The 1,153,433-nt window shown below is 37.1% G+C and overlaps 1 protein-coding gene and 1 long non-coding RNA gene across 8 annotated transcripts; one reads left to right on the forward strand and one right to left on the reverse strand.

Annotated features, from left to right (window-relative positions):
* Positions 1-22,841: 22,841 nt before the first annotated feature.
* Positions 22,842-968,867, forward strand: ROBO2 (roundabout guidance receptor 2). Of its 7 annotated transcripts, XM_042788458.1 has the most exons (31): positions 491,865-492,703; positions 546,814-547,140; positions 818,990-819,147; positions 820,256-820,376; positions 830,691-830,829; positions 845,661-845,788; positions 849,097-849,108; positions 863,675-863,799; positions 868,353-868,524; positions 874,883-875,088; positions 879,166-879,247; positions 879,984-880,149; positions 881,849-882,015; positions 886,430-886,551; positions 893,218-893,449; positions 899,086-899,210; positions 902,002-902,173; positions 908,097-908,279; positions 910,387-910,413; positions 917,570-917,612; positions 919,185-919,312; positions 923,621-923,902; positions 924,279-924,404; positions 928,760-928,916; positions 934,888-935,148; positions 938,301-938,515; positions 947,975-948,157; positions 952,771-952,941; positions 960,045-960,305; positions 964,788-964,988; positions 966,009-968,867. In XM_042788458.1, coding segments are annotated over exons 1-31 (4,749 nt in total). In that variant the 5' UTR covers positions 491,865-492,648; the 3' UTR covers positions 966,011-968,867. The 7 variants fall into 7 exon arrangements, with proteins under 7 accessions (XP_042644393.1, XP_042644396.1, XP_042644394.1 ...); XM_042788459.1 differs by lacking the exons at positions 491,865-492,703; positions 947,975-948,157 and adding an exon at positions 22,842-22,966; XM_042788462.1 differs by lacking the exons at positions 491,865-492,703; positions 947,975-948,157; positions 960,045-960,305 and adding an exon at positions 22,842-22,966.
* On the reverse strand, positions 410,140-491,133 carry LOC122152937. Its single transcript, XR_006164918.1, has 3 exons — positions 490,425-491,133; positions 440,122-440,282; positions 410,140-410,330 (listed from the first exon to the last, which is right to left on the reverse strand). It is a non-coding gene; the product is annotated as an uncharacterized LOC122152937 (long non-coding RNA).
* Positions 968,868-1,153,433: the final 184,566 nt, after the last annotated feature.

Here is a 1,153,433-nt window from a genome sequence, read left to right on the forward strand (position 1 = left end):
TGACAAACCAAGCCTTATCCCTCCCTGGGAATGTCATACGAGGACAGATTGGAGGTGCAGCTCATGCGCAGTCATTAATTAGGCAAAAATGAACACATTGATGGAGCTGCCACTTTCTGAAGGTGGTGGGAAGGTAGTGAGGTGGGCGGTGAAAGTGGGAAGGATTCAAGTCCCTCCTGTTTTTCTGCTGCTGCCAGAGAGGGCATGTCTTCTTACAACCTGCAGTTCTGATGAATCAGCAAAAATGTTCCTTTTAATAGAGAATTTTGAATTGGCTATAATGAGGCCTCATTTGGAAATTCACTGTATGTTGTTCCTTTATGTTTCTGCAAGCATCTGAACTCAGATGCTTATAAAGGAAAGAATCAGGTGATTTGCAGTTTTAAAGTTGCATGTTTTGCTGTCTAGGCAACTTACAGTAGTTAGGTCACATTATAATAATTAGCCTATTTATAAGTTAGCTAACAGAGTTCTTTGTTTCAACCAATATAAATTCTAAAATTAGTGAATAACGCTAGACACCCATTTTCAGATCCATTTAGATGAAAAGTGTTATATAATTTTAAAGCTATTATAAATGATTGAAATACATTTTCACAACTGCTGCTAGATTGCATGGGAATGTGGAATAGCATTTCAAAAGATTTCAAAATTAATGTGGCTGTGGGTGCGCTCTTGGAGAACTGCTGAACCTTCACTACAGCTTCCTTTCTGCCTGCTGCTGACTATCAGTGTTTCAGTAATCAAGTACTCATTTTCATGCTAACTTCCTTCACTTTCAGTCCTGAATCTCCCAGCCCCCCTAAAAAGGCTTTGCCTTCTTTTTTGTTTTCCTAAGTAATATATATGCACTTTTTTTTTTTTTTTTTTCTATTTGTTAACAATAGACTCTAAGTCATCTTTATGGTTAGGGGTGGGGATCCAGGTAGATCTTTGTTAAGTGAAAGGTCCCCAGAATAATAGGATGATAAAGCTGCTCTTGAGAACAAAACCAGACTTGACTTCTGTATTATTACATGTTCGGATATGTTAGTTATATTGTCATGGTAAAGATTATGTCATCCATTGCATTAAAAACAGTGATTCAGGCTCCTTATTTATGCACTAACTATACAGCACGTTCTTCCGATAATGGTGATATTTGATTTAAAAAAAAATTGCTAAGGATGCATTTGCTGCTGAATCTCTTAATTATATTGACCTAACATTTACTTTTAAATAAGCTCTTTAAGAGATTTTGCCATCTGTCAGACTTTTTTTTAGTTGTTTTTGCAATGTTCTCACTAGTGGAAAGAGAGATGCAGGTTATTTAATGTCTCCTCACAGTTAAAGCTAATGGAATCTTGCATTTGTGCTTAATGCAAATTACTGGCTTTAAATAATTAACTCTCTTTGTACATTGTGTAGGTGATAGCTATCAGTCTCTTCTGCCTAGAAAGTTGCTTCAAAGCTGCTATAAAAGGAAAAGAAAAAGAAACTTTTGAAAGATGTTCTAAGACTAGGGAACAGATTTCAGCAAGAATTCTCCCTATAATAACCGAGCAGTCTCATTTGTCAAATAAATCTTATTTTTAAAAAAGAACTCTTGAAAATAGTAATTAGCAGAGAACTTTTACATTTTCAAAAAGTATTTGCACTTAATTCTACACTTCCCATCAGTTTTTCTTTGTGGTGTGTCTCTCCATCTCTTGGGCCTCTCCACATTGTTCTTATACTGAGGAAAGAATGGGAGAATGAGATCAAAAAATAAGCACCAACAAACTAAATTAATTATGTAACCTACACTTTGAAAGCTGGTTAACTGAAAGATTTTTTTTTTTAAGTTTTATTTCATTAACTCTTCCGCTGAGTATATTTTTCTTTCCTTTACGTTTCTAGCATTGTGATACCTCAGGGTGAACTCAATAGAATTGTTACATCGTTTAATGTAATGGGATGTGACATGATGCAACTTGATGTAGTGCCTGAAAATAATAAGGCACAATGCATTGCAGAAGGCATTTGAAAATTCTGATCAGTGCAGGTACCAAAATCGCTGATGTGAAATCTGGCACGCACATATCTTCATTTTTACTCTCTAATTACGCTATAAACAAACTTAATTCACTATAGCACTTTGCAGTAGTTGGCAATTATTCTTTTCGCACTAAAGCATTACCTTGGGCAGCAAGAACTTTACTTCTTCATACATCAACATGTTATTGTGTTAATGTGCCTATTATTGTACCATTTTGATTGACAATGCTAATTACAATTGCTCTTGAACTTAATGTGATTTTCTGGCTGACAGTGACCATTTAATAAATGGGAACAAGTTCACTACAAGACCTATAAGCATTTAAATGTGAACTGCTCTTATTTTTCACAAAATCCAAGCATCATTTCTCTGAAACAAAGTCTTGCCTCATCATACCTTTAATGCCATTCTAGAGGGTGTGCTTATCCTCAAATAATCACACTGGTGAGGAATTAAAGGAAATCTATTAAAAAAAAATATGCAAGAAAATGGAAAAGTTCATAAATAACAAGTCGTGGGACACAGTTAAAACTCTTTCTTTGGAATATATTAATTTGAATGTGAAAAAAAAACACAACAGTTATAGTTTAATTGCAGTAAGCGATGTGTCTGAAAGTTGGTATAATTCATGCATAACTCAATCTTTTTATTCTGCTAAGTAAAACTATTCACCATTTCAAAGAAAAGAGAGCACAGTTGATAATCCACCCTACCTGGAAGCAAAACTAATGAGCGCCTGTGTAAGATCAGTGTAGACAAGTAATATTTTTGTAAGAGAAGGATTCAGCTGTGTGAACTGATTTGTTGCTATTTATAAAGTTGAATTTGTGCTTAGCCCATTGTTGAGAAAGTTGTCATTAATGTCTGTATTAATTATTGTACTATGGCAGATTAAATTATGTCATTTGACCTTTGTGAGGGTAGGAAGGGTCTTCTGGAGTTATGTTGTGCTGTTTGAAATCAGAGAGATACTCTCCTAATTAAACTTGCAGGAAGTATCTTTCCAATCTCATTTAGCATTATCATTTCACTGTCCCCCTTAACCCACGGGATAATTAATTAGCATTAGTAGCCATATGCTCGCACTGTTCGTTCAGCCCACTAAACAAGGCCTGTGCTTTTACATTAGAGTTTAGCAGCGTTGTATCATATCCAGGTGTCCTGAGAAACCGTGCTGGTCTCCTGTGGAGGCCCACAGCACCCCCCGAAAGCCTGTGGCTCCGTGGGGGGACATGGTGGGGACGCCTCCCAGAGGGCTGCATATTTCTGCTGGGAATAAGTAGTTACAATAAGAAATGCAGTTATAATCCCTCATAGGTAAGAAAAGAAGAGGTTAGCAGTGTAGAGGAAGGTGAAGTGGGAAAAATAACAACTTAAAGCTTTTGGTGGTGGACATGACAGACTGGTGTGGGTCTGGTGTTGGAAAGACAGGGCTGAGCAAGGAGGTTTTTTTGTCAGAAAGCAGAGCTGAAAGGGTAGTGGGAGTCTGGGGATAGAAGGAAATGTTATGAGTGTAGGCAAGGCAAAAAGCATGCTGTCCTGCTAAAAAATAGTATAGAGATGCTGCTACTTTGTGATCATGGAGACTTGCACAGAGCAGTTCAGCCTGCTGGAGATCTGAGTAGTGCCCCAGCAGGATCCTCCTCTCACCATTGATTACAAAAGGAAATTTGGACTACCAAGGTCCTAATTTAGACCTCTCATGTAAATGTTGGAAACTGCCAGGGGTTTGGGGTGGAATCTTGCTCTTTCTGGTTTTACTGCTGCTTTGCACAAGATAGCACCAGTCTGGGTTGCTAAACTGAGATTACTGTTTTAAATGTAACCAATAATGATAATGATTCCTACTGTTATTTAAAATATATTACAAACAAACTAAGGGCTCCAGATTCTTTTTTGATAGGAAAACATGCACATTAAAGTAATCGCTGGATAGGAATAGAAAAACAATCATTTTTTTAAAAATGAATTGAACTATGTTTAAAATAAACTACTCTGTACCCCAGAAAATTTTGGATAACTGCAGAAGCAAGAGATCTGGACACTTGTGGGCTATTTTTAATTTTCCTTTATTACACATTTTCAATTTAATAATGGGTATCAGTGCTAAATAGATGCAGTGCTATTAGGTCTTGGTTATAGTCATCATTAGCTGCATTTATTGCTACTGGTCTTTATAGGTTTTATTGTGAGGGGGTACCTCCTGGTTCACATGGCTTGGTATCACCTAGCACTGACTCCAGAGGAGTTAAGGATTTCCAAGTATAACCTGGTGAAAGCCTTCGATTTGCTTTGGCTTGCTTGACTTTCTGGCTTGTATTTTTGCCTGGGATTCTCGTCATGAGAGAATGCTTAGATCAGCAGCCAGATATCGCCCTCAGCACCTTCCCCCGTGGCTCCCACTCTGTCACATTTGGTTGTCCTCTGCTGCTGCCCATGAGCGCACCCCAGGAGGGTCAACCAGGAGCAGATCCAAGCCTGGCACGGCTCATTGCCCTTGGCGCTGCTCAGCTGGAAGGGAAGGGATGGAGTGGGACAGCTGTTACCTTCCTTACGTCCCAGTATTCCCCTGAATTATCAAAGCTTGTAAAAAACACTTTCTTTTCTTGTCTTTTAACACAGAAGATTAGCATTAAATTAGGCAGTTAAGGCCTGGTGTTCTCATGAGCTTTTAAGGAATACTCCTGTAAATATGCATTCATTTTCAGACATATATTGAAGTTGAACATTATTGAGTATCACTGTACATAAGTGCAGTATGTTTATTGGTCATCAGAATACTTGCATTTAGAATATTTTAACTTTTAATCAAAAATAAATCCTTCCTTCAGAAAAGGGAAAAAAAAAGGACGGAAAATAAAGATAAAAAGTCTAGACAAGGTTATGTAGGATTTCTCTGTGTGTGTGATTTTGCTATTATGTATAAAAAAGTAAATTTAATCTTAGGTAGGTGAGAAAATTTTTAATACTTCAAAAGTCTTTAATTGCTCAAAAGAAAACATGATTCTACATGTAATAAATGTATAAAGTCGTATTTGATCAGTTATAATGAAAACATAGAAATGACTTCTGAAATTCTTCTACTTTGAATAAGAATAAAAAAAATCTTGACTGGATAGAGCAGTTGACACATGACAACAATTTATCGGATCTATCATATCTGTTTACTCCAAACTATACCTTATGATATTTTAGCCTTGGACTACTATTTAAAGATCTCCAGGAAGGTGAAGGTGTCCATGCATTCTGTTGCAATTTCTTTCTGTGTTTTTCTAGAGGCCATCAACAATCATGTTCTCTTCCACCCTCCTGTTGTGGAAATGGTGATGGAAAACACTGATTTATTTGGGAGGAGAGATGTGGGAAAACACACGGGTGCGCACCGTAATCCATACCACAGCTGACTCAGTGATGGGATTACTCGACCATCCTCATAATTTCCTTCTGAACGTAAATTGCTATCATACCAAATTTTAGACAATAACATGATACTGTATACATGATCAGCTAGTGCCAAAGTCAAGTTCCAGTGTAAAACACAGAAACAGTACCTAGAGTATGGCTTTCTACAGTTGCACTCTGTCTCTCACTGGTGTATGCAGACACGGCTGTGTTCGTCACAGTGTGCGCTCTCCTGTGTGCATATCCGCATTGACTGCGCGTGTCCTGTCACATCCAGCACCCCTCTGCCCCCCCACCCCCACAAAGACAACCGGCCTTAATAAACTTTCACACTGCAATTTTCCATTTCTAGGTGCTTTACTTCAAGACCCCAGCTTTTCCAGCCTAGTTCAATGTTTTTTTAATCTAAAGAAGATTTTTACAGTGCTCTTTGATGAGAGAGATGGATCTAGGCCAAGGGGACCTTAGGTCTTTGTCTGATGGCAGCTGTAAAAATAGAACAATTCTGAAACTGGTAAATGCAATAAAGCATTTAAGTGATACTAATCATGAGTCAAGAATGCTGGTGACGTTTTAAACATTTACTTTTTAATTTACACTGGAGTATTTCCTTGTTTAGATACTGCCTCATGCTCTTTGCTAGAATAAGTCTTATGAATATAATAGGAAGTAAGATAACCCTATTTTACAAATGCAGATCCAAGATCTTAGATTACTTTGTTTTCCACAATAAAAGTTTAAGTCATAGTTGGAGGGATGGGAGGTTTGGTCCAGCGTGAAAGGAACAGTATGCTGCCACATACCATCACAATCTTCCCTAGCTAAATCTTAACTCACTACTTTTGTAGAGAAATGTTTGCTGAAGTTTCTAAAAATCAGGGGCTTTCTGACTTGTGATGAACCATAAGGTACTAAATTCAAAGGTGACTATGTGAGTAGGGCAGGGCAAGCACAGCTTTGTTGCCCCTGGGAAGAAGAGCTGCCCCATTCCTGCTGCAACATGGGGGCATGCAGTGTTCACACCCCATTGCTGTTTCCTGCTGCTCCTTCTTGCAGATCTTGAGGCTTTCTGGAGAGAAGCCCTGATGCTGCACAGCTAACTGCAATAGCTGCCTTGTGAGTGCTTGTGTGAGAAGAGTCAGAGGCAGAAAATAAGGTTTCACTTGCTTTGTGCTCCTGGTATATCTGTAACTACGGGAGATTTTTTTTTTTTTCTGGTAAACCTAATTCCTTCTATATTGTTATTTTTGATTTTTTAATTTACACAAAAGCAAACTCTAAAATGGAAAAATCTATGAACCACTCCTAAAAATTAGTATTTGTATATTATTTGCTTGGAAACAGTTGAACCAAGCACCAGTTATGTCCTTTCTAATGTGTCTGGTATTTCAAATAACCACTACTGCTATGAGGGATGATTCTAAAAGCCCCTTCTTGCCTTAAAGTCTATTAATTGGAATAATCAACATATGGGCCTTTATAAGCCTGTAGGATTGCTGCAGCAATTTGCATATTTTAAAAATGTTGATAATATATACTGTGGTATGAAGATACCAAAGACTTGGATTAATCATTTTAAAAGGTTTTGTATTGTTTGAACACTGCAAGCTTCTCTAAGTATTCCTGAAATTAGGGCATGCTGCTGTGTAGGATAAGGTGACAACATCATTGTATCTCGGGCTCGTGGCTGAACTAAAGCACATATCCTAAAACAGGTCACCTCCAACAGTGAATATAAACGAACTCTTAAATTGTTCATTATAGACCTGACAGTCTGATTGGCGTTTATCATGTACTTGTTAATCTGTGTCCTTAAATGAAAGCCATGTATGGCTTTGAGTAAAATGCATTGTGGCTAATGAGGGGGATTGATTTCTCAAAATTCTCCTCTAAATCATGCGTTCAGCTACAAACTGCCCAAGTCTTAAGGTCAGTTTGAGTCTCAGCTGCTTGTTCGTAAACTGCCCATTCTTCTTTCACGTGTTGTGAGAATGAAACTTTGAGGGATTAGAAATTGTGCAGGTACTTCGTTGATAAGATATATATAAGTATGTAGATAGATTAACATATGGAGTAAAACGACATCTGCTATGACAGTGATAGGAGTTAAGAGCCAAAATATGACAAGGTTTTTGTGCTTATTAAATTATTTCTACCATTATTTTAAGGCAAGCCTACAGGAAATATCTGCTTGCAGTTTGCATTTTACTCAGTCTACATAATTCTCTGTTTTCTGATGCAGCCACATGGTAGTGTTATTTTATTTCCATATAGGTTATCAAGACTTTGTGTCTGGAAATCTTATAGGTACAGCATGAGAGTTTGTTCATTATTATCTCAGACTAGTATGCATTCTGCTTTACAATATGATATGTGGGTTTGTTGGGGTTATTTTGCTATGGAAAGTGGAATCATCATTTTAAAAATTTGGTCATGTCATTTTATAGTGATGTCCATACTTAGATGTATGGTAATTATTTCTTGTAAAGGATTATAGATAACACTGACAAGTTAGCAGAATGCTACATTGTAACTATAAATTCTGGCTGGGACTGATATCGATCAAGGTTTCTGCTAATTTTGCTTGTGCTTACTTTGGAAAAGAGAAGCCTAGGGACTTACCTAGAATTGCCTACTTGTTGCCTCATACTTGATCAGCGAAATTCTCTTCCTCACAGAAAACAGAAGTTTTAAGGGTTTCTTATGCATTATGAGGAGCACTGGATCAGAGACTAAATCTATTCTAAAGTATGTAGGTCTCTCAGTTCGATTAGATACTTCACAGGGCCCATCTATGGACATGTCTGAAACTGTGCAAAGCCATAGGTCAGACTACTGATGCAAGGAAATACACTTCTTTCTTCTACTCAGCCTAAGACCAAAACCTGAATATGACTCTGACATACAAACCTGAGGTAGAAGTCCTTCCCTGCTCCTCTGCTCAACAAATGGGTACTGTGACAGTCGGAGCTCTCCCACCACATCTGGACTTCAGATGCTCTGAGGACCCATCGACAAGGAAGTTTAAGATGATGTTAAAAACATTTCATCAAGAAACCCTGTGGAGATGTGATCTGCTCATGAATAGTCCACGGACTGGATAAAGCCCAGTTATCCGTTGCAGTTCATTTTCTGAACTCTATTAATCATAAACTTAATTTCAGTTTATAATTTAACGATCTGTTTTGCTCTAGATTATTAAGGTTGAAGGTCAAGCCAGATGTCATTTGAAAGTAGTTTTCCCTTGATTTGCAATCGGATTTCTAAATTGACCTGCAACCTTGCTGACATATAATGTTAATGAACTATACATGGCTTGCATATAGAGAGATGCAAATATAGAGGTTTTTACAATTTCACTAGAATCAATATTTTATCTTTAATTCTTTTTGACATTTAACTTTGACGAGTCTTACACATGTATACCTGTGGGGGAAATTAGATCTCTTAATTTATAAATATTTCTAATCATGGATCATCTCTCATTTGAGAAACTGATAAAATAGCAGGGGAATAAGTAACTGAACCAATGCAGTACTGAGAAATGTTACCTGCATTTTCTTACTCCTGGTCCAACTGCTTGAGGTAGATAGCACTGGGTCTGTCATTTCACATTTTGATAGTGAAGAAAGGTATTTTAGTGAAGAAACCTAGTGCAAGATTAAAAACACTTAAGTACTCTGCCTACTTATAGAAATACATTTAATAAATAAATGCTTTAAAAAAAAAAATCAGTATTATTCATGGATATCACAGTCATTCAGTGAGCTGTTAAAGGAAGAGAGGCTATTGAGGAATGTTATTCTAATTCAAAATTGTTGCATGTAATCACGATGCATATGTAAATTCTTCAAGCCTGTAAGCATATAAGGAATTATTGGCAAAGTTAATAATTGTTTCCTATAGTTCTTAAACTCTATTTTTCTACTTTTTAATATTATTTAAAGTTGTAGGAGATGTATTTAAAAAAAAAACCCACACTCTCTGCCAGCTGCACAAAGAGGTCAGAAATAGTATATAATTATTGCTGAGCTAATTGCTGGGTGCTAACGTACATACAGACATACAGTATTCAACTCAGACATTATCACAATAGTGGACAATTAGGGCAAATTCAGTGACAGATAAAATGCAAATAGAATTTTTAAACATAGTACTTTACTGGCTTTTTAATTTTTTAATAATCTTAGAAAAATTGTCACTTCTATCTTTAGCCTTACAGATGTATTCTAAAAGGCTGACTAAGAATAACAGTTGCAAGTTCTTTTGAAAGACTGTGCTTCAACTCAAAACTATTTAATGTAAAATTAGAGATTGTATTTTCCTTCCAGTATTTGTGAAGGTATAAAATGAAAACTAGTTCCACAACAAATGCACATCATATAAATAAAATAACCTGTACTGTATATGTAACATATTTCTTGATTTCAGCCTGGTTTAGTCCCTGTTGAACTTCCTGGTTTAGTCCCTGTTGAATTTTGTTAAATTAATCCACTTTATCCACTTTTATTTTTTCATAAATGTTTTTAGGCAAAGCCAATTTTTTTTTTTCCTATTGTTTGGATTTTTTTTTTTTTTTTGAAACACAAAGATGAGCTTAGAAAGCAGAAGTTTACTGTGGAGAATGTGTTCTTCTGTTTAGTTCCTGACTTCAAACTATCTTCCTGAGATACCAATTTTGGTAAAATATGGTATCCTTTAATAAAAATTTTGTATTTTTACACTTTGGGGAAAGAAGATTCGTTTAAGAATTATTTGTTTATATGTTCAGATATCTTAAAAAATGTAGGCGTATATACAAGGATGTAACATAATTAGAAGAAATCTGTAGCAGCAGTCTGTGCACTTCATGAAGTTTAAGGATATGTCTCCTCTCAAACTTTAAAAATTTACTGTAGCAACACAGCAGTGGTATGAAATGCCAGTAGTCTGACTGAACTTTTTATTTATGAATGTTTTTAAAGAAATGTCAGGACAATGGAAAATCATTCTCTCTGTGTGTATTTAGATAAGGGGTTTTGATGGTCTTGTGTTCCAAAGGAGCAAGAACTTGGAGTCACAGCTTCAGGGTTTTGATGAAGGAGGAGCACTGGCCAGTTATACTTAAGTTTAAAAGACATTTCTACAGGTACATTCCATTTTGGGGATTAATTGTGCATATTGGAGTTTACTTAGAGCTTTAGAAGTCAAAGAACTCACAGGCAGCTAAAATCACTCAAAATCTACTTTCATGGTGTGAGTATATTAAGCAGTAAGAAATCATTTTAATTTTCATTTGTAGAGAAGAAACAGAGAAGTCAGAAAAACAAAAGTTGACATTTTATTTAAAAGTTGAAGATAGATAAGGACAGACTTTGCCTCCTTAAGAACCTTACAGGGACCTATTTAACGAGCCCTTTGATGGCATATGCAGATACCAACCCCTTCCCAACACTTGATTTTCCCTTGCTTTATGAATCATAGAGTCACTTAGGTTGGAAAAGACCCATAAGATCACTGAGTCCAACTGTAGAGCTAACACTGCCAAGTCCACCCCTCTTAAAAGTCTTTTACAAACTTGTGGTTCTTTTTCAAAGTTTATGATTTATTTTTCACTCAATACTGAGAACGTGATTTATTGCCTGTTTCACAGAGGGAATGAGACTTAAATTGCTAAAGGCAGATGTGGGAAAAGCTGGGAGCAAATGTAAGACGATGGATTTCATGGATATAGGAGAGTTTTATGGGGGCCATATCTGATAAGGCTAACTCTACCTGGACAAGAAAAACCTCTTTTTTTCAATATGAACTCAGATGGACGGACTTTGAACTGTTCAATTAATAGTGAAAATGACACTGAGCTTTAAGCTGAAGGTTGTGAGATTGATCTAAACTTTATGGAAGTCAGTGAGCATATGCTACTTGCTTTCATAGATTTAGCGTGGTTTTCAGGACTGTCAGCCAGGACAATGATCTGGGGCTCCTGGCAGAGTGGGAAGAAGAGGTCGAAGAAACAGAATAAATAGGTGAAATTCACCCAGCCTCTTAGAGGAAGATCAGGGCCTGCCTCTGTCTAAGTCTGAGATCAGATCACCTGTACAACTGTTCCCATTAAATGCTCACTCAGGTATGACTTGATGATTTTGACTGACCAGAAATTTTAGAAGAGTTTCAGCTCAGCATTTCTGACTTCATACCGCTGTTCATAATACAATATAAAAGCACGGTATTGTAGGGTCTAGTGCCAAACTAGAGCATCTTTTGCATTGTGTTGCACAAAGGAGAGTTTGGATGGATGTCAGAATTCAGTTCTCAGCATAAAACGGCTCTGATTCATTTTGATGCATGTGTGTTGGAAGGTCTACTTGTGTCAGCATCCGTGCATTTGTGTGGGGTTTTGATTGGTGGCTGTTGGGACTGGCATTTACCACAGAACGCACAGGGTCATAACCTTGGTATTATAACTTTGAGAGGCTTCTGGTACTCAGGAATACCTCTGTAGCAAAATCTCACTTCTTAGGTACAAGAACGATACTTTTAGTCATTTGTGCTGTATGCGTTAGGGCACTGCATCCCTCACCTTAAGGTAGTTTCTTCCTGTTAAGTATATCTGCAGTGTGTTGTTTGAAGACAGTGACTACCTCTGCATAGGGCAGAATATTTCATGCTGAGGGAAAGAGCAAAATTACTAGCTGTTAAATGTATAGATGATGGCCTTATTAAAATCAGTGTACCAGGAAAAGGTACTGAAGTACATTGCATTATTCACGTAATTTAGGTGCCTTAACAAAATATTTACACGTATGCAAATTCCCAGTTGTTTTGTTCAACCTGTGAGCAAGGCGTGTTCAGAATAGATTTGACACACGGTGTCATTTGTGTGTAAATGCATGCACACTTGTTTGAACACCTGGGTCTTGGAGACCAGCTTGTTCTGCTTCCCTGGGTGGTGGTCTGCTGCTGTGCCAGCTTGTCTTATGAAGCTGCTATGCATTAGAGTGCCATGATAAATTATAGCTCTCTCTGATTATCTACTGTCATCTGGCCCCTGGTCACCGGAGTGAAACCAATGAAAGATCACATTTCTTCCTACTGTGTTGCTATAACGCAACCTTACAACGCTGTAGGCAAAAACCTTATTATAAATTGTTTTATTCAGCCATGCTTATAATGCCACCTCTACTGAGCCTGCAGCACAGGACATCCTGGTAGAGAGGAATAACGCAACTTTAATTTTGCTTCATGTATTCAACCCTTTAACAGCAACAACAGTGTTTTGCCTACTTGTTTGATTTTTTTTTCCGTTTAACAAGTGCTGGTTTTGTACAACTTGTCTGAAAGCCACTTTCAGTCAAATGTTTATGGTGGTTGTTTATTGATGATAATTGTTTAAAGGGAAAATCATTCTTACATGCTGAATGAGAGTGGAAGGCAGTTAACTATAATGACAAAAGCCATCATAAAAAGAGATTATGCTTTTGTTACAAAACGTTGCTTGAAGGGTGGCCTCATTCCAAGTGGGACACACTGACAATGGTGTAGAAGGGTGGGGTTGGGAAAAGCTTATCTCATAAGGACTTACATATAAGTTTTTCTCAGTTAATGAATAATAAGTTGTATTTTCTAACATCAGAACAGACTGAGGCTAGGCTTATAGCCTTGCTAAATTCTTTTACTTTGTCAATTGACACCATTAATAAAGATTTCTGTAGGTCAGGTGATGCCCTCATTTATATCTGTGCAACATCATTGTGTGTACCCTCTGGCCTTGGTTATAGTCCAGTGCGGTTGGCTTTGGCATTGGAATGTAGTTACCCAACACTGCCTGATGTGTGAGCTACATCCGAATGCAGTCTGGTTTGTTTTGCTAGTGTGGGCTCTGCAGTGCTAATAGGAGTTAAAAAAAAAAAAAAAAAAAAAAAAAAAAAAAAAAAGAAAGAAATTATTGAATGAATGAATTCAGGATTGACAGTGATGTCTGTGGCAGATGAGTTGTCTTGCTGTATCTGTGTCTACATTTCATCTATGAACATTTGATTCAGTTCTGCTGCCTGGTGCTGAAGCTCCCTGCCTGATGGGCTGTCTCCCAGCAAAAGCAAGACCAGGCCCAACATGGATAGTCAGACAGTTTGGGGTTTTCTCCTGCCATAACACAGCTGAGAAGATGTAGCCTGTGCATACTGAAGTGTAAATATTTTACACCACCAGAACACTGTAAAAAGGCTTTTTGGCCTTATTTTACAGGCAGAGATAGATATATTTCTTAATACCTGTCATAAAAATGTAAAAAGAAAGAATGAATGCAGAACTTGACCATATTCTTAATCAGCAATTGGTTTTGAACTGTTTTAAAACATAAATTGCAGTCAAACACAAATGCATTTTAAATGCAACAGGAGATATTTGCTTAGCAGGAGTGTATAGTTTGCCTCAGTATTTCAGACAAATGCTTATTATGTGATACTTTTTGTCTCTGAAAGATACTTATGGATGCTTAGAGTTAGAGAAATCTTCTACTTTGGTTTTATGTTCAGAAAATATAACAAAGGATGGAAGCAGGTGTGTCACAGTTGCCATTTTCTTTTCTGCCATGTAGATATTTGTTCTGAACTTGAATGTGGCAGAGCAAACAACCCAACCAAACCAGACAGACTTCTTTTATTCTTTTGCAAATGAATTGCAAATCTGGGGATCTACAGAAAAATCACTCCAGTATTTAAAGTTACAAATATATGAGCAGTGTGGCATTTTGGCATAGCTTTTGTACTGACGCATTACATCCTTGTCTGGTAATAATTGTAGGTACTTTTGATTTGTATCTGGAATCCCAGCTGACAAATGAGATTCTTCATTTGAGCACAGAAGTCAAAGGGAGAAGTGTAGAGTCATCGTTCCATCTTTTGTCTTGAATGTGTCCTCAGGGAAACTCCAGTACTGCATAAAAGGAAAAAACCCAAGCTAATATCTTTAAGACCTGCAATTAGTCAGGGTTTCATTGTTGCAAGTCACCTGGAATGTGACACCTTCAGCAACACTGGAGGCATCCCAAACATAAAACCTACTGGATCAATATTTGTTCGGAGAAAGCAGATGTATTTCTTCTCACAGAAAGCAGATGTATCCTTCCTGAATGATATCTGCTATGTCTTGATCCTCTTTTCTTTCTGATCTGAAATTTCAGATGCTAACTAATTCTCTTTTCCAATAAAACCTGTCTTCTCCCAGCATCTTTATTATATGGTGATGCCAAATAGTCTATGATTTAGCTTGTCTTTTCCATGTTTAATTTCTGTATATTACATTCAGAGACACTTGATTGACTGATGTTAGTCGATTCTTCCTAATGGGGCTACTGGGCATTGAAGTGCTAAAGTGTTTCAAAAATTAATTGGAAGCGGGAGGAGAGGAACAGCTCAGTACTTTGTGGCTTCAAAGTTGTGGATAGTAAAATTTAAAGTGAATGGGTCTAAAATAATGCCAAAGAAGGCAAAAAACTGGGAGAAACACAAAACGCTTTGAGGCTGTCGGATTCAAAGATCTATTTTAAAGTGAAATGTGAGCCTGACTTAATTTTTCCTGTAAGTGATAACCAAAATTTGTTTATTGGCAAATCAAAGCCATGGTAGGAAGGTTGTGATTCCCATACGAATGAACTGGTACTTCTCAGCTTTGCTGTCTCCTCTTCATAGCTGTTAGAAATAGGCCAACGGAAGAAAAAAAAAGGTTACTTTGCTATGATAGTTCGAGTATTTTCAAAGTATAACTATTGCTCTACTACCATTTCATGAAAATGTATCTTGGTATGTTCTGTACCTGCAAGTTTGTTTGCCCTCAGTTATTCTACTTTCTTTTTTCCCTTTCTGTTGGATAGGTAGTGTGTGCCAATTTTTCCAGAAAATTTCATAGTTGTGTTTTGCATAAACGTTTTATTTCTTTATAGGAAATGGAACAAAATAGGATACAGTAAGATAGCAAATATATTAGGATTTTTCAATACTAAAGAAGAGGTAAATAAGGCCAGACTTATTTGCTTGCTTTTTTTTTTTTTTTTTCTCTCTTGTCAAAACCACAGAAATATATTTTCACTGTGTAGTAGAAAAGACTGAAATGTCTCATTAACGTTTTTACCTCATCTTGTGATTTATGGCTTCATACAGTATTTTTCTTACAGTTGCTTGTTGGGAAACAACACATGTATGTTGTTTAAATATTTGTGTTATTGTTAAATAAGTAGTATTTATTACGTATTGTTACATATATTTATATATATTTTAAAATATTACTGTTTAACTGTGTGTATAGTTTGTTATATATAAGCAGCAATTAAATTATTAGATAGATGCTGTTTAGAAATTAGATTTCAAAGTAACAGTATAGTGTATCAGTGCTGAAAGAATTTAGAATATTTATGTATAATGTAGTGGATAAGATTACTCCAGTTAATAATTTTATTAAACATATTGAAAAAAATGAAAAGCTGGTTGTCTCTCATTGTTTACAAAACATTTAAGCAGTTCCTAGTTGCCTACAAACTTCATCAAGCAAATGAACACTTTTTGAATTAAAACAATGTATGATTAAAGATCAGAATAACTGGTAAATTCAAAGTGAGTTATTATAATTCTTATTATACTTAAATGTAATCTTCTAATAAATCCTGATTGATGAGTACAAAATAATGTGAAATAACTACCATGCACCTCTTCATTCTGCACAATATAATCTGCAGAGTATCAGAAAGACCTTAGACCTCTAAGAATAAACAAGAAAAAAAACTTGGTGTAGGAAGTTGAATCTTGGATTTACTGTCCTTGTTCTATTGATGTGCTGTTTCTACAGCACCAGAATCAGCATATTGCTATACATCAAGCTTTCATGTTGTCTTGTACAAAAAAGAGCTACTAATTAGTTACAATGAAAAGAGAGAGCCTATTGTGGGTCTCTATTACCAGAGGAAGCCAAAATAAACATAGTATTTTGGGACTGGCATGCAATGATGGTCAGAACTTCATCTTATTTGGTTATATTTGTGAAGAGCAAATATAAAGGGCTTTTCAGAACACCTGCAGTGGAAGTACAGGTTGCACACTGGGCAAGCACTGGTTTTTTAATCCTTGGAAATCACATGGACTGCAAGGAATTTCAAATAGGTTTTTGATTTAAGAAGGCTATGTATCTTTTTGGCAGTGGATTGTATTACAAATATCCAAAAATCTTGCTTCCATTGGTGTCTGTGGCTAACAGAAATCCCCAGGAGGCTTCCACAGATATTTAGAATGCCCTAAGCTGAAAGTATTTAAAATCAAAACAATTTTCATGCCTAAAAATAACTGAATTAATTATGGCTTAGAGCAACTTGGGCCTCTGTATATGGTGAGGTAGACGGTGGAAAAACATTCTTTATGCCTACAATTCAGGATGCGTTATTTCCATCTTGTAGTGTTTAGTGATGATTATATTCATTTAGTCATGGGCATTTTCATGTTGCCACATGCTGGCTGTATGGCATGTTTGGGAGAATAGAAAAGGAGAGAGGGAGGGCAAAATAAAATATTTATAAATTCTTGGGGGAGGGGACGGGTTTTTCAGCTTCTGTTTCATTTCCTTCTCATCTTAATCATGACTCTCTAGACAGTCATTTCTATCTTTTTCTGCAATTTCTTTAATTTTCTATTTTGATTGTCAAGTGTTCTGAAATTAGAAGAATAAAAGCTGTGATTCTTCCCGAGCTTCTCCAGATGTTGAGACAATGCTACAGTTAAAAAGTGTCTGGAAATGCAAACATGAAAAGTGCCTGTGCTACTGAGTGCGGGGCTTGATCCAGGTGTTACTTCTTGCAATTACTGAAGGAACTTGTGAAAATGTGTAACCTTCACCATAGCAAAATGGGATCTGGGTCTCAAATACAACAGGCCAGACAGCATGTCAGCAAGTAAACAGTTGAGGCTTCTGTCTATCCCTCCTATAGTCTGTGAGCAGCAGGCCACTCGAAGATATCACCCTTAAAAGAGTGTGTTGCTCAGGGGCTCTGGTATTTAAGCTTCCGTGAAGTTATTGTTGCTACTTATTCAAGCCTGAGGGTTGTTTTAACCAAGTATTTATACCAGTAGTCCTTTTTGTGCCAGATAGTGATTAGGAAAAAGACAGAAAATATGGAAAGGAAATGTGACCACATAACTGGATACAACAGCTTCAGGTTAAACTAAAATGGACTTATTTTTTTCCTGAGTGGTTTGTTATTTAGGTTGATGATGTATGCTTCCACTGAGTAAACCTCTAAAAATTCTGTTAATTAGAAAGAACCTATATATCCATTAATGTTCTAGGCATTTATAAGCATAACTTCATCTTAACAGTAGCTGCTTCCCTTTGGCTTCATGAACAGAATGAGGGAGAGAATATGCAACTGATAATTCATCATAAATACAGCAGGCTTTTCTTTTGACTTAATATCAAAAACACTAAATTAGAACTTGATATACTTAAGATGAAGGCAGCACGGACATCTATGAGTATGGAACATCTTTGGCCTGAGAAAAGACTAGAATAGGACTTTTCTTACTGGAATAAGTTCTATGAAGGGAGAGTATGTTAGAAAACCACGATATGAGGAAAGGTGAACAGGAATATTTTTTTCTATGATGGAAAAACAAAATTATCTCAATAACATTATCAAGTATACTTTTCAAAGAAACAAGAGGAAGTATGTTTTTCAGGCCTTAAGTGATTAAATCTGTTGTTGTGGTCTGAACTCAGAGGGCAACTGAGCACCACACAGTTGCTCACTCCTCCCTTCTCTCCCAGTGATGAGAAGGGACAAATAAGCCAGGTTAGGGATTTGAGATAGCAGCGGGAGGGGCAAATCATCCATTATGGTCACAGGCAAAGGGCAGACTTATTAGGGGAAGAAAAAGAGAACATAGATATATTACAGATACTAACAACAACACTGAACAGAGTAGGAAAGTGAGAAGCATTGCCACATCTAGAGAACACCTTCCCCCCAACCCCTCCCTTCTTCCCAGGCTCAGCCCTGCTCCCGATATCTCTACCTCCTTCCCACAGCGGCGCAGGGGCAGGGAATGGGGGGTGTGTCAGTGCTGCTTCTTCTTCCATCTTCAGTGGGGGGAGTTTCTAGAAGTTCTCCCCCTGCTCCATTGTGGTCCCCCTCTCACAGGAGACAGTCCTCCACAAAATTTCTCTGACCTGAGTCCCTCCCATGGGCTGCAGCATTCCCCACAGTGTTCCATCGTGGGTCACCAACTTTCTCCAACTGAAGTCCCTCCCACAGGCTGCAGCCCTTCCCGAGCTGCTCTGGCGTGGGACACCCCCACAAGCTGCAGTCCTCCCAGTGCTGAATTACAGCAGCGGGGCTACCTTTTCCCACAAGACCCCGGCCTTCTTCGGGCACAGAACCTTGACCATCCATACAAAAAACCACAGGCCATAAATCAATGTCTTCTCCACCGTAGATCTTCATGGGTAGCAGGGGGAGGCTGCCCTGCCGTCTCACCACAGGATACAGGGGGGTCTGTGCTCCGGCACACCTCCCCCCTCCTTTCTTCCTCCCTTCCTCCACTGACCTTGGTGTTCATGCAGCTGCAGCAACTCCTTCTCACAAGTCCGACTGCCCGTCACCACGTCCCTTCTTAAATATGTTATTGCAGAGGCGCAGCTGATTGGCTCAGTTTTGGTGCAGAGGTGGAGTTGATTTGGAGGTGGGGATGCTTCAAGAAGCTTTTCACAGGGGGCCGCCCCTATAGCCCCCTCCCCTGCCACCAAAAAACCCCACCACTCACTTAAACCCAGGACATCTGTGGAACTCCTTACCAGGGACTATGGGGGTGAAGAAAAGCATAAATGGATCAAAAAAGAAACTAGGCAAAGTCAAGAAATATTGGTCCATCACTCTCTAATCAAACTTGATAGCTCTGATAGAGTCTCTAGTTAAGAATTCTCAAAGCTTTTCACAAGCAGAGGCTGGCAGGCTCAACAAATGGTAAGCTCCACTAATGCTTTCTTATCATTCTTGTACTTTTCCCATAAGCATCCAAGGGTGATCACTTCTGAAGATGTGATGCTTGACAAGATAGGCATTTGGTCTGTCTTAAGATATAACTTGTTCCGTGCTTAGAAATTATTAAATAGTCTCATACTCAATGACTGGTGTGAGCTTCTGTGAAGGACTTTGGAGGGTGTAAAATATCCTGGCAAGGACTGGTTGGATGTCAGGGACATTTAGCTGTAGTGGGATTGGCTTGCCTCTTGCAGCTCTCATAGGGTTTTTTCTTCTAATAGGAACAGGCCTAAAGGTAGAAGAGACTGCTTACTTTCCTCTCCGTTTCCAGTATTGCACATTCAAAGCATGAAATAGAATTACAGATCAGTTCTTTTACATCTCTAAAACATGACGTTGACTTTAAAATCATTATACTTGAAGGAAAAATAAATGTTGGGTATCTTTTATTTGTCTTTCTGATGTTTCAACCTATAATATTTCTATAATATTTCTTGAAACAGGTATTTTCTCTAGAGGCATTTCAAGTTTGGAAAATTTAAATTCTTATGAACCTAGAAAAGAGGACATTAAAAACACCACTGCATTTCATAAGAAGTGACAACACTATTTCTGTGTTTCCATGAAGATCTGACTGCTCACTCTTCATATATACAAAGTGGATTTGATAACTTACCTTTTGCAAAATAACCTAGAAAACCACCAGCAGAGTGGAAGCCTGGACTGTTTAGGCATTAAACTGAACTGAACATGCCCATGACCAGCAGCTGTGATGGTTTCCCTTTTGCTCTTGTGTTGGGTGGTCCTTCCCTTCTCCTGCCACATCGCTTGATCTGCTGCTTGAGTGGTACCTGATCCTGCTGAGGCTGCTGGAGGCACATGTCAGAGCTGGCAGAAAGCTGACAGAAGATCATAATACCTTCCAATAGCCTCTGCTTTCAGTAATGCTGAAAATACAAGGTGTCCAGGCTGAAAATATTTAATTCTTCTGCAGTATAGGAACCAAGGAGGTATTTTTAAGGATGCCTGCCACTATGGGAAACAGGTTTCCCCTCAGCAGCTGGCTTCTACGTGGGTAAGGGTAGAAACAAGGTGCCAAATATTCAGGGGATTATAAAATCTGAAGGCAAGGCAGAGACTGAAGAAAATATGCGGGAGGCAGAAGTGACATAAGGCTGTGGAAATGGCCAAGGGAATGATCCTGTCAGCATTTCTGAAGTGTGACTGATAGTCACACATGTTTTGGACATTAGAGGTGTTTGCTTTCTGATTTAAAACTCTTAAGTTAGTGAGTTTGCATAGTGGTACCTGAGGGTTGTGGTGGTGGTTGGTTTAGGTTAAGGTCATTTTATTGTCTGGACATAAAAAATTTGAAACGTAGCACTAGTTTCAAAGGAGTGTTACAGATGCAGTCAAAATGAACACAAGTGTCTGCCTCATTTCAGTAACAGTTGGGAGAGAAATATAAGAAATGGTGTTTTAATTATTAGCAATGAGACTGGTGATTAAGAATGGCTTGATGGAGAAATTTAACATAAGAAGCTGCAGCTTAGTGACTCTACATGATAGATACTGACCTAATTTTTGGCAACTAAGAGCCATAAATATCAGCCTTGATATATCAGACCCAGCATCTGGTAAGATGTCTTATAACTTTTAAAAATTAATGTACAGAGAGATGAAGATCTACTGTACATCAGTATGCATTTGTTTTACATCTAAATGCAAATTTCATATCCTCTAACCAGCCCATAAATATATTTTAGAACTTAAAAAGAAAGTAGAAGATCTTTCATAGTTGATGTGGTGGTGGAGTCCCAATATTTCCTTGTTTGTGATGTTACATGCTGTTTGTTTAATAAATCCCTGTACATATATTAGATGTTCATGATTGTCTTTGCCAGTCAAAATATCATTCTTTATTCAGACGAATAAGCAAATCTTCAGATTTATTAATATAATTTCTTTAATGTTGCACTGAAAAGGGCATCATGTTTCTGGTTGAAAACGTGATAACTTCAGGGAATTTGTGACCATCGTTGCTTTGTCATTCTAAGGACACTGATTATTTATTTATTTATTTATTTATATAAATCTACAGCACTGTGTTTGTGGCTCATTGGTTTGAGTACTGAATGCTTATATGGAAACAACTAAATGCCAAACTGCAGATGAATTTAAGCTATTGGCCATACTTAAGTAAGTGCTGGGCATCTCAAGACTGTCTGAGCAGGCTGAATGTTGTGAATCTTTCTCTGAGCACCCTTTGTGAAAATCTAAAATGTTGCACAGAAAAGCTTGTGTTTACTGATCCAGATTCAGCATTCTTAAATATGGACATCAGGAGATGTAGGTAGTATATTATTTCTGTGGCAGTAACAACTATTAAATGAAAAATTGTGACTGCAATCTATTATTTTGAAAATACCTGTACTTCTCACCATCCCCTTTCTTCTTCCATCTCTCTCTACTTCCTACCCCCACCCCCTGGATTTAGGAGATCCTAAGGATAGACCATGTGAAAATATAAAATGCATAACTGCTCTGTGCAGTGAAAAGATTACTGCTACTGCTAAGGATTTGTTCTTCCCGTTTGCTACTTAAAAAAAAAAAAAAGGCAAAAGCAAACAGGATTTTTCACATACAATAATTACTTCAGAAATGCTGTAAGTAATTAGTATGTTGAAGCTTGCATTTTAGTTTAAAGTATAAAGTAAAGCTTTAATCAAATGCAGTCAAAAGTCCTGAGCAGTTGCACACTGTAAAGCAGGAAATCTCTACCACACAATAGAGATTAAATGCTCCCTGTGCATACTGTATTCTGCTCAGCCCTCTGCGTTCGGAGCTGGGACTGTGGCAGTCGTTATCTCTAGCAGGTTCCTTGGTGATTTTCAAGCCCTGCACTACCTACCCAAGTGGCAGTGACACCAGCTTTCACTGAAGCCTTATTACTCTTAAAAGAGCAATTTGGTTGGTTGCACAGCTATTAGGATCAGACAGTCAGGCTTAAAGCTGTCAGTACAACTGCTTCTCATCTTTTTTCACAATCCTGACATCTTTTCTCTTTTCTGCTGGACACAAGCATTACTGTTTTTATCATTTTCAATCAAGCTCACGCTGCAAGCTGAGGAATATATTCCCACAGAAACCAAAGTGAGGAGCAGAAATTATTTTATAGCTACTGTAGTAGCAGCAGTGCTGGCTGCATGTTGTGTGGGAGAAACCGGATCAGTGAGAAATGTGGCTTTCCTCAGGGCTACATCATTGAGATATTAGTTCAACATCTAAGGAGAGCAAAGCTACTTCTCTGATTTTTCAATGTTTAGTCACTCCTCCATAAGCAAACAAAAAGTGGGGGAGAAGATGTAAGATAATTGTATTTTTTACTTTTTTTTTTTTTTTTTTTTTTTTTAAATAACTTGTGGAAATGTTATCATCAGTGAAACGGGGGAAAATCACTATGCTTGAACTTCTTTTCATTTTGATGTTGCTCTTCTCTGGACCAACTCTGAGCAAGCTTAGCAGGACCAAAGGCAAACACTGGAAGGGGGGTAAGTGGAAAGGAAAAGTTTTGTAATGGATGTTCTGGTAAGATTCTAAAAAACTGTATTAAAGGTGATCTAAGGAAAAAACCTGTGCTGTTTTGAGTGACTCAGATTTCACGTTGCCATGAGGGCTTGCAATAGGATACTGAAAAGAGAGCATGAAGTTTAATTTGTTTTCTTGTTAGTTTGCATATATTCTTTGCAGGAATTTTACTTTGCATTGTATTATTAGCAGAATAACATTTAAGGCCTTTATACAAATAATTGTATGCCATTTAGAAACCGGTGATTTTTTGGACTGTGGGAATTCAGATTGTTCTTTTCATTATGGACACTCTGAGGCAGATGCTTGTAGCTTTATTGCAAGTGATGTTAACCCCATCACAGGGGGTTATAGTATTGGAAAAGAAGAGGAAGGAAGAAGAGAAAAAGCAAGCAAGCAGCCTATTTTGAGTGCAGAATTGTTAGTGTGTGTGGTAAAAATGACTAGACAGACATTTTTTTTTTTAGAGTACACGAATGTTGTGAAATACACTGCCAGCAGCACTAATTGGCTGACTGGATATGTCACTGTTGATGTGTTAATAAAGATAAATTACATTAACTTTATAGAAAAAAATGCTGTGCTGAGAGAAAGCTTATGATTTTTGAAAGCAGCAATCCATTTCCTCTTCTTTTAAAAACTGCTGAGGAGATTTACCCTGTATGTGCTGTGAAGAGTTCACTAAATGTGCTTTTTTCATAAAGTTCACTTTGTTTTGCTTCCTTGCATGACATTTGTTTATGGAAAACATGGGTTATTGAGGTCTCATAATCAAATAACTCAGTGAGCCTAAATAGTATCTCATAAATATCTGGACTGAAGGACTGTGGATTGTAGATAGCTTGATATTTTCTCCCTGGTTGTTTCTTGATGTTAATGATTGGAGGCACCCCAGGATTTTTTTTTTTTTTTTTTTCCCTCCTTACAAGTGTTGACACAGCATGGTGTGTTTATCACAGCTTTAATAGCACTTCCAGTTTTCCTCTGCTGTCAGTATTGTGATCTGAGGTTAAAGAGTAGCATCAACATTAAAAAGAAGTTTTAATAATTTATCACAACATCTCAGCAGGAGACTCCTCCCTCTTCCCTCTGTATTTCCTTTTGTTGCATTTGAAAATATCACAAATCTTCCACCTACCGTACCTTCAAGGAAAAAGTTGCAACACACACAACCTGGACTGTTAATGCAGCATAGTATATCTAAAAATTATTTCCTGGTCCTGTAAATCACATCATCACATGTATCTCACAGCGCTGCTGCTGAGTATCTTCGTTGCAAATTGCAAGCTGTTATTTACTCTGGGCAGCACAACCTCTTCTCAGAGGCACGTGGGTTAGGAATATATGTAATTTTCAAGTTCCTGGGATTTAGAAAATGCTGATAACTTTTTTCCCTTTCTCCCATTTTCAATTAAACCTGGTAAATGAGGGGTGTATTGCTGTAGTCTCTTACCTACTCTCTCTGACAGAGGCAGTGAGGTCTACTGAATAATTTTTATCATGGGTAGAAAATAATCCCTGAATCTGGCTGCAGAAAATAATGCCTTAGTATATGGTTTTGCTTTTCTTAGAAGTGTTCTTTGCAACTGAAAAAAAAAAAAAAATGTAAGGAAGGTACCTGTTTCAAGGAGACTAAGATACAATTTGCCTTCTTTACTCACAGCTCTTGAATCAGCCAAAAACTAGGCATACCTGCTGTACAGTAGTTTTTTCATATGTAGATATTATTGTGAGAGTTGTGTGACTTGAAGATGACGCATCCTTTCCAGGGAAAGTTTCAAGTTCAAGATCTGTCAGAATCTATGTGTTGTAGTGTCACATAGTCTGAACATTTCTGACCTCCAAAATGAACTATATTCCCCTCCCTTTCCATTAAACATTAAGAATCAGCTTTTACTTATATTTATTTCAATGACGTGTGAGTTCCTTTTGTTGGTGTGCATGTGGATTCGTGGTGTCACTTGGTGAAATTTTGGCATGCAGGCTTCTACACCAGAGGACACTGGAAAACCCATCCTAAACTGGAAACAGAGATTTTATTTTTTTTTTTTTTAAGAGATTCAAGAGAGGTAAGAACCTCCACACCAACTTCCAGATATATTATTCAAAGGGGAAAGGTGATACTGAAGGAATGCATCTGGACATGCATTGTAGGAACTATACAGCTATAGTCGATTTTCAGGATGGACCGCAATAGCTGATTTACACCACCCTCTAAAGTTTTTCTGTACCACATTTTGTTTGAGAGTGCTGCAAAGTATAGGCATCTTTGGAAAGTGCTGATCTTCTGTGTTTGTGTAGGCCTTGATCATGATCAGTCTACTGCAGGCTAATGAATCTGGAAATTCTCCTGGTATAATCAAAAAAACCCTTAATTGCTGAAGTTACAGGCTCTGAGAAGACATTTTTTGTGGTCTTGCTGTGTAGTTCTCTGTATTATTTATGAGAAAAACAACTCTATTCACCTCTATTTTTCTCCTTGGAATTTACTCTAAAAAAATAGCCACCTACATACAACTAAAATAAATGGAATTATGGGTAGAAATCACCTCCTGATTTAGTTACAATGTCAGGTGTCAGGGAGTGAAATGAGTCCCATATGTGGGCCTGGAGAAATGTAAAGAAACCATTTCCTTTTCTAGCTGTTTTTAAGTCTGCACTCCAGAAAACCTTTCAGAATAATTCATTGGAATGTAGTCTTTAAATGTGCCTTAAACCGGGATTTATAAACTAATGATCAAGATAAACTGGAGTCTAAAAGCAGAACCTGAAAGTACAAATCAACTGGATTTTCTTTTTCCCTTTGAGCCAAAATAACACACCATGGTTCAAGTTTTTAAGAAGGATTTATAATATGGAGAACAAAAAACTGGGAAAAGAAGATTAAGTACTCTTTTGAGTTTACCTTAAATTGGAAAGCAGATTTCAAGTGTTGCTAATGCCTATCCCCTCCTGAATTTGTTTCCACAGTGTTTTCACTCTGTCATATATCATAGCAGGACGGAAAAATTAAGTTTTGAGCGTATCCATCCATATGCACATGGATGTGCTTTGTGTCTGTCCAGTGGCATCTGGGAGAAGTTGGAGACTGAGAAGTAAGCTGTCCACTTGTGTTGTGCTTGGGAACCTTCCCAGTACTTCACTTGTAATAATAGCATAGTAATAGTAACTCCTGACTAAGGGAAACTGGGACAGTGATTCCCATTCACAAATCTCCTGGCAATATCAAATGTCCCCTGGTTCTGTGTAGAGTGTGTCACACTGAATGAACACTACAGGCCAATGTGAGTGGTACCAGGGACGCGGTTGTCCAGGCTGTTGCTGAAGGACCTGTTGCTGCTTAGACCTCAGCCTTGTTGAGGAGCTGGCAAGAGCAAAGCAGTACCCCTACACAGGAACTGCCATGTGTTACCTCAGCTGGCAAACAACAAAATGTGCGGGGGGAAGAAAATCACGCATGATGCTTGTCTTCTTGTAGACATCAGTGCAGTTTACAACTCTGTGTGAGGGCTGTGTGACAGAAAGCGTTCAGAGAAGAGCGAGACCATTAAGACAATGGCCACTCTTGGCAGACGTTAACCCTTTACTCATCTTGGAAGAAACTCATGCATTCAGTCTGGGGGATAGCTGTGCCCCCACAGGCTGTCAGGCACCTTTGCAGAGCCTGACCCTTTATGTGGTGGTCTCCATAACAGGACCTGGTCTATTTGACAGGTCAGCACCCACTCCAGCCAAAAGGCTGCAGGCTGATTCACTGCAGGATGATACTTGGAGATGAGGTGAACCTCAGTAAGGGAGCACAGAGGGACCCTGTGCATGCCCCAGGGTGCCCTGGTGTAAGAGCAATAATGCCAACAGTGCCAGCAACACCTCCCAAGGGAAGAAAAGGCCTCCTGGGTCAGGGAGAGGAGTCAGAGATGAAAAGACTTCAGAGGGAAAGGACCAGACCTGAAGCTGGGAAGTGCAAATTAAGTATGCCTTTTCCCTGAAGGGTTGTTTGCTCATGTCTTCCTTGTGCTTCACCAGAAGAATTTTCTTTTTCAGAGCTAAAAGGGTGATTGGATTTACTTTTGATCAAACTGGAGAAATAAAAATAAAATGCAACCCCACAGAACTAGATGAGGATGGTGCCCGTCCTTTCTGTCTACATGCAAGTGAAGCAATAATCTCTTAATGACTAAATCAAAGTTTATTATGCAAGTGATCCAGCCTTATATTTCAGTTCCAATTTCAGCTCTATGGCAGTTTAATCATTTTTATGGCAAAAGGTACAAGTGTGAGAAATCTTAAGTGTCACTGGCTAGGTATTACTGGTAAGAGTGATACAAAACTCTGTGTGTGAGATTGTCTCCCTACAGATTGATCAGCACATGTATTATTTAGGATGCACGTAATCAATCAACACCAGTTCAAATGTTTCTAAAAGCATAATTCAAAGTTTAGCTCAGAAGAGAAAATTTCTATAAAATTCCTTCCATACAGAAAGTAGGCACCCCACAGACCTTCTAAATTTGGAGGTAAAGTATTGGAGTTGGAGGTATGTCACTGGACTGCTGTTAGATGCCTGGTAGCTCTGGACACCCAGACATCTCAGTAGATGGACATTTGCATGCAGAACAACTTTGTGGTGCATACACACTGAATTTGGTAAAAATAGGGCCTTGAGATTTTCTGCATTTCTAATGAAGAGTCTGCGTGGTCACAAAGTCCCACACATAAAGAGCACCATGAATTATTATAGATGTTTAGATGTCATCTTGGCAGTCACTCAATAATGCTATTCACTTCTCCCAGAGGGAAACTCACAAAGCTTCTTTTCCACCAGGAGGAACTTGTTTTCATTTGCCTCGTGCAGGGTGGTGAGGATAAAGGGATGGAGGTTGGGACCTTTGAAAAAGAGAAAGTAGAGAGGAAGAATTTACATGGACCCAGGTAGCCTGGACTTCAGCATGAGTTATGGTGTGGCGTGCAGGATCCGGTCAGATGTGATGAAGTGGAGCCTTTGATGTGATGGTTGAGTTGCAACACTTAGAAAGCACAGTCAGTTGTGCTGGTATGGTTCACTGTGTAGTTTATGTGATTTTGGGTGGTAGCACTGTATATAGTTTGCCATTTATCTAATTTAATTAATTTATTTTATGAAATTTCAAGGATAAACTGCATGAATTCTTTTTGAATACATTATCATGTTGTATGATTAACAGCATTTCTTAAATCATGAGACATTAAATATGCTGCTATGCACTTGTAAAAGCTTATGAAATGCTAACCAAAAGTTTCAAGCTCAGGGTCCTAAAATTATTTCCCTACATTTCATAAAAGCAACTTGATTTTGAGTAGTAATCAAAATTCACATTTTTTTGTAACTTCAGAGGAATCTCAATAGACTTGAGAAGGTGGCTTGTGCATAGATAAGGGTCTAAAAACCTCATTTTAGAAACTGGGGACTGTAAGTGTGGATCTGCAGTTTTAGTCTGGCTGCAAGTATATAGAGCGTGTGACTAGACACAGTATGTGAGTTCATGTACTGAAGATGTTCTAATGGCTTTGTTCTGAATATACTTAAAAGAGAAAAGAGTATTTGTTTGGATAGTGAGTGACTGAAATTAACTGTTTTTTATTCAGTATTCTCTTTTCTGTAAAGTTTAGATTTAGCCCCTATCCCACTATAACAAGCAAATTTTTGCACCGTATTTTACACCACCTTCTTCAGAGTGAAATCTGAATGCAAAAGGACTCTGCTGATGTGTGAAGCTCCATACATATTTTGTTGGAGCATATGGCCTTTGCTTGTCTATTTTTCATCTCTTTGAAGACATTTGAAATATCATATAGAAGTCTGGTAACCTGTATTCAAACTCATACAGGCAGAGACAGCAAAGATGAGGGCAATGGAAAATCAAGTTTGTGGGAAATGATGGTGTTATTCCAGTCACAAGGGAGCAAATGTGGGGAAGATGTAATACCTTTTTAAGAACAGACCAGTGTTGGCACAAAACCAAACAGTTACAAATAAACACAGGCTGGAAGCTAGAAGAACATTTCCAACCAACATTGGGAAGGGCCTGCCGTCCTTTGGCAGATGAAGTCAGCCTGAGCCAGGATTCCACAGTCCTCTCCAACCTCTGCCAGTCCTGGCTGCAGGGTTTTCCTCCACCAGTGCTAGTGCTTGTGCACATCTGCTGGCACCCCTACTCAGGGAGCTGATCCAGCTAGCCATATAAAAGAGGATAGCGTTCATCTAGGTGATGAGATCCCTTAATTTGCACACTTTCAGGTCTTTGGGGGAGCCTAGTACACAAGAGGTCTATGACCACAAGAGAAGAGAAGGGATTGTGATTGTGGCTCGATTTAGGCTAGTTCAAGCTGACACATAAGTTCAGCCTGCAGCCCTGGATTATCCAGAAGAAAAAGAAAAAAAAAAAATATTTAATAAGGTGGCACCTTCCTTTGAATCTTATGTCCACATCCTGTACTTGGAGCCTTGCTTGAAATGTTTGCTATCATATTAAAAAGTATGTTGATCAAATAGTTATAAAACAGAAGGAATATTTAAATACTCTTCACCCCCCCTCACATACACATTCCTCTCCTTTGGTTATTTGCATTTTTTTTTCATAAAACAGGTTTTGGAACAACCATAAAGCGTCACTGACATTAGAAAACTATCAAGCACAAGCAAACCCTCTTACTTTGGTCTGCAAATAAAAGGAACTCATGTAAATTGACTGTTAGGTGTTGAAAGAGCACAGATCAGATGTGCTCTTTCAAAATGATGAAGAGGCTTAAACACGTATCAGAGTGTCTGAGAAAAAAGTTGTTTTGACCTTCCCTTTCTAGCAGTTTTTTTGAAAGACAGTGATGTTCATCAGTTAAACACTACTGATTTTTTACTTCAAAGCATGATCTAAAGACGACTTAGAGTACCTTACTTCTTTCAAGAGCCATTACTAAATACCTCCGTGAAAACTTCTTTTAGTACATTCAAAATGGAAGGGGGAGTATTATTTAGTTTTGGTGAATAATACTCAAAGTGCCAACAATGGAAAGCTTTTGATGTTTAAGAGCTGCTGTTCAATAGCGACAGTGCCACCAATAGAAATTACTTTTTCAGTCATTTGTGCCTGAATCACAAAATCTTGTTCTCAGCTAAATTGTGTCATGTTAGCTCTCATCCTAGTGCAGATTTCATCATATTAGTTTTGAAACTTCATCCTCTTACACTAGCTGAATAGTAAAATAGGTTTGTGATTGCATATGTGTATTGCACACAGAAGTGAACTGCAGTAATTCAGAAACATCCAAAAGTTTTTCTCCTTTCTAAGGTCTTCTCTCAAAACCGGTATTTTTCACTACTGTGCTTCCTTGCATAAGGAAACTTAAATTAAGTAATGGAAAAAACAAGAAAGTGGCAAAATCTGGTTTTGTATCCAGAGATGCTGATCACTGAAAAGAAGCTTCCAGAGATAGGATTCTCAGCCTTCACAAAAAACAAGGTTTTGATATGAGTAAGTGTATGGCTCCTATGTCCTCTAAATACCACCTGACTTTGCATCATCCCCATTTCCTTTCAGGCGTGAGCACACATGTTGTTTCTGTGCTTGCATAATTTGTGATGACACTTCACCAATACAATTCCTGATGTGGTTCCAAGCACAAATATGGTTGAGGTGGCACATAGGAGCAGCAAACCCTTATTCTTCTCTGTCTTTCCCATGGAGGGTTCTGGATAAGAACAGATGACAGTGCTCACATTAGTGCTAGATGTTGCTTTAGTTAACAATTAATGTTCCACTAGCTGAATTTTGTGTGTTCTTTAAAAGTATGTTTTGTTATTTTTGAAAGTTCAGAGAGAGAAAAATCACAGATTTACCACGCTGCCCAAGATTGCTGCCTCTGGCTCAGTAATTTAACCTAGCTATAGGTCCATTGTACTGATAGTGAAAAACAGACAAAAGGAATCCTTAGCTCTGTAAATAGGAGTAAAAGAGCAAATAGTTTGCTCCCCTCATACTGCCTTATTGAGAGAAGAAAAGGAAGAGTGTGTAATATTTGATATAGAAGAATTGGAGGAGATGAGAAAAAACCCACAAAATTATTCTGAGAACTAAAGAAAATGTTTTTGAGAGAGGTTGAAGGAATTTAGTCTGTTCAATTATGGAAAATTTGAGAGACAGCTTTCATGCAATTTAAGTGTGTCACTAAATTTCTTCTCCTGTGAAGGAAAAGGGTCTTTAAAACTATGAGAGAAAGGAAATGAAGAATTGAATGAGTGAAAAACCATGTCAGAAACATCCAAACAAAGACAATAAACAAGATTTAGAATGAGCATTTCAAACAGTATTCTTCAATTATATTTTTAAACCTTACTGACATGTTGGAAATTTGCTTTCCATTGTCATACTTGGTGTAATTGGTGTTTACTTTGAGAAAAAACAGATACTGTTCTGAATTTCTTTTGTATCCTGAAAAGATGCAGGGAGAGCCTGTTCTTCACTCATTATGTTCAGCATTCCTTCTGGAAAGCAGTTGAGGTACTGAATCTGCTGCTTCTGGTTTAAAAATTAGCACGCTATACAGAGTACAGCACTTGGGGAATGCTCTTGGTGAAGTGTCTTATGCAAACACAGGATTGTGTCTTATTTCTTAAGAAGAGAAGAACTGCTGTGTTGTGCTATACATTGGTGTGGAACATACTCAGCATCTTTCTTATAGGCAGGAGTAATTCCATGAAATTTATGGAATTATGCCACTTTAAATGAGAGGTGAATCTACTTTTGAGTTTTAGCTGTAATATTACCTATTTGATAATCAATCATGGCAATTCTTACCAAGTAATGCTGGACTAATAACAGATCTAGGCAGCTGGGAAAAGACTGATCTGAAGATGAGAGCACAGAAAAGTGCTGAGTCTGATGAAGACAGAGGAAAAATTGGCACTGATGCAGTTCCCACTGCTGTAAAGTATTTCCCACTAGTTAAGGTGGTTTCATACTGCTAGTGATTCTGGTAAAGCTTGGGTATTTGTCTACAGTCCTTATTTGCTATCCATAATTCTGCAACAGTATAAATGAACTATTGTTATCTGTCCATTTGATTATCCATGGACTTGGTGTGGGTTCATACAATGGTCCAGAATATGTTTTAATGAATTATTATCTGCTCTGGTGCAAGAATCACTTAATTCAATAGTTTTCAATTTATGTGTAAAGTCATTTCAAAGATATCATAAAACTTAGATTAGTAATACATTTTTAATAAAAAAAAAATGAATACGTGCTTAATTTAAGGTTACAGAACATGGTGAAGGGTAAAAGGTTCATTAAAAATCTGGACAACAGTCAGTTTTCACATTTTCAATTTTTATTTTCTCCACTGCTAGACTGCTTTAAAAAAGTGACAGTCTTAAAATATGAGTAATGTTCTTGCTGTTGGTAGTCACTGTGGAAAAAAAAATGAAGAATGACTCGGTGCTTTGCAGAAATTTTATTTCCTTTTTTTTAAGTTGGAAACTTCCTCAACTTCTGAATCTTGAAGAGCAGTAGAAGGGAAATAGGAGAACAAATAAAGAAAACAACCTCACTTAATTAATTCTTTCATGCTGTTGAATTGTGTGCTTTGAAAGAAAAATATCTTTTAAAGAAGAGGGTTGTGGGAGTTGAAGAATGAATTGCAGTAGAGTTAGAAAGGTAACTTCTCTGAAGTTGCTGGTGGAGCCTCCTGGCACAGTGTGTGAAGACAGAGACACTGCAGCATATAAGGGAAAAGATACAGTTTTTTGTACTCGGAGAAAAAATTCTCTTGGATAATATTTACATAGAAATTAATTTCAACATCTTTGTGTTTTAGGAGGAACATCTAATGTTTCCACTTTTTTTTTTTTTTAATTAATTTGTTAATACATAGGTTTTATTAATGTGAGGAGGAGAAAATCTCTGTTTAATATAGTCTCACTTTATTCTTTCTACAACAGCCCAGCATAGGTTATATTTCAAAATCCAGATTAATGGAATTTCACTCCTTGAGCTGTTTTAAGAGACTGTTCTGCACTGCAGCTCCTGGGAACCATTGACCGGCATTTTTAGAACTGTATGTTGGTTATGCTGTTTCTCATCCTCTCCTTCTTTGATCTTCATGTTCAGTCTGCTTGTCACTTGTCTTCTCATTTTTAAAAGACATTTCACAAATGGTTATCTACAGAGGTTATTTATCAGAGTTCTTAGTTTATTTCAATCAGCTTTAATAGCTTTTTTCACTGTATTTAAAGAGGAAAAATATTACTATTAAGCAGTGTTGTCTTGAATTATATGTATAGAGAGAGGTAGATACAATATTGCATACCATGAGGAACGTGTAGACACATTTTGGCTACATGCTTTGCTTAATTTATATGCTTTGGAAAAATATGGCTCAGGATCTTGACTAATTCCTTTCTGTTGTCCTTTGATGGTATATTATTGTTCTTTAATCTGAAAGGAACACAAGAATTGGTAAGAGATTTTGTAACCTTTAACTTACAAAAGATGCATTGTCTTTTATGTATTCTCTGGTGTTTATAGCTACATCATAAACATGCTTAAACTAGCTTAAACAAAGGCTATGTTACAGAAGCTTGCATGTTCTCTAAAAAAGTACAGCTCGTGTAGACGAAGTGAGATGTGTTGAGAACACAAGACAATATAATGTATTATGCATGCAAATTTACTTGATCTGTATTGGTCTTTTCAATTCCCTTTCCAAACAATGAACATGGTAATTTCATTTTACAGATAATGTAGTTTGAGGCCCTAAATCAGTTTAGCAGTACACATTTCTTGATTCATGGCAAGGGCAGTTGCTAGCTCTAAATGTATCTGTTCATAATCTCTTCAGCAGAAATACAGCAGTGACTGATATGTTTCATGGCACTTATATTGTCTTTTCATATTGGGAAAGATCACAAGATGATCTATATGATTCATTGATTACCAGAAAAGCTGTAGACAGTCACCACAGGGTGAAATTTTGCTATGCATTTAGAAAGAAAAATAATTTGAAGAATATTTTGCTGGCATTCTGTGACCACCATCTTCCACAGACGTTGTGATTTGGGATTGAGTTACTTTATTATCTGGATATTGTTTTGTACGTGGGCATGTGCATGTGTATAATGTTATTTTGGGTTCCAATTTTGCATTATGGTATAAACAATGGTTGGAAACAATACGCTTCCTATGAACATTCCTGATTTATTCCTCTATTCCCGTGCAGAAATAATTTGTGCATACCAACCAAAAGATGACCAACTTCAAGATTGGTCCTTTTTGCTGCTTGGTCTGCAGGATGAATTTGCATCAATCCACTCTACTGCTAATAAGCAGTTTGTCATCCTTTAGTAAATTATCCTGTTAGTTTTCAAACCCCTTGTAAATACAGGCTTTTATAACAGTGTTAAAGGTGCAGCAAGAACTGTCAGTTAACTTGCTCAAAATGCAAAGAAGATGCCATTTGTATCGATTGCTATAGATTTTTGTCTTGTCTAATGGGATTTATATTTTTTCTATGAACTTGTATTGAAAAATGTGAAAACAAATAGCAGCCAGACAGAGCAAAGACATTCTAAGTTCAAAAGTAACTAAAACTTTAAATTTCTCATGCATGCCATTGCATCCCTGGTTTCTAAGGCACCCAATCATGTCTGTCTTTTTGCCAAGACAGTGACACTAAAACAGGCTGAAAACAGTATCCTTTCACTTTGTATTAAAGCACACAGACCAGCACTCAGCTTTGTGCATTTTGAACTCACTGCAATAAAAGTTTTAAAAGATAAGAAGCTTTTTCTATTTCAGGGTTGCCATTAGCTTGAATAATACATAAACATGGGAAAAGGTCTGAAGTCCTTTTGAGGATCACAGTGTAGCTTCAATTAAATTATACATCATTATCACAACTGCCAAGCCTGGTGTGGGATTTTAGCCCCCTATCTCACTAAATGTTCTATGTAGCTGTCTTGTCCAATTTCCAATTCTTTCTTCTTTTTCTTCTCCTTTTTTTTTTTTTTTTTTTTTTTTTCTTTCCTAAGCAACAAACAATATCACTCTTTGAAAAACCTACTTTAAGGAATAAAGTGGAGGATGAGGTTTGGTTAATCAAGAAAGAACATTGAGATGTCAATAGTCAAGCACCAAGGGAGGAAGGAGGTCAACTCTCTAGCCTTAAAAAACACTAGGGAGAAATCAAACACTATTAAGTCATGACATATTATGTTCCTTTTGAACCAGGGCTGTGTGCACTCCCTATGCTGAGTGCTTTGCAGTGCAGCTTCAAGTTGATCAGGAAACCCATTGTTAAAGCAGAATTGCTAGGGCTAACCAACGGGGATGCTTTCAGTGAATGTCCACATAGCTGGCAATGACTTTGAACTGCAATCTGGACAGACAGATTGTTTGCCTGTTTGTCCATTTATGGTTCTTTCAGGCTTTACACCCCAAAATTTGCACAATAACTTGTCATATTACAGATGAGTGTTTTCTTGGATATCAATGTGATACAGAAGTACTCAGTTGTCATAATAGGTGTCAGCTAGTTATTACTTTTGTGGTGGCTTTGGCATAAATCTAGGATGCACAGAACTATTACCACTTAGGAAAATCATAATGGCTTGTCTTTTTTATTTTATTCCTACAATATCCTTAAAAGTGTTAGAAGTGTTTTGATTAATTAATTACACTATTCACACTCCCAATGCTATCATACTTGCCATTAATTTTATCAGTTTGCATGTCTTTTTTATACTATCATTATATTAATAAATATTCTGTCTTGAGTAGCCATATATGAAAGACTGAAACAAAGGTGGCATTGAAGAGTTTTGTGTGTAGAATACTTATTTAGGATTATACTCTACCATTGATTTTTATGATGAACATGCCATTGATTTCAACGGATGCTTAACATGCAGTTCAATGGCACATTATATATAGTGTTTAAATGGTAACATTAGATATTTAAAACTGAATAGATCAGGGATATCACTGAATTTCAAGCAGGACTGAAAATCTGATAAACATCCAAACTTCCTTAAAATTTCAGTTACAAGACTTGGTTCAGAAAAAAACAGCTGGAAATACGTTTGTGAAGAATTGTGTTTAAAGTACAAAATGAGAATTTGTAGGAAAACATCTGGGTTGGAAGTTGTTTGCACTATATATATTTGTTGCACCATAGCACTGGTACCAGCTTACCAAACCTTTGCATGTTGACTCGTAGCCTGCTGGTGCCTTACCTCCAGCACAGCTACCTGCTGACATGCATCTCTTACAGTTGTGTTGACTTCGATGTGTTCTGTGTCAGTGTACAGTAGTGGCAAGTGTACAGTTTGCAGAGTGGCAAAAGAGTGTCAGACCATATAGATCATTATCCCATCATCCTCAATTTGTGGAATGCAGCTGGAAATCCCTTAAGGCTGTTTACATTAAGCTTTACATGAATCGTGTGCTTTCCTGTCCTGTGTGAGGGACAAGGAGAGATGTTTGACTAGGAAATGTCTTATGGATTTTTGCAAGTCTATTAAACAATGAGACTCTAATTTCTTAATCCCCCTCTCAGCCCAATTTTGTTTGATGCAGTTTTCTTAACAACTGGTTGAAATCCATGTATGTTCTCAACTTGACTATATTTGCGTCTTTCAGACATTTCTCTTAAGCCTGGTTTGTGATTTCTGCATCATTTCTACTGCTAGAAGGGCATCGAGTTGGAGGATGGAGTGCTCATTTTTGGTAGTTTGTGCTGTGTTTGATTAACCTTCAGACTGGAAAAGAAACTTTTTTTGGATATCAGCTATGCCTTAGTACAGATCTTAAAGAGAAATGCAGAAGCTTTAAGCCTGTGCAGGCTGTCAGACTAAATATGTGAAGAGTTAATTTTTTGCTGTTCTGTTGCAGAACTATTTTATAAGCATTTTTTGCTGATACTGAAACAGAAGTAGAAGCACCTTCCTCAATCACTTATTCAAAATGACTTGAAAAATCTGTTCTCCAGCATGTAACATATGCCCTTTAAAACTGCTACTGTGCTGCTGCCTTCTCTTATAAGAATAGGCCATAAATTTTGCATGGGTGTAGAGGGAACTGAAGCTTGAGTACTTGAAATAGTTAGAAAGATACTGCTAAAGTATACAGACAAAGTACATTGGCAAATGGGTCTTTGTAGACAGGCATCATTACTGAGATACATGTGCACCGAGTTGTGTAAGCCTGAGGAGCACTAAAGGCCAGTGCTCACAGGAACCTAATTTTGGGTGAATAGAGTCCTTAGATTCATGGTGATATCACACGTAAATGAAAATACAAAATGTCGTTGACTTGTCATTGAAAAAGTAGCCTAAGCGTCATAACAAATGGATCGGTGATGTATATTTGGAAGCTCCATGACATATTAAAGTAGTTTATGAGGCACAATTTGTTTTGGTGGTCTGATCTGATTGATGGTGTGCTATCTGCCACTGCTTCAGCTGTTGTGGAATGTTTGTAATAAATGTTCGTTGTGAGACAGTGCTAAATGTGTTCCATCTAAATCATTCGTTACTTATAACAAGTTTCAGTGTATATGAATCAAAGGTTGTTTATACTTGCCTTCGAAAGAGTTTATCATGTTGAAGCAGCTCTATCACCTCCAATGGGGCAACTGCATGACTAAGTGCTCAGACCTTTTCAGCAGTGCCAACTGGAAACAGTACAGAAAGTTAAGTAGCAAGAAGCATTATGTGAAATACTACTTTTAAAAGTATGCTGTCTTTTCCAATCTAGTATTCCTGTTTGTTGTTCTTGTGTCCCTTTTTTTGGTTTTGCAGACAGAATATCAGAAAATATCAGAAATAAGCACTGAAGGATGAGGTGGCAATGCTCGTGCAACAACTGCGATATGTCAGAGGAAACACATCAGTGGGTGGGATTTTTGCTGATGTTTTATATCAGTGTATCATTTGTTCATCAGAAAACTATAAAAAAAAATATATGCACTACCCACAGGGGAGTTTATCTTTCTTGAAAGTGAGGAATGCACCGACCTTAAGAAAATGGCATAGTTTGTTTCCTCTCAGTTAGGAGGAGATGGGATGCTTTTTCCCCATGGGCCTTGTCTGTGTCCTTCCTTCAGACTTCAAGTGAAAGAGGAGAAAACCTAAAGGCTAGCATTTCAGGGTGATCAGTGTAGAAAAATCACTTCACTTTATTGTGTAAACACTGATTTTCATTTCTATGCGGCATCGGAGATGAAGAGAGCTTATTTCTTCTCTTTCAATAGCCACTAGGAAGTAAGAAGTATAAAGATGTATCCAAAGTAACAGAGAGGTGTTTAAAGTAATCTTGAATTCTTAACAGAATGAAAATTTGCGTATCTATTAATTTGAAGTTTGCCTGCTCTTGGATTTTGATTATTCTTTAAAGGCAATTTTTTTCATGTAATACACCACTGTAAACTAGAATGGAGATTGAGAAAATAAGATATGACTTTTTAAGTTACTTTGGCTATTAGTAATTACATCTGAATCACAACAAATATGTGAATCTCTAGATGAGATCATTCGTCCAGTGTTCTTGGCCTCTTATAGTATTAAGAGAAGTAGACTTTGTTGCCAAACAGTTTGTAAAATGAAGAAATAAATTTTATCAAGAATGGAAACAGAGTAGAATAACTTCACCAAGCAATCCAGTTTGATGCAATGGAAATATCTCTAACTTCTGACAGTCCTGTTTTTTTCTTTTAATTTGGTGTGCAATGCAGCGGTAAACATGCAAATTATATGCTGGTATTTGGAAAGAAGCACGTGGGTTATTTTTTCATAATTTTCATAGAGAAAGAAAAAAGCACAGTATTACAGAGTTGAAGTTGCTGTAATAATGGGTTGAGGCTGTACAGCTGCAGCAACATCAAACAGTGGAAGGCAACTGTATGGCATGAGGTAGTGTCTTCATTCCCTCAGTGGTATGTATCCATGCCTGTGTTAAGTTCATAGTATTTTCTTTTTTAACATGTAACTTTTTTAGCTGTGGATTGTTCCTGTTTCTTTGTTTCTGTTAATGCTTTCTTTCCAGAAGTTAATAGTATGTTAATAGCATCTTGTAAGCAGTGCATTCAGGAGTTTTTACCAAAACCTTGAGAAGTTTTATAACTAGCCCCTGAGGAAAAAAACAAGATCAAATACAGAAAAAAAACCACAGAAATTTGTACCATCAGCAACTCATAAGACAAATCAGTTCAACATTCACTGCTTCCTAAAGTTGATGCACAAATATTATGTGGCAACAGATGGAAATGAAATCTTCACTGTAAGATCTCTCTTATCTACTTCTAACCATTCTCCTTCCCTTTTAATTGCAAATCTTTGCCTCTACATATTCACATTTCTTTCACCTCTGTACATATCTTTTTCTTTATCACCTCATAAACAACTGGTGGTTGAATTCTATAGAGTCTTTTATATAACCTTGATGGAAGATGTGGCCTTCTTGAGTATGTTTCTTTATAAAACTGATGAGCCCATCAGTTCATAGAAATTATACCCATACATGGGTAGAACATGACTTTTACAGATTTCCTACTTGTTTCTCGCTTTGGTGTGTGGAAAGTTGTTATATGCTTATGTATGACATATATATGATGTACATACACCTTATATGATATATACATGCAAGATCTGAGGTTCTAAATATTTTTATAAGTATGTCTTGTAACTCAAAAAATAACATATGGTCACCTCAGGGGGAAACAAAACAAAACAGGGGGATGCATTTGCATCCTCTGATCAAATCATTGCTCAGACTACAGCAATGTTAACTATTGTTCCTGTCTCCAGAAGCCATCAGCTGTGAAATCTGGTAGTGAGAGGCTTCCATTTCTGTTTTCTTGTTTTCAGAAAGTAGTAAAAGACTAAGAGGTAGTCAAGGTGCAGACCTCAAGTTGTTCTGATGGGTTTTGGTTTTGCTCTTTACCTTGTGCATAGAATGAGAAGAGAGAAAACAAAAAAAGCAAAAAGGAGGCATTGGGAGTCACCATGATTTGTCCAGGAGCATGCAGCCACTCGGATCAGGAGCAAACATGGCAGTCTCAGGACTCCTGCCTTGCACTGGTGGCTACATGAATAAGCAGTGCCTTAGTTATTGCACCTTGTCATACTGCTTCTTCCTTACCTACTATTTCCACTGTTTCTCAGTTACAGAAAGTGTTGTGAAGTACAGCTCCTATCCGCATTGGCAACCCTGGTTGATTTACAAGATTGCTTGCAATAGCTGGTGTTGCTGCATAACCAGCCATCTTTTTTTTTTTTTATATATAGTAACTTTCCACACAAGTTTTGCACTCAAGAATTTCATGAGATCGGTACAGACACAGGGGATTTATACTACCAAGACAAGGTCTTTTATTCAGGTTTTTTGACAATGATGCATAATACTCACCGTGTCTGGGAAGAAGCAACACATTTGTCTTTTTATCCAGTTCAATAACCTCTGCTGCCTCTGCTTACTACTACAGAGTAAAGACTAAGCTGGGGATCAGGGCTTTAATTTTTAACTCCCACTTGCTGGTGAAATCTGTTCGACCATGCCTTTTATAAATTTAGCTTTGTTGAAAGGCAGCAAATAAACACTGATCTGCAAACTTTTCTACTAGCTTTGGTGGAACCTACTGTCCAGAAACATCTGTGATATCTTTCACTTGTTCTCCTTACAGGAGGGTCTGCCCTTCCCAGCAGCTATCAACATAATTTATTATTTTTTTTTCCCCCTCCTCTGCAAAACTAAATTTAACCTCACAGCCCTCTTGCCAGGGGAGAATTTTATCTAGTAACTGCATAAATATCTGAGAAATACAGATATTAGATGATCTGCCAAATTGTACTGCCTTCATCTCTTACAGCACAATAAAAAAAGATCTCTCCTATAAGGTCCTTCATTGCCAATTCCCTGGTTGTTCTTCACCAAAGTACAATTAATTACTAAAGGGGCTTCCCATACAGAAAGCTGCTGATAGAGCATCTGAAAAAAAATCAGTAGAGCATAAACCCCTGGAAATACACTACAAGGGGGAAAATGTATTTCATACCCCAGGCTATACCCTTTATTCCTTTCATTTGCATTATGAAGTTTTGGTATTTGGGTTGTTGGTTTCCAATCCCCCCAGCCCCTTGACTTCTTAACATGTCTCTGTCTTCCTTGATTCTTTGACTACTGTCATCTGTTTTTCATTTATGAGCAGGTTTAAAATAGTGAAGGAGTTTCACATTATACTGTGTGAGTCCATAGTGTTAGCTCCAGGCTCCCACTGCCCTCTGCTAAAATGATGCATCTCCCTCCTTAGTTTACTCCAAAGAGCTGAATTTGTTTGTTAATATAGATTTTTATTGTCATTGTGCATTAATTCAGAGATTAAGGATAAAATTGAGCTGAGCTTCTGAATGCTTAGAGACTGCTGAAAATAGGACTGAAATGCTACTGTCCCTAGTGGTTTATTAGGGAAAAGACACATTTTGCCAATATTTTCTTTAAATATATGTGAACTCAATCTTGCAGAATTCGTAAAAATCAATTTCACTAGTAATTAGAATTATAGAATTTTCTGCCAGTAAATATGCTAAATATAAAGGAGGCATTGGACTCCACAAGGTCAATATGTTTGCCTTCAAAATATAACCTAATATCTGTTAATGTAATCCACCAATTAAAATGTCTATAAATAAGTATTTACTCAATAGATTATAATGTCTCTGAAGGGAGCAATTAGGCTTTTAAAGAGAACTCTTAAACATTCCCATGAAGGTTTTAGTATTTTCTTTAATGTTTTGTCTTACACAAATGTGTATTTCAGAAATCATGTTTGAAAAACTAATAATTCATTGTAAACTTGAACTTTGTGCCCTGATGATAAATGATCCTAAAATGAGTATTGATAATGTATGCATAATAATATTTATTTCAGTATGTAAATGATAAAAATAAGGAGGCAGGCTTCATTTTCTACTATAGTGTTGTTTACCTTGTTACATACTGCAACCTTTGGTGTAATTAGGTGTCACATAAGAATAGTGTTTGTCCCACAAGGCTCTCTTTATGTATTTTAGATACTGGAGATAAAGGGATTTAAAATACTGAGACAGACTCTTGACTTGATGTAAATACCAATGAGCTGGGCTGATTCAAATTAACTGAGCATCTGGCCCATTCTCTTTGAAAATAGATAATTGGCTTCAGTAATTGACTGAGATTTGTGGATTTCATTTATTTCATTCTATATTGTATAAAATAGTGGCATGCAAATGTAGCCAAGATTAATAAAATTATTGATCACCTAAGTTATCCAATCAGCTACAAACTATGCAGTTATAAACCATTAGTTTTAGGTTATATTAGAAATTCATCCAATTAGAAAAAATAATAATAATTAAAGGGATCAGGCATGTGTGTCAAAATATAATTGCACATTCCAGCACTAGAAAATTGTAATAGTAGGACTGGCAGTCATTCTTATAAGAGAGGGCAAGGGCAAATGGTGAAAAATTCAAATATGAGTGAAATGCCAGTAAATGTCATACTAATAACAGTATACATTACCACCTGCTGTGATTTTTCTCTCCCATGGGTCATATCTTTTTCCTCTTCTCTTCCAAGGTACTATGACCATGGAAAAAAACTCTTTCTCAAATCTCTGGCCCCTTTTCTCAATAATTTTTCTTTTCACTTAATTATCAAATTAATAGCTTCTATAATTAATCTGCAGTCTTCTGTAATATGAGAACTATGTATCAGAGACATGCAAAAATGAAATAAATCCTCTTACTTTGAAATCACAGTTTTACATAATTCCCTTTAGAATATATGGTTTACCCATAACAGAATGAGATTCACCATGTTTTCTCTGCAAACTTTGAAAATAACACTATACATGGTGTACAGTTATCAGTATAGCAGACTGTAAATCATATTGTCATATAGTAAGCAATGGCAAAAATGATAAAAAGTAGCTTGCATCAGTGATTACAAATATAAACCCAAGCTGATTAACAAAGTGATTTCCTCTCAAACCATAGCTGAAAGAAAGGCAGTATCATCCATGAGATGTCACTAAAAATGACAACTTCTAGCAGTCACAGCTTGTTTTTCTGTTAGGAATCTTCTCATTCCCATAACAGAATTTTTTTCTTATTCTTGGGAAATGTCAGCAATTTGGGTATTTTAGGGAATTACTCAGATTCTCAGCAGTATACAGAGTCTTCTCCACGCTTGTGCAGTGCTTCACACTCACCCGTCACAAAGGCAATCTCTGCCTAAAAAGAAGTTGTGCAATTGACACCCTGAGAAGTGACTAAATAATTTAGAATCTGTAGAACAGAAGCTGCTGCATTAGAACTGTTAAATAAATGAAAATATTTTGGTGGCTGCTTTAAACATACATATAAAAATGGGTTGGAAAATTACCTACATAAGGTTAACTGAGCTGCAGGCTCTCCCATGCTTCCCTGGACAAGGACCACATTCACAACCAAAACCATTAGCAGAGCATTTAGAAGAATTATAACAGCCAAAGAATGCCTTTTAATGCTGAGTACTCTCAATGACTGAAATTACTGGAAAGTGTCCATTTCCCTTAAGTTATTTAAGTGGCCAAAGTGGCAAATGGGTGTAATTTTCAAAAGTATATAGATGTATAATTCTCATTGATCTGAATTGCGGAGAAATGACCAGGTTCACCTACGAAATCCCACTTTGCACTCCTCTGCATCTTTAGGTGTTTACATTATTGCAAATATGTCCTTTGGGCACCAAATCAAGAAACAGTCTTTGTTTATTTAAACTCTTTCTTGAGTGTGAGTATATGTTTAAAATTAAGCATATGATTGTGTGCTCAATAAACGTAACTCAAGCATGTGAAGGACCTCTGATCCAAAGTACACGGCAGGGGTAGGCATTATTGCTAGCTTGTGCTTGCATTGCTTCTTCCAAACTTCCACAGTTTTAAAACTTTGACATTATGAATTGAGATGTAGAATCTTTTTGTCTTGAACCCAGAGGGAATTTGAAATCTAATCTGTTAATGTAGAATAAGAAATAGATGGAATAGAGGCTGAGGATGCTCACTGAAATAAGAAAATGAAGACTTAGAAAAATAATCCTCATTTAAATCCCTTAGGCAGCATTTTGAAAATCTCTGCCTTGAGTATCAACTGTGCCAGTGATTGACACCAAACAGTGGGGGGAAGTACTTTGGATAGTCAGGAGGTATTTGGTTCTCGAATAAACAGAAAGAGCCATAGACTCTTTCTTTAGTAGCTGTACATAGTTCTGCATTTTTTAAAAGATATATTAATTGAATAACAGAGATAAAAGATGTTAGACCCTCAAAAGATTTTCAGTGACAATGTATATTACTGAAATCTCAGTTCAAGTAATTAAAGAATAAGAAATATATACTTCATAGTCTTTCAAAAGAATTAAAGAAAAATGAGTGGACTGATGATTTTCCCCAGTCTATCATTTATAACAAGGCTTTTTAGTCTTAGTTAAAAAAAGAAAAAATGAAACTTGCAATCTATAAAATATATAAGTACATGAGAGGGCAGAGTTAGTTACTAATTTAAGTGCTTATTTGAGAGACACGTTTTTCTTCTACAGGAGAGGCAGGAAAAAATTGCTATTTTTGCACCATCCCATTTGGTTTAGAATTATACATTTCTTAGAGTGTTTTGAACACAAGAGAGACAGCAATTTGAGTTATAGGCTGTGGAGGTTGGAGAAAGCAAGAGTGGCCTCTAGGCACTGTCTTGCTCCATTTCTGCTCCTCCCTCCCCAGCTGGGAAAGACCAAGCTGGATCTCCAAGGTGCTGCCCACTGGGTTGGTGGATTAGTTGTTAGGTCATCCTGGATGGTCCAAATCAGGAATATTTTACCAAAATGTTTCTGAGGGCAGGAAGGTGATGCAGACTGGGGTTTTCAGCCTGACTGGATTTTGGAGGAGGGAAGGAGCAGGCAGTTGAAGGAGAGAGGGAGGCAGGTAGGAGAGCAGACCTACTCTTGATCAGGTTTTGTCAAACAAGTTGAGAGGACCTATGATTTCTAATTGCCAGTTCTACTGAAGAGGTCCAATCTGTCTGTAATGTAGCCCCAAATCCAGAGGGCTTTCTGTCTTTCTTGAAGTCTTGTCCATATGAGAGAGAAAAAGAGAGTAGAAATAAACAATGGAGAGCAGGCTCTCCTTGCAGGCTGAGATGCCCTGTGGCCTTCTTTCCCATGGCAGGGAGCATCAGTCATATTCAGAAATGAGCTCTGCAACTAGGCCAAATGCTCCTCTAATTTGAAATATTCATTGTGAACTGTGAGGTCACTAGCCTGTAAGTGGGTCCAGTTGGGTGTCTGCTAACTGGAAAAACTAGACTCACTGTGGGTTTCAAATCTCTTCACATCTTCCCATGGTCTACGTGTCCTAACCCACAACCTTTTGCTTTTTTACTGGTAACTATTGTATGACATTTTAAATTATTTTTGTCATAGCATCAAAACTGCTAGAGTCAAGAAACCTATATGTTCGCATGTTCCTGAAGAGATAATAGTTCTTAATGTACTTTTACACTGTAAATGAATGTTTATACACAGCAGTTACCTTTTACAGCAAGTAAGGAAACGTAATTATTGAAAATTCAAGCTGTAGGATAAACTGAATGTATTTCTAACGAAAGAAGAGATAGTATTGTACTTTTATTATAGAGTGGATTACCATGTACTGAAGTACAATACTGCTGTGTTCACTTAAGCAGAAGATTTCCTGCCTGAACAGCAGCTATAATATCAGCTCTATATTTCTTTGTTATTTTCCGCAAAATTTAAATGGTATAATACCACCCTTTCAGCATATTTTTTAATAAATATTTACCACTGCTAACAAATTACATATAATTATTTTATGAAATGCCAGTTACTTCAGTCTATGTTTACAGATATGATAGAATTTGGTAATCAAGTTGTTAAATATATTTATATACTTACGCTACCAGATTCATCAATATGTGGATATCTCCTATAATTTAGTGAAGGCTTGTGTAATTTCTTAAGTTTCAGAAGTGCAACTATACTCCTCAAGATGATACGAGAGTAAAAAATTGAATATATTCAATGTATTATTTGGAATTGGTTCAATTTACCTTACTTCTCATACTAGGGCTTATCGATCCAAATTAGCTAGCCATGTTGCAGTTTCTGCAAAGCATATGTTATATTTTTTGCATATACACCTTCCATATTAAAGAACTGTATCCTAATAGCCTTATATTTTGAAACTTTTCTCAAGTTGGTTAAATACAGTGGTTAGTGAGTCTAGTAATGATGCTTATTTTAAACTGAAGTTTGAATAATGTAAGAATGCTCAATATAAATAAAATAACATCATGTGCATGTGTTATATTTTAAACAATAATAAAAATCTTCCTTGCCCTATTAAGAGTTCTCTGAAAAGAGGTGACAGCCTGACTTTTTTACTGTGCTACCGATACATCACTGAACTGGAGAAGTTATGTCATTTTAAGCATGAGGTTTCAGAGCAAGAAGCCAACCTTTAGTTAATCAATCTGAAAAACTGAAGTACAATTTGTTTTCTCTGAGTAGCATAGCTTGCTTTTACATTGTTTACCTATGGGATAACATTGTTATTCATGAAATGTCTCATATATATATATATATATATATATATATATATATATATATATATATATATATATATATAAAAATATATTAGATACCTTACTTGGTTACATGACACACACTATAGTCAAGGACATTATCCAGATCTGGAACAAGCCCCAAAGGATTTTCATCCCTTAAATAAGATTTTTTCAGTCGGTTCCATACATAATCTTGCTTCCTTAAATTATGTATTCAACAGGAAACTTTCCATATTTCTACATCATTCGAGCTTTAAATGTGCACATATCAGTCCAAGTAAGTATGGAAATTTGAGATACCTTTTCATATTAATAAGCTAGTGTACAATTTGCAATCTGCCTGATTATTTTCAATCTAACACTATTATAAAATTATTATAGTTAATATAAGGTGTATTTGTTTTCACGGCTGATGTTTGTGTTTCAGTAATGTAAAACCAATCCATCTGAGCATTTTTCTTAAAAGTCCTCTCACTAAATAAATGACAAGTCTATTATAAATTCCATCATTTTAAACTACATTGTAAATTTATGATATTTCTGGGTCTCTCTCTGTAAGTTTTCCTGCAGGGGGGATTAACTTAGTCCATCGCACCAGGATATTTTACTAGTAAATCGATGCAGTTATTCTACAGCTCTGCAAAATGGATGTTGCTTACTGTGTTCTGTCTTGCTACTGCAAGATTAGAAAGCTGGCATCGGAGGATGAATTGAGAACTTTATTGGTTTTAGCTTCAATTTTGCAAAGCACAGTAGTAATGGGAAGTATACGATCTTAATGAAAAACAGTGGGGCTAAAAAATAATATAAAACTCAATGGGAATAAAAGGAAAATATTAATCTGTGAAAAAATAGAGTAAGAAAAGGTTACAGTTCTCTCTGTTACCAGCCCTTTTCAAGTATATATTTCTGAGCATTAGTTGACAAAATTATAAAATCTCAGTGGTATCGTGTGTAAACATTACCTCCTCTGAAGCTCCAAGAAGAGGCTGGAATTAGAGCCGCTGACTCTGTGCACGTGGGATGCAGCCTTCCTTTGCTCATGAGAGTGGGTAAATAGTGTAGATACTGGTACTTAATTCTGTCTGCCTTTCACTATGTGTGTGTTTGGGACAGAGGCACCACTTCTCTTCCTCCTGGAAGGGAGCAGAAGTTGTGCAAGTTGGAAAGAGCATTTTTTTTCCTTTCTGCATACTGTAATGAGTTTTAAACAATGCATATCAGAAATATGTTTGGTTTGAGATGGAAGCTCCTCAAGTGAAAGGTTAAAATATCGACGTCCTTACAACCTTTGCGATCTGTGCCTGCTACTTGTAACTTAATAATAAAGAAGTCTGTAGCAGTCCCAATTCCAAAATGCTGAGTGACAGCAAAAGCAAATATACATTCCAGAGAGCTTACTGGGGACTGCTCTTGGGTCTTTCATTCACAATTTTGGTGTGGCATCACCCCAGGACCTTTGCTTGAACATCTTCTCTTATCCTATGTTTCTCACTCATCAGAGGCCTTCAGTTTCCCAACAAGGACGGATCGATTATTATATTTTCACAGTTAAAAGGTAGATATATATTGTTGACAGTAATGGTCTCTGTCCTTTGGGTTAAACTCCCAAGAAGAATCACAGACACTATGTCACCTTGATAGAGAATTAAAAATCAAACATTGGTACACTCACCATGGGATGGTCAGGTCACGTTTTGGATTCTTTCAGTTATATGAAGAAGTCTATATAATATGGAAACCAATTTCTTCTGAATATATGAAATAATAAAACAAACTGTTTCCTGTTTAGTCTCACTCATGTATACAGAAATGATTTTGTAGATCTAGTACTGCATAACTAACAATGATAGTGTGTTTTAAATTTCTCGTTCCATTATTAAGTTTGTGGCTTGTGTAAAATAAGATTAAATCATTCAATGTACAGTATCAATAATAAGTTAAAGAACAAGGTGGATTTTTTCTGTCCAAAGCATCTTGAAAAATTAAGCTGCACACAGTTTAAATCTTTTAAAAATACACTTTTTTAGAGGATCAACACATTATTACTTTTTATATATCATAGCTTAAATGAAAATAAAGTCTGATAGAAGTATAGATAGCAATTATTTATTACACAAAAGTAGTTTATATTTTGTTTTATGTTGATTTATTTTTAGAAAATTGTATGTACAAGACTAAATGGATTTATATATACATATGCCTTGAATTTCTCATAGAATGATTTGTACTTTAGGTAGGTTAATAGTGAGATAATAACTAATATTGGTGGAAAATATGTATGCATTTTTAAAAAAAATAATTGTAACTTCTTGCCTAAACTGTAATGTTACAAATTTCTTGTGCTAGTGTTTGTATAGGTAAAAATAAGTTTAAAAAGCTGAAAACATTAATCTTACAGCATCTTTCTGCAGATTTCAGAAAATAGTTCATACAGTCTCACTTTGGCAGGCTGCGATTGGTGTATCTGAGGTGTTTTCTGTAGACTTAGCCTGTTTTTTCAGATGGATGAGCAATACGCTCCTGCATTTCTGTTGCTTTTTTACCTCAGCTAGCTCATCTAGAGTCCAATTGCATGTTGCTGCAGAGAAAACTGCAACACATATTGCATAGATGAAGTTATGACAGTACAGAAAATCAAAAGAAAGGATTATTTGGTATAATTATCTGTGTAAAACTCCAAGGTTTTCTACTGGCAGATCGAGAGTCGTTCTGTGATGGTGTTCAGTCCATGCAAAAACGCACCGAACTGGGAGCAGGGATTTGAGTGTTGGCTCGGCCTCCAGCCATTTGCAACCATAGCAATGGTCAGCCCTGCAGGTCATGCTGCTGAGCCATGTCCTACTGGCCATAATCAGTTTTGAAATCAGCAGCCCAATTCTATCTAACTTTAAAGATGGCAATCTAGACTCAAGGACATGTTTAGGTCTCGGCACATGCCATCTTGCATCGATTTATCTTTCAGTGAAAAATACTTTAGCTGAACAAAAATCACTGGTATCTTGTTAACATTACTAAGCTCTGTAGGACATGTAAAGGTAAGATATAAGTTAAAATCATAGTTATTAACTTCTGGTAAAAGGAATTAGGTGTACTATTCTTTTTATAAAAAGCGTACTTTTGTCATATCTTAGATGGACACACACCTGAATGCTCAGTCATTTCTATGTTGTCTTTAGGGTCCAGGTCTCTTAATACTATATGAGCCACTGGATCAGATTCTGATTCCCTTCTACACATTAAACACAGCTGTGAATCCCACTGGGGTTGATAAGAGTCTTTCCTTCATTAAAGTGTTATTCAACATAAAAGGGGGTAATGGAATCTCATCCTTCATAAGTTAAGATGTTCCAGCCTGACACTGCAACATTTTATTTTACAATTGCACTGTGGTATGCTCTGCAGTCTTTACTGTCTAATTTGCAAAGTTCTGTAGTACAGTTTTGGTAATCAGTACTATTTACTTTTGATCAAGACTGGCCAGAAAGAAAACTTACATATTGGAAAAAAAACATGAAACAACTTGAGAAGCATGTTTCATTATAAATAAATAATAATTAAAAAAAACTTATGCAATTTATAATCTGTTGAAGGTTTTTCTGTGAATGACAATTCCAGATGTTCTCATGTAAAGAACAGAACATTGAAGTTGAATGAATTTTTAAAAAGTTTCTTGTAGCTTCATCTCTCTTAACAATTTGTATTTCTCTGCTTTCCTGCTTTCTTTAACTTTTTGTCTTCTGAGGTTCTTTAGAGTTCATTCTTTGCTAACAATTATACCATTTTTTAAATCTGTAACCCTTTCAGCATTTTTTTTGCTTTACTTTTTTTTTGTTGTATCTTTTACATTTTATCTCACCATACTTTTTTCCCCTTTATTAATTTGTGGAATGTATTTATAAACATCAATTATGGTGACCTTTCCCCTTCCATTTAATCCTCCGCATAATTGTTTAATATTGTTTTTAGTTCTAGTATAGATTGTTAAAATGTCTTGCAGTACAGATGGTACAGCAGAGACTGAGAAAACGTTGAAGAAAATCAGTGTTATTTAGAAGGAAATGACACACCAGTATTTGAAGAATCTTTTCAATTGCATAGCTGCTTGAGTATTTTTGTGCTTGCTCCTATATTTCATGATAGTGGTTTGTAACATGGAATTCTGATTCTTCTTAACCACCCTGCATCACCTTACCCTTCCCCAAAAGAGAAACTCCATTTAAAAAAAAAAAAAAAAAAAAAGTTGCCTGGGAGAAATTGAAGTCAATACGTGTCTCATAAACCATATACTTGTAAATATTGAAGAATATTCATGTCAATAGGACATGCATTTATAGGGGATTTCAAAAAGCAACTAGGCAGGTTGCTAATCTAATTCCTTCCCAGCTTTCCACACTTTGCAGCAAAAAAACCTATAGGTTTAGGGTGTGCCTAACAGATCAGTTTGTTCTGAGCAGCACACTTAATTTTTCAGGTATGAAGGCATCTAGTTTGCAGGCAGTTTTATAACTTGCTTTAAATTGCAAGTAGTTTGCTTTTATGAGTGTTGTCTCTAAGAGCAACTCCAGAGATGGGACTTTCAAGTTTATGGGTCAAATTAATTCCCTAATTCCAATGAGGAGACAGATGGTTTATTAGGGATAAACTTAAGACAATAAATTCATGACTCATATTTCTACAATGTGCTTCTGCAAGAAACACACAGAGGTCCGAACAAGGCCATTTCAAGAGACATTGCAAGATGACTCTATATAAGGGGGTTTTGCTAGCTTCAAAATTTGGCAAACATTACACTTTCCATTATAGTCTATGATTACCTCCTAAATTTCTGCTATTACTTTCTAATTTAAAAACTGTTACTGTTCTTATTCTAATCCCTGTGTAGACAGTGATTGTATAAAATTCTGTAAAATTTTAGTATGTGTCTAAACAGTTTTCACATTGCCATGACATAAGTGTATCTAATACTCGACTGGGCTAGACACTTTAAGGTGCTGCATAGCCTGAAATATTTCTAAAAGCTTTGAGAATTTTTTTCTGCCAGGTTTAATAATTTTATAGTGTGCCATATTAATTCATTGAGAAAATCCTCATTCTGTGGCCAGATATATCGGTTATTTCCATCTGCATGGATTTTTCAGCTGCACTGTTTTCTGGTACATGTACTGTCAATTATCTTAGGTGCAAATATTGGTGAAATAAAAGAGTGAGTTTAAGTTCATATTTATTCAGAAGGTTACAGTCGCTGAATGCGATCTAGAAATGTTAATAAAAGGCATCATCTCTTCATTCTTTCTTCTCTAATAGAGAAAGATACTATAGGTGTTACTAAAAGGCACATCACCTAACCTGTTTCATACTGCAATCTATCCTCTTTAGTCTATTTGTAAATACAAATGTAAACACCTAACTTCAGATACTTGGGATAGGATTTATCTGTTCTGACTTTAGTATCTACAGCAGAGGTGCCTACCTCTGAACTCATAACCTTGAAATCCCTTTTGAGTTAGTGGCAGGCAGTAGGCATTTTTAACACATTTGACAAAACAGGAGCATGAATTGCACTCTAAAAATGCCTGCTCCCCTCTGATGACTGTAGTCTAAAGCTCAGTGAGATGAATCTTTACTTCAGTTTTTGAAAACCTTAATATACTAATCAGTATGGGCAGATATTTCAATTGTTTGAAATCTACCCAAATACCCAAGTTGAACATGAGACTTGGGATGAGAATTTGCAGATTTGGGCATTGGACTTTAGGAACTTCATGAGCAAGATGATGACATTCTCATAAGGTGGAAGACAGACAATAGATCTCTTTTCAAGTTTTGTTTCCCCAGTATTTTGTGGCTGTCAGTTTCTTCCTTCATGTCTTGGGTCTGGGGTCACTTCGCAGTGCTCCAAAACTACATAATAAGGGCTGCTAACATGTTTTTGTTAGCTTTCTAATACTCTCTTTTAGGTGAAAACATTCCCCTTCATTTGACTTGTGGTGCTGCTTATGTAAGTGTTTGGGATACAGAAAATAACAAATTGAAAGATAAATTGGCATAGTATCTTGTAATTCTTTATTGCACCTGCTCATACTTCCTAATCCACTGTCACCTTGACCTTTTGCATGAAGATGATTCCAGCATTGATAACAGTTTCTCATAAAGTTGTCAGAATCTTGTGTGTAAGCAGATGCCTGTACCACAGGCACTTAGTCTGAATGACATTTAATCTGATCCCAGAATGGGTGAACTTTACTGAGCCTGTTTGTGTTTTACACTAACCAGACTGACAGCCTTCCGCAGCTGCTGGTTAACCCTGCCTGCCACTTTCCAATAGGTGCAGGTGACAGGAAAAACAGCAAAAGAAGGCAGCATGAGAGGATGTGTTTTAGGTCCTCCTGCTGCTCTGGGGAGTGGGCAGGGACCCCCCACAAGGAAAACACCCAGCCAGTGCCCACCCATCCATCTGACTCCCTCTCAAGCATGGTCATTAACATATACATTAACAAAGCTATGCATATGTCTGAAAAATAGTATTGGTGCAGTACCTGTACACCACTTGGCCTGTGCAGCAGATGGTGTTATTATTAGAGGGCCTTAAAATTTCTCTCATCCTTGAAATGCATGTACTGTACGAAATACAGCTAAGCAGTAGGAAAATTATCCTTTTTCCCCACCCCCCCCTCCCCTTCTTTCTCTTTTGGTATGCCATCTTCTCTTTATGGTGACTTGAAAAGGAAATCCTGAATCTGTTCTTTAACGTATAATTTTGGTATCTAAAAACAGCACTTGGGATCAGCAGGCTTGTCAGAAAAACAAGAATTTAGATGTTCAAAAAAACTCAACAATCCACCCCCAGCTTTTCAACTGTGTCAGGCATTATTTGGCTGTACACAGCTGCTGTAAGATGAAGAGAGAGGAAATGCAATGAAAGGAAAAGGTGTTATTTTAAGGACATGATCTGAAAATAATGGAATCACCCATACCAATTCCTATGAGGTGGTTTACATGCTCTTCAAAGAAATGAAAATTCATGCTGATCTCACATTTGGGCAAGTGTTAATTATAGACTGACAGACAGCAAGATCAAGTCTCTTAGAACTTGTTTCTTTCTTTTGGTTTTCTCTAAAAACCAAAGAAACTATGACTTGTATTCATCATCTTCCTCTCCTCTCTGCACACAGATACTAGTCTGCTTTGTAAATCAGGAACGAAATGAGATACAGCCAGTTGACATTAATAAATGATTTTATGGAGGATTGGAGACTGCTATCATTATTCCTCACAATAGATAAAAAGTTGTCTTCTCCCTGATTCCATTCTTCCAAAAGCATTTCTGTCTGCCCATATTTACTAGTCATGTCAGATGCAAATCTTGGGTCAGATTTTTTTGCTGTTCTCTTCTGTTTGCTGTTCAATCTCTGGTTACATTTTACTCATATGAAGCTAAAAAAGAAAGACTAAGTTTTTATAATTTAAAATGTTTTCTCATCACGGCATATAGATTCACTTCAAGTTCTTTGATTGTGAGTGCTTAATAGTGTCCCTTAATAATGCTGACAGTTTTTTTAATATCTGCTGGTCATGAAGGGTTAATTTTAAAATATCTTAAGAAAAATAACATACATAATAACAAATTGCAAAATTGACCTCTAGGTTTTAACACAGTTTGAAGTTTTCCAAACAAAATTTGCTCTCTGTTCTCTACTTGCTCTTTTAGTGTTACCAGCAGATTTTCCTTGTCTTCCATTGATCTTTCATTATGGGTTCCACAGGAGACCATCGTTGGTCTTCTTCAGCCACAGTCATCTTGGATACCCTCATCCTCTAGGTTCAACCACCAACCGTAATGTATCTCCCTACTCCAGGGCATCTCCTGGAACCTTCTCAATGATAAACTATCTTCAGGTATGTGTAGCCATCAGCCCAGATTATAGAAAGATAAAAGATTCTCTTATACTTCCTAAATTCTCTTCTCATTTCCTCTGTGGGAACTACTTTCATAACTTCCTACCCTATCTGTTATTCTGATGTAAAATATTACGATACTGTTGTTTGCTTCTTAATTTCTAGATGTACAGCTAACTGAATATGAATGTACATAAATACACAGAAACATCAATTGGAGTGTTGGGAAGAACTACGGGAATAAAAACAAAAAGAAAATTAGCCTCTGAAATATATTTAAGTTTCAAAACCAAACACTCAGGATCTGAGATGAAATTCATTGCTTGCACATATATTATAATTAAAAACTCATATATCATAATTAAAAACTGTATTTTCATACACTGCACATGGGGTCAATTGCATTTTCAACATGAGATCTGCTCAGAAATCCAATGTGCAGGGATCATCCTTTCTTCTTCCCTCCTTTCCTCACCAGACACATAATATTATAAACATGATCAGAAAGCAAACCAAGGTATCTATGATCACTCAAGTCAAAACTTTCTGACACTTCATATATAAAAGCAAAATACTTTATTAAAAGAGTGTGAAGGTTTCAAGTATGTATGCTTGCCGAGCACATAAAGGAGTTTAGCAAACAATCTGACACTCCCTCCTGTAAATGTGCTATGATACAACCTCCAGCTCACCTATCACTATATTCTTAATCAGAGGCCACTGTATTCAGTGAATGTTTCAGTTAATGAATCATAAATTGCGGTAAGGGTAAAGTGTTGAAATAGACAAGAAGGTGGAGATTCCTACTTCAGGTGTATGCTGGGCAAGGTAATCCTAAAGTGAATAAATTAAATTCCTGCAGGCCATGTTAATTATATCATCTCCTTGGTTTGTCTGGAACCTCCACTGCTTCTGTTGCTATGCATATCAAGTGGGAATTGAGAAGGACATCACATGCCTCTGTGAGGTTCCATGCCATGCAATAGAGAAGCAACGGTGCCTCTTATCTCTTTTTCATAGTGTACTCCACAAGACAATACAAAAAAAAAAAAAAAAAAAAAGGGAAAATGTGGCTTACTGAAAATAGGAGGATATTTGTAGTCCTCCAAAAAAAAGTGTCCTTGTGCTGTGGTGGTGACTGAGAAGAGTCTGAGGAGGAGCCTCCCAAGCCAAGTACCACACACTTGAGCCTTCTAGGTAGTCCCCAAGAGTGTTGCTGTGGAGTAGGTTTTTAATCTTTATTTAGTCATGTTGAATAATACAATCCAGTCTTTAAGTGGCTGAAATGAAACATGTTGGTAATAACTTCTCAACTTTTTCTTTTTCTGAATGGAGCCTGTAGTTCTAGGTATAATATTGGAATTAAATATTTATACAAAATCTCCACATGTGATATAACAACATTGTTTACATGACTGAAACAATTATAGTGCATATGCAGTAGCAAAATCTAATAATTGCATTTCTGTTCCCCAAATTTTAAATTTGTCACTGAAACAATTGGTTGAAGTTTGAAAGAAAGGCTCATATTTATCCCTTAGTATTTTACATATAAATATAATTTTCATGACAGCAATCTTATTCCTTGGATACTTTGCTACTTATATTTCTGTGATATTCATGTGCTGTAACAACTCTACAACGCTAAAAATGTTCACATACTGTTCAGCAGTAACAGACCAGACTTATTTTCTTCTACAAGAAAACATTGGTGTATTGGTATTTAAAAAAACAAAATAATTCACTCCAAAATTGAAAATTCCTTCCATTCCCTTTCCAAATAACACAAATGGATATTTGCAGTGTTTTGTTTATGAAAATGAGAAATGGGCAAAATATGGAAGCAACAAAATGAAATCATGTGGTTTGATATATTTGCATTTCAGATTTTTGCATGAAGATACAAAATGCCTACCACATTTGCCCTAACGGCTTATAGATGATTTCTTTCATCTGTTGCAAAAGTTGTCAAATACAAAAGAGAAGTACCTAAGTCTCTGATGATGTTCATGTTTTGATTAGTTCTTGACCTTTCAGAATTCACGTGTGTCTAATCTTCCTGGTGTATTGTAGTGGTGCCAAATACTATCTCACAACCTTACATATTTCAGAACTGCATTTATTTAGGAAGTGATAGCTGGTAACTTGCAGACCTTTCTACTGCTTAGAAACATCATGGGTTTTGCTCCCCTGATTTTTAAAGCCTGTCTTTGTGTATGCCACATTTTTGAGCTAGGTGTGTGCCATAAGAATACCATGTGTTAGATTACTGTGTTGTATTTATAAAAACTGCAGCAACACAGGTGCACATACATATCTACAGAATATGGAGGGGAGGAGACAGAAGTCTCATAAAATTTATAGTTTAAAAAATGTGAGATGGAGTTGAATCTTTGGAGACTATCAAATGCTGTGTTCCTGAATTTATGGAAGGGGGAAAATTGAAACATTCAACTACTAGCTTTGTATTTTGACTAAGAAGTTTGGAATTAAATTTGTGAGGGGAAATATGCAAAGGCATAGAGTAACATGAAAAAAACGCAGTATAGAGTTTCAAAATAAGTCATTGTAAAAGAGGATTTTTTTTTTAAAAAAAGAAGGAAGCTTATGGGCTTGGATATTGAAAGATTCTATATATTTTTATTTCTCTTAATGGAGAAACTGTACTTCATTATGCTTTAACATGTTGGGTTTGATGGGTATGTTGCAGCTGTGGTCTGACAGGTTTGTTCATCATAGTTCATTTCACAGTTTGTGAGCGCCATTTGTTTCTTCTATCCTTAGATGAAGTTGCTGACATACAGTGCAGGTATTATTTCAAGGCAATAGCAGGTGAAACAATCCCAAGCATTCTCTATTGCTAAAAACTAATGCTAAAGCGCGTTTGTGACCTACTTAATTTTATGTGGGCTCAGTTTATTTGAAAACTGCCAGTAGTGGTGCAGGCTGGCTCAAAGAAAGCTTAAGTATGCAAGACAGCTTGTAGCAGTGCTACAGGATGGTGTTACAGGTAGTACAGGCAAGGCAGCGGCAGAGGGACCACCAGCTGCCCCAGCTGGAGCTGTGCTGCCCAAGTTCACCCTTAGTTATGGACTAGCCCTCACCTGGGGAGCATGCAGTAGGGACATCTCATTTCCAGTCATTAATTTTATTAATTCATTTGTATTCTAGACCTTACAGGAACTCAGCAGTATGGAAAAGGCTCTGTGTGACTCTATGCAGAGGCTTGTTCTAACTCTGGCAATGTTTGTTACGGCTTGGAAATATATTGTTTTATGATTGTTCTGAAATTTTTTGTAACATGAGCTATTCCAGATCCTATCAGATTTGAAAGTAATAGGTATATTTGTTCCTTCTATTTTCATCCTTTTCTTCATTTTTCTTTGCAATATTTCAGCTTGCCACCTACAATATGTGCAACAATAAGAGAGGTGATTGGTTATCTCTATGAATATATAAATCCCAAAAGCAGACAAGGCTGCAAAAGAAGGGAAAAGCAGGTGATAAAATTTAAATAACCTGAAGAAGAATGTGTTTGTATTTGGCTGATTAGAGATAATGTACTACCTGGCAAAAAAAAGAAGGGAATATATAACAGTAGTTTGTGAAGTTATTTTAATTTAAATTCAACTGTACTTCTGCCCTCAGAACAGTTATATTTCTGAAAGTGCAGTACCTCTTATGAATATTTGTGGGTGTAACACTGCAAATAAAGGAATGCATTCTTGAATAAAAAGTATTATAAGGATATTTGGAGTGTTTACATGTGTATACATATTTTGAAATTGGGAATTGCTGTGGAAAGTCTTTGTGAGCTCTCTAGAGTAGTTTCCAGAGGTACGTTTGCTGTAGCAAGCATGGCATAAAATGGAAAACTCATGGCAGAGGCACAGCAATTTCTGATGGGCTTTTGGACATTAGGTAAACCGTGCATTTGTGAATACCAGGTTGCTGTCTTTCGATTTCTTGTAAGACAGCAGGTAAATGCTTATCACTGTTCAAAAGCTTCTGTATAGAAGAGAAGAATCTTTAAAGTGCATTTATTTATTGCAAGAAATGATTCTTGAAACAGATAAGAAACATACAGAATCAAATCTGTTCAGAGCGATCCTCAGTAACTTCCTGTTGTTAATCAAACAGCCACACAAGTGATTTTGAGTGCATAAATTTACTTCCTTGAAGCATTTTTTCCTATAACTATTAATACTGGTGCTATGATAAGTAAGTTTTTTTTTTTTTCAGATGAGCAACACTTTCAGAGCTGGGGTGCTGCAGACATGAGGAGAGCATAAAATATCAAATGTATCAAATGATGGTTGAACGCTTTCTGGGAAATTGGGCACAGTCTAAGAGGGATAATGAATGAAGGGATGTTAATGCAAGTTATTTTTATTCATAATCCTCTCTCTTCTCATCCTGTTGCTTCCCTAGCATTTTTTTTTTTTTGAAGTTATTTTCGTTTTATTTTAACACTAAACTTTGTTCTTGTGGACCATAGCAAGGAACAGATGAACAAAGTCATATGTTTCTGTGGATTTTAGTGAGATTTAGGTTAGGAACTATGTTTATTGTTATTAAAGAATCCCACCAGGATGCACAAATGTATATCAGAGCTTAAATGATGAAATTCAGTGTGTCTGTAATATACTCATATATCAACTTTGAGGGTGGTAGTGCATGTGCACACACTTCTGAAGATGTTGAAATGTACTAATACACCACTGATAATTGTTAGCTGCGTGCGGTTTAGGATCCACCAGTTAATGGGTTTCTGCAAGCCTCCACGTCTGAATCAAGTAGATGTTAATTCAAAGCTTCTTTTGATTTTATTTGTGCTACATCTAGAAAAAATACAGAGTTGGAACAAGCCTGGCACAAATGACAGCTGACAGATTAGAGAGGAATCAAAATCATTCATGGAAGATGGAAGGAACATGTAGTAGTGACATATATATAAACTAAATTCTCCCTGTGGATAGCTTAATATGTCTACTTTATTTCTTATTTAAATGATTTCAGAGTCCTAACTATAAAGAAACAAAATTATAATGCCATATTGAGAAATTTTCCTTCATTTTTCACACAAACTTTCATACAAGCTTAATTTAAATATTGTAGAGTCCTCATGCTTAGGAATAGTATATAGCTGATTATGGGAGCCACGCAGTCACCATTGTATGGCACTTTGTGAGCACTGGGTTGCAGTGTGGTTTCTGGAGAATGGTCTATAGTGTAGTTTAAGATGTGTATCCTTTTCTTTTGTCTTTCAGTGTTGTATTTTGCAAATGAGTCACATATTAAAAATTGATGGACTATCAAATGGTTTTCTAATGCAATCTTGTGAAAATTCCAAACACAAAGTATGTATTTGATTATAAAAGCGAATGGGTGAAATGTTAGCTGTAAGAGTACACATTAGACACATGTAATTCACAACAATCTTCCAAACAAAAGAAAACCTATTGGACGGATATTTACAACTACAGCAGAAAACTGAGCACATAAATGAAGCAATCTTGTAATTACTATTTTTTAGATTTTTTTTTTCAATTCTTTAGAGTTTTGAGAAATGGGGAAATTTTGGTTTAATATTTCACTTCAGATTTAAAGTTTTGTTTTGTTTTGTTTTGTTTTTTTTTTTCTCAATTATACTGATAACTCAGAAACACAGAAACAGAGACCCCTCTAGAAGTTGAGTGTGTAATGCTAAGTGAGAGTTATGTCCTATGAAACTTGCACTAAATTCACTCAAAAAAAGAACACAAACTGCTTTTAGAAAAAAAAAAAAGATCTTTATGAAAAAGTCATTATATGAAATTTTTGATTCACCAGTGTTGATGATTACTTTATCTATAACAAGTTAGAAAGTTTCAGTTTTATTGAAGATACTTAGAACTTTTAATGGAAAATATAGTGTATATGAATATGTTCCCCAAAATTTATGAATAAATGAAATCAGTATTTGGGAGAAATCTTGATTCTTCACTGAACAAATCTCATCATTACTTTCAGAAACCAACACTGCACATCAGTAACAGACATGTCTTTTCTTTCTTAACCGTGACTGTGGAAGATTTTAGGAGACACAAATAAGACTGTGTATAATTCTGTAGTGTATGATGAACAACACTAAAAGTTCCCAAACTAAATTATTCTACCTTAATCCATCTCCCTACTTTTTACAGTAGCATAGATTATTGGTTACTGCTCCTTAGAAGACTAATAGTTTCAATCAGGGAACAGTTCTTGAGGAGTCTTGGTCATTAGTGATACTCTGAAGAATCATGTGCAAAGCTGTTTATATAAGAAGTTTACTCATGTTTATTTCTGCATTTTCCATTAAAGATTAATAAGAAAATATTCTTGTATATCTTCAGTAATCCTACATTAATAGCTCTGTGGGGAGTTGAATAACATTTTTGCCTGTATTTGATTCATGCTAGTTCTTGAAGGCTTATCAGTGTAGTACAGCATCATATAACTTCAAATCTCAATATATTTTCTTTTTAGCTTTTAAACTATAAGATACTATCTTTTACCTCAGGTCAACCTAGTGTTCCCAGTAGAAAAGTCTACTACTGATTTTAATTATATAAACTTAGCAGCTTGCTGAATGCCTTCTATCAATTATTCAGTTGTTCTGTACCCAGTAAAGTTAAAGAAAAGCCTTAGCATGGAACAGTTCATAGGGTGAAACCTTAAAATACCTGTGCTCAGCCAGTATTTCAGTTTAGAGCTCTGTTTTGATCAGTAAATGAGTCTTCTAGGTGAGATGTGAGTGCTTTTTATATACACATCTTCATCCCAACCTATGTTTTGGTTTTATTTCCTTTCAGGTTTTAGGTGAACATTTTAAATTTTGGAGTGTTTGAAGTTAGGCACTTAAATCCTTGTTCATGCATGTATGAATGGATTATATTTCTGAGCACCTGTGTAATTGCAGCTGCTGTTGACTGCAGCTGAAAGTGATTTTTCAGTCTGAAAATCAACTTGTATTTTGATGGCTAAAATTATATATAACTGACTAACTTTAGGTAGTTGAGTTTGCACATAGAGATTTTTGACTGAGAGCAATCTCCTTATGATGTATGTAAAGCCCCAAAATTTCTGTAATTTCTATATACCTTATGCACAAAAATGACAGTGATCATTTATCTTTGTGATAAAAGCTGTGCATGTTGTTCCTTGCTGAACCAACCTGAGTTCACAGGATCTGGTCCTGCACCTTCAGAATTCAAATATTCCCTCCTGACTGCAAGATCAGATCTTGTCATCACCAGTCTCACAAGACAGTGTTTTGGTCATTTGTTCCGAGAAACTTCTACAGCACCAGATAGAAGTCTAGCAGTGAGTAACAGCAATAATGTCAAGTGTTTATCATAAGGATTCCCTGTGTTGAAGTACCTTGGTTCAACAGCTTTTCATATTGAGATCTCTATAGGGATGTGTGTGTGTACATATATATACACACAGTTTTTATTTTATTTATTTTCTTTTAAGCGTCTGTGTACTTCCTCATCAGGACAAAGTTCTTAGGATGGCTCTGTGCTAGTATTTTACTTAGAACTGGAAATATGTTCTTGCACCATCAGGTGCTTTGGCAGCTAGCACTCAACACATGCATGCTGCGCACCTCAGCTCAGCCATCAGTGCACACTGCATCACTGGTTGAGGTACAATGTGGACATACTGTCCCAGCACCAGATCACCATGCAGTAAAATTGAACCCCAGGCTAATAGTGTAAATTGACCTGAACTGGATTCCTTTTTGATGAAACTAAACAAGAATAAGTATTACAGGAGCACAGGTGATCATCTTCTCTAGTCTTCTAGTAGACTAGAGCTGCTCTGAATAAAACCTCCCAAAGGGGTATAATGTGGACATGGAAGCCTTAATGCAAATGATGTTGATCTGCAGACCAACTCCTACTAATGTCCACAATTTACTGATATAGATATAGCCTGAGTACTGTTTTACAAATGAGGATTTAAGGGATGGGGGCTGAAGGTCCAATTTTGACAGGTCTCTTTTCCCCCAACAAGTAAAAATATCTAACTATTTTTGATAATTTGCCCCTAAGTGATTTGGTCAAAGCTATATGGGAATGGTCTGATGTCTCCCAAATCCGTGCTGGTTCCATTTTCTTTCTCTCAATACTATAATAAATAAATCAGAATTGCTTCCTCCTCCCCAGCCACCAACCCCTTAAAATATGGGTTCAACTCTGATTAACCACCACAAATAATTCCTTTGCATCTACCTCTCCTTCTGTGTCTACATCCACAGCATAAAATGTCCCACAACTTTAAAGTCTGTTACTTTATTAACCACGGGTTTTTTTATCATCCTGAGTAGTGGCTGTTGATTTAGGAGTGGCTGGTGCACCTACTGAAGGGCTGCTCCCAGCATCTTCACTGAACCCCAGATAGCAAGGGGCAGCCAGAGGACAAAGGGTACTTCAGTAACTGCACAGCTATGGGCAATTTCACGGGCTCTTGTCGACCTGTTGTTGGAGCCATGCAACAGGAACTGTTCTTTCCTCCTGGGAGAGAAATACAGTCCATGTTGAATGCAGCAGATTGTTAAATCTTGCAGAAAATCTGTGTGGGTTTCTACCGATGATGGTGTTATTTCAACTTCATAACCCATTCTCATCTAAAAAAAAATTGCTTTTCCCTTGTAAGAACACAGAAAAGGTAAACATTTTGCTTTTGAACTGTATTAGACTACAATGTCTAATGTAAGAGATATTAAAAATATAATTTTGAGGACCATTTTTCTCCAAGATCTTCTCATCTCAGTCATTCTCATTTCATTTTAAGCATTCTGAGTAATTATGTATTACTGATGTTTTGTTAATTGCTGATGTTTTGCAAATTATCGCTTAACTTTCTGATACTCAGTTTAGTAGCCAGGCACCATTCCTTTCTTCAGTTTTGACAAAGAAAATATTTTTTTTTAGTGATGGAAAAGTTGGTCTATAAACCATCTTTCCTCTGTGCTGTGCTTCACATCCCCTCATGCTCTGTAGCTTATCATGGTTAAGACATCACTTCTATGGAGATGATATATGAAAACAATGGTAGCATATTGCTTTTCTGATTTTGTACGTCTCACACAATCTAAACTATATAAATTTAAATATTTAAAAATACAATTTAAAAATACATTTAAAATACAAATCACTACATGTAAATTGTTTTTTCATACACACTAATTGGGATTTAAATTGAATTGTGATGTCACAAAATTGGTTTTGTAATTTTGTTTTTAGTTTTGTGTTTCTCCGTGAGTCCAGACATTTGCTGAGTGAATGATGTTTAGGTCATTTGCCAGTATGTTCTCTCCAGAAAAGAACAGTTATTCAAATCTGCGTTGTTGGTGGAGGAAAAGAAGGGTGGGACTTAAGTAAGTACATTTGTTATAACCTGAATTAGCTATGTTTACTGAAAGCATGATTCAGGACAGGCATCACTAGGAATGCACTTGCTAAAATAAAATAGAGACATGTCATAAATAAGAATAATTTACCCCCAAACTCTTCTTTGTGTACTCTCTATATGCTTTTTTTACTGGAGAGTATGAATTTTCAGAACATGAAGGAATATTTTCTTTGGACTATTCCCAGAAGAGACAGGGTTTTAAACTTAGGCTTCATGTTGGTATTTGCCATAGCAGATCTGGCAGATCCAAATACATGATGAGCCAGGCCAGGCTGAACAGCAAGTGAGCATCAGTTTTAAGGTACAGAACAATACTGATTTGCCTCTAAACTGGTTAGAAATGGATCTCTTATGAATCTAATCCATGTACATGCTTTCTCTATTTAGTGCATACTGCCTTATATTCAGCTGCATTCAAGAAGAATGAATTCAAAGTCAAAAATGCTTTATTTTTTCCTGATCAAGACTGTTAAATCTGGTGAAATTAACAGTTCAGGTTTTGTTTGGTTTTTTTTGTTTGTTTTTTTTTTTTTTTTAAAAAAAGGGCAAAATAAATGTTCCCCCCATCTGCAGATACTGTTATTTTGCTTTCTGGAAAGCTACCTGATCTGTGCACAGTGCTTTGCTACTAAGGAAAATCATATCTGCCCACTGGTTTACAGGGAGCACGTTAGACCCTGCTCAGCCCAGGGAAACCACATGCGCAAATCCTCAGGGAGCACCATGATGACAGAACATACTTCCAGACTGAAAGAACTGAAAAGTCAAGTAAATATGAAGTGTATGATATATAAATGATGAAGAAGAAATCTCTAAATGTAACAGTTTCATTCAATCATAATGAAGTAGTCAAGGGTGTGCAGGCATTGGAATTAGATACATGCACTCCATTCAGCAGACCAGTATTTATTCTTCAGTTTAAGGCAGTAAGTGTAAATTTATATTCTTGCCTAAAATAAAAAAAAAAATCTTTAAAGCTCCCAAATGTTTTTTAAAAAAAGAGCAGATCAGATTTCTGGCTTGGATATCTTTCTTGACCTTTGTAACAGTAACAGTCTTCTAAAAGATTAGGAACAATTGTTCCAATTTTAAATAGATTACATCAATCACTTGGAAAATCTTAAAAGAAAGGAAGATTGCAAGATGCAAAACGTAGACGGATGTTAGCTGCAAAGCATGTGCAAAGCTTGTAAACCTTTGCAGTGCAAAGATGTGTAATTGTTTTTCCGTGGGGTATTCTGAAATTTGTTGAAAGTGGTTGTGGTGAAAATTGCAATGTACCATCATCCTTCTTGAATTCATAGTGTCCAGAAGAGTTATGGATTTACAAACTTTCCTGTGGGACCAGAGCTGAAAGGTCAGAGAGAGCACGTTTTTGGAGAATGTGCTGCCATAAATGGGTCTGGGGTTGAACCAAGGCTGCTGCGTGCAAGTGCCCAAATGGCTCTAGATGCCTGTGTTTAGCCAGCTAAATCCCACCTTGGATTTTTAGTTTATTCTAGTATAGAGAGATGTTTTGGGTTTTTTTTTAATTCCACCTGTGCAACAGCATTTGAAGTGCTCGATAGTGCTTTTGCAGCCAGGCAGTTCACCTCTGTGGGATCCCTGGGTTTCTGTGGCTAGGCTTGATGGGGAGGGGAGGAGGAGGGAGTCATCAAGAGAGCTGGAAAAGAGAACAGTCAGGTTTTGTATTTCTTACTCTGGTATAGTCTGCTGCAGTTTGGAAGGTTGTTGGAAGGCTGGAATGTTTCTTGTAAAGTGTCATCTTTCCAGAGAGATGGCATATATTTAGTGACTTTCTGCATAGGTTTCATTACGTGTGTGATGTGACCATCAGTGGCATATGGCCAGCGACAAACCTCCTTTTTGTACTGTGCTGTGTTTGTTCATGACATTGGGGTCATTCTGCATAAGATGAAAGCATTTCTTCAGTGGATGTCCTCACTAGATAAAAGTCTTCAGATTTTGCTTTCTGGTGAAGAAAGTGCTTAATGCTCCTTCAAAACCTAAGAGTGGCACTATCTGAGGCTATTTCATAATACAGACTCCTCATGTATTTGGAATAAGTTTCTGGATGTAGATGTATTGCATAAAGGTACTCAGTAATGTGCAACTTCCGTGATGAACATGGGGATTCTGTTAGCTTATATTAATGCAGTGCTTTTCCAAAGAAAATTTAGTGAAGGATGGTAATTATAAAGTTTTTGGGGAAAACAGTGAAGAATTCCAAGTTTTGAACCTGCAAAGGAAGTGTGTGGTGTCTGTGTATCTCAGCACTGTGTGGGTCTGGGGTGGAGTTTCTTACTATTTCTTCTCTAATTTACCTCATGATATTGTTGGCATATTGAAGGGCTAACTTTGTACCTATACCTGTGACCATGATATGTCAAAAGCAGTGGTTAATTGAAGGGCTAAGAATGCTGCTCCATCAAATTGATTACAGAAACGATTATTCCCAATCAGTATTTAGCTTCAGATTTGCTTCGTTTCTTGTCAGAGGAAGGTCTATGTAAATACGACAGCTTATCTTTTTTCCCCATTGTAACATAAAGCATATTACTTCATCACATATAATTTAGTGTTTTACATACTAAAGCATATTATTTCTTTCTAGAAATTGCTTAACTTTTAATTTTAACCATCAAACCAAAAAGGCCTTCTGCAGATACACCAAAGTGGGCATGGTGAAGTCAGTTAATGCAACCTGAGTATTGCTATGGATAATAAGCACGCATGTGGCCGCAATGACTTTGTTCATTACTGTTGCAGGGCAATACCATGGGCAATAACTGAGGATGGAATTTCCAAGTTAGGGATCATGATCCTCTGAGACTTCAATAAGTCATATTGGTAAGAAGGAAGTTTTGCTATCTTCTGTAGAAAGTAGCAGCAGTGAGACCTGATATAGGCTCTATAATAAAATACATAAATGCTTAATAGCTTTGAGGTAAAGGTTCTGGTGGGGAGTAACAGTTTGGTTTTTTCAAGCATGGTATTTCCAGTGTCTTTTTTCCAAGTTTCATTCAGCTAGCAAACACAATGATTAACTGGGCACATATCAAATGGTGTACCTTTCCAATGACATTTTCTTCCAACAGTGATAAAATGGGATATTTTTTTGTGCTTAGAAGTGGATATTAATATAACTGCAGAAAGATTGTATCACAAGCAATACTTACTCATTTATTAAAGTTCTTTTATTTTACTGTGATGTTTCTTACTATCTGTGCCATACATCCAATGTAGCTGCTTTTGCTTCTTTATTTTATGTTACTGGAGATAAAATACAAGCCAATATCACTTGTTTTTCTTTGTATTCATCTTATTTACCAAAGTAATAAATTATTTTTTAAATCAGAGTACTTTCTGTTTGGAAGGCTCTGAAGACGTGTACAAATAGAAATGTTAGAGCATTCTATCGTAGAGAAGCCTGGTCATTAATCTCTTTTTCCTTTCATCTCTGTCACTATATATTTGTATTAAAATAGATGTATTTAGACTGTATCAGGAGAATAAAAAACTGCATACAACATCTACTTTCATTTTGCATAGGTTTAAAGGTTAAAGGAAAATGTCCCCTATGCTTAAAAATGTTCTTTCTCTAAAGGATGCCTGGTGAGGCTTGAGTTTTTGTGGCACTTCTCTTAGTTTATAGAAAATATTTAATTGCACAAATAGCTGCGGCCTGGAAATGTCACCTGCTTACTTTGGATACTTCTACTGCAGGGGAGAACCCATCTCTGGAGGAAGGACCAGTCAGTAGCCCTGGCTGTAGTGTGCCCAACCATTCTGCAGAATAGTCATACTCAGTCTCTCCTTGTGTTCCAGGGTATCTTGGATATTATTCTGTATTGTGGCACAATTTTATGAAGCATGGGCAGTGACTTTTCAGTGCTGTCCGGAGCCTGGGACGTAGAGCAGTGCCTTACCAGGCTGGAGATGTGGCTTTGAGCCTGCTGAGAAGGGAGAAGAATATGAACCCAACTTGCTCCTCTTCTTCTCTAGCCTCTAATGATGAACATTAGGGTAATGAAGGACTAAGTATTGTGGCTTTCTGGATACCTACGTCAATTGCTTTATGCTTCAGTCTAGAAAGTGGCTAAAATGGGCTAACATATTCCGTTTGATTACCAAAGAAACAGACTAACACACATCTGTGCCTATACAGATATTGTGTATCTATATATATACATGGCCATGTAATTTTCCTTGTGATTCTTCTCTCAAGCTCAGTAACCAGTTAAACTGGGCCTGATCTTCAGACAGGCAAAACACTCTGTGAAGATTTATGTTTATGTTCTTTAAGCAAGCTTTCTAGGGGATTTATTGTATCAATTGAATACAAAAAGTTGCATAAATTTAAAAATCCTGTGTATGCTGAAATAGTTACCCACAACCTTGCCCTTCTTTGCAAACTCCTTTTCTTACTCAGTTTTGAGGGATGGAGCATATGAGATGCTATGTTCAAATTCTGCTCATTTAGGCTGATTTCATGTAACCTTCCAGTGGACAGCAAACTGACTGCTTCCTGCATATGTGCCCATGCACGTCCTTTAAAAAAAATAATGAGAGGCATGATGAATTGGGGTGGGGTGGGGTGGTGGGGTGTGGGGGGGGAATCTACAATTTCCAAGCATGTGAAAGCTTTCCTTTTACCAAAAGCAAGGTTAAAGTTTCTCACATTTGAGCCTCTTTCAGTACCACTGAAAAGGTGATGCACTGGTGTGGTAAGATTTCTTGGGGATCAGGGACGTGCACTGGTCCTACAGGGTTTGGACAATCCAGGCTGGGTCTCTGAGCAGAAAACTGCCACGTGGTAATCCTGCCCTTGGGGTCACCTGGAAGGGCAAAAATGAGGAAGTCAAGCTAGTGCTTCCTTCCTGTTGAATGCCCGGATACACTAACCGCAAAGTAGATTTAGTTTGTATACGCGTACTAACGATGCAAACCTATCACAGCACGTCTCGGGGCGTGGTAAGTGCCTTTAGCCAATAGACTGTAAAGCACAGAGCGCGTGACCGTCTGGCCCTGTATATCTTGGCGCTATTCGGGTAAATAAAGGAGAACGACTTTCATCGTATCGGTGTGAGGTCGTCACTCGCATCTTGTCTCTGTACGTGGTCCCTCCTACACACTGGTGGATTTAAAAGCTTGTTTTTTAACTCAGCAATTTGGTGTTTATCTTAAGTAGGTCAAAGTGAGTAAATGCTAAACTGTCCAAGTCAAAGGTGGGTAAGCTCTATTTGCTTGCATTTGGCATCAACTGAGAATGATGTGGACCATCAATAACATGGTGAAGCAGATTATGTTCCAGAGGAGATTTCAACACGCTTTGTTTTTTAGTGGACTAGATTTCACTTAATTTGAAAGATACACCGTCTTGAGCCATAGGTTAGAAATTAAGCTCCCCAGTTCTATATAGCAGTCTGCAGCTGCATTCAGAAATCTGATCAGTCTATAAGTAATAATCATTAAAATTTACAGAGATGGTCAGCTCATCATTGCTTTTATCAATAGTTTTATTAGAAAGTCTTAAAAATGACAGCATTGTCATTAAACATTGTTGGGTTGTTTTTTTTTTTTTTTTAATCTGCATATATTTAGACATAATTTGCAAGAATATCTATTGCATTAATAATTCAAATCTTAATTACATGTAGAAAATTGATGTTACCCCTCCAAGCTACATTATTGCACAGGATTTCTCCAGAGTAAGATTATTTGGATAACAGCCTCCTGAGGATCTTGGGGTTTGTGTTGTGTCAAATTTTTTTGCAGCTATGTGGCTTTCAAACTCATTTTTTTGCACAGTAAGTGTGAATAATAATCTTGACTGGCTTATTAGTAATCCTGTTTAGACACCTGTACAAATCTTATTGTTTGGAAGAGTGATTGGGCTTATGTGTATTAATAAGACTGGAAATACATTTCATAACTACTATATATTGACGAACATTTCAGCCTCCCTCTCCTTTTCTCATTAAAAGTATAAGAAACATGTCTGTGTATAAAGTAACTGAGCATAAGATCCATGAAAACATTGCTGGTATTTTTAGAAATTTTTACTCTGCATTTTCTTATGGCATTCTCAACTCAAAAGCATAAATTCTGTGAGAAGTATTAGAAATTTAATGGCTATTTTGAAGGTGGAACACAGTAGTGTCATGAAGCTTCTGTTACTAGTTTAAAAATAATTCATAGTGAAACTGAAAGGATAAAACTTTTTGAAAATAAAGCTTATACATGTTTTTTAATCACTGGGCCTGCCAGTGTTGTATCTTTTTGTTTTTAAAAGCTATTGTATTTTCCAACTTTCATTATCCCTAAGTGAATATGACACTATAAGGTGATATTAGATGTTTGAAACGAAAAGCAATAATATTTCTGTTTGGAACCTTATTACAATTGATGACCATTAGCAGAATTTCACCCAGTTCTTGGTTGGCAACCTGGCATTTAGTAATGACAGGAGTATACAGTTGGGAATGTTATGCTGCAAACTGGAAATGGACCTCTTTGGGTTGTGAATGTATGTCAGCTTGTTGGAAAATTTCTGAACAACTTTGAAAAATGCTTTCTATTGGGAAATATCCCATAGTACCTCAAACAACTAGAATGAAAGAAAACCCGAATTGGTTGAATTTCCTGGAGAACACACAGACCACATTTCTACCAGCTCCATGGACTTACTTTTGAGCAGTTGATTACCTAGTTCACTTTGTATTCACTCCAGTCTTTTCTGTTTGCAAAAAACAGCTTATCATTTATCTCATTTGTAATTCAAAATGTCATGTCAAAGATAATTGTAAATAAAACCTGTTGTAGTGTATTTCTGCAGCCCAATTATTCATGATTTTCAGATTTACATTTCAGAATATCATTAATTTCTGATAATGTACCGTATTCATTATATCCTGATTATACGTAAATACTTGTCAGAATATTGTTTTTTCCATGGAAACAGATTTTTTGAAGTTTACAGTTAATTTTCTTTTAATATTTACAAATATGTGTAATGTTAATATTTGTGTGAGCCAAATGCATCTTCTGATAATCTTTACTCAGTCTTTATTCCACGACTACCTCCAAAGGAATACAAAAATATTATCTGTTCATTATGAGAATCCAGAAGAGTACAGTAACTTGCTATACTTTTAGAAGGGTCATGCAGTGTGGTGTTCAGGAATCTATTTATCTTACTTATATTCTTTGTATATGCACAGAGGAACTGCAGCTAGCTTTATCTAAACTTATTGTGCCTTGTGCATTCTCACTATATTTATCCTCACAACAGCTCTTCCAAGTTGTCAGTGGTTGTAATGTTTAATGTGCTGTCGTGGGGAGGCAGAATGATCAGCCTGGGGTCATACTGGAAGGACACTCACTTCAGTCTTCCACCTCCTCGGCTGCCAACCCCACCAGTGCAACTGCTGTTAGGGTTAACACAGCAGGAACTTGCTCAGAGGAAAGCAAGAGTCTTGGTGCATGGTGCACTTTTCTGTGCATGGAAATGTTGGGTCTCAAAGACAAGACAGTTTCCAGCACACTGCCCTGTATCTCGAATAGCAAAAACAAGGAGTAAGTGATGAGCTTTAGGTGACAGAATGAGGTTTTGCTAATAATTTAAATGAGGCTTTTGAAAAAAAGTTCTCTGGGCTGGTCTTCAAAGTTCACTTCACTGGCAACATAATTAGTACAGTAGTGAGCTGGGTCAAAAATTCAATGCAAATGCAAAAACTACGGTAGTGATGTACTAATAAAGGAAAAGAAAACAGAAACAAATAATCTGTGTTTGAGAAATTCCATTTTAAAGCAGCCATAAATATCTGCACTTTATTTTTGGTGTGGTGGAAACTTTTCTCCCATTTGTCTCTTTCATCCTTAAAAGCACCAGACACATTGTATCATTGCACTGAGGTAATATGAGATAATCATGATTTTCCTACTAGTGATTTAATGAAACTTTCACTGGCAAAATGTCAAATCTCCATTTAACATGAACTACTGAAATATGTAAAGCTTAGAAATTTAAAACTACAAAGAATTCTTATTAGGAGAATATTGATTTAACCTAATTCAGTTTAATTCCTTTGTAATATTTTAAAATTTAAACGTGATACGTTTAGAAGAGTACAAAGTATTGCTCAGCAGTAAAAATACCAGTTTTTTTAAGGTAGACCTACTAATGTCACTCACTATTCATGACCTTAAGCTTCTGCTTCACTGTCCTGTGTTTATAGGGCTTTTTTTTTTTTTTTTTAATGCCATAGATTTTCAGAGTGCAAGGGTATATTATGACAGACTTTATTTTTATCAAGGCAATAAAAGAAAATTATATGGTAAAAAGCTGTTTAACGCTGTTATAGCCAGGGAACTAATAGAGAAATTATGTGACTGCATGACTAAACTGTTCTAAATAAAATTCTGCCCCAACTTCTCTGTAGACAATATGGAAAGATTCAGCATTTGAAGGCTCGCATTTGGACTTATACAAGCATGGTCTCTTTCAGTGTCCACAGCTGAGTTTCTCTGAGATTTAGTGAGATCATGATCTGGCCTCAGAACTTTCCTTTGTCTTACAGATAGAGAAGGGTGTTAACTTACAAAGACCAACAATTAAAACATTAATAAATGAAAGCTGATAAAAATGGATAAATCCTTCAATAGATGATTAGAAATGTAGGGGGAGGGGAAGTCAGATGTATTATTTGTTTGTACATCTTAAACTTTGTTATGTTTATTTTGTTGATCATGGAAATGTACATTTATATGAGCAGATGGGGTACCACTGGGTAGGCAAAAATATCCTCACAGAGCAATTGGAAAAACACTTTCTTGGAGTATCTGTTCTGTTTACTGATCAAACCTGTATCATTCAGATTTAAAGATTTTTAACTTTTTTAATTTTCTACTTTAGAAAATGAATGAAACTGGATTAGTTTGAAAGATTGAAGGTAAACTGGAAATTGCTACACAACTGGGGAAATCCAATAGTTTCAGAGCTTGGAAATACCTTAAACCTTTAATTTTTGGTATATTAGATATGTTGTGCATGGATAGATGAGATTTTGTCATTCAGTGCCCAATTATGGAAATTTGCACCTAGCTCTATTAGATGGCATTGGAAAATGTCGACTATCGAATGTGAAAGTATAACATGAAATGTGGCTTTGTGGAAGTGTTGAGTACTTTAGTAAAATTCCCTCCATTTCTGTTTGAACAGAGCCCCAAAGCTGTTTCCACTGGGGATGTCAGCTGTGTAGTGAACCTGTTTGTCTCAGCCCCCTGTTTTGGTTCCCCTCTGCAAATGAGTGGACTCTCCTTTTCAGCCCATGCAGGAACTGAAGAATGAACAGCCAGCCCCTCCCAAACACAATATCCAAATAAGCTCAGCAGCCTGCAGTGCTGAGCTAGATTAAAAAATGTGCTTAAGCAAATTCTATGGAGATTTTTGGCTTTGTGGAGAGATCTTTCTAACAGATGTGCCAGGGCCTCAGCAGCTCAGAACTGCCATTTGCAGTTTGACACAGTGCTTTTTCAGCTGAGATTCTCTTGAGGGAGGACTTTGGTTTTAAATCAATGCCTTTAGATTGTCTGGAAGAAAATGGTAGTTTTCTACTTTTTTTTATTATTAAAATTTATTTATTTTATTCTTTCAGGAAAATAGATTTCATCCAAACACTATAATTCAGCTTTTACATAGATGAATCTCCCTCTCTGGAGAAGACCTGAAGGCAGAGTATTACCTACAGAAATCACTTTGAGGTCAAAATCCTGGAACTATGGTTACCTCTTCCATAATAAGTGAAAATATATGATGTCCCACTGGGCATCCTGATAGCCTGAGGAGGCATAGATAAATTAATTGCTCAGTAGCAATAGGCACAGAGCTTTGCTGCTTGCACTGTGCTTCTCATAGTCATATACACCTACGTTTGCAATTTGGGAGAACTGGGAAGAGCCAGAGTATGAATTTTTTTAGTGCCTGCCAGACGGCCATGTGATATAAAGCGATAGCTTTTTCATGTTACATAGAGCAATAGCTAGCCTTGCAACACAGCTCATCAGACCTCGTGCTTTTACTTAGGTATAGATAGATGAAATAGTGTGTAATAGTTCCTCTAGAGCTGCTTCTCCTTTGTAGGCTAATCTCTGCTAAATCAGAATAATAGCCTGGGCAGTAGTTTGGGGTTAGAGACAAGAAGGAATGTGAAACAATACTTGTACATCAAATCTTCCACAATCTGCACAGCTACAACTGCATCAGTCCGTTCACTCCATCAGTAGTGTTGAAGGATCACATCATTTATACATAAAGCTTTGTCAGTCTGTGTGCATGTTAGTAGATAAAAATGCATTAAAAATGGACTCACCCTGAAAAATATTACACTTTTACTCTACAATTGTATCCATAAAATGTATTCCCACTAAAAACTGTGAAGACCCGTTCCAAAAAATCCCCAAAACTGAGCTTATTGCATCAGGCTAAACCTTAAACATCCAAACAATTAAAATATTCTCTGTAAGTAAAATGTACTGTAGCAAATAAAAAATTCTATATATAGCCCTCATTTGGAAGTGGTGAGCTTGCTCTAATAAATTAAGAATCCTGTGGTTAACATATTACATTTTCTTCTCCACAGATTTAAAATATGGATTGCCTAGTGATTTCATTTAGGTTTGTACCTGCTTCTTGCAAAGCTAAATTTGGCCAGAGTCTGGCTTGCCATTTATTTTTCTTTCATCATACAGTAAACAACTATATTCAAAGATTAAAAAGTAATTGTACTTCATTTTATCTTTGCTACAGGGAAGGAGTGAGGAAGTTGACAGAAATCATAGAGCTATTGTGATAGAGGTCTTCCAGCTTTGAGGTTTCTGGACTCTGTTCTGAATGCTGTAGGGGAGACCAGAAAGCAAATGATGCAGTGCCTTGGAGAAAACCAAACCAAACCAAATCCCTCCCTTACTCTGATTAGTAAGTCTTAGGTGATTGTCTTGAGCTGCTGGGTTACTCATCAATGCTGTGCTTCACAGGGTGCTGCTTAATATGCCCAATGTAAACACTTCGCTTTACATTCCACTGCAGAATCTTTATATGGGAGGCACTTGAACTGATCCTCTTCCTTATCCCCAGAGATTATCTTCTGAAATGCACAAGGTTTTTTTCTTCTCTGCCACAGATATTTTTAAGCCTGTTCCATTGCAGAGGGTATCTTTCTCTCCTTAAATACTTTATGCAAAATCTTTTTTATGCTTAAGCAGTAAGTTTAGTTTGGTATAAAAAATGTTCAGCTTTCCTGAACAATTATTTTAGCAGTTCACAAGCTATCAAGGGATGTCTTCACAGAAGATACTCTGTTTTCCTTTACCATTTTGGGGAGATCTGCATCACACTCCTATTGTGTTGTAAGGTAACAGAGGTAGTTTATTTTCCTCTGTACAGGAAAACAAAACAAAACGCAGTGATGGGAAGATGGGAGCAAATGCCATCATACAAATTTGTGTATGAAATAATAACATCTCCTCTCCTAGTTTGATTTGAAACAGAATCATGTGCTGATACCTCAGATTGTGTCCTAAATAACTTTGCTTTTGGAACATAAAAATGGCAAGAATTAATATATTCATTTTATTATGTTCTTAAAAAGTTTTATTTATGAGAATAGTGAGTTTCTCAGAATTTTGAAAAAACTTTCTTATAACCATGGTCTAAGGATGTCTAATCTAAGTCAGATGACTTTCAATACTAGAGGATGGTTGAGACCAGCCTATGATTAACACTGTGTTATTGCTTGTTTTTAAGACTTTGAAATGTGCTAGCAAGATTACTTTTTTAAGATGTTTCATCATTTTATGAGAACCCTGTACCACTGAAAGCCTGGGATTTAGTGTGCTATTTTTAAAGTAAGTTGAAGAATGAAAAATATTGCTTTATGTGCTATATGTTGTTGACAATGATAGATGGTAGTGTGGCACATAGGAAGAATGTCGTATTGGGAGATTTTATGATTCACTCTGTATGTCTGGTGAGTGACTGGCACCAGGTGGATTCCCCAGGAGAGAAGAGGATTTGGGGTACTTTCAGCATTTACCTTTTATTGGACAGTTTGAAACCAGGAATACAGCAAGTGTTAATGTAAACTTTGTGGACTATATTAGATCTGGGGATTAGCATTTGTGTTTGTTTAATGTTACATTAAGCACTACACAGAAGTGCAACAGCACTATTCAGCGAGGTGTATGACATACATCACACTCACATATGTTATGTGATATGTGTAAATTTCCCTTCTGGGTAGTGGAGAGGCAAGGTGATCTTAAAAAAATGATTCTCCACTGCACATTTTCCTTCTAAAAGTGGAAACATAATAAAAAATACTGCAAGTAATACTGGTGCCGAGAATTTAGGAGGAAAAGTAACTTCATCTATACCTGGCACAAAGTTTCTTTGTGGAGAAACCACTCATATTTGGGAAACCTGATGTAAACGTTGGAGTATTGAGATTGCAGTAGGTAATTACTTGGCATGTCCTATGAAATATACTTAACACCAGGCCCCCATCAGCTAATATACTTCTCTTCATTCTCTCTGTCTCTCTGAGTTATTAAGATAAATTTTTCACATCTTTTTCTTTTTTTTTTTTTTTTTTTTTTCTCCTTGGCTGAATATGGGAATACGTATTGAGTATTCATTTGGGGGCCACAAGACAGTGTACAGTGGCCGTAATGGTGAAGGTGAAGAAGTGCAAATGTCCCTTCCTCCCTGAGAGTGTTAGTTTTTGTGCCAGCCGTCCCTGATTTGCCACAGAGGACTGCAGTTAGGAGAGTATGTTCTGGGGGGTATCGTTGTGGCCATGGTCTTTTTCTGTGGACATTTATACCAGGCTGCTTTTCCAAAAGAAAATGCAAGGCTACCTGAGTCTTTGTCTTGAGCCACTACAGACTGTTTTTATATTCTATTTTTATGGTAGATTAGGAGCAATTCTCGATGAGGAGGAGGTAAAAAGGGCTGTATCCTTTACTGAGATGACATAACTTTGGAAATGTAGATATTTCTGTGGTTATAGGTAAAGGATTTAACACATCACAACTCTTACTGCTTGTGGCTCCTGAGTAAGGAGCAAGAATGACAAGCTCTACCTCAATTCTGGCATTCATGTTAGCTAAATAACCTGAGGATTTACAAAGCTGCCCGACCTCTGGTAGGACCTGTCCTGTCTTTCAAGTCTCTGGGTCATGACCAGGGTACACAAGAGGGCTGCAGGCCTTGGAGATTGGACACTCTACCTTAGGTATTTCTATACCAAATGAAGAGGAGGTGAAACAGCAGAAGGGGTTGAGGTCTGCAGCAGAATTACTTCTTAGAGCGACATGTCATTGGTTTCCTTCTCTGAGAGTCGCTGTACTGCAGGGTTTTACACGGTGACAGGTAAGATAGAGTGTCCTTGCCATGTGGTGTGACTTCAACAGAGGCTTTTCTCAGCCTGGAGGATTCCACCAAGGGCTGGACAGTTTTGTCTTCAAAAGGGAAATATTTAACAGAATTATAAACACTTCTGTTTCACTCAGTATCTTCAACTCTGGCAGTACTTTTTTGTCCCATAATCCCAGAATCTCCACTAAATTATGGCTGTGCTACGGCATTGCTGAAAAAAAATCCCATCCACTTGTGTTAGCACACTTTTTTGGACATAGATGCTTGCAAGGTCATCTATGGCTGGTCATGAACAGCAAGCATTCCCCAGTGTGCACATCTGCTAGCAAATGAAATACAGGAATAAATTAGAAATTATGCTTATTTCACAATATAGTGAAATGGTTATAGTGATATATTCTAACTGTTTCTTGGTAATTATCATGGGGTAATTTGTCTTGTCATAATTCAATTCAGGGAGCATTTTTGAAGAAAGGGATGCTTTATTTTTCTGGAAAAGTATATGTCTGTGTTTGTGCTTTTAGTGTATAAGGTGGTAGGAATTACAGCAGTATAGTTGAAATGTTCCAGTGTTTTTTTACATAACATGACAATGTATAACTTACGGAAACCCTGGGCAGCAGAGGCTTAATATGTATCATTATACATCATTACTTTTCTTGGTAAAAGTGAGTAAGTTTTATACAGGATTTTGTAATATTTTAATCATATATAACTTTTATTTACTGTTATAAGAAGAAACATTTAAATCATATTACATATATTTTGTATGATTGCATTGTTACCAAACAGTAACATAAGAAGAGACAAGAAGTAGATTCTTCCAGTAGGTATGACTATTGTGACATGGAGCAACATAAGTGTCAATTATATCTAATCTAGGGAAGTGGTGTATCTTTGCAAAGAACTCCAATGTATGTTCTAAGATATATGTGGAAATAGTTTGACACTGAGCTCACTATATTTTTACTGTATTTTAAACTTATGCTTAAGTAGCTTATTGCTAGCAAAGGTGAACGAATGTGTACACAAAGATTCAAAACAGGCAATGAGATTAACTTAAGTCTGCCTTGCATACACCCACCCTTCAAACAATTTCCTTTCATGAAAGGATACAGCGCTATGAATGTACACATCATGGAAAAGCGTATTTGCTTCATGTTTTATTTTATAACCACAAACCTTTGACACTTTACTGTAAGGCTAATGCCTGCTATTTTTATTAAAGCACTAGGCTGGTATATTTTGTCTCTGTGTGAGCACGTGAGAATGATGTTCGTCCCTCAATTCCTGGAAATGGGGACAAACATTGGGAGAATCCCCTGGGAATAACCAGGTTATGCTGATATTTTCCTTTGAAAAACCTACTTCTGTTTTCCCATCTATAACACATATTTTATATCCATATGTTCTTTTTTAATACAAGCAGCTAGTGAAATCTTGGGGTCTGTAACGTTATTTCTGTTAGGAGGGAAGATGTGACAAGTTGTGTATGTCTGATACCAGCATGTTTATATTTAAGAAGGTACAAATGCATTAGGAATCCATCTTTGAATGGAGGAGGGACTGCCTTGGGGAGCAGCTTTCTGGCTCATAGCCCTCTTGGTTTTGAATCAACTTCCTCAAAGTACTTTTCCCTTCCCTGATCACTTCCCAGTGCTTAGCTCAGACTGAATTGCCCCCAGCCACCCAGCTGTGGTGCAAGCTCCGGCGGCAAGTCTTCTCACAGGCACAGGCAACCCCTCTCCCCCAAACTGTTGGTCTTTCTCAGTAGCCTTGCAGACACTTCTGTTTGAAATTCTTTACTAATTTTGTTCACGCGCTTATTTTGGTTAACTGTCAGATTTTTGATGAAATTTGTGCCAGCCTATTTGTGTAAATATTTTAACACTGAATTCTTTAATCTTGCCTGAGTTACTTCCAGGGGCCAGAGGGATGTGTTATACCATTTGTATACAAATTACATGGATTAGTTTAGGGGTTTTGTTGCCTTTAATATCCAATCATAAAACTTCCTATAAAAAGGAAAAACATTTTCTAAGTGCCACAAATTCAGGAGACCAGCAATCCACGTTCTTTCTTCACCATTTATTATTTAATGTCTTTTTATTGTGCTTCTGCACTTTACATGTAACTCCTTTCTAAGCAAAGCTATCCCAGCTTTGTAATTTATTCCTTGTAGGAGAGTTCATGGATGTCCTGGACTATTTGTATTGCCTTCTTTCAGCCATTCTCCATCTGAGTGGGCATGGGTAGGGGTCATGCTTTGCTCCAGTGAGACTTCACCAGCTGATAGCGTCTTCAAGTATTCTCTCTGGTATTCACCACATGGACTTTTATGCAAGTTTTTCCAGCTTCATATTTACCAGACCTTATCTTTGTGTTCACTGATGCAGAGATACTTCACTTTACTTCCCAGCTGTGTTAAACTATTTAATGTGAATGAGGGCTTCAGGCTTCTACCTCCAAATATAAGTAGCTTTCCTTGTATGACTTTTTTTACATTTGAGGTATACCTGATGTTTGTAATAACCTTTCATCCCAATAAATCTTCACAGCTTTCTACTCTCTATAAATATTTCTACTGTTCATCAGCAATTCTTGATTATTAGTTTGTTTTTTACTGATTTATATTTGTGGCCAGATGTCATAATTACCTTGTCTGATATAGTAAACAGAAACTTCAGTAACCAGTGACTTTTAACATAATATTGAGGAAGGATTCTGAGTCATGAGAGTTTCCATATTACTCAAATCTCCCTTTTCAATTTGCATTAAAATGGAGAGAAATGTCCATGAAGCTAGTGAATGAAGATATTCTTTTAATCCTAAATAAATAAATCCTAAATTAGAATAGTAGTTGCTATTTTCCAAACTGTTTTTCTGGTGATTATTTTATAGTGAAATATTAGTGAATATTAACTAAAAGACTTTGTGAAATATACGAATATGTTTATCTTTACATAGAAAAATATAGCTTTATATAATAATAGTAATTTTAAAAGTCTTTAAATAAAAAAAGTAAAAATGTATTCATTTTAGTAAAAGTAAAATATCTTTCTATGGTAAAAATAATAATAATAAATTTTTTTAAATGCAGTGTTTTCCTTTGTATTCCTTTGTATCTGCCAAGTGCTTTTTGATAATTTCAAATAATTTGCTCTGTTCTCCAACTACTTAAATTTTCAGTGATTTTTCTATGTGAGACTTTGTCAAAAGTATTTGGACTTCTAAATAAATTATGTCAGCTGGTTCACTTTTATCCATTTTATCCATTACTGTGTATATGCAGTATGACCCACTTTGAGAAGTGTATCAGGTGAGAAAGGGTTACATAAAGTGCTATAATACAGACCAAACCACTGTCTAAACATATCTTGAAGCACCATGACTGAAAATGGGACTTCTCAGATGACTGTAAATTAAATTGATTAATAATACATCATGTTAAAATTAATTTTTCATGGTTTGGGAGTTAATGTTCTCAATTATTCAGCAATGTAAAATGTAGGAAACTTGCATATAAACAGCATGCAAGACTTGATCCATTTAATCTTTCCTTAGAAAACAAAATATATTTTTTTTAATACACTAGAATATTTTTACCTAAAAATAGCACTTACTCTTGGTGGAAAAAATGAAGTCTGAAATTAAATTGGCCATATACATTACAGCATAAATATCTTATCTTTTACAGCAACAGCACACACTTCAGTCAATTTATATTCACAATTTTCCCGTATTTTACTTCTTCAATGTTATGAAATAAAACTCTTGTTCCTTAGCTAACATCATAGCTTCTGGAAGGCATTCACCGTGCTGAAATAGGAAGTTCCATTGTCTTTTGAAAAGCTTAAGCAATTTTTGAAGCATTCCATTTATAACTATTGATGTTATACTCTTTGCATGTTTCCTGGACTGTGATTTCAAATCATAATCCTGTATACTTAAATCTTGGACTGTTTTAGTGGAACTGAATTTCAAAATTCAGAAATTATAAATCCTTAAGAATGTCCAAAATTTGTTTTTAACACATAAGTTCAATGTTTTTTAACAGATGTTCTAAATGTGATTAATTATATTGAAAAACAAATCGATACTTGTTCAGGTACTAATCTCAATAATGAATGCATAATTTTGGAGTATTCCACCATGAAGTAATAATAGCATAGTCCTCTGCATTGTGCTATTAGGCTTCATTTATTTTCACTCTTCGTAGGTGAACACAGGTAAGGGCACTAACAATGCCAAGCACCTATAGCGTCTAAGTGCTCCAAGGCATTCAGTATTTCTCAGGATTTGTCCTGTGGAAATGAGATGGGAAACAGTTATGAGGTTGTCTAAATTACATTGCTCATGGGCAGTTCCCTAGGGTGTATTTTTTAATAACAGATGCCAGGATCATCTCCTGTGTGGAATACCCTTTAACCTTGGTGGGGGTTAAAATGTAGAGCAATTGCAACATTTAACCTGTACTGTGTCTAATGTCATGTTAAGTGACTCAAGATTAGGACCTCGACATACAGTAGTGTTGGTGGCCAATTTTTTTAAATAATTCTCTATTCATACCTTATATGAATTAGTAGGGGCCTTAATTCTCCTTTTCCACATTGCTAGATAAATTCTGTAGCTGAGGTTGCAGGTGTAGTAAACTGTCACTCAATATCCTTAATCCTAAAAACATATTCTTCATGGTGACATCTTTGCACCAGTAGAAAGTTCAGTTACAGCCTGTCAAGCTACCCATAGCTTAACTCACATGCAGTACGTTGTAAGAGGTGAAAGCAATGAAGGAAGTGAAACAAAGGTGCTTTCTACATGAGTACTTCTCAACGTAAACAAGATTCAGATAATTGTCCATTTTTCCTTCTCCCTTAAAATCACTGCTTTTGACCTCGTTAAGATATTTGCTGTTCAACAGTGAGATGTTTTGTCAACCAGGAGCTATGATGTTCCCAGACACACATCACTAATTGTTTAGAGTTTTTTGGTTTGTTTGGTTGTTTTTTTCCCCTCTGAGAATCATTAAATTGTTTAGAAAAACTGGAGAGAAATCTACTTGAATTCTAGGAATCATGTTTATGTTTTTCAGCCTACAAATGTAGAGACAGGTGACATGGGTTTGTGAAAAAAAGTGTCTTTCTCTGAGAATAGGAAGACAGGTTGGGAACTTATCCTGCTTAAGCACTGTTCAAACTCAAAGGTTGATGGAGAAATTTTTGATAATGGCATCATCTCTACTTTAGTAAATTAATTAATATGCATCAAATGAACTCTGTTGCATGTAACTAACCATCATAATGTGCCTGAGCACAGGATCATCATCGGTTACATTTGTGGGTTTGCCATATGCTTCCTGCATGGTTGGAAGGAATCACAATAACTTTCCGTGTTTCTGTTTTCTTCTTTACCAGAATGATAAACAAGGTCTGGGGAAAAAAAAGTCTGATTTCCCATAAGTATGAGTTGTTTCCTGGAGAAACAAAGATGTATCATTTTTTTTAATGGTAGTTTCCTGTGAACCAGGGTCTAAGGGGGAGACCTAGCACCTCCTTTGACTCAGCCTGTTGGGATGTCTCTTAGTGGACATTCTGAATTGCAAAATATTTTTAGTGTATAATGAGATGTAAAACAGTAGAACTTTGAGATGTGTGATTTTTGTGTTTATCCATCCCTCAAATCTATTCATGATGAAAGAAAACTATTCGTCTTTTTCGATGTATCTATTTCACAGACAAATTGCAGATGCATAGATAGATGGAGACCCAGGTATCTGGACTTGCAGTATTCTGCCCCATTCCACACAGGAGAATCTGTTCAGAAACAGCATTTAACCCACAACGCTTAGGACCCAGATCCAGACACTGGGTCATTCTCAACCTTGTTATCATCAATCCTTCTATCATGTTTCACCATCAAATCCCTCCTCCCTTAATATATTCCATTGCTGTGCTGTTACTAGAGCTGATTCTCAATCACAGATTTAAAATTGAGATTGCATGAGTGAGAACTAACCACAGTATCCACTGATACCTATTTATTTTGAGCAGGATCTGTTAGCTCTGTAACATTTGTCAAAGCTCTGTTTCCAATGTAATCTAGAGCAATCATTTCTCTTCTGTCACCGTAAATTCTGCCTGGGAAACTGTAAACCTAAATCAGACTTCTTGGAGAGCAGTGCTGAGTGAAAACTGAAAGACTGGGAACTGCTGAACATCAGCAAAGGTTACACAGTCATTTCTCATGTCACTTTGACAGGTTTGCCACTTGCACAAGAGCCAGGAGCAAGGGAGAAGTGCAGATCCAAGGGTGGATGGGAAGAACAAGGAAATGTACCATTAATCAGTGGTGTGTGGGCAGCACGTGGGAAAGGTCCATGTTTCAAAGTGGGGTGACCTTTAGGAAATATCTAGTTAAGCAACATGATTAATGTTTTATGTTCATTGCTTAATCAGTTGCATTATTTATTGCAAACGTGGGTACAAATAAATAAAAACAAAGCTAGAAGGAACAGGCTTTTAAACACAACAGTGGAATGGTTCTGTTCAGTTGCTAGTTCTGTTTGTTAGATTTAAGACAATTAATATCTACCTCACAGATCTTCAGAGCGTGCTTTTTGATGGTGCTGATAGGCGCTGTGTACACAGCAAGATAAAATTTCTCAAAGAGATGGTGATACATATTATTGCCCTGTTGATTCATGAGATGTTTTATAGTATAAACTGTAAAATCACTGAACTTCAGGTTAAATATTCAGTGTGATTTGGGGTGTTTTAGTCATAGAAATCCTATTAAGAGAGAAAGGGATCATACAGCTAAACCCCTGCAAATGGCACTGAACAGTTACCTCTAATGTCCTGTAATGATCTTAATAATGGAGAAGTCATTTGATATTCATTGTCGAGGCATTGATCATAATGGATTCATTCATTATTAATGTGGCTATAGCACAGTGTTGAAAGACCTGTTGCAAAGTGAGCAGGAAGATTACTTTTGCAGAGGAAATTTTGAGGTAGCTTGAGATCAATAGTCTTAGCTGCTGTGCTGGCAGTATTGCTAGAGAGGAAGTTAAAAGATATCAGTGGTTGACTCTTCAATAAGCTCAAAGAGAAGAAAAATTGAAATTGGTCAGAGAAGATATTGAAGCTGTATCAAGACCCTAAATTCTCCAGGCTCAAATATTACCATCATAAATTGACACAGATTGCTACCCATCATCATTATTGATTTGAAGATCAAACACCGGCTTTGGTTACACAAAATTCTGCCAGCTGGAGGCAGCTAGACTAAAAAATATAAAAGAGCCTTCAGGGACATAAAGTGATCCTTGTTATGGTTTGAGCTCAGAGGACAACTGAGCACCACGCAGCCATTCACTCACCCCTTCTCCCCCAGCACTGGAAAAGATAGAATAAAGCAAATGGCCCAGGAATTGAGGTAAGGACAGAGAGGGATGACTCACCCGTTATGGTCATGGGCAAAAGGCAGATTCATTAGGAGAAGAAAAAAGAACATAAATTTAATACAGACACTAACAACAACAACACTTAACAGACAGAGTAGGACAGTGAGAAGAATTACCATATCTTAAAAACACCTTCGCCCCCACCCTTCCCTTCTTCCCAGGCTCAGCTCCGCTCCCAATATCTCTACCTCCTCCCCCCAGCAGCGCAGAGGTCAGTGAATGGGTGCTGTGGTCAGTCCTACTACTTGTTCCTCCTTGGGGTGAGGGGAACACCGTGCATTCTTCCCCTGCTCCATTGTGGTTCCTCTCTCACAGGAGACAGTCCTCCACAAAATTCCTCCAATATGAGTCCCTCCCATGGGTTGCATCATTGCCTGAGCTACTCTACCATACATCACCCTAATGTGTTGCAGTCCTCCCAGCCCCAGACTACAACAGCAGAGGCTGCTTCTCCCCTCAGAGTCCCAGCCTCCTTGGAGTGCATTCTCCTGCTCTGGTGTGGGCTCCTCCACAGCCTTCAGGTCAGCATTTGCTTCACTGTGGACCCCCATGGGTGGTGGTGGGTGTGGCCCTACTGTTTCACCATGGGCTGCAGGGTGGGCTCTGCACTAGCATGCTTCCCTCCATGTTTCTCCTCTTTTCTTCCACTGACCTCAGTGTTCACACTGGTGTTCTCCTCACAACTCTTCCTCAAAAGTCCAACTCCTCCTTCCAGGTCTCTTCTTAGATACATTATCGTAGAGGTGCAAGCTAATTGGCTTGGCCTTGGTGCAGAAGTGGGTCTGACTTGGAGCGGGTGGAGCTTCAAGAAGCTTCTCACAGGAGGCCACTGCTGTAGCCCCCTCCTCTGCTACCAAAAACCCCACCACACACACACAAACCCAGCACAAGCCAGTTCTGGCACATGCAATTATCACCCCCTGTAATGCAAGGTAACTTTCCTTTTAACCCAAAGAGCCATTGCTAATTGAGAGCTCTACCTATGTATTCCAGATGATTTTCCTGTATCCCTATTACTAATTTAATCTGTTTTGTAAGTATCTTCACTCTACTTAGCTTTTTAATTATTCTTACCTTTCTATATAATCTTCAATATGTATGAAGAAATATTTAACCATACCACCTCCTAGAGTAACTAATTTAAGGTACTTCCAAAAAAGTTGTAGGAGACAGTAAGTCAATACCCTATTTAAAGGCATTTCCCCTTGTGCTTCCCAGTTTTATGATTGCTCCTTGATTTGTTAGGGGCAGAAAAGCAGATTTGTTTTTTCAGGTGGGTGGCTAACGTCACAGTTTTACACCTCACATTTTTCCCTGATGTACCAAGAGCTCTGAAAAGGCTTTAAACAACAATTTCCATGGTGTCAATTAATTAATTAAAAGTGTAATTTTCTTATCAGTAGCTCACCTCCACTTTTTTTGTCTTTTCAGATGATTATTTATTTATTTATTAATGCTATTGGAAGCAACCAGACCTTGTTAAAGTAGCAATGGAAGATTATTTTCCAGCACTTTAAAAGTCAAGTGAGAATCTCCTCTTTGAAGTACTTTCTTTAATGGTCCTCTTAGGCATAGATTTACTTTTGTCTTTAATAGTCATTGTGGTGAATTTTTGGAATGTTACTTAAAGATTTCAGTGTCACATCTTTGATTGGTATGAGATAGCTAGAAGCTGAACATCTGACTCTTTTATTATCTTGTTTCACTGAAGCCATACACACAAGGGATTGCTCTGATATTCTGTTTGTTTCTTCCATAAATACCTTTTTTTTTTTTCCCCATATCTGTATTTACTTCTCAAGCAGGTGGTCTATGATAAAATTATGACTGGGTTTGAAACTGGCATGTGGTGGCATATTACCACATAATCCCTCAAAGGAAAAATGTTACTTTATTTTGGGTTTTGATCAGAATAGATCAGTGTTCCTTTCTGTACTATTCTTTCTCTTCTGTACTATTCTCCCTAAAATACTAATCAGTTAGGACTTACTGGTCACCTCCAATTTTTGAGACAGCTCAACTCCACTTTCTCAGCACTGAGATCCAAACTTTGTATTTCTGCCTGTGTTGTTGTAGGATCACATTGACTTCATATGTGTACTGTTCATCCTAATGCTAAGGCCCATATTCAGCTTTTGTAATTTGTATAGCTTAAGAATGTAAAATATTATTTAAATTAAAGTAATAATGTCAATCTTCATGTGAAGTGGATGAATATCTTCAGTAAGTTATGCAAAGTTCATAAAAAATGGGTGCTTGTTCAGCTGAACTCAAACATGCCCTGCAGCTGAGGTGCTGTAAGGGCTCTTCAGAGGTATGTGCACAGGTATCTTTATAACTCTTTCTTCTCTGAATATACTTTTGATTTTTAAGCACTCAGATCTTACTTACGTTGCATCAAGTATTATTCCTTTTAGCAACTTCTCCTTTCCTGAACAAAGATAGTGAAAAATTAAACCAGTCTTGATACAGTCAAAAAAACATGTTCTCAGTTAATTTCACAGAAACAGGTTTTTTCTTTTTCCCCTCTTTGAGCGGAGTTACTTTCATATCAGAGCAATATAACATCTGTCTGGCAGGATTTTAAGGCTGCAGAATAGCAAAACAGTGGGCTGAAGATGATTGCCAAAGTCAATTTATACTTTAAATGTTGAAACAAAAGATAATTTTCTTCATACTGTGATAAAGAATGAACTGATGGAGTTACTATCTTAATGCAGGTGTGCTGGGTGGGAGACAGTAAAGTCATCTCTTGATTTGTCCCCTTATATGTTTCAGGAGTATACAACAGCATTTTATATCCCAGCACAAATAGAAAAAAATATGATGTTTTTAAAATAATGCTCAGCTCTGAAATGTCATAGAAATCAGTGCAAATTCATTGATTCACATGTAAAACATCCCTGTGTACAGGTAGAAACCTAATGAATGATGTTTAAACATGAATACCTTAAAATAATAAATAACAAATATAATAATAACAAAGTACAACATCTCTTTCATTCAAATAAATATTAGTATGTGAAATCTTTAAGTGGCTATCAAAAAAACTAAAAACAAAAATGTCTTTCAAGAAATAAAATCCATACCCATTTTAAGCGAGCTTGAAGATAGGCTGGTAATGACATAGTTCTGTAAAGGTAGGAATTTAAATAATTCTCCAAAAGCTACTGTTTCAACATTCCTGGACAGAAAACATGCCCATGCATCAATTCATATACTTGTTCTCTTGCATGCCTGCACTTCTGCCATCTGTTAGAGTGGCATTTTGCCCACTCTAGGAAATAGTTTCATTTTCTGCCATGTACAGATATCGACTTGCTTTCTAGAGAAATCCTGAAAAAATACAGCTATTCTTTCTGGGTTTTTCTTCCCACACATTTCCTCTTTTCAAGCACTATCACTGTATGCTCTCATTGTAAATATAATGGATAGTTCAGTCTTCATTTCTTATTTGCCAAAATCTTTTTTGAGCATCTAATTTTCAGCCACCTCTGGATGGGCAAGTATTCCACAGGTTTGATGGTACTGGTTATCCAGCTGTTTTCAGAGTTTAAACATAAAGCTTGTCTTATTTTTTACCTGGCCACAAAAGAATGAGACACAACCACTGTCCCTGCACTCCCTGAATGTCACCTGACAACCTGTCCATGACAATGTGCCCATTAGTGTATCTGAAACAAAAAGGTAGGTGAACTTTCTCTTTTAGAAGCTCCCAGACAGATTTCTTAATCCTGAGGATGACAATGATGAATATTCATGCTACTTTGCTGAACCCCCAATCATTGCTTGTCTTAATTTGAATTCCTGATGTAATGACTGTGAAAGCTGAATGACCTGTTTTGTTCTCAACTCAAAATGCATTCCTGCACTCTCCAAGTCACTGGCTCCACATTTGGTAGTAAATGGCATGATTTAATGTGAAATAATTTCCAGAGTGCTCATATCAAATTCAACAACAAAAAAACACAAAATCTGAACAGGTAACTTGTATATGGCTCACATGAAGTCTCTTCATCACAGTGCTGAATTTACCACTTGAAGAAATGCCAAGAGGGACAGTAATGCACCCTATAGAAAAGTAACATATACAGGAATAATTGCAAGATGTGTGCAGTGCATGCCAAATGTGGGCAGTAAAATGCAGGTTTCACAAGTGCCTGAGTGATCTGTGAGTGCAAGGGGAGCTGAGAGGCCCAAGCAGGTATGGGCTCATAGGGAAATGTCAGTCAACCAAAGAGCAGCTTTTGTCATGAATTTAAATCTTGTTTTAATTTGCTTGTTTATCCCAGAGGATTAAATTTGACTGATGACTTATGGAGGTTTCCTTGAGATCACTGACAGGTATTTTTATTCAGAGACAAAGATGCTGTGGAAGCTGAATGAGAAGCTTCAATTCCCTCTGTGTCAGTGGAATTCCTCTCTTTATACCAGCTGCATTGCACAAAGGGACTGAGAGAGGAATTGCATTAGGGCAAACTCCTGGCTGCACTGGAGGTGGAAGCCTCTTAGTTTTCATGTCCGTTCTCAGGTAAATGTTAACAAGAATAGTGTCAAACAATAGGGACTGTGAAATTTTAAAATACTTTATGGGAGTGGCTGCAAACCAAGCAGTCGTTGGCACACATACTGGACTAGTAAGAAGATGGGTCTGTTTTGGGTACTGGCTAGAGTAAAGGTTTACGCACACAAAAAGAAGGCTGCTAACTAGAGAAACTAAGAAGGTGTCCTGTGATCATCACCTCCTTGCAGGGTCTTTTCTCCTCTGCAGATCCCAGTCTTCTTTCCCACATTAAAGCTGCATGTTCACTCCACCTGACATCAGTCATCCTGCTATTTGTGCTTGCTCTTGCTTTTTCCAGCTCCAAGCTTATTCTTTCCATCTGTCATTCCCATACCAATATTCCAGAGGTATAGCATTTGCACACAGAGGGATTCTCATTTGCAGTTATTAATACAAAATGCAAAAAGATAAGCTGGTTCAATACTATGTATTGGAAAGGTCCTTTAAAATTGGCCTGTTGCTGTAGCTATTTACAGAAGATTTTGCACTAACTGCAGTAAAACTCAATATTTAATTTATACCTGGTAAGAAGTTTGGCAGATAAGTGCAGATACTATGTATTTATTGTAGATGTAACTGATAAATGTTTAGCAGCAACACAGTATTGTGTATATATGCATTTTAAGTTGCATTATAGATATTTATATACACATATATACTCTGTATGTAGACACACAAATAAAAATAGCTTTGTGTTTCCTAAAGATAAAAAAAAACAATCTACAGAGAATATAAATCAGTTGATGCTGTACTGTGGCCTTTTAAAATAACTGTAGTTGCACTTGGAGCAGCTTTTGGAAATGCATTTCACATAGAATACAATCTAAATTTCTGTTCCTTAAATAGAAATATTTGATATGTACTTATGTGGTTACACATACACATGCACATGTATAAGTACATCATTTATTAAATCTACTCTTCAAAAGAGGTTTCCCAGAATCAGGCTCTAAAATCCCTGTTAGCTCCCTTTTACTATTTGGTAGGAGCATGCATTCATCCATGACGATTGTATGTATAAAGGCAGTAAATAATGTTAATGACAATAGCAAGAAATAATTATTCTCCTGAGTGCAAGGACAGACTCTTTCTTTTGGTAAACAGGTATTATAGGTAAATTTTCAAAGGTCGTCTTTGTGGAGGTGACTCAAAGTAGCCATTCCCAACTGCCAGCCCCTTGATTTCATTTAGTGCACAGATGGAATGGGAACTTGACTGAGCAATGAGCAGGTCTTTTCTAATACATCTGGTGGCCCAAACACATCTTAATGTTTTCATATGTTTACACAGCATGCAACTGTGGGCATGAAGGAGTATCAGTGATTTGTTCCTCCCCCTTCAAACTACACTTCATTTATATGGAGGGGGAAAAAAAAAAAAAAAGAAATCCTGTAAAAGAATACTGAGATTAGAGAAAATAGCTTCTTGGGATTCACTCTCTTCTCTCGTTTTGGTTTATATACTGTCTGCTGGGGTTGTCAGTATTTAAAATTAAATCCTTACATGTCAATAAAAGGTCACATTAGTGACTGTTTTGCAAGTAACAATAATGGCAATAAAGTGATAAAGTTCATGGACTGAGAAGACCATGAATTGGAAAATGACAACTTGAGATAGAACAACTAGATAGAAGAGAAACATGAGATGTATGGTGACCAGACTATCAGTCTACCATGAGTGTAGTTAATGAAGAAGGACTAGATTTAGGAAGCAGGTAGAAAGCTATAGACGTAGGCAAACAAGTACTTTGGGTAGTTACTGTGTAAAAAAAATGAATTTCCTAAATGGACTGTAGCAGATCTAGAAAATAATTTTCGGTTTGGGTGACAATAACTCTCAGTACAGTTTATTTCAATAGTTCAGGGATGGTTACAATATAGAATTTTTTCAGATAAGTTTTTATTATTTTGAGGTACAGAGCAAATAGAGAGTTGCCTTCATCCAAGTGAGTGTGAATATATATATCCATTTTGCTGTCTTGGCAACAGTGAGAATTACTAACACGTGCACCAGTTAAGAACTATGTTTTTGTTTCTGTGGCAAGAAGTTTTCATACAACTGTGCAAGATAGAAATAAAATAATGATAGCAATAAAAAATTATTTTTATAAATGTGTCCTAGGAACGTTAGCTCTTCTGCAATATGCAAAACAATAATTAACAATTGCTATGGAAAATTATAATTATACCATGTAAATTATTAGAATATGATTTCACATTAAATTTTCCTATGCTTTAAATCACATGGCCCTCCATATTCTGCTTTCAGTTGCAATAGTGCTATTATGTTAATATAACTCTTATAACCAAGAGAAAACTATACCTAGCAGTATTTAGCAAAGTATTATTGAGTGCCTTCTTTGAGTAGTTTTTCTGACACAATTTAAAAATATAAATTCAAATCACATTAAAGTACATGACTTTCTCTAAGAAATAGTTTGTCATATTTCAATGACATATTTTCAATCTATGGATAGGATATGGAGATATGAAAATCACTGTATTATGATATATATTTACATAGGATTTCTTTTGGAAGGGAACTTGTATCACTGTTACTTGCTAAATGTGGTTTTGGAAAATCCAGACAGATCATTACTGAATATCTTCCAGCATGGTCTTTTTGAAGTAAATATATATATAGTGATTTTACATCATTTGAATATGTGGTCTTTATAATGTCCAAAGGGATAGTAAACAAGAGTATGTTACTGGTGTGCATTGTACACTGGTACCTGATAGGCTTTAGGGAGTGAGCACAAAAATTTTCATATTGGAATACTCAAGCACACTGCCCAATGTGCTCATTAAAATACCTAAATTAGATCATTCTTCTAAAATACAGTGCATATGCCAGCAAAGAGTCATTCCCTCTTTCATTAATGTAACAGTAATGATTTCATGAAGTTCAGAATGTTGAAATATGTCACAGAAGACAATTAACAGAAAAATACATTTGCTAAAGAATTTTTTGGAAAGAAAATCCCAAGATATGTCCAAAGAATAGTTGTTATCTACTGCTAGAAAAATAATTGGATATATGGTATGGAATCTCATTACAACTAAAAATATTACAGTCACTATTTCAGTGATAAAAAATTAATCAATTTCATTTCCTATAGCCTAAATATGTTACGAAGTATGCATCCTGTAAGAATTTGTCTGATTTTTACGTAGGGAGGGATATCTCTTAAGCTGGTCTAAAGGGTATTCAGGTTGATTTAAAGGAAATCCAGGGTCAGTGAGAAGCTCTTTTCCATTGTGGCCAACAGATATAGTTAGGCATCCTTTTCATCAGCAGCCTTACCCATTTTAGGGGGATCTGCCTTCTCTTCCAGGTCTGGGAGGAAAGATGCAATGGGAAGAGTGTATCTCTTTCTCAGTTTCTTCTAAGTAGCTCGTGGTCCCCCTTAAATCAAGGTTTTGTTTAGGCAATATAAACTGATTATGTTGCTAAATATATTAGTTTATCCATTGATCAATATGTCTTTAAAGACAAGTATTTTCAGGATTGATATGGACAGTGTTCTTGTTGGAGTCAAGGCTGCTTAAGTAAAAAAAATCTGAAATGTGTATGTGCTAAACTAATATATATGTAAAATGACCATTTTAAAATTATACCACCTTATTTTGGTAAACCAGATTTAAACTCAGAGGATTTACCTATAAAATACTGCCAAAACTTTTTAGTTGGGGGAGTGGAACTGCAAGAATAAAACAAAACAAAAGAAGATTGACTAGCTTTCAGCAGCAGCAATTTATTTCCCTTGTATAAACAGGAAATACTTTTAGAGTTCCACTGTTCCAGGTTTCAGAGTCATCAAGTAGCATAAGGAGGTTTAACTTTGACCTCAAATGTTGCAAATCTTTTGCCATTAGGATTTCACGGGCTCAAGCCTGGATGTCAGTGGGTATTCAAGAGCCTGTCAAGGTTTAGATAAGTATCGGAACATTTTAAAGGTTACTGTACCCATACAGAATTCCAATGCATTTTTTTGTCCTGAGCAACATTAACAGCACATTATTCCATAAGAAGCTTCATACATGATACTTTTCAAACCATATATGGCATAGTTAACATCGTAAACATTTTTGCAGTTTTCATTAAAGCCTTATGCAACACAGTTGCATGGGAGTCAATACATGAGTAGATGAAGACTGCAAACATTTTGACTTCAGTGTGTTCTTTTTTATCAGCAGTGTAATGGAATAAAACTAAGTCTTACACTGTTGTATGGTATTTGCTAGAAAATGACTGAGACCTTCAAACATTATAAAATAGCTTTTGTTTGCATTTTTACTACAGAGTTTTCTTTATCAGTTTGTAAGACAATGTATATGTTAAATTGGCAGTATCTACATAACAATAGTTTATATGCCTTGATATGCTTTAAGACATGAGCGTTGGTGTTCCCTGGGGCTTAGGGAGGGGACAAGATTATCCTTGCACTTGGTATTTGTTGTCTTTATTTTTAGAAGTACTGCACAATCTTTATTGTTCATTTTTCATTTTGTTTTCAATCTTATCTGAAAGGTAGTATTTCAAGATGTCAGATGTCATTATACCCAGTGGCAATTAACTAGAAAAACAAGTTCCTCTGTTGAGGCTTCCACATACCTCAGCTGGATGACCCACAAAAAAGTTGGCTATAGATTGAATTATATTGACATTTATTTCAATCAGAATTCTGAAATCACTCTATTTTCAGTGAATTGGTATTGATTAAATTGATCTGATTGTAAATTGAATTATATTAAGAATTTATATAATTGAAAATCACAGTCAAGCTAATAATCTGTATTTAATTTCTCAATAATAACATGCTGAGAATTTACGTAAGATAATTCTGACGCTCTATAACTGTGATCTTCTGAAGTTCATGTGTGTTAGACTTTAAGCACTCATTGTGTACCACAACTTGAATATTTTAATTATTTGTATGTACTAAGAGAGTCACTGTAGATTTTTTTTCCTGTCATCTTTGTTTCCCTAATGATACGTTACATTTGTTCTGTTCCAGTGGAAATTTTGAAGTTTAATGCCATTGTATGCAACTATAAATAAATCACTACCCTTGTAAAAGAAAGGAGGAGTACTTTGATGAGGAGCACTGTTTTTTGTAGAATAAAAAGATAGACTGAAAGCAGTATAAAGGGAATGGCTGGTAGAAGTCAGAACACTGCAAGCAAGGGCTGGGTCTCTGTAGAACAAGGATCATGACAACCAGATTTGATTTAAACACTGCAAAACTCATACCATGGATCTGACTCTCAAAGCTCTCAGGCAAGGCAACGTTTTAAGTAATTTTAATATCCTCTATAAAGTGAAAATGTAGGCCTTGTCCTACAAACACACAGAAGATAAACTTGAAATAATCTGGTTTCTAATTATATTTTGGCTGTAGATAGATCTATTTGTAATGCTTAGTGATGCTACTGAGACTTGGTGCTGTAGATGAAACATCACTTCCCCCACCTCCCACCCCAAACACCTACCATGAGTTAGTTAAGAGACTGCCCTACCCTGAAAGATAATGACTTACATCCATGTGCACGCTTTCACTACAGAGATCAGCTGAGCTATGGCAGTGACCAGCTGCACAGAAAACTTATTATTGGGGAAACTGTGTACTTCAAATGAGTACAGAATATTGTAGCATATAATTTCGGCACCATGAGAACTTCAGACCCAGATTATCCTTTGTAGACTTCACACTAAATATCAAATCAGAGCAGGGTACTCAATGTTCTGGGTCCATGTTTAAACATCTTCTAAAGTTCCAGGGTAAACACCAACCTGTGTTTCTGTGGTGCTAGACTGTGTCCATGATAAGGATGATATAATATGATCAATGAGTCTGTATTCTTTAATGTGGCAGATAAACTGAAAACATGGAAGTTGCCCATGTCTAACAGAAATGTAAACTCCTATGAAAACAAAATAAAATAATTTCTTCTATGTGGAGAAGGTAAAAAAAATTACAGCTATTAAAAATGTGTGTTTACAAGTGTTGCTTTAATGGCCCTCATAACGTTTCTGGATACTATAGTAAAGAACATAAACACATCTGTCCAAAACAGTTAGTAATTCTCTATAATTTCCAAGACACTTCAGGCACATAAGTTATAAGTACTGGTTTCTGTGGCACACACAAATGGAGAACACTTTAGTCATCTTAGTTACACTTTGTATTTTTAATGACCTGGCCATTGTGTATTGGTATTTATGCTGTTGCATTCACAACTAGAATAAAACTGTTCTGTTTGCATAGTGCTTTAAGTGCTGTGAAGTGGTTTATTAGTACTGTTTTTCAATCATATTCCAAAATCCCATCATCAATCTAAGAACATTCAAGGGTTATAGGTAAACATAAAGCTTAGGTAACCTATTCTGTTTCTAATCAAGCTGCCAAAACTCTCTCGAGCTTATGTAAACTCTAAAACAAACTGATGACTAATGTTAAGGAGAAACAGATAGAAATTTGCTAACACTTTTAAATCACAGATTCCACTTTAATGCTAATTTGTAAATGCAATTAAATATGACAATCTTAGAGGAGACAGAGCTATATGAATGATTACCTCCTCGGGTATTTTATTTAATAATTGTCCTGGGTTTGAGTGAGTGGTGGGTTTTTTTGGTAGCAGGGGAGGGGCCTATAGGGGCAGTCCCTTGTGAGAAGCTTCTTGAAGCTCCCCCAGCTCCAAGTCAGCTCTACATCTGCACCAAAACTGAGCCAATCAGCTGCGCCTCTGTGGTAACGTATTTAAGAAGGGACGTGGTGACGGGCAGTGGGACTTGTGAGGAAGAGTTGCTGCAGCTGCATGAACACCAAGGTCAGTGGGGGAACGGAGGAAGAAAGGAGGGGGGAGGTGTGCCGGAGCAGAGAACCCCCTTTATCCTGTGGTGAGATGGCAGGGCGGCCCCCCCGCCACCCATTAAGATCTACGGTGGTGTGGTGGAGCAGACCTTAACTTATGGCCTGTGTTTTTCACCTGGATGGTCAAGGTGCTGTGCCCGAAGAAGGCCGGGGTCTTGTGGGAAAAGGTAGCCCCGCTGCTGTAATTCAGCACTGGGAGGATTGCAGCATGCGGGGGTGTCCCACACTGGAGCAGCTCGGGAAGGGCTGCAGCCCATGGGAGGGACTCCAGTTGGAGAAAGTTAGTGACCCACAATGGAGTAGTGTGGGGAATGCTGCGGCCCGTGGGAGGGACTCATGTTAGAGAAAGTTTGCGGAGGACTGGCTCCTGTGAGAGGGGGACATGGTGGAGCAGGGGGGAAGAAGTTCCAGAAGCTCCCCCCACCGAAGATGGAGAAAGATGGAGGAAGTGGCAGCACTGACTGCACCCCCCATTCCCTGCCACTGCTGGGAGGAGGTAGAGATATCAGGAGCAGAGCTGAGCCCAGGAAGAAGGGAGGGGTGGGGGGAAGGTGTTCTCAAGATGTGGCAATGCTTCTCACTGTCTTACTCCCTTAAGTGTTGTTAGTGTCTGTAATAAATGTATGTTCTTTTTTTTTTTTTCTTCCCCTAACGAGTCTGCCTTCTGCTCGTGACCTTAAAGGGTGATTTTTCCCCATCTCAGTCCTATGTTGAACCCCAAGCCTGGCTCTTTGTCCCTTCTTATTGCTGGAAGAGAAGGGGGAGAGAGTGGCTGCGTGGCGGTTGGCTGCTGACCAGGCTCAAACCACGACAACAGTTTATTGCTATCACTGACTTGTGGAAGAAATTACTTATTCAGACATAAAGAAATACGTGATAAGTTTAATAAAACTTTATTTGAAGTTAATAAAAAGCAAGTTTTCAAGCTTAGGCACTGTTGACTGCAAAGACATCAACTTATTTTACAAAAAACTGTAAGGAACTGAAAATTTTAAAATCTTGCTTAAAAAGGCCTTCGAAGCAAGAGAAGGTCTTGGATGTTTTTTATGAAGGAGTAAATAATTCATTTGAAGAGTTGCAGAAAACCTTAGGAGCACTGATAAAGCTGTTTCTGTCCTTCAAATCTACTGATCAGGCATGTTTTCCCAGGAGAAAGAGTAAAATCCTGGAAAATGTATGCAATTTATATTTTTAACTTTCATGGACTGAGTAACCCCCCAAGTCCATTATAACAAGTTGTTTGTCTGGCTTTTTGCATCTGGTGTCCCACATCTCTGCATTTTGAAATTCCTTTTCCTGCTTTGATTTCAAGCTCTTCTGTTGTTTGCTCATCTGACTTTCCCTTCTATTGTGCCACCCTTACCTTTGCCTGTTGCTTCCTCTTCTATTCTCATCTCCTGTTTAGAGATGAAATTAATGTCCATTTACATACAGCTCCTTTCACTTTCCAAATAGTTCTCTTCAGAAGTGTCACCTTCTTTACTATCTTCTCATTTATGAATCCTCAGAGTGCCAACAAAGTCAAACTTTCTTCTGATGGTGACAGTCATTCATTGTATATGCTTAAATAGACAGGTTACCACAGGTAAAGTCAGCCATGACTCACTGTCATTATGATACCTTTCTAAATATCTTGAGCTGCCCTGATCTTTACTGCAAGAGCTGCTCTTGACGCAACTACTCTTTGCTGACTGCTTTCTAACTCCAGTAGGTCTCCCAAGTTTAGGAGGAATGGCTGGTTGGAGGAGCATCATCATTCTGACCTCCTTTCTTCATTCCCCAGTTAACTGCAGAAGTCCAGACTGGATGAAGGGAAAAAAAAAAAAAAAACAAAGCACCAAAAAACTAGGTTAGCAAATACCTAAATCAGACCCTTTTTCATATACAGAAAAACTGCCAAACAAACAAAAAACCTAACCCAGTTTCTTTTTAATGAATCTTCTACAGTTTAAAGCGACAATGACATACGTCTAGAAGTGAACTTTCTGTAGATATTATTGCATGCTTCAAAGGCCAGACATTGTTTCATTGATGTGGATCTTGGGTGTGTAAGCAACTTTAATGTCTTAAAGAAAGAGCAGCTAAGCTGTATTGTATATATATAGTTTTCAGAATTAGATTTTGCATCTATGATTTTTCTATAGACTCTCTGTGCTATGGTTACTCCTTGCAATGATACTGGGATGAATTTGAGAGACCACAGAGTCTTACTAAGTTGCTGTGGCAGCTTGATTCTGGGGCCCTCACTGGAAGACACAGGGAACTTTTTCCTTCTACAGATCATTAGTGGACAAAGACCACTGGCAGCCATAGTTCTTGGGAAACATTTCGAAGGAGTGAATATTTCAGCATGTTTTTAATTTTGTCACTGATATTTGAATGACATAACATATAAACCAAAGCAGTGCTCATTGTGTAGTAGATGCGCAAAATTTTAAAAAGTTTTCTGAATATTAACGCTGGTTTATGATGTATCATAAATAAGAATTTACATTTATGAGTCAGAGACATTAAACCATCAGATGGATTGGAAACAGAAGCAGAAATCCAATAAAATACCATGTCTTTCCTTCTGTTTGATAAATTAGAAGTTAACATTTCCACACATGAATATAATCTGACAAGCAAAATTACTTTAACTGCTGTCAGATATTTCTCTTATCTGTAAATACTGAGTTTTTCCATATATAACCTGTTAAATCTGGATTCTCTCAAGCTATTGAATATGTTTACTTTTGGCCAGTGCTTGCTGTGAAAACACGTAATCTGGCTCAACTCAAACCTTGTCAACTACTTTCTGAACAAACTGTAAATTATATCATGATATAATATCTCATATTGATTGTAAACAACTCTAAAATGTACTTAAATCTTTTTTCTTAAGAAAGTCTTTTTACCTAGAGCAAAGTTTTCCAATATTTTTCAGCCTGTGGATTTTTAAATATTGGTTCCTTGGTAGCTCATTTGTTCTTGTGGCAATAGGCATGTTTATCTTAATTATTTCTGCAGATCCCTAGACCCAAAGGCCCCAAGAAATTAAAAACACAGAGGAGAGTCCCATTAAGCCACCTACCTATTACTAGTTTGCTGGGGTTTTTAATCACCTTCCTTCATCAGTCAGGGTATTAGATGCGATGACTACCGAAGGTTTGGGTATGCACATTCATCTTTTTTCAAACCGGCACATTTCCTTTCTTTTGCCTGTGGACCAAGAGACCAGGTATATTGCAATTGAACTCCTTCTTACAGATTCAATCAGCGCAAAAGTATCTTGCTCAGGGAACAACATTTTTTGGAATATGTAATATCTGAATTACTTGTACATGAGGCTTTGTGTCTGTTATGGATGTTATTTCTTCTGTTTTTCAAAAGGACACTACTTATCTTTCCTGATCACTTTTTCCTGGCTTCCTGTTTTATATAGCCTGAGGATATATCCCAAGCTTGTGCTGCACCACAGTAATATCCCATGTTTGAATAAGCCAAACGAAGGATGCCTACTTGAGCTTTACATAGAAATGCCTTTTTCAGGGCACATTTTAAAAATATTCTGTAGTGAATGTATTGTGTTTCATGGAATAAAAGCCTCATTGGTTTGGATGTGCACATAAAGTAGCCTTGCATTTTCATATATCAATGCCCTTAACTACAGCATCATAACCTCTAGGAACTTGCTAAACACATAACAAATAACATATACTATACGTACTTTTACAACGGTACTTTGTAAAGTCTTATCCACATGGATGTTACTTCTGTTTCAAAAAACTATCACTTCTATTTATTTATCAGCTTAGGTGGTAAATGTCCAAATTACACATGTAGAATTTCAGTCTCTGTATTCTTATTAAAATGTGTACATTTGGGATCTATTTGTTCTAGATCAAACTTTTTTAAAAGTAAATATTTCAAAGTTTGTTTTTTAATAAAAACTGAAATATGTCTCAATCAAAAAATTCTGAGCAGCTACAGAGTTTGACTAATCCTGAATGGTAATACACATATGCTCTTTTATTAAGAAATTTTACATATTGGTATCAACATGCAAATGATTGTATGCAATCTCCCATGACACATAAAGTTGTTATTGAATATTATTGATTTAAGTTGGCACTGAACCTATGTAATAGCTTAAGTGGTAAGACCACAGGTTGAAGCTGTGCCATTTCCCTTTTGGGCAGGTCCAGTTTCCTTTCTTTTCTTTTCATATTTTCCTCCAACAAAACATACTTTTTTTAGCTTGTACAAACCTTTGGGGCACAGCATGAAACCACTTACTCATGGGGTGAAAGGTTTTTTTGATGGACAGCAAAAGCTCATGGTATGAGCATGGTTCTGGTCTGCCTCTTGAATCATAAAAAGCAAGAAACTGTAAATTTATGTATATCTTTTTAATGAGTAAATCCTAAAATAAAACTTCTGATATTGACAAGGAAAGATAAATTTCACTTTAAACCATGTATGCTCTTTATCTTATGACAATTATTTTCAATATAGCAATTAAAGGTGTTTCAGAATTGAAAAATGCAATTATTTTTATTAATTTAATTGTGTATGTAAACCACTAATGCTGTGCAAAATAAAATATTGAATAACATCTCCCCTCAAAAAGTTTTGCATGGGTTATATTTATTGTAGCAGTACTGCCAATGAGACATAACAGAAAAGCTAGCAAGCCTGAAATAGGACCACAGACCTCAATCAAGTGATTTTTCCTACTTAGTGCTATGCGCAATGTACTATTTTAAAGCATCATCTTAAACACAGCCAATTCCACCAAATAAAATTGGAGGGGTTTAAGTCAGATGCTACATCTAAGAAGGATATGTTTTGAATTTCTAAAAAATATTTCTTTTCTCTAAAAAGTTAGAGTCTTCCAGACGATTTTTAATACAAGAGAAATACGATAATCACAATTTTGAGAAATTGTATTTCTGATATCTATACTACTGTTCAGTAATAATTTTTGAAAATTTCATTATTTTTTTTAAGAAGCTTGTGTGTGAACACTTAATAAGAGTATGCATTACCCAAGATACATTTAAGTAAAGGCCAGGGTACTAATATATATAAAGTAGCTTTTCTATTTCAAAAAAAAGTTCAGGAAAAAGTAAGAATATGTAGTGAACATAAAACTGTTTTGTTGTATACCTGCTACACTAACTATCTTGAAAGGATATTATTCCATGTAACATTTGAAAAGGTGTAATAAAGTTGACCAAAGTAATGTTTTTTTAACAAATGTGTTATGTTTAACTCTATGTGCTTATTAATATGCTCTCAGAAAGCCAACAAGTAATGTTTTTTTCTCTGGTGCAGTGATGGGTTGCCCTGGAATATTGCTAGAAAAAGACAGACACAACTTGAAACACAAGACAGTGAGAGCATGTCTTGGACTTGAGAATATGGGTTAACAGATGACTGCAATAGAGAAGACGGGGTGGAGGTAGGGATTGTAGCAGTAGCTTTAGCCATTCCATTTGGAAAGAAAGCCACAGCATTCAACACTGTTTTGCAGATTCCTTTCTTCATTTCATCATAATCAAGTATTTAAGAGACTGAAGTCCAAAGCTGCTTTTCCAACGGTGTACTGGGAAATATTACTTGAGGCATAGTGTTCTTTATGCTGGATGACTTTTGCAACTCATGAATCACCCTTTTCAAAGGAAACATGAATGTATCTGCATCAGTTAACCAAGTGGACTCCTCAGTGCATCATTAATTCCCTGTGTTTGGGGAAGAGCAAGGAATTGTAAAAGGGCTTGCATCAGATTTCTGAAGTAACGCATAAGCTTTCTATTTTACTGCATGTATAGAGTAGAGCTATCTCTCTGGAAGGTTATTTAAGTTCTATCCTCTTTTAAATAAAATAAATTATTTTGATGAATGAAAATTTATCAGTTCCCATTTATGAAACAAAGAGAGGTTGCTAATAATTAACAAATAATTTCTTCAGATGAAACATCTCTTATGTAATTAAAAAACTAGGAAGTTAATTGGTTGGAATAAAAACATTTTAATGTATTCATATTCCAAAATTTTATGGCTACTTTAAGTGGGAATTTGTTAATGTGATTTTTAAATAATTATTTAGAAATAATTGATTTTTAAATAATTACCCTGACTGGGTTTTAATTAATTATCTGACATGGTGCTAGCAATCTAAGGAAGATTTACAAAGTGTGTAGCAGATGGCATCTGTTTTCTTTGTTTGTGTGCAGGCTATGATGGTTGTATTTCATTAGGGCTGGCTGGCTGGAGAGCTAGGAGGAAAGCAGGCTGCTTTCCTGGTCCTGGCTGGTCTGTGCTACATCAGGTGGATCATATGCAGGGAAAGGGATTTTTTCCCTGTCCTGGGAGCCCCAAGATGCAGGAGAGAGTACTCTGGAGTACAAGAGGCTGAAAGTGCAGGAACTCACCACACAGCACCCAGACCTGTGCTCCTCAGAGGTAATAGAGCAAAGAAATCCAGATGAGCGGTTGCAAAGTAGTCACTTGGCTTGCTGGACTCAGATGTAACCGAACTGAAATAATCTGTCCTGCATGACTGTGACAGGTAGGGAACATACGTATTTATAAAACCTGTTAATTTTGATCTTATTCTGAATTTTCTCTATTTTAGAAAGTTCCCTTCTTCAGTTTGCGTTCAAGTAAATCTTTGCATATGCTCTTAAAGCTTTTGAGTGTGTTCAGTTGTAACATAGACACCTTTCAAAGCCCCACTAAACTTGTGTCCCATCCTAGGTGCTGTTTCAGAGAACCTGCTCTGTTCACTGCTCAAATGAGATATGAGTTTCTTGGAAGTCTGAGGGGGGAAGGAGACAAATTTCAAAAAGTATGTCAGAAATATGTCATACTTACTATTAAAATGATGTACATTTCTGCTATCACGTTAAGCCTTTTCCAAACAACTGAGCTTAAGATGTGTGTTGGAGAAACAAACGGTTTCCAAATGAAATGAAGAGGTAACTACAGACCAATAGCAATTCAGAGACATTTGCTGTGGGAGTGAGAAGCTGATATATCACAGAAACCACTCAATTGCACTGGGACATGCCATTCAGGCCATACAGGCAGGTCTACCACTGTCTGCTTTCTGATTAGCACAAGTTTAGGCAACCCCTCTGTATGCTGATATTCAGAGCTGATGGTTTCCAAACTAAGCCTTACACCTGACTGGAAAAAAGTTACTGCATCTTAGAATTCCCTAGCCTGGTCTTGGCTTTCCAGCCTCCAGACTCCTGGTCTTCATTATTCTTCTTAAAGATTTATTACCTGTGGAAGAAATAAGTCAAAGTGAAAAAGTTGTTACTGTTACAAAACTGAAATCATAATTGCAAATAAAAGAAAAAAAAATACAAAACCTAGTAATAAGTAACAAAAAAATGGTGTTTTGTACATGACTGATTTATAACAGTAAGCTTAAGGGATTTCATTATTAGAGCGGGGTTGTTAAGTTTGCTTTATTAAAATATTAAATAATAATAATAATTAAAAAAACAGGAACATTTCAGCAAAGGTTTAAATGAAGGTAAAAGTACAAAAACATGGAACATATTAACATATGCTGTTGCATGCTGCAGTTTGACTTGGAAAAGAAACCTTAGGATAGGTTCCCTTTTTGGAGAAAACTTACAAGTGGCTCTGAAATATTGGCTTTTTCTTACACAAAGACTTCCTAATCCTTGAAGTGTCTTTCTTGTTCTCATTAATCCATTGCTTAAATAAATATCACATCAGCCTTCGCTTCTAATGAATGATGTTAGCTGTTTGGACTGTAGGAAGCAATCATGCTGCATCCTGCAGGCTTTTTCCTGTATCGAAATGTTTTGTACAGCATCCAAGTTCAAATGTCTTATCACTAAAGCTTGTTATCAAAAAGATATTGACAAACTGAAAGATCACAGCAGTGTGACTGATGACAGAGCTAATGGGATTGCTTTTAAAGACAAAGGTTCAAAGAGCCTGAAGACACATTTTGGCCAAGATGTGACAAGGCTTGATGACAGCCTACACCCGCCTGAAGAGTGCAAACACAAGAAAAGAGGAAATTTCATGTTATAGTGACGAGTTAATAGTAATAATGACGTGAGATTAAGAAATTATAACTGTTGCCTGAATCTTAATAAGTACCTTTATATAATTAGGTTTAGTGACTTGTGGAGCTCCCTCTGAAGGGGAGTGCGGATGGTGCTGCAAGGCTGACATGTGAAACACGCCAGAGGCCGGCAGCTGTGGGAAGCCCTTTGCTGGCCAGGAGGTGGACAAGGATGACCCCCTTTCTCCTCTCCAACTCCAGCACTGGGGAGTCTGTGCTTTTGTGGCATTCGCTGCTGACAGACAAGGAACAACTTCAGCCTATGTAATATGTTAAATAAATGTGTTAAAAAAGCCACAAGTGTTATATATGAGGAGGAAGAGGAAGAAAAGGGAGACAATTTAAAAGTTCATCTGCGTGCCTTTGTTCATAAATTCACTGAGATGTGTTTATGTTTATGTGCATTTAATATAGCAGGTATGTGAAGTACTTTGTGCTCTATGCCAGTGGTTATGTGGGCTGATGGATGAGTGACGTTATTATTAGTTATGCACATTATGGATGAGGATGATAGGCAGACTTTATTAATGCGAGAAAATTTACAAAGCCTTTCTTGGAATGATCACTGTACAAGTTTTGTAAATCTGTTTATGGTAGAAGGCACTAGACTTGTAGCCACAGATAGCTACAACTGCAAGAAATAATAAAATATTGGTTTCTGACATTTCCTCATTAGATTTCATGGGTTCTTGTGAAGGCATGATTCAGTATTGTTTTACTGAATTCCACAGTTGCTCTCATGTCTATTAGGTTTTTCTAGGTTGGTGGTGAAGGTGAGGTTCACTAGATCTATTGAACAACCCTAGCCATATGGTGTGTATAAGTTTTACTGGCAGATGTTATACCTCAGTGGATTTCTGAATGGAAATGACTAACAAGAGGAGTTACAGCAGGCTGTGGTCTGCTAGTTAGTGCTATAGTGTATTATTATTATTTACTTAGCTTCAAGTAAAATCAGACCCTCCTGTAAGTAACTCACACAAGCCCAGAAGAGCGGTTAGTGCCTCCGTGCCCCAGGGTGTTGTCCCTGGGGAGAGCACAGGTGACGGAGACAGGTTCATGGGCTTGAAGTTTTGCAGCAGTCAGGATTAGAGTTCCTGTGGACCCATAGAATTTTTATTTAATTCAGGATTTCAAATGTCTTATCTTTTCTGGTTTCACTAGCAGCTACTGTTGATGTTTCCCAGTTGTGGATTCTTGGGGGGTTTGGGCCTTTTTTGTAGAAGATTCTGGCTACATTTAATCTTTTACATCAGCAGTGAAGTGTACACCCTTGAGACTCAAATGAGAAAATAACAACAAAGAACAAAATTTAATTTGACTCTCAAATGTTAAAAGCAGCGGTTGAATTCTGCAATTACAGGTTGGATTATGAGTCATCTTTCTAACAAATTGTTCTTAAGTACCCACATATTAAAGTGCATTTTCATAGACTAGAAACCTTCACTGAGCAGCCTGATTTTTCCTGGACAGAACCATATTCTTGGGTGTTTTTTGCCCATATACTGAAGAGGAAAAATCCCTCTCACTGTGTATCTCATGACAATTGTAAATTACTTGAGAACTTATGCATAACTTTCTGAGGTAAATATTTCTCAAAAATTAGTGTAAAGCAGCTATTTATTTCTGTTCAGACTAGGAAAGCTGAATGTTTCTTGTCAGAAGTACAGTTTATTCTAAGAAATTATTCCGTTTACAAAAAAAAAAAAGTAATTTACTGTAGCAGAGGATGCACAGTTAACCACATTTTTTTTGTCTGTCAAAGTTAAGTAATTGAAATAGGAAGCAATATAGAAAACTTCCATACAACTAAGAATAGTGACATATGGCTTAATATTTCGGTAGAAGTAGTATGTAGTATTAGGTAACCTGGAGATTTGAAATAGGGTATGTGCTTCAGAGCTCCAAGACATCTTGTTTCTGCAGGATCTCAAGTGCAATGTTACTACCACTACAGTGTCAGCAGAAGAGCAAAATTATATCTGAATGAGTTACTTGACCTTGAGCGTGACAGTACCAGTGGGGAGCTAAAGATCCCTTAGTGGGTTTAAAAAAGGCACACAAAACTACAAATGCAACTTCTTGTCAGTTCAAATGTATCCTCAGTGACTGTCAGAATTTTCTGTTGGTTTGTTTATTTGTGTTTTTTGTTTTTTTTTTTTTTTTTTTTTAGTTTTGGGTGCTTTTTTTTTTTTTTTATTCTGCTATGGTGAAGATGTGTAGGAGTGCATTCTGGGCAGTAATAGACAGAAATAAAGTGAGCATGAATGATAGCTGCTGCTTATCTGTGATCATTATATAGTTTATGAACAGCAATGTGCTGTTCCATGAGGCAGCAGTTCACAGCTCTTGGCCCATCGCCATAGCTCATTGCAAAAGAGCTCAACTAAGTGGAGTATGTGGTGTTGAGGAGGTATCCTAAATGGCATAAGAGCTGAGAGATAGCTTGGTGTTGGGTTGTGTTACATAGAAGTAGGTTTGGTGGAAGGACCACGAGGTTTAAGAAGAAGAAATGAGGAAAGTGGTTGAAGAATAAGGTGTATAACCATGCAGAGAGCATCTTTGGGCACTGGCGCACAGGCTGTACAAACACCACATTTCCCTTGTTCAAACTGCTTTTTTACCTAGTGTCTGTTGTTTTAAACATTTACAATATTTAAAAATTTATTGAAATGTTTAAAAATTAAGTTAAATTATAATTTCTAGCAGGTCAAAAAATTCTATGGGTAAACTCAACATAGGTTAACTTGTCTCTGATATAGATATGCAATCTATTGCATAGATTGCATTAAACATGATTATATAAAACCGAGTTTCAAAAGAGGACCAATTGCTTCTATTGATACAACTCAACAACATTTCCAATGAAAATATTTAAATTTTAAGTTCTTCAAGTAGTACTAACTGAACCAAAGAAACAGCAGAGAAGTAAGAACCGAGTAAAAAATGAAGGACTTCTGATGTGCTATTACTCACATACAGTGTTTTGATTACCGCTCCAGCTAATATAAGGGCATGCCAAATCATGTGAACAGCTAAGAGAAGACAAAGAAGACTAGTGCTGATTCCTTTCACGCAGTGCAGAAGAATCCAGGTCCCAGTTTAATGATGCCATAATGATGACATAAACTCACATTACTCAGGGAAAATGCAACATTCACAAAGGAGAACATTCAGTAATCACAGAAGTAGGTGTAGTGCATTACGATTTGGGCTTTCTTTTAATGGGAAATTTCTATATAAGGGAATATGCATTATTGAAGAATATATCTGTCTTCTAACAAGTCTCTAATTTTTGGCTTACTGTAATATTATCCCCTCTTACAAATCGACTTTACTTTCTTTATCTGATCTGTATTAGGACTGCTGCTAGTTGCAATCTATGAGTGTGGTTTGCTAGATGTTGGAAGGTGTAACAATGTTACTTTGTCTCTCTGATCTCGTCTCTCAGATCAGAGGAAAGCTAAGGTGCTTGGGAGTTTGTTTATTTACCCGGATAAAGAATACTTAGTGGTGAGCATTTATGTAGTTCATCAATCCAACTTTATCTAGCATCTTATTGGTAATCTCAGCTGCTGGATCCCATAAATTAGCTTGCCTCTTCTTTACAAGTATTACATAAAAAGTAAACCAAGTTTGACTCTCCAAAGGTTTTCATTTACTCTGTAACCTGTTTGCATTCAATGTGAGAATTCTGTAGGAATATTACAAAGGTTTTTAAAAGTGCTTTTCCTGTGGCAGACTTGTGGTCTAGTGCAACTGTTGAAACTTTGTGATGCACTAAATGGAGCACGGCAATAAATTGGTCTAGTGTGACACTTCAACTCATTTTGGGAACTGAAAATGTATTATTTAAGCAATAAGATAGGACAGACTGCAGCAGTGCTGATTAACACCCATTCTGGATGTTTGCCTTGTTTTTCCATCACATGTGAATGGTGCATTAATCAGCACTAATGCACAAGCTAATGTTTCTTATTAAGATTTCACATTGTTCTTTCTCTCAATAAAAGTAGAATTTAAGGATTTCTTTCACTTACAGTTATTGGTGAGGGGAGTGTTCCATTCTCATTTCCAAGATGTGCAATGATAAAAATGCATTCAAAACCAAGTGTTATTTGGTGGGATTTTTTTAGGAATTTATTTTCTTATCTTATTAATTACAGACCTAAAGCACTTTAATGGAATTCATATCTTTGCAGTTTGATTTGTCTTATTCTTTTTGCACTGAGAGATTCATACAGCCTTGCATTGAGTCTAACGTGATTTTGTTTCTGGGACATCAGCTCCTCCTGCAGCACAGCAGAAATTTCTGCTACAAGAGTTCTAGATTACATTGATGGCATCTTGGTTTGGATCAGGAGTTTGCTTTTGAGTTAGTTTTTTTTCTGGTATCTGACTTGCTGGTTTTTGATTTGCATTGTGCAGTTGTCTTTAGGGCAGGTAAACTAGATTCCTTTTGGATGAAAATGAACTGGACGATACACTCCTGGGGCACACCTGATTGTGCTCCAGTGACTATGGGACACTCAGTTTGTGTAAGCAGGCTAGGGCTAGTCTTACCATGCCCAACTCTCAGCACCTCTCTGCAAATCTGCTCCCATTGCATTGCATCACTTGCTAATGTTGATGTAGCCTGTGCTGCTCTGACAAGGCTGTAAGGTGGATCCACCTGTACATTTTTTCCTAACACAAGTATTCCAAAAACATTAAAAGATCTTTTAAACTTTATATTAAGATTTTACTTAAACGCAAAATAAACCTGTGATTTTTTTCAAACAGAGAAATCCAGATCTGGGTGAAACACAATAAATTAAAATCAAAGCTTTTAGCAAACAAATCTCTGCCTGCTTGCTGTTTTCCTTCAGGAAGAATCCTTTCCTTCAGCTTTATGTTCAGTCCTGTAACTTTTAGTAGCTTTTTTGGTTTGCAAAAAGCCTATATAATCTCTTCTGAATCCCTCAGAAAAGTGTTCCTTTTCATTGCCTCTGCAACATGTCTTTGTGTCTGCTTTTCCAGTCCTCTGGATACATATGATCAGTAGCTCCTAGGAAGGAGGAATATTTCTGGAGAGCATGTAAAGGGAATTACATGGTCCCATATGCTAGAGCAGAAAAAGGAAAAGATGGTCAGTTGTCTGTGTCTCAGTGAGACAATGCATGTGCAAAAAATTGTGGATATACAGATTGGTAAATTATGCAAGTTCTCATAGTTGGGGAAAAAAAAGAGAAATTACTAAATTTATTTTATTTCATAGATTAGAAAAAGAAATGCAAAAGGAAAAAATGTGTGTGTGTATATATATATATGTTTCAGTCTATAGCAGCTCAGAAATGGCTTTGCTTTTGTTGCTTCTCAATTTACCCCAGTGGTGGTCAGAGAGGAAGAAGAGAAAGGGTCATCTGAACTGATTCAGGGCTGAGGGCACAGCACACACTTAATTCTATATCACTCGTGTTGCTCTGTGTTTTGCAGTATAAAATCTTGTTATTTGTAAACACCCCAAGCACGTTCAGTAGTTTGGGAACATCAGATTTTTTATGCAATGACCTTTGGGCTTACTTAATGGAGTGCTTTAGGGAGGCTTTATGTTATCACCATCAAAAGAGGGCTAAACCACAATAAAAGTTAGAATTGAGAGGAGTAAAGGAAACAAGGCATGATATGCATTGGCCTAGGATCACTGTAACCTGTGAGTGATCCAGCCCTCAGGTGTCAATACTCAAAAGATTGATTCCCTTTCACTTTCTCTTCCTTCTGGAGTCTGAAAATTAGCTGTGGATAATTCATGGCTCTTTTTTATAGTTTTATATACACAATTTTTGTTTAAGTAAAAATTGGTCCTTTCTGAGTGCAAAATCAATAATGAACTAAACCTAAGTAGTCTTATGACTTGTTCACTACTAGCTTCAGCTAAAAACTTAGTTTTTTCTGCTTGCTTTATCACAAACTCCTGTCATTTTTTCCTCTCTCTTGTCCACAAGTATTCTTATTCTTTGATATCTTTGCTGCTGAAATCTCAGCATTTTTACAGTACATTCTCATCTCAACTTCACTACTTAAAATATTATCCCTTTCTACACATCCAAAATGTTGACATCATTATCAACTGAATTGCTCTGATCACAGTTCCTTCATGCCTAAATTATTGAGCAGGTTTTCCATTTTTACATACAGTTCAAGTTTCTTCTTATGCTTTATACATTTATTCTAAACTGTTCTCTGGCTAATCCTCTCTGCACTGCTCCCTTCTTTCCCCTCCTACTCCCCCCGATAGTGATTGGAATATGTTGGTGTCTGTTAACTGTAAGACGGAGGTTTTACCCTGGTTCCCTTCAGCACCTGATGACAAAAGCAGTTCTGTCATTTCTCCATGGTAGGTGCCTTCAGGGGAATGGAGCTGATGGGACTGTGAGCTCTGGGCCCTTTGTTTGTATTCCTTTGAACTTTTAATGTCACAATCTGCCTCAATTTCAACGGATAGCCCATGAAAAAAATAAAAAACCCTGCTTCTACCAAGCTGTTAATACTGCTTTTACAACATATGGACTATCTTCTTTTGGGAAACACCAAATAAAGTTACTAGGTTTCTGTTACAGCTTTGAGGGTGTTGGTTTTTTGTATTTTTTTTTTTTCTGGTTGTATTTCATTTTAAAATCTAAAATTTGTCTGAATGTTTCCTCTGTTGATTTCTTAGCCAACATTAGCACTGACCTGTCCTTTGGGCTGCTTCCAGATGATTAATAATGTGAATGTCTTCAACAGTGTTGATCTAGAATTATAGCACTCTACATGTGCATCTGGAATTTACTTCTGCTATTGTGTGCAGCAGCAACAATGTTTCTTTTTCCAGGTGCCCACAAATGCACATGCTTAAAAATGTTTACTTCTGCAGTGGAATATTTTACTGAATAACATGGGTTTGTTTTCTCCCAAGACTACACTTCCTTGTAAATAACAATGATAATTTGTCTTGGCATTTAGTTAATAGCCAAAATCTTTATTTTTAACTCTTGTTTAAATTACACATTCAAGTTTGGACCTTCACCTCAATTTCCATAATATGAGAAGCAGAGTCTTTAGAGATTTAATATAAGAATTTATCAACCAACTGGTGGAATGGTGTTTTAATGTAGAAATTTGGATTAAAATGTTACCCTGAGTGAGTCTCTGCATTTAGAGAGCATAATTTAATTTTGATATATTTAGGAAGATGCAATCACTTATTCAGGAGGACAGGGCAGGTTCTGTGTCATTCCTCAGTTACATATATGGAGAGCTTTAATGAAAGTGAAGATGCATTGGAACAAAAAAAGTCACAAGTAAAGTTTTCTCTCAACAGTGCAACACTAAGGCTCCTTGAAGCTCTACAAAAATCCTTGGACTTTTTTGATAGTAGAAAAAGTTATTCTTAGGGGAGCAAAATATAATTCATATAATTGCTAATTGATCTTAAAATATTTCTGATTCCATTAAGTACAGCAAAACTGTGCAGAGGTTGGGATCTCAATTAAGACTATCTTGCAGCAATATTTTGTCATTTAAGTGTTAGAAGTTTCACTTGCTAATAGCATTTTTATTAAGAATGATAATCTTACAGGACAACTTATTTGGCATAGACTTTTTTGTTTATAAACTGCATTTGAACAACTGCAGCATTCCTGATGCAAGAATTTAAATTTTTCTTATTATGGGTTCTTATCTAAGCAGATCCTATAAGTAAACTATAGTCAAGTTCACAAACAGAATAATATACACATAAGTGTGTGTGCAGAGGTGTATAGCACTTATCAAGACAATGTACAGATAGGTGTTTCTAATTTTAATGATGCCTTTGAGCAAGTAACATTTCCACTGTTCATCAGATTGAAGGGTCATCATTTTAATATAGTCTTCTGTATGCTATCACATTTTTTCCAATCCATTTCACAGGGAAATTGTCCATTGTTAGAATTATATTGTTTGCATGGTTTGGTACATCACTGTCACACTATTAACCTTCAAATATTATGCACACAATTGACATATACTAAAAGAAGCAAATCAAGATGTTTTCACTTATTTTTGCTGTCTAGAGGACATGTGTTAAATAGCGTGCTCTTAATTTGACTGACAACCGACCACAAACATGATACTTGTATATTACAGAAATAAACTGTAAGAAGTTTTGAAGATGTCATTGTTAGAAGTGTGGGGGTTTTCCCCTTTAATTACCATAACAAATGAATGCCCAGACTTGAGCACTGACCTGTGTGACAGCCAGCCTTCCATGGGGAGAAAGAGTATGTTCAGGTCTGCTGGTTGTAGTGCTAATCCATATCCAAGAAGATTATTTGCCTTGATAAACTCTTGATGGAGTCTAGGCTTTGTTATTTCCTTCTCATACTTTCATAATCTAAATTAAATAAAAATTGAAGGACTAAATACATATTCATCACTGGAAATATATTCAGTATATTGAAAATACTAACTATTGTTATCGAGCTTATCAAACCTTTAAAGTGTATGTAGGTATTCATTGTCTTAAAATAGAAGCCATATAAATCCCAGTCTACTGAAAGAATTGAGTCAATTGTTGTCTTGTATGAATTAAGATCTCTGAAATTGTTAGAGAAGAAATTCTGTATTGTTGAAACTAAAACAAGTGTAAGAACCAAATAGTTTCTTCCTGGGTGGTTTACAAGAATTTAATCTCATCGTGAAGTGAAGGATGACTTTTTCTCTCAGTTTTCCAGTTATTTCACAGGTTACCCACATTTTAGAGGGCTAAATCTGCCACACATTCTTCATGGCTCCATGGGAGACTTATTCCTTATTCTCCTGCACTGATATTGTGAACACAGTTCTTTTCCTTTAAACTACTTTTCCGTCTTTACATCCCCAACAAAAGCGCCTTGCTGCAAATACCCATCTCCCATGGACTTCCACAAGTGCTCTGAGACCCGTTCTCACAGCTGGAGGGATTCTTCTACTCTCCCAAACTTTTGTGGGGAAAAAAATTCTATTTCTCTGATCATTTCTTATTGCCAGTGACCAGTGTTGGCTCCCTGCTTTAACTCAGGTTGTTACTTTGTGCTGAGCCCCACTTTGAATGTAGTTTAGGGGGAAGGGAAATAGATGGGAAGAAAACAGATCTGAAATTAAGCAGTCTCACCAGGAGCAGGTCCATACTGCTTATTCTACCCATTTATCCCCACCCCATAAATTGCCTTCTCAAGCCATTCTCAACAGAGTGCTTTTTCAAGGACTACCAAACACTAGTATTTAATTTCCAAATAGTTGAAGAAAATTGCTGATTTTCTTTTCACAAAGTGGGTATAATTTCTAACTGGAAAGTCTCATCACATATTAGATAAAGCAGTTTCCTAGGCATGTCTAAGTGATACTGAATGCCAGTGTATTGTTTGAGAAGAAAAATATCTGAATGTGTTTTGTGCCCATATAAAGTTTTACAGCAAGTCCTAGAGCAATTGGTTTCCTTTAAAATGTTTGCAAGTTTATGTGCACTGCTGGTCAGTGGGTGGAGGGCTAAGAAGGCTGAAAATATTCTTACAGCAAAGTGTTTTTAATGATTTTCATTATTTGTATAAAATGTAAGGACATGCTCTAAATTAGGTTTCTGTTTTGATAAAGTACCAAACTCTTACCATAATCTGAGATCACTGCCTCTGAGCTAGTGGCACCACCTTATTCCAATTAGTCTTATTTTTGGTACCTAGCAGAGAAATGACTGGTTTTACTTTCTGGATTTTGTTTTAATTACTATAAACAAGGGAAGTCTTTCTTTTATTTTGGAAATTCATAACAGCTGTTTGTCAATATTTTTCAATAGGAACTGAGAAAGACATAAAATATTAAAGGTGTGCTGAATCCCATCCTTTCTGCAAGCATGCGTTTGATTTCAATAGTTCTGTTTAGTCTGGGTTATTTATACTTTTTCAGTGAGAACTAATTTAAACATGCCCATTCCTAGATCTCAGTTAAATATTTATCTAAGTTTATAAAGCTGCTTCTGCTGATTAGTGAGCTACCTGTTATAGGAGAACAAAGAACCTCAAAAGGCAGCAAATTAAGGTCACAGGTCAGTGTTCAGGCAAAATAGAGCTGGGCTACCAAATGATTTCCCATTATTAAGCCAATAAATCAGGCAGATGTTGATAGATGCAAGCACTGGGGCAGTGTGTCAGCCTCATGAAAAAATTGTTTAACAGATTCAGGTGATCAATGTTGTCAGAATCTTGCATGTGAAAAATAAGATGACAAATGAAGCTGTAAGGCTGTGACACTAGAGATTATTATGTGTCCCTTCCCCCAACACCCACCACTGCCACCATTGTTTTACATCTAGCCTAAAAGCAAAAGCACAACAAATAAATAAATAAAATTATGTGTCTATCCATTTGTGTCCCTTGGAAAGCCCACAAGTGAGGCGGAAGGCTAATGGATTTTCAAAGTGAATGCAACCTGCTGCATAAGCCCTGATTGAAGAGCTCTGAAGGGGAATAAAATAGATAAAGGGGTTATTGAATTATTAATGGACTCTATGATAGTGGTCTAATTAGAGCTAAAGAGGTATCACTTTTTGCTAATGGTATGATGAAAACAAAAATAACCCATCAAAAGTCACCATGATAGAAACTACATTAAAATTGAATACATTTTCATGGCAAAAAGACACTAAACTATATTCACTTTTAGGAATTTCTGCATTTTGCATATTGTAAAACTTGTAGGAGAAAAAATATGCCTTTTGTTTTTTCTGAGTGACACTAGTAGAGTAATCTAGTAATTGCTGTCCAAGGCTTGGGCCTTCTTGTTTCCTCAATTTGAAGACACTTAAAACTGATGAAAAAATTAGTCTTTATTAAAAAGAGAACCTTTCCAATCAATGTATCTGCTATCACTAGCCACTGGAAGCTGTGTGCTGTGTGTTTTTCAGAGTTTTTTTGTAAAGATAAAGGTGTTGAATAGGACATGCTTTTTGGACTTGAAAACTAGGGTCTAAGAGAACCTTAATGTGATTTTCCTGGGAAGCTTGCTGTTGGGAGGCAGTGCCCCCCAGATGGCCACAACAAGCTCTGGACTTACCAGCCCTCTCTGCCTCACTGCCTGCTCTCCCCAGTGCCCAGGCATTTCTGAGTACAAGGGATTGAAATTGTTGGCCATGGTGAGGTGTAAGTAACTCGGTGGAGGACTATATGAGTGTGGGACTCAGCCTTTTTCCTCCTGGCCCAAGCACGAGCTTTCCTGATTTCACTGATGTGAGATAGGCCATTGCCTTTACAAGAAATGCTGAGATAGCACATGTGCAACATGAAATACAAATTCTGAAGCATTAAGGTAATTTGGAGGCTGTTCAATGTCATAGGGCTGCAAGAATGATGGCTTTATGAGGAAAGTTAGCTGAGGAAGACAACAAAAAACATTCATGCCTACCTTAGGAGATACCTGAAAACCAGCATGAACTCTCATAAGGTCATTTAAGATTTTTTCAATAGTTGCTCTGTCAGACATATCAGATTACTGCTGTTACCTGTCTCACAGATGGACAGGAAAGTGCTGTGCATGTATGTTTTTTGCTGACAAGCTTACCCAGAGAAAAAGAAATTGTTCTTTGATTGACACCAATTCCCTGTTTGTTTATCTGTCTCTGACTTTTCTTTTTTTTTAATGGTATGTCCTATGCCCTGGCCCCAACACACTCAGATGGTGGTTGGAGTCTCTCTGTAGAAGCCTGGAGACAACCATCTTTCTCAAAGTGAATTGAGGTTGTTAAATGGAAAATATATATGCCAAAAGATATTTTTTCATAAATTCTCCCTCAGGTCTTTGGTTCAGTTCATAACAACAAGGTCATGGTAAATGATAATTGGTAATGATTTGAAGGAATTGAATGAGTAGAAAGCTCCAAGTTCAACTCAGATTTTTTAACAGGGAATATAAACAAGCAAAGTAACCTGATAGGATTGATGGGTTTTGCTGAATTTGATTGATTCTTCCAATTTGAGAGAAATGCAGTTGAAGCTCTAATTTTGTAAGGCTGATACTGGTTTTCAGCGTCAGGCCGTAATGGTGCAGCGACTCAGGCTCAGGAGCTGCTCTGGGAGGTGTTGCCCCCCTGGCAAAGCAGCTCCCTGAGGCGGGGCAATCCACAGGGAGGGCTGTGTCCATCGGGAGCAGGCGGCGGGCATGTGTGCCGCTCGGCGCGGTGCCAGGGGCAGCTGCCCAGGCGGTCCCTCTCCCCACTACCAAACACATCCTGCCCTCCTGGTGCAGGGCTCCAGGTGCCAGCTCTGTAATCCAGTGTATTCAAACCGAACAGAATTATTTGTATGCAGAGGTTTTAACTACTTATATAATAGGGGAGCCAGTCAGGATCACTTTAACTGACCCAGGCTAGAAGGAAATTACACAAGTTAGCGTCCTGCTGCTGTGAAGGGTCACCCCCTCTGTTTCGGGGATAGCGGGAAGGAGATTTCATCATATTCAGTTGCATTTAGATCAGGACGGGCAAATGAAGCCCAGTTGTGTTAAATATACAGGAAACTGTTGAACTTTACTGAAGGGTGCCTTTCTTTCTCTTCCGTATTTAGCACAGACCAAACCAGCCACGCTTTTTAAGAGTCTAAGCAATCATGGCTGAATTTGGATTGGCAGTGCATACCTTACTGAATGGTGTCGGGGATGACAGAAAAGAGAGCACTGACAAACAGAAACACAAATGCCAGCCTCTGCTTGTCACCCACATGCACAATCACACTGAACATTTTGCTGCCACTAAAATAGCACTGCCATACGTGAGTGGACAATGCAGCTGGCTTGGGGGGCAGTATTTGCCACAGCTTAATATAAATGTGCTGTCCCCAAACACCACCTTTTTATTCCTCGTGTAGGCCACAAATGGGAGGTCTGTGAGCATTATTCATACAAGTACAGTTGTGGAGGTGCTGCCACTGTCAACAGCACACTTCTGGCCCCCTGATGTACAAGCTGCTCTATCACACAGCTGTCACACAACTGTCTCTTGTATCTCCTGGATGATGATTTTAGGCTATTTCAGGCAGTTCTATTTCTTCTTGTTTTGTATAGAAAAAAAAAGCAATAAGGAGGGATTGAAAACAACGATTTATTAATATCATACAGACTCATAAAATATTGCTTCCTTTGCGATCCTCCAATAATGTATGAGCAACATAGATCAGTTTGTGAAGTTAATTTCTTTCAAGAAATTCTGTGCATTGCAGGAAACTGCATAAATACTCCATAACAGTGCCATTTGCTACACTGAAGCAATAACCATTTATTTTTTGTGAGTTCCAGAGTTATAGTATGATGGTCTTTTATTATTAACTCCAGTGTTCTCTGCATAGGTTGCTTTCATCTTTGCAGAAATGTGAAAACCTTCTTTTATCAACTTTTAATTTTCATACATCGAGGGAATTGAAATGAGACAACTGGGTACCCTAGGAACCAAGACATTGCATGTTATGTATATTGTCATTTTAATGGAGACACATTAACAGTTTCTAAATACACAGTGTACTTACAGTGGGCCGTTAAAAATTTCCTTGAAATTTGGGTTAAAAAAGGAAAATGTAAGTCCTTGGTTTATCATGTGCATAACAAACTGTCAGAAGACTACATGTGGTTATATAATTAAAGGCCGCTGTTCTTCACGACAGTGCTGTTAATGAGTCAACTCTATTGAGGGTCTCTTCTCAGATATAACTTAGGGTGCTATATACTATCATTTTAAAACAGCATGAGTACAATGGCAATTTATTAAAACACTGTTAACTCTCTCAATACAACCATGAGGCTAATTAAATATAACAAGTTTGCTTCTGAGATTGGCTCCACAGTCTGCAGGCTGTTCTTTCAATAGATCCTTTGGGATTTCCCATCTGTGTGGGAGACCAAGAGCATCCCCACGTGACACAGTTTTCTGCACTTTGAGAGATTCGTAATTCCCCGTCAGAGAGGTGAAAATTACATTTAGGTCTTGATTGCCTCCAAGATTTAGAGGCAAAACATTTGGATCTCAAAGTCTCTCTTAACGCTGTGAAAGTTTTTCTCTCTTAATAGTGGAGCTATGTTTATGCTGGTGAGTTAAACATGGTTGCTGAAATGATAACCCAGTTCCTGAGGCCAATTTATAAGAAACAGCCTATATCCCTCCCTAGTTTAGCTGTCTCTAGCTTCCACAAGAGACTGGCTTCATGAAAACTGTCTGTTGAGCTGTACATGTCCCTTGTTAACTTCTGACTTGTACATAAGAGCGAGTAGGAGAGTACTAGCTGGCCTGGGCCAAAAATCACACCAGGGATGCTCTAATAATGAAGGGGTATAAGCAGTCTTGTCCCATATCCTGAGAGTTTCCCAAGGTACTGTTTAATTTCCTGATAATTTGTGAGTGGTATCACAGGGAAAAAATGCTCAGTTAACATACTTTTGATCAGATCATTAACAAAGTGGTTTATTGACTTATTAACAACATGTAATTAACCAGCAATCAGGAAACTATAAGTATCAATATCACCAATGCAACCAATAAACCACAATATTAGACATTCACACTATGTTAATTAAGACCTACAAATTTCTAGGTGCCCTTTCTATAGCTAATCCACAAAAGCTCTCATCATACCCACACCAAGTTAGGGGCTCCCCTCACTGCACATGCTTAGAGGAACCATGAGTGCTCCAGCTTTATGCGCACTTGCACTGCTTCCGGCAACCCAGCAATTCACAGGCTGGTTGGTGAGGAAGCACCCCGGGGTTTGCATATGCATGTCCAAGGTGTGGGTCCTGCCGGTGTCCCCTGGAGGGTCGGTCCCCCAACTGGAGTGCAGAGGCTGCTCGTTGCATTCAGCCCAAGGGGGAGCTGGTGAAGTCTGGCCAAAGCAGAGGTCTCCAAGGTCACGGAGGAGGTCAAGACGTGACTTCTGGCAGTATCAAACCCAGGCTTGACTCTGCTGTCTCCACTCCCAGGTCTCTCCCCAACAAACTTTCATGCCTTCCTTGTACTTCTTTTGAAGCTGACTCCTCTGTTTTGAGAGTGTCTTTGTAATTCCCCAGTTACTGCTTATTCCAGATGATTGTTGCTTACATTGTCATGCCTTTTTTAGCAGCTGTTGTCCGAGCCATTTTGCCAAGGGTGAGCAGTGGGAGTCAGCCACACAGCTACTTCCATCCTCTGTAGACAGGTAAATGTGTGTTCAGCTGCACTACATAGTATGAAATGTGCACGGATCTAACCGTTATTTAAAAAAAAAAAAAAAAAAAAAAAAAAAAAGTAGTAATAACTCAAATATGATGGACTTGCATTTTCAATGTTTTTATTGTTAAGTAACCATAAACCCCCTCACTTTAAAAGGCCTTGTAATAAACACCCATTTAGCAAGAAGCTTGATAACCTTTCCTTCTACTTTGTTGTATAAGGATAGAAGTACATCATCAAATGGAGTGAATACAGGCCATACTCACTTATGGGATTTGGTCTGCACGAATGAGATTGTGGTCAGATAAAGCCATACTGGTTTTATCTGTGTATATATTTTCTGTATACTACACTGGATGCTTAGAATTAGTACATTGCTTCCAGCATACTACTGGAGTTTCTGCTTGCTTTTTTTTTTTTTTTTCCCCAACTCCTTATCTCATATTTTCAAAGGCTGGAAATAATTGCTTTTCCTACAATCTGTTTTGTTAACACAAGAGACGTTTCTAAATAATATAGCCTAAATGTTCAAGAGAGGCTTGACTGATGCTACTTTTTTTATGACTTGTATTCAAGTGTCCATGTAGATATTTTTCTGTAGTCTAAATTTGTGTACAGCCTTCTAGTGATTCTTCTGTGATGTTTCTACTCCAGACCTGAAACATCTATCTGACTAAATGTAATGCTAGCTCTGGAAGCCCATGTGAACATTCCAAGTACATATCAACTACCACCCCACATCTTGATTTCTGCAGTACGTTCTGCCTTGTTTTCTCATGTGAGTGAAGATGGTGGACCATGTTACAAAGCACACGCATCCACACTAGAGACAGAGACAGGGTGTGCTTCCTGAACTTGAAAGTTTTAGAAGGCCACCTGTAAATCAGCAATTATTTCTATGTAAGTTGTCAAGAGCATTTTTACAATAGAGGTGGCGTACTTAATCTGACACTATTGTAGATAAAAGATAAAGATTGAGATCTGAGAATTCTGGAAGAACTATTATCTCTTGGACTATTTTTCTCTATGTCTGTTTCTAAATAGTAATAAAGATGTGCCACACTTTTATGAGTATTTTAAGCTTTGATTAAAGCATATATATAATAAATAGCCAGAAAGTAGAGTACACTAGAGTAAATTGTGTGACTTCCTTTCAGATTACCCCATAATCTCCAGGCAGTGTTTCTTACATTGAGTACTAATTATCCTGCAACTTGAGCCATGAATTACCCATAATTATCTATTTTCCATGGTAAAACAAAAACCATGTAATTATGCTCTCTTCAAAGCCTTGAATTAATATATGGTATGAACAGAATTTAGGCCAATGTGTACTGGGCTAATAGCAAGAGTAGACCTATTCTTTGAGACCTGAACTTCTTCATAGCAATATAATTTGATTTCAAGAGAGCCAGAGAAGTCCCCCAGAGAAGAGACAATCTACTCTGGGGGCGTGAATAGTGAAGGTGTAGTCTAAAGTGTGTCTTTAATTGTCCTGATCACCGCTGCTTAAGCTAGGATTGGGTTAAGGTGTGTGGAGATCCATGGTCATAGGGCACTACTGTACTGCTGTTCTCCATGTACTGCAGCTTTTGGATATGTGAAATGCTTTTGCACTGTATATGTTTATGGCAGGCAGACAGGGCCTTGAACAGCTCCAAGATGAAGTGACCTTTGAAGGTGCTTAAAGTTATCCATCTCTGTCTAAAGTGTAGTAATTGACACTCAAACCCAGCTTTGCCTGAATTAAATCGTTAGGTAACTAAAAAAAAACCTAAGAGATCATTCCCTGGAGTAGAATAGATACAAATATTTAGGATAATGCAGTCCTAAACTTTATATCCTGAGATTTGGCATCTCATTTTACAAAGGCAAATAGATGACATGCTCTAAAACAAATATAGTGCAGGAAAGTCAAAAAACAGATAAAAGGTTTTGAATCATGTCATTCTCTGATGTGTATCTCTGTTATGTGTCTCATGATGGAGCACCTGCACCAAGGCTTTCTAGAAATGACATATCACAGAAAGGTCAGATATCATGCAATTCCTCTGCTGAGGCATCTGTCAAGTCATGTTTGCCGTCAAAACAAGGTAATGTCCTGAAAGAAAGCAGTATGTTTTGCAACAGTCAGTAGCATATGGCACTGCAAATGCATGTCAGTAAAGTAAAAGTCATGCCATGTACCTGCTTTTCAACTGTAACATGTTATTTGTCATAAAAAGCTGCTGTTGTTTAATTTTTCATAAACAATTGCCATGTTTTCACATACTGTTTCACGTACTGGATTAAAAGCAAAGAGCAGGAAGCCTCTTTGTTCAGTATAGGAATCTAAAATGTCAGAATATAATGTGTAATAAATACATCATTAGACAAAACATGAGGCTGATTCTCATTTACACAAAGGCCTGCTTACACTGCCTCAGAGTGTACACTGCTTACACTCATTCAGAGATGAGAATCAGGCCCAAATACTTAAGTTTAATTCTAATTAAGTAGGAGTCTTTTAAAAATCCTTTGGGAAAATCTCAAATGTTTACTGTTGCTTTTAAGGAGAAGGAAGTATTTAGAGCAAGGTTATATCTAGAACTAAATCATTCAGGCATGGTTTCAAAACCATGTGATGTCCTTGAATGCTAATATTTGTGGTGAGGAATGTACATGATGAAATGTGTTTTAAAAACTGCACAGATACCACGGTGATAGTAGCACTAAAAATATATATATTGGATAAAAGACGAAAGACTCAACTTCCTTCTTGCTGGCTCCACACAAAAAGAGTTGCTGCATTCCAGTTAAATAAAGGCTGAGGCACCTTCTTCCTTTACCAGTTCTAAATAGATGCCACCCAAGAGGAATTTAACTTAATTTCTTATTTGATCTCCCCATATCAGAGAAGTTATGTGGATTGTTTTATAGGTCAGTGTAACCAAAATTTGTCTTTAGGTAACACTGAGGGTACCTCTCATATGCTTCCCAGTCTAGCTCCCGAGAGCAAGAGAGAAACAGACCTAAGTGAAGTTCAAAACATAAGTATGAGAAAGGCAGAGCCCTAACTACTCCTCACTGGGCTAAGAAAACCCATGCTTGCTTAGGCCTTGGGGTGGCTCTTAAAGGTGATAGGTAGGTCCAATATCTCGTGAGCATGTCCTTTCAACACTAGCTGCCTTGATTTGTGAAGGTATCAAGTTGTAATTGCCCCATATCATTTATACTTTAATGCCTCAAGTGGCTACTGCTTTAAAAACGAAGTTGCACTAGATGGACCATTAGTTCCTGTCATTTCATGCTTTTTTTGCTGTTTGGGAAACAAATAATTTGATTGCTGCATAGAAATAAAGTCATAAAGCCCCCGTGTCTGCCAACTTTTCTCCTTGCTTTTTTTACAGTTCATTGCTATTTAGAATTATATTCTTATTACTGCTATGTATTATAGCCTGTGAAGGAAGAGATCTATGTCTGATAGAAATCAGAACAGCCTGGCTTCTGTATTACATTCATGTTTTTAATCAAAGTACATTTATATGCACTATTGTGAATATGTACATCAGAAAACATACAGCGAGATGGATATTACTAAGCACTTTATGACAGCAGAAACTTGAGGCACTGTGTCCCTGTCTAGGTCTAAGGCTAGGGTGACCCCTGGAAATATTTAGGGCTAAATGGTGAACCTACTGAGTTTGTGAAATGTGCAGCCTTGTTACGTGTACATGTCAGAAATATCATAACTTCTTTTGCAAAGTACAGCTATATGTCAAATATGTGTACTTGGAAAATCTTTCCTATACTTAAGATCTGCTTAAAATAATAGCAAACTTCCCAACCCCAAGGCCCTAGGAGTAAATTGAGGAAAGTTGTTATGTTATAGCTAATACAGGAAAAAAAGATAGAAACTATATTAAACAGCAGCTGTCTTCTTATTACGAGGATTTTGTTTGTCTGGTTCTTCAAAGATGGCAAGACCGTTTAAAACAAGCTGCTGAAAATGTTAAAATCCCAATGAATTATGTCTATAGTGAGAAATCCATAAACCTATTTGCTTAGATAAATCTAGACAGAACATTTACTTTTGAGTCCTCACTTCTTTAGTATTTATACTGAAGATTGATGCACTGCAAACTTTACTTTTGTTCCAGTTCCCTTTGGAGGACAGAAACAGGCTTGCAGTTTGTACAACCACCTGGCCTTCTGCCTTGGACGTATAAGCACATCTCTCCTTACAGTTGATTTCTTTAAAGTTTACATTCTCAAGCCATGAATCCTCCATCATTTGGATTGATTTTTCTATAATTTCCCAGGCTTTATAGACTTTTAAGCTTTTAAGACTTTTCTATCTGTAAAATGCTTGGTTCGGGAGTATTTCAAATGTACTCAATCATAGGAAATACAAGGCAATGGAAAAACAGCTATGGTCTTCAAAAGATATAATGCATTACATTGCGAGAAATATTTCTAAAACTCTGTATGTGGCAGGATGAAAAAAATGGATCAATACACAGAATGAGCACAACTGATATATTTCACTCATATACGCTATCTGTTCAGACCCAGCACAGTAAAACTTTGGCAGCAAGGACTTGTCTATCTTTGAAGAATTAAACCCAGGATTTGAACAGTTTTTGCACAAACAAGTATCTGAGTGAGACTCCTTTCTCAATTCTCTTTCCCTGCCTGCCTGCTGCTGGCACTTGAGGCAGTCTCAGCACCCTGTCTCTCCCCCCATGTGCGATCGATTCCCCAGTGGCAGATGCCAGAGCTGCCTAATGCGGATCCACCATCCATCAGTGTCTGGCATGAAGACCAGTGGGCTGAGGCACCTTCAGGCTATGCAGTGCTCCAGCCAGGATGTGCTTCATCCAGGATTTCTCATTCAAGGGAACGCTGTTGGGAAAAGCAACTCCAGGTGCAGAAAAAACCCTATCCTTTGCACATGAAAGGTAATGGTACCACAACCCACCATGGCAGAGACCTACTTCCATCAGATGACCTGATGCCTGAAGTCTTGAGTATTGGGCACCAGGCAGTTAAGAGTAAGTTTTATGTTAGCCATTAGCATAACTGCATCACAGAAAATAAGACTAGATTGTATATTTCTCATCAGTGTTAACTGTGGAGCTGGTGAAAAGCTTCTAGGTTTAGTCCTTGCTCATCAACCTTTAAAAGAATTAAACAAGCAGAAACCCTATGTTTCTGCTAAGAGTGTCTGCACTTCCACTTTGGAGAAAATGGTAGGAAATGGCCCTCCTCTGGCCTTGACGTTCCCTGTGTTGTTTGTCTGTTTGTCCAATGTTTTCTGCCCTTCCTCACCCAGGCTCTCCCAGTGGCCGCGGGGCCCACCCGTGCCCTGCGGTGGGTGGGTTGGAGCCGGCTGGAACCGGCTGTGTCCGGCCCGGGGCGGCCCCGGCCTCCCCTCACAGCCCCCGCCCGCCAGCCCCGGGGCACCCCCACCCGGTGCAGCTACCTAATGATACAGATAGAAAATAGAGATATCTCCCACTGCCAGCCCAATTTTCCTCCAGGTAATCTATAACCATCTGCCCCACTGAAATCCCTTGATTCTTCTACTGGTGAAAATGTGGCAACTTTGATCTGTCTCCTTATACTACTTTTTCATCAGAGTTGACTGTAAGTTTCTTTTTACTCCTTCATAATTTTTCCATGATGGGGAGAGAAAACATATCTTCTCATAATTATAGAGAAATGCAGTGATACAAAGTAAACTTACCTTGTCTTTCCCTGGTATTTCATATTTTGAAATACATAATGTGAGACAGAAAATATGACCATTGCATTCACATTTTTTTTTTTCTCTTTGATGCTGCATTAGGAGTCTAAGGGAATGAAAACTATATTTCCTCATCAGCAAAGAATTGTTAATGAGATTTGAGAACTTACTGAATTGTTTATAAATCTTTTCATAATTTAATACTCAAAACCTTCAGAATTACCTGGTCTACAGGGATATTAAAAAAAACAAAAAACCAAAAAAACCCAAAAAACAGCTGTTTTTCTTCAGTTCATGGTCTTGAGGATGCTTGCAGATGCCAAAAAATAGTTCCATTGCATTGTCTAGAATTTTAAAAATCTTATCTCCATCAGAACAAATGCAATACAGGTATGTTTTCCTGTTGCATTCTTCTTCTGTGGATATTAACCTCATCTAAATGGTCAGTCAGCTATAGTTACTGGATATGTGCCAAAATCTTCATTTGACTGGGCCCCCAGATACAATGAGGACATTATAGGAAGCCCAAGAGGAACAGACTTGACTTGGCTCCCAGGGCTTCCAGCCCTGCCCAAACAGGCAGTAGCCATCTGGCTGGCTTTTCCAGCAGCTGGATTTTCTCACCTCACTAGAATTACACAGCCCCACTGCCAGTCTCCTAATATGGCCCTAGCTTAGGAACAATGCTGGAGTTGCTCATCAGCACCAGACTGTTCAAGGACCAAATCTGACTTGGAAAGAGTGGACGTATTTCAGGGAAAGTGTTTGCTTTCTTTCCATTTCTATGGTGTTTCTCCCCAAAATGTTTTATTTTGTACTTAGAAAATAAAAATTATTTTGGAAGTGAAAAGGCAATGTCCTTTTTTCTGTTTTAAATTTCTGACCAAAATTTAGCATGTTCTGCTGAAGAATCTCCGTGAAAACATTTACTCCCTCTTACTCATTGAAATATTCTGTTTGTATGAGAGGTAAACCAACCTACAAGGGACTGCACTTCCTATTTGCTTCAGTTTTTCATTATGGACAAGATAATCTTATCTTCCCCAGTTTTGGTTGGTTTTTTTTGTTCCGTGACATATTTGTTTGTGACACACTGGCACTGATTCTTGCACCTTTTCCAAATAGTTCCGTATGTAACTATGTACACAGAGCAGCATGATACCATGAATGTGGATTTTGCTAGGGGAAAAGTAATCTTGGCAAATAGGATGGATTGACTGTATGACTATGAACATGCAGAACTGATTAATACTGAGGAGTTTATCACAACGACAAGGAATTTAGGGCAACCCTGGAAATGGAAGTATTGGACAGAGTGTCTGTTCATGGGAAATCAGGAAAAGACTTCCTAAAGCTAAATATGTCAAGATACATCCCAGGTGGAGCTCTAACTTTGCTATTGAGTGAGCCAAATATTAAGGTCATTACTCAGTGCAATGCAAATTTAATGGAAGCTGTAGATCTGGGGTCCTTTTGAAATATGCACAGCACGATGAATTTAAATATACACATTGTCAAAACACAAGTTTTGAAATTACAATGTACTTTTACACTGCATCATTTAAAGTCAGTATTTTAATTAGTTTCATTCTATGTATTTGTTTGACTCTAGGATTCCTTTTAACACTTTTTAGTTTTGAAAAAACATCTGAATCGGGTCATCCAGTGACAGTAAGATCTGGCTATATGTGGGAAACAAATATTAGGTGGATTAAACTTTGCTAACTTCTATTTTTTACCTTCTGTTATTTCTGTTCTGCGTGACTACAGTAAGTTATGAATCAAAATATTCAGCTTAGCATGTTTTAGAGTGATTGGTGAAAAAATGTTTTTCCTCAGCATTTTTCTACAACTCTATGATTTTCCACATGGAACATAAGTCTCTCTGATAGTCAGTGAAGATGTGTAACCTTAACTTTAGCTTCTTTGGGGCATGGAGCTTGTCTTATGTTAACCCATTAAGTTTACCAATTATAATAAATAGTGATTCAATAATACTTTCCAAATTAGAAACTTTTTATGAAATGTTTCAAAAGGAATGAACAGGATTTTTTAATCAGGAGTAAGTTAGAAAGCCATCTTAAATGTGTACAGACATACTATTATATTGCATTTTATTCATCGAAGGAGAAGCTGAAGATTGGATGTAAGTTGTATGTGCAGGCAGCAATGATCTGTTCGGCAGCCAATCTAAACGTGATTAAACAGCTTTATATTTTGGTACATATAAATATATTAAAATGTAAACATTTTCCCAGTAAATAGTAGCTGGCCTATTATTAAGTTGATGAACCTGTACTGGACAGATACAATTTCCTGCTGTTCTCCCCTGTGTTTCACAGATTTCTCATTATTCTACAGTGTGCATGGTAGGCTAAATTCAGCCCTTAAATCTTTCCAGTGGTCACTAAACTCTCTTCTTTGTTGCTTTTTGCCAGAACAAGAGTGATCTATGTGATCTCTGGAGACTTCTCTGGTGGTCTGTGAATCTGCCTGGTGGTATAATTCTGATTCTTTATTTCCTAGCTTTACATTTGATTAAAAAGAAGCTTAAAGTAGTTTAAACACCTCTCTTTTTCTGATTTCAAGATAATGAATTGCTGTGGTTGGTCCTGTAATCAGTCACTAATGAGAAGAAAAGTGATCTGTGTGGAAAAGTACTTTGTTTCACACAACAGTGTCTGAAAATGGTGGTTCACACTCTCAAGAACCTAGTTGTTTTGGCTCGGCTAGTCAGTTGCTTTCCTGAGACTTGGGATAATAATCTTATTCTTCATTTGACATTACTGTCCCTTATTTCAGAGGCACTAAAGTATGAACCTTTATCTGTTTGGAATTGTCTCCACAGAATATCCTGGCGCAAAATGAAAAATCCCAGGAAATGTGTATTGCTAATAGAAAAATCTCAATCTCTTGGGCGATATTGAGTGGGCAAGTTGCTCTCTCTCTAGCTTTTCAGTGCTGTTTTGCACATCTGAGTTGCTCAGGAGTCAGCAAAACATTAAAATTTTTGGTAAAACATACTTCAATTTGTGTGATTTGTAAATACTTTTCATTTGGTTGTGTAGGTCATGGCATGGCCTGTGATTCTTCTGCTAAACTGGAAACCAATATTGTGTAGTACTATTGCAGCTATTAAGTCACTAGGCCTCATGCTCTGGATATAATATGCAGGCATTCATCTCTAAAATGCCCATTTCACTTCTTAATGCATTTAGAGGATTTGGGGAATAATTTTGTCATTCTCTCTTTTTTACTGCTTTTCCCTCATTTGCTTTTGCAGTCCAGACTGCTCTGAAATACTATTCCATGTGGGAATGATCTTTGATGAAGTTCTGTTTTATTTTGTTTATTACAGTCAAGAGCAATCAGTCTGAGAGGTATAGGTGTGCCTTTCTAAGGTACATCAAAGAACTGTGCAAAGTATGTTGAGTAGGTATTCTGTACAAATATATTTTAGGGTATTACACATTGTACATTCTAATCCTAAAGGGCCAAGGAAATGATATAACCATCATACAGGCTTTTGATAGTTAAGTCAGTGGAAGAAAAAATATCTGTAAACATGCTACCAAATTTACAGTTCATTGAAAGTGACAAAGAGATAAAAGAGCGGCTAAAATGATATAATAGAATATGGGATGTTGCAAGAATGTATAGCATTTAATCTTGTATACACAAATGCATGTAACATTTCTGCACAGTTAATGATCCAGTGCTTAAGCTTGAGCGATAATGCATCATTGCTAGGCACATCTGTGAATGCAGAAGATAGCTTTGTCTAATTAGTTTTGCAGTGGCTTGATTTTTTTATGCTGATATTGGTGATGAAAATCTTTCTGCCTCTTACTCTTTTTTAAAAATGTAGTTTTCATTAAATCACATGCATCTAAATTTTTACTGCTATTACATAAAGCATTCTGCTTATTGCTCCTTTTATCTAGTTTCATAAATGTAGTGGGTATTTCTCTTCCTTTATTCCTTTTATGCCCCTTCCCCCTAAAAAGAAGAAGATAGGAGCTGAAAGTATTGTGAAATTGACTTGAAAGTTAAAATCTTTCAAATAACTGGTCCTGTCATTGACAAATCATTTTCTTCCACTCTGATACATTTCATGGTAATTTAGAACAAGTTTCAGAAATTTTACAATAATAAATACAGTTCTGCTAAAAGCATACATTATACAAGCAATAATTTAAAACTGTTCATGACGTCAATTATATTTTGTCACAGTGAAATATATAACACATTAGATTTTATCAGCACAATGAAGAGATACATTCCAGAATCATAAAGGTGGAAATCAAAATGGTTTTTCCTTTGCCTAATGGCTTTAATTGCAGGATACAATAGAACAAGGTTGCTCCTTTATTTAAAATTTAATTTTATTAACTGTCTATAACCTGTCACAGTATGCCCAGTGCATGATGGTTATACCATTCCATTCAGTTCCACCTCAACAGACTTGTGACAATATGCCAGCTGATTGTTTTCTTCTCTTTCTTCAGAAATGTGCAGGTTCTGCATATTACAGATGTATTAAAATGCTGTCTAAGCTCCATTATGGATGAGTATTATCCATTATCCACTAGCTATCCACCTATAGACTCATCATCCATCCATTCTCCACCATATCCATTTGTAATTTTTCATCAGAGTTCATAGAGTAAACAAAACTGTTGAAATGTAAGAATTAAGATCATGCTTTTTGCATGGTCTGGCAGATATAGTGTGTGTTTCTGTCTTGGGTGTGTGCCCATACAGATAACCTTTACAATGGTTATTTTGAAAAAAATGCCTTTGGCAAAGCTTCATTCCCTGCATAGACTAGAGACAATTTTATTTTGTGAATGTATGCAATTACTTTTGTAGTTGTGTCTGATGCATATAAATAAAGTATATCTAGAAATCTAACTTAATTCAATAGTGGGCCAAATTATCCGATAGCCATAGTACACAGAAGTGACCAGAAGTAGGAAGCAAAAAACCCTGTTTTTCCTCCATCACATGCATGCAATTCATAGTAAAGGGAAGAATGTGTCCACTGTGTAAAATGCAAGATACCAGTGTGCAAATTACAAAAAAGCTGCGGGGTTTCCATTCCCTTTTCAAATGTTTCTTAATCAGTTAGGAGCAAAAAACGCATTAAATTTTTAAAGTGAGAGAGTTCTCAAGACCTTAAGCACATCAACAACGCTTTGGATGATGTGGCCTACCTTTGGAGGTTTGGAAGGGATGACCCAGCACACAGACTGCTGGAGGGGAGCTGTATCCTCCTAGTACTTTCAGAGCTCCCACATGCTGCCCCATGGCAATACGGCCTCCTCATTTTCACTCGCTCTGCTTTGGTGAGCAGGAACCTGTTAAAACTATAAAACAAGCAAAAGCCTCCCAGTGTTAAATGTCCTTCTTTTCACAGAAATGCCTTGACTCAATTTACCAGTATGGATATTTCAACATAGCCTTAGAAAAAAACACTTTCAAGCACTGTTTTTTATGGCAATATATATTCAGATATGTTAAAACAGACAAAAAGGGATGAAAAAGGATGTTAAAATATAAAAAAATAAATGATACACGCATTTCAGTAATGAAGTAGATGTCCAAAAATATGTTATTTTAGCTTTCCTGAAAAGGCTGTCTGTATTTAATGAAACTTATGAACATTTAATTAGGACCAATATCATCTCTCCCAAGTGCTTCCTATAACCAAGATTCAGAGTAGCCTGTTCTTCTGGTATATCCATTTATCAGCTCTAGCCTAGGGCTCTCAGTGGCTTCATCACTTCCAGCACAGGGTATCATCAGGATTTCCAATGAGACACTACACCATAGTATGTAATGGAACAGAAAAAAAGAAAATACAAAACCACAACAAACATACAGCAAGCAGTAAATAATTACCTACTATGGAAAAAATAGTCAGTTCCCTTGTGGGACACATGATGGGACTAGACAAAGGAGGAAATCCATTGACTATATAGCTATGAATGAATAAACAAGATAACAGATCAAGTTTATGATCTGTGATCTTTGTTATGAGATACAGATATCAGACATTTAAGAGAGTTGAAAGGTAACTGAACAAATCTTTGGAAGCTGATATTGTTCTTTGGACACAGTGGTGTATCCTAACATGAGGAAGAAAATAGAATGTAAACTAATGCCAACAGAGGAAAATGCAATCACCTTAGATGGAACAAGGATAATATATTATACAAGATGAGAGCTCTGGCAAATATATACCTATGATCTCTCTCAGACACAAAGTTGTCTGCTTTCCACTTGTAAAACTGTAAAAAGAGGAAAAAAACTAGCAATTTCCACTTTTATGAATAGAAATAATAATTAATTACCAGGTCTTTTTTACTGGTATTACCAGTAAAAAATTACCTTAATGAGTGAGAAGGGACAGCTCCAGCTAGTTTGTAAAGAATAACATTATTATAGCTTCATCCTAGTAAAAAAACCTTGGTCAATCAGCCAATTCCATGTAATCCAGATTGAAATTTTAATAGGCAAGAATGTTGTGTTTTGTTTTCCCTGGGCATCTGGGCATGGAATAGTCTATTATCAACTACAGCAGCACATTTACTAGAAGAAATATATTGATTGAGAAGCAGATATTGTCTACCTGGACTTCAGGAAGGCCTTTGACACTGCCCCCCACAAGATCCTCACAGAAAAGATATTGGTGTATGGTCTGGATGAGCAAGGAGATGGATTGAAAACTGGCTGAACGGCCAGGCCCAGAGGATGGTGATCAGTGGCGCAAAGTCTAGTTGGAAGCCAGTAACTAGTGGTGTACCCCAGGGGCCAATATTGGGTCCAGTCCTGTTTAACATCTTCATCAGTGATCTGGATGGAGGGCCAGAGTGTACCCTCTACAAGTTTGCTGATGACACAAAACTAGGAAGAGTGTCTGATGTGCCAGAGGGTCGTGCTGCCATCCAGAGGGACCTTGGCAGGCTGGAGAAATAGGCTGACAGGAGCCCTGTGATGTTTAACAAAGAGAAGTGCCAACTCCTACACTAAGGGAGGAAAAACCCCATGCACCTGTTGATGTTAATAATATAAACAGATGTTATTAATGATGTTATTAATATAAATTTTCCAGCTGGGGTCGCCCAGCTAGAAAGCAGCTTTACAGAAGAGGCCCTGGGGATCTTGGTGGACACCAAGTTGAATGTGGACCAGCGATGTGTCCTTGATGCAAAGAAGGCTAATGGTATGCTGGGCTGCACTAGGCTGAGTATTGTCAGCAGGTCAAAGGACGTGACCCTTCTCCTCTCTTCAGCACTAGTAAGGCCACACCTAGAGTGCTGTCTCTAGTTCTGGGCTCCCCAGTACAAGAGAGATATGGACATACTGGAGAGAGCCAAATGAAAGGTAGCTAAGAGGATTTAGGGACTGGAACATCTCTCCTGTGAGGAAAGGCTAAGAGAGCTGGGACTGTTCAACCTGGAGCAGAGAAGGCTCAGGGAGGGAATCCTATTAATGTATAAAAATAGCTGAAGGAAGGGTGTAAAGAGGACAGAACTAGGCTCTTTTCAGTGGTGCCCAGTGACAGGGCGAGAGGTGATGAGCACAAACTGAAGCACAGGAGGTTCCCTCAACATCAGAAAACATTGATTTACTGTGAGGGTGACAGAGCAATGGCACAGGTTGCCCAGAGATGTTGTGGAGTCTCCATCCTTGGAGATATTCAAAAGCCACCTGGATGTGGGCCTGGGCAGCTGGCTCCAGGTGGCCCTGCTTGAGCAGGGGGCTTGGACCAGATGACCTTCAGAGGTCCCTTCCAACATCAGCCATTCTGTGATCCTGATTTATGGTTAGGAAAGTTACAATGATAAATCAATCCTCTTTCCCCCCCCTCCCCTTACAACATTGAAAAGGTGGACATTTTGATCGATTTCAAACCCATAAGAACATTCCTCATTGATTTTTTTTTTTTTTTTTTTGTGATTTTAATTTGTGGACCCAATTCTATACTTAACAGTTTTGAAATTTTGAACATAGTGTATTTCAAAGGTACATTAATAAATCTTTTTAAAGGTTTAGTTAAAAGATTAATATGTGATTTAATAAATTATTACTCAAATATTCATGTTTTAAAGAATTCTACCTAATCATACATTAGCAATAATATGTTGTACCAATCTGTAACACCTTACTCATGTCTGTAACATTCTTCTTACATGTATGAATGATATTTTTATGCTTTGTAAATGATTTTAAAATGTGAGTATTAAGTGTTACCAAATTTTCTGGTTTGGGTCCAGAATTTTGTCTACATCTGACATATTTATGGAGCCAAATTTGGTGTTGACTAAGCACTACTATTTCAATATACAGTACCCCAACGGTGTTCGAGGTTAGACCACAGAAGTAAGAAAATAATGACATTAATACTCAGAAATTCTGAAACTGCTGTAACAATTACTGTAAACACACAAAAAAAAGTCTTGTAGGGAAGCCCATTGCCTGGAAGAGTATAAAAAGAAGAAAATCTGGACTTGACACTTTTCTCTTGGCATTGCATCTCGGAACAAGAGACTCAGATATTTCTGTGATGGCCAATAAATAAAAGTCTATAGTGATCGACAATAGTATAGAATAAAAAGTAGATTTTTTTTTTTTTTTTAATGTGGTTTAAGATGATGCCTTCAGAGGAGGGCTGTTTATTATTAACATTTTTTCATACAATATTTAATTTTTATTTGCTATCATTTCACAGTAGCCAAATGATAGCTTGTGGAGATAAGCAAACTTCTTTTTTCATGGCTGGTGAAAAAATGGTGACATCACCAATTCTGAGGTAATCTATATTAACAGAAATTTCTGTTAACATTTTCACTGATTACATTCCACCAGAAATACATCTGTCCTTGACAGGAAAATGGACACAATTCAAGATAAAATCAGGTCTGAAATGGAGAGAGACAGAGAGAGATGGTCAGTCCAGTGGCTATTTGCCTGCCACATTATAATTCCTTCCAGAAGTCTCATTCAAATATAATTTCCAAATTCTCAAACTGACTTCTATGACATTTCAGATAGCACATACTGAGCACAAGAATGTCACTGGTCAGGAGAAGATGTGGGGTATAAGTGATGCTCTGTCTGTTTGGGAAAGACTTATCCTGAGGTTTGTTTGTGCAGAATGAATGCCTTAAGATACTGTGAAATTCTTGCGTAGTGCTGGATGCCAGAAACTCCAATTGACTTGGGCAGATGAAGACATTGAGAGCACTTAATACCTCAAAGGTTTATTATAATTTTCTCACAGAAGTTTTACCAGAGAAAAGAGGTTTCAGTCCATTATTTTTGTTTTCATGAAATTGTAAAATAAATATAGTCCCTGTGAGATTGATAGCACTGAAACGTGAAGTCCTCTATTTACCTGCAATATAAGTACATCATATCACCAGTTCTATCCGAAGCTATAAATATGCCAGCTTTTCGACATAGAGGAATTATTGTAGAAAAATGAGAGATGAATCTCTGTGCTCTGCCTGACATTGTCCAGAGTAATTGAACTGCTTGTATACAGTTGGAGACCACATCTTATATATTCCAAAGGAAATAACTTCTCCAGATAGGCTATGTTTAAAAGATGTTAGCAGTAGGACTTTACTTCTAGTGCTACTGTGCATGGGAGTAAGTGTTACCAAACCTGCAATGTTATGGCGTAATAGTAAGTATATGAGTCAGGAAAAAGAAAAGAGAGAGAATTCTTTTTTTTTTTTTTTTTTTTTTCCCCAGTGTATTGACACCAAAAAACACTGCAGTGGTGTAGATCAGGTGGAGATAATTATTATATTCCTACATGTTTCAATAAGTTATAGTTAAACAAGCTCCTACTCATTACTGATTCTCATCTGTTCTATCAAACAAAGTGAATTGAAAACAGAAGAATATCTGGGACACCTCTTTATTTACAAAAAGTGTGCACAAATGAGACCTGTTTCTGTGATCTTAGTCTAAGCAAGCAGTAGACAGAAGTCTCCTTTTTCAGAAACTTCAAGTCTAATTTCTCCAGCAGTTCTGGTGTTGCAAGAAGCTTTATCTCTTATTCTTCCCTTAAGCCACTCCTACTTTCTGCTTCTCTCACTTTCTTGGCATCCTGCTGTGAAGGTACCAATTGCATAGCCGTTTTCTCTAGGTGGAAAGCCAGCATATGCCAACATCCTGTCTCTCTCTGGGTGCACCTTCACACTAGGCAGTTCACCACTCCTTTAGTTGTGCCAATTCACAATCTGAAATGATCTGTATGGACCTAATCCTCTAGACTACATATATGTGTATGTATGTATGAAAGTTAAAGGATAGATGTTCATTGTTCAGTTTACTGTTCAGCACTGAAAATGGTTAGACAGAACTGAAAGCACAATGAATTACAACCCTAGACTGAGAATGAAACAAGAAGGCTGGAAAGATATGAATAAGAACAGCCTCTTAAATTGGGATTACCCCCTGAAGCAGATGGTGTACCTATACCCTCACACAACCATAGTGTGACCTGCAGTTCAGCAGGTGTAACTTAGTGTCACAGAATCATAGAAGGGTTTGGGTTGGAAGGGACCTTTAAAGCTCATCTACTTCCAACCCCGCTGCTATGAGCAAGGACACCTTCCACCAGACCAGGTTGCTCAAAGTCTCATCTAACCTGGCCTTGAACACTCCCAGGGATGGAGCGTCCACAGCTTCCCTGGGCGACCTGCGCCAGTGTCTCACCACCCTCACAGTGAAGAATTTTCTTCCTTACCTAAAAATTCTGAGGAAGCTGCAGAGTCTGTTTTGTTACCTTGACTCACTGGCGTTGTTTGCACCTACCAGCACCTGTATAGAAGGGTATGATAAGTCCCAGAGCCCTGCAGGCAGGGTCCAGCAAGCTTGGCCCCCTGTCTCCCCCCACAGCCCCACTGAGCTGGGCCAGGGCTGCGGGTGGAGGCTGGGACTGCCCCCGCTCCCTTGGCGCCCTTGATTTTATCGGGATGAATTCTGTCTCTTACTAATGAAACAATTTGTAACATTTGTAACACAGATCAGCTGGCACTCCAACTTGCGGGCAGCACTCTTGAGTGACATGAAAATACAGTTACTTGGAGTGATGCCCAGGTGGGCAGATATTATAGAAAGGTCTGTGAGTCCCCGCAGATTATTTGCTGGCTGGCTTGTTCCTGAATCATTGTCAAATCCAAATTCTGCATCACCACTTCTGAAATATGATGGCACAGTAATGAGTTCTAATATAAATAGAAGAGCAAAATGGCAAGAGTATCTTTATATGCTAATTATTCTGAATCCTGTACATTCTACAGCTGGCTTACTGAATATACCCTACACTGAAACTTGGTGATGCTAATTCTATTTAAATATCATGAATTGTCAGTGTTGATTTAGGGAATGGGCATATAGTCTCCATATTTATAGGAAGAGTTACCTAACCATGGCAAAATAAATATTGACAGTCTTGTAGAAATTGTACCAAAGAAAGTACCGGACCAGTAAAAAACTATGTGTCAAAAAGGTTTTACAAAAATAGTCCCAGATGGATTGCAAATTATGAGGATGATTTCTGACATCTTATCAAGGCAGTGTGGAATATCAGACTGCAATGGTCAGAGCATTTACATATTTTCCTTTGCTGTAGCTCAAGCACAAAAAGAAAATCTGTTACTATCTGAAGAGGAAGAAAGCGTATTTGAAATAGATCTGTAAAATGGCAAAGGAAGAACAGCTTTTATAGTTGGAGTTTATAAAGATTTGTTTTGAGTTGATAATGATTCTTCAGAGAACTCTACTTTTGAATACTTAATGTGAATAAATTTGTAAAATGCTAGCCATGCATTGTTTTTCAGTGTTAAATCAAGGCCGGTGCAATACAATCTCTGCAAGATATTGGAATATTTTTTATTATTATTTATAATAATAACATGTTTTAGCATTTTCTATCGTTGAAAGGTTTTGTATTCAAAATGTTCTAACAGGTTTAATTAACAACTGTAATACATCCTTTGTAAGACTTTCTGTGCTTTACCCAAGAGGTCACTATCGTGATCGTCAAGAGTGAGAAAAAAAATATACATGCATCTTTACTGTCTCTTTGTCCTCCTTAGAACTGATACTTTTCTAGTTCTTCTCCTGTTGTATGTTGTTAGGTCACGACTCTTTGAATGTGTGGGCTGCATTTGTGCCTGGCAGACTTGAACCTATCAGGTGTTACCTCAGAGTATGACCATCGTTCTCTTAGACTCTGCCTATATTTTCCTTAAAATGTTTCAGACGTTCACATAATATAGTGACAGAGCTAGGAACAGTAGGATAAATAAAAAGCTATAGAACAGGAAACCACAATCTATTTCCACAGTAATTAGATACCATCAGTTGCAGACACATTTTCTTTTCTTTTCTTTTCTGGTTTTGGTTTTGGTTTTGTTTGTTTTGGTTTTTTTTTTGTTTGTTTGTTTGGTTTTTTTTGTTGTTGTTTTTGTTGTTGTTTTTATTTTTTTAATGCGTGCATATCTGAAGTTTATTGCACTAGTTTTAATTAAGTCAGTGGTTACATTTAAGTTTTCTTCGGTAATTTACCTTCAAGCAAGTGCTGGCAAACTTGTAGATAGGACATTTAGCTGGAGCCATGAAAACCTGACTGACCTAGTGTCAAGCAACATGTCTGCTTTCAGAAGATTATGTTTTTCTCTCTTTTCATTTTGGAACCAAAGTTCCAGTTCATTCTGATGACCGAGCTGCTGATAACTTTTGTAAAAGGAGGAGACTAACAGAGACTGTTATCCTGAAAATAACACTTTAAGTGCTGAGCATGGACATAGTAAACAAGATACAGTTGTTACCAAAAGTCTGAACAGAAATGGAGGATATAAAAGATGTATTTTGATGATAAAGAGAGGAGACAGGTTGGGTTTTGCTAGTGATCCAGTCAATGCTTCAGGACTATGTTGAAGTCTCTTGTCACTTTCTCTCCTGGTTAATTTTCAAACTAAGAAAGAGGCTGAAGGCTCAGAGTGTTTGAAGAATGGGAAGTTTCTGGGTTTGTGCTCTTTCTGATGTCAACTCAATCCTCAACAGGCTGAAAATAAGTGCACTGAAATGGTAAATCCTCAGACTGTATTCTGTGGAAGAGAAAACAATACATTTTAAACTGTGTTTTGAATATGTTTCTTTTCTGTGCTTTTCAATTATTTCTGTTAGATGTTTGTGATCTTCTGAAAGAGTATTGCTTTATAATTTTCTCTATACATCTATATAATTTGTTTAAATATCCCTAGATGGCTCAGTGAAGATAGATTTTTTACCTAGTTCCACCATAGTTGTTGTATTTATTTCATGCAGAGGATGTAAATCACTTAATATATATCTAGAATTGTTAGCACAGTACGTAACAATAATTAAGTTGGCCTTATCTATCACTTTAGATTTGCTGTGATTACTTACTACAGGAGTTGAACTGGTTTGTGATCTGTTGTTGTAAGTTCCAGGCCAGGGACAAACACCTTACACAAATTTAGGTAAGGTGCCACACATTAAGAAGTGTTACCAACTGTAACAATGCCAGGCAACTGCTTGCTATACAGTCACGGTCCTCTTCTGACAGCAAGGCAAGATCATGCACCTGAAAGTTTTGCCTTCTCGTATCCACCCTATGTAGTTAAATGTGAACCTTGTTCCTGGTGGGTACAGACTTTTAGGACTGGTTGTATACCAGCCTGGAGCAAACCCATTGACTGCACTGAGATGTAAACTGCTGGGGAGAAGGTTTGCAGAGAAGGATGGAGCAGGTATCTAAGCAGGTATCACAGGGGTTTGCATACAATCAATCTTTCCTTTTAGATGCCTTTGAGAATTAAGCAGGGGCAATCCATAAACATAGAAAATCAAAGGCCAGTGCTATCATACATATGTTTTAACTTGAACAACTTTAGGACTAGAGCCCAATTCTGAAGTATTTGTGGACTTTATCTGAATTAATTTTACTTTCATTTTTCAGAAGATTTTCTTATTTCTACTCCCTCTCTGCCCCTGCTGAAATGCTTCAAAAAAAGTCAAAATATGAAGTCCCTGACTTGTATAAGCAGATGGGAAGTTCTTTATGTTTAAACACTCAGCCAAGATGTGAGTACCATTTATTGAAAGCAGTTAGGGCAGATTAATTCCTTACCTACTTTTAGGGATTTTATTGCATTGTCTAAAATGGAGCACAGTCACCTTAGATTTCTTCTGTTGTCTGTGGAGATAAACAGGCATGAATAGCTGCTACAGGAAAGTCTGTGTCATCCCTGGAAATCTAATGGCTATAAAAACGGCCCAGCAATTTCCCTCAAAACCTAGGCACCGGAGCTAAGCAGAGTTCGTCAAGGTGAATCTAGACTTTTCTGCTCAGCCTGCCTTTCATCCCTGTATTCTTAAACTCTCCAGCCTGCTCCTTCAGACTAATGTCTGTGTGTTGATTTATGTTTATACAGAGCCCAGCTGGCTTTGACAGGGCACAGATTAGCCCTGTACAGGGCTGATTACAGGTTCAGAAGATACATATTTATATATATATTTGCTTCTGCACAGTAGAACTCACGCAAGTAACTGCTTATATAAATGGCCTAAATAAGGATCAAGTCTTATGCTAGAAGGTGCTTCCAGTATTTTTCCAGTCAATTTGTCCTTCCTGTCTCTGCTATTTTAAGAACTTGCTGTAAAGGAGCACTTGATTTCTCTTATCTCTTCTATACAGGCTATAATTAGGATTAGTAGAAGTGTTTTACTTAATATTGCAGTAGTTCTTGTGTACAGCACTCATATCTTAAGTATAATTAACACTGTATAGCTCCCATTAGTGTTTTTAAGCACTTAAAATGTACCATAATGGCCAAAGCTAAAGTTGTCATTAAAGGGCCATTGCTATTTATTATGCTCATAAAGTAGACACTTTGCTACAGAAAAATATATCGTTTGGTTCCATTTAGAACACAGTAACAGACAGCAGCATTAGTGATGGCACCCTTGGGATTAAAGGACCGCTTTAAATTGATCCTATTCTTATTTCACACAGGATTCAACAGGGAAATCTAAAAGCAGGTGACAAATCATTGCACTGCACAGCACAACTCTGATTAGCTGAGTTATGCTGGGGGGCAGGTTTGCTGTTTTTTATGAGTATTCCTTTCTGTAAATGCTTGACTTTTTTTTTCAGTCTGTATTTTCCTCATAACTGCATGTTTATTTCATAGTTCAGTTTTATTACATTTCAGCTTACGCACTACATTGTTTTAAGCAATTATAAAAAGGAAAACATTTTATGCCTTCTTCATTATGCTTCAGGAAAGGGTCTTGGTATATGATTAACATAAGGATCTTGCAAAATTTTTTCCTTAGCACTCTTGATCAGATATATATTGCTGTGAGCAGGTTAGGTTTGTTGTTGCCACTGCTTCATTTGGTCCACTTGGTGATTGAATTACACAGTTTTTTTAAGTCATATTTTCTCATGTGTAATAATAAGATGATCCCCTACTTTCATAGCTCCTTCTCTCTGAAGAAGTTAATCTTCTTTGCCAACACTGCTCTGAGGATACATTTTAGTCACAGTCCAACTGTTGGAACAAAACATGATCCTTTATAGCATTAAACAATTATCACTGAAATGAGATAACAGTTTAATGGTCTTGCATGATTAATGTCCTACATAAATTCTTTATGACATAGAATTGAAAGATGATGTTATGAATGTATAATAGAAAGTCAACAGAATGTGTCACCTTTTGGTTTGTTTCTAAGGAAACAGGCCATGCAATCAGTGTTTCCATAATAATCTGAGGTTCATAACAAAACCATCGTATATTGTCCTTACTAAATTAAATTTCCAAAGGTACAGTTGTTGGCTTTTTTGGCCTTAGCACCAATTATGCTCACAAGAGGTCAATTCAGTTAATGGCATCCCTAGAGTCTTTTTCGTGTTTGTGATCCAGGGTCAACGTTTTCAAATGTTGGTACCTACATTTAATTTAAATTGTCATCTATTTTTAGGCTTATAAATAGGTGGTCTGTTCTTCATAAATGCTTATTATTCACAGATGATTCTAACTTTGCCCTCTGGCTCCAAGGTGAATAAACATGTGTATCTCTGAAAATCAGAACAACAAACTTTAGAAGTCCAAATAAGATTTTGATGCAAACATTTTTCAAAATGGGAAGTCAAACATTACATCCCTAAGTTATATTTCTGTAACTCAAAGCATGTTTAAAATATGGAAAAAAAAAAATCATTAAAAATTGGTAAAAGCTGTGAGTCATCTAGCATGTTTTAAGATCAAGGCCTTTTTTTTTTTTTTTTTTTTCTGTTTAATGCATTTCTGAGATTAAGTTTAAACTTATATTAAAGCAAAATAAAGTCAGATATCAGCAGCATCCCAAATCACTGGATTTACTTCATAATTTTGAATATCTCTCTTCTTCCTCCCCTACATATATTGCTGTGGTTTAAACTTAGCCAGCAGCCAAACACCATGCAGCTTCTCACTTACCTTCCCCTCCTGGGGAATGGTGGAGAGAATTAGAGGGGTAAGGGTAAGATTTGTAGGTTGATATAAAAACAATTTAATGATTTAAATTAAATAAGCTAAAAATAATAATTGTAAAAATAAAATATACAAACAATTAATGCACAATGCGATTGCTCACCACCTGCCAACTGATGCCCAGCCCATTCCTGGCTAACAATCCCAAAGGAGAGAAAATCCCAAAACCACAATCCTAGAAGAGAGAGAGCCCCTGCTTCCCAGACCACCCTCATCTATATGCTAAGCATGACACTGTGTCATATAGAATATTCCATTGGCCAGTTTGAGTCCATTGCTTTGGCTATTCTCCCTTCCAATTTCTTGTGTACCTGTGCACTAGCAGGACATGGGAAGCTGAAAAGTCCTTAATTTCTTAGCAACAGCTAAAAACATCAGTTCATTATCAATGTTCTTCTCATGCCAATTTCCATACTGAATCCAAAGCACATCATTATTCTAGCTACTAAGATGAAAAAATAGCTCTATTCCACATGAAACCAAGACACACACACATATATATATATATACACATACACACACAGATACAAAATAAACTTTCACTACAGTAACATTTTTTTTAAAAAAGTGTTTGTGTGACCATCTTGCATCTGTCATTGACTGAGGCAATGGAGAGCCCTCTGCTGACTTTGCTAGAGGTTTCCTTCTGTCATGCATGGGGGGGTGCAAGGACAGTTTGTCTTTCATTTCGCTGAAAATTCTTGCTTGGTCTAAGGGATACTGAGTTAAGAAAAAATCACGTGCTTGTCCTTCTGTTATGGTGCCACTGGAAAGAGGGAGGGAAAAGTATGATTTCCCCTCCTGACTTTTTTTTACCATGATACCTACTAAACATATGAAAATTCCCTCTATCAGTTTTATGTGTATCTATCTATACAACATATTCCCTAGCTTTTGTCCCTACCATTTCATCAGACCTGTGGTGTCTTAAAACAGCCTAAAGATTGATTTAACTCACTTGATGATGATTTCTTAATCCTTAGGTAGGTCCTTGGGTGAAAGGACAAAAGGAGGCAGAGCCAGAGCGTTATTGCATTACAGATATTCCCAGGATATGAAATGGACATTTAGGTCCATGGCCAGAAGGCAAATGTGGAGTTGATCTGAAATTAAAGATGAAAAACACGGTATAATATGAATGAGAAAATAATATAATCTTATTAAGAGGATAGGTAATAGACATATAGAGACACAGAAAAAAATAATTAAAAATATAGAAAAATAAGGAAACCCCCTAGTTTGTTCCCAGAACTTAAGTGAGTCTATCTGCTAAAACACAGGCCATAATTTTCAACTGGAGTTAATCCAGCAAGGTATGTTCCCAGAGCTAATGTCTTTTGATAGATAGATCAAGGTTTGTTTTTCTTTGGCATTTAGAGAGGTCACATCCTAAATTAATTAAGCAAATAACTATGATTGGTTTGATACTTTAATACTTTTACAGTCGTAAAGAGATTTGTAATTAATATGTTACAGATATGAAAGTAGCCACAGTACTAGTATAGGTAGTCATTTATTTTAATTGGTTCTGCTTGGGTATTTCCTAGTGATTTCTCAAACTGAAGTTAGCAATCAGTAAACAAAAAGGCTAACTGATCATTTATAATCACAGCCACATGAAGCTGTCCCTCCTCAAAGAAGAAGAGAAATAGGAATAGCTATTACTGTATTTAAGTCTATCAGTAGGAAATAAAACTCATCAATAAACTTTCTTCTCTAGTCCCAGTAGAAATTGAGACTGTATAGAAAGGTCAGTAGCACACATATCTGGTAGTATGCTTATATACATATATCTAAACATATCTGTAGTGAAGTAAAAGTGAAACATAGTATTTTACAGTTTTATTTATTATGTCATTAGTAAAGCTAATCAGAACTTGTGTTTTTCTACTGTGGATATGTTGTTTCATTTTTAAGTTGATATTTTCTATGGAAATACGTCAATTTTTATATGATTGTTTTGTTTTCTTTTGTGTGAACTGAAGTTAAAAGTTCTGTCTGAGTCAGTTTCACTTGCAGTTTCTACTTGGAGCTGCCAGAGTGTCTCCAGTGAGCTGTGATTTAGGGGCCTTATGTCCATAAGGTTTCTGGCTATGCTACATCTGTCCTCTGGCTGAGGGAAATTAATCTGCCATAAGATGATGCAGCATAGGAGATGTCATTTGATCAAAGAGCCTAACACATGAAGAAACATGTGAGCACCAACGTCTTTATGTTCAAGAACTGGTACTAAACTGATTCATAACAAAGTATTGTGACACACAAGGTTTCTGAACTTTCAATTTTTTAAAAAGCCTTTCTGTTGGGACTTTTTGTCCCAAATTGAGAGTGTAAACTCCTAACCTTGGCCAGTTCTTTTTTTAAGAGAAATCTAGAATAATCCATTATCTCTGAGATAGAGGATGAAAATGAGGCTACTTGACATAGTGTTCGGTTAGCAATTTTATTTTTTAGTTATTTATGACAAATAGGAAGATGATACCTCAGTACAGCATAAGTTCACATAATGTTGCAGTATGGATCTATGCAAAAAAACTGTGCATTTGCTTTTCTTAAATTCATGATGTGCCGTATGATAGCTATATAACATGTACAAATTACTTAGTCCAATATAAGTGGGAAAAAAGGTAACACTTCTTTCTTAAATAATTTGATTCAGTAAAATCTCCAGTCTCCAATACTTTTTGCCCTGATTTTCTCAGTCTCTCTTGAAGAAAGCAGTGAATAAGTAGGGTAACTGAAGTTCCCTTATATTTGTTCCCTTATATTATTTCCTTCTACATAAATGGACTATGGCGTAGAACCCATTTTATCTCTGCTGAAGTCAGTAGCAAAGTTCCCATAGCGTTACGTAGGGCTAGGATTTCATTCCCTGTGTGCTGCTGTGAGAAGGTAAAAAGGGTAGCGTTATGTAGTGTATTTTTCAAAGGTTTGACTTAACAATCTTCTCCTAATGTCACCTAGTCTATTATGTCACTGCTGAATCCTTTTGAAAATGCTGTCCAAAGAATATATTAGTTATTTTTCAGTTTTCTTTTACCATATGAAACAATTCTAATGACAACTGTATTTTTCTTCATTTCAAATATTCTTCCAATGGCTGAATACTAATATTGCTGGAAAATTTAAAATTTGGTTCCTCCAATTCGAAGGCTGATTTATTTCATTAATTCAAAGATCCTCAAGATGTAAGAAAATGTAATGTAAGATGTAAGAAAACACTATCATTTGCCTTCGGATCTACATATATATACACATATGTAAACATTTAGTAGGCGTTGTTCATGGGTGAGTGGAATCAGTGAGTTTCTTATGACGTACTATGACTTTTCTGACAATAATCTCAAAAAAAATGTAGGAAAAAGTTCATAGATAATTCTTTAATTGGGAAAATCTTTTAAAAAATCCACAGAGTTAGAAAGAATGTGTATTTATGAAAATACATAGATCCTAAATACTATGGGTAGATACATGGCCATTAAGTACTCAAAAGCAAGTAAAGGATTTATGACACGGGTTTCTTATGTCATGTATGATTATGTTTGAACTTTTGTTTTCTTCTTGAGATAATTGTTAGTGTTTAATGAAAAGCAAAGTAAAAGTTTTCGAGGTTTGGTTATCAAGAATGATAGAAAAGGATATGCCACGTAAAATAAACATTTTTTTCAGTGACTAACAGTTTAAAAGTAAAATTTTATTTTTGTCCTACAAATGGCCTGTAAGTTGCTGAACCACCTCATATGGCCCTTATTTTGTCCACACTGGCATATCAAAGGAAAACAATTGAAGCAGTTTGGAGACCTAGTTATTTGTTCCTTTGATAAACTCATCATCTGCAGTCCTGATTGATTTTCTTTAAGGGCAGTTAGTCTTAGAAATTGAGATTCTCTTTTGATCACTGCATCTGAAGCTAAAGAAACACATGTGCTGGGGCTCCCATTTGGGATAAAATTAACATTCCGGCATGTACTTAATAACTGCTGTCATTTGTTGATGTTGGAAGAGGATGGAGAGCATAAGGATCTTGTGCTGTGCTCTTCTGACAGCAATTCCATCTGCAGAAAAGAGTTTAGCAAGAACTAGAAAAGTAGAATAAATAATAATAAAATTATACATGTGGTGTGAAGGTGACACAGACAAATATATTTCCAGCTGTACTATTTCTGACCCATCCTTTCGCTGACTAACTCAAGTGACAAGATACCGAGTAAGAGCATATGTGATTATTATGCACCATGTAGAGTTCAGAACAAAGCATAAATAATTGCCATGCAATATCAATTTTTTTGATCTAGGAATAAAATATTCACCAGATTTTCTAGTACCTGAGTGTAACTTTGAATGGTTTTATTAGTACATATTAACCAAAAAAGCCTCATCCATCCAAAAGATTAGCTTTGGGTGGTGCAAAGATGATGCAGTAATGGTTACTGCAGGAAGCAGCAGCATGCAGAAGTAAATTATTTGGCTAGCATTTGTAAAGATGGACTTAAATTGAGGCTGAGGCTATTCTTTTATATTTCATCTCTCTTACTGTAATGATCTGAAACTTCTACTCCCTCGGTATGAATTAGTCCCATTTCAGGAAAGAGTTTGTAAAGTATACTTAAATCAAAATGATTCCCTGTATACAGAAGCTTCTGAAATTTTATCTTCTGTTATATGTATTTATTGAAAACTGTACTAGGTGTCCTGACAAATTATCTACTTTGGTTGCTGGATACTCTTGACAGACTTTTTACCACCCATTTCATCTGTTTCAGGACCAACAATTTACTAGCCTGTTACTTTCATTGAAGTAAGAAAAACAAAAGGAAAACATGAAAGGAAACCTGGCTGGTTAATTTTCATCATCATCTATATCAGTGTAAAATTGTTGTCTATGGTTTTCTGTCCTACTTTTTCACCTACATGTACTTTTCTCTCACTCTACTGCCACCAATGTATACAGTGACGTTTTCTCCTAGAGACCATCTTTTGCAAACACTAATGCTTCTTAGGTGTTGAACTGTCAGCAGTTCACTGACCACCCAGCAAAAAACAGTCCCAGTATCAGACTCACTCAGAATATGCACACAAATTATAGATGGCTTTTCCAAAACTTTTTTTTTTTTGTTTAATAATCTGTGCCTTTCCATTAGCATTTGTTTGAGGCACAGGAATATTTGCAGGACACCAAACTCTCAGGAAGGACTTGGCAATAAAAACTACACTGAAAGTTTCAAGTACTGCTTCACAGAGCATTCACTTGAGATACAAGAGTCTGACTGAAGCCAAAGTAAACATACATTCATGTTCTTCTCACAAAATTTATTTACTGTGTCAGTCATGGCAAATCTCTCATTCTTGTCAAATTAGACAGTCCCTCTGGCAGGTCACAATAACCATAGTAGCATTATCAATATTTTTAAAAGGTCATCTATCAGAGAATGCATGTTGCAGGTAATGAACAAGGAGGGAAAGAAGACTGCTTTGTGTGCTCGGAGAAGTAAAAATGCTGCAAAAATCTGATATAACTTAAAAACAAGAATTGACTTATTTGCATTTCACAAATCATATCAACATCTGCACCAGTCTAATCTTACCAAATAACATAGTTATTCTTTATCTTATTTAGATCCAGACCCTATTCAGAGTTACAAGATGTTTTTCCACAGTCTTCTATGGGACTGGCATTGGTCTCCACATACAGGAAGGAGTTCAAATCATTGGAAGCATTTCATTAAAACAAAGAAATCCAACCAAATAAACAAACAAACAAAGCAAACAAAAAAACCCTTTTGGTTTTAAAAAGTGTTTTATTCCAATATGTGTGTTTTGTTGTAAGAACATGCACTTTGTTATCTGGAAGCAATTCAGTTTTTCTAGCTTTCTTTTGTTTTAAACTGATAGGGAGAAAAACTATCAAAACAAAACCATTCTTGTAAATCCTCCAAAAGATCCCAGTTCTACTTTGGTGTGTAAATCCTCCAAAAGATCCCAGTTCTACTTTGGTGGGAAGTATGTCTGTTGCTTTACTGATAAATGTGATCAGTTCTTGGATCCAAGTAGCTTACAGTTCAAATCTCAGAGCTTGGCTTTATATATCAAATATGTGATCTTTTATTGGTATGTATTAAGAATCAAAATTGAACTTTTGATATTTTCCTTTCAAGTTGAAAAATTATTCCGGTAGATATAATGAAAAGTGTTTGGGCCTTTTTTTTTTTTTTTTTTTTTCCCTAGGAAATAGAAGATGAGCCAGATAAAGCCAAAAGTTTTTTTTTCATTTTTCGTACCCAGAGAATGGAATCTAAGTTAAAACTTGTGATTTTTTTTTTCAGTACATGAAAACAGTGATACTTTATCTAAATTTCAGTCCAGAAATTTTAGACATTTTTAGAAAATAAAAAAAGGTGGTGTCCTTTTAAATGAAAAATCCACATCTGATGTCAACAGTTTTTATCAGCTCTGTTTGTGATCACTGTCAAGGTGCATGGGGCGCTCCATGTGGTTGTGAAGAAAATGTGGAAGCCTGTGGTTAATTTCTTTATGATGGTGCAAAATCTTACCATACAACCACTTTGATGCACAAAAGACTCCTAGCTGAGATACATATGAAAGAAAAAGCCCTTACACTTTGGTGTCACTCCTTTAATGGTGGAGGACTTGGTTTGTTGAGACTCCTTGCATGACCCAGAAAGACTGGAAACAGAGAAAATGTGAAGTTTCAAACACGGCATAGCTCTGCGTCAGGGCATCATGGGCACCCGACATTTCAGTAGTCTGTTGGCACAGCAGGAGGAAAACACAATGGGGGCTTTGGCTGGCAGTTCAGGTTTACTCAAGCGGCAGCTCCAGGGCATTGCTGCTGATTGTGTAATGTCAGTACTGAAGTTTGTGTTTTAAGCTACAGAGATGGTTCATTAAGAATAGATAACTCAAGCTCACAGTGTGTCTCTTGCTTGCCCAATAGCTAGAATATAAAAAGACTTTGGCATTGCTTTCCTATACAGAGATTCCCTACTGACAGTCAAAATGCTGCTGTCCCCGTTTTCTGTCATTGTCACTGGTGCATATTTAGGTGTTGACTTAATGTCCACTAAAGTTTATGGAGAGGATACACTGTGTTTGCTTGGCTTTATATCAAAGAAAATAGAGCCAACACTGGATCTTCATGAGCTAACAGAAAATCAATTTTAATTCCACAGGATGGAATTATTGGGGTAGAAATATGTCATTAAATACCCTTGCTTGCTCCAAGGCTAGCGATTTAGAAGAAGAACTGAAAAGAAAAATTTAAACTTTGGATTGCCATAATTGTTATAGTCACCTACCTTAGATTGGATTCCCTTGTTAACCTAATAGCCATCTGGGTTTTTTAAGTATCTATATTTTCTCATAGAAAGGAATGTTACTATTACTCTGGTAGACAAATGATGCCGCTACTTTCCTTCTCTAATTAAAACTAGTCACCATAAAAGAAGGCAGTAGGGTACCACAGCACCATCTTTTAAAAGCTACTGTGAAATACAGGCCTGTAAACTTTATGCAGTAGCAATAAATGCATGTAAAATAAACACTAAAACATAACTATAAGGCAGGAAAGAAAAAACAGGGAAGGCATCCCAGAGGCTGGGCTGGGGTTGGGGCAGGGGCCCGGCTCAGCCATGGCCAGGTCTTGGTCTGGGCCCTGAAAGCCTCCCAGGGCTAGTATTACCCCAACTGTGGCTTTGTAGGGCTGCCCTGGGGGTGCCTCCATGCAGGCTCCTTCCAGCTCTTTTTTCAGGAGCTGCAGGGCTTCCTGAGGTGTCTCCAATGATCCTCTCCTCACCACTACCCTTACCAGAGAGCAATCAGTGTGCTGTAGGACCTGACAAAAAACAACAAAAAAACAAACAAAGAAAGAAAAAAAAACACACAAAGAAAGCTAGATCAATTTCTGGTGATTAAAAGACACACGGACAAATTTCGGTTTATTTCCAGATGATCTTTTATTACCTTGTGCCTGTCTGTGTACCTTGGATTTCAGCATTTGAAACTGTTCTGAATTCCAAGAGTCTTTCTCATATTTCTATTATTGATACCCTTGCCATATGTTCAAGCCTGCATATTCCATCAGACTCTTCACATACTTACTTCTCATGTAAAGATATATTAATTTATGCAAAGACTTCTCATAATCAAATTTTCAGTAGAACTCAGAAGTCTACTCAAAGAGTAACAAGAACCATATGCAATAAAGTGTTCATACTTTGCTCTTCTAAACTGACAACTTCTCGCAACAGAAGTTCAGCTCAAAATCTAAAGACTTATTGGGCTTGACTGAAGTCCCACAGGGTTGTATCTTAGCACTTGTAGTGTATGGATCTTACCAAAGGAAACTAGTAGACACTTTTGGTCTTATTTTACTATAATTTAAGAACTATTAAAATATAAAGTATGTTTTTAGATACCATGTCAGATTCTTACCTTTTTAATTGTCCACACTCTAAATTAACCACAGTGGGTTACGAAAGGCAAGTAATCAATAAGACAGTTAATTATCTATGAGGCTTATAATTACCCTGATAGTAGTACTAATGTCTTGGTTTAACCAAAGAATAATAAAAAAAATGTCCTAACAGGACATCTCATTATCACCCTTATTTTTGCTGTGGAGTTTTATTAGAAAATCATGCTACTCATCTGAACTGCCACAACAGCAGCATTATCCCTAGGGCATTTTTTCATATCAAGGTTAATTTAAAGTGATTAGCATAAGCACTACAGATGTTGCTATGGGGATAGGAACCTCACATTTACTATGATGGACATCACATGATTGCTGTTACAGCTCCAGTATGATTGGATTATTTGTTTTAATGTCATGCGAAATAAGTCACATGATGAAGATCAGAATCTCCTTAATAGCATTTCATATTCTGGAAATCAATCACCTTTTCTTCATTTCTCAGTGTTAAAAGTGCCTGAAGAGCACATAAAACAGATGTCTTTAGTTTACTGCTACTTGTATCTGACTGTGTGTCTGGTAAAATCTACCACTGGTAACTAAAATATACACCTATTTGAAAACTGAAAAAGCAATTATTTATATTTTGCCATGATTACAATTATTTTTTAATAATCTGGAAGAAAATCTTAACTTTAATTCAATAAGATCATGTTTTATAATAAACCCTTTTACTGAATGTATGCAAAGTCATGTATTGATGGATGATCCCAATGCCATTAACATCAGTGAGAATCACCTTACTTGCCTCAGTAGATACCTCTGAGTTTTTCTCTTTCAATTCAGTCACAGGAGTATTTTAGTATACAGTACTACAGTAGAGAGAACGAGAAAAACATTTCCTAGGGACTCTATAAGGACAATAATTAAAGTATAATAATCTGTCATATATAAAATATTAATTTTAATGTGTTTCTTAGTATCACCTTACTGTCATAACTGTGAATAAAAGACAGGATCTTCAGAAATATCACTCTGGTGAAACAGGGTGGCTTTGTCATCTCTAGGAGGATACTTTAATGTCTACTGGATGTTGTATAATGCCTCTTGGAGATACTTTTTCCGATGACTGCATAGGCAATGAAAGCTCATAAATTTGGTCTTTGAAATTACATCTAAAACACACTGTAAACTAATTTCTAATACAGCTTATTGACATTTCATCCACTTTCCTCTCTTGTGATTATTGCTATGACTAATGTTTGGACTTTATATCTACAATTTTCTTATTTCTAATAAAGTGGAAGCAGTTAATTGGGAAGCTACTCTGAATGCTGGCTTTACTTTCTAGACAATTTTATGTCTTTGTTATGTGATTTGCTTATAATCATGCTAACGTTAATCTATACAGTATGATGTTATACTGAAAATTAATAAGAACGAGAAACAAGAGGATCTTTGAACATACTGAGAATAACAAAGAATATCTTAAGTTCATACTTCATTAGCTTGAACATTGATTTACAGAACTCACACTTCTACTTTTTAAGGTGGAATAAATTTGTGGTTTAGATAGCACCTTTCATCCCTCAGAGAGGGATGATATTATACTCTGATGATTGGTGCGAGGTAGTCATGACATTAGTTGTTCTTCGAGCCCCAGCTAACAATACTGCTGGTTCATGTGGTTCATGGAACAGGACTTTTTTTGGTCATGTTAGCTAAAAGTCTATTGTATTACTGCCATCTGTTCACAAGTGATATTTTGATCTTTAATTTTCAAAGAACAGTCACCTAAGAGGGACAGGGATTTGGTTTTGTGATCAGTGGAATGGCAGAAACATCAGCAGCTCAGTACTCAGAACCACCCTCAGCAGTCGAATAGAGTATTTCAGTTAGAAACAATGGATTTAAAAGCTCGTATCACTGCAAAAGTGTTGTGTCTGCTGAGTAGTTCAGTTCCCCATTGAACAAGATATACACTATTTGGCTACACAGGGAGTAAGTACACTATAAAAAGAAAGATAGAAAAATTGATTAGTTTCTTCACAGTTCTGACCCTTTCTATTCACTCACACCTGTACAAGGAGACTTAATACACAGTTCTTCATTCATATTGATATTACTATTCATTTTTTAAGTGTAAATGAATACACCATACAGTCATTTTAAGAGATTAGGAAGTTTTGGCTATAATGGCAGTAAAACAAAACAGTTGTTCCTGGCTGGAATTGGAAACAACTTCTACACTGCCTGCAAAACAGAGGAATGACTTTGGGCCTCTTTATCCACATGTCCACATACAATCCCACCTCTCCGCAGACAAGTGTTAAGGATGTAGATCCAAGCTCTTCTCCACTAGTAGAAATTGCTGTAATATCTGAAGTAGCTGGAAAAAAACCAAGAAATGCTAGCACATGCAAGTGATTTTATTTTGCAGAATGCTGCAGCAGAGATGTAAATCAACTCCACCTCCTTATTTCTCCTCAAAAGTTTAAGTCCTTGATGTATAGGACTCTTCAGCATTGTACTCCTTATGTGCTGGTAAGTATTAGTGCATTAATCTGTTCAGCTCCTTTATTTCCAAGTTATTCATTCTGACAGTATTCTTCTAATAACACAGAATAAAAGTCAGGATTTTTAAACATTTAAACAACAATAATTTTTTAATGGAAAATACTTTCAGAATGGTTTGTCATGATGTTACTTTGATCATTTTCAATATCTGTGATGATATAGCATTGTAAAACTATGGTTACTAAAATGATAGATCACACCTAGAGCTGCAGTATATGTTGAAAATCACAGCCCTTAAAAATCATTCTCTCTCTCCTGGTGTTCAATTTCCTATGCTCCACTTTGCTGCCCTACATACATTTTGTATCTATGAACAAGTGCTTTTTTTTCAGTATGGATATGTATGTATAGGATTATCCCTCTGGACTTTCTGTGCAAATGCTTCAACTTCTTTTTGGTTATAATTATGTAATAACCAAATAAACTAAGACTAGTTATCTTCCTATGTTAACAAAAGCTATATGCTTGAAGATTAATGGTTGGATTATAACAAAAAGAAATATTTTGCACTAAATATGATGGTCCTGTAAAATTGGGCAGTTTATTAGTGGCAATTTCTGTTGGTCTTTGTAATTGTTTAGTTGTATCCTGGCTCCATTAAAAATGATCATTGCAAAGTATTGTAATACAGAAATTTCATATTCTGGTACATTTTAAAACATTTTTATAGGATTGTGAACTTGCAAATGTAAGGTCAATACTTTCCCAGAGCTCACATGTGGTCCCACTTTAATTTTAGCACTACCAGTGAGATGCAGTTATCGTTACCAGAGATCTCCCTGTGTAACTCTTAAAACCAGAAAATGCCAGTCCCCCAGCTGTTGTGAATCAATGTAGTTCTGATGAGGTCAGAATTTTAAATATATACTGGGAAGGACTAGGAGCTGGTATTCGGCACTTACTTAGCATCATCTTTTGCAAATGAGAGGGTTTACAGCTTCAGTTGATTTTAGTGTAGCTAAGTTTGCGTGAGTGACATGATTGTACTCTGATAGAATACAGCTTCATGAAATCATTGTGTTCAAGCATCCAGAATTAATTTGTGAATGGGTTTTGTAAAAATTCTCAGTGTTGGACTGTGTCCATATTAAAGAAATGGGAACCAGAGTGTTAATGTCAGTCAGAGGAGACTTAGGGCTCTACTCAGACCCACTCTATACCTATAATTGCCAGTGAATAAGCTTGCAATTTATAAAGTCCAACATCTCCTTGTAGAAAGTCTTCATTTTCTTATACTTCATCTATTATTGCGATGTGCATCAACTATTCAGGAGTTTGGAGTTCAAACTGGGATAATACAAAAATTGTAGGGATAGAAGCCTCTGATTGAAGTTGTGTAAATTATTACAAACTTCGTGTATCCCAGGATATGTAGGTTTTCAAAACTGAAGGAAGGGAAGGAAAGATTTATAGGTTTTCTGCTCCGAGGATGCATGGTCAAGCAGAATTCTTCTCTTATACTTCATAGTGAGATCCTGCTTTTCTTGCTCATAGGCTTGATTCTTAGAGACTAACTACACAGTTTTCATCCTGAAATGTTGTCCAAGCTTGTATGTGAAAACAAAGAATTAATTCTTCACACTCTACAGTTAGCATGAGAAGAGAGGGCAAGGTTAGGACAGAAGTTCAGACTGTTCTTTTTATTTGTTACCTGTAACAGTTTTTTAGTCATATGGGAGCTTCTATGTGGAAAGCTTCTAGGAAGAGAGGGAACGGACGGTGATGCAGTGAAATGCCAGAAAAGGACAGTTGAGCACATACATTCCTCTGTCCCAGATTTCTGCGAGTGGTCAAACTTCTTCAGGACTTGTAATAAAGATGGCACTAGGATTTAAGGTCACAGTCTGCTTGTTAATATTAACTTCCCAAATGAAGCTTTTAGTGGCCTATTTCATCCCACTTGTGGAAGAGATGAGAATTTATTAAGAGCTTGCTCTCTTTAAATTTCCCATTACTAAATTAAGCATGGAAGTGTGGTTTTCTTTTTCCTCTGATACCATTTGTTTCCCAAAAGTAATTACAATATCAGCTTGATAAAGGCTGCTAGCAATTTTGTTAAGAAATTTTCTGAAAAAGAGCAGGGAAACTTAACAACCTAAGAGAATTGCCTGTGGAATGGGGTGGGCTCAGAAGACCCCTCTTCTACCCATTAGGAATTCTAACCACTGTAATTAGCAGCAAATTTCCCTATCTCTATATGTTAAACAGGGAATTCATCTTCAGTTTGTTTCTGCCTGGGGCGGTATGAGACTGAAGGAAGGGAAATGTACGCATGTGCTTGCTTGGGTTAAGCAGACTTAGCAGCACTGGAAGGAAGCAAATCCACAAATTACACAGGCTTCTGATTTGTAACCTGTAACCCTGTCAAAGTCAAGGGTCTTAATTTGATTATAATCCAGAGAAAAATGCAAGTGCACGGGTAGGTAGATAGGAAACACACAGGTAGAGAAATTATAGCATTGCAGATTAAGTTGTTTAAAAACTAATGAATAAAGATGAACGTTTCCATTGTACAGTTACTGTGCTGAGAAAACTAGAAACTTTTGGTGAGCTTTTACTGCCTGTGCAGTATCAAACTTCATATGAGTAAATATTTTCTGTACCAGAACAGCAAGAAACAAGGGAGATAATTACTATGTAACAAGACTGATAATGTCTTATACTGTCTGCCAGCCATCCTATGTGACTCTTGACAAGCTTCTTGTTGCTGAAAGGTAATCTTACAAGGAAGAGGGCTGGAAAAATAAAAACCAAACACATTAGTATAATACATAACAAGCTAGATACTAATAAAAAATAAAAAGTTGCCTTGCCTTATGCATTATATTTAATATATTAATCAACTTTATAAATTATCATACAGTTGCTGGTTTAGATACTACCTTTGAGCATCCCCCACAAATAGCTCTTAAGTAAATGGTCCCTAATATGTGTTCATGATACTCCTAAAGTGTGCACAAAAGCCAGTAGAAAGACTTCCTAATGTTCTCCCAGGGATCTCAAAGTATTTTATGTCATTATTTTCAGTGGATTATGAAGGTAGATGACAAAGTTAACTGTTTGGTTTCACAAACAAATGTTTTGTTATAAATATTTACACAAACTGATGATACAATATGACATATTTTAAACTGGACCTGGCTCTGAATTTTATAATTTTCTTCTGTTTCTCAGGTTGTCATAATCTAATAGTGAGCTCTGAATCTTTCTTTAAGCAAAAAGAACCTGTAATAAACTTTGCAGTTTAGATAATTTTCTGCTTTTCCTGGTTCAACCACTACTAAAGATAAAAACTGAGCTAAATTGCATTTTGAATTGTCCAAAAATATTATTTATTTCAAACTGACACTTTCTTTCATCCCTGATGGTAGCAGGAATGACAGAATAGAGAATGAAAAGTGACCAGTGAATTACAAAGCAGACTGTTGTATGTACCACTTAGAGCACCTTATTTTTAAAATCTGGGGCAAATAAAAGAAGACTGCTTTAAATTTGGCTTTGTACTTGCACATTAAAAACAAAAGCATTTAATTACTTTGGTGTGGAAAGCTTTGCTAATACCAAACTAATTTGCATACTTTTTGCTGTTCACCTATGGTAATTTTCTTCTATTTTAAAACACTTACCTAAAAAGACCTTGGCTGTCTGAGAAAAGAACAGATTAGAAAAACATAATCAGCCCTTTTTTTTTGGATTCACAAAAGGAAAACTGAACTATCTAATCTTCAATAAAGTGTTCCTTGGTTGCAAGTTTCCCAGGTGACTGGGTTTTTTTTAATATTTATGCTGTTTATACATCTGAAAATTAAACTTCAGTCTGGCCATGAAACCATAACTAAATCTATGTTATGGATAATTGTTACGAAAATAAAACAGCTGAAAAATATAGTGCTTTGGAAAATAACATTATGAGAAAATTAATTATATTATACACTGAGATTTGAAATTTTATTATTATTATTATTATTTTTTTACCATCTGGACATTATCATAGCTATTATTCCAAAGCAAGTATTATTGCAAATGCCAAATTTCTGACTGAGGTCTATTTGTTTCATCGGTGGAAGTGGTTGAGTACATGGTGAGGCTGGATGGGGTTTGATGCATGGGATTTTTATCTTCGCATTGCCTTGTTAGGAAGTAGTGGAAATCTGACTGCATTGGGGGAAGCTAGACCTCATCTGCAGTGCATTTTCTGTGCCATTAATAGATTGTGTTAATTACATGCCTCAGAGGCTTCTTTTGGTCACCTCTAGAAGACAGAAAGCAATTTCTTTTCCCTTATTGTAAGACAAATGGAAGAGGGAAGAAAAAAATGGGAAAGAGGTGAAGAGTTGAAACATCAGAGATGCACTTGGAGCTGGAAACAGCATTCATTGCTGCTAAAAATTCTCATCTGCTTTGTTGACATATTTTTGTTAGACAGTTAGGGTTAAACTTAACGATGGCAAATGATACTTATCTGCTTTTAATTGAGTATAATGGCATTTTATCTTATGCTTATATTAACAGTTTTCAAACTCCTTACCTGTACACAAATACCACAGAGCTTTAAAGCCACAGCAGTCCATTCCAGATCATCTCACACGAGACTGGCCCTCCTCCTGCTGGGAGGCAGGGCCTGCCCAGTTGCAGGGGGATCCCATTGTGGATGTGCTCAGGGATGTCCCAAGTGAAGAGAATAACAATGATGGGCCAAATGCTCTTGAAAAGCTAAGGAGGCTAAAATCACTGACAGTCCAGCATGGGTGTTCAGTTTCTTATAAAACATCAGTGTAATATATTTGTCATGACACAGAGGAAAGGTCAAGAAAAGGGTCTGTGTGACAGACGGTGTAGGAAAATCTGGACTGTACTTTTCAACTTTATGATGTTTTGGTACTGGCAGCAGAGAAATGTCTCAGGAGATTGATAGTGAGGAAAAGAAATCATGTTCAAGAAATAAATACCTTATATTTCTCTGAAAGCAACTGAAAAAACTGATAAGTCATTATGCCCTGCTAAATCATTTGGCAAAGGATATCTTTTTCCTATAGAATTAAAAACAAGTACAGAAGAATATGACGTTTTTATGTTTGCACACATACATCTAGAATTATTTATTTGTTATAAATAAGCATGGTTATCATAAAATCATTAAATATGGAATGTTTAGACTACGCTTAAAATCATCCCATAGTATTTTCATGCCTACATATGAATAATGTTTATCACTATCTGGTCTTGAGTATTTCATCATGGGTTTGCATTTTTATATAATTGCATCCATTGTTTACCAAAAAAAATTGTCATTGACAGAAGTGTGACAACTGGACTCCGGTGATGCAGTCAGTTGCTGCCAGAGCTTGTACCTCAGACTGCAGCTCAATTAATTTATGGCATGAATTTCTAGGTAGCCATCATGCATCTGTAAATACATTCATGTGTCTTAGATTTGAAAGAAGATCCAAATAAACAATAACTTGATGATTTTGGATGCTAAGCCACATATGATTACACTTTTGTCTATTTTTTTCTCAGGAAAATTTCCATTCTAGGATTTTTCTATCAGGCTTTTGGTTTATAACCTCTTCTGATATTTTACATTACCTTAGAATATTGAAAAAAATAGTGACAGTACTGAAATGGATTTTTTTTTTTTTTCCTTCTTTTTCTCTGCTTGATTATAGTTCTTCATGGGCTCTTGTGTTACAGATTTCAGTTTTTAAATGCTGGTGGAGGATGCATGCAGACTGCCAACATCAGTTAGCTCATCACTAGAGTATTTTATCTGTAAATCAGCTTGAGCATAAATATTATATACCTAAATTCCCATACTATCTGTTTTTCCACATGAATGGCTTTATTTTCACCACAGAAAGAATAGTAATGAGGTCATTAAGTGACACAGAACATGATCCTCTTTAGTCAAAAGGAAGCATACAACACTCTGTGCTACCTTTGTGTATTTTCTTCTGAATGTACACAAACCTGAGAGTTTGAGATTAAAAAATTCAAGGAGACCATACCTTTTTCTTTTTCTCTGCTTTTCTTATAATATTTTAAAATATTTCTCTTGTGTAACCTTACAAAAGTCATTAATTTCTGTGTGGAATACTTGTGGCACCCTTGCTTCTCTCTCCAGGACAAAAACTCATGGAAGCTAATTGTTCATAGACACATGAAAGTCAAGAAGATATGATTATTTCTCCCAGATGGGTATCTGACAACTTCTATTTTGTTCATAGCACTATTGTCGCTGAAAACATCATTTGCTGTGGCTATTTCTGAGTGGTGACTGAGCATTTGCTACATGGAACTGGTTGACTAGGAGATTTTGCCTGGTCTGCTAAAAATCTTTCAGACCTGAATTACTTTCTTTTCTACACTAAGCATGTAAACTCCCATTGAAATAGGACTTAGATTTCTGTATAGTACTTTGTGTCAGGCTTTTATTGATCTGGATGTACATAACACTCCTATAGGTATAAACAGCAAAAGCTTTTACAAAAATCATAACTAGATATAGATATAGATATTCTGATGTGAAAAATCTTTATTTCTCTGAGAATGGCGGTATTTCTCAGTTGAAATTAATTTCTAAGCTCTGAATAGCTTAGAATCAAAGTAATCAAACCATCCAGGCTATGCTGTTTCCTCATATTTTCAATAAATAAATCCTTAGTGTGCCAAATGTGTATCTTCAGGGCAGCAATATGAGGGGAAAAAAAATTGATTCCAGCACTTTTAAAAATATTTGACTAAAGTACTTGGCATCTTCCACAGCAGGTAGAAAATCATGAAACATTTAAACCCAACTATCTTAATACCAATTTATTAAAGTGCTTGTATCTTCAGACATACTAAAGGGAAAATTAAATCAACTACCTTTATAAAATATATTAAACTAATTTATTTTACTGCACCTCAGCAGGAGGAAAAAAAATAAAATGAGGACAAGCGTGCCACCAGTAATGAATAAAAAACACTCCACAGCAGGAAAGAACAGAAACAGGAGAAAAAAAAAAAAGCCTAAGATTTAAGGCAGTTCATCATAAAGAGTACTATGTGCAGCATGACAGCTATGGTCAAAATAGGTGCACCTTTGTAACTTCATACTGGTGTTCATTCAGATATCACCATTCATCTTATTGTTAGCATTGTCTTACAAAAGTCTTTATGTACTTTTGTCCTGGTTTTGGCTGGGACAGAGTTAATTTTCTTTCTATTAGCTGGTGCAGTGCTGTGTTTTGGATTTAGTATGAGAATAATGTTGATAACACACTCATGTTTTAGTTGTTGCAAAGTAGCGCTTATTCTAAGTTAAAGGTTTTGCAGTTTCCCATGCTCTGCCAGGGAGGAGGTGCATGAGAAGCTGGGAGGGAGCATGGCCAGAGAGCTGGCCTGAACTAGCCAAAGGGCTATTCCATACCACAGAGCATCACACTCAGTATATAAGCAGAGGGGGAGCTGGTTGGGAGGGGCCGATCGCTGCTCGGGGACTGGCTGGGCATTGGGCAGTGCGTGGTGAGCAACTGCACGGGGCATGGCTTGTCTTTCTGGGGTTTTATTTCTCTCTCTTTTTGTTATATTCCTTTTCATTACTATAATAATATATTTCAGTTATTAAACTTTTCTTATCTCAACCCACAAGTTTTACTTTCTTTTTTTTTTTTCCCCCTGATTCTCCTACCCATCCCACCAGGATGGGTGAAGCTGGGAAGGAGTGGCAAGAAGCTTCATGGTGTGGTTTCCAACTGGGGTTAAATCACAACAACATTAGAAGCTAAAGACAACAGAGAGGCTAAAAATAATTTTTAAAACTCATACCAAATGTCATCCTAACTTCTGTTCAGTGTAACACTGTTAATTTCCATGAAGTTGTAAGACAGGGAAAATACAACCATATTGTCCACTGTCCTCCAGGGCTCTGAGGGTGATATTGTCTCTCTTTGGGTCATCTCTTAACTATTTTCAGAAAAGGATTTTCCCTGCTGTACTGCCAGTTTGAGCCTCTGAATTATCTGATAGATCATTCCCAAAGAGTCTGATGGGTCAGTGTCCATTCAACAGCGGATACTGGTGTACACACACAGCAGCCCATCAGTTTCTTGTTTCTGTAAGATCTTTCTCTTTGAAAGATAAGAAAAAAGGAAGTGGCAGATATACACAACTATTAACTGTTCTTAAAAATGTTGACAATATGTGTGAATATATCTCTGAGCAGAGATCTTTAACTGTACTAAACAAGATATAGAAAGGTTAAACGTGCATTTAACCAATTTTTTTCCAGTAAACATACTAATTTCATCCATTTATATCTGTTGTGCCTGGAAGTACGTATTTACTGATTTAATAACTTCATTAAAGCAATTCTTGCTAAAGTGTCATCAGCTGTCACAGGTTAATGTAACATTAAAGTTGTAACATGGACAATATGCGTGCACATCTACCATGCAGCCATGCATGTACATATTCCTGTTCCACAGGAAGACAACTGGCAGAGGATGCTAGCAATTTTGTGGCAGTATCACTGGTGAAGAGTGAGCATCTGGATAGAAGTGGTGACATTGATGCAGACCACTGGTAGCATATTCAGCCTTGTTTGGAAAAGAAGAAAACTAACATGAAAACCCTAGGGAATTGAGAGGACTAACCCTGGATGGAAGCTTCACTGAGATTTTTTTTTAACATTATTTGGGCCATATGGGCTGACACAATGGAGTGAAGCCACAAGAGCAAGGTATGTTTGGGTAAGCATCTCTTGGTGTCCAGGGAAGAGAGTTTGGGGGTTTTTGTTGTGCTGCTTTTAAATGTGGAATGACCAGTCATTTTCATGCCATCCAGTGTCAATATTACCTGTGGATGGTTACAAATACTCTTACCTTTTTCATCGCTAGTAACTTTCCCTCTGTCCTAGAATCCAACATGGGACCTGGTCCAGCTTTCCAACCTCCTCTTGTCTTCAAGAGTGTTCAAATACTGCTTTCATTGCTATAAATCCAGTACACTGAAGTGGCTAAATTTGAGGGAGTTTTATGACCAGTAAAGAAAGGTTCACCAAGTGTCAATATAAACTTTAAGTGAGAGGTCTATGTCATCTTACTTCTAAGATACTAACCTTAGAAATGTCCATTTGCCGTAAGTGCAGAAAGAGGGAGCTGATGATAAAGCCTCAAAACTATGTAAGGGGCTGCAATGATAAAACTGTATGGATCCTACTCTGTGCCAAAATAAATTCTGCCAAAATTAAGGTATTTTTTAAAGATGACTGATTTATTTTTTTTTTTTAAACTTGATATATAATTTTGTATTGGCTATGGGCTTTGCATCAAGTGGCTATAATGTTTTTGATGCAACTCTGAAAGCTATTTCATGGCAAAATGGTAAAACAACTACTTTGATCTTCCAGTAAGAGAGTTTAACACCCATGGAGAATGGGAAAAGTTGCAGATTGTTATTAATTAATTTCCAAAGAATTATTCTCACACACAGCTGCTAAATTGCCTCTGGATGACAGAATACTTTTAGCCACATGCAGTCCTATTGACTTCAGAAGATTTCCATGCAGTCATAAAGATTTTGGAATTAGAGCTAAATGCTACTAGGAAAATTAATAAATAAATAAATAAGCCCTTTTTTCTTATTGCTACAAATACTCTAACATTTTTCAAGAAAGGTATTCCCTGCTAGGAGATTGAGGATGCATGTAACAAACAATTAACTGAGGATAGTTTCTGATGTTTTGTGGAAGAGGTGTGACTAAAAAGGATTCTGTTGGCTGCTTTACTAGAGTTCAGCATTAAAAAAAATAAATTAAATTGTTTGTGATGGAAAAGATGTAAAAGGGGAGACTATCAGTCTTCCCACCTGAAAAAAATATTTTAAAATTCTATTGTATTTCAGAGTTTGCAGATGACAATATTTGTTTCTTCCCAAGGAATACTCAGTGGTACTTAAGGAAGTAAAGATTCTAGTAAGTGATTTTAGGATCAAAGTGAAAGAAAATGAAACCAAAAAAGGTCCTTGGCAAAAAGGAGTCAGAGTGTTACAATTAATGAAACATTCTTAAATAAGAAAAAACGTTAATGGCTGAACCACAGGGATTAGCTTTAGGGCCACTATATTTTTTTTTAAAATGACTCATAAGATGAGATAAAGAGCAGAATATAAATTTGCTTGTGACATAAAATGAGTTTAGGATCAAACAATCCAACTGACATTGATAGAATTCAATAGGATTTGTACAGATTAGAGAATAAGGATGTAAGGGGGAGAGAGACAAAAAAAAATTGCTACACAATGAAAATGCAATGCATGATATTGATGTATTTTACCACTTCAGGTCCAAATAACATAGCTTATAAAGTGCTGTCATAGTCCCACATATAATCTATTTTTTCTAATAAATTTTATTTGTCTTTATAGCCCCTTAAGCTTGAAAATCTTGGCTACATAACGAACAGTTTGTGTCTCTAATGTAGTTGTTCTATAATTCAATAGTTTTAGAAAATTAGAAAGTGGAATTTATGAAGTGCATTGTGCTGGGACAATTAAAACATCCTATCCAATGTCATTCTTAATGTGTGCAAGCAGGAATCTGCTCCCCAGAAGCTATCACCCATTAATGTTCTTCTGCAGGGAAGGATCAAAAATCAATCAGGTGTCACAGGTCCAATTTTATGTGAGTTCTGTCAGTCATGGTGAGGGACATGAAAATAATGCTGGGGAGGACCAGTGATTTTTGGTTCTGAGGAGCTTGAAAGCAGGCCTGTTCCTTCTTTCCATTTACATAGATGTTATTAAAGTCTTCAGAAAACATCTGCTGGCATTTGCTGATCAGGAGGTGAGGAAGAACCTAATTCTTTAAACATGGTGAAAATCTTTCTTGTCTCCCTTTTCAAGGAAGCCCTCTCTGTTAGGCATGACTGGCAGAAGGACTGTTGTTTGTTCCCCTTGCTCTTTTTTCGCGGCAGAATGTTTTGCAATCATGGTGGAAAAACTATTCATGATAGTGTACAGAATGGTTACCAACTTTGTGGTCTTCATCTTATATTTTCTCAAACTAGAGCAGTTATAGGTTGTAATAATTGCACGTTACATGTCAGAAATTGCTTGGAAGTCATTTAAAAGCAGGACATGGTAAGGACATTGGTCTGCAAATACTTCCAGGATAAGTGTTCACTGTATGAAATTAAGTGCATGTATATATTTTACGAGGTTAAAACTGCTGAGGTGAAATTGGAAGTTAAATCTGACTTGGAAATATCAATCTTGTCTCTTCTTGCTATTGTTTAAGATATTTGGTTAGGGTTTTGTTGTGGTTTGGTTTTTGGTTTTGTTTTGTTTTGTTTTGTTTTTTTTCCCATGTTGGCCTTCTTTCTTGAACTTCCAAAGGCAAGAGAGCACACATGCTTTTCCTTTTGCTAAAGATTGTAAACATTTTTTTCTTTCTCCCACCTCACCTCATTTTGTTTCTCCTATGATTTTCTCACTTGGCCTTTCCTAGGTCACTAGTGTGACTGCAAGGGTGGAAGAACTAATGATGCATAGGAAAAACTAATATGGAGCCTATTATATGCCTAAAATGTTTTATTTACAGGCTTTCCTGAATCCATTAAAAGCCTCTAAAAGAGGATTATTGGATGATAGCAACCTAGCTATGGTCCTGATGATAAAGAATTATTGTATGTGCTATTTTTCCTAATGTATGCAGATATATGTTGAAAAAATGGAATAAATCTGAGTCAATCACTGCGCAAAAACATGATTCAGTGGATAAAAGCTCAGTTGTCTTTGTCTCTAAGTGCAGGATTAGTAAGACTTGAAGAAGGAAGTTATGTGAGGTATTTCATATGAACAATTAGACAATTCTGAAATCCTATCTTTCTAATACAGAGCAAGAAGCAAGCAGGCAATGTGGTGCCTGCAATTATCTTAGAGAGCTTCTCTCTGTGTAAAAGGAGCTGTGAGAATATGTTGAGACTTTGTGCCAATCTGTAGAGTTCATAACACTCCCATTCCCTTTGTGCTTCCTGGGTATTTCTAGGTTGCCAAGCTGCCTGCATGATCTGATATAAAGTCATCTGAGCCCTACTTACTCCTTTGACATTTTGATAGTGGGTTATTATATTCCACTTTTGTTTCCTTGCTATTCATGCACTTTCTATTCTGTGAAGTGAGTATTTGATGCTTGTAGCCCCTTCTGCCCTCACTTCTTTTCTGATGCTCTTTGTGTCAGTCTTTCTTGAGCAAGGGAGAGTCCACAGTATTCCCTTAGAGCTGCTGCATGAGGAAGGATGAAACCTCTGTCTCTATCTGTTGAAAATCTGTTTGCTCAATGCCTGCAGGCTGTGTATGTGGCAGCCAAACAGCTCACTAGCTGCAAGAGGGTGAGAAAGAAGGATGGAGCTATGCTGAATGTTTTGGGCTTTCTCTGGGAGCCATGGTAAATGTCTGCACTCACAGTTTATTTAGTTCTGTATGAATGATTTGCTATTTCTAGTCTTTTTTTTTTTAACTGGAGCAGAGAAGCAGGGCATATTGTATGAAGGAGCTGGAGCCCTGAGGCCAAGTTAAGGACCATGGATATGCCAGGCAACAGAATTGCTGCCATTGCACCTTGAGAATGAACCCAAAATAAGAACCAAATAAAATCTCTAATATCAGGAGGAATACAGATCTATCAGAGTTGTATATGAAGGGTAGGGAAATACATGTTCATTAGTTACTTTGCACTGATGCTGACAAGACATACTTGCTCTTCTCTTACAAGGCTATAGAAAAAGTACAGTGATCATGTTTCACATTTAATGTACACAAAATGGTATTTGAGTGAAGAATAATTTATCAGTGCTAGAAATCTGTTAATGCAAGATAAAAGCCAAAAGATTCAAGGATGTGATCACATATACTCTTGAAATGTAATTGAAATATCACTTTTAATCTAATTTTAGCAGCTATCTGAAGCTTCTCTGCATATTGCTTCAGAAAGCATGAAGTATAAATACGTTTATGTGCTGGAGTTTTATTAGAATGTATTTTTATATGTAGTTGTGAAAGGAGAGGTCAAGATGAATCAGTTTTACTATGGTGCCATGTGATGCTCTGCCATGAGTCCCATAAAACCCTGAAGCAGTTTTTATGTTGTTCAGGTTTTTATCAAAGATTAGAAGGAGAAAGAAGGGTTTATCATCAACAGCAAAGTGATCTTTCTTGTTTGTGTTTGTTTTTCTTATTGAGATAGATGTTGCACAGGCTTCTCCCCTTATGTAACTCAGTTGTGGTCTGATCTACAGAATGAATTAGGTCCATTCCATCTAAGTGGAAAAAATATGTGAATTGATTTGAATCTCATAACAATATGCTTTACAAATAACCAGAAGTAGGAAAAACAATTACTACTTTTTTAAAGTTAGACGTAAACCACAAGATTCATAACAAAATTCCTAATCTTTTGTAAATTTACTGTGAGATTACATCTGCACTCAGTCATGAAAAGTAGCATTCCAAACTTTCCTTTTCCTGAGAAATATCCAACTTTTATGTATTTAAGATGAAAACTCTCTTTATCTAGTCTGGGAAGGGCAAAGAATCCTCTCCAGACATATATTCTCAAAATGCAGCAATTTCACTACAGTGCATGCTCTTTCTGGAGAGTAGAGTTGGTCAGGCAGCAGCAGCTGATTGCTCAGCTGGCAGAAGGGCCCATGGAGATAGGCTGGTGAACATCTGCTTGTGATGGCCACAGCTGTGCCTTACCTGCAGCAAACTAAAGGGTATTTTCTAGGGGCTGGGGTCATGCTTATTTCATTGGCTAAAAATGTTTCAGTCTTGTCCTAAAATATTTGAGAACTAGGTTCTCAGTAACTACAAGGTCACTCTAAGCATATTCAATGTCAGTTTTTGCTTGCAGGGCTTCTAGAATAAAAATTATTGAGCTTCCCAGATCCACCTTTTTTTGTTTGTTTTTTGTGTAATAGTAAAACTATGTAAGGAGGTAAATTTGCTTTAAAACTTAGCTGACAAGTGTAATAAAAAATTAATTATTTGTGAAAACTGATTTAAATAGAGTAGGCTTAGGTTGCCAGCTGAAGTTGGAGGCTTGATAACACCCTTTGAAACTTACTGGAAATGTGAAATCAAGTCCTGATGAGGATAACCTAATCTGAGAAAAGCCACTCTTTACTCTGTGTATACGACTGATGTCTCCTGATGAAAAGATTTTTGAAAGCAGTAAAAATCCATAATGCTTGTAGTTTTGAAATGTGTCTGAGCTTGTTCATCATGCTGGGGAAAGCTAGTAGTGCTTTTGGGTGGTTATTATATATTATTGTAGGGTAATACTGTATTACTATACATTTCAGACACTGTAGTCAATAACTAGAACATTATTGTCAGAGGTCTGAACAAACAGAATCAAAAGGTTGGCCTGTATCCTTAGCAGGCTTGAAAGAAAAGGTAAAACAATAAATAAAGGAAGTAATCAAAGAGGGAACAAAGAGAAACAATGGAATAATGTTAGTTAAGTTGATAGGCAGTTGTATCAGTGGCCATGTTGTTTTCATGGCAAGAGAGTTATAAAGGAGAATTTTATTGAAGCAATCAAGAGGTTTATGGGAAGCTCCTCCCACGGATAATGATAGAGCCCCTGAAAGTGAACAATGAAAATTATTTCCTTAATGTTTTTTTTTGTTGTTGTTCCTTTTTTTGTCATTCTCAATTTACAGTTTCAGTTAATCTGAACTGAATATGCAACTTGACCCACCGGCTACAGCAGGCTGTATGTTAACCCAGAGATCCCATGTCTGCATATGGCATGGTCTGTGGAGGTTTTTTGCATCATGTTAAAAACACAGTTCAAAAAGCAAAAACATCTTCCTTGGTTTTATGTAATACCACAACAGTTCGACCCTTATCTGTGTCTGCTTTGGAAAGCAGTTGATAAAGATGACTGAGGGAACAATTTTTCCTGCCAGTGCTAACGCTCCCTGGAATGATAAGCTCTGGCTAGTGAGATTAAGTGGGTAACTTTAATGGAATCACTGTTACGTTACCATAGAGAACAATCTGTGCTGGAAAATGAGTGAGCTAAATGATCTAATAAGTATTTCCCATCCGTAATTTCTTGCATATTAAGTGCTTTTCCCATGCTTTTTCTTCCTTTTCCAGCCAAGTTGAAAGCCTCGTGTTCCTAAAACAGACCAGCAGTAAATCTTGTTTTCCTGAACATAAAAAGTTATTTCTTGCACAGAGTAAATCTTAGCTGTAGTTTTTCTTGGGAGGATTTTTTTCTGAGAAAGCTGCTACATACTGCTTGCTATGGCAGCTGGATGTATGGGAGTAAGGGAATTGGCAACACTGATTCAAGTTCTGAAGGAAAAAGTTTTCCCTTTTCCAGGATACAAACATTTATAGCAGGTTTTGTATCATCTGAGATTCAATTTATTTTCTAAATAAAATGAACTGTTTTACAACAGTTCAGTCAGTTAAAAGTATTCGCTCAGGTCAATTTTGGTCCTGATTGCAAAATTCTAACACATGTTTATATTAGTCTTTCCTGTTTCTGAGGATATTTTCTCTTCTCAGGCTATCTTTTTTTCTTCCCTCCCCTCCCCCATCTTGTAGTGCAAACACTATTTGGGTAGTGACTTACAGCTAAAATCATAGGGGAAAAATGGAACTACTTTGAATTCAGTTTAAAAAGAAAAAGGGGTAAATTTTCCTACCTTCCTTTCACTAGCTCCATGTAAATGATAACAGAGTACCCAGTAAAAAATAGCTCCAGGGTGTAAATTTGCAGAGGGCACCTGAGGAATCTGTAGCAGGACATTTCCATGGCACAGCCATTTTCTTAAATACACTTTGCAGCTGCAAAGGGAGTTCATTTTATTGCTTTTCCCAAGGCTGGAAGATAGCTGGGGTCATTGGTGTTATTATATTGCTTCTAATGTATTTTCTTTAGCTGCTCTCTCACGAGTGTGTACTGGAAAACATATTGCACTTGTATAAAGTAAATTGAGTATGCAAATATTCCAGTCAGAGGTGTTTAAAAATGCGTTTGGGAACAATATTCAGTAAAACAAATAAAAAGATGGTAAATCTAGTCCAGTCCATTTATTGACAAGTGTAGTTAGTCTTTCACATTTCTGTGCAGAGAGTAAGTAACTGTCAACTTAACACTCTTTTGAGATATGCTGGCTGTTAAATATTATCCCAGTTGTAAAAATGAAAGAAACCAATGCAGAAACAAAAGTCAGGCACAGATCCATCAATAGGATAAAACTGTTTTTCTGCTTCACACTCAAGGCTATCTCGTGTGTGTGTGTGTGTGTGTACACATATAAGCAGAAAAAGGTTTCAGTGATTTTTCCTCCAAGAAAAAAGGTGCATTCTCCCTTTCTTGATGAATCCTGGTGTGAGAGAAGATCCTGACAACTGGATACTCTCAGCAGCTGTGGATCCTCTGGCTATTGGAGACAGCTTTAACTCCTGATTTACCTGCAGCTGCATAGGGCTCATCTACTTTAAGATGGTTGAATTGTTTTCTTGTTTTTCCCATTATAATTCTTTCCTTGGTGCATGTGGCAAGACCTCTCATGAAGTCTCATTCATCTTTCTTTCAGAGTTATCCAGTTTGGGTCCAGTATGGGGTTGAGGAGAGGCCAGGCTTTATTCCATGATGTAGCTGCCCATAAAGTTTGTTTTGATGTGTAGTTAGGCAGTTCTTGCCTTTTCATAAACCGCTAGGGTTCCAGCCCTGTTTAACTTCCTCTTCCACTGAAGTCACTGCCTTTATTTCACAGTTGTGCAATGAGATTTAACTATTTTTTTTTCCATATCTGGTAACAAAATTGTCGAGACAGGGTCTTAATTGTTCATGTATACCTAAACAGAAGCCTACAGCCTGCAGGGGTTTTGAATGGGGGACAAAGAAGTGTAGTCAGACAAGAACTTACATCAACCTGGTTATAATCTGTTGTGTTAAAATGGTAACAAAACTGTGGGACAGGAGGAGCACCTTGAGATCATTACAGCTGTTGCGATGATTGACTCACCTGTTCATGGCATGCTCATGCAGTGCTAGGTAATTCCAGATGTTCAGAAGAATATAGATGCCACCTGTTTCTCCAAGGACAAAGGAAGACTAAGTTTAGGACTACAAGAAACTCAGCATTTTTAGAAATGTCTCCTAGATGAATGGGAAATGAACTTAGGCAGATGGTTATATGTTTGAAGGTTGTATCATAAAACACGGCAGAGCAGGGTTGTGCAAGAAGCTAACAGATTGATAGAACCTGGAGGGGATAACACTGGTGACAGAAAATAAATGTAATGAAATATTATCAAACACAAGTAGTGAGGCAACTTCATGTGGAGGGAGTGGCATGGCTGTTAGGAGAGATTGCCTGCTGCAAAGAAATTACAAATTAGCTGTGCTCTGTGTTAACCTGAAGTTCCTGAACTTGCTTAGGATTTGGTATGGTGTAGAGGTTGAATAGATCTGGGAGGCAAATAAAAGAGAACTGATGGAGTGGCTGTGTGTTATCAAAGAGCAGAAGATGAGAGGGTCATAGAGTTGATGTCCTGTAGCAATGACTACATGTGAGCATCAGATAACTTCTGTTTAATAAGTTAGGCATAATTCATGTCTTTGCTCTTAGTTTTTTAACTGGGTCATCTTGTTCAATCATTCACAGGTCATTTATGAAGCACTATATATGCTGATTATTTGTGGCTCTTTGTGGAATTAGTTTGTATGGAATTAGTTTGCGAGAAGCTTTCCTATGTGTTTATTGCTTCAGTTTTGATCACTCCTCTGATTTTAGATGAGATTTAATTTGACTGGATCCTAAATAAATCTCTTGGTTTAGGGCACTTCCTATGTGAGAAGAACTCCAGTTCATATCCCATTCTCAAAGTCAGAGTATATCTCATACAGACCCACTGACAGTGCTTAGTCTGAAAAACTTTCCAATTTATTGAAGTTCAGGTCTAAGTCCAAACAGATGTCTCAGGACTACCTCTGGTATAGACCTAGATCCAGAGTCAACCTCAAAACAGTTAGGGATTCTTTCATCTCCCAGATATTTTTAATTAGTTCATGTTTTGCTAGAAAACATCTTGGATTTTCAGTGAGAGAAACTCATTCCCTTCCCTTCTGGGGCAATTACCATTTCATTACTTAGACAATACATTGTACTTCTGTTTCCCTTAGGCCTAGTTTCTCTCCTTCCACTGTCCTGTGGATCTACATAAAGATTGTCGATTAATTGCTAGTCAGACAGGAAACAAATTAGAATTTTTTTCTCCTGTCCAATTTCTTATTAAAGGCAAAATTGAAGAAACAGGGCCAAATCTAGAACTGATTTAGTTCAAAGTGGCTTGTGTGCCAGTGGGGCTCAGCTGACTTAGTTCAGAGTAGGCTCTGACCCATGATTTGTAAGGAATAGTGAAAAATTGCCACAGGAAGGAAAATACCATTTTTACTTTACTGGATTTTAATTTAGGACATAAATGAGGAAGTAATTCTCATCACTAATGTAAATTCCAATTCGCTTTCGTAAATTAAGTGGAACTCAAATACTAAGTTTTCTTTAGGACTTCGTGCTCTTGAGAGCTATTAGACAAGGGAAACCCCTTCAAGTCAAGTGAAGTATGCATGTTTTTAACAAAGGGACCTAATCTCTATTCATTGATTACCCAGGGTAAGTGCTGACTGGGTCTTTTGGATTAGAATCTGATCGTGTCTCTTAATTTCCTATGAAAATTCAGTGTGGGTAGTACCTGCCTGAAATGACCTCCTTCATTATTTCAGTACGTTTGTTAACATCACAATACCAAACATTTTTTTATAGATTTAAATTTGTTTTGCAGATACTTCTTTTCCTATCAATTTCTTCCTTTCTGTTACCAAGTCCTTGACTTTTTTAGTTTCCCCTATCTCTCTAAACAGAATTTTTGCTTCTTTTTTATTTTCTTTTTGTCCACATACCTCTGCAACTGATAACTGGAAATAATAGTCAGATTTTTGTTCTTTTCATACCAAATTCTATCTGTTGCATACAAGAATTATAAAATAATCAGAAGTTAAAAACTAATTCATTTAATCATCAGTTTTGTCTGTTGGGTAGAGTTTGAGTTTAGCTGCTGTATCTGCACATGCTGATTTTCATTTATCTAAAGAAATTTCATTTACTTAGCCAAAGCTATTTGCCTTCCTTATATACATATATATGTGTAGGTCCCCGACTACAGCACCAGCCTGGGGACATGATATGTGGCTTTCTGCTGTCTGCCTTTGTGTCTCAATAGGACTGCTTCAGGTCCACAAGGTACAGGGGCTGCATATCCCAACTTCTGGCATTCTAAAAGCCCATAGATAACCACTGTGTTATCAGCTAGAGTAGGACTCCAGCTCCCTGAAAAACTAGTAACTCAGAGCCAGCATTATTCCCTGCCCTCCCAAACTGTTCTTTTAGGGTTGTGACTCTTGTGGCCTTTATCTCAAAGAGCTGAAATAGTCCAGTAGAATTCAATAGGCAATAGAGATTCATTCCAAAGTGTCCATTGCACAAGAGGAAGCACGAGAATAAGTGGGAGTCGCTGAAGAATGAAGCATTTCATAAGAACAGTCCAGGAATTTTTCTTCCTCACTGACTTCCAAATGATCAGGAACACTTTGGTGGGTTATTTTTCTGGAACTATTTCTAGAGTAACCTCAAAAAAATCAGCACTGAATAATTTGTGTATAAGCGTTTAAATTTTTACTTCTAACTTAAGTTTTCAGTTTCAAAACTAACTTTTTAAAAGAACAATAAAGTTCTTTTATAAAAAGTATAAAATCATCATCCAAAATTGCAAACTGATAAAAAAAAAAAAAAATGGAAAAAATACTGCTCTGCCCTCTCTTCCTGATCTCCTGCTCATTCCCCAAGCTGGATGTGTAATACATTAAATATTTTGCAACTTCCCCAATTTTTTGGCCCCAGACTTGGCTGGCTCTAGTTTGTATATACATAAGTGGTTATGGTTATGAGCAGGAGTGTTTGCAGGCAAACACTTACATGGGAATGTCTGTACTATCTTTTCAATAGAGAATAACACTTAGAAATCTTCCTGCTGTGAAGGGACAGAGTGGGCAGTGACCCACAGCCACAGAAGTGGCTATACGAGGGAGGTGGGGAGAAGTCTGTTAGCTGTGTGTATTCAGCTTTTACTTCTGACTGTTCCTGCTGGTGAGGTTCCTATCAAGTAAATTAGGCATACAGTAAATAGTATGATTATTATTCCTATCCAGAAGAGAAGTCTTAAGGAAAGCTATGAACACTGACTGAAAGTATATTCCTGTCATACAACCAGTGAGAAGATTTACAGCGATCTGACTGTACTACCAGTGACTACAGGAGTACTCAAGTAAAAATTTTACGCAGCTAGAAAACAGTAGGCAAAGAATAACAGCTGCTATTCCCTGGCTTTCAGTAGTGGTTGGACAAATCTACAGTCTGACTAGTTGCTTGAATCCTTCATGTGATTTACAGAAAACCTGGGCAAGATTCTTCACCTCCTTGCATGTTAAGCAGTGGTTTGTGTCTCTGTGGTTCAGGTGCGTGACCAGCCCATCAAGGATCAAGAACCCTTTTAGGTGGTGGTTCCAGGTCTATTTTCAAGTTTGCCTGTTCCTCTGGCAGTTCTAAATAATAACCTCTGTACAATAAAACTAGAGATAGAAGTATTTCCTGGTTACAGCACTACCTTTTAGAGCTTGTTATTGGTCAAAACAGTGTTTAAATGTATCCTTGGGCAGGGGAGGTAGGGTGCAGCTTGATGAGAACAGCTCTGATGGACTGCTTCTAACCCAACACTTTGGAATATTACAAAGAGATCCTTTAGATGTAAAAACTTTACCATAAATTACTTCTGTCCTTCTAAAGTAGATCTTGCAGATGGCTCTGCAAGTGTAAGCCATCTTGGTCAGAACATGTGATGTGACACACATGTCAAAAGCCAAAAAGCAGGGACAAACCTGAAACCAGAGCAATTCAGTGTAGTTCTTGTGGCCATAGAAATTAGCTGATTTAACTCAGCTGTGTATCGTGTAGCCAGGGTGCATGTACATGATGGCATTTGGTGTAGTAATTATGAGTGATTGCTATCAGATTACAATAGGCGGTAACATTTGCTTTGTTTTAATTCATTAACATTTTCTGTCTGACAGTGTAATTGTCGTGGTTTGAGACTGGTCGGCAGCCAACCACCACACATCCACTCTCTCTCCCTTCTTTTCCGGCAATAAGAAGGGACAGAGAGCCAGGCTTGGGGTTCAACATAGGACTGGGATGGGGAAAAATCCCCCTTTATGATCACAAGCAAAAGGCAGACTCGTTAGGGGAAATAAAAAAGAACATACATTTATTACAGACACTAGCAACATGTAACAGAGTAGGACAGTGAGAAACATTGCCACGTCTTGAGAACACCTTCCCTCCACCCCTCCCTTCTTCCCGGGCTCACTTTTGCTCCCGATACCTCTACCTCCTCCCCCAGCAGTGCAGGGGCAGGGAATGGGGGGGTGCAGTCAGTGATGCCTCTTCCTCCATCTTCGGTGGGGGGAGCTTCTGGAACTTCTTCCCCCTGTGCCATCATGGTCCCCCTCTCACAGGAGACAGTCCTCCACAAACTTTCTCTGGCATGAGTTCCTCCCACGGGCCACAGCGTTCCCCACACTGCTCCGTCGTGGGTCACTAACTTTCTCTGACTGGATTCCCTCCCACGGCTGCAGCTCTTCCCAAGCTGCTCCGACGTGGGACACCCCCACATGCTGCAATCCTCCCAGTGCTGAACTCCAACAGCAGGGATACCTTTTCCCACAAGACCCCGGCCTTCTTCAGGCACAGCACCTTGATCAGTCGGGCGGAAACCACAGGCCATAAATCAATGTCTGCTCCACTGTAGAACTTCATGGGTGGCAGGGGGGGGCTTCCCTGCTGTCTTACCACAGGATACAGGGGGGTCTCTGCTCTGGCACACTTCCCCCCTCCTTTCTTCCTCCATTCCTCCACTTACCTTGGTGTTCATGCAGCTGCTACAACTTCTCCTCACAAGTCACCACATCTCTTCTTAAATACATTATCGCAGAGGCGCAGCTGATTGGCTGTTTCCAAACAGATGTGGAACTGACTTGGAGCTGGGGGAGCTTTGAGAAGCTTCTCAGAGGGGGCTGCCCCTATAGGCCCCTCCACTGCCACCAAAAAAAACCCCATCACTCACTCAACCCAGGACAGTAATCCAGCCAAGGAATTAGCAAACTAATGACAAAAAAGGAAGGGAGAAAAGTGTGGATGATATTATATTGTCTGCTTAAACAACAGTAGAGAGGGATCACATACAGGTAATTTGAGAAGCTTTGTGTTTTCCATTTTCCCAATACATGGGATAACTAAAGAACAGTTTAGGCAACTGTGAAGATACTTCCGAGTGCCACTGTGAAGAAGAAAAAGGAAGTGAATCTGTTTCATTTACTACTGTGACTTTCCTCAGGATCACACAAAGTAAGCAATCCTCTCTGTTTTTTTAAAAGAGTAATTTGTAAACTGAAGGGACCAAAAAGATAGTTTTTTGTGTTTCACTAGCACTTTCCTACTAGAGCAAGAGTTGTTGAGAGTGATACAGAATTTCTTCCACTTCGTGGCTGTTTTGTAACACAGAATGTGTGGCCATTATATTTTAAAATATAATTTACCTTCTCTTTATAGGCTATCTTTTATGTTGCTTTCCATACTATATATTTTCTTTCTGTTTCCATGCTTAATAATTTATCTTCCTTAATTTGAACTATTCTTGTTACCTACAAGTTGTCTTAAAATGAATGAAGATGAAATTAAGGCACTGGTAGCAATAGCAAAAAACAAAACAAAACAAACAAAAAAAAAAAGTCCAAAAGCATGGGGGTTTTGTAGTTAATAATATAAGAAAATGTTTTAATGGAATTTCAAAGGATATTGTAAGGCAAAATCAGAATGCTGTCTGCATATAAGCATTTTATGTAAATATGCCATTAGGATATGTAGAACACTGCTCAGGCATTATGAATGCAGAGGATATATAATTTTTAACTCTGAGATTAATAACCACAATATTACTTACATAAAATCTGTTTTGTAGCATTCTTTCCAGTGACCAGGCTGATTCACTCAGAGTGAAAATTTAATCACTTAATCTCTCTGTGTCTGAGTTATTAAGTCTTAAAATTAAAACAATAATTTGGCACACCTGCCGCTTCTACCATTTTTGTTGCAGCCTGCTGCTTTTGAAAGTAGATGTCCAGTTGTTTAGCAGCAGTATCTGTCAGACATTTGGAAATTCCAGAAAAACATTGAAATACGTGTGCATAGTCTGACTCTGCTCTGCCTGTGCAGTGCATCTAAAGCATCCCAGACACTGAACTAATTTATGAAAATGAAAATGTTGGCTGATGTTTGTCCAATCCTTTGTCTGCCTTGTCTGTTTAAACTATAAGTTTTCCATGGATGTCACTTATGTGTTTGTACAACACACTGGGGCCTTTAGGCAGCACTGAAGTAAAGCTGGTAAACAGTAATACAGTTGAGGTTTTCCTCCCTAGCTGGAAAGCATCCATTTCCAGGCATATCATTTGAGAGGAGCTTTGTGAAATAAGGAGTACCTGAAAGAAAGATGCAATAAAGCAGACAAAATAGTTCTCCAGTTCTTTGATGACTGTAGCATAAATGCCACTGATGCAGTATTTACTAGAAGGAATTATTTTTTCAGTTGTTTCCTTCTTCCCTCTAAAAATATAGCATGAATCTGGACAGATCAGGCAGCATCAGAGCTTTTCTGAATCCTAAGCATTATGTCTGGTTTCAGATTATAGATACTAGCTGTGTAGAAATGGAAACTGGAACCTCTTCAGACACCAACCTCATGCAAAATCCGGAACCTTTTGAATCCCTAGCAGTTATTATATACTGACATGCTATCCAGGTACTGAGTTTGACAGAGCTAATAATACTATTTATATGTATAATTATTGAAATTACCCATACTCTTTTGGTTTAATGGTGTTCAGTAAATTGGCATGCATAATTTATGTATCATTGCTGTCAACCATCAATCCAAATGTGACACAGCAAGATATAAACTGGATGACAGAATAAAGTGTTTATGAGTTTATTCAGGACAAGTTCACCATAAACTACGACACTGGAAATATTCACATAATTTTTTTCAGTATTTGTGTAAAATAGGATGCTGTCTATGGGATTTCATTTGTTGCATTACTATAAAACATCTTCAAGAAACAATTTAGGAGACAACAACTAGAGTACTCTTCAAAAAGACTGGGGGGACAGGATTTATTCTGGAAGTCAGTGTTGCCATTTTTCTTTCAGTTTTTGCTGTGGCTCAATATTTCAGCCTCTTATTGAAATGTCAATCATTTAATAATGAAATGGTATCCTAAAAATTTACAAATGGATTCATCTTTGAGGTTCGATCAAGAGAGACTCTGAGCAAACCAAATTCAAGCATTATCGTGCTAATTTAAAATAATAATTAAGACTTTCCAACTACACATTTAATCAAGAAATGCTTAAAATAACCCTTGTCTTCACACATCTGAATAAGCATTTATGTGTATGTATTGCCATAGCTTGAAATTACTTTAACGTTCATGATATTAATCAAAATGGCAGGGTACATTACAGATGATTCAAATGCCCCAATCTCATTACAAAGGACTTGCTACACATTGATATTGGTATTATGTATTTTTATTTTATTGGTATTATTATTTTTTATTTTGAGGATACAGTAAACAACTAATAATTTGAGATGTTGTAAATTTCTTTTGCAAGGTGCCAAGTGCTAAAAGAAGTGATTAACATGAAATGAGGAAATCTATGAATAGAAGCAAAAGAGAAATTGCTGAGTTATTTTTGGCATTCTCTAATGAATAAATGGATTGTTTTCAGTGTTCTGTCAACGAGTACAAAAAGTTAAAATGCACTGTGAGTTGAAACATACTGCTTCATTTTCACTTGTTTTAAATCAAGTTTAATAGAACAAATAACAACCACAAATCTAAAGAGTTAAAGAAAAATAGATTTAATGCTCATACTCCTGTAGACACTAAAATTCATGCTTCTCATAGAAACCAAGGATCTAATTATACTTAATTAATCAGATTTTCACTAATAATACATTTTGATCTTATATGTGAATTCCTGTAACTGAGCACTAAGTCACAGCTAGTGGCTACTTACCAAGTTAAACATTAGAAGAACTTTTTCATGACTTTAAAATAGCTCTTTATCCACAAGTTATGCCAGCAAAATAGCTTTCCTTTGATTACTTGATTTACATCATTGAGAAATCACCTAGAATGGCTATTAACCTGGGGAAGGACATTCAAAGGATGTCTAAAAACATAAAGACATCAGTCCAAATGTGAAAACAATCATGATACAAATCCATTTAGGATCAAGGTTGTGATGGCACATCCAGTAAGTAAGGTGAGGATAATGCTTACATACTAAGCAATCCTGATAAAGCATTGCATTTCATGTCAGTGCCAGCATCCTGCTTGGAATAGGTGTTTGGACTACAAGACTTCCTGAAGCCTCTTTCAGCTTGAGTTATGCTATGATCTTAACCTTGAAAAGTATAAATGCAGTTCACATGTTATAAGTGACAATAGCTAATGACTAGCACATTATGAATATTTTTCAGAAGTTTACTAGGTCTAGTTTCTTAAGTCTTGCCATTCCTACTGATAAAATTTCATTTACTGGCCCATATAAGATGTCAAAAAAAAAAAAAAAAAAAAAAAAAAAAAAAGGAATTGTGCTTAAAATACAGATACAAAATGTGAAAGAAATTATAGAGAAGAGTATAACTTGTATCTTTATACATAATCCTGAGTAAACTTTGTCCTGTCCCCTAATTATAAATTCCCAGTACAGTACCATACATGCTTTCTGTTGAGTAAAACTCTGTAATATAGGTCCTGTGATGTAGCTGCTGTCAAATCCAAAGATGTCAGCCAGATTCTACATGTGATGACTCTTCGGATGAACCCATTACAAAACGGAATTGTGTGTGTGTCTGGTGTCAGCAGGAAAAAGCGTTAAGGACAAAGCATAAATTTTGTGACAGATATCTGTTGTAACTAAAGACACACTTAAAAAACACTTTTAAGAGTAACTTCAACAGGACATAAAGCCTTGTTCAAACATGCTAAAATGAGGAAGGCTGCTGGTCAGATAGTACCTCAAGAAAGATGGTGTCGGGGTGCAGTGCAGTGCCCTCCCTCCCCAACCAGCTCTGTCCCATAGCTCCCAGTGGGATAAGCCAGGATGGGATGTGAATGATGACTGTGTGGGCCACAGCCCGGCCATCCCCAGCCACTGCTGCATGCTCTGAGCTTGGCCCTGGGCCTGGCTGGGAAGGCAGCCCCCAGACCAAGAGAGGGATGGGGCAGGGTTGGGGTGGGGTGGTGCCCAGCTCAGTGGGGCCCAGGGCTGGGCAGGGTGCTGGGCATGGAGTTTCCTGTATTTCAGTTTGTGCCCATTGCCTCCTGTTGTCCTGTCACTGAGCACCACTGGCAAGACCCCAGCTCCCTCTTCTTTACTCCCCCCATCAGGTGTTTGTACACGTGGACCAGATCCCCTGAGACTTCTCTGCTCCAGGCTTAGCAGTCCCAGCTGTCCCAGCCTTTCCTCCTGTGATAGACACTCCAGTCCCATAATCATCTTTGTGGCCCTTCCCTGGACTCAATCCAGTATGTCTCAGTCTCTCTTGTAATGGGGAGTCCGGTACTGGACTCAGTACTCAAGTGTAGTCTCAGCATAAACCACATGTATTGAAGTCTCCATTCAGTAATTTCACCTGAAAAAAAGGAAGCTACGTGGAGGGATAAATGGAAATTTTCTCCAGACAGGCCTGTTTTGGAGAGAGTAGATCTACTGTTGGAAATTTTCTGGCATATGTGAGACTGCCTGACTATGTCAGCTCTTTCAAACAAGGAAATATACAACAGGAAATAGGCAGAACATGCAGGTGCAGATCTTGACCAGCCAGGAGAAGGAGAGAGATTAGAATTTTAGGTTGTACTTCTGTCATGGTTTGAGCTCAGAGGGCAACTGAGCACCACACAGCCGCTCAATCCTCCCTTCCCTCCCACCTATGAGAAGGGACAAATAAGCCAGGCTTGGGATTTGAGATAGCAGCAGGAGGGGCAAATTGCCCTTTATGGTCACGGGCAAAAGACAGACTTGTTAGGGGAAGGAAAAAAGAACATAGATTTATTACAGACACTAACAACAACACTTAACAGAGTAGGACAGTGAGAAGCATTGCCACATCTTGGGAACACCTTCCCCCCACCCTTCCCTTCTTCCCAGGCTCAGCTCTGCTCCCAATATCTCTACCTCCTCCCCACAGCATCACAGGGGCAGGGAATGGGGGGTGCAGTCAGTGCTGCCACTTCCTCCATCTTCCTCCATCTTCAGTGGGGGGAGCTTCTGGAACTTTTTCTCCTTGCTCCATCATGGTCCCCCTCTCACAGGAGATAGTCCTCCATAAATCCTCTCCTATATGAGTCCCTTCCATGGGCTGCAGTGTGTCCTTAAACTGCTCCAGCGTGGGACACCAACTTTCTCCAACTGGTGTCCCTCCCACAGGCTGCAGCCCTTCCCGAGATGCTCTGGCTTGGGACACCCCTGCATGTTGCAATCCTCCCAGTGCTGAACTACAACAGCAGGGCTACCTTTTCCCACAAGACCATGGCCTTCTACAGGCACAGACACCTTGATCAACCATGTGAAAAACAGAGGCCATAAATCAGTGTCTGCTCCACCATAGATCTTCATGGGTGGCAGGGGGGGGCTGCCCTGCCGTCTCACCACAGGATACAGGGGGGTCTCTGCTCCAGCACACCTGCCCCCTCCTTTCTTCCTCCATTCCTCCACTGACCTTGGTGTTCATGCAGCTGCTACAGCTCCTCCACACAAGTCCAACTCCTCATCACCACATCCCTCCTTAAATATGTTATCACAGAGACACAGCTGATTGGCTCAGTTTTGATGCAGAGATGGAGCTGACTTGGAGCTGGAGGAGAGTCAAGAAGTTCTCACAGGGGGCTTACCCATATAGCTCCCTCCCCTGATACCTAAAAACCCCACCACTCACTCAAAACTTGGACAAATTCTAGTATTTTTCAGAGTTTTTTTGCTCTTGGGACCTCAGAGTATCTAAGTGGGTCAGTATTCTGCTTGGATTTCTGACACTTGTTTGTGTTTGTTTTGTTTCAAATAATGAATCTGATCATGGCTGAAAGTTATTCATAATGTTTAATATCAGTAGTGGAGGGTAAAATACATAAAAAAGAGAACACAGGGCTTCCACTGGATGAATTCTTGGCCTTTCTTCCACTTCTCATCCTGCACTGTTGTCCTCCATAGCCCTCTGAGGAAATCCATAAATCCCTAAAAACATAAATCCATAAAAACAGCTGTAACTCTGTAGACAGTATTGATTCTTGAAGGTACGCTGATATCTCTGATAGAAGCTACCCTGGCCTTGATAGGCTTTAATGTCTGAATAAAAATGAGACTGAACTGGACTAGGGGTATATAAACATTTCATTTTTGACTACTTTCCTCTGCCCTTTCACTTGTAGGTATCCTCCTTTCAGCAGACAATGTGTCAATATGTCACAATGTGACACAACAGAGTGTCAATGTCAAAGCCATGCTGACAAGACCTCTAGTCCCTGTTGCCCTTCAAAGTGTAAAGGGTTCACCCAGTGTGTGGCACATGATACATGGATTCCCTTTCCCATACCAGCAAAGCAAGAAATTTTCTTGTCCTTTGACATTTCTTTTGTTACTTCTAACTTTTGCCTCTCTCAGGTAATGGCAGCATCATGCCCTTCGAGAATATCTCTAAGTAACCAAAGGGAGCACTGCCCTCTAAAGGTCGAAGGTGAGATAGAAGGCAGCTTTAGATAGATAGACAGACAGACAAACACACACACACACACATGCCTTAGTAGGTCTTTTCAGTTATCTTTGTAAAGGTGTTTTAGGTCATTGGCTGGCAATTAAGCATGAAGTCTGAATACCTTGTAGCAACATGTATTGGTGTATTGTTGCCAGGTTTATGATCAGAATGAGTAATAATAATACAAAAATAATATACAAATTTAGTAGTGTTAGAAGCCTGACATATTTTTAAGCTTATAATCCTTAGGTATATTAAAGTGTTTGGGAAAACAAACAAACAAACAAAAAACAAAACAAAAACAAAACAAGACAAAACAAAAACAAACAAACAAAAACAAAACAAAACAAAACAAAACAAAAGCAAAAAAAAAAAAAAAAAAACAACAACAAAAAAAAAAAAAAACAAAAAACAAAAACAAAAGAAGAGACCCAAGTGACATTTTCTATAACTTCTACTCCAATGGCTTTTTTTTTTTTTTTTAACTAATGCCTATCTGTGATTTTAGATCTTCAAAAATCCAACACTAAGTTACAATAAGCACATGCAGTGGATAGAAGTCAAAATGGATTAGTAAAACACTTAGAAGTCAACATGTGGCACTGAAGTAAAAAAATTATTTGAGACCCTAAAATTTGAATTGTTACATTTTTAGTGTATCGATAACAATTTGTAATAAGGCAGGTAGGCCTGCAAGGCTTCCCTATATTTCTGTAATGTATTATGCACTGGAAAATCTTATTCTAAATAATCCAGTGAAAGATAGGTTTTTGGTATTTCCACTTTAAAGGCAGAAAAAAAGTTGCTCTGAGTTTAAATCACCTGCCCAAAAGATAACCCCCCATTTTCTAGGAAAACATTTTCATTCTTAAACTATGGATATATTCTTGAATGTGAACCAAGTAATATGAACAAAAGAAACTGGATAGAATCTCAAATTGCTTTGGAATAATGGGCTCAGTAAAATATAAATATAATTTTTAAATGACTATAGCAAGACTAGAACACGACTGGGAATACTTCCAAATCCTGCTTAAAAACCTAGAATAAAATGCAAAGCAGATTTCTCCTGTGGTAAAACTAAGTGCTTATTTGGCTTGTTTGCTGGGTGAAATTCTGTAAGACATAACTGGGGAATTTAAAAAACAAAGGCAAAAAAAGAACTTGTTTGCACCATTCAGGGGCCACTGCAATTATCTTTAGCACTAAAACTGCACTAATTTTCGCACGTCTTCAACATCCCTTTCTCTCAACATATTCCTCTGCTAGTCCTAATCCAGACTAGAAAAATCTTCCAGGAGCTGCCAGCCCTCAGGAGATTCATATATATGCAAACTCTGCTCCTGACGCCATGTTGGGAATGAGAAGGGGCAGGGAAAGGAGCAGAGCATGCCGTCTGCCCAAAATATGGGGAGGGCATATTTGCTGGAGAGAAAGAAGCCACAGAAAAAGATAGTTTGGTCTGCAGATATAACCAGGCAGAGTAGAGAATGAGATTGGTGTCACCAGTGTGGGACACAATGATAGCATTAGCATCTACTAGTATTTTATCAGTTGGTATTGGTATGATTTAGAAATTGGTATGATTGAGTAATAATAGCATGACAGTGGTGTTGGTATGTTGGACGTGACTAGGAGAGTAAAAGTCATCTGAGAATTTCTCTGAAGAGGAAATTCCCATGGCAAGTCAAAATGGATTTAGAGCAAACGTGCGCTGCCAGATTATCATAAAACCATCTCAATGCCAAGAAGGATCAGGTCCAAAGGATCAGATTCTCCTCAGGTACTGCCTTGTGGAAGGCCAAACGAATGCCACTTAGGTCAATGGCTTGATAAATGACAGAGGAATTAGTTTTTTCTACAAAGAAAGTAAGCTCATAGCAGCCAAGGTCTTGTTGGTTAGACTTATCTGCACTGAATTTCTCATACAGTCCTCAGGCGGACCACCACAGTTGTAGAGCTAAGATTTTTCTTCCACAATGAAGACAGTTTTTGAGAATGCCAGAGGTTTTCACACCTATCCATATTATTTCAATATATGAAACAATCAGGCCCCAGTTTTCTCTCTGTAAAGGAAGTATTTAAAAGTATATTTGAAATGAAGCCATGTGCCATATATTAATGTTCTCCCAGACAGCCCTGTGCCATGCTCACTCTAAACGGCCAAGTGTCATTTTGGGCCAGTGGTTTAAAGGGCAATATTTAGTTGCAGCTGCTAGGTACGTGGAAAGGGAAAATACTGTATTTGTATTTTAATTTGTTTCTAAAAAGTCTGTGTATACTGTCTGAAAAGGACTCTGGACTGAGAAAATGAGCAATTTGTAAGGAAATTACAGCAGATAAAGATTAGGTTATGTATGGCTACTACCAAGATGTAAGGATATATTATGTTTTTCACCTATTTTCTATTACTAATTATTTCATATTATTTTTGAATTATTTGCTATTAGTAAATATTGTTGACCCTTGTTTTGTCCTTTTTTTTTTTTTTTTTTTAGATACAAGGTATTTATTTCTATTACTTTTCTTTAACTATAACAAACAAATAGATATTCTGTGGTATTGGGCATAGAAAATCTATTTTCAGGTAAAATTAACTTGGGTTGAGACAGCCATCAGTAAAACAGCCAAACAAGACTTCTAAATTATTAACTGTATTTCTGGTATATTGTGGTACTAGAGCCTCCCTAATGTTTTCCAACCACTGTGAAGCATAACTATCTTCCTTTTTTATCTTCTCTAAAACTTTTACAAAAAAATAAAAGAAAAAGGCTCATAAAAGAATGGTATGATTGGTGGAAATTTTGGAATTTTTATCTAGAGAACATTTTTAAAAGTAATAAACCTGTGAGGTAAAATGGAACTAATTTCTACCCTTTTCTGTCTGCTCTCTGTGGTATGTGCATTCTCATAGAGTGTACACTGTCTGCTGAACTGCCTGTAGCTTTCTAAAATATGAAGTCTGGTGCTATAGTAGTATTCTGCATTGCATTAGATTTAATAAATAAGGGTAGAATGGTGGAGCACAGATTTCCTGGCAGCTATGTGCAAGAAAACAGGGATTTGAGATAATCCCTGAGAAATATTTAACACAGAAATCCAGTTCACACTAGAGGAATAATGATAGTAAGGCAGGGCTTTCTGTCATTTTAGTTTGTATAAAGAATATTCCTTTCAGTAACCTTCACCAAATTTCATTTGACTTGCATATTATTAATATATTCAAAACCTCACACACTTGCTCACGTCTTCCTGGAAAGGAAGCTCATCATTGTGACAAAGAGCTTCAAATGGTATAAGTTCACATAGCTTCACTAAAATCAATAGAGTTACACTGTCAATAGAGCTACCCTTTTTCAAATTTTTAAAATAGTATTTAGTTTTCTTTAGTGATCTTGGGAGCACCCATTTGACTGTAGGACTTTGCTCAGCTGAGTGATTTACAATGATTTTCCTGTAGTATGCAATGATTTTTAGAAGCCTGCCTGCAGCTAATTTTAATGAAGACTGTGGCTAAATCAATGTACTCTTTTTCAAATATGCATATCCACTGAGTCTCAGTGTGTTCTGGATTTTTTTGATACAGCTTTTTATCAGTATGAAATGTGTATCTTCATTAAATGCTCCCTGACTATGTTTAAAGCAGGATAAATGCCAGGCAGTCAAAAGTTATTTCTATTTTCATTCTAAGAACCAATTACTTAATCTAAAGACCAGCACAATAAAGAGTGTACCAGGTAATCTTATGTAGACCAGATGTTGTTCTGGAATTTGAGATACTGGACCAAAAATACTTATTATACCTCTTCCTTAGCTTGTATTCAAGCATGTTTACTGTATACTACTATATCCTTTAAGTCATTTCAAAGGCTTATATAAATCTGCATCTGAAGAAGGGCTAGTTTCTTTGCTTTTCCAGCTAATGTGGTTGTACATAAAACAACTAAAAGCAGAAATTTAAAATACAGTTGTGCAAATACTTCTAACAATTTAAGCCAACACATTTTCAGTTTTGATGCAATATTGGATAACATTCTGCTATTCAGCAGTTTGACAGCTGTTTTAGAAACAGTCACAAAATTACAGTTCCTGCTGTTGAAGATTTGCATGTTTAGCTATCTATACTGGTGCACTAGCCCAGATTGTGCTTGGTCTATTACTGTGTTGCTTTACAGGAACATATTTGTAACCCTTCTGGCAATGAAATATTCCTTTTTTCTTCTGTTGTAAAATTCATGGTTGTTCATTCATGCTATTTTTTTTTTTTCAAATATAAAAATGAACTTAATGAACAAGAATCTCCCCACTTTCTTTTTTTTTTTTTTTTTTTTTTTGAGTAAAGTACGTGTGTGCTATTTCTGCAACTGATATGTCTTCAAAGGAAACCAAACTTTTCCTGGCTTGGAGACTGTACAATTTCCCAGCATAAGTACTTTTGTTTGTTTTTAATACAGCTAAGTATAACAATCACAGTAGCAAATGGTTTATGTGCAGTAAACTCACTGTGTACATTCCTCAGTTTATGCCTGCAGTTACTTGTTTCATTTTTGTTCGTTATAGTTCAATTTAATATCCTCTGTAAGCTTAACATGATATGAGAAATTCTTTCTCTTTGTCCCAGTGTGAAGAGAGAATGCACCCAAAATTTTGAGAACAGGATATTAATTTTGGAGGCCTCTTTTTAAAAAAAAAATGCCCATAATAGCACCAAATCAGGATTGACTTCTCTATCTGGCCCCAGCTGAACCAGAAGATTTGTATCTTTTTTTCTGTACAGTTGTCCAGCTTCAATGTGAAACACAATGGGTATCCAGACCTAGGACATCAGGTAGGCTTGTGGATTAGGGACAAAGGCAGTAAGTGTGGAATTTAATCCCTTCGAGATGATAAAAGCAAACTGACTGAAAACTAATTTTTCATGATCAGCTGTGGCAAGCCCAGGGCTGTCAGACACTACTGGGTAGCACCACAACATCAAGGAAGCAGGAAGGCTTTCATTATATTCAGTGTTTCATATTTTAGCTCTTTTTTCTCCCCACTGAATGTGGGCAGTGTTTGATCACCATGTCCAAGGTGATTAAGTCAATTTTTAGTGTTTAAAGAATTTACATACCTAACTTGGCCTTTGTAGAGTCTTCTCTGGCCACAGAAGCCAAAATAACACATGTACGACAACACCTAAATTGTAGGAAGATAAATTTGCTGCTGTGATTATACAGTAATTTGCCTCTCCTCTGACCCCTGTTTCAAAGGCTTGATCCAGATCTGTCCCTGAAAAATCATGAGGTCACTGACTGTCTTCATTTCTGGCTGAATCCTGTGGGGATGGAGCATTCTCAGCAATTTGCAGGTCTGGGTTCTTAATGAGTGGGCATTTACTGAGACGGAGCCTGGTCCAGCTGAAAACAGCGGAAAAATTCAAGTCAAATAATGGTGTGGACTGAAACCAAAGAGATAGTCCATTCTCCACTCATGACTTTCTGCACTGTAATTGCTGCAAATGTCATTTTGCTTGTTACTACATTCTTTTTCCCATTGTAAGACAGATGCCATAATAGCTAATGTGGTCTTTGGTTTATTAGCTCCCATGAGACTTTTTTTTCTTTACACTTTAATTCTCTGCATCATTGTTTACTTGAATAAAGGACTAGCAAGGAGGTGAGACCCCAGTAATTTTTTCTTACATGCTTTCTCACTTTCTCTATGCAAAATGTTTGTTAAAGATATTTATTAGCTGCCCTAAATAACATTCTAATCAAGCATTTGGATCATTTCAATAACTAATGTTTATTTTTATAAGCAATAGTTTAATTTGACATTTAGCATAATGCATGTGCAATAAGTGTGCCATGTTTGATGGATAAATGCCTAGAAAAAAATCATATTGCCTAATAAATAATGTTGGATTTAGATATTCTACTCATTTAAAGCAAACTTGTCATGGTTTATTAACTGTACTAACTAGTGGCTTCTTTATATCTGTGCATAAATAATATGAAGCATTTTTGAAAAATGCCCCTTTGAAACTACACAATATTACCCCTTTATTGTCATAGATAATTAATATTCCCTCCCTAGTGGGCAAATTGCCAGAGCAGTTTAAACATGTATTAGAACATGTCTTTATACACTGAACCTTTGCCTTGTCTCTTGGGATGAAAATTATTGAGGTTGAGGTGGTTCTGTGTAGTAAGGGAATTTGTGGAGCAGCATATTTGTAAAGATGCAAATCTGAATGTACGTAGACAGTACGCTTGCTCTCAGGGTTATCCAGGTAGCAATGACTTTGAACTTGCTTGTGTCTCTAGACTTTCCTCCCTCACGCTGCAGAGCACCCAGCATAGGATCACACGATCTGTTCTTCTGCCCAGTTTCTGGGGCTGGGTACTAATCAGGATTGCATCAGCAGCTTAATTTAGAGTTAACACCTGTGTTACTGTTCCCTCTGTGACCAGCAGTTAATACCTTTCTTTACCAAAGGTTACTTGGACACCACACTGTTTTTTTAGACAGGGTGTGCCATTAATAATATGTGTTTATGAAAGACTGTATACTTGGGATACTGGTAGTGGTGAGCCACATGTAGACTCATTTTCTTGCCACCTCACAAAAGCTGTTAATGTTTGGGTGACACAGTCTGTTCATTAAACTGTCCATCTATCCCTATTTCAGGTAGCATATCTTTTAAATATTCCCTTCTCACTCATGCCCACCTCTTTTATTTGCCACTTGGTTTCAGGCTGAACTTTCCTGTAGGCTCTGCAGTTACTCTTTGGTGTTTAAATGGGAAATTGCTTACCTAGGTTCGATGTAATGCTTCACTGTTTCATTTGCCAGTGTCGTCTTTCAAATTTAGGCTTACTAGACCATCTTGAGGATGACAGATCAGTATAACTGGGCTGTGACTTATACTCACTACTTAAAACATATGCTACTTAACAGAGCTGCGTTCTTAATTATGTCTTTGTTACCCTATATCTAATGGTCTCAATTTGCATATATACACAATCCAGCAAAAGGGTTTTTGTATTCATTATTGGGGTTTACCACCTTTACTATGTTACATTCCTAATTTTCCTCTTTCACATTCTTTCATTTGTTCTCTCTTTTTCTTTCATTTCCTGTACATACCATTCCTCTTCCACTCCAGAGAGTTTGTCTTATAATTCTGTCTTCCTTTCTTCTAATCTTTTAACTTCAAGATGACTCTCTTTTGTGTTCACTCTGTAGCCTATTAACACTGCTATCTAGTTCAGGTATTCTGTCCAAATAAGACTGTCATGCTACCTCCTATGCCACTTCCTTCCTTGTATCTGCCTACAATATCCACTCCTGTGCAAAGGACACAGGTCTTAAGCATAATCATGATTATGGCAACATGGCTAGAATGGCATTTTATATAACTCTGCTTAATGATCCACTTTAATTCAATAGCTTTTTGTTGCAATCTGTGGAGGATGGGAAATTAAGGGGAATGTGTATTTTAAAGAGCTCTGATTAATAGAAGAAGGGCATGTCTACCCTCTATCTGGATACCATTTCAATGAGGAAGATGTTAGTCCCTTGAACCAAAAAGGAATTGCTGATTTTTGGGACTCTACTAGAGTGGACTCTGCTAGAGACTCTATTATCATGGTCTACAGCACACAAGATAGCTGGGAAAAAGTTCATTTCTCAGCCTCAGTTCCAGAAATTGAATTATGGGTGCAAAAGTTTAGTCCTTATCATTCACTCACTGCCTTTAGAGGCTAGATTACTCTCTTCACTTCAAGCTACCCCAAAAATACACATCTTCCTGCATTCACAGGGACAGTATATAGAAAAAAGGTCAACACGTGTTCCCTTTTCCTCTGGTCTACCACCCATGGTAGGTCTCACTTAGTTTGTATTGTTGCTATTACTCTAGGTTAATTATTTCCCCAGTCTGGGTAACTCGTTCAGATTATATCTTTATGCAGCATTGTGTATTTACACCCTCATTATGTTTTTAATAATGCATTTCATTACAGTTGGCAATTGATGGTTTTCATTACTGAACAAACTGTTAATTTACTACTAATGCTGTTTTAATTGTTGGCTTAGTTTGATTTCCTTGGTTTAATTCTATCCATCTGTGAGGGAAAAAGTCTTCATCTGTATTCGTGGAACTGCAAATTTTAGATTAAAATATTGAATTTTTCTCAGGGGTCTTTTAAGAAAATTATTGCTAATTTTCTTAGTAATGAGTTTCTTTCCTGCTCTTTTTTAGCATGTATTTGTCTGTCCAAATAGTTCATGGCTCACTGAAGACCTCAGGATAACACAGCAGTTATAGTAACACTATGTGACCATAAACACAGGGTTTCAAATATCACTCCTACTCTTTGCACAAGTTTAACTTCAAGATACTGAATATGATGCCTATATAATATCTACCATAGAGTTTACCTTTCTGAAAATGTAAAAGTTCATACAGGTTATATTGTATTTGACATAAAATACAGTGTCTCCAGTAATTTTTTTTTTTTTTTTTTTTTTTTAATTATAGGGAACATGTGCAAATGCAGTCTCTTCTTTTCAATCCTGTTTTCCATGGGGTTTATTGAGGAAAAACTCATAAAAAGTTAATTTAGATCACCTTTCTGAACTGTTCTGGTGGCCAGAGTTTTAAGATGTGTGTTAGTCTTTTGTGGAGGATGCAGTCAACTGTTCTACATATAAAGTAAAGGAGGCTGTAAAAAGATGAATTCTAACTTTGCCCTTCTGTAACCCTGAAAGACTCCAATATTCAGACATGGCTGAAGCTGTTGATTTAGTTTGGAACCTGTTTCTAGTCTATCATATGGCAACTCATGCCTGTTCATCGGATTCGATTTTCCAGTGCTCTATGCCAATTTTATGTTAGTGTATTTGTGTTGATTTCTGGAAAGTTGCATATGTTTTATTCCTCTCCGTCAGTCACATGGTATGAAACAAAAATATCAAGAATAAAATTACAGCACATATATTAGAAAAAAGAAGAAAAGCAGTTTTTATTCACTGTGAGGCATGGATCAGTTCTTATATTTGAGAGTAAGTAGCTTTTCTCCATGTTTGGGTAGTGACATTTAATTCCAATGGAGAGTCATGTGAGAGAATTTACTGTTTCCTCTCAACTTTTAATAGTGTCTAATCAAACTTGAGCTTAAACCAACAAAACACAAGCCTGTCTAAAATAATAGTTTAGTCACTCTAAGGAGGGTAAGCACTCTAAGGTGCAAGCTCATAGTAGAAGGTGGGCTTAAAGAACCACTTTTACAGTACCTAATCCAGAAAGTGATATGTGGAGATAAAAATGGGGGGTTCTGTCTGAGACCTAAGAAGAAATTATCTAGGTTGGGAACATCTGCGGACCAAAGCCTTGATCTGTATTATGCAGATGCATATTGGCCTCAGGATCTAGACAGTGATGTAACAACTACCATGTGAAGGTATTTTAACATGAGTTGTTTTTACAATTTATTACATTTATTACAGCAAAATATAAACACATACATAAAAATAAGGGAGAAAAAAAGAGTAATGACATTCCTTACTAAAAAAATTACGAAGTATTATTCCTGGTTGAATGGATAGAAATTAATATACACGACAGAAATGTATTCAACATTTTGTTTAGTTTTAACATGAATTAGGGTATGTGTAGCCATTGCAAGTGTGCTAACACAATCAAACATGCATTGCCAGCAGCCTTGGTGGCCTGCAGAAATAAAAGCATATCAGAACCATCATCTAGGCTTATGTGCTCTCAAAGAACTTATTCTGCCCTACCTTTCCGGTGGTCCACTGTGTCTAATCTGCCTTAGCTTTCCCAGCTCAGTGCTGTTCCTCTGCCTCACTGGTCTTGTTACAGAAGGTTGTTTGTCCCAAAGTATCAGAAGGATGAACGGTGCTTTACTAGAAAATTCTCGTGGAGTCCTTCCAACTAGCAGGACTAAATGTGAGAGCTGTTGGTCACAGGGTAGGCAGAGGAAGTAGATCCATCCTGAGACAAAAAGGCTCTCTCTGCCCTACCTTCCCCTGCTGTGACTATGTTCCCTCCAGGGAAGTTATGGAAGGGCTTTCTGCTCCCTTGCCTTGTTGACTGCCCTTCTCCAGGGGTAAGGAGCTTCAGCTATTACCCTTCATGTGCCTTCAGAGTCCTACAGGAGAGGCAGTCCTGTGAAAGCAGGAGGGAAAAGCATTTCTTGGACTTACTGCAGCAGCCGTAGCCAGCTGCTCTTTCTGTAGATGTGGGCAAGCAAGGAAAGTAGGTAGTCACAGGCTCCCCTCACCCTCCTATTAGCATTAAAAATAGACACCTCTCAGTCACTCAGCTTGCTCGCTGGAAAAGCTAATTGCCATCACACTGGCAAAGGCATCCTTTAAGTAGTATTTTTTTCATTGGTGTTAATAACTGTCATCACTGCTATAGTAAAGTCTATCTAAAAACTGTGTGAAAAGTCATTGTGTCCTTCATAACCTTGAGCACATATTGACTCTGACCTGATGGAGTATAAGACTGGGCCTGTGTTCTGTTCAAGAAACACTGAAAGTATTTTGAGACACTGATTATGTTTCAGAGACCATCAAAGCAACACTGGAATTTTGCAAAATGTAACTCCCTCCAGTGATGTGCATTAAAATAGGTGATAGGAGGCAAAAGGATAAGCCATAAAATTCTTACTCTACCAATCTCTAGTTTAGAAGCTATTTGTTTACAGCAGCAAAGGCTCATTTTGAAGTGCAAGAAGTTTGATATGTTTTATGCATATCTGTTTAAAAGTCTCCCAAAATCTCCAGTCTGTCAAAATTAGTTGATATATAATCACAGCAATGATAGTTCTTTAAAATTAACATGCAGTTTAGAAACCTGATATCTCATCCACTGATTATGGCATTTTGATAACATTTTAGAAAATAAGCTATCTAGATACTGAAATCCTCTTTAGAGGATTTCCTGAATAGTTTACAGTGAATATTGGAGAATATCTCTGATAGAGTGATGTGATTATACAAAAGACAGACCAAAAGCAGGAGAAAAAAAAATAGTTCAGATAGATTTTATTTGCTTCTGTGGGTGTCTAAGTTATAGTTTTTACATTACAGCAGTACTGAACTTTTAGAACAAATAGTGCTGGATTTGCCATACTCTCATGATATTTCATTGGCATCAGCTGTGCAAAATGGTATAGTTTCATTCTTGACAACATAATTGAAATCATGTGTCATGGTTTAACCCCAGCTGCTCATTCACTCCTCCCCCACACACACCCTGTTGGGATGGGGGAGAGAATCTTCAGAGTAAAAGTGAGAAAACTCACGGGTTGAGATAAAGACAGTTTAAAATGTAAAGCCAAAGCTGCATGCACAAGTGAAGCAAAACAAGGAATTCACTCACCACTCCCCATGAGCAGGCAGGGGCTCAGCCATCCCCAAGACAGCTGGGCGCCATCACGTGTAACGATGACTTGGGAAGACAAACAGCATCACTCTGAATGCCCCCCTCCTTCCTCCAGTTATATTGCTGAGCACAACACGACATGGTCTGGGACATTCCTGTGGTCAGTTGGGGTCAGCTGTCCCAGCTATGTCACCTCCAAACTCCCTGTGCACCTCCAGCCTACTCACTGGTGGGGTGGGGTGAGGAGCAGAAAAGGCCTTGGCTCTGTGTAAGTACTGCTCAGCAACATTTAAAATATCCCTGTGTTAGCAACAGTTTTCAGCATAAATCCAAAGTGTAGCCCCATACTAGCAACTCTGAAGAAAACTAACTACCCCACCCAAAACCAGCACATCATGTTATTAAATTTTGAAGAGTGAATATGTAAAAATTAAATATTGTAAAAATTATAATTATTTATCAGTAATTCCTGACTGAATTTGTTCAGTTTACAAGTAATACTACTTTTTTTCTAACTGTCAAATCTATAGTCTTGAGGCAGTCTTAAGGTTATATCTAGCTAGGGTTTCATTCTCAAGTCTATTTTAAACTTTTAGAGGAAGTTGCATGAAGAGGACTGAAGTACACAGAACTTTTCAGCCTTTCACTTGATTTTCTGTATTGACAGGGAAGAAAGTGAAGTTGCAAGTGAAGTTCTCATGAATAAAACAGATTGACTTTAAAAAGAGTGAAAATCTCCATTTTTTCCTGCATGGGGTTTGTTGTGGATTTTTTTTTTCTGATATGTTTCCCATATTGAAGTAGTTTGTATATACTATGGACTATCTTTTAAATACAGAAAAATTACACAGATAAAAAAAAGGATAAGTAAAAGTAAAGATGGAATTGACATTGATGAAACATGAAGGAGTTTAAGGAGATACCCAAAGAAAGGCAAGTTCCAAGTGAAAAAAATGAGACACCATAGGATAAAAATAAACGTAGGAAATTTCAGGAAAATAAAGCTGGAGGATCTGGATGATATTTGAAGGGAAAAGAAGTCAATCTGGTATTTCTTGTTCATAGTTTTTAACACCAAGTTTAATCTTATTATAGTCATGATGCTAAGCTCTAGAGAAAACAGGTCTTTATGATATCTTCAGAAAATGGATTTTGCCGAAAAGCTTTGTCTGTTCTAAGGGAAATTCCTGCATTTTTGTCTCCTGTTGTGTTAAATAGGTATTTGTAAATCACTTAGAAAATTAAAATTACCAAGTATTTGTGGTGATTCGCCTTTCTTCTTGGCTATGTGATCAAGCATGTGATTGCATTGTGTTTATCATTTGAGGACTTATGTAGTCTCAGTATAGACATCTCAGATATATGAAATTGTGCCTATTTCTCTCCCTCAGGGAAGTGAGGATGACTAGATCAAGTACAGATATCTATGGTGCGTATGGCTAAATTTAAGAGAAATTCTATCCAAATAAGCTATATCCAAATTTACAGAGAAGAACTTACACTGAATATGGAACAGACGTTCAAGGATGCCAAAATTATTTTATTTTTGCCTGAAAAATTCCTAAAGTAGTTAGGTTAGTCATTTCGTTTTTGCCCATTGCATTGGTTTCCACTCCCTGTCTTTTTGGTTTCTACATAAAGCATGATACAGTACCTATTTTAAGGGAGACAAGTATTTTCTTTTCTCGTATGAAGATAATTTGTGGTACATTTTTTATACAGTAAAAAGCAAAAGTATACATTTTCGAATAAAGAGATATGCTGTTTACTTTGAATAAGCAGATAAATTATTTAAAATACAAAGAACATGTCCACATTGTGCTATTGTCTTGATTGAACTGTGGGATCTATTAGATTATCTGTATAATTTCCAGTTGCATTTATGCATATTGAAGAAGTCATCAGTATATCCTTGTAAGAGAAATATTATCATTATAAGAATTAAGGTCACTTCTTATTTTATTCAGGTCATTTCTTATAAGTACTTTGTCCAGTTTTTTACTGTATGTGGTTGGGACAGAAATACCATGAAGCAATCTTTCAGGCACTATAATAATTTTTCAGTTTGATATCAGAGAGAATACATCTACAAACATGAGAAGATAAAAATCTGGGTATGGGTGTAACTTGGGTAGATCTCATTCTCAAAGTTGAAGTTGGATTTTAGGAAAAGCTCAGTTGCAAGACTTTTTCTTTTGTCTAGTTATCTGTACTGATTTGAATTTTTTTTTTTTTTCTGTTTGTAGGTTGGGTTTGTTGTTTTTAGATTTTCTTTATTTATTTATTTGTAAGATAATGATAGGACATACATCATGTCAAATTGAACACACTTGGGAGTCTTTGTGAACTATGAGATCTATCTTATTATCATACTGGCTAAGAGTTCTGCTAATTATAATTATCTTCTACGTTTTGAGGCTAGGAATCTATGAAAAGTACTAGGAACTATTGAGCATTGCTCCACATATGGCCAAAGCAAAATGAGGGAGGAGAGAAATAGGCACAAAAGATCTCTTGTGTCACTTCATGATTTTCCAACAAACAAAAGGTCAAGTTTCCTATGAGGCTCACATCAATTTGCTCTCATCTCCCAGCTGCAAACTCTAATGTGTTGCTGTTGCAAAAAAAAAAAAAAAATAAAAAAAAATTCCTTAAATACTTTTTGAGATAGAACAAGCAAGCATAGTGGAGGAAAACAGGTTATGTTCTCTCTCTCTCTCTCTCTATATATATATATACATATACATCTTTCTTCTGTAGAATATTTTCCCCATCATCTTGGAAGACTTATGCCTTCTCACTTTAATTTTATCTTTTCATTTGAAGGCTCTTTCTGCCTTCTGATGACTACCCGCTGACTAACGGGCTGCTAACAGAGGTCATGGGCAAGAGTTGTAATGTTTTGAGTATAGCCTCCTCAGTGGGGTTGTGATATTAAAGTTAGAGTCTATCTCCAAGAAGACCATTATCATTATAAAGTAACACACATCATTAAAGAGAAGCTCTGTGAAGACCATTATCATTATGTGGTAACACATCATTAGACAGTATCTTTAGCTGCACAGCCCATTGAGGAGGGTACAGTCATAACATGACAGCTCTCTAGAGTGACATAAGTCAGTCTGCCCATTTATTTCAGCAGGGGTTACTTATATTTCAGTGATTCCTTTTGGCATCCTTTCTTAGCTACCAGTTGTTAAATAGGAGTTGCTCTAGAATAAGCTCCAGGGCTCTTTGAAAAAGAAAATTCCCACTGGAATTGGAGTACTCCTTTCAGCAGAATCACTGCTTGGTTGCAAAGTGTTCAGACCTGTTGCCTCTGTGCCAAGGTGACCAGCCAGGAAGGGAAAAGCTCAAGTGTCTATAATATTGCTTATAGGTTTCACAAGGGGAATGTACTATGATGAAAACCAGGTAGGCACTGAAAATATGAACCTACAGCTACAAAGCAAATCTGTTACTCAGTGCAATAGATACACTTGACTGCCTTATTAATGCCATCAGGTAATGAAAGTGCCTCAGTTATGCAAACTTATAATAGGCTGGGGAGAAAACTAGACCCGTACTACCTGTATAAATTGTGTAGTTGTACTGATATAGGAAAGTGTAGCAAGGTCATAACTATATTTCAGAAATAAAGTTTAGGTGCTCCAAACATGCTTAGTTTTCTCTTTTGACTATTTAAACGTGTCCTCCTCTCTATAGGTACACTGAATCAAAGCTAAGTTTCTTGCCTATCATAGATACAGGGAGCATTTCTCTTATCAATCTCTATTCATGACCATTGTCATTATGTTATATTTATAATAAGATATTTGTTAGGTATTATTTTGAACCATTTTGCTGCTCTTCATTAAAACTATGTGCTTTACAGTCTTAAAATTCATTCTTATGTTTTGTGTCCTTTCAGAAATTCTAATATGTAAAACATCTTTAACTACTCTTTTACAAGAAAACATTTTTTATAAGTGAAGTCATTAATTTTCTGTCTGTTTCTGGATAAGGAGTTAAAAGACTTTAAGAATGAAAAGTGCATATTTTCAGAGGAGAAAATTTAGAAAGGTTACAAATTTCTGTTCCATAACATGTTTTCAAGAGCCAGTAGAGGGTGCATTTTCCACAGTGTTTTCCATGGCACAATTTAAATGGAATTCTAATTAAGGATGTGAATAGAACTAGTCTGTAATAAATATATTCTTTTAGAATTAACTTTCAGGAAAGCAGAGCAATGTTCATAAAATAATCAGGCCATCCCTTTTTAATAATTCCATCTCAATTTTACAATAATAAGACACCAATTGAGATATTTTCTGTTCTTATTTTATTCTTTATGTACACAATGGCTTAAAATGGCTTCACTTATAACATGGCCTGAATACTCTGACATAACATTTGTAACTGTTACTTTAGCAGCTTTGCAGTATATGTGAACAGTGAATGAGGCCAATTAAATGCCTTCCTTATTTAACAAGAATTGCTTGGTAACAGTTAGTGTGCAGATTAAAATACAAATGTCTCAGTCAGCTTTATATATGATACAATATATTCCCTCCTTTTTAGAGTGTCAAAATTGAGAAAAAATTCATGATCACGATGTGGTAGGTATACTGCAACATATATTGGGATATGGAAGAGTCTCTGAAAACATACAAGCTGCATCATCTTCATACCAACCCCAAGTAGCACAGTGAACAGAAAATATGTGATGGCAAGCCTACAGAGGGTCAAATCTTTTCACATATACAACTATTTATTCCTGACTACAGTTTTACCCTCTTGGGAGTACTGTAGTTTATGGAGCCGCTGTTCATTTTCAAAATATATCAAACAGGTTTCAGCAACAAATTCCAGATATCCTTTCCCTGCTTTCCAACCTGCTTTTCACATTTCGCATAAGTAATATTTAGTACTCATATTTGTCTATGACTTCCAAGGCAGTAGCATATTTCAAGAGTTGGTACGTATTCCTCTTCCACAGCAGATTAAAATAAGGTCATATTAGGTGCACAACATAGTGTGTCAGTCTGCACCCCTTGCACAAATTCCTGAGATCTGGAAATGTAAGCATCTTTAAATGAGACAGATTGCTTTTCCTTCCTCAGAAATTACCTAGCAGAATAGCTTTCTGACACCCAGATTAGTGCTGCTAAGGAACCCCTGAGAAGGTTGGCAAAAAGCCAGCGCAAGCAGCGAGGCTGTCTTTATGGAAGCCATGTCCCTATGGCGAATGAGAGGTCCTTGCTGTGTTCAGCAAAGACGAGGCACATTTACTCTGCATGGGAGATCTTCTCACCTCTGAAGCTATAAATAGGGGTGTAGTATTAGCGACTAATATGCATCTGTCTCACTCTATGTATAATGTCTCTCTGTAATGGTTCCATTTTCTAGATGACATTTACTTAACTCTATTTTGAGTAGCAAACATGTTCCAGAGGTCATTCAGAAAGTAACTTTCAGAGATGGTCACTCCTATGTTTTCTCCTGAAGATATACCTCTAACATATTTCTGAGCTTGCTATTTCTTCTCATTCACTTGAGAGTTTTTAAGAATGTAATCTTTTGGTGTTACAATTTTTTTTCAACATAGAAATATAAAGTTATGACTCCCAATGTCATTTAACACAATTTGTAATAAAATTAATTCTTGCTGGTAAATCCCAATGGCACTATATTCTCTTACAAGATAGTTCTCTTAATCTCTGATTAAACTGATAATTTCTGATGGATGTCTAAAGATTTAGCATTACTGCCAAACTCTGTGATGTTGATAAGAATGGCTTTAATTTGAGGAATGAGAGGAGAAATTCAGGAGTGACTGCATAATCTCTGCATCTAGTTTAGGATGCAAGAAGAGAAAATTAGTGTAAGATGAAATAAAAATAAAGTGCTAAATTTACTAGATCAGTAGCTGGATAAATAAAACAGAAAGTTGAAGTGCTCTGCCTATTTTCTCTAGAAAACTGAGTCAGAAAAACTTAGCAGAATTATGTTCTGATAAAAGCCTGAAAAACAAAAGGCCAAAACTTGAACTTAGGATGCAGGATTTCAGGTGAGATCAGAAGGGCAAGGTCAACTTTGTGTTGAAGCATTGTTATGTCCACATTCTGAGTGAACTAGTGAATGGGATGTCATCTTGTTTATTTGTGCCCTTCTGGGTCCAGTACTTTTTTTAGTTGGTTTCTGGTCCTCAGGAGGTTGACAGTAAGGGAAGGGGGGCAAAATAAATGACAGAAATCCTTAAGTATTGGATTTCATTAATTCTGCTGCTCAGGGGGCAACTTTTTTTTTTTTTTTTTTTTTTTAGTAAAAATAGACATGGATTATTGTCTAGCTGAGTTGTGTTTGTAAGTGTCCCAAGAAGAGATTTCTGTTCTGAGGCCAGAAAACAGTTGGATTTGCCCCCAGTCATGCTATGTGGTAGGGATAAATTTAGGGAAAATAAAGATACGGTATATGATGTGTCGTTAAGGAAGACAGAAAGAAACAAATGTGATGGAGTAAAAAAATACATCATCACTAATTGGGGAGTAGTGTGAAAGATGAATAAAATAGAATCCCTTTAACACCAAGATTGCTTTGGGGAAACATAGTGGGAGGAAAATTTTTGGTGTTTCTCATAGGACAGATCTGAATACAGACATGAATCATCTGTAGTGTTATTAATAAGATAAATATTGAGAATTGTTTCATTCTAATACATCAGTAAAATATCTTGACTTTACTGAAATATATTGTATCCTGCTACTGTTAAAAGTAATGTTAACCCAGTTATGCTTGCAAGTGGCAGCTAATGGATTTTTTCACTAAATTGTCAATCAATTATATGGGGTTTATTTTTAAAATATTTTATTTTCTATGATTGTCTCCACGGTAGTATCTAATTGAGCAGTCATTAATTCATTCAGCCAGAATTAAATGGAAGGATAAATATTTTCAGAGACACAAAATTTGAAAAATTAAGGAAATTAACTTCAGTGAGCAGATGAACTGTGAAGAGCCAAGGCCTTAATAGGAGAGACATGAAAGTAAACAGGCCTGCTGGTTGCATGTCAATATAGTTAAGGTTCTGGAACAAATATAGATTAAAAAATATGAAATACAAAACATTAAGGGGAAAAGATGATAAAAGTTATGTGGATGTATTGTGCATAATGATTTTATAAATGGAGTTCTATTGCATGCTTGCATTCTTTATTTGGATTCAGTAAAGCATTTGATATAACATAATTAGTGAAGCATGAGAAGACAGGAATTTAGTAGAGCAATCATAAAACAGTTAGAAACCGAATGAAAAGCAAATATTAATGGGTAAATCAGAAAACTCATACATTCATTAGTGGGGTTCATCAGGAATTAAGATCACCATTATTTAATATTTTAATATTTTCACTATGAAAAATAAGAATGTACTGGCAAAATTTGCTGTTGACAAAGTTATTACATGGAGAAACCTGAATGATCTGTCATAAGGAAATACCTGAGGAAAAAAGTCTGAGCAACACCAGGATATTTGATCTACCAATGTGATGTAGCCCTGAGAATGGGAAATGTGACCCTTGGATGTGATTAGGTGTCATACTAGTAGAGACAGGTATTTCTGCCATTGTACAGGGCACTGGTAGGCTCACACAGGAACACAATGTACAGTCCTCTTCACCCACTTTTAAAGAAAAGAAACTCAGACTAAGAGAGATGCAGAGTAAAGCTACCAGAGTCACTAAAGATAGTGAATAGTATAAGAAGAAAATGAAGGATATTGTCTTAGATAAAATGGAAAAAAAAAAAAAGGGGCATTAATATTGCTGTCTATAACTGCCACAACAGGAAAAACAAAATGGGAAAAGAGCTAAGGGAAAATATCACTAGAGAAGTAGTTAGGTATAAAATGGCTGCAGATAAATGTATGTTGAAAATAAAGTGTTTAAGTGGCAGAGTCACAAGATACTGGAAGAGTCTCCCACTGGGAGTCACAGGAGCAAAAAGTTAATTAGTTTTAAAATGGAGATTAATCCTATTTTTGCACAGATTCTATGACATGGCCACCTGAAATAACAAGGGATTGGACTTCCTTCTGCAAGTTTCCTTCACAAGCCAGATTCCAGCAGTTCTGTCACAAGTCTTGCAGAACCTGGTATTTTCCTGAAGTCTCTAAGGGCTTGTAGCAACGTGAAAATCTATTCTTTCAGTAACTACCTGCTTCTGATGATTACAGTAAACTTGAAAATGTGAACTTCAGGGGTGCAATATCTATAAAGAAAATAAAGCCACATTTACATATATTTTAATACTTACAAGTTTTATTGTACTAATATCTATCAGCTGGAGAGAGTGAATTGCAGAATCTGAATGCTAATCCTTTATTGACTATCAAATAATAGCTATGACATCTTATTTCAATTCCTATGTATACTTCAGGGTGGGTATTTCAGATCTTGGCCTTCATTAGCCCTCTTATTTTTTATGTGGACTCAGCTTAATCTTAAAATCCCTGTCAAAAAGGAAATGTATCCCTCTGCAAACTATTTACAGCTTGATCTTGTTCTTGCAAAGACTTACATGGGTCATGTCTAGTGTATGCCAGTGAAAAATCTGTCTATGAATAGTCAGTTATTTCAATAAGGTTGCTGACAGGAAAATTAGCACTTATGCATGTATATGCAGAATTATGACCCTGATTTGGGAGCCCGTGTGAGCTCCAGGTAATGTGCAGGCTTGGGGAAGAACCTTTCATGAAGGACAGAACCATTCCAAGGAGATGGCTGTGAATCAGATCAATGATCCTCTTTCTCCCAAATGTAAACTGTAGTTGCATATGCACTGGAATACTTTTCTACAGTCCATAAGATATATTCTTGGTTTGCTAAATGGGAAATGCTGTGCTCCAGTGCGTTTCAAGCCTCATGAGTGATGTGCAGTGGTACCATATTGAAATGCCTTTTAAAAATCCAATCAAAATAATTGATTTTTCATAGACAGAGCTCAGTTTGTCATTGAGTTGCATTCCTCACAAACCCCTCAGAAATGTAGCATGCCAATAAAATACACAGAATTATTACAAAGCCACTATCAGTTTTGGTTGTAATGTTTGTCTTGGCATCGTTATGTTGAAATGTTTTATTTTCTTCCAAGACTGAAGTGCCAAGAAAGAATATTATTTTATCTGTAGCTTCCCATTAAACCCCCCAAAATGCATTGGTAAAATTCCAGACTTTAGTGAGTACCCTTTCCTAACTATGACCCATTTACAAATAAAAAAGATTAAAACATCTTTTTAGGCAGATGTATGGTTATACAAATCCAACCTTAGTGTAAAATTTAATAATAGCATTTATGTTTTTAAAGATAAACAGATTCAAGATAAAATAGTAATTGCACTTTCGGTGGCTTCAGCATGATGTTTTTGGTTTGGATTTTGTTGTGGAGTTTTTTTAACTGTTTCATCTTTAAAAGAGAAATGCAGAGAAGTAACAGAAGTTGTGTATATGCTAAGGAATGGATACATAACAGATAAAAATCAGTATAGCTCCACTGAAACCAAGGGGGCTGTTCAAGCTCCAAAAATCAGACAGAACTAAAATCTGACATATTATTTTTATGGCTTTTTAAAATGGTCTTTCATAGACAGCTCAGTTTTCCTTCCCTTTTTTCAATAGCCCCCATCAATTCACAGATGGTTGAGAAGCATGCTAGATAATAAAAGTGTATTTTTTATTAAATAAGTGTGGCTATAATAATGATATTCACTGTGATTTTACCACTGAATGCTTAAGTCTTACAGCCTGAACCAACCAGCAATGAACACCCTTGCACGTCACTTTGCTTATAGCTTTCCTGATTTCTGTGGTTTTCAAAACAGGCACATCAGATTCTATTGTGTGGGTCCAGCTGCAAGATTAATGTCAAATATTAAAGCACCTTATTAAAAAAACACTTATCTACTGTTTTCTGGATCATGACCATCCACACTTGGTTGGTTGTTTAATATCAAAATCTGACTTTTTCATTCATATAAAATACACATATCTATAGAGGGTACTAGAAGTGTGATCAAGGTGTCTGTATCCTTTGTGGTATGAATGGGCTGGCACCTATTCAACATGATAAGCATTTATATTACATGTGGACTTTTATAAATTTCAGTCAGAAAAACTACAGTTCAGTTCTATTACTGTACATTATTTTTAGATTTAGCAGTTACTTGACTGCACTTTTGTACAGAAGTATTTTAGGAGTTTTGTAATAATTGCTAAGTTTGAATACCTGCTTTGTTCTCTTAAAAACAAAACAAAACAAGATAAGAGTACTATTGAATTATTTAAGACAATGAAACAGATTTAATCTTAGCTGCAAAATAGATTAAGATATAAGGTGACATGTATAAACTCAGTGATAACTTTCTATATTTTTAAAATCAGCTGAAGTTAAATAGATTACAGTGTCAGATTTAATTCTGGATGTGGTGGGACCAGCAAATTTGCAGGCATGTGAATATGGCTGTAAGCAGCAAAATCTCTGAGTAGAGACAGAAAAATAAATGTAAGAGATAGAGGTTTGAATTAATTTTAATTTTTATCTCAAATGTTGGATGTGGATTTTTTATCAGAAATTGGTTTGACAAAGAGCAGAGGTTGCCATTAGATTTCCAAAAAGCAATTAAAAAACTGTGATGTTAGAGCCAAATCAATGGTTACTCCTCCAGAGTTTAGGTGTGTCCTACCTTGACCTGTGACCCATATGGTTACCCCTCATCCTCTCTTTCACCTGTTAAGGAGAGAGTGGCACTCAGCACATGGTTTAGCTTTCATTTCTTTCTGTCCCAGCTGTTTTGGATTTGTTCTGAAATGCTATGAAAGCTGAAGAACAAAAGCAGAGTTTGAGTCTAGGGAGAGCACTAGAGTTTGTAAGATTTTAATCATCCATCTCACTAGCATGTGTTCCACTGAAACAACATACAAATAGAGCTTGCTGAATAATGTTTGGGATCAGCTGCCCTTTTCCATAAGGAATTGACTTAACACACACAAGGACGAATCTTCAACATAAAGTTTACAGTCACACTGACAATGTCATTGTCATTCTACTTCATTCTTTTGTCTCTTACCTGTTTTTAGTTGATAAAAACATGAGGAAGAGAAGGTGGGGCATTTACTGAAGAATTATAGCTAGCAAAAAAATAATTGGATCAAGTTACAAAAGAATTGTGTATCCCACGAGACAGTCCTTTGCCTGCCTGGTTGTATTAATTACTTCATCCATAAGGACTGCCAAACAATGACTATAAAACTAAAATCAGTCCCACTATTTTGATCGGGATATAGCAATACTATCAGGATGTTGTTATACCTATCTTTTATTTGTAAAAGCTGGCAGTCATTCCAGACATTGCCAGTATAGTACACAAACACATGCAGGAATTACTGTTAGATATTAAATGTGTGTGTTGAATGCTTCATTGCATATGTTTAAGAGTCTCATGAGAAAAATCTCAGCGTATGCACAGAAATGACATGTGTTGCCACCACAGCTGCTACAGTATTTTCACACTTTAGTGTGCTGTCTCATGGCAATCAGGAAACTATTATTTTGTATAAGAAATAAAGAAATCTTGAAATGGCAGGTTTTGTTATCTCTCTGCACTTCATAAAAAAACAAATCCCACATCCTAATCTCTGCAATCTACCTCCAAAAAAATCAGCCAGCTATGCATTCTCTGCCGTCTGTCTCCCAGCATATCATTCCTCCTCACTTGACAAAAACACTGCCTTTGGCTTTTTGTAAGAGCAGAGCATTAAGATGATGTGAAATCTGGGTTCCAAGTTATATGGAACCAGATTTGCCAGTGCAATGCCAAGTTTTCACACTTAACATACATGCTTAGAATATGTTTTCACAAATAAATTTAGAGAGATACCCAAGCAAACGGTGCTTTAACTGATTCTCAAATGCAACTACCTGGCCTGATACCACAGAGGACCAACACGATGATGGTGGGAATATTCTTCTACCTCCCTCTAAATGCATTATAGTGTATTTGCATAATTCATTTTCAGAAGAATTAGCGTCATAAATGCATGCACCCAACTGTGTTTTTATGGTGTACTTAAATATATATATATATATATGTTGCTTTACAATCTGATAATAAATTAATTTCAAAGCCCAAAACTCAGGTCCAGTAGCAAGAGTAGAAACTGAGCTGATAATCTGAGGAACAGGATCCTCTCCATAAAGCAGTGATAAAATTTTGCCACATTGCTTCTTTTCAGTATGGTGGGATCATAGCTGTTAATCTGTACATGGCAGCTTCCCAGGTAGGAAGCTAAATGCATCTGTGCTCCCACCCCTACTCCTGAAGTATTGATAGGGACTTGGCACAGAGACCCCAGTACGTGTGTACAGCAGCCTCCCTGTCGCTTCTCTCCCAGTTACAGCTGCTCTTGGTTGGAAGCAGATTTTCATTCAGCCTCCAAGAGCACCTAGAAAAGGGTGCGGGATTTCCCTTGTTGTAAGAAGCTATGAATATTCTGTGATAATCTTGGAAAAGTCTGCCTATTATTCTGCTGCTCAAAGCATCAATAAACCACACTTAGATTAGTAGAGGTCTGCAACTGCTCACAATAGTGAGCACACTATGGTGCAGCTATTGGTGTGGACTAGAAAAGTCCATGAAACTTGCCATGGAAGAGTTAAAAAGAGAATGGAAAACCATCGCTGCCTCTGGGTAGACAGCAGATAAGTTACAAACAACATATTTTTACCCAGAAGAAAGTAGCAGATGTTCCTGGGACAGCACAGAGGGCGTCTGGAGTGCCTGCAGTGATAGTAGTATAGGTTTTGCAATTCTGACTTTATCTTAGGTGGTTTAGTGTAAGGAGTTAAAATCTTGTCATGATCTTCATCAATGAGAAAGACATAAAGTTGCATTTTTAACAAGCTATCTTTAAACAAAAGGTTGCAAAGTTTTACTTTTTTTGTCTTGAGAAATGTTTGGAATATGCTACTTTTCCTCTACAAACCCTTCTATCTGTAACAACAAATGCCTCTTTTACTAAAACGGAAATACTTATGCCCATAGGGTTTATCGCTTTCAGATTCTGTGTGAAAATATGTGCCCACAGTTAAGTAACAGAATATTGGTGCCATTCCTTATTTCTTTTCTTTTATTGTTTAAAGAAACAGAGCTTGATTCACCACTGCATGGTTTCAGTCCTGTGTGTTATCACTCTGTTGAAATCAAAAGGGTGACGTGTGGGTTTTAGTGAGCGTGGGCCAGCCCTGAGCACCTGCAGTGGACATTGCTGTGCCCTCCAACATCAGAACTGCTGTGAGCTGCGGCTGTATTTCAGTTCCCAATGACGAACACCAAGAGGCACAGTGTGACTAAGAACGAGAGAAACCAGCAAGGGAAAGAGGCAGCCAGTGCTGCTTCCTGCCATACCAGCCTCTTAACAAAGAAAAGTGCCACCGTTGGGCCCTGCTAGGCCATAGGGCAGGAGCAGAAAGGTGTGCTGTGCCGGGCAGGCTGCTGCTGACCCCAGAGTGCAGATCTTCATGGAAAGATTTCCTTTCAGTAATGCCCCATCAGCCTCAGCCAGGCAGTTGAGAATCACGGAAGGGCAGGCAGCTATGTCAGCATGGCTAATTACCCTGCAGAATCAGTAGCGAAATATGCGATTAAGAAATATATGGCTCCCTGTATGCATGTGAAACTCCTAATGTCAGTTGAGTATGAACTAAGAACAGTTTACCAAGGAATGGGGAAGAAAACCAGTGTAGGATATTCCACATATCCTACAAATATTGCCCAGTCTTACTTCCCATTTACAGGTTGGAGTGATGTAGTAAACAGTTTTGAGGTCTATTGTTTCAGTATTTTCACAAAACTAGGTGACAGCCTTCTTAAGAGAGATGTAATGTAAAGGGTTGAAATTAGCCTTCTATATATGCTGTGCAGACTATTAGAAAAGCAGAACCAGAGATGATATCATGATTTTACTCCATGAATATAAGTGAGAAAAAAACACTAGAGAAGGAAAAGTCTGAATGATAGGGTGTTGTACATCTTTGTTTTGAGAGAAGTTTGGATCTTCAACAGATGTTTATTCCAGGAACCCTGTGGAAATATAGGTGCTAGACTTTTGCAAAGTACATAGATACATAGGTGCACAGCTTTTGCTAACACACACAAACCAATCAAGTCCTATTGAGGATTTCTTAGCTAATTTTCTGGCAGGTTTCTGTCTTCCATTGATCTGCTCTATCCTTGTGAAGGCCTCTGTTTTTTTATAATAACCTTTTAAATTAATATGTTTAATATTATGGAGAAATCACCTTCCCTTGTTGGTTTGGCAGTTATTACCCTAAAACAGGAAAGAAAACATAAGTCTTTTCCATCACCAGTATTCATGCACCTGGAAAGAGATCCAACAATATTTTGTTGTTTTTCAGACATTTCTGCTCATTCCAGGTGCTGATAAGAAGGTGAAGTTTTTACACAAGGTTTCAGCCCACTGTGTCTGTCAAGACTGCTCCTACAGGTGCAAACTCCTTTTCATGGCATATTCTGCAAAAGATTTGAAGGAACTTTAGGACATTGCCATCAGAAGTAGAGATAGGGGACGCGGGAGGCTCAGATGTAGCAATAGAGATGAAGGTTGACAGGGCTGTGTTGCAGCATCCGACTTCCCATAGCCTTATGCTAATGTCCTTTATCTTCATCTATGCAGTATAGTATTATTATTGTGATGCTGTATGACTAAACCAACAGAAACTTTAATTAAAGAATAGAAACCTACAGATCATTTCACCAGTTACAGTGGTACTAGATTTAGCATGTATAAGCATCTTATTACTCCTGCTGATGCTTCTTCTTCATATTTTTCATAAAAGTACTATCATGAAAAAAATATTTTACATGTATATTGCACCATGACAGTTTTTGTTTGGTAAATTCACATCCATAGCAGCTACCTGCTGACTTAGTAACCAATTATGTGAAATCATGTAAAATCATTGAACTATATCAGCAAAATACAACTAAATACTTTTAAGTTTTGATATTTCTATTCCACTAGCTTGTAAGCATACATTAGAATTGCTTTTGTGATTATAGCACAGGAATCGCTGATGATTTATCAAGGAGAAGCTTATTATTAGTCTTGTCAAGATGACAACTTCATTAGTTATCCAGTGGTTTTGTTGATCATTTCATTTCTTAATATGAATAATTTAAAACTTTGATACATATAGTAATTTTCATGAGAGGCCTTCTCACTGGTCAGCTTGTCAGCTGCACATAGCAGACTTAAATCCCAAATTAAATATGTTGTATCCTTTGCAATCTCAATGAAGTTAATTGAAACACTGTTGCTTTCACCATTTCTAATCCTGCTATAACAGTCTAAAAGAAATTACCAACATTTTAATTAGTTTTATATTTTATTTCATTACTACTAAATTTTTGTGACACAAATAATGTTTGCATATGCTATTTCCCATCTATTCCTTATAGCAAAGCAAGTGGAAGAATTAAGAGCAAGGCACTGAGACAAGTAATAGATGAGACAATAAAATGTTAACTGTTGGGAAGTAGATCTATATTCCCAGTCCTTAAAAAAGAAACAGAACAAAATCCAATATAATTTTATTATTATGTCTGTGATATGGAATTGCTGAGGACCAATACTAAATGAAGTATAATGAAGTATTAAACATGAGCTACAGTTTCGAGTTATTATCTTTGAACAGCATTATATGTACTTAATATATATATGTTGCTTTTATTTTTGTGTTGGGTACTGATATGTTACTCACTACCACAGTATCTGAAGATGGAGACACCAGTACTTTTAAATACATCTCCATATACATCTCCATCTTTCCAATACCTGTCTTTGAGGCATATTCTCTCTTTTTTTTTTTTTTTTTTTTTTTTTTGTGAGGATTAATACACCTTAGTCCCATCACACAGACACAGAACAGAGTAAAAGCAACAAGTTTTGACTTGCTAAATTTACAGTGTACTTATGACCACAGATTGTTTTCAAAAGATAAGTAGAAACAGAATTTTCTAAATATACCTCTTAGCCAAATTAAGCACAATACATATTTAGCCTACGAAATAATGAAATGCACCCAGACTTTCCATTCAGTATATAAATTAATATTCACATGATAAGCATACAAATGGAATGTTTTCTGCAAAACTGTTTCCTTAATCAATTATAGATCTGATAGAGTTCCCAGAGTAGTTTGTCTCCAATTGATCAGCTGATTCATGTTAGAGTCCTGCACTATATCTCTGTGTAGGCAGCCAAGATTTATGTTATCTTTTAGCTAGCAAGGGAAAGATTTTCAAATTTTATAAGAAGCAAAAAATTACAATGCAAAAATTGGACAGTTTTCTATTAAGAATTAAAATGTACATTTCTCTGGAAATGAGTCATAAAATGTAGTAATGGGATTAAGTCATCTAGAAATGCAACATCCAGAAACAGTGGTTAAAAAAATTTGTTGTATGTTGCAATTGCCTATGGTATCACCGTTGGAGAAAGGCATGCTCAGCACTTTATTGGAAGAAGCTTTGAGACTAGACTTTGTTGCCTTCCAGTGGAAGGACACACTGATTTCTCTCATGCTGTATACCCAGATTCTCCCTCTCAGACAATTAAATCTCTTTTGAAGGAGATCAGTAACTTAGGGGACACCCCACAGACACACACATACTTAGGATGTTTGAAATCAGTAAACCATTTCTGAAGTTGTTCTACATGATTAGTGGAGTACAATTCAAATACACCAGGGGGTCTTTGATATTATATTTCTAGTTGCCATTTTGGCCAATGTGTTTTAATACCAACCTACATCAGACACAAATAACCTGTGCGTCTGTCTGTATTTAGTACAATGCAAAATTACCTTAAATTATTAAAATCTGAGGTAAGGGTAGGTCTCTAATCAAGTCCCCTAGAGAGGGAGGGAAGGCAAACCTTGCTTACCTACACCCACCTAGACTGATTGACATGTACTCAGAGAAGATCATCAAGTCCAATAGCCAAACCCAACAAAATATACATTCCTGATTAAGAGGAACAGATCATCTTCATGTAACATTTCTTAAAATAGAACTTTTCTTCACAGATCATTGGGATGGGTTGTATACTGCTCAAGGGAGAGTCAGCCTTCACTTAACTGAGCTGAGGGCACACCCTACTGGTTAACATCACCTGTGATTCTTGTAGGAATCTTATTTAGGCCTTTGTGCCTTGGCTCTTTATATATCAGTAGGATGGGGACTTGAGCCAGGCTCATCTCACCTCCAGAAGTAAGTACGTTACAAAGCTCTACTAGCTCAGTGTGCTTAATTTAGTAAATATTTTTGGTATTGATAATATCGATTGACTGGTGAAGCTTTTGTGGCCAGATCAATTTCTTCCCTGGGAAAGAGACTTCAGAATTTGAATTTGCCTTTTCAGTTTCTGAAAGATCTGACAGTGTGTTTAATGTTTTGCTCTTTTTGTTCTTTTTACTACAAAATCTACACTGTCAGGGTCACTTACCAATTTATTCTCTCTGAAATATAACTTATGTGACTAGTACTGGAGGTGCATGGAAAAGCATGCCTGTTGGCTTTGCCTTTCCTTTCAGGCAATGTATGATTCAAAAAGCCTTCACTCCTAGCCTAACAAAAAAAGTCTGGTGCTATTCACTATTCAGTCAAGCAGCCTGATGACAATCACCTTTCTCTTGCCACTAACACCTGGATTACAGGAAAGCCACTGCTGTCCGTCTTAAAGAATGCAGTGCAGCTGTGCCATTGTTTTAGGGTGAGAATTCATCATTCATTATCCAGGTGCTAATGGATTTAACTTTTATTGTCATAGTACACACGCAGAAGAGTGTTAGGGTGTTTGTTGATAATTACTTTGAGCAAGATAAGGTGCAAAAGGAAATGGCTTCTACCAGTGTGAAATATGTTATACCTCATATAATACTCCTGTAGGGATGTTACAAATGTGATGTGGGACTTTGTTGCATTTACGGTGAAGAATTAGTTTGATAAGAGATGAATCCCCTTGATTTCTAGCCAGTCCTCAGAGATTAGAGGGGCTAGGGATGGCTGGATTTAGCCTTTGATAGGTGTGCCAATTACTGCATGACTATAGTCCTGACACCAGATGCATGAACAGCCCATGTGCTGTAGGTCTGGTTGCATTCAAGAGAAGCAGTCATGTTCACAAATAGTACGGTTTATTCTTATGCAACATCTATGGATTATTTGGGATTGCCTATGATAAATGCACAAATTGCAGGTTAGCTATATAGCACTACACACAAAAACAATTGCAATCACACATTTAATTCCCAGGCAATCACTCAGTGTAGCCGAGGGCACAAATCCTACCAAAAGGCATCCCTTCTGGGAAATGGAGGGGAGGGGCAAGGGGCACAAACCCATCAATCTGTCCTTCCAATTTGGTGTCAGATTATCATCCCTCTGAGTTGGATACGAACTCAAGATATTATTTATATAGGTGTTTAAGTGTGAGTGGGTGGGACTGTGGTCAATCCATTGTTTCTTGAGTAATGACACAGCACATTCATTCTTTGGTGCAATGTGCATGCAGTTGTGGGAAAAGCAGAAGCATGGGAGGTAGTGTCTGCAGAGTTGTGCAAAACATTCCTTGAGAAAACAGGAAGAGCAGGACCGCATGGCCTCCGCCTCTCTTCACATTCCTCCTTGGTGCTGTGACAACACAAATCACAGGATCTTCACCCAGTCCTATGTTTGTTCTGGGCACCATGTGTTAAGGAAATGTATATTTTGTGGTTTTTCACTGTTTTGCTTTCCCCACACTTCCAACAGACTTAATACAATATACCCCAAATATGAGATACAAAATAAACATTTCCAGAGCTACAGAAATACAGCAAATCTATACTTCAGTTTTTTATGTTTTAGACTTCAGTGAACTTTAACGTTTTGCTAATGTCCACATTTTATATCATTCATGAGATTGGAGAAGAGGCAGAACTATACTGATCTTGGCAAACTAGACATATAGGACAATTTTGTTACAAATAAAAGCAGACTTCCTATATTTTTTATTTTAATGGAAAAGAGATTAAAACTTTTCAATTATGGATGTCAGATACAGTTTCAGTGGCAAATTCTCATACTGCATTTGTCTCTGGATAAATTTTGTTTTTCTAATTAAACTATAGAGATGCAGCCAGATACTAGGAACCATGCATTTTTAATTAATCAAGATTAATGAATAAGCAAATAAATAATCAGAGAAAACTGTTTACAAACAGAAGAAGAATTGTGATTATGAAAAGTTGAAAGTATATTTAGTGAAGTAAAAGTTTCACTGCAATAAACTTCCAATGATTTCTTTATTCTGTTATTTAAAACATTCTGAGATGTACAAGAGAATTCAAGAGAAAACTTAAAAAATGTATTACCTAATTAAAAATAGGTTAAAAAGTCTAAACCAAAAAACCTTAGGCCTAAAAATACTGACAATATTTTTTTTTTTCATGTTCAGGAAATAAAATTATATAAATCTGAAGAGTTTTGATATTTCCAAATATTAATGTTTTAATTATAAACACAAAATCCCAGCAACCTAAGTATATGTAGGAAGGTGTTTTACTCTTCTATTTGTAATTAACTAAAAATGGAAAACATTATTTCATCAAATTCTTTCATTTGACCTTTTATACATTTGAACAACAGCATAACTTGTTTTTAAAGTGACCGCCACAAGCTAGAAGAGAGTTATTCCGTTCCATGGCACTGCGCATCTCCTTTGTAGTTCCCAGCACAGAAGGTGTGGATACAGTGGGATAAAGCAGTGATCCTGACCAGAAGCAAGCATTGCTGCAGCATTTCTGTGTGCGGTTCAACTAAATAAGTAAACTGCAGCCACTCAGCCAAGTTAATGTCCTTATCAAGGCAGCAGTAACCCTCGCTGCAATTGTTCAATATCCTCACAGTACTAAGGTAGCTCTCCAGTTGGACTTCTTTTAGACTAATGTGATATGTTATCCTACAAAAGGAACTTAATTCAGAATGCAGATGTCTTTATGGATAATTCAGGATAGGGGGGAAAAGACTTAATCGGGCTATGCATTGATGAGTGAGAAGAATTTTGCTTTCAACAGCAAAATTCTCTTTCCAGAGTATCCAATTTTCAGAATAGTATAGCTAGTAAACACCACATTCAGAATTCATGCACCAAGGAATAATGAATGCTATATTTTTCTCTTCTGGTATTTAGAACTTGACTTTTTTAGATGTATGTATGTATATATGTGTATTTAGATTTATAGCATGAGCAACTTCTTCAGAAAACCCCAGGAGAGGAGAGATTTGTTCATCAATTTGTTTTTACATGGACCCACATGTATTTCTTGAACTCCCATTAAAAAAATGCCTTAACACTAAACAGCATTCTGCAATCCCAGGCAACCTAAGCAAAGATTCAATGTAATAAAACCATAGTTGCATAAGTTCACAGGGGGAGAATGAACTCCCTAGACCAAGCACTAGATAAAAAGCACATTTGAAAAAAAAAAAAAAAAAAAAAAAGGGGGGGGGGGAGGGGAAGGGGCCGTGGCAATAAAACCACTGTTGCAGCCATTAAAAAGATAACGCTGTCAGAATGAAACAAAAATTTCAGTACATCTGCATCAAACTAGGCAGCCCTAAAGTGTGTGATAAATATACTTGGTGTAAATAGTAGACTGGGCATCTGTAACAAAGTGGTCATTTTATTCAAATGTAGCCTGCAAATGGAGCTACCTAGCAGAACTAGACCTAAATATTAACACTATCATTTTGCCAAATTGAATTAGGACTATTTTGCATAACTTGAAAACACTGCAGCCTTCATCATGCCACAAGGGCTGGAGATGCAAAATATCAGGAATGGTATGACAAACCAATAGATACCAACACAAAACATATGGAAGTATGGGGAGAGTTTGAGTGGTTGGGAAAGATGCGTTTCTTCTACACAGTCTTAATAAATTAATTATGTGAACCACAGAAGGTTGTCTTGGAAAGCTGTTAATTGCCTTCTTCATGTGCCTCATCCCCAATTTCCTTTCACACACTCCCTTCACTCATTTCCACCTACTCTTCATTCTTATATGCAGGACTTTGGACTTCATTCCATTCTGTGGTGCATCTACTTCTCCCTTTCCATATGCCCAGTGTTCCACTTCTTCACCTGGCTTGATCTCTTTGTTTTCTCACATGAAAATTTTGATATGCTGCAAGGGTGACTCCCCTGACACTGGTTTTATCTGAATGGTCTGTAGAGCAAAAAAACAACAACAAAAAAAGAGTCTTTTAATGTAAATCATTACCATGATTATTCCTTCAGGAGATCTTCTTTTGTTGCCTGTTATTATTTGTAATGTTGTGTCTAAACTTGAGCACTCCTCCTGAAAACACTTATTTGCCTGCCTGGCTACTTGCCTCAGTGATTCCAATGGATCAAACTGCAGTTTTGTGTGATTAAGAACAATGGAATTTGGCATTTCATCTTTGTTAAATGCAAAAGATAGTCCTTCTAGTTGTACAACTTTCAGGAATCTATCGGAGGAAAAATATCTAGCAGCAACCACTTCTGATCTACCAGTTCAAAAAAAGTAAATAAAATTTACTCCCAACTATGGCCGATTAAACTTCAAATTGAACTTGTCCTGACCAGAAAGCAAATGGCCTATGGAGTCTGGATTTTTGTCTATTTGAAAAAGGCTGTGTGTGTGTGAATATGTGTGTATGTATGTAGAAATATGATTTATGAAAGTATTGATTTTTTTGTTAAATAATGAATTAGATGTCCTACCACAATATTATTTATCAAACTTTTTTGTCACATAATTAAATTGTCACATAATGGATTGCAGCCATATAGATTCATTAAATATTGAAACCTACATATGACATAGTTCACTTTTCCTTTGGCTAACAACACATTTCCTCTGTTCTTTTCTGTTAATGTCTACAGTAACTGATCTTCAACCTTACCATAGAAGTTGCTGTACCTGATTTCTAAGGTTAGAAAATAGGTGGCAAGCAAATCTATGAGGCTTGTATGTTTATTTAAGTTAAGTTTGGAAGGTAGTTGTTCTTGGTAATCCTAGGTCTGCTCAGTGAACTTTGTTTGTAATAGCTAATGGACCCTTTTGCTATGGAGACAGTTATTCCGTCAGTTGTCTCCAGGCGTGAAATAAGTAAGTCTGCTGAACTGTAACAGAGGGGTTAGAGTCAGATCTCAGTTATTATTTTGGAGATAAATATTTATTGAAATCTGGTTGTGACTAAATTCTCAGCCTGTAAATAGGGAGCAAGAAAAGAACGCAAGAGGAAGATCTTTTTTTTTCTCACAGTACAGCATTTGAATAATACCAAGGTGAAAAGGAAAAAAGCAATGTTCACTTCCATCTCAAATGGATCTCTTAATGGAATTTAAAGTATATTAAAACTGAAATGTTTTAATCCACACTGAAAGAGAAGTATGTAGATAAACTGTCAAGTCACAATAACTAGAAATTGTGTTTGCAAAAGAGAAGAAAGAGGAAGTTGATCAGATAGCAAATATAATTGTACTCAATGAAAGGCACTAAGACCCCTTTCAAAAATTAGTTTCTACTGAAAAAAGGACTAAAGAAGCTCTAACTGAAGCAAACATTTTGAGAATATGTTCTTTGCAGAAATAGAGTATTATACATTACTGCATTTGAGTGCAGAATTATCTTCAACTAAAGGTAACCCTAGTGATCTCAATCTGTCAATATTGTTGACTGTCCAATAGTGTTTCTGAGTAGTCATTAAAAAAAAAAAAAAAAAAAAAAAAACAAAAAACAACCAAACAACAACAACAACAAAACCACAACAAAGAATAACAACACCCAAACTAGAAAAAAAAGAAACCCTGCTCTAGACAGTTTTTAATAAGTATTCCTACCCTAGATATTTTGTAATAATAAAGAAATTATCTGTTGTGAGCAAGTACTGCACTGCACTGTCCAGATGTAGTCATTATGTTGAGGTTATATTTCTGTGTGTTGGTTTTTCAGTATTGCATGATGTGAGAATTAAAAACACAGCTTTCTTCTTTCCTCCTCCCCACAAAATAATTTGGAATGTTTCAATTTTTTGAACTCCTGATGCCACACCAGCCTGTTTTTTCTTTTCCATGTCATCATTTTTTTCAAGCAGTCTTATTATTGCATCCCCAATATTGCTTAATATTCTTCTGCCTTCAAAGTTCATTATCATTTATGAGATTGTAATGTGAACTTTAATTACTTGTAACTGGAGTCTTACTAGGGATTTAAAACAAACTAATTTTGTACTCTACCTTTAGGGAAAGGAGTATAACCAAACCTTAATATACACTGTGGCGTAGAAAATGTATATAGTAAAGTTGTCTATATCTGAGGATTTTGAGAGGGATTCCTCTTCCCTAACTTTACAGGTCCACAACCTTTATGTCTATGTCTGAGCTAGTTGCCTGAAGTTCTCCTCTAGTCAACAGGGATAAATAAGCACTTTCAGAGGCAAAAGATAATTTATTTGCCTCATTTATATGCCTCTATTGATTTTTAAAAGAAGTCTAGACTACTATGTACACAAAAGCATTTTGTAATAATGGATAACAATTTCTTCTATATAATCTATATTATCCATTGTGGGAGACAATACACTGTACTGATCTGGTGAAGCAATTCTGACACTGATGTTATAGATGTGTCTCTACATTGCTTGTTAAATGTTGGACAGTGGAACACACACAAATACTTCCTTTACATACATAACAAACTAGTTATATAGAGAAGATCCTTTACCTGGCATGCATGTAAGCATGCACCTAGAAATGCACGTGTACTGATACACCCAGTGAAAAATGAGCTCATGCCAGCATTGTCCTAGACCAAAGCCAAATACTGTATGGTTTCATTGTAGGTCTGCCATCTTGACCAAAATCAAACCAGTTTTAGAATAGGAAAATGAAGCAGACATGACAATCCAGGCATGAATATAGTCTGTCTCACATCACTGGTGAAAAATCCAGCAGTTTGGTAAATGATAATTTTCAGTCCCCAAACTTCAAATCTAGGGGATTACTAGAGTATGTAAATGTTGGGGTTTTTTTCCTGAAAATTGAGGACAAATTTTTAATGACTTTCATGTTTCTCCCAAAAGGGTTATAAAAATATCTGTTGTCCTCAGAATAGAAATCATGTATTTTTGTAGGGGTGTATATTTTGAATATCTATGGCTTAGGTGATTAAAAGGCCAGTATTTTGTGGCCAAAGTTAAGCGTTCCCAAGGTTTTTCTTAGCTGTAACAGTGGGATCTGTATCATCTTTCTTGATCTACTTTGCTGAGTGTTTTTCATTGCTTTCTATAAGAAAACTACTATTTTATATAGGCTAGCTTCAGAATATAACACTCACTGTAATCTTGTGATATACAGAAACAGAATTTAAAAAAACTAAATACTCTTATATTTCAAATCAGTACTTTGCTCTTACATATTTCTCAGCAAAATACTTCAAGTAAGTGGCCTTACTGAGAAGCAGGACAATTGTTTTCCAGTTTCCTTTATGTTTCTTTATTTTATTTTTTTAATGCTTGTATTTTACATCACCTATTCTCAGTAAGTTTCTGGAAAATCTTGAATCAAGTCTGACAGTTTTCCAGTAAATGACTATTCAGATGAGATATAGTCAGTCTTAAATATAAAGACCTAACATTTTTCAGAAAGATTTCAGTTACCTGTCTTTTCAGTGAGCAGTTCAGAGGATATTGCTGCTGCCCATGCTAGCATGACTACAAAAGTCTTATGTGTATTTTATTCTCCTTTTTTATTTTTTTTTTTTTTTTTTTTAGCACTTAATGTTCAGAACTCCTCACCGGAGCAGATTCCCATATGTGAGAACCATGTTGAATTTTTTCAAGTGCTAGATATGAACCTTTTCACCTATATCTTTGATGGTAGCTGGTTCTTTCCTTGGGAAATAACTGTACAGTAATGAACAAACTGCTGGAAGAAATTAAAAAGTCTCCTGAATCATCATTCGGGCTTTAAACAATCTTTTCTGATAAAGATTTTTTTTCCCAGCTATTTCCACTTCTAATCTTCAAACGCTGTGATTCTTTTTAACCTCAAGTGCCTCCAACTTCTGACTTGGTCTATACTACCCTCAAAACACTGCTGAATACTTTTTCTAATTTTTCAGTGACTCTCATTTTTACAAATGGATTACTAGCTCCTGCAGCAACTTTTCTCCTACATAATGTGCAATTATGCAGAATATGAAGTGCATGAGATTTATATACCAGCACAGGTGAAATTTGAATTTTCTCAGTGCTTGGACGTTCTAGAGCATTCTTAGTCCCCTGGAGAATTAAGTCATCAGAGGAGATATGGCAGCTTAGTTAAGGGAGTATGAGAAGTATCGTGGGAGGAATTTAAAAATGTACCAAGTGGTCACCTCCCCCTCATCTCGGTGCTGCTGCCCTAACGAGAGCGCAGTGCTGGGCCTGCGCCAGGCACGGGGGGGGGGGGGGGGGGGGGGGGGGGGGGGGAAGGGGGAGGCCGAGGGCCGGGGGTTGGGGCATCCCTGCTGCCTTCAGACCCACTCGTGGCTGGAGCACGGGTTTCCTCCAGCTCGCTCAAGCTGCTCGCTGAGGGGTCTGCCCGCCAAGCCTGTGCAAATCATCAAAGCTGTTGAACTCTGAACTGTAATTAGCAAATGCTCTTCCAGGAAACCAGGATGAGAAATGGAGTTAAAGAAGCATTATAATCTGTTGAGGGGTCTCTTAAGAGTAAATGAATTTTCCCAATTAATACACAGTACACTGTATGGTCAGTGTTTTCAACTTTTATTTAACTATTCAATTTTAATCTTGGTTTCTTTCTGTTCTCTTGAAATAGCCTGATTAAAAATACAATATATTTTGAGTATATTTTTCACAGTATTGTACTGCCAACTATTCATTTGGAAAATGAATGCTAGAATTGACTTTTTGATATGTTTACTGCTAAATCATTAAATATCACACCTTGCCTATTAGATACTTGGCAAGCATGATATTAGGTAAATGCAAATAGACAAGGCTATTTTCCATTCCTATCAGAGTCTAAAGCCAGTCTGTATCTATTGCTTCACTGAAGCTGCTGTAGTAGGTGATGGAGTAGATATTTTTATCCTTTTTTTCTATTGGACTTCTTTATCCAGTCAATTTCAATTGATGTTAAGTAATATGAAATACATAACCACCAATTCATAATATATCAGAAAGAACCCAAAGTCTAAATTACACAGGGAGCAAAATTATTAACCTTCTTGCATATTTTGCTATACTTTATATATTTTTAAAAAATGTTACAATATACTGCTAAATATGGTTTTGGAGATACTCTTTGTATGCTGCTTATTACCTAGTGATATTAAATTATGTAGAACAAACATTTATTGGAATACACAAATGTAATAATTACTCTAAAAGGTTTCCTAGACTATCAATTTTTTGCCTTTGTCTTGCTGTTTGAAAAATGATGGAAAAACATATGGACATGTATCAGTATGTACATGGATAATTTCAAGTGTTGCTTCACACTTGAAGTGTGAGTCAATCTATTATGCAGAAAAAAATGACACTTTTGATGAGACCAGAAATGCCAGTGGGAGAATAGTGATATTTATTAATTGTTATTTTTGTAATTATTCCTGTAATAAAACATTGTAAGACAACATGAAAAAATCATCTATGAGAGATAATTTTCTCCAGAAAATCTAGAGTGCATGAGATTAGGATTCATTTATGATATGTAATTTTAAAAGAGTTTCAAAAATAATGTGAGAAACCCAAAAGCTTGAATATTTAAATACCATATAAATAGCATCAGTCATGCATACATAATTTGCAAACCTTGCCCAGCCCCATATCCCCATATAATTTTTTTATTTAACCAAAACTAGTAAAACAACATACACTTCATTCAGGTAAAAATAACAAACAAACAATTTTTGGCAAGAAGAGAAAGTTTTGTGTGTGCAAAATATTGCATAAAGATATTTAAGCCACACTTCTTCCAGAGTTTCTCTTTATTTTGATCCTTCAATTATTAGATGCCAAGCTTCAGATACCACGAGCACGAATTCCAGATGTCTCAACAGGCATTAGAATCTTAAAATACAGAAGTATAGGACTACATTCTGTATACTGCAGATTTTTGTACTCTTTCTCTGGTTTCCCTTCCTTTCTTATATTTGTAGTTTAAATTTAGAATCCTTTTGGTTATAAACAATTTATTAGATCCCATAATGATTTCTGACTTGATAATTAGCAGGATAGAAAACCTGACAAAGTCGTCACATTGAGGTGGAAGAAGGTAGAAGGTACTTGGTCCATTACTTTCTCAGTGAGAAGATTCTATTTTTACTATGAACACATCAGTATGGGATCTGGACTCTTGCCTTCTGAGTACGCTTCTAATTTCTGATTTGAAAGTCTAGTGAAATAATAAATCGAGATAATTATGGTCAATATTTTGCTTTGGGTTCTGTGTAAGAAGTAATACATTTCTGTACCACCCTCAGAGATATACAGTGTAAAAAAGCATGCCTCAGAGCTGGGTTTCTTTGTTGTTGGGGTTTTTTTAGGTTTTGTTTTGTTTTTTTCATCTGCCACATTTGTCCCATCTGCTGGGACATATTCTGGCTGGCGCTTTGAGATGGAAGAGGATGTGTTTCATCTGGTCATATTCAAAGTGGGTTTTGTGGTTTTTGGGACCGATACCACATCTTTACTATTTTTAATAGAGAATTAAGAACACTTATGTCTCTAGATATGTGTTATAAATAAGACTCATATCATCTACTTGCAGCAGCAGCATTTAGACTTTGTTGAGTCAAGCAACTAATTGGGGAGATAAAAGAATCTAGCTTGAAAAAAATGTATGCCTGTGAGTAGCCTCCTGTGGAGGCTACTCACAGGCATACATTTCTTCTATCATGGGTCTTTCCATTATGTGAGCAGAACTACTGTCATGGTTTGAGCCTGGTCAGCAGCCAAACACCACGCAGCTGCTCACTCCTCCCTTCTCTTCCAGCAATGAGAAGGGACAAATGAGCCAGGTTTGGGATTCAAAATAGGACTGGGAAGGACAGATCACCCATTATGGTCACGGGCAAAAGGCAGACTCATTAGGAGAAGAAAAAAAGAACATAGATTTATTACAGACACTAAAAACAACACTGAACAAAGTAGGACAGTGAGAAGCATTGCCACACCTTGAGAACACCTTCCCCCCTTCCCTCCCTTCTTCATGGGCTCACTCTGCTCCTGATATCTCTACCTCCTCCTCACAGCGGCGCAGGGGCAGGGCATGGGCGGGGCCGCAGTCAGTGTTGCCACTGCTTCCATCTTCGGTGGGGGGAGCTTCTGGAACTTGTTCCCCCTGTGCCATCGTGGTCCCTCTCTCACAGGAGACAGTCCTCCACAAACTTTCTCTGACATGAGTTCTTCCCGTGGGCTGTAGTGTTTCCTTACACTGCTCCGTCGTGGGACACCAACTTTCTCCAACTGGAGTCCCTCCCATGGGCTGCAGCCCTTCCTGAGCTGCTCCAGCGTGGGACACCCCTGCATGCTGCAATCCTCCCAGTGCCAAATTACAACAGCAGGGTCTACCTTTTCCCACAAGACCCCGGCCTTCTTCGGGCACAGCACTTTGATCATCCAGGCGAAAAAACACAGGCCATAAATCAGTGTCTGCTCCACCGTAGATCTTCATGGGTGGCGGGGGGGCTGCCCTACCATCTCACCACAGGATACAGGGGGGTCTCTGCTCCGGCACACCTCCCCCCTCCTTTCTTCCTCTGTTCCTCCACTGACCTTGGTGTCCATGCAGCTGCCACAACCCTTCTTCACTAGTCCAACTCCTCATCACCAGGTCACTTCTTAAATACGTTCTTGCAAAGGGGCAGCTGATTGGCTCAGTTTTAGTGCAGAGGTGGAGCTGACTTGGAGCTGGGGGAGCGTTGAGAAGCTTCTCACAGGGGGCCACCCATATAGCCCCCTCCCCTGCTACCTAAAAACCTCACCACTCACTCAAACCCAGGACAACTACATATGTACAGGATTCTTTACGTCACATTAGCCACCTCTTAGATCTTTTGGCAACTATTTTATTGCTATTTTAACAGTGACTCTTATTATTTTCATGAATCTTTATTAGTTTAATTGATATCATATTATTTTGTTTCACCTGATTTTCAACTAATTTCTATTCCTGAACTTTGTACATATTCACATAAACATCAACTTATTCTGAATATTATTGTTTGGCTGTGTTGTCAAGGAATATGCAGGGGAAAAAATGCACTGTCTGGATTTAAATAAGGCATTAGTGGTACCAATATATTGAAATCGGGAAAATCTCCAAAGTTGTGACTAAGATGTCCATCAGTGGGATAGTTCTGAGTGGACATTTCAGAAAACTAAAATTTGTTCCATTATCCTGTAGGGTCCAGAACTTAGGACATTGAAAATCTAAGAAAAATATGTTATTTACTATATCCTGGAATTTTTGTCAAAGAAACGTGTGAAAGGGAAAAGAATTCTCTAGTCAGCAGGGTGAAAGAGGGCTGTTTTGCAGATGTGGGGAACAGAGTGAATATATGTTCCTCACAAAAACATTGTACCAAGACAAGAGTAGTTCATGATAACTTATTAAATCTGAGGTCACCTCAAACATTTCAGAAATTATTCTAAATTTACTTAAGTATAAATGACTAGCTCTTACACTATGATGAGTTGGTATTAGAAGGCATTTATACAAAGTCATGTGGGTGGAAAATATTTTGAAAGTCCCAATCTTTAAAATGGATAGAAATGTTGCTCTTAGCCCCATAGTTTTTGTGTCAGTAAGCATGGAAAAAGTCTTTCCAATGTATATGATAAATTTCATTAAAAATCTACTACAGACTATAAATTTTGCATACCAGCACCATTTCTCCAGCTATACTTTAAATAGATCTGAATTCATAGTACCCGGAAATTGAAGCTACTACAGACTGAGCCTTGAATTTTGTACTTTTAAACTGACTAATGAATAAAAAAAACATTATTTAGGAAGCTAAATTGGAATGACTTCATTATCTAAGCCATTTCCAGTAATGGAAATTTGATTCCTAAATAATGTGTTTTCTGTTGACAATTTTGTCCAGAGTCCTTCAACAGTTGAAGGGATGTGGGGAAAGTTGGATGGTGAGACATATAATTGCCACTGCCTTTGACATGTTTCTGGTAGCAATCTGTACCTTTTTCTATGACCACTCTGTTGCATTCTGTATAAAGGAGGACCAGTTTCAAATTTGTAGCTTTCATGCCCAGGGAGCTCTTGGCTTTTTTGCTGTACTGAAGGGCAACCAGAGTGCAATCCTATACTTCCTTCAGTCCATCAGAATATAAATACATTAACTTCATAGTTGGTATTTCTAACTGTGTGTACAAATTTTCTTTTTTTTTTTTTCTTTTTTTAATAAAGAATTTTATTATTCTCATGCAAGTACTGTAGGATTCTTGAGTGATTTTAGAATCCCATATATATGTCAGTGATTTTTTCAGGGAATTTGATTTTGATTAATAAGAAGGAATATTTTTTTTGTTTATATTTGTTTATATTTACACAGAGTGAAGGGCTGATTGCTTGATATTTGTTGGTGTCTGTTTTCGAAATAATGAAGTCAAAATAGCTAACCAGAATTTTAAGAGTTCATTAGCCCGTCTTGTTTTCTAACCTAATCACGTGAAACAGTAGTACAAGTGAAAAAGTGATATTGTTGGTTTGGTGAAGTGACTAAAGATATTTCTCTATTATTCCAAGGCAGTTATAGAATGACACTTCTTCTAATTACTAGTGGCATAGAGGAAGAAAAATACATATCTGCAATTTTCTTCCTGAATTGTATGCATTTCCAACACGTCGCACAGATGATCAGTGAAAATGCTGGTGTTCAGTAATTGCGTTCAGCACTTCAAGGGTTTGCACAGATATGTTAATAATCCTATTAATCTTCTTCCTTTATATGTAAATCTGTAGCCCAGATGTTGCATCATTTGCAAATCTTGCAATTAAAACATTTTATAACTTGCAGTTATGCAAAGGGGCAGTAGACTGGAAAATGGGTAAAATTGCTTGGCTAGGACATTACCATGGCAACACACTGACCTCCGTTCAATTAGTTACAACTGAAGATCCAGCTATTAATTATAATGGTCAGAAAATGATATAATCTGAATCTCCTTTTACCTTTTTAATATGGACATTTCTCACTCGCCATAAATCTCTGACTTTAAGAGACAAAGCTCCAGACCTGAAGTATTAAAAGTGATAGTGCTTAAATACTGATGGAAAGTGGAGGACGGTAAAGGAATCTCATTTATCAGCTACATTCAAGGTACTTCTTTAACTTTTTGTAGTCTAAGCACTCTGTCAGGCAAGCTTCAAAGTGAATATTCATTATTGCTCATTTCAGCTATTGAAATCTACATTATGTGTGCCAGCAATTATCTCTCACTTTAGAAAGCTACTGTTAATTAGGGCCAAACTAATCACCATGGGACTTGTGGAAACAGATAGATGCCTCCCTTTGTCAGAGTTTTACATTTTGCTGTAGCAAAGTTGTTATTTTCTTGGCATGTTATCAAAGAGAAATTATCTGTTAATTACAGAAGACACTCCACTTTCTGACACTGGGGCAGTCCCACCATAGTCACTCACCAGCGCTCTGGCTGAACAGCAAATACCTTGGTGTAGGGTTGCTTTTTGGGATGTTGTGCAAAGCACACTGCCTCACCACATCCCTTCACATTCACTCCAAAAAAATGCAAATCTTAAGCCTGTGACATACTGAAATTTTTAGGAATTTTAGTGTCCCTTCTTTTTTTTTTTTTTTTTTTTTTTTTTTAATTTATTTTCTAGTTAGCTCTACATTACAGCATTACAGTAACTGGTAAACAGAAAACCAGGTACTCAACACAGTGAATTCTTCTCCCTTCCCCCTTGAAGTGCAATATGTTCAATATTCAGGTAATCAGTGCTGATATCTATTTATACTCTGTAACTCATTCTTAGGATGTGGGGGGTTGTGGGGTTTTTTGGTGGTGGTGGTTGGTGGCGTTTTGGGGAGTTGAGTTTGTGGAGGGTTTTTTTCTGTTTTTTTTTTTTTTTTTTTTTTTTTGTGTTTTTTTTTTTTGTTTGTTTGTTTGTTTGTTTTTGTTTTTGGTTTTTTTTTCCCCTTCAGACTTTGTCCTGATAATTGCTGATGAAAGGCAAGGAATGAGCAGAGTGGTCTGGCTGGGAATAGAGTCTCTAAATCACTGAACTGGGCAAAAGTTTAGCCAAACACAAGGGCCTGTCAAAATACATGATTACTCTGTAGCTGACTTCCAGCAGTTCTGGATTAGACCCATATAGATGAAAGTGTGCATTTAAATATGTATCTCTTATGTAATAACTGCCAAGAAATCTCACCCCAGAAGGTGTTTGTGCATTTTTTATGATAGTCATACCCTGCACAGATGGCAAGCGTATAAATTGTATCCTGGTTTTTGCAGCCCTGTGCAGGACTCTGATTTGAAACAAGAAGCACAGAGCAGTGTGATACTAAATATTCACTGAAATTATTTTGAGTTGATCCCTATGCAAGATGCAAATTTGCACCACTTAGACCAAAAAAATGCCAGTGAAATCTTCTTAGCATTCATAATTATATTGCACCAAGTGATGGACAGTTACAGTGAGTTCAGAACTCCTTTTAGCATATTGATTACATATCTGTAACAGTTTGTTGTGATTCTTTCCATCTCTGCCTCCGAGGCCCTTTCCTGCAAGCCTGCAAGGAATTTACCTGTGCAAGTAACCTCATTGCCTAGATCCGCTTTGTGGTTATTTAAGGAAGCATATAGAACCTGTAACTGAACTAAAAAAGACAGAGCATGATAAATTACCTTATGTATCATAGGGGTTCCCTTATGTATATAATAGCCTATGGCTGTAGTACAGTAGATGATTCAAAGATGTAAATCCAGCATAATTAATCTCCAGTCATCAGATTATTTGTGATCCAGGAGTGAATACAGAAACTGTAACTTTCCATCTTCTTTTTTTTTTTTTTTTTTTTTTTTTTTTTAGGGGGGAGGGCAGGGGGGAGGTGTTTGGATTCCTTTCAAAACCACATTTAACTCTCTCATCTCCATCAAAAGGTAATGTGTAGCCTATATCAGTCAGAGTGTCTGAACAAAACTCAGTCCTTGAGCTTCATAGAATTATTTTGATAACATGTTGTGGTTTTTTTTTTTTTTTTTTTTTTTTTTTTTTTTTAATGTCAGTAAACAGATAAATAGTAAATTTGAGGAAGAATTTGCAGTTACTCTGAGGAAAATACACATACCTATTACAAATGTAAGTAAGCCAGATATACGAGGCATTCACGTAGAAGAAGAAATTTAGACAATCCAATGAAGAAGATGGTGAGGAAAATGTTGAGAATAGAAAGAAGATAATTCTAAAAAATCCTTTCAAACCACAAAAAAGGCCAGTTTCTGTTTTACAACATAATCCTCAGCTTTTCTTTGCAAAAGTACATCTATACAATTTTCTTCACACTGTCTAGGCTTCTTACCATTGCCATTTGACTGCACATGCAGAAGAATTTATGTTCTGGATCAGAGCACTAGATTTCAGAGGGTGATGTCTGGCAGTAGGCAAATTTACTATTATTAAATTCCACTGAGTCAGCAAATTTCCCATATCACGTAAGTTACTTCTACCTACTTCTACTTGCATTGAGTTTAATGTTTCACACCCTTCCCATGAGATATATGTTCTGATTGAATTTATTTTCTTTATGTTCCCTAAAAAAAAATAAGTCTGGGCTATCCGAACACTTCAAAAGTATCTGGTTTACATTTAATCAACATCATTTTGATCATTTAAATGTTTTCATGATGTCCCTTTTAACCATCTGTTCAAAGTCAATAAAGCAACTCAATTGTTTCTTTTCAATGGGTCATTTTGTAAGCCTCGCCTTACACAGGGAAGCAACCAAGACATGTGAGGTTCAGAACCAGAGCATCAAAATAAGGTCCATTTGGGGTCCAGCAGCAAAATAATGGCTAGACTCTTTAACTTTCTCTCATATCTGCTTCTTATTTATTTCATTTGGCGTATGTGTACTTACCTGATTATCTGTTTCAAATATTGTATTTATAAGGAAGCAGATTGTTGTACAGCTGAATCTTCATATTCTTCATACTTTCACTGTAAGTGCTTTGTCAGAGTCTGGAAGGTAGACCTCAGAGGCTATGTCTATTATAGGAAATAGATGGAGAAAATCCTGTCATCCGGCCCTGCAGATAAAAGGCATAGCACAGCTTCTTCCATATGGTTAATTTCCCTCCTTTCCTCTCTCGTCCCCTTCCTCCCAAAACAGAGTGGTTGGTCTGTTCTGCCTGCTGAGAGTGGTTCTTGATCTGTGATAGTCCCCCAAATTATTCCCAAGTATTTTCTGGATGAAACTAGCTGGTACAGGCCAAACATGTGTCAAGAGAGTGCCAGAAATGTGTATCATCGCATCCTAGTGCTGGCCTGTTTGGTTTGCTGTCATGGGTGTAGCGAAACAGTTTTATGATCTATATACATATGGGAGACTGCAAGTAGACACAATCTCAGCTCTAGTCACAGATGAAGTGGCAGGACATTATAAAAGCTGTGTGGTAATCCTGGTGCAGCCAAAATGGATATATTCTGAATATCCAGAAGGCTTATTATTTCAAGTTCAGGATTGCACTTACATTTTCACAGGACTTCTGGTTTCAAGTTGGCTTATGTTCTATTAACTGAGGAAGCATAGCTCTCTTGCATCTGCCTGGAGATTACCATCTGCTGCTATCTTTTCATTAGCAGATCTAGCAACAATAGCCATGTGTGGTTTTACAGAGAGAAATCCTTGCCCCAGAAACCTCTTTTAGGAGTGCCTGATCAATTTTGTGCCAGCACAGGTGAATGAGCCTTGGAGGCTGAGCTTCATTAATCAGTGGCAATATGTCATAAAGTGATTTTTTTTTTCTTTAGCTTTTATCACAAGTGTATGGTTAAAAAATGCTTGCATACAGTATGACTACATATATATGCATATGCATGAATAAGTGCCTACAAACACATGTGTATGAATGTAAGAAATGTATACTGTAGATATGATATATTTTAGAAGTCCAGACTGTGCTATTTGCTGAAAAGTTAGTTGATAAGCAGGGTGGTGAAACCGCTTTGCCCTGAAGAGAGGGTTTTGGAAAGATAAGAATTCTTTGTGGTATACAGTGGGTGGGCTTTTGTGATATCTACAAGGATAATCTAGATTGTCTCATGACTGCCTATATTGCATTATTCATTAGTGTGCAGGAGATATTCAGTGCTGACCCATTTCTCAGAAATACGTCAGAATGATTTTTGCTTTCTCTGTCAGAGCAACATGAACAATATGAGCTTCCATTTTAACTAGTCCGTGCTCCATCCATAAGAAGATGAGGGAATCTTGCAGGCCTGTCTTGTGTTACAGTAGTGGGGTGGACTCTAAGTCTGCAGTTTCAAGTGGTTTCTACCCATAGTTGAGCAGTACACTGAACATATGCAAACAGAATCAGACATATGTAGAGATGGAAAAAACTATTATTAAATTATACAGTATGTAATTCTATACTACATGGATGTACTCAGTGGGTTTGATTTTATTTTTTTTTTCTCCCACAAACAAATTGAACTTATGATCTAAAACTTATGACAAAGCTAAAATCAGATGAAAGAAGTCCAACTTTGTTAGGAAAGGCTGACACACTGTGACCCAAATGTCTGACCCGATACTGCTCTCATTGCTAATAGTCACCCTACAGGCATTATCAAAGCAATTTAAACTACTGTACATTTAATTTACAGTGACATAATTAGAACATTAGTAAACTTGGCTATCAAGTCATTGTGTGCATACATGATGAAGTTATAATAATATAAAGGCTCTGACACTTTGCGGAGTGATTTTTTGAACATCACAACATACAAAAAACCCTTCTCTTCTTTTTTTTTAAACATGTGCTGCAGGCATCCCTGCAGTATGATCCCATGTTTGCTGAAGCTTTGACATTGAAACATTGTAAAGTGAACCAAAAAGGCAACACCGAGAATAGAGTTGTGTTTGGCATACAAAATAGCCCCCTTGCTAGATCACACTGCCACACATCTTTCCCTGAACATCAGTAGACATAGCTTAGTCCCATCAATAGTTTACTGACCTATCCTCTGATAACGCTTCCATCTCTGGAGTGCACCGTATGTGACATTTTGCAAGTACATTTAATGGGGAATGGGGGAAGGAGAGATGATGCTTATCCTGCTTGTTGGTGCGTACCGGATGGGGCCAGGGGTATCGATTGGGCAGGAAACACTCCTCCACTGACTGATTGCCACCCCTTATGTGTGTACCGTCTTTGAACTTTGTTGTATCTGGATAAATGGAACAGTTTCCAGTAAGATCAGTTAGGTCTCAAGCAAAACAAACATCAGCCAAATTGAACAAAAAAAAATACAAATAATGAAAGAGCCCCTTGACATTGCCTTAGTGCACTAGATAGCCACGGACGTGCTTAATTCTGTTGCAGGCTATTTGACTAAGAATGTAAATGACTGAGACAATAAAAATTTTAAGATCTTGTCGCACACTTACTTCCAGAACAACTGTCCTTCCTGTAAGCCTCAGGTCAGCACTAAAAGTGAAAGGTCGGAATACCAATTAGCTTATCTTCCTAACAAAAAACTGCTCAGTTCAGGGGTTTTATGTAGCTCAATATTTTGTTAATGTAGGGTGGCTTTGATCTGCATTTACTTTATGAACTGATACCAATTTTTTACAAAATTATTTTATTAATTATTTATATAATTGGAAATCAACCATAAGTTTAAATTAAAGATTTTTTGAACTTTGTATTTATTTCTGCCACATTTTCATTTTTGTGCAAAAGGTGAGTCAAAACAATATGAACTCTTAGCCATTAAAATTAGTCTGCTGCTTTTTTTTTTTTTTTTTTGATTTGGTGGCTGAGAAATGACTGTAATATTGTACAATAGCATATTCTAAGAATAACTTTCCCAATTAATAGTAATTTACAAGTTCCTTAAAAAGCTAGTGGGGAGGCTGAAGAACTAAGGGTGTGCAAAAACATAGCTTGGTTATATGAAAGTAAAGAGTTTGAATTTTCTATACCCCTCAGGTGGAAGTTTTCCAGAGGCTCCTAAAGGAACCTTGCACCTTATATCTAAAATGATTCTTCTGGAGTTTTCTTTACTCTCTACCTTTACTTGTCTGTTCTCACCCATATGGACATCAAAGGCCTGCTGAAGGCCCCTGCCTTAGACTGTGAAATCAGTAATTTACTTGCACTCTTAAGCCATTTACATTCTTGACCATATTTCTGATTTGGGGGAATTTATGTTTTTTGGTGCTTATTGTCTAACTTTTTCAGGAATAAGAAATGCATTAACCACAATCACTTCAAGTTTTACACTGAAATAGTGCTGAGAGAACAGATTTTTCCTGGTTCTCTTCCATGCAACACAGGATACCCACACCCATCTTGCTACAAACCCACAGCTTTGCCAGTATTCCAGTGCTGTGTAGCCAAATACCTGGATGTGCTCTATATAAATGATCAGCACTTCATAATAACCATTACCCAGTACTCCATTTGGCACAGCAACCATAGAGTTGTAACTTCTTTCCTCAAATAGTGGATTTTTTTTCTGCAAGGATTTTGCTGTTCTTGTGGATAAGCCAACAGCCAAGGTGCAGCTAAAACTAACGGCCCTAGGCTGCTCTACATTAGCTTCTCAGGCATAGTCATTTAACTAGGTGTAAGGCCTCAAGTACAAAACAGATCTTTACCACAGAGGAAGAAAGTAAAAAGCTAAAACTTTTAGAAGGATGTTGCTCTTTATTCACTTTATTCAGCGTTTTTAGCCTGTCTTCTAACTTACCCCAGAAGACACAAGTGCAAGGTGCGTTCTCTGCCTTGCACATAAGCTATTTAGTAATGTCTTGTGGGGAGAAATGTGCAGGCAACCTCTCCACTTGGTTTCTTACAGCCACATACTCTGTGAAGCTCATCCATGTTTTACCATGGCAGACCTCTTTTTAGGCAGCTTCTCAGCCACGAGTTGCTTACTGGCCCTCCCAAAAGATGACTTAACTATGTTACCTTGTTTGGACCTTAAACTGTTTTGATGAGAACGGTAAAGCTTTTGGGGAAGGGCTTTAAATAGTGTCTCAAAAATTACTCTTATGCAAACAGGCTGTGTCCAGATAAATATTTGAACTAAGATACCAAGACAGAAATGTCTTGGCTGGAGCCAGGAATCCAAGAATCCCCCTGAAAGAGGCAGCTCTATATCATGTGAAGTAGAATTTCATTGCTCCAGTCTGTCTCTGATTTGAATGAGCTGTCCCTGCTACTAAAATATTGTTACAAATAAATGAAATTCCATTGTTTTCTACTTAGACAACCCTTGAACTACTTGAGACATTTAACCTGATGTTTAAGAGTTTAAGATTGTGTTGGAATATCAAATGAAGTTCCACTCCATTTAACAGAAACATTAATGTTTAATTAAAATTCACAGATAGCTAGAAACATGCAAATGTTAGCTATCCACAACACTCAAAGTGTTAGGCTGGCTTTAATCCTATTTGAACCTCCTGCAGTTTTCTTTCTCTGCAAAATAAGTAACGCTGTATTTTGATTTGTCTGTTCTCCAAAAAGTATCTTTGTACTTCTAGTGTTAGATCATACTTTATCAAAACTGATTTTGTAACATCATACACTCATGTAGATAAAGCTGGTTTGTGAGAGTTTATATAATCCAAAGGGGCAAGAACACATGCATAGTATTTTGTCTAATCAGTGAAATGTAATGTATTATCTGCCCTTATAGTGGAATTGGTTACTGTCATATAGCTTGTAGTTTTCCTCCCGTTACTTTATTTTTTGATCAAATGGTGACATTTATTAACAAAGAGTTTGGCTTTATCTCTCTACATCTTGCTTTCTAGGGAACTCACACTATTCTTTAAACTCTGTTTTCAAGAAGGGACAAAATATACATACATTCCCTGGAAAAGCAGTATTCAATTGCAAAAGCTATCTTAGTTACCAAATGATGGATTAGTTCCATGAAAGAACCAGATCAGATAAAATGACAAGAACTCATTCAAATTTGTCAAAAATAAAGTGGGTTGTTTGTTTATTTGTTTTGTTTTGTTTTGTTTTGTTTTGTTTTGTTTTTTTAATAATAATAAAAAAATCTTTATCTGAAAATAGAATGGGCCCTTAGGACAATATTGGATATTTCTACATTAATTAAATTTCAGAATGACGGGATAATTAGTATATTAGCTCATTTCTCATAAACAGCTCCAAAGGTATGAAGAGGTGTTTATAACAGAAATATATTTCCATCGGCTTTACTCTTGTAGGGTAAAGCCAGGGTTAATATATTTAGGAAACACTTGTTTTCTTTGCTGCCACCGAAAAGATAGTACACTAATTACTAGCATTTCCATATTATTTGTAATGAGAACTACTCCCGTCAGTGCAGTCGGACAGCATTATTAAAAAAAAAAAAAAAGAAAAAAAAGTATTTGAAACTTGTTTTAGTGCTCTGGCTCAGTTGTGTTTAATTATAACACATCCTAGGCCCAGAGTCATCAGTGAGGACCCCATACTGCTGTGCTTAGTGCTCTGAAGTATCTACAGCAACATCAGAACCTGTTTTATTGTTGCTTGGCTTAAGCAAGCACCCTCCACATCTGGGGCAGGGGAAGGCAATTCATATACTAAGCAGGGAATAGTTTCCAGTTTGGAAAAGTGAGTGAAGCAAACATGGCTTCCAGCTCTGGCTGAATTAAGTGAGTACTTTATCTAATCAATAGATGGAATAGGATAGAAAAAAAACATTACTCTTCCTTAGATGAAACTTCTCAGGTTCTTTTGTTTATTTGCTTGTTCCAAATTATGGTCTTGAAAATAATAAAAATACAATTTCCCTGCCTCCAAAAAGTGAGGTCAACAGAAAATTGCAAATTTAGATATATTTACCTCATTCGCCTTTGAAATAAAATCTTAAGTGCTGTACTGATGAGAGTAGCGTATGTCTCCAAGTTCAAGTAGCAGTAAGCAGACTTGACTCATGGGTGTGCATTCTGGTGTTTTGTTGTTGTTTTTTTTTTCTTTTCTTTTCTTTCTTTTTAAAATTGCTTTCAGGATTTTTAAATACTTTCCTAACATAAAATTCTTAGCAAGTCCAAGAACAGCAAGGTGGAAACTCGTGTTCCCACGTGTGTCTGCAACTGCCACTGCTCACTTTCTGCCTGCCTGCCCACCTGCAAGCAAACTCTGCTTCTAAGATTTTTAAGGGCTCCAACACCTGCACAATTGCCCAGATGCAGTATGAGCAATGCACACCCATGGTAGCATAGGTAGTGCAGGGAAGGCAGAGCCTGCTGGATAGGACATTGCAATATACTAACTGTTATCAGCTGCCAACATGCTGGAGCCCAGCAGAAGCTGGCAACCCAGATATGAGCAAAAAGTATATTTCTCTATGCCTTGATGAGAGGAAAGAGGAATTTCAAATTCCAGGTAGAGCTTCTGGGGTGGCTGGCTGCCTAGAAAATGAACTAAATCAGTGCATATGTCGTCTGCTTTGGCCTGGCCTTATCTCTGGATGCCCCTCTAAGCTCTCGTGGGTCCAGTGTGGCTGTGACAGATGGTTTAGACTGCAGTACCCAACTCAGTCCAGGCAAACCTTGCTTGCCAAAGGCCGGTAGGCTCAGTTCTCCAGGTAGCTACTGCCTGTCTTTGGAAACATGTAAGGAATTCGTAAATTAGGAAATTGAATGTAATATCTGCAGCAAGCTTGCAAATTTTTCAGTTTTTTATTTCAATTTACAGATTGTGCCAATAAGCATCAAATAAAATATTGCATTTCATATAAGACTCTCTTAAGATGTTGTTTGTTCAAGAAAGCTCAAATTGAATGCAGCAGCATCTATTTTTCAGTTCTGCTTTCATCTAATTTTACAGCTGGATTGTCTGAGCCACAAGAAGGTCAAATGATTTGCCCTGACTCTGCCTATGAATTTATGGCATATGTTTGACAATCAGATCCCATATGTTTGCCAGAAGTATGTTACACATTTTAAATGTATGGTTTCAAATAATGTCTTTTTTTACTATGAAAAAGTATTGCTACTGAAGTGATTTTGTTGTTGTTGTGCTAAATTAACAAGAATAAACAAATAGCACTAATTTGTCACTAGAATTTTACTGACAGTAAATATTTTACTGATTTTTTTTTTTTCTCTCTACTGTAATCTTAGGGAAAAAAATCTGTATTATAATTTATGGCAAATGTCAAATTTTACTGCACAGACCTCCAAAAAAATTTCAATTTACTTCAAATGTAACTGTTGTATTTTGAATCCAAACAAAATATTTTTCAACTTGGAGAAAACAACCATGAAATATTTCATACCATTGCTTTTGGGAACCTTCTTACACATAGGAAAATGGACAAGGTGGCAGAATGTTTCTTTAACACTTTCATTTTCCCTTTTTTTTAGTTTCTTCCCCCAGCTGGAGAAGAAGACTAAGAAAGTATAGAAAAGTGTTTAAAGCTATCAAATTTAGTTTGAGAATTAATTCATCCATGGCGGTTTTGCATTTCAAGATTACATAAAACTTATTAACTGAGCATGGAGAGTGCCTCGCTGGTTACCCGGGGTCACTGTGATGGTCAGGCAACACAGAGTGTGTGGGGCCAGCGGCCACGGCCGTGGCTGGCGAGCAGAGGAGCAGCCATGCAGGGACACTCTCCAGCAGCCACTCACTGGGTTACCTAGTTAACTTGTCCAGAGTGGATGGTGGGGTGCCAACTGGGAATACCTTCAACCTAAAATCCTATCATCCTGACCCCATGGAGTCTTGTACTAGGCTAGCTGACTTGTTCTGAACAGCAGCTCATAATCTCAAAAATTGCTGTGACAGTTATTACTGGTGTTAAGCTTTACCCTTCCACAGATATCAGTGGTTCATATTTTTATACTTTATACTCAGGTATGCATAGAATTATAAAGATATTTCAAATTACAGGAGAACTATGCCATTGATTGTTCTTTTTTTAAGAATTTTTTTCCCATCTTTTGCAAAAATCATTCTCAAATCAGATGAACATGATTTCATCTTCAGAACAAATTGTTTTACAGCAAGTACAATGTGACAAGATAACCAGGATTCAGTAAATGTCAGTTCTAGCTGTTCTCTCTATTTCCCTCTGACCTGAAGAGTGGTGGCTTTGGAAGGGTGTTCTGAAGTGCTCTCAGTGTGTTTGGTACCACTGAGAAGTGGTTCACTGTATCCAAACTCAGGTAAACTAGCTGGGTCAATGAATGGGTACTGAACCAAATTTCACTTATAATAAAACAAAAAAAATCCCAAACAAACAAACAAGTCCTCCCTGTATATATCATTATATAGGGGAATATCTCCTGTCCCCAGAAGATTCTGTTAGAATTCAGAAGGTCCTACTGCTGTCAACCCTACACCTTAAATTGTACGCTTCTCTGTTGGGATTGAAGGTCTGATGTGTCATCAGACTGTTAACATCTATGCCAATATGACAGGTATAGTGTATCACAGTAAATCTTCCTCTGCTCTGTACTTTTTATCTGCCTACGAATGGATGTGCAAGGTGGTTTGACTCAAAGATCATCTGTTCAGCTTACTGTCTTTTATTCATCTTGGGCATTGCTGACACACTTTGTAATTTTAAATTTATCTCAACACATACAGGTACATGCTAAGCAGCTCTTAAATACTCGGTCAATGGTGACCCTAAAGCCATAAAGGACAGTGAGGCAGTAGTTACCCAGAGGTGTATAGGGACTGGAGCTCCTCCTGATGGAGCTCTTTAGTTGGCCCTTTGCTGTAAACAAGTTTAGCATGCCTCAGTCAAAACTACAAAACTGTTAAACTTCTAATTAGAAGTGTAAAAACAAGATTTTCTTTGTGCTTGGGACCCTCACATGGTGATTTTTGTTTTTTTCTTAATAGGAATTGAGACTTTTAACTTCAGCCCTGCTCTAGAAAAAGTAATGATTGTTGCTCAAAAATGAGCATATTCTTTTTCAATGACTGAACATGAGTCTAAAACAATTATAACATACATATATTTTCTTTTTTCTTCAGGCAAGCTGTTACCTTGTGTATACTTCAGAGACCCTTAAATTTCCTTTAAGTACTGGATACTCCGTTTGATACTTTGGTATTTAATGGAGGTGTCATACTAGCTCTTTAATGAATACGAACACTGTTACTTAGAATATTCAGTATTTCACCTCGTTCCATTATTGTATGTTTCATAACATTTAAGTGGTTATTTAAAAAACATGAATACATAAAACTTTCTTGGTTTGCTTTCAAAGGTATTATCATGCTTGTAAACCTTAAAGCCTCAATTTTTTTTTTTAATGAAGGTTTTTCAGTAAAAACAATGGAGTAAAATCCTGTTATATGTTAGACTAAGTGTATTCTACTGAACTCTGCTAAATGTAAATGTAACTGCAAATCATTTGAAGTCAAGTGTTGTACATAGGCTTGTCTTTCAAGGGAAGATGTTGAAATTGCTGTAAGCATATTTTTAAAAGCTGTCCAGGAAGAGCATCTTATGGTAATCTTACAAAAAAAAAAATGTTTGAGGGTGATTTTGGGTCACTTGGTGAGACTGGAGCTATTTTCAGATATTTGCTTTTTAACCTGCTTGATGTGAAGATGTGGAGCATGGTGTTGCTTTGGTATCAGGGCAAAAGAATTCCTCCATAATACCTGCTGTTCTCTCACTGTTAGTCTCAGCTATCTCTATGTATTTAAAATACAGTGTTATTCAAAGAGCAGGCTTTATTTCTTAGTAAAATCTGCCCTATGATTTAAAAAATAGTTATACCACACAACAGATCTAGTAATTTTTTATATACAACTTCATGGACTCTTGAAATTATATACAAGACAGATATTGAAAGTTTCAAGCAGTTTAGAAAAAATTGTCACTAATGTGTTGTATGCTTATTTCCAGATCACATTATAAGAGAAAGGGCTGTGCTACTGTTTTTAAATTACAATTTTAAGTATCATAAACTTAAGTATATTAAGCAAATTAAATGGTTTGGATTTTGAGGTGAGGGAAGACCTTATCATGGGAGCTGCAGTTCTTTAATTCTAAAATCCAGAGCAATTGAAATATGGGCTCCATTTAATTAGAAATTATGGCATGGATAAAATTAGAAGAATAGAAGGATTTCGCTTCCACTTATCCATTTCTAATAAATACACGTTTTGACAGCAGTAATACTGTTTTAAATAGTTAATGTTACATGAAACTTTCATCTTATTTATGTGGACTGTTCCCACTACATTGAGAGGACTCTGAAATATCAGATAGAACAAGGATCCATGCTCGATTCAATCAAGATGGAAATGAAAGATTCAAGACATCAAATATTTTCTCTGAAAGATTCAAAGTGCTAGTCTCAAACTGGAAATCTCCCACCTTGCTAATCTTGGCAAACCTTACCTTTCATTTTGTTGCTTTGTAATGGACTACACATCTAAGCAATATAAAAGAGTTCTGTAGGAAAGCTGTGCAAGATTTCTGACATTGGAAATTACATTTTTTCTCAAAATGTGATTTCTAGTTTGCTTCCTGAAATATTCCCAGTGGATTTAGACTGTGCCTGAACACTGTCTGAACCTGCCAACATCTCTCCAGTATCACTGCAACAAATAACCCCTACAACACAGCAATCTTCATCTGTGGCTGTGCTATAAGAGCCTGTTATACACTTAATCCAGCAGAATACATGCCTGCATAACTACATACATGACACAAAGAAAGCTCGTGTGAGAGAAGAAGCTCTACAAGAATCTAAGGTGCACTAAAGTGCTTAGCTGCCAGTAGTGAACATTTCTGCAAAATTATCTCTTACGTCTCATTTGTGATCCTAAAGGAAAACCCAAAAAACTTCTTCCTTGGGAATTTACAACACAATGCCAAGAAATCATGGATTCAATGGTTGGGGGTTTTTTCATTTTTTTTTTTTTGTTTGTTTTGTTTTGGTTTGGTTTGGTTTGTTTTTTTGTTGTTGTTGTTGTTGCTGTTGGTTTGTTTTGGGTTTTTTGTTGTTTTGGTGGTGGTGGTGGTTTTGTTTTTTTGTTTTTTTTTGGGTTTTTTTAATGGCATAGTAAAAGCTTTTACTACTTTTCTTCCCAAACTTTGTGTTTGACTTTTTTTTTCCTTTTGTTTGCCTTATCAACCTCCTCCTCACCTGTTCCTTGCTATATCCCTTCTGCAACACACTTTTTTTTCTTCCATTGCACCACCCACATTTTTCTTTCAAGGACGGGATAACCAACACATATTTAACTAAATGCTAAGCAGTTGCTGTCAGAGGACAACCATTTCTCTTAAGGGTACTGCAACAATGAAAGCCAGAAAAATCTGCTGTTGGATGCTACCCCAGCCTTGAAGAGTATTTCTAGCATATGTAAGATTGCACAGGTGGCAGAGATTTTTTTTTTAAATCCACAGATTAGCACAGACCATCTGATTCAAGAGCATGATGTGATGAACATGTGCATTCAATATAATTTTACTGCAGAAGGGATGAATAGATTTATTTTTATTAATGCTTATTAGGCACTAAGAAAGAGTCCCATAGGTAAACTCTTTAATTCTTAACAAGTAGTGTGGGAAGGTATATCCTGAATACATGCATTGGTGGGACATCTGTCCTGCCACAGAAATCCACTGTAGAACTACTCACTTCAGGCTAAGAGAAACTACCTACAAATACGCAAAACAAAATATATTCATGATGATATGATGTCCCCTTTCAGCCAAATGCTTAGACTCATTGCCTTTACACCATAGCTACTTGAATTTCAGTGGTGCTACCACCCAACTTCTCCACATAAAACATAATGATGTGCCTGTTTTCCCCCAAAAAAGGCAAAGAAACATATTTCAGGGCTCTTTAATGAGTCTCTGTGACTTATTTTCAGAACACTTTAATACTTCTGCCTTGACAGTCTCTGAAAATGAGTGGTAATTAGCCTTCTGGGTTGGCAGGAAATTGCCATATTGATCATGTCTGGAAACACTGTATATAGAAAGGAAGAGAAATCCATAGAAATAAATGTTTATGTGAGTTGTTGGCATTTAGGGGGTTTATTTTCTGGTTTTTAGTTTGAATAATTATTAATATTGGGGCAAACACAGAAGAACAGTATGTATTGCTACTGATTTAGACATTTAGAAATAGATTTTTCTATCACTAGTGAAAATCCAATAAAATCTCCTGAAAGAAGCTAAGACTGCTTTTAAGTAAGACCACTTAAGGCTTGGTTGTAAAGGAAATATTGCTCTTTAAAAATGTAAAACAAATCCTCCTAACAGGACTTTTAAAGTTAAGCTATCTCTAAATAAAAGATGATGAGATATTTAAAGAGTTTCTGAGATCGCATTAAATGCATAATTCAGGACTGAATGTTCAAAGGGGAGTAAAAATGTAAAAGGCTTCAGCAATATATCTCTGTGATTCTATATGGTTTGTCTGGAAGGTTTAATCAGCACAGAGCAGCTGAAATGTAACCAGCGGAATCGTTTGGATTATACTGATTTTAAGGTTTTAGAAAACTGCCAACTCTTCAGAAATGCTTCCAGTATATAACAGTCCCTATTTTAGGATTTGCTATCTTGTGGTATGTATGAAAGATTATAGCAGTGTGAGCTAAAGCAGCTGATGCTTTGCAATGGCCATTCTGGGTGGTATTGCATAATTCCATGAGGCTGACTTAGTGACAACTTTTAAAAATCAAATGACTCTGGAAGACATCCTGAATGTCTTCCAGGCTTATTTTGCATATATACCCATATCACTCTATGAAATAGAAGCATATATTGAGGAATACCTTGTAAAAACTCTTGTTATATGATTAACGGTGGGATTTATCTAGAAGTTTAAGACCAGGCCTGGGCCCATCATTCCTAGTGTTTCAGATTGTAAGAGCACAAATGATGTACACTTTTAGCAGCTGTTACATTAATGCAGTAGTCTTATAATGAGGAAGATAAAATTTCTCAAATCTTGAGAAAGGGTAGAAAAGAATAAAAATAATGAAATTAGTATTTTTTAAAAAATAAAGTTGCTTTTCTAAGCATCTCAGTAATTATTTTTAATAGAGTGAGCCTTCAATCAGTATGTTCTTCTTTAGGGTATGAGATATGTAATATACAAATATCTTAAAGGGATATTTTTTGTTTCTACAGAACTGCAATAAACACAATTTGTGTTACACTCTTTTCCTGTGGCTGTGGAAAGTCTCAGGACCTCATAAAGGACACTGGCCACTTGGACTGCAGTTCAGTACATTTGCTTAGACATTATGGTTTGCTGGAAAAATACCATCTCTGTAGACAGAATGCATTGCAATGTGAATCCCGCTCCATATTTTATGTTGACTAGACTATGCTCCTACTCTTCCTCTTAATAAGGAAAAAAAATATTTTTGTGATTTCAGAGATTTACATGAAGCAGCCTGCTGTTAGTGTTTTTCTCTGTCGGACTATGATATTTTGTCTTTTTCTGGTTGCATGAAGCTGCATCTGTCACCATATCTACTGCTGTTCTGCAGTTTTTGTGACGTTACCGGATCTGTTGCTTCCTGGGTTGAACTAAACTAAGCAAAATCAGAGCAAAGTCTCAAAAAAAAAAAAAAAAAAAAAAAAAAAAAGCAATTTCCAAGTTACTGGTGATAAATGTGTTAATGTCGAGTTACTCTGAGGCATAACTGTACTGACTCCAGAATGTTTAGCAGATACTTTAATCTTCTTAAAGAAACTTAACTGTGTAATTTTCAAAATATTATGATGCTTTCTAGTATCAGTAATATTTCAGATATCAGTGGACAGAGATCATAAATGGAAGTGTAGTGATTTTGGATGTCCCCAGAAAGGTTGGCCATTACAATCTAAATGGTATGTAGGAGATTCTGTTTTTTCTGAGAAATCAGGAAACTAATACAAACGCTGTGCTATACTGCTGTATGATAAAATTCACTGTAATACAAGAGGGAGATGGGAGGACATTATCTGTTATGAATGTAGTGAAAATTGCTTGGTTATGGAAAATTAATGAGACGTCCTGTAGCCAAAGTATTGGGACTTAGTATGGTTTAGCCTTCCTTTCAGCTTCTACAAAGATAAATTGTTCTCTGACTTGTATAGCTCTAAATTAAGGTTACTCTTGAGCATATGCTTTAGTCTTTTTCTGAGCTATTTAAAAATCTTATAATAGAACAGTATAAATGCAGCCAAGCATTCTGTCATTTGTATTAAAGAGGTAACTTAGTCTTTGAAAACTCGGAATGGAAATGTGGGTGGGAAATGACAAACCATGAGATAGCCTGCCTGTGACAAGAGAGAATGGACACCTTCACCTACAAGGGAAAAAAATCTGACTCATGTTAGTGGGGGTTGGAGGTGACGTGGACTGTACCTTTTTAAAAAGGGTACATGATTTAATGGTTAAGGTTCCTGATAAATTGAATTGATGACAGTTTTTCTATACCTGGAACCCTCCCCATCCAGGAGATGGGATTTGTTTTAGTCCTGTTGCTCTTGTCCTTGGAAGTCTTTTCGTGCAATGAAACAGTATTTAAGTGCTCATCTAAAGTACATATTCCTAATATTTGTTCTTGTTGTTAGAAGACTGGAACTCACTACATAGCACATTTTGCAAGGCGTTCTGTTAGAAAACTGTAAACTGTCTAACAACCATTGTTATGTTCTGGAACTAAAAAATCGCAAAAAGCAGCAGCAGACATGTTAAACAGATTTTTCAGAGGTTGTAAAGGATTAAGAAATTTAAGTTTATGGTACATTTATGGATGTGCATATTTTTCCATGTGTAGATTACTGATTTTTTCCCTCTCCATCTTTGAGCTCTGCAGATTAAAACTGCCTGTATAATAGCACATTTCAAAGATTCATATGAAAGTGAGCTTCCATGGAATTCAGTGCTAGAGGCTCAGACCTAAATTTGGAAAGAATTAGCTTTTGTTGCTATGGAAACATATACTTCATTTAGTCCTGAAAGAAAAAGAATATACAAATTTATGATAAAAAATAACACTATTAGTCCACTTGGTGGGGCAGGAGGCACTAGAAATAACTATGTAATCTGGGCATATAATATCTCCCCGCTATGTACAGCACGATTGCAGTGAAAAAAAATCTTCTTGTCAGTTTATTGCTCCATCATAATCTTTTTTTCTATAAGTTCACATTTGTTTGCATTGTAAAATCACAAAATGCACATAAATAAGTGGTTTAGTCATTATTTGCCTTTGTAAGGCATCACTGGGGACGTCTATTAATTCTCAGATGATTATCTCTTTGCCTTTCATGAAGTTTTGTATGGAGCCTAGATCTCGCATTTTTTTATTCAGCTACCAAAGAGTAAAGGAGAGAAATTTGATGTTGCAATTGAATCTATTACACGACACTATTAATATGAATATAAAAGTAAGTTCTGCTGCTGACTCCTGGGTTTGCTGCTTTACTTGAGAGATAAATTTTGCTGACTGTGTAGGAATTGGTAGCAAATGTATTGCAATTAGACATTCTTTCCTTGGAGAGTGATAGAACTGTGGGGAAGTTTTTCCACACTCTTTGCAGCTTTATTCCCAAATTCTTTTGTAAATCTCTACTATTTCATGGATAGCCTTAGCTTTAAAATTTATCTCTGGAACATTATCCAGAAAAATACTCTGTTTTTTAAGACTGAAAAAGTTCTAAAAAGAAGTTAAATGCACTCTTTGTATGAAAGCTATGACATTATTTTTTTCTTAGGAATTTGAGTGCTGTGACCACCATCTAGTCCTCTGTGTGGCAAAGAACTCACATGAATTTACTTACAAATACAAGTAATGCAAATTTATGCTTCCTTTCATGGGCAGCATTTTTGAAGTTTTAAGCAGGTATTTATTCTCCTGTTTCTCTAAAACTTGATTTTCAGGTCGAAATGGATTTGCAAATGTAAAGGAAAGTACAGTAGAAACTGCAACTATTGTGTGATTCCCCAGTGAAATCCTCCAGCAGTGCACTTTTTATAATATTTTGATGTAAAAATACTCTCTAACAATAACTTGGCTCCTTCAGGCATGCTGTTATTAATGCTGGGAACATCTGCCTTTTAACAAATACCAAATAACATCTGCCCTTTCTGGGAGATGCATATGGAAAGAGAGAAGAAGAAATAGCAAAATCAGTAAGAGACGCAAACAAAATTTAACACAGGTGTGGGAAGACACAGAGGCTAAATGATCTCTCACTTCATCTCTGTGGTGGAGAGGAAGTATGAGCAAAATGCTTTTCATCTTTTGGGAATCCCTAGCATGATCCAGCATGATCTCCACTTTTCTCATGTGACTTCTGCTTTTGCAATAAGCAGTTAACATCGCTTCTGTTGAAATGCTGCTATTATCATTTAATCATCAACTATGTGAAGTGCTGTGCCTACTCAGTGCAGGGATCGTTCCTTGGCCTAGTGACAAACCATTTAAGTGATGGTTTTGTTTCATTATTTCAAATAAAATCCTTTTCCAAGAAATAAACTGGTGAAATATTTCAGTTAAGAAAAATCTCCCACACGTTTTATTTTGCTGTGGATTGTATGAAAATGGCCCAAAAATTTCTAATATTTTTCTAAGTGGTACTAATGTGTTCTACTTCTGTTGCCTCTCCGAAAGCTAACCTACTGAACCACTGTGCTCAGTTTGCACTTAACACTTCCCCAAAGGAAAAAGCAGTATTTTAGTATTTGACCATGAGACATTCCCCAGGGGTCAGTGTTGAAACCAATGCTGTTTAACATGTTTATTGGCAACATGGACAGTGGGACTGAGTACATCCTCAGCAAGTTCAACACCACCAAGCTGTGTGGTGCAGTCAGCGTGCTGGAGGGAAGGGATGCCATCCAGAGGGGCTTTGACAGGCTTGAGAGTGGGCCTGTGTAGACCTCATGAAGTTCAACATGGACAAGTGCAAGGTCCTGCACATGGGTTGAGTCAATCCCAAGCACACAGGCTGGGTGATAAGTGGATAGAGAGCAGCCCTGCAGAGAAGGACTTTGGGGTGTTAGTGGATAGAAAATTGAATATGAGCCAGCAGTTTGCACTCACATCTGAGAAAGTCAACCGTGTCCTGGGCTGCATCAAAAGAAGTGTGACCAGCAGGTCAAGGGAGGTGATTCTACCCCTCTACTCTGCTCTCATGAAACCTCACCTGCAGTACTGCATTCAGCTCTGGGGCCCCCCAACATAAGAAAGACATGTACCTACTCAAGTGGGTCCAGAGGAGGGTCACAAAGATCATCAGGGGACTGGAGCACCCCCCCTATGAGGACGAGGTGAGATAGTTGGGTTTGTTCAGCCTGGAGAAGAGAAGGCTCCGGGGAGACCTTATAGCGGCCTTCCAGTACTTGAAGGGAGCCTGTGGGAAAGATGGGGAACTCTTTGTCAAGGACTATAGGGATAGGATGATGGGTAATGGTTTTAAACTGAAAGAGTGTAGATTTAGACTAGATATAAGGAAGAAATTCTTCACTGTGAGGGTGGTAAGACACTGGAACAGGCTGCCCCTTCCCTGGGAGTGTTCAAGGCCAGGTTGGATGGGGCTTTGAGCAACCTGGTCTAGTGGAAGGTGTCCCTGCTCATGGCAGGGGTGTTGGAACTAGATGGTCTTTAAGGCCCCTTCCAACCCAAACCCTGCTATGATTCTATGATCTTGCCTGTGTCTATATTCCTTATTTCAGTTCTTGGATAGGCTCTTTGGCCTCTGAAAATATGTAGAGTGCAGAATAAGAGAGATGATACAGTTGGCAATGAGAGAGACTAAAATAGTAAATACAATTAGTTTCTGGTGCTTCTTTATGAAATAAAGTGTTATTTTAACAAAATGTCCAGAAACATTAACGTTGCCCTTGCAATATGTAAGCATGTTTAAGGGAAACTTTTGCTCTTTTAATAATTAAGGTGGGGTTTTTGCTTAAACTTAAGTTGATTTTTCACTTTGAAAGCTCATTTTTGTCTGACTTTCAGTTGACCGCTTTAGTAAACCTTACTTTGTTCATCTCAACAGGAAAAATTTCATGTTGATGTCACAGGAGTTATGGAACTATTTATAGGCATTTGCAAGAAGAATGAAGCTTATAATTTTGGAAGATGTTCTTGCATATTTTCCATATTTTAAAAAATGTATCAGGGATGGAGAAATTTAAAATTAAGCATGTGAATTTGTTTGTAAGATCTGGCCTGAATCAAATGGTGAAAAGACTGCTTCTTACAAAGTCAGCTTTTATAGTGTATTTTTTAGTTAATCTCTCATGTTCATGTATGTATAGGAAAAAAATCCATTTAAGTGGCAATCGTTTCTGTATGGTGTTCTCCACAAGTTTGAAATCTGATTGCCCATGTTCATTGGCATTATTTATGGGCCATTGAGTCACCACTGTTTCTAGCCTTGCTTTTGGGATGCTTGTAATACATGAAGGAAGCTTCATTTTAAACCAGTATAATGGTTTAATGGAACCTATGTTTCACAGTCACCTGCATGGACCAGCAAGAAATCTTTTTACCCCTATCAGATAGTTGGCTGTTGGTAGACTATTTTCACTTCTTCAGAAATACCAGAAATTGTCTTCGAGTAGAAGCGGTGCTTCATCAGAATGAACAAGTGACACTAAAAATTGTCTTTCCAAAGTACTTGAGTGCCTCCTGCTCTCACACACTTCCTGATGTCCTCAGAAGCACTGCAAGTTCTGGTAAACATCTCTCCTGTCAGAAACTGGTTTGCAGACATTATAATTAATTTTATAAAATTTTTGTTGTGTCCCCTCCCCCCTCCCCCGCCTTAGATACACAGTGGTATCTAGCATTTATTTATGTCTTGACAACTCCAAGGGATGGTGGAGGGATGAAGAGTGCAGAGGATGGAGAAGGAAAGAGTCATCAGGTAGTCTGGGTAAGTCATGTTCAGATTCCTATGCTTATCTAACTTGGAGTATGAACATGAACATCATCTTCTGTATTTCACATTGATGGAATCTATCACCAGTAGTCTATAGGCTGTATTGTGCCTTTTCTGGTGAATGGCAAAGTGGAATAAACTTACTAACTCTAGCTCTGTGGTGGAGAGATATACCATAAAGACAAAGGGAGATGAGAAGCTTAAACTTTGGTTTTCTACATCTGTGGTTTATTAAGCAAATATTTTAAATTATTTGATTCACATTATAGATCTTAGGGCTTATTGGACAGTTCTGGAACTTGGGAATGAAAGGGAAGGAGGAACAGCAGTGGCAGTATTTTTATTCTTCTTTATTCTAAAGTATATCTTAGACCTGAAAATCCTACCTCATAAACTGGAACTTTCTGAAAAAAACAATATTATATCAAATTAGGTGAAATAATTCTGAGTGTTTCATTTTAGGAGTCTCTAACTCTTTAAGAGTAACTTCAGATGAAGTGTGTACTTGTATATACCTACATACATTTATTTACACACATATATATAATTAACTATATACAAATATGAAATATATAACTAACTATATGCACATATAAAAATAAGTTAACTATTCATGTAACTGTCTGGAAATATAATTTCCAGCTCATTTTACTGGTATTATAAGTGTCAACAAGTGAGTTCTAAGTAAACATTGTGTCCTGTAAAATTGTAGTGCTTAACCCTTCACTGGCTGAGGGACAGGAGTAAATGAATGGGATTGGGTCCCCCTTTCAACCTAAACAGTGACCAAAGAATGTCTGCAAAACTTTGCTTTGTGGCACATTGTTCTCAGACTCCACAAGTTACTATAGACATAGAGTTAAACTAGTGCTGCTGCCAGGTAGCAAAGTCTTTGTTGACATAGTCAGAACAGGAATTTTGACAACAGTAGCTATTGCAATATTAATTTAAGTCAAGAGCCACTTCGACTATTATTGTTATTATAAAAATAATAATGTGGGGGGAAAATATTTGTGTTCCTTTTCTTATATATATACTACATAAGAATAAAGAAGAAAACACAATTTTCATGTTTGTAAAACCCGTTCTTATATCAAATGGGTCGAAGGTACCAGGATGTAACTGTATTCCTAAGTGCCCATTGGTAGTATTCATTCAGTTTGTTTTCCTGAAAATGTTTTAGATTTTTTTCTGTTTAACTTACCTTTACACTGCAAAATATATTGAACGCATGTATGACTAGTAAAAGCATTCAGAATTGCAGTAGTAAGAATAAAGAACAAAAGATCACTGTGATGTCCTTTTCAATTGGCTACCTCCTTTTTTCTGAGATGAGGAAGAATTTGTCTTTATTAATGATTAGAATTCCTGACGGTTTGATTTGTTTTGATTTATTTTTTCCCTTGGCTTTTCCTGGGAATCTACTGTTGCTGGCTACTATTTGGAGTCCAGGCAGCTGTTTAGGTTCAGAAGTTTCTGATCTGTCCAAGACATTTCTAGGACTCAGTGAAGATAATGATCAAGGGGGAATTAAAGAAATCTTCATTATGATGGTATCAGCTAATATATTCTAGAAATTAATTGAACAAGGGTTTGGCTTAGTTTAATGGAAGAGAGCATATTTGATAAGCAACAACACAAATAAAGCCACGGATGTGGAATTAGGTTATATAAATCAATCAGCTTCTTCCTTCAGAGGTCATAAAATTTGAGGAAATTTTTTTCATGTTCAAAATGTTCTTCTTCATTCTTCTTCATGCACCCAAGAATAACATTTCCAGCCAAGCCTCTAAAGATAAAATATCCTACATTTTATGTATGCTTTGCCTGCAATAGCAAATACTCTCTTCTCAGTACTGAGCCAAAACTTCAGATGGTTTGAATCAACACAGACTTCAATAACACTGTGTTGATTTGCTTCTTTTATTATTAGATGTTTATGTAGCGGAAGCCAAGAAAAATTACTGGCCTCAAGAAATTTAACACATTACCAAGTTGCCAATATGTCAGAGTATTTCTTTGGAGCAGATACCTCTGATTAACGATAGGATCTAATTAATTTTGCGGTTTCATTTTGTGGTAAATAAAGTGAAAATGACCACTGAGTATAACACTTCTCAAAATCATTTTGTGTGATTAACACATTGAAGAAAAGTCATGCAATGACAAGATTTTTATTCAAGTCCTTGTGTGTATGTTTATATAAAGGATATGCCAATATAATCTGAGATTTTGTTTATTTATAGTTTGCAGTGATAGTCTCATTCTCCTAAGATTAATCAATTTTTATTGTGCTCTGCTTCTTCACATCATGCATGGTCTTTCACAATCAACAAATGTGAAACTTCCTTTTGACAAGGTGGGTTGGTTTCTCTGAGAAAAGGAGGAGATAATCACTATCTTAGAGGTATATTAAACAATATCAAAGTGGATGGGACCTTAATATTCTCAATAGGTACAACAAGAGAAATATAAGCATTTGAATTCTCTCACTGGTTTGTTCAAATGCATGATATGATGTGTAGATGCTCCAAGTATAGCTACTAAATGTAGTGGAGCAGTTGTATAACCTTTCATGTTGCTGTAAATGTTAGACTTAATTCACACTTTATTTGTACTTACTGCTCTGCCACTTTTTAGCCATTTCAATTTTATTATGCTTTTATTTTTGGGTTTAGCATTTGCTCTTGCTTAGAAATTGAAGCATTAACAGGACTATCATGGCTGATACTGCTGTTTTAATCATGCTGCATGGGCGTTCAGGAGGTCTGCACTATTTTCTGTCTTTGCTACAAATATCCTGTGTAATTGTAAGAAGAATTTTTAGTCGATTTTCTTTTGTGATAAAAATGTCTTTATATCTCTCTGCTCCTTAGACCTTACAGTCTTTCATTATATGCATGTATAACATGGTTGTGAAATTAGTTGTTTTCTAAATGCTAGTTTAATTTAAATAAAGAATAAAAGATAAATAAATAAATTACAACAGCGACTGGACATGTACCAGTAGTGACTGTGGGAAGCTGGGAAGACTGAAGAAGGTGTGCCAAAAGGGTGAAAATGGATAGATGAAATAAAACCATACACAATGGCAAATTTATAAACCTAAACAGCTGAATGAATTATTTCATATTTCATCAGTTTCTTTAATGAATCTTTTTTTTTTTTTTTTTTTTTTTCTATTCTGGACAGAGAAGCAGTCTCTTGCAAGGAAGACAGACAAAATTCTACTTGGGGCTGGTATTATTCATTTATCAGTATGAATATAGGGAAATCTTACTTTCTAAATTTTTTCCCCTGTATGTTGCTTTCCCAAATAGTTTTATAACCAGTGTTCAAGCTTCTGCATGTAAAATTATTTTCTTGTCTTTTCACTGCAGAAATGCTGTTCCACTTCATGTAGGAACGTTCAGATACTTAGCAAGGGAGGCTGGCTATCTTTCCCCCTGTCCCACTGCCGCCCCAAAACAATTAGGTTTAGGGAAAATTAGGTATGCCGAGAGACCTGTAATTACAGAAGCTGGAATCTGGCCAGGTCACTCAGATTAGCATGCCCAAACAACCTCAGTGATCATAAGTGGCCATTAGTTTAGTTTTTCTTATCTGAAAGACAGACCCTCCTACAGCACAATGCCCTCCCCTATCAAACTCGGTGTTTAGTCTAAATTTTGTCCTATCTCTTTGTGGTCTAAATAGAAGTTTGTTTTATGAATCAGTTTTGAATTATTCATCTTAAAATGGCACTAATTACATAACTATTACTAATGCTGTCTCATATGGAAGATGATGGTTAATGAAGTCTATAGAAAAGAATGTTGGCGAACTTCAGATATTTCCTGTTTAAAAAGCTCTCTGTGCAAAAGAGGTCATTCAGTTGTCATTCTTTCTTCCCAGGATTATATTAAACAGGCAATGAAATGTTTTCTAGAGTTGACTTCAAGACTAATTCAAAATAGTAATAACTGTAGATTTTACTTATCTGGGTAGTGTCATCTAGTTGAGATCAAATGTTTTCTGCTAAGAACTGCAAGTTGACAAATGCGGTATCTCTCTGAAATGGAGTTGGAGGTTTTTTTCTGCTTCATTTCATTTTCCTAATGTCTGGGATTTGGAGTGATTCATGTCACTTAATTTTTCCTGTTGCTGTAACTTTGCCATCCTAAATGTGTACTCTACATCTTCCACTTGCATGTGGTTTGTGAAGGGACTGTAAATGGGCTGGACTATGCTGACCTTTACAATACACCATCCGTTGATTGGTTAGCCAGTCCACCTCTCCCCCACAGGTTAATGAAGCTGTAAATAGGAAGAATTGAAATGGCAAGCCAATCAAAAAGGTCAAAGTAGTATAGCACACCACTACAGCTGACAAAATATATGAGGCATTAAAATTTGGATACCTCATTCTTAGTGACAAAGATTGTAATGAGAGTGGAAAAGAAAGGTCCATGAATCCCTTCACATCATACAGAATGTAATGTGGATGGGAAATGATGCAAGCCTGCCACAGTTGTATTCCAAGATGAATGTTTTAAATCTCTTGATATATTTCAGGGACCATATAATAGTAAAGTTAGGTTCAATCCATGTTCCTCAATGTAGGAATACACTCTTCAATGTTCTTGCTATTATATCTACAAAATCTACAAATACACCCGTTCATACCAGTATAATTTTTCAAAGGAGGGTATAGAGTGGGAGGGATGTGAAAGAGAAAAAGGGAAATGGAAAGATGCTCAGGGTTTATTAGAAAGAATATATGAATCTGAGAATGTCAAAGTAGACTGTCATGTGAAATAACTAAATAAACTCCTTCCTACTCTGTCGATACGGTCATCATATTGCTCCAATAACATTCACAACTATTTTAAATTAATGAAAATCTTGTAAAACACAAAGATATTGCACGTAAGCACTGCTTAACTGAAGGGCTTGCTGTAGTAAAACCATTGTTTAAAAAAATAGTCTCTCAAAATTTTTTCTCTGTGAGGTAACATATGACAGTGAAGTCAGCAAAGAGATTATGATTGAAACTTTTATTTCTTTTAATTGCCAATCCACTTACTGAACGTTGCTATTATTTACCCTTACCTGAAATAGAGACATCTCATACTGATGTGTTACCCGACTACTGTATTCCCCTTGTTTTGAAACATTTCCCTGTAACGCTGGCTACCCATGTCACTTCAGGAGCATAAACTGTTAAGCATCTTTCCCGGGTAGTTTAAAGGACATCCATACAAAATTCATGCTCAGTGGTGTAACGTAAGTGTAGCTGGTGAGATTCCTTGTTAAAAGGGTATGAGTTGCCACTATGTCCGTGGATTGTAACACAGCTTTTGGTTTGTGAAACTTTCTCTTTTCTGCAAAGAGTGACAGAATATTTGTCCACGGGAGAGTAACCTGCAGTAGCTTGGCCCAGTCCTGTGACTTATTTATCTTAGATATATTGCTTTGCGCTTGCAGTGTAATCACGTATAGTTAAATGCAGCTTTGACAAATGGCAGGATTTCTCCAGACTGAGAAGGAGCCTCCAGCCCCGGCCTGGCGGACCCCTCTCCTCCACTGGATTTCCAGGCTGGCGAGATGAGTTACAGGGACCTGTGCCAAGAGGTGCCTTCTGCTGTACTTTATCACTGACTCTAATCCAGCTGTCTGAAATGGTGCCAAGCCAATTAGCTAGTTCAGTGTCTGTTACATCAAGAGCCCAAATAAGCCCAGAGAGGTCACGTTTTGAACGGGAGAGAAGCCTTTTCATTTGTCTCTCTGTTCCTGTGGCCCTGAGACAAATCCCATGTGGGACAAATCCCAATTAATACCTCCTATTTAAACTTGTCCTGGCATATTTTAGAATTTCCAACAATTAACAGTAACATTGTTATCTACTACTTTAGGTGAGGGTGCTAGTGGAGACAAAGAGCCCTTGTTTTTGTGAAGAACATCCTGACTTGGCTAATACAGTAAAAACAAAGAAAAGATCTACCAAAACTGCATCACAACATTATTAAGCTGTAGGACTTATTATTGCCCAAACTCACTAGATATAAACACAACCTCTGTCCTAAGGCATCCCCTATTTTCTAATCCCAAGTGCAACCAGTAAGGCTAAGATCAGGTAGGAAAGAAAAATTATATTGTGATGATAAATGCAAGGAAAAAGATCAGTGAAAATAAATATTTTTATATGTGAATAGCTGCTTTCTCAGTTATGTAAGCTTAACCTAAATAACAAAGCTGCTAGCTCACATGAGACTGTAGATAATGAAATTACAATGTCTGTCAGGATTTCCATAATATCTGCTTTAAATAACTGCAAGAATGAAAATCACAGCATGATATTTTTAGTGCTCTCATTTCATGAAGTTAGATCTTTACCTGACTATGAAAGCCAAGTCCATTTCTTCAGTTGCTTCAAATTAGTTTTCTTCTGCCAGTGTACTTCGTGTAATTCAAATCTTTCATAAAATTACCAAGGAAGAGCAGTCAGGCTGATCCCAGATCTTTGTCCTGTCAATGAAGCAAAGGAAACTAAGAGAATAATGATATTCACAGATGTATGTATTACCAATGGCCTCATTTAAAGAGTTATATTTTTTCAGGAGTATGCTACTGAAGAATGAGCACAAAAGAAAATCAGGATAGTTTCTGTTTATTTTGGGTATGGAACTTTTAACAACACAGAGCCATTCTTATCAGAACGCTATATTATTAGCTGTCTCTTAGAATGACAGTGTAAGTGGTCATTTTAACTTTGGGTGTTGTCACTGTAATGCCTACATAAAATCTGTGTAACAATAAACTACAGCAGTAGAACAAAGCTTGGCGAGACATCAGACAGGTGTGGTAATTAAAGCAATTCAGGATATTGTCTGAAGGAACACAAAACATGTACGCATTTGAGATATTTTTTTCTTCTTGTTGAAAATTCCATGGATCATTTAGATTAACAATTTTACCAGGGTAAGCTGATTTTTGCTAATACATGCTTATTTCAGTGTACAGATAGGCAACAGATTTGGTGAGAACAAACAACTGGCGTTTCCTAAAGCTTTTTCTGTGTGTGGGGGGGTGGTGGTGGTGGAAATGAGGCATAGATAAATAATAGAAAATGAAACAGCAAAAAACTCTGACCCATAAATCTTTCAAAATTCTGCATTGCTGTTTGTTTGGTTTTTGTTTTTTTTTTTTTGTTTGTTTGTTTTTTTTTGCATAAATACTTAAATTCATGTGATTTTTATTATCAGCTCTTCCTTTTGAAATCTTAAAACCTTAAATACAGCCACTGTGACCTGTTTCATACCAATATGCTGGCTTATGGTTATTGCAACTGATTTCAACATGCTCACATTTTAGCAAAAGTGTTACTTTGGATACCTTGCATCAATTTCTGAATACTCAGTAGATTTAGCAGTAATTCAGGTGGGACAAAGCAGCCTGTTCCTGGCCTCTCAGAGCAAAAGTCATGATAGGAGACATTAAGAAGACAGTGTTTTGAGTTAATGAAACTGTGTTTTAGTGAGTAAAGTGCTGCATTGTGATGATGAAGACATTAATAAACAGCATTCTCAGTTCTGCCACTGGTTGTTTCTGAACAAGCCACTGGAAGCGGCTTGCAAGACAAGCTGTATGTTACTTTCCTTACATGCCAAGCGGGGTAATGATACTTTAATAAACTGTTCATCAGAAATACATGAGAACCGAGGCAAAGTAACAGAATAATAGTTTATGCAAAATCTGTCCAAGTCAGTGAAGATGTTTGAAAGGCCTGATATACCTTTTTTTTCTTAACATAACATGCACTATGGTCTGTTGTTGGCACTGGGTAGCTGGAAGTGCTGCTTAGATACTCTGAAAGAAAGAGGGAATCAGAAATCCTGATCTAGGAGTTGTGTTTGATGTGCCTGCAGCTGTTGCTGTGCTCTGACCTTCCTGCTCCTCTGTCCTGTGGAGCTCTGAGTGCTCATTTCCTATCTGGGCACTTGACTGGCAATGAGAGAGTTTCTGCTAAGGCTGGACTCCTCCACCTCAGTTTCCAAACCTTGAGTGAGCCTAAGGTCTCTTATTTAACTTTGGGAATAAATATTTTTCAGAAGTCTATGCCCATAATTAATGAGTTTTGTGAGGGGAGGAAAGACTCCTTGCAAGTGAACACTAGCATGAGCTTGATATCATTCCCCATACTGATATGGGGTGCTTTGTTCCCAGCTCAGAAGAACTTCGGGGGGGTCTAAGATAAGTGTTGTGACTGAATGTCACCAGTTTCACCTGTATGGCAAAACTGGTAAACTGACTAGAAAAACTGTGAATTAACAAAATAATAGGTAGCCGCTTTAAAAGATTCGGTTGTTGCATATAAGTTTGAAAATACAGCAGAAGAAATTATTAGATATCAGAACTCGGATTAAACAGTTTCTTCCATCCTTGGAGAGGGTTTACTTCTTTGGTCAGGCATAGTTTTACCGGTTATCACCATAGCTAGTCAAACTGGTCTGAGTCAGCAATGCAGAAAAAAAGAAAAAGAAAAGAAAAAGAAAAAGAAAAAGAAAAAGAAAAAGAAAAAGAAAAATAAAAATAAAAAGAAAAAGAAAAAGAAAAAGAAAAAGAAAAAGAAAAAGAAAAAGAAAAAAAAGAAAAAGAAAAAAAAAGAAAAAGAAAAGAAAAATCAGATCACTGTGGGCATTGCTGAAGCTATGAAAGTACAAACATGGTTTGGACCACAACCACAGAAAAACTATAATATTGAAGACACAAGGTCATGAGGTCAGACTGAAACTCTGCCATCAGAGAACATGGCATCATGCAAATTACTGCAGACTTTACTGAGATTCTTCAGCAATCTAGCTGAGGAAAATGAACCTTTTCCCCAGGGCTCTAGCAATGCAAACAACTGGAACTTTAAGTTACTTTCCCAGAGCAACTCATTTTGCCTGAGGATGAGAACACAGTGAGCTTGCAAAAATTTATACTATTTCTATTTCTGATACACCAGCAGAACAGCCAAATATCATTAAATTGAACAGGGGTTCTGTAACTTCTATGTTACCTGTATCCATTGATTTTCAGTCTTTTAAGATTTTCCTTTTACTGAACCCAAGCTACATTCTAGTGAGCTAGTTAGAGGAGACATTTGTATTTGTCATTGTCTATATGCAAATATGAATATTATTATCTTGCATGTGTGTTGAGATCTGTATTGTGAATATCACTGCTTTGCAGTCATCACTATCAGTCTGCTGCAATAAACATGCATATACTTAAATGGTGCACTATTTCTGTGCCATCAGTGGTTACTAAAAGGCGACCCTTCATTCCAGCTATTGCAAGAGATGCAATCAAGGAACTATTTAATTTGGTAAAAAGTTTTGAAAACAAGATTAAAATTTGACTTTGTACAACAGAAAGTACTCCACCCATCACTTTCATTGTGAAATGCTTTAAAACTAGAGTTTAGAGAAGTACTTTGTAACACTGAATGACTTCATGGGTCTAATGCAAGTAATGACAATACTGACAAAAGTGATTTTTAACTGAACTTAAGGGAGTAAAAGAACATCATGGCAGTTAAAAGCTATCTGCTCACATGTCTATATATTTTTAGAACTTTATGGTAAAAAAGATTTTTCTACTGATAATAGACACAATAAATTAAAAGTGATATTAATAAGGGACAAAGAAGCCTAACAGATGTCAGTTAATGATCACGATCAGCTCTTACACTTGAAGTTGTACTACAGGGAGTCACACCCACTTGTTGTTTTGGAAGAGCAGTGTCCATATTTCTTCAGTAACCAGAGATTATCCAAATAGTGATGCTGTGGTTTAGATAGCTCACCAAGGATATTTGATACAGTCAGCAGAAAGCAGGAAAGATGTTATTTTCTCATCACATGAACTTTCCATCAGGTTTAAGGTCTGCTCCACTGAGTCAAATCAATTAACAAAAATCTCTACCCAAGGAATTGCTAGAATTATGCAGGGTTTTTTCCCTCATTATGGTACAGAATATGTTTTCCTAGCTAAGCATGATCTGTGTAACTTCTGGATCAAATTACTTCATCCATGAGGAGACTGTGAAATCCCAGATGCTGGATAGTTTGGAAGCTGGTTAGAGCTTTCTCGTATACTCATGGAGCCTGTGTTATCAAGAGTGGTTATTAATAGCTCAGGTTTGGAGTCCTATCACCCCAACTATTTGAGGAAGCGATTTGTATTGGCATCAAGCACACCTACTGAAACTAAGAGAAAAAGAAATATTTGCTTCTGTACAAACTGCAAGTGGAATGTAAAACTTTTTGGTGCAGGTTTAGATACATATCACCACCATTTGATAACACTGTTATGGAAGGATATGGATGAGTGGGAATGCAAATGCCTAATGCTATACAGGATAATTTTCTTTTATGTATGAAAATGAGTACAAAGTGCACCCTGAAAGCACGATAGTTGACAAGTTGGTATTCTCACTAGAAGCCCATGTGAAGGCAGCTGAACAGGTCATGAGTGCACTGCTGTCCTTTAAATGCATCAAATATGAGGCTGCTTGCTTCTATACCTTATTTTTAAATAAATAAATCACTTTGCTTGCTAACAATCTAAAAATCCAAACACCGTGTTCAGTCAGCAAACAGACTTAAGCTAATGACATATTATTAATCATACCCAGCAATCTATTATTACAGAGGAACCACAAATTAAAGACAAGTGCCTGGCTCACAGTAAACATCAAGGACATCATACTGGTGGGCAAGACTGAATGTTAAAGCTGAAGGTGCTCCATATGTTTTTTATAAATTTCCAGGTTTGCAGTACAGCAACATTGTCTCATAAACTGCAATACAGTCTATCCATTTACTGGATTCAGCATGAGTAAAGCTTAGAATTGACAGCCTTGTCCACCTGTGCTAGACAGTTATTATGCTTATTGTGTTTAGTACTCAGATACCTTACTTCCTTTATCGTATGTATATAAATAGCATTTAGGAATTATTTTTAGATTCTACAAGGGTCAATTTCCTGATTAAGAGAATCTTTTTCTGTGTGTAAATTAATCACTGTTACCCATGAGCTCACATAAGAAGCAAAATAAATAGTAAAAATATTAAACATATGAAGCTAAAGAAGATCTTAGATTTTAGTGTGACACACCTGTAAGGAGAAAGCAAAACCTGTAATTTTTCAAAAAGGAGAATCAAAAGTTCATATCATTTTCTGCAATTGTACATATAAGGTCCTTTCACTATCTTGTGGACTATTCTAAAACATCTTCCATTTAGAACCTGCTTACCAAGTGCAATATGAACTTTCTTCTAGATGAGTTAGATATGATGATAGACTAATAATTATTTTTGGCCTCATGTTCTTCAACATGTGACTTGAGAATAAAGCATGACATTGCTGGATCCATCATACTCCTAGATCCAGCTGTTACGAAAGTGCTGGAATAGGCTTCAGTATTATTTAATTGTCCTGAACCATTAGTTTACTTGCTGCTTTTTTCTAATTATATAAATAGAATACCTACAAAGCACCCTTTACTGCTGTGCTCTGTAGCACTGTGATTTGTTTATTTATTTTCTTGTTTGTTTGCTTAAGGGTGGGTAATAATGCAGTATCAGTGCTGGGTGACAGTTCTGGTGCTCATGTTTTGAGGCAAAGAGAGAAGCAGAGACCCTCCTGCTGGGATGCTATTTCTTTGGTTTTGCCCTGACACTTTTTTGCACTGCACCCACAGGTGAGTTTTTGTACTTAAAGAAAGCTTGTATTTGTGAAAATACAGCACTAGTTAAAGCTGAAAAGGGATCTATGTTATTGCAAATATGCCTTTAACAAATGTCAGATGGAAGTTCTAGATTCATTAACCTGTAGCTGCTGAGACACTTGCTCCTCTGAGTTTCCCAATGCTGATCTTCAGGAGGGTCCTGCATTCACACCATATGAAGCTGAGCATCTGCTAGGGGAGGCACCAGAAAGCTGCTAAAAATGATACAAATATAATCAAAGCAGAACTCAGATTGCTGCTGAAGAATCTGTAGATTTATGAGTCTGTCTTGAATTTTTCTCTGGATGTTATGGGTGACACTCAGGCACTTAACATTTACCTCCTCCTCACCTCGTCTCCACAGTTTCTGGCCACATAGACATATAACTTGCTGTGCATGAGGGAGGTTAAGAGGAAACATGAGGGGGAGATGGGGAGGCAGGACTTGAGGGCATTTCAGTTTTAGGTTGGCTTAAAATTACCATGAAACCACTCTCAATCATTTCTGAGGAAATTTTGTGAGAAATATCTCAAAGGAAATCTTTACTATTCACTTCTGAGTGATGGATTTCAAAGAGACTCATCGGTCACCTCTTGCTATGTGTGTTGTGAATATATGTATGCATGTCTGTTGTGTAGATTATTTTTCCAGTTATGGGAGAACAAAGATTGCCAATCAAAAATGCTGTTAAGAGATATGAAATTGTAGCTTGCATAACCTAATGTCTGCAAAATTAAGAGAAATGCAGCTCTGTTAATTAAGAACTCAAAATGAAACATATGTGCTTTGTGGTATCTCTGCTTCATGTGGGTTTGGGGTTTTTTTCTTCCTTTTAGCAATATCATTTAAGTTTTACAGAAGCTTGACTCTGTACTGAGTCAAAAGCACACTAATTTGGTTATTAGCATGTGCATGAAGCAATCCCACTCCACTCATTCAGAAAATAGGAATTAAGATGATTTGACAGCCCTCCAATTTTGCTTTCAATGCTATCGATTCCTTTCATCAAGGCTGTGCTGTTCTGTGCTTGATCTTGCAAAAGGGACTGATGGCACTCTTGCTCTAATAACATTTCATTGTACATCCACTGCATGCAATAATAAATTTGGCTATCCAGATCAATTTTGGCCCAATTTCCTCTCACAGGATGCAATTCAATGATTGCTATTTTATTTTTCTTTTAAAGACCATCATTTGATCCATATAGGGTTATGGTTTTTTATCCCCAAAATATTGACTAAAATCAGCTTCAGTGGTATTCTATACTTTCATTTACAATCGCTTTGGGAAAAAGCCTATGTTTGATTTTGATAGGTCTGAGGTTACTGCATGGTATATAATGAGAGTGATTTTCTTAATGGCTTTCAAAGCACTTAGTATGTTCTCAGAGACTTCTATAGTGAACTGTTTAAATACAAATACTTCTGTACAGAGTACTGTTCAATGTAACTTGCAAATGCAAGGAGCTTATTACACAATTTTGTAAGTATTGCAATGTATCTCAATATTTTCTGTAATGATCTTATAACAGGATCATTATTTGACAGAGAACATTGTAGATGAGGTCAATGTACTTTTGGTATTTTTTTTCCCATAGAAATTAGAGATGAGAAAGATTTCTTAGGTCAACTAGTTCATTCTATGCTGGTGCTTTTATTATGCCTATTCATCAGTGTGAAAGGCCACTTTACTGTTGCATATCTGTATTAGGGAAAAGCCAATACTGGATTTGAATATTAGTAGATCTTCCTGGTGAATGTGCAATAAACAATAAAACTTTCACTGACTTGTGGTGAACAAAAAAAAAAAGTCTGAAGTCCCTCGGAAGTGAGGAGGCAGAATAATTAAAGGCAAAGACTGTCAGGTCTGTAGTCAGATCTCAGGTTGATCCTAGCAGAAAAGAGTGCAAATAACACCTCTGTGGAGCTGCAAAAGTTGATCTTGGATTAAAGAGCAGAGTTTTGCAACTAAGCTTCATTTACCATATAATGAAATAACAGTTACATAATCCACAAATATTTAGTAACTAAGTCTGTTAATACAGTTGTTAAGTGAAATCCAATTAAGCATATGGATTGTGAATACATGAGTATGGGAAGGGAATCTCTTAAGACAGCTGTTCTTAGTGCGTTCTATTACATCTAAAGCCCAGTTAACTATGATTGCAAAAATATGATTGCAAATGTGCACGGTGACATACACAAAGATTCATGTGAATAGAACTTGTGGTCTTATTTTCCCTCAAATATAAATCATTATGATATGATCAAAGAAAAATAACAGTGGAAGCAGAAAACACGCTTCCTTACTTCCAATTAGGCCTGAATAAAATTCAACCAAAATAAATCTATCCAGCATGATACAAAATCTTGAAGCTTTGAAGGTGTTATGTTGTCTTCTGTAGAATTAGAACTTAAGGCCTTTAAGTCAGTTCTCATCACAAGTATAGTAGGATAGTAGGAAGAGATGAAAGGTTTCATTTCTTAATGTCAAATTTTAATAATTTGTTTGTTTAAAAATAATAGATAGTACACAATTTAAAACTCTGGCATGATTTCTGTTTTCATTTTTCTTCTTTCTCTGTAAGACAATGTTTGTTAAAAAATCCTTTAAGTTTTAACCTTCTTTATTTCAACCACTGACTTTTTTTTTAATTATGCTCTAAACTTGATTTGGTCTTCTGGCTTAAACAAGAGTTAGTTAACTTATAGAATATACTTTAAGTAAGTAGGCAAGAATCTAAAAGAATACATTTTATATAAGTAGATGCAAAAAATTTGAAATTATGTTTTTAAGACAGTCCTCTGATTTTGAATTTCAGTTTTTCTTCTCAAGAAACTTAGACACTAAAATTATTTGTTCTCAAAATTAGAAAAGTTCTTGTTTTGGTTGCAGGAGGACCTTCCAGGATATGTATCCCCAGTGATGAGTATGAATTATGCTTCTATAGAGTAACTTTATCAAACCTATTGGAACTTGAAAGACCCATAATTTTCTGCCCTCAGAATACATGAAGAAAAATACCACTTTATAAATTACACACCTTTAAGAAATAATCTGTCTTTTCATTATGGCTGGACAGAAAAGGTACAAATTAAAAAAGCTCCTATGTATTTTTGATTAGAAAATAAATTTTAAGAAAACTTAAATGTTCTATTATAGGAACTGTATTTTTTACATGAAAAAACAGTAAACAAATTCAAGTATTAGCAGTGGCAGCTTAGGGTTTTTCAGTGCTACTTGTCTGGAAAAGTAAGTTTATTTTGACAGAATTCTTAACAGCATTCACTATGCTACAATGAAAGCTATAAACTATAACGAAACAGGCTTGGCAAGTCTGTCTGAGGATGAGCTTCCTTCTCTGGGCTTAACTCTATTTCAGTGTTCCTATTTATCTCTCCAGTGAATGCAGGCACCCTTCATGGTCTGACAGATATTCTGTCCTTGACAGGTAGATGCTGCTTTTAGGCATTATCTGCCAAAACAATTCAGAGATTAATGGGAAAACGTCCATAAATTATAGTACAACCTCTCCACTTTCACAGAAAATGTAAGATCTTTGGGATGTTTAAATGCTGTAAAATGTCTTAATTTGTTCAGACACTTGCACAATTATTACTACAGACAGATGCGGAATACACAGACAACAAGCATCTAAATTAGCTTTGAGGGGAATTAATACAAGAAGCTAGCAAAATACTCCCAGAGAATAAATTAATGTGACATTTTACTATGATTTCAACACAAGATTATCAAGTGCATATCTTAAACAGTGGTCTTAAAGCCCTGCAAAAGAAAGCTAATATCAAATGATGCAGCAAGGGAAAGCAGAACCGAAAGTTACACCTATTAAGCTAATAGACATTCCCCAGGTAAGACAACACTTGTCATTCTGAATAAGCCATTAAATGCATTGGTTTTTAGAAGTCTTTAATTGTAGTTGGCATTCCAGAGTCGAGAGCTGCAGGCAGCCATCCTGTTGAAGAACAACAACCACCTTTGTGACAGTGAAGTGGGAGAAAACAGAAGCAGGGACCACATTCTAGTTTCCAAAGTGCTTCTAAAATGCATTAGTAGGAGAAAAAAACTTTTTAACATTGCATATTTTATACATCTGGGTCCAGCCTCAGCTGAACACGAAGCTTTGTGTGCTTGTAACAACCCCCCAGATCCAGAGTGTCTGTGGGGTTCAGCTTGGCTCCTGTTGCCATCATCTAGTAGCATAACAGACCTCTGCAAAACTGACTCTGTAGGGCTCAAATGGAAATTTCCTTATAATGTCATAACCTGTAGCTTATTAGCCAAATGGATGATAATAATAGCTACCCACAGAGTAACATCCAGTTACTCTAATACAGATGGTCATACACACTAGTAATGTCCTGTCAGCCCTTAAAATGTGATTGCAGTCACCTAGGCTTGTTTTCATAGCTTGCTTCTACTAAAAGTGCTGGTTTCCCCATCACTTCTACCTCTCTGGCTTATCCTCAGCATGTGCTACAATCTCCCTGTGTTTCTTCTGCCCCTGCACCCACAAATCCCATTACCTGCTGGCTATTGGCAGGCAATTGAGCTACTTTATCTCACCAAATGGAAGAAAACCAGGGTGCTGTAGCACACTTTTGACAGCATTGTATGATGAAATACACTAGATCCTATTTGAATTTTTGTGGTTAAGCCTCTTCTCCAGTTGAAACTGTCACAATTCCCTTCAAAGGCTGAATTAGTTCATGCTCAAGCACATTAATACCCAAAGCGACTTGCTTAGCACCTCATCTGCACTCAGACAACAGCTGCCATCTTTCATGCCAGCCATGCAACTCTGTAACATCTGTAATTTGTATATGTTTATGTAGAAGCTTAGGGCCGTGATGTGAAAATGCCTGGTTCAGAAATGTCAGTGCTGTGTTGCCTCTCCAGCTGGTCCCTCAGCCTCAGAATGCGCAAGCTGGTCACAGCCTGGCCAAGGCTGGCTTAGCTTCTGGTTCCTCCTTCTCTCTGGGAAGGTGGTCATCCATGTTTTTCCAAAAGAGCCAGCCACTGGTGAGGTGAGAGGAGAGCTCAGACCTCTTCCTGAATGTTAACAGAGAGAGATCAGGAAATAGGGATATTGTGGAGAGGAAGGATCCAAGGAAATTCAGACCTGGGAGGAAACCATAAGGAATCCTGAGAAGGAAGGGCGTATAAAAGTTGTCATAGCAGCATTGATAGAAAATGTTGTTTTCTGTGAGCTCAGCTTGTGGAAAAGGGTATGCTATGAATTTGATTCCCATACTGAAAGGGTTAAATATGTGATATAAATTAATGGCAGGAATATAAAGATGAAGAGGATGACCTTCTGGGTTTTAGGCTGGAATTAAGCATGGCTTTTTTTCCTTTGTCATCTCTGTCCTAATAGACACTGAAAGACATCATAATTGTATTAATTGTATTGTTTCTATGTTTTACTTTGTTTAAAAAATATATATAATACCTTATTTTTAGTTTTGCCTTCAACCTAGTTTATGTTAAGCTTAAATGTTTCAGATTAAGCAAGGTATAGAGGCATGGTGACCCTTGCAAAGAAATTTAGTTGAACATTTGAGCAATGCCCAACATCCTATCCCTTTCTTCTGAATATCCAAAAGCAAATGGCACATTTCTATTGAGTTGTATAGTCAAGTTTTGAAAGTTACAAGAAAGTCATGTATATGTTACATGTGCCCAGTATCAGTAGTTTTTTTTTATTTAGCTCTTGCCAAGATGCTTCTGGGAGCATTGCATTCCTGCTGACAGTCCACTGACCCAGGCTAAGGTTTACTGCATAAAGAGACAGTGTGATTTGGCTCGTGCTTGTTGCAGCCAAGCTAAAATCTGGTGCAGCTAGCTGGTCCTTGGGATAAAGCTCTCCTTCATGCACCCTGGAATGTGGCGTACTGTCCCTTCCCTCATGCTGACAACAGCACCTCTTTTCACGGTGATGGCTCTGAAATGCCATTTAGCCATGCAGTTCTCAACTTCTCATTTAGTGAAATATTGAGAAAAGTGAGTGGAGTTGTCCAAAAACTAGAGTGCTTCAAGACCAAAAGAGAAAAAAAGATAGCATATCTTATTACCTTGTTGAGTACTCCAGCATAATCTGTAGGAGAAATATATGTTGAAGGCAGTTTCATATGCAGGAGGACAAAACACAGTCAGAATGGGGGAGGGGGGTTTAATATTTATACTTCCACCACCAGTTCATTTTAAATGAGAAATGTTTCACTGAAGGTTGTATCTTTATTTTATCAAATAATATCTTCACAAAATTAATTGATACAATGCATTTTAGTTAAATTCTTAATCTATAAGAATGTCTGTCCTTGTCCCTTGCTCATTTTTTTTTTATGGCATACTTAATTTTAGATACATGACCTATGATCTTTAATAGACTTTCTGACAATAATGATTAGGATATTGGATGCGTGGTATCAAATTATCAATAACCTCCTTCCCTGAGATAACACTAATGAAACATCATCCAATATTCTGCTTAAAACATTGATCATTAACTGATTCACATTTTACACAATAAAACCTGCATTTTCCTGTCTGCCATTTTTCTAAAAAATATTTAAGAATATGTGTTCTTGATTGGGTTTTAGCTTGTGGTTTTTTTTTTTTTTTTGATGGAGTTTCGTTTGTTTTTCTGAAAGCTACAACTGAAAACCCTTTGGATTGCACAGTACCTTATTTCATCTATACACTTTCTTGGAAGCAAAATCTTCATATGAAGCATTTAAAATGTAGTTTAAGTAAGCATAAATGAAACCCTTATAATGAACTCTGCCTGGAAATGTATGAGATCTGTACAATTCTTATTATATTCTGGGAATAAATGGACCTTAAGATCACATTGAAAACCTTGTTTAAAAAAGCATGACTAAGATAGGCTCCTTAAGGATTATTGACGTTTAATTTAGCATTTGATATTAACTGTCTAAACCCACATCAGGAGAAACCAAATATTGCTTTACTCTAAGTAGCTTTCAGAGAAAGAAGAGATTTCACAATCGAAATTTTTGTCATTCTGAACATCTCAATTAGCATATTTTAACAGTCTTTTAAACCTTGAAACATAATCGGAATTGTAATATAATATTCTTCTTTGAGTGCTGAATGAAATACTTGCAAATCTATTTTAATTTCATTGTCTTTGCCACTATCACACAGTTGAGAAAGTCTCATATTAAATAAATTTATTATCTGCTTCAAAACTGCACAGGATGCATATTAGGGATACTAAGTTTCTGCAAAAGAAGACCAAGATAAGTACATTCCCTGCTGGCATTTTCTTAAACCTTTCATTTGTTGAAGCAAGGTAGTTTCTGTAGGAATTCTGTTCTCACAGATTTAGGGAGCAAAAACTTTGCATGCAAATTATATATGAGCTTAGTAGACTAAACTCACTCCTCTTTGGCTGAACATTTCTTTCTGCATATTTTGCAGGTCTGAGCATACACATACTGTCTTTGAAAACAAAATAATTGCTGTCAGTTGCCACCCATTTGTGTTTCTTATTGAAGTACTGCTTCTAAAATATGTCATGTGGCGAGCCGGGAGTCAAGCAGAACAAAGGAAGAGAGCGGGTGCACTCATGGCCACTTTTGCTGCTAGTGATTCCCTGTTTTAAAAACTCCTTTATAAACGTCACTGAAACTGTTGGATGATGATTCATCAGTGTTATCACAAGGAAGGAGATTACTGATAATCCTGCCGACCCAGTGCACTTGCCCTGTTTCCCAGGAACAGAGCTGCATGGAGGGGAATCAGGCAATGTTTCTTCTGCCATGAGACTGGGAGTAGATGTTCCGTAGGGTGTCGCACCTACTAAATATTCCCCTAAAGGAATTAATTTGTTTCTGTTAGTTACTAACTAGAAAGATTCACAGAGCCCTACTTGAACTCATACCCAATGCAAAACATGTATCTTCTTTAAGGTTTAGAGAAGAAATGTCTCTACGTCTGTATGAGAAAAAGCTAACTAGATAGAAACTTTAGGAAAAAATCTCCCCTTCTCAGGCCATGTTCAGTATCGGTTTGATGCTATATCCTCAGCACTGCAAGGAGGGATGTTACCCCAGAAAATGAGAGCCTTTATGTAAGTCAGTTTTCTTTAAAAACTTCTTTAGAAACTACAACTTTAAAACAAGATATTCTCAAGTGGCATATTGGGAAGTACAAAGATAACAGTTTACTCTCCAAGCCATATGGAAAGGTTTTCAATCCATGTACAAAGCCGAGGATGGGAAATCATGTACAAGACTCCGACAGGCTAAGTAAAGTAAAATAACTCCCTTGCACTTAAACACTATTAGAGAACACTTGATGCTAGATCACCAGCTTGAGGTGTGAAGGTGGGCTACATGTTGACATAGGTAATAAATGGAATAAAGCATTTTATGTGTGATGAGCTTAATAGTGTAAGCTGACTTCAGAAGGCTTACTGGCTTTATCTGAGGGAATACTTGTCCCAGATACTGAATCAAGTCAACATTGTCGACTCCGTTATTTTTATCATTATTTATATAATTGAAAGAAGCCTTTGTTAAAACAAATCTGTATTTACAGAAGAGAAATTGGTTTTAACCAGAAAGGTACTTCCCTTTTCTCTTAAGTGTATGTGAGATGGTAAGATCTGTGGGCTTGGTTATATGCTCTGAAAGACTAGAGGCCATCTTAGCATATTGGTTCTGTTTAAATAGCATTTTGCCTCATTAGCCAAAAAAAAAAGAAAAGAAATAAAAATAAAAGTAGTTTGCTGCATTACCTTCATATCGCCTACAATTAAATAATATAGGCAGTAAAACCACTCTTTTCTCCATAGTTTCCAGCCTAAAAATTCAATACTGTATAAAATCAACAAACAGAAGGGAACAGTTTTGCTCCTTCTTTTTGCACCTTCCCCCCCTTCAGTGGACTGCCAAGCAATATTTAACCTCCAGAACCAAAGCCTCAGCTATCAACCATAATAGATATCAATCTTCACTCTAGTTTTCGCCTGATATGGGAACCCTTTTAAGCTAGTGGTTTCCAGCAAGTCAATGCACTTGTGAAGAAAATGTGCAGGGTGTATACAAGATGAGTTTCAATTCTAAAATGAGACTTTTTTTTTTTCAGATTTAGGCAAATATTTAATTTCAAGTTAAATAAAAATATATGTTAATCAAATAGTACAAGAAAAATATCATGAAAACACAAAGAATAATTCCCAAATATTCACTTAATAATAACACTTCCCTTTTTATAGCAGACCTACATCCCAAATAAAATTTTAAATAAGTAAGAAATAGCTTTCAATGTAACTAAGAAACTAAAAAGCCAAACTGCAGAACCATTGTTAGATACATACAGTATTCCTGAGAGATGTGTGTATGTGTGCACAGCTGCACAGACACAGAGACCATATGCCTGTGTATAAACAGGAGATATCTGTACATGTGTGTATGCGCATGTGAATGTTTTATAACCACATTGGCAGGTATGCAGGAAAGCCTGAATATAAATTAGACTTTTTTCTAGCTCTCTTTATACTGGCTGAACAGCTCTGTGGTTTGGATTAGAAATGAAATAAGGCAGTTTGGGTCTTGTCTTAGAAACAAGTGGATTAAAGTTGAGTCTTAAACTAAAGTAGGTTCAGAGTAGCTTTTTCCAAACTGCAGTCTCTGCCTACGAGACAGATTGCTACTGAACATGCCAAGCTGACCTCATTCTCTACTATACTGTTCAAACTTAGATATTTTGATTTTATTGCAGAAATCCTCATCTAGATGAAGGATTACATCTTTCTAAGGACATCAGCTTTGTACAATTCAAGCTGTTTTGAAATTTTTCTCTATTAGTCTCCAAAATAGTTGAAAAATCCATTTAAAATTGTTGTCTTGATCTCTTTCTTTCCCTTTGCTTTCCCTTCAATTTCCTATTGCAATTAATTTCTGCTTCTTTTTTGTAGTTTTAGAAATATGTTGCCACTTGAGGGGACATTGTTTGCCCAGCCATATTCTTCTTTGATATACCAATTTCTCCACCCTCGATTTATGTCACATGGCTAACCTATGTCATCCAAATAGATCTTTAGTAAAGCTTTTTGATTCAGTCACCAGGGACCTCCTTCAGAAATAAGGGAAACCCTCATGTATGACAGTGACTCTATGCTTATTTAAGCAGTGTGCTACAATCGGAGATGGCTCCCAATCTGAGGACCAAAGGATGTAGACAGGCAACAGACATGTAGAGAATTTCTGGGAAAAACATTGGCTGCCTGAATTCAGGAGTAAGAGGAATAAGAGCAACCATGAGCCACCTGAAAAGTTCTAGAAATTAAATTACTGATTTTCATTGTTTTCAAAGTGTCCATGTTATTATTTTATCTGTATTGTAAAAGTGTAGAGAGGTCCCAGTGAGTGTCTCACTCCTACTTGGAAGGGCTCATTCAAGCAAACACATACAGCCCAATAATCCTTACCATTCAAAACCCTTAAATTCAAATTTTGCCCTCAGTTGCCTGCTTTTTGATATCAATGTCCTGCTGCAAGCAAGTATAGAAAACTTTCAGACTAAGCACAAAACATTTTTCCTCCCTGTGTTACCTGCGGTTCCTACTCAAGATTGTCCAGAGAGTGCCCATGCATCTCAATACCCTCCTGGTGTAGGCAGCTGCTGCTCATGACAAGAGCATGGCTGGGAAGGAGCAGAGCAGCCCTAGACTCTGCCTGTGCTGAGAAACTTCTGGAGAAGGCTGGAAGCATGGTGAGTAGCATGGGAGGCTGGTGGCACATTAACAACCAGTTCAGTAGGCTGTGGTTTGTACGGCCAGTTCGGCCAACGTAAATTGCGTCTGCTCCAGCAGAGCACCCAGTTAAATTCTGAAAAGGTAGACCTAGAGTATCAGAGTATCTTCTGTTAGAAGTTTTATTTATAATGAACTTGAAAATGTAGGAGACTTTCTTTTAAGCTGATGTTTATCTGAATTAAATTAGATATTTCTGTCAAATGTGAATTACTATCAGATTATGATCCTTTAATTTTATGATTTAGAAGTCTTTGAATATAACTAAATATAATACTTCAAGGAATATTTGATAATTCATTTAATTCATTTTTAATAAGAACTTTTTATTTTATGATAATTAGTTTTGATAATTAATTAATTTTTGTTCCTCGAGTACTTATGATTTTATTGGACTGAAAAGAAAGATAACCATGTCTTTCAAAACATAAGTAGGACAAATAAAGGAGAGTAGATTTCATTAAACCAACTCTAAAGTATGCTAAGCCAAATCACCTTTATAGGAACTCTGATAAAATGCTACTCACTTTTAAGAAGACAAAACAAAAGCTTCTTTTCCAACTGTATCTCAAAAGATGACCTGTTTAAGTCACCAATCTTGTAATCTTGAGGTAAGAATCCTGGTTTCTAGGTGAGATCATGTAAATCTAGGTTTATTATCTCAAATTAATCAACCTTTCATTTTATTCTCTTACGGATATATGAGATTTACCTCTGTAGCGCAACTGCCACCCTTGAACTTAAACACTTGCTGAGCTGTTTCTGTGGGTTGGGCTAATGCCCTGTTGTGGTCAAATGAGGTTCTGAGTAATTCAAAATCTTTCATCTCATGAAAATTTAGCACTGTTTCCAGGTAGGATTTGTTTCTATACCATTTATGGTAAATACTTACTGCTCTTCTGCTTAACTGGGAGTTATCCTTGGTTTTCTTACCCATGGTTTTCCTGTGGTTACTACTTTACTGATCGTCCATACTAATGTACATTGTCTCAGTCTCTATATGTTTTGGTGATGCTCGGAAAGGGCTATTACCGTCTCCTCTAAACACAGCCATAGAACCTGATTTTCTTATTTCACTGTACCTCAGAATGCAACATCACAGCCGGTGTAGTACTAGCTGCATAACTGGGTTGGATGCTTTCAGGAAGTCATCACTAAGGTCACTTCATTATTCACAAAGCTTACAGTGAATAGTTTAAAACAACCTCTATTCCTTTGACCTGAAGCTGCAGTCATTCCTGACAACAGACAGAATATTTTATTTCTGTGCAAGGAGTATTTTTTATATTCCTCCAGTGCGTATCCTTCTGACACCAGAGCGAACCACTGGATAACTAAAATATGCAAACAAAGACACCTGTAGGCCAGATAAGCAGAGCTCTGGGTGTGCAGCTGCTGGTTTGTTTCCAAAGCAAGTTGACAGGTTGATTAAGCTTGGGTGAATTAGGAGGACAATCTGTTACAGAAAGTGGACACTGCATAATTAAGGAACATTTTTTTTCTCTGCACTATCTCTTCTCTTACACTTATTTCTGCATTTCAGTTTCATGATGTATGTCTAGTTTGAATGAGAAATGTTCAGTCCACCTGGTGCTGTCAGTTGTGAGTAATGTCTGTTTACTACGTGCATTAAATTAGGCAATTAACAGTTTGAATGTATTTATACAGATAGCCAAGTAAAATTTTATTATAATACCTGGCTGGCTCTAAACAGGCTTGATTTGCTTGGATTAAGGTTGCTCTGACTCTATATAACAATCATCTTGCATCTGCTGATATGTGCAAGTCTCCTGGGAAAAAAAAAAAACCGTGTTGTGGATTGGAGAGCTATTAGAGGAATGTTTATAGGAAATCATAAAACAAAGCTCATAGAAAGCTCATATAAGTGCTTGGCTCTCTAATGCTTCTGGCTTCGGTCTTTACAGATTTGAGAATCACTCAAATTAAACTACAGGCAGCTATAACAAACTGAAACCTCATGTAGCTTAAATCTGCAGGCATTTAAGAACAGGTAATAAGGCTAAAGTCAGGTTAGTCTCTCTGCGTTAATCGTTTCTAAATTAGAAGCTGCTTGTTATACTCAGCTGGTGCCAGAGCCAGAGACACATGATGTGGAGGAGGATGAAACCAAGCTCAAGGCACTTCTCAAGAAACAGTCTGGGCCAGACTTGCTGCAGTCACAAGTGGCAGCTTTCCCTCAGTCTCAGCTCCCTTAGAAAATGGGGGAAAAAGAGTCTGTTTCAAGGCACTTTATGAGATTGGGTAAAATCTGCCATGACACAAGGCTCACTGACTTTATAGTGTAATAATCAAAGCTATTATATTCATATCTCTCAAATAACTTAAAATATATGCCTCTTAAAACTTTAAAGCACTTGGCAGAGGAAGATTTAAACACAGAAGCGCAATATTTCTAATTCTTCCCTGAAAGCTGGAAGGAAAACTCTCTAATAATTAAACATTTTCTGAAATTAACTAGTAATATAATGTTAATGATATGGTTAACTTTTAAATAGAGCAGATGTGTTCTGGCATTTACTGGAACCATTGTACTTTTGCAGAGCATGTCATTATTAACAGCAATTTACCTATGATTTGTGCATGTATGTGCCAACAACATTTTTTTGTTTCTAAAAAAAGAAAATCACACCTGAATCCCAGCATAGGCTTCATATTTTGTTGGTTTTTTTCCTTTTTTTCTGTTTTGGATTTTATGATTTTTAGTTAAACAATTCCAGGAGGCCTTTAAATATTTCAGCATTTTTAAGTAATTTCCCCCGAGAACAAAACAAACAAACAAACAACAACAAAAAAAGAAAAAAAAAAAAAAGGAAAAAAAAAGAAAGAAAAAAAAAAAGGAAAATTCTGGAGAATCAGGAAGGTGATTTTGCCAGAATTAGGCCCTTGCAAACAAGCCACTTCCTCATCTGAGTCCACAGCCAGTTGCTCAATGTTATGAGGGATGAATTTTGGTTTTGCTTGCAGCTGTAGGAAGTAGAGTGGAATAGCTTTGCATTGATGCTGTGTAACAAATCTCAGGGCTGGATGCTGAAGCAGCAGCTCCATCCCCTCCAAACACAGTACAAATTTGGAAACCATCATTCAGGTATATTATTTCTGGTAATCAGGCCATCATTTCCACCCCTTCAGCAAAAAATTGAGTGAGATCAGTGCAAAAAAAATAAATTAGAGAATAAAAGCAAAGCAATGTTAGATATTCAGCAACCAACAAGTCAATGATCAGTGAGGCCAGTCAATGGCAGTGTTGATAATTCACGTGTTGATATTGACACTGACTTCTGTTCTTAAATTCTTCAAAGATTCTTGACACCCTTCCTTGACACCCCTTTCCTGGACATAGTTGTCTTTTACAGTTAGGAAATTTTCTTACTTGTGTTGTAGATCAAGCCAATTGCTTCCTGACTTCCTCCTTGTGAATATGGAAAATAATTTTAGTTGTTTCAGGATTTTTATGTTTTCCCTCTAAATATACCATTTCCTAGACTAAACAAACCCAATCTTTCAGCCTTTTTGAGTGTCACTGTTTCTAAACATTTTATCATTTTTATTGATGTTCTCTGGACTATCTGCAGTTGGCCTAGGGTAATGCAGGAAACTAAACACAGTTCTCTTGCTGAGTTCTCACCAATGGAATCACTACCTATGCATCTTCCCCAAATCACTCCTATTTGTCCTGGGTTGAGTGAGTGGTGGAGTTTTTTTGGTGGCAGAGGAGGGGGCTATAGGGGCAGCCCCCTGTGAGAAGAATCTCTAAGCTCCCCCAGCTCCAAGTCAGCTCCATCTCTGCACCAAAACTGAGCCAATCAGCTGCACCTCTGCAATAATGTATTTAAGAAGGGACGTGGTGATGAGCTGTCAGAATTGTGAGGAGGAGTTGCTGCAGCTGCATGAACACCAAGGTCAGTGGAGGAACGGAGGAAGAAAGGAGGGGGGAGGTGTGCTGGAGCAGAGACCCCCCTGTATCCTGTGGTGAGATGGCAGGGCGGCCCCCCCCCCTGCCACCCATGGAGATCTATGGTGGAGCAGACATTGATCTATGGCCTGTGGCTTCTGCCTGGTATAATTAAGGTGCTGTGCCCAAAGAAGGCCGGGGTCTTGTGGGAAAAGGTAGCCCCGCTGTTGTAGTTCAGCACTGGGAGGATTGCAGCATGCAGGGGTGTCCCACGCTGGAGCAGCTCGGGAAGGGCTGCAGCCATGGGAGGGAATCCAGTCAGAGAAAGTTGGTGACCCATGCCAGAGCAGTGTGGGGAACGCTGCGGCCCGTGGGAGGAACTCATGTCAGAGAAAGTTTGTGGAGGACTGTCTCCTGTGAGAGGGGGACTATGATGGAGCAGGGGGAAGAAGTCCCAGGAGCTCCCCCCACCGAAGATAAGGGAAGTGGCAGCGGTGACTGCACCCCCCATTCCCTGCCCCTGCATCACTGGGGGAGGAGGTAGAGATATCGGGAGCAGAGCTGAGCCCAGGAAGAAGGGAGGGGTGGGAGGAAGGTGTTCTCAAGATGTGACAATGCTTCTCGCTGTCCTACTCTGTTATGTGTTGCTAGTGTCTGTAATAAATCTATGTTCTTTTTTTTTCTTCCCCCAACGAGTCTGCCTTTTGCTTGTGATCATAAAGGGGGATTTTTCCCCATCCCAGTCCTATCTTGAACCCCAAGCCTGGCTCTCTGTCCCTTCTTATTGCTGGAAGAGAAGGGAGAGAGAGCCACTGCGTGGTGGTTGGCTGCTGACCAGGCCCAAATCACAACACTATTGATACGGCCTAATATGAGATCTGCCTTTTTTTTCCAAAACATTGCATTGTGGGTTCCTAATGGATCTTCCATTTGTCCAGATTTTTGTCTGCAACAATGCTTCCTGCTTCCATACTACACCTTTTGTATTTGTGCGTTTAACTTTGTCTTTCCTAAGAGTAGTACTTGATGCACTTTCCATTATTGAGTTCCACCTTATTGATTTCCACCTTATTGATTTCAGTTATACAGAGTGCTTGTGACCTAGCAATTTCCACAAATTTCTCAATTGTAAAGGAAACTATAGAATAAAGCTGTATCCAGGACAGATAACTGTGAAATCTCCATTGAATTTCCTTTCAGTTTTCTAATAAAATAATGAGAAATATCAAAATATTATTTTGATTCTAAGTTCATGTATTTTTATAATTTGTTATCCTTGAAAATTAAAAATAGGGAACTTAGTAACATGATTTTTATGCATAAAATGAAGGATTGATATGTCAGCTATGTTCAGTTAGAGTGAAATTATTGTTGCATAATTCAGGTTAAAATTCCTTGGGTTTTTGAGTGTTGCTTCCCCCCGATAAGACTCAGAATCTCTGAGCAGATTGTAAAACTTCATATTCCACTGCCTCCAGTGCCTACAGGATTTCAGGTTTAATAAAAGTAGATGTGATTATTAATGTGGGACAAATGCAGTTTCTTGGTTTAGAAAACTTGATAGACTTTAATCTGAGCTGGCTTGATGATTATTTTCACTTCTGTGTCAAACAGATTGAGCTCTTAGACTACATAGCACATGAGATTAGTGTGGGATATACATCTTTTCTCTTTTAGGTTGGACAATTCAGATCTCACGTAAATATGTAATGACAAACACTTAACTGCACTAAAGCTGCAAAAAAAAATTAGTTTACTTCTTGTGAACTTGGATGTTCCTGAAATGGTTTTAAAAGCAGCTTCCCACACAGTCCTCTGAAAGTTTAGGAATTCTCCTCCAGCAGTGTGGTGTAAGTGGTCTCAGCCAGCCCTGCCCTTTTTCTCTTTCTTTCATTTGTGAAATTTTTATTTGATTCTACTATGTGGAGTGTAACAGGCTGAGTGTTGAGGGATAGGTATTTGTATCTGTACTTTCTCAAATAAGAAAACTTTGCAAATAAAAGGATTGGTTTGTGTGACACAGTTCTGTTGGGACATTAGACCACCAAATCCTGACTTAGGAAAGGGTCTTTCATCAATTTATGGGTCCCCATTGGCTTTTCCCTCTTTTTTGAGGTTCTCTTGGTTGCAGCCATTTTTAAAGTCCCCTAAGCCTAATTTGGTCAAAGGTACTCTGATTTATTTTTTTATTCCATAAATTATGATCCATGAACAACCCTCACCCCTATCAGTGAGGCTACCGACCACCAGCTACACACAGGTATCCAGCATCCCCAAGCACAGCACAGGATGGGGAGTCTCCATGCTTCTGACATCTACCTGGCATTCTCGTATTTTCTCCGCATTTGGACAGACTGTCTGCTAATCTCTCCTGTTTCTGGATAATGAATTTGAAATGGACAGTCATAAACTGTTTGGATCATCTTTATTTATCTTTGCTCCAAGCATTCTGGGGTTAGGTTTGTAACTGAAGAGGCATCAGGTATCTTCATTGAATTACTGCTGTCTATGAACCCGGTGAAACTAACTCCATTTTATGTCAACAAACTGTACATAATTAAATTATTTGGTGTCCTAACAGCAGAACTTGTTGTAGAACACCACATACAAAGAATGTACAAAATATCATTGCTAGAGCCTCTGCACTTTGAATACATACTAAAATCAAAAGACTATAAATTCAACAGAGAAATTTCAGTGTCATTGCTGAATTAATTTGTTGTCTGTAATGAGGTCAGAAATTCCAGAAAACATTTAAGTAGATCATAATATTTTTCTGCATAGCTTGATCTGTCAGAATGTGGCAGATATTCTCAAAATTGCTGTTGTCTTTTCTCTTGTTTTCATTGAACAAAGTACTGCTTTTGAAAAAGCGAATGAGTGTGTTTATGCAATTTCCACCCAGCAATACAAGAGAAAGATTTGAAGATATTTTTTGCCAGGAGACTACCTGCCTTGGGACTTTGTAGACTCTGGCAAAGAATCTGAAAGACCCATCAGGGATATCCACCCCCAAGACAAAAATCAGTTGTTATTACTTCGATTGCTTTGTTCAGCTCACATTTACCCATGGCTCTTTACATACTATTTTCTAAAACTTACAGACTTCCAAGCTAGGCTTGAAGTTACTGACATGTTTTTTTTCCCCATATTTACTAGCTTTTGAAGGTGACTATGGTTTGAACTTACTCCTCCCATTTATCTCTGCTTGAATTCCACTTTGCAGTCTTGAAGTGCTGAATCTGTGGCAGTCATTTTAATGGCCAGATAGATGTCAGAAACACACGAGTTTAGCTTTTCAGCATGAAGAAACCAAATGAAATGCTTGACTGTAATGAAAAAGCCATATTATTAAAATAAAATCTCTTGCAATGACAAGAAAAGGATAAAGCGAGCTAGCTAGTATTTGGAGTAGTATAAGAGGATTGTTGAAATTAATGGCACTGAAGAAATAGGTTACAGCAAAGACTTACTGCAACTTTGTGAAAAACTCCCTTACTATTAAGTGCGTTGCTGCTTTCTCACACTGTAAGGGCAAGTTGCTAGAGCAGTTAAGGTGCGTTGTTACACAAGCAGTGAAGTCATTTTAGCTCAACTAAAGGATGAGTCAGCTGATATTCTGGGCTACAGCACAGCTACACTGATGATTCCTGTTGTGGATTTGCCCCAGCTAGTAGCTAAGCACCCACACAACCAGTCACTCACTCCTCACTCCCAGTGGGACATGGGAGAAAGGAGGAATGAGAGCAAGAAAACTCGTGGGTCAAAATAAAGATTGACAAATCACCTATGAAGTACTGCATCAGGCAAAAACTGACTTGACTTGTGGAATTTAACTTATTTTTTTTTACCAACTAACAGAAATATTTAATTACTGATTGGGTATTGGGAAACAAAGACGACAAACATTGAAACACCTTTCCTCCCACTATCACAGGCTCAGCTTCACTCCAGACTCCTTTCCTTCTTCCTTTCTAGTCTCCACTTCACTACTTTACTCCACACACCTCTCCTCTCACCTTGTTAATGCCAGAGATTACTCTCAGCCCCTCCAGTGAGGCTCCAAGCAGCCCAGGAGGTCCTGGTCAGTATACAGGGATTTCTCTCTACCAATCCTCATTTCTCACTCTTTTCCTGTGACCTGGTGTGGGTACTCCTCAGGTTGCAGTCTCTGTGGACTGTTCCTGCTCCAGCATGGTCTCATCCACAGGCCACAGTCCCTACAGGGAAGTAGGTGATTCAGCATGGCTTCTCTATGGGCTGCAGCCCTTTTAGTGATATGGTGTACCTCCTAAACCTCTACCTTGCTATTCCCTCATTCCCTTTGTCAGTCCCTCTGTTCCCTCCTCCACTCTCACCACCCTTTCTCAAATATGTTTTCCTGGAGGTGCTACCAGCATCGCTGATGGTCTCAGCTGCATCCTGTGGGTCTGTTGCAAAGCTGGCTGGAACCAGCTGTGTCTGGCATGGGGCAGTACCTTACCTCTTCCCACAGAGGACACCCCTGCAACTTCCTTGCTGCTAAAACCTTGACAGGTACACCCAATGTATTTCCCTCATGAGAAGCTAATACAGAATTTTATATCCCTCATTCTTCCTAGTCTGATGTGTGCATGAGGCTCTGGACCCGTCTCTGATTGTATACCGGTAACATACTGAATTCAGTTCATACCTTTCCAAACCAACATTGAGAAAGCCAATTATATGATGCGATATTAACTGATATAAAGTCATGTATATAAATGTTTGCCTTTCATTTTGCTTCACAAGGAGCATTTCAAACCTAGTTTCAAACATAGTTCAGTTGCTAGTACTTGTACTAGCAATTTTATCTTTTGAGGGCAAAGCCCAGATGTCTGTAGTCCTGTAGTTGACACTTGAAATGCCAGATCCCAGAGACATTCTCTTATACTGCAAAGCAATCATTAGTGCCTGGTGTGACATTCCTGCTGCAGTGAGCAGAAGGGACTCAAGCTGTTTATCTCTACTTAGTATGTAAGAACTGGGATTCTTTTTATTTCCAAGGCAGTTTTCTTCCTCTTCTCTTTTCAGTTTTATCATTCAACATCATCATTGTTTAACTGCCATTTTGCTGGATTCAACAATTTATAGGTGGGGAGATATGGAAGAATTCTGTTTCTGCCTTTGAGTTAGAAAAATTTAAAATTTGTACCCAATTTTTATGAAAAAGGGGGAAGGGAAGCACAACATCTAAATCCTTGTGGGTTTGTGGAAATTTCCTGTTCAGCAATTGAAGCATCCTGCTTCCGGCCAGAGCAAGCTTTTTTTTTCCTCTGTCAGCAGAATCCATGATATGTTTTTAAAGAGAATCTTTTTCTTCTTATGTATTTGTGTTCATTTATTATTTCTGTGTAAGAGATTTCCTTTATATGAGAGAAATCATACTAATTCATTACCTTTTCTCTGAAGGTCTTGTTGCATCCTGAATGAGCATGCAGTAGCTCATGTCTCTGTCCTCAGCCCTCATCAAAGGCAACTAGTTCTCTGTCAAGTAATCCTGTGTCTGCTGCTCTCCTCTTACAGACATAGTTACACTTCAGGGTTGATAATGCATGGTTTGTGCATTATTTAGGGAGGCTTGGAGATGTAGGCTTGATTCAGCCTCCAGCCAAATACTAACTTTAAGACTAATGTGACATAGTAAGAAATTCCTAATAAAAGACAATGAGCTATAATAATAGTAAGAAATATTACCTCCCCTGTTAAAAAGTTTTTTGTTTTTCTTCATTTTTGTTTGACATCCTATAACTTCTGAGCCTTGTATTTGCTTGAATTTTCAGTGAAGCTGAGGACTTTTCTTTAGTAAAGAAAAATATTTGGGACTAAATTTTCTCCGAGATAACTCCACTGACTTGCAGACCAAAGGCAGCAAGGATTTGGTTCTTTCTTTTAGAACCTCTTTGTTCACTGGCAAAGACCTAAGTACTTGCCATAGCTTCATTGACAACACCAAGATCACTTCCTTACCTTACACATCTGGTCATCTTTGAGCCTAAGGAGCCTAAAAGGTAACTGGAGACCCAAGCTCATCTTATTAAAGCATCTCACCAGGTCTTTATTGAACCTTTGGCCAACTCCTCTTAATTTCTAAGAAAGTAACCTGCCAGCCAGCTGGTACTCAGGTTTTGTTACAGTTAAAGAAATAAAAAGAGCGGGGGAGGAAGTGAGGAAATCAAAGGAAAAAAAAACAAAAAAACAACAAACTTGATCCTATTATTATCATAAAAATCAAAGGGTTGTTCACATCCAAACAGTGGGAGGTGGACAGATTAAAGTTTTAGACCTGTAACAACATCTCTATTTGTGCTGTCTAGTTCAGCAAAGTGAACCTTGTAGCACTTGACATCCATCACAACATCTCCTGCAGTTACCACTCTTACTTAGACCAAATCCCCAGTTCTGGCTTACAGACTATAATTTGGAGACATTAAATGACTATAATGTGGAAAGTATCTGATGGTGTATTGTGCTTTGGAATAATAAAGCTATTAGAATTGCAGCTTGGAGAACTAAATCAAATATATAATTATCTGTGTTTGTAGGATTTGCTCTAAGAACATTATGTTGTTTAAGCCATGCCTTTCTTTCTCTTTTGTTAATAACCCATGTTCTTAGAAAGAGGATCATGCATTTAAAGATGTTCTTGGCACTTAGCCTTACTCCCACCTTCTTTCCTTCCTTCTTGCTGACCCATAACAAATCTGGCTTTGATTTCACTTCACATTCAAAAACAATGACAGAGGACTTAATGAAAAAACTTTATCCAAGTGCTCCATTTTATTAGCTGCAGTTCTCACACTTGGAGAGTGTCTTAGTGCCAAAATTATTTCCTTTTATTTTTTCTTAGTTTTTATTTTTAGATGAGTGCTATCTGGTATTAGGAAGAAGCATAGTGATTGAATGTTCATAAGCTAGTGACTTTAGGAAGCTTGCCAACGCACAGTATGCTGTTTCTTTTATTAATTTTTCCTTACTTCCAAGAGAAGTCTTTTACACGTTTGGGAACAGTGTAGTTATTTTCTACTCTAAAGACATTTTATCCCTCCTTTTCATCATTCTCAACTCACTGTTATAATCTATTGGTTGCTTCTTTAGAATATCTCAGAGTGTTTCTTCAGTATTGCAAATAATTTTCCTTTGCTCTCCCTTAGTTTTTATGGTTGACTGCCATGCCTGTGCTCTCTCCAGGCAAGGAACCTTTGAGACCAGTGATGAATGAACCCTGAAAGCCTGAAAGCTTGTATATACCTGAGGATGACAGTCAGCACTATTTTATGAATTCACTGATTCTGTAAAATCATCCTGGAAATCTCAGGAAGTGACAGGTATAAGCATTCCGGAAGTGCTTCTCCTAGTGCCTCCTGGGAAAGAAGAAGAGGAGATCCTACATTGCATCTTCCAGACCCTGATGGCTACCTTATAATTCAAAGGAACAGTGCGGGGCTAGGAGAATTTAGAATGAATCTCAACGAAGGTTATAATCTTTTTCTTTCTCACATATATAAAATGAGGAGTGTTTTGAATGAGGTGAATAGTCTTATTTTATCCAGCCCAGTTTACATGTAGACAGGACAATAATTGAAGCCACGTGGGAAAGTTAACACAGACAATTAATGTCTGCAGTCTGCAAGACTGGTCTAACATTAATTTGTCTTTTGTCAGAAGCTACTTGGTACTAAATTCTTTAGAATGTGTTGGGATTTTTCCCTTCCAGAAAAAAAGCATGTAGGTTTGTGGGTTTCTTTTTGCCATGTTATATTCAGTTATCTACAGAAAGTATCAATAACTCAGTACAAATGTATTTGTATCTTTATCAGTGTTGTGTTAAAAAAAAGAAGAAACATAGCAACTAGGTAAAGTCTATATTGCTCAACATCACAAATGGGTATATTATATTTCTGCTTATGATAGATTAGGTCATGGCATTGCTAGCTTTTCTGTAAGATAGTATGAGTATTCTGTATCTCTTAGGTAGAGGAGAGGAAGCTAGATCAATGTGCTGTAAGAGATACTATTTTGGAAAAAATCAGACAGACAAAATTTAGGTTGGTGGGTATACCAGCAAAGCAACAAAAATCACAATGTCAGTCCAGCTTTACGTAAGAGCTAAAAGAAACTGCCTTGTACATTTTATTCACTCTTTTTTCAAACATATATTGTATCATCAGATTGCTTGGACATATATCTATTTTTATATGATACTAAATAGAAAATTTGACTTAACTCCAGGGGACTCAGCCAAGCATGATTGGATTCCTGGAACATGATGAAATAACTCTGCAACCATTTGTGGAAATGTGAAAAGACAGTCTACATTTGTTTATGTATTTTTGTTATCACAATAAGGATCAAAACAACCAGTAGTTGAAAAGGCTGACATTATTGTCTTTTTATTGTTTAACATTTTTCACATGAACTATTACAACAAGTGTGTATGGGATGGTAATAATATTGAATTTTCCCCTTGACCATAGCCAGAATGAATTTAAGAAAAACCAAGGAAATTCTCATTCCAGTCAAGTATCCCTATAGCCTGAGAAAGAAAACCTGAAAAGCTTAGGATTATAGAGAAAACTGTGGATATCATTATGCAAATTTCACTTTTGCTCAGTGACAGGCAAATATTACAGTGATGAACAGTTGTCTGTGTTCAATTTTTATAGTTTATGTTTTTTTCCAAATAGCCAGTATGAATTTTATCATAGAGTCCATGACAACTCTGAACAAATGTGTATTAAAGTGCATTTAGCCATTTCCACTGCCATAAAATGTATTTTAGGGTTACATTGGATTATTTGAATACTACAGATTAAATCACGGATGTGAGGGGAAAGTGTTACATAGCACTTAAAAATATTCCAATTGCTGCCCTTTGGCTGGTCTATCCTTTTTCCAAGGGGGAGGAAGAGTAATAATCATAATTTCTCTTTTGTAATTGGCAAATGTTCCTGCAGCTAGAGGGAATGGTTAGGTAGTTGCCTCTTAGCTTCTGGGAAATACATGCCAATATACTGTTTCAGAGCCTTACAGCCTTACTATTTTTTTTCTACATGGAAACATATTGGTTATTCTAAATTTGTGCCTCAAGAAAACATGAAGGAAGCAAAATGGCTGCTGTAATGCAACATAATTTTTCTAGCCTTGTTACTTACCTTTGGCCTTAATAATTTTTTTAAAAAATATCTGACTTTGCAGAGTTTATCCAAGTTCAATATATTATCTTTTCCTCTTACTACTCCTCATTTGGAGAGGTTTATTCTAACAAGTAGATCCTATGTGTTGAAGGTACATTTCTTCTGAAGGAAGAAAGTAACTCAGGTTCCCCAAGAATTAGCATCTGGTAGGACAGAGCCTTTCTCTCTGTGAGAAAATGCCATTAAAATATGAAAGACTTTTTCTCTGTTATGTGTTTGCACAGTGCCTGATACAAAACTGTCTCAGTCATACACAAAAATCCATCCTATTGTTAGGTTCAGACTGTGTCCAATTAAATTTTAATGCCAACTTGCAATAAAAGAATAATAATTATCAATATGGCAATACTATCATTTCTCTGTTATCAACTTTAAAAACAATTCTCAGAATATTAAAGCAGTAGATAGTTATTCACAAGCAGTTAGGCAGGCTATTGCCTACAGCAATATAGAAGAAAATAACAATTAATTTATCCCTCTCTCTTCCAGCCAGTTATTATTACTCTGTGTACACGCACTAAACCTCTCTCTTCTGTAGATCTGTGACACAGGGGCTTGGAGATCTTGCCATATATCATTTTGTACCCATACCCATGTGCCATTTTGCTGATGAGATGTAGCCTATTCAACTAAACATGTGAAGTATAGTTATTTTCAGGTTTAGATGAAAATAAATATGAAAGATCAGTTCAACTGATGCTGTTGGAGTTTGCAGCCTGTCAGTGAACTATCTCTGTATCATGCTTGTAGCACGCAGAAGCTGAGGACACAGTTCTTTACTGGTAAATGAGAGGCCAGGTCCTTAACTGTTCAGGGGCAGGCTATACCCCATTGTTGGTAATAAAATTCTTGGAAATACTTAAGTAATAAGACAACTTAGGATAAGTATAAAGGAATCTAGCCCTAAATTTTCATCATGCATAATTACATTCTTTTCATTAAAATGCCACTCTGATTCTAATTAGATTCATAATTGTTCTGCATTTGATGCTATAAACTGTTGTGTAGTGTTTCTGGGTGCTATTTAACAGATGTCATCCTCCCCCAAGAGGCAGTGTATTTCATTGCTGTGTGAATTGATCCTTCAATGTGAAATCTGAACAGGTCCCCAGATAGCCAAGCAGGAAGGAGGATGTCGTGAACAAGCAAAAATGAATAAATGAGGTAACAGAAGAGTGTCTATCAGAACATATGAGATGTAATACCTTGTACTTCAATATATTTTAAAAGAGTAATCCAATTTTCTCCGTCTATTTTCTATTCATAATAAAGTTACAAATTCATACTGATACTTCAACATGCAGTTCTCAAGCTCAGGCTTACAGACACAGACTAGTTTTCAGACATTTGCATTAATTCTCTTTTTTTCCAGTACAGGTCTTCAGAATTAGTTGCAACCAGTTTGACTCTTACACACACATACACAGAGCTGAGAAAGTCAGCTACCTTGGATTTTTTCAGCACATCACTTTTTGCAAGTGTGCCAATTTCATTCACCATCACTTCCCCTCCATCTCTGGCAGATACATATGTGGTCCTAACGCTCTTCATCCTGTTTGTTTCAAAACAGTGGTTTGACTGAATCTATTCTACCAGGTTTTCTTGACGCCATGCTCAATCCCTACCTGGGGTCTCACCTACATCCATCTCTGATCAGTTTCTTCCAGTAAGAATTCTCAGTTTAGCAAGTCCCACAGAAACCTGTTGATCTTCAATTAGACCAACAATGAATTACTTATTTCCTGATTTATATAGCTCAGGCTCAGTATTAATAAAATGAGTAGGGCCTTATATAAGTTTAAGGAATAAAACACTGAAGTACACTGGGTAATATAGTATAATGCTGCTATAAGGAGAAACAAGATTAAGAAACTAAGAGAGAGCAGCAGGATGTTAGTGGGTCAACATAATTTCAAGGGGCTTTTGCATAGAAATCAGTTGAGTCTTAAGATGCTTTTAAATTGCTTTAGGATCCTCAGAGATAGTTGTGTTATAAAAAGCATGTTATTATTTACCATACAAACTATCACCAAAATGATCTTTTCTCTCCCATTCATATGCAAATTCAGGGGAATTTGAATAGGAGAATAAGGTTGAGAACGGTCTATTCTAAATGTGGACAACTTCTTAGATATTAAACTTATTCTCTATCCCTTGTTCAAATTAGTCAAAATCAGATATACCAGAGACAATCTTTCCAAATGGTGCATGGAATTGACTCAAAAGATTCAGATAAAATTCTTAGCCATAGGCTGCTCATAATGAGTGGTGGGTATTAGAGGTTACTAATATTATTCAGCATTCTCACCTCATTATGAATTATGAATACTGCCCTACTGTCTATGGGTACTGCTATAGTTGTTTTTTCAAAAATATGAAATGTCTTTTTTTTAAAACAAAGGGAATACATGAGAGCTGAAAGTCTCCTTGCCTTTCTTTGATAGCACCTCTAGACAGATGCTGATTTTAATGGCTATCTCCAGAAATTCCTATTCCTCTCTCAAATTTGGCTAACAGAGTCAGATGGACAGGAGATTCTGAGAGGCAGTGGACATACATTACATGTATCTTGTTTGTTTATAGGAAACCAAGCAAAAATGCTTAGTAAAGAATAAAAGGTTAGTGATGGTTTACTTTACTTAGTCTTAGCCAGGCAAATACAAAGGTGTGCAGTGGATCACTAACTCCTCCTTCACTGCAGTTTCTCAAGTAACTAGCCATGCTGGCTGCCCCATGGTCTGTCCTTGTTGGCAGCTTGGAGAGCTAGAAGTATTCACAGGGATGGTCCTGTCCCATTTCCACATCACATGCAGAGTCAGGCTGTGGGCTCATCTAAAGCGAAGGCTTGTCCTAATTAATGACTGGTACGATAGAGAAACATTTGCAGGCTTCCAAGACAGGAATGAGGATTCCTCACACAGCTGCCATTTCTTCCCTGTTCTTCATGGAATTGTAGATCTCCTTGCATTTCATCCTGCCCAGAAGTTGATAGATTAAATACCACAAGTCGGTAAAATGATGATGGGAATTCAGATACAGTAATGGTCTGTGTTGATTTGTGTCTGTATGCAGTAGAGTGTTCTGCTTTTCAGGATTATTTTTAATATTTTTTCTTTAGAGACACAGGAATTAATATTTTACATTCAGATTTGATGACCAGAGTTCTTTGCTGCCACATTTTAGTCAATGATCCATTCTTGGAAATTTTCCTTAATCTTTAAAAGAAAGTATTGTACCAATGTGAAGTTGTACAAAATAGGAATACTGAGTTGGAATAAAACCAGAATATTATTTGCACAAAAAAGTTTCTATGTTTTGCCTGCCCCCAGATATTTTGAAATCCATGTAAGTGATACAGAAACATACATGCCACAATAAATTACAGAAATTGACAGTGGCACACAAGAGTGAAATAATCAATAAATAAATGTCCTTCCTTTGAAAGGATCTTGTAATTATACAAGACATGTATGACAGTAGCATTAAAATAGCTTGTCTAAATATCAAAATACAGACAGTTCTGATTCACTGGAACAATTATCTACTTTGTGCCTGATAAACAACTTTAGAAGAGAAGCCCAGTCACACACAATGAGGAACATAGAATGAGAGATTATGTTATCCTGTGATAGATTAGTCTAGTTAAAATTCTTTGCATGACTGAAATGACCACCTGGGGAATCAATATACCTTCAGGAACATATCATCAAAAGCCTTGCCATCATCAGTTTAAAAAAAAAAAAAAGAAGAAAGAGGGGAAAAAAAAAAAAGGAACACTAAGAGAACAACACTAGCTAAACTAGTAGTCCATGTGACTTTAAGGCAATCCCCAAATCTAGAAGGAAAAAACTTTGAACAGCTAGAACACTTTCACAAAGCAATATAATCCAAATCTTAACATGATAATCCAGAAACAGCAGAATATGCTAACTCAGGTGCTTAAATGAAAGATTAGAATATAAATGTCATTTTGTTCTTGTCCACTTGGCATATTTCAAGCATATGTTCTAGACTCATACTTTCTATGCTTAAAATAGATTAAGAATCACAGAATAATGAGAATGGACGGGACCTCTAGAGGTCATCTGGTCCAAATCCTGCTCAAAGCAGACCTAGGACAGGTTGCTCAGGGCCTTGTCCACTGATTTCATGAGTGAATGAAGATTTCACAGCTGCTCTGGACACTGGCCCCAGTGTCTTCCACTTCACTTCATTACGAATACTTATTTTCTGTAGTATCTAATTGGACCTTCCCTTGATTCAACTTGAGTCCACTGCCTCTTACCCTGTCGGTGTGCATAGTGGCTTCATGTGTATAGTTATCTGGTGTCATGGAGCAGAGAAGACAGATCCAGACTCTTCTGACTGGTGACCAGTGACAGGACAAGAGGTAATAGGTGCAAACTGAAATACAGGAAATTCCATTAAAATTTAAGAAAATACTTTTTTACTGTGAGTGTGATTTAATTCTAGAATATGTGGCCCACGGAGGCTGTGGAGTCTCCACTCTTGTGGACGTTCAAAACCCAGCTGGACATGGCCCTGAGCAACTTGCTGTAGCTGATCTCCAGAGGTGCCTTCTGCCTCAGCCATTCTGTTCGAGTCTGTGATTTTAAAATCAGTCTGTTACAGTACAAACAAATTTGACAGTTACTGGAATCTGATAGCGATTATCACCTGGGGGCGGGGTGGGGGGGGGGGAACGGAAATCAGATTTTGTCACTTGTATTCATCCTGTGGAAAGCCACTAATGGAGACATTCTCTCCTCATGTTTTTAATTGCATTTACATATCTAAGTCTTAAATGCCCAGATTAAGCTTTCCTAAAGTATCTGCCTTAGGAAATTTGTTTGGTGGAATTCAAGCAAGCATACTTAAGTAATTAGGAAACTAAAATTTCACAAATGTTATGTGATGATGCAACTGTGATGCATGCTGTGAAACAAGTGGCTGAAGTCTGGTTAAGGGTTGGCTCTGATTGCAAATATATCACTGTTGTATTATCCTGGTTTGTGCCATGGGGAAAATAATAACTGCCTCTGACAAGCTAAATCTTGAGCAGTGTTGGTGTGAATATGATCAGCAGCAGCTCATTGAGAACTGAAGTTTAACAGGCATGTTATATAAAAATATGTGTATTTAATACACGTGTCTTTTCTGCTGAACATGCTCTGGACCAAAGGCTTAGGCTTGTTATCCAGAGCACTCTTTGAAGCTGGTGCTGCACACCAAGGTGGCCCATGAATAAATAAATTGAGTAAGGACAGTATTTCGGTTATGCTTTCAATACCTTTATTCATAAAATCTGGAGGAGGAGGAAGCAGCAGCCTGAGACAAATGACCTTGTTCTTTCTGCATAGCTAAGATGACAGTTCTTGTAGTTTTGATTGTTTCCGTGTAATTTGTCATTATGTCACAATAAGTAATGTCTTCCTTGAGGTAAACATCCCTCCATACCAAGTCTTCATCCCTAGCTACTATAATTATAATCTCAGTTTTGTCAATCCAGTTTTTATTTAAAATGTCATCTGAAAAACTTTTGGTTATTCTCTTTATTTCTTTGGTACAGGTTTTTCTAGACCATTTTGAAAATTGTAACTTTTCTTCATCATGAAGGGGGTGAAACAGCAGCAGGAGCCTCTGTCCACCTTCTTTTATCAAAACTGACGCTCAAACCTGTTCTAACAAAGTTAAAAGCTTTCCCTCCCACATGCTACAAATATTTCCTGTCCGTTTATTTTTCATTAGAAACCCTGTGCTAGAACCCACAGTTCATATCAGAACATGGCAAATACCTGGGTGTACTTCTGTGGCCCTTGGCACTCTTCTATGTGTCTACAAAGGAAAGCAATGTTCAGAGGACTCAGGAAATGGGTCTCTTTTCTGGACAAAATTTCTAACGTAAAAAATGCTTGAGCTGGCTGGCTGCTAAAAACTCCTTTATTCACCCGTTCTCTTCCTTCCTCCATTTACTTGGGCAGATAGAGTACTGGGGCAAATCCGCCTTGCGAGGAGCTGCTTGCTTCTCTTTAAAAGTGCAATGTTACATCCTGATCCTCCATAATAGGTTGATCTGGGCACCACAGCAAAAAAAAGCATCACTGTGACCCCAGTTTACATCTGACATTTCAGCTCTGTCTAATTTTCTGTAAGTCTTTTTTTTTTTTTTTTTTTCCAAGTTTTTTACAAGTTTGGCTAAATTTTACCTATTTTCTATGCTTTGAGGAAAACAAAAGAAAACATTTACCTATGCCTCTCAGTTTGAGGAATTTTATTTTGACCATTCCAGGTGGGGAATATTACAGATGCTTTGCTATTCTTTACAGAAAATTCATGTTTGTGTTTCCAACACAGTTTCCATCTTCATGTGTTATTCATCTCTCAACTTTTCCAAGAGTTACTGGATAAGACAAACTGAGGAATGTTATAGCTAGATATTCCTAATTCATGCCCAGCACATCCATCATATACAGTGACAAGAAAATAGAGTACTTGATTATAAAATAAAAGCTGTATGTATATAGAGAAGGTAAATTAAAATTGAAACATTTCCTAACTTCGTGGAAACTGTCTTTGTTTCAATGTGTATGAATGTAGACATGAAGACATGTTATATGAAGAAAAATATAAAACTGAGGTTGAGACCCTCTGCTTTGAAGTGTGTGACTGGCTTCTTGCACCTGCATGGAGTTTTTTGATTGCATTAGGATTTTTGTGACCACACAACTCTGCAGACTTTGTGGTTTGTAAAGCTGGGGGCTTATTTTCTATTACCAAGGTGTGGCTTACTTTCCACTTTTTAATTTAGTTTTTGAGACCCAGAACAAGGAATAGACACATTCGAATCACAACACTGAAATTTAATTTTCAGAATTCATTATATGTTTTCTCAGTATAAGATCCTGGTTCATTTCTTCATTTCTTTGTCCTGACAGTCCCCTAATGATTAAAGTGTTTTGATAAAAGAAAATTTTCCCTAGAGTTCATAAGATACTTCCTCATAATTTTCTCTTTTGATCCTTTGGCAACACTTTCTCATTCCTAATATTCCATAAAGTACATAGACACAGAAGAAAAAACTCATCAAATGTACTTCAGTTTATCTTTCATCTTAGTGCTGATCATTAATCATAAGTGGTGAATGCAGGTAAATCTTGATTTTGTTGGTATTTTATATTTCTTAGATTTTATGATAGACAGAGCTGTGTGATACTAGCTCAACGGAGCCATCATAATTATACATTCATGTGCATTGAACTGTCTTTTTAATGCTCAGCCTTCCTGCATCTGATGAAATTCCTTTTCCATTATTTGCTGTTAAATAGCCTCTTCATTTGATTAGTATAGTACTTGCTAGTTTGTTGTCTTCTGTCTTCTATTTCTTGAAGCAAATCTCTGAGGATACTTTAACTACCATAGTGTAAATTATGAGTGTTAATTTCAAATAGGAAATCTTTTTTACAAAAACTTTATTTAAAGTTTATCATGTACAACTGTTTGGGGTTTTTTGATTAGTTTGGGTTTTCCTTTATTCTCTGCCTGCTTTTAAGAACATGATTGATGATAAGAACAGTAAGAAATGGGTGCTAATATTCATTTATATCTTGCAGCAACCCGGCAAGATCTGCCTTTTATTTTTTTTAAGGGGATTTATTTGGAACTAGTGTTTTTAGAGTATATCTTTGAAGGTGCTTTATGCAAAAAAAAAAAAAAAAAAAAAAAAAAAGTGCAGCACTGGTTTTGCCTTTTTAAAAAAGGCAAGTGGAAGAGGTTCTTCAACAGGCAGTCCCTAGAAACAGCAATTTTTAGTTTGCGCAGAAATTTAATTAATTCAAATACCAAAGCCATCTCCTTTGAAATCCATATTTATGTATGCAATAAAAAGAAGATGGATTTATTTCTGGGGCTTCTACCAGCTGAAGCAAAATACTGCAAATTGCCTTTCAAGGAAGCCATGGCTTTTTGCACTGAAGGCAAACCAAGCAGATTAAGGTTGATAATACCTACCAACAATTAAAACTTAATCAGAAATAAAGTCAAGGAGCTAATCAAAGCCTCTCTCTGGTGAGCAAACGGCTTATTTCCGATACACGTTTCAAGCGTGGTTGCAAGCCAGGGCTGTGGTTGAGGAGCCCACCCGGGTGCAGCTGGCCAGCGGAGCAGCACTGAGCCAGGCAGGAGCTGCTGCCCCTTTCCCTGCTGCTGCTGCCACTGACCAGCCACGCTGGAGGAGGTACAACCCATCCTCACACTCCTAACGGCAATACCCCTCAGAGGAGCCTGCCTGGGATCAAGAAAAGAAACTATGAGCTCCTAACAAAGATGAATGAAAGCCAGGACAGTGGTCTCATAACTTCAGTAGCTGTCTTGGGAATATAAAAGCAACTGTAGTCTGCTTCTTAGCCAGAGCAGTGATCATGCTGCCTTTTGCACCAGAAATTATTTTCTCCTTCCCTCACTCATATTTGTAACCTAGAAGTCAGTTCCCTAAAAATAAAAGCTATTATTTGGCTTCCATGTTATAGTGCCAAGTTAAGCTTTAACTTCTCCTGTTTGAATCAGTGAGCTGTCTTACATTTGCTACAGTATTTCAATGATGATAAAGTATTTCAGTAAAACCACTTAGATGAGCAGGGTACCCATCACTGCTTATCACCGTAGAATTTAAATTATAAAGCACTGGGAATCTTTACAGAAGGACCCCTGAAGATGGGTATTCATTAGTGCAGATTCTCAATGACTTCTGAGTAACTCTAGCAGGGCTGGCACTTAATATGGAGATACATTGAACTGTATTAGAATTAAATAGTCATTGAATCAGGATGATAGATAAGAAGTAAAATCTGGTATACCATAATATTTCAGGAACTCTGAGCTGCTCTGTTGACTCTAGACTACATATATCTTCATATATATGTATACTGTTCAATTTAGAAAAGTACAAATGCTGAATGGATGTTGTCAGATAATTCATCAAGCCAGACAAACTCCTAGATGCAGATTTTTATTTTATGGAACATATTCTCAGCCGATGTAAATAGATCTTTTGACTCCACAGAGTATTGACACAAATAATGTAAAACCCAGAAAGAGCAGAAACATTCCATTTTCCAGCTATGTTGAATACTCTATAATTATTGCTGGTTTTTCAAAATGAATAAATGTGAAGAAAGAAGAAACCATATAATCAGACTATCTAGCTGAATAATTTTCAATCTGTTTATATTTTTAAATAAATTGTTTTACATATTTTCCATTATTTTCTGCTATACACACAGCTTCCTAGTATTTTATTTTTCAAAAATATATTGACTATTTCATGAGTTTCATAAATTATTTTGTACTCAAGTCTAGACAAATATTTTTTCTTAGTCACCTGCTCTAATTAGCACATTAGGAAGTGTTGTTGTCAGGATTGTGAACATTGTAACATAGGAAAAATGGCTACTGACATAATGCCTAGATGCATATATTGCAAATGCTCTTGTGTTGCTGTCCTCTAATTAAATACAGTCCTCAGGTCAGAACATGATTAGTTGTCAAGTGACAATTTAAAAGGCTAGAAGTACATGTTTGTGCAGAAACTAGACCAAGAGTCCTTTAGCATTATTTGTAGTGCATAATCAGTGCTTTTAATGACCTTTTGACAAGCTTTTGCTGCAATTCAACAACACCATTGATGCATATAATGTCAGAAATTTCATAATGTAGACATAGCATGGTATAAATCTGGTTTTAATTTGTTGAAACAGAAAATCTCACATTAATTCGTTCATTGCCAAAGTACCCACAGAGAAAACAAGGACAGTAAAAGGATAAGTAACATTATCAGGAACTACCGGAGGCATGCAGGTTTGCCTTGTTTGTGTAACACAGAGATTGACAAAACCAGGAAAAAAAATAAAAAAAAAAAAAACAAAACAGTTTGTTATTTCTATTGTTGGGTTTTTTTAAAAGATGACAAAGTTGTGTCTTGTCTTCTCTAAAAAATTTGTACATCTTGCGTTTGGTTTGGTTTTTCCTTTAAAAAGTGCTTTCATTAGAAAGAAAACTTTGACACTGATTTTAAGGAGAACAAACTATGTAGTCTAGGGACCCTTTCACTTAAAGGAATCTATTATGTTAATTTTGCATAATCCAGGTTTAACCAGACTCTAATGTAGAGTGTAATGTTAAACCAGGTTATATTCTATAAATATGTGACAGAAAAGGAGAAACTCCAATCCATCAGCACAGATTTCTGTTGATTGTGTAGGATCCAGGCATTGACAGTACTATACAAACAAGTTTCATACACGAAAATTTGTTGCTTTTTTTTTAGTTTTGATATGGATTGCTTTATATTAAGTATGTACATAATATTTTTTCTTGTGGAGTGAGTATAAATGTCTCATGAGGTGTATGAATGATACTTCTTTTTTACGTGGTTTCCTGAGATGCTTTACAACTATTACAGAGTTAATAAATATCAATGACTAGATAAAGAATGTTTTTCTCTGACCTGTGAGAATATATGCTTTACTGGTTTGTTTTCTGCACATGAATGATTGTCCTTGCACCATTTTTAAAATCCCACTCCACAGATTTTTGAAATCCTAAGGGTTTTTTCAATTATTGTCAAGAAAAAATGAACTTGACATTTGAGAGACTTTTGTGTAACTTCATTCTGAAAGTAAAAAAAGTATGAGTTCACAAATACAGAAGAATCTGTTCCAATTTATAGATTACAATAATTATTAGGTAAATTTTCAATTTACATAAACATAGCATGCAAAGACAGTAGCTTCATCAGGGCCATTTTATGTGTATATACACGAGGACTCTCATATCAAGTTTATTTACATCGTCAGGACCATGAAGGCAAGAGGCAAAAACATTTGAAGCCTTCCTAACATAATATGAAGAAGTAGTTTAATTCTAAACTTTGTGGACAAGTTTGTCAGCAGTCAGTGAGAGAGAGAGGCTGTGAATGACAGTGTCTTCAAGACCTCATATCTCTGCCATGCCTCTCTCATCCAGGGTGTGAAACTTAGCCCTCAGGACAGGAACTGCTATGCAAAGTAGATGAGAGTTGGGGTACCCCCTTCTGTCTCCACTACCCACTTAGGACTCCTAAGACCCCATAGTCATGCTCACACAGGCACAGGCCAGAGGGCAGCTCTGCTCAATTGCGACACATTAAAGAGGACATGGAGGAATGGCAGGATATGAGTTTGCTTTCAAATTCTTCTTCTGCTCCCTTTGCTCAAGCAGAGAAGCCTTGTTCTCATCTGGAAAGAAGGCAAGGCATTAGGGTGGAGGAACATGAAGGGACCCTGCCAAGCAATATAATAGGTTATGAAATTCAGACTATACCAAGGAGGCATGAACACCCACTTTTTTTGTTGTACAGTTATGATTGCATTCATTTCCAGTTGTGATTCTCTCATGGTGCTGAAATTATGCTTTTTATTAAGCTACAGAAAATTTGAAATGAAACCTTGAAATCTAGAACAATATCTTCTCCATTTTTCCTCTAGTGCTCTTTACACAAGAAAAGCAGTGTAGGATTCACTATCTTTATACTTAGACTGGCTACTCATGACAGAGGCTTTTGACAGTTCTGACAAAGAGTTTAAGCTAGACATTAAAATATTTTTAAACCAAGGTTGTTTTAAATGTATGCATTTTAAAAGTACAAAGTCCTTGGTCTATGAGGGAGAAAACCAAGTGTGATTGTTATTTAGATATGTTAATTTCTCAGTTTCAAATAGGATTAGAGTTTCTCCTTTTTAGAATTGAGTTGGTCTCTCCATTGTCTCTGAAATCTTTCAGACTGAATGAACTTAATGTGCTTCCATATGCCAGGAGCTATTTAGAAGCTTCAGGACTACAATAACAGCTGAATAACCTTCTCACTTTACTGGGAACAAGATGATACATGCTTGTTTTCCCCGAGGATATTCTCTGATTTCTGGCCTGGCTCCCTATCTGAAAGGTGTTTACAACAGAGAAAGGGCACTTGGGCTTTGGGAAGAGGGTGTACCAGGAGTGATGCTAATGCCTAACTCTGTATTGTCACCACCACAGGGTTAGCTGGAGAGAGCAGAAGGGGGTCTTCTTCAAATTGGAGTCAAGATATAGGACAATAAGGGTGTTTAACAAGCCATTGTTGTTTTACAGGAGCTAGATGTGTGTCCTACATTTGTAGAAGGTTAATTTGCAAAACTCAGTTGAGGTTCCAGCTTTCCCAAACCTCAGGACTTGGGCTGTTTTGTCTAGGAATGTCTCTGGCCAATCAATTATAGAAACAGGGGTTTCAATCCTTTTTTTTTTTTCTTTTTCTTTTTTTTTTTTTTTTTTTCATTCGTAGCTGTAGAAATTAGCTGTGCCAGAGGAACAATTGTGTTCATAGATCCTGAAAGTCATAGAGAAATTTTTATTCATTCCATGTTATAGTGATTACATTTTCAATTAATATACGAATCTGGATATATATTTATATATATACAAACAGAGATAAAATAATATCTGAAAGATTAAAGAGAGAAGGAGAGTAGAGAGATGAGATGAGATGATGTATTATTTACCGTATAGGACAAATTTGTAGAATAAGGATTCAACCCTTAGTACTTCATAGTGGCATATTATTCAACAGTGCTTCTAGACAGTAAAGGCTAATCTAAAATCTGTGAGGCAGAAACAAGCAGTAATATTTCACAGTTACAGCCCACTACATCCTTACTTTATGTGCCTTTGTAGACCTGTATGTACCAACTTGCTGGATATGTGTGGGATTCTGAACATTGCTGAGGAATAATAGTTCAACAATTTATCTGATAAATAGCCATATATCAAGATTTCATACAATCCTAATTAAAACCACTATTCACATTTTGTATATGGAATATGTGTAACCAGATTTTATAAACTGAATAGGGATTATACATCAAAGAAAAGATTTTCCATGTCTGAGGAGCAGCATTTGAGTTGTTGCACAATTATTTTCTTATTTCATAATAACAGATATGTAGGACTGTCTCATCATCTGAAATATAGTACTCTAGCTTCATGGCAGGTGACTGAAGTAGTGCCATTTTTAAATCAGGGAGTATCTGGCCCAGCATACATTATTTCTTTTCCTGTAACTTATAAAGAGAATGAAGTTCTTAATCCATCATTCAGCATAGAGAAGAGAAAAATGGAATATAGTATTGCCTTGACCTTTATAGCACTTTGGTAATATAATTTCCTGAGAACTTCTTTCAGGAGTTCAGCAGCCTGCTTGATAGCAGAGAATGGGGCCAGACCCTCACACCACAGCGTGTTCAAAGACTACAGCACATGTCGCATCGTCTGGCATACCACACTGGCACTTCTGGAATTAACATTTGTGAGTTTTCATCACTCTCATAGCCACAGCAAATAGAGGGTATGGCACAGTATTAATCCATGCTCGTGAACCTAATAAGAACTGGAAATGGTAAAACTTAAACCCTTATTATTGGTTTTCACCGGGGCTTGACCCCAAACACAGAAAAGTTGACCTGTTATTTTGCAGTGGAGAAAGAAATACCTGTTTGCACACTCATTTGAAAAAATCTTGCTTTTAAGATGTACAAATCTTAAAATGCATGCCTTCAGGGGAGCTCTATATTGTAACTTTCTCGGTGCTGTCTGCCATGTCAGGGGCTTTAGATATATTTTTCAAAAGGTCAATGTGAATTATTTTCAAAATGTTACTGACATGGCAAAGTTTAGTAATTAGTGTGCTGGCTGTATTGGAATGGCCAAGAGGCCAGTCAAGAGTTATGACGAGCTGTGTTTGGTTCTGTACAAATACTTGAGCAGGAATGGACAGATAAGAAAGACTTACGACCTTGAATTGAGGCTATTAAGTATATGGTTACAGGACACACCTGACCTCTAAATGCTCTTCATCTTGTCTACTCCTGAACTTGGAAAGGATCCACCGTAGTGTAACTGATTTGATGACTCAAAAGTCAGGAGGACTAGGGCTTAGGTGGAACTAAGGAATAATTTAGGGGTATTAATATTCTGATGTGGAAAAATAGCTGACCTGAAAAATTAGCAAATAAGGGAAACTGGTTTACCTAGGCATCAGTGTAGAGTGCTTCCCATCGTCCTTTCCCCATCCTGTGCATGCTGAATCTGCAGAGCCAGTCACAGCTTTTTAATAGATTCTTACCTCTATTACACCAGTGAAATTAAAAGGAATTGCATATTTACTACAAATCCACTTCTATATTTTTTTTATGTAAAAATAAGATACAGAATTTCTCTGTCCATTTTAGGTGCTTTACAACTTGAGAATTAAAAAGTTGAGATAACCTTAACTAAAGATCACAAATATTTCAAAATAAAGATGCTTGTGAAATTGCTAGTTGCCATCCTTCCTGGGAGGCTGTTATAAACTGCGATAGCTCTGCTGAATGTGCCCCAAATTTTCTGCCTAACAATGCACAGGATATGCCTTGAAGCACCTGAATGGAAGAGTGGCACGTAACTCACGCTCAAAGTTTATTTCTTTATCTCAAACATAAATTTAAAGGCTTATTTCCCCTTGGAGTTTACTGAGGAAGTATTTAATCATAAAACAACAGGGAGAACAAAAACCAGTTAAGATGCCTGACATCTATTTCATAAAATATTTAGACAAAGTACATTAAGGAACAGATGACTTTGAAATGAACGGGACCAGTGCACTAAAGCAGTTGACTGCCTTTAACACAGTATGTTCACTGCAGATATTCTAAGAAGAAACTGCAGTGCAGTGGAGTTTGGTTGCATATAGAGTATTACATATGTTTCTGCAGATAAAGGAACGGGATCTAATTTTAATGTTAGGGCACTTACATGCTGGCAAATGGAATATGCAGTATTCCATATTATAGATGCTGAGTTGAAACTTTCAAGTAAATAAGCAGGAAAATACTAAACAGCTTTTATACAAAGGTACAAAGGGACTGTTGCTTAGCTTTAAAAAGAGAACGTATATTGAATGACCTGTATGTCAACATGTATAGTATTTTGACAAATTAATCAACCTCAATATTTCACTTGAATTCCCAAAGCTACTAACTGAGCTTGACTTTTCTAGTAAGATTTACCAAAGGAAAAAAAAAAAAAAAAACAAAACAAAACAGAAACTTAGAAAAATCGCAAATATCTAATGCTGCAACATACATTAACCAGAATTTAAAGATTTAAAGGCATTGTGAGATCCCAAATATATCCTAGGAATGCCAAATTATGACTTTACACTTAGCTTCCTGTTGACCTCAGCTGGGGGTTCTACATTGTTGTTTGCTTATTAAGATCTTAACATAGTCTTACTTTACCTTTTGGCTCTCTGGATTAATTCATTTATGTTCTACGTTTGATTTGAATCCATGACAAAAAAAGATTGCAATAATCAGAACTGCCTAATATTGTTACTGATGCTAATATGATAATTACAACACAGGATAGGAACAGACAATGTTTAAAAAAGAAGAAAAAAGAACACCATGGATATGGGGAATGCCAGTGTGGATATAGAGAATGCCAGTGAACGTGTTTAGTGAGATGAAGTGATAAAACCACAAAATATTTAATAAACTAAATTAGTCTAAGCCATAACACCAGCTTTTTGAAGATTCAGCCAGACCTTGATTGAAAGAGAAATGGAAGAAAAAACAGTGTCACAACCAAAAGAAAGATGTGAGATTGGGGTCAAGTACGTCACTTATTTTAAAACTCAAAAAATCTAATACTGAATAAAATATGCAATAAACCATCCTGTCTTTTTGGGGGAAACAATCTAATATATGTATTGTTTCTTTAGTCCCAGTAGTATTCTATCATTAACAAGTAGAATTTAGTTCTGTTAACTGTTTCAGGTACAAGCCTGAAGTCCTGTCTACAGAAACCTTTGTTATTTTGATTTGTGATGCAAACTTGGAACACCTCACCCACACTCTGGGTTACTACATTTCATTATGTGGAGTTTTTTAGTTTCATTTTTTTGTTTTTATTTAACTTCTTGGTTTTTTACTTCAGGGATTTTTTTATTGGGGTTTTTTTTGGTCATTTAATTACTCCGAGAAGCTCAGTATTTCTAGCTCAAATCAGATTGCATTGAAATTCTTCAAAACATAGGTTTTGATTTGACTTATTCTTATTAGTTATGATATTTAGTTATTCTAAATGAACAGCAAGTCTTAAATAATTCAGTAAAGGGATTACTGATATTCAGATAAAAATAGTGTATGTACAGCAAAGAATTATCAGTTGTTTCTGAGCTGTTCAACAGAGAAAGTGCAAAATCCTAGGAATATATTTTAAGTCCAAATAACTCATCTTGAAATACTTCCAAACCTTAGATTATACTCATTTATAATTCCAAGTACCATGGAGAATTCAAAGGCTTTTATTCATCTCTGGTTTGAACAGTGTTATGTCAATGTGTTTCCTTGGGATAGAAAAGAAGTGTTAATGAAAACACATCGGTATATTATTTATTGACTCAAGATGTAGCTGCATTAAATTAAAATTTTTCACAAGCCCTTCATATTTTTTCATGTATGTATTTTGCATTATATTAAAATTTCATGCTTGACTGACTTGATAAACTTCTATGATGAAATGACTGGCCTGGTAGTTTAGGGGAGAGCAGTGGATATTGTGCCTGGACTTCAGGAAGGCCGTTGATGCTGCCTCCCATAAGATCCTCATAGGCATGCTGTTGATGTATGCTCTGGATGAGTAATGAGGTGGATTGAAAACTGGCTGAATGGCCAGGCCCAGAGGGTGGTGATCAGTGGCACAAAGTCTAATTGGAGGCCAGTAACCAGAGGTGTACATCTGGGGTCAATATTGGGTCCAGTCATGTTTAACATCTTCACTGATGATCTGGATGAAGGGGCAGAGTGTTACCCTCAACAAATTTGCTGATGACACAAAACTAGGAAGAGTGTCTGATATGCCAGAGGGTCGTGCTGCCATCCAGAGGGACCTTGGCAGTCTGGAGAAATAGGCTGACAGAAACCTCATGAAATTCAGTGATGGAGAACATCAACTCCTGCATCTGGAGAGGCACAACCCTATGCACCAGTATATGCTGGGGGCCACCCAGGTGGAAAGCAGCTTTGCAGAACAGGCCCTGGGTGTCTTGGTGGAGAAGTTGAACATGAGCCAGTGATGTGCCCTTGCTGAAAACAAGGCTAATGGGATGCTGGACTGCATTAGGCGAAGTATTGCCAGCGAGTTGAAGGACGTGATCCTTCTCCTCTACTCATTTCTGGAGTGCTGGATCCGCTGCTGTGATACCCAGTACAAGAGAGACAGGGACATATTGAAGTGAGTCCAGGTAAGGGCCACAGAAATTATTAGGAGACTGGAACATCTGTTATATGATGAAAGACTTAAAGAGCTGGGACTGTTCAGCCTGGAGCAGAGAAGGCTCATGGGGGACTTTATTAATGTATATAAGTACCTGAAGGGAGAGTACAAAGTGGACAGACCCAGGCTCTTATTAGTGGTTCTCTGGACCACTGAGGCAATGAGCACAAACTCAAATACAGGAGGTTCCCTCTGAACATCAGAAAACACTGCTTTACTGTGAGGGTGACAGAGCAATGGCACAGGTTGCCCAGAGAGGTTGTGGAGTCTCCATCCTTGGAGATATTCAAAAGCCACCTGGATGTGGGCCTGGGCAGCTGGCTCTGGGTGAACTTGCTGGAGCCAGGGGTATTGGACTAGATGACCTCCAGAGGTCCAACAATTTTGTGATTGTGTAAATGTATGATTATGTGAAGATTTTTATTATTTTTATCATTGAAGAGACAAGAATGAGACAGTGGTAGTCTTTATTTAGTTCAGAAAAAACATTATGGTAACGTGTGAAAAGCACACTTGTCATGCTTTTCACACAAGTAAATGGAATATCATAAAACACATTGACATGCACTAGAATTCTTGCTTGGTTTTCTTCAATTTACCTCTCTTCTTTCTCCTCCCTTTCTTACATGATACTTGTAATGGAAACAGGATACAGCCCCTCTTTTTCTGGGCAGGGAAAGAGTTTGGTAAAACCAAAACACGCCTCTCCTTCAGCCTTTCTCCTGTCCAAAGATGGGGAGGAGATGACCCAAGTATTTCATTGCTGAGTGCCTCCATGTAGATGTGTGTCTGGTAAGGGACAGCCTCTTCCTATCGGTACCCAATCCGCCTTCTTCTGTGTAGAAAGAGAGTAGCTGCTTATCCAAAGGCTGTGCTATCACAGCTGCTGGTTAATTTTCTATTTCTACAGGTGAGGATTGTGTCAGTTTCTTTTCCAGATAGTAATTGATGCCTGAACACAGTTTTCAGATTTCAAAATGTCAACAACACATTTGGTTTTAGTTGTAAGAATAATGGCATTTTACAAGATACAAACCTGTCTGAAAAGGGGATCAAACTCATATGTAGCTTTAATTCATAGGTAAGGTGCTTTAGGACAACAGTGCCCTAAGCAGTGTTTTCTGGCTTTATGTGCAAAACAAATAATTCAGAAATGCTGAGCACCCACAATGTGTATTACAGTCCCCATCAGACAGGGGCTTTCAGCTCCTTTGAAATTCCCTGGAAACTTAAGAGCTAATCTGAACATATTGTCTCTAAATGTTTTCCATAATAGACTAAGGGTTAAAAAGCTTGCTTGTTCCTAATGTTTGTCATATATTGCAATGCAAATTTTCTTCCTTATGTCTGAATTTTTTTAAAAAAACAAACTTTTAAAGCTTGATACCTCCCCAACTTTCCCTCCCTTCCTTCTCCACCATGTCCTCTCACCATCTTTTTTTTTTTTTTTTTCTTTTCAGCTGTAATTCACATTTATGAATAAGATGGTCAACTGACAAGGGTTTTGAAAAAGATTAGCTACTCATCTATCAGGAGGATCATGTCTCTGCACAAATCACTGCTTCAGCGTACTCCCATCATTTTAATGAGGCACATTCTTTTGAGCTGGCAAGTCACAATTCCACCACTCATAGCCTCACTCTGAGGCATTTTTATAATGTCACAGTTTTTTGTTATAATCCTTGCTAGTTGGCATGATTTGTCACATGCTTCCCTGCAGGCTATTTCTAATCCCATTACTGTGGAAGTGACTCAGTTTGTAGCTTTTTTAGCACATTCAGGGGAACATCTGAGAAAAGCTTTGGTCTCCATCAGAAATGTTTGCGTTTATCTAGAGTTTCCAGTTGTGTTTAGCTGAAATCCAGTGAGAAAATGCTGTTTAAAAGGTAAAGAGTAGATAAGCAAATTTAACATGTTCACCTTGATAATTAGGAATGCAATGATAGATGGAAAACTGCCAGAAGAGTTTCATAGTTTTCAAACAGACATATAGATCAGAGTTTATCAATTGTTTGGCTTTTTAAATTCTCACTTGTTCTTCTGGGAAAAAAAAAAAAAAAAAGAAAAAAAAATATAAGACTACAATTTACATCTAACATCCCCTGCTGCTACTAATTGAAGATTTTGTTTTCTTCTTTAAAAATACGTAAAGTATTCCTGTTACTGCAGATTTGTTAGTTTTCTTTGGTTTCTGATGTCTTCAAGCTAATTCATAATGAACTATCTTAATTAGAACTTTGTGATGTTACAAGATTTTGAACCTTAGGGAAATGATTAATTTCTAATTTTAAAAAATAAATGAACAGCTGTACTGGCTCCAGCTGTAGGTCCAGTTAGACTGGCCTTCTGTTTTGCACGTGGTCATTAGCAGATTGTTAGGGAAAGAGTATAAAAACAGAATGATATTTCCTGTGCTATAACCTTCTGACTTTGGTAGTTACAGCCTTTCCTGAAGTGGAGGTTCATATTTGAAGTGGAGGTGTCCATATTTGTGTTTTATCCTATTCACAAACCTTTTTGTGAATTCCTTTAACTGCTTTTGAACACACTAAGTTTCTGATATCCTGTACATCCTGTGTTAAAAGGTTCCAAAGTTTAATTATCTATCTTGTGGAAAAAGTACTGTCCTTTCTTTTTTTTAACAGCTCTGTGATAACTTAAATTGATGCCCTTAGTTGTTGTATTCTGAGGAAGAGAAAATCTTTCATACTTACTCACCATATATATTTTATCAGTTTATTTGAAATTATGCCAGTATGGGCAGATACCTCTTGCTCTTTTCCCAAAACTTATCTCTTTCCCAAAAACTTATAAGGACTTAAACTTTTTAATGTCTTTATCCTTTTATTTAGCCCTTCTTTCTATTTCTTGTATTTTCTTGTATTATTTCTATGTTTTTGTTTTTTTTTTTTCAATTGGGCTACCAGAGCAATATGCAGCATTCAAAATTCGTATATTAAAGAGATTTATCCATTGATATGAACATTTTGTTGACTCTTTATTTGTTCTTGATTCCTTTCCTAATATTATATTCTCCTTCAGACTACAGCAGAGCACTAACCTGATGAGTATGGACAAATATGCACAAGATCTTCAAAACCTCTTTTCTAGGAGGTAGAAATTGGGATGGTTTTCCTGCACATTTCTATTATATTTACCATGTTATTACCTAGGAATCCAGTATCATGAGAACATTTTGCGACTTTTGATAGTCCATTCTAGTTTTGACCCACAGTTAACAAGTACCAGTTTGTACATCTCCCTATCTACTCTCCTTTCCAGATTATTTATGGACATGTTAAACATTAAGATGCCTTTATGTATAAGCTCTGCAGGGCTCTTCTAGTAGTCAACTTCTCCTCATAATAAATACTGGTTATTTTGTTTCTTGTGTTTAAGCCTCTATTAATTTATGACCTGGCCTTACCTCTTGTCTCTTTTTTAACTTATTTTCTGCGGGAATTTTTAGCCACTTTGTCAAAAGTGTCATGGAAATCCATGAGCTCTATATTGCCCTCGACACACACAGGTATCCACAGTTACTTTCCCCAAAGAATTCTAGTAGTTTTTTTAAGATTTATTTCCTTCCATACAAGCTGGTGGTTATTGCTTCCCTAATACATTAAATTTATCTTTTCATCCAGTAAGTCTAATCTTTTATAATGCTTTTTATTGATTTCCCTTTGATGGAAGTAGGACATGTACTTCCCCAGCCATTGCTGAAGCCCTCCTCAAGATCTGCTGTCACTTCCCCATTCTTCTTGACTCTGGTATTGAGGCTAAGCAGAGCCGCTGTGGAAGAAGAGCACAGTGCTGCAGGTGACAAGATAGACTGGGTCTTCTCTGAGACCCCAGCTAGAAGGGGAGCCTCAGTCCCCAGGTGTACCCAAGGGGGAGCAGGCAGGATTTATGTTTATGAGGTTGTGAAGTAAGGATCCACTGACAGCAAAGGCTGGAGGGCTCTGGCCCCAGAAGGATGTCTCTGGTCAGCACCTGGGTTGCAGAGGAAGCACCATGATCTTCATACAGCCACAGGCCTGCGCTGGCTGGGCCTGAGCCACACAGCAGTATTGGGAGAAGTGATGAAATGTCATGGCGGGAGAATCCCTGAGGCAGAGGGTGGAGGCTCCCACCTTGCCAACCTAACCTGCTGCTTGAGCAGTTTTGCTGCTTGTTGGGAGCTCAGAGCATGGACATCATGGAGAGAAAGCCAAGGCTCATCCAGCCTTCAGATGGTTCCCCTGCTGCTGTTCCATGTGGGTACCAGCAATATGGCCAGGGAAGATCCAAGGCATATCAACTATGACTGCATGACTTTGGGAGAGAGATTGTAGGGCAAGGGAGACAGGTGTTGTCTCCTCAATACTGCCAGTTGGGGGGAAGGCTTGAGGAGGAGTGGATGGACCCTGTAAGTCAACACTTAATGGGCAGCTGATATTTACAACAGGGATTTAGCTTTAGTGACCATAGGACCTTCATTAAGGCTCAAGGACTGGGAGCCACCAGCGTAAACATATGAGGGGGAAATCATGCCTCACCAACCTGATAGCTTTCTACAATGAGATAACTGACTTAGTGGGTGAGAGCAGAGGTGGATACTGTTTATTTTGACTTACTAAGGCTTTTGACACAGTTTCCTGTACCATCCTCATACACAAACTGATGAATTATGGACTACATAAGTGGCCAGTGAGGTGGATTGGAAACTGGCTGAGCTGTCATGCTCAAAGAATTGTGATCAATGGCACAAAGTCTTTGTGGACGCTGGTACCTAGTGGTGCACACCAGGGGATCAATGTCAATCTAGGACAATACTTTTTAATTTCTTCATTAAGAACCTGGATGATGGGGCAAAGTGCATCCTCAGAAAGTTTTCAGTTGATACAACTGGGGGAAGCTGTTGATAGACCAGAGGGTTGTGCTTTGCCTCAGAGGAATCTCAACAGGCTGGAGAAATGGGCTGACAGGGATTTCATGAAAGACAACAAGGGGAAGTACAAAGTCCTGCACCTGTGGAAAAATAACCCCAGACACACATACCAACTGGGGTCCTTCCAGCTGGAAATTAGCTTTGCATAGAAGGCCCTGGGGGAAGGGGAGCTGTCCTCATGGACACCAGGTTTAACATGAGCCAGCAATACTGCCTGATAGCAAAGAAAGCCAACAGTTTCCTCAGCTGCATTAGGCAGGGTGTTGCCAACAGGTTGAAGGAGATGACCCTTCCCCTCTACGCAGTACTAGTAGGACACATCTGGAGTGCTGGGAGCAGTGCTGGGCTCCTCGGTACAAGAGAGATGGGACATACTGGACCAAGTCCAAAGAAGGGCCACAAAGATCAATCTTGAAGAGACTGACCTGAACATCTGTCATATGAGGAGAGGTTGGGAGAGCTGGCACCGTTCAGCCTAGAGCAGGAGAAGGCTCAGAGAGGTCTGATTCATGTGTGTAAATAACTGATGGGGGAACTAAAGAAGATGTAATCAGGCTCTTCTTGACAGGACAAGAGGCAAAGAGCACAACCTGAAATACAAGAAATTTCATTTAAGCATAAGGAAACACTTTTTTTGCTGTGAGAGTGGTTGAACACTGGAACTGGTTGCCCAGAGCTGTTGTGGAGTCTCTATCTTGGAGATACTCAAAACCCAACTGGACATGGCCTTGAGCAACCTGCTCTGGATGACTCTGCTCTGAGAAAGGGGCTGGACTAGATGATCTTCAGAGGTGTCTTCCTGCCTCAAATATTCTGTGTGAGTTTATGGTTTAAAAGGGATGCCATACAGTACACAGTAGTATTAAAATAATATTTTAAAGTTCCCTTAGAAATGGTTAATAAATACCATTGAATCTATACAACTAGTTACAAGTTTTTTTCATTTTATCTAAAACCACTTCTGTTGACACTTCAGTTTGAGACCATTTCTTCAACTTTTCCTATGTAAAGTTGTAATTGCGAAAATGTATCTGTTTTACTGTGGTGATGAGCACAAAGAGGCTATTTAACTTTTTTCTGTTATCTTTCAACCTTACAGGCCTTTGCTTGGCTCCTGCTTCTAATGTATTAGAACAGGATTTTATAGGCATTTTTTATGATATTAGTAAATTATTTCTCAAAACCTTTTGGTCTGCCTATAAACTGAAATCTAACTTGCCACGTGCTATGCATTCTCTGTTTTTCTTACTTTTGATTTCCATACTCTTAATTCAGAATGATGTCTTTTTACTTTTACTAGGCACTGTGTTTAGTTATTCTTAGTTTTTCTTTGGTTGGATTTTGGGTTTTGATTTTTAGTGATGGGCTTTTGAAGACTGATTGTTGTGGTAAATACATAGTATACCCTGCACCTATAATGTGATGTTTTCAGATAGGCTCCATGCCCTTTACAAGGATCTCATCTAATTGGCTCTTTTCAATTTATTTTTAACAGTATTCCTTATTCTTATGTTCTTCCCTTTTTTGAATTTTAATACACTATTTTTAATTTTTTCTTGTTTGCTTCACTGAAGATAACAATAGCTAGAGTATTTCAGAGTATTTCTTTAATAACTTAATCTTGACCCAGAGGCACTGTGCTTTGCTCAGAACTACATGAAGAATTGCTTTTCCCCTTGTGGTTTCATTGACCAGTTACTCTTAGAATAAATCACCTTGGATAAAATTTTATATTCTATATCATCACCTCTTGGGACAATTACCAGTTTCTGTGGGGCAACTTTCTCAATATTGCGATGAGACTGAGGCATGGTCATGCACACGGTCCCACATGTGTTAGTGGAAGCAAGGTCAGAAATTGTTATCATGCATGTCCAAACATCTACCATGTTACTTAACAGCTCAGATGCTGCCTTTCTGTAAAACTAATGCAAATTTTAAAGCCTGATAAAATATATCTTTTCACCTTAAATTTATGGAGAATGTTCTTATTTTTAATGAGCTCTAGTTTACACCAGATTGTGGATCATCCCTTTAATTCTGCCATCACATTACTTGAGCAGAGACAAGTGCTGCTTTGAAGTGTCATTGTGCTGTGGAAAATCTGACATTCAGATCTGAATGCAAGATGTAGCACTAAGAAAGTGGAAGATGTAGACTCCCAGAAAAGGATATTTCTCTTAATTTTAATACACACCTGTATTTATTCTTCCAGTCCCTCTGATTCAAACACCACAGTATCTGTTCTACATCAGAAAAATTAAGTCTTTTTTCATCTACAAGTTTCAGAGGAAAAGTCAAAAGTAGGTTAGAAGAGAACATAATGTTGTGTTGGTTTTTTCCCCAGTAAAAAAGAGTGAGAAAACCACCTTTTATGATCAATATGGTGCCATTCCCTTTTGTGCTAAAAGCTGTCTGTTGCACTCTGTGTCAACTCTTCACAGCATGTTCAGCTACTTTAAAAAACAAAACTTTAATCACTGGATAGAGAACTTGAGAGGATACCAAGGCATGCATTATTTGTGACTAGCTTCAGGATGGAAGACAAAGAAATGAAAGTTGTTGTTTTAAAGAAAGACTAAGAATAAACACGCTTTTAGATTATGCTTGGGGCACGACACACTAATTCTCTACTATACAGTAATAAATAATGCAGAGGCATCAAATAAATGGAAGAAAAGTGGCCTTCGATTTGCACTGACTATTAAATAATCTTAAAAGAATAATTAAAAAAACCCAATACCACTGCAATGGAGAAGTTTCTGCTGGATAAGAAAATGTGTTTGTACCTAATATGTACTAAAGAGGACATTGTTGGAATACAATTAAACCTAATTGTTAAAACTCAGGAGTCTGGCAAAGTGATGCTTACAGTGTGAGTATGATTTATAGAGTGCTTTAATTAAAGTAACTAAAAGAATTGCACAGCTTTGCAAAAGTTTTCAAATGGAGAGAAACAGTACAGGTTTGCAGTAGGGTTTCCCTGGTGTGGTCATCTGCAGCATTTTGGCATGAATCAGAATGAGAGTCAGAATTTGCAAACTGAGATTATTGATCAGTGGATACCTTTTTCTCATGGGGCTGTTAATAAAAACTCCTCAGGTCTCAGTTTAAGCTTGAGCAGTCTGAATGATTTTAAAGAGAAGAATGAGGTTTTTGAAGGAAGTGTGAGATTTATCTCTTCCTTTAGAGATTATCCAGTTCTGCACTATCTGCAATTGTGGCATCTCTCTTAATAGTTCTCTTGATAAATGTATAATATTTTTTAAAAAATACTGTAATACAGCTATCACTTTAACTTAGAAGGACAGTAAGTATGGAAACTTACAGCTGCAGAATCACTCCATCCTCAGTTGCCATGCAGTTTTTTATAGATAAAACAAAAGCCATTATCATAGCACATTGCATCAGAAAATGGAGAATCTAATATTAATTTTCATTTATTCTGGGAATTTATGTAGACAGCATAGAAAGGTCTACAGATCTGGTCTTTCACTGGTATTAATTATTCCACGTATGTCATTATAATTTATGAATTTAAACTTGATATCTAACAGCACATATCATCAGTATTTAAGACTCTAAATTTGATATTTAATGGCAGCAAGGTCCAAATTTGGGGGACTTAATTCTAGCTCCTAATTCATAAACTTGGTAGTTGTCACTATGATTTCTGGCACTCAGTGATACCAATTATGGAAACCTAAAGCTCTCTTCTCCCTCTGGAAATACCTATGTGACTACCCTAGCCCATCTCTCTTGTGTTTGTAAGTAACAACTGGAACTGCCTTTAGAGGACTCCTTTATTGACTCAGGGAGCATTAGATTAATTCCTCCTTCTATTTTCTTAAATTCTTATCTGTGTTTGTGTAAATTATTTTGGGGAATATTAAATTATTGACATAAGGAGTAATGTGCATTAATATAGTTTACCTAATGGCTGGAGTTAACTGCCATTAGGTAAAACCCATTTACTTAATGGTGCTTTGTTTTTATTTTTATTTTAGCATTGTTGTCTAGAAAATAGCTTTTTTAATTATTATCCTGAAGTGCTTAACGTGCATAGAGACTGAAGTGCATAAGCATTCTGGGGAGACAGCAATTGGTAATTAATACACTTCATAGCTTAGAATTTTCCTTTCCAAGACACTTAGCCTAATCACTATAGGGATCAGTCAAAAAAATGTACTGGAACTTTTCACTGTCTTCTATTTTGTGCTTTAGACTGTTTACCTGTGTATAGTGAGCTGGAGGCTGAGGTGACATTGTGTTCAAGGCAAATATATATGTGTGTTGTCATATATAGTTTTTAATGTTAGCACTGTCTTTTATCAATCTCATCTGCAGGAAATAGAACAAGAGTTCTGTCCAGCAAACAAAGTGTCTGACTCCCAGATGGGAGTTTCTGTACTAGTGATGTGGCTAAGTCTCTTACCAGTAAAATAAATATAAATTAAATTAGAAAAAAAACAAACCAAAACAAAACAAAACCAAACCTGCCTTCTATTCTGAAAATAGTAGCTTCAAATACACTGTTGTCCTTTAGATATCCTTATATTCAGCAATCATGCTCTTCATATTTACAGTAGACAAATGTTTTTCCTTTTACTTTTAAAAAATAACCTATTTTAGTAGAAAATCTTTTATAAATCACGTATTCATAGTTATATTTGATTCATTTGACTAGTTTAGATTCTGTCAAGAATGGCAGACATGAAACTCTATCACACCTTGCTCATCCTCAGATAGAGCTTAAGAAACAAAAGTTTAACTGAAAAAATGTTCTCAATCCCTAAGAAATGCTTCGTGAATCTCTTCTGTCAGTATTGCACAGGCTTCAGTTCAGGGATCTGTCTGTGTTGTGAACAATGAAAGTAGAAATATTCATGCATCCTCATTTACCAAAGGTGGTTAGTGATGGTAATTTATCTGGCTCAGTGTTATTTTTTCACTATATTCATTTCAGATTTATAAATGTTAAATGCTGTTTGCTTTAAAAATGTATTTTGTGATATTTTCAGAAAGTGAGGTGACTATGTCTGACATTAAAATTTGGGAAATATGACTGACATTTCTACTTTATCAGGAAATTATTTCTACAAGACCCTTGAAACAGAGGGTTAGTGGAAAAGATACAAAATTAATTTCAGCTGTGAATATGCTGATGAATGTTGTTTACAGGTTTACAAGCTTATCACAAGTACATGCAGAGATAACTTGGATTTAATAAGCATTGTTGAAAGCATGCATGACCTAGCACATATCAACGTTAGCAGGAAGTAATTTTCAGACTTTCTGCTTGTAGGAAAATATTGCAAGAGGTGAGGACTTTACTCTTCCATTTTGGAAATAAGTATGTGAGAACTTGCCAATCAATATTACACCCAACTCAGACACTGATAAAACTCCTCCAAAGATTGCAATTCTATTTCATAGCTTTCTACTAAATTACATTTACTTTGTTTACTTTAACCACGTAAGACTTCTAAACAAGTCTGTTTTCCTTTGCCCTTCAACTTCAGTTTCTGTGATGAATGTTGCAGCAGGGATGAAGGGATATTTAAAAAAAATTTAAAAATGATGCATTATTAAAGGGTGTGATTCCTCTGTTCTAAAAGAGTTCTAAGAGTGAGACTGTAGAAAACAATGAGTTAGGAATCCTGAATTTGACTAATTTTTATTAAAATCATCCATTCTCAATGCATAAACATGTGTTGATATGTGGTTTATCAAAAATATAAATAAAGCTGCATGCAAAATACAGTTCACATATGTTATTCTCAGGAAAAATAATAGATGTAAAAATGTGTATTTTATACCATATGTAGGGTATTAATTATTAATGTGACCTGAATATATAATATGTTAGTTTGATATAACGACAGATGATATTAGCCTTTTTGCCTAAAGTCTCATGTTATGAAAATGCAAGAAAGGTTTTCAAGACATTTGTTGCCTAACTTTTACGTGGGGAAGCCCAAAGCTGTCATTACCACATGGTTTGTCACTGCAACAGAAAGGAAAATTCCTTCAGTTAACAGTCATAGCAGGCTTTTCTAACCCAGGTTTTCAGGAATCAGTAAGGAATAATCTCACCTTTGGCTTAAGGGGGTATGACAAAATATGCTGAAATATTACTTCGTGTACATTACAGGAACAGGCTCTGCGCTACTCTGTTCATTGTCAGAGGAGAGCAAGGAAGTGTAAACAGTTATATTGGAAACATAAGCTGGGGATATGACATCTGAAGTAAAAATTAAGGTCCAAAAACCTGCTCAGATGTTGAGACAAAATGTTTAGAGATGTCTAATCTTACTAAGAAGTTCTCTTTTAAGTTTCTTTTAAGTCCTTTTCAGTTAATAAGTTAAATACTATGTGACAGGCTTAGAACTGACCAGGTCTCTGTTTCTGCAAAACTAGTCAGAAACTACACAAATTCATACCTAAATACCCATCAGGTATGTAAACTCTGAACATTTCTGGAACATGTCAGATGAAAATGGTTTCTCAGACAGTGCTTATAAAATATTTCTTTTAAATAAATTTTAGGTATTTTGTTTTAAAATTATGTTTACATGTTTTTTAAAGTAAAGCCACTGTTCATAGTCCTTAAGTTCTATATCGGTAGGTTAAAAGTTGGGCTGTTTTATTAGGAAGTAGAACACTAAGGTTTAATTTTTCTTTTGCTTAAAACCCTTGTCTCCAGCTTCTGAAAATGTGTTCTATCCAGAGTAGTAAGTTTTTCAAGATGGATGCTCTCCAAAATATGGTAGAAGAAAGGGCTCTCAGGAGTCACATGCCCTGAAGGAGACCAAGTGACAGGGAAGTGATTCTTTAGCTTAACAGATATTTCATATACATGAGATGTTCTGGATTTCTGTTTTAGGTCTCAAGATTACTTCTGTTTTCACCAATTTAAAATGTATAGAAGTCTAGAAAGTAAGCCTTAGAGGCAGGTCTCTCCTGGTTATTTACCATAACCAGAAGGCAAATAACATCTCTCCCTGTCTCATGGAGCATCTTCCATTCCCTAAGCTTCAGTGCCCTAGCCTCACCAGAGCAGCTGCTTTTGTTTTAGAAAGTCCAAAGCATTCATGTTCTGGAACAAAAGGAGGGACATGCTTGTTAAGGTCCCCGCTCAGGATTACCACAGAGTTGCTCAAACTTTGGGGAATGGTGGAATTGACAGCCCTAGATAGTAGCACTGTGGTTCTGCTTGTAGCAATTTGATTCTTCTTCCTGAGGTGTCACCTCCCCACAGTGTCCATGATGGGGTGCATGAAGCCAACCACAATGAAGGTGAGAAGCAAGTGCAGTCGCACTTCAGCCATACTATATGACAGGGGATTGTAAACCCATGCAATGAAACAGATTTACAAAGATATCTCATGCTCCTGAGTTTTCCTGTGCCTCGTATACAGTGTCTGGATACTTACCCTAGGATTTGGCTTTACATTGTGTTGCAGGCACTTAAAATTTTGCTTGTTGCAGCTACCTACATCTTGATTAACTGAAAAGCAGCCGTCAACACCATGTAGAGCTATGATTGCAACTACAGTCTTCTGACATCTCAGGAGGTGTTTTGACGATTAGATTATTCTACCCCATTTACTACTACTGTATTAAGGTTTAGAGTCTGTATTTTCATTTCTGTGTGACCACATCTTGATTTTGTACAGAAATTATGTGTCTTAAATTTTTCATGCAGTAGATGGAATCGTTTCCCTTTGATGAGTATTTAAAGAATACAGCTGTCCTAGATATGTCTTAAGTAGGAGACTGGTTCAGAGGAAATACAATGCATTCAGTACCAATTTGAGAGATCTTAATGTCAGACAAGAAGGAGTTAATGTGGGTTTAAATATATCTGAAAGCAAACACACTTAATGGTAATGACAAGTACTTATGCAAATGAACTGCTAATACTCATCCAGCCAGAGGTGATTAAGTCTTTTAGGCCAACTGGAGATTTCACCCAGCAGGGACTGTGTGGAAGCTGGTAAAAGACAAAGGCTTATATAACTTCAGGGGTTATAGCTCTAGTGCTGCAAGTAAACCATGTTTCTCTGAACTATCTTTTCTTTCATGCCCCTTCCCCTCTCCCAAGGAGGTCACAGCTTCAGTTACCTTGTAAATCTTTTAACCTATATATTTTAAGACCTGTAAGAGTACAGTTACCTAACCCAGAGTGATATGCTGGTATTAAATACACTGGAATAATGAGTGGACCTAAGGGATTATCTAGTTTGATATTTAATTATGTAGACTAGGATCAAGGGAGAAAATGAAAGAATTACATCTGTCTCTAACTCCTAGAGCATACATCCACAAAAAATATTTACTGTTAAATTTTTATTAAAAGACTTGCTTGGATGAAAGAAGGCAATATAGGCATAATTGCAATTTAGCTCTGTATAAAATAGTGAAAAGAGGTCTTCAAGAAAAATTGACTATCTGAAAGAGAGAAAAGGAAAATTACCAGCTACTTGAATGGTGTTGTAATAGTTCCTTTTTTATTCCCAATACTTCACTTAGTATATAATTTTTATGTGTTATTACCATATAGTTGGATGCTATTGGAAGTGAATGAGTTTTCAAATGTCTATTTTTCAATATGTCCTGTATTTCATTGGTGGAAAAAAACTGTCCTTCCCTGAAGAAGAAGGCACAAAAACATCTGTAAAGAAAAACACCACATAAATAAGTAGATGAAGTTGGTCTAAGAAAAGAGCTTGGATATTTTTGCAGATTTGGAAGACACAATAGATTTGTAACAAGCATACGTCCGCCTCAGATGTGTATGTGTATATATTTGCACATACATATGTATTTTAGAACAAATCATTCAAGTTATACTTCTCATATCAAAGGCTATTTTACTAAATATATTTTCCAGTCAAGCGGAAATTGGGTGTTTGCTACATACAGCTAATTAAAAAGAAACTTGTTACTCAGAATTATTATTATCTGTTTTGTGCTGTTGTGACTAGTATTTCAGAAAAAAATAGTTGTACAGGCTGATGACTCAACAGCTTCAGGAAAAAGCCAGTAGTTAACAGGTGTTATCAATCACTCCTCAATCTGGTCTTCATGGCTGGGAGAAAAGGATACAGCTGTCTGAGGTTTTCTGATTAAAAATTCCTTCTTAATAATCTCCCAGTCTTTTGCTTGTGCCCACACATGTTTTATACTTTTCTGTGGGCTTGGGGAAATGAATGGATTAGTAGTATCATGCCTCTGAGTCAGTAAGTTAATTAAAGGCTGCATGTATAAAATGGAACAATGAATTATTTAGTGGATAACAAACATGATCTAAAATTCCATTTACTTACATTTCAAGTCAATTTTTATTTTCAGAATTCATATACCAAAACCTAATATTTTTGAATATTGCTAAAAGTAAATGTTTGCAAACAACATGTTTGCTAACGTTTCAACTGGAAGTCTCTTGAGTGCTTTGTGACTTTACATTTGGGGTGTTTGCTTTCCTTCCTGTTCCCTGTCCCCAGTGAAATTTCAGGCAGTGGTGGGAAGAGAGAGAACTGTTTGTCTGAAGATCAGTACTAAATACAATGTAGATTTGGACACAAATTGCATACCCTGCCTTGTTTAGAGAATCTCTGTTCAGATTTTGCTATGACTTTATAATGAGCCATCTGAAACCTCAGAGATCAAACCCTTCCAAATCAAGATTGGAGTTTTACGACACAAAATACATATACACTCATTCACCACATCCATGTACTTTTTTTCCATACATCTAATTAAGGCAACCTGGGGGTTTGCTTGTGTGCAGAAACCTTCAGCACAAATATTTCAGTTGATTTCACTGGGACTTTTGCAAGCCCATTGTAAGCTTAGACAGAATATTTTCCTACAAAAGGGTTTTATTTCTTGCTATTTAATAAAGCACTATTGACTGTTTTTACTGTAACATACTTTTCTGCACCTTCATCCTCACTCTCAGTATGGAAGGCCCTGTAAATCTGCAAGACTGACTGTCAGCATTGCATTTAACTTATGGTGTCCTAATTAGAAACAACTCCAGAATGTTTCTTTTATTTAGAGCCAAAAGAGGCCATTGATCTATTGTTCATAATGACTGATATCCATTTGGCATAGGGGAGTGAAATATCTACTTTCTGAATCTGGTTTATGCAATGTAGTATTTATTTTAATAACTGAAATCAGTGGTAAATATTTATGAAGTATCTAACTGATGTAACCATTAAACTCCTACAGATTTTCAATGAGAGCTGGGACTGATCCCCCCTTTGACTGAAAAGGGGACCATGTATTCCTGCTGCACCACAGATGCTGTCATTCACACCCTGAGCCAATAGGATCCAAACCAAAGACTTAGCTATCATGTAGTCTTATCATTATAATCAAGACTGACCAGACCTGCCCTTTTTTTTTATTATTAAAATTAAAAAAAAAAGATAAAAGAAACTCATCAGTCACCACTTTCTAAGAACATACTGACTTTTGCTAAGCTTTTGGAAGGAGGATATTGGAAGGTCTCTGTCCTCAGATGGCAAGCATCAGTTCAGGCACCCCGAAGCTCAGTGTTTTATATAGCCAGTGTCACAGAGAGATATTCCGAAATTAAACATTTCTCTGCTCATCATGATCACATTCTCATTCTGATCTCAGTGTGAGGTACCCAACAATCATTTATGAAATGTGCCCTGTAACAGCCATAAATATTCCACATTTAATTTGGAAGTGTACCTTTACATTCTTCAGCATTCAAAAATCTTGAATTGCCAAAGACTAGGGAGAATACTGTATTTTTAATTGTTCCCCACAAATTTTTTTAAGAATTAAGACTCAAGGTTTTGCCAGGATTTAACAGGCCTGCCTTTCTGAATGTTTTGAGTTCCCACATCTAAAAGCTTTACTTCTTCAAGAAATGTTAAGCTTTGCACTCACTTCTCACTTCTGAAACTTTCCTACTCAAGTTCCTACCAAAGAACAGCAAAAGACTGCAGAACTCTCTGGGACCGTCCCCAGTATTATTGATTTTGAGAAGAGACTGGAAAGCAGGGTTACACTTGGAAAGCAGGTTTTTGTTTGTTTGTTGGTTGTTTGTTTTTGTTTCCTGTAAAGAGTCCTTCAAAGATTTTGCAAAACAACTTGTATCATCATTTTCTGTTGTGATGTAAGAGGTGATCTATTTCAAGTCTGAGGCCCAACAAATAAAAGGTACTCCTACACTTAATAGCTCTTCCATTTAATGGAATCATCCAATCATCTTATTCTTTAACATTTAAGTGTGTGACATCCTTTTCAGTATGCGCCTTCAGACATTGCCTTCTGATCCTGATGTGCATCAGTTCTTGGAGAAAAACTGAACAGGGAGTTACTCTAATTTTTCTGCTTGGATCTAAGAAGTTTCAATAAATAGAGAGCGTAGAAACATATGTATAAAGTGCACATTCCATAGCCATACAATCCTTTTGCTAAAGAAAGCAAAGAAAAAAACATTCATTTTGGAAGAGAGGGGTAAGTATTCTGTTAACCAGCAAACAATAGCATGACTATGACATCGGTATCAATGTTATAAAATGCTTTATATAATGATATAATTTTTCAGCAGAATATAGTTGTGCCCAGGTTGAGTAATGTTCAGCATTCTTGATAAACTACTATTTTTTTTGCAGAAGCAGCATTCCACTTAAAAGGTACATATTTGTACACTTTCAAGGGTAGTGGTATCATCTTTCCTTCCATTATTTCCTCTACCAAACCATTCTAGAAATGGATCATTTTTGCCTAAACAGATAATTATCTACACTTTGTTTTTTATTTTTTATGATCAATCCTCATTGACACTTTTAACTATCATAGTATGAAAACAATTCAAAACCCCTTTAATAGTGATAGTATGCATGAAAAGCCCTTATACTTTTAAATTCAAAATGTTTCTGTAAATTTATTCAAGCTCAAGCATTTTCTTTTTTTTTTTTTTTTTTTTTTTAACAATTTATATGCCTCATCATACAGGAAAAATTAGTGTAGGCTGAGTCAAACTTTCATAAGACAATGTTTTTGTCAGCTTTTACTCCTCCAGAGGAAGTATCTAGGGAAAATGGATAATTACAATGCCAATTTTTATTATCAAAATAATGTGCAAAATTTGTGACCTGATAAATCTGTCCTTGGATGGAGATTCCATTTTGATAATCCCCCTAAAATGAGTAATAAAGCACCTCTGATAGTAATAAACCATTTTTCTTTGACATTTCATGATAAGTGTAACAACAAATAAAGAAGGAACTTCAAAGACTGCTTACTTCAAAAGCTCTATAAAGTCCATTTGAATAAAATCCACGACTTTCATAAAAGTGGTGTTGAAAATGTCATGAATTAAATTAATGGTCTACATCTCTTTGCTTCATATTGTCTGTATTTTAATCATAATTTATTCTTCAGCACATCCTGCATGTTGTTGATTGAAGGAAATATTAAATCCAGCTGAGCTTTAAGCAATTTTAAAAGGAATGAATGAATATAATTATACATGTTAATAGTCCTGAATCTATTTTTTTATTTGCTGATGTCTGTCATATAACAGATCAGTAAGCTCTGCTTTTTATAACTATCATTAATCTTTCACAAAGATTCAAAAAATATCCATTCTATAGCTACATTGTTTTAGTTTTCTTGCTATAGCCTTGTTTTAATGTTCCTACTGTGCCAGGAATGTGAACCACTGATCAGCTTCTGGAAAAAAAAAAAAAAAAAAGCAACTTTTCCTAATAAAAAAATTAAGCTTTTAATGGTCTAGTTACAAAGAAAATCACAGTTGAGAATAGGTAGAATTGACTCTGAAACCAATCTTTTGAGAAAATATTATTGTTATTTAAAAGTTATGAAGAGTAATGACAATATAGACTACAGTATTCAGTTTATTAATGTTCTTTTACACTATATTATTCATGGAAGATGGGGATTTTTTGGTAGAGTTTGTTAGGCTCAGAATAAGGTAGCCTGAGTTTTATCCTCAGTCTGACCCTGGTCAACATCATCTCCAAAAAGACATACTCTAAGATAGTTTGTATGATGTTTGTTACAATACCCTTTGGCATAAAGGAACAAATAATTCTATCATTGATGCTAAATAAGAACTAGTTAACTGAAAAAGTTAATACTTCTTAAGAATTGTACAACAGCAGAATACTTCTTGAGTACTTCTTTATTGTTGTACAAGAAGTATAGTTGTTCTCTAAAGTAATTTATATGGTTATAATAATGTGTATGGTTATATTTTCTCTGTAAAAACTATGTTCTCCAATTGAATATACTCTGAAAGTTTGCTGCTTACATCCAGAAACAAGTTCATCAGCACAACTGGTAAGGTTTGCATACTTTTCCACTGAATATTGTGTCACATCTAAGACTAGAAACAAAATAGGAAGTGTCCTTCTCATTAACATTTGCTATTGTTGGTACAGAATGTAGGCAACAGTTTGAAGAAGATAAGACTCTCAGATCTTCAAATCATATTTTTCCATCCTTGATTGTTTCAAGACTGAGTGAAGCTAGACTTCTGTGAATGAAAACTATTTAGGAGTAAACCTTTATCTTGAGGAGCAAAAGGTTGTGTGGTATATAGAGGAGGTGTATAAACTCCCCAACTCTTCCAACCAAGCTCATATCTATGTTTTTGTGAATTTTTACTTCTTTATGTGCTCCTCCACTGTGGAGAAATTTCTTCTTTGTTAGATTGAGTTTAGGATGACTATAAAGCAATGGGTTGGTATGAATCAGAACCATGCACTGTAAGGTAGTCAAGTGTAGATATCCTGATCATCATGGTTTTGTTGTCCTTTCCAATCTATGATTGTCTTGCATTCCATTCTGGGTCACTCTTACACTATATTGAAGGAAATGCAGCATTGACAATCATGGAAACAGATTCAAATTGAGTCCAGTTGTATTGTAGAACTATGCAGAGCACAGGTTGCAGAATTTACCCTAAGAAGCAGACTGCCTCAGCGATATATGACTATCACTAGTCTGCTTACAGGTTCCTGAGCTAACTATCTAATGGTGGCTGGTATATAGAAATATCTATGAATCAATGGGAAAGTTTCTCTCTGTTGTGATTTCAGCAAATACAAGGCTTTGTCTGTCCCCTCTACTCAGTTCTGGCCAGCATTAGATTTCCATCAAGAAACCATTGCCCTTTCTGGACGCTCATCTGTCCCAAACTCTGTGTGTCATCCTTCTTGTCCTTTCTCTTAATACTCTTAAGCCTGTTTCCCAAGGAAGGAGTCTTATTCAACCTGTATGTTAGAATGCAGTCCCTCCTATCTACCCCTGGCAAAGCCCTGTAAATTTAGAATTTCAGTCCAATTTGACAGAGGGAGAAAAATCTTTAAGAAATATGTGTTTTCAAATTCAGTTGTTCATACATGGCAGTGTGGTCAACAACATATCTTAAAGAAATGCATTTCTGAAAGAAAGCATCTGAGCAGAGGACAGACTCCTGTGAAGAGGAATGATAGTGGGAGTGTTTGTTCATTGGTCACCTGGGGAAAAAAGGGATCAAGAGTGCGCTGCCTGCACAGGGGATGCTTTCCTTGGAGTACTTGCTCTGTCAGGCACTGGTGAATCTCATCACAAACTGTGATAGCCAGGGAATCAGTCTTCTCCAGTCATCCAACTTTGGTTTCCTCCAGCATTTTCACTGGTCATGAAATTGTCTCTACTTTTCTATGAGAGTAACAGCTTGAGGCACAAAGGAGCCAAGAGGTCCCACTTAAGCTCTTCTGGGACGTAGGGGCAAACAACTGCAGAACAAACAGGGAGGTGAAGTGACCACCTCAGGCTCTTGGCCGAAGTGGGTGAACCACCAGGACTGACACACTGAATCACCAGTATCGCTGTTTTGCGGCTGCTAATGAAAAGCACATTTCCTGATGCTTTCATGAGTGGTGCTACGTGACTTTTTGAATATGAGATGTGCATTATACTCCTTTATATACCTTCTGTAGTAAAAAGGCAAGTCTTTTATTTGTTTTCTTTGTGTAAGATATGCAAGCCAAAGCAGGATTCAAGGGTCTATTGCTGTATATATCACTATTACTCATAATCTTCCTCCCTCCCAATCTGTCCTGTTGTTTTCCATGTATTTTTTTCTTGTCTGTCATCTCCAGTAGCAATGGCATTTTAGTTTGTCAAGTCTTAATTTTATCTGAAGTGATAAAAATGGGAAAAATCCCTCAATTTCACAAGAATGCTAGGTTACACTGCATCAAAACTAATGCTGTTTTATTTTTCAATAGCAAATAAATTTTCTTACTAAGACTGTCCTTGTAATTTATCCACCAGGGAACTACATAATACAATTGCACCTTCTGAGATTACAATTATTGCTGAAGTAATGGACAGATATTTATCTGTGAACATTTATGCTAAGTAACTTGATATTATTGGCCTTTTCCAGAAGGAATTGATATTTTAATATAGTATTCCCCAGCTATATTTCAGTTAACAATATTAACTTTACACAGATTTCTGTAGAAGTTATATACAGTAACAAAACTTCCCTTAAGAAACTCCAACCATGAAAACATGGTAACTGAATCCTTGTGTAGTTGAGCTAGAGTAATGATATACCAATGCCTGAATGCTTCTTTGAAATCAAATTGGTTTCCTCTTGGGATAGCTGAAAAAGGTCAAGAAGCATAAAGTCAAAGAGGGGATAACAATTAAGGAAACTGATCCCGTATGTCACCAAATAACCTTTCTTATTCTTATGTGACTTCTTTAAATTAACATGGTCAGATGTGAACATAAATGTGTCTATGCTCTTCTAGTAAGACTGACAACTTATTATAAGGTCTGGAACACTACAGGTACCCTTTTTGTCTGTGAACTCAGTCCGTACTAAATACTGCTTTGTCTGCCATTAAAAAAGCCTGTCAGCCTTTTTGTTTAGCCTAAACTCTACTCCAAATATATTCTGGATGAGATGCAGTGGGGGAGAATGGAGTGAAGGATGGTAGTTTGCAGCATGGATACATACACAATAAGGATTTTCAGGTTTCCAAGGCAATTCTTGACAAATGTCTCAACCAATATCTTTCACAAAACCTTAGAAACCTTAGGATAACCTGACAAGAACCCTTCAGATTAGATAATATCAGTACCATACAGCTCTACATATTGTAATTTCTGGGGTTGAGGTTTTTTTGGAGATGATGTCTCAGTTATGATTTCTCCTTTAATTTTTGTAATACAGTTTGTCTCCACAAATTTGATTTGTTTATGTTTTGCACAAAGCATGCAGGTGTAAATGTGAAGCATAGACTCTTAAATGAAAAAGAGCTTGTAAAGATAATTCCTAAGATATTCTTATGATTTTCACTTTACATTTATATTTGTTTTATGTAGGAATATTTATATGAAAAGTAAGATATTTTGTACAGTCAGGTGTTTCAAGTTAAAGATGTCACCAGTTGAAGTAATGTAAGCATTTGATCCTACTTCATATTATTCCACCACAATTATTTTGTATTTGATGGTCGTTTAAAAAAATCACTTGAGTAAACACTGAAATCAGCTAATGAACAGTGTGCCTTAAAGTGCCAAGGGTGCCTTTTTAATAGGTATTTGTGTTAAATAATGCAACTTTGCACCCTACACTGACTGAACTTTTATGAAGCAGAAAGGAATTATGTAATAGTGGTTTTATTTTATACTTCATTTTTTAAAATTAGGAGTATTTTAGATACCTGACATTGGTTTTTCAAGTTTGAAACTTTGGATCTGTATGTTTACTTTTTATGGGCTCTGAATGAAGAAATATATGTTCCTTCAACTACAATTCAGAAAGAGATATGTGCGAAGCAAACAAAGAAGGGGAAAAGGAGTGATGTGTCTTAAAACAAAGAATCTAGAAAAGGAGGAAAGGCACTTGAGTAAAAATTGCAAGAGAAGTGCATTTGTGAATCTCAGATTACTACAGCTAGGCAAATCTTGATTTTTGAAACTTCTGCTATTATGAGGATGAGTGCTGAACTCTTAATGACATATAATGACTTGTCATGTTTAAATTAAAATAGAAAACTTTACTCTTCTTTTCTCATGTAACTGAAATGTTGTGAGGAAAAATCTCAGACTGGATTGATGTAAATTGTGGGCAAGTAAGCAAAACCAAGGAGTTGTTCTCAGATTCAGTTTTTTACAAGTTGAATAGCCTAACCATGAGCCAGATTAATACTGTGTGTTGAGCCATGTCTGCAAAATGTGCAGCCAAGATGAAATATATTATTGTCAGACAGCACTAGTTCAATCCCCAACATGAATCTTAAAATAATATTAACCGTAGTTAAATAATGTATACTATCATCTGTATGAACCTTCTGCTTATGAGGAAATGTCCATCTAAATATAGTAATTAAAACTTCCTTAGCTTAGAGCTATGCTGTCACTATTATCTTTACTTAGCTGTGAGAATTGGTATAAAAATATTGCCTTATTAGGTGATGATAAATACAGTTTTGCATGCCTCTCCCAGCTTCTATACCATGACTTATCAAGGTCAACAAGGATTGCGAGAAATTTTTCTTTCAAATGGTACAGGGTTAGTTATTTTAGACAGAAATAATATTCTTATTGTAATATGCCTGGCGGGTCGTAAAGGGAGTGTGTACCAAAGTGGCCTACAGGAGTAGGAGATGTGCTCTGATAGTCCCTGGGAACTTCTTCCAGCCCTGCATTCTTGTCACCTCCCACACATGCTTTAGAGCTGTACAGTTACCCATCTATCTGAATCATTATTCATATATGGAAATTTGCTGCCTTGAGGTTTCATAGTAAACATCTAAAGAAGAGATGCTTAACACACCTGTAATGACCAATGATTTATAGCTCTACATGAAAGAAAAATGTTGGTTTGTGGTATTAAAAGAACAGAAGAACAGAGGTCAGTAAGGAAGCCTGGTATGACATTGTATACAAAGCATGCTGGATGCATATGTAGTATATTCATTTAATTACTAATAAATAAATATATAATGTATTGGAATGTGACGCTTTAAATTGAAATCATAGTGAGAAACTGAAACTGATAAAGGAAAGATCTTTGTTAGAGACATAAGGTTTAATTTGATTTGCACAGGAGGGATAAAAATCACACATACTATTACTTAAGTTGTTTTTTCCACCTTCTCTCTTTCCTTTTAACTGAACTAAAATACTAGCTTTTATTAAATCAGTGATACATTGTTTGTTTGTTTGTTTGTTTTTTAATTAATACCTAAGTAACAATTTATAGAGGTGAAAGCCTGGCCCCAATGAAGTTGAGATTTTTTTTCAAAAAAACATGGGACTGTGGTTTCAGCTGTCATTTTTGTCTTTCAAACCTGATACGAGGTGCTGTGGCTATGTGTATCTCACTCAGTAAGAAGACAAGGACAAATCTCTGATCCCAGTGCTGAGTATGTTGGCTGGTTTGTATTCCCAGTGCCAAAGACTAAGCCCCAGTTAAAATGCCTTCCACCCCAAAATATTTGATTTGGGCAGCAAAACCTTAAGTGATCCAAGTAGAGCTAGTGAGTCACTTAACCAATGTAGATAATCAGGGGCTCAGTCCTTGACTTCACCCCCCCAGCCCTCTTTTATTTAGCAGCCTAGACAGCATGCAACATTTTACCTCCTGTGCTCTGTGCTTTGGATGTTGTACCAACAGGTACTAGAAGGTTTACAACCACTTAAATGTGATGATATTTCTGCACAATCATTCTTTTGATTACCTGATGACTGAATATTCCACAGGAGTTAGATGCCTGTTTAGGTGGTTTAGATTACGAATAAATGTTGTAGAGAATAGTCTTGAAATAACCTTTCATGTAGGAAAAATGTAATACTGGTATAGCTCTGCTACACATTTTCCCTTAAAGAAAAATTATATACCTGAATTATATACCTTTTTTTTTTTTTTTTGGGGGGGGGGGGTGGGTTGGCAGGGGGAGGGGAAGGGGGTGGGTGCTATTATGGTAACCATATCTAAAGACTAAAGCCTTTGTGTGTTACCCAGAAGGAAATTAGGCCCAAACATGAATGTAAAACACAAAGTCAAAGACCATTTTATATTTCTTTTGCTTTGTGGTAGTCACTGTCTGATTTTAGGTTGGATTATTTTTTATGTATTTTTTAACATGAGCCAGACTTTAAAGTCCCTTTTGATTTTTTTCACAATTTTAAAACCTGCGTAAATGTTAAAGCCTGAGTACACTTACTCAGCTTTGTAATTTAATTCTCCTCAACCCCAGGCAAACCCTGAGCATGTTAGAGAGAGGGCTCTTTGTTGCCATTTAAGTAGATTTTTACTATGTAGAGTTAAGTATAAAGCTTAGGTCCTTGGAGTTGTGTTCTGATAGTAGTTTTATCTTCCCACTCTCTATATCAAGATATATTCCTAACCACATGCTTGGAATTACACTTCTAGCAAGTGTAAAGAAATTTAAAATCTTTGACAATCTATACTTACTTAGATCTAGTTGTAAGATAAGATCAGTGTGTCCAGTATTCTCTTAACTATGCTTTTTTTTTTTTTTTTTTTGCTTTACAAATGAGCTCATGTTTACTGCTGCTTATACCTACTGAGATGGGATCCATAGGTTCTCATGGGTAAAAGGAGGGAAAAAGGTTTCAGATCTCAAAAGGGCTGGCTGGCCATAGTAGCAAGACTCACTGAGATGACCTGATACCCAGACAAGCAAATTCTCTGCAAATGCAGCCCTTTGAACTGACTCTTCATGATAAATTGAAAAAAAAAAAAAATATTTTCAAATCCACTGGGCTGTGGCATCCCCTTTCTGCTAAGAAAACAGCTATCATTTTGACCAGTCCCTGTTTTCTGTGTCTTATTTGATATTAACTGCTCCTCTAAAACCACTGTGCAGTTTCCCTGTTAGAAATACAATAGATCTGCTTTCTTTTACAAATGACATAACTAATCAGATTCTGAGGGGAAAAAATCGAGACAGCTAACACATATTCATTACTGTGAGTGTTGTGCAGGCTGCATTTTTTTTTTCCCTCACAAGATTGATTAATTAAATATTTATGAAAGAGAAACACCTGGCATACTTCCATAAACAAATAGGTCTCCTGTGGGTTTGCAACAGCTGAGGAGAGTTTTGAGGGACCACAGGGATCTCAGGGTAAAGACTTCCTCACAGCTTGAGTTCTTACACATTGCTGTTTCTCATAAATATGCACCAACACACAAATAATTTCTATTTTGAAGACAGAAAGTGCAATATCAACAGATGACATCCAAAAGGCAGCTAAAGAGAAAGGTAAAGATTAAGCTGAACAGAAGTACTGTATGTGGGGCAAATAGCTCATTTTTATTTATCTAAAAAAGTTCTAATTCTAAGGAGGCTCAGACCACTGGGGCCCCCTTTTTAAGGTATTTGTTTAGGGCTGCTAGTTAAATAGTGAAAGCCTTAGACTGAAGAGATCTGTTGAAATCTAAGGGCAAGGGTTAAGAAATTATGCAAGACACCTAAAAGTGGGAAATGCATTCTGTTCACTATTTCAGCTGCTCTTCCAGATGGATCTGCTTTATATACTTCCCTGACTCTTCATCTTCAGTGGAATGTTTTCACTGGTATGTCACTTCTTTAAAAATAAAAATAATTGTGACACTGACTTCAGCTACAATTTAGCTGGCATGATTGCTTTTATTGATCACTGTTTTACTGTGGCCAGTTTCCTACAACTGATTGTTTTAGTTTTTGGGAGTGGAAATAATGTAGCTGTTAGTGTCAAATTCTTGTGAAATATCTTTTACATGTGCTTACATGCCATATGCTTTCTGTATGCTGTATTATACTTCATCATACTTCAGCTATGATTTTTTTGTTGGGAAACCTTAGAAACTGGCCAGCTGCACTGAAGCTCAGAAGTTTAAGGTTCAGTCTATATGGGAAATGATCAAGACACATTAACTCTTTTGTGTTTCTGAGGCCAAACTCTAAAATTGGTTGTTCTGATGAGCGTTTCTGATAGTGGTCAAATGTTAATTTATTTCTCAAGTTCAGACACAGCAAAATATATAGATTAATAAATTTTTAAGAGGCGATTTTTTAGAAAAACATTTTAATTTGGTTTTATTCTTTATGAAAGCTGGACAAATATTAGGAAAAAATCCTTAGGCATTTGGCATTTTCAAATTCTGAAACAGAAAACATTGTTTATAAAAGAAAAAGGTGTTTCTGAAAGTTCAAATTGTTAATTGTTGGACTAATACAGATCATACTTCGTATGTTTTTTGATTTGGTTTTGAGTTTGAGGGGTTTTTTTTTGGTGAAGAGATTTTCTTCCAGTCAGTATATTGTGTTTCACTAGAATATTTCTGAGCTGTTAATTGTTTTAAGGATTAAAATTGAGAGGATCATAAACAGTCTGTTTAAGAAAAGAAAATGAAGGGTTTTTTATGAAGTTCTGCAAACACAACTGGTTTGTAGTGATAAAGTCCAGTGATGTGTATCGTAATGTGGAGATAAAGCAGCATTGTGTTTAGTATTAAGAGTAGGTCGTACTTTGTCTTCTAGGTAATCTCTGTAAGGTAAAATGGTTTTGTTGCTAATCCTATGAAATTTACTCAAAAAGCTAATGAAATAAATAGAAGCTTTTTCATGAGCTGCAATATATCAGAGATGAAGATTTTCATACATTTACTTGTATTGTGCATACTTTCACTGTATGAGTTTTGGGGGAAGGTTTACTAGTACAGAATGCAGAATCACCTTTTACGTGCCATGACTTCTTGCCATGTTAACCTCTCTTTTAATTAGTTTCACATGTTTTTCTAGAAATAATAAGCATTAGTATGCAGTATATCTCAATGTAATACATTTTCAAAGGGTGGTCACAAAGACTTATTTAATCTAGAGCAGACTTCTTACATACCTGTAGTTTCCTTTGGCTTTCCCTAGGCATCTATAATAACAGTATAATACATTCCAGATTTAACCTGCTTCTTTAATGAAGGTGTTGAGCCTACATTCTCTAAAAGTCTAAAATCACTCTTTGAAATTAATGTGAATAATAGATGTCCGAGGATTGGAGAATTCAATCCCTAACCATCAAAATTATATTGTAATCGTATATGGTGAAGGTCTTAAATGTCCTGACTAGAAGGAATTAATACTGAGTGGTAGCAGATAGATCTTGATTTAATAAAATGTCTTTATTTCCTGCTAACCGAAAATGATCACAAGGTTGTTTAAAAAGGATGAACCATTGAAATCACCTTGTTATATATAAATACTTAATAGCATCCATTATAATGAGATAAAAAGTGATGGTTGTGAGGTCAAGTGTGAGAAGGAGAGAGTTCAAAGACAGTGTAGACCCTTCAACATAATATAACCTAGCTTTAAAAGGGAGAGAGGAAAAGCCTCATGTAAGCTTGATAAATATTCAGGGTTTGTGTGTAATGAGAAATGGAATCTGATGAATGAAATGTCATGGTAAAATCATTTTAATCAATAATGGAATGTGACATTATTCAGACCATAGTAATATGTCTTCTCTTTTTTATTCTTTCCCTGTGGTATGCTTTCCTTCCATTTTATTTTTTTAAATAGTTTGAAGGTTGGGGTTTTAGGGGGTTTGAGGTTTTTTTTGTTAACTTCAGATTGATTATGCTAATGTAATGTTGTTGCAACCTTTCTTCTGCAGCTGAAATACTGACTGTGTAATATCAAGATTCTAGACATAAACCTAGGAAAACAGATGTAGTACATGAAAGCACAGCATTTTCTAGGAATATTTTGTATTCAAAAATAATGTATTCAAAAAATAATTTGTCTTTTCCCCTTCCCCCTCCCCCCCCTCCCCCACTGATACTTTTACATATAAATTTGGGACTGGATTACAGTAGATGTCATGTAGGGAGTGCTTGTTCAGACTTGGGTAATGTAATAATGACCCCAGTGTAAATAACTGTGGATAAATTATGTACTATTGCATGCTAGCTGTCACTTACGTTGTTGCAATGTTTACTTTAGCATAATAAAATGAGATCTTTATTTTTTCATTATTGAGATCTTGTGTTGCAGCAGTAAAAATGATGATTTTATAATGCCCTTTGATGATAATGCTTTATCATCCTTATGGAGTCTTTTATCTGAAAATGCTGAAGTTCATTTTGAATGTTAAGCAGTTAGGCTGTCAGTCTACCTTCATAATTTCATGGAGAAAGTAATTGAGAGACAACAGTGTACCTCAAGGTTTGTTTTTGGCAAAACCATCACTAAGTTCTCTTGACTCCTACTTTTGGTCCCAAGACCATCTTACTGTGGACCTCCCAGCTCAGATTTTGGAGTGCACAGTAGACACAAATCTGCATATCACATTAATTTTCAACTGTTTTAAAGCTTTCTAACAGTCTTGGTGGTGAGCAAAAGCAGACAACCAGGAAGCACTGCAGAGTGAACAAGCCTAATAGAAAAAAATTGTTCCTTAATATTGAAAATTTACCATGCCTCTAGAATACCTTAGACATTGATTTTAGAAAAATAGATTGAGACAAAACTTTTTGAGGATCTTTAACTGCTGTTATATGACAACAATCATATTTATGCTGAAGACAGACTGGGAGAAGTAATACAGAAAAAATCTAAAGCAGGACAGGAAAAAGCTTATCCGTCTGTTACTATGTTGTTTGTGTTTTGTTTTTCTGTTTTTTTTTTTTTTTTTTGATTTCTCTTCATTTGTTTTATGAATATCACCTCTCTTCTAAATTAAAAAAACAAAACAAAAAACAAAACAAAAAAAAAAAAAAAAAAACAAACCAGAACTTTCTGCATGGTATTTCACCAAAACAAAACAGCTAATAAAGGACATCTTGCACATATCTATCTTTTGTTTGTTTGATTGTTAGTAGACTATTATTTGGCAATACTTGAATTGATCTTTTTCCTTTACTATAGCAACAGCATGGACTGAATATAGTCCATATATTAATATCAAGTGTTTATTTTTGTTTGGATCAATTTGGCTTAATGTCATTCGTATCATTAACATTTTGCAGAAATAATATTGATGGAAGTTATTGATCCCTCTTGCAGAAGCCATTGTATCTGTTGCTCTGAAGACTTACACCCGTTTGATCCTACAGTAGCCACAACAGTTTTTTGAAACCGTCCATAGGCTCAACACAGCCAAATCCAAGTAACTGGTGATTGAGACATTGGGGAAAGAAACCCAGATCCAGGAATGACTTTTGAAACACAGGGCTTCCTTAAGTGGGCTTCCGTAAGCATGCTGCTGACCTCCTCAGGTGCTTTACCTCTTTTCTACACCAATTTTGCTGTAGAGGGCACAAATGGATAGTGTTAACAAGGCTTCATATTGCTAGCTATTTTGGCAGCTAAGGTTTCTACCTTTGTACAAAACCTTCTTCCTTCCCGTGGCTTTGGAAATGGCAGCACAGGAAGCATGGTTCTCCTCCCCCTTCTCTTTCTGTCCTTTCCAGCCTAAATCAAAGTCCAGTCCAGTGCTGGGTAAGAGGAGTGGTAATGGCAGAAGTGTTTCACTGAGAGGAAGGGAGGGAGAGGTGAACATATGCCCCCCAACTCCCCTCTCTGGAGCTGCCCATCCTGAGGGATCCGCAGAAGAGGAGCAGCCTGCTCCTGGCTGCCTCCCCACGTGCCACCTGGGCTCTGGGCGCCAGACCCTGGAGGAAGGACACCCCACAGCTGACCTCCTTCCCATCCTTCAGGAGCTCCTCTTGAATTACGAAGACTGGCCCTTCCCATGCCTACCTGATAAAACAGTTGTCTTTCTGTCCCCCTTGTTGCCCATGTGCTGGCACTGGTACAGTTGCATTTGCAAGTATACGTATCTTTTTGTTTCCTGAATACATAATTTAATGTAAACGCAAAAAGTAAAATCCCCCTTTTAGAGGTGTACAACACTGAAGAGTGCCCCAAAGGGATAGAATAATATTATTAGGTAGCTAGCAAGGAAATTGCAATGTCCATGCTGTGGCAAATCAGGGTGTTGTTCATGCCTTAAGGGGCCTATACAGCCCCCTAAAAATTTGATTTTTGTTTTCTGACTTTAGACAGATGTCTTAAGGATATTTATAGATGCATATCTTTAATACTTCTATTAAGAGAATATAGTTACATTTTTTAAGGTTACAGATTAAGAGCTATGTTGCTTGACGATTTCTATCATGAAGAAGGTAGAGCAAAAAATATTAATGTAGGAATACTCATGCTAATTTTATACAGGGATATTTAAAAATAAGTGAGCCTTTCTGAAAGTCTCAGTACTCCAGAAACACAGTTATTGATGATCCTTAAGTCAAATAAAATACATGTTGTCGTGATATAATGATACCTATTGCTGAATGATGGTATTAATGTTTTACTTTCTTATGAGGGGCTAGGGCAGAAGGGATTAAAATAAACTTTCATTGTTAGGAAGCAAGTATGATTTCTTCAAGTTCTTTTATTTTTATTACGTGGAAGGTCCTTTGTGATTTACTAGAAGTAAGAAAGTCTAACTTTAAAGTGTAATTTGTTAAACCTAAAGATGCTGTTCATACTATGCATGGCTTTCCTGTTTCAGATGGATCAGTTTTAGGAAGCACTGTAATTACAGGTTAAGACTTTAAACAAATGTTGGTTTGTATGAAAGCTAAAAAGTATTTAAGTATTTGAGAAGAGTGGCTGTACAGTATGAATACAGCTTCTAAATACTTGATTGTGTAGGCATTGAGTGGTGCTATTTTTTTCCCCCTAAAAAAAAAAAAAAAGGCAAAAAACCCCAAACAAACAAACAAAAACAAAACTTGAAGTAAAAAGTCTTGTAAGAGTGGCTGCATAAACATAAACCAGTGAATGTGGTAAAGAGAAGGGAAAAATATATTATGTGACTGTGTATTTCAATGACAGAATATTAGGCTTGTAATCTAGCACAATTAGAATTTTCTTCCCATTACCTAATCAAAACAAATCCTTTCTTAAAACTGTGAATGAGTTTAGAAAGATAGTGTGTTCACAACTGACGTCAGCTATCACCTGCTGAAGTTTACAGAGCTGTTTAATTCTCAGTGTTCCTTGCCTTATTTAAGGTGTGTCAGACCCTCAGGTTTTCTGTTGTAATTAAGCATCTTTAGCCTTACAAAAATCCCAGTACTTTAACTGGAAAGATGTATTGTATTTGTATTATTTTTTTAAGTACATTCAAGATCAGTTAGTGTGGCATTAGGACTTTTAATGAAAATTTATGGCAGTTTTAGCATAAAACAACAAAACTACATTGACTGAGTAATGTGAACAGAATTCTAACGTGTGATAAACTGCTGGATGTTAGTTTCAATGAGTATGAAATAACACTTACTTTATAAAGGACATAGTAGTCGCCATATAGAGGAACTGAAAACTCTCTTCAGATTCATTATGCGACTTACCATCTGCTATCAAGACTGCTGACTTCTTAGGGGATCTTACAGAGTGCAATAATTGCTAACCAAGGCTGTTAGAAATGTTTTTGAGATGAGTAATAACTCTAACCCTTAATCCCTGTATGCGCTGAATTAATTTTCAAATACTGGTCTGCATATATGTACTTTTTGATGAAGTTATTGGAAACAATGTTTCAGGTTTTGAAAGATGAAAATGAACCTGAGCATTCACAAATTTTTTTAGTACACCTTGAACAAATCCATTATCTAAATTTCAAACATATACTTGAGTGAGGGGGAATGTACTGTGTGTAATATCTTACTATTATGTGTGGGTGCTGCAAAGAAAATCAAAGCTGAATTCAGTGATCATTAGCTTTCTTGGCACTAAGAATATTCTGATAGCTATCCCCAATAGATATCATCCACTCAAGGAAGCTAGACTGATTTATTCCTGGGAAGAGCCTCTTGTTTTCCCTGTTGATGATAGACATGTCTTGTAAATACCTCTCTGTAGTTGCTTCAGCCTTTAAAGAAAGGAGGTAGAAATGCTTGAGTCATTTTCCCTTTCTTGAAGATGTTGAGCTAGAGAAGTGGCTTGCTTGAGAAATGTGAACATGCTTAAAGTTTTGAGGATTAACTAGATGTGTATGATATGTTTGAACAAAGAAACTATGTTTTTGTCAATAGTGACTTCTGTGTTAAAGCTGGGGGTCTTGTTATCTTAGTACTTCAGAACACAAAAATCATATAGAAGATGGTATGATAACACCCAGTGGTTGTAATCCTGAAAGAAACCTACAGTTGTCTTCACAGGACTGTGTCAGAGCAGCCCCTCTCCTAAAGATGACCAGCTGTCGATCAAATGTTCTCAGTGACAATATAATAATAAATGAGCCCGTTTTGGTTTCTTTCATTTTCCAGTATGTTCAAGTTGAGATTGAAATATTGAAGATGGGACAACAAGTGTCACAGTCTAAAGTACTAAAAGCAGTGCTGAAGCATGATAGATATCTAATAACACATTATTGCTCTATTATCTGCTCTTGGCTAGATGAGTGATTTGTTCTTGGCTTCAAAATAAATAATGCAGAGTATCCAAAGAGGCCAGCTCACAGTTCCTGAATCTAACTTGAAATTGTGATGAACCACAGATATTACTATTTGTTGCTGTTCTTCGAGTGCCAAAAATATTGCAGTAATTGAATTTGGTGCCTCTTTTTGTTGAAAGTGGAGCAGTTTGGGAAATAAAGATTAGTTCCACCAAGTTCTTCACCATGAGCTAATCAAGGTATCTTTCAGATTGAATAGTATGGTCTATTTCAAATCTCAAAATAACTCATTTCAAAACTGTTATTTTTCAAAAAGAACAATTAAAATATTGTTTTGAACACAATATAGTTTCTTCTCACTTGACTATTAAAAATCAGTTATTAGCACTGTCTTAAATTACTTTTTTCTCTCTCATTCCTGAACATTACAAGATCTTTTGATTTATACACTTAGTTAACATTGATGATATGGGAGAAACAAGGTTTAGTATTTTGTTCCCCAACTAACAAACTGATGACATACGATAATGCCTGCTTTTGAGACAGTTTTTTGATTAAGGGGTGGAATTAGCAGATAAAATAGGCTGCTAATCCAAAGACTATCCAGACTCTAGATAAAATCAAGTTGCTCAGCTTCTTTATCTCACCTGTCCTTTGATATTTGTTTATAGATGATCAAGTAAATTACAATACCATACGGTAAGGAAAGAACATAAAACCTGAAAAAATACTATGGTACCCACCCTCCCCCCAAGAAAAAAAAGTTTTCCTGAGGTTTTTGGCCAACTATGTTTCTGCTCAGAATATTTGTTTCTATTTTTGAAGTGGGATTTAAGGCATAGGTGGGAAATTTGCCTTAGAGTAGCAAAATACTTCATCCTGTAATTTCCAGATAAGATTTCTGATGTTAAGTAATTTTTAAAAATATATGTCACCTTTTGGTTATGAATGTGTATCTTTTAGAATGGTCAAATATTTAGTATCATCATTTAGTATCTTAATGACACTCCAAATTACCTTTCAGATGTTAGAAAGGAGATCCAGCTTAGCTAAAACTAAGAGTCTGTATATTTAACAGAACTAAAAGCTATTCACCAAGATTAAGAGGTTGGTGTCTGTTAGGAATTAAAACCAAATGATGTTAGTGTACAAAAAAAAATCCATTATATCTAGCACAAACAGTGCAGGCAATACCAGCCTGGGGAGCTCTTCATGGGTATTAGTTAATCTCTACAGAACTGAACAGCCCAATACAGGAAGACTTCTTTATATACAGGAGGTAGCATAGACAAAAGCATGCTATCTCTCTTTTTTTTTTTTTTTTTTCCCCCCCCCCTTGTAATGTTAGATTTAGTTCTGTTTCTTTTACATATACAATACAGATATTGTAACTAGTACACTAAGAGTCTGATAAAACTAGACTGTTATGAAAGCTCCTATGCTGGTTTTCTAAATAAAATCCCAAATTCATAATAATTTAGAGAGAATTTATGACTGAGAGGAGAACATTCTCCAGGAGCAACCTGTATTTCAAAGTAACTCTAAAAAATAGTATTGGATGCTAGTCATGTTTAATAGGAGGGATAAGGGGATATCATGTCATGCAGCTCTGAGAATCTTGCAGTCGTTAGCAAATGTTACTTCTCTTACCAAATTTTTGAGAAGTTAATGCCCTAAAGCCTTTCAGCCACTTTCCATATGAACCATACGTGCCCCTTTTGTGTTCACTTTGAAAAATGATTTTGAAGCTGGATTCACTAAGCTTATGTGAACTTCTACACATGTGGAGCTATTGAAATGAAACATCACTTTCTGAATGACAGTGCCACATCCTGAAATAATTTAGAGTTTGGAAGACAGTCAGAAACTGGCAATAGGTATACAGGAAGTAAATAAAGAATGTAGAAACAGTAATATAAAAAACCACCAACAATTTCAGTTTGAGTAGTGCTTGAATTCAAGTGCACAGAAAATAGTGTAGGTAAAGATGTTTTCTTAAGCCCCCCCCCAAATCCCCAACTGCAGTAGAGATACTGGTGGGTGACTACCACCTCCCTATTGCCTTACTGTGTTATTTATTGTAATACCTGTGAGTGGAGACTCTTGGTTCATGGGAAATGTCTGATTTGCTGTCAGTATGATTTTTAGAATTGATTTCTGTTTTCAGCAGAAAATTGAAAGCTGCTCATCTTGCTTTAATCTCAGAAAACCTACTTACTGGTGTATTGCTCTGTAATTCCTGTATTTTCAGAGGGCATATGTACACAAAATCAGGACCCAAAGAGTGATTTTTTATTTTTTTTTTTTTTTTAAAAAAAAAAAGAAAGTAGATATTCCAAGTAAATCATTCCCACAGCCTAATTTCTTCTCACTGTTTCTCTAAGTTTGTGGAACTTTCAAATGCAGAATAATTTTTACCACAAACATTTTACAAATTCATATGGTTAACTTCACATTTTCAAAAAAGGAAGTAGTAGGACCATAGCACAAGTTTTCTCTCTTGCTCTCTCTCTCTGCCCTGCAAGAAATTTGGTAGATTTAGTTTTCATGTTTGCAATCTGTTTCCTTTCTTGACAAACTTTATAGACATGTTTCTTATGTGAATAATTGACTAAAATAAAATTACACAGTTCAGTACAGCTCCCAAGACTCAGTATGAGTTTTGCTTTCAGTGGTGGAATTCTGGATTCCCACAGATTCCTTTGTCATGGAAAAGATTGAAACCCCATTAAGGGAAGAGTTCTGGGTGGCCCCGCCGCCAACACACCATGCTGCTTACATAGAGGCCTTATCCCAGAACGATGGCAATAACAGCAATAATGTTCCCGGTGTTCTGAGGAAATAGATTGTGCAGTTTGTCTGTTGGCTGATTTCCTTGCTTACAATACAAGTCTCAACATGGTAATGAAATCTCTTGGGTTTGTTGTAGCAGAACTTTTAAATTGAGTATTTTACACCACAGCACAAAGAGAAAATCTGTTCCTCATAAAACTCAGAAAAATATAAACATCTTAGTTTAACTATTTTTGTGGAATCATAGATTTATTATTCATGTCAGAGTGAGAAATTTTATGTTGACAACTTCCTGCAATGCAGAGGCTATATATTTTCACAGAGCAATTTTTTCATCAGGCCAATAACTTCCTGTGTAGTCAAAGTATATTCACAAGATAACGACTCTGGGGATTTCAGTTACTGTCATGCCCCTAAGAAACTGTTTATTGTGATTTTAACTGTTTTAGAAACTGAGCTTATCTAAATTTTCAGCTTGCAGCTGTTGGATCTCTACTAACTGTAGTTTAGACTGAAAACCTTTGCTCTATCAGAAAGATTGTATTCTCTCTACCCACCAGTGATAAAAGTGAAAGAATGAGTCAGGATTTAGGGATTTAACCTGTTCCACTAGTGTACAACATGGAAGATCATGAAGGAACTCTTAAAAACTTGCATACCTTTGGTATACATTTGATTCTTTGTCAGGGAATGCGTGATATGCATCCTTTTGCTGATATGCTTATAAAAGATTTTCAAAGATATGTTACATGGATGCTCTTTGTAAACAGTAGCATAGGAAGAGGGTAGGTAGATGCTGTAAGAAGTTTCATTAGTGACTCAAAAATTAAATAAATTAAATTAAGTAAATTAAATTAAAGGCTCAAAATTCATGATTGCTTTCTAATACACAGTCAATAGAGAAATTTCCTTCCTGAAAACCAGAACAAAATTTGTCTGATGTTCTTATGCTACAGCCATCAGAGAACAGTAATGGTGCAAGAATTACTAGTGTTTCTAACTTCTCTAAAGGTAAAACAAGTATTTTCCCCCCAAATTAGATCACATTCATAATAAAAACAGAGAACCTTTGTTGCAGCCATTGTTCTAATAACATCCATCTGTAAAACTGTAAAATTGCTTCTCTGTTGTTATAACTATGTCTTGGCTCAGAAGTTTGCAAAAAATCACACAGTCAAAATAAGTAATAAGGTTATCAGAAGGTGGGAGGAGATGCTGCTTGAAAGGAAACACTTAGAGGAGCTAATCCAATGCCAATGCATCTGTTAATTTTAGGAGAACACTTATATATGAGAAAGCAAATAAAATAATTTCAGCAGGTGGTGTAAGATTTTTTTTTTTTAAGCACTTTTGTAAAAACTTTGTTATATTTTTATTAGGGAAGGGCTTCCTTAACATTAGTACTCTGGGCCTTTGCCTCCTATATAAACATTCTGTAATAAGGAAAAGTAGAATTAATCTAATTTGCAAGCAATAATCTTTTCAGTAGAGGACAAAAATGTATGCGTCCATGTGTTATTTTGGAAACTGTCCTGCTTTATTCCTGTGTTCTTGGTGATATCTGTGAAGGCCAATCAAGAATTTTTCAGCTATGGACAAAGTGGATCTGCAAGGATTGTTGCAGGCAGCCGTTCCTCCACTTCTCTCATGAGCTGCGTTTCAGCACTGAACTGTGCAGTTTTACACCAGATCTGGCTGTCTTTCCAGACTGGTGCGGTAAGCTCTCTAAAGGAAAACCTTGCTGCAGTATTCACAGGAGCACACATACTGAAGAACCTGAATGTATGAATAAGCATTCATTTTTGGAAGCTTTCATGAGTTGAAAGCAAAGGGTTTTTTCTCACTTTTACAGATGGGGAACTGGTGTACATCTAACTTAGAAAGTGAGATGGTCAGACATTTTCTTTGCCCATGCTACAGGCTTTCATAGAAGTCTGTATCCTTCCATGTAGGTATGCCCCAAATACACAGAAATTTAGACCCTCTCCCAAGAGAATACAAATAATTTATATCACAGCCAGCAACAGATCCAAGATATCTCAATTTCTATTCTGTATTATTAATGTCTTGCAGATATCTGTCATGTCAAACTTTCCAGGAAGCCCAGGAGTTAAGTTCAGTTTTTAATAGCAGCTATTACTCTGATTTCTTAGAATTAGCTTTAATCATTTTAGAAGAGCTGTACAGCAATCTGAAATGTCATCCTAATGCAGTATTTTGATATAGCTCTCTCATGGCATATATAGAATCAGAATGGTTTCGGTTGGAAGGGACCTTAAAGACCATCTAGTTCCAACCCCCCTGCCATGGACAGGGACACCTTCCACCAGACCAGGTTGTCCAAAGCCCCATCCAACCTGGCCTTGAACACTTCCAAGGAGGGGGAAGCCACACCTCTGGGCAACCTCTTCCAGTGTCTCACCACCCTCACAGTGAAGAATTTCTTCCTTATAGCTAATCTAAATCTACCGTTCTTCAGCTTAAAGCCATTACCCCTTGTCCTATCACTATGTGGTATTATAAAGAGTCCCTCTCCAGCTTTCTTGCAGGCCCCCTTTAAGTACTGGAAGGCCACTATAAGGTCTCCCTGGAGCCTTCTCTTCTCCAGGCTGAACAGCCCCAACTCTCTCCACCTGTTCTCATAAGGGAGGTGCTTCAGCCCCCTGATCAGCTTCATGGCCTTCTCTGGACCTGCTAAGCAAGTCCATGTCCTTCTCATATTGGGGTCCCTAGAGGTGAACAGGTGGGGTCTCATAGGAATGGAGTAGAGGGGGAGAATCACCTCCCTCGACCTGCTGGTCACACTTCTCTTGATGCAGCTCAAGATACGGTTGTCTTTCTGGGCTGCAAGTGCACATTGCTGGGTCATGCTGTCATCCAACACCCCCAAAGTCCTTCTGCGCAAGACTGCTTTCAATCCACTCTTTGCCCAGCCTGTATTTGTGCTTGGGATTGCCCTGACCCATGTGCAGGACCTTGCGCTTGGCCTTGTTGAACTTCATGAGGTTTGCATGGACCCATCTCTCCAGCCTGTCCAGGTCCCTCTGGATGATGTCCCTTCCCAGCATGTTGACCGCACCACACAGCTTGGTGTCTTTAGCAAGCTTGTTGAGGGTGCACTCAATCCCACTGTCCATCATGTCATCAACAAAGATGTTATATAAGTTAACTCTTAGTTGCAGGCTCAAGCAAGAACAGCCCTAAAAAAAAAAAAAAAAAAAAAAAAAAATTAAAAAAATAGTGAGAAGAGTAAGAGAATAGAAAAGAACATTTACATTCTTTCTCATAGTGCCAATTTCAGCTTTGTTTCTTGGGTGTTTTCTGTTAATTTCTCTCCTGTTGAAGTTTCCAGAAATAAATTATGAGAACCCTTACCACACAGTTTAGTAGTGTATCTGAGTCCTGAGAACAAAGTAAAGTGTATCTCTTACTTTCTCACAAGCATTTATCATCTCTTCAAATCATGTTTAGTAATGAAGAATTATTAATGTAATGTAAAAGGCATGAAGGCTGAAAGAATATGCATCTTTGTTTTAACGGTTTCATCTACCCTGACTCTAAAAACTTGAATTGTACCTTTGAGTTTATTCCTAATTTGAAATTACAAAAAACCACACATTATTAAAAAAATCATAATCTTGAATGACCTTTCTATGTAAGGTGGCATTTGGACTTATAAAATGGTATGTACGATTATTTGTCATGAAAAAAATAGTGAGACAGCCAGATACAAATGAAGAAAGATACATTAATTCTTAAGATACTTAATGAGCATCTTGCATTTATTCTGAAATGCATTTGGTCACTGAATATGCTGTGAATTAAACCTCTCATCTACAAACTTGATATATACATTCATATCATAGCACAAGAACTTTTATCAGTGTGTCAGATGCATAAGCATATATAAGTAAGTGAAAGTAAAATGCATTGCAAAATTAATTTTCTTTGTGTGGGAGCTATGCAGTAGGGCCAATAAAAACAGGTTTTTTTTCAAGTCATCTAGCTCATTTCTCCAGTGAAGACAGGGAAGGCACCTTTTAACTGCTATGAAAACTGATTTCTACTTTTGGTTCTCTTTGCACCACAGGCTTCTGCTGAAAATTAGTTCTCACATGTAATGTTTTCAACCCCAACTGTGTTTGCCTTTGAAATTAACCTCCTGTATACAAGTATTTTGGATTGGAATACATACATTTCTTCTTTCAATTTAATGAAAAATTTCAGCCCTCTTGGTTTATTGATAGGCCATCATGCAGGCTTCACAGCTCTGCTCATTGATAAGAACACCTACTGATAAATTTTATTAACCTCCCACTTTGAATTCTTATTAAATAATTAAAATAGTTAGATTACAAAAGGTTATAAAAATGTGTATTTTAAACTGTTCTCTTAGTTCCTGCTGATGCTGATTTCACTGCTGCTTTTAGTGATTATTGTATGTGTAGTACTTTGTCCAAGTCTGCTTGGACAGACCACTGCTTGGGTCCTGAACACTTAGCCTTCTGCAAATAGTCTCATACTAGCTGTTAGTTTTGTTTGTAGTCTTTTAAGGATATAATTAATTCAGGATTCAGGAAAGCCTAGAAAGTGGTCACTACTCAATCAACATTATTTTCTATGAATTACGTCTTGGTTCAGACCAAATATTTTCTCTCCACTGCACAGGCACAAAGACAAAAGCATTGCAGTCTTGGTCATTCATAAAAATGAAACTGTGCTGGGTGAGACATCTGGGTTTAGATTCAAGTTAATGGAATTGCCTTATCTGGAATATTTCTTGGTTTATATATTTCTCAAACTTGTATTAGATGTTAGGCTGCATTGCCAAGAATATATTCCATTTCAGTGATCTCTGTTCCTGTGGAAGACAAGAACTGAACTCACTCTCAGGCAGCTTTTGGGTCTGAAGGAGCTACAAATGAAAGACCCCTCTCTTTACTTGGAAATATATTGAAACTGGGCTTCAGTCTGTCCAGACCTTTTGCTAACAGTTAGAGAAATATGAAAAATTACTCTTATCTCCTTAGATTACAATTGTCTAGGAATTGAAAATGTTGTTGGAAGTAATATTAAATTTTGTCATTATGGTTTGAAACAACTGCTCTACAACAGGAGAAATGTGTATTACTATCACACCAAAAAGAGTGAACTGCACTTGTTTATTACCTGACCTTTACTTACTAGTTATATTAAAATATGTGCCCATTACAAAAACATACTTATTATTTGGTTTCTTTCATGTAAAATTCTAGTCTCAGTTGCATTATTCATGAGAGATGTTTGGCCTAATCATAACATATTTTTCTTAAAGTGGATTCCCTGAAACACAACCTCTGACGTATTATTTCTTTGAAAGATGAGGGAATCAAGTTCCAAGTAAATTACCGCTAAAAAATCATAGAGTATGTGACATTAAATTAGTCTGGAACACAAGAAGATGCCTTATGTTATTTAGAAAACAATGACATGAATAATAAATCCTGCATAATAATGTACAGAGAACTTGGCAATGTTGTGTATTCTCAAACTTTTCTTTAAAATAATCTTTTTCATCTTGGAGCAGGGTTTTGAAAGTCTTGGATATAAAAATCTTTAATCACTAACCTTTTATATGGAGTCTGAGGGCCATGAATTCATTTAAACAGATATGTTGGCTAGAATATGTTCAGAATACTCTTTTAAAACATCCTTGATATCTCCTCAGTCTGCCTTAGTTTATTTTTTTTTGTTTTGAAGCTAGCTATCATAATTTAAAGTAATCTCACTTCCACTTTGTTTTCAAAAAGCAAATCAGTCTTCCAAACTTAATATGACAAAAAACGTCTGGGGAAAAAAGATCCATCTCATCTGCCTATCTATATATGCATACACAAAATGTCTGGAGATGTGAAGAGGGAAATCATTTTACCAACTCCACTTAAAATAAAATATTGCTCTTAGGCTCATTTTTGGTTTGCTAACTTCTAACCTAGACCTCATTTTTATTTTTAGATTATAAACCCATGAAATCAGTGACTGGGAATGAAAATGATAAGACACTTTACTGTAACAGCACAATCAGACAGCACTGTAATATTTTATTATGGTAACCCATGAAGAGAATTCATTGTTAACTTGGGACCATACATAATAAAATACAAACACAGATAAGTACTTTAGCCCCTTTGCTTTATAGGGTGGAGATTACAGTAGCAAAGAAAGGGCAGACTGGACTGATTGTCAGAAAAACGTTCTTTCCAAATGACCTGGTGACCCATCAATTTAATTTTATTTTGTTTAAATTATGTGTATTGAGATTCCAGCCATGAAATTGATTGCATAATGGCACTCCCCCTGAGCCTGGGGGAGTCCTACTGAAGTAGGGATGCTGGATTATGCCCAGGCATTTGTGGATTTGGAACCATAAATACCAGCAGAGCTCACAGCAGTCCCTGCTGCCAAGGAATTTCTGCATCTTGTTCCTACATCTCAGGTTATTTATTGATATTTTATCTCTGGGGATTGCATTTTAGGAAGCATGGATCTTGGTCAGAGGTGATCTTTAATGTAGAACAGGGCAGCTCCTGTAAGCCTTTTTTGATTTAGTGATTATTGGGTAGGCAATATAGTGTCCCATGTCATCAGGTGATGAGATAGAAAGGCTGTGTGCTTCTAAGTAATGAGCTGTAACAAACTAGAGCTCTTTTTAAGTCTCCTTTCATCTTCTCATGTGTTATATATAATTCAGTACCCAAGTACAGAGAGGATAAGTACATGGATTAGATTGACTGGACCCACAGTCATTAGAGAAGTATATATTCCCTTGGCCCACTAGCAGGTGGAGGAATAGATAACAGTTATGCAGTATTTTGTGTTGTCCATCTTCTATATCCTCTCAGCCTGATCTATGTTTGTTCACTTTTTAGGATCAGAAGGGTTCTCCTCATGCGACAACTGCATTTCTCCATTTGCTAAGAAAGCTGAAAGATTTAAAGTAAGATGTGCTGCTAAAATCTGAGATGGGAGAGAATAGGGAATTTCATAAATGAAATCACTAACCTATCTCCATTGGAAAGGAGTACCGGAGGAGGAATTTTATTTCTTTGTGTGAGATTTTGTGGTTAATTTGTCTTTTATTCTCTGTATTCTTTTGTTTCATGTGTTTTGAGTATAAAAACCTATCAAATCTGTACTACTTCTGTGTTGTTCTCTGGGTGAGTTAGCAAAGTCTATCTGAATAGATAGAAATAAGTATTTTTTTCCTCATTCATTGCATTGTATCTCTTTCCGCCTTATCTTTAACAAAGCAAACATTTGTCATATGGCAGGAAAGGAGACTAGGAGCAGTTTCAGGGATTTCCTCACAGAATAAGTCTACAAAGTCTGATTAACAGCAACACTGATGGCCTTTAAAAACAAATATGCAGCTTGATGCTTTCCAGCTGTCCAGGAAGATTCTCAGACAAGAGGGAAAGCAGCTTCTTCTCAATGAGACTGCTGAAACTAGGTGGTTCCAGTGATTACTAAGATTTATCTACGTCATTAGTTCAAATCTGATTGATATTGTCCTCTTAAAGATCTTTTTGGCTGTGAGATTAAATGAAGTAGTAGCCTGTGTAGGTCCTACTGGGAAAACTGCTTATATCACCAAAAACCCCCCAACATTTAACATTGTTTTCTGAGGAAAATTCAATGAGTCTTTAAACTTAGACCTCAATTTTCCCTCTCATCCCCTCCCTCTGTCAGCCTCCTCATTGGTGTTTGAGTCATTTTTCTGGTATTCTCTGTCTTCCAGAACAGTCGACAATAAAGCTGTGGTGCTGAAATGCTTTGTGATAATATACTGCTTTACCTATCAGTAAAGTTTGGGCAAGACCATTAGATAAAACCAAATAAGAAAGAAAAAAACAACTGAAAGGCCTTAAGATTACCAGAAATTACTGAGAACAAGGGGCTGAAAAATGGACAGTTTCTGTTTTTTGTTTGGGTGTGGGTTTGGGGTCTTTATTGTGTTGGGTTTTATAGTGTATCTGTGCTATGTAATGTAGGAAATAGGTGTTACTCCTACCATCCCAACCAGTGAAGAAAATGCCTAGTATCTGCTTAGGAATCGGTGTCACACTGGTTGCCTGTATCCATCAATTCAAGAGTGAGCAAAATGCTGTAGTAGAAGAATGAACTTACCTGAGATGAGCATTGAGGAAGCTAAGCCATGTTGCTTTGTACAACTTTGTAGTGTTCAGTGACAACTTTGAGACAGAGTCTGACAGGACCATTTTTTTTCAGTGTCAGAGGTCTAACTGATGAGAATTTTCTGCTACAACCATTTCCCCTTTCTTTTAACTTCTGTATCAGTTCTTTGTTTTCTATTAATTTAGTCCAGTGAATCAGAACTTCTGTGAAGGATTTTAGCAAGGCAGTCACTGAGCTACTCAGTCTAGCTTTTTGGCATCCATTGAAATAAAAAAAAATACTCTTCCACACAGTACAAATGCACAGAACATATGCTATCTTGTTGAAGTAGCTAGATTTGTTTTAGTTTGCAAATACTAACTTAAGTAATAAATGCCAGCATTTTTTCTGATGTAATTGTACTTTGGTGATGTGAAAAAAAAAAAAATCCCCCTTCTGCATTATTATAGGCTTCCTTTTGATTCCCAGCTGGGCTGGAAAATGGGTAAAACCTTAGGTTTGCTCAGTTTGCCCCATGCTGGGGAACAAATTAATCTGGATTTCCCTTTCCTCTTTCCCTTCATAAGAACTCCCAGTTTCCTGGAAATGTATATATATAGAGAGATTTTTCTATTTGATAAGGAAAAAAAAAAAAATCAAATGAAGAAATCCTGATTTTAGGCCAGCTTGTATGTGAGAGTTGAATATGAAACAGTCACAGTGGATCTTTTCATACATATGGTTGATCACCTGACTTCTATGATATCTTTTTCTTCTGTTCATAGATAGCCTAAGGTATCAGATGAGGAGAGCTGTGATTGCCAGCCAGCTACAGTTATTGCCACAGTTATTAAGGTATTCCTTGTGAAAAACAGAAAACCTACTATAGGGAGTAATTATCCACAGAATTATTTCAGCACCATGTGACTACAAGTAATTGTACTAATAACTCTTTCCAGTAGTATTCTTAAGGATGTATTGTCTCATGCTCAAAAATGTACGGTTGTAGTTTGTTAGATGTCAGGATACAGTTTGGTGCTTAACTACTTGTAGATATTTCATCTGGCAACCCATAAAGCAGATGAGTAAATTTTCTTCTTATTAGCCTACTGTTTCTTTTGATTTTACTAATTTCTTAAAAACATTAGTAATCACTCATGTAAGAAAGTTGAGCAGCCAGCCGAATGAGACACACCCAGTTTTGAAAAGCATACCATGACTGCTGTTGACATTTGCAGAGATTCAATTAGGGCTGAAATTTTTAAAAGCCTGGATTAAACATAGATGCCAATGTAGTATTGGTGACTGACCTGCCAACACTAGATTAGTTTGAATTCTAAAGCTTACTTTTAGGTGGCCAAGAAATTTTCTATCTCAAATACCCATTTCAAAAGTCACTGTAATAAGCTGCTGGTGAGAAGAAATAACTTCTCTTGTTCTTGATTTTTCTGTGTTTCAAAATGATTATAATATTTTAGGGCCTTTTTCAATTGTAAACCTTCAAAGAGAATATCCACAGCTTGCTATTAAGCGTGCAAGCCTGTGAGTCCTGACCATCTTAGCCCAAGTTGCCTATTTACAGTCTTGATGAAACACTGATTAGCTCTGATTAGCTAATGGATGTCTGATTAAAATGTCTAATTAAGAAAGTAAGTTATTTTATTCATGCAGTCAAATTAACTTCCTCCCACAAAACCAACATGAAATAGTTATACATGCTGTGTAAGTACGTGATTCTGGAAGGTGCACATCATTTCCCAAGCAGTGAAAATTTAGAGTATCTTAGTTCATTTCATTAAGTATTGCAAGCTATGCAAGCTTAGACCACTTTAATGAAAAGTATTTGTGCAAATAATGTTTTCTTGAAAACACTGGTTTATGTTATAAAGCAATGAATATCTTGTTACTGCTGTTTTAATCATGAATTTGTGTCGTGTACAGAATTAACAGAGTTGAAAAGATATATCATTGGGTTTTAAACGACAGAGTAGATTTACTTCAGAATTTTTATTGCCAAAGCAGACATTTAGTAATATTCAAGTGATTATTCAATAACTTTTAGAAATAATGATTTTTGAATGATCTGTTTACCTTTGGTGATGATATAATGTGATGAATAGAAATGCACAGATTTCCATAGGTTTTAATAGCTATTTTACAAATTTTCATTTGACTGCCCAGCAATAATAGGGAAAAAGTGGATTGATTATGCTGTCATAGTTTAAACAAATTAATATTGTGCAAGATTTTATAAATCAGTGGGATAAGTCTGGCCACAAACTGATGTGTCCAACAACTAAATCAGTGTTTCATAAAACTTGCTATGAATCAGCTAAACCAAACTAGGATCTGTTTCCACCTGTAGAAATTTTCTTTAGTTGATGCTCAGTAGCGATACAGATAGAGTGAAAAAATTATAAACATTTTCCAATTCCCAACAATTGGATATGCTTTTAAACAAGTTTCAGGAGATAAATCATTTCCACAAGCATGATGGGAAATAATGGGGTCTATGCGAGATGGAAACAAATCAAGTGCTTTTCTTAAGAAATGCACAGTTAATTGCACTTAAGAAATGGACTGTGCAAATTTAATGAAGGCTTTAAGGATGTGGATTTACTGTGCAAGTGTGGCAGCAAAATTATCTGTCCACAGATTTAGGAGTCCCTTAATACTCATAGAAGTGATAGACCATAATGGCTCTGAGGAACTATTAAATCCATCAGATCAAAAGCAACTTCACATGACAAATTTTACACCTACATTAAAAACTGTCAGACGTTCCTCCAACATCTTAGCTGCCAGAAGAGTTGCTTTTGTTGCTAGTCAACCTGCAACATTCACAATCTTCTTCCTCAATTTTTGACATATTCTTCATTGTTTGATTTCAATAAAAATATTGTCTGATATGATAAGAGAATTTATCAGGATTTCTCTAATCCACTGAAAACTTTGATTTAACATCATGAAAGAGAAAATAAAATGGAGGAAGAGAAAGTGTAGGGCTCTTCGGAGTCAAATTCCCTGAAAAGAAGATGGAGTCTAAGGAAAAATAAACCTAATAACCATGGTACAATAAATGTCCAATGTCTAAAATTTCTTCTGGAAATGAGGAGAAAGAAATGAAAATTCCTGTTACAACATCATCCTTACTTTTTTCTATTAGGTACCTACTATATATCACTCCTTAGAGACCCATCTACTCCTACTTCATCTGTCTTTCTAGTAACCCTTGTGCAGAGTAATGTCACAGAAAGAAATAAAGGGGCAAAGTAGAATGCCACTGATAGCACTGCCCAGGGGTAATTTAGTGGGCCATGACAATATTCTTTAAAGAAATATATGGATGCCTGTTGTAGCAAGGGTATAGAGAGAAACAAATCACTTCTGGATGAACTATTGGTGTGGGAAGCTTCCAATTCTCCCTCATTACATATGTTATTAGAAAGCTGAGGCAGGCTTATAATGATCCTCAGCTTGTTTTGGATGTTAGTCAAATCATTTAACCTTGTCACCTCCCTTTAACCTTCTATCTCAACCTAATAGTGTTGACAAGATCAAGAAACATAAAACACTTCATATCCTCTTGATGGTGGAATGTGATATAGCAGGAAGAGACTAACTTTTGCCTTAACCCAGTTCTTTTGTTTCAAATGGGTATAATATAATTAGCAACTCTTAGGGGGTATTAAGAAAGTCCATAAATTAAAACTATTCTAGGATTCTGAAACTAATCTAAGGTGTATTCATATATGGGAAAAGCTGCTGTTGAAAGAATGGGAAATATCTACAAAGTAGTTAAAAAAATGCAACCAAACACAACAAAACAAATGCGATAAATTGTTGAAGTATTTCTGTGAAGGAGGAGAAGTGAGAGAAACAGAAGAAAGTCTAAGAAAAGAAAATATCAGATTCTAAGAGGAAAAAAATACCAGAATATGGGAGAGAGAATGAGAATACTTAGATTATGTGATTTAAGAAATAAACAGGTTGACAGTCACAGCCTTTCACTGGACTGAGTGTACCAAGTGTAAAAAGAAGTCTTTATCGACACTGTTAAATATCCATAAGACTCCTCAAAATCACACTGGGACAAGAGGCTGAAAAAATGAGTCATGAAGGACTTGTTTCTCAGAGACATTCATTTCAGTGCTTCAAATCTAGCAGGCGCTCTTGTGTCAGCAAAAAATACTGAATTAGCATTGACTTTGTCCAGCAGTTAGAAGTGCCTGCTCAAACAAATCACTGTGGATGATACTCATTACAAGCTAACTTTGATGTTCTTGTTATTGTAGAATTTCTTATGGGAGATAAGGTTTCATCTTTGTTCCACAAATTCATCCTAGTTATTTCCTCCCCACCGCTCCCCCCCAAAAGAAAGGAAGGAAAAATTTTGGTTCTTTGTAAGCAGTAAATCTTACTGTGCTGAGGAGTTCATGCAAATTGGATAGTATAGTTAACTATTAGTACACTCTTAGAGTTCTCACTAGATTGTTAGAAGTAGGTAAAAAAATTTTTGTTAGGGACTTTCTTTTAGAAGACAAGTAGGGATTTTTTGTTTGTTGTTTTTTTTTTTTTTTTTTTTTTGTATGGGTTTTTTTCTTACATTGATATTTGTCTAGGATTTATCTCCTAGACATAGTGTTTTGAAGAAGTTAACACGTAGAACTGAAAATAAAACATTTGAAAAAAAGTAAATTTCAGTTACCCCTGGCAAGTGATGAGAGTTACAATTTAGTTGATTTCTACCTTCTTTCTGCCACAGAAACTTGGTTCTCACTGGTTCACAACATTTAGAACTCTTATGAATACACCAAAACAGCTCAAAAAAAAAAAAAAAAAAAAAAAAAAAAAAAAAAAAAAGAAATCATACATAAACAGGCTTTGTTAATTTTTCAGTGTTACCACTTTAAGGTTCTGGTTTAAGACCAGAAAAACACATTTTTTCTGCAGAATGACAGTTTTCTCTAGATGAAAATGTATTTTCCTGCAAAATCACCAGGGCATTCTGGATGCAGAGTAATACATTTTATCATGAGCCTTTACTTCAGCATGACCAGGACTGCATTCCCTCCGATGTAGCTGTGGCTGCAATATACATGGAACACCCCCATAATGCTCCTTAATAGTATTGTATCTCAGAGGGCATATATTCTCAGTGTCTCCACTAAAACTGGTGTTGTGAATAAGTTACCCCTAGCAGCTGCTGCAGAAGCAACTATTGAGGATATTTTGCTATTGAAGCTAGCATGAGGATAAGGAAACTTCCTCACCAAGAAACACATGTGATTTTTTTTTTTTTAGGAAGGCTCATTCACTTCTGGTATCAATTTACCTGTTAAATAAGTAATGGAAGGAAATAATAGGTAGATTTTAAAATTATTATTATTTTTTCTAGTTTGAATTTCTATGATTTCTCTCTTATATGGTCATGTTTATTTTAAGAATGTGTACCCTTAAAAGTTGAATAAAGACTGGTTGGGTATTACTGTAGCTTGATTTTGATAAGCCTTCAATTAAATCAGTGATTGTGGATACATATTGTGCAAGAGATCTACCAATATCAGCAATATCTCATTTTTTATCTCATCTTCCTTTGTATCCACCACTATATTTTGTCCTTTGCTGTCAAAATAACCTATCGCTCCTCTCACAGAAGAATTTTACAGTCTTTTGAGTAAAACCAAAAGAGAAAAAATTATGTTCAATGGGTAATAAATCCTCCAGGAAAACATATTTATTAGATACTCATGTTACCGAACTGTGTCTGGGAAAGATCTGCAAGTGGTGCTTTATCTGTGTTGTATTGCAAGCCAAAAAAACAATCTGCATCAGCTTTTTCCACTTTGCATTAGAGGTGCAAAGGAAGTCAATATTTAAAAGCTAAATACCACTGCGGACTTCATATCTCGTTTTGTAATCGCTTAACTACACAGGTAATGATCCATAAGAAAAAAATCTATCATGATATTTACCACTTCAGCTGGGTACAATTAAATTATATAAGTTAATGAGTTTTCCTAGTGACGGAGGCTACAAAAATAATTTTTTTTCTTTTTTTTTTTTTTCTTGAGCAAGGGCTATGATTACTTTCTGTCCCCACTCTTCATTTAATGGTTCTTTGTACAATCACTACCTTGAAAATGCCAGCTTTGATTTCAAAGGAATTACAGATGTTAAGTCTCCTTTCCTCAGTGGAAGTACAGATATATTTTTTTGCCCTTTGGGATCAAAGTACAGATCTCTCTTGCCTTCTAGTGATGCTTTGTGATGTTAAGAATTCCTCCTACTTGAGATCCTCCAGAATGTCTAGATAACATCCAGCCCACCTTAGAGGGGAAAAAATATTGAATGTTTACTTAAAATAGATTAAACTATTTTCAATTCAGTATATTTCTTATAATTTGAGAACAATAGAGGGGCATTAAAGAGCTAGGAGCTATTAGAAAATGGCTGAGAGTTTTAAATAAGCCCCTGGTCCTTTGCTGTGTTCTGGAGTAAACTGGTCCCTGTTCTTCCTCCTCCTCTGCCTGCCCCAAGCCTTTCCCTTTGCCCTCACAGTGCTGCCCTGGAAGCAACCTTATCTGAGCCCACGCTCCACGGCTTGGTCTCCCTGCCTGCTTTACAAATCTAGATACACACTAATCCTTTACAAAATGGTGTCGTGCTGCAGACGGTCTATTGCCTTTTCATGAGAGTGAAATATGGACAAAGGGCTGATGTTTAGTAATAAAGATATATGGTATATGTAGATAGTATCCCAGTTTTAATATCTTTGAATCAAGATCTTCCTCAAACTGAAAGAAAAGCAGGATCCTGGTACTCACTAGACATTAGTTAAATGAACAAAACCAAGGAGCTTGTGAGGGTAAAAGAAGTCCCAGGGAGCTTGTGGGTGGGGAAAAAAAAATGTCTAGTAAAATCTCATCAATCTACTGTTGCTTCTGTCATAACACAAGCAGGGATGAAACACTTCTGCTTTGCAGTAACTTTGCTGTGCCTGTTGTATGGGACATCAGCAGCCCTCAGGAACTAAGGGTTTGGGATTTTCATTTTTAATTGTCAAATCCTGAGTTCTGTCTACACACTCCTCTCTCCCCTTTTAAGAAATGTCAAAGTTGGGCCCCAATGACGTACAGTATGTTTGAGAGAGCTGCTGTTTCTCTGTGTGTGATTTTTGTGTCTATTGTAATTATGGAAGTTCAAAAGCCAAAGAGGTGGGTTTTTTAAATTATTTTTTCACCCAATAACCTCTTTCTGACAAAGTGAGATGGATGAGACCAAAACACCATAAAACCTTAAAGGACTAAGGGCGCTATATATCTGTGCATTTTCTTGGTAAACAGCAGTAATGCATCTGGACTGTATTACACTTTACCAGGTTTGTTCAGCTACATTTAAACGATTGAAAAAAAGTCATGAGTACTCTGCCTTGAAAATATATTTCAGGACAAGGCAACCAGAAGGGTCTGGAGACTGTTGTATATCAAACTGTGACTGTGACTTGAACAGGTCTTAAACAGTTAGTTTTTCCATAACTTTTCTCTCATGGGACTTCTACTGAATTAAAAGATTCTTGAGGAGAACTGTGCATGAGAAATGTGTCTTGTCTGCTTGTTAATAGAAATGTTTTTGTAAAATACTATAAATTATTAGATTCAGATTTGTTGTTGGAGATTACCAAACCATTTATAGAGGTTAATCCTGGAATCAATGTAAAGAAAAGAAGGAAGTAATAACAATGCTGTGGTATTAATGTTTAGCTTTCAAAAATGGAAGGCAATGACATATAAGGCTTTAAACTTGGCTCTACAACTGACACAGCAAACCAAGTCCATCTATCTTACAGTTTCAGATATTAAGGGATGGATAAAATACTTTCTGTGGAAATCCACAGGTTATGGACTTCTAGCAGAAATAATTGGGTGTGTTCATAAATTTGTAGAGGCATTGACTCCTATTTCCCCAGCCTTCCAGCATGAAAACATACTGCAACACTCACTCAGGAGTTTTCTTTATCTTCAGTATTAGTTTCAAGTGTCAGGTGATTTTTGCTTTTTGACTTTATTTAAGGCTAATTTTTTTTACCTGGTTTAATTAATTCCATTATTTCTCCACCATGAACCTCACCATTACTTTTCCTTTCTCTGACCTTCAGCCTTCTCCAAAACTTATTAAAATCAATAGGATTTTTACACCTGCTATTAAATGAATGCATTTTAAAGAGAACTGAAAAAAGTATAAAACTGTCACATCAGCTTTACTGTCCTTTCATAAATATGTAAACTTATTATGCATAATATCTTGTGTTCAGTGGAGATCTTTATTATAAATTAGTTCAACTACAGTATATTAGTACTGAACAGTTATTACTGGTCTTTACTCTGTCTCTGAGGATAGAAAACTATGCTCAGTATTATTATTCTTGCTCTCCAGCCTGAGTTCTTTGCATGTAATATTATCCTTTCTGTATTTATTTCATTGGATTTTATCTGACTGTGTTTCTTGAGTAGTATTGTAGAAGTTAAACAAAACTAGAAGTTATATTTCAGGACAGTAACAGTCGTGTGAGATCTGTTTTAATCCGGTGGGGGTTTTATTAGTGAAATCTTTCTGAGTAAAACATGCTATGTTTTATAAACTTTAATGTTTCAAAAAGCACAACCAATTTCACAACAACAGATAATAGAAACAAATGTAATAATAAGAGAGTGTGAAATATTAATCCTGTTCTGGAAACTAAACACTATGAACCTAATAAATGAAAATTGTATTTGTCCATGTGTACAAAGATAATTTTTCCAATTTGTACAGGGTAAGACCAGACAGGTAGATGTTCAGCAGGAGGTAGGATAAATCCCTTGGGCATTTAGTATTGTCTCTGGGGGGAACCAAAGAGCTGCTGCTTCAGCCTCTCAATGCTGCTCCACCAACTCTCTCACATATATAACCCATCTTATTCAAATATACACCAACATCCAAAATACTGCACTTGACTCTGTTTGAATTGACCTGAAGTCAAGTGGGGTTACATATCTGTGGTTTTGCCTAGCAGGGCTTAATGATAATTCTTTGAGTATCTGGGGAATAAGCATATTTGTAACACCCAAATTTCACCTGGAGACTTGAGTCAACTGTGCACACTGAGTTGAGAACTTCCCTCTGAGCTGGAGTAATTTCTGAAGCTCAGAAGCTCTCAGAAAACACTTGTTCTAAAATGAGAGGTGGTTCTCTTTGTTCACAGACCTTCTCAGCTAGGTCTGTTGGTTAGAATTTCTATTCAAAATGGAAATATCCTGAGTTTGTAATGGATTTTAATTTTAATGTGACCAGGTACATCTATTAATTTTTCTATGCCCAGACTGACTATCTACAGCACAAGGTTTCAAGATCATTTAAGTAGCAAAGCTTCAGTATTATTTTTTACTACAAGGCAGCTTTGTGCTAAACATTTCCTAACAATAGGACAGGAGCAACAAGAGAAACAACCTATTTTTGTCCCTCCATTTCTAATCTTCCACCCTATTAATTAAATAATTATATAATTAATTCTGCCAGGGTATAATTACATTTCCATCCAAAAAACCCTCCACAATATGATGTTGCTCTAGACTTATTTCCATGTAGTAAATTTATGTTTATGTGCTAAAAATTCCATCATTTATTCTTTTCATAATCATGGCCAGAGATGTGTCTCTGCTAATCTATATTTGAATGCTTTGCATAGATACAGATGGATGTATATATCATTTTTACCTATCTGTTTAAGACCTTACTAGTTTTAAAATAGTCCTATATACAGCCTTCTGCAATTACTTTTATAATTCACTTTTACAATTAATACAGAGACCCTGAAGTATGTATTTTGCTGGTCTGTATACTTAATTGTTTGGCAGTGATAATTAATCCCTTCACAACAAGATTTGCCTGCTTATTTAGAATTTTCATCAGTCAGATCTTTTGAGGGATTTAAATCACTGTTCAGGAGTTTGCTAACCTCAGCCTAAGGTCAAGAGGAAAGTGCAGTTACATTCTTCCACACATGGTGCTGTTCACTGTGAGACTTGCAAAGATCTGGTCCTGGCTGACACCATCTCACTGCATCTAAAATTAATTTAAACTCAATCAATCTTCTCGTCCAGAATACTTATCTGTATCTAATCCATTCTCTTCTTTTCATGCATGCACATACATGTACAGTTTCTGTGAGTATGAGGGAGTGAAACAGATGGCTTTAACAGCAAGATTTTCCACTAACTACTATTTAGTATAATATTTTCACAGGAAAATAATCCCTCACATGATTTATTAGGTATTTCTTGAACAGGAAGCCTAGCAAGTATCCAAGTCATCTTCATTGCTTCCTCAAATATGTATTATGTCATCCAAACACAACACTTAGTAATTTTCTGAGGAAATGACCTTTTTTATAGGTGTTGCCCTAATAAGCACATTGCTTTTACTTTTTAACTACTTCATTGGAAGTTTACCATAGGCATGTAAAACAGAAATAAGTTTGCATATTGTCACCTAACTTGCACAGAATAATAATTTAGTCTAACAGGAAAGTTTGCCTACATCAGGTAATTTCAGAGGGCGGTGTTCATTGAGGATGGACCTGCTCTAATGCTAGTTTTTCTTCTTCCACATACAGTGCAGAAGTGAAGGAATGACTGAGCATGCCTGATTTATAATACTGGCTATATTAAGACGTATGGAGTATGCACTGCTAACTCTTGCTAATGGCTTTATAGAGCTGCAATTCTGGCATGTGATTTCATTGACTTAAGACAAACTAATCCCAGTATTCTCATTTTTGCTTTTATGGGCAATGGAAGAAGCCAATGCCATGAACACTGAGTCTTACATGTTAAGAGAGAAGCATCAGCCCTGCGGAAACTCCTCTCCCAGAGGACTGAAGAAGTTTGGCACATGCCGTTGATGGAGTCACATCTAGAGATTATCACACGTGTTACTCCAAAGAATCACTCTTTCTGGCATTTCTTTCATGGTCTCCCAAAGGAAATGCAGTCAAATGTTCAACTAAAATTAATCCCTTCCCCAGTTACCACCACACAGTTGAAGCTGTATCAGATAACCAGAAACAGCAGAGCAGTTCCCTTACTCCAGTCCATAGGGAAAGAGGCTTGATGTACTGTACGTGGATACCTCAGCAGTACTGAAACTTCTGTCTACCTTCAAAGTGCTATTATCCATGATATGAAAATGTTGTTCTCCTCTCCAATAGCATCAGGAAGAATGACAACTAACTTTGTGTGTGTGTGATAAAGTATTTTAGGGGTAAAGACTAATAGAAAGCACCATTTAAAGGACAAAGTTCTGCCAGGGTAACTCACTTGGAATAGTCTGAGTCATACTGGTAATTTAATTGTTGACAGTAGTATGCGTATAAGAGTTGAACACCTAAGTTTTGGTCTAATTTTGTTAGTCTGAAAGGGCACTGCTGTGGAATTTTTGTAGGGACCTGTGATCTCTATCATTTGTTTTGGGTTTGTGTTTTTTTTTTTTTCCTAATATGAATTGAAATAAGAACCTAGAATAAGCACTGTTTAATTTTAATGACTTAGTTAAACAAACACATTTTATCATTTCATCAGGCTTATAGATTTATTTTTTCTCTCCATCATTGAGCTGTACAATACAAATATTAGTTTTACAGATAAGGAATTCAATTAGCATTTCAAAGGATCCAAATTCAGTCCTTCTCATGGCAAGTTCTTATTAGTTTATTTGGGATGATTGAGAGCTTTGATGAAATTAGATAGCCTAATAAAATTAAGGGACATACATAAGCAAAGAGAAGGTAATGTTTTATTTTGATATAATACAAAAAGCCTTCCTAAAAATCATTCCAGAAACTTTTGAAAATTTGAGGAACCTAGTATTCATAAATATCAGCAGTAGCACCTTACCTAATAGAGGTAAGTGAATACATTGATATCTAGAATTTTCAGATTTTAGAACAATTTTTAAACTGGAGAAAGTATCTGTATATGCTTTAAATTTTATGCTTCTAATGATAATTAGAATTTCATTTGCAGCATATTTATTTCTTGCAGGAGAGTTAAGTGTGCAAAAATAGAGCTTATTCTATTTCAAACATGGCATGTTTAGAGATGTCTGGGAGACAGTCTTTTGAATCTTGTTTAGCTGTGATTATTCTGGACCGTATTTTTTAAGTAGTAAAAAGATGTGGGGGAAATGGCCTTACAAGAGTTTACCTGAAGAGCTTCTATGCTTTCCAGTGGCTTTGCATGCTCTGCACAAAGGAGCAACATGCTTCTGACATGTATTCTAGCCCAAAGACCTTTGTGGCCTTTGACCACCCTGTCGATGCAGGAGCATTGAGTGTGTGCGCTGGCCAAGAGGCCAGTAAAACAGGGTGCTGCTGCTGTTATGTACCCCAGGAGAGAGATGCAGATGCAGTTGGATCTCACCTAGCACATGCTGACAGGCGAAGCACAACTTCCGTGGCACTCATCTGCCCTCTAACTCCCAGCTGGGAATACCAGCAGTGCTGGCACACAGCGACACAGTGAGGTTGGCCCTCCTCCTCTCCTTCTGCTAACAAGGCATAGGCTTGGAGCTGCCAGCACTGGGACTTCTACATGGTGCAGTAGAACAAGCTTCTGGTTTTATCTGCTCTGCCAGAAAAATAGAGGGGATCCAAAAGTGCCTTCTTAAAGTGGGCAAAGCCACACTATGGGAAGTGAATCCATTCTAACAGAAAAGGCAAATTCAGCTTTTCTTGGTTAAGATGTTCTGTTTGTTTGTTTTAAAGCTGCCTTTATTTTATAACAAGGAGGATAAGGAGAGGAGGAGAGGTACACTGTTCCTGCAGAATCTTTTGAAAAGCTGAATATAAATAAAAATGAATGATAACACGACTCAGAATAGCACACTAATACAGGAGACAGTAGGTACAGTGGCCAGACAGCAAACTCAAGCATTTGTGACAACTTATGCCTCTCCAGGTGGAGATTAGAAACCATGGCAGTGCAGGCAATTCTCCCAACTTCTAATTTTCAAATGCTTACATTGCATGTAGTTAATAGATGTTTGACTTCTTCCCCACCCTGCTCCCAGTAATATAATTTGATATTTTCTAAAACATCTCCTACAGTTCTGATGTGTGTTTCTAAGACATCTTTCAATTGCCTCTCAGTATTATCTGCTAAATGAGAACCTTCTCCCAACAAGGAAAAAATAAATAATGTGTAGTGTGAATTTGGGGGATTTTTAATGATTTTCAGGTACTATGACTTTGCTGAAAATTAGTACAAAGTAGTGCAAAATATGCAGAACTGCTAGCTGGCACAAAGATTTATGTAACCACTACTTACTTTAGCATGTGTGAGGTTTGGCTTTGTTTGACTTTTGACTTAGTGGTGACATACCTTCCTAGCCTTGCATTTAGATAGTAACAGCATGATAACCCTGTTAAAACGCCAAATATTGCAGCCTGTCTTTGATGCTGACTTCAGATTAAATTCAACTTCTGTGTAGGAAGATACAACTCTTACAGACTACAAAGCAAATGTAGTCCTACTGGTTCTTGACTGTTCTATAATAGGAGTTAAAGTCCCAAGTTTGCTTCAGAAGTTCTTCCTTGAAGACAGCAGATGTGTTGCTAAAGCCATCTGGCTCTTTTTTGAATATAATTTGTATGCCTATAAATAATCACCATGCATATGGGCTGCATTTCAACCGTGTGTTCCTCAAACTATGTAAGTTTAAGATAATTTATTTCTTCTAGTCTTACAAAGAGCTTCTGCTGTACATTCCGATCCTCTTGTTAATATTCTTGCAAACTATCAGAGTTAAAAAGCAATTTATGTGTACTAAGAAGCCAGAAAAGTTGATTAGACAAGGAAAACTAAAATACCCCTTTAGATTTAAGCAATCACTGACTTTTTTCAGTATTTTCCAGCATTTAAAGTAGCAATTTAGAGTCCCAGAGCTGATTCCAATCTCAAGTCTGCATGTGTGTGGCATTAAGAAGAAAAATGTTAGAGAAGGGATGCAAACAACCTCAGTCAAAGATATTATTCTTCTTAAATTATTTTTGCATAGTGTGCAAAAACCTGATGTGTGAACTCTTGCTCACCTTTCCATTCGGGATTCTCTTACTGATCAGCTGCATAGTTATGACTCATATGCACAGATTTCCTAAACCAGCACTAAATTTGGCTTTGCTCTAAACTGAAAAATAATCTCAGAAACTTATAAAATATATATTTAAATCAATCCCCATTACTTGTGCCCTCCTTTATGAACTAGTGTAATTTTGCTGTAGAACTCTCCAGACTATGTTCTTTAGCAAAAAAAAAGGTAATGTGAATATCAGTTGTTATCTATAGGATTATCTTTTTAAATACCACAAATAAGGAAATAAAAATGAATGTCATTCCATCTCAAGCAAAAGCGAACTCAGTTTTTGCATTTGATGGCATCAGCAAAATAAAGAATTTATACAACCTTTTAAGAATACAGTTTGAAAACACCTGTTATTTATTGGAAAATAGCAGAAGATATTGTTAGATGATTACTTCTGAATGCACAAATGATTTATAGACAGTTTAACTGTCTATAATCCACAACTAACTGTGTTGACAAAAATGAATATTTTTTTTTTCCCACTTTTAGGATGGTGAATGATACACTTGGAATTTCAGATCTGCTTAGGATCTCTGTGAGGAAAGGACAGTAGATTCTTGTTACTGTAGAGTGCAAGTGTCTTCAATTCTATTGTGAGGCTCCTGCTCAGCATCAATTTATGTGCTTTCTTAGAAAAAATATGTGAGCAGTCTTTTGATTTAAAAAAAATACATTTGCAAACACAAAGCATCACTTAGATATAAGAATGTTGTGGAAGTGAAAGTGCGATACTCAGTATTTTAGAGATAGTTTAAATGTTTAACTCAAGAACTTCAACTACATTGTTATTTTGGTTTGCTTAGGTATGGTAACTAAGAATGACTTGCAAGTCAATTCAGATTTAGAAAGTCAAATGAAAACTATTTTTATAATAAGTGCTATGTAAATATACATTTAAAGCTCCTATATGTAATGCAAAGGACTGTAATATTCCACTTACTGTTTCACTTTTCTTATACTGGTTTTGATTAATTAAGAATGGCTAGCAGTCTTCTAAACAAATGCTTACAAACTGACAAATGTTGATTCGATAGAAGTGAAACACTTCTGTGTGTGTGTGTCTGTATAAATTTGGTTTTCTGCATAAGGCTTTTGAACGGCAAAAATTCTGAAATTTATGGTGACATTCCTCTTGGTAACAATTTAAAGACTTTCCTGGTAATGAGCTTTGGTTTCTCACAGTGCTGCTGGGACTGTTGGACTTCTGGTCACACTATGGTACTTAAGCTGACAAAGGAACACTTTGTTTAATGTCTTTACCTATGGTACCTTGACCTTCATCACCTAAGGAATCACACATGCTACTTTTTTTTTTTTTTTTTTTTTTTAAGACCTCCAATCTTGCAAATAGATGGGTTGGATAATAGCCTTACTGGTGTGGTATTAGTCCATGAGTCAGTTTTCTACATTCTTAAGCTTGCACACCATCTTATTCCTTGTAGACTGAAAATTAGGAGATGGTAAATAAGATTTTCATCCATTTTGAATGGTGAACTGTATTTCACAGTGCTTGTCAGCAACTGGCATGAATATGCATCAATTGCTGTGGAAGATATTTGAAAGATGGTCATTTGGGTTGGGGGGGGGGGTGGGTGGGAAATAAACCAAAACCTTCAGAATTTTGTGAGCAAGCATTAGTTTTACTGTAATCAGAAAGACTGGAATTCTGTCTTTAGCCTTAACTGATGCTCAGGAGGTTTTTTGGTTTGGTTTGGTCTTTTTTTAAGTTTCTGAAACTCTACTTGTGCAGAATTTAATTCTGATTGAAGAGGAAAACTCTCATTTACAACCTTGTTGTCTTCCCACCTTTGCCAATTTTCCATGGTATATCGGTGGACAGCAAAGACATGGGACACTGTTGTCGTGGTTTGGGCCTGATTGGCAGCCAACCACAATGCAGCAGCTCTCTCTCCCTTCCCCTCCGGCAATGAGAAGTTTGAATGCGGCTCTCAGGGGTTGAGAAGCTGATCTGCTGCTCTGCAGAAAGAATGACCACTCAAAGAGCAGAGACAGACATCGCTCTGCTGGGACAGGGCATGACAAAAGTGCAAGTTTCTGTTGCAGTCAAAGTTTGGAGTATCTCAGTAAAGTGATCTTTCCTTTTGGCCTCCGTGAAGCTTTCCTCAGCCTATCTTGGTACTAGTACCATAAAGAAGCAGGTCTGGTACAATGTGTATACAGGTATAGAGAGATTTTTTAAAAAATATGATCTCCAAGAATTTTTACCTGTGATTGAAATACTAGGAAGAGTTGTGCTGTGATCTGTGATGCATTTAAAGGTCTGAAAGGGTTCTAGAAATGTTTGTTTAAGGTTTTCACCTCTAGCTTGGATGTTGAATCCTGACAGAGAGACAGTATTCAAGTGTCATGTATTCATTCACAATATCCATCTGGTTTCTTCCATCATGGCTTGTTTTCTGTCTGTCTTATAATTATGATGCCTGCATTCCCATGTGAAGGATGGGGCTTCCAATTAGACTAGAATGGTTAGTCTGCTCAAGAAGGTTAAGGTAGAGGACAGATGGCGTGTGAATCTGCCTTTCAAATGACCTGTAACACATGTTGATCAGAAAGGGGGGGGGGGGGGGGGGGGCGCTGCGGAAAAGACAAATGCACAGTAGAACCTGCTACTAATACCTTTATCCTTAAAATGAAATGCATGTGAACAAATCTCCAAAGAAGTGGAATCCTTCTAATCAAAGTTATGTGCGGGAGCTTTTGAAACTTTTTCCTGTACTCTTTCATTTATTTCCAATAAAAACTCAGGGTTGTCGGGAAAAAGAAAAACAGATATAAGTGATGAAAATTATATAAATAAATTAAGCATAAATACCCTGTGGTGCTAAAACCAAAACTTGTAAAGAGGAGTGATTGGATGATGTTGTCAATGCTGGGTCTTATAGTCTTGTGTATACATTTTAACTAAGAGAAAAGAGGAAAAAGTGAATCAGGTTTTAGTCTTCTGTTTGAATTTTCATTTTCGAGGGGGGGGGGGGGGAGGGGGGGGAGGAGGGGAGGGGAGTTAGGGTGGGAGGGAAGGGAGGGGTTTGGTATGGTATCCTGAAGGTTTTTGGAAGGTTTATCAGACCTTCAGACCTACTTTTAGGTTACTATTAAAACAAAAGTCAACTAAACACTTATTGTTGAGACCCAAAGTTTTGTGAAGCCTGATTTCCTCTGAGTGCACTATAGGCTGCCTTTGCACAGAGTGTAGAGGCAATGAAGGGTGGTGATACATCTATTAAACAGCACTTTCCAAATATCCAGTGAAATTGAAAATAGCTGTTTCCTTGATACTAGCTTCATGATCAAAGCTAGAATTCCCATCTCTTCCACTTTCTTCCCATGACTATAAACTGCCTGAAAATGTTTGTTTGATTAGACTTTGTGGTTTCATTTACTAAACATCTGTACAACACTTGTGTCTAAAATCCTTTGAAACCTTCTTGACTCCCTCTCAAATTCTGTCTTACTTGCATTGCCTTGATTTTGTTTTGTTGTTGATTTCTGTTTAGAGCAAATAGAAATAAGGTTTTAGAAATCCACCATTTTATGGTTAGGAGTATGACCATATTTTTAACTATATCTCTCATCTTCCACCTCTGTCATGCTGGATGTAAGTGTGGTGAAATCAGACTACCAATATTGTACAGTATTGAACTGTAAAATAACACTCAGACAATAACAAGTGATGCTAAGAGGGAGAATGAACATATATCCCAGGAAACAAGGAATGACTCTAATGAGAGCATATGTTGTGTAGCTTTAGTATTACTTTCCTCTAGCTGAGTGCTTTCTCCTAGTTTTCTTAGGCTGCTCCAGATTGTGATCACTGAGCTACTGCTCCAGCGAAAATACAAAGCTGATGATGGGAATATTCTTCAGGATGCTTACATTTGATATTGATACTGTTTTGGTGCCTTTTCTTTCCTTCTTTCTGCTTCTGTCCTCCTTATGGCTGCACATTTCCACACATCCTCTTAAGAGACTGAATGCCACTTTATGGACCTGTGCTTGCTTTGATCTTTTCAAACTGACATCACAATTGTGGGGATCCACTGTATAGTAAGGAAAAAAAAAAATATAGAATACTTGAATCCTATATTAATTAGTTCATATCAGGGATGGTTCAAAAAGCTGTTGCTTAAAACACAGCCCCAAGTTGGAGAAATCCAGAGCATATGAATGAATGGCAGACTGACCATCTGAATCTTTGGATTAAATTATCAATAAATTTCCTTAAAGAATTAAAAATGTTATTCCATACAGAAGCAGCATCTCTATGTTCAATTCAGAAGTGACATAACTTAGGTTATGTCCTTTTTCTGGTTTTCTCTGCTCTGTTATGGTCTAAAATATCTCAGTGCACTAATTAGCTAGGAAGTATACAGCAAATTTAATAGAACCTTGTGATCCTTGTAAGGACTTAACAACACAGAAAGTCTATATATTTGTGTTTGTTGTGACTTGCAGCAGCTATGCAAGGTAAGTGGTACAGATGTATCACATCACCTTGAACCTGGAAGGTTACTGCACTAATCCTAAGGGTGTGCTTGCACATGCATCTCACCCCTCATCTGTGAGACGGGATTCCTGGGATGGGAGGAGTGGAGTTGTTTCAGAGTGTATAAATTCAAAGACCCCATCCGAACTGTGCCCAGTTTCTGATTTACCTCCTGATGTTTTCAGTCACTGGAATGACCATACCATAACCTCCATTTCATTCCCTGGTTGAAAGCTCTTTGTTACTTTCCTATTTTAACACTTTTTCTGTTGGTTTTGATTCAGCCCCTATTATTCCTGTCACTTCCCAGTTCAGTGAACACTTAAAGGATGTTTTCCTTATTAAAGAGGCCACACAAAGCTCCTCCCATGTGACACAAGCTTATTTTTTCAAACTGTAAGGTAGCATCTTTTGCTTGCTTAAATTACATGACAAAGTTAAGAATCAAAAAATTACGGCAAAGGAATTAAAATTATGTGCCTTCATAGTGCACTGAGTTCAGTAACTGATCTTTTTGTCTTCACAATTTCAAGAGCTTAGTAACACATTTTAATAATCATAAAAGATCTATAAGCCAGCTTGTGAAGTGACATTAGCACAAAGACCATATGGATGATTGTGAAATATCTTGTTGAATTTTTAGGAGTGTGAATTTGTCTAGAGTCATGTCTCCCTGAATACAAAAATAATTCCTCTTCTGTTACTGTGAAGTCTTAGTTTCTAGCAACACAAAGCTTTGCAAACTCTGTTTTGTAGATTTTTAGTTCTCTCAAGATCAACCTTAATTATCACATATAGATCTTTCTGTGAAGGACCTGAATATCCATAGTAATCTATGTGCTGAATGCTTTATTCATGGGTGGAAAAAAAGTAATAAATTACTCAGAATTTAAGGTTTTTGCAACAGAGCAGATATCAAAGAGTAACTGTTTCAGTTGTTGTTTCTAAAGTAATTTTATCTGCAGTCCAACCATCTACCTTTCAGACTTTCTTTACAAGCACACAAATTTCCACTTTTATGTACACATGCCCTTTTCACTACATGCCACTTTCAGCTGTTGATGAATTATTGATTTCTTCTGTCGCAATTCTTTTGAGTTACAGTACTCATGATGCTGACAAAGGAGCAAGATTCTTTTTTTTTCTCTTTTTTTTTTTTTTTTTTGAAGTGTGTTCCACTCCCTTTAGATTGTGTTATTTTCCTGTAAGGCTAAATGAAAGGGGTTTTGAAATGACCTCAAGGATAGGACATCAACCTGTACCCAAATGGGATGGATCTTTAGAAATATCAAATGAATTAATGAAGAGAGCAACAAAGTTTGGGAGTAAATTTTCTGTCAGAAGTCAGTTGTTATTTTCATAGGGGGAAGAAACTAAATGTTTACTAAGAAGATAATTTTCCTGGGTTTACTATGGGTTTTCAGTCAGCCTTTTGAAGCATAATCATGTTTTATAAACCCACTGTGAGCTAATTGGGTGTGTTTACCTTTCTTTTACAGATATCATATCTTTAACTGAAACAGAGAGAGGTTAAGAAAACAAACTAAAAATTAAAAAACAAACAAACAAACAAAACAAAACAAAACAAAAACAACAAAAAAAACCACACACACACAAAAAAAAAAAAAAAACAAAACCAAAAACGAGCAGGCTAGTGGTTTAAACTTGCATTATTAAATATTGGTGTTTGATTTAGACTTCCAAGACCAAGGGTTTTGGCTTAAGTAAATTTTCTTTTGCTGTTGTGGGTTTATTCATCATATACAGTCACTGCCTGCTCTTGGACCAGGGCTTCTGCTCAGCACCTCCAGGCAAGGGCAGAGCCATCAGTGGCCGCGTTGCTGCTGGCCCTGGGAGCATGGCTCTAGGCCAGTTCTGTCACCCACTCCCTCTCGCAGCCTGGGTTTGACAGAGGCCAGTAATAGACAGTTCAGAGAAATATGTGAGATCTTCACAGCAAGCAGGTGTGACGTGTTTGGCCTTTTTCTGTATTTGTTAGAAGATGGTGTTAAGACCTAGAGTGTGTAATTTAATTTAAACTCTGCATTTGTGCTATCAGTACTACAGATCGGGCACTTGGTATCCAAGCGCTGTTTTGTAAATGCTTACATCTTGCCTCAAATACTCTGCATCATGGAGTTTCATGGTCTGCTTACAGGCTGGAGAGAAACAAAAAATTTTGATCAGTTTTGTCACTCTAAATGGAGTTGGATGCTCACTGGTTCCTCTGCTTGTGATGTTTTGGTGAAAGGTTTTGGTTTTTTTAAAAAGAATACCATGAATTGCTTTAAGTCTAAGTTGATTCATATCAATACTAGACAAACTAAATACACATTTCCTAACAGGAACACTACAGTCAAAACAACTATAATGTGTGCTAAGTGGATTGAATGATGGATACATTAAAAACCAAAGGAATGCATTGGTTTTTATATGTGAGTCAAATACTAAACTTTCAGCCCAGAAACCTTTTTTGACAAAATTTTAAAGATCTTGTTTACAGGTGATGCCATGTAATATCTGCAAATAGAATATAATTTCTCTCTGCACTGAACTCCATAAACATCTTGTCAGAGAAGTAAATTGTTTGACAATCAAACACAGGATGTGCAGGAGACTTCTGTCCAAGTTTATTGTTGTTTATGCAATCTGTAAATCAAATGGCTCTCGGCATAATAGAGGAAGAAACTTCAGTAACAATCACCATTATGAGCAGATGACATATGTTTGTGTTAGTAACCATGTACCCTTGCAGATTATCCTCAAAAGAATTTGGTTTTCTGATCAGAAACAATGAAATAAAAGATAGTGGCATACTACTTTTCCTCTTATCTGAATCAAACTCAAATTTATCATGATGTAGGAAGCATTTTCATTTCTTGTTTTTAGACCCTTTCTATCACTATAATGCAAAGGCTATTTTGAAATAATATTTAGTTTTTTATATTTTAGAATACATAGAAAATAGGACCTCAAGAGAAAGGAGTTTGCTAGTCCTTCCCCTGTCCCAAAACAGTCATGTCTGGTTTTCAAATCCATTCTTAACAACTTCTCTGGGAAATTTATTCCAGTGCTTAACTGTTCTTTCAACTAGAAAGCTTTTCCTACCTTAAATTTTTTTCCTACCTTAAATTTACCACATTTCAATTTAACTCTATTGCTTCTTATATTGTCTGCTATAAATCTTAAAAGCAGTATAAATATCCTCTTGAATTTTAAGCCTGTTTTTCAGAGTGCTTATTAACCCCTTGCAGCCTGATGTGAATTTAAATCCACTTTTCCCTTCTGTTATTCTTGTCTTCTGCAAAATATCAAACAGTGCGAGATTGGGGTGGACTCCAATGAAGCCTAGCTTGATACTGTTTCTTTGTATTTTAACATGAAACCTTGAGAATTATTCACTTCAGTACATCTTTACCCAAATGCTGGTCTAGTTTCCATTTTCTGTAGGCTTGCTATATTGTGCAACTATTTCACAGTGGTCTCATATAGACCAAGTTCTGTAGCTTGTTTACGAGATGGGCATGTAAGATACTGCTTTACTAAACTCCAGGCATAAAGCATTTACTGTTTCTTCCCCAAGGAAAGCATATTATTGTGCTGCAAAAGGAAAAGGGATTGTTGTTGACAAAACTTATTCTTGATACATACCTGTTGGCATTGTTCACTTAATTTCTTTTCTTAATTTGCAGATCATGTTTTTACCAGTGCAGGCAATTATTTTCTCAAGTTACATGAATAGATATAAATAACATTTTATGTTACTGTTTCAAAGATGGTTTCTAGTCCAGCCACGGGAACAACATATAAAATAATTATATTCCCAGAGTTTTAGGCAAACTCAGTATGAAGTTTGAAAAGGATAGCTGATGCTGAAGTTGAGCTGTTTTCACTTGATGAGCCAGATGTTGTGCATTTGGACTTACAAGTTCCATCCTAGGTATGCTGGGTTCAGGCAGGGGGTGTTTATATTAGCCATCTCCTGGATTCGTTTTAAACACAGGCTTTGTTTAATTTAAGTCCACCAGGAATCTGTCTCTCTTTAGTTATTTATTTTCTCCTCTACGCAAAGCTTTATATAATCCTTGATTCAGGGCTGAGTTGGGCAGGTTCTCTATCCCACTTTTCATAGTAGCTGATTCATTTTTATTTGCTGATGGTTTCTGGAAATATAACCTAAATTTGATAGGTTGCAAGCTCTGAAAAAGGATGAATGAAAAACATAAACCCATGGTTTCTGTGAAAGATAGTCTTCCTTTTTTGATTGCTGGGGGGGTGATGGGGTGGGGAGGGGGTGGTGGGGAGGGGTGCGAGGGGACTGGTACTTAAATAATTCTTAAATAAAAGGCTAAGGCCTGATTTGAGTAAGATTCTTCAATCAGAAATTCTGTTTGCTAAGAATGTTACAGATTTCCACAAATATTCCTTATCCAGTCCTACATGGAATGGCAGTGAGTGCCCCAGGCCTCCATCTATACTTGGACAACAGCTCTTTTATCTCTCCTTCTTACTTCATAGGTTGAAAATTTTTATGATACCAGCTAAGGGAATGACAGCATCATTCTGTAGAGCATGTAAACTCTGAAAAAGTGGTGTTTTTTTTTTTTTTTTTTTAATCAGAAGTGTTTGGAATATTTTATTTGGATAGCATGATTTATTGTTATAGCACTTTTGTGAAGAATTTCTTTGTAAAGTTTTAGATAAAATTCATAACCAGGTAGGCCTCAGCAATAAGATGTGGATCTATGTCTAAATCAAGAAACTGAACAAAGACAACTGAGGTCTGAATCTATTCTGTTATTAATGCATTAGAGCAACAGTGGCCTAATACACTTGGTAAATTCAGCATGAGCAATAGGAATGACATCTCAACTCCTTCATTAATATTTGGAACTAGTGCAGTCATTTCTTTCTTTTACTCACCTCTGAGAGGTGATCTATCCTTCAGTGTTGTTCTACTGATGTTGTGTTTGATATTATGCAAAAAGGCTTTTCACCTTTGAGTGTTTTTGCTCTGGCCAAAGAAATAATTGATTTGTGTTATTGGTAAAATCAAGAAACAGGGAAATCCAGCAGCAATCTTCTGTCTCTTACAAGCAGACAGCATTATAGCTGTCCACCTATTCAATCTAGTACCACCAAACCTAAGCTACTGCCTCCCCCACTTTGCCTGAAAATATCAGTCATTATGTTATATAAGGTCAAAATTTATCATGCAAAAAATAGCAGTCATAAGAGTCAACGCTCAAGCAGAACATTAAGCTGGACATGAAAGTGGATGTGAACTTCTACTAGACACTAGTTACAGATGAGGAAAGCCATCATTGCTGAAATCAAGTGAAGAGTCATCTTATGCATTCAAGCTGGAAGTAAATTTGTGTGTGAAACTGCATGTTTTCTGACAAGATCCAAACGAGCTCAAGAGTTTTATCTCTGAACTGTGTAAATGTATCTTAAGCCACTTGCACAAGGGAAGGAATGAAAGCAGTTAACAATGAAAAATGAACATTTGCCTTTTCATTATTCCTACTTTTCTCTTACCATTCCTAATTGCAGTGCCTGGAATGTGCTACAGTGGGAAACAGTGGGATATCCTCATCCAAAATCATCAAAAATGTTGATCTGGTTATTATTTGTCAAATCAGAATAGCTTTTATGCCATTTAGTTGATGCTATTTTCACTTGGACTCCTCTGACTATGAATAATGGATGCATGTAAAGTAATTTGAAGGGTATTTCTCAACTGAATTGTTCTAAGACAATACCATTTTGTCTGAATTTGCTCCCTAACCCCTCCAACTTTAACCCATACTTCCCTAATTAGTTGTCATTCATCTGATCTCTTGTACCTTGAAATGTTTGTCAAATCTGAAGGTGGGGTTTGGGTAAACAGCTCCAAAACCAGCAGGAAGGACACGGCAGGCAGCCAGCACAACAGAATCTATTGCAGCTCCTCTTCCTCTACACCAGGCTTCTCAAGAGCTTCTCTGCGCATTTGCATCTGGTGTCCTTGCAGTCACAGAGAGTGCTGAGGGGCACAATGCTCATGAAGGAGTTACAGTGACAACTTTGCAAACGTCATTGTAGCATGTGTTTTATTTAAAGTGGTGCTGTAGTCCATATTTGGATTACTGAATGGATATTTTACCTGAAGCACACTGAATATGATCTGAAGCTGATATGATTGGGGGTTTTTCACTCACTCACTTTAGGCTAAAATGTTGTACACTGAGATGTTTACTTATTTTTCCTATCAAGAGCTTTCTTAACACAAGCTCAGTTGCAGTTGCTGATTAGACCTTTTTGGCCTTTCTTTAAAGGAGAGACTGCTAAGTACTACATAACAGTAGCTTTGATACATGTATTTTATTGTTACAGGAGGGGAAAAATATACAGGGACTCACATTCTCCTCCCACTTGCTCATGTAGTCATTAAGAATATAAAAGACCAGTAACTAGTCTTAAAATTATGCCTTCAAATTTTTTTCAAGCTTTTATCAGTCTCTCAATATTTAAAGGATATTTTGTAGTCCACTGTTTCTGAAATAGCATTTTTCACTGGCATATAATGTTGGCATTTTATCAGTATATACAAATTTTTTTTTAATCAAACAGGCCAAAAAGAGAGGTACTTTTTTCTTATTTCTAAAAGAATTTTTGCCCAGAAGAATGTCAAGTCTGCTGTTAAAAATACAGCTTTTACTTACAGTTTACTTCTTAGTTTTCCATGGCAAAAAATTATTTATGGAAGTAACGTGGGGGGAGATTTTTTTCCCTCCTTAGGTTTCTTGCCTGTCTGTGGTCATGTTCACTTGTCCCTTATGTCTTCAAACTATTTCTTTGTATTTATCTGATGTGTGTCATATATATTTTACTTTGAAAACTATAATTTTTTTTATACAATAACTGAGTTTCTTTGTCTAAGAATGTCAAAGAGCCAAGATTTCTGTTGCTGAATATTATAACATCAGTCCCTTTCCTCCTCCTTTTTCCAGCTATACAACTTACCAGGGTTAGCTCACTTAATCACAAGGGAACCTTTTCCTTCCCTTTCTCCCCTTATAATTATTATTTTTGTCTATGTTCAGGTTCCAGCCTCATTGCAACTGCATACAGGAGCAGTGGCAGGTGTGACAGGTGCTTCTTTGAAGCCTGGGAAGAAAATACACCTAATGAAAGGGCTTGAATACCTCTATAAAGGTGTTTGTGGATCAATTCTAACAATTTCATATCTTTCCCATCTCTGCACTACCCAGTGTTTCTCTTAAGCTTGGTTTAACTTAGCTGTAGAACTTTCCTTCCTCAAGAGATATTGGCTCATGCAGAGGTCAAAGGCATCCTTTATGAGAGGAATGTTTCACACCTACCATGCATGTCATTTGATTTTTGAGAGACTTCAAATGCAACCTCTCTGGAACAATGCTCACTTTCTGGAAAGTGCCCTAACATCAGACATTTCCCTGATAATGGAAACAATATCAATCACAAGTTTGTTTGTCAAGCTATGTTACAATTAGAGATTTTTTTTTTTCCCCTCCTTCCACCTTGATTTATGGAATTTAAGTTTCTTTTAATAAGTGAGGTACATATGTTGAGTTTCTAGAAAAATTGTCAAAGGCTTGAATACATCATTACCTGTGACTTGTTTGCAATCAAGATTTCTTAAATATTTCTATATAGTTCATATCATTGTATAATCAAAGTTTGTCAATGTAAAGAGCACCTTGGCCCCACCACATGTCCTGGTCCGTTTCACTCTGTTCATTGCTTTCTGCTGCTGATTCAGTCTGATGGCAGCTAAAGCTGCAAGAACCCTTGGACTTGTTTGCAGCCATTTTTTGGTCCTTTCAAGGACTTCATAAGTTCAATTATCTCTTCCCAGTTCATGGCAGCAGCTCAGCTCATAATTATTTCTGCATCCCATTTCTTCTTGAGGGATGGGAATTATTATCCCCATTTGGTAAATGAGAAATTGAGGTCATGTTAAGTGTTTTGTATAAGGTAGCAAGGAAAACGGGCAGGTCAAGAGAATAGCCAAAGAGAAAGTACACTTCTGAGACTTTTTTTTTTTTTTTTTTTTTTTTTGGACAGAGTATAAACTTTTCCCCAGCATTGGACAATTTTAAGATTCAGCAGGACAGGGTGCTGGGCCACCTTCTCTAGTCTGTGCTTTTGCCAAGGTTGGATCAGGTGATCAGATGATCCAACCTGGTATCCTGTGATAAAATACTGCTACATCCTGTCTGACATGCCTGAAGTGTGAGCTTCATATATATTGATTAGTTTCTTCTTTTTTCTATTTGGATATTTGTGAACATAAGGAAAATAACATCTAAAATTGCATCTACTTTTCATTCTCTTGATGTCTGTCTCATATAATAAGGCATAAAAATCATCAAATATCTTTCTCATTTAATAGTTAATTATCTTTATCATTATTTATTGTAAGTATACTATATCTTTCCCCCTCTTGTCTCAGATTAGTTTGTGTGTGTTTTTGCATTCTAGATACTGAGTTAAAAACATTTCAGAAGTATCCCTATTGCATCCCTGAGATTACCGCAATTATCCTCAAAATTACTGCGTAATGTGTTTTCTTCATGTGTAATGTCTGTATTAACTGAAAGTGTTTTCATGTGCACCTTTGGGGAATTAACTGTTACTCTGAAAAGGGGATTATTTTAAGATCAGCATCTTTTGGCTTTCATTCCTGGCTTCATAAAAAAATTTTAAAATTATCCAGCTCTTATAGTTGTAGTACTATATACTCTACAGCAGAGTTGTTGCATTAACTACTTTTATTGGAGTGACAACTTTCCACCTCTGGGTAGTTTCACAACAGCTCTGACAGCAGCATGCAGAGTGACAGCAGAAGCTCAGTTGAGGGAGAGTGTTTTTACCCAGAAGTGCACTTCTATGTACTTGTTGCAGTTGTGTTTATCAATGTTAATAATACACCTAGATAATTCTACAGCTAAATATTGCAATTTCCTCTTACCTAACTTCAATTTATGACAGTTGTGGATAGTTAGGTAGACTTGCTCAATGTATACTCTTGTATTTATTGAGAACATACCTACAGTTGGTAAATAGGGGATGGAATGCAAAAGGGGAGAGAAACTAAAAGTGCAGGCAGAAATGTGTAAGGTAGCACATAAAGCCATTTTATAGGGAGTAAATGAGGGGATTTTAGAAAGTTTTACTGCTACCTAAGACCTCTTTGCCAGAATAATACACTTGACACAACACAAGGAAATGCATTCCTACTGAAATAGATAAAGTAATTTTATGAAACTGTGAGAAACCTGTGTCAGATGAAGCAATGACAAAGACTATGTCTCAGCTTCTCAGTTGGGTAAATATAGTAAATCATTTCCTAGCAGAGTCAAATACGGACACAACCTGTGAACAAAAGAACTTGGGTTTGTTTGTTTGTTTGTTTGTTTGTTTGTTTTTCCCTGAGCTAGATTGCTTTGCTCAATGAGGTCTTAGTCAGGCAGTAAAACTAGGTGAACATGACTTCCAGTGAACTTGGCAAATTCTTCAATATTATGAGTATTGCTTGAGACCTTTAAAGAACTCAGGAGAAAAATGTAACTTGTCAAATTTGATCTACCACTAAGTAACACAGAAACGTCAATGCCTTGAGCCTAAAAAAGCTAACGAAAACAGCAAAATAGTTTAGGACATTGTTACTGTTCAGTTAAAACATAATTAAGGCAAGCCCCTAATGTTGTAGATGTAGAGTCTGAAGTAAAGCTGTCTTCATGTAGCTCAGCTGATTTGTATCAAAACCTTTATATAGGCTTGTAATGATTGAAACTGCATCTAGAAGTTCAGAAAAAAAAAAAAAGATATAAATGTAATAAATCCTATTCATTCTACTATATAAAGACTTTAATAAATATGTCTAATCAAAAATGCTGAATTCATTTTCACTTAACCAGTTTGCTGGAACTAAGTGAAACTAGGGAGCAATTGGATTACTTCTGCATAAATTGAACAAAAAGCTTTGTTGTTCTTTTGAGATGGATTTCTATTTCATGTAATGGGTATAGGATGAGAAAACTGTGTTCCATAGATTACACAAATCTTATATATTCTTTCCATATTACTTCCTTTAGCCTGGGAGGCCAGACCACATATTCTGTGGAGAAAATATGCTGTTTTAAAAAATTTTAAAGACTTTTAAAATCTATATATCAGGCCTTTAAAATATTTGTAGGTTCTTTTATAGTCAGATGCATGCTTGAGGCAATCAAAATACATAAGCATTAAAGTGTATGTCATGAAATAGTGGATATCATGATAGTGATATACAAAGTGCATATCATGATAGTGTAGCCTTGGATAATGCACATTGTAAAATATATTCTGCATGTGTACAGACTTAAATTCTGAAAAAGCACAGAAAGGGATTTTCACATCTATCCCTTTTTTTCACAGAGAATTGCAAATGATTATCTGTATCTGTGTAAAATGGTTGTGAAATGGGGTTAGGCTCAGTAATAGAAAGGGTGTCCTATCACCTCAGAATGAATGGTTTCTCAGTGGTTACACAGTGCACATATTGGAAATCTAGTGTTTATTAAATATGACTTTCATAAATTTTCTGTTCCTGTATATTAAAGACTCGCTGCAGTATGAACCTTAGGAATTCGCTTTTACTTTGTGGAGATATTATCGTATATGGGTAGCCATTTTTCTTCTCTGAGCCTCTAATATGAAATCTATATGCATTGTAAAAAGCAGTATTTTAAGAGAGTTTTCACTCACAAAAATATTTGGAAAAAACATTAACAAAAGACTTTTGATCACTTCTTCATTGAAGGAAAATAATACTTAAACCAGAAAAACGACTTAAGTATATGATTAATATATGGTAACACCAGTTTGATCTACTCTCTTCAGAAGGGTTGCATTTAAAATAGTGTTTGCTGATTAAGGAAGTGTATAAAGCTACTTGTCATGCTCCAAAATACTGTTCAACAGGAACAAATCAAATAGTGCCATCAGAACAATCAATTCTATTTTGAGCCTAAAATACACTTTTCAGTTTTCTTTGTGATATGTAAAATGTAAGTCATCTGGATTTCATCCTTGGGATAAGAACGGAAACACTATTTAAATTGGAATAACTGGTTACATTATTTTTTTCCATGCAGTAATTTTAAGGGTCTTGTGCTTATATGCCATCAAACTTAGGCCACTTAATCAGATAGCATATTTCTGCTCTAGACAGAGAGACTTGTTTCAAGACTGCAAAAGAGAAAAAGGAAGTAGTGCATTACAATGATCAGACTGAAAATGGTAGCATAGTTTAAATGTAAGTGGCATCTTTCAAGTGTGTAGAGGTTATAAAGTCCCAAGAATGTTTCTTGAATTCTCATGTAATATTGCAAGTATTTCAATGTTTAAAAATTCGCTTAAAAATCCATTTTTTCCTCAACTTTTCCTCTATCATAAGGTTTAACAGGCTATCTGAAAGACTTTTGTCCAACAACCAATAATTGAATCTTCTATTAAGACAATTATGCTTTTCCCATACACTGTACAGACACTATGATTTGAGATGTTCTAACATTGTTTTTTAAAAAAATATAAAATTATTTTTATTTATTTTTATGATTCCATTTTAAAATCTCTACTTTTCTTTTTTATAAAATTTAAAAGTACATATGAGAAGTATATATTTTACGTACATAGGACACATCCTTTGTTCTGTATTGTTTCTATTAAGAAAATCACATCTTGTCCTTCATCTGTGGTATCTGGATCTCCTGGACAATGTGCTGTGTTTATATTGGATATCATAGGAACTGTCACTAAATTCTTCAGTCAACTAACCAAATTGATCACCTCCCTGCAATGAAAATGACTGCATTTGAGAATGAGATAGATGGTTCTCACGTCTTGGCATAAAACTAGAAGCATAATACAGAAATGTAAATAAAAGTTTAAATTATTACTTGAAAGTTCTATTCATGGGATAGAGACAGAGTTTATGTACATAGTATCCTATTTATACACTTGAGTCACAACAAAATAAATTTGAGAAAGGATGAATGACTGTATTTTCTATCTAAAATAGGAAATAGCTATTTTATTTCATCCACACTTAGACTTAACTTCCAGTGCCTAAGCATACCTTCTCTGTTTCCAGGCAAAGCTTTTCCTTTCATCTGACTGTTCTCTATTTTTATAATGCCTTGAGCTCAGAAAAAAATGTTGCCATTGTACCAACAGAAATACAATTTTTAAATATAATTACTGTGTAAGGTATGACTGACAGGTCTCTGCCCTGCATAATTTAAAATTAAATTCTTTCCCTCTTAAGAATGAGATCGTACATGTTTGTTAAATGTTATTAGCAGTATTTTTGTCTCCCCTACTGAAAGCCTACATTAAGTCAGTGGTAGCACCATATCATGAATTTTCACTGTATCTAACTCCTTGACCCTTACCTCTAGTATCACTATTGTGAAGCAACTCCAGTCAGTGAAAGGTGAAAAATAGTACTTAGTGACTCTGATCATATGATGATATATAAAAGTTGAGAGAAAATATTCAAATGCTGCTGGGTGGCTTTTCATTCAAAAATGCACACATTTAGAAATAGCAGATAACAATGAGAAGTTAATTTCTAATAATCCCCTATTTTGTACAAATGTAATGCTTTTTAGTAGGTGTGGAAAGGCTTTAACAATGTAACAGTACAAAATTCATATGCATATTCCAAGCTAATCAACATATTTGTTGTGCCTGTGTCTTCACACAAATAAAAAGGATGTTGGCAAGGCTGGTTCATGGAAACATGGATGGGTGAAGAGGGGGAAGAAAGAAAAAAAAACAATTGAGCATTTTTGGCCCAGTGGTATCCTGCACAGCTCAAAGGTATACAATTCCAACATCTGATATAAAAGACTGAGGATGGGTAAGAAGATCAAAACAGACAAAACATTAAAGCACAAACAAAGAAGGAGCAGCTAATTGCTGCACGTTCCCTACACATTGCAATTAACTGCAGCAGGAGTGTCAGCAGCAGAGGCTCTCCTTACCAGCCTTGACACACTTGGGTGATGCAGCCCATCACACAACCAAGGTAGAACTGGGGGCAGGAAGGCACGGAACAAGTCCCTTGCAGGAAATTGTGGTTCTTACAGGATTACTTGTACTTTCAAAACAATCCCAGTTTTTTATTTGGGCACATCCACAATGGGGTGTAAATGCTTAATACGAATCCGTGTTTACAGCTGCTGCCAGTTGTAAATTGCATTTATTCAGACATTTCTTGCCACAGCCTTTACCTTTTGCAGTGCTAAATATTGCTCTTTACCACCCAGGGAAAAGTGTATTTTTAGAGATTAGTGTGAATATTTATTCATGCAATTTAGATTGACGATAGTGGGAGCCTTCTGGACATGGCCAGGGTTTCTAAGACTGAGTTTTCACTCACTTGCTACCAGGAGTTGGTAGTGATAACAACATTTGCTAACAGAGCTTTTGAAAACGTGTGTCCAGAAGTATCACTTACAGGCCACTTGTCAACGTACCCCAAGAGAGCACCGCAGGAGACCTTCTCAACCAACCTTCCCAGCATCAGCATTTCACCCATCCTCTAACGCTGGGGCCCTATGTGTGCATTGAGGTGGGCTGGGGCTGGTGCTGGCAGGCGGTTGTGCAGCTTGAACTCCCCAGAGCAGACCCCAACAGCTCCCCCACCCAGGGCCTCCTCGCAGGGATGGTAGCAAGAAGTTTCTAAAGTTCACTTCCACTTTTGAGAGTGGCCAGGGCATCGCCACCCTGCCTCATGCCTCACCCCTCCTGCCCTGCACCGCTCAGAGGCTTGAAGGATTCGTGAGAAAAGTCCTGGTGGCAGCGCTTAGTCTGGAGGTGACAATGCCAGGGGAGTGCTGGGGCCCTGCCATGCCCAACTCGACCCACCCCCAGGGAGTGAGGATTAGCTGAGAGCTACATGTAACCTCAAGGAAAAATTTGCAGTGCAGGGAAGGTCCCGTTGGCTCCAAATAGCTCTGGTACAGCTACATGGAGTCCTGAGCACCACCTGCTGGTCCCCTCAAGAGGCACTATAGGTAGAGACATACATTTCTTCTATAGAATCCTTAAAATATAGGGGCAGGATATGTCTCTGAAAGGAACTACTTATTAGAAAAAGACAGCCTTAGGTTTTCAAGTGAACTGTGGGCACACGCTTGCCCTAGTCAATAAAAAATAGTAATAATTTAAAAACCCAACAGTGTTACTAGCTCCTATCTGCTGCAGCTTTGGGCACCTCCAGCCAATTCTTTGAACAAAACAGCCTATGCCTCTCTCCCCTACATCTTAAATTTTAATCTCTGCCATCTCCACTGTGTTTCTGCACTTATCAGTAGCATCAGTTAAGATCCAGCTTGTAGGAGGGAAACAGTCTCATGATGTTTGCTCATGTAAATTGTGCCACTATCTCAAGGATTACTGCAGTAAATGTTGAAGACGGGATCAGACTCAAGAACACGTGATGTGTGTATATAGGAACTTTAAGGTCTTTTCCTGATCAATACCTGTGGCCAGCTGGTCAGGCAAAATCACCTATATGCTGTGATGTGACCTGTACTACCTTGAGCATAGCCAATGCATGCCATAATTTAAATAACTCATACAGGCAAAATACAATTTGACAAACTAAAATTACTTTTTTTTGAGAAATGGGAAGCTGCATGTTTGGCATGTTAAGGTAAGAAAGCAGCAGTTCAAATCCATCACCCTTATAGCAACATGCTCCTTTTGGCAGAAAGCTCAGTTACGCTGCAAGTATTTCTGTATATATTAATGTTATTCTTATACTACAGATATCAATTCTGCTTCTGTAGGTGGGTAATCTCTGGAATCCTCCAAATTAATCCTATGGCAACAGCTGAAAGAAACATAGCGCATCAAGACTGCTATCATTCTGAACAGCTTGTTTGTGTGACCCTTGACTTTTCCAAATATGTCATCGCTATGGCTAGCCACATACCTCTCAAACATTACAGACTCTGTGCAGTATCTGTACCTCTTAGGACTAGCTAGTCAAATCAATCCCATAGCTCTTCACAGGAGCTCTCCAGTATATCTTTCTATTACTGTAATGACCATTCTCTAATCTTTTGTTATTGTTACAAGGATTTGATTTATTTTTTTACTTCACAATTGGAGGCAAAATATGCCTACATTTTAAGATGTATAATGATTTGACATTAAAGAAATGGTGTTATTTTGAATATATGCTATAATAACAACTTTACATGTTTTGTAAACTGTAGTACACTAGAATATTTTGCTGACTCAAATGTAGGCTAGTATGCTCCTTAAAAGAACTTGTTAAAACATATTTTAGTTTATTACTTAGGAGCTGGAGGGGAATGGAACAGAGATGGTTTTAAACTATATTGTTGTGTTAAGTCATTATGACTCCATGATTATAATTTTTTTTTTGTCATTTTTGACCTGTAAGTTTAACAGAAAGTTTAACAGTTTATAAAGTGTGTCTCAGAGAAATATATTAGAATTTCAAAAGTAATGGGACTAATACTCAACATAGATGTAAACGGTGCTTGACTAGACCTCTCCTAGATATGGGATTTCTGTAGCATTCTCAGTTTCACAGAATAGAAGCCAAAAGACACAAGACTGTATCAAAGGCAAGAGTAGGCCGATGTACTTTATTTACAAGACTATCCTGCTTCAATTACAGTATGTTCGTTATTGTCATCTCTGCAAGTATTTGCACCTACTTGGTTGCTCATCATACATTGTTCTTGACTGAATATACATTTTAAATTTCTCTCTCGTGCACTCCCTAAAAAGTAGTGAAGTATTGCTGTGTGGTATTTCTGAATTGTCATGTGGTCATTAATTTAACAGATAAATATTTGGTCTGACTACAATCTAGAAAAAAGTTAAACTGATATTGTGTAAGGGCTGCATTTGACTATGTGATTACAGTTCTTTTACCTCTGACATGGAAATTGTATGCAATGAAGTATCTTGCAGGAAAATGAAAAAAGAACTAATTTTAAACTACTAAAAACATTTATTTTATTCCTCCCCCATTATATAATTGAATATTCATTCCAAATATACTAGAACTAACTGTGTTTATAAAAAAGATATAAAATATCAGATTTATTCAGTTGAATTGTGGAGGACAGTTTCCTCTTGCCTGTAGCTACGTTGGGAATTTCTAGGCATATATAGCATCATATTCTGATGTTTTCACTACCCTTCAGAAGAGAATGATGCTCTCCACTGATTATATATTTATTGTTCACTGATTATCTGCTATAGAAATAGCAGTGATGCTGAGCATGTTCATTTAGAACAATTTCCCTGGAGTCTTTTGCTCTGTGCTTTATATCCCAACTTTACTTCCATCTGCAAAGACTTTTCTCGATGACCAACATATGTCTGCATGCATTCTTGCCTTTACTGTAATCTTTCTTCTTTTCTATAGCGAAGAAGGTCATCATTCTGCACAAATAATTGTTCCTTTTCACTGGCTTGATTCTTTTCAAGTGGCTCTGAACTTGCAAGGAAATGTCTGCTTTTCTAAATAAATTCTGTTTAAAATGTAGTGTTCTTGGGGTGGGGGGGGGGAACAACACTAGTTTTTTTTTATATAGTAACGAAAAGCCTTTAAACACAAGATGCAAAGGCACTCTTTTTGTGAATAAATGAAAATTGCAGGGGGGGAAGGATAAATTTGCTTTTGCTTTCATAAAATATGAAGACAAATTTCCATCTATGTTTCTCATGGAAACAAAGCAAATTGAAATCAACTGCTATAGCTGTACAGAAAGAATGTAGTCAGTCTGTTTTCATTATTCAATGACTGTTCTGCTTTTCTATTTTCCTTTAACCATAATGTAGTCTGTGAACAAGTGGTTCTTTAATGCACTTATTTTATTGAGCTAAGATATGAGATTATTCATTTTTCATCTGTTGGTGTGACATCATTTCAAAATATTAAAATCCTAAAATAGACTTGATGTAAATTTGATTGTATATGTACAGATCGATTTTTTTTCCTAATAAAATACCTTGCAAACTTTCTGAAAGCTATACAGCCATAGAAACTTACAAGAATGTGATGTTCTTTGACTTTTTAAAGTAAACTTGTAGAAAGTGTGGGTAGTGTTAGAGCTTTCTAGCAAGCCTTTTTTCATGAAGGCATGCCAGATACATATTGACACATTATGTAAATTTGTCATTGTGATTTACACTCTAATGACCTCAAGATGCTCCAGACTTACTTTTAGATGAACATAAACAATAAATGAAGAACCATAAGATGGATGAAATTAAGCCAAAAAGTCAAGATATGTCAAAGCAATATGAGTGGCAAATATGAAAGAGTCAGGGAACATCATTCTTCCTAGACGTACAGCTATGTTGAAGTAATATAAATATTTGATGTGATAGGAAAAAACAAAACAAAACAAAACAAAAAAACACTCAACAGCAGCAATATTTTCCTTAAGGGGGTACAGTCGTCCAGCTGTTATTTCCTCCTGTCTCCCAAGCATAGTGTGCAATGGATTGGTGTGACCTGGATGAAAGAAAGCACAGAAGTGTCCAGAATAGAGAGAAAAAAATGGAGAAGTTTCAGCCCACTAAAAAGAGATATTTGTTATCTCATTTTTATACTGTGATCAGAATAATTTGCTGCTTCAGATTTAAATAGTATACTTACTCTATCTGTAATGACCGTCACTGAGATGATCTTAGGATAGGAGACAACTTCTAAATCTCAGATATCAAATAACTTACTACTGACTATTATGCTTTTACTAATATTTTGTTTTTAAATGGTTATGAATGGAGATTTGGGGATAAAAATTCTATACCAGTATTTGAGAAAGTTAACAAAATACTGGAGAAGGGCGTGTATACCTAGGTTACTTTTGCCTAATAGCAAAAATGTAGCTGATCTCAAGTACAATATTCCTGGAGTCAAGTCTTTTGAAGTAGAATATAGTTGCCCATTAAATGATACCTTCTTTTTGTTAAATCAGGAAGTTCAGGCAGAAATGACAGCTGGAGTTTTATCACTGGAATAAGAAAGCCCTGCAGTCCAGACCATTCTTGGGTCTTGTTGAGGTGAACTGGAGTTGGGTCATAACCTGGAGGAGGGACATTGAGAGAAAATGCCCTCAGTTCAAGAGGCTTTCATGTTCACCTGAGGAGAAATTTTCAGTCCCTAAGTAGTCATTGTACAAACAAAAGTTCAAACTAGAAGGTCAGGACTGTAAATGACTATAATAATTGATCTTTGCTTTCTCTGTAATTGTTCCTCTGGATCAGAGTTAATATACTAGCAGAGCTGCATGAGGAAGCTGCTATCTATATAGCAGCTGTCTTCTGGCTAGAAGACATTACTTCTCACTGTTAACTCAAGTACCTTTTGGCAACTCTAGATTCACCTGGGATTCCTCATTAGGCCTCACTAAATGCAAAGCTTCCTTGATCTTTTGCAAGCCTGGGACTGTCCTTACATAAATCAGTCAATTAAAACTGAGTTTCAAGATAAGAAGCTGGAGCTGACACAGTAGCTCTGTTTTAGTTTCTATTATATACATGTGAGCATTAACCAAAATGTAGCAACAAAAAACTATTGGTACTCGTTCCTCTAAAGGGACTGTGAAAATATGATTTCTACTACAGTCCTCAAAATAGGACCTCTGCCACTTTCTCTGAATAGCCTTAAGCTTGACCTCACATTTTAGAACTGTTCCCCCCTTGCTCAGGTCCAAAAAAAGTTTTTAATCTCTCTATCCATATGGATATATGTGATAGAAGAACTGATAACTCATGAGGTAAAATTGTTACTGTCAATAGAAAGATGAGGGCAAGTTTGTCTAGACCTTTTATGATGTAATTGGTGGGATATTTGCTTGAGAAATAATTTTTCTTTTGAGCCTCTGGTGGTCATTTGTGGTTTTGGGAAATAACATGAAATAAAAGAATGATAAAATATTTTTCCAAATAAATTAATAGAAAAGTGGAAAATAAATTGCAGGTTTAAAAACTTCATAAGAGTGATAGTTATTTCACAGTTTATATAACCAAACAGGTTACATGGCTGCTGAGTAACAGGAGTTTATGGTGGCCCGAGAACCTGATTCGTCAGCAGCTTCATTGGGTTCTGTGGGCCTTGATTCAGCAGCATGTTGAACTCAAACCCAACTCTTTTTCTGTTATCTGTGCTGAAGTTGCAACATATTCTTTGTTCTGTTCTGTTTACTGTTTTTCTTCAGACTTAATTCAGTGAAAATCATCCTACTTACTTTCAACAGCATTTTAAACAGCTTGTGTCAATATTAATTTTCCTTTATAAATGCCAATTCATGTTTTGTTTTGTTTGCTGAAATATTTAGCAAGCTTTCATCTGAATCCATTGCCTTCTCCCTTTTTAGCAATCACTTCTCTGATGCAAAGGATTGAAAGCTGGGTGATTTCCTTTCATCTAGTTTCCATCCTTTTTTTGTGGAAAGTGGCTGTACGATTATGAAAAAAGAGCAGCATGCCTACCCATTCCCCCTCAGCTGCCTCAACATGGGATAAAGGTTTTAATGTTTGAGTTAAGTATGCTGGACTTTGGTGTGGACCTTGCACAGTTTATTGACTCTGTACTCCAATCTCTGCCCTTATGTCTGTGTGTGTAAGGTCAAACCAGTCAGACTGACTGTTACTGGGGATTATATTTATCACATATCATCATGAAACGGAAGATGGAACCTGGTGAAAAACAATGATATAGATCATGGCTCACTGAAGTATCAAAACAATTCCTTTTGGTAACTGCTGTAGTAAATGGTGAGCATATTATTTTTGAAATTCCTGAGTTGTTATAGCTCTCATACCAGAAGAATTCTATGTAATAGAAATAAATGCGATTTTGTTTATTTGTAATGTTATTCACCACTAGACAACTAACTGATTTGGGAGAGGTGAGTGATTTATCATATCTTAATCAGCACTGTTTCAAGCATATTTTTTTAATTTACATACCCATCTATAACATATTACATCTGAAAATCATCAAGACTGTGAATAGTATGGAAAATAGACCTTTAATGAGATGTGTCAGAGCTGTTATCACATAACTTGTTTAGAAAATGAGCATATTCAGCATACATACAATTACACACCATATTGTTCTGTAGTAATAATACTCTATCCACGTATCTGCATGATAGTGTTTTGACTGCAGAAGTTGTTCTAGGAATGGTATCCTGTTCCTTTTTTGAATCTGTCAAGTGGATGTTTGGTATATTTTGGGAGAAGACAGAAGAGCTTAATGAAAAAAAGTCTTAATAGTGAGATTTTTTTGGAAGTTCATTTAGCTGTATTAAATAAAAAAGGCCTAAATATATACAAACTTCCACACTTAACATGACTAAACAGAACACATTTCTATGACTTAAACAGAACATATTTCATGCTAAAAGTTATTGGCTATTTTAATAAACTCTGCTTTCTTAATAAATGTAATATGGTGAAATTATTCTGCATATCATTATGTGAGGTTTTTATTTAATTGTTTTTATTAGAGAGTGTTGGGGGTAGTTCTCACACATTCCAGCCTGAGTTTAATTTTGATCTTTTTGACAGTCTTGAATAATAATGGGAAAGATAATTAGAACAAGAACCTAAAGTCAATGAAAATATTACCGGTGATTATAATGGGATCAGAATTTGGTCTGTTTCCCTTTCACAAAATGAAGATATAATAGTGCTTACCAGTCTCACATGGTAGTCCTAAGAATGAAAACATGACAGTAAAAATAATGTGGGTCAAGTTATTACTAAGGAAATATGTAATAGGTACCTAGTTATGACTGAGACATTCAACAATCAGATCAGGTTACCAAAACATTGCCTGCAGGAATCAAGTATAGAGAATATGGGTAAAATAGAATTCCACCACAGTGATTTGTTAGTGTGCCTACAGAAATAAAATTAAAAGAAACAAACAAACAAAATAAAAAAACCCCACACACACATAAAAAAAAAAAAAAAAAAAACAAACAACACACACACACACACAAAAAAAAAAACAAACAAAAAAACCCCAACCAAAACCCCCAAGTTTTCCTTTCCTAGTTCATATCTGCTTAAGAGGATAGATATCAAGACTTGTATGGTTTCATCTTGTTTTTCCTTTCAAATGCAAATTCAGTGAATTTCTCATAAGTTTGCTGTAAGATTTATTTAAATATTTACATAAAATTAAAGAATGGCAAATGAAATAAGAGTTGTCATCCAAAATTTAAGATTTTTGCCAATATTTGACAAAGTTCAGGTATGTGTTATCCAAGTTTTTCAGTATTTTCTAATTCTGTAGCTGAAAGATAAAATTACAGACATTATTTCTGGTTTCCTCTCAATGAAAAATGTAATTTTACAAGGATGGCTGTATTTTAAGTTGTTTACAAATCTGGTAAACTACTGTATATTACTGGACTGATGAGACTATATTAAGCCTCTCTAACTTCAGTGGGAAGCCACCTGGGAGTAAGGGTCCCTCCTAGAAAACAGCTTGGAAGGTCAGTAGGTAAAAGGTAGAGAATAGTAAGTTGATCTTGCTCATTACATCTTGGAGACACCTGGTTAAATTACCAAGTATCATATTTAAAACAGAAGGAAATTATTTTCTTACTTCTATTACTTAAATTATTTTTGGAGGATGTTGTTGAAGCTGAATGTTTAAATGAGATCAAAAAAGGATTAGAGAAAGAAACCCCTTATGGAAGGTAGAGCCATAGGATACAGCTCTAATTTCTCGTTGCCAAAAAATGCACAGAGTCCTTAAAGATCACACCACATCTGGCTTGTATGAACACTACACAAGATGACACGTAGTTTCCACAGTGTAAAAGCTGGACAGCATATTTTGGACCCTCTTTAGTCCCTCTGAGTACACCTTTCCAGCAAATGTCTTATTTTTCTTCCAATGAGTAAATGGACCATTCAGGGGAAGAGGGAAGCGTTACTTTCTCTGTTAGCCAGGCAGGTTAACTTGTCTGGTCTGACTCTTTAACAGCTTTTTTCTCTCTCCTTTTTTTTTTTTTTTTTTTTTTTTTTTTTTTTTTTCTCTCCCAGAGAACAAAAGACCAGCAAGCTAATCAAACATCATACTAATACTGACTTCTTCAAGACACTGCAGTCTTTCACCCACAGAGATGGGTAAATATTAAAGCAAGAAAAAACTTTTCTGAAAAATTATTTGCAGGAAAGGTGGAACCTTCCTTTGTAAATCTTGCATTCTTTTCATCTCTGCTCCATTATTTGGTCCATCTTTGTATGGCTTATTTTTTTTGTTTGTTTCTTTAAATTTCCCAGTCTCAAATACAATTCTTCTTAAGATAACCACTCGAACCTCCTCTTTGGTTAAACTAATTAATTTTTCATTATTACATTTATTTCTATTTCAGGGACAGATGAACCTTGCCACTTCAGCAAGGCTGTGTTATTCCCCATTTAGTAGCTTCCCCTTTGTTGTTTCATTAAGAAGTGTTGTTATTATCCCTTATCTCTTCTTTTACTTCGTTTCCTTCTGATTTTATCTTTCTGAAGCTGTCAGATAGTATCACATAAATCCACTGATGTGGGCATTGTATTTATATATATTGATACAAATACTTGTTTAACTGCCTGCATCAGCTCATTAAAATAATGTGAATTTTGGCATATTTCACTTATGTTTGCAATAAACAATTGAAATGAGAGCTGCTTAAATTTGCTTAAATTTGCAAAATTTAAGAGAGCAATGCAAAGAATGTGCGTCTCCTATGATGCAAATGGCAAATCAAGCGCATACTATTTTACATAGCTTTTAACAAGCTTCAGATCATGATGCTTGTCCAGCATAAATCATTAAAATAGTGCCTTAACTCACAGAAATTGTTTAATTCATCAATAAAATACTGAATTAGTTTATTTGCCTCTAACCTATGTGTTTTGTTTTGCTTTTAAATTGGACTATTCAGTTATCCTCTGTATTCATCAGTTTCCCCATCTATAAAGTGGGGCTAATGCTTTCCCCTTAAAAATCCTGAGACTTAATATATTAAAAGCAATTTCAGATCCTCATGCTGAAAGCACTTTAGCAGTGCTGTGCATTTTTATTATTAGAATAGTTATAATCAAACCCTTTATCCTGGGCAACAAAATGTTCTTAATGGAGATTTCCTCTTTTGTTAAAACAGTTTAGGAAAATAGCATAGCAGTCAAAATCCTCAAAGAATTACCATTGCATGTGTTTCTGCCACAAGGCGGTGATTAGATAGCTGTGTGCATCATTTCACATAAACTAGAAATACTGTTTGGAGAACGTCGTGTGATGATAGTGAGTTAAATTCTAAGACCTTGACAATCTGCATATATAAAATAAATGTTTTCATAATATGAAAAATAAAACCATTCTTTTCTCACAAGATTCCATAATTCTAAGTTCATCATCCGTGTATATCCTTTTTTTTTTTCTTTTCACTTACTTTAATAGCTTTATTTTGCAACTTAATGTTTTTCCACCAGCAGGTGAAAGCATTCATAAATCTGTCACAAACAGTTGCCAATGAATATTCATATCTGAACTGTCTGATTGCAGTACTTTGACATTTTTATTTGATCCTAGCAGGAGAGCAAACTTAGACATGCTTCTTACTTCCTAATGTATTCTAATTGATACCTCAGCATTGTACTGCTGAGTAAGTTAATGTAATTGGTGACATCAAACTACTAATTTGGAATATAAGCATACATGAAACAATTTAAAAATAAAATAAAATGCTTGACTGCATGATAAAGGGGAGCTACAAACTTTTACTCTCATATTATTTCTAAATTTAGCAAAAAAATAGGGCCTTTCAAAGACAAAAGCTCCTACTGTTCGGTCACAATACCCAATTATTTGACTGTTTATCTATAACATAAAAAGGAGAAGAAGAGAGGCAGTCAAATATTTTTATTCAGTTTGCCTCAATTGCCGTTCCAGTATTTTTTTTTTATTCTTTATTACCTTTTTATTTAGTCATCAGAAGAAAAGAGAGTTTGTAGTAGCTTCTTATAAACTACTATTTTGGCTGCTGTGTTTAGGAAGTAGCACTTTTGTCCTTAAATTTTTTTCTGCCAGTGACCTAGTACGTTGGTTTTGCTTTCTGCAGCCAATGTTCTTCTTTATATGAGCTCAGTCATGTATGACAAGAAAAGAGTGTGGGGTTTTGTTTTTTTTTTTTGCATTCCTGCCCCACCCCCCCCAGCAATCTTTAATCTGAGTTTACTTAGAAAGAAGCAAGGATCTTAATTTTTTAGCCTTTTACCTCTGGTTAGTTTACACATTAATGCCATTTCCACTTATTTTCCTGATCAAATTTTAGGCTAGGACTTAAGGAAGAATATTACGGAAGTTGCATACGTAAATCCCATAGAAATCAATGATATCTGAACCACTTTCTAGTAGGTGTCTCTGGAAATTTAAACTTCCAAACTTTCTCTAAATTAGGAAGAAAAACAAAGTTACTGTAAAAGTAAGCAAGAAAAATATTCTAGTGCTGTTTTTCTTCAAGCAGTAATGTAAAATAGCCATAAAAATGTGTACTGTCATTAATCTAGGAGAGATAAGATCAAAATGAATGCTTCAACACACATGAGTGAAAGACAAAGCTTGTAAGCAATCAAGTGTGTTTGAGCGTGGTTTCAGTTCCTCACAGAGAAAACATTGTGTAGCTGGGGCCATAGGATTTACATCACTGATGAAAATGAAGGGTATGAATTAGTCTTTTAATAGTAAAGGTAGAAATGGTTAGCAGTCTAGGGAGATCTTCACTTGTGAGTTGTTATAGAAAAACCATGAAACACTTTTCACGCTGAAGTTGATGCAATCCAAGTAACAATTGTATCTTTCAAGGAAGTCTTCCAGCTGTGTCACAGGATATACTAGCCCTAGTTAAAGAGGTGTGACATAACTTACACCTCGAGTCATCAAATATCACTGTCCAAATCTCATAATTTACCAGTCACATGTAATTTAGAGATTATGAATAATTTATCTGGTTTAACACGAGTAAATTAAAGCAACACTTAGCTTTAAAAAAGCTTGAAATTAAAAAAAAAAAAAAAGGAAAAAAGGAAAAGTTTTCTTTCTGGATCACTGGCAATTCCTCATCAACTTGAAGAACCTGGCAGCTGGTGAATTAAACTAATGTTATTTATTACCTATTTGAAAGGCTAAATCAGTTTTAAAAACAGGATTACAGCTACTGGGTCACTTAGGCATCTCTGAAAATTAGATCTAAAATTAGATCTGTAAAATCAAAACTACATTCATGAAACAAGAAAATGGGATTCAAAAGCTTCCAGCACTAGAAAGAGGCAAATTGATCCAGCTGATGTGTTAATGCTTAATAGCAGTTTTGTATAACTTCACTGTGAACACAAATATGTGTATGTGTATGCATTGCATTTTAGGTTTCAATAATGAAGAATAACAATGTGTTTTCTAGAAACAGCTTTATGAATGAATGGAAAATATGCAATTCTGCTTATGCATAAGGTGGGGAATATTTAGATTGCACAGAACTGGAAACACAGGGTTAGTGGAAACTGACATCAGCATCTGATTTGATGAATATTTTTGATCAGTCGGGTATCCAGTTCTGCTACTTAATACCCAAAATCCTAGGAAAAGTGATGTTTATGAATTATTTATCTGAATTTTATAGATTTCAAGGTTCTATGGTAGATTTACAAATAAATGTAATTTGATCCCAACCGAGCACTCTATGCTGGTGACAAAGTTATTTATAGTAGAAGGATTTTTCTGAGGTGTGTGAATAGATTGTGGTGGAATGTAATATTTTAGGAGGGATATGGTCTTTGTTTATTTCCATACAGCTTTGGAAGGCAATTGGAGGTGTGTGTTGTCTTAGTGAAATAAGACTGCTTTTTACTTTTTTTTTTAAATCATGGTTTTGCCATCAGCAAGATGGACTTTTATTTCTAATAGTCATGAACAAAAGGAGTGCAAGTTCTGCTCAGAAGAAGGTTTGGGTCAAGAGATATTTGCAATTTCTGTTTTTGTAAGTAGCCTATGAGAATCTCAGATCTGGTTCTTCATGTCCCTGTTCTCTCTAATAGACCCAGTTAGAAGTTCGCTTCTGAGACTCATGGAATACCTTGTCATTTATTAGTACTTTCTACAGAATTAAAGCATATTTTGTTGACTCTTATATGAACCTTGTGAAAGCAGAACTATACTGATTATTTGATGAGTCATTAATTTTTCAGGAACAATGGACCGAATTAATGCTTTCTATATCACAGTGTAAAAGTCAATTTGAGGCCATTTTGTCCTTTTAAAATTACAGTTCCGAGCATGAAAATAATGCTTCTGATGTTATTAAATTTTTCTGCAGCATACTCATTGGTTGTTTATTTGTACTCAGGTCTAAAGAAAAAACAGGGAATAGTCAGAGAACAAGAGTTGAGTGCAGTGCTGCAAATCTTGGAAAAGTGTACTGACTGGTAACAACCACACAAGTTGTCCTATTGTAGAGTAGGGGTGTGCTGTGCATTTAGAGAAACATAGGCCAGGAAAGACAGTGCTAACTACATTTAGATTTCTTCGAACTACTCAAATTATCATGCATAGAGCAAAAAGAAGGTCTACAGGAAAGCAGGGAAAAATACTGTAATTTCCAATTCAAACTTGTACATAGTGACAAATTTCAATGATTTCCAAATGCAGCTCTTTTGTCCTCTATCAAATTCTTATATGAAAAGTTGGGATGACACCCTTGATTGGAAAATTAACTAAATTTTTCTGTAACAAAATAATCAGAGTATGGCAAGAATAAAGCACGATGAGTGAATATTTGTAGAAATAAATCTAGGGTTTTTCTCTTGTATAGTTATTTGGATCTCTGTCATTTAATTCAAAAAAACGTTTGTGAATCCTAAAAGCTTATTGAATGACTATCCATCTAGAGCAGCAAATCTCTAGAAAATTAGAAATGAGACAAAAATTAAATTAGAGGAGAGATATCAAAGTCATTAAAATACTTAATGCATAAGGAATACATACAAAGAAGCCAGAACTTCTTTATTAGCCAAGCAAGGTATAGATTGAACATATAGTTGTCCTCTGATTAACAATTTAAGCAGATCTAACCCTTTAAAATACAAACAAAACAAAACCAACCAAACAAAAATCCCCAAACATTCTGAGTCAAACCCAAGGTAGTCGTATGCACAATGCAAGGCTACATCTAATCCCAGAGTAGATTTTTAGTCAAATGTATGGGTCTTGAACCTTACTAATGCTAGTAAATAATGCATTTTTTCAGTAACAGTATTTAAATCAACACTATAGATATACTGTAATTTTAGGTTTGTTAGTTTTTTCTCTTCTATGTGGTCTGAAAAATACACAGTAACTTTTGAGCAGATCCATTCTGTTAGGCTTCACCAAGCAAATTGCACTGTAATAGCAACTATTTGATCTTTCAGTACCTAAAAACTGCCTAGAGGCTACATGTTTCACTTCATTTCATTGGATCAAAGAAAGGGAAGTCTAGGATTTTCAAAGCACATCCAGACTCCAAATGGTGAAAAGTGTTCTTTTGATTTCAGCCATCCAGAACAGGCAGCGCAGGTTTAGTATCAGCCCCATTAGTCACTGCACTCTCTTCCATTTAATAGTGAACGATTTTTTCAAAAGTAGCATGGTTATAAATTTGTCACAGACAGTTCACTATTACACTCTGTAGATGTTTAACAAGGTTCATATAAATATAGGTTCAAACAGATTTGATTTTAATTACATCCTGGTTTTATACACAAATGTTTCCTAGTGAACAAACAGACTTCAGTGACCAGAAATGAGGTGCTCTCTTCTTGATGATATTAATTTGAGACACTCATTTGCGATTTTCAATCCAATGAAAGTCCAACTCGAATATTATCATGGAACACTGTTTTGCAATAGCGGTGAAAGTAGTAGTAATTGCCCTCTTTCTGCTAGTGTCTATGCATATATTTAGATATCAAGCTTGGGAGAGCTCTAACAACTGTGGCAACACTAGGAACAGTCATATTTAAATCTGAATCTGAAAGACAAGAGGCCTTTTTAACCCAGAGTCACTTTTTTGAATGAGAAGCCTTAAGATGCAAAAGAAGACTGTAACATTCCAAGAAATTTTTAAATTTAATAGGTGAAATTTCAGTGATAATCAGGTATGGTGATTTTCAAACTAGAACAATATTTCAAATTGTAACTGTCTACTGAAAAGCTCAGCCAACAATATTGGGTTTAGATTCTAGGATAAAATGAACATTCAAATACTTTCTTTCGTGAGTCCTTTAAAAAAATGAACAAATAATGAGAAATCAAACTTCAGGAAAAAATTCTGTTTTGTCAGGAGGATGATCTGAATGATCTAATATATATCTAATTCCAGCACAACTATGCCTACTGCTCTTCATCTCTGAGTACGTTCAGTATCATTCATTACTTTTTAACTGCTTAAACTGCATAATATCCAAAACTTACCAATAGCCTTTAGGAAAATAAATATCCAATAGATTTTTGTCAGAGAGTTCAAGGAAATATTAATGCAATGTTGTAAACATCAATAGGCTTTCATTCAAATAAATTTGAAATAGCTGCTGAATTTTTTCTTGTTTTATTTTTTTTTGTTTTGCTTTGAGTATTTGAAAAAGTACATCTTTGAGACAGTTATTTTTACTTGTATGCTGTATTTCCTTTATAGGCTTAACCTATTTCTATTCAACAGGTATTTGGGGCACACATACAGTATAACCCTTACAAAACTCTACTTTGGAAAATTAGTCATGTATAAGAAAAGTAACAGAATTTTGCATATGTAATGAGATTGAATTAAATAGCTGTCAGAAGAGGGTAATTTCCAGAAACTGAGTAGTAGCACCTGCACATCTGAACAACTACTCTTCATCCCATGAATTTCTCAAGAGTCTGATTTAGTTCAGTCATTTAGCAAATGAGTTAATCACTCAGCCATTCCTACTGGTTTTACAAGAGAGCATGACTTAAATGACCTCAACTATGTAGCTAGAGCAACATCTCATTAACAACTTGTTTCTTTGTGAGTTGTGTTCCCTTTGCGTCCTTTTAATCCATCTCTCCAACGCTCTGAATTCTCTAGGAATTAAAAACTGCACTGAACAATCACTAAAAAATACAACTGAGTAAAACTATTTTTTTAAAAAAAGTATATGTGCTTCAGTATCTTACAGTTCATCTTAACTGACTCTTCCTGAAGTGCAGCTATGGTGCCATTTGATGTGTAGACACAAGGTAGTCTCTAATCCAGGCATGAAATTCAGATAAAATCTGCCCCTGTGTTTTTCTAGTTTCATGTATGCTCAGCATTTTTCCTCTTGAGCCAGTATATATCATTTTACATATCTGAACACTGTCATGTATTTGCTAGATATTTATATATGACAAAATGCCCTCATAAGTTATGTAAGCAGGTGTTAAAGCTCTAAGCCCAATGTTCAGGTTTAAATAGTTCATGGATGCCCCCATCTGAGATTCAGATCAGTTTTTTTTCCTAGATGTTCATAGTGACTTACTTCGAGGTGTTAAGTCTGAGGTAATGAGTTGAGCTTCAGTATTCATTCTTTGCAGACTGCCTGGCTTAGCCTAAAATGCTACTGGAATTTTTTCTTGGTGTAACAGACTAAGTAATTTGCTTCTCCCCAATACCCCACCGTAAATACAAACATGGAAATAAAAATAATGTTGTGTTTTTTTTTTTTTTTTGGTTTTTTTTTTTTTTTTTCCTGACATTATTCAGGACACCTTTCCTGCTCTCTGTTTTTCGATAGCTTCATCAGCTGGATATGTGTTATGGCAGCCTGCCTTTACTAAAGTAACAATATACAAAAAGCTTTAAAGGTTAAAAGAACCACCTAGAAAAAAAATAAAAAAAAAATATTGAATTTCAAGAAAACAAGCATGAAATGTAATATCTCTCTCTTTATCACACTGCAGTCTCATTTTAAATGAAAGCATATGTACTCTTATAGTCCAATCTAAAGATCAGAAAGGTCATCAGGGCCTTTGGTATTTTCTATGAGCTTTTGTACATAGTGTCTCAATTAGACTTATTTCTAATGGGCTAAATCTAGGGACCTGGAAAACATTTTGGACCAGAGAATTAGCAAATATATTTTATACCACAAATTACAAACAAATTGTGAAATCATTTAAGTATCCAACCCTGTAGTTGTGCAGCAATTTAAGCAGGGATGCTCACCATCACTGTGGGACTCAGCCATCAACCACTAAGGTTGTGCAGGTCTGCTGATCCTCCTGGTCTTGGATCACAACATTTCATTCAAACATTCTGACTTATGTCAATAATAAATTACCTAATTTCTAAAAAGTTTATATTGTAATTAGAGTTAGGGTCTGCAACAGGTGGGGTGTTCCACAAGCTAATGTGATATGTTATTTTATCAAACTACATGCTTTTTTATAATCATTATGCCTTTGATTACTGGAAAGAATTCTTTCCAGTTTCAGATGTTTTCTGTACTAATTAGCCAAACCAGTGATAAGTCAGCAGCTTTTAAATCATTACGGTACTTTCTTTGACTACTTTATTTTGATCTTGGCAAAGTGTTCTTATGTTCTGGAGAAATGGTATGTGTCTTTATGGGCTTCTCTATATACTTTATATATCCTTAAGCTTGCTATCTATCCTCTCCTTCTCTTTTCAAGGATTCAAGGCTATCACCCCTTTAGTATCATAGAAGTTTCCATTAGGTACCTTTAAGAGATTATAATTTCAGATTGTTAGACAATACAAGAGTGCAGGTTCAGAGGACTGGGCGTGCCACATGGTCATGGGAAATAGTGTAACTGGAAACAGGATTAGAAAAGAGAAATAGTACAGTCAAAATTTCAGCTAACAGCAAATATTACCAGCACTGAAAATATGACAGAGGAGGAAACACTATGCATCATGAGCCTGTGACAGAGATATTTTTTAAGGCATTGCAATACCTTAATTTATAGAACGAACCTTGATAAAAAAATCACACTTATTAAGATCAGTTTGATCTTGGTATTACCTCACAGAATACATTTTGTTTAGATTGTATTGCATTCCATTCAGTATATGAGGATTATATTGCAGTTATAATTATCTATACGGATTGATCATACATTTCAATAAATATTTTGTACTTAACTTGGTTTACTTAATAGCTCTTAGTCAGGTATATGACTTGGAATTGCTTTTTTTATCCCAGTGGTGATAATCTCTTCCAGTAAAAATATTTGTGAGTAGTGACATAAGATATCTGACAGTCATTTTCCATCATAACATGTGAAAGTAGAGCTCAACTGCATGACTTTAACGAAACTGATTAGCAGTAAGGTCTAAGAGATACATGTATATTTTGACAGGAGTGTGAAATACTCCTCAATCACAGAGCAGCTTCCAGGACCAATACATATAACATTAAAAAAAAAATTCTCTCAATGTTATTTTATTTTCATTTGACAAATAATCTGCACACAAAGAAAATATAAGCATTTGATTTTACAAATGTTCCATATATAAGGAATATAATTTGACAATAGCTTGGAGTTTGGAAACGGAGAGAAAAGAGTTTTGAAATATTTCATTTTAAGAGATTAGTGTAACAAAAGAAAAGACAGGTATAATGACTGTAGAAACATCAGCCTGGGCATAATTATTACAGAAAAATGGATACCCAGAAGATATTTGTTCTTGCAACAAATCTGGGCATGAAATTCAACTTCTTGGTGAGGCATGATGGTTACACAAAAGGTAAATTCCAATCCTATAGTATGCATTTTTATTGCATTTAAGATATATGTGTTGGCTTTCAAAATTGTCACGAGTTTAAAAAAATCTGCTTAAAAATTACCTTCATTTTAAATCTGAGAAGAGCTAACTGAATCTTATCACAAGCTAAAACTGCATATAAATGAGGATAAGTATGATGAAAAGCCAAGTCCACAACCCAGCCATATATTACATGTTTTAAAGTTAATTGTTTAATAACTGAGTTTCAATCTTTCATTCAAGATATCAAGATTGCCGTTATAGTTTTATATTTTTATTTTAGGCATTGTATCCCTATCAGCATCCCACAAAGCAAAAGATTTATAATTTTTTTTCAACAGATTGCAGATTCAGATTAACAGGTTACTTACAAAATTAGCACCCAGATTGTTTTATGAATGCACAAATGACAAAACATTCTATTCCAAGGACCCTGTGTAAATACAGTAAATTCATGTCATCAATGTATCCATTCATTTTATTGCCCCAATCTGATTGTTTCCAGTATTCAGCATACATACTATTATTGGCTACAAAAATGGAATGACATTAAAAATTTTGAATCATAAAAAGTTACAGAATTTACGACATTTATTTAGAAAATATGTTAACTTTGTCTTTCTTCGTTTTTTCTATTTTCATAGAACCATAGAATGGTTTGGCTTGGAAGGGACAATAAAATTCATCTAGTTACAATCCCCCTGCCATGGACAGGGACACCTTCCACCAGACCAGGTTGCTCAAAGCCCCGTCCAACCTGGCCTTGAACCCTTCCAGGGAGGGGGCAGCCACAGCTTCTCTGGTCAACCTGTGCCAGCACCTCACCACCCTCATATGAAAGAATTTCTCCCTTATAGCTCATCTAAATCTACCCTCTTTCAGTTTAAAACTCTTACCCCTTGTCCTGTCACTACATGGTCTTGTAAAGAGCCCTCTCCAGCCTTCTTATAGGTCCACTTTAAGCACTGGCAGGCCGCTATAAGGTCTCCCTGGAGCCTCCTCTTCTCCAGTCTGAACAGCCCCAACTCTCTCCACCTGTCCTCATAAGGGAGGTGCTTCAGCCCTCTGATCATCTTTTTGGCCCTCGTCTGGACTCACTCCAAAACATCCATGTCCTTCTTACGCTGAGGGCTCCAGAGCTGAACACAGCACTGCAGGTGGGGTCTCATGAGACCAGAGTAGAGGGGAAGAATCACCTCCCTCAACCTATTGGCCACACTACTCTTGATACACCCCAAAATATGGTTGTCTTTCTGGGCTGCAAGCACACATTGCCAGTCATGTTGAACTTCTCATCAGCTAACACCCTCAAGTCCCTCTGTGCAGGTCTGCTCTCAATCTACTCATCACCCAGCCTGTATTTGTACTTGGGATTGCCCCGATCCATGTGCAGGACCTTGCACTTCACCTTGTTGAATTTCATAAGGTTTGCACAGGCCCACCTCACAAGCCTGTCAAAGTACCTCTGGATGGCATCCCTTCCCTCCAGCATGTTGACTATACCACACAGCTTGGCGTGGTCAGCAAACTTGCTGAGGGTGCAGTCAATCACACTGTTCATGTCTCCAACAAAGATGTTGAACAGTACCAGTCCCAACACCAACCCCTGAGGTTCGCCACTCATCACAGATCTCTACTTGGACATTAAGCAATCGATAGCAACTCTTTGAGTGCAACCATCCAGCCAGTTCTTTATCTACCAAGTGGTCCATCCGTCAAATCCATGTCTCTCCAATTTAGAGACAAGGATATCATGCAGGAGTGTCCTCTTTTGACTGTTTACCAAAAGTTACCATCTCCATACTTTACAGTAATTTCAACAGATAACTGGGTTTGGGAACCTTGCAGCTTCAGGAGTGTGTTCCCTTTTAATGTTAAAGTGAGAAGCACCAATGAGCAGTGTACATCGCCACGCCATATTGTATTAATATTACCATGCTATTGCCATCCTTCAGTAATACAGGACTGACGAGCTGTAGAAACATCCCAAAACTTCCAGAAAATTCTTACATGAGTGCAGTATTAGACAGAGATATCTTGTGGTCCACATTAAGCATTACAAATGCTAATTAATATCCATTGGTGATGGGTCACTTAACAAATGTTAAGCCTCTGCTGAGACCAAATTCATGTCTTCCAGGACAATGAAACATACTTTATAAATATTTCAATTTTCTTGAAGACTTCTTCCAAGCTACAAGATGTTTAGGTTTGAACCAAAATGACGCAGTTGGGCTTCAAGAAATAGTTAAGTATTTTTACTTTAATAAACCTTTCTGTAGTTTTCAAAGTTGGAAGAAAAAATGTGTGATAAAGTTTACTTTAAAATTTGGATGCATTCTCTAGAGACCTGTGATACTGGCTTATTGAGAAATATACAGCTTGTCCAAACAGATATTTGTACTTTAAAGTTATTTTGCTTGCCAACATCAGTTTCTAGGGCTCTATAAACTTTAATTTTTAAAGCTCTAGTCCCAGATACTCTTATTAGGAATAAGTGCTCTATTCTTTCAAGTTTAAAATGTCTGGTTCATAATCTTTTTACAGGTTGCCCGTTCTTGGCAAAAATAGGTTACAGTGATTGATATTACATTGTTAAATGTCCAATAATGTTAAGATCAATTTCCAAATTTGTTATTTTTGTTTGTTGAAGTTGTACTTGATGTAGGACAACAAAACAAAGCCATGTTAAAACACTAAGGCAGGTGTGTGTATATCCCTTTTAGAGAACGAGAGATCTGATTTACTGTTTCCTCTGTTAATGTGCATAGTACATTAATGAAAAATACTTAAGGTAGAGCCAGAGTAAGATGGTATGTGAACTACTGTTAGGCAGAGATAGTCTTTACCTAATACCTGCTGTTTAATTAAGTATTGTCTAGTCATGTGTAGCTCTCAAAATATAGTTTCTCCCTGTTTGTGGACTACTGTGTTGCCTGTTTTCTAAAAGCTCACCTAGTGTACTTATGTCCTATTTTACTGATTGCGCATGCAGGATGCTTGTAAGGGAGAGGTAGATTCCTCCTAGGTTTTTATTGCCATTCACAGGGCAGAGGTTCTACACTTTTTCCATTCTTTTCATTGAGATCTTTCTGGTTCAGACTGAGCAAGAAGTCCTGAGGAAAGTGATCTGAGAGATGTACATATAATGCAATTAATACTTCTGGCAAAGATGGTGAGAATTCTTGAAAAAGCAGTCTTTAAATTTCATGGGTGCCATAAATTATCCCACCAGCATTCATGTAATTCTAAAACTATATACTGTATGAGACAATATGCAATTGGTAACATGGAAACAAATCAAAGAGGTATCTTGAGGAGCATGAGAAATTCTCAATCAAATCACTTGGATGAACAAACTCTTAGAGGTTTTCTTTGAGCAAGCATCCAGATGCCTCTTACACTTTTTATGTTCTTGTGTTACGTTTATCCCAAAATTAAAGGAAAATCTTAACATTACAGTGCTACTTTGGTATAAGGACTAATACCCCATTCAAATCTTGACCTGTGTGTGTGATCCTGGACAAACCAGTCAATCTCTACTTGTGACCTGTAACTCAACTTCTCATCAGGTTAGCATTGTAAGAGGCTTGGAGAGAAAGAACTTAGGTATTAAAATCTTCAGGAAAATGAACATATAAAACATTTGTTGGAACACTTTACAGTTCCACCACTGCATGGAGTGATTTGTACCACATAGCCCCTTTGTGTTTTTAAACAAAGCCAAATGGCAGAGCTCAACTGAGACTGGAAAAATCTCTGCTACGGACCGTAATTCATCCTCCCTGAGAGAGGTAGGAGAACAAAACCCACCCCCATGAATGTCACCACATCATTTTCAACCCTTCAATCCCTTCAGCAAGGTGAAGGGCATGTGAAAGCACTTACCACTGGCCTTGGCCAACATGGCCCAACCTCATGACCTTAATACAGGTCAGATTTTGGGGTTCAGGAGATCATTATTCTTACCTTGTGTGTCATATTATTAATACGGTTTTATTGGGTAGGTGTGTATTTGTTGTGTTTTACTTTCTCAGTAATTTCTACATTTCAGCGAGGATTACATTTACCTGTATAATCCCTAAAAGCTTATAGATTTAGGTAACAAACAAATTGCATAAGTTTTTGTTTTGTTTTGTTTTGTTTTGTTTTTCTTTTTTTTTTTTTTTTTACAGAACTATTGCTAATTGCTTCCCTCTCTGCTAAACGCCTATTAGGGAGTCTTGAAGCTCTTCTGATTCTACCTTGATTTAGAATGTACCTCATTGTAAATAAGAATTATGTTGTTTACTAATAAGCGCTGTGAAGAAAATTGTGGAGAAAAATTATTTTGTCAAGAGGCTGTTTAGGGAAGAATACAGACGGGCTGTAATCACCATTTCAGTTACCCATCTTGCATGTCTCTGGTTGAATCATATGTCCTTTTTCTCTTTGTTTATAACTTAGTTTTACATGGAAAATACTTACACTAGGGGACATTTACATATAAATTATGTTGCTTATATTTTGGCTTTCTGTAAACACAAAAATTACTCTTAGATTAGTAATTCCACTCTGAAATACACAATGCAGATACATTGCACACAAGAACGTTGCTTATTAAATTAACATTAAAGGCAATTATCTCTGGTATTTCTCAGAAGATTTTGGAACACAATGTAATAATAGCTTATCTTCTCCATTAAATTCAGTGTGGCCCACTTAATCTGACATTGTAAAGAACAAAAATGAGCAAGTTATGTGAAAAAAATGAATTGCCCTTCTTCTCAGACAGGACTTTTTGCCATATCCTGCTTCCATTTGAACACATCATCATGCTAGAAAGTGTTTGCTAAAATGTTCTGGAAGTTTAGTGCAAAAAAACTGATATAGGTTTATTGTCAGCTCACAGGACTAAATTGAAAGCTGGTAGCAAATCTCCTCCTTTCTTTCCAGTATTTTAGAATATGTTTCTAGTTGGATTCATTATAATCTTAATCAAGAAAATATACATTGACTTGGGAGAATTAAGATTGGTGTGGTGTATTTTTTAAGAAGCAAGAAAGATGTATATGGCCTGGCAGTTCAGGGAGACATACTTGCAGGGCTTCTTACTGCTCTGAAAAAGTGTATTCTTCGCATAAGCATCTGCTCCATGCTTTTATTCTGCCTTATTTTGGAGCTGAAGTACTGGCCAGCACGTGGGTAGGGTACCTGAGGTGCCTGAGGTTGTAGTCTTGCTGCTCTAAAGCTGCATGTGGAAAGGGAAAGATGAGAAAGAGGTCTCCTCACCTCTTTCCTCTAACAAAAGAGGGTGAGAAAAGTGCCCCAGGTTGGTAGGAGGAATCAGTGGTTGTGTTGTGTTGTGTTGTGTTTGGGATTAGTTGTGAGGCTACTTTTTTTTTGGTTTTAATCATAATATGGATCACTCATGAATTCAGACCTTCTTCAGCCCCAAATATGTATGCACTCTACAAAGTATTCTTCTGACCAAAAACCTGGAGAAGTATTAGATAACGCAGATGCCTGCTTTCAGGTCAAAGTCAGCTGAGGGATGGGAATATGTAGGAAAATTGAAGCAAATTATTTATTCATTAGAAGCCAAGGAAAAGCAATAAGAATAGTTCTTAAACTGAATCATTTAAGGGCAAATTTTGTATGTTTCCCAGGGACCCTTATGCCTATAAATAATTCATGCCCTTCTATTTCTATAATGTTTTTGATTTCTTTCTCTGAAAATGATTTTTATGACCAGGTCACATGGTCAGATTTATCCTTTAATGTCCTTTAATGTATTTTTTCACTTTATCATTTTTTCATTTTGCTGAGGAATACATTAGCCTTTGCTACTTACCCTTGAAACATCTACTTTAACAGCAGGCTTTAAAGAGAAAATGAATACTGAAATGTTAGATGCATCATACATAGTCGGGGGAGCAATTTTACCTCAAAGATTGAAAATGTCCAGGAAAAAAATTGTCTCTTCTGACTTACATGTGATTTCTTAAAATGCCAACTATGTTAACTTTATATATTAAAACAAAAGTTCAGGCTTCTAAAAATTCAAATATCAGCTCTTTCTCTTTCTTTTATTTTATTTTTAAATGAGTGTTTGTGTTCAAATTGATAGAAAAGGAATTATAGACGAGAATATAGCAGAACAGCATAGTGTTACAGTAGCCACGAAATAGGACCCCTCAAATTCCTTCCCATTCTTCTGTAAAGCTTAACCCACTCTTTAGCCTTCCAGTAAGTGATACACCTCAGATCATTCATATTTCTTTGGATTCAGGCTTGTGAAACTGTTCTTCAGCAGTTTGTCCCATGTCTGAATTTTGGACATATTTCTTATGTTATGTAACAAGGCATAAAAATTCCTCTGCAATTAATGTGAAGTTTCGAGAGGCAAACTTCAAAGTCAGGGTCCATAATAGTAGATTCCAAAACCAAATTGCAAACCAACCCAAAATATGTATCCAAATCAAACACTCGAACTTTTCAGGCTCCTAAAGTTTTGAAAACAGATCAAAAGCTTTATTCCAGCCATTTTTCTGGGGCAAGACTTCTACTGACATTGAAGGATGCCTCAGTGATGACTTTGTTGGTCTCTCTAGAAAGCTGGACTATTCGGAGAAATTGGAAGTATTCCCTTTTATGTGTACATACATATCCATTTATTTATTTATTTAAACAGCGCTGCCTTTCCAACCTCAGGAGAGTTTTCCTATATTAATTGCTTCTGTGCTTAGATGCCTCCAATTATTAACCTGCAGGTGTCTCTAATCACTGCATATTCCCATTGGGTTTAGGTTGAGGGCTATTAGCTATGGTGGTTAAATACAACACACATTATGTGGTTTTTGTTTATGGTTATATCCCTGAATTTGGCCTCAAAGACTCCAGAAAACAGTCATTAGCAATCACCTCTTTTCATTAACTGCAGTGCCTTGGATCACATTTTCCTCCTTTGCTTCTTTCTTAGGGAAATATTTACAGACAGTTAAAGCAAGAAGAGTTTTCCAATCACTATTCCATAGAATTGAACTTGGAATACAGTTTAGCCATCCAACACTTTTGCTATTCAAAGCCATAAAAATCTCACTTGGGGAACACACATATTTTTGCTAAAACTGCATTTCTGGGATATTTGAAAATATAAGGAAGCAGTGGACTCTGTATGGGGTTTTCATGGCTTACTCAGCAGTAAAATTGTATCTAATTATGTTGGTACTAGACTGAATCTCCTTTAATTGATTAATTATAATTCACATGTAGATTAACAGCTTTTAAAGGTCAAAACCTTTCAAATTGCAGTGAGTACTTGTTTATCTCTCCCTGTGCTGTGTAAACCTGGTATTCTATTGCAGTCTGAAAGTGACACCATAATTACAGATTTGGAGGACAACAAAAATTGATTAGTAACTGAGGCTGGTTATTCTTCTGTCTTTCCTCCTGAAAAGCATGAGCTTTGGTTATATTTTAGAGCATGAGATTCTAACAGCTTAAGGTGTTTCAGAAGTGAGCAAGCACTGTTTAAATAAAAGGTATCATTGATTATGAAGCTGTCATGCTGCAATCAAATATATATTCTTTCTTTAAATTCTGAATAGCATGAGATTCTAGTATTATTAAATTTTAAACAAGGCATACTGAGATGCAAAATTAGTTAAACAATGTTTAATCTAATACTCCATTATACTTTGTTCTTCCTCTCACTCATGTGTTAACACAGAACACTATTTTTTGTGCATGACACCCCAAGGGCCTCAAAGTGGTTGAATAAAACTTGTTATTTTCACCTACTGGAAATATCCCCAATGTTTTCTGTACTCTACAAGCAGCATGTGATTGTAATCACATCTTTTAAAGTGCTCTAAGTGACAGACAAAAATGAAAAACATCAAAGTTTTCATTTGTGGTAGAAATGAAAATACATTTTTCACAATATGAAATTTGCCCTTACTTCTAAGAGAAGAACTATTTATTCTTTCCACCTTTGAGGTATGATATAGGAAAGTAATGGCTTGTTGTTGCTAGCTATTTGACAAGTCTTGTGATAAAATTAGCATTCTGCATTTTTGAGTGATTTTTTTTGTGACCCCTGATATTCCATTGAAATAGAGAAAATTTAAAGCTGAGGAATGTTATTCTCTTTAAACATGAAAAGCCTCTTTGGAGCATTATTTCTTGTGTGCTAATTTGCCAGCAGAAACTGAATAATCTCCATTCCTGAAATATTCTATTTTGCATAGGAGAAGCAATTAAGGAGACAGTGAAAGTCATTTGACTTTGGATGGGTGATTAAGAGCATAATGCATTATCTCAGAAGAAAGAGAAAACAGACCAAACTAGCAGTGGAGTTGACTGGAGAGGGCAGACCTAGATGGAAGGAAGAGTTGTCTTCTCTCTAGGTCTGGAGCACCATTTTCTGAGTGATGTTTGAATCTGAGATGGCTGGATCCTTGTAAAGGTGACAATGCAGTGCAAATTCCCTGAGAAAACAGTTTTGTCAGTCCCTGTATTTTTCCAAAGAGTGTGCTCCTATCCTATACTAAAATAGAAACACAGTTAGTCAAACACCACAATGTAAAAAATGCAATCAGTGTTATTTATGATTACATACATGTCTTGTCTGTCTATTCTGTCAGGTTCCTTCCATGATACTTTTATTCTGTAGTCTGAAAACTACTGAACATAGTTTATAAGGTTGTACTATTCTGTTTTGGAAGTGACTATGAGTATGGCACACCTTAAATATAGATGTATATATGTATGTCTGTTTATACACACACAAACACACACACACACACACACACACTCTGTGAGTCAAGTAAAATACTTAAGGACAGGACTTTAAAGGTACCAAGAATCATCCCTATTTAGTTGGGTTTATTACTGACAGGTGTCCTTACCACAACTCAGATTGTAATGCTAAAAATCACCTTTTGATGAAATCTTAGCCTCACTAAACTTGATGTCAATTTGTGTGTGAACAGGATTTCATCCTTTTAAAAAAGAAAATTTCAGGAGTAATATAAGTTAGTGGGAAGATGGAAATAAAGTATAAATACATCTTGCAAGAGCAAAGGTAGGAGAAGCTGGGCAAGAACATAATATATATGAAGTCTACTTAAAGCTATTTAAAGAGCTTTTCAGGACAGGACATATTGTGGAGACTACAATAACTCAGAAATTGAGAGAGCATGCAGTATGAAAACCAGAGGAAGTGATAAGTATCAAAGTTAATTTTGGCATAGTAAATTTAACAGAATCAGAAGGATATTAATTGGAAGATATCTGTAAACAGTAGAAAAATATTTATAAAAATAAATTTTACATGTTTACATTCACTCCACAGAGAGCAAAAGACACATATGAACCATGAGTCTCAAGTTTATATTCCATTTATTTCTGGGTGTTATTAGGATAGTCAGCAGTGCATTGTAAGCTCACTTTTTAGAGGGAAAAGGGACAGCCAACTCACCAAAAAACGCTTACACTCAAAAATAATAACAAAAAATCACACACAACAACAACAAAAAACAAAACAAAACAAAACAAAACAAAACAAAAACAAACAAACAGGAACTTTGTCCAGTGAAGGGAAAGCTCCTGCCCTGTCCATGGCCCTGTCTTAGGCAGCAGTGACAGGGTAGCCGCTGTGGGGCCAGCTCACCCTACAAGCCCCACAGCTGCTCCCCAGCACTTTCAAAGTGGTTTCCCTAATGCTTCCCTTCTGTGAGCAAGGCATTGCTCCATAAAGACTGAATTTTCACAAATATTTCAGACCCCCTTCCTGTCATCCAGTGCTAAACACTGAGCTGTTTTTCTGAATTGACTGAATTAAATTCCCATCCTGCTTGCAAATACAAATTGAGGCGTGGTACAAAGTATATGCTGAGGGAAAGGAGACACCATTATTTCTGATAGTGGTGCTGATTATATAGTAACTAAATTTAATTTTCATTCATCTGACTATTATAACAGTGAAATCAATTTAAAAGTCACAATTGTCAGCAACTTGGCGGAACAACAGTAAACATCTAAGCAAGATTGGCAAGGGAACTTTGAGATATTAAGAAAATGTGCATTTAAACAACATTAATCCTCACTTTCTGTATAAGATCTTCCCCTTCTAGGCTCCTTGGAATTTAATTTGGCTCTGGCTCAAAGGAGTTATGAATGGAAGTAATTTAAAGATGGATGGATGTTAATTTAAAGATGCCATCATTTCCTGACAGAGTTGGGTACTAAAGTGTAAGAAAATGTATAAAGAAGATAGTATGTAATCAGGAAATGCCAGTCAGGCAACAATTTGATAAGTTGATGAGAAAGAGACATTATGTTTCTAATAGCCTTTAGTCTCTACCAAATACAACACATTTGATGAGCTAATTTCTGCTATGATACACAGAGCAGATTTCCTAAATTGCATTACACAATTGTGTGTGTTTATACCATAAATGGAGATTATTTTTTTTTAAATAAGAGTAATATCAATATTACATCCACTAAGCAGTAATGTAAATTGTTTAATATATAAACATTACCATGAATTGGAAAATTAATTAAAAGAACAAGTTACTATAATTATGATAAATAAAGCTTATCTTTATTGCTAGCATGCTTCTCCAAGCAATCTGTCTAAATGAGAGGAAATTATATACCATCAACCTTCCCAAGAGCTAAAGTCTCATTTTAAGAATCAGGTATGCTACATTAAAATAATAAAATTATCTACATACTCAGTACCATGTTTTAAGGAGGATTACAGAGAGATGTTGAACCTGCTTTACCACCTGTTCTGCATATACAAAATAAATTCTCGTCCCGTTTAAGTTAGTGACTTTTGACTCTGAATTTCACTTGCTGTGGCTAATTTAGTCAGATTTCTATGCCAGGGAAACTCATCATTATACTCTAATGATAATGAACATGTAATCATTAAATATGCAACACTTTTCAAATTAGGCTATTTGATTTTGTTTGCTGCTTTGGTATTTTTTAACCCTAGCATTCTCAAATAATATAGAATATATTTTTATGTTCACTAGACATTAGTCACCACTTTGAGAGAAAAAAAAAAGCCAACCAAATGTTCTTACAACTTTGCCAAGTTATTAGAAAATATATAATATCTCTGTCTTCCCTTTTCTGTCTAGTATTGTACACCTTTTCTTAATAACTTCTTTATTCAATATATTGAGAGGCTATGCAACATTTAATTATTCATATTACTATTGAAAAAAAGAAACATTGTGTTGAAATATACATGCTGCATATTGTTGAGTTCTTCACTGTGTCTTTAACCCAATAACTGGTGATGACCTTTCACAGTTTCTGAAAACACATTTTGACTTCAGGTGTAGAGAAAAATGAGGTAGATTAGGAGATGTCTGGGGATATGTGAGACAAGAATAGAGAAAGTAGAAGTAAGAAAAGCAAATCTCTGGCCTCTTTTCAGTACTGTGCAAATCTGGTGCAGTCATGAGCAACTTCTCCTCCTTGTCCTCCTGATCCTGGCACTGGGCCAGTCTGGATGTGCTCGGTCAGGATCTCAATCTGTTATGCTGGTCTGACATCGTGGTACATAACTATTGCTGCTGCGGGAATTAGGAATATATGCAAATGAGATTCAAATCATTACTTCCTATGTATTCTCAGTTGCATAATCATATAGGAAAATTACATGTTAAATTGAACTAGAACTTGTGCTTGTAGTTATCATTCTATACTAGAACAGTTGCATTAGCTGGGATGCTGTTGAGTTTTCCAAATGGCATCATGCTCTTTATAAATCACCATCTAGACGCACCCCCTAGAAAAATGGCTTTATCTCACGTTGCTGGGGAAAACTTGGCTCCAAATTTTAATCAGTGCCATAAATAGAGGAGAATGCTGATTTATTAGTTATTTGTCTAGTGTAGATGTTCAGATGTGCACATGTGGCCTGTTGAAAATCTTGCCACTGTTGAAACTGTTCAAGCTCATTTTTTCCAATGTTCAACTTCTCACAATACTCAAAAAAAAAAAAAAAACAACATTAACTGGAAGATATATTCCCAGCCAGTTTAATGAGAAAAGTGTGAATTTCCTCCTAAAACCACTTGCAGATGATACACTATAAAATTAATTGTGTACGTTTTACTTCTTTCCTCATTTTACTATACAAATGAGATACTGAACATATATAAAGTTTTTGTATTAGTGCCTGCAAAGGTTTCTTTGACAGAGGTTGCACTACTGGTTTCAAAGCAATGTGTCTCTCTTAGTCTTCTTTGCAGCAGCACTGAAGTTGGTTAGACAATATTTGCAAATTATCTCTCTAAAACCCACTGTGCTTAAATTGATAAGGGGTCACAGTGCTAAGGATCTCTGTATCTGAGAGAATTTTTATCACTTAATTGGATTTATTCTGACTTCTAATTGCAGTATTAGCACTAAAATATTAGAAGAGACAGCATCTGTCTACAAAAATATTTAATATAAATAAATTTTAAGTAGTAAGAGAAGTTTTTATACAGGATGCTTACTGTATTCAAATTAATTATTCGCTCTCTTACCTTTAAAGTTTTTTGTTATTTTTTTTTTTAAAAGTTCTGGAGGAGAGTTTTAAAAAGCAGAAGATTATTTTTAATTTTCCTACAAAAATTAATAAACCTCTTTGAGATTTGTGTCATTTCTTTTTGAATTCACTTCATAGATAGGACGTGCTCAGCTTAATTGGTTCTTGCAATGAATTCCCAGTAAAACCTTCAGGAACAAATTTTGTTTACCACCAACTTCTATGCATGAGGTTGTGATTCTGTTAAGTTAATGAAATAAAAAACAAAAGCCAAAATCCCACCTGAGATAATAAAGAATCAGCCTCTCACCATATTTTTCCACTAGGGAACAAATCCTTTAAAGGGGAGCTGAAATCTGAGGTCCTCATAAAATTTGTGGTTGTTTAAAAAATCTTGCATCTGCCAAGTTAAAGGTGTTAGCCCTGGTGTCTTGGTGAAATTCCAAATTAAATATTTGTTCTGTGTATCTGAGATCTCTGTCTAATTTCATTTAAATACTATTTCTTTCCCTAATGGCACCCATCCAGTATAGTTGTTGTATTTCACTAGTGCCTTCATGCTTTGTGATGGTAGCCTAAACTTCTGTGAACATATAGAAAATGTAAGTACAGTGCATTTAAAGGAACTAAGAAATTTCTGTCTCCTTTGGCAAGTTCTTTGCACCCAGTTAAACTGCTGCATAAAGGAACAAAGAGGAGTCAAAAAGAAGATAAGAACTGTGGTGATATTTCAAGGAGGAGCAGCCATCTAGATGGCCTTCCTGGAGGTACTGCCACCATCATGGACAGTGGCAGCAGGACAGAACCATTCATTAAGATTTCTTGGAAGAAAAATCCTTAGATTCAGACTACGTCCCAGCTGGCAGACAGGAGTTAACATCATTATGAACGGTGGGATTTTTGCCACATCCCGCCAGGTAAGTGGAGAGGGTGCCTAGTGGCAGGTTTTGCCAGGCATGGGACCATACAGGTTGGGAGGTACAGGAGAAAATGCAGCCTGTTACATTTTCACTGACATATAGGTTTTGTCATGTTCCCCTGGAGACCAATGGTCAGTTTAATCTCTGGTGGATGAACCTTTCCACCATCCATATGTTTTAAGGGTCTTAAATCTAATGCTGTAAGCCTGCAGCTGCACCGCAGGCAGTGAGCAATGGGGCTGGGAGAGAGCGGTTCCACGTCCTGATCCCAACTCCAGCAGCAGCTCTTGGCAGCATCACTGGATGGGTTATTTAGGGACCTACACTTGGGTTTACTGCCTTTAAAGTAAATGTAATAATACTTATCTTCCTTCATGAAGAATAATATAAAGCCTACTACTAACTGCCCATGGAATTGTGGTTATTTCTATGTTAATTCAATAATGCTGATTTACTGAACTAAAACTGTTTTCATCTCATTTCAAACCTGAAAATTACTCAGATATGAAACTCTGGTATGAAAACCAGTATGTGCAAGTCTTCCTATGTCCAGGAATAATGATTTTCCATTGTGGTTGCAGTTGGGACTTTCTGAGCAGTGATAGTAAAATATATACGTATATATCATTTAAGAATCATTCCTCTAGGCTAACCAGGGCAAGTACTGAGATGCTTTATCTTTTCAAAGCATATTCCTAAACATCCTGGATCATTCTTGTCTGGCTTTACTTGGAGAATCACTTCTCTTGCTCCAAGACGTAAATGGACTTCCAAAGTGGGGTGGAGATAGGAGAAAATGATCAGAGCAAAGAAGGATGAAGGCAATTAATATATTTTTTTTTCAAAAAGCTCAAAACAATTCTCAGCGTCCCCAATTTTTCTACAGGTCACATAGAAGCAGACAGTAAAAAGCTGTTATAACAGGTCACCTCCTTGTTTTCTTTTTACACTGAAGAAGATCTGTGGAAATGCTGATAGGGAAGTCAATGTCTTTACTTCAGATTTACACCAGTTTATCTATGAGGAAAGCTTTTATGCTGTTCACATGATTCAGACATCTGAGCAGGAAGGTAAATAGTAAATACAGACATATACTTTATGAAAACAGCTAGATTATTTTCATAATGAGAAATTCACTGGGGGGAATGTTTCCTTTCTATATAGCAACACAGTGCTGGCTCATCATGGTTCAAACCAAAACAGAGGGAAATGACACAGATAAAAATAATACTTGTTAAAGTGAAAATCCAGTTGTCAATTAAATTATACGGTAACTGTAATGTCTGAAATATGGAGTTTTATTATTTTGAATTATGTTTACTAATATGAATATATATGAGTCTGACAATATATCTAGAAATTAATCTCAATAAATTAATTGTTTTAAATGGGAGTAGACTTCAAAAATTGTTTAGAAGAAAATGTGCAGAAGTGCAATTCATTCCAGAATACAATTTAATAAAAATATTGTAATTTTGTATTTATCTGTATTTTAGATGTCATTTTTTCAAAATATCTAGCACAGAAGCAGACTTTCTCTGATACTTACAGCCTATCGTCTATACTGTCCTACAAATATGGACATGAGAATAAGAGAGACCTCAGTGCTTCCTATCCCCTGCTATGAATTTGTGAGCGTGCTGATGTGGCTTGTCTGCAACTCACAGCAATTTTATCTCGGTGGTCCAGAAACAGCCCAAGACCAGGGATTGCAGGGAAGGGAGGATCTAGTATCTAAAAATAAAAAGAAGATAAAATGAGAAAAAAATGAGAGAGATCCTTTTTCAGAATAAATAGGGGTTTTGAAGTTTATTAAAAGTTTGATTTGAAATACTCGTAATTACTTTCTTTGCATGTTACTGTTTTTAATCTGCACTGACCATTGCATGCAGCATTTGTAAGGTGTATAGCTGAAATGGGACACAGGCCCCACCATACTTTAAGTAGCAAAAGATTCTTCGGGAGAGTGCTATTGCATGTAATTTGTGGATTTGTGCCAGGAACTGTGGAAACTTCAGAACAGCGCCTTTGGCCTTCATGTGTTATTTCCGCTGCCTAGAAGAACACAACTCATAGTAATTCTAAAAAGGGCAACAGGGATAATTGGGTTCCTGCTGCTACACATGTTTATCAGTACGCTACTGCCAGATGTAGGACATATGCTACAAATGGTCTTCCTATCCCCTAAAGGAAAAAAAAAAAAAACACACTCAAACCAAAACCCCTTAGCTTTCCCCACCTCCTTGCAGACATATTAGTATAGCACTGGGACTAAAGCCAGGAAGGGCTTTTAAGCTTTGATATCCAGACCTCTTAGATTAATGCTTTTATTCAACTGATGGTTGCAGATGAGGGATTGTTTTAATTTTGAACATGGAATAAAAAGTCATAGCTTTGCATGAGAAATTTAGAGACTATGTGCAGTGTTTAGATGTGTACATAAAAATTTATACAGCTCATGCTTTCTGTGTGGCTACTGAAGATTGGACTATGGCTCAGATTTCAGTATTAGATATTTTTTATATTGAGAGGTGTTGTTTGACTGGATGCTTTTGCTCAACATGCAAAAAACAAAGCTTAATTTCTACATTGTTCAAAATGGAAACAATTGAAAAGAGAAAAAAATCATGTTTAATTTAGAATTTTGAGTAAAGAATTTCACTGGACTCAAATGAAAATGAAAAGGCTCATCTGCATTTTTTTTAACTGCATTTCAGAACAATTTCAAACTAAATTTAAGTTTTTAATTATTAAAAATGAGTTAAATGCTTCAATTCTTTAAAAATTTACATTCAGGAGTGATTGTCTTCAAGTAAAACACTGAGCTGGAACCCAGAATTTCTGTCTGCCAATCCAGCTAGACTTTCATTTTATTGTGTGACTCTATCAAAGCCATTTAATCTTACCATGTGCCTTTCCTCTTCATCTGCAGAAGCAAAAATCCTGTTGTGTTATGAAGTTAGTGAAGTAGTCAATATTATTACAAGGCTTTCACAGCAGATATAAAACACAGGATGGGAAACAGGAAATTGACAGCTTCATGTATGTGGAATAGTGTGAGCCCTGATAGGTTTTCTCCCTGTTAATAGACTGCAGACAGTACTCAGACATCATCTGAAAAAATAGCGGAAAATATTAATTTGTTTAGTATAGGTCTCTGAACAGCCTCAGAGATGAAGCTAAACTTGTGTGGCAAACAAAAATTACATTCCAGGCATAGAAATACTTGTAGTTTGTGGAATAAATTGGATTGAGGAGTGATATGTGGGTAAAAGCTGAGGCAAAAGCTCTCAACAGTGATTAGCGAGTAAAGGATGAGTGTTTTGAAAAAATATGAACAGCTAAAAAGAAATATAAGTGGGAAAGCTACTGTTGTAATAAAATTGAGCGGTTGGAGGTCAGAAGATGGTACGAGATAGACCCTGCTTTGCTCCAGGGCAGTGGGATAATGCAACAAGAAATGTTGCTTCATTTTTTGTTTCATTATTTTTTCCCTCTAGATGACATTCTAGATAGATGGTTTGTGACTGAAGTGCACTGAGATATTACTTTTGTTTACACAAATGTTAGAGAAAATAATGTTTTGAAAATGCCAAGACAGTTTAAAATGACACATACTGTATGGACACAATTTATCTTTCAAAATACATGAAATTTGCAAATATGGATCTGATTCATATATGTGTACCTTCTGCCGAGACTGATGATTGGAACTATATAGAGACCTTGTCAACAGCTTGAATAGTGTCCACAAGTGACTAGGAAGTGAGTGCTGTTTTTTGAAAAATTATATATCCTGCAGGTAACACCACTCACCAAGCAGAAAAAGTGCACCTGGCAAAAGTAACAGCTGCTTTTCTTTTGGGCAAATAAAGTGCCTGAATGAATGCCCTGAATTGCTGTAAGTATTTCAGCGAGTAAGTTCTAGCAATTGGTTGGAAATCAAGAGGAGCGAGGCATGCAGATGCTTCAGAAAACCCATCCCAGTGTCTTATAGGTCTTCAAGAATGTGACATGAAGTCACATCACTGTAGCATTGAGGTAAAATGTCATGTTACAGATTTATAATTAGTTCAAAGTTACTGGCTGTAATTTGTCATTATTGTGCACTGCCATTATTGCCATTATTGTGAGGGTAGCAAACTTTGTGTTATTCTCAAGTTCTTCTCTTCATCCTTGGCCTCTTATGTCTATGTTGCCAGAATTACTCACATTCAGTTTATTATGTTGTATTTGCTGGGTTGCTTCCCTGTGCCCCTCTCTGGAATATGTATTCCTTTCTAGACAAGTCTCATTATTTCTGTAAGAAAAATAATATATAAAAAACCAAAAACAAAATAAAAAAAACCCTGAGGTACAGCAGCTGAGACCTGTATGTAACCTGCATTTAAATTGGAAACTAAACTTAAACCTTGGATTTCTAGTCTGCTAATTTGAGGCCATTGAGGCCAATAAGGCCATTCTCATTGCTTCTCCAGGAAGATTAGATAAAACTCCGTCAAAAGAAAAGCAAAGGCAATCTGAGGGTCTGGTGAAAATAAGACAAGGCAAAATGCTGAGTGTGTAGGTAGCAGTACCCTTTTGTTCTATCTAAAATCATTAGTAGTGCGAGAGTATATACATAATTAGCAGGGATAAAAATTCTTTGAAGGAGCATGTCACTTTGAACAAATGTCCCAACATTTCAATAAATAGCAGATGATTTGAGCTTCTAGGAAACTTTACATCAAGAAGCTTGGAAAAGGAGCTGATTAGGTCAGGAAAAGAAGCCCAAATTTGTTTGGTTTTCACCAAGAGGCAAATTGTGCATTTAACTATACATTGCTAATTACAAGATCTTTCTGCTGGCTGGCACTAGAACTTGCAATTGCTTTTTCTCAGGAGCATATTTAGTATGATATTAATATTTTGTTATTTATTATCTATACAAAAACTGTGGCCATCTTGACACAAAGCAGTAAATGGCATTTTTTGAAGAAAAAAAAATATTTCTTGTGATTTTGAGCAACATTTTTTTAGAAGAGTATAAGCAGGAAATTCTGTCTGAAGTGAGTTGTATTTTGAGAACAGGATATACAATTTAAGACAAAGAAATACTGTGCAGATTTCTCCTTGGAACATGTCATAATTTCCATATCCATGCTTTGAGTCTTAAAATAAATTGATAGCAAATACATTTATTATTCTACATTTGCCCTGGTTGAGGCTGGCCTAGAGTTCCCGTTGGTCTGGCAGCGGGAGGAGCTGCAGCACCCTGAAACCCCAGGGGCTCCCCAGGTCCCAGTGCCCTCACCTGTGTGCGGGGGCGGGGGGAGCACAGCTGGAGGGCTGGGCCCCGATTGGCCGATAGTCCATGTCATGTGACATTGTGCTCACTATATAAAGGCAGGAGTGGGCCAGGAGGGGCTCTCACTTCTGCGAATGTGGCTGTGGGGCCTTGGTGTTCGGGATCACTGGCCGGGAGCAGGCAGGTGTCAGTCGGTGGGTGGTGAGCAGCTCTATGGTACGTTACCCGCTGATACTGCTGTCAGTGTATTGTTCTGTTACTGTGATTAAACTGTTTTTATCTCAACCCGCGAGTCTCCCTTTGCCCCTCCGATTCCCTCCCCATTCCCAAGTGGGGGGACGGTGGGTGAGTGGCTGTGTGGCGTTTAGCTGCTGAGTAGGCTCAAACCACAACAACATTTGAGTTAATTCTAGAAAAGTTCTGTGATTTTTGATCCCAAGTGCTCTATTGATGACCCCTTTTCAACAGTCCAGAAGGGACCACCCTGCCTAAAATTCAAGACAGTTGCTGGAATCTACATTAGTTACCTTGTCTTGCTCCCTCTGAGCAGAAAATGCCAGATGAGCAGGACTGTAATGAATTCTTGTGTGTTTTGCAGTGTGAACTGCCATCAATTAAGAACTAATCTGAGACCATCAAACTCATTTTAATTAGAACCTATCATTGGATTTATGCCAGCATCCCAAATGTAAAAATCTAGCCCAGAGATTTACCATCTTTTCCAAGTGAAAATTTTAATTCTAGTCAACTCTGCTTCCTCAGTACTGCATTTCCTTTTTTGGTGTGAGCGTGTGCGTGTGAATGAGGTTAAACTTTATTTTTCTCGGTGGGTAGTGTGGGCATGTTCATACACAGACTACTGGGCTGAGAGCATCCCATTACACCATCCCTGTCATACACCATTCCATTTATACTGGCAGGCAGAAAACCAATTTTATCTCTCACATTCTCATTCTATATATTTAATTTGTAATGAGATTCAGGGTTGCTCCATTACTAAGGCACATTATCTTCCATTATTACTACAATACAATATAATGTATAAAAAAATAATAGGAAATAATAATAATAACTAATGTGTAATCATCAAGCTCATTCTGTCTTGAATCTGTTGTTACGAAGCCTTACAATTGTATCCTAGTAATAGGAAGACCTAACCTCTGGATGTTTCAGCTTGGAAAGATAATTCCTTACTAGGTTTTATTATTATTATTATTATTATTATTATTATTATTATTATTATTTTAACCTTCACAATCTGTAATTTGAAATTCATGCTTAGAGTTCAGTTAGCCATAACCAGTTCTCTGAAATGCAAAATGGTTTTCCGTATGGCTGGAAAAACACGCAAATATGCTTTTCCACACACTCGTATGTCTGTGTGTTGCATGCATTTGTATGTATAGAAAATTCCACACATAATGTTCTCCAGAATAGCCTTCACATTGAATAGTTTTAAGATCAGTGAACCTTACAAACAGAATGATAGCTGAGGGATAGTTTTGGAGTTTACACACAAAAAATCTATAGGATCCTATGTAAATAGCTGGAGGCTGGAGGAATTAGACAGAGAAAAATTGTGTCTGCTGAGGGAACAGACAATTCAGACCATGTTGGTGACCCACTAAGTCACCTATGATAGTACTGAGACAGAAACCAGGGGACTTTAGTTCAATCCTCAATTAGGTCATCCAATCAAAATATATTTAGGAATATATCTAACCAGATGAGTTGCAGGATGTTTCAACTCCCGCCTTTTCTGTATCCCATGACTAAATCTCAGTCAACTACATCAGGAACAAAAGAAAGATGAAACGACTGCTACACCAACAGCTTGTGCTTGCACTAAATACATCACTTAGGTATATCTATACATTCATATCAATGTCATGTTTCAGGGGCCTTTGTTGAGATTTAGATGCATTTACATCTCAAGGAGTTTGAAGTTATTTAAGCAGTATTATAATTCCTTTCTCCATGGCTTAAATTTTTGTTGATTTTCAGGCCAGGCCCCAGTTTAGAAACTATTTTAGGGAAGAGCTTCCAAAGTTAGATGTCATGACCTGGGCAAGCCAAACCCTGAAAAACAAGAATACTTCTCAATGACATTTCAAGGAGATTCAGAAAGTTTTTTGACATTGCAAACATTTCAACTTAACTAACCATCCTTATACAGTTCAGAAACACTCTTAAAATCTTAATTGAATTCTGTCTTGTGAAAAATCCTAATTTGAACAGGTAATTTTTTATCCATACACGCATAAACTGGTAACCTGGTAGGTCCAGGTTCTTGGAAAAGCAAATCACTTTACAGGTACAAAATGTCCAGTGCGAAAACAAAGACAGGAGAGCTTGGATTTCAGAATTCTCTTTTGGTCTTATGTTTAGAAATAAACTAAAAAAATGAGACATCTTTTTTCCTAAAGTGTTTCCGGTTATTACCATCATGAACTCTATGGATATTATGAGTTCCTTTTCTAGGGGAGGGTGCCTTGTAACCTTTGTGTATGACCACTTACCTTGAAGTACATTGTGATAGCTGTTCTGGAAAAGTCATTCACCTGCAGTTTCTATTATTTAAAATAATGCTTGTAGAGGGTTTCACTTCATTGTATTTCTCTTTAAATTATGATCTTCATTTTTGGTCATCAGGTGAAACCCAGTAACAAATCAAATGATCATTGATTAGTCACAGATACAAAAGTTAATAACTTGCTTTACTAAAATAGCACATAGTATTCCTGAATGAAAAGTTCTGTGCACATCCTGTTATTTTTTAATTAGATCTGCACTGATAGCAAAGTTTTTGAATATAGTAGGAATGGTAAAGATCTCATATGCCTGGGCATAAGCATCTGGTAGGAAGTGTAAATAAGACAGTAGACTAGATATACTGTGGTTGTCACCCAGGATTAGCCACCCCTTATGTGCCAAATTTGCAGAGGGAAAGAACTGCTAACTGGAAGCCTCATCATCCAACTTCTATCTATACTGATTCTTTTAGACAAGATTTTACAACCATGCAGAGCAAAAGGCTTTCAGGAAAAGCAAAGCTTCTCTAAAGAGCAAATACTGTTACTGTTTTAGCCTATATTCAGTGGAAGCATCTTTCCCCACTCCAGCTTGTGAATCTTCAACTGAGTCAAGGAAATAATATGATGTTCAGCAGACTCCAGTCAACTAAGATTACATTCTTTGTACCATGAGAGTAAGGGAAAAAAACACATTTGCTAAGACCAAAGGGCACACAGAGGCAGTCCCTTAGTAATTCAAATATAAACAGGAAAGAAACTTGATAGAAAATCCTGGCACTGGTCCATGTCAAGGCTAATTACTGCCACTTTTTTCATGCAAAGTTCTGAATTAATAAGGTAGAAGAAACGGGGAATAGAGGGTGTGTACTTCTCTTCAAGGGCAGAGCTTCACCTTTAAAATCCTTTGCTTGCTCTTGAATTTAGAAGAATCTATAAGAACTGTTTCACAAAAATGTGTGACCTGAAACACACTGTCAGAAAAAAGCAATTCTGATTTTATTGACATTAGAATAAAACTGTTGTTAGGTAGGATTTCACAGTTGTTGAGGCCTTATATTTTGTTAGTCAGAAACACTGGCAGATTTGTTTTACAGTAGGTCAATGTTACCTGTCTAGCATTATGCAACTAAGCAGTCAATTTGCTTTCTCCTATAAATATCAGTACTTTTGAAGTGCATTTTATTCATTTAGTGTTAAGACATGGTAAATATAATAATAATTTAAGTAAAATGACAGCTGTAACATTTAAATGGATAAGTTAAAAGATGTTCCATTGTAGATATAAACCGATCTTCAGTTTTGGCATGACCCTGAAAATCCTGCTACAAAGTCCCTAACATTAGAAACAGTCCATCTGGAGACAGTGGATTAGCCACTTGGGTGATGGATTCTAAGCGGAAAGAAAGGGAAATGGAAAAAAAATAAAAAAAAAATAATAGCAACCAAAAAAAAAACATACAAAAAATGTTTTAGTAAACTAAAATTCCCAAAATAGAATCAGGGGCAGAATGCCACTGATTTAATAGAAGATGAAAGGAAGAAAGACCCAGCTCTTCCAAATTTTTCTCGGTTTGGGGGATTTTTTAGAAATGGAAGTCCTTCATTTCCATTTGATGTGTTAGAGGACATCGTCACTGGAGTGAAAAACAATGAAGCTGGCTGAGCAAATGGCCAAGATTCTTTCCTCTTGAGATTTGTCACAAAATGGAGACAAAATTCATGTTCCACACCAAACAGCTTTCAAATGAGTGGAGTCCAAAATAAACTGCTTCTAATAAGTCTATTCCTGCAGTACTCTAAAATGAATATGTGTGTGTGTGTGTACAAACATGTTAACTCTAAAAAAAAAAAAAAAAAAATAGTCCTGGGAACTGATAGACCACTGATAACAATTATCTGTTTAATTTTTCCTTTAACTTAATGCCAAACAAGTAAGGGTTCATGTTTTCCAAATACCACTTTGATATTTTATTGATTGCTTTTGTCAAGTGAAGTGTTTGAAAACCAGAAATCAGAAAGTTGCAATAACTTTGTACAACATGTGTGATACCACTTTCTGCTGTTTGTAGTCAAAGACATGTATTGTTTACTAATGGCTTGAGATAACTATAAGCCAGTTTTATATGTGCAGCCTTGCACACTCTATGTATCTGTGGTCAGTGCCAAGCATTAAGTGTTCTCAGAGTTCAAAAATATCTGTAGCTTGGATGTGTTGCTCAAGTGACATCATTCAAGCAATTTTAGCACATTTTATGGGGGCAATATGAATACCACATTTTAAATTTGTCCAGGCCTTCTTGCCATTTTTATGTCAAGAGCTGGAAAATACTCGAAATTAGATCCTTTAGTTTCAGTTCTGCTTACTCTTCTGCATGCATGGAAAAATGTGGTTACCCTACAAACTGTACTTTTTAGTGTGTGCACAAGTTTGTGTTCTCAAGGCCAAGAGCATTTGATACTTCCAGGCAGATTAAAAGTGATTCTAACAGCATAAATGCAGGTCACAGTATGAAGGCAAAGACAAATCTACTGTTTCGCTGAAGGCCATTAAAAACTGTGATTTTTGGCAAACCTATCCATTACTGTGTTAAACTATAACAGAGATATGTTCAGAGGGGAAACAGTATCCCCTTTGTTGAGCCAGAAAAAAAAAAAAATCCTGTTTCCAAGCTGCCCTTATAAATTCTTACTGAACCCTTTCAAGTAGCTTGCCAAAACATTAGGCAGTTTTAGGAAAACACTGGGGTGTAGATTAATTCTTAATAAATTGATTGATATCCCTACAAGTAAGTAAGCAAGCTGTGTGCTCAAATGCCATTTAGGACCTGTGTATCTGACAGCTTCTTCTATAAATTACAGTTTAATTCTTTAAAAGACCACTGTGTCATCTGTATTAAAAGTCTTCAAATGCTTACAGTTGTTTCACATTATAGCTTATTGTATTACAGTTCTGGTATATTCTTCCTATAAGTAATCTTGTGGGAGCCAAAGAAATAGGAGCCCTTCAAGTGCAACGGCAATGACTTTTCCATGTTTCCGTTCTGCACTGTGGTAACGGGGGAGCAATTTGAACAAACTAATGGAAGCTTCCTAGGCATCTAGGTTTCTTAAAATTTGATTCAATTTTCAATAGTTTTTGATTTTAATTTTAAAAAGAGATCTTGGGGAGGCTCACATGCAGTAAATACTGTGTGTTGCATTGAAAGAGGCTGTAAAAAGTCTTTAGTAAAGTAAGCTGTCAGGGAAGAACAGAGGTGTGTAACATATACATTTCCTTGCACAACTTAGACCAACTATAATAATTGATAATGGATATATTTTGGACAGGTGCTGGCAGAGCTTTTTTTTCACTTTCCTTCATGTTTGTGTGAACCCTAAAGAGGCATGAGTGCACTGTCCAGGCCCATCTTCAAGTACTCATGGACAGGCAGCACAAAGAGGCTACCTGGTTTGTTCAGCTGACTGGTTGTGTTTCCCACGTGTTGGTAATTACTCCCAACACCCTGATCAGGGCTTTGTTCCTGTGTTACCTCCTATGGTTGGCATTACTTTGGAGGCAGAGGCAGCCTGCTGTCCCTGTCCCAGTGGGGAGTTTGCTGGAAGGCCACCATAATTCTGCACTTGGCAAAGACCCTTCAGCATCCTGTGTGCTGCTGCCACCAATTGTACCCATTTTCACCCTTCACCAGTCTGATTGGAGAGCTGTCCATGGCAAAATGAAGAGGTGGGGACTCCCAACAATTCTGACATATCATTTCTGAATTAGTTGTATACCTATCATCAGACATTGACTCCCAGAAACACAAAACTCAGTTTCAGTTGGTCTGGTTAGGTCTGGATGGAAGTGGTGACTGACTAGCACCCCCAAAGAGACTGGAAATTATCAGAGAAAAAAAGGGATGAAAAATTACTATAGGGGTAAAATTACCTTATAGGTAAAAATGTATTATCATACACATTTCCAATGGAAATGCGAGAAGAAACCATATGTAAAAGTGAATAGCAATAATTTAATTCCTTTGAAAGTTGTCCATGTATTTGCCACAGATTTTTGGTTAGGAACTCTAATAGAATCATAGAATATGAGGTTGAAAGGGATCTCAAGGATCATCTGGTCCAACCATTCTTGGCAAAATCATGGTCTAGACAAGATGGCCCTGCACTCTATCCAGCTCAGTCTTAAGTGTCCAGTGTTGGGGAATCCATAGAGGATTAGTATTTTGTTTCAGTTATGTTTTTCTTAATAATAAGTGTATTTTTCTACATCAAATGTGATATGAGGATTCATTGAATTTTGACTGGGCAGGTAGCTGTTTTTTATAATCAATGTGATCTTTTCCCAGTTGTCAACGTACATTTCACACACATGGAACAGATGAATGATCAGATGAAAGCCTTTTATTTCTTGTTTCCTAAACTGAGTCTATGCATATACGCATTTAAAGATACAGTTAACTGAAAGATAAATATCCTGTAGCCACCATTAGAAACCATATTAGGAAGAGTATTTCCTTAGAAAATTAAACTACCAAATGTTAAAAATCAGACTAAATAAACATTACACTGAATATTTTATGGTGGGTTGTCCCTGGTGGGATGCCAGCTGCCTACCAAAGCTGCCCTATCATTCCCCTCCTCAGCTGAACAGGGGAAAGAAAATATAAAAGGCTCGTGGGTCGAGATAAGGGCAAGGACATCACTCAGTAATAACTGTCATGGATAAAACAGACTCAACTTGGGTAAAATTAATTTTATCTATTATTCATCAAATCAGAGTTGGATAATAAGAAATAAAAACTAAGTCTTAAAACATCTTCCCCTCACCTCTCACTTCTTCCTGGGCTTAACTTGACTCCTGAATTCTCCACCTCCCACCACTGGCGCAGGGGGATGGGGAATGATGGTTGTGGTCCGTTCATCGCATATTGTCTCTGCCTCTCCTTCCTCCTCAGGGGGAGAACTCCTCACACTTTTCCACTGCTCCAGCATGAGGTCCCTCCCACAGCAGACAGTCCTCCATGAATTTCTCCAACATGAGTCCTTCCCGCAGCTTCAGTTCTCCATGAACTGTTCCAGCATGGGTCCCCCACAGGGTCACAAGTCCTGCCAGCAAACTTGCTCCAGTGTGGGCTTCTCTGTCTCCACAGGGCCACAGGTCCTGCCAGGAGCCTGCTCCAGCATGGGCTTCCCATGGGGCCACAGCCTCCTTCAGACATCCACCTGCTTTGGAGTGGGGTTCTCCATGGGCTTCAGGTAGATATCTGCTCCACCATGGACCTCCATGGGCTGCAGGGGCACAGCCTGCCTCACCATGGTCTTCACCATGGGCTGCAGGGGAGTCTCTGCTCCGGTGCCTGGAGCACCTCCTTCCCTTTCTTCTTCACTAACTTTGGTGTGTTCGGGGCTGTTTCTCTCACATATTCTCATGCTTCTCTCCAGCTACAGTTGCTGTTGAGCAACAACTCTTCCCAACTCTTAAATAAGCTATCCCAGAGGCACTACCACTACCGCTGAGGGGCTCAGCCTTGGCCAGAGGTGGGTCCATCTTGAAGCTGGTTGCATTGACTTTGTCGGACATGGGGGAAGCTTCTGGCATCTTCTCACAGAAGCCACCCCTGCAAGCCATCCCCCACTAATAAAACCTTACCACTTATATCCAATACGCATTTCTTTTTTCTTTTTTTTTTTTTTTTTTACATATTTTTGAATGATCCAGTTTTGGTCCTTCAATTTTCTTTGCATAACTATTTTCATGGTTATTTTTCATCCTTTCATGATACTTTTTGGAGACATTGGATGCACTTGTCATTTCCATTTTCCAAGGAAATGCCAATTTCTTAGGTTAAAAGGAACTTCTTTTGTGAAAATGAAGTTCCTGGAAAATGTTTCTGGTTATTTGGGATGAGTGTAAATTGTTCTACAGTGGCTAAGTGTATACATTTGAGACTAAGTTAGACACACCCAGAATTATTTCATTTAACCTTCTCCGTTATTTTTGCTTCTAAACCGAATCTCAAACCTGTACATAATGAAGGAATAGCAGACTGTCCAGGGATGCCAGTGATTAGCACTCACATATGTGTGACTGAATTCACATATGAGTTTTATTTTGTAACTTACCTGGTCAATAAGGGACTGAAATAATGACAAAAGCAAAGCATAAGCATTATATCCCAGTTTCACCTTAGTGTTTAGCAACAAGTTTCTGGAAACCTGAGGCCATATCTGATATTTTAATGTACTCTAGCATCTGAAATAAGCTCCTTATTTCTTCAGAGAAGTAAGCTTCTGAAAATCATGATACTCAAATCTTGAAAATAACTGACATGAGTGGGCAGAGAAGGACTGATATCGAACAGAAAGACATTAAGCATTTCCTTTATTAAAATAAATCTTTGAAAATAACTTACAAATAAGTTTCAGCAGAAAAGGCATTAATGCTGTTATAATATACTAACATTTCACTGGATGTTTTGAATTATTCCTTATGAATCTATACAGTTAGAACTATGAACTTTGCTCTCAAATATTCTGAAATTATCCCATTTGCTCAGTAGATAACTGTTACTCTTGCGTGTATACACTTTTTCTGTTTTCTTTAGCTTTTTAACCTTTCTGCAGATAAAAATGTAAAAATCTATTATAGCACCCATATAATTATACCTCATGTAATCATGTACAGTATTCATGTCCACCTTAAGAATACTGTGCTAGCATCTAGCCAACTGAAAACCACAAGGGTTGTGACACCATATTGATCTTTTCTAACATGTTAAGATGTGGTAGCCTGTTGAAAGATATCTTTCTTATCTATAAAATCCAAATAGTTTACATATGAACAAAAAAATATTTTTTTTCAATTTCTTAATAGGATTCTATAATAATGATGATGATATACCATAAGGGCTATTTTATTGTCTTGTTAGAATTCAGTGCATTGATCCTAACTGCTAAATCATTTTTATGGCACATTAACAGTATCATGACATCAGGAAACATATCTTTCAGCTTGAGGGACCTTTTTCCAAACCAAATACATCCCACATGAACACTGGAAACAAATCATAGCAGTCTATTCTATAGTGGACTAATATAGGCTGTTTTCAGTATTAAACTGTTTGCTCAAATCAGTCTTTACTCGGATCTGGGATGACAATTAAAGGTTTGGAAATACCTGAGGTTTTATTTAAGCTTTGTGTTACTCTCTTATCTTAAAAATATGTTTGTTGTTTTTTTCTTGTTTGTTTGTTTGTTTTTTTGTGGCATGCATTGGGTTATTTAATCAGATATTGATGAAAAGAACATCCATTCTGAAGCAAATTTGCTAATACTTGTTGCTATTTGATATCACTGTGAAGAATAAGAAGATTAAAAAAACAATGGATTGTTTGGCCTTCCTGTATTTCAAAACATGTGTATTATCCTCTTAATCAGACCATTGGTATGGGGAAAAAAAGTATTGCACTAACTACGTTTTGATGGTATCCCAAATACTCAGTAGCAAACATCATTTTTCAAGCAGGAAAGGTGAGCATATGATTCTGATGTCAGATTTTCAGTATGCTTCACTTCATATCGGGAGAGGTTTTCTACTTAGCATGTGCACATGTATCTCCCTTTCAAAGAACAAGCCTTGCTGTTTTTATCTTTCTTTTTCGTTTATTCATATAATTCCTCCCACTGTTTGTTAATAGTGGTAGTTTCCCTCTATTCCAGAAATCAAAACAGTGACTACTGAAACAGCAAACATTTGCAGCTTTCATTATTGCCTCCAGGCTTCTTTTGATATGCAGTCCCTGTTTCCAAATTAGCAAATGAATGTTAAATTGGCTGGGGTAGGGAAGGCTGAAGGAAATAATCTGTATGTTGTTTTAATATGTTTTTTTATGCTGTATTAAATCAGAGCTGATGCCACCTATGTAAAAGCAAAATGAATCCTAAGAAATCTGAGCCAGGGAGCCTAATCCAAATTTGTTTTCTAAGTAAAACATCAGGTGTCTCTGCTCAGAAAGAACACAGTGCCTGCAAATACCCAAATATATCTTCCAACAGAGCTTGTCAACAATAACTTACCCCCTCCTTTTATCTAACAGAAATACTTGGGCAAGTTCTGTAGATGTTATTAACTGTCAAACTTTATATGAACCACTACCACAAATAAAGCCTGAGGATCTTCCACTTTTAACTTATTATATTGCTAGGGAGAAAAAGGTCTCTTTCACTCTTCAAATAACTTCATTATTAGGAGGATGAATACCAATTTCTTAGCTGTTTTTTATTCTCTAGGGATAACCTGGCACCTGTGCAAAGAAAGCAAGCGAAATCTCTTCTGATGTTTGATGGGGAAGTGTAGTGATAATCTTTTTGAAATAGAGACTCAAAGACTAACTTTTCAGTGATGATTATGCCGTGATAAATTAGGTGAAAATAGTCTGATCAGTAGTTAATAATTCATTAGATATAATTATTTTTCTTTCTTTCTTTCCATTCTCTGAGGTTAAAAAAAAGCAAACAACAGCAGTATTGAGGTAGCACTCGAAGAAATGAGGATTATATACATGCCAATATATGAAGGCAAGTATATACGATATCTGTATGACCCATTGCCTTAGTATCCTATCCAGAGGTATATCCAATGGCAAAACATATCTTTGCTGAGAAAAATACAAAGTATATATATATTGGCAACTGACTTTTGGCACAATTTTAAAAGGGGAATAGTGATGTCTGGGTTTTTTTAAAAATCCTAGTCACAGTGATAGAGCATTATTAATGGCTTTCCTCAAATGTTTGTCTAGTGTGGTTGTAAAACACTGAAAAAATAATATATATACTACCTGCCCAAAAGAGTAAGAAGTGTGGTTGTCTCATCCCGTACACAACCTCCCCTCTCCCATGTAAATGCATACCCGTATGCACACATCTTCTATTTCTCTCTCTTTCTTTTAACATTTTCTACATGCAAAATGAATTCTGTGCTGTCAACCTTTTTAATTTACTGAGGGCTAGCTTTCACTCTTTGTACCTAATTGTGGGAATGAAGTGATTGGCATTTATTCACTCCTGGAGCTGCTATCCCCAAAGAGCCACTCCTCTTGTACTGGCAGGAAAAGGTTTACTTTATCTTCTTCTATGTGCATCCTCCTCGTCAGCAGCTGTGAGCATGCATGGCTCAGAAAGATGTTGAGGAAAGCAAAGTTTCATTTCTCTGTTTCATGGGATAATCATTAAATAGGCAGTTCTGGTTGCTCATCTACACATGCAGTCTAGAAGAAGGAGGGTATCTTACAAGTGAACACAATTCTGATCCAGAACAAAGCTTGGTCAAAACTGCATGTAAGTTTTTCAAGGGTCCCTGAGCAAAGACTCTGAAAATAAAGGGGTTCAATTTACATTCCTATTAGGCTCTGAGGCTCCCCAGAGGACTGACATTTCTGTGTTGTTTGTGTGTTACTTTGATGTTGACCATCCATCTGCTGGGAATATAACTGAGGCAGGCATTTGATTTCCTGTCAGCTACAAGGAATCAGTCAGATAGTGATCAAGTGTTGTTGCTGTCTGAGCCACCCTCTTGGTATGGATTAACACTATGAGCCCTCTGCACAGTGCTGCTTGGTCTTCTTCACAGTCCTCAGTCTCTTTATGGAAAGTTTTTGCCAAGTACAGCCTTGAGACTTCAGACAGGTCTACGGTCAGGCAAGCAATCATTAACTTATAGTTTATTTCTTTATCAGACCTATGAACAGAGACCTATATTGTACAGTGTATATGCTCTCTGCATATATAGCTGCATTATTGAGTGGAATTTCTCTTCCAGGAAAAGAAGAATTTTAAGAGCCCAGCACTACACTAATTGCAATGAAAACTTTATGGGCAGCAATGGGTGGGAAAACTTATTATCCCTTGATTTTCAAGGCTTTTGGTTTTTTTGAAGTGTGCATTTATACTTTTAGAATTCAGCGGAGAGCCACAGTATAACTCTCATCATCCAAGGCATTATGTATGGAGAGAAGTAATTGATTGCTGGTTAGTTGTAGCTGTGACTTGGGTTTTGATTAGAATAATAACTTTAAAACTCTAACAGAAAGCAGCTATTTTGCACGTTGCTAAAAAGCATTTGTGTAAGTTTGGTGTGTTTGACTCATACATAATGTATACTACTTAATGACCTGCATAGCCAAAGGATGGCACTTTAAATTGATGAGTGTGATATATTCATATGTAGAACAAATTAGTTTAAGGAAAGATGAAGAATAGATGTGTAGTCTAGCTAGCATGAACTGTTACAATTATAGAGATTATTATAACCACAGTCTAATACCTTCCAGACATCAGAAATCATTAAGTGAGTTACATAGATCTACAAGCTAGTTTTATCACAAAAATATTATTGTATTACAGAAGTTTCAGTTGTGCCATTATATTTGAGATTAGAATAATATTTCTATTGAAAATATTTATCTTCATAGGTTTCTAACTTAACCTTAGAAACATACTCAGGAAGCATCATGATAAAAAATATCCCCAAGTGAAAAGCAGAGGAATACAGGGTGGTAAATTTTGTCTTGGAGCATTTTGTTTCCAATACACAAGAAGAATGCATTGGTTTGTCAGTGGAAGTCAGGGTGAAACAGCTGATCTAGGGAAAGACTGGTCCTCTGACAAGTGTGGGACTGAAAAGATCTCATTTGCTTGAGGTCAACTTTGAAAATAAGTAATTTGGTCATATCTATTGTACGAATCTGTAAAATATTGTAATATCTTAACTCACTTCAGGCTGCACTTAGATTTAAAAGCGAGCTTGAACTAGACCAATAAATCCTAATATCCACAAGTTTGCAGGTATACTTTGAGTTGAATATGGTTAATTTTCATGACTTGGACTACACCCAAAATTTGCACTGAAAAAAATAACTGAAAAGCAAAATTGATTAGATATGACATTTTTCCTGTTACAACATTGAAAGAATTACATGCCTATTTACCAGATTTTTCACTACTTTTTTTCCTTCCATTTGCAGTTTCATTGGTGATAAGTTCTTCACTCACATGGACTTTGCTTTTTACCTGCATGAAATAAAAAAGGCATGTGCACACAATGGTGCCCAACTATCATGGCTATAGACAGGAAATATTTTTTTTACCCATGAATTGTCAATGAAAACCAGGGTCAGTGGCATAATTTTTTTGTTTAGTATTTTGTTGATAATGTTATAAATTGCAGTGGGTTGGTGTTTGAAAATTAATATTTCTTCTTTATAAAACAAGCTCTGTTGAAATGGAATTACCTGCATAATGCCTGACATTTAAAATAAATACATATCCTTTGCCCAAATCATACTTACAGTCTTACTGACATGCTGAGCAAATGCTATGCACCCATTCATACACAGAAGCATCCACGGTATGGGTACTGATGGTTAAATTTCCATCGTATTGTTTCCATGGCTTATGGAAAATATCAGAAATGTCATTAGCTGGATGAGGAAGAGGTAAGGCCAGCCTGCTCTTACGGTACTGACTTACCTCATGGAGCTGTTGTGATGATACATACATCAAAGATGTTTAGAGTCAGATGTAATGGTTACTAAGCTCCTAATATTTATGCCCTGTGCTACTCAAATTTAGATGTCTGCCCTCAGAATGCATCAAGGATGCTTACAGAAATGTGGCCTGGCTTGTCTTCAGATCTACAGAGGCATGCCTTCTGCTTACCTGATATTTACGTACCTTAGCACTTTAGAAATGAAACTCAGTATAAGCAACTTATTATCAGAAACTCAGTATCAGCCTTATTATCCCGAATCACCAAACTCAGAGTGAGCTGGCTTGGGACTACATGGTGAGAGATGCCAAGCCTAAAAGGGAGAATGTTAACGCCACTTCATCCACTGCCTTCACCAGAGCTGAAAGGCTGTACAAGTGATGCATGATCTCAAACTTTCTCCCTACTACTACATCTCTATATTCTTAACATTAAATAGTGACAGGCATAGAAATACTCATATATGCAAGCAAGGGATAGAAAGGAGATTCAGAAAGTTAAACAATTCCTAGCTCTCATCCTGTCCTGGTAAAATCTGAATCATCATCAGACTCTCATAGAATAAGGGTAATCACTCTTCTCCACCCCTCACTAGTCACTCCTATATGCTCTTTTATTAAGACATGAGAACTGAAATTCTTTTCAAGAGAAAAAGGTACGTTAGTGTGGGTTTTTTTCAGCAAGCAAACCCTTAATATGTTTATGCATGTCACCGAAATGCTATGAATTTTCACTGTAGAATTTGCTTGGTTATAATGAGTTTTATATCTGAATTGTTTTGGTCAGCTGCTGCATCTGCTCTAGCTTAGACCACATATGGAATGTCAAAAGTGAAACTACAAGCAAAGACGACAGTTTTTTTCAGTTCAATTGACAAGGAGCAGGTATTTTCTGGATACATACATCTAAATTCTAAGTTTTTAAAAACTATTGACCTAGGTAGTTAGGCAGCTAACTGCTCTTTGACTGCATTGGACATTAGGTCTTGAAATTCCTCCGAAGACCCAGCTGCTAAAATTTTTTTATACTAGCCATCAAATACCACACAGGAAGGAATCACGTATTTATTCCAAACAGAGGGATAACAACAAAAATGGGCTCATGCTGAAACTGATGCAATTAAAATTCAGGTGGTGAGGCAAACAAAAGAACAAGGGAACAGAAATCATGACTTTTCTGGTCCTACAAACATTTGGGCAAATCTTACCCAAATTCTGCTTATAACAGGGTGCCTTATTACTCAAACTCTCAAAACAAAGCCATTCTATTAATGTTCTAATAGATCAAAGACCAGGAGCTCTGTAGTTTAGATAAGTTGATGACTAAAACCAATGTGAAATCAGAGGAAGGTAATTTGTTGTTTGTTTTGGGGTTTGGGGTTTTGTTTGTTTGTTTGTTTGCTTGTTTTTGTTGTTGCTGGGGTTTTGTTTTGGTTTGTTTTTTTTTTTTTAATAAAAAAAAGGATTCCCACTGCAGAGAAAAAATTTAGAGTTAAACCATGAGTGATCCTTAATGAAGACTGATTTGAAAGTTTTCTAGGTAACTCTACAGTCCACTTGTGTAATTGTAGGTCTATTGTATAGTTTGTATTTTTATTTTACATGTAAATTACTGAAATAATTCTCAAAAATATGAAAATTTTTGGCTAGAAGAGCAAATGACAGTTTACATGATAAAGAACCATGATAAGATTTAAACTTTTAATAAAATACAGTATTTAATTTTCACAAAATTTCAGCAGTCTATACCGCCTACTAAGGTCTCCACTCAAGCCATGCTTAACATGTATTTGTTTTTCTCTGGAAGTTATTATTTGTCTCCAGTCATATAACATTTTCAGTCGAGGAAGCAACCTCTTGATCCCGTTTGTTATACAGCTACAATCAGGTAGTTAAGGGTAAGAATCTGAAAGTGTGACCTGTGCTGTGCATAGGTTAAACTCTCAAGAAAAGTTTCTCTTCCAGGTGCAAAGTAGATTTCACAGTGATGGTCATGGACAGTTGTCTTGACTTCCTTGATCCTTGATACACAGGACTTGATTTTTTATAGGTGCTGTTCAACCTTTCAGGCTCTCGTGATCAATCCACTGAAGCCTATGAAGGAGGGAGGCCTCAGTTGTGAGTTGATGCTAGCAGGCATCTTGTCTAAGGCATCCTTTTAGTGTAGGGCCCTAGCAGTTGTCGTGCCTTCCTCCCCCCTGTTACTGTGCCTCACAGCTACAAGAAGAGGTGGTGATTTGGTTTTGGCATATCAGGTTATGGAGTATGAAAAAAACACAGAACTGCACCACCAAATAAGAGCCACAAACAGTATGAAAGGAAAGCATAAATTAGTTTGAAAACTAATGTGAATTGTGTCTTTACTGCTTTTGTTAAATAAAGTTCAACACACCAGTACACGTGGCAGCTGAGTCACTACAGAAACGCATGTTCTTGTTCCTTGGGGGAGTTCTGCAGCCCATGCCTAGTTCCATGCTGCCACAGTTACATTGCTAATAATAGTTTTAAAATAGCTATGGCTATACTAACATACAGAAGTGACTGAAGTAGATGTATTGCAATTATGTATTGACTGGTGCACAAAAAGAATGGAAAAGAGCAGTTTCTCCTGTAGATGAAGTTGGTTCTAGTGTGCTGACAGGACTACAGATTTGCCAGAAACTTTTTCTTTTTTTTTTTTTTTTTTTATCTGACTGTGCGAAGACCAGAAGACCAGAGTAATGAGTAACTTTTTCCACTGCTACTCTACACTAAAGAGCAAATCCTGAATCCAAACTATCTCCATAGGTGTAGCATATAAAACGTAAAGAGTAAGCCTGGATTTAGGCTTTTTTTTTTTTTTTTTTACACCATCTGTCAATAACTTATTAATGCTATTCCCAGCTCTTTAGTCAGAAATTCCCCAGGAAGTCAGAAAGGTTTGTACTGTTAAGTGCTGCTTTGGTGCTATGGGATCCTTGTTCAGGGGATTCCTTTGCACAACATAGTAACCTCCTTATCTCAAGCTGACATTGCACACCACTCATCACTATCTGTGGCAGAAGCTTTATCATCATCTCTAGCAAGAAGCATCACTCTATAGTTGGAAAAAATCTGTGTTTACAGTTAGAACCATCAATCATTTTGTTCTGGATTCTCACTATTACTTACTGCCTGGCCTGTCAGTGAATAGCAAGCTTCCTAGCTTTACCAAAATCTACTATACTCTGGAAAAAAAGGAACAAGGAACAGTCTATAACAGTGCAGGATGTAGTTTTTTTATTTCAAGAAGCTAGTTCATAAAAGGAATCTACTAAGCTGATGATACTTTTTTGTTGTTTAAGTCCCTTATCACTTCAGAAAATCTTAGGTAGGATATGGAAATAAGCTATACTGGTAATCTTGGGATATTTGGGATCAACTTTTGACTGGGGATTGGGACATACTTATACAATTATAATATACATCTTTACAAAAGTCAGATTTATTCATAACTTGGCAATGTCCATCAACAGTGCATGTGCATTCCATCTGCATGCCCAAATAGCATGTAAGCGTAGTCCACTGGCTACATCCCTGGGTCATCCACATTTTCAATGTTATGTGCAGCTCTTAGTCTATGTTTAAGCTGCACACAAATCATGGTCAAATAATTCACTCAAGGTCAAACAGTGCAGGATCTGGTTTCACTGGCAGGAAAAGCCATTATGGAAAACTTAAGGAAACCACAGAATCCTTTTGCAAAGGGTGTGCTGCTTACTGACATTAGCGTGAAGCAGCCTTAACAAGCTAGAGAACCTGGTTGTGCAGGTTCAGAGAACTACCTATTTTCTCCTTCAGTCATTTGTAAGCCCTCAAAGAAAGCAGAAAGTCTGTGCTCATATGCCTAGCTAATCCAGTATCTCTTATTCCTCTGGGTCAAGGTCACCCAGTTCTGTCAGATGGAACATAAGTTTTCTGCACAGCATTGACATTTGGGGGCTAGAAGGTCAGATATGGGATTGCTGCTTTGTTGTGGTCATTTTATTCTGTGTAAAGTATGTTATATGACATCTTAAAGAACTCACTTGTACTTACATTTAGCCCATTTCCAAGTTTTAGTTGTAAAGTTTACCCTCGCTTCCCAGGTAGTAAAGATATGTATACCATATATCATATGGTTCCTATATACTGATGTATTCTGTCAATGATCACAGGTTTTGTTTCTCTGCTGAGTTTTTCAGCAAATGCAACAGAGTATTCCACTGGGTTGTCACTCGCTATTTTAATTTGTGTGGTGGCAGATTGTTTTCCTCCTACAGTTTTTACCAATTTTACAGGTCATTACTAGTTGACTAAAATTGTTGCAATTTGCCTCTGCCAGCTGATGTTTAATAATAACTGTCATTCCTGCCAAGACCATGCATCAGTAATTTCTGACAGTAGGTAACACATAGCACATATGTGGATTGACTACGTTACATTCTTCTGACAAGCCATTTAATTGACTGATAAAAATCAAAGACTGAGTGAATGAACCTTGAGAGGAGGCTAATTTGTGTGTTTATTTGGAATTTGATACTACTTTGGCCTCTTGTAATTATCAAAGTTTTGTGCAGCACATAGCTTTCTCAAAGGTGACACAAGGAAATTTGTTGACTTTACACCTTGCACTAGTTGTATTAGGCCAAAGACCTGAAGCGGCATGCACTGAAAGTCAAGCCATAGAAAAAGTGAGATGTGGTGGGGCTTCCTGACCATGAAAACAAGGGAAGTTGCTTTAGTTGCAAACTATTTAAATCTACTTGCATGCAAACTTTAAACGAGGAACTGCCAAGATTTATGGTTCCTTATGGGACCATAAGTGCTGCATATAGAGAAAAAGTTGGAGTGAAAACATGTCTTTTACTTCCACCAGAGAAGAAGTATTTCATGGATGTAGGTCAGAGAGCCACGTCTGGCTCAGGGCTGATTTAATATGTGACCTGGACAAGTTATATAAGCCCATTGTTTCTGCTTTCTCAAGTGTAAAACAGGTAAAATATTTCAGAAGCTACTTGTGCACTTTAATTGGTTGATTGCTTCCTATATACTGGATAAAAGGAAATTACTGCAGGTATAAACATCACATTGCCCTTTTATATTTTGTTTTAACAAGAATGACAAGATTTTCTCATTCTTCCTCTTATGCTTATCTAGTTTGTCTGCCTGACTTCTTTTTTTTTTTTTTCCCATGCCTCTTCTCTTGTTTTTCTGTCTGTGCTTTTCTTCTCTCTTTCTTGCCTATTTTATTCTGCTTCTCTTTCTTCCTGCTCTGTTTCACCATATTCTTGACATAAATAATTTTTCTTTTGGAATCTCACTGAGTATTCGATACACTGAGGCACATTTTTGCTGCTTGCTGCGTACACACTCTGTGGAAAATCAGTCTCTGTAGGATGAGTGGGTACATGCTTCTTATTCCCAAGTACCTCTGCCTCCTGCATGCAAATGCTTCAGGGTCTGCTGGAGTCAAACCCACCCTGAGAAGCTCAGGATTACAAAAAGGACAGCTGCCAGCTCAGTTTTACCCATGATTCTGGTCTGGAGACTCTCAAGGAACTTTAGCAGAAAAAGCTACTGCTGAGTCATAGCTGCTGACTTGAACAGGCCTGAGAAACAAATCTGTGACCCAGCTATTGATTGGACTGTCATTTCATAGTATATAGTAAATACCCAGAGGCACTGGAACAAGAAGAAAAGGAGTTGACAGACCAGAAAAGGGGGAGTAGGCTTAAGGGGCTGGGGGGCTGAGTTACACCAGAAGGGCCCAAGTTACCTTAGAAGGGACCTGTGCCAAAGGGACAAAACTTCCCAGCAACAGAGTCATTCAATCTGAATGCTTCTATTATTACTATAGAAATGTTTTTAAAGTAGTAAAACTTTGTTATATGAGAGTGGAGATACTTCATCAGTGCAGACAATGCAAAGTAATATGTAGACATCCCAGTACATCTGGCTACAGAACCACAGTGGTACATTTGCATCTTCCATGATATGGCAAAGAACAAAAATTTCTACAGGCAATCTTTTTGAAACAGTTCATTATTGTTTTGGGGTTTTTTTTAACTGTCTCGTCTCTTTCATTGTATTCTTTGCTCTTTTAGCTGTCAAAACACTCATTTCTACTCAGAGAAAGCTAGAATTGACTGCTGTCCTTGGGCATCACAAGACCAGATAAGGTTAGGATATTGGTTTACAGCAGGTCCTCAACATAGTGCCCTCTCCAAACCCCAGAGTTTTACTGTACTGTCCTGGTTATGCATTGGTTTGTTGGGTTTTTTCCTCTGTGGGTCTATAAAAGCTATAACTGATGTATCTATAAAAGGTATACCTCATGGCCTGAATGGAAGTTCAAGGATGTCAAAAGGAATATTAAGGAGGGTTTGTCATAGAATAAAATTTGAAAATGGTAGTATGTTTCTTTTCCATTGCATTTTCACTCAAAGAACAATACCTAAAGGAAGCATCCATTGCATGCTGGCATATTCTAGCCATCATGAATCATGTGTCCACTGGAACTTTACTGGCAGGTTGTCATTCACTTTAATATCTTGTAATTTATTTGTTGAATTCTGTGTATTCTGTGAGTTTTATTCTCCTGCTATGTACACACATACAGGTTATCTTGCCCCTACCCTTTCTGACACGGGTGCAGAAAGAAAGGGCTGATCATTGGGTGCAGGTGTAAAAACTGTACAAGGTACCTTCACTAACAGCTGTGCGGGTGAAGAGAAGAGGGATCAGAATAAGAGATCTAGAGGAGCAAGGCAACTGGTTTTTAATATATATTGAGTGAGTTTGTCTTATTCTAGCAAGGACTGCTCAAATACAAATGCTCCAGGGTGTAGTTTTTTGGTTTGTTATTTTTTTTTGTTTTTAAAACAATAGAATGTTTTGGCCTAATACAGCCAAAACAGAGTATTCTCCAGTAGTTCTTCTTCATTATCAGGAAAAAATCAAACTAATCTTCTTGCCCTATATTTCCAGCAGAATCTTTACATTTCTCTAGCTTTTCCATTGAGAAAATGAAAGCCACATTTATTAAATGACCTTTAGTTTTTGCCATCTAGTCAAGCACTCTTTGCACTGGAACAGTAATACCATTATCTTGACCTTTGTCTCCCTCATACAGTTTCTCTTCATGCCTGTCACAAGCATTGGCTCAGCTAGTAAGAAGGAGAAAAAATTATAAAAAGGAAAAACTACAATCCGATTCAAATTTGTAGGCAATGTAAGCCTCTGGAGATGTTTGTTCCAGCTATGCTTGCTTTCATTCTGTTTATTTTTACCTTTTCAGCCTATGTTTTCTATTTCTTTCCTAGATTTCCTTTTTTATTCTATTTTATGTCTATTCAACCAGGTATATATGTGTGGAGAAACAAAGTTTAGGACAAGTTTAATGCAAGATTTTTTTTGGTCTGAGTCATAGTTGTGGTTTGCCTTGATGGAAAACGTTTCACAATAGCATGCTGTTGCATTTCCACGTGCAAAACAGTTCTATTTCTTTGAAGTTAAAATGAAAGGGCTTTACTGTTTTCTCTGACTTCAACATAATCAAGCAGCAAGTGTCTATGCCTAAATGCTGCATTTAACTTTCAATCTGACCTTGGATTAATCCCTTTACCTCACCATGCCTCTGTTTCCTTTCCTGCCCTGGATCAGCATGCAAGCAGTGCAGTGATAGTTGGGGAGCTCAGTCTTAATTCTCTAATACAGCTGGAAAAAATCCCTCAAGACATAAGCTAACAGATTTCAAGCCATGCTTGTTGGCTACTTTCCAGCCTGAGTGAAGTGCGGAGCTACAGGACAACTAATATGGCTTGAAAATATCACTTGAAAGCCTTTACCTTGATAGTGTTTTGACCAATTCGTATCTTGCAGAAAGACATTCAGTTTCTATCTGAAAACATAAAGAGATTTACAGTATACCAGTTCTTTCCATAATTTTGTCCTTTGTTGTGTAATTTATTTCCAAGCACATTGCACACTGTTGTAACACATAAATTTAATAAAAAATGTAATCTACTTTGTTTCCTTCCTTTCCTGATATGTAGGAAAGAACTATGGAGAATATACATTTAAGGACAAGTGACAGGGCTTCACTCTCTTTTCTAATCGCAAGGACTCCTGAAATGGGGCTGATGTGCATACAGATAGATGATTTCCTGTTGTTTGTTTCTAGTCTAATCAAGCTGATTGGAATGAATGATAATGGTGATGTCTTTAGCACATACCAGAAATTTTCTTTGCTTTCGAGCTGGAAATCATTTGCAGTTTTCAGCAGCAATAGCAGTTGACTTAAGATGGGATATTTGATCATCAGCCTTATAATGGGAGTTGCTGGTTTTTTCACATATATGGCTGCTTACAAGCTTAGAAAATAACAGCATGCTTCATCCATCGATCTGAAAAAGCTCTCTGTAAAATAGGGTCAGCATTGTTACTCCCATCGAACAAATGATGAAATGGAGGAGCTGACAGAGAGAAAAACTAGCTCCATGTGATGAGCAGCCTGCCAGCAGAAATGGCAGAGGACTCGGGTTCTTCTGTGGTTTGAGCCCCAGAGGCCCTGTGACTCCCTGCTTGAAAAGCTTGAGCCGATATATCATAGTTAGACTTATCAAAAATTCAGAATCGCGGTGATCCCAAGAATAGACTGTTCCCCAAATAATCAATGGCCAGACTTGCACAAAGTCTATTTCTATTCCAATCCTTTAAATTAATTAGGACTTGGTAGTTCAAAACCTAGAGTTATTTGTATCTGCTCTTATGGTAAACTTCAGTCTTCAGTACTAAAACACAAAATACAAAACATGAATCATACAAACCCATGGGTTCTTTGAAAGGGGAATATAAATGTGTAAGTGAGTCTTGGGTAGGAATGCTTTTTATGTATGGGCTTTGTGGAAAAGGAAAAACATTGTACTTTTGGACAGTACTGACATCTACCTGTGTGTAGACAGGGTGCTATCTGCCCACAGTGCTAACTGAGGACGCATTCCACATGAAAATAAAAGGAAGTGCTAATTACAGTATATCATACGGTGTCTAAGATTTGTGCATAATTTTTTAATTTCCTATTACCTTTCTGTTATCTTCCCATTCATTGACTTAATTGATACACTACCTACCCTCTTTTGTGCCAAATACATTTGTTTTCTTCCTTCTAGGTCACAGTTTTACAATTATCACCATAGCAACATTCCAGCTATAAGAAGATACATCTTCTGAATGGCTAGTGATACAACATTAACTGTTAGAACATAACATTTTTCATGTTGTAAACATCTGGAGTTCACAATCAGTAAAGATCTGTTAAAATGTCTGTAGCTCTTTAATAATCACCCAAGGCTGCACTTGCAAGCTTTATTGGGATGCATTTACAAACACTCCTTAGTCACCAGGCCTGGAATGTGATAAAAATAAGCTTTATTCCAACACAAAAAATTACAATATAAAGTTCAGTTTACAAGTCATGTGGCTTAAAAAAAAAAAAAAAAAAAAAAAAAAAAAGAGAGAGAATTTGAACTGGTCTTTGTGTCAAGGCCTTTATTTCAGAGAGTTGGGCCATACTCCATTCCTCTGCTGTTCCCAGCCTATTACCTACAGCACTAATATTGCTATTTACTGGCTGATTATATCCTTTGGCAAGATTCGGACTGTGTCTACTTCCCTGCTGCAAACTAATCAGTTTTCAAAATTAGTTATTGATCTCAGGCTCATTGTGGAGGACAAATTTAGTGGCTGGTTCATTGAGTATCAACACTGCCACTCTTTGTGTGAGCTGCATAGAAGTGAAAACAAACAAGATATTCAGGCCCACGCACATATATAATCATCTAATATAAGGAGGCACAAGGCAAGTATAAACACACTGGCAAATGAAATAGCTTTTTTATGAGAAAGATAACCTAAAGAAATCCAGACTATTCCTCTGTTAAGGTACACATATAATTCTTACTATCTACTGCAGAGTGTTTATCTGAGAGAGAACATGTGTATCAGCACTATTACTGGAAAACATTACTAGTACTTAATTTGAAGTGTTTTGGGTTTGGGGCTTGTTTGGTTTTGTTGTGCTTTGTTTTTTTGTTTTTTGTTTTTAAGGTAGGAAATTAGCTTATTTTTTTAAAATAGACTGTTCTTGAGGTTTTAAGTTGCTAATCTGTTTGATGAAGTCAGAAATATTTTCAAATAATAGGTACCTGTAGTTGGGATTTATGTTTCAGTGACAAACAACAGGCTGCCATTATCTATTGCCTAGATCTGCCAAATCTACATTAAATCTTTTCAGTGATTATATTATCATTGCTTTGGTTGTAATGGAAACTTTTCAGATGCAAGAAATTTTAATTGGGAAAGTTTCCCTGTAAAATGTCGAGACAGAAGTATATAGTCAATAACCCAACATTTTCCTGGAGGTGAAAGGACCATGCCCAAGCTGTTTCTCTACCTGAATGGAAATACATGAACACTAGGTTACATGTTTCTAAATTTCAACTGCAAGTAGACCTATACAAATTTTGAAATCTAATTGTTTTTCTGAGAAAAGAGATTCCCATATAGGTTCAGCTGCAAGAATGCATTTCCTAGTAAATTTAGGAAAGGTCTTCATTCATAGAAGCATATTTAAAATATTAAAAATATCAAAAATTATTTTAATAACACTCTACTTCCATCCCACTACAATAATTTTATTATATTTGAAAAAACTCAATTCCAGAAATGTTTTTTTTTCTTTCTTAAACATTATTCTCAGTCTTTGCACTGGAAGAAAAAAAAAATCTTCTAAACATTTCACTCTTGAAACCGCATACAAAGTATCTGCCAATTGTGTGTGTGTGCGCGCGTGTGTGTATAAATACATAGTTGACAATTAATTTAAGATGTTCAGTAAGTCTTTTATTATGAGCTCCCTGAATTTTATTTCAAGGTGAGTATTTAAAAAGTGTCCAAAAATGAGAATGTCAAAACCATTATTTCCATAGAGTTTTCATTTAAAACTACAATTTTCCAAAATTCACTCAAAACTTGGCCCAAATTTCCCAAAAGGTTTATGAACGTGGACTCAGTTTTTGATTTATGAGAAAACCACAAACCAGGTCCTTGGCTTTGCTTGAGTTTTGAGACTTTCATGGTGTGGTTTATTTTTGATGTACAGAAAAACTGGAGCCTTGATGAATAGTTGGTTGTCTGTGATTATGTTTGTTATTTCAGTGATTCACACACTCAAATTTCCAGAACAAAAGTTTTTTATTTGCATTGATGCAAATTAGAAATTACTATGAGTTTTATTACAAGGTTCATTTTAAGTTGAACATACATTCCTGTATGCTTAAGATTACAATAAAACTCAGTAACAGCTAGAGTATGCAAACAGTACAAATCCTAAGTACCATGGGAAGTGAATCTTAGAAAAGAAATAATGAGACATTAAAGTTACCTGCTTTGCCATGTATTTTGCAATTAGTTTCTGTTACACTGTGATGCATTTGAAACATGCTACTAATTTTCCACAGTTCGTGAACGAAGTCAGTGTGTTAGAACAGCATTCTCAATTTTGCCTCTTCAACTTATTATGATGTAGCACATGAATCCATATATTTGACTACAAAATATGAGTTAAAACCTTCCATGGTTAACATATACTTTGAGCCAAATACTCCTTAGTCACCTATGTTCCTGCGTTAATGTATCTGAAATGTTTCAGATTTAAATCTGGATTTTGCTTTGGTCTTCTTTAGCAATAGTTAAGATATCCTCTATTTGTTTTAACTTGATATGCTGCTACAGAGAGTAGAAACTATGTGTCAGAACACCACTTCTTATTTCTGTAAATATTGTCCTTTTCTTTCCTCAGATTATTAGAGGTGTAGAATTATTTTTTCCCCAAAAATGATATCTAGAGTAAGGCAGCATATCTATTAAGTTTGATATAATTGTGCTCTGATGTAATATGAAGAAGTTGGACCCATTCTTTAATTTTTTAAAAAGTTCTGTAAAAAGAAAGGCAGTATAGAACTTTTTCTTTCATTTGAATTACATGATTTGAATAGATCTCTTTAGTGACTGCTGATGCCTTAAGCAACTTCTGTAAAGTTTTCTTTAGGTCTGCTCCATTTTTTAAATCAAATTGCATCTACAAAGCAGAAAAGTATTTTAAGGCATATGAATGAATTAAATATTTAATCAATTTAATCTGAAGATGTACAGGAAAATCTAAAAAACCATTTACTTGTTTCAGTGAAGCAGTCAGTGGACTTTGTATACAACTGATCTATAAATATAAGTAAATCAATAAAATATTTTAGACCTCCATATCTTAGCCTATCTAGGTCACTGAAATGCTATATTCTCAAGGGAATTAATGAAATTAAAAACTATATTACTTTTTTATTTGGGCATCCTCTCTCTGCCTCTATTTTCTCTGCTTTCAGATCCAGAGTGAATGCTTCCACTTGTATCTACATTGACAGAGGTAGCACAACCATCTTTTCTCCTAGATTTTCATTAGACTAAAACTGCACTGAAGAGCAATATACTTAAAAATATTTCGGCACACTCAAAGACACGACTGAGCAACTAAAAAAAAAACATTAAAATGAAATGTAAAAGTTTGCATGCAAGATGTATTTTCCTAAGAAACAATCTCTCATATGGAATTCAATCTATAATTTACTGACATTTAAGAAAAAGATGTGGAAAATCAAATTCTGAAAAACTCAGAAGTGAAGGTGTACTACTAGCATACTGGAAGCCAGTACTGAGGTATAATTAATAAAATTTTTGAAATGGAGATCAACAGAGCATTAGTTGTATCAGTGAGATGTTGTTACGCTAGACAACAGTAAACTAAAATGGAGTAAGCTTTTGATTTGCATTTAGTTCTGATTCTTTTTCCAACTGGTTTTCTCCCAATATTTTTTTAGCAACTTTGTGTGGTTGTATGACAATTAAAAATCTTTTAATATCTTTTAATTATTTTTTCTTCTTACAAAAACTATGCTAATTTTATGGGGTTTTATGTTTTCATAGTAGAAAGTTCATTTGCTATGTTGGTTATCTCATATGCCAACACTTTTGATAGACAATTAAAATCTGTTAATAGAATAACAGTTTCCTGGTTGACGTATGTAAGGTTTATGAACCTTGAGTGTTGCTTTGGAAATTTTTAACAATTTATTTTTTGTACTGTGTATATGTACTATCTTTGCAAAATATCTTATTTCAGTTGAATGTTTTCAAGGCTGGAGATTAATTTTTTGGGGAATTATTTCTTCATCTTCAGTAAGATAATGAAAAAGGAATAAGGCCGATCATTTCTCCATAATTAATCAAAGGAACTTTATGATGGTGTGGCCTAACTGGAATCCTATTGTTTTTCAAAACTGTTTTCTTGAATAATTTCAGTTAACCAGATACTTTGAGATAGATCTGTACTTCAGCTCCCTAGATATTACCAGTATATGAAATAAATGAACCTTCTCTCTGTACACAAGACGATTATCTGAGTTTTAGCTTTGAAGGATGAAGATCTTACCTTCTTCAGTCTGTTGGACATGGGGAGATTTCCAAAGCAAAAATAGAGCACCACATACTGAAGTCTCCCTGGATGTCAGCACAGCTGTGCTCCTACACAGTGCATTCCACATGGATTCAGAGCAAGGGGGTGGTCGGGTCTTCGTACCCTGACATTTTGGGCTGCAATAAACGAGGCCAAGTGTAAGCCAGTAATTTCAGCATTTTGTGTGACTGCCTGTTCTCCCACATCAGAGGAGATGGTCAGTCAGCCGTATACATGTAGTGATTTTAGATATTGCTGTGGGTAAAACCATCTCAGTAGTGACTCCCAAACATCCCCAAAACTGTAGAAGCTGCCATCTGAGGGTCAGCTTTCACGTGACACCTAGGCCAGTTTTACAGGTAGCTGTAATTGAGAAGGGTGGGCAGTTGACCTGGGGACTTTTCTTCGGTGGCTGGGGTATGTGAATGTGCAGCTGGAGAGTGGCAGAGGGGAGTTGGGAGGGAACCCCTCTTTTGGACACCACTGATACTTAGGTCACCTACCACTAATTTGCACCAAGAACAGCACAGTAAGTGTAGCCAAACATGGATCCTTTTCTAAATGAAGTATTTGCTCTCTTATTAATTTACCCACACAGAAAATTATTTCCCAAATTAACTAGCAGTGGAGAATAGCCTAAGAAAATTTACTCCACAGCTGGATCAAGAAAAAAGTAGTCCTCCATAGCGCACATAACAGGAGTTGTCATACTGCTGACAGCTGATGAAAACACATTTCTGGAAAGCAGAGCTTGTATTATATGACTATGTAATAACAGCATTCTAGCAATGTCTGTCCTACTAAATTCATACCTACCACCTAACCAAGAGTAACACAACTGAAAGTGATCTGCTGAGAGGCACTGAGCATTCCCAGATTAACATGATCTTAAAAGAAGCAAGCAAAGTTAGTGCATCTGCATCCTCCCTTTGAGTTTGATCACCAAACAGACCACAGCTGTGACTACAGCTACATCTCTAGTATTACTGAGTTGTAAAAAAAAAAAAAAAACAAAACAAAAAAACCAAAACCAAAACTAAACAAAAAAGAAAAGCAACAATAAATGTTTTCATATAATTTCCATCTATCTTTGGTGCTACAAATAAGGATTAAATGAATATAATAATTTAGATGAAAGTAACTGAAAACATGACATTTCCATTCCCACACCCAGAGTACATTCATCATTCAACAGCAAGGTAAGTTACAGACATAAAATCTAAGTTAGGAGGAGGACAAGTCCCTGTGACTTTGAGTGGTTTGAACTGTTCGTATCTTTTTTCATTCTAAATCATCAGCTGCTAATAAAGCTAGCAAAATTACTACAGATTTAGCATCTAATATAAGTGAATTTATCATCTGTGAAATTCAAGGCAACTGCATTTGGAGTCTATTTGAAGATGCTTAGAAATGCACAAGCTATCCCCATGAAGGAGAGGTAATGGCATTCACTGCAAATAGCAGTTTTGTATTTTAAATTTGTGATGCGGCTGTTCAGTCCAGAAGGAATTAATCCTTTCTTAGACTTGATCCAAGCATAATTACACCAAGGCTTTTATGGCTGATCAAGGTAGAAACATTATTACATCTTTGGTGCAACTCTGTTTTCTTTTATGTAGACTTTTTTCCAGTAAAAAGTGAGAGTTTTGAAATGTGCAACCCAGTTTAAGTCAATCCCAAACACTACTGAAATAAAGAAATCCAAATAGTGTTAAGCAGGTTGATATCATGCAGCACTCGACTAGATTCCTTCTATTTAAAATATTCAGGTTTGCTTATACACTGCCTTTGAAGCTCAAAGCACAGTATTTGGTTCATTTAACAACTGCAGACACTCCATTAGCCTTTCTCACTACCAACTTCACATCCCATATGCCTGCCTGATTCATCTGTCACATTTTGTCAAATGCAAGCACTCTCAGGGAGCAGCCATGATTTTACAGTGCATTGCAAAATGGGGCTCCAACCTGAATATCCACTGAACCACAAACTAAAATTTTAATAATAGAAGAGCAAATGGAACCTCTGTAATCATGAGGACTATGAGCAAGGAGTGGTTACATTGATGTAGATATGTGGTGGGCAATAAGATATGTAAATCTTTACTGAATGAATAACATAAGGAGGGAAACGTCAGGTTAGATTATACAGTCAATATTCTGCCTTTGAAAGTACCCAATAAAAGATGCTGAGAAGAAAGCTTAATAGGCCAAGTATATAGAATCCTTTCCTGATGATTACCTCCTTGTCTCAAAACAAAAAGAAAATGCAAAAATCTATGGATTTGGCTTTTTAGAGTAGAAATAGATGATATGGAATTAACTACAATCTAAATACATATACCTCAACAATCTGGCCACTGACATTTCCATACTTCAATTAATATGCATTATGATTCCTGTGATGATAGTATGCTAAAAAAAGCATTATTCTAAACAGTAGGAGGATGAGGAGCAGTTTTAGTATGTTATTGTCAAGATTTATGTATTAATACACATATAAATTGCTCTTTGTCTCTGCACATGCACTCATATATACACACATATATATAAAGTGTATACAACTATAGCAGAAATCTATTACAGTGACTTCTTACTGTCATTCTGACAGAAATTATAACTTATATTGAGTGCAGAATATCTAATTTTATAGCAACAGCTGTATCATGGTCCAAATAACTTCTTCCCTAAGAACTCTTTTTTTTTTTTTCATATTCTTATATGCAAATTGCAAGGTAATCTCCTTGAAAATAAGTCACAAGTCTCTCCCTGTAAATAATAAGAAAATCTTTAGCATGTAAGAGACAACTTTTTTTGCCACTTCAGTTATTTAGACTGTATACATATCAAGCTAGTGCATAATGATATAAGAACAGCTGTACTAGTTAAGTTATATAGTCACTATCCTTCTTGGAGAGTAGTCAGTAAAAGTGCTTAGGAAAGAGTTTCATAAAAGACTACCTATAGAGCATTTTCTTAGTATATTCTCTCATTTTCAGACAATCTGTGGCATCAAGATTTCCTGAGCCAGAGGCTGCATGCACATCTTTGTGCTTAATGGCCCTTAATGGATCTTTTTTTCTAATCATTTGCCTAATTATTTTTTTAACTCATTTATCCTTTTGGCCTTCACAACATCCTGTGGCCATGAGTTCCACAATTTAATTATGTGTTATGTGAATAAGTACTTCCTTTTGACCCTGGATGCATTAAGAATATTTTATCTGTATTTCTTCCTTTTTTTTTTAATTTTTTTTTTAATTTTTATTTTTTGCTGATGCCTACACAGCAGGAGCTAACTGCTTGGAAACTTTGTTCTTTAGACTTTACCTCAGTGTTCTTTGAATCTGAAATGGCCCTTTTAATGTTGGCATAAGCAAGCATATGGACTATAAACTGTACATAAATGATGGCTATATCCTGGCACGTACAAAAACTATGTTTCTAGTTCAGCTCTTTCTTTGTTTACTAGAATGTTCTATTTCCTTTAGAGACTGTGGGTCCCTGATAAACTTTTGTGGTCTTATCTTTTATGAATCCAAACCTCTACGAGCTGTGAAGAATGAAGGAATTAAAAAAAAAAATAAAAATAATTTAAAAACCAAAACAAACAAAAAAACAACCAAACAAAAACCCCACCCAAAGCCACAAAAAACCCCAAACCCAGATGATATTATAAATTTGAACTAAAAACCTACAAAAATATTGGATTTGGCCTGAACAGTATGCGAGAAAGGGAAGGTTAGTATTCATGTTTCCTAAATCAGATAAATTCACTATGGCCATTGGCAGATCCAGCTTTATCCTGTAAACAAAGGGAGTTGCTCTTGAATCTGTCATTGGTAAATCTGGCCCAAAGAAATGAGGCATAACTGAATATCAAGATTTCTTCATTAAAAATAAGGATGTCAACTTCTTAAATGGAAGCAAACAGGAGTTTTGAATGAGTATAACACCATTCACAATTGAGGTTTTTTTCGCTAAATAACTAAATGTGGATATATGGCCATACCTGAGGTGCTGTAGACTAAAAATATCAGCTTTAAAACTTTTCATTTAGTCTGACAGAGGTAGAAGAAATAAATCAAAGAATAAATCTGATGAAATCTCTGAAGCTAAGGTTTTATTTCAGACTAATTGAAAGAATCACTTTTGTGGACAATGTACTTTATTTTAATCTGACTGCTACCTATTTTATGCCAGTTTTATTTTAAAATTTTTCTTCATATTTCTCAGCCAAATGTTCTTCCAATGGCCTTGAGTCAGCCACTGCTGACCAGAAGATTATAAATAATAATACATAATATGGATAACATCCTTCCTAGAGAGATTATCACGAATTATTTTGCACCCTGTTGAGCATATCATGACTCCTGGTGTGATGCTTGGCAGTTCACCATCCTCCAAATGCACTGCTTGGTTGTTTCCTATATCCTGCAGTTTCTGACTTTGTCATGGAGATTATCTGTCCTCTTGTTTTGCCATTAGCATGGATATAAAACTCTATTTGTAATACTGAAGTTACTAAGTGATTTTTCAGAACCTTAAGTGTAAATGTACAGTCTTCATGTAAACTGTTTAATACATTTTCCTATAAATCCTTAAGTTGACTACATCACATCTTGGAAGTTCAACTACATGGAAGTTCAATACTTTTATATTATAGCAACTGAAAATGTAAGATGTGCTTTAATAGGAAAGGTAATACAGCTTAATTATCTGATACAGCTATGAGATTGCTATGAGGCTGTTTTTTGGCTAGCTAAACCTGGTCGTAAAACATGTCTTCCTTTTTAACTAAAGAAATACACAATAAAGCTAGGAGAACCTGTATCATATCAGATGCCTCTCATGATAAATGGTGGCAATTGGTGTGATTTGAATCTTGCTGTCATATCTCCAGCATGTTTTGAAAGGACAGCTGAATCAACTGGTGAGTCTGATGACTGTTCAAAAGGAAAAAAATGAGCATATCAATATGAAAATATATATTGTACCTGATTTGATATCACTAATAGGCCAGCAACAAAAAAGGTCTGTTTCCTGGAATCAAAGGGTCCCTGGACTCATGCCACGTAAGAAGGCAAAGGGTAGGTGAAGGTATCTGCCTGCTTGCTGACTGTTGCATGACCAGAGTTTCACAGCTGAGTCTTCCATTTCCTGGACATCCTCCTCCTTATTTCTGGCATTTTGGAGCATTGCCATGCACAGGGGTTTGAGAATTAAAATCAAGGCAGCCTCAAGACATAGCTGACTGAAATGTTTATATGCCTTACAATGTATCCTGTCGTCATAGCCAAACTTCAAGGAACAGATGATTTCTGCCTTAGAAAACTACATGATGAAAATCCGGAAGGGGCTCTGTGCTATGAGCTATTCAGACTTCTTAAATTGCATTGTTTAGCCTAAGACATGAGGATACTATTCCTTTTCTAGAACATAACAGCTTGCTATTTCAAACTGGAGGATGGTACAAACACAACAATATTAAAATCAGTAACATATTTTCCATTAAAAATCCCCACTATAGTGGACCTTTCAGGTTTCTACAGGGAAAAAAAAGTTAATATGGTCTTGCTTAGCTTTTAACATTTTAGCTTGGAACTGATTTTAAGTGCCTCTTAAATACAGAATAACTCTTATCTAAATATTTTATTCAGCTAAGAAATTATTTATTTCAGGTTTGTCTTTAAGAGTTCAAAAGTTTTGTAGGGTTTGTAGAGCTGATCTCTACCTTTTCTTTGCAACCACAATACTATGCCAAATAATTGCTACACCCATGCTTTGAGGGAGGCCTGGCTTTCACCAAAGGAGTCTTTTGTTTAGGGCTTGTTAAAAAATGGAAATACTATCTGTATTGTTTTGTATTATTTGTACAACTAGCAGTGGTTGTCACCACAGTATGTTAGAAAAAGAGAAAAAATGCCTATGGAGACTATCAGAAAGATAGGGCTCTCTCACAGGAGGCTCTCAGGTTCCAATGAGCTCTTCCAACACTCTAATTAGGTTAGTTTTAGGGAAGGCAAACTGTCAGTAACTGCTCTGGCCTGCAGTGTTTGAGTCCTCGCTTTCCCTTGCAGTAAAAAAACCCACGTGCAAACATGTATACACACATATATATATATACATGCACATATACATATACATGGGTATATATTATATATGGGTGTATACATATATATGGGTGTGTGTGTGTGTATATATATATGGGTGGGCAACTGCTACCTTGTAAGCTAAATGGAAAATAAGTTTTTTTCTTACCATTTGGAAAGAACTTAATTTCTAGTCCCATCTTGGTCTTTATCACAATCTCTGTCCTCCCTTTTAATCTTGATGTCGCAGTTCAATCCTGCTATCTCAAATCTTCATACTTGTGCCTCTGCTAATAGTTTGATGTGTCTTACACTATATAGAGCTGACATAGAACATATGGTAGATTACTGAGCACAGAAGTATTAGCCAGGATTTCTACAGAGAAGCTATCCATGATACAAAATGTATCACTAAAACTTAAATAGATGATTAATATTTCATTAAATACAATAATAAAATCAGCTGATCTCCCAAAAACTTACTAAAGCCTAAGTCAAATATTGTTGCCAGGGTTTGGATGTTTTATTGTTTCTTTTTCTTAGAAGAACTGAAAAGCAGTAAGATTTACCTGATCAGTACTTTATCTTAAGAGATTTTACTGATGCTGGATGTTTGCTGTTTGAAAAGAAACACTTTAGTTTGGTCTGACAAACATTTCTTGATGGATAAGTAAAAGCATTCTATGCATATCTAGAAATATTCTAGAAATACTTAAGTATCAGCAGTAGTGTGGCCAGCAGGACTAGGGAAGTGATCATCCCCCTGCACTCGGCACTGGTGAGGCCACACCTTGAACACTGTGTTCAGTTTTGGGCCCCTCACTACAAGAAAGACCCTGAGGTGCTGGAGCACATCCAAAGGGCAATGAAGCTGGTGAAGGGTCTAGAGCACAAGTCTTATGAGGAGCAGCTGAGGGAACTGGGGTTGCTTAGCCTGGAGAAAAGGAGGCTCAGGGGAGACCTTATCGCTCTCTACAACTACCTGAAAGGAGTTTGTAGACAGGTGGGTGTCAGTCTCTTCTCCCAAGTAACGAGTGATAGGATGAGAGGAAATGGCCTCAAGTTGTGCCAGGGGACGTTTAGATTGGACATTAGGAAAAATTTCTTCACTGAAAGGGTTATCAAGCACTGGAACAGGCTGCCCAGGGATGTAGCTGAGTCATCATATTTGGAGGTATTTAAAAGTTGCAGTGCTTAAGGACGTGGTTTATTTGTGGACTTGGTAGTGTTAGGTTAATGGTTGGACTTGATCTTAAGGGTCTTTTCCAACTTAAATGATTCTATGATTCTGTGAACTGGAAGTAGGAAAAAAATGAAAATTTTTATGGAAATGTATATTCAGTCAAATCGGGGCAAATTACATGAATACTTTTGTTTATTATTTTGCATATTCTATGCAGTATTTTGAGACCTCCATCCTTACCTTAGAGTTAGTATTATAACTGCAGTTAACATGGGCAGTATATAATCACAAGTCAGGATTGGGCTTTGCAAGGTCCTGGTGCCCTGATCACACTACTGCTCTCATCCAGTCCATATATCCTGACCTCCTTGGTGTGGAAATGAGCATCCCCAGATGGGACCTTGGTAGGTTCTTGCTACTTGAACAGTACAGAACTGAGACACAGAGTGTACTTTCAGACCTGTTATAACAGAGGGTTTCCTCTACCTTCTGAGACCCACCAGATTTCAGATACCCCTTATTTAAACACGCCTCGAGCACTTAGGCACAGCATGCTTTTCTGGGCTGTCATCAGGTGTCTTCATTACCACAGACCCAACAACTCCGTCTCCTTAGAAGGGGCAGAAAAGCAAGCCAGTGAGTTCTGGATATATTTGACTATATTTGGTGCTCTTCCCACAGATTACACTTGAGTAAGCTCACAAACATAGCTCATGAAAACTGTGAACATATACTTAGCTATCAGTCTTTAGGAAAACTTAGAATTTAGGTCTATACTCAATCCTGTTTCATTCTGGTATACACAAAAATTGAATCCATCCCACCCTTCTCAAACAATTCATAGTATAAACACATACTTATTTGTTTTATTTTTGAAGTAATTCTTTACTGTGTTTATGCAAAACTTCAAGCCACTTCTCCCTTAGACTACCACTGTCATGGGATGTAAGATCAGCTAGAATTTCAGGCACAGGAAAGGGTCAAATAGCATAACTAATTGCACTTTTATGAAAGACAACAGAACACAAGTTCACCAATTTAAGCCTGCAATGCAACCACATTTAAATGTTGAATACCCATTTGAACCACAGCCCATTACTGACCATACACCTTAAAAATCCAAGCATAAAAATTCCCCAGAGAGATGCAAAGCACAATCATCACTTTCTCTGTTATGTTTCCTCCACATTTTAAAATTAGTACAAGTAAAGCGTGTAAGTAATTTGATGATTGCTTGAGTGCTAACATTGTTTGTGTTTCAGAGTGGATTTTCTGATCTTTTTAGCTGTTTATCCACAGGTCTTCTATGAGGGCATTTCACCGTTCTTCCCTGGTGTTCTCAGTCAGTTCAGTCTTTATGTAACTCCTCTTCTGTAGTTCTTCACTTCTCCAGTGTTTATTTCTAGCTGGGTCTCATAATATGTAACCAGAAAATCTGATGCTTTAGAATTGTTTAAAGTATTCTACGTTAAAACTTTGTTTGCCCCCTCCTTATGCTGAAGAAGACTACACAAGGCTTCTCCTAGTGTATATGTCTGTTTAAAGTGCTTCAAGTTGCTCTTAAACTTTCACCTTTTAAATGCTAAATTTGCTTCCTTTATGGCAGTCCGTGGAAGCTAAGGAGACTTAGATTTTTCTGTCCACTTTTTATCACTATGTAGTTCTGTGAAAATACAGATTCTTAGGAAAATATCATAGATTTGACCATACCTACCTTTGGATTGGTAGGTAGCATTTACATAATGTATTTTTCAGGAGGTTATAGAAGTAAAAGTTTGGTTTTGGCAGTCTTGGAAATTTGCCATGTTCTCTGTTATCAACAGGTGCACAAAAAACTCCACCTGATTTGCATTGGTGGTATGTGATGCTGGGAGAAATCACAGTACTCACTGCCCTGCCTGAGTTTGCTGATCTGACATCAGTCTTAAGAACTGGAGGAAATTCCCATTAGAAGATATGGAGCTATCAGTGCACTACAAAGAACTGAAAGCTAGATGATAACATTTACTGAATGCAAATATGATCAAGAAAACTGCAGCCATAACCAGCTCTTTCCTATTTGTTTTCATAATATGACAATGGTTAGGCTGTGCGGGATAGCTAAATGTCCAGTTGTCATTTCAGCTCACTGAAATCCACTTGATCAAACTAGGAGAACTAAATGCAAACTGGCAGTCACTTTTCCTTCTAGGAAGCAAGTTGATATTTGGTTCATGTGCAGCAGATGCATAGCTAATGCAATAAATATGGTTCTTAAATTTTCTACATATAAAAATGAAAGCTACACATTTTTAAGCCCTTTTTTTGCATTTCACAAAGAAATATTTATCCTGTATTTCGCATTTGAAAGGCAGACAATTGCTGTAGGTGATTCTGAATATTTTTGGACACTTGTTTATCAGCATAAAAGATTAAAGCTTTGTGGATAAATATAAAAAGTCTGCAATTCAGAAAAGCACAGCTTTCTAACTTCAGAAATCCTCTTGTGGTAGCTTCTTGAACTAATATATTTAGAATCTATACATTGAAGGTATTCATCAGACTTATAATGTTTTATAAATACCATAAAGCAGATTAATCAGCAAGCTTTTGTGATTTCCTTCAAACTGAGTCCACTAGGATTCCTTCCACTTTGTAAAGTCACTCTTGGTTTTTTTCCTATGGTGTTTCAGGGGGTGTCTATTTAGTCAATTTCACCAGAGCTTTATATCATCCTCCTCCAGTGCTTAAAAGCAACGAAGAAAAGACAGCAGTGATTGAGGAAAAACAGAATGCAAGATAGGTGTTCAAAAATACCTTAACAGTTCCAGTCAGTCTTTTTGTAGCAGAATGGAATATCTGGTTCCACATAAACTAGATTACTCAGCACTTGTGTAAACTAACCTTATACACCCTCCTTCAAGTTTATCCAGACATTGGTCGTACCTCAGTTTAATTAGGGTGAGAGTTTCTATGTAACATGATGCTATAGAATACTAAGTGCACACAAATATTTGGCTAGACAAACATCTGCATTTTCACTTCTGAAATCAATCACAGTCTGAAAAATACTGGAAATTAATGAACCAATGTATACGAGCAGTTTCTACAGTCACTTAATGAACAGTGCCTACTTTGTTAGGTACAGGCTGAATATTCACTCAGATAAATAGGAGCTTAGGCTAAAGGATATCTAACCCTCTCACATCTTTCTGTTATTTACCACTTGGTAGAGTAACACCTTTCTCAGCAGACATTCCTTTTGAAAGAAGACAAGTTTGTCAGTGACAGAAAATGATTAATAAGTTGAGGTCATTAGGGAAAGTCTGAAATATCAGTGAAAAGTTACCCTGTAAGTTCCAAAAGCACATGGGGAAGCACCAGTGAGGGGCAAATACAGCCACAATAGTTACCAAACAGCCAGGATACTTATGGGTAAAGCATTTAACTTTCTCTTCCTTTCTCTCCTTTTACATTAAAAGTTTCATTCTGTAGTAGGTGTGATATGACTGTACCTATCTCAGAAGGCAGTCAGCAGCACTAATGTTCACAAGTTGCTTCCCATACTAACGTTCTCTTGCCAGGCTGAACTGGTATCTTTGTTGGAGATGTATACTTTAGCCAAGCACTGGCAGCTCTAATGTACCCAGGTTCTTTTGCCTGCACCCTATTCACTTGCATTAGCTCGCTACCATATGTTCTTTATTATCTCAGCAAGCTGATATTCAGAGATCTTTTTTACTTCTCTTGTAAGGCATCTTAGGACTTTCTCGCTCAGAAGGCTGCCCCTGATTAGATCAATGGATGTGGAATAAGACTGTTTTGCTGTTTTGTCTAAATGTTGTCACTGAAAACCCAGCTGAAGTAAAAGCACTTGTCAGCTTGGTGCACTGTATGAATTTTGCAACTAACAGGAACAGTCTAGCTTTTTTAGTCCTCTTTTGAAAATCCAAGAGACCTTGATTCTGCACATAAAAGCTCTGGCAGCAAGCCCACAGATCACTCTTCTAAATGTATGCCAAGAGTTTGAGTTAAAAATTTAAACAGAAAAGATTTGGGGCAATATGGATAAAAATCCTGTCATCTCTTTTCACCAACTTTAAAACTCTTTCCTTTTATGATATCATAATCTCTAAAATATATGCAATATTCTTCAAAGCTTGCCTTTGCTTTAGCAGCTGCTCTTGGTAACAAAACAAAGAAAGATAAAAGAGTTCTTTGGAAAAGACTTCTCTCTTAGCAAAAAATAGATGTTTCTCTGCTCCCCTTTAAAGACCATGTGTTCAATATCCAATTCTATTTACATGGGTCACTAATCATTATGGTTTTGTATTTTACTGTCCAGTTCCTGTGGTAGGTCTTGAAGCAGTTAGTCTTGCAGGGAGGTGGTATACCATTCGCCTGGCACTGTTTCCCTTTGTTTTGCAAACAGCAGTGCTTACAGTGCTGCATCAGCAACAATCACCCCCCAAACCATCCCTTCCATTCTTACATTTGCTAAAAGTTGCAGCTACCGAGTTGAGGTTTTAATTAAAGAGAGGATGGGATTGAAAATCAGCTTCAAATGTGGCCAGTGGGTAATGTGAAGGATTACAGAGAGATGTCTGTTCAAAGGCAGGAGGGAAAAGGAGCTGCAATCTAGATGCCTTATAGATAAGCTTTACGGGGTGAAAGTTCAGCAAATTTTCTTCAGAAACTTGATTATTGGAAATAAAGTAGGGTTTTCTCTGCATAATTTTCTCATTTAAAAGTCAGTTTCTTCACTCCTGCTTTTCATTTTCACACATGCCTTAATTATACAGGTGGGGTTATTTCTTCTCCTTGCTGTATTTGAATATATAGGCATATTCATAGCTGAGAATTTTCTTCTTAGTTGTAATTAGCGTATAATACTATTTCCCAGATGGATGGTAAAGAGCTGTTCATCTACACTCAGGAAAAATAATGTGTGGAGAATCACATGAAAACACACACATTTTTTTCTGTTTTATGTAGAGGTGTAGTACTCAATATTATTAATGGGGTATTTTTGTTTAATAGACAATGCTGCTACGTTTTAACACTTCAATATGTTCAAAAGGAGATCCTGGAAAAAAAAATTGTTTACTTAAATAGCTTACATGGCACCAAGTATACAAGAGTCAATGGAAATCAATACAAAAAGAGACATTTCTACTACCAGGCTTTTGGAAGAGATGTATAGACAAGGCTGTTAACTGGTTTTCAGTGGAATAATTTTCAGTGGAGTTCATAATTATTCAGTTGCATGTATTCTCAGTCCACTGTAAATTCCCTATAACTTTAAAATTGTCCACTTTCTATGGAGCATTTATAAAAGAATAACATTAATTTGCAACTTTCTGGCAGTTCATGTTCTATAAGCTTGATTTCTCTAATATCAAATGACTGTATTTTTAGTGCAATTGAATTGCCCTAATTTTTTCCAAGAAATATGTGGTAAACAAATCTCTCAGGCTAGTTTTCAATATGCTGCCTCTGAAGTTGTTGCCTGCTTTTCAAAAATCCCATGGGAATAAGCCCTGATATGTGTGTGTGTGTGTCCTTGTGCCTGTTCCTCCCCAATCAAAGTTAATTATAATTAAATACTGACAATAAAAAGGAAAATACTTCTGTCTGAGGACATCATCACAATTTTCTGAAGTTTGGTCAACATTTCCTGTGCATACAACTCACTAGTTGGATTTACTAATGCCTTTCTTAGACAGGGAACTAAATTACCATGGAATACAACACACTTTGATTGTGCTACAGGGGTTATGCCTGCTTTGAACACAGTTTAAATTAAGTGGCAGAACAGTGTAGGGATGCCTAAAATATATCTGCCAGCTTGAGTCATGTCAGTTCAACCTCCATTACCCTGACAACCTTGTGCCTGCTATATATAACTACAGTGTAGGATAGCAAGTCCTGCAGCAGGGGAAAGATTTTCACTGGAAACAATTCTGTGAAAGCTTTTAGGAAGACAAGCTGGGAACAGCCCTAGATAGAAGCAAGGCTGAGCAAAAGCCAAGTTAGAAGCCAGAAAAGATACCCAAACTTAGAAGAATGTTTCATGCCTCAAATAATGTGGTGTATAGACCTTATCAATTTCAATTTTAGCCTATGAATAACCCACTCCATCCCAGTTTTGGGTACATAGAAGAGATTTTCTGATGCTGTGTTGAATTATATCCAGCCCACTTTACAAATAGGTGAAACTTTTAAAATAACAATGCATGAGGACAATAAAATAAATAATAATTAAAATATTATGCCAATATTAACTTAAAACTGTGTTTGTTCAGATGTTTAATATTAAGAAAATAGGAGCAGGGCATTAGATGCAACTGCCTTTCCGAGTCAGCAGTCTCATTTAGCCCAATGTCCTGCCTCTGGCAGTTACAGATCAAGGTACTTCCAAAACAGTTTAAAAGCAAGTCATACTTAGATCTTTTGCCAGCATACCCTTCCAACAGTCAGCAGCATTAAAACTTCCCACTCCAGATCATAATCTGGATGGTCATGTTTAACTACCATCAGTATATCTGTTTTTCATTAATTTATCTGTGTTGTGGTTCTTTGCGTTTTGAACATCATATGGCCATCAGTTTCACTTTGTTGTGCAAAACAAATTGTTTTATTTGCTTTTAAAACTATTATTTCATTTTTTAACTTGGCTTCAATTATTGTATTGTTAAAAATGGTTCTCAATTGATCTGCATCGCACCATTTATGATTTCCTTTTCTTAATTTCAGGTACCCTTCCAGCTGCCTCTCTTTTAATTGGAGACTACATAGTCTCTTTTCTTTGCAGAATTTATTCTGTACCCCTCTGATCACACTTGTCAGCTTTCTATGTTTTTATTACTTGTACCATATAATTTTTTCAGACAGCACAGCCAGAACTGCATACAGTAATTACAGTGTAGGCACACCAAAGATCTACAAGCAGTTTAATATATCTTTGTTTATACCCAGACTCCCTTCCCAATAACTCCCAACAATCTGTTTGTCATCCTGACTGCTATTGGTAACAGTTAAGTCAAATCCAGCATTGTATATGTTTGGGATTTTTTATTAGTCTTGATTCATATTTATTGATAGTGAATTGAAATTGCTATGTTAGCTATCACTGGCTAAATCAATTTTATTTTTTTGGACTCTTCTTCAGTTTTTCATATATAGTTTCCACTTTGACCATGGTGAATAGTTTTGTATCATCTGCATACTTTGCCATCTTCTAGTTATTTTCTCACGGCACATGAATGGAATGGAATAAAGAATATGGAATGAAATGAATAAGACAGATAACCACAACAAGGAGAAGGTGATGGCTATTAGACATGAACAGTTTTTTCTTAGACAGTCATCTTAAATTACCATGTGCAAAGCCCATTAGCACACCACATTTTCTAGTCTGTGTTTAAGAGGAGTGTAGTTCTGAGGAGTTACTTATCATGGGAGTAGGGGATTTACAGAATTAGAGTCTAAGCTTTTTTTTCTTTGGCTTGAAAAATGTGGCATAAAAGAAACAGCTACCTAGGAAAACAGAATCAAGCCTGTAATGGATGATCTTAAAATAGCAGGATAACCTACAACTCACTCAGGATTGCTGTTTATGTTATGACACTCTTAGGGATTATTCAGGTTTATGATCATTGCTTTGTTACCCCATAAAGGTATGCAATCATACCTTAATGTGGTCATACCTATGTGAGGCTATGCTAGAAAACATGGTGATGTATGCTGAAGTACACTGACAATAATATTTAAACATTATTTTTTCCCTGTATCAGAAATATGAACAACCCAATTGATTGCTAATATCTCAAGCTTAGGCTTCACCCCATTGCCTCTTTCTCACTTTTCTTTGCTTATTTAAATAATTTTAAACATATGAGAAGCAACAAACCTTGCTGCCCAAGACTGGTGTACTTACATAGACTCCAACAAAAGTCAATTTGTTTAATTCTTAGGAAGTTTCTGTGAAAAGTTTGATATGGTATTTCTAGATCTTTAGCTAGCCTAAATAAGAGTATTTCTGTGCTGTGTTAAGGTATAAGAAAAGAGGACCTGGAATGGATGAATTTTTATTTTCAGGTGTGATAGATCATATTTCTTCTATTTATCATTTATCTTTAAAATAAGTTTGCACTGTTCAAATAATGACCTTACCTAGTGTGATCCTTATAGCTCAGTCGTTATAGATGGTTTTATTTACTTTTGCAAGTGGGGTTTCTACATTCTGTTATTATTTTAGGAACACGATATCTTTTCAGGAATTGTGTCTCTCCCAGAAATCTGTGGTTGTGTTCTTTCAGGGTGCGTGGTAAGAAGCAGTGATTTCACTTCTTCAGATAGCTTTGTACAAGAGTATAGGAATAGTAATACTGGCTCAGACCCAAGTTCCTTCTCTTCTGGCAATACCCTATGTAAAATACTTTTAAGAAATATTATAATAACCTAACAGATGGCTTGTGTAGGATAATCTGACACCGATCGCTTATACTTAAAGGTTGTTTTAAACCCCAAACTGTATTTAATTTTCATGTTTTTATTACTACTATTTACCATAACTAAATATTATTTTCTGTATAGATGTCTTTCAATCTTTTATTCCTGATGTAATCAACAGTCAGCTATTCAGTCTTTATGAAAAAATGTTTTATTTCCTTATTTTTTTAATTTTATTCTCATGCTACCATGTGAGAAACTTTATATGTCATCATTATTTTATACACGATTACTGTGACAGCTGTTACTCCCCTTTTCTCAGCAGTAAACAATCTCACTCCTTTTCAGTCTTGACATGTCTTCCAGATTCTTGTTCATTCTTACAGTTTTTCTCTAAGTTCATTATCTATTCCTAAATACCTGATTTCCAGAAATTTCCAGATGAATTTAACTACTACTGGTAAGTATAAAATTGCTTTTCTGTTCTCCATATTCACATCTTTCTATCCCTGGCACACCTCTAAGCAATGTTAAATGAAGCTGAGTAAGTGTGAAAAAGAATAGCTGTTGGGAATTAGGAGGCCTACATTTGATTACTCCCTGTTGATCAAATCATAAACTCTCCCATACCCTTACCTGCAAAATGGGGATAATAGTAGTTCCTCGCTCACAGAATACTGAATATAGGCACAAGAACTCAAATGAACAAAATACCTCAGGAAATGTTCTCAAATATATAAATGTACAGAAATGCCGGTTATATGTATTCAGGCAGCTCAGCGGCTTGAATCTAATTGTTTCCTGAGAAAATACAAAATATAATAGATTTTGACATGTAAAATTTCAAAGTACGTGACTATGTTCCCTTCATTACAGGTGTATACAAAAAAACCCCTTTGAAGTTAAAATAGGAGAAATAATAATTCTACCTGACAAGAATAGTTAAAGCATTAAGATTATGACAGGAAGACTAGCTAGACAATAAAATACAATACTGGCCTCCTTCTCACCTTATAGTAGCTTCTTCAAAAGGAAGTATTAGCTAATGAAGTTATAAACAGGAGCTTTTGTTGTGAAAAGCTTTTGGTTTCAAAAGCCAAAAAATACTTTATTCATTGTTCACTTAATCCCTAGAAGATGTTGTTTATTCTTCCCAATGATTTCAAGGGTGCTTCACACTTTCTCTTAAGCATATCTCTGAGCCACATAGAACTGCTGGCACTGGAATTGCCTCTGAGTATTTGTTACTTGGCCCTTTTTTTGACCAGTTTATAGTGATATTGTTATCCTTTGCGAAACACAGGTTTAAGTAAAAATACATGCAGATGAGTAGGGTATGACTTAGACAAAATAAAAGTATCATGTTTTTTCTTGTGGACGTACTGCACACCTGGTGGTTCCTCTGCTGCAGTCACAACTGATATGTCTCACATAATCGGTTTTATATTAGTCAGACAATACTGGTTTAATTATAGCACCTATTTGCCATATAGAAAGAGTGGCTTTAGTGGTTTGTTTGTGGTGGTGTTTCTTTTTTTTTTTTTTTTTCATGAATGGCCAGATTAGAATTTATGATTTTTCCTTTATTTCATATGGGATTTTAATTGTTATACTTTGTCCTGGTCACTTTTCTTAACCTACTCTAGTTCTTTGTGACTAGAAATGTCACTACAACTCTTCTGAGTAGTTATTATCTTAAGCTCTAAACCACATTCATCATCTCATACCTGTGCACAGGTATTTCATCTTCAGATGTAGTTCAAAATCTCATCAACACTCTTCAGACTTAGGTTATCCAGATCTGAAAAGCTGTTTCTCTTGGGTTGTAAGAAGCTCTGTCCATTAATATTAAGCATATGTACCTGATGCTACTTTTTTCAGAAAGATCAGCAAAATTTTCACAATGTCAGTGCCTTTATCTCTCCAGTGCTTTTTTCTTGTATCTTACCTTTAGAGCAGGTGAGTCTACATTACACTTGGTCAAAGTCGGCCAGCTTGCAGCAAGAAAATGCACTCTTGACTAGATCTCCATAGTAGGGTGACTTAATCTGTAAAAAGAGGAAATGGAATTTTTCACGTGTCTTTGTGATGCCCATGAATTCTCATTAACTTTGGGATCTGGTGGGTTAGGTTTACTGTTTTGCCACTTCCTTATTAAGCTTGCACAAATGTGCCTGCACTGAATGGCATTTTAATTAATTTTGATCTTTGTTTTCAAATTAGTGGGCATGATTATCAATAAAAATGAGTTCTATAAGGTAGTTTTTTAACAGTTAAACAATGCAGAGATTCTACCAGTCACAGGCAAACCTAAGAGACCTTGAAAGTTACAAGCAGCTGAAAAAAAAGGCCTTTGTATTAGAATTACTTATCCAGGCTCAACTATAGCTTATATTGTATGACTCAGCTATAATTCTATTAGCTATAAGACACTGCAGGGAGTATATTTCCAAGCAATTATTATACTTGGGTGATTAAAGTAATTCTAGATATGACCTTGTCCCATATAACACTGCCAGAGGCATGTTATAATCTTACAGAAGTGTATTTCTTGTATCATCTCATTGTTTAATTATAAAATATATACAGTAAATATTCTGTAGATAGGAAATGGAAACTCATGGAACCGATACTAAAAAACCCTGAAGTATTACATTATAAAATAAAGTGTAAAGTATGATTCCTTATTTTACCACCGTATCATCTTCAATTTTATAACAAAATAAGCAAATAAGTAATTGCAGTCATAGATCTACTTATTTTGGAGCCACGCAAGATGGAGAGATCATTATATCACATAAAAATACACCTCTTCTCTCTTTTTACTACTTTCTTCCCATGTTACTGGAAGCTTTTCATATTAATGTAAAGCAGTTAGATCAATAACCTGAGGTCTTCCTCAAATTTTTTTTTTCTCCTTATAGAAAAACTTAAATCTAATTCACTTCTAGTTCCTACTAGACTTTTTCTGATATGCACTAATTTTCAAGCTAATTCTTTTAAAGAAAAAAAATAGCTTTATGTAGCCATTGATAGGATAGCCTTGTTGTGAGGTTTTTACGTTCCAAGGACAAGAATATTATAAAAATTCAGTGCTGGGGAAAAAAGAAAAAGAACTGAATCCTGAAGGAAACACATGAACTAGCAATCTCTTCTGCCTTTGTAGGAAATCTGTATTCAGGAAATTTCAATTATGACATAACAAAATCTACAGTCATAGAAGTATTTATTGGGCCTGATCAAAAGCTGACTGGAATAAATAGAGCTACCATGAGTTATTTCAGTTCAAATGTAAAACATTGTGAGTTTATTTAGCAATATAAAAATGTAATTGCCACTATTTTTTTTTTTAATGTAGCAATTTATAAGATTTTGAATCTATACTTGTATTTCCTCAAAAATTGTTGAATAAGGCAAGAGTTTGCCTACACAGAATCTAGACATTAATAATTGACATACAGGACATTTTCTACAGATTTAATAACCAGCTGGGAGAGCTGATGGCCTGAGGCAAAGCCAAGGACCATTTCCCCCTGGCTGGTTATTAAATCCCCAGGAAATTCCCAATGCCAAGGTCACGATTGCTATTACAATTCTTTTTTTCAAAGTAAAAGAAAAACTTGCTTCCTTTTGTTTCTTCCTTTTCAATAGTTAATTTTAAAATACTATATGTAAAATTAATTCAATGACATTGCTGTTTGGACATTTCTAGGGATCTAACACAAACCCCTTCTATATCAACAGAAAGTCTCCGATTTTTTCTGATAACCTGTGCATCAGGCCCTACCTGCCTGTTTACAGGAAGCAATCAAAATACTTCTTGACTATACAGTATATTGCCAAGGTTAATTCATACTAAAAAAACAAAAACCTTTCATTTTAAGTTAGGAAGAAAAATAGCAAACCCCAATGTTTGTTGGAAAAACAGTCGATAAGTAAGAAGTTTTAAATTGTATCATGTATATTGTAAAATAATAGGCAATATGTTATAGTCAAATGTCTGTTCAGGCCATTACTGTACCTTGTGTGCAAAATGATACATTTAATTGTGACTAGATGTGATCTACAGTACAGCACACCGCAATAAAGTATAAGATAGAGAACACAATCAGTACCCTATATGCAAATGCAAGCAGGCTATTAAGAAAATCAGCTACTTGGTAAAATAAGTCTGGCATCAGAGAAGGAAGGGGGAAACAGTCATATTTTATTGTCAGTAGAAGTTGTGAAAGCATGCATATTAGATTAGAACTAACCTAATTTGAGATATGGGTGGTTTGCAGTACAGTAGGGGAACAGGCATTAATTTGTGTCATGCTACACCATGTCACTACCACTTGAAATTCCATTGGGCAATATTAATTCAAACAGAGGTCTAGGCTGCTAATAAATGAGGTAAATTGAGTCAATTACTAATTTCATGCTTTTCTGATTTTTGGTTTGGATAGATAATATCCACAATTTAATGCACTGTCCTCTAGAGATCTTTGCCACTTATGAAGAACATGTGTTCACAGAATTATTTATACTATCCACTTTGATAAACATTGCTCCTGTACCCACAGAGCAACAGGACAAAGGATTAGGAAAGGAGCCAGGTTTTGTCTGCCTTTTCCTCTTGATGGAAATCTTTCATTATTTGTGATATGGCTTTCTTGACTTCAGGTAGATCTTCACATTCTCCTTGTCATTTGTCTCCTTATCATTCAGTGGCACAACAAAGTCTTCATTCATGTGACTGCATTGTCACTTCCCTATCAATATCTTATCACTGCTTTAAGCAGTTGGGAAGAATATTTTGTACCAGTGAAGGCAGAGAGGAGCAGGTTTTACACCCCTTTCTTGCAGGAGGGAGCCCAAAGCTGGTCCTGAATCCCATCGTCAAATGTACATTTTCTTGATTGCACCCTTTTTTTTTAAGACAGACCTTTTAATGAAGCAGTGGCTCTACAACTAAGCTCTTGCTCCACTCCAACCTGTGGCTGTTGAGGCAGGAACCACACTGTCAGCTCCAGCACCTCACCTACTACACAGCCCAGGGAGCACTCTCTGATCCACTAGCTCACTTTCAAGTATTGGACGCACTCCCAGAAAACCCACTTCTAATAGAATCTCTCCTACTATATCAGCATAATATAAAACCTGATACCTCTGTTCAGGAAAGACAAAGAAAAATAAGCATGATGGAGGGGTTTTGATCTCTCTGGCAGAATTTTTTGTCTGCTCTGCTATATCTTCTTACTGAGATGGCATGTTATTTATTCTTGCTAACTGAACTCACCATTGTTTAGTTCAAGATGTATATCACCTACTGTTATTTTTTTCCCTTTCTCATAAATACACGTCAATCACTTATAAAAGTTAAAATAAATGTCAAGGACATAAAGAAACACTCTCCCCAGTCCACTGCTCCCTCTCCCCCCCTCCCCCCCCAAACAAAACAAAACAAAACAAAACAAAACCACAAAAGAAAGAAGAAATCTTAACATAAACTACTTAACATGGAATGGTATTGGGGAGAAATAACAGTATAGAAAATATATGTCTCAAGACAATCTTCCTTGTTGCTTCTACGGAGTAAGATCAGCATTTCTACTTCCCTTTTACCTTTCTATTTTTAAAATTTAAATTTAGATCTAAACTTAGTTAAGTGACTTCAGAAATATTCTTGTACAGGTTGATCTTTGCCTATTGTTACATCTTCCACAGTAGGATATGTTTTAACCTGGTTTTAGTGTGTATAGAAGTTTACTATCTTTCAAAACCTTTGATGTCCTAAGCAAAGAATTAATTGTGAGAGATAATGAGGGTAAATTAGACTGAGGAAAACTTCTATACATACACAAATATTGTGGTAATCAGGCTGGCAGAAAAAGAAATACAGAAAAATGCAGAGGCAGCTAAACGACAGTTAAATTATCTGAAGCCACAGTCCCATCTTTCATGGTTCAGTACAGGTCATTGAGTGAATTTTATTTTTCACACTACCCTTTGTCTGGATTGGTAAAATGAGTATTCATGACTACATCTTGAGGAGAGGTTTAAGTTCCTACATCTTATGGACATAAATACAGCTATCAAAGCTATGTATCTATTCCTTTCAACCAGAACTTAAGCCTATTTAATGTTGCCATTTCATGACTGCAGACTTATTCTGATGGAGCTTTTCATCTTTATTTTTCAGTAAAAAAGTAATAAAGAGTTGCTTCCTAGAATACTGGCTTTATTCTGAATATAATGGAGAAATGCATAGGTTATTCAGTTCCTATCAGTATTTGGTATTTTGACTCATTTTCAGTAGTGACTCTTTTCAGTAACAGTCTTTTCCCTCAAACTGCTTCCACAGAATTCAAACCAAACATTTCAAACCAATGTCTGTTAATTTGTTCAGAACTATCATTTGCTTTATGACTTACTAAATCACACTGTATAAAATCATATTTTTACATCACAGCACAGAACTGTCTTTACACTATTTTTTTTTCCAATGCATTTTTCAATGCAGTAATTGAAACCAAGGGAGAAAAAAAATCACTTGACTTTCAGGTGAAATATTAGTCTTCAAATCCAGACGAAAATGAACATGGCAGCTTATTAATATTAATACTACCTATTAGTATGTATAACATGAATATCTCAACAACTACTCATTCTTTAAGTTGATAAACCAACAATGAATGTATCATTCTGCAAAACACTGTAAGCCTTTAAGTGCAGGGGAGAGACACTGGAACTGAATTATGAAACAGATTGGTTCTCTGCTAGATTTGTACTTTGCATGTTTGTGAGGATATTAACCTCAGGAGGGGAGTTGTGTGCCCCCTAATTACACACTCAGGTTATTTTGAAAAGCTTTTAATCGGACTTTCACATAACAGTGAACATGAAAAACATACAGATAAAAAGGGGCCATGCCTTTGAATTTACATGGGCAAATAGTACTTTCAAGCCTTCAGCAGTAATTTTTTCTGTTGACATTGTAGATGTGAGGCTTATGCCATCTGGGTCAATAACCTCCTTGTTTCAAGAAAAATGGCTTCTTTTTCTGGAATGTTTAACAGACAGTGGAGGAGATTAAACAGAAGCTCTTACATAATCTTTTCATTTGTATGTTAAGAAGAGATGGACAGGATGCATATAGAATAGTATTTGTAGATTTTTTACCAAAGCTATCTATTCAATAGAAATATGAAAATAAATTACTTTTCCATTAACATAATTCACAATTTTACTTTCAAGTTTAGCAGGGTAAAGTGTTGGCTTAAGATTCTTCAACAAATTTAAAAGCATTAAGGAGGAGATAAATACAATAGGTGCAAATCCATTTAACTGCTGAAATTATTGTCTTACTAGCTCAGTAGAAAATACTCTCCCGCCGTGGCTGCAGGACTCCTCAGAAGAAATTCTGTTTCGACTGACATTAAGAGAAAAGATTCCTTTGATGTCAGTGGGGACATGACCACATCCTGGTGTTTGCCACCATGGATGCTAATTTTAACCCTCAGGAGAAATGTATTCACCAGTGTCCTCAAAGCAGAACTTTGCACTATTTATTATACACTGTCTGCTCTCCAAGACAGCACTATTTTTTATTTGCCAATTCTGACTGCAAATAAATAAAATCTAGGTGAGGAATCATTAAGTCTGTCATCTTTTTCTCTTCTCCTGTACCTTTAGTAGGAGACTAATTTTGTTATGTGGCCAGTTTTTGTTACACATGGAGCATTTTTATAAAATAAGATTCACCATAAGATATCACAATTACTGGAATTCTAAGAAAGTAAATTTATCACCTACTCAAGAAAAAAACCAAAGAGGCATGACCACCAAATAGATGTCATTTTTATTTGAGAAATGTTAGACTTATAACCAAGAATTTACTGGTTTGAAGTGCAAATGTAGCTTTAATATCGTATTTTAAGAGGTAGGAATTTAGAAGTTTAACTCTTGGTAGACTTACATAGTGGCTGGTGCATGGTCATTTGCTGCAGTCTAAAATAAGGCTTTTCTCTCTATAGTGAGAGATATTGAAACTAGCAATGGTACATCAACAACTGTTGCTATCAGGCTCCTAGTGGAGTTTTCACAAAGGAGTAAAACTGTAGCATTTAGTGAATAGTGAATTGAAAAGCTACCTATTTACCTGCTTTAATTTGCAAGCCCATGCTGAGAGAGCAGGCTGTGCCCCTGCAGCCCATGGAGGTCCATGGTGGAGCAAATACCCACATGCAGCCTGTGGAGAACCCCACACCAGAGCAGGTGGCCGCTCCTGAAGAAGGCCAGGACTCTGTGGGAAGCCCCAGTGCTTTAGTTTGGTGCTGGGAGGATGATAATGCGTGGCAGGGACCCATGCTGGCATAACTCGGGAAGAGCTGCAGCCTGTGGAAGGGACCCACACTGGAGCAGTTTGGGAAGAGCATCAGACTGTAGAAAGGACTCATGTCAGAGAAAGTTCATGGAGGACTGTCTCCTGTAAGAGGGAGCCCATGCTGGAGCAGAGGAGGAGTGTGAGGAGTTCTCCCCCTGAGGAGGAAGGAGCATCAGAAACAACGTGTGAGGGACTGACCGCACCCCCCATTCCCTGCCACCCTGTGTCACTGGCAGAGAGGAGGTAGAGAAGTTGGGAGCAAAGCTGAGTCCAGGAAGAAGGGGGGCATAGGGGAAGGTGTTTTTAAGATGTAGTTATAACTCTCACTGTCCTACTCTGTTAAGTGGTAGTAGTGATGGTTGAATTAAATTTATGTTCTTTTTCTTCCCCTAAGGAGTCTGTCTTTTGTCCCTGACCATAATGGGTGAGTCATCCCTCCCTGTCCATCCTTTGATTCTAGACCCTTTTGTTGTATTTTTCTCCTTCCCATTCCTGAAGGGGAAGAGGTGAGTGAGTGCCTGTATGGTGCTCAGTTGTCCTCTGGGCTCAAACTGTGACAATATCATAGAATGGTTTGGGTGGAAGGCACATTCATAGATCATCTATTCCAACTCCTCTGCCATGGGCAGGCCTATCTTTTGCTAGATTGGGCTGCTCATGTTGGCTTGTACTTGCTGTGGAGATGTTGATGAATGTAACACATAAAGTATGTGTACAGATGCCTTTCTCTGGCCAGAATAAGAATGAAAAAAGCTGTATAAAATAAATAATTAAAATATTATTAGAATTATTGGCTATTCCTCTTGTTTTAGTCTGTACTTTAGACATAGTTAGTCTCTAAATTTTACCAAGGTCCTTAGGGGTGAAGAGAAAACTTCTCTCCCTTCTACTGATTAAAAGACAACCAGTTGTCCAGTAGATTTAGCAATATGAATCATAACTAACTCAGACAGTTTTGTGGACAGCCTGGATATACAGATGGCCCTGGCATATGATTGTGAAAGTGATGTAAATCATTTCTTACCGAATCGTAGCATCCCAAGCTGTTGCCATTTAATTGTTCAGTTTATACAAAAGTAAATGCCAGTAGAAAAATTTTAACTACTGGCATGATTATTCTGTGAGGTGCTGCTTGTTTATCAGCTGCAGATTGTTTCAACAGTTAACTTCTGTCCCAGAAGGTCACATACTGTTTCACTATGACATTAGACATGTCTCTGTCAGTTTTGGTGTCTTCACAGTTTTTTTAGTTTGTATTATTCTCTTTTATCTCTCTGACTCAAAGCCAATTAAATGTTTAAACTTCCTGCTTCATGCTGAAATGGTTATTTCACTTAACCTGGGCCTCTGTGCTTTCCTAGAATGGCAGGTTAAAATAATTTCCTAGCACTCTCTACCCAATACATTTAGGCAGGTTTGAAAGTTTCTATCTGTCTACAATCTGGGAGTCATACTATAAAGCAGGAGAAAAAAATATTAGCAGTATCTTATTACCATACCAAAGGCAAGGTAGATAGGTTTGTGCAGGCAGGTAAGTCTTCATGTTTTGTACAATGAACTAAAAAACTAACTTTTTCCAGAAAACATATGGTTGTATTCTTATCTCCCATTCTTCTGGTTGCTCTTTCTCCCTTAGAGTAAAATATTACTTTTAGATTGGGAAGAAGGCCATATTTTCCTGTGTGTTTGTACCATGCATATTCTACATATTATAGATATAATCATAATCCAGCTACACTGTAATCTATGTCTTTGTATTCAGTGACACAAAAGAATACATTTGCTTAACTGAAAATCACACAACTGGATTATAAGGAATATTCTGGCTAACTTGCCTTTAGAGTGCAGCAAACATAAAAGTATATGATGCAATTAATTAGAAACATATTGGAAATATCTTTGTGACTGGTGGATCTCAATGGCAATGAAAAGATTAGCTCCTTGGTCAAGCATCTTAATTTAATGACAAATGTTGCAATGGGACAGTATTAAATACTTGGACAAGCATGCTTATTCAGGCTGGTAGTGCTAGAATAATGCTTTAGATGCATTTAAAAAATACAGCGGTTGGGCTGCAGGAAGATGAGGCCCGAGAGAAACAGAACAAGGAAATATAAGTAAAAATTAAGTGATGTATTAGTTTTTCCATTTGACTTGTGCTGCAAGAGGAGTAGGCAGCACTACTAATAGTCTAGTTCAGATAGCATAGTTCAGATAGCCTTTAACTGGTTGACTTTTAGAAACTGAATTAAAGTCCATATTACTCTGTTCATAGCAACTATAGGAAAGCATTACAAAACAGAACACTACATCAGCACTTTGGTTTTGCAGTTTCATATTTTCTCTCACGGTTCTGTCATCCCATTTGGTCTATTTGTAGATATCTTAATTTCCAGACTCATGGGCCACTAGCTGTGCTCATCCCACTGATACCTAGAAGAGTCACAGTTTTAACTGAGGAGATAGGAATTTGGTTGTGATAGGATTCATGAACTTCAGATTAAAAATGCTTAAAAATAACATGAATCTGTGTATCAAACAGGAGGAGGAGGGCAACATACCTTTCAGGATATATAGTCACATAAAAAATGCTAATACAGTACCAAAAAATGGGAAAAAAGACAGGTCAGCAAAGAATTCAGGGGTCAGGGATAAAGACAATTGCTGATTCAAGCTGAATAAGATCTTGAAAAGGATGTAAAAAGAAACAGAAAAATTACTTCAATCATACAAGTAAAAGGAGAATGTGAAAAAAGTCCCTATGCACTGGTGATTCAGTTCACTTCAGAACTAAATAACTACTTTGCCTCAGTTTTTAAACAGGAAGACGACTTTGACCATGGGAGTAACATCAGAGTGGACTATGAGTGCATAAGAAATTACCATAATTGCAATGAAAACCAATTTAGAAGTACCGATTACTGTTTACCAAGTGAGCAGGAGAGTCTTCATCTCAGAATTACAACAAACCTGAGCTACAGATCACATGGCAAGTGTTTTCAACAAATACATCAACTAAGATTTCACCATGTCACAGGACAATAACCTGGATACTTTTTATTTTTAAGGAAAAGAATAGAAGTAGGATGTAACTATAGGTCTAGCAATCTGACCAGCGGTATCTAACATTCTGAACAATTAGACATGGTAGTACAGGTAATTTAGATAAAATGCAAAGGTACACCATGCCAGACTATATTGATAGTTTTATTTCCAGACAAATGTTTCAGACCTTAAGTATATCATGGTGATACGTTCTAATACCACTATATGGACAAATATTACTTAAAATGGAGAAGGTCGGAGTTAGTAGAACAAAATGTGTGGATGTATGAAGAACTGTATAAACAGCAAATGGCAGTGAGATGTACCAGGAAACTAAACATCAGACAAATGGGAGCTTAACAATTAATTTCCAACATGATTAGTCTTGGGACTGTTAAAAAGGGGACCATTTCAACAAGATTTGTGTCCTGAGTTGAACGAGTGGTGGGGTTTTTTTGGTGGCAGGGGAGGGGGCTATCGGGGCGGCCCCCTGTGAGAAGCTTCTCGAAGCTCCCCCAGCTCCACGTCAGCTCCACTTCTGTTTGGAAACTGAGCCAATCAGCTGCGCCTCTGCGATAACGTATTTAAGAAGGGACGTGGTGACGGGCAGTGGGACTTGTGAGGAGGAGTTGCGGCAGCTGCATGAACACCAAGGTCAGTGGAGGAACGGAGGAAGAAAGGAGGGGGGAGGTGTGCTGGAGCAGAGACCCCCCTGTATCCTGTGGTGAGACGGCAGGGCGGCCCCTCCTGCCACCCATGAAGATCTACGGTGGAGCAGACATTGATTTATGGCCTGTATTTCAATTCACCTGGATGATCAAGGTGCTGTGCCCGAGGAAGGTTGGGGTCTTGTGGGAAAAGGTAGCCCCGCTGCTGTAATTCAGCGCTGCGATCCCTGTCTAAGGAAGCAGGCATTGACAGTGCAATTGGAAGAAAGACACAAACCCTCAGCCTTTGGAGGCGACTTCTGTCGGGCATGAGGGACAGATATCTCTTCAAGGAAGATCTTGTACGTCATTCAAGTAAGTGGACCACCACGGAGAGAAGCATCCAATACTTGAGGGAATTAGCCATGCGGGAAATGGTTTATTTTGACCCAGATGAGGCACGGCTACCCACAGACCCAGATGAAGTCCAATGCACCCGGCCCATGTGGCGGAAGTTGATACGGAGCGCGCCATCATCACATGCCAATGTATTATCAGTAATGGACTGGAGAGACGAAGATGGACCAACTGTGAATGAGCTGGCATGCCGACTCCGTCACTATGATGACAGTTTCTCTCCCTCCATCATTGCAGCTGTGAAGGAACTAAAGGAACTATCCTGCCAACTCAAAGAGGACATGTCTTACTCTTCACCTGCATGGACTAAAGTCTCAGCTATCAGGAGCAAACTGTTCCCTACTCAGGACAGACAGTATACACCACAGAGGAACCTATGGTATTACCTGCGCGACCATGGAGAGGACATGAGGAAATGGGATAGGAAACCTACCTACCTTCTAAGAGAGCAGGTTTGAGAGTTGGAAGGAAGAATGGCTACAAATCAAGGTCCTTTCAGGAGAAATGCTGCTCCAATCTCCAGTAATCAGTTACCCAGACTAAGCAGAAGAGTTGACTTGGCTTCTGATCCTGTAAGTAACCGAAATGAGACCGAGACCCGCACAGACTACACTAACCCCTTCGTAGATAATGGATACTAGAGGGGCCCTGCCTCCAGCCAGGTGGAGGAGAGGGACAACTGGGTTTACTGGACTGTGTGGATTTGATGGCCTGGCACATCTGACCCCAAGGAGTATAAGGCTCTGGTGGACACCAGTGCCCAATGCACCCTAGTGTCATCGGATTTTAAAGGAACAGAGCCTATTTGTATTTCGGGAGTGACAGGGGGGTCTCAACAGCTGACCGTGTTGGAGGCTGAAGTGAGCCTAACTGGGAATGAGTGGAAAAAACATCCCATTGTGACTGGCCCAGAAGCCCCATGTATTCTTGGTATAGATTACCTCAGGAGAGGATATTTTAAGGACCCAAAAGGGTACCGGTGGGCTTTTGGTATAGCTGCCTTGGAGACAGAGGAAATCAAACAGCTGTCAACTCTGCCCGGGCTCTCAGAGGATCCTTCCACTGTGGAGCTGCTGAGGGTTGAAGAACAACAGGTGCCAATTGCTACTACAACATTGCACCAACGGCAATATCGCACCAACAGAGACTCTGTAATTCCCATTCACCAACTGATTCGTTGACTAGAGAGCCAAGGGGTGATCAGCAAGATTCGCTCACCCTTGTGATTCTCATTCAATTGCATATTTCTTCATAAGACAAGAGACCCTAGTGTGAAGAAAAATAAGGAAAGAAATAGAGTTAGAATTTGGAATAGGACTTCTTTCTCTATGAGAAATCCAGATTGGAATGTTGGACAATGCTGGTAGTAACAGGGTTCTGGATGCAAAACAGTCAATTTATTGACTCATTAACAGTTCATAAAATTTAGCACATTCCTCTGTCTCTTGTCAGTGGTAAACATATGCTCTCAATTTACAGTGGGATCTGCAGTACCATTCCATAAATATTAAAAATAGTTTTGTGATCATTACAATGAATGTGTTTCAAACCACAGTGGAATTCTGATCTTAAATAAAAGAATTGTAAATTGTGTCAGACAAGTTCACATGATTCATGACCTACTGAAGTCATTGAAACAATTCAGCCTGCAACTCACTGAAAGCCTCAAGAAAAACTTTTTTTTTTCCAGAATCTAAAAGCAATTTCTGATCATAAACATAATTCTAGAGGTATAGATTAAACATACTGTTGCTCACTATAGTGTATCACAAATCGAGCCAGTGAAAGGGCATTCCCAGGATACTGATAAACCAATGTGATGATTATAGAACTCAGTACAAAATAGAGTTAAGACATAAACATCATTTTATCTAGTATTAAATAGAGTCTGATATATCTGTTCCTGCCAAATTCTTATAATTTTACTCATGTTGAAAAGTGGTATTTACTTTGAGTAAGGGAATTAGAATTTGACACACAGGTTTTAAAAGTCTGTCATAAGTACATATTGACAAATGGACTGAACTCAATACTGTGATATTTCTGGGGGTTTTGTATGTGTGTGTGTATATATATATATATATAATTCCAGTAAAATATATGAAAAGGGCTCAACAAGTAACACAACAAAGCAGTTATATTCCATAACATGAGATTCTACTTCTTTTTTTCAGCAGAAATGTGGTATGGAAATTTCTGACCGCAGAAAAAGAGTGTCTTCTTTTTTCCCCACTTCTTGTGAACTTGACTTGTTTTATGTATGGCTCCATTTTACAATAGATGTAATGTAGACTCCTACATATGAAAATACGCATTATTTCCTCGGTTGTGTGTATTTATTTTGGCTGTCCAGTTTAAATTTTATTTGACTTGATGAGATTAAAAAGGCAGAAAAAGTCCTACCTTTCATATGCAGACATGATACTGAATTATCAAACCAATTGTCCTGTGGTAGTAATGAGCATATACTTTCCTAGAAACTAAGCAGATTTTTTCCCCTGGAAGGCATTAAATGGATTATTATTTTTATGTGTAAAATTGGATTGTTCAGTGGACAATTAACTACAAATACCTGTTTGTAGAACAGAGCGCATATGATAGGGAGAAAGAGATTTCACCTCATTGACTACATATGATATGAAGTACTACAATTTTTGCTGCTTAGTAAGTAATCTTACATAAAAGAACGTATTTATTTCTACTTTAAAAAGTCCACCTAAGACATACAAATAACAAAACTGTCACCAAAAAGGCTACAAAAAAGAATGTAACTTTTTCAGCCTGGAGTAAAGTGGGAGTTGGCTGTGTAAACATTCACCTTCTATCTTGTCCTTATGCATTTCCATTCAGCTAGCTCTTCTAGAGGCTGTGAATAACTGAAAGCCTGTGCAAGCAATGAAAGAGTCAAGTGCACCACAGCTGAGATCTGTGTCACAGCACACTTGCTGCTTTCACTCAGAGTTTTCATGGGACACAGCACACTAAATAGGAGATTGCACATATCTGCAATCAACATAAATATATTCCAAGCATCTGATGCATCTAATTAACACTTCCCATGTGAAATGGAATAACACAGTCCAAATCCCCTTTCAACTAATGGGGAACTTCCATAAACACAAAGAACTGAAGCCCAGATAACATTGCCTATTCTGACCTTCTAAAACGAACCAGATATTATGTGTCTTCCAATAATCCCTGCAGCCAATTTCTGTTTTTTTTTTCTGATCTGATAAAATGTCCCATAGAATAACATTCAATCTCAGTTCTAAATAATGGGGAATAATCTCCATTGTTGGGTAATAGCTGAGTGTTTAATACTGACATTTTAACAAATGTAATAGAAGCATACTACAACAGCTTTTCTTCAGCTTCTGTGTGCAAAAATTTATAAATGAATACTGATCTTTACATTTTTATTAAAATCTTTATACAGAAGTTTTCTAAACTGTTCCCTGAAGACCTGCTTAATATCTAGCCAGTGTCCTCTGAATCCTTCCTTTGTAGTAATGCAGGAACTATAACTTGATGCAGTACTCTACTGTCTGACACCAGATGAAACAGTGCTCTCATCCTTGATTCTGTATCTCTACAGGCATCCATCACTTTATGAGTGATCATGCAAGTAATGTGTGATCTTTAGACCACATAAAAAAGGAACCAAACAACCCTCTAATTTCTTGCCTCTGCAGTGCTTTGACTTGCTAGTTTTACTGGTTAAGTGTAAGGATTGATCACATAGACCACTAAGGCCTTATGTATGCGAGGTATGTTATTAAATAGTATATAATTAAGTTTTATATAAGGAGATAATTAAAGTGACAATGGTCTAACCCATGATTGGACATGTAAAATAATTTTTAATTATTTAGTTTATAGTGTTTAGATCTGTTTGATTACAGTAGTAGTATTGAGAATGTGGCTTTGACTAAGATCTGAAATGATGAAATCTATTAGCATATTTGACAGTGTCTTGATGGTGAAATAAATCGTATTGAAATCTAATAATTGGCATTAGATCCCAGAAAGTTCAATAAAAGGGAGGGTATTTAGAAACACAGGTGCAGAGTAAGTCTTGGCAATGCTATTGTTAATGGTCAACAATAGGCAGTCTTACACACTAGGTATGTAACAGTGCCTAACAAATTAAATCAAGGGTATTTATGAGATCCTTCAAATATATTGCCACATGTTAGTGATAGCTCCTCTTCTAAAAATGTTTTACACAGGACAGATTGTAATAATAAACAATTTCAGGAATCCTTGCCTTGGTATCATATAACAAATAATAACTCAGTATATGGTAATACTGTTATATTCATTCAAACATACTGCCTGAAAAGCTACTGAGCATGTAGCTGACATCTCATTCGTTTTCCACCCACTTTACTTTCACATCTCAGCTTGCAGCTTCCAGCCTTACATAGGCACTGTCTGGTGTTAACCATATGTAGTGTTATTACTCAAAAACTACAGCTCTTTTATTTCAAAAAGCTGTACTAAGTTTTGAGATAAAACAAAAACTCTTTTATAAACCAGAAATCAACTTAATTAACGCACTCTTATGTCTTTGCTCTGACTTTTCTTTTTGATACCGTGAAGAAAAATGCAAAGATACCCTTTCTGTGTTTTACATTATTTTAATACTATCTTAATGCCATCCATGGTACAATCAAGAGTATTTGAACAGTCTATACCTAGTACTGGTTTCTAAATAAACAAGTAAATATCTTATTATGCATCAGATGTAAACATTTTGTTTTAACTTGTCATAGTACGTTTATCAGCTTTATATTATGCACTAGTGTCATTCATAGCAGCAATACTAATGTCAGCCTGTATTGAAATATATATACAAACACATAGGTGAAAAAATAACAATAGAAAAAGTTGATAAGATCATATGTTTAAAATTACATTGTAATTGTAGTTTCCATTCTCTCAGCAGATATCTAGGGCTAATTTCTTTAAAGTTCTCTTTTTCACTTTTAGATCAATAGTTAGTCATATGCCAGGCCAATTCCTTAAAGAAGCAAGACCCACAGATATTCTCTGTGGGGGCAGGAGACTGTTCTGCAGCCAGGAATTGCCAGTGCTCAGGAGCACTCTCTCTCTGCTCCCATTACAGTGGGTAAAACTGGAATAAGAGGTTCTATAGCATTTCTGAAAATATGCCTGTAAAGTAATCCAAACAAATGCAAGAACACAGACCACTACTATTTTTGAATGGTCAACATAATTTTTGAAATGGTCAACAAATCTCTTATCTCACGTAATAGGGTACACACATAGCCAACAAAGAATTACCTGTTACCTATACCATAAGAGGCTTATTTTTAGTTCATGGGCAGGAAAGGATTGATACAGTTGTTCAAGCAGTATAAACTCAGCCTTTATACAGCAATATGATCTCAGATTTCCTTAGGTTCTTTTTTTTGTGATTTGTGCAGTGAAAAGGACTGCATGTTCATTCAACCTGCAAGACTTGTAAGGAAATGTGTTCTATCAGTCAAGAGCTGAAAAAATGCCTTGTGGGAGAGGGTCAGTTCATTCAAAATAAAGAGGGATGAGAAAGGGGAGAAAACTTACCCGGACATACTTTATAAACAAGTACAGCTTTCAATTGGTGTTTTGTATCTTACATTTCCTGCCCTTAAAATAAATAAAGATTAGCATTTGAAAATTATGCTAATTAACCCATTGATATATTTAAAGTAGATTTTCAAGTACATACTACCTTTCAGAAATTGGTCCTTTTGGGAAGTTTAACATAGAAGTACTTTCAGACAGATAAACTAACAAACTCAACAAGAGTCTAGAAAAAGGTGACACTCTAGAATCTGAAAAGGAGAGGAACTAGGAAGGCAAGGCAAGGCAAAACAAGTGAAGAGGTGTTCATTAGCTGTTGAGTGTTTCTCTTAGAAACTCAGCAGAAGAGTGTCAGGTCATTCCGATAAACTACACAAACACTGGCAAAGCTGCTACCTGTTTCCTCATACTTCAGCACCCTACTCTGGAGCTCAGTAATATTACATATCTAAAACCCGCATTCCTTCTAAATTGTGTTTCACTATTAGTGAAATATAATCAATGGGTTTTTTTCCTCCTCCAATAAACCAGTTATCTGAAATTGATTGGTCAGTTGGGCTTGAGGGAACCTACAAAGTGCTAAAAGTTCCCCCAAGCATAGCACATATTTCTAAGAACAATTATTACCCATTCACTTAAAGTTGATATTGCAAGAAAAAATGAATTAATAGAAAGACTAACTGTACTAGCAAGTAGAGCTGAGACTAGAGCAGTGTGAGGTAACAATAGTACACACGACAGTATGGGGGGAAGGGAAAAAATTGCATAATCAGTTGCTTGTGGTGTGTAGACACAATTATGCCAGTGAAGGGGGAGAGCAGGATAAAGATGGAGTGAAGCGCAGATTGCTGCTTCAGAAGGCTTTACCAACTTGGGCTGGTTTGAGGTATGTATGAGTGACAGCTTTACAGGGCAGCTTTGGCTAGCAATCCTCACCCATTTTCCTTCCCTTTCCCTTTACTGCTACTTTCTTTGGCCCTCTGAAAGCCTGCTTAATTCACTAAAATCACAGAAAATTACTCAATCCCACAGAAACAAAAGTTGTTTGTTTGTTTGGGGTTTTTTTCCTCTGATTTTAATGAGTTAGATTTGTTCAGTGAAGGGGAATAAGCAAGTCTGTGTAGCTAGAGGAAGGAAATGAAGAAATTATGAGGAGTTATGTGCTGAGATGGGGAAATGAAGGTTGCTAGACTTCTCTCTGTAGTAGCAAAATGTTATATCAGCCCTATATCAGCTCTGCATCCTGTGGATGGTAGGCTCAAGGTGGATAAGGTGATGTGACTTAAGCTGATGTAAGAGCTTGCCATCCCTGAGAGACGTAAGCTTTCCCTGCTTGCATGATCCCCTCCTCTCCTTTCTCCTGTTTTGCTGTTGGCACTCAATGGACTCTTACAGACTTGGTTCGTATTGCTAAGCTGGCAAAAAATTAATTCAGGCTAGAAATAGGTGCCTTGAAGCTAGGTAAGGAAAGCGAGGGACTGCATGGTCAGGAATGTGTTCAGGGAAGGCAAATGACTGGGAAAGAGGAGGGGGAACCTTCACTTGCAGTAGTGGTAAGGTGGCAGATCAGCTCAATCATAACATGTAACATCATCCTCAAAGAGACAAATTAATTCTAAATAGAGACAACAGATTCTTAATTGAATAGCTCTGAGCATGTGACCATTGCATTGTGCTTTAATATATATATTCTCTTATATTAACTATTCTTCAGATATACACAAGGATTTTAAAAATAATTTAAATATATACTCAACAGTTTGTAACTGAGCAAGTAAAGGAGAGTTTATGCATATTTTGTAACATGCAGGATTTCTTCTCCCAGCATTTCAGTCTTTTAAATGAGTTTATCATGAAGTACAGGACAAATGTCATTGGCATTCACTTTCAACAAAGTGCCTTAGTTGTTGTCTACATTCATTTAATTTCTCACTCCAAGCATAGACTGCACTGCACTGCTTCCTAGTAGACACAGAGCAATTTCTACATACTAAGAAAGTGTTTTGCCCTGAAGAAATTATGTGTGGCTCTTTAAAAAAAAAAAAAAAAAAAAAAAGTATTTATGTTGATCTTTAGAGCCTCAATCTTCATACAGAAAGGGAAAACTTCTTCTAGGGTGAAAGAATAACTGCTTGCTGTAAAGAACGTTCCTTTATGGTCTCTTAACTCCAGTTAGAGAATGAGGCAGGGTGAGTGTCCGTAGGCTCCGAGGACTAGCCTGAATCATGAACTAACTATCCGAAAGATATAAAATAATTTAAAATTAATATCTGGGATCCTCTGTGAGTTCTTAAATATTTGTTACACATTACAGCTTACTTTTTAGATCATGTAGAATGCTTTTTTGCAGGATTCTCAGAAAACACAGAGTAAAGAACAAGCAGTAGAAAAAAAGTATTAGGTGCACCTTCAACAAAATCTAACAGTATCATCATAGCTTTATTAAAAATATAATTTTAACTGCTGATTCATTTACTCTGTATGAGCTAGATGTCAGACATTCTGGAGCAGCTAAAGACAGAGAGAAGCTTTGGGGTAGTTCAAAATATGCCAGTAAAACACTACTTTTGCTTTCTATGGGAATTAGGTATTTTAATTCTGCTGCAGTTTTAGCAAGCTAGATTTTCAAAAAATTGGTCATAAGAGCAAAATATACAAGCAAAATGAATGAGTTTCTAAGTACACCACAGAAAAGATTAGCCAAGGCATGCACTTTTTTTTTTTTTTTCTTCCAGTTCAGTTGATCATGAAGATTCTGAGGAAATAACTTTTAAAATAAATGAATCGAGAAGTCCAAAATCAATTACAAGGTGTGGCTATTATTTTACCATAGTCATGTGGGTTTTCATTTAGCCACGGTTAATTCTATTTAGGTGAGATTCTTAAATACATACATACATACATATATACAAATAGTGTGAAGAATAGCAACATCACTGATAGAGTGTAACTAATTTCTAATGTAGGGACTTTTTTATGTTTGCCTCAAATTTATGAGATGCACACACAGAAGATTATAATATATTAGAGATTACATTGCTCCATTGTCTGTGAGTGATACATTAACAGTACACTCCATTTTCATTCACAGTCTCCTTGGAACATCTCAGAGGTTACTGTAGGATCATGCAATATTAAAGTTTTCCTTCTATCCATGAATCAAAGACAGACTATGCAAATTTTGCTTTTCAAGTCCATCCCACAGTCAGATGATAATACATTTATGAAATGGAAGACCTATTTTCAGCTGGATATTTCATGTTTAGGTATTATAGAGAACAAAGCACACTTAAGTTAGAGGGCAGTATTCAAACCTTTGAATCCCAAATTAGAATTTTTCCATAACTTTTCCTTCTTGCTAAGTAGATGAATTCACAGAATTGTCTCACATGCTAGACTAGGCTAGAAATTTTCAACTAGATTTTAGTTTTTCTACAAAAGTATGTCTCTGTATCAAATTCAATTACACTTCTGGTGGAAAAGTAAAATGATTTGTGTTAAAAACTTACTCATTGACATGATGACTATGTTTTAGTTCATATTACAGTTAATATTTGGACTTTACCATTTCTTTCAGTGAGATATAACACTAGGCTTAACAATGATTTATCTTGCTTTTATATGAAACGGGAGTTACCACAGTCTTAACATATACTTCAGGGCAAGTTTTCAAGTAATGTCATGTGACTGTAATGCTCTCTGCAGACTCTAAAGTATTTTTTTAACATGCAGTGAGTGCTTTGCTTTATACAGACTGCCATAGCCAAGAGTTGGTTTGCTTAATTCTGTTGCGGGAGTTACTTCTTGTTGAGAACAAGATGAATCATACCTGGTAGTGCTAGATTTTATATCTGTTAAAAAGAAATAGTTTACTTCTTCTAGTCATCTTATCAATAGTGCTTTTCTTAAGTCAGCAGTGTTCACCTTGAGCAGATCAGGGAGGAAAATTAGAAACTGATCTATGAGGTAGCTACCCCTCTTCAAGAGTAAAATTGGAAATTTATCTCCTAGTATGTAGATGCCCCCTCTGGATTCTTGCTTTCTTTTGATTATTCTTTCAAAAGATATATTCTTTCTCAAAACTAAAAAGGAAGGAGTTAAATCAAAGCTGAAAGGAGCTTATACGAAAAAAAGAGATGACTCTATTGTAGTGGAATTAATCAAACATGGTGATAAGATAGACATATCTAATTTCAGAAGCTACAGAAAGAATATCTTATCACAGTTATTTCAGTGACCTCACTTTTTAACTTTCAGAGGAAATGCCTTCAGTATGCAACTTTACACTGAGGAAAAAGAGCCAAAATAAGTAGATGGAACAATATTATTGAGTTTGCCAGTGGATTTTTTAACAGAATGTTTTTTTACAGTCTCTACCTCTTATAAAAAGAAATCCAAAACATCAGTTAGAGGACTAATTTTATTGCAAAAATGTTGTATGGACCTACATAAGTCATGTATGGCTATGAGTCTCAGTTCAGAAACCTGTTAATAAGATAAATGGCAGTATCATGTCCAAACTCCTATATTGTACACAAGAATGCAAACATATAATTGTGCATGCTTGTATAAATAAAAATGGCATCATAACCCTTTTTATATGCAGTATTCAAGGAAACAAGTTTTGACAAGAATAGAATTACAGTAGGATGTTTTATCTTGAAGTCCCTTAGTCTCAACTAGCCATATGGTTAATCTCCAAAGCAGTACAGTGATTCAGCTGAACTCTGCTTTTCAGCTGGACCTCAACAGAGAAAGAAAGGGAGAAAGAGGAATTAAAAACAGCTCAGTTGTTGTAGGAACAACAACATGTTGTTGTGGCAGTGGAATTTAATATAGCAGTAAGATTTAATTACTATTTATATTATAATTTTGATTTCTATACAATTAGAAAAAAAAAAAAAAAAAAGGTGAAGGTAGTGATCTACAAATACTCTCTGAACAGATTTTAGAATAATAACTTCCTGAGCTACTGAGGAAACAGTAGAAAACCAGAATGGTTTTATCAGCTGCTGCTGTAACCCAGGACTAGATTTTCGTGTAGAGATTTGATATTCCAGTAAAATATTAACTAAAATCCATATTCTGTTCTTGCATTATTGCAAATGCAAAAGAACAATGTGTAGCAAATAGTTGTATCTAATGACTTCTATTTTGTGCCTTTTTTCTTTAGGGAGTGACACTGAAGCAGGTATATGCTTTGGTTTAATCCTTCTCGACTTCTTCAGAGATTATATACAATTCCTTCCCTGTGAAAATAACAAAGATAGCATTAGGAGTAGTTTCTTCTGCCAAATGTCTGCTCACTTTGTGTTCCTACTTTTCCCCTGGAAATGCCTTTCTGCTCCTGTTTATGGCAGTTCTTCTTCATTAAACTTTATTCACCGTCTTCTGTCCTTTGTCTTGGCTTTCTCCGTCAGTAATTATTTCAGTGCACATGACATATCTTCTGACCAAGCCAAGCCATGCTGCTTGGTGAACCCTGAGGTAATTCCTATTAATACCATGTATCTTACTACTGAAGGAGTTGCAATTGCACTTTTTATTTTGTCTGAAAGCAGAGTACTTAGCACTTCATACTTCCTTTAAACAGTCTTTAATTTATTTTCTAGATCTCCAGATCAAAGGCTGCATGATGGAAGTTTTCATACACTGCCAGGATAAAAATATTTAGATAGGTACCTGTTAAGAACCTTCAAAAGATAATAATTGCTAAAAACTGAACTCGCACTGACTTGCAACAGTAGTGAGGCTTTCACAGAGATGCTATCAGCACTGTGAAGCACCTCTAAATAATTTTGATAAACCTGGCCTTGGAGAAACATATTTCTGCAAAATTGTTTCGCTTTTAACATTGAACAAAATTTGGTATGTTTTTTTTCATGTATAAAAATCATATAGACCAACTGGGAGTTAGTACACAATACCACCAGTTCGAACACCTATAGCTACAGTAGATGATTCTTTAATATTGACAGGCATAAATTAATAGAGATCATGAATTGATTAAAAAATGGGTAACTACTATACCAAAACTGTTGTACACAGCACTCTACTCTTTTGCTAAAATAGTTTAGAAAGTAAGACAACCAAAATATCAGAGTTGAGATGTCAAACATATAGTAATGCCTCTCAAAGAAAAGAAATATAATTACAGTTTTATAGATAAAGATTTCTCTTGAAGCATTTGGAATTAAAAATAGAACATTTCCTACTGTAAGTGCCTGAAGTGCATATGACAGCAATCCTACTGTTCAGCTTAATGAGTCTGTCAGTCCAGAATATTAAGCAGTTTGATTTAAGCATCTTAAATTTGATGTAGATCTAAAATGTTAATGGGAAGCAAGAGTTTGGAAAATGAAATAAGGGACACTTTTCCTATATAAAATATCTTCTAGCATCTGCTATTTACCTAAATTATGAAATGTGATTATTAATTATTATAGCTTCGATTTCTAGGGACTAAAATAATTCAAATCCAAAAATTTCCACTCTATTTTAAGATGTTTCAAGATGTCCATATAAGAATCTAGATGTTCTTCACATTTACTTGATGTCACTTATTCAATTTTTTTTGCTCATCTTGACAGACTTTTAAGGAATACTTTCCTCCATTGTTTGATCCACCATTGTGATTTGATTTATCAGTCTTCTGACTAAGTCACTGCTTAGAAATCCAGGATTTCACAGTTCAGATGCCCTAACCTTCCTATGCCACTCTTGCATCTATGTTATTCTTGGCAGAAGAGACATCTCTGCATTTATCAGACATCCAGCTGCAGAGTCTTTGCTCTCTTCTTTTTGTCACGTTGGTGTTAGAGAAAGCTGTATCAGTTTTTCTACACATTGCTTGTCAAAGACATGACTTAAGCAAATGTAGGCTTGCATGCAGAAACCAAAAAAGCACTTTTCTGCAAATATGCTGATCACTCATACATTCAGGCATCTATTAGAAATACAGTCCTTGGAATTTTTATGTTAAGTAGTTTAAGGGTAGACACTGTGTGTGAATTGATGACTAAAAAGCAAGCTCCTTCTTGACTCGGAAGATGTCATACATTTCATTTGAGCATTGTAGATTTATGGCCATTTGAATATTAACAGATTCAAACTTGTTTGAGCATATGTTGAATCACTAATCACCTTCTAGGTCATGTGACAGGAAAATGAAATGGATTTACAGGGGAAAAAAAGAAGAAAAAAAAAAAAAGAATTTTTATTCAGAACTCTGTGTCAGGACTATTATGATTCAATGACCAGTGTTATACTATGTCCCTGCAAGACGACTAAAAAACGGTGGCAGATGACAATAAAGTACATCAGAATTTAAGCCAATTTTCTTTGAAATGTCGATCACTTGAAAGGATCTCTATGACTCCCAGAGGGAAAATTTCCCTGGTGGCCTACTGCATTATTACAATTATTTGAATCAGCTGTACTATTTCTTCCAAAGGATACAGGAAAAGACATCTTAAGTAAGTTCCGTGCAAATTTAGATAAGAATTCTTCTTCCCTTATATTCTTTAGAATGGACTTTTGTTTCATTTTAAGTATCAACAACAAAATACAAAATCCAGCACGCATCTTCACTATTTGATGACACCTTGTTGTGGTTTGAGCCTGGTTGGCAGCCAAACGCCCTGCAGCCACTCTCTCTCCCTTATCTTCCAGAAATGAGAAGGGACAGAGAGCCAGGCCTGGGGTTTGAGATAGGACTGGGATGGGGAAAAATCACCCTTTATGATCACGAGCAAAATGCAGACTTGTTAGGGGAAGAAAAAAAGAACATATATTTATTAGAGATGCTAACAACAACACAGCAGGACAGTGAGAAGCAATGCCATATCTTGAGAACACCTTCCCCCCACCCCTCCCTTCTTCCTGGGATCAGCTCTGCTCCCAATATCTCTACCTCCTTCTCCCAGTGGCACAGGGGCAGGGAATGGGGGGGGTGCAGTCAGTGCTGCCGCCTCTTCTGTCTTCGGTGGGAGAAGCTTCTGGAACTTGTTCCCCCTGCTCCATCGTGGTCCCCCTCTCACAGGAGATAGTCGTCCAAAAATTTTCTCTGACATGAGTCCCTCCCACAGGCCGTAGCATTGCCTTACACTGCTCTGTCATGGGTCACCAACTTTCTCCAACTGGAGTCCCTCCCATGGGCTGCAGTGTGGGACACCCCCACATGCTGCAATCCTCCCAGCACTGAACTACAACAGTGGGGGCTACATTTTCCCACAAGAGCCCGGCCTTCTTCAGGCACAGACACCTTGATCATCCAGGTGGAAGCCACAGGCCATAAATCAATGTCTGCTCCACCGTAGGTCTTCATGGGTGGCAGGGGGGGCCACCCTGCCATCTCACCACAGGATACAGGGGGGTGTCTGCTCCAGCACACCTCCCCCCTCCTTTCTTCCTCCATTCCTTCACTGACCTTGGTGTTCACGCAGCTGCCGCAACTCCTCCTCATAAGTCTGACTCCTCCAAACTATGTCCCTTCTTAAATATGTTATCACAGAGGTGCAGCCGATTGGCTCAGTTTTGGTGCAGAGGTGGAGCTGCCTTGGAGCTGGGGGAGCTTCCAGAAGCTTCTCACAGCCCCCTCCCCTGCTACCAAAAACCCCCATCACTCATTCAAACCCAGGACACATCTACATACCTATAGCCATTACTACAGTATTTTGAAATTCATACATAGGGGTATTTATCCTTTTTTACTTAAAAATTATCCTGTGGCTTTACTCCCTATATTGGCTCACTTTCTTTTAAAAATCTGACATTTTAATAAACATGGCACTTACAGATTAAAGAGCTAGTATATATTCTTTTTTGGGGGGGAAATGATAAAAAGCGAATTGTTTACGTAACTTTTTGCCAGAATCTTGGAAGATGTATTTCCTTCAGAAAATCTTTCAGCAGGTAATGTGGCAGTGGGATTTAATTACTATTTATATTACAGCAGTCCTTAGATACACAGTCCTGGTTACAGGATCTCATTGTGGTAGATGCTGTTGAAACCCAATTCTTTCTTCATTCTCAAGATAAGTACCTTCTGGGCCATGGCAGTGCAAAATACCCTATTCTTCTCAAGGTTGTCCTAGAAGACTAAACTGTTGCTGATTGTCTGGGTCAGATAAGCTTACAATGTGTTTCTCTTGTCTACAAAAAGCTGACTCCAAAATAATTTAAACTGGGAATCAAGTAATAACTTTTGGTCACCATCAGCATGGTCAAGATTTGAACTGATGACTTAGATTGAAACATGCTAAATTCCACCATCAGCCACAATACTGCAAGCTGTACAATGAAAAAAAAAAAAAAAAAAAGAATTCTGTTGTGTGGGTAGTGTGCTTTAAATGTGAAAGAGTTTTCTTCACTGTGGCAGTAAGCAGCTTTGAGGTAATTGCTATTTTGTGTTTCAGTTCAGAGACAGACGTTAAAATGAGTCATTGGCTTCTGTCTCTGTGTTCTGAGCTGGCCCCTTCGCTTGTACAGTTTTATTGGTTTTAAAGGGACCGTGTACTGGCACAGCTGCTCACAGTATAATAGGGTATGCAGCATAGAGGAAAAACATTCCTGCATTTTCTGGTAAAAGTTTGCTGATTTTGTATACAATTTAAGCAATTAAATCCCATAACAGCTTTAAGTGCAAAATATTCAAAATACAATAGTTCCTCTAGTGATTATACAGGATATTTGGTGTTTACAGTTGTACTTATTTATATGTCATTTTGACTGAATGCATACTTTTTAGGGAGAAGTCCTGTCTGAGGTTTCATTTTTTTCCTCTTTTATGTTTCTTTTCAATTTACATTTTAAATTTATGTTAGTCTTGACCACTTCTTTAGCCTGCCATGCATGGGACTGATATTATCCCAAATTCTGCTGTGAGAACTTTGTGCTTCAGCTGCCTTTGATAGGATCACATTTTTTAAAAATAAGTCATATACTCACATAAAAATTTAGATAGAAAACTAAATTACATCAGCAGTGAAAAATCATATGACTGAAACATCAATTTTAATTTAAAAGCATTTCTTGAGACAATGCAAAATGTAATTCTATTGTTGAAGTGAGGCAAGGCTGTTCTGGGACAAAACTAATATAGAAGTCTGACAAATATTGTTAATAATCCTCTGATATGTATAACTGATGAGAACAATGTTGACAGCACCATATTGCAAAAAAGAATCATAGCCTGATGGGAACATTACAACCCACTGGTAGAAACATGCAAGAGCCTCTAATGCTGTTAGGGTTGCCACCATAGTGATGGACCAGATTCTCAGGAGCTGACATCTTCATAAATCAGAAGCTCTGTGGTACCACAACAGGTCCTTGGTTTGACTAATAGATGATTACACTTGAGGACTGTAGCACAGCAGAAATCATGCTAAGCAATAACCTATCCGTTCCGTTGACACTTTGGAGGCCAGTGATAACAAAGGGAACTCAGTAAGTCTGGTGGCCTCTCCTTCTACAAAACAGTACCTATAAAATCCAGCTATATTTAAAAGCCATTTAAGATTGAAAACCAATACTGTATGTGTCTATTAGAATTTTCAAATGAATTGACTTGTTAATGACATAATAAATCTTGTTTCCTACATTATTAAATTAAACACTTCCTATTGTAAAGAATATTTTCCCACCTAGAAATGGGTATCTACATAATGGACATGTACATATGGATCTCCTTGTATGAATTTCTGCCCCATTAATAACTTAGGTACATATATAGTTATGTATTTCCATTTTAAAAGCTGTAATTAAAGTGTAAATATTGTTGGCTAATGTAGTTGGCTGTCAATATGCACTTGTTATGGAAAATGTGACATGTCATTTAATAAGAGAGCATAACATGTTATAATTATGTAGGAATATGGTGTTCAGCTTAAGACTTATTTGTGTATCATTGTGTACAGTTATAAATGCTGTGTTACTGTATAGCTTGATCTTCTAATCATTGGAAGTCAGTATGCAGTAACTACATATTTTTGTATGAATCAGTCCGATACCATTATGATGAAATACATTTTTCTAGTGAGAATTTCACCTTTGAATCTCTCATGTAGGTGGGGTAAGATTTTATCCTCTTCCAGTTCTTCATTTTAAATGCTCAATCTTGTTTTGAATGATATGATGACTACCTTATGCCCTCTGGAAACCTAAACTGTCTTTTGAAAGTAAGCTTAACTTGTCACTTAAGGGATGGGGGGGGTTTTTGTATGTAAATTAGGGCAGGGTGCATTTTTGTTAATTTTTAATAAAAATGAATGTCTGGTTAGAGGACTACATTATCAAAGGAATAAAGAAAATTACTCTTGGAGTCTTACTTTATTTGTAGTTGATAGAATATGTCTTTGATGTCCTTATTTCTGTAGGTTAGCACTTTATTCCATAATTGGTGCCTTCATCTTATTAAGTAATTGACTTTTCCTTCATTAGACAAAGAAATGCATTACTTACACACAGTCCTGGAGAGAAGAGAGGGAATAGAAGTTCCTGATGTGGCAGATAGGAGCACTCAAAACCCTTACAAATGGCAGATGTACAGACATATCAGTATGGTGAAAATATTAGTGTATAAGAGGAAATTCCTGACATAGAGAAGGCTAGCTAGACATAGTCAGTGGAAAGACTGTAAGGGATGCAGTGTGTCCTGTTGCAAGTGAACTCATGCTACAGTCTACAATGTGGAGACAGACATAAGCTTGATGTGCAACTTACTACACTTGGTAGAAAGGCTATTAATTTTAGATACTGCAGTTGCAAAGGGAAGTACTTCCAATCACGAGAGAGGAAGGAATGCTCTTCTATTCCTGTAATATTCACTGTTCAGTGTGCATAGGAGTCACTCAACAAAGGCTCCTAGTATTGCAACAGGAATGGCTTAACTTTGAGGAAGATCAGGCAATTCTTTTATTTATAGCTTGTGTGTGCAGTTTTATGTAATTTCGTAACAGAAGTGAGTACTACTGAACACTTTAGTACATAATTCTCTAGTTAGAAACCTTGGTGTTTGGAGGCAAAGTACGCTTACATGCTCAGAAGTTTGCCAGTATTGCCAGTCACAGAATCACAGAACCTTGCAAAAATATTGGTCAGAAGAGACCTCTGGAGATCATCTAGTCCACCTCAAAGAAGGTTCACCTTCAGTGTCCAGGACATTGTCCAATTAAATTTTTAATGTCTCCAGTGACAGCAATTCCGTAGCCCTCCCTGGGGCACTTGTTTGACTGCCCTCATGGTAAAAAACTGTTTCCTGACATCTAACTAGAGCCCTCCCACACTGCAACTGGCCTCTTGTCTCATCCCTGTGCACCTCTAAAGTAAGTCCCGTTCCACCTGCTCTACTCAAGGCTATAGAAAGCCCAGCAGTTCTGAAACAACTTTAGTGCTTATGATTGTGACAGGCACTGTACTCTCTGCAGTACAGGTTCTGAGTTTCAACCACTACTACACAGTAAGTCACAGACATACTTCTAACATCGGGTATTCTTATCCCTTTAGTATAAAGATGCTGTTGCTTTTTACAATGCCAGCTCCAGGTATCTCAAAGGATGGTGTGCTGCCATCTTTTACTCAGCAGGAAAACACAGACCTGTGTTTCACACAGCAGTAAACCTGGGAAGTCTTTTGTGAATGCCACAACTGGAAGCTTCCTTTCACCTCCCCCTTCTATGCCTAGAAAGGAGAAATCTGAGCCTGGTTTTATATAAAATCAATTTTCAAATTCTTTTTTAACTAAGAATGATTTCCCTGCTTTTTTGAATTTTTGATAAAGCTTCAAAGTATGAAAGATACTGTATCTTTTTTTACAGGTGGTAGAAATACGTCCATAGAACAAATGGAAAGTAGGATCTACAAAATCTTTGCATGGTAACATTATATCTACCATATAAATATTTGTGCTTATTGACTATTCTGATTCTCAGTTAAAAATAAAAGAATCAAGTAGAATTTATTTTAGGTGAGGCTGTTTTAAAAATTGTCAAGAAACTGTACCATCTTTCTGCTACCAGTTTTTGCACATTTAATGAGCTGTGGATGCAAAACCTAAATTGAGCATATGATGCGTATCAAAAAACTTGTAATAATTTAATTTACCAAATATTTATCTTACCAATCGTATACATCGTTCTTACAACTGTGGTAAGCACTGTAGCTGTACTAGTAATTAAAAATAGCACAGACATACTAACACACTCTAGCAATGTAAGGACATTTCAAAACAGGGTTCTTAGTGTTGCTTGACTGGTATTTCCATAAGAACACTCTGAAGTCAGATGCCATAACTCAGGAATTTTTAGTGTTGAACCATAGAGTTACCTTCTATATGAAGTCAGAGGCACCTGTGAGATGGAGAAATAAACACATGCTTCTGGCACCTGTTTTTTTTTTTTTTTTTTTTTTTTTTTTAAATCCACAAGAGTGGTTTTAGGAAAGTAGATTGGTCAAAATTTTGGTAGCCAGGGACAGCAGAAAAACTGATTTTCAGGGGCCTTTGTAAGAGAGATCTAGCTACTTATGCTAGTGTTTATGCTGTTTCTAGCAACACATCTTCTTTCCCTGGACTGAGTTCCTGGTTTACCTCTCAGTGTCCAGTCTTCTGGTGGAAGACCCTATTGATTGCAGCAGGAATAATAATCATGCTTCAGCATTTATAAGGATTAAAACCTATAAATTCTGTTCTCTCATTCTCTCATCATGTATTGAATAGTCAGATGACATCAGAACCCAATGACCTGGAAAAGAACAGCACAGAGGAAGACAAGGGTATGCCCTTTGGGAAAGTTCATGCTCACTGTGGCATTTTTTTCCTTTTTTTTTTTTTTTTTTTTTTTTTTTTTTTTTGTGTTTCTGAGGTTGCCTAATATTACATGTTCTGAATTATTCTCTGGATCCATCCACCTTTTGCTCTACTCCAGAGTCTGGAAAGACCAGCCTCCTAACTTAAATACTTAAGTTAGTTACCTACATTTAAATGATATGACCATCACAACACAGGTATATTTCTGGATCTTAAAGATCTCTAGTCACTTTCAGCAGTTCCCTGGATGTAGCTCTAGTATACAAAATAAATTCTGTATGATCCACCTGAACTCAACCTCCCCTCTTTGAGAAGATAACAAGAGGTTTTTATGGCAACTAGGAAATAGAGTGTATTATATACATCTGTAACACGCCACAAATGGTAATGTTGTTTTAGAAGAAAAATGCTGTGAATGGTAGAACTCACTTGAAAAGAGAGCTAGTCTTAGAACACTTGCACTTTAAACAATGGATCTGATCCTTCATATACTAAATACATATTTTAATACAGATATCTAAGTCTAGGAATCAAAGATACAAAATATCAGACTAGAGAATCAATGAAACATTTACTTGTACTACTGACATACATCCGATCTTACTGCTGTTATACCAGATTAGTCCTGCCTCATTTAATGCCTGAACTTAGTATGAATCAGGGCAATCTTACTGTGCCATTTCCCTGTTCTAAAGTTCCACCTCAATAATACTCTTTGAACTGAAACTTTATGTGCACCAATACTGACATGTCTTTTCCTCAACCTGCTCACACATGTATTTTATCAGGTGGCATATTGCTCACAGCTGAACAAATAGTTGGCATGTTCAGTTCCTCTGTATGGACTCTGCTATTCAAACAAAGAACATCGGTCTTGTTAGCCATGTTCATAGAATCACAGAACCATAGAGTGGTTTGGATTGGAAGGGACCTTAAAGACCATCTAGTTCCAACCCTCCAGCCATGGGCTATGGACACCTTCCACTAGACCAGGTTGCTCAAAGCCCAATCATCTTCGTGGCCTACTCTGGACCCACTCGAGCAGCTCCATGTCCTTCTTATGTCGGGGGACCCAGAACTGGACAGAGAACCGCAGGTGGGGTCTTACAAGAGCAGAGTAGAGGGGAAGAATCGCATCCCTTGACCTGCTGGCCACGCTTCTCTTGATGCAGCCCAGGATACGGTTGGCTTTCTGGGCTGCGAGCACACATTGCTGGCTCACAGTCAGTTTTCCAGTCACCAACACCCCCAAGTCCTTTTCCGCAGGACTGTTCTCCTCTGTTCATAAGAGGTTACTGAAAGACTGGAGAGACAAACATCGGGTTTTTTTATTCTAGTATCTGGACTGCATCTTACAATGGATGCAAACACTGCTCTAAGCAAACTCTGCTCATAAGCCAGTGTCCTTGATCTGTGACATGTCTTGTGCTTGTAAATCATAACACATATGAACCTCTACTGTAATGCCCCAGCAGACCTCTAAATTACCTTTTATTTTGGGAGTTTTTTGACCTTTTTTTGTTTTGTTTGTATACTAGCCAAACTTAGACGAGTTTTCTGAATTTGGGTAAGCAGTGCCCATACAGAAGCCAGTTTCCCAATGCTCTCAGACTCTGCTAGCAATTTTGGAGGACTGTTAACTCTTCTCGAAGAAAAATCACTGAAATACGTAGGGGCAAAATTGATGTTTGAAAATGCTTGATTAAATTTGGCTGAAACTTTTCAAAGTTTTGCAGTGCTTAATAGTTGAAATGCAGTGTTCTGTGGAAGCGATATAATAAAACAGTAGCAGCTATAATGAATAACCCATCAGTTTCACTGAGAATGTTTATATGAGTCATTATACGCTTTTACAGGTACCTCTGTACCTAAGGGTTTTGAAGGCTGCATATATCTACAATGTGTTCTGGTCTACATCAGCTATTATTAAATTTATATTAAGTTTATTTGAGGAACAGAAAAAGAACCCTGCAGTGTATACCTATTTCCGATTTAAAACTTTGTAATAAACAAGTCAGCATTTTCACTAACACTGTGTCCTTTAGATGTCCACTACAAAGGCAAATATTTTTCAGTATTTCATGTCTTGTTACACATACTGACATCAGGTAGGCGATATATGGTTTTCTGGTTTTGCCAATTCACAAGCACGCTGACAAAGAATACCATTTTGATCACCTTACCCTAATTAGCCTTAATTATAGCCTTCTTCACAAGGTAGTCTTTAGATGTATTAATACATATTTATCTGCGGGGCATATTGTGAGTATAGGAGGACACTTCTCTGATTTGCATAAAGAGGCTTTGGAGTTGTCAGCTGGCTTTGTATGGAATAGCAATAATCTTCTCAGATGCTTAAAAAAGCTACAAACACCTCACACGGTCGCATCTGGCAACGGTAAAATATTTGTCATTACACGCAAGAATCAAGTATGGAATAACTCCGGACCATTTATTTGAGTACGCGTGGTCACGGTACGTTTTGCAGAAACGCGGCGTACATCCTCTACGTGATGCACTTAAAATAATCAGTCTCCAGTACACGCAAAATAAAAAAGCAAGGAAGAGACGTGAGGCGAGAAAAATACTTGGGACTAGTTAACACTTAAGTAGGTAAGCCCCTTCTGTCTAAACAGCCCTGCTCATTCTAGTGCACCAAAGCACGGCTCCCACGCTTTTATTGGCCACTTAATTGTTACCTGGCACCACCGTGCCGAAACGGCCCTCAACTCCAGGGTCCCGCTGAAAACTGAAACGACAAGCTGGCCGAACACGCCGCCAACGCCTTTCAGCGGGCTTCCGTGAACACGGCACGGCACGGCACGGCACGGCACGGCACGGCACGGCACGGCACGGCACGGCTGGCTCCGGGTTCTCTGGCGGCGGAACGACTCGCGGCCCCCGCCCGCGGCCCCCGCGCGTCCCCCACGGCGGCCCCACGGGAGGCTCCCGCGCGCCGGGGGGCGGGGGCGGCTCCGCCGCAACAAAAGGCGAGGCCGGGCGCGCGGTGGCGGCCGCTGCCCGCCGCCGGCCAGTAGGGGGCGCTCGAGCTTCACCGTGCGGCGCTGCGCGGCGGCAGCGGCCTCGCCGGCCCCTCGGGGCCGCCCCGCTCTTGCCGTGCCTCTGCGCCGTCACCCCCAGCCCTCTTCCGACGCCGGCCACTTTTGAAGTCCGTTTTCATTCACGTTGCTCCTTCCTCCGGGTGCCCGGCTTTTTTTTTTTTTTTCTTTTTTTTTTTTTTTTTTTTTTTTTTCCCCTCCTGCGGTGGTTTGGGGTTTATTCTGGCGTTTGACAGCCTCTGTCGTGCGCGCAGGGGAGAGGGGCTGTTCTCCCTTGTTCCTTGGGGGGTGGCACTGCCACTTCTCTCGTCTCCCTCCTTCACCGCCCCTTCCGGGGATCGCGGTGGGCTCCGCGAAACTTTCCCGCTGCCGGGAGTTGGGCTGCAGCCGAGGGGCCGCGGCCGGGGGGGACTGGGGGGCCCGAGGTTGCTCGTTCCCGGGTTTCGGCTGAGCAAGCCGGCCGGTCCTACAGACCTCGTAGGTCACGCGTGATCTATTTTATTTTATTTATTTGCCACCTTTCCTTTTCCACAGAGTGGATCAGCAGAAAAATCCCATGGGGGAAGACCCTTTCAAGGGTCTCGCTCCCGAGTGTCTGTGTATGTGCAGAGAGGGAATGAATAATTAGAGAACAGTTCCATGAAATCACTTACCGAAAAATTAGCTGCCCATTAAGTGCGAAGCGGTGAGGAGCAAATCATGTAAATTCTACCTATACCCAACTGTAGAGGAGAGGCGCGGGGGGGCGGGGTGGGGTGGTGGTGTGGAAACACGACACACTGCCTGATTCCCCGTCCTGGGGCTGTCGCCTTACATTGCCGTCCCCATCTCCCTACCCCGGGAGGAGAGGGACGCGTGGGTGTGGAGCGCAGTGGTTTAGTCCACACCCCGCAGCCTCCCTTCCCCAGGCAGCCTCGGGAGCCGCGCTCATTCTCCTCCCTCTCCTCGCCAGCCGGTGTGTCCGCGGCGGCAGGAGGCGGAGGCGGCGGGAAGGGGGCGAGGAGCGCGGAGCGGAGCGCGGGGGCGCGGAGCGGAGCGGAGCGGCGGGCGCCGGGGCCGCCCGGGAGAGCGGCGGCGGCGGCGGCGGCGGGAGCCCCCGCACCCCCAGGGCAGCCACAGGCAGAGCCGCCCGGCGGCCCGCCGCCGCTCCCGCCCGCAGCGGCACCGCGCCGGAGTTGCTGCCCTCGAGCAGTTTCCGCTCTTGGTTTTCAGTGAGGAGGGAGGTGGAGGGAGCCGGGTTTTATTTTGAGGGCATGCTGAGAAAGCCGTTCCCCTCCTGTAGCACATTGCCTAGGCGTTCCTATTATGGAAGTTAAGTGAGAAACTCTGCAGCTTGAACTGATTTGGTAGAGAAAGAGAGAGAAAGGGGTAGGGGGAGGGCGAGAGGAAAGCAAAATAGCCAAACCAAGCCAATGATTTTCCTGCAAAGTGCCGGGAAGTTTGTGGAGCACTTTCTAGGAATCAGGTCCTTTCTCAGAGTCTATCCTTGTCTTCCGAAGAAAGAGCTTGCTTTTGGATTGCCATGGATCCTAAAGAGAGTCTTAGACACACTTGAATAATTCCCTCTGCCTGGGCTGGATTGGTGGGAATTTAGGAAGGAGCGTGTGTGTAAAGCAGAAGCCTTCGGAGCTCGCTCGCTGCTCTAATCTGTATGGATCTAAAAGTGCCATATTCAAGATCTTTCCATCTGCAGCTTTTGATTTCAAGATTTCCCTTTCCACTTTAAGTAGCTGCTAGGAAACTGAAAACTTTTGGACCTACCTCTTACTGGCTTTGGATACCTTTTTTTTTTTTTTTTTTTTTTTTTTTGGATCTCAGTGGAATTGGTCTCTCAAGCGATCGGGATTGCTTTTAATATGTCAAAATGGGTTTGCTGACGCCACTCCTGCTCTTTGGATTTGCATTTTTTCAAGTCTGTGGTAAGTTCTCTTATTTTAGATATGCCGTTTCTGTGCAGAAATCCCCTTCATCTGAATGTGATTTGGGACAGCACATGGACGGCATTATAAGCTTTAACATTACAGAGCCTTAAGTCTGTTTCTGGTATAGAAATGGTACCTCGCGGGGGGGTGGGGGGGGGAGGGAGAATACATGTTTCCAGTAAGCAGTCCTTCCCGTCTGCTAACTTAACGGAGAAGCAGCTTATGAACGGAAGAATGTCAGCTTGAGGTAGCGAGAAAAGAGTAAAAACTACCTTCCTTTTTTTTTTTTTTTTTTTTTTTTTTTTTTTTTTTTATTGCGGGGGAAGGAGCGGGAAGGAGCAAGGAAAGGCACAGCTAGCTGTTGTAACTGATATTACTTTGCCTCCTCCTATTGTTAAACTTTCCACCGGGAGAGCCAGCTGATGAAATCGGTGGGTTTAGCTCTGCCTCGGCTCCAGGTGAGGCGACCTGGCGCATTTCCAGAGTCCCCGCCGGCCCCCTCCGGCGCTGGGGGGGGCGGGGGGTGGGCCCGGCAGTCCCGCGCGCAACACCGGCCACGCCGCTTCGCCCCCACCCACGCCCCGCGGGGCTGCGCAGGTGCGGCGCGGCGTGGCGTGGCCGGCCCGGGGTGGGGCGGGAGGGTCTTCCCATCGCCTACCCCCTCGTGACGGGCTTTCCGGAGGGAGGCTTGTCACGGAGCTTAGCAACGCTTGGGGGAAAGGGTGGGTGGGTGGGTGGATGGATGGATTGATTTAAATTTCTCTCCCCCCTTTGGGTGCGCTCTAGCACACTTCTTGCGGTTTTCAAGTCTAAGTAGTGATTGGGGAACTGTAAATTAGCATCTTGGGGAAGTAAGCTGTCGTAGGGCGAGAACTTCAGCGCAGGGGTAAATTGTCTGCCGAAGTCGGGGTCGGCGCTGTGCTGCAGCGTAGGCGCTGGATGCGTTACAGCAGTGCGGGCACACGGCTGGGAAGCGAGCATCTGTAACGGGATACAGCCCTACACGGGTGTGTGCTGGGACCAAACGCTCGCAGCCCTCCTAGTATTGAGTATTTACATCTCTGAGCAGTCTTTTAGACTTCAGGTGAATTTAATGTCCGGGACCCTGGGTGGTTTTGCCTGCTAGAGCAAACTTTGTTCCAGGAAGCTACTTACAGCATTTACTGTATCGGTCCCGAAGCTAGAACTCCAGCTTTATTGTTTGCAGTCACAGGCTGCTTTGAGTATTTCTCCCTCTCCTCTCATCTTCCTCCACCCCCTAGCAAGAAAGGAGGCAAAATAGACGAGAAGAGAGAGTCATTCAAGTAGTTTTACATTGGTTGAATAATATGCTCTGCAATTTCATGTTCAGTTTGGTCTACCGATAAGAAAATTTCTGTGTAATGTATGTGCATGCTAAACAATAGGAAGTTTTAACTGTGAAAGGATTTAATGGAACATTTGCATCTATCAGCATGTTCAGAGTTTTGTGGGGATTTTGTTTTCTGTTTGCTTTATTTTTTCTACTGTAACATATTTTGATCCTTAACTTTGAGACCCACCAGTATTGGAGATATCTTTAGATACAAACTGAAAGCATCAGGCTGTAGATATGTAATTATTAGTAAGTGTTTAAAATTGTATGTAGCTAGAAGGAATACAATTAAAGTGCTCAGTGGAAGTGACAGAGTGAATCAGAGGAGCTTGGTGTTACAGAATGTAATTAATGTACCAGGCTGTTTGGAGATATATGAAACAAATGCAATTAACCAGCTTGCAGGAACGACAGGAGCAAGACATAATTTATGCTAGTTTTGTCCTGGGGAACACAAGTAGAACCTTTGTTCTGGTTTAGCCTTACAGGACTAGGGTGGTGGTGGTGGGGATGCAGCTGAAGCACATAGCTAATTTAGAACTGAACCATTAGAAAAAAATGCCACGAAACTGCCCAGAGTAGATACCATCCTCCTCTTTTGTGGGAAGATATTGCAGAGACTGTCAAGTTTGCCTACATTAACAAGTCTCTCAAATAAATAAATAAATTAAAAAATGCATAAATAAATAAATAAATAAAAAGGCTTGCGGATAGCACAGTGTGACCAAGTAGAGAGAAGCTGTTATTGTCAAAATGACTAACAGATAGCTTTGAAGAAATATTGGCATACAAACTTGGCACTCAGTACCTTTGTCTCTTTAGAAGCATAGTAATTACTTTTACACCTTTGGGTGACATATACCACCAGTTGCTTTGAAAATAGATATATCAAATTACTGTTTGTAATGCTTTAGTTTAAAAAAAAAAAAAAAACAAAAACCCAATAGACCTCTTGTTTAATAGGTCCTTGGTTTGTTTTCTATGTTTGAAAGTTAGTTATTAATGTGTTCCTGCTTTTGAAGGTTTTTTTGTTGTCAGGTTTAGTGGGGTTTTTTGTTCTCTTGGCATCAAGTCCAGACAGAGACACCGTAGCATTTGAGGCATATTAACCATCCTTTTCTCTGTGACATTAGTTTTGTTTAGTGAATCAGAAGTGGTATTACACAGTGCATAATGATGTAGATCAAAATGATAGTTTTTTTCTTCTAAATCTTTTTTCTCTGTCCATGCTGTTGTGACAGCTGAAAATTGCAAAGCTCAGTGAAAATGTCAGAAAGCATGTGATAAATATATAGACATATATTTTTAAATTCTTTTTTATTATTGTGCTTACAATTTTCCTGTAGCCCTGCCCATATTCTTGCAGTCTGTTCAGGGAATAACTGTAATTCTCTTTTTCTTTAGCTATTAATCTTGGTTACTGTTCTTGAAAAAACACAAAAAAAATCAAGCACACAAAAAACCCTCAAACAACAAAACATACCATTAGACAGAGTCTGTACCATAAAATAAAACACTGGCTATTGGAGTTAAAACGGCTGATTACATGGGTTTTTTTATAGTGTTCAATTGATTTTTCTTTCATTGTTATGTGTTTTTTGTTATCTTTCTTCCAATCATTAGTAAAGCTTGAAAGAATGAATATTAACAGAAAAGGTCACAACTACTGTGAACACAGGTGTGTGGATGTTACCACAGACACTAGTTTTAGTGGGTCAGACTCTGCCCTGGTAGGACTTGTAGCTTTCAATGAAAATTACAACCTTTTATGTCAGGGCTGGCTTTTAGCCATTGTCCCCTTGAAAACTGCAAGTGTGATGCTCTTGAATGGTGTTAAAGATATATGAGAATAACTCTGTAAAAGCAACGTTTTATCTCTGTATTAGTATATTTCAAAAGCACTTACTTTCATAATGAAAAGTATGCATCTGAAATGGTTGGATGGCTCAAGCATTCTATCTTTCTTTTCCTTTTTTTTTTTTTTTTTTTTTTAATTAATTTTATTTCTTCACACCAGTGAGCTACACATCTGTGGCCTTGTGCAGGTCTCTGTTGCCTATCAGAGAACATGGGTTACATATAAAGCTAGAGTATATTCTTCCACTGAGTGTTTGAGCTGACAGGGTCTTGAACTCTCATGTGAGTTTTGCTGTTGATGGATAACCTTTGCTTCTGTGGAATGTGTGCATTCTAATGCATTAAGAGTAAAATTCTGAAGTGGAGAGTTTGTGATTCTTATTTCCTTTTGCCCGTTCTTCCACAGGACTTGATTCTGCAGAGTGGTTAAGTATGTGCTTCCGTGTCTTATCCATAACCTCACTGAAGTTAATAAGAATTTAAACGTGTTCCAAGTTAGTCACATGCTTCAAAACTTTGCTAAGTAGGGATGAATTTATGCCCATGATGAAACTTTTTGTTGAATTAGTTTTAATATTTTGCCTTCTGTACTTCCTGTCTGGTAAGTTGTTATTGCAACAACATATATTTATGTGCAAAAGATAGGCAATGAGGAAATCTGTCATTGCATTTCCAGAGATGGGTGTGTTTGAGAAGTAATGGGATAATCCCAATAATCTTCTTTTGTTCCTTTGCTAATTTGGTATGTTGCAAAAGGTCTGATATCCCACAGTTCTTTCAGAAAAGTTAGAATAGAGGTTTTCAAACTTTTATGTGAGTCACACTTACCACAATAATTCTTCTATTAAGAACTTTATGGAATGATGAGACTGATGTTGCTCAAGGAAAAGACATTTTAGCAATGCAGGCTAAAGATACGCAATCTTAGAAATAGACAGAGGGGTTTAAGTACATTTTTAAGGATGCATAAAAAGCACTGAGGAGATGCACCAAAAAATTCAGTGAGAGGAAATGGAGGCTTTAGCTAGTCTGTCCAGTCAGCTCAGTTTCCCGGAGTAGCTTTTCTACAGCAATGCTATGTAGGCTCATAGCACTAAATTCAGGACATGCTCTGTCCGCTGCTGAACCGTTTAGTGGAAATCGCTAAAGAGTATGCCATGGCTTCTTAGCCATTTTCTACCCTTGAATTGCTATTCAAATATTTATCTCAGCTAAATAGATTGCTAACAGGTTCTGTACATTCTGTTTCAGCCACCTAAGAGGAACACTGCTGTCAGGTTTTGTCTGTTATCTCAGCTGGCATGGCAGAGGTTTCTCTTCCTGTGGCTGCCATCTGGCTCGCTACCTCTCATACCAACCTTGTGGAGGATACTTACTAATCATATTGATGCTGTTTTTTGCCAGAAGGCTAGGTTACTAGTGCTTTTTCCTACATTTCTATAGAAATCTCTTTATTTTGTGTGCAGAAGAAAGCAAGTATTCATTCTTGCCAAATAAATGAATGTGTTGTTTTTTTGGTTCTGTCTGAACAGACATATCTCACATGTAACTGCTGAATTTTTACAAACTTTTATTGTTATCCAGGCTTTCTTGCACTTATGTTTTTACAGTACACATGCCTTGTAGATTCAAAAAAATTCCTTTAAATTTTGGTGAATGAAGGGGTACAGATTCTGTACTTAAGTCAGTACTTCAGAGAGAATGTTGAGGATACCTTTTATGCAGGACTAGTCATGTGAAATGTTAGTTATGAGATCTCTGAATGCAAAATAATTACACGGAAATAAAGATTTGTGGATATAGATTTTAGTCTCGCCATTTTTACTGTCACACCTGACTTCTACTGTACAATGCAAACTGTGGACTCTATGTATAACATTGAAGTCATGTTTCCAGAAATAAGATTCAGTTGTCAGTGTTGTCCTCACCTCAAACCCTTTCCTTAACAAAATAACTGTTAATTACCTGTGGTTAATACTTTTTATTGTTATAGTGGATAATTAAACAAGACCCTGTTAATTTAGGACCTGATTCTGCACCCCTAAAATCTATAACAATTATGCTATTGAGTCCTTTGTGCAAAAGACCTTGAAAGCAAGGGATGATATCTTCACTTACTGCAAGTAAAGGTTTACAATACATGATTTAAGCTGCAATCTTGTTACAAGATAAAGTTGGCTTGTTGCTACATCCTTCCATGAAGATAGCTTCCAAATACTGGAGGGTGCAAGTGCATGTTGATACTTCAGTCTTCCTTACTCCTTACTTGTTCCTACAGTGCTCTCTTTACTAGTGCAGAGTATCCCTTTGTAATCAGAAAGCTGCTTCTTGTTCTGGGTTGTGGATGTAATGATATCCATTCTTAATATTTTTTCAAGCCAAAAGTTCATGAAGTAAGAAATGGCTTTTTAATTTCATCTCTGCAGCTTATCTTGCTTTGGTGCCATGGAAGAGATCCAAGATGTGCTCTTAATGTTATTAAAATAATAACCTTCATCAACAAATGCATGAACAACAATAGACAAACTAACCAGTAGTACCTATGTAATAACCTGCTGATACCTATATTGAGCCACTGTGCTCTAGTGGACAAGCTTAATTGGGATTCATCTTCATATTATGGACAAATGTGATGTGAAGATGTTAATTTAAACAATGTTCTGGCAGAAGTAGCTTGTGCATATGCATTGAACTTGAAGTCTTTATCACTCTCCCCCAGCTGTTGGTTTGTTTGTTTGTTTGTTTTTTTGGCTAAGCAAATTGTTTGTAAACTCACTAAATAATGGTTATTATCTGCAGATCTCTGAGTTAACACAACTGTTTAACTGGATTTTGAGCTAGCTTTCTGGTTATGTTCTAGATAGATTTGCAAACATCCTTCCCTCTGCTTAGTTTCTGTTTGAGCTCAATTGCACTGTAAAACCATGTCAGTAAAAATCACACAACTTAATTTCACTTAATGATAAAGTTACTCATTTGTCTTGATAGTTATAGCAGGACACAAAGTATTTTTGGCTTGCTGATAACTGAAGGCCACTGATCTAGTGATTCCGGTGTATATTTTGGAAACCATTGAGGTTATGTGCATCTAGGTTCTATTTCAAACATTTTACGCTATTATTTGTTCTGGTTGTAGGTATACTCATTCAGCTATACCTACCTATGTGAATGATGACTGGAAGAACACAAAGCTTTTTCAAATCCATTCCTCATCATTTTCAGGTGCTCATTGCATAAGACACCATTCCAAGCTTGATTTGGAGCAACCTTAATGATATGTGATATTTGCTTGCAGAAATACCCTTCTTGTCAGGGAGTCTTTATTGTACTACTTCCATTCCAACAAAATTCTTCAGTCTGACTACAGTGAAAGACAGTGGCCTGCCATTGTACTATTTTATGCTTTGTTATAATTTACTTTTATTTTCTCTTATCACTTTTTTTTCTCATTTTCATTGAGAGAACAGTTTATTTGGTCTGATATATGGCAGTGAACTGGTAGGATGAGTGGGTATGCCAGGAGTTGAAGTATGGTGTTACTCATTAGAGTTTACCTAGATGATTATGCCATAATGTCTGTTGCGGCATATGGTCTTTTAGTTTGTATTTATGCATTGCCTATATAGCTTCAGTGTAGTGTGCCAAGGCAAAAAAAGTATCTGTAATGTGCTTGTCATAAATGCACATTGGACAAATAAGTAAAGAATAAATGACCAGCAGTAAGTTGTAGAACACAGTAAACTGTAGTTCACTTCTACTAATCACTTGCCACTGATTGCAAGAGAAACTGAGTGGAAAAAAATTAACCTTTTTAAACTAAAATGTCAGGTAACTGACATCAGTCAACTTGTTTTTCATTCATAGTGAATGGAGGGACTGTTCATGCCAGGGTACCAGAGGTACTTTTTTTGCTGCTGTGAAAATGTCAAGAGTTAAGCAGTTATGAGAAGTATTTTAGTGCTGCATGAGCCCTATAATCATGGGTTCTCAAGCTGTCATTCTGTGCAGTTCTCAAAGTCCACATGTTTTGTAGCCCAGATGACTTCATCCTGACAAAAATGAGTGGTCAATTTTAACAGTTTATGTTGTATCCTAAAGAGAACTATGTAACTAAAGGATGGATGATAGTTTCTTTTGTATCAACATCATGAAAAATTGAAATAGCATAGTAGTGCTGTTGGACTAGGAGCTAGTTGGAAAAGGTGTGTTTTCTTCACCTGGATTTCCTTTCCCTAGTCTACTTTATCTTCTCTGGGATTGTCACTCCACAGTGGAGGCTGCGGGAAAAGGATCTGTGTGTACATCCTCCTCGCTTTTCAGAGATGACATCTTGTACTTAATGCATTATATCACCTTGAAGACCTGGAGATGCTTGTTGGTCCTGCATGTACAGTATCACGGCCCTGCGCTGACAGTTTTCTGGAGAGAGAAATGACTGTAAACTGGGAGATGGTGTGGGATAGTAGCCTGATTCCAGGTCCATGGCTTGATGGATTAAAGGACTACCCCATTTTGAAGCAGAGAATGAAGGGAGAGACTAGCAGAGGAGCAGGGCTACAGAGCATGTGGCTGGGTTAGGCAGCAAGGGAGTGAAAAGGGGAGCAAAACGCTACTGTCATGCTTACTTAACATGACAGTGCTGATGCTTCATAACTTCAGGGTTGTTTTATACACAGTATGTTTAGGCTTTTACCATTGCTGTGTCATTTGTACACCACTTACCTATGAAGTGAATAAACCTTTCTGTTAAATTTTTTGAGTCCAGATTTGTTTGGAATGGTGGTAAGGAAACACTATGTTGTAATTTGATGCAGTGAACTAAGAAGGTCTTTGCTGACTTTAACTTGATGCACTGCAGGAGTGCTTTGATAGATTGGCTGGTTTTTTTGTGTACATGTTTTTATGATATGTAAGAGAAATTCAGTGGGCTAACTAAAATAGTTGGTTTACATCAATGCAACAGCTATTAAACAGAGGAATTTCAGTAGAAAAAAAGTAACTATCAGAAATACTTCAGGCTGCACTTTACCCTTGATCTATTACATCTATTGTGTTACCAAACTGGATTTTAAAATATAATGCTTTGATTTTAAGCTAGTCAATGTGATATGTCTATTCAGATGTATGCCTGAATTATAAACTGTTTTTTTTTTTTTTTTTCCTTCTGCATGAATTTGATTCATCATCTTAAACTGTGCAATGTGGTGTTCACCTAATGAGACCAGACAGTTCTGTAAGATCAAGTCCTGTGAGGTAAAATTTCCAGCATTTGGAACACGAGGATCCTATGATAAAATTGTCTTTTAGTACTGTTGTCTTTAAACCTCTAAGAATAGTTCTGTGTGTGTGTGCATCTAGAGCTTGAAAAAAAAGTTTTTATCTATGTAGAGATAGAATTATATCTATACACACTTACAATGAAAGAAAATAAATTTAGAAACTGTAAGGGATAGAATTTATGTCCCTAAAGGCAAAACTGTGAACAGTAGTAGGAACTGTTAGAACACTGAATTTAAAAGAAAATGAAATATGTGACAAGTAGACAAACAGATATTTAATTAAATATGAATCAGTGTAAAACAGAACTGTTTATTATTATTTACCGAATGCTTTTTGGCAACTGCTCAATTTAGGATGAAATGCAAAAGAACATATGTCTGGCTTTGTATGACCCCAAATTTCTTCATTTTCCCTTTCATCAGACAACATGCCTTTTTTCCCTAAGTGATTTTTGGTTGCTAGGAGAAGTGCAGTAGTCTGCCCTGCTCTTATCCAGAAGTAAAACCAAAGAGTGTTTTGAGGTAAAGAGAGGGGCAAAGCACAGTATAGGCCATGAATCACAAGTTGTCTCTAATATGTCCACTTTACTCCCACTTTTTCTTTGAAATCTTTTGTTTTTACTAATGGTGTTTCTTTTCAGCTGATCTCTCAAAGCCATTCAGAGTGTGAAAAAAATTGTGCTGTTAAGAGTCCACTCAGAGGAACAAAAAAAAGGAGGGGAAGACTTTGAGATTTATTCATGGGGCCACAGTGGTAGCAATGCCCAACTCAATGAATAGCTTCAGTCAGCTGCTGTTAAAACTGGATGATTGATACCTTCTGTTTTTTGCTAAGACTAGAAAGTACACAGAAAGTCTTCATAGTGGTCCTGCCAGTTTTAATGCGGGATATTGAAGTTGTTTACCACCAGTCTTCAAACTTCAGTATATGCAGTATTCTTGAAGCATGTCTGCAGAATTCAAATAGTGATTTTGCATATATTTGTTAAAATTTAAAAGACTTGTTAGTAATTATGCTGCTCTTGCTCTAGTTTGTTGTCGTGGTTTAGGCCTGATTGGCAGCCAACCACAATGCAGCAGCTCTCTCTCCCTTCCCCTCCGGCAGTGAAAAGGGACAGAGAGCCAGGCTTGGGGTTCAAGATAGGACTGGGATGGGGAAAAGTCCCCCTTTTATGATCACAAGCAAAAGGCAGACTCATTAGGGGAAGAAAAAAAAGAACATACATTTATTACAGACACTAACAACACATAACAGAGTAGGACAGTGAGAAGCATTGCCACATCTTGAGAACACCTTCCCCCCACCCCTCCCTTCTTCCCGGGCTCAGCTCTGCTCCCAATATCTCTACCTCCTCCTCCCAGTGGCACAGGGGCAGGGAATGGGGGGGGTGCAGTCAGTGCTGCCGCCTCTTCTGTCTTCGGTGGGAGAAGCTTCTGGAACTTGTTCCCCCTGCTCCATCGTGGTCCCCCTCTCACAGGAGATAGTCTTCCAAAAATTTTCTCTGACATGAGTCCCTCCTACAGGCCACAACATTGCCTTACACTGCTCTGTCATGGGTCACCAACTTTCTCCAACTGGAGTCCCTCCCATGGGCTGCAGCCCTTCCCGAGCTGCTCCAGTGTGGGACACCCCCACATGCTGCAATCCTCCCAACACTGAATTACAGCAGCAGGGCTACCTTTTCCCACGAGACCCCAGCCTTCTTCAGGCACAGAACCTTGATCATCTGAGCAGGAGCAACAGGGCATAAATCAGTGTCTGCTCCACCGTAGATCTCCATGGGTGGCAGGGGGGGCCGCCCTGTCGTCTCACCACAGGATACAGGGGGGTCTCTGCTCCGGCACACCTCCCCCCTCCTTTCTTCCTCCATTCCTCCACTGACCTTGGTGTTCATGCAGCTGCAGCAACTCCTCCTCACAAGTCCCACTGCCCGTCACCACCTCCCTTCTTAAATACGTTATCGCAGAGGCGCAGCTGATTGGCTCAATTTCCCAAACAGAAGTGGAGCTGACGTGGAGCTGGGGGAGCTTCGAGAAGCTTCTCACAGGGGGCCGCCCCTCTAGCCCCCTCCCCTGCCACCAAAAAACTCCACCACTCACTCAACCCAGGACATTTGTGAAACCCTTTATTCACTCTAAATCATGCTTTTTGGATTAACTGTGTACAAGAACATGTGGCAAGAATCACTTGACCATCACCTCCTATAATGATCTAAAAGTGTGCTTAACCAAATGTCATTGGCTACTTTTAAACCTTTGCAGTTTAAAAATGGTTTTATATAGCTAGACATTATAACAGCTATGAGTGATTAGACAATATTGTCTATATTAATAGATTATTGAAATCATGAGAGTTATGGCAGATTTCACTTGAAATTGATTGCAGGATGAATGTATAGACAATATATTCTTTCCTTAAGTGCTTAATGAAACCTATCCTTAAGAGCAGTCTTAAAACACTGATTATATCTCTCAAGAAAGATTACTGAAGAGGTCATGTGTGTGAGTCCTATGAATGAGGAAACAGAACATGTGACTGCAGAGAGCTGCGATTTGTGCTATAGAAACAGATGACTGCCAGTGAACAGAGCAGGCCTCTGTATCATTCCTTAACAGGAATAAGTGGTGAATGGCTAAGGGTCTCATTACCAATTTAGAATATCTTGTTGACTCAATTTAGTGACATGCAGATAATAAATTCAATGATGATGTAACTGGAAAAATAGTGCAGCAACTTGTACCAATTTGTTATTTCCATTTGAACAAAAGAGGTTTCACCCATATTTCTGAGAGTATTGGGTGACCTGGCAGTACTGGATTCAGTCCCAGTGTAATTTAATGGAATTTGTGTCTGTTAGGTCAGAGCTGAATTTTCCCCCAGGGAAAGATGAAGATGGAAGAGTTGTAAGTTAATTTACAGGGAGCTGGCTCTATCTTACAGTCTGCTGATGGGGATGGAAGTATGTGTGTGGTTCTCTTGTGTGTGATTTTTTTTTTTCTTTTTCTGCCCGATCCACACAGACTTTAGGAGTAATTTAAATACCATCTACAGTATAATTGAGTTTACAGTTACTTCCATGAAAGCTGAAAGTGCTTGAGTCCAAGGATTTTCCCTCATAAATGACAGCAGATGTTGCCTTAGTCATTCTTCAGTGTTAGCCCAAAAGTGCTGTTGTCCTTATTCCTGCTGAGAACTGCATGGGAAAACAGACACATTTTTGTCACTGCATGTGGATACTGCTTAGTAAAATCAGATTAACTGTTAATATGTTAATAAAAAGGATGTGCCCAGTACCACTCAGGGACTCCATGGCAGAAGGGAGAATGAGATCTCTAATGGTCTCTAAGAACATAGTTGATAGTGGGAGAGGTGTTCTGGTGTTAATGGTGAAGGAAGGATGAACTTGAACCGATGTTGCTGCTGTGTCTCTTTACCTGGCATTTAAAGCAAGGTAACTTTTGAGGTCCAGGAGGATGAGAACGGTAGAAGCACAAACCATGAATCTGTCCTCTAGTAACAGTTTTCCTCCCTGTTATTTGATAGTCCCGCCACACCGCATTATGAAAGAAAAAAGAGGTAGAGGGTGATGCAGCACTGCTGGATTTGGGACAGGGGCTAGGGCAGAGCAGATGCTGGTGTGGCAAAACCTTGAGCTATGCCCGTCCTTCCTCATCTTTTTCCTCTGTCCTCAGCTATATGTTTCTGGGAGTCTAAATATACTAGGGAAGGAGTCAGGAAAGAAGTGGTAGCTCTGGTCCTGGACCTGTCTGAAATGGGAGGAAAACTGTTGTCGCATGGTGACATTCAGCTGTCTGTCCTTTCAGTTCTTGAATTTTCCTCTTCATCCAACTTCACGTGTCAAATGAAGCATCATTTCTTCAGAGAGCTCTTATGTCCCTCGGAGCCCAATTCATTTGTAGAATAAACTTCTTTCAGATTAAGTAGTGTACATCTATTTAAGTAAGGACTGGCTATAGCTACAGTATTGAAGTGGAGAAGTAAGGAATGAAGGCAGGTTTACATACACTTTTCCTGCCATATGATATGGAACAAATCTATATTCTTATACATTTCTTATTATTTTTTTCTCTTCTTCTGTTAAATCTGTTTCCTAGATTTTTGCTATAATGAAAGATGTGTGTAGCTTGCTTGGTAAGTTCCAGATACAAAATTTCATCACTGTTGGTGCTTTGTGTTTGTAATTATAGAATGTTTTCCTTTGCATAGGCCAGGAAGTGAGAAATGGTCTAGCTTACAACACAGAAATCACTGGATTTGAAACTTCTAGACTTATTCTAGGCCATGGAGAAAAATATGCTCTTGTGTTTACAGATTTACATACCCTGTACTGTTTGTCTGCTACTTCTGTCAATGTTCCATGTTTCATTCAGGTACCTTGCTTCCTTATATTTCATAGCTGAAGACTTTCTTCTATCTTGTTTTCTTAACAATTGGTTTGGTTTCTTTTCCAGCTGTTTTCTGTTCATCTCATTCTTCTCTGGTTGGTTTAGGTTGATGTTTTCTAACCATGTGACTTGAATATGAAGAATGAAACAATTGAAATAACAGGAGAAGTTGGAGGGAAGGCAGTGTTGGTGATGGAGGAACAATTAGAAGAAACTTTGTTCTTTGGCAGGATTACTTGGTGAATTCTGTGTTCATAGATAACATTCTGTGGAGGCAGAATCTTCTGCCAGCCCTAACAAATGCCTTGAATAAATTTAAAATAAAAAAAAAAAGTTTATAGGTATAAGCCAAATTTTGTGTGAAGTTGGAAGGAGGTACCTTCCTGAATATTTAACTATGCCTCAAGTCTACCTTTTAGTTTTGAAGCACATAAGTTTCCACTCTGTCATGGAGAATCCTCTCCTGTCTAGAGAGAATTACAGATAACAATTTTTATAAGTGATTTGTTATGTTTCCAGTTCTTACAAATATTTGAACGTCATCTGTTTATAAAATATCCATACATAAATGGTCAATCAACTTTAAATATCTAAACTGATTTTTTTAATGTTCTTCAAAGTTATAAACAGACAACTAACATTAAAAGGCAAAAGATACTAGGTAGGCATAAAATGAATAGCAACAGCATTCAAAGAAATTATTGTGCTGATACTACTTTTGAAATCATTTATATGCTTTAAAGACAATTTCTGTTTTGTATATAATCTATATCTGATATATGTATACAATATTATACATAATACAATATGTGCTATAGAATGGATCTAGTAAGAGAGCTCTCTTAACATAGTAGGTAAGCTGGGCAAAAGTTTAAACTGCTTTGTTTTTTGGGGGTTTGTTTTTTTGTGGCTTTTTCTTTCCTAATTCACAGTTGATCTTTGTTGCATTGAAGAAAAGATGTTATTTTTTATAGTGAGTATGACTTGTAATGTGTATGAAATCCTAACTCAGCAGAAGATGCTGGGAATTTTGTCATCAGCATCAGTGGGACCACAGTTTTGTTTTTGGAGTGTCAGGTAACGTGGGAGGCTAATGCAGAGGGGGAAGTATTGTTGTGTTTTTTCCTTTTTTTTTTTTTTTTTTGTAATTACACAAAGTTTAAGAGATTGACTTAAAACTGTAATCAGGAGGTTAACAGATGTAAGAAGCTTCATCTGTGCTATGTAAGACAACTAGTGGGAAGCCAAGATAATGATGCACAACACTCAGTAGTAAGCGTTGTAATCAGCAGCTTGAGAAAGGAGTCTGTAACACCATGAAAACTACATTATTTCATCTTCAAATGAAGGCTTGCTGTTGACTTATGGAGAGCACCTTCAGCTGTAACTGCCCCGCGGACTACAAGTTGCACTATTAGGGAAGCCACAAATCTAATTTAAAACCAGTTTGCAATAAATTTGCAAAGTAGGAAGGCAGATGCATTATCTGGCAACAAATTTCTTCTATACCTCTTAGCATTTGTGACCAGGTGTCTTACTAGGCCACTTGATATTTCCAGAGCAGTGACAAGGATGAAATAAATTATGGCACTCTTTGGATGAAGAATGATACAGGAGCGATTGGTCAGTTGAAGGGGATGGAGAATAGCTGTATGCAAGCCATGGTCTCTCCTGCTATCTGCAGTGGTACTTTTGGCATTGAAATTGAGAATTCAGTCTCAATAGCCGTAATAGCTATTAAGCAGGTATTCTTTATTTGATGTGTCAGACGCATAGGGGATCATTGCTCCTATTTTCCATATGTCTTCCCTCTTCAGCATCTTTTGAGATGTCTCAGCATGTAATTTAAGGGTCCAAATCTGTATTTTTCCATACGTATTATCATCAAAGTATAGGCCAGACTTTGTTGAAGGCTACATCAGATTAATCCCATGGTATTCCTGTTAGTGGTGTGCAGGTATTTTTGTCCTGTGGGAAATCACCAAAATAGCTTCATGAGAATGTGGCAGTGCCTCCGAGGCTTGTCTTCTATTTAGAGTGAAGGAATGATTTCTGACCACCTTATATGTTTTGCTATTATGCCCTGGTAAGCATATAGAGGAAAAAGGGTGGAGCGTGAAGGAGTAGGGTTAGAGCCATGGCACAGCATGTTTCTTGTATACTACTTGCACTGTGAAACTTTGGCTGCTGCAGAAACTGCAGATGGGGAATATTTTAGCAACAACTAGAATAAAGCACAGTGTTTTTCCTGGATGTCCATTATACCCTTGTGCCAATTCAGGATTTCGGGTGTTGGAGGAAAGAATTCTAAGGTCATTTTTAGAGGAAGATGGATTCCTGAGTGTTTGAAACTTCTGAAGACAGATATCCATGCAACCATAGATGAAATATATCTACTTCCACCCCCCAGGTGCCTTTGGAAATTAATTTTCTAGTGCTCCAGACTTTTGTTTAACACTTTGAAAAGGCAAGCAGCATTCTCACATCTAACAAGTGTGATACATTAAGCTGGGGATAGAAGATGTAGAGAAGGTTGGTTTTAATGTGGACTCAGCTGGAGGCATGCTACTTGATGAATCACTAATTCCACATCCTGCAGTGCTATGTGCTAGTGGTCTCCTGTCCAAATACAGTTCTTGTCCAGCTTCCTTCACTTAGGAGCCTCACAAGATCATAATTCTTACATCTACTTTAGAAAGAAGATAGGTTGCAAGTTGGACTAGCCAAGATGGAATATTTTGAACAAGGGTCTTTGGAAGTGAGACTTCAGTGGAGAAATTGAAACATAGGAAAGAACAGTGCTATGCAGGACCAAAAATGTTCAGCCTGTACACATAGTACATAGAGAGGAAAATAGATTCTTTAATAGTCTGTGGTGAATGTTCAGAAGGCTTTTCAGATCATAGTTGCTTGCATATATTAAAGCTTTTTTATGACTTGGTATGAATTGGTTGCATATGCATGTGATATAAATAAAACCTAACTGGATGTCATAAGCCAAAGAAATAAATCAGCCAACGATTCTGTTGCATATATTCTTGGTACAACTGTCTTGGAGAGCTATAAATAGATACTGTTTATTACTTTTTCTTGCTTTTATTTTTGCTTTAAATGGCAAATAAAACTATTGTTAACAGACCTTAAAATCACTTAGAGGATATTTGCTTAGATCATTTGGAGGAAAAGAATGAATATCCTTGTTAAAATATTTGTTTATAGTGTCTGAGTTTCGGGAAAAATACATAAATTGTCAGTACAAATGACTAAAGATTTTTCTTTCATGTCTTCAAAAAAGAAATTACACAGAGGGTTTATAAGCACTTTTCCAAGTGCTTTTACTGTGTGTTACCTTTTTGTGGAAAAAGCTGGATCCAAGAAGGGAAAAAAAAAAAAAAAAAAAAAGAGTAAAAATCAGAATAGCAGCTTTGGTAAGTATTGATCGGCCTAAAATGACTTATAGAAGTAAAAAACCGTAGTAGAAATATAAATAGCTATCTCACAGATGTATCTTTACCTTCTTTTGCTCCTTTCCAAATGTGTCAAAATTAGCAAAAATATTGCTGTAGTTTCAGTAATATCTTTAAAACTAGGTCTTGCTGGTTTTGTTTTCCTTTTCCAGTAACGGAAGAGCTTTTGCTTTGTAAGGAATTTTGGAGGCTTTGCTTACTGCCAGTAAATATGGCAAAAATCAGATAGGAGATCAGGCCACTAAAGTGTCTGAGTGCTCATGGAATATGTATCTAATATAATGTAAATATTACTGGCTCTTATTCCCCTTCCCCTCATGGGGGAAAATCAATACATACGCTCAGAATACTGCCTTTGACAAAGTGAGATAGACAATGGTGATAAATCAGGCTAACTGTCTGGCAGCATGCCTGTCTCTTAATAAACCAAATATTTGGAACTTTTAGATAAATATTGTTAAAACATAATATTCCTGCCATCTGGCACTTTTTGCTCACTTTAGTGAGATGCTTTGGAGGTAAGTGAGAAGTGCTTCTTAAGAAGTTCAATATGACAGAATTCAGAATACTGAGACTTGGTGAAATTCCTTTATTACATAAACAGCTAATAAAAGTAGTAAGGAGGGGCAGAGCATTTGATGATTTCCTTTGCTATAGAGTTTTAACTGCGTAAGTGAAGAGATTTGTAGTGTACCTTACAATCTATATTTATTTTTAACCTTTGAAGTGGTCTGAGCAGTTAGACTAGCCTTGCAATAGAAACTGCAGAACACCAGCAACCTGGAGAGTAGGAAGGATTAATGAAAAAATCATTCTGCTAAGTTAAGTTTCATCTCAGCCTAGGTATAACTAGGTATATGTGAGAAACAAGCCCACATATATATAAAAAAAAGGTTTTATTGGGGACAAAGTCAGTGGAGCAAAGAATACAACGCTGGGCGCAATGGCGCGCCCTCTGGAGCCAAAGGGGTTCCTTTTTATTCTATAAAACGTTACATATTTATCTACTCTAATACATATGCATCACTATTCCAAGGATAGGGAGGGAATATTACAATTAGTTCTGAGAAATCATTAACATATCCCCCCACCCCAAATTCCTCCTGTCGGGTTTGCGCAGTGCTTCCTGGTGGTCGTGGGCAGGGGTCTTCAGATGAAGACTCGTAGTCTTCTTCACTGTGTTCACTGGTTGACCCTTACTTCTATGCAAATTCAGTCCTGTAGTCACGTACACCTTGTCCTTCAAGTTTGGGCTAATTTGCAGCTCCTTTGTCTCCATGGCTTAGTGGTTTCAGTTCCTTTCTTATCTCGAGGACAAGAGATACCAGAGATGGCCCAGTCTGTTCTTTCTCATTCCATTGCAAAGGAGTTACTATCCTTTGATATGGACCATCTGGTGAGCATCCCAAGAAGGGGGGCGGGGCTGTCGGGTTAGTGTTTCCTCAGATCAATTCCCCCCTTTTCTTTTCCCAGTAGTAAATTCTTTTACTTTGCTTAAAATTTGGATCGTTGTACTAATAATAGCTTTAGCCTAACAAGTAATTGTTTAATTACTTTGAGCAAAAGCAAAATTCTTCTGTTATTTATCACAGTATATAAATCTTCTTTCAATCAAATAAGTTATTTATTTGTTTATTTCCAACACAGATTTTACAGTTTAAGGTACAATTTCATACTTACAAGTTCATGTAAGAACACAGGCAACACAAGTAAACCTCCTCAGACAGAGAATAGATTTCAAAATCCCTTTAAAAATTTTTGTGAACATTCCATGTTTGCAAATAATGCATCTTTGATTTTGTTGAAAAAATATTGTGAATGGAATGGAGTTTTTGTATAATAAATCTTAACTGCAATTCTGAAAGCTGTTGCATAGACAAGACAAAGAATCTTCTGGGCCACAGATAAATTAGGCACTTGAACAATACAAAAATGAAAATTCCTTGATTTTTTTTTTTTTTTTTTTTTTAATATTGAGAATTAGACGGTGCAAGTCTTGACCTCTTTTTTAACAAAACTACTTGTGTGCCTAGGCACGTGAACATAGCCTGTTCACTTGCTGGACACTAGCATATAGTAATGTTAAAGCACAAAGTGCTAAAAAAGAATTTGTGTTGTATCTCAAAACCAGCACTGAAAATGCCAACTAAAAGATAAATCTTGGCTCTGCTTGCACACCACTCATTGAAAAGCCTCTGAGGATAAAGGTATAGGTGACTATTAGGTGACATTAATCTATATTCTTCATGAACTGTTGGGTTCCCCGCTATGATAAAATACTGTTAAGTCTACTTAAGTTGTTATGGCTCATATATTGATGAAGCTCTACTTAAGTTTGTTATGGTTCATATATTGATGACGTACCTTAAGATTTAACAGGCTAATACCTCTCTAGACATTAATTTGTCACATTAATTTGCTTTGTGCAAATATGGATAGACAGAGAATTACACCAGCTCCTGTATTGTGAGAGGGTGCCATACATGAAGGTGGCAGTTGTCCACTTCAGCAGTGAAGGAAGTCTGTGATGGCTGCGTGACACAAGATGTGTCAGACTTTGGCACCTTTTGCGTTCTCCTTAATTAGTAGTTCTTGGTCAAAACCATAAGGAATATTGTGGGCTCTAAACTGACAGAACTGTGTGATGTTCTTGCACAGTGTTTACCTGAAGGCTGAATGACACAATGATTGGGTGTAGACAGCACAACTGCTGGTTTCATAAATTTGGGAGGGTTTTCGAACCTTAAAATTATTCTTGTCTGTTGGAATATTCTTTTAAGAAATCATTTTAATTCTTTAATTCACTAATCTGTGTTCCTTCATTTATTATTTTAATCTAATGTATGTGTTTCAAAATGCCTTTCAATTCAAGCAGCGCTTGAGCGAGTGGAAATCTGATGTCGCTTATTGGTATTATTTGTAAGCTAGAAGTGATCTCCTAATTTGAGGAATTTCCATCAATTATCATCATGCCTTGTATTGATTAGGTTTTGTTATTTGAGGGCAACTGGCCATCTTTTCAAACCATAACTAGAACTGTTGAAACTTAGGTTAGTGCCATTTTATCATTGGCTTTTTTTTTTTTTTTGTAATACATGGAAGGCATACAGTTTCGAGGGTAAAAAGTGTAGTATGAAAGATAATTTTACACACAAAAGAGGGAGGTTTACATTTATTGTAAATAAGAGGTATGGGTGGATTGTTGAATGAAGTGGTGGCCTTTCACCTCCAAGGCAACAGTTTAAATTAATCCCTAGATCCTCAGTTAATTGAGATAAATGGTTTTAGCTTTGTCCCTGGTGTAAAGTAGTCCATACTACAAAATTGCCATACATCTGTTTTTGTAAACCTGCTATAACTGGCATTCTCTTAGGACTGAATTGGCATTGTAAGTGAACTATTTCTTATTGCTTAGGAAGGTGTTCCCTCTAGGTCAGGGTAAATGTCATCGTCCAGTCTGTGAAGGAAATTTTTTCCTGCCTCTGTTAATAATCCATAGTCGAAGGATTTGTCAAAAATGTTTTAAGTGCTGAAGCTGTTCTTTTTAAATCAAAAAAACAACTTCAGAGTAAAGTAAATCAGTACGAGACAGGGACCTTATTTTTTTACACCTGGTAGGAATTCAAATGCTCAGAGACATTAAAATTGACTAACATCATTTGCTTATGGCAGATAGCCTAATGCTTCCATGATGGTCTTTTGAACTTTATGAAAGGTGGACATGTGGAAAGAAATATAAATTAATGTAGAATACATAATTATTTACTAAGGACTAGGTTGAACATGAGTGAAGGAAAGCATGTGGCTTTCCTTCCCCACTTTCTTTGGAGGATCTCTATGAATTGCAATTTCTTCTCTTTTTTATTTTACTGTGAGGGTGGTGAGACACTGAAACAAGTTGCCCAGAGCAGCTGTGGCTGCCCCCTCCCTGGAAGGGTTCAAGGCCAGGTTGGACGGGGCTTGGAGCAACCTGGTCTGGTGGAAGGTGTCCCTGCCCGTGGCAGGGGGGTTGGAACTAGATGGTCTTTAAGCTCCTTTCCAACCCAAACTGTTCTGTGATTCTATTACATGTAGATGTGGCACTTGGGGACATAGTTTAGTGGTAGACTTGGCAGTGTTAGGTTCATGGCTGGTCTTGAGCTTAACAGTCTTTTCAAACCCAAATGATTCTATGATTCTGTCCTTCCCCCCAAGGCAAAAGCAGTATGTATTGTACTTTTTTTGACTGGACAGTTTTTGTTTGTCTTCCTGCTCTTGCTCTTATGTCTGCTGGATTGTAGCTTTGGAATTACAGTACTATACCTGACTTTTTAGCTGACAGAAGATCTGGAGAACAGAAGGATCAAATACAATACTTTTAACCAGTGCCTCAGTTTTAACCCCTAACATGAACTGAAGTGTTGGGAGGCAATGAAGGAAGCTGCATCTGCATTTTGAGCAACATACTCTGGTGTTATCCAAGGCAGTGTTCCAGGTGAGGGCTTAGTGTGCTGAGTGCTGTCTTAGCACATGTGGAGGACATGCTTTCCCCAAATTGTTAGATTTAGACAAGAAAAGGATTGCAAAAATTATTTATGTAGGACAGGAATTAGGGTAAAATGTCCAGGAAGACAGTGGGTCATATGTTCTGTATGTTCTCTTCTGGTACCAAGAAGAGAAGCGACTTCAAAATGGAATGCTGTCAAATTGCATATATTTATATACATCTCTTAGCTAATTAGGGAACAATTTTCTTAAATTTGGGAAAGATTACAGCGTTTTTTTCATGCTGATTTGCTTATGTTCCTGTCTGAAAGCAGAACACAAACCTTATTTGTTTTGTGTATATAAAAAAATAGGTTTTGAAATATTGTTTTTAAAAATCTCTAGTTTATCAGATGTATTTTTATATTAAGAACTATAAAAATATTTTACATAGTAGTGGTTGGTTCATTTTTGTAAAGTATACAGACATACATTTATAAAGGAATCAGAGAAACTGCCTCATATGTGTCCATAGCAGGATTTCATATAACAAGTTAACATAGATGTCTTAAATCTGAGTAAAGTGTGGGTTATGTATTAGGTCACATTTAATTTTATGTTTGAAAACATGCACCTTTTGTTTCAGTAACAATTGTCTGTGTGAATGAGAGGGTAGGAAAGAGGAGGGGGAAGAAAAAACTCCTTTTCTCCAATTGTCATACTCTGCAAAAAAACATGTAATGAACTGTCTTACATGATTCATGCTAGCGAGTTACTGTCATTTCTAGTGATAGCAGGTGGATAGAATTTTCTGGTAAATTTTCTTAAATTAGCATTTTTAATAAAACATGTATTTCATGCAGTCTTTTGCTGTATCATGTGTAGGAATGCATTGGCAGGAATGGGAGATGTAAGCTGTTCTAAGCCTTAAGTAGCTAAAAGGGATTAACTTTACACAGAGGATTTACTAATGAAGACATTGTACTTAGACACACAGAAAGATAGGAAAATGAATTGTTGATCAAGAGATCATTCCATCTAGTTGTCCTGAACGCTTTCCTTTTTTCCTTTTTTTCTTTTTTCCTTCTTTTTATGCTACTTATAAAGGTATCATATTGTATAAATGTAATTGGATACTAGTCTTATATTTTGTCTTCATGCTTTTATAGTAGTTTCACAGTAACTGGCAGTCAGAGTAAGATATAATTTGTGGACAGATAGACATGACAGTCAAACTAGGCTGTGATGGCAACCTGTGTAGTATTTGTTCTTCTGATAGTTCATTTTCATATGTTTAGCAGTAGATCCTGCTATTATTGGTTTTCAAAGGGATGATTCAGGTAATTCTAATCTTCCCTGGGATTTGTTTTAGAAAACCCCACAAACAAGAAAAAAAAATTTTTTTTTTTTTTTTTTTATTGAATACTCCTGCTTTGCTTCTATTCTGTAAACAACCAGTTATCTTCATAGCTGGAGGCCAAGTGAGCATCAGCAAGGTTAAAAAGTGAACAAAAAAATCGAAGGCCATGTAAGAAAAAGAAGTTTCTCTACTGAAATGTAGGAAGACTTGGTGGCAACAGGCTTCATGGTAATTATTAATTGGGAAGGGCAGGAGGAGGTGCACATGGCTAGGTAACCTCCTTTATTATTTTTTTTTTCCTGAAATATTTGGGATCTTGTCAGAACACATTAACTTTGTAGGCAGAGATCAAGCAGGTATCAAACAGTTAAGAAACATTCCTGTTGCCTCTGATTCCTTCTCTTGCTTTCTTATCATATCAACTGCAGGTTCTGTAATGAGGCAGACCACCTTGACCTGTATTTCAAATGCATCTTTTCTGCAAAGGGTTGAAGTAGATTTTAAGATATTTTAGACTTACCATACCAAGTGGAGCAGTCTGGGTTTTGGCTAATAGAGCATGACATAACTTTTTGTGCTCTTTTAAATATACTGTTGTTGATAGACATGTATTAAAACAACTATACATATGCACATCCATATATATAATTTTAATTATTAAATGAGGTGGTGTAATACAGATGTTCTATTTGTAGGGAAATATAAAGATGTTATTTGTAACAAAGAATACTGTTTTACTTGGATCTGATATAAAAGTGAACTATTATTTAAGAAGTAATGTTCAAATAAGGAATGGTACAGCTATTGCTCTGACAGCCAGAGTGTGATCTTTAAAACGACATAAACTACTTAGAACCGGTAAGAGCATATGCCATTCAAAAAGAAGTTTATTCTGTTTTTCCAGTGTATACTGGGTATATACTGTGACTTTGATTTCACAGATTATTAATGCTGTTCTTCTACAGTGTATATAGAGAAGTACATATAATACACATTTCTTTTATAGATTATTACTGTAGATTATTTCTTTTATAGATTATTGCTGTTACTTCAAATTAATGAAAGTTCCCAGCAATTGCTCTATGTTATTTTTTTAAAAAATCATTAAGTTGTAGCTGGGTCACACCAAGGTATCCCCTTGTCTTTTGTCTCATTGTAGATAAACAATGCATTTTGGAAAGGACAAAATGGGGCAAGCACTGTGTGAGTCATTCCTAGAGCTGTTTTCCTTTTGATGTTTTTGTGTTGTTTTTTTCTTTTTTTTTTTTTTTAACCCAACACTTCCTTGCTCTTTGCTTTTTGAGGTCTTTCTGAGTAGAACTAACAGAATCATTCCAGCAAACCATTTACTGTAGTATTAGCTGATATCTATCCATAGATCAGTTCTCTTGCCCAGTGTTATTAGAGAGTACTGCCAGAACTGAAGGAATTGCTATAGACATGTTTTTTTCCTTGCTACAGTCAAATTAAATAATATTAAATAACAAATATAGGCTTGGCAGCTGTTGAGCAGGTCACCAAAATAAATTTTAAAATGCAGGTAATTCTGAAGTTTTTTTGCACCACTGTAGTGATTTTATCTGCAAGGTTAGCGATACAATCATTTGAGGTTGTTGCATTTGATATTGATGTTAACCTTTAGGATAGCTGATAAACTGACTTTCTTCTGGCAGGCATCATTAATAGGAGGCTCTGTGCTGTCCCGAATAATTTTCCTCACAATTAGCAGCATTGATCTTGTAGGTGCAGTGTCAGCTGAAGTTCCTTGAGGCAATCAGTGAATGAAACTGGTTGAAACTCATACTGAACTGCAAACCAATTGTTTCCATTTGACCATTACAACAATCATTTTTTTCTAGTCCTTGTTTGTTGATTCTTGAAAGCAGTTTATTCCTCATGCTTAGATTAATTTCTCATGCTTCCAAGGCAAGAAGTAAAAGCCTAGATTCACCAAGCTGTTGTAGGATTAATTCTATTTGGTAAATCGTTCTGGAAGAGAAGATAATCTGTAAATAACTTTTGTACAGAGACACAGTGTCCTGATATCTCAAGTATAAGGAAAGCTGTGGGGTTTTCTGTTGGGTGGCAGGGTGGGGTGGAATAGGTTGAAATAACTTTTAATTGAAAAGCCACCTTTAACCAATTATAATTTAATTTTGATTAATACTAATCAAGTGGGCTTCAGGAGAGGCTTTACATACCTCTACTTCCTACTAATAAGGTCCCATATTAGATACACAAAAACTCTTAAGGAAGTGGGCCATTTGTATGGAAGTTAGAAAAATAACCCTATGCTTTTTTAGTGAGGACATCTTGCCCAGCGAGCAGGCTTCAAAGAAAAGCTTGATGCTGACGTGGGGGAACAGACCAGGAGCTGTAGAGCTGCTGAGAAGCGTAGAAGGGCTGTAGGGCTGTGGTGGGGGCCGAGAGGGAGAGAGTGCTGTGTGAAAGACCATCTTGTAATGTGTTAAATGCAGATCTTGATATGACTGTGAGTATAAGCCTTGCTTCATTAACTATTATCTAGTCTAAGAGTTGGTGACAGTTCATTTTGACAAAAATCCAATCTTGAGTTTTGATGAAAAACAGCATCTTCCTTAAAATGCAGTTGAACCTGTATCCCAGCTTTCTGTTGTCTATAACGTTCTGTCAAAGCGTTATCTTCAGTGTACTATTAATAAAGGATTCATCAAGTAAGCAGTGCTTTTCTTAAACTTCTAAGGGGTATAGTAGAACAATATGGAAGTTAGAAGAGAAGGGCTGAAAACAGACAAAAAATACACAGATGGAAAAAAATAAATAGTTATTTATACTCTTGAGGGTTATAGTTACTAAGTGCCTGGGACACTGTGCTAGGATTTACACTCTGTTACGAGGAGGAGTGCTAGGAGAAGCACTGGTTAGGAAAGCAATCTATCTTTCAGTGTATACCATTTCCTGGGCTTTATTTGTCTTTAAGGGGTTATATCTGATGACAGCAGATTCTATTTGTCTTTTTTTAATCAACTTGTTTAATGTCAAGATGCTTGAAATCTAATTAGATGACTGTTTTTTGTTTGAGAAATAGCATGCAGGCAGTAAAGCAACATTTGACTTTTCAGAAAAAGATGATAGGAACTCAATGTATAGTCCTATATATAAATACAAATTTAAATGTAGTCCTATAAGTAAATATAAATACAAATTACAGTCTCCATAAATACTTCATTATCAATAGTGCTGTTGATCTTTCTAGTACCTCCTATGTTCTGAGATGTTGTGGTATGAGACACTGTAACTGTGTTTACAACACACAGCAAAGGCCTTGTCTGAAGTTAAGCCTTCCCTGACAAAGTGTGGAAAGCATCAATGAAAAGTGAAGTGACATTGTTTGATAATCCTGTTCTATTGAAGTCAGTTGTAAAACCTATAAAATGAGTCAAATACAAGAAAAGGACTAGTCTTTCTGAAATAACTTTATCGGTAAATAAAATAACTGGTGATGCTGTCAGTGTCTTGGTTATTCTATGTGACAAAAAATGTTTCATTATCCCTGTAGATTATGGGGGATATGGATATATAACACAAATCCTGATGGAATGCTAAGTTAGTTTGGGGTATAAACCCTGCTCTGAAATGTCAAGGATCTTAATTCCTGATATCAGCCTATATGTCTTTCTCTGCTGCATTAATATTATCAATATTATTCCAGATTTATAATGCAGTATTTTTTTGAAAGCAAACAAACTGTTTTTCTTTTGTCATTTTAGGAAACAGAAAATCTTGCTAATCAAGTGAGGAAATTTGTGTGTTTATACATGTATATGTGCGTATGTAATATAAAGATAATTAATATCTATAGATCTTATATCAGCTTTCTACATCTCCAAATGTATAAATTGATTAAGGTATTGTAATAGTAAAAACTAGTACTTTGGGAATTTTCATGTAATGCATGCAAAATTAGTTTGAAATTATGAAACAGTTTCATTTTTGTGACCAAAGTAACATTAGAAACATAAAGCCTGGCAAAGTGAAATTGCTTCTCAATGGCTCTAGAAACCTGTAGCGTTTTTAAAATAGAAAAACTGGGGGAAAGAGTGAATGAATATCTGCCATGTAGCATAATGATGATAGCATCTGGAGCTGAACTCATATGTCTTATGTTCAGGAGCACACTTGACTACATGGATGCTGGAGTGGTGTGCGTACTCTGACAAAATGAATTTGTCTTGAAAATAACTTGATCAGTGTAGAATCCAAACAAATAAATGTGGTGGCATCCACAGGGAGAACAACGGGGTGATGGAAATAGAGAACACTATTTTGTAGCTCCCACTGTTTTTAGCTGTCCTTATATATGATATCCTGTCTCAAAGTGACAGAATTTCTTGTTACTTTGATCCATAGGATGGCAAATCTGCACGTATGATGTATATGGTGTTATGTAACAAACATCAAAATTTGGTGCTATTCTATTTCAACACTCTTTCTGTGAGGAAATGTCCAATTTATTATTCCAGATTAATGAAAACAGTATCTAATGCCCATTTAAATCTGAAAATATTTCCAGGGGAGAACTTGAAAGCAAAATAATATATATGATATTCAAGGAAGTTGTACTTTCCATAGCAGCAGAAAAATGACGTTCCATTTTATGTTCCTCAGTAACAGTTTTGGTTTGTTTTGTTTTTCTGTTAGAGAAAGAATCACATGTGCAATTGTAGGGCACAATTTTACCTGTTCTGTTACATTTTAATGTAGCCTTTGAAAATCATCAGTTATCAGTTTTGCTTTGAAAGAGCACATTCTGCAGGCTGTGATAATATCAATTCCTTTAGGTAGCAGCAGCTAAGAAAGAAGCAAAGACTAATGTTAGATATGTGTAAATTTAGTCCAGATGAAAATGTTCTTGTTAAAGGTAATCTTAAATGGAGAATCTTACACTAAAATAGGCAAGAAAATGATGATTTAGGCTTTCAGATCTGAAATGAATGAAGTTACACAGTTACTAATACAAAGGGGCCTCAGGAAGTTTGTCATGTGGTTAAGAAAGAAAATAGGTCATAATCCAGAAAAATTCAGTAATCAAATCATATGCATTCAGGAATAAGATGATTGCCAGAGACCTCTGAAAGGCATTTTTATACTTGCCTTTAGTACAGTGTACCCTACATAAGTTTAGGATACATGTGTTAAGTTAGCCACTGCAAGACAGAGGACACCCAACACGTGAAATCAGTGGTGTGATTTAGCAGAGCATTGCATCTTTAGGAATGACAAGCTTTAGGAATGATCCTCTTTGCAGGAGAATTGAGTGAAGCTGAAACTTCAATTGAATGGAAACTTTGTATCAGCTTTCTGCAGATGTGGGATTTTAGCTTTCTGATATGCAGTTCAAGGTCTCTTGATTTAAAAGCATGTTTGCAAACTAGAGAAAACTCAAAGGTGATGACAAGAGATTAGGGAGAATTTGGAAGAAGTTTTATAAGCAACTGAAAGGAAGTATGCCAGAGGAAATAAAGAAAAAGAATCAGGTGGACTGCTACTATTGTGAATTGTATATGTTTTTTTTTTTTTTTTTCCTCATCTTTTACATGTTTCTTCTCAGACTTTTGAGTCTGACTAAGTCTGTATCTTACAACTTAAAGTCTGTATCTTACAAAAAGCATCATGTAGTGTTGCAACTAATTTAACTCAACCCTGAAGTTTAAAATTGGAGGTAGCATAGAAAGGCATGGAAATGCACAGTTAAATGTTAAAATGAGGAGCTGTAATGATTACAAGTCTTTCAGAATTCCAACAGATTGTGGCTCAACTGGATATAATGCACTGGCATTATGCACACGACATTTTATTCTTAGTATTGAGTGTGGAACCCTCTTTCTGTTAAGTAGCTGCCATTTAAGTAATTTTAAAGTGGACTGAACAAAGCTAGAGATCACTCTGTAGCTGATGGTTGAAAATGCTTAATAGATAGGAAAAGAAAACATGTAGATTTCTGTAATCATCCTCAATTGGTTATGTGCAGACAAATCAACTGTATCTGAAAACATTATTTTGGGCACGATGTTTTAGGCAATTAACACTGAGAACAATGTGTTGTGCTGTAATGATTGTTAGTCTGATAGACTCTGAGGAAGATGCAGTTCATGAAAAGGGCTGCTCGAGATATGAGGAACAGGAAAAGGCTTACAAAGCATTAATTAGGTTTGTTCTGATTACTTTGAGAGAGAAGAAGGAAGGGAGTTGTGTTTATTTTGTTTGGTTTTTATTTCTTCTCTTTACCCCCCAGTAAGACTGGACGATTTTCTAATCATGAAGGCCACCTGTAGCTACACAAATAAAATACGGAATGCTTAATAAAAGCATGTGCTTCAAGGTGCAACCTGATCACCTGCAGCTGTTTGTGAGGGAATATTTTTGCCCATGTGCAGCTTTGTACAACTGCAGTAGGTTTGTTGTTTTCTATCTCTTTAAGCATGATCATACAATAGATGATGTATTTAGGGTCTGATGTGGTGGGGCAAGTTTTACAGGACTAAAATTTTGAAATTATCTGACTCCATTAAGTAGCTCTATATGCTGCACTAATTAATGTGCTACTCACTATGGGAGAAAACATCATTTTTATACACTTTCTTTTATATTTGTAACTGAAAAGTCAAATTTAGTACTTCATAATATATGGAGTAATAAGTTTAGAGGATGGCACCGAAAGGGAATAGTCAGGGGGAAAATAAGAATTTTTATAAAAAAATTGCAAGTGATTCTAAAACTACTGCATGAGGACATTAATATATTACTGGTACACAGTGATTTGTATTTTTACTTTATTATTGTAATTATAAAATCTGCATATTTTAGTTGTTTCCATTAATTTTACACCATTTTCTCTATGCTAGGTAACTGGAGTGATAATTATTTTTTATAATCATTAATTTATGAAACATAAGAGATGGCTTGAAATTAACATAAATGTGATACAATGTAAGAGAGATAATAGTGCACAGTGGCACTGCAACACTGTAACTGTGAGGTAAAAATACTAGGTGATGCCCTTTCAACAGAGACCATTTTTCCCCAATAGAATTGAAATCTAATTAAACAGATTTCTTTATCCCACATGAATTAAAAGAAAAAAAGAATACTAATAAAAAAAAGGTTCAGAACACACATTCAGGCATGGAAAGACCAAGGGAGCTGCATGATTAATCTGAAGTAAAAGTAAAGAAGTCTTTCATTATTCATCAGTTAATGACAGTTAGGAGCAAGCTGCAGTGTTTCGATAAATGAGAGATGTAAAATGCTAGTGTGAAGCAGCCGTCTTCCTCTCAAAGTAGAATACAAGACTCAGCCAAGCTCCTCAATGAAAATGCTAATTCAACATGATTAATCCTTTCTTCTTTTCTGTCAACATGAATATTAAGTAACTTCCTTTCCAGGGCCACTAGTAGCTTGTAACTGTTTTACTTTAGGCCTCCCTAACCTGAAACATACAGCCTGACCATAGCACTTAAAATGACCCTTACTGTTTGTCTCTGCCCTTTTGAACTATAATTCTTATTCTTATCATTCTGGAGGAGGGAGGCGAATGGTGGAACAAGCAGTCAGTGGCAATTACTGATATACCAGGAATAGGTTTTTGTCAACTGCTTTGCACCGACTTGGGAACGGTGGCCTAGGGGCAGAGTGATCCTGTTCTCCCCTACCTTTAGGTAAGGCATTAACTTCAGTGAAGTTAATGGTGTTAAGTCAGCATTGGCTGACTTTTTTTCCTCTGTATGTTTACCAGAGTGGCTATGATTATTTCATTTGCCAGGTTTGTGTGATTTACAGTAAATACATATTCTAGAAAACTTGTCTTTAGAGGCCTAATACTCTAAAGTATTGTATTGCATAGTGTGATGCAACCATACTTCCACATGGATGCTCTTTCTCCATTCCATTTTGGCTTTAAGTATATGCTAGTATAGGCTTAAAGATAAAAGACCCAGTGTGTTACTTGCCATGTACACAGAGGTGTATTACTTACTTTGATTTAAAAGTCAAATTTAATTTTTACAGTGTTCATGTTATTTTACCCAAAGATCTGTAATTGAAAGACTTGATGATGTTTGCCTTCTCATATGAAACAAGGCTAATAAAACACTTAAAATAGAACAAGTTTTGTCTTGAAAGCCTTCAATCTCTCCTTACCTTGTGTAAGGAAAAGAAACAAGACCTGGTTTCACAACTCAATCTTTGATGTAGTTCTTCATGGTGTGCTGAGTAAATCTATAGCATAAAGATATTATTAAATCAATACAGGCATGGCTATTATAAAAACTGATTTAAAAGATGACTGTGCCCTGTGGATGCATTCCAGATAATAACTTGACCCCCTCTTTCCTTTATACTATCCCTCAGTGACCTCTGCCACCTGCATACACTTTTGTTGCATTCCCATCAGCCCTTAATCGTGCATTAACACCAACTGTTTCTTTGGTGTTGAGGAGCTAACAGATGTGGCATTGATGCTTCACAGGTTCTTTTGACTCCTGTTAATGGTTAGATACACTGCCCCTCTTCTTTTTGTGAATATCTGCAATGTCTCTAGATTGAGCTGGGTTAGCTAGTGTGTAGCAATGTCTGTTCTAGAGAGTGGAAGTCTCTTATGGTATGGCATAGGTCATGGCTGTATGTTTGCTGTGTTTTTTTTTTTTTTTTTTAATGTTTATTGTAAAACACAAACTGTTTAAAAATATGATAACTTTCACTCAGGGGAAGTTAGGTATGCTTGTTTCAAATATATCATACAGACCTGAGTTCTGAAAATAAACGGCAGTTTGCATTGTTTGAGTAATCTGAAAGGGGATAAAAATTTCTGTTCATTCCTTCATCGTTGTAGAGTGGATTTAATCCCCCTGAGAAAGGGCATGTAAAATTAGGTGAGTAATCTGAGGCTGTCAGATAAGTTCCTTCAGTAGTCATTGGAGAGGCTTGTGCTAATGTTTCATCTTATTCTTACTGACTTTAAAAACTGTGTTAGGATGGTATGAAACTCTGGAGCTGAATTCTTTCTCCATTTGCTATCAAACAAGACTATATATGTAGGTTAGACAGCTGAACTAAGGTCTCTATATAAGACCTTGTTTCAGAAGAAAGGATTGTTGAGAAAGTGCTGTTCAGAAGAAGAAAAAATAAAAACTTAAGAAAATACTTCCACCGAATCTTGAGTCATGCTACAATTAAACTCATACCTGTGCTCGTTTGTTCACTGATAATGCAAGTCTTGAGTGTAAATATGCAGTTTTGTGCTTTCTAAGTGGATAAAAGAAAAAATACTATTGTTTTGTTCAGCCAAGAGTTTACAGATGCCTTTTTATGATGCAACTGAACTTTGCTTTATAAAATCTGGCTGCAAATTTTACAATTGTACAGATAAACAATGGTATTTAGTGTAGATCAATCTGTGAAATAACTGACTTGAGAATTATATTAGCATGCAAAAATTACTGTTTCCATTATTTTTCTAAGCATACTTATAGTGCTACGTACTCTCCCCTGTCCTAGGTTTCTATTTACTACTATATTGCTTGAAATATGTCTTTCAAGTAAATTATGTTGCTATTCATCTGTTTGTGTAAGCACACAGTGTGATAGCATGGTATGAAGTGTTACATTTAAGAGTTGCTAAGAAGTGGGAGAGAGTGCCACTGGTCAGTAAGAGGAGGTTATGTACTTCTGCTTAAGAGCTGGGTTTCAACTTTATTCACTGTAAACTGAATTTATAGACTCGAGCTTATTTTAGTCTCTGCTTAGGCTATTCACATTCTGTCAGAATATAGCTTTGATTATGGGGAGAAATCTGCTGTGCTTCTGTTATTTCCTTCACTTGTACTGTGGTATTACCTGGGAAGATCAGCATGTCTTACTATATGCTATGTACTACAGTGCACTCAGAATGGAAGGTCCAGGGCTGTCCTGTTATTTGAAATGGTCGTAGGGAGACTCTGAAGTGTTAATTAAGTTCACTGGAACTGGTTTGAGGTAAATTTTTGTGACTGCTCAGCAATTTTCTAAAGAAAGGACTAGAAGAAAAATAAATACTCCATAGAGTAGAGAAGGCTTTTATTACTTGGTATGTAGGGCGGCATGTTTTAGAGAGAATTTGCATTTGGCTTTGGACATTCAGATGTTCACTTGTTTCTTATATTATAGTACTTTTGCAAAGGGAAGAGGACTCTGCTTAATGTTTTGAGTGATGAGCTGGATTTGGTTTATGAATAAAGGGGTGGGTGGGTGTGCATCTATGTGTGTCTGTACTATATATATGTTTACCTCTGCGTGTAAATATAGTGATAAGTTCTGTAAAGTTTTCTCGAATTGTATGTCTTCTCTGTATGGAGAGTTCTCTTATGGCATTCTTGTTTGTCTTTTCCCCAAATACGATATGCTTTATTGATGAAACTCCATTAAATTTATTTTCATTTCAAAACCTCAATATCAATACACAGGCACTGGGTTGTCGTTTTGCTTATCTGATGAATAAAACTGTAATACCTTTATTGAAGCTACTGACTCAGAGTACTGTTCTTGCATTACTTTTCATGAATAAAAATTAAATATTTTTTCTCTTACATATTCCTTGCGTACTTCCCACTGATGCTAATACCTCTTTTCAAACCCAATTTATAAAACTTTTAAATACATTATATCTATCCCAGTCTTGCTTTTTCTAACGACTGTCTCCCTCTGTCAGTTTCTATGGACTGGTTTCAGTTTATAACACTAGCAATAATCACAAATGGTGTGGATTTTTCCTGACCAGCATTTAGCTATAATTTGGTGTATATTGCTGAGGAGGAGCAAGAGTCTAGATTTCGTAATGTAATGAAACAGCATGTACAGTAGATGAGAACTAGGACTTTGGAGATGGGGACAGTTCAGTGTAATTCTACTGTATACAGTATCTCACAAACTTTTAGCTGAAAAAAAAAAATAATAGCAGATTTGCTTGGATAGCCATGGTATCATGTAGATGAACCATTGGTTGACATCTGTAAATAAAGGGTTACAATAGATAGCAATAAACTGGTTTAAAGAAAGGCATCAATTGGTTTGCCACAGGGATCATTTTATTTGGGTTGTGTCTTGTTTAACATCTTCGTTAATAATCTGAATGAGTGGGTAAACTGCATGCTAATTAAATTCACAGATGATACTAAGCGGGGAGGTGTTGCAAACATAGGGTGGCCAGATTTTCTAAGTGAAAATCTGGACCACCTGTCATGGCAGGCACAGAGAGGAAGGTTTTTAGCAGGGATGAGGGAGGGGGTGTGCACAGAAGGACTTGACAGCTTGTGGGAGGGGAAGAAAGACTGCCCACTCCACCCCCTCCTTAACCAAGCACATCCTCCCTTTCCTTCTCCAGCATCCTCTGGCTTGGATCCACTGTATTTATACTGTTTGCTATCCTCTAGTAATGAAAAATTTCCTAGGTACCTATTAGCTGGAAAGCAAAACCTCTTAATCAGGGGTAGATGTGAAAGATTGAGGGGAGGAAGCAGTAGCAAACTCCAGGCAAATCATCCTGGTAAGCTCATCTTCCAGCTGCTGAAAATTTGGATGACCCAAGTATTTTTTTTTTTTTTAAGATGAAAATTGGAGGCTGACCCTTCCATGTTAGTCTGATTTATATTGTTCTGAGAAATGTGGAGATACATATTTTATATAGAAGCTGTAATGGCAAAAGGGCACTATGCCTCCCTCTGAATCTGTAGACTCCTGTTTAACAGCTGGTCTTACATAAGTGCTTGTGGACCAACAAGAATGTAGCTCATGATGCAAGGCAGTGAGTTCCAGGTTAAAATTTTCTTTCCGTCTCTTTTTCCTGCTTATGCATGATAGAGAAGCTACTCTTTTGCGTCTTCCACTGGCCCAGCCTGTTCTTTCTTATGCTTTCTTCATTATTTACTAAGTACCTGTTGTGTTTTTAAAATTTCTTTGATCAAGGGGAAAGATCAACATTGTATTCTTAATGAGGCAACCAGTTTTATAGGAGTGGAAATACTCTTTCTTCCTTTTACTTTAGGTTCTGAATTGTTAACTGTCGTTGGCTGAGAAGCTTAGTTTCATTCTTAATTTTTTTTATCGTCCTACTAATGATGTCTTGGGTAGCCTGCGGACCTTACAGTCTTGGGGACAGTTTTGGGGAAACCTGAAGGACTTTAGCTTTTGGTGTTCACAAAGTCTGTCTCTGTCTGCATATGTAATTGCAGCTGTGTAAAAGTTAATTTACTTGAGAGCCAGAGGATTTGAAGTTTTGGTGTCTAGCAAAACAATGTGCTTTCTAATTTTCTCGGTATTGTGCACCCTTCTTGGAATTTTGTTTGGACAGCCCCCTTGCTCTCTGCAAGTTCAGTGGCAGCAATGCCAAAAATCATGCAATCCAATATTGTATGTAGATGTTTGTTATGTATTTAGGTGTAATCCAGTTCTGTATTTGTTACCTCAAACAATAGATGGTTCAAAGTGCAATGGCTATGTGACAAATGATGAGCATGTCATGCTGCTTTCTTGAAGCTTTTTAGTCTAGGCTTTTGTTTCCTAAGCATCTTTCCCTGGCAGTGTTATGCAAATTAACCAATTAATGACAGACAAAATGGCCTTCCTGCATCGCCATGTTTGTAATAAGAAGGGCAATGCTGTAAGTCACGTACCTATTCAGCGTGCTCTGTAGGCCACTGCGAGGGCATGATTAGCCTGACTGTGGAAGACAATTGCAGAGGCATCTGCTCAGTTAATTTTGAGAGAAAATTTACCAGATGGAGGCTGAAGATTTAAGTGATTAGAAGGTAGTAGATTGGAATACAAATTGGATTAAAAGAAATTAGATTGATATAAATCGAATTGAGTCACAACAGTTTGTGTTGTTTGTACCAAAGGGCAATGGATTATGGGAGAAGCAGATGCTCCAATGAGATAGGAATTAATGTGGCTTTGACGGTCCATCTGGGAAGGCCTGAATATCGAGTACATCCCTAATCTCTCTCTCCATTTATCAATGCCATAATGTTAATTAGTACTTCATTCATTAAGTTACTTACAGAGGAAAAAAATCTCACCCCTAGCCCCTCTCTGCTTGAGGATTTGTTACTGTGCCAAGAAATAGAAATCTCTCTTTAGCTGAGCTAGTTACAGTTGACTGTTACACTAGACCTGTGTCATCTTCCTCAGGCTTGTTGATGCTTTTGGCAAAAATTAAATTTATTAGGCTTTGTTTTGCAATAAACTTCTCTTCATAAATCCAGCAGCATAGTTTTTGAAGTCCTGTCTTGACCCCTACAGCACACCAATCCCTATCTACCAGTAACAAGCCTCCTTCTCACAGTTTTAATAAGGTACTATATAGTCTATTTGATGTAGTTGAATACCATTTTGTTTTATAACCAAGATATAGCTATGACATTAATAGTGAGATGCAGATCTTCTTTGGGAGAAAACCGAGAAAGTTTACAAGCATATATGCATCTTTAAGGTCTCTGTTAGAAAAAGTTGTGTGGAAGTGCTGTACCTGAAACAGCTGATGTGTTTGTCCTCAGGTCTGCAAAACTGACTGATGACAGAACTGTAGACTTTTAAGTGCATTTCTCCTATCTAAGCTGTATTCTAGAAGGTAAATGCTTGGTTTTATAAACTCTGATAAGTGACATGAAATCATAACTTGAGTTTTTTCATTATCTGGGGAAAATTACAAAAGGAATAAGACCCCTATAAAATAGTTAACAAATATACCAGGATCATGAGGGCACTGAGTTTAATTCTTTTCCTAGCCCCTGTCTTCTGGAAATGAAACTGAGATAATAAATTAGAAGTACTCTTAGTAAAAATATAAAAGACAGGACTTACTCTTATCTCTTCCCACAAGTACATGCATAGGTATGATGCAGTAAGGTTATATTAAGATATTAACAAATAGTGCAAACATTGGCAAATGTTGGTCTTCATGCAAGTATCATTGTAGTGTCAACCTTAAACTTTTCTCTGTATTTTACCATAAATATTTTGTTTTCCTAGGTGTGAAGGGAGCTTTGATTCCACTTCACATAAAAACCTAACTGCAGCTGCAATCCTCTAGTTATTAATCAGAAAAGTATTAGGTATAAAAGCATGTTGGTGCTCTACTGATTGAACCTAAAATGTCAAAGATATCTGCAAGAATGTCTCACATTATACGTGTCTGTTCTGGAGGAAGTAGGTTCAACACAGAATAGTTTTGGAGAAGAAAAGATTCTATCATCATGTTCGAGGATTTTAATCTGTTGAAAAAAAGCCATAAAGAACCCCTGTGTCCTTGAAAACTTTGATTTTTACCTCTAAACAAAGAATTTAGTAGGCATGGATAGGCAAGGGGTTCAGAGGGAACATAGTAGGGACAGCTGACTCAAATTGATCAAAGGGATATTTCATGCAATATGACATCATGCTCAGCAGTAAAACCTCATGGAAAGGATGATAAAGGGGGGACATTTGTGTTCTCAAGCAATGGTTATGCACGCTGAGGCCCTCCTTGCCAGGAACTGGCTGGATATCTGGTTGTTGATGGGAAGTAGTGAATGGGTTCCTCTTTTTTTCACTTTGCTTGTATACACAGCTGTTTGTTTCTCTTTTAGCTACCATTATTTCAAGCCATGAGTCTCTTGCCTTCCTTGTACTTTCTCCCCATCCCATGGGGGAGTGTGATGAGCAAGTAGCTGAGTGAGTGTTTGGCTGTCAACTGGGGTCAACCCACCACTGTTTAAAGATGGAATTTTATTTCATTAGTTTGTATAGAGAGCATTCATTATACTTACTGAAGACAGTGATTTAGAAGTCAAGGATTACAACCTGAGATGGTGGAATCTACTTCCTCTGTATTTTCCTTTACTGCTGTTTTCACAAATGTACTTGCTTACAGTAAACAATTTGAGAACTGCCTAGGAGTTTTTGTTTGTTTCACCTAGTGTGGTGCCAGACCCTCTTATTTCTGTGCCTTTGCATAGTCCTGTTTGCTCTAGAATAACATGGATTAAATAAATTATACACTGGAAAGAAGCTGTTAGAAGGCTTTGTCGCAGTAGTACCCTTAGTACCCTTGCCATTCCACAGCTCTGAGAAGTGGTGATTTATCAGTAGTAAGTGCTCCATTAGTAGAATCAACAGAGATCCCTATAAAGATAGGGTAGACAACATAGATTTCTGAGTTGTCTTCAACTTTACTGTTTCAAAAAGTCTCCCTCTTTTTAATGTATAAAGGGTAAAATAATGCTGCAGAAAGATACTGTGAAATATATATCCCTTACAAGGCAAGATTCTTCCTAGCTGGGACTGCCACTAGCAACATCAGGGTTACATATGTATGGCTGGGTCAGAAATTGGTCCAAGAAGGCCTCTCACTGGACTGGTGCCTTCAATCTAAATTACTAAGAAAGACTTTTTTTCTGTGTGCCAGCTTTGGGTATAAATACATGCAACAGAAGATGCAGAATAAAAATGAGTGAGGGCTGCTTAAAAAAAGATTGAAGAGATGGCACAGTTACTGGGAGTGTTTGTGCTCTGTCACCAGGCCCAATAACATTAAGTACAATTTTAGCTGCGGAAGTTGCAAAATTATGTTTTGTAATCTAATGGAACAAATAACTGGATGGCTTCTGAATGAGAGAAGGAAAAGAAGAGATTCACCTTGTAATTAGAATTGATGGACTGTTTTGGATAATGAAATGTCCATTTTATTAGCTACAGGTATAATGGTAGCAAGGTAGCATTGTGAAATATGTCTGGAGAGCAAAAAGAAAGGGAAGGGCGCAAGGAAAGAAGTGTGGGGGGATTGTTTTTTTGGGGGACGCATCTGAAAGAGGATTTTGGGGACAGGGGAACTCCAAATATTCTCTTAACAAAAGATGCACTCATGATATATATTTTAAATATATATGTTTATATTTAAAATCTGTATATAATTGTGCTATACATTCATGAAGATAAACTAGAGTTACGATGATATTTGTGCACAAATCTAAATGATGTATTAAGTTTCTAATTAGTAGTGGTTAGAACTTCCTTACAGTTACAGAGTTGATAATATGACCTTGGATATCAGTGTGACAACCGTTGAAAAACTTGTGATATTTTGGTGATCAAACCATGCAGTACACAAAAAAGCTGCAGTATTTGCAGTAAAATATTTATTTTTAAAAATAAATTAAAAAAAAAAAATCCAAACACCAAACTTATAAATATTTAAAGGGAAAATAGCATGCCATAAAGCACTGGTATAAAAACTGCAGTGATCTTTTGTGTTTGGGATAGAAGGTGTGCTATAAACATGACTTACAAAGGTAGAAATAGCATGTGACTGAATTTTCCTTACAAGTTGTTTTCAAACACTGGGTGTCTGAATGACTCTTTAAAACAAAAGCTAGCAAAAGGTGAAATTAAGGTGCATTTGCAAATGTCCCTCTAAGTCTTGACTTGCCTGTACTTATCCACTCAATTGTTGTACATTGTCATATGTAACAGAGATACAGTGATGAGGAAGTTTATGTCAATTCCAAAAATCTTCCACTTTTGAGCATATGAAGGGAACTCAATATGAGTAAAAAAAGTAGGATTAGAAACTTTCTTTGTAGAGTTTGTTCTATCTTTACATCCTTGGATTTTTGGAAAAAACTTTTCTATAACTAGTTGAAGCTTCCGAAGAGAAGCTATTGGGCAAATGTCCAAGGTGTAATCTGTAGATTTCTAAGACAATAGGTTACATGAGCTTTTGATATCTGTCATATTACTTTCAGTTTTACTTTGAGCTTTGCTGCTGAATTAATACTGATCAGACAATAGCTACTTAGAGCTATACCAAAGCTTATTTCAGGATGTTTGGGTTCGGTTTAAATAAAGTATTGATATTGTCTGCTTGAAATTCGCTAGGCATTCAGAACTGGTGTGGTTCAGAGGAACAGGGAGGGAGTCTGTAACCAGTGTTAACAGTGAACACAGCGACTTCATGGTGTAATCTAGAACACTAAAGTTAAATGTCTGCTGTGCCTACAGTAGGAGTCCCCCACCTTTCTCAAAATATTTTTTCAAGACTGCTGCAGATGGGTGAAACTATATTGATTTCTATTATTGTTGTCTAATATTCTTTTTGTAATACCTAAAATCATAGACCTGATTTCCATGGCATGCAAAGTGTGTAATTGTTTACATCTAACTTGAGTAAGATTTTTTTAGGTTGCACTATGTGGGGATAGCTTTGTTGAAATCTGGGTGGAGCAAACTATATGGCTTCTGATTTGCAAAACTTGTATTACCTTAATAACCTTAATAGGTATGCCTGTCTATTTACCACTTCACGGTTTTTGTCTAGCTATGAGATACCAGAATTTTTATTTTCAGATTTTAGAATATTGGATTGTTAGTGACAATAACATGAAAATATGAGGTTTTCACAAATGTGAAGTTGAAGGAAGATATAAGAAAGTAAATTTCCTTGGCTGAATTAGCTCTGTGTTTAATCTTCTGTAAAAGTTAGGGTGTCAGAACTGTCAAACTTACCTAAAACTATTGTCAGAATGTGCATTACAGTTTTGTTGTAAAGATGAATTATTAGTCAGAACTAAAATACAGACAAGATTTATATTTGTTTCTAATGGTGCAACGTTCTGAAAATTTTGACTTGTATATGGTTTGAGTTGGAAGGGACCTTAAAGACCATCTAGTTCCAACCTCCCTGCCATGAGCAGGGACACCTTCCACCAGACCAGGTTGCTCCAAGCCCCGTCCAACCTGGCCTTGAACCCTCCCAGGGAGGGGGCAGCCACAGCTGCTCTGGGTGCCTCAACACCCTCACAGTGAAGAATTTCTTCCTCATAGCTAATCTAAATCTGCCCTCTTTCAATTTAAAACCATTACCCCTCATCCTATTCCTACACTTCCTGATAAAGAGTCCCTCCCCAGCTTTCCTGTAGGCCCCCTTTAAGCACTGGCAGGCTGCTATAAGGTCTCACTGGAGCCTTCTCTTCTCCGGGCTGAACAACCCCAACTCTCTCAGCCTGTCCTCCTGGGGGAGGTGCTCCAGCCCCTTATCATCCTCATGGCCTCCTCTGGACCCACTCGAGCAGGTCCATGTCCTTATGTTGGGGGCCGCAGAGCTGGACATGGGAGTCCAGGTGGGCCCTCACAAGAGCAGAGTAGAGGGAGAGAATCACCTCCCTCAACCTGCTGGCCACACTTGATGCCGCCCAGGATATGGTTGGCATTCTGGGCTATGATTGCACATTTCTGGCTCATAGTTTTCCATCCACCAACACCCTGAAGTCCTTCTACACAGGGCTGTTCTCAATCTAGTCTTTGCCCAGCCTGTATTTGTTCTTGGGATTTATATGAAAGTTAAAGGTCAGATGATTTTAAGATTATTTGAACATGCTTTTTGAGGACGGGTTGAAAGTTCTTAATTGAAGAATGACTTCCTTTGATTTTATGAAGTTTATATAACACTTTATTTACAAAGTTAGTCTGATTTCACAGATGATGTCAATTGTATCCTAATTTGACAGCTGTTTTTTGACTCATGGTTCTTGACGGGATCTAGACCAGATTGTCATTTGAAAGCTTTTTTTATAGGTGTTGTTTCAGTTTAATACTGTTAAAAATGATATATTTTCATGTTTACAAATTTTTAAAGCTTTTAAATAATTTATTTTTTAATAATATTTTAGATGGTCATTTTTTTTTTTTTATCATCTGTCGATCAAAAGTTTTAGACTTTGGAGAGCCTGTGGTTATCAACCTTTCTATGTAAAAGTATAATTTTACTTGCTCCTCATTAGCCATTGTTTTTACAGTGGTATGTGGGAATATTAAAAGCTTCACTTTGACTGATAAGAAGCCGTTGTTAGTTCTCCAGTGCTATGATGATAATATGTTAGTTGTATAATAAGTTATTGTGCTGTCTAGAAACAATGTTGGTTTTCCTTCCATCCTTGACCTGAAAAAGAACTAAAGAAGTTTGGTAGAGTCAGGCATACACTTATACTTTGCTTTGCTAAGTTCCAGAGTGGTTTTGCAAGGCTCCCACGGGATGAGCTGTTCTGCTTGAGCTCTACTAGATGAAGAGAGAAAAAAAAAAAATCTTGCTAGATGCTTTTTTTACATGCTGTGTATATATCACAGAATAATTTGGATTAGAAGGAGGTCATCTGGTACATACATAGATGTGTGTGTATACATTGTATTTGTGTACATTTTATACCTATAAATATAGATGTGGTATGTATCTACACATATCTTATAAATACAAAAACATACACACATAAACCTTTTCATTTGTTCTGCTTTTTGTAGATTAAAGTGTTCATCTTCTCTCCCTATTATTTTAATTTCTCAAGTGTTTTTTATCATCTCATTGTTTAGAGTCAGTGAACATTAATGAAACTCACATTTGAATTAGAACAATTTCAATTTCAACATTTTCACAATGTCAACTTTAATTTCAAAAGCCAGAGGTTTTTTGAGAAAGAAAACCTATAAGTAAGGATGGTTTGGGTTTGTTGTTTTTTGATGGGGTTCTTTTATGTCTGGGTTTGTGTTACTAATATTGGTGTGTTATTAAGCAAATAGTTGTCTGTTATCTGCTTCCAGGGAGCATAGCTATGGTAGATATTTTACTTCTTGACTGAACTCTAAACCATACCGCTTTGCAACAAATAAATCAATGCAGCTTTCTCATTGAAACTGTGACTTGTATTTATAACATTACTTGTCACCTGGGAAAAAAATTATTCATTTGCCTGTGAATCTATATACCAGTTTTCAGGGATATCATGCTGCTACTCACTCCTCTTATAAATTCATCCCTAAATCAGAAGCACTGTGCTGGAATGCATCAGTTTTTTAAGAGAGATAATACTCTGCAAAAACAGTTACACAGCAAAGAGCACAAACTTTGAGATGTAAGGTGGAAGAATGTAGCTAACCTATTTGCAATATGAATGATCCTAATGTACTTCTGAGTAGTGCTGTGTGAAAAGGGAGGTAGATTTTGTTACTTTGTATTATGTGAGAAGTGATCCATTAACAAACTTCTTAATCCAGATGCAATTTACACTGTTAAAAATAACACGGAACTGTTCTGCTCTGTGCTGGCTATTCTGATTTTTGGCCTGTAATACTGATCATCGTTTTTTTATTATTGCCCACCACCCTACACACACCACGCACTCCCTGCTCCAGAATTGAAGTACGACACTTGTATGTTGATGTGTGAGGAGAAAAAATTTGAAGAAAAGTGAGTTGGAATAAATTTCCTCTAAGCCTTTGTGGCAATTTTGGAATGCTTCCCCTGAAATAATTTCATACAAGGAGTTAGGGTGCTTATATTGTGGCACTGGGTTATTGTCCACATTAAAAAAAAAAAAAAAAAAAATAATTGGAATTTTATGTTTGCAGTGTTTCTTTATGATTAAAGTTGATTACACCTCTCTTAGCAAAATCACAGTTTTATACAAGAGAAACTTAATAGAATCAGCCTTTCAGTAAGATTTGGTCAAATGTTTTTAATGACAGTTATTGATCTCTCGTCAGTGTTGCCTGCTATCCCTTCTTGGCAGATGTGCACTATAGGAAAGGTGGCTTATCTGCAGATACATGTCCTAGGGAAGTTAGAATATGTTGCTTAATGGATTAATTTTGCTCGAGAAAAAGCTTTCAGAAGTCCGTGTTATAGCTGACGCAGCTTTGAACAAAAACCTTATATTGGAAACAGTCCTATCACTAGAGTCTGTTCCCATCTGCCAAATCTCAGGGTGGGGGGAGAGATTGTAAAGTATAAATTTTCAAAATGTAATCTTTACCATGTCACTTTGCCTAGAGGAATGCGTCTAGGATAATCATCCTGATGCCAGTGCATCAGCCAGTACTCCAATTGAGTTTTCTCATTATCTTGAATTTTTTGTACATTATCTTTTGTTCAAACTAGGATGTGACTGACTGGATCTCTATTTGAGATCTCTGCTTGCTTTCAGTCAATTCTGTGCTTAAAAGGGTAGTGAAAGCAACATACTTATTCATTATATCTAACAGATATGTGTAATAAGTGTTTCTGATAAGTACTTCCTAAGTGGAAGAAGGCATATGAAGAAGCAGGAAAATGAACAGGAACTGTGACTGTCTTTCAGTAGATTCAACTAAGTAGCTGCAGAACTGTCTTTTCAAGCTTATGTTATTTCATGCTGAAGTGTTAGAGTCTGCATAAGAAAAAAAAGAACCCAATTCTGGACATATGACAGATATTACATAGCCAAAAAAGATTCTGCAGAGATTTTTGTAGATATCCATCCTGTCCTTAAAGCACATTATTATTTTAATTCCTTAATTTCAGATTTTTTTTTTTCCTTATTTTGTGCAGTGAAAATAACTCAAGATGCTAGCATAAAAAAAGGTTCTTTGGCATTGAAATATATCTTTGGAGCTGTCCTCTAAGTAAAACCAAATATATTCAGGCCTTTTCCTTCCTGCATCTATTACTTTCTGTTACAGAAGATTTTTTTTTTCTATTACAGTTTTTCTGTTTATTTTCTCAATAAACAGGCCTTTTACACTGTCTGAGAGAGAATGTGTTGTTGGCAAAACTCATATAAGGAAGGCATTCAAAATGCTATCAAAAGCACAGAACAAGCTAATAATCTCTGAGACACAATATTGATTGCTTTCACTTGTAGCAGGCATAAGCTTTGAAATGTCAGTATGACTTTTTTTGGTTGATGTTTATTCTACTACTGTTTTATAGTAAAGCATATATGATGAACTTATTTTTCAAGTTCGGTTGTCTTTCAGGCATTACTTTTTTTTCCGAACTAAATATATAATGCACCTGTTAAGTGTGAGGTATCAGAACTATTGAACTGAAAATGTTTCAAATGTACGATACAATAAAATACAATGTGATGTATTCCAAACTTCCCTTTGCATAGCAATAGAAAGAGAACAGTAGGGATGATAGCTGATGATGAGGACAAAGGTGGCAGCTCTGTAGTAGGGATGATGTCTGGTATACATACTGTTCAGTGGCTGTTAGTCCTGTTACTGAAAATCTAGTCCTGGCTTTCTTTTTTATCCAAGTATATTAAACCTATGTCTCTAGAATGTCAAAGAAATCAAAATACGAGTCTTCTGAAATGATATAAAAGGAGTAGTAGCCTTAGAGGCCAACTTAGGAAGAGCTTTTATGTATGTAGAAAGTCAGGTGGGAAAAAGCTGGAAAAGAGCTGAAGAGATGCAAATAAATTGTATGTCAGACATCTGAATCACTGGTGGCAACTGGTGACAGGTGGAGACAAACTCAGAAAGGAAGCGAGAACTATTGAGGAGGTTCTTGAAGACAATTCTGTGATCTGTATTATGAAGTACCATATCACAGTATTTACATTTAAACTCATACAATATTTTTTTTCATTAAAAGTGCTTAGTAGTTATAATAAAATCACTAGCCTTTCTGTTAACCATCACTAGCCCAGTAGCCATAAACGTTCTGGTGACTTGAGAAATGAATGAAATGGCTATGAATTTAGTCTATACTGTTGCTTTTCTTATATGACAGACCATTGCCTTTGTAGCTGCTTATATAAAGAGTAGGCTTAATAGATGAAAACAACTTTTGGTCTTGATGTGAAGCTAATAAATTAAAACTGGAGGAGCGTGAAATGCAATAAATGAAAAGTCTTTTCCTTCAAAGTTGAAAGATGGTGGCCTAGGAGGACTAGAAGGTGAATTGCCAAATGCCTTTTTCTGTGAAGGTACGTGTATATATTACACACATGCATACACACACACAGAGCATATTACCCTTAGGGTAGGGATTGCATAGTGGCTTTGTGGAAATGTAGTGAAAACTAATAGAACACTAACTCTTTATTTTAGTTTCCTTTTATTCTTGCTCCCCTGTCTCTATAGCAAACCTATTTCTTTGATTAATAAAAACTCTTGCATCCAATTTATTTTTCTTTTTGGGATTATTTAGCTGTAGAATCAACCAGTCCAAACTGAAAATAATAAGTATTCTGTTTATATGATATCAGTGTATCTATAACTATGTGGTGCATTGGATCCCTGATGACACTTATGAGAAAGTCTGAGTGTATTACAGCAAATCCATGAGGCTTGTTGGTAATTGAGAGAAACAGTCAGACAGAACACTGATGGTGCTGAACTGGTCAAAATGAATGAGTGACTTTTTTCTTTTATACTTTCCAAAAGAGGAGTGTTGAAGGTGATTCTCAGTGAATGTATTTTCAACGCACCTCTGAACTGAGTAACAACAGGGGAAGTGGAAGAGCAGAGTGTACTCAGACACCTGAAGTACAATATGCAGTCTAAGATATTTTTTTTCCTACTTTTACCAACTTTGCTCACTTTTTAATTTCTTTCACTACTTTGATTAGGAAGTATGTAAGTACATAAATGCATAAAACAGGAAGGGGAGTATAAGGGCAGGTGGCAAATATATGTCAATGCATGTGCTGCATCTGGAGCATATGCTTGTAATATGCAAAATAACTGGAGCTGCTTCTTACCTTTTTGTGACAAAATCATTCCTCCAGCAGCTTCCCCCTTCTTGGCTCAAGTATGAGGCTGGGATTCACATGTTCAGTGTCCTGACCTCTATAGATGTTAGCAATGACTGATGCAGAAGTGATTCACGTTAAGGTAGACATGTATGCAAGAGTGTTCGTTACCTGTGAAGTGACAGTTTATCACAAATCTATAAAGTCACCAATTATTATTATGAGAACTACAGCATTTCAGGTCTGCAATTATCAGTAGTTACTAGGCTTTGGTATCTGAAAATGAAAGCTGTGTTTGTTAGAGTGACAAAACATTGTCTTGCAGTATCTTAGAAAATGCAAGTTGATAACTTGATATTCACTTTAAAATTAAGATGACTTTATTCACAAGTAAACATGCAACAGAATAGCATTAATGCTTAGTGAATAATTTAATACAGGATTTCATGATCCTTATTTTAGTTTTAATTAATTGTAGACTGTAACTTATATTTTACCATAGGAATTTCAGATACATTCTTTATGAAATATGGAAAAGTTCTGCATTTAAATAGAAGTACTACTATCTACAAGTAGAAGAAAAAATGAAATAATAATATAAAAGCTAGATTTAGCTGATTAAATATTTTCATTTTTTTTGTTTTTACTCCAAGCAGTGATTGGAAAATTTCATGGAGCTTTTCACTGAAATAAATGTTGCTACTGACTAAGTAGCTTTGAATGTGATTTATTACTATTTTTTTAAAATAGTTTTATAATATTTGTCTTTTAACTCAGTGCTGGCTTGTGAATTCAAACAATAGCAAACAAGGTGAAGGTGAACAACACCAAACAGTTAGCCATATAGTCTTACTTTGCTGTTCACCTGAGAAAAAAACAGTGAAAATATTTTAATGTGTTAAGTTGAGAAATTAACAAGTGGGATAAATTGGTGCATTAATACTGTTCCATCAGTTGTCTCCTGCTACTTGGCAGTAGTTCTGATTTACTCACTGAGGACTCTTGAAATTAGTAACTTAACGCTACTAATGAAATATTGCCTGAGCACCTCACCCATGTCTGGTTTTCTAGCTCTGGTAGCATCCACTGTACTATGACGTTTACATCAGTTCACATCTGTCCCAAAGCCATCTTTTCTTAAAGAGTCTGAATTATTTCTACCAATAGATATCTAATCAGTAGATACCAGAAGCTGCCCAGCAGATGCTGCTTCCTTCCTTCTTTGCCTTGCCCCCATAAACAAGCTCTTTGAAGGGGAGTACATTGAGCTATCTAGTAAAATAGTGTAAACAGATGTGGTGGTTTGCGCTATAGCATGGTTTTAGCAAAACTTTATTGGGAAGTTCAACAAAATTAAGACATAATGATTTTTATTTATTTATTTATTTCCACCCCCTCCCCCCCACCCAAAGCTATTATACTGAACTAATGTTGAAATGCAAAGACTATAAGGTTGTTTATACCTTCACCACATACTGAAAACCATCCTCATTCATCGTTTTCTAGTTTAGATTGTCACAGAACATAATCAGAAACTTATTGCTGGGATGTGTGATTAGCAGTGTTCTAGAAGACACTGAGGTTATGTTGAATGCTGTACTTATTTTCTGTGCTTTTTGTGCCTTGCCTGATAGCATCAAGATTGAATGTCATATCTAATTCTTTTATAATCTCACCTCTTGTTTTTTTCCTTCTTTTTGTATTAGTACTAATATATAGGTATCTCATATTGTGGCAGATGCTAGAAGTGCAATAGGATCACTGCTCTTTTTTTGATTTTGTACAAGATATTCCTTTTTACTGCTGAATTATGTTCAGTAATGAATTGTAATCGTGAATTACTCAGTTTGTGGCAGAAATATTTGTAAAAGGTAAGAAGAGATTTTAAAGATACACCAGGATAAAAGTATAGAGAGATGAACTGAGTAGAGATGGCTTATATCCCTGTCCTGGGTTTGAGTGAGTGGGGTTTTTTGGTAACAGGGGAGGGGGCTATAGGGGAGGCCCCCTGTGAGAAGCTTCTGGAAGCTCCCCCAGCTCCAATTCAACTCCACCTCTACACCAAAACTGAGCCAATCGGCTGCGGCTCTGTGATAACATATTTAAGAGGGGATGTGGTGATGAGCAGTGGGACTTGGGAGAAGGAGTTGCAGCAGCTGCATGAACACCAAGGTCAGTGGAGGAACAGAGGAAGAAAGGAGGGGGGAGGTGTGCCAGAGCAGAGACCCCCCTGTATCCTGTGGTGAGATGGCAGGGCTGGCCACCCCTGCCACCCATGAAGATCTACGGTGGAGCAGACACTGATTTATGGCCTGTGTTTTGTTTTGCCTGGATGATCAAGGTGTCTGTGCCTGTAGAAGGCCAGGGTCTTGTGGGAAAAGGTAGCCCCCACTGTTGTAATTCAGTGCTGGGAGGATTGCAGCATGTGGGGGTGTCCCACACTGGAGAAGCTCAGGAAGGGCTGCAGCCGTGGGAGGGACTCCAGTTGGAGAGAGTTGGTGACCCGCGCCAGAACAGTGTAAGGAAATGCTGTGGCCCATGGGAGGGACTCCAGTTGGAGAGAATTTGTGGAGGAATGTCTCCTGTGAGAGTGGGACCACAATGGAGTAGGGGAACAAGTTCCAGAAGCTCCCCCCACCGAAGACAGAAGAAGCGGCAGCACTGACTGCACCCCCCATTCCCTGCCCCTGTGCTGCTGTGTGGAGGAGGTAGAGATATCAGGAGCAGAGCTGAGCCCGGGAAGAAGGGAGGGGTGGGGAGAAGGCGTTCTCGAGATGTGGCACTGTCTTACTCTGGTAAATGTTGTTAGTGTCTGTAATAAATGTGTGTTCTTTTTTCCTTCCCCCAACAAGTCTGCCTTTTGCTTATGACCATAAAGGGTGATTTTCCCCTCCCGGTCCTATCTCGAACCCCAAGCCTGGCTCATCTGTCCCTTCTCTTTGCCGGAAGAGAAAGGGGGAGAGAGTGGCTGTGAGGTGTTTGGCTGCCGACCAGGCTCAAACCACAACAGTCTTGAGTTTTGTTAGAGTAATCTTAGTAAATTCTTGTTTAATGCTGCAATATGAGCATGAAAACTTTAATATTAATGGTAGGATACTGTAATAGGCTTGCATATTATCTTTTTCTCATGTGTGTTTTGGGCTTTTTATTTTGAACAATGGTTTTTGTTATTCTGTGAAATAATAAGCAAAAAGATGAACCTAAAACTTTCTCTATGAATTAGTTGATGAGGTGTCTATGAAACTAATCTTCTCGAGATGCGTAATAATCAGACATCTGCAATAGCTATGTGAACCTTAATGTACAGTATTAGAGTACTCAGAGTATGTATTCAAGTAAGTGTTAATGCTCTCCTTTTCATAGGTGCCGCTTCATGGCAGCTTTTGATTAGTCATGATTATTGTAGGATTTCTTCCAGAGGTGTGTTTTTTCCCAACAGGATGTAAAAGCTAATTTGAAGTCATTGCAGTCCATCACAGTAATGACTACTTAGGGACTCTTAAACTCTGGGGTTATTCACATACCCTGTGCATGCATGGGATATTCCTGTAAGGGAAGTCCTTGAGAGAAGAATGGAAGTCCAGAATACAACACCAGCTGTCTGCTTCAGTGCAACTGCATATCATCTTGAGTAGATCATGGTTCCATCTCACCCTCCAGTAAAAGGAAAAGTATCATCTTCTGACCAGTTAGATCAGGGGGTTAATAATTTTTCTATTCCTTCTAAATTAGGTTGTATTCTTAAGAGTATTGGGAGGTGAGTTGGGGGCGAGTCATAGTGGAAGAATCAAAACTCATCTAGGAAAACACCATTTGGGCTGTCACTTTCTGGCATGTAGACAGCGTCTGTGTCTGCCAGAAGAGAGGCAATGGAGTTGTGTTTTTAATTTTTCCTTGTTCTTTCTAAATCGGAGTGCCCTTCTGGAATAGCTGTTGATGCTCAGTTCAGTTTTGAAGGAGGGAGTCTGCTGTGCTCTGTGATTGATTTCTTGTGTGTGTTTTTCTTCCCCCCTCTTAAGTGCACATTGAAGGAAATAACTTGCAGCACTAGATAGCTGAAGGTACACCCAGCCATCACAGGAATGCGTGGTATGAGCCCCTCTCAGAACACTGCCTGAGCCTTTCTCCTTGCTGATTGTCATGGTCTCTGCTGCCCACATGTCAACCCTCTCTTGTACACAAGTTTCTTAATTAGAATAGAGTGAAGTGAACATTAGTTATGTGATAAACATCAGAATTGTAAAGGAATGATTAGTCCTGTTATGACCTGTGGAGGGGTTCTGAACTGAGCTGTATAAGGTGGAGGGTTTAACTCTTTTATGGGAGAAAGCCCTATTCGAAGGATTGAACATGGCCTGTAGTTCTCTGTAGAATGTGCTACTTTGAGTTTTAACATTATCGACAAACCTTTGTGTATAAGAAAACTAATATTTTTGATGTGCGTTTTTTTGCTACTATTTTGTTATACTGTTAACCATTTATCAAAATTCAGTCGTATCTGTTCTCTGACTTAAGTCCCTCTAAAGTTTGAGAAACACCTCAGCTTTACTATACTTACTGATGCTGTTGGTAGGAATTTCTTAACACAACTATTTTTATTTCTTTTGAGAATAGCAATGATGTAGTAAGTTGGTTGACTTGTTTAGAGAGTATTACGTATGTCTCTAGCGAGTGTATGAAGTTTGCTTTTTAGTCCCACGTACAGTGAAATTTTTAATTACTTACTTCAATGGTGGTTGTGGTTTGCGCTCAGAGGGCAACTGAGCCCCACACATCCGCTCACTTACCCCTTCCCCCCCAGCACTGGGAATGAGAAAATAAGCAAAGGCTTGGGATTTGAGGCAAGGACAGGGAGGGATGAATCACCCATTATGGTCAGGGGCAGAAGACAGACTCCTTAGGGGAAGAAAAAAATAACGTAAATTTAATACAGACAGTAACAACAACAACTCTTAACAGACAGAGTAGTACAGTGAGAAGCATTACCAGATCATGAAAACACCTTCTTCCACCCCTTCCTTCTTCCCAGACTCAGCGTTGCTCCCGATATCTCTACCTCCTCCCCAGCGGCACAGGGAACAGGGGATGGGTGTTACAGTCAGTGCTGCTGCTTCTTCCGTCCTGGGGAGGGGAGAACTCCTGGAACTTCTTGCCCCTCCTCCAGAGTGGTTCCCCTCTCACAGGAGACAGTCCTCCAGAAATTTTATCTGACTTGAGTCCCTCCCATGGGCTGCAGCCCTTCCCGAGCTGCTCTGGCATGGGACACCTCTGCATGCTGCAATCCTCCCAGTGCTGAACTACAACAGCGGGGGCTGCTTCTTCCCACAGGATCCTGGCCTCCTTTGGAACCTGAGACATTGTGGGCCTCCGACAGACCATATGTCGACATCTACTTCACTGTAGATCTCCATGGGTGTTGGAGGGGGGCTGCCTTGCCATCTTGCCACAGGATACAGGGGAGGTCTCTGCTTCAGCACACCTCTACCTCCTTTTCTCCTCCATTCCTCCACTGACCTTGGTGTTGACATAGATGTCGCAACTGCTCCTCCCAGGTCCCTTCTTCAATATGTTATTGCAAAGGCATAGCTAATTGTCTTGGCCTTGGTGCAGAGGTGGGTCTGACTTGGAGCTGGGGGAGCTTTGAGAAACTTCTCACAGGGGGCCACCCCTATAGCCCTCTCCGTGCTACCAAAAAACCCCACCACTCACTCAAACCCAGGACAATGGTGATTTCAGTCTTTTTCAATGTTGTGTATGGGGTCATGGTCTGGAGATACTTTTTAACTGCAAATTATCCTGTTACATTTTAAATGTCTTTTTGTCTGTAGAAGGGAGAATAGAATACATTTTTCATTTCTAAATGTGCTCCAAGTCTATCTGTCTTCAGGTATAAATTGTGGGGTTTTTTGTGTACTGTCAGTACAGATGACGGATACCTTTGCTATACTGGTATTAGAATCTGGTAGCCGCTGGAAGCGTCCATTTGTATAGCAATGGTATGACACTTTATTGCTATGGCAAGCCTTAGTTTAATGACCTGAGTGTTAGTAACTGAAGTCCAAAGGTGGATTCGTTCTGTAGAATGGATCCTTAATCCTTTCCTCATAACTTTTGGAGTAAATAAGGCATTGACAATATTTTAAAATATGTAATGATTAGAATATAATGAAGCTACTGATGCTAAATTGCTTTTCTATGACTCAGCAAAACTTCTGATTGGAAAATTGAGACAAATGTTTCATTAACCTGCAGAAGCTGATATACCTTGTATTTAAGAAGTGCAGTCCAATTGCACTATCATGGCAAGCTCCACTCAAAGGGTTTTCAGGATCCATGCTAGAAAAGATGATTTCTGCTAGCAATTAGGAGAGCTGACTTCATTTTTATGAGAAGCAACATAGAGGCATGAACTACTGTGATGCGTTTGTTGCAGAAAAATTTTGTCGGGCTAACATAGGCTAATTAAATAAGTAGTAATGACCTATGTATGATTGATGCTGAAGTTGGGAGTGGTGGACTTTTATTTTCTTTTGGGCGACACTGTTCTTGCATTTACTCATCTCTACAATTTATCTCCTAATAGCTGTAATGAGGAGCATAACATTTGTGAAAGAATCTTTTTCAGAAAAGGGTATTGCAAAATTTGGCTCATGTTGTGATACTACTGAATTTTTTTGACAAGAGTTCAGTGGAGATTTGGGATGCTGTGACTTAGTGAAATTGTACTACATGATAAAGGCTGTAATGGAAGGTTGGCACTGGGACTTTCTCCATTGTGGTGAACCAAACACATATCTCTTCCATATATCTTACTTTTATAGGGTCTTCCCTCCACCAGCATTTCTCTTCCTTATTCCAGAACTTGAGTGACAGGGTAAGGCTTTGTTGGAGAAGGTGGAGGACAGTGTTCAGGCTCTGCTGCTTGCCTACCTCAGGCAGTGGGAAGGCAACTGAGTGTTAAGGATCTACATAAAGGCAGAACAACAATGTGTCAAAGTAGTTGCTCAGAAAAGTACAGGGCAAGGCACAAAGTTGCTATTGTAGAGGGCACAAAATTAGTATTATAGAAACTTTAATATTATCAATACATAGTAGTCCTTATTTATCATCAGTATTGTAAAGTGAAAAACAGTATTCTTGTGAGTAATTGAAAGAAGATGCTTTGGGTTTTGTTACTTTCCAGTGATAGAGGGAATAATTTCTTTACTTAATCCTTAGTACTGAAAAAAAATTTAAGTGGAAAAAGTATAACCATATTCCTTCTGAGGTATGATATACTCAGACTGAGCTCCTGGAGTGTACTCAGGGATAATCCAGAATTTCACATATCTCGTTAGATACACTATGTAGAAATGAGATGTTCAACTGTCAGTAACCATGTAACCACAGTTATGACGCAGTGTTGGTAGGATTTAGGGATACTGCAAGTGGCTTAGAAAGTATGTTTGCAGATATAAGATGATGGACACAAAAAAGCAAAGTGAAGAAAAGGATGAATGCAGAGAGAAGAAAAGGATGAATGTGGGGAGAAGAAAAAGCAAAATGGACCTATATTGATTTCTGAGACACTGGTGTTTGCAATGCACTTTCAGGCACATGTATGCCTATATTGTACTTACGTGTGTGTGTATATGCATGCAATCCACAAAATCTAAAGTGCAGTTGACATTTGAGATTTCAAAATAAAAATATAGCTTATGAATGTTTTCAGACACTTTGAACAGTTAAAGTTGACAACTGTTGTACTAGAAATTTATAAAGGAAAGAATGCTTTTCAGGTCTCAGTTGTGAGGTTTTGTTTGTTTGTTTGTGGACTATTATTTTTTTCCTTCTGTTTTCTTACCTGGGCTGTTTGTAGAAAAGGGATACAAAGCATCCATATAAAACTAGAAAGAGCTGTTAACCAGTGGGTGGTAAGACACAGTGGTTTTGGATGTCCACTTATTGAGTGTGGCAGATGAAGGGATAGGAGAGCAGTATCCATGAGTGGAATCCCTTCATCTGGGATCTGGGAAGCACCCAGGGATCTATAAATGAATGTAAATAAAAAGGTTATTGGAACAGGCAAAAGATCATCATCCATATATGTATAAGAGATCCTCCTTTAAGCCTGGTTTGCATGTGGTATGGATTTGATAATGCCTTAGATGTGTATATTTGTATCTAACTCAGGTTTTTAGCTTTGAAAGCGTCTGATACAATCTCAAATATCAGACAAAACAATATCAGATGTGTACAGGTTTTCATATTTTCTTCTTTTTGAAAATTTTTGTGGCATTAAAAGAGTAACTTGTGAGAACTCTGTGAAGCCTAAAGCTAAGATAAATTGTTCTTTCCATCCACTCTCCTTTTCTTTTTCTCTAGGATCCCGTCTCCGCCAGGAAGACTTTCCACCACGGATTGTTGAGCATCCTTCAGATGTGATAGTCTCTAAAGGAGAGCCAACAACTCTGAACTGTAAAGCTGAAGGACGGCCAACTCCTACTATTGAGTGGTACAAGGATGGAGAGCGAGTGGAAACGGACAAGGATGATCCACGCTCCCATCGCATGCTGCTGCCCAGCGGATCTTTATTTTTCTTGCGTATTGTGCATGGACGCAGGAGTAAACCTGATGAAGGAAGTTACGTGTGTGTAGCAAGGAACTACCTTGGAGAAGCTGTGAGTCGCAATGCATCTCTGGAAGTGGCATGTGAGTAGTTCTATATGATTAGCACTGTGTAAAACTTTATAGTTGCTTTTATGCTGTCATCCAGCACTTGCACACAGTCAGCAGTCTGGGAGATAACAAATGTAGGTAAGTATGGCATTTTGTCATTAGCTATAGCTATTAGTCAAGGCATTTTTATGTGCGTTTATACAGTAGCAGTGACCATACAAAATACATGATTTACACTGAAACAAGGTTCTAGCAAATGTATAATCATGATTGGCACAAACATGGACAAAGGCTAATCTTCCTCTGAAGAATAATATAATTTTTGAATTATGACTGCAGTTGGTTATACTTAAACTAATGTGGAAATATACCTATCATTTAATATAAGGTACACTGTCTGTTTCTCTTTATCTAGTCATCTGTTACCTCAACAGAAGCAAACAGCTTCTTGGTGACTCATGTTCTGTACTGCTGGAAACCTCAATATATGCTCCTTTGTCATAAATTTGATATAGACCTCATTCATTATGTGAATGACAAGTGAAATTGTTGGCCATTTCTCAAATCATCCTGAACGGTCTTATTCTTTATCGATTCTCTTTGTCTTAACAGAGCAGTCATCACAGCTCTTTCAGAGACCACCCAGCATGCACGATCTGCTTCCAGTAGAGTTAGCAGAGACATTCATTATATTCACACAGCAAACAAGCTCATCATACATAACATAGAATGTGTTGCATGTTATTTTTTTCTGGCTAGTTATATGGGTTGAATAAACTAATAATTTTATTCAGAGTATCAACTAAGGGTAGCTGTGTCTCTTCACATAGAGGTGTATTTTACTAGATTTATGAATGCTCTTCCTTGCTGGACTTCAGTTTTTCCCTCACAGTTCTTCTGACAGTAGTTTCACTTAAATGTGTTTGACTGAAGTAGGGCTTTAGCACAAACTTGTTTTGCTTAGTTGACAAAGAATGGATTTAAGTATACATTAGAAGGTATGTTGGTTTAAAGGGGTGGGGGGAAGGTACAGAAGAGAAATATTTTATTCCTGATGCAGTCTGTAGACTTTTATAGCTAATGTGATGTGATCTTGGGGATTCAGTCTTCCGAGAAATTGCAGAAAATGCCATTTTTAAAATATTTAAATGGTGGTATAAGCCAAGTAGAACAGACCTGTTCACTACCTTTCACTTGTCATAACCTAGATTCAGAACTGTTTCAAACAAAAAATCAAAACAATTTTGGCACACATTCAAGGCACAAGTAAATGTGTATCTGCCTATAAAGTCATCACTCAGACATCTCCTGTTAAAGTTTGGAAGATCATTTAAGTTATACTTGAGTCATCAAAGTGACTGATCATTTTGAAATTTAATTGTGCTCTGTATTTCATCAGTTTTCACTGATCCCTACTTCATTGACTACTGAGAGACTCATTTCAACATCCCCAGTCTCCGGAGTTACTGTTTTAACCACTGTAGCTGGTGGCAGGTCATGCATGAACTGTATGTGGATAGCAGAAGACTTTAAAATCATGTTTCTTTGTCAGAGATATTTTAGAGCAGGATCATAGAACATGAAACATGAGATCTGAAACCATAGCCAAAGTTTTTGCAATAGCAACGTGTACCTGACACCAGATTATTTTACTATTTTCGTAGCTTTGAAATTTAACTGACTGAATTCCCCAATTAAATGGTTTGTCAACCTAAAGCAGGCACTCCTGTTGCAATTCTACAGTGTTTTGACTTTCCTTGAGCCATACCGTGGCTGTGATTACAGGGAAGTCTTCATCAAAGAAGAAAAATTAAAATAATATGTACATTGCTTGTTTACTGAATTTTAGAGATTCTGCTGGTTTATGTTCACTGGTTTTAAAAGCACACGTCACTGCTTGACATGTATCAAAGACATCCTTTGGAGGATGATGGCAAAACTACCTGGTTTCCCTTTGTTTTGAGACACTTTTTAATACAATTTTTGGTTTCAAATCAAGTTTTCAAGTGACTTTCGGAGGTCAGTTATTTTAAGACTTTTAACTGTTTTTTTAAGGTCAGTGTTTCTGGACCGAAGAAGATGGGCAGGTCTGTAGCAGTCCATTTGCACGCTAGGGAAATGAGTTGTTGCTGACAGCTTGTCAGCAGTGAGTCCTCATTCACCTGTTCTCGACTGCTGTTGAAAACCGTTGAGTTGCCTGGATGCTGCAGCCCTGTCCACCGGAGCTGGGACAGCCGCACGCAGTCGGGTCTTACTTCTGCTATCTGCAGTGGTGTTGAAAACTGCTCTTTCCACACTAAGCCAAGCTGTTTTCATCACCAGAAAAAGGACGGTTGTCCGTTGCTGACAGCAGGGTTTGGGCTTATTATCTGACTGTAGGTGGTCTCAGATTGTGCCATTAGAGACAAACTGCTGCTTTTTAGCGGTTTAAAATGCTTGAGTCTGCTGTTTTAGTGAAAGAATCAGTAATTGTTTTACTTTGCTTATTAAATTGTCAGTTGCCAATAATGTGCACTTGCAACATTTGAATGATTTATGAAGAAATATTTATTGTTTTTATGTATCTGTTAAGTGTGTTCATGCTTATGCATTCAGATGATAAACATTGTTAACTGTGGCTCATTCTCTTTTACTTCCTTCCTTTTTTTTTTTTTTTTTTTTTTTTTTCCCCCCCCCTTCCTCCATGAGTATCTGCTACAAAAGCAGCGGGATTGAAAGTTTTCTGATGGATCCATATTTATATGTAAAGACAGAAATAAAACTTAAGTGAAATTCAGTTGGGGCATAGAGTGATTCAGAACATAGTGTGGCCCATCTTGAATGCAATCATTTTAACACCTTTCCCAAACATGATGAATTTAGGTACGAGCTCATCCAAAGCATTTAAGTATGCTTTTAAATCCACACCTATTCAGACCATGCACCCACAATCAAGGACAGATATTTTTGTGCTTATCTATGTCCTCAGAAAAATTTCTGTGTGCCACTGAAGATGTGAAGAACTGTAATTTGGGAAGTTACTTTAAAAACATCACTGACATATAGAATGTGCTTTTGAATTTTTTGCCTTTATTTAGAAAGTCTTTATTCCAGAAGACATTTTAGAAGAGATAGGAGTTTTTATTTGGAGGCACAGTTTAGGACTAATATGACTTTTTCTATATAATACTTTTAATGCAGTAATCCATGATGTGCTTTGTGTGGGTTACTTTTTTTCAGTGGGAGCTTACTCAGGAGGGAAAAATAATGTTAATACTAGCAGCAAAACTGTTCTTCCACTGTGTATGTGGCAAATTCTGATGTAGTATTTGTATGTTTTATAGTTAAATCATTAAAAATAAATGTTCTAGTACTAAAAGAACTACAGAGAATTGTATTCAAAAGAATAAAACGTCTTTCTTTGATTTTGTGTATTACATTTTTTTAATTGAAATTGAACAAGGGTTGGCGTTGTTAGAAATATGTTGATTCTCAGATTTTCTTGGGAGGATATTAGAAAGGGAAGTAGGCTTGAAATAGTTTGCTCTTTCATGAAACTGCTTTCATATTTGAAAGCCAGAAGTTTTAAAATAAAAGCACAGTTTTTCACAATGTATGAATTGACACGATTGAACCTCTGTGGTGCAGTTTTCCAGTGGGAATAACAGGAGACACATTTGCAATAGCAACTGTAGCTAGGATTTCAGTTGCAAGCTCTGGGGCGCCACATGTAAGCAAGAGAAAGAGCATGAGGGTACTCGGGCTGCCTGTGATCTAGCCTGCGTCAGCGGCAGCCCCCAGAGATAGCAGCTGTAGCCCCAGGTGTTAAATAAGTGACAGCAGCTTGATCTATCGACCACTGTAAGAGGGGGCTTTGGCCTAAATGAAAATTCATGAAAAATTGATGAAGTCCCCAGATTATTTTTTTTTTCCCTTTTCCTTTTCCAGTGCTGTGCCAATGCAATGAGGGGAGATTAAATGAGGTGTTGAACGCTTTAGTGGCAAGGAGGTTGTGGTTCAAAGGTCAGGGGTCCAGGGAGGGAAAAAAGACCAATTTTCTACCTTACTTTCCTTTAAAAGAAAAAAAAGAGGCTTTTCAGATTAACTGGAATTTGGTGCTATTTTAATATAAGAATAAAACTCAGTAATATTCACAAATAAAATTATTTTCTGCATGGATTGGCAAAGGGTGGGAGTGTGTGGGTTGGTGCTAATAGAAAACAGTGGAAGACTCTGAGTCATAATTCAACTGGAGAACCAGAAATAGATTGAATTTTGTAATGGCAGTATAAATTTGGGCTTCCATCTTTCTGAGTCTGGGCTTGAACTGAAGTCATTTGGAGAAAGAAGAGATCTTGCATTATTTATATGTCACAGATTGCTTGAATAGCAGGCTTTGGAACACTCTCCAAACATAATGATCCTGTTTATGTTAGATCCCAAACTGAATAATGTTTTTATCTGTAACAAGAGAGGTTATAGTAGTACACTGAGTTCACTGCAAAGAGTCACTGGTGTATTCCAAAGCAAGTATAAACCAGATCTTAATTATGGGACACAGTAATTTTACAAGTAAAACAGATATGTTCTAATGTTCAGTGAATAAAGGCTGAGAGGTATAAAATACATGCTAGTCAGTCATCTCTGTATCATAATGCTAATGACCATTTGCTGGAGCATGTGCAGAAGGCTGCAATATGTTCATACTAATGGAGTTAATAATTTTAATTTTAGATATTCAGGGTAAAGACCACCTGTAAAGTAGGATTAAAAAAAGAGCATGATGTGTGTGACTGTAAAATAGATGGATTAATTTTTTCTGTTCAACATATGACTTAAATATAAAAGAAAAGTTATGACTAGTAATTTTAGAAAAAAACATTATGACTAGTAATTTCAAAGTCTGATTTGCTTTGGGGTTACTTTCACATATAGAAAGAATATCCTGTTCATTTACTTACACCCCTCTTGCCTTCATCCTTCCAAACAGTGTGAAAAGCTTCCTGTCTGAGTTTACAGTCTTGCTGTCATCAAGACAGAAGTACTTATTGTAGAAATTGAAATACTGGAGACTGGTCCCATGGATGAACCATATCAGGACACTGAAAAGCATCATTCTTTTTCTTCCTTTACATTTCTCTAAGAAGAAATATAACAAACCATGACTATTATCATAACATGCTTCATGAAAATAAAATTCACCTCTTAGAAGAAAATAAACAAAATTGTATCTGATTAGATAATCAGGGAAGAGGCAGATTTCATAAGACAGGGGGAACACTTCAAACCTTCTATATACTTCTGAAGCTTGCAATAAGCAATTTCTGTGGATTAGGATGAATCTGTGAATACCATTGTTAGAAACCATTACATAATACAGCATTTCTGTATAGGGCATAATTTGATTCTTACAGTCACTATTAGAAATTAAAGAGGATAATAAATACCGATGAGCTAAACCACATTAGACAAATCAAGACCTGACTGATGTCTCATTGCAGTTTCCTTTTGAGCCAAAAAGGTAGTTCTGATTATTTACTTTATTAGTTTATCTTTTAGCTGAGTATGCATTTCTGCCACTTCTGAATTCACTTGGGATAGGAAACCTATATATTTCAGAGGGTTTGATTTTTCTACCAGTAGCTGGAGTGAACTAGAATTTTTATGATCGAGGTGTTCTTCATTAGGATAAACTAAATTGTATCTCTTGTCATTAACGCATTTCTCACAAACTGTTTTAAGTTTGTGCTTCAGCATTGATGCCTTCAGTGTGGACAAAACCAGTATTTCCCATCATCATCCACTAGGATTTAGACAGGTGACTGCATTGTTACACCTTAATTTCTTATCCTTTGAGCTCCATCTGAATATGCAAACTTAAATGTTTAGTTCGAGGCTAAAAATGCTAACGATTCTTCACATTTAAGAGCTATCACACTGATGGTAGATCCGATGATATTTAACATTATTTCAGTTATAATATAAAGATGTACAGTGCCTGTAGGTTTCTCCAGACCTTGTTCTCCATTTTATTCTTCTTGCTCTTTTCATCCTGTGGTCATCTTATAATGTATTATTTTTGGTAGCTGTTTACAGCACAATAAACTCTAAAGAGCCAGGCTCACACAAAACATGCAGGCTTGGGTACCAGAAGAGTGTTTGTAGTGAGCACTTAAGCTCCGCAGGTTATATGTGCTGAGAAGGGTACACCAGTCCAGCGAAGAGTTTTCTTAACAGCTGGAAATTGGTTTCATATGTGAAGTAATTCCTCCAGAGCGGGTTAGTACGTCTTTGCAATGTGTTCTCTTACACTGTGTAGTCATACAGGCTAGTATCATCCTCAGCATTCCTATAGTAGCAGTAGTTTCTCACATCCAGCAATGGTTAGCGAAGCTTTTTGTAGGATCTCTATTTTATTCCTTGAATTCTTTTGCCCAGGATCTATCCTTTTTCCCTACGTAAAAGATAACTCTGTGTTACATTTTTAGAAGCTATTTGCAGTGTGCTGTATCCAATTCTGCTTCTAATAATTTCACCCACATCTCATTTGATTTTTATCAGCTTCCTTCTTCCCCTTGCCTTTGATTTTATTTTTTTAAATCAAATCCTGCTGTTTATATATCTTCGGATTCTCAACCTGATAAACTGTTGACAGCTAGGGAACTACTGTTGACTTTATGGAAACCTTGGAAGAGATCAGCTATTGGCTGATCTGTTAGTGTGTGTGTCATCATGTACTGATTTTTTTGGTTGACATTTCTCTGATTTTCAATTCATCTGGGAAATGAAGGAGAACAAGATAACATTTTTACAACTCTGTTCCCTTTGCTCAGGAGTCTATAAGCACTATTTGAATGTTAATTGAAATATTAACTATTGTTGGCATATGCTTCAGACATGTTGTATTATTCTGCGATGTCAGATAGGCTTAAAAAAAAAGTGCTCATTTTTAAGCAGTATTTCAGACCATTCCTTTGCAAATGTTGCATGATTTCAATTCTAACAAAGTTCATTACTATGGTAATTAACAGTAATTATTAGGGTGAGATTGGTGGATGTTTTATATAAACACACACAGATATATATATATATATATATAAATCGCTTTTAATTCTGATAATCATAATATTTGTTTGAGGATACCAGAACCTTATCTCTCTTCCTTATTTTTATTTTTTTCCTGGCATTGTTCAGATACATTCTTTCACGTGTTCCTGTTCTTAGAGGACTAAAATTTAATCATGGCTTTGGTGATACTTCCACTTCAAATGCTCCCACAGATGTTAGACTGTGAAAAAGTTTTTAATATTTGGAATTTATGTGGGAAAATGTGGATTTTTTCCACTTCTCTTGCTTGATTTTTTCACGTGGCAGTAATATGAGTGTATGTATAATGACACTTTGGAAATTGCTTCATCATGTTAGAGGAGGGAGGTGTACCCAGTCACTTTCTGCTGTCTCATAGATCTGTCTGCCACAAAGGGATGCTAGAAATGTAAAGAACTGGGAGCCCGGGATCACCGAGCCCCCTGTATATTACACAGCTGTATTTTGTAATTCCATTCAGAAACATTTCAAGCTGCACTTTCAAAAGCAGCTTGATTGCTTTCCCCTTTATCCCCAAGCTCACTCCATTCCCTGTTTCTGTTGGAAGCCTGTTTTGGAACTTATGTCTTACAATGGTGAGAAAAAGAGTTCTAGTATTTCCAATGTAAACATAATCATGCTTTATTTATGCTTGTTATTGTGATCTGATTTTCCTTCAGTTCAGTTTTCTCTCCTTTGTATTTATAGACCACAGTGGTATCACTTCTTATCTCTGCTATTGCTAAATTAAACAAAAAAAAGCTCATGTGTTCTCTTGGAAAATATTTGCTTGATCCTAGTAGTCGTTCTTTACCTGTTCTAGTCTTCATACATTTTTCTGAGACATGAGTGGGTAGATTGCATATAATATTTCAAGACTTGCATGCTGTACAATATGAACTAATTTTAATAACTACCTTCACTGTTCCCTTATCTATCAGTCCTGTGATCAGGTTTAACTTTTTTAAGCATTTGGTAGCCCATAGCCATTCTATAGTAATCTGATGCAGATCTTTCTCTTCCTCTATAATTTGTAACAGATGAGCTACTTTACAGTAAACTTTTATGTGATCAGCTCAAAAGCATATGACCTTGCACTTTCTATTATTCCACTTAATATGGTGTCTCCTACACTAGTCTTCAATGTCATTCAGTTCCTCCTGTTTAATGTTATCCTTCTGTTGGGTCTTGCTGGGCTTGTTGACTAATCTTGTATGCCAAAGTAGAAGGTGGCCGTGGCATTCAAAATTGGCAGTTTCTTAATCCACCTGAATCTTGCTGGAGGACTACTTCTGTCTTCTACTAACTGGACTTGAACCTGCCTCTTCCCCACCTTTTATGCAAAATCATTTGCTGAAATAGATGGGAAAGAAAAAATTTTCTGACAGCCTATGAACAGAATACCAACCCAGCAACCCTGAACCATATGAACATTACTTGTGGAAAGGAAATAGTTTCACCAACTGTCATTTTGCTTCTGTTACAATCTCAAAACACCAGTCCCTACATGAGAATCTAAGGAAAAATATCCTCAGTTTATGTGGATAAGGTGAGTAGCAATCTGGGAAAAGAATTTACATTTGTTAATATTTTGAATTATTTTTTAGATCATAATGTATGCAAAAATTTCCCCATGTGCTCTATAGGTGTCACATACACACAAGTATAATTTAGAATGTAGGTGTGGAAAAAGAACAAAAGAATTCATTGCAACCCTCTGACTTCAACTTTTGGAATTAATTATTCAGTGCTATACATAGTGCACTTGATGACTGACAGTATTATAAACCTCTAAAGCTGACAGATAACAGGATGATCACTTTGTATTTTAGAAGAAATAGATTAAATAGAACTTTAGCTGTGGTTAGAATGTAGGCATTCCTGTGTTTTGTCTAGAAGAGCTATGTTGAGGGAATTATATAAAATATATTTTTTCTATATGGAAGAAAGAAAATAGTGGTGATGAAAGAAATTAAAGAAATTAGTATCCTCAGGAGAGTTTTCAAGTTATTTCCATGATAGATGCAATTTTTTCACAGGTTTTACATGCACGTAGGGCCTTTGGAATATGCAAATTATCAGCTATTTGTATGAAGAGACATTTTGGTTGCAGTTTGGTCATACAGTGGTTTTGAGAAAGATACATTTTTATTGTTTGTTAGTTTTGAAACCTGGGACTGTGATCTCAGTTTTCAGGAGACCTTTCCTCTTTTACACTGGAGGCAGTGGCATAATGCCCTACTGGGTCACACCCGTTGGTCCACCTAGCTCAGTGGTGTATCCTGGGTACTGACAAAGACAGAAACTGTTTAGGAAAACCCATGAGCTTAAACACTTTAAGTGGCTCATTCCCCTCATGGATTCTGGGGAAGTACAATTGTTTTTCTTGGTTAAAAACCAAAAAAGGCACATATAGTAGAAAACCTGTAGTGTTTGGAAGCATCTAGTATGGGTGAAATACTGTCACCTTAGTCATTGAGGTAATTGTTATCTTTACTGCAAGGTCTTCTTTATGAAAGACGTGTGTATATAGTTAAGAGTTTCCTTTCACTGCACCTCATGTTTCTCTAGAAGTATAGAATATTTAGAAAGTTTTTAAGTTAAGTTGATAGCAAAGCCCATATGAGAGCACAGTTTGGGTATAAATTAGAAGTTACTGAACCAAATTAGAAAGTTAAATGAACCTTTTCAAGGTATGTTAGGATGGCTTTTTCTTCTAGCAATGCATCTTTGTTACTAAACAGTAAATGGCAAAAAAAAAATCCACCTTTGGATTATTTTTGAAGTATTTCCTTTTCTGTTCTATCTATGTTGTTTCTAACTCTGTCTTCTCATTTTTATGTATTTCTTTTATATTTCAAATTTAGGATCAACAACTAGAAATCATGTTTTCTTCAAGTAGTCTAATGCTTGGGTTGATTAAATTATGTTCACTCTTTGGATTGTTGGAGGGGGAGATAAGTAGCCTGCAGTTTGGACACTCAGCTGGGAAATATGATTTAAGCCACTCTAGATGTTAAAGATACATACGTTAGAGCTACTATTCATTCAATTAGTGTATATACAATTCTTATTTTACTGTAGATGCAACTTTACCTGATTCAAACCTCTAAATTCCACTCCTAGAAATGCATGCCTAAAAGTCAGTGGTGACAATACTGAATATCAGTCATGTTTTCTTTGAGATTCAGAGCCATCTGTTCAAAGCCATGTATCATGTTGATTGCAGAACCATGAGCAGAAGCCAAATCTTTTCATAGGTAGTATGATGTTCTAAGAATATGAGGGATATTCTTCATTTTATTTGCCTCCTTCTGCCTACTATAAAAACCAGGTAACTTTCTTCATGCTTTTGTTCAGATTGTGTTCCCATTTGAGCAACATCTGATTCTGAATGTATTAGTTCCTGTAAACTTTGAACTTTTTAATAGCTCTTATATGTATTACGTAAACTTTGATGCTATCAAAGAAGTAGAAAAAGATGTGGAAACACCCCATCCCCTGGGAGCACTTAATATAAATAAACATTTCAGAAAGTGGGCCATAGGGAAAAAACTGCACAAATCCAAACAAATAGGTTTCATTTGTCTCTAAGAAGTTGACATTTTACAAAAACAAAACAAAAAGCAGATCAACCAACCAAAAAAAAAGCCCAAACCAAGAAATATCACCACCAACCCGCTCAAAAAAGGCAAAGAAAAAGAACACAACAAAAAAATTGGATGGTGGTGGTACAGTTTGACCTGCAAATTGTTGTAGAATTAATTCTTTCCCTACCAGTGTTATTAGCATAAATGATATCTCCACTGAAGACCATGCTTTTACATTTATTGTGAAATTGGAAATGGGGAATTTGGGACAGAGCCCTGGATTTTTTTTATCTGGATTTTCTTATCAAATAACTCGGTCAGATTGTAAGGATTTGTTTTCACTTACTAGAATAAAAGCTTGTCTTTGACTATTCTCTATATAATTCACTTGCTAATTTTGCCGTTCATCAAAATATTTTGACTGGTTATCATAAATACACTGTGCATATGTGCAGATCTAGGTTTATATGTCACTTGTCTCATTATACACCTTTGTACTGAACGAATGAGAACTTGGTTTCTGTTTTATCAAACCCCTTTCACAGTTTTATTCCAGTGCTGCAGATGTGCTTGAAGATAGTTTAAAAATACTAATTTTCATCTCTCTTGGAAATAATATCACTTTTGCAGAACGGTTCACTACAGGGAATGTGTAAAAAGTAGAAGTTAAGATCTATGAGGAAAGAACAGTTTTGTATCAGCATGTCCTCAGCTTCTTATCAGTGATGTACAGAACTGGTGAACAAACAGGATTTATGTCCAATATATTTATTAATAACTTATTTATTTCCTAAAGTTATGGGAATGTGAACTTTCAAATTATAATGAAGTATTGTCAATATTGTTTAGGACCTGTACAATGTACATCTATTTAACTATCGTATATACTTTATATATTTTTTTCTTATATATATGTAAATATGCATGTATATATGTGTGAAATACAGGTACACTATAAATATATACCTTTTAAAAAGTGGGCTCTATCATTGATGCACATTAAAATTCTTAAGTAATAGACAGTATAGGGGTTTTAGTGTCATCAGTCACTGTCTGTGCTTCAAAGAATCTTGCTTGTTAGGCGCACAGTGTGCACAATACAACTACAGTATGAATTTTTTTATATTTCCATCTACTCTCTAGAGCCTGTCTAATACATTGTGTACTCTTTTTGCTCCCTTTCCATTAGTCTAATACATATGCAAATAGTTACAGAAGAAATATTAAATTGATAATTTTTTTCTGGTTTTTAGTGGTCTTCTTCAGGCTTTTTGCTTCTGCTGTGATACCTATCAGATATCTTAAAAAAAAATATAATTTTTTTTTTTTTACATTTTTCTAACTGGGTAGACTAAAACCAACACTAGGAACTCAAGGTGTAGTGTAAGTAAGGATCTGTACTTGTTTACATACATAGCATCAACTGAAGGGATGTTGTGCCAGACGTTTTTCCATTGCCTATCCCAAACTTCTCAGTTGAGGTGACCTCTGAAGTGCCTGCTACAGTGAGTGATGGAGTTATTGAGATCCAGCGACACCATGACCCTGACCCCCTCGTGGCCTTGGTTTCACTCATTCATCTTCCTAGCCCCACAGGCTGTGATGTGATGTGCTGTGTGAGACAGGATTAAACAAGTGTGAATATACAAGTTCAAAGCTTTCTGTCATGGATGCCAACACAGAACATCAGGAAAATGAGACATTAATAACCCAGTGCTGGGGAGGCGTGTTGTTTTGCCATAGGAACACCTGGGGAGAGTACCACTTCCTATGTGATCAGTTTTTTGCATGCAAGGAAAAGTTTGCTTAAGACTTCTGTGAAGGGTGCAAGATTTGGCCTGCCATTCTGCTTAGTCATGAAGCTGGCAGCAGTCAGAGAAGAGGTAGAATACATAATTGAGAAAGGTGCTGAAAAATCTGCTATGAAGGCAGCACCCTTTGCTTGTAACGTGTTATATGGGCTATGATTAATTGGAAGTGGAGGGGTTTTTTTGTGGTTTTAACCTAATGTGTTTCCAAGAAAAAACAGAGATGTATTGCCAAGATTATTCTCTTAAGGAAAATCTTACAAGAGGAGTTTTGTACTTTGTCATAAAACTTTTTTGCTCTAATATGATTTCAGGTTGAATCTGCCCTTGTGGGTAAAACGCTGAGATAAGATACACTTTTCTGGTTGTGGCAGTGGTTTAGGTAGCGTCTGTCTTCTCTTTGTCAAGACACTCTCTTTACCCTGTGGCATTTTCTGATCAGTTGACTAGTTGGTGATTAAATACATTCATTTAGTTCAGTGGGTCAGAGCTGTTGTGGTGGGTAGAAAATTACTGATGGATTATCAGTTTCATCACCTCTGACACCTGGCCTTAGCATAGTTCATCATCTGAGAATTCATAACACATTTGCCTGAACAATGACATGCTCAGCTACCTGTGAGATCATGGATCTAGGTACTGTGAATGTTGTGTTCAGGATTGATAGGACAGCTGTCACAGAAATTAGAAGGGCATCATCTTTTTTTGTGGTAAAAACACTCATTAGTACCAACTACTAAAGAGTGTGCTAGGGTCAGTAGCAAGCTTAGTAAGTTACAAAGCTGTATTTTCCTGAAGTGTTTCAAGAAATAAAAGTTCTTTTCAGAGTTGGAGCTTTGGCTTTAGAGTAACTGGACACTTATAAGGCAGAAAATACGTAATGATTTTTGAAGTCTAAAACTAGCAGATTCATACAGAAACAGATATCTTTTTAGAGACCTCTTAAACTTCATTCCTGTTACACAGTAAATCTTATTATTACTTACTGACAGCCTATCTAAGATTAGGGTGTTTTTTTCTAGAATTCATTTCTGAAATTACTGTGAGCAATTCCAGTTGGAGATGGCACACTACTGTACTTGTAGGTTACAAAAATCAGAGACTTCTTACATTTAAATTTGTGACAAAACATTAGGATGCCTCAGAGATTTAGTTACTGAAGAGGAAGGACCATTTTAGACACCTGAGTATTGTCAAGGTTAGCGAAGTAACAATGGCTATCATGGTGGAGAAATTATTCCTTAAAAAATTCAATAAGGTTAAGAGTTGTAACCTTTAATTCTTACAGTTCTTAATCTAGTGGGTTTTATTTCTGGGAGGCTTAAGAGCCTATTTGTTCTCCTTTCCACTTTTTTAGGTCTTTCAAGTACTTAATTCCTATCCTCCTTCTAAATCATAAACAACTTAAGGATCCATTTAATATAGCAGTTCCATAGAGACATCTTTTAATTCCAAATAGTTTACAAGTATGACATTTGAAGCATTTAATGTCATGTGCAGCCAAAGGGGAAAGATGCTTTGAGAGGAGGTAAAATGATTGATTTTTCTTTTTTCTTTTTTTTTTTTTTTTTTTTTTTCAGAGTATTAAACTGCAGTTTTATTACTAGTACTAAAATAAAAGTCAGACCCAAATGTTACCTGTCAGTGGTTGTATCAGTTAACCAATGAATGGATCTTCTTCAAGCTCTTAAATTCTTTCATGGGCTCAAAATACTGTCACTATGAAAAAACAGCTGACCTAAAGCTTTGTGGAAACAGGCTGCAAAAACAAAAATTCTTCTTTATATTCAGTTTGTAATGCCCATTGTATAAAGTATTTGCTAGTATAGATTTTGATTTCCTCCTTTTAGCTAATTAATATTCCTTCCAGGTTTTGATTAGAATGGATGAGAAAGTACTATGATTTCAGTTCTTTCTTCTGCTACAGACTTCTAGGTATTACCACCCCTATTTTATAAGTTGTTAGCCAATATTTCTTTATCTCAAAAGAGTTTGTGAGGCTAAGTATATTGCTGATATGAAATGCTAAAATAATACTAGTACAGTAGGTAGCTGTGAGACATTCTGCCTCTGTTGATATCAAGAGCACTGTTTACCCTTTGGATATGATCAGTGTTTAATCTCTTGCACAGCTTGGTACACAAGTTATCCTTTTAGCCTAGAAATACTTTGTGTGCGTGTGGCTGATTATTTTTTATGTGTCTACAAAAGTACCTTAGTTCCAACTGCCTACTTGATTTTTATTTTTTTTTTATAAGTGCTTTGAATATACTGGGAGGGGAAAATGATAAGGTATTAGTCTAGGGGGAATTATCCCGAAGTGTAGAAGAATATGTGCAGTACTTGAAATGACTTTTAACCTAAGTTTGACATTTGAGTTGCTTTAGAGTTGATAATATCCTTTTGAGATCTCTGACTTCTAATCAACCTCATTAATTCTTGTGACTTCTCTTGTTTCTTTTTATTGACACACAAGATGCATTATTTTAGAAAATGAATTCCAGTTCTTTGTCACAATTCCCTGTTACAAAAATGAAGTAAGGTTAAACTACACATATGCTTATAATGTGACAATAGTTCTGCTCTTTCACTGGGGGAAGCATGCACGAATTATCAAGTTAGACCCTAGAATTTGCATCAATTGTTGTGATGTCAAAGCTGCCATATTAATATTCTTAGTTTTCCATTTCAGTGGTTAAGTATAATACAGATCAATCTAATGAGGTTTTGGGTACACTAAGTACTTCTTGCTTTTAGTTGTATGGTCTTGAGTTAAAAATAAGCTTTTTAAAACGTATAGTCATAACTGATAAAAACTTCTAGCTTTAAATAAAAAGGGAATTTAATCAGGAAGGAAATTAAGTACATAAGTTTTGTCTGATTTTCTTAAAACTGAGCACACTATCTTTGTGTTGAGAAATACTGTTTAAGTAAAATATAAATTTATAGACTGTTTTGACCAAGTTTTTAGGTGGCCCCAGGTGGGCCTAAGAATGAAAACTGTTATTAGAAAAGAGAACTATCTTTAACAGTTTTTGGGGTAGATGATGCTCATTGCTCTATCTAGCTGTGTTAATGTATTTTCCCACCTAAATATTGAAAGGAAAAATAAGAAAGCTTCCTCGAAATTGATGCAGTGCTTAGATTGTTAAGGTTCAGAGATGCAAAAACAAAGCTGTCTCAAATTTATGCCAGGAGCATGAACTTTTTTTAAAATATACTCTAACCCAAGGCTTTGTTCAGTATACTGTGTTTTATTAATATTATAAGCATTAAACTATATTAAAAAAAAAAGAAATCTGTGATATCTCATCCTGATAGCACAACGGTCTGGTGAAATAATGTCACAAACCATCTCTGATGGATTTAATGTTGAATACTGGTAGCCTATATTTGCTTTTTCCTAACTCTCCTCCGCCTTACTGATCCTTAGGCTGGTATAAGCCTGCATTGCTTGCGTTCTGTAAATGTAACAAAGACAACTGTGGACACTTTTGTGATGGTCACCGTCCAGAAGCCACAGGAAATTGTGTACTCAGGAATGGTGAGGTTTTTTTAATATAATTAAATCTGAAAAGGAATCAGCAACAGCCCTGTCTCCTAAACATAAACTGTGAGCCGTTTGATGAACAAACTAGCCTATCTTTCTAACTTACTAATTTTTAAGAAATTTAGCCAGTTTGTTTCCTTGAGTCCCTGTGGAGATGCTTTTGAACAGAAGAAATTGTAGTTTTTAGATAATACATGTGTATTGATTATAATTTTAAAATAATTTTTCCTGTTTTCTTTAGAGCTTTAACAGGGTTATAGTATAGAAGATAATCACTTTGCTGATACACATTTTTATTAGGGAATAAGATACTATTGGTTTATTTGGGCTATTTAACATTTTCAAAGACTCTTTCCTAAACTTAATTTCAGTAAGAGACAGGTGTGTAAAGATAAACCGGAAGTTTTTTTGGCTCCTTATGGCATGTATCTTTGAAAACTAATACAGTGTGATTTCCAACAACTGACCCATCTTTCTATAGCATTTTTAAAATGGAATAGCCTAGGAGTCTTGGGCTATCTTTCTGACTTTTGGTTAGCATTATGTGTTTGAGAGGCACTCATGGCTCCTGTCGTGCCAGATCTAGGTTGCTCATGGCAATATCAAGTCCTGACTTGTTTGCTGCTGTGCTTAAGTATGCTTGGGTGTCAAATCTTAGGTTGCAAGCCACTGTTGGAATAGCCTAAGTTAGCAGAAGAAAAGGAAGACAGATTTGTTATGTAACAATGTGAATCTGTTCTGTCCTTAATTCAAGTATGGCAGAGGCACATTTGCCTGTGTAATGTACTTATTTTGGACAATGCAAACTGTTCAGTTATGTCTGTGTGAAGGGTGTGCTTTATATATATAAATCTCATTTACATATATATTTATGTAGTTAAAAGGTGGCCTGTCAAACATTAATTCTGCCTTGTTATAGTGGTGTGTAGTTACATGACCATGTACATCATTTTCTGATGGACCACAGTCTGAGTCAGTGACCAAAAAGGATGGTGCTTAATTATTTTTTGTACCTTGTTTGCTCAATGTTTTACTTAAACTTCAATTGCTGTGTACTGCTGGAGTCTTAAGTGGGGTGGTATTTTTTAACTCTTTAGAGTTTTTAGTGCTTATCTTGAGTACTAGAAGTAGCACTAGAAGTAATTTGCAGACACAGAACAAAGACAGGACTAGCTTGTGACTACAGCAGTACCAGCCAAATAGTCCATGGCAAATGTAGAGCTTGGGTCTTTCAGACCTAGAGGAGTATTCTTTGTCCTTCTATGACTCTCACGTGAACTCCTGGCTTGTCCACGGAATGGAGGAAGTGTGGCTTGATGTTATGATATTTAATGTATCAAGAAAAGACTGATGTGGAACAGTGAAATTTGAACACCTCACTAATTCTGTCACAGCTCTGACTTATTCTGTCAAATTCTCAGACTAGTAGTCTGGGCCAGAGAACAGGTCAGTAAATTTTCATTCATTTGAAAGGGGCTTTGCAACAGATCCTGGAAGACTAAAGGTCCTGTAGGAAGTAAGTAGATGGTCACCGCTTGGTGAGACTGTATAATAGTACAATTATACAAAGAAATAATACAAGTAATAATAAACTAGTTAATTTCTATAATAATTTACTTAGAAGAGGTTTCTTTCTCTTTTTGAGAAAAATTTTCTGTGTTTGTAAGGAAGAAATAAAACCTAAACTGATGACCCCATAGCTTTCTAACAAGTAGGCTAATTAATATTTTTTTTCTATATCGTGGAAGTATGAGCTGAAGTACTTTGTTAGACTGTGGTCTCCCTGTACATGCACTTTTCACCTGTTATGCACCTTTCACCTGCCTTTCTAAGTACAAGCAGTAGTGAGCTATCTGTTACTTGTATCTGAGTTCCCATTTACACACACACAGCCAGTGAACACTGATAAGTTATCCATAGATCTCACTAAAGAATCCAGTGCATTGCAGAACTTTGGGAACTCCCATTTAATAATAGGCAAAACATAAAGGAATGCATGGATATTTCTGAGCTTTCATCCTATGAAGGTTCCCATTTTCACTTGAACCTCTTGATCTTTTTCAGTCTTCAGGTGGGAAAGTGGCTTTAGCTTCAGCTTCCCTAAAATAGCTGCTGATATTGAATTTTATCTTTAACATTTTTTTTCAAAATTTTACATTTTATCCACTAAGTCTAAAGCTTATAAAAGTTAGTTCCTTAAAATAAAAATGCAACTTAAACTGTATCTTGATTCTGGGGGTTTAAGTGTATGTGTACCTATGTATTTAACATGAATGTGTTTGTGTTTGTATACCAGTGTATTTAATTTTAATTACTGAAGAATATTAATTTAAATCACCTGCTCAGGTTATTTCCTTTTCTTAACCATAATGTGTGCTGTTTGAAGTTGTTACGGTTTAGCAAAGAAAAAGGCACAATACTTACATAATAATGAAACAAATACTTCAAAATTTTTAGGAAACTAATGCCATTTGCTTTTCTTCCTACCTGATGAATCAAGGTCCGTCCAGATGTATGTGGCCGTGTTTGAGATCACTGAATGAGATCACTGAATATCAGTTGATACTCAGCCTCTGTACAGAGATTTGATCCTTGGCATGGATTTCAACAGCTCTTAAAGCAAAACAAAAAAAAATATAAAATCCATTGAAAACTCACCCAATGGCAAATTAGTCTTTTATGAAGTCTTATCAGGGCCATAAAAGTGTCAGTATGACCCTTGTGTGTCATGAAGAAACTTGGTCACATTCACCCAGGTGGCATACTGTCATTCAACCTTCACACACTGAGTAAAGTATTCCTTTAAAAGTTTGACTGTGGTCTCTGAAGAATAGAAATTCTGGACACCACTGTGAAGTTAAAGTAAGGCTTCCTATTGTGTATGCAGCTTCCAGCCATTGTACACATTTGACCCCCAAATGACAAAATAAATGAAAGCTGCTTTTCAAAGTAATTCAATCAGTTCAAAAATATTGTGCTAATAAAGTTATAAATTCTAATTGAAAGATTTATGTCAATCCATTTAGTTGTTACTAGGTTATTTGTGACAGACAGATGCAGAGTAACCTGATTAGAGTCAGCATTGTGATGACTTGTAACTGCAGAGGGGAATAAAGCTTTAAACCATTGTCATAGCCCATTCTCTGAGATGCATTTGGAAGCTGATTTAAAGAAAATATATGACCGTTAAATGTAGGTTTGCATCTGTCTCAGCTAGGTTGGCCCAAAGAGCATGCTAAAATGACTGGCAGGTCTTTCTTTACCGAAGTTTTAATTTGTAACTCAATTTTGCAGACAGATTTAGAAGACATTCTGTTGAAACACTCTTTGCAATATAAAACGAATTTTTCCATTCATTATTTAATATCTCATGTTAGGAAAAAATAGTCTTAATTCAGTTAATAACAGAAATGCTATTAAAGAGTTTATTCTTTTGGATTTCTTAAACTTTATGAAAATATGCTACTTATATGAACATACCCTTGAAAAATGTAAAAGCAGTGCTTTTAATCATATGTAGCTATATAATTTTAATTGGAGGAACTTAGCTGTATTGGAACTAAAGAATAGTTTCACAGATGCTAAAAAGAGAATGAAGCTAGCAGTTGTGTGGTACATGCTCCTAGATTTAATACCTAAAAAACTAATATTTTAAAAATATTTTATTTAAGATATATTCTTGTAGTGACACCCTTCAAATCACTCTACAAGTGAGAATTAATTCAGTTTTGTTTTTGATTTGTTTGACCTATTTATCATAAACAGGATTAATTGGTGAAAGGATACAGTTTTGTATAATCAGGAATAAAATGTATCAACTTTTTAAATAATGCTGCAGTGATATGTATTGCGAAGTGGTTCCTAGTCTTAACTTCAGTGCACTTAGATGCTTTGGCACAATAAAACAATAAAATGATCCAAGTTCAGGCTTATTGGCAAGTGCTGTTCTTAGCCTTTCTGATTAATAAAGGTCTTTTCCTATAATATGTCAATTTATATTATATTCAAAGTTATAATAAAAATAGATGTAGTACTTACAGCTGTCAAAGGGGACTATTTTGACAGGACTGCTTTTGTATTGAGAGTTAAATGGTTCTTATGGCTCTAACCTTATAGAATAGTGTGCTTTAATTGCTGGTGTTTATTTAATAAAGTCTTTCTCTAATGCTATAGGAGGAATACTAGTTTAGCAGAACATCTGAAAACAGAGGGTGAACTGTATATCTGATCAATGAATGGATTATTAAATTCTGTGTTTATGTAGGGTATGGACATTTCTTTGGCAAGTTGCAATACTGATTAACTTCCTGTTAGTATTGACTAGGTAGTGTATTAAAATAGTAGGAAATACCAAACAGGAAGACTTGTAAAGTGTTAATATATTTTTATAAATATCTGTATGTTTGTTTGTGGTACATATGTATTTATTATATTCCAGATTATTAGTGTCATTTTAAGATTGTCTACTCTTTTTTTCTCTTTGTTGTCTATCACCTTACCAAGTTGTGATTACTTCACTTGAAGAGGCAATGTTTGACTCTGCCTTCAGGATGACTTCTTGTGAGTGCTGTGATGAGGAAAGCAAAGGGAAGAAACAGGGTAGAAACTTTGCCCCTTTCTAAACATCAACTTTTTATGAACCAAGATCCTGTGAATACCTCCTGCCAATGTCCTTCCTCAACTCTAGAAAGATTTTGGAACACATTACGATATCTAGATACTTAGGACCAGGGACCTATATATCAGAAACCTCCCCTTTACCTTGCCATCAAAATCCACTCAAGAAATCACTGTTTACAGGTGTGCATTACCGGATTCTGAGGTCCTAAGCAGTTAGGTACCCTGAAGATTTAATCAGTATTATATGTGTTCAAGCCTGGGTGAACGAGATATTCCCAGCAATTGTGACTTCCGTAACTTCTTTATAATGGTGTTCATTTGAAGCTCAGGGGCCTGGAATGGTTGAATAATTCACAAAGTGATGGATTAACATGCAGAGAGAAGGTGAGGTGGTCAAAGGTGCATGATAAATGTAATTCATCACATGGATATTACTGCTGTGTCTCTGGGGTTTTCAGGGGACTAGCATAAGCACATTTTGGAAGCTGCCAGAACTACTATTTTTAATCCACGAGTCCTTATTTTTAAATATTTCTTTAATCATAAGTAGCAAAATTACTATGATTAAAGCTATCTGTACAGTTTTATGTAAAATATTAGAACTGATTTTCTGCTTTCTTGGAATACTAATGTTAACCACAAAATTTTGTGGTATGGGAGCTTGTCATCTCCTTTCCGTTAACTTTTATTCATCTTGAATATGACCCTTGCACAAAACTTAGAACTCTAAATAGACTGAAATTTGATATTTTCCAAGGCCTCTCCATTTTGGAATTTGTAGTGAGGCATGGAATTATGATAATGTGGAATAAATACATAGACTCTTTAAAATTCTTTTATCTTGGTATGTTAAGTAGGCTGTTGAAATAGTTTTAAGATTAGTGAATGAGATCGTTAGCTGATGTTCATGGACTCTCTATCATTTACTTCACTTAAATTTTGCCCATTTTCATGCATCTTGGATGGCCTGGACTACCGTTGCTAATAAAAGTTATGGTGCAAATTCACTGCATCTGTAGCAGCCAAGATGGTCCTGGAAGGTGCTGGTACACAACTTCTATTAATTCTAGTGATTTTTGCTTTGAAAGGTGAAACCAAGCGTCTTTTGTATGAATGATTTTCCCCAGCTTAAACATTCAAAAACTCCAGTCCCAGGTTCCCTATTAGAGTTGGTTAAATCTAATTCTGAATCTAATACTTAAAAGCCAGCAGTATGCTCTAAATGCAGGATATACATGCTATTTTAACTGCAAAGAGAAACTGTTTTGCCAATTCTCATCTTAACTGTGTATTTTCCACTCTACTCATATTTACTTCCTTGCTTCCTAATATCTTAAACGTGAGTCTTTACAAGCATTACTTGATTCACTGATATTGATGATTCTAAAATTAGGAAAACATTTCTTAAATGAAGAAAGATTTGTTGCAAACTGGATTTTGGGTCATTTTTAATTTGTAGTTGCAGTATGTCACAATCTAAGTTATTCCTTGTCAATCTGCAAAGTGGCTGAGGTACTGCTGAACTGAAGATGGGTGTTTTGGAAAGTCTCAAAGTGTTTGTCTCTGGTACATGCCATTGCTGTGCTGTTTCAATCAAGATTCAGAAATGCTACGATGGGCATATTGTGTTTGTTCACATCCCTGTCTGTCAACACTTCAGGAACCTTTTCAGTACCCTTTTTCCTACTGTTCTCCATGATCAAAGCATGACTTGCTTACTAAAATTATCATAATATATAATCATTTAATAGCAACTCTGAGCCAGAAGACAAAAGGAAAGTTAGTTTAAGAGCTCATTGCTAATTTCTCTCCCAGCGTAATCAAATCAGCACAGCTTTCCAGCCAGGACTTATAACCCTTAATAGGTCACTCTATTCAATTAAGAGGAATTGATTTTCTTCTGTGGATCATAGTGATTATGACAAATACGGTATCTGTTGCTCACTTCCCTATCTTCCCTGCTAGTGTCCATTTGTTTGCAGGGTCGGCAGGTAAACGAGCCAGGGAGACAACGCGGTGTCATTAACTGCATTTGGTGTCAGCGCTCTGACAGCTGTGGAATTGAGTGGTTCCATAGATCAGAGCAGAAGCCAGTTGTGAGGGTCTCGCACAGCAATTACGTACTTCTGACAACTCTACTGACAGCCTTAAATGCAGGAAATGATGGGACAGAAATTTGTAATTGCAACTAGGAGAGCAACTTGCAATTGGTGGTGGTGTGGTGGCAGCATGCAGGCTGTAGTTTAGAGGTTAGCCAACATTAAAGCATGTGGGAGAAGGGGAAAGGAGAGCTGTCAAGCTGGCATGTTTCAAAAGTAAGGCAATGTTGACCTTCTCTTCAATCAGAGGTTAGCAGTAGAAACATTTCTTGGCAAGGTTACATATTTGTTTGTTTTCCTAAGCCTATTGACAGTAGAAAATGTAATTGTCTTGAATTAATTTAAATTCTGGGGAGGCAGAGCAACGGTAGAGGAGGGAATTAGGTAAATGTCAGTGCTGTACAAGACAGTTTTTGGAAGTGGCCACATAAAGGCACATAAATGTTTGCTTAAACATGTTTAACTTCCTGGGCTATCATGGGCACTGTCAAACAGCAAAACAAAATACTATATCTGTCTGGGAATTTTTCTTTTCCCATCATGATAATAGTAGCCTGTACCTGGACACTTTTTCCTTCTGTATGCCCTCAAGCTGTAGACAACATAGGAGGTGCAAGTGGACTTTGGGAGAAGTGAACCAGTCACATGGTTCAGCTCTTTCCTGTTTATTTTTATCTGTTAAAACTGCAGTGAAAAATAAGTAAAAATAGCAGACTTTTTTTTTATTTTTTTTCCCCCCCAGAAGTATTGCCTAACCCATATCTGGGCATCTACTTAAGCTTTACTTTCAAAATAATTTAATTATCTTCTTGCTGAGCAAGGGAAACTAAATGGCCATTTCAGTGTTAAATTATATAATCTGAGTAAATTAAGGCAAAGTTTTTAAAATCAATATGAGCATGTAGTTTGGCATCCTGCATAACCCAAGCCACAACTTCTGTAGAAGGATCAATAATTTGTAGCTAGAAATATATATGCTCTTATTTTAGGGCCTGAATTTGTTCCATGTTATCCTGAATAAATATTGAATCCCTGTGTAGAGTTAAGAAGATTACAAGTGAGGGAAATCACATCCCCTCTAAGCTATTTTAATATTGATATGATTCAAAGGTAAAACTACTACTTCATGAATTTTAGTTATGTTCTGGTTAGGCTTCAGTTCACATTTCTTTTAAAATTTATACAAACTGAATATTCTGCAGAGGAAAGAGTTCTAATGCCTGTACCATGTGGTATTTCTGAGACATCCTATGTCTTTTAAATATTGCAGCTGTTTAATGCAGTTGACATTTACTTTCCCTGCATAGCTATGTAGAATGGTGGTAAAATGGGATTTAAATCACCAGGTGCTATCTCATACTATATAAGTACAGCTTTCAAGCACTGATTAGATGGCAGTCTGATGGTTTTGAAGTGCCTGAAATCTACAGCCTTTGGATCCAGAGACAGGTTTGAAGGAAGCAAGATAGATGAAAATTTTTCAGGTTTCAGAATATTTTGAGAAACTTGCTTCATTAACCAAAAAAAAAAAAACAAACAAACAAAAAAAACCTAGTTACTTGCATTTCAGTATCTTATTTTCTTCATTAGCTTTATTTGCAATTTGAATTTTTCTAGATGCATCTGCCAGCCCTGAAACACTGAATTCCTATACTGGGAATGTTACCCTAAGGAGGAAGCCTTAAAAAATTGCAACTTGCATAAATATTTGCTACTTACGCCTTCTCTTAGATAAGTCTATCACCTTGACTTTTTTAAGTATCACATTCTAAATTGTGATTTTCAAACTTCAAATTAATCTTATGTCCTTTTGTGAAAACTGGCAGGTTTTTAGTGTGCTTTAAAAGTGTGGATGGTAAAATATCACAGGAATAGCCTCATCATTAGCAGTTACACACTGGTTAAACATCTTTACTGCTATTCTCTTACATCTAGAGATCATTTTAGTAATCTTTAGCTGCATTGTTAAATCAGGAGCTTGTGTTCCCTTGGTAATTTCCCTTTTCTTCTAGGACATAATCTTCTATTCTGTCATTGTTGAGTTTTTTGTGTGTTTTGAAATATGACCTTACCATAAATCTTGAATTGTGCCCATTTTACCAAGCAATGCTTATTTGTATAGGTTGCTTACCACTTCATTATCCAGTAATGTGTGTTGTCTGAAAATCGGATTAGTAGTGACCTTGTATTTTCTTCTCGATTACTGGCAGATATTGAATTGTTTTGAGGGTGTGAACCAATGCCAGTGTGACTCCACTAGGAACTTGCTTTTTCATTGATGTTTCCCCAGTGATATCTCTTTTTCTGGATTTATCAATTACCAGCTTCAAACCCACTTAGTACATGCCAGGTTTAATTTGTATAGTGCTAATTTTCTAATGCAAATATCACATGGTCACATGCTTCACTGCCTATATAATCTCTTTTCTATGAAAATGTGTTGATATAGTGAGATGTAATACAGTCATCAGGCTGCTTCTGAACAGCAGGTTCAAAGTTTTTATTCTGGATTATTGGACCATTTGGTTTCTTTTTAAAAGCAGTCTTGGTTGTGTAGTGCAACTTTGGCTTAAAGGTTGCTCCCTGTTGATGTTGCTTTTGAGTGTGCAGTACTGCTTACGCCGTGAGGGAAGCAAGACAGACTGCTAAAGTATATCAGCGCCATTTGCGTTATGAGGCTGGCTTAAATGCATATAAAACCTGGTTATTGTGGCCTAGAAAGTGGAATAGTCAGCTATGAGAATAAGATGTTTCCTGATTTTAAAAAGAAGGAAATTCTTCAGCAGCTTCCTTTCTTATGGATTTATCTGATTGTATTTATTTTGTTATTTTAGTAGTAATGGTTGCTGGAAATAAAGATTTGTTATTTAAATTACTATTTTGACCGTAAAATTATCTACTTAAATAAAACTTTCTTATGGGCATCTCCTTTCTCTTTAAGGACTATAAAATATTCTTGTTCAGGTCCTCTGTATGTTGTTTTGGCTCATGCTATTTGGAGATGTTGGAATGTAGTTAGGGCCCTGGGGAACCTGGTTAGAGTAATATAGAAGGGGGCTCCTGTTCTGTCCTAGGTTGACTCTATCTCTCTGAACAGTACTTAGAGGATACAGAATGTCACTGGGCTAAACTATTTTCCATCTAGGAAATCTGCCAATGACAGTGTATGACCTCAGTCATTACCTACTTTTTATATATTACAGTCTTCATGCTTAGTACATTCTTCCTTTTCTCATCATCACTTGAACCTTAAAGTTTTCTGATATAAAGAGAATTAGCATATGTTTTACTTGTTACAATTTCTGTAATAGTGAATGGTTAAGAGCACTTGATAGTATAGAGATGGTTTCAATACTTTACTTAAATACTTTTTTTCTGAAAATGTGAGATAAACCATAAGCCCCATCTCAGTCAAAATTCCATGTGTTTTGGTAGAATTGGTCTTCAGTTGCTCTCTTAATACTTAGTGCTGGTTTTATAGAGTCTAATAGTTCGCTGATAACTTTTCCCCTTTGTTCAGAAATCCTGTAGCCAACTAGAATGAGTATCAACAGTTAACATTCCTCCCCCTCCTTTGGAATTTCCACTAGGAGGACAACAGTCTGTAAGCATCATAGGGGAGACATAGCTAAGAGGCACTGATTTTGCTTTTAGAGGGAGAATGCCCTAATTCTCTAGAGGTCCAGGGTATGCTAAAGAATAGTGAATACCTCCATTTTTGTATGAACGTAAAAATTCTTTTGTAGAAAGTTATATCTATGTCAGAAAACAATTTCACATATACGAATGCTGTAAATTATAATCATTATAGATTACGAAAAGCAGTAGCTCTAGTATACCCTTGACTTTTAGGGTTTGTTTGGTTTTTCGTTCTTATATTTTTTTTGGAGTCTAATGTGATTCAAGGTTGAGAACTTCTTTGCTACTGGATGGTGCTAAGCAAAACACTATGGTTGAGTTAGAAGCCCTTGAGCAATGAGTTCAGAGTGGTAATGCACTCTTCAGACTAATGTAAAAAAATGCTGCTATTAAAATAAGTCATCTGCTTAACAGAATAACAAAGGAGTTGAATGGTTGAAGAACATAACTTGGTGGTGGAAATCAACAAAGATCCTTTTGGACTTTGCTGTGTTCACTGGCTGCTTTCTGTGAGCTCATCTGATAGAGCAAGTCAAGCATAGAAGTCTCAGTGGACATTTGATGATTGTTCACAATACTTACTACATCATTAGAATTTTGAATAGAAACAGTTGATATAATTAATTAGTTTATGTTAGTAAAGTGCTCTGTAAATACTAGCTATTATAAAATAAACTGACAGCATATTCTGGAAAAATGATACAAGCATCCTCATTACTGTAAATCATTATGTTTGCTAACAGAGTTCTGCTTATTCTTAAGGAGAATTTATAGCTGATGAAAGGTTCAAAAGTGACCTGGAGCCTTGAGTTCTTAATTTATCACAGGAGGAAGACATTGCTGACAGAAAAAAATAAATGCTGCGGTGCTTCCAGTGCACCCTAACCTTGACCTAGAGGAGACAACTCTGGGTATGATGGGGTAATTCTTGCTCCATGCCCTGTAATTCATGACCTTTCTGTTACGATCACCAATACGGATATCCATTACTCTCTGCTGAAAGTTGGATTTTATTAGTACTAACTATAATTTATATTATACTAAGGCCTAGAGAAATGGCTTCCCAATGTTGTGAACAATGTAAAGGCACAACAGAAAGACCATCTTTTCCTTAGAGAACTTACATTTGAACTCTTGTGCTGTGGATACTGGCACTTTTACAGGTGACTGTCAATCAGACTTCCTTGTGAGTCACTCAGGTTAATTTGGATTGAATTTTTTGTTCATAACATTTGGGTACTATGTTTAGTGTGGGTTTTATGAATTTTTTTCCTCTTTATAAAACAGGTTTTACTCATATTTCAATTCAAATGATTACAGCACATCAACTCAGTAATATAATGTAAATGCAAAAATCTGGGCAAAGCATTCTTAGGCATTCCTCTTGCTCTGGTGAGTTCAAAAATCTTTGCAGTTTTCTTACTTAATCAGAAAGTTTGATATCAGTAGCAGCCGCCTTTCTCAATTCACTATTCTTTGCCTGTTTTTTTTTTTTTTTTAATTTGTGAACAAAGTTCAATTACTTTACAATCAAGTCAGATTCTGACATCCTCTTATGTGAATGAATAAAGCTACAGTTGATGTGCTTGTCAACATTTAAAAAAAATCCAGAGTACCTCTTTACTTCCTCGTGACCAGATGGAAGTCCAAACCAAACAAAATAGGATTGAGAAGTGAGGAGTGGTTCAAATACATTGTCTTGGTCAGCAACATATATATTATGTTGTGAAATATTTCTCAGTTTAGGTTCCAGGAGTGAACAGTAATATCCAGATCACTAACATGTACTTTCAGTACATATTGTGTTCTAGAAGAGTGCAAATGTCCCAGTTAAAACAAGTCCTTTCAGAAGTCTTCGCTTGAATGCTGTTAAATAAAATGCATGCCCAATTCAGAAGCTAATTCTGATTAAAAAAAAAAAAAAATCTTAGGAAAAAATATGGAAGCCATAGGAAAAATCACTAAAAATAGTCTTATGTTTCTTAGTTTTCATTCTAAGTGGAGAGTAAGTGGCTTTGTGCTGTTGCTGCATAAATAGAATAATATCAGACCTCAAAACATGCAGTATTTACTATCAGAAAAGCTAAGAGGCTAGGGTTTCATGTAAAAGTGTGCTGTTTTGCTGTTAAATACCATGTCTACTTTTGTTTATGAGGTACTGAGATCCAGCTTGAGCTAGGAATAAATCCACATGCAAGAATATATTCAGGTCTCTGTTATGTGATGCACCATTGTGCAAAAATATCCATGTCGTCTACTGAACGGGCTAGATAAATAACTGTAGGCAATATATGTTCCGTAGTGAATAAATAGGATTAATTAGAATAGGTGTGAAAAGTCAATTATGGCTGTTACTAATTTTGGGATACAATGGATGTTGTCATATTGAAAAAGCAGTTTGTTTAGATTAAGCCTGTCAGTGTATCTCCAACCTTGCTTTGGAGACTTATCTCCAGCGTCACTAAGTTACATGTGTACTTTGCTTTCATTGATATGTTGATTATGAGCATCTGAACTCCTGAATAGTTGCACAGTAATTTAGGAAAAAACCCCTCAAATCGAATGAAGGAGAAAAGGAATAAACTGATTGGTGGGGAAAAAAGAGAAAAAGGCAAAATAATTGTAAATTTTCACTTATGGTTAGATGTTGAAGCTCTAATATAGATATTCTGGAGGGGGGGTAAAGCAGTAAGACTTCGCCTTGCTTTGTGGAGACTTGAGACATAGCTCCATATTCCTCTTCCCCTACCTCAACCCCTCCCAGATGTTGACCAATGAAGCTGGCAATGTGGTGGGAGAAAGAGTGAAGGGTTCTCACAGGAATTCTTATATCTACTTGGTTCTTCCATCTGCTTATCCTCTTGATCCTGTATGTAAGTCAGTATAGTCCCTGTACACAACTGGTGAGGGACTTAAAACGCTTGGTGTTTTCATGTGATCATTTAATACGTGGAGGCTTTAGTAATAAAGATGTGCTGCTTTCTGAATCTGGAATGGACAACACTGAGGATGCACTTGGTCAAAATAGGGAACTGAATGAAATCTTGGAAGCACAAGCAGTGTAAAATTGTGGCCTGTATTTAATGCCTTTTAGTCTTAATGTTCCTAGGCTGTGTGTACTAAATCATTACCCTTTCAACTGGATGATACACTACAGTATTTTTCAAGTTATCAGTGATATACAGAGAAAACTTCTTTTACAAAGATCAATATTAGAAATGTATGGATGTGTGTATGGGTTGTGTTTATGGATTGATGTACCTGAATCAGAAGACTGAAAGCAAATTCCTCTTTTAAGTTCTGAGCTTGATTAAATTAATTGATAAAAGACTACACATGCCATTCTTAATAAGTTTCAAAGACACTGAAATAGAAGAAAAGACAGTAGATGTTGGTATATTAATGATAGCAATCCTCACAAATAATCTTGAAAATACACATTTGGAGACTTAAAAAAAGCAGGGAAGCCTCTGTAGAAATGTATACAAGTTCAGGTTTTGTATAAAATACAAGGTGTTACTGTATTTTTTGGTCTTTGATTTCCATCATTCCTGTAATTACAAATAACCCTTTTAGTTATTCACCTGCTATAGTGTATGGAGAAATACAGTTGAACACTTGCCTGGCAATGCACAGGTATTTTTTGAGACTTTTTTCCATGTGAGTTATTCATTATGGTAACGGTACTTTGTGATGTGCAATTTCTGGATTTATGACCCATTCTCGATAAGCGTGAATCCAGCCTGCATGTGCATCTTTGATAAGGTTCTAATTGGATAGCAGTGACCTTTCTGAATGTAATTCTAGGAGGAAGATTAAAAAGCAGTCCAGAAAGTGACAGGTTTGGGACAATAACATATGAATTCAGCTCTGCTGGCAGGCATGAGATGTAAGCCATGATAAATTAGAGGGAGGCCAAGCAGTCTTGCTGAATGATTTCTCATTTCTGCTGCATCCTTGGGTAAAATCCCATGAGTAGCACCAATGGCTCCATATTTTCCCTGTATTCCAAATTCAGTGTTTACTTGATTATGCATGCTACAAAATCATACAGCTAGTAAAGTTTCAGAAGACACCGAGGAGAGTCTGCTGAGCATTACACCTCTGAATGATACTGTCCCTTCGTGTGCTAGGGGAGTCGTATATTTGTTACCCTCATTCAACTACTTGGTAATAGCCTGCTTCTGCTTGTTGCTTCTGATGGCTTTCTGCTCTAATTAAACTACTTTTTAAAAAGTAGTCAGCTTCATCCAGTGTGTGATGAAATAGCTAACAATTTGAAACTAAAATTAGTCAGCTTGACTCTTCATTCATCCTTTTTTGTTTTTTTCCTTTGAAAATAAGACAACTATGAAGTTGAGTTGCAGAACTTGTTCTACATGCATGCTTAGAGGCCTAGGGTAGTGTAGGAGTGCACTAGAAATGAAAACTTTATTATAAAATTAAAATATTTTTTTTTAATAAGAATTTGACAGTTTGGCTAACTTGGTAGTTATCCAGAAGAGTCACTAAGATGTCCAGAATAGTCCAGATGCTTCCTGTATTGAAAACCACCTTTTATTTCTAGATGAAATTTGGGGTATATTTTAGATGTCTTTTTGTATCTTCATTATTACATCTACACAATATTTGTGGAGAAAACTTGACAATATAAGACAGTAGAAGAAAGCAACAGAAACCTGTATATCAAGTTCTGTGTTGATTTTTCAGGTTTTATACATACACAGCTTAAGGGCTGTTTTTATTCTTGTTCTCTGTACCAGTTTTTGCATTGTGACAAAAATATGAGAGTTTGAAGTAATTTTTTACCTTATGAGAAATGCTTGCTCTGCTGTATGAAATCTGAGACCACCAAACTGAAGGAAAAAATATTTGTCACTGCAGTAAAGCTAACTACAAATAACCCGTTTTTAAAGCTTTGTAAACCATCTCTATTAAGCTTCCAAACTTCATAGTGGAGAATTCAAATGGTCATTAGATTTAACTTTTGAAGTAAAATGGAGGTGAAGGGAGAAAAGTTATGAATGGAAATTTAGGGTTCTGGGTAACTATGTGAGTATCGTAGAGGTTATTGGAGTTGTAAACATGGATTTGCAGTTTTATTTAAATTTATAAATTTAACCATGTGGGAAATAAAAACTGATTTATAGTTTGATGCTTAATCTTATGACAAACATATTTAAATCGGATACCCCAGTACTAGTCATATTTGTGAGAGAGGGATGTAATTATTTATTAATTCCTTGGTTTATTGGAGCATGCTGATAAAAATGAGCTGTCATTACCTCTGATAGTTTGTTTTGTTTTACCTTAATCTGTCTTGAAACGTTTAGAAAATGGGTCATGGTAAGAAACTGTCAGAGGTTACAGCGCATAGTTGTCATTTAAATTTTAATAGTCTGATTAATGAAGGTACTCAAAAGCAGATAGAAAATGAAATATTATTTAATAATTTGACAACTTAAATTTGGCAGTAGAGTTTTTAAAGTGAAAGACCATATTTTGGTTAATCTAGTAGAAGTGTTTTAGAGAAAGACTCAAAAAGGGAGTATTTTCCACTGTTTGTGTACCTTACCAGCAGAAATGTCCATGAATCAGTCAGAATTTTACTTATTGCACTTAGGAATTCAGCTGAGAGAGGCAGGCAAACTGTGTGTGTGAGAGCGACAGGACTAAAAATGTTCCTAGAATCAGCAGCAGCCCCACTGGGCATGCATTTTAATAGTGTTTCTATGCCATTTCAGGCCATCTGGCAAGTAATTTAGGGTTCATGTTACAGGTGAGGTGAGAATTATTAAACATGGGAAGTGTTATGCCTTATAAAGGCAGAATTGTCAAATATGGTTGCTTAAAGTTAAATAAGGTTCAGCACTTAAATATCAAGATCTTACCTACTTGATTTTCAGAAATGCTTTGCTGCTGCTAAATTCACTGTCCAATTCTGAGCATTCAGCAATCTGGGTGCTTTTGCATCATGATACATACCAAACGTTTCTGTTTTTTTGTGTCATGTGAAGTACACATGTTTATTTTGTATTTTAAAGTTTTTAATATTTTACTTAAATGTCCTGGTTTTTACAGTTTCTGAGAATGGACAGTTTGAACTAATTGGGTGCAGGAGTCAAGGAATGTCCTTCTCTACCTAGGTAGTTCAACTCTGCATCTCTACTGTTCTTAAACTGATATTGTCAGATATAACTGGAATATGTGGTATGATGTTCTGTAAACTTTGGTAGCTATTTCACTGTAATTCAGAGCAATGAGTTAAAAGTGGCTGTTACTTCCCGAATATGTGGCTAAAAAAAAAATTAGATGATAAACAAGCTGGTGTGCCAAAAAAAAAAAGGTAGTACTTCTTGCAGATGTAAATCGATGCTATTGCACTTAATCTGGTCAATTTGGGGCAGTTTTTCTAGTGACTTTCATTCAGTCATTTCATCTAATTTTCCTTGTTACCATACCATACCAATTGTTTTGTTTGTTTGTTTTAGTTGTTTTGTTTTGTTTTTTTTTTTAATCCAAATGAAATTTCCATTTTGCTACATAACAACTCTGAAAGAGGGCATGTGCTTCAAGATGGAGAAAATGCTAGCTCACTGACCAAGGGCACCTCAACATAACCAAGTCTTCTGAGACAGCAGAACCTTGTGTGTTTGTTGAAGTGTTTTGAAATGTGTTAACTCCAAGTCTAGTAGGATGAGAAAAAGCAAAAAGAAGAAAACCAAAATCTTTTAAAAAGGCATAACAGCATTCAGTGATAAGGTAAGACTGTAGTTGAAATCTCTTTCTGATGAAGACGACTTAACTTATGTTTTGTTACTGGAAGATCTCATTTTATATTGAAACCTCATAATACACACTGAGCTGTTTGTTTTATTACAAAGTTTTCACAGTTAATCATCTCTTCACAAGCCGACAAGGCTTGTGGGTGAATATGTTCTGATTTGCATTAGCAATTTTCCTGATAAGAAACAGAGTCCATGTTCCAGATGCTTGTTGGTTTTCTAGCCCCAGTACTTTAATGTTGTGCGTGGAAAGGCAGCGTTTGTCCCCGATAGACAAACTCCCATGCTGCTGTTCTGTAGAGAGCCAGGAAAATCAAAGAGCCACCTACTGACCCTACCTATTGTCTGGCCTTGTCGCCTTCTATCAGTAGCATGCCACAATCAGCAAGCTACATGTGTACCTCGTGCTTGGTTGGGGTTTGGCAGACCCCATCCCTTGCACCTGTTTGCTTATGCATGAGCTGTGCATGTTTGAATCCAAATAGCTGACAGAGAAGGAAGGCGAAGGGGGGGAGGGAGCGAGGGAGGGAAGTCATCGTCAGGCGCTTTTCATTAGGCAGCTTGGAGGAGCCAAGGCACAATGATGCTGTGGAGGCAAAAGAAGCATTGGCAGACGCACATTGGTGTGCTATAAAATTGAGAATTTTAATAGATATGGACAGTTGATCATGGCACATCGGTAAATAAACTGTATGAGGAAAGGTAACTGATTTCCCTACTTATTTTAATTCTCAGATTTTATCTCTGATGAGAAAAGATTTGTGTACTTTGTGGATGATGGGAGAATCCGTACTTTTCTTGAACAGAACCTTACTTATAATAAGAGCAGATAAAAGTGCTATTGAGCCTGAGTAGGGATGACAGAATCTAGCCTGTTATTTGCTAACAAATCTAATCTATTCAGTCTGCTGGGTCTTGCTGGCATATGTTTACAATTGTTAAGGAGGAAGGTCCTCTTGATTTTTCACTATTTTTAGTAAGAGTTGCATTTAACCTTGTTCACCAAATGCTTTTTACTTTTTTTGTTATATATTTGTTGTGGTTTGAACTCAAAGGGCAACTGAGAACCACACAGATGCTCACTCCTCCCTTTCCCCCAGCGCTGAGAAGGAGAAACTGAGGCAGACTTGGGGTTTGAGGTAGGACAGGGAGGGATAAATCACCCATTATGGTCACGGGTGAAAGACAGACTCATTATAGGAAGAAAAAAAAGAACATAGATATATTACAGACACTAACAACACTTAACAGAGTAAGACAGTGAGGAGCATTACCACATCTTGAAAACACCTTCCCCCACCCCTCCCTTCTTCACAGGCTAAGCTCTGCTCCTGATATCTCTACCTCCTCCCCACAGTGGCTCAGGGGCAGGGAATGGGGGGGGGGGGGGGGGGGGAGGGGGTGCAGTCAGTGCTGCTGCTTCTTCCATCTTTGGTGGGGGGAATTTCTGGAACTTCTTCCCCCTGCTCCATTGTGGTCCCCCTCTCACAGGAGACAGTCCTCCACAAACTTTCTCCGACATGAGTCCCTCCCACGGGCTGCAGCCTGTCCTTACACTTCTCCGGTGTGGGACACCAACTCTCTCCAACTGGAGTCCCTCCCACGGGCTGCAGCCCTTCCTGAGCTGTTCCAGCATGGGACACCCCCTCATGCTGCAATCCTCCCAGTGCTGAACTACAACAGTGGGGCTACTTCCTTCCACAAGATCCCACCCTCTTTCAAGTGCAGCCATCTTAAATGTCCCTATGAGGTCCCTCTCAGGCCATAAATCAATGTCTGCTCCACCGTAGATCTCCATGGGTGGCAGGGGGGGCTGCCCTGCTGTCTCACCACAGGATACAGGGGGATCTCTGCTCCGGCACACCTCCCCCCTCCTTTCTTCCTCTGTTCTTCCATTGACCTTGGTGTTGACACAGCTGCCTCAACTCCTCCTCACAAGTCCCACTGCTCCTGACCAGGTTCCTTCTTAAATACATTATTGCAGATGTGCAACTGATTGTCTTGGCCTTGGTGCAGAGGTGGAGCTGCCTTGGAGCTTGGGGAGCTTTGAGAAGCTTTGGGCTGTGCTTTAAAAATCATGCATTGCCTCAAAACGCTGTATGTAGATAATGTCTAATTTGGCTACTGTTACTCATGATACAGCTTTATTGAGGGAAGGAGTGGTTCTCTGCAAACGATAGGAACATAATCTCTATTCTAGAGTTAAATAACTAAGTGCTGTGGAATAAAATTCTTTAATAACTGGATATTAGCTACTGTATAGCCTTGTACAGTGGATATGACAAGTAATCTTTGCCATGATTCAGAAAATTCCTGCATAATTTTGGTTCTGAGATGATACATTTCCCATGCATATGTAGGCTTTGTTAATGCCAGCTGAACTGAAACCCCCTCAAGCTCAGGTCTTTTATGTGTAGTCCCTCAGAGGGAGATAGACATCTAAATAGCTTTGAGAATGTGGGCACTATGTGATTGTTGCCTTTGACAGTGAGCTTTGGGATCCAAGAATACTTTTGCAATATTGCTGTTACTCAAAGGACCCTTGGATACATAGAACTAGTGGAGAACAGGTGAAATTAGAAGTTGCCAAATTCCTTGAACTTAGAGCTACTATAAATCTTACTTGTCTTAATGGAATTTTCTACCAAATATATTTCTAATTGTAAGTGTTATAATGATCACTCCTTTCTCACATATCCCCATCTTTTTTAGTGCTATCTTTATATCTTGATGAGAACCAACACAAATTTAAGATGATGGAAAGTGTTATGTTCCTATGAAATATGAATGTTTGCTTCTTCTATATGGAGAAGGGTCTTAAATGTGATTTCCAAAATTCATAAATTCATATTATTACTTCAAGTATTCCTGTAAAGCCTTTTCATAAGGTAAAATTTCCATGCTATAAAATGTAATTTCAGTAAGTACTTTAGCATATTAAAGTGGATTTATTTTATATAATGCATTATTGCATCAGAGAAGTTCCTGTGCTTTTTTTCTAGTGAGAATGAGCCAGTGCTTCTAATAAGCTTCTTCCAGTGTGTTTCTCATACAGCTGTTATCTGACAGAAGGGGAAGGAAAAAGAAAGAACAGAGCACATTCCTGTGGTCTATTTTGCAGGTTCAGCTATGGTAGAAAAAATGTGGTCAGTCCTGTAGTAAGTAGAGTAATATTTGCAATTAAATATGTATAATGAATTCTGGGAAGACTCCACCTCTTATTTGTGTTGCCCAACAAAGTCTTAGAGCTGTTGTCTTTCTATTCCCCACACAAGCTGAACAAATGAACACTTTCAAACTTTGTATACAGAGTTCCAGTGCTTGGGCAGAAGGTAGTACATCTGCAGGCCCTTGCATGACTAATTTCATGTCAGCAACGGATTTTACTGTCATTTAAATAAGAATTTATAATAATAGCTGTAAAGTTGCCAGATGGTTAGACTGGTATTTTTTAAGGTCTTTAAGCTGCAAAATATTTAGATTTTTTTATTTGCCTGTCTTCCTTGAGCACAAACACATTTAGAGTTTTTTTTTTCAATAAGTATTTGCCACAAATTTTTTTTTGGTTCCTCATGCTAACCCATTTACTCTAATACAGTTGTCTTTCAGTAGATTTTTTTTTTGAACAGCTATTTTAATCAGATTGACTGTGTGCTTAAGGAGTGGCAAGTCAAAGGCATGGTGTAGAACTCCCTTTGAATTCAGTGGGAATAATGGGAATTTATCCATATTGTGACCCCTTCCCAGTGGAACCACTATGTACAAAATTGGTTACATCCCTTTGGGAGTTCATGCTTCATTTAAATCCTGGCAGGTGTAAAATTTCCAGAGCTAACTTTTGCTATCATTGCAACTTTTATGAACTTACGCAATATGCCTCAGAGAGCCTTGTGTTTGTCCTCTTTGGCACCCTCACCAGTGCTGCACAGTCTGTGGCAGCTGTTACAGATAGTTTATCTATGAAGATATCCTTGAGTCTCCACTAGTATGAACAGAGTTTAATAAGTTCAATAAACTTCAGAACTGGAGAAGGGTCACTGTATCCCTGTCCTATCTGTTCCTCTGCTTTAGGCATACCATTCCAAAGGAAACTACAGTTACAGATTCAAATGCAGTTTTTATATAAGTTAAGCAGTAAAAACACTCCCTTTGGACTCTTCTGTGGGGATTGACTAATTTTTTTATTTTTCTGTATGTTTTGGGGTTTTCCTCCAAGCTTTGTGAATGATATTAAACTAATTTTCTGTCTTTGATACTGAAACTTGTGTATCAATTTGAATTTGAAAACTTCTTTAAACAGTCACATCTTCATTTTTAGATGGATTTGCTTGTTCAGCTACAGTGTGTCTGTGGGCTTGTTATTTCAAGAATATAAGATCATAAAGTAACCAAGCATGTAAATGAAGCATTTGGAAGCCCTGTGAATTTTACAGATCTTATGAACATTTTTGTAAATAGCTGTGTTTTATAGAATAGCTATACTGTCTTTGTGGATTGCTTTTCCTGTGAGCTTTTATAGTATTTATTAACATGTTCAGAAGATACAGAGATGGATTGATGTTCTTCAATGTAAGACAGTGTATTTATCAAGAGTTCAGTACTGGTCATGAGGTATATATTCCCACAGGTCACTCTTGGTTTATATATCTTGCAATAGATTTAAGTCCTTTACTACCATTACTCAGCCTCTAGCATCCCTCCCATCCAATTCACAGCTTGAACTTCCTTACCTAACAATATATGTGCTTGCTGCCTAAAAAGCAAACTGTTGAAGGAGTGCTTTAAGAAGGATAGATTATTGTCTTGGTTACATTCAGCTTTGTCACAGACATGCTCTGTATAAAATATTTTGATGACAGAACCTTTCATTTCTAGTTTATCTCTTCCCTTCTCTTGTTTTGACTGTCAATTAGTGTTCTCTTTTCTCATTTTTTCTTTACTTCTGCGTATTTTCTTTTTACGTTAATCACATCTAACTAGGGTTATAGGTAATTTGTGAAATAACAGGGAACCACATAAAAAACAGGAAAGCAAAAGGAAAATGCTTTCCCAGGAAAATGTCAAAATTGGATAATTTCTTTTCTCTCTGTCATCTGTCTGCTTTTTTTTTCTCCCCCCTTCACTGGATGTATAATTACCTCATTGTTTTAGTAATGTGAAACAAAAATTAGATGCAAGAGAAAAATCTAAATAGAAGGACTCTAAATGCTTTTTCAATATGAAGAATTTAACTAAACCATTCTGAAGTCCCCTGCTGGGCTCAGGCAAGCTGAAATTAATTCAAGAAGGCAGATAAAAATTTTAACCAGCCTGAGTGGAGATGACAGATGTGACAGCTCTCAGTTAAAATGTCTTTTAGTGGCAAATGCATGCATATTAGTCAAGTGATGTGACATAACTGTCCTGGGTGAGAGAAGATGAACCAATGACCATTTGCATTGAGAACAAAAGAAAATTTAGAAGACTACAATATAGAAAATAAGAAAAAAATAAGTTAACATCCTATTTCTATATGTAAACCTGTACATATGTATATATATGCACACATGCATGTATTAAAGAGGTAACTTACAAGATCTTGTGGGTGATGGGAAATAATTCATTAAGATCTTTGAGTTTTCTTTTTGCAGAAGAATGCAAAACCGACTGCAGACTTGTTTGAAAGGGATCCATGAAAATTAGTGTTTTTTCCTTTTTTAATGTGCATAACTGACAAAAACAAGCTGAGGTGTGTGTTATTAATGTATACACACTGCATTTTAGAAGTCTCTCATTTGAAAGATGTTTTTGGCTCCTTCAGTGTGTTCTCAGACTGAGCAGATGTTCAGATCTAATGCAAGTGGTATTTATTCAAAGATCATCCAAGGATGCAGTCCATTGAGAAACACTACAACAGGAATGGACTATTAAGAAAAGAAATTATCTGCAAAGAAAATACTTTAAGAAATCTTGGACAGCTTACCACATTTTTTTTTCCCCCCACTTTTAAAGTTATGATTTAGGAGCGTATGCTACCAAGTCACAGTAGCTCCCAGTTAGAGCTTCCCACTTAATTATATTTCAGTATTATTCTTATTTCCCCTCCCTATAATCAAATTGTATTATCATAATTTTGTTATTTGGATGCACCTCTTACTGTGTACTTCAATAACATTCAAGGCCGCATCTGGAACTTACTATTCTTAAATGCTGTAGGAGCATAGCAGTAGAGGCACCAGAATATCTTTCTAATAACACTTGGTTGCAAAATAAGGTATATTCCCAACTGCTGTTACAGAGGGAATACTACCCAAAGGTTAACAGTTGAAATCTCAAAAATAATTGGGCATTTGGGATGGCTACTTTTGGTATCTTTCTATGTAAGAATGTGCATAAATTAGTCCTCAACATCTTAATTTTAATACCCAATCTAAAAAAAACATTAATTTTGTTTCCAGTTGTGACATTTTAAAATAAGTTTTTGTGCAGTATGCTCTATTATAGGATTGCACTTAAAAGAATCAGTATTCCATAAAAGAGTTTCAACTCTTGAACAAAGTACTCTAAAACAGGGTCAGAGGGGTAGGGACTGTAAAATGCTGACCTGTTCAGAAATAAACTGCAATTCAGCAAGCCTATGGCAAGCTACTCATTAACATTTTAACAAGGGTAACTAATAGCACAACAACCTTATTACAGTAATGTGTCTGTATATGTTTGCTCTGCAGATTTTTTTTATACCTCTTCTTCATGGTTTCTTTGAAAATAATGTTTATGTTTAAAAAGTTGATCTGAGCTATTACAAGATATTTTCTAGAGAGACTTAGTCAAACTAAAAACATTTACTTCCTTTATTCTGACTAAAAACAAGCAAGCAAACCTGTTATAGGTTATTCGGTTTTCTTTATTCTGATATACCATGCAGGCATGTTCGTGATCTTGAGAAGATCAGTGTAAATCAACTCCTTTTCTAAAGCTACAAATTTTCAGGTCTTCTCAGTGACTTCATGAAGGTCTGTCTTGTCACAGTTTGTCTAGATACTGGTTTGCAAGTGGATATAATTTTAGTTCTGTCAGCTATCCCCCTGACCTTGAGCAAGGCTTCTGTAGCCTTTTTGTGCTTCAGTAACCAGTCTCTAAGATGAAGACATTAACTTTTCCAAGCATCACATGGACACTAAATATTAACTGCTTTTTTGAGTTACAGTGTGAATACAGTTAATGTACACCTTTGTGGACAGTATGCAGCCTTTCTGGGGAAGGGGCCAAGGTAATTTCTATAGGCTTGTGCCTGGGGGCTCGGAGTTTTCTGTTCTGGATCTGGAGATGACTGAGGTCTGGAATCCAGGAAGGATGTCTGCAAGAATCTCACAGCTTCATGTTCCTGTCTCATTCAGTAAACTAAATAGTGAAGAAAGAGTATAAAATAAAATACATGGAGTAAATTACACCAGAATAAACCCTGTATGTATAAAATATCTCTACTTAAGAGTTTGTTTGCTTCATTAAGTAAAGTGCCTCTTACTTACTGTGCTTATCACGTTACCTACCAAGATACTGTCTTTTTAGGGAATATATTCATATTCCAGGAGAAAGGATGTTGCCCACAGAGGAGATATCTGTTTGCCTGGATTTCCAAATTATGTCTGCTTGAGGAGTATCTAGTCTATTTCTCTGTCCCCAGCACAGGGTTATTTCAAACACTTAAAAAATATTTTATATGATTATTTGGTATATTTAAAATCCAATGACACTTTTGAGTTAGTCTTTCACAAGATTAAAATTACATTTTAAGACCTTTAAGGCATACATACCAGCTGAAGACAACAATGCTGCTTCAACTGTTACATGCATTTTTACTTGATGGATTCTACCTCCAGAAAAATACAACAGATGCTGCCAGGGTATCTCTAAATAAATAAATAAATAAAAGCAGACCAAAAGAAGATCGAGACAATTCTAAGAAGGAATAGAGGATGCTTGTCGTGACCGGTGGCTTAAGAAAGACTGAGGAATTTACTGGAATATAGTGAACTTGCTGGCTAACAACGGGTAACTTTTGAATGCTGAATCTTTTCGACTTGTTCTTGTGGGACTCCTAGTTCACGCTGAACAGCCTGTAATGTGCTTGTCAGATAGATGGATTTGTGTATCCAGATGAAAGCCAACATGGGCAGTCATAATGAGAACAAGAACTTCACTGCAAGCAATAGTTTGAAGCCTATTGTGTAATTGTCTTTTCTTTCGTGGTTTTTACTGTTATTTCTGTCTCGGTGTCAGCTGCTTGTTGGCGAATTAGGATGAGGTTCTCTTTTTCTCTCAACATTACTAATATCATGCCATAAGGTTTGAATACATCACATTTATATGAATGAGAGGTCTGGTCTTGCAGTAGTTTGGGGCTTGGAAGGTATGCTAATATGTAGATTTAACTGCTATATAGAAGTATATAGAATTAAGCATTTTCTTGGCCTTGGTTCTAACAAAGTGATCATTTAAAACTTTTGACATTAGGATAACTTGGAGTGGAGGAAGAGAAGTTGGTTTTACCATATGTATAGCTTTATTCCCTATAGGTAGATCCCCTTTTGTATGTTAGTACTCAATCACAAAGAACATGACTCTGAAATAAAAAATTAATGTAAATGGTTTAAACTTTAATTTGGTCCAAGTAATCTCACCCTTCCACAGTCTTAATTTAGGGTTTTGTAGCAAGCTCTGCCTTACTATATATCTTCTATTACTTCATTATATATGGGTCTAATAAATATGTAAGTTAAGCTATTGAAAAGAAAGAAAACTGCCCGTGCTCTAAAGATCTCTGTAGCGAATTTGAACCCATGTAGGTCAACCAGTCTGCCTGAGGATGACTATTTTCAGAGACAGCTGCCTAACTGAAAAAAAGATGAACTCATCGCTAGTAGAAGCTAAAGTATGTAAAGATGAGCCAGCTTCTCAAAGAATGAGAATGAAAACATTGTCCGTGCTGTATCAGGATGAATTAGGATTTTTCACTATTCTGTTGTCAGTTAGTGATTGATTGTAGCCTAAACTAGCTAAAAGAAGATAGGCATTTAATCTATTTTTTTCTCTTCTAGTAGCTTACTTACCAAAGTGACATATTTAGAATCCAGTTTTTGGGTGTTGTGGAGATCCATTTACTTTCATACATGGCTTCAAATGTAAAGTACATATTAAGATAACATAGGAAAAATAGTATAGTTAAACTCAGTTCAGGATCTTATGGAAGGGGAAGATGATATTTATTTACCAAATGTTTAAGCAAGTTGTTTGTATGCACTCACACTTCAGAGCTACATACTTAAACAAGCCAAGATGTTTGTGTGTATGTAGTCCAATCATGATCACTTGTGCATGACACACAAGACGAGGGATGCCAATTCCTCTTGACTGACAACAACAAAATGGTCTTTGGACAGATCTTTGGTCTTAACATAAACATCACATTCCTCAACCTTATTCCTGGGAGCAGTGTCCTGGGAATAACATCCTTCACTATCTATATAGGCCATTCTTTTAAATTTTTACTCTACTTTTATTCTGGTGCTAACACACGAAGATTTCCATTTATATTTTATTCTTGCCAGTCTTTTTTTAATTACTATTTTTTTCTGATACAAATTTGTATGAGAATCTGTTAGGAAGGGTTTATACCATTCTCTCCACAGAAACTCGTAATTTTAACTGATTGGAGACCATGGGAAACATTGTCTTCTCTAATGTTGGGCTATATATGCATCTCAGCTAGAAATGTGTTGAAGTTATGATGATAAATAGAAGACATTCAAGTGAAACAATGAAGTGGCTGTAATTCAGTATTTCTTTATTAGAAAGAGTGATTTCAGGTATGAAGAATTTCTCAGAATTTTTAACAGTTAACTTGAGAGTAAATTTGCTGTTGTCTTCGTAATAATAACAGCTAAATGTTAAACATCTTTCTACTCCTGATGCTTTTAGTTCTTATTTTTGTTTCTCCGATGATATAGATTACTTTGTTACAAGTGTCATGCTGCTATTATCTCATTTTTCACTGGATTAATCTTGTAAAAAATTGGAAAGTTAAGGGAACAGATGGATGTTCTATATCGCTCTTCTAGTCTATTTACTCTGTTTAGGACCCGATTGAAACTCTTCTTTAAGTTAATGAGTTATTCTTTTCATGTCAATGACAGCGGGCTAATCTTTAATTATTTAGGAACTTTGTTTTGCAACAGAGGGTACTTATAAGTTACATGTTATATTACTGTGGACATATAAGGTTTTTTTAACTCAGATACTGATACATTCCATGTGAAAGTGTGAGATGTGAATTGAGGTTGGTGTTGAAAGTCCTTGTGGAAGGAAACTGATTCAGTGATGGCTGCCCTGCAACAAAGACTTCTGCTTATCAGAAGAATGTTTTTTTAAGCAAATCAAGCTATCAAACAAACAACAGATCAAAATACCACTGTTCAAGCTCTTTTTTTTTTTTTTTAAAAAAAAAAAAAACTGGACTACACCTTATGGTTTAAAGAGACCAATAAATTTGACTCTTCTGTTTCTGGGGTACAGCACCTCTGTTCTCAGTTGTGGTAACTGAAATGAATGTCATGTCATGGTGAGAAGCTGTGGAAGTCTGTATGTCATTTTGACAAAATCTATAGTGACAGTTCCATTTATCTTCTTCAGTGTTACATTTGCCAAAATCATTAATTGTTAAGGTATTTGTGACAGACTGCAAACAAAATTCTATGTATTATTGAACATTCATCAAGTGAGTAATCTCATGAATGGAATACTTGCAAAGTTTATTCAAACTTTTATTTTGGGGAAATACAGTATTTTAATTGTAGTACAGAGGCACAGATGGCTTTATAGACATTGAATGAGTTGTCAGGTATTCATTCTTCATTACAGAAGGTTTAAAATTTTGATTGCATTTTTGTTATATTCCATTATTTCACTAGTCCCACATGGTGAAAAGAAATTTGACAAAGTAAACCTTGGTTTTATGTTTCTTTGTTTTGGGGGAGATCAAAATTATAGATTTCAGTTACAAAGTGTAGTGAGCCTTCAACTGCTATCCTTATATCTTTTTACTAAAAATGGACATAAAATAAAAGGATAGAAAACAAGTCCTGAAGTTATATGTGACATATAAAGCTATACATTTGTCAAACATTGTTCATTAACAGGGTAATAATAGTATTATAATCATGGGAGCCAATATGTTATATTCACTCTCATGATTTCCTTTTTACTTCTCCTGTTGAGTGGGACATTCACATAAGCTTATTTTATAACATTTGTTAATTTCGCAGTCATCTGAGGGTTCCTTGTAGTTGTGCTTTCTAGTTGTGCTCAATTTTATTAATACGGAACTGAGGTACAGGGTCTTAATCACCATCCAGCTGCTTACAAAATAATAATAGAGGCAATATTAATGTGTGGAGCATCATGAAAGGTACAGCAGATGGTTTTAAAAATCATATCTGTTACGCCTTTTGCGTTCTGACATCCAGCTCTTTGTGTACTTAGAGCACTTGCTGGCTGGTTCATACCATAAACTTTATGCAGTAAGCCTCATTGACCATCTTGAATTGAATCTCATCTTCAAGATTTGGGAGATGAGCAGCTTCTTCAGACTCTGGTGGTATTTCACTGTTATCCTCTTAACTGAGGTACAACCTACCAGTAAACCATTTAAGCAGATGTCATTAATCTTTGCAGTTGATTATTGGATTATTAAAAATACAAGTAAATAATTTTAAGAATTAAAATGTTCTGAATATTTTAATATTGGCACTCATTAAGGTAAGTGGTGCTTGTGTTTAGTGCTGAGAGTTTTTGTGCTCTTTGGCAATTTCTGCTTTTTGTTTTTGAGTTCTGAATGCATTTATTGATAACACCTTCAGACAGCATTAAGGCACTGACTGCTTATTTGTCAGTGTAAGGAGAATTTAATTTTAAGACAGTGAAAGAAATTGAAAAGAATTAAGTGTTTGTATCATAGGTTGTTTGAAATTGATATAATGTGTGTATTTTAATAAACTCCCATTAGGCATAAAACCTACTAAACAGTGCTTTTACTCTTTTCTAAAATCTTGGCAGGAATGTGTCAAATGACTGCTTTTCCTTTCTAAAAGAACAGTCTTTGAGGTGATTCTGGTTTATGTGGACTAAACTTCAATTGTGTAGGTAGTTTGAAAGTTAAAGAAATAAAATATTATCAAAAGATATTTGGAGAAAAATGGCACCTGTAGTAACTTGTTGGTAGTACTGGTGATGCTGAAAAAACATTAATGGAAGATCAATTAGTTGACACAGGAGTACCATTGTTAGACAAATACTTGATTGACCTGTCCAGCTGTAAGGGAAGATATACACAATAGTGTAATATACTTATTAATATACTGCTAGGAGAAGTCAAATTAGCAGATGTTTGAGGTGTGACAGCTGTACTTTTGTAGTCTTAAATATTTTTATTTATTTCTTTATTCGGTTGCTCCAGAACAGATTCTGAAACCTTAATATCAATATTCCAACAATCTAAGTAGATTTATTCCTAATTCTGTTAGTTTTAAGAAAAACATAATTGCTAACAATATGTGGTTTTGCCTTTAATTTTTTATGACTTAATATGAAGTTATTGAGTGATATGCAGAGAGATGAACCCACAGTGGATTCATGAAATGGTAAATTCTCTCCCATGTTCCTCTTCATTTTCTCCTTATGATGTTGGCCTATTACCACTCTGAAAGAAAAGCAATATGCTGTCTTATTTAAACACTCTTAAATAAAAACTAAATCTTATTCCTGTAGATGTTTGCAGTAAATCTCTGCTATTTTTCACAAGAGTACAGCGAATATTTTGTAAATCTTGAAGCAAACTGGGAAGAAAAACAGTCCCCCTGGACAGCAGAATATATCACAGTGACTTTAAGAACACTTAAAAGTATGGATTATTAACTAAAAATGTTATTAAATGATTTTGAATTGTGGATTATTGATCCAACAGATTGTGTTCTCTTTGCAGTCATTCTGTTAGGTTCAGAAAATCTCTCATACCATGGGTTGCAAATTATTGATCCAGTATCACAAGCTAGTGGTCTGTGATAATTCCTCTGTTTTAATAAATTCTTTATTTGTAATACATAACTAGAAGTAGTGAGTTAATTAATTTGTCCTATAGAAGTTCACAATCTGTATTTTACTGTCACAGTGTGTGTATAGCAGTTATGTCATATGTTGTCATTGGTTATTTAGATATCTTTCTAAAAGTGTGGTGGGTTAACCTTGACTAAAGGGCCAGACGCCCACCCAGACCCTGTCTCAGTCCCCCTCCTCAATCCCCTCCAGGACAGGGAGAGACAAATGGGATGGAAAAACAAAAACTCATGGGTCAAGAGAAAGACAGGGAGATCACTTACCAATTACAATCATGGGCAAATCAGACTCAACTTGGGGAAAATTAATTTAATTTATGCCAATTAAAACAGATATAGGTAGTGAGGAAAAAGAGACAAAACATTAAAATAACACCTTCCCCCTACCCTCCCTTTCCAGTTTCAACTGTGTTCCATTCCCAGCTCTCTACCTTTCCCCCTCTGCAATGCAGAGTATATGGGGGATGAGGGGCTGTGGTCAGTCCATAAGGGTTCTTCTCTGCTGCTCCTTTCTCCTTATGCTTTTCCTCTGTTCCAGAATGGGTCCCCCCCATGGGCTGCAGTCCTTCAGAATAAACCTGTTCCTGCATGGGCTGTCCACTGGCTGCAGTTCCTTCAGGGCATAGCCACCTGCTTTATGATGATCCCCTCCATGGGCTGCAGGGGAATCTCTGCTCTAGTGCCTGGAGCACCTCCTCTCCCTCCTCTTCCTTTCACCTCTGTGCTCTCAGGGCTGTTTCACACACTTTATTCCTCACTGCTATGTAGCATTACACACACGTCTCCTTCCTGCTTTGTAACCATCCTCTGTCAGGCCTATATCCAATTTACCTATATACAGCTGATAGAACAACATGATTTTTCAAGCTGGTGAAGATGTATTCTGTTACAAATTCATTATTTATAGTAATTTGCTCTTATGTTTATTAATTTTGTCAGCAGTTACTGCTTTATCAAGAAATAAATGCTAATATCTTGATTCTGGGTTCCATGTTTTAAAAGGCTTGGAGAAGCTGGGCATGGAGCGTGTACCCCATGGGTCTCAGTAGGGTCCCTAATAAGATAACACTGTAATTTGTGGAACTTGTAGTCACTTTTATCGAACCCATCCAGGCATTTGGAATAACTCTCTGCCATGCATTTTTTTCTCTTATGCAATCTATTCTCCTTTCTCTTGCCGTAATTTTGGCATGTACTAGGAGGTTCCATGCTGCAGAATGCGTTAAGGGAGGATGTTTTCTACCTCACAAGGAAAATTCTCCCAGGCCTTTGAAGTATTTTCCAGAAGGATGATACACTAAGTGTATTATTCCCTAGTGCTTGTAGATGAGATGCCTTAAGGCTATGATTTTACATTCATTATTACTGGATCTGTATTCAGAGTATAAGATGAGAGCTCAGTGCCATTTGGGGGGAGGCAGATGGTATAAATTTAATGAGTTGTTACTGGTTCAGCACTAATGTTGTGTAACTGTTATCTTGCTTCAAGAGTCTGTGCCCTTATACCAAATGTACTCCTATTATGGAGCCACTACTGGCATTTGCCTCAAAAATCTTAACATATTGATTAAGATTATAATAACAAGCAAGATCGGTTTCCACAGGGAGGATTTGTGGAAGTTAGGAGAAAGGTGGAAGTGAAAATTTTGTAGTCAATGGGATGGACCATATTGGTGTAACTGAGCTAATTTTTAAATTCTTATTGGTATATAACACTTTATATCTTACAAACTATTTTGGTGTGCAGAGATTTAAGCCTTATATTTTCCAAAGCCTATAAATCAGCATAAACAGCCAAAGGTGACCCATCTGGTCTCCTCCTCAATCCTTGTCATGTCTCCCTTATACCTACATTGATCCCCTCTAATGTCAGAAGAACTGTATTACCAGAGATTTATCCCAAACTGGGGAACTAATCTAGGTTAAAAAAATCCTCCTTGATGTGTCAATGCATGTGTTTGTTTAGCCAAATTTAAAAGTTTGGACAGATTACTTTTAAACTGGATTACTTCCCAGGCTGGTTCTCAACAGGTCACAGAAGTGCTTGTATTGGTCCAAGAGAGGGAAAGATGCAGGGCTAAGAAACTGGAGGATGCAGGGTAGAGAAACTCAGCTAGGACTGAGGTGAGCGAGACCTGCATTCAGCAGTAAGTTTAACTCAGTTGTTGATAAAACCCTACCCTTAGGAAGGAGTGTGCAAAGTGGAGCTCAGAGAGTAGCTTCTTAGCCTAAAAAGGTGCCCAGTTTGGCCTGAGGGATGGATACACAAAGGATGCTGTAATGCTAAATATGATTTATGCATTCAATAGGTTAATAAAAGAAGATAAAGTAATAATTAGTATGTTATGGATGAACTGTATGTTGGGGATGGGGGAAGAATGACCTTCTGAAATATGTTACAAATTATTTGTATACCAAATCAAAGGTTTAGTGCTGGTTCATCACCATTTTCCACCTGCTGCTTATTCACAGCTTACCTTTTGTCAGGCCCTATAAATGTCATGAATTCATCAACTTCCCTGTTAAGCCTTTTAAATGCCAGAGAATGGCAGTAGGTATTACTGTGGGGCTTTGGTTAGAAAAGCCCTTTCTTTGTCCTTCCCATTTATCTCTCTGAATTTCCTTCTGCTTTCTGATACTTTTGCTCTTAATCATTACTCAGTAGTCACTATTGCTATAATGACCGTATTGTGGAAGTGCTGGTCAGCCCTGTCATTACCCAGCCTAATGGCAAATGGAAGAGCATTCTTGCGATTGCCAACATTGAAGTCTTAGCCTGTCCATTGCTGATGAAGTCTTGCTTAGATACCAAAATATGATGTCCTGATGTCAAGTGAAATCCTACAGAATAATTATGCCAGAATTTTTCCTGAGACTACTCTTAGTAGCAGTTCCAGGAATGTACTCTGCAATAAAGTTGTTTGTGCTGATATGTAATAAATCTACCTCTTAATGTTGTTCTTAGGCTTCTTTGTTTATGCTGTGGTAATACCTACAGGTCTGCAATACATACAACAATTGTAACCTCCTGTGTACTGTTCCAACACAGAGTACTACACAAAACATGCCCTCTAGTCCCTTATATTACTGTATTCCTAATTTCTTTTGAATCTTGTAATTATTCACTTCAAAACCTCCGCACTCACTGGTTGTACTACTTGTGCTATTAAACATTCAGATAGCATCATAAATATAAATAATGCTTAACAAAACATGAAAAAGCACATATGATATTTTGCATAAAAATATTGTATTATACAATATAAAATACAATATAATATATGCTATCGTTTTACAGTATTTATATTTATATAAATAAAAAATGCACATTACAGAAAAGAGGGACTGTTTCGATATCACTGGAGAGGGCCTAATGTGGAACTAATGAAAGCAGTTGATTTTAAGGTAGGATTTGAATAAGAAAAAACATGTGGTTGGAAGAAATGAAGTGGGGGATATATAAATCTCTTTTTCTTTCAAGCTCTCAGGAGCAGCATTCTAAGGGATATATTGCAGGTAGTCAGCTCTGAAAATGAAAGTTCCATTTCTTTGAAAAATCATTTACAACCCATCTGTTTATGTTTCACAGAAGTGGCACGCATAAGATGTATAAATGATTGATGATTGTGTGACTTGCAAAGGGCAAAAGTGTGAATGACACTGTCTGTTTTACTTCTCGTGTAAAGACAGTTGCATTTTATAACCCTATACCTAAAACTGCTTCATCTGTTGGCTAAAAATTAATTAGAATTAACACACACACACACACACTCACACACTAGTGGTGGGATTTTTAGAGCAGCTAAGGGGAGATAAGGAGAATCTTAATTTCAAAATGGAAGTTGGGTACTAAGGCCTTTGAGTCCTTAAAAGTATCTAGTTTTAAATGCGAGAGCTGAGGAATATTGTTTTCCTAGTGTGCCTCCTATGGAAAGAAGAGGAATACGGAAAAAAAAGATGCTCTGTAATCCACTATATAAGGACTGCATAAGGCCCACCAAAGGAACTAGGGAAGGAACAAGAATATATCTGTAAGACTGCCATTTCATACTTGTTTGTCAGCAGTAAAGGACTGTATGTGGCCCATTTCTTAGCCACAGTAGGCTGTGTTTAGAATACTCTTGTAGGCACCAGATGCTTACTGGATCATTATGAAAAAGTGGCTACAGAAGCTCAGCTACTTAAAGCAGCAAATAAATGATGGGGTCAGACTGATGGCCTTTGTAAATCTGCGCAGGTACATTGACACTATTATGGTTTATGCTTGGTCTATAATGTTCTATGAAGCTGTGAGCCTTTTAGATACATACATGGTACTCAGTCAAATAAGCAACAGATCTGCTTGGACAAATCAAGTGACATGTCCAGCAGGTCTGGGAGGCTATCACTGCATAAACAAGTATCCCTGTACCTATGGAAGGATTTGCATGCATTTTAACAGTACTCAATATGTTTAAAGGAGCTTCATCATGTAACAAAAATCTACCTGAAGAGCAAGGCAAAAAACCCATGCAGCATTTTCTTCCTTCTAGGCCTTTGTGTTTCAATGTTGTTTTAATTCTTGCAGTGAGCTGATTTTTACTTAGTGTCATCTGATAAGGAATTGATACCATCTCATCCTTCCTGCTGCACAGGAGCCAAGGTGTGAGTGGCAGGGGATTGAGGGGGGAAGACTGGAGAATCTGGAGACTTGGGGAACCTCCTAGGATTGATTACTTTGGAAGTTTTTGTGGTTTTATTCTGATTCTATTGAGTGACAAGCATCAACCCCTTGAAGGAAAGAGCCCTACATGACCTATTATTTTTTCTTTTGAGTCACATACTTATATGTGCATGTTTCTGACTAATCAAAATGAAATTACTTTTTGTGTATCTGAAGAATTGTTAAAAAAAAAAAAACAAACCAAGCACAAAAACCCCACACATAATACTAATATTAAAGTTTATCCAACACTACTGCATCAATTTACATTCTGATAGTTTTTAGACTCATTTTTATCTACTTTAGTGGGGAGAATAAGTTTTTAACATTCTCTTAAAAAACACCAAAGAAAAGCAGAAAAATCATCTTAGAATTGCGTATAGTTTCATAAAGTTTCTGTGAATTCCCATAGAACTGTCTGTTGTATTATTTTTTTATTATTATTTATTAATTGTTGTTTTTTTTTTAAATGGCTTAGCAGAAATATGCTATAAAAGTGACCTTTCTGGTAAGGACTGATAAAGTAGGATGACATTGCTATAAACTATCTACACTTACAATATTCCAATTCATTGCCTGCAATGTATCAGTGTTGCCTATCTTGGCTAAGAACTAATAAGGAGCAGGAATACTTCCTGTGTGAAAACTTTAGTTTTTCGTAGTTTAAAGGTCATATGATCTTTAATGGCAAGGTTTTAGAAGAGTTTACGGGCAAGCCAAGAGTATTGTTAAGAGAACAGATGTTGGAAACAGATGCAATATATTTGTGTGTTTAGCAACACCTCTTTCTGAACTGTGGTTTTCTACAGCACTGTATCATAAATAATGTGTTGACTCACTCTTAATCCTCTTGCTACTTCACTGTAAGCCAGACTGTATTAGAGTCCAGTAAAATGCATAATCGTATCCAAGGGCTGAGCTGGTTAAAGTGGAGACACTTGCATATCCACTGAGAATTTCTAAAATTCCATTATTTCATGGTACAGTTGCAAGTTTATTTCTAAAAGATTGGAGTTGGAGGGAGAAGGTGATGGTTTTTTGATTTTTGTTTCTCGGTTCAGTCATAACTCAGTCTGTTCAAAGGGAGTGTTACAGTAGTGTAATACACAAAGTAGCTTTCTTGATGGGTTTTTAGTGCAGCTGACTGAGTGGAAAGCTGTGTGGAATTCGCAGGAAATCTGCAGGAGTTCCAACAGGGATGATGATTTTCAGCTTTTTATTTCATTTTAATCAAAAAAATTAAAGAAAGTCAGATTTGTTTATAAACAATCTCAGTTAATTCAGCTATAGAAAGAACATAAACCTTTTCAAGGATTAACTAATGCTTGTAGAATATTAAACTCAAAGTGCCAAAGAAGTTGACTGACATTATGTTGATTCTTTTCTATTATGTCTTTCCCCTTGCCTCCTTTTGCTGTCGCAAGTGTTGATTTATATGGACTCATACAGGTCTTGCATATATAGCAAACTTTTATTAATTTAACTTAAAGCAGTTTTAGAAGTAATTTAAGCTAAATAGTTACTCCTGTTCAGATTTAAGAACACTTTTTTTGGTTTACCTTGATGCCTGATCAACTGAAAACAACCACAATAAAACCCTTTAACTGAAATGACAAATGTATTCTTTGATGTATTCAGGTAATACAAAAAGGGCACCATAATATTTCAGGAAAAAAAGAAGTAGTATCACCTCAAATACATAAATCTTAACATTTGTGCTATTGTAGATTTTGCCAAAGGATTAAGTACAATACAGAAAACCAGCTTTAAACAAGGGTTTTTTTTCCTCACATGAGCATATATGCAAACACATAAATATATAAAAATCCAGTTTGCAAGTGATAATGTGCAGGTTGACTTCATAAAGTGAATTTGATATTTATTTTGAGCTGTTACGTACATGGATTTGTATATGAATTCAAAGTGGAAAGCTGAATCTGTAATTAGAATGGCATGCTATGGATCTACAGCTGGAAAGACTTCAGTTACGGAGGCTCTAGGCTGAAAGCACCTGCATTTCTAGATGTTTTTATTTGCACCCCTGGTATATCTTCCTGATGAAAAGGTATTTGATATAGAATGTCATAGTTTTGAGATCCCTGACATGGTGTGCGATACATGACATAAAAACAAGATTCTTTTGATTAGTAAAACTATCTGAGTGACTCTGAGGTGGAAGGATACTCGATTTCTTAGCTTAATGGTAATTTTTACATGAATTTGTAATGATTCCCTCAAGTGATGACCAGGCTTACTGCTTTATATTTACTTGCTGTGTAACAGTGGTTCTCGGAGTGGAAAATAATGATTTTTTGATAACATTTTTTTCTTATTGCTAAGTATTACCTCTTGTCAATCAAGTGAATTTTTCTCTAACCAAAGCTTGAATAAACACTTCAGACCCAGGGTTTTGTTATGATAAAATATTTAATTCCCCAGGAACAGAAAATTCGTGATGTTTTATACTCCATCCATCTTCTACCTAAATAGGAGATGTAGCTTACAGAGTAGGTAGCTACTCTGTAAGGCCAGCCATGGCTTGACCTTAGTATTTGGATGCATGCAATGTCAGCAAACCTGTTAACAGTGTGATGAATTTATTTACTACTATTATTAATGGGCCTTCAACACATACTCTAACTGCTATAGATGTATAGAAACAACAGTCCCTGTTTTGATATTATGGATCCATAATGCTAAATACTCAAAAATTCCATAGGAAACATAATTGTTCTCTATACATTTAAATACTGTTAATTTGGAATTCAATTTTTCAGCCAGTATTTTCTGAAGACTGCCTAATGTTTTATTAATAGCATAAGGGACTCATCAGCAATAAAAAATAATAAACATTTGTCCATTAGAAGAAGATTAGAAAAGCTGCATAGTGGAAGAGGGAAGCCAAAGAGTACAGTAAAAAGTCCATAGCTGTGAAATGGTCAGTAAAGCCTATCAGTAAATTTTAGGAGTAATCAACAGACTGTGTATGTTTTACCTCCCAAAATGAAGGTAGAAAAGCCCGTCAGGAGAAAGATTAAGATAGTTTCCAGAGTGTTCATCTTCCTGTTGCCTTATTTGCATGGAAATACTGTTAAGGGCAGGTATCACGTGGCCCTAATGAGAGCAGGTGTGTTCCCTCATGGATCCAAGCCAGTTGTGGGTGGTAATGAAACCAATCTGTAAATGAGATTTTAAAGGGTGCAATACTTCATCACTGTTGTCAACATGCAGAAAGGCCCTTCCCTCTATTTAGAGTGGAATGCGATTAGTTGCAGATTAAGAGTGATGAAAGAATAGAGTTCAAAGCACACCCTCCATAGTGTCAACAGGCCATAATGATAACATAGTGCCGCTTCCCTTAAAGAGTTTCATGTCTTATTTAATGTAAATGGTAAAAATGTGGCATTTTAGAACCAATGATGTGTTTTTTTCTATTGGTGCTGTCAGAGTACGCAGCTGCTGAAAGTGGAGCTCTTTGTCAGATCACATTTTCCTCAGTGATTCATCAAGCAGGGGCAGTTCATGCATGCAGTATCAGAACGGGAATAACTAACTTGCAGCAATGCATTGGACAATGTAGTGTTTATTAGTCTCCCACCTACTATGATGCCATTCAAGGTGTCAGAGATTTTGGGTAGGTTCATCCAAGGATGTGTTTAGTATTTTGCAAGTCACATGACTATTTTGCAGGAGCAGGACTTACGAAATAGGGATGCTAATGGATGAGAAAAGCAGAACTATTCATTCAAATTCTTCCTGCTATAGGAGTTTTAAATTCCTCAGAAGTGCCATCAATGCAGCCTTTTCTCTTGCTTTTAATTTCTGTATTACTAACAAATTACAGTCATTCTAAGAGGGTAAAAATCAGTTTAGTAACTCTTTGATAATTCAAAATTCAAAATATAATTTACTTGCATGGTATCATCTATAGTGCATGGTTTGACATAATGGTAATAAAATAAATATTTATAGTTCAGAAGGGTATTGGTGTTAGTGGTCATAATCACGAATTGAACTTACCTACACAAAGTACATAAGCAGGCACTTCTTTATTCCAGCGCTGAGGAACATGGGGGATAGCTCCACCAAAGACGTGTTCACCAACAGGTACAAAGCACAACATATTTATACAATTTTTCAGCAGAGTCATAGTTACATAAGATCAATAGAATGCTTGCTTCTTAATTTGACCTCTATATTGATTGGCTTTCAGTTACCTTACCTACATTCCTATTCTACAGAAATCATTGGTCAACTTTACTGATTGATTTGAAAACAAAGAAGGGAGGGTAATGATTAGCATATTCATGTTATTACCTGAAAGTCATTATAATATGCAAATGTATAACACACATGCATGGTTATGTTGGACGGGGGTCCTCTGGTGGTCGTCAGTAGTCTTCCTCACTGTGTCTGCTGATTGAACTCCATCCTTGTGCATGCTCATCTCATCTTTGGCTGATCTTCCAAACCAAAACCAGCCTCTTCTAGTACCTATTGTTTTGACTAAAGGTCCATAACCAGTACCCATTGTTTTAATTCAAAGTCCATAATGATTTCTATAGTGATTAAGGCACACCATACTAGTTACCATAGTTGCTATAACTCCATATTAAAATCAAAATCATGTTCTAGGATTCAAGCTATTTTATTAGGGTGACTGTAACATTAGGACTAACAAAACATGGGTACTCAAGAAGTTCTGTGCATTTCCAGTTGTCATAATATGATCTGGATGGAAATCCGGAACTTGGATGTGTTTTAGCTGCCATCTTGGGAGGTTGGTGTATGGCTTTAAGTTTTAAAATATCTGAGAAGGATTAGTTTTAAGTATTGTGTGTATTTGATGATTTAGGATTTGATGTGGAATTATTAGAAAAGGGGAGAGAGAGAGAGAAGACAGGCAGGCTTAAGGAAAGCCAAGTAAAAAGCCTGGCACATCACAGTCTTCCCTTTTGAAAAGCAGATGTGCACCAGTGTTATGGGAGTTGGGCAGATTTTCTAATGGGAAATATTGTGAAAGTTTCATACAATCGGACTTTGAGTGCACACCCATAGACTATATAATCAGTCTTAGGTTCCCCTACAATTTCTCTGCCTAAAGAGGGGAGGGTAATACTGTAGTTTACATGCAAATTGTACACCTCAGCCTTGTGTGTGAGTTTTTGAATAAGAAAATATCATGCTGTAGCTCACTAGTTGGGATGAAATCTATTTTTTCATTAAAATCCTGTTTCATACTCTGGGTTCAAGAGATTCTGATAAATTCTTCAGCATGAAATGTATTCTCCAGGGTCTGCTGGAAGGATAGGCAAAAAAAGGAACTTATTTTCTTTTGAAGCCCCCTGTCCACAGTAGCTGGCACTCACAGAAGTTGTTCTAGAGAGCAGTTGTTACATAGTTTTAAAGGATAAAAAGCTTCTAAAGTACAGTTTAATAGCAATTTAATTGGCATAATGATCATAGTTTGCAGTAGATTTTTTTGTGATTATTTGTTTTGTTGCTTTATATTCCAGTCTTTCGGCCCACTTGAAAGATCAGTTGGATGAAACAGTTTTACACAATGTTGTACTACTTTCTTCAGCCAAAACACAGGAGAAACACCAAAAGAATCTGCCCAAATAGTCTGGAGGGCACAGTGGTTGAACTCTCCTGTAACAAAGATGATAGTACCCAGCAGGACTCTTTCTCTCTCTCAATCTGTATAAATTAGCATAATATGAGTGCAACCAACATAAACCCATTATTAATTAGTTTTAAAAACAATTATACACACATACATGTGTGTAATCATAGTTTACATGCATATTTTACATTTGTGTGTACCAACACATGTAGACCTCCCACCACAGAGTATACATTACTCATATATTGTCACAGCAGGGTAAGTCATTTTTCATGTATCTGGTTAAGTGTGGTCAGGACTTTTTCCATTCTTTTCCACTGAAGACCTCATTTACACATCAGTTGGAGAAATACAGGGAACTGTGATATTCTTTTCAGTGTTGTGTTAGTAATTGCTTTCATGGAAAACTTGCTGGTAGTTTTCTGTTACCTTTTGTAATGTTTTGATCATAATCCCAAGCAGTGTTCTGCTCTGGGGTGTCTTTCTAATATGAGTAGTGGTCCAGAAAATGTCACTACATTTAAGATAATGAATTATCCGTTCATGAACAGAATTAATGGATGTGTCTAAGCATGAGAAACCAAACTCCAGTATACTTAAAGGGGGTTTTACCCTTACATTGCTGATCTCATTAGCATCTTTAACCATTGTCTTTGGTAGAAAAAGGGTCAAAGTAAATTCATCAGCTATTTATTCAATACTGAGAGAAATAGGTAATACAGAGGAAGTTTGGGGCTGCTGGGTAAGTGATCACAGGATGCAGAGAAATTAGCTTTCTGGTCAGAGAGTAGCAGATACACACTGAAAATGAAACATGGGATCTTTTGCCTTCCTAACTACAACTCTGGGCTGTAGATAATTGTATGTGGTTTGTACTCTATCAACATAAATTCACAAGAATTTCCATGTGAGACTCCTTCTCCCAGAGTAGATCTTCCAGGATTCCCATTCAAGAGGCATCAAGGACAGAAGTTCTAAGAAATTAATGTGTAGAGAAGAATACTTTTTCAGAAATGTGAATTGAATACTCTTTGAAGATATTTATCATGTAGTAACAGCAGTTACTAAAAAGTGCAAGTTAGACATAACTTTTCTGGGCTAAAATCACTATAGTGTATATTTTCTTTTCTCAACAGATGATGAAAAGTATGGGTTTCTCAGTTTTTAAAAAAACTATGACTGCGTAAAATATTATTAAAGCATCTTATGCGATTGAATGGTTAGCTGATTATACAAGGAGTGCTCTGGACTGGGGGGAGCCTGGTAATTACAAGTCTACTTCACATAACATTGTAGCATGTGGTCTTTGAAAGAGATTGGCTTCAGAAAGCCAGTGAAGCGTGACTGTCTAGGGCATGCAGGTCCCAGAGGCGTTGAACTGTTTATTTAGGATTTGAGAAAAAACAAAACAAAACCAAAAAACAACACATCATGGTCATCATCATAATAATGTATTTTGAATTGGATTTTTGTATCTGTATCACAGAGTTGTTCCTTGCATGAAAGTGTAAACCCAGCATGATTTTTTTAATGCTGCATTTGCTAACAGAGTGATGTAAACCAACTTAAATATAGACACACAATTGACAGGGAATTCTATTACAGTTAATTTACCAAATATGTTAAGCTGATGAATGCAGTCTTACATAGAAAATTCATAGTTTACCTCCCCCTGATCTCAACTGACACATCACAAGTATCTGATGATTTGGGGATGCTTTGAGTCAGTATTCTCTTCTTTTCTTCAGAGTAAGCTTAGTGCAAGAAGATACCTGGGTTCTTGTCCAGTTCTGTCCATGAACTCTGTTTTAAAGGCTCAAGTGGGCCATAAAAAATGCCTATGTGTTTTATCATGTAACTCAAATAAATTTCTATGGCACAGCTCTGTATACTGGTCAGTGAAATGAGGATTATGGTACTTTGCTTTGTTGGAACCACTTGTTGAGTAGTTTACAAGCTACTATGAATTTTTCCTTCATGATGTTTCTAACTTAACTAATAATTACTAAAGAGATTTATTACCAAAGGCTTTGGCCTTTTCACAGGGAGCTGAGAGCAATAGTGTCAAAAGTCTATGCAGATTTCAAAAAAGTCACAAGCAATTCAAAAGGAGTATTGTTTCTGTGTGTGGTAGTTTTCTTTGTTTAAAAGAAAAATCAATGCCTTGAGAATAATTAAATACTCCCCTATTTCTGAAAATAGTCTTGTAGACATCTTCATATGATATTTTAATAATGTATTTTTTGTTGTAGTTTTTTAATTTTATTTTTTTTTAATGGATTTTAGATAGGGAACACAACAAACACCCTTGATCAGTTCCTGTAGTTTTTCTCCTGAGGCTTAAATCTTCTCTAAGTTCTTTATCATGAAGGATTTTCAATGATTTCTTTTGGTTGAACAAATCCTTCATATAGTGGTGTACCTGTAAATATTTACATTAGTAATTGTATTACTTTAGACTTTGTTTACTGAAGGTGATAATTTTTAGTGTATCTTTAATGGAAATGAAGAGGAGGATCTGCAAAGGCAGAGTGGAAATATTCTACATCTTGCTATTTATAACTTTGATGCAAGTGTGTATCTGGTATTTGGTATTCTTACATTTGAAAAGAAAGCAGCTCACCTAAGCAGTCCTGCTGAAATGAATATGCATTGCTATATATGGGTAAGAGAACACTGGGTAATGTTATCAGTAAGTAACTACTCAAACTTGCAGCAAATATCCTTTTAATTCTGTCCTCCCCACTCCAGTTATTTGTATTATACATGTTAGCTTCATCTTAATTGTTTTAAAGGCGTCTAGCTGTTTTCTCTGTCTTCAAACAGACTCTCTGGGAACGAAGAACTCGCAAAAAAGCCTGCAAATGTAACTCCCCATTAAAAATCAAACACCCATGAATATTATATGAGTGAGAATTGACCATTCCCACTAGTCAGAAAATATAAGAAAACCAGCTGAGGTCTCGGGCAGAGGATTTTCATCACTTATTAATCCACCAACTTAAAATAGACAGAAAGTGTAACAGGAGAGAGACTTACATGGCAGTATAACGTACTATGCTCTGCATTTTATAATGCCATATATTTAAAAAAAATCTATAATCAATTAACAAAGGTCATTTATTCTTACTGCATTCTGATTTTGAACAGTATGCAGTCCTATACACATTAATTTCCACTGACATTTGTCTCTCCCTCTGTATCTCTCCCTATGCCTCCATGCATCTGTGTTAAGGGAGCCAAAGTTTATTAGTCACAATAGGAGATGATCTTAAATACCTCTTGCTTTGAATTTAAATGGGGCCAGCCTAGCTACTTTGAAATTAAAATTAAATTCAAATTTAGTACCCTTGATTATGAAAGAGCGTGTGAGAGAGCAGTCAAGTGTGATTTTTCTGAACAAATTAACCTTCCTTGATACTGCTATATACAGTATTTGGTAGTTACTTACACTGGACTAGGTTGTGACAGATCTTTTATATACATGGACGTATGTGAGAAGGACCCATTTCCTATCAGCCCTCAACACAGGCTGCCTGAAAGTCACAGTGCTTAACCTCAGGAGAAGACACCAGCAGATTCTCCATCGATGTTGGGGAAAGAGGTTATACAGGTGCTCTTTAGATGTACAAGGCACCAAGAAGAGAGAGCTATGAGTTTGATTGTAAGAGGGTCCCTCTTACCAGTTCAAAAACTCTGGTGCCACATGACAGAAAAGTGCGGATTAGGTTGAATGCTGCTAATTCTGTGCTGTAGTGGAGTTAGCGGCAATCTCCCTGTCTGTGCTGATCTGGAGCAAATGTGTACTGTGAGCAGGAACATAGATGTGCTAATAGTAATTACAGACTTGTAGCCTCAGTGGTAGTGTTGAAAGAGTTAGAGAATTACAGAAGTATTTGGGGACATATTGTTGCAGCTGCCACTAGTTTAACATATTGGAATGTAATTTGTTATGGCATGGCCTTGAAGAGAAATGTGTATGCTTACTGAAATGAAAAATGAATGTTCAAATTTAACAGCATTTTGTATTTGCTGCTTTTGAAGGAAAACAAAAAATATAAGAGTTACTTCCAAGTTAAGTACCTGGATATCACTTCTGTCATTATTTTCTATTTCACTGTCAAACTCTGAATAATATTTTAGTATCTATTCTTCTTTTAATAACTCCTGAATTCATAAATGTGCATGGAATTCGCCCAGGCTTACTTCTCGAATGAGTGAATTCATTGAGTATCCAAACCGAAGTTTGGATATTTTGATTCTTAACTCAAATATGTTAAGACATTCTCGAAAGAGTGTTTTAAACTTTCTTGGAAAAGATGTGCTGTGCCTTAGTGCATAACCCTATACTTTATCTGAACTGTTGAAGTTAGAAGGAAGTTTTGGTAAGACACAATTCTCTTCCAAAGCTTTATTATCTCTCCTAAATACAACATAATAAAATTAGAGAAATGTTTCATTTAAACATTAAACCTTTATAAAAGGTTTTAATCAGCAATTTAATGATCAATGTGAAGGAGAATAGGGCTGTGTTTGCTCATTAAATGAAATTAAATAACACATTTTAGTTTTGTAGAATGTGTTCTTGTTGTGACAAGCGTGAATATGTTTCTAAGAGGGTTGATTAGCCTTTTGGCCTCTCTGCTTAATATTTTTGTCATTCTTCTATGGAAGTTCCTGTGTGCCTCCCATCAGGATTATTGGAATTTGGAACCTTATCTATAATTGTCTACCAATAGGGGTGACATGATGTCTCTCCGCTGCATTAACTTTATCATTCCGTGTAAAACATTAACACAGCAAAAATCTGAGCTTGTAAATGAGAGCCATGTCTTCATCTTGATCAGAGAAATGAAATTTGTAATTCAAATGAGAAAAGTTAATGAACTTAATGCACAGGCTGGTAAAAGTGTTGTAATGTGCCAATTTGGTCTGCCTATGGATGCTTCCAAACATTCCCATTAAAGTATTGATTGTGTCCATTTAGCAAAGTGAAGGGGACAGTGAACTCCCTAATGGTTTACACATTATACCAGTAGTGCCTAGACTCCCAAACAAAGGAAACCTATCATGATAAGCCTTAAATTTCCTTAAAAAATTGAATTTAAGAATGTAGCTGTTAATGCTAATATGCTTCTTTAGAAGGCTAAAAGCTGTTGCAGACAGAATAAGTAGTCTTTTGTGTTTATAGATATTTATGCACAATTTAATGTTTCCAAGTTCAAATAATGGTGGAGGGTCTTAGAACTAGAAATAATAATGAAGGTCTCCCATCACATAAATGATTGTTATAGTTTTATAGCAATGTTTTATCTGGAGACATAATGTTGTGGTTATGATGATAGTCTGGAAATTCAAATTCTGCTCCTTGTACTTTCAGAAAATTTTATTTCTGCACTGGTTACCAACAGTTGTCATTTTATCTGCTGTCAGTAGTTGTCGGTGATGGTGCACGAAGGTTATTCAGACATGCTTACATGCACAAAGCTTTATTAGTGGGGTCTGTAGCTGATGGCAGATGTCAACTTCAAAGTTCTCTTGGGAGAAATAAACCCCCCCAAAACCCTAGATACCAACAAACAAAAGAAGAAAAAAGAGGGACACAGAGAGAGAGAAGGAAAGGCCTCTTCCTAGGGGCTGACTGGGAAGAGAAGTGTCTCCTTAGAGAAGTGTCCTCTGTGATACACCAAGTGGTTTCCCCAAGCACTTCTCTCACAGTAAGTATATGGGCATCCACTCAAACTCCCGAGTGGGTGCTTCTGCTTGTGATGCTGGTTGCAGCAGTGAGAGCGTGTGTGATCAGGTGCAGGTCTTGCACGTTGGTTGGTGGCTAAGCTTTGTGTGTGGGGACATGATAGGAACCTGCCCGCTAGATTTGTGGATCTCAGCTATGCTAGCTGCAGTATGCTAAAGCTCTAAGATAAAAGACATGAAGGGTATGGTGAAGATGCCTCTTCCTGGACTTGCAGGCTAAAAGCCAAGAGGCAGAGAATGATTCAGGCATTTGTGCCAGTCACGAGAAACCACCGTGGCAGTGGTCAGAATTGGCCAGTGCAGGGCTGCGAGAAGAGTACTTGGGATGGTAGGAAAAGCACTGCCACAGTATCCTCGGGGTGTGTGCTGTTGAAAAGTCACAAGATTACAAGTGAGGGTCAAGCTAGAAAATTAGAAATGGAGGTCCTCTGGCTTTACAGATGTTAAGGAAGTGGGTAGCATAGTCATGCCTCCTGCAGTCTATGTAGGCAATTTGGTACTGTATTAGTCCCAGTTGATGTCTAGATGATGTGTGTATAGAAGAGATATTTAAGAATGATCTAGTAACGGCTGCTGACTTAGTACCTCATGCCAAGTAATAGAGTGAAGTACTAATCAACAACTGCAGTTGGTTGCAGATTTGCAATTTTTTGGCAAGTTGTAAAGTGAACCTCCTGACCACTATTTTCTTCCTCCCATGTTGAGGAATTTTGTCTCAGAATGTTCATGTCCTGTGGGTTGTGAATAACCAGTTTTCTTATCTTGAAAGATTGTATGTGCCAGCTTGCAATCATTTTACTGTTTTACCAGGCTAATTGTCTACACTTTTAGATTACTGGGTAATGTATAAATGGTTGTGGACTTCATGTTTAACAAACTGTTCTGATTGCCAGACAGCATTTTCAGTATGTAAACACATTGTAGTTCATTTTAAACAAGGCCAGTTTTAACTCAGTATGCATAAATTTCCTCTAAAGCATGCCTGTATATAAATGCAAGTCTGCAAGGGATAAGTACTAAAAAAATGTAGTGATTTAACATACTGTGACTTAATTTACTCTTAAAGAAAATAATGTTTAATCAAGAAAATAAATCTGCTGAACCTCCTGTGAACTGGAGTAAATATGCCAATCAATGCGAGTAAGGTATTTTACATGAAAATAGTGGACTTTACAAAGATCCCAGAATCTGCTTCCTACATTTAAGTTTGAAAGACCTGGAAAGAGTTTGAAAGGTAGGCTGTGCTAAATGCAGACCTTGAGCAGCCGCACGCTTGAACATAGAACAAGTCAGCATACTATTGATTGGAGTACAGTGGGATAAATGTGTGGCTTCTGCCCTTAATGGAAGCAGATTGTTCGGGGACGTACTGGCAAGACTGGTCGATTCTTTAGCTGTTGTTTACTGGGGAGGACGATATCAATTTTCCAGAGGGATGATTGGTGGGATGTCAAGGCTGTCACCCTTTTCTTCTCATCACTGACAGACAGTTGAGTGACAATTACAGTGATGGGACATTGTCTGCATTGGCATATACACCAGAGGATAACTGGCAAACAAAAAAAGGCAGCAGCGTTTTAAAAAAGATATAATCAGCAGTTGTCAGGGCTAGTTACATATATGATGTCTGAATAACAAGGCCACAGTGTCCCGCCTCAGACACTGACATATGCTGTACTGTGTATTCCTCAGCCCACATAGAAATTAGCCCTGGGAAAGTTATTGACTGTTGCTAAGAATTCACTGGTAATCTAATTAGGAGTTAAGCTTCAAGGGACTGTATTTTCATGTGGCTCACTCTGGAAATGAGAGCTTTTCTGCAGAACTTCAAACCAGTGGAGCAATATACCAAATTTATAAGCTAGAAAGTGTGTTGAAGTGTATGCCTAGCTCCTTCAGGAGTTCTGTGTTGGAATTTCTTCTGAATACTACCTCAACAGTTAATCAGACAGCAAACTGTGAGTGTGTACTTTGTGTTAGGTATTTAACCTGCCAGTCCAGAACACATAGACTAATCTAAACTTTAGATTTTGAAAGCCTTATTTTTTACTACATAGATGTAGACTAGGTGTACATATGTACTTCTTGTGAAGTAATATCTTGTAATAGCTACAGGCCATTATGCAAAAGACTTTGTCCTGCTCCTATGAAATCACAGGTGAAACTTCTTTGATTTCAGTGGTGCGTGCTGAGGACCAATGAATCTGGTTGTGCATTACACCAACAGCTATCACTTCCTCTTGCTTCTGGAAGCTGAGATGAGAATGAGGCTACAGGGGAAAAAGAGACCCAAGGAATGACTTAGACATAGAGACATGTTAGATTTATGGTACAAAGCACATATGGCTTATGTCCAATCAACTGTATTATCCTCTTTACTGCTTTTCTTGCCACTCCCAGAAGCTCTAGGTTGAGTGGACCTTTTCAGAAAGTGTTTTAGATGTACTCTCTTCAAACCTCAATTACTGTTTTGATGGTACATTTATTTCAAACTTTTACCTGAAATATACATCCTGCTGAGACTTTTCTCTAGTCTGTTTCTCAAGATCTCCTGCAGCAAGCACAGGAGAGGGCAGAGCACTCAGCTCCGTGAATGCCACTTACTCTGAAACAAGGAGAGATAATGGAGGCAGCTGTTTTTTTCTTTACCACAGGCCTATATCTCTGGTCCTGTTTATAATGGAATAGGAAAAAAAACCCATAGTAGTGGTCAGTATTTCAACAAAACTGTGACTCTCCAAAGACAAATATATGAATACACTAATGGAATATGAATGTTGCCTCTCAAACCTACGTATTATCAGTGGAAAAATGGTACAGAGAGTCTCTGCAATGAGGAATTGATAGTCTGAATGCTTTTCAGTGGTACAGTTGAAAGAAATCCATTGCAGTAATGTTTGGATAGCTTACACACCTACTGAAATTCCAAGTGCTGGTTATTGTCTGTACAATATACATTTACACAGTCATTGGTAGTATATGGTATGAAGGCCACGCATATGTTCATCTTCCTCAGTTTAGGTTCTTTTCCTTTTTTTACTTTTTATTAATCTCTTTGCATGTGGTATCTAACTTGCTTTAATATATTAATTCCTTTCTCTTTTCTATTCTTCCACATCTGTCATTTTTTTTTTTCTACACATTTATATACATGCACGTTCTTTCTAGTTCTCACTGTATAGTGAAAATTAAGGATTTTTTTTATATGCTTCTGATTCACTTATGCAATAGATCTCTCAAACAACAGAGTCCAAACTTCAGCAAAATGATTTTGCTTATCCTTTCAGGCATGTTTCATCTCTTGAATTCTATGCCCCTGATACAGCAGGCCAAGTGGGAGTTAAGAGATGCTAGTACGAAGCACAACTCTTTCTGTTGTATGTTCTGGACCTCAGTGGAGCAATTCCTAACAGAGGAGCTTATTTATGCTGCTGACAGCTCATGATGGAGACCGCTGTGCCACTGGGACTGTTACAGTAAGATTTTAAAGCTGCCCTCCGCTCATAGCACACAGGTATAGTGGCAACATGGTCTGTGAGGGCAAATAATCAATCCATCATAGCGTCTTTCGTGCATATTAAAAAGAGATGTAGTTTTCGCTTTTCTAATGCAGTGAGCCTATATTAAACTTAAATTAATTTGCTTGCTATCTGAATTTTTCTTGCCTATTGTTGATACTTAAGCATTATCTAATAACAGTGCTATTTGCGGAAGTTCAAGTTTCTTATTGTTTTCTTGATTCTTGAATACCTAGTGTTCCTCCACACCAAGATAAGGTTTCACTGCTGAGCTTAGAAGAACATACACATGTAGAGGTCATGATTTGAGACTTATTAGTTTCCAGGTACAAGGAAAATTTCATAACAAATTGCACTTTGGGAAGAATTGCCTGCTGCAGTAGAGATATAATAATATGACATATGAAGTTGGCTGTCTCCCAACTGAATGGCATTAGAGAATTACATCAGACACTTATCTTCTCTTTTTCTGTTCTTTCTGAAATTGTATTTTCCTTGAGTGCTTTTTTTGGCTATGCTATAACATTTTTCAGGTTGCTGATGTGAAAGACTGTGATATAGAGATATAGGGATTTTTTTGTATTTTTATTTTAAAGAAATGGTTTTTCAGCCTTCAGAAAAATACCAGTGCATGTGATTAATATGGAAGGTTATTTTTTATGGGTCTCATGAAAACACCAAATAAATGTGGTTATTAATTTCTTTCTCTAAGCCACCAGCTAATTGATTTTGCACTGTGCTCATTAAAAATAGATACTTTGCCTTTCAGAGGACTGTCTGGGAAACCTAAGGCAGGGCACAACTCCTCTGGGACACCATCAACTGACCATTGCATCAGGCAGGGAGAGAGTGGTCATGGTGCTTGTCAGAGCTGAAGTATATTTACCTCATCTCCCAGCAGATAAACATTTGCAAGGCAAATAATAAATTAACCATTAATCAGAAGAGTGGCTGTGTTTGATGAACCCTGAATAGAGTGGAGATGTCAGGTAACGAGACAGAGTAAACTGACATTGTAGACTAAGCCGTGTGGAAATGGCTGTTAGCAGTTTTGAAAGCTTTTGTGCTGCATTTTCAAGAGACTTTCAAGGTTAAAGTAAAAAAAGACTGAAGAGATGAGGCAATCAGCAGTTACTAGTTTTCAAAATGATAGCATTATGCAGTCTTTCACCTCAATTAGATCTGCTGCACTATTCCAGTGCACAGCTATATGTGATACAGAAAAAAGCTGGTTTTAGAGAAACAGTACAGAATGCTCTGTTATTACCAAAGTATTCAAGGTATACGTTTGTTCAGACTTAATGATCTCAATACATTTTCAGGTGAAAGTTCAGATTTCTGATTGACAGTGTTTCTTAAATACTAATTTCTATTACATTAAGTAGACTTTTTTTACAGCATTACAGTGTAAATAAGTGTTTTTTCTCAAAACATATTGAGAAACCAGTGGGGAAATTCTACTCTGTTATTATCCAGGCAATTTTATTAAAGATTGGGCATGCTTTAATGGCCGTACTTGTAAACAGAACTGGAAATAATGGCAGAGTTTCATAATTACCATTTGTGAGTGCTTAATTTGAGCATCATTCTAGAATTATTAAATAGTCTAGGGAAACTTTAGATGGTCAAGCTACTGAAAATTGGGCAATTGGTGTCTCAAAAGGATTAGTCCAAAGGAGTTTTTCTTCGCATGGTGTAAGTGGAGCTTATAAATAATGTGAAAAGTAAAATATGTAGGGATTCTGTAAAGTTTCCCAGACCGTAAAAAGGATTGTAATATTTTTCTTCTTAACTGACATGCAAAATTGCTATCCTTACAAATTGTACATCAGTTGTTTAGTCACAACAGTACGATTTCTACATTGGATGTGCTCTTAGCCTTCAGATGTCACAAAACACAGTCTGCTTGAAACTCAGATCTGCATCTTTTTTCCTGAATGTGTTTTTTTGAAAATAGATTGCAAATACAGTTGCAAGTTTTTAAATTAATCAGACCATTCAAGACCTTTCATTTTCATCTCAACTCATTCAATGCAATATAGCTCCTAGAAATTAATTTCCAGGCTCTCAACGGAATATCTTTGGTTTCTAAGATCAGCTGTGTTATTGTTCATCTCAGTGCTTGCCTTGGCTCTTGAAATCCTTTAAATCACTAATTTTGAATTAACGCTTGTTCCGTTCATTAGTTGGACTTCAGGCAAACACTTTAAGAAAAAAGGGAAGCTACTGTATGTGACTAGTTACTATCTCACAAAAGTAATAGATTTGAAAGTAAAAGATTACTGATTGCTTCTTTGTTGATTGTTCATTGCATATGCAGATTACCTGATGAGACTTTGGTTAAGAAGTATACCTCGTTGTCATTATTCCTGTTTGAGAAAGGAATTTTTTTTCTTGGCAGTCCTGTAGCTGACTTAAGAAAATCATGCGGATCTTTCTGTATTTGGTTTGGAAAGTAATGAGATACTTTTCTACAGGTTTGGTTTTATTTGTTGTTCTTCTGTTTGTTTGGTTGGGTTTTTTTAAGTATCCTCCTCAATTGTGTTAACAGCCCAAGATCATACTGTCTCCAAAAGGCTTATATTGTATTGTAACCTGTCCTATGCATTAGGAAGCATCATTTTACTACTGTTGGAAATTCTGCTGCGGGTGAATGTCTCAGCAGGAGAAAGGTTTTCTTTCTACAATTTCAATTCTCTTGAAAATTGAAAATAGAGACTCTATGAGAAAGAAATCTCTGATCAAGATAGTTTGCTAACCTGTGCACATATTGTAAAAGTAAATTTGGGGGCGTTAGATATCAGAAAAACAAGGGAACAAAAATTCAATAAAAGTGTTTTCCCATCCACATTGTCTGGGATAGCTACTGAAAGGCTTTTTCTTTTTTTTGTTTTTAAGTTAACTGTTGTTTAATAATATACTTGCCTTGAGTTCACTTGTCAGTTTTTGTAGGTCACAGAAGATCTTTCTCTTTTTTAATATGCCTGTATATAGAAAAGAAAACCCACAGAGAGAGAAAGTGAGAGGAATTATTCTCAAATGTAGATGTTTTCTCTTATCTCTTGTGATCAGAGCAAATCTCAACAGTCATTTATAATATAATAACATACTGTTCATTTTTAGTCAGCACTATGATTCCAAAATTAATGGTGACCCTTTAGATTTCAATTTTCTGTGAGCTAGCCAGGTTCTTAACTGAGCCTCAGAATGTAAAGGTAGCCTTTAATGCCTGTTTTCAAATACAGGGCACTAGTGAGTAAAAGAACTGTATACGTGTAATAATGGAAGCATGGCTTTGGAGTAAAATGTTGCCTCCAATATTTTTCATAACTCTGTTTTGATATAAAGTATATTTTTTCACAGTTTTTCACATTAGCTATTTATTATAGCTAATAAATCTATAATTTGGGCAGGAATTGATGAAACCCTGTAATGTGTATAAGCAGCTCATTGTCAGATAACTGTCAGAAAACTGACCTTGAAAAGATAAGTCCGCAGATGAGCGGCCAGAAGACTCATGACTGGGATGCTTCAGGTTCTCTGGCATTTTGTCTTTGGGATGGGTTTGAGTTCTGCCATATCCAGACAGGGAGATTAAACACTATCTATTGTAACACCGTATTATTATATGTTGATATTGAAACAAGTGATGATGATGATTACATAAGGTTTTCTCAGAGGGTTCCCAGGGTTGAACATCCCTGACTGGACAAATACAGAGGGTGTAGGACCTAAGGCAGATAGGCTCTGTGTTTCCCCTTGGCTGGCTTTAGGCATCTGCAGAATGGTTTTGCTTTTCTGCAGCTAGTTGCCTTGGTCTCTACCCTGTCTGCATGCTGTAAAGAGAACAGGTCAGTAAGAATCATCTACCTAGAAGGCAGATTTGAGAGGCATGGCCTTTAAAATGTTTAAGATCTTGATTGCTTTTAACTTCTTAAGAATCTGTATTTCTTTGAAAACAGCAATTTAAGAATATATGTCACTTAAAATTTTTAACAGTTTTGACTTTGGATTTCTACCTTGAAACCAGGAATTTCTTTGGTGATAATAGAGGGAAGTTCCAGCAACTCTTGTTCTGATTATTATCTCCAGTTTGTAAGAATATCAAAACCTTTCCATTATTTAAATTATTTTCAGGAACTCCAGTTATCTTACAAACTTCTTCAATTTTTAGTTTATTATTCTAATGTAGTTTGTAGTTCAGTTGTTCCAATGGGTGTTGCTTTTCTTCTGAACAATTCAACTTATTTAGCCCTTATGTATTTTAGGCGTTTGTGGAAGACTGTTCACTGTTTTTTATGCCATATTTCAAATAAAGGAGCTTCATAAATAGTAGATCTTGTAATTATTTTACTTGAGGTTCTTTTGTGAAAAATAATCTGGTGCTTTAAAAAAAAGAAAAACTAAATGTGATTCTCTTATTTTGATCCAGTTTATTGTTGATGCTTTTTATTTTGGTTGTAGGAGACCTCAGGAGACTGAAAAAAAACTTGTCTTGCATGTGCAGTTTTAAAAGTATTTGGAGATAACAACTTCCTGTGTGTTTTGTTTTTGTTTTGTTTTTTGTTTGTTTGGGGCTTTTAAATCATTTTTATTTTTGTTTTGTTTTGGGGTTTTTTGTTGTTTTTTTTTTTTTTTTTATTATTTATTTAATCAATTACTTGGTAATGGTTTGGACACTAAATGGAATGGAAGTTTTGGGCTTTTTTAGTTGAATTTTTAAATCCTTCTTAAATTAACTGCAGCAGCCTTGTGCTTAGCTTTCTATAAACTAGTATACTCAACAGAACAGTGAAGTGTATTCATATGTAGATAACGTGCCATGTATTTGTGACTGACTTGGTTAGGTTCCTGAAAACGCCCTTTATCTTTTCTATTACTCAGCTGATTAGCAAAGTTTAATAGAGATCTGTCAGGGAAGTCTGAATGCTCTTAGACTTGTCCTTTATAGAAATATCTTTTAACGCTTTGCAGCTCAGAAATTTGCCACTATATGGAAAAGCAAGATTTTTATTATAATAGCATGACAAAAATAGTACGTGTGTTATACAACAACATGGATTTAGCCATAGTTTATATATTTGCACTAAGAGTCTTTTGGAGGATATGTTTTGCTTAGCTGCTCAAGGATACATGAATCTTTCTTGCTCTCAGGATACTTTGCACTGATATTAGTGTCTCCAGGATCACTAGCTTATATATAACAGGTAACAAGGGAGATTGAATTTCAGTGCCTTAATTTATTTCAGACCTTCTGGTAATTCTCAGGCCTTTACTTTGTCTCTCTTGTATTCTGATTCCATAATGCTAAAACAGAGATTATAATTTTTCTGTATCTAACAAGTAGAGGAAAGGAACTATACTATTCTGCATGGTTCTCTGAAATAAGGTACAAAAGAAGAAAACAACTCTTTCTTTTCATCTTCTGTCAGCAATTTTGCCGGTAAATAGGAGAGAATTATGATAATTAATATACTTTCATTAAGTCTTGGTTTTCCAAGTAGCAGGGGAACTGGGCTGATGCTAATCTCATGTGATGTCCTAACCATTAAAGTATAAAACAATAGTCTAAATGTGGACAGGTAAATTATACAGTTACTTTGCTATCACTATCACAAAATTTTTAATACCATGCTATAAAGTGGTACTATCTTCTTTCCCATAGAAATCTCAGTGTGAGGTTGACTGAGCACATCATAAAGTCTGTTCAACCTAGCTGTGGATGTATTGCAGTTCTGAAAATTTGGGCTCTGTACTTACTCTCTCCATCTGTGATTTACCTTTGCTCTTTTCTGGGCTCTGATCCTTTGTTTCAAAATATATGGCCTGGTGGTTTAAACATCTGCTAAGTTTGTTATCTTCCTTTTTTCCCATTCATGTTGCAAGTATAATGGTACAGAATGCACCTTAGGGAGATATTACGTTACCTAAAAAACTAACCTGACAGCACACAAACATCAGAGAAGGGCAAAAGTTGAGGCTACTGTGCTTTCTGAATTAGCAAATCAAGGTTTCTGTTCTTCTGCCTTTTTTTTTTATTTCTGGTCAGCTCTAGGAGAAAACAGGCTGCCACATCACTGGCCTCAATTTTTTGAAATCATAATTCAGCAAATGAACTTCACTTCCTGGGTTCACTGATTTTATTAGGAAATCTTCACAGCTGATACTGCTTTCTTAGTTTGTTAAGATACTGGCTCATAATATTTAGACAGTCGTTACTACTTTGCCTTTTCATCAACTAATACCTAAGTTTTAGTGATGTTTAAAAAGGCAGACAAAGACAGTATGGAACCTTCCACATTAATAGATAGCTTTTTAATTTTTTTTTTCCTCCTGATTATCCAGTAACATGGTATAATTACACATATTGCTAACAAGGTCTCTGTAGGACAAACTCAGCAGCATTTAAAAGATTCTCTGATGATTCACTATGATTTCACTTTCCCAGCAGTGAGTTTTCATAAGCACCACTAAGATTAGTGGTAAACATACATACTGATTAGAAGAGATTTATCATACTTTTTCTTATCTTGTTTTATCCCTGTTGCGTCTGCTTTTTCACTTGTGCACGAATACAAGCACCTTCCTTTGTACCTGTCACCATTACATGTGAAAAAAGGTCAGTAAAGCTTGTTAGTTGTTGAATTACATCTTCATTCTCAAAGTTGTCTGATTACACATTTCAGTTAAAATGTCCAGCTACCTTTAACACTTTAGAAATTTTTAGCCTTTTAACCACCTTTGGGTTTCCTACAGAAAAGTTCTTAGCTTCACCACTAGTTTTTGGTCTTTGCCCTTTATATTAAGGACTCTTGAATCATCCAAAGACCATGACATGTGTTGAGGCAAAAAATAAAGAATTAGAACTGTATTGGGTTTGCATGGCAAGGTTTTGGTAGTGTGGGGAGCCGCAGGGGTGGCTTCTGTGAGAAGCTGCCAGAAGCTTCCCCCATGTCCGATAGAGCCAATGCCAGCTCCAAGAGAGACCCACCGCTGGCCAAGGCTGAGCCCCTCACAGCGATGGTGGTAGTGTCTCTGGCATAACGTATTTAAGAGGAGTGTAAAAACTTGCACAGCACCAATTGCAGCCAGAGAGAGGAGTGAGAATATGTGAGAGAAACAACTCTGGGGTCACCAAGGTCAGTGAAGAGGGAGGGGGAGGAGGTGCTGTAGGCACCAGAGCAGAGACTCCCCTGCAGCCCGTGGTGGAGACCATGGTGAGGCAGGCTGTGCCCCTGCAGCCCAGGGAGGACCCTATGCCAGAGGTCTCTACTCACAGCTCGTGGAGGACCCCACGCCAGAGCATGTGGATGCCCAAAGGAGGCTGTGGCCCCATGGGAAGCCCATGCTGGAGCAGGCTCCTGGCAGGACCTGTGGCCCTTTGAAGAGGGAGAAGCCCACGCTGGAGCAGGTTTGCTGGCAGGACTTGTGACCCCATGGGGGACCCATGCTGTAGCAGTCTGTTCCTGAAGGACTGCACCCCATTGAAAGGACCCACAGTGTAATAGTTTGTGAAGAACTGTAGCCCATGGGAAGGACTTACATTGGAGAAGTTCATGGAGGACTGTCTCTCATGGGAGGGACCCCACGCTGGAGCAGGGGAAGAGTGAGGAGTCCTTCCGTTGAGGAGGAAGGAGCAGCAGAAACAATGTATGATGAACTGACTGCAACCCCCATTCCCCATTCCCCTGTGCCTCTGAAGGCGAGGAGGTAGAGAAAATCCAGAGTGAAGCTGAGCCCAGAAATAAGATTTAGTTTTTATTTTTCATTATCCTACTCTGATTTGGTTGGTGATAAATTAATTTCCCCCAAGTCGAGTCTGTTTTGCCTGTGATGGTAACTACTGAATGATCTACCTGCCCTTACCTTGACCCACGAGCCTTTTGTTATATTTTCTCTCCCCTGACCTGCTTAGTGATAGAACAGCTTTGGTAGGCACCTGGCATCCAGCCAGGATCAACCCACCACAAGATCTCCCCCTGGTACTAGGTGAAGGTCTGACCTAGCTGTGGGCAAGTTTTTATATCCCCACTGCAGCTCAGCTGCAGGTTTGAAATGTCTCCTCAGGGGCACATCAAACAGAGTCCTGTCTCCCATGTGAAAATTCCAAACACTGAGCTCTCTTGGCTTAAGCTGGGTTGAGTTACTCATCTCCCTTTTGTAAATACGTTTGTTTCTCTTGCTGGTTGTGTTTTGAAAGGAATTTGCAACTCCTGTTTATTTGTTGAAAGACAAGACTGAAGTGCCCGTCTTCATGAGGGAGTTCTCTGTGGTACCTCCTGAGTGGAGGGAAATGGGAAATGGATCCCAGTAGTGGTAAAACAAAAAGGGGAGGGGGGGGGGGGGGGAAGTGATATGGAGAGTGGACAAAACGTTGTTTTAAATAGCTCTGTGCTTACAGAGGCTTTCTCCCATCCACTCTAACTCATATTTTTCTTCACTTAGTCTGAGGTCAGACTTTCCCCTAAAGCAGGGCGATAGCTTCTACCTGGAGGGGAGGGATCAGTTTTTCAAACCTTAGTCAAAGAAATGCTCAGCACTGCGATACATTTTTCCACCTTTTAATCTCAGCCTTATTTGAAATCAGATTCAGGTTATACAATTTGAGACGTGCTTCCTTGTCTAGGAGGCAGCTAAAAATACGGCATTTTATATAAGGCAATTCTGCCAGCTGGCTTTACCCATACTGTAGAGCAGTTATAAAGTAGACCAAAATGTATGCCTCACTAGTTTGCCCTATTTCAACTTCTGTACACTGGATTAGTATCTCATTTGCTTGTAATTTATAAGAATTGTCCATAATTGGGATGTTACCAGTGGTTCTGAAATTGTTATTTTCCCTTGCTGTTATTGAAGTGGTGGTCTTGAATCACTGTATATTTTACACAAAAATAGGTATTGCTGAAAGAGTAGTAGAAGGGAATTTTTAGAAAGAGCAGGCCCTGACAGCTACAGAACAGCAATATGTGTGGGTCAGTCTGTGCTAAAAGTTGCAGCTGAGGTGGACTGTGCTAAAGAGATAGAGTTTCTCTAACTGCAGTCCATATGTAATTAGATAAGAAATACTGACAGGAACTGTGAGTTAGTGGCTCCCCTCCAACGAGAGCTATTGACTGAACATTAGGTTTTGCATGAGATGGTGATGCAGTCGATAAAAGCATCAGGCCTTGTTTGGAGTAACACTGCCGATTACTCTCTAATTTGCCGTCTGGAAGTGAGCCACAGACATTTCAGCCTTGTGTTTAGTGTTGATGAGATCTAGAGCGAACATTTAATCTTATGTTTACTAGCAAACCGCTTGTAACGAGGATGCAGCACCAGAAAAGGGCAATTCTCTGATGGCTTTCCAGCAGTAAAGCTTTGGTTTAGCTGTAACCAAGTTCCAAGCTATAACTTGATAAGGATTGTTCATTTTATAAGATGTAGCTCAAGGGTGATTTTTTTTTTTTTTTTAAGATATATATGATGTTTACCTTGTGACTAAAACACAGTATTCATTTTCCAAATTACAGCAAAGTCTCAGTTCTTCAAAGTGCTGTAGATGGAAAGGGACACCTATTCACTTGTGTAGTTGCACTGCTGGGGGTCCACATGGCTACAGTTGTCTGCTCATGGCCAGCAGTTTGAAGGACCAGAGATCTTCTGCCAGCCTCCTCCTCTTTCCTTTGACAGATTTCTTATCAGTAGCACTTTACCAATGCTATTAGCTTTTTGGATTCATTCATGCAGTGATTTAATTTGAAGAAACACTTTCTTTTTTTGTCCGTAAAGATATTGTGCATGTATGAGGCGATATGGGATTTGCTTTACATCAGAACCACAGGCTAGCAACATTTAGCTGAAATACAGCTTCAAGAGTAAGCTAGAAAATATGAAAGAAAAAAAGATACAGAAGAGAAGGGAGAACTGTAACTCTGAAGTGATTTAAAAAAAATCTTTCAGGAGTGCATTTGTGTGACTTGACTGTGGTTCTATTTCCAGGAAATTGGCTAGTTCAAGTGCCTAAAAGAGAAATCTTATTCTATTCTATGCACTGCAACTAAATACATAGAAGAGATTTGTTAAAAAAATAGGTTAGCTTAGAAAATAGGGGATATAAGGTTTTTAACTTTTTGACTTTTCATGCATTCACACCAATATTTTTTTTTTCCTATCCAGTGGTGATTTAGATCCCCTGTGTAATGAAATATCCAATCTGTAAGTAATTGCAGTAGGAAGGAGTGATACCACAGACAAAGCAAACAGAATTCCCCAAATCATCACTAACCCTAACTGCAGTTTAAATGCTTCAAAAGAGATCAAGTGGCATCCGTTCAGCAACCTTACCAGTTTCATTACAGCTGACCAGTCTCCCTCAAGATGGCCTCCTTTAGGATTAGGCATGTGAGGAGGTGTTTTTTACCATATTGTAATTCCTGTTGCACGAGAATGAATTGAGTTTCTACTCTTGTTCCATGGGAAAGTTGAGGAATCTGTGTGCAACCTATGAATTCTGATTAACCATACAGTTTTATTAGCACTACAGGATTTCATCAGGCTTCTTTGTGGGTGCATATCTAGCACTGCTGACAAAGGTGGCAGAGCTAGCACGCTTATTAAGTGTTTCACTTCAGAACTGGTGTATTAAAGTGAAATGAGCTTGGGACAATCAATTAGATGAAGTACAGGAAAACAACATATGTAGGAAGAAGATTTGATGCAATGAAAAGTTTGGAAAGACAGACTAAGCTGTTAGAAAAGATACTATTGGAGTTTTGTCAGGAGTCCTTGAAATTCAGGCATTCTCCACAGGCTTGCTACAGATGATGATAAAAAAAGCTCTTGCTTATGTCTTGTATTACTTGCATCCAAACCGGTCCATAAAATTTTTTGGAAGTCCTGGGTACACCTGAATGCAGGATTCAAATTCTGAGCATAGAATCTCATAGCCTTATGAACTCCTTTCAAATGTGTTATCACTACCCTCTCAAAAAAAAACAACAACAACAACAACAAAAAAAAAAAAAGGAAAAGAAACCATTTTGTATAATCTAAATAATGACACATGACTGGGTTTAGAGATGAGAAAAATTAATATCTAGTTTAGTTCACTTATGTGACAGAAATTCCTGTCAACCTGGCAGCAAGGTGGTAGATGGTTGGCCCAGTTTTGCATTTGGGCTTCAGGCTTAAGGAAAACCTTTGTGTTTGATGCTGCTTTAGCTAAAGGCAATCTGGATTTGAAAATATTTGTAACTTTATATAGCCACTCTAGGGATTCTGTTTAGGTTTAAACTACCCTATCCACTCAGTGATATTGTTCCTGAGGAGATCGGTTTGCTCAGCCTTCCTGTAAATCTGCTGATAGCCTCTGTTTGCCTTTCAAAGTGCTCAAGCCCTTTCAGCGTGGGAGAACAGTCATCCTCTGTCCAGTTCATCAGCATAACTTCTTAATGACTGTGTATTTATCTAAAACTTGAAAAAAGAAAAAAAAATTTGTGTAACGTGAGCCTTTGGTTTGTAATTTTTGTATACACTGACACCACTCAAACACAGTGACAATCATGTTTCATGAAGCATGATGTTTATTTTCATGTTTTGGGTGAATCGTGACAAACATGGGTTTTTCAGAGTTAGTTTGGAAGGGTTGTGTAAACTGGGAGAGGCTCCCAGAAGCTCTGGGTAGGGCAGAATACAAAGAACAGAATGACATGATTTCAAAGTAGAAGTCCTGTTTAGGTTGTAAGCTCAGGAACACTCATCACAGGTGGAGAAGAGGAGAGGATGGATTTTAAAATCCAGGAACATGAGAACAAAAATCCTGAACTATTCTGGAGACAATGATGTAAGAAAGGGAATGTTTCACTGGAACAAGAAAGGAAACTAATTTAAGGAAAAATATGCAAGTCTTATTTTATATGCTTCTGGGAATATTTCCTTATGTGAAGGAAAGAACATTTTTTTTTTTTTTTTTTAAATTATCTGTATCTCTCTGTGTCCATTTGCGTAAACTAGTATAAACTACAACCTGACCCTTACAAAGCCCATCCAGAGATGGGACTTCTGGGAGAAAGTGCACTTAGTTTTGCCCTTTACTGTCGAGGCTCATCTAAGTTTGAAAATCATCACTAATGTTCTGGTAGCTTGGTGGGAGGGTTGTATGACCTTATTTCTGTTTATGGCTAGGTCTAATTAAGAGAGGGCCTATGCATAGTGATACACCAGAGTAGCCATGGACTAAAATAGCACTGCCATGCTGCTAGTGAGATTGACAGTGATACTGTCTTCCATTTTGCTGGAGGGTAATGTTTTCCTCAGAACAGAATATCCTGAAGCTAGTGTGGGGGATAATAAACTCATGCAGATATATTCAGGTTCTTATAGCTGCTCAGTGTAATGATTTAATTAAATTAATTAAGCCAGAACAGTACTTGAGCACTGAATAATTTATCGAAATAGATTTAAGGAAAGAATTAAAACAGTATGTCTCCCTAGATTTTGTCTTGCATGCAGGAAACTTCATCCTGCTGTGATCATCCTCTGTAAAAATCTGTGCACTGTACAAAAGTCCTGAAAGCAGTTGATGTGGACTTCACTGAAATCTCTGCTGGATGCATGTAATATGGTACTGAATTTAGAGGCAGGCTTCTAGACCAAGAGTGCTGTAATGAATGATAATATGAGAGTGTACATGAAGAGATGTGACACCACTTAGGAGGATGGATAGTCTGCCCAGGCTGAGTTTTCTTGTGAGTAAATGATACATAAAGTTGTATGCAGAAGCCTCTGTCTGTGGTCTGGGAGAAAGTGAGGGCATGCTTGCTGTAGTATGCTCAGAGATCGGCAACATCGCCTGAAAAAGTGCCACTGGGGGTGGGCAGGGATGGCTGCTCTCTGTTAATCTTTTCAGGCCATTGCCAACACAAGCGATGTGTGATGGACTATTATATTTCTTGAGGTTCAAAAGTCACAGACATCAGTTTAGGTGAAGATACTTCTTCTAGTTTGCTGTATTCTGCTGATAGAAGATATTTAAAGTTATTAAATGGCTCATTTTTATGTACTTTATGGCAGTTGATGCTTGTAATAAGACTTAATTGAATGGCTAATCATTAGTTACATGCAGAGTTGATAAACTGTATCTTGGTAGGGCCTACAGGAAAGAGGAGAAAAGTTGAAGTACTGCAGGAAACCATCATATTTATCTTGTAATGGATTGCAGCTCCGTTTTTGTTACAAATATTTTAAACTTAGTGTCCTTATGCTGCTTCAGACATTTTCTGCTTTTGCTGTTTTACGTTTCTTTATTTTTAATGATTTTTCTGGGGAGATTGGAAAAAATTGTCTGTGCTTTTGGATTAAAAGTTGGTACCCTCAGCCACATTGCCATAGTGTGCTCTAGTTAGTATCCTGCTTTTTTCTGGAATAAACTTCAACTGTGTTTCAGATTTAAGTTGTACAGCTGCTTGTGTTTCAGCCAATATATATATATCAAGGGATATGTACACTAAATAAAACCTGCTAGTTCATCTGAAGGTCTGGTCAGTAAATAATGCTGTATACCAGGCAAGAAATGTGTAACTAGACAGTTTTATTATTAGAGCATATGCTTTTTTTTTACAGTTTCCACAACGTTTACTTTATGAAATACTCTTACTAGTCACTAAAATTCACTTGCCACTGACATACAGCTGACTTCAAGGTGAAAGATAACTCTGTAATAGCACCTGTACAGGAAGTAAATATGGTGCTTAATAAATCAAATCTATAGGAGATTATTTAGGTAAGCAGAATGTAATTAGGGAAATTGGAATCTGGTCTGGATTCTGAGAATAAATGCTACAAGGTATGAAATAACAAGGGGACTTTATCAAAAAACCCAAGGCTCCTAGAAATGCATTGCTGCCTCACTCCAGCCCTGAGGTGTAGATTAAATACTACATTGTTTCTGATTCAGTCTCTATTGAAGTTAATGGAGGAAGGAAAGCCCCTGTTTTTAAGGGGCTTTGGCTCTGTCCCTGGGAGGGAATTGTGTCAGCTTTGAATCATCAAACCACTTCCTGGTGCACCTGTGTTTTCCTTGGAGGACTCCCATCCAACCAGGGGAGACATGGTCTTGCTCAAACCTGTGAGCTCTGAGAAGCTCAAAGCCCAGGGCAGAACAGCTCTAGTGGCAGGAGCTGAACGGAACCAGCCACCACGCAAGGGCAGTGCAGCAGGATTTCCTGTGGGAAAACTCGTCAGTCCTCCAGAGATGATAGCCATGAGGAAAACCGCTGCTGAGGAAAGAACTGAAGTGATACTGAGCTGGATGCAGCTGCACTGTGGTTAGCAGAAGGGATGCACATCTGTGTTCTTGCCCGTTGGGTTGCAAAACTAGAAGCTTGCAGGCTGGACTGAATTGACAGTGGTACCAGAAAGTACCACCTTCGCACCTTCCTCCCTTTCCCCTCTCCCCTGTAAATCAGTACCTCTGAAGCACTGAGAGAGCTTTTTGTGATGTCCCACATAAATAAAGATTAGGATTAGTCAGCTTCTACAAGTAATTGCAGAGTAAGAAACCTTGCTAAAATTTCCGCTTCATGTAAAACAAACTTTGAAATCTAATTACCATAAAGATGGCTATTCAGTATTAATCTCTAGCGAAGATGCTGTCAACTTTCTTTTAATCCTTTATGACTGTGGCATTACTCATGATGTAAGGATAACTGCTGCTCTACAGGGTTACTTTTTGCAGCCTTGTGATAGTGAACTGTATTAAATCTTTCTAAACAAGCCTGTGCCTAGAATGCCTATAGGTAATTAGGATCCTGTTTGTTAAGATTGGTGCAAATAATAATTACTCTAGAGACTTTCATATTACTGGACAACACACCTGCATCTCAAGAGACAATGGCTTTAATTGTAAAGTGTGTATTTTTTTCTCCCTGCACAGCTTACATCAGCCCACTTTGCAAAAATCTAAAGTCAGCAAGCAATTTAGCTTTCTTTCAGTGCTTTGGAAACTGGAAACAGCAAGGATTTTAATTTTAATTTCCTTAAGGGTCTAAACAAAACCCTCCAAAAAGCAGACATCAGTGTGCACTCTAAAGCTAGTTAACTGCAGAAGCAGCATGTTCACTGGTGATACTCGTTTGTTCTTGTCCTATATCCATCCTATAGTATTTTTTTTGGTGATGAGTTTGCATCATTCATACCAGGTGGCATATTTGTTTCAATATCCGTCAGATATTACAGTGTATTAATTTGAAATATCTTGTCAACAAATACTGAATTGTTGCATTTTGTTCACAAGTGAAGCCTTTTGATACAGAGGGGGAAAAATGACTGTGTCATCGTTGTCTCCAGTATGAATTTACTGTGGGAATTTTAATGTGAAAGTATAAAAATGTTATTAGAGATGTTTATTATGTTGGTTACAGTACTAAATCATAAAACTGGAAATGTATGGTTGTACAATAATTCTGAGAGTTCTTTTATCTTAATCCTTCCATAGCCCTGCTTTAATACAAGGTTTATATAATGATTTGTTCTGTTTATGATGCACAAAAGTAGTAACACACTACTCTGATGAGTACAGAGTTAGGAGAACATTAACTGTTTAAAATCTGTTTGAGAATATGATCTACAAATTAAGACTTTTACCATTTTGTGCAATGTGCTTTCTGTACTGAGAGTGTCAGCTAGATAGTTCACCTGTAGAAAGCAAACCTGGAAGCCCCTATACTGCAAACACTTAATGTTATGAAGTGAGCCTGCAGATGGAGTGACTTTGTATTTACAATTTTAATAGTGTTTTCTTTAATTAACAATTAAGTACATTTTTCAAATAGCAAAGCCTCTAGCATGGCAATTGTTTCTAGCCATAATGAGTGCACAAAGTACTAAAATTGAAACTGTTTTATATTATAACTTTATATTATGATTGTATTCCTTTATAGTTTACTGGGAAGACCAAAACCCAACTGAAGAGTAATCGTCAAAACTGTACACAATTTTTATTCCCCCGCCCCGAGATTGCCTATGGGATTAATAATATGCAGGTAGAGCCACTCACTGGTATTGGACTTCCTCTGATCATTGTCTAATATAATTTTCTTTTATATGCAAAATGACATGTCAAAATTACAGAATGTGTTCTGAATCACTCCTTTCTGTGAATATGCCTTACCCTCCTCCCCTGAAATGTGAGGCAATGTAGTGTTGAAGATGAAATTGCATCAGTAACTTGGTTTCCCTGAAAAAGAGAAAAACCGCTCCATGCCATTGTAGTACTTTGTTGCAGAATTAATTCTTAAAGGAGCCTGTGAGATTTAATTAAGAGGTTTGTAGAATTTACAGTAATAACAAAGAAGACTTTAATGAAAAACAATGAATAACAATATTATAGATTGTTAATGACCTTAATGAGGCCAAAATGAATATAGTAGTATATTTAGAATACAAGGGGTTTGGCTAGTGAAATTATCAACTAGATTGCTTATCATAAGATATAATAAGACACTGTAGATATTTTAAAGAGTTTTCAGTATTAGAAGATATCAGGCTATCTGAAGTTAAAATAATGTAAATTACTTCACTGTTGCAGAAGTTTAAAATCATACAGTGCCTTAAGAACACCTGCTAAAGAGGTATAACATATTCCTTTGTAATAAATTCTTGTGTGTTCAAGCCATATAACCTTCTCTACCCACCAAATTTTTCAGTGATTTTTACTTTAAACTCAGTATCTTAATGTGGATCCTCTGGAGGCACAGTTCTCGTGAACATTTAGGTTAATTTATGTGTAATCACTTCTTTCAAGCCCAAATAAACTTTATTCAAAGTAATTTAAGTGTATCCACACAAGCTTTTTAACTCTTTTAACTAAGCCTAATTATCATACCTTTGGATACTTCACTTGAAAAGGGAAAGGAAAAGAAGAAACAAAAAGATAAAGTTTAGCAGTCTGGATAGTCAATGTATCAGATTAGGTAGCAATAGTGAACATCTCTTGCTCTTCACTCTTTGAATATTGATGGTTGTTTTTATTATCTTTGACCATAAAAGCTCAAGAATATTTATTTTAACTTTATTATCATCATCATCATCACTTTTACTATTATAAATTTTTGTCTCTAGGTAAAATCTTGGCCCCATTGAAGTATGTAGGATTTGTTGCCAGTGATTTCAGCAGAGCTTGGATTTCACATTTAGTTGTGTTGGGTCCTTTGCACCTGGTGTAATTTAAAGCTTCCTCCTTTGGTGAAAAAGATCTTTCACACTTTCCTATCCAGGACAATTAGTCTTCTCAAAAGACAGCTTAGTCACAAGTGCCCTTACCTTTATTTTCCCCAGGCTGGAATTGTTCAGATGGAGGCAATGGACTGAAAATGATCTGCATCTCCAACACTGAGGTGCCAGGACACCTCTCTTGCCAACACTGCCACCCCCTTGGGCACAAGCATGTGGTCTGGAGCTGCAGCCCTCACAGAGTGTGACCTGGTGCTCAGACTCCATGTGCACTCCCTCCATGGGGGCTCTTGGTTGGGGTGATCAATCTAATGGTAGTTTGGCCAATGTCCACATTAAAATCTAAAGCCCTCTGAACAAAGCTGTGACAGATATGATGAATTTTAATAGATGGTGACAGAGTGGTATGGAGGAAGGTTCCTCGTTTGCATTGTCCTGGCTGCTATGCCCTTGCCTTTGTGTCAGCTTTCTAGATAAGAGGCTGTTGCTTCTTCCCCAAAACAGGCTGCAGGTTTAAGTGGAGGTGGGGAGAAGGATGTCAAGTGCCTGATGGGCAGCAGAAAGGCAGCGAGCAAAAGGACAGGAGCTCAGGCTGGGAGATGGCATGAGGCCAGATCTCAGGAGTCATGGACAGCAAAAGGCTGTCTAAAAAAGGTTTGCCTCACTGCTAGGTGTAGAGTTTACTGCAGCTGAGACAGTCATTGAACTGTGGATGCAGAGCAAACCTAAAGAAAATTACCTGTTTTTCAAGACATAGTTGATAGGGGACGCTGTTTGAAGCCTCCTTTTATGTGTAGCCTGCTTACTTAGTCATCAAGGTTTTGCTATTTTAAAAATGTTCCTGTTCTGGTAGCAAATCCAATGAAACTTGGGCTTTGGTTTTATAAGTCCTCTTGGTATTATCATGGAGCTTTCTGTAACAAAACTAACAAACAAACAAACAAACAAAAAAAACCAAACAAACAAAAAAAAAAAAAAAAGAAAAAAAATGCAGGCAGTGCTTCCTCAAATCGGAATCCCATTGCAAGAGGGTTTTTTGCATAATTGATCTTATCAACAATATATTAAAAAAATTAATAAAATATTCCTGCCCACACAATTCATGTTACTAGTTATTTGAGGAGCTGTGAAAAGGGAGGTGTGGCTCTATTGCAAGCCTTGGGCTTTGCATTTTGTACTTTTCATGTTTTTAGAAATCCATCTTATCTAGAGGCATTGTCTCCATTTTGTTGCTCTCTCTCATAACAAAATATTTTTTTAGATCCCACAGACCATCAGCAAAAAGAGGTATGAGTATTACTATTGCTTCAAGTAATTCCATGATCTTTGCTATAAGATCAGCAAGTGACCTTACACACAGAAAAAGGTTGCGCTCAGGCTGTCTCCTTCTCTTACTAAAATGCTTCAATGGCTGCTTGTCACTATTATTTCTTCCTGGATGTGTAAATTGTTACAGAAAGGCAATAACTGTCTTAAGAAGATATAAAATTCTTTTGTGCAATATGAATTTTTCAGGATTTTGCGTTTCCAATTCTTGATTTACTTACTTGTTTGTAATAAAATAGTTAATAGTTCAGATATGTTTTCCAAGTAAGCACATGTTTGCAAGGACTGATGACTCTCAGTATTATAAGAATATAGTTTTGAAATTATAATTGATTTGGCTCTTTTGCTGACTTTTCCTCACAATCTTTCCGAAACAGTTGTGTAAGAAAATCAGACCATGTAATATGAAACTTGCAAAAAGGAGCTCTAAGTTGTTATCTTTCATTTATATTATAGAAAACTATGCATTTCTAGAGAAGCAGTATAAATGTAAAACTTTAGTAATTTAACACAGATGCACTTTTATGATAAAATGGAATGAAGTATCCTAGAAACTGGAGGAGTATGTCATTGTACAGCTCTGAAAGCTACTTTATGTTTCATTTGCAGCAGGTGAAGTTACATGTTAAGGAGTGTGACTACCCAGCCATACAATACTTCCTGTAAAGAGCTGTGATTTGTAGCTTATTCAACCAGAAATTTCTTAAGACAAGGATAATCATTCTGAAAGCAAAGTACACAAAACCTGACCTAGTAGCCTCTTTTTTTTTTTTTTTTTAATTTAATTTTTATCTCATGATTTGTCTGGGCTGGGCGTGGAATAATTCTCTCTGCTTCCCAGACAGACTGTCATAATATCTACTCAGAGTGAAGCAGGTATACACTGCTACGTTTGCTATAGCACACAAAGCCATCCACAAAGGGCACAAATCTGAATAGAAAGAGAGAGCATTATTGCCAGACATGCTTTGGTCTTTGACCTGCCTGAAAACTATTGGAAGGCATCATGGAGAAGGGAGACAGAGAAGACAATTTCTGCTTTTCCCTAGGAATGGTCATGTCCGATTCCAGCAGTTATGTAGATACTGTGTTGTAGGGGTGAGTTGAGGCAGGATAAGAGAGAACTGACAACAAGCAAGTAGTTTTATTTGCCACTGTTTCTGGAATATCCATCCTCCTGCAAAGTATCCAAAAGCTGTAAGGTGGTCCTGCCCAGAGATGTATGGTATTTATTGTAAAAAATGTAATGCTTCATTCCTCAGATATATTGATCTTCTGGAAAAGATAGCTCTTGTTGTGAATGAGGACAGCTCTTCTTTACCTGCTCCAGGGTAAAGTTAATTATAGAAATGTTTCAATCCCTTTTGTGAAGGGCAGTAAAAAAAATAAAATGGAACTCTGAATAAAGATTCTATTTTAATCTGGAAGCCAAGGGTGTATTCTTTATAAAGACACGTAACTACAGTGCTTATCCCTTACCTCATTGGTAGGTGTGGGTGAGATGAGGAATAAATTTAATTTTTATGCTTGGAACAAGTATAGGTTAGGTGCAGAGTTATGAGCATTACTTAACCTTCAGCACTACTTTGTAGGAAGCACGGTGTTCTTTTTTGTGCTTGTCAACTTGATGCCACTCATAACACCGTAACCTTAATAATTAGAACATGTATGAAGGAAAAACAGAGGGAAAGAAAGAATTAGAAAAAAATCTATAGTGTGGAACATATCTGGATTCATGGTACATTGTGTTAAACCAGACATGATTATTTTTTCTTCTTTTTAGTATTAGAGATACTAAACATATTTAGACATATTTAGTATCTTTTTAGTATTTGGTATCTTTCAACTTTGAAAGATTATAGGCTTTCTTTTACTGCTCCTCTGCTCTCTCAGCATCTCCTGTCTCTTTCCATGGCCATAGCTCACGTTCAGATCCCTTGACAGAACTGACTGGTATGCTCAGATTCTGCTGCTCCTGGCCACCACGCATCTTTTAGTCGGCCAAGTTGGTGGAGTCACAGGCTGAGGCTCTGCTGGAGTGTTGAGATCCGTTTGTGAAGAGAAAATGTATAAATGAGTTTGTGCTTTCCCAGGACTCTTCCCCGATGTTCTTTCACCAGAGCTGATAAATCCAAAGCCTTGAAGCTTTTAATTTTAGATTCAAGACTTCACTTAACATTACTACACCAGAAAAAGTGCTAATTAAGGGTGCCCTTTACATAGGGCTACTAACTCCTAATACACTTGGAGTTTAACTGTAGAGAAAAAAAAAAAAAAGCCTAAACTTGTTACCATTTAACTAGGGAACAAGAATATTGACAGAAGCATTCTTTTACTGGGAAGAAAACAGCAAGTTTACTGTGGAATAAACTTAATCAGTGTAAATTGTAATGGCCAAAATCGAAAAGCAGTTTTTGATCAAAAACACTGTACTTTGCTATAAAGCTAAATTGTGCTTTCCAGCTGAAAATACCGCATCTTCAGCATGATGCATGCCACTTCATATATTGCTATTTTAAAATATCCATTATTTTTCTTTTACAGTAAAGTGTACACTGATTGAAGATGCTACCTTTATTAATTTCAGCAGTGCCAGAATTTTAGCCAACAGTACTTGGAAAAAAAAGAATGATTTCCAGAAAATTAGAGCCTTTTCAATGCAAATTTACTATGTTGATTTCTGAGTAAGAAATAGAGTTGTAATACAATTTCACTCTTTGTAAGAGGTTTTTGTTGAGGAAGAGTATTATTTGCTTCCATCCGTACACACTTATTTAACAAGCATAAAAAGTTTATGTGATGGAAAACCATATAAACTACTGCAAAATGGCTCAGCTCATGCACCTTAACCCTGACTTGTAAACTACCATGTTTCAGTCCTGGGTCTCAACTTTGGCGGAAATTGCTAATTGTACAGTTGGCTCATGATGTGGCTAAATGTCCACTAGGGATTAAGGCGAGATCACAAATCTCTTAACTCATGACCTCAGACAGACATGAACGTTGGCCTCCAGAGATGAGAGGCTAATACACAGTCCCACTACTGTCATCTCCCCAGCGTGATCTTATCCTCAGTAAAATCAAGGATTATCAGTGCTTTGTGGTTTTTAATATTAGCTATGAGTGAATAGAGAGTAACTACATGGCAAGGAAAAATAAGAAAATGTGGACCCAAAAAAACGAAATAGGGAATAAGGAAAATTTATAAATCTTCGTTATGAAAACACATGACTTTTGCATGTTTCTGACAATTCCATACTCAGATAAATCTTAGGAGATCCAGACAATGACCAGTTCCTTTTACAGTTAACAAACAAAAAGAAAACACCTGAGCAAAACCTGGAAGTCTGATAGACAGAATTTACTACTAAGCTTCTGAAACAAGCAGAAAACATGTTTTTTAAGAATCTTTGTTCCTGGTAATAGAAATTACAGTGGATCTTGAAATTTCTTGCAGTGTGATATCAATAAAAGTGTCTGATAAAATGTGCTAAACAGAGACAGTAGAAGTTACAAATTACATTTCCTTTTTTGAAAGATGATGACCTAATGCTTCAAAGCACAGCCACGGAAATTACAAAGATCTTTGCTTAAATGGTGATGATGCTAATTACCTTAGTAATGAGTAGAATAAAAAAATTTAGGAATTTTCACAGATAACGTAAATTTAGCAAAGTGTGTTGTGTAAGATTTATTTGAAAATAAATTGCATAGAACAAATGAACACTAAATCCAATCAGAAAAGGACAGAGGAGAGAAAATTTTAATTTATTCATTTAATTTTTCAGCAAATTTATTGTTTCCCTTTTTTATGAAATAATAATTTAAAAATAGTTTATATGTTCCATGCAGAACTGATGGCTGCAGAAATTTCAGAGATGATTGTTTTTTATTTTAAAATGCACAGTGAGCTAAACAAAAAGGATGGTTTACCAGGACCATTGGATTGGAGATGCTATAAGAGTTTGTAAGGAATTACATTCTAGTAGGTAGAATCAGCCAAAGTGATTTCATGCAGCATGTGCTTTCTGTGGTGGGGAGGTACCACACAAGACCCTTCTTGTATTTGCATGTCAATGCTGGGCTGTCCTGGAAGGGGAGGCCTACAGAGAGCGATTGTTGAAATGAGCCTGATCTGATCCCAGGTCTGATCCCATTGCAGCGTGGGGGATGTTGCTCCTTGTTTGGCATGAGGTAAGGCTGCAATTTAAACCAAAACAATGGGCATGCCTCTCATTTTTGCATTTAGAACAGCTGTCATGAGAAAGACTGCTGTGAATAGTAGAGGAGGTTTAAGGTAGCTATTAAAGATTTTTATGTTGTTAGGTTGAACAAGCTCTTTGTAATTTAACAATGTTACTAATCTTGCGAGTCACTTTTTTTAAATAAGCATGATTAGCAATTTGAACCTTAATTTATGATTTAGGAATTTACTGTATCTCTCGTAGTAGCAGAGAAAATAACTTCATTAAATATGAAGAGATCTTCTTGAAATGTTCAAAACATAATGACTGTGTTTCTAGTGTCTTTAGGACATTTGCCAAACCAAAGCACTTCATCAGATCAGATTGCCATGGAAAGCAAGATTACAGGCATTTTATATTTACTGTGCAGGCTTTTGTATAATTTTTAAATATACCTTTTTTTATTAGAAAGTCGATTGAGATGATAATTTGTTTTCCTGTGAAGCTCTGAAAACTGTCTGAGTGGATGGTAAATTCCTTACAAGGAAACCTTGCTTTGTTTTCCCAAGGCTGTGTGTTCCCTTAAAGTTACGAATTTTCAAAGAAATCCCGTATGGTTGCACTTACATTTTCTTAATGGAGGATGGAGCCATCATTTCCTTGTAAAAATGTGATGACCCTTGAGCAAGCTTGTTAGTTGTGCTAACAAGTCCATTTTGTTAATTCTTTTTTTTTTTTTTTGACAGACATTCTCTGAAGATTGTGAAAATAAATCAATGCAGAATGAATAGAGAGGTATCAGGTCTCGACAGGAAAGTGTTTAACCACATGATTAAGTCTGTTTTTACATACTAGAATATTTCCCATCCACCCCCTGCTTAATTTCAGGTCTATGATTTAATCTTTTAAAGTTCAGCATATGGTTTTCTTCCTAATTGGGTCTCTAGCTGAAGCTTCTGATGTATATATTTTGGCAGTGTTTCATTTCCCTGTGATGCTGTGTTTCTGAAAATGCACATGTTTTGCCAGCACCTCTATGGTTTGTGCCTACCATGTTCATAAATCTCACCACCCTTTGTATGACAACTGAAAGGATAACTTTTGAGGCAGCTTTCACATGGTGACTGCAGCTTCAGCGTGCATCTCTAACTTAATGATGTGAGCTATGCTGTTGCATACTGTAGACAGCCCTTTGTAACATCAGAAGTTTAGAGAAAGATGATTATAAGGTATGATGCAGATTCTGTTATTTTAATGAGATACTACTCCTCTGGTATGTAAAATTGACGTGAATATTTATGAACCAGACACAAAATCTACTTGCCCACCTTTCATTATGTTGATGAAATTGTAATGAGATTTCACTCGCCTGTCAAAAAGTTGCTTCCCTTGGATGAATTAGCAAAGAGAAATTTTGCGGTAGTTTTGCACACAGCTTATTGTCTGTTTTTTCTATCTGAATAGGAAACTCTCTACTTTCCGACTGAGACTTTATGTAGGAATATTTTGTAGTTGGAAAGATTCGCTGTAGTTGCTGTACACTCTCTGCAGGGTGGGTGAGAAGAAGAGACATTTCAGACTGTGTTTAACTGCGCGGTACAAACGCTGTAAGGGCGTTGTGCTTGGGTCTCCTCTCTCACCCGAGTCTCATTAAGCTGGATCGCAGTGCTAGTGCCCGCTCTTTAAGGCAGGGTGGGTGTTGTCCTGATGAGTCAGGGGGCAGCCCACGGCTTGGCAGACCCAGTGGGTGATAAATGTCCAAAGCCCTCCAGGCTGACTACACATTTTTCATCATTAATCCAGCCTATTGTGAGCTGGTCACTCACATTGATTCCAACTAGAGGGCATCATCTGCCGTTAAGAGGGTGATGACTCGCTAAAAATGAAGGCCTGAAACTAATCAAATATAGTTAGAGCCTTTGCTGGCAGCTTGCTGGGATTGCTCTAGGGCACTAATAGGAAAGCAGCAGACATGTGGGCAGATCCCTTCAGGCACTGCTTGGCTTTGTACAGGAATGCGACAGTTTCCTTTGACAGCATGTTGTGTTATTATAGCTATTATTGAGTCAAATGCTGTTATAAGAAATTCTTCTGTCTCTTTTTGCATTTTTTTTTTCTGGTTGTTTTGCAATAAAAAGCCAAAAAGAAGGGTGAACTTGGAACCATAATGTGACACCCGTCCTGTCAAGTCTAAATGGTTGTGCTACAAAGAGAAAAGAATTCTCTCTGCAGAGATCTTTGTCTATCGAAATCATCTGCCTGTCTGTCTTTCTATTTAGCTACTTATTTATCTAAAGGCTTCATTTCTTTTGTTTAAAAGTAACACATATGCCTGGCTTCATGCCTCATGCAGGGTGTGTCTTTGAATAGTTGTAATTTGTTTCTGTGGAATAAGTCCAACTGAGAAGTAAAGGCTGAAGAACTGTGTAAACCATAGCCTCAAGTGAAATTACAGATTATACAGAAATCGTAGAAATTACAGAGTTAGTGTAGCAATTTGCCCCTATTGCAAAGTGGTGAGGTTTTCCCCCATGGTTTTTCTTCTTTACCTCCCTGAGCATGTTCAGAACTTCTAAAAGTTCACATTGCTAGAGGTTCCTCGTGGAGGAATTTAACACTGATGGAAGACAGTCCTTTTCAAGAATGTATCCATTTTTGGCAGAAGGGTTTCCAAGAGCCCACACTGCTGGGGGGGCCCCCCACACCTCCTGGGATTGTTTTCTGGGGTTCTTCTACTAAGAGTTCATGTTGGAGAAAGCTTGTTTAATTGGTAGCTCATAAAGCTCTCTCATTGTTAAATGCCTTGCCCACAGTAAAAAGTTCATAAATACGTCAGGCAGGGTTCTCCTTTGTTTTTATTACAAGATGTGCAAATGATGCCTAGTGGCAATTTATCAGAATGTGAAGCTGTTGCTCTTTCTGAGCATTGATTTAGTCCTCTTGTAAGTAAGTTCAACATCCAGGTCATGTTTTTTTAGAAAGCTGTTTATGCTACAAGAGTAACCACTTTATGTTGAGAAGAATTGCTGAGAGTGCCAGTCTTGGCCATTCATTTAGGCATAATGCATTGATGAAGTGGTCTACTAAAAAAAACCTCAACCAACATAAAGCCCCCCCAAAACATCAACGCAAAACAAACCCCAAGGCTGCTTCCCTCAAAAACCGGGACAGCTGTTGATTGGAACTGAGGGGTGAAAGGAAATTCCCTGCTGCAGACTTTCTTAGCCTCAAACAATCTCATTGAAAGCAAGCTAATTGAGGAGCACCAAACCGGCTTTGTGGCTGGAATCAGTGCATGCTGGGAAGGAGCAGTCAGGGAATTCGCTTCACAAATGCCCAACTGCTCTAAAAGAAAACATGAATATAGATGCAGCCTAAGGGTCAGATTTTTGTAAGGATAAGATGGACTTGGATAACCAGCTCCCATTGAACTCATCTAGGCTGCAAACTTTTTCTGCCAACCCATAAGTGTCAATGCCGTTACCTGTGCTGCTGCTGTCGCAACTGTCTTCAACAGATCTGAAGCAGTATAGGGTGAAAACAGCCTCAGTAAAGGCTTAACTATAATTATGGATTTTACCAAGGGAAATGCAACATAATTTGATTACTTATGGGACTATTCACATTTTTAAAAGTAAAGTACATTATTTTGTACGTCTTTGGATTGTTTAGTTTTGTGTCAAGGCTATTCAGGGAACCCCACATTTGAATAAAAAAGGTAAGAATACTTGGCTATCAGATATCAATTACAGTGATGCATTTCTTTTCAGAATCCCTTGTTACATGTTTCTTGTCTATTCAGCATCTTCAATAAAGTGAGCTATTTTAATTTCTCCTATCCCCAAGTAAATGAATGAAATATTACTTTGCTCACACATTCAGAGGCCAAGGAAAGATTTTACAAATAATATCAAAGAGGAGAAAAGTCAGCCAACTGTGAAATTACTGATCATCTGGATTTTCCCTCTAGTTTTGACTGCATACAGTGAACTGGAATAAATGCATTTTCTGCAGTATACAGCACTTCTACCTCATAGTAGTTTATACCAATTTGCTTCTGTTGATTACATGTCCATCTTACTAGAGCAGAAGTAGTGTTACTCAATGGTTTGGAGCATATTTTCTAGTGAACCTTCAGGAGAGGTTATATGGGGCAGGAGAGGGGAAAAGCCTGTTAATGTGTATTTGCCCTTAATGTCCTTAGAAAAGTACTCCAATGAAAGATTTCCCTCCTAAAAAAGTGAAATAGCCTTTCTTTTAATACAAATAGACACTACAAAATAACTGATGTGTAATAATCCTTTCACATTTATAGTAGTGTATAATCAAATGTTCTTTTGTTGAGTCTTCAGGAGTACAGTGCATGTATTGAACCTTAACTTCAGTTGCTGGTTAGGAAAGAATGAGCTCAGTCATCTAACAAAGTCCAAAGACCTGCTAGTCAATCAGATAAGCAGAGCTAAGCCTTTCTTAAAGGAATCAGACTTTAGGAAGTTATAAATAAGGGAGCAGATCTGTCATCACACTTGTGTCAGTTTTTGGCTGCCCCGCATTACATATGCAAAGGGTAATTGACTATGTATATGAAGAAAGGGAAGTTTATAAAAATATCTGTGACCCTGTGACAACAAATACTTCAAGGCTAATTTTAGAGTGAGACTGATATGATTATAATAAAATGGGTGAGATATTGTGCTGTGGTCTCAGTCTAGCATGGCCCTTAAGAAAAAACAAAACAAAACAAAACAAAACAAAACAAAACAAAAAAAAAAAAAAAAAAAAACTTAAAGAGAAGGATAACATTTTGTAGGCTGGAAGCTGCATTTATAGTATATAGAGACTGCACTGTTTCCTTAGTGGTAAAGCTGCTTTAAAAAGTCACTGTTGCTGATGGCTAAAAGAGTGTAATGTGGAGCTTGGTTTGTTGGTTGGTTGATTACTTTTCTGCTGGATTATTTCAGCAGTTCAGAGCACAACTTCATTGTGTCCCCAGACAGTTCCACTGGCAAAATTGGGGAACCCAGGAAACTGCTGCACGGATGACAGGAGGACATTTCTGGGAGAAGATGTAATGGGAACTTTGAAAACTGGCACTGTGGGCAGAGAAAATACAAGGTCAAATTACACTCTGACACACTTAAGTATGTGTTCAAATATTTTGGTATTCTGGAGCCTGTATTGAGCCTCTTTGTATGTGTTTTTTCTTGAAACAGTAAAGAACTGATGACTACAGTGCAACAGCTCTTTAGTTTTTAATGCAGTGGTTTTTGGGGGGCATGTTTAGATTAAATTTGTAAATTAAGTTGGGTTAAATGTTACTTGATGTATTATAACCTCTTCAAGCAAGCCTTAGCTTTCTGTGCCTCCTTTCCAGTTCTTTGACACAGCAGGTTCTCCCTATGCCCTCTGCAGTATTCTGTGCTTGTTACTTGATTTGTATGGATAAAGGGAGGTTGTACAAACACCAAGGATACTCTTCCGTGCTCATATAAAGCAACTGTGTCTGGTTCTGGATGCTGGTGGACCATTCTTTTGTTGAGGAGTGAGGTGTGATTTCACAGCATCCTAGTGACACTTAGAGACTTTACTCACACATTCTTTCCTGCTGTAGTGCGCACAGCAGGTTGCCCCAACAGCTCCATGGTATCTCCTAATGAGGAGGTCTCCATTATCTTGGATGTCCTGGTGGAACTGATTCTGTGACCATGAGCTAACCTGTCTGAGGCAAAATGAACTGCCTTATCTTAAACAGTTTAGGTCTTTGCTAGGCTGACTTAATTTGACTGAAATCTCGTGGAGAACTGTTACACAATCTGTACTCCTAGAATCAGAAAATTGGAGCTGTATAGCGGGTTGCAGGCGAGTCACAATTGTGTCTTTTGGCCCACAGAGCCATTGGCAGGAAAGAACACAAGAACAGGCCCTGAAGTCATCCTTAAGTGTTGTTCAGTGCATTGGATGTGTTGGACTTTAGAGAGAACTTCTTTTGCATATTCTTTTCTTCTAAAGCATCAATATTTAGTGGTGAAGAAAGTAACTTTTTTCCTATAGTAGAGCAATTGTGTATTTTTTGTCATGTGTTTTTGTTTGTTTGTTTGTTTGTTTGTTTTTGTTTTGTTGTGTTTTGTTTGTTTTTTTTTTTTTTTTTTCCTGCTGGAACCACAGCTTTCATTCTTTTGCTTAAGGAGGACTTTACTCCAGTTGACAGTGTTGCAAAGTATTGAGGACACATCAGCCACAGTGTCCACCTAAAACTACCTTTCCAGAAGACAAAATGTAACATCTAGGTAGCCTAATTAATCAGATCAGTGGACATGAAGGTAGGGATGTGCCAGGAACTCATGCTATTAGTTGTTGCCTCATGTGGTTTTAAACCAGCTTCATAATCTTCGTGATTAGAGGAAGCATTTTTCCTGTCTGTGAGGTGTAGACAGAGAGGTGCTCTGTGGCTGTATTAGAGTTAGTGTCTCTAGAGGAAATGGCAGATTTCCTCCTGGCTATAAACATACATCATATTATATCATATCTGGAACAGATATATTTCTTCAGAATGTTGCTTTTCAGGGACATAGGCCATTTAGCACCAAATAAACAGAAAAAAAAAAAAGTTACCTTTTGTCAACATGCTGATGCTTGGATTTTGAGAAGTCTCATTTAAGCATAACACATTAATATGTCATGCAAATTTGTTGTGGTTTAATTTATTCTTGTGTGTTTCCAGTGGAACAACAAAAGCTGGTAATGGGATGCAGTGATTCCTAGCACAGTGAGTGTTAGGGTATAATAACTATTTTGTCAGCAAACATTGTGTCTTAATAGATGTTTTAATTATGTTTTCAGATGTTCAGTAGGTAGGTTTTGGTTGTGTTAAAACTAACTGCTACCTTTCAATCTATGTCATTATATGACCATAACACTCAGTAGATGGATGTAGGCCCAAGGCCATGCATCTTGTAAAGTTTGTGTGTCTTGACATGGCTGTGAAGAATAAAAGGTCAATACACACTTGCAACTTTTTGGTCTGCATATAGTGAGGCTACTGGAGCCAAAATGTTGGTGTTACAGAGGAAATTTTGTTAAGATAGTCACACTGAGAAAGAAAATGGAGGTGGCATTGGTATGTTCAGGCTGTGTGATGAACAGTATATTTTGCAGGTGTAGAACTGTGGGGTCCTGCCATCTTTGGCACACAAACCCCTGAGGTTGAAGGGTGGTACAGCTTCCCACCAGCTTGTTAGAACACTTCTCCACGACGTCTTTTCAGTTTTTGTAGTGAGTAGGAACACATCATTACTGCATAAAGTTGTATGCCATACAAGCTGCCTTTTTTGAGTGATTTTTCTTACACTGCAGTTTTAATTAGTGACCATGCTTACCTGGAAGGTCTAAGGAAACAAAGAGCCTTGCAAGATCTACATGTTTAGTCTTTGCATTCCTTCCTCCACCCCACACTAGAGATTATATTTTCAAAACTTTTTTGCGTCTTTGTGTTATTCATCTGACACAAATGTACCATATTCCAGGCAGGAACTCAGTTTGTGCACATGAGCCTGAGGACCAACACACCTGCACCTTCATATCCTTCCTGGTCTTTAGCTGCACCAAGCACTGATAGGTAACTTGAAGGCAGACAAGTGGTGGTGCAGCGTGAAATGTAGAATGTAGTCAGTTGTGTATAGACAATAATAAAATAAAATGTTTCCTTCAGAATCTATATACACATTTTAGGTAAAAGTTTATTTTTTTTTCTCTTTTCTGTGTTACTAGGCTTATGTCTGTGCTTCCTGAAGTAAAAACATGCAGGCAGAGTTTTCAGATTTGTCTGATCTTTTGGAGGAACCTCAATTTTTGCATGTCTGAATTGAAGTATCTCTAATGTATTTGGCTTGCAAAAAGGAGATGATCAGTACTTCTGGAAAATTATGCCCCTTGAGAAAAAGGGGAGAATAGCAGTTGGAGGATCCTGAAGTAAAAACAGTCAAAATCACTGGTAAATTAAAACTGAAAAAGTTTCCCAATATGAGCCATACTCTTACAGATGAAATCCTATTTTTCCTGCCAATGGTTGAAACTGATCCCTTTGTAAAAAGCTCACCCTTGGCCTCTGCCATACTTTTCCTCCACCTGAACGCTATTTTGAGATTTCAAGTGGAACTGAAGTGGTAGGGATGCATTAGGCAGTCCATCTGCACAGTTTTGAGTTTAATAGTAGCAACAGGAACAGTTTTATAACATAGCACAAGAATAGAAATTTAGTCCATGGAAGGAGCCTGTGTAGTCTTTTGTGAGCAATACAAATAGGAAAAGGAATATGAATGAAGAGTGGTTTTCCAAATACTGTTATGTTCAGGCACTTGCAAATGCCCTATGACGAAAATGATTGAGAGGTTTAAATTCTTTCTGCTTATGAGACTAAAGCAGTAATAAAATGATTTCTAATGCACACCAACATTATTGCATACTTCAGTCAAAATAGTTGTTTGCAAATAAAGTCCACATACTCTTTGTATGACTGCTCTTTAAATTTGCAGTGAAAGAAATCTGTTTGCTATTGATCAGAATGTGTTACCCTCCAATTAGAAAAAAATTGAACTTGATCTTTGTGCAATAAGTGTTGTCCTTAATTGGATACATGTCCACGTTACAAGCTGTAATGCCCAGGGAACATCTACGGTGGTAACAGATGACGGGGCAAGCAGTGAATGAATCCATGTGAAGAGTGAGCTATGGGTGTCCTTTCTTCCTGTGATGGGGCACTTAGCAGGACAAGCTGGAGCATCCTGCCTGAAGGGCCTGCAGGGATGTGAGGCCACACCATGCTCCCTGGTTCCTCCTGCCCCAGCGCCCCCAGCCTGACGTGCTCTGGCTGGAATTTTTATTAGAACTTTTCCGTTTAAAATAGGGTTCTGGTGTTTCACATATTATGAGTAGTCAGATAGTCTGACCGGTTTGTATCAATCTGATGTTGAGTGAGGTGCAGAGTTACAGTGGTAGAGACATGTGCCATGTACCTGCAAACTTAAATATACGGTAAATTGTTTACCACCTTTTCATTGCCTCTGACCTGCTAAACAGTACACTCATGAGAGCCTATTAGTCTTGACCTAATCAATATTAATGGGCTGAAGCTACTTATAATTCAGGTTTAAATGGGCAATCAATCTTATGTTTGCTTGTGAATGGTGCAGGCCTCACTGCTTTGTTCACTGCCCTGTGTCAGTATCTTCAGTCATCTGGAATTATTGTTATATTTAAAAATAAACACCTGCCATGTTTGCCAGTGCATAATTTTAGTGCTATATATGAAGTTTGTAACAACATTGAAAAGAAATAACATCTATACTTGTAAAGGAGGGTCAAAATGCAAATCAGTTTTACCAAATCTGCCACTTCTGAAGTTTGACAACAAAGTTGTCAAGATTTAATACTTTGAGCTAGTGATGTCGTCTTGTGGCAGTTTTCTTTATCTTTTGGTTTGGGATAGTCACTTGAGTCTTCATACTTGAAGGTTTGTAGTTAGTGCCTGATACAGCAGATAAATAAAAATATACTTAGTTTCAAATGAAAACTGGAGAACTGAGAAGCCACACAGTAGCAAGTCAACAAAAGAAATAAATTATTCTATTTTGTCATTTTGGTCAATGTCATGCAATTAATTCCTACTTGATAACAATCATGTAAACAATATCTGGTGTGCACACTGTTGACTTCTAATGATTATTTTTACATATCACATGAAGAACAGAAGTTAGAATTTCTTCAGCTCCGAAATGCCAAGGGAAGCTGGCTCTCCACCACCTGGAACTCCCATTATGACAGTCTGTTTGTAACCTAGGCACTAGAGGACGTAGGCTGTTGTTCAATCTCATACAGTCTAATAATAAGGAAAGAATGAGGATTATTTAGTGGCCATAAAATCCTAAATTTTGGTTAATGTAGAAGAATTCTTGTATTTTGTATTCTTTTATTAGATACAAAAATAGAATTTGTTCAGTTGGTTGTCTTTGGGTGTTTGGTATTAGGGTGCATCTTCAAACTTTTAAATATTCTGCACTTTTTTTTTCAAGAGATGTTTACAATTCTGATAAGGGACTAAAATTTTAATTTCTGTTCCCTTTAGACATCAGAGTGAAAACAGAATCAGTAGAAAACCCATTTGAATTAGTAAACAGTAAGAGCATGATAGTTTAGAGATATTTTTAACATAATAATTCCTTAAATGGGATAGTATTTTAATTTACTATAGAGAATACCCTAACCCTATGGGGTTTTTGTTTTTCTTCAAATATATTATGTTTTAAAAGCATCTCACTCCATCATCATGTTCTTTTAAATATAATTTAGCTGTTGTATAATGCATTGCATCATCAGATATTATGTATGGTATTCTGCAATGTATGCTGGTTATATACTGCAACCATTTATTTATGTAAGAGATGCATTAGAAAAATTTTCCTGAATACAATGCATGATTAAAGGACAATGTAAAAGAAATTTTTCAAATTATTTTCCCCTTTCCCTGTTGTTTATAATAGCTTTTTGGAAGAGTAGTACTTCAGGCATATTCGTTTGAAATCAAATAGTATCTCAGAACATTTTCTAACTTGCCTTGGCTAATTTTGGTGAGCTAATGAAGAGAGATGAATATCTGTTTCAGTATTAAGACATTAATGAATTTTAAGTCCTGGGCACCCAATTTAGCCATTCATCTTTCCTAAGAGACAAATTATTGCATAACTTTCAATAATGCTCCAGAGTTTTATTACATCTATAATGAGAATACTTGTTTAAACAGCAGCATTTTTATTTTAAATGGCTAAGGGGCATAATCTTGTTGAAGTATAAATAACTCTGCAACTTGAGTGATGAGGAAGTTCTTAATATATTTCGATTAATAAACGTCTTGAGTCACACTCAGAGCAACAGCCTACCTATGCTTCTGGCTTGTCAGAAAGGGAAAAAGGACAAAGACTTTAAAGTTATGCTTTGAGGAGTTTCAGTCCTGTGGTTTTTATCTGTTTGTATTATCTACTTCCACCCCATTATAAAATGCTGAACTGCTATACCCAAAATGAAAGCTGTGTTTCTCAAAGGTTTCTTCACTCCAGACTGTTGGACCTTTTGCTATCTCTGGCTTCTAAATAGCACACCTTTTATTGTCATTTTGCTACCAGGGATACTGTTAATGGGTCACACTCTTCAGAGATACTCATGTATCTTCAAGATGTCATAGCTCAGTAAATGGAGCCAGAGTGAGCTTCATGTTTTATGCATGTGTGTAGTCTCTTGCAGGAGGGATCTTGATCCTTGATGGATGCCTCCAAGCTGTTGCCACAGTATAGTAAGTTGTTCCTGCAAATTCTGTAGAAACATTCATTGAATTTCTCTGTGAGCTGGGGAAAGCTATCAAGGCCTGCCTGGATCTGCTTCTCTCTTCTAACATTCTCGGTGACAAGGGGTTAAGGGGGTTACAAAGGATACTAGATTAGCTGTGGCGGGATTCATGTGATTTGGATTATATAGTTGGTGTCTGTACTTTGTCCCTTCTGCAGAGATCGCTGATCTCAGGCTTTTCTCTTTCTGCATGCCTATTGTATGTGGCTCAGGGTTTGTTCATGTGATTTGGAGAAGTTTTACTAAAGAAAAAGCTAATACTGATTGTTCTTCTATTTTGTAATGTAGTTTGTCTGCATTATTTTGCTGTTGATGCTGGTTTTCCTCTTGTTTAATTTTTTTCCTTTTCATTCTTTATCTAGCTGGATGTTGCAGAACTCGAGCACACTACGATCAAAACTTAATCTGTTGTAGAATTGGCACCAATCTCATTGATAAGTCAGTTGAGTCCCAATTTATTTTCTTTTTCTGAATATGAAGGTCTGTTGCATTGCAGACATTTGGTATTTTGGCCACTTAAAGCTGCAGATCCCAGACAACTCTGTTATTGCTGTTTAAATATGCATGAACTGTTGTTTAGGTAATCCACCCTGTCAAAATATCATCAAGTGTAATATATCGCTGACCTTCGCTTTTACATATTGAGAGGACTAGAGAAGTCTACTTATACTTGCAACTACATTGTCTGTGTTGCGCTTTTCATATATTCAAATCTTTGGAAGTGTGAAGATTATAGAGGATGTAATATTTGTAATAGGTAACCTCATTTATTCATACATTTTATTTATTTGGCCTTAAACAGGATATGACGTTAATCTTTTACAACACAATCGTGGTCTTCAGGATAAGAGAATGTAATGAGGTAACTTGGCAAGCTACAGGCCTTACTGTGCAGCTTGTGCAAAGCCAACCATGAACAAAGTACCTGGACCCCTTCCTGACCTTCAGTCTGGAGGACTGCAAGAACAAGTCTCTGTAGATGTAGTTTGGCTTCTGGTGTTGGGAGGAAGCAGGTTTAGCATCATCGTGCCTTCAGAGGCACCCGGAGATTGTTCTGACAGTGATGGTCAGAGCAGTGCTTCACTCGCATACTGTCTACTCAGCCAAGAGGGTCTGAGAGCGTGTGGCAAGTGGCTAGCACTGCAAGCTGTGCCGTGCTCCGAGATAATCCTTGATCAACCAGCTAAAGTAGTTTAGTGATTGAACTGCTGCTGGACTCCCGTGGAACAGAAGCCTCTTGGGATGGCATTGCAAGCAATTTGTACTTCATGCAAAAAAGGCTTTGGGTTTACAGTCAAGCCATGGCAGTTTACCTGCCATGTTAACATACCCCTTTCAGTGGAAATTACAGCCTGTGTCAAATAAAATGAATAATGTCTTTTGATTTGATCCATTTTTTTTTTCTTGTGGACAAGCTAAAGTGGAAAGTGGTTTCTAAAGGGTCTTCTGAAATCAGTCATTTGCCATCTCTGTGCATATTTTGAGATAGCAGAATTGGCCTTGCCTAGTCTTGATATGTTTATGGATTTCTCTGCCATAATTATGGGAGGGAGACCCCCTGCAGAATCTGTAAAATTAGAATTTTTTATAAGCTTTGCAGTTTGGTTTTCTAAGGCTGAAATAAGATCGACTATACTCATTCTGTTGTTTTTGGTTTGTTCTTAACTTTACAATGGGAAGTATTGCTATAATGACAGGTGTGATTTAAAAGGTACAGGCTTGTCTTCCTGCTGATGAATGTGGTTTTATTAATAGGCAAGTAATCCTTGTGAAAGGTGCTGGATTGAGACAGCACTTGAAGATGAATTCCTGTATTTTTCTGCTGAAGTTGTACAGCAAGAGACAGTGGCCAGGCATGATTCTGTTGCAAATATGTCTGAACCCTGACATAGAGAGATCACCTTTAGAGATGAGTCTCCATGCCCATTCAATCCTTGACCTCCCTGCCAAGACTCTTATCAGTGTTGCCAATTTATGATGTGGACCTTGGGCTGAGACTACCAGCTCATTTCAAGTTGACTACCAAACCAGTTGTGAATGATGGCAACTCAATAATGACCTGGAGGTTGTTTCAAGCCAGTGGTCACTGGGGAAGGACTCCCATCCTATTATAGACCTTTTGAGCCACCTAGCTTGCAGAGCAGGTGCTCTTCATTGTCAGAAGGCACTTTCTTTTGTCCATATTCTGTGTTCATTTTCATAAAGTCTTCAGTGCAATGTTTTTATGTATCTGGAAAAAAAAGAATAAAAATTGTAGGGATTTCTTTTACATAAGAAGTTGGCAAATTTAGCATGCGTGTACAAAAGTTGCAGGAAGATATGTAGCTATAGCAGATGCGCCAGACTGCTTTTTTTCTTGCTGAACTCTGCATGTGAATGGTGAGCTTCCATGCACCTTCCCCTGTCCTTGTGGATGTGGCAACCATGGCAGTGGCATCTCCCCCCATTCAGCAGTAGGTCATGCACAAACTGAATGATGCCCAAGATGCTTCACATCTCCAAGGAAAAGATTGCAGATCTTTTTCTTTTTTTTTTTTTTAATAGTATATATATGTTAATGTGTATCTATATGTATGGGTGTATGCATGTGTATTCTATATATGTACACATATTTAGACATCTTGAGTTAAAGTATTCTGCAAATAATTGATAAAATGCTCACTATAGATTGGTTGTCTGTATTCTGAATCTTTGCTAGGCTTTATCCTACATTTACTAGGTAACAGGAAAACTCTCATTGTAGCATTGTTTCAGTCCCATGTCCTTGTTAATATTTGCAGTAAGTTTCTTAGGCACAGAGAGAAAAGAGAACTTTGGACTGATTATTCACCCTATCTTTCTTGGTTTTTTATTATTATCCTTCTTTACATTATGAGGAATAAAACCCAGCTAATGCATTTTGTGAGATTTTTCCCTCCCTTATCTTTCCTTTAATAATTGATTCAAACACAGACAAACCGTAATGGTGTCAGAGCCCTTTTCCTCTTTCCTGTACAGAAGCATTTGAATAACATTGCTCATTTGGAACCTGTCTTAACCTCAGCAATATGCTTGGGCTATTTGAATTCTTGTTCTCTTTTTCCTCTTTGTTATTCACTGTACAATTTGTTTAATGCTGCTGTAGCCATGCATTACTAGTCAACCTTATATATAAATTCCATAATAAATTAAATAAAGCTCTGTATGGGTCAACTTAGACTAGCCCGATTAAAAAATGATTTACTAAAGAGATAGAGGTAGCAGGATGGTAGGACGTGCTTCTAAATCAATTATGAGTCCATTCACTGTCGGCCTATTGTGTGTAATAGTGTATTAAAATGCATTCTATATTGTTAAAAAAAAATTGACTCTTTCATTGAAACTGAATTAACATTTGCAAGCGCATAATAGTGTTTGGAAAGCTATAAACATTTAAATTCAATCCCTCATTGCAGGCTAAATGTATACAGCTAGAATCGTAATATCCAGATAAGTCTTTACATTGTGTTCATTTCATTATTATAGCAACATGTTCACCATACTAAAGGTAAGATTGGGTCAACACTTGTATTTAAAAGACAATAATTACAAGGAGAAAGCAGTACCACTGGACTGTAAAAGTGAAGTGCATTTTGAACTGGAGGTTAGTGTCTGTATGTACATGTATTTGTGCATGTATACACATACATATAGAAAACCATATAATACTCATTGCTAGATATTTTTAAAATACGCTTAAAGTGTTTCAGTCTGAGTGCATTGTCTGGTCCTGTGAAACAGCATCTGCTAGCCTTTCTGGCAGAAGATCCATAGTCCTTATCCTCAGGTTCAAAATCTTCCTGCCTCCCAGCTGTATGCTGAGATTGTACGGGGGCACATCTTCAGTTCTGCACCAACCCCCACTGCCCGCCTTGTGCCCCCCAAAGCCTCTTATCCCTCTTTTCCTTGTGAAGGAGGAGGGGCAGGATGCAATCAAACAGGCTGGCTGTTCTCAATGAGCTGGAAGTGAAGGCTGTGCCCATGCTTGCAGCTTGGCACAGACCCCGTCATCTGCGAACTGCTTTCTTCGTTTCCCCCAGGTATTGCAGAAGGTCTCAGTTCTCACCAGGGACTGCCTGCAAAGAATTGTCAGGGCATCAGGTGACCTGGATGCGTTTATGTACTGAATTCATGTGCTCCCATGGCAGCACTGAGACTGGCAAGGGATGCAGTGGAGTTCTGTTCCTCTAGAGCATTCCTCTGCTGGGACTAATACTGTCTTTAGTGGGATTTGCTTACTTCAAATCCAGCTAATTAATTTTTATGGAATAAATTCAAAAGGAGCTGAAACTACGGCTTTCATTTAAGTTTTACTTATATTTGTTCTTGCTTGTGTTTCCAGTATACCAAAATGAAATGAGAAGTTCTACAAGAAACAGACAAAGCAGTGTTTTAAAGAAGTTATATTCTGTTTTCTTTCATAGGGTATAACTACTGAGCCTGGTGTTTAGTCCTTTTGTCATTGTAAACTTTGCTTCCTTTGCATAAGAACTTGGTTCTTTGAATGCACACCTCCCGGCGCACACACACACGCACACACTTAAGTGTATAAATCCATAACAAGCGGCTGTTTGTATATTAAGCAGGTTGGTTTAAAACAGTGCTGCTTTTTCTGTGAACACTGATCTGTGGTATCTCCCAGTGCACAAACGAAACTTGTATATTTATAAAACATTAGGCTAAGATGCACAAGCAATAGATAATAATATTTTGTGACTTGAAAAGCAGGTAGTGAACATTCTGCATAAGGTATTGTGGTGCCTAGTGTTCATACCAGGGTTTCCAGAAGTGCAGGAACAATTCTTTCAGCCTGCAGAGTTTGCCTAAATTTGTTGTTTTGAAAGTGTGTGTGTAATTCAGTTTGACGTGTAGGATGTTTACAGAAACCTAGGTGAATTACCTAAGCATTTTTGCTGTACCCACGAGGGACACGGGCCTGAGCTAGCATGAAGACTGATTTATTGCTCATCTCTGAAGACATTTAGGCCTTCAGTTCTCTGAAATAATCAGCTGAAGCATAAATTCACTGGTCTTCATTTCTAAACCAAAGAAAAACATATATGTCTTTAGATGTTGTGCTTTTCAAGAAAAATACAGTTCTACAAGTACTATTATAGGTGACTCACCATTTGAAATAGAGATAAACACTGGCTGTGCATCTAGCGGTAAACAGGTTTTGCTATATTTTCTTAGGATCGGGAGAAATTGTTGTAAAGAGGAATATAACAGTCTACCAAAGGCTTCATACTGTGGAAAAGTATGTTAAGGTTTCAGGTTGATTTTCTGTCATTTTATGGTGAGCATGATGTGTTTTAATTTTTTTATAAATTTACTGGAGAATTTAAAAAAAAAAAAAATTATGTGGTTTACATTTATACATTGCTTTTTTCCTATAGGAAAAAATAAAGTTATGACATATTTTGGTAGCTTACATACTACTCGATACCCAAAAAAATGTGTGAATGTTTAATCTTACTTCAGCCTCTAGGTTCATGGCATGATGTAGGGGCTATCTAAATGAAATAATTGCTTTGTCTCGCAAATAGATTGTCTCATAAGAGGACTGAACTGTATTAAGTGATTTTTCCCCTGGTGATTGGAAGTATCTCTCTCCACTGGTTCAGGTAATTCTAAGGTTGTGCCTTCACTCTTTCATGCTAGACTGCTTTTGCAATAAAATAAAAAATGTAGAACCTGCTACACAAATGTAATGTTAACCTAGATTTCTCCGAGGACAAAGGTGAATGCTATAGGGTTTGCCGAAGGCAGGGAGGGAAATGATATTAAAAGGATATTAGAGATAGAATTGGATGCATGGGACTGTACAAAGCTGAAAGGTGCTGATTGGGGTGTATGAATTTTATATTAGTTTATGTTTGTATGAGATTCCTTGAGGCAAATCCTAACAGACTTTTTAAATACTTGAATTCTACTTTCTTTTCCTGTCCAGATATAAATTTGAGCTAATGGGTTTCTGGAGTAGAAAAGGAAGAGGAAAAGTTAATAGGGATAAAAACAAAAGCATAAAGGTCATCACAGAACAGGCTTATACATCTCTATGCATTGTTTTAGGTCAATACTTGAGCAGGGCTGTGGCTGTCCAAACTATGCATGTCCAGTGAACAAAATGAAAAGAAGCAGGAGTTTTGGTTCAATGAGAAACTCATTTTCTAATTTAAATCCTGAAGTGACCTGTCAGGCCCTGCAGTTTTTAACGTGGAACAACCAGGAACGCCCACAGGCACAGCTGGATTTTTCTGTATTACTGTACATATGCTGAAATTATATATGTAAATGTTGAAATGCACTTCTTATCTAGCAAACCATCGTATTCAGCAGAGAAGCTCTTTCGTTGCAGCTAAATGGGATGCAATCTGGATGTATATTTGCTGCTGTAGTGGAATAAATGTACCCATCTGGAGAGATGTTAGGATAGAGTGCTGGTGGGAAGGAGGGAGCGCATCAGTATCTATTTTATGAACATCTAATTTGTGTGCAATTATGCAACTTGGGCTTAGTTGAATTGCAGCTTACATGTGATCTGTTACTGGTGAATATTTGGTGCTTCATTTAATACAGGGTGTTTGGGTGCCATAGAACTGTGGGGTCCCTGTTACACTGCCCAAAAATCTATACCTCACTATATTTTCCATGAGTAATTTAAAAAAAGAAAGTTTAATTAAAATAATTCTGAATAGAAAATATCATTAAAGCATATACTTTGAAAGTATCATGGAAAATGTTTTGAAAGAGGGAGGGAGGAACAGTTATCACTGCACTATACCATATAAAATAGATTCTCTCTGTAAATTTGTTACTATATTTGACCTCAAAGAGAACAGCTAGAGAATAATTTAATAATGAAAAATATTTAGTACTTCTGGGACCCCTGTTCATTCTCAGTCCTTGGAAGAGAAAGCTCATTTTGTATTGTTCTAAATTAGAAAAAATCATACTCTAATGTGACTGTGTGGGAGCCAGTGAAGCTTCTTTAGGCCTAATGACTGAAAGTCAGAGGTGAGTGAAGACAAAAGGGCCATTCAGATGATACTACTTTATTACAGATGATAAAGGCAGATCTAGCAATGGTAGTTGGGATTAGGCTTTGGGAAATAATTAGAAAAGTAATTTTTGCCTTGATGATTGCTCTGTGTCAGAAGAGCTGACCTGGCTCCTCTGCCGATCAGCTGGTGACCCATAAGACAGGTCCATTTTGGAGAAAAGCTGTATCTCCCCCACATTCACCCTCTAACTGAAAGGGAGCCTGACTACTCAGAGCTCCCCTTCTTCGACACATTGATCTGGGCACATGGAAGAAGACATGGCCACGTACCACTCGTGATGCCAAATGTGTAACTCTTGTTTGCCTGAGTTACTGTTGCTGTCAAGACAGTCTTGAAGTCTGTTCCAGATAGTAGGTAAACATCCTGAAATAATAATTTCCCAAATGCCAGTATGGAGAACATTTTAAATATTTTGGCAAGGTAAACATCAAGGAAATTCCAGAGCAATTTCCAGAATATAACACAGTTCAGTTTTTAGTCAGTTGTTAGCTAGTGCCACAGCCTGTGTTGCATAGAGTAACTCTGAAGAGTGTTTGGTGGGAGCAGCCTGCAGCACAAGGAATATATAGTGAAAATTATTTTCCTTTATTGCCACACTCCTTTCTATTTGGCCGAAGATTTAACAGTATCTATTGTATCTGGTGGAGTGGGCATCGGTATGAGAGCATGCTAGTTGCATTGCATTTTTCTGGTTATCTGGCAAACCCATTACTTTCAGAAACTGGATCATCATATTAGCAGTGGAGTCAGCCTCCACTCTATCAGGCAGCTCTTGTCTAAAGATGATTTAAAACAAATGCCCCTAAATTCTAGTGGTTCCCATCGTGCAGCCCTTCCCCTCAGTTCCAGTGGCTACAGAAGCAGGGTGAGCACACAGATTGTTGGCACGTGGAGTTCCTGGAGGAGGTGGGGGGGTCTTGTCTTGCACAACATTGTGTCCTCAGGCCTGCTAAGGAGCAGAATTAGTAGATTTTGGAGAAATACCTGTCTGGACTCTGACAGTAAGGAGTGTGATCATAGGACAGAGCCTGAAAGGAAGAAATGGAGAGGGAGATGGAAAAGGCCTGAAAAACTCATCTTGTTAAGGCTTACAGAGAAATGCAAACAGAATTCCTCTCTCTCAGCAGCTGCATGTCCTTTTTGTGTATGTACCAAAGGGTCTGCAGTCATCTTAATATTTATGCTTCAGTACTTCTTCTTCTGATGCAAATGATGATCAGGCATTGATGTTATGGGCCAGCTGTAACTGTTATAAGAATATACAGAAGTGCTGTTCTAGCTGTGATAATGTTGCACAGAAGAAAGTTTTCCAAAGTGGCAATGGATTTTAGTAGGCTACTTGATATGACTGGGACAAGCATACAAGTTTTGTAGGCATAAAATAAGCAAATAATATCAGGTCTGTGAACCAAGAACATGGGCATTCTCATTCTCTCTCAATAAGTTTCAGTATTGTACTGCACAGGGACTTGTTTATTGAAAGCTTCTATTTATCCACCTGCTGTGGGAGGGAAGACTTCATGGCTTATAGGCTGCTGCTCAGCATCACAGATGATGTTGTTGCTCAGCAGCCATTAATATAGCTTTATCTATAATTAGCAAAGGTCTAACACCTTTCTGGCCATATGGAAAATGATAAGTTAGCTCCTGTCATAACAGGAAAATAATTATTGGATAAAGTATAAATATCAAAACATGATAAATAACGGTTATCTCTGCAATCCTCAGCTGGATAAAAGTAGCATCTGCCTTCACTTTCTGAATATCATACATGATTAATCTGGAGACAGCAAGGCACTTTCTCAGCTGTGCTGTCTCCACCGGACAAGCCTGGTCAGGCAGTCAGTCCCAGGGACGCAGCGAGGGCAAGAGTTTTCTGAAGCCTTCTCTTACCCTTAAGCCCTGTGGTGATGTCTCTGAATCACAAATTTTAATCCAGATTTTTTTTGAGGAAAAGTAGGAAATAGGGGTAGGGATGAGGTAAAAAGGTATCATTGGCTGAAAGTATTCTGTTCGCTCTTACAGTTTTGTTTGTAGAAAGTGCATCAAACAAAGTTTTGTTTCATTCTTCTCAGAACTTCTACCATACTTCGTATGGGAGAGTTTCTAGCAGCCTTCTTGTGTCAGGAAGCTTGCCTCCCATTCACTGTCAGGTCACCCATAGATACTCAGAACCTGTGGTTCAGAGATGTGACCTGACAAAGCTGTTCCAATCTGAGTTGAAATTCCAGAGCTGACAGTGGGTGTTAGGCACTGTGCAAAGCACATCACAAGTTTCTGTTGAACTGAACCCCTGATGGATGGTGGTGTCACTATGCCAGCAATGCCCCAAAACATTAATCCTTATGGCTGCTTATCTGATAACAAAAATGAGAAAATAAAGATCTGTGTGTGTGTGTGTGCATGTGTGTTAAACAGAAGAACAAGGGAACTGCCACCAATCCTGAGGGAAATTCGCTGATAGAGAACTGAAGTTCTCCTTTCACTAATCCTGTGGAGGCTTTTGACTAAAACTAACTGGCTGTCTCTGGTTTTCTTAAAATTGTGAAGTATATGTAAAAGCTTTACTCATAATTGAAATTAGTGGCAATAGCATAACTCCAGAATGTGATGAAATTGCTCCTGTAAGCTTAGTGCTGTTAATCCACCCTGACCTGAGAGACTAAAGGAGGACTGTGTCAGTGAAGAATTAGGACTAATTTTCATATTTGTTAATTTCCTATAATCTCAAATATCTGTACATGGATAGAATTTCTTAGTAAAGTATCTTTCCCCTCCCCACAATATAACCTTTGAGTTTGCTGTAGTTTCTGTATGGATATTTACTACTGAAAATCAGCTTATCTAGCTTGAGGTCCATTAGCTTCCCTAGAGCTCTGGGACTTTGCCCTTTGCCTCCGGAAATTAAATATTTAATATTGCTTTGTCTGTGCTTACTTTGAAAAGCATTCATCTTTCATTTGGGTACCATGTCAGAATTCATTGGAAAGCAACAGCTAATGTTGTGAGCTGAAATCAAACTTGACCCTCTCATTCCCTTTCTACCCTCAGGGGCTCTGTTAGTGTTACCATCTCAGGAACCCCTGGGGTTCCTCATGATAAAATGAAGTGAAATTAGGACCCTGGTAGAAAGCAGCCTGATATCCTAAGTAATAATGTAGAAAAAGACCCCTTATATTCGTTTGCTGGCAGTGAGATCCTTCTTGCTCTGACAATTACTGCAGGATAACAGAATGTGCATATCACTAAAAGGCATATAGTAGGTGAGTTGGATGAAATGTATAGGAAGCATTTTTCTTAAGAACTTTGCTTGAAATGAACAATGCACATACACAGAGTTTATCTCGCCAGTTAAAAACATTTTTCTTCCAAAAAGAATATGAGATGATTTGACATGGAAACGGACAGGATGTGTGTGGTTTTAATATTATATTTTAAATTACATTTTTTCGCTATGTTTTTATCTTTATATTTCTCTCTTGGTTTTATGGTGACCTACCTGAGTGCATTGCCCATGAAGCATCTGTACTGGGATTAAATGTAGTGAATTTATTGGAAAAGGTGTATAGTCAGTGGACAACTTGCACATAATATGGTAAAGGTTCAATTCACGTCAGCCCTGAGTATGCCTTGTAAACTGTAGAGCTTTAAATTGAGAATGGTTTGAACAAGCTATACAGATATTTAGTTGTGTGATATCAGAATTGGTATAAACAATAGTCATCCCAGTTTTTAGCTGTTTCATCTTGTTAAAGTCTTGTTCAGAGATTTTAACAGTACAGCTTACATATCTTTGGAGACAGATGCTTGTATTTTATGAGACCTTGTTGCAAGTCATTGAAGAAAATACTGATTTTTAAATTTTTTCTTGGTTTGGTAGTTGAAAAATATATTGTATCCATTAAATAAGTATATGCACATTTGTTTTAGAATTAAAGGAAAAAAAAACAATAACAAAGAAAAACACTTCTTACAGTTTTGTCCTATAAGAAATATATTATTGATTGATTAAACTTAATTGGTGAAACTAAGATTGGTGATGGCATCAATTTCTGTATCTCATAAATATGAAAGAACACTTTTTTCTGTGGCACTAGGCGTACATACTGTTGTTATAATGCTACTATTTTCACAAAGCTCATAATGAAGTTTTAACCAAGTATTTTATATGACATAAGTCATTTCTGGGAAACAAGGAGATATTGTTGCATGATTACAGGTGTACACTGTGCACTTTTGTGGTTTCAGATTAGTTCAGGTGCCCCTGATTTACTGTGTGATGAGTGCTAATGTTATTTAAGAGGGTGGGAATATTCTAAAGCTGTTAGGTTTCTGTGGTTTTATTTTAAGTTCATTTATTATAACATATACATTGTTAGAAATGTTTTTTTTTATGTGTTTATTTGTTCACTGGAACACGTTTCATGTAAAATTATGTCAGTATTTAATAGTAGAAGGATAAGATTTCTTTCAAAGTACTTGCCTTATTCTTTACTGGAAAGAAAAGAGGAAGGGCTATAGCGTGTCCTTATCTAGGGCTGGAAACAGTAGATGAAAAATGAAAGATTTTCTTCCCCTTAGTATTTTCAGCACAATGGAAGACTTTGCCTGATGATAGAGGTACCACAAGGACTGTGCACTTCTTGTGCCCTCTGGGGATGACCAGAGTGCAGTTTAGGGCCATGCTGACTTTCGTGCTTACCAGCAAAAACTGAAGAGAGGAAGCATAAGCTACAACTTTTATTAGTCTCACAGGTTTTTCTTCAGCTTGTGTCCCTGCAGTATTTTGACCATTTCAGGAAAAAGGGTCTATGGTCATTCACTTGTGCACCGTCCATCCACTCATGCTATCCTACCCTTTCTGTCTCAGGCAAGGTGTAATGGCCTTTTGAAGATTTGAAGTTTATTTTTTCCATGGTTGAAAATTTTATCTGTTTTGCATGATGCATCTCTAACAACAACAAGGGAAAGTTTATTGATTCAGAAACACCCACAGCAATTGCTCTTGAAGATGAAATCTTCGTTTTGTCCTCAAGTGAAAAAATTATTTTACAGTATGCTAAAATTTAGTATTGCTAGTACAAGCTGCTTAGGTACCTAAATCCTGCTCTTGAAAGATAGCCCTTGTAACAAGCTTAGTATAGCAGCCTTTTTTTTATATAAGCTTTTATAATTATAACGTCTTCAGTAACTAGTGATTAGCACTGGTCAGTTGATAGTGATACATTCAGCCGAAACATATCTAAGATCCAAGATCACGTGGCTAAAGAGCCTTCTTTAAGGGCACAACCTTTCCTTGACCCTGAAATCTGGGCAAACGATAGTGGAGGGTTGGAAGGGATGCCCCCAGTGGTGCACTGAATCTCCTACAGCAGTTTTTCTGGAGGTTAAGGCAGCTCTCACCTGTGCTCCTGGGAGCTCTGTGGGCACAGGACTCAGTCTTTGGACTTTAACTGAGCAGCTATCAAACATCAGGTTGTTCAGTTCAGATGGCTGGTTTTCCAAATGGTGGCAGCTCCCCAATATGCCCTTCTGCTTAATTTCTCATTACTTATTTGGTTTTGGTGTGCAATTGAAGTATGAGCAACCTTTCAGTAACCTTTGTCAGCTACGAAACTTGAACTGCAATATTAACCAATGGTGGCATCTGAGCTTACACATTGGAGTAAGAAATAGAAATTATAACTTGTATTTTGGGTGAAAGGTTGTCTTACTCTTAATGGTTTTGGTCTGGTGAATTATTGTAGTAAACTCCACTCAAGTAAGAATAAAAACAAGTACCAAAATTAGTAAGTGAACAAGAATACCCTATTTCCTTCTCAAAAAGTGCTTCAAGATAAATTTTGGGAAAATGAGATCATTACTGGTTTATTAAGATGCCAAGTAACATGTCAAAATAAGAAATCAAATGCAATTTGCCTGTTTCTTCCTACAAAAACCCAAAATACAGTGAACTATACAATGTAGCAGGAATTTTAATTTGATCTTGTCCTTCTAGATTGAAGTCAGCCATCAAGTTTCCAAGTAAATTTAATACCTTATAAATGTGATTGATTGCTGATGTTGTAATCCAGTTAGCTGCTGTAATGTTTAGCAGCTGGAGAATCCATTTAGAGAAGAATAAGGATCTTGAGGTTAAGACACTGGAGTCTTTTCAATAGATCTAATTTAAATTCTTAGCTTTGACATGAATTTGGGATAAATTTCCTTCTCTGTGCTGCTCCTTATGAAACGTGGATTTCTGTCTCCTGCTCTACCTCGTGGGCACGAACATGGGTATAAACAATATAGTCCCATCAACATAGATATAAGACATCAGGTTCTACAATAAGATGTTCCTTATATTTGAGAAAGACCAAGCAGACAAATGTTACATGCAGCTTGTGTATTTTTTAAAAATACTTTAGCTGATTGAGGAGAAAAAGGAAACGAGAAACTCTTCCCAGCTTGATCTCTCAGCTCACATATCTGTCTGTTCAGGGTGATGATAGGTGTAGTTTTGAGTCCAGTCAGAGGTTTAACAGCTTTTAGTACCGCTAGTTTTACAGTTAAGTTACAGCATGTCATTAGTATTTCACTCCCTCACTAACAACAGTTCTTTACATTTAAAATGTTCTCTTGCTTGTACTCACACATGCAGGAGGCTAATGATTTTTAGCTTTTGTCCCTTTCCTCTGAAAAGGGTGAATGTCAAATGATTTCTGTGACAATATATGTCAGACTTGTGCCTTTCTCTTTTTCCCATTAAACAAATACATCCCACTTATCATTATCTATGTTAAAAAAAAAAAAAAAGCCCATATGTAGTGTGATGTGAGTGCATAAAAGCATGCAAAGACAATGCTGGTATGAGCTAATTAAAACCAGGTACTTTAATGCTGAGAAACAAACAAAAATCTTCACTGAAAACCAAAGTATTGTGAAGGCAAAACAGAATTGCAGAAGACTTGTTCAAGGGACAGCTCAAAAGATTTATTGAGTACAAAGGAAAACGAATTATTTTCTGGAGCACAGCTGTATTATTATGGATCCCAAATGACAAGTCATTGTTGCCTTGGTGCTGGGAGACCTGCTATAGTTGCAAAGCAGTTATAGGTGACTTTTCAGTTTACATTATTAGATATCAACAAAACAGGGTATTTTAGATCAGTCAGATCCCCCAAATTCTTTTGCAGATGATCCTTCAGCCTGATCATTTGGGTAAGTCCTTCAAATTGCTCTTTAGGCTCATCAGGCAACTGTAGTATCATTCAGGTTTGCATATGAAAAAAATGAATGGTAATATATAATTTTTATCTAAGGGTTCTTTTGGCCCTAATACAAATGTTAATAGCCAAGGAAAAGTAGTGTTGAGAAGAGACTGTACATTTAGATTGTTTATTTGCACTGATGTGAATGCAGGTTTTAACTATATATTTTCAAGTATGAATGTATTAATCTGAAGCCTTCCCATACCACTAAGCTCCCTTCCTTTATTACTAGGAGATATTATGATAAACACAGATATTTTACAAAGCCCTGTCATATACTGTGGAGTAATTTGTAGAGCTGTTTTACTTAATATTTTAAACATAAGCCTTTTCATTTAAGTTCTTTTTTGATCCTCTCAACACTTTCACTTTATGAGTGTGTGTGTATATACACGTGCCGGGCTCCTGTTTCAGTGAAGCCTAAGCATGTACTAGTCTACAGAGCAAGAGTATAGTGAGCAGTCTGAGGGAGATAATTATGACCCACTGCTGCTCATCCTTGAGGGAAGACTAAGGAGGAATCTAATTGTTGTCTTTGCCTGGTAGATGACTGTAGAGAAAACTGTCCCACTTTCATTTGAGGTGTGCAGCAAAAGGGCTGGAGGCAATGGCCACAGGTTGCAGCAAGGAACGTTTCAGCTAGATAACGGAAAAAATCCATCACAGTGAGAGTGGTGATTTGTGGCACAGGCACTGATGACCAGAGGGATGGTGAAATCTCCATTCCTGGGGTAGTCAAAACCCGTCTGGAAAAGATCATGAGCAAAATTACTCCTACTTTGAAGTTATCCCTGCTTTGAGAAGAGGGTCTCACATGGTCTTAAATATACACAGGTTAAGTAGAATTTGGAAGTGGCATTTGCTTCAGGAAAAAATAAAAGTAACATCATATAAGGAACTAAAGAAATGCTTTAAAGTGGCGGCAAGATGTCATGTGTTTGGCAGTTAGAGATAACAACATGTAGGCCTTGTGGGAATAGATTCTCTTTACCCTTCCTCCTGCTCTGTTTTGCTTCTAGAGCATGCTTTTGGCAATAGAAAATGTCATTCTATGCATCATGTAACACTTTGGTTACAGTGCCTAAAACAGGATTCAGATGAGGCTACAGTCAGCACTTGAAACCAACTACTGTACATAGAGAGCAGACATAAAAGACTTGTGCTTGAAAAAATGAACCCATTGCTGTTTCATTTTCAGAGCATGTTGGCGAGAGTTGCAATCACTGACATTTTGGGGGCAGTTCCTGGGAAGTGCAGAACTCAGTTGTCTTGCTCTGTTATTGCCACATCAACATTGACACAGTTTGTTTGTGCAAATGTGTTGTCAAAATGAAAGCATTTGTTTTAAATCAGTCCTGTTTTATTTCAAAAGAGAAAGAAGATATTTGGCATGTATTTTGCAAAGCCATAGGAGTTAATGTCTAAGAGACAAAGCAGCAGAAAAAGAAGGGGTATAATGTGTTGCAGACATGAGGAAGCTGTTTGTACCATACATACAAAAGCCTGGGAATGAATAGAGTGTCTTTTGTCAGTGAGTTCATGACCATCTAAACCTCACTTGACGTTAAAAATCAAGCATGGCACAAACTAGAGCAGAGACTGTGTTCACTACAGGCATCTATTTGTCCACAGTTTTAAAGCAGGAAGCAAGATGTCACTTTGGCATGATTATCATGCCTTTTTTTGAGTTTGAAGGACGTGGCATATTGAGATACAGAAAACGATGGTCCAGGAGGTTTAGTTAGGTACATAGGAGCTTTCTCTGGGTAACTGCAGAGGAATGTAGGAACCTGTAATAAGACCTGGGAAGGAAACAAAATCTCCTAAGTGAGGATGGCCCAGCAATATACAGCTTCAGCCTGAATCCTACAGACATTTCAACAAATGCATGACTTGAGCTACTTGAAAATGTGCTGAAGTTCTGGTGGAATTGTCCCATTGCTCATATGTTTATTATGAGCATTCAGGCAGTATACCTTGTATCTAAGATGGTAGGAGCAAACCTTATAGTCTCATGTGTTATTTAAGAAATATATATAAAGCTACAAGGAAAATGCTGATTTTGTTGACCTTGGAGGCAAAATCTGATTGATTTTACAGTACCTAGGATTCCACCTTATATGAGGGAATTTTAAAGCAACCTATGTGATTTACAGGTCTGAATTTTAGTGTGGTTCTGTGGAAACTGCCTCAATATGTCTTGATAATCCTAACCCATATCCTAATTTGCATATATAACAAGGTGCAGTTAAATTTGAAAGTAAAATATTAATTGGTGTCTTTTACCTGTGAGTGCTTTAGCTGTGCTTTCTCAACAGTCTTTCCATTCAACTTGGAAGATTTTTAAATGAGATTAGCTTTGTTCTCCTGTTTGATATAGTTGGAGAACATGGTATGTATAGACCAGTCCCCATTCTTGTACAAAAATCTTCCTGACTTAGTGCTGTTCTTGTATACCAACATAGTTAGCTTCCATGCTTTCTGTGCAGATTGGGATCAATAGTAATGCAACACAAGCACAGAACATAAAACAGTGAATAGAGATCCCAGTTGTATTTTCATAAAAATAACCAAAATATCTGTGCAACACCTATAAAGACTTTTAACGACTTTGAAATATAAGGCATGACATGTTGTTTTAAGTTATATACAACAAACACCACATTTCTAAAGTTGCTATTTGGGTATTTTAAAAGATTAAACTGATGATAGCTAAAATGAAATGAAGTAAGTTTTATGCATGTTGCATTTTAACAAGTCTGCTGTCTCATTGGAATGCACTACCTTCTTGTGCTACATTTTATTTTTGGAATTTAATAAGGCGCCTGTCATATCTGCCTCAAGGCTAAAGAATATCATGAGGGAGAAATCCAAAGTACTGTCATGTTTGACTGACAGGGAGCCAATTTTAATTTTTTTATGGGAGGTGTCTGATATTAACAGGCTGTAGTGCTGAAGATGCATTGCTCTACCATCTGCTTTAAACACCCTGTGTTGATGAGCCAGTAATGACGTTGCTCAGTGACATTTATCAGGTGAATTTGGCTCTGACACTCAGTAGAGGATTTTCATTAAAAAATTAATTCTGTGCGTTTTACAGTGAAGCCCATTGTGATGATAGATTCTGGTACGGTGCCATGTATCTCCAGAAGCTGCTCTAATTACCTGAGAAACTTGGGAAAGCAATAAACTACTACTTTCCATTTCTGGTGTGTACTCCCTTAGCATATAATTAACACACTGACTTGCTTAGCTTAAATCTCTAAAGATCTATGTCTATGTGATGATTACTAGCTCTTCAAAGTAATAAGCAAATGCACCTCAGTGGCTCAGTGGTTGGATCAGCAGCCTTTGTGAGGTGCAGTCTGACAGTGGCATTCCCTAAATATTGACCAGAAAAGTGAGTAAGACACAGTAGTAGTGAAAATGATGCAATTTAGGCAAACATTTAAAAAACCCTGACCAACCTCCCAAAGGGAGATGTAATCAAACATTCCATCAAACTCTTAAATCCAATGAGAGAAACAAAGTTTCTATTCACCAAGCCAGTATTTTGAGGCACGGGCATTGGCTGAACTGGAGACTCTGTGGATGCCTAATATTGATATAGAGGTCTTCTCTTTCAATATTGGTTGTAGCATTCATTCATCTTGATTAAGCTTATTTCTCCCTACCTTACCATTAAGAAAAAAAAGAAAAAACCTTGTCTAAGAAATAAACACAAATTCCTTAAGAAGCAGAATCATTTAATTAAGTTTGGCATTTAATCTAGCATCTTTTCCTGTTCTTATATGTGTCAGATCTGCATGTATCCTTCTCCTGTTCAGAATGACTTTCAGGTGACCTGGAAGGAACAAGTAATCTTACTATAGCTTTTCAAGTGCCTACAAGTGCACCCTGACAGGTGGTAGCACTTCCACTGAGTCTTGGTAGAAAGAGTAAAGGCTTGATAAAACACAGTAAGGGGGGTTATGGTTCAGTGTTCATTAATACTCCCCTCTGTTAAGGTAGATTATTTTGTAGTGCCTATTTGATTTGAATCAAGGCTGAGCATAAATTCTATTGAATTTATTATAGCACATGATAAGGGGTTAGTGCCCAGTTTATGCAGCTAACTAGAAGAGATGATGCTTCCTCCAGCCTATAGTTAAAGTGACATATACAGAACATTGCAGATACAGCATGAAACCTACTAAGGCCAGATTTTATATATCATGGAATATGATGATATCACCTCAGATGTTTGGGATATGATATCTAAGTGGAGCAGCTGAAGGAACAACTGCAATTTTTTGTGGATTGAGAAGACGCATCAGTCAGCATAGCATTGTGTTGACAATGATCCAAATACTTAAGAACAGCTTAATGTAAACCAGGTGAATTACCCATTAATGTCTCTGGAGATGATCTGATTAGCCATTTCATCTAGTCAGATAATTTTGGATGACAGACATTCTGTTTAAAGTATTATGACTTCTTTTTCACTCATCTCTTGGGTTTTGCTGTGGTCAGAGAGGTTTATTTAAAACAAACTAAATATTCTTATCAGTATTTTCACAGAAAATGTAAAAGTAGTTTTCAGACAGCTTTGTTGGCCTTTTGGGGGGGGAAGTGGATTAATTCTCTGACATTCTTTAGTGTTTCTCCTTCCTTCTGTGACAGGAATATTTCTTCATTGCCTGGTTAGTAATGTGAATACTTACAAGTCCCATACGAGGACAGGATGAGAGAGTTGGGGCTGTTCAGCCCGGAGAAGACTCCAGGGAGACCTTATAGCAGCCTTCCATTACTTAAAGGGGGCCTGCAGGAAAGCTGGGGAGGGACTCTGTCAGGCAGTGTAGGGATAGGACAAGGGGTAAGAGTTTTAAACTGAAAGAGGGTAGATTTAGACGAGCTATAAGGGAGAAATTCTTTCATATGAGGGTGGTGAGGTGCTGGCACAGGTTGCCCAGAGCAGCTGTGGCTGCCCCCTCCCTGGAAGGGTTCAAGGCCAGGTTGGACGGGGCTTTGGGAAACCTGGTCTGGTGGAAGGTGTCCCTGCTCATGTCAGGGGGGTCAAAACTAGATGACCTTTAAGGTCCCTTCCAACCCAAACCATTCTATGATTCAGTGATTTGGCTCAACAAATCATTTGCTGTAGAACTGGTAATAGCCTACATCTGGCTTGGGAGGCATACACTAGTAAGAGATGGAAACAACAATACTCAATGGGAGTCATGGAAGAAGTAAGTTTTTGACCTTTAGAGAAAGGTCTTTTTTGGGAGCATTTTCATAGCAGGCAAGTACCATGTGTATTCATCACTTTGATGTGTACCTGCCTGCATGTCCTATCCTACAGAGGTCATCTGTGTTGGGTCTTCAAGCAGCTTTTGTAGTCGGGGACCCCTGGTAAGCATCCACTTGGTCTCGCCCTGGCTACTATACGATCTCCCTTTTACCTCTATGGCATGGCTCCCTCCCTCTCTGAGGTGAATGACGGCCAAAGGAAAAATGCTGTATAGCTGGGAGATGGGGTAAGGCAGAAGGAGCTTGCTCAAATGTAGTTTCCTCCTTCAGAGATATCTAATTTCTAAACCCTCCTTTTTCTGCCCTTCTCAAGTGGAAATGTTTCCAGCTGACTGCCTTGTCCAGGTGTTAGTCCTCCTGTTACCTTTGAACCTTTGTAGTGAGCTGGACCTCCTGCTGGTGGTCAAGGCAGAGTTAAATAACCGTATGGCCGCCTGCTGCTGAGCTCAGTTAGATCGTCATTCACAACCTGAGCAGATGGTTGTGCTGCTCAGCTTTGAGAGACAGTCTCTTTCTCTTCAAAGAGCAAATTAGCCCATGGCTGGAGAATCATGGAGGTGTTTATATTGCTTGCTTTTTGTTTCTTGCTTGTTTTCCCACATAAGGAAAGATCTGTGGAGCTTAAACATGAGTCTGTCAGAAGCAACATGAAAAACAGCTAAATAATAGATGTCTATCACAACAGGAACCTTAATTTAAAAATTAGTATAAAGCCTAAGCAACCTTGAGATTAATTTATATTTTTTTGACAAATGTTCCTCTTCAGCTATTGCATGTTCATTTACTTGCCCACCTCCCAAGGCTCTGCCTGATTGTTTCAGGTTTGCAGCACATTGGGATGAATGTTGTCATTCTTCTTTACAGGGAAGCAGGTTTAAAGCCATAAGGTTTTTTTAATCACCAGCTGCTGGTCGTGAGTGACAAACCATGACACAGAATATGTCTTGTTTGACTGGGTCTTTCATTTAAAGGGAAGAAAATACCCACTTCTGCTGATGGAATGATTTCAGTCCTTTTTTTCTCTTTCTTTGTGAAAGTAGTTGGTTCTGGACATCCTAAGCCTTTTTGACAAAATGGTAATTCATCACTGTTCATTTCAGCCACATTTTTGTAATCATTTCATACTTTTAGCAACAGAAAGGTAGATTAGGTGCATCCCTAGTGTTCTGCAATTGGAATTAGGGGCAAGAGGAAAATTACTTTCCTGAAGGGAAAAAGTGTAAAGGGAATGTCTTCCTCTTCCTCGCACCCTGCTTCTCCTTTTTCCCCTCTCCCTGCTTATTTTCTCTGTGAGTATACAGCATCAGCAGCTGACTGAGGCCAGATCTTCAAAAGAACAGGGATTCTGAGGAGAAGAAAGGACCAGAGAAACGAGAGGGGAAATACATTTTCCTTTGATCAGAAGAGAGCAGATCTGAATTAGCAGAAATCCTTCTATGGACATCAGCAAGAACTAATGATTTTATGATATTAATAGTTGAAGCAGTGGTGTTGCAGTCATTACAGTACAAGCATAGAAAATAAATTAAGGAGTTTTTAGTGATTTTCATCAGGTCAGGACTACGTGGTTGTGTGTGTCTGTTTTTCCAGCATTTTCAGCTGTTGAAGTGAAGGGTGCTTCCTTCCCCTTCCAAACATATTTCTCTTATGAACTTGAACTTCTAAAGAAATCTTGTGAGAAGCTTAAAACCTAGTGTTTGTGCAACACAAGATCAACAAACCATTAGCTCTGCTGCTCAAGTGTTGTATCCCTTACTTGGTAGGCCATTATAATGGTATCATAGGATACAAATAGATAAGAAGAGAAGCAGAAAAAAGTCCTATTGAATGGCTTGCTGGTACTTAATACTCCAAAGGTAAGATTGCTATGGTAAAAGAATTACAGGAGAAGAGGAAGAGTGCCGTTGAATGTAGGTGGAGCAGCAGGTTCCAGAAGAACTCCCCATGCAGCTGTGTGCTTCATAGTGGAAACAGCATCCAGGAAGTAGAGGAATTGCACAAAAAAAAAAAAAAAGATTTTATTAGCATGGCAACGAAATGATGTAGGCTTTAAAGGCTGGCATGGCTGTGCCTACAATTTGTGAGATGAAGCATCCAGAACATTTGGAGTTGGAATCATCTAGATAAATGTTAGCTTATGTTTGGACACTGGAAAGAACTGTCTTGCCTACTGAGTTACTCAAAAAGCAGTAGTGTTTGTCTTCAATGAGTAAGTACTTTCTGATTCCCTCCTTTTTCCTCATAGGATGTAAAAGGATAGATATTTATTAGCAGAGATTACTAAGCTACATAGTGAATCTTCAATAGTACTGGAAAGAGTGCACTAAATAAATAAAGACTTGTTTAAATGCTAAGAAAGCTGTGTAAAAAATTGTAATGTTCTCATTGAAATTAAGTTTTCTCACTAGGTGAAGCAGGCAGACTAACCAGATGCACTTATCAGACACTGCTGCCCAACAGTTTGCGTGTTTTATTTTCTCCAAGTACTGAATGTTTTAGCTCTTTAGGGATACTAGTTCTCGTAACGTGTATCCTTTTCTCCTTTTTTTTTTCCTTCTTTCCCTCCCCCCCCCCCCCCCCCCCCCCCCCCAGTTTCATTTACTGCTGTTGTTTCTTAATTCCAATTGTGTAACTTTATTGGTCTACAAATCAAGCCGCATCCATTCTCTTTCAGTAAAGGGATAGGGAAATAAAGGGAAAGAGTCTGAACAGGCAAATATTTGACAAGATAAATCTACTCGGTTTTACTATGAAAGAAGTTGCCAGGCTACAGCCCTCTCCTAACAGCGTGAACACAGGACATGTTGCCATAAAGTAGCATCTTATTGGCATTTGCAGCAAAGAACCTAAACTTGCACTGATGCCTCAACATTCCCTTCTCTGCACAGGAAATCCTTCCAGGTTAGACTCTGTGGATTAAGAGATCTTATAGCACCTCTGATGTGTTTGTGGCCTTTTTTTGCCATGAACAGGTGCCAATCAAAACATTTTGGGAGTGTTTTCTATATTAGAACTGAAGTTAGGGGATAAAAAAATCACAGAGAGGTTTTCATAATACCTCAAATGTTAATGTCTTTTGCTGCCTTTCCCATTAAATTCCTAATGCTGTCAGGAAGAAGAGTAGTGCTACTACCCTAGTTATGCTAGCTTGGCGTTATACCCTTATAAATGCATCAGCGTGAACAACTCTTAGATATGGGGCATATGTGTACAATTTAGTAATAATCTTATTGTCTCTTTTATACTATATATCATATGAAACCACTGTCCTGTGAAGAAGTTCTGCACATGATTATTGATTCTTATGTTCCTGAGTAGAATTTAAAAGCTATTCTGTCCTTTTTAAAGTACAGTTTTCTACAACTCCTAATGAAGAACTGTTTCTAGCTTAAGCCAATTTTCAACTTTTTTCTGGCATGACAATGATTTACATATGTCAATAAAAGACCTCAAAAAGTTTAATATATTTAATGTGAGGGTACTTATGTAATAGTATCCTGATGTTACTAAAATTCATAAGGAACTAATAAATATACCAATCAACTAGGGAGTCTTGAATCCCATAGGAAATAAGCTTTAGTGAGTTTTTATAAAACTGAGAATTTCAGAGACTGAAAGGGATAATAAATTACTGGAAACAAAAAGTAAGAGGTCTTCTCTTCTTTTGTATAAGAAGGCTTGCTTGCCTCTCTCATTTGTCCAGTTTCAGAACCCAAACCTGCCTTGAGCTTCTTATTCTTCTCCTCCCTAAAGGTCACACTGGATTTTCAACAGATTAAATTTATCCTTTAATTGCCCAGAGCTGGAAAGTAATAATGCGTATATTGCAAGAAGGAATAAATGTAGTCAGCTGAGAAGATAGGATCCATGAAAGTATTCATCCAATTTCCTGAACGTTGTATAAGTGATTGTATTGGAATGAGAGGATCTGCTGGAAGCTGCAGATATTTCAGTCTGCACAACAGGACACCAGCCTTTTGAAGTCTATCAGCTGACTCCAGTTGACATGGTGTTCAGATTTCTTTTTCAGTTTGATTTTTAAACGGGGATGTAGTTTCAGTAGACATAGCATCAATCACAAAAAAAAATGTAGTACTGTAGTGAAAGTAGACTGAAATCTCCAGGAGCCTGAACTTTTCCAGTAACAGCTGTGGCCCCTGCTGAATTTTTAATTTCTATTGTGTGATTTTTTTACTATTTTTTTTTAGGCAAAATTCCTCAGGAGCAATACTATAATAATGTAAAGTGTCAAATTGAAGTTAAATTCAATTTATGATCATTTGATCTTGCAGTGCTAATGTAATTCCAAATATGAAACATGATCTAATAATTGAATCAGCATTTTTCTATCTTTCTATAAAGAATTTTGAAACACTTATTTGTAATATCTGTCAGACTATAAATATCTGTGTGTTTTCCTTGTTTTCTGCTACCTAATTTGGTCCATTTTTTGTACATAAGGAAAGATGCCAGTAAATTTTGGTATATAACTGAGAGCAAAACTGGAGGTGGTGAGGTAAAACTGAAAGTATTCTGAGCTCAGTCAATTTTGAGGGTGTCTCAGTATTTCCCTCCTTTAAAAAGAATGAGCCTGATTTACAGCTTTTAAGGTCTGCAGATATTTTGTTTGATAAATTTGCTGCAATCTTTTATGCATAACAGGTAGAAATGTACACCTAGACATATGGAATGTGTGCATGTATTTACATTTAAAAAAACATGAAGTTTGATCATGCCAGAAAAGGCTAAATGGTTTACTCCTCTTTCTGCTGTTAAGCAGCACACTGGTGTGGCCTGTCACCTGTTCAGTCATGTCATGTGTGATCTTTTTTCTTTTCATACATTTTCCTTTGTGAGTTAGATGAAAGTCACAAGACTTGGAATAAGGTGCACTTTTCAGATCAAGAGGGGATCACTAGCCTACTTGTACACAGATGCCTGGATATTGGCAGGCAAAACCCGTACAGTATTGTCATTTATTTAAGAAGCTAGAGGATGTGACTTCCTGCTTTGAAAGCAAATACAAAACTTTAATTTGGTTTGGTTTGTTGTTTTTCTGTTTTGTTTTGTTTTGTTTTTTTACTGGTACTTGCTTTTGTAAATGAAGAGGCTTATTCTGCAAAAAATAGGAACTTAGGTTTGCAAGCAAGTAGGTGAATTTATATATCCAATGTTAATAAACTGGATTGTGCACTCGTCACGGAATCTGTTACCCCATGCTTAACTTTGGCATTGCTCTTTTGAGTAGCAAAGTGGCTTCTGTTTGACCTCTGCCTCTGAGTTTCAGATCCAGAGCTTAACAGCCACATGTGGAGTGGCAGCTGGCGGCTGCAAAATCCAGGTACTGGTGTTGGGAATGTGTTTTTACAGGTGTGCCATCTGGGTATTTGGACAATTTCTTTTATTGTTTCTTACCTGTCTTCATGTCTGGTTTTGCTGGACAGCGGAACAGCCCGTGGGATGTTTATGATAGTTCCTTGTCATTCTTGATGCCACTTGAGTTGAATCAGTCTTAAGTGAGAGAGCTTTAACTCCATTTATGCATCATTTCAAAGAAACGGAACAGTTAGTCTTGAAATTCAGGAAGGCAACTGAGTGTGTTACACATTACATAACATGATCTGCTGTAGATTTTTTGCTGTGAAGATCATTTATAAGTCAGAAATAAAATCACCATCCTCTTGTCTCAAAGCACTTCACATAATTGTATTATTTTATCTCTATGATTTGATAGTATCTCGGAAGCTTTTCTCAGAGCAGGTGGTGGTGTTTCTTTAGCAGCAAGTGTTTGATCAAAAGAATAAAGGTATACTGGATTGTTAATGAAAAGTAGTGTTTAAAAACATTCTTCTAATATAATCAAAAGAAACAATCATCAGTTTGTTCATTGATAAGGTTCTACCAAAAAAAAAAAAATAAAACAACATAGGTAAGTTAGGATTTTCTGCTTTTTTAATTGCTTTCTGTTTTCTTCCACTGTGCTGGGGAATATAGTTATAATGTAAGTACATCGCTTCAAAATTAAATAGGCTTCTATGACACGGAATTGTAAAATGTCCAAAAATTCAGTGTTATAGTGCAAGTGTTCTCTGTAAAGAAAATACGTAATTGGGAGAGTTGGACCAACTTGACAATTAAGTGATTGAGAACTTTTCCCAGGGGAGAACTCCCTTTTAAAGTACCGGAGAACTGCCTGTGTAATGTAAGGTGATACAAAGTTAAGTTATCGGTGAGCTATCCAGATCAAGGCCCTCTTGCAAACTTTATGCTGCGCTATAAAAAAATGTCAAAGCTGGCAGTGAGTAGCAGCATGGGTCATACTCAGACCCTGCTCTGAATCCCAGGCAAAAGCCACCTTTTTCAGAGACAGGACGAAGGCAACTGTGCTTTGTAATGACAGAGCAGCTCCATGCCCTGCTTCCACCCTGACCTGCAGGACACTTCTTTGGGGTGAAGAAGAGGTCAGTTGATTTTGCAGACTCAACAAGCTATTCAATCCACAGCTTGTGTGCTGCAACTGCCAAGGGTGCCAATTAGTGGCAGCTGTATTGGTGGGGTTTGGGATGTGGACAGCTGGCTGCTAGGAGCTGAACCCAGACAATCCTTCCACATGGAAACAAAAAATTAAAAAGGAGGACAGCATCATACTTTTTTCCTTCTGGGTGATTAGATTTATTTATTTTCACTTTCTCTCTCACCTTTTGGTACTTATTTTTTTTTTTTATATATTTCTCTGCTTATTGGCATTGTATCAATGTGATATTCCTTCCAATGGAGCAATGTTGGTCATGATATGTACTTCAGCATAGTATTCAACATCTTCTTGTCTATCCAGGGCATGCTCATTATGTGAGATGATGTGAAAATCGGCTAGGTTAAGGAAGAAACTAGGAATCCTGTAAGAGTTCAAGTAAGCTATGAGGAAAAACTTCAGTTAAAAACTTCTGATTATATTTTTTGAAGTGTGAGCTGTGCCAATAATTCAGTTCAGATCCTACTGACAGACCAAAAGTACAATTAAAATATCTGAAACTATCTGTATGCTCAGAAGAGAGGGCAAAGGCTGTAAGACGAACTACCCTCCTCTCCTTAGACAAAGTCTGTCTGGGTCATGTTTAGGAGACTGTTGCAGAGAGGCTTCTTTTACTGTCTCTCTTCTCTAAGTTGGAAGTACTTTATCATTTCCTGTGTGAAGAAATGGAAAGTCTGATGTATAAAAAGGCACCCACATCCTAATGACAAAGATTTTTCCTGAAATCTTTGCATTTCAGATTTCAAAAGATTTTTTAAAAATCTTTGAAATACTCTGAAGTTGTTCTTTTTTCAGAAGCATCCTTGAGAGAAGAAAGAAGTACACCATCACAAAGCTGTCTGCTTTCTCAAATAATGAGTGAAGGGAACTGGATCATCAGACTTGTTTTAGCCTCTACAGCAATGTAGCTTAAGTAGAAACAGTGAAAATACTTCTTTTTGGAACTTGGCAACCACTCAGAAAAAAAAATTAATAAGTAAAAGTACATATTACCTCATCTATAGGAAACCCTATAAACTGTAGCAGCTCCTTTAGGTTGTTCTGATGCCAAAGAACACATTTCAGACTTCATCTTATATATGCATAACACTTGTAAAGAGTTGACTGTTATTCAGTAAAATACCATTTCTCTGACTGGCTTCATCTCAACCCTCCTGAAATATAATGCCTGGAGGCTGCCTATGTGGTAATTTTCACTGGCTTAAGTTTGTACAGTCTGTCTTTAGCTGGAAAAATATGTATCTTGAAAAACTATTATGGTTACATTCACTAACTTTTGTAATGCATACAGCAACTTTGTCATGGAAACAAGTCTTGCATCAGCAAGAGTGGCAGCATGCAGATGACCTTTTCATGGCTCCTCAGGCTTCTGTAGTACCTGTGTTCAGGACTCAAAGGGAGGATCCTGTGGAGGATGTACTCTGATCCAGAAAGCATTCTGTCTGTACGGGTGCGTACCTGTATATATGTGTCCATCTGTAGATAGGGTCATAAAGAAAATGGAATTTACATCCATAATCCTAACAAAAAGAAACTTTCAAATCTGGATGGTCCAACAGAGTGTGACTGGCTGCTCTGTGCTGTTCTCCATATCCAGGCCTATATCATATAGTATCCTGCTCAGCACCTCACTTCTCTCTTATATTGTCTTCTCCATACTGGTAGTTATTTGAAGTCACTGGCCTAAGTTCTGTATGGGTTCATGATTGGACTTGGCAAGAAGTTAGCAATTTCTTCAACGTGGTGAGCCTCCCACTTAAATATAATGAGCCTGTCATCTGGGAACTTGGAGGCAGTGCTAGCTCAAAGGTCTTCTTCCTGGCTCCTCATTGTCACCTCACTGGTGGAGCTGAAGTTCATCTGTTTTAGAAATACTGCTTATCCCAGAAAACTTAAATATTTTGCAGGAAAAAAATTATACTTGAATTTATGATAGCACTTGATTCTCTTTTGGTTTTCATATGTACACATCTGTCAATTCACAATAAACATATTGTCTGTTTTAACTAGGGAAGGGTTAAATAAATGACTTCTCATTATTTTGTTATGTGGGACACTGTCACACTTCTTCGGTTAAAATTAACATACAAATTATATTGCTTGCTCTTTGAAGGCCGTATATAGCATAGCAGCAGCGTTTAACCAGTGATCACATGACTATTTTAAGGAAACCAAGCAAGTTAAACCCATTGTCAGTAGATATATATTTGGTAAGGAGGACTCTGCAGATCCATTTCCAAGGGAAAAGTTAGCTGTCAATAAGTCAAAGAATGCTGAAAACCAGGGTGCTAAGACAGTGCACCTAATTTTTCACTATCTTTTGCATTCAGGGCAGGAACTAGACCAAAGGAAGGACAGAGAAAATGCTTGCGGCAAGAAGACTTTGGGGAGTGCTGCCTTTGAGTAGGCTTATTGTAACGTATTTGATTTTCTACTTTGTTTATTTGGTTAATGGTTGGAGTATTTTCTTTTTGCTTAAAGACTTTATGTAGGAAAGTTAAGGATTTTGCTTGTTCTTGGTGTCGGTTTAGTATAGTCTGTAACTGCCCATAGAAGTTATTTTCTGAGGTTCATTCAGTTTAGCATTCTCCTTGGTATAGTGCAGTGATTAATACTAGGTATCATGGTGAGTGTTTTGTGCTGTAGAAAGCTGTTTACTGAGCATCTGTCTGAAAACAGCAACTTACTTTATATAGTTCACCAAGCAGGAGTTATCAAAAGCTTTGTTTATAGAAAGTGGTTAGATAAAAAGATGTAAAAGTTAATACCACTGTGTCCAGTGCTGCAATCCATCTCTTTTTATACTAATATGAAATCAAATTATCTGAAAATATAAAAATACAAATGCATGATAAATTTTGATCCAGTGTGACTCATAAAAGCTGAAACAAATTAGTGAATCTGAAAAGGCGGATCATTTATTTTATGCATTATCCATGGTCTGGCTTAAGAGTAACAGGTACACTACACCTGTCAGATAGGTATTTTTACTTATCTTAGACCTGTAGGTAGCTGAGAAAGTCGCATAATAGCAGCAAAGGGATAATTCTGATGATTCAAAGTAAGATCTCCTGTACAGCTCATCACAACCAAAATTCTACTGATGTAGATCTTGTCATCTAACATGTACAAAGTTGGACTGTGATATAAGTGGAAGTGTAAAAGAATTGTCAAGGTCTGCTCTTCAGCAAAACATACCTTCTGCAGGCAGCAGTTGCAACATTGTTAGCTGACAGTATAGGATAGTGGACTGGGCATCTGTGAAAATGCACAAAGGAAAAATCAGACTATTAAAGCCCACTTCTGAAATTCATGTATCTTCAACTTGTGACTTGATTCATCTCATCTGTGGTACCTGTTAGGAGATTGTATTTGCTTAGATAGGAAATAAGGCAGACAGAACAAGCTGAGGTGTGTTTGTTAGTACATCTGCCTGCAACAAAATCTCATTGTGGAAAGGACTGGGTCAGTGTGTATGGAACAAGCGAACAATAGTAATAATAATGATAATAATAACAATAAAGAAGCAGTTTCTTTGTAAGTGAGGTGGTCCCTTCAGCTCATGCATTAGTGCTTGTGCTACAGAAGACTAGTAATTTATTGATGCAGATGGCTATGTAAAGTGCATGCAATTTGTGAGGGGGCTTGACCCTTGACTGATGGGCCATATGTTGCAAAGCCCCAGAGGCATCATTTGACTGAGTTCTCTTCCTCTCTCTGTCTCTGCACCTATGGTCCTTGTTCAATCACCACATATTGAACTATAGACTTACTAACTCCCCCAATAAATCTCCAACTAATGGCTCACAAAGGCTATAACTTAACCCTTTGCGTACAAAAGAGCACATAATTTTGCACTGAATTTTTCACACTAATTGAAATAAATATGACATGACCTAGCGAATTACCAAGGACCATGATGTCATAAAATATGACCACCTGAAGGTTTGTCATTGTCTGCATGATCCAAATTCACTTGGAGCACTCTAAAACTTAAATGTGTATCTGATTTTATTGGAAGCTGTGCACACTTTGGTTGTGCATTACTGTTGAGGTGCATTTCTAAAATACCACTTGTGAAACAGTGGAGTACTTAATGTTTCTAATTTACTTACCTTGTCTACTACTCTTTTTATATTCTAATAGGTTTAATAGTAAGTTCTTCATGACCTAGGCATATGTCTTCAGTTGCATAGAGATTTGACAGTTATCCCAGTAGACAATCTTTCCATAATCTACTAAAATGCATCGATTTTCTCTCATACAAACCCCTTTCCTAAGAACAGTTACTGTATTCTTGTGCAATAAAATTACAGCTGCATTTTATTTCATATACTATACTTAAACTGTATGGTGCTACAAGCCGCTCTTCAACTAGGCTGGCATGTGGGGTTCTGCATTGCTGTCTGCAGTAGGAGCTGTAGGCTGCTGCTATGTAACAAAGCAGCCCTGTAATAAAGTTGCTGGTTGCCGTTGAACTATTTTTAGATAAGAAGCTGAACAAGCTACACAAAGCAAGACACACTAGTAAAGTCTGTATAAGGTTAGTACTGATACAGTTCTTTTAAATATTAAGTAACCCCGTATATATACCTAGCTAATGTAGTTACAGGGATTCAACTTTAAAATGTTGACTTGAGACTAAGCAGGCCGAAATTTTTCAGTAAATTCAAAAAGCAGAGGGAGAAAACCATTCCAAGTAGGTAATGACTATTCTTCTTTCACTGCGAAGTAGTGCAAGGTGACACTTTAGCTGGGTGGAAGTCAGTGGGAGTTTTAGCATTGACTGCAAGGTCATGACCACCTAGAAAGAGCCAGGGCATTTGTAGATAAAGGGACACTGTTTTTTGTTACATTGGTAAAGCCTTGTGTAGTAGTTTCATGTGAGAAACATTTTCTAACTGTCTCAAGTTTATTCTGGAAAAACTGTCATTAATAATGGGGATTTGTGAAAATAAGCACTGTGGCAGTGCTCAGTTAAGTTTTGATATCATTTTTTGCTTAGAAAAGGTATGAAACCTTTAATTCACTTAGGTAGTCATTCTGTATTTTAAAGTCTGTGTACAGATGATGCTTTTCTTTTGTGCATGATTCTTTGGAGGTAGAAAATGGAAAAAAAAAAATAGAGCAGTTTGGAGTTCTTCAGTGAATCTGAACTGGTTATTATGGTGTGAAAAAAGTGATCCTATGGTGAGCTGATGTAAATGAATAAATTCATAACTTCTTCTCTTAAAACTGCTTCCTTAGCAGTTTGTGATGTAGTCAGAAAGCGAGGTTATTTCAGCACAAATCCTGTGCATTAATCATGCTCATTTTTGTTTTCAGTCATCTGTATTGATGTCCATAGGTTTGGCAGTTTTATTCATATGGATCCTTCTTCTGTACTGTAGGCTCTGCACCATTATTTTATTACAAGTCTTCAAGCTTGAAGTATTTCATGTAAACAGATGCCACTGATAAGCATTCCCTCATGAGGTTATTATTTCATGATTAAAGGGATGATATTGAAAACATCAATGGCAGTGGGATTTACAAGGGCAGAGGTCTTTACCAGTGCCTAGAATACCAGAAGCTGTTGAAGACAACAGTCCTCATGGAAGATCTGTGTATGGATTTCAGTATATGTTCTGAATGATTTGGGCTGACCTATAATTTCATGTATATTTTATGTAGCTTTGGCCAGAATTTGATCTGCTTTTCAACTTGGGTAACCCAGGTGTGATTGTATACTGCACCCAGTTCTGTTTCTGTAGTGACTACCTTTGTTTAGATTGAATAGGCTTTGCTTCCCTAGTGTAGCCACTCAAATCATTCAGAGTCCCATTCAAAATACACAAGCAGGGTAGAACAGTAAGTAGGAACTTATTTAGTGTTTTCCAGCTAAAACTAACTGGACAAAACTGTAGGAAAGTGTTCCAGTATTGTGCAGCTAGATCATCTATGACATTACAGTAGTATTTCTGAAAAATGTCAGTGTCAACAAAAAGTCTGGAACTAGCTGATGTGAAATATTAGAAGGGAGAGAAAGACATTTGTTCCCACTGATTATAAAAGGAGTTGTAGAAAGCTGCCCGGAAGAAACTATGTTAGTGAGCAGGCACACTGCTGAAAGTCATTACCCTCTGGAGTTCCAGGTGTCAGTTTGCATATTATCACTGCCATACTACATGTAGTGAAATGCACTGTCCTTGATGAGTATGGAGTTTTTGAGAGGCAATAACAGATTATTTTATCTGTCAACCACGTTTCTATCAACTGCTGCTTGGTTTTCTTAGCCTTCACTTGGGCATTAGAAATACTGGTTGAAAATTAGTGTGGTTTTACTAATTTTTAAAATTTTTGAAGTTTTATTTATAGTAGGTGTTTTTACTGCATGCTCTTCCCAGGTGAATGAAAATTAGGAGAACAAAAAAGGTGAAATTAATTCCAGTTGAAGGTGGTGCAGTTTTCAATAGCTACTGCACAGCTTTTCCAGTTTAGGTGTCATATGAAGCATTTGAACTGGTACACACCAATGGTTGGGACCACATGCTGAAAAAAGAAGATTTGACGTTTGCACCAAAGTGGGAACTGGGAATTCCAAATTTGCCTCCTACTTACGCCATGGTATGCTATATAATCTTGAGCATTTTGCTGCTCTTGGGCATGCCTAAGTTTTGAATCTGAAATAGTTTGACTGTCTTGGTTTGTTGAAGTCTGTTACTTGCGTCCCATCTCATAACCGGATGTATAAGCTAACAAAAAAATCTCAGCATAATGCCAACATAGTAAAGTGTATGTCTAGAAATTAAGCTTATTGATTGGAATATCTTGAAACATGGTAAATCTGATACAAGTAAAAGTTTATTGTTACTTGGTAGAATAAAGCTTCAATTAAAATGTCTATTTTTTTTGTCTTTGGAAAAGGTAAGGAGAATAGGTCAAACTGTTCTGTCCTGTAGCTTGAACCACATTTGCAATCAGGTCAGCTGAACAGTTGAAAAAAAAATAATACTGCAGCCAACTAAGAGAATTGTCAGTTATGCCATTTAACATTTAGAGTAATTTCATTGATGCCATTGGAATTTTACTGTCTAAAACCTGATGTAGCTATCATCAAATTTTATGAGTTTGAAGGGAAAGGGACCATGATTTTGGAGCTGGAGAAAACATCATAAAATCAAAGGCTGGACCCCAGGCCCTTTTGTTTAAAGGACTTTTTCAGTCAGAGTAGAAATTTTTTCTATGAAAATGGTTTTTAGTAAGAGTGGTACACCAAGAATAGCAGAAAGATCTCAGTGTTACAGAACTATGATTTATTTTTGTTCTTATTCATCTCCCATTATAGTTTATTCACAGCAAGCTTTTATCCTGAAGAAACAGTAATTGAATTGGTGTTGAAGAGAAAGTTGACACACATAAATAATAAAAAGGACAGCTTATGTCTCTATATATTTCAGATGCATTTTCATTGTGACCAAAGGCTCTAACGACACAAATAGTAAATTTCAGCTACTTCCTTCAAGATTAATTTATTATACCATAATCTTTGTTTATGATACAGGCAGAATAGCTAAGTAATATGAAATAAATCAGTCTTTTACCATTATAACCTGAAGTGCTTTACTGTATTGTATTTGTTCTCCCTCCATGAAATTTTAGGCACACAATTTAGTACACTTCAGATACATATAATGAAAATAAGATTTCTGTATTGCTAATAAAAGCTAAAAAAACCCAAGCATTTACTTCATCTACTAAGGAGACAATAAGGATTGTTTGGGGTTATTCTAACTCCAGTAATGATACCACATGATTTCTTTCTGAAAAAATCATCTTCACATATATAGACAAATTATCACTGCCATCACCCATGTTTTGTATTTGCTGACTCATGAGCTATTAAGCGCACTTAATGGGGTGGATGTCAGGAAGACAGCAATATGACCACTGTTAGGGCATTAACTATGGGGTTTTTTTTTGTTAATCCTTTTGTGTATAGGCTTTATTTTAATTTAGTACACACAGCCTGATCCTGCTTACCATTTATTTCAAGAGAAGTATGACTGAGACCCATCGTCATCTCTTTCTCTGATTTCAGAGTTCCCTTTTTGCTGATTAGTGCAAAGATTTTAAGCTGCAATTTTATTTACAACAGTCAGAGCACTCTCAGTGGAATTAGGGAAGCTCAGGGGGACTGAGCAGGTTCAGCAAAGTTGTTATTGGTGCTGCATATACTTTAACCTGCACTACAGCTAGCTTTTTGGTTAAAATTCTGAAAGCACATAAACCACCTACTGCTATACTCATCAATACTGTGATGCTTGTTGCAGTATAAATAAGGAGAAATTTGTTTCCCTTCATGATTAAGTCAGCTCCCAGTATATTTTTCTTGGGTGAAATATAAAAGAAGGGTCCTATGCGTATTTGTGTGCTGGTTTTAAAACAGAGCTTTATCCCTAGATAGAAATTAATGTCAGGCATTACTCAGAAGAGTATTTATAAGAAGCAGCTGAAGAATTAAGGGAATAGCAGAGTTCTGTAAAGCAAACAAAGGTACACTGTATGATTAAATCACTTCTTGATGTGTTATTCTTAGTTTGCTTGCCACAGAAATCCACCCATTATCTTCCTATTTTTTGTGTTGGTCTGATTTTAGTGTTCCTGTGAAAAGCTGATGACTTTAATAAATAGGAGAAACCAACACAATGGAAAGGCAGAATAGAGAATTCATTATCTCTATGTCAAAAGCTGTTTCATGGATGTGGATGTTTTCTATATCAAATAGTGAAAGCTCAGGAATATAGGATAATGTCATAGCAAAAACGTTGTTTTCCCCATTACTTTCCCAGTACAATTTCTCATTGTTTCTTCATAGAATGAATATATTCATGCAATCTTCTGCCCAGGTTTGGGGGGACCTTTCTGACTTCTGAATGCCTTTATAAGGTAACATAATGCAATGTCACAGTATTATTTTGTATTACTTTTTTTAGTCTGTAGTTCTGGGCTTTAGTTCTTTTTTTTTTTTTTTTTTTTTTTTTCTCATTTAGTGAATTAATACATTTCCCTGCAGATAGCTTAAGGGAGCATTTAATTTTAAGCATTTATTTGTTTAATAATAGCACCAATATAGGAGAAAGAGGAGGTGACTATGATTTTGCTCTGAGTCAAAATGTTCCATTTCTACAAACTGTTCTGCATTATCAAGTTATGCTGGCATCTCAATGCTTCTAAATAACATTTTAGGCTGGGGGAGGAAAGGAAGGACAACTGTTGATAAAAGATTTTTTTTTTTTTCTCGTCCAGAATATTACCAATTTTTCTTCAGAGGAATAAGATGTTAGGATAACAAATAACAGGATGCATAGCCTTTTCTAATGTGTAGAAGTGATGGAAGGAAAAGTACGAAAACTGTTTAATGTTTCTGTTGGGTTGGTATCCAGATGATCTGTGCTTTGGGAAAAGATGTGAAGGGTTCTGCAATTATTTGCTGTGTTTTCCAGACCTCAGAAGAGTGACCTGTAAAACCATTTGAAAGTCACAGCTAGAGGCAACATACAACCTCATGATAAAATGAAACAGAACATTCCCTTGCCAGTGTTGTTGTTTGCCTGATGGCTTGGCTGATAGAAGATAGGGCCACTCTGGATATCATGCTTCAAATGACCTTGAGGAAGCCATGAAAGTTATGCTTTAAGATGCTGAAATTATGTTAAGTTTGTGTGTGTTCTCTCTTACAATGAACAAGGGAGTGTGTTTTCAGATTTCTTATAAATTCAATTTCTACATATATAAGTAATCTGAGGCACAAAGAAATTCACCTGCATGTTTTTCAAGGGAGGGGGAGAAAAACCTTAAAAGAGAACTGGGAATAGACAATCTTGATCTTCTGCCTTCTCTATGTAAGCAGTAGATAGCCCACATTTAATGAAAGGTTACAGCTTTCTTAATTCATGAGTTAAGTATGGCCGCGCAGTTTATGTATAGTAAAGTGATTCAGGTAAGTTGTTTCATTGGTGAGAATTTGCTTGTTGCACTTAAAACAAACCTTTTTTGTTTCTCAAAAAGAAAAAAGTTGCAAGGTATTCATTTATCAATTTCCAAGTCTGTTTGCTTACCTAAGCACATATCCAAAACCATTTAGTTTTGAGACTGTTGGAAATCTCAGAAGAATAAACTCTGTGTGTATTTCTGATTTCATTTACATTCAAAATGACCTGACTGTCATGCTGTGTAGAATCACTCTTTTCTCTGTGTCTCAACTGGATTTTATGTTGGAGTTGTTGATAAGTTAAACCAGAATTTTATCATGACCATGTTAGTGTAGTCCTAAAAGTAAAGCTTTTATTTTAGCTGAAAACATTTATTTCTGAATGGGCTATGAAAAAGGAATTTTGTCTTATTTTTGTGGTGCTACAAAAAATTATTATTTAGGATAATCTGCAGGGAATAGTACATTATTTTTGTTTTGATATTAATGCAGTACAAATGACCTTACTAACCAACAGGATTACTAGTGAAAGCAAAAAATTGGCCCTCCTTGCAAAAAAAAAAAAAAAAATACTTTGCAAAGAGTACTTGGCCAGAAAACAACCCCTGCCAAATTGTTCCTCAAAACTGAGCAGCTTTGTCTTATGTCTTATTTGTAGCTCAGGAGGTGCTCCCTGTATGTTGTGCTCTAGTGTCTATATGCTGTTGATGTTGTAAGCACCTGACTGCCACCTGATGTTTCATACTTTATACTTCATCATTAACAAAAAATGTAAGTTATGTAAATGGTTCAATCCTGGAAGTCCATTATTCTTGTAACTCAGCCATCTAATTAATCTTTGGTGAACAAAGAAAGCAATGGGACTATGTATGAAATTGTACTAAACTGATGAAAATGAGATACATCTTAGCATCTCAGAAGGAAACTAAACCAGCTTGACAGAGGAAAAAGATGGTGAAAATCAGCTGCTTCAGGTGGTGGTTCAGCTGAGAAAGCAGAATCAGAAAATGGCAATTGATTCACTAACCATCACAGCATCAGTCCATTCAAGAGGCGCGTGAAGATCCCATTGCAAGTCTGGATCAAAGGAGTGAAAATTAAAGCAGGCTTCCTGGAACGGAGTGAAAGAGAAAAGTAGCATTAGGGAAAGTAGGAGTGCATCCAAGTCTAAGGAGAGCATTGATTCTGAATTTTTCATCAGTCGTGAATTTAAAATCAAATTACATATCTATTGTGGCATTGTAATTCTACATATTCCTTTATGACTTCTTTCCAAATGACAGCATTCTCTTGCTGAATGTGCTGTTTAATAACAGGGTCTCAATGCTATGCACCCAATTTATCATCTCTTCTCTTAAAAGTGCAAGTAGTTCCTTATTCTAAGAAAAGCAGTTTACAGTGGTTGCTCTTCGGTAATGATACTGCCCAATTACATAAAATATATTATCTGCTATCCTTAGAAAAGAGAAATATCATGGTACCATGAATATCAATTATGTCATAAGACTTGGTAAATGGCAAATTTTTAATGGGAACCACATTATGCCTTAATGTGAGCCAATTTTACAGTGCATAAAACTATAAAATTTTTTCCCTCTTTCCAAATTGTCTCTTCTGTTTCATGAGTACCAGTGTGATAATAGCTCTTGTAGTGAAGATGGTAAAAGTGCAATTTCATATAGAATAGATGTATGTCTTAAGATTCTTTGAGAAGCTACATTTTAATTTTTTTTTTCTCTGAAAATATTTTATTTTTTGCCAGTAGAATATTTTATTTTAGAGACAGTAATTACTTTCAGAGCATCTGTCTGTATTTTCCCAGACTTCAGCATATGCATATTAGAAAGTATTTATAATGAAGAGATAAAAACATTTTTATGCTAAGCTACTCAAACTGTGCAAACTGTTGAACTTGAGCTATACAGCCATTTCATGAATAATGTAAACTTAGTAAGGCTACATAATTGTTTTGCTCACCTTACTGATTTAACTGATTGAATTTTGTGTTTGAAAAGATGTTGTCAAGTCCATAGAATAAGAATATATTTTAAGTAGTAAGGAATAACTGACAAGTCTTCTTACCTGGTTAAGTTGCAAGATTTCAGTGGAGAGCAAACCTGTGACACTTCCATTTTTGTGAATAACCACCAGTAGTCAAAAGCAATTTAATAACATTCCACTTATTCCCTTTTCAGATACACAGGAATATGCAACAGTCTGAACAAAATGTTATGTGTTTTATCATTGTCAAGTGATCTTCACCGGGTTTTTTGAGCTTGACAAATCTAGTGGTAGGTGTGGCAGTTCCTGATAGGAAACTGGGAAAATAGAGAGATCATGCATACATTGAGGCTGAATGAGGCGGCATGTTTCACGGCCTCTGAGAAAATGAATTGTTAGGGTGAATGGCCTAGTGAGTAAAGTCCAGTCCTAGAAATAAATAACTTATTTGGGGAAAAAAAATCAAATAGTGCGCAACACCTGCTTTCTGTACATTCATGATGGAGCATGCTCTTTTTGGACTTTTAGGAAGAAATGTACTTTTCTTGGGGTCTATTGAGATTATTTTGTGTGTGTGTGTGTATATGCAGACTACCTAATGCAAAGCCATCACAATTCTGCCACTCTTTATGGTTGCAAAAGGTGTGTTGACCTGTAGCCTGTGAAGGTCTGACCATTCCTGGCTGCAAACTGAAAATCAGTTCCTAATTCTGAACATACCAGTGCACAAGGGAAACAGTCAGTATGCATGACAAGTGGCTAAAATACAAACTGCACTTTGTTGCATCATTTTTTAAAAGAAACAAAGTTATATGCATCCCATACAGCCTCCTAGCAGCAGTTAGCTGCAGAGTTGGATCTTCTGACTTCCAGTGCACACTTTGTTACTGAAGGTGAAGAAACATGGACAGATCAGCCAAAGAAGAGAGAAATGTTACATGTCTTTCTATAACTATTCGAAACATGTGTACTGATTGATAGTTGAGATTCTGCTTCATTTCATTTAAGAAGTTGATCAGCACTACTGGTAGGTAGGTAAACTAGGGAAATAGAGTTGATGTGTTCAGTTTGAAAGGGGTTGTGACTGCCTTAGGAAGTGCATAAAAGCTTGAGATGTTTCTCCATTTCTAATATAATTCATCAGATGAAACCTGCTATTGAATTAATTTGCAAAATATTTCTTCAGAGTTATGGCCTTTCATAGTGCAAAGAGCTCAGGCTATAACAAAATATAAATAACACTGAATGAAAAAAGGTTAAGCTTATCTTTCATCCACTTTTGATATCTCGTCAAGTATTTTGTTCTCTAAGATAAAAGATGAGGTACAGAATTTCAACACAAAAAAACAAAACAAAACAGTTGGAAAAGGGGTTTCATCTTATTTTTGAAGAAACTGAAGTTTACTTCCCCTTCTTGTTTTGTGTTTTAACATACAGAGCAAATACTGTTCTGAAATTTTAGAATAATTACATGTTTTAATTTAAATTGCTGGGGAAAAAAAACAAACCAAAACAAAACAAAATAACCCTGCAATGTTGGTCAAAATGTTGCAAAAATTAATTGTATTGCTTTTCCAGATATTTTGTGATTTATTTATTTGTTTGGTATAGTCATTTTTGTGCATACTTGCTTCTTATAGTATGTCATAGAGTATCTTTATCAATTGCTTAGTAAAGAAAAACATGGTTAGCTGAATAAGCTAAAACACAAAATAAAGCCCGGCAGCTGAAAAAACAGATAAAATTGGATGGAAAAAAAAAAAAACCCAAAAACCCAAACAAACAAAAAACAAACAAACAAAAAAACAGAACAAACAAAAAACCCCAACTTATCCACATAGCTATACAGGCTGATAAAAATGAAGTGAGATCCTTTGGGACTACTTGGAGAGCTACCAAGAGGCTTCAGAGAAACGCTGATTTTGGTTGGGCTCTGACAGAAATACCCAGAAGTGGTGTCTGTTGAGTTCTGTGATGGGTTAACAGGAGTAGTTTCTGTGTCCAAATGTGTTAAGACATAATTTTTTGCAGTAATACCAATCAGCAGTGTCACTCCAAATATTATACAGTGTTCCTGATTTAAAAACTTGCTCTGTAATTCTGAGCGTACCTGAAATCAGAGGGGTCAGGATTTTGCTGGGAGGATAACCTCAAAGATAGCTGGGGAAAAAAAAATAAAAATAATAATAAAAAAAAAAAAAAAAAGGAAATAAACTGTTTCGTAGAGTAGGATTTTATTCCTGAACTGTAAAAAACACCAAGTAATTAAGTAGGAAGTTTAATGTATAATAATATTAGGTTGGGAAAGAAGATGATACTAAATCAGGAAGCAGCACGTCCACCAATTGGTACATACTAAACATACTTAAGCTTTTAATTTTCTGGGCATAACATATAGTTTCTTCTTTTGTTTTTTAAAAAAAAAAAAAAGTAAAAGTTAATATGCAGTCACCTGCAAGATGAAAACAGGAAATTTTGTTGGAAAAAAAAAAATGGGAAAATAGTTGGATAAGTCAAATAAAGACTGAACAGAAGATTCATTGCCTGTGAAAATAAAATAAAAAGCCTGTGTTATGAGGAATCTGAGGTGGTTATATCTGTATAGTGCTTCTTTTGTGTTTTTTTTTTCCTTCTTTTTTTCCCCTCTCCCTCTTGCTCTCCCTGTGAGAGATTATTAGACTGGTGGCTTACCGGGGCTTGTTTTCTTTGCTTTGCTTTCAAACTTTTCTTCATTATCATCTAGCCTTCTTAAAAAAAATTGGAATATAAACAGGATATGCATGATCAAGTGGAAGTTTATAAAGCACATAATTAAGATGCACAATCACTATATGTAACCTGATTTAATATTCAGTACACTGTATTTTTACAAGCCATATATATATAGCAAATGGTAGCACTTGGCTCTGTTCTCTGTTTGAACCATACCTTGTATGCCAACATTTCTTGTAAATCAAGATGCACTATGATCAAATTACTTGACTCATTCTTAATCCAATAACTCAAACACTCTGATACTGACAAAACTGGTACTTGATTCTTGCCGAAGTTGTAAATCGGATTCCACAAGCATGAGAAAGAGACTATGAGTATGCAAGAGATTAATACTGGGATTCAGTTTTGTAAATTAAATTTCCTATTTGGATAAAAATACAGTTTTACAGACTGCAGAATTTCACTGTCTTTTCCACCTTCTCACTGTTTGGTAGTGGGAAAGGACTGTAGAATCTAAAAAGTATATATTCAACCCTAAAAGCCTCCTTAAATGCCTATAAATTTCACTAAATTCCATTTGTGGTTCAGTATCAGTACACTGTGTAGAAGTGTTACCTTGTAAACCGTAGTTTACAGTCATCTTTATTGTCTTCCTCAATCCCATTTTCTCTTAGCATTAATGTCCTTTGAACCTTTGATGATGTGGGTGTATGTTACCTACTTTCTACCCTTGAGCAAAGAGGTTGGTTTTACAAAGAGGTGTCCATGATCACCTTCAGGAAATGGCTTTAGCCTCATATGGTATGCTGAAATCCAATGAGACTTTCCTGGGCTCCATCAGTTAGGGTATAGTCATGTATTTTCTGGCCATATAATTCTTAATGCAAGACTGTTAGGGAATCCTTGAGGACTCAGTTATTTCCTATGGACTCCTAACTGCATCTGAGAACTTTACAGAGAAGCTGTGTTAACAGGAGAGGTTCAGTTTTTGACTGCTCTCTTCCACAAAAGAACCCTAAATTTAGTGAGGGCAGTAAGTCTTCACTGTACTTGAACATAGCACAGGAAGAGATTGCATGAACCAGGGAGCCTTCAGAGTCCAGGAAAAGTCAAGGGCATTAAGTGTGATTGATTGCATGATCTTCATAAGATCAGGAGCCCTGAAGCCTGCTGCAGCTAGTGGGAATGCAGTATCCCAAGCCTCCATCTAGACAGTTTCCTGCCAAGGGCTTAAAGGTAGCAAGGAGCCTGGATTTTGTAAGTAAACCACAGATACTAGTTTGTCTGGGTTTTGGTTTAATCCAGTGTATGGAGCCACTGAAGCAACAGGCATTGCTGGAGAACTGATAGTCTTTCAGTGTCTTACTGTAGATTTTCCTGAAGGTATAGCAGTTTTATTCCCACTGTTAACTGAGGAAAAAAATCCAGGCTCAAAAAAGAACCACAAAATAATCTTCTAATATACCTGGGGAAGTGTAAGCAGAGTAACAGGTTCTGCTGAGGGATTCTTGCACTCAAGGTAAATTGGTGTGGCTGTTGAGACATAACTGCCAGTCATCCTCTCTTGATGTAGTGAAGTTGAAACTGGGACAGGAAGAGCATGGCCACTTTCAGGTTAGCCTGTAGAGTCATTTCATAGCACTTTCTATGCAAAATAACTGGCTGTTTCAGTTTTTCATCCATGAAGTATACCTTCTGTCATACAGGATGACAGAATATTCAAAGTCCTCTCTCAAAACAAATAATACCACATTTGAGAATACTATTACTTACTTCAGTTCCCTGTATTGGTCATTCACATTATACTGATTTCAATTGAGGATATGTTTAGACAGTGCAGTTCTGTGCATGGAAGTCCTCTTCTGTATCCAGTTAGAGCTGAAAAAACAGTAGAGTTTAAGAAAAACACAAGAACCAAAAGACTAAAGCAGTGAAAGAAGATTTTAAAACTTAAAATGTACTGTCATTACAAGGCAAATATGAACAGCAGGTTTATTCTTTGTAATTTAGAGACTTAAAGTCCATCTGTCTAGAATTTGGTTTGCACAAGTGTTATACTAAAGAGCATGTTACCATTTGCTTGCTTTCCACCAGACCAGCCAGGGATTTCCAGTTATTTTTAAAGGGGAGTTGCTGTGGAATTGACAGTGGGAAGAATGCAGGAATGCTATTCCTTTCAGCTCCTTCACCCTTCCCCTCCTCACCACCAAATCAAAGACAATAGTTTCACTGTGGACTACTCACTGAATTGTCTTAAATCTGTAGAGAGCACAAATACAGGCTTTCAGAAGCTTCTAAAACCTTTCAGTTATTCTTGGCTTCTCCTTCGAGTTACAGAATTTACTTTTGATTGTGATAATATGCTTCAGCACATATTTAAAAAACAAACAAACAAACAAACCTGCTGATCAAATACTGTCAGGATGAATGTATAGAATTACTCACACAGTATATGCACACCCATGAACGTTTCACTTTTTGGGATGCTGTCTTCTAGGACCATGACTGTATCAGACAGAGCTCTGAACCTGTTCTTCAAGAAATAGCTGTTATTTGAGCATAGGAGAATCCTTATTAGTTGCATAAAGCCTACAAGAATGAGTTAGGCAGGCCTAATTCCAGCTGGGAGAGGAGTCAGACACATATCCAATAGCTAGCTTATTATGGAACAGTTTGAAACATAAGGCTTATTTCAGGAACTTACTGAGTTTTGTAGTTTACCTGTTATATAGTTAGGGTCATGGTTTTTTTCTTATTTGTTTATTCAATTTTTATTTCTGCAACACAGCAGCATTTTAATCTTTTATTTTTTTGAACTGTCATCCTAATCATTCTAAGATGTAGTTGGATTGCATTCAGTAGCTCTATATTAAAACATGTAACATATTTATTGAAAGAAATATGAAAATGTATGAAGATATATAACTGTGTATACTATTTGGATGGAAAATTAAAGATGAAAACCCCTTTTCACCATTCAACAGAGCATGAAAGAGCAAGAGAGATTCAAAAACTTCATTAATTGCTATAACATGACGTTACAAGCCACCTGCACTTAAAAGAATTTACAGTGAAGCAGATGGATTGATGAATATGCCATCAAAGATTTTGAAAATGTTTGTTTTAAAAATAAACTGCTTTCTAAGTCATTGACAATCAAAGCATACAATTTACAAAAATGTCACTGCTCTTTTTTCTTGTATCCCACATACTTTTAAAAACATATCCTTGTCTTTGGGAGTGGGATTCAGAGAGGACGTTTTAACAAGCAGTGACTACAGTAGATTTTTAACAATCTTTGTGTCATAAGAAGGTTTATAATCCCTTATGTTTCATGCATTTCTAATAAGTGAGGGCAGGAGTAGAGTGTTAGAGGCTTTTTAATTTGGCTGTGTAGGTCTGGGGCTCACGGAGGTACAAAATTAGTCCTTTTGACTAGACTGAGTAGTATGGCAGGATGCTGTATGAGCATATCTAACATAATAATAATCTACACTGACAATTTTACAAAAATCTTAGTTTTTATTCACTTTTCAACAGAAAGGATGGAAATTTGTGCCACAATAAGTGGCTTTATGATTAGTACAGTCTTTACTCATCAGAGGACCCAGGAAACAGAAGTCAAACTGATGTAACTTTACTGCAGAGTTGATATCCTAAGTCCAGTCTTTCCAACAACAATTATATCATCATTTGTATGAGGTGGGTGAGATGTTACTGTTCAGAACTAAGTATCAGACATTGGGAACATAGCAGTGGAAAAACAATAGACATTCCTACATGTTCTTTTTCTTCTGGAATAGATTGACTCATCAAAGCTTCTTTCCATGGTTAAACATGGATTGTATCAGAAACTTGCTGCTAAATTACTTTTGGAGTGATTTTCACTATCAATTTCACTTTCATCATCTTGATTTCCTAAAAGCGTTACAAACAGACAAACACTGCTAATTTTTAAATCTATTTTAGTACCATGTTATAGTGCCTTCTAGATGAGTTCTTCTAAGAGAAGAACTGAGATGCACATTCTTAACATTCAAAAAATAATTTCTAATTCTGCAGCTTGATTAGATGTTGATTGCTTCATAAAGTCCTTTCCTTATAGAGGGAGATGAATGAATATCTCAACTTCAGTTAAAAGAAAGTAGAAGTAAGCTTATTTCTTCATTGTGAAGAATATCCGAATTTTAAAAATAATGAAAATTTTCTAAATGTATCTGAAAGAACAAAAAATTTAAAAGGAAATTAGGGAAAACCCTAATTATGGCCATCTTTAAAACATTTTATGTGCAGATGTTTGGAACATCTGAAAATGGAAATCAAAGAAAGAGAAAACTGGGGAAGGGGCATGAAAAAAACAGCACTTAAATTTAAATCTTTATTAATACTTTGTGTGAGATGCATTAAAAACATCAATCAGTCTTTCATTTTTTTGCAATCAGGTAGTGGTATGCTCGTCTACATCTCCACTTTGGTAAAGAACATTCAGATGTAAAAGGATCGAGGTGTCTGCAGATAGCAGGGCAATTTAGTCTACAGAGTGTCACTTTCTTGCTTTAGGAAGAAAGAGAAAAATAAAAGAGATTCAAAGAAGATGAGGAAGATGGAAAAACAGCTGTGTTGTGTCATATTTGAGTTCTTCAAAGTTTAAAATGTATGATTTCACTGTGTCCTTCCAAGTGATTCATTTGTCCTTTGGATGTGGAACTCTAAGCATATAGACTAAATATTTACTGAAGTCTTAAGTGATGAGTATTTGAACAATGCTGCTTTTTTTTTTTCCTTGCAATACCAAAGAATAGGAATACCACTGAAGAAGAAATACTGCACTGAATACTGACAGTGCATATCAAATGCTTAACAGTGTAGGAAATGTCAAAGAAAATGTTATTTTTTGTCTGTGTTTTTTTCATTGTACATTTTATCATTCTGGTTGGAACAGGAGAGGGGGGAATGAATTAACTGAGAAAACCTTAATAGCTTAAAGAGTTCTTTAAATTCAGAAAAAAGCAAGTTGGTGTCATAGGTTAACATTTGCTAAGCAGGGATTTGCATGTTCAATGGAAAAAAAAAAAAACGAAGGCATCCACAAATCAAAAAGGAAGATTAAATCCATTCCTTTCATTAAACACAGAATTGTTCATAAGACATCACTGTTCTGAGGCATCCTTGTCCTTGAGAGACCGGTGGGACTGTTAGACTGTAGATTTACAACAAAGTGTTTGTGCCTGGTGTTTAGCTATACCCCAGCCACATCAGCCTGTGACAAAACTGTACCCTCAGAAGTGATTCCTTTTTTTTCTTGCATGAACCACCCATACTTTCTAGGCTACTAGGTGGAGTGCTAAGTGTAGTAAAAGACTGTGTTTCTACTTCAGTGGGAAATATTTGCCATTTTACAATTTACAGCTCTCCTCTACAAGCTACAGTCTCCTTTCCTGTTTTTCCTCCTTCTCCTAAGGACAAGAAGATAAAATAAGCTTACAAGAAGATAAAATAATCTGTGGTGAACTGCTACTGCCTTTCCATCTTCCATTATATGAGAAGTGATTGAGATGTAGTCACTGGATAGTTGATTGTTTTTATAATGGGTAAAATTTGTCATTTCATCTGGCTAGGTTTCATTACTATTATTCAGTGTATGTCAACGTATATCAGCCATTCAGTGTATGTCAATGATGTGTATCTTTTAAATACCCGAGATGCTCAGAATTTGGTGATATAACCATTTCTAAATAGGACAGCACTTCTGTTTTCCCTTGATTCATAATATCTGAAGTAATAATGCAAATTAAAGCACGCCTCTATGCAGTTGGAGGAAATCTGAGTTTCTGAACAACAGCAACAAAAATCCATTTGTGGTGCAGATGTGATTGGAGAGGTTGGAAGGCACAAAATATGGGAGGAGTATGTTATTTTCCTCCTGAGAAAGAGGGATTTTCAATCTTTCAGATAGCAACTTGCACAGATTTCACTATCCTGTCAGTACTTTGGAGTGTCATTCTAAAAGATGACTGCAGCTTAGATGTGGTAACTAAGTGCTTTGATGTCTCTGTTCATCCTTTGCAGATCACAATCCATTTTCCTCCTCAGATCACCTCAGCCTATGATGTTAATCAGCATAATTTATATTCAGTGTTTAGAAGAGAGTCTGGGTGATATCATAAATGTAATGGAATCTGCTTAAGCAGTGTGTGATCTTTTTATTTTTCATTTATTTCAAAGGATTGCTTGCAATAATGTGAAATTTTGGGGGAAGGCATTGTCACTTCAACAGTTTATCAGAATGAGATTAAAAGTATTGTTAATATTTTGGGGCTTTCTGGCTACATTTTGTGACAAACCATTAGCTTCTGTTGAATTGAGTTGTGTTTTAGTGCATAAAAATCTTTTCAGTCTGTTTTTCCTGCTGTTTTTTTTTTTTCTTATAATACTGAGATCAAATATGTGAGTAAAAAACTGGTCAAGCATGAAATTGTTTCTCAGTAATGTGGGAGATGGTTCAAATGTCAGCAAAATCAGGAGAATTGTGAAGATTTTTTAAAGTGATACTCAGAAACATGAAAACACTCAATCATAAAGATAACACATATAAATCTATGTGATGCTTGATAAACTGATAATATTAATAAACACTGTCTAATTGGAGCCCAGGTTTAGCTTTGGCAATACCTGTAGCCATAGCCACAGGTGCAAGAACTAGTGTAGATCTTGTGCCTTATGGCAACTGCCACTGACAAGCAATTAGAGTTCATTATGACTGTGCTTATGCTATACTAATTAACATTCCTGTTGTCCTGTTTTCCTTGTTTGACCACAGGCCTGATGGCCTCTGTGAATAATCAGCTGAAGAACTGCTAGCTGCATTAGAATTTCTACAAAATGCATTCAAACACAGATGTGATCCTATCTTCTTGCATAAAGTAGAAGCGAGACTGAACTTCAACAGGAAATCCTGTGAAAGAACAGTAGCAAATGCATAGGAAGGCTAAAAGAGAATAACCTTGAACTTGTCCATGCCCATAATAATTTTCTGCATTTCTGTCTTCAAAGAGAAGTTCTAGTGATCAGACTGTAAGTGGGTGTATCGTAAGAGTTGTTTATAGCTTGGTGTGCTAAGCAAGCTTTCCAAGTAGAAGACTCTTCAGTCTCCTCTTCAGATTAGACGAAAAGTGCTGTTAAACTAAATTCATTGTCTCAAATAAGCCAGAAAGAAACTGACTTTACTGTTTTGGGACTTGTTGCTTCCAGTTTGGAATGGGGACCTTTCAAGTCATAAAACTGTCCCCACGAGCACTGTGGCTATGGTCAGACTCCAGCTCTTCTCTAATGAATCCCTGGCAACATAACACGTTTGCATCTTATAAAGGTTTTGAAGAAGACAGTGTACAAGGCTTGGGAGATGAAAAAGAGATGAACAAACAGAGCAGGTAGATGGACAAAGTTCTAATAATTTATTCTCAGATGTTATGTTTTTTAAAAATTAATTAAATAGAAATAGAGTTTTTTGCTAAACATTTTACAAGGTGGTTTTTTTACCTTCCAAGAGTTTGGTGGAATGCGGTGTTTGCTGTGGCCAGAGACCAAGGAAGGGACAGGTGGCACGACTCAGTCATGGTACAGTCAGATGGTGGACAATTACTTCATTGTGCTGATGCCCAGAGGCAGAAGCTCTCAGATGTGTGAGGCATTTCCTGAGCAGGGTAATGCACTGCCTGTTGGTCATGACAGATAGTTTGGCAGTTTTATGGCCAGTATCAAATTGAATACATTATGTCTTGAAAACACATTTTCATTTGATTTCCTGCAAAGGTAAAAGATATTGAATGGGTCTGACAGAGAACAAAAAACCCATTATGTTAGGATCTTATTTGCCTCATATATTGCCTTTCTTCATTATTCATGTTTGCATTAGAGACAAATATGTCAAGGTGGAAGTTACCTATCTTTATTTTACTTTTTGTTCAGTCACTAAGTGCCAGGTCTCTGGCAAAGGACAGTATTATATTATGAATAATGTATGAGAAACAACCTGAGTATGAGGATGTTATCCCTTGAAACAACTATAGTGGGAAGGGTCATGTATCATTCAGAGTGCAGTATCTTTGGTATATGAAACCCCAAATAGTTTATTGTGTATGTAATTAGGGAGGGGAAGGCATTCTTTAATGCATCTGCTATCCCCGCAAAGTAATGGAGAAAGCAGGGACTATGGAAAATGCAAGTGATGACACTTTCTTTCCTCTGCCACCTTCTCTGTGACTTCTCTCAAATTGGAAGTAGGGTTAGTTGGAAATATTCTAGCAGAACAGTTTTTCTTCAGAACATGCAGAAATACTTTGATTTCAAAAGTCTTTCACTGCAGCACAAGTGAGATTCTGGCCTAGTTTTCTGCCATTTTGCCTGGGGGCTGCAGGGGATCCTGAATCACTGTATCCATGGCCCTGAGGTATCTTTGCTGCTGCTACCTTGCATATCAACAAGTCAGCAGCTTTTATGACTGAAAAAAAGTAGGAGCCTGGAAGCCTTGAGGTTCTTGTGACAGGCACTATCGAGGCTCAGTTTGCATCAGAGAGCTCTTAAACATTTCAAAATCCAGGCTGGAACTGGTACAGTCTGTGTTTCTGGAGTCTTGACTTGGTGGGCTGACATTTGGAGGCAGAGGGCAATGACGGTGCATTCCCCGAGTCTCTGGGAGCAGAAACATGAACAACTTTCTTTTGGAAAAATGAAATCTTTTGATTTAATAGCAATAGTAGTTTAAATTATTAAAACTTGTCTAGAAAGAAGATGAGCTTTGCCTTGCATTATATGTTGGTACTGTTCTAGCTGTGTTACCAGATTTAGTGGTCTTCTCATGAGCCTTGAGGCACTTTCAGAGATATCCTTTACCCTTTTAGATGATCCTTCCAGATTCTCTGTAATTTCTGGGAGAAATGAATCTGAGGAATGGCTGTTATCTATTAGTTGTTTCCCTACCCTGGAAGTGGCATTGGCATCACCATCCAACTCCTTTTTTCTGGGAAACTGATATTAGGTGCTTTGTATGAAAAAAGATCGACATCAGATAATTTGGGAACTACATAGAACTATCTGGAGAGGAAAGAAAATGTAAGAAACGGAAAAATACTGAGTGTTTGAGGGAAAAAAAAATGCAAGTGACAACAAAGAGAATATTTAAAATAATGAAATGGATGGGAAGCTATAGTGGTGCAGAGAATTCAAGAATAGCCTATGCACAGATGACAGCCAAGGAAGGAGAGATCAAGTATAGCGATAAAGGAGACTGCAAGGTAGAAAATAGAGGTTAAACAAAGGTAGCCAGAGGCCTTGGGAGGCTACTTGGGACTTTGTTGCTGTGAGAACTGTAGGAACTGATTTACAGTATGAATTTTTAATTTTTAGAGAGCAATCCAGTGCAATTCATTTGGTGATTGCACGGGGCTTGGGATCCTGCTGGAGTTCTCCCAAGTGTATGGAGACAACGTTGATGCTTAGTAGTGGAGAAAATACATAAACAATTCTGTCTTTGCAATTGGGAACAATAATTTTATCATATTCATTGGCTAAAAGTGATGATGAATGTAAAATACATCGTAAGAGGGATATAAGAGAGGTTTCACGGAAGGATGGAAGGCATGCAATTAGTGTTATCGTAGTGAGAAATATTCTTGAAGTTTAAACTTCATCGGTTTATTAGAACTGAAAGGAAGCCTCCTCTTCAGCTTTGTCTGAGACCTGATATGGCCATCACTTCATTGCTACATCCAAGTCACTTAGAAGACTGGAGGAAGATATCAGTGTTGGGCAGCTGCAAACATGTTTTAAAAGCTGAAACTTTTCTGTGTTATGAGGTGTTTCTGGGTTTCTGTGGTGGGTTTTTTGGTAGCAGGGGAGGGGGCTACAGCAGTGACCCCTCTGAGAAGCTTCTTGAAAACTCCCCTGGTTCCAAGTCAGACCTACCTCTGGCCAGGTCCGAGCCAATCAGCTGTGCCTCTGCAATAACGTATTTAAAAAGGGGAACCTGATAGGGGGTGGGGACTTGTGAGGAGAATTTGCAAGAAGGATGAACATGAAGGTCAGCGGAAGGAAGGAGAAGGACATGGGGGAGCTGCGCTGGAGCAGAGACCCCTGTGTCCCGTGGTGAGATGGCAGGGCCACCCACCCTGCCACCCATGGTGGTCCACGGTGGAGTAGAGGTCAACCTGAAGCCTGAGGACAAAGTCACTCCGGGATAGGTGGCTGCGCTTAAACTAGGCCGGGACCCTGAGGGGAGAAGTGGTCCCCGCTGTTGTGGTTCAGTGCTGGTAGGACTGCAGCACGCAGGGGTGATCCACACTGGAGCAGCTCGGGAATGGCTGTGGCCCATGTGGAGGGTTCACGCTGGGGAAGGGGTTCGTGGAGGACTGTCTGCAGTGAGAGGGGAGCCATGTGGAGCAGGGGAGGGATGTGCGGTGTTCACCCCACCTCCTGAGATGGAAGGAGCGTTGGGCTGACTGTGACCCCCATCCCCTGCCCCCTGTGCTGCTGGGGGAAGAGGGGGAGAGATGGGGAGCAGAGCTGAGCCTGGGGAGAAGGGAAGGGTGAGGGGAAGGTGGTTTTGGATGTGGTGGGCTTCTCAATGTCTCCACCTTGTCTGCTAAATGTTGTCTTTGTTAGCATTTGAATTGATGTTTTGTTTTTGTCTTCCCCTAATGAGTCTGTCTTTTGCCTGTAACCATAATGCCTGAGCTACTCCTGATCCTTAGATGGATTCTTTGGGCCATGTCTGCTCCATGTTCTCCTTCTTATCTGATCAGGGAAGGGGTGAGTGAGCGGCTGTGTGGTGCTTAGTTGCCTTCTGGACCTAAACCAGGACAGAGGTAAACAATAACTTACACTTGCTGCAGATTAGGGCACGTGGTGTTTTGAAAACATGTGTTTCGATACTGTATTTTATGCCAGTTAAAAGGGAGGAGCTTCAGAAATTTCATTTAGCTCTTAAAACATATTAAGTTTTTGGGGAATAAGTGTGGATGGTCAAAAACATTCAGGAATGCTTTTAACTCAGACTTCTGTAAAGTGTAAAACTATGTCATACTGGAAATTTTCAGCTAGTTGTGATAATAATTTTATATGGAAAATTGACTTTACCATCTTAGTTAGATACATATTGGTACATACAAAAAAGAAATATTGATGGTCTGAAAGAAATTTCTTTTAGGTATCAAAAGACTAAATCTGAAAGATGTCACACAGTATCTGCAGAATAGATGAGTCAACCAGGAGCATATATATTTAGTTCCTATCTGATAGACTCTTGCCCCAAATGAAGGAAACATTTGAATTGAATTGCTATCTCAGTAGGTAATGATATAATCGTCTAACCTTGATTACATCACAAATTTTACAGCAGTATATCTTACAACTTTCTTGTGATGCCATTCAGTGTGGGAAATGGTTTGTATCTTGAGACCTCAAGCTTAAAGTTAAAAGACAAAAAAAGCCTCCACAGTTCACAGCACAGAACAATTAATAAATGTACGAAATGGTCAGATATGTAAGATGGATAGTTGGGTAACTGCCAAGAAAACATTTAGATAAATCTGCTTTAATCTCCTTACATAATTCAGGTATAGATGCATGAATTAAATGAGGATTTTTATTACAGTTTGGTCTTGCTCATGATATAGTATTTGTCCAGGTGAACAATTGCTGAAAGAGGGAAAAAATATGCAGTGCCTGCTTTTTGCTCTCACACCTTTCTTATCCAAGTTTAAATAATGTTTCTTCAGTTAAACCTATAAATTGTGTACCTCATTAAGCACAGGAACCAACAATGCACATATGCCACTAGTGTCCACTTTCCTTTGGAGATTTAGGGTGATGAGAAGATAAAAGGTCTGCCTACCAGATGGAGTTTGTCAGATTAGCAACTGGAGCAGTGTAGAGAGCACTGTCATATTGTTTTTTTCCTTTCCTTTCCTTTTTTTTTTTTTTTTTTTTTTTTTTTTTTGTGAGATACAAATAAATCCCTTTATAACACATGTGCATATTTTATGGCTTTTTTTTTTAGGAAGAACAGGAGGAAAAAAGGCCTCAGCAGAAGGTTGCTGGTGGTTGTACCACTAGCAGAGTAGCCGTTGCCTTCGGGCACTTTCCTGCTTTCTTGGTAATAAGGAACATTAGCAACCAGTGGCTCAGGAAAGGCAGAGTCAAATAAGTCTCTTGGGGACAAGTAGGCCACATGAAGTGAGAGCCATTAGACAAAGCAATGAGATTACTCCTCCAGAAAGGGTTTACCACATATATTACCACATAGATTTTACAGAGCTGCCAGCTCACTCAACTTACAAATGTCAAACATGATTTAAAAGGTTATTATACTATCAAGAGAGAAGAGGATGATTTTCTATCACTGAAATTTCTATTTCATTCTGTTGCACATACTGTATCTTGTGGAGCCCAATATAGCCAAATAATCTGCTTTTATCTTTAATAAGTGTTTTATGGCCCTCAAATTGGAAAAAACATTTTCACTTTATTTGTATTGGAAAATTTATCTTTTTTCATCACATAATGGTGTGATAAATATTGCATGTAAGTCAGGTATTGAGAATTTGAAGATCTGTCTTTTGGACTGACTTTATTTGCTGTATGTTGAAAAAGACACATATCCTTAATTACTGTGAAATTGGAATGATATGTTTTAAAAGCAATGTGTACTTTCCCAATACAATGTAAAGCAGTAAGGCTCTTTAAATAGATTCAGAAACTTGGATACATTTGTCAGATTTAGTCAATAATATGAAGGTTTTATTGTAACTGATATTTAAAGCAAAACTGAAGAAAAAAAAAAGTTTTTTCATTTTATACCCCTGGGTATTTTTTTCTAGCTTAACAGGGACCTCTGTTGGGGTGTGTGTTTAATTGTATTTTATAGCTAGACATCAATTTTAAGCAGTTGCTTCAGTACTAGCTACTCTGGTACCATATTTTGCTTCCCAATCAGAATTAAAATTGAAATTTATTAAGTACTGGTTGTTTTGTAACTAGTTACTTTATGGCTTCCAGCAGAGTTGCTAAATTACACAGTACAATGCTTCCTTTTTTCAGATTTTTACCCACCTAGAATCCATTGCAATATGGAGCAAAAGCTGATTTGCGTGATCTGGATATTTAAAAGGAAACCTTCTTTTCTTTTTCTCCTTTCTTCTTCTGAGGCATCTTATTGCAGCTTCTCTGAAATAGTAATGATTTCTCCAGGCTTGCTTTCCACATGTACAAATCGCCCCCATTCCCACAGTGAATGGGAATTTGTGGATTTTTTGTATAAATCTGTAAAATTGAATATTGCTAACTTCTAATCTGAGTTTGTAAAAAATTATGGCATTCACTGGAGTTTGGGGTAGTAGGTTTTAGTCTTTGTTGTTCATATAATATAGATTTTTTTTTCTTTTGTTTTAGTCCTAAAGCATTAAATTTAATACTCTGCATTTACACATGTACATATGTATCAGGATTAAATGAAAACATTTGGAAAAAGTTTACTGCTGAATCTCTGCATGAAAAGCAGTGTTGAGTTGTTCCAAAATCAGTATGTCTGTTACCTACATCTGTCACTGGAAGTTTGAGAATCTTCATGTTGCAGTGGGCAAAGTGCCTAAGTTAGAAAGGAATCAGCTTGAAAGAAATAAGAAAAATTACAAAATTGCCCATGGAAGTAGCTGAAGAAAGAGTAACAATTGATCTTTCCCATCACTATTCTTCTACAAAAGTTATAAAAAGTATGTTTCAGATTTTAAAAATATTATTTCAGACCTCTGGAGGGAAGTATGTTTTCTTTATGAACAAAATGTTTTGCGTTATACAGAGTGTCAGTCAGCTGGAAAAATCCATGTACTTCATTCTTGTTAGAACTTGATATGAAAACAAAAACCAGCAAGATGAAAATAAATTAGGACTGCAGGAATGAGCTAAGTGCTCTATTTTATCCTGCTCCACTGATGTTGAATTCAAGTGGCATAAACATGGAAACCTATTTAAAATATTGCTTGCAAGATCTAAATTGCCTGCTTCATTTTGCTTGGGTGCAGAGGACATAACTAGTTGAATAATAATGATATTTTTTCACTTGTATAACACTTTTTGTCTGAGTATTTCAAAGCACATTGTAAACATCATCATGTGAACTCTGTCAGCTTGTAAATAAGATCTCAGCTTTACGAACTGTGAAAGCAAGACAAATGAGGAAAGTGCCAATTGTGTTTTGTTGAGAAGGAGACCAGGAATCCTCATCTTCATCATCCTGCTGAAGCAGTAGAAATTGTGCAGGTTATAATTGTCTTTAACTACACAGGGCCCCCGTACGACTCCGAGATAGGCATTATGTTTAAAGCATAAAGGGAAATACTTTTCAGAAAGATGGGCTTTTAGGGTTGTTTGGATTTACTAACTTATAAGTGGATGTATTTCTCAAACTACATTGTTAAGCATCTTGTTTCAAGGGAAAGCACTGAATAAACAATTTAAATAGTCTCAGAAGGCTAAAAGATTTCTTACAAAATTTTCTCTGGGAAAAGAACACAGCAAAACCCACCTGGCTTATAAAACTAGTTCATACTGGGTTTGAGGAAAGTTCTTGGTTATTTTACAGCGCAACTATGTTTAATAAGAACTTGTTTACTGATAGAAAAAAATTAAGTCATCTATGCAAACTTTGTATAAAATAAAAAAAAAAAAAAAAAAGATTTGATAATTTATGCTTCCTTTGCATTCCCAAATAAACTTGGGAGAAACACCAAATCATTATCCCAGACTAAGGGAGAGAGCGGCAGTGTTGTCTCAGTGGTGGTGTTGCAGACTGCACAGACTCCCTGAGCCCTCTTGGGTTAACTTTTGTGTGCAATCCCACTGTAAGGAGAAATAACAAAATTAAGAATGAGCATATGGCATGATGGACCTTGTTGCATTTTAGATAGTTTCACTGAACTGGCAGCTGATAGTTTTCTGCTGTGTATTTGTTTTTTGGGGGGAAGAGGGGACCTTCTGAATTTTTCTATGAAGTGGTGATAATCCAAAAACAGGAAAATAGAGCAGTAGTGAGACAGCAGTCTAGTTCAAGTGCTTGGATTTGGGCAAAGATGCAACAAACAGTTAATTTATTACATTTTTTGAAAAATATTTGTTTTCTGTCTTCTGTGATTTGTCCTTTTATATGAACACTTAATCTGACTGGACTGTAGTAGTTTGTTACATGATGCTGGAGTCTGGTCCAGTTGAAACCCTTGGGTACTGCTGCAATAGAAACAATAATGAGGAATTTGTTTGTCAGTTTTCCATTTGCTTTTAATTGGATCTGTCAACCCCTTTTAGCTGGAGTAGACTTCAGAAATGGTACAGTTAGGGGACTCTGTATGGTCAATAGCTTCAAGGCATAGATTCTTCTATGAAGACTGGTAACATTCATTACTTGGCATTTTTGCTTAGCGCAGACTTCTGCAAATAAAACTGAACTTTACTGTTTGTGTGTTCTGGTTGTAGCAATTTATTTTTATAAATTCAAAGAACAACATTATTATGGTATCTGTATATTCTGCGTACTACTTTCCAGACATTTACAACTTTGTTTCTCCAAATTTGTTTGCCATCAGGAATTGCCTTATGTTAGGGCGAAGGAGACTGGAAGGTCAGTGGGTCAGTAGGGAAGTGAAATTGGGGAAATGATAAGTTATAGCTGGGGAATGTCATTCTTTGCAGGGCTGCTTTGAACTGTTACTTATAAGACAGCAGTTACTGCAATCAGTTTCTATTCTTTTTGAAACCCACTTTGATACTTGCTTTTATTTACTGTGCTAACTCACTGGGATTATTTATTTATTTATTATTTATACACCAGTAACAGGCATTCTTTTATAGACATTTAAAAAAAAAAACTGTGATCAGACCCTGATTCTACTGAAATAATTTACAGAACTTCCACCAGCTCCAGCTTAGCTTGACGTTTTATTCCCCATCATGAATCCCCACCATGCCAGCTTCTGTGGTGAGGGTGGTTACTGACCATGGTTGTTGCCCCACCAACTGGGGTTCCTGGTTTCTGTAGTACCACAATGTTTGTTTAATGGTCAGTGCAATAAACCAGCTCATTAAAATACTTTTGTTTATAAGTTGCCTTTAAAGACAAAGCAATTGTTGTGTCTCAAGAATCCCTATAAGCACCGAGACAGATGAGGATAGGTTAGATTTTTTGAGTGTTTTAGATACATAACATCTGTGATTTACATAGAATTAGGCATCTAGGTAAGGGATGAGTGTGTAGAGTTTTGTGGATATATCTATGGCTTCCTACTATAGGACTACATTATACCTAAGTGCATTTCTACATCTGAAAAGACACATAGAGTAGGATTAAGTTACCTAAACGTAGACATCTAGTGACATCTGAGATATACCAGAATATTGTTCTCCAGTTGCTGCTCTAGCAGCACAAGTGTCTGCTGCTGATCTTGTTTTTTTCAGCCAGCCGTGTCCTCTAGAAATACCTCAGATAACCAGAGAACTGAGTCCCATCATCGGTTTAGGATGAAACACTAGGTTTTGGACCTGTATGTTTAGGTGTCTAACTGTAGGTGACAATGGGTGAGCTAAGTGTCTGAGTGCTCATTTGTCTTGGTTTGGGCTGAAATAGAGTTAATATTCCTTTTCCGGGACTAGATGAGTGCTGTGGTTTGGATTCAGCTTTGGGTTTGGTATGGGAAGAATGCTGATAGCACACTGATGTTTTCAGCTGCTACTGAGACTTCAAGGACTCTCCGACTCCCCATGTCCTGCCCGTGCGCAAGGGCACAGGGAGCAGGGAGGGAGCACGGCCAGAGCACCTGACCCTAACTGGCCAGTGAAATATTCCATATCATGGAACGTCATGCTCACTATAGAGAGGAGGGGTGGTTGGGAAGGAGCTCTCTCTCTCGCTTTCGGGATTGCGATTGCGGGATCTTGGTATCTCGGGGTCGCTGGCCGGGAACGGGCTGGATATTGGTTAGCGGGTGGTGAGCAATTACGCTGTACATTGCCTGTTTATATATTTCTTTTTGTTTTCCCCCCATCATCGTTATTGTTCTCGTTTTATTGCCATTATTAAACTGTTCTTATCTCAGCCTGCGAGTCTCCCTTCACCCCTCCCAGGTGGGGAGGGGGAAGGGAGGGTGACCAGCTGCGGTGGTTGGTTGCTGACCAGGCCCAAACCACAACACCATTTTAAGCAATAAAGATGTGATCAACACAGTTAATGGACTCAGAAAGCTACTAGGTCTGTCCTGTCATTCTCCTGACCGTTCTTCTGATGACACAGTTTTTATTGACCACCTCTTCACTGCCTTGTAATTATATCTTAGGCACCCACCCCGTGTGTTGCCACCTGCATTTAGACACCTATATTTAGGTGTCCATAATGTGAATCTGAACTGCATTAATTACTTTATTGCAGTCCTTTTGGGCAGGGTGGAAATCACACAGCTGTACCAGGAAATCTCAGCTGTTTCAGGAAACCTGTTGTCATGACTGGTGATATAAGAAAAGGAAAAATACTAGTATAACTTTCAGATCTCAAGTGTAATTTGAAGAAATATTAATTACTAGCTAGTGTACAGTATGAATTGACACTATCAGGTAGAAAGATAAATATCAATATGGAACTTCTGTTGGCATTTTGTATGGAGCCTTTAGTTCAGCTTAGGTTTCAGAGTTTGGAATTGTAAACAAGAGAGAGGACTACAGAGTATGAATATTAATGTCAGTATGGAAGCCTGATGGTTTGTTTGGTTTTAGATGTACAGGAAACATTTCACAGTGGTCCAGGGGAAATAGTTTGGCTTTAGAAGGCCTGCTGATGGAAAACTTTGTTTAATTCCAAAAAAGTTTCTGACATATTGGAGAGAGTTCAGCTAAGAATATCACAAATTAAAGGGCTAAAGGGTCTAATTTACTAAGAATGATTGTGTTAAATATGCAAAGTTTGATGAAGTGATAACTGTCTTTAACTATTAACAGTGTTAAAAAAGGAGAGCGTAATTAGCCTGGAGGAACTGGAAGTAAAATACACCTACTAGGAGGAAGAGAATAAATGGACAAGTCAAGTCATACATTTCTCATGCCTTAATTGCTTTAATGTTCTCCTCCCCTACTTAAAAACTCATCTTTTCACTTCCAGACTGTCACAAAAGATGGCTGCCATTTTACCATGTTAGCCTTCTTTTCCAGTACATCCACTGACTTTGTCACCCCTAATATGAAACACTTCAGTCTTCCCATTTTTGCTATCAGTGCCTGTGTGTTATGCATCTCTAGCCCATATCCTGACCTTGAACATCTGTCCACTGGAACTTAGGTTTGTAAAGCCCTTTTAATAGGGAAAATTGGGTGCTGAAGTAACTCAGAAAATGATACCTTTAGCTTTTATACCCCTTCTTACTTACCTTTTCTGCCACTTCTGTAAATTTCAATGCCTCATTTGTTGCTTGTTCCTTTTCCTTCCTCTGTACCTCTTTCCATGCTGCTTTTTATGTATCTGTATCAAATTAGAGCTCACAGAAGAAGCTTGGAAGGTTGAAAGAGGTGAGAGGGTAGCATATTTTCTGTTGCATATGTGGCAGAATGACAGGGGACACAGCTAAAAACTGTCAGCAGATCAACTGTAATTTGTAAGTTGCTGTGATTCAGCTGTTACCTGCACTCAACATTTCTCCCTAAATTCTTAACTGCAAGCATGTAGGGCTTTACAAAGACAATAAATCCAGAGGAACGCAGGAATGGTAGTACTGCATAAGGAGGCAGAGAATGTGAAATACACCAAAATATGAAAAATAGTCAAAATCAAAATGAACGTGGTCTGTTTGGTTCATTTAGTAATTTTTTTCAGCACTCACAGTATAAGAGCCTGAGAACAGTTAACTTTTTCTGCATAGTAGTAAACTCATCTCTGGAACCAAGCAAATAATAACAGTAGAATCTGAGTTTCACAGCTGCTAAGGCCATCAGATTTCAGATGCCTTACACAGCTCCCCAAGTGGTCTCTTTTTCTGCCCTAAATTTGCTGAGCACATGCAGGGGGCTTGAAATCTTTTGACGGTCTTGGCTGAGTTACTTTTGCAAAGTTCCAGTAAGCTCTCATAATTACCTCATTTGCTGTTTGCAGTGAATGCATTGATGTCAGCACTTCATGTTTTCTAGTTAAAGAATTAGGTCCCATAGTGCAACGTAATGGCATTCATACATATCTTAAATATATTTTAATACATCAGTACCTAAACCAGTAAATAGAAAAATATGCTCTAATTATAAATTATTCATGTGTGCATTTGAAAAATGTAGAACTGTTATGAAATAGTTTCTTTGAACTCTTTTCTCATGTCAAGAGTAGGGCAAGATAGCAAAATATCAAATTTGTCTATAATAGGCCTAAGGAAACACTTTTATAAAGTACAGTATGTGCTTGAATTGATGAAGAAAATAGAAGAAAAAAAATCCAGCTTTTGTCACAGCCAAGTGACGGGTTCTGTTACAGGGTTCTGTTCCTTCTGTTATATGCAACAAGGGAGTTTTAAATAGGCCTTACTGGCAAAGAGAAACAGCAGGGTGAAGGAAAGCTATAAAAAACTCTGGCTTCCTTCAGCTGAAAGAAGATAAAATCCATAGAAAGCGGATATATAATACTTGACCACCTAAACTATATCTGGAAAATGGGCATGGTTTCTCACTGTATGTATAGGTGGTGTGTGTTGTAAGGGCAGAATTGGGCAGTCTTACTGCATAAACACTTTTAGGTGAAAATTCATCTTTGGACAAAAATAAAACAGGTGCCTTTTTAGATTTCACAAGCTTCTTTTGGATGCTGGACTTTCAAAATTTTCCTTTAATGTATATGCAGTGAGAGATAAAGTCAACCGAGTTTGAGCTTGTGAAACTTCATTAACCAGTTCTAAATCATGTCAGCTGAAGGGGAAAGAGAACAGTTGGACAGCAAGATTGTAAGTCTGCACAACACTGCAGGCTGCTCTCTCTGTCCTCCTCCTAGCTTTTCTGCCTGCTGGATAGGAAAGCAGTAGTGAAATACTTCACTGTTTATAATGATGAAGTGCTTGCCCATGCCTCAGCATGTTGCCAGAAAAAAAGCAGCAGCACAGGCTAGTTTGATAGGAGAGCTCATCCAAGCATCCTCATTCAGAAATTTGGAAGTTATGATGTATGTGACATCTCTGAGGTGGTGTTGACAAATGAGTTGTAAAAGAATTAGTACAACTGCTCATTAAGGTGCTAGGTGGTGGATCTAATGCAGCTTGAGCAAGACTAGAAAGTGGAGCTTCTTTTGAAAATAAATCACCATGTTTTGTTTAGACATCATATATTATCTCTTGGTTACTCCTTGAGTAAGCAATTATGGCTAGGCAACCATAGTAGAAAGACATGCAGATTTTAATTCCATAGTAGGAATCAAAGAATAATACCCAGATCTCAGTTGTATAAAAAATAATAATTTCCCTTGATGAAAAACATTGCACTGGTTTCCTTTTTTGAACATCAACTATTCTAGGTTAGCAAGACTTACTAAAGATACAGAATAAGTCAGTTTTTATGTGTGGTTTTCATAGATTTTGACAGAAGGGAGCAGAGAGGCAGGATTAATTGACTCCCTATCTGTGTGTCACAGTTTGTTGTGGACAGCGTTGAGAACTAAAGGGACTATTGATGTAAGGAAGAATTATAAAGAACAACAGCCATGCCTAGTTTATTCATGAACATAAGTCTATGCTGAAACAGACTTATTATGAGTAAGGCAGCCAGTATGGAAACTCTTTTCCTTGAACAAAAGGTATGTAAAATAGTGCCTCTGAAGAAAGCGTTTGTTTGTGACTGATGGTTTGACGCTACAGAAAAATTGCTGTAATATTTCTTTGCATGCAGCACATCCCATCCTTTGCCCAAAAGGAAAGAAAGAACATTTCTTCTGTTTGGATTTGGATGATAATCCTGTTTACTGAAGCAGAAGAGTGAGGTGGAAAACTTTTTAAGTTGAAAAAGTGACTAATGTAGGATCATAATACCTGAAGTCCACAACCTCTTATTACTGGACAAGAGCAGGTCTTTGTTTCAGTCCACTGGGAAGTACTTTTCCATTTAAATAACCATGCAATTTCCATTTATAGAGCTTCAGTGGAATAATATGAGGTTTCCTTAAATGGTACTGTGAATTTTATATGTGTTAGCTGGTGAAAATTCTTGCTGAAGTTCAAAAGAGAAGAATGTAGTGTTTAGGAAGCAACCATTATATATGTTAAGCCACTTCTAAAGATAACAACAAGGTGATCTTTTCTAAGTCACGGAAGGACAGCACAATTGCCATGTGTATTATGTCTCTTTTCTGGGCAAAGAATTTTACTTTTAGGGAATATCAGTGTTCAGATTCTTGTTATTATTGATATAATTAAATTGATCTTTATTACTGAAATAGTGGTATCATATTATTATTATTATTAATTAAATTATAAGAAGAAGCATGTTTAACAAATAAGTAATTTTAAATTTTCAGACATATGCAAGTATAAGGCAGGTGTTGCTTCTGCTGAGATGCTTTTGGAACATGGCATCATGATAGCTGTCTGAGATGGCCAGTTTTATTTAGGTGCGAAAATATACCAACATACCAGTTGGTCTCTTGCTAAGTAAATTGCAGCAGCAAGGCATCATGGGCTGAATCATTACAGAATTGCAAAAACAAATGTGCATGTAAAGAAACTGAACGTTTTTACAGTAAAAAAGTCACAGAATAGGTTAGACTGTTTATTGAGTTTGTTCGCTGGGATGCAGTCACTTAGTTGCCAAGGAATTTTTTGAGTGAATTTATCGAATTTTTATTGGACAGCATACAGGTCTGAATCTACTTGCATGCTTATTTTACATATTGTATTTTGGAAACCAGCACTGTTTGAAGATATATTAGAAGGGTTATAGACATTTATATTTATGTCTTCTATCAGGAATTAAGGCATGAGTTTGTGTCCCACTGCCTGTATGTATTTGTAACTATATCATAACTTAATTCTGATTTTAGTCTTCATGTTTATCTGAGGCCTTTACAGAAATGTGAACTGACACATGATATGGAACATTTAATCTCCCAGTAGTCATTAGGGTTATGACTTTAAGTAATAAGCTTTTTGAGATAGAAGACTGAGACACAGAAGGGAGAAACTGCTCTGTGGCTGTCTACACCACACACAATGTTTGTTAGGATAAAATCTCAGTTTCTTCTTCAGGCATTAAAATTCACTTGAAAAATGTAAAGAATAGATATGTAGTGGTTCTTTAAATTGATGTGTTTTATGAATACATCTCTTCATCTAAGCCAAGGAGATATTACAGATTATTTAAAGGTTATTTAAGAAAAAATCAGTATGAAACTCTTAAGTTGTTATATGTGGGATCATTTTCTAGATTAAAAAATTTTCCAGATCCTTAAAAATGCTTCAGTATCTATTATAAACATAAATATAATTTATAATAATAATATGGTTAAAGATGTTTTTAAATGTACATAGACACATATATGTAAACAAGTACATATGCATACACCTATATATGGTATTTATAAATATAGTCATTTGCTAGGTGTGGTGTTTACTGTTCTGCTGATTTCCAACTAAAATTGTTGTGAGAAGTACTACATTACCAAAGTTACAACTTCAGTTCCCCAAGGCAACCTTTCATAGATGGATTCTCTTGAGGTTTTACAGACCATGGGAAATGCAGGAGGGGAGAGGTGGTGACTGTTTCCATATAGCCAGACTTCTGTCTCTTCCTGTCCATATTTCTGTGGCTCATACACACTGTTCCTCTTGTGTTTCTCACTTTTTTAGCTGTCAGAAGCTTGCTGAGTTGTAGCATTTCTGCAGGGTTTCCCCATGCACCATGAAGCACGCTGCTTTTTTGACCCTGAGTTTACGTTCATACCAGTTGGAATGGCACTGCTGAGTGTGAGTTGCTGACTTGGAATAAGATAGGGGCCACTTGAGGAAGAGGAGGATTCGGGGCACAAATGCATTACAGGAGAGCAACTACCATACACTTTCATTAGACATTGTATGGCCATATGGAATTATAAGTAGAGAAAGATGCAGCTACAAAGTTAAATTCACTCGAGCCTTCTGTCAGTATTTAAAATGCACACTTTCCTTTCTCCTTTCCATTTCTTTTGAATCTTTAATTTTCTGCTGACCCTCTGTTGACTACAAACTGTGGTCCACCACAATAGTATCTTAATGACTTCTCATGGGCAGTTGATACCAGCCGAGAAGTCCCAAGGCACCTGCATGTGTCCAAAGACTTGCTCTTATTGGAATTCAGAGTTTTTCTTGGATTATGATGTTTTGTTTTCAGACAGTTGCAGATTCCTTCTTGGGGCTTTGTTGGCTATGAGTTACGGAAGTTTTTTGAAAGTCTCCCTTTGGTAGGAAGGTCTGAATGAGGTAAATTACTTTTCTCAGGAGTTCGTTGGAATAATTTAATCTCAATTTCATGGACAAGCACACTAGGAAAACAAGCCTGAGTTACAGTGCTTAAGATCAAAAATATCACATTCATCTGAAGTTCCTTCCAACTTTGGAATCCAGGATAACAATACCATCATTCCTTGATGAGACAAAGTCAGTTCAGGTCTTGCTGTCACATTTAGTGGACTTTAGATCAGGTTGTTGTAGTTGCATGTGTTCATGATTGCAGAAAGTTGTTCAGTTCCTGCAAGGGAAGATAAAGGTCTCAGGCAACATTCGTCTTCAAGATTCACAGCTGAACTAAGTCTCCCTACATTAAGATTCAAGCATCATGTTCCATTTTAATTATGACGCTAATTTTCATAACCTTTTGATACTGGTCCTAAAATAGCATTTCATTTTTTCTTAACAGAATCTCAAACAGAGCAAACAGTATTTGCTCTGATATTTGCTGGTTTTCCTCTTACAAGCAGGGAAAAAAGAAATTCATGAGTTTATGTTCTGAAATCAGAAATGCTGAATTTTCTAATTAAAAAAAAAAAAAAGTTATTTTAAAATACTGACTAGATGAATTATTATTGCAGGCATAAAAGTGATTTCTGTTGCTGTGGTTTATTTTTTTCAGTGTTACAGAGTATAGCATACTTAGAAAAAAAAAAAAGTATAAAATAAAAAAAACAAACAAACAAACAGTAAAACTAATCAAACTCCAGTATGATGGCCTTTGTCTTTAACTACATGTGCATCTCTTAAGGGTTTAGTATGAGCTCCAACAAGCTACCACTGGGACCAATAGTGTTGGACCTTTGTCCTGCTGTATTGAGGGTTTATTAAGAGCTTTGCCCGTTTTATTTGGCTTTTTGATGTTTATATGCAGCTTGATTCAGGATTCCACCTTTCTCCAGTGCTCATTAGTTGTAGTGGCCTTTCTAAACCAGGTCTTTTGGGAATGCCACTGATTGTGACAGATGGTAGAGGAACAGAATTGCTCTGGGATGCTGCTTCTCGCTCTGTCTCTGTCTCTCTCTTGCCTTCTTTCCTCTTATTTCAGCGCTGATGTTGGATTCCTATGCATTTGCCCCTGGAGAGACACAAATTGCAGTAGTTACTTATGCAGCACTTCACAGAGTACTTGTAGGAATAAACTCTCATGCTTCTTTTTGTCAAATAGAAATCAATTATGGTTTTATTTTTTTGCAGTTGTATTTCTCTTTTTCCTTCTTGTAAAAGGTATTCACTGAGCGTAGTCGAGCCTAAAGACACATCTTTGTAGAAAAGTATGTTACAATTGAGCCAAAGCATTCTTCAGCTGCTTTTCTGGAGTTATTTGTAATTAGACATGCTCTGGTGGAGAAAAGTGGTATTTTAATTCTGGCCTTTAAAGAACCAAGATTAGTTACAGCAATATTCTCCCAATTTGTATGATCAATAGATCCTTCATATTTGTCCGGTACAAATGGGAAAGACATGTCAATGTCATCTAAGCTGCAGAAAAATAGTGGTTTGCCTTGAAGAAGAAGGGCAAAACTCAGAAATTTTCAGCTGGGACAAAGGAAGAAAATTAGGGGAATAAAATTCTCAAGATAGTGGGAAGCAAGAAAGAAATAGAAGAGATATTAAGCTTCATTACTTATGTCCCTTTTTTTTCTCTTGATAGGTAAGGTAAAATTTTCAGCCAGTCATGATGTGTGAGATTTTCTGAAGACATTGTGAAGAGCACAAAATGCCAAGACTTAGCATGAAAATGACACCCATTAATATTTCTGTAAATTCAAATACATGTTGGAAAAAACACCTGGACATATCAGGAATGTAGTGTAGAAACACAATACAATGTAAGAAATGTTTGTGCCATTTATAATTTTAGACATAAACACATTTCTTTCTCTCTAGCCTGCCTAGTATTAAAGGCCAGCTTTGTGTTTCTTCATTTAAAAAAAAAAATGTAATACAGAGAGCACTGTATTGTCTCCAGTCTTGCCGAGGTGTCAGGCATCTTCCTCCTCTTCTCTGTGTCTTTGCAAAGATTAATTACCTCTTCAAACCCATGTGCATTTTGCCTTCAAAGCATTCTTCCTTTGATCGCTCTCATACTTAGCTGCCCATCATTGCTGGACTCATACAAGGGGAAGTCTAAACTGGATTTGCCTGTGACTTTGTGAAACTCACTGTGTGAATGGGTACAGCTTGCACCTTCTCCATTGCTCACAGAGTATTATTGGATTAAGTCAGATCGAGAGCTGCAGTGTATCCTGGAGGGGACCTTGGAAAAATGGGAATAGTTCTGTAGTTTCAGGGTCAGTGCTCTGCCTGTCTTGGTGTTCTCTTTTCTAATTTGGGAAATAAAGCCTGCTTTTGTGGTCTCTTTCATTTTTAGGAGGAAATCTCCTAACCCAAACTATTTTGATTGGTATACATTACTACGCTGAATAATCATAAATTCATGATAGTGAATATGACATGTAAACAAACCATGTGAAAGAAGATAAATTAATTTCCAATACTAGATTGTAGGTATCTACTGGAAAATACAGTGTGCTTCATTTGTTGTCTTCTTGCTTTGTGTAACCTTAGGGCTTAATCTTAAAGTGTTACTGACTATATTTAAAATAAGATTGTGATCCGTATTTTCATGTACTTAACTGTAGAGAAAATCCTGCCTTCTCCTGCAGATATAACCCTTTTTTCAAACTAAATAAAAATAAATATCCATTATCATTCTTAGGGTCTTAAGGTCTTGCTTCATGTACTAAAAAGGTTGTAAAACTGTCGTATGACTGAACTGAAATCTGCCTCCTTTTTTCTGTGGTAGGTTTTGTGATTTGTTTTGCGTTGCAAATGTTTCAAAAGTTATTCAAGTGGAAGCAGGCATGTGCTGTGAACACCACAGCATACAATTTTAATTTCATGTGGGGCAATGGGTTTTTTGTTCTCTGCCAGGGCTTTTATGAACATGCTGCTAGATCCCCTGTCTAATGGCACCTGCTGTGCTAGTGATGGGGATATGTATAATGGTATGTCTACCTTGGGAGATTATGGGTATGGTGAGGGCAGGGGACCAACAGAGAGGCCAATGTGTGTGTATACTCTCCAAATTCCTAGCTACGCCCCTGGCTAGATTGCACTGTTAAAAGTAGCATGCTGTTAACACTGGAATATAGAAAGTGAGGATTAAAAAAAAAAACCTTACCTCTGCATGTTAATGCCTGTGTATTCTCTGTGCTTCCTAGCAAAAACAGCAGAATAGTAACTTCCAAGGCAGAGCTGTAGAGCCCATTCTCTCACACTGGCAACCATTCCTTGAACTTGGAAAGCAATGTTATGTGTTCTAGCCTCTGTCACCTTCAGTTTCAGACAATACAATGGTAGCTTTATGAATTTCACCTTATAGGGGACTAGTTATTAGGACAGATGCAACCAGGGAGTTGACAACCTCCTATACACATTGACTGGACTGACATTTGCTTAGCGGTAACAAGCTGCCATAGTATGGTGCCATGGGGGCCCTTGGGCTTGATTTAAGAGTGCTGACACCAACTGCTTGTTATTTCATATTTTAGAGCTGTCAGGGAGGCAACTGATGTCAGCATAAAATTATTTGATAGCTTTAAATCATGAGTAAAGTATGAATCTATTGACAGCAATAAGCTAGAAATCAAATTGTTGAACCTCTCAACAGGGAGAAAATTGGCGATGGAATGGTGTGCATGCACACACGTATTATGGGTAGAATACGCAACTGTAGCCCATCATGTGCCTTTGCTCTGAAATCCATGTGTATGGTTCTATCTTTCAATATTCCAGTATAACTGCTGCTGTTACTGCCCAGCAGGTTTTCTGGAAAAATACTGCATTGCAGTTTCCATTGTGTTCCCACTGAACTTTTATTTGGCAAATTTGGTAATGGTAACATTCTCATGTTATATTGTACATATAATTGCAATTACATCTATCTTCACTGACGGCCTTCTTGAAAATTTTATGTTGAGAGGAGGTTCTTGAAGTGGAAAGATAATAGTGGGCTGTTAAGTTCACTGTGAATATTTGTGAAGCATACTGCACTTCAACCCCAAAAGCTGTATCAGGTGCTTTACCTATGTCCTACTTCAGTTTTCTTAGATTTATTATGGTGTAACTCCATTACCATACAGTGAATCAAATTTGTAAGCTTCAGTTGTGGAGTATCAAAAAAGATTTTTTTTTGTTTTGGTTTGGTTTGGTTTTTTGTTTGTTTGTTTGTTTTTTATCTCTACAGCGTTTCTTTTTTTCTTTTCTATCCTCCTGCCCTAAGCCCATCACATGGATTTTGGGAGCTTCTGATTTTCTAATTCTGTCCCAGTATATACCAATTGAAAGCATTTAGTTGTGATTAAAGCAGATTGAATGAGATAATCCCTCTGAGTGAGCAGCTTCAAAAAGCTCAAACACAGCTCTTTGGGGACATGAACTAACTCAACACAAGCTAATTCCTGCGGCATCTCCCATGTGATGCATTAGGCACACCACTTACTTGTGTTGTTCACCAGATCCCATTAGAATTTTTTTGTTTAAGAACTGAATTTTAAAATAAGTTTTAGCAGTCATACAGCATGAAATCATACAGTTTAGAATTCTTTAAACTGTGCAATAACATGAACGTTGTAATGTTAGAAATCAGAGCAAAAATGTTTCTAATGGAAGCAGTGATACATTGAGTGATGACCTGTGGAGGTAGGGTAATAATATGCAAAACACGGGAAATAGGATTGCTTCACTTTCAGCAATATAATGCTTTGGTTAGACAGTATCTTGCTCTCCAAGCCCCACTGCCTGGCCTCATGTTCAATACCTTGCACGTTTTCCAAGTAACATCAGAATGGTAGCCAAGATTTTAAATCTGAGGCCTTGTTAGTAAACCTGGATTTAAGAATGTTGCAATGTTGACAGCTTTTTTCTGGTATTTTCAGTTGAGATTATAGCAGTTGTTACTTGTTTATATTTAAATTCCTTTCCTCAAATGTGTTAGAACCTAAGGGGTTCTAACCTTAAGGGGACCTCAACCTTAAACTCTACGACCTTAAAACTCTACAAATCGATATGAAACTATCTAATTTTTTTCATTTCACCTTTGAATTATTGGAAGGGGCTTTTCTTGAGACATATCTCCAGGATCCACAACTGATCTGATTATGCTGGTCATATGCTATCCATGAGGCTACAGTAGAAAATGATGCAATTGCTGTCCCCTACTGTTCACTGTGGAGGAAAGGTTCAGAATGAAAATGTTTGGGAATATTTTCTAGATGTATGTGAACCAAATTCAGTCTTTGCTGAAGGCTGTGGTCAATGAGGTTCAGTCCTAAAAAGCAATGAAGTAGTTTCTTCCTTCTGGTCTTCTCAAAATTCCTTATAAGATCATTATTACTCTTTATTTTTAAAGGGTTGATTTCCCATGTTTTCTTAAGACCCGTGTGTACTGATTTCTCTTTCATCTGAATGTGGTCTTGCCATGTAAACTCTGGTAGAAACAAGGAAGCTGATGTTCAGAAATCTTACATGGTTGGTTTTATTCTGAGTCAGGTGCAGAAAGTCAGTTTGTCATTTGAGGCAAAAACTTAGAAGGAACAGAAACGTGCCTCTACTTCAGCATTTCAGTGTAGATCAGGAGTGCACTGTACTTCAAAAGTGAATCTCGTGATTATCCCGTTACTGTCCTTTGGCTCCTGTTACAGAGGGATACTGGGGCATTGGAGCTATGCTCCTTTCAGAAGGAATTAAATCAAAACATGTTTCAGGAGAAACTCTAAGGTGTTCCAGCAGCCTGTGGACATTCAAAGTATGGGAGCAGAGTAGGTCTAGTTTAAAGTGGTTCTACCAAAATCACATTCTGTGTGGATATTGGGTTCTTGGTGCCAAGCCTTTTATTCTACAGATCTACTGCTGTTATACTACAGTGCTTACTAATGGCAACATGACATATAATAAGGTGGCATGTAACTGTGAAAGGTGACAGTATTAGCTTTTTGCAGCACCTCCAGGTTTTTGAGTTCTGAATAAAACCACAACCATTATGAGAATTTTTATATATATATATATTATATATATATATATATAATTATTCTGCTATGGCAAAGATATTTTTGATTGAAATCTGGAAATTGATCTCTACATAGTCTCTAACAAGAACTACTTTGCCATGCTAAATTTGGGTTGGGGAGAAATTACAAGCTAAAGTTCGAAGGAATTGGAGTGAAGCTTGGCACAGGCCCATTTGGTGAGTGTTCATATGTTGTGTTACCTCAGCTTAGTCCCCAGCCTTACAGCAGAGAGGTGGTTGCTGAGTCTGGGACAACTTGAACATGTGGGAGATTGGAAATACACTGGCCAAGTGCCACATACCTCATTTTTTTTTTACAGAAGAAAAACTAATGCATTAGTGATGAGGCAAATTCTGCTACATTTTGATGTTGCTCACCAACAAAGGAAAAATAAGGGATTAGCTTTAAAAGTTGCATAACTAAAAGTGAACAGACTTTGACATGCCTGAGTAAAAGCAATCTTGTATACTAATTGAAGGGGTTCCAGTCATGTGTTATGTGCACTGTTTGTCCAAAGTATAACTTGCAATTCATACCACCTGCAGTTGTGACTAAATAAATTAGTGACACTTGATTTTGAATCTGGGGCTGATCTACTGGACCTGTTTTCCTGGAGATCATACCCTAGAATGAAGATGGCTTCAATCTTCTGTCACCTACAGAAAATTAAATTTTGCCAAATAGGGCAGGAGATGTTGAGACTTAACTGATACCAAGCTTCTTTTGCGACAGGGAAGGGAAGATTCAGAAATGGGGTCAAACTTTTTTCTTCCAGTGACATGGGAAGCTAGAAGAAGCAGAGCAGTTGTAGCCACTTTAACAAACTTGGCTTTTCAAGATTCAGACACAGGAAATGTTTGTTATTCCTGACAGCTTTGTCTGAACTTGTCTGAACTTTGTCTGACTCAGTACAAATCTTTGTATTTAATGATTTCGAAAGAAATGTGGGAGGCAAAAAGAATAAATAAGAGAAGGAAAAGGATCCTTTGAAAGGGAGAAGTACCTTTGCTGTAACACTTATCATGTAACCTTGATGATAATTCCCATTACATGGCTGAACTAGTTGTGAGGAAGGAATGAGGGAGTAGCTGGTTTAAACCATTTCCCTCTTTTTCACTTAAAAAGTAGTACCAATTCCCTGTCTTCATCTTTGGTATATCGCAGGGCCATTACATGATGGAATTACTTGTGAGTTGGACTTACCCAGGGCTTTCCAAGTTTGACTGATAATGGTCACCTTTTCCAAGAGACATTAACACATGTTGGAATTTGTCAGTGAGATTATCACAGGTCAGATGAATAGATGCATGGAGCAAGAAATGAAATACTGGTGGGACTGAGGGGAATGGACAAACAACAGAGAAGGACAGCATTTGTCTGGATATGAAACAGTTATCCATGTAACTCCATGTATGACAGCTTCATTTTTACCCTTGGGCTTTGAAAAGAGTCATACTTGATTTACTTGATTTAATATCAAAATACTAATGTATTTCCCTTTTTTTTTTTTTTTTTAATCAGTTACCAGACTGATTAAAAATTTTCTATCCTTGGCCTAGGCATGCTAATTTCAGTGCCTGTTGGAATGGGAAATGAATGAATCCCATACCTGTGGACTATTCATCTTCAACAAACAAGAATACTTCTGAAGTCTAAGGGAAAATAAGGTTACCTCACAAAAGTTTATTTTTCTTGCAAATATTTTATCTCCTCATGTAGTCCAGATACTCTAGAAAAGTAGAAAACCAGGAATTCTAATTGTGTTATTTTCTTGAGAGACAGGATCATTCTCCTTTGTCTCAGCTTGAGGATTGAAGTCATAAATCTCCTATCAGGATGTTTTTATCATTTTAAGATTACAGGAACATAAAATCGATATCACATGTCACTGGTTTTCACATAGTACATCTAGGAGAATTACACTGCCATCTCCAAGCTGAGAGCCCTTCACTTTGTAGGAGGAACCTAATACTGTTCTTAGTTGCATGGGATACATGAACAAAGTAAGTTTGATTGGGGAGGAAGGGGCAGAGTGGTTGGGCTTCTTTTGTTGTTAAGAGTTTTATGTTGCCCTTTGGTGAAGTACCATACATTGAAATAAGACAACTTTAGGCCTTCAACATATTTTTCCAGAATATTGTAGAACACAGAAGATGGTCTGCTGTTCTGAGCCAGCTGCTCCCAGCGCCTGTCTTTTTCCACTGGTTATAATGGGGCTTCTGGAAGACAAGCATTTTGTTTAGGTGTTTGTACTGAGGTGTGATTATATCAGCTCCTTAGTTTTCCTAGCTGGCATTTTGTTTTGACAGACATATTTATGAAGTAGAAAGGAAGGAATCTCTCTCTTCCATCACAACTTTTTTAATGTGATGTATGAAAAGAGAATTACAGTCATGAGAGTTTAATTAGTTGAATTTATTGAATACCATTAGGTAACTGCTCATAGAATTTTTACCAATAAGTGGACTATAATATTACATGCATCTACCTGTAATATCTAGCCTTGTAAAGCTGAACTTTTTTATTATAATTTTTGTTGTATCAAGTTTCTTGTCTGGCAGATAAAGGCTCTACATGCATTGTTTAGGGAAAGGTTCTGTTTAGGGCTCCATTAATAATGGATATCATCCATCTGTCTCTCAAAAATGAATTTTCATGATCTCATTGTTTTGAGTGTTATGGCTAAAGCTCACAGTTGTCATATGTAGGAAGAAGAATTTGCCTTAGTAGATTAGACCATTGGTCCATGAAATCAGGAATCCTGCCTGCACCAGCAGCCAGTTTGTTGCTCTACATATTGAGGACACTATTCTGATCACTCAGTATACAGATTTTTCTCTAATTTAAATGAAAAAGCAGTATGATAGGGCTCTTTCATTTCCCTCCAGGATATTAGGTCACATTCATGGAAACGCATCAGGGACAATACCACATGCTGTGCATATATCCTAAAGGGGGAAGGAGAAATCTGTAGAAGAGGAGTAGTGAAGAGTACAGACAGTCATGTTGTACCGATCTTTTTCTTCATATTCCTTTGAAATCTTTTAATAACTGTGTAAGTAGCTGAAGCCCTTGGGCAGCTTTAACTTTCATGGCAGCAGTTCAGCAGTAGAACAGCCTGTGCATTAGTGACCTTGGCAGGATTACATAAACCATGTTTTCACCTGCATAAAATGTTCTTTAATGATTTTTCTTTTGCTTTAGGTATAAATAGTGTTTTCTTCAATGTCACATTGGCATACTAGGCTTCGATTTCTGTGATGGTGGTCATGAGGAAACTTCTCTGTTCTCTATCCGTGCTAGACGTGCCATACTGTGTTTTTTGTATTATTGAAGGGCTGATGGAGTGTCCTGGTTTGTGGTGAAATAGAGTTAATATTCCTTTTCAGTGACTAGATGAGTGCTGTGTTTTGGATTTAGCTTTGGGTTTGGTATGGGAAGAATGCTGATAGCACACTGATGTTTTCAGCTGCTACCGAGACTTCAAGGACTCTCCGACTCCTCATGTCCTGCCCGTGCGCAAGGGCACAGGGAGCAGGGAGGGAGCACGGACAGAGCACCTGACCCTAACTGGCCAGTGAAATATTCCATATCATGGAACGTCATGCTCACTATATAGAGGAGGGGTGGTCATGAAGGACCTCTCTCTCACTTCTGGGATTGTGATTGCGGGATCTTGGTATTTCGGGATCGCTAGCTGGGAACGGGCTGGGTATTGGTTAGTGGGTGGTGAGCAATTACATTGTGCATTGTCTGTTTATATTTTTTTTTTCTATTATTGTCATTGTTCTCGTTTTATTGCCATTATTAAACTGTTCCTATCTCAGCCTGCGAGTCTCCCTTCACTCCTCTAATTCCCTCCCCCATTTCCAGGTGGGGAGGGGGAAGGGAGGGTGACCAGCTGCGGTGGTTGGTTGCTGACCAGGCTCAAACCACGACATGTAGGATGCCTTGTACCCTCATCTCCCTTCTATCATTTTGGATGACATCACTTGGAAGGTTTTGCAGAAATCCCTTAATATTCTCAAACCTTGACTCCACTGAAGTCAACAAAGGCTTTATCATTTGTTTTTGCAGGGCTAAATTAGGAAACTTTATCCCCTAAATCAGGTTATTTCTGATGGTTTTGCTTAAGAATCATCCTCCAACAAAACAGGACCTGACAGATCTCCCCAGAATTTCTAAACCTAAACTTTTTCTGGAAGCTGCAGATATCTTGCTGTTTCTGGGTGGTGTATGGGACAATAGGTAGATCTGTGGGTGGTTTGTGAGGTGAATGTTTGACAGATTCATTGCCCTTCTCTTAACCTGCATGTAATGATGAAAAAATAATAGTCACAAAATATCATTGGAAAGAAAAAAATGTTAAAAGCACTCATGCACGTGTATATTTGCATAGCTGTTCCTAAAGGAAACAAACATATAGGAAACATTTTGGATTTGAAAACCTTTCAAGTAGAGACCCTAAAAGATGCTGTGTGATTTGTATAAATAAATGCATACCACAAACAGTCAATTACAGAGGTCAGAAAAAACTGCCAGAGAAACAGTCAAATTGAGAAGTCTGTGTAACTTATGCCTGTTCACATATGTGTGATTTAAACATGAATTTCAAATAAAGGAATGTTGAGGGAGGAAGAATGATCCATGGTTAAACTGTGAGCATGGGCAGTTTCTTTTTATATCTTGCCATCCTGGTAAAATAGCAATAACCATGTTTTTCAAATCAGAGAGATGTTTTGTAAATAAGGATTATGAAGTTGTCCAGCACTAGGGTCACGGTGCCTCTGTATGTACTTCAATTAATAGATAATTCATACAAATGAAATGGGACTGAATTAATTGAAAATTCTCTTCTTTCTGAATATTTTGTTTTGTGCTGTTGTTGGCTATCCCATTATATTTATCTGTTTCATTTCAAGAACATTTTTAAACACAACTAGAACTCTGTAATAACTCTGTCTCCTTTTTGATGGATTGAGGAGGTTGGTAACATTATCCCAAACCTGTACTTGGGAACTTCTTAGAAAAATATGTTAAACAGAAAGAAAAGAGAAAGATACTGATTTACTGATTTTGTAAAGAATCAGGTAAAGACAGTCTTCCTTTTCCTCATTGGACTCAAAAAGTAGGTTTTTTGGATTAGAACATCAGTTGATATATATCATCAGGTTTACTTGTGCTGACTGCAGGAAGGAGAATTTACAGTGGCTGATGATCTTGCTACTGAAATATTTGCAAAGATCACCTTACAAATGTCATCCCTGTGTCTTGTGATCTATTCTTAATCTGCCTTTTTGGATTTTTGGTCAAGTTGTGGTGGATTAGGTAAGCATATACATTTAAAAACAACAACAATAAAAGAAAGGCATTACATACTAAGACATGCTGTCTTTGGAAGACATTATTATAGAAATAATTTTCAACATTGCAGTTCACAAGGTGATAACTTCATGATTAGTGTCCAGAGGCTTCAGAAAAATAAACATAGAAATGTAATACAGTTATAATTACAAAACAACCAGTGTTTCATCAAGTAACATCAGATCTCAAGTTGATGGAGTTTCCAATAGCAAGTACATCCTCCTGTGCAACATTTGTGTGTGTATTTGAAGTATAAAAATGAGAGATATTACTTGCTTCAGATCAGAGGCTATGTTGAACCCTGAGACTGCACTGGCTTTCATATATGGGGTTCATATATATTAGGAAATAGCAGTGCAATATGGTATTCCCATACCTAGAACTCTGGCTTGTTGTCTTGATGAAGCAAATTGGCTTAGCACTGAAATCTATATCTACTCCATAATCACTTGTCAATTCACTAGGTATCCTGAAGATACTATTTACAGCTGGTTTTGTTTGTTTTTGAGATATAAACATATTTGAAAAAATTAAAAACAATGGAGCTGTTAGACACTTTTAAAATTAGAGTTTTTATAAAAAAGACGACTTGTGATACTATTGTTTCCTTTCAAGAATTGTAATCTTTTTCCTTCTCAACATTGTTTTTGCAGCCCTCTGTAGTCCTGTTGTTTGTGAGGGATCTTATTCTAGTTTACTCCAGACCAAGCATGGACAGATTTTAGGTTATTTTCTAGAAGCTGCCCTTTGTTTGCCTAGTGTTTTTTAGTTAGGTAATGATTTTCTTTTCTTACCTGCTTTGCACAGTGTAGGGATTACTGTTTTTAACCAGTAGATAGCACGCAATCTCGTTGAAAGAAAGGAGGAATGACCAAGTCAGTTACACTGTGAGACTGGGTCACTGTCATTCACTGTCAAAAGCGAGCAGCATGGGCCATCACGCCAGTCCTTGCTGCAGAAGTGGCAGGTGAATGGCCCCGGGGGCTTTGGTGGGAGCAGCCCGACTATCATATTTGAAGGGTGCTCACTCAGCGTTGGAAAAACTAACCAAATGATTAAATAAACATCAGTTTCCCCCATTGTTCTCAACTGGCCAGTAATTAAATACACTTATAATGTATGGTAATATCTATTTAATAAAGAGACTGTGAAGTTACCGTACCTAGGTGGGCCAAATGTGTAAATAAGGTAGTAGGAAATTTCAGTTTGTGGTCTTTTGCCTTAGGGAATATCTTCTAATGATTTGATGTGATGCCTCTTACAGTTTATCGCTGATGACATTTTGAGGACACACACAGTTCGTGGAACAAAGAATAATAAAGCTAGGATATTTTCCTGAATATTGTTTATATGCCCTCCGAGTTATAAGCTTGTTCCAGCAAACAGAAGTAAAGGGCTACTGTATATTATTCTCCCTGAAGATAAGAAAAAAAACCACCTTTCTTAAGGTGAATAATGTGAGCTATGTGACAATAAACTGGTAGTAACTGAACACGGGAAGTTCATTTTAATAAATGAAATATTTTATTATTGATATTATTTTCATTTTTACTTTATGATTTTGTTTTATCCCTCTTTATATCCTTGATTTTATTTTTTTCTGGTTGTTAAGATATCTGAATGTTTCTAAATTACCAAATTATCATTTATATATATATATGTATGTATGTTTACTTATGTATTAGAAAATTGCATTGCGTCATATGTGCAGTGGTCCTGACTTGGAGCTCCAAGTAATCCTAGATACGCTCAACACTCAGGTTAGTGAACGGCTGGAGAGTGCAGGCAAAGACCTTGAACTTGGCTTATCTGATTGTTTAAGTAACAAGAATTCCAGCTACTTTGGAGGGGTGCTCTGGTATTCTCAGCTAGTCTAGGTTTTCTCCGGACTTTGTTCTCAGTCATGTCATTTGTATGTCTCAGTCTTTGAAAAGGAAGGCTTTTTTATCATCTCTGTAAAGAAGAAATGGGAATACAGGTGAAATAGATGTGCAAAGGTGTGTCTGTATACAAATGGACATAATTTTCTATACATGAATCTTCACAGGGTAATATATTTATATTAAGTTATCTGTAGATACAGTTTTAACAGAAGTACTGCAAACGTTCTGACAGATATCACGTAAATGAACTCTAATCACATTTGAGTCATATCACACCTGCTATATTGTGTGATATGTTCAAAGACTATTCTATTTGGACAGTCCTGATCTTTTAAAACTCTTTTATATTGTTATTTTACATACATCTTCAGATTTGCCTCCCACTTGTGCTTATATTGTAGCAGGCTTACCAGTACCTATTCCAAATAAATTTCTCTTTCTTTGTCATGAGTAGAAAAGAAGGGGAACGAAACCTATATTACCCTTTTGGTCTTGGTGTGATCAGAAATTGATGGTGGCAGCAGGCAACTACTGGAGGAGTACTTTCCCGTTTTGTCTGACACAGTCACAGCAGTGATATTTAATCACCAGAAATGAGATTAATGTATAATCTATTCAGTACAGTCATTGAGTACTTGTTGAAAATCTATTTGTGTTAATAAAGGTTACAAATAGGTATCAAAATCTACCTCTGATAACCTTCACAGTTACTAGGTGTGTGTTGTTATTAATCACAGATATAAATATTCTGCTGTCCAAAACATGAATGAATGGTCTGCAAAAAAAAAAAAAAAAAAAAAAAAAAAAAAAAGAGTAAAAAATTCCTCCATTAAATAATCATAAAATGATTTAAAGAAAAGAAATGTACTCATACTAGTAGTAATGTTTCCTTTCAGAAATTTTCTAATATACCTTAGGCAAAGCCGATGGCTCACTGAATCAGCCACAGTAAACAGGAAGCTTACTGCTGGAATTGTGTTCTCCATAACTGTTTCACAAATTCTGGTACTCTTCAACCCTTATTTTTCTGACTTAATAGGTGATGAATTAGTTAGAATTGACAGGACAAAATGAGTATTGCTTTGCAAATTCTGTTTAATTAGCCCTACAGTAATTGTTAATAGTTAATATTTTGTCTTGTGTGTCTTCTGTATTCTGCACATGTGGCTGCAACCCCATGGTAATGTTCAGTGTCACAACAGGGTTTCAGTAGCTGGCAGTTGCCACTGGGTTTATGTTCCTTTTCATGCAGTGGTCTTTGCTAGACAGTGCCCTGGCACTGCTCGAAGGAAAATGGCAGCAGCCAGTACAGAGGAGGCATTTCTTTCTTCTTTAACTTAGTGCAATTGTTAAACCAGAAAAGCTTGCCAAGGCTATAGAGACTATCAGTGGATATACTGGCCACTTTTCCATTCTTAGAGTTTCTATCTTTCATTAAGTCTGGTATTTTGGAAACAACTCTGTTGCAAACCAGCAGCCTATGGCAGTGAGGTAAATAACTGGGATTTAAGTTAGATACAGAATGTAAAAGCACCTAATATATGTTTGATATCAGAAATGCAATAATGAACTAGTAGTGAAGAGTGTTAGCATAGCCTCCATATCGTAACTGAATGTAGAGTAATAGGTTTGAAAGAAATAGGCACATATTTTAGTTTGCCTATGAAAGCCATAAATGTATAATAAAGGAAGGAAGGAAGGAATCAAAATGTTTATATTGGTCTTTATGTTGCATCTAGCAGATTTTAAAGGGAACCTGCCAAATAATTTTGTCAGCATCTTCAGACAAACTAAGCAGTCAATATAAATATCAGTAGTCATAGACTCCATGTATTGCATCAGCTGCATTCCAGCTCTCCGAGCTCTGTAAGAGAATACGGCTTTTCTCATTGGAAGATGGGGTACTACGTCAAACCTCTTTTAAGTGTTAATCGAGTGTGGTAATTTGGTGTGGTTTGTTATACCTTATTGATTCACTTTTGTTTAAGATGGCAGGATGACAGGACCTCAAAATAATAATTGCAACAAGTTTTGCTGATTCCCTCCACAGGCAGATTTGCCAGTCCTTCTGGTCTCATAGCTTCACATTCTAGAGGATCCTGTGGCTACTCTTTTCTACCTTTCCTGCCTGCATGATCATTTTAATTTTAGTTTTAGTTTTTATTTTAATTTTCTTTTCACCTAGCTCCCCATTTGTTCTCTTTGTGTAATTCCTCTTGTTCCTGATAATCGTTTTAGTCTCAAAGCTTATTGAATCTGATTAGGTCAGACAGAGGCAGGCAACCTTTTCTGGTGGAAATCTCAAGTGTTGATGGTACTCCATCAACAGAATAACTTGAATGAGAATGGTACTACATGGAAAATACATAGCTAAGCATGTTTACCATTGACCTACCTGGGAATTTCAGTTGAGTGGAATAGAAAAACTGGCCAGTGATGGGCTAGTGGAAGGACTGTTCCAAAAATTAAAGGCGTAAGAGCATAAGACACAGAAAGTGATGCAGTGACTTTGAGATGAATCTAGGGAATTAGGAACTTCAATTACTCCTTTTTTCCATGTATCCCCATACCTGGCATAGCACTTGGGGCACCACAGCTGTCAACTCCCAGTGCAGTTGTATCACTGGCACATTTGATAATTTTGCCCCCACCAACAGCTCAGTTCCTGTGTGTAGTACAACATCAGCGATAATGTGTGATGTACTGTTTGATAAGCTGCCTCTTTCTAAAGATTTTTAATTTGCTTAATGAGTAATATTCCTTCCACTGCAAATTTAAAGAGGAGGGTGGAAAGGGGTAAGAGGAATAATTTATAGCTGCAGATGACCAAAACAAGGATCTTTCACTCTCTTGTAGTGCAAATCAAGTAAAATTAGGCAAGTGGCTGTTTCCTTGCCAGCAAAGGCTGACTGAGCCCTAGCCTTGGAGTGTACGTCCCAACAAATCAAATGGTTTGCATTATGCAATAAATCTCTAGGTATTTGCTGAAGTCTAATTCCACTGTCCTTGAAATGCTCCACTGAACTTTTAAGATTTTAATAACCTCTCATTATTAGGAATATTAATGTCTCAGCTTAGATGTTGGACTGTGAAGGGTTAATTTATCTCCAGGTCAAAGATCAAGAGTTCAGTTAACTGTCATGAGAATATGAAAGAGAACAGTAGAGACCTCTGAATGACCCCCTTTAAAGCAGATAAACTTGCAAAAATGTTTAAGACAGTAATTTTCTGTCCAAAAATAAAAAAGATTATGTAATTTCTGCCTGCAAAAAAATGACAGCACCATTGGTTTCTCTGTGCATCTCTCCCTGCTACTTAATCCGCACTGAGTTATGATACAGGTTATCAGACAAATGGATGTACAAATACAGTGTTCTTGGGCAATGAATGCCCTTGATTATACTTTAAATGTTCACACAATAGCCAGCAAGCTGGCAGTTTCATATATCTTCCAGTCCTCAGGAAAGCACCCACAGTTTTCTGAATATCTGTTCTGTGATAGGCAGAATAATTTCCATAACAAACAGTTCCAGTGTCATGTACATGACTCGAGGGAGGCTGAAGCCTCACCACTGACTTCAGCTGAGCTGTCTTTTTACACAAATTGAGGAACTGGCCTGTGACTGCCAAGAAAATCAAACGTCCACAAAATATGGTACCTTTTTAGCTATTTGTGAACATTGCAGGAAGAGGGAAGATAAAATACTGCCAAAGGATTCTAGGGTAAAGGTTCATTTATTTTAGTCTTTTTAGAGTGTCACAGGACTTTATAGAAAGAATAATCAGAAATATCACTTAAACCATGGGAGATAGGGAACAGTAAGTGGTAAGAGTTTTTGTAGGAGCTAAGTGTTTTCTTATTAAATTGATTAGGTTTTGGGGGGTTTTTGTTTTTTTTTTTGGTTGTTTTTTTTTTTTGTGTTGTTATGTAATGAGGTTTTTGCTATTTACGTCATTGTAAACAGAAGTGGTATAAGTAAAGTCTTTTTCTGTTTTTCAAAGAAGTGTGAGGTTATAAAAGCATGTTATGTTGGCTCATTTATTTTCTTTTTTAAAATGGAAGCTTTTCAAAACTATTTTTCGAGCATCAACATGTTATCATAGCAATTCTTCCCTTTTTGTAATGCACCTGAGTATATGCATTGATGAATTGTGGCATACATACATCAGAATAGGACAGAAAAGTCCACAATTGATAAAACAAATAGAATATAACATTTCCCCATCTCTACTTCAGTACTAGCCCTGACTTGTGAGATTAGTGAAGGAAATTCTCTTTTCCTGACCATTCCGGATAAGGTTGACCCCTCAGACTCAAGGTTGTATGCTCATATTTTGCACATTAAAAGGCCTGGAAGAGCAAAGCACATTTCACTTAATAATGCCTCTGTATTGTCCGTGTTAGTAAAGACTGAACTGAACACGAACAATGCAACAATAAGAATGCAAGGGCTCTCCCTTGGTTTTCCCAATTAAATGAAGCAGCCTATATCTGTGTGACACATCTAAAGAGATTACCACACGTCTAGGCTTAGAGACCTCTGGGTAGGCTGAGTGAAATACATAAGCTGTAAAGGAGCTGAAATGCTGTCATGTAAAAGGAATCTTTTAAAAGTGAAGTAACTTCTTATCACTGGTGCTGTTTTAAGGTCCATATTTACATGCAGAATAAACTCAGTCTATTCATCTCACTTTCCAGTATTTGAGGATTTATATGTTCCTTCAGTTGTGTAAATAAATTTTGATTTGTACAAATGAATAATAAAGGTTTATTTAATGATGATTCTGCTGTCTTTTTAAATTCATTTACTGTAGGCAGAATGGCTTAACAAAGCAGGTGCTTTCTCTTTCATGTATAGGCTTGGTGTGGCTGGCAAAGTCAGATATTTGATAAATGCCAAAGCTCGTTCAAGATTTGGATTCTCTAATGACAGTTCTACTGTATAAAACAGCTTTTTAGCATCTCATTTGACAAATCTACAAAGCGGGCCACATCTTGGAAGAGGTCAGAATCCAATATAGCTTTTTAGTAGCCCAGCAAATGATCTGAGAAAATACTCTAAAGAGATTCTCTTTCCAAATCTGTCCCCTTTCCAGGTTTGATGTGGAACTAAAATATTTATGTAGGAATGGGAAAGGATGACTTAGAGATGAAGTTTGTTGCTTGGGGTCATGATACCATATCTAAGAGATGGCATGAAAGAAAAAGGTGTGCTAGTATAGTTTCTTGTTGATTTGATTTCAGATGAGTATAGGTGACCTAGTGTGAGTATCTTTCTATGACAATGTTGCCCTTTATTTCTTCTATTGATAAATCATTTCTTTTAGCTCATACTTCTGTGGCTACACTTTATAGCAGAGAACAGCTTTCCTTTTTGTAGCTGCACATCATGAATAACAGCTTTATTTGGTGCCAAATGAGATGCCTTGATTTCTGAGCTTTCCATAAACATATCTGAATTGTTCAATTTCCTTCTCATTGCATAATTTCCATCTTGGCCTTCTGCCTGCTGATATTCAGATAAAGAGTGCATTCAAGTCATTTACAAAAATGCTGTGAAACTGTTTGAATGTAGCCTGCTATCAAACATAACAGGATTGTTTGGTTTTTATTTATGTGTAATGTAAGTACTATTCAACATTTTCTTTTAACAGCTACTTTAACAACCATCTTGCTGTAATGAATGGTAACAGAAAAAAAAAAAAAAAGAGCATTAGAAGCTACCTGCTTAAATGAATATATTCCGTGTTCATAGAAGAATGTAACATTGATTTTGTTTATAGGTTTGTTGTAATGCTTTTTTCTTTTGAGGAAACAAGCAAGATAGCTTACTCTTTTCTTTTTTCTTCCTTTTCTTTCATGTCCTTTCAACATGGTGATGGATTCCTATCATGGATATCCGAACTGCTATGCACATGGCTTGGCTTTGATATAACTTCAATAGGTAAGTGAATAATACCAAATTACTACAATTTTGCTGCAATGTATTTATTTAAAATTTAAAATGTAAAAGAATTTAAATGGATTTCTAAAACAGCAGTGAAAACATATTTCATATTGAGTCCAGCAAACAGCAGACTGGGTTGATACAGGTGGAATCAGCTTAATTCTTCCTTTTGCCAGGGAAAATGCATCTCACCATATCTTGGTCTCAATGTTGGGATAAGTTTAGCACCTGCTCAACTAATTGCATTGTAGCATTTATTTAATCTTCATGGTTAGACCTGAAGAACGTTACAATGGATGAGGAATTCTTTGAGAGTATATTCTGTACTCAAGGAATAGGAAGAAGGGTAAGAAAAGAAACCCTCTCTTCAGCCACTAAATTACTGGAGTTTTGCATTATCAATGGTGTTTATATATATGTAGCTAGGATGCTCTTGATGATGAAGATGACTGAGAAAGGGCAGTAAAGCAAGGTATATGAATGTGGAAATCTGTTTTCTGAAATCACTCTATCCTGTGGGTAAGTGTCCACTGGATACCATAGTTACAGTGTCCATTGACTATTACTGTATAGTAGTAAATATGACAGTATAGATAATAGCAAAATGGTCTTCCTGAGGACATAGACACTTACCAAGATTACTCTGTGTCCAGACAATTGTTGAGGTAGGTTTTCCTAGCAGAAAGATGAGAATATATATTTTAAAAAAATAATGCTGTACTTCATACCACAACCACCCAACGGAAGATTTTAAACAATGGTATTTAGTGTTATATTGCCTATCAATCTGTCAAAGATTTTTTGTAAATATGGACTTTCTGTGTATTTGTGTAGTTTTTTGTTGGCTCTTGTAGACCCAGGGAAAGAGTGCTGGGGCTATCTGTGTATTTAATTTGGCCTTTGAAACTGAATTTGCACTGAAATCCTCACCCTCGAAAATAAGCTATGTCCTAGCTTTGCCATGTAGGACCTGACTGTGCCCTGTCAAGAAGCATCAGGAGGGGACCCTGGCAGGCACTGGAAAGGTGACCTGCAAGAAGAACATGCGCTTAGTTACAACTGAGTTTCAGTGATTGCTAAAACTGTTTCTTTAACATTTCTTTGCTGTTAACACCACTTCATAAGTGCTAAGATGAAGGATTGCATTTCAAATACAGGAGTAACAGCTCTGGAGGTTCCCTCATTTATATGTTCTCCAAACACAGAGTGTGGATGTGTCCCCATGATGGCAGTTAGAGCAACATGACTCTGGGCAACATTTCTGCAGCTGCACACAACCAGCTGCAATATAATGCTGCGCTATACAGATATTGTAACAACATTGAATTTTTTAGAATAAGGCAAGGAGAAAGATGGGAAAACCAAGCAATCCTCTTGTTGAGACTGTGGTCTCAAAAATATCAGTGTTTGTTGTTTTTGTCAAGAGCAAAATTGGGCCTGTAATGTTGCTAGGGTCTCTCAATTAGTGCACTTACTGCATAATATTTGCTTTGCCTTTTTTCACTAGGTATCCAGCATTTGGCAGAACAGATATGTCAGTTTGCATTATTACAACAGACATTTATGAGAGATGTTGGGAAGGAAAAGATATATTTTAGAATACTGCGACAGGGAAAACCAAGAAACTATGTAAATCTTGCTAGCTGTTAAGCAGATAGATTATTTTGCTGGTTTATGCCAGTCAGATGTACAGCTTGTTTCTGTGTATGTGTTTCTGTATATGTAGACGGGAAGAAAGAAGAGTCGAGTGTATTGTACTTGTCCAGGTACAGTACAATTAATCAATGTTTTTTTCTTTAAAAACTTGACACTACTGTACTTCAGACTGAAGTTGCAGAGTTCACCAGGGAAAGAACAGCTGGCTTCTTTATTAGATTTTATGTTGTACATAAGGAGGCCATGTTTCCCATTGTCAGAGTGTTAAAGAAAATGAAAGCTCTGGGCATCATTAAAATCTTGGAAGTGTAGTATGTGTCAGTTCCATTCCCACAACACCTGGATCAAAAGCTTAGTGTGAGGCCGCTTAGCAAACAAAACCAGACTGTTTTCCACCCTTCAGATTTTTTACATTAAGTTTCCAGTAACTTTCTATTTAAACTATGTTCAGCAATATTGTCTTGGGTATGGTTGCACTTCTGGAGGGTACTGAAAAAGGAAAGTAGGCACCTACAGAAAAGAACTTTTTTACGTACTTCCGAATATCTTTTCTTCTACAAAATGTGAATTAATAATAGCAAACATTTGAATTAGAAAAATATGTGTTTTGATCCAAAGAGCTAATAGAGAGATGTCTTTGTGTTTGTTATTTTACATATTTGCATTTTCACATCTTCTAGAATGCAATGCACATTACAGTTCTTGAGTTGCACAGTTCCACCCTCACCACGAGGTTTGATGATCTATGTGGGTTAATAAGAGAGAGAAGGAATTTATGTGGTCTTTTGAGTCTAGTAGTTCTTAAAGACTACATATTATAGAGTAAAAAGGAGCCAAACTAACTTTTAGCAGGTTTTGTGCAAAATGATAACACAGGTTGTTATGCCAAGATTGAAACCACATACATGGTAATGTGAATAATTCAGGAGAAATCAATTACTTCCATCAGTGTTCAAAATGTTCGTTGAGTGTACATTAAATAATACCGTTTCCAAAATTGTCTACAGTTCAAATCAACAAATTAGCCATGTAGCTAGAGAAACTGTTAGCAAGAACAGGAAAGTGTTATCTTTCTACATCTTAGACTCATATTTAAGATCTGGGGTACTGTTTGTGGAAAATGTAGGATTGCAAAGTATGGTTAGGCGAAATAAAATGAGGCTTATACTTTAGAAGTGTGCATAAAAACATTGTTGAAATAAGTAATTTGTTCAAAAGCGAAGTTGCAGTGGAACAGATACTTGCAAAAAAACCTCTTATTGGTTCATTGTGAAGATCAGATGCACCATTCTGAGAAAATAACGAATAGGAGAGAACAGGAAAACTGGGAAAAAAATGTAGAATTCATAAATTAGGCAGGGTCTAAGTAGATTATTTATCTTTCCAATGTCACAAGAGGACTGTTTGTCTTTGAAAGTTGGTCAGAGACAGCAAGTCAGAAGTGATGTTAGGACTGATCACCTTTGGAGAGAATTTGTGGAGCCAGGTGAATTACTGAAGTAAGCTGGAGAAGTGTTCAAAATGTTTGGTGTTTATTGACACAAATCTTTTCAAGCAAACATTTTTAACTTCTATATTCCTCCTGTTTCCTTCCATTCAATATACAACACAAATGAAAGGATTTATTATTATTATTACTACTACTGCTACTAGTTCAAGTAAGAGCACTCTGAGAATTTCCATCTTTCTCCTCATAGTGCATTCTAGCTTGTGTTGTGGCCCAGCAGTTCAATCCCATAACAACTTTGTAGCTGGAGCAGAATTCCTGAGCTAATAGTATTCATGTGCTGCTTTTTGATTCCTGGGTCATTAAACAGCAGATGAGATACCATTTCCTTCTGGTTATTCCTCTTCTTTCATGTGGCTTGAAGTTCTACTGAATGTGATCTTACACACTGGAATTTCTGTAATTCACTACGTATGTATAGATATGTGTGTGTGCACACATATATGTTTGCTTTATTTGTGAAGTATGTTATATTTTACATCAGGAATGTTTTGCAGAGAGACACTGAAACATTAATAATCATGTAGCACTAGCAAGAGATCACCTGTTGTTTTTACCTTACAGCTGAGCCTCTTCTGTCTTTTCCTTTTTTCATACATCATTTTGTCTTCCAAATAGGATTTTAGATAGGTTACTACCTAGCAGACTAGCTGCTTGCTGCTTGTTACCTGTAGTCTTAATAAACAATTTATGAGATGCCAAAATAATTATGAGTAAGAGCACTGAAGCTCATTGGCTTCCTGAAGAAGTCTTAAAAGCTGTTTCTTTCCAAAGCCCCAGATGATTAACACCATGAAAATTTAGTGAGAAACATGTAATGATCCTCTTGTATGACAAACATCAGATTTCCAGAAGTCTGGGCAATGTTGCACCCTGTGAAGACAGTAAAGAACATTTCCTGTCCTCAAGTGAGAAGTCGTGATGCTGAGACTGTGCTTAAAATGAGGCATTTCATCTAGACCAGCACTTCATATGCATCAGTTTTACCTGGAAAGTTAGAGCAATAGTAGAAGCAGTAAATAATAGATTAGTCTTCAAATTCTGATAAATGTGTGCATCCTCTAATCCACAATAATATCTACTGACCTTCATGCTATTTTCATCACACGACGTGTGGCAGGAGGAAGCACCAGCCCAGGTGTAGCATGTGCAGTCACGAAGTCAGTGTGGAGTCACTTGTGTGTTGTAAATTCACAGCCAAATCTTCTGAGCGATAATGTCTCCATTTAGAAAAGCCTTTTCTCAGAAATGGGGAAGCTTTGTTAATTATTTTGATCAATCTGTCCTATCAGGGTTTTCTCTGGTCTGTTTCTCATTATTGGTCTATTACAACTTATATCAGCATAGTAGATCTCTGCAAACTCCCACTATCTCCCATTATTTGTTGTGTATTTTATTGACATCTATATTTAAACACTTAATGCTCTTCATTATGTTTTCAAGATCAGTAACAGGAGGCCATCAACATAAAGCAGCTCAGTGCCATTAAAACTAAGCTACTAACTTATGTCGATCTAAAATAAACTTGCAGATGCAGATGTTGCTGTTGTTTTACCCTTTCTCAATTGCTTTTGATTCTCTTTTGAACAGTGCATGTTTTTAAAAGCAGATGAATTAAAGCTCAGAGACTTTATGAAACATAAGCTGTTATAGTGGACTTAAATGTCTGGTCAAAATTGTCATTATGGAAAGCTGACTTTTCTTTAAAATGAAATTATTTTCTTGATATTAGGTGATATGAAATTTATGAAAATATTGAAGCATCTACATAGTACAACAATATTAAATGACAAGCAACACTAGGGTGTCTCAAAAATGTATAAAGAGAACCTGAATTTTAATCTGTTCTATGTTTGAAACTTCCATTCTGTTTAAAGAAAACACATAGGGAACAACAAAAATTCTGGAAAGTGTTGATTAACTCAGAATGTGAATTTGAAAGTGAAATGCATTTGCGTGTCACTTTTTGGAGAACTATTATATTGTGGTCAAAGTAGGGCATAGAGAGACTTAAAGGACAAAGTCTATTTCAGAAAGCTAGCAAACAGAAATAGCAGGAAATGAGTTTGAACCTGCCTCCTAATAGAAGTTGTAGATTTTTCAAACAAACCATTGGAAGTGCTCTTGAAATGTCAAGTATGACCATTGCAGCATGTACTGCATTCATACCACACTGGTGGTGACTTCTAAAGAAGATGACCTTTTCCTTGAAATATTTTTTCTGTGTATAAAATGGGCATGTAATTAGCAAATTACTAAATGGGCTTGCCTTAAAAAACAGCAATATACTGTCCGTACTGTTTTTATAGACACTTTGTAGACACCTGAAGAATAAGCCATTTAATTACTTTGATGAAAGTGAGGTTGGTGTGGAGGGGAACCAGTAGTTACACAAGGTATGCATAAGCATACCAAGATAATAGATTTAGACTTGGAAATCTTAAAAAACCTGGTTCAGCTTTGTGATGTTCTTCCGTGTTTAAATATTAGGGAGAGAGGTGATAATATGTTGAATATGTTCTTTGTTACATTTTTAGGCATAATAGTGCTCAGCAATAGAGGCTGTAGCATGGCAGAACAGCATAGTTCTGTCTTGCTTGTGTCATCTTGCAGCTAAATTAGTTATTTTTCTTGCCCTGCCCTGAACTGGTTAAAATGTGGAGAAATCTGGGCTTCTGAACTTCCTGATGTGGATCCAGAGGACTGGTAGCTGTAGCACTATGTGGGACTCCTATGGAATATATTATTCCATAAATAATATACTTTATATTTATTATTTTTCTGTAATTAAAATAATTAGCTTTAGATTTTTTCCTTCCTGTGAGAATTGAACACTTATATTAATATCATCCTTCCATTTTACCTCAATATTTTTCTCATTAAAAATTTCTTATCTTTTGCAATCTGTAGAAGTTACTGAGAATGTAATCAGCCATTAAAATGCATGTTTTCATCTCACTGATTTTTTAGAAGGCGGACTTGACATTTGCATTCAATTTGATCACACCAAATTAGGTGCATATATTGGCTCTTGGGATGATGGGATCCTGTGGCACAAACCTCTTTCAGCTCATCCTCTGAATCTCTTTTTGAAATGAAAGAGTGGTGGTCAGTATGTAAAGCAAATAGTTGGAGAATGGAAGCACCATATTTTTAAAAAAGTAATGAACTGGTACGGACTAATAAGTAATAACTGAGGGGACTAATAAGTAATAAGTGAGACTTTGGCACTTTTCTTAGATAAGCAATAAAAAGAACATTCAATATGAAAAATTAAAGGTGTTATGGAGATATTGAAAGTGATTTTCTGTTTCTTACTGAGGGATTGTGAGAGAGATGAGGGATTCCAGTCTTTGAGAACTGGAGATAGTAATTTCTCTAGCTCTATGGGACATACTATGCTTAGGAACGAAACTATGTCTAATAAAATCTGAGGCTGAAATATTACCTCTGGCTTCCAGAACTTTATTCCTTTTATTCTCTCAAAGGAATGCTCCATTCCAGTTAACCATCAGAGTACCATGGTTCACCAGTGCTTGACAGTTATTTGCTATATATCATCTGCATATTTCTGCATATATATGTCTCTCTGCAGGATTTTTCTGAGAGCAGGGACGAAGAGGGAGAAATGTTTCTTATATGTAAAGTTGAATGATAATCTAGTTAACAACTTCCAACACAGAAAAGCCTTGCTGTATGTGTTAATAATAGTATTTCATCCCCAACATTTTGTTAAAGAGACTATTAAATCATTAATGAGTAGTGGTATGCTACTTGCATGTATGTGTGTTAAAGGGTCGTATGAATATCAGACAGTAATACTCCACTTGTGATTCTTCTTTGTGTACCCAAAGTATTTCTAATAGATACACACAAATTTTAACCTCCCACATGGTCAGCAGGAATCCTCCAGGGGTGACATCAAAAACATAGAAAGAACACTAAGGTTGCAGTCTATTTACTAGGCATATGTTCCTCCTGGCTTTGCCTGATTTGTGTAAAATGTCTTAAAAAGGACATACTCCAGTACCGAGCTATCTAAAATGTGAAAAAAATCATTTATTTTTGAGACAAATGTAATACATTTACCCTCAACTCATGCTATTTTGTGTCCTGCAGTCTTTTCCCTTTGCTTCCAAACATTTCCTTTCTAATTTTCTTTCTTTTCTGAAATGTGATTAGAAATAACTTGCACAAAATTTTAGTGCCACACATTTTTAAGGTGGGGTTACTAGAACAATATTTTACAGTTGGAGCACTGTCCTGGGTTTGAGAGAGTGGTGGGTTTTTTTGGTAGCAGGGGAGGGGGCTATAGGGGCAGCCCCCTGCAAGAAGCTTCCTGAAGCTCCCCCAGCTCCAAGTCAGCTCCACTTCTGCTCGAAAACTGAGCCAATCAGCTGCACCTCTGCGATAACGTATTTAACAAGGGTCGTGGTGACGGGCAGGGGGACTTCTGAGGAGGAGTTGCTGCAGCTGCGTGAACACCAAGGTCAGTGGAGGAACGGAGGAAGAAAGGAAGGGGGAGGTGTGCCGGAGCAGAGACTCCCCTGTATCCTGTGGTGAGACGGCAGGGCGCCCCCCCCGCCACCCATGAAGATCTGCAGTGGAGCAAACAGTAATTTATGGCTTGTGGTTTTCGCCTGGTATAATCAAGGTGCTGTGCCCGAAGAAGGCCGGGGTCTTGTGGGAAAAGGTAGACCCGCTGCTGTAGTTCAGCGCTGGAAGGATTGCAGCATGCAGGGGAGTCCCACGCCGGAGCAGCTTGGGAAGGGCTGCAGCCGTGGGAGGGACTCCAGTTGGAGAAAGTTGGTGACCCACGACGGAGCAGTGTGGGGAACGCTGCAGCCCATGGGAGGAACTCACATCTGAGAAAGTTTGTGGAGGACTGTCTCCTGTGAGAGGGGGACCATGATGGAGCAGGGGGAACAAGTTCCAGAAGATCCCCCCACCAAAGATGGAAGAAGCGACAGCACTGACTGCACCCCCCATTCCCTGCCCCTATATCGCTGTGAGGAGGAGTTAGAGATATCAGGAGCAGAACTGAACCTGGGAAGAAGGGAAGGGTGGGGGGAAGGTGTTCTCAAGACGTGGCAATGCTTCTCACTGTCCTACTCTGTTAAGTGTTGTTAATGTCTGTAGTAAATGTATGTTCCTTTTTTAATTCCCCTAACGAGTCTGCATTTTGCTCATGAGCATAAAGGGAGATTTTTTTCCCCATCCCAGTCCTATCTCGAACCCCAAGCCTGGCTCTCTGTCCCTTCTTATTGCTGGAAGAGAAGGGGGAGAGAGTGGCTGCGTGGCGGTTGGCTGCCGACCAGGCTCAAACCACAACAAGCACCTTCCTCTGTAACATTTTAGAAGGTGTATTGGCTGTGGAATTACTGAAATCCATTATCACCATCTCTCAAGGATTACAAATACATCTGAATTATGCTCCTTATTTTTGGAGCCTCATCCAAATCTCATTAAACTCAACTAAAATGTATGCTTGTAGGTCAGTTTCCCTGAGGCCGGTTGCTTAAGGCAATTTTAGCTAAGGACACACTTGTGAAAATTGCAAAATCATGGTCTCGTAAGCTAAGTGCTTTTGATTCTGTCATTGCTTCAGTGAAGGCTTTTAACTTGAATTGGTTATGAATAAGTTAAGAATATAAATGGAAGCAGACATATGGAGATATAAAGAAAAGTAGGGATGGAGTCTTTAAAACAAAATACATAGACTTTAACCAGTTCCTGGTCTGGTTTAATTATTATTGTAAGGACAGCCATAATTTGCTTTCCTTTGGTGTGCTCAGTTCATTGCTGGAGGTGCTGCTCTAAAATGGTTATATTCCTTGCTTGTGTTTGGATTCTCTTCTGCTTCGGATTCATTTGTCTCCATGAAATGCATAAGAAGAAGACAATGGCACCCTATAACCATTTTTGCAGTCACTTTTCACAGTTGAAAATGCCTGTTAACATCACAGTGTCAATAAAGAAAAGAATCAAGCCCTCCTTAACTACTTATTTTTCAACCCTGGATAGTGTATGTGACCAGCCTTTGTTTCTGAGTCTGCCTACATTAGGGTTTAGAGATGAGGAAGACAAGGTACAACATTTCATCAATAATCCTAAATGCAGAAGTGTGCTTTTCATAAAATAATTTAAAATTTCCAAATGGAAGAGAGTAACTTATTATTCTATTAGTTTTTTCTTTCCTGGAGTTGTAGACTTTGCTTTAAGAACTCTTCAGCTACATTTTTCTTTTCCTTTAGACAGCTAAGTTGGTATCTTTTATCCCATGAAGGAAAGATCCATTCTAAAAAAAAATATTCTTGTAGGAGTTCCTAATTTGTGGTAGTATTCTGAGAAACAAAGGATGAAAAATGGTGGGGAAGAAGGTCTGGGTTTATTTTTCTTCAAAGATTAGAAGTAAGGCAAGGTGTCTGACTAGATTTTTCATAGTTCAACTGACAAATTTATTTTAAAGGGGTGAAAGCTCTGTAAGTTTTCATTAGTATCTTGAATAAATGTATTTAGAAACTGACTGAATTAAGAAAGACTTTGTTACACCTCCTTGATGCTTTAATGCAATGGAGATTTTTCTGCAGCAATTCTATATATTTATTGTACAGCATCTAAGTCAGATGTGGTATTTCGTTGGAGTAAGTGCATAATTCTAATGCTATGTGTAATAAACCTAGAACCTTTTCAGTGGAAAAAAATTAATCCACAGATTGTCTTAATTATAAGAAGAAAGAACTGAACACAGCAAACTCTCTTAATTAGACCCTTACAATGCTCTTTTACCAGTTTGGGGTTTTTTAATAAACAAGCACAAACTACTGGTTTATTTGTTTAACCCTTCATTTTACACTTTTATATTGTGGGAATTGCTTCTCTTGCAGGAGAAATAATAATCATTTGGGACATCATCATTATGGAACTTTATAATTCCGTTATGGAATTCTTGATTAGAGCTATAATTTGATAGGTATTAAACAGTGACAATTATTTTATTTATTGACAGCTTTAAGAACAAAATTGGAAGGAATCATAAAGGGTATTTTGTAAATTAATCATATCCTCTCTGTTCAACTACACCTGGAGAAAGGGAGTATCTGAGAGATGTGTATTTTGATGGAGTAAAATGCAGAAATTAGAGCTTCTAGCAGTGTCACTGCTGGGAAAAATTGGCAGCTGGGGAGGAAGTAAAGGTGACCTGATTCACCCCTGGCAAGCTGAACTCCTCCAGGGCCTTAAGGAGGCCCACCCCCAGAAGAGGTCAGTGCATACCAGATAGAGCCTCTGCGGTCAGAGCTGAAGCAGAGTGAGCTCCAGCACAGCCAAGTGTATTGCCATTTGCTATACCTTCTGCCTGCATAATGATAACGCCCTTATCAATTTCACAGTGCAGAAGGAAAGTATATATGTAATCAAGTTGAAGGCTTGGTTATGGCTTTCTGATACACATGTGTGATCTCTATGCAGAGAGGCAGTTGGGGGAGGCTCAGATTAAAATGAGCTGTGCATCTAAATTCCCTTTAGTCAATGAAGCCAGTGGAGCCAAGAAAACATCTTAAAGCAGACATCTCCTGGCTGGCTTACTGAATCTTTCTAGACCCCTTTGACTATATTGACTTGATCTGGATTGACTATCATGGGAGCTTAGACACCTGTCTCACATGCTGACCTCAACTTTTAGCTGAATATTTTGCGCTGAATCCCATCAGCTGACTTTAACAGCAGTTGCCTCAGCATAGGCTATTATTTATTAGTAGTACTATTGTAGAAGCCATCATATATTCACCTCTTCCACAACTTCAACCTACCCAGGAGTGAGTTTCCCTTAAATCATATCTGCTAGCCCTGTGCAGATGTCTTTAGATGTCCTAGGCATCTGAATGGTACCAGACACCTATTTTTTTAGGGAATTGCATGCCAGCCTTATTCTTTTACCAGTAGTTGCAAAGAAGAAGTAGTAGCAAAGTAAAAGCTAACTTGTAATTTCTGTTTTTATAAGTTACAAATGCAAGTCCACCACTGTTCTGTCACTGAGGGTACTGGGTCTTTTAAATAAGACAGATAACTTATGTTGTAGGTATATGAATTTGAAGGAAGACTAATGTATTGTTACTAAAATAGTCCATATTAATAAAGAAAATATATCATAGGAAACCTTAATACTTTTAACTAGAGGTGCTCCAGACACAACTATGCTTACTCTACCTAGTTAGAAAACAAGTAGCTGAGAAACCAGAGCAGTGTTGGCTACGTAGACTGTCCTCCAGCATCCTTAATCAGCAATGAAAACGTTATAATCATCATGTCTCCTAAACAAAGACTAATGGCATCCGAGGTGAAATCATAACATGTTATAATCAGAAGAGCAGGAAAAATTATAGTAGGTTTCCTTCTCCAACTGATTGCTGTCCCAAATGGTACGTTAAGCCTACTTTTGTCTTCATGTGGGTAGCTCCATAATTCAAAGTAAAGGCAATGCTGGTTCTGCCTCAAAATGGGCAGTAGGCAGTACATCAGTATTACATGCAGCCCTGGTCAGTGCACACATGCAGTTCTGCACCACTTGTAGCTATAAAGAAGTACAAATCAGGCAGATGTTTGCAGGAGAAGTATAGAAATAACAGTTTGCTCTATATATGCAGGGACTTAGCTCTGCAGGAAGGATGAAGCTTTAAGATCACAATATGTGTGAATGGGATGAGGCTACAGATGTATTTATTCACAGTGAATAGATATGTAAAAAGGGAGCTTAAAGTCACTTCTGTCAGCTCTGTTGGAGCTAAACAAGAACAAGGAAGTATGTGAGCACTGAAATGGTTACATGGAGGCCTGTTTTCCCCCTCCTCGAAGGGTAATACAAATGTGGAAATCATATTCTGGTAGCACTCAGGAGGAAACTACTGCTGACTGTTTGGACTCCTGTAACAACTTGATAGAGGATTAGAAGTCTAGACATTTTTCATATATTTTACTTAACATTGAGTTAGGTTGATTAAAAAGCACAAGACAACTGTTATGTTTATTTTTATTTTAAGACATACTTGTACCACCTCTGACTTTTTACCTTTTTCTGGAGCACCACACAGGATTGATTTTGTGTTGATGCCACTATTAGACAATTTTTCTGACCTTGCACGGGTTCTGGCATTTCTATATACCTTTATGGTGTTTTTTAATGCAGTACAGTGCATAAAGAACCTTCTGTTCTCCTGAAGATCTTTTCAAAAGCCTTCTTTTCAGCTTTAGTGTGACTGTTTCAGAGATGGAGAGAGATTTAAATAGTCATTCTGATGCTGAATACTCATTTAACATGTTGCAGCTGATCCTGGTGGAGTGCTGTGTACAACTTAAGTATCAACAGTGGGGTTTCAACAGAGCTCAGAGTTGCTGCAAATTTCAGTTCTTGGCAAGAATGTCAGTTTTATATGTGCCAAGTGTCTGTTATTTAACCAAGCAGAGGATATTGAGTTACTGTAGCAGAAGCAAGATGTATGATTCATGTTTGCACATCCTTCTTCAAAACAGAAACAAAGAGATTTCACTTTTAACATGTCATGCTTCTCTCACTAGCCTTTCCCCATTCACATTGCCATAATTTGGCAACAGAAATACAAGCATTAAGTATTTATTCACTTATTTAATGAGATGGGTAGAAGACCATCCTGTCACGTACTAAACCAAACTAGATAGGACCAGAAACTGCAGCAGCATAGTAAGCTTTTTAAAGTTGTAGACTGATACTCTGTGTATCTAATTCTGCCACTGTCAAACACAGTTTATTTTGAATAAGAGTTAAAAATATAATATTTACAAACCAATAAAGATTTTAAATCAGAATTTTTCTTTTAGGCACTTATGCTGGTTTTGGTGAAGATGTGTTCTGATATGCTGAGTGTTGGGGTTTTGTTTGAGAATTACTCCTCTTATTGCTTTTGAAAAGATAGCCTTTTCAAATGATGTATTTGGGGGCAATTTGGATTTGATGCTGTTCCTTTAATGCTTTATCTTAAGACTGCAGTCACTGTCAGAACAGATCAGATCAGCACCCCGTTTAACCCAGTTTTGTCAGCGTGCCACTGACCACCACTGACTGCAGCCGTGAGCAGGGCAGTGTGTGCTCCCATCTGTGTCAGCTCCCTGCAAGATAACCAATTCACCTGGCTGCTGCTGCCCACCAGCTCTGCTTGCTCCCGACTGTTGGTCAAATGGTGTTAACAAGCTTCTCGGGACCTGATGAAGTTTTCTAACAGAAATGCTAACCAGACTTTCCTGATTCAGTTACCCTCATTGAGGATGGTTCTTAAACCCATTCAGCATATAATGAAGTGTGTATACAGATAATTAATTTTATGATGGAGATTATTTTTTCTGTAAGAAAACTCAGCTGAAAAGAAACTTTAGAGTATGTTTCATTTTTGGTCCCAGATTAATTTTTAGGGGTGACAACTGACATGAGTTCAATATAAGTATCTCTGGATAAATGGATGGAGTCAAATAGCATGACCTGTCCCGTCTGCTCTATGGCCTTTTCCTGCTCACGGAGTATGCATGCAGAAATAACTGTGACCCTTGCCTTGAATCCTTGGTAGCTTTGTGTAATCAGAGAATCATGCAGTTATCTGCACTGCCTCGGTAGGTGCCAGTACGTATCATACATGAATAGGTCCTGGACAGGTCACTGTCCTGGATAAGTGACACTGCCATGGACCACAGAAGCATATTAAAAAGTAATGTGTACAGTCTCTTCAATTCATCTGTAGCTATAGTACATTCATTTTTACTACACTGAATTAAGATCCCCAAGATATTTGAAGGATTATTAGTGATTCAACAAGGTGAAAAGTGTGGTCATCTTAGGTCTGTGTGATAGCATTTCCACTACTTTGTCTAGCACACCTTTTTTTTTTTTTTTTTTTTTTTTTTTAAGAAGAAACAATTCTGAATAATTTGAAACTCCTGGATAATTGCAAAGGTGACTTGACTTAAAATTAATATAACAGTTGTGAACAAATAGCAGCACTTATTTTGCATTTCATCAAAACTTTGCAGTATTTAATGTAAGATTTTATGGTTCACATTAGTTTCCTGATTAGCAGGAGGCTTTGGTTCCAAAAATGTTTGTTGAAGACCTTTGGGTCTAGAAAATAGAACAGAAACATAATGAAAGCCAGTTTGACACAGTTTTCATATTATATTTCAGGTGGAACCACATGGTGACAAACTGGGGGAGGGGAATTGATGTGGAGAGGTTAGATTTTTATCAGCCATATTGTGCTGCTAATGGGAGTCAGGTGTCCAGTTTGAGTTAAACGGGCAGCATTTTCCTTTCTGTATACAATTTCCAAATAAGGGTGTGTCCTGGTTTGAGCTCAGAGTGCAACTGAACACCGCACAGCTGCTCATTCACCCCTCAGGAATGGGAAGGAGAAAATAAAGCAAAAGGCTCAGGAATCAAGATAGGACAGGGAGGGATAAATCACTCACTACAGCCATGGGCAAAAGGCAGACTCCTTAGGGGAAGAAAAAAGAACATAAATTCAATTCAGACGCTAACAACAACAGCACTTAACAAACAGAGTAGGACAGTGAAAAGCATTGCCACAACTTAAAAACACCTTCCCCCCACCCCTCCCTTCTTCCCAGGCTCAGCTCTGCTCCTGATATTTCTACCTCCTCCCTGCCCATCAGCAGCGCAGGGGGCAGGGAATGGGGGGTGCAGTCAGTCCTGCTGCTTCTTTCTCCTTGGGGTGGGGGGGAACTGCTCACATTTTTCCCCTGATCTAGCATGAGGTCCCCTCTCACAGGAGACAGTCCTCCACAAGCTTTCTCTGACATGAGCCCTTCCCACAGGACACAACGTTTCCTGTGCCGCTCCAGCGTGGGTCACCCCCACGTGTTGCAGTGCTACCAGTGCCAAACTACAACAGCGGGGGCTGCTTCTCCCCTCTGGGTCCTGGCTTATTTTAAGTGCAGCCACCAATCCTGGAGTGGTTTTCTCCACAGGCTTCAGGTCGGCCTCTACTCCGCCACAGAACTCCATGGGTGGCAGGGGGGTGGCCCTGCCATCTCACCACAGGCTGCAGGGGGTCTCTGCTCCAGCGCAGCTCCCCCACTTCCTCCTCTTTTCTTCCACTGACCTCGGCACTGGCATTGGTGTTGTCCTCAACTCCTCCTCCCAGGTTCCTCCTCTTTCTTAAATAAGTTATCACAGAGGCACAGCCACTGTCACTAATTGGCTTGGCCTTGGCTAGCAGTGGGTCTGAGTTGGAGCTGGGGGAACTTATAGAAGCTTCTCACAGAAGCCACCTCTGTAGCCCCTTCCCCACTGCCAAAACCCTGCCAAACACACACACACACAATCCCAGCACGGGACGTCATGAGTTTGCAAAAAAAGATCTTCCTAATTCTTCCATACCCAAAGATTTAGGCTAAAATAATCTATTCATTGATGTTACTCTTATGGAGTGAAGCAACCAAAAAGGTTAAATGCTTTCTGAAGCAATTGAGAGGCAGTATGGTGTATTTCGAAATTGGAAAAGGCATATTGATAGGTAGAACAACTGCAGACATTCATTTTTCATGAAGCTTCCCAATGTTTTTTTGGCCAATTTACCTTAAAGTTTTGTTGACATTTTTTGTTGCTAATATGCAAAAATCAACTTCTATTTAATTTGATATTGTTCGAAATAAAAATTATATCAGTGCTTATCTTCTGGGATTGTCAACGGCAATTACAAATGGATAAAGCAAAAAAAAGAGTTCTGTTTATTATGGACATGGATGTAAATTGAGAGGGTCATGGTAGGGCAGAAGTGAATGGGAAAGTTTGCATTCTGGTAATGCCACAGAAAATGATAGTAGGATTTGTTGTCTGACTGAGATGAAATGATGAAATATGTATGTTCTCTTTTTTTGCATTCCCCTTGTGAAAAGTTTTCTTTTTTTTTTTTTTTTTCTTGTAGGGGTCTTTTCCAGGTTCTATACCATTTTATCACATTATTCGGGCTCCTAAAATAATTTCTGATGTTAGATTTTCAGTGGGCATGAATCTGTGTCCTTGAATTTGTCATGAAATTGTAGCTATAAGACATAATTGTATTTTTCTTGATTATTTCATTCTAGGGGGGAAAAAAGGCTAATTATGTATGTCATGGTACTGAGATATTTGGATTTGGATTCTTTTAGAGGAGAAAGAGGTACCATTTTGGTGATCAGAGCTGCAGAAGTAAAGAGAAAAGTAAGGGAAAATGGTTTCAGTAATGCATAAAATAGAAGAACTGAAAAATAAAGGAACACAAAGGAGGCAAGATTTGAAAGAAAAAAATGAGAAAGAAAACCAGCAGATGGGGATTTTGAGGAAACCAAAGAAGTAACAGAAATAACCGTGCTTTGTTTTCATGTACTGCTTGGCCTTAAAGCTGTGTTAGGCTAAAGTGTCCTTTTTATCAGAGCAGTGGGTGTTGCAGAGATTATTTCAGTGGCGAGTCTGTGCAAAGATGAATGTGCTTCTGTTTCCCTCTGCTGATTAGCACAGTCCCAAATGGCAAGTGTGATAAACCCTGGTCTTTTGATGCCCCTTTTTTCCCTTCAACTCAAAGACTTTGAGATCACAGGGTAATTTTTTTTTTCCCTAACAAGAGACCGGTGTTTTCTCCTGAATTCTTCATAAATCAGACTTTTAAAATACTTAAGACGGTGTCCTTACATTTCCTGTTTCCATGGAATCTATAGGAGGCTTAAAGTATTCCAGGATGCCCTGCCAGCCCTTAAAGCTATTATCAGATTTTCAGTCTCTTGTGTCTCACTTAGATCTTCTGAGGTATATTGCATAGCTGTTTTCGGTTGAGCAGCTCTGCATGAGGAGCTCTTAAATGATGCCTTCTAAACTTCCTGTATTCTTTTGATTTCACACTGGGTCTATTTTTTGCATCTTACTGACATTTGTCATTCCCTTGAGGCAAGTACTACAGCATATACAACACCCACAGCTAGATAATCACAAGCTTGGACCTGTGACTACTTGAAGCAAAGTCATTTTTAAAGAAAAAACTCAAGAAAGTGTTCTTGCAGTTAGTGCACTGATATAGCATCAGAGGGAAGGCAGCTGTGCAGTCACTTTACATAAGGACCATCTTTCCGAAACTCCTATTTCTGTTTTTAGATAGCTTCTTTTAAACCCACCTGTCCTAAACTTTTCCTCAACTTGTCCAGAGTTGCTGCAGTGCAGCATGCAGACTAATGGGACCACTGGTTAGTGCACCTGACAGCTCTGCTTTCTTGACATGTGTGAAGACAAAGCATGGTCACGTTTAAGGCAGGACTTCTGCCATTTGCTTTGGTGGAAACCAAGCTTCGGATCTGAGGGCAGACAAATTAGAAATCAGCTGACTGGTTTGCATTAACACAGTAGCACAGCTCGATAGGATAAGCTTCCCGGACAAGGAGAATATAGTGAAATTCAAATCCTCACTGTAATGCTGATCCTTTTTTTTTTTTTTTTTCCTTTTTTTTAACATGCCGCCTTTGAATGTAATCAGTGAAAGGTTTTCATTTTTAATAATACTTTTCTGCAGCATGTATTTCAAGTGTTCCCTTGTGAGCTGTAAGTTAAGCAACCAGTAAGTAGCTTGATTGTTATACATGACATAGCTTTTGTGCACTAACATATTAGTTCTGTTTATTTCATTTAAAATGTTCATTTAAAATTTAAAAGGGGGATAAAACATAGCAAATAAAAGAATGCAAGAAACCAGAGTGTAAGAAGGAGATGATTAGAGTCTCTAACTGTAGGACTAGAGAACGGAGATTTGACTTCTGGAAGAGCAGGCAAATTACAGTTCAGGGCGGTGGTACTAGAAAAAGAGCTATGACAAAGGCGGTTTATCATGAAATATGGAAAAGCTATGCTAGACAGCCTGTAATTATGAGCAAGTTTCCATGGTTGGCAGCAGCATCCTCTGAAAATATTGCTGTATCCATCGTTTCTTGCCAGGCTATGGCACACCAGCTCCCTCAGGTGTGCTGGCAGACATGTTCATGGCCCCACGCTGTGAACCACAGTTCAGTTCCACCGAGCAGTCACTCAGCATATTTTTTAGGAAGGACACAAAAGGAGATCTGGTAGATTAGCTTGCCTGAGCTGCGTCATGGTGTGGTCCCACAAACTACTGTGCTGGCACAACTGCAGAAGCAAAATGAGAGCAGGAATGGGAGGGAAGCAGCGGTTGTTGCACAAGCTCGGTAGCTGTTGAACTGAAGTGTAGATATTTGGTACTTCAGTGTCAAGTGGTCAGAACTGCATATTACAGAGTATTTCCAAAATCCTTTTAAGGTTCAGGTGTGGCAGATTGCCAGCCTTACTGTTCACTGCCGTTTGGCGTGAGGTCCGGTTGTGTGAGCAAGCTCAAATTTACAAAGAGAAAAATTACGGTTCCCACCTCTTCCATTTTCTGCTCACACCTGCTCACCCCTTTCCTCCTGCCATGGCAGGGCCCACACTGGGGGCCCGGCCATGTGGGCAGCAGGGTCAAGGCAACCGCGGCGTTGCAGGGACTGGCACCTGCAGCCCTGGCCCAGCTGGGCTGGGGCCAGCGGGGGGTCTGGCCTTGCCCCTGGGCCCTGACAGCTTCTTCGTGATGTGTTTTGGATGCTTCTCTTGCTGCCTTTGTAGCATGCTGCGTCCATATGGTATGTAAGTGATCTGAAATCTGATTGCATCTATATATGATTTTTTTTGTTGTTTTTTCCTGCTCATCTCCCTTTCTGAAAGAATTTTTGAGACAATGTAGTTAAGTTGTTCCAATATTTCCTGAATTGATTCCCATCTATTCTAAGAGAGGTTAGTTTCTTGTTCCTGTGAGCCTCGCTGCTGACCTTCACCGGGATGACACCGCACTTGCTGTTAAAAAACAGGCATAAAGGTATTGAATATGACCCAGCATTCGGCAGGAAACCTCTGAAGAGCATGCAACAGTTTGCTGGCGTGCTTTTCAAAATCTGCTGAGGAGCAGTCACAGATTTTGTCAGATGAGGGGTTTTGCTGCTAAGTAAAGCTCTGTGGAAAGGGACAAATAATCATATGATAAGCTCTTTTTGCACTAAATACTGTTCAAGCAGTAACTGTTACTGACATACCTAACAAGTATGAAAAAGAGTTCTCCTATTCTTCACTAAAATCAATCCTGATTTGCACAGAAGCAAATGAGAGCAAACTGAAGTAAAATCAGGTAAATCCATAAACTCAAAGAGCAATAAGAAAGACACAGAACAGAAAATGTGTAACTATAATTAAATAGTGTTAAAACATTGTTAAATATTTATGTTCTCTTTGATAGGCTTCACAAGTAGGTAGAGCCCTTTCAAATATGGAAGTTAAACCAATAAGAGATACAGTTCACTTACTGTGGATGAAATCCAACCATGTTAGCATCAGTAGAAGTTCAGTTATCCAATTCATTAGGGTCAGGTTTCTACTGTTTATAATGACCTTCTGTATGTTTGGACACCCTTTCAGTACAGGAATTAGCTTTCACTACTTAAATATTTTTAATACTTCTGAAGATCAAGTGTAAGAATTCTGAAACTCTTTGTATGTGCTGAATGTTCATTTTATTTCCTAAATTATATTATTTTTTGGTAGCCAGCTAGTGAAGACAGCGATGGGATAAACCAATTCAAAGTAACTGTCTCCAGCACAGGTTTTCCATGTTTTATGTTTTATAAGGAAGAAATAGGGCTATTTTGCAAAACTGCAGGAGGAAAGCTGCATTTCTTTCAGTTTTGTGGAAGATACTTATCTATGAATAATCTTTTTACTATGTTGAGCATAAATGCCAAATTTCAGTTTGAGCTGGGATGTTATCACAGCTCTTCAGTTTATGTCCTTTTACAGCCAGCCTTTTACAATAAATTGACTGTAAATCAGAAAAAAAATCTTAGTATACCAAATGGAAACTGTAAAAAATCTTTGTGAAGGAGTAAAATTCCTGAAAAGTAACTCTTAAATGGAAGGAGGATTTAGCAGTTTTAGGTCAGCATTAAAACAATGGAATTGCATGTCGATTGATACTGTCGTGTTTAGAAAGCTGCCAAAGAGTTAGCTATTGACAGAATTATGCTTTACAGGGTTTAAGGTCTGCTACCCGATGATCTCGTCTGCATTTGTCATTAACTTGGGCTTTCTCACTGTCAAATCCCTCAGCGATGCATTTCATTTCCTTCACACTAATTTTCCAATTTTCCTTTTTTTTTTGCCAAGTGAGCGGTTTTGCAGCATCTCAGATGCAATTTCTACACATATTCTGTGAATTGCCAACTTCAATTTCACTTGACTGTCTCTTTGATAGAATTTTCCCTACACCACAATTGTTTTTATAATTCCAGATGGGTAATTATGGACTAGATGGTAATACTTTGAGGGAGGCAAAAGAAGCAGGTAGTATGCATAATGAGAAGGGCTTTGAAAAATGCTATTGGGATTGGCAGGGAAATGGAGGAAGGCAGAATCTTGTGAGAAGAAGTTGCTATGCCTTTAATTTATCTTTAATTCAAATACATGAATCCCTATATGTTGTTTTTTTAATGTGATATAGTACAGCTAAAAATACACCAGTGATGTGTACAAGAGGAAGAAAAAAAGGCCTAGCTCTTCCTGAGGGATATAAAGACTCTTAAGTCTTCCCATTTTCCTAGATTCTTGTCATCTGTTCACTCCAAATTAAATTGGAATAATAAATAAAAAATCCACTGTATAGAAGGGCAAAGGTTTCTTCTGTAGATCTGTCTTGTTAGCTAGTGTTACACTTCTCTGTGGAGATGCTTACTGATTCCTGCTGATTCATTATGGCAGGAGTGGCTCGTTAACTCTTGCCAGAAAGAGGAGTGACAAGTGTGGCTTTCTGGGGAAAAAGAGCAGAAGGGCTAAGCCTGACTTCAATGCAGTGAGTATAGATTTTGTTCAGAGCAATGGGGGATGCTGACACAGGAAGTAGATTTGGATTTTATCAAGCCAAAACTGTGTTTCTAAAAACTTTTCAAGCAGCTGCTCAAACATCCTGATCTAATGAGATACAGGCAGACAAACTGCTAGTTCAGCTAGCACAGGGAGAGGGTTTGAGTGCAAAATTTGGAACAGTGCTTCCTGCTCCATGAAATGTTTGTCCTCCTTTTGGCAGATTGCTTGATGGGATCGTTTGGCTTCATGTATCATGGTGATTTATATGTGCTAGATCTATGCCACAAAGCTTGACCATATGGAAACTTTGTAAGAGAGCGTAATTTGATCTTGCAGAGCAGGCGTACAATTTGAGAGGAAAATTGTGATAACAGTTCCAGCTTTTGTAGTTCATTGATTTACTTACATAAGTGTGTGTGTGTTTATATCTATATAGTATACATGTATGTATTATAGCATATACATTGTATATATATCAAGCCCACACTTCTCGCTTCTAGTCTGCTCTTCCTTCCGCCTGTTTTATTACAGTTGTGTGCATGATGCACAATGAAAATGTATTCTGAAAGGGTACAAAGAAACCCCTCAGTGCTTAGTTTGTGTCTTGTTCTCATGCTTGGAGTTTTAAAGGAATTTTCCCTACAACAAAAGGGAAGTTTCTGGTTCTCTTGACAGTGAGAACATGGGCTTGCTTTCATGGGCTCATCAAGGTACATTTCAACAAATAAATTTACTGTATTTTCAAGTACCCATGTATACTCTAGCCTTCTGCTGTCTTTGAATGCCTCAGTGGCTGAAATATTTTAGGTAACATTTGTAAGTCTGTGCAGCATAGGAGGTTTTTTCCTTGTCCTGCAGTATAAAGAAGGCTAAACTAAATGGCATAGCAGAAATCCCTTTCATAGATAGTCACATAAAGATGATACTGGCAGACAGTAAATGAAACAGAAATAAAATTGAACCAGGATATTTGAACTTTCAAAGTTGTAATTCCATAGCTTGTTTATTGAGACAGCAAGTACGGCAGCTATTTATTTCAATGATAAAGTTGAACAGCTTTCTTAAAGTTTCAGCATAACTTTCAGATGTCATGGCACATCCTGCTGTGTTTTTACAGTGCCTGAATAGGCAAGATTCTTACAGTGCAAAAGCATTAGCTGTTGCTGCTCCTATCTACAGAGGGAGAAGAAGAAATACAGTAGTTGCTGCAACACTTACCTGATAGCTACTACTATTAAAACATTTAGAGTAGTCCAGCAAATTGTAATTTTCCTCTCTTATGCTTTCCTTGGTCTATTTAATGATGGAATAGGCTATCAACATATAGGCTGTTGAGAGAATGTAATTCAGCTTTCAATTACCCTGCATGTTGTAACATATATAGGAATTAGTTATGGTTTCCATTAAAGTTCATGTAAAGTGTTTGTTTAGCTACATGTAAATACCTAATTAACACTATGCTAAATGGTTTCTTTCTCTTCCTACTACTGCAGTATACCCTGAAAATTACTCTTTTCCTTTAGTATGTTGCTTGTTTCAGAGCACCTTTTGCACATAGACATTTCCAGTTAGAGTAATTCATACATTTTGTACACAGTTTTAATCACTTGAAAGTCTGAATTAGTCTTTTAATTATTAATAAGGTGAAATCCATTGATTTTCTCCAGTTGTTCAAACATGAGTCTGGACTAATCCTGCCTCAGGCTTGAGGGGCACTGAGATGAACAGCAAATCCTTGAGCTAAACATTCATTTCATGGGATTTAAAGTATGTGTGTGGGGGTGGAGGAGGCATCTCTATTTTTTTTTCCGATGACCTTTTCTTTTAGCTTTTTACATTTTCTCATATGCAAACATACATTTGAAAGCTATAATTTTGTGATGACAAAAATAAGTGAAAACAGAGTAGTTTGAAAAAATTGTTCAAAAGCAAGGTTATTGCTTACTTAAGTCTACCCAATTTATGTGACTGTGCAACTGATGAAAGTAGACCTGTGGTGCAAAAAGCTTTACTACTGAGTCTAAGAAGTCATATAGTTAATAAGTGAACCTGTGAGTGGTACTAACACATAAAAGTGCATAAGATAATGCAGGACTTCTGTGCTGTGTATGTGAGGTTTATCTATGATTAGTGTCAGATTTTCCCTTTTGTGTGAAGGACTCTTTTCACTAAAGCCTCTGCCTTAGCTGCAGATCTGTGGTTTGATGCAATTTTATCAGTTTATTTCTTTAATTGATCTGATCCTCCTTGTTCTTTACATATGACCCTAATTACTAAAACCTGGCATCCATCCTGACATCCTACAGGAGTCAAATAATTTGTTTTACTCCTTTATCTTTTATCAGTTTAGTTTTGCTTCAGCTCAGACTCCCTCATTTTGTATTACCATAAAAAGTATCTTCTACAAAATCTGAATCCTGGCTGAAGTAGTTTTAAAAGAAGTGAGGGCAAGGAGAATAAAATTCAATAAACACAGATGTGGTTAAAACTCCCCACAATTTATCCATTTAAAAATATGTAATTTAAAGCTGTTCTTGATGCTTTTCTGGAAATCAGTGCCAAGCTTCTAAGCTTTACTCTATTGTTTTCAGAATTTTTAGCCTCTGAACAGATCCTTTTCAGCTGCTCAGAGCCCCTGATCTTGGGGACTTAATTCCCAAAATGATATAAACATTTCAGAAAGCATCCATGAATATAACAAGTTCAAAGTGGCAAGTATCAGCACCTCAGTTGTGCACAGGAAGACAGTATCCATCTTTTCTGAAGAGAAATAGTGTTTTTCATTGCTGCCACTAAAGGAAAGCCTCCTTTGGGACCTTGTTAGATGCTTTCATGTGAGGACCATTTGACCCACTTCTGACTAGTGAGCAGGCTTAGAAAGCAGTAGTTGTTGGGGGTATGCCTTTGGCTGATCTCCTCCCCCTCTTTGCAGTGAGAGAAAAACCTCAGTGGAATATATTAGGGATAATAACAGGGTAAAAATGTCAGTTAAAGAAGGGTGACGGATGGAGGTCCTAGCCAAAAATAATAATAATAATAAACAAAAATCTTCAAAAGGTGTCTCTATTTACTACAAAGAGAGCATCAGGATAACGTCAGATGTCCTTTTAAAAACAAATGAAAAAAGAATACTTGTAGAACTAATATTTGTTTTTAATAACAAATAGTTTTAGTTACTGAATATCACTTAGCGTGGACTTCTAAATTAAGCCCAAATTTTCCTTTAACATGATGAAATCAGTTTAATGAAATTGAAACATACATTGTTTGGAAGAAAACAGAGATGCCTGTTACTAACAAAGAAAGGAGGAGGAGTGCTTATAAAGAGTGTATGTTTAAGCTATCTGAGAACAAGGTGGTATAAAAAGCAGTTTTATAGTAGGGAAACCATCAGCAAAATAATTCAGAATATGTACCTGTAACAGATCCTGTATATCTGATATCAAAAAAATGCAAACAAACAAAAGAAGACAACTTTCAGCCATAATGCCGTTTCTTACCCAGTACAGACTACCTGTTATTTTTCCATCTTAATGAGTGGATTCCTTTGCCAAATACAGTAATTTTGGTGGTTTTCAGTAGGATAACTCCATTGTAAGGCAGCCAGTTTGAAACAGGTAATATCTGTTTTCTTTTAAGATATTGAAGGTCCACAAAGCCTTTTTACTTTTTTGCATGCTATAACAGGCCTTCATGCAGGTACCAATGTTTTCTGGATTATGAGATTATTGTATTCATGTCATTGGGAAAGCTAGTTTTGATGTATGATTTCCTCCCCAATCACCTCTAAATATGCAAGGCTCGATCTACAGCAGTGCACATGGAAGAGATCAGAAATAAGTAACTTTTGAAAAAATGATTTATGTTAAGTCATGTATAACTACATGAAATATTCTCCTTTCCTGCCACTGGGGTTCCTCATAAATAATCTGTCTGACTGTACAGAACAAAGTAATAACTGTATCGAGAGAGAAGCCAGAGAAACCAATTAAATTGTTGTGGCAAGTAGAAAGCAAATGAGAGCACTCTTTATAAAACAGAAAATTTCTGCTATTGCTTTGTACTGGAAGCCCACTTAAACACTGGATCTTTAGATAATTTTTCAAGATGTTATTTGTATCATTTAAAAGAAACTGAAAACCAATAGAAGAATGTCCATAAGAAAAACTCTTCCCCAGCACCTTTTGAATGCTTGTCAGTACCTTTCAAATAAACCAACCCAGAGGGATAAAACCAGAATGCAGGGGCAATGTTAGGCCTGAGGAATCCAACAGGATGTAAAATGAAGACATCTGTAGCTGAATAAAGACGCCGCCTTTAGGAGATTATCCTGAAAATGATTGCAGCTGCCACCAGAGAGCAGAAGTGCCAGATGCTGCTGTAGCCTCTGGGGAACTGGCTGTGTGTGATGAGTTGTTGGAGACAGGAGAGTTGGAGGAACAGGCATCCTTCTCCAGATCTTACACTATGAAATAAGACTGTGACAGCCCTACCCTGAGCCTTTGTCACTAGTAAGGGAAAATTTGCTATAGGCTTCTTGCCATCAATTATCTTTTTTTGGCATTTGAGATGTGACTTGTAGGAAATAACTACAATGGTACTTTGTATGGATGGTAAAAGCTCTTTGCATAGACTTTGAACCAAAAATTGCTTCACAAAGCACAAAAATTACTTCACAAAGCATTAGGATTTTTAATTTGTTAATGATATATTTCATACATTTGAAAGTGAAGTAACAGCATTTTTGTAATAGAGGTTGTGTATCATGGCAGGAAAATTAAATATTTTTGTTTCGTTAATTAAGTATAGTTCACTTCATATACAGGAAGCAAGTATGAAGCTGTGTGTGCTCTGTGAAACATTAGAAGTAGCATCAGGGAAAGCTGAAGCAGCTTTTCAGCAGTTGGAGAAACTGAGAAGCTAAAGATGGCTTCTACATGCAGGAACAATCTGATGAGAGAAATGTTACTGCAGTTCCAGGTTTGTTCCAAAAGAGTTTTGTCCAAGTTTTCAAATTAGATTTTTCTGAATACCACAAATAGCATGGTAGCAAGTTAACCTGATATCTATAATGAGTTTATTAGCAACATTCCAGAAACACTCTGAAAATTATTGCTATTATGAAAAAAAAAAGATAATTTTTCTGATTACATCCTCAAATCTTTGAAGAAAAGGTATTTATGATAGCTTTTGCCTTTATGTAAGTACCTTTTAAATCTCTTTATTAGCTAGCACTGAGAAACTAGTTTTATGTTTGTCTATTAGACCAGGTAATAGAGTAATTGATTTAGTGCCTTTAAAGTGGTTTGACCTCCTTTTATTGTTTCATGCTAAGTCTTTAAAAACAAAGAAACAAACAAAAATCTGAACACTCATAACTGTGAAGAAAATCTTGAAAATGTGAACTCAGAGGCATAGAAAATAAAATGTTTTATTTATTTTCATCTGTGTCATGTATGGAACTTTTATATATAATGCCTAATTTCACAATTTTCAAGCAAATTCTCTGATTTTGGCATGAGTTTCATGATTTTAGAATGCTTACATTGACAGTGAAGTGCTAGTTAGTAAAGAAGGCTTTCTTGTCTAACTCAAAGAATGTTCAAAATTATTTTAGTATTAGTTCTTAAATCTGAATTTCCACTGAAGTAACTGTAAATCATTCCTGGAAATAGCAGTGGTAGTACTAGTAGAAGCCTAAGCATCTTATTTTTACCTCAATTATTTGATTATTATAAGGAAATTTGAACACAGAAGTGATGAAACTTATTCTGGTTCTATACATATATTTTGTTTTTCCTCTGTGTTTGCAGTTAGTTACATGTATTTCCTCATTGCTTTGCACTTAGGTACCCATATGAATGGTTCCTAAAATGATCCAACCTTCCTTAAACGTTTTTGACACCACAGTACCTTTTCTGAGGTGTACATAACTGGGGAGCTTAGAACCAACAAGTGTAAATTACTGCTTTCAGATTTATACCAGCAATTCTTTAATTGTAGTGCAACTGAAATAATTTTTATGATAATGTCATTTAGAAATTCCAGAGGATGCCAGAATGATTCAGGTCTCTGTGTCTGTAGTCTGATTTTAATATACTTTTTATTAAAGGAGAAGTTTACACATGAAAAGTTCTGTTAATTTTTTTTTCTCTTTTGTCTGTTGTCTGCCCTCCCTATTTATACTGGTATCAAACCTTGATTCTGGTATTACTAATTCTCTATTGCTGTGTTCACATCAATTGTTTTACCACACAGGCACTTAATTATGCTATAAGTAACTCTTTTCTCACTTGTTCAACCCACTCAGCATGTTGAGCTCCTGATTTTAATATCTATCTCAGAGTTCACCACATGTCGTATGTCTTATAGACAGAGTTTATAGAAGATAACCAATATGTCAGATAATAACATCACCATCCTATCATGTTGACCTCACCCTTTGACCCCACAATGGATGGATTGCTGTCTTGCACAGTCACAGTTGCTAAAGTGTTTTGTCCACTGCCAATTAGGATGGATATCCTGAATTTTCCAACATACACAAAATACTTCAGCCAATCAGCAGTAGGCTGTTGTGCCATTTGTCTTCATCTTGCCAACTTCATTTTATGTTGTGAGGCAACCAAGGAAAATGGAAGCACTTTTCTGGTCAAAGCCATCTTATAATGCTGTGGGAGCTAAAGGATGAAGATTTACTTCTCTGTTCTATGAGTGGTAATTAGTTCAACATAATGATGTCAGATCTCAATTATTAGGCTTTAAAGTGATGGGAATGAGAAACAAATTTCTGTGTCTATCATTATCCCTTAAATGTGGTCTAGAAATTGTAAATAGGAGAAGTTGTAACTCAGTGTTATTTGCATAGAGTTTGAGAAAGTCTCCATGTTTGTTACATGTTATACTTTGTTCGTAACATCAATGTTAATCACATAGATTGTATTATCTTCAATGATACTTGTATCATATTCTTTTCATCAATACACAAATTTGAACTCGGTCATTTCTGCGTTGATACACATAGCCAGAGATTGCTAAGAAGAAAGTATTTGTGTATACTTTCTGCAGGCTGATTTTATTAGACGTTTTGGAAGAAGAAATATCATGTTTAACTCCTCAGATAAAAGAGTTGTCTAGTTCCCAAGTGAATATATCTGTGGAAACATTCTATAAATGATGCTGGCCTTAAATTATTTCATAATTATCCTGGCATCCATCCCAGAAGCAAATGAGATGATAATGCAGTTCACCTGTAGATACAATAAGTCCTCACCAGTTCTTAGCAGTTTTTGTCAACAACCTTGTTCATGATCTGAAACTTCTGAGTGAACTTTAAGAGTGATTTTGAAAAGACTGTACTGCAGCAGAGAGTATTTGAGATGACAGAAATTTGAATTTGCTTTAATTAGACTCTGTCACTGAAGAAAATCTAAAGTTTCTTTGCAAAAAGCAAATGAAGACAGCATTTTAAATTACAGCAAGCCTGTTTCCTGCTGCCTTTATCAAACATCATCTGTTCTCTGTTTTCTGGGCTTCAAATTTGTTCCATTTGCACGTGTGTTTCTTAGCTATTTACGGGCAAAGTCTGCCAATACCCTCTTAGGGCAATTCCAGACCCTGGAGTTATATTTCTATGTAGCATGAAGTCTTTGACTTGCCACCTACTACAACTTTATAGTACTATCTATATCAGAGCTGCCAAAAAGGAATGTAGACTTGTTGTCTGTAAGTTTAATGTATTGTTAATCTAAACTCTGGTCAGCCTTAGCTGTCTCCTCTAAGCCTTGGTAGGTCTGTTGGGATGCCGTATCAGGAGGCCCTGTGAGAGGCTGAGCAGCTATTACACAGCTGAATCCGCCTTTTCTCTCTCATGTGAATCAGCAGTGGTTCATGAGGATTTGCATCAGAAACTGATAGCTGTCATAAACTCATGGGCATCTGACCTGTATTGATTTTTAGAAAGAGATCATTGACCACAGATAAAACCTGTCTCTGTGGAGAGATGTGCAAGTAAAATCTTGCCACAGATGCAAACCCCAGCTAATCCTTGTGAAGATAAGCACTTGTACATAACAATAATCTTTTTGATATCTCCCCCCAACGTCTCTCCAGCATTCCTAACTAAGCCGTGATTTAGATCAATTTCTAGGGACAACACTAAGTGGTATGGAATCAATGGTAGGAAGTAAGGGCAGAAGAAAAAAACCTGTGTTGGTTTGTTCCCCATCTCATTACCTGTGAAGGATTGTTCCCTATTGTATATTTTCTAGTGATTTGTCTGTTCTACTCTTAAAAGTTGCAGGGCCTGGGTTTCTACAACATCCCTTGAGAGACTGGTCTAATGTATCTTCCTGTCAGGAATTTTGATCGGTCTTCTTTCTTCTTCTTAAGACTTCTTTTTTCTTCCTTTTTGTTTCCCTGTTACCCTTAGTTATGCTAAAATAAATGTAGTTATTATTTGAACATGTTTTATAATGAACAGGTGAGCTTTTAATTTATAGCATGTATTTAGAGTTTTATTTGTATTTGCAGCTTCTAAATCAGGATTTAAAAAATCTTTTTAAAACTCCTTTACAGGCCCTAAATAATCTTTGTCTTATTTATCAAGTTTTTCAGTATGGTTTTTTCCTAAGAATTGTTCAGAAAATAAGGTAGGTTTGTTAGTGGTACCCTAGCACAACAGTATGGCAAGGATTTATAACCATCTGGCTTTGCCACTTGGCACATCTTAGTGTAACAAAAAGTATGTTAGACTTTCTGTAGATATTTCTTCATATGTATATCTAACTTTTTGTGGATTACTGTGATTTAGATGTTTTTTCATCCCCTTATGCCTACTTATTTTATATTATTTACCCTTCAGCATGTTGTTCACTATTAAAACTGCGTATTTTTCTCCTTGCATTTCTAGGAATCATTCGCTATATTATTTCTTCTATCCTAAGTGACCAAGCCAAATTTCCAAAGTGTTTGTGACTTCTGTAGCTTCCCTTTGAATTTACTGTTAAAAAAATATAAAAAATACAAGAAACATATTGTTGAATAAGTAAAGTTTTAATGAAGAATCATTTAAAATTACTTGTGTAATAATGCAGGCACTATAAAGAGCATGTTTAAAAAAGTATTTCTAGAAATTGAAGTAACAGCAAAGTTGTATTAATTCTTAACCCAGTCACCAAATTGAATTGAACTGATCAGCTTACCAATATAAAATAAATCCTGTTTACTCTTTTCTGGTTGTTAGAAAGTCACGGTGTGGGTTTAGCTGTTATTTAAGTTTTGCATTCTGTGGTTTAAAATTGATTAACAGAACTTGATTTCCATGATTTCTCTTGCTTCATCCATTTGAATATGTGCAGTGGTAGTAACATTACCTTGTCAGTAATATTAGGGGATTCCGACTCTGGAAATCAATTTGAAGCGATACATCTCCATTTTACTTGTCTGATATACATAACAGTGAAATTTCAATATTGGCTAGATATTGCATGATGCAAATCCTGTCCAAGTTCCAAAAATCCATTACTGCATACACATTCAAACTGTTGATAATCTCAGCACTCCAATTTTTGTGGCAGTTAACAGCCAGGAAAATGTAATTTCAATAAACAGGAAGTTGTTTGTGGAGTGAAGACATACTTAAATGTTACATCTCTTATCCACAGAAGTGGAAATCCAATATCTGACTTTCCTAAACCTTATTTCGTGTAAAGAAGAAAGAACTGGCAAAAATAATTGAATCTGGTTATATTACTCTATAGTTAGTGTTTTTCCACCATCTAAATATTTCCTTGGACCTATTTACACTTCTGCTCTAACTATTGCTGTAGGAGAGAAGGGCCCTGGGGGCATGCCTGTGGCCAATGAGGTGATGAAAAGGCTGTGCTTGGATGCCTTAGACCACTCTCACTGGCCCAGAGAAAATGTATTTTCAATAGTGCATCTTGTAAACTTAATCTGGTGGAGGAACAAGCCTAATTGTTCATAGAATAATTTGTGTTTTGAACTGAGATACAAATTGTGATTTCCTTACAAGCCAAGATACTGGCAAAGTAAGAACATTTGCAAAGATTGAACATAAAGTAACAAAATGCATAGTATCTGTCCCATCTTGCCAATGTTACTTTCATGCAGGTCCTCCAGAAAATGTTTATTGTACAAAGATCACACATTTTAGGAAAGAATCCCAATACAGCATCTGGAGGGAAACCTGTGTGTTACTGCTATTTCAACTCTTTTGTTTATATTATCCTAATTTTCTGTCACTAACTAGCAAAGTAGCATCATTCAAAATACCAAAAGCTGAAAAGCTAAAAGGCACAATAAAGGTTCCTTGTAGAACTCTGCCATTGACTTCAGTAGGAGTAAAATAGACCATAAAACCTTAATTTGAATTCACTAGAGGCTTATAAAAGCCTGTCAGATTTTAAATGGCTTGATTCAATTTGCTAGTGCAGTCTGGTATTTTTGTTCTGACCATTTTTTTATGTGTATCCTGGTAAAAGTCAGGTGTTATTTTCTTGGGGTCTGTTAATGTACACATCTGTGTGACTAACTATACAGTGTAAAGAATCTAATTCATTATGACAAAGGCTTTCCCACTTTCATACTTAAAGGTGAATTTCTATCCTTTGGTTAATGAAAATCAGTTTTTTTCCTTTGTGAATTTCTTTTTTTTTTTTTTTTTTTTTTTCTTTTTAAACTCTGAGCTGATCCTTTCCAAATGTCATTGTGCTATGTGAAGGTCCTGGATTCATTAAAAATGTTCCGTTGAGAACTGGTAGATATTTTACAAATGTTCCAGGTGACTGAGAAACCTAGGCAGGCAGCTTATCAGTCAGCTTTTCATAAAACAGTCAGCCAGGCAGTTTTTAGTAAAACAGCATTTTAAATAGTTGTGGGTTTTGGTTTTTTTTTTTATTATTACCCTTTGTTAAAGTATTTTCACTTAAATAGCAAAGCAGTGCATTGGGGAAAAGAAGGAAAAAGAATGATAAACAAACCCCATAGTTCATCAGAAAATACAATTGCATTTCTAAGATGTGCTCCTTGATTTAGTATATGCATATGCTGAATTATCATGTGTTTTCTTACAAAAAATCACCTTTTGCAAATAGTAGTTGACACACAAAATACACAGCTCTGCTTGTCTGAGACAAGATTGGAACTGCAAAGATTCTGCAAAGGCAGTTACCTTAAATCTCTGCAAGAACACAAAAAATGAAAGGACGTTCAATTTAGGAAATACTTAATTTCTCCAAATCCACATAGTGAGATCGTTAGTTTGTCTTTCATTTGTACAAATGACCCTCCAGTGGCATATGGGCATCATTGGGGGGCACTGGGTCAGCATTACTGCCAAAGGAAAATATTCAGCAACACTGCCTTCCATAGCAGTCGTGCCCTGAGGATGCTTTGAGAGATTTCACATTGAAGTATTTTCTTAGCCCCTCCCTGCTGAGTGTGTGAGAGCTGATGAGATCACAGCTTGATATCAGATAACTGCAGGCCAAATATTCTCTAAGAAGATAAATAACCCAGCTATATAGGTCGCTGGAAGAAAGCCTGACTTCTCTAAATCCAATGAAGGCAAAGTTTCACCTTATAGGTATCTAAGTAATCAATTCACTGTCAAGATCTATTTACAAAAAAAAAGGTTCTTTTATTTGAAAACGTGCTTACTTTTCTCTACTTGCTGATGAAATTTTGCTTTAACATTTTCAAACAACTTTTTACATTATTAAAAGCATGCAGCATTATAATTAAGCGCAATAATTAGTCTAGTAATAAATATTCAAAGAACAGACCATCATAAGGGCCTGATTAGGTTATACATAAATATATATGATAAAACTACAGCCCTTCTTCCCTTTTATATAAAATAGGATGCCTGCATTCAGATAAAGAGAATGCTTTGCATTTTTTAACACATGAACAAACAATCCAAGTCACATAGGAAAAATGCAGTATTTTATACAGTTATGTATGGAAATTTTAACACATAGATTGAAAACATCTCAAGGTTGTCATTTGGGGAAAGCAAAATTTTCAACTGTGTTCACTTACAATAAAAAAGTAGAACTTTTTTTCCATTCACTGCATGTCTTGCAGTATTATTTTTTTTAAGACTCAGACTTCTTTAAGGTTTGATTATAAAATCAATTACAGTAGAACACCCTATGTGAATAAATTAAACTTTTTTTATTTCTCCTTGCACTGCTGTCTCTCACCAGCAAGCACATATGTGTCCAGAGTCCTGAAAGTCCCTCGGAGTGATTTACAGCTTGAGTATATTTTAAAAACAAACAAGTAAAAGCAACTGTTTGTGGCTTTTATCTCAATATTAGCCTTCTGCAAAGTGAAGGTGTATGTCAAACAGCCTTTGACAAACTTCTATTATGTATTCAATTTTTTATTTAGATGTTTTCCAAAACCTTATCAGTCAAGTAAGCAGTTACAAATGTTTGCTCAGAGCATAAGATGACACCATAAGTGAAATGAAGCAGTGATCTGGAATAGGCACCAGTCACCAGTGAAATTATACTGTCCCGCCCTAAACGGCAGTTTTTCATCCGTGCAAACAAAGTGAGATCACAGGGAAAGTTCTCAGTTCTTCAGCCACCTCCAATGAGTAGCATGTGGTCTGTGAGGCTTTTCAAGCAGGCAGTGTGCATTTCCTTGCCATTGTAAGCCCTAAATGAAGCAGCAAATAAAAAAAAAGTACATTAAGGAATTAGGAAAACTCCCTGGGATGTTTCTTAAGAAGGTAGGACAACCCTGGATGATAATTAAGAATGCAAATACTGTAAAATGCTATGTAGAAAAAAGGCCATGACACAAGTAGTTCTACAGAAACTTCAATTTTTATTATATGCCCTTCCATCCTTAAGGTTACAGTAAAACTCTTACACTAACAACTCTATTTCATAAATTTAATTGACACTTGCAGTACAGATAAAATCTCAGGTCTTGAACTTTAAAGCTAAGTTAAAACCTCAGTGGATGCATTTGATTTAAGATTCCAGGGTTTTGACATAAATATTTCCTAATCCTTTATGCTGCACTATAATTTGTTGCCAAGTTTTGTTTTGATCAGTTTATGTGTTACATTAAATCAAGGTTACCTTCCTAAGGAAATATATTCCTAATTTTTCAAATGTGTTTCAGGTCAGAGGAGCTTTGAAAGCTCATATTTTGTTTTGCTTTTATTAATGCAGCACAGAACAACTGAAAAGGCATATTTTTAATTGGTTTCTCTGCCAGCAGACAGAGTAGTAGCACATGGCAGAGAACTTTTTTCCTTGGTTTGGCTATTATATTTCATACAGATTCTGTAATCAGCTTGTGTTTAGATTTGTACAAAATCTGACAATCGCTAATCTTCAAGGCCTGCCAAGAGCAGATGAGAACTGATAAAACAGAAAAAGAAAGCAGAGTCTGAATAATGAAGAGTGTATGGGACAAGAAACAAGACAACCTTGTGATCTATTTTTAAAATATATATTATATTCTGTCTGCTTTATTGCTGCTCCCCCTCTGCTCCCAATTTGCTTGTGGTCTGCGCAGGGATGCATGCAGGAGGGGATTACCTCGCACAATGGAGGAGCGCAATGGTGTCTACTTGGACAGAATGAAGATCCTTTTTTGTATTTTTCTCCCTCTATTCATGTTATCAAAGGCTGGCGTCTTTTTTCTTCTTCTTCATGATTGGTGTTGTCATAACCGAAGTTAAATGTTGATCCTTTGACAATAGGCTAATAAAGAATGTGCCTCTAAAACTGTTAAACTGCATGTGTGGAGCACACATGAAAATTATATAGTATCTAGTTAGCATTGCTAATCAATATGTAACGCATATCCTTCAGCTAATCTTTTTGAGCAATTAAAGCAAATTCAAAAGAGAGATTATCATGTGTAAACAATGACGGCTTAGATATCTTGCCTACTGGCCTAAGGTCTCGCCACAGATCCTGCAGAGTTTACCTTCTGTATCAGTAGTTAATTAAGGTGAAACATGAGGTAATTAGGACTAATCCCAGTGCTATCCTGCTGGCCTATCGCCTCTGAGGCCATGCCCTAAACCAAAGCATTTTCACAGAGTGTGAAATGTTGCCATTTTCAGAGCAGATTTTAAAAATTGATGGCCATGTTTATTACAGACAGTGTTCCTAATCCTTTAAGGGAGCTACGGTGAGTACAGTCCAAGTGGAAAGAAGGAAAGGATGGCTTCATTTATTTTTCTATGGGTTTGAAAACTGCACTGTTGATACAACTTTACGCTAGGACATTCCTTGTAATTGACAAGGGATTAGGGGAGATTAAATTTGTACTCCACTTGTTTCCAACTGCTTGTGTGAAGCTTTGGTTTTGGTGTTTTTTTTTTGTTTTGTTTTGTTTTGTTTTTTTTAATGCTTTACATTTGTCGAAGCAGGAGAGGGATGCACACTCTTAGAAGATGAGTTCGTGAACAGACATGCCGATGTGATAGAAACTAAAAGATGAATGGTGGTACCTGGAAAAGCTGCCTCAGAACAGCATAGGGGTGTTTTTTCCTCAGGAATTGTTTGGCCTTCATGAAGCAGTAAAGAGGCCCTGCTGAGTTATGTCTGATCTCTGTCCTTCAGGATATATATTCCATTTGCATGAGGAATATTTCAGATGCTAGAGATGATTTTATTATTGAAAGAATGGATTTTACTGCTCATTAGATATGTCTAACTACACAGAAAGGCTCACCCTTTTATTAGAAAATACAACAGATTTATTTTAAACCAGTGATAAAGTAAGTATCAATCCCAGAAGGCATATTACTAGGCTTTTAAGTTTTTAGCCTAGCTGTATGATCTTGAGTCATGTGTCAGATGAAATGACTTAGTTTTCTAATTAGCTGCAAGTTAGTATGACTACACTGTTAGACAATGACCCTTGTTTCTTTTGTACTTCCCAGGTGAGTAACCTCATCCACTGTTTCTGAACTGTATCTTATACTGGTGAAGAATTCAGCTCCCTGTACTCCTGTACTGGAGTCATCTTCAGTAGGCTTGGTTCCATGCAACTCCCAAAGAACAAAAATAAATTAAAAACAGAATTGGAAGAGGTAGTCAAAATGTAACATTCAAAATTTACGGGAGGTTATTTTTGCTCTCAGCTAATATGTATTTGTCTACTCTAAATCTAAGACTGACGATGATGATTATACTTTGGTCATTCATCCCTGCTTTTCCAAGAGTAGTATTTTGCTCAACTCTGCCATACAGTTTCAAGTATCTGATAGTACCTTTAACGAGTCAGAGAGCTCCCCCTCTTTGACTCTGTGTTAACAGCTTATTTGGTTGGTTCTTTAATATTGCCTTCCTCAGTTTTCAGAAGCCAGGGAAACTAAGACTGTCAGTCTTCAATTTGGTATCACCTCCCTGACTACTGCTTTTTTTTTCAAGTGCTGGAGTGGATGGATAAATTTCTTCAGTTCCTTGTCATCCATTTTGTTTTTCTAGTTGGAATCTTCATCTTTCAGAATGTCATAATCCTTAGAATTTAGAAGAATAGGTATTGAAGGCACAGGCCTAAGAATAAAAGGTTCTCTCTTAGATTTACTGTGTTTTAGACATTTAATATGCTTTTTACTCGATGTCAGCATCTAAAACTGGAGGAGGGTCTTTTTCTTCTGCATAAATGCAAAGAGGATTTGCAGCATGACATTTAGAAGTATATTGTATGAGGTTTGCTATTGATCCCTCTGGTGGGGATGAGTGCTCAGAGGGAATAAATGGGCTGCTTTTATGAGGCTCCCTGTCATCATGGATTTAGCTGTTTCATTTGCAGATTCCTGTAAATGTTTGTCTGATTTATGGCCAGTAATTTTCGCTGGAGAAGGAATCGACATATCGTCAGCAAATGACTGCGTGTCGTTAATACTTTCAAGTGGCATCTGAAAATGTTCATGCACTTGCATTGATCCAGACTGCTTCCCACTTTACGGCTCCAAATGTTTTAGTGTTTTGTTAATATTACATACATGAGGCTTGGGACGTGTTTCATTAGTGGTGTGTGGGAAAGTGTTAGAAAAATAAATCATAATTCAGATTCATTGTGTCAAGCAAAGTTTAAGCAAAAAAAGGAACAGACTCAACTTCAGTATGTAGCAGTTCCACCTGGTAGCCTGAAATTAATTTTGTAGTATTTCACTGACATAGGCAGTTGCCGGAGGTACTTCCCTTGTTAAATATAAAACAGTCTCCCAAGTCGTAAAGACTCAGTAAAACTTTTCTAGATTTAAGCATTTTCAAGTTGCTTCTTGGTCATATTCAAATCCAATTGATTATATTCTAATTCTTTAAACTGTCCTTACAACATTTAACTCTTTGCATCCTGTTATTATTGACAGTTAGTCAGCAGAAGCATCGTATAACAAAGGTTAGTGCTTCGGTGCAGGAATTCACATGACTAGTTGGATTTTTTTATAATGATCCATGAAAAAAAAATACTGAGTTTTAAAGCCAATATTAAGAAAATCTGAAGCTTGAAAGTGTCTCTGTTTTTACTGAGTCCTCTGTGCATGTGATCTCTAAGTGTGAAAATACCGGCTTTGAGTCTTTACACTTACAGTGAGATTTGTTCTTCAGGGAGGCATTCATATTAGCATAATGGCTTTTTTTTTTTTTTAAATCTACTGGTGATATGCATTATTTTTATTTGTTGGTGATGCCACAGTACTTAATGGACAGGTGATTTTGTTATTTATTTATTCTGTATGTTCAGTGCTAGTGAGCTAGCGGTAGTGCTAGTAATATGGTCACTAGCTACACAAAGAACAGTGTAAATTATTTTTTTTTGGTACAACCTAGGCTATGTCTGTTTGGTGTAGCTATTCATTCCCAAAAAATCTGAACTTCAGGGCAAATGTACTCTGCACTGTGTGTTTAAAGGTGGCAACTACTTAGCTTGCTGGCATAGAGCTCTAATACTATTTCCTATTTTGTATAATCTCTAGGGTCTCTGATACCAGTGCAGAACTGTGGAGTGCTTAATATTAACATTGAAATATCAAGTACAAAAAGGCTTTATAGAAGCCTGTATAAAAGTGTGAATGGATACTACTGTAACATAACTAATAACAAAAAAAGGCACCTATTTCAGTGGGAAATCCTATATTGGCCTCACTGTGTGCATACGTATTTAAATAGGAAGTTCTTGCAGTACTTCCAGAATAAAAGACAGCATCTAAATTCACCATTTCTTTTGTCATTATCACTGAGTATGCATGGAGTAAGATAAAAATTAATAGCCATGAGAACAGATGTTAGAGAAGGATACATCAAGTGAATCACTGCTTTTTCTTGAGTAAAGTTGCTCCCAAGCTGGGCTGTACTATTTGTGATAAAAATTATTTATAATAGCAAAAGCAAGATAAGGAGAAAGCAGGTTACTCAAGTAGTCTTTCACTTCCAGGTTATCTGTTTAACTCCAGTTCCGCATCAAGGTCATTACAAAATGCAGCCTTCAACATGTAGGATCTGTCTTGTGACTGGAACACAAGTATGCACAAAGTTTTTCTGAAGTCACTGATATAGTCACCACTTTTGTGATGATCCCAGGAGGTGCGATAATATGAATAAAAAGAGACAAGGAGGGAGTCTCTCTTTTCTAGAACTTGTCATCCAGGTCAGAGCCTGCTTGTGGTTCTTGGAGGAGTCACATTATCTGAGAGACTTGTAGTTGTTAATATTATTATTATTATTATTATTGTGGGTGTTTTTTTTGTGAACAGACAGCATACTTCCTCACTGAAGCCAAACCAGCTTTTCTTTCTGCTTTTTATGGCCACTTTAGGTTGCCCTTTATTTAGTCTCAGAAATAACAGTTTCACATAGAACATGGGCAAATGAAATTGTCTAGGAACTAAGTGGTAATAAAGAGGTATTTTTATTAGTGTGAATTTGAAGGAGAATTTATCTTGTTCGTTCTTCAGTTTAAGTATTCCTGTTGTATAGCCAGTGCTCCTGTGGAGATATCATTTAATTAGTCAGAAATTTGCTCTGTGTTGCCTTTATTATTCCATACCGTGACTGCTCCACCTCTTTCTCACCACCAGCCTTCAGCAAAACAAACCCCCTAGAAAGATGAGCTGCAGGAAGCAAAGGGGAGAGGATTATTCATTATTAGCAATTGTTACACAGAGAAAATGTGATCTGTTTCAAGCCAGCCAGATGCCGTGTATGTTAGGAACTCTCTTTAAGAGTATTTTAACCTGTCTTTAAAAAAATAAGCAAGAATGTTAAATCTTCAAAACAAAGGTAACAGCTGGGTACTATGCAGATGAAATTGTGACGAAAGTCTGTGTATATCTTTAACAAAGTATCCTTTCCATTCATATTACAAAGGTGCTGTATGAGAATATATTTGTTTCCAAATACTTTTCAAGAAGTTAGTCTTTTTTTCTATTTTTAGTAATAGGAATCCTGAAGCACCAGTAAATAAATCAGCAAGTGAGCTGGCAGAAACAAACTAACATCCATAGCTCCTCGTTCACAGTCTGCCCATTTCCTCTTGCAACATACAAAAAGATAAAATATATTAATAATATCTTACACTCTACCAGGTATTGGAGGATCTCAAAGTTCTTTGGTATTGTTAATGAAAAAATGGCTCACAGTGCTCTTGAAAAAATGCCCATGAAATTATGTGAATATGGGTGGACTATTAAATTGTTTTTTGAGATACACCCACTTACAGCATTTCCTCTGTCTATTAGTAAACTAAATGAAGCAATAGTAGTATCTGAAGCAGCTCATCTTGTTTCTTTTTCAATATCTCTAACAGTCTTGATTATCTGAAGATACATCTTTAATTTTTGGGGCCATATAGGTATCTGTACTACAACAGAGCATTTATTATTTCCTAATGAAAATATTAAAAAGGAGCCTAACTAAGCTATGCTGAGTTATTGCTGATATCAGAATCTCATGTTTGTATTATCTAATTAAGGTTTTGCCTTTGCTGTCACTCATAATTTCTGCTAATGTGTGAAATAAGTCATTGTCTTAGTCTGGGCTGAAATAGAGTTAATATTCCTTTTCCGGGACTAGATGAGTGCTGTGTTTTGGATTTAGCTTTGGGTTTGGTATGAGAAGAATGCTGATAGCACACTGATGTTTTCAGCTGCTGCCGAGACTTCAAGGACTCTCCGACTCCCCATGTCCTGCCCGTGTGCAAGGGCACAGGGAGCAGGGAGGGAGCACGGACAGAGCACCTGACCCTAACTGGCCAGTGAAATATTCCATATCATGGAACGTCATGCTCACTGTATAGAGGAGGGGTGGTTGGGAAGGAGCTCTCTCTCGCTTTCGGGATTGCGATTGGGGGATCTTGGTATCTCGGGGTCGCTGGCCGTGAACGGGCTGGATATTGGTTAGCGGGTGGTGAGCAATTACGCTGTACATCGCCTGTTTATATATCTCTTTTTGTTTTCCCTCATCATCGTTATTGTTCTCATTTTATTGCCATTATTAAACTGTTCTTATCTCAGCCTGCGAGTCTCCCTTCACCCCTCTAATCCCTCCCCCATTCCCAGGTGGGGAGGGGGAAGGGAGGGTGATTAGCTGCAGTGGTTGGTTGCCAATCAGGCCCAAACCACAACAGTCATGTGCTACTTAACCTTAAAGATGGAAGAGCAAGAAAAGTAGTTTTATTGTATTTAATTCTTCTTTTTAATCCTTCAGTGAAGATGGGAATGTTAACTTAGTGAAGTGGATGTATCAGTAGTGCTTTAAAAAATAATTGGCTTGAATGACTTTGAATACATGAGAATCACAAATCTGAGAGGAAAAATTAATGAATGTATGAATGTAGGGGGTTGTTAATGTTAGGTTTCTGAGAAAACTTTAGATTTGAGCAAGCCTGTTCCATTTTATTCAAACTCAACTCTGACTTCAGTACATAAACCCAAGTAAAATGCAGAAGAGGTGAAATGATTAACCTGTACTGCTAACATACATACATGAAGGTAGCACAGCCTATTCAAATCCTGCCTCTCCTGGGCAATAACAGTCATCATGGACAAGCACTAAAACAGGTTAATATTTCAACCAATATGTCTCAACCATACTACAGAAAACTTACATTTTTACAACATGTTATGTTTCATAACTAAGCAGCTAATCTTTTTGGCAGCAATTCATGATGATTCATTCTTTAATAAAAATTTTGGAGTATCATTTTGGGGCCGCTTCTGGTCTCGAATAGCCTCTTCCAGACATCAGGAATTCCTTTCAGGGGAGAAGGCATTTTTGGAAGCATGGCATAGGTCTGAGCAAAGTTGTTAGAAATTTCATTTGAAGTTTATGCCTGGAAATAATGCTGAGGTATTTGGGCTTTAACTGATGCATTAACCCAAAACTACTGAGATTACTCTCTGATAAGAGGACCTTGGATTACTCCAAATCTTCAATTCAGGCTTCTGCTATTCTTCTCATTTTCTGTGTTTGTGCCTATTTCAGCACCTCCTACAGGCTGATTAATGAAACCCCCATTGCTGGCGATCATGAAATATGTTGCATGCAGCATCCTCCCAGCAGGAGGATATGTTGCTTGTTGATGGTTGGCTGCATGTGGGGGAAAGCAGCCACCCAAGGCTGAAATCATGGACATTTCCTGCAGATAAAAGCTGGATGGTGACTACTGGCAAAAAGAAGAATAGACAAAAAAGCACAGCAGGTTTTTGGATCCATAAAACATTTGTTCCCTAACTGTCACACTTGCAGTCTCTGCATCTGGCATTCTGTTGTCTCATTTCACCTGAATCACCTAGCCAGCTTATATCTGTTTAAGTTTTCAGTTTTAACACATGACATGAAATCCTTTTCCCCAAATATATATCATAATTGTAATAGGCAAGAGAAATTATTTTGCTTTCTCTATTTAACAAATCTAAACATATGAATTCCACATTTTATCTATTTTTTGGTATCTTTTTATCTATTCTCTGGCAACTTTTTAGCACCTTTAACTCCTTTAGGCAGCTTTTAAAATAGTGAAAAAAATATGAGTTGATTAAACTATTCTTTTTGTTGTTTGTGCCTTATATTTGTCAAGAATGATTATTCCATATGGTTGCACTGACTAGTCTCATAACATTGGAAGATCCGTACAGTCTTCTTATGCAATAGAAACTAAAACATAAAGGAGGAAAATCTAATCTGAAAGATTTAAGAAGGAAACACTTATTGGCTTTTTCCTTTGATTTTTTTAACAAATTTCTCTACATTTGCTTTTAATGGGCAGAGTCTTGAATCTTTTCAGATTTTGGTGATATTAGAGGTCACTCCAGTGGGAATAAACGTAATAAAATGAGGACTGGTGAAAACAAAATTGCATGCATACGTGTGCTCAGTTACCCATGTGCTTTATTGAACCAAGGAGCTCATCCCTGTTGAGGACAGAGAAGATGCAGAATCTGCCCTCAAATACTCTGTAAGGCAAATTGGATTATTTTGTTGTGCCTTTTTATTGCCTGTGGTTGGCCAGAACCACCTTGTGATTATTTAGGGAGTTCTATACCACAACTGCATCCAACTATTCTGGACTAAATGGCATTAAATACAGGGAAAGAAACACAGAGGAAATACAAAGAGAGGAGGGAGAGTGGAAAGAACATGTTAGTTGCTCAGACAGGTACCACTGTGCACACTAGCTATCAAACGCTGATGTGAGGGAGAGGGTTGGGTGGATCTGCTCTTGTCTCAGGCCATGTTCCTCCTGGAGCTTCTTGCTCCATGTAGAGCCACCCCATGGGCATGGCATGGTCTCTACCGAGTGATCAGGGTGACAAATAAAGGTAGAGGAGGATGCGATCAGTATCAGAGAACAGCAGGCACTGATGGGGTTTTGGCTTTGTATTTGGCTGAAAATACGTGATGCATTTGACTGGGTTAGAGTTAATGATGCTTCACAGAACTGTACTGTGGAAGTGTATATATGTGATGCATGAAGTGGCATATGCAGTTCAGATTTTCTTTCTCTGTAGCTAGAGGCTTTGAAGCTTATGTTATAGTCCTGGATGTTGACAAATGAAGCTGAATGTTGATTAGACACGGAGAGAGGAGGAGAAAAGATGGCATTATACAGAAAATAAACATTTTTACATTCACAGAGTCATACTTTTGGGATATGGAATTAAATGGAAGAATTGCTGTACTGTGGTGCCTGTATTTCTTTAAATCTAGAACTTCACATGCATGTGTGGTTATGTGCTCCTACATACATTGTCATTTGCACAGAGGAGAATTAAAAATTGACCACTTCCAAAGTTGTCTAGTTCAGTATTTTTTAAGTTCTCTGGCAGTGTGAAAAGTAGTACCCACATTGGATTAAACGAAACCAAGTGTATTTCACATGTGGCATGTTTAAGGATCTTATTTCATGTCTATTATTTACAAATCTAAATTGAAGTAAAAATCAAAACATAAAACCATCTTTTGGAATTTGTGACAGAAAGTCATTAGAAGAAAAGGAAAATGTGTTTCAGAATATTGTGCAAAGAGGTAAGGGTGCTTCTGGACAGAGATACAAAATAAAAAAATCAGTTTATCTCTTGAGGTCCTGGTACATTTTTTCATGCACAGATGCATGCAGTTTTAGAGTCTTATCTCTTTTGTTTTGTCTTTTTTTTCCCTCCCCCGACTAAAAAATTAAAGATAAAATCAGTGGGGTCATTTCCACTGATGCATGGAACTTTCAAAGCATAACACTGAATGATAAAAACCAAGTTGTCTATATTTGATCTGTTGTTGCGGTGTATGGGCTGTCAGTAACAAAATGAAGAGGGAAGAATAACTCTGAGAATTGTGTTATTTTTTGCTAATGCTGTAAAAACCAAGAATTTGCAAAACTTGTATGTTTTAATCACACTGTAGAGGAGGTCTTTTAATTAATAATTTTTAAGACATAGAAATACTTTGAAATGTATAAAGTTAACCTCAAATTTATACGGTTCCAGAGTGTAAAAGACTTGTCAGGATACTTAGAGTTTTCAGATTGTCTGTTAGAACAATGTTCTCAACTAAAATGTGCTTTCATTGGTTCTTCTGATCTTACTCTTACTCTCCCTAAGTATCATCTTACTCTCACAGTCTCTCCCTGGAGCTTGCACAGGCAAGATTATTTGAAATTACAGAGGGTCTGCATACTCTTGTCCTCCACAAAATCTCACAGAAGAGAACAGCCCCAAACCAAAATCCTACAGCTCCTTACAGAGTAGTGGAGCTTGGGAGTTCTTCCACGCCAAGGGGTGAGGTCTCCAAGGGCCTTGATGAAAGAGCATCAGGAGGTCTAAACAAGAACAGTTCTTGATAAAGATGCATAGGTGGATTTGAACAAGTTGCTTTAAATTTCCAAATCGGCATAGCTGTCTGTGGCGGTCAGAGTGATGTCCTGACGCCTTGGGCTGATCACCTGCCTCTCCGAGCCGATGCAGCTGGGCTGGTTCTGCTGTGGGAGCTAGTTTCTGCAGGTGTCCAGGTGTGGGCCCCGTGGCGGGCCCGGTTGCAGGCCCCGAGGCCCCGTGGCGGGATGGTGATTTGCAGCGCTGCCACCCCCGTGGCTGCTGGCCCTCGCCATCTGCGGGAGAGCAGCCTACGCTCTTCAGAGCAGCATGCCGCACAGCAGGGCCCGCAGCCACGCCGCTGCTGACTGCTCACCTTCAGACATCTGTTACTTCCTACCCAGGAGCTGGGTATCCTTGTTCCACTGCGTACAGCCTTGCCACACGGCTAGTTCCTCTCAAAGCTAGTAGGGATGATCATGAAGTAAGATGTTCACTCTGAGTTTGTGTAATTGAATCTAGATGTAAAATTAGTGCACAGCTGTCTCTCTTATGTATACCCTGATGGAAATAGGCAAACTTTTTTTTTTTTTTTTTTTTTTTTTTGTAGCTCATCCCTTCAATTTATAATGTTTTATTAAAAGGGGGGGGGAAGTGGAGTCGCTGTTCTACCTATGATTTTTTTTTTTTTCCTTCAGGACTTTTGTCTTCTTTGTTCAGGTTGTCTTCAGACTCAAGCAGGTACTTCTTTTTAATAACACAAAGCTTATGTTTTTCTTCCTTCCTCAACACTTATTAAAAAGTTATGCTTTTCAATGTGAGCAGGGAGTCTGATGTAATTACATGACTCACAGATTAGCATTCTACTATATTCCCTACGCCTCTTATGCAGCTTTTCCTAGACCTGAGTAAACATTGTGGGCTTGGGACTTGAATTAATGTGATACTTAAAGATGAGTTCATAATGATGGATGGTAGGAAAGGACAAAGACAATCTGTTTAAGACATCTCTTGGGTCAGCAGTGTACTTGCATTGAACTAGAATATATATGAATTTGCTTTTGAATTTCAATAGTGTGCGGTAGTGGGGCACTGTTCTTCTTCTGGGCACTGAACATGTTGTGTTTGAGAGGGTCCCTTCCTGTGCAGCTGCTGAGTCTGGCCTCTTGCCATGAAGTATCTCAAACCAGGATCCTCAAACTAATAGTTTCTGGAGAGCAAGGCCATGGGCTTATGAAAAGGAACCTAGGGGAGAACAGCATGGAGGAATAACATAGTCATGGGTAAGGAAATTAGAGGTTTCAGGTGATGTTTAAAGGATGCTCCAAGATAAGCATAGGAGCAGGACACCAGTCAGCAGGATAGCTTCAACCAAGCGAGAGAGGGAAATACAAAACAGAGACAAGCCAAGGTGGCAGAGAGGAAGAAGCGGAGAATAATGCCAGTGCCCAACAGAGGTCTGTGTTACTGAACTCAGAGCAGGTTTTGCTTTGTAACAGAAACATCCATTAACCCACAACAGGCCTAAAGGTTTTGGACACAGTGCTCATAACTGAGGGCTGTTGTGCATGATGAGTGGAAAGGGTTTGTGGTTGCACTGATTCTCAGCTCTTTCAATGAGGAACCTGATCTGAAAAAGTAATAGTCCAGAAAGAAAACTTAGCTTGTATTGCTTTTCTGATGTTCTTTTTTAAAAACACACAAATACTACTTCTCAGCATCTTCTTTGCCCATGATGTAGTGATGCTGATAGATTTTAGCAGATCTGTTTTTTTAAATGACTGTAGTGGTAGATCATCTTAATTTTATTTGGGCTGTTAGTGTATTGCAGTTAAAATTTTACACGGGATGGTATCAAACACATCTGACTGATAATTGCTAAGTGGTGATATCTTCAGAAATTTAAAGAGTTATTATATGGTCTTAGCTATATATTAAATCTTAGCATAAAACTGTTACTCAAAATTATCATCTTAACCTAAATTGAAGGATAGGAGGGTTTTATCTGTATTCATTGGTGACATCCAGGTTTGATGATTTCATTTTATTATGTGTGTCATTTTCAACACTGTATCTTTTTGTCATCAATGCAGACTAAAAACTTGTTAGGTAACCATTGGAGGACATAATTTTTATGGAGTCTGATGTCCTCTGAATTTCTTTAAAATAACCACCTACATAACTGAAGAGAGCTTGAAATCTTCTGTTTAACTAAAAAAGTCTGCATAATATTTTAGCAGCTTGTTAACAGGCCTGCAGACAGGTACTAATTACACCCCAATTTACAATACATCAGTTTACCACTATTGATCTGTTAAAAAAATGAAAGTAAACTGAGGAAAAGCCAGTCTTCTTGCTGAAAGAATGATGTATTGATTCCATCTGACAGTGCTTTGTCTACAGATCAATGTAGATGTGCAGTATAGACCAGAAGAATGAGACAGGGTCACCGAAGGTCAGTAGAAGAACAGGGTGTCCCAGATTATTGGAGACAATGAAATGAACATATCATAAAGTAGACCTGATTGGTATTTGTAAAGGAATCCACCAGTAACAGGTTTTATCATGTAAGATAGGAATAACATGTTCTATTTTACAATTAGCTTTAGCAACTATCTGTTTAAGAGAGTTAAGGAAGATTCAATGTCTACTGAGTAACTTGCTGACTGTGAGGAGTCTTACAAGACTAAAATAATAAACTGCTTACAGCTCTACGTGTTTGTAAAAAGTGAAAGCTTAATCCCTTAAAAACTTCAGCCCCTTATTTTGATGGTTATAACTGCTGGTTTTGCAGTGCACAGAGATTCTAGTTCTATTATATTTCAACTTTCCACATTGAATAAGTAGGTATGTGCTGGTTTAATTCGACAACAGCACTGAAGTGTACTTGTATCCCATATTTCTTGTGTCCTTGATGTCCTCTGAGATGAAGGGCTTTATACTTTAAGTAAGGAGGAACACTACTATAATATGATTAATCCCTTACAGCTTTCATGCCTTCTAAATCCTTCCTCATTCTGATTTAGAAATTTAACTTTTAAGATGAGGGGGATGTCTGTTCCACACAAGTATTATAATTTAGGGTTTAATCCCCAAAATTAATGTTTAATCTGCACTGCTGCCTTGTTTTAAGAGCTGCTGAATAGGTGTCATTCAAAAAAATTGCTTCCGTAGCTTTCTAATCCACATTTTTACATCAACACTATGATTTCCTTAGATTTTACCATATTTTGTAGCTAAGTGTCTAACACTGGATGATAAAAGGCTGAGGGTACATGTTCTTCTAACATAATCACAGAGGAACAATTCACCACACTGCCACTTTAGCCTCCCCCCTAAGGAATCAGATTTAGCACAGTTTAGAGTTATAGATGCATAGTCACTATATCTCTTCAAAGCATATAAACTGGTTTGGTTCAGAGTGGCTTTGCAGCAAGGGACGCAATATCTGCACCTTTTATCTCAATCCGTGTTTTTTGTCTTCTGGGACAAGATACTTTTTATGGAAGATATGCTACATCAGCATTTAGTACAACTGCTTTTAAGAAAAAAATTGGTTATAATATGAATTATTCACAATAGAATACCTTGGGGACTTCAGGTCTTTAAGACGGTCAGATGTGATCTGTCAAGACAATGTAAAGGGAGTGTTTAAGTTTTAGCGGAAAATGTTTTCTGAAACAGTGCTAGATACCAACAGTGACAATCTGGCTGAATTAAAAATTACTTAATATATTGTACATATTTATGGCAAAAATTCCTGTTCCAAGAATGTATCTTACCTCTGCCTGAATGAAATAGATATGGAAACAATAGGTGAGTTCTTCAAAGAGCTGTTCGTTTTGTTTTGTGGTTTTCAGCCTAGTCATAATTGGAAAATCAGTTCTCATTCTTTCAAAATCCTGCAGAAGTTTTCATAAAAGGATGTAAAGATGCTGAAATCACTGCTTTGACTGTTGGTCAGTTTTGAAGTTCACCATGTATGCAAAGTCAGGCATAGTGCCTATTCTTTGTTTTACTGATGTACTCTATTTGCCTTTGGAATAAACAGTGAATTTCAATTTTTTTGTATGATTAATCCTTTGTCATTTGTATGCATGGTGTTCATCACAATTTGTCCAAGCATATAAGGTAGGCCAGAAATATCCATTCATTTGTCTCTTTTATGAACATTACCTTATTAACCATGTTGGAAATATCCCAAATAATGCATTCATTAGAGGTACACACTGTCTGAAACGATCATTTCAAAATCTGTCTCCCCAGGGTTTTGGATTTATACATACTGAGTTAAATGATTAATGAAACGATGGCACAGTAAGTGTTCAGTATTTCAAGTTACTGGGAAGTTTTCATCAACATTAAGAAGATTTTGATTTAAAACATCACAGTCAAAATTTCTGTGTTTTCATTTGTACTTTACTCTTTCATTTTGTTGCAGGCATGAATGACAATATTAACTAAATTCCATTTTGCAAGGTTTTGACCCTCCTAAAAATCACTGCCTTTCTTAGGGATTGATGGTTTTACTTGTTTCACAGGAAGACTTGGTAACTTTCAGGTTTTAATCCACTGAGATCAAGAGCAAGTTGACTAAATAACACAAAAATGGGAGTGCATTTTTTTTTTATATTGGTTCTGATGGAGAACTCAAGAAATCAGATCTCTCCTGCATAAAATAAGATGTTTATTAAAAGTAATACTTGTATCTCTTCCTGTGAGATGAAAAAAATTATTCTGGAGTTTTTGTCTTTAAGATATGTAGAAAATTTCCAAGACTAAGAGAAAGAATGAACAGGGGCTTGATTTCACTGTGAATATGCATTGGATGAACATGGTCTAGTGGCATACTTGTTCCAATACAGCTTTGAGCCTCATGCTGTACTGATGTTGCTGTAGGTCTTGGACTTCTATGCCACAGTGAAGGTTTCTGACAGTTTTTGTGAACCCAAATTCAGTTTCAAATTTCTCTAAGCAGTTACCTATATATGTAAAGTGTGCGTGGGTTAAGGCCTGACTTCAGGAAACAGAACTTCTTTCCAAATAATTTCATAATCTTTGTTGGGAGGGTTTTCTTATTGATAAATATTAACATTACAGATCTATTCATCTTGATAATTACTAAGTCTGTTCAGCTTCAGAATTACTAAATGTGTCCCTTTATACCTAAAATGAGATAATGTTCTTACTGAAGTTGGTGTCTTTTGCATATTCAGTATCTTTTCATGGCAGGCCAGTGTATTAAAAAAAAAAAAAAATATTAGGTGAGTGTCTTGATCCTGGTTTCTTATGGAAGTGAGGCTTGTGGGATCAGTGTTAGTCACTGTGTGTGTCTGCCTACTGACCTTTTTGTTCCCTGATTCTCATTTCAGATAAATTTGACAAAGAGGTAGAAAAATGTTTGTAGTATTGTTTACTTTTTGAGAGTAGATCCCCATATTGAGAAGATATACTCTACTCTAAAGAGGGAGAGAAGGAGCCCCGTCTCCGCATAGGAATCTGCAGAATTAATTGTTCTTTTTAAAGGATGGAAATTAGTGTGGGAACAATAAATCTCAAACAACAGCCTGATGAAACTGTGGGGAAGATGCTGGTGAGTAAATTTCCAAGCCCTCATATTATCTTGATGAAATTTATCTTCTAATGTGGTACATGTTACCAAAAAAAGACCAATAGTCTTGTGGCATTACTCTGACTATTTGCCTTTACTCCCTCAAGAGAATTTTCTCAAGTAGTTTGGGTAGAAAAAGACATTTAGGAAAGTAGTCCTGTACATCCATTATGTGTAAATGAAGAATACCTTACACTATTTACAGCTGGCTGAGAACCATTTGCTTTAATAATGACAAATTAGTCAAATCTTGTAAATCATTAACAAGCAATTAACTTACCTTCTAGAGTTTCAGCAGACGGGGCTGTTCTTATCAGGGTAACTGCCTAGGAACTTTATCTACATACCAAAGTATCTGACTCTGTTAGATGGCAATATGTGATAAAGGGCTTTGATATGTCAAAAGTGTCTTGGGAAAGGAGACTGATGCATATATTGGCCTTTTCATCTGCTACTGAGATCGTCTAGAACTGTTGTTGCCTTCTCTCTCAAATGCAAGTCTGTTGGTACAAATAAATTTGTGCAACTTCAGAGGTAGCAGTACAATCAGTGCAATGTATTTGTCTAGTACAGTGTACCCCCAGACAGGGAGGACACCTATACTTCATGCTTCATTTTGTACCAGTATAAAAAGCATATGCAGCAGGCTAATTTAGTATTACATTTTTACATACAGACCTGGACTGTATTATATCTTTCATAAGAGAAAATAGCATTATTGATAAAGGTTTTCATACCTTGTTACCTAAAAGAAAGCTCCTACATCTCATTTAGTCATGGTGAGTTTAAAAAGTGCTAGTCAACAGTACAAAGAATTCAAACATTTATTTAGACATGCTGTGACTATGGATTTACTTGATGACTTCTATACTCCTGTTCTCTAAACTCCTGACATGTAATTTTATAGATCAAAAAACTAAGCCTCCTTTTGCAGTAAGTTATCTTTAAGGAAAGCTATTATTGTTAGTTAATTACTGAGTTGTGAGTAAAATGAAAGTGTGATATAAACTTAGTTTGTTTAAAGAGTTAAATATGTCTCTATTTAGTTATTTAAAGAAAAATACATTAAAAATAGCAGTAGGTATAGATGAATCTTTTCCAAATTGTTCTTACCAAAATAAAGTTGAAATAGCTCTCTTTTCTAGAAACCAAGTGGCAGCTAAGCTTATTTCTGCATGGATAATTACTATATGCTGTGACTTTTATTAAAATATTTGTTTTGCTATAACTTTTTAATTAGGTTGCCCTTCCTATGAGAGACTCCCACTACAGTAGTAAGAAAATGTTATCAATCCTGGCATAATTTCTAACTTGTGCCTCAGTCTTGGGATTCAAAATCCCTACAATGCAAATTAAATTAGGAACACCTCTCCCAGAGAAGATACATAACCTTTCCGAAGTGTGAGTGAGACAAACACTCAACATTGTTCTCTGCTTTATCATATCGGGGTGATCTAATCGAGCCCAGGTCTAAGGAGTCCAGCCTCCACTGCGCCTAACAACCACCTCAGAACAATTTCTCTGAAGAAAATAAATGGGTTTCTTGTCAAGGCCATTTTAACAGAAGAGCTGGGGGCATTGATACTGAAGGGGTCATTTTTTTTGTGTTGTACACTAATTTGAGAGTGACATGTTGTAAATGTTTCAGTTTCATAAGTTGCATGAGACATCACTTTGTCTTTTCCCTTCCAGATATTTTCTAAATGTGTCATCATCAGTCATGTATAAAGCATATAATCTTTTATCATCACTATGCACATTCTGACACTGTGATGATTTAGTCTTAACACCATCCCTATTACTCTGTAAATGAAAATCCCATATTGTATTAGACACACAGTGTCTTGTTTTCCTGCCTAATCATTTTCACTGTTTCTCTTCTCCATCGTCTGGTGTTGCTTGCTTCTGTGTTCTAAGGCTTGTTGGTAAGCCAATTCAAGGAGTAATTCAGGTTGTTAATTTAACCGAAACCAGTGTTACATCAGTGGAAGTATTACTGGCAGGAAAAAAAAAAGAAGTAGGCCAGTGGTTTTACCACAGAACAGAGTTGTAACTGGTAACTATTCTCTAGAGGAGTCATTGAGAACCAGTGAAAGAATTGGACAGCCTTTACAGAGACAGATCCTCAGGGTATTACTCAAGCAAAGTAACTATTGAAATATCAGCCCCCAAGGCTGAAGTCTTATGTGTGTATGTAGCTTTATGCACTGTGAGTATTGCTATTGACTTCAGTGGGATTACTGACAATGAGTATAGTTAAACATCTGCATAAATCTTTGGGGCATACAGGTCTTTAGAGTTTTCCCTGTTTATGACTGAGCACTTCACAGTTTACTTTTCAGGAGCTCAGGATAATCTCAATTATCATCATTGTTTGAGGCTCCTGGACAAAGCAGGAGCACAGTGATTTGTGTTTCCAATTTCAAAAGTTTTTTTAAATAGTTAAGAGAATATTTATCTTGCAGATATAGCTATAACAATTAACATGTGATTTTTGCCTTCATATGAAATACAGGCAGTTCCTGATGGCTTAACTGGCATTTTGAGAGAGAAAAAAAATAATTCCATGTAATTACTGAGTTTGGTTTTAAAAATGTACAGATATATACAGATATATATTCATGCAGGCATGCATGCACACACGTACAATATTTATATAATTTCCTTGGGGAGATGGGAAGTTTTTCTAACGTATTAATTTTTAACTTTTCCCACATTTACTAAATGGACTAAGTAAATACAAGTAAAATGTCACTTATTAATTCTTGTGTGTTCTTCTAAAACTTTAGATGAAACAAGGTCACTGTACAGCCATTTGAGGCAGAAGAGTTATTGAGAATGCAAGTGTGAATTACCATAAAAATGGTTTTGCCTAAATACTAAAGGTGACTTTTAACTGAAAAACTATAAAGTACTTTGCTTCAATACTAAAGATAGCTTTTAATTGAAAAGTATAAGTGAACCTACAAAGCAAGGTTAACGCTTAGTGGTATAATTTTATACATGTACTTTGGCAGTCACAATGGCTTTGATTCAACCTTGACTTCCTACATGATCATAAAAAGGCACAGAATAATTCGTTATAAAAGAAATGAGAAGTAGAGTACAAATATGAGTTGCATAACAAATTCTGAAGATGAAATGATAACGTTCAAAGGAAATGTAGCATTTTATGCCAGTGCCATAATTCTCAGACAATGTTACAAAGAAAGAAGTATGGCCTACAATTCGACCTTCCTGCTCCTCCCTACCACAGCTCCATAATGATGTTCAGAACTTTATAGCTATGTTAAAAAAAGTTTTAAGGAAACACAGTGTCCTGTACCCTTCTACAGGATACTGAATTCCTAATCACCTTAAATGCTCTGAATAATTGTGCCTGCTTCTTGCCAATGGACAATGGCAAACAGTTGGTACTTTCATCCTCACATTCAGAGGAACACAACTTGCTTTTTGGATAATCTTACATGCCAAGCAATTTAAGATGATTGCCTACACCCAGTCTTGCCCCTTTTTGTTTCTGCATGCAGCCACTGAAATATTGGAAAGGTCTAGTGAGTGCAAATAAGACGCAATGCTCCAGTGAACACAGCAGAAGATACCACTCCAGTTAATGGCTTACTGAAGGCCACAGTCCAGACTTCTTTTCATTCATGAGATGAAGTAAACAGGCACTACTGTTTTATTCTTGCCTGATATTACACTGCCAAGAAATAGATGAAATCTGCACAATCAGGCCTTTTTTTGAATAACAAAATAGATAAGACATCGTTTGAAGAGTATAACATCTATGTAGGTTATAAAATTACTGAGTAAAACTTAGAGTAGTCAGGTCTGTAACTCCGTTACCCCCAGGCATTGTCTTCTTTGGAGGTGTGTCTTGGTTTATCAAGTTAGTGAGATAAGCTTTTTATTAAAGTAGGTCTAAAGGATCTTTGCTTGAACTGAAAGATACCGTAGCCTTTCTTTTTGGAGACCAAAAAGAGATCACTAAATTACTTGCCAATTGTGAAAAAAATTTATATTGATTTTTTTTGTGTGTGTGTGTGCGTGTGTCTGGCAGTATGCACTAGCTATTTCACAGTAGCATTTAGTGCTGAGGAATCTCTTGGGAAGACAAAAAAAAAGTGGGAGTTACAGCCAAAAAAGAAAAAAACATTATGTGGTGACACACAACTGGCTGGCTGCATGTTTTGATGGCTTATGCTTTCTCTAGTAAAGGGTTGTCAGGGAGGAAGTAATGTATACTAGCTCGCAGTAATAGCCTAAACTGAAGACAGATTCATCTCTTACATGCACTACATGTGCTTGTATCATTTATTGTGACTTCTGTTCTTATATCTAAGGAAAAGTTTACCTTATGGCCTACAATTTGAACCAATTTTCACATTTCTTTGAAAAAAAAAAATGCAAGTGACAGCCTCTTAAGAATATGTGATGTACACAAAGTATAATGTGTTTCTGTAACAGTGGGATATGTTATTTACTAATGCATTTAAGAATTTGTCCCTAAAATGACATATTAGTTTCAACATTTTAAAAGTTTTAACTTTGTTTATTTATAGTAATGACTTCCAGTTGTAGCTGAGTTTTTCTTAATGTTGTTTCACATGGAAAGTCACATGTATGAGTTTTAGTTTTGTTTTTTGTCTGTTTTCCTTCAGAAGCAGAAGTGGTTGCTGTTGACAAATAGTGCTCTCTGTCCAGAGTTGCGGTGGCTGTAAAGTTGTGGCAGATTCACTCTTGTAATCTGACTGGTATTGCAACAATTAAGTGCTTTCAGAAAATAATACAAGAGCAGCAGTGCAGTAGTAAACAACAGTGACTCAATAATTTTGAGGAAATTTAGGAGGATACAAATATGGGAAAGAATAGAGATAGATACTGCTGGATGACTGCTGCAGACTTTTTATACAGGGAAAAAAACTATTCCCATATGTCCCCAAATAGTCATTAAAACCAATGTACCTCTTCTTTGACATCTGTTAGAACAGAATGAGTCCATTTGAAATCCCCCAAACACTTACATAGTGACAAAATGTAGTAAATGAAGCAAAATGGTTCGGGGAAATGAGGGTGTGTAAACAAGCCAGTCAGATGTCATTTACTTTCTTGGATCACTTTGGTATTTTTTCAGGTCTGGCTATATTAAGTCTTTGTGCACAAAGCTGTATTTACTGCACTGAATGTAGATTTTCCACCTTAAAAGACAAGGCTGTTTAAATCACATCTGTTTTGGAGCTGGTTCTCTCAGTTGTGTTTCATTTGCAATAGGCAGTGCACCCATTTAACAAAAACAAGTATGTGAGGTTCTTTACTGTTGTCACTAGTGACCAGGCTATTAGTGGGGGCCTCTGTGTATGCTCTAAAAATATTAATTGTTCTCTGTTAGCACACACCAGTTCACTGCATGTATATCAGGAGCTCATCACATATTTTTTTGCTTTGGATGCTTAGTCAGGACGTTTGTATCAATTTTTGTTCATATTCCATTTGACTGCAGCATAGCTGAAAGTGCTGGGAAAATTCCAAATAAAAACACACATAACGTTGTTTGGTAAACTCTAGCTATTTGCAATAATTGAGGACCTTCCATATATTTAGAGTATTGATTTCTTTTGCAGTAGCACTCCTCTGTTTTGAAGGAGATGTGGGGGGAAACAGCTTTAGTCGATGGTAAATCTATTTTTATCTCTTTACAGCAGTTTCTTGCCCATACTGTAGTTTATATTTTGGAGAACATTGGACAGAAAATGAGGCAGATATTGTGATATTTACAAACTAGTTTGTTGCCAAAATAAATTGAACTGTCACTCAGCAGAATCTTTGACTAGCCTGTTGTTGAGTATCCTTAGCTCATAGTGGAGTTTGAGGGTTGTCGTGGTTTGAGCCTGGTCAGCAGCCAAACACCACACAGCCACTCTCTCCCCCTTCTATTCTGACAATAAGAAGAGACAGATGAGCCAGGCTTGGGGCTCAAGATAGGACTGGGGTGGGAAAATCACCCTTTATGGTCACAAGCAAAAGGCAGACTCGTTAGGGGAAGAAAAAAAAGAACATACATTTATTACAGACACTAACAACACATAACAGAGTAGGACAGTGAGAAGTATTGCCACATCTTGAGAACACCTTCCCTCCACCCCTCCCTTCTTCCCAGGCTCAGTTCTGCTCCCGATATCTCTACCTCCTCCCCTCAGTGGCGCAGGGGCAGGGAATGGGGGGTGCAGTCAGTGCTGCCACTTGCTCCATCTTTGGTGGGGGGAGTGTCCGGAACTTGTTCCTCCTGCTCCATCGTGGTCCCCCTCTCACAGGAGACAGTCCTCCACAAACTTTCTCTGACATGAGTCCCTCCCACAGGCCACAGTATTTCCTTACACTGCTCCATTGTGGGTCACTAACTTTCTCCGACTGGATTCTCTCCCATGGCTGCAGCCCTTCCCGAGCTGCTCCAGTGTGGGACTCCCCCACATGCTACAATCCTCCCAGCACCAAACTATAACAGCAGCGTCTACCTTTTCCCACAAGACCCCGGCCTTCTTCGGGCACAGCACCTTGATCAATCAGGTGAAAACCACAGGACATAAATCAGTGTCTGCTCCACCGTAGATCTTCATGGGTGGCAGGGGGGGCCGCCCTGCCGTCTCACCACAGGATACAGGGGGGTCTCTGCTCTGGCACACCTCCCCCTTCCTTTCTTCCTCTGTTCCCCCACTGACCTTGGTGTTCACACAGCTGCCACAACTCCTCCTCCTAAGTCTTACTCCTCCTCACCACATCCCTTCTTAAATATGTTATCTCAGATGTGCAGCCAATTGGCTCAGTTTTGGTGCAGAGGTGGAGCTGACCTGGAGCTGGGGGAGCTTCAAGGAGCTTCTCACAGGGGGCCGCCCCTATAGCCCTCTCCTCTGCTACCAAAAAAACCCACCACTCACTCAAACCCAGGACAAGGGTCAATCAGTATAATGTGATTTACCTCTGACTTTAGTGAAGAAGAGCATTGCACCAAATTTTGTGAATGTTTCTCTTTTCTAATCCCTTCCCTCTCATAGACTAACACAACATAAATCAGAGTGTATTAGGGGAGGAATCAGCCCTTGTTTATGCACATAACTGTTCCCCAAAATTATATCTAATATTTGATGGGTTTAGGGAAAGTGTCTTCATATTGGTGATTTCACATATATTTACAGTTGTCATCAATGTTTTCAGCATGCTTTGAACTTTTCTGAGAGCACACTGTTTTTTAAATGCATAGATACTTCTGGGAAACTCCAGATGTGCTTTTTCATTTCTTCTGGAGAGCTAATGCTTTTTTAACAACAGAGGATGTGGGAAGCAGCATCCAAATCAAGTTCTGTCTGATACTATTTTTGTCTGCATTATCTGCTTCAAGGAACCACTGGTTCCTCTAAAGTCATTACTAATGAACTGTATGTGTGCATCCAAACTTAAAATCTTAAAAAAAAAAAAAAAAAAAAAAACAAAAAACAAAAACAACAAAACAACAAAACAAAAACAAACAAACAAACAAACAAAACACAGAACCCCAAGCACAGAAACAGTAAGTCTTAAAATTTATATTTCTGCTCAGCTAACCTTTCTCACATCATTCACCTTTTAATTTTTTTTAATCTAACCTGTGACACAGAAAAGTTACAAGCACAGAAACAGAGGGTACAACAGTAAAACGTTAAAATTTTCATACAAGTGCCTCAGTAAGGAATGCTTCAAGTATATCTTTCCTTTAGCATTCTGAACTTTGATTTTAACTTAGGGCTTGCTAGAACCATGATCATGTTAAATTGTATTTTACTCATTATTTCCACTGAAATCATGGTATTGCTCACAAGGAAAGTATTTCTGAACATGACTAAAAGCTGATGATTCTGACTGCTTAGTACATTTAAAGCATACTAGAGAAAAACAGTAGAGTTGACAGAACAAGAAGGTAGGCTCAGGCTCTGAGGATGGATCTGCCACTCACATGCTGTGCAACCATCGACAAGTGATTTAATCTTTCAGTGAGTCTACTTTTCATATATAGAAAAGCAGTAAGATTGAACTCAGAGACGTGAAATAGCTTAAATACTTGGGCTTCACTGTGAAAAGGATACAGATAATGATATCAGCATTAATGTAACTTGCTAATTTTATTAGCCAACAGCAATAATAACCAGTTTTACCAAACCCTATCCAAAAATGGACTGCATTTTGATTTAATCAGTTTACTTTGGAATATTGTTTATGGGTAAATCTAACAATCCAATATGAGAAGTCTCATCGCAAGAGTGATTTCCTTTGAACAAACATATACTAATTTCTGTAGGAACTCTGAACAGACTACTGCTAAGATAGTCTTTTTTGGTTTCAGGATGAAATATAACTATTTAATGTCTTGTTCATATTAAGTATCATAAGAGTTGGTAACTGAGGAGTTTAAAATATTTAAAAATATAATTCTTGTTTTTTAATGATACTTTAAAAGCACAATAACTTTGCCAAAAGGACATATGATTCTAAAGCATGTGACACTGAGAAGCAGAGAGATAGTTATGAAATCCAACCCTTGGCATGTCACAATCAATGAGAACTGAAGACAGTAACAGATTATGTCTGTAGGCTCTTACTAATATGTGATTTAGAGAGATGGGTATGATAATGAATATGCATTTATTATAATTACCAAAATACAGGTATTAAGAAAAATAATATATTAACTAGGAAATTTTTCTATGTAGGCTCTGGGTGTGGTCTGCAAATGGATTTATCAAAAGTATTTTCACCCCTCATTTGGGAACTGACCTTTATACAATTCAGGTTTGGAGTGGGAAATTGGGTATTTTAGCCATCTGGCAAAGATACATTGAAAATCGTAAAATGTGTATGTATTTTTTTTAAATTTCTATTTAATGATAGGTCTGTACCTTTTATTAAAATTGTGGTTTAATCACATGTCTATCACAGCTCAGTGAGAAGCCTCATAAAATCACCTTGCTGGTAACTTTTAACACTAACAGCCTTGCATTTTTTTGTTGTATTAAAGTTCAAATGCTTATACTCTGTGATTGCAAGTGTTTAATACAGCACCCATGTGCTTAGCTTTCAACATTTCAATTCATTATATAAAGTTATTGCTGTGAAAAAAAATTGTGAATATTTGTAGTCCACTGACTAGGTAGACTCTCAGACAAGAGAAGTAAGACTGCTGGTAATCTAGCTGTCTCCTTTAGCATTAAAAGGATGCAGGCAGGTTCCTTGAGACAGTGGCAACAGTAAGTTGAATTAAAGATGCTTTATTTTGCTTTCTCTGATGGCTTCACTCACTCTTGTATTGAAAATTATTTTAGGAAAATAGGATTGGGACCCACATTCTGGATCAATAAAGCTGTTCTCTAGCTATTCTGGACATGACAATATATCATCTCTTTCACAAAGTTATTGAGCGAGCTCTATATGAAAATTTGTTTTATTCCTCCACTATGCTTGTTAGAAAGTCATTTTGGGATCTGATAGCTCTGATAATTAAGGGCTTTCTAATCTTCAGCAAACTTATTTATGGCCAACCTATGACTTTTTTTTTTTTTTCCTCCTAGCATAGTTCCTAGTTTAAGTAGCTTTTTTCCTCCCTATTTTTTTTTTACAGGCACAGTTACAGATTTTGTATTATAACAAACACAACATTCCAAGTTCTTAAAGACCACCTAATATAATAAGGCAGGAGCTATAGTTAATTTAAATCCCAGAGAAAACTGGCCACAAACTTTATATCCTCATTACATCTATGGAGAATTTTTAGAAGTGTAGAATATTCCTGTTCCATTTCACTGAAGGGAAGTCCAATGGCAGAGCACAGCATTGCTGCAAGGGGTTGAGCAAAACTCGGCTTGAATCTGGTTCTGCTTCTGGAAAATTTCCATTAGCTTCAGTGTGTCAGTATCAAGCCTCATGTTGTTAGATAAGCCTATAATGATAAGAGAAGCCCAATATTTTGGCTAGGTATTGTGGTTCATGCAGTGATAGGAGCAGAGGAAGCAACAAATATATGCCTCGTATGGTGACCCTGCATTTAGCGCAGAAGGGACAAACTCATAGAAACAGGTTGTGGTGTATACATTTTCTGCATTTATAGCTGTTACAGAGGGTCAGAAAGCTGTTAGAGGAGAAAATGGAGAGAAGTACCGTGAGATTGAGACATACAAAAGACTTAAGTGCCACTCAATTGCCTTAAGGCATCCCCATTAAACATAATTACCCTACTTACTAAGCACCAATCATAGCTATTAAGTATCATCGGGTTTAAATTAGTTCCCTGGGAGACATCCCGTTTAAGCGGATTTCCCAGTTAAGCACAGGAAACTTATTTTTTAATCAGTCCTTCCTCTCCTCCTCCTCATTTTACCTGCTGTAGAGTTGACTGTTTCTTAACTATTCAAACAAGAGTTCCTGATGGGTTTATTAGATGCACTAAGGCAATAGAAATATTGTGCTTGGCATACACTTCCAAAGTAAAGAGCAGAAGGATCAATTCTTTCCATGTTCAGTGAGGACACTTCTATGTTAATGCCTGGAAGTGTTTAGGCTGGCCTTGCTCCTCCACATCTATTTTCCTAAGTTTGTCTCTTCTTATTTTTTAAACACTCTATGGGATGTCAGTATCTACCCAGACTGCTTATTCCTTTTAAGTATCCATGTATTATTATCACATATATTCTCCTAGAAGTTCATCAGAAGTGATTATTTTGATTTTCCTGTCCTCATGTAAGTCAGGTCTTCCAACAGAGGATCACAGCATAACTGAGGCCTGAGGGAACCTTCAGAGCTCTCTAGTCCAGCATCCTGCTCAAAGCAGGTCTAAATAGGACAAGTTGTTCAGGGACATGTCTAGCTGAATCTTGAGGCCCTCCAAGGGTGAAAATCACACAGACCCTCTGGACAACTTGTGTTTGACCATGCTCACCAGCAGAACTTTTTCCTTACAGTTTATCATAATTTCTGATGTTCCAAATTGCATTTGTTGCTCCTTGTCCTGTTTCATGCACCAACAAGAAGAATCTGGTTCTGTCTTCTCTGTATCCTCTGGTCAGACAGTTATAGACAGAAATGAGGTCTCCCCTGAGCCTTCTCTTCTCCAGGCTGAAGACACCCAGCTCCCTCAGCCTGTCCTCCTATCTCCTGTTGAGGCGCAGAATCACGACTTTACAACCAGTAAGGTTATAAGGTAGGTATGTTTATTCAGCGCTGGGCACACTGGGGATAACTCCACCTACAGGCGTGCGCCCTTGGAGGGAGAAGCGGCTCCTTTTTATTACGTAGAATGTTACATATGTATCACAATTCCGGGAATAGGGAGGGAATATTACAGTTAGTTCCGAGAAATCCTTAACATATCCTCCACCCCAAGCCCCACCCAGCCCACCCCCACCCCCGGCGTCAGATTCCCCAACTACAACTTTGGCACCAGCCCTCCCCTAGCAACTCCCATGTTACCAGGTAAACAGCATGTCGGGGGGGGCATCTGATTAATGTTTCCTTAGATCACTATCCTGGGCTCTGTCCTCTTGTTGTCCCTCAGACGGGGTTCATTACCCTGTGTGCAAAACCCCCGTCTCACACACAGAGCTATCATTTTATTCCATAGTTGTGCAAAGATGGTTACTGGGGGGTAATTCCACAAACCTAGCACAACATACAAAGGAACTACAGACTATTTGTCTTGTTACACAATTAGTAAAAACCTATCTAAGTTTACACTGATTGGTCTGTAATTACCATTCCATCTGCTATTGGTTAGTTATATTTGAATTAGCCTCCCTTGCTGTGTAAATTAGCACACATGCTCCTTACAGTTGGGGGGGTGGGTGGGTGAGCAGAGCAGAGCAAGTTTTCCCAGTTACCACAGGTTTTTGCTGACTTCATGCTTCTTGGGAAACCACCCAGCCTGTGGCACCAACTTCGGAGGATGCTCATATTTTACCAATCTTGTATCTCCTCTTCAATGGTGAAGTCATTAGTAAGGCCAGAATTATATAAGGCTTACACAGTGGAGCCGGTGATTAGTGGTCCTTGTGGTTGGTGAATGGTACTTGTGGTTGGTGAGAAACATTTTTGTGGGCTACAAGGCTACACTCTCACCAGGTCACTGACCTTTGCTGGACTCATCCCAGTACATCCCTGTCTGTACATGTACTGGGGAACCCAGAATAGGACGCAGTGCTCCAGCTGCAACTCACCAGTACCAAACAGAGGGGAAGGATCACTTCTTTTGACACAGTGAGGGATGTGGTGGGGCAAAGGAGCACTTCTGCCTCACATTGCTTGTATGGGGCTGCACTAGGGTGGTTCTTCTGGTTGCCACCCCTGAATGTGTGTATGTGTGTTCATAGGGTAAAGATGAAAGGAAAAAAATTTTGTTGAGTATGATGGTAATGAAGTGTTTAATCTATGCCTGTATTTTATTAATTTCTTCATACTTTAGAACAAAAGGAGGACTATCATCACCTGCTAACAACTGGTGTTACTCTTACAGTAGCTGAATCTTTGCCTTCAGTGCTCAAGATGAGGATGACTTAGACCATAGACTTCTAATTCTAAAAAAGAAAGGCATTTAGTACCTGTTGAAGTTAGAGACTGTGTTTCTAATAATCTAAGCTTAAACAGGCATATATGAAATAAATTATTGTTGTTGGAAGACCAGGAAGAGTTTTCCATCTTGTATTTAAACTGCATATATTTAAACAAATAAAAGTTTTCAATTTACCTTGAAATTGGAAAAAACAGAACAAAAAAAAATTCTAGATGCTTCTCATCCCTTATTGTCTTACACATGTGTATTTTTTTTCCCAAAATCAGTCTTTTTTTCCCCTCATTTCTTACATAAATACTACTATAACTGCTCAATCTTCTTGTTTCTCTTCTCATCAGTGTTTTTTGAAACCATTAAATATATGTTAGTAGAGTTGATGTTTTTTTAAATTTTCCAATTGAAGAAGATCACTCCTTTTTTGATATTTTCAATATTTTTCTTAAGCTTTTTTATGCTCTTTTGGATTTATTCTTCTTCAACATCATGCTATAAAAGACTGCTCTGCAATGAAAGCTGCTACAGTGTCTGTAAAATCTGTTCATGTCTTAGCAACACAAAATCTGAGGGCCTTGTCTGCTAAAGTGCTATTGTCTAGCTAGCAGTTTACTGCATTTCTAGATTTCCCTTTTCAACTTTTGTAGATGCGCAATAGGTAGTTTAAGCAGGAAGTCTCAAAGGAGTACTTTAATTTAAATAGGTTATTTTCAGTAGAAACTATGTTATATGTCAAACTTTCTCCCCTTATACTAATGAAAATGAAGCAAAAGGAGTGGTTATTTTGTGCCTGCCACACTGAATACATTACTGATTCAGATATGGATTAAACCCTTATCTATTTAGTACCTATATTACTTAAATATTAGGTGGAAGTTGACTAGTATGACTCTCATTAAAGTTACTAGAAGATAACTGTTTTCTAATTAGGATGCGATTGTAGTTTCTGAATGATTCACCATATATATGTGCCAACACTTGTAGTTTACATCCAGGAGTGGATTTCAGTTGCAAGCTACAAGAGCTGAGAGTTGGGAAAAAAAGGGCTCGGTTTCAGAATTTGGAAAGCAGACAACCTCTCTGAAATGCTGCCATACCCTGAGATATCTGGGGTACGTTCTGTCAGTCCTCTGCAGCATTTTAGGACAACTGGTATTGTGTATAGAACAAAATGTGAAATACTGTGACTGTCAGTAATATTGTTATTGGAACAATCTTGGGGAACAGTGGTCCTTAACTCAGTACTAACAAAGTCAATTAAATAGTAAATGAAAGATAACATAGTACCCAAACAAGCATGTGTAAATGACAGAAAATCATAACTTCACTTGAGGAGAGCCCTGCCTCTCTAATCTACTACTGAGTGGCAGGGCAAAATTTTTAATTTAAATTTTGTGGTAGGCTTTTAAAATATGCATATAGTCTTGGGGTAAAAGACAGAATACTGTCCTGGAGTACAAACTAGGGAAAAGAACCAAAACTAAGATTATAAGTAAGAAATTCTTTTTCACCACAATGTTAAGATTAAAAATTAATTGCCTTGAGTTGCATATTAGTTCCAGTGATGTTTAACATATAAATTAAATAACTGGGAAGGAGGAAGAGGAGTGGGGAGGAAAATAATAATCTTGCAAAAGATTTAGGTGCTTGAAAGGTGAAAAAGACTGGTCAACTTTAGGAAAGTATAACTGGATGAAAGGAAGTTCTACAGTACTGAAAGGATCTTACAGTGTTTCCAACCTTGTTTGTTTTAAGTATTTATGGATTTTTCAGCATAGATAAAGATATATATGTGGTAAATTTAGGTCTACTGATGAATGCTAGTGAGTACACTCAAAAAGCACAAACTTAAGATCCTGTAAATAAACTGAAATCACTGTGATAGTAGGAAATGCACTACTTAGAGGGAAAAAAGAATGATGATATAGCTCCTTTTAGCAAGATAATGCCTTTAGTTATAGGTATTATAATTTTTGTGGATAAGAAGGCTAGTCTCTGGCCTAGCAGTTGTAGAGGTTCTGATGTACATATGATATGCCTTTTATCCCACGTCAAATAATCCACAAGTAGTTTGCCCCTTCTACAAACACAGCCTTGCTATTTAAAAAGAGTCAGTCTAACATACGGGCTGTGCACTGGCTTAGCTACTGGACTTGCCTACTCTTCTTTCAGCTCTCACCTTCCTCACTCCCACTTTTGATCATTTTCTGGTCCTGCGTTGTCTTGCTCTTCTGTTGTCTAAATCACAAGGGAATATAATAGCTATCAAAATGGGTAGTTCAACACTCCCTAGCAGAGTGTTTCTTGCCCCATTACGCATCGCCAGATCCAGCCAGCTATTTCCAAGTTAGAAGGTGAGGTGATGAAATGAAGGGAGCACAGTAGCTGTGTGCACAATGCTTCCACCCTATCTGGCATCTGTAGAGGGAACTGAATGCTGAGAAAAAGGGAGAAAGAATGAAAGAAAATAAAAGAAGGAAAATCCAGATATATTTAATAAATCTCTCAAGTTTCTTTCAAGAGGCTGGCAGATGTGAATATAAGATGCACATATACCTATAGGCTCATTGTATCAGGAGTTTCAATATGGGGCAGGGGAGCATCTTTTATACAGATGGAGAAAATGCAAGCATCTCAAATCCCTCAGTGGGATGGCAGTTGGCAAAGAACACATTTTTATTTTTTCTCTGGATGTGTTCAGTCAAACAGTATTTTTTTTTTTTTTTGCTTTGGATTTGTTTTGTGTCTCTAATGTTCTCTTTCTGGGTGTACTGATGACTAGAGAAAACAGATTTTCAAGTTCTCTTATGCAATGAAGATTACACATTTTTTCCATGAACAACAGAACTTCATGTCACATGTGGCCTAATATGAAGAACATTCCTTTCTGAGTAGTACTGTAGTACTACAGAACAGAACAAATCATACGCAAAGCTCTTGCGTCCCATTCTCCTTTGCACTTGTATCCATTTTACAAAGGTTTGCTCCTCTGATTTCAGTACAATACTATTGTATATCACATTAGTAAGAGGAACGTTTTGTTCCTTTTCAGTAAATAAAGTGTTGTTAGTCTGCTATACGTTATCTTCGTTAGCTGGATAATGCCTTCTAATGATAAGCATCGACACATATATCAGTATATATGTGGTTGTTTGAACACAGCTAGGTTTTAGCTCAACACTGCTGTTCATTCCTGCAAAACAAGCACAAAAGTGAATAAATCCAATATACTTCCTCATACCTCTATGTGTTAAAAAGCTTTTATATACTTACAGCATCTATTTAACAATTTTGTAATTATTAGGAACAAAACAGTAATTACACCACTGTTTCCTTGGCCATAGGGAGACACCCCCAGTTAAAAAGGGCGCTTTGGAGGATAACAGATGTTTTATCTCTTGGCCTCTGACTTCAAAGGAAAACAGTTATCCAGGAGGGGGAAAAAAAGAAAAAGGCAGTAATCAATTGTACTGTCATATTTTGTGAGCATGGTAATTGCTGACTCAGCTGCTTAATACAAAGCATCTGAGACTACCTGTTTGGGCAGGCTTAAAATCTTTCAAGTAATGGCAAGATGCTTGGAATTAAATGCTAGAATTAATCAGTTTATAGTTTTAAATTTTTTTAAACAAACTCCTTTCTACTGTTTATGACTGTTCAAACGTAGAGACTGAATGCCTCTCACAGTGAATTTCACAATACTGGCTTATCTACAAAAGCCTATTTGTTTCCATCAGACTGTTTAAATGGGTCATAACAGGTAGATAAAAAAAAATCTAAATGTTGATATAAAGCAGAGCTAAGGGTTTTTCTCTTTATTTCAAGTTTTGGTAAGTGTCAAAACACCTCCTTCCTACCCCAAAAATCTACAACAGGTTTTTATCCTTTCATTTACTGTTATTCCTCTTTTCCCTGGAAATTTCTTCAAGGGCAAATTGGATATTATGATATTTGAATGTTTATATGAATATAGAGAAAGAATATAATTCTCAGTACAAGAGACAGTCTGTAGTCTGTGGTCAAATGCCCTTGTGAAATAAGAATAAGACACAAAATGGCAAGGGCTTAGTCTTGAACACTCATAATTTTTCCATAGCAGGTACAGGTTATTGGTTTCTAAATACTGAGTTAAAGTAAAGTGTGTTACTCTGTTATATTTTTCTAATGAAAGAAAACAAACAACTCAATTCTGTGTTTCTTTAAAGTGACCAGGAAGAATATACAATTAACAAGTAATATCCACAAAACCATTCATTCAATTGATACAGTTAAATAGTAGAAAGAAAAATTACTAATTTCAAGCTCTGTTGGTAACCAGAAAAACAGCATTTGCTAAATCATACAGGAAAAAAATGATATTAAAATATTTCATTACAATACTTTTTAAAACACTAATTAAAAAATACGAAGAATGTGATGTGTTAAGCTAATTAAAAATATTCTGTAAAAACACACATGCTGATACTTCATTCTCATGTAACCAGATCACCCCAGGGCTGCAAATATTATTCACACTGTATTTAGATGTGAACCTAGACAAAAACAGGATTGGTTTTCTCTACTTTCACATAGTCACTTGCTTGTTAAATCAGCCTTTCCAAAAAAGGTTGAAGAACATACCCTCTTGAGGAGTCTATCTTTGTCTCCTTTGCTTCTCTTCTCAGCATATTCTCTCTCTGTTTTCATTCCCCTTTCTTACCTACTTCTTTGTGATATCCACTCTGAGCCCTTGGGGATGCAGTACAAGAATCAGCTAATCCCAAACCTGGATCTTTACCCTGTGGCTGCCTCCTTTTCAGCCTGTCCACCCTCCTCCATAGGCAACAGCAAGTGGAGATGACAGCAGTGCAAGAGCACAGCCTGTTTGACCTCCTGGGGAAACCTGCTGAGTTTGCTACAGGCAAGCAGGTACTGGCCTGGGATGCAAGCTAGTGGCAGAGTGAGGCTGGGGCCCACTTTTCTGGAATTTGGGCTACACAGATTCTAGAGAGGGAAGGAGAGTTGTAGGGTTAGGCTGCAACTCAGACTGGAGCGTGGAGTTATGTCATCGGGCATACATGCAGACGGGGCAGTGGGAAGGCAGAGCGTGTGAGCACTGTGCTGTCAGAAGAATACCAGAGCAATTTAAGGTAACCCAAAGGGGTGAAGAATTGCAGAATTTTTATTTTCATTGAAACATATTTAACTGGTTGTTTAATTTCTGGAGGAGAATTACTAAAAATAAATAGTTTTTTGCATATTGTTTAAACCAAGTATTGCTTAAGTGTACCATGTGAGGGAGGCAGCTGCAAAGTGTAGGCAGTCTTGGTTTAGGAAAAGTTCTTCTTGTTTTAGATAACTTCCTTGGGCCCATTAGGCAAGCAATTTTCTTTCCATCTTGTATTACGATAGCTGATCAGTGCACCCAACCTGATTCCACCCCCTTCTCAGTCTTTCCAAACTCTTATTTTAAGATTACTGGCTGGGTAGATGTACTGTCAAGATTACTTGTATGACTATAAAGAGGTGCAGTAGGGAAATTATTCATCTATTATGGTTTAAATAATTTTTTTTCATGACTTACTATTTAATGTGGAGACAGTAATGTACTTTGGGAGAAGGGTGGATAAAAATCTGATCAGTTTAAGCATTGGTCATCATCACCCCAAGTAGACATAAAATTGAAATGGTAATCGAAAAAGTTATTAGCATTGCTAGTTGGATGTGTTCTGTGCATTTGGTACTGTAACTTCATTAACTGTCTACACTAATTTTTAATCAGCCTCAGTCCAGCTGTCCTTTTTGGGTATGTCTTCATGACAAAGGCTTTAGTTTATGGTGTCAACATGATGTAAACTCTCCCAGGACTCCTGGCAAATACTCCAGAGTTTCTACTAAAACTCATGCCGTTCATCTTGACTGTATAGTTGACTGGGCCAGCTAGATTAGGCTAATGTAAATACATCAGGATGTATTATGATTAGTTCTTAATGCATCTCTGTGGCTGTGTCCTGTAATTGCAACTGGTATATGACAGATTCTTTGTTTGTGCTGTGCTTGGTTCTTTTTCGATTTGAATTCAAGGCAGGAGGCAGAAATACATGTTTTTGGAATAAAATCTGAAAAGCACTTCTAACAGATGTTGGTAATTGTATGGTACTTTTGGCACTGCTAGAGGAAAGGACAAATACAGCCGGTTGAACTGTATTTACTGAAAATAAAATACTGTGAAAAGTTCTGCTTATTTTGGTATAGTTATAAGACTGAGAAAATGCACAAGTATTTGAACAATAAAAAGATTGAATGTTTGGATGTCAATTGTAAAACACTATTTTGGAGTTCAGAAATTGTCTGCAAGTTATATTGCTGTATTTCTGGAACCTCATTGCTTTTATCTTTCCTGACTTTTTCACTCCTGTATCTCCAGTTAGATTGTTATTCCAGAACTATTTGGAGCACAGAGATAACCTTCAGTAATCCTCCCAAATGTATATACCTTTATCCTTATATAAAATTAAATGTTGTCTGTTGTTTCAATATCAGTATCCCTATGGCATATCTGTGATATTTGTCCTTTGAAAAATAGTTTTGTGTTGTGCACTGATTTTCCTTTACTTTCAGTGTATTCCAGCTCTGAACCCATTAATATATGTATTGAACACCTGTCCTGTTTCAAATCCCTGAGGTATCCAACTCTTAACTTCTCTCTACTTGGAGAAACAGCCATTAATTACCACTCTTTGTTTCCTATCACTTAGCTAATTTTTAATCCACAACAGGAATTTACCTCTTACCCTATGGTTATTTATTTTCCTTAATAGTTTCTTGTCCAGAATCTTATCAAAGGCTTTTGTCAAACCAACTAAGTTATATCTACCAAGTCTCCCCCCATTCTCCCTGTTTCATTTACAATGTTCAACAATTCAAGTAAGGCAGAGGCAGTATTTTCCATTCAGGGACGTCTAGCTTTATCAATGTTTATTATATAAATACATAATTGTTCTGATTTTAATAGTATACTATCAACTACTCTATAGCTAAATGGAGACATCATGTTCACAATGTCTTTAGTTTATTTTTCTTAAAGGTTAACATTGTGTTGCGCTTTTTTTGTCTTTTTCTTTTTTTTTTTTTCCCCCTAAATGTATAGATAGAGAGATGTCTGTGACAGCACCTCTCCTGCCTTTTTATTTAGATGCTTTCTTCAACACTCATGAATCACTACCTTCACAGTGTGGCAATCAAGTTGAAATCACAGCTGCTTTTTCTCGCTTTCCTAATCTTGAAAATGCTTCTAAAATTTTGTTTTTTAAAATAATTTAATTATTAAACATATTTCAGGAATACCTATGGGATAAAAATATGCCTGACACTTTCCTTAGTGAAAATTAATGTAAAGACATTTCTCCACAGTCAAGATACTCCCTCTGATCAGCACTGCTGCATTGTGCAGAGACCGTAAACACTCATCTTGCCTGAATTCTGTTACCATTTATGCATTGTTGCTATAGGTACAGTATGGTAGGAAGGGTGGAATTTACCAGAGAGGGAAAGGATAGAGGACATGTAGCCCATCTGCTTTGTATCATTCCTTAGTTTTAGCAGGCTTTGTGTTGCATGATGCTGCAGCATCTTCATGGTTGCATCACTCCCTTCCACATGTTAATTGCATGGGACTCTGCCAACTTGCTCTTCATTTTCTTACGAAGCTTCAAATTATGCAGTAGATTTTTACACTAACCATCAAATTTCCTATTGCAACATATATTAGCATTTTTGTATTTCTTATTCCGGACTCTCAAGTAGTATTTCTGCATGCCTTTAAACACAATTGGAACCATTTCATTTTAGGGAGGAGTAAAGCAACACTTACATATTTATTCTTTCTTCCTAGGAGTCAGTGGGGCTTGTTCAGAGTTTCTGAAGTGTTTTAGAGTCTTAAGTATGAAAACATTTTAGATTTCCAAAGTTCAGTTTACCTTTGCTAATAAGTTTGTTGAAAATACAATGATATTCACGTGTCTTACTGGACTTATTGGAGAAATACTGATAGAAAAAAAAAAATCATCAAAGCTATGTCTCTCTGTAACCCCCATTGTATGTCTCTCCATGAAGTATTCAATCACAAATAAAAATTAGAAGCCCATATTTCTAGGTAACAGAATTATTCCTTTAAGTATTGAATGTCACACTCTTTGAAATATCGCTCTGTTGTGCTAGAAGTTCCATAATAGTGAAGTTAAGAGGCACCATGGTTGGGTACCATCCTTATCTTCATTTTCCACCTCTCTTCCATCCGGGGAAGAGTACTTTCTAATTACTTGTTGTTTTCCAGATCACTCCTGGTCTTTGCTCCCATGCTGAGGGGAGATTACACTCTCCTATTAGCCCTTTTAAGGTCCAAGGAATGCCAGCCATGCCATGTGTGATCAATCTGCAGGCACCATTAGCACTGCTTGAGTAGCTCTTGATAACGCTCCCTATGAAGTCAATTAAAGACGTCAGGGGGTGGGCTGGACTGCTTCTTTTTACTAACAACTCACATTAGGAGGTGGAGAATGGGAGCTTGAACAGGTGATTTTTAGTATTTTAAATGAGAAATGGCAAAAACACCAAGACTAGCCTTTCTTTGTTTGGCATTCATTCCTTTCTCTTTCCTATTTCTAAAACAAATATTTGACATGTATACCATTTTACAAATTCTGAAAGAAGCAATAACTATAAATCTCAACAAAAGAAACCTAGACAGATGGTAAAGACAACAGAAATCAGATTAGGGTTTCATAAGTGAAAGGTAGTCTTGGACAGTCATTTTTCAGACCACGCTCTGATCATGGGCAGCCCCTCTTATCATGATTTGGGCTGAGTTGAAGACACTCTCCCTTGTATAGAAATTTTTATTACTATGCACCTACGGAAACTTGAGAGTTTATAAATATTCAGGAATATAAAGATATTTAACGAATTAAGTAGAATGTGATGTAATTGTCCCTGTGTTTTTATATACACTCCTAGCAGCTGTGAAACAGTGTATTGGTAGGGAGTGCCCCAGTGAAGCTGATGTGTGGCCTTGAGCATATGTGTTTTCAGTGGCGATGCTAAATACCACTGGCAGTTAACTACTAAGGTATAAGAATAGGTGTTTCATAAACGAACTGTAAAATAAAGAATAAGGTAAATATAAGTTGTAATAACTGAAAAATTTGAAACACGGTTCACATTTATGCATGTGTTTTGAAATAAAATCTGAGGACAAGTATTGTCACTCACCAATGAACCTCATTTTACAACTATTGAACAGAAATATTAGGAAAAGAGAAACATAAAAATACTTCTGCTTTTCATAGCAAGGGACCCAGGTTTTTATTCTTTCTGCTCTCTTGTTTTTTGGTGTTTTGGGAGTTTTTTCTTTCTTTTTTTCTGTGTGTTATTTTTTTCATAGTTATTTTACAGATTTTCCAGTGGGATATGGGAGCATAGAGTTCATCTTTCCTGTTTGAAGGTTTTGCTTTGCGTAAAGACCTTGAAAGCCTGAGTCTTAATCTGAGTCAGGATATGTATTTCCACTCTAGGAACCATCATGACTGAGATTAATTCCAAGTAGGCAAAGGAAGGATTTCCAATGTTTTTGAAAAAATGTTCTTCCCTGGCATGGAGGTTGTCTCACTCAAGTGTCTTTAATCTTGACATGGTGTAAAATTGAAAACAAAACCCAAAAATCCCTATTCAAGTCTTCAGTTTTCATTATATGACCCACAAGGTATTCAGGTGTCCTTTTAAGAAATAAATTCATTATGCTAAAAGCCATCATACATTTGGAAACAGCAACATGTAGTATAACCTCAGCAGGGAGGCACTACGTAAGAATGCATTATACAGTGTTTTAACAGGAAAAGATTTGATGCATTTTGAAATTACCATCATATCATACTACAGGAGTGTACAAAACGTTTCTTATATCTGGCAGTTATTTTGCTACAAGTTAAAAAATAATCTGAAATGGTTAGTTTAAATTCTTCAAGCATTTTCAGTTCACAGCAGCACATCACTTGCGTTAAAGCTCCCTTCCTGTCCTGCTGGTGAGCATATCTCATCTCACTACGGCTTCTCTCTCCCCACAGCAGCAGGGGGATGCAGTGAACAAAATTACTCAGTCAGCAAGAAAGCACTATTTCTCTATGTTTCTCTTTCTAAAATTATTGTATCAGCTCTGAATTAAAAAGGTACCGGTTTTGCTTGATTATGTGTTCATAAAATTAACATAATAGAAGAGTTTCTACTTTTGAAGTTGGGATATGCACAGCCATGATTTCACAAATCTTGGGCTAATAGCAGTTGTGCTTATATATTTCTGCTAATCATTAGATTTAATAGATTAGTCATCCCTCCCATATACAGCAATCAAAAACTGAGTCTTAGGTACATTTTTTTAACCTTTTTTGCAGACTTTGTTGCTGTCTGCTGAGTTTACACAGTGCTTATGTAGGGAAAAGCTAGTAAATACAAAAGGTACTTACTTTTTTTTTTTCCCTCAGCATACCATCTAGCTTCTATTTTATATTTATGGTATCTCATTTAGTTTTACTTAGTCAATACAAGGAAATACAATAGACAGGGTTTTCAACATTAATACTTATTATACCAGTTACTTATTTTCAGAATTATTTATTTCCAGCCATCTTGCTGAGTGTTTGAGAGAAACGACTTAACTGCTAGTGTGTGCGATAAAGATAAAATGAGAGATTATTTATTTGGCTAAAAAGACATATTATTTGTTTTCTTCTGAAATAACTGAGAACATGACATTAAATTAGTGTAGAAACAGGAATGTGCATCTCCCTCAGAAAGGTTTGATTTGTTAAAGGAGCATCAAAAGCAAATGTAGAAATATGACCTGACTTATCGTATTGAACAACAATTTTCAGCCTACACACTGATATCTGACTGAGTAACTGTCCTGGATTTATTTTTATAAATTTTGTTAAGATCTGCATTATATATTTGGCATTTGGACCACTGTGTTAGGAACTATACAAAGTACATAGAGGAGATGGTAAAAATCTATGAGACTGATTTATTTAAATAATCAAAAAAGTGAGCAAAAGAAGTCTGATCATCCATTTACATCTGGGAGCTGAGATCAGTTAACTGTCCAGATTCACCCAGGAAAACTGTAGTAAATCAGATAACTGAGTTTCATTTTGTACCAGCCTGGTACCACAAGAATGCTGTCCTATTACATACAATTGGGTTTTTTTCTTGTTTGGGGAAGCAACAATTGTTGATTCACTCAACAGCTGCTGAAAAGGTTAAATCTGGTTCTGGTCTGTTCTAGTTTGTTTTTCCCTACTAATGGTATAGAGGTTGAAAGAGCATAGACAACTTTTCTCTCTTGTTCCCCTTACACTGACATGTCTAACCTTCTGCATCCATATTTAAGTTTCATTGTCTCTTCGGCTTTTACAACAAGTTGGAAAAATCCATATTTGGTGCATTATGATATATGTATGTTAAAAAAGAGTATCTGTTAATAGAAGTGGAGATAATACTTGAAAGCCATAGAAAAGAGCAGTGTTTGGTTTTAAATTAATACCTCAAGGAATCCTAAATGGTATTACGTTAGACAGTTCCTTGAATGACTCAAGGCTTCAAAGTTGTATTTTTCCCATCTAAGAGTCTAGGCTCATACCCTGGCAAGGTATGCCAGTTTTTCTAGTAATTCTTCTTTGGCAGTTATAATGAAAGTTAGCAAAATATCTTCCACACTAATGTCATATGGCAAATAATGGACACTAGCCACTCTTATTGCAGAGGTTACTGAGAAGATGTAACTTTTATCTCTAGCTTTTGACTGTTTTGTTAATACATTTTTACTTGCTACTGTAAGGAGATATATTGAAAACAAGCCTGGACCTTTAACTTTCATATTTAATTTCTGTAAACCAGCACAGCACTTTATTCCAATAGAAATTGTTAAAATAAATTTCATCAGGCTTACATGTTAAGCATAAAACTATTCAACACATACCAAACCATAATCATATCCATTATTGTAGTGCAGACAAATCCTACTCCTGGTGCACATACTTGGCCAGAATTTTATTATTGGTACTCTTTGTGCTGTTAGTGAAATGAAAGAAGATGGCATGCAGTTAGCATAACTGTGCAAGGGAAGTCCTTTTGCCTCAGAGCTAGGACAGTCCCTGTAAAGAGGAAAAGTAGAAGAGCAGGGGTGAATCTACAACACTGCTGTATAATCAGTAGCCCAGCTTGAGGGCTTCTGCCTCAGAACATGAATTAGGGCAAATTCATAGTTACTCTGACGTCCTCTAAAGCCACATCTAGGTCCCAGCTGACCTCTGGTCAAGTGTTCTATCATGAGCAAGCATACAGTAACAATAAATTATGGAAATTATAGTAAGGCTTTGCACTTGAAGGGCCCCTGCATAATTCCTGATTGTCCCTGGTGCTGAAAAAATTATTGGAGGGATATTATATTGACTTTTTTTAAATGTCTGACTTGTTAAATATATCGGTGACAATTTTAACTTATGATTTTGAAACAGAAATTTGTCAAGTGCTTAGAATGTTCTGTCTTTTAATGTCAATGCAGGTATCACTGTTGCTCAATTCTGTAAACTGTATCAACATGAACACTTCTCCCAGTTGAAGAAAACAACAGGGAGTAAGCAAGAACATAAAATTATTTTTAGAAAATGCATTTTTAATTACTGAACTGCTTAATTATGGAGTACTACTGAAAATATCCTGTGAACCTCATCATTATGCAAATGTATTCAGTTTTGGAAACAATTAAATGATAATAAAGCATTCTTTTTTCTTTTACAACATATTACTGTAATGAAGCTGTTACCTCTCAGTGTGCATTTTAATGAGTTTTAAGTAACATTTTAATGAGCTCAGCATTACCATAAACCCAAGGATTAGACAAAATTGAATTTACTGGGAAAAAGGAAGGGTTCATTAAGAGTTAATTATATAGTTTAAGAAGAAGTATAATTCATTTTATGATGTCCCATCAACCAAGAATCCAGCAGTAGATCTATACTTATTAATAGGTGTAGAAATGCCATTATTATATTGACATAAAACTGTGGGTTTGCACACTACCACTCAGGTTTCCAATGAAAGTTTCTGTATTGAAATCCCTGGGTCAACTTTGTTCTTATCCAGCTCATTATTACATCTGAGGAGAAAAAATAGCAAGCTTTGTATTACTGGTTTGTAATTCCACCTACAATTTTTATAAACATCATGAACAGTGAAAGCAAAGTTTAATGGATTTACCATTGCCAGTTGGATCTGAAGGCAGGTTATGAATAAATGTCTTGTATTTATTATTTTAAAAAGGACTGGTAGAGATTTGAACCCAAGCTGCCATCTCTACTGACATACCCACTCTAACAGTGATCTGTTGGAATGTCTGCAGTCTTGGATGCTCAAAAATTGCAGGTAAATTTTAATCTTAAGCAAAGTATTAGTTGCTCTGAATTAGTATAGTGTAGTATAGTGCTCTTGTTCAAAGGATAGCCCTATGACCTGCTACTTTTTAAAAAAACAATATGTATTTTGTTGATGTCACAGCCTTTAGGTGGGCTGAGGGAAGCCTCTGGTGGGTTGAAAGCTTTCATGAGATTCAGTAAAATGGAGGTTGATCTCCCTGTACCCTGTTGTTGTGGGGAAAGAGTATTCTAGCAAATGTCTCTGAGAGGAAGATCATGAACTGTGGTCAGCAATTAGACCTGCTTGAGTTCTATCACTCCTGCATGTGCCAGACCCAAAGGTGTGCCCCGAGAGTTGCAGTTCTGATTGCTGAGCTTCAAAATGCTAAGGTCAACCTGCAAACCTACACTGGAAGGATGATTCTTTACAACAGAAGTCAGGCTACTGGTGGCATTCAAAAAAGAAGTCTAATTAGTACCTTGGTGCTCAAAAGGAAATGCAAAGAAGAGCTATTAAGCAGGTAATAAATTCTGGATATGTCAAGAAGAAGGCAGAGTGTCTCTGAATGTGTAATTATGAGACACATTGTATTAAACTTCCATTTGTTCACCAGCAGAAGTGTTTCCATCTCTTCTGAGTTGTTTCCAGCTGATCCATCTGTTGCTAAGTAAGGAAGAAAGCCCTGATGAACAAAATTAAATTGTAAAAATCAAACGTACCAGCTATTGGCTGAGCATTGTTTAGCACCCTGTGTTTTCTCCCCCAAAAGCTCACCTCTTTGTATGAATGTGGCAGCACAGTCAGGCATGTGGAAGTCTTCAGAGAGAAACGGAAAATATTCCGCACCTACATCTGGAATTGTTCAGAAAAGGAGGAGGAGCGCTACAGAGGTCCTCCTCAAGGGAGAAGTTAATTCAGTTTGCTTTAATTGAAGCTGAACAAGCAAACTAGAGAATGTTTCCAGTTCTCTTGGTCTCAGAGAAATCCCACAGAATACACTGGTTATATGAGCTATTGTATTTTAGCTATTCCTTATTCTAAATATAGGGAGGTATACTGCATAGTTTAACAGTACATTTTCCTTGGTGGAAAATCTGGTTTAAGTAGTGCTATTCTCTCCTGGCCACCTATTTCCTCTGCTTGTAATACCTTGTCATTCTCTCCGTTGCTTATGGATCTGGGCTGTGAACTGGGTCAGTGGATTTATCTGGGTTAAAAATCCTCCAAACAGGAAACTTTTTTATTTTTTTATCTTTTCCTCTTTTTTCTTTTTTTTTTTTTCTTATTTTTCTTTTTTTTTTTTCTTCCTTCTTTTTCTTCTTTTTCTCTTACTTCTTCTCCTTCTTATTTTTATTTTTATTTATTTTTATTTTTATTTTTATTTTTTCCTTTTTTTTTTTTTTCTCCTTGTCTTTCTCTTTTTTATTTTTTGCTTTCAGTTTCTCTTTCTTCTTTTCTCTTTTTCCTTTTCTCTTTCTCTTTCTTTTTCCTAATTGACATGGAATAAAAGTTTGTACTACTTGGTCAAAAAGCTGTCCCATGTGAGTACTGTGTCAGGCTAAAAATTCCTTCCACCCAATCCTGTCTAGTCTGATAATCTAATCCTCCTATTTCAATATTACACTTTATCTATCATATGGTGATTGAATACTTTATCTTGTCAGTATAGCCTCTTGTTTTCTAATGCAATTGAAGAATTAACAGTAACTATATAAATGTACACAAATTAAATCTTTAGTGGTAGTTACAGGCACAGGCACTGTGTGTCTAGTTAAACTCTATGCTAAGAAGGAGAGAAATGAATGACTTAAATGTGCCGGGAGGTTACCTTTTAAAGTAATGCCTATTTCAATATTTAGTTATTAAATGTGCCTGTGCTGGAATAGATTCTTTGTTACACTAGTAGTTTATGTACAAAAAGCCAAAGGAAGAGGAAAGAATGTAAAAATTATTTTATATTCTAATTTTGGGATTTACAGAGGTCTTTCAGACACTTAAGAGGAATGTGAGCCCTTCATCTGAAGAACTGGTCCAGCTGTTGAGCAACACACCTGTCAAAGTGTATTTTACAGGCACATTTCAGATTGTTTCTTTGGTCTGGGGTAAACAATTATTTGTGTTGTACTCTTTGTTATTTTTCTCTTTTATAAAAGCCATCAGCTCATTTATAGTTACCCTGATTTTATCTTGTACTGAACTGCCAGAGGAATATTCAGCACCAAGGGTTTATAAGGATGTGTGGCATGTAGGGGATTTATTTTGTTCTTCTAGTTTTATTGTGTTGTTCATTTTTCTAATGTGCAAAATTTGTTGTACATGAAATAGCTCTTTGGGAAAGTGGTATTACTTAGAAAAAAAGGATTGTTTCACCTTTACCGCATCCAAAACATTATGCTACTATATTTTCAACTGTATGTCTGGGAGCTGGTGTAACTCAGCTGAAGGTCATTTGGAGTGTCAGGCACAGCATAGTGTGACTGGAGGGTGGAGCTGGACACTCAGGTTCTGGTCTTCCTCTGGGTACTGAAGCTCCCCTTTCAAAATTGTTGCTTCAGGCTATTATGGTTGGTCTTTGCTCCTGCTTCTTTATTTTTTTTTCTTTCCTTTTGCACAATGTAGTGAATAATAATGAGGGTAATGTGAACTCTTACATTCTTTTTCTCTTTTGAAAATAAGTGGGAGAGTTATATTTGATATTGTATAGAAATAATTCCTTATGCTATTTGAACAGATAAAAACCACAAAAGATTTCCTGCAAATTACACTAGTGTCTTCTTGTTTTGCATAAAATCACAAATTTGGGGCTTCCTTTTTGTGTTTAGGCCATAGAAAACTACTGTTTTATCTAGTTGTTTTGTGGATTATTTCCTATCTGGTTGCATCTTGACAGAACTCAAATGACTGTCCTAAGAGCATTTAATATAGTGTCTACATATCACATTGCTCCTTCAGTTCTTTAGAGGTCTGGAAACTTAAATTCATTATGCAGATTGATATGTTGATAAGACAAGTAAACTATTTTGAAGAGTTCAAGATAATACAGGAAAAATGTAATCTAACATTTTTGGTCAGTTCTTAAATAGGAAAGGAGTCTTTTGTGAAAGAATCCAGTGATGAAACTTCAAAAAAACCCAACACTTGAACAGTGGAAGAAAAAAATGTTCTTACTGTCCTCAGAGACAGTAGAGTTGGAGATTTAATGAACAGACAATGTCTTTGACCATGCATCCTTGCTTTTTTAATTTATTGTAGAGTATTAAAATGATATTGAATTAAAATAATATGTAATCATAAGCGATAGAGGAGTTTTAGGGGAGGGGAGGTTGCTGTAAATTCTTGGAGAAGGGGTGCCAAATATGGCTGGAGCAGTGAGCACACATACTGGTGACTTGTAGCCTTCTGCCGTCCCACTCCCTGTATACACAGTGCTTCATTCATGAGGCTCTTACTTTTCACTAGCTTCAAATGACTGGGCATGTCTCAGTAACAGCCGTGCAAGCATGTTTTATGCATTTCCAGTTTCCAGTCTCCATTTGCTGGGAAAAAAATATTAAAAAAGGAAAAATAGTCAAGCCCTTCAGGAGGTTAACGATTAAAGAAGGCACACTGGGGTCAGATCCAGCAGGAAATGCCACTGCTGATCCTGTGGGCAATGATGTACCCATTTATGGGACAGAGGATATGAGGCCCATAGAGCCAGCCAGGCCCATAGAGCCGGCACGTTTAAACAGCATCTGGCAGGCACCCCAAAATGACCTATTGACATGAGGACAGTTTGCAGGATGGGAAGTGAGGTTTTCAAGAAGCAGCAGACGGCTCCCACTGGTTCTGCGTGCCAGCTGTGAATGCATCTCATGCTCCATATCTGATGAAGTGTGGCTGCACAGTCCCCTTGAAATGGAGTTATGAAAGCTTATCAAGAAATATGGGCCTTGCCATGTCTGTTCAAATATTCCATTTTCAATCCTGACTTCTGAAGGGAGCAATACAAAAGCCCTGATAAAAAAATTCCACTCACAAAAAACTGAATAGATGAGGTTTAGGTTATAATTAAAAGATAAAGCTTGATAGAGACCAGGGTTAGTCACAGAGGTCAGGGGAATGGAAGGAAGAGAATTCCTATGTTGGGCAACAGCCTGTTTTGTTTGATGCTTTGCCTAATGTGGCTGAAGTATAGCAGTAATGTGGCAGTGACCCCCTGCCAAGATGGGGAAGCATCCCAGCTGTTGTGTATGTGTTGTGCATGTGTACACAAGAAGTTTATTAGAGCCTATTCACACTTCAGTGGAGCTCAGAGATTGCAGTCTCTATTATATTGGTTAAATGAAGCATATAACATTCTATATTTTTCATACAAGAAATATTCATTCATTTGTATTCATTTTTCATGATTCTCATCTGTTCTTATTCCTTTGTTTTACTGAGGGCACATGTACATTTTAGGTGTTTTGTCTGCATATGAACTGGAAGCCCAGGGGACTGAAGCAACTAAAGTGGTTGCAGGAGAACCAACTTCAGTCTGGAAATGGAAAAAATACAATTGCTCAGTGCTGTGTCAAACTCTAGGTAGCATTCATTAGGCTGAACATAGTACTGCAGGTACCTGGTGGCACTTCTTTTATACTCACAACAGTAAACCTGCATGCTATTATATTGTGGTTTCTGAACTTACTAATTAAATCTGTACTTTCTGGGCAATCTCTGTGCTGTACTCTGTATGTACAGTACAGTTTCTGTGTCCTCTTCTGAAGCACTCGATGAAAAGCTCCCACCTGAATTTCATTCATGTATCTCTGACAGTAACATTTGAGATTTTTTGGATGCCATTGCTTTTGAAAATTGCTCATGTATTTTTAATTCCTTTAAGTCTAGGTTGGTTTTGGTTTTTTAAAATTTTGCTTATTAGAACCTAAGAATGTCTATACTGCAGGAGAGCAAAGGTCTATCCAGTCCAGTCTGTCCTGTTTTGTGACAGTAGTCTATTAGGGATGTTGGAGGATTGCTTCATTTACCAAGCACAATCCGCCCTACTGCATTTCTGGGAGAGAAGCATAGCTGATGTGATTTGAAGAGTCCTCTAGTGAATTTGGTGAAACTGGTCCCATATTCTTGCTGCAAAGACATGCTGGCATACAAGTGAGTGACAGTGAAAGTACGCTACTTCAGTTGTGATGTGTTTTTTGAAGCTGTGCTTGGTTCTACATCTGATAATCACATTAGCTGGGAAAAAATAAGTTACTTGCCCATGGTTTTCTGAATGTGTAGTCCATTAAATGTGAAGAGCACATAAAAGCTAAAGTCAGACTTGAGTTTAAAGGATAATTAAATAACTATTCCAGTAAACTCCTAAATGTCTGATCCTTGTTAAATCTTAAGACATACAACAGGCCATGCACATTTTTCAAAGTTTGTTGTCTGCAGTTGTGGTACCAGTTCTTCTAGAAAATTTCTGAACTTTTAAGGAAGTAATAGGGATTTTAGTTTCAATGAAATAAAACTCTTGGTAACATGTCTCTTGTTAGCATTAGCAATCTGTGCACTACATTCATCAAGAGTGATTATGCTTTAAGGATAAGAAAAAAGAAATCTGCTCTGTATCCTAGAGAAAATTTTTCAACATATTACGTTGTAGAGCTTTAGATTTCTGAAATTACTTAAATGTGGTCTTCAGGATATTTGCATTCATAAAGAATACTTGGTTATGCTTATTGCTTCCCTTTTCCTTTCTTAGCTGTCAAAACACAGTGATGCTTTTGAAGATTTGTAGCAGATGGGTAATGAGATTGCTGACTGTTAACTGCAGCATTCAGAATTTGTTGGTGGAAGGAGGCGGGAGTTTAAAAAAGAGAGGTTATTTGGGCTTCATTGCAATGAAGACAGGTTATAGAACTTTGTTTTCCATTAGGAAGCTTAAACATAAATATGTTATGTTCCACATTAGAAAAATCTCCACTCTTCATGCTATCTAGTAATCAAATAAGATCTTTCAGAAAATATTATGGAGATGTCATGTTGCAATGAAGTGATCACAATGAATCACAAGAAAGGCAAGGGCATCATACAATTTTTCAGTAAGTGTATTCAGGTTGTATTGCATACACTTAATTCACACAAATAGCAGCCTTTTAAAAATCAAAACCAACTCATAAGATAATGTCTGCAATAACTATCACTTGTATACCTGTGTAGTTGTGTAAAAGGGAAAATAGGTCAGCAATACCCTTGATTGGGTTAACTGTTGAAGAAAGATTTCAAAGTGTGACTCTTGCAATGTGTGCTGTAAATAAGAAAGGAAAAAGCCTGTCTTCTTTCCTGAGCTTTGTGCAATCAGCTAGTTGAGGTACACCTCAGACTGAAATTTAGAGGAGAGAAAACCCCAGCTATCTCTCACTGACTCCATTTGGAATCTGTCTACTTACTTGTCAGTGTCATCTCATGCGCTTGATTTCTAACACTATCTGTTCACCTGGTTTAATAGATACTGTGTCTAGAAGCAAGGGTCTCCACTTTCACATTTAGACATTAATGCTCACCACAAAGTCCAAGTTCTATAGATGTCTATATCTGTATGTATGAAGATGAGTCAGAATGGAGTGGTTTTTCCATATGTTGGTCTTTACTGACGCCTGAGAATAAAAAGCAAGCTACCTTTAGCTGTAAGTACTGAGTAGGTTATTGAGTTCCTAAACACATGAAATAGTGAGTGAGAAAAAGGGATGAAGTCAAAGAAAGTTGCTGAATCTCCAAGGAAAAAGATTCTCTTTTTGTTTCTTGATGCAGGTATCTCCCTGCTGCTCTCTTCCTCATTTTGATTTCTAGGGACCCTACTAATCAAACGCTGTTGAAGCTACTGGACTCTTTGAAAATATCCTAACACCTCTGAAAATTAATCTCCTGGGTTTGAGGCCTCATCTTAAAGTAAAGTCTAAACATCTTGAGTCATGGTAAATTAGCTAGCATTCCTGTCTCCTGGGCAATATTTGTATCAGGAGATAGGTCAAGAATGGGAAAAAGAACTGGAGGAAAACAATGTATAGTTCCTTATCATCTTCTTTTAAAAAAAGATGCCAGCTTTTCCCAGGCAGTGCACATGCAGAGGTAGCTCAGGAACTCCCTGGGAGTCTTGCCTAGGACTATTCCCAAGGTTGTGATTTATTTTTTTTTAATTTTCCTTACCAAACATGACAGAGGCAGTTGCTGAAACAAAGAGGTAGAGCAGCAGCATCCTGAAAGTGTATTATTATTATTCTTCATGAGGAAGGTTGTCTGTGATCTCTTCTTTTTTTTTCTGTCACCCCATTTCAGCAGGTAGTGCTGGCTTGCTCAGGGACTATTTCAGTAGATCATACACATTAGCCAAGTTCTAAAATACCCCCCTGCACCATAAACTACCTAAAATATAATAATCCTTTAATCTGTCCACTGCATGACATCTAGGCAGTTATTTGACATAATAATTTGTGTTGATTTTGCATATCACTATGTATCAGAGGAGACAAGCGCCAAAGCAGTTGTAGAGAGATGAGGACTTAGGAAAATACCTGTGAGGCAGTGCCTTGGATCAGGAGAGACCTACTTGCATGTGGCAGGTGACCAACCTGCCACCGATGTGGCCATGTAAAAACTTTTTATGAGAATAATATTATCCTGAGATAAGCCCAAAACAGAGTAGGAGGGGGAAGATAAGCTACCAAGACCCAAGTTACAGAAGCACATTAATATTTACTTGATGTCTCTTTATACCTTCTAGTCAGCACAACAGATGTAGCTATGTTTCAATACATTATCATTAATTGAAAAAGGCAAAAAAGATAGCCTTTCACTCCCTCCCATCCCTGGTAATCTCAGATATTTGCCGTGTGCACTGGGGGGAGGAGGTGGAGAGCTGAGTGCTGGTGGGAGAAGAATGCAATTATCCCAAAGCCTCCTGACGGGCATCCACTTCTTCCTTCCAGCTTAGCTGCTCTGACCACAGGCTGGGGGCTCGTGGGACATGGACCAGATTGAAAAAGTGGAAGCAGACAGATGGTTATTTGTAATCATCATGTAAATGTAAATCCTATAAAAATGTTTTCTTTTTAAGGGTCTGAAAGCTGTTGTAGTGGAAAGCAGGATTAAGGCATGGATATCTAGCCTAGAATAATTTTGACCCTGCCACCTTCTCTCCTACCCCATAAACGTTGAGGCTTTATCTCCGCTTCCTTTGAACAAATTGCTGAAGCCTTGGTTGAGGAAATTAATTCCGTTTCCATGTAGTTCCTGGAGTTTATGAGCATCAGTTTGACCACGGCCTGGATTTGGGCCTAAGCTGGCAGGTGCTGGTAAGCAGTTGCCTTGGTAGCAGGGACTTCTTTTTTCTTCTTTCTCCGTCACTCTGGCAGGTGCGTGGCCTGTGAGTGTTTATCTCAGCGCTGCCATTGCTAGATGTGCTTGCTTTCCATGATTACCCTCACGAGTACCTGTAAATGGCCGTACAGGATTTTGTGTGCCTTAAAAGCTGACGTGACAGCTTGCAGACATCTATCTTGTTTGAGCAGCATCAGCTTGCTCAAGCTACAAAGAGACTGATCAAACTTTAATTAACTTTTGTCCGCAGCACCATTGTAGACTGTGTGTACGATTTAGCTGTCCTTTCCAGCTCTTCAGTCCCCTGGTGCCTTTCTGAACAGCAAGGTGTAGCCATCCAGAAGCTTTTGCCCTTCCAAGGTTTTGCCTCTCGAAATGTGAGGACGTCTGCACTGCCGTCGGGCTGTCAGAGGGGAGCAGCTCCCCTCTGCATCGCTGTTGCTGTCATTGGGGCTGCACGGCAGCCTCCGGGGTCCTGCTCTCCGAGGAGACCAGGTGAGCTGCTGTCCCACCATGGGCAGGCAGGACGGGATGCCGGCGATCCCTCTCTTCAGCATCCCTTGTTGAATGTAGAGTAACACCCATGCAAGGACAAAGGGAGCTGTGTAATGCATTGAAATCAGAATAAAGCAAAATAAGAACATGGGATGAGGAAGAGGAGCCTGATGTTGTTTTGCCACTTGTGTTGAATTTTTAAAACACTAGTATTTCTGCCCTGCCAAGAGGGCCCTGAGGAAGGCCGGCTTCTCAAGTGAACAAAAGCCTCCTGCCAGCGCATGGAGAGGGTGATCTGCTCAAGCACACTAATAGTTATTTGGAAGTACCCAGCAATTGTGGATAATTGGCTGAGGGATATTCTGCAGATCTCAACCATTTTTCTGTTTTCACAGATGATTGTGCCATTAGATATGGTGACTGCACTAAGATGTGCTGCAGCTTTTCTATTTACTGTGCTAATAATTGTGAACTCGATTTCCAGTTGATGCTCCTTTCTTCTGTGGCTATCTGTGCCACTGGAGTGGGACAGCCGAGCTCTCCAGCTCATGGCCTGGTCTCTGCAAGTGCCCTTCCTCTTCCCTGTTCCTTCTTTCTCTGGGTGATATTTGGATGTGCTGGGATGGCTGTACTGAACAGATTAATGTCTGTGCTTTGTATTGTCATTGTTACATTGCATTAAAAGCACTGAATCACAGGAATGGCAACTCGTGCCCTCTGTTCTTTACCTTGTTTTTCCCTTTGCTTTTGTTCTTACTCTTTTCCTTCCTCTACCTGGCTTTTTGTTTCACGCTCCATAAACTTACAGTGTTCCCCCTCTTCCTCTCTGAGTTGTTTTCTCTCTTTAATTTATATTCCACACATTTTTCTCTTATCTTTGTCTTTCTGTCCCTGCTTTATTTTTTCCTATTTCATTTTTCTCCATCCATTTTTTGTTTTTCTTCAAAACACAGAATCCTTTAGATGGAAATGGTGAGATATGTCTATTCAAGATTCGTGTATGTACTGAGGTACAGAGCAAGATTAAGTAAACCCTGTAGCATCAATTTTGTCTTCCATTCAAGCCAGATTTGCAGTAAGATGTGGGTAAAGGAATGTGATAAAATCAAATCAGCCCTTACCCCCATATTCTGAGGCTGATTGGAACCTTAGACAGTTGCTTGGATGATGCAGAGGAAGTTAATGTAATTTGTTGTGTATCACCCCAAGAAACTGTATTTTTCAGCTTCATATAGCAGTGTGAAATGTTCAAGGAAAACACCTTCCTTAATACTGTTTCCAGGAGTTAAGAGTCAGTAGTATAAAGTCATTATGTTGTGGAATCTACTGATTTTCTGGGGATTTTCCACTAGTAGATTTGCACTGAAATTCTGTAATTGTACAAGGGATCAAGCCACTAAAAATTAATATTTATTTTTTGTGTAGTAATAATGGAAGAAGTTGATGTTTATCCATTTGCTAGTTATATGAAGGGGCATAGCATTGCCTATAAGTATTTTTTCTTCCTGGGTATCATAGTGAACACAGAGACACATGAAGATGCTTCCTAAAATAGGTGATTTTGTAAGACTTTTTTTCTGGTTCTTTCCCTGAAATTGCTGTGGTATTAGCTTTCTTGGCATTGCAAAATGTTGTAATGCCAAATAGTCAGCAGCCCATGATCTTCATCATACTATTTCTGTGTTGTGCATTGCCTAAGTTATTTCTTGCATTTGATCTTGAAACTCCATAAATTCCATTTCTGTCAGTTTGATTACTGCGAATCAGAAGTGTACGAGTGATTTATATTAATCAGAAATATTTTGAGGTTGAGTCTTTTGTTATCTGTTGGAAAAAATGTATCAGTTGAGTGTATCACCTAGGAAGACTACAGGCTCTTGCCAGAGCTGGATTTGTTGCCAACTGTGTCCTGTCACTTTTATTTTATGCTCTGAGATCAAAGCCTAAATAATCACTCTTTTTTGTGTTAGAAAAGGAATTAACTTCCAATTAATTTCCTTCTTCCTCTGGGATCTACCTGTGTATCCCAAAATGGGGAACATTAAAAGTTACCTCATATGTCGTTCTGAGTGCCACATATATGCAGCCTGCTCACCTCAGCCCATTCAGAGACCAATTTGTGTATGTATTAATCATATTTTCTTCTGGCTTATTATAGAACAGAAAAATATTCAGTTCCAAATGTTAAAATGGGGCACATTTTATTAACATTGAAAGCAGTAAATTATCTCTGCTTATGAAATGAGACCGAGCAATTTCTGCTGAACTCTTCCTGACTTGCCCCTTCACTAGGATACAGTGTTTTCTAATTTCTCAGAGGGCCCTGGTTCCATTAAGGGCGAGAACTGTTTTAAAGCTGTAATGAAAGCCATACGTAGCTGAAATTCAAGGAGGGGAAATGCCCTAAATTCTATTTCAGTAGCTCATCTAGAGCTATTTTCAGTTTTATGTTTATAAGAATGTCAATTAACCTAGAGACTAGGACACACGTGGAAGAATAACGATGAAGTGGATATCATTTTAACACACTGAAGCCAGCTAGTTGGACCTAATCCTTCTTTATAGAAGCTTGATTTACATAAGAAGCTGGCCTGTGTTGCCTAATCTAGTTCTCAAACAGCTTGGTGATTTAAATGCTCTTTCCTTTCAGTGTCATGGGGCAGCACTGGTCAAAGTTGCAGAAATACTAAAACTAAAAGAATAAAAGGAAGAAATAAATATTCTGGAAGCACACTACCATCAGCTTGATTTCTCTTACACCTTTCAGAACTGGTGATCACTTCAGCATATATGTGGTGATGACAATAATAACAGTAATAATAACAATACCCTTAATCAAGGTGTAACTCTGCAATTCAGTATCAGTTGTGTGACTTTACCTAGCTTATGCTGAAGTTGGAGATCCAGGTAGGCCAGATATTTAGCATATTGTGTTCTGTAACGAAAAGAACTCAACATCAGACCTGCAGTGCTACTTTTGCAAGGATGGAAAATAACCCTGTCAAGGTTAAAAAGTGTAATAGGTACTACAGGTCTTTCTAATTTAAATGAAGAGCAGTGTTCTTATCTGGAGAAAAAACAAAGAAAATCACATGTATGTGAAATCTGCCTCTGTGGGACAGAAAGTCATGCATCACCAACTTCTTGTATGAGAATCTTTTATAATAAATATAAGATGCAAAGCCAACACCTAATAATGGTTGAGACTTGTTTGTTTGTTTGTTTGTTTCATAATATGTGTCTCTGTATTTTTTCCCCTCACTTACAATGTCATCACTTCTAGTAAATTTTTTCTTCTTTCCCTCACTTATTGCATTAGTGCTACGAGATGACTTCCGCCAAAACCCTACTGATGTTGTGGTGGCAGCTGGAGAGCCTGCCATATTGGAGTGCCAGCCACCTCGTGGACACCCTGAGCCTACCATCTACTGGAAGAAAGATAAAGTCCGTATTGATGACAGGGAAGAACGCATCAGTGTGAGTACAACTCAGGTTACTGGCTGTAGACACAGGGCCTGCACTGAAGTCCCACAGAACTCTACAGCCTTTCCTGTAGAGACTCGTCATTACTCTTGATCCAGCAGAAATACACAACTTAGCAAGTGGTTAGAAATTATATCATGGTATGTGCAAGCAAATGGGATAAATTAACAGTGCAATGACATATTTCATTCCTAATTTTTAAATGCTTAGTTTTTCACTATTAATATTCTTTCAATTAAGTTTTATGTTGTATGTAATGATATGTAACTCATTCAGTGCTGACCTTATTCAATATGGAAGTACTATCAGGAAGCTTGTTTGTTGGTTTGGATGCCTAAGGAAGTATTTCAAGCTAAACAATCTACGCAGCTGCTATTCGTGGTCCAAGTTGTCTCAGTTAGGGTCCATTCAAGAGTAGAGGAAGGAAGAGTGTCAGGGAACTGGTTTCTTTGGCTATATTCCTAGCTTATTCTGAAGCACCCATTGTCTAACTTTTGACACTGCCTGTGACTTCACAAGCTGCAAATTTCTTGCTTTATTTCTTTCAACTACTGTGCTCTTTCACACTATAAGCACCCTTTGTAGCCAGGAAAATGTCAAGTCTTATGGGAATCAGGTGAATCTCAGTTTGGGCTACATTCAGTCTGTTTGCCTTAAGGAAAAGAGAAAAACTGTCTTAATTAGTGAACAAGGAAACTGTTCAGACACAAGTAAATTAAAATGAACTAAATAAAAGTAAGTAAAATTGTCTTTTTCTTGAGAGGGATATCAAGAGTGCTCTATGTATCATCATGCAAGACATGCAAACACTCTGCATTGCCAAAGAGGCAGCAAGAAATTCAATCTTTGAAATGTAAAGCATCTACTGAAAACTGAAGAAAAAACTGAAATGCAGTTAAAATCAATTGTAGGATAAAATGTGTTCTAGAGCAGCACAGAGATATTTAAGTATATAGGATTATAATTTTAAAGCTATATATATATTTACAAAAAAAAAACTTTTAAATGCCTTAGTTGTGGAACTTACTGCTTGAGAAGGTAGCGTTTTTCTGATACCTTTTGTTTATCTGAATTTAAAAATATATTCCTTGTTTTGAAACAGATACGTGGTGGGAAGTTGATGATCTCCAATACAAGAAAAAGTGATGCCGGCATGTACACTTGTGTTGGAACAAACATGGTGGGGGAGCGAGACAGCGATCCGGCAGAGCTGACTGTCTTTGGTAAAGCCACTCAAGCTTTTGTTTCCTTTACACTACAGATGTCATAGACTGAATTGGCCTGGGCAGCTCATCAAAATATGAGACAAAACAAGGTTAACAAAACAAAATAGTACTGCTTAAGCTGCATTTCACAGTTTCTGAAGAAGACCTGCAAGGCTGTAATTTATAATTATGGAGCTGTGATAGCTCAACATTTTCTTTTTAAGCACATAGTTTCAGTCTGATCAATTCCTTAGTGCTGGACAGTAATGACGGTAATGCAGGACATAATGCTCTCCCTCACAAAATTGCCAGATGTAATTAAGCTAATTCTAATACAGTTGACAATGCCTGCTTAACTGAGATTTGGACCAGCATTGCCTGTTTAAATAATCCCTTATTCCTCTGGGGTTGTGAAATCAAACCTTTGTAGGAGAGCACAAAAGACCCCAACTGATCAGTAAGAAGTTGTTGGAGAAAATCCCGAGATCAACTTTTTTAGTATATAGGGATACCTTCGTCATTTGGTTTTTAAAGGGCATGAAGCAGGTTTTCATCCTGTAAGCCAGGGTATCATCTAGATTTTTGGTGCTGCTGAATGAATCAAAAATTTATATGTTTCCTGTCTGAAAGAGCTTCCAGACCTGATGGGCAAGGGAAGAAGTTGTTAGGAACATTTGCCCTATGGTTAGGATCTAGAGTGAGAACAGAGTAATACTGAAGCTAGAGCTGGATCCATCCTGCTAACAACAGGCAAATCCTACTGTGGTACATCTTGCAGTCATGACATTTCTATTTATCATTATCTCTGGTTTTGTAGGAATTAGTCAAGAGGTCTTGAGCAAACAAAAGAAAATCAGTAAGGAAAAAAACCCTCACTGCTAAAGAAAATGCATACACACATATGAAAGAGAAACAGTGTTAACGTTGCCTCCTGCTACACCTCTTTGATATCCTTGATACAATGCTGAAATTCCAAACAAGATTGCTTGTAACTCCATTAAGACAATTCATAGAAATCCTAGGGTCCTTTCTGAAGCAGATGCTCCTAATTGTTTCACTTTCTACCTAATATGGTGCACTGGAAAGCCCAGACACACATATTGCCATTTGTGTTTGCATGTATGTGCAATTCAATGTTTATTTGTCTACTTTAAAAAAAAAAACGTATTATGCGATTCACAAAAGGCATATAAAAGTTTCTGCTAGACAAGATCCATGAGTGATGGAAGATTTGCTGCTTTCCAGCATTATAAGACCATAAAGGTTTCCAGTCCACTCTTGTGGATTCATGGAAGCATATCACTTTTAAAGACAGAACTGGTATACCTTGCAAAAAAGCACAGAATGGATCTCTATCAAATTATTATGTCCTTTGTAGCCAATCCATTGAAGTTGTGCCTTTATACAGATATAAAAGAGACATGACATATCTTCTTCATCAGTTTAAGTACTGATAATGTCTAGTAATACTCCCTGTGGATAGCAAGCAGATTGCAGTCCTAAACTACAAAGCCTTAAGATATCCTTGAGAAAATAATTTGTTAAAAAGCACTGAACTGTAGGAATAAAAACTGAAATATGCATGTAATTTCATATCCTGCAGAGCTACAAAAAGTATTAGGTTTGTCTTGATATCTAAAACAATACATAGCCATTAACAATATTCTGAATTTCTTTACAGGATTTAATCATAGCAATCAACTTGTAAAATACAATCTAAGCCCATTTTGTGAATACTGAACAAAATCAGCAATAAATGAAATTAGATATTTTAATTCTTCATAATTGTGCTAGACTACCTAAAGAAAATTGTATTTAAAATTCCTTTCCTATCTGGGCATCTTCCAATGTAAAAGTCCCCTTCTATCTAGGTATTCCCTTCCTATCTTCCTTTTTGCTGTATAAGAACAGCATGCAGGAGGCAGGTGCTCACATTATGATCTGCTGTTTGACAAGGTGAGTCAACTGACCTGTGCCCATTTCCTGGCTGCCACCTGGCCCTGAAGCTCTATCCTGGTGTATTGGGCTCACTGTCTAAACATGTCCCGGTTAGTCCTGGCCTGCTCTGTGCAAAAGGAGGGGGCTTGGCTTTGCCTTCCACTGGCAGAACAGCTGTATTCCAGTCCTGGATTCCAGGCAGTAGCTCGTGTGTGAGTGGGTGCATGCACAGTGCACTGGAGAGAATTATCCATGATGTTTCCGGGAAGCAATGTATCTACTGAACAGTCCAATCAGTCTAAACATACACAATAAATCCAATAAATCCAGCAACTCTGGGAAACATCAGATTGGCTATGCATGTTCAGACTGAGTTTACTGAACACAGGCAAAACCATGGGTCATCTGTTGTCCACAGCCTTCCTCTAATATGACTCACAGGTTTGAGGAACATGGGAATAATGCAAATGTTGAGAAAAATATGCTAAAAATATCATAATATGTATTATTTGTATGCCCAACTTTAACTGGTTTGAACACATTTGAAAATGGCCTTTATAATTAAAATATCTTAGCTAAGAGACTTAGAGAATTTAATAAAACGGCTGGCAAGCCTACAGCTGGTGCTGATTCTGGAGAGGAATGTGTATTAATTAGCTGATTATTAATGTCTCTATTCCTTTTCCAAATAACAAGCCCCATATCCTTTTGATAGTGTGAAGGGGGCCTTAGTAAACACACTACTCCATAGGAAAAGGATCTGTTTCATACTAGCTCTCAAACCTTTCCAGGAATCAGCCACTTGTTACATTTGGCTCTGCAAGTTTTTCTCTAATACCTGAAGTTAATTTCTGCATGTGACTCATGACAGATCTCTGGCTCCCTATACAGTAAATTTAGCTTGAGGCATTGCCTCTGGAGAAACTGAGCCAGTGTGGTGGTAACTGGTGGCCCGAGGGGAACAGCATGGAAACCTAACCTAAAAGATTACACCTTTCCTGAGTTTTAAAAAAATTAAATAAAATAGGTAGTAAGTACCTTGGAAATAAGTAGGAGGAGAAAATGAAAGTTTCCCATGTGCAGAATGCATTGGCTGGGTACCCATCCAATAACCTTTGCTGAGAGATAGTTGTGGAAAATACATGTAGAACTTCCACAAAACAAATAATTTTTTTTTCAACCACATCAGCATAGGAAACCTAGCTTTCAACATGTAGGCACTGCTAACAGCATACTGTTTGTGTCAGTGCAGATTGCATTTCTTTTGTTCCCACATCATGATTCTTCTAGAATAAATCTGCCAAACTTCCACAGTAAAATATCGTAAAGCAAACTGATTATATAAGCATTGCTTCCCAAAATTATTCCTGTGTTTTGAATAGTGACAATGATGCGTTACATTTTGTTAGTCTTCTCTTTCAAGCACTACTGCTAGTTTTTGCCTTTACGAGGCTTCAAGGTATAGTCTTGGAGTAAAGCAAGAAGACAGGGTCTGTCACAGAGTCTAAGTTGTCCTTCAGAGGAAGTTAATAACTAATCCATCAATCCTAATGTTCACAAAAAGAGGCAACATGGTACTGTCTGATTATGGACACACTATTCTAAAGGCCAAATTCAGAAGTTTAAGTGATGCCAGTTAGGCTGCTTTGCTTGTGTTTCGGCTCATAGCCTTTGGCTGTACAGAAAGAAAGCAAGATGCAAAACAGAAACAGTTTCATGCCAATTTGTAAGAAGGCGTGGTTTGTAAATATATAATATGGAGCCAGAAATTAAATAAGTAAGAATTACTGCTTAAGTTAACTTTTTATCATTTCATCATACTACTGCACTGTCCTCAGATAAGTTTTCAAGTTGTTTTAACTATTTCAGACTCCTTCTTATTCCTTTGCACTTAAAATGGTACGTTTGAAGAGAATGTACAAAGGTATATCTTGTATATTGATTCTGAAGCTCAGCAAAATCAATGAAAGCCTTAATATATCAACTTCAAGAAGCTGGCATCAAGCAGTGGAAAAAGATATATTTAGAAGAGCCTCAGAAGAATATAAAGCATAACTAAAATGAGCACAAAAATGTCTTAAAATATATGTCAATTCAGACATATTAAAGATTGTTTTGGATTAATCTTTGATTTTAGCTTTGGTACATGAACTTTTTTTCAGCTAATAAGGTCCTGTGGGATGAAGAGGTATTTTTATCTGATGCTTGAAGGAGTATTTGTGTTTGATGTTCTCTAGACATTGCCAAGCTGAAAGAAATACCATAGTTGCAGAAAGAGCATGATATTAGAGGAACAAAATCAAAAAATCCCTTATGAAGACGTTGTACCCCATTTTACTTTCCTGAGCTCTGACTATGTGGAAGGCCTTAGCAGAGTTTGGTCTCATCATATCCCAGAAATTAGTCCCAGAAGCTTTCCCCACATGGAAAATCTACCAAAACTGGGTATACATTCATGGTTCAAGACAGAGAAATTGCGAGTGGGTATTCTGTCCTTCGGAGCAAAGCTCCTCCTGGTTTTCTTCAAATCCTTGTATTGCCCACTTGCAGTGTACTTGTGGAAGTTTACAAAAAGCCAGTTTGGCTTTGCAATATTTGTTATCCACAGATACTGACAAGTTGCAATGGGATAATGATATTGGTGTGAAAAGGGTCTGATTTGGTCTCCAGAGTCCATACTTAATGCTCAGTAAAGACTGAAATTAACACAGTTGTATATAAAAGGAGAAAACCAGCAACAATTGATAAAAATCATTCTACTTTATTTGCATGGGCCTCTTAACAGTGATCCGTGCAAGCTCATCACATCTTGGGTACTACTTTGAGTGTAGAAGTTTGCAATGTCTATACAAGTGTTTATTTCTGAAATGAAAAATGGAAAAGTGCTTAAAAAGAGACAGTAGAAGGATGTCTTTAAATATAAAACCATCTGCTTTTGCAATTGTATTTTCGTTTACTTGGCCAAAATACGTAAATTTAGTGTGATCCTAATACCCTGTCTTCCACATCTTCATTTTTGGCAGAAAGCTTTACTTTATCCAGATCATGTTGCAGTTAATTAAATATCTACACTATTGGCAGCATTCTGAAACTTATTTCCAATCATCTAGTGTTTCTTTTTTTTCCTTTACATCAGAATGTTAAAGTGAAAAAAGTTTTCATTTTTAACTATTTGCTATTAACACCCCCACCCCAAGCCTTTTGTGTTTTAACAGTTCTTTCTAGAATACAGAAGTATTTTTTTTTAAATTATGCCTTCTCTCCAGCAAAGGCAGAGAAAACAGTTCTAAATCAGATTGAGCCTCTACATTATGGGGACCATCAAATCCTTCACTCTAGCAGTTGCTTCAGCAGAGAAAATATATTGAGGTAGTTAGGATCATTTTAATTAGATTGAAGGCCCATATATAGCTGTCTAACTTTTTGAGGAGCAGCAAAAGGGCAGTAATACACCTGAAGGTCATCTGAGTCTTTCTAATACACTGTGATAGTTGGAACAATTGTTAAATAGAGGAAAAATTGAGTTCTGGGGTTAACTTATGTCAGCACTCAAAGCAAAGAGATTTTCCTATGTTTCTGGTTAGGATCAGTTGTGTAGGTTTTCTTGCAGCGTGTATCTCAAGCACTGCAACAGATTGTAGGTGCGTGTCCAGATTGCATTAACAATTCCCTTTTATAACTGCAAGCAAAGTTTATTCCGAAGTTATAAAGGTTACCCTAGTAATAGCACAACGGGTTGACATGACATATAACCATGACCTATTTTATAGTTCTCTTCAAAGATTTTTAATATTCATCAGAGAAGGTCAGGGAAGTGAGTACTTTATTTACTCAGTGAAAGCTTTTAAAATAGCTATATTAAAATTTTTATATATGTCTATGATTTTAATTTATTACCCTTTCTTGTTATTTCTCAAATATATTGTGTTCTGAATGCTGTTGACAGAGTGACAACATTTAATTGTACCACAAGGCTTTATTTATGGTTAAACCATTTCAAAAGGGAAAAATAAAAATAGTTTTTTCTCAAGTGTAGCTCTGAAACTAAATTTGACCTGGCTGTGCGAAGAAACCTTCTTTATTTAGCATGCTTGGGCAAGCAGCACTCTGTCTCCTGAGAGATTAACATTGTAAGCAAGTTATGCAGGTGACTCAAATCCAGTTAATCTCACATAAAGAATGTTAATTGCATTGGCAATGACATTCACTCTGATCACTTTATAGCTGTATAATTAGCTATTGGACTTATTCAAGGGGCTGTCTGAGTGATACAAATACAGGAAACGACATGAGAGATAACTTCTTGTTTCCTGATTCACACTGTGCAAAATGTAGAGATGACAGAAAAATGGAAATAGCAGTTATTGGTATTTTCATGTCCTTGCTAACTGGCATCTGTACTTACATAGCTACTTCTTTTCTAGCAAATTCTTAACTGTTTTGGAAAATACACAGTTTGAGAAGCTAATCTGAAACAAACATCTATGTATACTCCTAAATTGCCTTGATGTAAAATCAAGTGATTTACCTAATGACCTTTGGGCCATTTAGTGTCTCATCAGCTGGGTTCTCCTCAAAATGTGACAGGAATTTATTTTCTCATCTCCTGTATAGAAGCATTTACAGCCACAAGTAGCCATTTCATAAATATGCATACATTAGTTTCTTAGCTGTTTACAGGCAGCTTTTATAAACATGGTCTAAAACAATTTTTGTATGCAGACCAAGTCAACATACAAACACATGCAGAGTTGTTCAGTTCAGTGTGGATGAACCAGGACCTCTAATTCACTTACGAGGATGCTGATCTGGATCTAAATTTCTTTGTTTAGGATCATCTCTTGAAAAATAAATACCAAAATGTAGAGCGTACTGTGTATGAGCTCAGAGCAGGGATTGGCATGAGCTCTTAGGAGAAAAGTTGTGAATGAGATAACCTTGCAAATTTACAGTTGTTAAAATATTCCCTTCTAAGTCCACATAATTACGGACAGGCTAAGTACATTGCTTAGCATTAAGGTTAACAACCAATGCTTTTGTTACTTTGTCCAGTTTTAATAAGTTTGTCAAACTAAAAGGCTTTATCCAAAATTTTCCATGCCTGATTGGAAAACTGATTTTTATTTTTTTTTTTAATTCCAAAAATAATTAATTATTCTCTAAGAATGTTGAAGTTCCTGCAGTTTGGAGGTAGAAGGGATAATTGGAGGGAAATGGGGAAGGATTTGAATGAGAAGAATGGAGGAAGCTTTTTGTCCTGAGAAATGCAGGTTCCTCATATTGAATAACAGGGACCTAAAATTTTATGGGAAATAGCTACACTATGCCAGAGATGTAATTCTTTGCTTGTTGTCCTGGTTGGGGCTGGCCTAGAGTTCCCGTTGGTCTGGCAGCGGGAGGAGCTGCAGCACCCTGAGACCCCAGGGGCTCCCCAGGTCCCAGTGCCCTCACCTGTGTGCGGGGGCAGGGGGAGCACAGCTGGAAGGCTGGGCCCCGATTGGCCGATAGTCCCTGTCACGTGACATTGTGCTCCCTGTATAAAGGCAGGAGGGGTCTGGGAGGTGGGTTCTCACTTGTGGGAGTGTTGTTGTGAGGTTGTGTTTGGGATTGCGGGCCGGGAGCAGGTGGGTGTCAGTCTGCAGGTGGTGGGCAGCTGTATTGTACATTACACATTTATACTGTTATCGTATTATTCTGTTACTGTGATTAAGCTGTTTTTATCTCAACCTGCGAGTCTCCCTTTGCCCCTCCGATTCCCTCCCCATTCCCAAGTGGGGGGAGGGTGGGTGAGCAACTGTGTGGCGTTTAGCTGCTGACCAGGCTCAAACCACAACACTTGTCCAAAGAATTTTCACTAAAGTTAGCCAGTTATGCACCTCTCTCTCAAAAAAAAAAAAAAAAAAAAAAAAAATTAATTTATTCATACTCCAAAGACATGAGGTAGAACACAAGTCTGAACAGCATTTTCCTGCACTCTGCTGGGATGATGCTTGGTTACTTCAACTGATTTTTCTTGTGTTAATAATATTGTGGATGAGCTGTATCTGGGTGGCACAGAGAAAACAGCTCCAGTTCAAGTGTAGTTCACAGTGGAGAAGAGTCAGTTTGCTATGAGGTATGAAGAAGTGAGAGGCATGGATAGTTGGAAAGGAGACCAGACTTGTGAACTTGCTGGGTTCCAGCTGTGACAAGCAATATTCTGGGCTAGGAGGAGACAAATCAGCTAAAGAAGCAGTTGGAAGGAGCTGCCACAGCCAGTGGGTGGAATGGAGAGGGACTGAGACTCTGGTAATGACACATAGGTGAGCGTAGGAGCAAACCTAGCTGGAGATCGGGAAGGATCAGGAGACCACATGCACAGGGAAGGAAAAATCTGACGAAGCACACTTAGGACAAGGAGCGGTAGTGAAGGTTATATGTGGCTTATACACATATATGAAACAGGGAATGAAGACTGAGGTGTCCAGATGCACAGAGAGACTAGAAGTGAATTTACTTGCCCAAACACTGCTGAAACCTGCAGGTCCTCAGCAGGCTAGGAATAGGACAAAAGCAATGACTTGGGAGAAATGGGGAGATGAATCTCTGCCCGTTAGACATGTTTTTATCTCTAGCATCTGGAAAAGGGCTATAGATTCTTGAGCGTGTCTATTCTTCTGCTGACAAAATACGTTTTTCCCTGCCAATAGTTCCCCCTGCTAGTTTTCTAGAATTCCTATGTGATGCTGTCACTCATTTGCATAATTATTAACAGGTGGTTTTGTGTTCCTTATTTTCTGACTTAATATTCTGATTTGTAAAAGTGGTGAACATTTTATCGGCTACAACTGAATTCAGTGGAGGCTGTTTTGAATACACAAAATTAATGCTGAAGTCTCACAAAAAAAAGGCAGTTTTGCATCTCAGGTTGAGCGTTGAGATTTATCAGGTATTTTTTACCTTGCCTTCTTAGATCTCCATCGCACCTCAGAGAGAAGCTATGAAAATAACTGAATTGTTAATGAAGCATTAAGATAGGTGTAATGGAGGTCATGAGGAAATTAATAATTCTGCCTTTGAAGTGAAGTTTGAGTAGTATGACAGAAGGCCACCCACTAAATGGTACAACTAAAGCAAAATATTAAACACCTGCTCATTAAATGAATACCAACAACCTGGAGATGTTTGGGGAAAAAGTAGTATGTGATCATGTAATTGCAACCAGTCCCATAGGGCATAAACAGAAAGGGAGTGATTAAAGGGCACACAGGCAGCCTTAGTTCTGGCACTGAGTTGCTGCATGCTTGATTTTGCAACCTTATTAATGTTCTTTTAATGTGTTGGGGTTTTTTTACTATTTGGATATAATAAACATGGATAGTCAACCCATAAACTCAGCTCTGTAGTTATCAAGACAAACTGCCTGAGTCAGAATCTGGTATTGCCTACATCTGTGTGAATTTTGAATATTTTTTCAAGTGACATCATACCCTTCAACTGGCTAAGTATAAAATGTGAAATGTAGTGTGTAACCAGTTTTAAATGTCTTTATAACCATTCTCTGTCTTGAGTGGAAATGCCTCTTCACATAAATCCAGTCTTACAATGGTTTGGCTCTATAATAAATAATTTATAATAAAAGTGTGGTATGGATAGGAGAGGACAGAACAAAATTTATGCAGTCCAAAGGCAACTTGGAAACTAATCCCAGTGACATCCTTTCAAATGAAATTACCGGTACTTTGAGTTTGTACCAGTATAACTGAGATCAGATTGTGGCTCTGCATCTGGATTTTAAGCAGGCCTGTACAACATTATGATGATTAATGATGTTTGTAGTCATGCAGGCTAACATAACAAGAGTAAACAGAACTTATTATTCAGATCTTAATTTAGTTTTCCTTGGTGAGGTTAGCGATGGGGATCAGGGAAGCTCTGACCTCTGAATGGTAGTCCACAGTTGGCTGAGGTGCATAACATGGAGTTTACATTTCCCTCCGAAGCATCAAGATATTGATTATTGCCATGGGCAGCTCATATACCGATAGAGCTTGCAGGAGCTTTTAGATCATGCTCTGTGTATGCAGGGGTGCAGAGCCAAAACGGTCACGCGGAAGGGCATGGCCTTGGAGGCCTCTCCGCTGGCGCGGCAGCTGGGCGGTCAGTGCCAGCACTGGCTTCTGTCTGGTGGCACTCGGCTCTTGCGTGCGGGCCGGATGCAACAGCCCCTGCCTCCCCAGCCTGGGAGTCGCCTTCTGGGCTCTTTGTGCACATCATCAGTTCCACTTGTCTGAATTTGTGGAGCTCAGCCTCCTTTCTCCATTCTCTGAATCAGTAAGCAAAAAGATGCTGAGAAGTCAAACATGTTAATTTCAACCCTCTGACTCACTAAGGAATTTTAATGTCTCTTTCAAGAACGGCCCACGTTTCTCAGGCGACCGATTAACCAAGTGGTGCTGGAGGAGGAGGCTGTGGATTTCCGGTGCCAGGTGCAGGGGGATCCCACACCCACAGTCCGGTGGAGGAAAGATGATGCAGACCTACCAAGAGGAAGGTGAGAGCAACATTCATGTTCCCCGCACTTTCAGCTTTCAGTTGTTGAGTAATGCTGGAATCACTCCCTACTTCTTATGGTTTGTTATTTGACATTATGGACAAGATTTATTTCCTATATTGCCAGTCTTTGGCGCTACAAAATCTGTTCCAGAGCCAGCTGAGCAGGGAAACCCAGTCTGGGTTGAATTGTCCAGGTGTTGGATTCCTGTGGAAGGAAGAAAAGTGATACGCAGGTATTGTGAGCACATTGGGTATTCACTGAATTTGCTGGAGAAACTAAAGATGTTTTAGGAATGTACTAGTGATAGTAGTCTTCATAATAACATGCTGATACCAAAAGGGAGAAAACTTGGCTGGAGAGTTGCAGAGCAACTCCATTGCACTAGCAGGATGAATTAGAAGCATCATGCTGTGGTGGGCTTTGCTGGCTCCTTGGCTCATGTTTTAGTCTCAAAGAAACCTTCCTTTTGAGGAAATAAAAATGCAAACTAGCAGAAGTAGAAAACAAAGTTGAAATCTGGAACAGGTACCTTGTGTTCAAGAAAAATTCATTTAGTCTAGAACAAATGCAGACAAAATTCCAGAGTGAGCAAGGGGATGAGAGTCTGTCCTATAAAAGGACATTAAATTATCTTAGCTCCTTTCAGCTAACAGAACAGAGTTTGATGCTTGCTTTCTGGAAGTCTTTCTAGTTTTGATGTTGAATCATTATTAGATTTAAAAATATTAACACAGAAATAGGTCCAGGAATAGGAATGAGAACCTCTCTATAACCCAGCAAGTCCTAGCCCTGTGAGTCCTGATTCATTTTTGCACAGTGTGTTTAATTTCAACAGGGGACATGAATAGTGCCTTTTTTTTCCCCCCACCACAGCTGATTGTGCTTTTCCATCAGTGTTGCTTATTCCTGGGATTTTGCTGATGGAATTTGAAGAAAGGACAAAATAAAATCTGTAACTTCTGTTCTTCAAACAAGTGTTTTAAATACTGGACTTAATGTAGTCTGGCTGCCAGTGTTATTTCTACTCTTTCAGTCATGACCTTAAAAGACAAGCAGCTGCAGTGGTGTTTGTGACTGGTTTGTGTGTACTGTGAGCACACTACTAGACTGGGCCTAACTGAAACAAGTGAGATATTGCTGTCTGCTTTCTTTATCACATTATGTTTTACTTCTTCAACCCAACAAGGTGAAAAATGTAGTAAGACTGTTACCTGGCAATCTTGGATCAATGTTTTTTTTTTTTTTTGTCAATTTCTAAATCTTTAAGAAAATCCCCAAACTCAAATTGGAGAATACTTGTTTTAGTTTCCACATCCTCAACTCTGTAAGTTGTATTACAATTTTTCGGTTAAATATATTAATGTAATGACATATAATCTAGAAAAATTTTTTCTATATAAATACAGATACATGTGTATATATATATAAATACTTATATTTTATAATGCATTTCCTTGCAATTTAAATTTAAAAATGACATAACTTTTTTTGCTAATTATATTAATAGATGTGTGTGCATGTAATACATAAAATACTTTGAAGAGCAGACTTTTGGATGGCGGGATGACTTTTTGCTTGCTATTTAAATATGTATCATAGAGTAGTTCATATGTTCTTACAGCTGTGCTACTTCTATTGTTTTAAATCATGTCTACTTCTAGGTCTCATAAGCAGAAGTAGTAGATGATGAACCAACAGTGCCTTTGATTAGGTTGTACTTTCATTAAGGTTTTTTTGATTACTATGTTCCTTCTTTTTCTTTTATATCTTATTGTGAAAAGCATAGTACTATGTGCTTTGAGGTATTTTTTTCTGTTCATTCATGATTCATTTCACAAAGAAGAAATGTAACAGGAAGCATAGGAAGTTTTCACTGGGTTTTTAACTAAAAGAGAAAGTTAATCATATACATTCTGATCATAATCACCTTCAGTCTCCAAAACTACTCACAGTGTTTTGCAGTGTTTTTAGTTACACTGCTATTTAACATTTTATTAACTGTGTTTTGGCATCTTAAAACAGAAAGTGGGGGTATGCCTTCATTTATGTCTGCTTCCCAGAGCATCAGAAGGGTGGGTAGAGAAGGGTCAAGGTTGCAAAATCTTATGTTGGAGACCATTTCGGGTGATAGAGAACTACCAGTGCCCCTGCCCATGTAGTGAGTTACCACATCCTGAGCCACATGGATTGTGTTTATCTAGTAGAGTCCAACATCTACACTTTGTCTTCACTGTACAAAAAGTGAAAATTTCCAAACCATGCTGCATGATGCTTAATCAAGGACAAGAAACTTGAAATATCTGAAAGAAAAGCTCTTGGGGTTTTTTTTATTTTTTTAGTGGAAGCAAAGAAATTTGCCCAGGTATTGTCTAAATGACTGGATGGATGGATGAGAAAATTATAATATAGCAATTTTGTAAATTAAGAAGAGAATTTCTAAGTTTTTCCTCCTTCATGAAGTAAGAGATTTTTTTTTCTTTTTTGAGGTAAAACTGAAATTAACTTTCAGCTTCTGAGCTGAAATGTATTTTAAGCATTTTAACATCTACTGTGAAATATAAAACCTTCAAGGAATTCCCTTTGTTATTCTTCCTACATGCATAAATCCTTCTGAGCAGATCTGTGCAGCTATTTGTCTTATAGCTTTCAATATCAATTTCCTGTTCCTACAGCTAACAGTGTTCTTTGCACTTCTGTCTGTTTTTGTTATTTCAATAATTTCCTTTTAACTTCATCTCTAGATTGCAAGACAATTATAGTAGGTACCTGTTTCAGCAATTACTGAAAATTTTTAAATGTGTATATTGTTAGTTCATCTTTCAAAAGTATCTAGTTCAGTGATAGCAAAGTGGGATAAACTGAATTTTCATATCCAATTTGCTTCTGTAATTTGCTTCTGCTGAATGCTGGAGTCAGTGTTACTGGATCCATAGTCTTTCAGAAATCCTCTGTTTTTCCATCATACTTCCTCTTAGCTTTTATAGTGACACATGTGAAAGCAAAGAGAAAAGTAATCACGGTAATTTCTGGTGACAAATATAAACAGTATTGCTGCACCAATTGGTGTGTTGAGTAATAATTGGAAAATAATTTCAGGCTGTTACAGTTTTAATTATAAAGGTCCCTGGTGAACATCTCCATTTGCAATTGGATTGAATGAGGAAAAAAAAGCAAATTCTAAAGAAATTATTATGCTTGAAAATATGACTTTAAAAAAAATTAACTTGGCCATTTTGTTAAATTGTCTATGTAATTACCCAGAAATTTATGAATAACCATGCTTTAAAACTGAGAACAGGTGGACATAAGTTTATTCTGAGGGTGCAAATCTTCATTCCAAATTTTAGCTATTTTGAATTGATGATCTAAACCAACTATGTTGGTCTATATATTGAATTTAAAACCTTAAAGTGGTTTTTATAGTGGAAGTTTTTGAAATGCCTAGGAAAAATATGTCCCACTAGCAGTCAAAGGAAGTTACGTGTCCAAAATCCTCTAGACTTGACTTGAGATTTCAGTCTGTGGTACCCATCATGGAGCTCTTCTGTGTATGACTGGGCAGGAATTAAGAAAACGATAAGAAAGACCAGGTGGAAACAGTTTTGTAATGTATGTCTGGTAACTGTTTTCATAGTTCTTTTATTTTTTTTTTGTGATAATGAATCAATTAAATTCTTCAGACTTGGAAATTCTTTTTTAGAGCCTAAATCAATCCCAGCAAATTAATAACTTGCTATTAAAAATGTTGACACTGCACCAATGGGGAGAAACAAAGTACAATGTGAAATCTGGGCTGTGTAAAGCTTTTTTCCATAAGCTGTCCATTTTGAATCAGTGACCCAAGACTGAAATGCATTGTGAATCAGTAGTAGAGGTGCATGGTGTATATTTTATTGTAATTGCTCTGAAAATTCAGCATCACACCATAGCTTCCACAGTACACAAAGGCTAGGGAATAGTTGATCAAGTATGACTCACATCAAACTACTGGAGGTGAACAGGATATTGTGGGGTCACCAGTCCTATACCTTTGGCTGAATATTAGGTTCACTGTTTCATGAATAGAGATTCATTATAAGTGACACGAGGAAATGGCACAAAAATTGTACTAAAGTGAGTCAGATAACTGTGGCCATGCATAATGACCAGGACCTATTGAAAATTAAATAAAAATTGTATTTATACATTGAAGTCTTTTTTCAGCCATGTGTTCAGGTATCTTTCCCTATGATGTCTGCTTGGCAGAAATAGAGATTATGCTTTCCTGCTAAGGAGCTGATGGTCTCCTGTGTGGTGAGGAACTCAATATGCCCTGGATCAACTTTTGATTCATCTGCTTCTTAGTCCTGATAACAGGAAGAAAGCAGTATTACTTGAGAGCCTCCAGTATGAGAGTGGCATATCTACGACTAGCAATTTAATAAAATTTGAATAAGGTTTGTACAGTGTTTCATGTCTTCAAATTTTCTAGTGAAGCCAAAGAGAGCAGCTGCATAGTCTGTAATTACATAGCAAGTAATACAGATTTTTTTTTTTTAGGAAGTGAAGAGATTTTCAATTACAAGTTAAAATTTATGACACACTATAATAACTGTTTAAACCTTTTACACAGAAGAAGATAGCAGTGCCAGCTCTTTGGGAGAGTGAGGTTAGCTCAGCAAATGTATTTTTCAGTTGCCTTAAAAATGACTGAGTAGCAATCACATGGGCCTTTTTTTTTGTATTCCAGCCCAGAACAGCTGGTTTAGCTCAGTAAATACATCTTTAATGAAATTACAACCTGCTCTTGTAAGTTGCATTTACAGGCACTGATTAGATGAATATTGTACTAGAGATGAAAAGTGGCAACTGCACCAGCAGGAAGAGGTATTTGTTTTACATGCCACCCACACAATGGGAGTGTAGGCTGAAAACCCAAGAGTGATGCTTCAGAACAAAAATGGTGTGTAGTTTACACAAAGTATATTGCTAAGTGTTAAGAGATTGTACATTATTAAATGAAACGGAGCAGTGACACACAGCAGTGAAAATCATAAACAGCACAGTAAGCTTTCTTATTTACTAAAGATTAGGAATATTCATTAAAAATTATTTGAGAAAATGCATTCTTAATGCATAGACTTAACTTACTCTAAGACATGTGTTAGCTCCAACAACAAAAGTCTGTGCAGATCTTAGCCTTGCTACGTTTTTAAAACTGGCCTCTTTGTGCCTGAAAAGTAATTGCATACGCATATCCTGGGCAGAAATACTGTCTGTCACACTTCTCATAGGCATGCATTTTCAGTAAGTACTATAATTTCTGTGCTTTGCTTCATGGCTTCTTGTGAATGCAAAACTAAAGGTGAAACTTCTAATATATCTTACTCTCTTCCAGAAGCAAATCTTTGAAATGGATTTAAATGCAACTGATGTCAAACCTTATCCCAGTAAACTCAGAAAAGTTAGATTTTTTTTTTTAAGAGGAGATCCAGAAAGGGTCTGATAGCCAGAGATCTTCTGCATTTGTATTTCTTCACGATAAGGCCCTGTAAACCAGAGAGATGGTAATTTTTAAGAATATACATAGTGCTACATAATTTTATTTATATTCAGTAGATGGGATAGTGAGGTATTTAACTACAGCCTTCTCTAGATACAACCAAGGGGAGAATGACCTTTCAGTGAAATATGAGTTAATAACACTACAGCGCTGTGTGCTTTGGTCGAGTTAATCTCTGTGCAGATTGTAACAAAATGCAGTCTAATGTGTATTGAAAATTAATTAAAGAGTGTGTTTTAGTAGTGTAATGGTTATAATCTTTGGTTACATCAGCAAATTTCTGTTGCAATTAATAACAATGAATGGTTTTAAAGAAAGGGTCAGAGAAAAAGGATGTTTTTCATATTAGCCCTATCCCATGTACTATTCATCACCTCTGGTTAGATCCAGTATGATTTGCATGCCCCATCTTTTGTTTCCTAAGCTAAAGCATCAAGGATAGATTAAGTCCCTTTATGAGGAGCATAGGGGAGAAGATTGGATGTTCTTAATAGCTTGTCAAAAGGAGACAGTGAAAGAAAGAGGTTTAATATGCTATTTCTATTCTTACATACATCTGGAGGGAGTAGAGGCAATTTGCAGAGGATGTTGTTATCTTGGGTTTAATGCAGCACATGGCTGGCACAGGGCAAGCTGCAGCACAGCTTGAAGAGGGTCTGCGTAGCCTAACTGAACACAGGCAGATTTCAGCGGAGTGCAATGTAAGCATCTTTTTAATCTGTTATGTTGAATCATTCACGGAAACTTCTCCTGTGAAGCCAGAGATACCATTTAGAGATAGAGAAGTGATGAGGGGCAAAAGGGAGGCAGGGATTGGTTTATTTTTGTATATATAGTGTCAAGATGATGTAACCCAGTGCTGGTGAGGTGCTCTCTCATGTTCTTTTGGTTGAGTATTCCTTTTCTCTGACTGATATTTTGCCTGTCAGTGATCCCTTCCTATTCTGTAAGTGCAAAAATATTCCTTACAGTTTTTTAAGGAATACATGGCCAAGTGAAAGTGTAAATTAGAATATTTTTTGACATTTTAAATCCCTCGAGTAACAACATTGAATAAAGTCCTGTACATACTTTGTCCCACAGTTACACCACAGGTCTGTAGTCTAACCAAGCAGTTATCTACCATTCAATTTGTATGAAATATTAAATGCTGTGAGCAAAAGTGTTAGATGCATGGCTTTGCTAGACTGATGAGCAGAGAAATGGTTAATAACATTGACATTTAAATTGGCTTCATGTTAAGTGTCATTTCTCACCACAGAGCTGAAGAAGGGCTATTGTTTCAGGCAGTCTGTTTGCAGATGCATGAAAACAGTTTCCAGTTACTTACTTAAGGGTCAAGGGTGGGAAAATAGCTTTACAACTCCATGGACAGCAACCATAAAGGAATTGTGTCAACTAGCAGTCCTGCCTAGATGTTTTCTCTTTATGCTATGTGAACCACTGGTGATCTATGAAGTGATCACTGGCAGTGCACTTGAAGTAGGTTTGTTACAAGAGAATGTTTTGGCTTTTATTCTCTCTTATTTAACATCCTAGAATTGTTAAATTTCAGACTATTCATGAAGTCACTAGCAGAGTTCTGAAATAAAATTTAATGCCAGTAGTAACAGCCTCAAACATGGATTTCTCTGAATTTTCCACCCACAGAAGACTGCAGTTACTAAATGGTCTTACAGAAAGGAGACCCAAGAAAACTTAATGTAGAATTTCACTCAAAATACTCATTCTAGTGCTTGAATCTTTCTTTAGTATCAGAAAAGCAGAGTATACTAAGTAAAATCATAGTAATCACATAGTTTATACATTGTATTTATGTTTCGTAATATTGAGATAGGCTGCTTTCTTAAAAAGTATAAGGATATCGAACAGTTTAAGCTCACTCTCATCAGTTTATTGATTATTAAAATTGTAGAATGAAAAAGTAAAGATAGTTAACTATGCAGTTTTTCTGTAAAACCCTTAGGAGAGCAGGGAGAGGGAAGCTGGTAGTTATGTTCAAGTGGGAGTAGGATTCAAGAGCTCTGAGCACATCATGTTTCATGCTACTAGAATAGCTGGCCTGCAGGGATTTCTTCTGCTTTAGCACATTGCATCCCTTCACGGGATACAAAAGTTGTCATCTCAGTTAAAAACAAACAAAAACTGTCCATGAAAATACTTCAAGGTTAAAGTTTTAATGCTAAGAACTACTTTCCAGTTCCTATTGGTCAGTCCTATGCTGAGAATTACTTAACATTAATAAAATGTGCTTTTTAATAATATGATTTCTGGCTCAATTGTAATGTTGAAGGAACTTTCATTAAAACATTAACATGACTTCATCTTTAATTACGACTTCAAGGTTGGTTAGTGATTCGAAATACAGATTAGAAAATATTTCAGTTAGTTCTCTGACAAGTTTATCATAATCATTCATCATGCTTAAGGCAAATAATAATAGACAGGCCAACACAAATTCTGTTTATTTCAAACTACTCATAATCTGTGTGTTCATGTTTAAAAAAAAATGCAGCAAACCATATTTAGTGAGTGCAAGATGCCAGTCTGGGCTCAGGACTTCTTTCTGTGTTCCAGTCCTTGCAGTGTCATTTCAATTTTTAAAAAATAGAAATGAACAAAACCAGTATTTTGCTTTTCCTTAAAATTTATTTCAATAGCATGCGCTGAACAGATAACCATGAGAATCAAGTGTGCTTTTCTGACAGATGAATTTATGACATGGGCATTAATAATACAAATCTCCCCAAGTGCCTGACAAATGTGCCTCATCTGTAAGCAAAAGGACTACTTCTGGTGATAGGAGAATAAGTCTCCATGCCAAGTCATTACATGGTCTCTTAGCTCATACTTCCACTGATGTTCCAGTTTTTGAAATGTGGAGCTCTGTCTGGAACTAAAATCAAATCAGAAGCCCATTTTGGGCAATTATCATGTGGTAATTCCCTATGAGTACTTCTCTGTGCAAAGATGTAGAGGTAAAAGATGGAGCCTGCATCAGTTTAGATAGAGTTTACTGAGTCACTGATCACCAGACGTGTTTTGTTCTTAACTTCTGTTTGTTTCCAAATTATTTCAAAGAGAATAAAAAAGCAGTCTCATTTTTCTTTCTTGGTTCTCTCCTGAGCACATAGCTACTGATTCTGAGGCACTAGTTACGTGCAGTCACATATGTATGTTTGCAGTAAGAGTAGTACTGCATAGTGTAATGCTTCCAGAGAAGCTAGAACACACCATTTCCTTGGATATAGGTATGGTTTCACAATGTTGGCCCAGTGTCTGTAACTGTTGTATACATCTTTCATGAGATTTAGTCAATTTTTATCGAATGCCTTGGTTTAAGGCACAGTGCAGTGTGGGTTTGTGTTTTAGATTATTGCAGTTGAAAGTGTCCACTATAAGAAATGACAAATAATCTGCTAATCACAATCCATAAGATTTTGGACTAAAACAGAACTTGCTGTCAGTATATTTTAAGAAAATCAAATTAATGAATAGTAAGTAACCTGTATCACTTAGCTCTTTTTCTGGTTTGTTGGAATAGGGCCAGTGAACTGCTTTATATGACTGCTTGCATATATGCCTCACACAAAGAAATTCAAGGTGATGTCACATTGCTTTATACCTTTCTCTGGCATGAATGGCATAGCCAAAGGATAAATGGGAATCTGGACATATAAATGTGAGGGGCTGCAGTCCTATCAGCACCTTAGGGATAGCTCCCTGGTAGCTCAATTTATTATGGCTGCAAGCAGTGTCTTAGAGCCACCCAGCAACAAGCTGTCTTGATTTCAGGGGTACAAGAGAGTAATTTGAGACCAGGGCACACAAATATATACATTCATGCTCTCTTTGTAGCTGATTCAGGTTTCACTAGAGAAAGAAAACCAGATACTCCTTTATCTTTCCCTCAGAAGGCTGTCACTCGTGCAGGTTTGTGCTTCTTTCTTCTTCCACTTACCAATGCATGGGATGGAAGTGAAAAAACCCAACGTTTCTTGTAAGGGAGCTTGCAGTAGGGGTGGCTGCATCACCGGTGGGCATGGAGGCTCTCCATTCTGCTTCTGGCTCACACCAGGCTGAAGCAGGTAAGGAGCTCACACTTCCTCTCCTGCTGCAGCTTCTCCCTGGCTCCCTCCATCTGGCACAGAGAGCCTGGGAGCCAGTGTAAAGCTGTGGCACTATGCTGGGAGCTGAAGTGCCAGCACCACAAAAGAGAAGTGGAGACAGAAGCTTAAGCCTCCTTAACTACCTCCTGTTTACTCTGGTTTTGGCCAGTAGCATCTCTCTATTTGGGCTTCCTAATCATTGGTGTAGTGAGTAATCCTGAAGCTTTGTGCGCGTTTTGCAAAATAACCTGGCAAACAGGCAAAAAAAAAACCAGAGCAAAGTAATTTTTGTGCCATCTCTAAAAAAAAAGGAAAGCCTACAAAGCTTACATACAAAGATTCTTTTTTTTTTTTTCTTCTTTTTTTTATTTACAGTAATATTTTTGAAGAAAATTGGTATAAATTGATGTAAATTTTTGGAGGCCAGTGGCATCGATTTGCCACAGTTAAAATGTGATTTTTTTCTCCTACAAACTCCCTTTATCAAGAAATATGACTTTCTGAGTTGGATTTGTTGAATTCAGTAATATATTCTTACAGCTTCAAAATAAACTGCTGAAGCAAGTGCAACCTTGTATTACCAGTTAGGCCAACTTGGATATCTAGGAATATAATGACTCCAGCTACAGACACAGTTTTGCTACCTGTGCATGTGAAAGACAAAGGGGCGTGTATATTTTTATGCATAGCTGCATGCACATTTTTGAAAATCTGGAAATCTAGGGGTTCTGTGAAGCATTCAGTAAAATGTATATCAAATGCAAAAATGCATAGTGCTAAATCCCTCTAAGTTCAGTAACTTCTCTCTCTTTTTTTTTTTTTTTTAATTTGATAACCATGGAATATTGGTGGCTGAGTATGGACAGATACACTTCTGAATATGGGAAAATAAAAGTATAACTGTGACAAACACAGTTTAATTCAAGATTATTCTTAGATGCGTAAGCCAATGCATGAATCCAACCTCAGTACCTTAATTTGTGATACTTAAAAACAGTTAATGTGTTTTGTTTTATTTGTTATTTGGTTGAGCAGATGGTAATGGTTTTGACACAATTCAGTTTTTTATTTTTCTTCTTTTCTTTTCTTGAAAAAGACAAGGCTCTTTTTCCCACTTTGTCACAGCTGGTTACCAATCAATCTCAATTCACGGTACAGTGATGATAGCACATGTTGTTCAGGGGCCAAATCTGATTGGGTTGCATTTTCAGCAGTGTTTCATGTAAAAAAAAATTTGTGTCTGTATGGCAGTGACTGTCAGCACACTATTGTGCAACTGTCATTAATCAAAACTAGCAACAATGAATGCATTCATATGTGCCAGAGACTGCCAGATTTCACTCAAAATCACCCAATTTCTATCAGAATTTCCTCACCAGCAGTGTTTTCTCATCTGCTTGTTGTTTCTCTGTTTCTTTCTTCCTTTCGAGTCCCCTGCCCCCTACTTCCTTCTTGGGTAATTAAAGGCAGACCTGCTCTCACTGTTACTTGTAGAATAGAAATTATGTAACGTGGTGCCCAAGAATGGCTGGTTTCTATCTAGGCACAGGCTGACTATCTTTTTGAAAGACGTCTCCCAGCTAAGTAGGATGGCTGAAGTCAAAGATGAACTGAAAGGTTAAGCACCTCCAAATGTTTAACAAAGAGAAGTACTTAAAACCAATTAGATGGCCATAAACATGAGAAACTGATGTCTGACGCTCAATGTTTTTAGCTGGATGTTGTCATTAATTGGCTAGGAGTCAGCAATATTTGAGGAATATGTCAGAAGGTGTTTCTTGACACTGCACATATTTTGAAGGCATTGCCTTCTTAGTGCACTGGCAACATTAAGGACCAACCTAACCAGTACGGTCTGGTTTTCGGCCATTCCATCATCAGTCCAGGAGTCTGGTAACCTCTCTCTGTGGTTGGTATTAACAGTCAGAGAGGCCCTTATCCTGATTCCCCAAGTGTTCAGTAGCACTAATCCAGAGGAGAGTGAGCTTCTCCAGAAACTCAGATGGAAACATCTTGCTATGGGAATATGAGGCTCTGGGATGGAGAGGAGACAAGACATTGTTCAAGACTGCACAGGTGGATGCCTCAAGAAACTGAAAACACATTCAGGCTTCAATCCTTGTTACTTCCTGGTTTGTTTCTCACACAAACTCTTTGTGCTGCCGTGGATCAGGCTAAAAGCCAGTTTTCTTCCTTTCTCCTTCATGCCTGCTTCATCTGTCAAAGCTCTTTACTGAACCGTAGTGACTTCTGGGGACAGTGTGGGTGGAACAGATGAATGAGGGGCAGCGTATCTGTACTTCAGGACAGCAGATGGTTATAATGTCCCATGGGACCATCTGTGTATGAATCTTAGCTGCTAGATGGCACATTCTGTCAGGGTGGTCCAAAACCCCAGTATGGCCTTGTTGGAGAAGCAGACTGGGAGAGCTGGGCCTCTCCTTGAAGTAATTGATAACTGGGCCATGATAGCAACATGTTTACGCCTCTCTCCGTTTCACGACCCAAGTGGGAGATGATGGCTGTACCCTCGCTCTGCGTCCTGGCATGCCACGCAGCTGGCTCGTTCCCCCAGCAGCCTTCGCACAATTTGCATGATTGGCAGGTGCAAGCATAAAGCCTGCCGAAGCCTCCAAGGCAGCTGGCTGGCATGCCGGCACCGGCACGTCCGTGAGATGAAGAAGAGCGCGTCAGCTGCAGCCCACAGCAGACTGGAGAGCCCTGTCCCAGGCTGCCGGCATCCCCGTTCAAGCAACCACTCAGTCAGATGAGTCTTGCTGCCTGTCTGTTTTTATCTCGGCAGTGGTTAGTGAACCACAGGGATGTTATTTGTCCTAAAAAATAAAGGAAAAAAAACGATAAAATAAATGGCTAATTGTTGCCCAGCTTTATAACTGCAATTCCTATATACAACTCATTTATATTACAACTAATCTTAGTTTTCTCATCTTACAGGAGCTGAATACAACTTTATATTTTTAGTCCCCTGAGGCTGGCCTCATGTCAAGAAAATAAGCATTTGCTCTTGTCTGCAACTCTGTGGTTGCCAAAGACAAATAACTGCTCCATCATTGTGGGATACTGTTGTCATATTCTTGAGATTTTTAAGGGAGAGAATTTGCCTTTTCTCTCTTATGAAAAAAATTATTTTAATTTGCCATTGACTAGTGCAGCACAGCGTGCAAAATGATGTAATTTGTGCATAGTTGAGAAGAAATGTTCCTCACATGCCTATGGCTGTTGAATGTAGTTGCAATAGATCTGTACTGCTCCAGAAACTGCATATCAAGGTCTCTAGTGTCATAACTTCCCCCTCCTACCTCCCTAGTGGTACTGCAATAGACAAAAATATTGTCCCTATAAATTTCTGAAATTTGCCATGTTATATACTTACTCTTCTCTCTGGCATATCTCTTATTCATTAGTTAAACCTGAGGTACTTCATATACATATAATGAAGCGTAATACCTAACAAAAGGGGTATTATATGTGTTTATATTTATCTCTGACAGAATGGTTAGCCTCAGTTTGGTCTTTTTAAATTTGTTTTTTTGCTAATGGATAGAATAGATGTACTGAATATGAAATGAAGTTGTATTATATAGTTGTGAGTGTGAAAAGATGTCTTGACTTCTCTTTATTCTTGGAATTGTTAGTAATGCTCTAACTGGTGTTGTGAGCTTTAATTAGATATAACAGAATGTATGTTAGATATAGCATAATATATGTTTCAACATACAAGATCCTTTGAGTTAAGAGGCTTTAAAGTCTGTTAGCACACAGTGGTCTCTCTACAAATCTATACTAAAGAACCAATAGTAATGTATGTTATGTACACAGAAATTAATGTTTCAGGTTCACAAAGCATTTAAAAATACTCATAGAGCCTCACAACATTCCTGTAACTAACTGCATTACATTCTTATTCATCAAAGCATTTAAGGGCGCTCTTCCATATGATTTCAGTATGTTTGCTGAACATGTCTACCAGGTCTTTACTGCATAACAAAGAGAAGGTAAATTAATTCTTCTGAAGTTTTGTCATGAGTGTATATACAGTGAGAAAGAGTAATGACATCTCCTGAAGTCTTGATCTTTCTTTAGTTTCATGTTCCTATTTCACTATTTGATACATAAGAATATGAAACTAACTCTAGGTTCAAGATGACTTAAGGTATCATGGGCTTATTATGTCTAGAAGAAATGTTGCTGAAAATAATTTTACAAGAGAGTATTTCAAGAGTAAAATATCCATGCTGAAAACCAGGGTTTTCATGATTTGGGAGCCAAAGAAATTTCATACAAGATGAAGTCTCCCGTTGACTTTAATGAGCTTTGGATCAGAGCCTAAAATAGTTTATTAAGCTTGACTTCTGCAGGATAATAACAATTTAACTGAAAATATTTTTCTAGGTATAAGCACTCTAAATACCTTGAGTATGAATGTTCACTGCATGCTGAACTACTTTGTATTATTTCAAGTTTTATACATCCTCTTACTTTTAGAATCATTACAACAGTAGAAACAGAGAAATGGACAAAGCATAACTGAATTGTTTCTGATTTCTTTTAAGAAAGAGAGAAAGTTATTGTCTTCCCTTAATGAATCATTTTGTAGTACTACTGTGAAATTGATAAATCTCCTTTAATGTGCCTCTTCAATAAATGTCACCTTCCAGAGCTTAAATATATTTTTTATTGTTTGTAATCTTGTAGTGTCAGATCCTACCAACATGCTCACAGTTTCCCTGAGGGGTTGCTGCTGTAGAAAAAAACTATATATAAAGGGAAATTTCAAAATCAGCAAAAGGCAAAATGTGTAGCTCACATAGTTAAAGGCATGATAAACCTGAGCTGTCATGTATTGATAACTGATGTCTGATAGCTTAATTTTATCTTATTGCTCTAGATCAAGGACAAAGTGAATGATATTATTAATAAAGCCCTAATCCTGAGTGAATGTAGCAATACTAATTTTATGTAAAGTTTCTAACTAATGCAGAGTGCAATAAAAATGTCATGAAGATTAATGCTTGGTGGAATTATCTAATACTAGATAATAATTTATCTTCCAAAGTTGGCTTCAAGATAGATTCAGACTGGCATATTCCAGGTGAGAGTTTTCATTCGTCTCTGTTGTCTACAGAAAGAATTTTAATTCTTTTTCTGTAACGCAGGTATGACATCAAAGATGACTACACTTTGCGCATTAAGAAAGCCATGACCACAGATGAAGGAACTTACACATGCATTGCTGAAAATCGCGTTGGAAAAGTAGAAGCCTCTGCTACCCTCACTGTGCGAGGTGAGTGTTCCCATGAAGGGAGAACCCATGTCCTATATGGATAAACTGCTTTCCGACAAAATCGGCCACATTCTTATCTGGCATTTTGGGGGTTTCACATACACTTTGCAATTGTGGATGTTGCACTGATTTACAACAGGGGTGAAATCGTGATCCTGTTGATATCTGAGGAAAAATTTTAATTTACTTCAATAGAATAGAATCTCCCTGAAGTTAAAGCTGTTTGAATGCTTTTTTCTTCAAGAACAGATGCATATATATGCATAAGCAAGCAATACAGAACTGTGGGTGTAGACTTTAATATGTGAGCCACCAGTTTAGGCTGTTATTCATGTTCCTTTCTCTAATATAAGTCTAAGGAGTATAGTAAGTAACTATGTTTATTGATGCCAAACATAATGCAGATAGTATTATTATGTGATTAGCTCTGCTATAATTAAACTCTCTACCATTACTCTTTATATGAAAAATAAACCTAGCCAAAGGAAAAAGATTGACTGTGTAAGTATTGTAAATATTACAAGGTAGAGACTAACATATTCTCGCCAAAAATGTTCTTGGTCTCTAGTATGCACTCAGTGTTTATGTGCTGCTGTTTGATGTGGTAGGGAGGTTTTAAGACCAGTAGAATAATGAGTTGCCAAAATGCCTTTTGTGACAGTAGATATAGACATGCTAAAGATTATGGGGAGAGAAAAAGTTTGTAGGCTAATATTTCCATATGAGTAAATAGAGTGTAATAGTTATTACTTCATTCCAAAAGATAAGCAGCAATTTGGCACAATGGATATCATGCAGACACTATTTCACAGTTTAGTGGTGCATGCTGACGGTTTTCAGTAGAGCTGTGAAAGGTTAATAAAAACATTTTTAGCTTTATCTGTTCTCCTCTTTTCATACACATTAAATCAAATGTTCAAAGTCTCAATGGATTGCTTTATTAGAACTGGGGTCAACTGACCCAAGAGGCCAGCTTCCATTTCCATCCATTTAATGCATGGACACAGTTCAGTTTAATTTGCTGAATTCAAAGGGAAAAAAAAGCACCAAGTGGCTTGGGGGTGGGGGGATGGGGTGGGGGGGTGGGCAATGTTAGTATATAACAAAGAAAAGAGAGTATTGTGATAATCCATCTGCTAAAATATTACCTCAGTGTTCGCTTTAGACAATAAGTGATAATGCAACTCTTCCTGTTTTAAACTGAAAAAATAGGTTTACCTGCTACATGCTTGTGTAAGAAATTGTTCTGCCATTTTGTAGTATGAGAATACAGCGAACTTCCAGAAATACTCTCACTCTGTTCCTTTGTCACAGGCAGAATCATGGTATCCAATAAATCTGGCAATCAATTTGATAGCCTTTAAATACTCCTAGAACTGTGTCCGCTGCACATATTAGCGGAGCAAGCCTTTCAGATTTGCTACCCAGACTTGTGATATAAACAACAGCTAAAACCAAGAAAAAAATCTTCTGAAATCACTGAAGCTTGAGCCTGATGAAATTAAAGTGAAAAAAAACCAAGGAAATATATAATTTAATCGATTTTCCTACAGTAAAAGCAGTTTTTCATTATCTTGGGTATTTTCCCCCCCTGGGTTTGTCATTTACAGTCAAATACATAGTGTTTATCCAACACAAAGGAAGCCACAATATTATAAGCATATTAAATGTTCAGGATATAACAAAAAATGAGAAAAGCCAAGAAATTCAATGGAGAAGGCTATTGCTCTGAATTTTCTGAAAACAAAGGACTGGGCAATCTCCCATCGACTTTAAAGGGACCATGAACAACGGACTTTTTAATTAAAGGAAGCCTTAATTCTGAATTCTTAAACTTTTGCCAGTTTTGTCTGAAACTGCTATTAACCACTTGTTATTTAGAGGAACAAAACCATATAGCATTTCAAAATTTACCTTGAGGGTGCCTTGGTCCTTGCAGGTGTCATGTAATTGCAGCTGCAAACCTGGCAACGGCAGCATAATCCTTAGCTCCCTCATTCATGGCTCCATCTTCTCAAAGCAGGGGATGAGGATACAGTCAGGATGTTTGCAATACGCTGTCACAAAAACAACTGAATTTTAATTCTGTGACTCAGCCTTCATGTCCTCTCTTGGAAAGAAGCCTATCACTCTTATTCCTTATCTCTCTTCAGAAGAAGGAATATGTCCATAATACTAGAAGCCAGAAAGTCTTCAAATAGATGATGGGTGAGAAAGGGCAGCAGGCTTGAAATGGTTAAATAAAGTGAGTATGCCAAAGTAAGGAAAAAGCCAGAGAAAGGTTGAGAGCTGAGAAGGTCCTTGTATGCTGTGTTACCTCTGAATCTGCATATCTTACATATATATGCACATAAGCATATAGAGCTGGTTAACTTCCTATGAAGGAAAAAAAAAAAGAGAAAAAAAAATTGTGCTGTTGCTCAGAAATGTGTAACTACTTCTGCTGCTAAATAAAGGGTAGTTTTGCAACCTGGCGTCAATTTTATGTTCAACTTTTCAGCTCTTCTGAAAGGGGATGTCTATATTTTATTAAGAGAGGGACTGACAGCCCTCTTCCCCAGCACAAGTATAATGAAGGGCTGTTGCTATAATCAAGAAATCACTTGTTGCAGCAGCAGCTTTCAATCTTGATATCAACCTGAGACAGTATTAACCTGTCGATCATTTAGCAGCAATTTTTTTAGGAAGAAGTTATCTAAGCAGTAATTTGGGAGGTTCTGGGTTGAAATCCCTGTGGCCATTTCAGCCTATTTGTTATATTTTCATCAGCACTGTCAGTGAGGAAAAAGCAGTGTGCTGTAAGCTTTCATGCCCATTATTGAATGAGAAAAACTGTCCTGGGCTTTCTGTAGCCCTTACCGCTGTACTGACTGGTCATGCTTAAAATTCAATTGATATTTGATTCAGAAAGCAAACGCCTTGCATCTACTGGCATCACATTTGGCAGTCTGTGGCTTAAATGGATGTGTTCATCAGGATCAAAAAGTTTGTGCTAACACAATGCAATTTTTCTTTTATCAGGCATTAACAATGATACTTGATGATGACATGCGAAGATAATAAAAATGTTTCTCAGAATGGTTCCTGTCAGCTTGTTCAGATGCTATGATCAAGTAAATGTGATAATAGTGGCACGTGCCTAAACTAACGACAGTAAACATTTTACTTAGGCGGTCATTTGAAGGGTTAGCAATCATGGTAGTATCCATAGTGGAAAGTAACATTACACGTCATGCATTCTGACAAATATTCTTTTCTTTTTTTAATTTCTTTTTTATGTTCTCACTACACCATTGTAATGTCAACAGCTCGCCCCGTTGGTAAGTAACCATCCTTCTATCCATTTTAGCATGGCTTCATGCAATGCTTCATCTTTCATTTGCAACAGCTTTTAGCTGGCTGAAACTAGCAGCCAGTGCTTAATAGTTTTAACTGTTTAACACCAGGCAAGTGATTTTGACTGTCAAAGTGCTATTTCTGAACTTTGTATTTTTCTGCTGTGTCATGTATAAATGCATTTGCCAAATCATCAACAAATACCAATCAGGGAAACAGGGTGGGTTCTGGTGATACTGAGCCAAAATCACTCATTCAGATGTTTTTAACTGTCTATTTAAGGGCCTGGTATAACAGCCATTGAAATCAACATAAAGGATTGTATTGACTTCGGTGAGCTTCTACCAGGTCCTGAACGATCAGCTCATTATGCTTTTATTGCATAGCAGTAAAAGCACAGGCTTTGCATGTCCTGTCTTTCTTGTATCTTTCAAAGAGTTTTGAAATTAAGTAGTCCTGAAATTGAAGAGGGGCTGGAGTAGATTTCCGTGCCTGTTAAGAAAGTTTATCACTGATTTTTGCTCTTGGGTCATCTTGGAGTGCATGTTGGAATGCACTGTGTAGTTATGCAGCCAGTTTTGAATAACAAATCAAGAGGAAGGCAACCTCTGGATTTTTAATTCCAACACTGAAAATTTGATTTTTTTCCTATACCTTTGAAATTATTTCTGAAAATTTATAAAAATCTAACTGACCGTAATGGAAAATTTGCAACTGTCAGTAGCTGAAATTCACTTTTGGTGTTCAGAAATAGCCTGAACGTATTATTTAATTTTCTTTCACGGATGTTTACTCTGTGCCTATATGGATTTTCTAAATAATTCAACCAGTTGCACTGCTCCTCTGATTTTTGTAGTATGTGTTTAGATGTATCTTTTAGAATAATAATATGGTTAGTGTGATTTTTTTGGATTAGTGTGAAAAGTCAGTACTGGTGTTTATGGAGATTGCTGAGGGGTTTGGTCTTTCTTTAGTCAAAACTTTTGTTAGATATGTTTTGATTAGAGTTTATGAGTTTGAACTTGTCTCAGCTCTTCACTGTTACGAGTATGGAGGAAGAAAGGCTGGAAAAATTTAATGATGAAATCCAGGTTAGACAGTCAGTTTCCAGAACTGAGGTGATCCCGTGCTTATTAGCTTGCTTGAACTAGCATACGTATAGCCATGCCAAGTACTTCTGCAGTCACAGCATGGCTTATCCACACCTGGAGAATTCCCTGTGCAGGATGGAAATTCACTGTTGTCCATTTGGGATTTTGATAGCAAGCTTTAAACCCCAGTCACTACAGTATTACTTTGTCATTGCAGTAGTTCTCAAGAAATTCATTTCCAGGAGTTGTAACAGTGTAAAACTGGAGTAACCTCATAAGGAAACTTTCCTTTGCTTAGAAAATACAGTATGAATTTAGTATACTTCTGATGTAAGTATACTTCTCTCATGTTAGAGAGAGGGGGGATATATGGCTGCTTCTTCATTCACTAAGAAAATACTGCAAGATTAAAAATATTTTACTTCTAGATATTTTTCTCACTTTTCTCACTCTTAAAAGAAAGAAAAGAAAAAAATTCACGAAGTAGAGACTGTTTCAGGCTCTGTGAAAGCCACATAAAATAAATGACTGGAGATTCACAATAAAATGATAGGTTTCAGCAGTGTTGATGGTGTCTCATTTCAGAACACTGATTCTTCTTTAAGACTTTTCAGGCCATTGAGTCATCCATGATTCCATCTCCAAAGCTTGTACAGAAGTTCTTTGTCTCAAGTTACTTTATATCCAGGTATATGATCCCCTTGTGTAACCATGCTGTGGTCAGTCTGGCATATTCCCTGCCTAGGTTATTTTATTTTGTTGCAAGTGGTACAAAGAAAATTCTTCTTTTACGTGATTTATTCAGGAAACATAAATTAGAATGATTGACCTTAAAATAATTATTATATGGGTATATGGTCTTCATCAAATTATTTAATTTAGTGATTATCATTGTGAAAAGATTAAGTAAATAAGCCCAACCTCAAAGATATTTAACATCTAGAACTCCCGTAGAAGTGTGTACGTAGTGATTGCTATATATAAGCAGATTAGTTTCTTTTAGTCATTTTTTTCTTATCCTGTGCCTGTAGAAAAGGCAATGCTGTTCTTATGATAGTGTATACCTTTATTGTTTTCTGATTAAGGACCTGAAATGAAACTGATTTCCACAGTTCATATATTTGTTTCATTCAAGAGTAGGCCAAAGCAGGTGACTACCTATCTTGTTTTTTGAAAATTTAAAGCCTGGTAAGGCAAAACAAAGTAACTTCCCTCTCCACCACCAGTTCCCCATCAAGAAGCCCAAGTGATCTTATGTTAAAATTGTCATTTGACAAGAATGGTGACTCAATTCTTGTAGCATTTTTTTGTTCAGCAAGTCAACTGGAATGCAGAGCAAAAATACCTTTCCTTACAGAAAGGAAGCTAAAGCAGATACTACTTAATGTTATTAAACTCACAGCTCTCTAGACAGGTGACATTTTAACAGAAGTATATTTCTGTATTTATGTTTATGTTAAACTTCAGGGGAGCTGTTTAAAAGTTTGTATTCTTTCATGACATCTAAGTATTATCTAGGTGCACCTACCTTTCATCACTATCTCCAATTCAAAGCAGACATGTTTTGTCTTTACTGTGTTTAAACAAGACCAAACCATTTTCTTTCAATGTCTTATCACTGAAGAATAGAGAAATGTATTTTTAATGTTCCGGGATTGCAATTCTTGTTGAAAATGGAATCATTTTTATTTTCTATTCAGTTTTTGCCTGTTTCAAATATTTATATTCTGTTAGTTTAAATAGAAATTATATTTATATATTTCTATATAATTTCTATATTTTATTATTTCTATATAATAGAAATATAATTTCTATTTAAATTTCAGTTTGAGTGGAAAATTCAGGATTGGGATTACCAATGACCATGTTTGGTTCAAGCAATTATTAACATATGGTATATACTACATAGACAAAATGAGGTATAGTTCTGCCTGAGGTGGATGGCAGCTGGTGAATTTAACAGCTCTATGCCAGATTACTCATCATGTTTGGATTTTCTGCTAGGAATAAATGTGCTGCCCATTTCTAAAATAGATGTTCTCCTATTTATATCCTTTTGAAAAGATTTCCAAGAGGATTTACAGCAGATAGGCATAGGAAACAAGATATTTATCCCTATTTAGACCATTTCTATCATTATTTCACTCATTAGATGGATTTTCCAGATGAACAAGTTAGTATTTTCTCACTTTCACATTCTACTGTATTTCTTATGGCAGTTGGGCAGGAAAATAGCTGCTAAAAAAAGCACAAAAGCTGGGAGGAGCCCAAAAGTTTTGTATAGTCACACTGAAAGTAACACTGACCCTCTTTTCAAAAGCAGTTGCTATACTGCTTTGAGACAGAGGACCTCACGTTTAAGTAGAAGATCTATGAAGATGTCTGATGTTTCAGTTACCTTTTTCTTAATCATCTAAACAGTCATTCATGTGACAAAGTACTCAGTTTTCAAATTATTTTCAACTGCATCCAAGTGAAAAAACAGTCTTTTACGTTTCAGTTGCTTTGCAGTTAGTCAGGTTTACTTAATTTATTGTCACATGCTATGACTCATCTTCCCTGTAGGAAGCAACATGAAGCAAATAGCTAGATACTTTTGCCACCTGGAGTGAAATCAAGTATATAGAATTAACTAAGGAAGTAAAGAAACAACAACCAAGTTAGAAAAACATCACTTCCCTACCAAGTTGGAGAAGAGAGAAACAGATAAGACATCTTTTGATGATATGAAATTTCCCATATTTCATATTAATTAAGTACAGTCTATTCACATTTAAGTGCAATGTGACTATATGATGCATTTAACTCTGCTCGGGGAAGTTTTCATGACATAAATCAGCCTGCCATGACTTAATGGTCTATTAAGAGTGGTGCAGCATGAAACATAAAATAGGAAAAGCTGTATTTTAAAAAAAGTTATGTTAGGTGTTGTGACTAGAATGATATTGTTCAGGTGTTTTAGACTGGAAAGTGAGAAAGATCTCTGTTCTCCATTCTGACTCTTACTGGGAAAATCTATATAGGATGAATTATTTTATTTTTAGCATATTCAAGAATATATCACCTTCACTTGAGACACTGAGGATTTATAAAATATCAGTAACAGCGACTGGTGTGTGACAGAAGAGATGAGATCATGCTTGGCACATTGGTGCCATCTTTTAGTGGTGGAAATCTCAAATCTATATCAAAGTGTGGTATGTTGCCTGTCTGCCTGTGGTACCACCTGTAGAAATTTTCAGAAGAAAAATTTCTTCTTTAAGGATATCAGTGGACATTAGGCTTTTTATATTTGTTTCTCCCTTAAGTGAAAGAATAATGCATCGTTCTTATTTAAAAATTTAAAAGCAAATTCTTCAGATTAAAGAGAAAAGCTTGCCACAGAATGAAATCCAGATTCCTTTGTATACCAGTAAGAGATTAAAATATGGATCTGACTTGTTTTGGCATCTCTTAGCCTTTTAAAGACCAGTCTAAAAATCCTAAAGTTCTTAACATTTGGATGGAAAACATCCACTAGCTGAACTTAAACTTGAATCCTATAAGAACTTTAGATATCATAGAAATACAACACTTGCAAATATGGGCTAGAATGGATCCGCAAGTGGGCACTGAGCACATTAACCACCAAGCATTTAAGTGCTGATTCGCAAAACTCAGATTCATTCCCAGCTGCTCCAAGTCTTCTTCAGGATGCTGGATAGTGGTCAGAACAGAAATGCAGAAGGTCTGAAAGGATTCTTCTTCAGTGATAAGTGTGAAAGATGGCAGTGTATGCACTTGAAGTTTTAGCATGTCATACTGTGATGGCCTAGCTGATTCCATTATGGCACCAAGTATGTGCCAGTACTCATACTGTTTCCCTTAGAGAAAACCCAGTTATAGCAAGTGCAGGAAGTGATCAAGTGCTTCTTTTTTTTTTTTTTTTTTAGTGCCTAGCTCTGGTTTAGGAAATTTTTAAGAAGCTCCATATGTAAATCTTATTTAACTTTCCTGAAGCATGCTCAAGTCAGTGGGAATTGTTTTCTTCCTTCAGTGGATTCTGATTCTCTCCATAAATCTTTGAAGATTAGTGTACAAAAAAGTCTTCTGATGTGTTGCTCCCCCCAAACTTTTCCCTTTTTCTAAAAGCAAAAATTGCTTACTTCAAGAGGAATGTGGAAATCAATACATTAATGCATTCACTTTTCCCTTTACCTTCTTTGTTCAATTGCGGCTAGCTATATTAAGTTTGGATATGATCTCAGTATTATTCAACAGGAAAACTACCCTATGCCCCATTACATGAATGCTAGCAATTGTCAGTGAGCATAAATAGTCTTTTTTCTTCCTCTTTTTCATCTCTTCACTTAACAGTGGCTCAAATTGAGCAGAGTATCTCCTCTTAGCCTTTTTTATTCTCAAGGGTAAACAAGCCAGGAACTTGTCATCTGTTCCACTATAGATGTAGCCTATTAGCCTATCTAGGCTCTTTTCTCATCATCTCCTTAGCTCTTCTCTTCAGAGTGTAAATTCATGTTTTTTTTGGAGGAGATAACCAGATTACACTCACTATTTTGATGAGACTTTACTATATCAGCAAGGGGTATGCTTTTCTTTTTTAAACACATTACTAGAGAACCCTCCTGCTATCTCCCATGACAAAAGTAATCATGGCAGATTACATGTCTTCTTGTTGGCATAATTTGTTTTGTGTGCTAAACTCACAGAATGTATAGTAGCACAAGCCATCTCCTGATAGTACAGTTTACAATAGGAAGCAGGCTAAAGTGTTAAGATTTTAGGAAAGCATCTTTTCTATCTGATCTGAACAAAAGGTATATTGTGGATTTCAGACACTTGAGGAAAAAGAAAAAAAATAAAAATCATTGTCTAGAGTAGAGAAAGTACTGAGTAATTTATGTTATTGGGCAGACAGAATCAGTGCAACCTGTCTTTATGTGCATTAAAACTTAAGTGAAGGACATTCTAGAAAGGATGTTCCAGGAGCATCTGTAAGGTGCAGGGGCCACTTAAAAGAGGTGATTGGACAAGATACAATAAAAAAGAGATGTATGGTTAAATGAGAGCAGACTAGAGTCTGATGTTGAGATAAAATTCAGACCAGATATTTAAACTAAATATTTAAATGCACTGTAAAACAAAGAGGAGGACAGGGTCAGGAAAAGTGCTGCTGCTGAACTCAGAGCACTGGAAATGGGGGTGGAGGTCAGAAAATATATGCCTTTCTTTTCTGCTATGTAGGAGACAAAGTTGGAATTTTTAATAATTATTCTCACAGTTTTGTTTTATTGACATTAGTCCTAGGAAAGAAGGAAGAACAAATGAACAAATCCTTGATTGTATTTTTAGGGTTTTTGTGCTTCAACTTTTGTTATAAAAATCATAAATGCAGAATTGGTAGTTATGTTAATTGAAATTGTCAGAGAAACTTTGAATATAAACCAAACGTGCTTTTTCATTATTGTTTATCTCACATCTCTTTTTTTTCCACCATGCAGATTTATCCTACTTCTTTCTTTTAGGTCATCCAGGGATAAAAGAGAGATTTTATGTGTCAAAAAAAAATAGGACAGTTAGCATTTTTTATTTACTGATTCTTTAGACTTCTTTCACCTCTTACAAAGAAAGGAAAAAATGCTTATGCTTCCACGCTATCAGAGATTACCTGCTTCAGTGTTTCAGAACAACTGAAGGATAAAAATGTTGTTATATGTGAAATTCAGACCCTGAATTTAAATTGAAGATTAGAACAATTAGTCCAGGGATGAAGGAAGGTTTAGCATTCTCAAATGACTGAAGTGTGATCTTTTCATGCTGTTGTGTTTTTACATGGCTCATTTGGAAACACCAAACAAAGCAAAAGGAATTTATCACTTTCCAAGAGACAGGAATAGCGTGAAGGACACATACAGCAGAACTGGTCCTGGTAATAAACTTGCTGGGACCTCACTTCCCCCTGCCCTCTACCTCTGCCCCCTTGTAGCCCAATTCCTCTCCCTCAGTGCTTCCTTTCATTCAGCCTGCTAAAAGTCCTCCCCACTTTACCCCCATACTTCTAATTTGGTGTATTTGATCTATTGGTGCAGGACATATGAGAATTAATTCTGAAGCAGTGTCAATGTTAAAGGTGGTATCCAAGGAACAGATTCCCATCACTCCCCTAGGTTATGGGAAGCTGCTTTTCAGAAGAATCCAAACCACATTCCTGCTTCGCCACTTCCACCTGTGTAATTTTAAAATAATATCCCAGGTCTACTGAAGGGCTTCATGAATCACTTGTGATTCCCACAACCTACCCGTTCCTCATTTTTATTGGTAGAACCATCCACTTGAAGAAGAAATCATGAAAGAAAGAGAACACCCTAAATGAACAAGGAATAGAACACAGTTAAAAAAAAAAAAAAAACAAAATGGCCACAAAATGAGATGTATGCAGTTGTTTCAAAGTCCGACTGCACTCATACAGACTGGGGAATTGTTATGGATTCTTATGCTAACATGGATTCCTGTACTCATGGGAGAGAAAAAAAAGGAAACTCATTTCACAGGCAACTTAATCGTAACTATCATGCTAAAAAATTACTTCCTTCCATGTCTGGGACACACCTGATCATTGGAGCACACCATAAGATTGAGAAGTATTTTCGCTTTAAAGAAATTGACCATCCTTAACTTCCATTAGTTTATCTCTGATAAGAAATATCTGAATTCATAATAGGCCTAAGCTGTCATCCTCTCAAGCTTCTGTAATGGCTCCTGTGTCAGAGGCTGCACCTTTGATTTATCATTAGTCATCGCTAATAGTGAACTAATAACTTTGTGTCCTAAGAACCACGCATTACTTTCAGTACCCATTAAGATGATCTGAACTTTTGAGAACTGCTGAATCAACCTGGGTTTCTAGTGTTTGAGACTGGACATATTTTCTATATCGCTCTATTTACTCCATCAACAATAGTACCCTTGCAAAATGTCTTTCAAAACTCCTAGACTCTCATATATGCACTTTTTGGCAGCTCATGCTATACAAAGGGCAAATGTTGTTACAGCAAGATATATAAGTAGGGTCTTACAGTTTTCTTTTACATTTGTATCACAAAAGCATCCAAAAGTCAAGTATCTACCAGACCTTCTAGACAAATTTAACCAATGAGAGGTGAGATATCATTATTTTCTTTCAAGAATTCCTGTACCATCATCTAATCCAGTGTCTGGAACCAGCAAAGCAATCCTACATATTAGTCCTACTCCATAGATGATGTCAAGAGTTACCTCCCTTTTCAAAATACGTAGTACTTCCTCTAGAGTTCTGGGTGCTTCTGCTGTCCTCCATGTAAATATCTTAGATGCAAATCTTGATGTGTATTTCGTAAGACCTGGAACTGAGTTTGATTTCTTCAAATGCCAACACCTACTGAAGACTAGCTGAAGTGGCCATATGAATATTGTCATTGCAGTAAGGGTTTGAAAGGAGTGTTGAGATATCCAGTTTCAAGTCTTTGAGGGCTTTGCAAAAGAAGAATGTGATGTTGATGGGGGTTCCAGAAGTCAGAATACAATTTGGGGAAGGTGCCATTATCTTATCACCCTAATTGACTCACTTCCAGACAGAGTTACTGAGTATTGTACCAGGTATAACTTTGATTATTCAGAGGATTATTATGAATTTAATTTCTTGCTGCAAATGTACAATGTTGAAAAAGACTGTAGATGGGAATATTGGGATGGTCTACTGTCTCTTCCCTGCTGGAAGCAGAACTGGGTCTTACAGAATCTTGATGCTTTACCAGGCAGTGTGTTTCTACTTGTTCCTCAAACCTTTTTCCCCTATCAGTGAGCATTATCTGAGATTTGCTTAGAACTACTACAAGTCAGCATCTTTCCCCTTGACCCTATTTGAACCAGTCACAGAAATATGTTTATGGATAATAAACAGTTCCAGTTTAAAATGAAGCACTCATCTGTATCACTTTAGCTTGCCTAAGTAATCGTCACAATTAATTTCATTTACAGTTCACTATCAACTGAAATTAGTTGTAATTAAAGCTTGACAAATCTGTAATTTAAGCCCTTTAAAATTTGTTGCTCTCACTCTTTTCCTGTGATGTATTATTTTTCCAGTGGATACAATCCAAAGACCACATAAGCCAATAGGAGAATTTCTCCCAACTTTAATGAGCTTTGAGTAAAGACTCATATGCCATGGTATATGAGGACATTTCATCTAAGTACATGTAATTAAAAGATTATGAAAGTTTTCACTGTGTGAAAACTGTTTGGATTAGGTAAAATGAGTTTGGTCTCACAGTGACTGCTTTAGGTAATTGAGGATGTTTAGAAAAAACCCAAACAACAACAAAAATCCCACTGGTACCAGTTGCTGTGGATGCAATTCCATTTCTGTTTGCGGTAGCAATACTGGACTAAAACTTGCTACAGTATCTGCTTTTAATTAAAATCACAGCAATATACTGTATGAACCCCAGGGCACCTGGGCTGGGGGAGGTGCTATGATCAAGTCATGATAGTAAAATTCCCTTAGGATCATTGAATTTAATGTGAACCACAAATCACAAGATCAGCTTAGAAACCGTTGTCACTGGAAGAAAATGTTGCTAGTACTTGATATGGGATCAATGTACTTTTTACTATAAATTCACACTTTTCTGTGGTAATTTTCCTCTCCCCTTCTGAGTCTTCTGCTACATTTCTTACCAGGTGACCAGAATTCACCTAGGAAGACTGAACTCACTGTCTCAGTCAAGCTTCTCTACATCAGTAGCTTTTATCAGCTCCTGGTGACTCAGCATAACCTTTAGTATTCAGTAACACTACTGGGAAATAAATTAATGCAATCCATCCTACCAGATTAGAAATTCTGCTAAATATTAAGATTGGAGAAGAATTGAGAAATCCCTTTGAAATAATTTTCAGTATTTGTTTTTTCTTCTTTTTTTTTTTTTTTTTTTTTTCTGTAGCTCTTTAACATTTGAGCAGAGGCTACCTTCATACACATTTATTATTAGAATACAAGATCCATTCGGTCATGCATAAAACAACATCTAGAAAGAGTGCAACAGAATGCACTCTTCCTATTTTGAACAACATAACTAATGCTCACTACTGCTCATGCTTTTCTGTCTCCATTTTAATTCTTGCAGTAGAATACTGTTCTGTGCTGTAAAAACAGTTCTGAACATGATGTGATTAACCCTAGGGTCCCCCCATCCCCTCATCTCAAAGCCCCCTTGTACATGGCCTATGCTTTCTATTCATGTTCAACCATCTGATTTCCATATCATCCCGCTCAGCCTCACAAGCGGCTATTAGCATAACAGAGCTTTAGTGTGACATTGATTGAAGCCAGCGCTTGCTGAATGCAGTATCAAAGCATAATTTGCCAGAAATCAAATCTAATTTACTGTGTACTATTTAAATTTATTTTTTTTAAAAAAAAAGTTTCAACAGAAGGATAGTAGGTTTGTAGTCTTAATTGTTCTTTTTTCGTATTTTTGGCTAGTCCCCTGGAATCCAAGCAATATATTTCCTTTTAAAGCCATTGTCTTTGACTTTCAAATGTCAATTAAGCAAGAGTTTTTCCACTCTGTTTCTTCCAATCCGGTTAATGTTACATCTGAAACAGTAAAGGGTAATAGTCTGATAGGCACAACACTCAGTTTGCTGCTTCATAACAGTTTTTTCAACAGATTCTTCTAATGACCTCAATGTTTAGCTTGAATTAAGCATTAAAGTACCATATAACTTTAACAGCTGAAGCATATCAAACCTGCTGTTATTTCTTTTAACTGTACCTTTTCAGAATATTTTAAAAATTCATATACTTTGAGAGAAGAAATGATGGCTTGAATTAAGTTTTGTCCAATGTTCCACTGAAGCTGGGCTTTGAGCAAGTCATGATATCAGTTAAGGTCTCTGTAAAATACGAGTAATAATGTTTTTCTATCTTTATAAGCAGCATCTATGTATGAAGATAATGAGCTCTCTTTTTAGGAAAATTGATGAGCTCAAGTGCTTATTCTGTCAAAGAAGCCTTGCTGTCTCTGGGCAGGATCGCGATGTGTTCTCTGGGTATAATGGCAGTCTTACTGCTTTGGTAGTTTTACTTGACCAAGAATTACTACTGTAATTATTAACTGTTAGTTTCAGTTTTCAATTTGCATTATGCAACTAGAAATAGATTGATAAAACTGTTATGGTGAAAACACTGTTTAAATGCTGTAGACAATGTCATTTTTATCAGAGGTTGACTATAAACAGAGCTACAGCTGAATATGACAGCAAACTGGAACAAAGTGGGGGTTTCCTTTATTATAAAACCCCATCTTTGAATAAAGTAAAAAAAACACATACAAGGTTTTATTTTTCCAAAATGATGATTTTCATGTTCTTTAAAATTCTGGTATTAAATAGTTTGGCTAAACGAGTTGGGTTTGTGTTCTAATTAATGTAGCGATGAATGAAAGTCATCTCCTTGTGAAATCAAGAGAGTATATTTAAATAAAAGCTTTGATTCATTTATTTATTTTTATAGTGAATTTCTAGTAATTATGACTGCAGAGAAAAGCTAGAAAGAGATCCTTGCATAACCATACATCACTGTTTACAGAAGTCTTTAGAAAGTCTAATCTAGTAGCTATGAGGCCATGGATCTTCTGTTCACCTAGTATGGCAAATGCTGGAGAGGACTTGGTGTGTGGCAGGGAGAGAACAGAGCATAAGGGTCAATCCACATTATTTATATCATCTCGACTGAGCTACAGCTTTAATTTCTGCTTCTTTGTCTCTTTTTGCAAAATAAAGGATCCTTTTTCTGCTCTTAGGAAAGTGAGAGATGTTCAAAGTTAAGGGTAGGTCAAAAACTAGAAACTAGGTAGAAACTAGGATATTTGTTTGGTTATTCAGTTACGTGATTTGAAGGATAGGCTCATGGAAATGCCACACCTTGTTCCTTCTGTTGGGCTGTCTCAGAGCACTGTCTGCATACCATACCCCCTGTGCACCAGGCATGCCCACAAAGTGATCTTCGGCATTGATCGCACTTAGGTATGATCTATGGAATGGTCTGTTGACACCAGGTTTTTATCATCATGATGGAAAGAGTATGGTCTTGAGGCCACCCATAACACAGCATAGACATAGGACTCATGCATAGTTCCTGTCAAATGCAGATGTAACACCTGAAGAGGTTAGAGGTTTTCTGCTCTCCGCTCTGCCTGAGGTTGTTATTGATTCTATATTAATATCCTGGGCAATGAACTTCTGTGGCTGAGCACCAAACACTAAACTAATTCAGTGACCTTTATTAAGTCAGAGCTGTAGTGATACCTTAGTGTAAGGTATGCCTATAGGAATGAAAGTTTCTATTTCACAATTTAAGCGTCTTTTTCCCTTACCATATGATTGAATGAAAAAACACATGTGCCAATTATCACATTACTGTTTACTGACACCTGTAGGGATTGTGTACAGATGTGCTAGGTAAAACAAGGTGAGGGAAAAACAAGTAACTTGATGCAGTCCAGCACTTTAGGAATAGTACAGCATGAGTTTGGATCATAGAGTATGCGTAGCAACACCCATGCTCTTACAGAAACCACAAAACATATGGATATAAACAGGCAGCGGCAGGGCACCTCGCCCTTTGTCCCTGCCTTTTCAGAAGACCAACACCTGTTGAGGCCAGGGGAAGAGGTGGACACTTCTCTCTTCAGAGAGGCCAATCCCTGTGTTTAGGAATGTGAGGCAGAAAGAAGACTCCTCTTGTTGTTCTCACTATCTGCCTTCTAAATTGATGAAGATTCATGTTTATTAAGTGCTTTACAGTTCTTGTTTTAAGAATACATTATACCAGCGCTATTCAACTGGTGCTCTTTAATCTCCTGCTGATCTGTACAGCCTTGGGAAGTACCTCATGAGATAACTGCAAAGTGTATTTCAAAAAAGTCAGATCTGCATACATTTCTATGCAGTTAGCAGATTTGCGTCTGTGCTGTCAGCAGGTGTAATCGGAAGCTGGGTCTTGATTGCTCTTCGTGCCTAATTAAATAGTTTGTAATTATAATGGTGGAAATATGGTTTTCTAAAACACTTAAATTCTGTTTACCCAAAAGCTTACTGTTCCTAAACCATCTCTCTCCACAACCACCAAACCAATAGTGGAATTAAAGAAAATGAATGTTTGGGGTTTATTTTACTATTTTGTCCCCTTCTTCAGCCTGCCCCAAAAGTTAGCTAGTCTTTTAATGAGAAGATCTGGAGATACTGCTTACATTTTAAAAATATTCCAGATAGTAAAAATCCAGTTCCAGTGAATTCCAGTGTTGAAGCAAGACTAGAGGGTTTGCATGTCACACATAGAGAAGTAATTTGCTTTGTCAAATCATGTTCAACATAGTTGCTGATGTAATTTTTTTTTCTCTCAAGTCCTCCAGCACTGCTTCTTCCCCTTTCCTTCTGCACATTAACACCTTTTATCTCCCTTCTTGTTCCCACCAAGCACTGACTCTTTATTCTCCATCAGTACACCCAGACAAGTCAAACTATGCCTTTCCTTTGGAAATTGCTCACTTCTGACTTTGGTTCCTGGTCCCCTATGTCTGAACACTGTTAATGCCATCTACCTGAAAACATAGCCAGTCATGGTGGTTCTTTCTTGTTTTAACTCCACTTTCTCCTTCTTTAACTTGTCTCTCCTTGATCTCTGAGAATACCTATTCCTTCTTACTCACCACTCACTGCTGCCCCATAACTCTTCAACTCTTGCTTCTTTCTTGTCTTTACACAAGCTGAAACCTGGATCTCCCAAGTTTGTGTTGTTTTAGCAACCATTCTTTTCACAGCAAATCCTCCTTCTCCCTCCATTCTTGACCACGCTATCACTAAGAGAAGTGAGGGAGCTCTTGAACTTCTGTCCTACTGCTGTCATCCAGATCTTTCTGTTCTTTCTCAATCATTTTTAAAAGTCTAGAGGAGCAGACTGAAAAAGACAGTCTATATTTCCTAATTCATACATTGTAAGGCACTGTAGGTCCAGCACAACAGCAAGCTCTATGAAGCATGGAGGGCATGAGAGTGCTGGTAGCTGCCCAGTCTAAAGGTAGAATACATCCAGAGGAAGAATCATAAACCTGACTGCTACTCCTTAGCATTTATTGTCATCAGAATTTACTCTAGCATGTATGGTTGTTATTTTTTTTTTAATTTTTATTTTTTTTTTACAACTGGGGATATCACATACTGATATTGCTGCTCTTTCTGTTGCTGTTATTGTTTTTGTTTATATATTAGTTCTGTCTATACTAATTAATGTTTCTGGTGTTATGTCCTCTGGCATAAAACAAATCTCCATAACATTGTCTTCTCTTTCCTTCAATATTCCTCATCTCCCTCTTGCAAAATATCCTGAATTTACACCATGGTTTTTCTTACATTGTAGCTCCCCCACAGTTTGTGGTGAGACCACGAGACCAGATTGTAGCCCAGGGTCGAACAGTGACTTTTCCTTGTGAAACTAAAGGAAATCCCCAGCCAGCTGTTTTCTGGCAAAAAGAAGGAAGTCAGGTAAGTTTTAAGCACCCTATAAGTCTTTCAAGACTTTCTAAATAGTTATATTGTTAAATTTTAAAGAAAATTATTTATATTACCTTTCACAGGTTCTTATAATCTTTCAAAGGAGTTTGTCTTTTAAACTATCATTGTTCTCTACCAACATTTTTTTGCTGTTTTTAAAAAATATTAATATTGTGAAGAACTGAAAGGCCATTTAAGTTGGTGAAATTTGTACTAGGTGCTGTATAAACGTATAGAAAGCAACAGTATGTACCTTAAAGACTTTTCATTCTGAAGCCCCCAACAAACAGGTAGGTGAGACAAACATAGATAAAAAAAGTATGACTCGATTTTTAACTAATCAGAGTCAGTAATTACAGTTCACAACCTGTCTAGACATGATCAAGCAGATATATATCTAGCAAGCTGATTTGCATTGGATTATTCTCATAGCACATACAGATACAGGTTTTGAACATGCAGATGCTTTCTTCAATAAAATTGTCTCAGGAAATTTCCAAATCTGGTTTTGGAAATGTTTCCCTGATCCTTACTTTCATTTTTTGAAAGACGAATTTCTGATGGATCAATCAGTGCTGTCATCAGCCAGTACTAATTTCTGTAGCTTAATATTTGAATGTCATCCCATGACATTTTTTTACTGCTGTTACTCTATTGACACGTTACAGCAGAAGTCGGGCCTTCTCCCTCTCAATGTGCAGTTGATGTTAATATGTTAAATTTGAACATTGTAAACCATGTGCCATATTCTCTCTTGCACCTGAGAAAACATTAAAACAGGTAAATGGATGACCAAGGACAGTGCCTTCTGTATCTTCCTCATGAAGCCTGTCATGGCTATGTCTATGTTTCTATACTATGTACCCTTCTCCACTGACTAAATGAGTCTTTTCAGAGCCCTGTGCTACTTTTTCCCACATGGTGACATGTGAGTTAACTCAAGTATCCACACTGTGCTGCGCAGTGCAGGTGAGCCTTTTGCCTAATCTGGAGGCATGGTGTGTACCAGCTCAGCTAAAACGTGAGATAAGAACTGAACCGCAGGACTCTTGCTCTGCCCCACCTGCTTCTGCTTCACCTCCTCATGAGGTCAGACAACTGGTCCAGAATGACAGAACTGAGGCTGACAGCATTTTGTGCTCTGTTGCATTTGTCTTACAAAGATACAACACTATTTATGAGTGTAAACTTGTATGTAAGCTTAATCTTCAGTGTATTATTTGGAGAACTTTAGATCTAGCCTCCATGGATCACATCCTGGAAAAGCACAGTATTGTGAGTCTCACTAAGGTGAAAAGTGTTCCAAGGGGAAAGTAGAATAGCATATTGAAATTAAAGTAGGAAGTACTGATGTGCTAGCAAACATTTCAAACCCCTTCCTTGTAGAGCATTTTAATAACATGGTAATGTTTATGTAAAGCGAGCTTATAGTGTCACACTTGAATCTAATAAAGTGGACATCCATCATGCTGTAATAAAGAGAAGAGCTTCTAATTAAAGTAGGACATCATTTGCAGGATTAAAGTCATTTAGTGTAATTGAAAAGTGTTAATACTCTATTTTATCCTCCTCCACTGGTATCATTTCAAGGGTAAAAACATTTTAAGGTGAAAATGCATCTTGTGTCTTTAATTGAATGTTATTACCTACTGATTGTACCATGTTGAAGCTGTTTAAATACAAACCTGGAAGATTAATTACCGTATTGAGAACCACATCCCTGAGGGTTAGAATGGTCTTTTTTGGAAAATAAGTGAAACATAAAAATTGATAAGTACATGGTTTATAATCAAGCCTTGAAACATAGCTCAATGTGATTCACTGCACCTTCATGTTAACCTTAATTGAGCATCAGTGAAGTAACACAGGTTATTGTTACCATCTCAATATACAACTTGCCAGATTTTGCAATGAGATGCTATAGAATAGGTGAGTTTCCACTTACTGTATATCATTATATGAATCTTGAGGGAACAGTATTTTGGCCAAATTACATGACTTTCTGCCTTGGCGTGCCTGGCTATTTCTTGCTTGGCTTTACAACACTTGCTTCATCTTTTACTGGAGGAACTGTTTGCAGCACCACTGTTAGTGTTCAGAGTAATGTTATGTAGTCATGTTAGCCCGCTCCAGTAATTGTAGGGCATTTTTCACTGTGAATCCATTACTTGATCCAGTGTTTCTGAGCACAACCAGCTGGAAGGGAGGGGAGCTCTTCCCTCCTGAGTCATTTTTTGTGCCAGCTTGTGCATAAACAGCTGGTCTTTGGTACTCAGTAGCCTTTTCCCCAGAGCCTAACAGCCGCCCACCAAAGAAATGCACCAAGGCAGGGTATGTGTAACCTTTAGACTCTCTGGATTAAATTCTTCCTTGAGATAAATTCTGTGGTATTATATCAGGGATGACTTTGGTTCCCCTGTTTGCAACCCAGCATGGCACCATTGTGCCCAGATGAGCAACCTGACAGCTAACTAAAACCAGTGAAATTGCAAAAACATTTAAAAAGGGGTTGTACGGTAATTTAGGACAAGTTATAATTCATAGTTATTTGGTCTTTGAAGGGAGAAGTGATGAGACTGGTGAACTGAACTGAATATTCACTGGGATGTGGTACCTCTCCAAAACAGACAAGCCCATGCTGAAGATGAAAAGAAGGGTAGCTTCCCCTTTCTAATGCAGTGATAAAGAGGATTCTGGATCTTTTTCCTCTTAAGAATTAGGATCTTGATCCTTGTGCTGTCTTTTATGTTGTGTTTCTTTTTACACTTTGTATACTGAGTGATAAATGGAGTCAAGCTCATCCATATGAAAATTCTCTGCTTTCTCATAAAATTTGGTGGAGTTTTCATAATACCCTCATTCGGTAGGTATCTGTGCCAGGCAGAGGTTATTCTGAAAGTTTCAAGGCAATACAGAAAACGAGGCAATTTTTTGAGATCCACTTATCCCTGTAGCCTAAAATTGTTTCAGAATTTTCACACTTTTTTTTTTTTCTTATTGGATCTGACATGTTTACTGGGTGCATATTGATTTTTGAGGAAAAATTTGCTGTGAAAAATTTATTGAAGATTGACATTGAAAGGGGGCAAGAGGAAAGACTCACCCTAGGGTGACATGTAGCCTAGTAGGTTAATACAATTTTAAGCATACTTGGAGTGTTGGATCTTATTTAAAGCATATCTCTCTCCTTTTATTGCTGAAACCAGAGAGATAAAGGTGTGAGTTTCACTTCAAAGCAGAATTTTTTTAAATCCAAATTTGTTGCTTGTTAGTTCCAAACAATTTTTTGTAAACTATTTAGGTCCACTGCAGAAGAAGCAGATCTACAGAAAATTAATTTAATACCCTACTGTATAATTTTAGATTTTCTTTTAAACCCATATAGACAAGCTTAAAAGTTAGTAGCAAGTCATCATTAGAAAGCACAGCAGAGCTATACAGAGCTGCAGTACTAATGAAAGCTTATCGCATCATGGTAACGGTGTTTTGGGATATTCTTGATGCAAACAGTTGTATTTTTCATAGAGTTGGCATAGAAGTCAGACTCTATTTTCCTGGGATTACTGTTGTTTAATTATTGTTTAATTTGTTTCCCTTTCTTTCTCATTGGGCAATGCTGCTGACCTTTCTGTACACATCGCCTCCCTTTTCCTCTTCTTTTTTATTCACATGAAGAACTGTGCCAGATGGTATAACTTTTTTCTTGAAAACATGGCCCTCACCACTAAAACCTTTTCAGTCCTTGTCTGTATTATTGATTCATTCAGTCCTTCATCATATGCAATGACTACTACATCCATTCCAGTTATTCTTATTGACATCTCTCTCTTCTCCAATCCAGCCCAAAGGCAAAATCTAATGTCCCTGTTTTGTGCTAACTGATGTTTTATCCTACATAAAATTATTTTTTCTCTCTGATGATCTCCACGTCAGATTTATACACTTTCTCTTCACCCTTAAGGCTCCATGCTGCTTTTCTCCTTTGGTATATCTCAGTTTTAATTTCCTTTTACTTCTTTAAGCTGTCATGCTCTGCCAGCTTCTCGTACTTTATGACCTGTTTGTATCTTCCTCCCAGCTTTTCTTCTGTGCCACGTTCTTACTTTGTCCTTTGTCCAGAACATATTCACAGCCAAACAATAGATCCCTCAAGTCTCCAGGATTCAATTCTTTCTGCTAGTTTTCTAATGTCTACTGTAGTACTGTGTCCTCCTGGTTTGATAGCCAACTAAGTTTATTATTACAGTTACATTCAGAATGAAGATGAATGTTCACAAATACAAATTAGTCAAGTGTGATTGTTGGAAAATTTCTCTTTGCCTATACCCCCCGCCAGAACACATCACTGTGTGCTGTTTCTAATTTAAACTGCAAGTTGCCCAAGGCAGGGAAAGCTAGCTCTATGTGTTCATAAAGTTGTAACCACACTTGCTTTTTCTTCTAGTTTATATATAGTACTTTTAAGGAAAAATCATTGTCTCTCTAGCTGAGGAAAAGTGGTGCTCTTCTGTTTTGAATTGATATGAGATGAATTGTCTTTGCAGAATCTACTCTTCCCAAACCAGCCTCTCCAACCCAACAGCAGGTATTCAGTGTCACCAACCGGAGACCTGACTATTACAAACATTCAGCGGTCTGATGCAGGCTACTACATTTGTCAAGCACTGACGGTTGCTGGAAGCATTTTAGCCAAGGCTCAGCTGGAAGTTACTGATGGTGAGCTATAGAAATTCCTATTGTTTTTTCCTGTCAAAAGTATTTTAAAAGCAGTGTAAATAGAGGCATATGAGAACACATGATTTGTACAATTAAATGAACAAGTTTCTACAAAAAATACAATGAAAAGGCTCTCTGTGCAATTCTCTGTGGTATCAAAAAGGCATCGAAGTCTAGTTTGCCTTTTGCTTGCTTTCTGAAGGTTCCTTAACAATGCAAAAAAGGGACAAACCAGCTTAGAATAGGGTTGGTGAGAAAGCAAGCTGTTCAGTTCACTAGAGCTAAGATAGGACTGCAAAAAAGCATTGTGAAGAATAAATAGGTTTGTGATAAAAGCAGAATAATGAGGCTCAGTTCTCACCAATCTTCAGTATTATTTTATGCAGCTAGTTCAGGAATGTGTCCTTAGCTCAGTTAAAACAACACAGTTGCCTTGAACTTACTGGAGTACTGTTGGTTTAGAACAGCTACAACATGTAGCGCTTTAGTGCCTGTGTGAATAAGGCACCTACCTCAGACCTATGTTCTAAGAATGTCTCAGTATAGTTAGGTGTGAAAAGAGTCATGGAAATATGTAGGTAGAGAAGAGGTTTCAGGAAAGGAAAAGCACTATATGTTTAATCTTGATGCTTTCCATTTCAAAATTTTGGGTTTGAAATTTATCCTGCCTTGAAATTTACTTTACTCCATCTACAAATATGAATCCTTTTTGTATGTCAGGAGTCTTGGTGATATCCTTCTTCATCCCATTGTGGATAGAAGGCAGTTTGCATCCTTTAATGTTAGTGAAGAAAACAACAGAATTCCTCTTGTACTAGGAGATTGCAGCATTCCTCAACATCATTATTCCTTATCTTAACTGACTCATTAAATATCTGCTGACAGACTTTGATGAATTTTTGCCATTAAAACTGTTGTTATATGCAGAGGTCTACTTTTACTGTTCCCTTAGAGACCTGCCTGCACCATGAAAGTTTGAAAAGATGTCTGATTCTGAATAATCTGGCTTTTCACGAGAGCATATTCATCACAAGTGACAGGTAGAGAGGTTCAGGCTCATGTTGTAGAGGTTTGAGCATTAATTTGATGCCTTTTCTTTGTTTTCCAAAAGCTGTCTATATTTTTATGACAAGGGGAGATAATTTTTGCCTTATCCTTGCATGTTTACAAGCACATTGCTTTTCTGTAAAATAGTTTCTGGAGACTAAAGGCCAACCCTCACTCTGCAATCTCTGTAAGTCCTTTCCCTCATGGTCTTTGACAAAATGATGCATTTTCATTCAATTCAAATTTAAATGTAGATTAAAAGGTCATTTAAAATTAATGGAAAGGCAGTATTTTTTAATATCTGTCCATAGTGCTGGCTGATTCAGTGCCGTGACTGTGATTGGAATAAATATAACACACAAACATTGGTTAAGAGGACATTGAGCTGTTAATGGTTGCACCTGCTGATGCTGTACAGATTTACTGCAACAGGGGTCGAGTGGATCAAATCAGATTCAAGGATATTAATGATTAGAAATTCTTCCTTTTGACTGACAAGGCCTGTGGTCCATCTTTATCTATTTCTTGTGTGGGTGGAAACAGATAAATCCCAATTGACCTCTTTGGAATCTTCATTAGTTTGTTTAACAAGTCAACAGAAAGCTCACAAAAGGGTCCCTTCTAAAATGCAAACTCATCTACAATTAATTCTGATTAAAGGCAGTGTGCATTCCACATTGTTAGAGAAAGCATTAAATGGTGGCTCTGCTGCTCAAAGAATGCAAGGCCTGCGTTCTTCAAATGCTTTCCAGAACCCACTGTCAGCATGATCATTATGAAATAATAAAGTTGCTTTATAGAAATACCATTTCATCCTTGAGTCAAAGGGCAGGTGAGGTCAGAAGAAAAGTGCCAAAACAATATTGTGGAGCTGAGATTATATAAATAAATGTACCACTAGATCACTGATATTTCTTTAATTGCTTTCAGTTAGGACGTTAACCATAAATGTCTAAATAATCTGTTTTGGTTGACGCTGAGCAGAAGTTATGGAAGCTAATGATCTTTATCAGTAGGGAAATCTAATTTAATGGTTTTTAAAATATAATAAAAGATAAACACTGTGCATGCTAGCTATATACTTAAGCATCAGTGTTCTAGTTTTTGGCTGGTGATTTTAGTTTTACTTCATAGCCCAGAATTTTTCTGTTTGGTTAATGATTTAATAATAGTGGTGAGCCATCTTTTTCATTTTGAACACATTTTTGTTTGATCCAGAGTAATTTAGAACCAATTGAAGTTCCAATACAGAATGAAAACATATGTCATGTGCAGAAAAACAAGTGCTTAATTATACCATATATAGCAGTGTTTCAGTTGTTACATTTTTGCACTTACAAGTCTTTAATGGAAATATTTTTAACTCAAGTGTTCACATGAGAAGAGATTACTAACTGTGATGAAATGTGCTGAGTTGAGTGATAATTTTGCTGATTATGGACTGTGCTAAGAGCCTTCAGTGTATTTGAAATTCAAATCTTGTATTTTCTTGAAAGGCTATCATGTAATCCACTGTCTAACACACATCTGGAAAAGCAAAATCATTTTAAAAATTGAGACAATCTTAGCAATCCTTTCAAACTCAAGAAGTGAATATGCAGTTCACAGTCTTAAAATGACAGATCATGCAAATAAACCAACTGCTTCCATCTAACTATGTCTGTGCTCAAGATAAAAGGAATAGTTTACAATTAGTAATTTGTTCCATAAATTTATCCAGCATGCACAGAATATTTTGGAGAAGATCTCAATTTCTCCTCATCTAGTCATTATTAATATTTATTAATAAAAATTGTGACTACTGCATGTTCAACTGTACGATCAGCCTACTTTGCCCTGTTTACTCCACAGTTGCTGTTTAGGGTGAGTATTGGGATGGGTAAGCTTAACCTCCCAGTGTGGATTTTTCTGGCAACGTAAGAACAAACTGGTTTAGGATATTAAATTAATTAAAAAGATAATGTTTCTGGGCTTTTGAATGAAAGCAAAAGACTGGACCTATAAAGGTAATTCAGAACAGATTACAAAAAACGAGAAGGGGTTGGCAGCATACCTCAACAGCTCCCTCTCCACTGATTTGGAACAGACACTTAATGCATTTTTCCCAAACTCCTCTGCAATTTTTTAACTATAGGTCTATTGAATATTCTGGGGTATATCTCTCTCAGATCCTCCTGGAAGAATTTAATATCACTCACAGTTTACTTGTCTGCAAGTCTGGCCACCATGATTCCTATCCTTCATCAAATGTCTATTACATGTTTTGTAGCAAATGTGACAGTTTCAAACAGGAGAGATTCAGAACAACTTTACAGCCTCCTGTGAAGCTGTTCTGCAAAAAAGACAGAAGAAGGATTGGTCTCTGCTTTTCCACCTCTCAGGAGAGCACCCTGCTGCATCATACTAGTGTTCATCATGAGATTTTTGTGACTTGTGTCTCATTTTCCCTATTAATTCACCAGGAAAACTTTTGAAATGTTGATTTTGGAAGTGCCAAATTAAAGGCTTCCTTTTGTCATTATCTTATTTTCATTTCCTGTTGTAATTTGGCCAAATTCCACACAAATTTAAACATGTTTTCAGTTGATCCAAATTGAATTTGTAGTAAGCTGCTCATTAACAAATATAATTTGTTATTTTCTGTTCTGATGCTCTGCTCAAAATTTAAGCTGAATTTTATCACAGAAGGTATCTGATAATTTTTCAGTTACCAGAATATGTGAATATATGGTTTCTGGCAAATAGTTTCAAAACTTTTTTTAAAAATTAAATTAGTTTTGAAATCAACTTCTATTTTATTATGCAAATATATTTTAGTCACACAGAATTTTTCCGTGGAATGGGTATAAAAGCTTCCTGATAGGAGAAAACAATGTAAAACTTAAATAAGAAAACAAAATATTTTAAAAGAAACTAACAAAACTCCCAACCTCTTTGTGGATATTTTTTATTATCAATCTGTTCCTCAGAGTGCTTATGATATATCTTTTCAAATCTCTAATCGTGTTTTGGATCCTTACTAATGAGGAGACCTCTGTAGTTGGAATACAAGCACATATACACGTTTTAGAGAAGATTTACAAGTCATAGCTTTGGAGACAATACAGTCGTTCACAGATCAGTGGAAACCCTAAGTGTTCATTTAACCTTTAGCCTTAGTGTCATGGAAACCTGTAGTGGTCTTTCACCCATAACACCCTTGAAAATGAAGATTCCTTCTGGCCAGGAGACTTTCAATTACACTATTGATCAGAGCTATTTAAAGGATTATGAGCTCCTCATTTGGGCTGTAAAAAAACTAATTACATGCTAAGGAACAATATGTGTAATGCAGTAGGCTTTCAAAATACCTACATTGCTACACATAGGAAAGGCAATTAGATGCAGCAAATAACTGCAATGGAATAGTTAACAACTTAAGTAAATAATTTTCCTTAATTTTTATCTACCCGTAAAACTAGGATTTGCTATTTTACATTAACTCTAAAGGAAAATTTACACAGCTAAGTTTTAATTTGAATATACTTGTGATGCAGGTATACTGATAGTACATATGAGCTAAGATCAATTTTTATTTCACAAAGTGGCTGAACTGTGTATCCGTAAGGGACATTAATGAGATAAAAAAAAATTGTATCAAGGTGAAAATGCATTGCATTTTCTCTTTTCTTGTAATACAGTGTTTCCTCTCCTATCTCTGATTTCAGTGCATATTTCAGAATTTCAAAAATAAATTTCACATTCTGGTGTTAATAAACAGTCTGCATTGACTTTCTATTTGCAGTTTCAATTTCAATAAATGTGATGAACTCACACTCCAAGATGCTACTGATACTAATGATTCTAACCTTTGTGTATCTTGTTAACAAAAGAAGGTGGTTAGTATTTTTGAAACATTACAATTTCAGAAACAATTATTTTAGGTATAAAATGTACCACTAATATCTCTGTAATATTTTTTATTTATTAAATTGACGTTATCAAAATAGCATAATAAAAACGCTTTGGATCTGTTGAGGGCTCCAGAGGTTTGCATCTCAAACAGCTCAAATACAACAGACACCATATTGCTTCACAATAATTTATTTTCACTTCATTGTTAGAGTCAGGTGTTGTGTATGGACTACAATGCAACAGATTCTCAGCTAGAATAAATGATTCAAAGTCAGTTTGCATCAATGAAGACAGGCTAACTTATAATGGTTTAGGAGCTAATCCTTCCTGTTACAATATTTAATAACAATCATTGTATAATTATTCAGCTGATCAAAGATTTAAAACAGCAGCAGTGTGGCAGTTAAATACATAAAAATGTATTCTGGGTTCTGTTATACTGATTTTATGCAGGAGTCATAGCCTTGTTTATATTTAAGTTTTTCACATTAATTTTGTATAAACACATTCTTTAGAAACAGTTATATTTTGCTATTTAACAGATGGCTCACAGAATAGGTTCAACAGCATAATTATTTGTGAAAAATTGTTTTTTCAAGAAAAGTGAACATGATCATTTTGCCTCATCCTCAAGATGTCCCACTGGTCTTGGAATGAGGTTTATACATGGCCATGCACTCACTCACTTGTTACAGAGTCCTTTAAGCAGTATTTAAAGCATGCAAATGTAAATTACTAAAAAAATTGGGACAATTCATGTCCTTAAAAAGTGATTAAATGATTTGATAAGCAAGCTGTTGAATTGCTTGATTGACTTTGAACTTTTCTACACTAGAAAGAGTGGTGCAGTAATTTAGATCACTCAAATTATGAAAATGTTTTGTATTATTGTTAGATATTTTGCTGATGAAAACTTGCAAGTGGAGCATGAATGGGGTATATGGCTGGTACCCACGCTAGAATGGCTACGGTTTCTCACTTTGAACTTTAACAGATTTTCTCTTTTAGGCCTTAAATCAGGTAAGCAATTAAGCACATTTTGGTGTGACATTAAACACGTGCTTTAAGTGCTTTCCTAAATTGGAGGGGAAAAAAAGATGTACCTCAATTATTTTCTGGATCAAGGTCTTAATTTTCATCCTATCTTAATCAAGTGAGTCTGATGATCTTTGCTAATAGAAGTTTGTGTATCTAGGTGTTCTCTCGCAGTGGTGAAATAAAATTCTTACAAAAATGTTTTTAAAATATACCAGTTAATTGTTAACATGTATCTGCGAGTCTTCCAAAAATAATGTTTTTAGCCTTCTAGATACTAACTGAAACAAGTCTGTTAAAATTGGTCCTGGGTCAAGGAAAGGGCTAACTGCAGCAGGGAACTATTAAAGGTGTGAATGCCAATGCCTGTGTCCCTGTTCAGTCTTGACAGATAGGCCTCCACCCATCATCCTCCAGGGGCCGGTCAATCAGACGCTGGCAGTGGATGGGACAGCTTTGCTGAAGTGCAAGGCAACCGGCGACCCCCTTCCTGTTATCAGCTGGTTAAAAGAAGGATTCACCTTCCTGGGCAGAGACCCTCGAACATCCATACAGGATCAGGGGACACTTCAGATTAAAACTCTGCGGGTGAGTATCAAGAGCAAAACAAGTGCTAAAAGTGGTACATGGCTAGTCTTGAGCTATTGGTGTGCCCCTCAAGCAGCTCTGCTGTCTTTCTGTCTATTGTCTTCAAAATTAACCTAATTGTCTCTTTTACTATTAAATTCTCACCAAGTCCACATCCTATTTCATTCTTTGATATTGTGTAGGGAAGGGTGGTAAAAAAAAAAAAAAAAAAAAAAAAAAAGAGCCAAACTAGCATCACGTATTTCTATTGGAATTCACTAAAAATAGAATTGATATTTAAAATCTTACATATGTTGCAATAAAAGACATGAGTTGGGGATGGATAGACATGTAAAAGGACAGGCCTTTATTATCTTTTCAGTCAGTCTTACCATGGAGGAATTGGCCTGTTGTCTCTGTTAAAACTTAGTTCATTTTCAACACCTAATTATAATTTTCCAAGGAGCTGTTTTGCTAGCAAGTGATTCTGGAGTTCATAAGGGTTTGGCTGTGCACTTTCTTTATCAATGAGTCTTGGCATTCTTGATCTGGCTGATTTATTCCAATGTTATGCTTGCTGGAGATCTTCCATCAGGCTGTGGATGGGAAAAGACAGCTAATACTGTAACAAACATGCAGTCATATGCGGAGGGATTCCTATTCAAAATTAAATGCCTATCATAATATTTACATTTTGACACATAAGATAATATGATATCTTAGAAATACAAAGAAATCTTATAATATTTCAAATAGCATAATGTCAGACTTTGTTGATAAACATTGCATCACAAATCTTTGTTTGAGATTTTAATTTTTCCCTGTTCAAAGATAAAAATATGTTCTTGCTTGTGTGTATGTGGACAAGCATGTATATGAAAAAATAGTAAGATAAATGTAATTATTTGTCAAGAACTTAAAGGCAATTTCAGAAACCATTTAATTTCATCAGCAGTAACTTCTGCACTTTGCCATCCAAAAAAAGTCAATAAACATCACTACCAAGGACAAGACGTAAAGTGCAGTTTTGTTTTCTGATACTATTTCATCAGTTATCATAGATGAATTGTTAACTTCCTTGGAACAAAATGGAATTTATTAAAAAATTTATGCTAGCATTCCTTGAGTAAACAATTTATCCTTCCTCCCTGGACCGAAGGCAGGTTTAGGCCATGAAGGTTAATGCATTTTTCCTGTAGAGCTGGATTAAAGAGCGCGCTTGAATAGTCAAGATTCCCCAGTAGTGTTAGAAAGCAGCAATTAAAGGTGGAAGCTTAGTGATTTCAAACAAACTTTCAGGCATCAATGATGGGCTTCTGTGGAGTGTCCATGAGGCAGAAGCTCCTGGGATACCTGTCTGCATGCAGCTATGCAAACAATGAAATTGGTTCTGAATCGTGCCAGTGCATTAATCTCGCTGTTAGAGGCACAAGGTCTGTAAACGAAAGGAAAAAAAAATGCTTGCAAGGGGAGAAGAAAACAGTATTAGTAGTAAGTGTGGTTTTGAAAGACATGGAGCTTTTATTGATCCTTAAGTGGCTCATTCACTGGTAACCAATTTTCCTTAAAGGCTTAGAAAGATGTTTTTTATAAACCCCTCGATTGCAGTAATGTGCACTGTTCAACTCAGACTTAAGAACAAAAGCCACACACAACCATAAAAAACAGATTTCTCCTGTACCTTGCAATTTTTATGAATTAAATGTGGATTTAAATCTGAATGTTTAACTGTTCACTTAGGTCTAACTGAGCAAAGACTAGCAACACTTCCTAAGCAAAAAATCACCACGAGACATATCCAAGTATACTTACATACACAAGTTCAAAACAAATTAGTATTTATCACTCACATGTCCTCAGCCTTCTCCTCCTCTCACAAATAGTAACCACTATTGCAATTGTAAAAGATTTCAAGATATGGGTAAAGATGAGCCACTACTATTTAAACCTTTGAGACCATCCTCTTGTGCTATGTAACTGTCTTTATGTGTGTAAATCAAATTATTCAGGAGTCTGCAGCAGTCACAGTGAACCATGGGCCACTGTCATAAACGTGAACCTAAGATTTTTCTGATGAACCAGTCTTCCCAGTTGCTCTGAGGAAGACAACTAAAAACTCACATACATCACTCAGTACCCTTTCAGACAGGTCAACACTGACTGAAAACTCCCTTCTGCTCTGTAGAAGTGTACCACACCAGATTTAAACACCTATGTTAACTAAGGAAGAAAACTATTTATTTTACTGAATAGCAAAGATTTTCCATTCACCTCCCCTGTTGTTTTATCCATAGCACACAAAAAGTATAAATAATTGAATTAGCAATACACTATGTCTGTATCTAATCTATCCACAGTCGAGAAGTTATATAATTCACCATAACTTGCAAGAGGCAGCATATCTCCAGCTTGCTTTATATGTTGAGTTTGCCTTCTGCAAGTTTTTCTGTCATTTATAACACATACTTCATTGAGTATGCCGTATACCATCTGTCACGGTAGTATACAAATGAAGTTGAGATCCATAGTCTTGAGAAATATTCTTCATTATCACATAATGAAGAATTATATATTTAATAAAAGCTCAGAAGCAGCAAAATAAAACAGTACTTCAGAATACTGTAAGGCTCTCTCCTCAGGAAAATCTGTTTCCTTTCAAGAGTTTTTCTCATTTCATTAGCATTATCTCTATATTTTGAGTCTCTGAGCCATCGTCAGAGGGATTCAATTATTGCTTGTATTTCATGTAAAAACATCTCCTAAAATGCAAGTTATGCTCATTCAGATAGTTGAACAGGCATTAATCAGTTGTTTCCTGCCCCTAGGAGTGGTATATTGCAGTCCCAGTGTATCTGAAGAAAATACCAACAAAATTCAAACATGACAATGTTAAAAATCAAATAAATTATATATCAACAAGTAATCTAAAGAGCATCTCACTTATTTGCCTTGACATTCTTCTTGAAGAATGATGTATAAGCACATTTCCTATAGTGCCAATCTGCATTTAGCAGAAAACCCATTACAATTCCTTAAAGTCTAATAAAGCTTCTTGGATGCAGTCCTATTTCCGTCAAGTCATCTGATGGTGAATATAATTCTTCTCCTTTATCACGAGAGTCAGCATTCTCCCTCTTCTGTTTCCATCTCTAGATTACCATGCTTTATACGTAGTGGTAGGAAGTCTGCTCTGTATATCTGTATATTTTGTGCTTTGTAAAGTTACCATTTTCCATCCATCTCTGTAGTCTTCACTTGTTCCCGTCTCAGAAATCTTTACTTTAAATTTAAGGAAGGAATAGAAAAACACTTGGCAAATTTTCCAGTAGAACAATTTATATAGTAATGAGATTAATATTGATAATGTAATTCAAAATGGTTTCCCCAAATAAATCTTAAATATATGCGTTGACAAGTGAAGCACCATCATTTTATACGAATACATTTTTTTTTTGCTACCAAAGTGCCTTGCAAGCCTGAAATAAAATCCCATGGGAAACAGAAGAAGGGTAAGCATGGTGTAGGATCTGATTTAATTTTGCCATTTGAAAATTGCTTGGAGGACTGTCTGTGTAGAGAGAGCCACTGTTAAGTCTCAACAGCAGCATTATGCGTGGTGGCCTGTATAGAAATTACTTAATCGGTGATAAGAGTCTAAGATGATGTAACAGACTTCCTGGCACAGGAAACTGTATCTCTGCATCATCATGGGATAATGAATGGTGAGATTTTATCCTCTAACAAGTTAATTGTTGTTGTATTGTTACCTGATTTCACCTGCATTTGTTGTAGCCAATACGAAAATTGACACTGTCTAAAACATCCATTCTGTACCACATACATACTGTACTGGTACCATTAACAAGATGAAAATTAAAATTAGAAAAGTATTAGAAGCAAGTATTCTTATTATAGTTCTTTAAAAGTAAGCCACCATTCAGTGATTGTTTGAAAAGGTCTGGTGCCCTCTAGTCTGGTATAAAATTTAGGCTAAATGCTTCTTACCAAGAAACATTTAGAAAAAGAAAATTAGAGTAAACTCAGTCAGCTGATTCTGAAACGTTGTTAAAACCATCCTTAACCGTTCTTTATGTCTAGCTGTCCGATACTGGGACTTACACTTGTGTTGCTACAAGTTCCAGTGGGGAGACATCTTGGAGTGCTGTGCTGGAGGTGACAGGTAAGCGATGTCAAAGAGCTGTTTTTCAGTTGGCACAAAATGGAAGTGTAGACTGTATTAGAGCAGTCTGAGTCAAATAATCCATTCTAGAAATTCTGGGATTGAGATGGAGGGGTTCTAGGTGGGAAGGCTGGGTTCCTTCACACTCCTTGCATTTCATTGCTATTATCTTTAAATATCCATTAACATTGCGTCAATTTGTATTTCTCTTCAGTGACAGAGGTATGCTATAACTGTTCTAAACAGGAATTTATTTGTGTGTGTGGTGGCCCGTATAACAAATAAACTGTGGATTTGTCCAGTAATTGACTTGGGCAAGAAAATTATTATGCCTACACCGAGGCCAGTCAAAATCCTATGTGCTCTCTGTGAGTACTGGAGTTGATCTGGATATAGGAGCTTTCTCAGCCTTCTAGTAACTAAAGCTTTGGTATTTTACATAAATTTCAGCAAGGCTGGGCTTTTTTGTTATTCTTTCTTTTCCTTTTTAATATATTTGTATTTAACTTTTGAGTTTTGCAGGTTTTTTTCTTTCTGTATGTACCTAAATAATGGTAGCTCTTCATCCAAAAATAGACTTGGTAATATAGTTGCTGGCTTAGTTCTTTACAGATTAAGAACACTTGTTATGCTGATTTTGCGGATGTTTGACATGTTTTTCCTTTTAAGCTTCTAATTTGATCAAATTTATACAATCAAGGATAGAAAGTAATTGTTTTGTATTTGCCCCTCACAGAATCTGGTGGAGCAACAGTCAGTAAAAATTATGATATAAATGACCTCCCTGGGCCACCATCCAAACCTCAGGTCACTGATGTTACTAAGAACAGTGTCACCCTGTCCTGGCAACCAGGGACCCCTGGAAGCCTACCAGCTAGTGCATATATTATTGAGGCTTTTAGGTATGTGAATTATTCCACTTTTAATCTCGTTCCTTTCTAATTTTGCTTAAACCCTGGTACCAGCTGTTTCCTGGTGTTGTGGTGTTCTTTTTGACTCTACATGTATCATTAGAAGTTCATTAAAAGATTCAACTTCTATGGCAGGCATTGATTCTTATTTTTTAAATTGATTTTTTTTTTTAATTTATCACTTCTTTCTAAGTGATTAATTAGAGGAGCATCTAACTATTTCTTCAAGTCAACAGGAATATAACAGGACAATGCAGTCATTATCTATTACTTTTCCCTTAGCATTGCTGATCATTGATAGTCTCCTGTGGGAATGCTGCAGGTCAAATCATTTGGGCCGGTGTTACCTTGACTATCATAGTACAAATAATCTGAAAATAAATGGAAAATCCTAAATCTCTCTGCATACTTTAATTCCTATTCTTGTTAAAGCAACACCTATTAAAAGAATCAAAGCACTTTTTTTACTGTTTTAGATAGATTAAAACTTTTAACTGAAAAGGCTAGTGTTGATAATTTAGGATTTCATCCTTCAGCCTGAGGCTAAGAGAATCCAGCTGCTCCCTTCCACACAGCAGCAATTAATACGCTGTATGGAAGAACTCCCAGGCTTGAGTTCAGCAAGTTTGTTTAAGCATGGGCCATACCTCTCACATGTATCAGTAATACACACTTCATCTTAAAAATGTGCACATGCTTAAATGTTTTGCTTAATCAAGATGTTCAACAAATGACAAATAATTTAGTTATTTTTTTAATTAAAATTAATGCAGGAATTTGTGAAAATCATATGCATGCAATTTAAGAAGTTATAACAATAATGCTTCATCCTGCTATATTAATATGCAAAGAATATTACTGTATATGCAGATTGTTGATTTTTTTCTGAAACTTGCCCTTTATGCATTACATGAGTGTAACAATTGAAACAATATGAAACTCATAGATTTCTATTTTCTTTTTCCTTTTAAATATATTTAAAGAATTTTTTAATCAATGCTATACAACAAAGCACAATAAAATAAAATTTTCTCTTTAAACTTTTGTGGTATTTCACTCTAGATAAGCTTTAATGCCATCTCATCAATAACTAACAAAAGCCAGGCATTTTCATTAAAAGCTGTTTTAACAATCACACTTGAAATCTCTTCATACCGTTGATTGCAATTTATTTATAATAATGTCCAGTAGAAAATGTAGTGACAGAAAAAAATATTCATATACTGTCATTTGCAAACATATTTTCAGATTTTTTTTTTTAACTTTGAGTATGAATTTAGTTCAAAGAGAATACTTTTCTTCTTTTTCCAATGACAATTTATTGACATAATTTACTTAGCTGTATAGAAAATTTTTCTTTTAAAAAGATTGTATTTTCTAAGGTTTACATTCAAGAGTGGCCTACTTATCATGCAAATTTACTTTACAGCTTTCCACACTTCCTTTTTGCAGGTGTTTATTTTAGAGAGATAGCAAAAGCTTTTGCTTCTGTTAAATGGAAAAGTATTTTTGACAGCTGTGTTATTTTTTTTACCCCGTCTTGATGAGTTAACTGAAACAAATATTTTTATTTTTACCCTGTACTTTTTCCTGTACTTCGACTTGATATAGGTTTACAAAAGTAGGTCCTTTCACTTCTATATTTTTCTCTTGCATTAGTCTATAATCTTCAACCCTCTTCTCATTGCAGTCAATCTGTGAGCAACAGTTGGCAAACGGTGGCTAACCATGTGAAGACCACTCTCTACACTGTGAGAGTACTGCGCCCCAATACAATCTACCTGTTTATGGTGAGAGCTATCAATTCACAAGGTCTCAGTGATCCCAGCCCTATGTCAGATCCTGTCCGAACACAAGGTAACAATAATTACTAAGGCTTACCTGCTTGAGCTAAAATAGGAAGAAGGAATGGAGAGTTGACCATTAGGTCAGCCTGGCCATTTGGCTTTAGCACTCTGACTGAAGGAATCATGCATTGAGGTTAACCACTAAAGGGAAAAAATAGTCCAATGTTTGCTGTATCAATCTGGAGCTTAGGAGAGATGGGTTATCTCTGTAATCCGTTGTACATTGTAGACCTTTTGGTTTGAAGTTCACTTAGACTTGGTGTGCTCCTTGCTACCTGGTTTCTATGAAAATAATGTGAGTTACCCAAGCCTTTTTGAAAAGCAGTCTGAATACCACACTCTCCTCACCATCCTTTCTCTCCCTGTCCTTTCTTCTTCTTCATCACTGTAATAAGGATATACTATCATAACAAGTGCTTATGTCAGACAGACACCATGTTTAGCATTAGTTTTCATCAAAAGAATTGCATAATATAGCTGTAGTGTATTGATTAACCTGGTCCGACATTTAGGTAGATATTCATGTAAATTAAGGCAGGTGCACACTAAAAATATTTTGAAGTTGTTCTGAGAAAAGCATGGGTCTTTTATTTATATATGTAGATTTCTGAATTATTTATATTAATCTACTGCATAAACCAAGAGGGAAGGATGAAGTGAAATCCCTCATTTATAGGGTGGTGTTATAATTGATAGCTGTGATCCTCCATTGTTGTTGAACTGACTATTAAATTCTGTTCACATTACATCAAGCTCTAACCTTGTATAACTGCCACAAACAAATTTCTCTTCACAGTATGGGGTTTTTTTGACTATGAAAACACATTGCTTGAATGCTTCTTTCAACAGTGTAGTTCTATGTTAAACAGGTTGGAGTACAGGAATTAATAATTTTTTGGCATCATAATTTTTTCAAGTCCAAAGTAATAGCTCCTCTCACAGTTAATTTAGAATGAGATCCTCTGTCTAGTTTATGGAAGTTATAAAAGTGTGCATGGAGAGTGCATCCTGTGTCAGCCTTCAGCATGTGTAAGTGGTTTGGGACCTTTGCTGGTCCTGTATAGAAAGAGAGAAACAAGAGCTGGGTGGTGTTCCTTTATCACATCACCTACAGCTTCCTTCTTCCCAGTCTATTGCTGAATTGATCTGTCCTTAATAATTATCCCCTCAAAATAGTAATAATTGATGTAAGAGAAGAAACAGAGCTTCTTTCTGAAAAGCTAAAGGAGTGAGCTGGGCAGGAATTTCCTGGCTTGACTATCCATGAGTATCACAAGTTTTCTTCTATTTGTTACTCTCCCATTATTATAGGGTGAACTCATGCTTTTCATTGCACCAGCCTTTTAGTCTGCATAACTTATCACCTAGTTAAAAAAACAATTTTGTTTGGCATTTGAGTGTCAAGTATACACTTTTTATCTGACATACTGACAAGCAATTTGATTTCAGTAAAAACATGTCTTTTAATTAGCTACAGCATGTGTTGCAGCTTCCATTTCCAGAAGCTGGTTAGCAGTCAAGCACACTGAGATACGTACAGGATTTATAGCTTCTTTGCAAGCCTGCAGTTTAATAGAATTAAATCATAAAATCAATTGAAAATTAACATAATGTTTTGATGTGATTTCTAATTATGCCTGAATTCAATTCAGGCTCACAGAAGATGACATACAGTAGAAAGCCTATTCACAGTGTCCACAGAGAAAGAAAAATGTAGCTATAACAGTGCTATGTAATATTAATTTGCAACAGGTGTCTGTGGTAGCTTTAATAGCTGAGCATTTATTTCCTAGTACTAAGTATAGAAAATACAAGTAATAGGATTTTATGCATATTTTTACCTGTGGACTACAAGTAGACAATCAGGCACTTTCAAAAGGTTTACCTTATATGACTTACATCAAATAAGGACAGAGACATCAGTAATTACTCTCAAGAAAGGAGTTTAGATCTTGTTTGGATTGTTAACAGACCAAACCATATATTAAAAAACACTTTAAAGAAATTATATATAAACCTATCCCTGGAATTAAATTACTAGCAACTAATAGTAAATTCACTGGAAGCTGTTAAAAAAGAGAATAGAGAAAATATACAACCAATTTAATTGTAGAGACCTCTTAATTGTGATCAAAATATAGCTTCTTGATCCTGTTTTGCTTGAGTCATGATGTTATTATTACAGTATTTGATGATAACCTTATAGGCAGATCAACTGCTTTTCCACCAGGAGTCTCCTAGTAATGTGAAAATGACATTACAAGACGTTACACTGTGAACATCACATATGCATATGTTTCCAAGTATGCATACCAGAAAACAGAATTCTACATGTATGTCTTGATACTTATTTCTTAACGTTATTAGCCTATGTTATTCCCTTACTTCTGGACACATGTCCCATTAAAATGATGAAATGCGGTTCATACAAACATACTATGTAGAAAAGTCTTTTCTCCTGAGGGAATGTAGGTACTTTGTCACTTGTATACCATAGGATAACTTAACCTAAAATCTAGCCATGGGCAGCTGTAGCTATTGTACCAAGAATCATACCTTTTTTGTGGATAGCAGCATAAATTATCATCCTGTAAACCAGTCTGAGTTGCTGTTTTATAGATTTATTTTATTATATCTCACTGTTTCTTGGTCATACTGTATAGGCATAATTTGCTAGACAAGCTCCTTCACTGACATCCATATTTGTATTATATTCCCTCTGGAGATTCATGGAGCCATTTTCATATGAATATCAGTAGAAGCCTGTGGCAATATTGTTTATTGGTGACTCAGAACCCATAATAATCTAGAATTATGAAGCTGAAATATTGATGATCAAATACTACTTTCAAAATCTGGAAGGATGTGATTCAAATTCAGTTGTTATATTTAAATGTTTAATTTTTAAGAGCACTATTATTTATTCTTAATAATATTTAGAAGATAAAAAGAAATTACATGCTATATACTCCCATATCTAAGGCCATCAGAGGGGGGGAAAAAACCGTTCATGTATGTATTTTCTTCACAAGGACATGATGTTGATCCAAAAAGAGGGAAAGTGTCTTTGGCTTGTGCATCCTGTGGGAAAACCAAGCAAAATTCACAGATACCTAGAAAGGTGTTACCATAATATATCGGGCTTTTTTGAACATAATCTGTACTTGTGTTCTAAATACCCCCTTCTCAAAAAATTTTAGGCAAATTCCAGAAGAAATAGTCAGTATGTATATTTCTAACGGGCATTATGTAATCCACATAGACAACTGACATAGTAAGGTCATCTATAACTGTTGACCAAGAATAGTGTTGTAAGATTCTTGAGGGATCCATTGAAGGGATCCAGACTTCACTGACTCCTAGAATATATCTTCACTTCTGTCTAAATTGGAGGGAAGGGATGTATTATGGTGATATATTAGCTAGGTGATAGCTGTAGCCCAACTTTCTCCTTTGGGCACAGTGTAATAGAAAATTATTATTTCCAGGAACTATCACTAAAAAGGACACATTGCACGTCTCCTTCTCCATTTTCTGACACATATTTTGTATTTGTAGTTTCTATTTAGCAGAGATAATACAGCTTCATTCAGTTTAAGACAATGTCATAATCCAAAAGTGATCGCTAAAGACTAGGTCCTAGGGCCACATGTGGTGCTTGAGATGGAGTCGTAGTTTTCCATAGGTGTATATTAAGTGATCAAATTCCCTCAGATTTTGACTAGAAGAAATAATTTTCCCCACACACTTTGAAGGAATCTTTGACATAATCTTGAAGAGAAAATTTTTGTAGTAGATTGTTTTTGTTGGTGTTTCATTAGATCAGAGCCAGTTTGGCTTCATAAAGTAATTATTTTTTCATATTTGCATTAGATTTCATTATCTGTGTCTGTAAAGGGAAAATTTGCTTTGCAGAAGAAAATTCTATTTTTAGTGTTCAGTTTCTTGTGTGCATGGAATGTGTGGAGGGGAAGCCTACTGACAGTTTGTAGACATGTAACGACAATGTCATGTATGCTCTAAGAAAATAAAAAAACCCCAACCTGTTCATTTTCTTCAATTATACTAACAAATTTGGTTCCAGACATCTGGGCAACATTATTATCTGACTATTTTGGAACTAGTGAATATTACATCTCTCTCATCACTTACCAGATCTGAGAAAACTTTGCCATCAAGTCTGAATACTTATTTAAATATCTTTATATTTAACTATTTCCTGAACAACTAAAGGTGAATGGTTTCTTTGCATTACTTGATATGCTTTAAAGTTCATATTTAGACCTTCGTACTGTGTTGTTTTTAAAACAATATTATAAAGGGTGTTTAAATCAGGTTGTCAAACTATTCAGTAATTCTTATTGTTGCCACATGTAACTCTTCCCCTTAAAATAATGCTTTCATGTGTGTGCCTGGCCTGGCAGATATCAGCCCACCAGCACAAGGTGTGGATCACAGGCAAGTCCAGAAAGAACTGGGAGACGTCATCGTACGACTGCATAATCCTGTTGTGCTAACACCCACGACGGTTCAAGTCACCTGGACAGTAAGGCTTCTGTTATTATTACCTTAACAGTACTTTAATTTTTCCTATTTATCCTTGCAGCTTTTTAGTACTCTAAAAAACTCCAGTCTTGACCCCAACGTGAGTGCTCTGATAAACTAACATTATACAGGCATATATATTGGTAATTAAATGGTCTTTTTATTTTCTTTTTCAAGTCAGGAGTTTCAAAGTCTTCAGTGTTCAGCTCAAAGAGAACTAGCTGTTTCACTATAAAAATATTATAAAAATGAATATGCTTAACACCATAATCTAAGGGATAATTGATCTGTGGACTCATTCCTGGTCATGTCAAAAAATAATCAAAGTTAAATTTCAACATGAAATTGCTATATGAAAAAGCACTTTCCACTTCAAGGCATAGGGACCTCTGACAATACCATATTATTTGGCGACCCTAAAATGCAAAAATAGCTTTCATATAGGGCACTTGTAGTGAAGTCAGAAGCACATTGTGCTGATGTCTGATCCACTCTGTAGCATCTGGTTTTCTAGCACAAGCTTTACCCACAATCAGTGGATATCCTTTCATTATAGAAGACTAGAATCTTTTTGGCAATACTTAACAATGTTTCTATTTAAGGAGTCAAACTACTGTGTAGAATTTTTGATGTAGTATTTTGCTTTCAAAATGCTATGTTTCCCTTCCTGAGGCTTGAAGGAAAGGATTTGTAGCTGTAGAAAGAGAGAGTTCCCAGGGCACTGTGCACCAGAAAAGTGCTTTACTCTTGGGGCATCTGCCCCAGAGGAAGAAGAGCCACGGGTGGAAGAGTGAGGGAAGTAGTACTGCATTGCTCATCACTGAAACAATTGTATTACATAGGATGAAACTGCTAAAGGGATATTCACAGTACTCAGGGTTTTTCTTCTACATGTAATATTGCTAAGAGTTTAATGTGTACAAGGGATTATACAACAGGAGATAAGAAGTGTGGTGATAGATTGTGTATTATAAGGATTACTGTTGTTTTTGCACAACTCAGCCATATTTACAGGGGCTTATGCACCATCCTTGTTCTGACAGGGTCAGAGGGAGGGGGGCGGATTAAAGTAAATAGAGAAAGCCACAAATTTGTCTGTCTTAGAAGATTATTTAGAAAATCTGTCACTGCATTTTGCCATTGATGATGTCAACATGCAGTTTGACTTTCTAAAAATGCTGCCTGTTTCAGCTACTTTACTCCAGGACAGGCTGACTAACCTTGAAAGCAAACCCTTTTGCCCAAGCCGACATTTGCCCAAGCAGATGGGTCAGGAGTTTAGAAACTTTGTAAGTTAGCAGCCAGTAATTGTAAACCTGGATCACATCCATGTGGTGCTCCTTCAAGTCCTTTCTTGGGTGTGACAGCTACCAGAAATACAGTTTCATAGGCTTGCCTTTGCTTCAGCATATACTGCAAAAGGAAGACCCAAAAGAAACAGAATTCAATTTTAGAGAATGTAACTAATATCATTATATTATAATGAAATACATATATATATGTATGTATGTGTGTGTGTGTGTGTATATATATATATGGATGTTTATGTGTGTGTATATATCTCTCTGCATTTATCTAAAGGAGTCTCATAGTGCCCTTCCTGAACAAGTAATGAGTGAAGAAAACATGGTAAGGTAAAGGTAAATTGTTAGGGATGCCATGGATATCAGCTTATTGGGAAGATCCCTCAAAGCAGTGACCCTGTGCCACCTGACAAGCATATAGGCCTCTGTAGAGATGTTTCGGCATTGCCCAAGGGAAGACAGACACAAAAAAAGATCTCTGGAACAGCTAATTAGAAACTTTCCAGCAACCAGAACAGAACCAATTAATTAACCACAGTATCAAGGAAAAAAGCCACTCTATCCAGAGAATAAAGTCCATACTATTAATAGAAAATGGTTAGGTAGTGTAGCTATCATATAAAAGGATAGAAGTGCCATGAGAGTCATAAAGATTCTTTGTGTTGACTTTCTGCAATTCAAAATGTAAATGCCAAGGAACATCATTGACTTCTAAGTTTCTGGCATCCTGACTCCCTGTAAATTAACACCAATTTCTCCCTTCTTTCTGAGATTTTGGGGGTTTACTTTCTCTTTTTTTTTTTTTTTGTCAAATTTGAGTTTAAAATTTCAGAAATAGTTCTGGGCTCCTGTGTTGCAGTTTTAAAATATACATATACATATGCACACATATTCTGTCTGTTTTAAAAGAAGGTCAGGCTTACAAAGTCAGTGTTAAAAAAAGGCAGGGGAATGTCAGAAGTTAGGTTTTCACTGTCACTTAAATTTATTCTTCTTGTGCATAAGTATTAAAGTGTAGTTGTAATTATCTGGTCATATACATGATCTCTTCTTCTATTCAACATTTCTATGTATTTTTATTCACTGTGTGGTGCCAGGTCTTTTTGAATTCATACCATTGAAACCTTGCATTGAATAAAAAAAATATTAGTTTGTCTCACATGCTTGCTTATCTGTCATGCTCTGAAATGTAACGTTTGGATGCTTCACAAATAATAATGAATTTAACATCACAATTAGAAAAATGTGTCATTATCCTAACTTTACACAGAGAGAGGTGAGGTGCAGAGTTATTTATTGTTGATGAGACTTACAGAATCAGATAAGCCCACTGTTATCAAATGGCTAATTTTAAACCTTGAGCCTGATTTATTTTTACTTTTATCAAAAGATTTTGCATTGCAACAGCATATGGTGTACTCCAAGCACTTTTTTAGCTGACCTCAACTATAGTTCAGCACTTCTAGCCTCACCGGGCGTTAAATTGAGAGTTTAATTAGTGGCCAGATGTGAAGTTTCCTAGCTTTATAAAGGAGCCCTGTGGCACAAGAAGGAATAAAGTCAGTTCTTCAGTACAGCAAAAGAGTTCTTGCTTTGAAATCCTGACTGCCTTCTAGGAGGATACCCAGCAGAAGGATAATTTATTTACCTCTGTCTTTTAATTTGACATTGATTTTAAATGAATGTACTTCACTGGAAGCTTCAAGAGTCAAGTCCTTTAGACAGTTTTCCAGTGTATTGTCACCTTTTGTCTTGTTCCTGTAGGACGGATAAATGCTATTGCTGTTTGAATTTCCAGAGATTATTGTGAGTCTGTACTACTGAGTTCAGCGCAGTGTGCAAGGTATTCTGCCCAGATAGAGAATTGCTGTGGGTATTGATGTGGGAGCGAAGTATTTCTTAGGATACTTTGGGTTAGAAATTTACATACTACACAGCATATTGCAAAATGTCTTTAGGGTGCAGGTTTGCCTTAAAGGATCTTATATATGCAGAATAAGCTGCATTATGAGTTTCTTGCAATCTTTTTAACAACCTGATAACCTAACCAAATGATCTAATAGCCATTGAACATGTCTTGTGTTCAGCTGCAGTGTGAGCAGATTTGAACATGCAGGGAAAATGAGTTTCCTGTTCTGCAGAAATGGAGAGCTGTCGTCAGTTTTGTAGATACCTCCTGCACTGCATATTCATCTTAAAAGAGGGTGAGAAGGAGCATGCAGGACCAAATATGCTTGTAGGTTGACTTAAAGCATTAGGTCAGTGCTGAGCAGAACCTAGCCAGTAATCTCTCTCTTCTGTCTTTTAAAGGAGCACCTGCGTTTTCTGCCATATGTCTTTTGAGGCAGAAGCTGTATCTTTACATCAGCAACCGTTGCAGGTCTTTTGAGTGAATGTCACTGCGGCTGGTACAAATTCGAGAGTAGTTAAGAGTGTCACAGGAATACTAGAAATATTATCTCATCCCAGTATTCAGTGCAGAGTTCCTGAAATCTCTGTAATCATACTAGGTACTTTGTATGAGGAAGTGGCAACTTGACAAAAAAAGAGAAAGGAGAATACCTAGAAATTATTACATTCTTTCATCAAATCACAGTGAATGTTTCTGCAACTCTGCCTATGTGTGAAAGTGTACCAGACCTATAGAGCTGTTTGATGCTTAGCACAGCTGAATGCAGTTCTTTAATGCTATGCATATTTTTAGTGGCCTGCTGTTGGCGTGACACGTAATTACCGCATAACAAATGGAGGAAACAATGAAGTCACAGGCTTTGTATTATATATAAGACTCTGTGTGCATCTACATATGCACATGTACATACATGCACATATATGTGTGTATGTAGGTATATGTGAAATATACCTGTCCTATATCTCACAAAAATCTCTGGTTAATCCATGTAATTATCCAAGATTTATTTTTTGCTAATCAGAAAACTCCATACAAAACAAAAAAATCCACCCTTCTCAGTAAGTGAAGTGACCTTTGAGTAGTTACCCAGAATTTTGACCATATGAGAGGCCCTCTTTGTTCCGACTAGCTTTAAGTCTGAATGCTACTGGACGTTTATAGAAAACATTAAAAATGCATAATATTTTCTTTCCTACATACCCTCCCAGACCATGAACAATGGAATCACTGTCAATAATCTGAAATTTGGGCAGATCACTCAGCCCTGTTGTAATCAAACTTGTAATTGAAAGCTCTGTGAAACTTGTATGAGCCCCAGATCAAGCTAGTTTATAGCACCCATATGCATGACAACCTAGTTGTATTACTGCATTCTGTTTTCATATTCCTTGTATTGTTTAGTCTTTTAGGTTAGGAACCTAGAAGTCTAGGAGGAAAAGAGGTGTACAAATAATTTGTATATTATCTATATGTAAGTAGATACAAAACTGTGATGGACTCAAAATTAGTATACTATGAGTATACTACAGGGCTCTAGTTCTTCTCAGTGACTTGGTGAGTGCATTTGTGTTTGTACCAAGCCATTCAAAACAGTTTGCATACCACTATGTAGCACCATTGCTGTTCAACTAGTCAGTTCTGAATTTTCATATGTTCTACACTAGGCAGCAGTCAGTAGAGCTTAAGAGAACAGCAAAGACAAAACACAAAGTTCTAAGAAAGTTATGCCATCTTTCAACCTAGCTTCGAACTCAGAAGTTAGGCAGGAATCAAACTCAGTGTTTGATTATTAAACGTCATGGTTTTATATTGTAAAACTATATTGAGAATCTGTATTACAAAGTGCATGAAAGTGTTATTCTTGCTGAATTTTGTAGTAAACCTGAGGTTCATAAAGTCTTTATGTCCATAAAACATTTAGTTAATCAAAGTCAAACATGGATAGAAACAATTTACTCTGATTTACAGACTCCCTTCATCTGGAAACAGCTGCTTAATGTTCTTCTTAAAAACACAGCTTGATTCTTTCGGTATTAACAAGCTATTATTGTGAGTTATATCCCTCTTTCAGTGCATAAATTCACTTAAAGTGAATGTAGAGAAGTTTATAAAATGCAAGCTTAATGTTGTTGTAACATATGTTGCAAGGTTTTTAACAGTGACAGTTTTGATGAAAGACATTTCTGCTTTGCTCTCATAAATAAAGCTTTCTTCTTGCTTGCCCTGCTTTTTAATGTCTAAGAATCTGCGTCCCCTTTGAATGCCTCAATAAACTGTAACAAGATTATAGGAGAAGCATAATAGATGCTGGTTTGTGTTTTCAGCCTTAAATTCATTTATTCTTAAGATAAGTTAAACAAATGTATCTCTAATTCTGAGGTATCTTCGAGCTAGCAAATTGTTGAAAAAATAAATCCTACTTGTTGAATCTTAGTTATAACCCAGAGATTTACCAAACAGCTAGTTGTATAGTTTTGTTGTTTGTGCTGCACTTTCTTTGGCTCCTTATTTGATGGCTACAGAAGCATCTGGGTTTGGTGTGGTTTTATCCATCAAATTGCTTTGACTTTTTTCAGGCAAAATTCATGCAAATATCATAATGACACAAACCAGTAATTTGAGCTTTTTTTTTCCCCAAGAGAAAAAATGCATGCAAACTCTCCAAGATAGAACACATTTTAAGTTTTTCCTTCAAATAAAAATCCTATTTATAGCTATGATAGATTAGAATTGTTAAACTGTTATGTATGGTCTAATCTTGAATTGTGCTTGCCTAGCAACATATAAAATATAAACCAAAATCAACATCCTTTTTCCATCTGATGGCCTGAGAGCATCGCAACCCCAGGATGCAAAGAGACTGCTTAGACTGTGAAGGCAAGAAACAGCACATGTCCGTGGAAGTTTTCTCTGCATCTGTCTTATGTTTATTTTATTTTCCTGAGCATTTCATGAAAAGATGAGCTCTGAGCCAAGTAATGGACTAACTGAAAGCATGTAGGGTATCTTCAAAGACTTGTCCTTTTCTGAAAAGAACTTGTTTTTCTTTTCTTCTCGTATTTCAGCACATCAGTAGCCAAGATGTGCTTAATAAGTTTACATGCATTAAGCGTTATGCCAAAATTTTCTTTTCATGATTTATTGCAGGCATGGGGCCTTGTTTTATGATTTAAAGTGGTATTCATCATGATATATAGAGCTGGAGAAAGTAAGATAGAAGGAAATGTTCTATAATAAGTAATGTGAGAAAAATGTTCTTTATAGACAATTAATCAACAGTGACTTACAAGAAGGCAGTTTGATTTTTAAATTCAGCATCTTAAACAACTGTTAATTTTGTTTTTTTTTTTCATGAGGACAAAAGTATTCTAGGCAAATGTTTTGTTTTCTTTTATACAGTTTTGTTACATTAATTAATGTTTACTGACATATTATTTGATGCCATTTCTAGGTTGACCGCCAATCCCAGTTTATTCAGGGCTACCGAGTAATGTATCGCCAAACGTCTGGTCTACCTTCTCCAGCTGCATGGCAGAATTTGGAGGTCAAAGTCCCAACTGAGCGCAGTGCTGTTCTTGTCAGCTTGAAAAAGGGGGTCACTTATGAAATTAAGGTTCGCCCTTATTTCAATGAGTTCCAAGGGATGGACAGTGAATCAAAGTCTGCTCGTACCACAGAGGAAGGTTAGTAAAATGGTCAGAAAAGCAACAGGCTTCCATACATAGCACTGGAGGTTAAATCAAGAGTGACTATTTTGATTATTGTGTGTATGTGTATGTTCAGCTCTATTTCATCCACATGATTTCTGTTTGTTAGCTATAGGGTTGGCATTAGAATTCAATATAGTATTCAGTTTTGTGCTGTAAGTATTCCATGAGAAAGCATTGGGCCAGTCCTATATTCTTCTGGCTGATAGGTTCTTCTAATGTACAGGTGGCTTTGGGCCTTCAAAAAAGTGTGCATTGCAGCCATTCTTTTATAACCAACAGTGCTGCACTTTGAAAATAAAACTAATAAATTAAACCTTTTACAGATGAGTGTTTGATATTAATCACATCTGAATGGGTAATAAATTGGTTTGATTGGGAAATGGGGAACTAGTGAAGGACAGATATTTAACTAGTCTGAAGGGACTCCAGTCTAAAGGGCATGCCACTTTATTGTTTCTGTTATCACACCATTCATGCAACTGCCCTATTTAGTCCTTCAAAGGATTTCCTTAAATACCTTTCAAGCCTCTGTGAACCATGCAGGATGCAGACATAGGAAACAGTTTACACTACTGAAATGCACAAGCATTTATATCTGTCGCATGTAGCACAGTAAATGGTTTTGCTAAAACATATGCGCTCCAGGGCTGCTTTTTTATTGGCAAGTAAAGGGAGTGAGGTAGGATATAAGTAATTTTTATCTTTTTCTCTTACAAATGTACAAGAAACCTATCTTTCTACCTAGCTAGTACAACCTTTGCCTAGAGAATCTCTCCTGTAAAAGTAGAAGGGTGATCATAACAATTAGGGTTCATCTGCTCTCTGATTCATTGAATTCTTTCAAAGCAAGGGGAAGAAATACTGGTGAAGTTTCAGAATGTGCATATGGTTTCAGTGGGTTTTGAGTGCCCTCTTTCCTTCCTACCGAAGATGCATCTTAATAATTTACGGTACTCTCCTGAGGTTTAATTTAGTGCTGATTGCCAAGTACTTTTTAATTCTAGAATGGACTCACTTATTACTCACTTTTCTCTTTGATTTGTTATGATTATTGCCCAACAAGGAAGTAATCATGAAGATAACTTGGTTGCTGTTCATACTATATAGAAGATGAAATTCAGTGTCCTGAAACATGTAGAAGAGCAAGTAGAAAGCCATTGTTCAAGTCTGATCTAGAATTTGGGACTTTATGGTTCCTATGTCTTTGTTCAGACTATAAAACCCTAATCAGTCAGTAAAAAATATCTTTGCAGCGGTCTGAACAAAGGTTTAAAAAAAAAGAAAAAAAGCTACAGGTGAAATTGGTTCTATGTAGTTAAAATGTAGGATTTTGTCCCCTCACTAGCAGATTTTCTTGTCCAAAATCAATTGAATTTTGTTGTTTATTTAGTTCATCTGTCTCTTGCTAAAGGTAAATTAGAACTACTGAAAAAGAGAGAAGATTCTGCCTATTTCTATAAAATAATTGAGGAATGACATTTTCTTTTATAAACCACGGCTCCCAGCATAGCATGTCAGGTAATTTCCTACTTTAGAGGCTACTTTGTCCATGTGGAATAACTCTCCACATAGTGAAGATTTAAAAAACTTTTCTTGACTATAGTTACATATAAATCGCAGCCTAGGATCTGCTTCGTAGATTTAATATAACCTTCAGGGAGTCTGTTTACAAGTATCTCTCTCAAAAAAAGCATCAGCCTATAACATGTAGTATTATCACCAGACAAGTGTCAGCTTCTGGAAACAGTTCTTCCTGTAAGGTTAAGTACTTCCATGAGAAAATTAAGACATTCAGTAGATACAGTTCTACAGATATTTCTTTTAATTCCTCACATTATCTTTGTAGTTATATTGCTGTTCATATATTTCAAAAATAACATCAACTAAATGTTTAATGACGGTGGTTTGCTTCTGATCCAATGAAGAAAGATGGTGGTCTATTTAAAGGTATCCCACTTGCTGTGTCACATATGATTCCATTTCAAAAATGAGCTTTTTTAGACTCGACTTTTTAAAAAATGTCAGCTATACTATTTTTAGAAAATAATTTGGAAGAGTGATATGTGTGTTGAAAGTTTTTTGCGACATCAAAATAAATAGCCCTGGTAGAGGCAAAGTACAACCAAAAGGTAGTGGCAGCTTTCTGCTGGATTGAATTTTACATGCAATGTTACTTCTGAGGCCTACCTCTAGATATCAATTTTGTTGCAGTTAGACTTTTCCTCTAGATCAGACATTTGTCACAGTTCAGTATCCATCCATCTTCTGCCTCTTTGGCCTTGTGAAGGTAACAAATGGAATTCTGTTTGGCTGCGTCTGGAAAAGATGAGCAGCGATTTGGGTTCTTTCATATCTGTAAGAAGAAGCTGAGCACTGGAATAATTGACCTGTCAAGAAGCAGGCAAGGTGTTCTCCACAAGCCAGCAGTGAGGGAAATGAGAAAATGGTTTTAAAAATGTTATTTTTCAATGTGGTCTATTTAATAACTGCAGCAGTGTCAGACGAGTGGCTTAATTTATATCATGGTGCCAGCTTACAGAGTGTTATTATCAGAGAGAGGAAGCAGAACTGCTATAAACATATATGTGTATACACATATGAAAAGAAGCTAAATAAAATATTTTCTTTTATAATTTCTACTATTTCTTTCACACTTGCTCTAAAGATAGATGATTTTTTTTTTTAATTTATTTACATCCACTGTTTTAAATCTCTTTTGGAATGACTTTGTGGAGTAGTATTTGTTCTGCATATTGTTTGTCACCAAAAAAATATGATAGTTGGTAATGGAAGTCTCCTTAGTTTTTATCAGCTGTTGTCAATTCCTTCTTCCTTACTGGAGCTCTTAAAATGATACTTTCAGCTGCATTCATCAGCTGCAATTTTAATTTTACTTCAGACTTGCCATGTATCCTCCAAAAAAACCCCTGACACACACTGGTAGAATATTAACTAGAATATTCATGCAGTTTAAATGCATAGACAAATGAATACAGTATGTTTTTCATTAAATATTAGACTACGGTATTAATTTTACATTTCTTCAGCATTTACTCCCCTCTCTGTCTCTCTCTCTCTATCTCTGTGTTTCCAGGTATGTGTATAGAAGAACTTATATTTCTGAATGCCCTTTGTATTTGAGGATGAAAGTAAATACATTTCAGCAAGTTGTTCCATTGCACTTAAAAACAAAAATGAGTTACACAGTGTTAAACTTTGCCATTTTTATGATTATTATTTTCATGTAAAATGTTGTTTGAATTAATATCACACACGTACGTTTATTCATAGTTTTGTTGTTATTGAATAACTTGAAGACTTTAAAAATGCTAATGTTTTTACTGTGTGGCATATTATTTCACTTGCCATAAGATACACAATGCAACTATTAGCTTCATGAAATTTATGCTTTGCACGATTGCAAGGAGTAGCCCAAGGCCACCTTTCCGAGCTTCACTTGATCTGTCTAAGAGTCAAATTGTCCATAATACAGCTCCGTTTCTCCCCTCCAGTACACTGTTTCTCTGCATCATTCAAGGTCATAAGGACTCTACCAAGCACTACTTGCTGTGCAGCTGAACCAGTATCTGAAAATGTAGTTGTCAAAATGTGCAGTTTCACAGGACAGTAATACATCATTCTGATGTAATCTTGTATGGTCCCTTCTCCCCACTTCTGATACCCTCATTTTAAGTTGTGTGATTCCTGCAGCAGACTACTCCAACTCTTCTGAATTATCAGGGTAAGGACTTGATCTCAGCTCCTTGAACCTATGCCAGGTCAAGTGCTGAGGAGCATCCAAAGTGGGAACATAGCCAGTCTCAAAGAGGCCATGGGGAACAATAAAGAAATCTGAATTGACTTAAGACATTTGAATACTCCTGATTATCTGTGGCTGTGTCTAGTTGTGTTAAACCTGCTAGACTTTAATGCAAAGATGCCAGTGGCTCTTTACTTTTCCAAAAAGCATGGCCCAAGGATGTTCATGCAGTCAGGAATATCTGTTAAAGGTTATACTAGAGTCCTAGAGTCCTGTTGCCATAGAGCTTAGCAGTGAAGGAGTCCTCTCTGGATAGAAATACTCTAGACCAGAGGGCTGGAGTCAGGGAGCCGTGACACACATCTTAAGATGCCCAAAACCAGAGTTCTATCTAGATTTGCAGTTGGGCAGGAGGGGGTGATAAACATTTCAGGTTCTGGTACAAGGTCTACTATAAGTCTTCAAAATAAGCTTCCATATTTCCTATTAAATGCTTTAAGATCATGTTAAAGGTGATGACAAATACATGGAAGAAAAAATCCATAAGGAGTTGTTGAACACAGACATCACCCTGGAACTGAAAGTGTCTAAGCAACAGGAAAATTGTCGTGGAGCGGTCTCACTAGAAGCTTGCTTTATTAGTTCACTATTTCCTAGTCTCTGTCTATTAGTTTTGTTGAAGACTGATAGATGGACTGGGATGAACAGACTAGATGGATCCTAAGACCAGTACAGTACAGCTGTTATCAACATTTTTTTTCCTCAGGGACTTTACCTTAATTTAATACACTCAACTTTGGTGACTTAGCTGGCCACTGTGGTGGAGTTTCCACACTTCCCTAGAAGTAAAGGAAAGGAGGGGAGGGGGGACACAAGAAGTTTCAAGTGGCTCAGAAGGGACATCTGCCACAGCCCTCTGATAGCTATGGTGGGAGAGCCCCCGCGTGGAAATGTAGCAGATGCTCACAGAGGGGACTTTTCCGTAGCAGAGCTGCTGTACCACTTCCAAACAAGGTGTCCTGAGCCAACAAAAGCACCCTGCTGCTGGTGTAGCTGCAAGAGGGGCTTTGCCAGCATAGCTCTGATCACTAACAGCTATGATTCTTTTTTTTTTTTTTTTTTTTTTTTTTTTTTCACACGGGGCTGGCAAACAATTGTTTTGTAGATAAGGCCTTGATATGCAGTAACCAGCCAAACAGCTGTGAATGGTTGAACTGAACAGGACTTTGAAGATAAAGCAATTTGCCTAGGGAAAAGAGGACATAAGTATATATCTGACCTAATTTAGCACATCCCCTATTCACCAGCATTTGATGTAAACCCCTGAACACTTTAACCCTTTTCCACCTAGGAGTTGCAAGGTTTTATGTTTAAACCTGTTAATGTCTTCCTGAAGAACAAATAGGAAACAAAAAAATGTCTGCAGCTCACATTATTATTAGACCACGTCAGAAAGGAAGAATCAAAACACTTTTCAGGCCAGGTAAAGCAGCCTCACATCATGATTCAGTTGATATATCCATAGCTATCCATGCATATTATGGAAAACAAATGCAAGTGTGAGAATAATTCCAATGCAAACTTAACAAATGATAGAAATAAATAAATGAGGAGTAATTTGTATTGATTTTCCATTGCCTCAAATTCCACATTGTCATTCAGCACTATGCTTCTCTTCAGAAAGGCATTTTTCGAAATTGTCAGTGCCTAACAAAATGTGCATACCTAGGCCTGCAGGGAGTGTGAACTTTGTATACTGTCTGCTTGTTCTTACACTGTTTCAGCAAAATTCGTGCTCTAGCAAATGGATTAATGTCTTGCTTCTATTTGTTCCCTCTCCTTGGTGTAGCTCCAAGTGCCCCTCCTCAGTCTGTTACTGTCCTGACAGTTGGAAACCACAACAGCACAAGCATCAGCATCTCCTGGGATCCTCCCCCTCCAGATCACCAAAATGGAGTCATCCAGGAGTATAAGGTAGAAACGATGTCTAATGGGAGGGCTGTGTGTTTAAGGAAACAGCCTGTGTGAATTACGGAACCATAGTGCTGTTTATGGATTTAGATTCTGACAGCAGTTACAGCTGCCCATATAATTATATGGAGAAAGAGGACTGACTGCTTATGGATTTTTTTATTTTATTTTTTTTTTTAAGCAGTACTACTGTTATTAAAAACAAAAATACCATGAGCTAGATCTGGAAGAGAGCTGTAATTTCCAGCTAGTTTACAGTGCCTCTCTTTCTTCCTTGTCCTTGCTGTGAAAAGAGAAGAAGATTGGGTTTTTTTTTAAGGCCTTCTGCACTCTCAAGACAGGCAGTGAAGTCCCTGTCTTAGAGTGCCTTCAATCTGGCAGAAACGCTGGCAGGAAAGATACCTTTTCTTGCCCCTGCAAAAATGCTAATCCTGGCACTTCAAGGTCAAAGTCAAGGACCATGGCTCTGGGAGAATGTAAGACTTCTTCCGAGTACTATCTCTGTCAAGATTCACAACTTAAAGTGCTAGGTTGTTTGCTCTGAGGAACAGGTTGAACACCACTACTATATACAGTTTCTTATATAAGAGTTGCCTGCATTGGTTTTATTTTTTCCTTCTTTCTTGCTATGATGACTCAAAGTATCCACTCCTTATATATCACCTTAAACTTTGTTGTAGTCTATAATTTCCCATTAAACTCACTTTTGCACAAGTACATTTTCACATCGTGAAAAAAGTAGTGTGTTATTGGGGTGTAAGACTATGGATAAAATGGTTGGGCAAGGCTCAGCATTATCACAGGCTTGTGACCATGGAACACCGTTTGTTCAATAACTTTGCTGTGACTGGTTTGTATATCTAGTGTGAGATTTTTAATTGAAAAAGAGCAGGGCAGCTTTCTTGACAGTCCTGAAAAGGGTAGAAGTGGTAGATGTAGCTTGATTCACACAAAAAAATGTAATTTTTTTTTCCTGCTCTACCTTGAGGGAACACAGCATCAAGAGGGGAGAAAGTGCGTGACTTTTAAATCAACTAAGGGTTCCACGTCTTCCAGCTAATCGTTTAGTCAGAGGGATGCAGTAAATGCTCACAATATTTATGTTTAGCATAGCACTTCTTTTGCTTTGCTTTTAGTCAATAACAAGATTTATTAATTCCAGAATTTTATTGATCTCATTTTCATATCAATTAATAGTTATCTTCTGGCTTAATTAATCTTGATACTGGCTCCAGTATAAGTCAATATTAACCATTAAGGGCCTATAGGCAAATAAGTAGAGCACACTCCTAAACCACAAAATACATAGATATGAAACAAAGTAGGCTGACGGTTAATAAAATCCATGTTCCAGGTGAGTGCTCAGACCTCTAGGCTGTTTATAAAAACAGCTGGAGTCACTAACTATTACATCCCTTCTGTTAGATTAGGTGGCTGCCTGATTAGTGAGCTGGCTACAGTTGAATATAATGCAGAGTCTAATACTTCCTTGAGTATAAAATGACTGCTGAGGTTTCACAGTACATTTTCAAACAAATTGAATTGCATTTCAAGCATCAGAGTGCCTGTAAATTCATTTATTAATTAAATGCCTTTAATTAGGGGTATCTCATAGCTGCTGTAACCTAAGACCCAGGCAGAAAAGGAGTGAAAGAATGGATGCAATAGTTTCTCACCCTAATGCCTTCTGGTCTGCAGATAAGATCTACTTGAGCTTAGGAGAACAAGAGTTTCTTTTGCTCTCCAAAATCTTCCTTAGTGTTCTACAGAAAAAAAAGATAAGGTGTGATAAAACACTGATCAGGGCCAAAAATAATGGTGAAGAGAGCAATGCTGTTGCTTAGACACATCAGTTGGTTGCCGACAGTGGTTCCACCAATAGCCCTTTCTTCTGCTATCATAATTACGTAGTGTACATGTGATGGTACATGTGATATCTTTATGCATTGTTTTTCGTGAATGGTAATAAATGTTTTTTTTTTTAATAATATGGTAGTATATGCAGATAACATTAACCTAAGACGAATTTCTAAAAGGACTTAGTTCTGAAACTTCTAGGGAAAAGCCTATGGAAAAATACAAGAGAGAGACATAACACTCTGAAATCATTGACTGTTCTCATCACAAAATGCCAGTTGAGATTATAGAGTGTTTTTTCTGTTTAATCAGAGAGTAATTGAGTCAGGAACTGATATCTGGCTTCCTGAACAATGAAAGTAATCACAAAAGCAGCAGTAAAAAGTGAGTTCGTACTTACTCCATTTCAGAAATTTCACATATCCCTGTTGTGCAGTGAAAAGAAGTTGAAAGGAATTTTGAAAATTGTTTCTTCTTTAGTACTTTAAGAAGTGTCTTGTATTATTTGTGCTTGTATTGTTTGGTGTCCTTTTGCTATTCAGTGGGAAATTAAGACTGAAAAAATAGTGTTTTTTTTTAGGAAAGGTTTGGTAGTAATCATATTACTGAACAATATATTTCAATTCATCTATAATGCCTCTTTTTCAATTGGATGTTTCTGGTCTGTGCTTCTAAGAAGTGTACCCACAGAGTTTACACTCCATGGAGAGCCAGAGTCCAGAGGGGTATTTGCAAGCAGTCTTTGAAGCTGGTTTGCTAATCTAGGATAGCTTTCTGAGCTAAATCATCCCAATTCCAGCTACTTCTGAGCAGTAACATTGTTAAGAAATCCAAAATAAGTGTTTGTCATGCAATACCTTGATATATCATATCTATGCACAACTGTTTATGAGTATGAAGAATTTCGTATTTTTTAACATATCAACTTTTGTCCTAGATCTGGTGCCTAGGTAATGAGACTCGATTTCATATCAACAAAACAGTAGATGCAGCCATTCGGTCTGTAGTAATAGGTGGCCTATATCCAGGTATTCAGTACCGCGTGGAAGTTGCTGCAAGCACCAGTGCAGGTGTGGGAGTGAAAAGTGAGCCACAGCCCATAATAATTGGTAAGTGAATGTATGTTTCGTTGTCTTGTTCTGCCTGTTTTGACTTTCAGAAATTCTTTCATAAATCATTTCTGGAAGTATAAAAATCCATGGAGCAAAAGGTGAGATTTGAACAGAGCTAGTTAGTTAGCTTTTAACATCCCACTGCCTGCTGGCGTTGTGTATTCTCTTTGTGCAGAGTTCTCACAGCCAGTGGAGGGAAGTAAGTTCCTCAGACATATGAGAAAATGCAGATCATCTAGTGAAACTTATTTTTTTTTTTAAATGAATTTTCCACTTTTGTGGGCTGACAGATTTATGGAACTGTAACAGCTCAAGCTACCTTTTCCTCCTGTTCAGATGACTGTAATATTGCCTTATTCAGACCATTGGTACCTATGGCACTATTTGCAGTTGGTTTTCTGAACATTTGAAGTCAGTGTTTCTCAGGTATCCCAAGCAGATGAGCTTCCTCTCTCAAAGAATAAGTGGCCTCTAGTACAAATAGAGAGCAAAGGTAGTGTTTTCATCCCTGCTTTTGAAATGACTGTTTCTTAGTAGTGGTTTCCATGCTGAATTAATTTTGTGACCTGAGGGAAACATAGACTCTTTCTTCTGAAATTCCTCTCAAGTATAAAATATAAAGGCAGGGACAATATGGGAAGAGTAAGAATAGGAGAAGTAACCATATTTAGCAGAACTGAATTGAGCTGTGCAGAGCAGTACCTCTGCTTTTATCTATATGTTCTAATTTAGTTATTACTTAAATGGGCTTTTGTTTGTTTATGGGTCTTTTGTTGTTATCAAGCATTTTCATTCTAGAAAATGTTGTCAACACAATGTCCCAAACATGGACTATTCTGTTATGTGTAGACCTTTGGAAAAGCTGTCACCTAAGCATTGCTTCAGTGTTTAATGATACTCAGGTTCCCTATGCATCAAAACAGAAATTGGGGTGAGTTTTGAATATGTTGTCACTGGAGAAGGAAATACAAGAGTAGAGGTGAAGGTAGCACTGATTTTAGGAAAAGGCACAGAAAAAGGCCACAGAGACACCAAAGAGGAGGGAAAAGTTTTTTTAGAACTGAAAGCAATAAATTAATATTTAAAAATGCAAGAAACCTGTCATCTAATAGGCCTGAATTTGGGACCTCTGTGTAAATGACTAATGTTTTGAGTCTGATCTGTCATTGCATTCGCTTTGAGCAGAACATCTTTTCATATTTCATGAGGGAGTCCATCTATCTAAGCATTAAACACACTGGGCTTGTTCCAGCAAAACACTTCAGCATGTTGCATTTTAAGCAGTCGTCAGTAGCCTTTTGTCACTTAATGTGTTTTGAGTTAAACTTGCACCAAAATGCTTTGTTGGATGATTCCCAGAATGTTCAGCCCTGCATCCGGGTACAGCCCTTCATCTTGACTTTTTCCTCACAAAAAATTACTAGTATAATCAAGAGTTAAATGTGGAGAGATCTCTATTGTTGCAGGAAGGAGGAAAGGGATGTTTGTATGCAAATAAAGTATGAAAGAAATAAATAAGTTATTTTGCATTTAGAGACTTAAGTTTGCATTGTTAAACTTACAGTGATATATATTTTTCTTCCTTAAATGAAACAAGAACGTCGGCTTCAACAAGGCTGTCTGGTGGCATATTTGCACATTTAAGACTCCTTTGCATGAAAAATAAAGGGGCATCTTTTCTGTTTGGCTATGTTTCTGTTCTCATTTCTCTTTTCCCTTTCGGGAGCCCAAAGCTGGATGTGGTTAATACTTGTATGGTCTGTATTTCCCTTTTCTTTAGGTCCCATCTTTCTGTTGTTTATGAATTTCTGGCAGTTATTTCTCAGACTATAAATTTACTTGATAAAGGTAACAGTGTTTAAGTGATACCATTTCTGGAAAATTTGAATTAGTACCACTTGACATTTGACCAAGAATCAAGAAAGTAAATAAGAAAATTAATTTTTTAGGTAAATCTACAAAAAAAAAAAAAAAAATTACATGGACTAAAAACAAGCTAATGAATAAACCTCAAAACATAATGAATGGGAAAACATTATTGAGCCATTGTATTATAATGGAGTCCTATGTTGCCTGGTGCTTAGATGTACTATTTAACAGCTTGCAAACAGAATGAACAACTGCAGAAATGCTGAATTATGGAGAGAGTAGGTCAGTGATGCAGAAGAGTTACACCGTGTTGCTAAACAGAATGACTTTCATTGTCATGAAATAGAGTCCAGTATATAAAAAGAGATGTTATTCTTAAATATAGGCTATGTTCTTCTAAGAAGTATTTTTCTTGAAAATAACTGATTTTCATGGTGGATAATCAACTACTGGCTTCCCAGACCAATTCTAGATAACAGATCCATGACAATCCAGAAAGTAAAACCAGGAGAATATGGAGCAGTAGGAAGTATATTATTTCTTCAGTTAGAAATTGTGTCACTGTTACAGGAATCCTGTGCCCATACTTCAAGCAGGACATTGAAAAATTTTAAGGAAGACTTAAAGAGAATCAAGAATAGCATCTTTATGATCACTCTTGATATGCTAAAAAATGTCTTTTGGAAAAACAGAAATAAAATTGAAGATAACGGCAATGATGGTAAATGGTATAACTATTATTTCTCTTCATCAGTTGGCCTGTTCACTCTTACATTCCATCATTGGCATAATAACATGAGGAACAGCTGCAAACTTTCACAGTAATGGGTACAATCGGATCTGATGTGTCTAATTAATTTTTGGTCCAACAAATTAGTTTTGTTCTTCATTACTCTCCAATGGGAGGAAGACATTATATTTCATTATGTTTTTGTCTTCAGGAACAATGGAGCGTTACAGGTCACACACTTCCCTTGTCTATGTCTAATTAGTTGAACTGACAGCATTGTTACAGAAACACCTGCAGTATATGAAATAATACACTGGTACCTTGAATGACATATTTATTACTTCTGCTTAAATATTATATAAAGAAATACAAAATTAATGCTATTTGTTTCCCCAAACCCCAACAATTACATTAATTTTATCAAACGCCAGTGGGTAACATTCATCTGTATCCACTTATTTTTCAGTCATCAAATTCACAAAGCATATGTTATTTTGACATTTAAATGAATGATTACTTTCGCAGTTATAATTGCTAGGCACTGAAGGGTAGGAGCAAACAGCCAGACTGCAAACCTTAGAAGGTAATTTGGAGACATATTGCACCTTCCCGTAGAAGAGAGGGTGCACGTAAAGTCCACTGAAAACTCTGCCCACGCTCTCTACAGTTTGCTCTCATGTCCTCCATTCTCAAAAGACTGGTTTCTGACTTAGAGAAGAAAATGGAATCTTCAGACTTTTAGAGGTTTTAGCAGGAAGCAGTTGTTCTTTTCTTGAGTCCAGGAGCACCCGCTGCCAAAGTCAGTGTCTCTGAAGCGCATCCCTGTGCCCGCTCTTCTCCATGGCAGCACGGCTGCCTCCGAAGCAGCGCCAACATTACCCGTTTCCTCACCATCCCACTGCTTTTACCTCTCCTCCAAAGGGCCCAGAAATTAACTGAAAGTTAATGGCAATTAGAGCAACATCAACTCCCATGCTGATTTGTACTAGAAAATCAATTGTGTGCCTGGAATAGCATGCTGTAGAGTGCCTCTTTCTATTAGTTTTACTCTCAGTGCTTCCTCTTTCAGCGCTGGGGTGCACATATGGATTGTTTCCATGGGCAGAAAAAAGGGGGAAAATCCGATAAAGGAGCCACTGCTGCCTCCCTTCTTTTCCTTGTCACAGGTGCTCACTGAGTTTTATTGTCACTTACTGCATCAGGACTGGAAATCATCAGGCCTTTGGAAGCAGCAAGACAAAATAGGGAAGTGTGGGCAAGGACAGCTGCAGCTACCAGTCCCTGACACTCGTAAAGCTTACCAGCATGGCCAGTATAGACTGGTATACATTAGCAGGCATACTCTCAGCATTCTTTTGTGGGACCTATTTTGCTTGTGGGAAGCCTTTTTTTTTTTCTGCACAGAACTACTGAAAGCAAGCCAAGCTCTAGTACAGTTTCATCAGTCTGTTTGCAAAAGCAGACGGTCATCATTACTAAATATTGACATGGTGCTGAAAGAGAGAAAGCTTAATAAAATCACTGAGATCATTAACAGCATGATAGCAATGTAATGCAGTGCATTGCATTTCTTCCTGAGTAACTCAGTCCAGCTCAGAAGGCAGCTCAGGGCCGGAGGCTGCGTCTGAGCTGGGGCAGAGCTGGAGCAGTGGCGGTCCCGGGGCGGGGGGGAGCCCGACGGGCCCTCTGGGAAGGGTCCTCAGTCTCAACGTGGCTGGTGTCAGCTCTGGATCTCCTGAAAAGAGGTGTCTGTGGAAATAAAACTGGAAGTGTCAGACTTCTCAGATCTGCTTTAGCCGATGACCTTGTTTGTTTGCTTTAGGCTGAAGCCAGTGTGGTGATGCAGGGGCTGTTCTGTTGAAAGAAGTGAGCGCTAAATTTAACTGTTGCTGAGTTATAGAAGAGGAATACGTACATTTTCACAGCAAGGCATAATGCTACAATACTTTTAATAATTTCCTCTGAATTACCATTTCAGTGTTTTATTGCCATATTCTACTACCTTTACGTGTGCGTGATAGACTCATAATTGCGAATCATAGTATTTGCATCTTTTTTGTACCAGTAGAGTAGCTACTCTTGCAGCTTTTCAGCACGCATACAGGCATCTAATAATACTGCGTAAACATTTCAAGGATTGAGCTGCATAAATGCTTTTACCAGAAATGATGGATAAGTCTTTCACCAATTTCAAAACTGCAGATGTGGGCAGTTTATACCAAATGTACATACAATCAATATTCATATTTTTTGCAGAAAAATACGTTCCACATTTTCTAATTTAAAAACTAAACAGTTTTGACAAGGGAAGATTTGAAGTAGAAAAGTGCTGGCCCTAGAACTATATGCTTTAGCATTTCCTGAATTTCTATTCATATTTTCCATGAGCATTTGTTTTCAAGCCAGACACCAAGCTTTTCTTTTAGAAAAGTTCCCTTTTAGAGAAAAGGAGGGAAAAAAATCAATGGGAGCATCTACTGAAATTTATAGTTTTTTTAATTTAATAAACATAATTTAAGATCCTATATAGCAATTTTTGATTCATGTCACTTTAATTGGTACTCCACATCATAACTGTTTCTTACGGATTGATGTTAAGAATTTTTCATGCCTATTCTAGGTGAAAAAAATAGCATCTGTTGCTGTGATTGTTTAGACCTTACAGTTAACTATGAGATTTTCTGCTTCGTATCAAAGCTAGTACACTTAGGATTTGTATGGATTTTTTTCCCCATGAAATAATTGCTGGAAAATGTATTTTTGCCCCAGTTGAAAATACATATATTCTATTTTTCATTTTAAATTTGGAAACTCTAACATAAAAGCAAAACCAAATGAGTTAAGTAAGAATTTTTGGCATGCTAACAATGAGAGAAGGAACTGTCTTTTGAAGTAGCCTATTTTGTATTTGGAGTTCTCATTTGGAAAAATCTATTTGTTGATTGCTTGATTATTTTTTTTTGATTGGTTTCCTATGATACATTTTCTCATCATTGTATTCTGTCTATAATTATGTAAAAACAAACCAACAAACATGTATATTGTTAAAAAAAAGGCTCTGGACTGTCATCTGTTAGATTACTTGAGAGAGTGCTACAGAGCCATCTTTACAAATACATGTTTGCAACATCACAATGGATTATGGATTTACTTTCTAGAAACACTGTTTTTCAGGTGTGCATTTGTACTCATTAAAACTCTCCTACTGTGGATAATTCTTTTGAGGTGCATTACTGTTTTTAATTTTCATTTGCAGTGTTTGGTTCCCGTTTGTATTACAGAATCCATAATAACAATATTCTGTTGAATTTCTTTTGTCAGGAGGTCGTAATGAAGTTGTCATCACTGAAAATAACAACAGTATAACTGAGCAAATCACTGATGTTGTCAAACAGCCTGCCTTTATAGCTGGCATCGGTGGGGCATGTTGGGTAATTCTGATGGGTTTCAGCATCTGGCTTTACTGGCGCAGAAAGAAGAGGAAGGGGCTCAGCAATTATGCTGGTAAGAACAGTAACTATTTATTACCATCTCATCAGGTTCTATCATGAAGAGAACAGGTGCTGTCGAACCTACTTAAAACATACATTGACAGCAAAGGTGGCCCGGGTGAATTTTGTATGCTTGTTTTAAATGTATGCTGTGAAAATGCTGGTGTATGAGAAGCTTTAAATGCATTGCTTGGTACCACATTTCATCATTATCATAAGACAGTCTTTATTTTTACATCTCCAGCACATCTAGTATAAAAAGTACAAAGAGGATTAACTGTACCTCTTGCTTCTTGCTCAGAAGGCACTCTGTTAGCAGTCCAGCTCCATTTATGTGCTTAAATGTGAATTTGACTGGACCCTTATATGGACGGTTAGAAAGAGTATTTGGCCTTCTCTTTCTTCATTCCCATGCATTTCCATGTCTTTGAAACCATGTGCATGGGAAATGAACAGAGGTACTTATCAATGACTCCATACCTATAGCTGGACGAGAGAGAGTGATGTATTAGACAGAGAAGTGTGGATAAAAATTACCTATGGCAGAGGCCATACAAAATTTTGTCTTGGAGGTAGAACCCCTTGGAATGCCCTCACAGTGTTGATCGCTCTTGCACCAAATGTGTTGCTCTGGTTACAAATTAGTTTTTGAAAACTACATTTGGAAAAATAAATACAGTTGCCAACTTAAAATATTTTCTTCCTCCCCCAACCTGTTTGTGTATTATTCTGTGCTTCAGGATTCTTATGGATTTTTAGGAAGTCAGGTGAATCACCATAAAGTGGATCACTGAAGCCTAATTTAACACAAAAAAGCTGTTCTTCAAATATTGGAGTAGGTTTTCTTGTAGTGTTTATTAACATTTAGAAAGAGAAAACATTTTCTTTTTGAGCAAGACTTGCATAGTTGAGGACACAGCATATTTAGTGTTGACATTATATCACACTAAAGTTACACTAGTACCCTTCTATTTACAAGTTATCACATGCAAACCTGAGGACACAGTTCCCTAAGCATCTGAGCATCTCTAACAACTTGCCAAAATCCACTGTTCATTCTTTGCTCGCAGCCAAACAGTTTTATGACTCCACACCTTGGTGTTAACCATTATCTGACTCCTCAGTGTCCTGACTCGACTCACTAAACCAGAAGGAAACTATTCTATGTTGGTTTTCAATCCTTCCTGATGGATTACTTTTCCACTGGCTTAGTGAAACAAGTCAGTCCAAGAAGAAATCAGACAAGCAGTGGAAGCAGGGGGAAGAGAGACCCATTCAGTGGCCCTTGGACTGACTTGGTTTCTGTGGAACCTCACCTTGCATCACCATGTGGCCTGCATCATTCATAGGTTATGCTTTTTGCTGAGGTGTTTTCTTCTTTCCTTTAACAGCAGTGACTTTTACTCTCTGAGAGGTGGGGTGGTGTTAATTTGGAAACTAATATCTATCACACACACCTACACGTGTTTATATGAATTATCAGTCTAGATCCCAAGGTTTTTCATATTAGGAGACAGCTGTACTGTTACTTGTCTTAGGAAACTGTCCTATACATAAACTTTGAACATAAACTAAGACTAATCTTTTTTTTAAAAGCAGAATTTTTAGCCCTGTATGTGAGTTGCCATGTTGCGGGGAGGGAGATTGAGAGCAAAGTCTTTTCTACCTTAAAATGCATAGCTGTAAATAATTATAGTAGACATTATGAACAGTGTGTCTCCTGCAACTCATTCCTCCTCATGATGTTTGCTGCATCTAAGCGTGATATGAACATTGCATCTTGACACAGAATTCCCATCATCAGAATTATGAAATAGTGTATGCTTTCAGCAAGGAAAGTTTATAACACATCATGCTTCAAAATTCATCTTAACATTTACAATTTGGAGAACAGCATGTCCACACAGAAAGTCTTCAAATGCGACTGTTAAAATTCACTGCTCACCTTTCCAATCATCATTTCTCATTGGCTGCTGGCTGGTGCTTTAAGCTCAACTGTTATGTCCTGCTTATGATATTCAACCACAGCTGAGTAAATTCCAGAGGAAGCTCGTGCCCTGCAATTAGTGCTTATTATCAGGGTGTGTAACTCACAATGTGTTTGCTTTCTTGTTTTGCAGTTCAGTCCTTCACCTTCACCCCTGCAGGTACTGTCCATTAGTCTGTCTCTTACCTCACCAGCACGTCATTGCAAACATTAGCTATCAAGGTGTTTATGAACATGTGAGAGATGCAGAATTAAAACCAAATGCAAGGAGAAATACTTCTGCTGCCTGTCTGTGATAAAAATGTAGTGTTCATTCTCCTAGTGACTCCAAGGGAACAGAAAATCTACCGCTATTAATGTCTCTCTCATTATAATTCTGCATACTTCTTACTCACCTAACTCCTTGAAAATTAAGTTTTGAAAGTAATTTGTGGGACAACATGCTTGAACTAACTTAACATAAACAAGCATTTGTTGTATATAACTGAATTTTGAAGCTCAAGAAAACTTTATCTCAGTTTTGAAATCTAACTGGAGAAATGGAACTTTCAATTTCTTTAACTGTTAGTTGCTGTACACTGGCCTTACTATGAGGTGTTCAGAGCTTTAAGCAATCTAGTGGTTAACCTATGCATGCATTGCCTTTTAGGTTTTTTGTAATTGAAGCATTTGCTGTTTTTCTGCCTACTTCATTCAAAGCTGATTTCCTATTTTTCATATCTTTAATAAACATAGCATACGGTAGACCATTATCATAAGAGTGATTAAAGATATGTGAAGAATAAACGAAGTATGGCTTAAACAGCAGTTGCAAACAGCTTAGTCAACATACGGATAGCCAGGAAAAACAGAATATACAATTAATAGTAGTAATTAATACAGATAATTAGTTTCTGCTCTCATACCTAAGCTCAAGATTCAGAAACTCAAAAATATTATACGTCAGTGTTACAGTGTAAAAGGCTGATAAGCCTCAGTATTTTCCAGCAGAAGTCTGTAAAGTTCTTTGCATGTAGCTTGGCCACTCAAGTTACACTTGTCAAAGGTGTCTGCTGTCCCCTCTGCCATCCATGTGATAGAGGCCAGTCTTCCCACTGCACTGCTGAACTGGTTCTCATGCTCAGCTAGCCGCTTTCTCACTCTTGCTTATCTCCAGCCACCGCTTGAATGTTTTGCTTAGCAGGAAAGAGCAGACAACTGTTGAGGCGGATGAGTGAAGGTGGTGGTGTCTGCCCCAGGGGCCTGTGACATTATGAGGGAGGAGTGTCCTTGTAGAGAAGCTCTGGGGGCTCAGGAATTGCTCCTCTGGCTTCTGACCAGTTTTGTTCAAGTTAGTGTTAAGGTGTGGCACAACACATCCTGCCTTAAATGCTTTCTTGGAGACACAACATAGGATTTTATCCGAAAAGAAAGAGTGGAGCCTTGCATTTCATTCCTATGATTATGCCACTGTCAGCTGTCTGTGACTGCGGTGAGTTTTTTTCACTGTCTCATAGCATACATTGGCATGACAGAGGGTTGTACTGAAGCCACAGTGACTGTGCATATTTCGGTGCAGTTGGTCCACATGTCCTGGGCAGCTAGGGTATATCAGAGACCCTGACAAAAATTTGCTTTTTTAAAAATGGTTTTGACATCTCAAGGACTTTCTAGAACTGTAACAGCACATAGTTCTACTTCCCAGCCTATAACAATATCTGGAGGCACTGAGAACCTAAGTCATCCAGTAGTCAAGTCCCCCAAAAAATCATTAATTAAAAAAAAAAAAGGTTCTTATTAAGGATCATAGTCCATGTTTTTTATCTTTATACCCAGAGTTCCCTAAGAAACATCATTACCTTTCTAATATTTGAATTTGCCATTGGTAATATCATTTAGACAAACAGCCATACTCGTGGAGATTTGATGCCACTCACAAACGTTTGTTGTTCCCTTTAAAATTATGATTCATAAGCAGTTCATTTTCAGATCTAAATATTTAGACAGTGGTATGTAGCTTTCGGAATCTCAGACAGCTGTCAAGAAAGTTTTACTGAAGATTAATTTATCCTAATGTATTTTAGAAGGTACACACTTTTTTTTTCAGACATCTGCTTTAAATTCTTCCTTCAGAAAGTTGCAGAATGTGCAGATTTTACTATGTAATAAAAGAACTGAATATATTAGTGGAACATTCATATACTTACTCTATTTCAGACACAAAACAAAATATTTTTTCAGTTATTTCTGATGTAAAAGTTTTGTTTTTCTTCTGTTGTGTTTGCATATGTGTAGAACTTAAAATAGTTGTTTAAAAGTCTGGATTCTGCAGTTATATAATTACTTGCTAAAAGTGTTCTTTCAGGTAATTTTCAGATTATAGGTCATTCACTGGGACTATTTGTTATTTCTGTTCTGTTATTAGGCTCCTAAGAGGTGTAATTTCTGCTGTGTGACTAAACTACTGTAACATTCTGTGTAGGGGAATAGCAAACAGCAAATGTCACACAAATGGTAAAGATTGTGCCAGAGAAGAATAATTGATTGAGTTAAATTTGTTAAGCTTTCTGTCTTTGCGAACGTTTTCAGAAGCAATAGTCAACTGCTCAGATTGTCACAAATAAAGTGACAGTGAAAATCATAGCTAAATCTTTTTACTTATTTTCAGTTGAACTGACTTCAGTAGTTACTGAGACATAAATCTATACATCACTATTCCTTCACTTCCCTTTCCCTCATCATGACTCACAAGGCATTGATTCTCAGTCATATCAGTCCTACAAAACATGGTTTTCAACTATATTTGTTAGATTACTACTGGTAAGTTGTAGTGTCATCATCTGCAGCTGTACAAGAAGTATACATTTTTGGGACCATGACATGCTACCATTAAAACCAAATCTGGCACAGAGACACTAAATACAAATGTTACCCCTTTTCAATCATCTGTTCTGAGACATAAAGGATGGATTGGTCTTACTTCTGTGTAAAAACTAAAGTACACTTTTTTTTTTTTTTTTTTTTTTTGGTAATTTTCATGGTTATCCTTTACTCTGATTGCATGGATATAAACATGCACTGTGGGTTTCTACAGGATAGATATAGGAAAGATAGATAACACAAAAGAGATATCTGACCACTTCTCGTATAATAGATGAATTGTTTTATTTCTATATTACAGTGACAGAACAGAATTTGTTTATTTTGTACTGGAAGTTGCAATTCTCTTTTCACATTTTGGTATAAGAAATTCTACAACAAAGGCATGGAATCCATTTGTAGAAATAGGAGAAATTTCATTTATCTGCTTATCTTTCCTGTGCCCTCAAACTCATCGTTGTGCCAGTACCCACTCACTTGAATACTCAGGTGTTTTCAAGTGTCTAGGCCTTCAGTCATATGAAGAAGGTAAATATGTGTTTTCACTTAGAAGTAAGCTTATTTAGTGACTAGTGTTCCTTGGGAATAAAGATTTAATGAAACTGAGTAAACAAAAACAATTTAAAAATAGATAGAGAATTGTGTAATGCTGCACATTTTATGCTCGACTCCTGAAACTGTTAAATGAGGATAAATTATTTGACAAAATCATCCAAAGGTAGAAGATTTGATGGAATTTTTATATGCTGATTATCTGGTCTGAGTTAATGCTTATTAAAAGAGGATTATTCTACACTCGTATTTGAGGAACAGCTTATCAGAATAAGGAATGAGACTTGGCTGGGAACATTAAAGTTTTCATTTGCGGTAGGAAAATGTGGCCTACTAGAGATAGGCATACAAAAAGCTTTCTAAAGCTTTCTTGCCTCAGAATGTCAACTTGCTATACATTCATATTTTTCCAATTCTAGGAGGCATGAAGATTAATTTTAACCTTGTCAGATAATATTAGTAAATGGTTTGGGTACCTCCTTGTATATTTAATAAAAAGCATGTGAAAAGCTCTTTAAGATATGCAGTTCTTCATACAAATATATACAATATAATTTCCTTAAATATTATGCATTTAAAATACACTTTGGATTATATTTCTACATTTTTACAATCCTTGAAGTATAAGCTGGTGGGGATTCCTTCAAAATCTCTCTATGCAGAGGTTATTTTTTCATCTTCTTTTGAAAACCAATCTCATCCCTGCAGGTCTTCAGCCTTTCTAAGTACATATATCAGATGCAAAGAGTGTTGAAAGAGCTTTTTTGCTTCCTTGGTGATAAAAAGCAAGGGAGATGGGTGGGTCAGTGATATGGACATCCTTCCCTTCCTCCTCTTACATTGCCCCTTGAAATTGCTCTGCTTCTTTTTGAAGTGGAGACAGGATGAATAAAGCCAGCTGTCTGTGTGTTTTATTTTTGCAGTGACATCTACAAGCCTGAATTACATTAAGTATGCTCCTATTCAGGCATTTAGACTTGTTTTGTAATTGCAGAAATCAAAATGCAGGCAAAAATGCTGACAAAATGTATGGAAGGAATGATAAACATAGTGCTTGTGTTGTCAGTCTGACCATATCTTCTGTCATTAGCTGTCTTTTCTTTCACAATATTGATGCTGAAAGAAAGGCACCTTCTCTATCCAGCCTCAGGTAGCCCATTTATGGATTACATCAGGAATACGATTTTTTTCCTGTAACATCTTAATGACATGTCCACACTTCAAGAGGAATTTTAGCTTGTTTAGTTGGTATTCTGGAGCCTTTTCCACAGAGAATAGTAACTAAAATACTTTATTGTTTATTTTCTCATGAAGATTATAACCATCCATGCATTGTTATACAGGGTGGAGGGTAAACAAAAGAACCTGTATTCCTTCCCAGTTCCATACACATCACATAAACCAGGCATAGTCTTCCCCAGGAAAAACAGTGTCACTGCAAGACAAGTTCTTTTTTTAATAAACTAAGCTGAACCTTTCTTCTAAAAACAGTGTTTATATTGGGAGGGTATAAAATTATTTAATGTAGGAAAAAAAACAGGAAACAGTTAATGCCAGCAGGATACAGATAGAATTAAAAAGAATAAATGCTGTGATACCTGTCTCTTTTCAACAAGCTTGTATGCCACAGCCAATCTGCAGCAATTTTGGCTCTAGCAAAGAAGATTTGATGTCATATGTCTTCTTGATATGTTTCTCACATCATGTCTTGGAGTTTTTTCCATACCTCACTACATGGAAAATAAAATGGATGTGACAAACATTGCTGCAATCTCCTACTACATCCCCCACTTTAGCTCCGCTTTATAAAGGTACACAAAGGATATAATGTTTTGAAGACCACAAGTACTGACTTTTTTTTTCCTGTATGACATGCATATTTAAAACCTCACACACTTGTCTGCGCTATACAAGTGGTAACAGTATTACTTTAAAATTATTTCTATTAGACAATAGTCTAAACAAGAGCATAAATCCCAAGTTTTCAGAAAATATGTTTTACTGGAATTGCCTTAAGTCTGTAGTCTATTTATAAGGATTGTTACTGAATGTGCCTTTGTTTCTCATTTTCCTTATTTCTTGTCACTTTGGCAAATGCAGAAAGTTGGGGAAATGGGTATTAAATTTGAAGGGAAGAAGGAAAAAGGAAACAGAATCTAATGTAATTTTGACCAACGTACTTTGAAACACAGCCAGGCAGTACCCATCTCTTCGCATATTCACACGTGCTATCCACAGCATTTCAGTTATTCACTTCTAAGCAATGAGTGATACAGTCATTTGGCAGAATGGCAGAATCACAACGTTAGAAACAACGTGAATGAAAGTAGCATTGGCTCTAATATTAATTAGCTGCAGTGTTTTACCATGTCTTGTTTTTCAAAGTAGACTTTTATTTAATACTTCCCCTACTTTCATTTTGATTTTCTTTTCATTAATTGGTTTGATTACATCCTTTCAAAATTCAGCTATTAACCATTTTGATGTGACATATGACTGCAGTGATTTTCTGATATTGATATTAGTCTGTTCTGCAGTGAAGGGTAATTAATCACCCTACCCAAGCACTCTTCTAGCACGGCTTCCAGAGGGGCCAGTTTTGTCACCCTTGCTGAATGTAGACTGTGAAATTATCCTAGGAGTTAATAAAGCAACAAGGATTCTATAAGGTATCAGAAATATTTTCCCGATGGATTTATGTCATCTCTAATTTTTTAAAAGATCACAGCATTTCCTTTGGGTACATTTTGTCTGATCAGAATGGTGTATAATAGAAAGCCTAGTGTAGTTTGGACCAATATTTGGAAAATCTTGCGAATACTCTGGGAGCTATAATTTAATGATGGGAATGTCTGTCTTTCTTACAGAGGTAAATAGTATTTCCAAACCAAGGCCTATTTTAAATTAAAGTGGCCACAGACTTCCATTCCTCTCTGAAATTCAAACCCTCATCTTGTCAGGGGCCTGTAAAGATGCAGGTGTCCAGGACATTGATATAATTTAATAGTCTGCCTTATCTATGTCTGACGATAAATAATGGGATATTGCCACTGAGAATCAGAGTAGTCTGTTGGCCTTGATTCAAAATATTTACCAGTGCTTCAAAAAGAAGCATCAAATATTGTCAGTTAGCATCTCAGCAGTAATGTGGGTTTACCTATATTGCCCTGACATGTAATCCTGTTAATAAGATAGATAAGGGATAGGCTGTTTTTTGTCAAACACCCATGAATAGAGCCGTAAAAATGATTGTCTCCCTCTGAATATGTTCTTGGCAACCCCTGTGGCAAGACTGGAAACACTTTCTTCCCAGTAATACTGGCATATATGCATTTATTTGTGGGTGCTGGTTCTTATACTATACTTCTAATGGAAATGGTGCAGCTGTATTCTTTTTTTTTTCACCCCTTCAGCTCTAACAGAGCTGCAACCTCTTTGTATTTGTCCTAGGAAATAGCATATTTGTGTGGTGATATTATATTGCTGCATTACAACATGATGTTATTAACTCATGGGTGCAATGTCATTATGTACTGAAGCAAAAGCATGCCAAGAAAACAATTTCATCACATGGCTCAGTCTTGCAATGCAAAACCATATGAAGGGGCCTGTGGTAAGTTCAGGCCTTCTGCCCAGGTGGCTGTTTTGCCTTGCAAGCTACAGAGCAAATTGATGTTAATCAATAATGTGCAGTGAAATTCTAAACAAATTGTAACCCTAATGTGTTTGATACTTTTCTTATCATTTCTGTACTTTATTATGTGGTGATGCCAAGAGGCCTCTGATCTCGGACACTGAGCAGTTTGAATTGTTAGTTTTAATTATTACTAATTGATTTTTCCCTGTCTTATATGTGTGTGCGTGTATGTGTGTACGTTTGTTTTGTTTTTCCAACCAAAATACAGTCACTTTCCAAAGAGGAGATGGAGGACTAATGAGCAATGGAAGGTATGTTTCCTTGTATAAAGGTCTTCCCATCGTATTTAGTTTTTAAATTAGTGATGTGAAAAAAGCTATAGATAATACACTTGGTTAATAACAAATCTTTGGGAGGACTGACAACCCTAGGAGGAGTTAAGTAGCTTACCACAAGGTTTAATGACCTATCTGTTGTGCACTTTGGAGGAATCAAGCCCAGATGTTTCATATCTCCCAGATGCCCTGGAAGAAATGAGTAGTAAATATCAAAAGGAATGTGTTCATTTGTTACCGGGATGTTTATTGCATTAATTAGACATTAGCAAATGAAGTTGCTGTTGTTTAAGACTCCTTATTGGCTCCCCCTAAATTGCTGTGAGTGAACAATTACACTTAATCGATCACAAAATAAATGATTCATGGATGATGAATAGGCTGTAGATTGATAGGACTAGATTCCACAACTTTGGCTACTCAATTGAAATTGATAAAAGCTGATAACGGACCCATATATCCTCATCTATTTTCCCTTTGCCAATATGGAGATTGTAATTAGGCCCTGGTAATAACTTCCAATCTCCTGTTTAATCAATATTTTAGCAAAAAGAGATTAGGCCTAATGAGAGCGGGTAGATATGGCAAGAAAGCGGCTGGGTCTTCTTATTGCTGTTTCCATAGAAACCGATGTTTCTCTTAGGGATTGTACCAGGCAGGGGTCTATAAAGTACAATGATCAGCGATGTTGCTCCAACTTCATGAGTGCATTAATAACGTAGAAAAGCTGCAGAACTACGGATGGTTTTTTGTTTTCATCTGGGGGAAGGGGAGTGTCTGCAGGAAATGTTTTGTTTTCCCTGTTAAATACAAGTACAAACAATCCACCTGCCTTGATAAATTTCTGGCTGTTTATCCTGGGGTGAGAGAGCCGTGGTGCCTTATGGCCCAAGTGTATTTTCAACATACTTGTTGTTTAATACTGTTCTCAAAGCTGGGAATTACAGGGATATAAAAGCCATGCAGTAGTGGCACGTAAAGATAGCTGTGGACTTTCCATTAATCCTACTCAAACCTGTTTGCCTCTAAACCATCCAAGAGTGCTCAAAGAAAGAGTTACCAGCCTGCAGATGACAGGCGTGCGTTTGGGATGCAAGGGAAGGAAGAAATAGTAGCCCAGAGTCCTGGAAATGGCTGATATGGAGCAATCAGTTTGAGTGATGGCTCCCTTGAGGTCGTAATTTATCATGCAGCCCTGGTGTAGGATCCCACGATGGTGCTGTCTAACCCCTGTTTCACACAGACAACGGAGTTCATTTGGATTCTGGCAGAATCACGACGGATGCCTAGTCCCACTTCTACTGACAAAGTTGATTTGTATATAACCTTAATTAACTGCTCAAGGTCTTTAAATCATCAAAGGCTACACAATTTTAATTTGAAATAAAGTCCCCTAAACTGTTTGTTACCTATGGTGTTAGGAGAACAGTGATATGGTCTCTTCAATCACAAGCTGTTTCACAGATATTTTAATTTAAAAAAAAAAAAAAAAAAAAAATATATATATATATATTTGTATGTATATCTTCTTTTCTTATTCTGCTTCAGTCGACCAGGTCTGTTGAATGCAAGTGACCCCAGTTATCCTTGGCTTGCAGACTCTTGGCCTGCCACAAGTCTGCCAGTAAACAACAGCAGTAGTGGACCCAACGATCTTGGCAATTTTGGTCGTGGAGGTAGGTTTCATTTTATTAAGTCACCATATGGTATACAATAGCCTTCTGTTAGTTAACATCTATGATAAACACTGTGTAATGTTTTTATCATTATAGTTCTTTCTATGTTTGACTCAAGATTTGATTTAAAATCGACTTTAATAAGTCCATTTTGTTTTGTCTCTTTCTGTTTCTTTAGGTCTAATTTGTAACCTACCCCACAATCATGAAACAGGGTCTGCTTATCATCTCAAGAGAAATGCATTTGTTGCTCAAACTCCTTCTGTGTGGAGAAGAGCAATCTCTTGTGCAGGGCAATGTAGCCAGGGGTAGAGGATGTCCATAAGATCAGAGAAGAATATGGGGGATACATGAAGGATGTTCCTTCAGCAGGAGGATGGAAGAATATTGTTGTTGTCACCTTACCCATCCACTTCCTACTGAGGGACTGCTCTCAGTCTCAGCCATAATCCATAAAGAAGGCCTCACAGGTCTTCACAAACTTTCTTTCTTATTGGAGGAAAGAACACATAAAAGGGAACTATATAGGTATTTTAGGGTTTTATTTCCATTTTGAATTAAGGGAAGCCCTCTGGGGAGATGAGGTAATGATTTATAATTATGGTGATGAATCTTTAGAGGGGTTATTCACTTTCAAACGTTTTAGTCAAATGGGAATTTCAAGATGTATGATTGGGATTTTTAAAAGTCATAATAATATTCACATCTGTCTGTTACTTCCTTGGTTTCTGTGATGTTATAACACAGGTGGTTCTGCACAGTTGTGTTCAAAACAAGACTTCCCAACATAAATGAATATATGAATACTTTTAAGACATAAGTAAACAAAAATACATTATATATCAAAATGCATTAAAATATATAAAAATACATTAAAAATCAAAAACTCTATAAAACCATCAAACTGATAAATGTGAAAAGAATTCCATTTTGAACTGTACCAGAATCTGGTTCTGAAAGGCATCCCTCACATCGGCTATATGTTCCCATGAAAAACTCCTTGCCTGTGTCTTGACTACTGTGACTTCAAATTACAACAAAACATTCTAGATTTATTTTCCATATAAAAATGTTGTAAAGCACTTGTCTTACAAAAATATTATAAAATAAGCAAAACTTTTTATAATATTTAGAAGGCAACTGAATATCTGCCAGCTTATTTGTTGTGAGTATCTTGAAAATAAAACCCTTCAATACTGTTCCATCTTTTCATAAACTCACATAATACAGAAAAATTACCATTTTCTTTTAGCATTTGACTCTATACAACTGAAACTGGAAGCATGTTTTAAAGCTTTTGGCTTCAATGTGGATGAGGCATAGGTCCAAATTTTTCCAAGAAATGCAACAGTTACATTTTGAAATTCAGCAACGTAATTCCACCCATGATCTTTACAGTTGAGCTCACACTTATATTCTGACTGGTTTGAGACTACTTATCCCTATCTGTTTCAGCAGCTGAGTTTGGATGCTTCTGCACTAAAGATGGATTAAAAGTCAGATGTCTTTTACCATGAATTAGCTGTATAGATGGAACTTGGGCCTCTTACTGGTTAAAAGGTCTGTGGTAATATAAAAGGTGTGTAAGAATTTTGAAAAAAGTAAGGTGGCAACCAACCACTTTGGAAACTCAGAAGCTGAGGCAGGCAGTTCTAACATTGCCTTTAATCCACATTATGTCCTAGATAGGCATTTGAGAGTAAGGCTGTGAGTGGAAAGCACAGGTTAGATTTGGAGTCGCATAAGGCCACGGAATGGTACGACATCTCCCGAGGCAGTAAGGAAGAGCTTCCCCCAGAAAGTACTTCAGCACTATTTCATTTATCTCAGGAGTTACAAAACAAGTTGGATTTTGGAGAGTTTTGGGGAAAGTATCCAGTGGGAAATGTGTGTTCATCTTTGGTCTGAAATACACAGTGTGGGTTTTTTACTATGACAACTTGGTGGGAAAATCACATTTGATTATTATTAGGTGATTATGACACTTTGGAAAATGCCAACTGAATAACTCTTTGAGTGCATAGTATATACATCTTATTGAGGTCAAAAAAGTAATCTGTGGTTGAACTGAAAATTCCCGCAATGTCTGGAGAACCTCAGCTTATTAGTAAGAATGACTGAAAATTCTTGGCTGGTGGGAAGCTATGCAAGCTTCCTTTTGAGTGTGTGCAGATGTATAATTCTCCATTTTAAAATGACTGTATAGAGATTATACCTTTCAGTTGTCAGAAACATGCTCAAAAAGATAGATGTATATCTGAGTAATTGAGAGATGAGCATTTTGCTAGTTTTTACTTCCATGAGTCTGCAAATCCAATACAGACAAGTTGAGCTGGACTTACTTCATTTTATACATCAACAACAGAATTTATTTACTAAGCTTCAATCCATTATACTTTGATAAAACCAACTGTGGAAAGGAAAAATCATCATATTGTAGATGAAATGAAAGAAAGATGGGACTGCATTTGTCTCTCACATCTCATGCTGTATTTACACACAGATGCTTTTATGATTGTGTACTGCCCCTAGAAAACACATTGGATATGTGCAGATAGATAATAATAACCTGATTTTGAAATAAAACCTGTAGTTTGCATTAATTATATTTTTTTTCACTTAGAATTTATCTGCAGATATAAGTTAATACAATTAAGACATTTTAAATATTTGATTGTGCCCATTTCCCTGTTGTTGTCTGCAAAAACTAGATCATACTAATAGACCCAAATTTAATCTCTGCTTCTGCTGTCTCTCTGCTGAGCACTTGTTATTGCCATATTTATTGTTAATATTATGTTGTTGCCCTGAGACTGCAGATGTTATTAGGATCCATATTAAATTGTTCACCGTTGCATACATGAATGCAATAGAAAATAGTTCTATGGTCTAAATTTTCATCCCAGGAAAAAAAACAACCAGCCAAAACAAACAAAAACCAACCAACCAAAAAACCCCACCAAAACAAAAAAACAAAACAGTGGGAGGAGGCCATGATATCATATCTCATTGCTGGAGAAGTCTTGAGGCAGGGAGACAACAATTGTATTCCCCGAGATTGCACAAAGCCCATGTTTGAGTCTGGAATTGTGCCTAAACACTTTTCTAGGTGCAAGAATCATCTTTTCTCTCTGGGGCTTAAGGTATATAAAAATGTCTGTGATATTGAGAATAGGATCTGAACATCCTCACTATAGGAGTATGCATTATCTCAAGTACAATCTAACAGTTGGAATCCATATCTGTCACCCGTCTATGTAAAGCAAATGACATATAAACGATGCGTTTTTCTAACAAGTAAATTTCAGAATGGATTCTATTTTTAAGAGTGTAAATAAGTCGTAAAAATAATACCATTTTATATACTGACCTCTGAGAGAGCAGAAAGAGGGTTATGTGCTGAGCTGTGGTTCTTCTTGGGACATCATGCCAGTCATCATTACATTCTTCACACTCCAGTAGTCTCAGCTTCTAAATCTAGTATTCCAGCAGCAAAGGTCACTACAGTGTTTAGTAAGGAGAGAGATTGCCAGTCTAACTGATTAAAGGTACAAATTGCAGTGTGTGATAGAATTCAAAAGATGTAGAAAAGTGAACACATATTTAGTTAAATATGCTGTACTGTCTTTCAAGTAAATGTACTGGTGTATTTGAACAAGTTGTTCTCCATTATCAACACGTCTTTGCCATTTTAAGAGACTGATCGCTTACATCCCTTCAGAATAACAGATTTTCTTTCACATATCTGGAACAACTTGGTTTTGTCAGGTCTTTCTTTTGTAGAAAAGAAGAAATGTACTAGCTAATGTCAAAAGGAAAATTAGATAAGCTGATGCATAAAACTTCAAGGAACTCAAGGTGATGCCCTTAAAAAATTACTTTGAGAGCCTCAGCCTCCATTTAGAGTTTTGTTACATATTTGCTGGGAAAGTTTCCTCTGTGGTTTGTAGATTCACTCCTTTCATCATTTCCCTGAAGCCCAGACAGTTTCATTGGTTCTGACATGGAGTGAACAACTGAAAACATTCTTCAGTAGAGAAATATTCCAAACTTCACTTTCACAGTTGAAGGTATGGAAAAAAAAAGATGGTTTTAGGCAGTGAGACGTGAAGGACAAGTTGTAGGCCTGTCACAGATGCTGATAGCTTGGCGATGGTTGTACATCATCTTCCCTTCATTGGCTCATGGACCTGTCTCAGCTGAAATGCAAACGTGCAAAATGACACATTTATTTTTCATCTTAAACTTTGATACTTTCAGGCTTCCTGTGCATCAATGATTTGTTTCATTCCCCTATGTTCACCACAGATGTGCTGCCACCAGTGCCAGGGCAAGGGGATAAAACCGCTACTATGCTTTCTGATGGAGCCATTTACAGCAGCATTGACTTCACCACAAAAACTAGTTACAACAGTTCCAGCCAAATAACACAAGCTACGCCATATGCCACCACCCAGATACTGCATTCCAACAGCATCCATGAGCTGGCTGTCGACTTACCTGATCCTCAGTGGAAAAGCTCAATTCAGCAAAAAAATGACCTGATGGGATTCGGTTACTCCCTCCCAGACCAAGGCAAAGGCAACAATGGTAATTACAGCTTTTATTTTCCAGAGCCCTTGGCTTTATACTGTATCATCTATGCATGAATTAGAAAAATCTTTTTAGTATATGAGACACTGTTCATATTTACCGTAACTAATGCTTGCATACCTTGCATGCGTGCTGAACCTCTCACAATCACAAAATATATTGTTCTGTTCTTTCAGTCCTCTTTGTCCTGTGCTAATCACCAAACCGTCTGCCTTCCATTAGGCTAGGATAGGTATACATTTGAAAAAATAATAAATTAAAACGTGCTGCCCCACCACATCTGCCATTGACTTGCTAACTGCGTGTGTTGCATGTGCTTGTGCTGTCAACTAATCACACGATGCCACTGTGACCTTTGCCCTTTAACCCTTAGCCTTGCTTTACATCCCTGACTACCGCGTGGCTGAGGGATTGGCTAATAGATTGCCACACAACCAGTCACAGGATTTCAGCACCACCAGCTCCCACAACAGCTCTGAAAGGAGTGGCAGCCTCTCAGGTTGGTTCCACCGCCGTGGGTGGGTGAGGGACGGAGGGGTGATGACGAGCAGATCTCCAGAAAGACAGTAAAACTCCCAGGTGCACTTTGCAGATAGGTATGAGGGTGCCTGCCCACTGGAATGTCATCAAACTCCACCTCATTGGCCTCTACTGAAAAAAAGAAAAAATGCCTTTTGCAAAACCTGTTTGGGAGATAATTGGAGAATCCTACCAACCAGCACTTGTCAGCGCAATTGCAAACCTTGCCTTGTCACATCTTTTCCCTGACATCACAGTTCATGGACCAAATATATTTCTGCATCATTCCTCAGTTTATAGGTCTCCCCACACTGAATTTCATGAAGAGATTAATATTTTTGTTGAGCTGTTAACAGATTCCCCACTCCCACGAGCTGTTTCTAAATGCTGTTTTTCAGTGAAGCAGCTCAGAAATTAAATGTAGGGTCCTGCAAGATGAGTGGGGTTTCAAAAATTGTGCCATACAAACAGAATGTAAATTTTATGTGTGTGCTGCATGTTATATTGGAAACATGATGCATTTTCATTGGATGAAAATAATTGTAGTACATGTGGTGGTGTATTATATTTAAACACACCTTTTTTCTTGATTTATTTAATTATCTGTACTTGTTGCTTATGTTACATATAACTATATCATCTTTTTTTCATGACAAAAACTGAAAAAACAGCAATTAAAATGTAAATCTGCTATTTCACTTAACTGAAATACAAGAGAGTTGAAAGGTCTTAAATTTCAAATTCATACTATATCTGTAGCCTTTTGATTTTCCACTGTAAGTTGGAGCAATAGTAACAGATCAACCCTAGAAAAGGCTTCTTTATGTCAATTTAAAGGACTATTCAAATTGAATGTTGAGATTAGAAGCCTATAGTCATTTGCCCATAACTCAGATAGCCAAATGTGTTTCCAAGTCTTGTGTTCTCCTGGGGAGTATGAGCTGATTTGAGTGAGATCAAAAAATAGGCTTATGGCATTGACAGAGAGGTATCTGGGAGCTAAGTTCATACAATACTTCAAGAAAGGTTCTTGTTCCTTGTATGTGAGATGTATTGGCAAGTAGTTTAGGAAGACGGCTTGCTCCTCTGGCTGCATGAAAATGCAGAAATTGATATGCTGAGGTACATATGTGGCAGTTATCAGAGGGCAGAATCACACTTCAGATGTGTTGACAGCTACAGCTGCCTGAAAGTTCTCTCAGAAAATACAAAGTTTTACTGGAAAATGCCAGTTGATCAAAAGCTGGACTTTGAGCACATATTTCATGTGAAATGTATTTTCTGTAGTGTTTCTCAGTTTGAAGTAAATTTTCTGGCAACACATGGAAACTTCAGGTTAGTCAGTCTTTCTATGGCTGGGGCATTCCTGGTGTCATCAAAGCAGCTCACACCTGGATGCCTCAGTGTTCAGGTGAGTGTCAGACTATTGGACTGTAGAGTCAGTATTTTGCTCTCCCTTGCCCAAAAATTATGTCTTTAATACAGGCTAATTATGTCTATAATACATGAGAAACTGGGGGAAACCTTCAAATAGTCAAATAATTAGAGTATCACTGGAGTCAGAGACTAGTTTTGATTACGTAGTCCCCATCAGGGTGAGCAGGGACTTCTCTCACTTCCTTGATTAGTATTTTAAATGCTACTTATTATTCTGACTAAGTTTCTGTCTCTTTAAAATGAATATCATAAGAAATCCTATCCTACTGTGGAATGAAAAATAGCTAAAAACTCAGCTGCTTTGTGAGGCAGGGAAATTTTGTGGCTGTACTTTGCACAGCTCCCAGCTTATGTCAGTGCAATGATCGTCAGCCCAACTGGCAAATTCTTTTTGCAGGACCTGATTCATCTAGAGATTTAAACAATATAATTGACTTTCAGTGTGAGGAGACATTGAAACATCAAGCATCATTGCTATGGGGAAACAAGGCTTTGGTGCAGCAGTTTTCAAACACACATCAGGCATTATATATTAAGTGTCTGTTCAACTAGTCTGACAGTGGAGTATCTTTGCCCATGGGGACAGAAGAGAAATCTCCTGCCCAACTGTACAGTGTAGGCTGCTTTCCCTACCAGTAATGACCTTGGAGTTGCTTTCTTTTATTTCTTCATCTGAACAGTTCCTCAGCTCTCTGCTTCACTCTTTCTAATAGTTCTGTTGTCTTTGGCCTTTCTCTCCAAAATCCCCCAAATCCAAGTGACTCCATACTAGCATTCCACATATCCAACCTCCTTTTACCAGTCTCCTAAGATTACCAAGGTGCTACACTTCCAAAATCTCCCTCTCCACCTCAACTAATGTGTAAACTTAAGCTCTTCTCTGCATTTCTCTTCTCTGACTGTTCCTAGTTCCAATCCCCCTGCAACTCTTTCTCTCTTTCTCTCTCTCTCATGCATGTGCTTTCCTCCCAAAGCATTCCCTCCTCCCCTAATTCTTGTTGGCTCCTACTCCTGCTGACTTTTCAAAAATTCCCTCATGTCCCACAAATTAAAATGTACTGTTCTGTGACCCTCTTTCTAACTCTGCTTTCTGCCATACCTGTGCTTTGAAAGCTTCATTTTCCCTCCAGAAGGTTCATGTATTTGTTCCTCCATTGCCACCATCACTGGGGTTCCTTTTCTGTTGATCAAAATGTGCTTTCCCTTTTCCAAGAAAACTTCCCTCTCTGCCAGGCTACAAAAGGAGAGAAGAGCCTGTCTTGCATCCTAATAGATGGAATATCAGCTCAGTTCACACATAGTGAATGACAAGATGTTGGCTGGACTTACTGTAAATACTCCAAGATAAGCAAGGAAGGTTTCTGATCTGGAATTCAGTAGTGGAAAGTGAAGTCTTGTTTTCAATGTGCTGTCAGCCAGGCTGATTAGAAACCTTACCAGACTTGTTGCCTGTCTCTAGCAGCCAAAAGAGAAGTCTTGGCTACTTCTGAATCACAGAATCACATTTTTTTCCCTCTCTATTTGTTCTTATTTTTGTCCAGCTGACATTTGGAGATAGCAGAGGAAAGCCACTGTCGCTCAGACAAAAAGTCCCATGACACATGCTTGTCTCTATTACTAGAATTAATCTCCATCTCGATGTCTCTATGCCTAAAGCTAGAGCCATGGCAAAGAGGGTGGTGTCTGCCAGTGCACACCATGCCACCCTGCCTGGCAAATCAATTGTGGCTTTTTTGACTCGTAGCTGTTGGGAACTTTTCACATGGGTTTGTTTAACTGATTCTTATACATCAGCAAGAGATGTCAGTGGGTAAGATGGATTAGAGTGAGTGTTCTGCAACAGGCAAGACATGAGTGACTGCCAGCTGGGTACCCTACTGAAAAAAAACATGACAAACTGTTCTTCCACCCAACAATCCATTGAGTTTGAAAGTCACAACAAAATATCAATAAGTAGATGAGTTTCCAAGCAGTCAAGGGATTCAGAGTCTTGTGCCGTTCTTCCTCTTAACGATTTCCTGACAAGAAAAAGGAGTTGGGGCAAAATAAAAGAAGCTAAACTAGTGGGATGAGAGCTTTCTCTGTCAGATCACTTTCTCACAAATGGAAATGTCTCAGCTGGAGAAGTGGATACAAGGACAATAAGAAAAGAGAAGAGAGCTTAAGCAAAATGCATTGCTCACTTCATTTCTACCAGCCTCCTTCATTAGAGTTGTACATCAGAAATAGGACCTCTTCTCCATAGTGGCACAATATATTTCGGTCATGTGAAACAGACAGTCCTAAAACATTGCAGATGACTTCCAGATGTTTTTAAAAAATGGAACTTAGTAAATTCCTATCAACAAAATCCTATTTCTTTTTGTTTTGATAATTTACACTTGTCATTATGACTGAAAGATACTGAGTCTATTGACAGTGTTTTAGATTGTGTCCCTAGCCTCTGTGTTTTCCACAGAAAGAGATCATGCAAAACAGTGTTATAAGCACATTGGATTCTAACATTTTAAATAATTTGCTATAGTCTATTATATATTTATCTAACAGTGAATTCAAGAAGTCATAAAGCAGACACGAATAAATCAGTAAATATATTTCTGATACAGCAAAACATGTCTTTCCTTGGTTGTGCACTACTGTGGTGCAAATGTACGGAGTTTTAAAAAAAAAAAGTGATTTTCAGCAATTATTCTAAATATTTTTCTATTCCATTCTATTATTATTTATAACCTTGTAACAGCATTAGCACATTGATGCTGATTCTGCAGAGGTATAAATACATCTTCTTATTTGGGACATGCCATCTGGAATCAGAATTCTTTCAAAGAAATGTAAATAGCTAGGGTTTTTTTCCCACATTATATGTCTAACATTTTATTTTTCTATTCGGATTTGCAGGTGGCAAAGGAGGGAAAAAGAAGAAAAACAAAAATACTGGCAAGCCCCAGAAAAATAATGGGTCAAACTGGGCCAGTGTTCCCCTCCCACCCCCTCCCGTGCAGCCACTTCCAGGCACAGAGCTGGAACACTATGGGGTGGATCAGCAAGAAGCAGGGTAATTTTTAAATTTTTCTTTTGAAGAAAAATCTGTAGTTTGCAGAGATGAGGCACTTTTTTTTTTTTTTTTTTTTTTTTTTTTTAATTTTGCTGGGTGACAATATTATTCTGTTTTGCTTAAAAAAAAAAAAAAAAAAAAAAGGGTGCCTTATCCTATAGACTTATTCAAGGCTATGGAGCAGGAATGTTTGAATAGCTTTTCTTGATAGTGACTGAAGATGGAAATAAAAGTGACCTACCTTGCTTCATCATCATTTAGGGATTCTCTGCTTACTCATGTTGAGAAGTAACTCACTTCACATGTAGCTTAATTGAATTCTGTTGGGACTGCTTGCAGATGATGGGACTCAGAGTAAGAAAGGATGACAATCTGCCTCCTTGTATTTTTTCACTGCTTTGATGTTTAAAATATTCGAGGCAAAAGAACAAAAACCCCCACACTAAATGGGATTAATTTTAGAAGATCAACCAGTGGATAATAATCTTCTCATCGACTTTTAGAAGAAATTTCACAGTTGAGGAAAGCATGCTACTTATAGGACTTCTTTATTATTACTTAAACAACTCATGAGTTTCTGGAACCTTACATTTATTTTTGGATAGCTTAAACTTGTTCTCAAGGATAGAAAATCGCATGAAAAGCACTAAATGAGAGGAAAGAGACATTTCTTGCACAGAGAACAATTATTGGAATGCTTTTTATAAAGTGAAATTACATTAAATACCAGGTTATCAAACTCTAGTGGGAAATCAGAGTATATAGAAAAATAGTTGACTGTGGTCAGCTCTCTTGGAGCCTCTGAGAATCATTGTTCTGTCAGGGACAAATTTCTGCCTGTTTAAATACATGGATTAATCAATATTTCCTAAGTATGAAAAATGTTTTAAAAATCATTGCAATAGCTTTACTTAATAAAAATATTTAAACTGTTATCTCTTTTGTAAACATGAATTGATCATCACCACTTTTATAATGAAAATTATAAGAGTTAAGTATTAATATCTGAGTTTATATCAAGTCCTTCAATCTTAATAATAACTAACTATGTAAATCAGTGGAGTTCCTTTTAAAATGAAGGTCCATTGAGGTTGTATTAGAGTTAGAATTTCAAAGCAGATATAAGGGAAAATTAATAAGCTACTAAGTGTTGTTTAAATCTCAAGGCAAAAAGAATATATAATCATTATATTCTGTATTCTGTTATAAAAACCTACAATAAATTTAATATGGTTTTACCATGTAATATTTGTCTTTATCAGTTTATATCCTTAAAACACATGTACAGCCATTTCACAATAATAATTATGTTATAGAAGGCAAACAACTTGGATTTTCTTTCAGGACAATGAAATAGCATAAAAGGCAAATGGAAATACCTGCTAGAGAAATCCCTTGTGACACAGGGCTTGACTCCTCAGTTGCATAAAGTATCTGTTATTTTGCTGGAAGGAATGATGTTTGTCACCAAGACAACATTGGTTGTTTAAGGATAAGGTAATCACCATCCTTCCAGATTCCCAACGACTCAGGCTTAGTTTTTCCTCTGATTATCTTTTGCATTTACTCTTCTCTGTTTTTTGTATTGTCTAATTAATAGTGGTTGTAACAATACCTTCTAATGAGCATTTTACCAAACAGAAAAAAAAAAAAAAATTAAGATTAGACTTACAGTATCAGTCTTGAGCTACAGTAATTTGCCACCAACTTCACTGAACCCAATGAACCTGCAGTGCCCATACTTCCTGAGGATGTATCCAATGCTAATGGTCATTCTGTATTCAGGAGTTGATCTTGTTTCTGTGGTTTTCAACATGCTGAAATGGAATGAATCATAGACTGCACTGCTTATGTTGCCTTTAATATTGACATATTGGCTAAAAAAAAGCAAGCAATTTTTTAAAACTGTTTTGTTTTTCTTTATTTGCTCTGATGTATACTATGTATGACAAGTTCAATGTGTTTCAATTTTAGAATTAATTACATTCAGGTGAAATTATATTGTGAACTAGAATTGAAAAATTAACTTACAGTCAGAAAAACTGAAGACTTTATTAAATTTCCCACAATGTGTTATGAAAGGTGAACATTTAGAGCAATAAAACAAGGAATTTGGCATCTAAACATAAACTTATTTTCTGGGCATATCTTCCAATAACTCTTGAATGCAAGTGTGAGTTTCAGTGACATGAGTAGCCCAAATAAACTAAGCCATTCTGACACCCTATTTTGCTTACTAGAAACTAACACTAGTGGCCTATTGGCTTATAAATTGGAAAAGAAAATCCACAATAGCAGCAAGTGAAAAAAAAAAAAAAAAAAAAAGAAAAGTCACCTAACTTAATCATAGGTAGGGAAGAAAAAAAATACACTCTTAGTTTTCTTTACCATCTTGTCCCCAGAAGAACTGAGGTAGCATTCAGCTGTACTTTTCCATGAAGTGCAACACACATAAGGAGAGGTGAACATGTTAATCCAGGCAGCCATTTTATATAATGGGGTGGCTTTTGGGATGTCTTAAATACTTATTTAACCTGTAAAGAAAGTTTGTTTCTACCGTTGTTTTTCTAGCAAGCTCTTTCCTGTGGAACTTCTCCCTTTTTTTGTGGTCTTCTACAAACTCTGTGCTTGTTCCTTGTTCTATTCCATAATTTTCTCTTGTATATACTGCAGAGCTTTTGAAGTTTCTCTTTTCCTGTAGTAGCTCCCAATCTAGCGTGTCCCCTTTCCCACCCTTTTCAGAGAAGGTCCTTTTGCTTGATTTTATCTAATAAGCTTGACAATAAGGAAATGCTTGTTAATTACTCATTATCATCTACTTATATTTTTTCACTGATAATATGCATGTTCTTGAGCCAACCCCAGGAAAGGCAGTCTTCATATTGTTATCATTGGTTCTTTTTATTTCTTGCTATTGATTACAACTTAAAATGGAATATTAGCTGCTGGATGTCAATATATTTGATAGTCATTTTCTGTCTCTAGAATAAGTAAAGAAAATAATACCTTTTACATCAGAAAATCCTTTCTGGTAATTCCTAGAGAGGGAAGCTTTCTTTGTTGCAACAATGTGTGTACTGAAACAGAATTATTAGAGAATATGCCCCTTATCTAGCACCTCTATTTCTAATTTTGAAGGGAAAAAACCTATCAAAGTAATGAACCAAGTTTTTTAATAGCAAGAGATTACTATAACATAAAAGTGCTGAGAATAGAATAAAAATTATTAGAAACATAGTGAGTCATGTTTGTTACCAGAACTTATTAAGGACTTAATTATCATGAAATTGAAATCAGAGGTCCCTAGTGAAGTTAAGGTGCTTAGATTTTAACAAGAAGTACTTGGAAAAGGTTCAATTTTCACCAAGTTGTATTTACTCAGAAAACCAAAACAACATGGATGTGACCAATATTCACTATGCTGGTTCCAGAAGTTTCAGTAACTAATATTTATTGAGGTGTAGTTACTTTGTAGTCTGTTAGGTTTGCTAGCTTTTTCTTTCAGATTTTTTTTTTTTTTTTTTTTTTTGATACAATGCAGTCTAGAACCAGTGGCTTTTTGGACATCTTACATTATGAAGACAAAGGTTCTTGTACCTGAAATCTTGAATCTCAATGTCCTAAACTTTCCATTTCAAACAAAATCTCGGTAAACATACAGTACTTGTGCAGAATCTTTTTACTAAGAAAACTTTTTGCTATCAAGCTGAACATTTGGGGATTTGAAGCAAGTAGGGTCAAAAGGCAAGCACATCCAAAGCTCATTTATGCATTACTGAAAAGTCACTAGGGAGTATCTTTCTGCCCTGTCCCTTTTAAAGAAGAAGCCATTACACCAAAGCATGAGGTTGAGAGAGTAAAAGTAAGTGACAGAGCTGTTGCACTGTATATTTTTAGCAGCATGAGTTAGGATGGTCCCTTCGATCTTGCATGGCAACGTCATGAGTGAATATTGCAAGAAAAAACAAATTAGAGCTAGTCATATCTTAATTGTCTCCTAAGGAATTGAATATGTATTGTATAACATTTTCTTAAATCTCTGTGTTATGAAAATAGTAATGATCATTCACTTAAAAGCTCCTAAATGCCAAGTGTTAAGATGCAGCATTTATTTGCACCTATGTACACGTATGTATGTTTGTATATCTATTTATGGTTATATCTAAATACAGATTTAAAGTGGTACTGGCCTTAATTACAAGATATGCCTTCCACAGACTTTTGGATGATTCAGTTATTTTAGCTATAATGAATCTGTACTTTTAAATAAGGACTACACTTTCGAATAAGGAAAAAGTAGTTTAGTTGATTTTAGAAGTCTTTGGGTTTTGCTTAAAGTAAAAGTTCTGTTCATAATACAGGTTTTGAAACTTCTCTGTCTCAGTGTTCCCAGCCTTTTTGTAACCCAGTTTCACACTCGGGAAAATTGGCAGTGATTAGTTTTTCTCTGGGAAATTTGTAATTCCTTCCTTCTGAATCAGAAGCCTTGAAGGAGTATTTTTAAACTTATTTGAGAAATGAACTGTATAACATAATGCACTGCCTGCCGGCATTGCAGAAAAAAGGGGTGTACCTTGTCATCAGTCCTTGAAGGTAGAAATAAGATAAAGTGACTTAGATGATGCTTAGGGAATGGCCTCTAGAGTGTGAGATGGTTTGACAGTGAAGGAGCTGTGAGAGCTTTTGTTTGTCTGGTTGCCTTTTGAAAAGAGCTGTCTATCCTGAGGTATTTTGGAATACACTGGGAGTTAAGAAGAAATGTGTGCAGATGCTCAAGGGACTGCAGACTGACTGGACATTTTGAAGATGGGAAGAGAAGAGAGTGCTGAGATTTGAGTGGTGTGATTGTCAGCAGAGCTGTGCACAACTGAAGTTGTGTTCAGATTAGGGAATTAGTCGGGGGACATAGTGCACAGGGAATGACGACAGTCACTAGGGCTTATGAGTCTTGAGTGATGCTGGCGTCTCTAAGGGACAGGGTCCTGGGATGATACTTTAATACAACACTCAATTGAAAGGTCCTGTGGTGAGGACAGAGACAGAAAAAGATTGAATTGCTGGCAAAGCTTGCATAAGAAGTGGTGATAGAATATAAAGCTTCTGTTTCTAGGCCTGATCAGGTGTGGCATCACCTCTTACACTCTTGGTGTAAGACTGAAAATTTAGCCATGAAAGCCTATCAGAACATCTCTTATAGAAGAGAAGAATTTGGTATTGAAGAATTTTGCTAGTTGTTAATCTTTTAATTTACTTTGAGCAGGTATGTTGAAACTGCTCAGAAATTTAGCACTGTCTAGGTAAGTCCCAGGAAAAATTCGTTAGGAGGTGGGGTACTTGCAGAGATGTCAACGTGTGTGCTAATGTCTCCTATCAGGTGGTGCTGTGACATAGCATATGCTTATGGTCAGTTCTACTGTGGCATTAATGTATTTCATATCATGACAGACACCTATACGCAATATGGAAAGACCAAAATCTTTATGGAGAGTGTAGCTTTTTATTTAAGCTACAAAATAAAAGCAAATAGTAAATTTATAGAAAAATAAAGGGGAGAATGGAAGTAAGGAACAACATAAGTGCAACTACGTAAATCTCACTCTGCCTTTTAATAATGCTGCTGTTTTCATGTCTGTGTAGATCTTCATGCGTTCTCCTAGGCTGATGATCCAGGAAGTGACGTAGTTCATTTTTGTTGTGGATTGTGGCATAACATTATCTAATCACCATTAACAAATATGATAATGGATCAGTAATTTTTTTGTTGCACATATTGTTCAAGTTGCTTAGTAGTTGTGGGAAAAATTAAACAGACTCAATAAGGAAAATTTAAGCAATTATGGCACTTTTCAATAAATGTTAAAGCTCGCACTGTGTGCGAGGATTCAAAGTGTAGCAAAAATCCTGTATACCCTCTTCTGCACAGCGGAGATGAGATTTGATATATACTAAGTTTACTTTATTTCCATTTTAGATATGACAGTGATGGTTGGTGTCCGCCTTTGCCAGTTCAGACCTACCTGCATCAGGGCATGGAGGATGAACTTGAAGAAGACGATGATCGTGTTCCCACACCTCCTGTCCGAGGAGTAGCTTCATCACCTGCGATCTCCTTTGGGCAACAGTCAACTGCAACCCTCACGCCTTCTCCACGAGAGGAGATGCAGCCAATGCTTCAAGCCCACCTCGATGAATTAACTAGGGCTTACCAGTTTGATATAACAAAGCAGACATGGTAAATGTTTGATGGGGGCACCAGCGGTCTGGGAAATGAAAGCATAATAATAATTTATTCCTTTATGACATAAATATCAACTGTGTTCAGTAGGTGCTTTTTAAGTCATAATGCTTGGTAATATGTTAAATCTTGGCTAAAAACATGTAAAAATATTCTTCTGGAGTTTTACATATACTCAAATAAGTAGTTAATGCTCACCTACTGACAACTTTTATGCAGTTCAGAGTACTCTGTTTTCAGGCTAGCAAAAGATATTTTAGGATTTTCGAAAACATTGAGGTTCTATATTCCTGATTAAAAATAATGCTAAACACTTGAAATAGCAATGTAGCAGCTTTTACTTTTGTGTCACATGAGAATGAAGCATTTGCATCTCTGACTGTAGTTTGAAATACCATGAAAATTTCTGATTCATAGGGAAAACCCCAGAAATAGTAGGAAGGAAGTTGTTAGTATTTACAAAATGGATCTAGCGTTTTAGAGTGGTTTATGCCTATTTAAAGGAAGAGTAAGCAAATACCACAGTAACATTTCCCCTGCAAGACAAACAGAAACAATCTCTTCAGAGACTGAAAAAGAACTTGTCAACTGTACCAGGCTGGGGATACAGTGAAGGTCAGTTGCTTTATGGATGTTCCCTAAGTGGCAGTTGTCCTTTTGAAACTTTTCTATCCACACAAAGCCCACAAATCTCAGAGGAGAGGAGCAAAGCTACTTACTGAATGGCGTGCTGCCAGCAGAGGAGCAGCCTTTCTTCGCTGGTAAATAGAGCCACAAAGTTATTCAGCTTGAGCTACCATAAATAGATCGGGCAGGTAGGCAGGCGGTGCCAAATCAAAGCCAGCTGTTTTCCCTGAACACCGCTGAAGCCTCGAGGCTTGTCTGCAATCTGCACGCTATCAACAGGGTACTTTGGTCCTGCTGCAGTGCCATGCTGCCAGGCGTGGACCCCGGCCTGCCTGTGGGACAGACCCAAATCCCAGGCAGCAGCTAGACCTGGCCTATTGAAGGTAGCTGACTTCTAAGCCAGCACACAGATGCATACCCTGTCTGCACAGTCAGTCACTGCTGCATTTTGCAGCTGTTACCCTTTCTACTCCCCACAAACCATGGCTGTCAGTCTGGGAGCAGATAACATAGAAAGGCTCTATAGCAAAGCCTCTTGCAGCTGACAGGAAAGGTCTTGCTCCCTTTCTGGAGAAATGAAAGTTGATTCGGAACTTTCATAATGTGCTTAGGAATATACAGATTTTAACATCACTGTTGTGGAAGGTCACAGTAATTGAGCATGAAATTCTGAAAAAATTATAGAAGTGAGAAACTATTTTCATACTCAGACCTTATAGCAGGTATTGGGGTAAATATTGAGGGTTGTAAGTACAAATTATTTTTGCAGTTGTGCAATGGAATTGTTTAATGCTTTGATAATGTTTGGCTGAATACATATCATGCTGTTCAGCAAATTCTATTCAAAGTCCCAGGGAAGTACTCCATTGTCTTAAGTGGGAAGGAAGAGTTCTTCGTTTTCTTTTCACAAAGTTACCCTATCCAATGTAGGGACAGGGGGGGAAACAAAACAAGATGAGACCTGCCAGATAGTTTACTGTGGGAGTAACAGAAGAGAAATAGAGACCAGACAGCTAGAAATTTAAGAAAAAGCACATGAGAGATTACTGGAAAAGTACATAATCATTATGGCCTTGATCCAGAAAATCACTTAAGTATATGCATAACTACAAGTACATGAGAAATTGACTTCAATTGTTCTATCACATGCTTAACATTAAGCATATACTTAAGTATTTTTCTTGATTGGGAGCTAATCACAGTGTTTATTGAGGGCTAGTTAGATGGTAGTGCCCTTTAGCACAGTGTTTTGAACACTGCATAGCTAAGAACCTGGTGTCCAGACAGAAAAGTATTCAAGAACTGCTAATCAAAAGGGGGGTTGTGTATCAAAAGGGAAGCATTTGATCTGCAAATAAGCTTCAGAATAAGCAATAATTTAAAACCTACACCAAGGTGGAGAGAGATTCCAGTGGTACATAACATTTAACGTGACATTCTCAGATGTGATAGATTTACATTATGAAAAAGAAAAAGCTGTTTGAATAAAGAATATTACTGCGGTTATGAAGTTTAGGCAATAATACAGCACAAAATTTTAATCAAAAATATATTAGAGCTAGGAAATCAAACAGGTGACAGTTGTAATTTTTTTCTGTAATTCTGATGTCCAAGCAAGAGACCAGCTGAATCCTGGATCCTGTCCAGAGCACTGCCGATTCTAATCAGGTCACTGCACCTCATGTACAGCCACCCATGGATTCCCACATGCCTAAGTCAGCAATTTCAAGCAGGGTACATGCTCTTATGCCAAGGCCAGTCATGCCTGCGTGCCCTGGCACAGCTTGCTTTGTACCTGTAGTGCTGCAGAGAATGCTGCATTGAAACCTGATGGTTCTTTTTTCTCTCTAGCCTTTCAGAGACTATGCAAATAAAACTCCAAGTCCCGTGCTAGCGTTTGGCCATTTAGCTATCCTATTGGTGGTTTTTATCTTGTTTTTCTTTTTTTAATTGTGATTAACTCATGCAGTAATTTCACATAGGCATGCCTTAATACTGCTGCAATTAAATCAACTAAACTACCTGGAATGAAGCAAAATAAAAAGGCCTCACTGCTAATGGGTTCGTTGGACTTGAAAATTTCTTCTGTCCTATTGGTGATTTCCTCCTCTTTAGGGTGACTTCTTAAGGGCACTGAGTGTGTTTAAGCAGAAGGAGTGAAATTTAATTTTGGCTCAACATGTGATTTGCAAGGTGGAATATTGGGTGAAATGCTTGTATGCTAGGCTGGGATTCAGACTTGTGCTTTTCCATGGGCTTCCTACATGATTTACGTAGCCTCCGTACATTGTTCCTCATCTGTAAAAGGACAATCTTGACCTTCACCATCTTAGAGAAGTATATTTAAGACTGGAAGGTGTGCAGGTGCTATTTTGAATAATTGAACCAACTTTTCTTAAGTTTGACCTAACAAGCACATTTTGTAAATCTACTTCAGAACTTATTGAAAGGCTTATCTTCTATTGACCATGGTGTACAAAGTTTCATCCATTCTGATGATGTTTTCCTGTTTGTTTGTGTAGGCACATCCAAAGCAATACACAACCTCCTCAGGCTCCAGTTCCGCCCTTAGGATATGTATCTGGAAACCTTATTTCAGATTTGGAAACAGATGTTCCAGATGATGATGAGGAGGAGGATGATATTGAAGAAGAAACAGTAGAAATCAGTAGGCCGCTAAGAGGTCTAGAGCATACTCCAGGCTCCAGTATGGACAATCTAGACAGCTCTGTGACAGGTAACCAAACACAGTTAACAATGGCACCAACTTGTTCTAACAGTAAAATACATCATCAGTCAAATACTTCCTAAGTGAAAATTTATTCCACTCTATTTCTGTAACATTTAAAATATGTTAATATTAAACACTAAAGTTAAAGAAGGATTTGAAAATACTTTGCTTTGCTGCAAAATGATAAGAAATTTCATGAATTTTAAAAAGCTTTAAAGTCTTGAAAGAAAACTCAATTATATCCTAGCTTTCATGAAAAGTTCACTCTACTGGAGAAGCAAGCCAGTTACATAAAAAGGAGGGGGAAGACCTCGGTTTAGGAATATATATTTCATAAATCAGGAGCAGCCTAAAAATGTTATCTTAAAGCAATATTAGATATTTTGATGGGTAAATGCTTTCACAGATGAACACAGGGAAGTTAAAAGACTTCAGAATAAGTGTAGCTAGATCAGCACAACATTTATTTGTAGAGTGAATACAGCATTTATGTAGGAAAATGTGTATTTTGAACCTACTTTGTATTGCTGAATTTAGTAATTCTTCCCTTTCAGTGAAGATATTTAATTATTTTGACACTCCTTCCTTCACTGCTTCTCACCCTTTACATGCCTTGGAAAGTTACAACAGGGATCATCAAAGGGAATCTAGAAAGGCATGCTAATCTAATGCACATAATCTGAGTAAATAGAATTGCTGTTGATGAAATGTAGGCAGCGAAAGACATTTTTTTGAAAAATACAGAGTTCATATGGACATAATATACTTTTTGTAAGCATCAATATATTTCCCTTTAGGTTGAACTTGGGCTTCTATAGAATATACTGCATCCATAATGTATGGCTGTACTGGAGACTCAAATGTACATAGTGCTTATAGCTTGTAAAAGCTAGTAGGTGCTTCTTTCATCTTTGATCTCAGTGGAAGAACACTGATTATTAGTTGTACCTTAAGGGAGACTTACTCAGTACAATTTATGACCAGAGTGCTACCGAATTTCATCTCATTGTCCTGGACCTTTGAAATTCCAAGGATTTTGCACCTTTACTTAAACATTGATATTCTGAAGACACGGCAGGATATGGCAGTGATGGAGCATCAATACCTATAATTTTCTTTTTTTCCCCTTGTTGAATTAAATAGTGTGTAGCTTAGTCCCACTTTTCCAGGTTTTCCTTCACCATAGGGCCAGACTGCTTTCCAGTCTAATTAAGATTTAAGGACTGTACCTCTGCTGCTGCGATTTGAAATCCAGATCCAACTGAAGGCCATAGAGTTAAAGTTTAAATCCTTGAATTGCGAAGGTTAACTTATTACTGCATGAGTATGTTAAGTCACTTTGCTTGAAATTCTAGTGTAATCTCCTTCAGGCTATAATTCTGCATATTTTTGCATAGCTCACTAATGGCTCAGAAGCCTTTCCATTAGAAATTCAGTAAGGGCTTTTCTCTGGTAATACAAAAATAAATAAAAAATCAGATAGCTATATATTTTCCATTTGGTATGTATTAGTATGCCAATGTTGATATATCTGTAAAGTAGAAAATAAATGTTTTTCCCATTTGCATTTTCACATAAGATTTTGGACAACCCTACATAGTGCAAAGTAAGGAATAGCTGCATTTCTGCTCCAATTTGTAGACTTCTGTGCCTATTACAATTTATCCTTTTATGAATAACATTCAAGTTTATTCTAATAGTTAGAAATCTTGTTTAATTACTTGAGTGTTAAATGTTTAATTATTGGAGTATTAAAAACTTCCTGGTGTATTTTTTTTGGAAGAAATTGGGCAGAAGTTGGTAATGTAGACTGGGAGTATACTTAAGATGATCTAAATGCACTCCCATTCATTTCCACCACTATCTTGATGTGGCCTCATCCAGCTGAAAATTAAGGCTTTTCTTCTTTTTCCTTTTTAAATTTTTCTTCTTTAATTACTAGCTGGATCTGTTCCTTGATCTGGTTCACTGCATGGCGAGGTGTTTGCCAGCACTGCAGGAAGGGAATGTGCAGCTGGAAGGGAAGCAAAATGACAAACTGCCCCTATAGCATATAGCCAACACGTAGATTGACTTAAAACACTTACAGAACTACAAAAATGCAGCCAGAGTGCCAGTCTCTGGGAAGGTTTCCAAATAACAAAACTACTTCTTTCTTCCTCAGTTACTATATGGGTGAAACCTTGATTTTCTGAGGGGTTGTTTTGGGCTTGTTTTTTTCCTCTGGGTGGAAGGGCATTGCTTATACTTGGGCAAATTGTTTCAAAAGAGAATTTTAATTTTTGTGTATCTGTTTCTGTTACCTCTTCCAGGTTGTTTCTAAGCTGTTTCTCATTATTAAATTGAATTGCTTTTAGAATATTGTAGAACAACTACACTGTTCTTTCTTGCACGGAGAATATATAAGCTACTTCTTTCCCAGGACTTTTGGTGACTTAAACCACCATTTTCCTAGGAATTTACATACCACTTTCACTTCCTTAAACATTATGTTAAAAAATTGAGGCAAATGAGAACAGCTGACCCAAATGAAGCAATATTTCTGTTAATTTTGAAGTGTGCCCTGTTTATGCAGTGTTTACGAGAAACCTAAATTGACATCCCTTGGTCCAGACTTCCTCTGAACAGAGTTGTTGTACAGTGAGCAGGGCGAGTTTCCTCACCCTGCACTGTTAGCATGCCTCAGCAATGACTTGAAGATACGCACTCTCAGAGTGAAATGGTACTTTGTTCTCTATGGCTGAGCTGAGACTGAGGTTTTCACCCAACGCCAAATGTGGGATTCTCTGAGGGGAAACACAGGCGCTCTGTGAGCCAAGCTCAAACTGCTAAATTGCTCTGAAACCACAGTGTACCTCCTTTAAACTGCTTAAAAGTCAGGTTGTCTTCCAGGCCCTTGAGCTTTAGTTACAGCTAACTGAAGACTCAGACAAGGGTTTAATCTGCGCTATTAAGCTTTCCTCTTTGCAGGTGGCAGAGACATAATGTTGACATGTATAATAAAGTGAAAAGAAAGGAGGAATGCACAGTAACTATATCTTAACATTTTCCAGATATTGCAAAGAAAACTCAAGGAGGGAGGTTTAGATTTGAATGCTTGTGGGATGGAATATGAAATTAAAGGGAAAGTTTTGCTTCGCTCTCAGCATGGTTTGTTAGGATACTGAGTTACTGATGCTGAAAAAAAAAAAAAGAAAAAGAAGAAATACTGAAAAGCAGATGTAAAACTTCTGCTCACTAGATTTTTAATTCACATTTTTAATTCACATTTTAATGTGCAAAGATATGGCATGAATGGTCACAAAGAGGATGTTATATTATTCTACATTAATAGACTTAATTAATTGCATATGACAGCTGTATAAGCAACTAATTTGCTTATCACTGAAATCACTAAGAACAACACTAGATTTGTCAGATCAAAGTATTATGGTTTGGGGGTTTTCTTTGCCTTTTCCTTATCTTCTCCTCCCTCAGCACCACCAGTGAAGCCAGTAGTGAGAGCTGTTACGTCTTCAGTCCTGGTGCATTTTGACTGAAGGGAGAGGTACAGCCATTAAAAATTAGAACAAGCCCTTTTCTACCTAACTAATACAAACTGATATAAGCAGAGATCTATTCTTGTAAAGAGTACCACTGCAGATGGATAACATTTTCTTTTTCCCAATAGTATTATATAGATCTGAAATTACAATGATCTCCATAGTTAGTATAGCTTAGCATGGAAGAAAATCACTTATTTGGCATGTTTTGGACTTGATTAAAAGAATCACTGATCATTGTCTGTATGGTAAAAGTTGTTCATTCATTGTGTCTGAGCACAAATGAAATAATTTTTGAAATTACACAAAATCATTTTCATGAGCCATATTTTACCATGGCAGAGTTCAATATTTATATTGATTTGCTTAGGGATACCTATTGCAAAAGATTCTATTTTATAAGCAGTTAGATTGCATTTAATAGGAAGAATGTGTTTCATGGATCAAATATGTGCTCAGAAAATAGGAAACTGCTACTTTTTGTATCTCATAAAAATGGTAATGCAACAATTAGCAGGGTCATATTATAAAGCACAGACTTTACTCTAGCTTAATGGATCTAGGGATATGCATTCATCAGCAACGATGGATTTAGCATAAAACGACATGTAAATGAATTGATGACTGATCATAAATTAATTTTAGTGCTGAAGAAGTAATAGAGACACAGCAAGATGCCACTTTATCATAGTATTTTACTGCTCAGCAACATTTGAGCAACTACTTAATGTTCTGTGTGCATTTCTTTTCTAATAGCTTGAATATATTTGAGAATTTTTTGTGCCTTTCAGCAATAAGGAAACCAAAAAATCTAGAAAGATTGAAAATACAAATACAAATAAATTTGGCTAAGTGACATAAATTCATTTTTCATTAAATGTTTATGAGGGACATTAATTATGGTTGGACCTGTGAAGTGTCAAATATGTATGTATAATTTTATCTCCATTTCTTCAGTGTTTCCTGCCCCAAAATAAAAATTTTAAAACTCAAGGATTTATACAATTAAATATTTGGGCATTTATGGCAAAGTAGAATGTAAAGTATAAGACCCGGTCTAATTTTTGAAGTGTGATCATATTTGTATTCTGCATTCAGCCCCTTCTATTATTCTTCCTTATTTTAATGGTACAATGACTATTGCCCCTTTTATTCCACCACTTCCGCCAAAATCAGTGGACATTCTTTCTTTGCAATCATGACAGTAGTCAAATATATCTAAAGGACGATAATGTCTTTCTCCTGGACAAAGGCTAAAGGAATTCTGTAACTGATTTCAGCTGAAGTAGCATCAATCCCCAAGGACTTCATCCATACTTCGCAAACCTAAGCAGTCTAGCCCTGCTCCATCAAAAAACCTGCAGAGGAGCAGGGGCTTAATATTACCGTGTGCTTAATAGTCTTGTGAGGGAAAGCACATAAGCATACACATGCAAGTCCCAGTGGCATCATTTGTTAACTTCAAGCATGCACATAGAGTTTGGTACGTACAAAAAAGTATCTAATGGAATTTTCAAAAGTGTTAGGTTTGTTGTGAGCAGCTTTTACTTCACAAGTGCATTAGATATTTTTTTTTTTTTTAAAGTAAAGCAAGAGTACACTTTACAAAGAAAAATAGCATTTTTATTGCTTGCAAAATGCCACTAAAAGCAGTAGCATGCAGTGTACAAGAAGCTAGCACCTCTATTCTCCTCACCTCTCCCTGAGAGCAAAGAAGCTTTCTGTTTGCATTAGCACCAAGAGATATTTTATAGAGCAAGAAAACAGAGTTCAACTTTTCACAGAGTTTATTTTGTTCTGCATAAAGCATTTACTGCTGCTGTCAGCAAGAGTAAAATTTACAGTTGCCAGAAAGCGTAAAAACTCAAATGTACTCTTGGAAAACAAGTAGTGAGCTGCATGTAAAGGAGACACTAAAAGCCTGTTTCATTCCATTTCAAAATGCACAGCTGATCTGAAAGGGACATCAGCATCTCTTATTCTGCTTTTATTCAGAGAGGAATAAATGTACATCCGATTTGAAAAACAAGAGACCAGTGGATGCCTTTAAACAAGCAGTCACCACATGTGCTATGTTAACAGAACTGCATGGTGACCTGAGGTTGGGCTCCAGCACTCTCATGACTTCTGGACAATGTCTGCACTTCTGGAGGGCAAAGAAAGCTGGGGTTTTACAGCTGCAAGTTTTGGTGGAGAAAAAAACTGTTTATGCATGGAAACTGAATAGCTCAGGAACTAGTAGAAATAATGTAGAGATTTCACCTCTGGCTGCCTGGTCACATACAGTTGTGGGTGCTGTATACGTCTCATGGTAGCTTGCTGACTTCAGCAGTTATGAAGAGTTTTGCCTCTGCTTCCAGCAACCATTAGTATCATAGAATCATAAAATCACAGAATGGTTTGAGTTGGAAGGGACCTTTAAAGATCACCAAGTTCCAAACCCCCTGCCATGGACAGGGATGTCTTTCACTATATCAGGTTGCTCCAAGGCCCGTTCAACCTCACTTTGAACAATTCCAATGCTAGAGCATGCACAACCTGTTCCAGTGTCTCACCACCCTCATTGGAAAAGATTTCTTAATTATATCCAATCTAAACCTACTCTCTTTCAGTGTAAAACTGTTGCCCCTTGTCCTGCCGCTCCAGGCCTTGGTAAAGTCTTTCTCTGTCTTCCTTAAAAGCTCCTTTATATATTGAAAGGCTTCTATGAGGCCTCCCCAGAGCCTTCTCTTCTCCAAGCTGAACAACCCCAACTCTCTCAGCCTTCACAGGATGAGTATTCCAGCCCTCTGACCATTTTTGTGGCCCTCATTTGGACCTGCTCTAACAGGTCCATGTCTTGTGCTGCGGACCCCAGAACTGGATGCAGTATCCCAGCTGGGGTCATTATTTGCTTTAGTTGTCAACGGTGTTGACGTCCCAGTAAAGCTTGTGTCCCTGCGAGAACTGAGCTATGCCCCCAGCCTGACAGGCAGTCCCTCCTAACGCAGCTGCTGGAGCAGAGGGGAAGGGGAAGTGATGCATGGGCAGAACTCACTATTCCTAGCCTTGCAAGTGCTTGCTGTCCAGTGGAATGCAGAGGAGATCAGGAACAGGAGATCAGGTACCCTTTCCTATAGGGTTAGCCTGAAAAATTGGCGGTCTGATAACAGCACTCCATTGGAAATTAAAATTTAGCTATGTTTAGGAAAATCTGGCATGTCTATGAGTGTGTAGAATGCTAGGAGTATGCATACACATTGGAGAGAGCATTATTGGATTTTGCAGATTTTTAGTATATCTCATACTCAAAGCTTGGATTTTTTTTTTGGACTGGATGAACTTCAGTCCAGCCCTTCAAAGAACAGATGAAAAATAGCAACTATTCCTAGACATACCCTGAAAGCATCCCATCCAAATGTGTATCACATGTTGTGTAACAGCTGTGTGACTGGTTAGCCAATGGAAAGAGCAATGTGAGCAAACGGAAATTCAAACCTAAGTTCCTTTAAAACATCCATGGTCTTGTGCCTATGATACTAAAAACCATACCTGTTCTGTACAGTATATGTTTTTATATGTCTCTATGTAGAGTAGAATGTTCCATACAAAACCCTCAGGCCCTGAAACCAGCGGGATACATGTTAAATTCTTAGCACCCAAGTACTGTTCTTTGATATCTGTAGGTCTAGTTATATTATGTGTGCTCACATATTTTGCAGAATATGTCAATAAGTGATTGTTTGAAAATGTCCTCAGCTATAGCATTTCATTTACTTACATCTTCATGAAGTGTTTTATGTGTAGTATCTCTTTTCATACATCATCAATAACTGTTGCTAAGCCTTTTTACTCTCGATTCTCTATAATGTCCTATCGCACTTTGATTGTTAGTTCATAAACTGTCTTCTCACAGGAAATTCAGTTTTAGCCTTTCCATGCTGTTATCTAGGCTTCCTTACATCTGTCTGCATCAGTTTGAGTCTGTTTGGAAAATAACAATTTTATGTGTGCTCTTGGCAAGCAGAATCAAACTCTGTCACTCTCTGTTGCACTTAACACACTTTCTGCCTGTCAGACCTCCATAGACTCTTTGGTTTCTTCTCTTGTATCTTATGAGTGCGTGGACTTTTGTTATTATAGCCTGCCACTTTGCTGACATTAAAAGGTTTGGTCACTGCAGCATCACAAAATAATCCATTGTTCTTGGGATTTGTGGTACAGCATGCTACTGGCTAAATTCCAGTATTCTTTTGTTGTACTCATGACTTATTTTTGCAAGATATTTTTAATATTTGACACCACCATTCATTAATTAGCCTATCAATTTGGTACTAATAAGCAGGTCATTATTGATTTACTACTTAACAATTTTGAACACAATAATGTTTTCCTGGACATGGATTAAAAAAAGGCTTCAAAGAACATGACTTACACTGCTCCACATCTTATGTACATTTACATAAATTCAGTGGTGCTAACTGAATAGTTAAGTGAGGTCCATGGTGTATCTTTCCACATGCGTTTTCATATCCCTGAAAATTAGTTCTCTGCACATTCTCATGGGTTCACGGGGCTTTTTTTTCAACATATGCATGCCACTGTTTTCAAGAAGCAGATTTCAGGTATTTCGAGATAGGTGCCTGTGCTATCTCAGAATAATATGCTATGTCTGCACAGCACCATGCAATGCCATGCAGCACCTCAGGTCCCAAAAGCAGTCTGGTAGCCCTGCACCTCAGCTAGACTTGGTAATTAAGTAGCATGGTTGCCCTGTTCCTGGAGCAGAGATAGGTACTTGGTGCTAGCTAAGTTCCCTTTGCCTCCTGCTCCACTGCACAGTGTAGAATTACCCTGTGACATTTATTCATGACTTTTAGAAGTACTGAACACCATCAACTCTATCTGAAGACACAAAAGAAACAGAGTTTCAGCACTTTGAAAAAAAGTATGAATTGATCGATAGTTTTTGAAAATATTTTGTACTGCCATGCTGGGTAGCTGATCGGTGCTTCATGCATTGGGAAAAATAGAAGAAAATATAAATGAAGAGCAAATAAGATGGATCCTTCCTTCACTACTTTTCTGTTTACATTTTAGTTATGTCAGGATTCCTGTATTTCTTTCATGTGCTTTTTCTGGTATCCGTTTTTCTGACTGCATTTTTATGATGTTATTATCACTTTCCTCTCCTGCAGTGGTGATAATCCATAGCTAGAAGGTACCATGAGGCCAGCATTGCCTTAGTGACTGACTCAGTATTAAATCTGAGTATATATTTGCTCTACTCTTGATTGTTAATTATCTCTAACCTTTTAAAAAAGTAAATTTAATCCACTAGAATGAACAACTTTAGGTCAGCTTTCTTCAGGCCATTAAAATTGCTCAGCTATTTTAAGGTTTTGGTTGAGAAAATGACATAATGTCAGTATTGTTCAGAATAGCCCATGTCTGACTTCAGCCGTATCTTCCAAGACTTACACTTGTGCTGTATTAAAGTAAGACTTCATTTTGCAAATATCAAACTTGATACCGAGTTATAATAAATCAAGTAAAAAAAATCACATTCATTCCAATCCCAGAGAAAATCTATTACCTTTCAAAAGAACGTTTATTTTGGAGACTTAACATTTGTAGAGAATGTGTATCATTTTGTGTATAGGATCAAAGCAACATGGAGCAAGCTATGAATGAGATCCCATTTGGCTTTTATAGTGCTCTTTTATACCAAGCTCTGTCAGATAAACTTCGATTTTCTTGTTGTGAAAGGACGTATTAAGTGGGGTTTTAAGCTTAAATGAATACTGCTCTTTTGTACCAAGCTCTGTCAAATGAATTTTGTGTTTCCTGTTGAGAAAGGACATATTAAGTGGGTCTTTAAGATTTAGATAATCAAAAAATATCAAATGTGCACAACTCACTAGACCCCTACATTTGTTTTTAGGTTCAATGGTAAATGGATGGGGTTCTGCGTCTGATGAGGACCGTAACTTTTCTAGTCATAGATCTAGTGTAGGTAGCTCCTCAGATGACTCGATCTTTACCAGCGGCAGTTTTGCACAAGCACTGGTTGCAGCAGCAGATAAAGCTGGTTTTAGGCTGGATGGAACCAGCCTGACAAGAACAGGTTTGTAGACTCAAAGTTGATGCTTTCTGCATGAAGGGTGTCTCTGCCTATTCTTCTCTTCTTTTCAGTGAACCTGCGTCTCACACTTGTCTAACACGCATGGAATAAGGTGGATGGAGATATTTTTCTCAGTATATTTTAAATGTAATCTTGCATTATGTTTCACTTCTAATGATCTGAAGTTGTGACTAGCACAAACTTTTAATCTGTACCTTCAGTCTTCTGCAGTTCCTCTCTGTCCTGACTCTGCTATAGAATTCCTGACATATGCGCTGTTTAATATTTCAGTGAAGAGATCACTAATTCTGCTACTCAGTCCTTGATGATTTCATGTTTTGCAAAATCCTCACAATCATTCACATTTCCAGTGATGAACATCATGCTTAAACTATTACCTCCATCCCTGCTCTTCTGTTGCATCTCTTCCTGAAAAAGTGTATTTTTTCTGTGAAGTCTGTCTAAGCATGGGGTGAATTTGTGTGCTTTTATTGTTAACAATACAAACTGTTTAAAAGTGTTATTAATAGCTGATTTTTAACAATGCTTAATTTGATAAGTTAATATATTTTGATAAAATATAATTTTAATTATGCCAACTGAATCTGCCAAGTTAAATGTAACAAAAGTAACATGACTGTTGCTTTTGAAAACAGCCAACCTTCTAAAATGAATTAATGAAAAGTAAACATAATTTACTTCATATTTTTAAAGCCCCATATGTTTTATTTCTAGAAAAAAAAAATAAGTAAAAGTGGTTTTAAAATATTCTGGGAAAGAGAATGTATTTGCATTTGCTTAGTTGTATCAAAATAACAAAAATAACTAATTATTTAAATCCACAAATCTAATTGCAAAATATGAACTTGGATGATATTTTTGTTATGCTTTCTCAGCCAATTGCTGCACACAGGTCCCATAATGTTCCTATCATTTAGATTTTTTTACTGTTATTCTGGTATGAAGTCTATCCTTCAGTAAATTATGTGCATTTATGAGTAATGTCTCCACATGTTAGGGCTGCAAACTTCAGGCTTTCTGCATGCACTGACTTCATGCCAAACGCTGCCTTTTAGGAACATTAGGAATGAAGAAAAGAATAGGTGGCAAAGTCGTATGTCTCCAACAAACTACAGGGTGAACAGACACAGCTTTTCTCAAATCACTGGAACTTTTGCTGTTGACTTTGGTCAGACATAACCATCCTTAAAAGATAGCTATTTCACCGTTAAAAATACTTAAAGCCTTCACTTGCTACTTACACTAGTGGAAAATTGACTGACTAAATCTGTCTCATCATTTGAAAATAACAAAGCAAACCAAAAACTGATGTAGACCTTCATCCATCTACTATGGGCACATTTGGCCAAACTAGAATACACTGTTTTGTTTGAAGAGTCTCCTAAATAGTCTTGAATGAATGGAGCAAATCCTTTCCAACCTTTTTTTTTTTGGTGTTGTTCTTGGCCTCAGTAAAAGCTAATGCAAAGATTCACCCAAAGTTAATGTCACTTGTATCAGGCCATTGAGAAGTAGTTTCCACCACAAATACACACATAACAGAAGCAAATGGTCACACAAACACATAGACACTTTTAAATAAATATAATTTCTTATTGTAGCGATGTAAATTAAAGTACAAGGGAAGGATGAGACCCCTCTTGTCAGTTATATTTTCCTAGCTGAATTAGGTCACAAATGCACTTAAACTGAGTATTTACATATAATTCCTCAGACAGACTATTAGAGTTTAGGGTACACCAAAGTATCCAGTGGTTCTGGTAGAGACTTTATGATTATTGCCCTCTTACTCTTAATGATCCAGCAGGCAAAATGGAAACGAAATAAAGCCCACATATAGACAAACAGCCCTCCCCTATTTTCCTCACAAATACCTCATCAAATAGAAGTAACTCTTCCAATGCTTACTGCAGTTCCATTACGATGTGATACCTCCCAGGGTAGCGTGGATCAGTCACACATGCCTATTACGGACCTGCTGTACCGCGGCAAACCCCGCATCGTGCAAAATGGTGTTCTGTAGTGGAGAAGCAGCAATAATATTTCTGTTCATTGCTCTGGAGGGAATCTGAAGGTCCTGACTCTTTACTCCTTTGCAGTCTGGACAGTTATTTTCACCCATTCAGAACATCTGTACAGTATTCTCACTGATATGAGAGAAGAAGTCCAACTTGATAGTCTGTGTGTTTGCCAAGCATAAGAGGCACTGGTAAATCCAGGTGCAAGGTCTCTCTCCTGACAGACACTTTGATTCCAGCTTCTAGACGGCATAGTGTGATTTGCTCTGAAGTTCAGAAAGTTTTCCTGTTTAACACCCTTGGGAAATTAAATCAAGAATTAGTGGATTCATCCTTGTCTGCATTTACACACACTAAATCTACTATAGAATCTGACACTCCTCAGCAGTTCTTACTGGAAGGGCAGCATACAAGTACAAGATGCTGTAATCAGTTATAAGGTGCATTGAAAAATGTATTTTGAGAGCCTGCACATCATCTGTGTTTGCCCCATGTTTGATTTAGGTCAGTGCTATTTATTTTCCCTCATTTTCATGAAGGGGTAAAAGAGAGAATGTTTGGTGTCTATTTCTTTTCCAAACCAACATTCTGAATGTATAATCACTTTTCTTTAGTCAAGAGAATAGGTGTGAAGAATCTTCATCCTGCACTTACTAGTTGCACTTGCATGTTGTGAGTTTATTTTTGCAAAACATCTGTGCAATGTGCTGTGAGCTAGGATGGAATTTCAGGCTTGTATCTGAATTTTTTTGCATTAGTGGTCTTTATTTTTAAATGAAATTTTAATATTTTGTCTGTATTCATCTGCTGGTTTATCCTTATCTGTGAAACAAGGGCTTGATCACTTGTCTTTGTCTGGCTGCAGCTGTGCCAGCTATAGAGGTTTCCAGCCTTCCCCCCAAAGCTTATTACTGCTTTCTCCCAGCTCCAGAATTAGCTGCTTGGGTGGATGTTCTGTAACCCATTTCAGTTAAAATGAGCCAGGTTAGTGAAGGCATACTTTTCATACTGTTTCAGTTCAATTTGGCTTATTTTGTTAGAGAAGAGTTAGGGAATGTTCACGAGGGGTTCAAACTTGGTAACCTCCAATAGCTAGCAGTGGCAAGCAGCCGGGAGACAAGCCTGCCTGAGAGCAGCGTCCTCCTCAGAGTGCTCGTCAGTCAGAAGGTAGATGATCAAGCCTGAGACAGTCAGGAAATCTCTGAAGTCAGATACTGAGATGTTATTCTAACATGTATGTATTAATGTGAAACACCATGTTAGAGAGATTATGGCTACTTTTTTCACTGCCCTCCTTGCACTGAGAATATTTAAAATAGTGTAGTGGGTATCATATTATTCCTGATCAGGCTTATCTAGATCAGGTCATATGTGACAGCTGGAAGTAAGAGCATCTGTTGAAAGGTTTTACTAGAAAGCGTAACTCACAGCAAGGTAGACCCTTGTCTAAGTTAACCAGAAGATAAAATATCTCCTTACTAGCTTGGGGCCAGTTGACCAGAAAAATAACAAACAGCCATTTTGCCACTTCCCATCAACAGTTACACCATTTGGGCCTACAGTTAGCACTGAAAGAGCAGAAGTTGTGACTGGCTTATACATTTTCCACTGCAGATAGGATTAAAACAAGTAAGAATTTTAAGTACCAGTTCTAAATGAATTAAGATGTTAACATCCCCAAGATAACTTGGCAAGAATGAGATACAGGTGAAAAAAAGAAAGTAAAAGGTGGTGATCTTCAGTTTCTATCAGTTATTTTTAAACAATAAGCCTAATTAACTGAATAAAAATACCAAAATAAGAGGAAGTGAATGTAGTAAATGAACTGTGCTCCTATGGTTCCTGCATGATGATTTTAATGATCTACTCCATAGAACAGCATCAAAGATTACTTTTTTTTAAGAGAAATCACGTAGCTTGATTAGTGTGTGTGTGTGTATGTGTATATATATAAATTTATAAATCTGAGGAATAAATTCAGTCAGAATACATTATTTATTTAATATATAAAAATACTGATAATTAACAGGAAAATTTTAGCACTTACATATAACCCCATTTTTATTTCTTGATAAAAGAGAGCCCTTAAGTATACAAACCTACACTGCTACCTAGCTTGCAAAATCAGTTACGTTCATCTCACTGGAGTTACTCCAGATATACAGTGCATAAGGGAGCCCCTAAAATGAGAATCTGGCTCGGCAAACGTGAAGGTGGAAGGCAGGAGGAGATAAATTTGATATGACTGCAGAACTGTTTTCCTTCCTTGCTCAAGGCTGAGGAGTTGTTATGACACATCTGTTCAGCACACAGAGCAGGTAGAAGATACATGGCATACAGTAGTTTTATCACAACAGATGGAATGATTTTAATTATAAAAGTTAAAAACAAAAGAATGCCAAGTTTCGCACTTCGCTTGTGGTGTGGCTTAAAGCAGTTGTCATCAGTGTGTACCTCGAGGGGACACTTGCTTGCCTCTGAGAATTAGATCAGATTTAATGTTTCGGAACAGACATTAATACAACAGCCCATTTCAAGGCAATAACATTTTTTCATCTGGTTTCTCTTTTTTTTTAGGGAAAGCATATCCTTCGTCTCAGAGACCTCGGCCAAGCAGTCCTTTTTCTACTGACAGCAATACCAGTGCAGCTGTCAATCAGAGTCAGAGGCCGAGGCCCACTAAAAAACACAAGGGAGGACGGTTGGACCAACCTTCCTTGCCTCATCGTAGGGAGGGAATAACAGATGGTAAGTGTTGTGGTGAAGTCTCTGATGATAACCTGCAACAAGCAGGTGTGCAGAGTGGGACAACACAGAGCAACCTTTTAAGGAATATACGTTACAGTGAATTATTTGTTTGGTGAAGTGGGATCCCCAGGTTGCCACGTGAGCAGTATGGCAATGCTAGTAGCATGGGGCTTGGTTGAGTAATTCATCAAGGAACCTTTCTTCATTTCAACTCTGAACATGTTAGCATCTCTTAGGTTTTCTCGGATCTCAATATAAGTATTCCCAAAATAACTGCATTGCACGTGAGTTGACATTAAAAAATGGCCTGTGGGTAATTTTACATTAAATGAAAGTAGCCACCACCAGTAGTAGCAGTATGCCATGAATACCTAAGGAGAAGCGTAGAGCCAGTTCCACAACACTCTGTTTGGTTTGTGCTGGTTTTTACAGCCACCCAACAGCTACAGCAACACGTGCCATGCTTTTCTCATGATTCTGCCTCACATCTCGTCCGTGCTGCCACATTCCTGACATCCACTGACCTCAGTGACTTTGTTTCCCTCTTTGACACCTCCACTTCTCTCTGACCATTGCTTCCCATCTGGATATTTCAGTCATGTCTGTCCTGCTCTTCTAGTGACCAAGATCAGCTCAGTCTTCCATTATCTTTGTCTACCCCGTCCTGAGTTTGGCAAAAGGTGCAATTGCTGCCTGTTACTTTTTGAGGAGGACTGGATAGGAAGGTGGCTGGCTGGCTACCTCCCCCTCATTTCTTCTGATCACCATCCTGGCCCCTGTAGGTGTTTAAATGATCAGAGGGGAGAAGAAGGCAAATGGAAAACGTGTATTAAAGGAACCACTAAGGATATCTGTGATGCCATGTAGATGGAGACATGATCACTTTCCTCATGCTGACTTCTCTTTCAATGTTCAAAGCAGGGCAATTCTGAGAGCTAGACTGTTCTCCCTGCCTCAGTGACTCTTGTAACACTATCTGGACCACAAGAGTGGGTGTGACGCCAGTGAGTCTATCTCCTAAAGTACACCTTGACAAATCTTCCAGTGTATGGGGAATGTGTACAAATAAAAAATTTTACTTTAGATTTTAGTATAAACATCCTCATTATTCTAGTAAAAATTACTTGAGAATCACAGAATATCTTGAGTTGGAAGAGACCCATAAGGATCATCAAATCCAATTCCATTTTATTCTTTGGACAGGTAACATAATAAATAGATTTTATGAAGACTATATTTAGTTTGGTTTATTTATAGTGTGTTATTTATTATGCTAGGTACACGTATAAAATATATTAGCAGTTGCAAGATGGACCGTGGCCACTAAAACCACCAGTTCTCATCTCAGTCATGTTGTCAGGTGTACAGATCTGATTTTGCAGTACGCTCTGACAGATTCCATGTTTGTCATACCAGAAAAGTGGAGAACAGAATCCAGAAGTGAAAGTCTTCACCAAAGGGGTTATCGTTACATCTCATGCTCTGTGAATCATCATCAATACCGTATTATTTGGGGAAACAGCTTAAAGCAGGTTAGACTCCTCTCATATGGATCTGAATTGGTTTAAATGTTAATGCGCTCCCCTTCTGGATATATTCCAGAGGCCTCCCTGCTACACAGATCCATTAAATACACGTGTCTATGAGAATAGTAGCTGCAAATTGTGGGTATCACTTGTGGTGCTGGCAATACTCTTTCTGTGCATATGTTAGGTCAACCCTTGTACATGAGGTATCCTATCACCCTGAACTATGAGCCTTTGGGGCCAAAAGTTCTGTGTACATGTGAGTTTGTAGTGCACTCAGTATGGTGGGACCTCAATCCTTCTGTTTTTGAGTACTATTGCTATAGAAATGTTTAGCAATAATGTGGGTACCTCAAAATTAATGGGTTTTAATGGAAAATTAATGGAATCCAGTTCAGGTCATAAGACAGATGGAAATGTGACCCTTGGGGAGTGACTCCATCATGTAACCTGGCATTGTTTTAAATTAATGAAAGAGATCAGGTTTTAAGATTTATTTTAAAAGAGGAATCTCCTATTGTCTTTTATTTATTCTTTAAAAAATACTAATATTATTGGAGTTCCTTTCATATATTTGCATCCGAATGTCAATGATATTCTATTTCCTTCAACAAACCACCTCTCAGACACAGGCAGTAACCATAACAGCTTTCAGACACATTTAACTTAACATTTGTCTGTTATAAACCTAGTTAAAGTGTTTAATAGAGTAATAGAGGATCCTTTCCCATCCTGTCTTACCACATGAAAAAACAAACACAAATTGTACAGTTTTTCCACTTTAACTCTTACTGAATACGAGTCATTAAAGTGTAACAGCAAGTCTGAGTCATAGCTAAATTTGCAAGAGAACAGTTGTCAGTTAAGAAAGCTAAAGATTCCTGCCGCCACCTGTGTGTATGTAAACAAACTGAATCTAGAAACCTCTGGCATACAGAAATTAAAAATGGTAACAGGATGATTTGTATGGAATATTGCAATGAATTTTACAAAGAGAGACAAGACCACTATGCTTAAGCTATGGTTGGAAGAAGCAAGTAGGAGAATCTGGGATAGATCCAGCAATTCTGAGCCATAATCCAGGCCAGTCTGTTCAGCCCTGGGCCATTCTGTTTTCAGCGGGAAGCATCACTATGCATTTTCTCTGGTTTTGATATGTCTCAAATCCATTCCCTTATAACTCCTTCCTCGTGGATTTGTCATATGAAAACATACTTGGTTTGTCAGTTGTCTTCAAATTCCCAAGCTGCATGAGTGCTAGCATCCTTGTTTAAGTCTCGTCACTTACTGCATATCTGTCATTTTAAATTTTGATTGACCAAGTAAGCTTGTCCTTTCTCTGCCCTTTCCCATACACATCCTGAGAACTTCCTCCTTGTTAACTGTAACCATGTGGGATAGTGCAAAAGACCTAAGAAACTATAATATTTAACGCACAGCACATGGATCCCAGGCTGTGTAAGCATATGAAGGTACAACTTCATGCTTGCTTTTGACAGCAATCCACACAAATCCCCTAAAAGCCTGCTTCATTTTCTTCAGTCGCAGGTCAGAATCCTCTAGAGACTGACTCTAGATTAAGTCTTCATATTTGTCTTGCTGTACAACTTGGTTTTTAACTTCTGCACCCTAAAAGACCACAGAGACAACAGCAAATGCAGAGGAAGAATACTTTATGAATCCCTCAGATGATTAAAACCTTCATTCTGAGCTCACAGTCCACCATAAAAAACAAAAGGAGGTTTTTAGTTCTAGTGCTCAAGGAATAATTTGTTTTCCTGGAAACAATGTATTCATGAATTTCAAAACAGTGAAATCTGTCATATAGGTGGTGGCATGGTAACTGCATGACTGAAGTTAAAAGCTCTTCCTGAGCAGGAGGTAGAAGGAAAATATAATTAGGGGTTAAAAAGGAAAACTAGAACTTAAGACTTCTATTAGCATTGCTGCTGACTTGCTATCATGTATTACAAATCGATTTCTGCTAAGGTAGATCACTGTGGAGAAGATGCTTACCTTCTCATGCTAGAAAGTCATTCAGAGTCTTATTAAATGTCACAGTAATTATCACCCCTCAGAAGACAAATCACTGGCACAGGTAGAAGGAGATGTCCTTATACCTGTAGGTCCTGTAACTTGCTGCCTTTTTCTAGTTAATAATGAGAGACTGTGCCAGAGCTTGATTTGTGCCTGAATTATTTGGCCGATGTTCTGCCTTCTAAAGGAAGGCTGGAGTAATCCCAGGCCAAACATCCATCTGCCTCTTATCAGGCACTCTGATGTCCTACAGCGTCTCAATCACAATCACTCCATTACTAAATCAATAAGACCATCACCTGACCAACAATGCACTTAGAAATTGCCTTGCAGGTTTGATAATCCTTCCATAGAGGCTGCAAGTGGTAGTCTGGATGACATCCCGCTGGCCTAGTAAGTTACTAGCTCAATGTGGTTTTTCAGGTGTTTTACCAGGCACCTGGAAGAAAAATGTCATTTAGATGGAAGTACAGTGATAATCGGTGATACCATTCCAGGTACCCTCACTGAAAATCCTGCTGAAGTCCCTAAATTTCTAGATTCAAAACTTCTCTCAAGTTACTGACATGATGGAATGAGTTGACTCGCCTCTATGTGGTAATATCTGCCTGCTAGGGACTGAGACTACTAACTCGTCCTATGTCTGTTACCCCTTTACTAGCAATTGAAATAACAACCATCAACCTTCTTGTAGTGCATCCTTGCAAGTGTGTGTGGGGACACATGCACAGTCACATATGGACATGTTTGGATGGGAAGTGAGAGGAAGGGAAAAGCAAAACTGTTCTCTGTGGCATTGGAGAAAGACAGTCATGACTCCAGATACATGGGGTCTTTATATATGCCCAGGCAAGATAGCAGTGTAATTTAGTAATTTATCTAAGGCAAAAGATTTGCACTGCAGAATTTAAGTTGTAGAGCAAATAAAAAGCCACATTTCCAAATGGAGCTCTCTCCCAGCTTCTTTCATTAGAAAGGAAAGGTAGGTGTTACTGTGACAAGCAACCTGAGTAAGTCAGTGAAAAAGCAAATGGTTTAGTCAGGTGATGGTTGGCTAGAATTAGTAACCTGTCTTACAGATCTTCACAGACATGTCTGACACCATTCAGTAAGTCTGTTACTAGGCTGGAACCAGCGTACATTAATTCCATAGTACCTGTAATTCTTCTAGAATTGTGTGAAACTTCATTAGAAGATAAATTTTATTTTTCATTTCAACTCATCCGCAGGTCTAAAACACGCAAAGAACTTTGCAAACATCGTTTTTCATTTCACTTCTGTGCAGAAGGCAATCATTATGCCCATTTTTCAGATGGATAAAAGCAAGAATCAGGTTAGCAGTAGGAGTCCACAGTAGTCCACAGTAATTCCAGGAGTTGCAGCTACCTCTAGAACATGCAGTACGCTATAAGTACAAACCTGCTTCCCTTCTCAGTATCTAAATAATAACAACTATTAGATGGCAATTTCTGAAGAAGGGTTCTGTATGTTAAGAAGTTTAGTACTGCAATAATTTTAACTATTTTTTTATTTTTGCTATGATACTTAAAAATTCTTTTTATATTGAATGGGAAGTATTCTATCCTGGAAAACTATTGTCAGATGTCATGTTATGACTGTGTTTACTGAATTCAATGCATCTCCATAAAGTGCTTATAAATCACAACTTCAGTAATCTCTATTTCAGATTGCATAAGCAGATGCCAGTGTTGTGGTTCTGTACATTAACTGGTTATGATTGCAGTAAAATCAATTATAAGAAATGCCATTTTGGAAGCCAACACTATAAAGCAATTTTAACATTGGCAAGCTCCCATACCCGCATGCTTCCACCTACAGTAATTCAAGTATAGTCATTGTCATGAAAGGTCACATCTATATTCATAACTAAAAATTTCTCAAATAAATTAGTGCTGAACATAAAGCATACACCAAGTTCACTGACAGATTATTATAAGGCTGTTCCAGCCAGAAGATAAATATCTTAATCTGGGGCACAGCACTTCAGCTGTGAACAAGGGTACAGGAGCAACAGCAGATACAACTTCCTTCCCTTTTAGACACAAATAATCCACATGTCCTCATTTATCTGCAAGGGTCAATGTTGACTGGAATGATATCTCAGTAACTTTGGAAGCATTTCTGACCCATATATCTGAGGTATAAAAGTATCACCTCTAACAGCAAGAACATGAAAAAAAGTCTGCGTAGCATTATAAAAAGCCAGATTACAGACTTCGAAATAAATTCCCTCCAAAGGTCTTCTCACCAATTTATAACATGAATTTCAGTTTCACTAGTTATAGACATCAGACTTTCCTGCAGGCAAAGCACAGGTTTACTTTTCCATGCCTGTTATTGAACCAAGTTCACTTCCTTGATAAACTTTCACAACACTACAGAAAAGACTAGAAAGCAGAACAGACCCATATCTAGTGTAAACTAACATAGGTTTAGTGAAATTAATTGGGGCTATGCATTGCCCAAACCCAGAATTATCAGCAAGTGTTCTGTGTATCAAATGGGTATCCGATACAGGAGAGTTTTCATTACAATACTAAAGGTGCTTCCCTTTTCTGATTTTTTTTTTTTTTTAATAGTCTGAGGCTTTTCTGGACCATAATAAGTCTATCATATCATTTATGTGAAAATCTTACATTTAGAATTATAATTATCCAGATTCTATAATTACATTGGGTCAAGGACTAATAGGCAAAATATACTTTTGCCTCCACAAATGTGATTAGAAGCTTGATCTTCAATTCTACAAGCTTCTTAGTAGTCCAAGTGATAAACTTGAAAAGGACAGGAGTTGTTAGAGTCCGGGCAAGCATCTTTCAGTGTTCAGCTGAAATTGTATTTTGATTGGTTATATTTGCAGGACTGCTAAAGTTAAGAGTGGCCGTCCTCTTGTCTGTGAAGACTCTAGCTCTTGGCTGAACTTTCAAATAGTACTTGAATAAAATGCTCACCTGTTGTTTGGTGGTTCCATTTAAATGTGCATTTTTCACAGATGTGTTGATGCTTTTTCAATAAAAGTAGGTTTTGTGAATAATTTTTCCCCAAATTTTTCTGGAATTTTATTCATTTTGATAAAGTTGTATATTTAGATTTTGAGTTTAAACCTCAAGCAGAAAGTGAAGTCCAAAAATGGGGGTGATGAATCAAGCCCCAGTATGATGGGGGGAAGTTGTCAACTTGCACAGATCAATTTTCCATAGCCTTCTTAATTGCTTGCTGTTACTGAAAGAGCCAGCTGAAGTATACCCCACAGAAACAAAAATCCCATGCTTAGAAATTTAAGTCAGGGCTCAGAGTCTGTTGCTTTTCATGGAAGCTAGAATGAGCTAGTAGCACAGTAACCCAAATGAAAAACTAGCAGAAGTTAAAAACATTTCTGATTAACATGAAATTTCCTCTTAAAACCAGCAAATGAAGTGATTCGTTGCTGTTTGCGAGGGACTTTTCTTTTCAGCATCAAATAGACCTTCTGTTTCAATTAAAAAATTAGTTCATCTAAATCTTATTCACGTTTTTTAGATCTTCCACCACCACCCGACCCGCCCCCTGGTCAGGGTTTAAGGCAGCAAATAGTCCCCGGCCAGCGCGGAGGCTCGGCAGAGAGGAAAGGAAGCTCTCTTGAGAGGCAGCATGCACCGAACGTAGATGAAACAAAGAGCTCCCTGGACCGGCAAGCTAGGACATCACTAGAGTGGCAGCGGCAAACCCAGGAGTGGATAAGCTCTGCAGACCGCCAAGAGGATTTCAGGAAAGCCCAACACAAACAAGCCTTCGGATCAGGTGTGTGTGCGCTGCACCAGCCGAGGCAATGCAGACGGCTTCTTGACGCTCCTCAGCCGAGGGTTTCTGTTTCTGGCAGGAGCCTAGCATCACCTCACGCCCCTCTGGGCCAGCCCTGGTGAGGCTCCGGCTGGAAAATAAGAAAAGGCAAAGTGAAATGAGAGCTTGTGATCCAAGTGTTTTCCCTCCTGCAACAATGAAATCTCATTAGCACTTGACTTGGTGCGTTCTTTACAGTGTTTTGGCAATTAATAATGTTGTCAAGCATAGCGATGGAAAAAACAGGAACAGTTTCAGGCAGGCCGGGAAGGAGAGACAGATTTTTAGAGTATTTTCTGTTAGATGTATTTATTTATACAGACACTACCATATTTTCTAGTTCTTTCAACCTGCTTCTAAATTGGCAGCAGTTGTTTTTGCCTGTCTGCGAGAAGGCTGATCTCGCTGAGCTACTGACATTCCTTCCATCTGTATTTAAAACACTGCCTTCTCCTTATTCAAGGATATGACAAAGTAACATTCACCTCTTAGGCCCAGCAAGATGACAGCATAGATTTTCACCTTTACTTAGGACATGCTCATTGACTTTATCTCCTAAACGGATTTCAAGTCTGTAAAAATGTGTTCAGGAGGTGTAGCTGAGCTGGGGTTGTAGTTCTACAGTATTTGCAGATTCCTTCTCTCAGCCTGACCTCAAGTAAAAGCTGCTGTTTCAGCTTTTACCCTCATACTAGGGCATTTCCTTTAACCCACTAATCATATCTTATCCCAGCACTGATTAGAGGACAAGAGGACAAGATACAAGAAAATTAAAAAAAAAAAATACTATACCGTACTTGGAGCCTTCCGTAGGGCTACACTGTTTCTTCAAGTATGTACGTAGCTCCCACAGTAACACTAGAGGTACTCATCCATCTTTTTCTTGATTTTATTCTACTATTAATACTCCTTGTTAATCTAGCACACTAATATCAATGACATTCTAAAAAAAAATAGGAGCATGCAGGAAAACCTGTCATGGGGTCAGGATTTACTGAATAAAGTCCTCTTAGGAAATACTGCTACCACTATTTAAAATGTAAATATTTTAAATACAATCCATATTTTAAAATATAACAATAATGGTACTGTTAAAACCCCCTGATCTTTCAGCTGCATAAACAAGTGAGTAGTTGTTCATGCTGTGAAATGATGATGTGAAGTCGCAGTTTAAAAATAGTGTGTGAAATTCGTGCTACTTGGTGAAATGGCAAATTAATTACAATGAACAAGATGTACAAACACATAGAAAATAACCTGAATATACCTTTTACTTCTCATTTCTTTGTAAATTGTTATTAAGGATGCTTCTCTGACCTGGTTATCAAGAGCTCCCCTCCTTTTCCTCTGCTTCATAAGTGTACAAATAGAAGTTGTCAGTTATTCTGTGATACAGAGGGTATACAGTAGTAAAATTCCCTACCTGCAGGAGTTGCATTTATCTGTCCTTAGATAAAAAGAACTTGATCTTGATCATGCCCTACATGAGCATTGAATTTAGGCCTGGAATATTACAGGTGTCTTGTTCTTACCAAATTCAGGATGACCAGAGCAATTGCATATCCTTTATGCATGACAAAGGATTCCTCTAGGAGATACTACAGTTTTAACCGGGTGGGACAGGTTCATAAAGTTTGTGCACAAGCTGGGCCAGAGCTTCATATCAGTCGGTCTGTCCATCCCAGCTTCTTGCACTACAGCTTTCTTGCTCTATATTCTTTTCTCTGGGAGATTTAAAAAAGGCTACTCTTGTGTGTGATGCTTGTTTATGTTACTAAATTTTGAGGTTTTAATAATATTAATTGTGCTTCTTCCCTTTTTCTTTATTATTGGCAAAGATCTCTGGAAATCTAGCCTGTCCCAGTTTTCAATATATTTCCAAAAGGAGATATTATTAGCTATCAGCTTCCAGCAAATAGCTATGTTGCAGCTTAGGGTCTTCATTCAGACATTATCAAGCTGTGAGTGAAATTTTGAAAGCAAGAACTTTGTTTTGAAGTTGAATAGAATAAAAATACCTAATTATGGGAACCATGTTTCTGCTGGTTGCTTTCAGTATAAACAAGATCACTGAGTTCCTTACAACAGCTTCATTGTGAAACTGCAGTTACAGCACATCAAATAGGACATTTTCAGCCACTCTTCTAAAGAAGGTAGTGCTAGATCAAGTTACAATAGTTTTGATAATATTAAGTCTTTTGGTTGTCTTGTGGGGTATAGACACATCGTTACACATGTATATCCTGATTTCACAGGGGCTAGAATTGTATCTTCAAATTAAAGGCTCAGTATTTCAAAGAGAAAGGCATTGGCAAAGCCTCCCCATATTCTTTGCAGGCCTGTGGCATGGGGCAGTGTTTTAAGTGTTTAATAAATGTGAGCCCATTCTGAGGACTTGAGACAACTACTTTTCATGTTCTAGAATGCTGTGAAAAACTTAGCCTGTATTTTATGTCACAATTGCTTATTTTATGGATTGTATTTATTTCTGAGGGCACAACAGATAATTTAACACACCATATGCTCTATAATGATAATGCACTTTATATTTATTCATGGTCGTTTTTTCTCAATATTTCATTGAACCCGAAGGAGGCCTTATCCTGAGTTCACAAACTAGAAAAACAAATCAATTGACCATATATGTCATCTTCAAACTCTTTTGCAATGCTAGTGACTTTTCTTTCCATCCTTTAAAAATGTATCCAGCTTTCTGCTGGACTGATTTATGCTGCTTGCTTTATTGCTGCCTTAATGCAAGCTGTTCCATATTTTAGCCAGCCTTTGGAAACCAGGTTTGCATCTGATTCTATTGTTAGGGCTTGATATATAAAGAACAAGTAACATAATTTAGGAGGCTATGGCTGTTAAATGCCATTTTACTATGTCTTTTAAGCATTTCTTTATATTTCAGCAAGGACGGCACACGGTCATAGCACAAAACACTGATAATGCCCTTACGTCCTGCAGCACAAATATTCTGGTCCCTTGGGCAGGGCCAGAGGGAGATACTTTGGCAGAGAAAGAATTGAGCTGCCTGCCCTCTTCTGCAACAGATTTACTGTACAAACGGGTTCTGTTCAATAGCAGATCACAGGGGGAATTCCCCTGTCCTAGTCACTTGTGGCAGTAGGCACAAAGAATGAAATCCTGGGTTTCTTCCACAAATTTGTTCTCATTTAGCATTTCCCTAACTTAATTGTGCTTCAGCTGCAGCCTTTTCACAGGCTTCAAGATTGTGAATAAAAGCATTTTTATCTCCTTTTCTTTCCAACCATCCCCACCTACTTTTCCTTATACGTTCCTGCCCTCTGTCAAAGAAAGTATTTTTCTCCTCATCAGGTTGTTTAAGAGTGAGACAATGAGAAAAGCAAAATAAAGAAACCCCTTTCAGCTCAGATTCACTTTTAAAAATGTAAGATTGAACCAGGAGATATCCCACTGATTTCAGAAGGGGCAATTCCTGTGTTTGAGGTTAAGCATATATACTCATATTCTTTCTTGAATCGAGCTATATTTAGCAAGGTCTTTTTCTTCAGCTTCTGAAATGGCAAAAGTGGATCGTACACAGCAAAGAAATAAAAGAGTGCTTCTATTTCAGTGTTAAATCAGTGCTGTTGTTCTGCTTCTTAGGTTAGGATTATTACAACAATATCTCCTGGAAACTCTAATCAGATGTGATGTCTTGTTTTACTTCATGCTATATGAAGATACATAGCTCAATGCTTTATTGGTATTAATCCTGCTCTTGCAAGCAGTTCATTATTACAGGTCTTCAGAGAGGAAGAAGCCAAGTGAGCAAAAGTAAGCCTTTTGCTCATAATGGAACATGAAACAAGCTGCAGGAAGATTTACTCACCCCAAATATTACAACTACTAATACTATGTAGAATATAATATTTTTCAATTTAATTCACAACCAGTTAAAAAAATCTTCAGTGTACTTTGCATCATTAGAAATTACTGAGCTGCTGGAAGTTAATTAAATTAGCTGATATTGTAGTTCTTTATCTAAATTGATTGAGGTAATGTTACCATAATTTAAGCTAAAGAAGAGGAAAAAGCACATTCATGTAGGCTTGAAGCAAAAATCTAATCATAGTTGCATTGTTTTGGAAATTGTATGTGCATCTATTTTTATTAAAGCATCTTTGATTCATGATCTATTACTTCATAACAAATCTAGACTTTTTATAATTAATGCAAACTAACTTCTGGGTTTACATGAAAGCACGATTAAATTCATACTGGCTTCTTTGTCTATGGGATACAAAACTGAGCTGTGCATTTTCTTAGGTAAAATTGCCATGCTATAAAGCAAGACAAAAGGCAGATATCTGGGGCAGGAATTAATATAATGTCCATGTCATAATAGCTTGTTTATGTGTATTTATAGGAATGTATTTGGTATTTATTTTGTTTTGGTTTCCTTTGCTTTTCTAGAAGAGGCACTCGTACCATATAGTAAACCCAACTTCCCATCCCCTGGCGGCCACAGCTCTTCAGGAACAGCTTCTTCTAAAGGATCAACTGGACCTAGAAAAGGTGAAGTCTTGCGAGGAGGTCACCAACGCAATGCCAGTGACCTTCTCGATGTAGGCTATGTGGGATCAAACAGTCAAGGACAGTTTACTGGTGAATTATGTAAGTTTATCTCTAGCTACAGTTCAAACTCTTAAATAGACCAAAAGAGAAAAATTAAAACTGTCTTGTGAAGAGAGGAGGAAGTTGAGAGTGATAATCAGATTAGATTTTACCCAGATCTTTTTGCCTTCTGAGGTGTTTTTGCCTGTGATGACAAAGTTGTGTTCTTTGGTTTGGACCAGTTCAAATCTGTGTAAGCCATGCCAATATTATCCACATAGTACATCTTTCAGTGTGTAATGCTAGTGAAACACTGGGAAAATTGAAATTAAATTCTAGTAATTTAGAATTTTCTTGGCAAACTGTGGTCTTGGAGAGGCTATTGGTAGTTCTTCTCAGAGGAGTGAATGAAAGGGTGCTGAATTTGTTGAGCATGTTGGCAAGCTTGTGGTTCCTTCTCCTTAACTTTCTGTTGCTTGATGACCAGTATTCTGCTCTTTTTGACCTTAGATGGGAGTCCTCTTTTTTTGACTGTATAGCCCAGTTTTTCAGTTTTATATCTCAGCTCTTTCCTCAACTTCCCAAGCCACGAGAATTATTTTCCAAACCTTTTTTCTGTTATCACTCAATATCTATTAAACCTTGTATAAAACCATGTTAAAGTTGTGTATGTATGTATGGTAGTACCAGATGCCAAAAGGTTTGACTGTTGTTTGAAGCAGTACACCAACATCCCAGATTAGTCATACTGGTATGTTCAGCAGTAAAAGCAGTGCAGCTGTTGGCATGTCTGCCTCCTATTTGCTGCAGTCAAACCCTCAGCACCTCCTGACAGTTACCCCCCAGTAGCTTGTAAGAGAGCTAACGGTGATCCACAAACCCTGAAATGTGTGGTTTCAGATATGGTGTTGGTAAGTGCTGGATTTTAGCATTCACTGCTTTTCATCTTAGAAACAATTAACTCTCTTCTCCCAACCTATTGAATATTCATCCCATGCTGCAGTAATATTGCCATAGGCTTTGTTTTGTGTTTTTTCTCCTTATTACAACCTCTTTCTCTCTCTTTGTTTCTCTCTATAGAGTAGTTGAGAAGACACATTGCAAGCTGCTCTGATGGACCATCAGGTCTGAACTCATGGAAGTGATGACACTAAACAGTGCAATGAACATTTTCTTTATTTATGTACTATTAAAAGAACTGTAAATGCAATGTAAAGACACACAGCCACACATATCCCACAGATACTTTACTTGTGTTCTTCTCTTTAATACACCATCCACCTTAAACTATTCCTTGTGAGGCGTATATAAAAAAGAAAGAAAAAAAAAAAATCACCCTCCAGGATGAAAAGGATTTCCTTCTGTATATAATTTCTTTTGTTGCATTGCTATGCAAGCTCACCTTCTTTTTAGCTATGTTCATATTCATGTCTGTTTTTATTGGTCTGTTGTACTATATGTGAATTAATAGGCTGTGGTGCCATATATTAACTTTTAATCGTGTAACTTTTATGTTTAAAGTTTGCACTGCAATTTTATTTGGTGAGAAGCACAAAACTCTACTCCTCATGACATGAAGAAAAAAGAGACTGAATGTTTGAAGAAGGTTTACTTACTGTAAGCTACTTTGGATAATGCTGGATGTAAAGGAGTATGTTAGATGGTTTTCCATTGGGGTGTAGAAATGAGAAAGTAACAGACAAAACTGATGTCAGTGAAGACATTAGCAACAGATTTAAATCTTTTAAAAGCAAGCAACGTAGTTGCTCTTCCTATTTAAGAAGGGGTCAGAAGTTGGAAGTGTGAAATTAGAGAGTGAACATGAAAATTAAAGGTAGCATGAGATGGCCTAGACCCTTTCACTAGAATGATGCCCTTAGTATCTGTTTTTAGCCATCCCATGCCACTAAGTAAAGGGGAAGAAAAACAAACCTTGCTACAAACATAAGAACTTAAGGTGTTTCACTAGAGCTGTTTTTATATTGCAGTTTTAAAAGAATTATTACCATTAATTTCTCCAACCCAAAATATAAGACAGAGATTTCCCAGGAGAAACAAATAATATAAACTCAAGGAATACCTAGTAAGTAGTTAAGGATGCAATTTATTATTAAGACATATTCAGGCTGCTTCCAAAAAATTGAAATGTCAGAGTATCTTATTTCATCTTTCCAATACATGTACATTATAATAGAAGATAGAGCTACACCACTGAAATTCATGCCATTAATTGTTTTGATGCAGTCTAAACAAACCTTTGTGTTCTGTTACCCGAGGTCTACAAGAGCTGAAGCTGGATCCACTAAATTTGTAGTAAAATGTTTAATGTTTGGAAGGAAAGCAATGGTCAAATTATTTTCGGATTGCATTAAGTACATTTCTGGCAATACAATACATCCAAAAAGTTGAATATAAGCAAAGAAAATCTTTGACCTGTGTTTTAGTGGGTGGCCTCAAACCCTGATATGATGAGGAAATAACGCATGTTTATACACTTTTTGAATAAACCAGACTCTGTAAGTGGACATTAATGACAGCATTCTGTCTCTTCATTAATTTTCATGACTTTGTCCAAATCTTTTGTACCTTTCAAATCTAAATGAGTAAATTGTCAAACTTTCCTTAGAATATTGTATGTGGATAGTCCACTCATTTGATGCTTAATTTAAATATTGCATCCTGCAGCTTCTTTCTGTTAGTTATCTGACCATGAACAAGTTTCCATTTGAATACCTTTTTCATATAACCAGTCTATGTTGTTTTATATATTGCCTTGGAGCTCACCAGTATTAAGAACACTTTTAGTAATAGCAGAATCTCAGAAAAGTAAACTACAATGCTAAATATGTGTTGTTTTTCATTTCATTAACTTGTTCCATGATAAGATAAAACACTACAGCCATCAACTATAACTCAGCACTATTGAATATTTTAAAAATGCTAGTTAACTTCTTTAAGGTCAAGACTGTTATTTAGCAGGTTACAAACCAAAAAAAGTTGAGAGAAAAATGTATGCATTTATTTATATATGTGACCAGTGAATATATGTAATTTTCCTGCTTGTTAAACCATTGCAGTTAAAACCATTACTTTATAATGTGCAAAAATGTTTAAGCAAGATAAAGAAGGAATCATATTTACATACGTATGTTTTTTATTTTGGTATTACCATATGAAGAGAAGACTATTCAGGGTACAATTCAAATTTAATTCTCTGGAAAATGTTTAACTCAGTCACGGTATATTTTTTTTTTACATTTAATTCGAAAGCTTGTGCTGAGCTTTGGTGGAACACCTTAGTCACTATATTCTATTCAAAATTCAGTATCATTAGATGTTGATAAATCCATTCCAATTACTTTCAAATACGTGTTTTATCTCTTCCACTGGAAAGTAAATGTGTGTCAGTATTAAAGCTGTGCAGTACCATGATATTCACTAACTTGTCCATCTGCTTCTGTACATTTTTGTTCATTAATAATTTGCTTACAATATTACATAAGGTGTTGTTGTGTATCGCAAAGTGTCTCCATTATCTTACAGGTGATGTCTCTTCTTTTTTTCTCTCTCTCTCTTTTCTAGACAGTGTACTTCCAATGAACCACAGTACATATTTTTTAAAATGCCATTTAATTTACTATTTTAAAAGAAGTATTCTTTTTTTTTTTTTTTTTTTTTAAATTGAAAACATTTATTGTGAATAATGTGTTTAAAGAAAAGGGATGTTGTGGCAGCACTTAGAATTGTTTTTTAATTTGTTTTTTAAAAAACTGTTTATTGGCTACAGTTTGTTCACGAAAAAGTACAACCTCTTAATGTGTTTCATTGGTATTGTTAGTGCAGCAAAGTTTAATTGGCATAAAAAGTTGGTTAATAGTACTGTTGAAGTGTGTATTGTATATTTACTGGGGAAAAAATAAAACATATTCACATTTCAAATCTATGTTAAAAGACCTTGAGTAAGGAGTCAATATGTGAAAACCCAAACTGGGAAAATCAGGCAATAATAACATAGACTGAGCTATAATCATCACTGTCCACTTACAGGTAACAAGGCACATGTTTTTTGAACTAAGCTAAGATCTGTCTTACAAATAGGCCAATGGTAAACGTTGCCTGTCATAGGCATTTCTGTTTAACATCCTGTCTATATCGGGAGTAGTTGTACCAATGTAATTACACTGATACAACTATTCTAGTGATACATCCTCTGTTTGTAGACAGAATATCTCAATGTACAGTAAGGACCGCAAGTGCACAGCTTACTTTGCTTAAAGACCATATAGTAGCAGACTTGTAAAATGTGTTCACTGGGTCTGAATCCTTGTACCTGGGGTTTTTTACTGGTGGAGCTACTGCCAACCCAGTACAAAATAACCCCAGCAAGTATTGATAGATGCTAGGTCAGTTTTTCTCAATCTTTGCATTAAATATATACTCAGTTTTAAAAGCAGGAGGGCTGAAGGACCAAATAATAAATTGTTACATGTGCTTCAGTGGTGTATTGCTGTATGGGCAGCCATTTCAGTGATGCAAACAACAAACATTTCTTCTTTGTTATTTATTATTTCTGAATTCCTTATCCAAGTCAGTAACCCTTTTGAATACATTTTAGTTCTCACGTGAAATACAACAGAAACACCATTCCTTGGGAAAAGTACAAAAGAAAAGGAGCATGAAGTGTTTTAAGTATATGGATTTAACTATACACAGTGCAAAAGGAAGAGATGACTGTTTGAAATAATGAAATAATGATATGCTGGTTTATGCTTGGCTCAGCCCATACATTGCCAGAAAGGAGAAAACGTGTGTACTAAAGCTGAGAAAGAGTCCTCACAACTGACAGAGGGAAGGTAATCAGGTTGGGGGAGATTCTGGCAGGAACTTTTTTTTTTACTAAAAAAAAAAAAACATACAGGCAGCTCCTTTGGCTTTTCTATGATTTATGCAGTTTGTTTTTTATGATTAATGGCCTTGTGGAAATTTAGCAGGGGAACTAGGAAGAAAAAAGTTGGCCTTGTTTTGTAAAGATTGGGGGGAACTTTCTTTGCTGAGGGGAGGATTTTTTAAATTTCATTTTTATTTTTTTAACACGTTTTGTGTTCCATCTATCTGGAACACGTTAGCTAAAAATAAATTATTTTTGAAAACGATGTGGGCAACGGACAATTCATTTAGGAGGTACTTTCATATCGCAGGAAAGATGGTAAAGAGTAATACTAAAAAAAGGAACAGATACACTGCCTTAGAATCAGCAAAATCCACTTCAGTTTACCGTGTAATTCTGAACTGTTGAAAATACATATAAGCTTCATTAATTTTGGTTTCCCTACCAAAATAAATTATCTGAAGTGCATGGGAAGGCTAGCTCCTCGGGTGTGGTTAAGTGTGTGGTTAGTCCAAGCTGGTGGGACTGCAGTATGCTCAGGGCGTACGAGCCCCCCGGCCTGGCTGCTTGCACCCCGGCACCCTCCAGCTGGGAAGCACACACGGCTCCAGGCTCTGCAGGTTTCAGTGGATCGGCACCTTGTCAGGCACCCGCTGTGTAGGGGCAGGGTACTTCACCGGGGATGGGGCTTTCCAAGGCAGGGAAGGTCTCCGATGAGTTAGGTGTTGTGGCGGTTCACGTTGGGACCACTTAGTCTGGTCTCACGTTTTGGGACCACCCTCCCCAACCCTTGTCTCAGTGCTGTCCTGCTATGGTCTGTGTACCTCTTGCCCTGCCAACCACTCCTTCACCCAGAATAACAGGTACAATTTAGAGACATCTCACTGGACCCAGAGGAGATGTAAGCCCATGCCTGCGTGCTATGAATGTGGACTGGGGATTTGAGGAGAGCTAGCTCTGAACTCTAATGTTGCTGTGAGGACTAGATTGTTCTCTAGTCTTGCCTTAAGTGTGTACATTCAGGAAGACCCCAGCAGAAAACAAGTTCCTAGAGTGCACCTCAGCATTGCAGCATCTCTTCTGGCAAGTGACTCCTCATTCAGTCTGTCACAGACCATACTGAGCTCCATACCAGCTTCTCACCACATCCTGAGGACTGAAATGGCTTATGCTGACATTTAGGCAAGTGAGGTTGTTCATTTATCTGCAGTAGAATGGAACAAAAAAACAAACAAACAAAAAAAAGCCAACAAAACAAAAACAACAACAAAAAACCCCCAACCAACTAAACACAACAAAAAACCCAAACAGAAAACACCAAAAAATGAAAGCTGTCGCTTAAACACAAACCTTTTAAAATAATCCTCAAAAATCCTAGAAAACAATTTCAGGTTTATATGTTTGAGGATTTTTTTTTTTCATTTTCTTGGAATTTTGTCTTATCTATCATTGAAATAATCTATTTATTCTTTTCAGAGCTGCTGCACTCTGCCTCTGCCCGCCCCTCACCCCTCACCCCCCGCACCTCCCCCCTTTTCCAATACTTATCTTTCTGCTGTAAAGAAGTTATAGTAGAGAATAATTACATTTGTGTACTTTCGGTGTTATAACTTTAAACAACAAGGTGCACGGTTGCATTCAGTTCAATTGATCAAAGCCAGATGGGGGATGAAATGTTTGTGTTGTTTTTTTTTTTTTTTCTAAAAAGGCATGCTACTATTTGTGCTGATATTTGTTCCCCATTTACGCTGATCAGTGCATCTTTTGCCTTCAAGGATGCCATTAGTAATTCTCCTTTGTGTTTAAAAGCAGGAATCCATTGTGCAGCACTTGGAGAGACACTCGGATGCAGGTAAAGAATATAACAGCTTGAGCAAGTGCTAATTAGAACCAATTAAACTTAATTGACCTCCTTTGGCAGTAAAATGCATAATGGAACTTGCTCTGTCCTTGCAAAATGGAGATCTTGCCTCTAAGCATAAGAGTGAAGCATGGTTTCACGTAGCAGCCTGTAGTAATTATGTGGGTATAACAACCAGGAAGAGGCTTGCTCCAATTTGTTCTAATAACTGAGCTCTACTGTATCAGGGCAGTGGAATAAATGTGAGATTTCTGGTTCAGTCTATTTAAAAACCTAATTTTTACACAGCAAATGAGCATCCCAAGATACCAATACTAATCTCTAGGAATGAGTTGGCAGAAAAATACAGAGTCCCTTTTATAGGTAAGTAATGGCATGAGCATAAAAAAAAAAAAAAAAAAAAAAAAAAAAAAAGCAGCAGTTATATGCCTGCAAATTGGGAATGGTTCTGATGCTCAGCAGCTGTGTCCATCCTGAGTAGTGGGTGTAAAACTCTGGTGTGCCTGGATCAATGCCTTGTCTGGGAGAACAATCTGCCTACAGTTTAGCATGGCTCTCCACTGCACCTTGCTATGAGGTTTCCTTTTCCTTCTGCAGACTTCTGTTTGAAAATGGGCACTGGCATCCATCCATCTGGGGTTTGCGGTGCCATGGGACTGCACCACTACCATGGGCACCAATATGGCCTTAGTCAGAGGTATCCAAGTGAAAGGAGAGAGAGAAAGAGCAAGGGAGAGAATGAAGGGTAGGAAATATAAAATTGTATGAATTCAAAAGAATCAGGGGTGGGTGCTAAACTACACATCCCTGTGAAAAGCTTAAAAGCCATTCTTATTAGTAAAACCAAACTGATCCAGTTTCAATGACCATGCTTTGCTGACTTTTTCCTTAGAAGGAACTGAATGTGACTGATTCTGTTGCTAACTTGGCCTTACTATGAACAGCAATAAAGGTGTTAGTCAAGTGGGGCCTTTGATGTGACCAATAACATCACTCTTCCTTCAGGGAATGTTCTGTGCTGGCTTGTTAATGAATTTCTTTCCTAATGAGTATCATTAAAAACCTTTGATTAGCTATTTGTGTGAATGCCCTTCCTTTTTCCTCTAAGCTGCTACTTGCACTAGTGGCAGCAGGTTTTTGCCCTAGGCAGAATGCATGAAGCTCTATTCCTTACCTCATGAATACAAGTCTGAGGCGAATCACAATAGGAAAGAGAGAAAAAAAGAAAGAAAAATAAAGACCTCACAGATGAGTTGAAGTTGTTTTCTCCACATGTACAACCCGAACAGGCACTCGCATTCAGATGAGAATGTCATTAGGGGAAATGAAGAGCAATAGGTAGTGATGGTGAAGCATGTAACTAATTTACATACACCTTGAGTGCCAACAGGCAAAGAAACAAATAAAGCTCTAATCTGGGGAAAGGGAATGCCAGAGAATAAATGGACCGCAACAAGCAAACAAAAAATGCCATGTCATAAAATGTAGCAAAAAGCCTGGAAAACAAAATTAAAAACAAAACAAGGCATTTCACATTCCTGGCCCCTAATGAGATATTGATGGCATAGAAATTGCCTGCTCCAATGCAAGACAAAAGGAAGACCGGGAAACACAAAAACAATTAGGAAACAGATTTGACTATCTAAGATTTAATAGAAAGAGATGTGGCATAGCAGAGCACAATTAATATCTATTGCCTGAAACATTTTCTTCTCCTGAGCTACTGCAGACTTGTCTCCCCTACTCCTGATCTTAAAATGACAGACATCCAATCCAGTTTTGTATTTAACATAAATTTCTCTCTGACGTTCCTTCCCCAGTCCCCCAAATCTCCCATTGAATTTCAGACTCTGATAAACAAACCTTTTGCATGGTGCCACAGGCTTTGAACTAGCTTCAGCCTACCCACCCCCTTCCTCCTTCTCTTTTTTCCCATTGCACATAAGCTTCCTCTACATATTTTCTACCTTGTTGTTAGGCATATAATCCGGCTTCTCTATTTTTGTCCTTTGCCCAGAAAGCCGTCTTGGAGATTTATACAAGTTCACTTTGATGTTTGATCTATGTGGAATATGAGGTTTAAGTTTAAAGTAGGTCATTGGGTGCCTTTAGAGCATTTGTAAGTAAGGAAGGGCCATTGATGAGTCTCAATTTGTTTCAGCCCTGTACACAGAGCCTAAGAAACTCAGGGTGAATGATCACAGTTACAGAAGGATTACAGCCATGTGTCAACCCGTGTCCACTGTGCCATATGTGATGCTCTGCATCAATATGCACATATTAATAACATCACAGGAATGTACCTTAAAACATCTGAAATAGTAATTGATTATTGGCAACCTCTGAGTAAATCTTGGGTCTAGTGAAATCTGTGGTAAAATTTTAGCCTTCTCTTTAGTCAATATAAGTATTAGTTTCCAGGGTAATCTCTGTAGTGTAGTAGCAGACTTTTGCCCACGAAAGGACTGCCTTTCTATTCTGTGTACCTTACAGCCATGGGACATTCAAATATATTCTGATTTTCTGTACATGAATGTCTGTGTACACAAAGAACCTGTTTCCCAGCACGGGGCTTTGAATTCTCTTCTGTCATAGCCTGTATGTGCTTTTGGATCTTTTGGGAGTTACCCAAATCCCAAGAGTTTTCACCAGCACTTATTGCTAACTAAGAATATTCAAAGAACAACCCTTTCCATATTTTCATATTCTTTGCAGTCTTATGCAGGCCCATGAAAGAGAACAGATACCAACTTCAGCTTTTGTCTGTTGATATGTTACACTTATTATTTCATTGAGGGGTTTAGGAGATGTGGTTTTCATAGAAACTGATGTCTCTTAGTTAACTGGAAACGAACGGCAAAAGTACTAGACCTTTGAGATTCAGTAAGTACCCTTGTACTTTAGCTGAGTGTAAAACCTCTCAGTACCTGTGCAGCTATTTTTACTTTAATTAATTGGATCATAAAATTACAACATTTTGTAATATTCCTGGTCGAGCTGTCTGGGTGAAGAGACTTCACTTTGAAACTGAGTTTCTCTGAGCAGAAAATCCTGCTTGGACCAACATACGGACTTCTGTGGGACAAGTAAATCCTACATGCCTTTCTAGCAGTAGCAGCACTGTTGGGAAAAAAAAAAAAAAAAATTGTAAAAGCCAGGTAAACTTGGCATCCTTTAGTGAGTACTTGAGTTTTCCTCTATTTTGGTCTCTGGTATAAGCCAGGAAATGTTTGGTGCAGGATATGTTGTGCCTGCTGACATCCCTGGCACCTCTTGCCTCCCTGGTCACACTGGGAGCTGGAGCAGCCATGAGTGTGGAGGGCAAAGAGATGAAAAGAAAAGGGAGGGGAGAATAATAAAGCATACAGTATTTCAACAACAGTAAAATAGAATTATTTTTTTTCCAGCCAGTTCCGTAGCATATTGTGGATCTGGTACACAAAAATACTGCTTTTGCCTGCTGTCCATTTTTTTTTCCTTTAGATTTGTAGAAAAGTAAATACCTGCCTCAGAAAAGAAAATTTCAGAAAAAAATTTTGTTAACTGACAGAACAATGTGGTGACGTCCTCAGTGCAGCACTCTGACCATCAATATTGGGATGTGTCAGTAAATTGATTATCGTTCGTACACTGTTCCTAGTGCCGACAATAATAATGACAGAATGCTCTTAATTGGTCCCAGGGAACAAAAATGGGACACAAAATTCTCCTTTTTTTTTTTTTTTACGGTGAACAGTTGCTTTATTTTCTCAAGCACTCAATATTATCATGATAGTCTTCAGGGTGTTCTGAAGCATCTTATGTTGTTCACTTTCTTAAATCCATTTATTAAATTGAATGTTGTTGAGCATGAAGCTGACATTTGGTGATTCTCACACAGTTTCTAATAGCTGCAGGGTGCTCATTTTTGGAAGCAGTTTTATGATGCTACAAAATGTCTTCTCTGCTTTTGCTGGCACATATCATACCATATAGCTGAAGCAGAGCTGTCAGGACAGCATGTCTCTATTTAGCAGACCATTGTTTGTCATTGAGCTGATATTCTTGGAGTTTTTTCAACTATAACATTGTTGCCAATGGTTAAAATTTCAAAGCTTCATAAATGACTGTGCACAGAAACATTAATCCAGCTGGCAAACTTTCTACTTTTAAGATTTTTGTAAAAGTCATCAACAGGGGAGCCAATAATTTTCACTCTCTGTTGAAGTGTTCATTATGGAGCATCTGAAACCTTGTTATAACATGGATGACTTTGACATTATGTGCTTGCACTTCTAATAGCACTCATACAATGGGAATTGAGCACCACAAAGTGTCTCTGAAAGTACAGTAACTTAATTTTCCTCTGCATTCATACAGTGTACATGTTTAGTGAGAGTCTCTCATGTTATTTACAATGTCTTTGTCAGATTCTTCTTATTTTAATTCCCTGGTATATAAAACCTTGCAAATGTCAGCCCTTGTAACTATCAGCTTTCAATAAACACAATCTACACGGATATGAGTCATGTAGGACACAAAAAGAGTAGGTCACTCCATAATGAGCAACTGCGAAGGGAGGACAAGTTAGCTCAAAACACTTTCTGTGTTTGTCAGATTTAATTTGAGGTTTTGACTGTGCACAGATTCAGAAACATTTGTCACAGGTGGTCAAGACATGCTAGGAAGAACTACAGTGAATAATAAGACTAGTGTATTATAATGGTAGCATAACATCTGAAGCAGACATGGTAGCTGTTGTTTCATCAGCATTGATTTTATTATTCTGAAAGGGAATTATTATAACTTTAACCTTCTAGTGGATTCTGTTATATTGAGGAAATGCTAATAACATTATTTTTTGTCTCTGTTCCTCTTCTTTTTTTGCCTTCTACACCACCCTGCAATAGACTCAGGTTCATCTTATTGAGGTGTAGCCAATTATCAGCATAACCCTGCTGATAAAGCTCTCCTGGATGGCTGCATTGGGAAAAAAAATAACCACCCCCCCACCCCCACCCCCCAAAAAAAAATCCAAAACAATTGGCCAATACTGCTGAAATAAATTGCATTTCCTTTTTCTCTTTATAGAAATTTTGTCCATCTTCACAGATCTCCAGAAATAAATTTCTTATTCAGAAAAACAAATTAAGGTTTCCTTCAGAGAAACAGTTTGATAGAGGCATTAATTCACTGCCAGACAGGACCTGGTCCTTATCCTTTCATACACATTAAGCACCATCTTAGCTACTGCAGTCTCAAACAAGAAATGGTGTTACTAAGAGTACAACATCTATCTCATGCCACTCACTCAAGTCATTTGGACCTTCCTTATTCATGTAATTCATTTTTCACACTGCTACTTCTGAATCTCTTATGTCTTACAGTCTGGACTCACTCTAACATTTGTAATGCATCTTTATTTTAGTCCTAGCTTCACTATTCTCAATTTTCTTACCCTCAGCTTCCCTTCATTTTCTTTTCTTAAAGGTATGATTTTGTTCTTTGAGCCCCTTCTACAGACTGTATGTGATTTCTTTACTCTTTGGGTAAGGGAAGCCAGAGCCTAAGTGTTCACCCTGCGTGAGCAGCATCATTTACAGGTTGCCCACACTTATGCACATGTTAAGATAGCTGTTGCCGCTTTTACAGGCATATATTGAGTATGTGTTCAGGTATCCTTTCTTTTGTACCTTGTGTGACATGAAAAACCTGACCAATTAAAATTTTAACTTTGAGAAGCTTTTTCACATTTCCTAGACAAGCCTAGCTCCCTCTGTGACATGCTATATTTACTAAAGTGTGATGCAGCTTTGAACAGTTTCATATTTTCTCTTCCAAAATTTTCCTTCAACTACAGAAGGTATTGATGCTGATTATACCTGGAAATTCAATAAACAATTTCAGCCACTCTGAGCGTGCATCCACATAGCCAGCTAGTGATTTGGAATGGCTTCAGTTCAACACAGCTAGTTAGGGAGAGACAGAACGTAGCCAGCATCCTCACTTGGCTATAGTCATAAATCATCATACAACCTGGCATTGACAAATTGGTCTTGGCCTGGAGCATCCAGGAGCTTTGTGAGAAACCTGGCCAGGGTAGGGCTAGAACATTAACAGCAGGCATCCTGGGATATGCCTTCAAACTTCTGGATGGAGGTGGATATGTAAACAATATGCTTTGTGGGCAAATTTCCAGGAAAATCTATTGAAATTTTTAATTTGTCTTCAATTACTTTTCCTGGAATTTTCTTTCAGTTCAGTTGCTATCTTTGTTGTCCAAATGAGCATGAGCAAGGTGGATCTAGGGTGATAATCGGGCTCATCTGTCAGCAGTGATATGAGAAAAATAGCAGGCCAGTTGCAATTTAGTGCATAAAACATTGCTGTGAAAGGGTAACCAGTTCATCATACTTTGCTGAAAATGATGATGCTTTCTCGTGGTAATTTAGACTAGTAGTTGGAAAAGAGTTCTCTAACTGGACTTCAAGGCTGAGTAGCTGTCACGTGGTAAATCTCCACAGAGACTGAAAATAAGATGAGAATTAATGAGCTTTTTATTTCAAGACTGATATGGTTCCTTTTTTTCTGAGGGATTTTCCCCTTATCACTCCTCTACCCCTGCCCAGTCTTACCCTTCCTTTATACAAATTCCTTATAACATAAAGCAGTCACTGAAGCACTTTTTCTGTGCATGTGCCTATGTGTGTATAATAGATCTTAAACTGAATGGTATAAAGAGGCATTTCAGCATCTTAATCTACCAGTAAGTGATTGGCACAACTGGAAGAGTGAGGGGACAACTGCCCCAGGAAGTTATTCTGTGATAAAATGACATCAACTTTGTACACAATAACACATCTCTTATTAATTAGTGTCAATGAAATGCTGTTATCTGAACATTTCTATGTTTTTATTAGATATTAATCTTTGTCTTTTCACTTTAGCTTTTCCTCAGATTCTTTACTCCATCTTTCAGCCTTTCTTCAGTCCAGTTGCTTCAGTCCAGTTTTCTTCTATCGCAGTTTTTCCTTCTCTTTCTAACTTACGTCTTTCTGCTTTTCCCATTCTGCCTCCTCTCTAGTACTCCCTTTCTCTGCTTTGTCTAGGATTTCCAACTCTCATGCTACTCTCCAACACCAGTCTTTCTACTGTCTAATTTTCCAAGATTCATTCCTCCATCTGCATTGCTAATGTGAAATTCGCTACTTTAAATATGTCATTCTAATATGTGAATAGCTAAATCTCTGAGCATGCACATGGCAAACTAGATGTCTACAGAAAAATTAGGAGAATCAAATTCATTTGATTGCTAAAGTGACTGATAGCCCTGTTTTATCATCTACCTGATTTCTGCTTGTTACAAAATGTTAAAGGATATTCTACACCTGTATGTAGGTGTATAACCATCAGAGTGGAATTAACACTTTGCTACAATTATACTAGCTCTTTAAGAAAGTCTTGCAGGTATGTAGGTGTATAACCATCAGAGTGGAATTAACACTTTGCTACAATTATACTAGCTCTTTAAGAAAGTCTTGCAGGAAAACATTAATCTTTTTTTTTTTTTTGGGGGGTGGGGGGGAAGGGGAGGAGCAGGAGGGAGGTGGACAGAGGAAGCTGGTGATGCGTATTTCCTTTCTGTAATTTCCATGGTGCTGTTATAGAAAGATTTAGAATTGCTCACAAGCCTATTGGCTGGGTAGTGTGTACTGTAAGATGTGAATACAGTAAAATAGTATTTGTTTTCCTCATTAAAGTATTATGAGTCCACTTTGACATAAAATACATAAAACATATGGATTTGGGGAACTTTGAACCATTAATAACACAATGGTTTGTTTGTGGAATAAATATAAGGGAAGGATGAAATGGAAATTAAATGTAATTGAAAAGGAAGTGAATTTTTGCAAAAATAATATAACTTACCAGTATGGTTTAGTCTACTGGTTTAAGCATAAAGGAGATCAGATTAGGATAATATTTTAATCCAGATGATTTCAAGTGCAGTTGAGAATGTTGTTTTCACCTTCTGACACTTTTTTGAGAATCAGCAGGAAAGTTGTCTCAGTTTTGGGGCATAGCTTTTATTTTGGCTGGTGACTATGTGACAGTCAGGTCCCTGAGAGTACCACAACCATGAGCAGGACCATGCAAGGAGTAGAGCTGTTATGGGGACAACCTACAGGGCTTTGGGTGTGTTCCTATATACTGACTTCTCATATGCCTCTCTTGGGGAGGGGGGAAGCCAGTGTGAGCTTCTGCATGTCCAGCATGCACTGAGAGAGCAAATGCCAGATTTCTGTTTTGTTTTGTTTTATTCCTACACCGTGCTGAGGATTGGTAGAGTTTCTGTAGTTTGCTTGGAAAAAAAGCAGCTTCTGCAGGTGCCTGTCAACTTCTCTCATGTCTTTTGCCTGTATCCGTAAGGCTGGATATGGTGGAAATACCTCAAAGCTTCTTTCTCCCTCACGCTGCTTGCAGAGAGGCAGCTGGAGTAAACCTGTAAAACAGGGCAAGGAAGAAGGTACTGGCTTTTGGGGGAGTATGAGAGTCATTCAAAGGTTTGGAAACAAGAAAACTTGATCACCTTCTCTTTCCCCCATGTGCCAGAACTTTCTTTTTTACCCTCACTGCCTCCCCCTTCTTAATTCTGTGGGTTTTGTGTCGATTTCTGTAAATTATGGAAATGTTTCATCTTTTGATTTTTATTGCTTGGATGCTGAAAGGTAAACCTCCTTCCTGGCGCAAAGATTAACAAAATAAATCTCGGTATAGGGTTGCCATATTCTCATTTTCCTATTTCCAGCATGAAATTATGGTTTCTGCGCAGACTGGAACCACAAAATTGCACTGACAGTCTCTGGGGTGCTCTTGTCCTCTGGCACTGTTAGCTAGGAACCCAGAGGTTTCACAAGAAAATCTCAATTTCCATGAAGTATTTAAATAATCTGCTAAAACTTTATATATAAGTAGGAAGAGGGCTTCTTTGTCTGTTTGTTTTATAGAGAGCTGCACTAGCTGAAGTTGAAGAGTAGATGGGTTTGTTACTGGTGTTAGGTGTTACACCAATCTGCTCATTCCAACCCTTCTGAAAAGTTCCAATAGCTCTTCATATGTGTATATTGCACACTGCTTGGCAGGTGTTTTCTATTGACACCAAACTAGTGAAATGACAAGTAAATCATTTCAGAGTATAGATTACAGACTGGCAGCACTGTATTCAAGGCTAGAAAAGTTACAGAAGTAGCCATCTGATGTTCACAGCACCACTAACCAATAATAGAACGTTAATCATCAAAATGGAGGGATCAGGGATTTTTTTATAATGTGTAAAATGGCATCTGGCATCCATGCTGGTTTGGTTTTGAGCATCTCGTGACCAAGCACAGACAATTACACCAAATTATACTGGTGTTGAGAACAAGGATTACACTGGCTCTCTCAAACTGATTTCCATCAAGATTACAGCATGAATTTATACCAAATCATGAAGATAAAGGAAGATGTGACATTACATTACTAAAAAATCTCTATTACTTATTAAAAAAAAATAATTCTAATACATATATAATCTAAATAATATATGAATAAATCAGCATTTTACAAAGATTCACAAACAGATGGATAAAGTATGCAATAAACACTGTTCCTCTGTTACTGTTTTGTCAGGACTATAACTAATGAAAGCATATTGAAGAAAGTCTTCACAACCTGAGTAAGATTTATATTTTGTCAAAGGAATGCTCATAGAAGCAGGTTTCATGAACCAATAAAGCAATCCATGGATGTGTGAATTATAGAATTACCTATTAAATGAAAAAATAAATGTCAGAGCTTTGGGTGACATTGTGTTTGGTGTCATTGTCTGATAAATTTGTTTTAAAATGTAAAAGGATTAAAAATGATCATTACTTAGACTAGGATTAGTAATAAATAAGGAAAAGCTTTTTTGTTAAAGCCCTAGGTGAACAATAGCACTTGAAAATGAAACACTGGCAAAATGCCCATCTCCTCTGGGAAAAGCCCGAAAAGCCAGCAGTTTCTCTTTGTAAGCAAACAGCCTACAGAACGAAAGCATCTTCCTGATGCATTAAGAGCATCTCAACAGGGCACAATTCTTGCATGTTTCTGTGATTACTTGTTTAATCATAAGTAATGGTTAAATTTACAGAGGCAAAAATTTACAGAGATGGTACATTTTTTTCCATCTGCTCTTTGAGAGTCATATGTTTACATCTAAACGAATTTTTCCCTCATCTGTGTGTATGTGGTTTTGGTTTTTTAATTTCCTCTCCAAATGTGTCTTGCAAAAATGAAAAGACCAAAATGTGACCACAGACTTTACGAACTGATTTTTCTCACACATGTTTTTAATATTTTTAAATATATGTCTTACTGGAAGCAGATGCATGCCAGCATGCACTCACACACAGCAGAATTTTCTTACTGCAGTAGTTCTGGCATGAGATACTTGCACAGTTCCTCATAATGATCTACCTGTGTGAATGGGGTAAGGAGGGTTCACACGTCAAAATAAATACAAGGCTCAATTCAGCATTTCATGTACAAAATGAGAAGAAGCTGATCATCCTATGTTGTTTGGCAAAATATTACTTGGACTGTGACTTGCGTCCTTAGTTCCAGGTTAGATTTTTGTGCAGAGGTGAGTTTTAGAAAATCATATATTTAATTCTTTATGGAAATGCTGAAAGGCCATTTTATCTCCCTCTTTTAAAAGATTGGTGGCACTGTAGCAGCAAGTTTCTAGTGTGCTTGCGTATGGCAGTACAAACAGTCCCGTTTTACCAGTACATGTCACTGGCATTTAAAACCCATGTAATTGAAGGTATCACTTGCATCCATATTCTCTTATTTATAACAAGTACTGTTTAAAAGAAAAACACATTTGAGAGTTTAAAGACCAGGTCCAGGTTCCCTCCAGGAGCTGAAGTCCAAAGGATTGAGCTACCCTACCCTGTAGCTCCCGTGGCCTGCCCCAGGCCCCCGAGGGCCTGAGGGAGCTGACTACACACACTATTTTGGCAGCCGTGGGTGGTGTGCCATGCTAAAATGTTGAGCCAGACTGAACTAGAAGCATCAGCAAGAGGAGCTTGCTTCGCCACCTCTGGGGGCTGTAAGGCAGGAGGAGCCATCCTGGGGCAAGAACTGCTGGGTCACTGTGCTCAGGCCAGGAATGAATCTGGGGGGAAAGGACCCCCCACGACCACAGCAGCACATGGTGGGGCTGCCACACAGGATGCATCGGTCGAAACCTGTGGTTCTTCTCAGAGCAGGAGCTGGGATATAGAAGTGAGCTGTCTGGTCTCTTATGTGGAAATGTGAACCAGACTTTTCAAACTTGTTTGGCTTTTCAAAAAAAAAGTGTTTGTATTTCCACCTCCCACAGGATGCTGAGCACGTGCTAGTGCTGAAGAATGACCTACAAGAGTAACCAAAGAAGTCTTGCTTTAATACATAGGATCTGGTTTGGGGTAAGGCTGCATTTATTTCTACAAAAAAAAAAAAAAAAAAAAGGCTCTTGGGAGCATCATGCTTGTGACTTGCATACAAAAGAGGAGATATGCTACCTTGGTGTACAAAGTGTGCCAGAGTCTTGTACTAGGGATCTGGATTGAGCACATTGGCACTGGTAACTGCATCCAGGACCAGTGATTCCCTGTCCTCAGGGTCAAGCGATGCAGAGTGGTTGTGTCTGCACCACTCTGCACCAGCCTCCTGTAGAGCCTGCTGACTGCTCCGCTTGGCTTCCTGTGGCATCCCCACAGTGCTGAAACCTAGTTATTTTCTGTAGGTTTTTTCCTGAGTTTAAAATGTCTTGAAATAAAGTGAGAACAGTGCTGTACTATGAATGTCTCTGTAGCATGAAACTGAGGTACATCATGGGAGCCACAGGATGTACAAGGGAGAAGAAGCACTTGGGACAGTGATGAGGACATGTTTGTTTCAGAAGGAATTTTGCTTGTATTGCTTAACCTTGAAATGGAACACAGTAGCAATATATTTAGATTATCCCTGCAGCAAAAATAACAATTTAAAACCTCCCTGAAGTCAAAGTACGTCTTTTTCTAAACATGTGTTGACAGATGGGAGGCTGTGTTAACCTTCTGGCTGTGAGTGGGCCTCAAAGGGGTGTCCAGCAGCTCTACATTAATAATCTGAATGCAACAGTGCTTCGCTTGCAGTTGCTCCTGCATCCTGAAATTGCTCCTATTTTAAGCCATCAATTTACAGACTTAAAACACGCTGACTCTGTAATGGATACAGATACTCCCCAAACAGATAATATTTTCAGATAGGAGATGTCATCAAGTTTCTAGGCCCTATACACCTGGGTAACATCCACAGGCCAATGCATAATGACAGATTTTGGATTAGCTCTAAATCTAGAGATTTTACCTAGGAATAGCTTCTTTGTAACTAGGTGCTTAAGTTACCCCAAGCACAGTTTTTGTGTTCCAGGAAAATGGCAGGACCTCTTTTTTTTTTTTTTTTTTTTTGTGTGTGGCACATTTGTATCTTCTAAGGAACAACTCAGTGGGATGCTGTCATTATGCTCAAGGAAACGAATTTAGATTTTCCACATGCCTCTGGTCCTATGTATTAAGAGAAGATTTTAACATACTGCTTATTTCTTCTGTTCAGTTCAGTTCAATGTTTTTTGGTGGTTTTATTTGTTTTGGTTTTTTTTTTTTTTTTTAATGGAACTGAGTAATTTCTGTGTTTATATGCTATATTTTATATCTAATGCTTTTGGTGTTAAGTATGCATTCTGTGTGTGTTTTACAATGCCTGCCCCCAACACATACACTCCACATATGTTTCCTCTCCTGATTTGAATAGAAATCTAACACTGCAAGTGAAGAATACTGAACTACTGTTTCACAAGCTGTCATTTAAGTGATAGATGGTAAATCGGAATTTTGCCATGCAAATTAGTTAATGCTCAGATGAAGACAGTGTTTAACTATTCAAATAAGATCTCATTCCTGATCAGCTGTTTCGGTTTATATATCCAGTGAAGCAGACAACTAGCTTTCAACTGGTGCAGACAACTAGAACTCCACCAAACCATCAACTGTGTTCACTTAGTACCATCTCAGTAGATCAAACGATGTTCAAACAGCACTGATCTGTAGCTATCAGCTGGAAACAGCCATAGATGCTGATCCTTCAGGCAAAAAAATTGTGATAGTTGGTAGTATTCTGAAAGAAGAATTTACATCTCTGGAATCTACTACATCCAGAAATGTAAAAATCTAACAGATTCACAGTGTGATCTTTCTTTTAACAAAAACATGTGTAAAATTCCCACACAAAGAACAGTATATTTAGGATCTTAATGGGAGCCAGGAGTGACTCCTATAGTGAAGTTCTCTAAGCCTACATTTTGAATGCATATAACCTTTCTTTAAGCAGCTTGCTACTGCTTTTGTTCACCGGAGACCTTTGAAATCTGGGAGGAAGAAAGCCACTTGGCTATACAAAATGCCCTGTCTTTACCTGATAAAACTCTATGCCGTTATACCTTTATAGCACCACATTTCAACTTACTTTGCTTGGATTCCTTAGGGAAACTTCGGCAACCTGTCAAATAACAGAGAAGAAGCCATCTATAGAGCCAATCCCGCTCCCTCACCAGAAGACCTGCAGCAGGCTTGTTTACCCCTGGGAGGTACCAAAGTCATCACAAGGGCCGTGGGGAAGGAGAGCATCTTTCCCACTGCAGAGCTTCCCTACAGCCCTTTGCCGGAGTCTCCTTGAAAGAAGAAGTGCCACAGTCTTTTGGAAGTGAGGAATAACTACAGCTGAATTTAACTGCATCTGGGTCCTCGCAGTCATTCTCAGCAGTTCATGTATGCCTTTCTTATGGGCCAGAGCGACAGCCACTTTACCAGCTAAGGTGCTTGATCCTGTAGTACAGGTTATAGTAATCTGTGCTGTGAGTTCATAGTGCAATGCAAGTGACGATGGATGATTGGGAGTATAGCAAAATTGTTATGCTATTTCAAGAAAAGAGGGCACAGAAAAAAGAGTTGCGATCCACTACAAAAAAATGAACTCCGGCCACCTGTGACTTCAACAGTGTGAGTACCTTTGTCCATTTGATAGTGAGGATGACATTTTGTCATCAAAGCTTTTTTTTTTTTTTTTTTTTTTAGCCTGCTCAAAAAGCATCCACGTTTTCTCTTGATAGGTTTGTCTGCATACGTCTTCTAAAAAGTTTGAAAATGCTGCCCACAGTAGACACACCTGATATACTCTTAGGTCCTTCAAGAGAACATCATAAAGGCTATACCTAGTTAGATGCTGCCTGCCACAGTGGCTGTCAGGGGCAGAAGGACTAGCCTCACCCACTTGTTCTTCCTTTGATGATGGGGTGTGTTGTCTCCCTCAGCTGCTGCCAGGGTGGACAAGCTAAATACATTTCTGAAGAAGTACAGAGTGCTGAATTTACCGAAAGAAGGAACCAGTGGGGGAACCAGGGCAGAAGAAAGGAACCTGGGGCTGAGATGTCCATGAGTGGGCAAAGAGGTGGGAGAAGGAAGGCAGAGAGGAACGCAAGCACCAGAAGAAAAAACAGAAGCTGTTGTTAGGTAATGAATGCTGGAATCAGCTCCAGGTTTTGGAAGCCACCAAGGAGAGTGGGGAGACAAAGCAGATGATGCACTGGAGATATTTGGAAGGGAACACTGAACTCAATTTAAAGAGGAGGGCTGCCGGTTTAGTGATACAGTTAGCAATCCTAGTAATGTCCTTTGAACAATTATGTTTATCTACATAAATTTATCTGTATATGTATGGAATGGCCCTTTTCCTGTTCAATAATGTGTATTCTAATCAAGTTCCATTCTTTACATGCACCTTAGCAGCATCTACACTGTTAAGACATCTGCTGGAAGTGATGTAGGTAACCAAATCAGTTTGGGTTAACGTGGCGTTTCTCCCAGTGTTCTGATTCAAAACTGAAATGTGTTGCTGTCTTTTGCAAGATGTTCACAAAGCAACTGCGTACAAAAGGAGACTGTACAGTGCAAACCATTTGAAATCTCTTTACAGTGTATTTCCATTGAAGCAACAAGCCCTGGCAGCTACCATCTCCTGTTTTCTGATTTGCAGCCAGCCAATTATATGACTTAGTATGCATTTGATTAGCAAGGACACAAGTTCAAGGCACTGTCATTTGCCTTTGTGTCATTCTAATTGTGCCTTAGGAGACATTTACTTTTGTCTTCCCTTCTGCATGTTTATCTCCTTCACTGTTTTTTTCACTCCCTGCTACACACAGTAGTTCCTTTGCAAACATTATTTAAGCAGTGATCTTGCAGTGTTCTGAGTGCCTTCTACAATGTCAGATATTAAAAGAATCCAGTTGTCTCAATCTTTCACTGTGACTTTCAGTCATGAGAATAGATCTGATAGTTTCATTGGGAAGATCTGCAAGAGTGAAAATTGCTCCAGTGAATCAGGGCTTGGAGAACCAGATTTTATTTTTGTGGCTTACCAGATGGAAAAGTTACTGTAACATCTGTAAGCAGAAGGGCAGGCATGCTAGCTATAATGGAGATGAAAACAATAGGATGGCCTTCAGCATGGGCTAACCATCCAAGCACAATTGAATGACCCTGCTGAATATTTACAATGAATCCTGAGGCCGATAGGAGCAGCCTGGCTTCTTTTGCTCCAAAAGCATAATTGCCCTATCTGGTGTGGTATGTCACCCCGTACAGTGATGCATACACCATGGCTCAGTACACAGGAGGCTCACCATGATTTGGGTGGCTCTGCCCCACCAGCACACACACAAACACAAAACACATGTACCACATACACACAAAGAGTGGTCCATGATTGTCACTGTTGTATCTCATGAACTATCTCCAGATCATAATGTGTTAGAAATTATGCCTGATCTAGTCAATCTTAATGTTCACAGAAATTAGGCTTCAGTTCAAAATTGTGTTACAAACTTTGCATTTTCAGGGCAGCTCTAGATGAAAGACTTTCTCATTATAATGTTTTCTCTTGCTGAAATCATAAGAATGATAAATTTGTTATAGCACAGGCATTTTTATACTTAATGGAGTGAATGCCAGAAAGCACAAGACTAGAACTTCATTTTCCTGTAATCTCAGTAAAAGAGAGATTATAGATTGTGAAGAACAAAGCACATACATATGTAGTGAAGGTAAACAAAATATAGGAGAACACTGAGAGTTTCAATTTATATATATGATTTACTGAATCATTGAATCATAGAATCATAGAATGGTTTGGGTTGGAAGGGATCTTAAAGATCATCTAGTTCCAACCCCTCTTCCGTGGGCAGGGACACCTTCCACCAGACCACATTGCTCAAAGCCTGGTCCAACCTGGCCTTGAACACTCCCAGGAGTCTAAGATTCTGCATTAAGAGTCCTGCAGATAAAATGAATTGTTACATGTCTCCAGGTTTGCTCTTTATATTATCTGTTTCATAAAAAGTCTTTTCACAAAATTATTTTAAATGTGTGTTTTCCTGCTCTGCTGTCATGTGTTGTGGCATTCATGTCACATGAGAAGATTTCAGTTTTGTACTGGGAACTATCTGTTTTTAACTTTGCTTAAGCATGTGCAAGACTTTCTGCTTTAAACCTAATTCTCCTGCCTCTAAATAAGATTTAAGTATTAAATAGTCTTAATCAAAACTGTATTTTCAACAGAAGGTCCCTGTCCAACTTCTCCTTTATGCCTATTCAGATTATACCACAGTGGCCCCAGGCCCTGACTGGTGATTGCCATAGGAAAATATGATAGCAGTAATAAATGTCAATTATGCATTTAAACTCCCGTGAAACCTTTCATTAGTCTCTATCCCTGCTGTAGCACTGCAATGGGAATGCAAGAGCTAGAGCTGCTGGGAGGAGTAGAAACTAAAGTCTTTGGAATAGCCAGAGAAGTGCAGTGACAGTGAACTGCAGCTGAGGTGAAGGATAAAGGTGGCTGGCTGTGGTGCTGCCTCCATGGGGTTTGGTTGCCGCTGAGGAGTGGTTTGCAGTTACTCCTAACCAGACATCTATTTCTGACACACTGCCTGACCCACATGTTTTTGTCTTCTTCACCCATGCCCCACAACAGTAAATATAATACTCTGATTTCCACGAAATGGACAGGGTGGGATTTAGCTATAGAGGAGAGATTTTTTTTAAGTATCTCTGCCCATCCTTTTGTCTGCCTCCTACCCTATCCTATCCTATCCTATCCTATCCTATCCTATCCTATCCTATCCTATCCTATCCTATCCTATCCTATCCTATCCTAGTGATGTAAACATTAAATAATGTTATCTATGTGTGATGCAAGTTATGTGACATGGACTTGAAGCATGGACCTGAACAATCTGTGCACCACAATCATTCACCACCTGCACACTTATTCCCATGATCAAATCTATTCCTGCCTGTTTCGGTGCTCTGGTATCCTTCTAGGACAATGGGATCAGATGCCTCTTGGTTCAGTCACAAGCAACCTCATTCAGCAAAGGCGTCAAACAGACATTATGTCTCTATAATCCTTTTTCTTCAGTGGTAGGAATTAGTGGAACCCCAAAGCAGTTCAGTTTTGCTTCCTTTTGTGATGCTCATCTTCCTCAGTTGCTGTGTTTTAGAAAAGAGCAGTGTGAGTCTGAAAATCTTATTTAAAAGAACAATGTTAACAACACTATTAAAGACACCATGGAGCTTTCCAGATGAAAAGTATATGCTGCATGAAAAGTACATGCAGAATATAATTCAGCTGCTGATTCCTTTCTTTATTCATGACACCTTTTTCTTTGTCCTCAGCAGTAAGAATGCTGTGGATTGTGAAGTTTTTCTTTTGTTTGTGGCTGCCTTCTACACCATTTTTCTTTCATGTTGTCATATCCAAGCAGAACAAATCTTTTTGCAAGCAAAGGAGGGGAATAGACTGGATGTTTGGGGTTTTTAAGCTAAATGTTTTCAGAAGTCCCAAGCATCATAATCTATATAATTTTACGATCAAATCTGACTTAGGTTTATCCCAATCAAATGTTCAGTCAATTTATTTAGGGTATTTTCTGCTATACTTGCTTTCAGAGGTATTTCTCTACTGATGGACATGACACTCTTTTCCATTTTATTTAGTGTTTCTCATGAAGACTGTAGTAGTATGATCAATTGTCACTAGAAATAACTGAATTTTCTCATTATGGCAAGACATTAAGTTGCCAGGGTATGATTTACTTTAGTAAGTAGCTTTTATGTCATCTATATTTCAGAAATTCTGTGACTTGTTTAAATTTCCATTTCCTTGGCCACAGTGTATCTGTATATATAATGAAACAAAGAAAGAATTGACTAACACGCTGAAAGCATTAGGCATTTGAAGCTGCCCTGTTAGACAAATACAACAGCAGCACGCTGCACCACATGAAACCAAAGCAACCACCTGGAAGAGAAGGAGAAGAGCCTAGGCTATTAGCAGAGATTCTCAAACCATTTTGTCAACAAAATACTCTTCTTTAGTTTGACTGCAAAGATAAGCAATGACATTAAAGTAAAAAAAATTAGAATATACAACTATCTTAAAAGTCTGAAAATATGCAATGTATTTCTTCTGGTCCTTTGCATCTGATCTAACTTTTGTTGACTTACTGGCAACTGGAACTTCCTCTCGTGCAGCCTGATTAATATAAGTCCAGTGAATGGTTGTGCAAGTCCAACCATACCCATGGTTTATCATACACCATATGTTCCTTTGTAGTGGTTGCACTGTAGAGTTCTCTTGTTGCTAGATGCTGGAGGAGGATGCTGAAACATGAAGCTGGAGGCAACTAATGTGCCTACCACATTGGGTACGTGATATTTAACTAAGTTCACACAAGGGTAAATTGCACTGGCGTAGCAGAGGACAGGTGAGTGATGTTATTCATATCACCAAATGACTCTGAGAAAACAAAAGTTGGAGTGAGTGAGTTATTTCTTGTGTTAAACTCAGACCTCAACATCTGCTGGCAGGATATTCCCTCTGCAAAACCTATTGCTGATTGTCAAACCAAGTACACTCTGCTGCTAGACAGTCTGGTATTTTACGTTAGGCATCTTCGTCAGCATCACAGCGATAACATAGGCACGCTTGGGTGCCTGGAGGCCCCATGTCTGCAAGGGTATGAACCCCTGTGGGCCTGCTGAAATGTGCTGGCCAGGAGCGCGTCAGAGAGGTGGGCAGAGCCAGACCTCCCATTAGTGCATGGTGGGATGCAGCACCTGTCTGAAACACTGATAAATGGAATAAAAGACTGTCTTTTCAGAGTCACTTTCAGAAAGAGGAGCTCAAATGCTGTCAGGTTTCTGAGACTAATTAGCAATTAACTCGGTAATTAATGTTCCTATCTATGTTTGCAATACTTGTGTATCTTTTTTATTTTACCAGCCAAAGAGTTTAAGTCCAAAACCAAAGGGAGCACCCTTTACCACTTGAGCAAGGCACAGTTTAAAACCACTTAACAGTTCCTTTGTGAGTATTTTAAAAATAACCTTATAGCATTGCCCTGGTTGGGGCTGGACTAGAGTTCCCGTTGGTCTGGCAGCGGGAGGAGCTGCAGCCCCCTGAGACCCCAGGGGCTCCCCAGGTCCCAGTGCCCTCACCTGTGTGCGGGGGCGGGGGGAGCACAGCTGGAGGGCTGGGCCCCGATTGGCTGATATGCCGTGTCACGTGACATTGTGCTCCCTATATAAAGGCAGGAGTGGGCTGGGGGGGCTCTCACTTCCTGGAGTGTGGCTGTGGGGCCTTGGTGTTGGGGATTGCTGGCCAGGAGCGGGCGGGTGGTGAGCAGCTCTATGGTATGTTACCTGCTGATACTGCTGTCAGCGTATTGTTCTGTTACTGTTATTAAGCTGTTTTTATCTCAACCTGTGAGTCTCCCTTTGCCACTCCGATTTCCTCCCCATTCCCAAGTGGGGGGAAGGTGGGTGAGTGACTGCGGGGCGTTTAGCTGCCAGCTGGGCTCAAACCACAACAGTCCTTTTTGGCACCCAACGTGGGGCACGAAGGGTTGAGATAACAACAGATTTGATCTGTGTCTACTATCAAGTTTATTATAATGCCAACTGCCCATCCTGTTATAATGTCATTTGCTTGGCTCCTAGAACCTTGGGGTTTGTTGCTGCAGTTGTGTTATACATCACATTACTTACCATATGTAGTCCCCATGCTGCTGCTTATTACTCGTGGGAATTGGATTAAGATTTTTGCCTTGCTGTATTATGTAACACTAATCTATGGCATGATAAAACTGTTGGTCCTGGGAGTAGTGGGGCATTTGTACTCCGCATGGTCGTCATCTGTGTATACTGGGGGGCACCTACTGGAATGGGTTAGTAACTACACCCTCCACCTTTTCTCTTCCAAAAGCCCACCCAAGGGGGAGATACCTTTTTCCATCTTCCCCTTCTCCATTCTGCTTGCAAGTATACTTGAGAATGCTGAGAACTCTGAATATCCATGGAATGCTCATATTAACGTTGTTGTCTTGTTGCTGGAAGCTGTAGTGTTCCTGAATGTGGTTCAGGTTTTGTTTTGGGTTAAGTAACTGTTTCCAAATACCACCCAGAGGTCTACCCCAGGGTTGGAGAGTTATGAGTGGCTGGGAGTGTGGGGTAGCATGGGTGAGTACTTAGGACAGTGGGGACCTCCAATGTTTTGCAACTTCACCCCTGAACAAGTGCGGGATCCTGAGAAACTGGTAAAATATTTAGAAAAGGTGTGCTGTCATCCTGACGCTTCAAGAGAAACGCAGATCACTGCAACATTCTGGGGCCTGGCCCATGCCTACCGAACCCTGCTTGCCACCATGCAGTATCCTCAAAAGGAAGAGGTCTCTGCATCTGCGAGCAAAACAACCGGCACTGCAACCACTCTGACACCTCCACCAGGCACTGCAGCCACTCCAACTCAGGTGACAGACACTGCATGCCATCCTTCTGCCAGGTCCAAGGACACCTGTGCCCTACCAACTGAGCATCGCTCCTCCTGCCTGAAGGGACTATTATGACAGATGGAACCTGAAGCTATGGACCAAATGAACTCATGATACATTCTGCAATGATGGCCCATGGACTGAGGGAATGATTTCTGTGTGCTAGTACTTAATTAGAATGTATTAAAAATATGGAATGTGAGCATAATGTAAATGATATGGAATAAGGGGTGGATACTGTCCTGGTTTGGGCTGGAATAGAGATCATGTTTGTTTTGGTAGCTGGAGGAGTGCTGAAGCACAGCTGGAGGGCTGGGCCCGGATTGGCCAATATTCCATGTCATGTGACATTGTGCTCACTATATAAAGGCAGGAGTGGGCTGGGAGGGGCTCTCACTTCTGGGAGTGTGGCTGTGGGGCCTTGGTGTTGGGGATCATGGGCCAGGAGCAGGTGGGTGTCGGTCGGCGGGTGGTGAGCAGCTGTATTGTATGTTACCCGCTGATACTGCTGTCAGTGTATTATTCTGTTACTGTTATTAAACTGTTTTTATCTCAACCCCGAGTCTCCTTTGCCCCTCTGATTCCCTCATGGGGGGAGGGTGGGTGAGTGACTGTGTGGTGTTTAGCTGCCAACCAGGCTCAAACCAAGACAAGCATTTAGGATTAATAGACAAACAAACTTTGTCACCAACATATAGAACAATTGTAATACTGCAGAAACCTCCTGGAACACCATCATAACAACTTATTTCTACTATACCCTTAACTGTGTTTCAGGTATACCTCGAAGACTAATGGACCGCTCTGGATGCTGCTTGCATAGAAACAGATTCCACTACAGCTACAGGAGAAAACAGCTTTCTGTAACTAGTCTCCATTTTGGTGAGACTGTGCAAGCTACGTGTGCACATACACATATAAACCTACATGAAATTAGTAACTGAATGATGAAAGGATACTTAATGGTGCTGTATGTCCAGAAGAAAGAGCAGGTCTGACCTCTGCCTTTGTCCTGACTCTCTGAGAAACAGACAATGTTAGCTATTGGAAAAAAACAAGGTTTTCTTCTGAAATAAATCTGGACACAAAGGGGGCAGCTGCACTTTCAGGTTTCTTCCTGCCATGCAACTAGGATCTGGCCATCAGATCCTCATCCAGGAATGAGGACTGTAGGCTTTACAATGGAGCAATACATACTGCACAGTGTGGACAGAGAACATTTGTGCCTTTCCTGGAGCTGCAAAAATTGACCTGCCAAAAGAGCACCCGAGATAGTGAGTATCTTAATAGGTTTCACTTGTTGAATCTATCTGTTTTTAATTTTCTCTCTGACATTTTACATGTTCACATAAATACCACTTAGAAAATAAAAGCTCTCTCTATACACAATAATTTTAGTGTTAATATGGCCCTGAACAATTATTTTGTAATGTACATTTAAATATATTTAAACAGGCTGAAACACAGTGATAATTTGATGACTCTCTGGACTTATTTATTTTGCCTGAAATATGGCCAAAGGAACAATTTAGAAATATTTTGGGAAAAATTCAGCTATACAAAGAAGATTAGAGTGTTATCATAGTTAAATATGGAAGAGTCATGCAGAATATCAAATCAGTGCATAGGCTTCATATATTGTTCATGAGGAGCTTTGGGCACTATAAAAATGCGGGACTGTGAGTTAGTGAGTCGCTTACAGAAGCTAATAGGAAATACTGACCTTGGTTAGGACATAAGTAATACGCAGCCTTTTCTTCCCCTTCTGCCCTTGAAACAATCCCTAGAGATTGGGTGAAAGTCTCTTTCTTTTTAAAACCAGTGAAGGATTAGGACTATATTGTGAAACACTGGAGTGGGTGCTCTCTTTGTACAGTCACTGGCTGATAAGGACACTCAATGTTGTTCAGCATCCTTTATCTGAGAGGATTTGAACCCAAACCTCCCAGGAGAGTGCCCTAATTAGCACTCTGCGGGATAGCCAGCCTAGGCTGAGGTTTCACATGCCCATTACCTTTTGTTGGAGATGCTCTAATGTCTGTCAGCTTTTATGATTACAGAATTTATGTTTAAGTGTGTGTACATGCCCTGACCATGAGACCAAATGGTTAAGATGGCAGACTGGTGTCTCATATTAAGGCACATAGAGGGTTCTTCTGTTGGAAATTTCGGGTTGCATGGTTTTGCAGTGCTAGTAGGGCTAGTGTGGTTTTTGAGGATCTAAATTAAGCATCTAATTGATACTTTAGATGCCTAAATCTCTTTTAATTCCCCGTGGGACCTAGTCTTTAGTACATATTCTTGAGATTTTCCCAAGAAAGACCTTCTTTTTTAGCTGAGTAAGAAAATTATGCAGAGAAACATTACCTACAGGCTTATTATAAAATCCTGACTGTGCAGTAAAGATGCAGCTGCTTGCAATTCATCACCTAACTTTCCTTAAGTTCTATTGGTGGGTGGCTTTAATAGCCACATTTCTGCAAGCAGATGTAACACTACTTGCATTTATATGCAATATTTAAAAAAATATTTATTACTGCAAAAAGCATACAGTTTTTATGTCTGTTGTGCTTTGTTTTTTCCTTTGTTATCTAAAAACTGCATAAAGCTTCACATTTGTGTCCTTCTACTAAATGAAGATCTAATTTTGCAGTCTACTCATAAAAACTCATTGATATCAGTGAGATTTCAAGCTTACTGAGGCCCACCTGTGCAGATCAAATTGTCTACATCCGGATTCAGTGAGGCCATTTATGTGCATGTTTAAGTCCATCTTCTCTCACCAATATCCTTATGCATGAGGTATGTTCTGTTGATTCTAGTTGAGTTGAGCAAAACTTTCAAATCAGCCATATGCCAAAGTGCTCTGTTGACTAGAATGGACTAAATCAGATGAAAAAAATTAAATCTACTGACACACACCCTTGTGAATCAGTGCCTGTTTCTCCAACATGAGTTTTGAAATTTGAAAAAATAATTCATTATTCCATAATTTTAATAATAATTTGCTAAGATCTTTTTTGCTGAATGGCAGCACTTAAAAAACAAAACAGAATGATCCTTCCTACCTTTGCTTCTGTGACTTACATTATGTTGAAAATTTCCATGCTATGTTTCAAAATGATTTTTCTCTACATCCTGAACCAAGAGACTGTGCTGCTCAGTCAGTTGAAAGTAAAAAAAACTCATTCTTTTGATTACGGTAAGTCCAAGTCTCTGACTATAGTAGTAGATTCTACAGATGGTAAGCTCCATCCTTCTTTTGGTTGGTTATGAAAAAGGAGGTGCTTACAGATGCAAAATTGGACATATTTTTGCTTTAAACAGTAAGTTATGCTCCTTTTACAGCCCATGCTCATTTAGCACAGCTACAAAATAAAGCTAAAACACTCTTGGGAGGGTAATGAGAAACACACATGTGCAAGCTTTCTCTTTCCTTTTAGTGCTATGCACAGTGTGCGGACAGATGCAGACTGGAGCTTCAGAGACCTTGACTGATAAAGGCCTTCATCTCAACCAGAAAAGAACCATTTGGTGATGAAGCTAGAGAATATTCTTATTGTTCATAGTCATTCAGTTTCTCACTTCATTAAAAAAAAAAAATGCCAATTATCTTTGGATGAAGCATTTTCAGCATAGATTGCAATTTACTCAGAAATCAACCCCAAACTTAATTTCTTTGATTAATCCTATATGGATTTTCTTTTGTCATTCAATACAACAGACTAATGATTATTAATACCACCTGGGAGAAGGAGATTATGCAACACTAGAGCTGCATGATGTCCACACACTAGATGTGTGTTAATTCATCATGCAGCTGTACAAAAAAAATAAAAGAAACCCAAACCCAGAAACAGGGCATATGGATATGTATATGGAAGGGAGGAGGGTAATAATGATAATTCTTTGTACAAGTGTTGTGGTTTGAGCCTACTCAGCAGCTAAATGCCACACAGTCGCTCTCCCACCCTCCCCCCACTGGGGAATGGGGAGGGAATCGGAGGAGCAAAGGGAGACTCACTGGTTGAAATAAAAACAGTTTAATAATAGTAACAGAATAATACACTGACAGCAGTATCAGCAGGTAATGTACAATACAGCTGCTCACCACCCACTGATCAACACCTGCCTGCTCCCGGCTGGCGATCCCAAACACTCCCAGAAGTGAGAGCCCCTCCTAGCCCACTCCTGCCTTTATATAGGGAGCACAATGTCACATGACCTGGGATATCGGCCAATCGGGGCCCAGCCCTCCAGCTGTGCTCCCCCCGCCCCCGCACACAGGTGAGGGCACTGGGACCTGGGGAGCCCCTGGGGTCTCAGGGGGCTGCAGCTCCTCCCGCTGCCAGACCAACGGGAACTCTAGTCCAGCCCCAACAAGGACAGTATCCACCCCTTATTCCATATCATTTTACATTATGCTCACGTTCCATATTTCTAATACATTATTGTTATTTACAATCCTCTTCCTTGGTCAAAGACATACGCATACAGATGTCATTCCCTCAGTCCATGGTCCATCATTGCAGGATGTATCATGAGTTGACTTGGTCCATAGCTTCAGGTTCCAGCTGTCATAACAGTCCCTTCGGGCAGGAGGAGCGCTGCTCAGTCAGTAGGGCAGAGGTGTCCTTGGACCTGACAGGAGAATGGCATGCAGTGGCTGTTGCAGACGGAGCTGGTGGCTGACGCATCCGATGGTGTCTGTATTCACAGTCTGCGGCAGTCACTGGGCATCAGTTGCTGGAACCAGTCCTATTTTCATCCAAGTTCATGTTTGCCATAACAAAGCATTGGTAGGGTGGTGTGGTGACTAATCTAATACAGCTTATTGGCTATTTTCACCTAACATTAAGTCCCCTTGAGGTACACATCAGACTTCCCCGTCCTTCTGCATTACCCACCAAGTGCACCCCGGTCCTTGGGCAAAGGTAATCCCACGTATGGGCTTACCTTTACCTGAAGGAGGTATAACCCAGACGGTCTTCCCCAGCATGTTTTTAGGGTGCACTACTGGGACTCTGTCTCCATCTACAATATGCAGAATGTTTGACTGCGCAGGGCCAGCCTGGTTGACAGACCCTCTAGTATTGACTAACCAGGTGGCCTTTGCTAAATGTGTGTCCCAATGCTTAAAAGTTCCGCCTCCCATTTCTCTCAGCATGGTCTTTAGTAACCCATTATACCGCTCAATTTTCCCGGAGGCTGGGGCATGATAGGGGATATGATATATCCACTCAATGCCATGTTCTTTTGCCCAGGTGTTTATAAGATTATTTCGAAAATGAGTACCATTATCTGACTCAATTCTATCTGGGGTTCCATGCCGCCACAGGACTTGTTTTTCAAGTCCCAGAATAGTGTTCCGAGCAGTGGCATGGGGCACAGCATATGTTTCCAGCCATCCGGTAGCTGCTTCTACCATTGTGAGCACATAACACTTACCATGCCGAGTTTGTGGGAGCATGATGTAATCAATCTGCTAGGCCTCCCCGTATCTATACTTTAATCACCTCCCTCCATACCAAAGAGGTTTTAACCACTTGGCCTGCCTGATTGCAGCACGTCTCACATTCATGGATAACCTGTGATATAATGTCCATAGTTAGGTCCACCCCTCGGTCACGAGCCCATCTATATGTTGCGTCTCTTCCTTGATGGCCCGAGGAGTCATGGGCCCAACGAGCCATAAATTTTTCACCCTTATACTGCCAGTCCAGATCTACCTGGGCCACCTTAATCTTTGCAGCCTGGTCCACCTGGTGGTTGTGTTCATGTTCTTCCGTTGCTCAATTTTTGGGTATATGAGCATCTACGTGGCATACTTTCACAACCAAGTTCTCTATTCGAACAGCAATATCTTGCCACAAATCAGCAGCCCAGATGGGTTTGCCTCTATGCTGCCAGCCATTCTGTTTCCACTGCCGCAACCACCCCCACAGGGCATTTGCCACCATCCATTAATCAGTGTAGAGATAAAGGACTGGCCATTTTTCTTGCTTGGCGATACTTAAGTCCAGCTGGATGGCTTTCACTTCTGCAAATTGACTGGATTCACCCTCTCCTTCAACAGCTTCTGCGACCCAACGCGTGGGGCTCCACACAGCAGCCTTCCCCTTCCGATGTTTCCCTACAATGTGACAGGACCCATCGGTAAACAAGGCATATCGCTTCTCATTATCTGGTAGCTCATTATATGGCGATGCCTCTTCAGCTCGGGTCACCTCTTCCTCTGGTGACATTCCAAAGTCTTTGTTCTCTGGCCAATTTGTAATTACTTCCAGTATTCCTGGGCAGTTGGCGTTTCCTATTCGAGCCCACTGTGTGATGAGCGTGACCCACTTACTCCATGTAGCATCAGTTGCATGATGTGTTGAGGGGACCTTCCCTTTGAACATCCAGCCCAGTACCGGCAGTCGGGGTGCCAAGAGGAGCTGTGCTTCTGTACCAATTACTTCTGAAGCAGCTCGGACCCCTTCATATGCTGCCAGTATCTCTTTTTCAGTTGGAGTATAACGGGCTTCAGATCCTCTATATCCTCGACTCCAGAATCCCAGGGGTCGACCCCAGGTCTCCCCTGGTGCCCTCTGCCAAAAACTCCAGGTAGGGCCATTCTCCCCGGCCGCAGTGTAGAGCACATTTTTAACATCATGTCCTGCCCGAACTGGCCCAAGGGCTACAGCATGAACGATTTCTTGTTTAATTTGTTCAAAAGCTTGCTTTTGTTCAGGGCCCCAAAAAAGTCATTTTTCTTTCAGGTCACTTGATAAAGAGGACTTACGATCTGACTGTAATTTGGAATATGCATTCTCCAGAAGCCTATCACACCTAAGAAAGCTTGTACTTCCTTTCTGCTGGTTGGTGGAGACATAGCCGTTATTTTATTAATCACATCCATTGGAATCTGACGACGTCCATCTTGCCATTTGATTCCTAAAAACTGAATCTCCTGTGCAGGGCCCTTGACTTTACCCCATTTTATGGTGAAGCCCGCTCTCAAAAGAATTTTAATTATTTTCTCTCCCTTCTCAAAAACCTCTTCTGCTGTATTCCCCCATATAATGATGTCATCAATGTATTGTAAATGTTCTGGAGCTTCACCCTGTTCCAGCGCAGTGTGGATCAGTCCATGGCAAATAGTGGGACTGTGTTTCCAACACTGGGGCAGTCTCTTCCAGGTGTATTGGACACCCCTCCAGGTGAAAGCAAAGGCCTGCATTCTGCTGCCAGAGGGATGGAGAAAAAGGCATTGGTGATATCAGTTGTGGCGTACCACTTGGCTGCCTTTGACTCCAGTTCATACTGAAGCTGCAGCATGTCTGGCACAGCAGCACTTAACGGTGGTGTGACTTCATTCAGGCCCTGATAGTCCACTGTCAGTCTCCACTCTCCATTAGACTTCCGCACTGGCCATATAGGGCTGTTGAAGGGCGAGCAAGTCTTGCTAATTACCCCTTGGCTCTCAAGTTGACAAATCAGTTGGTGGATGGGAACTACAGAGTCTCTGTTGGTGTGATATTGCCATCGGTGCACAGTCTTGTTAGCGATCGGCACCTGTTGCTCTTCAACCTTCAGTAGTCCCACAGCAGAAGGATCCTCTGAGAGCCTGGGCAGAGTGGACAGCTGTTTGATTTCTTCTGTCTCCAAGGCAGCTATACCAAAAGCCCACCGGTACCCTTTTGGGTCCTTAAAATACCCTCTCCAGAGATAAACTATTCCAAGAATACAGGGAGCTTCCGGGCCAGTTACAACAGGGTGCTTTTGCCACTCATTTCCAGTAGGGTCACCTCAGCCTCCAACACAGTCAGCTGTTGAGAACCTCCTGTCACTCCTGAGATACAGATAGCCTCTGTTCCTTGGAAATTCGACAGCATCAGGGTGCACTGGGCACCAGTGTCCACCAAAGCCTTGTACTCCTGGGGATCCGATGTGCCAGGCCATCGAATCCACACAGTCCAGTAAACACGATTGTCCCTCTCCTCCACCTGGCTGGAGGCAGGGCCTCTCTAATGCTGCTCATAGTATCCATTGTTGATGAAGGGGTTAGTGCGGTCTGTGCGAACCTCGGTCTCATCCTGGTTACTCACTTCTTGTAAGTACAACTCAGAAGTTCTCCCCATAGGATCAGGAGCAAAGTCAATTCTTCTACGTTGTTTGGGTAACTGATTAGCTGAGACTGGAGCAGCACTTATCCTGGAAGAACCTTGATTTGTAGCCATTCCTCCTTCCAACTCTCGGACACGCTCTCTTAGAACGTAGGTGGGTTTCCCGTCCCATTTCCTCATATCTTCTCCATGGTCACGCAGGTAATGCCATAGGTTCCCCTGTGGTGTATACAGTCTCTCTTGAGTAGGGAGTCATTTGCTCCTGATAGCTGAGACCTTAGTCTGTGGAGGTGGAGAGTAGGACATGTCCTCTTTGACTTGTCGGACTTCTTGTGACAGTTTCTCCACAGCCGCAATGATGGAAGAAGAGAGACTTTCTTCGTAGTGCCAGAGTCGGCAAGCCAAGTCATCCATAGTTGGTCCCTCTTCGTCTCTCCAGTCAAATACTGCTAGTGCATTCAAATGTGATGATGGAGCACTCCATATAAACTTCCACCACGTGGTCCGGGTGCATGGGTCTGAGGGTAGTCGCGCATCATCTGGATCATAATAAACCATCTCCCACACAGCCAGTTCCCTCAGGTATTGGATACTTCTCTCCATGGCAGTCCACTTACTTAGATGACATGTAAGATCTTCCTTGAAGGGATATCTGTCCCTCATGCCTGACAGTAGTCGTCTCCAAAGGCTGAGCATTTGTGTCTTTCTTCCAATAATATTGTCAATGCCTGTGTCCCTGGACAGGGATCCCAGTTGCCTGGCTTCTCTACCTTCTCATTCCACACTGTTGGCACCGCTATCCCAGCATCGGAGCAGCCAGGTAAGGAGGTGTTCACCTGGATGGTGGCTGAAATCCTTTCTCATGTCTCGTACGTAGTTCACTCAGGGATAGAGATTGGGTGATTACCACTGGCTCTGCTTCCTCCTCCTGTTCTTGTGAGGGCCCTGGTTCACCACCATCTTTTATAATGCGAGGGGATTTTTTAGTATATTTCTTCTGTATGGGAGCAACTGATATTGTTGTGAATTGATGCTCCAGTTCACCCGCAGTACTTATCGTAGGGGTCGGATTGGCTGCAGCGTCTGTCGCCTGAGTTGGAGTGGCTGCAGTGCCTGGTGGAGGTGTCAGAGTGGTTGCAGTGCCGGTTGTTTTGCTCGCAGATGCAGAGACGTCTTCCTTTTGAGGATACTGCATGGTGGCAAGCAGGGTTCGGTAGGCATGGGCCAGGCCCCAGAATGTTGCAATGATCTGCGTTTCTCTTGAAGCGTCAGGATGACAGCACACCTTTTCTAAATATTTTACCAGTTTCTCAGGATCCCGCACTTGTTCAGGGGTGAAGTTGCAAAACATTGGAGGTCCCCACTGTCCTAAGTACTCACCCATGCTACCCCACACTCCCAGCCACTCATAACTCTCCAACCCTGGGGTAGACCTCTGGGTGGTATTTGGAAACAGTTACTTAACCCAAAACAAAACCTGAACCACATTCAGGAACACTACAGCTTCCAGCAACAAGACAACAACGTTAATATGAGCATTCCATGGATATTCAGAGTTCTCAGCATTCTCAAGTATACTTGCAAGTAGAATGGAGAAGGGGAAGATGGAAAAAGGTATCTCCCCCTTGGGTGGGCTTTTGGAAGAGAAAAGGTGGAGGATATAGTTACTAACCCACTCCAGTAGGTGCCCCACAACTCCCATGACCGAAGATTTTATCATGCCATAAATTAGAGTTACATAATACAGCAAGGCAAAAATCTTAATCCAATTCCCACGGGTAATAAGCAGCAGCATGGGGACTACATATGGTAAGTAATGTGATGTATAACACAACTGCAGCAACAAAACCCATGATTTTAGGATCCAAGCAAATGACATTATAACAGGATGGGCAGTCGGCATTATAAAAAACTTGATAGTACCCACAGATCAAATCTGTTATCTCAACCCTTCGTGCCCCACGTTGGGCACCAAAAAGGATTGTTGTGGTTTGAGCCCAGTTGGCAGCTAAACACCCCGCAGCCGCTCACCCACCCTCCCCCCACTTGGGAATGGGGAGGGAATTGGAGGGGCAAAGGGAGACTCGCAGGTTGAGATAAAAACAGTTTAGTCACAGTAACAGAACAATACACTGACAGCAGTATCAGCAGGTAATGTACAATACAGCTGCTCACCACCCACCGACCGACCAACACCCGCCTGCTCCCAGCCAGCGATCCCCAACACCAAGGCCCCACAGCCACACTCCCAGAAGTGAGAGCCCCTCCCAGCCCTCTCCTGCCTTTATATAGTGAGCACAATGTCACATGACATGGACTATCGGCCAATCGGGGCCCAGCCCTCCAGCTGTGCTCCCCCCGCCCCCGCACACAGGTGAGGGCACTGGGACCTGGGGAGCCCCTGGGGTCTCAGGGGGCTGCAGCTCCTCCCGCTGCCAGACCAACGGGAACTCTAGTCCAGCCCCAACCAGGACAACAAGAAATAACATAAACCTTTTGATATCTATGTCTACTTCTGCTGGGTAGGTAACTACAATTCAACGAGATGTGGACGGTGGTTTCTTTGTATGAAGCATTGGCACTCTTCAACAATCTGCAACATTCGATTTTACACTGGCAGTGTAACAAGTCTCTTGCCCCATACTTTTTGTACAAAATAAAAACACGACTCATCCACAACTACTACAGTAGCGACATACAATAAGCAATAAGCATTGTATAGCATTTCTATTGTGAGAAAACCTAGTTATTGTCATGCAGCCTTAGTTTTAAAATTTCAGAACAGATGGCCATACTTCAAAATCATGAGTATTCTCCACAGACAAAGGGCTTTTGTCCAAATGGATCTGATTGCAGAATCAGGGCCTATATTTATGGAAATACAAACTTGTACAGTATTACACAACAGGGTCTGTTGATACACAGGGAGTGTAGAAACAGAATGCAGTTGCCACAGTCTAGGTGACAGTGTGGATGCTTTGAAAACTGTGCAAAGCTTGTTTTTGTTCCAATATGAAGTCTCTTCAACCAGTGAAAAGTCTTAATGTGAGCTCAAAATTAGGGAAGAGGTCTTGCTGAGGAATTTTCTCCTCTCAAAACCAGCTCAATCATGTCAGAATTTTTTACAAAATTAAGACTACAACAATTAGAAAGAACATAAATTTATCTTGAGATTATAAATATGAGGGGTTTATGTAAAAATGAATACCACTGTTTTTCAAACTCATACATTCTGGACTTCAGTCTCTTGAGTGGAAATGATATAAAGCCATAAGGTTTTTTTGTTACCACCTTTTCATTTTGATCAAAGAAGCCATTATTCACTGTGAAAATCAAGTTTTGCTGAATATGGTTTTCCCAGCTTTATTAGGGAATTAGAAATGACCTAGATTTTTAAATCTATACAGAAGACTATCCAGATCTTTGGTGGGGTTGTTTGTTTGTTTGTTGTTTTTTTTTTTTCCTTTTGTAAAACAGGGATCAGGGAAATAATGTGCTGAAATATTTGGAGAGTAGAGGGAATAGGAACTGGTGAATAACAAGGGGGGAAATCCAAGCTAGTCAAACTGAGACTAACTGGCTGAGGCAACTGCAGAGTTAACACTGCTATTACAGTTGTACTCCTTTTGTTCTCCTTGCTTTCTCTTAAACATATCAAATCAGTGAAGTTTTGGGTGAACATTTCCTATAGTTGTTCATCTTTTCACAAGTGACTACCATAATTAGATACTGATCCTGATTTAAAACTTTTGAGTAAAAGCACATAAATTACTTGATTTGTGGTTCTTGTTAAGTTAGTAACCAGCATCAAAATGAAAGGGAGAAACCGTGAATAAAAAAATGTTAGAAATTATTATAGGGCAAACTTCTTCAGATAGATGATGAAGAGAAATGAGTTGTTTTGTCAGTATATTAAGTTGTGGAACTGCAAGAAACAGAATGACATGCCAGTTTAAAGATTTAGACAAGTTCACAAAATGTTTCCAATCTGTAGATTACATGCTTGTGTCTGTTCTTACTCAGCAAATCAAATAAATACCTAGTAAAATTTTTGCAATGTTCTTAATGCTGTGAACCCCATATACTTCAAATACTGGCCTTTAGTGATACATGGATTTGGGATGAACTTCTGATTTAGAACTTAGCTGAAGAAAAAAGATGAGCAATGAGCCACAATTCATTTATCCTTACTTTTGTCATTCTTCATCATCTACAGTCTCACACCATTGACATAATTTCTCATGTCTCACTTCTAGCCTCTTATAGCCTATGCAGTCAGACTTGCCCAAATTTGTGACTATTTCCAAATGATACTGTAGAGCTTAGAAATATTTTGCATAAAAGTTCATAGGAACAGAAAGACAGTGAACATTTACAGTTATTTTTATAGCACAGAGAACAAGTTCCATACTTTTGGAAAATGGCTGGCAGAATCTGTTACGATATTCCAACAGGATAGCATTTTGTAGACTTTTAATACTTTGTCAAAAAAACTGAAGTCCTTGGTCTGTGAAAAACATCTGAGAATTGACTGCTTTTTAGTGATGACAATCTATATAGGATTTGTTAGCCTTATTTCAGGAACAAAGTCCTTAAAGTGTTGATGCATCAGATGTCTTACTGAAAAAAACTGAATAAAAATAAGTGTGGGATCCGAGTTAGTGGATATGCAGCATCAGACAGTTAATTTGATTGAAAGCTATTAATATTACCTCATCAGAAGCAATAGAAAAAGAAACTTCCATTATTAGGTCTCTAGTTTTTCAAAAGGGCTATGGATGGGTAAGAGACTCTCTTTTCCACTCTTGCATTTATTAAAATCTTTACTGAATACTTATTTCTATATTTAGGTGGTGGTACCTCAGCTCATTACCCATGAACAAATTAGTTTGAATCAGAATCCAATCTACCTGGAATTCAAGGGAATAAGGCTGCATGAGAAGTGCTCTCAGTCTTGTTCTGTAAAGGGCCACCATCCCTCTTACTTGCTAGAAGTCAGTAAGGGACAGGAGAATATTGATGACGTACTGTTTCATCTGCTGAACTGTGATGTGAACATTTTGAAGAGAGTCACTGTTGGTTTTTTCTCATCAATGTGAACTTTCTCTCTTCCAGCTCTCTTCCTTTACATTTTCTAGAACAATCAAACCCTTTCTGTTGACTCAGAGCAAGTATTTCAGTCCTATTTGGGGAATCTATAATTAATGCTAACCGGCAGAGGTAAAGAGATGGATATAGGTGCTGTGACAAAGCTGTAAGAAGCTTTGTCAGCCTGGAGCTGAAGCAGTTAAGAAGTGGGAGACCCAAGTTCATTCACTCCAGGCTTGGGGCACTGACATTTCAGCAACTCCATCACTGGAGAGGGAGTTATTTTCATTCCTCTGGGCACCAATAAATATGGTATTACTTCACACCATGTAAGACAGATGTTGCAGGGGGTATTGTGAGAGATTATGAAGCCTGGTGGCTTGGGCCTGCTAGAATCATCAGATATGGGACCAAACAGAAGAATAAAATTAACTTTTGTCCCTCCCATTTCCTTTTTGGCTGTCCCGATGACATTACTAACAAGTGAGGCCCAGGCCCTCTGGTTTTTATAGGCAATTGTGTGTGTGTTTGTGTGTGAGAAATTCAGTAGAAACCTTTTGATGGATTTGACCCAGTTTTGCGACTATTTTTCAGGTCAGCTGAACCTGTTCTTTTTTGATGAATAAATCATTTGTCTATATTCTTCTGCTCTGCTCTAATGGGGTGAACAATTGATGGTGGTGAGGTGATGTATGACATTCATCCATCTTACTAGATGGTCAGAAAAACTGAGCTATAGACTTAATTGAGGTAGATGTACCCCAGCAGTACATCTACTGCAACCACTATAGCTTCACCCCTGAGCAAAGGGAAATGGAAGAATAGTTGAGGGCTACTGAATGTTTTAGAGCCTTTGAAGGTTACTTCAAGACTGAGTGAGCTTCTTCACCAGGATTTTCTCAGTCTAAGCCAGCTGTCAGATATTGTACCACAGAAAATAATCAGAGGCCAAGCTTCTCACAAACTATTAATTATTTGAATAAAGAATCAAAGTGAAATAGTATTTCTCTTTGGAGTAGTGCATCTCTCTTAATTGATGAAAAAAGAATGTAGTTCAGTCTTGCAATGAATAAGGTATTTGCTAAAAGTTGACTAATTTCTAAACAATTTGTTATTTAGATAAGTCACTGTGTATTGGCAGATCATCTTGACTGGGCAACTGATTTCCTCTTCTGAGTTTTTGCATTTCTTTGACCCTGAAATTTTGGGATACCAAAAATCCTGGGAGAAAAAGATGCAGAGAAGTGCTGATTTTTTTTTAACTTAGTTCCAATTAACTGTAACTGGAATAGGGACTGAGCTAAAACCTGAGGTAAAAACAAAAGAAAAACTGGAAAGTAGGCACATTGTTTGTTGTTTTCCTAATGCAGTCTATTATTTAAACTGAATATGTGACGTAATTGACAATTACATCTTAAATATCCAGAAACTTGAAGTTGTTATGAAGATGTTTAGGTCTTATCACACCTTAATTTTCATTTTTACAGTTATAGTGTAATGATGCATATAATGCAGTGATGCACAATGCAGATAGATTAATCTTAAAATGGATGGAGTAGTATGATAACACAGTGGGTTTTATGCCAAAGAAGGTGTGAAACTATCATGTTAAAGGTGATTTATATTTTTTTTTTTTTTTTTGGTAAGTGCTGTGTGTCAGGTAATGTCTTGTGAAAATCAGCTTGTAAAAGAAAAATAGCAACAACACCAGCAATCTTGGTAATAAGAATTCTCTTAGAAGACTAAATATATTTTGTTAACTAAACCAAGTAAACTGTCCATATTTTATTTGGTTTCCTGGTTGTTCATGACTCTTCTTTGCTCAGGAGATATTAGGGTAACTGCTCAAAATGAAAGAAACATCTATTTGAATCTTGATTTCCATAGCTCTTTGAGTTTGATGAATCTATCCCTGTAGTAAAATGGGTTGACTTCTTTGTGCTTCCTTCTCACAAAAATGTGCAGGGATTTTATGCCCAAATCTTAATGTAAGACATTATCAGGCCATGCAGAAAGAGAAAATGATGATAAATTATGATAACATTATCACTGATGTTGTGTTTCATGATCTTTTTTATTTGTATTTCAATAACATCCAGAGATTTGATTTAAGGACAGCGCTGTGGAAAGCACTGTATGAACACATGGCACAAGATAGACCTTGTCCACAAAGAACTTATGATCTAAATAAAAATATCTATAAAGCTGTGAATTGACTAGCCATAGGCCAAGCACCAGGTTTTTTAGTTTCCATTTCTGTTCTCTGACTCACATCACCTTTTGCAACACATACCTCATATCTGCTCTGACTAATTTCATCTGGGGAGGCAGGGATAGTGTGAAATCATTTGTGCATTACATAGGTCATTCAACCATGGCGTATTTCTCAGATTTCATTCAAAATAATTTTGATGTGATTACCCAAGCATTTGAAATGGTCAATAAGTAGAATATAGAAAATGTAGTTTCTAATACAAAATTAGGTTGTTTCAGTGATTATGAATAAACTTTGATGGTGAAATAAAATTATTTAGGTTTCTCTTGAGAACAGAGCCAAAGTAAAACAATTAGCAGCATTCCAAAGAATGCAGAATTTGAAACATGTGAAGAATGGGAATTAATGTTGATGTTCCAGGAGAAATTGCTCCCAGGGACCTCATATCTCTTAAATCAGCTAGAAGACCATCTGCTCCAAAGGATTTATCAATTACTATATTCCAGCTTAAAGGAGTTTTAGGTATTCAGTTATATTTCCCTCTGTCTCCTTTTTGCTGAAAAGGTTTCTAGTGTTTATTACTCCTCGAAAAACTTTAATAATGAAGCTCCAACTGAAAACAAATGTGGCTTGCTGTGTCACCACCCACACAAATGCAAGCTCCATTTATAATGATTCCAAAATCTGTTGTGTCTGAAACATAAAATATATAAAACCCAATAATTGTTGTAAACTAAAAAATTACTACATTCCTTTTGCTTTTCATCTTGTGCTAGTCAGTGGCGCAAGGAAACCAGGGTGAGCTCCTTGATTGAGCACCTGGCTTATAATTCTTAAAACCACAGGAAAGTCTATGCTTTCAAGTATCTATTGTAATAATCTTGGAAACATTTCTTCAAAACTTATCCTGCTCCAAAATTATTTCATCACACAATTATCAGATTCTACATTCTTAGAAATTTACATAAGCTGGACTCCTGGCCTCTTGTCAGTATTGAATATTGTAGGTCATATAACTGGGTTATGAAGATCATCTTTACATCTTTCCATGAGATCTCAGAGAACTAGGGGTATTAGTCAATGATGAAAGCACAGTCTAAAAAATATTTATTACATAAAACATATTTTATGTATATGTTGTTTCTGCATGGAATTGTTACATCAAAATCTTTGCTACAAACACTTCAACTTTAGGATATTTCTCTTTCATTGGAATTTTTGTACTTGATCATGATCCTATGCCTTTTTTAGCAGAACAGCGAGGGCGTGAATCCCTCCATATTCCTTGAGGCCAGGCTCACTGCTGCAGATCACTGGAGCTCTGGACTCTACCAGGAAATCCAGAGCCATCTGGGTCTGTCATTGCAGTTGGATGATTTCATCCTAACCCTTGTTGCTGGTTGTTTGTTTTCTGCTAAAAAATGTTTCTATTTATTAGGAAATGCATGTTAGACAGTTTGCCACTAGAATTTTGCATGTGTCTTTGGGTTACCTTGGCCAAAGTGATTTATAGCTGTTTGTTCATGACCAGCATCCATTAATGGAAAACGCTGTCCAAGTAAAATCCCATGAGAGGAGCACAATGGGCAATTGCTAGGAGCTATCTGCACCACAGTGCCCCAGCCACCACTGAGTGCAGGGACAAATACCTGATGGCTTTCCTCTGGCCAAGCAACCATATAGCTAGGGACTTTTTGAATTCTGTTCCTATTTTTCTTTTGTCTTCCTGAATTTTCAGAGATGGATAGAATTCAGTCATCAACATTGAATAGCTGCTCTGCAGGAGGAGTGAGCCAAATCATGGGCTGCAATCTGAAGCTGTTCCAACAATTAGCACCTGATCCTCACGTAGTCCTATTAAAACTTCCTAATGTAGTAAGCATGAGTATGCATATCATTATCCGATACTGGTTAAGCATGACGCCTTCACATCTGATGGCATTTCTCATTTAGTGGAAATAAATGCTTTGTCCTGCACATTAAATATTAGATGAGTGAAGGAGGGAAGGGGGCAGTAAATGGTCTTCCCAACATAGGCTGAAGAGAATGGTTGGATCATAGACTCTTAATCCTGTGGTAAAGCACTTTGTAAATAATATAGGAGTTAAACTATATTACATGAATATGGGGAGTTAAGAATGAAAACAGACCATATGAACAGATATACATTATAGTAAGTACTGACTGCTAATTTTGAGACAAACTAAGTCATGAATGCGTTTATATTTCCCCTGTTTCACAACTACTCTCAAAATTCCAGAAACACTGGAATTCATTCAGTATATTATAATGGAGTTTTCTCCTGCAAAATTGTGAAGCCAAGTAGACTGGTGCCTTGCCTACCTCACTGGGAAAGCTCCTGATGTGATAGGACACTTTGCATGAAGGCTTATAAGGTTGTTGGGATAGATACCAGGCCTTACAAATAAATAGGCACAAGGTAAACATTAGTGCCACTGTTGTCAGTTCTACGCCAAGTTTTTAGTTTTAAGATATGGTTAATAGGGAGCATCTCTGTAAAATTAGGTAATTTATGAGGTGTCTGGGTTTGTTTTTTTGGTTTGTTCGATTGTTTGGTGGTTTTTGTGTGGGTTGGTTGGTTTGTTTGTTGGCTGTTTGGTTGGGGTTTTTTCACATGTTTGGGGATTTCATAGCAAAAAAATCATCTTGATCCCAATCCTTTTCACCCTCTTCCCTGTTCAACTGCTCTGCTAATCAATACCAAGCTGGTTTCCAGTTAACTTTCTGGAGCTACACAGGTATTTTGCAACTATGATAGCTGTGGTTTTAGCCAAAGACACAGAATTTAAAACCAGACTTAAAAGATTTAACAAAAATTATGTATCAAGAAATAAAAACACTAACCTGCTCTTCCCCTTCTCTCCTGTGTAAACCTTTTATGGCATAACATTGGCCAGCTTTCCCTCTGTTCAGTCATTTCTATTAGTATCAAAAGATATCTGTGTATAAGGAAGTTTAATACAGAAATATTTTAATAAGGAAACCAGTTTAGAAATGTAGTAAAAAGAACCACTTAAATATCTATATTTTATTTTTTTTTCTGCATTCCTTTATGTTTAAGAAAGCATGTTATACTTGAAAAAAATGTTTAGAAGGATGTTTTAATGTTTTTAGCCTCAGTTCAGGGAAGCAGATACATATATATATATATACACACACTCTTAAGTGTAGATACTTGCCTAACTGATAAACTCTGTCTGTCACCTGTGCTCTAATACAACAAGAAAAGCATATATGCAAATACTAAAACCAACTTTTTTTTTTCCTATGCTGTGGTCAATAAAGTGCTCTGTATATCATAGTATATATTTCCAGCATCTAGCTTTGATGCCTGAAAATGTGTTAGTCTTTCTCCAACATCTCTCTCTTCTCCTTCTCTCCAAGTATGAAAGTAAACATTGACAGAAATTCATCTTGGTGTTCATCTTAAAAACCAACAGATTTTTTTTTTTTTTTTTTTTTTGGCTTCATAAACCAAAGTTTAATTAAAAGGAGCAAAAACACAGTTTTGAAATGACACAGTCTATACATAGTGTACACAGTAAATACTTTTTTATGTGTGCACAAAAAAGGGAGAGGACAACTGGAATGGTTTCAAGAGGCCACCATATGAATAAAGGTGTCATCAAGAAACAGCAAATCACTTTGAGTACATTACGGGAATACTTCACCTTTCTCAGAAACACTAAGCATAGGCCATTTTCAAGAAACTCACCAGAACTTGTTAATCTTAATTATGTGCCTCAGACTACATGTTAGCAAGATGGATTCTTTAGAAATGTTTGCAACTGATGGCAATCACAGAACATGAATACTTTGTACATGAATGCTTTGTAGCCTTTCAGTGTGGTAGGCTCTTATACGTTCAGTGGAAGATTAGTCTTTATTTTCAAATAATCTCAAGAAAGCTGTTATTGCTATTACATACTGGTACTTGGTGACTGTGTGACAGCATAAAAATTGCATGGGAGTTTTATGGTATGTTGTGGCAGAAAACATAATTCTAAGCACAATGGATGAACAGTGTGTGTATCCTATTATTTTGGTATGCAATTAATAGAAAACCTTGTGCTGTGTGTTTGATTTAGTGAGTTATAGTGCTTTGTAGTAGATAACTGGCTAGAAAAGCCTTCCTCATGAAGTCCTGCTAGGAGTAGGTGCAGTGGTAAATCTCACTTTCATCAATGAAACCTATTTAGGAAGAAAGATTTATGTTAAACTGTTTTGTGCTTGTAGCCCTGGTCAGAACTATAACCAGGTTTCTCTTCTTACCTACTTTTCACATTAGAGTAGCTGTTGCTATCATAACCGCCCATCCCTCCCCCCTTCCCCTTTGCTGGCTATTGTCTGTTTTCACACTCCTCCTTGCTTTATAATCGCTCACTCACACTCATTTATCACTGGCTTACTCTGTCCTGCCTACACTATCTCCCATTTTTGTCATGGTGCACTGGTACATTACAAATACAATTAAACCTTTTACGATACCACAGCTTTTGGCTAATGCATCCCAGCTTCAAGGTTGAAAGATTTCTGATATTACCACTGATATCAGTTCTTTCCCATTTATCGGCAGTGTCCGGACTAATGCAGAAGTGTTGCATTAATTAAAGGAAGCATCCAGTAATGCTGCTGTTTTTGCCAGCCTGACACTGAATTGGAGCTTGATGCCTGCTCATGTTTTAAGAGCCATTCATCACACATGTCATCCCAAAGCAGCCAGCTGTCTGAGAAAAGCCTCATTTGCATTTCATCAGCTACACTCTCCCTCTTCTTCCTACCTTTTGTATGGAGCTTTGGCTTTTTTTAAAAGAGCATAGTCTTCAAAAGCAGCTTAGTTAAAATTAGTATTCCATTTAGAAAGATGATTTTCTTTAGTTCAGAGGTCTTAGAATTGATCTGAGTGGAAAAAAAGTGTCATACAAACCTAGCCACACAATCTGTCTATATAAAGAAATTAATGCATTGTGGGAGAAGACAAAGATTTTTATGATGGATGGACTACACCTCTATTAGTTCTGTACATTAAGCTGTTAGAATTAATAAAACATTTCATTTATTTTGAAAGTTCCTTAAAGGACATGGGATTTTAAAATCCCAGCAGCTCTGAATGATTCTGCATTATGTATTTTGATTTCCTTTATTGTTAGACTGAAATTGTCTGTGTCAGGTTATATTGAAGCCATTTTAGGAGGCCAAAGAACGTGTGAAACCGTCTCAGTGTGCTGAAACCAGCTGGAGAAAAGAGAAAAATGAATTTACATGCTCATACTTTCATTCAGTGACTGACTTGATGAACTAATTTTTGCTTTCGTTGCCTTACCGAATAGTATAGAATCTGTAAGCAAACAAATCTACCATATAGCAAAATAACTGAAATGCAAGTCTGTCTGAATATATCTTCATATATTACATAGAACATGTTGTAGATGTAGATATATGTGTAAGGTTACCTGTCTTAACTTCAATATTTGCAGGACTTTCTTAGCAAAAAATAATGGCAAATTTGGCTCCTATGTCCCTTTATCTAAATAGCAATAACACAGAAACATTGTAGTTCAACACGATGTAGTTTCCAAATTTAAAGTAAGACTATACCTATTTCTGTACCATAAAAGATTTCAAAATGTTTTACTACTTAAAACAACACTAAAAATCTATTCTCCCACACAGTGAATGAGATGCATCGCACACAGCCATCATGAGTGAAGTTGTTATCTGTCACTGATGGAGAGAGACATAGTCATGTATGTACAATAGGTGTCTACAGTTGAATCTAATTTGAGGGGCAGATGCTCTAAGGTATACTGGGCTATGAGATGTGCCTTGCAGTTTTGCTGTCCTGGCTGCAGAATGCACCTCCTGCACTCTCCGGGGTGTGTAACTAACCTCCAGTCAAAACTAGTATGCAGAGGAGTATTGATGTGCACCTGGATCTTTTTCTGCCTGCCTCTGGAAATGGCTGGTGTATGCATCTGGAAATATTCACAGTTTTAACATAAATGAAATAACTCCAACTCAGTGCTTAATTTTTAGAGAACTCAAGAATCATTTTGTGTCATGTGTATGCTATATTCTGAGCTACTGGGTAAAACCCAATACTTACCTGAACATATGTAAATATTAGCCAACACATACCTAACTTTAGGCATAAGTATTTGAGTCCTGTTCATTTCAACAAGGTTTAGGAAGTGAGTGATTTGCTGAACAGGTTGTACAGTTGAACTGTTAAAAAGAAAATGTGTATTTGCATTGGCAGTACAAATGTTAACTTCTATTTATTCTGATTTTTCTTATTTTAGCTGTCCCATTTGACACTGAATTTGAAATCGATGCATTTAATTTAAATCCTAGCAAAAGTTACTTGAAGTCAATTTCTAATCCTAGCAGAAGTAAAGGAGAAACAAACGTCTCAGAAGTCTGACTTGGTGTAACAGTAAGTGTGGAAGGGATCCTCAGTTCAGAGCAGCTTTCTGGTGGCGTTATCTGTTCTTGCTTGGTCAGCTCACAGTGCAAATATAGGATATGGCATCTTGCTTCTCTCTTCTCCACAAACATGGCTTATTAACTCTGTCTCCATGTTAGCCAGTCAAGCACTGGGACTGCATTAGGCTATTCCGACTACCTTCAGGGAGACAGAGAAGACACTGGCAATGAAGTGATTTGTAGAGGATAGAAGGTGTGGAAACAGCCAAGAAGCATGCACCATTTCCTCTTATTATCACTGGAGTCAGAAGGTGATAGCCAGTGTCTCATTTTTGGAGATATGCTTATGCTGCATTTGAGCAGACTATTGGAACAGGGACACAGTTTTTTTATGTAGATGATTTACCTGTGTGCTTTGCCAGCCATGGAGAAGGATCTGCACCTTAGCATCAGGTGAGCGCTGAGCATCATCTCTGTTCCAAGCTATAACAGATTGTTGTGCATGATGTATAGAAACCTTTTTCCTGTAATTCCAGGAGTAATTTCAAAAAGTTTTTTCATCAAAAGCAAGAAATGAGCACAAGTCACCTTCATTTCTCTCCATGTGTCTTTACACATCTATAAGATTTTATCTGTTTATATTTCAGAGTGAACAAAACTGGAAAAAACCATAAGTTTTATATAGATTTATTATTCCTTTAAAGAATCAGGGATTTTTTAGTCCACAGGAAAAGATACCCTCAGAAATAGCATTCCTCTGTGATACATACAGTTGCAGCCACTCCTTGTCCCGTTCTTTCTTCTGCTACATGCACCACAGCTGTTCTTTGTGTGACACCATAACTGCTCCCACTATTTCCACCATAGACCCATAAAAAACAGCAAGGTGTTTGTAGGTGGTTAAAATTTAATACATTTGTATCTGTTATTCCTTATATAGCTCCTCCAAAATGTTATTTAATATAACATTTGGGAGTGTGCAGGGTAAAAGAACTTGAACATGCACTATAATACTTTAATGTTTCTTATAATTTTTCAAATGACTGGATTTTAAATAGTATAGACATAAAGATTTTAAACTAAAACTGATTATAATTTCCTGGTTTTAGCATATTATGGACTATCTCACCAATACCTTTAAACTAACCATGTATATATCTGTATAGTAAAATAATAAAAAGGATCATCTTTGTTTCTTAACACCTGCTGTGAATTTAGAGCTTTGTCTGATTTTTTTTTTTTTTTAGCCCAGTCATCTCACCAGGTTAATCACTTATCTATTCCCCAAATTATAAAACTTCTCCTTTGCTCTGACATGCACTTGATTCACTTTACTCTATATAGATTCTTTTCTGCTAATGTGATTAGAGTTTTTATATGAGGATTATTACCAGAATCATATCTGCTTTTAAATTTTTAAAACTTGTCATCTCTCTTTTGTCCCATATATCAGATACACAACTATTAAACCTTTTTTTTTTTTTTTTTTTGACTCTGAAAGCAAAATATATATACACAACCTTATCTCTATTTCCAGATGGAAAATAAGAATTATTTGTAAAAGTAATTAGGAAGGATTGATTACTAATCAAATTAAAATACTTGGAAGACATATTCTGTGAACTCAATTGTCATTTAAATAGCGTCTGAATTGGTACCTGAATAGACTAATAGTTCTGAAGGCAAAGCAATGATTTTGGTCCTTTATAAAGCAATGACATATAGAACCGAGCAAATACGTGACAGCACCATCATCGTATATGAAGAGTTTACAGTCTATGCCCAGACAAAGCGTAGGGGATTAGACTGTGTCTGAGAGACAGGGTGGAGACAGCCTGTTAGGGAGAAGGATGAGTGGCAACTTAGGGCGTAGTGTGTGGGAAGCTGCTTTACATATAAAAGACAGCCTGGAGAGGGGGGGTCTTGAGGGAGGATGCCTGACGCAGAGACCTGCACCTGGGGTGACAGAAAAGGTACCCAGCCTGGGAGGAGAGGCTGATACAGGGTCACATGAAGAAGAAAAGTATCAGGGAATGCCAGGGCACTGGCACGGATGTACCTTGCACTGTGGGTTTCAGTGTGAGGAGGTGATCATCAGGAGCGTGTTCCCAGCACCTAAGAAGATTACAGTGACTCCCAAAGAACCTGATTCAGAGGCATCAGGGGAAGGTTTCATGCACTCAGAGACCCAGGTATGATAGAGGAGGAAGAGGAAACCACCATGTAGCTCCTGAAATGAGGAGGAACTGGATCTTGGCCAGAACGGCTCATGTATTTGCAGTCCTACAGAAATGTGATGTGTTCCATTCTAAGTTATTTTGTGGTGAGATTTGTGATGATCAGAACTTGTGGAACATTGAGGAGGGGGGAATTTCCCCCTTAAAAATGGCAGTAAAAGAGTCAAAAGTTGTTGAAACAGCAGTGGAAGGTATGGCAGCTGAGAGCAAGGGTGACCATAAGCACCATGGTGTAGCAGAGAGGCCTGTGAGAAAGTGCAGGGGAAGAAAGGTGTTAGAGTCTGTGCCTGGCACCCGAAGATGAGCATCAGACACTTGAGGAAGGAACATGGGTTGCTGTGAGAGCAGAGCAGTCCCAGACACAAAGGCTGACATAGGCCTCTCCATACATTGCAGTAGCACTTCCTGCAGACTTTTTTTCTTTCTGTACAGCTTTGCTGGTCCTCCATCTCGTTCACTGCCAAGGAATGAGAGTAGCCTGAGTACACAGAGAAAGCATGAATGAGGAATCTGAACTGAGGTAAGAAGAGTACCTACACTGCAATGAGATGAACCAGAAAAATACAGCTGCCAGGAAACCTACAAAAGGCTCTGTGCAACTGCTTCTTGTGCACAGCACCTGAGGATCCTGTTTGGACAAAGTCTGCAGGTTCTTGCTATATTTCTGTGCTTACCAGTTTTCCTCAGATGACCATACTCTTCCACCCTCCTTCTGTCATCTTTCTCTCCTTGGATTTCCATTATCATGTTTTTTCTGGTTCTCTTTGGCATTTATTCTATACTGGTTCTTCAAAAAGAAAACCGTATGAGGCATAAGTAAATAGAAACAAAAAAAAAACACGTAAAAGACTTGCTCATTTTGCCCAAAGGTTAATTGCCCTTGGGTATACCCTCTTGTAAGTTTTCTTTCTAAAGAAAGATTTTTAGATTTTAGATTCCTGATTGTGCAATGTATAAATGTGAAAGAGACTGTTGATGAAGAGGATTGGAAAGAATTACTTTTTGTGAATGGAACATTTGTGAATTAAATTGTCTTAAAAGCTTCTATTTCTGTTTACATTTAAATTTCACTCAGAATAAATTTTAGAAATTAAAATTTATATTAAACCAGTAAGAATTTAACTACAACTCTGAATGATTGTCATGGAAATTTATTTTCTTCATAATGACATTTGTTTCAGTAAGAAAAGCAAAAATAGAAATTGAAAAAAGCTCATTCATTTGACAAAGTAAAACAGTTGTGACTGTTAGAGGTTTGTGGTCCAGACTGGTTAAAGCTCTGGAATAGTGAGATAATTTCCAAAGCAAAATACATATGCAAATTAATTGATCAAATCATTACACTATGTTTCCTGGTGCTTTAAGTAAAAGAAGGAAAAGGCAAGCCCAACAATAACAGGATGTCAGAATATACATTATTATTGTTAATGTAATGTAATACAGAGCACAAGGAAAATGAAATTTTCAGCACTCACAAGGCTATGGACAACAGTAATTTCAGTGACAATACAGTGTAACTGAGATTGCATCTGATGCACAAGACAGTAGGGACGGCATTTATGCCATCTGACTTACATTATCTAGAGTGTTGTCATCTGGACTTCTCTTACAGGTAAGAGAGAGAAAATAGCTTTTACAGGACAACAGTTCAGGTTGCAGATGGCAGGTTGTATCTTACAGCCCTTGCTGGTTCTCAGTAGAATATTAGTAGCTAGATGATTTCCAACAACCTGACAAATGTTAGGTGTTAATTATTATTTGTTAGACTTTCACACCTTCATATGTTATGTCCTGGAGGTTTTTCAGGATCATATGGAGGAAAACTAGGAGGAAAACTTAACAAGCACAAGGCCTATGATCATGCGGCATTTCTTATCTGCAATGAGCAAGTAACTACTGAGATTAATTCCTGTTAGCTGCCACTTTGAAGCAAATGTTCATATTATGTATAAGAAAAAGCATATCTAGATTTCTAAAATTTGATAAAATCAAATAACGTTTGTCAGTATACTAGCAAAAGAAGATTTTTGTTTATATCTATGTTAGGTCAAAGACATGGCAGGTATTTATTGAAGTAGATTTTGCTTGACTCACACATATATTGAGGCATCTTATTGTGAAATTGAAAGTGGTACTGGAGAGTGATTAATGGAAAACATTGAAAAATGACCATTTTGAGTAATAGGCATTTTGATTTTTTTTGTCTGGTGCCTGTTTTCCTCTCCAGATGTGGAATACAGCCAGGGAATTTCTGTCCTTATTTTGAAGTTGTTAATAGATAGCAGGAAATAAATGAATAAACAAACAAACAAATAAATAAATAATATCACTGTATTAATTTTAAAAATAATAGACTTTCAGATCTCTACAAGTGAAAAAACTGTAGCTCTTGCTGTTTGTAACCTCTTCTAATGACAATCCTTCTGCTTTGCTGTTTTTTCAATACATAGTATCAGCTCCTTTAGAAGAAGCTCTTTGGAGTTGGACTTAAAATCTCTGTAAAGCATTTTATCTGTGTGGGATTTTATAAACAGGATCAGATAATTTCTTATGCTGTAAACATGCCAAATGAATTAGCATTAGTGACTGAAAAATTCTAACTGCACAAAAGGATGAAGTTCAGTTCTCCAGAGAAAACCCAGGAAAGGAAGTGGCCATCAAGCCAGACTTCATCACAGAACGACTCTCATTAATTTTAAAAATCTGCTGACTTTTTGGAATGGTTACAGCAAATGACTTATGAAATGAAAAATTCTTTCCCAACCCAGTGAGCTTTTCAATCAATGTTCTCCATGATGTGCTGTTTGCTAGCTGTCTCAATTCAGCAACCCTAAAAATATTTAGCAATATAAATGTACATTTTAATAGCTTGCTGTGATCTCTCTTTTGATATCTGGCTTTCATGATCTGTCTTCATCCATCCACAATCTCTGGTGCCATCAGTCGAAAAGTCAGTTTTTCTCAAGGGTTCACTTGAAGGCATCTGCAATACTGAGCTCCCCCCTGGCCCCCGCCTCTGCACTGCTCCACATCCCCAGCAGTCTTAACAAACATTTTTCGTTTTTTTTTTTTTTTTTTTTTCTCTCATGAAAATTATAATAACAATTTCTTCCTGTGCATACTGCATGCTCTGAGGAGAAGATTAAATGAAATTAAAACTTAAAAAAGGATTTGCCAATGGCTTAGGTTACTAGTTAAACTGCCCGAGCTACAAACAAATCATATGCAAGTTATTGTTCTCCGGCAAATGCATTGTTACTACAAGTCTTTGCAAACAGACAGACTAATCACAGCTGAGGGAAAGAAGGCTTATTTATTGACTGGCTGTTATACCACTTGCTGACTTACTTTTCCACCTTTTTTTCCACTGTCTTGCTTTTTCTTCCTTCAGTGGCAGAACCACTGAGATCTTCTGGGAAGCCAGCAGATACTACCACTGGGGAAGGGGTGCATTTTGCACCAGAATTTTTAAGTTATTTGGGGTATATGCTTTACACAATTCACAGGAATCATCAGTGTTAGGAAACTAGGTTTCCTATGTATTTCCTCTGTGTTTTCTTTACAGTCGATATAGAGAGGTGTTTATCTCTCAGCCAAATGATACAGGAGCCTAAAATAGCCTGGTGTCACCCCCAGTACCACCCCCCAGCATCCTAACTGTTGGGGTGCTGAGGAGCAGCAGAGAGGAGAAAAGGACCCTGCAGACACTTGGAATAAGTGTGTGCTGTACGGTGTACAAGCTCTGGAACAGAGCTGTCTGCCCCAGCGAGAGGCTCTCTGTCCCTGTCCCGCACAGCCCCGCACCCTGGCAGGGACTGAGAAAGGGCTGGGGCACCTCTGCTACTGCTGTCGGCAGCCCTGGCACTGTTTGCTGGGAGGACACCCAGAGCAGAGGCAGGTACCTCAGGTACAAACAGATATTGGTTAGTTATAGCTTTAATTTTCTCTGGGATTCTCTTTTTCTTTTTCATCAGTTTTTATGTTCCGATAGAGAAAGACGCTGTGGAGGATTACGTACCTTCAATATGCAAAAGCTGTTGGAACAAGTTATTGTTGTGTATCATGCAGAGCAGTTTCTGATGCTAGATGTGTCTGAGCAGTTTGCACTTGGCTGATGCATAGGCAGACTCCTGTCAGTCTCCTTGGCTCTGAGAGATATTTGAAGCCACAGCCCTTGTTTCACAAGCCTCAGAGACATTTCTGCACTGATAAAAATTGAAAGCACATAGGGTTAGGCCACTGAGTAATTCATAGTTAATGAATAATACAAATGCGTAGCACTTGTGTATGTAATAAATATTATCTTTCCATATTATGTAAATAAAATTGACCTCAAATGATTTTTTGCAATGACTTACATCCTAGGCCATAATAAAAGAACAGGTTTCACTCTCTGCAATAAATATGAACTAGGAAAATCTGCAGCAATAGGGATTTTCAGAGAACTTTCCCCAAAGTGAGCAAGCAAGATGATTTTTAAAACTTGCCCTACTCTTTCAGTTATTTAGGGTATGAATGGTAAAATTTTGAACAATAGCTACCTGATTGCATCTACCTGTAAGACACATATGAAGGACAATAGAAGCATGGGAAATTCAGAAATAAAAGTGCAGAGAAATTTGTGCCTTGACAATTTGCTGGCATAAGACCATAGCAGAGTCCTCAAAGTCTGCACTTGACTGTCAGTAAGAAGAGTCTGTTTGGAAATATAGCTTGTAATAATATAATTCTTGCTATTATTATAGCATGAATGATGTTCGGCTGTGGATTAAAGAGAATGAGGAGAAACAATAGGTTTTCAGAGTTCCTAGCCATGGCACCATCTATTACTCATCTTGCTTAGGTCCTGGGAGGTCTGGCAGTTTCCCAGCTACAACTTCTTTTAAGCATCATCTCTGTGCTGGAGCTGAGAAGAATCACTGTGGTGCCTAAGAAATCTGCCCTGTGGGGAAGTCCTTGTGCAACAAGTTAAATCCAACCTAAAATTATGTTGAAAGCAGCATGAGAGGCAACAAAAAATTATCTTAGTGAATTTGCACCTTTGTTTTTTAATGACAACACTGGATAGAGACTTTATCAGCTAATCCAAAAATGGCATCCAGTAGACTGAGACAGTATTTGGGTATAAGCTTTACAGAATGATTTGAGATTAGCTGATTCAAACCTTTGGTCTTTTTGTTCCTTTATCTCCTATACGAGCATACACAACAGCAAAGACTAAATCTCCAAACCCTGAACTGCAAGTATAACCTTGTTGAAAAACATAAAACTTAATCCTGCTTGACTTTCCCTTGTTTCACAAGGGTGTTCTCTTAAAAAGGACACAACTATAGAGTAAGAAAAAAGGACAGCAGGTGTGGTTTGAAATGGTATCTTCACATTTTAAAAGAATTTTGAAGGGTATCGTGTGCCAGGAAAAAAAGATGTAAATCTGTCCCCTGGCTTTAGATGACAGATCCCTGTCTGAGCAAAAATGTCAGAGTCTATGCCAGAGTAATATGCAGCCAGACATCAGGTTCCTTCTACCAAAGATTTCTAGGCTTTCCCTTCTTTTAGGCACAAGTGAATCATGGCAGCACAAAGGTTAAACAAAGACTTTTTTTGAGTCTTCCTCCACAAATACCATTCAGTGCTAGTGCCCTTTTGAAATAATATCTATTTACATTACTTCTTGACAGAAATTCCCGCTTGGTGTTTTGTTTTAGGTCTGGTGCTAACATTTTTTGTGCATTTCCCTTCTCTTTCACAATCCCCAAAGTCCTTGTCTCAGTCCTACCAGTCTTGCATTGTGCTTGCACGTGTGTTACAGTAAACACATGCACTGTTTTGTCCAAAGTCTTCCAAATTCTTGCAGTCTCAGGAGAGGAACACAAAGATGGCCTCAGGAAAGAAATCATAAATAGGTGCATACTTTGCACTTGTGACTGTATACTTTAATCTAATTGAGCATTCATGGAAAAAAAATCTGCTTTATTACTTACCATAAATCCAAGATAATTCTATTTAATGTTCCTTTAACTGACAAAAAAAGGATAAACATAGCTAACTATAAACATGACATAAATAAAATCTAGCATTTCTTCCATTCCCCACCCACTGTCCCAGTTGGCTATTTTATCATATCACTCGATATAAAATTTAACAATATGGTATATAAATGATCCTTTTTTATGCTTTTGAATAATAATTGGCTGGTTTCCAGTAATAAAGAATAGTAAAGCTACAATTTATTCGAAATCATAAACATCTTTGGTTTATGTGTGGTTTTTTTTTTTATTGTGGAGAAAACAATACAGTGGCCAACAGAGAGCTACATCAGCAGATTGTAATAGTTATTTTGAAAAGAGCTAGAGCTGCTTGAATTCAGTCTGAATTTAGCTGACTTGGTCTCTTACTTCTTGGCTCAGGGAAGTATAGGAGCTGCTAAAATGGTGACACAAATTGATGTTAATAAATTAGTACACTCATAAAAGGAGACTCCCAATTTTAGTGCTAACAGCACACCATTATACGCAGCATAATGTAGTTTAAAAGGCACACTGATAAGTGGCTGTATTCAAATCCGTTTCTGTGCCCTTTTGTGTTCTTATCTACCCTGGTCCAGCAGACAATCCAGCTTTTCACTAACCTTTGGCACTCCACCATCAGCAATAACCCATGCTCTCCTTTATATCCCCATAGCTTCCATAATGAGCATCACCTGTGGTATGCGTCATTTGGAGCTGCAGCATCAGCAAAACCTACCTGCCTTGGTGTCTGCCAGTGGAAAAAGCTCCGTGGTTTGGGGCCCGTGGGAACCCGTCTGTGTGCCCTAAAGCAATGCTGGGGAAATGGCTAAATACTTATCAACTCCAGTGAGCTGAACCTTAGCCTCTAATTCTTGTAATTGTTGCCTTAGCAAAAGGAAATAACCAAACAACGTCCCGAAATAACAGAAGGTGCCTGGGCTGCCTCTAGCAAAACTATAAGGTTGCTTGTGTCTGCGAGAAATTCTTTATCCAAATCAAATAAATTACTGCAGCAGCATCTCAGTTTTAAAAACGTTATTTCCTTGAAATGTTAGTTTTTAAGCTTCTTTTTTTTTGGTAATCATATGTATTTTTTAATTCCTTTTGTACATTTTAAAGTGTATTTATACACTTCAAAATTAGAGGCATTTTCCCTTTAGGAATTTATATATATTTATCAATACATATGAATACATACATTCATATGTATGTAAATAACTTTGAATTGTGGCAGCTTTGTAAGTGAATAAGTGGGTTTGTAATAATCTAAAAATAATAGCTGTAACAGTTAATAATGAATAACACTTTGGAAAGGATAGCTTTGCAGAGCTATAGGCAGAGTACCAAAAATAGAAATACTTACAGAAATGTCATTCTGGTTGTCTGAACTGAGTTCTTTTCAGTTGCCCTTTCCTTTTTGTTATGTTTTGTTTTGTTTTGTTTTTCAGAATACAAATCTAGCTGAGAAGTGTAATAAATATATTTTCTTAAAGCAAACGTCAGGTTAGCATCAAGACTGTTGTACTCGGTGATAAACAGAGAGATGGTGTCAGGGTCTCCAACATGAAGGCATACATTCTTCTGAAAACAGAGAAGCCTCCCAAAAAAAGCTCTTTTTGTTGCTGGATTGATATGTTAAAAGAAGTAGAATTCAAGTCAAGAAATGCCCCAGACTAAAGACAATATTTCTACTAGTAGAAATACAAGAAGATTACCAGGGCTATAGAACAAAAATATTCTGCCTCACAATACAATTTACAATAAAGCAGGTAATATTATTTTCTCTTTCAGAAGTTCACTGAGACAGACAGCAAAGAAATAATGTATTTTGAACTGTCAGATACGTTTACCATATTTTAGCATCTCATTTATGTATGTCTGACATCTGATTTTGCTCTGGACCTTCCCAAAGAAATATATGTACAATTTAAAAATACTGCCTTTAAAAAAAAAGAAAAACATGCAGTTATGTGATGAATCAGCATATAACATAGGCAGAATATTCTGACTCTTGAAATTGAGCGACTGGTAATACTCCAAAATTATAATCCTGCTCTGCATGTCCTTTATTTTTTATTGGAGGAAAGGAACAAGTTTTCATGTTATAAGTATCACACTAACTACTATCTACTGATTGCATTTAATTTTATTCATAGCAAGATATGTATATTGAGGAGAAAACTTACAAGAAGGAACTCTGTAAACAAGATAATCTAAAATCTTTTACTAACTAAAGGAACTTGCTACCTTACAACTCAGAGTCCTGGACATCACTCATCTGAGAATTTAAATAATAATACCCGGATTAATATGCCACCCACCAGTGCTGAGGATTAATATGGCAATGGTTTGGTTCTCCCATACTAGCGCAAAATAATTCTGCCTAGCAGGAAAACTGACCTCTCTCAGCTAATGTGCTCAGCAGCAAAGCAATTTATGTAGATTCAGACTTTGCCCCTGTTTTGTGTGTACAGGGGTTGGGGTTCCTAATTATTTTACAGACATCAAAAAAAAAAAAAAAAAAAAGCCTTGAATTATATAACTTTATTTTCTTATTTTTTTTAAAATCACCTGACAGATTTTGAAAAGGTGCAGGGGGCAGATATAAAAAACACCCATAAAATACAGATGTGTTGCATCGAAAGGCCAACGGCACTGCTGTAGTGCAGGGAGATATCCATGTACCAAGTACATGTCAGAAAAATCTCCTGAAACATGGGAAAAATATAGGGTTAGAAAAGAAAGGTAACAACTGTCCTGGTTGGGGCTAGACTAGAGTTCCCGTTGGTCTGGCAGCGGGAGGAGCTGCAGCCCCCTGAGACCCCAGGGGCTCCCCAGGTCCCAGTGCCCTCACCTGTGTGCGGGGGCGGGGGGAGCACAGCTGGAGGGCTGGGCCCCGATTGGCCGATAGTCCCTGTCACGTGACATTGTGCTCCCTGTATAAAGGCAGGAGTGGGCTGGGAGGGGCTCTCACTTCTGGGAGTGTGGCTGTGGGGCCTTGGTGTTGGGGATCCCTGGCCAGGAGTGGGTGGTGATCAGCTGTATTGTACATTACCTGCTGATACTGCTGTTAGTGTATTATTCTGTTACTGTTATTAAACTGTTTTTATCTCAACCCGCGAGTCTCCCTTTGCCCCTCTGATTCCCTCCCCATTCCCAAGTGGGGGGAGGGTGGGTGAGTGACTGCGGGGCATTTAGCTGCTGACCAGGCTCAGACGATGACAACAACAAAGGAAATATGTAGACACAAGTCAAGAGTCTACCTCTGTTGTGAATTACTCTGACTGTCTTATGATCAGTGATGATATGTGGCTTAGCCCAACAGAGTATTTTGTCCAAAGTAAGTAGAATGCTTTGGATTTAGCTTGTCACAGGAATCAGTCTGGATCACAGTGAGTTGCTACAATTTAATTGCTATGCTTTAGCCTTTTCTCTTTCAGGTGGGATCTTGTGAACATCAGGTAATCACATGTGGGCAAATGCAGCTGCAGAGAAGTTATGGCAGGATGAGAGTTGAAGTGAGATTCAGCACCCACTGATTTAAATTGCTTTCCTTTTCTTGATTAAAATTCAGGAATACATTTTTTGGATTGGATCCTCTGTCCTTCAGAACTAGGAGAATTAGAGATGTTTGCACATACCACATATGCAGTCACAGTTGGTCGCCAAATGCTGCCTGCAGCCCAAGAGCAGCAGGGCTGGGTGAAGCTGGGCACCCACTGAGCTCCCTGGAGGAGGGGGCAATGCCGAGGTGGGTGTGAGCGCTTTTGATAAACAGGGCAGGAGGTGGATTTATAAGCTGCTGTGGGAGTTTTCTTTTGTTGCTTAACTGAACAGAAATTTGTTGCTTTCACAAAGATCTGCTTCCTTGGGCCTTAGTGATTCATTAGGAGTCTCCTACTTCTGCATGGGATTTCTTCTGTGGGAGAAGAGTACAAGAGTAGAAGGAACAGGAAAGTGTTGTATAAGCTGGGAGTGTGCAAAAATTGCAGGGATCCAGTGTTGTTGTTATTTTAATTATTCAAATAAACAAGAGACATAAATTATCTTGACAGTGCCTGCTGGCCACCTGCCTAGCCAAATGTTGGAGAAAATATGTATGATGTACTAGGAAGAAATACAGTTGAAAATGGTGTTATACTCTCCTAGTAAGCCTTAACTGCTATTAGTTTTCAATTGGTAATTGTAAAGAGATTCCTTCCTCAACTACTGAGTGGGATTTCAAAATAGTGACCATAGTATCTAAGGATAGTTAAGGGACCATTCTGAATATAAACTTGGCCTTATTAAAGGCGGTGGGAATAGTTCTTCTCTTCCCTCACTTCTTTTGAAAGAAGCAAAATAAAAGAAAGTATTCATGTGTTTAGTAAGCTGAATCAGGCTTTACTTCTATCCTTAATAAATAAAATAATTTCACTACTGAAACAAAGCAGTTCTGTCAAAAATTAGCAATAGATTTAAACCTAATAATTTTGTGGTTGTTACATATTTATTTCTTTTCACCACTCTATATGTTGATTAAAGTTGATGAACAGCTTTGTTAATTTTATTAAGTCTCCACCAGCCGGTCTCTTGAACTCTTCTTTCTTGCTTGCATCAGCCTTTTAGTCTCACTGGTATCACTCATACAGTGTGCTTTCACTGACCAGGGGATTGGGTCCCTTCTCGAGTGGCTTCTTCCTACCATCGTATCCTATCTCAGCTCACAAAACTGCCTGCTTACGCTGGAAAAATGGAGGATTTCTGTGGTACATTTTAAACAGGAGTGGCATACAATAAAACAACAGCATGACCTTCAGCCGCTATAGGTTTCTGTTGAGTTGACTAGCCTGACACATGGTGATGGTTTTCAGCCAAATAAGTAGTGGCATGTCTTCTGAAAAGGGAGTAATCCTATATTTTTATGATGAATATCACTAAAGGACTTTGTTTATCTTAGCAATTCCGGAATGAGAAGAAAAATGAGGCCAGGGTGGAGGGGAGAAGCTTTAAGGGGAAATGCTTTAAAGACTTAAATTAATTCCGTATTCATTAAATAGCAAAGATTTCTAGAGGTAACCATGAGCATATATCTACTTATTAGAGATGCATGGGAGCAAAAATGAGCTGCGGTGGTGTTAGAATAAACTGCCCAGCAGTAAATAGCTTTTGAACCTCTCTTTTTAAATATTAAAATTCCTCTCAGTTGTATTTGAAATGTTTAATGAGAGAGAAAAAAAATTTAGTCTATTCCAATCTTTTCCCCAGCTGAGCTACAAATTTGCTTACAATCTTATTGTTATCATGAAGTTAATAATCACGGTGACAGCAGAGAACAGTTGGTGTGTGTGAGACTTTTGCTTCTGCTAGATTCAGAATCCCACTAATGACTTCGATCAGCTCTTTTCTTCCCCCCTCTTCTGGAGTCGTGTCAGATGCATGCCACCTCTCAGAGCGCATTAAGCCTAATGTGGGATTTGAGAGCATGTAGAGTGCTGCCCAATGTCAAAGCTCTTTAGGAGATGAGCTGTTAGAATTAAACTCTTACATTAACTGTTTGGTGGAATAAAAATTAAACACGGAAAGAGAGAGTGAGAGCCTGACTGATTTCTTCCCAGGAGCTTTACCATTTGGTGTCTGTCTGCAGCCGTTGGGTACGGCAGGTGCCTGGCAGCAATGTGAGCAGGAGTTGGGGCTTCTGACTCTGAGGACACTTCAGAGGACCCTCTGATCCCACTTGGCTCCACAACACATTTGTTCAAAACTCTTTCATGAAAACCCATAAATAAGTTGGAAAAGAAAAGAAAGACAAGTTGGAGCCAGGCTGACCTCTTTCAATTATCTAGTAAAATATACATGACTTGTGTTCAAAAGTCCTTAACCCTGTAGCTGCTAACGATTTCATATCACAAGGAAATTGAGATTTTTGGCAATGCAGAAAAATCTATAGTCTTTCATGTATGAAATGGAAATACTGCATATTGCAAAAATCTCCAACCAACCAACAGAACCAACCTGACACGTTCATGAATATAGAAGTTATTTTTTTCCTCAGTTAGGGGAAATGCTGTTATAACATTCAAATGAATGTATTCTTTGTCTCAATCAGAAGCCAGCTCTAGCCAATAGCACGTTAAAATTAAAGCTTGTTTCCAGGATTATGACATAGTAAATACAGCAGTTAGGAGCAGACTGAAGGTACTTCCAGCCAAATATCTGGCCTCTGGTGGGGGCAAATTATGGGTGCTTTGAGAAAGATCTTAAGAAACAGGGAAAATGTGGGGTAATCTTTCTCCAGTATAGTCTCTAAATTCTGTAATATGACATTACTCTGCATGTAAACTGTAGTCTGTGATTTGATGAAACAGAAGTTTCAATTACATCACTGTGATTCATAGATATTCATGGACCTTTCCTTCATGATTTTCTCATCTCTTCTTTACTCATTTATATACTGAACAGATTAAAAAAATGGTACTGCAATGAGTTGCATCATTTAATTATGTCATGAGTAGTACTTTCTTTCACTGAGTACCCTCTCAATCTCCTATGACGAACAGTGAATGTTTTCTCTTTTATTTTCTCCATGTCATTCATGATTTTGTAGCTGTTATTTGATTCTATATTATCATTGTATTATATTTATTTTAGTTTATATTATATTTTATTATATTATGACTGCTCTTTCATTTATCTAATTTCTAAACTATGGAGCTATAATTGATTTAAATTCCCTGTAGAAAAGAAAGAATAATCATCCTTTCTGCCTCTTCCCTGTAACTTCTCTCATGTTATAATGTTGAACTTTGAAATGACATGACCAGGTTTGCACATGGCAGTCAAAACATTGGTACAGTCTTTGCTGGAAGATATGGTAGTCTTACAGGGAGTGAAAACCATTGCAGAGAATGACTTGTCGGACTACTATTCTAATTTGAGTACTGGCAAATAGATGGTAGGGAGTTGAAGGCAAATCCTTCAAATTTTTTTGAATGCTTGATTTTACAAACTTAGTAATATTTTTCTAGCATATATTTTCATACTTACCAGAGGTGATCGTGATGCTTTTACAAGGGATGTGCCAATTCACTTGAAGAGAAGCGTAACAAAAGGTTTTATAATCAGATTTTTAAAGCACTGTTTCATATCAATTCAACAAAAGCAAATATTCTGATTTAGGGGTTAAAGAAAATGAGATGAGTATGTTCCAACTGGAAGACAGATTTCAATTTTTCAGAAAATTAATTTCTCTGGAATTGTGAATATTCATGTTGAATATGAACATTTGAACATATACAGAAGCATAAGAAAGAAGAATATTAATAAACTTGAAAAATCCAACATTCAGAAGCCAAGAAACATGAAAATCAAGATTGTCTTGTTCACTTCTCTATTTATTTAGTAATATACTAAATTTTAATTACTTGAACATGTAGAATATGTCCATGGAAACCTTTCTTTATTCAGTATACAGAATTAACAGTACTCCCTTACCAATTCAATAATTTGTTTCATCTTATATGGTCAATATGAGGTCATAGGCTTTACTTTACTTCAGTCTGTTAAAACCCTGCTCCAAAGCCAAGATTATTAATTCCTGATGGGTTTTTCTCTCATAACACTGTTCTACTATTTTAGTGCTTTAGAAACATTAATGAACGTGTCTTCCCAGTACAGTGACTGAGGGGTGTTGGGAGCTGACTCACAGAGGTAAAAGTTTAACATGCACACTCACTTTGGGGCTTAACTTCAGGCCTATAGCTGGCTTTTCAAAGTACTTTCTGCTATTTTTCATTTTAAAGCAAGAAAAACATTGATTCAGTTGCGATTGTAGGGCTCGACCATTTTGTCAATCAGTCCCACCTCCAGGAAGAAACATCCAGCTAATCCCAATCTAGCGTTTGCCTAATGCACACAGGACATGGGAGGCATGCACAGGCAGGGCATCCACAACCTGGACATGATATTCCTGTTCACCTGGAATGTGAGACTCTCTTTGTCTCCCCTGCAAAGGATCTGCAGAAAGGCTTTTGATGCATTCCCAGAACAGGTGTGGTCCTCTGGCCTGAGAGCTTTGTCCCTGCTCTGCAAGGCTCAACTTTCCAGATGTTTTAGTTAACTGGAATTGTGTTTGCATTTACAGGAGTTTTTGATTTGTGTAAATTGCTGTTGAATTGTAGAAGAAAAGCCAAGGAGGAATCAAATAATCAGTGCCCCCCCCTTTTCATATTTCATAAAACTGCTTTAAAAAAATGCAGGTGTCTGCTGTTCAAAAAATGGCCACTGAGTTTTTCAACTGAGTGAAATATTATCTATTTATTTCCTTGGCCTTGTAGAAATGGTAGAGGTGTTTTCTAAAAGAAAACAACTAGAATGGAAAAAAAGGTCTCAACTTCATTGTTTTAAGCTCAGCAAAATTACGTTATGCAAATAGGTTTTACTATGGAAAGTGAGAGAAAGCTTGAATAGTAAGCAGTATTAACATGCCTAACAATGACAAATCATTAGAGCTTTATATGACTTTCTATGGATGCTGAACCCATTTTCCTGCAGAAAATGGAAAACCTGTCCTATTGCATCATTTAATTCAAAACAAAGAGCTTCAAAATTTTCTACTTCCTGTAGGTATTAGAAAGTGCCCTTGAACTTTTGTGATGTGTTATGTAAATTTATTTGTTTGTGGTTATATTTCTTTCCTCATGTTCTGTCTAAATCATCTAAATTACAAGCTGTAATTGATACACCATTACTACATTATGTGCTGAAAGCTTACATAAATAATGAATATATTTTGGATGTGTCTTGTTTGTTTTAAGTATTTCACCTAAGACTTCAGAATTTCCTCAGTCCATCGCTACTTGCCTTTGACAAGGAACAGTGCATTGTTTCTTGTGGAAAGAGTGTAATATTTATTAGTAGTATTACTTCTTTTTACTACATTTGTGGCTGAGTTTTATGGTAGAAACTGTGATAGTTTTAGAAGAGCAATTGTTGATTTATTGGATTTGAGTTTGAACACTGACTTGCATTAAAACATAAATGTTTTAATCGATTGCTGTAGAATGATTTAGGCAATAGTAGTTTTCACAGGTAAACTGCAGAGACACCTAGCTTTCACAGAGATTAACCATGAACTGACCCAACACTCTTTCAAACATTTGCTATTAAGTACATCGGAAGTAAGGCTATGGCACAACTACTGTAGTCTCTACTTCTGTAAAAACACCGGTACTCAAACGGAAAAGATCTTCCCCCTTCTGCAGTTGCTGTGTTCCCCCTCCTTATCAGGTTTCACATAAGCACAGACATAATGAATGCAAAACCAACATGCTGCATTTTACACAACTCCGGGGTAGGACTGTCTATTTTTCCACCAGCAGACAATTCCCCTGGCTTTTCTGCCCACCACATTGTCCCACTGCTTTGTTTGCTCTATTGTTTTTTCCTGCAGAGTGATGCATTGCTGTATCTTCTCTTGCTGCAGCTGAAGTAGAGCCATCCATCATCCCAATCACTGGAACTAAGGACCTCATGGACTGGGAGTAAATTATGTAGCTTTGGGGGGCGAGAGAGGAAAAGAATGAGAGTTTTTTGTGTTTAGGTTGTGGGGTTTTTTTCTCTCTCTGAACCTTCTATTTTACGTTAGTGTTTCCTTTTACATAATATTTGTGCCTTGCTTGGGATCACGATAAGGTAAATGCAACAGAAGTAGTTTCATTATTGTCACAATGTAAATTTAATCAATACAAATGCAGTTAGCAACTCCGTGTCTGACTCGACTGTTGCTTGGATCTGCATTTGAGTTTCATCTGTGTCTTTCTTTCAACTTTAATGCAATGCAGATGCAGACTTCACTAAAATAAATGTCCAGTAAACCATAAAATAGTGCTGTATAGGTGTTGAGTCAAATTTACTGTTACAGGCAGGCTCCTCTTCCTATTCAGATAAAATAAGATCCAAATCAGGCTCCTGGTTTTAATTTTAAAAACTACAGATTATTAAAACATGAAACTTTGCCCTCCAACTAAGTCATATCTTGGCACCTAAAATTAAGTCTTAAATCTAACTCATAAACTAAACCAGAGCCCGAAATCTCAGCAGTGTATCCTGTCCAACTGGGACAGCTGAAAACAAAGGAGGTGATTAGGCCTAATTTTCACTTGGTATTGCTGAGTATCTTTTCCTTCAGGAGCCTTATGATATCGTTGGTATTTCACTTAAAGCTTCTAGCCACCTGTGGTAGGGTATGGGAGGGCTACAAGTGGCCATTTCCTTGAGGCTGACCCCAGAAACCTTTATGAGCAAATCAAGTAGTTGTATATATTTCTGACTTCTGCTGAATCCATAATCTGATTTAATTCTGCAGGCTGAGGTGAGAGCCTAAATTAACAACAGCACCTTGTGTTGCCTTCCCAGGCTTCACAACCTACTCCCCACCTTGTCATCTTGTAAATTCTCTGATGGTAGATTTGAAAAAAACTTTTTAATCCTCAAAATTTTTCAAGGCCTTAAAGGCATTTTTCCAATTTAAATTAAACTTCAAGCTTATATCAGTTTAGTTGTTTATAATCATCCAAGTGCTAAACTACAAAAAACACTGAAAGATTTGAGTATTAAGATACAAATTTTTACTTCTAGCAAGGCCACACTAGGCTTGATATCCAAGTTATGCTTCAGATTGCCTCTTGTTCTTCAGGGCATATCTAAAATGACTGAACAAAGGAATAATGAAACTGCAGTTTAATGACAGAAGTGTCTTGTTTTTCATAGTCTTGTCATGGAAATTGTGTGTAAAAATAAATTTGAGCAAGCTTTGTGGTTATAGTTAGTGAAACAATCAAAGATGCTCATATAATCTCTTTGATAATTAACTGACAATTTTTAATGCTTCCATTGAATCAGAGAACAATGAAATATCCTTTCTAGTGTTTCAAAGTAAAATTAATTTGCTCTGCATTTGTTAAGCTTACTCAGAATATCAATTTCAAAATATGCTCACAGCATTCTTTTGTAAGACCACCAAATTTCAGCTGCCTCTTTTGGGATAGATGTTACAAGGAGCTGCTCTGCCATCAGAAGTGATTTGAGCTTAGATCCATCTGGCAAGGGCTTGACCAAAAATCACCTTCTCTGTCCCTTAAATTCTGTTTTGTTGTGTGATGAAGCCGAGGAACTGCGCCCAGTGGGCAATGAGGCAGCACACCTCCATACTGAAGCTTTGACATAACATGTGAGGAATCACCTGTGCATCTTGTTAACACTAAGTGCTGGCATATTTACCTGAAAATTTACTTTCTTCTTTGTCAAAGAAAGTGTTATTCTTTGGGGCTCCATACAGCTTATCCAATCAACAGTACTGTGAAATTGGCATTAATTTATTTTTTGCTAGAGTATGAGTAAAAATTATATTTACAATGTAATTTTTAAAAATTCTACTGTGAGACTAGGATCTTTAGATGGGTAAATCCCTTTTTAGCAGCTGTGTTATGTTACCCTTTTTCTCAAATTCGCCCTGGTTGAGGCAGACCTGGTTGAATCAGAGCCATGTTTGCTCCAGCAAAAGAATGCTATAGATAGACTCACGCTATAAGACCTAGTGCCTGTCTAATGCTTATAGCTCCAAGGCCATATATAAGGACAGACCATTGCCCTGTTTAATAAAACTAAGTACATCTAATTTTGTGATGAATGTTATGTCTGTTGCTGATTAATGAAAGAAAAGTGGGTAAAATGAGAGAAGAGGAACCCACTGTGTAAGTGCTAGGCTAGATGCAGTGTGGTGTCTACCATCAGAGAGATATCAAGAACGTATTGGGTTATAATGTAAAATGACCAAGAATTTCACGGTGTCCATTAATGTGTGTTTATTATATATCTGCATATGGTAGACCAACTATATGCCATCAAATCATTTATATCAGATGAATCTGAGCCAAAAATATTTACTCTAAACTGAATTATTTAGAATTTATTTTTGGTAACATGAATTCCTGTGTATAAGTTCCAGACAGTAATACCAAAAGCCATTTCATACACCTCACTGAAAAGTCATCAGACTGGTTTACTGCTATTCTGGACTGGATTTGGGTGGTGTAAACTGCCATGAAACACAGTTTATGTCATTCATTGGATTCACCAGTCATCACATTTCCCCTTCAGTTCTCAAAGGTAGACATTTCCATTTCCTCAACCTGTTCCTTGTCAGAAAATAAATTTGTTGTTTTACAGAGATTGCTGGCTCTTTATTTCCTTACCGAATAAGGGTAGGTTGTTTTTCTTCCTGACAATGTATTTGTTTTGAATATTCATTTCTTTGCAGTATCTTGCAAATATATTTGTACTGAAAACAGAATAATTACATCTATTTCTGTTCCAGCTCTGCTGTTCTTGGACTCATTCTGTTGCTGAGTTGACCTGACATATTCTTAGCTAAGTAAGGCATGTTATTAGCATTTCTAATGTGCTTCTACTGAAACACATGTGCAGAGGGAAAAAAAATTTAAAAACATAAGGAAGAGTAAAATACTGATCCCTATAGGATAATCACTTTCAAAAGAGAGGGAACGTCATCATAGTCAGTCTTTTTATTCTGGAAATTATTTTGCTTGGGAGAAAATAGGATTGGAAGAAACAAGAGGTATTTAGCTTTACAACTTTGTCTTCACACATTTTTAATCATTGTTACCTCAGTGTTCCAGTTCCATACTCAGTACGTAATTATTGCTCTTTCTGGACTGGATTTATGTTCTCTATGTTCTTATGTTCTTTGTCATAAATTGTCCTGTTATGCACATTTTCCCCTTGAAATCTCAGTTCCTGGAGTCAGATTATTGTGTGAAACACTCAAAACCCTTTTTTCTTTTTACTTTTTTTTTTTTTTTTTTTAAGCAACTATACAGCTCTCCCAGGTTGTTCTAAAATTATTTAAAATTGTGAAGTTCTATGTTCCCAGCACTAGAACTCAACATTTTCAATTTTTAAAATATGATTTTACCCAAACTGTAATTTGGAGGGCTAATTTCTGACTCCATAACCCTTAAAACCTATTTGATATTTATTATCTTTCTATGTGAAGTTATGAATGTCTTAAAATTTTTAAAGCCTGTCATCTCTACTGCATATCTCTTTCTACCATAAATGACTGAACCATAGGAGCTATCACCATCATCAGTATCAAAAGCGAAGGGGTTATTATGCCACTTCTGATTGCAGGTGTAGCCATAAGCACAGAGGAGGACTGGGGAACTAGAAGGACCCTTTTGGATGAATTTCTGTTGTTTCAGCTGGAAGTTCCTGAAAGCATTCAGGAAAATAAATTTTTTATTCGCATCTAAAAAGAGATTTTTACAGGGTGAGTAACTCTTCACATCTCCTGTCTGGAATCTGGGCCAACAGGATGCGAGGTGAAAGGACAATCTTGCCAATGTGTGGAAAAAGGAAAAAGAGGAAGACTTTATATATATCCAAATCTCTTAAAGTATGTAAAATATTCTATTTTTCTCTTTTATATCTGCCACTGATTCAAAATGGCATATTTTACTTACATGAAATTCTGACAAGACTCTTGTGACAGAAGTGCGCTTAAGTATTTACTGAATTTTTTTATTTGCATCCATTTCATGATGAATCCAGGCTATAAAATTAACATTTTAAGACATACGAAGTAGGAAAGTACCCTCTGATAACGTCTGGCTAGAAGTGGTGAATGGGTGGGACTGTTTTTATGAGGAAGTGTTTAGGTAAATGAACACATCGTGTTTCTCTTGTATTTGGTATCTAGACAGGGAGAATATAAAAGTAGAATTTTATTATGCCATTTTTTTCTCCAAAAACATGTAGGTGTGTTTAAAGCATGCAAATCTTTCTTTTGATCTCTGCCACTTACTGGAACCCCGCTGATACAGCTCCTGGTGCCTCATAATATTTAATGCTTCCATCTTCAAATGACTCCATTTAATTTATCCTTTCCTCGGCAAGGTAGACACTTATTTTCCCATTTTAAACATGGGGAGCTGAAGTTAGGTTTTAATATCCTTGATTCCCAGGAATGAAAAAGAACAGCCTGGAGGGAAGAGTTCCAGGCTAGATTATTTTAGCTTAAATACAAACAGAACAAATGAACAACATGATACTGGGGACACGTCTTTTCTTTACCTCTTCCCATCCAGCAAGTGACTTCAATATGTGGAGCACAATTTCAGCACTGGTTTAAAACTCTCCAAAATTCTCAAGAGTGAACAGAAACTGATTTTTCTAAGTCAAAGATAGGCACTGAGCTGCTGGAGAAGAGTACAGAAAAAGCTGATCTGGGATGAAGGGAAGAACACGTAGGAAAGGGAGGGGTTCAGAGACTGAGCCTTGCTGCTGTGGGACCAGGGAGGAACCCTGGGAGCAGTGATCCAGCTGCTCCAATGGGTTGACTCCCTACAAGAATGGATCCTCTGTCCTTCAGCTGCCGCTACCCACCTGGCTGTAGGTGATAGGGCAGTACCCGTTACACTTCTCGAGTAGTTTTACTGGCCTAAGCATCTTCCTATTTTGCCTTTCCCACAGCTGGCCTGAGCAGTTTAAAGGGAAATTGTTCTGTGGATGCATCAGAATCACATGGAACAATTCCCATATTCATATAGCATCTCTGGGACGACTCCAGCCATTGTTTCAAGGCAACTTCACATTAGGAGATGTTTAATGTGTTTTAGCTCTTTGTAATATGATTTGGCAGCTGGGCACAAGAACAACAAATCAGACAATGTGCCATCAGCCAATTCACTGCATGCCAGGGTTTGAAAGTCTTGGCTGTGTGGCACCTTTTGTTTCACACACCCACCTCATAGCTTCGGTGAGCTCTGCCTGGCGTGGCCCCTCTCACCCTCTGGATGGTACCACAGTCTCTATTTCCTGAGCTGAAGAGTCCAACGGGACTCGGGTGTATTGGCTGGTGCCCCTGGGGACCTGTGCTGTTACAGCTGAGCTCAGACCATGTGTTTCTAGGTTTAGAAGCCCATGTCTTTATGTTCTCACAGGGAAAGTGTAAGTGTTCATATTGGCTCATGTAGTTAAATCCTGTTGTGCAATTTACAGATAGTAATTTCTATTTGGTTTTGACTAGTATGATCTCCAGCACTGTCTGACTGTTATTTTCCCAACAATGGCAGATCTGAAGAGGACTCAAGAGTCAGATACTCAACTGGGACAGATCAGCATCCATGTGAAGTGTTACTGTTTAACCTCAGCAACAAAACATCCCTTTCTGAAAATATTTGCTATTGTTAGTACCCATGTTGGTAATACTAGGATAACTGTGCATTATTACTCACAGTTTGTTTGCATTTATCATAGCCTTTCCAGTTCCCACACCCTGTTCCTGCTGTTCGGCTGTCGTTATTTATACAGCTCAGTAATGTTTTTCAACAAATCTGTCTTTCCCAAACATTCGTTTAGGTTTGCCCAAATTTTATGAGACTGACTTGGAAACGTTGAATAAAATTCTGACTTGCAATGCTCTAGACCTCTGCTAAACCTCCAGGGTGTTGTGGATGACAAGTGACAGCTTTTAAGATGAACTTCCCCTAAAGAAGAAGGTGTTTAATCCTCCCAAGGAAACCCTTATGAATCCAAAATGGTAATGTATTTCCTTAAACTGTTTGATCTAGAAGCATTTCTGGGTTCCTGTTCTCTGCAGGAAAGGTTTTGCCTCACAGATATTTATGCTTTCATTTTTTGCTCATGTTTTCTTGCATTTTTGACAGTAATAGCTTTGAAATGTGTGAAGATAACTAGCTGCTCAGAGGTCTAACTACATACTCAGGTGATAAAGTACATGTTATTTAAAAGTTTGCTTGGTTGCAGGAGAAGCGTGATTTTTTTCCCTCTGAATTAATTCTTCCAAGAAGCAGTGCAGGCAGGACAGGAAGGCCTTTTCACTGGTTGAACTGCAGTTTAGGCTGTTTAATAATTTCAGCATGAGAATGCATGAGGTGTAAATGCCCCCTCAGTTTGACTGTTCTGTCTGTTATTTTATACCCAAAATATGTCATCTAAAGTATTTTTTCTGTAAACAATGAATAGGCTATTCTGTAACGTCCTGTGCTGTAAAAGGAAGGTACAGTGGGATGAATTCAGGCTCAGCAGAAACTTCCAGTTCCAGCAAGACAGTGCAGATCAGCTCAAACTGGCTTGCTTTGCAGTGCCTGGACAATTTTTTTTGGGGGGGGGGGGGGGGGCTGGCTTTGATGCTACCTGAGTGATAGGCAGATACTCACCAGAAGAATCAGCAGAATGCTGATGTTCAAAGCAAAGCAGTAGTGGCATGGCATGCTGCTGCACAAAAGGCACCCACCTGAGCAGTGAGGAGTGCTATGCTGATTTGTACTTGCTCCCCCAGTTGCTCTAAATTAGTTAGCAGCGCTCAACTCTTCTTCTGAACAAGGCTAGAAAAAAAGCCAGTGCTTTATTCCCCACTGCCCCTTCCCCCAGATAAAATGTTTCTTTTGAAAAGTTCAGGGGTCTCTATGTTTTGCAGCAATAAATATTCTACTGTGCTCAAGTTGCCTACCTTGTGTACAAGTAGCAGAGACTTGCTGAACTTCAGCTGGTAAAAATCTATCAGGATTGCTTTTCTCCCTGAGACTCTCACAGCTCATATGTTTTCCAGGCAGAAATAAACGCACACAAAAAGTGCGCATGCACTGTGAATCTGATGGGTTCAGATGTGTCAGAGATTCTGCACAAGCTGCACAGGTGACAAAAGCGTATGTAGCAAGTCAGATACATTCTGGATGTACGGGATTTACCGTGCATACACAAATTGTCTCCACAGTGCACGCAAAAACTGGATGATCTGTCACAGATGAGTCATAGTCACTACACATGCACTGCAGTGCTGAGATCTGGCTAGCTGTCAGCTCCCTCTGAGCCCGTGCTTCTGGGAACACTGGTCTAAATAGATGGATGGAAAGTGCTGCCAGGGGAGCAGAGGCTCAGAGAGTGGGCTCAGGGGCTTAGAGCATTACCAGAGCCATACTAGGGACCAACAAAAATTCTCAATTTACCAAATGCTTGTTAAATATCGGAATGACTAGTATCTTGTCAGTATACGCAATTGCCCAGTGTTTTGGTGTGTATTCTAAAATATTTGGTTCAAAAGTAAAATAATGTGTACTGGGGAAAATGCCACATACTGAAGTTGTCATAAGAGAAATCAAGAGTCAGCAGCTCCTGTGATCTGTGTGAGAGGGGGTGATTAACTGGAACAGATGCCTACATGAAGCCTGCAAGGGACTCTTACCATGCTGAGCATGAGGGGAAGAATCTGAGAATCAGGTATGCTTTTTAAAGAAAGTTTCTCTGTGACTTTTTCTTATGCTACTGCTGGAAAAGTTAATAAGAAATTACCAGAAATTGCTATTTATGGTTTTTATATTCTGCAATTGTGATACTGCCTACAGAAGATGCCTGACATGCAGACACTGTAAGGACTCACCCTGCCGCTGTAGGACCTAGTTACCTGGGTTCTTCTCTTCATCTTGTGTGTGTTCAACCACCCTACAGTAGCACTGTGATGACTCTGTAAGTCTGTATGAATGTTTTTGTGGCCTCTGCTCTTTCTTGTTCAGACCCTTACAGCCAAGGGCTACTCATTTGGGTAAACTGTTGCTTTATTAGTGTGCTTCATAGTGCTGCTTCAAATACACATTTGGAATTGCTTGGAAGTGAATGCAAAACAGTCCCATCAATTTAACGTATTCTAATACTAAAAATAATACTGTAATTAAAACTTCATTCCTACAAAGAGGCTACATGAAAGCACGTGCAGTGAAGGGTGAGCTGTTCAGAGTTCACTGATTTTCCAGAAAGATTATAAACTCTGCACGCCAATACAAACAAAAGAAATTGATAAATCAATCTCTGTTTAAATTACTCCTAAAACATAAGATTTGGGCGGATAAGGCATAGATGGAAGTAGGCCCCTGCCTCAGAAACAACCAACCCATCAGAATGCAGAATACTGAAAAGGTCATGCTGAAATGGCATAGGACTGTATTTCATAAAATATAGTCATTACATTTCTGGAACCTCATTTGTGTGACAAAAACTGTGACAAGAACAGAGGTTGGCACAAAATCAATATACTGGGGCAGGGACTGCAATAAATAATAAAAATGAAGAACAGTATAAATTTTAACCAGTTTTCATTACAAGTTAAAGCTGGTCTGATTTCCTATGTGATCTCTTATAGCTGCATAATTTCCAAAGAAAAATCAGCAAAGGTATATTTTTCATTTTGGATGAAAGGTGCTAAGAACAAATATCAAAGGGGGGGCGGGGAGATAGGGAAACATTCATCACCTTCACCTGCACTTGGTTGTTACCAACAGGCCACAGTCCCCCGGGGCCAAGGACCCTCAGCCATTTAGGTGTTCTTCAGTCCCAAGTAGTCTGTTTTACATAGTGCTGAGCATCTTCTCACCCATGAGCTGCCATGCCATAGCACAAGCCCCGGTTTCAACCATCTCTTTACAGAACCAGCTCAACATCCAGATCCCGACACCTTAATTTTCCAGTCAAATGTACCGGTAATACCAATTAACAAGCATAATCCTCTTGTGTTAATCTGTCACTATCTTCTAAAATCTCAGAGGTGCTACTGCTGCGAAATGATAAATCCATTAGTTGCGATTTTATCAACCCAAATGGACACGAGCTCCGCAGCCTGGACAGCCCTTGGTGGCAGTTGTCTCACCGAGACCTGCTGAGGCAAGACGAGTGACTCAGCTCCCCCGGTTTCACTCCCCCGGGGAGGCAGGGAAAGTCGAGCCTGGTCCTCCACGATATGTCTCCATTTAGATTGACAACTTCCCGTGACTGCGGGGTTAACCTTGTTATGACAGCACAGCTGCAGTTGCCATCTCTCCCCATTGCACACGATAGCACAGCCTTCCAAAGTAATAGCAGCTCTCGGAATCACAAATTACAGAGAGCATTTCATCTCTTGTGTTGTTATTTAGCCCCAGATGACTCTGACATCAGTTTCTAATGGCGCAGACGTGCTGTTTTTTTGTTTTCTCCCATACAAAAGGTTAGCAGGGGACAGTGCCTGTTATACTGGTTATACTTTGTTATTTTATAGTGAAAAATATGAATTGGTGTCCACTTTCATGTTCCTGTTTGGCAAGGGCTTTGTTACTTGAACACCATTTCCACTCACCCATCAAGAGTAGCAATGCTCAGATGCATCTGTACATCACTGTACATTGAATATTTTTCTTCCTGGAAAAATTGTCTTATGTATGCACATGCTATACTGAAACTGTGTTTTTATTTGATGTGTACAGCATTCTTTTTTTTTTTTTTTTTTTTTTAATTAGCAATGGGTTTGGTTATTTTTTTTTGTAGAGAGACATAGTATGATAGAAAGACTGATAGTACCTGTGGACAGTGTAATTTTTATTACTGTCAAAATATTTCAGGTAGAGGGCATGTTTAATTAGATCCTCATTTCTCAATTCCCTTTTAATATTTTCCTTCTATCACACTGCAACACTTGTGAGACACAGCTCAGTGTTGCAAGATTGGATCTCTAACCATTGATCATTTTTTTCCAAATGTTTAACAGACCACTGTGTTCTCTCTTTACCTTTTGGATAACTCCGTAGATAAATACACTTTCTGGATAAACACCACTCTACCTTCTGGATAACTACTATGTGATGTTTGTTATTGCCCAAATGTCCGCGCTACAATTTTATGCACAAAAATCTGATAATATCTGGGCGCCTTAGAACTGGCTATTATTAGACAAAACTAAATTTTGTGAGTGGATATTTTTAGTGTTGACAAATGTAGAGTGCAGCATTATTAAATTTCTTCAGTTGCCCTCTGTGTCTCAGGAATGTGCCAAACCCAGTACAGCTTTTAATTGCTTCATTCTCTACTCAGTAATTTTCCTGCTGTTACTAGCACAACCTGCTCAGCAATCACTTGGAGCCAAGACGTTTGTTGGAGATTTCCTTTGTGTAGTGTTTGTGTTCTGCCTCTCAGCATTCTGTAACGGAGTTCTGCACATGAATTTCTGCTCTACACCGTAACTGGTTCCAACTGGCACATTCAAGAACTCAGGGAAAATATATTCCTTCATGAAACAGATCTTATAGCAATAACTGGACTGTATTTCTTAGATGGCTATGCAAAAAGAACTGAAAAGATTTGGAAGATCTGTTAACACATTGTAGATATATTATTTTCAGTCACATGGGGTGGGAGGAAAACAGGAAAGGGAATACCAGCATCAAGCATATGCAGGCACTGCCCTGGCTTCAGGAATCCTGGCCTGTACAGTCTTATCCATTCTACAGGTATCTATCTATCTATCTATCTACCTATCTATCATCTATCCATCTATCTATCTCATGCAGAGTCGTAATTGTTATAACTATATAAATTGCAGGGGACTATAAAATCCACCCAAGTAAGGGCAAATAATAAACTAGAATAAGTTTATACAATATATCTTGGTTTCATCAAATTTCAAATAACATTTTACTTATTGGAAGTTGCAAATCTATACACTCTTGTCCTGGGTTGAGTGAGTGGTGGAGTTTTTTGGTGGCAGGGGAGGGGGCTATCGGGGCGGCGCCCTGTGAGAAGCTTCTCAAAGCTCCCCCAGCTCCAGGTCAGCTCCACTTCTGTTTGGGAAATTGAGCCAATCGGCTGCGCCTCTGCGATAACGTATTTAAGAAGGGACGTGGTGACGGGCAGTCGGACTTGTGAGGAGGAGTTGCTGCAGCTGCGTGAACACCACGGTCAGTGGAGGAACGGAGGAAGAAAGGAGGGGAGAGGTGTGCTGGAGCAGAGACCCCCCTGTATCCTGTGGTGAAATGGCAGGGCGGCCCCCCCCGCCACCCATGGAGATCTGCAGTGGAGCAGACATTGATTTATGGCCTGTTGCTCCTGCTCAGATGATCAAGGTTCTGTGCCCGAAGAAGGCCGGGGTCTTGTGGGAAAAGGTAGCCCCGTTGCTGTAATTCAGCATTGGGAGGATTGCAGCATGCGGGGGAGTCCCACGCCGGAGCAGCTCGGGAAGGGCTGCAGCCGTGGGAGAGAATCCAGTCGGAGGAAGTTAGTGACCCATGACAGAGCAGTGCGGGGAACGCTGCGGACCATGGGAGGAACTCATGTCGGAGAAAGTTTGTGGAGGACTGTCTCCTGTGAGAGGGGGACCACGATGGAGCAGGAGGAACAAGTTCCAGACGCTCCCCTCACTGAAGATGAAGGAAGTGGCAGTGCTGACTGCCCCCCCCTCACCATTCCCTGCCCCTGCGCCACTGGGGGAGGAGGTAGAGATATCGGGAGCAGAACTGAGCCCGGGAAGAAGGGAGGGGTGGGGGGAAGGTGTTCTCAGGATGTGGAAATGCTTCTCACTGTCCTACTCTGTAATGTGTTGTTAGTGTCTGTAATAAATGTATGTTCTTGTTTTTCCTCCCCTAACAAGTCTGCCTTCTGCTCATGATCATAAAGGGGAATTTTCTCCCCATCCCAGTCCTATCTCGGACCCCAAGCCTGGCTCTCTGTCCCTTCTCATTGCCGGAGGGGAAGGGAGAGAGAGCTGCTGCATTGTGGTTGGCTGCCAACCAGGCCCAAACCACGACAACTCTGCTGACATGAAACCATGTAGGAGTGTAATGATTATGACTGATTTACAGCTATAGCCAAGTAAGAGCTGCACAGTGCTTGGACCAAACTCAAATTTTATTACAAAGTTCAAAGTTAGCAAAATGGGACCTGTACTACATATGAAAGGTTACCGACTTAGCTGACAGCTTGTTGTCACTGTTCCGGAGATCGTTTTGAATCCAGAGTGTCATAGTCTTTGGGTTGTGTTGCACGATGATTTCAGCACAGGATGGACAACCAGCTGTCAAAGGGCATGGTTGTGTGTCTCTGAGGGCAGCTGCAAAGTGAGTGGCTTGCAAGTTAGCAGAATCATACTGAAGGGAGGAATGTTTGGTTTCTTTCCTTGAGGCAACCAGTGCAAGCCAAAATGGAAATAAGAAAGCTTAGGCATTTTGGAGAGGTCCTTCAGAAATGCATATCATAACAGCAATGTCTTTTCTAATTGATTATGCAGTCTGAATCTTTGCCATTAAGTGCTTGGCTTATTACACTCTAGCTCTCCCTACTGGATTATTATTTCACAATTTCTGTATTTAATGGGTGCAGTGTATCTCTGTGTTAAACAATTACAGATAATGCAAGCATCTCACTATAGTGTATAGTTGTTTCACACTTTATTTGCATTGCAACTGACATTGTTATGGCTTGTGTCTTTATTTTGCTAATTCTTCTTATTTCATAATATATTAGAAAAAAATATGCTGTTTCTTCTGCTCTAGTTTAGGAAGAGTCATTCTAGAACATGAGAATATTTCTTTTGTCTGTAATTTCCAAAAGTACCTAGGTGATTTTTAAGAACTTCAGGTAATTTTTCAAAAGTCAGTTAGACTCTTAGAAACCTGAACCTCAGTGGCTTTCACTGAAACTTAGTTGTCTGTCTGAAAAATGTTTTAACTATGTTTAACTACATACTGTTCTAATTTAACTGATTTTTGAAAGCTAGTGGAGAGACTAGTTATACAGATTTTATGTTTCTGCCATATCCAGTAGTGGTTATCCACTTTTTCCAGGGGAAAAAGCAAGCAGAGATATTTTAGGTGAGTTAAATTATGCACAGATTATATTTTTGCCTGTCTCCACCAGTATGACATCTGACATATCAGGACTTAGCCAAGAGAAGGCAGGATCTTCACTGATAAAAGTTTGATTAAAATATGTTACCCACAAATTTCAATAAACTGGTCTCTGCTGGCAGCAAGATGACATTTTTTACTCATGCCAAACAAAAAGTGTATTTCTACTCTTACCCATATGATGTGCTAATGATGAGCTTATAACATAAAGTTTCACACTTCTGAGACATGACATCCACTGAGAAAGTTTACAAAGAATACAGTCTTATACTGTCATTATAAATGCAATAGTTTGCTTTACTAAATAATTTAAGAGAATGAGTTTATTGGGTTTTCATTAATTGATGTTTCACTGTAAAAATCTGTACAACAAAAGAAAACAGTATTTTTTTCATGTGCCTATGGTCCATACTAAGTATCACTGTAAGAACTGAGGTAATTTTTTTTTTATCATTATAAAATCCATAGACTTGAATTCACCCGGACTGAATGAGATACACCTATTTTGCTAAATTTTAAAAAGGACCAGAGACCAATTCCTGTGACTGAAAGCAAGAAGCACTAGAATTCTGAAGTCCTCAAGAATATGGCAGGCTTGATATAGGCAGTTTGTTGGTGAGGGACAAAGAAAACTAAGAATGAGATAATGATTAACCATGTAAAGATCAGGGAACCAGTGTTCAGATTTGATCTTTAATTGTTTTTGGTTTTGTTTGTTTTTTTTTTTGTTTGTTTGTTTGTTTTTTGTTTGTTTTAAAGTACTGTAGGTATTCCCTACGATGCCTAGAAGATTAATCCTTTAAATCTACGCCATCAGATAACTTAGACACTGATTCAGTCCTGGCTCCTGATCTCCTTATTATTCACAATGTATGTTCATTCCTGAGCGGTCTTTCACAGCAAATCATCTAATTTCTTTTGAGAAGAAAACGTGATGCAGCTCTGGGAAATGGTCCTAGAACCACCCCTGTACCATATGGATGCAACTGCAGCAGGTTGGACTCCCTCAGTTCTCTGAACACCTCCAACGCAATTACTGCAGTCTTTGCATCCTTACCTACTCCTTTGTATCCTCATGTTGCACTCAAAGCATTTTAATTAAACCCTACAAGGAATAATAATCTTATTTGGTGTGGATACAGACTTTTTACACAAGACATATATGGTCCATCATGGGGTAGGCATGGGTCTCTCTCTACCACTGCACATGGGTACCAAGAATTTTGAGGTGGAGTAGGTGTTTTCAATGATACAATTTTAACCATAGGAGATCCCAAGTACAAATTGAGATTTTGGGTGGGCTGAATTTCTCAGCAGCCTGTTTCTTCATGAGCAGAACAAGAGCACTCATAGTTTAGGTACTTCAGTTTGGTATTGGAAGATACATTTCCTGAATCTGCACTAGTGTAAAATCCAGCTCCTACAGTAAATTTTCATTAAATTAGTATTTTACCCAATATATTTCAATGTAATCCTAAAAACATTTTAGCAGTGAGATTACTGAAAAATATCTAGACATATAAATTGCTTAGTCTGTATAGAGCCTCTAATCCATTCCCTTTTTTTAAACTTGCCTTCGCGGTTTAAATGTCCATTTATTGGAGTAACATGTTTTACTGACATAAGAGGTTTACGGAAATTAAGTCAGTGGATTAGATCAAACAAAAATAGATTTTTATTTCACCTAAAACTTGTAAAAGTTGTAAAACTTGTTTGATGGTGCTAAAATATTGGCTTGAAGTATATAATCTTCATTTCAGAACCACTTCTTAATGGTCAGGAATTCAGAAGGGGCAGAATGTGCAAGGGAGCTCAACATGAGCTCCAAAGCTATGCAGTGGCAAGAAGCGGTTAAGGTAGTATCAGCTGAACAAGGAAAGGCAAGCATGGGAAAAGTCTGAGTTTTGCCTCCATAGCTGAAGAATATTAGCTTGACCCTATCTACTACAGGTTTGGTCCAACAAGAGCAAGACATTGAAAATCTAGAGAAGATATAGAGAAAAGAGAGAAAATAAAGCTAAGCACTGAGAAAAAAATGGCATGTATTTTAAGAAAGACATATAGAACAGAACTTGTTTAATTTGTGGAAAAGCAGGTTGGGAGATTACTTTGATTATACTGATAATCTCTCCAAGTTGTAAAATGTCTAGGTACTAACTACTCTGTAATACAATGCAGAAAAGCTAGAACCAGTATATGCAGCTATAGCTGCATGAATTCACATGCAAAATAACAGTTTTGATGCAAAGGCGATTAACAAGTATAATAAACCATGGGCATAAGTGTTAGATTTTCCATTGTTGATGTCTTTATGTTAGTCCCTAATAAAATAACTATTTGGCTTAAAAACATTCACCTTAGCAGAGTTACGCATTAACATAGCTACACTGCTTCTATGGCAGCTTGTTTCACAAATGTATTGGGCCGTATAGAGGTGGATCCAACCCATTAAGGCAATTAGTTGTGAGCTGTAGTCATATGTTTGAGAGAGAATCCAGCCTGAAGACAGGAGAGATGGGAAAATGTATAAAGTCATCTGTCAAGACAAGGAGCTGAAGTTTAAATGGGTGTGTAAATTTTTGCTGTTCCAAAATAATAATCCATAGCACCTTTCAACTAATTGTGTCCTTATAATATGAGATGCATAGAAGAGTAAATATACATACAGGGTTATTTCAAAAAGATCTTAACTAGTACTTGATGCTGAGTTTACACCTTCTTCCAGAAGAATTTTAAGGTTGTTTCTCAACTGGCTGTTCTCAAATTGAGCAAGTCCCCTGTGATTCAGGAAAACTCCATCTGGACTCTATTCTTTCTTCATTCTCCCTTTCCATCTCCTTTTTCCTTTCCCCAAAAATGCTTTCCTCTCTGGCAGTCACAGGGGAATATAACATTTACTCTGACCCAATTAGGATAAGGAGACAGAAAGCAAGTGGGGCACAAAGGCTGTGACCTTAAGTAGGGGTTGCACACTGGGCATGTGTAGGATTGGAGAGAGGAATACAAATTTTATTGCAGAGACAAAAAAAAGCCTGCCATTCTGCTTCTGGTTTTGTTTCTTTGTTTGCTTTGGGGCATTTTGTTTTTTTCTAATTATGACCATGAGCTTCTATATGAATGTGAAAAAAATAAACCAGTATGTTGAGCTAGAAAGAGAAAAGGCACCCCAACTTTATAATAATACCAAGATCCGCCTACAGAATTCATGGCTTATTGAGTAGACCCCTAATCCTATATACATCTCATTTGACATAGAATTATGGAATTTAAAAACAAAACTGTACACCTGCAAGAAATTGATGAATGGAAGGACAGATCCATGGAGCACTTTATCAACTGCATGCCACTTTCAGTATAGCAACCAGTAAAATCTCACTCATTCTGACAAGGAAAGAATCATTAAAAATATATGCATCTGATGGAGAAACTAGGCTAAAGACGGCCTACTAATAGCATCATATATCAGTATGTGACCTGGTGTGGAAAAAGAAAAACCTGCAGAAAACATCCCCTTAAGAATATTTATAGGAACTAAAATAACTTTATTATATCATCAGATATGCCATAAACATGTCCTAAATGCATTTTAGATAGCCTATTTAAGGGAAATAGTATTTTTAATAGTATAATCTAAAAGCAAACTGTTAATGTGGGCTTGAATTGAAACAATATTCTATGAAGTAAGCCTTATAACATCTGGACAATCACATTGCTGTCAAAATTTGTTGTCATACTTTTATGATTAATATATTCTGCTGTTTGATTAATCCATTTTATGATCCTGATTTATATATTTCATATAAAACCCGCTTGCATGATGCTTACATGTATTTCATGTAAAACCTGCTAAGTGACAAATTTTTTGTCATCTTCCACAAACAAGATTTGGAAATAAAATATCTGCTGCTTCTGGCTGATCTTTGATTCATGATCCCCACTTGTAGAACAGATTTGGGCAGCAGTAAATAGAAATAGCATTCTGTGTGGGCTGTGACTAAACTCATTTCAGCACATTTGGAGGGTGCTAAGCAAGTCAGTCCTCATTTGCCGAGTTTCTGACTGGAGTCAGGAAAAGTGAGACAATGAGGAGCAAAAACAAAATGTCCCTAAAACATATATATGCGTGAAGCTTTTTTTTTTTCCCTTTTCCCCCATAGCAGAAGTGATTTGGTATTATTTATTAATAGTGGTAATGCAAATAAGTTCTAACAATATGTTTTTCACACAATAAAGCAATGGTAGTACATATATATGTGGGTGTACATTGGTTCTGAGAACAAACACAAAACATACAATGAATATATTAATCCAAATCAATTGTCTTCTAGAAGGAAAATGTGCTGTCAGCCAAGGACCATGTGCGTGCTAGACAGTTGTTTCACAGGGGGATGCTTCTAACACATCAGTACGAGAGAAGAGGACTTACTGGGCCCATTTCTTCAAGCTTCACTTGTCTGTTGTGGTTGTTTCCCTTTTTTTTCTTGTCTCCCTTTTAGCACATTGAATATGGATAGGAGGAACAGTTGTGCTGTTCACTGTATTTTATCACTAGTTTTGCAAGAGTTTTGTTCCTTCTAAAGTTCTAAGGAGTGGAAGGCCTATGACTGTGATAAAATTTAGCATTTATTTTAGGGAGAAAACAAAGTTTCTAAGTCTTGTGGCTGCAGAAAACACTTCAAAATAAGATCCTTCTGGCTTTAAAATGGATCAGAGTAAATAAAATATATCTCAGAAATGATTATAAAGTCATAACTGTACATCAGTTGGATGAATTTTAAAGGGGAAAAGAGAATAAAGGCAGATTTGATTTATCATTTTAAAACACTGTTGTATTTTAAGTCTGCAGAAAGATGAGAAGAAGAGCCAGAAGAAAAAAATCAGAAACAATAGTGAAGAAGAGGTGAAGACATGGTGAAAATGAATGACAACCAGGAACTGATAATGAATATAATGTACAGGATGCACTTTTGTATTCTTGTCCCAGTCCATTACTTTGTTCGTATTTCTAGACTTTTCTATCCTTAAAAGAAAAAAAAGAAAAAAAAAAAAAAAAAAAAAAAAGATTTGCTATCTTCCCAAATAAAGCCTTGAAAGAAATGATCAAGTGGTATGAAGGAAAGGAAGAAATGATAGTTGAATTGTTTTTCAACTATGTAGTCTGCCATAGAAAAAAAAGGGAAAAAAAGAAAGGTTTTGAATTGTTCTGGATTAAATGCAAGGCATCTTTACTCTGTGCATTTTTCCCTTTAAGAGAGGATAGGCTAAGAGGCATAATCCCATTCTTAAGCCAGTCAGTGCAAAATTAGGCTAAGGCAAACTTCTCTGTTTTTTTTTTTTTTTTTTTTTTTTTTTTTTTTCTACAGGCTTTCAAATGCCCTTCTTACTGATATGAAATGTAAACTTGTATATATTCACCTAGAGCAAGGTGTGCAGCTCTTCTGTCTCCCACTGATAAATCAAGGCAAACAAGCTATGTTATGAGACCACTTGTTCTGCAAACTGTTCATGTGGCTCAGTGGATAGCGTGGAAGGGCAGCTGTCAAGGTAAGTTTGAGAAACCTGTGTGAAGAGGGAGTGCTGACTTGCAGGCAAACGCTGTTTTATAGTTGTACAAATGTCTGACCTGCTGAATAGCACGGGATTGGCAACATAGATGAGAAAAAGTATTTTCTCACATAAATTTTTCTGGTGTTTTTGTTTCATTGCCTGCTGCTGAGTTGCATACCTGAGCCCATATACCTTGTAGATATATTTAATTGATTTGTACATTTAAAATAATATATTATAGTATATTATATTAGAACTTGGGGAGGGAGCAACCTCTGTAACAGAATATGGGCTATTCTGTGCGTGCTCTTATCTGTATAATTATTTGCATAGCCATCTATATTTCTAGTATAGCCCTGTAGTGCAGCTGGGCAGGTTGTGTTACTTCAAACTAGACTGTATGCAGGCATCAGACTGAGAAGTGCTCTTATCCAGACACTCATTTTTCATTTGTGTATCCTGAAGTTTCAAGTTGTCCTCAGACGGGCAGAAAGCTAGTTTCTTTTTAAAGTTCACAGTCCAGAATACTGTTCTGGTATTTGACAGAAAAAGGAAATACATTTTCTATGAATAATGAGAGGAAATGCCTGATTTTGGTACTTATTTTTCATTATATATAGTTTAAGGCACATTAGTATTGGTCAGGTGCATGAGGATTGGTCATATAGTTAAGTCTTTGCTACTAAGAAATAGAGATTTCTGGCCTGTCACAAATGAGGGAAGCAATAAGGAAGTCCTCTGGCAGGTAAGTAATCAGAACATGCCCATGCCCTTTGTATAGTAGTGTTCTTCGACCCCACTAAATGTAGAGAAGGAATGTGAAAAATTGACTTCATGGGCATGGTGTTTCCTCTGAGGCACACAGTGAAGTGTAGATTGGACAAGGATAATTCACTTTCCTACTTTTTAGCCTGGCCTCCTAAAATAAGGAAGTCTGTGTTTGCATGCTGTCCCCTGTGTCCACTCCCTCTCTGTTTTCTGTTAACATTTGAACCCATGGATCAATTTTAACTAAATGGGATGGAAAGACAGAGGTTTTCCATGATTATTTCAGTTCTACAAGTTTCATGACAACTGATAACTGTTGGAGGAGAGATAATTCCGATTAGTACCTCTAGCTGAGGAAAAGTCTGAATAACTTTCCTGTCTGTCCATAGCTATTTATGAGCAACTAATTGGCAGTGGATTGCACCACAGTCACCCAGTCCATCCCGCCAAGGATATGAAGAAAAGCAGTGGGGCAGTGCAGTTACATGGCAGAGAGCAGGGCAAAAGCAATTTTGATGAGAGAGTGCAAATCTAAAGGAAATCAGTCTCCAATGTTGCTGCATATTGCTGATATTTTTAATCAGTTTTATATTCCTTTTATTATGCATATAGCAATGAATCTCCTACAGACATTGGGGCTTCAAAATGAAGTTTTAGAAGAAAGAAAAGCTCCCTTTCTGAAGCCCAAAATCATTGCCCTCTTGGTTCTAGAAAGGCTGTTTGATGATGTTCTGGGAGAAAGACAAGGCTGTCTTGTTCTTTACTAAAACAACAACTTTATAATGTTGATTTTAAATCGGTTCATAGAAGGATATTGCGGGGGGGGTACTTTTTCCTTTATGTAGACTTCAGAAAAGAACAATTTTTTCATGGAAGTTCTCATTTAAACATCTATCTAGGCTTGCAACTGAATGATGTGAGGCAGATATGTGACTTTTCACAGAAAACAAAAACTACATATTGAAACACAGCATTAATAATGTTGTTGCAAGAGCCAAGCACAATTGCTGTGTGAGCAAGTTAACTTTTTCTGAAGTGCTTAACACTTTTGGCTACAGGTTGATTACTGAGGTTCCTAGGCTCTAGAAATAACAACATACTGGCACATAAAATCTATACAATGTCTCAATAGTCTTCCCATTGACAGTGGTTACAAGACTTCCTTTTTTATTTTATTAGTACTATTTACAAAACTTTGGGTAAATCTGGATCAATTCTTATTTGTGTAGTGTGTGGTGTCTGTGATTAGATTAGGAATCTGAAGAGCACTCTCTGCATCAGAATATTTGGTAAGGGGAAGTAGGGGAAGGTGGCACTGTAAGTTAATAACTCTTTTCAACTTGTGATGAGGATTATTAAAAATGAAGGGGAATGTGGAAATATGGAGTCAGTTTAAATTGAAGTATTGAGGGGGAAGGCAAAAGTGTTTACCACCTGTGGTTCAGGGTAGGGAAGCACACTCAGAGATAGCTGAGAGCATTAGATTAGTGACTGCAGTGATATCTAGGGAATTTTAATTTGTATAATTTATTCAGTCATTAATAAGGAGGACTAGAGTTTTATGTAGAACTCATTTTTATATCAGTGTGTGTTACAGGCAACTCAGCAAGGAAAAACTTCAGACTGCATTTTATTAAGTTAAATGGATATGGTAAGTACCGTGATCATTAGGGATGGATTTTGGATACAAATACAGGTGTATTAACATGTAAATGGTCCAATTTAATACAATCAGAAATGTATTAAGTAAAATAGATTGGCAGTGTTTATGAGCAGAGAACTCTGAGGACAAAAAAAAAAAAAAAAAGAGAATAATTTGCAAAAAGATTGGGAGGATATACTGCAAAATAAAACCTGAAATATAAATTATTTAAAGCCTCTGTGGATGAGTGATAAGTTGCTAAGTTAATTGCAAGTAACAACAGTGAAGTCACAAATTGCATGGAGTCAAAAACTTTGGCACAGATATAATGTTGTTGGGAGGAACAGAGGAAATGTAGAAAAGAGCACTTGAAAAATAAAATAAAAATAATGAGTTGCTGTTGCCTGCCCTGGAGGGACAGCTTGGGGGGAAATATCCCTGTGATGGAGCTGTCCCCTGTGGATGGAGGATGAGGCAAGAAAAATAAGTAAAATGAGTAAGAAATTTAACCTTTTTCTTTTTGAAAACCTAGAGTCCTGTTCCTAGTAACCCCTTTGTTACAACATTGACTTTGACTTACCATCTTCCTTATAATCCTGCAAACTACCATCAGGAAGGACTGATTCTTTAAAGTGTGGGTAGTACTCTTGGAGCAGGACTCTGCTGTGTCTATCCCAGGGAGGGATATGCGTGTCTATGCGCCTCTTTACAGAGTGGTTCTTAGACAGCTAGAGGTGAAAACCACAAAACAATGATTTTACAATGTGGTAAAGATTGCTTTCTCCCCCAAAAGGGGAGGAGAAGTTGATCCACACATTGGTGGCAACAAACATGAGAGAAAATGTTACAGATGTATGTATTTTCCAATATGTTCTTAAAAAAACCCAACAACTCAGCAGCTGCAATGCATTTAGGGAAATATTGAACATCAAACTACCAGAGGGATATCGGACTTAATCTCTTTATTAGTAGAAAACTGTCTTTCTGTGTCTAAAGAAGGATATCTTCACATTTCAGTAGGTGGCAAAGTTTTGCGAGAGTGATTATTTTGCCCTATGATGACAAAAAGAAAAGATGTTTAAACATTTATAAAACATGGATTTTCCAGGATTCTGAAATGACAGCATTGTCAAACTATTGCAGAGAACACAGGTACTTCTCAATCCTTTGCCACATCTAAGCTGCTTTATTAGTGCTGGACATAAAGTGGTACGCAACAGAAAAAAGTTTAAAAGCCAGAATCCTTTTTGCTATTTTTTTTTTTCTTGTTTGAAGCAGCACACAGTATAATAAGATGCAGTGTCCAGAGAGAAAACTTAGGATATAGATGAATTGGTACAATTCCTGATTATTTCCAAAATAGGGTAAACCATTAAGTTGAAGGATATTCCTGACATGAGCACAAACTCTTCCTCCCTCTCCTCTATCTGCTGTGGCTAGGGGTGTATTCCTTGGGAAGAAGACAAATCTTAAGGTTATCTGTGCTTTTATCTTTGCCAACTGTTTGGACAGCACCTTATGGTTACTGGCAATGATATATTAGTTAATGCAACACTGTCTATGTTGGAAATAAATAAATAAATAAATAGAGAGAATAATAAATTAAAAGAGTGTGTACTATATTGGATGACTGTGCTAGCATCTTGTCAGATATGTCTTATTAATGCTCAAATCAAAGCACACCTACCACAGATTTTCCTTTAATCATAGGAGAAGCATATCAGCTGAAGGTTTGTAAGTGAAGAGTGAGCTGTTTCTGTTCTGACAGTAAGCATGGTCATATTTGGCACACAAATACTAAGAAAAAATGGTATTTTTAGGAGGAAATAACTAGGAAATATATAGGAATATCTAGGAATATAACTAGGAAATTAGTAAATCTGCATGATTTGAAGTGAATGAGGGAGAGTCAGAGAAAGGTCTTATTTGAAGGAGAGCAAGGGAGGTAGCTTATCAAGCAGTTTAATTCTGATAATCCAGATGAAAATTACATAAACTCTATTTGCCTTTTGTAATCTAAGTTTTAGCTGTGCAATAGATTTTGGGATTGCTGTGTTATGACCAAGAAGTGAGGAAAATTCCGCATTCCTTGAAAGTGAATTTTCTAAGGTCTTAGTAACCTGATAACAAAGCAGTGCTCTTTACAGAATCATTCAAACCATCCTTACAGCAGCTTTTATCACGTTTGTTTGCTTCACTTACGCCTTTGTGCACTATGTCATTCAGCTCGTATCTGTGCTGCATCTGATGAGCAGGCTGTGCCCTGGATGCATCTCCCTCCCATGCAGGCAAGCAAGGTGGGGACCCCTCGCTAGCACAACCATTCCCTGCAGTTCAGCCCGCGGCCAGCAAGAGAGCCTGTGGCCACCTGGGAGGGGTGGCAACCTCCATCAGAAACCTGGGAGCCTGCTGCCGTGTGTCCTCAGAGGACAGGTCCCCACAACAGGCGTGCTGAGTGTTGGGCTTCACAGTCCCTAGGAGGTGGCTTCCTGTGGAGAAAAATAATCGTTACATGGCTTGGATTGCCCAAAATAAATGACTGTGACAGCCTTCAGTGCTTCAGGCAGAAAATGACAATATGCTCTTGCTCTGAAATTGTGATGCCAGCTAGTCACACTGTCCCACTGGTCCCCTGTATGCCTTGCAAAAGTGGCAAGAGTCCTGGATGGGTGAACAAGGAGCTCCTGACTAAACTCAAACACAAAAAGTGTACAAGGCATGGAAGCAGGGACAGATGACTTGGGACACACCGTCCAGGTGTGTAGAGATGGGGTTAGGAAAGCCAAAGTCTACCAGGAGTTGAACTTGGCAAGGGATATGAAGAGCAACAAAAAGGGCATCTACAGATACTTCAACAACAAAAGAAAGACCAGGGAAAATGTGGACCTGCTGCTAAAATGGAGCAGGGAAGATGCCAAGTTGCTCCGTGTCTTCTTCACCTCAATATTTACTGGTAAAATATCCCCCCCCCAGGAAACTCAGGCCCCTGAGACCTGAGAGGAAGTCTGGAGCAAGGTAGATGTACCCTACATGTGAGAGGATCTGGTGAGGGAACATTTAAACAACCTGAATTTAAACAACACACATCCCTGGGAACTGACAGGATGCAGCCGTGAGGTGCTGAGGGAGACAGCCCATGTCACTGCGAGTCCTCTCTCCATTATTTGTGAAAGGTTGTGGTGATCAAAGGAGGCTTCTGAGGACTGGAAGAAAGCACGTGTCACCTCTATCTTCAAGAAGTAGGATACAGGGACTTATAAGCCACTCAGCCTCACTTCAGCCTCTGGGAAACCATCTCAAAACGTGAAGTAGAGGAAGGTGATTGGGAGTGGCTAGAACAGATCTATGAAGGGGAGTCATGCCTGACCAACCTGAAGAGCCTTTCATGATGAAATGATAGACTCAGTGAACAGGGGGGAGCAGTAGATGTTTAGCTTGACTTCAGCAAGGCTTTTGACGCTTATCAGTGTATATAAATACCTGATTGGGAAAATAAAGAAGACAGAGGCAGACTCTTCCCAGTGGTGCCTAGTGTCAGGTCAAGAGGCAACAGGCACAAACTGAAATACAGGAAATCCCATTTAAACATAAGAAAACACTTTATTATTGTGAGGGTGGTTGAGCTCTGACCCAAGTTGATCATAGAGGCTGTGGAGTCTCCATTCTTGGAGATATTAAGAAGCCAACTAGGCATAGTCCTGAGCAACCTCCTGTAGGTGACGCTGCTCTGAGCCAGGAGTTGGAGGTACCTTCTAGTCCCTATGAGTCTGTAACACCGCAGAGACACACACTACTTCAAATAAATTTTGTTTCTACCTTTTGGAGGCTTATAAAGTCTTGGAGGAAATGTATGAAAAATAGCTGAATGAAAAATTTTCATATAAAACTAATTTTTCATAATTACTTTTAGTATGGAAATAATTTTTGCATAAAAGAAATAAGTTGCATTTCAAGAAGGCATCTATTTTTTTTTTTAAGAGCTGGAAATAGAGCTAAAAATTCCTGTGTTTAAAAGTTTCCATGCTGTCATTTCGATAAATTAAGTTTCTAATTAAACACATGCTCACATACACACTCTTAGATGGGAATGCTATGCTTGATCAATAGCCCTAGGCTACACGGTAGCAGGCAGAATTATAGCAAATGGAACTGGATGAATGGGTTTACTTAATGACCACAATATGATTTATTTCATTGGTGGGAAAGGGGGGAGGAAGACATCAAATTGCTAAAAATACCGCCCAAGCAAATTAAGATATGATCTTACAAGAGATACATTCCCAAGAGATCCTGTGTGAGTATAGTAGATCAGAGCTCAGATCACTCTTAAAGAAGTGTACTTGATGAAAGTGTGTCAGCTAATCTGCATTCAACTTGTTTTCCATTTATAATTAAGAAGGCTTTTTCATTATTTTTAATGTAGATGCCTTATCCACGGACAATTATTGACTTAATTGACACATTTACAGTGTCATGATTTTAGCCATTGGAGGAGTCTTAGTGCAAGAAACAAAATTAATACAGGTAATTCTACATATACATAAATATGAAAAATATATCTTTGAATAAAGTTTCACAAAATTTCATTTTTTGATCCCTGACCACAACCACTTATTATTTGGTATTTGCACTCAGAGTTAAAGCAGCAGCCCCTGCAAGACCTACCAGTGTGGCAGTGTGTTGGTATCTGCTGATGGTGAATCTGGAACTGTCAGTTACAAGCTTGCCTCTGTCACCTGGGACATGTCACTGACCTCTCTGCCCAATTACTTACCTTGTCAGTGAATAGAATAGTGTCAACTAGGGATGAGACAGAGAGAGAGAGACGAGGCAGCTTTCTGAGTTTTGACTTCATAAAGAAAGTTTTGTGTTATGAGCTAAAGTGAGCCAAAATTGAGAGCTGGCAAAATTTAAATGCGTGGCAGGAAGAGAAATCTTCTCCAGCCCCCCAAAAATACACGTGCATGCATACGCTAATTTTGATTCTGGTTATTGGAAATGTTCCTTCAGTTTCTCTTTCTCCCTACTTATTTATCTGTGAAAAATGCAGAAACTGAATATAAATCAGGTTCTGACTTTTTCTATAATTGTGCTTTTCAAAGGAGATAATTAAATTTCTGCCTCTTTGGGAAAAGGTCAGCATGTTGGGGTAACAAATATTCGTATCTCTAGGGCATTTGCCCTTATTAGCCATGAATCACTGTTTCATAAGCTTGGAGCCTTGGCTAGAATCCATCTAGCCTAAAATACTTTGAAAACCTATGAATTAACTGAGATCCACTTTAATAGTTCAACTTTATTACTAATTAACCTGTGTATGCCCCTGTTTGTTATGCTGTGATTCAGAAACTAACACTATTGTTATTGTCTAGATGTATATTGAATGTATGGTACTATTTCTCCAGTACTTTAGGAATTTGTTGCTGTGACCATCACTTGTTTTGTACGCAAGTTAAGGCTGTACACAGACTAAGGAGGTTAGTGAAGAAGCCTTTGAAAGGCTGATGGTTGGCTTACTCTTCATCTTCACATCAGCTGACTCAAATCAAGGAAGCAGCCTGCATTTGGTTGATGCTGGAGACCTTAGTCACAAGTTGACTAATGTAATACAAGGCACTTTGTGGAGAAGCAAACAGACCAACTGGAAGAGAACAGAAGATCTTTTTCTTTCTGCATTTTACGCAATTACTTCTTGTGATCTGAATTAATAATTAACATTTCTACTCAGATTTTCAACTGCATCTAAGATTTTGGGGTGGCAGAGATCATCAGTGCTGCTTCTTATCCCACTTGCGATTTCAGAATGAAATATCACGACCATTACCTGTGTTCTTGTCACTTGGACTAGATCCATAAAACCTCTCCAGGCCTTTTGATGTCTGCTGTGATGGAGCTTGAGTTGACACCAAGCTGGGAGCTGTGGGAAGGTGCCATTGCAACACAGCTGGCATTAACGCACACCCCTGGGCAGTGGGGCTGGGAGCCTGGGGCAGTGCTGCACCTGGGGGTCCAGAGCATTGTGCTGGCCCAGCTTGAAGTATGGTGACAAAGGGATAGCATTGTATGTCTTTGTCAGCATGCCCTTGCTCATCTTAAATGTTCACACCTATCGTTAGCTATCCCTAATGTAAGTTTTAGACAGTCAGATGCCCCTACTCAGCTGCATCCTTAACCTCAAAAAGTCACTAAGTATTTTAGGTTTCTACTAACAAGGACCCTGAGACGTGTAACTATCTGATTACTATAAGACTGTGCTTAGCCTAATTTGAAGTCTGCTGAAATTGAGAGACTGAGCAGTCCTCATTTTCTCACCTGTTGAGACTCAACCTTAGAAGACACTTACAGATTGTGTTTGTGCAAAGCAAAAAAAAAAGGAAATATCCTCTTATTCTTACCATTACTTCCTCTGTGGATTAGCCTTTAGTATAGACTTCCACTATTATGAGGTTTAGAGGTTTGAATCTCTCCCTTCTTCATGTTCTTCTGGACGTTTTTAATTAATTCCTCCACTTCATAATTTAACCCCTGTTTTTTTACAGTACTCTTCAGCCTTCATCCTTCCTGTTGAAACAGTTCCATATGGTGTGGACCAGAGAGGAAGGCCTGTAAGCAAACCTCCTGTGCCTTGTTATAAGTGTGTTTACCTAAGAAGTCTAGGTTCTTCTTGAAATGTCAGTAAAAGTTTAAGCATTTTAAATTTCAGTATGCACTGTAGCAGGAAGAGTAATGGAAAGTAATTTTTTTTCTAGGTAAGTATCCTAACAGCTAACCTATATGGTCATGTTTCTGTTTGTTCACCCTTTCTGGTTTACTGAAGATGGAATGATAATATTAAATTTAATATTAAAGTGGAACAGCCACAATAGGAGGACATGAGAGCATCTGCTCTCACATAAACCTGTAGTAGTACTGATTCAAACCTTCACCTAGAAGGTGAGAGAATTGGGTTCATAACCCTTTAGAGAAAGGAATTAAAGTTGTGAGCATTAAACTTACATGTATGAGAGCTGTTTTATGCAGGATTTCTTTATTAAATGTGACAGTAACACATAGTTCATATAAAGGACTGAAAATTTTGGTAATAAAGAACAAACAAAAGTGTGTGTGCCCAGTCATACAAAGAAAGCAGATGTTAGCTATACATTACATTACAACTCCAGCAGAGGCATATTCTGTGTCTTTTTTTGTTTGTCATCGATCTTCAGACCACATAAAGCAAAAGCTTTCTCACAGTAATTTAATATTTTTTCAAGTTCTGCCAAAGAGCTGGCAAAATGTATTGAGACTCTGATAATAGCTAAGTGTGACTTTATCCGAACACTTTAAATGATCTTAATGTGTTACATTAACTGTGTCACAGGAGTTGCCTAGAAGAATGTAGGTCTACTCAGGGGAGCTGAGGAAATAGTGAGGTACATTTAGGAGAAAAGTTTGTATGTGTAATTTCATAGAAACAAACCTTGTATTAGCTGGTTTAGAGCAGACCAAGAGAAAAGCAAAAGTTGGTGTAAAGCAACTGGTTTCGAGCCAGATATCCTGTGTGGAAAAGTGTCTAGAACCATTTTTTTCAGAGAAAGGGGCAAGAAAACCTGCAATAAGAAGCTGTCTAGGTAAAAGTCTAGTCATCTCTTCTAACTATACCAATGATTTCACTATTTCATTTCAATTTCATTTTCACTAGCTGCCCTGTCTCTACATCTAAGGAGAAAAGGTGAAAAGAAGTGCTTGATGTATACTCTATACCATTTACTATTTTGTTTGGTTTTATCACTTCTCCTATAATTTGTCTCTGCTCAAAGATTAATGTTCTGCAGCCATCTTTCCCAGGAGGAAAATATAAATGGATTTTTCATTTTAAAGAAGCAAACAAAACCAAATCTTCCTCTCTGAAGACAACATTGAAAGTATACATAACTGATACCAAGTAAATGGAGTTAAAAAAATAATCATCTCAGCTACATTTCTATGACTGAAAAGCCTTCAGTATACACAAGCATCTATATGTATATATATGTATCTATGTACTTTTAAAGTCAAGTGTTTGCTTTGTTTTATTTTGGTTTGTTTTGCTTTTAGTTTGGAATATATCCTGAATATTCTTGACAACCCCATCAAAACTTTTCAGAGATGTCAATTTAATATTTAGTGTGCTTTAATATCCAACTGTGCAATGCTTTCATTTGAAGGTGTAGCAACTCACGAGCCATTTCCTGCATGTTCAGTCATGATTGGAACTTCTATTACGGTGCTGGAAAAGAGAGGGAGTAATGTCATCTGCTGCATTTTTTTTGGTGAATTTAAGGAAATGAAGACAGAAATGACAATTGCTGCCACAGTTTGAAAGAGCTGTTTTCATATATATCCATGGGTTTCATATCTGCGTAGACCAAATCAGATTCAGAAATGTGCTGTATCATAAGTTAATGATCTATTAAAAGAAAACAAATCAAACCATCAACAGTCATAAATCCAATGATTCTTTTCTACTATTTGAATGTTACTTCCTTATTTAAAGAAGGCTACATTGTTTTGGCATTTAGGTGCTGGAAGCAGTTCTGCAACAGTAATAGTTTTACACCCACACTTTTACATCATCTTTTCTTTTAAAGATTTACAAATATATACTTTAGTCTTGACTTTTATAATTTACTCTGTCTACCTAACTCGATTCCCATCAACATTAGAGATGCTAAATCACTTCATAAGGTAAAAGCCATAATTTTCCACTTTGACTTTTCAAGTAACCCTCTGACTGGGACCTTGAAAAAATTATGGAATCTAGGATATTTTTCCAAACCCATGTCTGCTTTTTGGATTATCCTTCAGGGCTCCATTGTACTAAAGTAACCGATGTTCTTTAATGACTTTATGCAATACCTCCAGGGAAATTAAATGGCTTTTTCATGTCTGAGCATTCAAAGTACCAGTTCCTTGTCCTATTGCCCTTACTATGGGACAGGGCTTTGACAATGCCTGTCAAAGCAGCATTGTCTATGGTATCAGAAATGGCAGTGTAAAAGCTGTCAGATTTTTGATCCCGTTGACTATGGGCGTTTATATTATCTTGTGGGGTTGTATATTTTTTCAGTGTAGCCTTCATCTTAATGGAGTGTGATAGCTTATGAATGCCAGCTCTCCATTCATTGCTGCACAGATTTTTTTCCCTTTGTCCCCCAGTAATATCCTTCTGACAGCAGCAGAAAGTGTTTACATAAGAAAATAATTGGAAAATATTCATGATTTTGTAGGTACTTAGGGCAATAAGTCCTCTTATTCATAGTATACAATAATATTAGGCATGCAGCTGTAAGTATTCATACTCTTGTCATCTTATAACAGGCTAGCAATTTACTGATTTTTGTGTCCTGCATAATTTCATCATTTGCCTTTTATGTGGCACAGGGCTGAAGCCACACAAAAGCTTAGGCACTGAAATGTTCAGCAATATCTCCTCAGTGTTGAGTGGTTTTGTTAATATAGGAGAATTCACAGTTCTGACTTCTGTTCCTAGGCTGCCTGTGCAGTCCTGAAACATTCATGTGGCAAATCAGGCATCAAAAGATGTGGCTCACATCTGACATCCTAATAAGTTTGCAAATGGGAAATGCAGCAAAGAAGGTTACATTCTGTACTTTCTCCTTCTCTGGGGTTTTGGAGCTTCATTGCAGGATTGGGACAGTGCTTTGTGATCAATCTACTGAAAATGCAGGCCTTTTTGATAAAACACAGAGAGAAGAGATGGTTTTCCCTGTCAGTCTCACAATAAAAGCATTCATTCTGAATGCAGGAAATAAAGGAAAATTTGTTTTACCATCATCAAATATGTGTCTAACCTATAGGTCCATAAAATATTCCTTCAAGTGTTTGCTACTCTGTTTTAGTCCACATTGGAATATCAATCTAGGCTACTTTTTCACCATTACACTACACTTTTCTGATGATCTCTTACTGTGTCTTGTGAAGGTCCATTTATTTCTCCTGAATCAGTCCACATCAGAAAGCAGGGTTTGCAAAATGTGACAGCCGTGATGCCAGAGATTTCCAAGCGTGGTCAGGACGAGGTCCTGTGAATAGCTCCTGAGTGTATACTACCCACATTTTTCAGTTTTTTTTTCCCCTTAGCTTACAAAGACAAGGCAAAGAGTCTGGGTTTTATGTATGCTAAAATGGTGGGTTAATATACGGTGCTTGTGGCAAGCCAAGGAAGCTCTGCTGTCATTTAGTCATGTTGCCTCAGCTTCATCTGTCCAAAGATGAGACACCATCTGTTGCTATGGAGGCAGTCAAGGTAATCATGGTAAAGAATATTACTCCCGGTGTCCAAGTGGAGAGGGGTAACTACTTGAGTAGGGTGGTAATATGTAGGTTACCAAGAACAAAACTGAAGAGAAGCAGTGATTGTTTGAAGTCTTACCTCCTTTTGCAACCCTGGCAGGAAAGACACTAGTCCCAGCAGATCCATGGCAAGGATAGTTTGGTGTGCCCTGGCTGGAATAACTGTGGTAATGGCACGGTGACACTTTTGTACCACAGAGCCCCCCATCCTTAAGTAGGATCTGTGGCAATGAGGAACAGAAGACAAATTGATTTTTTTTCAGCCCAACTGGAAGATCCATCAATTCCTAATTTTTTTCAACTCCCTTCCCCCTATTTTCTAGACTGGAAGAGTAGAAGACATATTAAAATGGTAGAAAGGTATCCAAATAGCTGTATGGATACAACTTAATCCAAATTTCCTAGATATGGATAAATGCTCTGTTACTATACTGTTGGGCAAGTCTGTGGATAAAGACACTAGATTTTTTATGGCATCTGATCCTGAAGGTATGAATTGTTTTACTGAATTAGTCCCTGCAGGTAATAAAGGCAGAGAAATTCCCTATTTATGGATCCTGGAAGGCCTTCACAGTGTTTTAAAATTTGGTTGATCGATTAAGACAAAGTTTATGGGTATGCAGTATACCTTAAGAGGAAAGGACAGAAAGTTGCAGCCACAGGAAAAAGAAAGTCTGAAAGGCACTTCCAGCATACACTGCCACATATCACCAAACCTTATTATGCTGGGATGCAAGCAGCTTATGCCATTTTGCTCTTAGTCACTTTTGGACTATCAATACTTCAGGAAAAGGCATTAGGAATATTCAGAATCCCAGCTTTCATCTTCATCAGTTTTCTCAGGGTTTTTCCCCCAAAACACTGATGTAGATTCAGACTGTGGTGAACAATAGTCCCATTGAATCAAGAGAGATGAATCTGTATTTAGGGGAATAATTTATTGGCTTTGCTATCACATTCTGTGTATGAGAGCAGCGAAATCTGTGTCTTTAAATTGATTTGTCACAGACCAAAGAACAGAATAAGAGTCAGAAGCTGATACTTCAAACCCATTCCCCTTTTGTACCTTCCTTAGGCTTTTTAATTAGTATTCCTAAACACTTACAGATAAATGAAAGAAATATTGTATTTATTAAGTAAATAAATATATGCAGTATGAGAATTTCCAATTGTCTATGTTAAGAGCAAGCAGATGGCTCATTGTAGTGTGTTATTTTGTTATTTACAGAATAGCTAGCTTGTTCTACAGTATCTCTCCATCTCCAGAATTTCTCTTCCAAGATTATGTATAGGCTCTGTCTTAGTCGTAATATTTTAATTCATCACCACATATTTAGCAAACTCCTTCTTTTATCACTTGATGACAGAAGGGATTTTTTCCTCTGACATCTATTGCTTTTTAAACTGTATTTCTGGTCAGGTGCCAGATTTCTCCCAAAATATTGTAAATAAATGTGAGTAATACAGATTTGGATTTATGAAGCATAATGGCTGGATGCTCTAGCTGTGAAGAGATGCTCTATCATGTTGTCCACCATTATGTGGGGAAACTTTAAGACTTGCTTTCCTGCTTTATTTTACTACAGTCCTTAAAGGTTTTAAACCAAGTAGCTTTGGGACTTGAGCACAATTATAGTAACCAATCTGACATACACACAATGTGAATAAAATGCTCTATTATATACAAGCATTTTAACACTGATACATTCCACACACACAAAATAAAGGCACCTTGAAATAAAGCTCTTATCTCCCTTACCTCACTTATCTACTAATTACATATAAACTCACACAATACAAAAAAAGATTCCTGTATGTATATCATTAAGGAACATAAAAGAAAGGCTTGTTATCTTTTTGCAGGCTTATTTGTAAGACTCGGTAATGTTCCTATCTTGAAGAGTATATACTCTGTCTATATGTATGTGTATATTCATATATAGTTTATATATACAAATACATCTCCCTTCAGACTGAAGGATTAGAACAGAGGCTGGAGAAGCATTCCTGTATTCATGCCTTCTAAATCACACATTCTTTAAATGGAAGACCCATATTTCTTCATGAGCGCTGCTTCATGAGACCATGAAATCAATCCTGCCACCGTTTTGCCTAAATTTGGATTCAAAATGAAAAATTGCCTCTCCTCTAATATCCTTATTCTATTTCAATCATTATTTCACAACCTGGATCATTCTTTTGTATGGTAGATTAAATGTGCTAGTAACAAAGTTTGAAAACATGGTGGCTAAGCAAAACCATCATTCCTTTGCATCACATTCCTTACATTTGTTGCATAGTGATACATTGTGTGGTTTACCTTGAAGAGCATTAACAAACTTTAGGGTTGAAAAGAAAGCATGTGCCTGGAAAAAAAAAATATATATATTTATAATCAGTAGGAAATAAATTTCCCCCCCCAACATATGTAGCATTCATCTCCCACTCATTATGTGGGGCTAGTTAACCTCTGAGCTTGATGTGCTGCAATTAAAGATGAATACTATCAACTTGGGCTGTGGCAGGTTCTGACGTAATCAGTGCAGGAATCTGGATTTCCCCCACTCCTGCCCTAGGGAATAATAAAGGACTGCTTGTGCTCCCCACTGTGACAACAGGGGCTGACATCACTTCTCATACAGTTAGAGGCAATGTACCACATTTCAGGGGTGATGTAGAAATGCAGGCTTCCCAGGTATCTTATCTGTTTTCCATTATGATTTTTTTTTAGTGATTTCCCAGTGGATCCAAATGTTGCATAAGAATTCCAAGGAGAGTGGAATGACCCAGTTCAGAGAGATACCATCAGGGTACATTTCCCAAGTGCCTGGCTCATGGGGATGGGAAAGGAAGCAGATGTTTTCCATCAACAACTAATGCTGAAGAGCTACTATTACTCCCTCCCTAACCACAAGCTTTAGGCCATAATCATGTACTCCTTTCTTCTGCTTCTATAGATGTAACAGCAGCATGTAATAATTCAAATTCTGTCTTGTTGACACAGCTTGCTTCAGCTGTATGGAAAGCAAGTTGTTTGTTCGCTGAATCTGTGGACACATCAGCACTTTGCAGAGTCTAAAAGGAGTTGCTGTTTTTTTGACAGCAATTGCAATTGCTTGCTGTCATCTGGGCCTCCTGGAAATCAGTTGCAACACACTGAAATAGCCACACATAGTAAATTTCTGTCAATACAGCATAATTATTTTTGTTCGAAAGAATCACAATTTTCCCCTGAAAAATTCCCTTGAATAACTGATATAAAAGAAATCTTTCTTTTCTGTTAATTCAGGAAGCTGATTTCAAAAACTGCTTCTTTGTTTGTGTTGAGTAATTAGGCCATTTTGAACAAGTAGGAAAATTCTAGGAATTGCTTCAGTTAGGCCTGTGTCACTGATGGTGAATGATGTGTGATACACACCTGGCTTCACAGAGAGTGAGAATAACAGGTATTCTGATGTGATGTGTCATAGCCTAATTGGGTAAATATGAGGCACAGTGGGTAAAACTGGACTTAAAATACAGGCATGTGTGCAAGGATTTCCCAGAGAAAATATTAAAGACAAAAAAAAGCAAAAAATAAAAATGAAATAGTCAAATGGCATTAATATACTAAAAGAGGAATTACTGCTAACCTGTTGAACTAAAAAAGGTTAGCTGTGGGAATAAACAATTCTTTTTAAATATAGATATAGTAACAAGCTGTCTGTTCTGTGAGAATGAGCACTTTAATATTCTGCTTGGCCAATATGTGTAATATAATGGCTATTATATATTTCAACTTCTAGTGCACAGCTGTAGATGTACCAAACTGGAAAGTAAAACCATTAACTCCTCTCCCTTTGCAACCTCACAGAGAGCTGCTATTCATAGAATCATAGAACAGCCCAGATTGGAAGGGACCTTCAAAGATCCTATGGTCAACCTTTCAGGGGAAAGAGAGCCTAGATGAGATTATCTAGCACCCTCTCCAATTGCATCTTGAAAACCTTCAGTGATGGGGACTCCACCACATCCCTGGTGAGGTTGTTCCAGTGACTGATCATTCTCACTGTAAAAACTGTGTGTCTTATATCAAGATGAATACTTACTTAAGACCTCTGAACTCTGAAGTGTGCCACGGTAGAGAGCTTTTTTTTTTTTTTTTTTTTTGGTAGGAAAAGGCTGCGTGAATACAGCTGTGCTCTAGGCTCTGCTTAAGGTTAGTGAACCAAAACTGACCCTAATTCACAGGAATCCTTGTGCACAGTGTAGGCAACTCATGACAATCCTGAGGCCACTCACTTATATAGGGGGCTATCATACTCCTTCCACAGTTAGAGATCTGAAAACACTGAACTAAGTAGAAGGTCCTTTAAACTATGAAGAGTGTGAAACTGAGGAATGCCACAGGACTGTAAAACCTAAACAAAGAGGAAGGATCCCATTCACTCCAACTGTATTGTATGTCTTGGATACCGATCCTATCCTGAAGAACAGGGAAGGATCATTAGTAACTGACATATTTAGTATAAATCTAAAACCTGCATCTCATGAAAAGGTGAGGAAAAGGATGAGATGAAAGGAAAGATAGGAGGGGAAGTTTTACCATAGGCAAAAGGAAAAAGGATATGTAAATGCTCCCTAAAGCAATGCTACCATCTTCCCACATTATTTGTAGAGGTCAGTTCTAAAAGGAAAAGGTAGGAGTTGGGTGCAGAGGACTTTTTTCCCTGCCAAGACACACTGTCAAGAAATCTTAGGAACATCGAGGAAAGGTGATTGATGCCTAGATTTTTTTTTTTTTGGTACTATGTTTATTTTTGTAACATTTTTTCCCCAAAATGTAACCATTTCCTTTGCCAGAATAAAGCTTCTTTTTTAATTTCTAAGTTTCAATTGTATTCATGGTGACAAATCTGCAGTGTTCTTTTTTCTTGGGGGTAACGTTCAACTGAAGTGAAGTTTTGCAGGAAATCCTTGCAAGAGCACTGCTCATGAAGGAAGATTCCCTCCGAAACTGTAAGTTCAGGGACATACAGGATCAAATGCCAGGACTCAGGAAAAATTCTCCCCAAGTATCCACTACCCACCACCTTCCTTGCAAAAGGTAGGAAAGAGGAGACAGCCTATATGCTGAGTTTCTCCAAATTGCTACAGCTAATTAGTGCAAGTTTCCTTTGGTGGAAAAGATATGACAAGTGACAAGCAGGAGTGGAATGTTGCTTTGTTATTCCGATTTTTCACTGACAAACGCAAATCATTGGTATGTGTGAAATGAACCTCAGACTCTATGAAACAGGAGAGAACTCAGGATATGATGTATAGACTTTTTTTCTCATTTCATGGGGCTGCTGGGATATAAGCATGCCATTTTGGGGCAAGCTAATTGCCTGTTCAGCAACTAAAAGCAAGATACCTTTGTTCTGTGAGTTACAATTCCCTGAAGTACACTGCAATAGCAAAGCAGTAATTACAATGCAGTAGGTCTTAAAAGAACACCATTATACATTTCATGAAGAAAAGGATAACTTAGACATTGCTGTTCCCTGGTTAAAGCAAAAGATTTAAAACTTCTTGAGCACGATCATATATGTTTTATGAATATAAATTTGTGTTCATGCAGATTTTTTATGTTAAAACTATGTTTGAAGCCTACTGTTTTCAGATTGCTACCAGACCAGGTTATAAGCTATTTTGTGCTGCTGGCAACAGTCCAATAATCTAAACCACATTTTTAATTTTCTCCTTTTTTTTTTTTTTTGCAGTCTCCAGCAAAGAGATATTGTCTCACCAGAATGGAATGACTTCTGGATGAGGTGTCCAGTATAAATTAAAGCAGGGTCCTTAGCTGAAGTGAAGCATAATGAATGTTGAGAAAAGGATGGTAAAAAACTGAAGTGTGAGCAGACAGAGGAAGCCAGGCAGCAAATACAAAAGTGTATGGATTTAATATATTTCTGATATCCAAAACAGAGTGAGAATGGTTGCAGCATTCTGGAAATCATAAACACCTTAGATAGTTGACTACCTCATAAATGGCAATAGGTAATTTCTTGGGGATTATTTATAAATCAGACTTTAATTAAAAGGTCAAGTAAAGATGAATATATGTTTTAATAAATAGTTCACTATTACAGAATCCAAACATCAATAAGCTGTTAATACGCACTCATTGGCAACTACAAACATGCTATAGTTATTTGTTAAACTCTAGTAATTTACTAACCATTGAGAAATGAAACCTCTTCTATGCAGTATAAAATTGCAGAAGGAAGCTGGAAAGAAACAGGGAATCAGTAAGGGAAGGTAACTTGCACAGCAACTATGCTGTGTTACATTATAGGTTCCATACTCTCTCCTAATAACTATGTAATTTTCTCATGTCTCCATGGCACATATTTTGTGACTTTTTCATTAAAAAAAACAACACAAAGCCAATAATCTTTTGCCACATAATACGTTATTAGAAGAATCATAAGGAGGTAGGATAAAGGAGGAAGCTTAATAAATGCTGCAAAGCATATTACTGATCCTGAATATTTGTCTTGGATTTCATATGATGTATGAGAAGCTGACATGTCCTGTGGGGGCTAGTTTACATTTTTTTATGAAAGGTTGCAGTACTCTGGACCTATAGTTTATTTAGTTTTGCACTAGTGATGTAAATATTTGTTAAGGATTTGACTCATTACATTTTGTGCAACCCTTGCACTCAAATCTGTGTTATTCACAGTATACTGAAAACAGAAATAATACCCCTAAATCACACCTGCCTGAGAAGAGAAAATCTGTCAGCTCTTTCACTCTCAACTCTTCACCTTGTGTCAGGCAAGTTAAAAAAAAAAGACCAGAAAGCAAGCTGGCTGCTACTCAGAAATGAATTCACTGGAAAAATGTTCCTTTGTTAAAAAGTGCTTGGCTGGGATGGCTAGGCAAATATAGAAATTGAAAGAGTCAACATGTTCTAGGTTTTTAGATCACCTAGCATCTGATTTGGAAAAAATCTGTATTGCTTCTCTTTGTTTAGGTTTTGTTTGTTTATTTGTTTGGGGGGTTGTTTGTTTTTTGGGGTTTGTTTGTATGCTTTTGTGAATCATCCACTGAAGATTAGTTCTATGGAAAAAAAAAGAAAAAGTATTTCAGATCAGTAGTGTGATATATTCAGATTATATATCCAGTACCAAGATACTGTATATGCAGTTTGGATATCCTACATTGACTAAGACTTTATTCAGGAGATGTCTGTGGCAAAAGAACATGCCCCAGGTAATAGCTTATTTTTGAGAAAGACCTGCTCACTGCTGGAATTAAGAAGTGCTAGATTCAGTAAAGGTTGCCAGCATCTCAGTATTCCATGACCAATCAGAAGTCACCAAGACTAGCACAAGTCTTCTCAATCCCATCAAATTTACAGGATTTTTGCTCCTATTGCTCCTAATGACCTTTAACGTAGACCTGGCTAAGCTTGTGAGAGACACTCGAAGACGTCATGGCTTGAGCACAGAACCCTGCATGTATTTCCAGTGTGACTTTTCTGTGAGGTCAACTGACACCTATAGACTTGTGATGTCTTTTGCTTGTTTGCTTCCTGAACAGCTTTGTCTTGAATTCTTTCCTACACAGTGGCACGATTGCAAATACATGAATGAAAGTATAAATACCTGATAATCTGGTGGTAAATGCAGTATTCTGAGAGAGATTAATTTGAATTCCTATGAGCTGGACAGATGTAAATCATGGTCTTCCATCTGCTACTGCATCTATCTTTTAAACAAGTGTGTCTGCCACTTCATTTAGTGATGAACTTGACCCTGTCATACACTAAAAATGCTTTCATGAGTCTGTCTCTAAATAAAAAACTACAGCCATTGCGGAGTTCAAGTGGTCTCAAGGTTATGCAGTGTTAATCAGCTTTGTGGCTCTTAATTCTGTTTTCAAATTTGGCCACAGTAGTCTTTCCATACACTTTTGTGGCCCTTGAATGATTTTGTTATTAACATTACAAGTCATGGGATCAGATAGCAGTATGTTGAATAGATATACATCAACACAAATCTGTTGAAATGGATATTGATTTACATCAATATTTTTAGTCTAGAAAGTTGTTTAAATTGGGGGGTTAAAATGTCTCTCTGTGTGTATAACAGATAAACATATTGCTCACAAATATTTATATAAATGCAATATGTAAAAATATATATTAATTTATCTTTCTGATAAATGACATCTACTTATAGATTGTCACTGTTGTGTTATGCCTCTAGATAAAGACTGTAAAGCCAGCTTTTTCTGAGTACAAGAAAATCCATCTTGAAACTTTAATTAAAGAATAATCTATCAATGACAAATTACCAGAGGGTGGATAAGTCACTCACAATGTTGGCATGTCATTTCAAAGAATACAACTGAAATCACTGGAGACAAGCAGATCTGGGTATTTGTTTGCACTTAGCAGACAAAGGGAACATAACTGATATGAAGCAATTTCTAGATAGTTTCTATATTAAGAAATTAATTGGAAATTTCTTCACTCTGAAAGAAAAAGCAGGCACTAGAGCAAGTCTGCATCTTTTGGAATGTATAAAAATTCTACTAAAACAAGTAATCACTAGACTTGGATAAACTCCTGAGCAGCTTTTCATCTGGCTTCATGGAAACTGTTCTTGTAACCTTCTCTTCTCTTTCAACTTCTCTTTTAAAAGAGCGAGAGAAGAGGCATCCATGAGGATATGAGGAGTAAGAGCTTTTTTTTCCTCAGTTCTGTAGTTCAAGTAACTTAATCTGTACATGTGGTAACTGGCATGTGCATTTCTGTGTATAGAGCTATTTACAAAACAGTGACTCTATGTAGAGTTCTTATGTAACTGATAGTTAGGCTAAAAGTTGTCTATTCTGTAACAGAAAACACACTGGAAAATATTGTACAAATATTTGTTGCAGTGTTTTGCACTCAGCTGATTAGTAAAAGATCTTTGAAAAACCTAAGTGACTACAATTGTTCAATTTCCCAACTGGGAATTGTTGTCCATAAATTATTATTATAAGGCCTGTATCAAGACAGATTTCAAATGGGAGGGATATGATCTTAGTATGAATAACCTTACTGTTAGCTCCTCCTGCATAAGAAAAATCACCGGCATAGTAAAAGTCATAGTGAGCAAGGATTATCAGTTCTTTATGCCTTCTCCATAGAGCATAGTTTTACTTTTGTCTCATACTGGAGAACCTCATAAATCAGGTGGAACAAAAATCACATCATAATCATATGGAAATTTCATATAATTTGAATGTAACTTGCTGGCAGGACAGAAACCTATTATCCTGGGCTATATACAGTTCCCTGATCACCTCATGCAGGAAGAATATATATACTTTAGTTGTAATCCTATGTTTTCTGGTCACTGCTATTTATTTTTAACTTTCTGTTGGGTTTATTTGCTTCTCTTTTTGATTGCCAGCTCCCAACTTTTTGCTTATTTTTGACCCATGAAACATTACCAGCATGTTCTACCCTTAACAGAATGTTAAGTCTACAATAAAAGCTTAGAAATTCACATCTGAAGGTCATGGCTACAATTCTATATATACTCACTTGGACTACATTTCTTTCAGGATCTACTTTGAAGTCTTAACCCAAAGGAATCCATTTGGTCTCTATCATGTCCTTTGGTACAAGTGCAGTTGTATTATGTTCGTCTCAATCTAATAACATTTTCTATATGAAGAGATCATTGGAAAAAAAATCTGAAAGACAAGAAATCTGATTAATTTAACTTTCTTAATCAACAGCAGTGTTAAGCAGGTTGTTGATTAGACTGTTATTGACCAGAATGTCCCAGTCAAGGAGTTGGCTGTTAGCCTAGACACCAGTGATGGTAGCACAGCTCGTCCACCGGTTTGGCCTCAAGCTCATGGTAAACTGCAAGTCATGCCCTTTCTGTTAGAGTATTGTAATTCAAAATGTCTATGTAAAATTTGTGGGATCAAAAGCAGTACAAAGGTGCAACACCAGAGGCTAGGAGAGTCAACTGCATTAAGATGGTAACCACCCTTAGGTGTTTTATCATACATTTTAGTACTTTCTATACTTCTTTAAATGAATGATTGATAAGTTTATTATTTTCTTCAAATATAAATTGCTTCTTTCAGCAGAAAAAGCCATGAACATTGTTCTGGAATCACCAGTTCTTCAAACTTACACTCTTTTCATAATGGTGGTCTGAGTACCCTTTCCTGCAGTTTTGAACATCCTTTATAATTCTTGTCTTTCAATAAAGAGGACATTTAACACCTTGCCAAAAATACTCACCACGTTGCATACACTTGAGAGGACAACTGCTCAGCTATCTGAATCTTGCTGTGACTGGAAATTGGATGATTTATTTGTAAGGGGCTTATATTCTTGTCTTGCTGATTTGTCATTCTTATTTTTTCTTTATTCTTCTTTTTTTTTTTCTCCACTGTCTGGAGAGGAATATGCGTCCTTCCCAATGAGACTCAGTGTTTAGGGAAAATAGCCAAACCTGAGTAACTCTCAATGGACTTTGATTCTTTCTGGTTAATCTGTTATTTACTAAGTCTTCTTAAATGATTAGTTTCAGTGTGAGAGTTTCTTTTTAATTAAATTATGTTAATAATAGCCTGTTTCTGTTACACATGACACTATAAAATGTGTTCAATAGCAATCTGGTAGCACTTAATTTATTAATTAATTCTCTGGGAAAGAGTTTCCAATTATGACATTTTTCCATTGTATGATGAACATACATAATAGACCATCATTCTAGTAGGCTATGCAACTATTAACAGCAAGATTTTCTATGCTCACTGGCTTTCTACTATTAAGAATTTTAATTTTACTATAAATAATATTGTCAACACATATATTGAGAAAAATCAAATTAGAATTTTACACTGAACTAAAAACATCAGACCAGTTATGAAAGAGTATCTAGTATAATCATTAGGCAGGAATTGAACTGGTAACTTCATGGTTCCATGATTAGAAATATCTGAATAGGATATAATTTCTTTAATTAAGGAGTATAGAAACACTTTATATGTGTAAGTCAAAACAAAACAGGCATGAAATACTGGTGGTCCTTCGCTACACACATATGGCAGGCTACTATTTTCAATTAATGGTGTTCTCACAGGGTATTACGAGTGACTATCAGATTTGGTTACTCTTTCTTAATAAAATGGAATGCATAATGATGCCACTAATTTCTTGGAATCAAGTTCAGAGTTGCAGGATCAGAGGTTTTCATAGATTTTTTGGTTTGTGAGAAACAATTTTTATGTTCAGAGATGTCTGTGTTTATTTAAAAATGTGGGGGTGAGAAGAAAACAGAAAAAAAAGCCATGGAAGTACCATATTGATTTTAGTGGCACACACTATCCATTATAAACAGCTAGCATACAGATGCACATCTTACTACACTTAGTTACCTCTCTATATAGGATGACCACTGATCAGGTCCTAGGCTGACCAGCTTTCTATTGTGAAACATATGTCTTGAAGCTGGCAGAGGGAACAGTGGTAAAACAGGCTTATGTAGTTGTCTCTGTGCAGCAAAAACATATGTTTTACTTGAAAACAAAGGTTTTGTCCCTTCTTTGGAGACCTGTATTTTTCTCTATATGTATGAACAGTTTTCTTTTCCTGGGAACTATTTCCGAAAAGAATAATTTCAAACAGATTCTAGAAAAACATTCACTCTTGAGTTTGCCTGATTCCTTCAAGTGATCAACTCCATGTTTGCCTGATAAAGTGAACACTTTTGTAGGGCCTCATGTTTACCCATCTGCACAGTCCTTGAAGAGCACATTTCTCAGGGAACTGGGAGCTACTCTTTACTCATATGCCTAGTTCCCTTCTGTTTATTTTCTATAAGAAAGGGACAGAATTGATATAAAATGTGTAGCTGAATTGTTTGAGCACCTGAGCAGAAGGTTCTCTGTGTACATCCTGGATTTCTTCCTCTGTTGCTCATCAATAATTCATTTGTACACCTAAGATGGTCTACCACCAACTTCAAGCATTTATGGCCTGACTGTAAAGCACACTGAAGATTTACTTTTCCCTCTAGCATTTCTAAGGGCTAAGAAGTTTTGAAAATTCAAACTATAGATAGCTGAAGCTGGACAGACCAAACTAATGCATGGGGGGAGGTTTGGGGTTCTTGCTTTTTTTCCATAACTGACTTGCCCAAAGTTACAAAGGGAGATGATGTTAGAGACAGTCAGTATTCAAACATCGTCTTAAGAAAGATGTCATAGCTTGAGATCCAGACATCTGGTCATCATTAACAATCACTGTTCACACATGATATTTTACTTAGACTGAACCAGGATGCAGACAGTAGTTTATATCCTGTAGTCAGTGGCAAAAAGTCTGGTAAAATATATAAGTGATCATGAATGGAAGTCTATAACAGGTTCAGCCATGGGGTAAGGTCAGTGAGGAAACAGATTTAAGAAAGGAAATCACACCTCGGTGATTTTCCTGGCTTACAATAAGGAGAGTCCACCTAAACTCATCATATGAGAAGTGGTGTTAAGGTATGTTTTCCACAGAATGCTGGGCTGTAAAGAGATTTTGCAATATAAATGTTAAGCTTCTTTGTGGTTTTGTTTGCTGTTATTTTTTAGGTCTGTCTCTATAGCATTTTCTGTGGGAAAAAGTTACAGCATTACTTTATTCAATTTTAGTTGGCATTGTGAAATGTTAGATGAATAGCTGTCAGACAGTCAAATATCATAAGAGTTTGCCTGTGCATTTCCTAAATTTTGCCAAAGATTAAAATGTCATCACTACCATTATGGATAGTGGGTGTGCACTGAATTACTCTGTGGATTATTCTTCAAAAAGTTTCAGCAGCTGAGTGTATTTCAGGTTTCATCTCTTGTACTCAGCATTTAAAATCTTTATGAATTTGATTCCTGGACTTAGGTTAATAACCAAAAAAAGACCACTAATTTAACAGATCTTCACTTCAGAGATTCTGTTTTAAGCTTTAGCTCCTTGTATCTCTACCTTTATAGTTTTTCCTAGTCTTCAAGGAGCTTTCTGAATTTGTACAATGTTCAAGAAAGTCTATGATACTTCTGCATACTTGGGCATAAGGATTAAATTGTGAGACTGATCAAGTAATCTTGTGGGATCAAATATTTTTTTTTTTTTTTAGATGAAGGGAAGGGAAGGGAAGGGAAGGGAAGGGAAGGGAAGGGAAGGGAAGGGAAGGGAAGGGAAGGGAAGGGAAGGGAAGGGAAGGGAAGGGAAGGGAAGGGAAGGGAAGGGAAGGGAAGGGAAGGGAAGGGAAGGGAAGGGAAGGGAAGGGAAGGGAAGGGAAGGGAAGGGAAGGGAAGGGAAGGGAAGGGAAGGGAAGGGAAGGGAAGGGAAGGGAAGGGAAGGGAAGGGAAGGGAAGGGAAGGGAAGGAAGGGAAGGGAAGGGAAGGGAAGGGAAGGGAAGGGAAGGGAAGGGAAGGGAAGGGAAGGGAAGGGAAGGGAAGGGAAGGGAAGGGAAGGGAAGGGAAGGGAAGGGAAGGGAAGGGAAGGGAAGGGAAGGGAAGGGAAGGGAAGGGAAGGGAAGGGAAGGGAAGGGAAGGGAAGGGAAGGGCCTCCCACTGTTATCTTTCAGTATGAAGAAAACTGTGGAAGCCTAATGAGAGGGGATGTAGGCAGTGGGGAAAATAGAAAATTCAGGTTTTTTCGTTTTCAGTTCTAAGAAATGTCAGTGCAAGACTTAAAGCTCTCCACAATGTTGTTCACTACCTAACCCATATTTTTGCTTCTGTGCACACGTGAACACATGTAGGTTATCAGCTGTGGAATCTGGCAGGAGACGACATACCTGTATAGAGTTTTTTGCTTTTCCCTTCTGGTCAAGCAGTTCATGGTTCTCATTGGTTCAGTTAAGCACTGAATAAAGCCTTCAGAATTTGTCTCCATATCCACTGCAGATAGAAAAGACTCAGATGCCTCAATTTCTGATCAGTGTATCTATTTCAGTGACTTTGTTCATAAACTTTGTTCTAATCTTATTAATATGTAGGCTTTTGGGGAAAACTCTGCTTACACATATTCATATTCTCCACACAGACAAAATAGCCACTGAAATCTATGAGCCAAGTAATGGCTTTTCCACCCTTTTTCTTAGGATGCACTTAGAAAGAAATGTTGCAGAATTCCAGGTTTCTCCCTCCCCCCACAAGGTAACCGTGTGTCTGACTTCACTGTCCAGCCACCCCAGCTTATTTTTAAACTACAATGAATTTTGTTTCAATTCTCTGGGTTTTCTCTGTTAGTCTGACAATTGGATAGAATCTCACTGAGCTTGTGGACATGCAGGCTGTCCTTCAGTCACAATAAACATAAGAAGTAATTATCTTTTCAGCGTTTATCTATGTGGGCACAGACACAGCAAAAACATAGCAGATGCAGACAGCTACAAAAAGTCAGATCAATTGCAGAATAAACCCAAGAAAAAAGATATTCTTGGATATTGTACTGGTGAAAACCTACCCCTGAAAAAACCAACCAAACAAACAAAAACAAAACAAAAAACCCCAACCAACAAAACCAATAAACAAGTCAAATGTTGGGAGATTTCTGGTGTGTTCAATACTGGGTTTTAGTAGGTTTTGGTAAAATGAGATTTGTTTCAAAGAGACGTGATTATTGTAATTAATGTTGCGCTCTACCAGAAGCAGCAACAAGTAGAAAGACACCAAACACTGAGTAACATCTCGTATGAAAAGGACCAAAGGATATTCATATTACAGACTTTTTGTTTCTGTGCTACTTGTACCATTTGATTTTCATTTTGAGTTTTTGACTCATTCAGTGTCAAAAAAAGTAGCACATTTTTTGTCAAGGAAATCAATACAATTGATGACAAAAATGACATTAGGGAGTCCAGCTCAAGAGTTACATCAGTAATTTTACTTTGAGCTCAAGGATTGTCCCCAAAACAGAAACGACTAATGTGAGCTATTAAAAATGAAAGTAAAAACTGATTTAAAAATCAGGTTTTTTTCTATATAAACCACACTTCCATTGGAAGTGTGGTTTATATAGAAATGGTCAAGTAAGATCTCCAAACAAGTTTGGTGATATGCTGAGAAAAAACATATTTTTTTTATTTATAGTTTTCATTTTGAAACAGTTTTCTACTAATCTAGATTCAAACGCACTACATGACTGTCAAAGCTCTTCATGTGTCTTCATCCTGTATTTCCATTCCTCAACCTAGCATGAATTTTTACAATATTAATTTTCAGTATAAAAAACTCGGAAAAGAACTTTTTTCAAATAGCAGAGAAATACAGTTAAGCCATGGTACTCTGTCAGAAACTATCAACTTTCAGCATCCTTTACACTGATTAGTTTTAAGGTAACTGAGATCAGTTAATGTCTCACTGGGACAAGAGCCTTATTTTTTTCAAAGTCTATCATCGAAACTTTTATCCGCAGTGGTAGGAATTGAATGGGATTCCATCTCATTTTCTGAAGACTGCTGAATATATTCTTTATAATTTTAAATTTAAACCTCTCTGGGATAGTCTCATGAAAATAGAGCCTTTCATTGGTGCATAAGGGAGTAACAAAGCTGTTCTCCCCTTTCTGGTCAATTATATTGATTGTGATTCTGACATTTTCAAATGTATTTCTCCATTTACTCCAATTATACTAAGCATGATTGTTAAGATTATTGTCATGGACTTCGAAAGACATGCAGTGAGCCAACTTACTTGTACTTGTGTCAAAGTTAATTTTTCTAAATCTAAAATGACCAAGGATGCATTCTGCTTTCTGTTTTGAATTAAAATCACTTTTTTCACTGCTATGTTATTCCTAGCTTGTATTGATTTTAGGTTCAGAGAGTATTAACTTCAATTCTAAATTTTCTTTTAACCTATAGAGAACATGGAGGGATCACAAGCTCTGCTTAGAAATTTCCCCAAGGGACTCATCCAAAGCTTAACGAAACACTCTCAGTGACTTAATTTCACTTGATGTCTTTGAAGAACCTTCTCTTTTATCCTTCAGTTTCAATTTTTTAAGAATACTTTTATTCAAATGTAAAATATTCCAAACTAAGAGTATTATTCTTGCAGCTGGAATTATTTGAATTTTTGCAAATGTCCAAAAGCAAAAACAACAAAAAAGGAAAAATATGTATTTAAAAGTAATTCTAATTAAAAAAAAAAAAAATGTGATGGATTAGACTTGGCTAACAGGCAAAATCCCACCGAGATGCTCACTTACTCCCCTCTCTTAGTGTGATGTGAGGAGAAAATAGAACAAGAACTAGAAAGCTCCCATGTTAAGGTAAGGATGGGGAGATTGCTTATCAATTACTTTTGTGGGTAGAACAGACTCAAACTGGGAAAAAATAAATTAATTTCTTGTCAATTAAAATAAATATTTAATTATAGATTTTAATAATGGTAAGCAAAAAGCCAAACATTAAAAAAACACTTCACCTCCTCCTTTTCCCAGGGTAAACTTTAATCCTCTCTAGACTCCACCACCTGAGCAATGCAGGACATAATGGCTGGTCACAGTCAGCACACAGCAGGTTCTCTCTCCTGCTCCCTTACATCTTTGCTCCAGTGTGGGCTCTCCATGGTGGCAGCTCCTTTGGGAATAACCACGTGCCATGGCATGGGGTTCTCCACGGGCTGCAGCGGATGCTTGGTTCCGTGCCAGGTAGTACCTTCTGCTCCTCCCCTTCCTTTCATCTTGCCTCTTCTGTTTCTCACTCTGTTTGTTCTCTCGAACTGTCTCTGTCTGGCACTTTCTGCACCTTCTTATATACATCTCCCCGAGGCGCCGCCACCTCGGCCGCGGGGCCCACCCGTGCCCTGCGGTGGGTGGGTTGGAGCCGGCTGGAACCGGCTGTGTCCGGCCCGGGGCGGCCCCGGCCTCCCCTCACATCTGCCACCCCTTGACACCTGTATCCAGTACAAATTCAAACAAAATATTTCAATCGAAGTTTACCTCTGGGCCGGTTCTTAAAAATTCGGCTTCTATTTTTTTTGCACCTGCAGTTAATTTTAGCCAATAAAACCTGTAGGTGAAGTGTATAGAAGAACCATTACAGTCAGCCTTCTAGCTTGATACAGGAGTGTGCTTTTCTGGAAGCAAATTTAGCAATCGCTCCGATTCACCATGCCACGGTTCACATTGTGACGCAGCCTCGGAGTACACAAACCAGGTTCCTTTGCAGAGCCGCCTCACCCATCAGGGAGGCCCCAGGGACCCCCGTGCTCAGGCCAGCCCCGGGCACAGCTCCTGGAGTCGGGCTGAGCTGGTCTGACACCAGCACGCTGGGGCAGGGCACAGGCACGGGAACGGGCACGGGCACGGACACGTCTGTCAGCACCAAGTGCTTTGCTGCCCAGTGTGCTCCACATCTCGCTCCTGCACAAACGGATCCGCTCGCAGTGACAAACACAGTGGTGTTTGGTCCAGGGTCTGTCACCTGCCTCAAAGTATTGTGACCAGTGCGATGTGGTGCTTGCTTGCTGGACTACATGCAATGAGCTCGACAGTATCAATCTAATACCTAGTGAGACACAAGCCATGTGACCAAAAAAAGATAAAAAATACACATAGGTTTGACACGGTAATTACCCCTATGATAGCTCTTTCTAGGTAAGGCAAATTGATGATGACAATGTAAGGAAATTTGCCTCTCTAGCACTGTTTTCTGAATAAAATTTCCCACAGCTGCCAATCAGGCCATTTTACCTTCACACTAAATTAGCACCATTTATTCTAACAGTGTCTTTTGTATAATGCTGAAAAGTGAACTGTTTTAATTCAATCTTGAGAATATTCTGTTGTGTTAAAAGTTCCTATTTTTGTATAGTCTTTATTATTTCTTAACCAAAAGTCTTAGACATATGAGCTTTACTTTCTCAGCTTGGTTCTGATCTGTAGACTATAGCCTAATAAATACTTCTTATTCTTTTTACTTTATAATTACAAGGGAATGATAATTTCACTCTGACCGTAGTCATATGTATTTCATTCACATATTACTGTTTAGCTGAAAGGTGCTACCTGCTTCACATAGCACTTATTATACTTGGATATTTTGTTTTATTAAAACAGCAAATGCCTTTTAAAATTACTCAAGTCTCTCTTGCACTGTCAATAAAATGCTGTAAGACTGAGTGATGAATAGGACCTTGCATAGGCTTGTTAATACTACAGATAATTTTACAAAGAGGCTCTGGCAACATAAAGCTGAGTATTTCAAAGGTAATTCTCAGGGAAATTACTTTTCTTCTCAAAACATGATCCACAAAATACAGTGTACTGAAGCAGGATATGCCAGGAACTGGTCACTGAGTTCAAGGTTTATTTTTAATTCCTATCCATCATGAAGGTTTAAATATTCTTATAAAAACAGAGAGGACTTGGCTTTCCACTTCTATTCTAAGGACCTATTTTATCCAATAATAATCATAGTTACTCTTTGAGAGAAAGACTGTACCCCATGTTTCATCTTTCAGTGCCCCGATCCCTTGACTCATGTTCCTTAAGAAACAATGAGAAGCTCTTTAGGAAGCTCTTTCAAGAAGAAATATTCCCAGTCAATGCTCACTGTTCCACTCCTGCCTGTCCCACATTAAATGAGCTATGTTTGACACATAACCATGAAAGGTGGCAAGGTTTCTGGGTGACAAGTTAGGCCCTCTCACACATGTCTATAGACTCCCATGAAGGATGCTCTTAAAGGTATTGGCCATGTGGGTTCCAGACCTGGAAATACAACAGAGGCTTCCTGACTCTTTGAGTTTAGAAAGGACAGCTTTGGAAAAATGAAAACAGAAAGTAAGTACTTACATTATAAAGCTTATCATAGATTAAGTCTTTATCATTGCTTAATTCTTCTGTGTCTGCCACTTTCTTCCAGAGCCATCCAAATGCATAGATAATGGTGTTTATAAGCTTGAAACTCACTCAGTGTCTGAAATTTCATCTTCATGCACAGATGCAGACCACTTTGACTCATTTGAGCTACTTGGTGAGCCCAGATTTCCTTTCAGATACAGAATCTAGCAGTACCATTTGTGTTTCCTGAGGAGTAAATATCAGGTTCATATCTGGAGCCTGATCAGCATGCTACAACTAAGTCAAATTTAGGGTTTGAAATGGTGGTGGTGTCACCTGTTAGTGAGGGATAAGGAAGGGCACCCATAGGTTGCAGGTGGTCTCCAAGTTGCTCCACCTGGCCACTGCCTTCTCTGAGACAAGCAGCATAGGTGCAGAGCTCTCCCTGCACTCACCCCAGCACATGCAGATGGGCTCCATGCTGGGTACAGCTGGGAAGCATGAGCATCTGCTGGCACAAGGGCAGGCAGAACAGATAGCTGCTGCTGAAAGAGAGGAGTGAAGCAGGTTGTTACCACTGTGCAGGGAGGTGGATCACCCGCTTGGACAGATGTTTGAAGGTGTGCAGGTGGCCAAGAGGAGCAGTTGTTTGCACCACGTGGGCAGATAAGTGTCTGTGTTTCTGTGCATGGGGGAAGGATGGGGCATCCTTGTAGGAACGGAGGGGAGAAGAGGTGCTTGCAGGAAGGTTAAGCAGGGGCAGCCCTGGAGTCAGCAGGAGGAGGGACTTCCACAAGCACACTTGGTACTAGCCATAAACTGGATCACTCTGGACCATATAACCTATTGGGTACTGTAATGTATAATCTCCATTTACCAAAGTTCCTGAGCTCTTCATTAGATCTCACCTTAACCACTTTGGCCTCAGCTGAGCTTTACATAACCGCATGGAAGACAGGCTTGCAAGATTAGGAAAATTTGGTAGAATCTCAGAGGTATCAAGTAAACCTGAAACTACTTTAAATTTGTAACTTAAGAAGGCTCTTTTTTTCTGGTCTCTTGTTTTAAAAATAAAATAGATGTATATGGAAAATTTCATGTGAGGTTTTCGTGAGTACTCAGATTTCATTCCATCCCACTTTAGCCACCCTTTATTGAAAATTTTCATCACACATACAAATTGGATAGTGTGAGGCCTCTCCTTACAAAATGAAGGAAATTAATGTGCTAGTGAGCAAACCTATTCAATCAGCTTCTGTGTAGAAGCAGTTTTCAACATTAGCAACTGGATACCACCCATTAGCATGACTTAGTGCAGCTGTGAAATGCTGCCAAACTTTTGTAATACAATTATTATATGGTGGCATTGCATAAAATAAACCAGGGCTGCCACTGTAAGCTCTCATTTGTAACAGTTCTGTTTTTAAAGGCTGATGAAGAACATCAGGCAATTCTGTGGTGTAAGGTAGATCTGGGAAAGCTCAAAAAGTACCATGAGAATAAGTTTAAAAATTACAGTACAAGACTTCTTATCAAATTAAATGCCTGTTGTATTTCTGTGTTGGTGTTTGCTTTCCTAGAGAAAAATGCCAAAACATTATTTTCTCTGCAATTACATAAACATGAATTCTCAATATTTACATGTCACAAATCAGGCTGCAGAAACTTATTGCAGTGTCTTGCTGAGTATTCAGAAAAAAATAGTTCATGAAAGTGTGTTGATTTAAATAAGATAAATTTTCTATTAGTCTAATTCTCTAAGCAAGGAGGAAAAAAGCAGATATGATGTCTTCTAAATAATAGTGGATTTTTCTACAAAAGCCAAGAGACCATAGACTGTATCTATAAACAGATAGGTCAGAAAAAATTTACTTGATTATGACTTTATATAAGACCTGAAAATCCAGCCAAGATCTCAGAAAGGATCTTTAAGCCTACTGAATTTTGTTAGTCCACAAGATCTTTACAATACATGTCACTCCAAAATCTCAGGCAAGGACTCAGCTATACAACACTAACATTTAAATATAGGTACTTATTTACCACACATTAATGTAATGATGAAAGGTATATCACTTCCTCACCTGTTAGTTCATTTAAGGTTTTATACTTTGTGGTCATATTTTGGAAGCTTTGCTCAGGGTAGACCCCTGCTATTGACAACAAATCTTTATCTGTAACCTGGTAAGTGGAGTTTTAGCAGCGTTGCTCCCCCTCTCATTATTTTCCTTGTAGACCTTGGCTCTTTTACCATTCACTTAACTACCAAATAGCACTCACAAAGACAGATGAACTAATAAAAAAATGTTCATTCAGTATGTTTTTTTCAGTCAAGTCCTAACATTTTTATTTTTCTGCCTTTGCTTTGTTTTTGTTTTGTTTTGGTTTGGTTTGGTTTTTATCCCTACCAAATAAAACTTCTAGCTAAATTCTGTATCATGTAATTCTGTGATTTTATCACTCATTGCTATAGTATTTAAGCATTCCTGTTTCAGGACAGCATTCTATCTCACTGAAACCTTTAACTTGTTTACCGAAGAGGTTCTTCACAGGATACTGTTTGCATTACCTTCATGTGTTAAGAGGTAGAGATGTGAGGAATCAACCCTCTTGTGTTGAAGTATCACACACTGTAACTTAGATTTTGCTGTTAAATAATTACACTGGGTTTCTATCATTGTTATATAATGAGCAGAATCACCTCTGGTGATGTTAGGCCTTACAAATTCTTAGCTGACCCAGTTAACTTTAAGAACAAAAATTGGGATCTCCAGAGGTCAAAAACTGGATAGTTTATTTGCTAGGCCCAAGATATCTCTGGAGCTTTGTTGTATTCTTGCTAAAAAGACCACACAATTTTTAGCTGAAAAGCAAAGGTTCTGGCTGTGGAGTTCTTTTCATGGTCAGTTTGTCAAAAAGTCTCTGTGGTCTTTGGGTGAACCCACATGACTGAGATGTGGTCTCATAGTTTGCTGCCACCAAAAAGTAGAGGTTCTTTTCCACCTCCACCCTAAGGCTGTGGAGTCCTGACACTTTTACCACTTATGGACCATTATGTGACCACTTTAACTCACTAAACAACAGGAATAGGATGTTGATTGATTTCTGCTGGACTAGTGAGCTTCAATAAGGAAGGAAGCACAACAACCTGGCAAGGGCAGAAATTATTTAATGGCCTTATTTGATAGGTGAAAGAGGAAATTGGAGTTGAAGTAAACTTGGATTGGCTCAGGATGTTTCACAACTGTTTGCAAAATAATTGAGGTGCTATTTTTCTCCTTTATCTGCTCAAAAGACCCCAAGAAGACAAAAAACCCCACAAAACCTAGGACATTTACAATTAGGTTCTTGGGCCTTAATTCTGTGCAAGATCTCCTGAAGCACAAATTCTGTCCTGTGTTTGAGCAGAATTAAAATGAGTTGCAGAAAAAGGGAGGGTTGCCACAGAGTTATCCGTACTGTCTGATCACCTTCATCTGATTGTACTTACTTTCCCATTTGAAGTCCATAAGTGTATGAGTTCTGTAAAGGTCACTAACTATAATCATTTTTCTATTCTAATTAGCTTTGGTTTGCATATTTGCATTTTTGTGAAATTTTACTATAATTATTTCCTGCAATCTGGCAACTTCTCACCACACCAGCTGCACAGAGTTGCTAGAGAATCAAACTTGACAGGAAACCTGGGAGTTAATTTTGTCTATAGGGGATCCTAAGTTGCCAGCGATACAGTGAGGGTCCTGGCCCTTAAGATTTCAAAGAAAAAAAACAGGAAAACTGTATGAGTTCAAGGAACTGTGTTGTTCCCATAATCCCTAAAAGCTAAAATGGTCCCATGGGCCAAGGGCCAAGGTGCATCCTAGAACATGTCAGGAAATACTGATAGAAGGTGTTGAATCTCAACCTTTGATGGCCTCAGTTTCCGGGAGCTGCAATAGTGGAGAAATATCAGCTGGCCTTCAGACACTCAGAGGCTAGCCTTCTCTAGCCATAGTGGAAATGTGATGTGGCTAAATCTCAGGAGAAACAAACTTTAGAAACTCTTGCTGCAAGCTCCAAGTTTATTAGAATAAACCTCTGAAAATCTGATGCATGGAATTTTTATTGGAAAATATAGTCATTATTATTCTTTTTATAGTGGACTTTTTTATTGCTTTCCAAACTTTGGTTCACAAAGCATGTTTCTGGTCATACAAATTGCCACTGGGTTTGTGCCCATCAAAATAAAATGATGGGCAGTCATGTTGTACGTATGCTGCAGTTCAAGGGAAATCAAAATTGTATTAGAATACTGAGAATTTGGGCCCTCGGAACAACATTGTCACAGAATTTCGAAAAAAGACCCCTATGTAGTCTGCATATATTCTGCTGTCTGTGTAGAATTAACATTTAGTTACAGAAAATATATCTGTTTAACTACCTGTTAGTTGTAGGGGAAGATTATAAATTTTGCCATGGTTCAAGCTGTATTTGACTTAAATTATATTTTGTCAAACAACATAATAAGTGGATCAGTTTACATACTGCTCTCTCCAAGGTGATGATTTAGGAAACATTCTTTACTCCATCAATCTCTTTCTCCACATTCATGGTCACAACCTACTTTTAAAAATTCAGATTAGTGGTCTACCATATATCTGTGATAGATCATACCACAGACCAAGCTACACCTTTGATTTTTCCATTTTCTCTCAGGCTGTTTGCTTATTTAAGTGGCTTTTAAATTAGAAAAGACACCTGTTTTCTCCCGTTTCCCTGTCTAGCATTTCTTAAATGATGATTTTAATATACACTTAGCAAATGGGGAAGATCCTAAACTCTAGTGATTTATAACTTGCTGTAGGCTCATCTTCAAGAAACTTTATTTTGAACTACAAGAGTTGTGTAATGATCACACAGGCAAATACAAAGAGTTAGTAGAAATCAATAGGCCAAACACTGAGTTTTGCATGTAAGTCTGCCAGCTCAGAATACACCCTTTGAAATCAATATATTTATTCTGGATTTACTGCTTCGTCCATGGCTAGCCTGATGCAAAGATCAAGGCTTGGGATGTCTGAGAGCTTATATGTTGTATCACTTGCCATACAATGGAGTTTAGGCATCACTTCATAAAGATCCAGAGCAAAAATGAGAAGAGGTAAATCAACCCTCTAAACATATATAAAAAGAAATCTATCAGTAAATACTCTACCTGAACAGATTGACAAGATGACAATGGCATAACTGCAGAAAGAATTGTATCCACAACTAATTCTTTAATACTCATTTGTAATACAGATTTTGTTTCTAATTAGGATAATTTAAGAGAACAAAATAAAAAGTTATGTGTTCAACAAAAGAAATATCAGACTTGATAGATCACCCTTTCTGAATGCATACTAAATTGCATGTGTAAAGGTTTTCATACAATGCTATCAGAAACCAAATTAAGAAAAATTGAGTTCTAGATCAATAGATCAATATAGAGTGTGTTTGCAGAAGATATAATTTAACAGATTAGAACTGCATTTAAAACATAGTTATAGAACAATGATAAATCCAGGAGAACAAAAACCAGTCTCCATTATTGGGCAAGTGCTACATGATATAGATAAAGATTTGGAAGTTAAAATCATGTATCAAAAACTGAACAGACCTTGGAGTTGCCAATGCTTGAGTAGAAGAGCTCTAAGAAAAGCTTATTTGCTGCAGGAAGTTGTTTGAATCAGTGGCCTTCTGCATTAGCACTGGAACAATGTCACACCACTGGGTTAGGGAGAATGCCATGGAGCTGTGATTTTTCAACATTCAGAGACATTGAAAATACCATCAATTTGTGTGTTGGGTCTTTTTTTCCTTAGCAGCCAAGTGTGCTAATTCTGGTTCCCTGGATAATTTCAAATAGATATATTGAAAGCTATGTAAGGTAAATGCTGTGACTCATTTTATCCTGAAATGATAGCTTTCTTCTGCCTTGTTTCAAAATTGTTACTGCACAGTCAGATTTTATAATTCTGTTAAACTTTTTCTTACCTTTCCTGCATAAGGCAAAACAAAGATTTTCTAAAGCCATATTTTTTAAAAAACAGAAAATACATTATTTGAAAAACCCTAGCATTCTCATGATTTGAAACTGGAATTTGAAGTTAGCTACACAAGATGAGCTTTGTCAGAGATCTGCCTTTTGACATCACTGTATAATTCTTCTCAAACTTGATACATCTTTCAGAAATCACTGTGTGCACATGCTTGGTAGTAATTTGTTAAATTTTTTAACAGTATATATTCCCAAAGGATACCATCTGCACTGGCAATGCTCCAGCCAGGGCTGAGAATTGCTTTCTCTGCAATTGTCTTCTAAGGTGCTTCAGGCCATGCCTGGTCCAGCAGGTGCACTGAAAACTGAGTCTGTCACTCTAGTGCTCTCAGTGACATCCTACAGAGGACTCAAGGGGGATGTAGTAAGAAACCTATAAGTCTAGCAGTAATACGAGAGGAAGGATCCCAGGGTAAATCATGGAGTGGCAGAGACTGGAATGGCAGCCTGGGGTGGAAATGACTGTGGTTCTTATGGTGTAATGGGAGAAGAGCGTGGGCCTGTGAGTTAAGTGATGGTGGGACAAGAAGTCTGAGTGATGAGAACAGGGAGATGTGATAAAGGTCTTGAAAGAAAAGTCTAGGACTGGAGGCTAAAAAGTGTGAATGGAAAAGGAGAGCAAGAGAAAAACTGAATGAGGAAGCAGAGATGGAAACTGCATATGACTTATGAAACAAGCTTATTGTATGACCTCAAGGTCATGTAACTTCCACACACTGAATCAGTTCCTGCAGTTTTAATGAAGTCTAGAATGGAGGGGGAAGCCATAAGCACCAACTCTAATCTTAGCCTCTTTGTTTCTGAGCCTGGCTCTCTAATCCCATTGGGATATCTGCCCCATCATCTAGACAGATCTGCCTTTCTTCCCCTAGGACCTTCCCTCAGAGGTTAGATTACTGCTTTCCTGGCCTTGAATGATTCATCTTCCCCAGGAATTTTTCTCCTTTTTGTCCATAATCAGAAAGTGACCACTAGTAAATACACCCAAATTCTTCTTAAAGGCAATGCAAAAAATTTTTCTTTTAAAGGCAGAAGGAACCACTACAGTTGCTTAGTTAGACAGTCTACTTAAAGCATCTTCCAGAATTTCAACATACAGATACTAGTGACCATAAGTTCTGACTCAAGTGGCATACCCTCTTTAGATAGACAATCAGATGAATAAATCAATGGCATTTTAAAAAATTTTGTTTATTTGTTTTGTTTTGTTTCATTTTTGTCTGAGGAGAAGAGAAAATACATGGAGAAAGAGTCAAGAATTCTAGATAGGCTATGGCTGGTTAGGCGAGGAGTACAAATAAGAAGACATAGAAATTGAAATCCCATTCCTCACTTTTGAGCATAACTGTGAGCAAGCCCATTGATTTCTCTATGTTTCTTTTCCCCCAGTAGTATTGTTCCATCTTTCTTCATTTGGCTGTCTGGAAAGCAGAGACGTTTGAGGTGTGTGTTTGGAGGCATTCATAAGAAGATAACTTGCATATGACCGAAACAAAGCCCACTCCCAGCTTGTGGTGCCAACCTATCTCTGCTTGTATTGCCTGGGACCTGAGAAAGCTTTTAGCAGCAAACTTTGAAAACTTTCCATCAGGTGCATGGAAGTGAATACCAAGTCACTTCTGATAAGCTTGCAGAAGAGGTGAGGACTGATGGCATAGAAAAAGATAAATTAAAAAAAGATGACTACAGGACTTACTCTACTTGGCAAATGGGTACCCTTCAATTAAAATGTGTTTTATTCAGTCTCACCAAATGCCAGAGTACAGACTGAGAAATACACGTTAAGTCTAGAGAATGGGGCATTTTTTCATGGAAAGCAGTGACTCTGAAAGGAATTTAAGGGTCACAGTAGATATATGACTCCAAAGGCCTTTATGTGGTGCTGTAGGAAAAGGGTTAATGCCATCCATGGGTATATAAACACAGGAGTAGAGGGAGGTGAGTTTATCTCTGTGTGATTGTTATTGCAATACTCTGTGCTTTTCTGGTCTCCATATTTTTAAAGGATGTTTGTGAGGGTGTTAAAAAGAACCATAAAATTTTTTTAATGGCTGGAGACTTAATGACTTACAGTGAGAAATTTAAAGCACTCATTTTGTTAAGCTTATAAAAAGGAAGATTGAAAAGTGATTTGATAATGGTTTATAAGCATATGCATAGGGAAAAAACACCTGGGAACAAAGGGTTCTTTAATGTACTGGTGAAAAAAAGAAGTATAGAAAGAATTGATGACTAAAAGCTGAAACTGAAAATTAAAAATACATATTTTAAGCTGGAAAGGTAAAAACTGATGAAAATTAGCAGGGGAAATGGTGGACCTTACACCTCTTGCTGACTTTAGCTCAAGACTGGAGTTCCCTTCAGAAGCTGACTGTAACTGAAGAAAATATTTTTAATTATGTCAACGTAAGGGGAAAAATGAGAAAAAAAAACATGGTCCCCATCAACTTACTTTTTTTTTTTTTTTTTTTTTTAATCAGGATGGCATGGTCAACAGAATGCTGTATTACTTGGTAGCTTGCTTGAGACTCGGGGTCATAGGTCTCCAGTGAGTGGGACAATGCAGAGGGTATAGTGTTAACATTCAAATCAACCGGCTAGAGTTGTGGCTTTAGCAATGCAGGAAAAAGTGGTTAAGACAATGATTTCTACAGATAGGCTGAAAACTATTAGACAAAGATAATGGACACAGACTGGATATTAGAAAAAGTTTGATATCACATTTGTAGGACTTGTCAGAAAATATATAACAAACATAATCTCCTTTCCCAACATTTATTTTGAAGGAATTTGACCCCAGCTGTCTAAAAGGTATGAGACTTTTTGGTATTTTAGACTATATTCAGACTGAGCATTCCCTTCTGGAGTTCATGAAGTGAGAGAACACTGAGCTAAAATGTCAGGGAAAAAAATCACCATAGAAAACTCCTTAATCTTTGAAAATAATTCCAGGGTTTTTAGTCTGAGCTTGAGTTTCATTTGTTTGTTTGCTTCTTTTCACCTTCCCTTTTTTGCTTCCTTCTTCCCATACTTTTCTGGGTATTTCTGTATGTGCCACACAAAGAAACCAGGCTGGAAGAGCTCTCTGACAGGGATCTGCTCTTGTTACAGCTCCTGTCCCCCAGGCTGTCTATGATGATTGACTGCACTTCACCTTACTGTTGAGACAGGAGGAAACCCCAGTCCTTGTTATTCTCCTTTAAGAGTGATCAAATAATTCATAATGAATTGTTGATTTGGCTAATTTCACTCTCTCCTCCCTGTTTGTGAGTTATTTATGATGCTCATATATACACTTGCTGAATAGTTCCTATTAACAGTCCTGGTCTGCATCTCATTTCAGAGCACTTCATTACAAGTCTTCAATATGTGACATTTAAGCTGTGTTATCTAGTTTAAAGCAAAGATTTCTGGTATTAATTTCCATCAGATGACTGAATTCCTGGGATTCACTTTGCTTAACAGTTTAGGATAATCTATCAAAGAAAAGCAAGACTCCTTCTTTTGTCACACACACACTGTGTGATCTCTGACAACTACCGTCACCTTGCTCTGCCCTAGCTGTAAATTGGAGACAACACTTTCCTACTCACCTTTCAAGCATGTATTTCTGTAATAAAGTAATATCCTGCTTATAAGCAGTATGTTAAATGAAGGTTTTCCAGTCTGGAAAATTATACCTTGGGTTTTTTTGGTTTGGTTTGTTTTTGGTTTTGTTTTGGGGGGGTGGGGGTTCTTTCTCAGTTCCTCTATATTCCTGATGTTTCTTTCATCTTCAGGTCCTTTCTCACCTGTAACTAGAGGAGGTGCTACCTCCTTGCCCATTCCTTTGCTGTAGTCATGACTGCTTCCCGGTGCAGGGAAACTACTTGAGCAGGGACAGAGTCTAAACAAATTACATCAAATCCTGCCTGTAACATATTCCTCCAACAAGAAAAGTGGTTTCTGAACCTTGAGCCAGATTTTACTATGTGAGGGGCTCTGTGTAGTGCATTTGCAGTGGCCACAGTGTCACTAATCATGTAGCACTGATGCTCAGGACAACTGTGAGCCTAAGGAGCTTGAGTTGCAATAGCTCCTCTCATGAACCTGGTAAAAAGACAACCACCATATTTCTTTGCTGTTCTTCAGCATGCAATCAGAATGTGGGCCTGGAAGAAAAGCACAGCAAGAGGATTTATTCTCATAGGCTTGTCTTTCAGATTCATTACAGTAATCACATGGTCCATTCTTGCCATAATTTATGCTTTGTAAGTATAAGTTGTACTTGATGGCTTCTCTCTTCCAGTTCTCATTTTTCTTCCTAAACATCACCTACTAAAAATGATGGCAGGAGGGAAGACAAGTAAGTGTCAGATTCAAAGTGATACATATGATTTGTATAGAGGTGGAAATCATGAAGAAAATTAATTGCTTGTTCATTGGTGCTAAATATCTAGGTAATAAGCATGGAGGACTGGAAATTCTCCTCACAGAGAGGTAATCTAGTTTAATTTGCTATGCTGAAAGCCAGTGGGAAGAGTTGTATGGTTGGAATGTGAAAAAAACAAAACAAAACAAAACAAAACACTGTCCACAATATTTTTAGTAAGGACAAGGCAGGGAGAACAACATTTGCTCATAAATATTGTTACCTCTCATTCAGAACTGAAGAGTCATGAACATATGTACTTCAGGGCAGTCTAGCAAGGCGAAGGCTAGCTGTTACAGATCCAAATTAAACTAAAAGAGAATGAGCTCCACAATCAGCAGTTGTCTGAACAGAAGCAAATGATGTTACAAGTGAAACTTCAGTGGGGTGAGCATGAATAGTAATTTCAGATAATTTAAAACAGTTTCTTACATAAAACTACTACATTAAGATTAGATAACTTCTTGGTCGTTACGACAATAGACAAAGATGAATTAATCCTTAAACTGAAATTACAGTAGTTTCCCAAACCTTTCCCAGTCACAGGCTGGTAACATTCAGTAAGCATGAAAAGAGGCCTTATTTTCAGGCTTTCATATTTAAATCTGATAACTGAATTATCCAAGTCTTAAGAATGCTATATGTAAGGGTGAGGAGGAAAAAGAAAGAAAAGAAGAAAATATCAATAAATGTAAGTAGGGAACACATTTAAGATGTTTGCCAGTAGTTAGGAAGCCAGTTCTGGCTCAAAGCACATTGTGGTTTAAATCAGATGCCTTGAAAACTCACTGCAGCTAAGTAAGAAGATGGGAGAGTAGTACAGTGTCAGACTTGCTGTCTGACACAACTGAGTATAGAGTTGCTCAGATCAGCACATAGTCAGTTCCCTTTGCAACAGTAATGATAAGAAATATGTGACAGGATATTCCCCTTTGAAACTGTGATCCAGATATGGAGGCTTAGGGTATAAAGCCATTTCATTCAGTTAAATGTTCATTCTTTTATGTAAAGTTTGTAGCCATGGCTTTAGAATTGGACTTCATAACCATGGTCCTTGTGCCTGGTAATCACTCCATGAGACTGACACAACATTAGAAAGGCTCTCACAAAGCAGATTTTAGTTTTAGTAGCTTCTCTGCAAAGATGTGGACCTACACTGAGGGATACTGGTATTCAAATGAAAATTTAATAATTTGTCATTCTTCTTATATTTATTACAAACAGTATTTGCAACATGAGATACTGGTAAGTTATAAGGACCTTCTTGTTATTAAAGTGATTTATTTTCCATTGCTTTTTATACCAGCTTTTAACTTACTTTCTCATAACTCAGATAATAATCTACAGATTATTGTATTAATACATAATGTGTTATTATATTATTATTGCTATTCTCTCTGAAGGTTGTATGTATTAATAAATATTTTAGAGAATGGCAGATATAACTGAGCTGTTTCTAGTGAAGAGAAAAACTGCTAAAATAAATAATTTTTCTAAATGTACATTTTGAACACACTCAGTAAAGATACATGAAATTTTAGCTGCTAAGAAACTAGTATAAAATGCTCTGAATTGTCTTCTGGAGGATACTCCCATTCATTATCTCTATCTCTGCATTGAGTAAAGGAGGTAGCCTAGTCAAACTGACCTAAAGCTAGATGTTTGAAAGATGTTTTTGCGAAACGTTGTTTTGGTTTTTTTTTTTTTTTTTTTTCTCTAAATCGTGGAAAAGTTGAAACAAAACCCACTAAAAACCATTATTAAGGTTGTAGGATGAATCATTTAAAAGTTACAAAATAATAATATTAAAACTTCTGGTGAAAATTTCAGGTATTTTGGCATAAATTATACAGTACAGTCTAAATTTCATGATCACATTTTTCTTTTTTTCCCTATAAATTCTGTTTGCTATAGTGTTCACACAATGAGCAATTATTCAAGATCTCTTTTACCATCATTGCCCGATACATGTCTCTATGATTTATTTACTTCACTCCGTCCAATCTCTCTCTGAAATCAGAAATATTTATTGCTCCGTGGATTTTTCTGATTTGATCATTATTATAGCATCTGAATACTTCCTAAACCACACTATAACACTCTTTACAGCTGGAAAAAACATTAGCATTCAGACTTTAAGATTAAAAGCATTCCCTAATTTCAGAATCCCGAAATTATGCCTTATTCTTTGGATGATGTTGTATTATCTATAAAATCAGTTGCACCACATGCAGATATGCCTCAGTCTTCTTAGTACTGTCAGTGGTGCTTATGTACTTCTGCTCTGTCACCTCCCAGAATTAATCTATCCATGTCAGATTTAGGTCAGTCTAATGCTACTGAGAAATAGTTACACTCTTACACTGCTCAGAAAATGAAGTCATATGCAAATGAATGGGAATCAGATTGCAGTGAAACTCTTCAGACAAAATTTATTAGTCTCTGGCACATCAATCAATGGCTGTGCATAAAAGATAGGTATCAGACTAATCCTGCATCTTTCATAAAACATAAAATTTACAGTACCTATAATATCCTTATGCATAAGCTTAAATGTGAATTGCCAATGTTTGCAATTATCTAGAAAATGGCCTGCTCTTATAATTATTAAAGCAAATGTATAAACCCTGGATGACAGAAAACACAATTTTACTGCTATTAAGAGACAATTTAATGTATGAAATCACATTAGCATGCTCAAAAGATGGTTTTCAATCATTCACATGAACATTACAAACCTGTTCTGTGGAACTTCAGAAGGAGGATGGGTGATTTTTCAGAGATAAACCTTTATGAATAGATTACTTGCACACTGCAAGTAGAGCAGAACAGCTATTTGCTGTCCTGAGAAACCATCAGCTATACAAACTTCCTTCATATACCAAGGAATGAAACTACTTATAGAAATCTGATACAAAAATCTTGTTTGGGATTGAAGCCAATTTCCAAATCTCATTACTTAAATATTGATTAGATGTTTCTCTCCCACTTCAGAGGCTGGGAGACAGGGAGGAGAGGGAGGTGAAAAGTTTTGTCCATGGGGCCCCTCACATAGTCTGACAGAATGGGAGAGGACTTAGACTCCCAGATTCCTCTGCCTGGGTGAGCTCAAACCAGTGATCAGGCTGATATCCTAATGTCCAAACCACCGGGTGCCTGAAGGGAAGAGTGTAGACACATTAAGTACAGACCTGTCTGAAAAATGTCTGGGTTTATATGCCCAAAGTTTCCTATGTAGACCTGGTTTTTCTTCTGATGCCTCTCCCACAGTAGCAGCCATCTTTCTCAAGAAAACTTCATCCTCTCTTTGTGGATGAAGTGTATGGACATTTAGAAAACTTCCCTGACCTATTCTCTCTCTCCATTTGCCCTCCTGCCATATAGCTCCATGATAATATAGACTATTCCAGTTGATGCAATAGCTGCAGTTTTTGACATAACTTGAAGGCTGATGTCTGCTCTTTGGAGATGTACTTCCATATCCAGAAATAATAACAGCAGGAAAATGCAATTCCAATAGCATAGACCTGATTCTGCATTTTGAGGATTATCTGGTTGTTGCATATTTTTACTAGAATGTTGTTTCTGTAGAAGTATCATATTTTCTTGGTACAAGGAGACCTGCATCAAATTCATAGGAAGGTATCCAAAAGGTAAAGGTGGAAAAACAGAAACCTTCTATACTGTAAACTTATTTTATAGTGTCTTCTGTGTAAATAGTTTGTCTTTTTCATTATGAATTATTTAATCTCTGCCAAAAGTCAAGAACCAGTAGTGCTGTAGCTAAAGATCTGACTACCTGATAAATATGAAATCTAGTTTAATTTATGAGAGGACAGGTAAGTGCGAGACCTTGATGTAGAAGATACATGAATGACCAAGGTCAAAAACCATAATAGACTTTTGTGTTTAGAGCTTAAATAATAACTCATAATCAGTAGAGAAAGGAGAGAAAATGGAGGTCAAACACCGGCAGAAAGATTGAAGCAGCAAGTGCAGATGTTATTCAAACTGATAAAGTAAATATTATTTCAGTGAATGGCACATTCACTTTTTTTTTTTTTTTTTTTTCCAGCTCCCGTTTGTGATATGCGATAAAACATGACCAGCCTGAACTGGAACTCCTTATCTGCTAAGGAAAGTGAGGGAAAGATGTGCATATAGGATTCAAGCATACACAAATTGGTAGGGAAATCTCATTTGTGTAGACAGACATATAACCTTGGCTTGGAAAACAGCATCCAAGCTCAGTTTTCATTGTTGCATAAACATGGCTAAATTTCAACTTCCATTTTCTACTTGATTTATCATCTATATCACTACCCATGAAAAAATTTAAATTATTTCCAAATAATTAAAACCAACCTTTGTCTTTCAGTGCTAGGGGCTTCCATAGTTTCATACTCTCTGAGCTTTGATTAATAAATCTTTAGTTGAAAGAAATTTTTATTAGGAGGGGACTCCAGGGACTATCTTCCTCTGAAATTTTTTAGTGGTGTAAGATGGTATAGTTTAGAATTCAGTTATGTGCATGAAAGAAGAGATTCATTCCTTACTAAGGAAAATGGATTAAGAGTATTTGTTAGAATTGTTTTTCATTTGTTTTCTTGAACCATACATTAAATAAGGATATTTGAGTCTGTAGGAAGCCATTCTCAGTCAGGAGCTAGTATCCATATCAAGATGGATGTTTATGATCCATGGCACAAGGCAAGATCTCAGGAGAAAGACAAAGCCTTAAGCTGAAGTCTAAGTGAATTAGGCTATGAAAAGAGCAAGGTGGAGTAACATGATACAAAATGTATCAGTCAGAAAAAAATAGGGAAAGATAAAGGTTTTCTGAAGTGTTGACTGAGTTTCTGACAGATATGCATGAGGATGAAGTTGTGCAGAAAAGAAAATAGACACCAAGACATTGTCTCCTGAATGAAGAATTTATTTGTAAACCCATTAACTGTTGCTCAAGGCAGGATACTGAGCAAGAGAGGAATATGAACAAAAATAGCATTAATACACCCACCTGGCTACATTCCATAGGGACTGACAATATTGAAGGATAATTTTTAAAAATTAAAAAAAAAATAATTACAACTTCAGTGGAGAGTAGAGAATAGGGTAATAAGTCTCACTAACCATCTGTATGTAATCCAGATGTACGGATGATAATCTCATACAGAATTTGCTCAACAAAATGTTTGTAAAGTGAACCCGGTCATTTCTGCTTAAATCCCTTAGGAAGAGAGAAAGTTTTAGAATTGATGTAATGTCAAGAGTTACTGCCTTTTATTCCTATATTGCCTTATACCTTCTGGTTGAGATCTAGCACAAACATCAATTCCAAACACATAAATTGTATGTGACGAGTTCCAACAATGGAAAGAAAAGCCATGTTACTTTATGAATGGCAGTCTAGTCTCATAAAATTCTTGGTCACACAATGCGGAAAAAAATCCAACACATTACAGACCTGAGTAATAAGACAAGTAATCTCTTTACTGTGCAAGTCCATCTACATGAACCAAAGGATCTCTTAATCTTGCACCATTGTGTAAGACTGATATAATTGTATTCAGGACCCTTTTTTTGTATCCAACAGGCTAGAAAGCAAGACAAAAATCTGCCCCAATGTTATTAACATTAATAAAATAATATCCTCTAAGCTTAAAGTGTGGAGTACATTGTGGACCAGTATGACTTCTGGGATCACTGTGGTGTTGATAATTTTCTAAATAGGGAAAATCAGAGGATACTAAAACCTGGGCAAAAAGGAGCACAGTTTAGGCAAGCACAAAGCGCTCCGATCCAACAAGCTATGGCAGGACAGGTGACATCAAAATGAAGCAAAACATCTAGGGACTACTGAATTATCAGCTCTCAAAGCTGTCCTGGAGTTTATGAAAAGCAGCTTGGATAATCAGTAAATATATACTGATTAACAATGGATTCAAGCATACAGAAATGTGCAAGCTACAAACTGTACCAATAAAAAATTAATGATAAGACATAGAGAATTGTACAAAATTATTTTAGTGCTGACTTGTATGGAGAAGGAAATCATGATGATGTTTGAAATGCACATGTAGTTTCTTTTGACTGCTCTTCAACTTATGCAAAACATCTTCAGTATACTTGCCAGAAGAAAACTATTGTGTTATTTCTGACTGGTACATTTAAACAATAATCTTCTCTCCTAAATTGCATAAGTATATAAGGATAAGGTATAATGAAAAAATGTACTTCTTAACAGAAGGGAGAGTATCATCAATAAGAACATCACAATCCATACTCTTGATGAAGTTAGATCCAAATAGAATAATAGAATAATTCAGGTTGTAAGGGTTCAGATTCAGAAGTCACTGGGTCCTTCTCCATCACTTGAAGCAAGGTCATCTTCAATAACTAATCAATTACTGTTTCGTAGACAAGAGCTCCCTAATATAGTTCTATAATCAATGGCAAGAGAAAGAGAGTTAGTGTGCAACAGAGAAAGAAGATCCTCCATTGAATCAAAACTAGGCTTGCTTGTATTTATTCTGACCTGTCCCTAGAAGTTCTTTTGCAAATTAGAGTTTAGCCTCTTAATGACTAAAACTAATCTTTGTGAATATGCCCTCACATTCAGAATCTGTCAAGTACTTCAGAAAAAAATAGCTTTCAAACTATTAATTTTTCTTACCTCTGTACAAAAAAGTTTTGTTTTCCTCTGTCTAAAATAAAGCATGTTTTTTTAATAAAGATTACTGTCATGTGGCTAATTTCATGACCTTAAACTCCAAATTGGATAATATTCTAACAGTCAAGTAAAGGCAATGAAAGGAAGTCTATGGCATCCCTTATTTTTGTAAGACTGCACCTGGACAGTGACGCCATATACCAGGAATGACAGGGAAGGTGGGTCAAGTGAGAAAAGCAAACTGATATGGATATTATAGGCCAGGATGTTGATGACAGGTATGGCTACAGTATTTCCAGTGGGATTTACGGTAGCTGTAATCCAGAAGCTGTAAAAATTCTTGAGGGATACTAATGGGAATCACACAGCTAGTTCCTGCCAGAGAAACTCAGGAAACATAACCCTAAGAACATATTCATTTACTACTTTTAAGCTATCTCTTATTGCTTTGCATTTTTTCACAGCTCTGGACAACAATATTAATGTTGTTCCCCCTTAGCCACATTTTGTAGTGCACCATTAACCTTCTTGTATCCTACAAATTTGATACCTTGCTCCCTGGTAGAATGTAGAGCACACACATGTGCCTGTGTACACACACACACACACACACACACAGAGTTACAAGAAAATTAAATTTTAGCAAAGATGGACATTGTACTCAGATGGCAGTCAACAGATCTAATGCTACTGTCAAGTACACAAAGTGCATTTATGAATCTTTGGTGTTCAAATTAATTTCAGGCTGTGCTATGCACTCTTATGTACCTGGATTTTAATTGTTTCTCTCTTTGGCATAACGAATGCCAGAAAGTAACCCCAAAGCACTCATTTTACATCATAAATCACAGTATCTTTTTAAAAGGGAAGGATAATTACAACAAAATAAAAATTCAAAACTGCTTGGAATTTACTTCTTACCTTTGACAAATTGAAGATAAAATAATTGCCTAAAGACAATGTACAACATTGATTTAGATGACTTGTTATGCACACATAGTGTATTTTGTGAAAACAACCATCTTTCCGGAAAAAAACCCAAACACAACCACCAAACCTGAGAACTCTTCAAGCTCCTGACAAATTAATTTGTTCAGGGCAAAACAATGCACATTTGTAATTCCTTGTCTGTTTCTTAAAAGCCTGTGTGTCACATCTCTTCTGCCCTCTTTCTATATGTGTGTTGTAGTTTATTTTAAAGAATGCTTCATTTTATCAGCCTGCTTTCTCATTGCTCCTCTTATTTCTCATAAGAGTTGTCTTTCCTTAGCTTTTTTCCTTTTTAGCTTTTTTAGTTTTGATAGAAATATGACAAGATGCCATGGTTGTATGAACCATTGTGTTCTGGTACTATTTTGTTTGTATCCTCTCTTTCTGGTGTGGAATCTGTCTTTACAGGATCCTGCTGCTTTTGCTGAATGCTTCTTGAGGTCGGATAAAGTTATACTCAAAGATAAGATGATCTCTTGTAATTGCTGTCCCAGAGAAATAAATATTATTTGAATCATATAATAGCCATCAGATTGTACTAGACTTTTTAATATGAAAAGTCAAGAAGAGTTGACTTGTTCTTATTTTAAAGGAATATGAGGGAAACAGAGGCAAAGTTATCACTGTTCAAGCTCGCTAGCTTGAAGATAGTTCAGGTGTGTCTATATGAGTTGCTGTTACTTTTGCATTTACTCGTGCTGTTATTTTAAAACAGAAATGAAGATATAGCCTGCATAATAGAGGCAAGCTATTTTACCTCTCTTTTGCTGTGCTTCATACCCAGTCCTTTATCTCCCTTTTTTTAGATCCCATGTACAGTGCCTGAGACTTGTTTCAAAAGACTAGCAGTTCCATTAAAATCACTAGGGTCTATGTCTCCAAGCAGCCTGGGCAAACACTGCCTCGCATGGTCAGGATTTACAAGGGAAAGCTGTTCAGCAGCTCATCTGAAGATAGCAGAACAAGGCTACAATTTAATCTGAAGGTCTCCAGATACTACTGAAGTAGAAACAACATAAAGGATGGAAAGGGCATACATTAAGCAGGTCCACCTGCTACTTCCCCAAAAAGGGATACAGTCTGAGGGATCTGAATATAACTTTGTTCTTTTCCAAATGTTTTCTTTGCTTTCTTCTCCATCATAAACCTCTCTTTGACCTCTTTTGTGAACATAATCCTTAGCTGCAACAAACTCCTTTCATGCACATATCAAGCTGTCCGTACCTTCTTCCTCTTCCACACTCCTTTACAGTGAGTTTCCTTTGGAAGACCCACAATACTCAGGAAACAGTACTCAAACTGTAAAATAAAGAACAAACAAAACTCTTTAGCACGCCAAGATTTTACAAAATACTCTCAATAGACTTTTATTTAATTGTACTATTTAAATTTTCATAGAGAAAAACTATAACAGCACACTAAAATACATAGCTAAGAATTGCACTTACTCTTATATCTTATTAACCTAGTAGGTCTACGTAATGAACTTACCATGGTTCTATACTTTTTCACAAACTGTTGAGTAACTATGAATTTAATAATAAATAGCAAAATTATCTCTTACAATGTACATCATTCCTTTTAAACTTTACCTGTGATATTAAAAATTACTGTCCCCTAGAAATTAGGAAAAAGACATTTTGAGTTTGCTCTTCTAATATAAGATCTGCCCAAATTAAATTGTGATTATGCAAAATAGTTCTGATTGGAACAACAGAAAATCAGAAATATCAGTTTTTACAAAACAGTTTGGTGCTCTGAAGAAAGGCATCAAACCAGGTTTCTTTTCCTGGACTGAAGATCATAGGGGCAGGAATGTGCTGCCACACACACCAGTGAGAGGACAGACTAAATTTTTTTCTTCAGGATACTTTGGAGAGAAGAGAAAGAAGGGGAAAGAACATGGGCAATTATGCAGAATTGGGTTATTTATTACTGGAGACTAAGCTTGGTTTGAAGCCAAATGTTCACTGGAATAAAATGTAGAGGGCAGGAAGGAGAACTGATTAACCATCTATGGACAGTATTAAACAAAAAAAAATGTTGCAAATAGAATGATTGAAAAATCCATGAAGGGTAGGAGCGCCAAACTTCAAAACCCAGCTGGTAAAATTCTTTTCCATTTAAGGTTTCTTTAATTTCTTTTGAATCTATCCTGTCATAGCAATACCGTCAACATCTTACTGGGGTCAATGCACAGAAAACTAGCTTCTGTTATTAAAAAAAGGAAAAAATGGTTCATTGTCAGTATGGTCCTTAGAGAAGAATGTTTCACTTACAAGTTAGCTGATACTTTTCCTAATGACTTAGATAGCAGTAAAGCCCAATTTAAAACTTTTTTTTTTTTTTTCTGTAGAAAACAATAACAATCAAACGGAAGTGGCAACAGGCAGAATACTAAACCCACAATGGAAATGAGAAATTCCTAATAATGTGTAGATGTTGAAAGCACTGTTTATGTGTTTGGACGTATTGCTACAAAATTCATCATTGCTGAAGTATCATTTTGATGACATTTTGCAGAATAGATTTTCATTAGCAAGATGTTTTGTTTCCTCTGCTTATTTATTAGTTGTGTGGTTTGGCAGCAACTATTATAAAATAGTTCTCCAGAAGAAAGTATCACACATTTCCTATTTTTTTAGTATTGGAAGAAAATATAAATGACGGACTTTCTCCTTAGCTGTACAACAGATATGCAAACTAATAATTTAAGGACATATCAGTGGTCCCTCTTGGACTGGCTCTCAGGGAATACCTCTTTAGAATTGGCCCGTTACCGAAGCTAAGAGTTCAACAATAGAATGACATACCTTAGACAAAGCTTCTTCCAATCTATGTTCTATAGTTTATGCCTGGAAGCACAGGGTGGTTTTCCCCTCATAATAAAGCAAAGCAAATATGCAATGCCATGGGATGCATCTGTGACCACTCTCAAAAACTCTATAAAATATCTAATCTTGTCTCACAAAGTTCTCTGGCCTTACTGTCGCCATGACAACACATTTCAACAGTCACCTTGATCAGTATAAACATGTCACTCATCTACTAATTACGTCAGTGAAAATAATTTCTCAAAGGCAAGTTAGGTAAGCAAATGGGAATTGGAAGTTGGTGTGGTAATAAGTTTACATTAACCAGAAAAAAAATAAAAAAATAAAAGGATCTAAACACATCTGAACTGCAGATGGAGTTTAATTTCCTTACTTGGATCCAAACACCAATTTCACTTATGTAAAGGACTGAAGAAGCATTCTGACTGAATATACTCAGACCTTGGAGTTAAGTTTTGAAATTTATGTATATAGGATTTAAACTGCGGGTCCTACAAAGTTAAATCAAAATACTTCAAGTTGCTTTCAGGAAAAAATTTCTTTGTTGAACATTGCTGTAGTGATTTCAGCAACAGTAACAAAGAGAATACTCATGTATGGCTGAAAATGTATTAAGATTTACATGAATGATGTGCAAAAATGGTTGAGAAGAGAAACACTTAAACCCGATCTTCTGAGAATAGCCAGACACTTTTGGGTTATGCCTGAATGATATTGAAAGGAATATACTGTAGCAGGTCCCCACCTTCTCATATTAAAAATCATCTTTGCATTCTAGACTGTTACCAGCAACCTTCCAGCCTCAAGTAAGTCAGGCAGGTTTTTGGTGTACTTTGAAGGATATATACATGCATCCTATTACATAAATAGCCAAGTTACATACATACAATATTGATCACACCTTGATACAGATTCAGCCAAGTAGTGCTGGCAGAAAATAAAACATCTGGAAAACCATCAGAAGTAGCACACAAAGTACAGCTTTCCAGAAGAACAAAAAGTAGAATGAACTAATCTGCAGTCAGCAAAACAGATATGTTTGCTTGCCTTATTGAGATACACCTGAAGACTACCGGAAATACCAGGCTTTCAAGTTTATGCTGATTCTTTTCAATTGTCATACCATCCCCATGCAAAGCCCCCAGTATTTTTGTTTATATACCATAGTCAGTAAATTGCTGCCCAGTCAATGTAATTTATTTTCTCCTAATTATGAAATACTGAATAAAGATGCCATTCTTTCCCATAAGAACTTCTGCTAGCCAAAACCCCAAATATACCAAAGGTTCCTTAATGAAACCACTTCTTTTCTTAATCCGTTCAAAACAAATTTCCCTATCCCTTTCCAGACAATCCATTCTAACCCTAATCAGAATGTTCAGTTTTGTCCCCTGTATTCAGCAGTGCTCAGCTAGTTCAGTCTGTCAGTTCTTCCAGCTCACCAACCCTCCTCACACAATTATATCCACAGATGCCAGTTACCAAACGAGTCAGTCTCCAAATTCTCATCTATGAAAACCTTAGTCATGTAAGTAGTTCTATGCAGAAAGATGATACCAGATGCAGATGTCAAGAAGTAAGTGAAACTTCAACCACTTTTAAAAATATCTATACTGTCAAACTACATAGGATCTAAATAGCATTTAGCATCTTGAAAACATAGCAAAATGAATCAACTAGAAGAAACAGGTCTCTATTAAAATACCAGACAGTCTAAAAGAAACTTTTCAAACCTACACAGAAAAGATAGAAAGGCTGGTATCTTAGAGGAAATAAAACCACAGACTTCCTACTGTTTAAGAACAAAGTGTGACAAGCATGAGCAGCAGACAAAATGTCGTTAAAGTTCTATGTGGGAAAAGCACTAAGTGTGTATCAATCAAGACAATATCAGTGGGGAAATGGTTTCAAACCACCAGTGGCTAAAACAACAAGGTATACTTAGAAACATATGCTCACCTTGAAAATTTAATGCAGAAAGGAAAAGATTTAAGTAATCAGTTCGCATGTTTAGTGATTCCCAGAAAGCTTTTCAGCCCATCCTGTGTGAAAGTGTATGCTGGGGCATAGCTATGGTTCTTGCTGTCAGGGTGTATTCTCATGGAAATTTCTAACTGAATCACTCAGTGGGCACATTTACATGGTAAAAAGCTGTAGAAAATTCTCCCAATGCCAGAGGAAAGTTATACTGCCAAAACTGTTAAGCCCTAAGTGGGTTTCCAAATAAAATTCAGTTGCTCTATTGGATTCCACTTGAATGAATCAACAATAAACTAAGGCACTAGTTAAAAAAGGCCTTTTTAATATGGAAAAGTATCTTTCAGTTTCTGAAACACCAATCCCCTTGAGAATAAAGTGAAAGGTGAGACTTGTGAAAGGCTTTGTCCAGTTTCAGCCCAGTGCCTTTCATATATTTAGAGATGCATTCTACTGTTGCTGCATATCAAGTTTGTGGCTTTAGTGTGGTTTTCATCAGTTGCACAGAGCAAAAGAAACATTTCTTTGGACTTTAGACAGCTTTTTAACATTTTCCGTATTGTGACTAACCTTCTAACATACAGACCCATTTGTGGACCAATTTCTCTCCCTCTCTTGTTAACCTCATCTCACGCCTTTTCCTTCAGAAGTTCATCTGTTTGAGTACATGAAAACTTCACAGAAGGGAAGATTAAAATGAACTTCCTTCAGTGAAGGGCTGTTGTGGAGGTTGTAATTAATTTCATACAGCAATGAGTCTTTGGAGGCTGACTGTTATTTCATAATATTCTTCATCATTTGTTTTGATCTGTAGATTTCTCCAAGTACTCATCATTGAGGTGGAAAAGACATATTTATTCTAAAAGCCAAATATATGGGGTGCATGATTGACATATTATTGATGGTGACTTCAGGAAACAAAAAAAGTCTGTGGTAAGAAGTAATATGTACAATCTCATTGTTTGTGACAAATTCTACAAGACATTGGAGTTGTAAATACATAGTGGGCTGAATTCTTTCTTCTCCAAAAATAACAGTAAAATACCAGATACAAACCTTGAATCATAAGGAATTCAGTCACTTAAGCTCACCAAAATATTCCAGAACATGATTTCAGCATTATTAAACAACTATTAAGGAATTGGTTCTCCTGTCCTTTTCCTCTAACAGATATTTTATGTAAGAATATTTTCTCTTTGGTTGCTTGAAAAGCAAGAGCATTTAATATCTTAACAAGAATTGCCAGCAGCTAAAACCTAACATAAATAACTCCCTTGGTCTGCCGAGGTTCACCCTTAAAAACTGCAACCACAGACTTCCATTGAGATTTTGCCCATGTGATTCTGTGATTCTCACTGTGATGTTTCATTGCACTATTATAATATTTCAAATGTGTTAACCAGTCTGTCTTTTTGTCATGTTTCACCCAGTTAGCAAGGTTGTACTTGGAGGGATGGCTCCTAGAAGGTGCAAGATATGACAGCAGTTAAGCCTAGTCTGATGTTTGAGAAGAGGGGAAATATTTGGGACAAATGCATATTTCAACCTCTCACATCCTGGAAAGTGCTAAAACCTCTAATTCCTTATTACATGAAAAGGTCCTTATGCAGTATCACCCTTTTTTCTACTTAAAAATATATATTTAAATGCTTCTTTACACTCTTTTGTTTCCATATATAAAACAACATTTTCCCCCTCATACTAAAGCTTCCCAGCTTAAAACATCCTTATTGTGAAGATTCAGAAGGTGGAATTATTTTCATTAACACATGCCTTTAAAAATTGCATCAGACCGGTGTTTGAAGGCACACATTATGTTGGTGGAGGCTTTGTCTTTTTGGTGAGACACAGAGCAAAAATCCAGTTGCTGTCATGGTGGCCTTAAATTCTGACTAATGTTCAATTTGATTACAACTCGGTTCTTTATAATTCTTTGTTTTCTGTTTAAATGCTTTGTTGCTATTTAAATTTTCTATTTACAGGACATAAAGTCTGAAAAACAACAGCAAGAATTAACATATACTGAATATATGAAAAGAGCCATATCCATCATCCTTAGGAGCACAAATAAAATCCACTGCCAGAACTTCTTGATAGTCATAGCAATATCTGAAAAAAACCCCATCCATCTGCCATGAAAGGAATTTCTTATGTTGATCCTTTCCCAGTCAAACAGTGTTGGTAGATAATAGCATTGAAAACAGGGAGTGAAAAAGGGGCTGTTCTAAATAGCGTAAATGATAGCAGCATATAGACAAGCTTGCTTTAATCAGTCAGCCAGCATTAGACAATTTAAAAAACTGGCAGTTAACAGTGTTTTTCTTAGCTTGTGGTATTAGAAGGACATTGATATCCACATCAGACAGAATTCAGGGCATGAATTGTGGAAGTGCCAGTTGAAGCTTTATATGTAAACTTAAGTTGGAATTCAATCTCTTTGTCATACATGAGACATAAAGATTCCTACCAAATTTCCACTCATTTTGAATGAAGAATGAACCTTCTGAGGATTTACAGGTAAACATGTTCATTAAAATATAGTCTCTAAGCCAAAATCGTCACATACTCTACACCAAAGATATAACACAGGTCAGATTGCATAGCAAGTTTACAATGTTTGTGTTGTTTTATTATTCATAAAATGTAGCACTGAAAATATAAAAAAAAATTTCTTCAAGGGGTTCTATGAAAAACAAACAAAAAAATCCCTTCTTTCCATGGAGGGCATGAACAAATGTACATTCCCAAATCTTGACTTTTATTCTCTTGTTAACACTTGCTTTAACTCTCCTGTTGCTTTGTCCATGTTCCACTATGAACAAATGTGCATATATGAGCATACGTATGCCCAAATAAAACCTTTCCTCTGGTTTCTGTGACCACATTACCTCACTTGAAACTATTTCAGCCCAAATCCTTTTATCTTCCCAAACTATGACCTTTACTGGAATAATAATTTTTGACATAATTTTTCAATAGCTAGCAGTTCACCAATCAACAGAAGAGACTGCATATCGTCTTCTCCGGGAGAGAATTACAAATGCTATCTCCCACTTATTTAAGGAAAAGAGCAGAAATGGATGTTCTTCTAAAATAACCTCCTGAAAGCAAGTTGGTAACCTTAGCTTTATTATTGACAATGGAAGATAACAACCATTTCTGGAAAATATTTCTCTGTATGCAACCTGCAAAACAACATTGTTTTCATGAAGACAAAACTACTGGTTAGAGCATAACAAGGAAAGACTTAATGTATCTGTTCAGGTAGTTTTGTTGTCCTGTTTCCGCATACAATGAAAAAAACAAATTTCACCTTGCATGGGAATTGCAAGATATCTTCCCTTAAGTATCTGTGCAGCAGTGACACATACCAATGAGAAACAAATGGAAGTCCTTGAAAATGAAGAAATGCTCCTTAGCCCGAAGAGCTAGTTACCAAATCTGCCAAATGTACTGTTAAATCATCATATGCAGTCTTTGTAGAAAAGCTGTGATATATCCAAAATTATAAACTAAACACACTTGCCTTACATTTTATATATTTTACATTTGAAATACTAAGAAATGTTTTTAATTGTTTTTAATGACATCTGGAAAGGAAAGAGTGGGTAAAAAGGGTAATGTAACACACTTCTGGGAAGAAAGGTAAGAAAGATTTAGAAACAGACTTATAATGAATGCTTTAAAGATTAAAGATAATTACTTCTATCTAAGTTCTGAATGCTTCAGCTGCCATAAAAGGGAACAATAAACCACTGGCAAATATGCTTGGGAAGATGTGACTAGGTGAAAGGGTTTGCATCTGGAAATAAATTTAGGATGTTGCAGTGCTTTGAAGAAAAGAAATTACAACATAGCTGCAAGTACAGTTGATCCCTGGGGGGGACTTGCAGGACAAGATGTGGAGGGGGAATAGTGTCTCCTGCCAAAATGTAAAGAGGGAGTGGAGGCTGCCTGCTGGTACCAGGCTCTGGGGAGGAATTCCCCTCCACAGGCACAGGCTGGTATCTCTCCTGCAAGGGCAACTGACAGCCAACACCCACCTCTAGGTAAATGTGCTACAAAATCCAGCATACTAAAAATCTTTTTTTCAATATATTGAATGAGTCTTTTGTGACTTTTTAAAGCATCCACAGGACTTCAGTCAGGACTGGAGAGCAAATTTTTTACTTGTATGTAAAACTCCACTCCTTTCGCAAGGACAGCGTCTATTCCCATCCCAGTCAACAAGAGCCATGAATGCTTAGACAACATGTACAAAGCTGTAGTCTTTTGAGAAGGAGGTATAAATCTCCTAGTTTATTTATGTACTTTACCACAGGCATCTCTTTTTGTAGATGTTTGTATCACCATGCGGTATATAACTGGTGAAAAGCTAAGGAATCATTTGGATAGAAGGCATGATACAATTGGAAGAAATTATTATCTTTGTTCCCCAAGTGTCACATAATCAATGAGAGGAAAAATTGTTTCTGTAAGAAACATTGCTGCTTTTAAAAGATTAACGCTGATGAAAGAGAATAGCTGAACAACACTCTACCTATTCTAAATATTTTTTAACTTCCTGAGAAAATAATTTTTGAAACGGGAAGGGAAGGGGAGGGGAAGGGAAGGGAAGGGAAGGGAAGGGAAGGGAAGGGAAGGGAAGGGAAGGGAAGGGAAGGGAAGGGAAGGGAAGGGAAGGGAAGGGAAGGGAAGGGAAGGGAAGGGAAGGGAAGGGAAGGGAAGGGAAGGGAAGGGAAGGGAAGGGAAGGGAAGGGAAGGGAAGGGAAGGGAAGGGAAGGGAAGGGAAGGGAAGGGAAGGGAAGGGAAGGGAAGGGAAGGGAAGGGAAGGGAAGGGAAGGGAAGGGAAGGGAAGGGAAGGGAAGGGAAGGGAAGGGAAGGGAAGGGAAGGGAAGGGAAGGGAAGGGAAGGGAAGGGAAGGGAAGGGAAGGGAAGGGAAGGGAAGGGAAGGGAAGGGAAGGGAAGGGAAGGGAAGGGAAGGGAAGGGAAGGGAAGGGAAGGGAAGGGAAGGGAAGGGAAGGGAAGGGAAGGGAAGGGAAGGGAAGGGAAGGGAAGGGAAGGGAAGGGAAGGGAAGGGAAGGGAAAGGGATTCATTCCTTGTATCAAAACATACCATTTTACACTGACTTCAGTACCTGCAAAAACAATTACTGGTAAAAGAAAATAAATTTTCTGAGAAGTAATAGGTTTATGATCTTCACTGACTCCTGAGCGGTGCTTAAGGTGTCAGACTCAGTGTAAAACCACAATTAGTTAATGTGCAGTAAACTGGATTAGGGATTCATGGTGTGTTAGCTACTTCACTGAAATTTCTCAAGCTTTCAGTTTGCAAATGTTTACACTACAGCAAATGTGAGGAGTAAGTTATCTTATTTATTTGCTTTGAATAGCATCATACACACAGTTATTTCAAAGTAACTGAATCTGTAACTTGCTTATCCTGCGGTGATTTGTTCATGTAGTAACACCTGTAATACAGTGCACTTTGAAACAGATTTGTTAGCTTATCTGGTGGAGGTCACTCAAAAATGTTGATCTAAAGAAATAGAATACATTTATTTTGTCTTTGTTAAATCACATAAAACTTGAAGTATACATTGAGAACTTAAAACATTAATTTAAATTTAAACTTAAACTGAGCTTCATTTAGTTTAGTTCACTTTTAAGATAAGATCAGATTTAACACTACCTAGAAATTGTTTCACTTACCTAAAGTGAGACAAATATCAGATAAAGTAATAACTCTGAGATAAAACACTTTACAACTAGATCATTTTGTCTCCAAGACTTACCTTTTAATTCTTATTTAAGATCAGAAACCTTTGGGGCTTCTCCTAAAGTAGGCTTACATACACTGTACTAGTACATTTATTTGATTACTGAATAACTAGTGGTAGCTAATAATTCTGGCTAAAAGCTAACAGGACAATAACCCCTATGCTTCTTCCAACTCTCAAAGGAATGACTTTACTGTAGAAGAGTCAAACTTACATTCACTAGCAACACAATCGATATTTGAAAATTTGCCAGTCTTTTAGTATTAAATTTGCTTAGGGCAAAGCAGAAGCATCCAAAGTCTGCAGCAGAAACATGTGCAGTGTCCTCTAGCCTTTAAGAAGTGTGTTACCTACCTTAAGTCATCTGGTGGCCAATTAACTGATGATGGAAATGACTCATGAAATATCCTCTTCATGGTATATTTTGGAAATATTTGCTGCTAGAACCTTTTTCTCTGTGAAATGTGTAGGTTTAAACCCCACTGAAGCATAGAAAAACTTAAAGAATTACTTTGAAACACAGCTAAATCTTGTTGTGGAGGGTAGGTAACAAGACATTAGCAGAGATTATCAGTATTTCAATGTAAACTTCTGTTATCCAGCACAAGTAGCTGCAGGCACAGAGTCCAGGTTTTGGAAAACATACACAGACATATGCACACACACGTGCAGACACACAGTTATAGATGCACATAGATAGGTATGCAGGCACACATACATGTGCCCATACATGCAAACATGTGACCACACGTGCACACACGTGCATGATCAAAAATGCAGAGAGACTCACATGTACGCATGCACACACAGAGATCCAGCCCAGGAAGGCAGCAGACTTTCCGGACCTACCACAGAACACTGAACAACATCCAGCTGGCCTAAAATCTCAAAACAGCAGAAAACTATGGTTCCTTTTCTCCCCAAAAATACAAAAACAAAATTACAGAATGAGACACTTGTTCTTCCCATTTCTGTACTATTTCTAATGGCTGTTCCAAGGGATTTTTTTTAAGGATCTCTGTGTATGCATCAGCCTGTACAGTACTTTCTGCTAACATTCTTCCTTTTAGTAACCAAAATAACCAAACCAAACCAAAAAAACCCAACTTATTTGCTTTGTCTTTGGCTGTGGTTTCTCTTCTCAGTGGAAAACTGAATCTCACGCCAAACCTACTGCCCAACACATAGATCAATAAATGTGAAGTGATGCTGCCAGTGACACTGAGATGGAGGGGCTGAAGGAGCCCTTCTGCCCTGCTGCTGGGCCCATGAGCCCAGAGGTGCAACAGAAATGGCAGAAATGGGGAAATGTGACAGGACACAGCAGGCACCACAGGATTTTTGGTGCTAAGGCAGATGTCACTGCCCCTGCAATCAGTCCTGAACTTTCCTAGGGAAAAGGCAGAGTGCTAGAGGGAAGGAGCTCCTGTGTTTGACCCATGGCATTACCTTGACCTAGACTGTCCAGATTTCACAGGGACAGCAGTCAAGATTAAATACCAGATAAAATTAATAAAACCCCTTGTTTAAATGGCAGCTACTACCAATATTAAATGGATCATCTTAAAGAATAGTGTTTCTGAATCATTAAGGTTCAAATATAATTGAAAATGTGCTTCTGAGAAACATTTTTGCAAAGCCTGTGAAACTGAGGATTAGGTTCAAGTATCCAACATGATCAATATCTTGCAATTGCATTAAGGCCTCAGGCAACAGGGGCCCTCCTTTCTTCCCATTTTCTGTTTTCTGTTTCTAGGCACCATCATAGGCAATCAGACATGAGCATGAATTTTCTACAAGCTAGTAGCATTGTAAGCGGCTTTGATATAAGTGGAACAAGGGTCGGTAACTTCCAAGCTCCAGTAGCCTGATAAGAATATTAAGTCTACCATTTATCCCCAATGAGTGCTTGATTAGCCATACAGTGCTCTGCTGACAGAATTCACTAAAAATACATTATGCTAATAACACTTGAGTGCCAGCGACACTGGGAAAGCCCAAGTCTTAATACAAAGAATGAGTCATTATGGTATTTACCTGGCAGATAAAATTATAAGCAAAAATAAGGCTTCCTAGTCCTGTTTGCAAAGATCTGATTAGAAACAGAGGTGATCCTTCTAAGCACATAAGGATTAGAAAAAATAAGAAGAAATACCCCACATTGGCACACTGGCATGTGGGAAATAGAGACACTTGTTTTTTCAGAGCAGCCAGCTGTTAGGGGGGACAAGTCACTTGTATGTATTTATCTTTGTCTAAACTACATCATATGGCTATTCACTAGTGCCTATTTCTTCCTGGTTTAACATGGAATGTGTTTCCTCCTCGCTGTGTACTCTCACCATAACCGGGGATTCCCACTGTGGTCCCATATCTTCCGCCTATGCCCCTGCCCACTACTTGTGCTCCTGTTAATATAGAATTTGCTCTTGTCTAAGGGAGGGATTTATATGCTGTCTCTCTTTTCTAGCATCAGCTACAGGTGTTACATAAGCCAGCAACAATCCAAACGATACTTCAATATATAGAAGACAGTTGGGTGGAGAAGTTCATTGCTACTTCAGAGTAACTCACTGAATCTTACAGCTTCTTCCAAGCGCTGAACACCCCAGTCCCCTTCACAGTTCTCCTGTCCTCTGCCACAGCTGCCAACGTGCAATTGGCAACCCGCCTAGCAAGCCTCTGGACCCCATACAGAAGAAAGAGGCGTTCCGCAGCCGACTGCCTGGCTGCCAGCTATTGCACAGGCAAATTGGTGTACAGCACTTGGCCATGACTCATAGCAAGGGCAAGCAATCATTTCACAGACATAAAACCTAGTTATTCAAAAAAGGATCAAGCTTGGAAAAAAGAAGCACAATTAATCTGGCCATTAGAGCTGGTCAAACTTTTTTTTTCTTTTTTTCTGACTATTTTACTAGCCAAAAATGCTTTTTAAGCCCAGCCAAAATTAAGTCAAATTTGCCAAACAGTTTCAAAGAACAAAGATAACATTTCAAAAGGCAATGGAATGTCTCTTCATTTTTAAAAATATTTTTTTAATATATTTTAGAGGTGCCATAAAAATATTTTTAAGAGTTGATAGAAGTTAACACCAAAAGATTTGCTTTAGAATATGTAAAACATTTTGGTGTACCTGAAACATATCTTTATTTTTAGTGCTTCATTTTGCCCAGAAAATGGAACAACAAAAAATAACTTGGGACTATACCAATTCTAAGAGATGTTGACAGTGAGCCAAAACCCTCAGCTACTCACAGTCAACTATTACAAGCCATCAGACTGTTTAAATGCAAAGGTTCAAAAGAACTAAGTAATTTGATCTATCATAGCTGATTGTACATGAAGTAGTAATGTGAGAAAGGTCCAGGCAATGGAGAAAAGCAAACACTTCCATGCCACAATTTGTCTCATGATAATGTAAATGCCTAAAATAGGTCAGATGACTCATGTCTTAAAAATGTCCATTTCTCTTAAGCAACTGGAGGGGAAACACAGGTGACTAGTACTGGAGTAGCATTCTACCTTATCAATGCCAACAGTGGGGTGACATGAACTTCTGCTTTTTAATAGTTCACAAAAAAATTAAAATCTCAATGTGAGAGATCCAAAACATGGGGCCAGAAACTGGAAGGACCGGCCAATTGAGAGGACATAAATTCTTCTTGGTGACTCTGGCATTCAGCATTTAATGTTCCGCTTATTATCCTGTGTTTACCCCTTTTCCTCACCTTTTCTTCCATTTAACACTCTCATCTTCCTTTTTTTTTTTTTTTTGTTTTTTTTTTTTTTTCATTTATCTTCTTTCTTTCTTCAAACCACACAGCTTGGTAGCTGTTTTTCAGAAGCTACTGTTGACAGTGTCCACCTGCTCCTGTCATCTGCTTGCTATCTTTCATCACCATTGGAAAATGAAAGAGGGCACTTTAAAAACAGTCAGCACTTATGTATAGTAGGGTATGGGAATTCTCCCAAACTGACAAACTGTACTGTGGTCAGCAGAAAATGACATTAGATGTGGCTCCAAGTGAGGATTGCTCTGTTTTTTTCAGACTTTAACCCAGAAATGCCACCTTCATTACCCTCCATTTTTCAATGTATTGTCTGGACTCAGACTTCCCCTTGAAGTTTTGTTATGAAATTAAATATTCCATGAATTCTAAACTCATTTTTTTTGTCCTGCCCTTCAAGGACCTAGTGTGAATTCCATATGCAATATTCCAAGTTTTACATTCATCTAGTTTCCTTGCAGTAAGACAACAAAGTCCTCAGTGAAGCCTTAGAAGATGTTTCAGTTGATCCAAATCTAGCCAATGGTTTCACTATTGACTTCCATGTTAACAGGACAGTGAGCAAATTTGAAAAATATAACCCCTATATCCAAGCAGAAAAGAGTTGTGTGTAGAGTTATGAACAATATTTTAGTGTGCATTCTTCATTATGTATGCATATGCATCTGTATATGTATGCACACATGTGTACAAACACTGCATCCACCTCTCAAATTTCATTTCACTTATAGCTAGAGCTTTCTGATGATGCCTACTATACCCTACAAAAATACAGTAAGGATCACTACAAAAATCAAGGGCAATCTGTGTTACTACTACCTGTAAAAAAGAATGTATTCGACTACACTTCTGAGGAAAGAGCAATGCCTGTATCACCCCATTCCATAAAAGCAGTTTACAGGCACTAGAAAACTAAACAGAAAATATAATTCCAAAGGAACTTCACCATACTCCTGGATGACTGAAGTGCTGATTACTTTGTCTGGCTGTACAGAAAGTTAAAGCAAGATGCAAGTTTTCAATTTATAGTGAATTGTGTACTTAAGCAGCAGAAAATTATATACTTACTGTTCCATTCCAGCTGTGTGTGATATATGAAGTATAATGAAATCCAGTAAAAAAAGGAAATGAAACCAGGTGGTAAATAATCAAACTATACTCTTCATTAGCCTCAGTATTTATTCTACCATTTTCCAAGAAATAAGAGGCCACATGCAGTGTTAGTGCCTTTTATGTCCTATTGTCCTTTATTTTTTGCCATTTATATTATCAATATTTCCCTTTTACATTTGCCTTATTGTTCTCTTTTCCTCCCCCTTCTGGGATTCTGGTATTGTTATTCACCAACCATCAGGTTTAAACACTCTTTGGTTTATAAAGTTAATTATCCATTGCTATAAACATGTCAATGTAAGTTCTCTAGATAATCATACAAAAGTCTATCTTGTTACCACCCTCTCTTTCCTGATAAATTCTCAGTTAATTCTAGGAATATAGGATAGGGCAGAATTTTTTTTTGAGTGCTTATGAACCTGATTTTTGACAGTGGAAGGATATACTTGGATACATGCAAACTACATTTGAGGCAGAATAGTTATGATGAGGTAAAATCCTGCCACAGATTTCTAAGAATTTCATCAAGGTAAGAGACTTCAGTAGCTACTGAACAAGAAGCAAATTAAAGACACTGCAGAATGAGGTTTTATGAACGCAAACCATCATTCTATCTTCAGCTAAACATGTAAAATTAATTTTACGGAAATTGGTGACTTTGGCCCTTCTTTTTGTTATTATTATTTGAAATATCTCATCATCTGTGTTTTTCATGGTTCTGTGTTGTACGTTTGGCAATAATAGTGAGGATGTTAGACTCAGAAACAGTAATCAGTATCTGTTCATACAAATGTTCTGGCCTGGTTTTTCTCATTACTCAAACTCTGTACACAAGATATGTTTAGAAGCATAAATTGTTTTCCTACTGCGCTTCTAATTAACACTTCCATTAAGACCCAGGCAGAGAGCATGAGACATACTGAACAAAACTGCTGTTTACAGAATGGTGCTAAAATGTATACAAATACGTCCTGCAAAGTGCAATCAAGCCAGCTTGCGTGACATGTGGATGTGTTTCTCTGTGCATGTAGGCACAAACAGATGTGGTACGCTCACATGCAAGACTAATTTGTTCATTAACATTAAAAAAACTGGATGAATAACAGTCCATTAATTTTTATAATTACTCCTTGCATGCCCATATCACTGCTCAATTTAATTTCTAAAGTCCTTGGTAGCTTCAGATTGGCTCCTTGGCATGATCACACCAGATACTTCTGTTACCTTCCGTTGGTTTTGCACTTACTAGATTGGATCTACTTGGATGTTTATATTTATACACTTTCTAATGGCCTCCACCTTATTATTTTCTTCATATTCTATGTGAAATTTGAATTATCCTTAAATTAAGATACATAGCAATAGTTTAGCTTTTTTTTTTCCCATCTTGAAAGGCAGAATGAAGTGATCAAATGACTTGCTAAACTTCATAAATATTTCTGTATTTCTAGAAGAGCTGATTTATGCCTTTGAATAAGAACATGCATAATCTTTTTCGATTTTGCATATATTCAATACAAAACCAAGTGAGAAAAACCTCCAAGCTGCTGTAACTGAATTTCACTCCTGAAATCCCATTGTGAGACTCAGGAGAGTCAATCCACAAGGAAAAAGATTAAACCAATAGTCTTTGTGACCTAAAGTGCAGTAAACTTTGCACTGTGAGAGCAAGTTTGAAAGCCTGACAATTAACTGTAACTCAGGGTTGCTGATAGGGGGATGTTGTTTTTGTTTTTAATTACATTTTATTGAACAACTCAGTGATAAGCATCAAAAGACAAGATTGTCTTAGATCATCAAAGATGGGGAGGGGGGTGGATCCGGCTGGGGGAGTTTGTTTGTTCTGTGAATTCAGGCAAACTAAAAGAGCTTTTCCTGTATTTACCTGAGTAATTAATGAAAGACCAAATTGCTGTTAAGCCAGCAGACTGCAGTTAATTGGAGTTATGTGCATTCAGTGAACTTACTGATTTGGAGTAAAAAGGATTTACAGTGTAGGTGACAACCCTTTCCAGGGAAATATGCAGCAGAGGCTGAGTATTAGATGACAACTTCCAGGTGATGTAATTTATGTGGAGAGCTTTCACTTTTGGTTAAAATTTGAAAGTGGAAAAAAGTAGTGGGCTAACTGAGCAAAATGCTTGGAAAAAGCTTAGTTAAATAAACAAGTTTAACAAGTGGGATTCAGACATTCAGCCTATTGCTATTATTTTTGTAACTGCTAAGATCAGTGAATTCAGAGAAGTTTGCTGGTCTACCCTAAGGGAAATTCCATTTGCAGGGACAGACACATCCTAATTTCTGAAGTTACCACCATGCCTATTTTTCTAATAAATCTCACTGAGGACCAAAGACATATTGAGATGTTCTTGATAAGATGTAGTAACATCTAATAATCTACTGTTATCAAATAATAGTTAAGACAATTTGCTTTTAAATGTACTACTCAAAATGCCAAGAATTATCAACATTTGTAATCCTGTTGATTATTTATTTTATTTTCCAGGCCTGTCTGAATGTGTTCACCAAAGTGTTCTTAGCTAGAGCTGTAGTGGTACTGGGGATCAAAGATTGCCAATGTCTTTAGTCTGCTGAGCTAAAGGACAAACTCAAAAGATGTCCCCCTTCTTCCTGATTAATGTTAAGTTAAGCAGACAAGGTTCCTCTTGACTCTTTGCTTACTCTAGGAAGCATAGTTATTTTCTCTTCTTTCTCTTAATCAAATATTTTTTTCACTTATGCAAGAACAAATTTAAAATAAAGATGAGTAAGTGTTCTTTCTCCCTTCCTGAAGAAACTGACTGTTAGGTACATACATCCTTTATTAGTTCTAGTTCTCACCAAGTAACGATGAGCTGATCAGACCTCAATCTCAGTACACCTCGTGAATTTACACACTAAATAATTATCTTGTTAGTCTGGAAGATCTGTCAAATTCAACTTTTTCACCTTCGCTCCCTTTTTTTCCACTAAGGTTCAAAACACCCTGAGTTATTTCATTGTTGTAGGACAAATGAATTCTCAGTCACTCCATATTCTCTCTGATCTGCGCTCAAAAACCTTTATCCAGATTTCTTGGAGTTCATTATACTGTTGACTGGTGGATATTTCCATATATTTTTAATAATAAAAAGTGTGAAATGGAATGGTTGATTCAATGTCACATGGACTTAAATGGACTTGTTGGCTTTATACTATATTTTTCTGAAATGAGAGAAAATAAAATATATTCAGTCATTGTACTCTGCTCTTAAAAAGCATAATTTTTCTCAGTCTTCCAGTAATAATTTTTATAGACAATTTCAGAATTCTTTGTTCAAAGTCAATAATCTTACTTCTCCCTCCCTATCTCCCTTTCTTCTTTGTCTTCTTTGTGCTTTTCCAGTGAAAATGCTGTTGATCTGTACTGTTATCTCCACATATTTTCAGGCATAAAATGCAACCAAAGTAATATGTAAGATCTCATTGTCATCACTGGGTTAGGGATCAGGCCTGAATGCCTTTACCTTGAGACCAACTACTGAAATGTCTGCAACACTTTCTGGTAAGTAGCAAGATATTTTAACAGATTTATTTTTAGCTTATCTGTTGGGACTAAAATTGTGCAGTGCATTAGAAAACTTCTTTCAGCTTCAAGTGCTGTGGGTGTCTGCAGAGGCTGCAGTATAATCTGTGTTTAAGTTTTATGGGCTAGATTCCCAGTGGCTTCCTTTCTAATCTGATAAACCTAGAGATCCATTACAGTTTAATATGCAGTTCTTGAGTTAATAGAAAAAGCTGGTTCAAATTAGTAATAAAGCACACATTTCTCTACTGGACTTTAATCACTTCAGATGACTGGATATCTACAACGAACCAGAGCTCTAAGTTTCAGAAGTTGTGCTGTACGTGAGAAATAACATGGGTCCATAGGGTGCCATTTTTTAAAAACAAAATTCTCCATTGAAGTCAATAGGGAACTCTACTGAAAAACTGGACCTCTGTTTTTGGTTTAATTCAGGGAAAATTCTGTCACACTTGCTCCCATTGAGTATGACCTTATGTTGTGAATAATGATAATTAAACCCTGGGACTGCATGAAAAGAGTTTTTCAGTGTGCATAACATCAGCAGAACCCAATTTTCCCCTGCCCCCCCTTATGAAACACAACAGATTTGGAAAATGGTACTGAATTCTTTGTTTTCAATGGAGTTGGCAGTTATGTTATATTTAAACCACCTAAATATCATATAGCCAATGGTCATTTAATGGAGCTTCATGAGTCACATGCAAACAATCTATAAAAATATATGTATTTGTATATGCATCTATAAATACATACACAAATATCTGTATGTGTGTGTTCTCACTTGTTAGTTTTTTGAATTGGCAAATTCCATATTTCTTTATTCCACTTCTGAAATGGTTGAATACAACTATGCGAGGCCAAAAGACTCAAGACAACACCTTTATCGAGTGGAAAACAATTACCTACTAATGATTGACATAAAAGATACTTCAGTAGCAAGTATTTTGATAAATACTAATAATGTTATTTTCTCTGCTTATGTAAGAATAACAGCTTTCTTCTTCCCAGAGATGGGGAATTTTCAAGGAAAGTATTGGCTTACTGCATAGTCTTAGCAATATTTTTTATAAATAGTTTAATTTTCTTTCCTTGTTTGATAGCTATTTTCATTACTTATTAGGATAATGTCGTAAAGTCACTGGCTATTCATTTCAAAGTTCTGTAAATTACATTAAATCACTAAACAAATTGTTAACAAAACAAAAGGAAATGTGCAGGCTCCTAAGTAATGACATGTATTTCCAATGGTGCTGAGCAGACAGTTAAAAGCAATAAAAAAAAAAATCAGAATAGAGAGAAAGATATACATTCTAAACTGATTTGTTTTGATTGCACTCATTTGTACTTACTTTATAGGAAGGTCTAGTGAGCAAATTTTTTGGGAATAACATCTTTGGAAACCATAAGCAAGGGTACGCATGGAAACATTTTTCCTATATCCTAGTTCTGAACAACTACATTCTGTATTGAATAATTATGTTTCTTGAATTTGGAACCATTTCAGAAACCCAAATATTCACATCAGGATTCTAACAGTAAGGTCTTGTAGACAGAGAAATGTTTTACACTTGTAACTGGGTAGCTTTATCAGCAATACTATTCCTCTGAGGAGAAAGGGATTATTGTTAATATGATGCACTTTCATAGGACTGTAGCTGTATCACTACTTTTACCAGTATATCTGTTGCAGTGTGTGTAATATTATTCTTTATAAAGCAGGTTCATAACTGACATTTGTTAAATCCAGGAATTCAGAAAAAGTAGAAGATACACTGTGAATATTGAATATTTAAGCAGTTTGAAGAGCCAGATTTACTCTGAATAGACAAATGGTTTTTTGCAAGTCACAGTGGTATCACAAAATACATGCAAATAAAAGAGATTTAATTGAATAATTAAATATCACAGGTTTTTTATATTGAACTAATATTTGGTATTATTAATCATGTGAAAATATTATTTCCCAACATAAATTCTGCAGTAGTGTTATTGAATGCGTGTTTCTGAGTTCATGCAATAAAATACATATACAAAGGAATTTTGCACAATTCATGAACCAAAATAAAATTTAAATGCAATGTGTTTGATTCCCAGGCTTCTATGGACAAGAGACTTCAAATATTTCCTCTCCTGAAACTATCATGATTTGTGGAATTAGTTGACAAAGTAAATTGTAACTTATAAAATACTTCTTCTGTAGTGTTTCATAATCACCGTATCTGTTGTTTCATGAAAGCTACTTCCCGTGACACATACTGAAGGTGCCTAAACAGGCTAGCAGGGATAAATTCAAATAAATGGAAACGGTACAAATCATAGTTTGATCTGTGGGACCAAAATCCCAATTCTGACATCCTAGGACAAAAACACAGACCAACTAATTTGATTGGCAACTGGGCTCACTAGTAGCATATTGTAAAGGGGAAAATAAGAGTGTTAACATTTAGCTAAAATAGATGCAAAAATTTGATTAAAAACAGAAACCTTCAGTGAATTGCAAGCCCATTCCTTGCCTTCAAAATTGAGGTGATCTTTTGGAAAGATATTAACATAATTCTGCTGCAAAACACAGAAATTAGTCTCTGGAGAGATAGACTGATGTTATGAGCTTCCTTGCACAGAGGGTAAGGGATGGATGGACTGGATAATGCCTCCAACTCCATGTGTTTCACCCTCCAGTCAACTACAAGCATCCATACATACCTGGCTACTTAAATACAAGATGGCATAGAGCACACAAGATGGAAACCGAGGGAGAGGGAAATAAAGGTAGCAACATATGGATGATTAATTCCAGGCACAAAATCCAGCTAGCAGGCTCGTTTTCTTATATGGCTTGTGTAGGCCTGTGTAGATAATTCAAATAATGCCAAGTCACATAATAAATACAAACTCAATTATACTCATCACCTCATATTTTGGCCAATGCAATGTTTGGCCTCATTCCATCCCATGGGATCATTTTCATGTAAAACAAGCCAGAAAGTTTAGGAAAGGAGAAATTGTTCCTAGGATAAAAGATATGCAGAGCCCCAGATATGTGCTAAACCCAGAGTTCCTTTAAAGGTATAACAATATGAGAAGTTACTCTTAATGTGATTTGGGGATAAATTACATTTGTTGCTGCCTGATTTATAGTGCAGAAAGAAACAAGAGACACACACCTACAGATCCCAGTACATAATTTTGCTGCATACCTCCATAGCAAGCATGTTTCTTAACTTATATCTAGAAGTGAAAATACATGAAAAAGATCTTTTCAGTGTACCAAACAGTACAAGCACACACTATCCTGTGTATTTTTTGTACACTGAAAAAAAAAAAAAAAAAAAAAAAAAAAAAAGAAGGAGGAACAGGAAAAACTGCTGTTCATTGCATTAACAAACTGTTGATAGCATTAAGTTTGATCCCCAAGAACTGTACTGGACTGTACAACTTGTAAACAACCTGTTACCTGCTCAAATTTGAAACCATGTATAAGGAATGAAGTGTCTCCCCTCACCACGAGGAACCTTACTGAGGACACAGCGTCCAGGAGTCACCAGGTGCCAGGGACCAACCTAAACCAGTCACCTCAAGTATCCTGAAGCATTCTTTTTGAAGTTGTTCTCCTGTGTCATCGTTTGAGCCTGGTCAGCAGCTAAACAGCACACAGCCGCTCACCCACCCTCCCCCCACTTGGGAATAGGGAGGGAATCAGAGGGGCAAAGGGAGGATCGCGGGTTGAGATAAAAACAGTTTAATCACAGTAACAGAACAATACACTGACAGCAGTATCAGCGGGTAATGTACCATAGAGCTGCTCACCACCCACCGACTGACACCTGCCTGCTCCCGGCCAGTGATCCCGAACACAAAGGCCCCACAGCCACATTCCCAGAAGTGAGAGCCCCTCCTGGCCCACTCCTGCCTTTATATAGTGAGCACAATGTCACATGACATGGACTATCGGCCAATCGGGGCCCAGCCCTCCAGCTGTGCTCCCCCCGCCCCCGCACACAGGTGAGGGCACTGGGACCTGGGGAGCCCCTGGGGTCTCAGGGTGCTGCAGCTCCTCCCGCTGCCAGACCAACGGGAACTCTAGTCCAGCCCCAACCAGGACACCCTGTCCACCAAATCATGAAATATCTGAGGGAAGAAGAAAGAGACAATGCAAACATAACAACTAACATACTGCTAGCACTGTTGTCATGGTAAGATTCAAGTCTCTGCTCCATCAAAGACAATTAAGTTTTTTATAAAAAGCACAAAGGATTCAGCAAGACAGATCACAAGAGCCCTGAATCAGAATATGCTGCAATATGATGATCAGAAGACTCCATCCAGTGTAGAAATCATGCTCAAGTAACTGCAATATCATTTTACAGATGAGATTTATAATCACTGAACTACTGGATAAAAAGAAGAGACCACACTCTCCACAGCTGTGTTTTCTGCAGATTTGGATTTGGTTTGACATTGCTTTCTGGATCAATCCCTCAAGTGACCGACACAAAGAAATGCCTACATTTCCAACTTTTGAGCTAGAAAGGGATCAATACTGCCCTCTATTTTCCTCTATACTTGCAAGAATATGTCACCATATTCTTCTAATGACAAAAGCTGTTTCTAAGCCCTTCACATTAAGAACATCTAATTTTTCTTTTTAATTTTTGACCATATAAATGAGTTTCCTGAAATCTAATGGAGTGTAAAGGAAGAAGCTGTTCCTTCTTAGAAGCAAATTCTCAAATCTTTTTTAACTTGTTATTATGATACTCTATATACACAGTTGTAACAAACCAAATACTTAAAACCATTAAAATATTCCATGTTATGGAATTTTTAAAATTAAATCAGTGCATTAAAGGAAGGCTGTAAGGAGGAGAAAGAAGCCTGAAGCCGAAAGCTAGGAATCTACTAATTAAGATACACAATAAAAATGTTAATCAAGTAAACTTAGGGAGGATGGGGGGAAGCGATTACATAATCCCCTTGGCACCATATAATGTCTCAGTGCTCTCACACAGGAAAATGATGAGTAGGTAAACAAGTAAGAGAGAAAAAAACAGGTCCTTTGATTGTAGGCCAAAGAAGAAACTGTTCCAAATGGCTTCTCTAACCAACATTAACAGTTCAAGTAGAAAACATTCGGATGTAAGAGCTCTCTCTAGTGTGCCAGCCTGGGGATGGCCCACAGAAACTAACAAAGCAGCCTGGAGAACTGAAGTGTGTAAGGTGCTTCTTGTTAAGTATGATCACAGCAATGTCTTCTGTTATTCTAGTTCTTTAAAACTCTATTTCACCATTGCAAAAATATGAGTAAATGGGATATTTGGCTCTGTGTCCTGATTTACAGATGTTTCAATGCTAACCAACAAGTAGGTACTTCATTCATACTTGAACGGATCCTTAAAGCAAGGGCTTTGGGATTACGTTTGTAGCCTTGTTGACCAGTTGTTTGTAACAGGTTTTGTGCTAAACTAATAACACAGAACTCAACACCTATCGGGATCTGTCTGGACTTGTTTTGGCCTAGCTGGGGCCATATTTAGTCTCATTTAGTTGTAACAACAATTATCTAATAATCTGGTAACTATTACCTACTTTGTTTTAGCTTGTGAACAACTGTATGGAGTAATAGCAAGCACTTATTCAGTGCAGAATAAACTATTTATGACTCTAGAATAAAATGAAGAGTAGAGAAGTACTGGCATGGGGTGATAGCAGGGGTGTTGAAACTATGGGCAACAGGGCCCCAGGGCTATAAATGTGTCACCAGTGGTCAGTTAATGATCATTAGAGGAATGCAAACCTGTGAGCAGGGTAAAGGTAGTTTTAAGGATGACAAAGAGAACAATGAACATGTATCTAACATAAGTTAAATGTACTATACAGAGTAATGCAAAAATATGACCCTATGAAGAAGCATCAGGGCATAGAACACATTATAAAATGTGAAAGATTACTTCAGTCAGACGCAAAAGTGAGGAGGAAGGAAACATATACATTGACATCACAGTTCTCCCCAAAAAGGACTATGAAGCTGTAATCCTTCTCTCTGACCCTAAATCAAAGCCTGAACCTTAGGACTCAGAAACACAATGGAAGGATGACAGTAATAACATACAAACATGGAGGTATAAGACTGTTTGTATATACTAGTCTTAACTGTGTAAAATTTGAATCATAAGTGTTAATACAGTCCTAAGCAGACTAATGGTTATTCTTTAATCAGCCTGTTAAGACTTAAATTAGAATAACATGATGTTATTCATGTATGATATGTATTTATTTTCCCTGTAAGAGGATTTTGAGTGTAGCAAATAGGTGGGAATCAATGCAGAATAATCTGTAACCTGAGTGCAACAAACTGGTAACACTTGCAGGATGTACAGTACCCCAGCACATTTCTCTGGTGTTTCAAAAAGCTAAGAAGATACATCTCCAGCAAGTTGTTGAGGTGTTTTAGGAGATAATAATATTATAAAAGCCATACATACAGTGAATACATCTTTCCAAATTAGTCAAGAATCCCCTGGTCTGGAAGTACAATAATAAATAAAATGAAAATTGAGGATCATCCCAGTTTCATAGTAGATGTGAAATTGCTATCATGGGCATCTGCAGCTTAAAGCATCGTGCTGGACTGAGAACTGCTTAGAACCGTCTGTCTGTCACAAATTCATAAACCTGAACCACAGAGTGGGATCTACCCTTCCAGGCAGTACACGATGACTTTGGGTTTTTTCAGAACAGCTAGGCTCTTTGCTCATGTAGATGGTAGGGTTTTTCTGGGTTTTTCCCTGCTTGGCAGAATTCCTTTTGTAACATGAAAAAGATTGGTGCTTACCACTCAAAACAATTCCAGTAATTTTAGTTTTTAAGTACTATTAAGATTTAATATCCTTACCAAGTAGTATAAGCATACATTTCAGAGCATTCACTATTTTTTAATATAATTTACTTTTTCATTAGAAAGCAAAACAGTTAATGACAGCTAATGGTCTAATTTCTGGCAAAAATAAACTCACTGACATTAATTTTGATAAAGTCGTCTTGTGGCATTACTAACTCTATGGCTTTAAATTTACTGACCTGAATTATTTTTTTTTCCATTATATTTCTACTGAATTATTTTGTCTAATACAAATATTATGAATTAGGCTTAAAAAAAATCAGGTTAGGTGTAAGTCACTCTGTAAAGCTCAAACACTGTATGTATTTATTACCTGGTAAAAGGTGCCTGCTCTTTTGGGATTCTGTATATCCATTTCAGAGATTGCCTTTATGAAGTGTCTTAACACAGCTTTCAATTCTATTACTTACTTTCCAAAACAGCAATAATGATTTGCAATGTGCAGTTTTGATTGCAATGGTAGTACTCCTATCGCTAATAAACATCGTTATTAGAATGTGACCTCTTGCCTGGAAAACCTCCAATAGTATGTGCAGTTTGACTTCATAGAACAAACCTGTGTGGGACCTGGATTTTTTTTTATATATTAAAAGATTCATTTTTATATTAAAATATTAATTTTGGTAAGGTGTGACTGCAGTATCAGAATCAAGAAGAAAGAATTATATTAATTGAACGTGAATGTATAATAACTGTATGGAGATCACTTTTCACTACTTTTCTTTTTTCAAATCAACGTATTTTAAAGAAAAATATTTAGATGGAAAAGAAAAAAATAAAATTTGCATATTACATATATTGTAACAAACCAAGAAAATTATGATTTCATATCCAAGCCAGTCACATACATATCTCTTCTACTAACATAAAAGAAGATGTGTCATAAGGGCTATGAAAGGATAGAAATAAAATAAATTATAATATTATTTTGCACTTTTTTCCCCTAGATATCAAAGTTAGCTGTAATTACTGCAATTTTACAAAGAAGGTAGCTTAGGAACAGAAGAGTTATCTGAATTATCAGGGTACAGACTGGTCTGGCTATTAATATCCATTCACCTAAATCACCCTGGTGCACAAAAGCAGTTCAGAAAGTACATCTGAGCCATTGTACAATCTTAGTTTTGATTTTAGTATCTTGGCTCCAGTTTTGATGGCAATATATAAAGTTTTCTGTATACAGGTGATGTTTTTCATGTAGTCTTCAAGTAGACATGGATTTCAGCACAATGCAGGTATTTCCAAAGGTGAAATACAACCCCAACAGCATGGAGGTTGGGAACAAATCATGTATATCAAGGAGAAGTCTGGAGAATTAGGCTATAAATACACAGAAACAATGACAAACCTCTAACCCTTAACTGTGTACCACTACAGCCCAATACAATAATTTACTGTGTCAATAAAACAGGATGGAACATCAGCAAAAAAAATCTGTGAAAAGGAAAAAAAAATCTCTTCCCAAGAATATCAGTAACAAAGGAAAGGTTAAAACTGCAATGAACATACCCTTTTTCCTTTGCACTCTGGAGTTTTAAAGAAAAATGAAATTTACTCCACTGGATAGTCAGTGATGTATATAATTAAATAGAAAGGGTTTGGAGGATGTGATTTTATGGTTACCGTAGCAACTAGTACCTAGATGGTCCATATTCCTGTGCTTTTCTACTTTAAAAAAAAAAAAATAATCCATCTATGACCCACTTGAAAACAAATAGGTTTGTACTGTTCAAACTCCTATTGTTCTTCACAGGCATCTATTATTGCTCAGAATCAGGCTGCTGGGATAATCCTACTCTGGAAATATTCCAGTGGTTTTACCAAACAGCAATATGCATCCTCTGTTGGTTGACCTGTGACATAGCAGTGGAAATCCTGTGCACAGTCATATGTGGCTCTATTTAACCATATGTGGCTCTAATTCTATATACAGGGAGAGGAAAGGAAGGTTTTAAATGACTGCTGCATTTAATAGCCCAAGCTGCTTACATGTAGAGAAGTTTTAGATTTTTTTTACTACAGTCACTCAGCTACTCTCATCTCATCCCCTTAAGAACAATAAACTTTTGAAAACTTATTTATAGTGAGCAGAAGTTGAAAGTTTTCCTCAAAGCTCACCTTGTTGATTTTCTAGGGCGAACTGAAATAAAGCAGAAGTGCTGAAGAGCTTATTGCCAGAGAGATTTTTCCTGTGTACATGTTGCTAAGAACATCTCCTCACCCATCTCATGTTATGCCTGAGAACTTAGGTGAAAGGGGTAACAGAGGTGTGACAAAAAGTACAAAGTTATTACTTGTTATAAAATCATATAGTATTTGTGGATGCTAGTTAAACTATTTGTTCTAAGTTTAGAGGATATCTAACTGCAAATCTTTCTCATGCGAGTTTTTCAAAGGATGGAATAGCATTCAAGCATGAGAACAAAATGTCAGCCTAACAGAACAAATTGCCATTCTATTAAGTTTACCATCTCTGCCCTCAGAAGTCTCAAAAGCTTTACTCTTAATTTTAAATGTAATCCTTGACTTGCCAGGAGCTTGCTTCTACTGCATGCACATATGAAAGGCAAAATTAATATTAACATTAATGTTAAAAAGACAGGAAGATGTTATTTTTTGTTTTCTACTGAAATGTCTGGTTACCAATCCAGGCAAATTTGAGAGCAATTTCTTAAAATATCTCTCTCCCTCTTTTTTTTTTTTTTTTTTAAGTAAGCATTTTTTTCTGTAATATCAGAGGTAGAAATATAAAGCAAAACAAAACCAAAACAAATAACACAGAACACCTCTTTATCATGTACTGGTTTTAGCTCTTCTAATAATTGACTTAACACATCCAAATGTAATATATTTATTTATTAACTAAATATTTCTTATTAGAATGACAGCTTCCCTTTTTGCATTCCTTCACTCTTCTCCCTATGGGGCTTCCAATCCTTATTTCTAGACATCTTAACTTTAAATTATACTCATTTCCATTCTGTGATCAGAATATAAATAACCTATACTGTTAGACAGGCATATAAGAAACTACCTTTTCCTCCTCAGTTCATCCTTTTCAAATAACAATGGAAAAAGTCCATTTTAAAAATAAGACTAGGAAGAGTTTTTACACTGGCAGTATGCTGCAAGTTTTTCTATAAGCCTTCATGTACAAGTCTTCAGTGTACCTGCCAACCCATATGCAGGAGACAGATGTTCGTCCTTCCACTTTGTTAACTACCTTGTCACAATACATCACCGTTTATGTATTACTTCATGGAGATTTGGTTTACACAATTTAGTCTGCATTTCCACCTGTGCTTGGGTAGGATTGGAAAAGTACCTGTTAAAGCTACTGGATTACCTTATGTTTACCTAGCTGTTTTTAATTATTACATTTAATATTAATATTACATAGCAAATATTTTAAGTCTGGTTTGTGCAGTTTTGAAACAGAAATCATTTGGATGCCTGCAGAGGTTAGGCAATGTTTGCACTGTATTTTCACTCAGGTAGCCAACCTGAGGTGGGTTAGCTGTATGTGTGGCAAGACAACCAAGCACCTAGCCCAACTATTCAGCTTTCTAATCTCACTCGGGTGCAGCCAGCACGGACAGACATGCTGTACAGTGCATAGGCTCATCCGTGAATTTGAGATCACCAAATCACATGCATTTGAAAAGAGTCATCATATGTGAAAAATTTATGTCATGATCCATGTGTGACATTTGATCCAGAGAACTAGCAGAGGTGAGAACAAGACTGGTATAAAATACAGAGGCACACTGCTGATCCCTAACACTGGGGCCCAGTGACCTCGAGCATCACTGACATTGGTGGTCAGTGTGATGCATGAGTTCACAACCCATGTGTTGGCATCAGGTATCAATTTACTAGTTTCAGACCGAAAAGTTAATGTTGTTTATATACTTCATAGGACTCCTAAGGGGGGTTGAACCCTTCAGTCTCACCATAATATATATATTAACACTTTGCACTGTGCCAAATGAAAATGCAAAATGAACAATTCACAAGGTTAATAAACAAAAGTAGATTTTCTGATAGTCTATTATTTGTCTTAGGTAAATGGCCTCATACATTTGACATATGTTCAGCACTATGGAAACATATGAAACATGCTGCTGTCTCCTGACTTACACTGTTATGACTGAAAGTAGGATTGGAATTATTTGAGGGTAACTGAAGATCTTTCACCTTCAGTAAAACATACCCTGCCCTTTTCTTCTCAACACCAAATACAACTGCAAATACGAGGCTCTTCAGCCTATGGAGTCATAAAACAGAGGCATAATTCACAGGCAGATGAAGAAATGCCAGAACTGCTGAAGCACATCGACACTCCCTAAAATACTCCTACTGTAACCCTGTGCACTGTCAGACTCCAACCAAAATAAGAGAAGGGAAGTTGGGAGGGCTGATGCTCACACACCATCAGTCCAAAGTTATTTAACACAATTGTTTCTGTAATTGCAGATCACTGGGAATGTTCAGTGTTCAATGGTCCTCGAAAATCAGACATCCAATTGGCTGAAGATGGGTTTTGTTAGATGCACACACTGAGTTGGGAAATTCAGCTGCACATGTCAGGACCAGAGAATTCTCAGCACTGACACAGGTTGTGGGGTGAAGAGGGGCTTAATGCAATCTAACCTGTTTCTCTTCATACAAACATACATCTCTCTTGCTGAATTAATAGTACATATATAAGACACTAAACTACTGAAGCTCAATAGCCGTTTCAAACTGGGGAGAGTGAAAAATTAGTGACAATAAGATATCCATTTTCTATTAAAGGTCCTAAGGAACTTAAAATTAACCATTTACATACCATTACCTCTGATGAAATAGTTACATCTGAGATGTCACAAAAGTTACAAAGTTGAGATCATAAAAAAAACCTTCCTGGATAAGTTCTTTTTAGTTAGTAGCTTATACAAAGCATTCCTCAACTCCTAATCAAGATAAAATCAAGCCCTCAGGCTTTGTCCACAACAGTGACAGCCTCACAGCTGGGGTACCAGAGAAACACTGGGGCATTTTCTCCCACAGGGGACATCAGATGACAATAGTACACTTCTGCTTGGGGGCTGGAGGGAGACAGGAGGAGGTAGTGACTTGAGACTCTAAAGGTTCAGGAGCACATACCCATGCCCAGGACCACAGGTTGTCTCCACATCTGATGAATGGGGAAATCTCAGCAGAAGGACTGAAGGAAGAAATAGTGGACGGATCCAAAGCTTTCTGAAGTTATCCTGTATCCTGCACTCCCTTCTAAATCCACACCTGAATATACAGTAATGACAAAACAAGGTGACAATTAAAGGTTATTTTACAGAGTCTTCCTTTCTGCAGCAACATAAAGTATTGCAGTCAATAACTCTGCTGCCTCAGGAAATATTGTGTTGGGTAAAATCATATCCTTGGGGGGAACAGAATTCTGTGTTCAAACACTTGATCCTCCTTTATAGATGAGACTGTTCTCTGATGGTAAAGAAAATTACAGTGTCTATGTAGGAGCTATATGAAAGAGCATGCTACAAATTTCAGGCCCAGACTGAGGAGCTCTGCTGTTCCTGGCGAGCAGCTTGTTAGAGGTAGACTAGATCTCTGTGGGTTCACATCCCAGTATACAGCTTCTGCCCATTTGACTTGGTGATAACACTCTGGACTATCAGCTCTGCAGGGTGAGGATGCTGATCCAGGCTCCTTGACAGATGGAGCAGTGGCAGCCAAAGAGGGTTAAGCCTCCGGGCTGTGAATGAGAGACCCAGTGGTGCCAGAGCTGTGTGTGATGTGTGAGCATGCTCAGGGAGATGCCATCCCAACACATGTACATGTAGGAAGGCATAGAAACCTGTGAAAAATGGGTACAAATGCCTCCCCAACAAAAGAGTTGCAAATATGCTGTGATATTCACTTTATGTGGATAGTGTTGCAGTAGCCATTATTCTTCCCAAAACACATTACACTTATGTTTTGCAGAGATGTGCCAGAGGAATAAACTGTCAAAAGTGGCCAGGGTCACAGGCACCCCCTAGGAAACATCTCCTGTTGCCACCACAGGGGGACCAGCTACTGTGGCAGATGCTTATACCAGCCAGGGCTTTTTTTTTTAATTTATTCCACCAGTTAAATTTTTGAACAGTAGTGCAAAGCCACAGTAAAGAGACCAGCAAATCAAATCCATTACTGACTGGTATGTGAAGCTTAACCAAGACAACTTTGCAAAGAAATAAACACTGCATTCAAAGCTGTATCTTTCACCATCTTCTGCATGCTGCCTAGGTAATCTGCATATTTAAACAAAGCTTCCTAGTATTCATGTCTAAAAGTGCATATCGAGGGAAACTGAAGCCAGATGGTTAGATGTCAAAGTGACTAAAAAATTGCTTTTAAAAAGGTAGGCTTCCAATAATTAATAGTCCAGATCTTCAGATAATGTAAATCACTGAAGTGAATTGCACTCTTCTGATTTACACTGCCACATAACCTAGTTGTGTGTGTCCAACCCTTATTCTCAAAAACATTTAGCACAGATTGTTTGGATAACTCATTTTCAAAGTGGGGAGGGAATGTTCAGCAAACATGCATTTGCAGAAAATCTTTAAGGATGTGACATATTCTAAAGCAGTCTAAAACATAACTACAGTTAATTAAAACTTCATACTTTTAAATAATAAAGTAAGAAAGAGATATAACTCCAGTTGGAATAAGCATCCCACTACAGCGTACAGACAAGGCAGAGTTTCCAAAGGCACAAGTGGCAGTGTGTCACCTCCCATCGAGAACTGGTGCTGACAGGTCGGGTCAGACAATTCTGAACTCTCTCAGTATCCTAACAGAAAGATGTCAAAAAGCTTCTGAAGACAAAATGACTGTCGCTATTCTTTACTGATCAAAGAAAAAAATTCAGTTTAAATTTCATCTTAATTCTTAGCATTCATAGAGTGGTTAAAGATATACCTCTTCCCACCTGGTGCACTCTTGTGTTACACCATGCATGGCAGTAATGAAGACAGATTAATGCTATTTATTTGCTGACACTGACAAGAGTAGCCTGTCTTTGTTTTTGTATTTTAGTGTTTAAGTCTTGTTTTTCAGACTCAGATAGCCCCAAGACAATGCACTGCAATAATTAAGTGTAAAAAAATAAAAGTTTAAACAGCATTAAAAGACTGAATTAAAACAACAAAAGGTAACACATTGTACCACATTGTATTCAGTGTTGACAATCCAACCTTAACACATTCCTGAGGCAGGAAACAATACAAAATAAAGGGTGTGTTTATTTATAAAGGTTTCCTCTCTTTGAATTAGTGTGCAGGGATCCCTGTTCATCAAGCACTATAGGTAAAGCACTAAAAACAAAGAAAAAACCACAAACAAACAAACAAACAAACAAAAAAAAAACAAAACAACAACAACAACAACAAACCAAACCAAACCAAATCCAAAGCAACAACATCAAAGCTGGGCAGGTAGCATAGCAGGTTGCCCAGAGAGGCTGTCAAATCTGCAAATCAGATTTTCACAATGCAGCTACACCCAGACAGCTGACCCGAACTAGCAGTGGCGACAGTCCCACTCTGAGCTGGGGTTTCAACTAGGAGACCTTCAGCAGTTCCTTCCTACTGACATTTCAGTGATTTGATGATTCTATGAAAACAGCTGCAAGGCAGTGTCCTGATAGCAGGACGTGCTTGGGCAGCTGACACCCCAACAAGAAAAGAAGTAATACTGTTGTGCCTTTATAACATGTGCAGCCTGAGACCTTTCCTGTCTGCCAGTAGTGGTATAACTCTTACTGAAACAAGCAGGCAAAACATCTCCTAATTAAAATAGTTATACTTTTAAGTATAGATTTAATTACAATGACAAAGACCATTGATTTTCACACATGGAAATAAATTTACTCTGATGCTTGTACTTACAAGACCCAGACCATAAGTATGAAATTCTTGGCTTACATCTAAGTTCTTGAGCTGTCTTCTTTCATCTGCTTTATTTTTCTTTTATTAAGAATTAATTAAAGAAAGCTATCAAGCTCATCTTTCTGACTGAAGTCAGCCTTCTTTGCTTGGATAAGTACAGGCAGTACTTACAGCTGCAAGCAGCGTGAAGTCTTTTTCAAAAACGCTTTTTATTTGAAACGGTCACTGCCAAGGTGATTAGCACCAAATCCAAATGAGCTTTTAACCTGCCTCCTTCACTCTGTTGCCGATTTAGCTAGTAAAATCCTGCCAGCAACACCAGTTTTGAAAACCAGCCTTTGAAGCCATACCTCTGCAAAAGGCTTCTTGAAGTCCAAGGAGATTATGTCTGCTGCGGCGCTCTTGTCAGCTGTCACTGTCACTTCCTAGGAGAAGTTAATCAGATTTGTTCAGCCTGACCTCTGCCTTAGCTACCTGGGACCTGTCTGAGGCTGTACCTGTCGGGTGTTCCCCGCCAGGACCCCGCTCACCTCTGCAGCCGGGCTTGGCTCCCTCCCAGACAGGGGTGTCAGGTCAGCTCCCCTCGCTGCCTGGCCTCTCAGGGGCCTCCTCCCGCGGCCGCAGGCAGCCCAGCCTCTCTGCTCCTTACCCTTCTCTTTCCTCACCCAGCGCTCACTTAGGGGTGACGAGTGTTCTGTTTTCGTCTTTCCTCTGTGCGACAGGGTGGGTACGTACATTCTCCCCACATTCAGCGGCTTCATGATTAGCCACCACCACCGTCTGAAACGGGGCTCCACAAGGCCCCCCCCAGTGCCAAGTTGTAAAATCTTCCTTTTATTTCAAATGTTTATTCACCATTATCTTCATTTTCTTTTACTCAGACCTAGCGTGTTTAGTATGTGGAGAGCTGGTAGTGATGTTTTTAATTAAGGTTGTCTAATAATTTCCTTTATAGCTTTCAGTTTTGAGTATAGTTTATAACCCCAGGAACATTAATAATTCTGGGCTAAGTTTTGCATGCTTATTTTCTGCCTCAAGTGGAGCTGAATATGGGAACATCAGCTACCCTGGATCCTGCTTCCTATTTTTCTTCCCCAAAATATTCTCTTGCTTTTATAAAGTACAGTAGTCTGGGAACCAGATGATCATAAATTGCACTTTCATCATTTCTACTGCATAATGCTAATAATTCTGTGCAATTGTATCTGTAATCAAGGAAGGTGTTATGCATCTTTTGCATAGAAAGCAGAAAACTGTCAGTCCATCAGCTTAATCAGTGAAGCAATGGAGGTTTTCAAAGATTGTACAAGGTCACCAGTGCAAACTAGGATTAAAATTTCATGGAAGAAATGTGATGTTTTCCACCATACACAACACTTCTAGGCTGCTTGCTTTTGCAAATATATGAAGCAGAAGGAGCCAAGACATGGAAAGAACTTCTGCAGTCATCAGATTTTTACACTCTGATTGTAGAGTATGCCATGCATACCATATAACACATCAGAGAAACTCTCAGTTTTGCTGGGACTACTAGTCTTTTCCAGCATTCATGATAGCTGGCTCAAAGCCTAAAACCAAGTTTGCCAGATCAGCAAGGGGAGTTACACATAATTTCTAAAGCTTGAAATAAAAAGTTATTGTGCTTTTTTTTTTTTTTTTTTTTTAAAAAAAAAAAAAAAAAAAAAAAAAGAAAAAAAAAGTTTCCATTCCACTGGACATTTCAGTAGTAAATGCTGAACCAGAGTCTTGGTGTTCTTGTTCTTTTCCATTTCCTTGCCTTCCCTTCTCTCTTATCTCTTCCCTTTGCCTCTCTTCCTTCACAAGGTTAAAATTACACACAGAATGGAAATTCAGGATTTCATATAAATTCTCATTTTTTTTTTCCTTCTGCACTGTGTCTCCTTTGGGAAGAATGCTGTCCTCAAAATCTCTCCAGAACTTGTAAAATCAGTTGCAGTCTGGGGCAGACACAGTCCCCAGGTCTGCTCAGCACCAGTAACTCAGGTGTGAGCTCTGGTGAGAACTGTTCAGTTGAGCAAGGCTGCCCTCCTCTCTTCTATTTACTGCTACTGTCTTCAACAAACTGGAGGGAAGTCTTTCTAGCCTACGCTCTTCCAGTATTCACCAGTTCAAAACAGGTATCTTGCACCTTTTCTCCTTCACGGTTAGGCTGTTCAGAGGTCTAAAGGGACACAAGGTGTCCAATAGATGTTAAGCACCTCTTCTGTACTCCTTGGTAAAGCAGAGGAGTATGCATCTGCAGCTCAACCCTGTTTGCCTCAGCCATGAGAGTAGTTTCACTGAAGTTACTCGTAATGCATGCAGACTTTGCCCCTGGTGAAGAAAGCTGCCTTCACCTCTGGCACTGAATGCAAGATCACTCACCATTCTGCTTCTACTACAACACTTAGGTCCAATGGATAAGGAAGACAACCCAAATCTGAAGTTCTCCTATTCTATGAGGTTAACCTTCACTTTAATCCTTATACTTTTCATTCATTTTTGAGAGTGTGATTTCTTTAATATATCTGGTCACGAGCTTCAGTAGGAGAAAGAGAAGGGGCAAAACCCATTGTTAGACAAGAATGCTAATTCTGAGAGCAAACATCAAAAGGTTGAGTCAGCCTGTGCCACATTGTGAGAGTTCAGCAATGCTCCATTCATTTGTGTGACAAGCCTTATTATGAGGAAGCTTTTTAAAAGCAATTCATTCTGAGGAAGCTTTGGTTACAGTTCTAAAAGCAGAAAATAAAACCTAGAAGAACTGGGGAAAGCAAAAAGAGCAGGCAGTAGAATCAAGCAGGAAGGCATACAAAAATAATCTCTTTTGCAAGTTCATTTTTTCATTATGTTTGACATTCTTTGGGAGACAGAACTGCACTGCACACTTGTGGCCTCAGGCAGTGAAGCTGGAAAAAGATATTTCAAGAACTGCAGAACATACACACAGCTGTATAACACAGAAAAGATATAAAAACTGAATTGAAAAGATCATAATGTTAACTTGCTCCAGAATTATATCAACCAAGGTAGTCTATTTTGAAGTAGAAAATTTTACACATTCCTAACTATTTTACCACTTATTTGGACCTCTAGGTAGTGATCAAAAGATGTGGCATCTAAAGTTCAGCTGAAAATTTACTTTTAAGTCAAACCCATCAAAAACAGATTAGACAAATTTTCTGAAGAAAACAAGCAATACCTGGAAGTTGTGTGTGATTTTTTGGGATATGAGAGATGCCGTCAGTAACACTTCTAAGCAGATAGCTAGAAAAATATATAACTTGATGGTGCCCTATAGGCTCTACCAACCTCTGAGATTTCTGATTGTCATTTTTAAGTCAACTACACCATCACTGAGGAATTAAAAGAAAACAAACAAACAGACAGTGTTTTGTGCTCCCTCTGCTGGTTCTGGAGCAGCAGGTAGCTGACAAATGTTAGAGCTCTGCTGTTTGTCATAATTTGGTGATGATGAGGCAGAACCAACAAGCTTTGACTTTTAGTGTGTCTTTGTATATAAATGGTTATTTTTTGTCATTAAACAAGTGAATAAAAACCCCAAAGTTGTTGCTATTAAGATTTTCAGTCTCAGTCTAAGCTAATTGTTGATCAGGCCTCAGCTGTGCTTATTAACCTAGTAGAATTGAGGATTTAACTCATATGGTCAGAGAATCTAAATACAAAAGGCTTTCTATTAAAAGAAAAAGATTGAAAGAGATGAGATTTAACATAACTAGTGTGCTCATGAAAGGAACTTTCTACTTATTTGGTTTACAGGAAAATGCAAATGAGTTTGAGATAGGTTGATATTCTGGAATGCGCTGGTGCAAAGTTTTTCCTGTCCTACACAGCATCCACAGATGTTACGTAAAGGGATGTTTCCTCTCACCCAACGATGGTACTTCTGCTGATGAGAAAAGGAAAGTGGAAAGAATGATGCCAGATTAGAAGGTGACCTCATTACTCCTGAAAAAGTGTCACATTCACCTTCTAGGAAAAAAAGAAAAAAGAAAAAAAAAAAAAAGAGAGCAGAAGTCCCATGGGACTTCTGGAATGAGTTAAGTTTTACTCATACTGAATGAAGAGCCTCTTAACCTTCAGAAGAACAGAAGCTGACCTTTTGCACATAAAAATGTATTGACAGATATTTTAGGTCTGCTTAAAGATGGGTTTTGGTTTCAGCATTAACTCAGGGCAAAACATTCATTGTAAATAGGGAGTGGAACAAGGAAGATGCATGAACAAACATCAGAGGCACGTATAACCCCAACTTTCTCATTAGGAACTTGAGATGTTCTAAAGCACCAAAACAACATACATGTTAGTGTTTGAATACATTACTATGGCCCTAGTGCTATAAAATATAATTTCTGTACCAACACATGCATAATTCTATGAATTCTCTGTCCATTTTTCTACTGTGTTACTACTTCTGCTCTGGAAATGCATTTGTATAATTCCTTCTATGTGGGCTATAGTTGCAGAGATCAGCTGGGGACTTCTTGTTTGGTGGCATAACTGAAAACCAGCCTAGTCCCAAGACAGATGGAAGTTCCCCAAGGACAACAGAGTTGCACTAACAGATAACCTGTATAAACAACTGGAAGACTAGGCCACCTTCTCCGTGCGTCCCACATTCCTGACTTCAACACACTCTTCATCATTTATAGCATTGCTCTTGAAAGCAATTTCAGAGGAATATAGAATGCATTGCTTCAGCAGAGAAACTTGTGTAAGGCACACTTGAAAAAGATGTGAGAAAATTCCGCTGGACATTTGATTAACTCTAAGGAACAGAACTTGCTAACATAATGAAGCATGACACATCATCAGGAGGCTGCATCTATCTGGAGAAGTGTCAAACAGCACAGTTTTATGAAGCATGAATAGCATGCATTATGGGAGAAGAAGAAGATTTTAATTTTATTTCAACGTCAGTTACCAGCCCACCACCCCTAGGGTAGAGATGCTTCCATGTTCAAGATTGCACAGTTCAGAAGTCACATAAATTATTATGGCATGAATAACAGTAAAAGTATCAAAACCAGTCTTTTCTTTGTTGGAAATGGTAGGTAAATTCTATTATCTCTATGTTAATTTTTTGTTCTTTAAGGATATCCTAATAAAAATTAATTCTTACTTTAAAATAAAATGAACAAGGAATAACATAAAAATTGAACTACATAAATTATTCATTTGATTCGATTTTATAAGAGAAAGATAGATTCAGGGAATATTTTCCTTGTGACTCACTGAAAACTCTATTTTTTAATGGGGGTGTACACAGTATATAATAAAACTGCATTTATTTTCTAGATAGTTCAGAGTGATAATGTACATCTCTGTACTATTTCCCTCTGTGAAAATTACATCTATGAATTATGTTTATAACATCCCAAAACTGGGGAGAGAGAGATCAGATCTGACAGTGTTAGGGTCTAATTTTAGAATGCACCCAGTTGCCTGATAATCATTTGTACTAGAGACACTACTATGATTTCTTATGAACTGCAGCTTATTATTGGTAATCTATTACAGAAAAAAAACCTCCCTCATTTCTGCAATGACTTTTGTATGACTAGAGCCAGTAGAAAGGAGTCTTAGCTTCTGGAGAAACAGCTTTAATTCCCAGACTAAGATTTAGCTCAGCTCCTACCCCCACATGATAGAAGTTGCCTCACAGGGTCTGGGCTGGCTGTGGATCCGCTATCTCCATGACACTGTACATGACAATAGCTGTAACCTTCATAACCACTTTCGGGCCATTCTTCCTTTCCTTCAGTTGCACTTTCAGTTTGAAACCCTGCTCCTGAATTTTGCTTCCTGCTATGAAATATCTTATATAAAATGATCTAGTTCCACACTTGTTTTTCTTTCTAGCCCCTTTTAACTTATAAAACATCATTATTTCAACATCAAAGGAAAATGTCCTTAGGTGTCTTGAAGACTCCATATTTGGGCTTAACATCACCGCTAAACGATGTAATGAAATATTTTAATGAGAAAAGTCTCTACCAAACAAGCAACGGAGCTGCTAATAACTCATTCTTATCACCCACATAATATTCATCAAGGCTGTGTAAAGATTGGGAATTAATTATTTCAGAGAGGTCTCTTTTCTGAAATTGTCAAGTGTCCTCATCAAGATTTGAATAAAATATTCTCAGATCATGCCCAAATATCATCATTTTAGAAATAAAAATTACATGACTGGAATCATAATAAGGAAAATTAAAAAGGAAAAAAAAGAAAAAAGAAAAAAAAACCACAACTGTATATAAAGCAGGCATCAAGACTCATTTTCATCTGAAACAGACCAATTTCTTTCCTTTTGTACCTAATTACAATAAATAGAAAGAAAACGTAAACACTATCCTATGGTACTACAGAAGAATTATGAGACTAGTGATACCCGATCACTGTGCCCAGTTATTTCCTACGTACTAATTCCTGCACAGCATGGCCTGCTTGAGAGGTGTGAAAGATCAACAGCTGTAAAAACAGAGCAATAGCTGTACTGAAGCTTCACACCTGCATGCAGAGACTCCTTCATCAACTGTGTGAACTTTGTCCTTTAACTATAAGGCAAAGGGGTTAAGTGTCATGCTGCTGTTTCCTTAGTAAACAATGGGTGTAATTAAAGCTATTATGTATCCTCCAGGCAAAAGGATACCAGTATTAAGTTGGAAAAAATATGGTTTAGGATTTAACTGGCTGGATTTGCAATTCTACTGTAGATGATAAAATGTTACCAAATGAAAAAAAAAGAGTAGTAAATTCTTGTTACTACACAGGAAACAGCTGCAACACTTAGCTGTAAATGCAGTTCATAGTGAAGTGCTATTAATAAACAGGCCTCTGACAAGAAAAGTTTACTATAGCATAATGTAAGTTGCACTGGATTGCGTTACATTTAGTAAACAGAGCTACCTATGGATCTGAAAATAACTATAGCTGGAAAAAAACATGAGAGTTAGCAGAATCTCTTTGAAACTATGAATTTAAACCCAGAAGTTAGTGATATAGTAATTGCTGTTCTCGAAGGAAATTAAGAAATTAACTGAGAGGTAGGGTAGAACAAAAGTGTAATTCCTCATTCTCTGAGCCTGTTTTTTTTTTAGTGGAAAAATGGTGCTAAAATGACTGGAAGAATTTAGCTGGCTTTTTCCAAACCCATCAACTATGTAAATGATACAGAACATATTGATAAATGGTTAAAATGGGATGGAACAAACCCAAAAAATAGGAATCCATGGCAACAGCTGTCCAAACCAGAATATCTCCATCTTTCATTTAGAAACCTCCAGCAGGTTGAGTGAGTTATTCCATGCTGCAGAAATGCCTTTGGGACGTGCTCCTACTGGCATCCTTGTGCCACCTGCTTTGGAAGTACTGTACCATGGGCCTTAGCTTTTACACAGATTTATGTAAAAAGAAAATGTCAGCTTCCATCTGATGTCTCAGTTTTGTAGTTACAAAAGATATACATGGATAAGCGGTGGCTAGGCTTATGGAGGCAAGATGCACACACACACAGAGGGCTCTGTGATGTTTATTTCAGTGAGGCTGGAATCTGCCTCTTGATTTTTCCATCCAAGCAAAGTGATTGTATGGTGAATGAACAGTAGATTTCATGCATGTGAAATAACACCTATTTCATACTAGCTGGTAAATGGGAGCCCAGGAACATTGTCCCCTCAACTTCAGTCTTAAGTCTTTGAAGGCTTCTTATAAGAAACATTTTTTTTTCAAAATATATTCAGTTATTGATATGTCCTCCTTTTGAAAATATTTCATGTTATGGCTGAAATGAATTATACAGTGATAGACCTTATGGTCTCCCCCTGCTGTTGTTATAAATGATATTTTTACAGCTCAGGAGAAGTGGTCTGAAAAAAAAGGTGTTATGCAGGGTAGTTAGACTGGGGAATGACTAGAGATAAGGTATCTAGAGAATGAAACTAAATGTACCCTACAGGTTATAGAATAACAATAACATAAAAAATAATTATTGAAAATTGGAGAGGCTAACATAACAGCACCTGGAATTTAACACTGGAGGTAGAAAAAAACATGTGCAATAATCTTGGATTGTGAGGGAAGTATACTAAACAGTTATGCTGAATACATTTCTTGGAAGAGCAGGTGATTGGTGAAGTAAACAGCTTTCCATTTAGTTTAGTATATTATCTTGGAACATGCTTGATGAAAAACTACCCATTTACCACAGAATATGTTATAATGAAGGCTAAAAAAAACATATGTAGAGATGTTTTATTGACATGGGACTAATTCTTCCACCACAGAACATATTTTACCTATTTAACAGTAAAATTTGGTCTGCTTACACTTTGATGCATCTGCATCACATCTTATTCAGGACAGCTACTGGTGTGCATAGCACACAACTGAGTGCTGCAGCCAATTGGATTTCTATCAATAAAAAAAAGTTGCTTCCCTCTCAGAGCAGTAGGCAGTAACAACTGATAGTTTAAGAATCAGTATTTTAACTGAATCAGTATTTCAGAAATCTTAAAATGTCCTTTGTGACATCTCTTTTTTCCAATTAATCCCATCAGAAGCGGTACTCCTTCTGGGATGCAAAGTTCCACATTCAGGGATGGAAGCAGGCAATCCTGTGAAAAAATAATGTTTGTTAAGTATAAGAAAATAAAAAAGTAAATATCAAAAAGGAGGGCCTCTGAATACCTCTAAGACATCCAAAAAAACTCATATTAATTCCTGCCAGGGAGAGATAAGCTGCCACACTAAAAGATGGCTTCTAAGTTTGATACTTTATTGCAGAGAGAGCATGGGAGCAGATCCATCCTGGTAACTAGTTACTTAATTTTTATGTTTTCTTGCTGTTCATTGCAATGCATTTACAGCAAGTCATTTAAACTACAATCACTCTGAAAAATTAAGCCTTGGTACTGTATTTCAATCTTAAGAATTGATTTCCTTGCCAGATGTTAGAAGGACACAGGAAATAAACACTTGAAAGTAGACAGAAACTGCGTGTGCCTGGCTTACTTTACAGCTCTAGGATTTTCTTTCTGCATGTACCATAAAATTCTAAATCCCATATTCCAAGATTCCCAGAAATAATTTCCAAGTACCTGAGTATTTTTCTAAGATTCTGGTTACTTCTATGCAGCTGGCAGCTCTGGTTTATTGCATTTAAGAAACAAACAAAGCAGCTTTAAACAACATCATTTTTTAAGACAAATTGCCTTTCTGAAACTCCAAAGAAGTAATCTCACTCAGACACAGGAAGATCTATTGTCCTCTCATCCCTAGGCACAACTTCCGTTAAAGCAGATCGAGGACTGAATACAGTTTTAAAAATCTAAATACTAGAAAGTATCTCAAATCAGACCCATGAAGAATATTAAGTCCATCTTAATGGACAAGCCATTTAAAAAGAGAGCAAAACACATACATTTTATTGAGCACAAACACTGATGTATTACACACAGGTTCCTAGACAAGCACAACTCCATTTTACTGACTGCAGTATATTACCCCTTGCCCAGCAACACCAGGGTAACTGACAAAAAAAAAAAAAAAAAAAAAATCAAGGTGTAAGATTAGAGTCCACTTCAGAACAGCAGTGGAGCATATCATGGGATCTACCTCTCTGGTTAACTAGAAAAATCATGGAAAGCAATAAGAGGCATAAAGCTGTCCTGAACAACATCCCATTGTCCTTGTAGATAACCTTCATTTAAAACCTGTTAACCTGTTTCTGCCTCAGAATCCATAACAATGTTAACATAGAAATTTTAACACCAGTGATACAGTAAATATGAACATTGTGCTAAGATAGAAATTATTCTCCTTCCATCACATAAACCACAGATGTTACTTTGTGTTTCTGTATGCAACAACTTCACAATCAACTCAGTACAGACATAATTGGAACAGGTGGGGACTTCAACAACATACGACCAACAATTTGTATCACAGCATCTCAAAATAAAATACTGACCAAACTTAGAAAACATTCAGTGGAAAATAAGATAGTATCACCTTCTGCTTTTCTCTCTTTTTAATGTCCTCCTGAAACAACTGGCAATGTATATACATACATATCATACAAATATATCCTATATACCCTCTATAATCTCTCTCCACTATTTCTTTTAAGAGGTGAACAAAGACCATTCAGTACTTTAAGCCTGACAGTTATTCTCAGCACCCTAGAGTAACTGCCCTCCCTGTGCTCTGTTTGTTTTGGAGCAGAGCCAGATAAAACACTCTAAGCTGAAGTTCTTTTTTTTTTTTTTTTCAAAATGCTTTAGTATTCTTTTCCACTGTTATAAGGAAAAAAGCACATTAGGTAGTGTCCTATTAATACTGTAGGTTCATTGTTCACAGAGGGATTAGAAAGTGTCTGGGAATAAATCAAAATAAAGACTGTTTTACCAAGTCACATAAACCTAAACATTTTTTGTTACAACTTTATATTTGACATATAGAGCATTTATTTTATATAATATCAATGTTCAAACTCTTTTAACCCTTCCTTCTGTTACAATGTTTGAGAAGGGATAACAAAGCCCAGTGTGTTCTAACTTTCAACTAGCTTCCTTTGTGTTTATAGTATTTGATGTGGTACCTTTTGGGTCTGAATATGGTATCCATAAGGAAAACTTTGTTCCATCCTACCAATACTTCTGTCCTTTGGCTCAGCCAATTCAGGTATAATCTTCTGTGACAGATGCACTCAACTCCTTAACCAACCTAGTGGCAGTTTGATAGAGGGTCCAAAAAAGGTCTCAGAGAGACCTGAGCCATAAGTGGGCCAAGAACTTCCCTAGATCCAACATGTTCTCTGAAAACCCACAAAGGAGCAAAGTGACATGGTGAGCATCGATGCACATGAGCTTGGAACACTGATCATGCAATTAACACATGCTTAGCAGGTGGTGTTTCCAAAACTCATTTACCAAGGAACAAAGTTGTGGGTACAAGGGGTCTCATGCATACCTTTTCCATCACATGTAATTTGACAAGCCAACCACTTTATTCCATAAATATGACAGCCTAAGTGAGTCATCTTTAAGCTTTTCTTGCTAAGCAGACCGGCTATGTGCCAGTGATCTCCTCTTGAGATGGGAAACCTCTCAAGGTTGCTCCTCGAGTCAGAGACATCTTTCACCAGCTGCAGATCTTTGGTAAGTGTCTGATATCGCACATAAACTTATATTATAGTACACTAAGATTTTGTCTTCGTAACTTTGCTTGTGCAGTACAGTAGTAAAGTGAACCTTGCTATCAAAATTTGTTAAGTCACACTTTTACAACACCATCTTCCAATAAAACCACTTTTGCTGATACCTTTGATGGTGGTTCTTTAAGTGATCTACATCACCCATTCGCAACATTATAGCTTAACTGCTGAGAATTACATATAATAACAGTTGGTAATTTCTTAGATGCAATGTCTTCAGTTTAGCCATTTAAAAAAAAAAAAAAAAAAAAAAAAAAGAGAATAGTATGCACATAAATAATTAATTTCCCCAGAAGGTAAGAAGGTAAACAGTCAGTTTTCTTCCTTACCATTTCCAAGCCCGTTTCTCTAATAGCTTCTGTGTTAGAGAAACTGGCTTCTTTTTTTCCAACAAAAACAACAATCTCTTTTACAAGAATTTTTTTTTTTTCTCTGTCTCAGGAACAGGACAGATTTATCTCCCTGTCTTCTGACTCTCTACTTCTAAAATACATGATTTAGACTGTTGGTCACTGCCCACTTCCTCTGTTTGCAGCCAGTGTGTGGCAAAATGGGACTCGGAGGGGGCACACCAGTATCACTTCTGTCATGCAAACCCAGACATTCCACTCTACCACAGCTGCAAACACTCAACTCCTTACCTTTACGATCTGATGGACCAAGTTCACAGGTTGCGGTCCGTGGGTTGACCTACATAGAGCATTAACCCTCCAGCAAAAGGGCAGTACAGTCTTCCGCCACTCCAGCTAGGTCTGTCTACTGTACCTTAGGTTTGATACCACCTTTTGTTATGACTCAAGTTCTTGGACAGATGCTTTGCTGTAGTTACCAATAAAAGGGACATGTACTGCTGTGCTTGTAAGAAAGCATAACTTTAGTCTTATTAAAGGATGCTTAGTGTATATGTTTTTGTTTAGGTTTGTCAGCAGTGAAGGCTACAAGCAGGATAAATATTATGATTGCATGAAGTATGGCAAAAATACATGGTAAAATATTACTTATGGTGATCAAACCCATTCGTATTTTACTCTCAATTCAGCATAGCAGTGGGGCTAGTAGTTGTTCAGTTAGTACTTACACATGAACAGCTGGGATTGCCACATTACCGCTCAATAGAAAGTGGACAGAAAAAAAAGTTTTCTAATGTTAATAGTGATTCTTTTTGTCCAGGCTCTCTTCCAGTCAACTCTTGGGATGTATGAGTGTATGTACTTGCTAGTACATTGTAAAGTGCAAAGAACTTGTGATAATATATCTGCACAGGACCATTGTGCTAATCTAATCTTGTAGGAACTCAGTAGGCTCAATAAAGTTATTTTGGTAAAACTCTCCCCAAGGATATTAAAATGGAAGCAACCATATAGCTTGGTACAATTCATCGGCTGAATCAGACCTATTGGTATATCATAAAATATTCCCCTACTTTATCAAATGCTGTTACTTCTGCATTATTGTTAAGCATTATTTTCTTCATTGTACCATTAAAAAAAAAAAAAAAAGTACCCATGTATGAACACTGAAATTAGAGACCTGTGCTTTATGTAAGACTTCTTTATGGTAACTTCTGTGCTGTTTATGTTTGCCTTTTCTTTTTCTGCTAATATATGCAGCAGTGACAGAAGATAGAGACAAAAGATTGAAATGGAGAATGGATTCCAGTAAGTAAACTATTCTCCCCACGTGTAACTGGAGAACTATTGTCTATTCTACAGTGCTGGTATCTTTTTAAATGAGAGCAGTAGAGTTTTTAATACCAAGACATATAGCTGCAAAGATAGCACTTACACATACGACCAAACCACTTTTGAAACTGTAAAAGGTATCCTTTTGCCTCCTAAATTCTTTAAGGATTTTGAAAAACTCTCAAAACATATTCAGTATAAGAATGAGTGCTGGTTAGTTGAAGTCTCCTCATTGTTTGAAGTTAGGTATGATTTACTGTTACTGAAACACTAACAAAACGTTATGCTTCAGTCACAACTCCTGTTGACAATAACAAACTTCTGTTAGTATTACTTACATATGTTTCTCAAAGTATGCCACAGCAGTTTCAACAGGAAGGCTTTCACTGGTAGAGAAGCATTGTGAAGAATCATATCTGTAACTAGCCAAACTAGAAAAAGTTTTAATCATAGAGCAATTTACAATAAAATATTTTCATCCTTTGTCATATAGGTGACCGTGTAAGAAGAATACAAGAGAGCTTGTGACACAGGACTTGGCGCTATTGCTTATAGCCTTTGAAACAGTGGCCGCTTTGTTAGTATGCTAAGATTTTACCTTTTTGTCCCAGCAGTTGCTTTTAACAGCAGGATTTAATGACTGTCTACAAAGACAAATCACGTGTTAAAAAACTGGCCTTGCTCCCCTTGCCACTCTCCTGGAGCTAAGATGGGAAAGGTTCCATAGCCTCAGCAGTGGCCCCATTGCCAGTATGGGGGGGCAGAGCCACTCTGCCTTCACTGGCAGAAAGAAATTGTGTACTGTCTTCCCCAGTACTGCTGTCTAACACAAATACCCAGAAGTTCATTATTAACCATATTAAATTTGTTAAGTGCCATACTCAGCTTTGTATTAAATGCACTGTGCTAAACTGAAGTAATTTCTTTTTATAGTCTGTATTACCATTTTCTGACTCGAGTTCTCTGTCAATATTTTTCTTTCTTGCAATATGATCCCTCCCAGTAAAAAGGGCTTCAGCCTTTTTTGAAGACAGTGAAATGCTGGTTGCTTTCATAAATAGAAATACTTCAATGTTTCTTTGATACTTTTGCACCTCTGTAACATGCCAGATCTCCATTTACCAGACATCTCTGTATGAAAACATATTGTTTAGTAACCTTGATGCAGACTTTTCTTCTGTCTATGTGAAATATGCAGCTATTTCATTACTGTGTTTTAACCCAGACTCTGCATTCTTTACCATCATTCTTTGGTTCAGAAGCTTGAAAAACCCCTCTTCAGATCTATTTCCCTGCTGTCATATTATCCTTTAGATATATTCCAAAGAAAGCTTCTTTTTCTGAATTGAAAAATGTCATAGCATGCTTTGTACCATCTAATTTTTCATCTTATTAATGCCAATAATATAATGTATTTGAACACCAAAATATTTTCATAAGATTCATTGGGGGGTCTGTCTTTTTCCAGCACTACTATAATGTTCAGATAATGAAGCACAGGGGCTGAAATAGATAGCCTGCTGACCACCTGAACCCAGAAAGATTAAAATATATGATTCAAAGCAGTTCGAGGGACACACTTTCTGGAAGAAAGATTCCTGTAGTGCTCTATCATTAACATCTAGACACTTCATACTGGAAATCTCTCAGGAAAGTAGAAATTCAATTGCTTCACATAGCCAAAAATACATGTTTAGACAAAATGCTAGGGACAGGAATAAGGGTCATTGAGCTGCATTTATACTATCAATTAAGCTATTTGAAGAAATTTCTTTTTCTTCTGTAAAGACTAAACATTTAGGTGGCTCAACAATGAACAAGTAACTGAAGCAAAATACCTCCTCTGGTATTTCTTGTAAAGGAGGTAGAAAATGGCACCAATAAATATCGAACAAAGAGAACAAAAACAACATGCTGATAATGAGGCTTCCTATGAAATTTTAGCCTCCAGATATCAGATGCCAAGGAAAAGGTATAATTAATGAATTGGAATACATGAGTAGTAGGATCTATTGTAAAGTATATACATTATTATAAGAAATTATTTTTTAATAAACATACCAGTGATGGACAGGGAACTGCAGGGGATTTTTCAAGATTTCAAAATGTAGGTTTTATGAGAGCTAAGCAGGTAGAAGGCACAAAAGATTCAACAACACTCATTTTCATCAAAACTGTCTTTAATAATGAATGTTGTCAAAAATCTTAAATGCAGAAAATTTTGTGCATGTCTAATTATGTTGAAATAGCTGTAGTCAAAGAATACGGAGGTAATAACTTGCCTTTGACTTCTAGAAGTTATAGACTGTGTCTTGGATCATAGACTAGGCACTTTTTACAGACTGTCAGAAGAGACCCCCAGTCTGATTTGATGAAAACTCTTAGCTTAGTCTAGTGTCTTATTGTCTTCACTGAGGTTGAGGCTTCATTGACTTTTCAAAATAAAATTTACAGACAGCTGAACAAGATCTTGAACTATACTATTTTAAAGGATATACTTAATTATCAAAACTCAATAACATTCATAAATGTTACTCTTTTCCAAATGTAGCTGTTCTTTGTTATATTAACTACATTTTATATCTCATTGACTTCTCAAATAAAACACATTGTGATTGCAGAGTATAGTATTTGGGGGTTTATTCATTAATGATATGTCCAGATGTATTGCACAAACTGTTTGCTGAGGATCATTTATTGTACCTAGAAGCCCTGAGATTTTCCTTCTGTATGGAATAGACTGTCAAGTCAGAGTCATCTGCACTTCAGAGGAATATAAAGAGGTAAAAATAAAATTCTGTTTGACACCTTGATCGTGCCTTGAGGCTAAAAATCTGATGGTTTTTGATTAGTGAAAAGCATTGTGGTTGTGAGAACAGGTGGAATATGACAATTCAAGATGTTCCTAAAAATGTAGTAAGGGATAAATAGACCTCAATATCTTTGACAGGTTCTTCTAAGAGATAACTATAACCACTTAAGTCTCGAAGGCTTTTTGGCCATGAATGAAACTTTTGGTAATCCATAGGCATTGTGACAAATTGTCAGCTCTTTTGCATTATTTTTAGGGAGGCTGGAGTTCAAGCCACCCTCTCTGCTCCCCAGGCTATTGGGAGATGACTTTGGCAGTTGCAAAGCTGGATGGGTTGTTATTTATCTTGCTGTGAAGTGCAGTTTTCTCACATAGCAAATCATCTTACAAGGTGTTAACATTTCCTGTTCCCACTCATCAAAACACTTACCACGAAACAGATGCACCAAAGATGAATCAAGATTGAACTCATACTTAAGCTACCAGGCTTCACTTTCAAAAGATTTGTATAGGCAATTCAGATAACGAAGATAAAGCTGAGCTGACCACAAGAGAGAGCAACCTGCTGTCCTCCTCTAAGGACATCTTAAATGAAGTAATTGGTTTACTTTTCTCTCTTAAATACTGAAACTGTATGGTATTTTGAACTAGCCAATCAAAAGGAAAGGATATCAAGATTTATTCTATTTTTACTAGCTCTTCGTGGCCCCAGGAATTATTCCCTCCTACAGCATCACTGCAGAATTGAAGTGCCCTGTCTGCAGAATAGTTTTCACTACTTCTGTGTCCTATATTAGAATAGGAACTCTCCATTATATGCGGAGCACCAAAGGAAAACTGTGCTAAAAGATAGTCTTTCAGCAGGATGGGGAGGAAATGGAAGCAGCACAAAAGCACCCAGTAGGTTAAGTTTCCAAGGCAAAAAATATGCTTATGGATTGAAACAAACCCAAAAGCAACATCCAAGTTTAGTACCATCATCTAATATTCTCCTATTCATAATGATCCATCTCAAAAGAGGCAAAAGAGTTCAATTTACCACAGCTAAACTGTGCTTGCATCTTTTGAAGAATTTGTCCTGTTAATCCTCATAACCTCTTAACAGTCCAATTGTTATTGTCAGGTACATTAGTATGTTATTACCAGAATGAATCCTTTCAGCTATGAGTCCTTCAGGAATTTTAGCAAAAAATGTTTGCATAAGAAATATCATAAATTAAAACACCTGCTTTTCACTAATAAATTTACTAGGAACAGCTTTCTTCAAAGCATAATGCCCAGTCATAAGATTTTATCACTATGAGAATAAAGAGAACTAATTTGACAGTTCTGCCTTCAGTCTCCTTCACACTTATATCAAAATAACTCCTCTGACTTCATTGGAACTGCTTCTGCTTTGTACCAGGTTCTGAAAATAATCATATCCAAATTCTTTTATTTCAACTATGTCCTTAGACATTTTTTTTTTAAATTCTGAATAAATTGTAAATAGGACCACCCTTGGTTTGTATGTGCTCTTTTGAACTGAAAAGCTAAGCTATATGCTGTGCAAATTCCCTTCATGGTTTGACAAGAAGGAGCACCGTTTAGGTTTGCTGTTTGCAAGACGTCCCTTTAACTCATTTAAGCTCTTTAGTTAGTACAAATCAGTCATTTAATCATTGCCTTCCATTCTCCCATAGAAGTCAATACATCCTAAAGAAACTCACCTGAGTGGCTAGTTGAGGACAGAGATTAGCTTTTGACAGCCTTCATAGTTATATGTCTGTGTAGTTTCACTGCTTAACGCTTTCGACAGATGTGCCAACAAAGAACATACGCCTATAAGAGGTACAGCGGCCAATGCTGTATCCAAAACATAACCAGACACTTCAAGTGTAAGCACAGAGACAGGAAACATTTCAGAATATGTTTTTTACAGGGCTGCATACAAAAGCTTGCTAACTGAAGTAATGCTTGATTGGTATATAACATATGGTACTGTTGATACTACTTAAACTGTAACACAGCTGGATATTAATGCTGATGCATTTAATTTAACATAAAGTGAAAAGGCTAACCTGTGAACTTTATATGCAAAAAGCTATGTGGAGACACAGACTGCCGTCCCCATACTTGAGAGAGCACACGGATGCATCTGTGCCTGTCCGTGACATGGGGGCTCCCAAAGGAGTCCCCCTGTGATCTCCTTGTGCACCCATGCAGGTGCTGTTGCAAATTTGCTCCACTTTAAAAAGATGTGCTTTTTTGCAGGCAAATCTTTATTCTGTCTTTTCTGATCAAATTAAACCAAGCATCTAGGACAAGAACCTAGTATGGATGAAATTAGGATAAAACTCACAATTTGTCTAGCTTTTTGTGGGGCTGCTTACAATAATTTTAATTCTAGCATAACTTGAGAACTGTTTTCTTTCCATTGCTTTATGAGAAAACTCTCAAACAAAGCAGAGCTGATGAAATTTCTTGTCTACAATCATTACAGATAAATCAAATAAATTACATGACCAAAAGGTTACACAAATTATTTAAACATCTGAGTGAAGTCTTATGGGACCCATAAACATTTCTCAATGATGAAACATAACAATAAGAGTTTTCTTTGTGGAGGTTATGCTGAGGTTCTCTTGGATTCTTTATATATAAAACCATAAAAAGTGATTCCTGGGATATATATATCAAATGAGGTTCCCTCCATCCCTTCCTTGTAGCTAATATTTCACTAAAATCTAATAGCATTATAGCTATAAACAATAGAATATCCTGTACACAGGGATATGTTGAATGCTTATAAAGGACTAAAAATCTAGTATCTGGTTATTTAACACACTTACAAAAAAATAAGTAACGGAATATAAACTATATATTATTGTTTCTTTGAAATATTACCTGCCTATTGTTCGATGTCTAACTAGTGTGTAGCACAAAAGGATTCCTAAACACTGAAATACAATGAGAAAAATCAAAACCTGAAAATTAAGCTGTTCCAGAACAGTTCATTTGAATTTTTATTCCTGGTTTACAAAGATCCCACTCCTCTGTTCTCATTG

Source organism: Tyto alba, unplaced genomic scaffold, assembly GCF_018691265.1.
Source record: "Tyto alba isolate M040663 unplaced genomic scaffold, T.alba_DEE_v4.0 Super-Scaffold_14, whole genome shotgun sequence".
NCBI classification, from domain to species: domain Eukaryota; kingdom Metazoa; phylum Chordata; class Aves; order Strigiformes; family Tytonidae; genus Tyto; species Tyto alba.

Bases quoted from the DNA above. Each gene is read 5' to 3' on its own strand.
- ROBO2 (XM_042788458.1), top strand. From the start codon at position 492,649: ATGGGTTTGCTGACGCCACTCCTGCTCTTTGGATTTGCATTTTTTCAA. The intron at 875,089-879,165 runs GTGAGTATCAAG...CTTTATGTCTAG, and splicing joins TTCAGATTAAAACTCTGCGG to CTGTCCGATACTGGGACTTA. The intron at 938,516-947,974 runs GTAACCAAACAC...ATTTGTTTTTAG, and splicing joins TCTAGACAGCTCTGTGACAG to GTTCAATGGTAAATGGATGG.